This window comes from Sus scrofa, chromosome 16 (genome assembly GCF_054392235.1).
Source record: "Sus scrofa isolate SSC_HxYL_T2T_F1_AM1 chromosome 16, Sscrofa_HxYL_maternal_Yorkshire_Landrace_v2.0, whole genome shotgun sequence".
Classification (NCBI taxonomy): domain Eukaryota; kingdom Metazoa; phylum Chordata; class Mammalia; order Artiodactyla; family Suidae; genus Sus; species Sus scrofa.
In genome coordinates this window covers 38,641,524-39,687,954 of record NC_139398.1, presented here as the reverse complement: position 1 = coordinate 39,687,954, position 1,046,431 = coordinate 38,641,524, and the positions used below count along the sequence as shown (strand labels likewise).

General features: G+C 39.0%; 10 protein-coding genes, 3 long non-coding RNA genes and 2 pseudogenes across 47 annotated transcripts; 4 read left to right on the top strand and 11 right to left on the bottom strand.

Moving 5' to 3' along the window:
* Window positions 1-4,364: 4,364 nt before the first annotated feature.
* On the bottom strand, window positions 4,365-4,907 carry LOC110257337 (annexin-2 receptor-like). Its single transcript, XM_021077101.2, has one exon. The coding sequence runs from the start codon at window positions 4,905-4,907 to the stop codon at window positions 4,365-4,367; it is 543 nt and encodes a 180-aa protein (XP_020932760.1).
* Window positions 4,908-16,909: 12,002 nt separating this feature from the next.
* LOC146395525 (annexin-2 receptor-like) lies at window positions 16,910-17,452 on the bottom strand. Its single transcript, XM_085002007.1, has one exon. The coding sequence runs from the start codon at window positions 17,450-17,452 to the stop codon at window positions 16,910-16,912; it is 543 nt and encodes a 180-aa protein (XP_084858133.1).
* An 11,994-nt stretch (window positions 17,453-29,446) lies between these two features.
* LOC102162127 (annexin-2 receptor) lies at window positions 29,447-29,989 on the bottom strand. The gene has a single exon (XM_005657618.2). The coding sequence runs from the start codon at window positions 29,987-29,989 to the stop codon at window positions 29,447-29,449; it is 543 nt and encodes a 180-aa protein (XP_005657675.2).
* A 12,014-nt stretch (window positions 29,990-42,003) lies between these two features.
* LOC110257336 (annexin-2 receptor-like) lies at window positions 42,004-42,546 on the bottom strand. The gene has a single exon (XM_021077100.2). The coding sequence runs from the start codon at window positions 42,544-42,546 to the stop codon at window positions 42,004-42,006; it is 543 nt and encodes a 180-aa protein (XP_020932759.1).
* A 4,053-nt stretch (window positions 42,547-46,599) lies between these two features.
* On the bottom strand, window positions 46,600-59,625 carry LOC146395524 (uncharacterized). The gene is made up of 4 exons (XM_085002217.1): window positions 58,994-59,625; window positions 53,622-53,808; window positions 51,814-51,910; window positions 46,600-49,249 (listed from the first exon to the last, which is right to left on the bottom strand). The coding sequence occupies exon 4, from the start codon at window positions 48,337-48,339 to the stop codon at window positions 47,779-47,781; it is 561 nt and encodes a 186-aa protein (XP_084858343.1). The 5' UTR covers window positions 48,340-49,249; window positions 51,814-51,910; window positions 53,622-53,808; window positions 58,994-59,625; the 3' UTR covers window positions 46,600-47,778.
* Window positions 59,626-61,297: 1,672 nt separating this feature from the next.
* LOC110257241 (uncharacterized) lies at window positions 61,298-189,325 on the top strand (annotated as a pseudogene). Of its 2 annotated transcripts, XR_014831229.1 has the most exons (9): window positions 86,180-86,460; window positions 135,310-135,444; window positions 141,291-141,381; window positions 177,841-177,957; window positions 179,207-179,376; window positions 182,287-182,502; window positions 183,256-183,468; window positions 184,791-184,908; window positions 187,829-189,325. The product of XR_014831229.1 is annotated as an uncharacterized LOC110257241, transcript variant X1 (transcript). The 2 variants fall into 2 exon arrangements; XR_002339601.2 differs by lacking the exons at window positions 86,180-86,460; window positions 135,310-135,444; window positions 141,291-141,381; ... (4 more) ...; window positions 184,791-184,908; window positions 187,829-189,325 and adding exons at window positions 61,298-61,578; window positions 61,972-62,401.
* Window positions 100,227-100,324, bottom strand: LOC146395523 (U6 spliceosomal RNA; annotated as a pseudogene).
* LOC102159225 (uncharacterized) lies at window positions 110,482-116,799 on the bottom strand. Of its 2 annotated transcripts, none has more exons than XR_014831268.1 (3): window positions 116,696-116,799; window positions 111,646-111,858; window positions 110,482-111,383 (listed from the first exon to the last, which is right to left on the bottom strand). It is a non-coding gene; the product is annotated as an uncharacterized LOC102159225 (long non-coding RNA). The 2 variants fall into 2 exon arrangements; XR_014831267.1 differs by having other exon boundaries at window positions 111,717-111,858; window positions 116,696-116,792.
* Window positions 179,329-189,325, top strand: SELENOP (selenoprotein P). Its single transcript, NM_001134823.1, is given in 5 exon segments — window positions 179,329-179,376; window positions 182,287-182,502; window positions 183,256-183,468; window positions 184,791-184,908; window positions 187,829-189,325. Coding segments are annotated over 4 exon segments (1,173 nt in total). The 5' UTR covers window positions 179,329-179,376; window positions 182,287-182,299; the 3' UTR covers window positions 188,468-189,325.
* A 112-nt stretch (window positions 189,326-189,437) lies between these two features.
* On the bottom strand, window positions 189,438-256,297 carry CCDC152 (coiled-coil domain containing 152). 2 transcript variants are annotated; one of them, XM_021076773.2, is made up of 9 exons: window positions 256,153-256,270; window positions 252,499-252,587; window positions 249,797-249,902; window positions 240,474-240,542; window positions 215,753-215,817; window positions 212,308-212,410; window positions 194,811-194,938; window positions 190,168-190,251; window positions 189,438-189,587 (listed from the first exon to the last, which is right to left on the bottom strand). In XM_021076773.2, the coding sequence occupies exons 1-9, from the start codon at window positions 256,184-256,186 to the stop codon at window positions 189,438-189,440; spliced, it is 828 nt and encodes a 275-aa protein (XP_020932432.2). In that variant the 5' UTR covers window positions 256,187-256,270. The 2 variants fall into 2 exon arrangements, with proteins under 2 accessions (XP_020932432.2, XP_084858340.1); XM_085002214.1 differs by lacking the exons at window positions 189,438-189,587; window positions 190,168-190,251 and having other exon boundaries at window positions 193,317-194,938; window positions 256,238-256,297.
* Window positions 256,298-304,726: 48,429 nt separating this feature from the next.
* Window positions 304,727-600,760, bottom strand: GHR (growth hormone receptor). 16 transcript variants are annotated; one of them, XM_021076568.2, is made up of 12 exons: window positions 599,406-599,633; window positions 555,642-555,708; window positions 467,668-467,748; window positions 454,332-454,397; window positions 391,002-391,067; window positions 346,010-346,139; window positions 336,795-336,967; window positions 334,401-334,579; window positions 327,965-328,130; window positions 325,720-325,810; window positions 307,952-308,021; window positions 304,727-307,654 (listed from the first exon to the last, which is right to left on the bottom strand). In XM_021076568.2, exons 3-12 carry the CDS (start codon window positions 467,735-467,737, stop codon window positions 306,683-306,685), a joined length of 1,983 nt encoding a protein of 660 aa, XP_020932227.1. In that variant the 5' UTR covers window positions 467,738-467,748; window positions 555,642-555,708; window positions 599,406-599,633; the 3' UTR covers window positions 304,727-306,682.
* LOC146395522 (uncharacterized) lies at window positions 401,302-404,079 on the top strand. Its single transcript, XR_014831278.1, has 2 exons — window positions 401,302-403,351; window positions 403,932-404,079. It is a non-coding gene; the product is annotated as an uncharacterized LOC146395522 (long non-coding RNA).
* On the top strand, window positions 451,375-456,827 carry LOC146395521 (uncharacterized). The gene is made up of 2 exons (XR_014831273.1): window positions 451,375-454,979; window positions 455,195-456,827. It is a non-coding gene; the product is annotated as an uncharacterized LOC146395521 (long non-coding RNA).
* A 2,121-nt stretch (window positions 600,761-602,881) lies between the features above and the next one.
* On the bottom strand, window positions 602,882-1,019,799 carry FBXO4 (F-box protein 4). 15 transcript variants are annotated; one of them, XR_014831233.1, is made up of 17 exons: window positions 1,019,585-1,019,799; window positions 1,017,517-1,017,752; window positions 1,016,811-1,017,015; window positions 1,015,179-1,015,399; window positions 1,011,301-1,011,376; window positions 1,011,019-1,011,194; window positions 1,006,752-1,006,927; window positions 1,006,175-1,006,365; window positions 977,701-977,831; window positions 675,299-675,399; window positions 663,414-663,570; window positions 643,975-644,137; window positions 642,736-642,865; window positions 623,048-623,122; window positions 613,001-613,168; window positions 605,041-605,152; window positions 603,595-603,755 (listed from the first exon to the last, which is right to left on the bottom strand). XR_014831233.1 is itself a non-coding variant. In XM_085002200.1 (8 exons), the coding sequence occupies exons 3-8, from the start codon at window positions 1,016,864-1,016,866 to the stop codon at window positions 1,006,276-1,006,278; spliced, it is 795 nt and encodes a 264-aa protein (XP_084858326.1). In that variant the 5' UTR covers window positions 1,016,867-1,017,015; window positions 1,017,517-1,017,752; window positions 1,019,585-1,019,799; the 3' UTR covers window positions 1,003,491-1,006,275. The 15 variants fall into 15 exon arrangements, 4 of the variants coding, with proteins under 4 accessions (XP_084858326.1, XP_084858329.1, XP_003133964.1 ...); XR_014831230.1 differs by lacking the exons at window positions 613,001-613,168; window positions 623,048-623,122; window positions 1,016,811-1,017,015 and adding an exon at window positions 766,659-766,726 and having other exon boundaries at window positions 602,882-605,152; XR_014831234.1 differs by lacking the exons at window positions 603,595-603,755; window positions 613,001-613,168; window positions 623,048-623,122 and having other exon boundaries at window positions 605,046-605,152.
* Window positions 1,019,800-1,023,555: 3,756 nt separating this feature from the next.
* On the bottom strand, window positions 1,023,556-1,045,579 carry RIMOC1 (RAB7A interacting MON1-CCZ1 complex subunit 1). 2 transcript variants are annotated; one of them, XM_003133915.5, is made up of 6 exons: window positions 1,045,453-1,045,579; window positions 1,041,129-1,041,235; window positions 1,038,377-1,038,520; window positions 1,036,593-1,036,724; window positions 1,035,583-1,035,697; window positions 1,023,556-1,029,159 (listed from the first exon to the last, which is right to left on the bottom strand). In XM_003133915.5, exons 1-6 carry the CDS (start codon window positions 1,045,550-1,045,552, stop codon window positions 1,028,876-1,028,878), a joined length of 882 nt encoding a protein of 293 aa, XP_003133963.1. In that variant the 5' UTR covers window positions 1,045,553-1,045,579; the 3' UTR covers window positions 1,023,556-1,028,875. The 2 variants fall into 2 exon arrangements, 1 of the variants encoding a protein (XP_003133963.1); XR_014831241.1 differs by having other exon boundaries at window positions 1,028,569-1,031,769; window positions 1,035,228-1,035,697.
* Window positions 1,045,580-1,046,431: the final 852 nt, after the last annotated feature.

Genomic DNA, 1,046,431 nt, shown 5'->3' with positions numbered 1-1,046,431 from the left:
AGTCATGGTTTTCTCTGGATAGATGCCCAGGAGTGGGATTGCTGGATCAAATGGTAGTTCTATTTTGAGTTTTCTGAGGAATCTCCATACTGTTTTCCACAGTGGTTGTACCAATTTACACTCCCACCAACAGTGTAATAGGATTCCTTTTTCTCCACATCCTCTCTAGCACTTATTGTAGACTTTGATGATGGCCATTCTGGGTGGTGTAAGATGGTACCTCATAGTGGTTTTGATTTGCATTTCTCTAATAAAGAGTGATGTTGAACATCTTTTCATGCGTTTTTTTTTTTTTTGTTTTTTTTTTTTTGTTTTTTTTTTTGCCATCCGTATGTCTTCTTTGGAGAATTGTCTGTTTAGATCTTCTGCCCACTTTTTGATGGGGTTGCTTGTTTTATTTGGTATTGAGTGGTAGGAGGTGTTTAGAACTACAGGTACTGGGGCTCTGTCAAGATAAACTATTTGGAAAGTTACTTTTTAATGAAAAGTATCCTAAGTGCCTGACATTTTTAGCTGTCTGTATGTCCATTGATTCTCAGGGGCCCTTCTAGTTGGAAAGTACTGTCAGATTTTACCCAGCTGATCAGAATGAAAAGTTGGCCATCTTAGTATGAAATCACACTGCTGGTCAGTGACAGAAGTCAGACCTAAACTCTTGTTTTCTATTTGTCAATCTCTAACTTAAAATAGTTTCAGGCTTTCAGCCGACATGTAGTAGAGGAGGGGTCAAGGTCTAGAGATCTAGATGCAGGCTATTTGGGTACATGTTCTATATATCATTTCCATATGACTTGCTTAGTTACCTAACATCCCTGTCCTCATATTTTTACCTGGATGATAGCTAACATTTAACATTTTACAAGGTAACTCTTATGATTAAATTAGAAAGCAAAGACTAAGTATTTAGATATTCCCAGGCAGAAAATAAGTTGTTCAGAAGTTCCTGCTGTGGCACACACCAGGATGGGCACCCTCTTAGAAGTGCTAAGATGCAGGGGTTTGCTTATTTGTTTGTTTTGTCTTTTTGTGTTTTTAGGGCTGAACCTGCAGCATATGGAGGTTCCCAGGGTAGGGGTCTAATTGGAGCTGTAGCTACTGGCCTATGCCAGAGCCACAGCAACACCAGATCTGAGCCGTGTGGCTGACCTACAGCAATGATGTGTCCTTAACCCACTGAGCAAGGGCAGGGATCGAACCCGCAACCTCATGGTTCCTAGTCAGATTCATTTCTGCTGTGCTATGATGGGAATTCCATGGGATGCAGGTTTAATTCCTAGCTCAGTGCAGTGTGTAAAGAATCCTTTGATGAAGACGTGATGAAGTAGAGTAGCTTGCAACTGTGGTAGGCTTGTATTTAATCCCTGCCCCCCGCCCCGGCCCCGCACATACACGCTGGGTAATGGGGTGGCCAAAGAAAAAAGAAAGAAAGAAAGAAAGAAAGAAAGGAAGAAAGAAGAGAAGTTATACAATTATTATTATTTTCATTGTCATTCTTAGTGATATGATTGTGAATATAACTTAATATCAGTGAATAACAAATGCAACATGTTGTCCTTTTCTTTGTTTAATCTCAGTAGGTTGGTTTTTCCTTCTTGTGGCAGATCAGTAGTGAAATTGCATCCCCTTACATCCTCCCTCAGATGTATCAGACACTCTTCGCCAAACATGTCAGTGCATGCAAGCCTACATTTCCTTGATCATCATTTATCTTCAACATAACAAAGTCAGTTTAATTCAAAGAGTAAAGCATATTTTGCCAACCTGCCATGAGCACAGTGCTGTGATAGGTGCTGCAGATAGAGATGTAGAACTGGCTCCTGCTTTGGCAGAGCTCCATTTTAAGAGGAGAGCAAAGTCACAGTCAAGAGACCATGAACTCAGATAAATCATGTTCCCTATGGTAGTTGATATGATGCCAGGAGAGAAAACTAATGTTTGAGATGACTCCCACCAAAGCCAGTCTTTTTGTATAAACTGAGGAAAAATGACAATAGTAGGATAAAAATAAGTAAAACAGGAACAGAGGAAAGGAAGACAATCAAAATGAAAAAAGGAGACTTAAGGAAATGAAGAGGATGGAAGTATAGACAACACAAGAGGCAGAGGGTTGGAAGCTCTGGTCTAGGCAGCCAATAGTGGTAAGATCAAGGGGTTCATTGAAACAACAAGGAATCTTTACAGTTGACCTGGGGGGTATGTAATAGAGATATTCAGGACTCAAAGCTCTGCTGGGTTGGGTCTAAGGGAGGGAAAACAATGCTGTTCCCTTCAAAGACTCAGCAAGGCACTATTAGGCTGTGGTGGAGTAAAACCTTGCCAAAAAGTTGTTTGAACACCAGCGACAGCTGGTATCCCCCTGAGAGGTTAGGGGCAACTAGTATGTGTTATACACAGAGCAGAAAGAAGCCACTAGAGTGAGAACCAGCAATGTGGTCAGACTGCAGATGATCCATATCAGTCACCAACAAAGCAGGGATCACCTGATTTCAGACAAAGTCTACCCATTATTACATGTTGTCAGGATGTCTCAACATCTCTTTTAATATGTATGAGTTCCCCAACTCTTTTATTTTTCCCTTTTGTTTTTTATGGAAAAGTGTTTGTCAAATACAACAACCTATAAAATTTAAAAGTTACATTCATAAATAACCTTTTCTGAGGATCCAGAATGGGAAAGTTCCACTGACTTTGTAAGCCAACATGGAACAAACTCATCCTTCAATATTGGGCTGTGAAACAGAAGGATATTACCAGGTAGCTAATTTCTCAAGACAGGAATGAGGTGATTTCAGGAAGGGAAGGTTGAAAAAATTTTTCACAGATTTAACACATGATCACGGAAATTGATGTGAAGTAATTTAGATGAATTTTAGAATGAAATGAATCCATTTCTTTTTCCATCTATACCAAAAATAAGCTTTAGTCTATTGTTAGGGGAAAAGGTAGCATGACAGAATATAGATCTGTGAGAAGAGGTCACAGGACCTGCGTAGGCAGGGCTTGGCTTCCTCTCATGAGAGGATCAGGGACAGTCAGTGTGGGGCAGATATTTTCAGGGGTCCTCACTATATGGTTAAAAAACTGGGTTCCTTTTCCTAGAGGTTGGGACATCAGTTTTGGAGTGAGGAGGCTTTGCCTACTGATTGCCTATTTATTGATAATCTTTTTGCTTTTGAGAAAAAGGAAGCAAAATGCAGGCTCCCAAGGGGAAAACCACAGTGGTTTCAGCCCTGGTAACACAAGTAGGTGACAGCAGTGGGCTCACCTCTGTTTAGGGAGGGGTATGGTCTGGAGAGTCTTAGAAACCTGGTTGGCACTGTTTAATGCACAGGGTCAGTAAATATTCTGATTCAGCTTTGAATCGTTATTGTGCCCTGTAAGTAGACTAATTCTAAAGAGGGTCATTTTCTATAGCGAATCGTAGTGTATCCTCAGCAATGTTAACATTAAAAAAAAAACACCCTCAAAATTTAGTTTAATTTTCTCCCTATTAATGTATTATTTTTAGAATTTGAGAACTAATTTCTAGAATTACAAAAATTCTAATTTCCCTAATTAGGATTATATTTTCTAATTCAAGAAGCTGGATTTCCTTCAGTTACATCAAGCCTTCTATAAAAATGGATACAGCTGTTTAACCAGATGTAATGATACTTTTTGGGATTAAAGAATGGGCAGTAGAGGGGATGCATCCTGAAAGATAGTAACCTTTTTTTGATACCAGTTCACAGACAGCAATGTGCCATTAGGGTGACCATGTCCTGGCATCCAGGGGGAGGCCAGCAGTGAAGTTTTCTTATAAAGGACCTGGGATATTGAAATGGACCATAGTGAGCACTGTGATATGACGGCTGTTGTGGACAATCCAGGAACTCAAAATCCCTTTACACATAGACTTGAGACAAGTAAAAAGAATTTGGGAGGGAAATTGGGGTAAATGTTATCATCAACTCTTGAGTCTCAGTTGCAGAATCTCAAGATAGGGACTTACTGGCTCAGACAGGGAAACAGACCAAGACTGAGACCAACAGCCAATATCTAGTTAGCACAAAGGTTAAGCATTAACTTGGGTATTCCTACAGACCAATGGGGAAATGGGGAGTGGATGTTAAAATGGAAGAGGGGTTCAAGCAGATATACCCTAAATTATTTTTTCAATCTTCAACTGAAAAGCACATTTGTTTTTAGACAGGGAAAAGAGAGAGTTGTTGGGATTTTGTACCATTTATTAGGAGAGGGGCAGAAAAATCCACAAAGGTCTAATGAAGACGAACTGTTACATGCTTGGGAAACCGGAGAGGTGTCTTTGTAATAACATCAGTCCTAGGAGATCTTCCGATGAAGGGATGAAGGGTCTCCAGGACCTAAAGGCAGTGGGCGAGGCAGCCCAGGGGGTTTGCCAGCCACTTCAGGGAGATCCGCCGCCACCAGCGTTGCGACGTCGGGTGGTGCCTTCCCAGGCCAAGAGGAGGGCGATGCTCCTCTGGTCGGGTCCCCGCGGTCAGAGGTCTCGGCTTCCAGCTGCTGGGCCCTGGGCGCCAGAAGACTCGCCCAGGGAAGCGCTGGGGGCGGGCGGCGGCCGCTTCTCCCCGGGGCGCCTGTGGCTGGCGGCGGGTCCCGGGCGTCGTGGGCGTGTGCGGGGCCAGCGGCTCGGCGCTCGGCCGGCAGGCGCTCTGAGCTCGGGGTCCGTGCTTCGGGCAGAATGGGCGCAGCAGCCCGCAGGGGGTCGAGAGGAGTTCCCGACTGACGTCCTGGTCGTCCCAGGAGAGCTGGCCCAGACTAGGATACAGAGGGAGCCGCCAGCCTCCGGGGTCCCCGGAGCTCAAGATTTGCAGCGCCTCTGGTTCCTGGGAGTCCTCGGCGGAATCCCAGGGCTCGCGCACGCAGCGGGGAACCGTCTGCTCCATGGCTTTGCGCAGAGAGAGGAGGAAATGTTTAAGGGGTCCTTACCTGGCGAATTTATACTTTGCCTGGCCCTTGGGGATCCAATCAGAGGGTGTGAGGGTGGGCGGTGCCATTTTCTCAGGTTGCAAATAGCTTTAGGAAGCGGGGACGTGAGGAGGTTCTGGGCAAATCCAATCTTCTTGGGTGGAGTTGGCTGAAGGTGAATCAGTTTTGCCGCCTTGATAGGGTTAATTGTTGTTGTTGTTGTTTGCCTGTTTGATTGATTTTTTAGGAGTTGATGAATTTTATTCCGTTTATAGGTGTACAGCAGTCTTGCGTGTTTGTTTGTTTTAAAGAAGGATAGGTACAGAGGCTCCGACAAGACAAGCTATTTGGAAGGTTACCCTTTTGTGAAAAGTTTCCTAAGTGCCTGACACTTTCTGTGTGTGTGTTTGTTTTTGCGTTGTCTTTTTAGGGCCGCACCCGCGGCGTATGGAGGTTCCCAGGCTAGGGGTCGAATCGGAGCTGTAGCCGCTGGCCCACATCACAGCCACAGCAACACCGGATCCGAGCTGCCTCAGACCTACTGCACCACAGTTCATGGCAACGCTGGATCCTTAACCCACGGAGGGAGGACAGGGATTGAACCTGCATCCTCATGGATACCAGTTGGATTCGTTTCTACTGCACCACAACGGGAACTCCCAAGCACATTTCTCTTCACGTTTCACTTTATTTTATTTATGTATTTATGTATTTATTTATGTATTTATTTATTTTTGTCTTTTTAGGCCCGCACCCGTTGCACATGGAGCTTCCCAGGCTAGGGGTCAAATCAGAACTGTAGCCTCCGGCCTATGCCACAGACACAGCAACACCAGATCAGAGCCACATCTGTGACATACAGCACAGCTCACAGCAATGCTGGATCTTGACTCTGAGTGAAGCCATTAAGTGAACCAGCTTCCTCCTGGATGCTTGTCAGATTCATATCCACTGAGCCACACATTTCTATTTAAACTGCCATTTCTGGCTTGTAGAAGTGGAATTCTGGGTCAAGAGAATTCACACTGAAACATTTCATGCATAGGGCCATATTATTGCCTTTCCAAAGATCCTTTCGAATTCATTCCCAAGCTGTGCTGGGGAGTTGCTACTCTAGCAACATGAAAACAAATGAAGAGTTTAATACAGGTCACCAAGTTAGTCAAAGTTCTATCTCCTTGTTCCCCTTTGATTGCTTTGATGTTATGGAGCCCTGACCTGGGCCCCAGCTCCCCTTTCAGCCACAGAAGCCCACCTCCACACACCCACCCCCCCCCCAAATACCGCTTGTAACCCTGACTCCACCCACCCAAATCAATTGCACAGGCAGAGAATAAGGAAACTGGTTTTAATCACATTGGAATTGACAGAGAAGCATGACAGTTCTGAATCCAGCTGCAAGAAAGTTCCTTAAGAGAGTATGGATTCCTGAAGAGAGATTTGCTCCTTGGAAAACCTGTCAGGAATCCAGGAGAGGAAGGACCTATGAGGCGTGTTCTGCACCCCAGAGACCTGGAGGCTCTTCCCCCAGCAAGGGAGCAAGGCGGGCCTAGGGGAGCAGTCCAGCCAGGCAAACGAGGGTCACCGCTGAGTTGACTTAGGCTCCAGCCCAGGACGTGGGTCGAAGGCGAAGTGTGGGCCGGGTGGCAGGCTGTGGTCCTTGCCTTGCCAAGTTCCCCTGGGTTTTCTGCAGCTTGGTTGGGGTGTGGGGTGGCTGTCGGCCTGGCTTCCTGGAGGCGATCTGGCTGCGTGTCTAATCTGCCTGGGCTGCTGCTGGCATCTCCTGGCTGTTCAGGCCCAGCAGTGCCTTGAGGTCTGTGGCTTCGGCCTCTTCTTGAGGGGACTGCTGCTCCATCCCGGATTAGGAGTAGCCGCTGGCTCTCGGACGCGTGGGTCTCGGCAGCGTTTTGGGCAGACCTCCACTGGAGGATGGTCCGTGTGTCTGGCGCAAGCGTGTTGCAGCCTCCCACAGGCACAGTAGAGCGGGTCCTCGCAGAACTGGGGGCGCTGGCAGGAGGGGCGGCTCAGCGCAGGGAAGTTATCCAGAGCCCAGGCCCAGGCCTGTTCTCGGTTCAGGCCCGGGGGCATGTGGGGCTCTGGATGTGCCCATCTCCAGGGAGGCTCTTCCAGGGTGGGTGCGTGGCCTTCCATGGCTTCAGCCTCCTCACCAGGCAGAGACCAGGAGCCTTTCTAAGCCAAGAGGTGAAAGATTCAGCCTGGTTCTGAGAGCGCCTTTTATACTGTCTGTCTGCTGTGGGGGTGGGAGAGCTGCTTGTGCTGGTAGGTGGGGACAGAGTCTCATTTGCCTTGCAAATTGCCTCGGAGGCTCATGGGATTGAGGAGAAAACTACCTCTTTCTGGGAGGAGCTCTGGACATTGGGACTGGTTTTGGTGATTGGGTTAAAGGAGGGGGATGGGAGGAGAGGAAGGTCCCTGGGGAGAGAAGCCCAGCCCTGGTCCATCATTTCTATTCATTCTCTCTTTATATTTTTAAAAAAGTCCTCTACTCACTTGGCTAGCCTGACAAATGACACTCCACTCTCTTATAATTTAGCACACCAGTGAATCACCTGGTTTTAGAGCTGAGACTCCCCAGTGATTCATCCTTGCCAGAGCACAAAGCTACTTTGGGCAGGAGCTGGATTGTGGTTCCAGGTCTTCATGCCAGCACATAGGGAAGGGAACAAGTAAAGGAGTGATTGGGTGGGAGTTCGGGAAAGGAGAGTCCCATGCCTACTCAGAGTTCTACACTCTAGTGTAGAAAAAAAAATATGTCTATTTGATGATCTGAATCAAAGAGAAACTTCATGTATAAGGTGCTTTTCTTAGGTAATGGGCAAATGCCTTGAGTTAATGCCACATTTTCAATGGTTTTCCTCCTTTGTTTTTCTTGCTTGCTTGCTTGCTTGCTTGCTTGCTTGCTTGCTTTCTTTCTTGCTTTCTTTTTTGTTATTTGCAGAACTCATATCCTTTTTAATGTAATTACCTGCATTATATTCTTAGTGGCTCCCCTTTCTGTGCTCCCTCTAATTCTATTTCAATTATTCCCATTAGAAACTATTTTATTTTTTATGTGTGTTTTGTATCAGCCAGATTTGTAATATTTTTCTTTGTGCATGTATCTTCAGTTGCTGTAATGTTATCAGGTTATATATCTCTAATTTAGCTCATTCTTAATTCATTTGTATGTTTCTAAGATTGTCAGCAGTACATTCCATCTGTTGCTTCTAATGTTGGTCTGTTAACCTCTGGTGAGCCCCTGACACATTGCACCTGCCTGCTGTCCCACCGCAGACACTCACATCGCCAGTTACCCACCTTCACCACATAATAGAACCCTTGAGAGAGAATTTCTCTAGGATACATACCCATAAGCCGAAGTATGTCATTTAAAGAATGCATACACATAAATTTATTGCGAATTTCCTTATTATTCTTCAGGATGCAGGTGGCATTTACCTTCCAGCAATAATGCATGAGAATAACTGGATGCACACATAGCAACAAACACTTGGAATGACCTCAGTATTCTCACATTTCCCAGGGGGTCTTGCAAGTCTGAAAAGAGCAGCCTTGGTATTTGTACCAAATTTAATGTCTCTTGGTCTCTGACAGTATCTCTTTTGAGAACTGCTTTGTGGCTATCTGGTTCTAGAGTCCTTCCTGAAATTCAGGCAAAATCTGTCTTCATTATCCCCTCAAGTTCCAAGTTATCTTTTGTCTCCTAATCGATCATTTTATGCTTATACTATTTGAGTTATTCCATTATCTATTCCTTCAAATCGTAAAAAGAAATACAGGAAAAACTGTAATTAACTGAATCACTTTGCCGTATAGCAGAAAGTAACATAACATTGTAAATCAACTGTACTTCAATAAAATACATTTTAAAAAAATGGGGCCATCACATTCAACATTATAATTACTTACTGTAGTCTCTTCTTGTCGTTTTTGGCCACCCCAATGGCATCACAAGTTCCTGGGCCAGGGATGTAACTTACACCGCATCAGTGACCCGAGCTGCTACAGTGTCAGTGCCAAGTCCTTAACCCTGTGAGCCGCCAGAGAACTCCTACAATCCTTTTAATAGTCTTAGAAAAATTAATCTAAATGTCCTTAATAATCTATGTAAATATTAAAATTTTTCCTTTGGTGTGGTCTTCAGGATACTTTGAGAAGGTTTGTTTTGTACTGATCATGATTTTAGGTGAGACCATAAGATTAAAAGATGAAAAAAATCTCTCTCAATCTTTCCTCTTGAAATTTTACATCTTTCTTTTATGTCATTCCATCACAATTTAAATAAACCATTTTAATAAAGGAATTTGAACGTCTTTGGTATGTGTTTTTAACCCAGGGATCCTGGGAGGGAGCAAGGAGCTACTCTGTTTCCTGCTAGGCCCTGAAGTAGCTCAGGGATTGGGGTACCTGGAGTTTGGTGTGATGAGGGGCTGAGTCCAGTGGTGGAGTGAATGTGGAGGATGGAAAGGACCTTGAAATTAAAGACCAAGGGGCAGTTTCGTAGCTAGAACAAGAGGGAAAATTAACTGAGAGAAAGATTTCCTGCTTAATCTGATTCCTTCCTTACCCTACTCATACCCCAAGATTTGCCCAGATTTAAAGGCTGACTTTGCTTGGGACCTCGCAATAGAGCTCCTTTGCCATTGGCCTTCTGGAAACACCTCACCCTGCACACTGCCCACCAGAGGGAGGGAAGGTTTTTCTCTAAGTCCATGCTAGTCTGACCTAAGGGTCACTAAGGAGGAAAAGATTTTCCTGCTCATTCTCCAGCCCAATTATTGGAAACAACTCATCAAACAGCAGGGCACATGCAGTAGTGTTCACAGAGGAAATGAAGATGTCACGTAGGCTATCAAATGTCCTGGAGTGTCACTTTCAAGAGGAGGTTTTAAGCACAATGACTGAGTCTGGCACTCCCTGTCTGGCTCTTTTCTCCTTCTTGCTTGGCCAAAGAAGGAAACTTTGTGGCCATTTGCCCCCTGCAGAGGCCCAGTTGGCAAGGAACACAGAGTAGCTCCTAGGCTACCTCAGTAAGGAACTTAAACTTCATCGGAAACAAGTAAAATTTACTTATACAGTTTTGTTGAAAGCAAAATACCATTCATACTGCTTAAATTTCTTTTTTTAAAAAAAGTTTATTAAATGAGGTTGTTGCTCCTAAAAACTAAAAAATGCAGAAATGAAAACAAGGGCCTGTTTCTTTCATTTTTCTTTACAAATTCATTAGACATTGTGGGAGTTCCTGTCGTGGTACAGTGGTTAACAAATCCAACTAGGAACCGTGAGGTTTCGGGTTCGATCCCTGGTTGCTCAGTGATTAAGGACCCGGCGTTGCCGTGAGCTGTGGTGTAGGTCACAGACGCGGCTTGGATCCCGCGTTGCTGTGGCTGTGGCTGAGGCCGGCAGCTACAGCTCCGATTCCACCCCTAGCCTGGGAACCTCCATATGCCGTGGGAGTGGCCCTAGGAAAGGCAAAAAGACAAAAAGACAAAAAGACAAAAAAAAAAAAAAATTCATGCATATGGCCATATTGCCTTTCCAAAGATCCCTTCGAATTCATTCCCAAGCTGTGCTGGGGAGTTACTACTTTAGCAACATGAAAACAAATGAAGAGTTTAATACAGGTCACTAAGCTAGTCAAAGTTCTATCTCCTTGTTCCCCTTTGATTGCTTTGATGTTATGGAGCCCTGACCTGGGCCCCAGCTCCCCTTTCAGCCACAGAAGCCCACCTAGACCTCCCCCACCAATACTGCTTTGAATCCTGACTCCACCCACCCAAATCAATTGCACAGGCTGAGAATAAGGAAACTGGCTTTAATCACATTGGAATCAACAGAGAAGCAAGACGATTCTGAGTACACCTATTCAGTAAAGGATACTTGCTGGGATTTGGTTAGAGCCTGAGGGAGCTAGAACATCTGAGCCTGAGAAATACTGAACTTCTGGGTGAGTTGGGGGAGGGTGAGGAGAATGCCGCGGAGGTGGTGGCAGAGGTGGTGGCAGAGTCGCGTGCAGATGCCAAGAGGGCCCCTCAGATGGACTTGGGGCCAAAAGGGGCCCTGTGACCCCCCCCCCCAGTGGGGTTTATGGCTGTGCTGGGTCCCAGGCAGCCACCTGATCTGCAGTATTCGGCTTCCCTGGGGCTGAAGTTGGAGTAGACAGGAACCTACAGGTCAATTCCCAGGCAGACCAGTCTGGGGAAAGTCCAAACACTCATGGCACAGAGAAAGCTTCTCAGTCTGTACATTTCCTACCCCCAACCACCACCAAACACACACACACACACACACACACACACACACACACACACACACACACACACACAGAGTTGTCCCATCTTAGAGGACGGGAAGCATTCCCCTGGGCCTCTGCTCAGTCCCTGCAGAGCCCTGGGTCCAGACCCAGTCTCTCCACAGTACAAGGAGGGCAGCGACCAGGCTCCCTCCTCTTGCTTGCCAACAGGCAAACTTGCAGCAAGACAGGTGACTGTCCAAACTGTCACTCTCCTGCGTGGCGAAACAGGCGTCTGGGTGAGGAGAGAGAGGAGCATAAAGCAGTCCTCTGGTCCAGGACCTCTAGGGCCTCAGAAACAAGGTGCTGCAGGGAACCGTCAGTGCACGTTGCACGTTGCTTCAGAAAGCCAGGTCTGGGGAGAAGAAACACCTGCATATGCCCTTCTTGAATGACATCCAGTAAACCCAAGTGGAGTGTGGTCTTGGCCAGGTCTGATTGTTTGGGTTGTTGCTAGCATTAGACGGTTCCAGCAAGTTTAGTTGCATTTTAATGACGTCTGCCCTTTCTCTGTTCAGCCTGTGGCTGGAGCGTATGTTCTGTGGCTTCACTCCTTCTCCACTCCACAGACTTACTAAGCACCAAAATTATGCTCAAGCACCAATATGTGTACATGGCCCTGGATCAACCAGCAGACATGGGTTCTGCCATAAAGTGCCTGACACTTTCGTGGGTGGAACAGACAATGAACACGTCAACTAATAAGTTTTATAAGGCTGTTTTTATTATCAGTACTCTCGAGAGAGGTTATAATTTTGGTGGTGGTGGTGGTGGCGGTGGTGGGCACATTCGAGAATACAGAAGTTTCCACACCAGGGATGGAATCCCATCTCAGCTGCGACTTACACCACAGCTGTGGCAACGCCAGATACTTCACCCGCTGTGCCACAGTGGGAACTCCAAAAATGATGCTATGTTAACTCCAAAGGAGGTAACTGGGACAGCGCCCCTCCTGTACTGAAGAGTCAAAATTCAATTGCCAGAGCTATGGGGCTGTCCTTTCAACTGAGAGCTGAATCGTGTGGTGGGAAATCATAACACTTTAGAGGAGGAGTCATCAGCAAGAGAGAACATCCAATTTAAGAGCTCATCCTAGAACAAGGTGAACGCAGTCATGGACAGAGAAGGCAAATGGCTGGCTTTCTGTGGCCCAAGTATCTGGACCACAGCAATCTCCGAGTCCTGTGTTCAAGAGCACCTGCCGGCGTCAGACTACCCTTGACAGATAATTTGGATGAAAGACTGAAGTTTTGAGTTAGTTCTGATGGAATGGTTTGATTCCAGACTCTAGGATTGCTCAAATACAGGATACTGACCTAACAAATGGTGAGCTTGACCAAATCCGTAGCCAAGGGAGCCACAGGAGATACCCACGTGATTAATTTGAAAGTGTGTTCACATTTCTTCCTCACTCTGTCAGCCTCTATGACCCCACACATCTGTGGAGTTATTTAGTTTTTAGGTTATGACACTATCTTTTTTCTCCCAAAACAGAGTGTAAGAGAAAAATACTATAAGTGATCTTTCCAGCTTTTCCAAGACACTAGAGACCCATGGAATTTTGATTTCAACACAACTGTAATTTGGAGATCCTCTCCAAATTTAAAATGAATGTAAAAGAGCTGTAAACAGAAGATCCTCTAAAACATCATCTCCCATCTTAGTGGCTTCTGTCTACGGAAGTTGAGAGGAACAGATGCCACAATTTTCACAGTTTGGAGGGCCAGGCGTGTCATTTGGGGCGCTGATCAGTAGGTCTTTGCCTGGAGCATGGGGCTCCCCACTGGGACCCATCTCTCCTCTGTACACTATAGCCAGGCGGGCACCTTCTTCTCTTTACAAGGCAGATGTCCACTTTGTTCACACCTGCGCAGACCTATCTCTGCTCCTTGGCACAGCAGTGCTGCAGCCAGCTCTTGGGGCCACCACTGAAGTGCGCCCCCCACATCACTTGCCAGCGAGCTGTTCCTGCTCACAGGATCCATCATCTACAGACTTAGAGCCCACTTACAGAGGGGCTTGACATTTCTGGTCTCCAGAGCGTGCCCATTGTGGTTTCTAAATAAGGGTCTACATTTCCTAAGGTAAATGTATTTCCCTCTTGGTTCTGCGGATGAAAAGTCATGTCATACTCAAGCTAGGGAGAAAAAGGAGATTGTTTTCGTTGAGTCCAACTGAGGATTATAACCCAGGAGACAGGCAGACTCTCAGAAGCTCTGAGGACGGTTCCACCTGTCAGGAGCTAGCGATGTAGTCTTACACATTTTGGGGACAAAGAATCATGCATCATATTGACAAGTTCACCTTACACATAAAGTTCATCAGAGGTGTTTTGGTTGGGCTGTGCATGTTCAGAGCGAGCCTTTAGGTCAGGGTGACACCCCCCCTCCCGTAGGGGATGAGAAAGAACTACTAACCTTAAAAAGGACAATGCTAGTGTCAGAAGAAAGGGATCATCTTCCTTAAAGGCTGATTGCCTCCTCCTGCCTTGAGGAGGTCTCCTTAATGTATCGTGCAGAGGCACATGGCCCCTCGGGAAAGGCCCATGACCGGTGGGGACACGTTATGTCTGTTTTGTTTCTGACTTATTCTGATGGCCCTGCCATGGGGAAACGTATGACTTATGCATCATCCTCCCACCCCCTTTGATCATACGTTTCCCTTGATAGGAAGCATTAGGTGATCCAACATGTGGCCTCTCTAGGCCGCAGTGGTTGGTTCCCTGCCCAAGATCATGATGTCCCTTGATGCTAGGTCTTAACAAGCCAGTAAATATTTCCCTTCTGAGAGTTATGCTAGTAGAATGCTTGGCAAGGATGAGAGTCAATTCGAGGATGTCTAATAGGACTTTTGCCAGTTTTAGCCTGTATGTGCACATTGTGCACGTCCATTGCCTTACGTGCAACTATAGCTATGGTCACTTTTCAAGTCGCTGAAACATGATTATTTAAATTGGAGTTTTGAATATACAGGATGAGAAAGGCACAGGGGATTATTACACTCTAAGTGATAGAAAACACAATCAATATGGCCAACAGCTATACCAAAGTTACAAGAAGAGATTAAACCAGGAATCCTTGAGCTGAACTTTCGACCTCAGATTTCATTTAGCTTAGGGAGGTGATCCTTCAACATAGACATCTGACTTTTCATGTGAGTCATTAGATGAGCCATAGTAGAGGGCTCATCTGATGTGAAAATGCAACACGTGGTTTGATTTATAGCGTAAGATCCCCCTGGCAAAGCAGTTTCAAAGGTAAGGGTCGTTGGATTGTTGTACATTGTCTCCCCCACCATAGAACTTGAGAATTGAGGAAACTAATCAAATATAGAAAACAAGCGTAGAAGTATCTGTTGATGGGAAAGATTTTTATAGAGTATTCATTTGACCAATCGCCTTGCCTTGAACGATCATTGTCCTTGTGCCTCTGGCAGTAGACTTAAAGCAAGCATCGCTGCATGCCACGAGTCATTTGATTGCCAGGAAAAGGAGAGTAATACGTGCGACGAAAATAATAACCGTCTAAAAAGCGGAGTGGGAGGAGTTGCCGCGTCCTGAGGGGAGCCAGCGGAACAGGTCGTTTAGAGGATCAGGCTTTCTTTACATCTTGTAACCATATTGCCTTTTGAAAATTATTTTCTGGGTGTAGCTCACCTTCTCCAAGGTGCTGACGCAAGTGCAACAAATGGTGTGAGCAATAGCACAAACACCTCCTTGGTGTGGCCAGTAGAGAATCCAAGGTGATTGCACTCTCCAGTGCTACCTGAGCTAAGGAATTTAGAGATGTCTGTCATGCTGCAATGTGTTTTGCAGTTTCTTCGGCCATTTGCCCGAGGTTGGCTGACAGATGTCCGAGTGTATCCCTGTTTATGTATACTCCTGCACCAGGAGCCGAGATCCCCAAAGATTTTGCCATCAGGTGTCTCGGTATCCTGCTGGATTGGACCTCTTTACTCTGTGATGGGGAGAGGAAGAAGGCCCGCTTGTCTCTTAGTAAATGGACAGTGGGGCCACATACCATCCCAACAAGCATAAAACTGCCAGGCATTAAGACATGTGCATGCCCACCTTTGGGAAGGTGAGTCCCTTCCAATTCCCCACATGAAGACCAAACCTAGGGAGCGTAAGGGATTCCTCCCAGAGGATCTCATTGCTCTCATTGATAGCTTCATCAGTTGGGAGTTTTGCTGGCACAGTATTAAACTATAGGTCACCTCTTTTACAGGCTTTCCAAAAGCCATCTGTATGATGTCTGATGTGGCGGAGTTGCTGGCACACATGACTTGCATCTTTCCCTTATTTGTTAATCCAGTAGGGGACACAACGAGGGGGTCCTAGGGTAAGGACCCAGGATAGGGTCCGCATGTCTGGTGTCTAAGGACCCAGGACCGTGTTAGACCAGAGATGGACCTAGTAATACATTGGAGAACTTGAACCTGAAATGGTGGGCCAGAAGGAGGTCCCTGTAACTAAGTGGGAACCTTAGGGATATCGGAAAAGTCAGTGATGGGAAGTACCAGGGGTCTAAATCAGCTTGGTGTTGACCTGGAACTTTGGTGATACACTCAACAATCAGTTAAACTGCCCCTGGTAGTAATTCTTTCTGATAACTTCCCTCAGGCGTTTCTTTCCATCTTGACCACTGGGCCAAAAGCATAGCTAGAAAGGAAGCAATGACTTTCACCTTTGATAGACAGACACCTGGTACATTAACAGAGTTTGAGCTAGTACCATGCATCTTACAGGCCAGGTCCAGACTCTTGGGCTAGCTGTCTACCACTGCTCTCTTGTCTTCTTCTCAACCTCTGGTGCCTGTGTTAGTCAGTTGAAGCCAGGTGTCAGAAACTAGACTTGTGGTCCTTTTGAGAGAGGAGGCCTTTTTTGAGCTGAGAAATGTGACCCCAAGAGCTTACTGCTTGTTGGTAATACCTGATTTGATCTCTTCCAACGTGGCTGTGAAGAATGCTTTATTTGGTGTCTTTTCCAGTGGACAAAACCTCAGGTTGTAACCCATGGTTCCGAAGGTCTTCCTCTGGGAGGAATCAGTTTTCTTTAAGTGCTTGGATGGGTCCCTGACAATAATGTAAACTACTTATTGCCTTTGAGAATCCCTGCTTCATACACAGCTTCGGCTACATGCATGGGCTGCCCAGGCATTATTTCAAAAGGGAGTTATTGATGTTTATCAAAAGTGATACCCCTCCTAAGGTTGAGGAGTACCAAGAGAAGAGCTTTTGGCCCCCGCAGAGGGACCGGAAGGGGAAAGGGCCAGTGCCAGGGAGCGGGAGCTTTTCTCCAGGGAAGTGGAATTCCCAGGGCTGCTTTTTGCTGAATTTCCAGCACCCAGCACATGTGACCCAGGTTGACCCTGGCTTTGCCAGATCCCTGGCCACCCCGCTGTGCCCAGGAGATCAAGGCACTGAGGGTCCCAACTGGCACTGGCCATCTGATCCCTGTCCCCAGATCCCTCCCTCAAATCCAAAGCAGGAACACAGGGAAAGAGAGAGTTGTTGGGATTTCGTGTCATTTATTAGGTGAGGGACAGAAACATCCACAAAGGTCTAATGAAGACGAACTGTTACATGCTTGGGAAACCGGAGAGGTGTCTTTGTAATAACATCAGTCCTAGGAGATCTTCCGATGAAGGGATGAAGGGTCTCCAGGACCTAAAGGCAGTGGGCGAGGCAGCCCAGGGGGTTTGCCAGCCACTTCAGGGAGATCCGCCGCCACCAGCGTTGCGACGTCGGGTGGTGCCTTCCCAGGCCAAGAGGAGGGCGATGCTCCTCTGGTCGGGTCCCCGCGGTCAGAGGTCTCGGCTTCCAGCTGCTGGGCCCTGGGCGCCAGAAGACTCGCCCAGGGAAGCGCTGGGGGCGGGCGGCGGCCGCTTCTCCCCGGGGCGCCTGTGGCTGGCGGCGGGTCCCGGGCGTCGTGGGCGTGTGCGGGGCCAGCGGCTCGGCGCTCGGCCGGCAGGCGCTCTGAGCTCGGGGTCCGTGCTTCGGGCAGAATGGGCGCAGCAGCCCGCAGGGGGTCGAGAGGAGTTCCCGACTGACGTCCTGGTCGTCCCAGGAGAGCTGGCCCAGACTAGGATACAGAGGGAGCCGCCAGCCTCCGGGGTCCCCGGAGCTCAAGATTTGCAGCGCCTCTGGTTCCTGGGAGTCCTCGGCGGAATCCCAGGGCTCGCGCACGCAGCGGGGAACCGTCTGCTCCATGGCTTTGCGCAGAGAGAGGAGGAAATGTTTAAGGGGTCCTTACCTGGCGAATTTATACTTTGCCTGGCCCTTGGGGATCCAATCAGAGGGTGTGAGGGTGGGCGGTGCCATTTTCTCAGGTTGCAAATAGCTTTAGGAAGCGGGGACGTGAGGAGGTTCTGGGCAAATCCAATCTTCTTGGGTGGAGTTGGCTGAAGGTGAATCAGTTTTGCCGCCTTGATAGGGTTAATTGTTGTTGTTGTTGTTTGCCTGTTTGATTGATTTTTTAGGAGTTGATGAATTTTATTCCGTTTATAGGTGTACAGCAATCTTGCGTGTTTGTTTTAAAGAACGATAGGTACAGAGGCTCTGACAAGACAAGCTATTTGGAAAGTTACCCTTTTGTGAAAAGTTTCCTAAGTGCCTGGCACTTTGTGTGGGTGTGTTTGTTTTTGCGTTGTCTTTTTAGGGCCGCACCCGCGGCGTATGGAGGTTCCCAGGCTAGGGGTCGAATCGGAGCTGTAGCCGCTGGCCCACATCACAGCCACAGCAACACCGGATCCGAGCTGCCTCAGACCTACTGCACCACAGTTCATGGCAACGCTGGATCCTTAACCCACGGAGGGAGGACAGGGATTGAACCTGCATCCTCATGGATACCAGTTGGATTCGTTTCTACTGCACCACAACGGGAACTCCCAAGCACATTTCTCTTCACGTTTCACTTTATTTTATTTATGTATTTATGTATTTATTTATGTATTTATTTATTTTTGTCTTTTTAGGCCCGCACCCGTTGCACATGGAGCTTCCCAGGCTAGGGGTCAAATCAGAACTGTAGCCTCCGGCCTATGCCACAGACACAGCAACACCAGATCAGAGCCACATCTGTGACATACAGCACAGCTCACAGCAATGCTGGATCTTGACTCTGAGTGAAGCCATTAAGTGAACCAGCTTCCTCCTGGATGCTTGTCAGATTCATATCCACTGAGCCACACATTTCTATTTAAACTGCCATTTCTGGCTTGTAGAAGTGGAATTCTGGGTCAAGAGAATTCACACTGAAACATTTCATGCATAGGGCCATATTATTGCCTTTCCAAAGATCCTTTCGAATTCATTCCCAAGCTGTGCTGGGGAGTTACTACTCTAGCAACATGAAAACAAATGAAGAGTTTAATACAGGTCACCAAGTTAGTCAAAGTTCTATCTCCTTGTTCCCCTTTGATTGCTTTGATGTTATGGAGCCCTGACCTGGGCCCCAGCTCCCCTTTCAGCCACAGAAGCCCACCTCCACACCCCCCCCCCCAAATACCGCTTTTAACCCTGACTCCACCCACCCAAATCAATTGCACAGGCAGAGAATAAGGAAACTGGTTTTAATCACATTGGAATTGACAGAGAAGCATGACAGTTCTGAATCCAGCTGCAAGAAAGTTCCTTAAGAGAGTATGGATTCCTGAAGAGAGATTTGCTCCTTGGAAAACCTGTCAGGAATCCAGGAGAGGAAGGACCTATGAGGCGTGTTCTGCACCCCAGAGACCTGGAGGCTCTTCCCCCAGCAAGGGAGCAAGGCGGGCCTAGGGGAGCAGTCCAGCCAGGCAAACGAGGGTCACCGCTGAGTTGACTTAGGCTCCAGCCCAGGACGTGGGTCGAAGGCGAAGTGTGGGCCGGGTGGCAGGCTGTGGTCCTTGCCTTGCCAAGTTCCCCTGGGTTTTCTGCAGCTTGGTTGGGGTGTGGGGTGGCTGTCGGCCTGGCTTCCTGGAGGCGATCTGGCTGCGTGTCTAATCTGCCTGGGCTGCTGCTGGCATCTCCTGGCTGTTCAGGCCCAGCAGTGCCTTGAGGTCTGTGGCTTCGGCCTCTTCTTGAGGGGACTGCTGCTCCATCCCGGATTAGGAGTAGCCGCTGGCTCTCGGACGCGTGGGTCTCGGCAGCGTTTTGGGCAGACCTCCACTGGAGGATGGTCCGTGTGTCTGGCGCAAGCGTGTTGCAGCCTCCCACAGGCACAGTAGAGCGGGTCCTCGCAGAACTGGGGGCGCTGGCAGGAGGGGCGGCTCAGCGCAGGGAAGTTATCCAGAGCCCAGGCCCAGGCCTGTTCTCGGTTCAGGCCCGGGGGCATGTGGGGCTCTGGATGTGCCCATCTCCAGGGAGGCTCTTCCAGGGTGGGTGCGTGGCCTTCCATGGCTTCAGCCTCCTCACCAGGCAGAGACCAGGAGCCTTTCTAAGCCAAGAGGTGAAAGATTCAGCCTGGTTCTGAGAGCGCCTTTTATACTGTCTGTCTGCTGTGGGGGTGGGAGAGCTGCTTGTGCTGGTAGGTGGGGACAGAGTCTCATTTGCCTTGCAAATTGCCTCGGAGGCTCATGGGATTGAGGAGAAAACTACCTCTTTCTGGGAGGAGCTCTGGACATTGGGACTGGTTTTGGTGATTGGGTTAAAGGAGGGGGATGGGAGGAGAGGAAGGTCCCTGGGGAGAGAAGCCCAGCCCTGGTCCATCATTTCTATTCATTCTCTCTTTATATTTTTAAAAAAGTCCTCTACTCACTTGGCTAGCCTGACAAATGACACTCCACTCTCTTATAATTTAGCACACCAGTGAATCACCTGGTTTTAGAGCTGAGACTCCCCAGTGATTCATCCTTGCCAGAGCACAAAGCTACTTTGGGCAGGAGCTGGATTGTGGTTCCAGGTCTTCATGCCAGCACATAGGGAAGGGAACAAGTAAAGGAGTGATTGGGTGGGAGTTCGGGAAAGGAGAGTCCCATGCCTACTCAGAGTTCTACACTCTAGTGTAGAAAAAAAAATATGTCTATTTGATGATCTGAATCAAAGAGAAACTTCATGTATAAGGTGCTTTTCTTAGGTAATGGGCAAATGCCTTGAGTTAATGCCACATTTTCAATGGTTTTCCCACTTTGTTTTTCTTGCTTGCTTGCTTGCTTGCTTGCTTGCTTGCTTTCTTTCTTTCTTTCTTTTTTGTTATTTGCAGAACTCATATCCTTTTTAATGTAATTACCTGCATTATATTCTTAGTGGCTCCCCTTTCTGTGCTCCCTCTAATTCTATTTCAATTATTCCCATTAGAAACTATTTTATTTTTTATGTGTGTTTTGTATCAGCCAGATTTGTAATATTTTTCTTTGTGCATGTATCTTCAGTTGCTGTAATGTTATCAGGTTATATATCTCTAATTTAGCTCATTCTTAATTCATTTGTATGTTTCTAAGATTGTCAGCAGTACATTCCATCTGTTGCTTCTAATGTTGGCCTATTAACCTCTGGTGAGCCCCTGACACATTGTACCTGCCTGCTGTCCCACCGCAGACACTCACATCGCCAGTTACCCACCTTCACCACATAATAGAACCCTTGAGAGAGAATTTCTCTAGGATACATACCCATAAGCCGAAGTATGTCATTTAAAGAATGCATACACATAAATTTATTGCGAATTTCCTTATTATTCTTCAGGATGCAGGTGGCATTTACCTTCCAGCAATAATGCATGAGAATAACTGGATGCACACATAGCAACAAACACTTGGAATGACCTCAGTATTCTCACATTTCCCAGGGGGTCTTGCAAGTCTGAAAAGAGCAGCCTTGGTATTTGTACCAAATTTAATGTCTCTTGGTCTCTGACAGTATCTCTTTTGAGAACTGCTTTGTGGCTATCTGGTTCTAGAGTCCTTCCTGAAATTCAGGCAAAATCTGTCTTCATTATCCCCTCAAGTTCCAAGTTATCTTTTATCTCCTAATCGATCATTTTATGCTTATACTATTTGAGTTATTCCATTATCTATTCCTTCAAATCGTAAAAAGAAATACAGGAAAAACTATAATTAACTGAATCACTTTGCTGTATGGCAGAAAGTAACATAACATTGTAAATCAACTGTACTTCAATAAAATACATTTTAAAAAAATGGGGCCATCACATTCAACATTATAGTTACTTACTGTAGTCTCTTCTTTTCGTTTTTGGCCACCCCAATGGCATCACAAGTTCCTGGGCCAGGGATGTAACTTACACCGCTTCAGTGACCCGAGCTGCTACAGTGTCAGTGCCAAGTCCTTAACCCTGTGAGCCGCCAGAGAACTCCTACAATCCTTTTAATAGTCTTAGAAAAATTAATCTAAATTCCCTTAATAATCTATGTAAATATTAAAATTTTTCCTTTGGTGTGGTCTTCAGGATACTTTGAGAAGGTTTGTTTTGTACTGATCATGATTTTAGGTGAGACCATAAGATTAAAAGATGAAAAAAATCTCTCTCAATCTTTCCTCTTGAAATTTTACATCTTTCTTTTATGTCATTCCATCACAGTTTAAATAAACCATTTTAATAAAGGAATTTGAACGTCTTTGGTATGTGTTTTTAACCCAGGGATCCTGGGAGGGAGCAAGGAGCCACTCTGTTTCCTGCTAGGCCCTGAAGTAGCTCAGGGATTGGGGTACCTGGAGTTTGGTGTGATGAGGGGCTGAGTCCAGTGGTGGAGTGAATGTGGAGGATGGAAAGGACCTTGAAATTAAAGACCAAGGGGCAGTTTCGTAGCTAGAACAAGAGGGAAAATTAACTGAGAGAAAGATTTCCTGCTTAATCTGATTCCTTCCTTACCCTACTCATACCCCAAGATTTGCCCAGATTTAAAGGCTGACTTTGCTTGGGACCTCGCAATAGAGCTCCTTTGCCATTGGCCTTCTGGAAACACCTCACCCTGCACACTGCCCACCAGAGGGAGGGAAGGTTTTTCTCTAAGTCCATGCTAGTCTGACCTAAGGGTCACTAAGGAGGAAAAGATTTTCCTGCTCATTCTCCAGCCCAATTATTGGAAACAACTCATCAAACAGCAGGGCACATGCAGTAGTGTTCACAGAGGAAATGAAGATGTCACGTAGGCTATCAAATGTCCTGGAGTGTCACTTTCAAGAGGAGGTTTTAAGCACAATGACTGAGTCTGGCACTCCCTGTCTGGCTCTTTTCTCCTTCTTGCTTGGCCAAAGAAGGAAACTTTGTGGCCATTTGCCCCCTGCAGAGGCCCAGTTGGCAAGGAACACAGAGTAGCTCCTAGGCTACCTCAGTAAGGAACTTAAACTTCATCGGAAACAAGTAAAATTTACTTATACAGTTTTGTTGAAAGCAAAATACCATTCATACTGCTTAAATTTCTTTTTTTAAAAAAAGTTTATTAAATGAGGTTGTTGCTCCTAAAAACTAAAAAATGCAGAAATGAAAACAAGGGCCTGTTTCTTTCATTTTTCTTTACAAATTCATTAGACATTGTGGGAGTTCCTGTCGTGGTACAGTGGTTAACAAATCCAACTAGGAACCGTGAGGTTTCGGGTTCGATCCCTGGTTGCTCAGTGATTAAGGACCCGGCGTTGCCGTGAGCTGTGGTGTAGGTCACAGACGCGGCTTGGATCCCGCGTTGCTGTGGCTGTGGCTGAGGCCGGCAGCTACAGCTCCGATTCCACCCCTAGCCTGGGAACCTCCATATGCCATGGGAGTGGCCCTAGGAAAGGCAAAAAGACAAAAAGACAAAAAGACAAAAAAAAAAAAAAATTCATGCATATGGCCATATTGCCTTTCCAAAGATCCCTTCGAATTCATTCCCAAGCTGTGCTGGGGAGTTACTACTTTAGCAACATGAAAACAAATGAAGAGTTTAATACAGGTCACTAAGCTAGTCAAAGTTCTATCTCCTTGTTCCCCTTTGATTGCTTTGATGTTATGGAGCCCTGACCTGGGCCCCAGCTCCCCTTTCAGCCACAGAAGCCCACCTAGACCTCCCCCACCAATACTGCTTTGAATCCTGACTCCACCCACCCAAATCAATTGCACAGGCTGAGAATAAGGAAACTGGCTTTAATCACATTGGAATCAACAGAGAAGCAAGACGATTCTGAGTACACCTATTCAGTAAAGGATACTTGCTGGGATTTGGTTAGAGCCTGAGGGAGCTAGAACATCTGAGCCTGAGAAATACTGAACTTCTGGGTGAGTTGGGGGAGGGTGAGGAGAATGCCGCGGAGGCGGTGGCAGAGGTGGTGACAGAGTCGCGTGCAGATGCCAAGAGGGCCCCTCAGATGGACTTGGGGCCAAAAGGGGCCCTGTGACACCCCCCCCCCAGTGGGGTTTATGGCTGTGCTGGGTCCCAGGCAGCCACCTGATCTGCAGTATTCGGCTTCCCTGGGGCTGAAGTTGGAGTAGACAGGAACCTACAGGTCAATTCCCAGGCAGACCAGTCTGGGGAAAGTCCAAACACTCATGGCACAGAGAAAGCCTCTCAGTCTGTACATTTCCTACCCCCAACCACCACCAACCACACACACACACACACACACACACACACACACACACAGAGTTGTCCCATCTTAGAGGACGGGAAGCATTCCCCTGGGCCTCTGCTCAGTCCCTGCAGAGCCCTGGGTCCAGACCCAGTCTCTCCACAGTACAAGGAGGGCAGCGACCAGGCTCCCTCCTCTTGCTTGCCAACAGGCAAACTTGCAGCAAGACAGGTGACTGTCCAAACTGTCACTCTCCTGCGTGGCGAAACAGGCGTCTGGGTGAGGAGAGAGAGGAGCATAAAGCAGTCCTCTGGTCCAGGACCTCTAGGGCCTCAGAAACAAGGTGCTGCAGGGAACCGTCAGTGCACGTTGCACGTTGCTTCAGAAAGCCAGGTCTGGGGAGAAGAAACACCTGCATATGCCCTTCTTGAATGACATCCAGTAAACCCAAGTGGAGTGTGGTCTTGGCCAGGTCTGATTGTTTGGGTTGTTGCTAGCATTAGACGGTTCCAGCAAGTTTAGTTGCATTTTAATGACGTCTGCCCTTTCTCTGTTCAGCCTGTGGCTGGAGCCTATGTTCTGTGGCTTCATTCCTTCTCCACTCCACAGACTTACTAAGCACCAAAATTATGCTCAAGCACCAATATGTGTACATGGCCCTGGATCAACCAGCAGACATGGGTTCTGCCATAAAGTGCCTGACACTTTCGTGGGTGGAACAGACAATAAACACGTCAACTAATAAGTTTCATAAGGCTGTTTTTATTATCAGTACTCTCGAGAGAGGTTATAATTTTGGTGGTGGTGGTGGTGGCGGTGGCATGGGGTGGTGGGCACATTCGAGAATACAGAAGTTTCCACACCAGGGGTGGAATCCCATCTCAGCTGCGACTTACACCACAGCTGTGGCAATGCCAGATACTTCACCCGCTGTGCCACAGTGGGAACTCCAAAAATGATGCTATGTTAACTCCAAAGGAGGTAACTGGGACAGCGCCCCTCCTGTACTGAAGAGTCAAAATTCAATTGCCAGAGCTATGGGGCTGTCCTTTCAACTGAGAGCTGAATCGTGTGGTGGGAAATCATAACACTTTAGAGGAGGAGTCATCAGCAAGAGAGAACATCCAATTTAAGAGCTCATCCTAGAACAAGGTGAACGCAGTCATGGACAGAGAAGGCAAATGGCTGGCTTTCTGTGGCCCAAGTATCTGGACCACAGCAATCTCCGAGTCCTGTGTTCAAGAGCACCTGCCGGCGTCAGACTACCCTTGACAGATAATTTGGATGAAAGACTGAAGTTTTGAGTTAGTTCTGATGGAATGGTTTGATTCCAGACTCTAGGATTGCTCAAATACAGGATACTGACCTAACAAATGGTGAGCTTGACCAAATCCGTAGCCAAGGGAGCCACAGGAGATACCCAAGTGATTAATTTGAAAGTGTGTTCACATTTCTTCCTCACTCTGTCAGCCTCTATGACCCCACACATCTGTGGAGTTATTTAGTTTTTAGGTTATGACACTATTTTTTTCCTCCCGTGGTAGATCCAAAATAGAGTGTAAGAGAAAAATACTACAAGTGATCTTTCCAGCTTTTCCAAGACACTAGAGACCCATGGAATTTTGATTTCAACACAACTGTAATTTGGAGATCCTCTCCAAATTTAAAATGAATGTAAAAGAGCTGTAAACAGAAGATCCTCTAAAACATCATCTCCCATCTTAGTGGCTTCTGTCTACGGAAGTTGAGAGGAACAGATGCCACAATTTTCACAGTTTGGAGGGCCAGGCGTGTCATTTGGGGCGCTGATCAGTAGGTCTTTGCCTGGAGCATGGGGCTCCCCACTGGGACCCATCTCTCCTCTGTACACTATAGCCAGGCGGGCACCTTCTTCTCTTTACAAGGCAGATGTCCACTTTGTTCACACCTGCGCAGACCTATCTCTGCTCCTTGGCACAGCAGTGCTGCAGCCAGCTCTTGGGGCCACCACTGAAGTGCGCCCCCCACATCACTTGCCAGCGAGCTGTTCCTGCTCACAGGATCCATCATCTACAGACTTAGAGCCCACTTACAGAGGGGCTTGACATTTCTGGTCTCCAGAGCGTGCCCATTGTGGTTTCTAAATAAGGGTCTACATTTCCTAAGGTAAATGTATTTCCCTCTTGGTTCTGCGGATGAAAAGTCATGTCATACTCAAGCTAGGGAGAAAAAGGAGATTGTTTTCGTTGAGTCCAACTGAGGATTATAACCCAGGAGACAGGCAGACTCTCAGAAGCTCTGAGGACGGTTCCACCTGTCAGGAGCTAGCGATGTAGTCTTACACATTTTGGGGACAAAGAATCATGCATCATATTGACAAGTTCACCTTACACATAAAGTTCATCAGAGGTGTTTTGGTTGGGCTGTGCATGTTCAGAGCGAGCCTTTAGGTCAGGGTGACACCCCCCCTCCCGTAGGGGATGAGAAAGAACTACTGACCTTAAAAAGGACAATGCTAGTGTCAGAAGAAAGGGACCATCTTCCTTAAAGGCTGATTGCCTCCTCCTGCCTTGAGGAGGTCTCCTTAATGTATCGTGCAGAGGCACATGGCCCCTCGGGAAAGGCCCATGACCGGTGGGGACACGTTATGTCTGTTTTGTTTCTGACTTATTCTGATGGCCCTGCCATGGGGAAACGTATGACTTATGCATCATCCCCCCACCCCCTTTGATCATACGTTTCCCTTGATAGGAAGCATTAGGTGATCCAACATGTGGCCTCTCTAGGCCGCAGTGGTTGGTTCCCTGCCCAAGATCATGATGTCCCTTGATGCTAGGTCTTAACAAGCCAGTAAATATTTCCCTTCTGAGAGTTATGCTAGTAGAATGCTTGGCAAGGATGAGAGTCAATTCGAGGATGTCTAATAGGACTTTTGCCAGTTTTAGCCTGTATGTGCACATTGTGCACGTCCATTGCCTTACGTGCAACTATAGCTATGGTCACTTTTCAAGTCGCTGAAACATGATTATTTAAATTGGAGTTTTGAATATACAGGATGAGAAAGGCACAGGGGATTATTACACTCTAAGTGATAGAAAACACAATCAATATGGCCAACAGCTATACCAAAGTTACAAGAAGAGATTAAACCAGGAATCCTTGAGCTGAACTTTCGACCTCAGATTTCATTTAGCTTAGGGAGGAGATCCTTCAACATAGACATCTGACTTTTCATGTGAGTCGTTAGGTGAGCCATAGTAGAGGGCTCATCTGATGTGAAAATGCAACACGTGGTTTGATTTATAGCGTAAGATCCCCCTGGCAAAGCAGTTTCAAAGGTAAGGGTCGTTGGATTGTTGTACATTGTCTCCCCCACCATAGAACTTGAGAATTGAGGAAACTAATCAAATATAGAAAACAAGCGTAGAAGTATCTGTTGATGGGAAAGATTTTTATAGAGTATTCATTTGACCAATCGCCTTGCCTTGAACGATCATTGTCCTTGTGCCTCTGGCAGTAGACTTAAAGCAAGCATCGCTGCATGCCACGAGTCATTTGATCGCCAGGAAAAGGAGAGTAATACGTGCGACGAAAATAATAACCGTCTAAAAAGCGGAGTGGGAGGAGTTGCCGCGTCCTGAGGGGAGCCAGCGGAACAGGTCGTTTAGAGGATCAGGCTTTCTTTACATCTTGTAACCATATTGCCTTTTGAAAATTATTTTCTGGGTGTAGCTCACCTTCTCCAAGGTGCTGACGCAAGTGCAACAAATGGTGTGAGCAATAGCACAAACACCTCCTTGGTGTGGCCAGTAGAGAATCCAAGGTGATTGCACTCTCCAGTGCTACCTGAGCTAAGGAATTTAGAGATGTCTGTCATGCTGCAATGTGTTTTGCAGTTTCTTCGGCCATTTGCCCGAGGTTGGCTGACAGATGTCCGAGTGTATCCCTGTTTATGTATACTCCTGCACCAGGAGCCGAGATCCCCAAAGATTTTGCCATCAGGTGTCTCGGTATCCTGCTGGATTGGACCTCTTTACTCTGTGATGGGGAGAGGAAGAAGGCCCGCTTGTCTCTTAGTAAATGGACAGTGGGGCCACATACCATCCCAACAAGCATAAAACTGCCAGGCATTAAGACATGTGCATGCCCACCTTTGGGAAGGTGAGTCCCTTCCAATTCCCCACATGAAGACCAAACCTAGGGAGCGTAAGGGATTCCTCCCAGAGGATCTCATTGCTCTCATTGATAGCTTCATCAGTTGGGAGTTTTGCTGGCACAGTATTAAACTATAGGTCACCTCTTTTACAGGCTTTCCAAAAGCCATCTGTATGATGTCTGATGTGGCGGAGTTGCTGGCACACATGACTTGCATCTTTCCCTTATTTGTTAACCAGTAGGGGACACAACGAGGGGGTCCTAGGGTAAGGACCCAGGATAGGGTCCGCATGTCTGGTGTCTAAGGACCCAGGACCGTGTTAGACCAGAGATGGACCTAGTAATACATTGGAGAACTTGAACCTGAAATGGTGGGCCAGAAGGAGGTCCCTGTAACTAAGTGGGAACCTTAGGGATATCGGAAAAGTCAGTGATGGGAAGTACCAGGGGTCTAAATCAGCTTGGTGTTGACCTGGAACTTTGGTGATACACTCAACAATCAGTTAAACTGCCCCTGGTAGTAATTCTTTCTGATAACTTCCCTCAGGCGTTTCTTTCCATCTTGACCACTGGGCCAAAAGCATAGCTAGAAAGGAAGCAATGACTTTCACCTTTGATAGACAGACACCTGGTACATTAACAGAGTTTGAGCTAGTACCATGCATCTTACAGGCCAGGTCCAGACTCTTGGGCTAGCTGTCTACCACTGCTCTCTTGTCTTCTTCTCAACCTCTGGTGCCTGTGTTAGTCAGTTGAAGCCAGGTGTCCGAAACTAGACTTGTGGTCCTTTTGAGAGAGGAGGCCTTTTTTGAGCTGAGAAATGTGACCCCAAGAGCTTACTGCTTGTTGGTAATACCTGATTTGATCTCTTCCAACGTGGCTGTGAAGAATGCTTTATTTGGTGTCTTTTCCAGTGGACAAAACCTCAGGTTGTAACCCATGGTTCCGAAGGTCTTCCTCTGGGAGGAATCAGTTTTCTTTAAGTGCTTGGATGGGTCCCTGACAATAATGTAAACTACTTATTGCCTTTGAGAATCCCTGCTTCATACACAGCTTCGGCTACATGCATGGGCTGCCCAGGCATTATTTCAAAAGGGAGTTATTGATGTTTATCAAAAGTGATACCCCTCCTAAGGTTGAGGAGTACCAAGAGAAGAGCTTTTGGCCCCCGCAGAGGGACCGGAAGGGGAAAGGGCCAGTGCCAGGGAGCGGGAGCTTTTCTCCAGGGAAGTGGAATTCCCAGGGCTGCTTTTTGCTGAATTTCCAGCACCCAGCACATGTGACCCAGGTTGACCCTGGCTTTGCCAGATCCCTGGCCACCCCGCTGTGCCCAGGAGATCAAGGCACTGAGGGTCCCAACTGGCACTGGCCATCTGATCCCTGTCCCCAGATCCCTCCCTCAAATCCAAAGCAGGAACACAGGGAAAGAGAGAGTTGTTGGGATTTCGTGTCATTTATTAGGTGAGGGACAGAAACATCCACAAAGGTCTAATGAAGACGAACTGTTACATGCTTGGGAAACCGGAGAGGTGTCTTTGTAATAACATCAGTCCTAGGAGATCTTCCGATGAAGGGATGAAGGGTCTCCAGGACCTAAAGGCAGTGGGCGAGGCAGCCCAGGGGGTTTGCCAGCCACTTCAGGGAGATCCGCCGCCACCAGCGTTGCGACGTCGGGTGGTGCCTTCCCAGGCCAAGAGGAGGGCGATGCTCCTCTGGTCGGGTCCCCGCGGTCAGAGGTCTCGGCTTCCAGCTGCTGGGCCCTGGGCGCCAGAAGACTCGCCCAGGGAAGCGCTGGGGGCGGGCGGCGGCCGCTTCTCCCCGGGGCGCCTGTGGCTGGCGGCGGGTCCCGGGCGTCGTGGGCGTGTGCGGGGCCAGCGGCTCGGCGCTCGGCCGGCAGGCGCTCTGAGCTCGGGGTCCGTGCTTCGGGCAGAATGGGCGCAGCAGCCCGCAGGGGGTCGAGAGGAGTTCCCGACTGACGTCCTGGTCGTCCCAGGAGAGCTGGCCCAGACTAGGATACAGAGGGAGCCGCCAGCCTCCGGGGTCCCCGGAGCTCAAGATTTGCAGCGCCTCTGGTTCCTGGGAGTCCTCGGCGGAATCCCAGGGCTCGCGCACGCAGCGGGGAACCGTCTGCTCCATGGCTTTGCGCAGAGAGAGGAGGAAATGTTTAAGGGGTCCTTACCTGGCGAATTTATACTTTGCCTGGCCCTTGGGGATCCAATCAGAGGGTGTGAGGGTGGGCGGTGCCATTTTCTCAGGTTGCAAATAGCTTTAGGAAGCGGGGACGTGAGGAGGTTCTGGGCAAATCCAATCTTCTTGGGTGGAGTTGGCTGAAGGTGAATCAGTTTTGCCGCCTTGATAGGGTTAATTGTTGTTGTTGTTGTTTGCCTGTTTGATTGATTTTTTAGGAGTTGATGAATTTTATTCCGTTTATAGGTGTACAGCAATCTTGCGTGTTTGTTTTAAAGAACGATAGGTACAGAGGCTCTGACAAGACAAGCTATTTGGAAAGTTACCCTTTTGTGAAAAGTTTCCTAAGTGCCTGGCACTTTGTGTGGGTGTGTTTGTTTTTGCGTTGTCTTTTTAGGGCCGCACCCGCGGCGTATGGAGGTTCCCAGGCTAGGGGTCGAATCGGAGCTGTAGCCGCTGGCCCACATCACAGCCACAGCAACACCGGATCCGAGCTGCCTCAGACCTACTGCACCACAGTTCATGGCAACGCTGGATCCTTAACCCACGGAGGGAGGACAGGGATTGAACCTGCATCCTCATGGATACCAGTTGGATTCGTTTCTACTGCACCACAACGGGAACTCCCAAGCACATTTCTCTTCACTTTTCACTTTATTTTATTTATGTATTTATGTATTTATTTATGTATTTATTTATTTTTGTCTTTTTAGGCCCGCACCCGTTGCACATGGAGCTTCCCAGGCTAGGGGTCAAATCAGAACTGTAGCCTCCGGCCTATGCCACAGACACAGCAACACCAGATCAGAGCCACATCTGTGACATACAGCACAGCTCACAGCAATGCTGGATCTTGACTCTGAGTGAAGCCATTAAGTGAACCAGCTTCCTCCTGGATGCTTGTCAGATTCATATCCACTGAGCCACACATTTCTATTTAAACTGCCATTTCTGGCTTGTAGAAGTGGAATTCTGGGTCAAGAGAATTCACACTGAAACATTTCATGCATAGGGCCATATTATTGCCTTTCCAAAGATCCTTTCGAATTCATTCCCAAGCTGTGCTGGGGAGTTACTACTCTAGCAACATGAAAACAAATGAAGAGTTTAATACAGGTCACCAAGTTAGTCAAAGTTCTATCTCCTTGTTCCCCTTTGATTGCTTTGATGTTATGGAGCCCTGACCTGGGCCCCAGCTCCCCTTTCAGCCACAGAAGCCCACCTCCACACCCCCCCCCCCAAATACCGCTTTTAACCCTGACTCCACCCACCCAAATCAATTGCACAGGCAGAGAATAAGGAAACTGGTTTTAATCACATTGGAATTGACAGAGAAGCATGACAGTTCTGAATCCAGCTGCAAGAAAGTTCCTTAAGAGAGTATGGATTCCTGAAGAGAGATTTGCTCCTTGGAAAACCTGTCAGGAATCCAGGAGAGGAAGGACCTATGAGGCGTGTTCTGCACCCCAGAGACCTGGAGGCTCTTCCCCCAGCAAGGGAGCAAGGCGGGCCTAGGGGAGCAGTCCAGCCAGGCAAACGAGGGTCACCGCTGAGTTGACTTAGGCTCCAGCCCAGGACGTGGGTCGAAGGCGAAGTGTGGGCCGGGTGGCAGGCTGTGGTCCTTGCCTTGCCAAGTTCCCCTGGGTTTTCTGCAGCTTGGTTGGGGTGTGGGGTGGCTGTCGGCCTGGCTTCCTGGAGGCGATCTGGCTGCGTGTCTAATCTGCCTGGGCTGCTGCTGGCATCTCCTGGCTGTTCAGGCCCAGCAGTGCCTTGAGGTCTGTGGCTTCGGCCTCTTCTTGAGGGGACTGCTGCTCCATCCCGGATTAGGAGTAGCCGCTGGCTCTCGGACGCGTGGGTCTCGGCAGCGTTTTGGGCAGACCTCCACTGGAGGATGGTCCGTGTGTCTGGCGCAAGCGTGTTGCAGCCTCCCACAGGCACAGTAGAGCGGGTCCTCGCAGAACTGGGGGCGCTGGCAGGAGGGGCGGCTCAGCGCAGGGAAGTTATCCAGAGCCCAGGCCCAGGCCTGTTCTCGGTTCAGGCCCGGGGGCATGTGGGGCTCTGGATGTGCCCATCTCCAGGGAGGCTCTTCCAGGGTGGGTGCGTGGCCTTCCATGGCTTCAGCCTCCTCACCAGGCAGAGACCAGGAGCCTTTCTAAGCCAAGAGGTGAAAGATTCAGCCTGGTTCTGAGAGCGCCTTTTATACTGTCTGTCTGCTGTGGGGGTGGGAGAGCTGCTTGTGCTGGTAGGTGGGGACAGAGTCTCATTTGCCTTGCAAATTGCCTCGGAGGCTCATGGGATTGAGGAGAAAACTACCTCTTTCTGGGAGGAGCTCTGGACATTGGGACTGGTTTTGGTGATTGGGTTAAAGGAGGGGGATGGGAGGAGAGGAAGGTCCCTGGGGAGAGAAGCCCAGCCCTGGTCCATCATTTCTATTCATTCTCTCTTTATATTTTTAAAAAAGTCCTCTACTCACTTGGCTAGCCTGACAAATGACACTCCACTCTCTTATAATTTAGCACACCAGTGAATCACCTGGTTTTAGAGCTGAGACTCCCCAGTGATTCATCCTTGCCAGAGCACAAAGCTACTTTGGGCAGGAGCTGGATTGTGGTTCCAGGTCTTCATGCCAGCACATAGGGAAGGGAACAAGTAAAGGAGTGATTGGGTGGGAGTTCGGGAAAGGAGAGTCCCATGCCTACTCAGAGTTCTACACTCTAGTGTAGAAAAAAAAATATGTCTATTTGATGATCTGAATCAAAGAGAAACTTCATGTATAAGGTGCTTTTCTTAGGTAATGGGCAAATGCCTTGAGTTAATGCCACATTTTCAATGGTTTTCCTCCTTTGTTTTTCTTGCTTGCTTGCTTGCTTGCTTGCTTGCTTGCTTGCTTTCTTTCTTGCTTTCTTTTTTGTTATTTGCAGAACTCATATCCTTTTTAATGTAATTACCTGCATTATATTCTTAGTGGCTCCCCTTTCTGTGCTCCCTCTAATTCTATTTCAATTATTCCCATTAGAAACTATTTTATTTTTTATGTGTGTTTTGTATCAGCCAGATTTGTAATATTTTTCTTTGTGCATGTATCTTCAGTTGCTGTAATGTTATCAGGTTATATATCTCTAATTTAGCTCATTCTTAATTCATTTGTATGTTTCTAAGATTGTCAGCAGTACATTCCATCTGTTGCTTCTAATGTTGGCCTATTAACCTCTGGTGAGCCCCTGACACATTGCACCTGCCTGCTGTCCCACCACAGACACTCACATCGCCAGTTACCCACCTTCACCACATAATAGAACCCTTGAGAGAGAATTTCTCTAGGATACATACCCATAAGCCGAAGTATGTCATTTAAAGAATGCATACACATAAATTTATTGCGAATTTCCTTATTATTCTTCAGGATGCAGGTGGCATTTACCTTCCAGCAATAATGCATGAGAATAACTGGATGCACACATAGCAACAAACACTTGGAATGACCTCAGTATTCTCACATTTCCCAGGGGGTCTTGCAAGTCTGAAAAGAGCAGCCTTGGTATTTGTACCAAATTTAATGTCTCTTGGTCTCTGACAGTATCTCTTTTGAGAACTGCTTTGTGGCTATCTGGTTCTAGAGTCCTTCCTGAAATTCAGGCAAAATCTGTCTTCATTATCCCCTCAAGTTCCAAGTTATCTTTTATCTCCTAATCGATCATTTTATGCTTATACTATTTGAGTTATTCCATTATCTATTCCTTCAAATCGTAAAAAGAAATACAGGAAAAACTATAATTAACTGAATCACTTTGCTGTATGGCAGAAAGTAACATAACATTGTAAATCAACTGTACTTCAATAAAATACATTTTAAAAAAATGGGGCCATCACATTCAACATTATAGTTACTTACTGTAGTCTCTTCTTTTCGTTTTTGGCCACCCCAATGGCATCACAAGTTCCTGGGCCAGGGATGTAACTTACACCGCTTCAGTGACCCGAGCTGCTACAGTGTCAGTGCCAAGTCCTTAACCCTGTGAGCCGCCAGAGAACTCCTACAATCCTTTTAATAGTCTTAGAAAAATTAATCTAAATTCCCTTAATAATCTATGTAAATATTAAAATTTTTCCTTTGGTGTGGTCTTCAGGATACTTTGAGAAGGTTTGTTTTGTACTGATCATGATTTTAGGTGAGACCATAAGATTAAAAGATGAAAAAAATCTCTCTCAATCTTTCCTCTTGAAATTTTACATCTTTCTTTTATGTCATTCCATCACAGTTTAAATAAACCATTTTAATAAAGGAATTTGAACGTCTTTGGTATGTGTTTTTAACCCAGGGATCCTGGGAGGGAGCAAGGAGCCACTCTGTTTCCTGCTAGGCCCTGAAGTAGCTCAGGGATTGGGGTACCTGGAGTTTGGTGTGATGAGGGGCTGAGTCCAGTGGTGGAGTGAATGTGGAGGATGGAAAGGACCTTGAAATTAAAGACCAAGGGGCAGTTTCGTAGCTAGAACAAGAGGGAAAATTAACTGAGAGAAAGATTTCCTGCTTAATCTGATTCCTTCCTTACCCTACTCATACCCCAAGATTTGCCCAGATTTAAAGGCTGACTTTGCTTGGGACCTCGCAATAGAGCTCCTTTGCCATTGGCCTTCTGGAAACACCTCACCCTGCACACTGCCCACCAGAGGGAGGGAAGGTTTTTCTCTAAGTCCATGCTAGTCTGACCTAAGGGTCACTAAGGAGGAAAAGATTTTCCTGCTCATTCTCCAGCCCAATTATTGGAAACAACTCATCAAACAGCAGGGCACATGCAGTAGTGTTCACAGAGGAAATGAAGATGTCACGTAGGCTATCAAATGTCCTGGAGTGTCACTTTCAAGAGGAGGTTTTAAGCACAATGACTGAGTCTGGCACTCCCTGTCTGGCTCTTTTCTCCTTCTTGCTTGGCCAAAGAAGGAAACTTTGTGGCCATTTGCCCCCTGCAGAGGCCCAGTTGGCAAGGAACACAGAGTAGCTCCTAGGCTACCTCAGTAAGGAACTTAAACTTCATCGGAAACAAGTAAAATTTACTTATACAGTTTTGTTGAAAGCAAAATACCATTCATACTGCTTAAATTTCTTTTTTTAAAAAAAGTTTATTAAATGAGGTTGTTGCTCCTAAAAACTAAAAAATGCAGAAATGAAAACAAGGGCCTGTTTCTTTCATTTTTCTTTACAAATTCATTGGACATTGTGGGAGTTCCTGTCGTGGTACAGTGGTTAACAAATCCAACTAGGAACCGTGAGGTTTCGGGTTCGATCCCTGGTTGCTCAGTGATTAAGGACCCGGCGTTGCCGTGAGCTGTGGTGTAGGTCACAGACGCGGCTTGGATCCCGCGTTGCTGTGGCTGTGGCTGAGGCCGGCAGCTACAGCTCCGATTCCACCCCTAGCCTGGGAACCTCCATATGCCATGGGAGTGGCCCTAGGAAAGGCAAAAAGACAAAAAGACAAAAAGACAAAAAAAAAAAAAAATTCATGCATATGGCCATATTGCCTTTCCAAAGATCCCTTCGAATTCATTCCCAAGCTGTGCTGGGGAGTTACTACTTTAGCAACATGAAAACAAATGAAGAGTTTAATACAGGTCACTAAGCTAGTCAAAGTTCTATCTCCTTGTTCCCCTTTGATTGCTTTGATGTTATGGAGCCCTGACCTGGGCCCCAGCTCCCCTTTCAGCCACAGAAGCCCACCTAGACCTCCCCCACCAATACTGCTTTGAATCCTGACTCCACCCACCCAAATCAATTGCACAGGCTGAGAATAAGGAAACTGGCTTTAATCACATTGGAATCAACAGAGAAGCAAGACGATTCTGAGTACACCTATTCAGTAAAGGATACTTGCTGGGATTTGGTTAGAGCCTGAGGGAGCTAGAACATCTGAGCCTGAGAAATACTGAACTTCTGGGTGAGTTGGGGGAGGGTGAGGAGAATGCCGCGGAGGCGGTGGCAGAGGTGGTGACAGAGTCGCGTGCAGATGCCAAGAGGGCCCCTCAGACGGACTTGGGGCCAAAAGGGGCCCTGTGACCCCCCCCCCCCAGTGGGGTTTATGGCTGTGCTGGGTCCCAGGCAGCCACCTGATCTGCAGTATTCGGCTTCCCTGGGGCTGAAGTTGGAGTAGACAGGAACCTACAGGTCAATTCCCAGGCAGACCAGTCTGGGGAAAGTCCAAACACTCATGGCACAGAGAAAGCCTCTCAGTCTGTACATTTCCTACCCCCAACCACCACCAACCACACACACACACACACACACACACACACACACACACACACACACACACACAGAGTTGTCCCATCTTAGAGGACGGGAAGCATTCCCCTGGGCCTCTGCTCAGTCCCTGCAGAGCCCTGGGTCCAGACCCAGTCTCTCCACAGTACAAGGAGGGCAGCGACCAGGCTCCCTCCTCTTGCTTGCCAACAGGCAAACTTGCAGCAAGACAGGTGACTGTCCAAACTGTCACTCTCCTGCGTGGCGAAACAGGCGTCTGGGTGAGGAGAGAGAGGAGCATAAAGCAGTCCTCTGGTCCAGGACCTCTAGGGCCTCAGAAACAAGGTGCTGCAGGGAACCGTCAGTGCACGTTGCACGTTGCTTCAGAAAGCCAGGTCTGGGGAGAAGAAACACCTGCATATGCCCTTCTTGAATGACATCCAGTAAACCCAAGTGGAGTGTGGTCTTGGCCAGGTCTGATTGTTTGGGTTGTTGCTAGCATTAGACGGTTCCAGCAAGTTTAGTTGCATTTTAATGACGTCTGCCCTTTCTCTGTTCAGCCTGTGGCTGGAGCCTATGTTCTGTGGCTTCATTCCTTCTCCACTCCACAGACTTACTAAGCACCAAAATTATGCTCAAGCACCAATATGTGTACATGGCCCTGGATCAACCAGCAGACATGGGTTCTGCCATAAAGTGCCTGACACTTTCGTGGGTGGAACAGACAATAAACACGTCAACTAATAAGTTTCATAAGGCTGTTTTTATTATCAGTACTCTCGAGAGAGGTTATAATTTTGGTGGTGGTGGTGGTGGCGGTGGCATGGGGTGGTGGGCACATTCGAGAATACAGAAGTTTCCACACCAGGGGTGGAATCCCATCTCAGCTGCGACTTACACCACAGCTGTGGCAATGCCAGATACTTCACCCGCTGTGCCACAGTGGGAACTCCAAAAATGATGCTATGTTAACTCCAAAGGAGGTAACTGGGACAGCGCCCCTCCTGTACTGAAGAGTCAAAATTCAATTGCCAGAGCTATGGGGCTGTCCTTTCAACTGAGAGCTGAATCGTGTGGTGGGAAATCATAACACTTTAGAGGAGGAGTCATCAGCAAGAGAGAACATCCAATTTAAGAGCTCATCCTAGAACAAGGTGAACGCAGTCATGGACAGAGAAGGCAAATGGCTGGCTTTCTGTGGCCCAAGTATCTGGACCACAGCAATCTCCGAGTCCTGTGTTCAAGAGCACCTGCCGGCGTCAGACTACCCTTGACAGATAATTTGGATGAAAGACTGAAGTTTTGAGTTAGTTCTGATGGAATGGTTTGATTCCAGACTCTAGGATTGCTCAAATACAGGATACTGACCTAACAAATGGTGAGCTTGACCAAATCCGTAGCCAAGGGAGCCACAGGAGATACCCAAGTGATTAATTTGAAAGTGTGTTCACATTTCTTCCTCACTCTGTCAGCCTCTATGACCCCACACATCTGTGGAGTTATTTAGTTTTTAGGTTATGACACTATTTTTTTCCTCCCGTGGTAGATCCAAAATAGAGTGTAAGAGAAAAATACTACAAGTGATCTTTCCAGCTTTTCCAAGACACTAGAGACCCATGGAATTTTGATTTCAACACAACTGTAATTTGGAGATCCTCTCCAAATTTAAAATGAATGTAAAAGAGCTGTAAACAGAAGATCCTCTAAAACATCATCTCCCATCTTAGTGGCTTCTGTCTACGGAAGTTGAGAGGAACAGATGCCACAATTTTCACAGTTTGGAGGGCCAGGCGTGTCATTTGGGGCGCTGATCAGTAGGTCTTTGCCTGGAGCATGGGGCTCCCCACTGGGACCCATCTCTCCTCTGTACACTATAGCCAGGCGGGCACCTTCTTCTCTTTACAAGGCAGATGTCCACTTTGTTCACACCTGCGCAGACCTATCTCTGCTCCTTGGCACAGCAGTGCTGCAGCCAGCTCTTGGGGGCCACCACTGAAGTGCGCCCCCCACATCACTTGCCAGCGAGCTGTTCCTGCTCACAGGATCCATCATCTACAGACTTAGAGCCCACTTACAGAGGGGCTTGACATTTCTGGTCTCCAGAGCGTGCCCATTGTGGTTTCTAAATAAGGGTCTACATTTCCTAAGGTAAATGTATTTCCCTCTTGGTTCTGCGGATGAAAAGTCATGTCATACTCAAGCTAGGGAGAAAAAGGAGATTGTTTTCGTTGAGTCCAACTGAGGATTATAACCCAGGAGACAGGCAGACTCTCAGAAGCTCTGAGGACGGTTCCACCTGTCAGGAGCTAGCGATGTAGTCTTACACATTTTGGGGACAAAGAATCATGCATCATATTGACAAGTTCACCTTACACATAAAGTTCATCAGAGGTGTTTTGGTTGGGCTGTGCATGTTCAGAGCGAGCCTTTAGGTCAGGGTGACACCCCCCCTCCCGTAGGGGATGAGAAAGAACTACTAACCTTAAAAAGGACAATGCTAGTGTCAGAAGAAAGGGATCATCTTCCTTAAAGGCTGATTGCCTCCTCCTGCCTTGAGGAGGTCTCCTTAATGTATCGTGCAGAGGCACATGGCCCCTCGGGAAAGGCCCATGACCGGTGGGGACACGTTATGTCTGTTTTGTTTCTGACTTATTCTGATGGCCCTGCCATGGGGAAACGTATGACTTATGCATCATCCTCCCACCCCCTTTGATCATACGTTTCCCTTGATAGGAAGCATTAGGTGATCCAACATGTGGCCTCTCTAGGCCGCAGTGGTTGGTTCCCTGCCCAAGATCATGATGTCCCTTGATGCTAGGTCTTAACAAGCCAGTAAATATTTCCCTTCTGAGAGTTATGCTAGTAGAATGCTTGGCAAGGATGAGAGTCAATTCGAGGATGTCTAATAGGACTTTTGCCAGTTTTAGCCTGTATGTGCACATTGTGCACGTCCATTGCCTTACGTGCAACTATAGCTATGGTCACTTTTCAAGTCGCTGAAACATGATTATTTAAATTGGAGTTTTGAATATACAGGATGAGAAAGGCACAGGGGATTATTACACTCTAAGTGATAGAAAACACAATCAATATGGCCAACAGCTATACCAAAGTTACAAGAAGAGATTAAACCAGGAATCCTTGAGCTGAACTTTCGACCTCAGATTTCATTTAGCTTAGGGAGGTGATCCTTCAACATAGACATCTGACTTTTCATGTGAGTCATTAGATGAGCCATAGTAGAGGGCTCATCTGATGTGAAAATGCAACACGTGGTTTGATTTATAGCGTAAGATCCCCCTGGCAAAGCAGTTTCAAAGGTAAGGGTCGTTGGATTGTTGTACATTGTCTCCCCCACCATAGAACTTGAGAATTGAGGAAACTAATCAAATATAGAAAACAAGCGTAGAAGTATCTGTTGATGGGAAAGATTTTTATAGAGTATTCATTTGACCAATCGCCTTGCCTTGAACGATCATTGTCCTTGTGCCTCTGGCAGTAGACTTAAAGCAAGCATCGCTGCATGCCACGAGTCATTTGATCGCCAGGAAAAGGAGAGTAATACGTGCGACGAAAATAATAACCGTCTAAAAAGCGGAGTGGGAGGAGTTGCCGCGTCCTGAGGGGAGCCAGCGGAACAGGTCGTTTAGAGGATCAGGCTTTCTTTACATCTTGTAACCATATTGCCTTTTGAAAATTATTTTCTGGGTGTAGCTCACCTTCTCCAAGGTGCTGACGCAAGTGCAACAAATGGTGTGAGCAATAGCACAAACACCTCCTTGGTGTGGCCAGTAGAGAATCCAAGGTGATTGCACTCTCCAGTGCTACCTGAGCTAAGGAATTTAGAGATGTCTGTCATGCTGCAATGTGTTTTGCAGTTTCTTCGGCCATTTGCCCGAGGTTGGCTGACAGATGTCCGAGTGTATCCCTGTTTATGTATACTCCTGCACCAGGAGCCGAGATCCCCAAAGATTTTGCCATCAGGTGTCTCGGTATCCTGCTGGATTGGACCTCTTTACTCTGTGATGGGGAGAGGAAGAAGGCCCGCTTGTCTCTTAGTAAATGGACAGTGGGGCTACATACCATCCCAACAAGCATAAAACTGCCAGGCATTAAGACATGTGCATGCCCACCTTTGGGAAGGTGAGTCCCTTCCAATTCCCCACATGAAGACCAAACCTAGGGAGCGTAAGGGATTCCTCCCAGAGGATCTCATTGCTCTCATTGATAGCTTCATCAGTTGGGAGTTTTGCTGGCACAGTATTAAACTATAGGTCACCTCTTTTACAGGCTTTCCAAAAGCCATCTGTATGATGTCTGATGTGGCGGAGTTGCTGGCACACATGACTTGCATCTTTCCCTTATTTGTTAATCCAGTAGGGGACACAACGAGGGGGTCCTAGGGTAAGGACCCAGGATAGGGTCCGCATGTCTGGTGTCTAAGGACCCAGGACCGTGTTAGACCAGAGATGGACCTAGTAATACATTGGAGAACTTGAACCTGAAATGGTGGGCCAGAAGGAGGTCCCTGTAACTAAGTGGGAACCTTAGGGATATCGGAAAAGTCAGTGATGGGAAGTACCAGGGGTCTAAATCAGCTTGGTGTTGACCTGGAACTTTGGTGATACACTCAACAATCAGTTAAACTGCCCCTGGTAGTAATTCTTTCTGATAACTTCCCTCAGGCGTTTCTTTCCATCTTGACCACTGGGCCAAAAGCATAGCTAGAAAGGAAGCAATGACTTTCACCTTTGATAGACAGACACCTGGTACATTAACAGAGTTTGAGCTAGTACCATGCATCTTACAGGCCAGGTCCAGACTCTTGGGCTAGCTGTCTACCACTGCTCTCTTGTCTTCTTCTCAACCTCTGGTGCCTGTGTTAGTCAGTTGAAGCCAGGTGTCCGAAACTAGACTTGTGGTCCTTTTGAGAGAGGAGGCCTTTTTTGAGCTGAGAAATGTGACCCCAAGAGCTTACTGCTTGTTGGTAATACCTGATTTGATCTCTTCCAACGTGGCTGTGAAGAATGCTTTATTTGGTGTCTTTTCCAGTGGACAAAACCTCAGGTTGTAACCCATGGTTCCGAAGGTCTTCCTCTGGGAGGAATCAGTTTTCTTTAAGTGCTTGGATGGGTCCCTGACAATAATGTAAACTACTTATTGCCTTTGAGAATCCCTGCTTCATACACAGCTTCGGCTACATGCATGGGCTGCCCAGGCATTATTTCAAAAGGGAGTTATTGATGTTTATCAAAAGTGATACCCCTCCTAAGGTTGAGGAGTACCAAGAGAAGAGCTTTTGGCCCCCGCAGAGGGACCGGAAGGGGAAAGGGCCAGTGCCAGGGAGCGGGAGCTTTTCTCCAGGGAAGTGGAATTCCCAGGGCTGCTTTTTGCTGAATTTCCAGCACCCAGCACATGTGACCCAGGTTGACCCTGGCTTTGCCAGATCCCTGGCCACCCCGCTGTGCCCAGGAGATCAAGGCACTGAGGGTCCCAACTGGCACTGGCCATCTGATCCCTGTCCCCAGATCCCTCCCTCAAATCCAAAGCAGGAACACAGGGAAAGAGAGAGTTGTTGGGATTTCGTGTCATTTATTAGGTGAGGGACAGAAACATCCACAAAGGTCTAATGAAGACGAACTGTTACATGCTTGGGAAACCGGAGAGGTGTCTTTGTAATAACATCAGTCCTAGGAGATCTTCCGATGAAGGGATGAAGGGTCTCCAGGACCTAAAGGCAGTGGGCGAGGCAGCCCAGGGGGTTTGCCAGCCACTTCAGGGAGATCCGCCGCCACCAGCGTTGCGACGTCGGGTGGTGCCTTCCCAGGCCAAGAGGAGGGCGATGCTCCTCTGGTCGGGTCCCCGCGGTCAGAGGTCTCGGCTTCCAGCTGCTGGGCCCTGGGCGCCAGAAGACTCGCCCAGGGAAGCGCTGGGGGCGGGCGGCGGCCGCTTCTCCCCGGGGCGCCTGTGGCTGGCGGCGGGTCCCGGGCGTCGTGGGCGTGTGCGGGGCCAGCGGCTCGGCGCTCGGCCGGCAGGCGCTCTGAGCTCGGGGTCCGTGCTTCGGGCAGAATGGGCGCAGCAGCCCGCAGGGGGTCGAGAGGAGTTCCCGACTGACGTCCTGGTCGTCCCAGGAGAGCTGGCCCAGACTAGGATACAGAGGGAGCCGCCAGCCTCCGGGGTCCCCGGAGCTCAAGATTTGCAGCGCCTCTGGTTCCTGGGAGTCCTCGGCGGAATCCCAGGGCTCGCGCACGCAGCGGGGAACCGTCTGCTCCATGGCTTTGCGCAGAGAGAGGAGGAAATGTTTAAGGGGTCCTTACCTGGCGAATTTATACTTTGCCTGGCCCTTGGGGATCCAATCAGAGGGTGTGAGGGTGGGCGGTGCCATTTTCTCAGGTTGCAAATAGCTTTAGGAAGCGGGGACGTGAGGAGGTTCTGGGCAAATCCAATCTTCTTGGGTGGAGTTGGCTGAAGGTGAATCAGTTTTGCCGCCTTGATAGGGTTAATTGTTGTTGTTGTTGTTTGCCTGTTTGATTGATTTTTTAGGAGTTGATGAATTTTATTCCGTTTATAGGTGTTTGTTTTAGAACTATATATATATATATCGTGCGGGTTTGTTTGTTTTAGAACGATAGGTACAGAGGCTCTGACAAGACAAGCTATTTGGAAGGTTACCCTTTTGTGAAAAGTTTCCTAAGTGCTTGACACTTTCTGTGTGTGTGTTTGTTTTTGTGTTGTCTTTTTAGGGCCGCACCCGCGGCGTATGGAGGTTCCCAGGCTAGGGGTCGAATCGGAGCTGTAGCCGCTGGCCCACATCACAGCCACAGCAACACCGGATCCGAGCTGCCTCAGACCTACTGCACCACAGTTCATGGCAACGCTGGATCCTTAACCCACGGAGGGAGGACAGGGATTGAACCTGCATCCTCATGGATACCAGTTGGATTCGTTTCTACTGCACCACAACGGGAACTCCCAAGCACATTTCTCTTCACTTTTCACTTTATTTTATTTATGTATTTATGTATTTATTTATGTATTTATTTATTTTTGTCTTTTTAGGCCCGCACCCGTTGCACATGGAGCTTCCCAGGCTAGGGGTCAAATCAGAACTGTAGCCTCCGGCCTATGCCACAGACACAGCAACACCAGATCAGAGCCACATCTGTGACATACAGCACAGCTCACAGCAATGCTGGATCTTGACTCTGAGTGAAGCCATTAAGTGAACCAGCTTCCTCCTGGATGCTTGTCAGATTCATATCCACTGAGCCACACATTTCTATTTAAACTGCCATTTCTGGCTTGTAGAAGTGGAATTCTGGGTCAAGAGAATTCACACTGAAACATTTCATGCATAGGGCCATATTATTGCCTTTCCAAAGATCCTTTCGAATTCATTCCCAAGCTGTGCTGGGGAGTTACTACTCTAGCAACATGAAAACAAATGAAGAGTTTAATACAGGTCACCAAGTTAGTCAAAGTTCTATCTCCTTGTTCCCCTTTGATTGCTTTGATGTTATGGAGCCCTGACCTGGGCCCCAGCTCCCCTTTCAGCCACAGAAGCCCACCTCCACACCCCCCCCCCCAAATACCGCTTTTAACCCTGACTCCACCCACCCAAATCAATTGCACAGGCAGAGAATAAGGAAACTGGTTTTAATCACATTGGAATTGACAGAGAAGCATGACAGTTCTGAATCCAGCTGCAAGAAAGTTCCTTAAGAGAGTATGGATTCCTGAAGAGAGATTTGCTCCTTGGAAAACCTGTCAGGAATCCAGGAGAGGAAGGACCTATGAGGCGTGTTCTGCACCCCAGAGACCTGGAGGCTCTTCCCCCAGCAAGGGAGCAAGGCGGGCCTAGGGGAGCAGTCCAGCCAGGCAAACGAGGGTCACCGCTGAGTTGACTTAGGCTCCAGCCCAGGACGTGGGTCGAAGGCGAAGTGTGGGCCGGGTGGCAGGCTGTGGTCCTTGCCTTGCCAAGTTCCCCTGGGTTTTCTGCAGCTTGGTTGGGGTGTGGGGTGGCTGTCGGCCTGGCTTCCTGGAGGCGATCTGGCTGCGTGTCTAATCTGCCTGGGCTGCTGCTGGCATCTCCTGGCTGTTCAGGCCCAGCAGTGCCTTGAGGTCTGTGGCTTCGGCCTCTTCTTGAGGGGACTGCTGCTCCATCCCGGATTAGGGGTAGCCACTGGCTCTCTGACGCGTGGGTCTCGGCAGCGTTTTGGGCAGACCTCCACTGGAGGATGGTCCGTGTGTCTGGCGCAAGCGTGTTGCAGCCTCCCACAGGCACAGTAGAGCGGGTCCTCGCAGAACTGGGGGCGCTGGCAGGAGGGGCGGCTCAGCGCAGGGAAGTTATCCAGAGCCCAGGCCCAGGCCTGTTCTCGGTTCAGGCCCGGGGGCATGTGGGGCTCTGGATGTGCCCATCTCCAGGGAGGCTCTTCCAGGGTGGGTGCGTGGCCTTCCATGGCTTCAGCCTCCTCACCAGGCAGAGACCAGGAGCCTTTCTAAGCCAAGAGGTGAAAGATTCAGCCTGGTTCTGAGAGCGCCTTTTATACTGTCTGTCTGCTGTGGGGGTGGGAGAGCTGCTTGTGCTGGTAGGTGGGGACAGAGTCTCATTTGCCTTGCAAATTGCCTCGGAGGCTCATGGGATTGAGGAGAAAACTACCTCTTTCTGGGAGGAGCTCTGGACATTGGGACTGGTTTTGGTGATTGAGTTAAAGGAGGGGGATGGGAGGAGAGGAAGGTCCCTGGGGAGGGAAGCCCTGTGCTAGTCTGTCATTTCCATTGGCTGGGGCGCCGAGAGGTGGGGGAAGAAGGCTTCTACTCACCAGGAAAGGCTGACAATTTACACTCCATAAGTCGAATAATTTAGCAGAACAGAGAAGACTGATTGGTTTTAGAGCTGAGACTCCCCAGTGATTCATCCTTGCCAGAATACGAAGCTACCCTGGGCAGGAACTGGATTGAAATTCCAGGTCTTCATGCCAGCACATCAGGAAGGGAAACAAATAAAAGAGTGAATAGGTAGGGGTGGGGGAAAGGAGAGTCCCATGCCTACTTAGAATTGTAATATTTCTATTTTTTTCTACACTAGATGAACTGAATCAGAGAGAAACTTCACATATCCTATGCTTTTCCTACCTAATGGGCAAATGCATTGAGAGTGCCATATTTTCATTGGTTTTTTCCTTTTTTCTTTCTTTTTTTTTTGTTATTTGCAGAACTCATATCCTTTTCAATGTATTTACCTGCATTCTATTATTGGAATAGAATAATTCTTCTATTGCAATTCTTCCCATTAGAAACTATTTTATTTTTCATGTGTGTTTTACATCAGCCAGATTTGTAATATTCTTCTGTGTCCATATTTCTTCAATTGCTGTAATGTTCTCAGGTTATATATCTAATTTAGCTTATTTTTAATTCATTTGTATGTTTCTAAGATTGTCAACAGTACATTTCATCTGTTGCTTCCAATGTTGGCATATTAACCTCTGGTGAGCCCCTGACACATTGCACCTGCCTACTATCCCACAGCAGACTCTCACATCGCCAGTTATCCACCTTCACCACATACAATACAACCCAGATTTAAAGGCTGACTTTGCTTGAGACCTCGCAATAGAGCTCCTTTGCCATTGGCCTTCTGGAAACACCTCACCCTGCACACTGCCCACCAGAGGGAGGGAAGGTTTTTCTCTAAGTCTATGCTAGTCTGACCTAAGGGTCACTAAGGAGGAAAAGATTTTCCTGCTCATTCTCCAGCCCAATTATTGGAAACAACTCATCAAACAGCAGGGCACATGCAGTAGTGTTCACAGAGGAAATGAAGATGTCACGTAGGCTATCAAATGTCCTGGAGTGTCACTTTCAAGAGAAGGGTTTTTTTTTTGTCTTTTTGCCTTTTCTAGGGCCGCTCCCACGGCATGTGGAGGTTCCCAGGCTAGGGGTCTAATGCGAGCTGTAGCCACCTGCTTAAGCCAGAGCCACAGCAATGTGGGATCCGAGCCATGTCTGAGACCTACACAACAGCTCATGGCAATGCTGGATCCTTAACCCACTGAGCAAGGCCAGGGATCGAACCCTCAACCTCATGGTTCCTAGCTGGATTCATTAACCACTGTGCCACGATGGGAACTCCTCAAGAGGAGGTTTTAAGCACAATGACTGAGTCTTTCTGGCACTCTCTCTCTGGCTCTTTTCTCCTTGCTTTGCCAAAGAAGGAAACTTTGTAGCTACTTGCCCCCTAGAGGCCCACTTGGCAAGGAACACAGGGTTAGCTCCCAGGCTCTGTCAGTAAGGAACTTAAACTTCATCTGAAACATGTAAAATGTACTTACACGATTTTATTGAAAGCAAAATACCATTCATACTGCCTAAATTAAAAAAAAAGTTTATTAAATGAGGTTCATGTTCCTAAAAATTAAAAAATGCAGAAATGAAAACAAGGGCCTGTTTCTTTCATTTTTCTTTACAAATTCAAAAGATACTGTGCATTGATTTCACCAATGATCTTCACATTGCAGGGTAATACACAGTTCCTAAACTGCAAATGGGACTGTATTCAGTACATTGATACAGTAAAATAAAGACATAATTAAATTTATAACGCACATATTCTTAAAAAACAAAACTACAAATGACACACAGCACACACACACCAAGGACAAGTCCTCCACTCTCCCCTAAATATCCCCCAGTTCAGCATGCTTAAAACCAAAACTAAGAACTGGGAATAGTGTAGCGATAGAAAATTTGAAATAAAGAATTTAAAATTCCAACAGGAATGTATCCAGTGGCTAAATGACATTAAGACATTTCATTCTGTGGAATGAAAAAAGCTAGCTACATAAGGGTATGTATGTTATTATTCCATTTCTGTGTCACATATTTTCATATAACTGGAAATTTGACAGGTTCACAGTAGCTTCTCAGAAACACTGGGAGTCAAAATGTACTGGGATTCATCTAGTTTGGGGAATTCTAAAGTGCTTTCCCTTGGAGCTCCCATGCGGCACAAGGGAAATGAATCCGACTAGGAACCATGAGGTTCCGGGTTTGATCCCTGGCCTCGCATGCACAGTGGGTTGAGGAGCCGCCATTACCGTGACTGTGCTGTAGTTTGCAGATGTGGCTCAGATCTGGAGTGGCTGTGGTGTAGACCAGAAGTTGTTGCTCTGATTGGACCCCTAGCCTGGGAACCTCCATATGCTAGAGGTGCGGCCCTAAAAAAGGCAAAAAAAAAAAAAAAATGTGCTTTCCATTACTGAGCCTGATACAGTGATTACCAGCTTGCAAGCCCCTGTCCTCAAGAGAGAGCTCGCTTTCACCCCCAGGAAGGGGTGAATACCCTGGTTCAAATCCCTTTCCAGTGGGAAGTCTGGCACCTTGGAAAAGACACTCAGCAGATGACAACTAGCACAACTCTCACACCCACTCTGTCATGCTCCCTCTGGGATCAGAGGGCTCTCAGTCAATCCACTCAGGGCAGGGTGGCTGGATTCCTGGGCCACTAGTTCAAGGTCATTATCCTTTTGGCTACCACTCCAGCCATCTCGCAGCAGGTCAGCTTGCCTGGTCGCTGGCAGGCATTGGCAAAGGAGTTACAGAGAATCCGAAGGGAAGGGAATCTTGCTGGGATCTGGTTAGAGCCTGAGGGAGCCAGAACAGCTGGGCCTGAGGAATCCGGAACTTCTGGGTGAGTTCGGGGAGGGTGAGGAGAACGCGGTGGAGGCTGCGGCAGAGCTGCGTGCAGATGCCAAGAGGGCCCCTCAGGTGGACTCGGGGCCAAAAAGGGCCAGAGCCCCAGAGCAGCGGCGCTTGCCCGGAGAGTGGCGTCCTCTGGGCTGCGGGCGGCCTGTCTGCTGTTCTTGGCGGCCCACTCGGAGTCTGGGAGTCGGAGGAGAGGCCGCGCTTGAACCCAAGCCCCACCCCCGTGTGCGCCGGAGACCAAAGCGTCCCTCCTGCGCCCAGCAAAGCCCAGAGACTGGGGGTCCCGCCGCCCGTACGCCTCGTCTTCCAACCCACGCCTCACGGAAGGAATGACGGACTGCGACATCTCGTTTCTCGTCATCTTTATCGAGTAGGCAAAGGAAAATTATCTGAGGACTCCGAAGACAAAGGATTTCAGTCGTGGTAAAGCAAACACAGAGCTGTTGCTGCGTTTCTCCGCGGAGCTGAGGGGCTCAGAGCAGATCTCTGGGCTCCTGGCAGCCCCGGGTCTTTTGGGCCACTGCGCTGCCACCTGCTGTGGGAGGAGCGGTGTCCGTAGGGGTGGTGGCAGGAGCCAGACGACCCTCTGAGGGGTTCCCGCGGTCAGCGTTCTGGGCCGCACTTGGTTCCAGAAGTGGTGCCACCCGCTCAGGGAGGCTTGGGTGAGAAGGTGGCGGCTGGCTCTGCCGGGGGCGCCTCTGCGTCCGGGTGGGTCTCAGGGGTCAGGTCTGGGGCAGGTGGTTCTGCGTCCCACAGCGAGGTGCTTAGTCCTCTAGCAAAGAGTTCATTTCACCAAGAGTTCAGCGCAGGAGCCCGCAGGGCCTGGAAGGCATTTCCCAGTTGAAGTCTGGGCAACACCGGAAGAGCTCGCAAGGGCCGGGCAGAAAGGGAGCTACCTGGGCGCAGAGCCCGCGGAGCTCAGGGCTGGCGGTTTCTGGGAACCCCTGCGCCTCGCCTGCGGGATCCTACGCCCCAAGCTCACAGCCAAGCAAGGGCTGCGCCATCGCATCGGTTTGACTCCAGGAGATACAGGGTCTCTTGGATACGGAAGACCCCAGTCCGCAGATTTTTAATGCTTTTCTGGTTTCTCGGCTGTCTTATTAGGAGGAAGTTGGGTGGTGATATTATTTCTACTAGATTATTGCATCAGAAGATCTGATAATATTAACACAAATCCAATCACGGTTGAAATAGTTTAAACTCTTCATGATAGATTGTATTAAGGATGGAAATGAAAAGTTCTAGCACACCTGTGGGGGGAAAAAAAAAGACTGTGGGGACAACTCGGTTGTAGAAATCCTCTTATCATACTGCTAATGTTGGAACAGAGCATAAATATCCAAGCAGAGGCATGCTTGCAGGGAGAGGGAGGGATATGGCGGAAGAGAGAGAAGAATGCCAAAGGCGATTTTTTTTAATTGAAGTATAGTTGTTTTACAGTAGTGTGTTAATTTCAGGTGTACAGCAAATTGATTCATACATATATATATCTCAAATTCTTTTTAGATCTTTATATGTTTTCAGATTTCTTTTTTCTTTTTTTCCCTTTATAAGGGAATGCTTGCAGCCCTGAGTTCAGCAGACTCTGCCTTTGTACCCTACCCTGTGTGAGCTTCTTGCCTGTGACATTTTTCTGAACATTGTCTTAATTCCTTTGAATTGAGCTATTTACCAGGAGAATACAACACTAGGAAAGTGAAAGTTCAAGTTAAGAATTGAGTCACCACCCTTGCCCCTCCTTCACACTGAAAATCCACTTTTGAACCCCAAATCAAAGTGCAGGTTATATCAGAGCTGAGATGGAAACCTGGGTCTCCATGGAGGATTGTTTGGAGAGGAGATTCAGACCAAGGTAATTGACCAATTCTCCAGTCTTGACATGGGCTCTCAACTTCCCATTTTAGTCCTTTATTTTTTTTTTTCTTTTTCTTTTTCTTCCATATGCTACAGCTGCCAGCCTACACCACAGCTTGCAGAAACACCAGACCCTTAACCCATTTGCAGTAGCATGGATGGACCTAGAGAATATCATACTATGTGAAGTAAGTCAGATGGAGAAAGATGACTATCATATGATATCACTTATATGTGGAATCTAAAAAAAAAAAGATACAAATTAGTTTAAAAAATAGAAACAAACTCACAGAAAACCCCTCCCAAATTATGGTTACCAAAGGGAAAAGGGGAACAGATAAATTAGGAGTACGGAATTAACAGATATGCACTACCATATATAAAACATATAAACAACAAGGGCCTACTGTACAGCACAGGGAACCATATTCAAAATCTTGTAATAACCTATAATTGGAAAGAATCTGAAAAATATAACTGAATCACTGTGCTGTACACCTGAAACTAACACAATATTTTAGGTCAACTATACGTCAATTGAAAACAGTAGTCTGGATTCCAATTCCTGTTTCATACTTTGCTAAATATATGTAATTATCATTTAACCTTCCTAAGCTGCAGTTTTTAAAAAAATCTGAAGGGATTAAATACCACTAATTTCAAAAAAATAGCTTTAATGATTAATAAAATTGTATAGGTAAGATGACAACTTCTGACAGTATAATTAATAGTCTTTGTAAAGGTATTATTACTGTTACGTGATCAATACTGTATGATAAAAGGATAATCCCAATGAAGAATAAATGAAAACATGGCTTTAAAAAATATCCCTACTATAAGTAGATTTCCATATTCTTCTATGGATCCACAGTAAAATTGCAATGTGTATAGCCATCCTCCGCTCATGCTCATCTTCTGTGACCAAAATGTACTCTCCAGTGTTATTAACTTTGCATAATCATTAATTTAACAAGCCTTTAGAGCCTGCCTTTTGACAGGTGTTATGAAAAGAGCTACACATACAAAGACAACCCATTTCTCCTCTCCTGCAGGAAGCAGGTGCAGAATTCTGCAGCCCTAGGGCTCCTAGTGAAAGGGGTTTTCCCACTTGGAGAACCTCTCAGAGCAGGCAGGAAGGTGGGCGGAGTCGTGAGCCTGGGAAACAGTGATCCCAGGGTGTCTGTGTGTGTGTGTGTGGGGGGGCATGTCTTTTCTGTACCTTTCATTTTCTGCACATTTAAAAAGCTTTATGAATTATATCATCCACATTTGGTCAGTAATTATATAACAAGTGTTCTTATTGGGGTGCCCGTTGTGGCTCAGTAGTGACAAACCCAACTAGTATCCATGAGGACTTGGGTTCGATCCCTGGCCTAGCTCAGCAGATTAAGGATCTGGCATTGCCAAGAGCTGTGATGTAGATCGAAGATGTGTTTGGGACCCTGCGTTGCTATGCTGTGGCATAAGCTGGCAGCTGTAGCTCCTATTTGACCACTAGCCTGGGAACTCCATATGCGGCCCTAAAAAAAAAAAAAAAAAAAGAAAAAAAAGAAAGAAAGAAAAGAAAAAGATTCCTTCTTACTGATTTTATACACCGCGTGGGAAAGTTTTTTTTTTTCCAATGATATTTTACTCCACACCCCCAAAGTAAATCATTTCACTGATTTTTTTTTTTTGATTGAGATGTTAAGCAGGAGAGCAAGAAACTCAGTTAAATGGGGGAAATGCAACTCCTTAACACTCACCTTTTGCCTTCCATGTTCTGCTCTGACATGCACTTGAAAGTATTAACTTGCATTTCAAATCTGTTTGTTTAAAATAAGGCTAGTGACACAATTGCACAGCATTTTTAGGTGATGATAAAAAACAAAAGACATTTGGAATTCCCTTCGTGGCACAGCGGAAACGAATCTGACTAGGATCCATGAGGACTCAGGTTTGATCTTTGGCCTTGCTCAGTGGGTTAAAGATCCAGCCTTACCACGAGCTGTGGTGTATGTCACAGAGGCTTGGATCCCTCGTTGCTGTGGCTGTGCTGTAGGCCAGCAGCTGCAGCTCCGTATGCCTCAGGTGTGGCCCTAAGAAAAAGACAAAAAACAAAAACAAAAACAAAACCAAAAACCAAAAACAAAAACAAAAGACATTCACATCAAAAATTAGCAAGCAGGAGTTCGCAGTGGTTAATGAATCCGACTAGGAACCATGAGGTTGTGGGTTTGATCTCTGGCCTTGCTCAGTGAGTTAAGGATCTGCGTTGCTGTGAGCTGTGGTGTAGGTTACAGACGTGGCTTGGATCCCACGTTGCTGTGGCTCTGGTGTAGGCCAGTGGCTACAGCTCCAATTAGGCCCCTAGGCTGGGAACCTCCATATGTAGTGGAAGTGGCCCTAGAAAAGACAAAAAAAAAAAAAAAAAAAAAAAGAGCAAGCAGCTAGCAACCATTAAAGGAAAAAATCTTAAACCCAGCAGAAGAATGGGGAACTTAAAGAGGGAAGATCTTAACTGTTTTCAACACACACACAACTATGTGAGATGATGGCTGTGTTCACTTGATTATGTATACATAACACAGTATATTAAATCATTATGTTGTACATCTCAGAAATAAATTAAAAAAGAAGAATGGAAGCATAGGAAGAAGTGTGAACCAGAGAGACAATCTTCCTCCACATGAAAAAGTTTCCTTCCTGTTCTATCTCCTTCTATCACCCAATCACTTCTGACAACACAAACACAGTGCACACACAGCCGTGTCGGAATAACAATTCCAACACCAATAATATGACAACCCAGATCCTTGTAATTTGGGGCAATTTTTAAAAATCTAGGTCTATCCCACTAGAGAGTAATTGTAAAATTACTGCCTCTTAAAGTCACTTGAAGTAGTTCCTCTTTGTGTGGTTATGATACCAACTTGTCATACATTTAGGATCTTTTTTGTTCATTTTGCTTTCAATTTTAAGAATTGTTTTACATCATTATAAAACAACTTTTAAAGTATTAAAAATTTCCCAAACCAAATCTACAGTCAGAGATGTTTCGCTTTTATCCAAGTGTCCTCCATATATATATAGAGAGAGCAAGCCTTGGTTCTCTCCTTTCCCCATCTTTAGGATTTCATCTCTCACTACTCCGTCCCCACCCCGTGGCTGCACCTGCTACACTTTATGGTTTAGGGAAGTTCCTGGACCAGGGATTGAACCCCAGCCAAACTGCAGCTGTCACCTATGCGCAGCTATGGCGACACTGGATCCTTTTAACCCACTGTACCCAGCAGGGGATGGAACCCTTGCCTCCACCTCTGCAGCGACCCAAGCCGCTGCAGTGGGATTCTTAACCCACTGTGCAAAAGCGGAAACTCCTCACTATACCTTCGTATTGGTAAAGGATATGGTTTGTGATGGAAACTGAGATGTTCTGCTCCACTGCTCCACCTGTATTATTGATTTAGAATGAGAAAACTAGAAGGAAAAAGTAAAGGGATGGGGGAACATGCGAAAAGGGATTCTCTCTCAAGAGTGGAGCAACTTAATTTGGATTCATACTTGTCAGCATCAGATAAATGGACTCTCTTCTGGTTTCCTACCAACAGATGTGAAAAGATAGAGACTCTCTTGATCTTGTTTACGGTTATCTTGAGGTTTGTGAAAAGATGTTTTAGAAAATAGAGAAAAATATTTAAAACATGGATAGGGCAGGAGGTAGTGACAATTCATAAAATCCATTTATTATTAATCACTAGAGATCATGAAACAAAACGGAGTTACCGTTGTGGCACAGCAGAAACTAACCCGGCTAGGAACCATGAGGTTGCGGTTCCATCCCTGGCCTCATTCAGTGGGTTAAGGATCTGGTGGTGTGCTGTAGGTTGCAGATGTGGCTTGGATCTGACGTTGCTATGACTCTGACGGAGGCCGGCGGGCTATAGCTCAGATTAGACCCCTAGCCTGGGAACCTCCATATGCCACAGCTGAGGCTCTAAAAAGAAAAAGAAAAAAAAAAAAAGTCTTCAGGGAGTTCCTGTTGTGGCTCAGAGGGCTAAGAACCCCACTAGTTTCAATGAAGATGCGGGTTTGACCCCTGGCCTTGCTCAGTGTGTTAAGGATCTGGCGTTGAGGCAAACTGCAGCATATATCATGGATGTGGCTTGGCCAGGGAGTAGGCAGACAGCTGCAGCTCCTATTCCACCCTAGCCTGGCAACTTCCAAATGCTGCAGGTGAGCTCCTAAAAAGACCAAAAAACAAACAAACCAGTTTTCACTGGCTAAAATGAAACTCTATTCTCCAGAATCCTTAAAACCTCACAGTCATTCAGAAATTTGAAACTGCAGTCTGACTGCTGTCTCTGGACCACAGTGTGGAAGATGCTTCTGACTGATTTAAAGCAGAAAGAGTACAGAGCTTTGTTTATAATATTATCCTCCTCCCCATGCCCAACTGCCACACTCAAAACACATCCATTCATACAACCCCAGGCGAAGACCTTTCCTTCTCTCCTTTGCACAAGCAAGTCCTGAGCAGCTGCAACAGCCAACAAGAGGGCCTGATTGGTAATGGAAAACAGAAAAGCCTCCTCCCCGCCCCCCCGTTTCTCTCCCAGTGGGGTCAGATGTAAGCTCTGATTTGCAGTCTACCTTGCCTCTCAAAATTCAGTCAGCAGGACAGCGGGCATCACCTGGGAGCTCTTAGAAACTCAGAATCCCAGGCTCTACCCCAGACTGACTGAATCTGAATCTCCTTTTAAAGTTACCATCAGGAGTTCCCGAGGTGGCTCAGCAGAAATGAACCTGACTAATATCCAAGAGGATGCAGGTTCCATCCCTGGCTTCGCTCAGTTCGTTAAGGATCTAGTGTTGCCGTGAGCTGTGGTGTAGGTCGAAGACTCCTCTTGGATCCTGAGATGCTGTGGCTGTGGGATTCCACCCCTAGCCTGGGAATCTCCATGTGCCTCAGGTGTGGCCCTAAAAAGACAAATAATAATAATAATAATAATAATAAAATAAAGTCCCTGGCAGGTGGTTTGTGTTTACTTTAGGGCCAAAAAGCACTAAGTGGATTGTGTTCTGCGAAGTTTGGGAACCATCTCCCTGTAAGAGGCGGGGTGTGGGAGGAAACACAGCCCAGAACCTCTGTTTCTGGGAGCGGTTGTGCTACTTCCTGCTGAGCATTGGCCAGCAGAACTGCTCTCAGATTCTGAGCCAATTGAAAACCAGAGCCACCTCCTTGGAGAAGCAGACATACCAGGCAACTGTGCGTGAAGTACCACAGTATCTCTCTCCTCTTCCCCTCACTCTAAAGGTGAAGACAGTTATCTTTTTTTTAATTAATTATTTTTTTAAATTTTGTTTTTTGTCTTTTTCTAGGGCCGCACCTGTAGCATATGGAGGTTCCCAGGCGAGGGGTCTAATTGGAGCTGTAGCCACCAGCCTACGCCAGAGCCACAGCAACACGGAATCTGAGCCATGTCTGCAACCTACACCCCAGCTCACGGCAATGCCTGATCCTTAACCCACTGAGCAAGGCCAGGGATGGAACCTGAAACCTCACGGTTTCTAGTCGGATTCATTAACCACTGAGCCACGATGGGAACTCCCAGTTATCTTTTTGTTACTGGAAATTACTGCGGGACTTCAAGTCTATGATATTTTACATATAACTGAAATCTTTTGATTCTTGTTGGACAGATTAACTTAGAGGCTGGATCCAGGGGTAGATGGCAAGATCCTTATGAGTGGATTAAAAAAGTTAGCATGAGTGAATACTGAATATTTGTAATTTTTTTTCCATGCTGTCAGTATGCTGAAGTTTCCCAGGCCAGGGATTGAGCCCTCTCCACAGCAATGACAACATATCCTTAACTCACTTCACCTCCAGAAAACTCCCATAGAATGTTTTATAATATCTGTTGAGTTTTGTCTTTCATACTTTCTTTTTTTGTCTTTCATACTTTTTATACATGGAGTTACACTGGTCAATTTGTCCCTAAGATACACCCAATTTGGTCTTAATTATCTATTTATCTATCTACCTATCTATCATCTACCTACCCATCATTTCATATATATAGGGTTTCAATTTCCTAATATTTCACTTAGAATACTTGCATATTTGCATTACTGTTCATAAATGAGATTAGCCAGTGGTTTTTCTTTTTGAAAAATCGCTTTTAGGTTTCGTGTCAGAGTAATTTTAGTCTCAGAAATGAGTTGGGAAATGTTCCCTTTCTCCATCCTTTTTAAATTTGTGCTAGTGCAGAGTTTTTTCTTCTGTTGAAGACAATCAATCCTGGTAAACAACAAGGCTTTGCTGGATCCCAGCCCCCAGATCTTGCCAGGGTAAAGTGGATTCATTCTGAAACATGAATGCAACATGGCTAATTCTGGAATGTTAAGAAGCATCAAGAATTATGGTCTTATAATACCGTTCCTGGCTTCAAAAGAAGTATTGCACAGTGAATTCAGTTCTTTTCAGTGAACTCAAGTTTTCTGTTTTTGTTTTTTATTCTACCAACAAGAATGAGTCATAATATAACTACATTGATATTAGAAAACCCTCACTGATATTAAAAACCCTCGTTTATCAAAACTCTGAAAGTGTTGTATCTGGAAATTGTATGCCATTCAATATTTACCATTTTCTTGTATGCCATTCAATATTTACCATTTTCTGTACACTGTTTTATCATAATAATCATATTAATCAACTTATCATAATAATAATACTACTAAAAGGTAATGATTTTTAAAACCATGCGCTACAAACCTCTCCTCAACCCTCAACTTTATCCTAGGTGCCAAATATTTTCAGGTGCTATATATGCCATGACAAAAACATGAAGAAGTACTTTTTGAAATTATAGCAGCACTTGGGTACAAACTACATGTTATTTTCCAAAATGGTTCATATAATTATAACTTATCTGACAGGAAACAACAGATGTTTGATATTTTAAAAGGCTCACTCATTGTGGTTTTTATTGCGAGCCACCACTGGACCTGGTGCTGCGATCCTTTAACACACTGCACCAGGCCTGGGGTCAAACCCACACCTCTGCATCAAATATCGTCTAGGATGGTCCAGTTCCCCACCATTCTGCCCTTTGTTGATTTTTTGACATCCTAAGAGGCCTGGAACATTTTACCTTCTGAGCCCAGACACACTGCTTCCTTAGGCTTCTTTGGGCAGCCCTGGAGACTGAAGCTATGGCTCAGGCGTGTTTTTCCTGTAGAAAGCAGGGTTGGAATTCTGCAGTGGAGAGGCATCATTAGCCTTACTCCAGGAAACTTTTGGGCCATTGGGCACTGCCTTACTACCTCAAGCTGGATGACCACCCCCTCCCCCTTCAGCCACAGGCCTCAATTCTCCTTGGACTAGGATCGAACCCACACCTCTGCAGCAACTTGAGCCACTGCAGTCCCATTCTTAACCCACTGTGCCATGGCAGGAACTCCATTTGTCTGCTGTTTCTATGGGCAGTCGTGGCTGGCATTGGTCTTGGTTGACATTGACATTGATTTAAAACGCCAGAATTGATGGAATTAAGGGGGAAATTGGGCCATTCCATCATCAGATCCTTCTTACCAGCTGCAAGTCCTGGAGTTGCTTTCACAGGGAAAACCAAAAGTAGAACATTCAAAATCAAGATGTGGCTTACACTCTCCAAGGTTTGTTTCCATTACACCTTTATATCGCTGACGAACATGCATTTAAAACTACTCCTCTTTTACTTATTCTTTCCCTCCTTTTCCTCCTCTCCCTAGATCAGTTTGCCTAATGAAAGACAAATCATTAAATAAAGAGTCTTCTAAATAGGTTGCTGGAAGCCACTTTACCAAATTTACTCACTGCTTGAATCTTTTAGTTCACTGAGCAGTTTTAATGAACTATGATTGCATTTTAAGGAACGTGGAATTTGTGTCTGTCTCAACTGTTTTTCTGCTGCTGCCAATCCATGTGAAATAAAAAAAAAAAATCCTAGAAAAAGATAAAAGGTCAAAGCTGACCCTTATGTAGTGTTAAGTGCTAATGGCACAAAATACAGAGAGTGAGCTTGATTTTGTAAACATATATGTATTACATGCATTTCCACAAATATGTCTGTATGTGAGATAAAGGTATGAAAATGTCAACTAAGAGTGATGTAAGTACTGGTTGCAATTGCAGGTGATTGACTTTTATTCTTGAGTCTGTTTTCCTTTTTCATGTTTTTCGCAATGGATGCATATTGTCTCTGTACTACTAAAAAGGGTTACCACAGGGACTGGTACGCCTTAAATATAACTTCTGGAACTGGACCTGGACATGCCAACGCTGCCTCTCACCAGCTGCAGGACTTTGAGTAAATGAAATTGAACTACCCTCTTCCCAGCAGGTGTTCTCGCTTGATACACGCGGGTAATAAATTTCTTACTGGTTAGGATTAAATGGCACCATATGTAGGGTCTCAGGCACACTCAGTAGGGATTCCTTGATTAGGGAACCGAGCTCTGAGCTCAACCCTTGATCCAAGGCAGTGTTTGAGATCTCAGTGCCTCAGGGGCTCTCCCTGCTCTAACCCACGACCCTGACCTAAAATCCCGCCGGGGAGGGAGCCGCTGCCTCCTCTTGCCTTCGCACCTCGGTGGCTGGGGTGTCTCGTTCCCCCCGGCGGCCTCTTGAGGATGAGGTGCAGTCTCTTCCCAGGCTCCACGAGTTTTCGGTGAGTACAGTGAGGAGGCCGGGATGGGCAGCGGGTAAGTAGGAACGGGGTGGCGCCCCACACCCTCCCCTGCTTGTTTGGGGTGCGGCGAGGGGAGGTGCGCCTGTGCAGGGGTTCGCTGGGCTGCGGTTGTGGGTTCCCGGTGGGCGGCCGGAAACTGAGACAGGAAGCCTTGGGGTGGGGTGGGTGTGTGTGTCTGTGTCTGTCTGGTGGGGGGGCTTGGCAGGCGACGCCAAGCTCTCAAGGGCTGGGACAGGTCCTTCGTTCGCGGAGGGCACTAGTCAAGAGTACTGGAACGCGGAGGTGGCCGAGCCACACTCAGGACCGTGGGCGCCCCGGCCGCGGGGCCGCCTTGGCCCGCGCCCCCCCAGCCCCCGCGTGCTTAGCGCCGCAGCGCAGCGCCTTCGGCTGGTTTCTCCCGCCCCTGGATGGTCCCTGTTCCCTCGGCTTCTGTCTACCACCCACCTGGATGCCTGCAGCCGCTGGCCTCTCTCCCCCCGGGTGCTCAAAACCAGCAGCGCCCCGGAGAGGAGAAAGAGGGTCCCCCGTCCTTTGGGGCCGCGCGGGACCCGGGTGCGGGGGATAGGCCCCCCACCATCCATTTCCCAAAAGTCGCCGCAGATGTGCGGCCACCGGGAGTCACGTAGTGTGCGGCGAGCGTCGGAGCTCGGAGAGGCCTGGGCGGGGGTGACCGGGCGAAGCCAGAGTGCAGAGGCTTCTCACGAAAGGGGAAGCTCCTTGCGGGGGTGCAGCTTTCGGCCGAAATTTAGCTCCGCAGGAGCTTGGGATGTTTGCTGTTCTCCCCTCGCCTTTAGTTTCATTTATTCTCTTCCAAAGAGCATGTTCCTTCCCCGGATGTTGGGTGTTTTCCATCCTCCCTCAAAAAGGATACGCCGGGAAAGGAACATGCAGATCGTTGAACATTCTTTGGTTGGAGTCTGAGGAAGGCTCATCTTGACGCTAAGGAGACTCGCGTTTTCGGGGAGTGTAAAATTTGCAAAATCAGGATGTTTCCCCGCCCCATCTCTCTTGAAGACAACTCTCTCACTCCCCGACCCCCGATACCAGCTGTCTGCTGCGCCAAAGCTTGAGGAGCCCAGGCCTGGAGTCTTTGGCGGTTAAGAGTACGTAGAGAGATTTCACAAGATTCAGCTGTGATGGTGGTGCTTGGGGGCGAGAGAGAAAGGACTAGAAGTCCTGAGGCGGAAGGGAGTGGCTTTCGATTGAAACAAAGCTCGAGATGACCCCAGAGGGGAAGCCTCTGTGGCACCACCCCTTCTCTTTTCTGTCCCATTCCAGCTTCTAGTCCTCCCTGGTGCTTGTAGTTAACAGTACTGTTTTAGACTTAAACATTTTGCTAAGTGAGATCGTGAAGTGTACTCGCCACATGCAAGCAACAACAACAAGGGGGTGTGCGTGTGAAAGAAAACTTTTGGAGGTGATGTGTTTTTGTGGCATAGCTTGTGGTTTTGCCAGTGTATGCTGATCTCCAAACTGATGAAGTTGCTTATGGTAAATATTTATGACTTGTTTGTGTGTCCGTCATACCTCAATAAAATGGTTTTAAAAAAAAAAAGCTACCTTTGGAGTTCGTGCTGTGTTGCAGTGGGTTAAGATTGGCATTGCAGTGGCTTGAGTTGCTGGGGAAGCATGGATTTGATCCCATGTGGGCACAGTGGGGTAAAGGATCTGAGGGTGCCCCAGCTGTGGCTGAGATTCAGTCTCTGGCCTGGGAACTTCCATATGCAGTGGATGCAGCCATTAAAAAAAAGTTACATCCAGTTTTCTAAAAACTTTCTGTATCAATAGTTTACAGTGTAAATCATAGTTACAGAAATGAAACTTGAGACCATATTACTATTTCATTTAGAAACTTTATTAAAAGGACTGATTTTTCTCAGACAAGTTATATCCAATGCCTTTTTTTTTTTAATTGAAGTCTGGTTGATTTCCAATGTTGTGTTTCTGGTATGCAGCAAGTAATTTATTTATAAAAACAGACACATAAGTACACATACGTATACATCCCACCATCCTTTTTCATATTCTTCTCCAATATGTTTTTTCTTTTTTAAACTGGGATATTGAATGTAATTCCCTGAGCTAAACAGTAGGATCTTATTATCTGTTTTATGCAACTTTGTTGTTTATCTATTTTACATGTAGTCCTCTGTATCTGCTAATCCCAAACTCCTAATGCGTCCCTTCTCCACCCCCTTTCTCCTCTGGTAACCATAAATTTTCTAGGTTTGTGAGTCTGTTTCTGTTTTGCAAATAAGGTCATTTGTGTCATTAATTTAGTTTCCACATGGCCGAGTAGTATTCCATAGGTATGCACTATGTCCTGTGTGCATTCATCTGTCAGTGGCCATTTACTTTATTTCCAGGTCTTGGTTATTGCAGATGGTGCTGCTATGAACACTGGGGTGCATTATCTTTTCGAATCGGAGTTTTCTTCAGATATGCGCCCAGGTGTGGGGTTGCTGCATCAAATGGTGACTCCACTTTTAGTTTTTCAAGGGACATCCATACCGTTGTTCTCCTTAGTGGTTGTACTAGTTTACATTTCCATCAGAAGTTCCATCCAATCTTAATGGGACTATTAGGCATTAAATATAAGTTTTGAAATTAGACCTGCAAATTCCAACACTGCCTCGCACTAGCTGTAGGACTTCTGAGTAAATCGAATTGAACGACCCTCTCCCCCAGCAGGTGTTATCACTTGATACACGCGGGTAATAAATATCTTGGCAATGAGGGTTAAAAGGCACCACGTGTGGGGTCTCAGGCACACTCAGTAGTGATTCCTTCATTAGGGAAGGAGCTATGAGCCCAACCCTTGATCCAGGGCAGTGTTGAGATCTCAGTGCCTCCCGCGGCCCTCCCTGCACTGGAGGTGGGTGAGGGTGTTGGTTCCAGACCAAAGATCCCGCCGGGGAGGGAGCCGCTGCCTCCTCTTGCCTTCGCACCTCGGTGGCTGGGGTGACTCGTTCTCCCCGCGGCCTCTTGAGGATGAGGTGCAGTCTCTTCCCAGGCTCCACGAGTTTTCGGTGAGTACAGTGAGGAGGCCGGGATGGGCAGCGGGTAAGTAGGAACGGGGTGGCGCCCCACACCCTCCCCTGCTTGTTTGGGGTGCGGCGAGGGGAAGGCGCGCCGGTGCCGCGGCTTTGAGGGTCCTTGGTTCGCGGAGGGCTCTAGTCGAAAGCAGCTGGAAAGGGGAGGCAGCCGAGCCACGCTCAGGGCGGTGGGCGCCCTGGTCGCGGGGCCGCCTTGGCAGGCGCCACCCCAGCCCCGGTGCGCACCAGCGCCCCAGCGCGGCCCCTTCGGCTGGTTCCTCCGGCTGGTTCCTCCAGCTCATCCAGCCCCTCGGTCACCCCTGTTCCCTCGTCTTTTGTCTACCACACCCACCCGGATGCCTGCAGCCGCTGACCTTTCTCCTCCAGGGGCTCAAAGAAACACCAGCAGCGTCCCGGGAGGAGAAAGAGGGTCCCCCGTCCTTTGGGGCCGCGCGGGACCCGGCTGCGGGGGCTGGACCCCCCGCTACCCATTTCCGAAAAGTCGCCGCAGATTTTCGGCCACCAGAAGCCGCCTAGTGCAAGGCAAGCGTCGGAGTTTGGAGAGGCCTGGGCAGGTGTGACCGGGTGGTGCAGAGGCTTCTCAAGAAAGGGGCAGCTTTTTTTGCGGGGGGTGTGTGTGTGGGGGAAGCTTTCGTCCGAAATTTAGCTCCGCTGGGGCTTGGGATATTTGCTTTTCCTCCCCAACGTCTGCTTTATTCTCTTCCAAAGAGCATGTTCTGTTGCCGGATTCTGGGCATTTTCCGACCTCCTCAAAAAGGATATGCCGGGAAAGGAACATGCAGATAGTTTAACATTCTTTGGTTGGAGTCTGAGGAAGTGTCACCTTGACGCTAAGGAGACTTGGCGCTTTCAGGGAGTGTAAAACTTGCAAAATTAAGATCCCCCCCTCCGTCTTTCCTAAAGACAACTTTCTCTTCCCCTGCCCCAGCTTTCTTCAGCATAAAGCCTTGATGAGCCCTAGGCTGGAATCACTGGAAGTTAAGGAGTCTCGGGGGGGGGGGGGGGGGGGGGATTTGAAAAGTTGCAGCTGTAATGGAGGTGCTGGGCAGTGGCGGGGGGGGGGGGGGGGAGAGAAAGAACTAGAAAGTCCTGGAAGTGGGGCGGGAGTGGCTTTAGATTGAAGCAAAGGTCAGGATGACCCCAGGGGAGAAGCCTTTGTCGTGTTTTCCCCCCCCCACTTCCTTTCTCTCCCATTCCTGCTTCCAGTCCTCACTCAGGCTTGTAGTTAACAGTAGTATTTTTAGATTTAAAATTTTGCCAAGTGAAAATTTTCCTTAAGTGTACGTGTTACATGCAAAAAAAAATACATAAATTACGTATATATATATATATGAGGGGGTGAGAGGAAACTTGAGGAGGTGATGTATTTGTTTGCATAGCTTGTGGTTTTGCCACTGTATGCTTCTCTCCAACCTGATGAAGTTGCTTATATTGAATATTTATGGCTTGTTTGTGTGTCAGTCATACCTCAATAAAATGGTTTTTAAAAAAGTTGCATTTGGATTTCTTGTTGTGTTGGCAATGGTTTAAGAATCTGACTGTGGTGGCTTAAAGTGAGTTAAAAGATCTGAAGGTGCCCCAGGCTGAGGTTCAATCCCTGGCCTGGGAAATTCCATAAGCAGTGGGTGTGGCCATTGAAATAAAAGTTACATTCACTGGTCTAAAAGTTTTCCATGTCAGTGGTTTACAATGTAAACTATGGAAATGAAATTTCGGACACCATAGTAACATTTCATTTAGAAACTTTCTTAAAAGGACTGATTTCTTCAGTACAAGTTATATCCAATAGTTTTTTTTTTAATTTTTATTTTTTAAATTTATTTGATTTACAGTGTTGTGTTAGTTTCTGGTATACAGCAAGTAATTTAGTTTTACATACATATACATATGTATGTCCTTTTTCATATTCTTCCCCATTATGGTTTATTACAGGATATTGAATATAATTCCCTGAGCTAAACAGTAGGACCTCGTTGTTTATCTATTTTTTGTATTTGCTAATCCCAAACGCCTAATATGTCCCTTCTCCACCCCTTTCTCCTCTGGTAACCATAAATTTTCTATGTTTGTGAGTCTGTTTCTGTTTTGCAAATAAGTTCATTTGTGTCATAATTTAGTTTCCACATGGCTGAGTAGTATTCCATATGTATGTACTATGTCCTGTGTGCATTCATCTGTCAGTGGCCATTTACTTTATTTCCAGGTCTTGGTTAATTGTAGATGGTGCTGCTATGAACATCGGGGTGCATAATCTTTTTGAAGTAGAGTTTTCTTCAGCTATGTGCTCAGGTGTGGGTTGCTGCATCAAGTGGTGACTCTACTTTGAGTTTAAGGAACATCCATACCATTCTTCTTAGTGGTTGTATTAGTTTACATTATCACCAACAGGAGTCACATCCAGTCTTAAAGTGAAGATCTGGAATTGTATAGCCAGACGGCATCTTTGGGAGGAGGGAAGGAGAGAGTTGTCTCCATAGTACTAGTGTAGCAGCCTTGTCTGTATTAACGTGTCTGAGCTGTGATAACCCTGTGTGGTAGGCAGACTCGTGACCTCCAAAGATGCGCATGGGGGAAGAAAAGAGTTCTATCATGGCGCAGCAGAAACATATCTAACTAGTATCCATGAGTATGCAGGTTTGATCCCTGGCCTCGCTCAGTGGGTTAAGGAGCAAGCATTCCTGTGAGCTGTGGTGGAGATTGCAGACAGCGGCTTGGGTCTGGCATTGCCATGGCTGTGGTATAGGCAGACGGCTACAACTTGGATTAGACCAGTAGCCTGGGAACATCCATATGCTGGGGGTGTGGCCCTAAAAAGCAAAAACAAACAAAAACCAACTCAAAGATGTGCATGTCCTAATCCCCAGAGTCTGTGAATATGTCACGTTGCATGGCAAAAAGGGACTTTGTAGATTCAATTAATCATCTTGAGGAAAAGACCAGCCTGGACAATTTGATAGGCCAAATGTAATCCTTATAAGAGAGTCCTTATGAGAAAAAGTCCAGAGGATCAGAGCTTTGAAGATGCTTGTGGTTGGCCTTGACGACAGAGGAAGTGGTCATGAGCTAAGCTATGTAGGTGACCTCTAGAAACTGGAATGAAGAAACAGGTTCTCACCTAGAACCTCTAGGAGGAACACAGCCCTGTTGACATTTTGACTTAAGACTTCTAGAACTGCAATAGGAAACTAATCGACCCTTATCTGTCCTTGGCATCCTATTCTCTCATAATTGTGTATCAGTCATGCCCTTGGCTGTTTCTAGAGCTGTCAATGTCGATGCTTCCACACTCTTCCCTTTCAAACCTCCTACCCTCTGGCCATTTCCTCCTACTTTTCTAGCTCATTTTCTCAAGTACCTGAACTCCTACGGTTTTGACCCACAGGGGTCTTTAAGTCCTTATTCTTACACATTTTTCTGCCTCCACCCCACGTATCCTCTTTACCCAACTTAAATTCCATGTTTAATTATTATATCCATACTCTCACATAAACCCTCAACATCCTTGCCTCTCTACTATCTTCTTGTACTTGGTGGAAAACACAACACTGTCTAAATCACGCCTGCACCTGCCCACCAAAAATGCCTGAAGGAAAGCACACCACCATTTTCACTAACTTTAAATTCATGATTACCAACTTCAAGTTCTTAGCTTACTTGGCCTCTTTGTAGCATTTGACCCAGTGGGTTACTTTTTCTCCTTGATGTATTTTCACTTGGCTGAAAATTTGTATATCAGCTTTCTCTGACCTTTCTGATGGTTTTTCAATGCAATCTCCTCTGCTGATTCCTCTCTACCTACTTAGCAAACATCAAATATGTGGAAATTCATAATGATGTTTCAAAAGAACTGCTCAAAATTGGAAGTTTTAAAATATACCAAATAATTATTAAAAACTGGTAAACATTTATCCTGATACTTCTTCTCAAGCCAAATTTCAAGGTAAACAGTTGATAAGGCTGTTCCTTTTATAAGTCCAACTAGTAAAGGCGGGATGTTAAAATTACAACATTACCAGAGTATCTACTGTGGTCCAGCAGCTTAAGGATGAGATGTTGCCATAGTTGTGGTGTAGGTCACAACTACGGCTCAGACTCAGTCCTTGGTCTAGGAACTTCCACATGCTGTGGGTGTGGCCAAAAAAATTACAATGTTTTGTAATTTTTAATAATCTACACAGTATCGATCAATGGCTTCTAAAAACTATTAGGTGAAAGTCTGGAGAATTTTGTAATAAATGGATTCGCCTGAACCTATTAACCAATTTAAACTTTACCCAAAGGGACAACCAATCAAATGTGCTTTTTTGTTGTTGTTTTGTACAGAATTATATTAAGTTTTTTTTAATTATAGTTGATTTATAATGTTGGGTAAATTTCTGCTGTACAGCAAAGTGACCCAGTTATACATATACATTCTTTTTTGTCTTTTTGCCTTTTCTAGTGCAGCTCCCGTGGCATGTGGAGGTTCCCAGGCTAGGGGTCTAATCAGAGCTGTAACCACCAGCCTACAGCAGAGCCACAGCAATGCCAGATCCAAGCCTCGTTCTGCAACCTATACCACAGCTCATGGCAACGCCGGATCCTTAACCCACTGAGCAAGGCCAGGGATGAAACCCGAAATCTCATGGTTCCTAGTCGGATTTGTTAACCAGTGAACCACAATGGGAACTCCCATAAATTCTTTTTCTCACATGATCTTCCATCTTGTTTCATCACAAGGGATTGGATATAGTTCCCTGTGCTATAGGGCAGGACCTCATTGCTTATCCACTCCTAATGCAATAGTTAGTATCTACTAACCCCAGACTCCCAGTCCTTCCCACTGCATCCATCTCACCCTCAGCATCCACAAGTCTGTTCTCCATGTCCATGAGTTTGTTTCTTTTCTGCAGGTAAATTCATTGGTGCTATGTATTAAATTCCAGATATAGTGACATATGGTATTTGTCTTTCTCTTTCTGACTTCACTTAGTATGAGAATCTCTAGTTGTATCCACATTGCTTCAAATGGCATTATTTTGTTCTTTTTTAAAGCCTGAGTAGTATTCCATTTTGTGTATGTACCACATCTTCTTAATCCATTCATCTGATGGATATTAAGGTGGTTTTCATGTCTTGGCTATTGTGAATAGTGCTACAATGAACACAGAGGTGCATGAATCTTTTTGAATGAAAGTTTTGTCAGGATATATGCCCATGATGGGATTTCTGGATCATATGGTAGTTCTATATATACTTTTATGAGCTACCTCCATACTGTTTTCCTTAGTGGTTATACCAATTTCATTCCTAATGATAGTGTAGGAGTGCTCCCTTTTCTCCACACCCTCTTTGGCATTGGTTATTTATAGACTTGTTAATGATAACCATTCTGACTGGTGTGAGGTGGTACCTCATAGTAGTTCTGATTTACATTTCTCTAGTAATTAGTGAGGTTGAGCATTCTTTCATGTGCCTGTTGGCTATCTGTATATCTTCTTTGGAGAAATGTCTATTCGGGTCTTTTGCCCATTTTTCAGTTGGGTGGTTTGTTTTATTTGCTGCTGAGTTGTAAGAATTGTTTGTACATTTTGGAGATTAAGCCCTTGTCAGTTGCATCATTTGCAACTATTTTCTGCTAGCCTGTAGGTTGTCTTTTGGTTTTTTTATGGTTTCATTTGCTCTGCAAAAGCTGGTAAGTTTGATTAGGGCCTATTGGTTTATTTTTGTTTTTATTCCTATTGCCTTGGGAGACTGACCTAAGAGAACATTTGTGCAAATGATGTCAGAGAAGTGTTTTGCCTATGTTCTCTTCTAGGAGTTCTATGGTGTCTTGTCTTATGTTTAAGTTTTTTTTTTTTTTTTTGTCTTTTTGCCATTTCTTGGGCTGCTCCCGCGGCATATGGAGGTTCTCAGGCTTAGGGGTCGAATCGGAGCTGTAGCCACCAGCCTATGCCAGAGCCACAGCCACACAGTATCCGAGCCGCGTCTGCGACCTACACCACAGCTCACGGCAATGCCGGATCGTTAACCCACTGAGCAAGGGCAGGGATCGAACCCACAACCTCATGGTTCCTAGTTGGATTCGTTAACCACTGCGCCGCGACGGGAACTCCTGTTTAAGTTTTTAAGCCATTTTGAGTTTATTTTTGTGCATGGTGTTGAGGGTGTGTTTTAGTTTCATTGATTCACATGCAAATGTGCAGTTTTCCCAGCTCTACTTGCTGAAGATACTGTCTTTTTCCCATTTTATAGTCTTACCTCCTTTGTCGTTGAAGATTTATTGACCATAGGTGTCTGTATTTGTTTCTGGGTTCTCTATATTCTGTTCCATTGGCCTATACATCTGTTTTTGTACCAGTACTTCACCGTTTTGATTACTGTAGCTTTGTAATACTGCGGAAGTCTGGGAGATTTACGCCTCCTGCTCCTCCCTGCTTTAGGCTTGCTTTGGCAATTCTGGGTCTCTTATGATAGGACACTGTTTTTTAAATCATAATAATCATATAAATCAACTTATCATAATAATACTAAAAGGTAATGATTTTTAAAACCAGGCCCTACAAACCTCTCCTCAGCCCTCTTCTCTTTATCCTAGGTGCCAAATATTTTGATTTGCTATATGTGCCATGACATGAAAATGTTAAGAAAACGTTAAGAAATGCTTTTTAAAATTATAGCAGCACTTTGTTACAAACTATATTTGTTATATATTTTCTTTCCAAGACTATTCACATAATTATAACAGGAAACAGATGTTTGATATTTTAAAAGCCTCATCCATTGTGGTTTTTATGAAAATATTGAATTTCTGAAGGGATGAAAGCATGCTTGTTGATAACAGCACTATTAACAAGGTAATAAACTATAAAGTCACTTTAGACTGTAGAAGCATTTTAAAAATACTGAAGTTAGTGATTTTTAAGTGGCTTTCACCTCCTGAAGTCCCAGGAGGTAACAGTTAATACTCCTCTCTCCTGCCACACCTCTTGTGGCTTCCTGTACTGAGAAATCCAGCCCTGCTAGAGTCATTGAAACAATCAAAACAAATTCGAAGCATGTCTCCATGAACTCAAAATCAGAAGGTGCATGAGAATTCTACTTGGGCCATAGTTTCATCAGAACATTTTTTTTTCTTCCCTTTTTCTCATCCTTCCTTGGTTTCATATTTTCCCCTCCACTGCACCTTCTACCCACCCTTTGCTGTTTGACTCCTTTTCTCAGTATGATTCTTTTTTTTTCTCTTAACAATCAAAACATAGTCAACAGCACAAGCAAACTTTGATAGGCTGTATTTCAAAGGGAAATTCCCACCACAACACAGAGAATATTTCCTCACAGCTGAGAGTAGCAAGCATGGGGTTAGGGGGTGCACCAGAAATGGGATCAGTCAGCTCTGAGTGAGCCTTACCACCACCAAGGATAAGGGTCTTGAGGTCTTGGCTTCCTCTCCTTTAGGGCTGTAAATGGAAGAGCCCCAGACCAGCACAGTTAATCTGGTGAGTTGGGAAGAAACATGGGCCGAGTCATGGGGCAGTGATGAAGTGGCACAACTGTCCCTTTTGGAGACTGGTTTCCTGCAGACCTTAAACTCTGGAGAAACATCTTAAATAATTTCTTCTAAAAAGCCTTTCTTGGAGGGAGTGGGATAGACTAGGAGTTTGGGGTAATAGATGTGATAAACTATTGCATTTGGAGTGGATAAGCAATGAGATCCTGCTGTATAGCACAGAGAACTGTATCTAGTCACTTGTGATGGGACACGGTGGCAGACAGTGTGACAAAAAGTATATGTATGATTGGGTCACTTTGCTGTACAGTAGAAAGTGACAGAACACTGTAAATCCACTATAATGGAAAAAAAATCTTAAAAAGCCTTTCTTGGGAGTTCCCTTGTGGTGCAGCATTTTAGAGATCTGGTATTTCGGGATTACCACAAATCTTCCATGTTAATTACATAATATCTGCTAAGTGCAATAAATGAAGTATGTCTGTACCCCCCCCCAAAAAAAATTAAAAATAAGGATCAGGTGCCACTCTAGTCAATGCTGTAGCATGGGTTTGATCGTGGTGGCCTGGGAACTTCTGCATGCTGTAGGCTCAGCCAAAAAGGAAAAACGCCTTTCTTTCCTAGCAGCTACTTTTTATAGTGAGTTAGCCCAGCCTTGCATTTTCTTTCTTTTTTTAAATTTTATAATTTTTGTTTTTTCCATTATAGCTGGTTTACAGTATCCTGTCAATTTTCTACTGTACAGCAAGGTGTCACACATATATTACGCATGTATTTACATATTCTTTTTTCCTCACATTCACACATATATTTACATGTTCTTTTTTCTCACATTATCATGCTCCATCTTAAGTGACTAGATATAGTTGCCAGTGCTATCCAGCAGGATCTCATTGCTTATCCATTCCAAAGGCAATCGTTTGCATCTATTAACCCCAAATTCCCAATATATTCCACTCCCTCCCCTCCCCCTTGGCAAACACAAGACTGTTCTCCATGTCCTTGATTTTCTTTTCTGTGGGAAGCTTGATTTGTGCCATAAATTAGGTTCCAGATATATGTGATATCATATGGTATTTGTCTTTCTCTTTCTGATTGACTGCACTCAGTATGAGAGTCTCTAGTTCATCCATGTTGCTGCAAATGGCATTATTTTGTTCTTTTTTAGGGCTGAGCAGTATTCCATTATATATACATATATATATATATATATATACAGATACACACATGCATATATACATATATATATACACACACATACATATATACACATACATACACACACACACACATATATATATACATCACATCTTCTTAATCTAGTCATCTGTCAATGGACATTGAGGTTGTTTCAATGACTTGAATCAACCTATTGTGAATAGTGCTGCAATGAACATGCGGGTGTGTGTGTCCTTTTCAAGGAAAGTTTTGTCTGGATATATGCCCAAGTGTGGGATTGCTGGGTCACATGGTAGTTCTATGTATAGTTTTCTAAGGTACCTCTATACTGTTTTCCATAGTGGTTGTACCAAGTCACATTCCTACCAACAGTGCAGGAGGGTTCCCTTTTCTCCACACCTTCTCCAGCACTTGTTATTTGTGGGCTTATTAATGATGGCCATTCTGACTGGTGTGAGGTGGTACCTCATGGTAGTTTTGATTTGCATTTCTCTAATAATCAGGGATGTTGAGCATTTTTTCATGTGCTTGTTGGCCATCTGTGTGTCTTCTTTGAAGAAATGTCTATTCGGGTCTTTTGCCCATTTTTCAATTGGGTTTTTGGCTTTTTTGCTGTTGAGTTGTATAAATTGTTCGTATATTTTAGAGATTAAGCCCTTGTCAGTTACATTGTTTGAAACTATTTTCTCCCATTCCTTTTTTAATTTTTTTAATATAGTTTCCTTTGCTGTGCAAAAGCTTGTCAGTTTGATTAGGTCCCATTTGTTTATTTTTGTTTTTATTTCTTTTGCTTTGGGAGATTGACCTGAGAAAACATTTGTAAGGTTGATATCAGAATGTTTTGCCAGTGTTCTCTTCTAGGTGTTTGATGGTGTATTTATTATCTTACATTTAAGTCTCTAAGCCATTTTGGCTTTATTTTTGTGTATGGTGTGAGGGTGTGTTCCAGTTTCATTGTTTTACATGCAGCTGTCCAGGTTTCCCAACAATACTTGCTGAAAAGACTGTCTTTTCCCCATTTTATATTTTTGCCTCCTTTATCAAATATTAATTGACCATAGCTGTCTGGGTTTATTTCTGGGTTCTCTATTCTGTTCCATTGGTCTGTCTGTTTTGGTACCAGTACCACATTTTCTTGATGACTGTGGCTTTGCAATATTGCCTGAAGTCTGGGAGGGTTATGCCTCCTGCTTGGTTTTTGCTCCTCAGGATTGCTTTGGCAATTCTGGGTTTTCTGTGGTGCCATATAAATTTTTGGATTGTTTGTTCCAGTTGTGTGAAAAATGTCATGGGTAATTTGATAGGGATTGCATTGAATCTGTAGATTGCTTTGGGTAGTATGGCTATTTTTGCAATATTTTTCCCACCTAGGAGCATGGGAATATCTTTCCATTTTTTTTGAATCCTTTAATTTCCTTGATTAATGTTTTCCCGTTCTTAGCATATAAGTCTTTCACCTCCTTGGTCAGGTTTATTCCCAAGTATTTGATTTTTTGGGGGGTGCAGTTTTAAAAGGTACTGTATTTTCATGTTCCTTTTCTAATATTTCATTGTTAGTGTACAGAAACACGACTGTTTCTGAATGTTAATCTTAAATATCCTGCTACCTTGCTGAATTTGTTGATCAGTTTGAGTAGTTTTTGGGTTGAGTCCTTAGGGTTTTCTATATAATATCATGTCATCTGCATGCAGTGACAGTTTTACCTCTTCTCTTCCAATTTGAATACCTTTTATTTCTCTTGTTCGTCTGATTGCTGTGGCTAGGATTTCCACAGCCTTTCGTTTTCTAACTCCCAGTCCTCCATGCCAGTCAGTTTCTTCCCTCCAATCTCCACACTGTTTTCCATCCTGGCTAGAAGCTGCATCATCCAAGAAAGATAGGATTGGAGGTCTCCAGTGTGTAGGAAAGATAGAGAATGGAGAGGACAGGTTAGAAGGTCTTTTGGAAAATTACCAAAATTTGTTTTATCCTTGTGAAAGAAATTTATTCTCTGCTAACAGTTAACCTGTAATACTTCTATAGCTTGTTTAGTGAATTTTAGCATTGAGGGGATAAAATATGTTTCCGTGTTTTTTTTTTGTTTGTTTGTTTTTTGTTTTTTGTCTTTTTAGGGCTGTGCCTGCAGCATATCGAGGTTCCCAGGCTAGTGGTAGAACTGGAACTACAGCTTCTGGTCTATGGCACAGCAACACCAGATCTGAGCCGAGCTGTGTTTGTGAACTACACCACAGCTCATGGCAACGCTGGATCCTTAACCCACTGAGTGAGGCCAGGGATTGAACCCACATCCTCATGGTTCCTAGCTGGATTCATTTCTGCTGCGCCATGACGGGAACTCCTATTTCTGTGTATTTTTCACTCAAGCACAAACACGTAAATTCTAAGTATACACACACACACACACACACACACACACACACGCGCGCCATGTTTTGTATTGGATAACTTCTGCTACAAGTCAGAAACTAGTGTTCAGCATCATCCATCTACTATTTGCTTTCTGATCAGTTGAGGGTCTGAGGTTAGAAATTCTGTTCTCTTGTCACAAACCTTTATATCCATTCACACACACACTTAATACATCATATATATACATATATATGCATATATGTAGGCACTGTGTTCTATTGCAGGAAACAATGGAATAACACAGAAATGGTTTTGCCCTTAGGTAGGTTACTCTCTTGTCAGCCACCACTCCTTGTAATTCATCTGGAATTACTGCAAAGGGACCAGGATGGCTTCTCAGTGTTGTCTTTTGGTAGCTCCATTGGGAGCGGAAGATGATGTTCCATAGATCCATAGTATATACTACACTACTTGGCTCCTCATTTATTATCTCACTCTTGGAGTACCAAATCAAATCCTGGAAGGAACTTGTGAGTTAGGTGAGGGACTGGAATAAGTTGGGTTTCTTAGGACTAGGGCTTGAGTGACTGAGAACTTCCCTGTGACAGCTGATTATCCTCCATCAAGGAGCAGGTGGGATAGTGGGCTGAGACGCAAGAGCAAGTTTGGAGCTGGGGTCCACACACTGGGCACCCATCCCTGGTCATCATGATAGGTAGTGGTGATGGTGGGGAGGGGGCTTAATTAAAACCATTGAGATTGGGTGGGCCTGGGGTGGAGGAAGGAATAAGGCACTGGTACTGTCTTGGCTCCCAGCCTGTCTCCAACCTTGATGGCTTGAGAACAGAGGGGGAGAGGCTAACAGAGGGGAGATGGAGGGGCTTCTAGGAGACCAGCATGGATAGCCATGGTAATGAAAGAGAAGGTTGGTGAGCATTTATACTGGAAGTAATGAGACTCAGGAATCACTCTCTTTCCTTAGAGTGATGTTTCTCAGCCCTGGCTGAGGCTAGAATCATCTGGGGGGCTTTAAAAAACACTGATGCCTAGGCACCATGCTCCAAGATTCAGTCATTCTTAGTGTGAAGCCTGAGCACTGGTGCTGTGCTGAAAACTCCACAAGTGGTTTTAATATGCAGCCAAATTTGAGGACAAACAGGCTTACCATTGCCTGGAGCTCATTAGAAATGCAGGCTCTTTAGTCTCAGACCTACTGGGTTACAGCCAGCATTTTAACAAGATCCCTAAGTGATTGGTGTGCCCTCCAGGTTTGAAAATCACTGCTCCATAGGAAAATGGTCTTCAGGCAAATGGAAACTAGCTAGACTGGGGGCTAGGCATGCTCTCCCTTCCAGGCCTAGCCTCTCTTCCCTTTTTCATAAATGATTTCTTTCAGCCCCTTCCTTCATCTTCTCCCGCTCTTCATGTTCCTCTACGATTTTCCTTAAACCATTTGATAGAGAGGCCATCTGGCTCTGCTTATAGCCATCCCTTTCTGATTCTCTGGCTTCCTCCTGGCCTTGAATTCAGATGAGCGATATTTTAGCATTGGGATCACTCAGTCCTTTGATACCCACCCCTACACAGGGCCGAGGATCTCTATGGATTTTGTGGTTAAGACTGTATTTTCTTTTCTGCCTGCCTGCCTTTCTGCCTTTGTCTTCTTTTTTTTGTCTTTCTAGGGCCCCATCCACTGCATATGGAAGTTTCCAGGCTACTACAACAGCCACAGCAACACCAGATCTGATCCACATCTGTGACCTACACCACAGCTCATGGCAAAGCCGAATCCTTAACCCACTTAGCTGGGCCAGGGATGGAACCTGAGTACTCATGGCTACAAGTCATTACTGCTGAGCCAGGAAGGGAACTCCCAAGGCTACATTTTCTTGTACATTGTCTCCATGATTTCCTCCCACCGGCAAAACTGTTGCATTACAAATCTGTCATCCTCAGCCTCAATGCAGCTGTATGAATAGCCTGTTGTTCTCATTTCCTTCAGCATCCACCATCTGCTGCTATTGCCTAAGCTTCTTGTTTACCCCCAATTCTCTCTGCATATATTTATTTAATCCTGGATTCAATACAGGTTTACACATTGCATTTGATTGTTTCAAATATTTTGAATGACTGCATAAAATAATATAGATTATAAAATTAATCATGTCCCTTAATGCTGGACTTAGTTTTTTAGCCACAGCAGACTTTGAGAAATGTTTGCTTAAGGATCTTTACACATTTCAAATTGTTTATTACAATTTAAATGATTGAAATGACTGGGTGTGAACATTTTTTAGAGCTCTTTATATTTCCAAATTGTTCTCCAGAAACGTGCTATTAGCTTAAAACCTCACAAACCGTGATATTGCTTATCTCACCTCAGGTTTGGGCAACACTGTAGAATAATACGGTGTTTACAATTTTTTCCTAATATAAATTGGCAACAAATGGTTTCTCTGATTTCTTACATTCTAAAGATACTTGTATATTTGTTTCCTTTTTCTTTTTATTGAAGTACAGCTGATGTACAATACTCTGTTGGCTTCAGGTGTCCTACACAGTGATTTTTACATTTGCATATAGTATGAAACGGTCACCACAATAAGTCTAGTAATCCATCTGTCCCCATACAAAGTTATTATAATATTATTTACCATATTCCTTATGCTTATATTAGGCACCCATGGTTTATTAAGTTTATAAGTGGAGGTTCATACTTCTTAATCCCCTTCACCTATTTGACTCCCCTCACCTCCCGTCTGGCAAACACCTGTTAGTTCTCTGTATCTATGGGTCTGAGTCTGTTTTTGTTTTTCTGTCTTTTTTATTTTTTTTATTTTTGGGCCATACCAGTGGCATATGGGCATATGGACGTTCCCAGACTAGGAGTCTAATTGGAGCTGTAGCCACTGGCCTATGCCACAGACACAGCAAGGCCAGATCCAAGCCACATCAAACCTCATGGTTCCTAGTTGGATTCCTTTCTGTTGTGCCATGATGGGAACTCCTGTGTGTGTGTGTGTGTATACAGATTTTTTTTTTATTCCACATGTAAGTGAGATCCTGCAGTATTTGTCATTCTCCGACTTATTTTACTTGGTATAACACCCTCTGGATCCATCTGTGTTGATGAAAACGGCAAGATTTCATGTTTTAAATCACTAAGTAATATTCCAGGCATATACACACCACATCTTCTTTATCTGTTCATCTTTTGATGGTCACTTAGGCTGCTTCAGTATCTTGGCTATCGTAAATAATATTGCAGTGAACACTGTTGTGCTTCTATCTTCCGTTTTCTTCAGATAAACACCGGAAGTGAAGTGACTGGATCATATGGTAACATTTTTAATTTTGGAGGAACCTCCATACTGTTCTCCATAGTGGTTGCACTAATTTATAATCCCATAAACAGTACATAGGTGTCAGGTGGTATCTCATTGTGGTTTTGATTTGCATTTTCCTGATGATCAGTGATGTTGAACATTTTTTCACATGTCTGTTGGCCATCTATATATCTTTGGAGAAACGTCTATTCAGATTCTTTGCCTTTTTTTTTTTTTTTTTTTTTTTTTGTCTTTTTAGGGCCAAACCCACAGCATATGGAGGTTCCCAGGCTAGGAGCTGTAGCCACCAGCCTACACCACAACCACAGAAATGCCAGATCCGAGCCTCGTCTGCAACCTACACCACAGCTCATGGCAACGCCAGATCCTTAACTCACCGAGTGAGGCCAGGGATCGAACCCACAACCTCATGGCTCCTAGTCGGGTTCATTTCCACTGGACCACAAGGGGAATTCCCATCTTTTGCCCATTTGTAAATCAGGTTTTTTTTGTTGTTGTTGTTGGTTTGTTTGTTTGTTTTTTAATGTTGAGTGGTACGAGTTCTTTGTATATTTTGGATATTAACCCTTTATCAGAGATATTGTTTGCAGTTATCTTTTCCCATTCATAGGCAGCCTTTTCATTTTGTTACAGCTTGCAAAAGCTTTTTGGTTTGATGTAGCTCCGTTGTTTTAATTGTGCTCTTACTTCCCTTGCCTGAGGAGACCGATCCAAAACCACATTGCTAAGACTGATGTCAAAGAGTGTATTGCTAATAGGCTAGAAGGAGGATTCCAAATGCTGCTTGCCAGCGCTGGTGTTATCACCATAGAATGAGCTCCCCCCAAATGGTCAGGTCACCACCAGCATCTCCACCCTCAAGGGGAGTCCCAGTTGCCTCCTGCCTCTCTGGGAGGCTCTTTAAGAGCAGCAAGTGGGTCTGACCCACACACCTACTGCCTCTGCTCTGGGCCTTGGAGCATGTGAGATTTTTGTGTGTGCCCTTTAAGAGTGGACTGTGTTTCTTTAATCCTCCAGCTCCTGAAAATACCTCCACACCCCCACCCCCATTTTCAAAGCCAGACCTTCTGGAGGGTTCTTAGTGCAGCATTCCTGAGCTGGGGAGACTGATGTGGGGCTCGGACCCCTTGCTCCTTGGATGATTGATTATCCTCCCATTTGTGGGTTGCTGACCCAGGGGTGTGGGTTGCTGTTTCTATACCTTGACTCTGCCCTTCCTACTCATCTCATTGTGGTTCCTTCCTTATGTCTTGAGTTGTGGAAGGTTTTCTCAATTATTCTTCAGGCTGTTCTCCTAGATAGCTGCTCTGTAAGTAGTTACAGTTTTGGTGTGTCCGTGGGAGGTGGTGTGTTCCGGGTCTTCCTATACCACTGTCTTGCCCCCCCTCCCAATTGCCAAAGTTTCTAATCGCTGTCATTTTGTGGGGTCTAAACTGCCTTCTTGGATTCCCTCTGTTTTCTAAATTCTTAGGTTAAAAATATCTTTTATACTCATAAAATATGAGCCACTATCGAAGATGTCATGAGCATTAAGCATGGTCTTTTTGGGCTTAAAGTCAACCCTATGGGGTCCTTGTCTGGCTCTCCAACTAGACTGAGAGAGTAAGGAGAATGGGAACCAGACCTCATTCATTTTCTGAGTGCCCAGCACAAAGCAGACTCTTGCGTCTGTTAATTGAATTTTTAGGTTTAATGGACAGAGTTAGTGGACAGAGTTAGTCCATTAAACATAGGAAAAAGGTGTGATCAATCTATATGCAAGATGGAGGAAAACTATATTTGTGTCCATCAATGTTTCTGAAAGCAGAGAATTAGAAATTAACTGTGAGTATTAGAATTATAATTTCACCAGGTATTTGATTTAAAAAGTCAAAATAATCCTTTTACAGCAAGAAGACACAAAAACTCTTGAACAGCCACTCTTTTTCTTTTTGGCACTTGTTCTTCCTTGCTGGTAAGTTTCTACCTTAAAAAATAACAATAGACAATTATTGAGTACTTTTTTTGTTGTAGGCATTTTGGAAAGCACTTTACCTGTTAACTCTGAGGCAGGTTCAGATGGTCTCCAACTTACAGTGGTCTGACACAATTTTTTGACTTTTTGATGGTGCAAAAGTGATAAACATTCTTTAGAGACCACATTCTGAATTTTGAATTTTGATCTCTTCCTGGGCTAGTGATATGCCATACGATACTCTTTTTATGTTGGGAGTGGCAGCTGCAGCTCCAAGTCATGAGATCACGGGAGAAAACAGATAGACTTACAAGCATCCTGTACCCATACAACCATTCTTTTTTTCAATTTTAGTATGAGTTGTTCATCACTTTATTCTTTTAGTTATTAGAAAACATATTCTAGATATACTAGATTGTTGTTAGATGATTTGAAAATGTGTTATCCCATCCTTTGGGCTTTGTTTTCATTTTTTTTTCCTTTTTACAGTCAAACTTTTGGCACATGGAAGTTCCCAGGGCTAGGTGTCAAATCAGAGCTACACTTGTGGTCTGCACCACAGCTATAGCAACACAGTATCCGAGCTACAGCTGTGACCTGCTGTGGCAACATGGATCCTTAACCCATTGAGCAAGGCCAGAATTAAAACCACATCCTCACGGAACCTGCTGAGCCACAATGGAAACTCAACACTTTCTTATAGAATAAATATTTGTGCTAGATGATTTGTGTCAGATGATTTTGCTCAACTGTAGGTCCATGTAAGTGTTCTGAGCACAGTAAGGTAGGCTAGGCTATGATGTTTGGTAGGTGAAATCTATTCGATGCATTTTTGACTTACAATATTTTCAATTTACAGTGGATTTATCAGGGTGTAACACCATCATAAGTCAAGGGAGATCTGTGCTCTTACTTGCCCTCACGTTCCAGGTGAAAAAAACAAGGTTTTAGAGATGATATTGACCCAAAGTTAGTAAATGTTGGGACCCATATTTGCACAGAGAGTTTGAATCCCAGAGCTCAGGATCTTGTACTTTTGCTCACTTGCACTTAAGAAAAAAACAAAACAAAAACTCCCTTTTATTGGGATGTTCAAAAATAGAAAATGAAAATAAGTAGATGTAAGTCGATCTCAGAGAGAGGGCTTAGTTCTCCTGCCTCGCATCTTTCCCACATTAGAGTCAATTCAACTTTGAAAAACATCATCTAGGATGGTCCAGTTCCCCACCATTCTGCCCTTTGTTGATTTTTTGACATCCTAAGAGGCTGGAACAGTTGACCCTATCTCTTAGCCCAGGTACACTGCTTCTTTAGGTCTCACTGGAGACCGAAGCTATGGCTCAGCTGTGTTTTTCCTGTAGAAAGCGGGGTTGAAATTCTGCAGTGGAGAGGCATCATTAGCCTTACTCCAGGAAACTTTTGGGCCATTGGGCACTGCCTTACTACCTCAAGCTGGTTGACCACCCCCCCCCCCTTCAGCCACAGGCCTCAATTCTCCTTGGACTAGGATCGAACCCACACCTCTGCAGCAACTTGAGCCACTGCAGTCCCATTCTTAACCCACTGTGCCATGGCAGGAACTCCATTTGTCTGCTGTTTCTATGGGCAGTCGTGGCTGGCATTGGTCTTGGTTGACATTGACATTGATTTAAAACGCCAGAATTGATGGAATTAAGGGGGAAATTGGGCCATTCCATCATCAGATCCTTCTTACCAGCTGCAAGTCCTGGAGTTGCTTTCACAGGGAAAACCAAAAGTAGAACATTCAAAATCAAGATGTGGCTTACACTCTCCAAGGTTTGTTTCCATTACACCTTTATATCGCTGACGAACATGCATTTAAAACTACTCCTCTTTTACTTATTCTTTCCCTCCTTTTCCTCCTCTCCCTAGATCAGTTTGCCTAATGAAAGACAAATCATTAAATAAAGAGTCTTCTAAATAGGTTGCTGGAAGCCACTTTACCAAATTTACTCACTGCTTGAATCTTTTAGTTCACTGAGCAGTTTTAATGAACTATGATTGCATTTTAAGGAACGTGGAATTTGTGTCTGTCTCAACCGTTTTTCTGCTGCTGCCAATCCATGTGAAATAAAAAAATCCTAGAAAAAGATAAAAGGTCAAAGCTGACCCTTATGTAGTGTTAAGTGCTAATGGCACAAAATACAGAGAGTGAGCTTGATTTTGTAAACATATGTATTACATGCATTTCCACAAATATGCCTGTATGTGAGATAAAGATAGGAAAATGTCAACTAAGAGTGATGTAAGTACTGGTTGCAATTGCAGGTGATTGACTTTTATTCTTGAGTCTGTTTTCCTTTTTCATGTTTTTCGCAATGGATGCATATTGTCTCTGTACTACTAAAAAGGGTTACCACAGGGACTGGTACGCCTTAAATATAACTTCTGGAACTGGACCTGGACATGCCAACGCTGCCTCTCACCAGCTGCAGGACTTTGAGTAAATGAAATTGAACTACCCTCTTCCCAGCAGGTGTTCTCACTTGATACACGCGGGTAATAAATTTCTTACTGGTTAGGATTAAATGGCACCATATGTAGGGTCTCAGGCACACTCAGTAGGGGTTCCTTGATTAGGGAACCGAGCTCTGAGCTCAACCCTTGATCCAAGGCAGTGTTTGAGATCTCAGTGCCTCAGGGGCTCTCCCTGCTCTAACCCACGACCCTGACCTACAATCCCGCCGGGGAGGGAGCCGCTGCCTCCTCTTGCCTTCGCACCTCGGTGGCTGGGGTGACTCGTTCTCCCCGGTGGCCTCTTGAGGATGAGGTGCAGTCTCTTCCCAGGCTCCACGAGTTTTCGGTGAGTACAGTGAGGAGGCCGGGATGGGCAGCGGGTAAGTAGGAACGGGGTGGCGCCTCACACCCTCCCCTGCTTGTTTGGGGTGCGGCGAGGGGAGGTGCGCCTGTGCAGGGGTTCGCTGGGCTGCGGTTGTGGGTTCCCGGTGGGCGGCCGGAAACTGAGACAGGAAGCCTTGGGGTGGGGTGGGTGTGTGTGTCTGTGTCTGTCTGGTGGGGGGGCTTGGCAGGCGACGCCAAGCTCTCAAGGGCTGGGACAGGTCCTTCGTTCGCGGAGGGCACTAGTCAAGAGTACTGGAACGCGGAGGTGGCCGAGCCACACTCAGGACCGTGGGCGCCCCGGCCGCGGGGCCGCCTTGGCCCGCGCCCCCCCAGCCCCCGCGTGCTTAGCGCCGCAGCGCAGCGCCTTCGGCTGGTTTCTCCCGCCCCTGATGGTCCCTGTTCCCTCGGCTTCTGTCTACCACCCACCTGGATGCCTGCAGCCGCTGGCCTCTCTCCCCCCGGGTGCTCAAAACCAGCAGCGCCCCGGAGAGGAGAAAGAGGGTCCCCCGTCCTTTGGGGCCGCGCGGGACCCGGGTGCGGGGGATAGGCCCCCCACCATCCGTTTCCCAAAAGTCGCCGCAGATGTGCGGCCACCGGGAGTCACGTAGTGTGCGGCGAGCGTCGGAGCTCGGAGAGGCCTGGGCGGGGGTGACCGGGCGAAGCCAGAGTGCAGAGGCTTCTCACGAAAGGGGAAGCTCCTTGCGGGGGTGCAGCTTTCGGCCGAAATTTAGCTCCGCAGGAGCTTGGGATGTTTGCTGTTCTCCCCTCGCCTTTAGTTTCATTTATTCTCTTCCAAAGAGCATGTTCCTTCCCCGGATGTTGGGTGTTTTCCATCCTCCCTCAAAAAGGATACGCCGGGAAAGGAACATGCAGATCGTTGAACATTCTTTGGTTGGAGTCTGAGGAAGGCTCATCTTGACGCTAAGGAGACTCGCGTTTTCGGGGAGTGTAAAATTTGCAAAATCAGGATGTTTCCCCGCCCCATCTCTCTTGAAGACAACTCTCTCACTCCCCGACCCCCGATACCAGCTGTCTGCTGCGCCAAAGCTTGAGGAGCCCAGGCCTGAAGTCTTTGGCGGTTAAGAGTAAGTAGAGAGATTTCACAAGATTCAGCTGTAATGGTGGTGCTTGGGGGCGAGAGAGAAAGGACTAGAAGTCCTGAGGCGGAAGGGAGTGGCTTTCGATTGAAACAAAGCTCGAGTAGACCCCAGAGGGGAAGCCTCTGTGGCACCACCCCCTCTTTTCTGTCCCATTCCAGCTTCTAGTCCTCCCTGGTGCTTGTAGTTAACAGTACTGTTTTAGACTTAAACATTTTGCTAAGTGAGATCGTGAAGTGTACTCGCCACATGCAAGCAACAACAACAAGGCGGTGTGCGTGTGAAAGAAAACTTTTGGAGGTGATGTGTTTTTGTGGCATAGCTTGTGGTTTTGCCAGTGTATGCTGATCTCCAAACTGATGAAGTTGCTTATGGTAAATATTTATGACTTGTTTGTGTGTCCGTCATACCTCAATAAAATGGTTTAAAAAAAAAAAGCTACCTTTTGGAGTTCGTGCTGTGTTGCAGTGGGTTAAGATTGGCATTGCAGTGGCTTGAGTTGCTGGGGAAGCATGGATTTGATCCCATGTGGGCACAGTGGGGTAAAGGATCTGAGGGAGCCCCAGCTGTGGCTGAGATTCAGTCTCTGGCCTGGGAACTTCCATATGCAGTGGATGCGGCCATTAAAAAAAAGTTACATTCAGTGGTCTAAAAACTTTCTGTATCAATAGTTTACAGTGTAAATCATAGTTACAGAAATGAAACTTGAGACCATATTACTATTTCATTTAGAAACTTTATTAAAACGACTGATTTTTCTCAGACAAGTTATATCCAATGCCTTTTTTTTTTTTTAAATTGAAGTCTGGTTGATTTCCAATGTTGTGTTTCTGGTATACAGCAAGTAATTTATTTATAAAAACAGACACATAAGTACACATACGTATACATCCCACCAACCTTTTTCATATTCTTCTCCAATATGTTTTTTCTTTTTTAAACTGGGATATTGAATGTAATTCCCTGAGCTAAACAGTAGGATCTTATTATCTGTTTTATGCAACTTTGTTGTTTATCTATTTTACATGTAGTCCTCTGTATCTGCTAATCCCAAACTCCTAATGCGTCCCTTCTCCACCCCCTTTCTCCTCTGGTAACCATAAATTTTCTAGGTTTGTGAGTCTGTTTCTGTTTTGCAAATAAGGTCATTTGTGTCATTAATTTAGTTTCCACATGGCCGAGTAGTATTCCATAGGTATGCACTATGTCCTGTGTGCATTCATCTGTCAGTGGCCATTTACTTTATTTCCAGGTCTTGGTTATTGCAGATGGTGCTGCTATGAACACTGGGGTGCATTATCTTTTCGAATCGGAGTTTTCTTCAGATATGCGCCCAGGTGTGGGGTTGCTGCATCAAATGGTGACTCCACTTTTAGTTTTTCAAGGGACATCCATACCGTTGTTCTCCTTAGTGGTTGTACTAGTTTACATTTCCATCAGAAGTTCCATCCAATCTTAATGGGACTATTAGGCATTAAATATAAGTTTTGAAATTAGACCTGCAAATTCCAACACTGCCTCGCACTAGCTGTAGGACTTCTGAGTAAATCGAATTGAACGACCCTCTCCCCCAGCAGGTGTTATCACTTGATACACGCGGGTAATAAATATCTTGGCAATGAGGGTTAAAAGGCACCACGTGTGGGGTCTCAGGCACACTCAGTAGTGATTCCTTCATTAGGGAAGGAGCTATGAGCCCAACCCTTGATCCAGGGCAGTGTTGAGATCTCAGTGCCTCCCGCGGCCCTCCCTGCACTGGAGGTGGGTGAGGGTGTTGGTTCCAGACCAAAGATCCCGCCGGGGAGGGAGCCGCTGCCTCCTCTTGCCTTCGCACCTCGGTGGCTGGGGTGACTCGTTCTCCCCGCGGCCTCTTGAGGATGAGGTGCAGTCTCTTCCCAGGCTCCACGAGTTTTCGGTGAGTACAGTGAGGAGGCCGGGATGGGCAGCGGGTAAGTAGGAACGGGGTGGCGCCCCACACCCTCCCCTGCTTGTTTGGGGTGCGGCGAGGGGAAGGCGCGCCGGTGCCGCGGCTTTGAGGGTCCTTGGTTCGCGGAGGGCTCTAGTCGAAAGCAGCTGGAAAGGGGAGGCAGCCGAGCCACGCTCAGGGCGGTGGGCGCCCTGGTCGCGGGGCCGCCTTGGCAGGCGCCACCCCAGCCCCGGTGCGCACCAGCGCCCCAGCGCGGCCCCTTCGGCTGGTTCCTCCGGCTGGTTCCTCCAGCTCATCCAGCCCCTCGGTCACCCCTGTTCCCTCGTCTTTTGTCTACCACACCCACCCGGATGCCTGCAGCCGCTGACCTTTCTCCTCCAGGGGCTCAAAGAAACACCAGCAGCGTCCCGGGAGGAGAAAGAGGGTCCCCCGTCCTTTGGGGCCGCGCGGGACCCGGCTGCGGGGGCTGGACCCCCCGCTACCCATTTCCGAAAAGTCGCCGCAGATTTTCGGCCACCAGAAGCCGCCTAGTGCAAGGCAAGCGTCGGAGTTTGGAGAGGCCTGGGCAGGTGTGACCGGGTGGTGCAGAGGCTTCTCAAGAAAGGGGCAGCTTTTTTTGCGGGGGGTGTGTGTGTGGGGGAAGCTTTCGTCCGAAATTTAGCTCCGCTGGGGCTTGGGATATTTGCTTTTCCTCCCCAACGTCTGCTTTATTCTCTTCCAAAGAGCATGTTCTGTTGCCGGATTCTGGGCATTTTCCGACCTCCTCAAAAAGGATATGCCGGGAAAGGAACATGCAGATAGTTTAACATTCTTTGGTTGGAGTCTGAGGAAGTGTCACCTTGACGCTAAGGAGACTTGGCGCTTTCAGGGAGTGTAAAACTTGCAAAATTAAGATCCCCCCCTCCGTCTTTCCTAAAGACAACTTTCTCTTCCCCTGCCCCAGCTTTCTTCAGCATAAAGCCTTGATGAGCCCTAGGCTGGAATCACTGGAAGTTAAGGAGTCTGGGGGGGGGGGGGATTTGAAAAGTTGCAGCTGTAATGGAGGTGCTGGGCGGGGGGGGGGGAGGGGGGGGGGAGAAAGAACTAGAAAGTCCTGGAAGTGGGGCGGGAGTGGCTTTAGATGGAAGCAAAGGTCAGGATGACCCCAGGGGAGAAGCCTTTGTCGTGTCCCCCCCCCCCCACTTCCTTTCTCTCCCATTCCTGCTTCCAGTCCTCACTCAGGCTTGTAGTTAACAGTAGTATTTTTAGATTTAAAATTTTGCCAAGTGAAAAATTTCCTTAAGTGTACGTGTTACATGCAAAAAAAAATACATAAATTACGTATATATATATATATGAGGGGGTGAGAGGAAACTTGAGGAGGTGATGTATTTGTTTGCATAGCTTGTGGTTTTGCCACTGTATGCTTCTCTCCAACCTGATGAAGTTGCTTATATTGAATATTTATGGCTTGTTTGTGTGTCAGTCATACCTCAATAAAATGGTTTTTAAAAAAGCTGCATTTGGATTTCTTGTTGTGTTGGCAATGGTTTAAGAATCTGACTGTGGTGGCTTAAAGTGAGTTAAAAGATCTGAAGGTGCCCCAGGCTGAGGTTCAATCCCTGGCCTGGGAAATTCCATAAGCAGTGGGTGTGGCCATTGAAATAAAAGTTACATTCACTGGTCTAAAAGTTTTCCATGTCAGTGGTTTACAATGTAAATTATGGAAATGAAATTTCGGACACCATAGTAACATTTCATTTAGAAACTTTCTTAAAAGGACTGATTTCTTCAGTACAAGTTATATCCAATAGTTTTTTTTTAATTTTTATTTTTTGAATTGTTGATTTACAGTGTTGTGTTAGTTTCTGGTATACAGCAGTTTCTGTTTTGCAAGTAAGTTCATTTGTGTCATTAATTTAGTTTCCACATGGCCGAGTAGTATTCCATAGGTATGCACTATGTCCTGTGTGCATTCATCTGTCAGTGGCCGTTTACTTTATTTCCAGGTCTTGGTTATTGCAGATGGTGCTGCTATGAACACTGGGGTGCATTATCTTTTCGAATCGGAGTTTTCTTCAGATATGTGCTCAGGTGTGGGTTGCTGCATCAAATGGTGACTCCACTTTTAGTTTTTCAAGGGACATCCATACCGTTGTTCTCCTTAGTGGTTGTACTAGTTTACATTTCCATCAGAAGTTCCATCCAATCTTAATGGGACTATTAGGCATTAAATATAAGTTTTGAAATTAGACCTGCAAATTCCAACACTGCCTCGCACTAGCTGTAGGACTTCTGAGTAAATCGAATTGAACGACCCTCTCCCCCAGCAGGTGTTATCACTTGATACACGCGGGTAATAAATATCTTGGCAATGAGGGTTAAAAGGCACCACGTGTGGGGTCTCAGGCACACTCAGTAGTGATTCCTTCATTAGGGAAGGAGCTATGAGCCCAACCCTTGATCCAGGGCAGTGTTGAGATCTCAGTGCCTCCCGCGGCCCTCCCTGCACTGGAGGTGGGTGAGGGTGTTGGTTCCAGACCAAAGATCCCGCCGGGGAGGGAGCCGCTGCCTCCTCTTGCCTTCGCACCTCGGTGGCTGGGGTGACTCGTTCTCCCCGCGGCCTCTTGAGGATGAGGTGCAGTCTCTTCCCAGGCTCCACGAGTTTTCGGTGAGTACAGTGAGGAGGCCGGGATGGGCAGCGGGTAAGTAGGAACGGGGTGGCGCCCCACACCCTCCCCTGCTTGTTTGGGGTGCGGCGAGGGGAAGGCGCGCTGGTGTGGCGGCTCGCAGGAGTGGGGCTGTGCGCTCTTGGTGGGTGGCCGGAAAGTGGGACTGGAAGACTTGGGGTGGTGTGGGGCGGGGGGGAGGTGACGCCAGGCTCTCTGGGGCTGGGAAAGGTCCTTCGCTCTCGGACGGCACTAGTCAGGAGCACCTGGAACAGGAAGGTGGCCGAGTCACGTTCAGGACGGTGGGCGCTCCGGCCGCGGGGCCGCCTTGGCCTGTGCCTCCCCAACCCCTGCGTGCTTAGCGCCCCAGCGCCTCGCCTTTGGCTGGTTTCTCTAGTTCCTCCAGCCCCTTGATCACCCCTGCTTCCTCTGCTTCCGTTTACCACCCACCCGGATGCCTGCAGCTGCCGGCCTCTCTCCCCCAGGGGCTCAAAGCAGCGCCAGCAGCGCTCCGGGAGGAGAGAGAGGGTCCCCGGCCCTTTGGGGCCGCGCGGGGGATTGTCTCCCCGCTATCCATTTCCCAAAAGTCGCCGCAGATTTGCGGCCACCAGGAGCCACCTAGTGCACGGAGAGTGTCAGTTCGGAGAGGTCTGGCCGGGGGTGACCGGGCGAAGCCAGAGTGCAGAGGCTTCTGAAGAAACGGGAAGCTCTTTGCGGGGGTGCAGCTTTCGGCCGAAATTTATCTCCGCGGGCGGCTTGGGATATTTGCCTTCCCTCCCCACCGTCTGCTTTATTCTCTTCCAAAGAGCATGTTCCTTCCCCAGATGTTGGGTGTTTTCCATCCTCCCTCAAAAAGGATACGCCGGGAAAGGAACATGCAGATTGTTGAACACTCTTTGGTTGGAGCCTGAGGAAGGCTCATCTTGACGCTGAAGAGCCTAGAGCTTTCAGGGAGTGTAAAATTTGCAAAATTAAGATCCCGCGGCAAGTCTTTTTGAAAGACAACTCTCCCATCCCCCGATCCCCATCCCCAGCTGCATAAAACCTTGATGAGCCCTGGGCTGTGAGTCTTTGGAGGTTAAGGAGTCTGTAGGAGGATTTGAAAAGTTGCAGCTGTAGACCAGAGGGGGAGAGAGAAAGAACTAGGAAGTCCTGGAAGGGGAAAGGAGTGGCTTTAGATGGAAGCAAAGCTCAGAATGACCCCAGAGGAGGTCCTTGTGGCCCCCCCGCCTCCTTCCTTTTTCTCCCGTTCCTGCTTTCAGTCCTCCCTCGTGCTTGTAGTTGACAGTACTGTTTTACAGTTTTGCTAATTGAGATCTTTAAGTGTACTCGTCACACGCAAAAAATTGGGGGAGTGTGTGTGAGAGGGAACTTTTGGAGGTGATGTATTTGTGGCATAGCTTGTGGTTTTGCCAGTGTATGCTTATGTCCAAACTGATGAAGTTGCTTACAGTAAATATGTATGGCTTTTTGTTTGCCTGTCATACCTCAGTGAAATGGTTTTTAAAAAGTTACATTTGGAGTTCCTGCTGTGTTACAGTGGGTTAAGATTGGCACTGCATTGGCTTGAGTTGCTGGGGAAGCATGGATTTGATTCCATGTGGGCACAGTGGGTTAAAGGATCTGAGGGTGCTCTAGCTGTGGCTGAGATTTCAGTCCCTGGCCTGGGAACTTCCATATGGAGTTTGTGCAGCCATTGAAATAAAAGTTACATTCAGTGGTCTAAAAATTTTCCATGTCAATAGTTTACAATGTAAGTTATATTTACAAATATGAACTTTCAGAGACCATATTAATATTTCATTTAGAAACTTTATTAAAAGGACTGATTTTTCTCAGACAAGCTATATCCAGTGGGTTTTTTTTTTTTTTAAATTGAAGTCTAGTTGATTTATAATGTTGTGTTTGTGTGTGTGTTTCTGGTATACAGCAAGTAATTTAATGTGTGTATCTTCTTTTTCATGTTTTTCTCCTTTATGGCTTATTACAGGGTACTGAATATAGTTTCCTGTGCTAAACAGTAGGACCTTGTTATCTAGATTACATATAGTACTTTGTATCTGCTAATCCCAAACTCCTAATATATTCCTTTTCCACACCCTTTCTCCTCTAGTAACCATAAAATTTCTGTGTATGAGAGTCTGTTTCTATTTTGTAAATAAGTTCGTTTGTGTCATAATTTAGTTTCCACATGGCTGAGTGGTATTCCATATGTTTGTACCACGTCCTCTTTGTGCATTCATCTGTCAGTGGCCATTTACTCTATTTCCACATCTTGTTTATTGTAGATAATGCTGCCATGAACATTGGGGTGCATTATCTTTTCGAATTGGTGTTTTCTTCAGATATGTGCCCAGATATGGGGTTGCTATATCAAATGGAGACTCTACTTTTAGTTTTTTAAGGAGCGTTTGTACTATTCTCCAAGTGGTTGTATTAGTTTACATTTCCACCAACAGATGTTCCATCCAATCTTTTTTTTAAACTTTAAGAATGATTTTTATTTTTTTCCATTTTAGCTGGTTTACAGTGTTTTGTCAATTTTCTACTATACTGCAAAGTGACCCAGTCACACATACATATATACATTCTTTTTCTCACATTATCCTCCATCAGGCTCCATCATAAGTGACTAGATATAGTTCCCAGTGCTATATAGCAGGATCTCATTGCTCATCCATTCCAAAGGCAATCATTTGCATCTATTAACCCCAGACTCCCAGTCCACCCTCTCCCCCTTTGCAACCATAGTCTGTTTGCCATGTCCATGCGTTTGTTTCTTTTCTGAAGGTAGGTTCATTGGTGCCATATATTAGGTTCCATATGTAAGTGATATCATATGGTATTTATCTTTCTCTTTCTGACTTAGTATGAGAATCTCTAGTTCCATCCATTGTTGCTGCAAATGGCAGTATTTTGTTCTTTTTTATGACTGAGTAGTATTCCATTGTGTACATGTACAACATCTTCTTAATCCATTCATCTGATGGATATTAAGGTGGTTTTCATGTCTTGGCTATTGTGAATAGTGCTACAATGAACACAGAGGTGCGTGAATCTTTTTGAATGAAATTTTGGTAGAGATATATGCCCAGGAGTGGGATTGCTGGATTGTATGGTAGTTCTATATTTAGTTTTCTGAGCTATCTCCATACTGTTTTCCTTAGTGGTTGTACCAATTTATATTCCCACCAACAATGGGAGGAGGGCTCCCTTTTCTCCACACCCTCTCCAATATTTGTTATTTGTAGACTTATTTATTTTTTGGGGCGGGGGGGGGCACACTCATGGCATATGGAAGTTCCCAGGCCAGGGATCCAATTGGAGCCACAGCTGCCAAATTACGCCACAGCTATGTGGGACCCTAGCCATGTTTGCAACCTATGCCACAGCTCATGGCAATGCCAGATCCCCAGCCCACTGAGCAAGGCCAGGGATTGAACCTGCATCTCGTGGATACTAGTGAGATTTGTTTCTGCTGTGCTATAATGGGAACTCCTGTTGTTTGTGGACTTACTAATCATAACCATTTTGACCACTGTGAGGTGATACTCATTGTAGTTTTGATTGGCGTTTCTCTAATAATGATGTTGAACATTTTTTCATGTTCCTGTTGGCCATCCCTATGCTTTCTTTGCGGAAATGTTTATTCAGTTCTTCTGCCCATTTTTCAATTGGGTTGTTCGTTTTCTTGCTGTTGAGTTGTATGAGTTATTTGTATATTTTGGAGATTAAGCCCTTGTCAGTTGCATCATTTGCAACTATTTGCTCCCATTCCATAGGTTGTCTTTTTTTTTTTTTTTTATAGTTTCCTTTGCTGTGCAAAAGTTTGTAAGTTTGATTAGGTCCCATTGGTTTATTTTCTTGTTTTTATTCCTATTGCCTTGGGAGACTGACCTAAGAGAACATTTGTGTGACTGATGTCAGAGAAATGTTTTGCTGTATACTCTTCTAGGAATTTTTTGGTGTCTTGTCTCATGTTTAAGTCTTTAAGCCATTTTGAGTTTATTTTTGTGCAAGGTGTTGAGGGTGTGTTTTAGTTTCATTGATTCACATGCAGCTGTCCAGTTTTGCTAGCACCACTCGCCTAAGAGACTTTTTCCTGTTTTACATTCTTGCCTCCTTTGTTGCAGATCTATTGACCATAGATGTCTGGATTTGTTTCTGGGTTCTCTATTCTGTTCCATTGGCCTGTCTATTTTTATACACACCCTCTTGATTACTGAAGCTTTGTAACATTGTCTGAAGTTTGGAAGTTATGCCTCCTGCTTCCCATCCTTCCCCCCACCCCATGCCCCAAGATTACTTTGCCAATTGTGGGTCTTTTATGATTCTATATAAATTTTGGGATTGTTTGTTGTAGTTCTTTGAAAAATACTATGGGTAGTTTGATAGGGATTGCATTAAATCTGTAGATTGCTTTCTGTAGTATGGCAATTTTAACTTTATTAATTCTTCCACTCCCGGATCATGGAATATCTTTCCATTTCTTTGAATCCTCTTTCATTTCCTTGATTAATGTTTTATAATTTTCAGTATATGTCTTTCACCTCTTTGGTCAGGTTTATTCCTAGGTATTTAATTCTTTTGAGTGATTTTAAAAGGTATTGCATTTTTATATTCCTTTTCAAATATTTCTTAGTATACAAAAAGGCAACTGATTTCTGAATGTTAATCTTGTATACTGCTACTTTGCTGAATTTGTTGATCAGTTCAGATAGTTTTTGTATCATGTCATCTGCATATAGTGACATTATTATCTCTTCTCTTCCAACTTGGATATATTTTATTTCTTTTGTTTGTCTAATTGGTGTGTCTAGGACTTCCAATACTATGTTGTTGAGTGAAAGTGGTGAGAGTGGGCATCATTGTCTTGTTCCAGATTTTAATGAGAAGGCTTTCAGCTTTTCTCTATTGAATATTATAATGGTTGTGTGTTGTAAGTGGCTTTTATTAGGTTAAGACATGAGTTGGGTAAGAGCTTTTTTTTTTTCTCCTACCATGAATGGATGTTGGATTTTGTCAAATGCTTTTCTGCATCTATTGAGATGATCATGTGGTTTTTCACTTTTGTTAATGTGTATGATGATTGATTTGCATGTGTTGAACCATCCTTGTGAACTTGGGATGAATCCCACTTAGTCGTGGTATATGATCTTTTTTATGGGTTGTTGGATTCAGTTGGCTAAAATTTTGTTGAGAATTTTTGTGTCTATATTCATCATGGATATTGGCATATATATATATATGTAGTATCTTGGGTTTTGGTATTAGGGTGATGGTGGCTTCACAGAATGTCTTTGGGTGTGTTCCCTCCTCTTCAACCTTTTGGAAGAGTTTAAGAAGGATGGGTATAAGTTCTTTGTATGTTTGGTAGAATTCGCTTGTGAAGCCATCTAGTCCTGTACTTTTGTAGGGAGTGTTTTTTTTTATTTTATTTTTTTATTACATATTCAATTTCTTTTCTAGTGATTGGTCTGTTTAGTTGATCTATTTCTTCTCGATTGAGTTTTGGTGGGCTGTATGTCTCTAGAAAGTTATCCATTTCTTCTGGGTTGTCAAATTTGTTGGCATATAATTGTTCATAGTATTTTCTTACAGTTTTTTGTATTTGTGCATTATGGTTTTTTTTTTTTTTTTTGTATTTCTGCAGTATCTTCTGAGATTTCTCCTTTTTTGTTTTTACTTTGAGTTCTTTCTCACTTCTTCTTGGAGAGTCTGGCCAGAGGTTTGTTTATTTTGTATACCCTTTCAAAGAACCAGCTCTGGTTTATTGATTTTTTTTTTCTTCTATTTTTTAAATCTCTATTTTATTGCTTTCCTCTGTGATCTTTATGATTTCCTTCCTTCTTCTGACTTTAGGTTTTGTTCTTTTTTGTCTAAATCTTTTAGGTGGTAAGTAGGCATCCCATAGTTTTTTTTTTTGTCATTTTAGGGCCACACGCATGGCATGTGGAGGTTCCCAGGTTAGGGGTTGAGTTGGAGCTGTAGCTGCCAGTCTACGCCACAGCCACAGCAATATCGGATCCAAGCTGCCTCTGTGAGCTATATCATAGCTCACGGCAACGCTGGATCCTTAACCCACTGAGTGCAAGGCCAGGGATTGAACCTGAAACCTCATGGTTCCTAGTCAGATTAATTTCCACTGCACCATGATGGGAACTCTGACATCCCGTAGATTTTGAATGGTTGTGTGTTCATTATCATTTGTCTAGAGGTATTTAATTTCCCTTTTGATTTCCTCGTTGACCCATTGTTTTTTTTTTCAAGTAGCACGTTGTTTAGTCTCCATGTAGTCAGTTTTTTTTTGGTTTTTTCCCATTTCTTTTCCTGCGGTTCATCTCTCACTTCATGCCATTGTGGTCAGAGAAGATACTTGAAATAATTTTTCCATTCTAAAATTGATTAAGGTTAGTTTTATGCCCCAGTAGTGGCCAATCCTTGGGCATGTTCCATGTGCACTTGAATATATATTCTGATTTTTTTTTTGGATGTAATGTCCTGAAAATATCAATTAAATCTAACTTTTCTATTGTCATTTAGGATCACTGTTGCCTTATTGATCTTTCTGTCTAGAGGATTTGTCCATTGATATGAGTGGGGCATTATGTCTCCTACTTTTATTATATTCCCATCAATTTCTCCTTTTATGTCTGTTAGCATTTGTCGTATATATCTGGGGACATATATATTAACAATCATAAATGCTCTTCTTGAATTGATCCTTTTATCATTAGTGTCCTTCTTTGTCTTTCTTTATAGCCTTTGTTTTAAAATCTATTTTTTCTGCTATGAGTATTGTAACTCCCACTTCCCTGTCTTTTCCATTTGCATGAAATCTTTTTCTATTCCTTCATTTTCAATCTATGTGTGTCCTTTGTCCTAAGGTGAGTCTCTCATAGGCAGCATATTGTAGGGTCTTGTTTTTTTAAATCCAGTCTACCACTCTGTCTTTTTGATTGGAATGTTCAGTCCATTGAACATTTAAGATAATTATTGAAAAATATATATTTATTGCCATTTTAACCCTTGTTTTTCCAGTTGATTCTGTTTTTCCTTTGTTACTTTCCTTTTTTGGTTGGATGATTTATTTTATGCTTGTGTCCTCTTTTTAATTTTTGTGAATGTATTGTTTGGTTTTGATTTGTGGTTGCCCTGTTTTTCAAGTATGTTAACCCTTTCCTATATCTGCTTGCTTTAGCCTGATAATCATATAGGCACGAACATATATTAAAAAAACAAGAGTCTAGATTTTCTAACTTTCCTTCTTCACATTTTATGATTTTTGAGGTCCTTTTTTTACATATTCATGTTTATTATTTTTCTGTTCCTCATGTTTATCAGCACTTTTATGATAGGTACTCCCCACCCCTGATCTATATACTGGCTTATTTAAGTGATTACTTTCCAATTGCGATTTCTTCCATCCTTCTTCTTTCCTATTTGGAGAAGACTGTTCAGTTTTTGTTTGAGTATGGGTTTGGTATTGCTGTACTCTTTCAGTTTTTGAGAAAATCTTTATTTCCCCTTCTATTTTAAATGATATTCTTGCTGGGTAGAGTATTCTAGGCTGCAATTTTTTCCCTTTTAGAACTTTGCATCTAGTTTGCCACTCTCTTCTGGCCTGTAGTGTTTCTGTAGAGAGATCAGCTGATAGCCTTATGGGGGTTCCCTTCTAATTCTTCATTTTTCTTCTTTCTGCCTTTAGAATCCTCTCTTTAACTTTTGCCATTTTTATTGTAATACGTCTTGGTGTGGGTCTGTTTCAGGCCTTCTGTACTTCCTGTATCTTGACAGCTGTTTCATTTAGATTTGGAATGTTTTCAGTCATAATTTCCAAATATATTTTTAACTCCCTTTTTATTCTTCAGGAATCTATATTATGTATAGGTTGGCCTGCATTATATTATCCCATAGATCTCATTGCTTTCATGTTTTTTTCATTTAGTTTTCTTTCTGCTGTCCTGATGGGATGATTTCCATTATTCTCTCTTCCAAATCACTGCTTTGTTCCTCTGCATTATTCATTCTGTTCTTCAGTGCCTCTAACCCAGCTTGTGTCTTTGCAAATAAATTTTCCAATTTTTCTTGGCTCCTCCTTATATTTTCTAGTTCCTTTCTAAAATAATCTGCATTGCTGTTCATATCCACTCTTCATTCCTTTATATCTGCTCTCAATCCATTCAGAATTTTCACTGTCTCTTTTTTGAACTCATTGTCTGTTAGACTGCAGAGGTCTTGTTTCATTGTTTGCTTCTTCGGGTGAATTCTCTGTCCTTTCAGTTGGGATTGTTTTTGAGCTTCTTCATTTTGCTTATATTGTTCTTATTCTTTGGAGCCTGAGTCTCAGTGCCCAGCCCCCTTCTGAGTGTCTCAGGCTGTGGATTCCCGGGAGGTGGTACTGATGATGTGTGCAGTGCTCTCTCTCTCTCTGCTTTGCCCTCAGTCCAGATGCTGGGCTTTTCTCTGAAGCTTGAGGTCCCTCTGTCTTGGCTGATGCCCCTCAGGTGATTTCACAGGGTGTGGATTCCTTTCCTCTTTCTCAGCTCCCTCTCAGGAGTGCCGGTCCTGTAGTGATGGCTTTGTTTCCCCTCTTTTTTTTTTTTTTTTTTCCTTTTTGTTCTATGCAGTTATGCGGAGGGTTTCTTGCCATTTTTAGAGGTTTAAGGTTTTCTTCCAGCATTCAATGGATCTTCTGTGTGAATTGTCCTACATGTAGATCAGTTTTTTTTTTTTTTTTTTTTGATCGTGGGAGAAAGTGAGCACCACATCTTACTCCTATGCCATCTGGATCCCACCCCTCCAAATGTATCTCTCACAGTGATACCCTTGGTGTGTGCAGCACCATCTCTAAGGTATTCTTGCTGAAAAACTCAGACCTGATTGAGAACAGCTTCAGATCTAACTACAAATTTAGAAAATGGCACCTTTGGAATGTAATTGGTCAAATTGAGAATGTAGGATATTTCACAGGAAGTTTATGGAATTTATTCTGTGAATGGCAAGGTAGAAGTGAAAAAAGATTTTACCGATTTAAAGAGAGGGAGACAAAGAGACACACTGTCCTAACCTGACTCTAAAAGGAAGAGGCTGAAGCAAGAATTAAGATGCCAACAGGAGTTTCCATTGTTGCTCAGTGGGTTAAGGACCAGACATAGTGTCTGTGAGGAAGTGAGTTTGATCTCTGGCCTTGCTCAATGGGTTAAAGATCAAGTGTTGCCACAGCTGAGGCATAGGTCGCAGATGCAGCTCGCATCTGGCATTGCTGTGGTTGTGGTGTAGGCCGGCAGCTGCTGCTCCGATTCAACCCCTAGCCTGGGAGCTTCCATATGTTGCAGGGGTGGCATTTAAAAAAAAAAAAAAGTTAAGACATTTCATTTTGGTCGTGCATGCTCCGGTGATTATGGTGGAAGGAAGAAAGAGAGGAAAGGGAAGACAGCAGCGTGATGGGATATTATGCTATCTCTGCCTTCACCACCAGCAGGGAGGACACACAGCTGAAGACCCAGCAGGGTGGGAGATTTCACATGGACTTCTCCAGCTGGACTGAGGAGAAACCACACCCTGGATGTCTGCTGAAGGAAGAATGAAAAGGTAGTTTATTTCCCTGGTTCCCTGTGATGTCCCCATTTTTCATGAGTCAAATTCTCCCTTTTGGGGAGCTTTCTTTCGATTTGGGTTGATCGGAGTCCAGGCTTTTTAGGATGCTAAATTCCATACTTGGTGGGCTGGTGTTTCACCCAGGACTGAAAGTGGCATTCTCTCCCAACAAGGAGAAATGAGGGTACTCGAGGGCATCTAAGATGATGCATAATTTTATATTTTCAAACTCATTTACTGGTTTTGCCTCTCAGATCTACTCAAACCTTCCCAGTGTATTCAGCTCCCAACCACAATGTTTCTTTCTTGGGAACAAAGTGGTCCTCAATATTTGCCTGTCAGAAGTAGTTCAGGTCTAACTAGCCCCAGATTCTTCAAGGCAGCTCATCATGATTTCCAAGTAGAAGAAAGCAAGAGTTAAATCAAGTAACATTCCCCAGCTCTGGCTGCTTTCAAGGCAGTCAAACAGTTCCTTGATGCTGCCACCAGGTGGAGCCATTGAACCAAGTCGGATTCCTCATGCCCTGAGTAGGGATGGTGGATACATAGTGTAAGTTACAACTGCCATAAGAAAACTTTGAACAGTGTTTCCAAATAAAAGGTATACTAATTAACAAAGTGTTCTTAAGAAAGTACCTACTTAGAAAATCTTTAGATTTTTGTGTTGGGGTGATTTGGAAACAAAATATATTTTATTGAGAACAAATTATTTCTTTTCATATCATTTCAACAACACTTCTTAAAAGATTATGTGCCCTTCCCTGTGCTGGACTCTGAAGCTACAAGGACAAGTAAGATGCAAAGGCAGTCATAAGCCAGTAGAGAAGAAAACACACACAAATATAAATATTTTGTCTTTTTAGGGCCTCACCCGCAGCACATGGAGGTTCCCATGCTATGGGTTGAATTGGAGCTATAGCTACTGCCACTTAATTGACAAGACTAGTGCTGTCTAATGGAACTTTCTGAGATGGTGAAGATATTCTGCATCTGCACCATGTGAGACTGTGGCCACTAGCCATATGTGGCCAGTGAGTGCTTGAAATGTGGGTAGTGTGATAGAGGAACTAGATTTTAAATTCTGTTTAGGTCAGATTTAAATAGTTGCGTGTGGCTAGTGGCTACTATACTGGGCAGCCAGATCTGGTTAGGAGCTATTACCTTGTGGAAGAGAGAGATTATGTTAGAAAAATCAGCAGAGACTTTCGTGCCTCTGTGTGTGGGGGGGACCAGGGTACCGAGGAATGGTAACTGGAAGAAAGGTACAGGCTAGATAGCACATAGGAGGGTGAGGTCCCTGGCAGGGAGGGGGCTGTGGTGTTTGGTGGCAGGGGAGTGGGGGCTGTCACTGTGATTGGAGGTGAGACTTCTGACCCAGCATCTGGAGCCTTGTTGGTGCCTAATTATGTCCAGTCCCCATTCAAGTTTGCTCACACTTTGCCTGTGCAGAGATACTGTGATGACAGGTCTGTCTCTTGTGAGCCCACTGACAGCCAGCTTGTCCCCCTTGACTGTCCAGCTGCAGAGCCATTGTTCTGTGCCCTCATATTTTGCTTAGCAACAATCTGACCCACCCCCATGTGGACAATATAATAAACAACATATGACATGGATGACAAAAGCCAACCTTACTACTTAAAATATGAGTGCAAATTTAAACATTTAAATTAAAACTTAAAAACATTAGACTTGGAGTTCCCATCATGGCACAGCAGAAATGAATCCAACTAGGAGCCACGAGGTTGCGGGTTCGATCCCCAGACTCCCTCAGTGGGTTAAGGATCTGGCATTGCCCTGAGCTGTGTTGTAGGTCACAGACATGGCTCGGATATCGGATGTGGTGTAGGCTGGCACCTGTAGCTCCGATTAGACCCTTAACTTGGGAACCTCCATATGCCGTGGGTGCTGCTCTGAAATGACGACAGACCAAAAAAGAAAAACCTCAAAAAACATTAGACTTGAGTTTTTTTTAATTTATTACCCTTAGGACAATCCCTTGTGTTAAGTGGGCTTTGGTTTCCCCCTCTGTGATCTGTTTCTAGTTTCCCTGGGTAGATTTCTTTGCTTTATAAAATTCTAAAATGAACACAAGTTGAAACATACCAGGTCCCCTTTCCTGCAGGCCCTTTGCTACGGAGCTGGTCGGGTGACTAATGCTTCTGCTTCCTGTTATTGTCTGAAAAGGGTATGTGAAATCTTGGCTTTTAGCCATTATTCAGAGACCGGTTAAGTGCACACGTCCCTGGAAATCCCCAAGTGAAACTGCAGTGAAGGGACTTAATATGTTACAAGTGGAAGAGGTGGTCAGTTCCTGAGAGGGAGACTTGTGGCCTGGGAATTCATTTCTCCCAGGAAGCTACCTTCCAATTGCCCACCTTCACCTGAGGACAGTCCTCCAGTCAGTCACGTGCCCTCTGTACATTCACTCATGTCGCAAACACTGATCGAGCACCTACTTGGTGCTGGGTGTGTAGGATTTCACAGTTTAATATTTCTCTGCCCTCATGGAGCTTGTATGCCAGCAGGGGAGAAAGAACAATAAGTAAATACATCTGTAATATGTCAGGAAAAGGAAGAAGGAGTTTAAAACATGTAAATGTGATGGACGGCAAGGAGACCTCAGAAATGGGTGGTGATTTAAGAGAGGAGTCAGGAAGGAATTCTCTTGTGCTACAGTAGGTTGAGGATCTGGAATTGTCACTGTAGCGGCTCGGGTTGCTGCTGTGGTGTGGATTTGATCCTGGCCCAGGAACTTCTACCTCTGCAGGTGCTGTCAAAAAGAGTCAGGAAACGTCTCTCTGGGAAGGTGAGGTTTGAGCAGACTGGAATGATGGGAGAGTATGAAACCTGTGAGTGTCTGGGGAGAAGGATGTTCCATACAGAATGACCAACCAACACAAGAGTGAGCTTGGCCCATTCTAGGAAAATCACGCAGGACAATTGGACCAAACTGAAGAGAATGAGGCAGGGAGTGAAAGGAGATGCAACTGGAGAAGTGGGTACGAGCTGGACGTCTTAGACCTTACGGGAGCTGGTAAGGAGTTCGGGTTTTTTTCCAAGTCTTATGAGAGGCTATTGAAGCAGGGATGAGACAGATCTGATTTATGCTTTAGGAGGAGCATTCTGGTTGCTATCTGGAAACCCTGATCACTGAGGAGTGAAGAAGGAATTGAGGAGTCCAAGTGCAAGACTGTTGCAGGGATGTAGGTGAGTAGTGGTGGTTGCTTTGGTCTAGGTGGTAGCAGTGGAAATGGTGAAAGGTAGTCGGTTTGAAATAAATTTGGAATCCAGTTGGGTGAATTGGATATGGGATGTAAAGAGAAGAGTAAAAGTCTTCTATGTTTTATTTTTATTGTTTTATTTTTTAGCCACCCCGTGGCATATGGAGTTCCTGGCCAGGGATCAGATCTGAGTCACCTTTGCAACCTACACCATGTCTGCGGCAATGCTGTATCCTTAACCCACAGTGCTGGGCCAGGGATCAAACCTGTGTCCCAGCGCTGCAGAGACACTGCCAATCCCATTGCACCACAGTGGGAACTCCAGAAAAAGTGTCCTGTGTTTTGAGTCTGATAAACCAGGTGAATATTTACAAGAACGAGGAAGGCTGGAGGGAGGGCTGACGAGGGTGAGGGGTTCACCAAGCATAGATGGCTAGAGATGATGGGAATTGAGGGGACAGGTCAGGGATCAAGATGTGGAGTTGAGATTCTTAAGTGTCTAGATGTATTTAAAGCCTGGATTTGAGTAAGATCATCCTTAGGGAGAAAAGTAGATACATGAGAGAGTTGAAGACTGAGCCCTGAGATGTTGGGAGGAGGAGGAAGGGTCATCCATAGAGATGGGGAAGAGACTTGCAGTGATCTCTGGAGAGTTTTCAAGGAAGGGGGTTGATTGCTTCAGTAATACTTCAGTGATGATGGAGACCACTGGTGTCTGGACAAAATCAAGTTCAGGGGCATAGTAGGGGTGAGCACTTGATCGGTGTGAATTGAAACCACAATGAGAAGTAAGGAAATGAAGATATAAGTATAAATAATTCTTTTTTTCCGGAAGATTTCATGTTTTTTTTCTTTCTAAATTTAAAGTGTAGGTGATCTATAATGTGCCAATTTCTGCTGTACAGCAAAGTGAACCAGTCATACATGTATGTACTTTCCTTTTCTTAAAAAATATGGAATACTTCACAAATGTTATCCCCATGCTGGGGCCATGCTAATCTCTGTATCGTTCTAATTTAAGTCTGTGTGCTGCCCATGGGAGCGTCTAGACAGTTCTATTTAGAAGTTTTACTATAGGGGAGTTCCCGTCATGGCTCAGTGGTTAACAAATCTGACTAGGAACCATGAGGTTGTGGGTTTGATCCCTGGCCGCACCCAGTGGGTTAAGGATCTGGCGCTGCCATGAGCTGTGGTGTAGGTCACAGATTGTGGCTCTGATCTGGTGTTGCTGTGGCTCTGGCATAGGCTGGTGGCTACAGCTCCAATTAGACCCCTAGCCTAGGAACCTCCATATGCTGCGGGTACAGCTGTAGAAAAGACAGAGACAAAAAAGAAAAAAAAAAAAGTTTTGCTATAAAGGGGAGCTGAGAAATGAAGCAGCACTTGGAGGGGGGATGAAGGGCCTAAGGTGGCATCTTAGCTTGCTTGTAATTAGATTGCAGCATGCTTCTGAGTTTTCAGCATGGTTTTCAGAGTTTTTTTTTTTCCCCCTTTGGCTACACCCATGATACCCTGGGGCCAGAGATCTAACCTTGTATCACTGCAATCACAGTGCTGGATCTTTAACTTGCTAGGCCATGAGGGAACTCCATCAGTGTTCAGTTTTAAGGGCACATATAAGAAGGCTTGGAGGACAGAGCTTGATCCCTGCAGGGGCACTCCAGGAGGCGTGTCTGAGGCCTTAGCTTGGGGAGAAGCAGTGGGACCCACTGGCTGGGGCTGCACAAACAGTACTGCTGGGCATGCTAGGCTGACCTTCAGATTTGCGTTTCTGTCCTGAAATTTCACTGTGACCTTCTCATTGGGTGGCCCCCCAATTCAGCCTTCAGTAGCTTCTCATGTGTTATTCCCCCTGGTTATTGGTGAAACTGACTCTGAGCAGCTGATGTGTGGTTTTGAGGTCTATGGACTTTTACGGGCAGTGGGGCTGTGTTCTGGGTGAGAGTGTGAGGGCAAAGGGCATATCCACGTGCTTCTCAAGATGGGGATAATGAGGGAGAACCTACTGGGGCTATTCTCTTTACCTTCTCTGGCCTGTTTGTGAAGGAAGAAGAATCTCCAGCACACCCTCTGTCTCCCCATCGCATAAGAGAATTAACCTGGACAGATCTCAGCTGAGGTGATGAGCCATAACAATCCCACTGGAGACTGTGATTAAGGCATACAGGTGAGCAGAAAATTTCCCAGCTATGTTTTAGTGGAAATCGTATTAAACTAAGACCTTGGTGTGATTTTGCTTTTTAGGGCTGCACCCGCAGCATGTGGAGGTTCCTAGGCTAGGGATTGAATCAGAGCTTTAGCTGCTTGTCTACATCACAGCCACAGCAATGCCAGATTCAAGCCGTGTCTGCAACCTATACCATAGCTCATGGCAACATCAGATCCTTAACCCACCGAGCGAAGCCAGGGACCAAACATGTGTCCTTTGGATACTTACTAGTCAGGTTCATATCTGCTGTGCCACAACAGGAACTCTCCTTAGTGTGATCTTGATGAAGTGTGTTAGCATCTCTAGGCCTAAGTGTCTTCACCTCTCAAATGAAATTTGGGGGAGGATAGGACAGTCTAGAGTCTTGTCTTGCTCATCAGGCTGTAGCTGTCATGTGCATGTTTTGGACTTGTAGTGTGAGTAGAGTTGTGGTTCTCAACCTTGGCTGTATGTTAGAATCATCCAGGGAGACTCTTCCCGAGGCCAGGATATAGGCACCACAGCCATGGTCATAAAGCCTTCTGGGCCATTCCAGTGTGAAGCAGCTTTTAGAGCAGGGCCATTGCACCTGTGCTTTCTGTAGCACCAACACCGGCATCACCTGGTGGCTGATAAGACACACGGAGCCACTGCATTAGAATTTGCATGCAGTGCTTTAGAGCTTTGCTGACATCTAGTGGTGACAGCCTGTATTAAGACTTTCCTGGAGTCTGGCACAACATTGTAAATCAACTATACCTTAATAGTAGTGAAACAACTCATTCCAGGGAATTTTTTTAAAAAAAATTTATTTAAAAAATTTTAAGTGAATTTTATTTTTTATTTTTTTATTTTCTATTAGAATCTGATTTACAGTGTGTTAGTGCCAGGTTTACAGCAAAGTGATTCAGTTACACATTTCTATTCTTTTTCAGATTCTTTGCCTATATGGGTTATTACAGAATATTGAGTAGAATTCCCTGTGCTATATAGTAGTCCTTGTTGATGATGCATTTTATAAATAGTAGTGTGTATCTGTTAACCCCAAATTGAAATGCCAGATGTCACTGTAGTAAGTCCAGTTTGTGAAGGCCCAGATTTATGAACCCTGAGTATGAACGATACTCAAGGGAATGATCATGTGTTTCTCAAAAGTAAATGGTGAATACAAGAAACATGCTGATCTTAATGCCCTTTGCCAGAAAAGAATGAAAATTGCTGGTGAAAACATCTGATTTCTGTAAATATATTCTTAAGACTTAGCTTTCTGCATGCAAATTTTCTTTCCAGTTTAATTTCTGGTATTGAATAATACTAGAATTAAAAATAACTCGTGTTCTTGGGAGTTCCCTGTTGACCTAGAGGTTAATGGTCTGGCATTGTCACTGCTGTGGTTCAATCCCTGCCCAGGAACTTCTGCATGCTGTGGGTGTGGCAAAAACAAAATCAGGTGTTCTCAATAGGGGAGTGGTGAAATAAACTATTAATAATTCACTTAATGGATTTTTCAAGCAGATACGATGAGATTTTGGAAATACAAAAGACTCTTGTCAATGCGCAGTTGGGAAAAAAAAAAAAGGCAAGGTATATACCTGTGTACTCAGTCTGATGACAAATATACAACAAACCAAAAACCTAAAAGCAAGCTCAAAACCATGCAAGGAGAAAAGATTGAAAAGACATGCATCTGAATGTTAATAATAGTTATCCATGCATAGTAGACACTTATCTATTATTTTCAGAAAGTTTGTGAAATATGTTCTTTATAATTTAATCAATTTCCTTGAACAATCCAGAATTTGTACCTTTATTACTATTATTTTTTTGGCCTTGACCTAGTCATGTGGAATTCCTGGGCCAGGGATCAAACCTGTACCACAGCAGTGACAATGTCAGATCCTTAACTGCTAGGCCACCAGGGAACTCCCTCTTCCTTAAAAAAAGACTCCTGCCCTCTGGTCTTCATGAATTGTATGCAACTGAAACATTTTAAACTCCTGCCCTCATCTCAAATTTCACAGAAATCTGATAGAAGGAAACACAGTCTCATAACATAATGGCCTCATGATAACATCTATAGCTTGTTTATGTGGTTCTGTGAGATTCATGCTGTTATTTCAGTTCTCTTCACATCAAATTCTGCCCTAGCAGTTCATAGCAATGGGTATTTTGTGTTATGTGATTCTTTCTGAGGCAGACTCAGTAACTACTGCTCATGTGAGCAGGGTAATTGTTGTTGAGGAAATATAATTAAAAACGGAATTTCTCCCAAGCTAGGAAACTTCTCCACGAAGAGAGAGTAGAAAGAAAACAGCTTTATTATTGAATAAGCATTAAACCAAAATTCAATAAGCATCACAGGCAGTCCACTAAGGGAATGGAAAGCCAGAGGGAAATCTTACCCTTTTATGGAGTCAAGCCGACCCCACTGTTGGATGCATTTTCTCTAGATAAACATCAACTAGTCCTCAGGTTAGAGGACCATTGGCCCCACACAGTTCATCCTAGATTCCTCTGGTCACTGGGGTGACCCTCTGGGTTAGCTGATTGGCTTTATCCAAGGGAAACAGACTTCTTTCTGACACTAGGTTTTAAGCAGGGTATCCACTCAAGTTGGGCTCTGATCCTCCCAGAGAGACTGGTTCCTTGTCTTCCCTCATGTTTGCATTTCCAAGAGATGACTCCCAGGTCCTTGAGAAAGACATTCCTGGGTCCGAAAAAAACGACAGGAGGCTTATTGAGCTTTTAAAAAAGATTCGCACACCTTTCAAAGAGACAGAGAAAGAACTCACAATGACAGCTTTTCTAAAGTTAATGCTCGAAGATAAAGGGAAGGGGGAGGATAGCTCTTCCCTTGTTTTCAACTGGTAGAGTTTAGCCTCTTATTTTTTAGTTAACTTACATTTGTCCTTACATTGCCCACAGCTTTAACAGGCCTTTGTAAGAACCATGTGTTGAAGGCTCTTTCTGTTTGTTGTGCAGCCCCCCTTCACCTGACATCCCCCCACAAATGGGTTAATCACTGGAAGCCCTTCCGGTACCTGACTGTGGTTTCCCAGCCCATTGGCTTTCATTGAGTTTGGTGGGTTTTACTTGCAAAGGTGAGCAGGGCAGGGAAAAGTGAGCGGTAGATGGGTTTCATTTCTGAAACTAGGGGTAATGCCTCTCTGCTCAGCCTCCCCCAGCTCTCTGACTAACATCAGAACCCAGAGATGTTAGAACACCACAGTTAGTCACAAAAATCTTCCTTCCATGGAAGCCCAGTCACCATGTAGGTAATAGTAATAGTCTCCATTTGTGTCACACTTTACAGGTGAGGAAGCAGACTCATGTCTGTAATTATTCTAAAGCTCATAATAATCCTACAGTGTATGCATCATAATCCCCATTTTCTATAAAATCTGTAGCATCTATTTATACTTCAGTTATTATCTTTCAGAATTTATTTTCCATATATACCTTTAAGCTTTACATTCAAGTTAAAATATTAAAAGAATATTTTAGAAATATGGTCGAATGCATGAATCTGCTTAATGTGAATAGAACCACGAAGTAGCTTCCTCTGGTTTGCAAATATAAAATACATATGCATAAAATCAGAGATTATCATTGGGTATATGTGATATAAAAATAGACTGTGTTAAAGAGCCTTTAATGTTTACCAGTCAATGTTACAGCCGAAGGAGGTTATTAAAAACTTAAACACCAAAATGAGAGGGAAATTCAGTTCTAAGATGTGATACTCTCATCAGGCCATATTACACTTAAATGCTTCCTATTTAGAGTGTTAGAATTATTCCCAAAGCAGTTTATGGTGTTACTTTTTTCTTTCTAAAACGAAGTCAATAGGATTTTATTTGATTTTATTCAGAGTGATTTAACTGAATGTGATACCAAGTTAAGAGTTATTAAAATCTTGGACTTCCTGTCATGGCTCAGTGGAAACGAATCTGACTAGCATCCATGAGGATGCAAGTTGGATCCCTGGCCTTGCTCAGTGGGTTAAGGATCTGGAGTTGGCTGTGAGCTGTGGTGTAGGTCTCAGAGGTGGCTCGGATCCTGCTTTGCTGTGGTTGTGGCGTAGGCTGGCAGCTATAGCTCCAATTTGACCCCTAGCCTGGGATCCTCCAAATGCTGTAGGTGTGGCCCTAAAAAGAAAAAAAAAAAAAAAAAAACCCAAAAAACAACAACGAGAAAACGGGGAGGCGGGGGGAGCTGTTAAAATCTGGACATGCTATAGAAGTAGGGAACAGTGGGTAGACTTTTAAAGACAGTGGGGTCTTAAAAAAAAAAAAAAAAAAAAAAGGAGTTCCCGTCGTGGCGCAGTGGTTAAGGAATCCAACTAGGAACCATGAGGTTGCAGATACGGTCCCTGCCCTTGCTCAGTGGGTTAACGATCCGGCGTTGCCATGAGCTGTGGTGTAGGTCGCAGATGCGGTTCGGATCTCGCGTTGCTGTGGCTCTGGCATAGGCCAGTGGCTACAGCTCCGATTCGACCCCTAGCCTGGGAACCTCCATATGCCGCAGGAGCGGCCCTAGAAATGGCAAAAAGACAAAAAAAAAAAAAAACAAAAAAAAAACAATGGGGTCTTTAAAAACCCATTTAGGAATGTAATCCCCAGACCCTCCTGCCTCAGGGCTAGAGTTATTCCCTTTGTTTAGACGATACAGTGACCATAACAGATGAATCCCCAAGAAAATTTTTATTATTTTCTAGGAGTTTTGTAATTTTATGTAAATTGAGTATACTTTAAAAAATTTAAAATGTTCTGTCAGTTTCTGTTGCACAGCCAAGTGACCAGCTATACATTCATACATTCTTTTTCTCACATTATCCTCCATCATGTTCTATCACAGGTGATCGGATGTAGTTCCCTGTGCTATACTGCAGGATCTCATTGCTTATCCATTCCAGATGCAATAGTTTCTAGCCCCAAACTCATTTATTAAAAAATGGTATCGAGGTATGTCATGTAAAAATCGAAACATACTTAATGTGTATACCTTGATGGGTTTGGGGATTAGTGTGTGTCTGTGACACCATCACCATCAAGTCCATAAACATATGTATCACTTGCCAAAGTTTGCTATTGCCCTCTTTATTATTATTACCATTATTATTTTGGGGGGTAAGAGTAATTTAATGGTGGTTCCCATTGTGGCTCAGCAGTAATGAACCCGACTAGTATCCATGAGGATGAGGGTTTGCTCCCTGGGTTAAGGAGCCAGTATTGCTGGAGATGTGGGTGTAGGCCGAGTTGCTGTGGGTGTGGTGTAGGCCAGCAGCTGTAGCTCTGATTTGACCCCTAACCTGGGAACTTGCATATGCCCCAGGTGTGGCCATAAAACAAACAACAAAAGAATAAATTAATGATTTACCTTCTTAGCGAATGATAAGCACACAATAAAGTGTTGTTTGTTATATACAGTATGCTGTGTAGTAGGTCTCCAGAACTTAGTATCTTGCATAACTGGAACTTTGTACCCTGTGGCCATCACCTACTCATTTTCCCTTCCCCCACCCCCAGCAACTGCCATTCTACTATTGGCTTCTATAAATTTGACTATTTTTGGTTTCACAAGTAAGTGAGATCATAGAGTTTGTCTTCCCGTGTCTGGCTTATTTCACTTAACATAATGTCTGCCACATTGTCACAGATGGTAGGATTTCCTAAATTTTTTAGGGCTAAATAATGTCCTATGTATGTATATACCTCATTTTCTTTATCCATCTGTTGATGGACATTTAGGTTATTTCCATATCTTGGTTATTATGATAATGCTGTGGTGAATATGGAGTGTAGCTTCAAGACTCTAATCTGAATTTCTTTACATAAATACCCAGAAGTGGGATTGCTGGATCATAATTCTATTTTTAATATTTTGAGGAACTTCCATACTGTTTTCCATTATATCTGCTTTGGGAGAAAATGTCCTTTACATGTCATTGTTAGGGCCATTTGGTCTGTGATGTTGTTCAAGTCCACTGTATCCTTATTTACATATTTTGCTTTTTAGGGCCACACCCTTGGCGTAGGAGGGTCCCAGGCTAGGGTCGAATTGAAGCTGTAGCCGCCCGCCTATGCCATAGCCACAGCAATGCCAGATCTGAGCCTCATCTGCAACCTACACCACAGCTCATGGCAACGCCAGATCCTTAACCCACTGAGTGAAGCCAGGGATCAAACCTGCATCCTCATGAATGCTGATCGGATGCCGAGCCATGAAGGGAACTCCCACTGTGTCCTTATTGATTCTTCCTGAGAAGAGGGTGCCAAAGTGAGTGTGCCCATTGGCTGTACACTTCCTTTCTTCCTATGTCCCCATTTGAGAGCAGGTAGCTGGAGTTTACCTACTGGAAGTTTTTTTCCCTAAAGAAATTGAACATGCAAGGAAAACTGGGGGCTCCTAGGTTGTGTGCCTATGCTTTTCAGTTATGTTTTTTATCTTCTAAAATAAAGCTTGTTGGGAGTTCTCTGGTAGCTCAGTGGATTAAAGATTTGGTGGTGTTGCTGCTATGGTGTGGGTTTGAGCCTTGGCCTGAAAAGTTCTGCATGCCAGCGGTCGTGGCCAAAAAAAGGAAATAGCTTGAATATATTATTTAAAGATGAAGGTATTCAGTGACTATATTGTATAAAGATGAAGGTATTCAATAATCTAAAAAGCATTATATAACTCAAAAATCTATAGAGTGGTAAGAGGTAGATGTAGGAGAGCTAAAATCTCCGTAGTGTAGAACAGCCGACAATGATGTTTAGAGTTTATAATTCACCAAAAGGTCAATAGTACAAGCCTGTTATCTAGATTTATAGGTAACCAAGAGAAGGACTAATAGCTGACTTAAAAATGGTTGTATCTGGGAAGCAAGACCCAAGTTTGAAGGGAAGGGGTGAAATCTATGTATATCTTGAACTTGGATTAAGAAATAAAATTGGGCTGGTATGTTATTTCATAGAGTTATGTTCCACAGGGGAGAGTTAACTGCCTCAGGGACCACAATGAAAGTCCAGTTGTGCCAGCAAAGAGGTTACTCAAAGCAGCAGGGAATCCAGAACATCTGGTAATACCAGGGGTCTCTGGCAGGTAGGTCAAGGTGATGCCAAGTAGGAGGTCGCTGGCATCAGTGGAGTCTGGCAGGTTACCAGGGCAAGGAGTTAGGTGTCATAAATCAGCCGTTAGCTCCGGAACTTGGTATATGAAGAGTCCTAGGTATTGGGCTAGAGCTGTTGACATCCCTTTGCCTGTGGTAAGTCCTAGAGCGAGGGCAGGCTGAGCCTAGGCAATGCACAGGACAGAGGCAAGCTGCAGGTGCTAGTTCTAACCTGGGCCTGACCTTGGAACCTGAAATTCCTTGAGGGAATCTGCTCATTTGGATTGGTGGAGGTAATACAGCCTTAAATGTCACCTCTTGATCCAGGGGAGGCTGACTGCAAGATTTCCATTCCTTTGTCACTGTTGGATCCTAAAAGGAGACACATGTACCTCCAGAGGGGCTATGGGGACTGTTTGGCAGCTGCATCACTTAACTCAATTAAAAACATATAGGTGGTTTTCTATATAACCCTTATATTACTATGGCCACAGGACTTAATGGGTTTCACACCTGATGGAGCCTTGTCTCAATTGAGGAACCTCTGTGCTGCTCTCAATGGAAGATGAAGTCATCAGAGGGCTCATGATTGCTGCGGAGAAGCCCCCTAGCTCTGGTTATGTCCTCAGTGCTCCACATCTCTGGCCTGAGGAATCAGTAGTGCTAGTTCCCTGGCCACATGAGCCCCAGCTGCCACACTACACCCCCTCCCCCTCAATAGCTCCACTGACAAGGTCCAGCCATTTCCCTGATCCCAATCCTTCAGTTCCTGATGCTGAATGGCCACCTGTGGTACAAGTCCCTATCCGTGCATGCATGCTTGCCGCCAAAACATCAGGAATTTCAGGGTTCCCAGGCCATGACACAGTGGCTGAGCATCATTTTGGTCTGGCAGCCGGTCCTGCTCAGACATTGTGCCCTCTTCCTGTAACCAGCTTCAGTCAAAGCCCCTACTTACCACTAAGCTGGCCTCTTGCCCAGTCCCCTTTGCTCAAATAACTGCATTTGTGATTTGTCCAGGACTCTGCTTGTTCTCAAACCTGAGCACCACCTTTATAGTTGCTGGCTTGCTCTTGAACCCTCATCCGAGTCGTGCCCCTTTACTTGATTCTGGAGAACTTTGATAAGGCTCCATGCAGATCCTTTGCAGGAGGCCTGTTCCTAACCCTCTTCTCCTTGTAGAGCCTTTGGGGCACAGCCAGATCTCAGGCTTGTGTCCCTGGTGTCTTGGTGCTTCTGGACATTATGCCCCTGGACTGGATGTGTACCCCCAACCTCTGGGCCCTTAGCACCTGCCTTACCCTGAAAGCTCACTTCATCCTCCAGGAATCTACTTCTCCTGCTGCTGCTTTGGATCTTTCCATTCCCTTGGCCTTATGCCTACCCCTTCTCAATGCAAAAAGTGACTGAGGCATTCCCGTTGTGGCTCAGTGGGGTTAGGAACCCAACTAGTATCCATAAGGATGAAGGTTTGATCCCTGGCCTTGCTCAATAGGTTAAGGATCCAGCATTGCCATGAGCTGTGGGGTAGGTCACAGATGTGGCTTGAATCCCATGTGGCTATGGCTGCAGTGTAGGCTGGCAGCTGCAGCTCTGATTTGACTCTAGCCTGGGAATCTCCTTATACAGCAGGTGTGGCCCTAAAAAAGTGCAAACAAAACAAAACAACCCCCCTTCCCCAAAAAACCCACAAAACACTGAACAGAGCAATGGGGAGAGAGGTGCTGCACTAAAGGTTAATAGTCTATTTCAGGGAGAAATGTAACCCTGAAGCCCTAGTTGAAACTTGGATAATGTTTTACTTTAGAATCAATATGAGCACTGATGTTCCAAACTAGCTTCCAAGTTCTTAAAAGTACAGCTGTTGGTAAATGTACTCATTACCCAAATAATACTTGTTTATTATAAAGTTATAAAATACGCATAGAGGAAAAGAAATGTTTATTTATAGTCTACTCCTGTGGGCTCAGTGGTTTCCAGTGCTGTTTGCTGATCATTATTATATGGAGAGCTTGTTTCTGGCCTATAATCCAGCACTACTGAGTCAAAGTTTTCAAGTGGGAGGGCTGAGCATCTGTATTTAAAAAAATTCTGATGCAGCAGGTTCACTAATTTGAAACCATACATCCATATAGAATCACTGTTAACATTTGGGAAATTCTACTACTTTCTCTGTTTGCAAGTATTTTTAATTTTATAAAAATTTGGGATAATATTGTGTATTACAACAAAACTCAATTGCTTTAAGCAAAATGTTTATGGCTCATAAGTGAAAACTCTAAGGTTGGTTCTGACTTGTAGAACTACTCATCCAGGCCTTCTGATACCTTCACCATCTTTAACTTTTTTGGTAATTAAGGCCCTTTCATCCTTAACTACTCTAGGAAGAAAAGATTCAGGAATTGTTCTCATTAGCCGCTCTTTCATGATGTGCCAAAGGAATGAAGAAGTTAGATTTGATCTGATTCTCTTTGGCCCGTGTGGGTTGGAGTCAGTGCCACTTGAAACATGTGGAGTTATTTTTCCATGAGAAAGGGAAATTCTATTAGTGGAAGAAAGAGAGATGGACATGTGCTAATCAGTCAAAAAGAAGATTTATGAGAGTTCCCATCGTGGCTCAGCAGAAACGAATCTGACTAGTATCCATGAGGATGCAGGTTCTATCCCTGCCTTGCTCAGTGGGTTAAGGATTTGGTGGTGCCGTGAGCTGTGGTGTAGGTTGCAGACGCAGCTTGGATCTGGTGTGGCTGTGGTTGTGGCGTAGGCCAGCGGCTACAGCTCTGATTCCACTCTTGGGCTGGGAGCCTTTGTGTCGTGGGCACAGCCCTAAAAAGACAAGAAAAAGCATTTATGCAACACACACTCCACAGATCTGCTTCCTGCTGTTTCCACCTAATAGTGTACACACATCACTTTATCATTGACTGTTCTTTGGAAATCTGATATTTTATTTCCATTTAATATTCTACTTTATATCAACACTGTTATTAACTCCCTGTTTTAGTATAAATTATACCACAATTTAGCAGCTTAAAACAACAAATTTATTGTCCCACACAGTTTCCGAATGTCAGGAAACTTAAAGTGCCTTAGCTGGGTAGCTCGGGCCCAGGATCTGTCATGATGTAGGGGTCAAGCTGTCAGCTGGAGCTGCCATACTTGAAGACTTGACTGTGGCTGGGGGATCCTCTTCCAGGCTCATTCACAAGGCTATTGGCTGGAGGCTGCAGTGTCTCACCATATGGGCCTCTCCACAAGGCCATTGCACCCCCTGGCTTCCTACAGAGTGAGTGAGCCGTGACTGGGAGAGAGAGAGAGAGGAGTGGGGAGAGAAAAAGAGAAGAAAAGTACAATTTTATAATAGCCTAATTTTGGAACTGAAACATCACTTGCACTTTATTCCAGAGGCTAGAGACCTGCCTGGGGCAGTATGGGAGGAGATTAGACAAAGGTGTGGATACCAAGAGGCAGCGATCATTAGGGGCTAGCTTGCATGCTCTCTGTCACAGATGCCCTTCCTTTACTGTCAGATAATCAAGTCGGTTCCAATTAGTCACAAGTTTAAATAATATAATGAACATATAGGATAGTAAGCATTATATTTATTTACTTTTTGGGGCCACACCTGCAGCATATGAAAGTTCACAGGCCAGGGGTGGATTTGGAACAGCAGCTGCTGGCCTACACCACAGCAACACAGGGTTCAAGGCACATCTGCAACCTATGCTGCAGCTTGTGGCAATGCCAGATCCTTAACCCAATGAGTGAGGCCAGGGATTGATCCAACATCCTCAGGGGAACTATGTTGTGTCCTTAACCTGCTGAGCCACAACAGGAACTCTGCATTACAGTTAAAAGTGGGGGAAAAAATTAAAGTGTATTTGATTTATAGTGTTGTACCATTTTCTGCTGTACAGCAAAATGACCCAATCATACATATATTTACATTCTTATATCATTCCACCATCATGTTTTATCCCAAGAGATTAGACACAGTTTCCTGGGCTGTACAGTAGGACTTCATTGTTCATCTATTCTAAATGTAATAGTTTGCATCTACTAACCCCAAACTCCTACTCTATCCCATTTGCTCCCCCCTCCCTCTTGGCAACCACAGTCTGTTTTCCATGTCCATGAGTCTGTTTCTGTTCTGTAGATGGGTTCATTTTGCTATATGCTAGATTCCACATATAAGTGATATCATATGGTATTTGTCTTTCAGACTTACTTAACATGAGAATATCTAGTTGCATCCATGTTGCTGCAAATGGTATTGTTTTGTTCTTTTTAATGGCCAAGTGGTATTCTATTGTATATACATACCACATCTTTTTTTTTTTTTTTTTTTTTTTCTGTCTTTTTGCCTTTTCTAGGGCTGCTCCCTCGGCATATGGAGGCTCCCAGGCTAGGGGTCTAATCGGAGCTGTTGCTACAGGCCTACGCCAGAGCCACAGCAATGTAGGATCCAAGCCACATCTGCGACCTACACCACAGCTCAGGGCAACGCTGGATCCTTAACCCACTGAGCAAGGTGAAGAATTGAACCTGCAACCTCATGGTTCCTAGTTGGATTTGTTAATCACTGAGCTACAACGGGAAGTCCTATACCACATCTTCTTAATCCATTCATCTGTCAATGGACAGTTAGGTTGTTTCCATGTCTTGGCTATTGTGAATAGAGCTAGAATGAACATAGGGGTGCATGTATCTTTTTGAGTGAAGGTATTGTCTGGATATATGCCCAGGAGATTGCTGGATTATATGGTAGTTCCATATTTTTTTTTTTTTTTGAGAAATCTCCATATTGTTTTCCATAGTAGTTGTATCAGTTTACATTCCTACCAATAGTGCAGGAGGGTTCCCTTTTTTCTACACCCTCTCCAGCATTTGTTTTTTGTAGACTTGTTAATAGTGGCCATTCTGACTCATGTAAGGTAGCACCTCACTGTAGATTTGATTTGTATTTCTCTAATAATTAATGATGTTGAGCATTATTTCATGTGCCTGCTGGCCATCCATATGTCTTTTTGGAGGAATATCTATTTAGGTCTTCTGTCCCCCCCTTTTTTGAATGGGTTTGTTTTTTAAGTTGTATGAGTTGTTTGTATATTTTGGAGATTAAGCCCTTGTCGGTTGCATCATTCGCAACTATTTTCTCCCATTCTGTGGGTTGTCTTTTTTTTTTTTTTTTTTTTTTTTCCCTATGGTTCCCTTTGCTGTGCAAAAGCTTGATAAGGTCCCACTGGTTTATTTTTGTTTTTATTTCTATTGTTTTGGGAAACTGACCTAAGAAAACTCCTTTGATTTAACACAAACATAATCATATCCTGGTCAAAAGAGGAGATTCCCTATTGTTCCAAGGAGAACTTGGTGAATCTGTTGAGCTTACATAATGCGAAGGTGTATGAAAGGTTCACTCTCTGGCAGTGCCTCTGGGGCCACCATCGTGTCCTCTCAGCCCACCTCTGGTTTGAGCTGCGGCTGTGACGGGCAGGTCTTATTGACTTTTGTTCTTGCTTTGTCCTTTTCCACGTTCTGCTTTGGCTTTTCTGCAAGTGCAGCTGAGAGGTGTTAAGAGTTAAAGCCCATGGGGCAGCGCTTGGGAGAAGGCATCAGAGAATTCATTCCACCTTCCATCCTTCAGGTGAAGCTTTATGGGAAAATTTTGCACACTCAGAAGCCCCAGCTGAGCTGGGCCTCCATTGCCTATGGCAGGGAACTTGGTAATGTTCCCGGATGTGACCTCTCCCTTCTTCCCTGCTTCACTCTCTGAGATCACACGCTCCTGCTTTCTGGTATAACCTCAGATAAGCTCCTTGCACCAAGTGCTTAACTCAAGGTCTAGGTTTCAAGAGAATACTAAATCAAATTAGCAGGCTTTTATAACTACATAGCAATCATCGCATTGAATTAACTGAAGTCCCAGAGAAGACCAGGGGTTCTTTGCTATTCTATGAAATATGTGGGACATTGTATCCATTCTGTGTCTTACGCTTTTGGATTAACAACCATCATTTCCTTATTTCCTTTACTAATAAACACAGTACAACAAGCGGCATAATAGGTGCCAGTAGAAAAACACTGCTTCCCAGAGAGGAGTTTTTCTAAGTTACATGATGGATCTAAGTGACTATTTCTTTTTCTTGGGTGAAAAACCCTTGATATTTTGAAACATATAACTTATAACAAATCTAAATTGTCCTGGGCAAATAGAAAGCATCTGTTCTATCAATGCCCTTCATCATCTTTGTACATATTTTTACAAATTATGGTGATACTTTATGTCATAGAAATTTATATGAAAAACTTCTGAGTATATCAACATGTTATCACTGTTTAAAATCACTATGCTTATCTCTAAACTCAAATTGTACACCTTAACTATACACAGATTTTATATGCAGAAAAATTAAACTACTATAAAATGGAGGAGGATGTCTATTTACTCATATAGAGACAGGATAGTTTCAAATTTAGATTTTATCCTCATTAAAATTCTCAACATTCGAAAAGAATGCATAGCCAGCCTCCTAGAACAGCTGTTGATTAAAACATTTGTGTCAGAAATAAACTGAAAATACAATTCCCAAGGGACTTGGTAGAACTATAATTATAAATTTAACATGACTCAATGTGTATTAAAAGGTTAAAGTGAAATGCATATGCAAATGATAATTTTTAATTTTTATTTTTTGCTCTTTAGGGCTGCACCCGTGGCGTATGGAGGTTCCAAGGCTAGGGGTTGAATCAGAGCTATAGCTGCTGGCCTACACCACAGCCACAGCAATGCCAGATCAGAACTGTGTCTGCGGCCCATGCCATGGTTCATGGCAATGTCAGATCCTAAACCCACTGAATGGGGCCAGGTATCGAACCTGAGTCCTCACGGATACTGGTAGAGTTCGTTATCACTGAACCACAATAGGAACTCCCTGGAAATGCTAATTTTTAAACACCGAATATTTTGGTGAAGGGAGAAATACTTCCATCATGTAAGGAACCACTGTTACATTTGGATTTTTAAAATATTGGATTATCTGTTGAGTCATAAACAACCCGTGTTCCTAAAATGAATTGACAATTTTAGCTAAAAGCAAAAAATCCTTCAGAGTCTGTGTTTGTAGCGTTAGAGTAGGCAAATGAAGATGCAGGGTTTTTTTTGAAATACACTCAAAGAATCTTCCCAGACTTATTATTACTTTCAAAGACCTTGAGTATTTGAAGATCCCAGATTGAGAGTCACTGGTTTAGATCCCATTTCTATTTCTTAGGCGTCTCTCTGGGTCATTTGGTGCCAGTCAAGCCTGGGATCCTGGTAATTCAAAGTGATCACCAGCTATCTGATAACCTAGATCATAAAGCCTCAGGGAGAGGGCCCTGACCCTTGGGAGATGACTTCACAGACAAGTCCACGCCCAAGGTACAAGGGAGGTAACTTTTTCCCTGGATTCTACAAAGGACGTGTTTGATTAGCTTTTTTAGACTGAAGTTTCCCTTTGTGGAGTCAGAGCTGGCCCGTTTGCTGCTCTGCATGTGCTGGGGCCTGATCGTAAGCTGGCTTTATCTTAAGCTTTACTTCAAGCTTGAGACAGAAACTAAATTTTCGTCTTTCTGGTTTCCACTCTGCCTTCCCTTAGTCCTGCCCCCAACTTGCCCTCTTCCCACCCCCACCTCCAGCCCCAGCCCTGCACACACACATGCTGGTCTCTCTCCGGTGGAGGGACGTGAGACATCAGGAGAGCCCAGTATACGGTCCTTGGATTCTCTTTCTTTCTCCACACGCACACAGGTGCGCACACACTCACGCACTCTTTGTACTGAGGAACAGGAAGTGTTCTGAGGACGCTGTTCACCAAGCACAAAGTCGACAAAGTGCTTTTCATTTTTGAAATTGAATGGTTCCGGATGTGGGGTATACCTCGAGAAGAACTAAATACCAGATCATGTTTGATCTCTTTCTGATCTTTTCTTTCCCATTGAAAGGGCTTAAGTGTTGAATTCACAGTTTTTAGAATGAAAATTATCTTTCTCTAGATAAAACACTTGGATTTTTAAGTTGTTAGGTTTGGTCCTTAAAATTTGCATTTAAATTTTAAAATTTAAAACTCACATTCCCCTCACCCCCATTCCAATCCTACCCTTAAAAAACATTCTTCCATTCCAAGGACAGCTCTGCTGCACTGTCTGTCTCTTCTGCTGTGTTTCCCACTGACCCTGAGTTCTCTGTGTTGTAAGGTCAAATGCTTGAGAAAGAATTTGATAAAAGAGCCAAGAGGAGGATTTCCCGTTGTGGCTCAGTGGTTAATGACTCTGACCAGGAACCATGAGGTTGGGGGTTCGATCCCTGGCCTCACTCAGTGGGTTAAGGATCTGGCATTGCCAGGAGCTGTGGTGTAGGTCGCAGACGTGGCTCAGATCCCGTGTTGCTGTGGCTCTGGCGTTGGCCGGCAGCTACACTCCGATTCGACCCCTAGCCTGGGTACCTCCATATGCTGTGGGTGCGGCCCTAGGGGGAAAAAAAAAAAAAGCCAACAGGAACTTAAAGGTTTTGAGCTCCATTTTCCTCACCTTTGACCCAGCTCCCCAGAGGATCTGGAGTCCAGCAGGGCTCAGGTAGACCCACCAAAGATGTGAAGCTCACTGGCCTTGCTTTCTCCTCCTCAGAAGAGTCATCTTTTTTCCAGGCTCCTGGACTCCCCAGCAATCTGAAGTTCAGTGACTGACCACAGCTTAATTCATGACAATAGTAAGCAGCACTGATCATCTCTGGTGTTGGGGCCATGCACTAGCTATATTACATCTTGTCTCATTTAATCCTCAAGGTATCCTATGCAGATTATGATGTGAATTTATGGGTGATGATGAGGCTGAGGTTTTGTGAAGTCCAGGGGCTTATCTCCAATCGTTCAGCTCTTAGAGCCTGAATTTGATTCCAGACTTTGAAGCGTGTGCCCTTCAGGATACTGTGAGAAGGATCACATTTCTCAGGGGTTGCAGGGCAAGTATCCCCATGCAGCCCAATGGGGTAGACTAAGATACTGCTGTGCCATACCTTAGGTGTGTGACTGGGAAAGTGTCCTAATCTTTAGGACACCAGCATTATTCTCTACAAGGTGAGGGGTTCAGTTACATCTCAGCGCCTGCTGTGCCAGGTGCTGTTGTCTTCTGATTCTAGACAGAGGGAGGAAGGAGGCGTTGCCTCAGCAAGCTTCTGGGCTAGGCAAAAATTAAGTAGGGAGGGGGAAGGCCAAGCAGGTTTTCCTGCATTCTTGCAGCCTGGACCCTGATGAACTGCACACATAGATGAATGATGTGTCCCCAAGGCAGTTTAGGGACAGGTCTGGCCACAGCTCCGGGGATCATTGTCCTGTTGGCTCCAGTTGGTGAGTGAGAGCAGCTCTCCTTTCCTATGTGGGAGGCCCTGATCTGAGCTCACAGGGCCCTTCCTCCCCATGTCCTCCTCTTCCCCTCGAGTGCACCTGCTCCTGACCTGAGGTCCCCACAGGACTCTCTACCCCTCACGTGGGAGTCACCAGTGCCAGGGAGTCGGTGGGGAAGGAAAGTATTGGGTTCTGGATGCCACCCAAACAGATTCTCCTCCTTGCTACTGGGAGCCAAACCCTTCTGCTACCCAGAGCCTCATGTTCCTGGGCAAACAAGGTCCTCTTTCCTGCTCTTTGTGCACCCCTGGCCTTGTCACCTGAGCTTCATCCAGGGCAGTGAACGGTGCTTACCTAAGCGTTCTGCACCCAGTTATACAATTCCCCCAGGAAAATTCTTTCCTGAAGCCTGGGTCCAATGAAGTCTGCTCTCTGAACACACAAACAACAATAAATAAAAAGCTGTCATCGAACCAGCTTCATTTGCCTGACATGCAGCAAGCCACACTCTGAGATGCTGAGGTTTGCAGCAGAGAAAGTTTATTCACGAGGCAGCCAAGTGAGAAAATGGGAAAACAAATCTCAAATCTGCCTCCCTGAAGACGAGGAGCTCAGGATATTTATGGGATAAAGCTGAGGTCTGAGGAGCTTGAGGGAAGGTGATTGAAAATAAAATGTGAGGTAATCCTTGTGCAAGCAAACGACAGGCTATTCCAGGAGCTGCATGTTCAGAATCTGGGGGTGTTAGCACCTTCTGAGGGTGAGTTTTTGGCCCTCTGATGTCAAAAGGGCATGGAATGAACACGAATGTTCTGTTGCAGGGTTGATGGTCTGGTCTTAACCAATCCTAACAGGCTCTATCTGCCACTGGACGCAGCTGACTCCCAGTTCCGGAAAAACGGCTTGGGCAAACAAACATCTTATGCTTTAGGCTACATGACATTTGGAGGACATGCAAGTGCTTTTTGTGTGTGTGTATGTGTGTGTCTTTTTAGGGCCACACTGGCAGCATACGGAGGTTCCCAGGCTAGGGGCTGAGTTGGAGCTGTAACCGCTGGTCTACACCACAGCTACAGCAATGCTAGATCTGAGGTGTGTCTGCAACTTACACCACAGCTTGTGGCAGTGCTGGATCCTTAATCCACTGAGTGAGGCCAGAGATTGAACCTGCGTCCTCATGGATGCTAGTCAGATTCGTTTCTGTTGAGCCACGATGGGAACTCCTCTAAGTCCCCGGCATTTTAGTAGCAGCCTTAGGTAGGTTATCTAATTTGATTTACTCCTTACCACCCTGTGAGTCAGCTAACATTACCCTTTTAGCTTATAATTATTGCTCAGCGTTTAAGTTGCCCAGTTACCCAGCTAGTAAAAGGCAGAGTATTTAAACCAGTTTTCCTGACTGAAAGGAAAAACATTGCCTTCCCAAGGGTATTTATCATGACCTTGCTCTCTTAGCTCAAAATTCAAACACACATTCTGATCAGATAGAGTGTACAACGGGGCTCTCTACGAGAGTGTTGGAGGTCAGATTGTCTCAAATGAACTGAGAGCCATGTTCATACCCATATTTCACAATGATCTCCTGTCCCGCCTCCCACACGTCCCAGTTTGGTGGGTGGGTATCCACTAGCCATTAGGAAGGAGGTGACATGATGAAACAAGTCACCCAAAACAGGCTGTGTCGTGTTGTGCTTTCCTCTGGGGGGTGAATAGAGGGCCTCACATTGTGGAGCACCTAGAGAATTTTCCTGTCACTATTTTTAGGAGGAATGTTAGCATATGTGATTGTTATTTTGACAAGCACTCTTTCTTTTCCTTTTTTCTTTTTTTTTTTTTTTTTTTTTTTTTTTAGGGCTGTACTCGTGGCATAAGGAGGTTTCAAGGTTAAGGGATCGAACTGGAGTTGTAGCTGCCAGCCTACACCACAGCAACTTGGGATCCGAGCCATATCTGTGACCTACACCACAGCTCATGGCAATGCCGGATCCCCGACCCACTGAGCTCAAGGCCAGGGATTGAACCCACAACCTCATGGATACTAGCTGGATTATTTCCTCTGTGCCACAATGGGAACTCCTCTTTTTTCTTATTGAGAAGGTACCAAAGGCCCAGTTTTGCAGCAGACTCAAAGCCTAACTTTGTCAGCAGCATTGTGTGACTGCCTGTTAACTGCTTTTCTCCTCTTTAATAATAGACTTTGTTTTTAAATTTTCATTTTATAATGGTTTTTATTTTTTCCATTATAGCTGGTTTACAGTGTTCTGTCAATTTTCTACTATATAACGAGGTGACCCAGTTACACTTACATGTATACATTCTTTAATAATAGACTTTTTTTATTACTCAAATGAATTTATCACATCTGTAGTTGTATAATGATTATAAAAATCCAATTCCACAGGATTTCCATCCCACAGCCCAAGCACATCTCCCCACCCCCCAAACTCTCCTCCAGAGACCATAAGTTTTTCAATGTATGTGAGTCAGCATCTGTTCTGCAAAGAAGTTCAGTCTGTCCTTTTTTCAGATTCCACACATCAGTGAAAGCATTTGATGTTGGTGTCTCATTGTATGGCTGACTTCACTTAGCATGATAGTTTCTAGGTCCATCCATGTTGCTAAAAATGCTGGTATTTCATTCTTTTTAATGGCTGAGTAATATTCCATTGTGTATATGTACCACATCTTCTGGATCCACTCCTCTGTCGATGGACATTTAGGTTGTTTCCATGTCTTGGCTATTGTAAATAGTGCTGCAGTGAACATTGGAGTACATGTATGTTTTTGAGTCATGGTTTTCTCTGGATAGATGCCCAGGAATGGGATTGCTGGATCAAATGGTAGTTCTATGTTTAGTCTTCTGAGGAATCTCCATACTGTTTTTCACAGTGATTGCACCAATTTACACTCCCACCAACAGTGTACTAGGGTTCCTTTTTCTCCACACCCTCTCCAGCACTTATTGTTTGTAGACTTTTTGATGATGGCCATTCTGGCTGGTGTAAGGTGGTACCTCATTGCGGTTTTGATTTGCATTTCTCTAATAATGAGTGATGTTGAACATCTTTTCATGTGTTTCTCGGCCATCTGTATGTCTTCTTTGGGGAAGAAAGCTGCAGAAGTTGTTTATGAATTTTGGAGATTAATCCCTTGTCAGTCGATTCACTTGCAAAGATTTTCTCCCATTCTATGGGTTGTCTTTTCGTTTTGTTTAAGGTTTCCTTTGCTGTGAAGAAACATTTAAGTTTGATTAGGTCCCATTTGTTTGTTTTTGTTGTCAATACTCTTAAGAGGTGGATCTAAGAAGATGTTGCTGTCGTTTATGTCAGAGAGTGGCCTATGTTTTCCTCTAAGAGTTTTATAGTGTCTGGTCTTATATTTAGCTCTTTAATCCATTGGGAGTTTATTTTTGTGTATGGTGTTAGGGAGTGTTCTAATTTCATTCTTTTCCACGTGGCTGTCTAGTTTTCCCAGCACTGCTTATTGAACAAGCTGTCTTTTCTCCATTGTATATTCTTGCCTCCTTTGTCATAGATGAGTTGGCTGTAGGTGTGTGGGTTGAATTCTGGGCTTTTTATCCTGTTCCACTGATCTATATTTCTGTCTTTGTGCCAGTGCCATATGGTTTTGATGATTGTTGCTTTGTAGTATAGCCTGAAATTTGGGAGCCTGATGCCTCCAGCTCCATTTTTCTTGTTCAGGATGTCTTTGGCTATTCTGGGTCTTTTGTGCTTTAAAACAAACTTTAAAATATTTTGTTCGAGTTGTGTGAAAAATGGCCTTGGTAATTTGATAGGGATTGCGTTGAATCTGTGTATTGCCTTAGGTAGTATAGTTATTTTGATAATATTGGCTCTTCCAATCCACGAGCATGGTATATCTTTCCATCTATTTGTGTCATCTTTGATTTCTTTCATCAGTGTCTTCTAGTTTTCAGAGTACAGGTCTTTTGTCTCTCTTTTTTTTTTTTTTTTTTTTTTTTTTTTTTTTTTTTTTTTTTTTTTTTTGTCTTTTGTTGTTGTTGCTGCTGTTGTTGCTATTTCTTGGGCCGCTCCCACGGCATATGGAGGTTCCCAGGCTAGGGGTCTAATCAGAGCTGTAGCCACCGGCCACAGCCACAGCAACGCGGGATCCGAGCCGCGTCTGCGACCTACACCACAGCTCACGGCAACGCCGGATCGTTAACCCACTGAGCAAGGGCAGGGACCGAACCCGCAACCTCATGGTTCCTAGTCGGATTCGTTAACCACTGCGCCACGATGGGAACTCCAGGTCTTTTGTCTCTTTAGGTAGGTTTCCTCCTAGGTATTTTATTCTTTTGGATGTGATGGTAAACAGGATTGCTTCCCTAATTTCTCTTTCTCATCTTTCATTATTAGTATATAGAAATGCCATTGATTTCTGTGCATTAATTTTGTATCTGGCGACTTTGCCAAATTCATGGATGAGCCGTAACGGTTTTCTGGTAGAGTCTTTAGGATTCTCTAGGTATAGTATCATGTCATCTGCAAATAGGGATAGTTTTAATTATTCCTTTCCAGTTTGGATTCCTTTTATTTCTTTTTCTTCTCTGATTGCTGTGGCTAGGACTTCCAAAACTATGTTGAATAGTAGTGGCGAGAGTGGACATCCTTGTCTTGTTCCTGATCTCAGTGGGAATTCTTTCAGCTTTTCACCATTGAGAATGATGTTTGCTGTGGGTTTATCATATGTGGCCTTTATTATGTTGAGTTAGGTTCCCGTTATGCCCACTTTCTGAAGGGTTTTTTTTTTTAATCAGAAGTGGGTGTTGGATTTTGTCAAAGGCTTTTTCCACGTCTATTGAGAGGATCATATGGTTTGTATTCTTCAGTTTGTTAATGTGGTGTACTGCACTGTTGGATTTTTGGATATTGAAGAACCCTTGCATCCCTGGGATAAATCCCACTTGATCATGATGTACAATCCTTTTAAGGTATTGTTGGATGTGGTTTGCTAGTATTTTGTTAAGGATTTTTGTATCTATATTCATCAGGGAAATTGGCCTTTTCTTTTTTTGTGATATCTTTGTCTGGTTTTGGTATCAGGGTGATGGTGGCCTCATAGAATGAGTTTGAGAGTGTCCCTTCCTCTGCAATTTTTTGAAATAGTTTCATAAGGAGAGGTGTTAGCTCTTCTCTAAATGTTTGATAGAATTTGCCTGTGAAGCCATCTGGTCCTGGACTTTTGTTTGTTGGAAGTTTTTTAATCACAGTTTCAATTTCAGTTCTTGTGATTGGTCCATTCATTTCTGTTTCATCTTGGTTTGGTCTTGGAAGATTGTACCTTTCTAAGAATTTGTCCATTTCTTCTAGGTTTTCCATTTTATTGGCGTAGAGTTGCATGTAGTAGTCTCTTATGATCCTTTGTATTTCTGTGATGTCTGTTGTTAGTTCTCCTTTTTCATTTCTAATTTTATTGATTTGAGTCCTCTTTTTCTTGATAAATCTGGCTAAGGCTTTATCAATTTTGTTGATCTTTTCAATGAACCAGCTTTTCATTTCATTGATCTTTTCTATGGTTTTCTTTGTTTCTATTTCATTGATTTCTGCTCTGATATTTATGATTTCTTTCCTTCTAACTTTCAGTCTTGTCTGTTCTCTCTCGAGCTGCTTTAGATGTAAAGTTAGCTTGTTTATTTGAGCTTTTTCTTGTTTCCTGAGGTGGGCTTGTATTGCTATAAACTTCCCTCTTAGAAGTTTGGGGAAGCTTTTGGGGAGTTCCCGTCGTGGCATAGTGGTTAACGAATCCGACTAGGAACCATGAGGTTGCGGGTTCGATCCCTGCCCTTGCTCAGCGGGTTAAGGATCTGGCGTTGCTGTGAGCTGTGGTATAGGTCGGATCCCGTGTTGCTGTGGCTCTGGCATAGGCTGGCAACTACAGCTCAGATTCGACCCCTAGCCTGGGAACCTTCATATGCTGCAGAAGGCAGCCCAAGAAATGACAAAAAGACAACAACAACAAAAAAGAATGGCTTTTAATGCATCCCATAGGTTTTGGAGTGTCATATCTTTGTTGTCATTTGCTTCTAGGTATTTTTTAATTTCCTCTTTGATTTCTTCAGTGATCCATTGTTTGGTAGCATGTTGTTTAGTCCCCACGTGTTTGTGTTTTTTGCAGTTTTTTTCTTGTTGATTTCCAGTCATACAGTGTTATGGTCAGAAAAGATGCTTGATATGATTTCAATTTCTTAAAGTTACCGAGGTTGGACTTGTAGCCCAGGATGTGATCAGTCTTAAAGAATGTTCCATGTGCACTTGAGAAGAATGTGTATTCTGTTGCTTTTGGATGGAATGTCCTATAAATATCTATTAAGTCCATCTGGTTTAATGCATCATTCAGGGCCTATGTTTCCTTATTGATTTTCTGTCTGGTTGATCTGTCCATTGCTGTCAGTGGGGTGTTAAATTCCCCCACTATTATTGTGTTATTGTCAATTTGTCCTTTTCAGGTTGTTAGCAGTTGCCTCATATATTGTGGTGAACCTATGTTGGGTGTGTAGATATTTAAAATTGTTATATCATCTTCTTGGATTAATTCTTTGATCATTATGTAATGTCCTTCTTTGTCCCTTAAAATATTCTTCATTTTAAAGTCTATTTTGTCTGATATGAGTATTGCTACTCCAGCTTTCTTTTGATCCCCATTTGCATGAAATATGTCCTTCCACCCTCTCACTTTCAACTTGTATGTGTCCCTGGAAATGAAGTGGATCTCTTGAAGGCAGTATATATATATATACATGGGTCTTGTTTTTGTATCCATTCAGCCAGTCTATTTCTTTTGGTTGGGTCATTTATTCCATTAACATTTAAGGTAATTATTGATATGTATGTTCTTATTGCCATTTTATTAATTGTTTTGGGTTTGTTTTTGTTGCTGTTTTCTTCTTCTTTTGTTCTCTCCTCTTCTGGTTTGATGACTGTCTTTAGTGTTGTATTTGAGTTGATTTTTCTTTGTTTGTGTATCAATTGTAGCTTTTTGGTTTGCAGTTATTCTGAAGTTTTGATATAAGAGTCTATATATACGAGATTGTTTTAAGTTGTTGGTCTCTTAATTGCAAGTTCATCTCCTGCATTGGTACCCACCTCTTCTCATGATTTCTGATTTTGGTGGCATAACTGTGCGTGGATGATTTCATATCTTTACTGTATATATACCTTTACTGGTGAGCCTTGTCATTTGTGGTGTTTTTGTTTCCTGTTGCTGTCTTTTCTGCCTAGAGAAGTTCCTTTAGTATTTGTTGTAGGGCTCGTTTAGTGTTGCTGAATTCTCTCAGCTTTTGCTTATGTGTGAAGGGTTTGCTTTCTCCTTCAAATCTGAATGAGAGCCTTGCTGGGTAAAGTGATCTTGGTTGGAGGTTTTTTCCTTTCATCACATTAAGTAGATCATGCCACTCCCTTCTGGCCTGCAGAGTTTCTGCTGAAAAATCTGCTGATAACCTTATCAGGGTTCCCTTGTATGTTATTTGTTTCTTTTCCTTAGCTGCTTTCAATATTTTCTCTTTGTTTCTAATTTTGGTCAGTTTGATCAATATGTGTCTCAGTGTATTCCTCCTTGGGTTTATTTCATATGGTACTTGTTGTGCTTCCTGGATTTGAGTGAGTGGTTCCTTTCCCATGTCAGGGACATTTTTGGCTATTATTTCTTGGAATATTTTTTCTGTCCCCTTCTCTCTCTCTTCTCCTTCTGGCACCCCTATAATATGGATGTTGGTGCGTTTAACATTGTCCCAGAGTTCTCTGAGACTCTCTTCATTTGTTTTCAATCTTTTTTCTCTTTTCTGTTCCACACCCATAATTTCCACTAATCTGTCCTCCACCTAACCTATTAATTCTTCTGCCTCCTGTATTCTGCTGTTGGCTGCTTCTAGTGAATTTTTAATTTCAGTTATTGTATTTTGCATCTCTTCTAGCTTAAGTTTGATATCTTGTATCTCTTTGGTCATTGATTCCTGTAAGTTATCCATCTTTGCCTCCAGTTTATTTCCAGTGTCTTGCATCATCTTCAGCATCAATAGTCTAAAGTCTTTTTCCTGGAGGCAGAGACTCTCCTTATCACTTAGGTGATTTTCTGGGGTTTTTCCTTTCTCCCTCATCTGAGTTATAGTTCTCTGTCTTTTCATTTTTATAGGTTTTTGGTGTGGTGACCTTTTTACAGATAATATTTGTGGCCTCTCTTCTGGGTCTGCTTCCCTTGTGGCTCAAGTCAGTATGGGGGGGGGGGGGGGCTTACTGTAGGCTTCCTGATGGGAGGGGCTGATACCTGCCCACTGGTGAGTAGAGCTGATTCTAATCCCTCTGGTGGGTGGGGCTTAGTCTCTGGAAGGGATTAGAGGCAGCTGTGTGCATGAGGGGTCTTTAGGCAGCCTGTTTACTGAGGGGTGGGGCTGTGATCCCACCTGAATTGTTGTTTGCCCTGGGGCTTCTCAACCTGACTGATGGGTGGGGCCAGATTTTCCCAAAATGGCCACCTCCAGAGAAAGGCAAGCTGCTGAATATTCCCTAGAGCTTTGCTATCAATGTCCTTCCCTCACAACAAGCCATGTTCACCCCTGTTTTCCCAGGAAGTCCTCCAAGAACTGCAGTCAGGTTTGACTCAGATTCCTATGGAGACTTTGCTTTGCCCTGGGACCCAGTGCACGTGAAAGTCTGTGTGCGCCTTTTAAGAATGGGGTCTCTGTTTCCCCCAGTCCAATGGAGCTCCTGCACACAAGCCCCCCTGGCCTTAAATGCCAGATGCTCTGGGGGCTCTTCCTCCCAGTGCCAGATCCCCACATGTGAGAGTTTGATAACGGGCTCAGAACTCTCACTCCTGTAGGTGAGTCTCTGTGAACCAGTTAGTCTCCAGTCTGTGGGGCTTCCCACCTGGGAGGTATGGGTTTGTTTATATTGTGAAATCACCCCTCCAACCTCTTGATGTAGTCTCCTCTTTTTCTTCGGGAGTAGGGTATCTTTTTTAAGGTTTCTGGTCCATTTTGGTGAAGTTTGCTCAGCCTTTAGTTGTGAATTTTGTTGTTCTTAGGAGAGAAGTTGAGCTCCAGTCCTATTCTACCGTCTTACAAATGGGTCCTAATAATAGACTTTGTAAAGGAAGGTGATTAACCCCAAAAGAACCTCTGATGGGGAGTTCCATCATGGCACAGCAGAAATGAATCTGACTAGGAACCATGAGGTTGCAGGTTCAATCCCTGGCCCCACTCAGTGGGTTAAGGATCTGGTTTTGCAGTGAGCTGTGGTGTAGGTTCCAGACGTGGCTCAGATCTGGTGTTGCTGTGGCTCTGGTGTAGGCCGGAGGGTCCAGCTCCAATTAGACCCCTAGCCTGGGAACCCCCATATGCCACAGGTATGGCCCTAAAAAGAGACAGAAAAAAAAAAAGAACCTCTGATGGGTGGGGTTTCTTGTTCCTCTGAAATCACGCACCAGGTGGGCACCCATCTCCTCTAGGAGTGAGTAAGGTTAATCCTGGGCTTAAGGAGAGTCGGTGGTGAGCACCCCAGGTAGGGAGGACCTGACAAACTCAGGGATGCTGGGACCTTTCTACCCCAACTCAGGTATCTTCAGGATTATACCTGAGGCAGGAGGCCCAGGCCCCAGGGAGACTTAAAGAAATAGCTAGATGGTCTGCTCAAGAGTGCCTTCTGTTCTCTTATTGCCACAGACTGAGATCTGTGACCATCCACTTTCTGTTTTCAATTCTGATCCCTGGGCTCTTCCTCCTCTTCCTCTGTGCCCTGAGAGGGGAGGAAACACAGAAAGAGGAAGAGTGATGCCGTGAAGGACACGCAGAAGCTCTGCACAGTCCAGGGGCTAAGGGGATTGGCTCAGTGCTTCTCACTGGGGTAGGGCGTAGACATTCTGAGGGTAGATTCTTTTTTTTTTATTTTTTTTATTTTATTTTCCCACTGTACAGCAAGGGGGTCAGGTTATCCTTACATGTATACATTACAATTACAGTTTTTCCCCCACCATTTCTTCTGTTGCAACATGAGTATCTAGACAAAGTTCTCAATGCTATTCAGCGGGATCTCCTTGTATATCTATTCTAGGTTGTGTCTGATAAGCCCAAGCTCCCGATCCCTCCCACTCCCTCCCCCTCCCATCAGGCAACCACAAGTCTCTTCTCCAAGTCCATGATTTTCTCTTCTGAGGAGATGTTCATTTGTGCTGGATATTAGATTCCAGTTATAAGTGATATCATATGGTATTTGTCTTTGTCTTTCTGGCTCATTTCACTCAGTATGAGATTCTCTAGTTCCATCCATGTTGCTGCAAATGGCATGATGTCATCCTTTTTTATGGCTGAGTAGTATTCCATTGTGTATATATACCACCTCTTCCGAATCCAATCATCTGTTGATGGACATTTGGATTGTTTCCATGTCCTGGCTATTGTGAATAGTGCTGCAATGAACATGCGGGTGCATGTGTCTCTTTTAAGTAGAGCTTTGTCCGGATAGATGCCCAAGAGTGGGATTGCGGGGTCATATGGAAGTTCTATGTATAGATTTCTAAGGTATCTCCAAACTGTTCTCCATAGTGGCTGTACCAGTTTACATTCCCACCAGCAGTGCAGGAGGGTTCCCTTTTCTCCACAGCCCCTCCAGCACTTGTTATTTGTGGATTTAATAATGAGGGCCATTCTGACTGGTGTGAGGTGGTATCTCATGGTAGTTTTGATTTGCATTTCTCTTATAATCAGCGATGTTGAGCATTTTTTCATGTGTTTGTTGGCCATCTGTATATCTTCTTTGGAGAAATGTCTATTCAGGTCTTTTGCCCATTTTTCCATTGATTGATTGGTTTTTTTGCTGTTGAGTTGTATAAGTTGCTTATATATTCTAGAGATTAAGCCCTTGTCCATTGCATCATTTGAAACTATTTTCTCCCATTCTGTAAGCTGTCTTTTTGTTTTCTTTTGGGTTTCCTTTGCTGTGCAAAAGCTTTTCAGTTTGATGAGGTCCCATGGGTTTATTTTTGCTCTAATTTCTATTGCTTTGGGAGACTGACCTGAGAAAATATTCATGATGTTGATGTCAGAGAGTGTTTTGCCTATGTTTTCTTCTAGGAGTTTGATGGTGTCCTGTCGTATATTGAAGTCTTTCAGCCATTTGGAGTTTATTTTTGTGCATGGTGTGAGGGTGTGTTCTAGTTTCATTGCTTTGCATGCAGCTGTGCAGGTTTCCCAGCAATGCTTGCTGAATAGACTTTCCTTTTCCCATTTTATGTTCTTGCCTCCCTTGTCAAAGATTAATTGACCATAGGTGTCAGGGTTTATTTCCGGGTTCTCTATTCTGTTCCATTGGTCTGTCTGTCTGTTTTGATACCAGTACCACACTGTTTTGATGACTGTGGCTTTGTAGTATTTCTTGAAGTCTGGGAGAGTTATGCCTCCTGCTTGGTTTTTGTTTCTCAGGATTGCTTTGGCGATTCTGGGTCTTTTGTTGTTCCATATAAATGTTTGGATTGTTTGTTCTAGTTCTGTGAAAAATGTCCTGGGTAATTTGATAGGGATTGCATTGAATCTGTAGATTGCTTTGGGTAGGATAGCCATTTTCACAATATTGATTTTTCCAATCCAGGAACATGGAATATCTTTCCATTTCTTTACATCTTCTTTGATTTTGTTGATTAAAGTTTTATAGTTCTCGGCATATAGGTCCTTTACCTCTTTGGTCAGGTGTATTCCGAGGTATTTGATTTTGTGTGGTACAATTTTAAAAGGTATCGTATTTTTGTATTCCTTTTCTAATGTTTCATTGCTGGTATACAGAAATGCAACTGACTTCTGAATGTTAGTCTTATATCCTGCCACTTTGCTGAATTTATTAATCAGTTCAAGGAGTTTTGGGGTTGAGTCCTTAGGGTTTTCTAGGTATAGAATCATGTCATCTGCATACAGTGACAGTTTGATCTCTTCTCTTCCTATATGGATGCCTTTTATTTCCTTTGTTTGTCTAATTGCTGTGGCTAGGACTTCCAAAACGATGTTGAAGAGCAGTGGTGAGAGTGGGCATCCCTGTCTTGTTCCAGATTTGAGTGAGAAGGCTTTCAATTTTTCCCCATTGAGGATTATATTTGCTGTGGGTTTATCATAAATGGCTTTGATTATATTCAGGAATGTTCTGAGGGTAGATTCTGGACCTTAAATATCTGGGAATCTGAGGGCAGAAGAAAGGGTATGGGAGAAAAGAGGAAATCCATCAGACCAACAGAATCTGGTAAAAGAGATCACAACACTGCAATTAGGGGACCAGTGTCCCAGATCTGATGAAGAGGGTGACACCTATCCTGGGACACTGATCCGTGAGGGCCGCTCAAGTCAAATGTAAGACTTTTTATTTTAATTTTATTTCAAGTTATACACTTCATATTTACTAATCTTCCAGAGCATGAAATGATCAAATTTTCTAAGTCATGTTGGCTGTTTGTCTCTGGGACCTTTTAACACGGGTGAGAGAAAGGGTATTGACATATTACAGCCCCCATGCACAGGTGTATTTACTCTTTAAAAAATTTTTTTATTGGAGTTCCCATCATGGCTCAGTGGTTAACGAATCTGACTAGGAACCATGAGGTTGTGGGTTCAATCCCTGGCCTCGATCAGTGGGTTAAGGATCCAGTGTTGCCATGAGCTGTGGTGTAGGTTGCAGACATGGCTCGGATCCCGCGTTGCTGTGGCATAGGCTGGCAGCTACAGCTCCGATTAGACCTCTAGCCTGCAGAAGCGGCCCTAGAAAAGGCAGAGAGACAAAAATAAAATAATTTTTTTAATTGAAGCATAGTTGATTTATAATGTGTTAACTTCTGCTATACAGCAGAGTGATTCAGTTATACATGTACACATATCCATTCCCATATAGATATCAGATCTATATTGAATATTAGATATTGGATATCAGATTCCCGTTGACCATCCATTCTATATACATTAGTGTGCCCATGCTAATCCCCAACCTCTAATCCATGCCTCTTCCCTCATATCCCCTTTAGTAACCGTAAGTTTGTTTTCAAAGTCTGTGAATCTGTTTGTTTTGTAAATAAGTTCCTTTGTATCATTTTTAAAGATTCTATATATGAGTAATATATGATACTTTCTCTGTCTGCCTTACTTCATTTAGTATGATAATCTCTAGGTCCAGCCATATGGTGAAAAATAACATTATTTCATTCTTTTTTATGGCTGAGTAATATTCCATTGTGTATATGTACCACGTCTTCTTTATCCATTCCTCTGTTATTGGACACTTAGGTTACTTCCATGTCTTGCTATTGTAAGTAGTGGTCTATAAACATTGCAGTGCATATATCTTTTCAAATTAGGGTTTTCTCTGGATAATATACCAGGAGTGGGATTGTTGGATCATATGATAGCTCTATTTTGAGTTTTGTTTGTTTTTTAGGGCCACACCCACGGCATATGGAGGCTCCCAGGCCAGGTGTCTAATTGGAGCTGTAGCCGCAGGCCTACACCACAGCTATAGCAACTCCAGATCTGAGCCACGTCCATGACCTACTCTGTGGCTCATGGAAATGCCAGATCCTTAACCCACTGAGTAAGGCCGGGGATCAAACCCACAACCTCATGGTTCCTAGTCGGATTCGTTTCTGCTGTGCCACCACAGGAACTCCTATTTTGAGCTTTTTTTAAAGGGAACATCATACTGTTTTCCATAGTGGCTGTTGAAACTTACTACCACCAACAGTACAGGAGGGTTTCCTTTTCTCCATACTCTCTCTAGCATTTATTGTTTGCAGACATTTTAATGTTGGCCATTCTGACTGGTGTGAGGTGAGATACTTCATTGTAGATTTGATTTGCATTTTCTCTAATAATTAATGATGTTGAACATCTTTTCATGTGATTTTTGGCATCTTTGTGTCTTCTTTATAGAAGTGTCTTCTAGGCTCTTCTGCCTATTTTTTGATTGGGTTTGGTTTTTTTTGATACTGCAGTTCATAAGTTATCTGTGTATTTTGGAGATTAATGCCTTGTTGGATAGTTGGTCTGCAAAGATTTTCTCCCATTCTGTGGGTTGTCTCTTTTTTTTATGCTTTAATTTACTATGCAAAAGCTTTTAAGTTTAATTAGGTCCCATTTATTTATTTTTGTTTTTATTTTTATTACTCTAGGAGGTTGATCCAAAAAGATACTGTGATTTATGTCAAAAAGTCTTCTGCCTCTTTTTTTCTAAGAGATTTTAGTATCCAGCCTTACAGTTAGGTCTTTAATCCATTTAGAGTTTAATTTTGTGTATGGTGTTAGAAAGTGTTCTAAATTCATTCTTTTACCTGTAGCTGTCCAGTTTTCCTGGAACCACCTATTGAAGAAATTTTTTTCCCATTGTTGCCATTCTTACTTTCTTTGTCAAAGATTAATTGACCATAAGTATGGGGTTTATTGCTGGGCATTCTGTCCTGTTCCATTGATCTATATTTCTGCTCTTGTGCTCCTGTATCATACTGGGTTTTGTTTTGTTTTGTCTTTTTAGGGGCCTCACCTGTGGCCTCACCTGTGGAAGTTCCCAGGCTAAGGGTCGAATCAAAGCTGTAGCTGCTGGCCTACACCAGCCACGGCAACCTGAGATTTGAGCCATGTCTACTCCTACACCACAACTCATGGCAATGCCAGATCCTTAACCCACTGAGTGAGCAGGAATTGAACCTGCATCCTCATGGTTACTAGTTGGGTTTGTTAGTGTTGAGCCACGATGGGAACTCCAGTATCATACTGTTTTGATAACTGTAGCTTTGTAGTATAGTCTGAAGTCAGGGAGCCTGATTCCTCCAGTTCTGTTTCTCTCTCTCAAGATTGCTTTGGCTATTTGGAGTCTTTTGTATTTCCATACAAATTTAAAAATTTTTGTTACAGTTCTGTAAAAGAAATGCCATTGGTGATTTGATAGGGATGGCATTGAATCTGTAGATTGCCTTAGGTAGTATAGCCATTTTGATGATATTGATTCTTCTAATCTAAGGACATATATCTTTCCATTTGTGTCATCTTCTATTTCTTCATCAACATCTTATAGTTTTCACAGTACAGGTCTTTTGCCTCCCTATGTAGGTTTATTCCTAGGTATTTTATTCTTTTTGTGCAACAGTAAATGGTATTGTCTCTTTAATTTCTTTATCTGATCATTCATTGTTGGTATAGGAATGTAAGAGATTTCTGTGTATTAATTTCGTATCCTGAAACTTTACCAAATTCATTGATGAGCTCTAGTAGTTTTCTGGTAACAACTTTAGGATTTTCTGTGTATAGTATCATGTCATCTGCAAACAATGATTATTTTACTTTTTCCAATTTGGGTTTCTTTTTCTTCTCTGATTGCTCTAGCTAGGAATTCCAAAACTATGTTGATCAGCAGTGGTGAGAGTGGACATCCTTGTTTTGTTCCTGATCTTATCAGAAATGCTGTCAGCTTTTCACTATTGAGAATGATGTTAGCTGTGGGTTTGTCATATATGGCCTTTGTTATATTGAGGTGGACTCTCTATGCCTACTTTCTGAGGGTTTTTGTCATAAATGGATGTTGAATTTTGTCAAAAGCTTTTTCTACATCTATTGAGATGATCATATGGTTTTTATTCTTTGGTTTGTTAATGTGGTGTATCACACTGATTGATTTGCACATATTGAAGAATCCTTGCATCCCTGTGATAAATCCCACTTGATCATGGTATATGATACTTTTAATGTATTATTGAATTTGATTTGTTAATATTTTGTTGAGGATTTTTATGTCTGTTCATCAGTGATATTGGGCTATAATTTTCTTTCGTGGTGGTCTCTTTGGTTTTGGTGTCAGGATGATGGTGGTCTCATAGAATGAGTTCAGGAGTGTTCCTGCCTCTGAAATTTTTTGGGAATAGTTTCAGAAGAATAGGTATTAACTCTTCTCTAAATATTTGACAGAATTTGCCTATGAAGCCATTTGGTCCTGAACTTTTGTTTTTTGGAAATTTTAAAATCACAGTTTCAATTTCAGTACTTGTGATTCTTCTATTCATATTTTCTTTTTTTTTTTTTTGTCTTTTTTGTCTTTTTGCCATTTTCTTGGGCTGCTCCTATGGCATATGGAGGGTCCCAGGCTAGGGGTCGAATCAGGGCTGTAGCCACCAGCCTACGCCACAGCAACATGGGATCCGAGCCGCCTCTGCGACCTACACCACAGCTCATGGCAACGCCGGATCCTTAACCCACTGAGCAAGGCCAGGGATCGAACCTGCAACCTCATGATTCCTAGTCGGATTTGTTAACCACTGAGCCACGACGGGAACTCCTGTTCATATTTTCTATTTCTTCCTGGTTTAGTCTTAGAAGCTTGCTCCTTTCTAAGAATTTGTCCATTTCTTTTAGGTTGTCCATTTTATTGGCACATAGTTGCTTGTAGTAGTCTCTTATGATCCTTTGTATTTCTGTGGTGTCAGTTGTGACTTCTTTTTCATTTCTATTGATTTGAACCCTCTCCCTTTTTTTCTTGATGAGTCTGGCTAAAGGTTTATCAATTTTTGTTTATCTTTTAAAAGAACAAGCTTTTATTTTTATTAATTATTGAATTTTATCTTTGTGTTACTCAATGCATTTTATTACATTTATAGTTGTACAATGATCATCACAACCAAATTTTATAGCATTTCCATCCCAAACCCTCAATGCATCCTCCCACCCCCCCAAATTATCTTGTTTGGAAATCATAAATTTTTCAAAGTCTGTGAGTCAGTATCTGTTCTGCAAAGAAGTTACATTGTGTCCTTTTTTAAGGTTCCACATGTAAGTGATAGCTTTTGATATTGGTGTCAGTGGTGTCTCATTGTCTGACTGACTTCACTTAGCATGATAATAAAAACAAAAATAAATGGGACTTAAATAAATTTAAAAGTTTCTGCACAGCAAAGGAAACCCCAAACAAAACAAAAAGACAACCCATAGAATGGGAAAAATATTTGCAAATGAAGTGACTAGCAAGGGATTAATCTCCAAAATTTATAAACACCTCTTGTAGCTCAGTACCAAAAAAACAAACAACCCCATCAAAAAATGGGCAGAAGATCCAAACAGACAGTTCTCCAAAGAAAATATACAGATGGCAAAAAAAAAAAAACCATGAAAAGATGTTTAACATCACTAATTATTAGAGAAATTCAAATCAAAATCACTGAGTTACCACCTACACCACCCAGAATGGCCATCATCAAAAAGTCTACAAACAATAAGTGCTGGAGAGGGTGTGGAGAAAAGGGAACCTTATTACACTGTTGGTGGGAATGTAAATTGGTGCAACCACTGTGGAAAACAGTATGGAGATTGCTCAGAAAACTAACAATAGAATTATTATTTGATCTTGCAGTCCCACTCCTTGGCATCTATCCAGAGAAAACCATGACTCGCAAAGATACATGTACTTCTATGTTCATTGCAGCACTGTGTGCAAGACATGGAAACAACCCAAATGTCCATCGACAGAAGAGTGGATCCAGAAGAGGTGGTATATATACACAATGGAATATTACTCACCCATTAAAAGGAACTAAATAATGGCATTTGCAGCAACATGGAAGAATCAGCTTTTAGTTTCATTCATCTTCTATATTGTTTCTATTTCATTTATTTCTGCTCTGACCTTGATGATTTCTTTCTTTCTGCTAGCTTTGGATTTTGTTTTTCTTTGCCTAGTTGCTTTTGGTGTAAGGTTAAGTTGTTTATTTGAGGTTTTTTTTGTTTGCTAAGGTGAGACTGTATTTTTATAAACTTCCCTCTTAGAACTGCTTTTGCTGTGTCCCATAGATTTTGGATTGTCCTGTCTTCATTGTCATTTGCCTATAGGTATTTTTTGATTTCCTCTTTGATTTCTTCAGTGATCCATTGGTTGTTTAGTAGCATATTGTTTAGCCTCCTTGTGTTTGTGCTTTTTTCTTTTTTCTCTTTTTGTCTTTTTAAGTCCTACCCATGGTACATGGAAGATCCCAGGCTAGGGGTCGAATCGGAGCTGCAGCTGCCAGCCTATGCCACAGCCATGGCAATGCTAGATCTGAACCATGTGTCTGACTTACACTACAGCTCGCAGCAATGCTGGATCCTTTAGCCAAATGATTGAGGTCGGGGATCAAACCCTCATCCTCATGGATACTAGTCTGATTCTTAACCTGCTGAGCCATAATGGGAACTCCATATAGTTTTTTTCCTTGTAATTTCTAGTGTTATAGTGTTGTCATCAGAAAAGATGATTGATATGATTTCAATTTTATTACAGGCATATGTACTCTTTTTTGGGGTGGGGTGGGGGGCTGAACCCATGGCATATGGAGGTTCCCAGGCTAGGGGTTGAATCATAGCTGTAGCTGTTGGTCTACACCACAGCACCACCAGATCCAAGCCTCATCTGTGATCTATACCACAGCTCATGGCACCACCAGATCCTTAACCCACTGAGAGAGGCCAGGGATCGAACCTGTGTCCTCATGGATACTAGTCAGATTTGTTTCCTCTGAGCCATGATGGGAACTCCCAGGCATATTTACTTTTAATAAACTACTGGGATCAAACTCATTGGGGGTATAGATGACCTGCATCTGGTCAAGTCTCTGAAGTTGAGTTTGTTCCTATGAAAGTATAGGAGAAAATACCTGCCACATCTTTCTTTTAAGGCTGTTGTAAGGATTAAATGGGTTAATAGATTTTCATGCATGTTTTTTTTTCAACAAATATTTATCAGAGACTGACTCTGTGTCTCCCCTACTCCAAATTTTGGGGATTATCAGTGAACAAGATAAAGGCTTTGATGTCAAACCACTTAACGTTCCTTAATGCATCTGTGGCTTTGTGTTTTTTTTAAACTAAAAATTAGGTAACCCTGTTTGTCCAGTTATAACTTACTGGGAAATCCAGTATGTAAAATAAAAAGTAAATAAGAGCAAGGACTAAAGCTCTGACTGCTTCTTTTAGTCCCAGTTTCCCAGTGAACTTTGGGAGCACTGTTTGAGAAGTACTTCTAGAGATTTCTTTACATGCATAAGAGATACAGACTGAGAACTAGGTGTGCTTCCCAACTTTGCAGATACTATGTGGGTGGGTTCACCCAGAACCCTGATACTGGCTGAGACTAGCAGCAGAGGGAGCCTTTACCCTAGACCTGAAGGAGAAAGGGAGGGAATAATCATGGGTGAGAGGGAGTGAGAACCACAGCCAGGGGAGAGGCCACCTGCTGGCCCTGGCGGTTTCAGTAGAGGGATGTAGCCTCTGCCAAATGGAAGCCTGATCAAAGGGGCTCTAATCTCTGCCCCTCACCCAGTCTCCTGCCAGTGAGCTCCACTGGTAGAATCCAGCCAGAAGTTGGAGGCAAGAAACCCTTCCCGATGCAGCACAGAGCAGGGTGGACAAGGGTGGAGCGAGGATCTGTGGGGCGCATGGAGAACACCCATGACAGTGCCCTGTGGTGTGCCAGGCACTGAGCAAGGGGCTCAGCTACAAAGCAGGCAAGACATAGACCTGTTCTAGAAGAACATGTTAGTAACTCTAGGAGAGAGTGATAGACTAGCGCTGGCTTAGAGTTATAGTCTAGATAGTGGTGGTCTTATGAGGAAGACCAAATGACAGCCCCCAAACTGTCTAGAAGTTAGAATACTCACACATAATGGGGCTTCTATGCCACAGTAGCATCTGAACCCAAACTTTATATTAATATGCAATACCTTTCTTGTCTCTTTTTCTGACAGGATCCAGTTAGGGAAATGCAGACCCTGATCCTTATATATTCAGCACCCTGGTCTCCTTGTCAGTATAACCTGTTGTACTAATAACATTAAAAGGTGTCCTCGAGGAGATCCCACTGTGGCACAACACATTAAGGACCTGGTGTTGTCTCTGTGGCAGCGCAGGTTTGCTCCCTGGCTAGACACAGTGGGTTAAGGATCTGGTGTTGCCGTAGCTGTGGCTTGGGAACTTCCATATGCCGTGGGTATGGACAAAAAAAAGGGGTCCTCAGTACTGTAGTAAGGAGGTACATACCCTCCTGCACCCACCACCCACGTGCCACTCTAGCTCACAATGTTGCATCATCTCAGAGGAAGTAAAATAACTGCAACTGTGCAAAACATGATAAACCATGAAACAAGATAGTATATGACATCCGCTACTGAAATGGTGAAATCTAAGCTGCAGCTCTGTGGGTTTGGTGTGTGTGTGTGTGATTTTGAATACTGAAAATGAAGATAAATTGTGTGGTTGTATAGATTCATTCCTGCATTACATGATTCAGGATGTCTCCATCAGGATGGGGCTAAATGTGGAAGCGAGTGTGGCAGGGCTCCTGTCCCCCAAGCGTTGGTGGTCCCTGTTCCTGCAGTGACCAGCAGAAGGCAGGTCCCTGGAAACTCAGGGGTTGGCTGATTGCCTGCCTCCCCCATAGGGGTTCTGGCCCAGCAAGAGTGGGAAAGAGGTTTCATCCTAAACATTGTAGCTCAGGCTCAAATTTAAACTCCACTGAGATTGTTGGGAAAAATTGAAATTCTCAAATAGTATAAAAAGAATAGTTTTTGGTCAGAAAAGATGTGTTGATTAAAAAAAAAAAAATGCCAGCAAATGTGGACAAACATCTGAAAAAGCCTGAGATTCTTTAATTCTTCCTTGATTTTTCTCAGATTTGAAACTAAATTATTTCTTTGTGATAGAAACATGGTTAACTGGGGTTCCCTGGTGGTGCAGTAGGTAAGGATCTGGCATTGTCACTGCTGTGACCTGGGTTGGATCCTTGGCCTAGCAACTTCTGCGTGCAAAAAAAAAAAAAAAGAAAATCAGTTAATCGCCTTTCTTTTTTTTTTTTTTTTTTTTTTGTTGTTGTTGTTGCTATTTCTTGGGCCGCTCCCGCGGCATATGGAGGTTCCCAGGCTAGGGGTTGAATCGGAGCTGTAGCCACCGGCCTACGCCAGAGCCACAGCAATGCGGGATCCGAGCCGCGTCTGCAACCTACACCACAGCTCACGGCAACGCCGGATCGTTAACCCACTGAGCAAGGGCAGGGACCGAACCTGCAACCTCATGGTTCCTAGTCGGATTCGTTAACCACTGCGCCACGACGGGAACTCCTAATCGCCTTTCTTAATATCAGTTCTTCAAGGAAAAGGGTAAGAGGGAGCCAGTGCTTACTTGGCAACATTCCTCCCCTACTTGAGCCCCTAGGAAGATGGAGGTTTTAATGAACTTTCTTGGCTTCCTTTGCAAAGCAAAACTTGAGATGGCAGTTTCAAGTTCCACTTCTGAACAGCAAGTAAGGCGAAAAGATCAGAAAATTCTGTTTGGAACACAGGCTCTTCTAGCCTTTGTTTTCAGAAGCTGCTTCATTTCCTTTCACCTGACTGTGCTTTTTAAAGGTGCACAATAGAAAAGTGGTCCCTTTGGAAGGGAGGGAAAAGGAGCCCCAGGGGTTGACAAACAACACACATTTTGTTCAGCAGACAAGCCACATAGCCAGGGACCAGAAAGGTGACAGCGCGGGTTCGAGGGCTCTGCTGGGCTTCCATCCAGGCCGCTTTGTGTGGGGAGAGCTGTAGCTCCTCCTTGTCACCAGGGACGTGACAGGAACCAGATGCTCTGTTCCTGAGGAAGTAGTTCATGGACTCATCAGTAGTTTGTCTTCAGCTTCCTTAGCAAGTAATCAGAGTGGACATGCCGATAGTGTCAGGCTTGCTGATTGTCTTTGTGTCTGTGTACATGGTACATGTGTTTTAAAAACTGGAGGTTTAAAGGGCTGGTTTTATCAATGGAAAAACTGGTTGGAATAATGCTTTTTGGGTTAAACGCAAAAACACAGCTTCCTTTTCTTTTCTCCTTTGAACTAAGTTAACCAATTTAGTTACTGAGAGTTGAAGAATGAGCTAGAGAAACTACAGCTGAGCCTGAGAGAGGCAGGAAGGCAGGCGCCTCCTGGCTCTGTGCAGTGCAGGTGGGGGAGGGGGAAAAGAGGGCCGGCTGAAGACAGAAGCAGGTCCCTTGTGTCTTCCTGCCCCCAGTTTTTTTCCCACAGTAGTCCCACCGTGAGCACAGAGGAAGGAGCATCTTCCTCTTCCTGTTCCTCACCACACATACCGTTGCACAATACTGAGCCTGGATGCCACTCCACCAACCACTTGTGTGTACCTTGGGCAAGTTACTTAACTTTCTGGTCCCTCACCTGGAAAAAGGAAGTTATACTAGTCTTTAGGCATTCTGAAGCTTCCTCGAGATAATCCGTTGAAAACTCTTTGAGCTGTGCTGAAAACAGTAGGTTCTGTTTTCAGCAAATGCTGATAAAAACCCAGGCTCCTCCTGCTGCTCACTCCTTTTGATTCCCTGAGGCCCTGTGATCGCTGATTTGGGGATGAGGGAGGTCCTGGGAACAAGAAGCTGACTGGGAAGTGGAGAAGGAGAATTTGTCAACAGAACCCTCTTCTTTCTGGAAAGTCCTGAAGCTGGTGAGGTGGACGATAACAGCGTATTGGGAGACCATGCAGTATATGGGAGAACCTAGTATAAGGGACCCTTGCTTCAGTGTGTGCAGTTGCTTCTGCAGCAGAGGTGGTACTTAGACCCAAGATCTTCGATGGGTAAGACAGAAGTTATCTCCATGCAGAGAGAAGCACATCTAATGAATAGCAGTAGAAAGTGAGGGAATACCTATAGAAAGTTAGGGTTGGCACCCCAGTCTGTGATTTGCGAGAACTCATTTTGGTTTGACCTGAGGCTGTGGAAATAACTTCCCCCAGTAAAACTGGGGACCAGAGCAGAATGAAACAGGGAAGAGTAGCAGGGCTTTGCAGGGAGGGTTTTGCGATGGAAAGGGTTAAGGCCAGAGTTCAGGCAGAGAAATCATTGCTATCATTTTCACCATCAACAGCAAATATTTGCTGAGTCTCTAGACAATCTTTATCTCATAAGCAACACACCTGTGGACTTTGAAACCAGACTGTTTACGTGGAACAGCCCTGTTTAGTGTTTACTATAATTTTTCAGAACATGGTGAAAGCTGTCATATTCTAAATGACTGACTTGAGGGGATATGCGTGATGAGTCTGCACTGATGAGAAATGCATGGGAGAAAAGGGGTAAAGGTTACAACGTTAGGGTCTTGGCTCCCCCTCCCCAACAGGAAATTCTCCTTTAGCCCCTGTGGCAAAGATAGTGCAATGCATTCACCAAGCTGTGTACATTCAATTCCTGAGCACATAAGAAAATCACATTTTCCAGTGTGCTTGCATCTAGGTAGGACCATGAGGCTAAGTTATGGCAGATCGAGTATTACTAGCAGTGATACAGCCACTCACATTTTCTAGATCTATTCTCCTTTTTCCTTTCCAGGAGGCAGAGCCACAGATGGAAGGAGTCTGGATCCCTGAGTCAATGCTTAGAAGAAGTCCACCTGGGAGAGCTGCCCAGTCAACATCAGGATGTGAGTGGACTTGAAATAAAATAGCTGTGACTTGAGCCACTGAAATTTTAAAGTTGTTCATTGTAGAAGCTAGCATTAATGAACCTGGATGGTATAGCTTCAGACAGCAAAAATGACCCATGTTGAGATCCTATTATTAGAGTAACTGTGGTATTTCAGAGCCATGATATTTCTTTTGCCTTATGATTTTGGGAGGTTCCTGCTGAAGTGTGAATATAAAGTTATATTACGAGATTGAAATTCATGGTATTTGCTGCAGTTGGAGACACATGGAAATGTCTGGATCCATTTATTCACTTATTCAGGATTGAACACATGCCTACTGTGTGCTAGGCAATGGCTAGATGCTAGAGGTACTGATAGTTTTTCTGATCAGTAGTTTGTGAAGGGCTTGCTTATAGAGATGAAGATGTTTTAGATTTAAGTGAGAAACACCTACTTTCTGAGGGGTCTCCCTCCCTAGTTGTTGTTCCTCAGTCACACCCAGGAAGAGCAAGGGAAGAATTCCAAACCATGACCATCTGGACTCATCTTTTGTTGTTGCTGTTTTTTTTTTTTTTTTTTTTAGAAGTTGGGTTATTTTTAATTTCTGAACAGTCTTTGCAGGACATAGATTCATAAGAAAGGTATATGTACATACTTTCATGATTATAATGGCAAACTGGCAGTCCTGGACATTTGAGACAGTTGGGAGCCACTGCCTTGATATATGGGAAGGTGCCAGCAGTTTTAGCCATCATTGCCTTTGCACTATTTGTGAAAATGTCAACCCAGTGGACTTGCCCTTTGTGGCACAAGTGGAGACAACTCCCTGGCTAAGAGGCCATGGACTGTGTGTGGGGAGAAAAGGAAATCCCTGTGCACCAATCAGGTGGGTAGGAGAGACTCTCGGCTCATGTATGTTAAGAAAGGCAAGCTAGGGGCCAGGAGGACATATAGGGAGCTTGGGATTCCTTGGAATTGGAATCTATCAGATGGTGTCAATGTCTAATAATGATCATTGGTTTAAAACAAACAAATAAAAGCAGTGTGGATTTTTTTCCCCCCACCTATTGATACATGTCCTTTGGAATTCTTTCAGCTGATGGAGATTCTGAATAGTGGGGTGAGGGGCCGAAGAGAATTTTAAGTATCATGTGAACAAATTCCATGTTTATGGAAAGAGAGAGAAAATCACCTGGTATAGATATCGGTTTTACTTTTATGTATGAAGGGCTCTTTAAGAGGAGGAGAAGTGGCCTCCTCGTAATTATCAAGGATGAGACCAGAATGAGCTGATATCCTGGGAAAGGGGACAGAACCTTTTGTATTTGATGACAAGAGCCCTTTGCTTGGTATGCAGAATTCTGGAGATGGGGAGACCAGTTGCATAAATGGATCAGGGCTCCCTATGAGAAAGAATAGGGCAAACCTGAGATCTGCTCCCTGGAATGTAGATTTGAGAAACTATTAGGCTGAACGGGGGAGTCTGTTGACAGGAAAGGACAGCGTGGACCCTAAAGCAGACCTTACCAGGAGGACAGGGGCTTCAAGACTCAATGTAGGGGTCTAAGGATTTCAGGTCAAGGTGGGTTTCAGGGCAGAATGAGTTGAAGGCAGGAACCCCTCCAAGTTGACACTTTCCCCTTGACTAATCAATCAAAGGTTGATTTCAAACCTTTGCAGAAAAGATGGCTGGACAGCAGAGGATGGACTTGTGCCTGTGAAATGGAGGCTTTGAAAGCTTGGAATGTAACCTGGAGCAGAAATGCACGGTCGTGAAATGGAGCAGGACCATGAGTGGTAGTGGCGCTCTGGTGACCATGTCTGCTTTTCTCCTTCTTTCACCATTTGATTAGTGGAAGCTCCTCTTGTCTTTGGACAGTAAGGGGTGTGTATTGTGAAACTGAGAGTGGGGCAGTGTGGTGGGGGCGAAGCGGTGCGTGAGAGGACGTTCTGGACTTGAAGGGTGTACGGAACTTGGAACAATTAAGTTTTAAAAAAAGTTGTCACTGTATTTTCACTCAAAATAGTTTGCAAGAGGTCGAATAGACCAAACTGGCCTTCACTATATCTAAATGAAGAATGAGAGGGGAATCTAGCCCCTAAATAGATATATTAAAGGAGTATAGGATTTGTAGCTGGGATGAAATGGAAAATTTCATGGGCACAGAATTTTGGGCTGTGTTTTGAGCTTGGTCTGGCCTGAACATGTGACCAAGATGAATAATACATTAGCAGAACAATGAGGTCTATTCACATATAGTTCCAAGCTAGTTTTGAGTTCTGCTGAAACAGAAGTCAACTGTCATCAGTGTAGAACCGACTTAAAGGAGGACAACAATTCATTTAAAACAGGTTCTTCAAAACTGGTTAATATACAGACCTCTTTTAAGGGAAAATATTTTACAGATTTCCACCAGTGACTTAAATTATTTTTATTATAGTATGGTCTTTCCCTCTTTCTTTTCTTCTCTTTTTTTGTGCTTGGGGCTCATTGAGATCCCTAAATCTTATTTCTTTTTTTTTTTTTTTAATCAAATTTGGAAAAATTTCAACCATTGTCTTTTAAATATTTTTTTTCTGTTTCCAAATATATAATAATATATATAATTAGGTTGCTTGAAGTTCCACAGCTCACCGATACTCTGTTTATTTTTTTCAATTGTCCCTCTTTCTCAGGGATTAGCGTCCTGCATAACCTACTGTCCAATGTCTGGAAATCATTGCTTTTAATTTTTATTTAATTTTATTTTTTTATTACTCAATAAATTTATTACATTTATAGTTGTATGATGATCATCACAATCCAGTTTTATGGCATTTCCATCCCATACCCCCAGCGGATCCCCCTAACCCCCAGCCTCTCTCCTTTGGAAACCCTAAGTTTTTCAAAGTCTGTGAGTTAGTATCTGTTCTGCAAAGAAGTTCATTGTGTCCCTTTTTCAGATTGCACATGTAAGTGTTAGCATTTGATGTTGGTGTCTCATTGTCTAACTGACTTAACATGATAATTTCTAGGTCCATCCATGTTGCTAAAAATGCCGTTGTTTTATTCCTTTTAATGGCTGAGTAATATTCCATTGTATATATGTACCACATCTTCTTCATCCACTCCTCTGTCAATGGACATTTAGGTTATTTCCATCTCTTGGCTATTGCAAATAGTGCTGCAAAATCATTGCTTTTTAGTAATTTCTAGCAGGAGGGTCGTGGTCCTGGCTAATCCGTCATGGCTGGAAGGTGAACCATCAGGAATAACTTTCAAACCTCTCTCAGAAGCGTAAGGAAATATGTTTCTCCCAGAAACCTTCAGGAAATATCTCCTTACATTTCATTCATCATTAATGGTCATGTGTTCAGCATGAAGCCATAACTTTTGCAAGAAGATCGGATTGCAGTTTTTAAGATGGGCTTGAACCACATGCCCCACTGCTAGAACCAGTGGTGTAGCTAACTTCTCTCTACATCAGAGTTTCTCACCCTGAGATCATGGCATTTTGCATCTGATAATTCTTTGATGTGAGAGGCTGTCCTGTGTATTGTAAGATGTTTAACAGCATCCCTGGCCTTTACTCACAAGTTGGCAGAAGCACCTCTATCCCCATTGAGAAAACTGAAAATATCTTCAGATGTCCCAAGAGTGGGGGTTAGAACTCCTGCTCTAACTATAGAGACTCCACAAGGAGACATGAATCCAAATGAAGTGTGGAGTAATTACCAAGAGAAGGCGGGGCAACAGCAGAGTCCATCATATAATTTATAAAAGACAAGCATCCTATAGCATATGAGCATCATTAATTTTTTTCTTTTTAAATGATTTTTATTTTTTCCACTATAACTGATTTACAGTGTTCGTCAATTTTTTACTTTATAGCAAGGTGACCCAGTCACACATACATATATACATTCTTAAAAATTTTTAATGCAATTTTAAAGGTTATCGTCTGTTTAGTTATTATGAAGTATCAGCTGTGTTTCTCATGTTGTACAGTACATCCTTGTAGCTTACCTTACACCCAGTAGTTTGTACCTCCCACTCTTCAAGTCTATGTTGCCCTTCTCCCTCCCTACTGGTAACCACTAGTTTGTTCCCTATATTTGTGAGTCTGACAAGCATCATATTTTATAACATAATAGATTTACCAGTTATTTGGATATGTATTGGGGTAATGTGTAATCCTTAGGCAGTAATAATAAGCAAGTTGCAGAGAAGTCAAATTAGGTGGAGGTACAAAGGCACACACACAAAGGCACAAAGTATAAAACCCTATAGTACATAGTATGCATGTACTATTATTTGTACACCATTAGATCAAATCTGTACATTGTTTTTTTCTTACAAGATTAAGTTCACTACTGTCTAATACCAGCAACTGGTCTCAGTTGGCTTCCTGCTTGGTTTAGGTAGATGGTAGTTAACAGAGCACCTGTTAAGTTTAGGCGGGTTGAAAGGCCATTTTGAGGAACTGCATTATTTTTAGTGTCACATTGTGCTTAAATGGCATTGGGGTTCTTCTAGGTACAAATACAAATATGTGGCAGGGACTGTGAGAAGATGCAGTGTGGAAGGGAGGCTCTGCCCACCTTCCTTCTCTCAGATGTTAGACTCACTGTGGATGAGTAAAGGCTAAGGTGCTGGTCATCTTCTAAAGTATGATTGCTGAGGCTTTTAAGCTTCAGTGGAGATAGCATTAGGATCTACCTATTCTTTTCCTTTAAGCTTTTGTCTTTTTAATAAAATTATGATTTGCAGAGCACTTATTTTAGAAAAATCACTCTTTTAAATTTTTTATTTATATTGAGATATAGTTGAAATGATATTGTCATTTTTTTCATCTTTTAAAGTTTTATTGGAGTATAGTTGATTTAAAAAATTGCGATAAATTTCTCTTGTGCAATAAAGTGATTCATTTACACATGTACACATGCCCATTCTCTTTCAGATTCTTTTCCCACATAGATTATCACAGAATATTGGGTAGAGTTCTCTGTGCTATACTCTATAAACCACAGTGTACATATGCTAATCCCAAACCCCTAGTCCATCCCTTTCTACCCCCCACCTGTCCCCTTTGATAACCATAAGTTTTTTCAAAGTCTATGAGTCTGTTTCTGTTCTGCAAATAATTTCATTTGTATCCTTTAAGATTCTACATATAAGTGACATCATGTAATAATTTGCTTTACTTCACTTACTATGATAATCTCTAGGTCCATCTATGTTGCTGCAAATGGCATTATTTCATTCTTTTTTAATGGCCAAATAATATTCCATTGTATATGTGTACTATATCCTCTTTATCCATTCTTCTGTTGATGGACATTTAGGTTGCTTCCATGTCTTGGCGGTTGTAAATAGTGCCACAGTGAAACTTGGGGTGCATGTATCTTTTCAAATTATGGTTTTCTTCAGATTTATACCCAGGAGTGGGATTGCTGGATCACATAGTAGTTCTATTTTTAGTTTTTTGAGGAATCTCCAAACTGTTTTCCATAGTGGCTGTACCAATTTATATTCCCACAAACCGTGTAAGAGGGTTCCTTTTTCTCCACACCCTCTCTGGTATTTATTGTTTGTAGACTTCAATGATGGCCATTCTGACTGGTGTAAGGTGGCATAAGGTATACAAATGTTGATTTGGTACGTTTATGTATTAGTCTTGTAATGTTTATGATTACCACGACAGTGTTAGCTAGCACCTCCATCATCACATAATTTCTTTTTTTTTTTGGTGGGAACAACTAAAATCTAGTCTCACAGCAGCTTTGAAGTTTATAGTACGTTTTGTTGTCTACAGTTGATGTACTCTGCATGACATCTTCAGGACTCATTTAACTGCCAGTTGCGAGTTTGTGCCCTTAAACAACATCACCCCAATTCTTCCACCCCTAGCCCGTGGTAATCACCATACTGCTCTGTTTTTATGAGTTTGGCTCTTTTAGATTCTACATTAAAGTGATATCATACATTATTTGCCTTTTTCGGTCTGAAGTATCTCAGTACAGCTGGCCCTCTGTTCCTGCGGGTTCTGCATGCATGAATACAACTAGCCATGGATCAAAATATTTGAAAAAAATGTCCAGACAATTCCAAAAAGCAAAACTTAAATTTGCTGTGCATCAACAATCGTTTACATTGTATCTTAACTATTTACATAGCATTTACATTGTATGATATATTGTTAAGTAATCTAGAGATAAAGTGTTTTAAAGGATGTGCATAGGTTATGTGCAAACACTACACCATTTTATATGAGGGACTTTAAGCATCCCTGGATTTTGGTATCGAAGGGAGGGTGTACTAGAGCCAATACCTCGAGGTCAATGATAGACAACTGTATAATGCCCTCAAGGTTCACTCACGTTGTTGAAAATGACAGGATTTCCTTTCTTGTGATTAAATTATATTCTATTTAATATATACGTATATAAAACATCTTTATCCATTCATCTGTAGACAGACACTTAGGCTGTTTCCATATCTTGACTGTTGTGAATAATGCTGCAGTGAATATGGGAGTGCAGATCTCTTTAAGATCTTGTACAAAAAGTACTTTTCAAATCATTACCTTGTTTAATGTGAATCAGTTATTGTTGATACCGTTTCCCCTTCAGACTGTAGAAACTGTTTCAAAGGCTTTTTAAAGTGTCTTAAAGACTAATTTGGTCACATAGGAGGTAAATGGAAGAGCTCTAATCTGATAGCAGATCTGAGCTTTCTCATTCCAAGTTCCATTTTTTTTCTTTAATCTGCTTCTTTCAGATCATAGCCCAAGAAACATTCTCTCTAAATTAAAGAATGGGGAAATTTGCTCTTTGCTAATAGTACCTTGAATTTCTAGATGCTCCAGTGCAAATGTCAGGCCGAGCACTTTGGTGCTGCCAAATAGTCATTACCTTTGACAAGTATATGCAAGCAAGCAGTTAGTACATGACTAGCTCTGTGCTACTGCTCACACAGTCCACCTGCTCCCCAGCTCTCCCTGGCCACCAAAGCCCTGCCTTAGAGAAGCATAGTCTCTTCATCACAGACCCTGGAAGAGTTTTATGTGTGGGAAAAAGCTTTGCTACTTCTAGGGTGCTTATGGGACCAGCAGTATGGGTACCACCTGGAAGTTTGTTAGAAATGCAGAATTTCAGGCCCCATCCCAACTCTCTTAAACACAGTCTGTATTTTAAAGGGGTTAATAGATGCAGACTATTGCCTTTGGAATGGGTTAGCAGTGAGATCCTGCTGTGTAGCCCTGGGAACTATGTCTGGTCACTTATGATGGAGCATGATAATGTGAGAAAAAAGAATGTATACATGTATGTGTAACTGGGTCACCATGCTATACAGTGGAAAATTGACAGAACACTGTAAACCAGCTAAAATGGAAAAAAATCATTATATATATAAATATACAAAAAATATATAAATATATATATATATATATATATATATATAAAATAAGATCCCTGTGTGATTCATGTGCACATTGAAGTTTGAGAATGCTGCATTTAGATCTAGGTGTCCTTTGTGACTTTGAAAAGTCTTCTCCAGGGTTAGTGGGTCTTCAACCTAATAGTTAATGACCTTGGCTTTTTTTTTTTTCCCCCATGCTGTAGGGTTTATATTTAACTTTTTCTGTCTTAGATCTGTACTTTCTTTTTTTCTTTTTTTTCTTTTTTTTTTTTTTTTTGTCTTTTTGCCATTTCTTGGGGCGGCATGTGGAGGTTCCCAGGCTAAGGGTCAAATTGGAGCTGTAGTTACCGGCCTACGCCAGAGCCACAGCAATACCGGATCCTTAACCCACTGAGTGAGGCCAGGGATCAAACCTGCAACCTCATGGTTCCTAGTCAGATTCGTTAACCACTAAGCCATGATGGGAACTCCCTTTTTTTCTTTTTCTTTTAAAATTATTATTGTTATTTTTGCTTTTTAGGGCCAAACCTTTGGCATATGTAGGTTCCCAGGCTAGGGACTGAATCGGAGCTGCAGCTGCCAGCCTACGCTACAGCCGCCAGCCTACGCTACAGCCATGGATCCGAGCCGTGTCTGCAACCTACACCACAGCTCATAGCAATGCCGGATCCTAACCCACTGAGCAAGGCCAGGGATTGAACTCGCACCCTCATGGATACTAGTCAGGTTCACTACCGCTGAGCCACGACAGGAACTGCCTCTTCTCCTTCCTCTTTTTTTAAAAAAAATATTAGCGTGTAGTTGATGATGTGGGCAGTTCTGATTCTGTTACCAAACCAAACTTGAGTCTGCTTGCCTGCGCACAGTAAAGCCAATCTACCAACACCAAATTGTGCTGAAGGAAAGTGGAGCGTTTTTTGCAGGGCACCAAGCAAGGAATCCAGGACAACTAGTGCTTAAAAGGCCCAAACTCCCCAGAGGCTTTCAGCAAAAAATTTTTAAAGATAGGGTGAAGAGGGCAGGGGTTGTCAGGTGTGTGTGGTCAGCTTGTGGACATTCTTCTGATTAGTTGGTGGGGAGGTAGTTGGGGTCAGCATCATCAACCTCCTGGTTCCAAACTGGTTTGGGTTTTACATGCTTGTGGGCAGCGTATAGTTAATTTCTTCCACCTGGTAGGGGTTTCAGTATCTGCAAAACAGCTCAAAGGACATGACTCAGAATATTTATAGCCCTTGAGGAACTACAGGTCCCTGACTTTGTTTTATGGCTAAACTATTTTGTTTTATTTGACTGCTTTTCTTTTTGCATTTTCTCATTTCTCTGAGTTTATTCTTTGCTTAAAGTTCTTCTAGAGATAAAAGGCAGTCAGAGAACATGGGTGGGGAGTTTATTCTGGGAGGGCCCCATAGGTTCCTGCTCAGTTCCAGTTCCAATGAGGTGTGTCTAACCATGTTGCAATGTTTCGGCTGCTGTTAAGGTTATGCTGCCTGCCTCAAACTCTTCATAACTTGAAGTCACGCAGGTGTATTTATCTCTGAAGATCCCAGGAGCCTGGTTGCATTAGACAGGCACAGGCTAGACACAAATATCCCAGGGCTGTGGCCTCGAATGCCAGAGGCATTGCACTCATGCTTTTCCACTGGAGTTAAATAAGGTGGCTATAAATTATGATGTCTTCATGATACTTTCAGGATCTTCACAGATAATATATTTCCTTCTGTAATAGCTTAGGAATGTAGGCATTATCTTATAGAATGATGATAGTGATGGGTAGAAAATTTGATTTTCAGCTTTATCATTTATTGTAAAACCTTGGGCAAGAAAACTGATTTCTCTGTCCCTCATGTTTTTTTTTTTTTTTTACAAATTGAAGAGATTAGCTTGCCATTAAAGTACTCTCATAGCCCATCAAAGCAAACAAATAAATACACCTGTAGTCAGAGGTGGTGATGGTCTTTTTGCAGCAGCTAAAGAGCTTGACTGTGATCATGCAGACCATAGTTTGTGTCCATTTATCAAAACTGCTCAATTAGACCGTGAAAATGATGAACACCGAAGAACAGAGACTTGGCAAAGATTTTGAAAGATTAAGATTACTCTCCCAGAAGAATCTAAGTGATAAGCACAAGCAGACCATGGAGGTCACTGTGACCTCCTGAGACAGCCTGTGACTGGAACTATGAGCCTGATTCATGTGCTCAAAGTTCAAATGCCTTATAGGGACACTTTTCTTATAGAAACAGAAAGGAACATATCAACATTTGCTTCTGCAGGAGGCAGGGCCCTACCTAGACAAAGCTGAGCTTTGCTAGTTCAGCTTCTTTATTTAGTGAAGATTCAGTGGTTGTGGCATAAGTGATCAAGCAAACTCTGTCAGTCAAAAGCACCAGAAGCTTATTTTTTTAAAAAATTTTTTTGGTAAAATGTTTAAAAAATATAGAAAATAATAGACATATGTTAACAAAATATTAACATTTTGTCATATTTCTTTTTTTTTTTTTTGGTCTTTTTTTGGGGCACACCTGAAGCATACGGAGGTTCCTAAGTTGAATAGGCGTTGCAGCAGCTGCTGGCCTATGTCACAGCCACACCAGATCTGAGCTGCATCTGTGACCTACACCACATCCCACCACAATGCCAGATCTTAACCCACTGAGCAGGCCCAGGGATTGAACCCTGCATCCTTATGGATACTAGTCGGGTTTGTTATCTCTGAGCCACGACAGGAACTGCCATATTTCCTTTAGATCCTTCCTTTTCTCTATAGAAATTAATGGCACCTACAGTAAGTCACACCCATTCCTATGTTTACTCTAAAAGCATGGTTTTGAAGTTCTCTCCTTTTGAAATTGGAGATTGTGATTTTATTTCTATAATGGTTACTTTTACATTAAAAAAAAAACATACTTGGAGTTCCCTTGTGGTGCAGCAAGTTAAGGATCAGAGATTCTCACTGCAGTGGCTCCAGTTGCTGCTATAACTCAGATTCAGTCCCTGACCAGGGAACTTTTTCATGCTGCAGGTGCGGCCAAAAAAATACATACTTTAAAGAAAGTGAAAAGTTAACGTTTACTCTTATTTCTGAACAAAACAGTGACTTGAGAATTCTTTAAATTACCTTCCCCATCTTGTTTTTTTTTTAGTATTTTAGTTTTACCTCATTTAAATTCCTCTCTTCAGTAGTCATTATTGTTATTTCAAATAGTGAATGAGTTTTTACCAAGTCCTTTGATCCATCCTGGGCTTTGCACTCCACTCATTCCTTTTCAGTTAACTTTCCTTTTTCTTTTTTTTTTTTTTGTTGTTGTTGCTATTTCTTGGGCCGCTCCCGAGGCATATGGAGGTTCCCAGGCTAGGGGTCGAATCGGAGCTGCAGCCCCCGGCCTACGCCAGAGCCACAGCAACTCGGGATCCGAGCCGCGTCTGCAACCTACACCACAGCTCACGGCAATGCCGGATCGTTAACCCACTGAGCAAGGGCAGGGACCGAACCCGCAACCTCATGGTTCCTAGTCGGATTCGTTAACCACTGTGCCACGACAGGAACTCCTCCTTTTTCTAAAGTACATTCTTTAGTAGCTCTTTCAGAGACTATTTGGAAACACATACATTCCAACTTTGTTTTAGCTTTCCTCTTGAATGATAATTTAGCTGATATTTTTCTTCAGCACTTTATATTTTGTGGCCTTTGTTTTTTTCCTTTTGAAAGGTCTGCGGTAATCACTACTTTGTAGGTAATCTCTGTTCTTGCTCTGAGTACTAAAATTCTTATTATCAATAGGGCTCTGTAGTTGTACTCTGATGAATCTCCGTGTGGATTAAATTTTACTTATTTAGCTTAGTATTCATTGTGATTCTTCAGTCTGAACATTTAAGTCTTTCACTGATTCTGGAAAAATTCTCTTTGATGATTGCCTCTCCCTCAGTGACTCTTTTCCTTCCTTTGTTACTTCTGGACCTTGTCTGAACTCCTTTTTTACCTCAATAGTTAATTTTGTATACTTCCTGGAGAATAGGGATTCTATCCAGCACAGTCACTCTCAGAAATTCCTACCCCAAACCTACAAATATGTTAATATATGCACCTCTTCTCATTTCTTTACCTCAGTTTAACACAGGTATCAAGACCCAGGTTTGGGTGTGAAGGTCAAGTTCATGTTTGTGTTCCATTCTCGCTAGACGTTATTTAACAATTTAAAACCTCGGTTTTAGACTTGAACAGAAGTGCTCGAGGGACATAGAAAGCGTATCTACTTAAGGTGGTTGTGATGATAAAATAAGAACCCGCTTAATACTTAGACTGATGCCTGGCATGGTAAGCATTTAACAAAATGGAGTAATTAAAATAAATTATCATATCAGCTGCTCAAGGCAAATTCCTACACTGTTGTCTGTCTACTCTGCAATTTGCAATATCTTCTTTCTCTAGTATTTTCAATTTCCTCACCTTTACTAGATCCTACCTCACTGATTATAAAAATCTTTAGGTTTCTTCCAAAATAACAAGTTCGGTCTCCATCCCGAGATCTCTCTCCAGCTATCACCTTTTTATTTTACTTCCTTTCTCAGAGCTCCTGCTACATTCTAAAAATTATTGTTCCCTGATCACTTTTCAACCAAATTTTTATCTTCTTTCACAAGCTTGGCTGTGGGTTGTAAAATTCTATATTTAAAAAAAACTTACTTTTGCGTGTAGTTAGCTAGTTCAATTATTATGATGGTGATAATAACTGGTTTGAGCCCTTGCTTTTTGCTAGGTATCAGGCTAAGTGCTTTATTAACATTTAATCCTCTTAATGACACTGTACGGGAGGAACAATTTTGATTCCTGTTTATAGATGTTGAACTTGAGGTTTAGAGAAACCGAACAACTCACCGGGGTCATATTGCTAGTCAGTGGAGAAGCTGGGACTTGAAGCCAAGATTCTTTGAAACCAGCTAGTTGGAATCACTAGATTAAGCCAACTGTGATGACTGCTATCCTCTTAGGATTACAGTTATATCATCCAATAACAGTCCTTAGTGCTTAAGCCCAGCAGGTTTTCTGATATTTGTAGTCTAGACTGTCCTGCAATTATCTAGGCTGCAATGCTCTAAGTCCCTTAAGGGCTAGGTCTCTAGTTTGTTTACTATTTTTAATCTGCAGTACCTGGCAGAAAGACTGGAATATAGTAGGCATTTGACTTTATCTTGAATGAAAGAAGGAAGTTTTTATTTTTCACCATTTCTGCTCATTATGCCCTCCTTCAACCATTCCATTCATTTGAACATTTGATCCAATGACTCTTAATTGAGCAAAGAGGTGACAGAGCCCCTCTGAGGCCTGAATCACTTGGGAGAACCTTTCAAACCTGTATAGTCCTCCATTTGCCTGTCTATGGAGCCCATTCCCTAGGTGTACTGACTGAGTCACTGAGGGGAGAATGTTACCACCCTCCTGTGCAGAAGGGCAAAAAAGTCTACAAGACCTGAAAATCAGGTATTGTTTATTTTATTTTATTTTCAAAATTTTACTGGAGTGTACCGACTTGCACTACTGTATTAGTTTCAGGTGTACAGCAAAATGAATCAGTTGTACATATACATATATCCATTCTTTTTTTCTATATAGGTTATTACAGACTATTGAGTAGATTTCCCTATGCTATACAGTAGGTCCTTTTTAGTTATCTATTTTGTATGTAACAGTATATATACGTTAATCCAATCCTTCTAATTTATCCCTCTCACCCCTGGTATTATTTCTTTAATAAAGTTAAATGTTCCGTGGACATGAATTTTGTTTCAAACAGATCCTAAGAACTCAGCAGGAATTCTTTCTTCATCTTGGAGATGTTAGACTCATAGAAAGGAAGAACTAGAAAGGGCCTAATATTGTCCATTTTTCATATTTCGGTGATGAGGAGACTAACCTTGAGAAGATAAGCAATGCATCCATGGCTGGATCCTTTGCAATGGCCAGCAAAGTGTTAGGCACATCCAAACGGGCTCAATAAATACTCATTATATGGATGAAAAAATTAGAACAAAGGGTGGGGAAAAATGTAATTGTAATATATACATGTAAGGATAACTTGATCCCCTTGCTGTACAGTGGGAAAATAAAAAAAAGTGCAAAAAAAAAAAGGAAATAAAAATCAAGTTGACATCAAAGCTGGTCTGCCTTTCTGCTATGCTTCAGTGGCAAAAATGTTCTACCTATGTTCCATCATAAATGCCCAGTCAGAAAAGTATTAATTGGACCTGTCTGTTGTTCTCCTTCATCCTTGAGTTCTTGGGGGTATTATAAGATACACTCTTGGAGTTCCCGTCGTGGTTCAGTGGAAACAATCCTCATAGGAACCATGAGGTTGCGGGTTCTATCCCTGGTCTCACTCAGTGGGTTAAAGATCGGTGTTGCTGTGAGCTGTGGTGTAGGTCGCAGACGCAGCTCAGATCTGGTGTTTCTGTGGCTGTGGTGCAGCTCAGCAGCAACAGCTCTGAATTTGAGCCCTAGCCTGGGAATCTCCATATGTTGTAGGTGTGGCCCTATAAAGACCAAAAAAAAAAAAAAAAAAAAAAAAAGATACACTCTATGACCTAGTATGTATTATTTTTAATATTTTTCTTTACATTTTAAATATATTTTTACCTTCTGTCTTCTGCACATCAAATGCTCCGAGACCACCTTAGTTTGTATGCTTTGCCTCTCTCCACCACATCCAACCCTGGGACAGCGTTGGGATTCTAATAATGGTCAACCAAGTTCTTCTTTTGATTACTGATAGATTAACTAATGCCTAACTTCTGAATAAAGCTGTGATGCAGGTAACGTTTACCTTTTTTGAATTGAATATAGTTTTAAAAGTAAATGAATGAAGGTTGAATTCTCTTTTAAGTGTAACTATAGCAAAAACCACATTGTGCTGACTTGTTCTTAGAAACTCAAAAGTACATATTTTGAGTGTTAGCTTCCTGTTATTTGTGAGCATGTGATCCTAGTTTGCAAAGATTAGCACATTTGAGAACAATATGTTATTTACTTATTGCACAATCACAAATCCACAGCCTTGTGAATGTTAATATTTTCTGGGAATGATAACAGACTTTGGAAAGATAAAAGCTGCAAAAATAGAAGTTATCCAAGGTTTTGGAGCCTGAATTCTATTGCATGGGAAAAGAGCAAGATCAAGAGCCCAGAGTGGCAATAAATTAGCCAGGGAGTCAGGAGATGAGAGTTCTAGTTCTGCTCTGGTTCAAGCCAGCTGTGAGACCTTGGATAAACCTATAAATCTTGCTGGGCCTATAGATTCTCATTTTTAAAACCAGAGGATTGAATTTCATGTGACTGGCTGTTCTCAGATTCTCCTATTTATTTGAATCAACAACCACTGTGATAAGAAAAATATGGAATGGCGATAGAGTTAGCTCTGGAAAGATGGGTTGTAGAATGCAGAGGAATAACTAGTGATCATTTGATAGAGGAGGGACTTAATCCTTCAACCTAAACCCTTAAATTTTGCAGCATCTGAACCGAATATTTATGTGACTATTGCGCCGTTTAAAAAGGTTTTGACGTCCATAGGTATGTCCAGCTAAACAGAAAATGAGTGAGACCAAGGTGTAACGGGGTGAGTTTCATAGAGCTGAGAACTCGTCCACAATTCTCAATTGGTTTTGTATTTTGACTTAAACTTTGCAATAATTTCTGCAGAGGTATTACCAGTTCAGCCCAAAGTCCACTTGATGTGGACTAAGAATGTGGCAAAGAATAACTGTGGCTTTGTAAAGCTGAGTCTGGGTGATTAACTTACATGCCTTTTTTCCTTTTTTTGAGGTGGTTGTTGCTCTTTCTCCGCATGCCTCTGAGGTGGTCTTTGGTCAGTATTGAGCAATGAGTAGGCTTGTTAGCTGTTTTGATTAAAAGATATTAAGACTTACTCTGGCTGAGTGAGTGAGGTTTACAGTGAGGGTAGACCACCTAAAGGGAAGATAAACTTATAAAATGGCTCTAAGGGACACAGAATTCATGGAAAGCACAGGGATGGCTGGGGGTGATGGGTTCCAGGGAAAGAGGAGCAACAGGATTTGGGGGGCAGAAGAACCCACAGAGATCTAATAGCCGAGTTACCTTGCTGACTCCTTAGCCTTGGAGTTTGTTCTCTTCATGGGAGCATCATCAGCTTGTGACTCAGTCATGTTCTTATCTGTGTTTCTCTTGATGTGTGGTTGCTTCTCCTTTTAGAACCACTATCTGAGGCTGTTCTTATCTCCCCAAGTCAAATTCCTGAGACAGAACTTACCCATCTAACCACTAGTCATTATCTCTCTTTTGCACCGTGTGCAGAAAAGAGTTAACCCTAGTGGGCCCAAGACTGTACTCTTCAGAAGGGCCTGCTTGCAGGATTGGTCCTTGGCTGGTGTCTGGGTGTTTATATGGCTCTCAAAACTGATAAGCGTGGTTCTCTGTGCCCAGCCTGTGCAAACAAGGGTATTTATGCTGAACACCTTGTGGGAGCATGGAATTTTGGTGCATGCTAGGCAGAGAGTTCAGATGTGACCAACCCCCTAATAAAAATGTTGAATACTGTGTCTCTACTGGGCTTTCCTGGACAGAAACATTGCACATGTCACTGCATTTTTCATGGCTGGAAAAAAAGAGTATGTTCAAGTGTACCCCTTCATAAAAAGAGAGCACAGGAAGCCTGTGCATGGATTTCTCTAGATTCTGCCTGTCTTTTTCCCTTAGGATCTGCCTGTGTGTCCTTACTTGAGCATTGTCATCACTGTAATGAATCTTAGCCAGGAGTCCAACTACATGTTGAGTCCCGTGAATCCCTGGAGAACGTCTCTGAACATGAGAATTATCTCGAGAATCCTAACACAGGCCACCTCAAAGGACCCAGGCCAACAGAGGTGTTGGCTGGCCGTGGGCCAAGAGTTCAATCCTGGTGCATTAATTGCCTATGGAGGAGGGAGGGTAGAGTTGTGTTTGGCTTCTCCAGCTTATGAAATGGTCTGAGGCAGTGATTCTCCACCCATGCTGCAAAACAGAATCTTCAGTGATGACGTTAAAAATTAGACCCCATCCGAGATTAATTGGAGCCTTGAATTAGACTCTGGGGGGGGGATGGAGCCTGGAGAGGAACATGTTTTAAAAGCTCTCCAGTGATTTTAATATGCAGCCAGAGTTGGGTCCGATGGTCTGAAACAATTTCCCTCCGCAGGCTTTAAGTGGCAGTTTTCTTTTGGAATGTGACTGTGGGCTTAGGAGGCACTGTTATTCATGTGGCCAGTAAGGCACATTTGTCAAATGAAAGAATGGAGAGCCCTTGCCTTCAGGCATGCTGTGAAAAAAAAGGGGAGGATGATGGGGTTGCCTAGTTGTAAGCAAGACTCTGGGAATTGTGTCCTTTCCGGGTTTCTCCCAAGGCCATCTTCAGAGCATAAAGTTTATGTTGTGGACCTTCTGTGCTTTCAAACTCTGGTAGAAAAACAAGCTGGAAAAAAGGCATTAAAAATATATATATCCAGCTGCAGCAATATTTTGCTGTTGACACACATTCCTGAACATGTTCCACAGAATCTCTCTCTTAGGAGATAGTCACATCTGTTTCTCAGGGTGACTCAAAGATCCATGTTAAATTGCTCCTCCCAATTAGAGAGATTATCATTTTGTCTTCGGAAAAACTGGTTGGCAGGAAAGCCCCAAGGGGCTGGCAGGTGGAATCATGAGGATCCTTCCATTTCAGTGTGGGCGGGTGGTGGGGCAACAGCAGCTTACCTTTGAGTATGGCGGGGTGGGTCCCTCTGCCAGTCTCCCTGTTACTGGCTTCCTCGCAGCCTCCAGCGCCAAAGCCCTTTCTTAGCTGCTGCACAAACAAACTCCAGCTCCCTGGAGCAGCCTTCACTTCATAGATCTGCCTTCATGTAGTGTCCTGCTCACAGTGGACGCCTGGCAAATACTTGTTGAGTTGACTTGATGTGAAAAAGGAACTCCTGGAGGAAAGAACTGCTGCTGAGAGGTGGGAGCTCACTGCCTCCCCTGCCTGTGTTTTCTACTGAGCCCGAGGCTGCTCCCTAAAGCACCCCTAGGATAAAAGCAGTTGTTTTCTCTCTGGGAGCCGCTTGAGCCTGCACTTCCACAGGAGATATACTGATGCTGGGTTAGGATGTAGTCTTTTCCTTGTGCTAGCTGTAGGGTATTTGTTAAGAGACTGTAAGTACTTAAGGCAATGCGCCCCCCCCACCCCTTCCCTTGGCCTTTGTACAGTTGGAGATAAATAGGATTCACTTCAGCCTCCAGCCTCCCCTTTGGAATTAACTGATGTCTTTCTTGGCCACACATGCTGTGTATTCTCTCAAGCTGTTCCCGTCCCCCTGTCAAAACCTGCTTTAGGAAAGGGCTTGAAACTCATTCATCTGAGAACTTTGGGTCTAAATACCATCATGAGTGTTTGCATTTTAAGAAACCTCAATGAACAAAGCTTCAGGTGAAGGAGGTCACTTTTGGGGGGCGGGTAGTGGTGGTACAGGGGCAGAGAGGGGGTGACCTCCTAGTACTTTTGGCACCCCTGCAGAGGTCTCCTCCTACAGCCTGTCGGCTTCCTGCAGCCTGGGGTGGCCTGGCTCTGGCTCAGTGTGGGCCTGGGGCATCCTGACCCTTGGAACCTCTCCTGAGAGAGAGCATCAGAGGAGCTAAACCTCCAAGCTGCCACCACCACTTTGTGGTCTCCAAAGCATTTCATTTCATGATTTGGTTCTGTTTCCCTTTCCGCAGCTTAACCAAGGCATCTGGCAGTTGCAGTGCAGAGTCAGCAGAAACAGTTCAGTTTTCTCTTTGCTGTCTGGCAACATCTCAAATTTGAATGAGTTCTCAATCCCCAACTGTGCTTTTGGAAGTCTTCCCAAGCACAAGAAGTCTGCTAAAAGACCAGCAGTCTTAAAACAGCATGAAATTCTACCCCAGGAGGCCTGAAGAAAGACTACTCAAGTGAAAACACCAGGAAAATAATATTCTTATGTGTGGGGTACTTAAATACCCAGAAACAGTACTTCATAGATAGCTCGTGATGAAACCATACCAAACGTGAAAAACAACAACAAAAACAGACTGCAAAAACAGCATGTGCAGAATGATCCATTTCGGTAGGATACAGGCTATGTAAAAATACACAGATCATTTATTGTTTGCTTACTATGTGCCAGGCATTTTGTTAAGTGCTTATATGTTGTATTACATGCAGCTGACAAAAACCCAGGAAGGCAGTTCTTATTACACCATGTTATAGATGAGAAAATGGAAGCTCATGAAGGTTACAGCTTGCCCAAACTTAACCAAAGTCACATTAATAATAAGTAGAAAAGGGATATGCCCCATTAGAGCATTTTAAACCACTCCTATATATATATATATATATCTGCAAGGATAAATCACTGGTGATAAATCATAATATTGGTTGATAAAAGTGATTTTTATTTTCATTTTGCTTATGTGTATTTTCCAATTTGTCTTCAAAGAACATCTTTTCTTAATAGAAAGTTATTTTGTTTAATGGCTGCACCCACGGCATATGGAAATTCTCCCAGCCAGGGATTGAATCCAAGCCACAGCTGCAACCTATGTGACAGCTGTGGCAATGCCATTTCCTTCAACCCACTGTGCCACAGTGGGAAAGCCTCATTTTACTTTAATTACCCCTTTGTTGGCCCTGTCTCCAAACATAGTCACATTCTGTTGTCCTGGAGGTTAGGACTTCAGTATATGAATCTTGGAGATACACAATTCAGCCTGTAACAACTTCCATCATGGAAATGTCAAACCTAAATAATTTAAATTTCTCAAGTTAACGCCAGTGATGAAAATGATGTTAGCAGAAGTTTGAAGAGTATCCTGTGTCTTCCCCTCCAATATTTCATTTGTGAAATAAAGAATATTTTTAGAGTAAACCTTATAACACTTTCCCAAAGACTCCAAAAAAGAGCCAAAGAGAGGTCTAATGCTGGTAATACAGACATGCAATTGTCGTATACTAGGAATTCAAAATCCTGTGATGAGCATCAGAAAGCCGTGTTTCTTAGTGGCCCGTATTTGTGACTCAAAAATTTCTTCCACATTTCATGAGCTATAGGCATCATTTTAGCTAAGTTTCTAGAGTCCAGCTGATGAGCCCTAAATTCTCAGGATGCTGTATCTGAAAATCCTTTTGTTCATTTTGTCCTCCCCTCACTGTTTTCAGTGATGAATGGTTTGCTCAAGCTCAGGAACAATGGAGCAGTAGAACAATGACCTCAGGGATGGTACAATAAACTGAAGGGAAGAAATTTCACTCCCCGCCCCCGTCTTTGACAAGATCAACCAATTGTGTACACAGTATTAAGACCAGGCAGAGGATAGCCTCTTTCTCCAGAGTCCCCGATGCTGGTGGTGACTGGTCAGAAAGGAAACCCTGAATGAGCCTTGTTCTTTCTCCCCTGTGGCTTTTCCTCATGCATTTTCCCCTAACTTGTCACCTCTCAGAGGTCTCAACCTGCTTCCCACCTGTCACCATCCACTTCACCCCTGGTTTGTCCTACCCTCCTCTCTGCCTGCCAGTGGAATACTGTCTGCCCGTAGAAGTTTAACCAAGAGTCTGTCTAGCTCACCTCCTCTGGACTGCCTTCAATATTGCTGCCTAGCCTGGGTGTTTGTAGACTTGTCTAGAATGTAGCTCCTTGAAGACAGGAAACTCTTCTTGTCCCTAATATGATTTGATTTTATTTTTTTAGAGGAAAATTACTTATTTTTGCTTTTTAGGGCCACACCCGTGGCATATGGAAGTTCCCAGGCTAGGGGTCTAATTGGAGCTGCAGCTGCTGACCTACGCCAGATCCAAGCTGCATCTGTAACCCACACCCCAGCTCACTGCAACACCGGATCCTTAACCCACTGAGCAAGGCCAGGGATCAAACCCGCAACCTCATGATTCCTAGTCGGATTTGTTTCCGCTGCACCACAACAGGAACTCCCCTCCCTGATATGATTTTATCTTAGTGATGCTCAAAAACTAGGTGCTAAGTAAATGAGTCTCAGATAAAGGGGCCCTTGCTTATGGTGTAATTTCTGTATTAATTTTTATTGTTGCATGATAAATGATACTGAAACTTAAGTCATGTAACAAACTTTTTTTTTGTTTTTTGTTTTTTAGGGCTGTATCCATGGCATATGGAAGTCAAATTGGGTCAAATTGGAGCCGTAGCCACCAGCCTATGCCATAGCCATAGCAACACCAGATCTGAGCGCACATTCTGCAGCTTGTGGCAACACCGGTATCTTAACCCACTGAGAAAGGCCAGGGACTGAACTCGCATCCTTGTGGATATTAATTGGGCTCTTAACCTACTGAGCCGCAACAGGAACTCCAACAAGTCGTTTTTTTTTTTTTTTTTTTTGCCTTTTCTCCTGTGGCATATGGAGGTTCCCAGGCTAGGGGTCTAATCGGAGCTGTAGCCTCTGGCCTGCACCACAGCCACAGCAACGTGGGATCCAAGCTGAGTCTGTGACCTACACTACAGCTCACGGCAATGCCAGATCCTTAACCTACTGAGCAAGGCCAGGGATCAAACCGGCAACCTCATGGTTCCTAGTCGGATTCATTAACCACTGAGCCACGATGGAACTCCCAACAAGCCTTTTTAATTTCACAGTTTCTGGAGTCATGAATCTGGAAACAGCTTATGTAGTAACTACTTCTACCTCAAGGTCTCTCCCAAGGTTGCAGTCAAAGTGGCAGCTGGGGCTGTAGCCTCATCTGAAGGCTCAGCTTGGGGAGGATCTAGTTCCAAGCCGGCTTATGCAGTTGTTGACAGGATTCATTTCTTTGCTGGCTGTTGCACTGAGGGTCTCTCTCTTGGTTCCTTTCCATGGGGCTTCTCCATGGGAAAGCTCACAGCATACACCTGGCTTCCCTCAGAGCCAGGGAGCGAGTGAGAGAGGGAAGAAAGATGGAAACCAAAGTCTTTGTAACCTAGTATTTGAAGTGACATCCCATCACTTTTGCTGTATTTTATCCCTTAGAAGTAATCCCTATGTCCTGTGATTCCACAAGGTCATGAGAAGCAGGAGGAAGGGATCTTTGGGGCCTGCTTAGCAGCTGCCTACCCTAGTTCCACTCTCAATGGGCATGTATTTATGCTTCACTTGGTACTTTTCCCTTCAGGAAGTAAGTTTTATCCCCATGGAACAGGCTTCTGGGAGGCCAACTCTGGGCTGGGTTTATAAACCCAAAAGCTGAATGAATAACTGTTGCTTTCATTTAAGAAGGTATCAGAAGGATTCAGATGTTCCTTCCTGCTCTGATTTCATTTTCATTGCATTGATTGGGCTTTATTTTGAGTGATTGTCCTGGATCTTTAGCTTTCTTTACTTTGTAGGCCAAGCTATAATTCTGGGTTTCTTATTGATCTGTTACCCTCATAGGATTCCTCCTACTATGTCACTATGAAGGCCGTTACGATTTCATATTGGTCAAACCCTTTCAGTCAATCCAGAAACCAAAAGGAGCAAACTTTGATTTTGTAGAACGCCATTGCATGATCTTGATTTATGTCGAGAGGATTTTTAGTGTTGGAGTAAGTAATACTTATGCTTCACATATCAAATTCTAACCACCAGTCATTGATTCAAAACTGAACAGGATATGCCATATTGAATAGTAGTATATATTTTTTTAATGTTATGGTTGCATGCATGACATATGGAAGTTCCCAGGCCAGGGACTGAATCTGAGTCACAGCTGTGACCTATGCTATAGCTGTGCAATGCCAGATCCTTTAACCCGCTGTGCTGGGCCAGGGGTCAAACCTGCATCTCCGCAGCAACCAAGCTGGTGCAGTTGGATTCTTAACCCACTGCACCACAGTGGGAATCCCATAAACATGTAGTAGTCTATTAATGGAGACAGTTAGCACCTCTTACAAAAGGATCAGAAGTACTAGAACTGTATGTTGAAGACCTGGCTATTGAACTTGCTGTGTAATGTTGGGAGAATCACTGAAACTTCTGCCCTGGAGTTCCTCCAGCTATAAAGTGAGGCTAATAATAGTGACCTCAGAGTATTTTTTTTAAAGATCAACAAAAATAATTTATATCCACCAACAGATTAAAAAACTGTTCTGTTATCATAATTGGATAATCAATTTTTAAAAATGACAATCATGTTGGCTTTTTTGACACATGAAAATAAAGGCACTAAATTAATGTTAAGTTTTTTAGAAAGTGAATCAAAATATGGAGAATCCCACGATAGTAGTGGTTAAGAACAAAGTTTATAGGAGTTCCTGTCGTGGCTCAGTGGTTAACGAACCCGACTAGTATCTATGAGGAAGTGAGTCTGATCCTTGGCCTTTCTCAGTGGGTTGAGGATCCGGCATTGCTATGATTTGTGTAGGTCACAGACACAGCTCAGATCTGGCATGGCTCTACAGCTCTGATTCGACCCCTAGCCTGGGAACCTCCATATGCTCTGGGTGGGGCCCTAAAAAGACAAAAGACGGGAAGAAGGAAAAAAAAGAGGAAGAGTTTATAGTGCACAACTGTCAAATTTGAGTCAACTTACTAGCTATATAACTTTGGGCAAATTCCTCAACCCCTCTACACTTCAATTTTTCTCACCTGTGAAATGGCTTTCTTATACGGTCAATAGAGATTAAATAAGTCAGTAGATATTAAAGTGCTTAAAACGGTAACTGGTATGTAATAAGTCCCAATAAAAGTTAGTTTTCTTTTTCTTTTTTTTTTTTTTTCATCTTTTTAGGGGGGCACATGGAGGTTCCCAGGCTAGGGGTCCAATCGGAGCTGTTGCTGTCGGCCTGTGCCAGAGCCACAGCAATGCCAGGTCTGAGCCGTGTCTGCGACCTACGCCACAGCTCATGGCAATGCCAGATCCCCAACCCACTGAGTGAGGCCAGGGATTGAACCCGCAACCTCATGGTTCCTAGTCAGATTTGTTTCTGCTGCGCCATGATGAAACTCCACAAGCTAGTTTTCTTATGTGCATATGCATTACAACAATATGTAAGTGGAAGCCTTTAAGCAAACAATAGGAGTTCATTTGGAGGGGTATAGTTCAGCTATATGTCATTCATTCTTTTTAATTTTCTGTTGTTAATAGGTAACATGTATCAAACACTTATGCACAGGTGAGATTTTATAAAATTTTTGTAATTCTCATGTCAATCTTAAGTAGCTACTATTCCTATTTTTAGGATGTAGTAATGGAGACAAAGAGGTTAGGTCATTTTGCCAATGGCAGTGTAGAAGTATGGAACTCAAACATGGATTTGGACTGAAACTATGTGCTTTTAATAGATTTGCTATTTTACCCTGTATAATGATGCACTTTAGTAATAGTAATTAACAGGTATCTATTGAGTGTTTGCTATGAGCCGGCCACTTTCCTAGATACTGAGGCTGCAGAAGTAAATAAGCCAGCCATGATCCCTGGTTTTAGCTGGGGAGACAGATAGTAAACATGTACCTAAATCAATACCCAAAAAATCCAGAAAAATACTAATATAGTATGAGCTGTGCCATGGATTAAATAAGATGAGGGGACAGCGTAATTTGGACAATGATTTTAGAAGCAAGTAAAGGAAAGCCTCTCTGAGGAGGTGACAAGTGAGTCCATGTCAGAATCATAGTAATGTAGAGGTTAAGGGCAGGGACTGTGGAGTCCCCTCACCCACTTACTAGCTCTGTGACCTTGGGCACATTCTTGGTGTAAAAACACACAGCGTAGTAAGATTTACCACTTTAACCATTTTTTTTTTTTTTGTCTTTTTAGGGCCACACCCATGGCATGTGGAGCTTCCCAGGCTAGACCCACACCACAGCTCGAGGCAACGCTGGATCCTTAACCCACTGAGTGAGGCCAGGGATCGAACCCACGTCCTCATGGATGCTAGTCATGGATACTCAGGGTTCATTAACCCCTGAGCCACGACAGGAACTCCCCACTCTAACCATTTTAAATGTACAGTTCAGTAATGTTAAGTATATTCACATTGTTGTGACCCACAATGCATATTTTCAGGACTTTGCAGGATGGGAAGCCTGACCTGATTGCTCAGACCAAGATTATGGCCCCCAGTCCTGGGGACTCAGATTTCAGAGCTCATGAGACATTTGTCCTGGTGGCTCCCTAGTGAAATCAAAGATGCTGGACATACCACTGCAGTCCCCAGCATCTAGCAGAGTGTGGCTGCTTAGTTGATGCTCAGTTATTTATAAACAAATAAGCGAATGAAGGCCTATAGCCGATTTTGTTAAGCAACTTTTAGCATCTTATGCTGACCCAGCTCTTGTGGTATCAGTATTGGACTAAATGATATTTTGTGTGTAGGTACCAAATGGCTAATGTGTACCCTCCAAGGGCTCAGGGATGCCAGAGAAATTGGTTGTAAGGCTGTTTGCTGGAGCTTTCTTCAGGGAAAAAAAAAAAAAAATTGTTTTCCTTCCCTATAGGCCTCTAGTGACTAGGCGTAAATTTCTTCTCAGACTTGCCAGAAAACCTCACCCTTTGGACTAAGATCAAGAAAAGAAAACTCTAGGCTTTTCTCAGAGTAAATGCAAATAAGATTTTGATTCAAGGCTTCAGCTCCAAGGAATGCTGTATTTACTTTCATCAAAATACTTGATTACCAGCGCACGGGCCTGAGGGGCTGTGTCTGGGCTCTGCCTCTGGAAATGCAGGAAGATGGGAGCCAGTTGAGAACTTGCCAGAAAGCCAGTTGTGTATCTGTTTTCCCTCAGGCTGTCACGCCAACTCACAAAATCCTTACTTTAAACATCTTTCTCCAACAAAAACACAGAATCTCCCTAAGACTCTTGATTCCTCCTTATATCACTCTATTTTTCAGTGTCCCTAAATTTCTTACTTTAGGAAGAAAAATCTCCCTTTTCTCAAGACAAAAAAAACCCCCAAACCATACATAGCATGTAATTATGGTCTCCAAGATGGCAAGGAATGAGTTTTAAGTCTTCCTCAAAAGTTAGAAGGGTAGATATGAGTCCGACAACAACCTTAGAACAACTCTTTCAACTGAGTTTGGCTCTTCTTCAACCTCAGACCTTCCTGGCCAAGTGTGTGAACAGCCCTTCCAGGCTCCTTGTTGAGCCTTTGGGCCTCTGTGAGAAGGGGGCCGATGGCTGAAAAGGCAGAGACTGGTCTTTGAAGCAGCTCTCCTGGACCATTTAGGCTGCACGCTGCCCCTCTTGCTGTCTTCCCATCACCGAGCACTAAAGTGATCTTTCAAAATCCAAATCCGATCCTGTTCCACACAAACTCCCACAGGTTTCATGGCCTGGCCCCTGTGCATGTCTCCTGTTTGTCACTTACCCTCTGCTGCAGCTACACAGGCGCAGTTCCTTTTCTTGGTCACGTCCCCTCCCGTTGCAGGTCTCTGCAAGGACCGTCTGTCTTCCTCCAGCTCCCTCTGCTGAACTTCAGCATCTCATTCCTTCATTGGGATTGCAGCTCAGTTCTACCACCTTAGGGAAGCCTGCGCCACCAGCCCTGTGAACCGGCCACTTTCCCTGTTTTCTACTCTCTGCTGCTTCCCTCTTGACATTTGTTCTACCGTCAGACTGTGAGCTCCATGAGGGTAGGAATGAGCTTTCTTTTTGTCTTTTATGCTTCAACTATTTGTGGAATTAAGAAAAAACACATTCTGAGGACAGTGACCAAGATACTACAAACACAGGTTTTCCCTTCTTGGAACTCCCTGGGGTTTATGACAATCTTAAAAAAAAAAAAAAAAAAAAAAAAACCACATCTGGATAACAAGGGGAAACAAATCTTATTTAGGAAGCAGATTTCACACAGCCAGCAAGTGGCAGGAAACCGAGTATCTGATTATTTCTCTGCCTCGTTACTAGCCAGTTTCAGAGCAACTTAGCTTCATGAACCTAGGAGATACTGAGAAACTTTTGTGTGCCAGATGTTGTGATGGTGGCTGCAGAGGATAAAAGCTGAGGAAGACCCACCCTGGGCCTTTAGCTGTTCATAATCTGGAAGGGCGAGGACAAATGAGTAGGAGAGAATGTGACTAACACCATGAGGGGAAGGTGTCAAAATGGTGCTGCAAGTTCCCGTTGTGGCGCAGTGGTTAACAAATCTGACTAGGAACAATGAGGTTGTGGGTTCGATCCTTGGCCTCGCTCAGTGGGTTAAGGATCCGGCGTTGCCTTGAGCTGTGGTGTAGGTCGCAGACATGGCTTGGATCCCACATTGCTGTGTCTCTGGTGTAGGCCGGTGGCTACCGCTCCAATTGGAGCCCTAGCCTGGGAACCTCCATATGCCCCAGGAGCGGCCCTAGAAAAGGCAAAAAGACCAAAAAAAAAAAAAAAAAAAAAGGTGCTGTAGAGAATCCAAGCAGGGAAGGATTTCCTGGGCCACCAATTCCTATATCAGTCCCAGGATGGAGGGGCCAGAAACTGGAGACTTCTGGGGCTGTGCAGAGGCAAGATGTGACGAGGTCATGGTGGATAGTGCATTTTCTCTTCCCGCCTTAGGTCTATTTGTAGTCCAAATACTGAAGTGAGGGTTGCTTCTTAAAACATTGTCTCATTGGGAGTTCCCGTTGTGGCACAGTGGTTAACGAATCTGACTAGGAACCATGAGGTTTCGGGTTCGATCCCTGGCCTCGCTCAGTGGGTTAACGATCTGGTGTTGCCGAGAGCTGTGGTGTAGGTCGCAGATGTGGCTAGGATCTGGCATTGCTGTAGCCGTGGTGTAGGCTGGCAGCTACAGCTCTGATTGGACCCCTAGCCTGGGAACCTCCATATGCCATGGGAGTGGCCCTAGCAAAGGCAAAAAACCCCCCAAAAACAAAAAAACATTGTCTCATTGATTAAGTAAAAAGGTTGCAGTTTATAGATGATGCTGCTATTAAAATCTATGTTGGTTAATAATCTTGCAAAACTTGTCATTGATAGAGTATCAGTTCTACGGTATCCAAAAGCTAAAAAAAATATTTATGGATAATTTCACATAAAAAACGCTCAGCTGTTTAATTCGTCTAGAGAATTCTTTCGTTTTAAAGAATCTGGCCACAAAGTATAGCAGGAAATGTGAGAAAAAAAACCACCTTTCAAATGCTTTAGCAGTTGTGAAATTCTTGAACAAACAATGGTTTATTTTTTGAGTAGCACCTGTAGACATAGGACTGGGCTAAGCATTGTGGGGAGACCTGGAGGCATTGTTACCCCCTGAAACTTATCAATCTGCATGTTTAGGAACTACAAATTTAATAACAGTAGTGCAAAAATTACATAGCAGTAGAAGAGACCTCAGGCTTCACGTATGTGCCCAATGGTATAAAACATTAGTTTTCAGGGCACCTTGAGAGTTTACAGCGGGCTGGTGGGCTTCGGAAACATTGGGACTTAAGTTGGGCTTTGAAATGACAACAGCTAACGCTTTGCCAGCACTTACCACATCAGGCATCATAAGAGGTGCTTGTATGTATGATAGCAACAAAGCTGTTAGGTAACAGAAAACTGGCTGTAGTGGCATTATCAAGTGGAGGCTTATTTTTCCTCACATATAAGAAGTCCAGGAGTAGGGAATTCCTGTTGTGGCTCAGCGGTTAAGGAGCCCAACTAGTGTCCACGAGGATGCGGGTTTGATGCCTGGCCTCGCTCAGTGGGGTAAGGATCTGGCATTGCTGTGAGCTGAGGTGTAGGTCAAAGACACGGCTGGGATCCTGTGTGGCTGTGGTGTAGGCTGGCAGCTGTAGCTCTGATTTGACCCCTAGCTTGAGAACCTCCATATGCTGCAAGAGCGGCCCTTAAAAGCGAAAAAAAAAAAAAAAAAAAGAACAGGAGTAGGCAGGCTGGGCTGAAACGGGTGCTTGAGAAATCGTCCTGGTTCCAGGTCCTTGTAACTTCTGCCCCACCAAGCTCTGGGGTTGGTTATCCCCAGGGTTCAGCAGGGCTGATCCACTCCAGGCTCTGTACTGGAGCCCTGCAGAAAGATACGGGAAACAACCAGTGCTAAGAAATGAAAGAAAAAAATCTCCCTAGGGTTGGTCCCCACCTGACTTCAGACTTTCCCTTCATCGCGCTGGTTAGAAACATGCCATAGAGACACCCCAGGGGCAGAATCAGCTGAGCAATGGATGCTCTTTTGGTTTTTATTTGTTAATCTGAGCACAGAGCAGCCTGTGCACTTCTGAGCTGTGTCCTGAAGGAGGAGGAGGGACCTGGGTGTCGGATCAGCAGCCCGTGGTGCCTCCACAGCTGGTGCTGCCGTTATTCTCATTTTATAAAGGAGAAAACCTCGGTATTGAGCGTGAGGTCACACTTGTCCAAGGCCACGTAGTTAATAAGTAGAAAAACTGGACCCAAACACAGGCAATCTGATTCCAGAGGCTGAATTTTTAACCCTGTACTAGGATTTGAACTGAGAGGGGAGGGAAAGGGACTCTGGGGCGGGGGGATGGTGTTGACAGAGTGTGGAGAGCCATGTGCAGCTGAGGCCGCATGGCTGGGCAGGGGAGCCACACCCAGGAGTCATGGCCAGCAAGGTGGGAGGGGTGGTTTGACTTCAGCTCATCTGCCTCCTTCGGCCTTCAGGGTCACGGGCCTTGTCAGTCCTGAGATTGAAATAATGATGATATACTTAGGCAAGTGTTGGTAACAAATGAAAACCTTGTCCAGAAGGCAAAATCCAGGTCAGCGAATAAGACCAGGGTCCGAACAGTGAGAGAACGCCAGATGTGAGCAGTGCCAGAACCCACAGTCTGTGCAAACCCAAAGTTGAAGCTGGGACACCCTGAGAAGGCACAGCTAAGGTTCGGTCCAGGAACATTCTGAAGGTTCAGATGTCTCCAGTGGTCTTAAAGGAGCTGGAGGCTGAGGTCTGCATCTGCTGGTTTGGGGTCAGAGAGTTGAACTGGAATCTTGGCATATTGCATCATACCAAAGGCTTGATTGATTTTATAGCAATACCTGTCCATTCCTGCACCTTTGCAACATTGTTGGCACATTACTCAGCACTAGCTTTCAGCCTCTATAGTTAAACACTTCATGTTCAAGAGGATGTGATGACCTTAGACTGTCAGAGGACCAAAGCCCCAGAGAGGAGAATGTTTTCTATTTGAACTTGAGTTTCTTCTTTTTTGTTTAGAGCCACAGGTGTGGCATATGGAGGTTCCCAGGCTAGGGATCAAATTGGAACTGCAGCTGCCAGCCTACACCACAGCCACAGCACCACCAGATCTGAGCCCCATCTTCGACGTACACCACAGCCTATGGTAATGCATGATCCTTAACCTACAGAGCGAGGCCAGGGATTGAACCTGTGTCCTCATGGGTACTAGTCGGGTTTGTTTTCGCTGAGCCACAATGGGAGCTCCCACGACGTTCAAATATTAGCTTCACCTGTGTTAGCTTCCGGGATAATTGGAGTGGGAACACAAAGACAAAGGTGAAGTTCAGAGGAGGGTGCTATGTAAAACGGTAACCTCATCAGCTTTAGGTTATGTGCTTTTCTGTGCAGATCCTGAGTGCAGGGCTTGCACCGGGAGACTTTAGGTTTGTGTATGGAAACTTTACTTTCATTGTGGGGGACTCCCTGCGAGAACGTGTCACTTTGCGGAGGGGTGAGCTTTTCAGACTCGAAGTGTTTAAGAAGAGGCTAGAGGACTCTTGAGAAGTTTTAGAATTGTTCTGTGTATGGAGTGTGAGCCTGGAGTTTGAGGATTTCAAATCTACACTTTCATAACCATATAGCGTGCTCATCCGAAATCAATCTGAGTTTTAGGCTCCAAGTAGTAATCTGAGAGCATTCCTGTCCTGAGTCATGTGGCAACCAAACAGCAGGAGGGCTTTACAGAGCCTTCTTCCTTCTAGTCCAAGATTCTTTCTCTAATCGAAAAACCTAGCAGTTAAGGTTTTGTGGAAAATGGTTATTCTCCAGCAACCAAGAGAATGGAATTCAACTTTAGATGCTCTGCATTTATTTAAATGTACCAAGTCTCAGCATGTGTGTGTCTAGCCTTAAAAAAAAAAAATATATATATATATATATACACACATATGTACATCCACACACATTTGTGAAGAACAGTAAATTCATGTTTATTGTAGCAGCTAAGCTCTTGAACACTGGGACTTCTGAGTTCTGAATCCCAGCTCCCCTGCTTTGTAGATCTGAATCTGGGGCAAGCTACTTCACATCCATTTTGCCTCACTTTTCTCATTTCTAAAGCTAGGGTACTAGGCTGTTGGGAGGAGTAAATGAGTTATGACCTAGAAAAGACTTAGGCACATAATAAATGATAGCCATCATTATTGTAGACTTTTTTTAGAAAAAAAGCACATAAGCACAAGAAGAACTGAGACTCACACTGAAGGAGAACTGCTGTTTTTCAGAGTCTGTGTTCCCAGTCTTTCATGTGCTTGTCTTCTGTGTTTTCCCTCTCTGGTTCCAGTGTTTAGGGTTCTGCTGCATGTGGGTCTTCCGCTCTTTGTGCTTCTTATAAAGAGCAGACTAGATGCTTTAATGGTTAGATAACCCTGCACAAATCTATATTCAGGGTTAAGCTATGCACTGGAGGATGAAAACTTGCTTTAATAGTTATTATGGAGTCCTTTTTCAAAAAGAACAAATGTTTCACCATTTTTCTTTTTTCTTTTTTTTAGGGCCACCCCCACGGCATATGGAGGTTACCAGGCTAGCGGTCAAATCAGAGCTGCAGCTGCTGGCCTACACCATAGCCACAGCAACACCAGATCTTTAACCCACTGATCAGGGCCAGGGATCGAACCTGCATCCTTATGGATACTAGTAGGGTTCATTACTGCTGAGCCGCAACGGGAACTCTATCTTTTTTCTATTAATCCTCAAATCGAGAAAACTGTATGTCCTATTCTTGGCTGCTTTGTTTGAGATTTGTATATTTGAGTTGCATAAACACAGAAGACCCTAGAACTGAAACAGATGCCTTATTTATACAACTTGTATTTCATTTCAAAAGGGAAGATGAGTATTTCACCAGCTCTAATTGTGAATTACCGATGAATTGCCAGTAGTGTTTCAGGTAGCTGACCTGTCCATTTTTCCACCTTGGCCTCCTCACCTTCCTCTACCAGGTAGAGGAGTCAGGTGGGCCTCTGCTCACTTGTTTGTCACTGAGGGAGGTGATCTCTCCTTTTCCTGATGGTTTGTGATATTAGGCTCCTGGGGTAAAGAATGAGTAAAGATATTGCCCTACAAATGAGAAAGCTGGAATAGAGGGTGATAAAGTCCCAGTTTCCAGGGAGAACTAGGAGTGGTGTGTCTCGTTTACTTTCTGTCCTCCAGAAGGAATGTCCTCTACCCAGTTTCTTCACTTTGTCCCATGGTGATTCCCATAGGTTCAGGGACCACCTGTCTCATTGGTAATAAATGTCATCCCATGCATGATAAGTAATGTGTGATGAGGACAATACAACTTATATTCTCCACAGTTCAAAGCCCCAAGTTTCATCATCTGACCCCCTTCTCCTCTCCAGGTCTCATTTCCTCAGGCTCCTGACTTTGCTGCAGTGCTGGCTATCTGGGAATGGCCTCTTCTCACTCAGATAACCACTTGTGTTATCCCAGGGCTTACTGGAGATAAGGGAGAGTTTCTTGTGAGGACTTATGGCACAGAGGAAGTTATCGTTGTGCCCCTCAAGCTAAACCATATGGATGATTGTTTACCTGCCTACAAAAGCAGCTGCTTCTACAAGCACCTGCTTTACAAAATTTTTTTTTGGAGTTTCTACTGTGGTGCAGTGGGTTAATTTGAATGCAGAAGCTCAGGTTGCTGTGGAGGTTCAGGTTCGATCCCCAGCCTGGTGAGCAGTGGGTTAAAGGATCGATGTTGCCTTGGCTGCAGCATAGGTTGCAGCTGCAGCTTGGATTCAGTCCCTGGCCCAGGAACTAACATATACCAAGGATGTGGCCACTAAAAAAAATTCTTTTTAGAATGACATGACTGCTTGTACCATCACAAGAGACTTAATAATGGGGCAATAAAAGAGAATTTAGAGTTAAATATGAGTTCTGGCTTTAATAATTAATCGCTAGGATGGCCCCATGCTACCAGCATTACATTGAGATGAAGTTGTAGCAAAACCTAGTCTGAGAATCGCCAAAAAGAAATTGGGGTGTCATGCTTCTAGCTGGTGTTTTAAGCATGTAAGAAAAGTAAAATTGCTTCTACACTTAGCCTTATATATTGGTCATGAACCAGAACCTGGAACTTATGTAAGTTGATACATAAAATAGCAAAGAAAAACATACAGAGAAAGCCTACTTTCCTTAATATACAAATAATATTTGTAATAAATTTAAAAAGATTAATGGTAAAATAGCCCAATGATGTGAACTGGCATTTCACAGAAAGCAGAGTACAAATGGTCAATGCTATGGGCTGATTGTGTTCTCCCAAACTTGGAAGTTGAAGTCCTAAGCCTAATTCCTCAGAACGTGACTGTATTTGGAGATGGGGTCTTGAAAGATGAGGTCTTCAAGGGTCTTGAAGGTCATTTTAAGGTAAAATGATGTGATATGGGTGATTCTAATGCACTATGGTGCCCTCATAAGAGGAGATTAGGACACAGTCACACACACAGGGAGACCATATAAAGACACAGGGAGGAAATGATCATTTACAAGCCAAGGAGAGAGGCTTCACATGGAACAAACCCTACTGACACCTTGATCTTGGACTTCTAGCCTCCAGAACTGGGAGGAAATAAATTGCTGTGGTTTAAGCTGCCCAATGTGTGGTACTTTGTGACAGCAGCCCTAGTGAACTAACACAATCATTAAGCTTACAAATAATGAGATAAACTCAATTTAAGCATTAATTTGATGGTGGAAAAAAGAACTGCCTTGTACTTTTAGGTGGGAGTATACTTTTAGTATACTAGAAGGGCAATTTGGTAATAACATTTAGAATTTGAAACATGCATTCCCTTTAACCAACAATTTTATTTCAAGCAGAAATTATATGTCAGAAATATAGTTTAAGACCATATTTCCTTTTTAGAAAAAGTTCCATTATTTTTAATGAGCATTATACAAAGCTACCTGGCCTGAAATTTTTACACTTTGTTGCTCTTTCAGAAAACTCATAATATTTAAGATTCTATCAGAAAACTTAAGATTTGAGAAATCATCAGTACAAGTCCTGGAAGACTTTTTGGTAATATATAAAGTGCAAATTAAAACCACCAGAAAATTAATGTAGGTTGTCTTGAAATATCTATTTAGGAGTTTCTGTTGTGGCCCAGTGGATTAAGAACCTGACTAGTATCCATGAAGATGTGGGTTTGATCCCTGGCCTTGCTCAGTGGGTTGAGGATTTGGCGTTGCCGCAGCTTCGGCGGTCATAGATGTGGCTTGAATCTGGTGTGGCTGTGGCTGTGGTGTAGGCTGGCAGCTGCAGCTCTGATTTGACCCCTAGCCTGGGAACCTCCATATGCTGTAGGTATGGCCGTAAAAAAATTAAAAAGAAAAAAAGAAATGTCCATTTAAGTGAGATGGGGAAGAGTGATTCTGGAGAAAATGTTTCAACTATATAATCCAGCCCCTTTGCAAACTGGAAAGTATGATCGACCCACAACACAAAGCTCTCTTAAGTTTTAAGGAAAATGGGCATGAAAGGTTTTTAGCAGTGAGTCTAAGGCGTTATTAGTTTTGAGAAGGAATTCATCAGACAGACCTATGTTTTCCTTGTCTAGGGTATGTGAGGAAACGAATACTTGAGCTTCATTGGAAATAAGAATTACTCTTGCGCTTCTTTGGCATAAAAATTACTTTGGGCTTTTATTTCAGAGAAACTGCAGACTCAGGAGAAGCTCTGAAAACTGAGTAGAATTCACCCTTTCGTAAAGGACACTTACATTTATAAGGGAAATCTCCACCTATAAGGGTACCTCCCTTTTTGTAACAAGAAGAGAGGGTGACCCAACCTTTAGAAACTTATCAATGGAGAAGGCTAGGACCTAAATTTGCATAACAACCTAACTCTTTTTTGCTGTGTTTTCCTCAGTAGCCTCCCATAACTGGCTCCCACGCCTCCCCGCACCTTCTTTTGCCATGTGGTATTTAAGGAGGTGGCTTGGGCCATTTCTGGGGGGTGATTCTTGTGTTACGGGGGATGGGGGGTGTGGTTTCCAGCCAAGAACGTAGAAGGGAGAGGGAAAATTGTTTTGCCTCCCCCACAAAAATTTCAACTGAGTAAATTTTACAGATGTTATTGGCTTTATTCAATGACTTATTGCACATCATTCTAATCTAGAGATAGAAAGGAACTCCAAGGAGCTGTACAAGATGAAAGAGTTTTATAAGCAGAAGGGAGCAAGAATGAGGAAGTTATGTAGGAAACAAAAAAAGTGGATTGGTTTTGGAGGCTATTTGATGCCCTCATGCTGCTTGCATGTTGATGCCAAGGCCATGTCCTATGAGGCACTGCAGGCACCGGCTCTGGTTTAGACCAGGCTTTTTTTCTTTTTCAAATTAATAACATCCTCTTTCAAACAAAAATTCTTCTGATGTCTGTTATTCTCTGAATGTGCTCAGTCCCTCATGAAATTTGGCACTTTGTAGAGTTTCCCCCTTAATTGCATTTATGTTTGATATGTCGAACAGTTTTCAGATCCGTGAACTTGTGAGCTTGAAGAAGAGCTCCCTTCAAAGCATATTTCACTTTCACGAATCTCAAAGGATTGCATTAGCCCTTATCTAATCCAAGCTGCTGATCTATGCCTTCCTCTAGCCATTGTTCTTATTTTGCTCGTTTGCTTTGAAAACTTCTTGCTTTTTCCTGGACACCCTCTGCATACTCAGTGGCTTAACTTTCATATAGATGCTCAAGCAATATTATATTGGATGCAATGCATAAGATGAGATCTTGGGCACCTTCTTGTACATGAGAGGGGAAGCAAGAATATTTAGGTCACCAAGCACCATTTCCCCAATATTGGAAGAGTCTTCATTTCCCTTTGCATGTAAAACAGCACCTAACGATCAAGCTAAGGGCGTTATTTATTTATTTATTTTTTTGTCTTTTTGCCATTTCTTGGGCCGCTCCAGAGGCATGTGGAGGTTCCCAGGCTAGGGGTCGAATTGGAGCTGTAGCTGTTGGCCAGAGCCACAGCAATGCAGGATCTGAGCTGTGTCTGCAACCTACACCACAGCTCACGGCAACACCAGATCTTCAACCCACTGAGTGAGGCCAGGGATCGAACTCGCAACTTCATGGTTCCTAGTCGGATTCGTTAACCACTGAGCCACGATGGGAACTCCATAAGGGGGTTAATATTTTATATAGGTCCTCCATATAGTAATAACATGCACTTTTTAATAATTCATGATATTGCTGTTTTATAATTGTGAATATTTTGATGCCATATACTAGCCGCTCTAGCTAATAAACTGGTCTGTAAAATCACAATTCACAGCCCTTCTCTCTCTTGTCATGGACCCACAGATTCTTGGGGCCCTATTCTCCATGGAAATCACCCATGACCCATAAGAAGTTGAAAATTTTTTATTAAAAACATGGATTAAATATATGTTTAAACATAATGGAGAAAAAATGATGATGTGTGGAAGAAGGAGACGATACGAAAAAAAATGTAGGTGCTTGACTCCAGGGTTGGAAGTTGTGAGAGATGAGATCATTAGGATAAAGTTCAACGTGCTAGGATACAGTCAGTAATCTTAATGTTCATTGTATGGTGGTGCCTGGAACAACCTCTCAGATTTTAATCATCCCTAAAAATGGAAGCCAGAGAACGTTCTAGATAGTGCTGTGGTCAGATTTGCTGAGTGCTTTGGAGGTAGAGCGTAAAACCTAAGATAAAGTGCTATGTTGTGCCTAGAATAAGAACCTAATTCATGTTTAGTTTCGTTTGATTTAATGTAATTTGTTTTAGCACCCAGTGAAGGTTTGTTTGAAAATTCTGCTTTCTTAAGAATGCTGACTGGATCTGGACTGCCCCACACAAAAGAGGCTATTAGGAATGGATTCCTTTTAAACCTCACAAGCTCCCCATCTTCTCCTTTTGTCAGCTTAGGGTTTTAGAGGCACAGGGACCTGGACACACACAATCCTGGGCACTTCGTCTTGGAGCTAGCTACACACTTGGAGGGAATTCTTTGACACAGGAGGCAGCGGCTAAGCCTCAGGTAAAGGAAGGAGCTGATGGCCCAATACTTGATTTTCTGTTACAGATGGACCCAATGTGACTGTATAAATTTGTCAGGAAAATGAACCATAGGATCATCTGCTTTATACAATTCCCACCCCCCCACAAGATTCTTTTAAAAAGCAAGCTATGTATAGGTGTATTTTTTTTTCCTGGGGAAAAACTAAACATTTCACTGGATTCTCAAAGGGATCTGGGACCTCAAAAGGTTAAGATCAACTGCTTAGTGTGAGGAAATAGAATTTGGCTTTCAAATGCCAGGCTTCTACTTCGACAGTATGTTTCTTTATAGCATAGATAACCATCTGAGCCTCTTTGTACTTCCTGCATCTTGTACAATAGAACCCAGCTTGCAGCAATCAATAGGAGTTTGTTTGCACAAAAATGCATCCATAGTGAAAGCAAGGCTTACTTGAAAACCATCACCATCCAGGGCTGATATCATTTGACATTGCTCCTGCCCTTACGCATCACAGAGGGGGTATGTGTGTGCTCATTTGTAGCCATTGGTGGAAAGACTTTATCCACTTCTGAAAGAGAAGGAATTTTCAATTTTAGTTTTACATTTTGGAATTTCTATACCCGTTTCCTGTCTAGCCACTATCACAGCTAACTTGTATTTGTGTGGTATTTAAATTTGTAAAGTGTTTTTTTTTTTTTTTTTAATACTTAAAAAATTTCTGTCAGATCCATAAATCTTCCAGGGAGCAGGACTTCTGTGATGAGAAGAATGAGGCCTGGTTTCCCTCCCTATTTCCTTATTCATTTCCTCAAATGAAAAAGAAAGGAGCAGAGATACTGTGAGATTCCACAGAGATTCAGGTTTTAAACACTGCAAAATAATCCTAGCAGATCTGTACCAATAGGAGACAGGAAAGATTTGAAAGAGCAGATGACTTTTCTGACAAAGCTCACAGTTTGGGTTAGGCTAGCACCTGGCCACTACAAACAGAAGAAAAAAATTTTTTTTTCTTTTTTTAAAGCGGCAGCTTAACTTGCTGGCTCAGCAAATGTTTTTCCCTATTATAGTTTGGAAAAGAGCATGACTTGGAGGCCTTCTTTACCCTTAGCCCTTCCTCCCGCCCCAGACTGTACCATTAAATCCTAGACACTGGGGTGACTGAAAAGGATAGGGAATAAAATTGTAATTGCCAAAAAACTTTCTCCCCATTTTATGCCTGGCAGTGCTTACTACTTTTTTAAAAAGTTGATTATAAGAATCATTTCAGGGGTTTGCTCTGCTTGCAAGGTCACCGCCTGAGCGGGCACTGAACTTTGGATTATGACTGAAGAGTGAGGTAAACAACAGGACTATAAATATCCAAGTTTCTGGCTGTGGCTTTGTGGAGCTGCCGAGCTGAGCAAAGAGAAAGGAAGCAAGCTAGTCGGAAGGGGTCGTGTAAGTAGGAACTTTGTGTTTTTCATGATTGATTCCTTGAGAGTTTGGTAAATAACTTGATTTTTGAGTCTGATAAAATGTTTCTGTCCTTAGAATAGATTTAAAAAAAAAAAAGATAGGTAAAGAAAATAAAAGTAATACTGAAGAAAGAACAAAAGAGTCTAAACTCCGGCAGTGGGCACATTGACAATTCTTGCTAATTTTTGCCCTGCCTTCTGCACAGCTAAGGATGAAGATGGGGGCAATGGAGGCTGGAGAAATCGAACACTTTTACTTTGCAAAAAGTTGTGCTGTCTTACGGGCAATATTGTATGTTCACGCTTACGTATCTCCCACGAAAGGCAGAGTGAGAGCTTTAAGGGGAAAAATAGCCCATGGGTTTGAAGAGCAAGGACTGAAATATGGCCATTCCACAGTGCTGTAGAAACGTCCAGGGTATTGTGAGCAGTTTCGCATTAAAGAACAGCAGCAAAAGGGGAGGGCAGGTTTGGTTCACTGTGTGGAAATGATCACCCTGGAAAGAGTTAAACCTGTGTCAGAATCAGGTGGTCTGTGATTAAATGTGAGGTGGTTTTCAGGTGAGTGAGGTGGGACCCTCAGATGGGAGTCTGAAATTCAGGGGAAGAGGGTGGAAAAAGATTGTGCATACTTTGCCTTCTGATGGGGTATTTTAAACAAATGTAAGTCTGTATGTGGCCAACAAATCTAGGTTTTGTGATTGAAAGTGGTGAGATTAATGAAATTCACAACTACATTTTAATTGTTATTGCACTGCCTTCCAGGAAATCTAATTTTCTTATTTATTGTCACTATTTTATACAGCTGCCTGACAGCTGTAATCAATCAGAAGTTTATTATGTAAAAAATGAGCTCATGAAAACAAAGCCGAACAGCCTATTGATTCAGTGACAGGAAAATCTGAATATAATCCACTATCCTCTGCCAATGGCTTTAGTTATTTTTCATTAAAAAACAAAATGAGAAATACGTGATAGAACCTTTTCATTTATATTCACTATTCAGCCATTCGGAATGGTATACTGTATGGCAAAGTGACGGTGCCAAGTGTATTCCAGAAAGCAGAGACAATCTAGCCATTCTAGTAAGAAACAAAACATCTTGAATAATTTTGACATTCTCTTTGTCATCTTAGGGCAAAAATCCTGGCTCCTAGAGCTATTAAAAGTTGACCTGTCTAAAAACCATAGCTAAGAGGTCTTGTTTTGGAATTAGCAGAACCGGTTTGAATCCAGTTTCTCCTGTGATTCAGTACTTGTGCGGACTTGGGCAAGATGCCTAAGCTCTCTCTCTTAGCTGTAATTTTCTCAATTGCAAAGGGGATAATTGTCACATAGATGCAAAGACTGACTGACATGATATTAAAAAGTGCTTAGTGCCATCAGCATGTCGTTCTATAAATGCTTAACAAATGGTAGCTTATAATAAGGATAATTATGTCCTCAGTATAAGAACTATGCTAAAGAAATTGCCTAGAGTTAGTCCAAACATGGCCTGTCCTTTTTTAAATACTAGAATTTTAAAGATATTAGAAGAGTTTGGATGGCCTTAATAAATCATTTAATTTATCCTCTCTTAAATTCCCCCCTCCCTCTTTATTTCTCTCCCTCTGGTTATGCTTTTATCAAGATACTCTATATAGCTAGGGGTTTTGTGGTGTCAAATAATGTGAAATGTAATCAGGTTTTAAAAAGTTTAACTATATCTACTAGTGCATTAGAGCCCAAATCAATCTGATTTTAGCCTTTCTATTTCCTCTTAATTCTGGGCTCAGTCTAAGTAACTTATTAACTGCCTATCCTCCCTCCACTGTTCTGTACCCTCCCCGCAAAAAAACCACTTCTACTTTTTTTAAATATCCCAGATCTGTGCCTGAAGATGTGCCAACTTCTCAGATCTGGAATTTTGTTCTTATCTCTCCACACAGACTGTCATATCAAAATGAGCCTGATTAACTGATTAACTTGGTAGATCTCAAATAAAAATTAAATGTTTGCATAAAATGTGGGGATTTTTCTTTTTCTGCTCGTCTCTGCTGAAAGTATTCTTCTTTTCCCTACCGCCTGTCTATGGTTCCCTTGCTTTATTTGTACCTTTCTGCAGAGAGTGCTGGCCCTTATTTTGGGAATATTTCTCATCAGGTAGTTAACTTTAAGAGGGGTCATCTTTTTACCCAAGAAAATGCTATCTAGTCTCAGGAACTTCCTGAAAGTAGTGGTAGCCAGTAAGTAGGCAGTGTAGATTTCAGTGAGTCTTAAATGGTACAGGGGCCCGTGACTTGTAATACTTCTTTCTGGTCAGTCATTTTTCCATTGGTCCATCTTTGTCTTGGATGTGATAGCAACATTTTGACAGGCATGACTTCTGAATCTCTTCATGTTAGCAGGCTGCCCTTACTCTACCTCCTTTCTTCCTGGGTTTCCGTGCTGACTTTTCATTTCTGTACACAATCTCCTATTTACCCTTTCCTTTCTTAGATTAGAAGAACAGAAAGAAGAGAATAGAAAGACGCAGTTAGAACTTGGTGTGTTTCAAATAAAAAATGTTTGCAGAATGCTTGGTTGTAGAGGCTACATTCTCAAAATTTTCCTAAACATGTATCTTCTCTTAGAGACATCCTTGGCTGCCTGTTCAGGCAGACCTCTGAAACATGCCTGCTAAAGTATCTTGCTAGGCCAGATAGTTAAGAGGTGTTCTGACAGCTTTCTTGCCTCTGGCTGACCTTTTCCCCTTTACAGGGAGATTTGATGCTAAGAGGCCCAACATAATGAACCCAACAACATAGAGATAGAAACCACTGGCTAGCTATTTGTAGAAAGTAGAATTATAGAAGTTTCTAGTTTTGACTGTGATGTCATCCATGAAAATACAGAAGGGTTTTCTCTTTTCCAGGACGACCCCAGCAATGTGGAGAGGCCTGGGGCTGGCCCTGGCTCTCTGTCTCCTCTCTTGGGGAGGAACAGAGAGCCAGGGGAAAAGCTCCTTCTGTGAGCAACCTCCAGGCTGGAGCATAAAGGACCAAGACCCCATGCTGAACTCCTATGGTTCAGTGACTGTGGTTGCTCTTCTTCAGGCCAGCTGATACCTGTGTATTCTGCAGGCATCCAGGTAAGGCAGTTTTCTTGTGGCCTAGGATTTCTTAAAGGGATAGTTATTAAACATATGCATACATAAAATAAAATAAAAGTGAAAAAAGATATTTATTAAGTCACTTTTTAAAGAAAACTATATATGTTTCCATGAAACATTAGAAGAAAGAAGATTAGAAGGATGTTTACAGTGGTTTTCTTGGGGCTATGGAAATTTCTTCTCCTTTTTGTGGTACCTGTATTTTATAATACCCTACTAAATATATATTATTTGTGTAATGAAACAATTCTAAAATGTACTCTTGCAAATGGACTCATTATTCAATAGGAAGCAGAGAGACATGAGCTTTGCCAGAGTAGATTGGATGCTAGATTTGACACCAAAAGACTTGAATCATTTAACAAATTTATAAATAAATATTTGTTAGGTTATTTGCCAAATATTTATTGGGTACAATTCTCTGTAATTGTGAGCTGGATTAAAAATATATATACTTCATAGGATTAATTTGAGGACTAAATGAGATAATGTCTGTGCAAGCACTTGGCATATGGTTTTAACTGGGTCTAAGTGCTCAAAAAAATAATTAGAAAACCAGTGGTCTTTAAAAACAGTTATTTAGTCTTTTAAAACAATATAAAGAAGAGGTATGACTAGGTAAAAAAGTAACAAAAGCATTTCATGTTAAAAAAAATACAGAGTTAGGAGAAAGGGAGAAATCACTAAGAAAATGAGATTATTCCTTTTTTGTATTTTTTCCAAATATTTTAGATTGGAAGACCTGCGAGTAAAACTGGAGAAAGAAGGATATTCTAACATCTCCTACATTGTTGTTAATCATCAAGGAATTGCTTCTCAATTAAAATATGTGTATCTTAAAAGTAAGGTTTCAGAGCATATTCCTGTTTATCAACAAGAAGAAAACCAAACAGATGTCTGGACTCTCTTAAATGGAAATAAAGATGACTTCCTCATATATGACAGGTGTGTACATACATGCATGCACACCTCCAGATTAAAGGACGCCTGCTTCGTATTTAATAACAAGTGATTTAAATAAAACATCTGCTTTTGTTTTATTACCAAATACTCAGTTTCAAAGTGAGCCCATTAAAATGTTAGGTTTTAAGATTTTTGAAATGACTTCTTTCATACAAAAGAATTCACCATTCCGGTAGGGAAATAAAGAAAATTGACTATATCTTTTTTCCCCTGAAAATTAGTATTCTGATTAAACTAAAAAAGAAGGATCAATTTTATATCACATACAATTATAACAAAAATTTTGCAGATGAATACTTTGCTGACTACTTGTTTATCTTATCTAATTACTAAATTTTAAGGTTATACCTGCATTTTTGAACTATAAAGAAAGTTAATCATTTAGGTATAATCTGCATGAATCTGCTTTTGAATCTGTGAATCAATTTGATTTTGCTGTGATTTGATTTTGAATCACTTTGCCGTGACTGAATTTGAATCAAGTACAATAAAACATTTATATTTTGAAGGAACATCAGTGCATACATTATTTGATATCACCAACATTTTTGGTTGATGCTAACTTTTTGTTTTGGCTCTGCCTAGGCCTAAGCCCTACTTAGCCTTACTCTAAATATTTTTAATATGAAACACCATTCTTATCGGGCTGCAAACTTTTAATTTATTCTGTTGCAAAGTATAACCCTTTGATATTCATATAAAATTGTATATACAAGATAAACTGTGGGCAAGAAGGACATTTCAGCTCCACTATATCTGAAAATGCCAAGTGTTATGATTTTGTTTCTTTCGTTGTAAAAATTTTTGTTGCATCAGATTTTTTTTTTTTTAATCAGTGGGCTACTGGCCAAGACTTGATTGAGGATCTTTTTATTATGCTATGATTTCTTATTGTGTGAAATTTGTGCTGCCCTAACAGTTATGAAAGGAGCATGTGATTTGTGGAGCCCAATTTATGATAAGTCAGTGGTTTGAGCGTTGATAGAATTTATAAGTCAAAATTGTATTTGACCAAGTCATAATAATTATACTACACAGTTTTTACATTCTTTATTGTGACATATCTATTTCACATTTCAAAAATGCTTGTGTTAAGACTCACAATAGTTTTGTCAGGACCTGACCAGGTATATAGTGCCAGGAAACTTAAGACCCCATTCAAGGAAATTTACTGAAGGTATGAAAGGGTCTTAGTTATTATAAGCCTGTTAAACCTATAATCCCTGTCTCAGATAGTATATAAGTAGAATTATGATAGAACCAAATGTTGTCATGACATTGTATTATTATTATTATTATTTTAGATGCGGCCTCCTTGTATATCATCTTGGTTTGCCTTATTCCTTCTTAACTTTCCCATATGTAGAAGAAGCCATTAAGACTGTTTACTGTGAAAATAAATGTGGAAACTGCTCTCTCAAGGTATTTTTCTTAATTATTTTGGCTGGGAGTAAAGAGGAAATCTTTTAAGAGCTATCTAAGTTAGTGCTTCATGACTAGTTAGCTAACCAGTGTTTCTCTTGGTGTACTAAAAGCTACCCAAGATAAGAGTAGTTTTGTTATTGTTATTCGTAATTACTGATAACAGTAATTTTTATAACAACACATACTTCCTGTTATGTAACATGTACTTTAAAACATCTTTTCAAGATCCATATTGTTGCATTTATCTAGAATGAGTTTAGAAAACAAAAATCAATGTAGATTACATATCTCAGTTACCACCAAATGATGTTGCATGAGTGTGAGGACTTAAAGAATTCAGCTGATGTAGGAGTTCCCATCATGGCTCAGTGGTTAAAGAACCTGACTAGTATCCATGAGGAGGCAGGTGCGATCCCTGGCCTTGCTCAGTGGGTTAAGGATCCAGCATTGCTGTGAGCTGTGGTGTAGGTTGAAGACACAGCTCGGATCCCATGTTGCTGTGGCTGTGGTATGGGCAGGCAGCTGTAGCTCTGATTAGACCCCCTAGCCTGGGAACCTCCATATGCTGTGGGTGGGGCCCTAAAAAGACAAAGACAAAAAAAAAAGGAATTCAGCCAATGTAAACTACATTATTGTAACATTCTGAATGTGTTCAAACAAGAGCATGGCGACAGCAAAGTTTATCCATGGCATTATCTGAAATGGAATCTACTACTTAATTTACCAAGAGTGTAAACTATGAGCTTTTCTGTGAAGCCCTTACACAATGCAGTTGGAATTGCTGCCTTAATTTCACATGAAATAACTTTTTTACTCATTAATTTTTGTCATTTCTTTCCTACTAACCATAAGAATATTTATTTATTATGAAAAACTATATTACATATTGTTTATAGAAAAGATACTTAAGGAATTGATCTTAGCTTACATTAAGTAGATTTGTTTCTTCCTCATATTGAGAAGGAAAATAATTCCAAACAATGTTTCCTTGATAGAACAAGTTGGCAAAATATGAACTCAGGTTTAAAAATAATTTTAAAGTTTGTTTGTGAGCTGTACTTCCTTTAGATTTTTCCCAGCTCTAAGAAAAGCCATTCAGTTTTTAATGAATCACTTAATTAAGAAGCTCAATGGGTTAGTTACTCTAATTATGTCATTTTTCACATTTTAATTTCATAATAATCCTACGAGGGTTATTTTACTGCTTTCACAGGTGAGGAGATGGAGGTAATGGAGATAAAGGACTAATTCAATAGTTAATTATGAGCTAGATAATTCAATATCAGGCTCATACGATGTGCTTAATGAATGTTAACTATATTGATTCCTCATATTTTGGAAGTCTTTCAGTATTCTGCATTTTTTCAAATGCTTAATAGTTGTAAATATACCTAGTTATATTGAAACAGGCAGAAACAATGCTATAAACAGTATTAATAGTAAGATGCATGCCAACCTTAAATATACTAAAATGTGAAAAAAATACATTGTAGAATCAGTGAAATATAGTAATTGGGTTTTTGGAACTAATCAGAATACTACTATAGTTATTTATCTTTGTTTAATCTATGAACATTTAGAAGATTACATAGTATAAACACATAGCAAATTTTTTATTTTTAATTAAACACTATTAGGTTCTCAAAGGTAATTTAGAAACAACCAAATACCAAACCATGTCACTTAGTGAGTCTTTGGTCAAGTTGATTTTGTAACTTTATTTCGTTGGAAGTTTAATATTGCATTGCCCTATCTATGAGCTTTGAGTCTATGACCTGTAGGCACAGAAAACAGTAAAGATTTTCAGCAAATCAAAGAACTAGATTTATGCATCATGGAATATTAAGCTCAAGCAAAAATGGGCAGTAACTTGCTGCTTTCAGCTAACAGCATTATAGTAGAAACACATTACTAAAGCTTTGGTGAAGTTCAAAAAATTTCCTAGCAAAGCTGAGGTAAAGGAATTCTCCTTGCAGCTCAACTGTAATCATCCTGACTAGTATCCATGAGGACACGGGTTTGATCCCTGGCCCCACTCAGTGGGTTAAGGATCCAGTCTTGCCGTAAGCTGTGGTGTACGTCGCAGACATGACTCAGATCTTGTGTGGCTGTGGCTGTGGCACACGCTGGCAGCTGTAGCTCTGATTCAACCCCTAACCTGGGAACTTCCATATACCACTGATGTGGCCCTAAAAAGAAAAAGAAAAAAGGCCGAGATATAAAAAAACTATTGATTTTGAACAATTTGTTGGCAGTTTTTAATTATCAGGGAGGAATTTGTTTGTTTCAGAATGGAATATTAGATTAGATGCATTAGTGACATAGGTGTGAAAGGTTCCAGCAGGTAAACTGATTTTAGGATTTGATAGTTGTTTGACTTTATTGTAATCAGTTTAAGTTATTTTAACCTGTTTATTTAGTTTTGTTTCTGCAGACATAAATACAGTGGTTGGCTTTTCTTTTAAGCCTTATGTATCTCTCAAATTCTTCCTCCGAATTCTTAAAAATTTGGGAAATGATCTTGATAAAAAAAGGAAAATTTGAATTCTGCTGCTTATTTAACTAGTATAGAAGCTTAGGTGAACTGTTAAAATTGTAATTGTATGACATCCTTTTTTATCTATTTTCAAAACACTAATATTGACTCATTTGTCAGATGCTTGAGGAGTCTGGTTAAATGCAAATTTTGCACATGAAGCACTATATAATTAGATATGGATGGGGGCCAAATTTTAATAAAATATCTATGTGTTGAGATTGACATCTAATTTTTTTTTTCATTAATATGATGCTAGGAAAAACAAAGCCAGTTAAATCCCAAGTAACTAGTTTGAATTTCATGTTAATTCTACAAATCTTTTTTATGCAGTCTTGATAAATCTGTTGATTTGTTAAGTGGTTTTTAAATTTATTCCAGACCCTGAAAGATGAAGACTTTTGTAAAAACGTATATTTGGCTACTGAGGAAAAAACAACTGAGGCTCCACAGCCTCATCACCATCATGATCACCATCGCCATCACCATCACCATCACCATCACGGGCATCAGCATCTTGGGAACGGTCATCTTTCAGAGCATCCGAAACCAGAAGCGCCAGACGCTCCTGAGCAGCCCCCTCCTTCAGGTCTTCATCACCATCATGGGCACAAGGGTCACCAAAGACAGGGTCACTCTGAGAACTGAGATATGCCAGCAGGAAGTGAAAGTTTACAACTTTCTCTTCCACAGAAAAAGCTCTGACGAAGGGGATGCATAAGTCAGTTACTCTGCAAATTTCCCAAAAATTCAGAGTCAGCTCTGAGAAGTTGATGCTGACACTGTCGACATCTGATATTTGAAAAAACAGAGTCTGCAGTCACCTGACAGTGTGGAGAAAACCTCCCTTCTTTATGTAGCTGACAGGGCCTTCTGGCAGAGGAGAACGTCATTGAATCTTGACAGTGACGTTTGCCTCCAGCTGCCTGACAGGCAAGTCAGCAGCTCAACCCCGCAGAAGCTAGCACCAAATGAAGTTGAAAAAATAAGGCAGGAAGGTGAAAATGACCTTCAAATTAAATATTTTAAATTGGATATACTCCCCAAGTCAGTCTAGACCATTATATTTCCAGCATTTTTATAAGCCACCTAATTAATAGTGATCCAAAATTACTATTGGAATTGGAATTGGATTTGTGCAAACATGGAGAAATCTACTATATTGGCTTCCACATTTTAAAATTTAAGTCAAAGAAATTTTGACCCAAACCATATTTTTATTACAGGGCAACCGAAAGGTGACTGCAGCATTTGGTTAATGTGTTTTTCTTTTTCTTTCTCCAGCATTCTACTTGCATTAATGAGAACAGAAACGTAAACTATGACCTAGGGGTTTCTGTTGGATAGTTGGCAATTTAGAATGGAGGAAGAACAACAAAGACATGTTTTCCATTTTTTTTCTTTACTTATTTCTCAAAACAATATTACCTTTGTCTTCTTAATCTTATGTTTTTAACAGATCAAACCTTTAAAGAAAAGTGAATTCTATCTTTTCAGATCCAGAAATACTTACACATGAATATTTTGCTATGATTATATTTTAAATATCCATTTATACTTTTTTATATCTAAGACTCATACCTTGATTTTTACTATCACATCAGAATGAAGCCTTATATCTTGTTTTCTTTATCTAGTATTGTATCATACTCTTTAAAATTTGAGATTGCCAGTTGTGGAAGATAGGAAGAGATAAAAGAATGTTGTTTATCTCTTGATGGCTTAGAAAGTATTTCCATAGTCAATGATGGTTCATTAGGTAAACTAAGTCCTATAAACCTGAACTCTTTCATGGTTAATACTATTAAGCAAGAATGCAGTACACAATTGGCAAAAGTATGGCTATGTTTAAACTCAATAAAACAGTTTAAAGTTGTCTTTTTGTTGTCATTGTTGTTATTACTTAGGTAGTATGTTATTTGTCAACAGAAATGAATTTTCAACTGCTTTTAAAGAAATTAAATAGCAACTAATAAATTTACTTCTATATTCAAAACCGTCTACGCTTAAAGTGAGAATCTTTGCCAATGAGTTTAAGTTGAGAATCTTTGCTGACAGAGAGGCGTTGCTCTAAGTCATGAATGGTATTACGAAGAATTGCAATCTCCTTGTTTTTTTCTTCTTGAAGATGTTGAAGCTTCTAAATGGAGCAGAAAAATTTTGTTATTGAAATTCAGAAATAATAAGATTAAGAAAATGAAACAACAAAACAACAGCAAAAGCTTACTTCTGGTTTAAGGAGAAGTAGGTATTAAAAAAGATACCATATTTTGAAAGATCTATACTCTTATTTTTGTGGGATTTAATGGGGATAAAATAAGGGTATGAAAACATGCATTAACATAGTTTTAGTTTGTTCCTTTCTCCCTACATAGCTTGAAATTAAAAACCATAAATAAGGAAGAGTTGAACAAGAAGAAATCTGCTGAGTGCTTAAATAACTCCAAAATAGTAAGTCAGCTGTAGTTCAAATATGAAATTCTTTAGATAGTCCAAAGAGTTAGAGGACTTCTCTAATGTTTTAATTTACTACTAAGATTTCTAGTTTAAATTATAAGTGACTTTTAAAGATTATTACAAATGTAACATCTTTCTGATTGTGTGATATATTTTAAGGAAAACTTAAGTATATTGTTAGTAAATACTAGATAACTTTTGTGGAAGCAGACTAAAATAATTTATTTTTTAAAGCAACAGCCATGGAAGAAAAACTCACATACCCTTCTGTAGATACTGTGTGGCAGAACAGTAGAATCTGGATATGGTTTTGCTTTAGTTTGAACTCTTGCTAGCTTGGCATCAAACTGAACCAAATTTAAAAAGAAAGTTATTGAGAACATTCTATTTAAAGAATTAGAAACAACTGTTTCTGTAAATACAAATATCTATTATATCCATGGACATGTAATCTGTAATTCTATTCACTGTATGATAGAAGATAGAAAAGTCTCTAAGAAAGAACAAAGAATATTCAAACAGTACTCAAACAAGATTAAACCTGGCTGTATTTTTAAAGTACTTGGTGGGAGCAGTTTCTCTTGTGCACATTGGGTTAAGGATCTAGCATTGTCATTGCAGTGGTTTGGGTGACTGTTGTGGCATGGGTTCAATCCCTGGCCTGGGAACTTCCATATGCTATGGGTGTGGCAAAAAAACCAAAAAAAAAAAAAAAAAACCAAAAAAACAAACCAAAACAACAACAAAAAAACTCCAACAACAACCTGGTAAGCTTTTTAAAAGAACCAAAAATGTAGACACTACCTTAGAGATAATGGGGTGGGGTCAGCATTATCTTTTTCTGAAGACATCAGCTAATTCTATAATGCAGGGTTAAGAACCTAGTTAACTTAAAGATAGGTAAAAATATTTTCATGTTACAATGAATATACTAAAGAAAATGTGCAGTCAACAGTCATGGGAGAAAAACATATATACCCTTTTGTAGAAACTTTGAGGCTAAATAGTAAAACTTGGATATGATTTTATTGATCTAGTTTGAACTCTTTAAAGTTTATTTTGTCTAATATGAGTATTGCTACTCCAATTTTCTTTTGATTTCCATTTGCCTGGAAAACCCTTTTCCATCCTCTCTCAGTCTGTATGTGTTCCTAGAATTGAAGTAAGTCTCTTGTAAACAGCATGTAGATACATCTTGTTTTTGTATCCTTTCAGCTAGTCTATGTTTTTTAGTTGTGGCATTTAATCCATTTACATTTAAGGTAATTATCAATATATATGTACTTATTGCCTTTATATTGTTTCAGATTTATTTTTATTAGTCTTTTTTTCCCCCTTCCTCTTTTGCATTCTTCTCTTGTGGTTTGATGATATCTTCAGTGTTATCTTTGGATTGCTTTTTTTGTGTGTGTGTGTGTACCATAGATTTTTGGTTTGCAGTTACAAAAACCATGAGGTTTTGACATAGCTGCCAAGACACACACACACACACAATTGTTTTAAGTTGCTAGTCTATTAATTTCAAATGCCTTTCCAATATCTTGGCAATCATACTCTCCTCTTCTCATTGCCTGTTTTGATATCACATTTGTGTGTGAATGATTCTACTTTTAGTATATGTTTGCCCTTACTGTGAGTCTTCTCATTTGTAATTTTCTTATTTCTAGTTGTGGCCTTTTATTTTCCACCTAGAGAAGTTCCTTTAGCATTTTTTGTAAAGCTGGTTTGGTGGTACTGAATTCTCTTAGCTTTTCCTTGTCTGTAAAGCTTTTGATTTCTCTGTCAAATCTGAACAAGAGCCTTGCTGGGTAGAGTATGTTTGGTTGTATGCTTTTCCCTTTCATCATTTAAAATATATCGTGCCACTACCTTCTGGCCTGCAGAGTTTCAGCTGAGAAATCAGCTGGTAAACTTAATGGGGATTCCTTTGTATGTTGTTTGTTGCTTTTTCCTAGTTGCTTTTAATATTTTTTCTTTGTCTTTAATTTTTGTCAGTTTGATTAATATGTGTCTTGGTGTGTTTCTTCTTGGGTTTATCCTATATCCCTGTACTTGAGTGAGTATTTCCTTTCTCTCACCCCTCAACACCCTTCAATAGTTTTCAGCTATTACCTCTTCAAGTATTTTTCTCTGATCCTTTCTCTCTCTCTTCTCCTTCTGGGACCTCTATACTGTGAATGTTGGTGTATTTAATATTGTCCCAGATTTCTCTTAGACTTTCCTCATTTCTTTTCATTCTTTTTTCTTTATTCTGTTCTGCATCAGTGATTTCCACCAGTCTGTCTTTCATCTCACTTATTCATTCTTCTGCCTCATATATTCCACCACTGATTCCTTCTAGCATATTTTTCATTTCAGCTATTGTGTTATTTATCTCTGTGTGTCCTTTAAATCTTCTATTTCTTTGTTAAATATTTCTTGCGATTTCTCAACCTTTGCCTCCTTTTTTCCCTTGAGATCTTGGATCATCCTTGCTATCATTACTCTGAAGTTTTTATTATATATGTTGCTTTTCTCCACTTAATTGTTCTTCTGGAGTTTTGTCTTGTTCCTTCATCTGGAGTGTGCTTCACTACCATTTCATTTGTCTAGGTTTTTGTGTTTGTGGTCTCTCTGTAGGCTGCAGGGTTATAGCTCCTCTTGTTTCTGGTGACTGCCCCCTAGTGGGTGAAATTGATCCCTAGATCAACTGTGCTGGCTTCCTGATGGGAGGAACTGATGCCTGCTCACAGGGGGATGGCTTTGGGTTTTATCACTTTGGTGGGCAGGGCCATGTTGAGGGGTGAGGTTAGAAGTGGCTGTGTGCCTAGAAAGACTTTAGGCAGCATGTCTGTTGATGGGTGGGTCTGTGTTCTTACCCTGTTGGTTGCTTGGCCTGAGGCTTCTTGGAACTCATGCCTGCAGGCTGTTGGGTGAGGCCAGATTTTTCCAAAATGGCAGCCTCCAGAGGAGCTCACACTTATGAATATCCTCTGGGACCTCTGCCTCCAGTGTGTTGCCCCCACAGTGAGCCACAGCACCCTTCCTCCCCAGGAGACCCTCCAAGACCCTCAGTAGGTCTGGTCCAGACTCTTACTGAGTGCCTTCTTTGCCCTGGGACCCCAGGCATGTGAAACCTCGTGTATGCCCTCTAAAGAATGGAGTCCTTTTTCTTCCCAAGTCCTGTGGAACTCCTTTGCTCAAGCCCCACTGGCCTTCAAAACAAATGCTCTGGAGGCTCCTTTTTTCCCAATGCTAGACCCCCAGGCTGGGGAACATGACATGGAGTTCAAAGCTCTCACTCCTGTGGAAGAGCCCCTGTGGTATAATTATTTTCTGTGTTTGGGTTACCCACCTGGTGGGCATGGGATTAGCTTATATCATGAAAACAATTCTCCTGACTATTGTGGCTTCTTTGTCTTTGGGTATAGGGTTTTTTTTTTTTTGTTTGTTTGTTTGTTTGTTTGTTTGTTTTTTGTAGTTTTGAGTCTATTTTGTCAATGGTTATTCAGCAATTAGTTGTGATTTTGGTGTTTTTATGAAGAGAGGTGAACTCGAGTCCTACTCCATCATCTTATCTCTAATCCTAGTTTGAACTCTTGCTGGTTTGACATTAAACTGAATCAGATTTAAAACATTCTCATGGGCCATTCTTATAGGTCCTGTATTTTGTAAGTCTTCCATTATGGTTTTTTCCTTCAGGTTGAATTTGCTGTAGCTTCACTGTGAACTAAGAATTAACTCTGTGAGATTGTGTTCTGGTTTGGGGAGAGAAATGGATAGTTACAATGAAGACAAATAGCAAAGAGTTCTGTATATCAGTCAAACAACAAAACTGGGCTAAACTTTTGCTGGGTAGAATGGCAAACAAAATGCACATTCCCAGTCAATCAATTAGAATTTGATAGTTGATCTTGCAATATTGTCTATTGTATCTTAACTGGCCATCTAGCCCTCTCTGTGATTGGTGGGTACGCTTGACCAGAAGGCAAGTAGCCCCATCAAAGAAGCCCCTAACGTCAACACCAGTCCCCTTTTGTTCAATGATTATACAGCCTTCAACATTGTACCTTACCAAGCACCTCAGTATACCAAACTTTGAAGAACATAACAAGTAAGTTATCTTAAATAAGTAGGTAAATTTTGTTTAAAAGTACAAATTCGGTTATTCATTCAAAAGCATTCAGTGGGTAACCTCTGTATTTCAAGAATTAGATAAAGTCAGGCTGAAGGGACAATGATGGAAAGGGAAATTGGAAGGATCTAAACAAAACTTTAAAGGGTAGGTATGTTGTCAAAATATCAATGTCTTTGAGAGTCTGACATCTGATTAAACAACTGCCTGAAAAGGATTTTGACCCAAGAACTGGAACCTCAGCCTTTGAGATACCCTATTTAAAGTCCTTTTAAAAAAATCTGGTTTTCTGCCTCTATCACATACATACATGTATCTATATTTATTTTACACATTTATTAGGAAAAAATTTATCTCTTTTTAAATAAAAAAAATTTCCACTTGGTTCACCAGGGTTCCATAATTTCTGCTGAAGAGAGAATAATGTTAAGGATTAAAAACACTCTCCCCACTGCTGGCATGGTAATCCTAAAAAGGCTGCATAGACTCAGCTGTAAAATGCAGGTTATCCCTGAGTTACCTATCGCCATTGTCAGAGAAAACAATACTCTCTCTGGAAGCCAGGACATTTTGCATGATTAAAGAGTCCCACCTTGAGGCCAAGTGCTGAAAGGCAGTGTAGCTAATAGTTGTATAGGGTTTCAGCAGTGCGTGTGATGAAAAATGAGCATGTGTGAAGCCCTCTCACAGGGTTGTTTCTAAACCTGAAATTTATTTCACTCCGATGACAACCAAAGTACCGCCTAGACAAAGGGATGCAGCTTTGAATTTAGCAGAGCCTTAAGCACTTACCTCTAGCTGTAGTTTGACTATTTCATTTTGTTTTTCCTTTTCTTGAGTTCTTAACTTTGCATTTAACTCTGAAATTTCCATCTCCTTTTTCTCTATCAGTTCTTTATTCTTTTCTTCATTTAATTCAACTGAATAAAAACAAACTCATCTTAGTTTAAAAATATTATAAGGTTATTCTTTTTTAGTATTTTAAACTACAAGAAAGTAAATTTTTATTAATAAAAACATACTTTAGAAACTGTTTACATGCTGGGTAGCTTTTACATTATTTTTGACAAGCCCCTGAAGAATTCCTGAAATACAAAGGTTGCCCATCGAATGCTTCTGAATGAATAGCCCAATTTGTACTTTTAAACATCTAGAGAATAGTATTCTGTAAATGCCTAAGAATAAATAGGAGATTTAATGGTTAAAGAGGGACACAAAGCTTGGTCCTAGGTATAGATGGCCTCACATTACTAGATGATTCTAGAGCTACATCTAGTGCCTACTGTACTCCATTCCATATGATTGGGCCTCTCTCATATTCACACCACATTGCTATGCTTTACTACATTTCCTCTTCTCACAACTTCCCCATTCCTGTTAATGATACTATGTTATCCAGGATGAGAGCCTTAAGGAATTCTTTGATTTTAGAGATAAAAGAGTCAAATGACTCATAATCTCCACAAAAAGGGGACCTCCATCATAACCAATCCACTACTAAATTAATTTCAGGCTTCATTTTTCCTCAGTTGGACTCTGAGTCTAGTCTATCTCCAGTCTCTACCCCCTACACACTGTTGCCAGGTTAGTCTTCCTAAAGCATACATCTTTAAGTAGAGCTGTAACTTTCTCAAAAACCTTCAATTACTTCCCATTGCCTTAGCCTGGTAATTCAAGAGGTCAAAGAATCCATCCCTAACCATGGTTTTTGGCTTCCTTCTTGCCAAACCTTTCTCTATAGTACAAAAAAGAGTTAGGAAATGAACTGTTGTTCCTTAGCATGTTTCATGTATTCTTCTCTGTATGTCTTGGCTTTTATTTTCTTTTTGTCTAGAGGCTCTTTTTCCTATCTTTACCAATCAGTCTGACTCCTATTCAGGATTTAGTATCAGGGTTAGTATTAAGGTTCCATCTTAGCCTGGGACGAAACAAAGTCTAGAAGAATATATTTAGCTATCCAAAGTCTTAGTGGAATTAACTTCCATCTGGTCTCAGCCTGTAGTGATTATATGCCTAGAGGCAGCACTGCTGAAGATATTAATGCATAGGAGTTGTGATTACAAGAACTAAAGCACTAAAATTGACCTATCTTTAGACACTGTATTAGAGGATAAGTATGTGATTTTCTTTACCATAATTCTCCTGAAAGATTTTATCAAGATTATGTTGGCCTTATGAAATGAACTAGAAAATGTTTCTTTTTTGTGTTAATTCTCTGAAAGAGTTTATGTAAGAATAGCATTATTTTTTTCTGAAATCTTTGGTAGAATTTCACCAGGAAAGCATCTGAGTGAGCCTGGAATTCTCTCTGTGGGAAAAATGTTTATTACAGACTTTATTTCTTTAAATGTCCTAGAACAGTTGGAAGATTTTCTATCTCTTCTTGTGTTTGTGTATTCTTTTTTCCCTCAAGGACATCTAATTCATCAAAAATTTCATATTTGTTGGCATAAAGATGTTCACTTATACAGTTATTATGAAGTTCATTCTCTTTTTAAAATTTGAATGATTTTCCTCATTTCTTATAGTGGTTATTTGTACTTTCTTCATTTTTCTTGATCAGTCTTGATGGAATAGCCGATTTTACCTTTTCAAAAGTTTTGAACCTGGATCTATTTATTATGTATGTGTTTGTAATTTCATTAATATCTGACTTCCTTCTAATTTCTCTGAGCTTAGTTTGATTCCCGCCTCCCTTTTTTTTCCCTCCAGTTCTATTGAGATATAATTGACATAACAGCACTATACAAGTTTAAGGTATATAGCATAATAATTTGACTTATGAACATCCTGAAATGATTACTAGAGTAAATTTAGTGAACATTTGTCATCTCATATAGATGAAACATTAGAAAATAATTTTTTTCAGCTGGCACCATCTTGAGCTCAGCCTGTGCCTCTCTGATGCCTTAATAAATCTCTCTTGCTTGACCAAAAAATGATAATAATTTTTTTCCCTGTGAAGAGAACTCACAGGATTTATTCTTGACAACCTTCATATATAATGTACAACAATGTTAATTATTGATCATGTTGTGCATTACATCCCTGCCTGATACTTACAGCTGGAAGTTTGTACCTTTTGACTCTAACTTCTTGATATATTTAAATAATTTATTTTTAACATTTCCTAATATTTGTATGTACAGCTATAAATTTACCCGTAAATACAGCCTTATCTCTGTGTCATGGGTTTTAATATGCAATTTTTTTTGTGTGTAATTAAGTTCAAAATAACTTTCTTTGGGATTTCTACTTTGATCAACAGATTTTTCAGAAAATAATACCCCCAGAGTTCTCTTGTGATACAGCAGGTTAAGGACCCAGCATTTTCACTGTAGAGGCCTGGCTTGATTCCTGCCAGGAACTTTCACACACCATGGACACAGCCAAAAAAAGAGAAGAATTTCCAAAAACATGGGCATTTTATAATTATCTGCATTTTATTAAGTTTATCTCAATAAACTTGATCTTTGCACTGTGGTCAAAGAACCTACTATGTATGATTTCAGACCTTTTAAATACATTGATATTTGCTTTTTTTTGGTTTAAGATATGGTCAGTTTTCTTAAAGGATTCATGCCTCCTTGAAAATAATAAGCATTCTGCATTCATTTTTTGGGCATGGTGGTTTACATATAACAATTAGTACCAGTTTGTTAATTTTGCTATATAAAATTATGTTATTACTGATTTTGTGTTTGTGTATACTTTTTCTTCCACTATAAGGTGTATGTTAAACTTTCTCACTATGATTGTAGATTTGTCTATTTCTCCTGCTAGTTTTGCCAAATTTTTTTTTTGTCTTTTTTCCATTTCTAGGGCTGCTCCCTTGGCACATGGAGGTTCCCAGGCTAGGGGTCCAGTCGGAGCTGCAGCTACCAGCCTACACCAGAGCCACAGCAACGCAGGATCCGAGCTGCATTTGCAACCTACACCATAGGTCACGGCAACGCCGGATCCTTAACCCACCGAGCAAGGCCAGGGATTGAACCCTCAACCTCATGGTTCCTGGTTGGATTTGTTAACCACTGAGCCACGACGGGAACTCCAAGTTTTGCCGATTTATGATGCATATATTTAAAGCCCTGATACTTGGTACATATAAATTTAGTCTTGTTATATCTACATGGTGGGTTGAACATTCTATTAGTATTGAAATATCCGTCTTTATCTTTAGCATTGATTCTTACATTGAGGTATACTTTGTTCAACACTAGTGTATTTATTGCCAACCCTATGTTGGTTACCATTTGCATGATATATCCTTTTCCAACTTTTACTTAATTTTCTTTATATTTTAGGCATTTTTTGAAAATAGCATACGATTTTAAATTTTATCCATTATGACAATCTTTGTTAATTTGGACAGCCAAGTTACATATAATGCATTTATTAATATATTTGGGTTTAAATCTATCAGCTTATTATTTGCCTTTTTTCCCATTCTGTTCCTTCTCTCTTTTCTTGCCTTTGGACCACAAGACTTTTTTTTTTTTAGTCCAGAATATTTATTTATTTATTTAAAATTACTCAATGAATTTTATTACATTTATAGTTGTACAATGATCATCACAACCCAATTTTATAGCATTTCCATCCCAAACCCCCAGCACATCCCCCCACCCCCCAACCTGTCTCATCTGGAAGCCATAGGTTTTTCAAAGTCTGTGAGTCAGTAGCTGTTCTGTAAAGAAGTTCATTGTGTCCTTTTATTAGATTCCACGTGTAAGTGATACTATACGATGTTGGTGTCTCACTGTCCTCCTGACTTCACTTAGCATGATAATTTCTAGGTCCATCCATGTTGATGCAAATGCAATTATTTCTTTCCTTTTAATGGCTGAGTAATACTCCATTGTGTATAGGTACCACATCTTCTTGATCCACTCCTCTGTCGATGAACGTTTAGGTTGTTTCCATGTCTTGGCTATTGCAAATAGTGCTGCAATGAATATCAGAGTACATGTATGTTTTTGAGTCATGGTTTTCTCTGGATAGATGCCCAGGAGTGGGACTGCAAGATCAAATGGTAGTTCTATTTTTAGCTTTCTGAGGAATCTCCATATTGTTTTCCACAGTGGTGCACCAATTTACAATCCCACCAACAGTGTAATAGGGTTCCCTTTTCTCCACACCCTCTCTAGCATTTATTGTTTTTAGACTTTTTGATGATGGCCATTCTGGTTGGTGTAAGGTGGTACCTCATAGTGGTTTTGATTTGTATTTCTCTAATAATTGGTGATGTTGAACATCTTTTCAGGTTTTTTTTTTTTTTTTTTTTTTTTTTTGCCATCTGTATGTATTCTTTGGAGAACTGAGTGTTTAGATTTTCTGCCCATTTTTTATTTTTTTATTTTTTATTTTTATTAATTAATTTATTTATTTTCCCACTGTACAGCAAGGGGATCAAGTTATCCTTACATGTATACATTACAATTACATTTTTTTCCCCACCCTTTCTTCTGTTGCAACATGAGTATCTAGACAAAGTCCTCAATGCTACTCGGCAGGATCTCCTTGTAAATCTATTCTAAGTTGTGTCTGATAAGCCCAAGCTCCCGATCCCTCCCACTCCCTCCCCCTCCCATCAGGCAGCCGCAAGTCTTTTCTCCAAGTCCATGATTTTCTTTTCTGAGGAGATGTTCATTTGTGCTGGATATTAGATTCCAGTTATAAGTGATATCATATGGTATTTGTCTTTGTCTTTCTGGCTCATTTCACTCAGGATGAGATTCTCTAGTTCCATCCATGTTGCTGCAAATGGCATTATGTCATCCTTTTTTATGGCTGAGTAGTATTCCATTGTGTATATATACCACCTCTTCCGAATCCAATCATCTGTTGATGGACATTTGGGTTGTTTCCATGTCCTGGCTATTGTGAATAGTGCTGCAATGAACATGCGGGTGCATGTGTCTCTTTTAAGTAGAGCTTTGTCCGGATAGATGCCCAAGAGTGGGATTGCGGGGTCATATGGAAGTTCTATGTATAGATTTCTAAGGTATTTCCAAACTGTTCTCCATAGTGGCTGTACCAGTTTACATTCCCACCAGCAGTGCAGGAGGGTTCCCTTTTCTCCACAACCCCTCCAGCACTTGTTATTTGTAGACTTATTAATGATGGCCATTCTGACTGGTGTGAGGTGATATCTCATGGTAGTTTTGATTTGCATTTCTCTTATAATCAGTGATGTTGAGCATTTTTTCATGTGCTTGTTAGCCACCTATATATCTTCTTTGGAGAAATGTCTATTCAGGTCTTTTGCCCATTTTTCCATTGCTTGATTGGCTTTTTTGCTGTTGAATTGTATAAGTTGCTTCTATATTCTAGAGATTAAGCCCTTGTCAGTTGCATCATTTGAAACTATTTTCTCCCATTCTGAAAGTTGTCTTTTTGTTTTCTTTTTGGTTTCCTTTGCTGTGCAAAAGCTTTTCAGTTTGATGAGGTCCCATGGGTTTATTTTTGCTCTAATTTCTATTGCTTTGGGAGACTGACCTGAGAAAATATTCATGATGTTGATATCCGAGAGTGTTTTGCCTATGTTTTCTTCTAGGAGTTTGATGGTGTCCTGTCGTATATTTAAGTCTTTCAGCCATTTGGAGTTTATTTTTGTGCATGGTGTGAGGGTGTGTTCTAGTTTCATTGCTTTGCATGCAGCTGTCCAGGTTTCCCAGCAATGCTTGCTGAATAGACTTTCCTTTTCCCATTTTATGTTCTTGCCTCCCTTGTCAAAGATTAATTGACCATAGGTGTCAGGGTTTATTTCCGGGTTCTCTATTCTGTTCCATTGGTCTGTCTGTCTGTTTTGATACCAGTACCACACTGTTTTGATGACTGTGGCTTTGTAGTATTTCTTGAAGTCTGGGAGAGTTATACCTCCTGCTTGGTTTTTGTTTCTCAGGATTGCTTTGGCGATTCTGGGTCTTTTGTGGTTCCATATAAATGTTTGGATTGTTTGTTCTAGTTCTGTGAAAAATGTCCTGGGTAATTTGATAGGGATTGCATTGAATCTGTAGATTGCTTTGGGTAATATGGCCATTTTCACAATATTGATTTTTCCAATCCAGGAACATGGGATATCTTTCCATTTCTTTACATCTTCTTTGATTTCTTTGATTAAGGTTTTATAGTTCTCGGCATATAGGTCCTTTACCTCCTTGGTCAGGTGTATTCTGAGGTATTTGATTTTGTGTGGTACAATTTTAAAAGGTATCGTATTTCTGTATTCCTTTTCTAATGTTTCATTGCTGGTATACAGAAATGCAACTGACTTCTGAATGTTAATCTTATATCCTGCCACTTTGCTGAATTTATTAATCAGTTCAAGTAATTTTGGGGTTGAGTCCTTAGGGTTTTCTATGTATAGTATCATGTCATCTGCATACAGTGACAGTTTGATCTCTTCTCTTCCTATATGGATGCCTTTTATTTCTTTTGTTTGTCTAATTGCTGTGGCTAGGACTTCCAAAACTATGTTGAAGAGCAGTGGTGAGAGTGGGCATCCCTGTCTTGTTCCAGATTTGAGTGAGAAGGCTTTCAGTTTTTCCCCATTGAGGATTATATTTGCTGTGGGTTTATCATAAATGGCTTTGATTATATTCAGGAATGTTCCCTCTATACCCACTTTGGCGAGGGTCTTGATCATGAATGGATGTTGGACTTTGTCAAATGCTTTTTCTGCGTCTATTGAGATGATCATATGATTTTTGAGTTTTCTTTTCTTTTCTTTTGTTAATGTGGTGTATGATGTTGATTGATTTGCGTATGTTGAACCATCCTTGTGAACCTGGGATGAACCCAACCTGGTCATGGTGTATAATTTTTTTGATATGTTGTTGGATTCAGTTGGCTAAGATTTTGTTGAGAATTTTTGCATCTATATTCATCAATGATATTGGGTGATAGTTTTCTTTTTAGGTGGTATCTCTGTCTGGTTTTGGAATGAGGGTGATGGTGGCCTCATAGAATGTCTTTGGGAGTATTCCTTCTTCTTCAACCTTTTAAAGAGTTTAAGGAGGATGGGCACCAATTCCTCTTTATATGTTTGATAGAATTCGCCTGTGAAGCCATCTGGTCCTGGACTTTTATTTGTAGGGAGTGATTTTATGACCTCTTCAATTTCATTTCTAGTGATTGGTCTGTTCAGTTGGTCTGTTTCTTCTTGATTCAGTTTTGGCAGGCTGTAAGATTCTAGAAAATTGTCCATTTCTTCCAGATTGTCAAACTTGTTGCCATATAGTTGTTCATAGTATTCTCTTATGGTTTTTTGTATTTCTGTTGTATCTGTTGTGATTTCTCCTTTTTCACTTATAATTTTGGTTATTTGGGTTCTTTCTCTCCTCTTTTTAGTGAGTCTGTCCAGGGGTTTGTCAGTTTTTTTTACCTTTTCAAAGAACCAGCTCTTGGTTTTATTAATTTTCTCTATTGTTTTTTGAATCTCTATTTTATTGATTTCTTCTTTGATCTTTATAATTTCCTTCCTTCTGCTGACTTTGGGTCTTTTTTGTTCTTCTTTTTCTAATTTGTTTAGGTGGAGGGTAAGTTGTCAATTTGGGATCTTTCTTCTTTTTTGAGAAAGGCCTGTATTGCTATAAATTTCCCTCTGAGCACTGTTTTCGCAGCATCCCATAGATTTTGAGAGGTTGTGTCTTCATTATCATTTGTTTCAAGGTAGTTTTTAATTTCCTCATTGACCCATTGGTTTTTTAGTAGCATGTTGTTTAGTCTCCATGTAGTAGGTTTTTTCTCTTTCCTTTTCCCATGCTTGGTTTCTAATTTCATGGCATTATGGTCAGAGAAGATACTTGAGATAATCTCTATGCTCCTAAATTTATTGAGATTAGCTTTGTGTCCCAATATGTGGTCGACTCTCGAGAATGTTCCATGAGCACTTGAGAAGAATGTGTATTCTGATTTTTTTGGATGTAGTATCCTGAAGATATCAATTAAGTCTAATTTTTCTATTGTTTCTTTTAGGATCTCTGATGCTTTATTGGTTTTCTGTCTAGAGGATCTGTCCATTAATGTGAGGGGGGTATTAAAGTCTCCTACTATGATTGTATTCTCATCAATATCTCCCTTTATGTCTGTTAATATTTGTTGTATGTATCTGGGTGCTCCTATATTTGGGGCGTATATGTTGACAATAGTAACATCCTCTCCTTGGATGGATCCCTTAATCATTAAGTAGTGTCCTTCTTTGTCTTTCTTTATGTCTTTTGTTTTAAAGTCTATTTTGTCTGATATGAGTGTTGCAACTCCCGCTTTTCTGTCATGTCTATTGGTGTGAAATATCTTTCCCCACCCTTTCACTTTCAATCTATATGAATCCTTTGTCCTAAGGTGAGTTTCTTGTAGGCAGCATATTGAAGGTTTTTGCCTTTTTATCCACCCAGCCACTCTGTGTCTTTTGATTGGAGCATTCAGTCCATTGACATTTAAGGTGATAATTGATAGATGATTATTTATTGCCATTTTGAACCTCGTGTTCCAGTTGATTCTATGGTTCTCCATTCTTCCTTTCTTTTTTTTTGGTTGGATGGTCTCCTGTTATTATCTGCTTGAGTGTTTTTTTTTTTTTTTCATTTTTTGCGAATGCAATATTTGGTTTTGGCTTGTGGTTGCCCTGTTTTTTAAGTATGCTAACCCCTTCCTATAATTGTGTTTTTTAGCCTGATGGTCCTGTAGGTTCAAATGCTTCATTACTATATTAAAATTAAGAAGAGAAACATACAAACAAACAAACAAAAAGGGTCTATTTATTTCCTAACATCCCTTGCCCACATTTTATGATTTTGGTGACTCTTTTTTTTTCCTTTTTAGTTTTATTTTGTTTGAAGCATGTTCATGATTAAATCTGTATGCTGGCTTATTTGAGTGACTGCTCTCTGATTGCGGTTTCCTCAGTCCTAGTTCTTCCTCTTTTTTTTTTTTTCTTTTTTCTTCCCTTTCCTTCCTTTCTTTTTGGTTTAGAGAAGCCCTTTCAGTATTTCTTTTAGCCTGGGTTTTGTGTTGCTGTATTCTTTTAGTTTTTGTTTGTTGGAAAAAAATTTTATTTCTCCTTCTATTTTAAGTGATATTCTTGCTGGATAGAGTATTCTAGGTTGCATATTTTTTCCTTTTAGCACTTTAAATATCTCTTGCCATTCCCTCCTGGCCTGTAGTGTTTCTGTAGAGAAATCAGCTGATAACCTTATGGGGGTTCCCTTGTAGGTAACATTGTGCTTTTCTCTTGCTGCCTTTAGGATCCTCTCTTTATCACTAACTTTTGCCATTTTTATTATAATGTGTCTTGGTGTGCATCTATTTGGGTTCAATTTATTTGGGGCCCTCTGTGCTTCCTGTACCTTGAACCCAATATCCTTTAGATTTGGGAAGTTTCCAGTGATACTTTCTTCAAATATATTTTCCATTCCCTTATCTTTTTCTACTCCTTCTGGAATTCCTATTATGCGTAGATTGGCCCGCTTTATATTATCCCATAGGTCTCTTATATTGCTTTCCTGTTTTTTGATTTGGTTTTCTGTCTGCTGACCCGATTGGGTGATTTCCATTATTCTATCTTCCATATCACTGATTCGTTCTTCTGCATTATTCATTCTGGTTTTTACTGCCCTTAGTTCAGTTTGTATCTCTGCAAATGAATGTTCTAGTTTTTCTTGGCTCCTCCTTATATTTTCTAGTTCCTTTCTGAGGGTATCTGCATTACTGTTCATATCTTCTCTTAATTCCTTCAGTATTTTCACTATTTCTCTTTTGAACTCCAGGTCTGTCAGACTGCAGAGATCTGTTTCATTGTTGACTGTTTTGGGTGAGTTCTCCTGTTGGTTTGACTGGGGGTGGTTTCTCAGCTTCTTCATCTTGCTTGTTGTTTTCTTTTTCCTGAGGGAGTTGTACTCTGTGACCGGGCAGTGTTTGCCTTGTCACTGCCGTGGAATGTTTCCTGAGGGCTGGCGTTGTTGGTCAGTCTTTTTTGAGGCAGTATGGCTTTTCTGGAGTGTTGATGGGGCTAATAGGGTCTCTTTGAAACAAAGGAGGACTTCCTGAGGGCAGACAGGACTGGGAGGTCCACACCACGATGGTAGCAGATTTCACTCAGTCAGGCAGAGCTTGCTCTGGTGTTTTTAGGCTGTGGGGTTCTAACAGTGGGTTGGCGGTGTTGGGAAGCTGTTCCTCAGGAGTGCAGCACCCCCTGAGGGCTGGAGCAGCTATCTGGGCTGCTGCAAAGCCAGGAGGCTCCTCCCCAGGGCAGCCTGACTCAGAAAGACCGCCCGAGAATTAGGCAGATCTTTTCACTGCCCGGCCAGGCTTGTTGTAGCTTTTCTGGGCTGCAGGGGGTCCTGCCTGGAGCTGGCAGTCCTATGCAGCTGATCCGTGAGAGCTTGGCACCCCCTGGGGGCTTTGGAAGCTAGCTGGGCCACTGCCAACCCAAAAGGCTCCTCCCGGGGCAGCCCAACTCAGAAAGACTGTCCGAGAATTAGGCAGATCTTTTCAAGGCCTGGCTAGGCATGATCTAGCTTTTCTGGGCTGCAGGCCTTTTCTAGGGGGCTGGTGCTGTTTGGTGCTGCTCTGTGGGGGTGTAGCCCCTCCAAAGGGCAAGCAGGCCTGTGAAGGGACAGCCCCTGTGGTGGTAGACTTCAGGCAATTGTTGAGGCCAACCCTCCCAGATGGCAGGCAGCCCCAGGTCCGGCGAGTGCGTAGGGGGTAGCGGGGGTGGGGGGAGGGGATGCACTGAGAAGCACAGCTTTCTGCTAGCTAGCGGGCCGGTAAGCTTGCTGTAGCATGGGAAATATTCTATGGGGACCCACCCCTTCTTCCCTCCCCTCCCCAGCACTGGCGCAGACCAGGCTCTTCTCCCAGGTTCCCTCTGTTGTGGCTTTCCACTCCCTCACCTCTAGAGTATTGTTCCCTTCCTCTGCGACAGCTTTGCTTTCTAGTCTCCCAGGCAGTCTCTGCCCCGTCAAACTTGACAGACCGGTTTCTAGACCTCCCAATCAGTCTCCGCTCCACCCCGCCCCCCAGCCCTTTCCTGGGGACTAACCTCCGGAGCCGAGGTCTCAGTGCCCAGCCCCCACCCAGGCGTCCCCCAGCCCTTTACCAGGGACTAATCTCTGGAGCCGAGGTCTTGGTGCCCAGCCCCCACCCAGGCGTCTCAATTTTTGGTGACTGTGCCCATAGTTTAGACGGTCCGTTCAGTTCTCGATTTGCTTTTCAAACTCCAACTTACTGCTACACTCTTCTCTGCATCTGGAGATTCCTTTGGTTCGTTTGATCTTTCCCCCGAGTAGGTGACTTTCCAGGGTGCAGGATCCCTTTCTCCTCCGCAGTTCCCTTTCGGGAGCTCCTGTCCTGCTGGGATTCACCTTCTCTCGCTCTCCTCTTTTCTCTTGTTTTACCTAGTAATGTCACAAACTTCTTGCCATTATTGGAGTTTAGGTTCTTCTGCCAGCGATTGGTTGCTGTTCTGTGCGAGTCATTCATCCTGTAGATGAGTTTTTTTTTGTTGTGTTTGTGGCAGAGGGCGAGCGTGTCCACCTTCTCTTCCGCCATCTTGTCTCCTCTCCTGCCCATTTTTTGATGGGGTATGTTTTTTTGGTATTGAGCTGCAAGAGGTGTTTATAAATTTTGGAGATTAATCCCTTGTTAGTCACTTCATTTGTAAATATTTTCTCCCATTCTGTGGGTTGTCTTTTTGTTTTGTTTAGGGTTTCCTTTGCTGTGCAGAAACTTTTGTTTAATTAGATCCCATTTGTTTATTTTTGTTTTTATTGTCATTACTCTAGGGGTGGATCTGAGAAGATGTTGCTGTCATTTATGTGAGAGAGTGGCCTATGTTTTCCTCTAAGAGGTTTATAGTATCTGGTCTTATATTTAGGACTTTAATCCATTTCGAGTTTATTTTTGTGTATGGTGTTACACATGACTGTTTTTATTCTCTTTTTTCCCTCTCCTATTACATTGATAGTCATTAGCTTGATAAATATTCCTTTATTTTCCTTCTTCATCTTTTTTTTTTGGCTGTGCTTGTGACATGTGGAAGTTCCTGGGCCAGGGATTGAACCCATACCACAGCAGCAGCCCAAGCCACTGCAGTGACAATACTGGGACCTTAACCCTCTGTGCCACAAGAGAACTCCACTCTTTTATTCTTCTTTAGTGATTATCCTAGTGATTAAACATGGATACTTGACTTGTAACCATGACTTGTATACCTGACTTGTTAGAATGTGGTAAAACTAGTACATTTACCACTCTAAAGATATAATAATCTTACAACATCTTAACTCCCTGTTTTCTTCCTTTCTTTGTGGCTTTGTATTATGTCAACTTAATTACATTAGAACTATGATTCTTAGAATTTCTTTCTCTATGTTCTAGGTTAGAGTTAGCCACAAGAGAAATCTGCATAATATTTGAGAAGTGGGGGTAAAGTAGCAGCCTATTTGTTCTGAGGTCAATGTGGGATGGTAGGCAATTTTGCTCCTCACACATGATGGCCTTCTGGCTGACCAAACCAGTAGCTGTTATTTTCCAAATATCCTTGTAGAGCATGAGTTAATGTTACAGTTCATGTAGTTGTCATTGAACAACTTATTGATATAGAGAAGCATCTTGTTTCACAGCTTCTTCTTTTCTCACCAGATTCCTCCTTTAGCTTTTATAAATACTAGATGTTCTTGTAGGCCTATGAAAAAGGGCTGGATATTTTCTTCTGACCTATCTTCCAGATTACTAATTTTGTCTTTAATTATATCTAATTGGTTATTAAACCAATACACTACCTTTTTTGTTTTCTTTTTAGGGCTGCACCTGTGGCATACAGAAGTTCCCAGGCTAGGACTTGAATTGGAGCTGCAGCTGCCAGCCTACCCCACAGCCACAGCAACAACAATGCAGGATCCCAGCTGCATCTGTGAACTTTGCTGCAGCTTGCAGCAACACTGGATCCTTAAACCACTGAGCAAGGCCAGGGATTGAACCTGCTTCCTCACAGACACTACCAACTGAACCACAGTGGGAATTCTTTACAGTTTTCAGTAATTGTGTCTTTAGCCTTCACATTTTCATATGTTTATTATGCTTTTCATTTTTCATCAGAAATCCCCATAGAGTCCTATAACTCATTGATTATATTAATTATAGTAATTATAAATCCCATGTTTGATAATACCATTACGTGGATCACAATTAGGTCTATATTTATTTAAAAGTTTTTACAGTTGACCTTGTTTAGATTGTTTTATTTCTTTCTTCTTTTTAGTGCTATACCAATGGCATATGGAAGTTCCCAGGCTAGGGGTTGAATTGGAGCTGCAGCTTCTGGTCTACACCACAGCCACAGCAGCATGGGATCTGAGCTGCATCTGTGACCTCTGCCACAGTTTGTGGCAATACTGGATCCTTAACCCACTGAGTGAGGCCAGGGATCAAACCTGCATCCTCATAGACACTATGCTGGGTTATAAACCCGCTGAGCCACAATGGACTCTTAGGTTGTTTTACTTATTTATTTTTTTAATTTTTTTTTAATTTTTTGTCTTTTTGCCTTTTCTAGGGCTGCTCCTGTGGCATACGGAGGTTCCCAGGCGAGGTGTCCAGTCGGAGCTGTAGTTGCCGGCCTACACCACAGCCATAGCAACGTGGGATCTGGGCCACATCTGCGACCCACACCACAGCTCACGGCAATGCCAGATCCTTCACCCACTGAGTGAGGCCAGGGATCAAACCCGCAACCTCATGGTTCCTAGTCGGAGTTGTTAACCCCAGAGCCATGACGGGAACTCCGGTTGTTTTATTTTTAAAGTCATGTTTACTCAGGTGAATATGACCTTATGGGATTAAAATTCCATTTGATGAGTTTTGAGAAACATATGCAATCACCTAACCATAACCACAAGCAAGAAATGGAATTTTTTCATCATCTTAAAAAGAGCACTTGGGCCCTTTTGCAGTAATTGCCCTTTTGGAGCAATTATTTATTTAATTTTTAAACTCTAATTTTCCTTTTTCTTGAATGCCATATGATCAGAATCAAACAGTATGTGGCCTTTTGGATCTGGTTTCTTTTATATAGTATAATGCTTTTGAAATAATCACATTGTTTGTGTGTCAGTTTGTTTCTATTGCTGACTGATTTACTACTCTTATGGACGTATCATAATTTGTTTATTCATTCACCAGTTAATGGATTTGCTTGATTCCAGATTGGGGTCATTATGAATAAAGCTGCAAAAAACATACATGTGCAGTGAGAAATAAAGTATTGTCTACCATATCAGTAAACAAAGGATGTAATAGTCATCAGTGCAGCCACCTCTGAGCTGGTGAGCCCTGAGGAAACTCAGGATGTGAAAACACAGGATACTGGCCCCAGATAGCTGAGGTGCATATCAAATGGATGATTTCAGTCAGCCCAGACCCTTGCATCTTCCCATACATAGAAAACCACTAAATTCCTTAACCTGAGATTTAAAGAATAGGTGTGAGAGCCAGAGGGGCTTTTTGGTAGTTTTCAAATAGTCTCTTACCAGAGCAATAGAAAATCTAATCATTGAACATCGGGAAACGCTTAGCCGAGAAGAAGGTCTGCTATGCTAAATCAGGGCCTTGGCTGGGAACACCTAATATCCTGAAAAATAGGGCAGGAACATCCGAATAAATGCCTGTGAGGATGCCAGCTTTGACCACTCCCCTAAATTCTCAGAATTTTCAGGGGTGAACTACTTTGTCCTAGTAAGAGTAGCCCTTACCCTGTGGTGAAAGATGCTGTAGAGGGTCCTCACATAATCTGTCCCACCTCCTCTTTTGGCTGCTAGGTCAATGATTAAGGTTAAAGCCCAGCATAACTTGCGTGGGGAATCCTGGGGCTGGTAAGTGGGGAAAGTGATTATACACAGGCAGATGGTAGAGAAGGCATGAGGAGGCTCTTGAAAGTTGCAAAGCTTGAGTGGATATTTTATGTGAGGCAAGAAAACTCACCAAAAGATTATGTTCCTTAGGAGGGCCCAGAAAACACACTATTAACCAAGGCCACCACCAAGATGTTCAAATCTGCAAACCAGGGCTGCCAGAAGTGGTGGTTATCCAGCTGGGCTCATTACTATCTATGGGGTTGGTGTCCCCTCCCCCACTACAAAAGAAGCCAGATGATGGTGCTTAACTGTCAAAAGCCAGGAGGCCACAATTATCATAATGACCAGGAAGGTTATTATGAGCAGCCAAAGGGAGCAGCCAAAGGGAGCTTAATTTTCAAGAGTTGTATGGTTAGGTAATAGATAAGCAGCCGATGCTGTTTAACAACTAATACAAAAAAAAAAATTAAGAATGTTATAATAGGCTGAGTGTACATGCCCCAATTAAAGAAATTATTCTTTGCTTGGTTCCTAAGCCAGAAACCTAGTTTAAACCTAGTTTTTGGTCTAGAACCTGATGGTTGGAAATACACAGGTCCCAAGGAGAAAGAACACTTCAGCGGTCCCTCTTCTATGGAAGAAACGTCACAGGAACCATGGAGAACCTGCTACCTGAGTCATATGGAAAAGTAGGTATGTGTAGGATAAGGGATGGATTGTTGTGGCCATGAAAATGCATCTTTCAGACCTCCAACTGCAGGGAACTAATTGACTTAATGTCTTCAGGACCATGTTTATGCCAAGTCATGATTCCCAGGAGCTGCTCCCAGATAATGACTGAAATTGTCAGGGATACTAAGGCAGGGTTGTTTCTGAGAGTTGCAGAAGCCAGTTGATGGGCAACTTTGGCTCAACTTTGCTCAAAATTTCTTATCAATGTGTTACAGTCTAAGACTTCTTCCCAACACACCTTCCTTTCTTCTTCACAGAGATTAGACCTGTGCCACAGATCAATAGCTCACTCTGTCTCCCCAGTTCTCCTCCTACCTACCCTCACAAATGTTTTCCTTAACAAACCTCTTGAATATCTGATTATGTCTAGGCATTTCTTTCTCAGAGGACCCCCCCGCCGCAAATTCCAAAACTCTTTTCTATAGTGGCTGTATAATTATACAGTCCCACTGGTAATGTATGAGAGTTTGAGTTATCCCACATCCTCATCAACACTTGGTATTGATAATTTTAAAAGATTTTAGCAGTTCTAAAAGGTGCAAAGTGGTATCTCATTGTGGCTTTAATTTGCATTTCCCTACTAACCAATTTATGTTGAACATGTTTTCATGTACTTATTTTTCACCTGTATATCTTTTGAGGGGTGTTCAAATATTTTGCCCATTTCCTCAATGGGTTATTTGACTTATTATTGAGCTATAAGAGTTCTTTATAGATTTTGGACAGAAGTCCTTTAGGAGCTATTATTTACATAGTATTATGAATTACCTCCCAGCCTGTGACCTATCTTTTTATTTTCTTTACACTGAAAATGAAGAACAGAAGTTAATAACTTTGATAAAGTTCAATTGAAAAATTTTCCTTTATTGTTTGTTCTTTTTGCTTTTCCCTAAGAAATTGTGGCTAGCTTAAGGTCACAAGGATTATCTTCTACGCTTTCTTCTAGCTGTTTTATAGATGTAGGTTTACATCTAGACCTAGCATCCACTTCAAGTAATTTTTGCATCTAGACTCATTAAGAAAGTTTTTAATGCCTTTAGGAAACAAAGGCATTAAACTGTCAACATAAGTTTATGAGACCTACTTTATTTAAGGAAGACAATTTCATTTGTGAAATTATATTCAATATGCTGAGTATAAAAATATGAAAGTTATTAACTATATATTTTATATTAATTTTATAAGAATATTAACTATTTTATATTAAATAATGTTAAGTGCAAACTCCATGAATCCAATTTATAAATGTAATTTATATCACTAAATGTATAGAAAGGTACGAAACCTAAATTGAGGTAATGTTTATTCAAGAACACTTGCAGGAGTTCCCGTCGTGGCGCAGTGGTTAACGAATCCGACTAGGAACCATGAGGTTGCGGGTTCGGTCCCTGCCCTTGCTCAGTGGGTTAATGATCCGGCGTTGCCGTGAGCTGTGGTGTAGGTTGCAGACGCGGCTCGGATCCCGCGTTGCTGTGGCTCTGGTGTAGGCCGGTGGCTACAGCTCCGATTCGACCCTAGCCTGGGAACCTCCATATACCGCGGGAGCGGCCCAAGAAATAGCAACAACAACAACAACAACAACAAAAAGACAAAAAAAAAAAAAAAAAAAAGAACACTTGCAATTACTGAAAAAAGTTTAGATATGCATGTAAATTATTTTGTAATATCTTAGAGTTCGGTAAATTAAAAATAAAAAAACTTACCTTTTTTCTGCATATCCTGATAAAGTTTTGTTATTTCTATCTTATGTCCCTCTTCTTTGATTTTCATTTCATTCATAAGTTTGGCAATATTATTCTTATATTCCTAAATATTAAAATATATATTAATTCTTAAATATGTGTACACAACTTTTGACTAATTAGACAGATGAAATCCTCAAACTGTATATTAATTATTTTTTTTTTTTTTTTGCTTTTTAGGGCTGCACCTGAGGCATATGGAAGTTCCTAAGCTAGGAGTTGAATCAGAGCTGCAGGCCTATACCACAGCCACAGCAACGTGGGATCTGAGCCACGTTTGCGACCTACACCACAGTTCATGGCAACGCCAGATCCTTAACCCACTGAGTGAGGCCAGGGATCGAACCCACATCCTCATGGATCCTAGTCAGGTTTGTTAACTGCTGAGCCATGAAGGGTACTCCCTATATTAATTTTTGACATGTAATCATATCTAGAAGGGAAAGATATTGTTTATGGTTTGATCAGCTTTGAGAAAGACCAATTTCTGGTCCAAGTAGACAGTGAACATGTAGATTCAATGATTCAAATTTTTTTATCTTTGCCTCCTGAATACTCATCACCATATCATAGATGCCTAAAAGATTTTGTTTAATCGTATGAATAAATGCCACAACAGCATTAAAATATGTCACCCCCCTCAAAAAAAAAGAGCCAAAGCTATACTTTAGAGCCAACTCTAGGCACTGTTTGAGAGCCAGTGAACTTACCCTAATTTAGGATGAATCCTTTTGAAAGTGGGCTGAATTTCTGTTATTGAAAATTATGTAAACATCCCTAATTCCCAGAAAGAGGTTAAGCATTACCTATGGTAAGGGTTAGCTTTATGAGGAGGCTAAAGAAGGATGGATTTGGAATTTAAGAAGCACTGAATAGCCTTCTGAGATTAATTTCTTAGGTTGTTGAATCATAGAAGTGATTTATTATGCTAATATGGAGAGAAGCATTGAGAGAGGTATTGAAAGAGAAATCCCCCAAAGATAAAATTTACAGTTTTTCCAGAGGTATGTTTCTATGCAGAGAAACCACTCACAGGCCTAAGATGTAGGAAGGAGAAAAGGAAAACAGGAAGAATAAACATGAAGTAGGATAGTAAGAAAGAGACAGTGATGAAGGCAAGAGGCCCAGAAAATCTTTTAAACACCGTAAAAGCAGGGACTTTGTTTTTACTTCTAATTCCTAGTATATATATCTCTTGATATATATATATATATATATATATATATATATATATATATAGTCAGTTAATGAGCGTATCAATAAGAATTACTTAAGTCAGAGGTTCTTCCTAGACCCAGTGAATAAGTTGTTGAGGGTCCATTAACTTCCTGAAATTGTATGTGAAATTACACACACACACACGTGAGTATGCACTTCTTTGAGCATTTTTCTCAGAGAGGGTTCACAGCTTTTAATAGATAGTCAGTATATTCAAGTATTGAGGAGGTTAAAAAAGTCAAGGTCTACTGGCTTAAGCACCTATAATTTAAAATAAAGGTACATTCCTCCAGATGATCATAAATTCAAGGGGTCAGGATTTCTACTTCTGCTACTTATTCTGCCAGACAACTTACAGGAATGGCTGAACTTATCCAACCATTGCCTTTGATTAAAGTTGAGCAGGTGACTAAAGGTGTGACTCTCATAAATTTCTATTTTTCCTATGCATGTATCTAGCTTTCTAGATGGGCAACTACAGAGTGGCTTTCATAAATTACTCCTGACTTAAATGGATTCACTGAGAAGTTGTTGCACTGGGAAACCACAAGAGACAAATATACATATCATTTTGCATTGACTTTGCCACCTGAAATGTTTCCATGAATTTGGTAAGATCCAGGATTATCACTCCAGCGTTGAGGCATGAAGCCTAAAGGTATAGGCTGGGAAGGCTGTATGTATATCACTAGGTTCTTCTCCCCCCAGTTTAGCCTGTTCCAGCCCCAAGGAGTCCAATCCTTTCTTCTTTCTAAGGGTACAAAGTCCCACAAGTTATTTTTAGTTGCTTTCTTTTCAGTTGCCTTCTGGGACCTTTAAATTCCAAGGGACAGCCTCTGGTTATATTTTTGTTTTTATAAAACTTAGGAATTCTTTGTATAAAAGTTACAAAACTTCTCTCAGTCCCATAAATAGGGCCTTTAAGTAACTCTTAAGTGAATTTCTCAGGAATGGTTCTCCATATGTTTTGGATGTGCCTGGAGATTTTGTACTAGAGAATTTTCATTGGATTGATGAAATTTTTAGTTTGCTTTCTACAGCAGTTAATTAAAAACATCAGAATCTCGGATTTTGGTGTTTTCTCTTTAATTTCCATCTCTTTGAAAGTTGGTATGCTATTCTAGTCAAAGCAGTATTCTACAGCTTGGCATTTTAGAAGAGAAAGGAGGCAACAATTTCCCCCTTTCTCTCTGTTCCAGGTACACCCTGACTTCACCATCTATTGTTGAGCTTTAGAGGCAAGATACAAAAAGGATGGGAAAATAAAGGAAACAGATAAAGAAAGGAAAAAATAAGGGATGAGACATAAGTCAGAGATATTTAAATTATCTCAAATTTGGTGATGAGAAGCTAAATTTTATGAAAGCACAATCAGGTGCCATTCATAACTCCTAAGTATTACCCAGAAGCCTGTGGTAGGGTTACAGAATTAGCTTGTGTTTCTTTAGGGGCTCCTCAAGAATCAGATTGAATTTAGAGATGATCCTTTAAGTTGAAGTTCTAAGCTGGATATAGATCCAAGTTGAGTTTTAGAAATCTTAGGTCTGCCTGAGTTTGACCTATTGACTCTTGGGAAATGAGAAAAAACTAGCATAATAAGCTTCCCAAAGAGCAGAGTGGTGGGAACTTACATTTGTGGAACATGTTTTATGTTCTAGGCACTGTATTTTATGGTCTATAATTGCCATCACTACGCTGTTCTTATAGGAGAAAAGAAAAAGTAACAGAGTATGTTGGCTCTTGGGAAAAAAATTATTTGGTGATCCACATAAAATGCTCTCTTCATTTGGATGGTGCAGTAAAATTGCTGTAGATTACTCAAATCATAAAGATTGAAGACATTTACTTTATCATAAAAAATTTTTAAAGTGCTAATTAATATAGTATACTCTAGAGTAAAAACTCTATTAACATGATTAAAAACATATGGCAAAGTAGTTGCATCTCTTTTTGTTAGAAAAAGTAATACACATGATATGTTATTGCTTTATAGTCTGTGAAAAGCCCAGGGTCCTCAAAAGTTGTATTTTTTAAACAAATTCTATTTACTAATAATTATGGCATCCTCTGTATATATTTACCTTAAAAATTTTGGCTGTCTTTATTAATGAAAAAGCTATCTTTTTCTAATTTGAGGAGAAAAATTCTCCACAGGGATTTGATTGAATATAAAGACACATAAACTCACCTGTTCATGAGATTTTAACTTTTCTTTCATAAGATCAGAATTTCTTTTTAGTTGTTCATTCTCACCTGTGTAAAAATCATCAAAGAGCATCCTAATATATAGCACTTTTCAATTAACTGGAAATATGTTTAACATAAAAAGTTTTCATTCATATATGTGCTCAACACATGAATATGGTATCTGCTTACACATCAGGCTCTGTGCATGACATTGGAAATGTTGAAATAAAAAAATAATGGCTCTTCAAAAAATTTAGATCCTAGTGGCAGGAAAGACGTGTTTAGTTATGATATGCTATGATCATTGTTCTGTAATAGAAGTGTGACTGAAAGTGGTGGGGAGCTTGGAAGGAAAAACTTAGATCAGCTTAAAGTCAGGAAAGGGTTTATAGAAGAGGATCCACTTGAGTTGAGACTTACATGATAAGTTAGAGAGGTGCATACAGATACTGAAAACAGCACACAAGACTTTACACTTGAATGAATGTAGCATATTTAGAAAAATTAAAATTCAAGTACAGTATTGTTGGAGTGTATATTGTGAAGAGAATGTATTAAAGGAGCTGCGGATATATCCTGATGGAGATAGACATATTCTATATGAATTATTTTGAATTTTATTTTATAAGTTATAAAGTCACCAAAGATTTTGAACAGTGAGGTGAAATTATTAGTTACTTGTTGCAAAGATTATCCTACAATGTAGAGGATGAATGGGAGGGTTTTGCTCCTAGAGCAATGGATGTAAGTAATGATAGATCAACTAGTAGAGGACTAGGTTAGGCCAGGGCAGTAGAAGACAAAAGGAAAATAAAGCTAACTCTTTAGATGATAGAATTGCCATGAGACTTAGTGATTGGCTGGATAATAGAAGCAGAAGAGAGAGAAGAAACTTTGCCTTCTAGGTTTCTCATCTCCATAGTTGAAAGATGTTCATCAGTTTGGGGAAAAGTAAAAGGGTAGGGATGAAGTGGTGAATATAGATCTTTATCATGCTAAATTTGAAACATTTGAGATATCCAGGAGAATATTTCTTACAGGTTGAGGAACATTCAGAAGTGGCCAAAAGAAGTCTGTCCTATAAAGGAGACTAAGAAGTATGAAGAGATGCAGGAAAGGATGTTACTATGAAAAGAGGTTAAGAGGGTTATAATCGATGGCAATAAATGCAATAAAAAGATCAACTGAAAGAACTTTGAATCTGAGAACCCTGGGAGATGCCCACTTATCATAAGTTGAGGTCTAGGTGAGGGTGAGGAAATGGAGATACTGATTGCAGATCTTCCTTGAGATTTGATTGTAAAAGGAAAGAGTGAAGGTAAGTGAAAGGAATAAACCCAAAGTTAAGGAAACTTTGTCTTCTTGTTTGTTTAAAAGATGGAAGACATCTGAACTGTTTAAATGCTGAGAGGAATGGCCAATATAAAGAGAAATGAAAGAAAAGGGGCAAGGTGAAGATAGAACATCCCAGAATAGAGAGGTGAAGAGAGATGAGAGATAAACCTAAGTGGAGAAATTAACTTTGGATAGGAAGAATGATTTTCTTTTTTCTAAGCTAAGGAGGAAGGAAGTAAGGATATATCTGGTTATGAATACTCTGGAGGAGGTGCAGTGGGGAGAAGGGGTGGTAGATGACAAGAAATGAGGTAGTTTATGTCTGACAGCTTTCATCTTTTCCCCTGTGAAATAGAAAGTAAAGTAGGCTGAAAGATAAATATTTAAAATTAGGGGCTTAAAGAGTGAAAATTTGAAAAGCCGGGATAAAGTAAGTATATTGGTGAAACTGGGAGTTGTAAATTAATGAGTATCCAATATGTGATTTTTCACCAATAGCCTTTATTAGCTGTAGTTTTGTAAATAAAATAAGTGTGTGGTTGGGTTGATCTATATTTGAGGATTAGTATGCTTTCTATTGCAGAATGGGTGAGGGAAACAAAACTACTGTCAAAAGAGAACATAAGTGATACCCTAAGCTGGATATCTAACCTAAAAAGAAAGGGAGATTTTATTTTTCAGCAACATTATTGAGTTGTATTTATATAATGCCTTTTCATGTAAAACTTAAATAATGAAAAAATTAAATATGGTTTTGCATAGTTAATTTGTCCTACTGTTTCATACCTATCATAATTTTTGTTTTAAAATTTTTATTATAGTTTATTTACAATATTCCTTCAAATTCTGCTAATACAGTGAAGTGACCAAGCCATATATATACACACACATGTTTTTATTTTTTCTTCTTTTTGGTCTTTTTAGGGCCACACCCATGGCATATGGAGATTCCCAAACTAGGAGTCAAATCGGAGCCATAGCCGCTGGCCTATACCACAGTCACAGCAATACCAGATCCGAGCCACATCTGTAACCCAGACCACGGATCATGGCAATGGCAGATCCTTTACCTACTGAGCGGAGCCAGGGATTGACCCTGCATCCTCATGGATACTAGTCAGATTCATTTCTGCTGGGCCATGATGGGAACTCCCATTCTTTTTTTTTTTTTTTCATACTATCTTCCATCATGTCCTAACCCAAGAGACTATACACAGTTCCCTGTGCTGTACAAGTATGACGCCATTAACCATCTGTTTTGAATGTAATAGTTTGCATCTACCACCCCCAAACTCCTGGTCCATCCCTTTCTCTCCCTACTCCCCACAGCAAACAGAAGTCTGCTCTCCAAGTCCATGATCTGTGTCTGTTTTGTAGATACAGAACCACTTGTACTGTATTTTATCACATATCACCATATAAGTGACATCATATGATATATGTCTTTTTCTGACTTACTTCACTTAGTATGAGAATCTCTAGTTCCATCCATGTTGCTGCAAATGGCATTATTTTGTCCTTTTTATGGCTGTGTAGTATTCCATCACATATGTATATACATACCATATTTTCTTAATCTTTTCATCTGTTGATGGACATTTGGGTTGTTTCCATGTCTTGGCTATTGTGATAGTGCTGCTATGAAAATAGGGATGCATCTATCTTTTTTTTTTTTTTTTTTTTTCTATTTCTTTGGGCTGCTCCCGCGGTATATGGAGGTTCCCAGGCTAGGGGTCTAATCGGAGCTGTAGCCACTGGCCTACGCCAGAGCCACAGCAACACAGGATCCGAGCCGCGTCTGCAACCTACACCACAGCTCACGGCAACGCCGGATCGTTAACCCACTGAGCAAGGGCAGGGATCGAACCCGCAACCTCAAGGTTCCTAGTCGGATTCGTTAACCACTGCGCCATGACGGGAACTCCTCATCTATCTTTTTGAGTGAAAATTTTGTTTAGATACATGCCCAGGAGTAGGATTGCTGGATCATATATTAGTTCTATATTTAGTTTTCTGAGGTACCTCCATACTGTTGTCCACAGTGGTGGTACCAATTTACATTCCCACCAACAGTGAAGGTGGGTTTCTTTTCTCCACATCCTCTCCAGCATTTGTTATTTGTTAACTTGTTAATGATGGCCATTCTGACTGGTGTGAGGTGGTACCTCATTGCAGTTTTGATTTGTATTTCTCTAATAATTAGTGATGTTGAGCATTTTTCATGTGTGTGCTGGCCATCTGTATGTCTTTGGAGAAATGTCTATTTAGGTCTTCTGTCCATTTTTTGATTGGGTCGTTTTTTTTGCTGTTGAGTTGTATGACTTGTTTGTGTATTTTGGAGATTAAGACCTTGTCTTTTGCATCATTTGCAAAGATTACCTCTCACTCTGTGGGTTGTCTTTTCATTTTTTAATGGTTTCCATTAAAAGGATGTGCAAAAGCTGGTAAGTTTGATTAGGTCCCATTGGTTTGTTTATTTTTGTCTTTATCATCATTATTCTAGGAAGTGGACCAGATAAGATGTTGCTGAGATTTATGTCAAATAGCATTCTGCCTATGTTTTCCTCTAGGAGTTTTATAATATCTGGCCTTATATTTATGTCATCCATTGTAAGTTTATTTTTGTGTATAGTGTTAGAAAATGTTCTAATTTCATTCTTTTACATGTAGCTGTCCAGTTTTCCCAGAACCACCTATTGAAGAGACTGTCTTTCCTCCACTGTATGTTCTTGCCTCCTTTGTCATAGATTAATTGACCATAGGTGCTTGGGTTTATTTCTTGTCTTTCTATCCTGTTCCATTGATCTATATTTCTGTTTTTGTGCCAGGACCACACTATTTTGATGACTGTGGCTTAGAGTATTGTCTGAAGTCAGGGAGCCTGATTATTCTAGTTCTGTTTTTTGTTTTCAAAATTGCTTTGGCTCTTTAGAGTCTTTTGTGTTTCCACACAAATTTTAAAATATTTTTTCTAGTTCTATGAAGAATATCATTGATAATATGATAGGGATTGCAGTGAATCTGTAGATTGCCTTGGATAGTATAGTCATTTTGACAATATAGATTCTTCCAATCCAAGAGCATAATATATCTTTCCATCTGTTTGTGTCATCTTTGATTTCTTTCTTCAGCATGTTATATTTTTCAGAGTACAGGTCTTTTGTTTCTTTAGGTAGGTTTATTCCTAGGTGTTTTATTCTTTTTGATGCGATGGTAAATGGGATGATCTCCTGAATTTATCTTTCTGATCTTTCATTGTTAGTATACAGAAATTCAGTTGATTTCTGTGTATTAATTTTGTATCCTGCAACTTTACCAAATTCATTGATGAATTCTAATAGTTTTCTTGTGGTGTCTTTAGGATTTTCTATGTATAGTATTATGTTGTCTGTAAACAGTGATAGTTTTACTTGTTCTTTTCCAATTTGCATTCCTTTTATTTCTTTTTCTTTGATTGTCATGGCTAATACTTCCAAAACTATGTTAAGTAACAGTGGTGAAAGTAGACATCCTTGTCTTGATCCTGATCTAATCAGAAATGCTTTCAGTTTTTCACCATTGAGAATGATGTTAGCTGTGGGTTTGTCATATAGAGCTTTTGTTATGTTGAGGTAGGTTCCCTCTCTGCCCACTTTCTGGAAAGTTTTTAATCAGAAATGGGTGTTGAATTTTGTCAAAAGCTTTTTCTGCATCTATTCAGATGAGTGTATGGTTTTTATTTTTCAGTTTGTTGATGTAGTGTATTACACTGATTGATTTTCACATATTGAAGAATGCTTGCATCCCTGGGATTAATCCCACTTGATTATGGTGTATGAGCTTTTAAATATACATTTGGATGAAGTTTGCTATTATTTCATTGAGGATTTTTGCATCTATGTTCATTAGTGATATTGGCCTGTAGTTTTCTTTTTCTATGGTATCTTTGTCTGGTTTCAGTATCAGGGCAATGGTGACTTCATAGAATGTTCTTGGGAGTGTTCCTTCCTCTGCAATTTTTTGGAAGAGTTTCAGAAGCATAGATGTGAACTCTTCTTTGAATGTTTGATAGAATTCACCTGTGAAGACATCAGGTCCTGGAATTTTGGTTTTTGGAAGTTTTAAAATTATATTTTTAATTTCAGTGCTTGTGATTGGTATATTCATATTTTCTATATTTCCTGGTTCAGTCTTGGTAGGTTGAACCTTTGTAAGAATCTGTCAGTTTCTTCTAGGTTATCTATTTTATTGGCATACAGTTGCTCATGGTAGTCTCTTCTGGTCCTTTGTATTTGTGTTGTCAGTTGTAACTTCTACTTTTTCCTTTCTAATTTTATTGATTTGAACCATCTCCTGTTTATTTTTTCTTTTTTTTCCCCTTTAGCCACAGGCTTTAATGTTTGAATATCTGCAGCTATTATCCTACTTAAAAATATTAATTTTTTACAAAGCCCTATATATTATACAGTTCAATCCCTTCACTGTCCATGTTATCCCACATTTTCATGAAGAGGTATTTCCCCAAATCACAATCTGCCTGATTGTGTGTAAAGGATTGTTTTAGAGGCTCCCCTCCCCGCCCCAACACTCCCATTTTGTGGTATGAAGTCTAGCTATGACTCCACTTTGATTTTGAGGATTGCTATGTCCTCAGTGTGAGAATTTAATGTTAACTAAAAAATAAGTGATCCCTGCAGACTTCCTCACTTCATGCCACTGAGGGTGTTTTATACAGTCTGAATCCACACATGGGCCAGAGGGGTTGCCCTTTGAGAGGAGAACTTCTCAGTCTTTACATTGAAGTACTTCTCCAAGATGAATTATTTCTAAGTATGTTTTAATGTTCCTCAGCATTCTTTGGTATTTGTGAGAAGTCATCTTCTTTCCTGTTTCAGTGTTTCCCCTTTCACTGAGTTCCTTGTGCATGTCTAGCCTGGTGCTGGGCTGAATAATTGTTAACAGTGACTACAGTCCTGGTGCTTCTCCACAGGGAGTTGGCTCCCATTTAACAATCGTTATCAGTGAGGAACAAGGGGTTATCCTCTGCCCAAGTTGTCTAGGTCTTTCGAGTTGAGAACTGTTGCTAAAAACATGCATATTAGATTTACAGAGTGAGTCTGCCGTGTTCCCTGGGGTCAGGTCAGGCCATGACTGAAGGCTTTGCTACAGGGACAACACACACGATCTCCTTCCTTGTATTAAAGCCTGTTGGGACTGAGGAGAATGATGCCTGAAGCAGCTTTCATTTTGATTACAGAGGATGCTGCCATAATAGGTGTGTACTGTGATGTGTTTAAATACTAAAGCTATGACTGATGTTTCCTCCACTCCCCTGACATTTGTGCCATATCACCCCAGGTCAGACTGTCTCCTGAGGGCCCCCTGATCTTCTCTTCCATGCTGTGTTCCCTCATGTTGTCTGAGGGAAGAGCTGTGACTGAAGTGTTTCCCACAGAGCTGATACTCATAGGGCTGCTCTCCAGTGTGGGTTCTGTCATGTCGTCTCAGATGAGCAAACTGACTGAAGGCCCTCCCACACGGCTGGCATTCATAGGGTTTCTCTCCTGTGTCTCTCCCATTTTTTCTGATGCGCCTGGCTAAAGGTTTATCAATTTTGTTAATCTTTTCAAAGAACCACCTTTTAGTGTCATTAATCTTTATTGTTTACTTTGTCTCTATGTCAGTAATTTCTGCTCTAATCTTTTGATTTCTTTCCTTTTACTAATTTTGGGCTTTGTTCTTCCTTCTCTAGATTTTTTAGGTGGAAGGTTAGGTGTTTTTTTTACTTGAGTTTTTTCTTCTTTCCTGAGATAAGATTGTATTGCTATCAACTTCCCTCTTGGAACTACTTTTGCTGTGTCCCATAGGTTTCGGATCATTGTATCCTCACTGTCATTTTTCTCTAAGTATCTTTTGATTTCCTCTTTGATTTCTTCAATCTCTGGGTTGTTTAGTAGCATATTGTTTAGTTTCCAGGAGTTAGTGTTTTTTTGCTGTTTTTTTCTTACAGTTGATTTTTAGTCTTCTCGTATTGTGTTCAGAGAAAATGAAATAATTTCGAATTTTTAAAATTTACCAAGGCTTTATCTGTGGGCCCAAGATGTGATCTATCCTGGAGACTGTTCCATGTGCACTTGAGAAGAATGTATATTCTTCTGCTTTGGTTCTGTAAGTATCAGTTATGTCTATCTGGTGTAGTGTCATTTAAAGCCTGTGTTTCCTTGTTGATTTTCTGTCTGGATGATCTGTCCATTGCTGTATGTGGGGTGTTAAAGTCCCCCACTCTTATTGTGTTGCTGTCAATTTCTCCTTTTGTGACTGTTATCAGTTGCCTTCATGTTATGGTGCTCCTATGTTGGGTGCATATATATTTACAATTGTTATATCTTCTTCCTTGGACTGATCCTTCAATCATTATGTAACATCCTTCGTCTTGTGATTTTTATTTTAAAATATATTTTGTCTGATGTGAGTATTGCTACTCCTGCTGTTTTATGATTTCCTTTTGCATGTAATACTTTCTTCCATTCCCCTCACTTTAAGTCTGTATGTGTCCTTAGATCTGAAGTGGGTCTCTTGTAAACAACATATATATAGGTCTTATTTTTGTATCCATTCAGCCAGTCTGTTTCTTTTAGTTGGAGCATTTAATCCATTTACATTCAATGTAATTATGGATAAGTATGTTCTTATTGCCATTTTCTTAATTTTTTTTGACTGTTGTTTTGGTTCTTTTTCTTTCCTTCCTTTTTTTGCCCTCTCTTGTGATTTGCTGACCATATTTATTGTCATGCTTGGACTGCTTTTTCTTTTTTATGTAAGTGTCCATTACAGTTTTTTGATTTGTGGTACATATATATATCTTTCTAGGGCTGCACCCGCAGCATATGGAGATTCCCAAGCTAGGGGTCCAATTGGAGCTGTAGCCACCCACCTACACCACAGCCATAGCAACACAGGATCTGAGCCACATCTGTGACCTACACCACAGCTCACAGCTATGCCATATCCTTAATAGTGAGGCCAGGGATCAAACACACATCCTCATGGATGCTAGTCAGGTTCGTTAACTGCTGAGCCACGATGGGAACTCCCCCATTATATTTTGATATAACTATCTCTATGTATGCAGAATTGTTTCTGGTTGCTGTTCTCTTAATTTCAGACACAATTTTAATGTTCTGCATTTGTTTTTTTTTTTTTTTTTTTGTCTTTTGTCTTTTGTCTTTTTGTTGTTGTTGTTGCTGTCTCTTGGGCCGCTTCCGCGGCATATGGAGGTTCCCAGGCTAGGGGTTGAATCGGAGCTGTAGCCACCGGCCTACGCCAGAGCCACAGCAACGCGGGATCCGAGCCGCGTCTGCAACCTACACCACAGCTCACGGCAACGCCGGATCGTTAACCCACTGAGCAAGGGCAGGGACCGAACCCGCAACCTCATGGTTCCTAGTCGGATTCGTTAACCACTGCGCCACGACGGGAACTCCAGTGTTCTGCATTTGTAATCTCCTCATGTTTGCTTGTTTTGATGTCATATTTATCCATGGGTGATTTCTACTTTTATATTATCTTTGTCTTTACCACTGAGCTTTCTCATTTGGAATACTCTTATTTCTAATGGCAGCTTTTCCTTTTCTGCTTAGAGAAGTTCCTTTAGTAGTTGCTCTAGAGCTGGTTTGGAGGTATTGAATTCTCTCAACTTTTACTTGTCTGAAAAGCTTTTGATTTCTCCATCAAATCTGAGTAAGAGGTTTGCTGATTAGAGTATTCTTGGTTCTAGGTTTCTCTTCTTCATCACCTCAAATATATCTTGCCATTCCCTTCAGGTCTGTAGAGTTTCTGCTGAAAAATCAGCTGTTATCCTTAAGGGGGTTCCCCTGTATGTTATTTGTTGCTTTTCCCTTGTGGATTTTTTTGTTTGTCTTTTCAGGGCTGTACCCATGGCATATGGAAGTTCCCAGGCTAGGGGTCGAATTGGAGCTGTAGCTGCTGGCCCATGCCACAGCCGTATGATATTCCCTCTCCTGAAGATGGATAGCTCCAGGGAGGTGGCAGTGTTCCACAGTTCAAAGGGCTGCTTTTGTAGCATGCAGGGGCAGCAGTGGCTCCTGTGACCCCCAACTGCTGCCAGGTAGCTTTCAGGACTATTTTGTGTAGCTGGCAATGTCATCAGCTGCTCCCACTGTCCCTCCCTTTGTCAGGGTGGCTCTTGGGGTTGCTCTCTGTAGCTGTAGGAGCAGGTGCTATTCTGTAGCCACTCCCCTTGTTTGGCCACTCTATGTATCACTGTCTGTCCCAGAGATGTGACTGCTCCCTAACTATTGCTAAAAGGCTCTTTTCTGTAGCTGCAGGACATGCACTTCTGGTGGAGCCTCCCCCTGCTTGTCTGTGGCAGGAGTGCTATCTGTAGCTGCTGAGGATAGGAATGTGGAAAAATGGGCCTCTCACAGCTCCTTTGGTATAGAAGCAGCACCACTGGCACAGACCCCTGTAGGGCCCGTGGCAGGAGCCATGGAGCTTGTGGTTTTCTCTGGCTGGGCAGTTTGTGACTCCCACAGGGAACATGCTTTGTTGGTGATTCTTTTAGCATAGAAGGAGTGCCACTGGCATGGACCCCTGCAGATCCACTGGCAGGAGCCGTGGAGTTTGTGTTATTCCCTAGGTGGTTACTCTGCCCTCTCCAAGTTCTCTGTAGCCTAAGGGTGGGGCTGCTCCCCAGCTGTTGCTAGGCAGCTGCTGCTGCCAGGTAGCTCCTAGAGCTGAAGCAGACAGTATCCTGCAACCTTAGAGCATGCACAGGGAACAAGGTGATGTATCCTGCCCCTTCCCCCCAGCACTCTCAAACAATGGTGGTTAGCCTCAAAGCCCAACTGGGTTGCCTCAACTTATGGCCTCAGGTACGGTCACCTAATAATCTAATCATTCCGTCTGTTTTTGCTCGGCCAACCCGTTTTTTCCCCACATGACTAGCCCTAGCTCTCTCTTTGAGTTTGATCTCTAAGGCCAGAATTTAAGTTCCTGACCCCTGCTGGCACCAGAATATGGTTTTTGGTTGCCATAGCACTGACTGTGGAGGATTGTTTCCTTTTTAACTGCTTCACCCTGGTCACTGTGTACTCCTCCAGTATTCTTAAGCTCCTCCTCTGTCCCAGCTGATTTCCTCACTAGTAGGGGGACTTCCCAGTGTGCAGGAGCTTTTCCTCTTTCCAGCTCCCTCCTAGGGATGGAGTGGGACTCATCTCTCTTCTTTTCTCTTCTTTCCTTTATCCTATCTGGTTTCCTGAAGTTTTTCTTGCTCAATCATAATCCCAAGGTCTTTTGTCAGTGTTTAGCAAATTTTCTGTGGGAATAGTTCCACATGTAGATGCAATCTCAATGTATTTGTGGGAGTAGGTGAGCCTCATGTCATACTATTATGCCATCTTCCTTCTCATTTGTCTTTTCTTTTTTTTTTTTTTAAATGGGTTCCTTTGCTGTCCAAAAGCCTGTAAGTTTAATTAGGTCCCATTTGTTTATTTTTGTTTTTATTTCTAATTGCCTTGGGAGACTGACCTAAGGAAACATTTGCATTGTTGATGTCAGAGAATGTTTTGCCTATATTCTCTTCTAGGAGTTTTATGGTGTCTTAAGTTTAATCTTTAAGCCACTTTGAGTTTATTTTTGTGTATGGTGTGAGAGTGTGTTCTAGTTTCATTGCATGACTTTCTGAAGAGACTATCTTTTTCGCATTTTATATTCTTGTGTCCTTTGTCAAAGATTAGTTGAACTGCTTTTGCAGCATCCCATAGATTTTAAATGGTTATGTTTTCATTATCACTTGTCTCAAGGTATTTTTTAATTTTCTTTTTGATTTCCTTGTTGACCCACTAGTTTTTTAGTAGCATGTTGTTTAGTCTCCATGTATTCATTATCTTCTCATTTTATTTACAGTGGTTGCTTGCTAGTTTTATGCCATTGTGGTCAGAGAAGATGTTTGGAATAATTTCTATACTCTTAAATTAAAAAAAAAATCTTTTTAGGGCCACACCCACAACATATTGAAGTTCCAAGGCTACACGTCGAATCAGAACTGTAGCTGCTGGCCTACACCACAGCCACAGCAGTGCAGGATCTGAGCCGCATCTGCGACCCACACCATAGCTTATGGCAATACCAGATTCTTAACCCACTAAGCGAGGCCAGGGATTGAACCTGCATCCTCCTGGATGCTTGTCTGATTCATTTCTGCTGAGTTACTATGGGAACACCTCTTAGATTTTTTTTCATCTTTTTTAGGGCTGCACCCACAGAATATGGACATTCCCAGGCTAGGGGTCGAATTGGAGCTAAAGGTGCTAGTGTACACCACAGCCACAATAATGCCAGATCTGAGCTGCATCAGTGAACTACTCAAGACAATGCTGGATCCTTAACCCACTGAGCAAGGCCAGGGATAGAACCTGCATCCTCATGGATACTAGTTGGGTTTGCTACTGCTGAGCCATGATGGGAACTCTTTAATTTGTTGAAATTAGTTTTGTGCCTCAGTATGTGGTCAGTCCTAGAGAATGTTCCATGTGCACTTGAAAAGAATGTATATTCTGTTTTTTTTTTTCCGATGTATTGTCCTGAAAATATCAATTGAGTCTAACTGTTCTACTGTATCATTTAGGATCTTTATCGCCTTACTGATTTTATGTCTGAAAGATCTGTCCATTGATGCAGGTGGGTTGTTAAAGTCTCCTACTATTATTGTATTCCCATTGAATTTCTTCTTTTATGTCTGTTAGTATATGTTGTATCTACTTGGGTGCTCCTATATTAGGGGCACAGATGTTGATGAGCATAAAATCCTTTTCTTAAATTGGTCCTTTTATCATTAAATAGTATCCTTCTTTGTCTTTCTTTATGGTCTTTGTTTGAAAGTCTATTTTGTCTAATATGAGTATTGCAACTCCTGCTTTCCTGTCTTTTCCATTTGCTGGAAATATCTTTTTCCATCCCATAACTTTAAATTTATATGTGTATTTTGCCCTAAGGTGAATCTCTTGTAGGCAGTATATTGTAGGGTCTTTTTTTTTTTTTTTAAATCCAGTCTGCCACTCTATGTCTTTTGATTTGAGCATTCAGTCCATTGACATTTAGGGTAATTATTTAAATAAATGTATTTATTGCCATTTTAAAGCTTGCTTTCCAGTTGATTCTATGTCTCTCCTTTGTTCCTTTCTTTTTCTCTTTTGGTTGGATAATTTTATTTTATGCTTACATCCTCTGCTTTTTTTTTGTGACTGTATTGTTTGCTTTTGATTTGTGGTTGTCCTGTTTTTCAAGTATGTTAGCCCATTCCTATATCTACTTGATTTAGACTGATAGTCATATAGGCTCAAATACATTATAAAAACAAGAGTCTAGATTTTCTTACTCTCCTTCCCACATTTTATGATTTTGATGTCCCTGTTTTATGTCTTCATGTTTATCCTTTTGTTGTTCCTTGTGTTTATCATTGCTTTCACAAATAGTTTTTTTTTCTTCCTTTTTTGATCTGTATACTGGATTACTTAAGTGATTACTTTCCAATTGTGATTTCCTCCATCCTGTATCTTCTTACTTCTTTCCTATTTAGAGGAGCCCTTTCAATATTTTAGAATGGGTTTAGTATTGCTGTATTCTTTTAATTTTTGTTTGTCTGAGAAATTCTTTATTTCTCCTATTTTCAATGATAACCTTGCAAAGTAGAGTATTGTAACTTGCAAAATTTTCCCATTTAGAACTTTGAATATATCTTGCCAATCTCTTCTCTCTTTGAATATATCTTGTAGAGAAATCAGCTGATACCTTTACAGGGGTTCCCTTATAATTAACTGTTGTTTTTCTCTTGCTGCCTTAGAATCCTTTCTTTAATTTTGCCATTTTGTATGTCTGTTTGGGTTCAACTTGTTTGGGGTCCTTTGTTCTTTCTGTATCTGGATATCTGTTTCCTTCTTTAGATTTTGAAAGTTTTCAGCCATAATTTCTTAAAGTACGTTTTCAATCCCCTTTTCTTTTTCTTCTCCTTCTGGAATCCCTATTATGCATAGATTGGCACTTTATATTATCCCACAGATCTCTTATATTGCTTTCATTTTTTAAAATTTGGTTTTCTGTCTGCTGTTCTGATTGGGTGATTCTATCTTCCAAGTCACTTATTCATTCCTCTGCATTATTCATTCTGCTGTTCAATGTCTTTAACTCAGCTTTCATCTCTGCAAATGAATTTTCTAATTTATCTTGGCTCATCCTTATAGTTTCTAGGTCCTTTGTAAAGTAATTTGCATTACTTTTTTTTTGGTCTTTTTTAGGGCCACACCCATGGCATATGGAAGTTCCCAGGCTAGGGGTTGAATTGCAGCTGCAGTTGCTGGCCTAAACCATGGTCACACCAAAGCCAGATCCAAGCCACATCTGTGACTTACACCATAGCTCATGGCAATGCCAGATCCTTAACCAATTGAGCAAGGTCAGGGATTGAACCTGCGTCCTCATGGATACTAGTCAGATTAGTTTCTGTTGAGCCACAATGGGAACTCCCTGCATTACCACTGATATCCATTCTTAGAATATCCATTCTTAATCCTTTAATATTCCCATTATCTCCTTTTTGAACTCAATATCTGCTACACTGCATAGGTCTGTATCATTGTTTGCTCCTTCAGGAGAATTCTCCCAGTCTTTTTTTTTCTTCTTCTTTTTACAGCCACACCTGCATCATGACCCTACCTGGGCTAGGGGTCAAACGAACTGCAGCTGCAGGCCTAAGCCAAAGCCATGGCAATACCAGATACCAGCCACACTTGCAAACCACACTGCAGCTTGTGGCAACACTGAATCCTTAACCCACTGAGCAAGCCCAGGGATCCTCACAGACACTATGTTGGGTTCTTAACCTATCGAGCCACAACAGAAACTTCAGAATTCTCCTGTTCTTTTAATTGGCAATAGTTCCTGTGCATCTTCATTTTGCTTGTATTTTTCTTACTCTGAGTTGAGTTTAGGGAAAACAATTATCTACTGTAGTCTTAGAGAGATATTTATATGCAGGAGCATCTCTGGGTAGCTTGTGGGGGCTTACTATTTGTGTATGTGCATGCATGCTGCTTTTGATTTGGATTCTTGTTGTCTCCTCAATGTGTATGGGCCATTAAACTCTTCATAGGGGGTGTGCAGGTACATGGCCTGTGTGTGCTTCCAAGAAGGTGGGGGCAATGGGCTGCACCTGCAGGCAGCACCTGGTTGCTGAGCCCTTGGCAGTGGTAGGGACCCAAGGAGATGTGGGGATGTAAGGCCCTCAGCAGTGGAAGTCACCCTCATGGAGGTGGGGGAAGTGCCCAGAGCCCTTGGCAGCAACAATGGTTGGGTGTGTGTTCCCAGCAAGTTTAGGGCAGTGGGTGGTACTCGGCTGCAATACCTTCCTCAGCAGCACCACCTGAGATGACTGGACTGCAGGTGGTGTCTATTTATAGAACCCTCAGTAGTGGTGAGCTGCACCCACTTCTGGAGTCCAAGATGGCTATGGTGGTTTGCACCTGCCCCTGTAGTCTGCACAAGAGGTGCTCTGCTGCCTGAGAGCTCACAGATACACAGAGAAAGAAGTTGCTATGGTGGTTTGCACCTGCCCCTGTAGTCTGCACAAGAGGTGCTCTGCTGCCTGAGAGCTCACAGATACACAGAGAAAGAAGTTGCTATGGTGATCCCACCCCCATACCCTCTTGTACTCCCCAACAATGGTGCCTGGCTTCTCTGGAGGGCCTAGGCCTCCTCCTGCACTCCTGTGGCTGTGTTGCACCTCTCCATAGCCCCCTCAGGGAGGATTTCTTGGCCTTTTTGGAAGTCTGAGGTCTGCCGGCATTCAGTAGATGTTCCCTGTGAATTGTTCTACATACAGATTTTTTTTGATGTGTTTGTGGGAGAAGATGAGTGCCACATCCTAATCCTCTGCCATCTTGATCCCACCCTGTTTGTAGACTTTCTGATATTGGCCATTATGACTACTATGATGTGATATCTCACTGAGGTTTTGATATGCATTTCTTTGATACTTAGCAATGTTGAAAATCTTTTCATGTGCCTGTTGGCCATCTGTATGTATTCTTTGGAGAAATGTCTATTTAGGTCTTCTGCCCATTTTTTGATTAGATTGTTTGGTTTTTTGATATTGAGCTGTTTGTATATTTTGGAAATTAATCCCTTGTTGGTCACATCATTTGCAAATATTTTCTCCCATTCTGTAGGTTGTCTTTTCATTTTGTTTATGGTTTCCTTTGCTGTGCAAAAGCTTTTAATTAGGTTCCATTGTTTATTTTTGGTTTTGTTTCCATTACTCTGGGAGATGGATCCAAAAAGATATTCCCGCAATTTATGTCAAAGACTGTCCTTCCTATGTTTTCCTCTAGGAGGTTTATTTAGGCCATTAATCCATTTTGAGTTTATTTTTGTATATGGTGTTAGAGAATGTTATAATTTCTTTCTTTTATGTACTTGTCCAGTTTTCTCAGAACTGCTTATTGAAGTGATTGTCTTTTCTCCATTGTGGTTTTTTTTTTTGTCTTCTTTGGTATACATAATTGACTATAAGTACATGGGTTTATTTCTAGGCTTTCTATCCTATTCCGTTAATCTATGTGTCTGTTTTTGTGCCAGCACCATACTGTTTTGATTACTGTAGCTGTACAGTATAGTCTGAAGTCAGAGAATGTGACTCCTGTTATATTCTTCTTTCTTAGTATTGTTTTGGTTATTCAGAATCTTTTGTGTCTCTGCACAAATTAAAACTTCTTTTTTCGCCCCAGTTCTGTGAAAAATGCCCTGGCAATTTGATAGGAATTTCATTCAATCTGTTGAGTGCCTGGGGTAGTATGGTCATTTTAACAATATTGATCCTTACAAACCAAAGTATGGTATATCTTTCCATCTGTTTATGTCATCTTCAATTTCTTTCACCAGCATTTTATAGTTTTTAGAGTATAGATCTTTAGCCTCCTTAGGTAGGTTTATTCCTAGGTATTTTATATCTTTTTGATGCAATGGTAAATGGGGTTATTAATTTATTTATTTATTTATCTTTTTTCTTTTCTTTTTTCCCCCAACTCTTTCTTAAAAACTTTTAACTTATTGTTCTGTGCATCCACTCTCCTCCCAGGTTCTTTGATCATCTTCATGATCATTAAACTCTTTCTTAGGTGGATTGCCCATCTCCACTTCACTTAGTTTTTCTGAGGTTTTATCTTGTTCCTTTTTATAAAACATATTCCTTGGCTGTTTCATTTTGTCTAAATTTCTATTTGTATTTTTATGTTTATGGTAGGTTAGTTTTATTTCTCAACTTTGGGGAAATGGCCTTCTGTAGAGATATCCTATATAATTCCCTCTCATCACTCAAGTTATATGTTCTAGGGCTTCACCCTCAGGCTATATGGGTCTTTCTGTTGTGGTGGGCTAACCTTGTGGGCAAACTGGTCAGCCCCTAGTCTGACTGATTGCCAGGCCCTGCCTTGTACAGATGCTGCTGGCTGGTGTTTATTGGGGCCTGGTTACAAGGTGGATGGTTGCAGAATCTTAGGGGGCCCCCACGACTAGTACTGGCTCACTGATTGGCAGAGTCTGTGTCCCAAAGACACTGGGGCTGTTATCTAACCCCATGGCAGGTGAAGCCAGATCATAGGGTTAGTGTTGCTCTACTGAAAGGCAGAGATGATTCCTGGAGTCTGGCTGCAGGGCCCAGGAATACCACAGCTCATCGTAGATCATTGGGGTGGTGGAGGTGGTTGTATGTTGGTTCCTGACACAGGTCTGGGGTGTCCCAAAGGTTGCACAGTCCTGCTGGTTGGCCAGGCCAGACCCAGATGGTCCCAGGGTAGGATCTGGCCTATGCTGTTGGATTGGAGGTTTTGGTTTCTGTGTCTTCCTTCTGTTGGATGAGGCTGGTCTAGAGGCTTGGTCTGGCCTTCTGATGGGAGAGCCTGGTATCTGTTCACTGGTAAAGGGGGCTAGATTTTGGTCCCCTGGTGGGCTGGGCCATGTTTAGGGGCATGGCAGCTGTGGGCTCTTTAGTTTTTATGCAGCTTTTCTGCTGATGGGTGGGGCTGTGTCCATACCCCATTAGTTTTTTGGCCTGCAGCATCACAGCACTATTGTCTGCAGGCTGTTAGGTGGGGCCGCATTTTGGAGCTAATGAGCCAATGTGTCAGCTGCCAACGCTGGTCCCGAATATACCTTCTGCCAGTGTCTATGTCCCCAGGGTAAGCCACAGCCAGCCCCCTGCCATTCCAGGAGACTCTTCAAGACCAGCAGGTAGGTCTGGCCCTGGCTCTGATCAAATTAATACTTTTTCCCCAGGTCCTACTGCATGTGGGATTTTGTGTGCACCCTTTAAGAGTAAAGTCTCTATTTTCCCCAGTCCTACGAGGGTCCTGTAAAAGCCAAATGCTCTGGGGGCACATGCTCACTGGCCTTAAAAGCCAAATGCTCTGGGGGCACATCTTCCTATTGCTGGACCCTTGGGCTGGGGAGTTTGACATGGGGCTCAGAACTCTTGCTCCTATGGGAGAACCTCTGCAGTATAATTATTCTCCAGTTTGTACGTGGCCCACATGGGGGTTTGGGATTTGATTATATTGCAAGTCCACTTGTCTTTCTGGGGCTCCTTCTTTACGTCCCTAGCTGTCAAAGATATTTTCTGGTAGTTTTAAGTCTTTTTTTTTTGTGTGTGTGTGTTTTTGTCTTTTTGGGGCTGCACCCACAGCATATGGAAGTTCCCAGGCTAGGGGTCTAATTGGAGCTGTAGATGCCGGCCTATGCCAGAGCCACAGCAAAGGGGATCCGAGCCATGTCTGCAACCTACACCACAGCTCACAGCAACACCAGATCTTTAACCCACTGAGCAAGCCCAGGGATTGAACCCACAACCCCATGGTTCCTAGTCGGATTCATTAACCACTGTGCCACGACATGAACTCCTGTTAGTTTTAAGTCTTTTAATCAATAGTTCTGCAAATAGTTGTGATTTTCATGTGCTCATGAGAGGAGGTGACCTCAGGGTCTTTTTATTCCACCATCTTGGCTGCTTTCCTTTTAGCTTCCTTTTAATTCTCCTTTAGGAAATCTCTTTGGAAGGTAGCAATTTGTAAATAAGAGATTCTGAAGTATATATCCATAGCAAGTTATCTACCCATACGGAAGATGCTTATATAAATATAGGATTCTTCCAATGATATACCATAAGCTAAGTCCAATTTTTGTCAGGAAATATTTTTACAATTATGTTGAAAGAAGTATTTCTACCTTTTTTAAAGTACTTTTCATCCAAGCAATACTTTTTTCTTAAGAAATAGCTGATCAGGGATTAGCCTACTTTCTCGGATAATTCTCTTAAAGTACAGCACTGAACTATGTGCTATTGTCTGTTTTTCAATGACCACTTTTGACTAAATCATTTCAGTACAATTTTGTACAGTAAAATTACATCGTGCATAACAATGCCTTCCTTAAACCTACCTTGTTAGAGTATAATGACCTAAATAAATTCAAGTCATTCAGATTCAGTTCAAACAAGAAAAAAGCAATACTGAGTTGTAAGAAATTATCTAACAACAATTGGCAAAAATAAGTTTAAATTCTACTGAGTTTGGAGGTGTTCCGTATTTGCGGCTGATTTTAAGTGCCTCTCTATTTTCTCTTTTTATCACCCATGTGTTTACATTCCTGAAATTCACTTGATCTGGGACTAGTTATATGGTGATAATTCTCCTCTAATGCGGAAAAAGCTCTGAGTCTTATTTTCTTTGCCCTAGTTGTAGTAACCACTGGTCATAAATTAGAAGGCATAATGTCATTATTTTTCATATAACAAATTACTGAGGTTCTCCTAAACTAGCATATGGAGTAATATACAGTAATATAATACAAGAAGTATTCCTATCATTTGATATATTGTGATGAGTCATACTCTATTTCTATGTTTATATCTTGAACTCCAAAAATATTGCTTCAAAGATGGAATGAATTCATTCTTTGAGGTATAAAGTCAAAATATGGGGAGTAGAGGACAGGGTAATCAAGCAACAAGAAAAAAAAATACTATAAAGGGCTGCCAACACTCTTGCATTACTGGCATTATGGATCCTTGCCTCTCTCCACTCTGATAGAATATCAGATGCAATTCATTAAATATTGTTTCATGACCCTCTTCTCAGTGTCAGGTGAGCAGTAATAAAAGCAAGAGCTTCTTTGGTTCTTGACAATGAGAACATCTCAGAAAATATATTTAACTTGATCATCCAATCACTCATAAGAAAAAGAGAATCAAGTTTTCCCTTGAATTTCCCTATGAAATTCTAGTGTTATTGCCATAAACATTTTAACACCTTGGTAAAAGGGACCAACCACTCTCTCATATGTAACTGGTAAGATGTTAGGAGAGAACAGACTGGCCAACATAAATAACAAAATCTAAATAGTAGTGACAAAGAGTAGAAGTGTTCTAAACTAAGAGTCTCCAAACTTTTATATTTATGTGCCCTCTTAATAAAACTAATAAGCATGTATACCCAACTGTCTATTTATAAAATATATATATCTGTGTATATGTATACTACTTTCTAATTATATACAATTCTTAAAAGAGATAAAAGTAGAAGTTAAAAAGGTAAAGAAGGAAATGTTAATTTATTCTGATATTTTTGAAGTATTAATTAAAAACTAAAATTATTGAATTATTATTGTTAATTTTAATGACACAATGGAACTGAAAAATATATCAATAGTTTTGATAATGTTGATTAATACTTTGATTATAGAAACTTGAAGGCTGTTTTTTTTTAATTTTTATTTTGTTTTTCAGAGCTGCACCTATAGCATATGGAAGTTCTCTGGCTTGGGGTGGAATCAGAGCTACAGCTGCCAGCCTATGCCATAGCCACAGCAATGCAGAATCTGAGCCGCATCTACATTCTACACCACAACTCATGGATCCTTAACTCGTTGAGTGAAGCCAGGGATTGAACCTGCATCTTCATGGATACTAGTCGGGCTTGTTACCATTGAGCCACAGTGGGAACTTCTGAAGGCTGGTTTTAATATTCAGATTATTTTGATACTTGGTTTCAATGGAACAAATGTATCACTGCCTGCACTTATCAAATCACTGGACAGTCATCCCTGTGTATCCGTGGGAGATTGGTTCTAGGACCCCCATGAGTAGCAAAATTCATGGATGCTCAAGTCCTTTATATAAAATGGTATGGTATTTTCATACAAAATACATATATTTTCTGTATATTTTTTCTCTCTAGATTACATATAATACAACAGAAATGTTATTAAATTACAATATAACTTCTAAGTAAATAGTTACTAGCCCTTGACAAATTCAAAAAAAATTTTAATAACACATTACATCACATTTTTGTAATTTTCTGATTTTTTTTCAAGTAGTTTTGATCCAGGTTGGTTGAAACTATGGACGTAGGACCTGCAGATATGGAGGACCCACTGTATTCATTTTTCTTCTTTTTTCTTTCTTTTTTTTTTATTTTTATTTTTTGCTTTTTTTGGGCCCCACCTGCGGCATGTGGAAGTTCCCAGGCTAGGGGTTGAATCAGAGCTGCAATTGGCCTATGCCACAGCCACAGCGATGCTAGATCTGAGCTGAATCTGTGAGCTACACCACAGCTCACGGCAATGCCAGATATTTTAACCCACTGAGGGAGGCCAGGATCAAACCTGCATCCTTATAAATGCTAGTCGGATTCCTCACTGCTGAGCCATAAGGGGGACTCCCTATATCCATTTTTTAGTTCCAAACACCAATTGGGCAAAAGTGACTGTTTTTGAAATTGTGTCAAAATCCATCTTTTCTGATGTTAATTGTTATTATAAGCCTCTCAAAAAGTTTTTAAAAACTAACATTTAACGGAAGTGTTCAAAATCCCTGGGAATCATTGATTATTGTTTAAAGAGTTTTTATTGAACTTAGCATTTCTATGCCCAGTTTCACATGCAGGTGAAAAGCTGACATATATTCAGCTCCCAAATCACTTAATTATGGAACCATTTCTAAATATTCATTTGAAAATATCTTACTATAGATTAATTTTCTCCCAAAGGCAGTTACTTGGCCACCATTGGCTGACATTTCATCAGGTATGATAGATTTTCCTTATTTTTAACTTTTGACTGTGTCTGATGAACTTGCACATGGTAGAAGCGACTGCTCTGCTACTTTATTGTTGACTTATGCTTGCATTATTAGTATTATTAGTCAAATATGTTTTATTTCTTCAAGCTACTGTCCTATTTGAGAGGATTAATATGATTATAGGTAGCAATATATAAACCTTCTTAACCAGATAAATATAAACTGTACTACATGTCAACACTGAGACTACAGAAAAAAAAAAATGCAGCTGTTTAGTTTCAGAACTCCCACCTGCCCTGGGAGAAGAAGAATCTTGTGAATCATAAATGATGCATAACTGACACACAGAATGAGTAAGGAATGACATTCCATTATTAAATTTTCATCAAATTACTTGCCTTGATTTTTAGATAAAAATAAATGTAAATGGGAATTCTGCTATTTTCTTTCTGCATCTCAATGGATCATCTTTTACACAGCCCATAAGCCGCTACTGAAAAGACTGATGAATAAGAGTAAGGGAGGTATCATTTCTCTCACAGTGGTTGAAGAAACTCTTAAGCTTAGAGAGTGAATGATTCACTAGCTCAATAAAGCTGTCTAGAAACCATGCCCTTTTAGTCTTTTCTTCTGCTATCCTCAAGCTGTCATAATTTTCAGGCTGAAAGCAAAGAGTCTGCCACAATTTCAGGCATTATATGCAGACTTATCAATAATCAGAAGAACACAGTTTTTTGGAAGAGAGGAAAATTATTCCAGAAGCCTTGGAGCTGGGGTGTAATTAGCTTTCCCTGAGGGATATGGTTGCATGGATGAAGAATGAATGTCAGGAAAAAAAAAATCAGGTTTCTATTAAGAAGAGGAAATACTTTCTGGGGAGGCAGACAGTTGTAATCACTCTGTAGCCTAGATAAGCAAATTAACCATGCAATCTTGACAAACAAATGGATGAAAGGTGAAAAATAGGTGGTTCACATCTATCACTTTGACCAAACCAGGGCCTGTAGAAGCATTGGAAAAATGAAATCAATGAATCATTGCATCCTCCTGAGAGGCACCATAGGATATCCATTTTTAGGAAAAGGTTATTTAAAAAGCTGTACTGCCATATCTACGAAAAGATGGTACTTTTGACTGTTGGTCAATATTTGATATCCTCTTACACGGAAATAATGTTTCATACATTCACTATTGAATTACAATTGACTTTCTGGGGCTTCAAGTACTTAGCTTTAATTTCTGATAGATGTTTTATTTGAACAAAGTCCTGGAAAGAGTTAAATTAAATACCATTTGAATCCTGTAACGGGTTGTGAACATACACATTAAAAAAAATGCAGCTAGGTGTTGTATTCAGTCAGAGAAGGGAAAAGTTCTGAGCTATCAGCACTGAGATAGAAAAATGAAAGCCCCAACCAGATGTGGGAAAAAATGAGCAGAATGCTAGAACTAAGTAAAAGGAAAATCTATGGAACATATGGCAATCAGACGTCGGTAGGAACTGGCCAAAGAAAAGACTTTGGAGGTGGTATGGTTCCTATCTATTACCTTTCTAGGTATCCTGAACAGCTTTTAGTGGTGTATTACCAAGGATTGCAGTATGGCTATTAGTGAGAACAATGTAGAGAATGAGATGAGATGAATTCATCTTTCATTTTAAAACTTTGTATCTTTTATATCATTTCAACTTGGCAATAATCTAAATATACTATTTTGAAGGAAAAAAAATGAATCCTTTATGTACTGCAAATACTGTCTGACAATGTAAGTTTGGAGTCTCCTAGTACAGTTTCTTCTATATTTGTGTCCTCAACACTTGAGGATTTTTTTTTTTTTTTAAGTTATGGCTGTACCTGCAGCATATGGCAGTTTCTGGGTCAGGGACTGAATCTGAAAACAGCTGGCAAAGTCAGATCTTTTAACCCACTGTGTCAGGCAGGGATCAAACTGCCTCAGCAGTGACCTGAGCTTCTGGAATTGGATTCTTAACCCGCTGTGCCACAGTGGGAACGCCAAAGTATTTTTTTGGCCACTCCTGTGGCATGTGGAAGTTGCTGAGTCAGGGACTGAACCTGTGCCATAACTGTAATCATAGCCATAGCAGTGACAATGATGGGTCCTTAAACTCCTGAACCACAGGGGAACTGCTGAGAAAATATTTTAAGGTAAAGCAATGGGGAAAAAGTAAGAACTAATAGTAATTCTTTGAAAAAGATAAATCTCAAGACATTATAAAGACAATAAGGAATAACATGTCAAATCAAATAAACAGCATATAAGATCACTACTATATCTCACCTACATGTGTAAAGTAGTTTCTTTTTGATAAAAAGCAGAGGACTAAGATGAAAAATTCTTATTTGATGTGAATTTGATGTTAGAAGAGAACTCGAAGGCAATTTGGTCTAAATTCCAGTATAGCAGAGGAAAATCCCACAGATATTGCACTGCAGCTAAACCAGAACAGGACAAAAAAAAAACTTGGTTGCTTTGTTAGTTTTGTCAATGGTAGGTCTACTGGGTTAGCATAACTAGCAAAAATAAGGTAAGCTGAATGTGTTGGTTTCATTTACACAAACAGGGCCTTAGTTTATGACAAAAATTAAATAGTAAACTATCACTGAAGTTTGAATAGAATACTTATCATATAATTACTAGAAATACCTATCCTTCAAAATTGAACACAGGGTTATTAAAGACCAAGAATACAACTGAGAATAAATATACTTTTAAACTTTCTAAAGAGAGAATTATTAAAACCAATTACAAAACCCTGATGTACCTGTCACAATGATTTGTTCTGTTCACCATGGCATTTCTTATTTCATAATAATTTAGAAAGGTATTATTAAGTGGTAAGGAGCCCACCCTTAACTGGTGAATTTAACAAGACTGGATTAAAGGAGATTTACTGTCAGTGATGTAAAAACTCTTTTTTTTTTGGTCTTTTTGCCATTTCTAGGGCCACTTCTGGGGCATATAGAGGTTCCCAGGCTAGAGGTTGAATCGGAGCTGTAGCCACTGGCCTACACCTCAGCCACAGCAACATGGGATCTGAGCCATGTCTGCGAGCTACACCACAGCTCACGGCAATGCCGGATCTTTAACCCACTGAGCAAGGCCAGGGATCGAACCCTCCACCTCGCGGTTCCTAGTCAGATTCACTAACCACTGAGCCACGATGGGAACTCCTAAAAACTCTATTCTTAAAGGTGCTCAAATATATGATTTTTTTTTTAGATTTTATTTTTTTCCAGCTTACCTTTCAAATTATGATGATATTCAACAGTCTGTTGCAGCCCTTTTATCATATCATGAAGAGTAGCACATTCTAAAACATAAAAGATAAATTTATTTTAATATTATTTGCTTTCACTTCGGGATTAGTCTCTCAAAATTGAAATAGTTAACATAAAATAATATTTAATTTTAAATTATGAGACAAAGCAACCAGGTATCTCAAAATAAATGATATAATAAATACTTTAAAACCACTCTTTAAACACTCTTAAAGTCAAATGCATTCCAGGATTTAGTAATGAATTTTCTGAGGCACAATAAATCCAGGGTGGTAAGGATTCCCCTCATGTGCCTTAGCAACATCTACACTAGAAGTAAGACCTATTTGGACATGTTTGGAGAACTATGAAGCATGTGTCCAAGTGAATTTTCCATAAAAGAACATCCCAAGGAAAGTGAGTCAAGGTACATTAAGTTCTCTTCAAAGACAGCCAGACTTGGTGAGAAATGTAATTTGGGAGAACATAATGCTTTTCTTCCTCACTGTCCTCCAACCTGTCCTCTTGTCCAAGTCTTAGGTCAAGGGAGTAGCAGTAAAAGAAGTCAAATCTCACTGTGTTGAATTACAAGCATCAGCGACTTTGGTGCCAGTGACTTCTTGTATAACGGGAGATGGAGCCTTCTTTGCAAGCATTAGTGTCCTGACATGTGCATATTAATGTTTGATATACCCTTGGTTATCACCAGCAATTGCTAAACATTTGATGGGTAGCAAGAGTACTGGAAACATCTATAACTTTGAGCAGTCCCCTTGGCTGTAAGCTCCAGGATAGCAGGGGCTATTTTCTGTTTTGTATGCCTTTTCTTCCTAGGATTTAGAACAATTGTGGTCCTAATAGCATTCCATAAATATTTGTTGAGTGGTTGACTGATGACTGGCAATATCATAGGAAGAAAAGAATAAATGGACAAACTGGGGTGTGAAAATAACATATTTTTATTCTAAGTGCTTTGCAAATATTAAATCATTTAACCATCTTAACCCTATGACATTGGTCCTAGTATGTGCCTCATTCTACATATGAGGAAATCAATATACAAATGTAAAGTAAACTATCCAAATGCACACTTATGAGTTGTAAGTGGTAGGAGTACAATATGAACCTTAGGAGTTCCCATTGTGACTCAGCGGTTAACGAATCCGACTAGGAACCATGAGGTTGTGGGTTCGATCCCTGCCCTTGCTCAGTGGGTTAAGGATCCGGCATTGCCGTGAGCTGTGGTGTAGGTCACAGATATGGCTCAGATCCTTCATTGCTGTGCCTCTGGTGTAGCATGGCGTCTACAGCTCCAATTGGACCCCTAGCCTGGGACCCTCCATATGCGTGGGAGCGGCCCTAGAAAAGACAAAAAGACAAAAAAAAAAAAAAAAAAAAAAAAAAAAAAAAGAACCTCAGCACTAAGGTCTATGAGTTTAACTACTTTGCTGCCACCAAGACCAGCACAGGAGCATTTCTTCAGAGTAATTTGAGTAGATGGAGGCCCTGGAAAGAGGGCAAGAACAGAGTCAGAGAAAGACTCTGATAGTTACTGCTATCACATCTTATAAGAAATAAAAGTCATGCTAGTTTAAGTTTACAATTAGAACAGCTAAATATATAAGGATGAAAACTTCATGAAAGAGTAACTTAATGTTTTAAAAAAGAAAGATTAAACAATTTCACTTTTATGTGCTTGGCTTAATAGCTAATAAACATTGAAACTTATTCTCTTTCAGTTTTAGAGGCCCATGGCTGATATTCAGCTATTATGCATTAGTGAGAAATACTGACTAGTTTCCATTCTAGTTGGGCATCTATTTTGGTGGTTAAATACTGCATTTGTATCTAAAAATAAAAAGTTATCTAGGTACAATAATGTACTATTATTGAATGTTTACATTGCCAGGCATTACACTAAGTATGTTATAAATGTTACTCCCATTAAGAATTCCTGTTGTGGCTCAGCAGGTTAAGGACATGACATTGCTGCTGTGAGGATGCGGGTTTGATCCTCAGTGGGTTGAGGATCTGGCGTTGCCCCAAGCTGTGGCGTAGGTGGCAGATGCGGCTTGGATCCCGTGTTGCTGTGGCTGTGGTGTAGGCCTCAGCTGCCACTCTGATTTGACCTTTGGCCTGGACACTTCCTCGGGAACTTCCATATGCCACAAGTGTGGCCATAACAAGAAAAAAAAATACCTCAATTAGTATTCAAACTAATACTGAGAAGTTGGTATCATTATCCTGATTTTCAAAGGGAGGAAGTCACTCTAGAGGTCTGGTTACTTGATCAGATTCCACACTATATGGAAGGTCTAGGTTTGAATATAGGTTTTCTGCATTTCAAGTCCTGTGCTCTCAATTCAATACTTTCTCAGGAATTGCAGTATATGTTGAAGAACTATGAAATTTGGAATCAGAGGAATTGGATTAGAGTTTTCTCTTCTTTACTTGGTAGCTATGACACGCTGGGTAAGCTACTATTCTCATGTATCAGATTGTTCTGACAACCAAAAAAAATACTTTTAAAATTTACTCACAAATATTTAGCATTGTTATTGTTACTATTTCTGTCCTCTGTGTTCCATAAAAATTTGTATACATCGCTTTTCTCCATTGTTTATAATACATTTTAGTTATTTATGATTTCTCCCACTAGATAGTGAACACCTTCAGGTAAAGACATATTTATTTTGATATTCCCTACATCTAACATGGTGACTATGTCATAAGTGTTCAACAGTATTTTAACATATTGACTGAATGAAAGAGCCAGTACTGCGAGGGGTGACTACAAAGCTTCGCCTTTCAGTTAGAGGTCCTGAACTCAGTCTCCATGTATTTTTTTCAATTGCACTAATAGAAATGAAAGTAGTTTTCAGAAGTTAAAAAGCTTTATGCAAGTTTAAGATTCTACTCCTCCACACTTCCCCTCAACCTTCCCTGCCACCAACTCAAAGTTCCTACTATCCTCCTTTTTTTTTTCTTTTTTCTTCCCTTTTGCTGTTTCCTAGGAATAGAATGATGGTTAAATGACAACTTGACATTGCCTACTTTATGTATGTCACTGTATTAGCTGCTACAATTAAAAGTGGAGACATAGACACTGCTATCACTTGTCTTTGTCCCTTTGAAAGTGTGAATCCAGCATTCATGAAATATGGTACCTCGGTAATCAGCGAATTGAAAACAGAGCCCTGAAAATGAAAGTATACTGAATGTTTCAAAAATGTGTATTTTCAAATTTAGAACACAAGGTGGCTCTCTCAACACATTTTTTTTTTTTTTTTTTTTTTAAACAAAGCAAAGTGTTCAAAATAAGGAATTCTCCATCTGGTAGAATACCATTCACTATTTTAGAGTAATAGCTTTTAAATCTCTTTGCAAGTCTTTACCTACATTATCATTTCTGTTGGACTTCACAATGCAATTTGAAGAAAACTATCCTATTCAACTTTAAAAACTAGAGCTCAAAATATTAAGCTACTGCTTACATGATATAATTTAGTAAGTATTTTGAGGTCAAACTTAGGCTCTACTATTAGCTATCAATGTGTGCGTTAACATTTATTTCATAAAGCAGTTGGGAATACTAAATACAATTATGTATTAAAAGCATTTTTTATAGTACCTGATCCTCAGTATCAATATTATCTTGAACTGGCCAAGAAATTCTTTATCTGGTATGAAGCGAAAGAAATAAAACATCAAGATCCCATTCTTTATTGTTGAACAAGTCCAATCATACATGTAGTTCATTCTTCCTCTTGAAGTGAATTAGTACACACTTTGTTTTCTAAGTCATCATTCTCACTTGTTCTTTCACTTCTGCTGTATATTATTCAGCAAAAAGGCCATCCAATAGATTCAGAAAACATAACTGGATTTTTAAAAGTATTTGATTATGTTTTTCAAATAATGCATACACATGAAACACAAGTTTAGTGAAAAGTGAATATCTTACTGATCTCTGCTCCAAAACTAACCAGTTTCCCTCCCCCTCCAAGAAAGCACTGTTACCAGGATGCTATTTATCTTTCGATATAGAGGACAGGGTGTTTGTGTGTGTTTAAAGATATAAATATATATATATATTTTTTTATTAAACTTTTTTTATTACTTAAATGAATTTATCACATCTGTAGTTGTATAATGATCCTAACAATCTGATTTCACAGGATTTCCATCCCACAGCCCAAGCACAACCCCCCAACCCCCAAACTGTCTCCTTAGAGACCATAAGTTTTTCAATGTATGTGAGTCAGCATCTGTTCTGCAAAGAAGTTCAGTCTGTCCTTTTTTTCAGATTCCACACATCAGTGAAAGCATTTGATGTTGGTGTCTCATTGTATGGCTGACTTCACTTAGCATGATAGTTTCTAGGTCCATCCATGTTGCTAAAAATGCTGGTATTTCGTTCTTTTTAATGGCTGAGTAATATTCCATTGTGCATATGTACCACCTCTTCTGGATCCACTCCTCTGTTGATGGACATTTAGGTTGTTTCCATGTCTTGGCTATTGTAAATAGTGCTGCAATGAACATTGGAGTACATGTATGTTTTTGAGTCATGGTTTTCTCTGGGTAGATGCCCAGGAGTGGGCTTACTGGATCAAATGGTAGTTCTATGTTTAGTCTTCTGAGGAATCTCCATACTGCTTTCCACAGTGGTTGCACCACTTTACAATCCCACCAACAGTGTACTAGGGTTCCTTTTTCTCCACACCCTCTCCAGCACTTATTGTTTGTAGACTTTTTGATGATGGTCATTCTGGCTGGTGTAAGGTGGTACCTCCTAGTGGTTTTGATTTGCATTTCTCTAATAATGAGTGATGTTGAACATCTTTTCATGTGTTTCTCGGCCATCTGTATGTCTTCTTTGGAGAACTGTCTGTTTAGATCTTCTGCCCATTTTTTGATAGGCTTGTTTGTTTTTTTGGTATGGAGCTGCAGAAGTTGTTTATAAATTTTGGAGATTAGTCTCTTGTCTGTTGCTTCACTTGCAAAGATTTTCTCCCATTCTACGGGTTGTCTTTTCGTTTTGTTTAAGGTTTCCTTTGCTGTGCAGAAACTTTTAAGTTTGATTAGGTCCCATTTGTTTATTTTTGTTTTTGTTGTCAATACTCTAAGAGGTGGATCTGAGAAGATATTGCTGTGGTTTATGTCAGAGAGTGTTTGGCTTATGTTTTCCTCTAAGAGTTTTATAGTGTCTGGTCTTATATTTAGGTCTTTAATCCACTGGGAGTTTATTTTTGTGTATGGTGTTAGGGAGTGTTCTAATTTCATTCTTTTCCATGTGGCTGTCCAGTTTTCCCAGCACCACTTATTCAACAAGCTGTCTTTTCTCCATTGTATATTCTTGCCTCCTTTGTCACAGATGAGTTGGCTGTAGGTGTGCGGGTTGAATTCTGGGCTTTTTATCCTGTTCCACTGATCTATATTTCTGTCTTTGTGCCAGTACCATATGGTTTTGATGATTGTTGCTTTGTAGTATAGTCTGAAATTTGGGAGCCTGATGCCTCCAGCTCCATTTTTCTTGTTCAGGATGTCTTTGGCTATTCTGGGTCTTTTGTGCTTTAAAACAAACTTCAAAATATTTTGTTTGAGTTCTGTGAAAAATGTCCTTGGTAATTTGATAGGGATTGCACTGAATCTGTAGATTGCCTTGGGTAGTATAGTCATTTTGATAATATTAACTCTTCCAATCCATGAGCATAGTATATCTTTCCATCTATTTGTGTCATCTTTGATTTCTTTCATCAGTGTCTTCTAGTTTTCAGAGTACAGGTCTTTTGTCTCTTTAGGTAGGTTTACTCCTAGGTATTTTACTCTTTTGGATGTGATGGTAAACAGGATTGCTTCCCTAATTTCTCTCTCTGCTCTTTCATTATTAGTGTATAGAAATGCCATCAATTTCTGTGTTTTGATTTTGTATCCTGCAACTTTGCGAAATTCGTGCATGAACTCTTTCTGGTAGAGTCTTTAGGATTCTCTAGGTATAGTATCATGTCATCTGCAAATAGGGATAGTTTTAATTATTCCTTTCCAATTTGGATTCCTTTTATTTCTTTTACTTCTCTGATTGCTGTGGCTAGGACTTCCAAAACTATGTTGAAGAGTAGTGGCGAGAGTGGACATCTTTGTCTTGTTCCTGATCTCAGTGGGAATTCTTTCAGCTTTTCATCATTGAGAATGATGTTCGCTGTGGGTTTGTTGTATATGGCCTTTATCATGTAAGATATATTTTTATAAAAATGATAACTCTTGTATACTTTGTTGTTTTCATTTACTATATGTTGGAGGTTATTTTACATCATACAAAGCTACTTCATTCTTTTGATCAGTTATATATATTTAATTAAATAAATATACCATAATTTATTTAACTAGCTATCCACTGATAGATGCCATACTTGCAAAGGCTTTCTCTGTTCTTAAAAATATAAAAACAAAAAAATCATATGTTCTGTTCTACTTTTTTTGGTGGCTTCACTTTTTGACCTTTAATTGACTTTATTTTTTAGAACAATTTTAGATGTACAGGAAAATTGGGAAGATATTAAATATCCTATACCCAAATATCCTATACCCAGTTTCCCCTATTATTACTATATTAGTATGATATGCATGTTACAATTAAGGAACCAATGTTGATATATCATTATTAACTAAAATCTATACTTTATCCTGATTTTCTTAATTTTTACCTAATGTCCCCTTTTAAAAATTTTTTCTTTTATTAAAGTATAGTTGATTTACAATGTTGTGCCCATTTTTGCTGTATAGCAAAGTGACCCAGTCATACATATACAGTCATATATATACACATTCTCTTTCTTATATTATCTCCTATCATGGTCTATCCCAAGTCACTGGATATAGTTCCCTGTGCTATACAGCAGGTAATGTCCTTTTTCTGTTCTACAGTTCCATTCACAATACCGTATTATATTTAGTTTAGTCTTTTTGGGTCCTCTTGGCTGTGACAGTTTCCTCAGAATTATCTTGTTTTGATGATCTTAACAGTTTTGCAGAGTCCTGGCCAGGTATTTTGTAGCATGTCCCTCTATATGAATTTGTCTGATGCCTGTTTCATGATTAGATGAGGTTATGGGGAGGAAGATCATAGAGGTAAAGTGCCATTTTCATCATATCATATCCAGGGTACATACTATTAACATGACATCAAGTTGACCTTGATTGCTTGCCTTAGGTTGTGTGTGTCAGATCACCACCCCCTCTTCCATTCTGTATGTTTCGCTACAGGGAAGAAAGTCACTATACAGGGCCCACAACTGATGAGTGTGGTGTTATGATATACTTCCTTGAGGCCAAATCATTTATACAAGTTATTTGGAATTCTGCAGAGATTTATCTCTTCACCCACCCCCACTTATTTATTTAATTGTTTATTTTTATCAGTACAGTATGTACTCATGGATATTTATTTGTACTTTGGGGTTTTTTAAAAATGATTTTTTTTCCATTATAGTTGGTTTACAGTGTTCTGTCAATTTCTACTGTACAGCAAAGTGATACTGTCATTCTTTTACACACATTCTTTTTCTCACATTATCCTCCATCATGTTCCATCCTAAGTGACTAGATATAGTTCCTTGTGCTATACAGCAGGATCTCACTGTTTATCCACTTCAAATGCAATAGTTTGCATCTATTAACCCCAGACTCCCAGTCCCTCCCACTCCCTCCCTTCCCCCTTGGCAACCACATGTCTGTTCTCCAAGTCCATGAGTTTCTTTTCTGTGGAGAGTGTTATAAATGAATACTACTTTATATATTTTGTTGCTCAAATTGTTCCAGCTTTGGCCACTGAGAACTCTTTCACTCAGGTCCTGTATCCCTTTGACGTATCCCTATCATTGAGGAATTTTTTTTCTTTTTGAGCACTTCTAAGTTTTTCCATTATTACAAGATGATTCAGGCTCATCTCATAAATATCTTGTCCAAGTCTTAAAATCAGCCATTTCCTCAAGGAGCTCTGGTTCCTTTTATTATAAAATGGTATTAGAAGCCAGATCTCAATGCTAGGTACACTTGTTACTACTGGGGTATTGTTGATTTTATGCCCTCTCAGTTGGCACAGCAAGGAACTATATGCGTATATATATGGCTTCTTCTTCTTCTTTTTTCTTTTTCTGATGCCCAGCACTTCATTAGTAAGGAGCCTGGATCTGGGAAAGGGGAGGCTGGGATGACCAAGACTAACATCCATATAAGGAGGTTTTCAGGCAGTTACTCCATGTAACTGGATGTAACTAAATCCAGTTTAGAAGAAATACCCTCATGGATGAAACCCTTTGGGAGGGCAGTACTGTGAGTGACAAGCAACAGGGGTAGGAAGGGAGCCCTAGGCATAGCTGGGCCCTTGAGACAGCAGGGCTTCCATGTTGGGCAGAGGCACACTTTTGATGAACTTCCCCAAGTTCCAGGCAACACTAATATAGCTCAGTGGAGACCAGGTGATGAACTTGGAATGGGTGGAACATGGTGGCGTTGCAGTGGACTAGGGCAAGGCCTTCCACAGGAAGGCACAGAGCAGGTGCCTCTCTGTGCCATTCACCACACGCTTCTGGAAAAGCGAGACCATCCCTGACTGACTTCAGGGAATTCAGGCTCTCTTTGTTCTTGGCATTATCCTGATGCCCAGCACTGATTGCATGGGAAGTCCAACACTACCTGGCCCGGGTGAAGGTGCCACTGCAGCTTATTTACCTCAGTGTAGTCTCAGACTTCTGTGCTGCACAGCAATGCCACTTTCTCAATGTGTGGCACCTTGCCAGGCTGGATGCCCAGCCTTCTAGGCTCCCTGAGGGCCAAGGGGCACCCAGAGAAGGTATAGAGTGAGGAGCCCCAAGGGTGGATGGTGGCTGCTGGGAGCTGAGCAGAGCACAGGGTATGGGTGTCTGAGAAGTGAGGGGAGCTTCAGACTAGGATAACATTTTTAACACTAAAATTTTTGACCCATCTGAAATTTCTTCTGGCATAATCATGAGGCAGGAATTCAACTGTGCTTTTTCTGTGTGTTTGAAGGTCTGGACAGAGCCTCAGATTTGCCATTTCTCAGCTGAATGGCCTCAGATTATCTTCTTTTGTTGATGATTTTTCATTATTGAAGTGGAATAATTATACCAGTCCTATCTGTCTTTCAGGGCTATATTAACGATAAAATGAAATGGTAGTCTAGAAAGTTCCATATGAATTTAAAACATTTTACAAATGTAAAATCACTTTGTAGCAAAAAGCACACCCATTAGAATTATTGTTTCTACAGGCATCAAAGACTAACCTTCTTTAATTGAGACCTCCTTTGTTTGCATTACTTTTAGCAAACAGTTAGCTTTTTCCAACTGCATATCCAGTATGTTGTTCTTTCCACTGATTTCTATCATTTTCTATAGAAGAAACAGAATAAATATCATGACCAAATCATTGCTGTTATTTTGATTTATTTTTTACCTATGGATATGAAGACTAATAAAAATACAAACTTTTTAATATCTGAAAGTCTAATAATTAAGTCTGGCACACACACACGTATGTGTGTGTGTATATATATATATATATATACATATATATATATATATATATTTTTTTTTTTTTTTTTTGTCATTTGTCTTTTTAGGGCCACACCCATGGCATACAGAGGTTCCCAGGCCAGGGGCTGAATTGAAGCTGTAGCTGCCGGCCTACACCACAGCCACAGCAATGTAGGATCCGAGCCACGTCTGTGACTTACACCACAGCTCACAGCTCACAACTCACGGTAACATGCTGGATCCTTAACCCACTGAACGGGGCCAGGGATTGAACCTGTGTCCTCATGGATACTAGTTGGGTTTGTTAACAACTGAGCCATGACGGGAACTCCAAATCTGGAATATATTTTTAAATAATCCAGCTTCCTAATTAATTTTTAATTTAAGGAGTAACATGGTAAAAAGTTAAAACAAATTAACAGCTTTGAAAAATTATGAAAAGTAAAAGTATGACCTAAGATGAATCCCCTTCTTCTAACTGTTCAACCTTTAGTCCTATGGTTAACAATCACTTATATATGTTTCCAAAATGTTTTATGACCATACAACTATAGGAAAGGGTCATATTATACTCTGTCCTGCACCTTGGATGTTTCACTTAGTATTATTTTCTTGGAAATAATGTCACATAAGCATATAAAGGTCTACCTCATTCTTTTTAACAGTTGCTTATGCATAGAATTTCCATCATGAATATAATCTATTTAAATATTTCTCTACTGAGGAAAATTTGTTCTGTTCTCACTTTTTTGCTATTACAGGTAATGAATAAGTATTTTTTAAAATTTATTTTATTTATTTATTTTTTGTCTTTTTGCCATTTCTTGGGCCGCTCCCACGGCATATGGAGGTTCCCAGGCTGGGGGTCGAATCAGAGCTGTAGCTGCCAGCCTATGCCAGAGCCACAGCAACGCGGGATCCGAGCTGCGTCTGCAACCTACACCACAGCTCACAGCAATGCCAGATTGTTAACCCACTGTGCAAGGGCAGGGATTGAACCCGCAACCTCATGGTTCCTAGTTGGATTCGTTAACCACTGCACCACAACGGGAACTCCTGAATAAGTATTTTTGAACATATATCTTTGGTATCTTTGTGAATAGTGTAATAACTGCCACGTACCCTTCAAACACCTTCAAAAATCATCAGTTCATGACCTGGCTTATATCACCTATACCTTTACCCATTCTCTATTATCACTCCTGAATTTATCTGAAAGCAACTCCTTGACATTATATTATTTCATCAATAACATTACCATTTTTATGCATCTCTAAGAGATGACAAAAAATACAATTTACCATTATCACATCAAAAATGAACAATATTTCTTATTTAAAGTGTATAAATGGAGTTCCCACTGTGGTTCATCAGTAACGAAACCAACTAGTATCCATGAGGATGTGGGTTTGACTCGGCCTTGCTCAGTGAGTTAAGGATCCAACACTGCTGTGAGCTGTGGTGTAGGTTGCAGATGAGGCTCAGAGCTGTCATTGCTGTGGCTGTGGTGTAGGCTGGCAGTTGCAGCTCCAATTCAACCCCTAGCTTGGGAACTTCCATATGTCACACATGTGGCCCTAAAAAGCCAAAAAAAAAAAAAAAAAAAAAAAAAAGAAAGAAAAAGAAAAAAAAAGAATATGAGAGACATTTCCAAATTAATTTCCAAGTACTTTGTACCAATTCCTCTCCCACCAAAGTGCTTCTTATTTCCTTTTTTCTTATTTTGGTAAGAATCACTTGGTTAAGAAAACACAAGTCCATTGTTAAAAAAAAAGTTCATGTTATTTCAAAATACTTATCATCAAGAAAATTCTTTTATTATGGCAACCCTAGGTTGCACAGAGGAAAAGAAGGAATAGAGAAGAATGATAAGGAGAGAAAACAAAGGTATTATTACTCCCACTGCTACTCATTTCAAAAATTTACTTCCCAAATATTTAATTTATCCATCTACATTTCTCAACAGCTATTCCTATTCCTCTCCCAGGTAGAGGAGGGGATTAAGAAAACCTAATATATATTTGTGGGCATGGTCTACTATGTAATTTGTCCAGAATTGCAGCGGGGGGGGGGGGTGCCTTCAAATGGGTTGCTTTTAGGCAAAAGAGAAGAAAAAGGGAAGAGATAGAACAGGAAAGCCTAAAAAAAATTTAGAGTATTTGTCCATAAAAATTGAGTTTATGGACATCCTGGGTATATGTATTTTCCTTTTAACTTTAGTAAAATATCAATTATCTGTTCTTTTGCCCCCAAAACATTTTAATATATTATTGTAAGTGAACCAAAACCACATATATTTAAATACAGATTTTAAAAATGAGAGAGAAGGGGCTTAGCAAAATACACTTCCATTATTTTTACCTCACTCATTTTTTGTACATTCTTTTTGTTCCCTTTGGCAAAAGCTTTTCATTTTCCCTATATTCCACAATTTTTTGATATCTTTACATACTTTTTCTATCTGTGAGAAGTCATTTATAAGTTTGTCAAGATTCACACTGCCAATCTTTTTCATACATCCTTCGCTGCTTTGATTCATATCTAAACCAGAGAAAAGTAGATAGTGTTAAAACAAACAAACAAATAAAATCTAAAGCACTATAATAGTGGTGATAGCTTCAATACTACAAGTTTCTGTATTCCACTTATGGAGCACCCACTGGAGCTCCATTGCACTCAGAGAATTTATGTTATACCCTCATTGTTAGCAACAGTTGAATGAATTAAGTCTTCTCCACTCCTTTACACTCTCACTCCAGCCAAGTTTTCTCTAAACACATCTAAAATTAGTGCAATGATATATGCATATGTAGAAATTATTCCTATTACACAAAAAACTAATTATGCCACTGTTCAATACTCATCTCTTTGCTATCAGGATGGCTGCACTTAAAATCTGATGCATTACTAAATCTGGTGCATGACTTTTTTTTTTTTTTTTTTTTTTGTCTTTTGTCTTTTTGTCTTTTGTTGTTGTTGTTGTTGTTGCTATTTCTTGGGCTGCTCCCGCGGCATATGGAGGTTCCCAGGCTAGGGGTTGAATCGGAGCTGTAGCCACCGGCCTACGCCAGAGGCACAGCAACACAGGATCCGAGCTGCGTCTGCAACCTACACCACAGCTCACGGCAACGCCGGATCGTTAACCCACTGAGCAAGGGCAGGGACCAAACCCGCAACCTCATGGTTCCTAGTCGGATTCGTTAACCACTGCGCCACGACGGGAACTCCTGGTGCATGACTTTTAAATATAGGTATTCTCAATATAAGATGTTTAAAATATTGAACTATCATGCTACAATATATATATATATATATTTTGTTGTATTTCCTGGAAGTCTGCTTGTTGCTAGGAATTGAACTGTCTCCTCCAAAATACTTATGTTGAAGCTCTAAACCCCAGTGTGACTGTATTTGGAGATAGAGTCTTTACAAGATAATTAAGGCTGAATGAAGTTCTAGGGATAGGACCTTATAAGAAGAGGGAAGGAGAGGCTGATCTTGCTCTCTCTCCACATGCCCAAACTGAGGATAGGCCTTGAGAGCAGACAGTGAGAAGGAAACTCAAGGAGAGAGACCTCACTAGATATTAATACTGCTGGTGTCTTAATATTGGGCTTCCCAGATTCCAGAACTGTGAGAAAATAAATATCTACTGTGTCAGCCACCTAGTTTGTAGTATTTTGTTATAGCAGCCCGAGTAGACAAATACAACTATTTTTCACATTTAGGGTTAGGGTAATCTGTCTGGTAAATAAAGGACATATGGAAAGTAATATGCTCAAAACAATCACTAAGTATTTCTATTTTCTTATTTTGTGTAAAAATACCTTTGGGTATAGCCAACTCACTATAAAAGTGAAGAATAAGAGTTTCAATTTTAGTTCTATGGAAACAATCATAAGAAATTCTACAGAATTCCAGAGATAAACTCATCTAGTTAAGATGAAGAAATGGACCTCTTCAAAATGTAAATGCGAGAATTTACATTTGAGGATGGGAGATTGTCTAGAAGAGTCAGGATTAACATAGTCTAAAAGCATGAGACACTTGCCTTTAGTCTTTTCTCTAGCAAAGAGGAAGAAGAAAATACAAATTGGAAATTTAGGCATTCTAGATTGAGGAAAGAGCATGTGCCAATGCCTGGTGTATGAAAGTGGCAGTGACAAGTAATACAAAGTGAAAGTAACATTCCTAAAGTAATTACTCAAAATGATTTTTGGGACATAATGTTTAAAATGAGATACACCAAAATATAGACATTGCTTAACATTTTGTTACTTCATAAAGAAATTCTATTTGCTTCCTTTTTAAATATTATATTGTGTTAACAACTATTAGTGGTTTTAATTTTGAGAGAATTTTAGCTATGTACTTTCAGTTTATTGAATTATTATCCTTTCTATCACATATACTAGTAAAACTTAAATAGTTAAAACTTGATCCTTAAGACAGGAGATTAATTGTAATAACATTCCATGATAAATACAGTAAAATTCCTTTTGAGGTGAAATTTAGAAATCATCACTCTACGCTTATTATTGTTATTGTTTAATACAATATGTTATTGTTAATATAATTTTATTTTTAATATAATATTGTTTAATATGCTTATTATTTTATTTAATAGATCTACAGGATAATCTGAAGTAGTTAAAGCAAAATCCATCTTCCTAACTTTTTTCTTTCCTAATATTTTATTTATTTATAAATAATATATTTAATATTTTATTTATTTATTTTTTGGCCTTGCCCGTGGCATGTGGAAGTTCCCAGGTTAGGGATCTAACCCGAGCCACAGCAGTGACATGATCTGCTGCAGTGACAACACCAGATCTTTCATCTGCTGCACCACAAAAGAACTCCCTAACATTTAAAAAATTTATCTATCTATCTATCTATCTATCTATCTATCTATCCTTTTAGAGCTGCACCCGTGGCATATGGAAGTTCCCAGGCAAGGGGTCTAAGTGGAGCTGTAGCCACAGGCCTATGCTCCAGCCATAGCAATGTCAGATCCCAGCCACATTTGTGACCTACACCACTGCTCAGGGCAACTCCAGATCCTTATCCACTGAGTGAGGCTAGGGATGGAACCTGCATGGATACTAGTCAGGTTCTTTTCCGTTGAGCCAGGAGGGGAACTCTCTCCCTAACATTTTAAATAAAAAAGGTTTTGCTAGGGTCTATTTCAGAACCTGGCTCCTAAACTAAATTCATTTTAATTCTAGCCTGATTTTATCTCATCTACTTCCCCCTAATGAGACCCTGAGTTGTTTTTCCTTATAAAGCCTTCACTAATATTCCATTGGTTATTATTGCATGCTATCCATTTTGTCACACTGGCCAAACCATGGGATTGTTCTTAGTTGCCTTCATTGCCCTTGTCTCTCCCCCATGAGAGACGAGGTCAAGATCTTTTTGATTGGAATAGTCAGTCTTCTTGCCGATAAGGTGGGCTTTCTTAGGGATTTCTGTCTTTTGTCTTTTTTTTTAGGGCCGCACCCGCTGCATGTGAAGGTTCCCGGGGGGTGGAATAGGCGCTATAGCTGACAGCCCATGCCACAGTAAGGTGAGATCCGAGCCATCTGAGACCTACACCACAGCTCCCCGCAAAGCCAGATCCCTAACCCATTGATCCAAGGCCAGGGATCAAACCCGAGTCCTCATGGATACTAGTTCAGTTAGTTAACCACTGAGCCACATTGGGAACTCCTCTTAGGGATTTCTTGGGTGGGTTTTCTTAGCTGATTCGGTGCTTGTCAAATTCTTGGTGAGAAGCAGGTACTGACTTGTGACCTTCATGGCCCCCAATTCAACCATTCTCATAGTAGGTGGCAGCCCTACCCTCTCTTGTGACCTCCTCCTGAGTCAGAGCCCTGGAGTCAGGCCCGCCCTTGTTAGAAGCCCGCTCTCTTTTGGAGCCCGAGGACAGGCTGGGTTACTTCTCCATTTCCCTTCCCTGCTGCCTGCAAGAATTCACCCTCAGTCCTGAGGCCTGGGGCTCCAGTTCCCTCCACCCATAACCCAGTGTCTAACTAAGAGCCCAACTCCGTGGCAGAACGAGATGCTCAGGGAGAAGCGGCTGCGTCAAAATCCTGTTACGAACCAGGAAATTGTGAGGAGGTGTGAGGTAAGAACATCCACGGAAAAGGTGGGAATTTCGAACCTGCTGACCAAAGGTTTGGAGCTACCTGCTGTCTCTAACGTTTCCCCACGTCTCCTCCGCACTTCCTCTTGGTGCTGGTCCTCCCCTGACTGCTGTCCCCTCCCTGGGAAGCCGTTCCCCCAACAATGGGCCCGCCCAACTCCTGGTCCCGCCTGTGCCTTGCCTTAGGGCGCCTCCTCTAGCTTTACCTCCGTGGGCTTCTTAGGCAATGTTATGTAGTTTCTTAGGTATTTTTGTGTACTTTCTTAGGTAATTTCGTGTAGTTTCTAGAATATGGTTTACCACTTAGCGACTGTCAGATTAGTAATTATTTCTCGAGCAAAGAATAAATCACATTGGGTTAAGTTTTGATGAATGAATCAGCACTCTTGAGTAAGTAATAATCCATATTTTTTCTAGTAACATAAATTAAGCTTATATAGTACCAGTCACTGTGCTAGGTGATAGAGATAAAAGCATGGATGAATGTATTCTCTCAGTCCTGAGTCAGTTGATGGATATGTCTCCCTTCTACAGAGTTCTGTCTTGATATCTTAGTGGTTAAGGGCAAAGATTAGTGATGGGTTTTGATGATCCATAACAACAGGATGATTGTAGGCAAGTTTTTAATTATACCTGTCTTAAAATAGACATTAATAAAAATGCCTACCTCATGGGGTTTTTGCAATGTTTAAATGAAATGATGCCTTTTAAAAGTGCCTATTGCACTTCCTGGCATAAGGTAAGTGTTAAAATATTATTATAATTTAAAAATTTTGTTCAATAACCATTTGAATGTGTATCCACTGCCAACCTTGCCCTATCTACTTTTTTGTTGTGGGGAGATTGGAGATTTATTTTTATTTGATTTTTCTATGAAACCCCAAATTTGGCAAGCAGAAAAACATGAACCATAATAGGATAATTCATAGTTTATTTGAAAGGTATTATAGCAGGGTGGTAAGAGAACTAGATCAAAGTGGGAAATGTCAGGAAGAGTCCTCTTTTTTGCTGCTTGGAAATGGTGGATTTCCCGAGATTTTTTTTTTTTTTTGAAATAAGATAAATGAGCTAAATAACAGAGGTAAAATTTTAAGATTTTAAACTAGTCTTATGATAAAACTTTGCTCATCAAAATGCTTTGGAAATGTCATTTTCTCATGTTCTTTACCTCATTAATTTCACAAAATTCACACACATGCATCCACACACAATTTAAAGATCTTTCAAAAGATGAAACTTGAAACTTCTGGCTACTCAAGGAGGCTTTCTTTGACATTACTAACAACAAAGGGATATTGAAATAGCCCTTTGAATTGCTGGTTCTATCCAATTAGCATGTATATTAAATGTTCTATGTCACTTACAGCTACTGAAATGAGCCCATTTTAAGACCTACCTAAAATATTACCTTCTCTATGGGGCATTTACTGATCATATAAATCAGCAATGACTTCCTTTTCCTTGCCCTTGCTTCTGTTACACTTTGGACAATGTTGGCCTTCTTGTGGTATTTGTTAGGGTTATTTGAATTATTTTATCTCTCCTGCTGTATTGTCTGCTCCTTGGGGGAAAAAATTCCTATATATATATATATATACATACACACACACGTATATATATACATATATATTCAGTATTTTTATATAATTTTCTATTTTATGTAAATGTATATTATATATACCTTTCTCCATAGTGCCAGCATAATCGGAATAGAAATGGACCAATATACCAGAAATAAATCACGAAAATTTGGCTTGATTTTTTTTTTTTTTGTCTTTTTGCCTTTTCTGGGGCCGCTTCCCGTGGCATATGGAGGTTCCCAGGCTAGGGGTCCAATTGGAGCTGTAGCCACCAGCCTATGCCAGAGCCACAGCAATGTGGGGTCTGAGCCGTGTCTGCGACCCACACCACAGCTCACCGCAATGCCGGATCCTTAACCCACTGGGCAAGGCCAGGTATCGAACCCGCAACTTCATGGTTCCTAGTCGGATTCGTTAACTACTGCACCATGACGGGAACTCCTGGGTTGATTTTTCTAGTTTGAAATGAGCCACAAGCTACTATTCCAATTTATAGATGTTAGCATTTTCTGGAAAGAATCCTAGGAAGTTCAAAATATGTCTGTCAATGAGAAATTATATGAGCTTCCTATGATTTCATCTTTAAAAAGGGAATGCCTTTCACAGTTGTAGTCACTGTTTTATTCATCAAATACCATCTTATTGAGAAACAGAAACAGAAAGGACTCGAATATTTGCTCAGAAACTGACTGGATTACTGTAAGAGAGAAACAACAGACCATATTATGTCATACTAACAAGAGGAATATAAAGAAAGTAATGTTAAGACTCCATTAGAAGTTACCTTGATTTGGAAAATCAATGCACATGCACTCAGACAATTGAAAAAAAATCAGAAACTACTGATTTATATATGTAAGGGTCTTAAGATGAATGACACATTAATGTTTTTATAGGTTACAAGTAACTTCATTTATTAATTCATTCTAAAATATTTAAGTACTTGCAAGGTACCAGCTGGTACTGAGGTTCCAGGTGCTAAGGAGAGCAAAATAATTAAGACTATTTTCTTCTGCTTTGGGGCTTTTAGTCTCACAGATTGCCTTTTTAAGACCGTTAGCACTTACCCATTTATTTGTTCAAGAAATATGTGTTGCGCACCAACCATGTTTGGGGATCCGTGAAAGCACTAGGATTAAACAAAAGAGTCATAAATCCTGACCACAGAGGACATACAGTTTAGACAGGGAAATAGATAATAAACGATAAATAAAAAGTATAATAAGTGCAAAGAAAGAAACACAAATCATGATCTTGATTTAAAAAGTGAACAGGGAGTTCCCGTCGTGGCGCAGTGGTTAACGAATCCGACTAGGAACCATGAGGTTGCGGGTTCGGTCCCTGCCCTTGCTCAGTGGGTTAACGATCCGGCGTTGCCGTGAGCTGTGGTGTAGATTGCGGCTCGGATCCTGCGTTGCTGTGGCTCTGGCGTAGGCCGGTGGCTACAGCTCCGATTCAACCCCTAGCCTGGGAACCTCCATATGCCGCAGGAGCGGCCCAAGAAATAGCAACAACAACAACAACAACAAAAAAGACAAAAGACAAAAAAAAAAAAAAACAAAAAAAAGTGAACAGGAGTTGCTTAGATACACTGGTCAGGGACTGTCTCAGAGCAAATGAGATGAGAGAGAGACCTGAATGGTACATCAAATTGTTAGCTGTGAGCAACAATAAATGCTAGGGTTGCCTTTTTTAAAAAACCTCCTGCTTGCTTTTTTGGCACACGTCTCAGCTGATCTTATCTCTGTGTTTATCTGATTCCCATATTTCAATATCCGCTACTGAACTGAACGATATTGTTTTGGCCTCGACTGCAACTTTAGGTCCCAGTTCTGTGGCTCCTTTGTTCTGAGCATTACTTGCAGTAATTGGATAAGAGGCACTCTGTGCACCAGGTCTGTGACCCTATGGAACTATGTTGGTTACACCCACCCCTTCACATCCATGTAGAGAGAGGAATTTGGACATGATCCCAGGATAAAGCCTAAACCATGGAATACTTGGACTACTTTTCTTGAAACAATCATCCTTACATATTTAAATAGTCTATCTCTCAATAGGCTTCTGTTAAAAGTAGGATCACATTAATAACTGGACAGAATTTTTATTTTTGGTTGAGGACAGAAAGTATAAGTATTCTATTTCATGTATTGAGAAGGAATCAATGTACTTTAGATGGTGAGTATATGGTAAAGGTGACGTATTTTTGTGAAAATTAAAAATCTAACCAACTCTTAGTGGTGCAGCATTCCATAGTTACTTGGAGGTAGCTATGGGGTACTATCAGAAGAAGCCAGATAGATTTTTTTCTCAAAATACAGTTTTAAGTCTGTACAAGCACATAAAAAATTATCCATGAACAGCCTTGAAATCGTAATATAATACGAGTTTAATGATTTGGGTCCAAAAATTCCTTTTCTCCTAGAGAAATCAACTTTTTCATAACTTACCTTCTTAGTGAGAATGTGGTTGTGGGGAGAGGGAGTAAATAGACTTTTAGGCATGCCTCGCTTCAAATCCCAGCTCTGCTGCTATGAGCTGGGTGATTCTAGGCAAGTCAGTTTATCTTTTTGCCTCTTGGTTTCATCACTTTCAAATGGGAACAAACTTCTGAAGATTGTGGTAGAGGTAAAATGAGATATTATATCTTATCGGGGCTGGCTCAGATTAGGCCAGAAATGAGTGTTCGTTGAATGAATGAATGAAACAATGAACAATGTTCATTCCAGTATCAGAAAGCTATTTTGGTATAATAAATTACTCTAAAATTCAGTGGTTGAAATGACCATTTATTTAGCTGATGTTATTTCAGGTCAGAAATTTATTTATTTATTTATTTATTTATTTATGCTTTTTAGGGCCACCCCTTTGCCATATGGAGGTTCTCAGGCTAGGTTTCGAATAGGAGCTACAGATGCTGGCCTACGCCACAGCCACACCAATACCAGATCTGATCCATGTCTGCAATCTATACCACAGCTCCGGGCAATGCTGGATCCCCAACCCACTGAGCGAGGTCAGAAATTGAACCTGCATCCTCATGAATACTAGTTGGATTCATTTCCACTGTGCCACAACAGGAACTGCAAGGTCAGAAATTTAGGCTGGATTCAGTAAATAATTTTTCTAGTCTTGTCTGGGTTCTCTTATGTACCTGTGGTCAGCTGTGGATCAAGTAAGTGGCATAAGTGGCTTTGCTGGTCTTGGTTGGTCTCTTATGTCTTGGGATCCTGGGTTGGGATGACTTATCATTCTGCCACTTGGTCAGTTATTCTCAAGCAGACTCAGCCAGGCTTGTTCTCAGTGAATGCCAGGGTTTCAAGAGAGAAAGCAGAGGCATGCAGGGCACTCTAGAGGGCTAGGCTCAACACTAGCCCTAGCCACTACCACACCATTTTGTTGTCCAAAGTGCATTACAAGGCCACCTAGACACAAGTGGTGAATGAACAGATTCCACCTTTTGATGGCAGAAGTTGCAAACTCATGTTGCAAACAGGGAGAATACAAGGAAGGTAATAATTGCAGCCATTTTTCAAAAAATAAAATTACCAATAACTATCTTTAGATAATTAGGCCAGCCTGCTAATTGAAATGAAATAGTTGCAGAATGCATACCTAAGTAAAGGGGACAAATGGCCTACTGTATATAATGATTAAATGTAAACCTGATAAAACTTGGGGGACATCTGATTTTTGTGGTAAAAAATTGAAATTTGGTTGTTAGCTCTAATAGTGGTTAGATTGCAGGATGAAATACCTTTGGAGACAACTCCTACTTTTAATCATCCATATCCAGGGGTGTATGTATCCTCCTAGGCAGTTGTAATTAATCAAGCAATATTAAAAAGAAATGGAGAAAATGAAGAGGCAGGCAATTCTTAAAACTGAGCTAATTTGGACAGCCTCTACCTTCTGCTTCCCACCAAGAGCGTCATTAGCAGCCTTGCCATTAGGATCTCTAGAATGTATTTGTGAGTAAAAAACAACAAACAAGCAAAAAACTAGCAAGTTGAAGCTAGATGTGTAAATCGGCTATATAGGGCATAACGGGGTAGCTGTAGACCTTGGAGATACTACATTCTTCTTGAACAGAAGCTTAAGTCAGGGAAAAAAAAAATCAAGATTTTACTCTATGAGTCTAGACCCTAAGTAGAAGTATTCTTTTCTTCACCATGTTATTTATCATGGTTCAGTAAATTCTGCTCAGATAATTGCCTTCTCCCAGGTATACCCACATTCTTTTTTTTGAAATATATTTTTTATTGAAGTATAGTTGATATACAATGTTGTGCCAGTTTATGCTGTACAGAAAAGAGACGCCAGTCATACATATGTAGACATTCTCCTTCTTATATTATCTTCTATCTTGATTTATTCCAAGAGACTGGATACAGTTCCCTGTGCTACATAGTATCACCTCAATGCTTATCCATTCTAAATGTGATAGTTTGCCTCTACCAACCCCATACTCCCTGTTCATCCCACTCCCTCCTCTATCCCCCTCGGTAACCACAAGTTTGTTCTCTATGTCTGTGAGTCTGTTTCTGTTTTTCATATAGGTTCATTTGTGCCATACTTTAGATTCCACATATAAGTGATACCATATGGTATTTGTCTTTCTCTTTATTACTTCACTTAGTATGAGAATCTCTGGTTGCATCCATGTTGCTGCGAATGGCCTAATGTTCCATTATATATGTGTACCACATCATCCTAATTTATTCATCAGTTTATAGACATTTAGGTTTTTTTCCATGTCTTGGCTATTGTGCATAGTGCTGCTACGAACATATGGGTGCATGTATTCCCACATTCTTTTCAACAACCCCTTTCTATTCTGCTCACTTTGTGCTCAGTAATCTTAAGGATCTCTCTCTCTCTTTCTGTCTTAGGTTTGTTTGTATGTTACCAATATGAATTAGTCTTGGATCATAAATGCAGTGTGACCCACGTAAAAGAAAATATAAAATCAGGAACCAATACCACCTTCTTTGAAGCCCTTGGAAATTTCTGCGAGTCCTCTTCATTCTTGTCACACAAGCCATCTTCTGCCTCCTCATCCTCTACTAGTTAAATGTTCTTTTCAAACATGAAACTTTTAAACTTTTAAAGTTGTTTCTTAAATGGTGTACAGAATCTACAATTTCATCATGAGTATACAGCATTTAAGTTACACTCAGGTTTAAGTAGATTTCTATGGGTGTGCTTAATCATAGAAACTGAGTGTTTCTACTGAAAGATGCATTCAGAATACTGAACAATTGAACTAAAAATGAAATTCTGGAACATTAATTTTACATATTATATAAAATAAGTAAATTGGGTTAATTTTTTAAAGAGGAAACTTTCATATTGAGTGCATAAAATTTAGGCACATTCAAACAAAATAGAATATCCTAAACAAAATAATAAAATTTTTTAAAAATTGCAAAATAAAAAGCAGGTGGTTGCCGAATGTCAACCTCTCTAAATTAATTAATCTATAAATTTAGAGCTAAAACAATAAAAATAAGTTTAGCTCCAGTTTTGTGGTTGTTGTGTGTGTTGCTTTTAAAACCGATGAAACTTAATGAGGTAAATTGAATCACTTTTACACATTATTATTATTTATCTTTTTAGGGCCACACCCATGGCATATGGAAGTTCCCAGGCTAGGGGGTTGAATCAGAGCTGCAACCGCTGGCCTATGACACAAACACAGCAACTTGGGATCCAAGCCTCATCTGGGGCCTACACCACGGCTCACAGCCATGCCAGATCGCTTAACCCACTGAGTGAGGCCAGGGATCAAACCTGTGTCCTCATGAATACCAGTCGGGTTTGTTACTGCTGCACCACAATAGGAACTCCACATTCCATGTCCTTGATCAGTCCAGGCAGTATTTGCAATTTCAGCTGAAGCTTTTGAATCTCATTTTTAAGCAGAGAAAGTGAAAAGCCACTTCTTAGCTTAAAGGCCACTTCTTAGCATGGACTTCCTTCATGCACTGAACATTCCAGCCTGGCCTTCCATACTCAGTCACTCTCTCAACCTAACTCCTTCTCTTTTGGGATCATCTTTTAGGCATTCTCAATCCCCACCCCAAACAAGTATTAAGTTAATAAACAAGGAGGCCTTTAGATTGGTGTGGCTGTGATATTGTGGTGACCTATGTAATCAAACCAAAATTTAAGCTGTAAATGCATGAGGTTACAAAAGCAAAATGCTAAGGACAACCAAACAGAGATGGCTGACCTGGCTTTAAGCTATAGCCAATCAAATAATTTATTTTCTTTGCTTCCACACTTTCTATTCCTCCTGATTCATTTCAGTGAAGTACTGCTAATCACTCTGGTTTGGTGTTACTAGATTGGAGTCTATTTTTGCTCAAATAGACCCTTTAAAATTTTAAGATGCCTCAGTTTACCTTTAACACAAGTTATCAAAACATTTCTTCCAACCATATATGACTGACTAGAGGGGGGTTATGGGTAGTTTTCTTCATTTTGTTATATTTCCTGATAGATCGGCACTCAGACTGCCCCAGGTGGTACCCCTTCACCTGGCTATGCAGTGGTCCAGGCAGGCCCTGTGCTACCTTTGGTGATGCTCCTTGGAGATTTCACTCCCTTCACCCCTTCTCTGTCCCCTTTCTTCTTCCTCTTTTTTCTCTCTCTCTCTCTTTTTTTTTTTTTCATGGCTGCACGAGCTTCAGCTGTAGCCTGTGCCACAGCCCTGACAACACCAGATCCAAGCTGCATCTGCAACTTACGGCATCTCCAGATCCTTAACCCACTGAGTGAGGCCAGGGATTGAACCACACATCCTCACAGAGACAATATCAGGTTCTTAATCCACTGAGCCACAATGGGAACACCCCCCCCCTTTTACTTAATGTTACTCTCCCTGATCCACTTTTCTGTTCTTACATTTTATTTTTCACTATTCTCTCTTAGTGATCTCTGGATCTTCCACCAGAAGGCCTCATGGCACTCACCCTGGAGAAGGGACTTGGTTCTCATCCTCCTGGGGTTTTAGGGTACTTTTCACTCTGACTCTCATGACCAGGTTAAGAGAGAGGCTTTTGGCTCAGTGGGGATTGAGAAAAATGTAATATCTATTCATATCTATTATTATAAACCCAAATATAAATTTCACATTGTGGCTTAAATTAATCTATCTTGCCTCTGAATTCTATCTGAAGACTGGGAATTGAGGTTTAGCCACTTTTCTGTAGCGTGACTGAGAATGACTCAGATGAATCTGTTTGTGGTTTTCCCTGGAAAAATAGACTATGCTATCTCCTCTGAGATTGTGCTAAATCTTCACAAATGAAGATCCTTTAATGAGAGCTTATTCTGCTCCATGAGAGATATCTTCAGGACATAGATTCTTTCTCAGACTTGGCCTGGAGACCTGGAGCCTGTGTTCTACCAGAGTCAGTCAAGGTTTTTCCCTTTCTCCATCTCACCCAGTAGCTTTTCCCACCCAGCCGCCCAACTGTTCTCTTATCACAAGAAAGTTACAATATTTATTTATCTTCTATTTATTGTCTATTTTATATTTATCATCTATTTTTCCATAGTTAGAAGGAATAATCAGAAATCTCAGGACTTTTCTGACTCAATAGTGATGCTTGCAGAAGGGTGGGTAGAAGAGATTTCATGAACCCTCTTCTATTTCTTTTCTCAGCTGTCACCTTTTAAATTTGTGACATAAGGTCATGGTGTTTCTCTTTTTTGGTTCTTGTTGAACTTTTGGACTGCTTTCATCTATTTTTCATTCACCTTGCTAGCTTATTGCATAGTGAGATTCTGTGATCTCTTTATTATCTTCCATCTTTACCAGGAAGCATCAACAAAATGTGATTGTAAAGCAATTGTGCATAGATTTTGAAAAGATTTAAGGAGATAGAGTATTTTAATATCATGATAACTCCTACAAAAAATTTATCCATTGGCTTCTTAAGACATTGCATGATTCTGAATTTGCTTTTTATCAGCGTCTCCTCAGCTACATGGTATGAATTAAGAACACTTTGAGTCTGCCACATCTTAATTGACTTTGCTGCAGGAAGGTGATCTCTAGTTCCATTTAAGCTGATATTATAATCCTTACAGAGTTTATTATATTTGGCGATTAGAAATTTTTTTTTTTTTGTCTTTTTACAGCTGCTCCCTCAGCATATGGAAATTTCCAGGCTAGGGGTCTAATTAGAGCTGCAGCTTCCATCCTGCACCACAGCCACAGCAACATGTGATCCGAGACGTACCTGCAACCTACACCACAGTTCACGGCAATGCCAGATTCTTTAACCCACTGAGCAAGGCCAAGGATCCAACCCGTGTCTTCATGGATAATAGTCGGGCTCTGAGTCACAAGGGGAAATCCTATTTGGGGATTTTAAAGAGAGCTTCTAGGTCAAACAGAAAGAAGTGACAGCCTGTCCCTTGATCCCTTTATAGGCTGCTCTGGAGCCCACTGTGTGATTTCAACTTGCAGCCATGTGCTGCATTATTTCTTTGCCAAAATATGTTGAACTCTCTCAAAGCCTTGTCTGGGGACAAATCAGACAACAATGGGAAACAAAATACCATTGAAAACCAAAAAGACTCATTTCCAGCTTTGGAAACCAGAACTACTACAGAAATCTAAGTTACTGTAGCCTCACAAACTCAGCTGAAGCATTAAGCACCTCTAAGCTGCTGGGATGAAGGCACTAACCTCTCCAGCTGAATCTTCAGGCCCAAACACTAAAACCAGCTCCCAACAGTGAAGCTTATTCCTTCATCCCTGTTGGGAAATAATGGAAAATAATATCCCTCCATGTGAAAATAACCACATAGGAAACAGAAGGAGATAAATCCTATCTAGATCCTTTTGCTCACTGAAGGAATCACAGAAAATCAGCTGCCCGGTATTAGCAAGTAGTAAAATAAAACGAACACTGGCAAAATAGCTATATGGTCAGGCCACTCAAGATGGCTGTTCTCTTGTTTTCTCTACATCCTGCTTCATTCACATGACTGTCCAGTCTTCTTGTTAATTTTTTTTTTTTTTTTTTTTTGCTTTTTCTGTACCTTTGGCATATGGAGTTTCCCAGGCTAGGCACTGAATTGGAGCCACAGCTGCTGGCCTACACCACATCCATAGCAACATGGGATCTTAGCCACATCTGCGACCTACACCACAGCTCCCGTCAACACTGGGCCTTAACCCACTGAGCGAGGCCAGGGATCAAACCTGCATCCTCTTGAATACTAGTCGAGTTTGTTACTGCAGAGCCACAATAGGAACTCCCAGTCTTCTCAATTATAGGGCTTAATTAGTAACTGCCCATGTGCTTGCCCCCTGCCCCAGCCACTGGTTTCCCAGGTAACTGATGAACCAACCAATCATCTATATCCCCTATAAATGGCAGCCTCCATCTTCCCCAGTAGTGAAGGTTGCTGCTCTCTCTTGTCCACCTACCCACCCGCCTGCTCTGTCTGCCCTCAATAAGGGTGTTGCTCTAGGACATTCTCTTTAGACTGGTAAGCTTCCCTATTCAATAATGGGATGTTTCTGTTGCTGTTTCCAGACTCTTTCTTTCAGGTCTGCAGGGTGCAGCCCAACAATTGATGAGACACCCAGGAGGCCAAAGAAACTCCTTTGAGCACCAAGGTTTTAGGTAATAAGAGAGGGGAAAGGAATCCTGGTGTGGCTGTCCACTAGTATGTGGGGCCCTGCGGTGGGGCCCTTGAGGAAGGAATAGGTGCTCACAAGAAGTCCAGATGGTCATGGCCCATCTGAACTGGGATCCCAAGGTGTGGGACACTATGGAGAGCACTGATAAAGAAGACTGGGGTGAGGTCACAGAGGTCCCTGCCCCATAGGACATAGATGAAGAGCAGCTCCCATCCCCAGAATGGAGGCAGTTGACTATTATGCAAGATATCTTTCTCTTTCATTATAATGATGATGCCCCATGAAGTTCAGAGTCTCATTCCAGTAGCAACCCTGAGCTTGTAGCTCATTCTAATTGCACCTGGATTATCTATGAAATACTTAGGTGTTATCTGGTTGGATAAGGCAAACATACCTCAACTCGCCACCCCTAAACAAGTAGACACAGGCTTTAGAGATAATAACTTGGGGATAGTATTGTGAATTGGACGTGGCCAGTTACCCAGAAAGGTTTGGTTGGGGCCTATGGCAATGGCAAAATACGAGTATCCTTGGGCTTCTTTTGGTTCCAGCTATGGAAGGGGACAGAGCAACAAAACAGTGTGATGGAGCAACAGGTTTATGTGGTCTATAATGCATTACAACAGGTGAAAGACATTAGAAGGCCTACTTGAGTCATTGAGCAACACAAAAAGCCAACTATCTGGGGTCTAGAACAGCTATGTGCAACATACGGGACCCCCATGACCACTGACAGTGACCAAGGAACCAGCTTTGCTGGCCATGAAATTTGACACACACTGACATTTCCATCTGCCTTACAACCCCACTTCTGCTAGCAGGATGAATGGACTACTTAATCAGCATTTGAGATGGGAAACCTGCTATCTCAATGCATAGACCAGGAGGCTGACTCAAACCCTACAAACAGTAACTGAACCTCCTAGGAGCAATCATCACAGTGCCTATGCCGTGTTAACCCAATCAACACTATCTGAGTTTAACTGTTGACCACTGAAGGACCCATTGCCAACCATGGATCCTGACAATAAATCACTTTCGCCCTTGCCACAGGATCTGCACCAAGGGGAACATATTATAAGATAGCCCTGGGACTGATGTGTAAGTCCCTGGTGGCTTGGGTTTGCTCTCCCGTGAGGAATAGGATTCAAAAGGAACTCACAGATTTCACCTGGCCTCTACCCAGCCACACCTAAAACTACTAAAGTGATCTGGGCCCCCTATTGGAGAAAGGCACCTTTATATTAACACTATGGTTCACCATGCTGCCTCTCCAGTATTAGGCACGGGCTGTGGACACTGAGGGTAGACAGGAGGTATGGCACTGCAGGCCAGGACGAAAACTATAGGCAGGGTAGTAATATTGCAGAATGCTATTACTGCTTCTAATTTGCTTAATGGTTATGATCTCACGAGTATTATACTTATTAAACATCTCACATTTCAGCTCTAGTCTAAGCGGAGGGAATCTTTTCCAGGACTGGGCAACAATGGGGGTCTCGTTGTGAAATGAGTCTGATAGCTGGGTGGGGCAGGGAGATGCTGTGGGAAATGGACCCGGCTAATGTGACTATGCGGGGAAGACTGAATTCGTTTACCTGCTTTATGTCCTTGCATGCCAAAGCCTGGCTTCAAAATTTGCCCACCTAGGTACTTTTTTTTTTTCTCCTAGGTATCTTACTCTGGATACTCCTTAGTATACTAGGTGTCTTACTCTGAATACTCCTTAACTGTTTTGTTTTTTTTTTAATTTTTAAATTTTTTTTTTTTTTTTGTCTTTTTGCTATTTCTTGGGCCACTCCCGCGGCATATGGAGGTTCCCAGGCTAGGGGTCGAATTGGAGCTGTAGCCACCAGCCTATGCCAGAGCCACAGCAACACGGGATCCGAGCCGTGTCTGCAACCTACTCCACAGCTCACGGCAACGCCTGATCGTTAACCCACTGAGCAAGGCCAGGGACCGAACCCTCAACCTCATGGTTCCTAGTCGGATTCGTTAACCACTGCGCCATGACGGGAACTACACCTAACTGTTGTTTGTATTTCATTTATGGCATATGGTTGCAGTCCACCTCTGCCTACCTGACCCCAGGGATATCGTGGAAGAGGAGTGGATGGGTCAAGATTCTAGGCATTGTGCAGGTGTGTTGGGGTGGAGTGTATGGTCAGGCCATTCGAGATGGGTGTTCTCTAGCCCTCTGAATATCCTCTACTTGACCAGGCCCTGCTTAACTCACACAACTATCCAATTCTCTTAATTTTAGGGCCTAATCAGTAACTGCTTATGTACTAGCCTCCTGCCCCAGCAGCTGGTTTCCATGGTAACTGATAAGCCTATCTGAAGTCAATTCCCCCTATATCACTAGCCTCCTTCTTCCCTGAGTAGGGAAAGTTGCTGTTGTGTTTTGCCTGCCATATAGAGTGGGGTATTGTTCCAAGACCTCCTGCTTCAGATTGGTAAGATTCCCTGTCCAATAAACAATTGATATCTCTGTTTCCAGGATTTCTTTGGTCTTGAGGCTGGGTGACTACAAGGCTTGTAGGCCTGCAGGATGAAGCCCAGTAATACCTTATAACTAATCTTAGGAAGAGATGGATGGAAAGATCTTATGGCTGGACTTGGACTGTAGAAAGAAGTTGAAGAGACTCCAACATGTCTTTCCTTAGGGGAGGTTCGATATGGTTGGAAGTGCCAAGTTCTCTGACTAGAACTGGTTACATAAATTTTGGGAGCTTCTGTACAGAAACAAAGAATTTCAAGACAGAACAGAGCATTAAACAAAAGATGGGCCCTTCTGTATGTGGAGCCCTCTGTTAGCACACAGGTCATACACACACACATGAAAGTGGCCTGCCTTCCACTCCTGCTTTCCTGCTCCACTGCTTTTTACATTATTCTAGCTCCCCTGTTTGTCTTGGAAGTTTAGGGTCTGTAGTTATTTGCTGGGAGTACTTGAGATGCAGAGGTGGAGGGAGGTGCAGCACCCCCTGGTGACTTCCCCAGAGCATTGCACAACCTCTTGGGAGGAATGCTGGCATTGCTGTTTCCCTCTTGAGCTTAGTTGCTAAGTCCCACAGACATGGAGCAGTGTAAAATACTGTCAGTGACCTATTCAAAAGAATACAGTCGAACTTAGTTATTTTAAAAACTTCTTTGTTAGGGTCAGGGGAGGAGGCTTGGCTCTGCTGATGAGATTTGATGGAGTCGTGGAGAGTCAGGACACAGGGCAGGGTTAAGGCCATTAAGTCAATTCCTTAAAAATAAAATCCACATGAGTCATCAAAAGCTTCCAGCCAAAACTGAAGCTCAGTTTCAATTAAGGGTTGGTCCTAGATTGAGAGATGAATTAGAAGTGCCTGACGTGATACTCTGCAACAGGCTAGAGCCATGGGACAAGTTTTGATGAGCCTTGACTATCAGGCTAACAAGGAGGATAAACTTTTGGTAGCAGTTGAATGGTATCCGCATGTCTTGACCAAAGGATTGGCTTGATTACATCTCTGTTTTAGAGAATTCAAGTGATGTCAGAACTTATGGAAGAGGAAGTTGGGAAATCAGACAAAACCCTTAGGAAATAAAGGATATGTGGAAGTTGAATTTAATTTCATTTTTTATTGAAGTATAGTTGGCTTACAATATTAGTTTCAGGTGTACAATATTCCATTGTGTATATATGCCATATCTTTATCCATTTTTCTGTTGATGGACACTTAGGCTGTTTTCATGTGTTGGCTATTGTAAATAATGCTATAAACATTGAGATGCACATATCTTTTTGTATTAGTATTTTCATTTTCTTCAGATATATACCCAGAGATGAAATTGCTGGATCAGATGGTAGTGCTACTTGTAGTTTTCTGAGGAACCTCCATATTTTCCATAATGGCTGCACCAGTTTACATTCCCACCAGCAGTGTACTTGGGTTATGTTTTGTGGAGGTTGAATTTTGGTGATGGGATGGGTATTTGGAAGTCAGAGTGGAAATTTGGGACTTAGATATTTGTGACTTAGATCATCACAAATGCTGATTTAATCTTGTGATCTAGGGAGTACCAGAGGTAGGTGAAATCAGCTACTAAAATACCTGTTGGGTGTGGGTTCAGGGGGTTTACTCCATTCTACATAGTGAAAAACAAAGATATCTTTTTGACTTTCGCCATTTTCAGCCATATCTTTAGAGCTAGTCCATGAAAAATTTTGAAATTATTGAGCAAAATTCAACATCGTCAAAACGCCTTTTAAATAAGGCCAAAATAACTAGAACATAGCTGAGACAGTTGTCTACCAGAGTCCTGATCGAAGTTGTGATAATGAAAGGCATTATGCTATGTATAATACTATGCGGAGAACTCTATCATAATTGCTGTTTTCCACAATTTTGGGTAAAAGAAGCTTTGAATTCTGTAATCACACATCCTTTGTTGTGGCAATGAGATTTTCATTACAGAGCATTCTAATAGCTTTGGAGTCTCAAGTTGAGAATACAAAGCGATGTAATAGTATTTTTTCAAGTTTGAGCTGGGAGGCAACTTACCAGGATTTGAGACCTCAAGAAACATAAAAAATCTTTAATGATAGTGGAGATTTTTCTTCTTCCTCTGCATCTTCTAGAGGGAGCTGCCTGAGCCTGTAACTCTGAACCCACACACTGATAAACCCAACTTCTCAGGTGTAATTTTTAAATTCTTAGAATTTTTTAAAAGTTTAAAAGTTTCAAAACTGGAAGAGAGCTTTTGCCTAACTTGGCCTGAAAATTCAATCCTGTGTCTTATAGCCTCTTTTTCAAATGTTTGTGGTTATAGAAAGTATGGACTTTAGTTTGTGGTGAGTCTCTAAGAAATGAGTTTTATTTGTGCATTTTCAAATAAATGTGTAAAGATGTTTTGGGGTTGTCACAGTGATTGGAGACTTTATTAGAATTAGTATCTGGAAACTAAAGGTATATCCTATAATGAAGGGGACAGACTTATACCTGAAATCCTGGATAATTATTGGATTCTTTGCTCTTAAAAATCTCACCAGGAGTTCCCGTTGTGGCTCAGTGGAAACAAATCTGACTAGGAACCATGAGGTTGTGGGTTTAATCCCTGGCCTTGCTCAGTGGGTTAAGGATTCGGTGTTGCCGTGAACCGTGGTGTAGGTCGAAGACACAGTTTGAATCTGGCATTGCTGTGGCTGTGATGTAGGCCAGCAGCTGTAGCTCTGATTCAACCCCTAGCCTGGGAACCTCCATATGCTGCAGGTGTGGCCCTAAAAAAAAAAAAAAAAAAAAAGAGAGAGAGAGAGAGAGAAAAATTACCAGAATATGTGTGGCTGTATTGTACATATTTAACCTTATTTTTATTGTTTACCTGGCATACACATGCTATCTCAATATTAAGGGTTTCTTTAGATCTCTCTACTCTAGTCTCTGGATGTTCCATTTGCTCTTTCTGCAAAACAAACTAATCCCAAACTTAGCGATGCTCATAACAATTGTTTTAGGAATGCTCACATAATTGGTAGATTGGAAATTTGGACAGGGCTTGACAGTTTTGCTCCTCATGTCTTCAAATGAATGCATTCCATGGTACCCAACTGGTGGATGGCCTGGTGTGTGGGGCACAAGATAATGTTCCTGCTATTGTTTCTTGGCAGGGGTAGCTGGAAAGCTGGGCTCAGCTGTGTCTATTGTGCCTACACGTGGTGTTCTCAGTGTCATCAGAGTTCTTGTTTAGTGGCTGGCTTTTTTGAAAAGGTGTCTTCCAGGAGAGCTAGGAGGAAAGTGTATCATTCTTTGAGACTTGGTTTTCAAAAAAACGATTATAGTGTCACTTGTAGCACATACTATTGGTTGAAGCAATCACAAACCCACCAGATTCAAAGGATGGAAATATAGATTTATATTTCTTAAAGGGATAAGTGTCCAAAAGTTGGTCACCATTTTTATAAACTACAACTTCATTTAATATTATTGAGTGCCCAATATGTGCTAAACACTCTGCTGGGCTTAGGGATGTGGACATAGGAAATAAAATATATCCCCTCATATTAGGTGGGAGAAAGATGTGAAGACGGAAGAACATAATAACTACATAATAAAAAGTGATAAGTGCTCTGGAGGGCTGACCTGGTCTGGGGGTCAAGGGAAGAACTGCCTATAAAAGATGTTACAGCTAAGACCTGAAGGATGAGCAGAATGTAACCATGCTGGGGAGGGAAGGAGCAGACACTGAGGCTGAAAGAAGATGGTAGGAGAAGGTTCTGATGGGAAGGTACAAGGTGCTCAAAGAACAGAACAAAAGCTATATGGCTGGATGTTGAGAGTAATGTAGAAACGGCCCATGTTTTGTATTCTTTTTCAAGGATTTTGTAAGTTATCACAAGAGAGACGACAAATGTTTTTATTGGGTAAGTTAAGACCTGATTTAAAGTTTTTATTGTGACTTTTTTTGTCTGCTTCGAGCCCCAAATGAAGGGAGGTGGCTTAGTCATAATGGTTTATAGCACAGCATTGGTGATGCATGCTAATTTTTTATCTTTTTTATGTTTCTCCCTTTCATTTTCCTGCTTCTACTTCCCTTCTTCAATCAAAGGCTACTACTACTCTGAAGTAATTAATATAAATCCTTGGCCAAGTATGGATCATTCAAAGTTATGTTAGTTTATATATAAGGTGTGACATATTTAATTAGAGCAAGATCTAGCACATAACACTGTTTCTTTTTTCTACTCCCCATTCAACATTTTTATCTCCAAGATCTATACTCGAGGTTGTGGTGAAAAGCATAACTGCTCAAAACTAGAATTTTTCCTTTTAAACCCTGCCTCTGCTACTTTTTATCCATGTGATCTTGAGCAAATTATTTCACCTCTCCATACTTCGGTTTCTACACTTAGGAATACACAATGGAGGAACATTGGGTTGAATAAGGGTGGAGCAGGTAAACAAAGGGGCTGGCAAACAGTGACCAGCCCATATTAGCTGGTATTATCATCATTACCTAGCAGCTCATTACATGTTTGCTGTCATCTATTTCATTGGTTCTGACCCCTGAAGAGAAGAGGACTGTCATATGCATTTGCCACATTTGTTTAGGTAGATAGCCCCTGGATGATGGACAACACAGACTCCAATTCTCTGTTACACCACTGTTTCTCCTATAAAGCTATTCAAGAATTTCTCTGAACACACAAACAGGTAATAATGGACAGTAACAGCGTGTGTGCCTACCCAGTTCCACTAACTATTGCTAAATTACTCTCCAGAACATCTGTACTAGCTTATACTCTCCCCTAATCGAGGCAGGGGTGTGAAAGCCTGGACATCTTGGGATACTTCAGGACAGTTTTGAACATCCCAGGCCCATAACTCTGGAGCATCAGACAAGGCTTTCTTGGCCTGCGTTGAATCTTGGCCTCTTGTTCTGCCCTCGCCTCCTTCCTCCTCCCTGCCGCAGATGTTGGCATTCCTTCATAAAGACTCTACAAGCTAAACTCTGCTTCCTGGAGAACCCAACCTGAGACACTATGCTATTTCGCAAATTAATTTTAAAGCACAGATAATTTTAGTTATTTTAATCATGTTAAATTACTTGACTAATCATGTTAAATGACTCAAATGCGCAATCTCAGATACAACCTGCCAATGAGAAGAACACCTGATTTTGTCACACTACTTGAAATCATTGTCTTTAGGAAAATACATTCTATTCTTTTGGTTCTGCTTCCTCTATTTTTGAAAAGCTGGTTTCTTCTCTGCAGCTCTATTAAAGGAAGTAAAACATTGAAGGGTAGCAGAATATGCCATCCCAGATCATGCTTTTTTGGCATAAGGGTTGTTTTGAGCTGGTTATTTTCAGGTGCTGGAGAAGCTCTGAAACCAGAAGAAGTTGCCCTTTTTGGTAAGGGTAGTTTAAGGGGGCCTATACTACCAAGAGTGATATTACCAGAGATAATCTCACCTGAGATGCTTACCTACAAGGCAGGGTACTTCTTATTTAGCAGTCACTTCATTTCCTCTTTTTTACCTTCGCACAAATTGCAAATTGGCTCCCCCACCCCATCCGCCCCCACTGTGGCTTTGACACTCAGACCTCTGTCACTTAAATTAGGTCAAGATGCTATATAGTCCTCAGTTGTCTGGTTGCCTTTTGAATCTCACATCTCTGGAGTGCTCCTTGTATGTAAGTACATAATTAAGATAGTTTTTTTTTTTCCCTGTTGATATGTTATGCCAATTTAATTCTTAAGCCAGCTGTAAAACCTTGAAGGGTAGAATGAAAAAGTGTTCCTTCCCTATATTTTAACAGGTTAAAAATGGATTATCTGACTCTAGCAAATGTACCATTTTTATCAAAACTGGTACTTGTTTGTAAAGAGTCATCTACAGGTCAATGAGCTGTATTTTTTCTGATACCGATGTAACAGGAAATGCAAATTTTCCTTTACTTACTGTGGGGTTATATCCCAGTAAATCCATGTAAATTGAGAATATCCTAGGTTGAAAATGCACTTAACACACCTACTAAACATTTAACTTAGCCTAGTCTTCCTTAAATGTGCTGCCACCTAAAAATTGTTGCTCACCATCTGGTTCTACAAGAAAGAAGTCACTAGCCACTGTAGCTACTGACCTTTAACCCTGAAAGAGGTTGAGGGCAGAGATCAGGAATGAGGTACTTCTTGGAAAAACTGGAAGAACAGTACTACAGATAGTTAGGTGTTTTCAGGAGAAAATTTTATGAGCCCAATTTCTTGCATGTTATATCTAGAAAAGCACTAAAATCATTAATGGAGACATCTCCCCATGACTAGCAGCAATCTTCTGCCCAAATATGTGCTTGATTGCACATAATCCCCTTTCACTAAAATCATATATATACTGACCCCTCCCCCCTCTTTGGAGCAGTTCCTCAGAGTTCTCTTGGAGGCCACCTCATGGGCTATCATCCTCATTTTATCCTAAATGAACATAATTCACAGCTCTCATTGAGCTCCCCTGACCCTGGTCAATAGTTTAGGTGACCAACAAAAGGGATCCAGAAGAGAAGACTTTTCTCTTTTGCCTTAACTCTACAAAGAACCAGAGCTTACTACCAGCAAAGGCCTCTTGTGCCCTTCTGCCTCCTTGGAGAGTCTAGACAGATTTGGTTGAGTCTCTTCTGGGTCTTGGATCTCCCATATTGGTTGATGATCCTGAGTTTTATTTGGTGGTATATAATAGGCACCTGGTCCCTCAGTTGACCAGTTGACCAGATACTGGAAGGGGGTATTCAGTCCGTTGAAAGACACTGGAGAAAGTGCCCACCTGCTTGAAAGACACTGAGCTGTCTGAGCTGAGTGTTTGGGTAGGAAGCTGATCTGATGCCTTTACTCAGTTTGGCTGCCTTACTGAATTTGTTGGGATAAAAATGAAGATATTACATGAGAGTTTTGCTATGAAGAAGAGAGACAAGATTCCTCTCAGTTATGGCTTTCTAGGCATCTGAGAAATTTACAGGAGCAGTGGAGGAAGAGTCCTCATACTGTGCAGTGGTCTCATAGGGAAACCCACTCATTAATTAAAAGATTTCCTTATCCAGGAATCATGTATAAGAATTTGCCGTTCAATGATTCGAATACCCATGGTGTCCTTAGACTGAAGGGAGAAACCGAGACATGTAAGAGGGTTACAATGACCACAGGGTGACGTCTTGAGGACTTCAGTCACAAGCAGCACACTGGCCCACCACGCAATGTTATTAATAAATTTTATCCCTGACAAATTGAACTTTAAAATGGAAAATGGAGGGTAGTTCCCTTCATGGTGCAGTGGAAAATAATCTGACTAGTATCCATGAGGATGTGGGTTCGATCCCTTGCCTCACTCAGTGGGTCAGGGATTCCTCATTGCTGTGAGCTGTGGTGTAGGTCACAGACATGGCTTGGATCCATTGTTGCTGTGGCTGTGGCATAGGCTGGCAGCTGTGGCTCCAATTCGACCCCAGGCCTGGAAATCTCCATATGCCATGTGTACGGCCCTAAAAAGCAAAAAATAAAATAAGGAAAAAAGAACCTATTAAATAGAGAAATGAGGGATATCAGAAAGCCACCCTCTGACTAACAGCCCAGCCAGGTTTATATACAAACAGAATTTATGCTTGCAAGCACTTAATTAGGAACTAAAGGAAAATCTTGCCCCCCCCAATTTGGCCCTTCATTGCATACACAATTGTTAGAGAAAGCTGACTGGATAAAATGTCTCTTAAGAAATTCTAACCCTGAGGGAACAAGTTCTTCCAGGAGAACTTTTCTCTCCTAGTGCCCTGATGTAAATGTTCTACCAGGGTTCTTAAGAACACTTATCTAGACTATCTGTAATTCCTGATACGGGGGTAGGGGTGTGTGTGGGGGGAAGAGGCCTTTTAAAAGTTAACTTATTCCAATTGTTATTTATTAACTAGTGAGTGTTACATTGTAATGCCTGATTCATGACTAAGTTTTAAAATAATTGAGACCTCTGGTTGTGTCTGTCTATATGTCTATGTATGTATTATAAATATGTATTTACCTTTGGATAGTGTTATCAAAATTAACTTGTAAATGACCTCAATTTAATTGGCTTAAAGGAAATTCAGCACTTACATGAATGCTCAGAAATATAGAAGGAACCTGGCTGGAATGAATTTCAGGTTCACATGAACTGGGAAATACTCAGGGTGAATACCTGGTATTGTCAACTTAATTAATACAGATATGTCTTTAGAAACAACCTTAAGTATAATACTCTTATTGCATTTATTGTAGATGTCAAATAAGATCTTGCTATATCTGTTGCAAATCTGTCAGCCAGAAAAAATAGGTATATTTTTATTATAAGAAATTAAATATAAGTGAGATAACTTTTGGATAAATTCCTTAGGAATGCTTATGTTTTGGGAATATCTACTTAATCTCTTCAGATATTTGGTAACTTGAAATTCTAGAGTTGGACTAAATTAAATTATGGAAGAGTATTGAATAGTCAGGTCATTCCCAAATGAAATAAGAAATCAGAACACTAATTACTAAACAACTGGTTTCTGTTTACAGAGAAACTAAAGATATTTAAGACTATTAATGAATATGTATGGTGTCTCACTGAGATTTTCTATGTGAAAGCATTTGTTTTTAGAATTTATTATTGGTATTTTATGTAAAAGTTCATGTTTGCTTGCTTCTTGGTTTTCACTAGAAATTAAGTTTTTAAAGAGTCAAGGATTCTAATTTAAGTATGTAATTAAAGATACTAGAAATCATAAGCAAAATATTTCAGTATACAGTAGCAAAGTAGGATGTATGTTTTCAGTAAAAGAAGGTATGAGGAATGGAATTGCATATGGTTAAGGGAGAAGAAGGTAATTTTCTCCTTGAGTTGGTTGTTTCTGGATAGGGGAAAAAAGGACAAAGTAATATGAACACAGTTATGGAAGTTTCATGGATAAAGGGACTCAGAAGAATTTTGTGCATGGTCAGGATTGGCTAAGTTTAGAATAAATTAAATAAATGAATTAAAAGTAGGCTGATGTAAGACTAGAGTTGAGTTCTTTCTGTTAAGAAAACAGTTTTTAGACCACTGAGCTGCTTTTGATAACGTTTTAAGTTTATCTACCTTTTAAATTTCTTTACCTTTTAAGAGATCTGTTCTGTAATTGCTTTTGAAATTTTTGTCACTTTAATAAGTATTGTCTCACAGTAACCTCTGATCCTATTTGACCAAGTCTTAAAATATTTCTGATATTTTTTGACAAATTTCACAAATCAAATTTCAACGGAGTTACTTTTACCTCTAGCTAACTTTGGGATGCTTCCAAGGGTCCCTGAAACATCCCAAAGAGAGATACTGAAGTAGTTTCATTTGATATGTTAAATCACATGGGAAGCATTATCAAATGTGTAAAAAATCTCCTTAGGTTATATTGCATGGTTTAATGTTCTTAACATAGATATTCTGGAAATTATGGAAATTACATGGAATCTTGTATGTCCTGGTAAAATGTTAGTCATAATTCTAGTCGTTATCTTAAAATATTGTATGTCACAACAGTAACCAAGTTTCTTTGTCAATTGCATTGTAATTAGGTCTTTAACTATGCTTTCTTAAGTCTAGTCATTCTTGGACAGTTATTGTTTTATTCTGATGCCCTTGCAAAAATGTTTCTTCTTCAAGAAGATTGATAGCAAGAACTTTTTGACAAGTACAGGTTTCTGATAACTTTCAGGTCACACTGATGAACTGGGTAAGAAAGTAATTTCCATTCTAATGGAAAACCTGATGGCTTCACAAAACTCAACAAAAAGGATTAGTTACATGGGATTGAGTGAACTGGTGAATGTGGTTATAATTTTTATGATTTCTGTCTTAAATATTATTAGCTCTTAATCTGTATTTTCCAGATAAAAGAAACCTTTTCCCTGAGTTCTCATTGTGGCTCAGCAGGTTAAGGACACAACATCGTCTCTGTGAAGATGTGGGTTTGATCCCTGGCCTCACTCAGTGGGTTAAGGATCTGGCATTGCTGTGAGCTGTGGCGTAGTTGGCAGATTTGGCTCGGATCCCATGTTGCTGTGGCTGTGGCGTACACCAGCACCTACAGCTCTGATTTGACCCCCAGCCAGGAACTTCAATAAGCCATAGGTGTGGCCATAAAAAGAAAAGAAAAAAACTTTTTTATAATATAAAAACTCAAGCCAATTATGATTGACATCAGTTTGGTAAATTATACCTAAACACAATTGAAATACTTATCATTTCTCTCTACCTGATTCCTCCACTGATTGGAAACTCTTTGGTTCTCAGAAGCTTTGTCAGGTCAATTAGGAAGGCCACCTCCTAATAGGTGCAGGAATCTCAAGGTACTTTGGGGAATCTTGAAAAGGGATGAATTCACCTAAATCTATGGATATCTCAGGCAAAATCTGTGACAAGCCTTTGGTGTGGCTTTCCTGGTCTCGAGAGTCCTTTTAAAAATTTAATCTCAGACTCCTTATAAAAAAATTCCAGCAAAGCCAATTTTATTTATTTTTTTATGGTCACACCTATGGCATATGGAAGTTCCCATACAGGGTCCAATTGGCACTTCCCCTGAGGCCTACTCTATACCCACAGCAACAACAGATCTGAGCCACATCTGTGACTTACTGAGCAAGGCCAGGATCAAACCTATATCTCCACAGGGACAACATCGGTTCCTTAACCTGCTGAGCCACAATGGGACCTTCTGGCAAAGCCAATTTTAAAAGATCCTATATAATTAATCATACTCACATAAACCATCAGGCCAAGATTATTGAAACCAGACTTATTTTACAAACAAACTAGTCTTAATTTGGCTATATGTGGTATAAATGAGGGTAATTTTAGAAAGAAAAAGATTGTTTCAGTGGATATTAAATTCTAGTTTTGTTAATTGAGGTATGTATTTGCTTAAGATTGACTTCTCAGCTCCTTACTATGATAACATTATAAAGTTTAGTTGAATTATTATTAAAAGGACACTGTAAGTTTATTTCTGAAGTTTATTTCAGTAATATATCTTTGGATGACATCAGATGCCCCTACGACCTGCAACCAGGAGATTACATATATTGGAAAAGATATCATGGAAAGAACTATCTCCAGTCTAAATGGAAGGACTATTACTAGGTAATTTTATTTAGCTCATGCACAGTGAAACTGAAGGGAATTGACTCTTGGGTTCATATTTTCATTTAGAAAGGGCCCTTGCTGGAGTTCCCGTTGTGGCGCAGTGGTTAACACATCCGACTAGGAACCATGAGGTTGCGGGTTCGGTCCCCGCCCTTGCTCAGTGGGTTAATGATCCGGCGTTGCCGTGAGCTGTGGTGTAGGTCGCAGACGTGGCTCGGATCCCACGTTGCTGTGGCTCTGGGGTAGGCCGGTGGCTACAGCTCCGATTCGACCTCTAGCCTGGGAACCTGCATATGCCGCGGGAGCGGCCCAAGAAATAGCAAAAAGACAAAAAAAAGAAAAAGAAAAAGAAAGGGCCCTTGCACTGGACTGGACTACTGCTAATCTCAAAAAGTCACCTTAAAGCAATGCTCCAATGGAGCAGAAACTATCAGACCAGGATGAAAAGATTGCATCTGAAGTAGAGAGCTGACCCAAGATACTGAACCGGGCCTGTATACGACTTACTTTGATAAATGTTCACATCTTTGCTTATGAAGCAAATGTATTTTTTTTGGGGGGGGGCACAATCTTATGTAGAGTTTAAAGTTAATCCAACTGTCATGTTTATGGTCAACTACCTATATCCAGTGCTTCTCGGTTACCTAGGTGGATTTCTTCATGCCAAGTTTCTAATTGTATAGCCCTTAGGAAGTTAGAAGAAAAAAGTTACAGTTCTGTTTGTGCTACGTTAATGTTACTACATGGGACCCCCTCACTTTAGCCAATCATTCTTATTCTGACCATCACCAAAAATATAAATTTACTCTTAAAGTTATTCAAATTCAATCAGAGCAACAAATGAAATTTTGGCCAATGAATATAACCTCGGTTGTGGGATAGCTTTACATGACAAATACCAGGTTATTTAAATTTAAGTCTCCCCTCATATGTTGGGAACAATTAAGCCATACTAGGGATAAGCAGCCTAATAACACTAGGAGATTGTTTTGGGTGCCTTATGAACAATGCTGTGTCTCATTTCCCTTAAAGATAAGAACTGACACAGACCAAGACAGATGACCTGAGGATATACTGGGCCACACCTAATGGAAGTTCTTGGCTTAAATTCTTACTTATGACCTTCACTAATATTTCTAGCTATATTACTTATATTCTGCATGTTTTACAAGATTATTGTTTCTTGCATTAACAAATATGTGAGCCCAATTTCTTGCATCTTTTATCTAGAAAAACACTAAAATCGTTAATGGAGACATCTCATGACTAGCAAGTACTTTCTTGCAAAATGTGTAGACCGTGTGTGCCTTCCATCACTAAAATTACATACATACTGACCTCTCACCCCTACCTCTTCCAAGCAGTTCCTCAGAGCTCTCTGAGAGGCTCTCTTCTGGGCTATTGTCCTCATTTTGCTCCAAATAAAACTCAACTCACAATATTTATGTAATGAATTTTTTTCAATCAACCATGCTCAGAATACTTATATTAGCTTACAGCTGGGCAAAATTATCTAACACAGAGCCTATTTTATGATATGCTGAGTGTGTCCTGTAATGTATTGCATACTGTATTGAAAGTGAAAAGCAAACTGGTTGTATGAATCTTGGCTGTTTGTCCTTGTGACTGCATGGCTGACCAGGAGCTGTGGCTCACTGGCACTCCCAGCATCATGAGAGGGTATTGCAGCCACATATCACTAACCAGAGGGGAAAAAAAAAATCAAAATTTGAAAAATAGTTTTTATTGAATGCGTATCATGTTTGTACCATCATAAAATTGAAAAATCTTATATTGACCCATCCCAAGTTGGGGACCATCTGTAGTCCATGATTTTAGATTCAGCAGGAATATTGGTCAGGATAGTGACATAAAGATGACTTCATAAGTTCCTGTCATGGCTCAGCATAAACGAATCTGACTAATATCCATGAGGACTCAGGTTCAGTCCCTGGCCTCGATCAGTGGGTTAAGGACCTGGCATTGCTGTGAGCTATGGTGTAGGTCGAAGATGCTGCTCAGACCTGGTGTTGCTGGTGGCTATGGTGTAGGCCAGTAGCTACAACTCCAATTTGACTCCTAGCCTGGGAACCTCCATGTGCCTCAGGTGCTGCCCTGAAAAGACACATACACAAAAAGATGACTTAAGTTGTCTTTCAATTGAGCCCTTCTGAGAACCACCCAGAAATACGTTGTTGGGATATGTAAGGTCACACATGTAACACCAATTGTTAACTTCTGAGGTTGCTCTGGGGTTTTAAAAGGGGGGGGGGCATTTTTAAAAAATTTAAGAGGCAGATTTAAAAAATTTAAGAGTTATCTGAGCAAAAATCAATTTAAACTGGGCAGCTCTGAATGGTCAGGAGTGCTCCATCAATAAGAGCTGGGAAAAGACTTTTACAGAGAAAAGACAGAAGCAAAGCAAGGAAATTGATTGACTAAATCTTAAAGCCTCATTGGCTGTTTATGATTGGTTGTCCTTCGGTTACTCTTTTGTAACCTTGAAGCATTGACAGGCTTAGATCTTGGTCTGCTTCCATAGACTGCCACAGCATTAGAACCACTTCATTTAATGGCATCCTTGTTTAAGTTAACCATGTAATAGGACTGGTCTTTTGCCAGCATTTTAAGAAGCATGAGGCTTGGTCAATAATTATACTTCAAGACCTTTAGATGTGTTAGAAATAAGACACAGACCTAAAATAGAGTCACTTATGCTAACCCTCATATTATAAACCGAGACTTACAGTTTTGGCTCTTTCAGAAATGGAATCTTAAACCAATCAGGAATTGCCTGATCACTAGTTAGATGATCTGCCTGATAAGACTCCTGTTATTCCCTAAAGGAAAGGAAACTTTTAATAACCAGCCCTTTCTTATGTCTAGTATTACTTCTTTATTCCTGCTGCCTTGTACCTTTTTGCTTTGTACAGCTCCTCAGCACTCCATCTGTCTGCTTGTATTGGATGCTGCCTGATTCATGAAACATTGAATAAAGCCAAGGAGATTCTTAAAATTACTCAGTATTTTTGTTTTAAATAGAGGTAAACATTGCATGAGGCAACCTTTGTGGAAATTTCAGTCTGAGTCCATTTTGCTACCGGAAATGTTCCTTTAACTGTGTTTATCCTCCCCAGTGCTCTGTCCACTATTACTATAAAATATAACTGGTTCAAAAACTGAGAACAGGAGTTCCTGCTATGGCAAAATTGGATCAGTGGTATCTCTGGAGCACTGGGACACAGGTTCAATCCCCTTCCCAGCAGAGTGACTTAAGGATCCAGCATTGCTCTACCTGTGGCATAGGTCTCAATTGCAGTTTGGATCTGATCTCTGGCCTGGGAACTCTACATGCTGCAGGTTGGCCAAAAAAAGAAAAAAAAAAAAGAGAATATAGACCACAGAGGTGGGAGCCACTGATTGTGCCTGTGGATGCTGGGGAAGATTTTACAATGGAAGTAGTTCTTATAGGTTTAGAGCCTGTTGTTAGTAAGTTTCTCATGCTCAATAATTAATACGGTCAGAAGGTGATTCTGGCTTGCCTTCTTTGCAGGGAGTTCTTCCTGACTCCTCTCCCCCTTGGGAATCAGAAATTTTTTTTTTTTTGATATTTTTAGGGCCGCACCCATGGCATATGAAAGTTCTCAGGGGTTGAACTGGAGCTGAAGCTACCAGCCTACACCACAGCCACAGCAACGTGGGATCTGAGTGGAGACTTCGACCTGCACCACAGCTCATGGATCCTTAACCCACTGGGCGAGGCCAAGGATCGAACCCACATCCTCATAGATAGTAGTTACCACTGAGCTACACTGGGAACTCAAAGAATCAGAAATTTTTAAACAGGCCAGCACCCTCTGGAGATAATCTAGTGTGAGAACTCTGCCTGATAGGGATGATCTGCATGGATTGCAACTACCCAACCTGCTCAGAGCTTCTCTCTTAGGCTGTGCCAGGAAGTGAAAGGGGGAATATGGATGATGAGAGCCAGAGTTCCAGGAATAGGGTAGGATTAGAGGGAAGGGATCACTACATGAATGCCTCCATGGACCAATGTGAGTTAATAAAAGAAGTTATTGGGTCATTTTGGAGCCTGACTTAGTAGCCAGGAAAGTGACTTGTTTTGCTTCCTTTCCTTTTAATGCATATATTAAGACTACACAGTGTAGTTGTCTTAAAATGGCCAAAAATTCACTGGAGCTCCTGCTTTACAAAAGTAAATCTGTTTTTTTCATTCCTTTCATTTAGGTTGGTTTTCTTACACTGCAAAAGAAGGGATGCGAGATTTTCCAGTCCTCAGGAGATTTTGCACCTTTCACACATCTTTTGTTGCTTCTCCCAATGTGAACAAGGCTCAGCTACCCTGCTACAGAAATCATGTGGAAGCGATTGAGGCTCTCCAGCCAACAGCCCACCCTTTGCACAACAGGTAAGTGTGTCCATCTAGACGTTCAGCTCCAGCCAAGCCATCAACTGACAGTTGATGTGTGAATGACCCTTTCTGAGACAGGCAGAAAAACTGCCCTGCTAGACCCAGCTCCAAGTCCCAAACTACCGACTTAAGAACTAATAAATGATTACTGTTTTAAGCGATTTAAGTTTTGAGAGGAGTATTTTATTTTTAAAAATTTAAAACAAAATTAAAATTGTTTTACTTTAAACTTTTTATTTTTTTATTTTTTTGTCTTTTTTTTAGGGCCACAACCATGGCATGTGGAGGTTCCCAGGATAGGGGTCGAATTGGAGCTGTAGCTGCTGGCCTATACCACAGCCACATCACAATGGGATCCGAGCCGAGTCTGTGACCTACACCACAGCTCATGGCAACACCGGATCCTTAAGCCACTGAGCAAGGCCAGGGATCGAACTTGCATCTTCATGGATGCTAGTCAGATTCGCTTCTGCTGAGCCATGATGGGAACTCCTATTTTTAAATTAAATTTTTAATTTTATTTTTATTTTTTGCATTTTAGGGCTGTACCTGTGGCATATGGAGGTTCCTAGGCTAGGGGTTGAATTGGAGCTACAGCTGCTGGGATCTGAGCTGCATCTGTGACCTATACCACAGTTCATGGCAATGCCAGATCCCTGATCCACTGAGCAAGACCAGGGACTGAACCCACATCCTCGTGGATACTAGTCAGATGTTTCCGTTGCACCACAGTGGGAACTCCTGGAGGAGTATTTTATGCAGCAAAGCCTCAATATGTTGCTATTATTTGAAACATGAAAGAGAATAAAATATTTGCCGTAGAAAAAAGATTGACCTTTTTTCAATTGTAATTTTCCAGAAATGATCCTCTTTCAAATTAGATAAAAGGTAGCTTTCCTAATTTGATATAAACAGGGGGACAATTCAGGAGAGTGGAGCACTGGGATAACCAGAGCCTGAACCAAGGTAGTGGAAGTGAGGATGGCTAAGAAGAGATTAGGTTAATGGGTATTTCAGACTTCTAAGTCTGATTCCTAAGCAGGGCTATTAAAGACACTTGCACTTTACAAATATTTCCTCTGTTATGAGTAGTTAAAGATTTGTGTGCCATTGATTGTCCTGAGCAATCCCAATAATTGAAGCTGCTGAAAAAATCCTAAATTCTGCAATAACTTGTTTTTTACCCTTCGAAGATAAAAAGGTATTGATCATAAGAGTCAAGACAATAATTCAAATAAGTTTGTGCATATAAAACTTCAAAGAAAATTAAAAAATAATGAGAACAAGAAAATATGAAAATACTGATTGAGAAAGAAACCATAGACTAGAACTCAAGTTCATTTCCCTGAATTTTGCCTTTCAGAGAAAGTTACATGGTAGGAATAAATTTCGATAGAAAATTTTAAATGTTACATATTTTGTGATCCTAAAAATAAGCTTTGATTATAGACAATGCAAGAGATTATAAAAAAGTAAAAATAAGAAAATTTGAACACATGTATTTCTTCTTGCCAGAGATAACCATTAATATTTTGATGTATATACCATAAATCTTCTATATCACACATATACATACAAAGTACATGTGCACATATATGTATTTTACCAAACTTAGATCATAGTGATTACATTACTTTATATGTTTCCTTCTCCCCTTATTATGAGCATTTTCTATCCCTTAAGAATATGAATTTTAATAGTTGCATGGTATTCTATTTTATGGGTATATCAAGACATATCTAATGCTGGATAATTATGTTCTTATTTTTCAAAATACCTGTGATAGAACTTTAGGCGTATAATTAGGCATATAATTTTTGACTAGTCCTTCCTATAATTAAATTCCTAGATATGTAATTACTAGGTATAGTTTATGAATGTTGTCAAGGCTCAAGATACATATTGTCAAGTATTCTTTTAAAAAGTGGCACCAATTTTCCACTTGCACCATTAGTCCCTAGGTATTGTCATGTATGACAATTTATAAGACTTCCAGGATACATATGAGAAGTAGACCTCTTATATCTAGGTATACAGAACCAGCCCCGTTTAAGTTGAAATCCAGAATAATGACCTTGATGCCTCATGGGATTCCAGAGGAGTGGACTAAGATATTTAGCCGTGACCAACAGAAGGTGTAAACAGGCATTCCATTCCTTGAGCATTCTAGTTAATCAGGGGTTTCCCTTCTGTCATGTCTTTTATAGTAAAACTGAAATCATATATAAACTGGTATTCCAGTAACTATAAGAATTTTCAGTCACTCTGAATATAGACAGAAAAGACAAGTGAAACAAAATATCTGATGCTGAAGAAGAAATTTATAGCAGCAAACAATCAGGAAGAGCCAGAGCTATCTTTCTTGAAAAATCACATCCCATACATTCTGAACAGTTATTTCCTGGCAGAAGGAATTCTAGTGGTTGGGCTCTGTCTCTCAAGTCTAAATTTTCTTCATGAAGTCCAAGGCTGCTGCAGAATCAATAGGAGGCAAAAGAAAAAAAAAAAGGAATAAATGTCAAAGAGGAAAGAAAAGTGGATGAATACCTAGATGATAGTGGCTTCAGGGATATAGTGGAGAAAAGATGTAGCAATAAAAATGGTGCAGCAATGGTGGTAGTAAGCAGCCGATGGAGAGAAGGAGGAGAGAGAACACTGATTAGGGTTGCTTTTTATGGAGAAATTGAAAAGTGGTGGGAATTTGGGTTAAAAAGGCCCTGGACACAATTTTGGATAGAATAAAGGATAGGAATTATTATTATAATTTTGAAGTAAAAATCATATTTTTAGGACCTTCAATTCTTGTCACACGTTTATTTCTATCTTTTTTCAAAACATTACTGATATTTCCATTACTAGGGGACACATGTCTGACAGGATTCCTTGAAATAATTTTTAAATTTTTTTTAACATTGAGATATCATTGCCATATAAAAATTGTATATATTTAAGATATACACCCTGATGTCTTAATATATATGCATTATGAAATGATCACCACAATCATGCTATTATTGACAAAAAATGTTGCCAGCCATTTCAGTAAGAAAGAACAGGATATGCCATCCCTGTAAACAAATGTCACCTGCAGTCAGCCACTGAAGCTGCCTCTGACAGTGCACCTTGAGAGGAATTCAGGATGGAGAAAAATAGGATACTGGCCCTAGGTAGTTAAGATGCATATCTAAGGAATGATTTCAATGAGCCCAGATTCTTGCATCTTCCCAAACATAGAAAAGGTACTGAAATCCTTGAATTGAAATGTCTGCTTTTTGTGATTAGCAATAATTTGATATTGAACTATTTATTTTTCCCACCAAGAAAAACTCCTATGTATCCTGGCTCCTTTCTTACCTTTTTGGAACAATTCCTTAGAGTTATCCAAGAGCCTGTCTCCTGGACTATAGTTCTCGGTAAGGCCCCAGAATAGAACAAAATGCCCAGCTTTTAGGTTGTGTGTTTTTCTTTAGTGGATATATACCATATATATTACTCCTACATAGTTACCATTCTGTGTTGGGGTTGGGAAAGGGATTTAATTCGCAATGAATTACAAGTACACAGTATGGTATTAATTATTATCACTTTGCTGTATATCATATATCCAGAAATTATTCATCTTGTATGACTGGAACTTAGTATCCTTTGACCAATATCGCCTTACTTCTTCCCCTGCAGTCCCTGGAAAACCACCACTGGACTCTGCTTCTGTGAGTCTGACTACTTTAGATTTTACATATAAGTGAGACCATGCCTTATTTCTTTTTCTGTGTATTTCTTCTTTTCCTTAGTGTAATGTCTTCCATCTCCATCCATGTTGGCAGGGTTTCTCTTTTTTATGGCTTAGTAATATTCTAGTGTGTGTGTGGGGTGTGTATTTATATCCTCTATCTACCTCATAGTTTCTGTTTATTTAATTGTAGTTGACTTTCACCATTATGTTTCAGGTTATGATAAAGTGATTCAGTTTATATTTCAGATTATTTTCCATAATAGGTTATTATGTGATGTTGAATATAATTTCCTGTGCTATACTTTAAATACTTGTTGTTTATTTATTCTGTGTATGTATAATAAGAGTTTTAATCCAAAACTCTTATTATGTCCCTCCTCTATGCTTAGTAACCATAAATTTGTTTTTTATGTTTCTGTGAGTCTGTTTTGAATATAAATATGTTTTTGTTTTTTTGATTCCACATAGAAATGATATCATATGATATTTGTTTTTCTCTGTCTGACTTCACTAAGTATAATATTCTTTAGGTCCATCCATGTTATTGCATATGGCAATATTTCATTCTCTTTGATGGCTGAGTAGTGTGTGCATGTGTGTGTGTGTGTGTGGGTGTGGGGGTGTGTGTATGTGTGACATCTTAAGGCAATTGTCTATTAAGGTAATTGTTAATTGTCTTGGGTTGTTTCCATGTCTTGGCTGCTGTAACTAGTTCTGCTATGAACATTGGAGTGTGTGTATTTTTTCTAATAGAGTTTTCATTTTTTCTGGGTGTATACCCAATAGTGGGATAGCTGGATCATACGCTAGTTCTGTTTCTAATTTCTAAAGGAGCCTGCATATTGTTTTCCACAGTTGTTGCACTAATTTACATTCCCACCAGAAGTGTATGAGGGTTTCTGTTTCCACACACCCTCTCTAGCATTTATATTTATGGACTATTTGACAATAGCTATTCTGATTGGTAGGAGGTGCTAACTCATTGTGGTTTTGACTTACATTTCTCTAATAATTAGTGATGTTGAGCATCTTTTCATGTGCTTGTAGGCCATCTGTATGTCTCACTTTGAAAATTTCTATTTAGGTCTTTTGCCCATTTTTTAAAACTGGGTTCTTTCTTTGATGTTGAGTTGTATGAGCTGTTTAGAGAATTAATAAAATAACACAGGTCATACCATTAACACGTATTTCCTGCCAAACAGTAGGTTGTCTATTCATTTTGTTATTGGTTTCTTTACTGTGCAAAAGATTTTAAGTTTAATTAGGTAACAGTTTATTTTTGCTTTTATTTCCTTTGTGTTAGGAGACAAATACAAAAAAAAAAATTTCTATGATTTATGTCAGAATGTTCTGCTTATGTTTTAAGAGGAGTTTTATGGTTTCTATCTTAACATTTAGGTCTTTAATACATTTTGACTTTATTTTTATAGACAGTTTTAAGAATATTCTAATTTCATTCTTTTGCATGCAGCTGGTCAGTTTTCCAAGCATCATTTGTTGAAGAGACTATCTTTTCTCCATTGTATAGTCTTGCTTTCTTTGTTGTAGATTGACCATAAGTGTGTGGTTTTATTTTGGGGGTTTATGTTTTGTTTCATTGATATATGTCTGCTTTTGTGCTAGTATCATACTGTTTTGATTACTATTGCTTTCTAGTATAATCTGATGTCAGAGAGTATGACTCCTCCAGCTTTGTTCTTTTTTCTCAAGATTGTTTTGCCTATTGAGTGTCTTTTTTGTTGCCATGCAAATTTAATTTTTTTTTGCTCTAGTTACCTGAAAAATTCCATTGGTATTTTTAAAGGGATTGCATTAAATCCATAAATTACCTTAGGTAATATGGTCATTATTACATTTTAACTCTACTAATTATTCCAATCCATGATTATATCTACCTGTCATCTTCAATTTATTTCATAAGAATATTCTTTACAGTTTTTCGAATACAGGTCTTTCATTTCCTTAGGTAGTTTTATTCCTAGGTACTTTATTATTTTTAATGCAATAGTAAATGGGAAGGTTTCTCTTAATTTCTCTTTCTGATACTTCATTGTTAGTTTATAAAAATGCAACAGATTTTTATACATCAGTTTTGTATCCTGTAACATTACTGAATCCATTGAGCTCTAGTAGTTTTCTGGCTATCTTTAGGATTTTCTCTATATACTAAATTTTCTCTATATCCTATGCATTATGCCATATGCAAACAGTGACAATTTTACCTCTTCCTTTCTAATTTGAATTCCCTTTTTTTCCTGTCTGATTAGTGTGGCTAGTACTCCCAATACCATGTTGAATAAAAGTGGCAAGAATAGGCATCCTTGTCGTGTTCCTGATCTCAGTGGAAATTCTTTCAGCTTTTCACCATTGAATATGATGTTAGTTGTGGGTTTGCCATATATGGCCTTTATTATGTTGAGGTAGATTCCCCCTATGCCCAATTTTTGGAGATTTTTTATCATACAGGAATGTTGAATTTTTTAAAAAGCTTTTTCTGCATCTATTGAGATGATCATACAGTTTTTATTCTTCCATTTGTTAATGTGGTACATCACATTGATTTTCAAGTATTGAAAAGCCTTTGCATCTCTGGGATAAATCCCATTTGATCATGGGATGTAATCCTTTTTTTTTTTTTTGCCTTTTTGTCTTTTGTTGTTGTTGCTATTTCTTGGGCCGCTCCCGAGGCATATGGAGGTTCCCAGGCTGGGGGTTGAATCGGACCTGTAGCCACCGGCCTACGCCAGAGCCACAGCAACGCAGGATCCGAGCCGCGCCTGCAACCTACACCACAGCTCACGGCAACACCGGATCGTTAACCCACTGAGCAAGGGCAGGGACCGAACCCGCAACCTCATGGTTCCTAGTCAGATTCGTTAACCACTGCGCCACGACGGGAACTCCGGGATGTAATCCTTTTAATGTATTGTTGGATTCAGTTTGCTAGTATTTTGCTGAGGATTTTTGCATCTGTGTTCATTAGTAATATTGGACTGTAATTTTTGTGTGTGACATTTTTGTATGGTTATGGTATCAGGGTTATACTGGTTTTATAGAATGATTTCAGAAGTATTCCTTTCTTTGAATTTTTTTGGAATAGTTTCAGTATGATGGAGTAGTTTCTAAACTTTTGGAATTCACCTCTGAAGCCATCTGGTCCTGAACTTTTGTTTGCTGGGAATTTTTATTTTTATTTAAAAAAATTTTATTTTTTGTCTTCTTAGAGCTATACCTGTGGCATATGGAAGATTCCAGGCTAGGGGTTGAATGAGAGCTCTACCTGCTAGCCTATGCCACAGCAACAGCAACGTAGGATCCAACCTGTGTCTGTGACTTACACTACAGCTCATGACAATGCCAGATCCTTAACCTGCTGAGTGAAGCCAAGGATCAAACCCATAACCTCATGGATTCTAGTTGGGTTCATTACCACTGAGTCACAACTGGAACTCCCAGGGAATTTTTAAAGTACTGATTTCATTTCATTACTGATAATTGGTCTGTTCACATTTTCTATTTCTTCCTGGTTCAGTCTTGGAAGATTGAACCTTTCTTAGAATTTTCCAGTTCTTCTACATTATCCATTTTATTGGCATATAGTTATCCACAGTACTCTCTTATGATCCTTTATATTTCTGTGGTATTGTTTGTAACTTCTTTTTCCACTTCTGATTTTATTCATTGAGCCCTCTCTTATTTTCCATTGAATAATCTAGCAAAAAGTTTTATCAATTTATCTTTTCAGAGAACCAGCTTTTAGTTTCATTGATCTGCCCTATTGTTTTCTTCATCTCTTTCATTTATTTCTGCTCTGATCTATAGGATTTCTTTTCTTCTACTAACTTTGAGTTTTGTTTGTTCTTCTTTCTCTAGTTGCTTTAGGTGTAAGCTTTGGTTGTTTGTTTAAGGTTTTTCTTGTTTCCTGAGGGTAGATTGTATTACTACTAACTTCCTTCTTTGCACTGCTTTTGCTGTGTCCTATAGGATTTGGATCATCATATTTTCATTTTCTTTTGTCTCTAGGTATTTTTTAATTTCTTCAGTGATTTATTACTTGTTTAGTACCATATTGTTAAGCCTTCATGTGTTTGTGGGCTTTCTGCAGTTTTTTTCCTTGTAGTTTATTTCTAGTCTCATTGTATTGTGTTGTGAAAAGATTCTTGATATGATTTCAATTTTCTTAAATTTATTGAGATTTGTTTTGTAACCTAGCATGTGGTATATATTGAATATTCCATGTGCACTTGAAAAAAATGTGTATTCTGATGCTATGGATCAAATTCTCTGTATATATCAATTTAGACCATTTGACCTAATATATCATTTAAGGTCAATGTTTCCTTATTTATTTGCTATGTGGATGATTTGTCTGTTGAAGTAAGTGAGTTGTTACAGTCCCTTGCTGCTGTTGGTTGTGTCACTCTTTTTATGCCAATTTCTCCTTTTTTGGTTGTTAGCATTTGTTTTATATATTGAGGTGCTCCTATGTTGGGTGCATATAAATTTACAATTGTTGTATATTTTTCTTGGATTGATCCCTTGATCGTTATATGTTTTCATTTCTCTCTTGTAAGAGTCTTCAAAGTTAATTTTGTGTGATATAAGTATTAATACCCCAACTTTTAGAAAATTTCCATTTTCATGAAATATCTTTTCCCATATTTTCACTTTCAATATGTGTATGTCTTTAGATCTCAAGTGAATCTCTTATAGGTAGCAGATATATATATATATATATATATATATATATATACATGCATATATACATACATACATGTCTTTAAAAAAAATCCATTCAGGGAGTTCCCTTCATGGCTCAGTGGTTAACAAATCTCACTAGGAACCATGAGGTTGCAGGTTTGATCCATGGATTAAAGATCCAGTGTTGCTGTGAGCTGTGGTGTAGGTCATAAATGTGGTTTGGATCTGGTGTTGCTGTGGCTCTGGTATAGGCCGGCGGCTGCAGCTCTAGCATGGGAACCTCCATATGTTGTGGGTGTGGCCCTGGAAAAGACAAAACAAAACAAAAAATCCATTCAGCCACTCTTTGTCTTTTGATTGAAGCATTTAGTCCATTTATATTTAATTATTGATATGTATGTTCTTACTGCCATTTTGTTAATTGTTTGGGGTTTTTTTTTATAGGACTCTTTCCCTCTTTTGTTCTCTATCATTAGTTAGGATTTCTTTTTATTTTTGTGTCTATGTATCACAGATTTTTGGTTTTGTTTACCATAAAGTTTTTGTAAAGCAATCTCTCTCTATGATTGCTTTAAGTTGCTGTTCTTTTAATTTCAAATGCATTTTAAAAACCCTGTATTTGTATTCTCCCCCTTTAAATTAGTATATTTAATATCATATTTTACATCTAATTGTTTTGTGTATACCTTAGTTGCTTATTGTGGCTATAGATGGTTTTACAAATTTTTTCTTTTACCCTTTCTACTAGTTTTGTACATGATGATTTCCTACCTTTTACTGTATGTTTGCATTTACCAGTGAGCTTTTTATTTCATAGTTTTTAGTTAGGTAGTTCTATTTTTCTTCTAGAGAAGTTCCTTTAACATTTGTTGTAAAGCTGGTATGGTGGTGTTGAACTCTTCAACTTTTTCTTGTCTATAAAGTTTTTGATCTCTTTATCAAATCTGAATGAAAGCCTTTTTGGGTAGAATATTCTTAACTGTAGGTTTTTCTCTTTCATCACTTTAAATATATCATGCCAATTCCTTCTGTCCTGCAGTTTCTGCTGAAAAATCAGCTGCTAGCCTCGTGGGAGTTTCCTTGTATGTTATTTGTTGCTTTTACCTTGATGCTGCCAATAGTTTCTTTTTAATCTTGTCATTTTAATTGCAATATGTCTTGGTGTATTTCTCTCTGGGTTAATCCTACACGGGACTCTCTGCACTTCCTAGCTTTGGAGAACTATTTCCTCTCCCACCTTAGGGATATTTTCAGCTATTGTATATTCAAATATGTTCTCAGGGCTTTTCTCTCTATCTTTTCCTTTTGTGACCCCTATAATGTAAATATTAGTGTGCTGATGCTGTCCCCAGATGTCTCTTAAACTGTCCTTATTCTTTTTTTTTGCTTTTTAGGTCTATACCTACAGCATATGGAAGTTCCCAGGCTAGGGGTCGAATCAGAGCTACAGCTGCCAGCCTACACCACAGCCACAGCAATGTGGGATCCGAGCCACGTCTGTGATGTACACCATAGGTCACAGCAATGCCAGATACCTGATTCACTGAGCAAAGCCAGGCATTGAACCAGCATCCTCATGGATACTAGTCAGATTAGTTTCTGCTGTGCCACAACAGGAACTCCACTTTTATTCTTTTTTCTGTTCAGCCTCAGTGATTTCCTCTATTGTCCTCTAGCTTGATGATCTATTCCTCTATCATTTAGTCTACTAATCATTACTTCTAGTATATTTTTATTTAAATTGTTGTGTTCTTTATATCTGATTTTTCTTTGTATTTTCTCTTTGTTAAAAACTTTCTAACTTCTTGCTCTGTGCATCCATTCTTCTCCTGAGTTATTTGATCATCCTTATGATCACTATCCTGAATGCCTTTTTGGGTAGGCTGCCTATCTCCACTTTATTTAGTTCTGTGGTTTTTATACTGTTTCTTTGTCTGGAACATGTTCCTCTGCTGCCTCATTTTGCATAAGTTGCTGTTTTTATGTATATGGTAAGTTATTTACCTTTCCTAAACTTGAAGAAGTTGTCTTTTGTAGGAGACATCCTATATGTCCCAGAAGTGTACTACCCTCTCATCACTGAAGCTATATATGCCCTAGGGGGATCCTCCTTTGTGGGCTGCATGGGTCTCTCTATTGTGGTAGTTTGATTGCCATCTGGTCAGCATATGGTAGGTTTGGTTGTCATCTTGTGGGCTTATGGTAGGTTTGGTGGGTTTATAGTAGGTTTGGTTGCCATCTGGTCAGCATATCTTTCCATTTCTTTGAATTTTCAAATTTCTTTTTTTTTTTTTTGCTATTTCTTGGGCTGCTCCCACGGCGTATGGAGATTCCCAGGCCAGGGGTCTAATCGGAGCTGTAGCCACTGGCCTACACCAGAGCCACAGCAACGCGGGATCCGAGCCACGTCTGCAATCCACACCACAGCTCTCGGCAACACCGGATCGTTAACCCACTGAGCAAGGGCAGGGACCGAACCCGCAACCTCATGGTTCCTAGTCGGATTCGTTAACCACTGTGCCACGATGGGAACTCCTCAAATTTATTTATCAATGTTTTATAGTTTTCATTATGTAGGTTTTTCACCTCTCTGGTTAAGTTTATTCCTAGGTATTTTTTGATGAGACTTTAAATGGGATTTTTAAACTTATATTTCCTTATTAGTGTAAGGAAATGCAACAGATTTCTGTATGTTAATGTTGTATCATGATGTCTTGCTGAACTAACTTATTCTAATAATTTTTGGTATAGAGACTTTAGGGTTCTCTATACAGCATATAAAGTTATCTGCAAATAGTGACAGTTTAACCACTTCCCTTCCAATTCATATACATTTTACTTCTTGTCTGATTGCCATGGCTAGGACTTTCAATAATAATGTTGAATAAAAGTGGTGAGTGTGGCTATTCTTGTTTTGTTCTTGAATTTAGCAGAAAGGTTTCCAGCTTTTCATCAATTACTATGTTGTGTGTTTGTTGTAGATGGCTCATATTGTGTCGAGATACATTCCCTCTATATCCACTTTGGTGAGAGTCTATCATGAATGAATTTTAAATTTTATAAAATGCTTTTTCTGCATCTATTGAGATGATCATGTAATTTTTTTGTTAATATTTGTATTACATTGATTAATTTGAATATATTGAACCATCTTTGTAACTCTGGAATGAATCCAACTGATTATGGTGTATAATTCTTTTTGTGCATTGTTGGATTTGGTTTGATAATATTTTGTTGAGGATTTGCCTCTAAATTCATCATAGGTACTGGCTTGTAATTTTCTTTTTTTTGGTAGTATATTTGTCTTATTTTGGTATCAGAGTAATGGTGGTTTCATAGAATGAATTTGGGAGTGTTCGCTCCTCTTCAGTCTTTTAGAAGAGTTTGATAATGATGGGTATACATTTTTTATATGTTAGGTAGAATTCTCTAGTGAAGCTGTCCAGTCCTGGACTTTTGTTTGGAGGGAGTTTTTGTTTTTTGTTTTTTGTTTTTAAATTACATATTCTATTTCACTTCTGGTAATTAGTATGTTCAAATTATCTGTTTCTTCTTTATTTTAGTTTTCTTTTTTGACCACATCCATGTCATGTGAACGTTTCTGGGCTAGGGATCAAATCTGTGTCACAGTTGCCACAGTTGTGGAAATGCTAGAACCTTAATCAGTTGCACTACACAGGAATCTCTTCTTGACTGTTCTGACGAGCTTTATATTTCTAGAAACTTGTCCATTTCTTCCAGGTTGTCCAATTTGTTGGCATATAAATGTTCACAGTATTCTCTTAAGATTTTTAAAAGTATTTGTGGTATCAGTTATTTCTCCTCTTTTATTTCTTATTTGTGTCCTCTCTTTTTTCTTCTTGGTGAATCTAGCTAGAGGTTTGCTGATATTTTTTCTTAAAAACGAAACAAAACAAAACACCCAACAACTCTTTTATTGATGTTTTCTATGGTATTTTAACCTTTTTTTTAGTCTTTTTTTTTTTTTTAGGGTTGCACCTCAGGCATATGGAGGTTCCCAAGTTAGGAGTCAAATGGGAACTGTAGCTGGATGGCCTATGCCACAGCTACAGCAATGTGGGATCTGAGCTGTGTCTGCAACCTACTCCACAGCTCATGGCAATTCCAGATCCTTAACCCACTGAGCAAAGCCAGGGATTGAACATGTGTCCCCATGGATGGTAGTCAGACTTGTTTTCACTGAGCCATGATGGGAACTCCTATGGTATTTTAATCTTAATTTTATTTATTTACTTTCTGATCATTATTTCCTTTCTTCTACTGTCTTTGGGTTTTGGCTGCTCTTTTTCAGATTATTTTAGGTGTCGGTGAGGTTGATCGAGATTTTTCTTTTTTTGGGGGGATGGCCTGTGTTACTATGAACTCATCCTCTACAATTGCTTTTGCTGTATCCCCTATATTTTGTAGGCTGTGTTTTCATTTTCGTTTGTATTGATATTTTCTTATTTCTCCTTTGGTTTCTTCATTGATCCATTGTTTTATTTTATTTTATTTATTTATTTTTTTAGTAGTGTGTTGTTTAGTCTCCATATGTTTGTCCTTTGCCTATTTTTTCTTTCTGTGATTTATTTCCAGTTTCATATTGTTGTCAGAAAAGATGCTTGAAATAATTTCCATCTTAAATTTGTTGAGGCTTGTTTTGTGATATGATATGTGATATATTCTAGAGAATGTTCCATACTTGATAAGAATGTATATTCTGTTCTTTTGGGATGTAGTGTCCTGTAGATATTGAGTCCAACCTGGCCTCTTGGGTCCTTTAGGACCTCTCTTGCCTTATTGGTATTCTTTCTGGATGATCTGTCCACTGATATCAGTGAGGTGTTACAGTCTCCTACTATTATCATAGTATCATTCATTTCTCCCTTTATGTCTCTTAGTATTTGTTTTATATATTTAGGTGCTCCTATATTGGGTGCATATGTACTAGTGAGTATAATATCTTCTTGTATTGATCCCTTTATCATTATATAATCCCCTTTTCTCTCTTATGGACTTTGTTTAAAGTCTTTTTTTGTGATGTAAATATTGCCACCCTCACTCCCTTGTTTCCATTTGCACAAAATATCTTTTTCCAACCACTCACTTTGTCTATGTATCTTTTGCCCTGAAGTGAGTCTCTTGTAGGCAGTATATTGTATGTTCTTTTAAAAATAAAATCTGACACTCTATGTCCTTTCGTCAGAGCATTTTCTCCATTGACATTGAAAGTAATTATTGATAGGTATGTAATTATTGCCATTTTTTACCTCGTGTTCCAGTTGTTTTTGTAGTTCTTTGTTCATTTCTTTTTGTTTTTCCTTTTGTGGTTTGATTTTCTTTTTGTAGTATGCTTGAGTTCCTTTCTTTTTGGCTTTTGTGAATTTATTGTAAGTTTTTGATTTGTAGCTACCATAGAGTTAAAAAATGTTGAGTTATAACTATACCTACTTGCTTTAAATTTGTAGGTGCACAAGTTCAAACACATTCTAAAAGATCTACATTGGGGAGTTCCCGTCGTGGCACAGTGGTTAATGAATCTGACTAGGAACCATGAGGTTGCGGGTTCGGTCCCTGCCCTTGCTCAGTGGGTTAAGCACCCGGCATTGCCATATGCTGTGGCATAGGTCGCAGACGTGGCTTGAATCCCGAGTTGCTCTGACTCTGGCTCTGGCATAGGCCAGGGCTACAGCTCCGATTAGACCCCTAGCCTGGGAACCTCCATATGCTGTGGGAGCGGCCCTAGTAAAGGCAAAAAGAAATATAAACAAATAAAAAAAATAAAATAAAAGATCTACATTGTATCTCTCCTCTCCCACATTTTCTGATTTTGTTGTCCTAGTTAACATCTTCATGCTTATCCTTTTAATGTCAATTGTAGTCATCACTCATAAAATGTTTTTGTTTTTTAAATCTATAAACTGGCTTAAGTGATATTCAATCCTTTTTTATGTTTTCCTTTTCTACTGTGATTTTCCCTTTCTTATAGATTCTTGCTGCCTTCTTATTTAGAGAAGACCCTTTAATATTTCTTTTAGGGCAAGTTTATTATTGCCAAATTCTTTTGGCTTTTGCTTGTCTGGGAAATTCTTATCTCTTCTTCTAGTCTAAATTTTAATCTTGCTGGGTAGAGTATACTAGGTTGTAGATTTTCTCCTTTCAGGACTTTGAATATATCATGACCCTCCCTTCTGGCCTGCACAGTTTCTGCACAGAAGTCAGTTGATAGTCTTATGTGGGTTCCCTTGTAACTGACTCTTTTATTTCTCTTTCTTCCTTTAGGATCCTCTTTATCTTACAGTTTGCCATTTTAATTGTATGTGTTGGTGTGGGTCTGAAGTCCTCCTGTTTGGGGCCCTCTGTTCTTCCTGTACCTCACTGTTTCCTTCTTTAGGTTTGGAAAGTTTTCAGGTATAATTTTTTTTCAAATATACATTCAATCCCCTTCTCTCTTGCTTCTCCTTTGAGACTTAGAGTTTGGCACATTTTATATCATCTCATAGATCTTATATGTTGCTTTCATTTTTTAAAAATTGGCTTTCTTTCTGCTGTCCTGAATGAGTTTTTCCCTTCCAAAGCACTTATTATTTTTTCTTCCAAATCACTTATTTTTCCTTCTGTGTCATTTAGTCTGCTATTCACTGCTTCTAGATTGGTATTTATCTTGGTAATTGAATTGTTTATTTTTGATTGGTTCACCTTTATAATTTATGGTTTCTTGTCTCAGTGATCTGCATTTCTATTGTTAATCTTCCTTAATTCTTTTAGCATTTATATTACCTCCTTTTTCAACTCAGAGTCTAGTGGACTAGTGAAGTCTATTTCATTTTTTCAGAGGATTTTTCCACTTTAAATTTGGAGTCGTTCCTTCACCTTTTCATTTTAGTTTCTCTGACTGTACAAATTTAGTGGAAGCAGTTATCTACTATAGTCTTATAGAGTTTTTATGTGATAGCATCCCCATATAGATTGTGTTCATTGTTTTTGGTGTGAAGGCTGGGATTTATCAGAGCTGAAGCTGCAGCTGCTGGCCTATACCAGCAGTGTGGGATCTGAGCCACATCTGTGGGATCTGAGCCACATCTGTGACCTGTGCCACAGCTTGCAGCAATGCTGGATCCTTAACTCACTGAGGGAGGCCAGGGATCAAACCCTCAGCCTCCTGAATACTATGTTGGGTTCTTAACCTGCTGTGCCACAATGTGAACTCCTGCAGCCATTTTAATCATGCAGTTGCTGTGCCTTTGACTGTTTAGTTACATTGATAAGTTTTATAGACTCAAATATGCTTCACTCAGATTCACATTCACCTGACTTTATTATAAATTTATTTTTGTGCCAGCCTTGCTAGTTACTCTTAGAGCAGCTTTTTCCAAGAGTTAATAGATATAATGGTGGAGTAGCCATTATTATATTTGCCATTGTTAAATAAATTGGAAAATGATGTGTTAAATTTAACAGATTTCTTTAATGGTAGGTAGAAGCTTTAAAATGTTAGTTTGTACTCTGGCTTTCCCAGAGGCAAGTGCAGTATGGAGCATTTTTACAAACTTACTTCACTGCAGAATTACTCAAGAAAATTTCAGAGAACAGTTAGGCCTGAAAGTACACGTTGGTAAACACATGCTTGGCAGGTTGTTAGGTGAGCTAAAAACTAGAGTGTGGTAAAAACTATTAAAAGTGGTTCAGAGGAAGGAATGATCACTCAAGGCTGGAGGGAATCAGGTGGTTTTCTCTAGCTATATACTCAGGAGTTGGATTGCTGATTCATATGGTAGACCTATATTTAGCTTTTTAAGGAATATCCATACTGATGTGTCATAGTGGTTGCATCAATTTACTTTCCTACCGACGGTGTGTAAGGGCTCCCTTTTTTCCACACTCTCTCCAGCATTTATTGTTTTTAGACATGTTTTTGTCTTTTTAGGGCCATACCCATGGCATATGGAAGTTCCAGGCTAGGGGTCAAATCAGAGCTACAGCTGCTGGCCTTCACCACAGCCATAGCAATGTGGGATTCTTTCTTTTTTTTTTTTTTTTTTTTTTTTGTCTTTTTGCTATTTCTTGGGCCACTCCCGCAGCATATGGAGGTTCCCAGGCTAGGGGTCGAATCGGAGCTATAGCCTCCAGCCTATGCCGGAGCCACAGCAACGTGGGATCCAAGCCGAGTCTGCAACCTACATCACAGCTCACGGCAACGCCTGATCGTTAACCCACTGAGCAAGGGCGGGGACCGAACCCGCAACCTCATGGTTCCTAGTCGGATTTGTTAACCACTGTGCCACGATGGGAACTCCAACAATGTGGGATTCTTAACCCACTTACTGAGGCCAGGGATTGAACCCTCATCCTCATGGATCCTAGTTGCATTCATTAACCACTGAACCACAAAGGGAACTCCTGTTTTTAGATTTTTTGATGATGGCCGTTCTGATACCTCATTGTAGTTTTGACTTGTATTTCTCTAATAGTGATGCTGAGTATCTTTTCATGTGTTTTTTGGCCATCTATATGTCTTTGGAGAAATGTCTACTTAGATCTTGCCCATTTTTTTGATTGGGTTGTTTTTTGATTTTAACCTGCATGAGATGTTTGTGTACTTTAGAGATTAATCATCCCTTGTCAGTTGCTTCATTTGCAAAGATTTTTCTCCCATTCTGTGTGTTGTCTTTCACTTAATGGTTTCCTTTGCTATGCAAAGGCTTTTGCGTTTAATTAGGTAACATTTATTTATTTTTGTCATTATTCTACGAGGTAGATCAAATAAGATATTCCTGCAATTTGTCAGTGTCCTGCCTGTGTTTTCCTCTAGGAGTTGAGTATCTGGCCTTATGTTTAGGTCTTTAATCCATTTTTAGCTAATTTTTGTGTATGGTGTTAGAGAATATTGTAATTTCATTCTTTTACATGTAGCTGTCCGGTTTTCCCAGTACCACTTATTGAAGAGAGAGTCTTTCTTCCGCTGTATATTCTTGCCTCCTTTGTCATAAATTGATTATAGGTGCTTGAGTTTATTTTTGGACTTTCTATCCTGACATTTTTCTTTTTGCTTTTCTGGCCACCCCATAGCATGTGGAGCTCCTCGGCCAGGGGTCAGATCTGAGCCACAGTTGTGACTTAAGCCACACGTGTGGTAATGCCCGATCCTTTAACCCACCGTACAGGGTCAGGGATCAAACCTGTGTCCTGGTGCTGCAGAGATGTTACTGATCCCATTGTGCCACATTGGGAACTCCCTGACATAATAGTCTTTGATTTCCAAGGGAACAGATCTTAACCAAAGCTCAAATTCTTATTCAAAAGCTGTGTCTTTTATGTATAGCCCTTAAATATTATGCTAGCAAGGAAATTAGGCAAATGATGAATTATCTTGGATTTCAAATAGAATTTGGATTCAATTAATTTCATTTTTCCCATTTCTTACCCTAAACAGGGAACAAGCAAGGACATTTAGTATTTTGTTGTAAAACTATGGAAACATGAAAATAACCCCTGACTAGATTTCAGTGTTGGTATGTTTTGATAGAACCATTAAGAATTTTAAGCACAGGAACACATGTTAGCCAACTCCAACATGGCATTAATTTTCTGAAATAGGATAGTTCTCTTTCAATCTTTGGAAGAGACCTTCTGCTCCCTTCACTCCTGATCCCTGAAGCATCCCATATGAACAATAAACTGTCTTCTCATAAGGCTGAGTCCCGTGTTGCAGATGTTAAAAAATATCTGGTGCTTAAAATGGTGACCTTTTATTTTGTAAATGTTAAGGCAGTATCTTAGGGACAAAAGAGGCATGATTTCCCAAACTTTATTTCCAAGTAAGGAGTCGGAAACTCTGAGGCTTCACCTATGGCACTTCAAGTAATGTCTGCTCAAAGAGCAGAAGGCAGCAGGTGGGAAATTTTTTTTACCTGCATTGGCTGAAGCAATAAATGGTCACTGGGTTTCTCAATGCTATAGCAGACACCCACTTCTTAGGACCCAGTGGCTGCACAAGAGCCTGCCATGGACTAATTCCCCCCAACTGGAGCCTCCTGTGGAAGAATCTCTGCTTCACAGCTTTAATGCTCTCAGGCTCCTACACAACATACCTAACCTGCCTCCTTCCTAGCCCTATTTTTCTCTTTTTATGGTCGCATCTGTGGTATATGGACGTTCCCAGCTTAGGGGTCAAATTGGAGCTGCAGTTGCTGCCCTACATCGCAGCAAAATTGGATCTGAGCTGCATCTGTGACCTTATGCTGCAGCTTGCGGCAACACCAGATCATTATCCCACTGAGCAAGGCCAGGGATCAAACCTGCATCCTCTCGGACATTATGTCAGCTTCTTAACCCACCGAGCCACAATAGGAACTCCCCAGCCCTGACTTATTGGCTTCCTATGATGACAAGGAACTAGTCTGACAAACTGACTTGTTCTAATGTGTGAATGGTAGAGGGAGAGCTGATTGCCCCTCCTTCTAGGCAACATGCTCTCCCCACACACACACACACACCATGCAAGGTGTGATGCATCCAAAATAACAGCTCTAAGAGTCCAGACAAGCCAGCAGGATATTTTTGAAACGGGATCCTTTTTTCCTCAAAAAGAGGTAAGGAGCTGCCTCCCCTGCCTCTATGTTATAGCACAGAGCAAAAATCTCCACACCCATTGCCACTGTGTTTAAACCAACTGTGCTAAACTCCTGTTTCAAGGAGAACTCAGTATGTGATCTGGCTTTGGAATGCTTTTCCTGTGGGTGTTTGACAACAGAAGCACACCATCACGCATCCAAGAAAATAAATTTATTAAACTTTGAAGGAAAAAAATCCACAGACATAAAGAAAGTTAAATATAAACTGCAGGACACAACTAGTCATACTAGTGAATAATGGCTTGTGTGGCCAGCAAAGTACCAAAATGACATTCGGAGACTGATTGAGGTATTTAGCTATTTTTGGCTATAGAAATGTTGTCAGCCTATTGTGAAATAGTAAGAGAGTTTTCCCAAACACACAGTTTTAAGTTGAATTAGGTTCTACACTGATGAAATTGTCTATGAAACTAAATTATGTAGCTCTTAAGAGAAAACCATAGCAGCAAGGTAGCAGAAAATCTACTAAACATCTATTACAAAGTAACATGTTGAACTTTAAACACCCAATTCTAGCTTTTCACCATCCTTCCTGCAAGAAAGACAGAATTTAAAATTACCAGCCATGAAGCTTATTTCCTAAAATGGTCTGAGCTAAATGGCAAATACTATTTAAGTTAAAGTTAACTTTAAAGTTTCTTTAACCTTTAAAAAAATAAAGTGAGGAGCATTCTTCAGTGACAATGAGTCATCTCCTTTTGACAGACCTTTTGGGGAGCAATCCAAGGCTCCTAGAAATGTTTAGGTTATTAAGGGATTGGGTAAAAATTTATAAATTACTTGGGCCCTTCTTTTTCTTTCAAATACCTGCTTTGAGGCCAGTCCACTCAGAGGGGAAATAAATAATGAGACCTCTTTCACTACTTTAAATAAATCCCATAAAACGGTAAGTAAGTTTCTAGTATGGGTTTAAGTAAACTTTTGAGTTACCTATGGGGATTTTGCTTCTTCTGTTTCTCGTTCCCATTAATAATGAGTATGTGTCTGGCTACAGGCTTTGAAACAAAAACCTTTTTTCTCAAAACGTTTCATCCCATGATCTGGTTAACTTCATTTCAACCTGCTTCAACTTACAAAATGCTTCTTATACCTATTCCTTTCTTAGGTAAATATGAAATAAGAGACACTGCGGCCGAGGTTCTAAGGCTTGTGATATGTGTGCACTAAGAAACTTACTCCCTGTCCACCAGCAGTGATTAAGCACCCTGGTCAATATGAACCAGCTATGAGTTCTACTTAGTATGTAGCGATCTGACACAAAACAAAGTTGGTTAAGAAAAGGTTTTTTTTTTTTTTTTTTTTTTTTGAGAGTTGGGGTCATGGTAAGTTGACCTGTGCAAATATTTGTTTAAAAATTCAGATGAGTACATTCCAATACTGTAGGTAACTACAATCATTTTAGAATCATTTAAAGAGTTTTAGGAGGTATAAAAAGGGCCTTGTAAAAAACTAACTTGTTTTTCTTCAGGTGCATTGACCAAAGCATTAAACCAGCTTTAGATGGCAGTTCTACATTCTTTAGATGAGCCCGCATTAACTACAGGACACAGTGTGTAGTGTAATAGAAAATAGCCATGCCTAAAGTGTAAGTTATTAAAAATATCTTTATCCATTTTATGTCAAAATAAATGTTTTACATATCCAAACTATTTTCTTACCTATGATTTTAGTTCCCAATTATTAAAAAAATTAGCCTGTGCTATGATGTGCATTCAATCTTCCTGAACTGCAAAAGCCACCTGATTTTTTGCTTTTTCAAAAAGCATGATTTACTATACATTAAAAACATAGCCATTCAATGCTTAGTAGCACAAAATTAACACCCACAATAACAAGACATTCACTGCCACTACACGGTCTTTGAGACAATTCTTAAAAATATTTACAATTCACAATAGGAATATCTATCTGATTAAGGATTCTTCTTTTTTTAATACCGTATTTTAACATTTCAGAAAAAGGCATTTATCCCTTACCCTGAACCCCCACCCCCACCCCCGCAAAAGGTTTAAACATTGTTTTGGTTTAAGCATTCAGGCCCCAGCCAACCCTTTGCCATTAAACAGGTAGCTCATGGAAAATTGAAGAAAAGCTACGGCATGATTTTGTTCAGTTGGTCTGTGCTCACATAGCCACACGATGAGAGAAACTCTTTGTCAGGCAAGGGCAGGGCTGTGGCATTGAGTACGAGGCCCTGTGGAGACTGTACTATATGAATGGAGGTATAGTCTGGGACAGGCATCTCAGAACTTGGAGCACATTCTGCTGTCCCAGACCTGCCAGCAGTAGTGGTAAGGCTTTCTGTGGTGATGTAAATGTCTTCCTGGTTAAAGCTTGGCGCTACACGTGATTCAACCTCGACGTGGGGGGCCATAGCGATGCACTTTTTGGCATCTGCCTCGCAGAAGTAGGCGTTGTCCATGATGAAGTTTGCTGGGCAGGGTGAGACCACTTCTAGGTGCATGTCACACTGGGAGATCCCTGCCTTATTCTTTTGGCCCGGGGAAAGGACCACACTCCCTGCTGGTGTAATGTCGCTTACCTGGGCATAAAAGTCGATGTTTGCCAGTGAACTTGGGTTGCTGAGCTGTGTATGGGCAGTTTGATGAGTTGAGTCAGTTCCACTGATAATAAGTGGTCTTGGTTTGTTTTCCTCTGCTAGGATAACACTGGGCTGCTGGGTAGCAGGGGCAGCATCATTAGAAGGTGAGTTATTTTGATTCTTCTGGTCAAGGCACAAGAGATCTGCTTCCCCTTTTAACCTTTGTGGCTGAGCTACCTCTGAGGTACCATCACACACGTCATTGGCATTGAAATCTGTCTCCAGGATGTCAGGTTCGTAACAGCTGGTACGTCCGGAGTCGTCATCCTTTGCCCCAAGGATAGTAAGTGATTTTTCATGGTCATTATTTAGAAGTCTGTCTGTGTCTGAGCCTTCAGTCTTTTCATCAGGGTCATCAATATCGAGCTCAATAAATTCAACCCAAGAGTCATCACTGTAGAATTCGTGTTTATAGTTGTCATGAATGGCTAAGATTGTGTTCACCTCTTCTAATTTTCCTTCCTAGGAAACAGAAAATGAAGATATATGAAAAGAACCTCACAACAATTAAGTGATTTAACAAGTAACATTCAGAGACTAATCAGTAATAAAACCATATAACAAATACATTAATGAAGAACTTTTAACTATGTAAGACATTTTCATAATGTTGAGATGTAATATTAAAATTTCCTTTCTCCAGAAGGAAGACAAAAAAATAAAACATTATACATGTAGCTTGCAAAAGCTCTCAACAGAAGACATTGTTCTTCAGGTAGCACTGAATTAGTGTTACATATAACTTAATTTATTAATTACCTTGAGGAGATCTGGATCAATTCCCTTGATCTTTGGAACTGGAACTGGGGGTAGAATCAGCATCTTAATCCTTGAAAAGGAAATTTTGTTTTGACATAAATTATACATCCTCTTATGTCAAAAGACAGAAATAGAACATTAACAGTACTATTAATCCAAATATTCTGGTACTTTATATAAGTGTAATATGAAAAAGAGAAGAATAGCATTAAGTAATAAATGACAGGGCAAAATATAGAAGGAAAAAAAGAACAAAAATAAAGTCCTTATCTGAAGTCAGTTTAAGTAAAATGTGGTTTTCCTATAACAGTTTTTCATTAATGTCTTTTATTGACAGCTAGTCTTAGTATTGGGAGTGAGGAATTTAATTCCGTGGCAGTTTTAAGGGAATTTTAATATACATCTCACCTATAATTTATGGAAGAAGGGAAGGCAAACAAGCCAATTCATGTAGAGCCACCATTATCTGCACCTTCAAAAAAGAATGAGCTGGGAAAATACATACCACACAGCTCACATGAATTATAAAATTATCTAGGACAGTCTCATTAACCAGGGTGTCACTGCACGGTTCATTTTAGTTGGGACAGACTTAATTTGAACTATCTCTGCTCGGTATGAATTTATATATATAATTCTATGTATGATGCACTTACATTTTCTGTTCCAAATACATAAATTACTTTTTGACTATCATTCGTTTCAATGTCTAAGCTGCCTGTATTGTGCCTAATTATATCCTTAGCACTTAGAATAATTTCTGGCACAGAGAAGGTGCTCAATAAAAATTTCTTGAATTTAAGTAAATCATTTATCTATTTAATAGTGTAACTAGAGTTTATGTTTTAAAATCAACATTATGGCTCTGGAATAAAGCTCAGAGTTTCTCATTCCAACCTGGTTTTTGAGTATCAGCTGATAATCTACTTGGAGTAAATGAGCAGTTTGTTCTATTCAATAGGGAACCCATTCTCTGAACATTTTCATTACCTTTCTACCTAACCCAAGGAATAAGCCACATTCCATTTTATAAGTTGAGTTTTTTTTGAGGGTGCTCCTTTTATTTTTATAATGTTTTGAATTTAATTTTTATATTGGCATATAGTTGATGTACAATGATGTTAGTTTCAGGGGTATACGGCAAAGTGATTCAGTTGTACATATATACATATACCCATTCTTATTCAGATTCTTTTCCCATATAGGTTATTACAGAACATTGAGTAGCGTTCTCTGTGCTATACAGTAGGCCCTTGTTGGTTACCTATTTTTTTATATAGTAGTGTGCATATGTCAATCCTAAACTCTCAATTTATCCTTCCCCCTACCTTTCCCCTTTGGTAGGCATTAATTTGTTTTCCAAGGCTGTGAGTCTGTTCCGTTTTGTAAATAACTTCCTTTGTATCATTTTTTTTAAGATTCCACATACATGTGACATCATATATTTGTCTTTTTTTGTCTGACTTACTTGACTTAGTGTGATAATCTCTAGGTTGATCCCTGTTGCTGCAAATGGCATTATTTTGTTCTTTTTTATGGCTGAGTAATATTTCTTGTGTATATTACCACATTTTCTTTATCCATTCATTGGTCAATGAGCATTTAGGTTGCCTCCATGTCTTGGCTATTGTAAATAGTGCTGCAATGAACATAGGGATGCACGTGTTTTTTCAAATTATAGTTTTGTCTGGGTATATGACCAGGAGTGTGACTGCTGGATCATATGGTAGTTCTATTTTTAGTTTAAGGAAACTCCATGCTATTCTCCATAATGGTTTTACCAATTTACATGCCTACTAACAGTGTAGAAATGTTCCCTTTTCCCCACATCATCTCCAGCATTTATTGTTTACAGACCTTTTTTTTTTTTTCTTTTTAGGGCTGCACCTGCAGCATATGGAAGTTCCCAGACTAGGGGCTGAATTGGAGCTACAGCTGGAGCCTATACCACAGCCACAGCAATGCTAGATCTGAGCCACATCTGCAACCTATGCTGCAGCTTGCAGCAACACCAGATCTTTAACCTATTGAGTGAGGCCAGGGATAGGACCTGCATCCTCATGGATACTCATCAGGTTATTCACCTGCTGAGCCACAATGGGAACTCCTATTTGTAGGCTTTTTGATGATGGACATTCAGACTGGTGTGAGGTGATACCTCACAGTCGTTTTGATTTGCATTTCTCTAATAATTAGTGATGTTGAGCACCTTTTCATGTGCTTTTTGGCCATCTGTAGGTCTTCTTTGAAAAAATGTCTATTAGGATCTGCCTAGTTTTTGATTGGGTTGTCTTTTTGATATGAACTTCAAAAGCTGTTTTGTATTTTGAAGCTTTATCCCTTGTCAGTTGCTTCATTTGCAAATATTTTCTCCCATTCTGTGGATTGTTTTTTTTTTAATGGTCTTCTTTACTGGACAAAGGTTTTAAGTTTAATTAGTTCCCATTTATTTTTGTTTTTATTTTCATTACTCTAGGAGGTGGATCCAAAAAGGTATTGCTACAATTTATGGGAAAGAATGTTCTCTCTTCATTTTTCTCTTAAGAGTTTTATAGTATCTTATTTTACATTTAGTTCTTTTTAACATTTTGTTTATTTTTGTATATGGTGTTAGAGAATGTTCATTCTTTTATATGTAGCTGTCCAGTTTTCTTAATACCATTTACTGAAGAGGCTGTCTTTTCTCCATTGTATGTTCTTGTCTACTTTGTCATAGATTCATTAACCATAGCTACATGAATTTATTTTTGGGTTTTTTTATCCTGTTCCACTGATCAGTATTTCTGTTTCTGTTTTGATGATTGTAGCTTTGTAGTAGAGTCTGAATTCTGGGAGCCTAATTCCAACTCTGTGTTTTTCTTTTTCAGGATTGCTTTGCATATTTGGGATCTTTTTCATTTTCATACTAATTAAAATTTTTTTTCTAGTTCTATAAAAATGCCATTGGTAATTTGATAGGGATTGTGTTGAATCTGCAGATTGCCTTGTGTATTATAGTCATTTTGACAACATTGGTTCTTCCAATCTATGAACATGGAATAGCCTTCCATCTGTTTGTGCTACTATTTCTTTAAACAGCATCTTATAGTTTTCAAAGTACAAGTCTTTTGCTTCCTTAGGTAGGTTTATTCCTAGGTATTTTACTGTTTTTGATGTAATGGTGAACAGGATTGTTTAATGTCTCTCTCTGATCTTTTGTTGTTATGTATAGGAATGCAAGAGATTTCTGTATATCAATTTTGTATCCTGCAACTTTACCACATTTATTGATAAGCTTCAATAGTTTTCTGGTAATATCTTTATGATCTTCTATGTATAGTACCATGTCATCTGCAAAGAGCAATAGTTCCAACTTGAATTCCTTTTTTATTTCTCTGACTTTCAAAACTGTTTTGAATAAAAGCGATGAGTGAACATCCTTGTCATGTTCCTAATCTTAGTGGAAATTCTTTCAGTTTTTCACCGTTGAGAATGATATTAGCTGTGGGTTTGTCATATGGCCTTTGTTATGTTGAGGTAGGTTCCCTCCATGATCACTTTCTGGGGCATATTTATCATAAATGGGTGGTGAATTTTTTCAAAAGCTTTTTCTGCATCTACTGAGATGATCATGTGGTTTGTATTCAATTTGTTAATGTGGTGTATCACACTGATTGATTTGCAGATATTGAAATATCCCTCCATTCCTGGGATAAATCTCCCTTTTATCTTAGTGTATGATCCTTTTAATATATTGTTGGATTTGGTTTGATATTATTTTGTTGAGGATTTTTGTGAATATGTTCATCAGTGATAATTAGCCTTAATTGTCTTTATTTCATAGTATCTTTGTCTGGTTTTGGTTTCAAGGTAATGGTGGCTTCATAGAATGAGTTTAGAGTTTCCTTCTGCGATTTTTTGGAATAGTTTCAGAAGAACAGGTATTAACTCTTTTCTAAATGCTTGGCAGAATTCACCTGTAAATCCATCTGCTCCTACGCTTTTGTTGGAAGTTGAATCACAGTTTCAATTTCAGTACTTGTTATTGTTCTTTTCCTTTTTCCTATTTCTTCCTGGTTTAGTCTTGCAAGGGTTGTACCTTTCTAAGACTGTGTTTATTTCTACTAGGTTATCCATTTTATTGGCAAATAGTTGCAAGTAGTAGTCTCTTCTGCTCCTCTGTATTCTATGGTTTCAGTTATGACCACTTTTTAATTTCTGATTTTATTTATTTGAACCCTCTCCCTTTTTTTCTTGATGAGTCTGTCTAAAGGTTTATCAATTTTGTTTATTTTTTCAAAGAACCAGCTTTTAGTTTAATTCATCTTTTCACTGTTTTCTTGGTCTCTAGTTCATTTATTTCTGCTCTGATCATTATGACTTTTCCTTCTTCTAACTTTGGGTTTTGTTTATACTTTTTCCTCTAGTTGCTTTAGGTATAAGGTTAGGTTATCTGAGATTTTTATTATTTCCTAGGTAAGATTGAGTAACTATAAACTTTCCTCTTATAACTGCTTTTGCTATGTCCTATAGGTTTTGGATAATGTTTTCATTGTCATTTGTCTCTAGTTTTTTTTTTTTTAATGAGATTTTTATTTTTTCTATTATAGTTGATTGACAATGTCATGTCAATTTCTGCTGTACAGCAAAGTGACCCAGTCATATATATATGAATGAATATTATATATATTATCATATATATAATATTCTTTTTCTCAGATTACCCTCCAACATGTTCCATCAGAAGTGACTAGATGTAATTCCCTGTGCTATACAGCAGGAGCTCATTGCTTATCCACTCCAAATGCAATACTTTGCATCTACTAACCCCCAGACTCCCGGTCCATCCCACTCCCTTCCCCTTGAAAACCACAAGTTTGTTCTCTAAGTCCACGAGTTTGTTACTTTTCTATAGATAGGTTCATTTGTACCATTTATTAGACTGCAGATATAAATGACAAATGGTATTTGTCTTTCTCTTTCTGACTTACTTCACTTAGTAGGAGAGTCTAGTTCCATCCATGTTGCTGCAAATGGGATTATTTTATTCTTTTTTTAGGGCTGAGTAGTATTTCAATACGTATATATACCATATTATCTTAATCCATTCATCTGTTGATGGACATTTAAGTTGGTTCCATGTCTTGGCTGTTGTGAACAGTTATGGAATGAACATACGGGTGCATGTATCTTTTTGAATGAAAGATTTGTCTGGGTATATGCCCAGGAGTGGGATTGCTGGGTCATATGGTAATTCTATATTTAGTTTCCTGAGGTACCCTCATACTGTTTTCCATAGTGATTGTACCAATTTATACTGTAACCAACATTGGAGGAGGGTACCTTTTTTTCCACACCCTCTCCAGCATTTGTTATTTGTTGACTTGTTAATGATGGCCATTCTGACAGGTGTGAGGTGGTACCTCATTGTAGTTTTTATTTGCATTTCTCTAATAATTAGTGATGTTGAGTATTTTTTCATGTGCTTGTTGGCCATCCATGTGTTTTCTTTGGAGAAATGTCTATTCAGGTTTTCTGCCCATTATTCAATTGGGTTGTTGTGTGTGTACTTTTTTTTTTTCTGTTGAGTTGTATAAGTTTGTGTATTTTAGAGATTAGGCCCTTATCAGTTGCATCATTTGAAATTATATTCTCCCATTCCATAGGTTGTCTTTTTTTTTATGACTTCCTTTGCTATGGAAAAGCTTGTAAGCTTGATTAGGTCCCATTGGTTTTTGTTTTTATTTCTGCTGCCTTGGGAGACTGACCTAAGAAAACATTTGTAAGGTTGATGTCAGAGAATGTTTTGCCTATGTTCTCTTCTAGCAGTTTTGTGGTGTCTTGTCTTATGTTTAAGTCTTTAAGCTATTTTGAGTTTATTTTTGTGTATGGTATGAGGGAGTGTTTTAGTTTCCTTGATTTAGAGCTGGATGCAGCTGTCCAGTTTTCCCAGCACCATTTGCTGAAAATACTGTCTTTTTCCCATTTTATATTCTTGCCTCCTTTGTTGAAGATTAATTGACCATAGTTGTCTGGTTTATTTCTGAGTTCTTCTATTCTGTTCCATTGGTCTGTATGTCTGTTTTGGTACCAGTACCACACTGTCTTGATTACTATAGCTTTGTAATATTGTTTGAAGTCTGGAAGAGTTATGGCTCTTTCTTGTGTTTTGTTCCTCAGGATTGCTTTGACAATTCTGGGTCTTTTATGGTTCCATATAAATTTTTGGATTGTTCTAGCTCTGTGAAAAATGTCACAGGTAGTTTGATAGGGATTGCATTGAATCTGTAGATTGCTTTGGGTAGTATGGCCATTTTAACAATATTAATTCTCAGCATATAAGTCTTTCACCTCCTTGGTCAGGTTTATTTCTAGGCATTTAATTCTTTGGGGGTTCAATTTTAAAAGGTATTGTGGAGTTCCCGTCATGGCGCAGTGGTTAACGAATCCTACTAGGAACCATGAGGTTGCGGGTTCGGTCCCTGCCCCTTGCTCAGTGGGTTAACGATCTGGCGTTGCTGTGAGCTGTGGTGTAGGTTGCAGACACGGCTCGGATCCCGCGTTGATGTGGCTCTGGCGTAGGCTGGTGGCTACAGCTCCGATTCAACCCCTAGCCTGGGAACCTCCATATGTCGCGGGAGTGGCCCAAGAAATAGCAACAACAACAACAACAACAAAAAGACAAAAAAAAAAAGGTATTGTATTTTATATTCCTTTTCTAATAATTCATTGTTAGGCAATAGAATTGCAACAGATTTCTGAAGGTTAATCTTGTGTTCTGCTACTTTCCTAAATTCATTGAACAGTTTGTTTTTGTGTGGTTTTCTATATATAGTATCATGTCATCTGCATAAAATGACAATTTTGCCTCTTCTCTTTCAATTTTGATACTTTTATTTTTTTGTTTATCGGATTGCTGTGGCTAGGACTTCCAATACCATGTTGAATAAAAGTGGTATGAGTGGGCATCCTTGTCCTATTCCAGAGTTTAGTGGGAAGGCTTTCAGCTTTTCTCCATTGAGTATTAAATTGGCTATGGGTTTGTCATAAATGGCTTTGATTAGGTTAAGGTATGTTCCTCTATACCCACTTTGGTAAGAGTTTTTATCATGAATGGTTATTGGTCTTGGTCAAATGCTTTTCCTGCATCTATTGAGAGATCATGTGGCTTTTGACTTTTCTTAATGTGGTATATGACATTGATTTGCATATGTTGAACCATCCTTGTGAACTTGGGGTGAATCCCACTTGGTTGTGGTGTATGATCTTTTGTATATGTTGTTGGATTCGGTTTGATAAAATTTTGTTGAGAATTTTTGTATCTATAATCATCAAAAATAATGGCCTATAATTTTCTTTTATGGTAGTAGTATCTTTGTTTTTTGGTATTAGGGTGATGGTGGCTTCATAGAATGTCTTTGGGAGTGTTCCTTCTTCTTCTACCTTTTGGAAAAGTTTAAGGATGGGTATAAATTCTGCTTTGTAAGTTTGGTAGAATTTGCCTGTGAAGCCATCTGGTCCTGGACTTTTTTTTTTTTTTTTTTTTTTTTTTGTAGGGAGTATTTTTATTACATATTCAATTTCATTTCTAGTGATTGGTCTGTTCAGCTGCTCTATTTCTTCTTGACTCAGTTTTGGAAGGCTGTAAGTCTCTAGAAAGTTGTCTCTTTCTTCTAGGTTGTCAAATTTGTTGGCATATAATTGTTCATAGTATTCTCTCTCTTTTTTTTTGTATTCTGCAGTATCCCTTTGAGATTTCTTTTTCATTTATTTTTTTATTAATGATTTTTATTTTTTCCATTATAGCTGGTTAACAACAGTGTTCTGTCAATTTCTACTGTATAGCAAAGTGACCCAGTCACAGATACATTTTTTTTCTCACATCACGTTCCATTATAAGTGACTAGATATTTATCATTCACTGTGCTATACAGCAGGATCTCATGGCTTAGCTATTCCAAATGCAATAGTTTGCATCTATTAACCACAGACTCCTAGTCCATCCCACTCCCTCCCCCTTCCCCTTGGCAACCACAAGTCTGTTCTCCCAGTTCATGAGTTTCTTTTCTGTGGAAAGGTTCATTTGTACTGTATATTAGATTCCAGATATAAGTGATATCATATGGCATTTGTCGTCCTCTTTCCTGACTTACTTCACTTGGTATGAGAGTCTGTAGTTCCATCTATGTTGCTGCAAATGGCATTATTTAGTTCTTTTTATGGCCAAGTAGTATTCCATCGTGCATATATACCACATTTTCTTAATCCATTCACCTGTTGATGGACATTTAGGTTGTTTCCATGTCTTGGCTATTGTGAATAGTGCTGCAGTGAACATATGGGTGCATGTTTTTTTTTTTTTTTCAAGGAAAGTTCTGTATGGATATATGCCCAAGAGTGGGATTGATGGATCATATGGCAGGTCTATATTTAATTTTATAATGTAGTTCCCTAGTGTTTTCCATAGTGGTATTCTGATTTTTTTGGATATAATTTCCTGCAAATGTCAATTAAGTCTATCTTTTCTATTGTGTCATTTAGGATCTCTTGTTGCCTTATTGATTTTCTGTCTAGAGGGTCTGTCCAATAATGTGAGTGGAGTATTAAAGTCTGCTACTATTATTGTATTCATATCAGTTTCTCCTTTTATGTGTTAGTATTTGTTGTATGTATTTGGGTGCTCCTATATTAGGGGCATTTATATTGATGATTGTAATATCCTCTTCTTGAATCAATCCTTTTATCATTAGTGTCCTTTGTCTTTCTTTATGGCCTTTCTTTTAAATTCTATTTTCTCAATATGAATATTGCAACTCCTGATTTTCTGTCTTTCCCATTCACATAAAATATTTTTTTCTATCCCTTTTTTAAATTTATATGTATCCTTTGCCCTAATGTGAGTCTCTTGTGGACTGCATATTGTAGGATCTTACTTTTTTATCCAATCTACCACTCTGTGTCTTTTGATTGGAGTATTCAGTCGACATTTAAGGTAATTATTGATAAATATGTACTTATTGCCATTTAAACCTTGTTTTCTAGTTGATTTTATGTTTCTCCCTTGTTCCTTTCATTATTTTGGTTTGATGATTTCCTTTTATCTTATGCTTGTGTCCTCTTTTTAGTTTTTGTGGATAGTGTTCGGTTTTGAATTGTGATTGCCCTATTTTTCAAGTATGTTAACCTGTTCTTATATCTGGTTGCTTCAGCCTGATAGTCATATAGGTTGAAACACATCTTAAAAAAAAAAAAGTCTAGATTTTCTTAATTTCCTTACCTACATTTTGATTTTGAAGTCCTTTTGCTGTTCTTGTGTTGATTGTTGCTTTTACAACAGGTTTTTTTTTTTTCCCTTTTAGATCTGTATCTTAGCTTATTTAAGTGATTGCTTTCCAATTGTGATTTCCTCTATCCTATTTCTTTGTACTTTTTTATTTAGAGGAGCCCTTTAACATTTCTTTTATAAGGGGTTTAGTACTGCTGTATGTACTCTTTCAGTTTTTGTTTGTTGGAGAAAACCTTTATTTCTCCTTCTACTTTAAATTATATTCTTGCTGGGTAGAGTATTCTAGGCTGTAAATTTTTCCGTTTTAGAACTTTGCATATATCTTTCCACTCTCTTCTGACCTGTAGTGCTTCTGTAGAGAAATTAGCTGATAGCCCCATGGGGATAATTAACACTTTGTGTTTCTCCTACAGACCTTAGAATCCTCTCTTTAACTTTGGCCATTTTTATTATAATATGTCTGGGTGTAGGCCTGTTTGGGGCCCTCTGTGCTTCCTGTATCTTGATATCTGTTTCCTTTAGATTTGGGAAGTTTTCGGCCATAGTATCTTCAAATATTTTCAATTCCCGTTTTCTTTTTCTCCTCCTCCTGGAATCCCTATTATGTGTAGATGGGCCCACTTTATATTATCCCATAGATGTCTTAAATTGCTATCACATTTTTTCATTTGGTTTTCTGTCTGCTGTCCTGATTGGGTGATTTCCATTATTCCTTCTTCCAAGTCACTAACTCATGTGTCTCTGTAAATGAATTTTTAAATTTTTCTTGGCTCTTCTTTTTATCTTCTAGTTCTTTTCTAAAGTAATCTAGATTACTCTTCATACCTGCTCTTAATTCCTTCATATTCACTCTTAATTCCTTCATATTCACTCTTAATTCTGTATTTTCACTATCTCGTTTTTGAACTCAGTGTGTTAGAATGCAGAAGTCTATTTCACTATTTCATTATTTGCTGCTTCAGATGAATTCTCCTGTTCTTTTAACTGGGAATTGTTCCTGAGCTTTTTCATTTTGCTTATATTTTTCTTATTCTATGAATTTAGGGAAAACAACTACTGTATTCTCAGATGGCTATTTATATGCTTGAGTGCCCCTGGGTATTTTGTGAAAGCTTAACTTTTTATTTCTAGGATGCTGTGTATGCTTCCAGGGAGATGGAGGGAATGGGCAGGGCTAGTAGCTAGTGCCTGGTTGCTGGGCTCTTGGGAGGTGGCAGGAGGCTGCTCCTAGTTGAAGGGCCCTGGGAAGTGACAGTGATCAGGCATGTGTAGGTGGTGCCCAGAGTGTTTTGCAGTGGCAGCAGCAGGTGAGTGTGTTCCCAGGGGAGTGAGAAGAACAACAGTTGGTGTTGGGTTGCAACAGTTGGTGTTGGGTCTTTGCTGACCTCTGAGGTGCCTTGGGCCACAGGTGGTGCCTGTTCACAGACCCCTAGTGGTGGTGGGCCTTGCCCACCTTTGGTGTCTGAGATGACTGCTATGGTTTGTTCCCACCTCCTGTAGATCACACAAGAGGTGCTACATTGCACTTAGCCCCCTGCCTCCCTTAGCCCATGCAAGAGTACCTGGCCACCCATAGCCCACAGAGGTGGTGACTTGCCACCTGTAGCCTGTGCCAGAGGTGCTCTGCTGAGAATCTGCACATGTGCAGGGAAAGATACTCTTATGGCAGTCTGCCCCTCCTCTTCTCTCCTCCCCAACAAGGGTGCCTTGCTTCTCCTACAGGCCCAGACCTCCTCCCATGTTCCTCAGCAGTGGCACTTGGCTCCCCACTCCATGGCGTACCACTCCCTAGCCCCTCAGGCAGTCTCCACACAGTCCTAGTCCTATCTCTGGAACTGACCTCTGGAACCTGAGTCTCAGCTCCCAGCCCCCACCTAAGCATCTCAAGCTGTATGTCTGGGGGTGGTGGTACAGATGATCTGAACCACGGCTCTCACTCTCCTTTGCCTTCCTCAGTCCAGCTGCTGAGCTTTTTTTCCCAACTTTGAGGTCCTCTATTGTGGCTGATCTGTTGCTTAGGTGGCTTTCCAGGGTATGGGTTCCTTTGCTCTTTAACAGCTCCCCCTCAGAAGTGCTAGTCCCATCCTGCTTCCTTTTTTTTTTTTTTTTTTTCTCTTTTTCCCTTTTGTTCTACCCAGTTATGTGGAGGATTTTTTGCCCTTTTTGGAGGTTTAAGGTCTTCTGCCAGTGTTCAGTAAATGTTCTGTGTGAATTGTCATACATGTAGATTTTTTTTTTTTTGATGGGTTTGTGGGAGTAGGCAAATGCCACTTCTTACTCCTCTGCTATCTTAATCCTTCTCACTAGGTGTTTTTTAAAATTTTCTTCTTTGATTTCCTCAGTGATACATTGGTTATTTAGTAACATATTGTTTAGCCTCCAGGTTTTGTGTGTGTTTGTGTGTGTGTGTTTTAACAGTTTTTCTTTCTCATAGTTGGTTTCTAATCTCATAGTGTTGTGGTCAGAAATATGCTTGATATGCTTTCAGTTTTCTTAAATTTACTTGCTTTGTGGCCCAGCATGTGATCTATCCTGGAGAATGTTCCATGTGCCCTTGAGAAGAACATGTATTCTGCTGCTTTCAGATGGAATGTTCTATAAATATGAATTAAGGCCACCTGGTCTAAAATGCCCTTTAAGGACTGTGTTTCCTTATTCATTTTCTGTTTGGATGCTCTCTCCAATGATGTAAATGAGGTATTAAAGTCCCCCCTATTATTGTGTTACTGTCAGTTTATCCTTTTATGGCTGTTAGCATTGGTCCTATATATTGAGGTGCTCTTCTGTAGGGTGTGTATATATTTACAATCGTTATATCTTTTTCATGGCTTGATCCTTTAAACATTATGTAGTGTTCTTCTTTGTCTCTTGTAACAGTCTTTACTTTTAATTCTATTTTGTCTGATAGGAGTATTGCTACTCCTGCTTTCATCTGATTTCCATTTGCATGGAATAACTTCTTCCATCCCCTCACTTTCTGTCTGGATGTGTACCTAGGTCTGATGTGGGTCTTACAGACAGCATATATACAGGTCTTATTTTTGTATCCATTCAGCCATTCTGTGTCTTTTATCATTTAGTCCATTTACATTTAAGGTAATTTATTAATATGTACATGTTTATTGCCAATTTGTTAAATGTTTTGGATTTATTTTTGTAGGTTTTTTTTCTGCCCTTCTTCTTTTGTTCTCTTTGGTAATTTAATGACTCCCTTTAGTGTTATATTTGGATTGCTTTTTCTTTTTCGTGTATTGTATATTTGTTTTTTGTTTTTTCTTTTTTTTTTGTCTTTTTAGGGATGCACGCATGGCATATGGAGGTTCCCAGGCTAGGGGTCCAATTGGACCTGCAGCTGCCGGCCTAGCCACAGCAACACAGGATCCAAGCCATGTCTGCGACATATCCCACAGCTCATGGCAATGCCAGATCCTTAACCCACTGAGTGAGGCCAGGGATCAAACCTGCAACCTCATGTTTCCTAGTCTGATTCATTTCCGCTGTGCCACAAACTCCTATTCATCACTTTAAATGTATTGTGCCACTCCCTTCTGGCCTACACACTTTCTGCTGAGAAATCAGTTGATAACTTTATGGAGATTTCTTTGTATACTATTTGTTGTTTTTTCCTTGTTCCTTTCAATATTTTCTCTTCGTCTTTAATTTTTGGCATTTTGATTATTGTCTCTTGGCATATTCCTCCTTGGGTTTATCCTGTATAGGACTCTCTGTGCTTCCTGGACTTGAGTGTTTTCTTTTCCATGTTATGGAAGTTTTTGGCTATTATCTCTTCATATGTTTTCTCAGCCCCTTTCTCTATTCTACTTTTTGGACCCCTATAATGCAAATGTTAGTATATTTAATGTCCCCAGGGTCTCTTAGGTTGTCTTCATTTCATTCTTCTTTCTTTATTCTGTTTCACATCAAAGATTATTCATTCTTCTGCCTAATGTATTCTGCTAGCGATCCCTATTTAGTGTATTTTTCATTTCAGTAATTGTATTGTTCATCTCTGTTCTTAAATCTTCTAGCTCCTTGTTAAACATTTCTTGTATCTTCTCGGCCTGTGCCTCCATTCTTTTTGTGAGATCTTAGATTATCTTTACTACTGTTACTCTGAATTCTTTTCCAGGTAGGTTACCTATCTCCATTTCACTTAGTTCTTCTGGGGCTTTATTTTGTTCCTTTTGCTAAATATATTTCTCAGCTGTTTCATTTTGTCTAAAGTTCTTTCTCCAGGTCTCCATTCCACAACTTATAGGACTATAGTTCCTCTCAACTCTGGTGTCTGTCCCCTGGTGGGTAAGGTTGCTCCAGGGGCTTGCACAGGCTTCCTGGTGAGATGGGCTGGTGTCTGATGACTGGTGGAGGTAGCTGAGTCTTGTCCCTCTATTGGGCAGAGTTGTGTTAAGGGGAATGTTTAGAGGCATCTCTGGGCTCAGAATGACTTTAGGTAGCTTGACTAATGATGGGTGGGGCTGTGTTCCTACCCTGTTGGTTGTTTGTTCTCAGGTGTCCCAGCACTGGATCCTGAGGCTATTGGTTAGGCCAGGTCTTGGTGCCAAAGTGGTGACCTCCAGGAGAGCACATGCCAAAGAACATTCCCTGGGGCCTCCATCCCTAGTGTCCTTGCCCCTGCTTCCCAAGGAGACCCTCCAGGGCCTGCAGGTAGGTCTGTCCCAGGCTCCTATGGAGTCACTACATTGCCCTGGGTCCCAGTGCACAAGAAACTCTATTTGTCCCTCCAAGAGTAGCATCTTTTCTGTTTCCCACTGTGCTGTGGAGCTCCTTCACTTTAGCCGCAGTGGCCTTCAATGTCAGATGCTTTGGAGGCTCCTCCCTCAATGCCAGACCCCTACCTGGGGACCCTGATGGGGGCTCAGAACTCTCACTCCTGTGAGAGAAACTTTTGTGACATAATTATTTTCCAGTTTGTGGGTTGTCCACCCAGCAGGTATGGGATTTGATTATTTCACAGAGGCACCCCTTCTACCATCTTGTTGTGACTTCTTTGTCTTTGGATGTAGAATATCTGTTTTTGCAAAGTTCTAGTCTTTTTTGTTGATGACTGTTTAAAAGTTATTTGAGTTTGGTGGTGTTCTGAGAGGAGGTGAGCTCAAGTTCTTCTACTCGGTCATTTTATCTCCTTTCCTCTCCTGGGATGTTCAGAATAGATGTCATTCTACAGTTGTCTTTTTATCAGGACAGTTTCATAGTGAGTAGTTGTATGCTGTAGATAAGTGTTTACCTGTCACTGCAATAACACCTGTGAGTTGTGTTTGAGTAGACTTCATTAGGTTTACTCAGTGCAACAAGTGTTAAATTTTTACTGATGAATAGAGGTTATAGAAAAATATAAATCATTAAAAACTGGTGCCATTTATGAATGCCTCTGATAAACCAGACACTGTGAAATGTATTTTGCACTAAATTATGGGTCAGCATGTCACAGTCTATGGGCCAAATCTGGTCTGTCCCTGTTTTTGCAAATGAAGTTTTGCTGGAACATGGTCATGTTCATTTTATGTATTATCTATGTAAAATAGTTTCATATTATTTATGGCTGCTTTCATGCTACAGTGGTAGAGCTGAGTAGTTGTGACAGAGATTTCATAGCCCAGAAAGCCTAAAAATTTACTGCTTAGTCATTTTAAAAACAACTTTGTCAACCCCTACACTAAACATTGCATTTAATCCTTAAAACCACTAGAGAGGTAGAAGATATTATCCGGGGGAAGATTTAGAGATTTAAGGAATGTGTTCAAATCATGCAGTAGTCCTCAGCACAGCCGGTGCTCAAATGCCAAGCAGCCGACTCCAAAACTCAGACCCTTTGCCTCCTATCATGCTAATGGGTTAACTTGGTTCTGCATCTCTAAATGAACAGTTCACATGTGAAAAAACATACAAAAATGAAACATAACTCTAATTACAGTTTCCCCAGTGTCTAACGCTTGTGTGCCTCTCCTTTGTGAATAGGATGATGCATTTAAGCACATGGTGGTAGTTAGCTTTCTAGGAGCTGTGCTTGACTTTATGCTGGGGTGACAGAACCTGCAGCCTATAGGTCCCAAGCCAGTCATGCAGCTGAATATAGCAGGCCTGGTACAAAGTCATAGGGTGGGCTGGAACGAGTGACAGAGAATGTATGCTCTTCACAAATGAGACCACTTGTCCTCTGCCTCAAGCACATGTTGTGAAGCAGGAATATCAACCTAGTTTCACTAGAGCACTCATTTTTTAAAAGACAATCTGGAAATCTGGAATCTGTGTGAAGATTCCCTATTTTATAAACACTTTGTAGTAAAATTTTTACTCCAGAATCAAAATAACATAAAACAACAAAACATAGATCTACAGGCTGAATTCAGTTTTCAGGTTGCCTGTTTTATGCTGATTCAGTTATTTTTTCCTGATGAGTCATAGCTTGAAGGCTGGCGTTGTTTATATGGCAGGAGTAACATATGGAATGAAACTATGTTTCTGGTTTTTCTGTCATTTTATTGAAGTCCAAATTACACTATACCTTTTGCTAGAGGTGACTCAATTATCTTGATTAAGAAAGGGAGCAGTGGCCTGGTTTATGAACTAACAAAACTTCAAGCAAAGATATGAAGCACTTAAAGTACTTTATACAGTCATAGACTTCTGGGGTAAACTGATATAGCACCTTATCTTTGAGTATCATTTTAAGTGTTAAAACTACATGTTCTTTCCACACTTGTTGACAGCTATTTTCTACAATTTCATACTTTCATTAGAACACGGAAATTCAGAACAATAAAGGTTTTTATGGGCATATGAAAAAGAAAGATTAAGTCTTTTCACAAAAAATTAATTTATAACAGGAAATTTGTCAGTACAAATAGATATCCAAAATTTTTTATAATTTGGTGATTTTTGACCAAGCATCATAGTTAAGGACTTCAATATTATTCATAGAAAATATTCCTTTAGACAAAGGTTAATACATTTTCTTTGAAATCCTATTTGTTCGGAGGATTACTGATATCAAATGTAATTAAGCAAAATAAAAAGTTGGCCTCTGTGATGACTTGAAATTGACAAGTAGTGTTAAGAGTAAATTACTTTATGTACATAGTGGAGTTATCTACTGCAGTTATACATAAATTAGCTCATCAGCTAACCATACAGATCAGTGATTTAAAATTAACAGAATAATTTCGCTCCTTTGTTAGAAGTCTCAAAAATATAAATTACTCAAAATCCTAAACAATTACTTATTAATTTTCTCCCCAAATTGAAAACTTGTGTCCTGCTTTATAATAGTTATGTTTCTAAGATAGTAATATTGCTAGAAAGTTAAACAGAAAATGAAATTCTCCAGAGTGAATTTTGTTTTTCCCTGAGTTTACATTACAAAATTGGAGATGAAACAACTAAAAATAATCCTTTCTGCATTTACTTGGAGACTTTTAGCATGCTTGGTATTCTGGAACTTTAGCATTCTGAGAATTCTTCTCTCTAGTGAAATTCTATTTTGATGTTTACAAATGCTATACAGCTTCAAAATACAAATTTAAAAGCTTTTAAGATATAGTCACATAGGCCCTATTTTGATTTGTTTATGCTTCCTGGCTTTAGCTGGAGAGCTGTCTTTAGTTATAGAAAGGGTGACCAACTAAAATCAGGAAAGTCCCAGAAAACTCAGAGTGTTAGTGTTAGCCACTCTAATTCTAGGAGAAGGAGCATGATCATCCCAGATTGTCCCATGGGACTTCTTGAAATATAAGAAAACAGCCCAGTGGTACCAGCAGTTTCTCCTGTTTTGTATTAAAGGTTCCTGTAGTCTTTACTGAGTTTCTTTCAAGAAGAAAAATAGAATAATTTGCTCTTACAGCTTAAGGGAAGTTTAAAGGTCCTATAATCCAATACCCTCATGTTACCCATGAAAACACAGAGGCCTGGAGAGATTAAGGGATTTAAATGAGATCAAATAGCCATGACAGAACAGTAACTGGAACCTGCCTTTTGACTGCATGAGAATGAAGAATGAAATCTCTTCAAACTTAGAATTTTCTCTGTGTTTTCAAAAGCAGGTAAAATACCAAATCATAAATATCCAGGCAAGTTAAATAAAATCCCAATTACTTAAAATTGCCATCCTATGAAGTCTGAAAAGATTTTACTAGATTGAATTATCTAGGTAGATTTAATTTACCAAATCTGCCAAAGCTTCAGTGCTATCTTATCATCCTGGAATGAATGGGCCAATCTGTTCAGAACTTGGATGAGGTGCCTGCCACAAGATGTATAGTCACTAGCCTCAGCCTTAGTGTCCTATACAACTTTCTAGATAAGAATGAGACCTGTGATGTCTCTATGATGACTGCAACAAAGTGGCAGATATATAATTGGAGATGATGTTTCACTAGGTTAATGAAAAATTTACTTATGATTCACAAAAAAATATAAAATAAATGGAAATATCTATGTTTGCTAAACAACTGGCAAAAAACATCAAAGTAGACTATATCGCACCTACCTTTGCTGTTTAGAAAATATGAGTAAAAATAATATCACCGTTAGCCCAAATATTCCAAAGATGATAATTAAGAACCATGGAAACCGGAAATCTGAAATATACAAGAACAGTATCTCACTCACAGAACTATGAATAGTTGAAGTTTAAATTTTACCTAAAAATATTTCCTAATTTATATCCACTTAGTAAAGTCAATGATTTCACTTGATAACCACTGAAATAGAATGCAGTGACTTAGGAGTATTTTCTGGTCTAAGAACACATCTATTTACTTTTTAAAATTCTTTCATGTACAAAAAATAAAAATAGCACACAGTTTAAGCACAATCTATATTGTAAAAAACTATTTTAAACATCTTATGTATTCAAGGTGTGTCATTAAAGTCATCAACTCTAGGAAAAAGTCATGCTTGTTAATATACTTCTTTACCTAAATAATGTCCATTTGGTTTTTTTTTTTTTTCCCCCAAAGATGTGATAATTTTTGCCCTCCAGACTAAGGATCCATCAAAAAGATAGGGGCAGAGTTGTAATTCTGAATCATTACTGAAACTTTTTAGACATGCAGGGCATATTTTTTACAACTTAAAAAAATATGCTTTTACAGAAGAAGATCAGTACCAGGACTCTCATCTTCAGATTTTAGTATAATTTGTAGCAAATCTGTGGGAATCTGTTTGTAAAACTTCTGTTTCATTTCTTAAGAACAAGTGCCACAGTGGCAAAAGTTGACTGCTTTTAAGGTTGAATTTATTTAATGTTTTTTTTTTTTTTAATAAAAGTAGGCTTTTATGCTGTTTCTTTTATTTATATTTTTATTTAGTTAAAATCTCCTAGGGAGATCATATACATATTATAAATAATTAGTTGGGGAGAGAATGCCATTTTGTATGTTGTGGTATGTTGTGGTATCTAATTTTATATCAATGATATATTCAGGAACATAACATAAAGCAAGAGTTTAATCTTTTATTTTTAACACAAAAGGAAAATCTAGTTTAAAAAGTCTGTTAAGTATATTAAATACCATCACAGTAAGGGCATATGGCAAAGGTACTTTTAAACCAGAATTTCATTATGTCAAATATTGTTTAAAATAAGCCTACTGAATAGAGCTTAGAAAAAATGGTGCTATAGACATTTTGTGTTATACAGTGTCATGGACTCTACCTGTTCTATCCATGCAGAAACTTAGTTTCTCTGTAGCTTATGACTGTTTCATTAATGAAACTCTGCCCCCTCATGTGTCCCTGTAAACCTTGTTTTTATCCCCCCTTTCTTTTTAAGGCTGCACCTGTGGCATATGGAAGTTCCCAGGCTAGCAGTCAAATTGGAGTTGCAGCTACCAGCCTACATCACAGCCACAGCAATGTGGGATCTGAGCTGCATTCTCGACCTATGCCACTGGCAATGCCAGATCCTTAACCCACTGAGAGAGACCAGGGATCGAACCCGCAACCTCATGGTTCCTAGTTGGATTCATTAACCACTGAGCCATGATGGGAACTCCCAAACTTTCTGTTTTTAATGGAGATGAGTTATAGTCAATTTACATTTGGGAGTGACAATACTTTATACACTTAACTATTCATTGTTAAGCAGTCTTCTTTATTTCTGTATCCAAAAATTTGAATTTTTATTCTGAATTCATATGTCTCATTTTTTTAAGCTTTAATTATATTTATATTTCTCTGATGTTGGTGCTTCAAACATTCCATGTCACTCTGGAGGCTAACTTACACACTACATGTTACGCCACATCTAAACATTCTAAAACCAATAAGCACCTGCCATGGTTTACCTATGCTGACCCAATATTTAGGCTTTCTCTTAGATGCCACACAAACAGCCGTCCATCCAGATATAGAATTTCTTCACTATGTATTTGAAAAACAGTTTTTGATTATAAATGCAAAAAAGCCTCATATAAAATATTAGAAATACAGAAACATATAAAGAATCATCTGAGATTCTGTTATCAGAAGATACCCCCCCATTAATATCTTAGTGTATCTTTCCTTCTTTAACTTGCACATACTCATGACTTTTCCTGAATCAAATAATTCAAAAATGAAATCTTCCTCTTGCATAATGGATAATGCTGGTTACAGATGGTCTCTCATCCGGACAACTGATGGTAACGTTATCTTGATCTGGACAACACCCCAACAGTATAGGGAATGTATCCCTGTATATTGACAAAACCCACATTGGCTGCCATCTTAATCTCTTAGGTTTACTTTACCTTCTTCACATGCAAATGGGCTCATCTGAGGAAGTGTTACATACAGCACTTCACTGAACTCTCCATATTTTTCAGAGTTTCGTTGTCTGGATCTCACACGCACTTCATACTCTTTATCCAGTCTCAAGGAGTACACCGGAACTGATGTTGACAATACAGGGTCCATCTTTCAACACAAAATATAAAACTTACTGGTTAGAGAGTCAACAACTCAATGCAGTAAGCTCTGTGAGGTGCTTCTGCATTTGTATTCAAAGTGAATTTTTGTAAAGGAAGCAAGAATTTAAAATGAACTGGTGGAGTTTGCTATTTCAAGAAAGGTCAAGGCAAATAACTTTGTAAAGGACCATTTTGTTAAATGGATAGTAGTCCTTAAACTTATGTTGTAAAACCAAAGGTACGATAGATTTGTTTAAAGAACTACAGCTAAATCTTTGTATTAGGCTGTCAGATATTCTACAAAGATCAAAGCATAATAGAATTATTAATAGAGAGTGGCAGAATTATATGTTGCCTGCCTTTGGGGATATTACATTTTTAAGACATCAAAACAGAAAAAACAAATGAACATACTTACTGTACCTATATCTGTTCTTTGGAAATTCTGGGTAGTCATATGAATACAGAATTGGAAAGTGTGATAGAAAAAAAATCAAAGTTTTTAAATTAAACTTTCAAACAATTCTCTTCGTTTGTTTCAGAAGGCTTAAAGTTACCCCAATATAGTATGCTACTGAGTCTGTGAAGAAGAGTCCCTGAAGGCCTTTGGTAATGAATGTCAGGGTCCCACGATCGTGAAGGCCAGGATATTCCTTTACCTTCCCAGGGAAAGGAGGGGGAGGCATATTAGACTTTTAACACATGTTGCTACCAGAGAGGTAGAGCCAGCTGATGATGGTGTTTTCCATTAAGTCAAATATTCATTAACAGGTTTTCAGCATGTGCTTTTCTTATGATTTGGGTAGAACTTCTTGTTCCCGTTTATAGAAAACTAGGAACATGCTCTTTTTCAACAGCATGGGTTTTTCACATAAATAAGATTCTCATAATTTGTTTTATTAAGTCAGAAACTGGGCCTTCACCTTCTAAAACAAATTTTCCTTTCACCTCAGTTTTGCTACTCATAAAGTACCTCTTTTTTTCCCCAAATGTACACAGGATGGTTAGTTGCAGCTTTTACAGAAGCTTATTAATATATGGAATATTTGTATACCTAAAATGCTTCTGAATATCAAACATTGTTTTTCTTAAAATATTTTTAAAAGCCTATGTTTCCATTCTTGATGCCCTAATTTCTCTGTGACTCTCACCCACCATTATTTCTTTACAGATTTCACTAGCAGCAAAATCAAAAAGGGGCCCTCAGTGATGTGACCTATGGGCCAATCTCTATCTTCCTTCAACCCTCCACACCAGCCACATCAAAGTCAAATGTGCTCACATGCCTAATACCCACCCTGACCCTTGTCACCTGGCCTACAAGGGAACACCTATTCTTGGCTAATTCTCAATGCAAGCATTGCCGATATCCTAAGTAGTATTTTCTGGCAATTTCCCCTGCTCCATCCTGCCAGGTAATGTTACTTCAGATTTCTATATTGTACTGCAAATTCCCTGGGTGCAAACAATGCCTTCATTTTATTTGTCTTTCCAAAAGCCTAGCAAAGTATCGGGGTACAGTGGGTGGTCAAGAGATGGCCCATATATTGTAGACAATATACTACTCATTAAGTCTCTAAAGAAACATAGATTCTTGGAGTTCCTGTTGTGGCTCAGCGGGTTAAGGACCTGACCAGTATCCATGAGGATGTGGGTTTGATTCCCTAGCCTCGCTCAGTGAGTTAAGGATTCGGCATTGCCATGAGCTGCAGTGTAAGTTACAGACATGGCTCAGATCTGGTGTTGTGGCTGTGGTGTAGGCTGGCAGCTGCAGCTCTGATTCGACCCTTAGCCTGGGCACTTTCATATGCCACAGGTGCAACCCTAAAAAGAAAAAAAAAAACTTTAACAGGTAAATACTTATAAACAACTACATAGTCATTAGAATTACTTTTGTATTCAAAATGTGTTTAATAAATAAAAAACAGAGATAGTAATACCAAATTCAGTACTGTGAAATGGTAACATGAAGTCCTGATACAAGAAACAATTATTATTAGCCTTCTCCTCCTTGCCTTAACAAACCTCTCTTCTTGTTATGCTTAGTTCTCTTGTTTCATAACCATCTACATTCTAGGTTCTTCATGAGAGTCAAATTCTTATAGATGGAACCTTGATGCTCTAACAACTCTGAGACCCTTGCAAATGACCAAACCTATGAAATAATAACTTTGCTCATAAAAAGTAAGTAAAGTAAAAGTTAACTGACCCCTCTGGATTATCTAATGAGATTTAGCCATGGTGCAAGGGAAAGTGCAACAAAGCCATATTGGGATGTAGCCCCAAACGGTCAACCAAGTCCTATGTACCTGGCTCAGGGTGAGGGTTTTCCTTGGAGCTACACTCGGCTGGGACATAATGATATGCTATGGAATTTCAGTGCTGAAGCTATCATCAGTCAATTTGAGGGTTAATGTTCTGATTTATATCTTTGCTTTATCTAGGTTGTTGAACTTTTTTGTCTTAGGATCCCTCTACACTCTTAAAAATGATGGAGAATCCTAAAGATTTTAGTTTTACTTGAGTTTCTTGTATGGTCAGTGGGTGGTCATACAAGAAACAAACTGAGAATTTAAAGAATACTAATTTTGAAATTAAAGTAATAATAAATTGATGTTATGTTAATGTATTTTTATAAAAATTATGGTACTTTCCAAAATAATAAAATAATAGTGAGAAAAGTGACAGTGTTTCACATTTTTGCAAATCTCTGTAATATCTGGCTTAATAGAAGATGGCTATAGTTTTTAAAATCTTACTGAGGTACATTTGCTTTACAATGTGTTAATTTCTGCTGTACAGCAAAGTGACTCAGTTATACATATATATGATTCTTGTTCATATTCTTTTCCTTTATGATTTATCACAGGATGTTGAATGTGTTTTTCTGTGCTATACAGTAGGACCTTGTTGTTTATCCTATATATAATAGTTTGCTTGTGCTAATCTCAAACTTTTAATCCTTCCCTCCCCAACCCTTCCTGGCAAATACAAGTCTGTTTTCTGTATCTGTGAGTCTGTTTTTGTTTCATAGATATGTTGATTTGTATCATATTTTAGATTCCACATAATAAGCAATATCACATAGTATTTGTTTTTCTCTTACTTCACATAGTATGATAATCCCTAGGTCCATCCATGTTGCTGCAAATGGCATTATTTCATTCTTTTTTAGAGCTGAGTAATACTCCGTTGTATATATACTCTTTATCCGTTCACCTGTTGTTTTCATGCCTTGGCTATTGTAAATAGTGCTATCAATATAGTGCATGTATCTTTTAAAATTAGTTTTGTCTGGGTATATGACCAGGAGTTGGAGTGCCAGATCATCTGGCAACTCTATTTTTAGTTTTTTGAGGAAACTTCATACTGTTTTCCATAGCTGTTGTACCGATTTACATTTCCACCAACAGTGTAAGAGGGTTGCCTCTTCTCCACACCCTCTATAGCACTTATTATTTGCAGACTTTTTAGTGATGGCCATTCTGATGGGGGTGAGGTGGTACCTCAAAGTAGTTTTGATTTGCTTTTCTCTAATAATTAGTGATGTTAAACATCTTTTCAGGTTCTTATTAGCCATATGTATATCTTCTTCGGCAGAGTATCTATTTAGGTCTTCTGCCCATTTTTCAACTGGGTTGGCCTTTTTTGTTATTGAATTGTATGAGCTGTTTTTATATTTTGGAAATTAGCTCTTGTCAGTAACATCATTTGCAAATATTTTTCTCCCAGTCTATAAGTTGTCTTTTAATTTTGTTTATGGTTTCCAAGATGGCTGTATTTTTACATTTGTTTCTGAATTAAATATGTTAGGATGTGTTGTTTTGATTGAAGTGCATGCATAAAACTTGGTCTCAAAATGTACAGTGAGGAAAAGGAAGAGATATTTTAATAGCCTTGTATATATTCTTCTTTAACACTTAAGACAAAACTCAACAAGTGGTATTTCTTACAGATTAGTTGCAGTGTGGAATCTGAAACCGTATCAATGAATCTTTCACACTTAGTTATATCACAATCCACCATCCCCTGGATCATTTCCCCATGCATGGTTCTGGTCACACCATGTATTAGTCATTTGGAAAACATCATTCAGTGAGATATGCATATTTTCTAAACGTTCACATACTTCATTATTCAACATTAAAAAAAAATCACTTGTGCTAATATCACCATTGACCTCATCAGGAAAGTCTTCAAAGATTGGGAAAGCTATTAAGCTCACAGCTGCAGATGGCAAGTTTTCCAAAATTTGAATTTAACCTTGAAAGCTTAAATTTTTCCCCTGGCAACAAATTCTGTCAATTGTTTTTCTTGTGGTGATAAGTTCACTTCATTCTTTTTCAAGAGATGTTTGCCAACTCAAATATGAATAATCATCTATCAGTTTATCAGTTATTCTTTTTTTTTTGTCTTTCTGCCATTTCTTGGGCCGCTCCTGCAGCATATGGAGATTCCCAGGCTAGGGGTCGAATCGGAGTTGTAGCCGCCAGCCTACACCAGAGCCACAGCTACGCGGGATCCGAGCTGTGTCTGCAACCTACACCACAGCTCACGGCAATGCCGGATCGTTAACCCACTGAGCAAGGGCAGGGATCGAACCCGCAACCTCATGGTTCCTAATCAGATTCATTAACCACTGCGCCATGACGGGAACTCCTATCAGTTGTTCTTTCAAAGTAAAAATGATGTTCATGCAAAAAGGAACTACATCAGCTGGCAACCCAGGCATTTAAGTGCTTTTTCTCAAGACAACCATCTGTACTTCAGCTGCAGCAGAAGTGCTTTATGTGCACTTCTCTTGTGCCACAGCGAATATTAAAAAGCTACATATTCAGAAGCCATGATTTAATAAACTTAATAATGTGTGTAGCTTTATCAAGGACATTCTTCTGTGAAACTGCCTCCCCACTCACCTCCCCCCACACCTCCAATCCCCACTTCTTTCCTGTGAGTACACAGTGGTGAGGATTACAGTGGTCCTCAAGGTAGCTCGGAGTTATCATCTTGATTTGTGCTAAGGCAGCAGTGGTTTTTCCACCATTGCTTTTGTACCATCTGTGCAAATCTCAACACAGTGATAGAAGGAAAGGACATGCTAGCATTATTATGAAAACGGCTTGACCTTGTGGACTCCTTGAAAGGGTCTAGGGGACTCTCAGGGGTCCAAAGTTTATACTTTGGGACAGTTGCCCATGGGTGCCTACCATGGTGCCTTGTGCTTAGTAGTTATTTCAATACCTGGTTGCTGAATGAATGGTTGGTTGACTGAAGCTTGAATTTAGAAAGGCTTGTCTGACTCAGCAGCCAGCCCAGCTTTTTCGCACCAGGTTACGGAACAGATACCTAAATTAAAATGGTTCCGAAAACAGAACCTCAAAGCCCAATAGTTAACTGTTCAAAGCTGCTCTAAACTTAACTTTCCTCTAATGACAAAACTGGAATCTTCTTTAGTTCATTGAATGGACAGGGCCTGCTGTCTCAAAATTCTGGGACTGAGGCTGTGCCAGGCTGCTGGGCACGACCTGGTGACTGGCCAGAAACCACTTGGCTTGGCCAGGCCTGTGGCTGTGGTTAGACTGATTTAGAATTAGTTACATTGGAGAGCAGCGTGATAATCCTGTTTTTCTTCTTGTTGTGTGCCATGTGGAATTTATCTAAGTGCCCAGTTCCCATACACTTGGCAAGGAAGTAAGGAGTTCAGAGGTCAACCAGTGCCATCCTACTTGCCTACATAAAAACTTCTTAGCTTGATTCTCCCCTGGACGGATGTAACAAAGCATCCTCCTGAAATCTTGAGTGGGTAAATTTTCTCCCTGTTTCCCTCCTGGAGTCACTCAAGAACTTATTGTAATGGGGAGGTTCTGGTGAAGAGTAGCAACTAAAATCAGGGGAGAAGCTTTAATCATAGCTCACTGTTGACCTAGATTGTAAGCTTTCCCATGTTTAACCACATCCTCAAAGACAGCTCAGTGGCTAGAGTATATGTTGTTCTAAAGTTAAACTGGATGCCAGGGATGACTGGGGAAACGGTTTTCCTTTCCTTCCATAGGTTTCCATATAGGCTCCATGAAAGCATCTGCTGTCTTACAGAATGCCAAGATGATATTTTACTGATTACATCCATTTTTTTTCTCAAATAAGAAATTGTAGAGCATATAGCAGGGATATGTGGTATTAAGTGAAGAGAAAATCTAATTATAAATGAGTGGAGGTTGTTGAAATAAAAAGAAGAAAAGTCAAAGGTTTGTGAGTGTGAGATATAGTGATATCTTACCATTTTCCACTGGGTCTCATTTACTTCTTTGTATTGCAGTTCATACTCCAGGACTATCCATCCCTTCTGAACATCTGCATTGGGAGGTGGTTCCCATCTCACTTGGATATCTGCATGAATCCCTGTTAAACTGATATTCAGTAGAGTCCAGTTGAGGCCAATGGGTGGATCCGGTTGCACTGTGGATTTCAACAGAGAATCAGCACATAGACACCGCTTGGTATTAATGGAATTTCTTCTGAAGAGACTGAGTTACTTTTACATTGTTATTATTCAAACTCTTAATTCTTCCACTATTCCATTATACTTTCATTTTATGGGAGAGTGTCATTATTTAATTTAAGGATGCTCTGTTTTTAACTTAAGAAAGCCCCAATAGAAAAATTCTTTTTTGAGTTTAAAATCTGACCTACAACAGGATGTTGGCAACAGAATTCATTTAAACTCCTAACTGAAGGAAGAGAGAGTCAGAAAGGGACCTAACCATGTGGCTATTCTGGAACCAGGGGCAGAGAAATCTTTTCCTCCAAGCTGTATGTGACGTGGGGCAAGGTCTTTTTCATTTTCTTTCGCATTTCATATATTTTCCAGTTCTGTGCTGCTGCTAGCACAGTCCTTCCAAACATTCTAAAAGCTCCTAGCTTGTCTTCCTAGCCACGTGTGATCATTTCTTCAGATATAAAAGGAAGGCATTGCATTGCTCTCTCTGTCCCTTACTTAACTGCATGCTATTGACCACTATGGAGTGGATGCTACTTTTTAAAAAAATAAAGTCCAAATTTGACTAATCACAACCACATTTTGGAAATTAAATTGGAGGGATTTGCAAAATTAGCTCAGCTACATCTGCATATAATGACAGTTACACCTCATCTTTCTGGATTTGTTGGGGGTTTGATGAATTCCGAAAAGCCAAAGCTTAGCCCTTCATGTGATGGAAGTATAAAAATGTTTTTAACGGAAACATTTCTCAAACTTATTACTCATGTGGCATCTTAAAAATTGCCCTGTCTACTTTAAATAGAGCCTTTCTGAGAAGGCTCAGTACTATGAGGGTAATAATAACCTCGCCCTTTAATAATAATCAATGCATCGTTCCAGGTGCCTTAATTGACACGTTAAGACGTGAGAAACACCGAGATGTTTAAAGAGCATCTGAAACCAAATGCATTAAAAAACAAGCCTTTAGCCTTTGCCTGGAAGGTGCTCCTCTTTTATCCCCTCTGGCTCCGTTAATGGCAACTCCCCTCGTCCAGGTCCCAGGATAAAAACTGTGAAGCCTTTCTTGACTTGTCTTTTTCTTTTCTTTTTTTACTGCCCCACATTCTGTCAGCTGTATTTTTAAGATATTCCCAGGATCTGACCACTTCTCATCACCTGCCCTGCTCTAACCTGGTCCTAGCGACTTTTTTCTTTCTTTCTTTTTTTCCTCATTAGCCTCCTAACTCATCTCTTCCTGTTGTCCTCACCCCCCTTCAGGCTATTCTCAGTACAATTCTCTATTCCGTCATCCAAACACTGAAGTCAGGCCATGCACTCATCATTTAAAGCCCTCCAAAGGCTTCCTACCTACTCCAGATGAAAGCCAAGTCACACAAAGGCTGAAAGGGTGTTGACTCTGATCTCTGGGATCTGGTCTATGACCACGCTCTTCCCTGCTCTCTGTGAGTCCCTCCACCACCCCCATGCTGATCTCTGAGTGGGCAAAGGCAGGCTCCTGGAGCTTTACCAATGTTAGCTACTCACAGTCCTTCTTTGATTCTATTTAGTTGTTTACACTATTATAAACATGCATATTCCAGTTTGTTTGATTTCCTGTGTCCACATGATGGGCAAGGGGGTAATGCACTTGGACGTTTTCCTTGGTCCACTGAGCTGATTATCTCCGATGTTTGTTTTGAGATCTTATAAACATCTTTAAACTGCTTATGGCTATTTTGTCAATGTAAAATTCCAGACTTATTACATGTTGGGGTAAATTTATTCTAGCAATGGTGGAGATTAAAGGCCACTATATTTCAGTAGATGTGAATATAATAATCATACCAAATAATTAGGAAGTAAGGACTCTTAAGAGAACATTGGGTTTGTCCCTTGTAGCAGCACACAAGAAGACAAGTCAACTTTAGAGACTTTCTCAAGCAAAAGACTCCATGAGGCTCCTCTTTTCTTTATAACATTTACTGCCAGATTGTTTTATGTTAGAGCCAACATAAGATCCCCCTGCCTTGTCCCTCTTGTTCACCAGCAGGTCTCATGTGCTATAAAGTAGCCCTCCACCCCCCTATGGAGCACAAAGATGCAGTCCCCTATTCGCATGCACTTGGACTTGGCAGCCTTTCCCACTTATTTAATCTAAAGCCATGTCAAATAAAACACAAACCTGTGATTTACCTATTTCCTCAACGGAGAAACACTTTTGATCCACAGTCCCACCATTGCTAGTCAGCTTGATACAGTAGGGTATCCAAATGGAGGTATAAGATGAATTAAAGTAACAGCTGTTTTCTCCAGCAGAGACATAATCAGGGCACTCTTTCCATTCTTGAGTCCACTCTTGAGTGCTCCTGAAATGGGGGGTAAAAAAGGATGAACTGTTCCCCAGATCATGCCATAGCTTAAGTCAAAGCAAGGTGCTTGACAGTCAGATTTGATAAACTGGGACACAGATATTTTACGAGCAAGTATTTTAGTGGCACCATTTCTAAGAAGTATCACCTCTGTGCACTGATGATCAGTGTCTGAAGACTGATAGGAGGCCATCTGGTACTTCTGCCTATAGTAAAAGCATCCTTTCCTTGACTGTGGATAATGGGCCAACTCCCAAATTAAGTGATTTATTGGTAGGTACTTTTATCATTCTACAGATGAGGGTTCTCAGGCTTACAGAGGTTTTAAAATATTCCTTTATTAGGAGTTCCTGTCACGGCTCAGTGGTTAAAGAACCCGACTAGTATCCATGAGGACACAGGTTCGATACTTGGCCTTGCTCAGTGGGTTGAGGATATGGTGTTGCTGTGAGCTGTGGTGTAGGTTGCAGACGAGGCTCAGATCCTGAGTTGCTATGGCATAGGCCAGTGGCTACAGTTCCATTCGACCCCTAGCCTGGGAACCTCCAGGTGCCACAGGTACAGTCCTGAAAACACACACACACAAAGTTCCTTTATTAAAACACTGCAGAGTTAACTTCCAAACTAGAGAGACTCCCAGAGAACAGTCGAGTCTTTAAACCTGGGTATTTCCCCAACTCGTGATGGAAAAAAGGGAAGAGGCACACTGATGGTGTTCTCTAGGCTCAGTGACACCGAGATTTGGGTGGCTGTGAGGTGGAAAACGGTCTACCACCCTACTCTGAACCACTGCATCTTGCGTCCATCTCTGCAAAGCTGTCCTATGCTTTCAAGGGTTTTCCTGATGCTTTGAATTCCTTCCCATACACCTGACTTTTTCCTGAATTGCCTAAGAGCCATGGGAGCATTTCAAACATGCTGGACATCAAGGTAATCTTTACGAAATATGGGAATAGTAGCCTTTTCCCCTCTACTCATAAAAGAGACAAAAAGCTTGAACCCAGAAATTAAATTTTTTTTTCCAAACTGAGAAAGCATTTTTCTTCTCCATTTTGTAAATAGGAATGGATATTTAATTAAATTTAAACAAAGGAAAACAAAAATGAGCTGAATTGAATCACTGTGTTTGCCTATCAGTTCTTTTTGTTTGTTTGTTTTTTCATTTTGGCTTCTCTACAGAAAGCAAGTTCATCTTTTCCTATATCTTGAATCAGATAAGAACAAACAAAACAGTCCTGGAGGATAGATGGACACGTGGAGAACACTGGGGAAATCAGAAATGCTGCCATCTCCATATTTAAACTCCATCAGAGTTATTCACCTCCATCCCACTCTACAGAAAGCATCATTTATCCAGACAGCTTAAAACAAGGATGTGTGTCCAATGGAAAAAAGGTGTCAGAAAGTTCACTGTGGGAGGATGTCACAGTTTTGCGAAAAGGACAGTCTCTGATCAGCTGCCCTGGGGACCTCAACACAAATGCAGAACAATCTAAAGATCACTGTGACTCAAGTCCACTCCAGCAGGAGCTGAGCAACTCTGTGAGAGAATGTGACACAGCTCTCTTCCAATTTCCCTTTTGCCTGCCTGACTGAATGCGTTCAGCAAGCCACCTTTGGGTGCCTCCTGTGCAGCATTAAGCATTGCATCTAAGTACTAACACTGAGTGATACAATGATCAAAAAGATTTGATCCCGGAGTTCCCGTCGTGGCGCAGTGGTTAACGAATCCGACTAGGAACCTTGAGGTTGCGGGTTCGGTCCCTGCCCTTGCTCAGTGGGTTAACGATCCGGCGTTGCCGTGAGCTGTGGTGTAGGTTGCAGATGCGGCTCGGATCCTGTGTTGCTGTGGCTCTGGCGTAGGCTGGTGGCTACAGCTCCGATTAGACCCTTAGCCCGGGAACCTCCATATGCCGCAGGAGCGGCCCAAAAAATAGCAACAACAACAACAATAAAAAAGACAAAAGACAAAAAAAAAAAAAAAAAAAAAGATTTGATCCCTACCTTCAGGCTAGAAGAAGACTCAGGCATTACCATCTCAGTACTTCCTTTTTTTTTTGGTCTCCTTTATTCAGTACATTGATATTTCATAAGCATTGATCATATATAAGACACTGTGCCGGATGTTACGGGGCTTCATGTGTGTCTAAGGAATTCCTCCTGTCTCAAGAGAATGACTGAAAAGCTGTACTGCAAAGCACTGTGGCTAAGTGTTCACACACGGTACTCATTGGGCTTCCTTGGGGTTAGAAGAGGGAATGATTGTGCCATTCACGGGAGGCTTCGAGGTGGAGGTGGTGTTTTCAGCAATCTTGAAGGTGGGTAAAAGTTTAATAGATGGCAATAAGGAAAGAAAAGGAGGGAAAAGAAGGCCATGGCATAATTGGGAAAAACTTTCTTAGGTGGGGTACCTAGGTGGGGTATAATTATTTACTTACTATTCACTAGGCTGTCAGCTGAGAAGGGAGTTTATAAGTCAAATAGACATAAAGCCTGGTGATCTATGGCTGAAGGACAAGGGGGTGGGAATGACCCTGTCTAGGCTGAGGCGCCCAGGGTTGGTGGGCCTGTGGATATGTGTGAGCATCGCTCTAGGGGGTGGCTGCTGGAAGCAGTGGATGACGAGGACCCTGCAGGCTGTAGGAAGGCAGGGACTGAAAGGGAGGGATAAGGATCTGGGAGAAGACACATGTTTCCTTCTTTACAGCTGTTTCCCAAGCTGGTCTTTTTGGCACTAGGAAGAAACTTATGTAATATCAGGGGGTCTTTAAGACAGCTGCTCATCAGCTGTTGGAAAGAACTTGGGATTAACGTGGACAGCGAACTGTTGCTTAATTTCTGGTTGAGATTCTTGTTTTTTTTTAGGGCCACAGGTGGGGCATATGGAAGTTCCCAGGCTAGGGGTCTAATTGGAGCTACAGCTGCTGGCCTGCACCACAGCCATAGCAATGGAGGATCTGAGCCACGTCCGCGACCTACACCACATGCGAGATCCTTAACTCGCTGAGTGGGGCCAGGGATCAAACCTGCATCCTTATGGATACTAGTCTGGTTTGTTTCTACTGAGCCACAATGAGAACTGCCCTGTTGAGATTCTTTTTTTTTTTTTTTTTTCCCCCACTGTACAGCAAGGGGATCAAGTTATCCTTACATGTATACCTTACAATTACATTTTTTTTCCTCACCCTTTGTTCTGTTGCAACATGAGTATCTAGACAAAGTCCTCAATGCTACTCGGCAGGATCTGCTTGTAAATCTAAGTTGTGTCTGATAAGCCCAAGCTCCCGATCCCTCCCCACTCCCTCCCCCTCCCATCAGGCAGCCACAAGTCTTTTCTCCAAGTCCATGATTTTCTTTTCTGAGGAGATGTTCATTTGTGCTGGATATTAGATTCCAGTTATAAGTGATATCATATGGTATTTGTCTTTGTCTTTCTGGCTCATTTCACTCAGTATGAGATTCTCTAGTTCCATCCATGTTGCTACAAATGGCATTATGTCATTCTTTTTTATGGCTGAGTAGTATTCCATTGTGTATATATACCACATCTTCCGAATCCAATCCTCTGTTGATGGACATTTGGGTTGTTTCCATGTCCTGGCTATTGTGAATAGTGCTGCAATGAACATGCGGGTGCATGTGTCTCTTTTAAGTAGAGTTTTGTCCGGATAGATGCCCAAGAGTGGGTAGGTCTCCCAAAGCAATAGAAATTAGAGCAAAAATAAACCCATGGGACCTCATCAAACTGAAAATCTTTTGCACAGCAAAGGAAACCAAAAAGAAAACAAAAAGACAACTTTCAGAATGGGAGAAAAAAGTTTCAAATGATGTAACCGACAAGGGCTTAATCTCTAGAATATATAAACAACTTACACAACCCAACAGCAAAAAAGCCAATCAATCAATGGAAAAATGGGCAAAAGACCTGAATAGACATTTCTCCAAAGAAGATATACAGATGGCCAACAAGCACATGAAAAAATGCTCAACATCATTGATTATAAGAGAAATGCAAATCAAAACTACCATGAGATACCACCTCACACCAGTCAGAATGGCGATCATTAATAAATCCACAAATAACAAGTGCTGGAGGGGCTGTGGAGAAAAGGGAACCCTCCTGCACTGCTGGTGGGAATGTCAACTGGTACAGCCACTATGGAGAACAGTTTGGAGATACCTTAGAAATCTATACATAGAACTTCCATATGACCCCGCAATCCCTGTTGAGATTCTTAAAAGTCATACACCTTCGGGTGACAGAGGGATTTGATGGGAAGATTAAGTAGATAGAGGGTAGAAGAAAGAATAAATTATATGTATTGTGTGTGTGTGGATGTGTGTGTTCAGAATTAAGAAAAAAAAGATGAAAAAATATGCATAGGTGGGTCATTGAACTATAGTACGGTTTATTTTATCTTGACTTTCAAACTAAAGAATATATTAAAGAGAATGGTCTAACAAGACTGCCAAAGGAATGAGGCTTTCATATAATAGTAGAGGACATATCAAATGTATTTAGCATAATTGACAGTATTAAAGTTAGTATTAAAACGTTCTAAAGATGTAGGCCAGTGCTTAGCAGGTCTGGATTTGTAGTAGGGAGGTTGGCCCTGGGTTAACCCACTTTGGCTTGTTGGTACCCTGTTCACCATGGGGACTGTATGAAAAACACTTTAGATTAACCCCATTAGCTCCACGCAACAAAGGACTTAAAGCACTTATCTTAAGCCTGATGAATCAGGAAGAGCTAGTTCAAAACACAACTCCCAACCCCCTTCCTCATTAACAAAAGTTGAATTTTAAATACATATTTAACACAATTTTTTCTTTTTCTTTTCCTTCCTTCCTCCCTCCCTTGCTTCTGTCCATCCGTCTGTCTTTTTAGGGCTGCACCCGCAGCATATGGAAGTTCCCAGGCTAGGGGTTGAATCAGAGCTTCAGCTGCCTGTCTACACCATAGCCACAGGAACACCAGATCCAAGCTACATCCCATGCTGCAGCTTGTGGCAATGCCAGATCCTTAACCCACTGAGTGAGGCCATGGATTGAACCTGCATCCTCATTGATACTAGTCAGGTTCTTAACCTGCTGAGCCACGACAGGAACTCCCACTTAACACATTTTTAAAGTATTAAATTTAGACAAAAACCAAATCGGTTCACAAGACAGATGTTCTGTTGCCTGCCTTCCCTGGGTTGAATTTCTCTACCAACAACCAAAGCTAGTGTGTGGAAGCTACTCTCTCCTTTTACTCCCACACATAAACTGCTTTAGGTTTGCTCCCAGCCTGGCTTGTGAAATAGGGTGAGAGCTACATAGAAAGAGCCTATCAACAAAAATCAGAGTAAAGGGCAGAAGAAATGCTTTCCACCTAAAGGAAACCAATTGGAGGAAAAATCAGAAAAATAAAACACCATTTATGTTCTATGGGCAACTGTTTTCATTCTGTTATAGATCATGTATTTCAGGCTTAAAATGTAACGTTTTCCTTAGAAAAAAGAAAACAGTGACAATGCTCTTTTTCCTTTCTAATTTCCCCCACAACCTTGCAGGGAAAATAAGCCTTCTTTTCCAAAACCAGGATAATTTGTTGAGGGGGTTAGCATGGCGGGTGGGGGTGGGGGTGGAAGCCTCAAGACCCAGTTCTTCCCATGCCCACTTCTTTGAAAAGAGGCATCTGCAGGCAAGAGGCTGAGAGCAGAGCATCCTGACAGGCTCTCAGAGCCTCTTTTTCGCCGGGCCTGTGATTTGAATTCCTGCTGAGTCCCCTCCCAGCTCAGAGGCTGAATCTGGCACGGTGTCCATCACAGGGTGGCAGAGGCTGTTCTGAATTGGCAGTTCTTCTGCTGGCTCACCTGGCTGGGAGCAGAGCCAGCCAAGCATGCAGCTGCCTCTGGGCCTGTCCTGCTGACAGCTTGATGCGTTTAGTTTGTGCTTTAGCTACTGAGTCCGGGCCTGTAGCACGTTGGCCCATTCTTGCTCCTCCCTGCCTCCACTGCTCTGGTCCTGGATGACATCATATCACAGCCTGATTTGTGTGTCAGGGATGGGGAGCCATGATTCTATAGTTCCAGGAGTTGCCTGGGAAGTGAATTCTAAGGAACAATGACAAGAGTCAGAAAGTGCATATGTGTTTTCTCTTTATGTAAGCAGGTACAGCAAAGTCCAATACGTTTGTGCTTTAATTGGTGCAGTCCTGATACTGTACGTTCCTGATACTCTTAACCTCAATTTTACCCTTCTGGATGAGCTGGTCTGGGTTTTTATGTTGTTTTGGCTAAGATATTCAAAATAGTTGAATGCTTATAGAGAAAACACAAAACACAGGTTTTGCCAGTTTGGTTGGCCTTTACTCTGAGGCTGTACTAAGGGGGTTTGAGGATGTGGGGATTTCTTCCCCTGGGATCCCAAACTCGACTAGGGCGAAAATTCACAACATCCTTCTGAATACACTCCAGACTTCCTCCACTTGGTCATAAGTTCAGTGGCATCTCTCCCGGCACAGAGCTGGATTTGGACTAAGATACTGAAAAGCTGGGGCTCTGCAAAGTTGGCCCGGAGGCGGGGAGTTCCCACTGTAGCACAACAGGTTAGGAATCAACATAGTGTCTATGAGGCTGTGGTTTGGATTCCTGGGCTTGCTCAGTGGGATAAGGACCCGCTGTTGCTGCAAGCTGTGGCATAGGTCACAGATGCTGCTTAGCTCTGGTGTTGCCGTGGCTGTGGTGTAGGTCTCAGTTGCAGCTCTGATTCAACCCCTAGCCTAAGAACTTCCATGTGCCACAGATACGCTGCTGAAAAACAAAGACGGCCCTTACCAAAGAGGTAAGGGACAAATACGTATCTATGAAGGTTGCATATTTTGAATTTATCTTTTTGCTCAGGTTCAAATTTGATGAATATTAGAGTGGTGAAAATCAATGTCATAAAGTTAGCCCAACTCTGGTACTTCTCTATTCTACCTATACAAACAACTTCTTTTGTTTTGATTGATTGGCTTTCTACGTTGCTAAAGCAAAAGTATGAAAATTGAACCTACTAAATCTCTCTTCAGTTAACAATCAATTTGATATTCTGAAGTGTTAACATTTTAGTTTCCTGTCCAAACATACTCACACAAATCTGCTTTGTCTCCTGGCCCCTACGTCTCTGCAGTAGCAGCCTTACCCGGGGTGGGGGGGAAAGCACTTGGTGCCCAACCATCTCATCTTTGTGTGCCCTTTGAGTTACATCCAAGAGACCACTTGCACCCCGGAAAGGTGAGTAAAGTTAGTCCTGGCTGCTGACTCAAAGTATATTTGCAAATTAGGCACCCAGCTCTGCTTTAAAAAAAAAAAAAAAAGGCCTTACAGCATACCAATAATCATAAGCAGTAAAGAATCAAAAATTGCTTTTGTAGCCCAGGAATTGGAATTCTATATTACTATTATTATTTTAAATTATTACCACACTACCAATAACCAGGAGAGCAGCTACCATTTATTAAGTACTTACTATGCACCAAGCACCGTGATAAGTTTCTTTTCATGCATTAGTTAATAAAATCCTCACAAGAAGCCAAGTAGCAAAGTCTGTTATCTCCATGTTGCAAATGAGGTGGCTGAATTGTGGGCAGACTGACTAATCTGCCTGGCATTACTCTGAGCGAGGGACTGACCAGGCTGAAATGCAGGATGGATGGCCCTGAGCTCATGGCCTTAACTGCCTGCTGCCTCTTGCTTTCCCTTCCCTGCTCCTCAGGATGGCAGGCAGTGCCATCCTTGGACTGGTGACCAACACCTGCCTAGGGTAAGGGGTCTCCACTAATCATGTATCTTGGCTTAGGCCTTCTCTGGGGTTTGGGTGGAAAAGAGGAGATGATAGAGTTTTTGAGCCTAAAATTTTAAAAAGCAAAAAATGTATGACATAAGAGTAAACAGATGGAAACCATGGCAGGTGACGGGAAAGAAAGAAACACATTAGTTGGTGATTGTGTTGAGAGAGCTTTGTTTCACTCTTCCACTGTTATTTTATAGGACAACCAGTAAAAATGGAATAGAGAAGTATCCTAGTTCCTTATTGAATGTAACTAACAGGAACCCCGTCTATTTTCTACATAGGAACCAAACAGTCTTTTAAAACAAACATCTTTTCAAAAAATCCTTATGGCTTCCCACCACAGAGAAAGACGAGCCTGCAAGATCTGGCTGCTAGCCTTCTGACTTCTTACCCTATCACTCTCCCTGTCTCCCACCCATGCTGATCTCCTGCGTTCCTCAAACTCGCCCCATTGGCCTCAGGGCCTTTGCACTTGAGATTTCCTCTGTCTGAACACTCTTGTCCCCAGATATTCACATGGCCTCTCTCACCTCATTTATGTCTTTGCTGTAATCCACCATGGGGAGGCCTCCTCTGACCTCCTCATTTAAGATCTCACCTGAGCTCCTGATATACACTCATGCACACTCACTTTCATGGGTTCACTCTCCCATATACTCATGCACTTTTACACACACACACACACACTCATTCACAACCACACATTCCCCCACAAAGCTACTCATGCACATTCACCTACTTTCCCACATTCATGCATATTCACACTTGCACCCACACTTTTATACACTCACGCACATTCATGCAGTCACAAATGTGTTCACTTATGCTCACATGCTCACCCTCAGATACTTTCATGCACACACATATATTCACACAGTGCTAATATTCCTTATCCTCTTTGGCTTTACTTTTCTTAATAACCCATATTACCAGCTGACATTTAATTAAAAATTTTTTTTATTATCTGTCTTCCCTCACTGGGAACAAATCTCCAGGAGACCAGAGACCTTATCTTTTTGTAATCATTGCTGTATCTCCAGTGCCCAAAATAGTGTGCAACAGACAATAAGGGCTTCATTAATATTTTTTTGAATAAATGAATGAATACATTTAGATCATCAAAATAAATCATTTCCGTTCCTACTATTGCATATGACTCAGTACATTTTAATCAGAAAATTCATGGAGAGAAAAGTCAGAAAGGCATGAAGGCTGTACCTTCTAATATAGAACAGCTGTATGGATCCAGGGCTCTGTAAACCGTGACGGACCCCATCTGTCCAGTGGCATGAAAAAGTCTCTAGTTCAGGTGAACGGCACTTGGTGAATTTAGGCTTTCCAGAAGAATCTGCCGAATAAAAAGAAAAGGCAAGGCATGAGATCAGGAGGGTGATGGATGGTCCTAATGAAACACATATTTACAGTGGTGAAGAACAACCACTTCTAGAAATGTTTTCCTGGGTCACAGCTTCAGAGCGGTTCTTGTCAATCATTCCTCTGTCGGCCCTTAATTCCAGGGACAAACCATTGTGTCTTTATTCCCAACATTATTTCTTAGGGCCTATTTAAGAAACCAGTACTAGAGATGAGGATTTGGGTACAGGCAGTTTATTTGGAGGGTGAGCGGGATGGATAGCGAGAACAGCTAAAAATGTGTGTACTATTCAGCTGGTCCCCATGGTGGCTGACTGGGGCCCAGCCCCACAGAGGCCCCTCTGAGAAGCGGCGAAGAGTGCCTTCCTGGGCTCCTTGACAAGGGCCAGAGAGCAGGGCGTTAATCCACCAATTCCCATCTCTCAGTGGCTGAGGGCTGCCCCGGAGGGTGTTAATGCCCATGACCTTCTAGGCTGCACCTGCGCACGGGCTGAAGGTCCTCGTCTGACTTCAGAGAAACTTAGGTAGCATCTGAAGTGTGCCCAGCCATGTGCGTGGTGGCAGTTGCCTCAGCACAGATGGCTGCCCTGGCATCAGGTTGGCCACAGGGATGTGGCCTGGGGACCACAGCATCCCCCACAGGGCCTTTTCCGTTTTTATAGGTTTTTGATAAAAAGTCACTAATGTTGGCATTCCTTTAAAAGATTCAGCCAGTAGTCTCATTAAATAGAGAAATTAAGCAAATTATGTTTATCTCTGTGTCAGTTCTAATTTGAGAAGTGGAGGGAGACTCCTAGGTTGTTAGCCCAAACTCCCCTGCATCTATGAAATCTGCAGCTATGCATGTGCAGCTGACAGGTCTGACACAAAACCCATGTTTTTATACCAACTGTCCTTGTTCTTCTGCCTTCTGTGGCCATGTTGGAGATGGTGGTCAGCGTTTACGAACCCCTCGCAGAGCACAGAAGCAGAGGAGCCTGCGGGATCCACTGCAAATGGAAAAGCTGTGTGTTTTGTGAGGCAAGCACCTCCTACACATAGCATTCCTGGAAAACTTCCTTCTTCTATCAACTTAAGTACTGAACATGTTACTTTTAGATCCTTCCAGAAAATCAGTGCTAAATAAACCATATTTAAACCACAACTAACATGTTTTAGTGCCTGTAGGGCTGAGGAGAGTACTGCCCATTCTGACTCTTATTCTGCATAGAATATAAGAAGAGGAAAGATGCTGGATTTCAAACTGAGAGATTTGTGAGCTAGTCTTGGCTCTGATACTATTTAGTCTTGAACTTCCTAAGCCTTTTGGACCTCAGTTTCCTTAATAGAGAGGCTGGAATAGATGAGATCCAAGGGACTTTACAACTTCACTTTTACAATTAAGTGACCCATACAATCATTAATAACAATGTACAGGATCAAAATTAATTTTGGCATTTGAGCCAAACCCACCAGAGAATACCAAATGCAAACACCATCCAGATTCCTATATTCCCTGTGCAATAAACCTGCCACATAATGGCAAGAATCATAAACCCAGCCGGAAAACTTGAAACACGAAGGGGAAAAACTTAAAAAAAAAGAATTTAAAACATGTTTTTACTTGCTTTAACTTAGTATTCTGTTTCCTTTTAACTCCAGATGTATAGAAAGCTCCACAATAATGTCCATTCTAAGTAAGAAACAGGAAATTCATGGTTGCGGTGCTAACGTGTGAGGTACGTGCTCTGAGATAGGCACAGTGCAGCAAAACTACTTTTGTGTCTTTTTTTGTATCTTCCATTGCCTACTTTCCTTTCTTTCTCATTCCTTGCACCCTCTTTCTCCCCTTCCTTCTTTCTTTTCTGGCTGGGTATCTACTGTTAGGTGCTATAGCAGACAGCCTCTCAGATGGCCTCCAGGATCCCTGTCTCCTGTTACCACAACCTGAACTCTTTTCCTCCACTTGAGTTAACTTGCCTCAAACCTATGGAATCTGACAGCACTGAAGGGGTGTCACATCTGTGATTAGGTTACAAAAGATTGTGGCTTCCATCTTGCTAGCTGACTTCGTCTCTGGCTGGTTTTGCTGAGGCAAAGCTGCCATGCTAGTGAGAACCACATGGCAAAGCATTGAGGGTGGCTTCTGGCTCCCACCCAGCAAGAAGGTGAGGCCCTCAGTCTAATACCCCTCCAGGAACTGAATCCTGGGAATCAACCGCATTAGGTGAGCACAGAAGCTGATCCTTCCCCAGTTCGTACTTTGGATGAGACCATGGCCCTGGTTGGCACTTTTTTCTTTTTTCTCTTTCTTTTTAAGGCTGCACCCATGACATATGGAAGTTCCCAGGCTATGGGTCGAATTGGAGCTACAGCCACAGCAATTAGGGATTCGAGCCATGTCTGTGACCTACACCACAGCTCATGGCGACACTGGATCCCTGACCCACTGAGTGAGGCCAAGGATCGAACGCACATCCTTCATGGATACCAGTCAGATCTGTTCCCACTGTGCCACAATGGGAATTCCCCTGGCTGGTACTTTGACTGCAGTCTTGTGAGAGAATCTGAAGCAGAGGACCCAGCTGATGGATTAATTTGGAGGAAGGATAGGGATAGGGAATAATATTAACCATAGTAAATATCTGAATGCTGTTGATGTAGGATAAATAAATCCAATACATGAGAACTTCAAAGCCATGTTTAAGATGGACATAAACCACTTTTCTTTCACAATAAAAACATATCACAGTGAGTGTGGGAAGGTGGGTAACTTCTCTTTTGGAGGCCAGAACTGTAGTATAGCTGGCTGCTTCTCTCTCAGGCACCTCTTGCTTCAGTTATTACCATTGTGGCTGAAGACACCCAACATTCCTAAAGTCCAGCTCCTTAGAGTCATGCTGAGGTTTTCCAAGTCAGAGAGGTACTGGCCCTAACCTTAAAATGAGCACCCTTCGATTACATCTGAAAATCTCAGTAGAAACTTGTTTTGTGTTTCCCTATGAAGACAACAAATGGTTGCTGTACACTTGGAGGTCCCCTCTGATAAGCCACACACAGAGAGTCATTTCTAAACTAGCAAACGCTTCTTACTCTCTTGTGATTTTTTTTTTTAGCCTAAACCTAAGACAGAGACTTGACTCAGTCTGTCAGGGGTGCAGCCTGGGTGTTGCTTGCGACATGTAGGCCAGGTTGAGAGCCACTGCTGGAGAGAAATAAAGTTATGTGTAGGCACTGAAAAGTTGGCTTTCCAGTTATTAAGTTTTCTGACTGGTTCTAGCAGAGCTACAGATGAAGAGATGAAGACGGACACTTGGTGTAAATGCTGGTTAGCCAAGTTCTGGAGGATGTGGGAAGGATATGAATATTGATTATGACCTCAAAAGAGTACAATAATGGTTCATGGTGAATGCGTGGAGAACTAAGAGATATTCTAAATATATGTGTAAAAGGATTTATCTAAAGGCTAAAACCTGCCTAATTTTCTGATGGACCATAAGCAGGTGATGGGAATTAAGAATAAGCTGAACTGGTATTGCTGCTGAAATTATGACTGAGAAAGCTTGAAGAGAACTTTTTACTAAATTCAGGTTTTTAAAAGTCGGTGGAATGATGTTGCATTCAAACCTACGATGATGGAGAGACAGAGTCAGAGGGGCTGGGAGGCCCTGCTGGTCGCAGCTCAACACCTTTGACAGTGAACCATGGCTGATTTTCCCGTCGGATTGGCTGGGGCTCCTTCCCTGCCAGGTGGCTCTGTCCTTGGAGGAAGCCGGTCTTCCCCGGCAGTACACAAGGGAGGACGGCAGGCAGCTGTTACATATTGAAACAGGCATCTGCCTTCTTACACTCTGTTCTCTTAGCAGATGTGTTTTCTGTCCTCTACTCCTGACAGAGCAAGAACAAAAACCAAATGAAATCACGTATAAGTTCCCAAGGTGGGCTGGGGGGTTGGTGGTAGAAGAGGAGCAGTTGAAGTGGGAGGGGAAGGTTGGAAGGAAGGGAATCTTTGAAGGGAAAGGAAAACCTTCTGGCTCTTGGCCCTCTTCTCTTCAGTGTACAGTCTCCACTGCACCCTGTCCTGTGGCCCATACCCTGTCAACAGTTCTGGACACTTATTATCACCCCTGGACAGAGGCTGGGGCCTTAACATCTTGAGAAGAGACAACCGTGCCCTCTGAACACAACCGGTTGAGAATTTCCTTTTGAGTTGGGCAGTGTAGACAAATCATAAAGAAAGGAGTTCCTATTGTGGCTCAGTGGGTCAAGAACCCGACTAGTACCCATGAGGATACAAGTTTGATCCCTGGCCTTGCTCAGTGGGTTAAGGATCTGGCATTGCCACCAAGCTGTGGTGTAGGCTGCAGACATGGCTTGGAGCTGGCATTGCTGTGGCTGTGGTGTAGGCTGGCAGGTGCAGCTCCGATTCAACCCCTAGTCTGGGAACTTCCATATACTGCAGGTGTGGCCTTAAAAAGAAAGAAAGAAAAAAAAAAAAAAAAAAGAAAGGAGACCAAAGAAAACAAAACAATAGTCCTTCATGTGGTTAATAATTAAAACTCACAAAGACCCATACTAAAGAAAAGAATTTTAGAGAATAGATAAATGAACTTCATAAATAACTGGAATAGGCAAGGTGGTTGAACTGTATTTCTAAAACATTACCTTTTATTTTTTGTAAAGGAAATTCAGCCTAAATATTTGCTGGGGCTTCCTGGAGACCAGGTTCTGGACTGAGGGGTGCCGATATTTGCACAGTGCTTGTAAACACTTAGGTTGAGGGGAAAGAACCCCTGGCCCAGAGTACGGGAGTCCTCCCTTTTGAAGCCCTACTTTGAGGTCATGCAATCTTCTATAGAGTACACTTGTGATTTCCAAAACACTTCTATTTGAAGAGCTTCAGGAATTCAGTGATTCTCCCACTTTAGAGCCTCTTACACCCTCTTTCACTAAAGGTCTTGTCCTTGATGGATGCTGGCTTGTCAAATATGGTAGAAGAAATCCATAAACTTCCTGGTTGATCACTATTTCAAGCTACTGTCAAAAGGAACTAACTGCCTTATAATGTAGTGTCAAAGAGCACATGTTTAAAAGACTTGATAGGTTTTTTTTTTTTTTTTTTTTTTTAACCTATGGAACTGCAATGTAGTATGAAACTGCAGCTACTCAGCCATTCATATAGGCTATTGGCAAAAAGAGCTTTCAATTAATGTTGGAAATTGGCAAATAATTCAATAAAGTATTTTGTATTGGACAATACTGAATGTAAGGAATTCACCTTCACACTCGATTTCCTTTATGATTCTCTGTGGAGTTGAGAAAGGCACAGCTGTAAAATCTTCTGCTTAGGCGCTTCTTGGCTTAGAGTTGAGAACAAGAGTTCACAAGATCTCTGCTGAAATGTTCATTTCTCTCTCTTTTATTATTTTAAATTAAACTCTAGTATGCTTTGAAAAATGGATTCTTGGTGCATTTAAAATAAGGTTAACGTTGAATAAAATAAAGGCTTAGTGAATATGTTCAGTTACTTTAAGATGGATATCAAATCAAGTGAACTTTGCAAGGTCTTGAAAAAGAATTTGCACCACATGTGGTCTGGCAAGGAATTTAAATTGATGCAGCTGCCTCTATGGATAGTTCATGTGTGTGTGTGTGTTGGGGTCGGGGAGCGGGGGGCAATGTCAGGAAACAGAGCTGTGCATGCTGTACCGCTGGCATGTAAACATGTATCTTTTCGGCAAAACTTGTTTCATCATTTAGTTTTCATTGAACATTTTCATTATAAAATATACTTACTTCCCTTCTTAAATAGTTGCAGTTGAACCTAATACCAACTTTGAACATTCCAGGGCATTAATCCATCATCTTTCTCCTCTTTACCCTCTTTTCCATAGCATTTATCTGGTGCATGGCTTACTAAGTGCTTTTGTATTACTTAATTATCTTGGACAGAGTGATTATATACTTCTCTACTTGACCTAAGATTTTCTCTTTTCTCCCATCAGTTTTCTTAAAACTATGATGAATAATAACAGGGCTTCTTTGGTGGAAAGGTAGGGGCTTTTTGCTGGTATTGTTTTCTCTGACTAGAGAGAGGGATATACAAAGACAGCTCCAGCAACACCAAGTTCCACCAGGGTAGCCTGTAGGAAGATGGAAATAGGAACATCACCTCAAAGACACATACTTACTGCCTTGCAGAATAATTGACTTAGGACACAGAATTGCCATAGTTTTATTATTATTATTATTATTATTGTCTTTTTAGGGTGGCACCTGTGGCATATGGAAGTTCCCAGGCTAGGGGTCAAATCGAAGCTGCAGTTGCTGGCCTACGTTACAGCAACTCCAGATCCGAGCTGCATCTGCAAACTACAGCACAGCTCACGGGAACACCGGATCCTTGACCCACCAAGTGAGGCCAGGGATCAAACCTACATCCTCATGGATAACAGTCAGGTTCGTTGCCACTGAGCCATGACAGGAACTCCCATCATTATTATTATTTTTTAAGTCTTTTTTTTTTTAAATTACTCAAATGCATTTATCACATCTGTAGTTATATAATGATCATAACAATCCAATTTCATAGGATTTCCATCCCATAACCCAACATTATTTTTAAAATGTGTATTCTGTATAGCATGGTTTTGAGATTTCAAAGAAACAATTAGCACTAAGTTCAGTAAAATTTATTTTCAGTTTGGTTAAGGTACGGGACATCCTAGATAGCATAGTCAAAAAATTAAAAAATAAAGCAAGAGCTTGTAGAATAATTGGAACCTTCAGTACAAATATAAACTGGTACAACCACTGTAGAAAAACAGTTTAGCAGTTCCTCAGAAGTTAAACACAGAGTTACCACATGACCCAGTAATTCCACTCCTAGGTAGGTACCCAAGAGAATTGAAAACATGTTCACATAAAAGCTTGCACAAGTATGTTCATAGCTGCATTATTCATACTAATAAGAGTAGAAACAACCCGAGTGTTCATCAACTGATGAGAGGATAATAAACAAAATGTGGTATAATCATGTAAGAGAAGATGCTTAGGCCATTAAAGGAAATAAAATACCGGGATGTGCTACAACACAGGTGAACCTTGAAAAGCGTTTGCTAAGTGAAAAAAGCCAGACACAAAAGGCCACATATTATTCCATTTAAATAAAATGTCCAGAATAGGCAAATCCTTAAAGACAGAAAGTAGATATGCAGTTGCCAGGGAATGAGGGGGAAGGGAAATGGGAGGCACTAGTAATAAGCACAGGTTTTATACTGAAGTGATGGAAATGTTCTTGAATTAGACAGTGGTGAGAGTTGTACAACACTGGGAATACAATTACTTTAAAATGGTTAAAATGGCAAATTTTACATCGCGTGAATTTTATCTCAGTAAGAACATCTATCTAAAAAATATAAAGCAGGAAATTATACTTAACACTAAAATTTACTACATATACTTTAGTTTTTATTTCTTATCACCAATTGGACATTTTTCTTTCAATTTAAAAATCTCCATCAGAGTTCCCGCCGTGGCGCAGGGGAAACAAGTCTGACTAGGAACCATGAGGTTGTGGGTTTGATCCCTGGCCTCGCTTAGTAGGTTAAGGATTTGGTGCTGCCGTGAGCTGTGGTGTAGGTCACAGACACGGCTTGGATCTGGCATTGCTGTGGCGTAGGCCGGAAGCAACAGCTCCAACTGGACCCCTAGCCTGGGAACCTCCATATGCTGCGGGTGTGGCCCTAAAAAGACAAAAAGAAAAAAAAAAAAAAACTCCACAAAAAACTCCTATCATTAATTTAGGCATGCCACTGTCACAGAAACAGGGATTGTAACTCACTGCACAAAAGACACCAATGGATCCCTCAGTCATATGAAAATGTCCTAAGTGAAACTTAGCTGAAGCACGTGTGAATGAGGTTCTTTTTTGTTTTGTTTTGTTTTACATTTTTAAAAATTAAAGTATAGTTGGATTTCCATCATGGTTCAGCGGTTAACGAACCTGACTAGCATCCATGAGGATGCGGGTTCTATCCCTGGACTCGCTCAGTGGATTAAGGATCCAGCATTGCTGTGAGCTGTGGTGTAGGTTGCAGATGTGGCTCAGATCCTGCATTGCTGTGGCTGTAGCCTAGGCTAGCAGCTGCAGCTCTGATTCGACCTTTAGCCTGGAAACTTCCATATGTCAAAGGTGTGGCCCTAAAAAGACCAAAAAAAAAAATTATAGTTGATTTACAATGTTGTATCAGTTTCAGCTGTACAGACAGCAAAGTGGTCCTGTCATATATATCTTTATCTATCTACCTACCTACCTATCTCCACATTATTTTTTTTGTTATCTTCCATCATGATCTATCCCAAGAGACTGTATATATTTCCTTGTGCTATACAGTAGGACCTTACTGTTTATCTATTCTAAATCTAATAGTTTGCATCTACTAATCCTAAACTCCCAGTCCATCCCACTCCATCTCCCCTCCCCCTTGGCAACCTCGAGTCTGTCCTCTATGTCTGTGAGTCTATCTCTGTTTTGTAGATAGGTTCTCATCCAAATTCCTGAAAACTGGTAGCTGGCAGAGGAGCTAGTGTCAGAATTAACATAGTGTATGCTGGAATCTCCTGGGGAATTAGAAAAACCTCTGAGCCTGAGTTCTATCCTATGAGATTCTATTTTAATTGGTAATTTTTGGAATCATCAATTTAGTTACCTAAATGCTAGATTTTTAAAAGCTTCCTAGTGATTTTAAAGGACAGCAGCATTCAAAAACTGGATATATTTCTATCATCCTTTCCCTTCTGAGCCCCGAAGGCATCCTGCTTGTCCCCACTACTGCAGCCTCTAGTCTGGTTCTCACATGCAAGTTCTCTGCCAGAAATGGGAGGAAAAAGTACATGTGGGAATATTCTAATCCAAGCCTAAAGTATAGCAATGTTGTGCCAAAGTCAAGTCTCTGTCACTGAAAAATATGAACCTCCTGAAGTCTCAGGGGAGCCTTCTATCGCCAGAAGAAACAAACTGATGAATGAGACTTTGTTTTCCCTGTCTTGTAATTTTGTCGAGGCCTTTTTATTCTCACCGATGATGATACAGTCTTCTGTGTAATTTCATTTCCAAGGTTTTGAGGGTTCAAATGCAATGAAACAGGGTCTTTTGTAATGAGCACACCAAAGCTTTTTAGCTTTAGGATTTACAGCCACATTCGACATTCATTCATTCACTTTTTCATTTGCGAAACAATCAGTGGACACCTGTTTGTGTGCCAGGCTTCAGCTTAACATCATCACTTGCTGAAAGAGTATATGCAGTCCAAGGATCATGGCACACCGGACAGATAGTTTACACAAAGAAGCTGGGCCCACTCCTTGAGAGAGAATCAGCTTGGGCCTTCTTTCGTAATAAATTTTGCTCTGTATACAAGTTCTTGCTTGGTACAATGACACCACATGTTTGGGTTCTTAAGCCTACATTCAGATTTTTAAAATGTTTCACATATGTATTTCTATTTCTATAAAAGAATGACCAATACGACAGATGCAAAGATAAATATGGTATACACAGCCATAGCTTCCAAAATGCAGGAAGACAGAACATTTTTTCCTATAAATATACATACTTCTCAGGAAAGTAGCTTGCCATTTTTGCGTGTGTGTGTGTGTGCGTATGTAATTTTTAAAGGTATTTATTGCTGCAGTAAGGCAGCTATGTCAAACTTCATTCTTCTAAACCAAGGGTTCTCAGCCAGGGATGAGTTTCCTTCCCAGCAGACATTTGCTGAAGACATTTGCGATTGTCATAACTGGGGAGGGGTGACACTGGAAATTAGCAGGTAGAGGCCAGAGATGCTATGAAACAGACTACAATGCATAGTCCCCACAGCAAAGAATTCTCTGCTCTAAAATGTCAATAATGCCTTTTTCCCAACAAAAACTAAAGCCATTACATTATAAAAATAGGTCTCCAAAATTTGAATGTCTCCAGAATGAAAATACCCTAAAAATCAAAATCCTCAATCTCCTCTACCCCCTTGCCTATATGAACTTTTTTTCTGCTCAATGAATAAATTTTCACTTTTAAGTCCTTTGGATTTTTAAGAGACTTTACAAGACCCTCTGTGTTTCAGTTCATCAAGAAGCATTTATGTAGCACCTATTATGGGCAAGGCACTCTTTTGGATGTTGTGGGAATTATAAAAATAATGACACATGGCTTCTACCTTTGAAGAGCTGTAAGTAGTACAGGAAATAATACATGGGCATGTGAGGAGTAGCCAACAATAAAAGGGAGTTAAAAATAAAGATTATAGCTGCTTTAGGGAAATCAAAGGAAGTTGTGATTACTAAGCTCTGAGGGTGGAGAGAGAGGAAGGCTTCAAAGAGGAGTAGGAGAGAGCGATTAACTTAGCTCGATTTGCTGAGATAGAAAAACTCTGATGGTGATCACCAACCAAATGCCACTAGGGACACATCTGTACACAAAGTTAGGTTTATTTACCCTCACAACTGCTGAATCAGCAGCTGCATGCTAACAAGTTCCCAGGTTATCCTCTGCATATTAAATATTGATTGAGAGGCACTGACTTCAGGAAAGCACCTGACTGCCAGCTAAGGGCTCTTTCAAAGTGGACCAGTTGTTCTCAACTAACTTCACATCAGAATCACCTGGGTATCTTTAACAAAATACCTGGAGATCTAATTTAATAGATTGGGCAATGCCTGTACAATGTTATATGTTGATTATATTTAAAAAAATTTACACTACTCTCAATGTATAGAGTGGGGGGAAAAAAAGGTGATGCCTGGGTATTGGTGCTTTTTAAAATGCCCCAGGAGCTGAGTGCAACTAGGTTTGAAAACCACTGAATTAGAACAAAGAGCTTCTATGTTGGATTAGCACAGTGAATTCCCTAAGTAAACATATTGAAAGGCCCCTCAAATGCCTTTGAAAAACAAATCAAATAAAGACTAGTAAGGCAAACAGCATGCATTAAATTTTCAGTGGGGGGTGGGGGGTGGGGGGAACTGGATTAACCTGCATATAAGGATGTTGAGTGTGTCTGTGTTGGCTCTCAGGGGTGGCAGTGTGGTGGACAGCAAAAGCCCCTCTTGTGGGTGATCTGGGGTTTCCCAAGAAGGTCCAGACTTAAATTCCACTGTGTGGAGCAGAAACATATGCTCACAGCTGTGTTTTGGGGGTTCTAAAGTTGCACTTTCAAGCATATACGGTGTTGAGAGTGCAGCTGCCTTCACTGTGGGAGTCATGGAAGTTAGTGTTATTTCTGTGCCATAGATCCTGGGAGCAGAGCCAGCTCCAGGCTCCAGGATGGCTCTGTGTCAGTGCACACAGTGGAACAGCCACGGCTGCCTCTGTGGGAAACTACAACTTCTCCACAGAATACAACATACCAAGCCCTGGCATTGCTCCTGCAGCAAATTTCCTAAGCCCTCATAGTTCTTCATTTATTCACTCTGGGGCTCTTTGTTTTAGAGATCTGTTTTTTTAGAGAGATGCTTTTCAAATTTTAATATGTATAGGTGTTACCTGGGAATCTTGTTAGAATGCAGATTCACTAGGTAGGGCCTGAGATTTTGCACTTTATTTTTTCTTTTTATGGCATATGGAATTTCCTGGGCTAGGGGTCAAATTGGAATTGTAGCTGAGGCCTACACCAAAGCCAGGGCAACACCAGATCCAAGCTGGATCTGTGACCTACACTGCAGCTTGCAGCAATGTTGGATCCTTAACTCACTGAGCGAGGCCAGGGATTGAACCTGCATCCTCACAGAAACAACATTGGGTCCTTAGTCTGCTGAGCCACAAAGGGAACTCCATTTTGCATTTTGACAAGTTCCTAGATGCTGTTGATGCTGCTCCTGGTGACCACATTCTGAGGGGCAAGGATTTAGCTCTGTGTCGTCCAAGATGGCAGTGCTAGTAGCATCAGGTGGCCATTGAGCTTAACATACAGTAATGTGACCAAGAAACTGAATTTTTAATTTTATTCAATTTTAATTAAATTTAAATGTAAAAGAGCCGTGCAAAATATTTTTCCTTAACTCTAACTTTGTTTCAGTAGGACTGAATTTCATTTCCCTGAAAATTCAGCATCCCAAGATTTGCTGTAAATGTAAAATATACTCTGGATTTTGAAGATTATGAAAAAATACTGTAAATTATCTCAATAATGTTTTTATTAGATTACATGCTGAAAGAATATTTTGACTATATTGGGCTAAAATAAGATATTGTCAAGATTAATTTTACCTGTTATTTTTTTCATGTGGCTACTAAAAAATTTAAAATTGCATACATAGTTTGTAATCTCATTACATTTCTACTTGACAGTACTGGTTTAGATGGTAGAACTGATTTCAAAGGAAAAACATTTAATGAAAAGAATTCAGAAAATATATCAGGCTTAATCATGAAGGACCTAAAAAAAGTTGCTAAATTGGCAAATTGTATAAATCAAGGTATAGAGCTAACCCCTATTTCAAGGAATCCATTCTCTCTGGCCCATTCTCTTGAGAAAGCTCAGGGTTTTCATCTAGTTCATGGACACTCAAGGGCAGCTCAGCAGGAGACCCAACCTATCCTTCCTGGGCAGAGCCTCTAATCTGAACAGGGGCAGTATGGAATAGTAGAAAGAGCACAGGCTTAAAGGCCAGGTGGCTTTAGGTTTGAATCTCAGATGTGCAACTTGCTAGAAATATTGTATGTTTCTAAGCCCCAGCCTTCCCACATGTGAGATGAAAGCAAAAGACCTATACAGTTGCTCCATACTGCCCCTACCCACTAAAGATCTAGGACTAAAAACAGGGATGGGTGTGTTTTAGAGGAAATAAAGTAGGAGAGAAAGGTTTAGATTAGGGGCTCTGCTCCCTCATATGCTGCACTGCCTCTTTCAGTTTTATCTGGGGTTTTCTGTTTATGGTAAGGTTGTTTTTTTTGGCATTAGGCTCAGAGATTTATCAGCTTCTATGAACTGTTAGATAGCCTGTAGAGACTAGAGCTTAGAGATTAACGGTCCTACACTTGGTTTGAGAAGGTCTTGTACATCACCTTTTACCCTCATTTGTATAAAGCAAATAGGAAAAACATCCTCATAATCAGAACCATATGTATCCCTCAACAGCAGTGACAGATCCCCTCATGGGCAAGAGAAACTAACAATAGTCCCTGCCTCTGTGACGTTTTCACTCTAGTTGGGGAAATAAGATTTCACACATATTAAATGATCAGAAAATAAAACACTTTAGGATGTACTGGAATAGAAAAACATTTTGGGATATACTAGAGTAGCTCTATTGAACTGTGTAGAGAAAGGGAGGAAGACCAGCATGAGTTAAAATCGACCTAGGATCCTTCATAGAAAAGTTCTGATCTGAAAAGGAGAGAGAAAAAGTGGGGATTCAGTTTAGGAAGTTGATCACTTATAACAAGAATTATATTTAAAAATTGCCATTGTGAGTTAAGAGAGGCCTGGTTAGGTGCCTGTTGGTGAATATATGCTTATCCAATGGTGGACAACATTCTCTTGGGCAACTCTCAAGAATACAGGGCATAGAGTCATGGTCCATGTTTGTCTCTTTCTCTCTTCTGAGTCAGGATCCACTCACTTCTAACCATAAGCCAAAAGACAGATAAATGTATTGAAGAGTTAGAGAAGCAACATTTGTTTCAGACATAAAAGAGGATTCTGGAAATTCCACGTAGAAAAGAGTTTATATGCAGTTACAAGTTAGAGCTGGAAGAGACCTTGACAATCAGCTGGGCCCACCATTTCATTTTGTAGATGGAGGAGATGATGTCATTAAAAAAAAGAGAGAAATGAATTGGCCAAGGTCACAAATCTGGTAAGAAGCCAGGCCATGTGCCTCCATGAAGTAAAAATCATGGTCACTAATGACCTCTTAATGATGATTATAATGAATTTTACTTCACATCTACCAACCTCTAAGGTCCTACCAAATTTCAAAGTGTCACATTTATAGAGTGAATTAAGCTTGATGTGACAATACTGAGACCATGTCCAGGATCCCAGTGATAAGAAAAAACAGGTCACTTGATGAGGCATTTTGAAATGTAAGAAACCAAAATGAAGATTTTAAGTACTAACATTCAACCATGTAATGAGTTCAGAATTCCATGCACAACCAACTAATTTTATTACACTAGATGGCAGCAAATAGGTATATAGGTGTACAATCAGCTACCTAGGAAATTGAAAACAAAATGAAAGTACAGACAGATTGGGTCTAAATTTGCCTGAATAAAGTGAAAGTTTGCACAAGCATTAAACTCTTACATGCTCTCCAACGTTCTTGAAGTTGTGGTTTTTGTATGTTTTTTGTTTTTTAAACCGAGCTTCCTTCTTACACATAGTAGGGTGCTAAAATTGTGGTGAATCACTGCCATGTTGAACCATATACTCATTGACTCTTGGCAGGTAGGGTAATATTTTATATATTTCCAGAATTTTTTTTTATGGCTATCAGAAGAAAGGGGATGTGCATTTGTGAAAAGATAGGTCTGGGAAGAGATGCTGTAGGATATGTCAGGATGCCCCAGACAGAAATGACTATTTGACTATTGTCAAGAGCAGGCTGTGAATACTAGCAGCAGAGGTATTTGAAATTAAGAAGAATCAGAGGCTACATAATCACCAATAGGACCAAAAGGTTATCAGAGGTTACTGTCTTCAAAATGGACCATGCAAGATGATCCACTGGGAATGAAAACATGCTAAAGTTTTCTTAATATGTGCTATTTACCTAACATAGAAATTAAGGTTTACTAATACTGAATATGGAGAGTCACATGGAGCCTTCATTCAGCCTCTGTCAGAGTCATATGTCACATATGGAATGGGAGGAATTCTTTAGGAAGGGTGGGCAGGCACAGTTTGCCAGGTTGGTTAGTAGTACCTTTTCTCTCAACATAGTAGAGCGCTATTTTTTTTTTTAAACAGGTTCTACATGGCTGATTTAATGGACAAATAGATTAAACTGATTTAGCTAATCATGATGCAACAAACAAATGACTTGAAAATATTCATGTAAAGAAATCTCTTATTAGGAGTTCCCATTGTGGGCACAGTGGAAATGAACACGACTGGTAACCATGAGGTTGTGGTTTTGATCTCTGGCTTTGCTCAGTGAGTTAAGGATCTGGCATTGCTGTGAGCTGTGGTGTAGGTCATAGATGCAGCTCCGATCCTGCATTGCTGTGGTTGTGGTGTAGGCCCGCAGATGCAGCTCTGATTCGATCCCTGGCATGGGAACTTCCATATGCCGTGGGTGCAGCCCTAAGAAGCAAAAAAACAAAAGCAAACAAACAAAAAGAAAAGAAAAGAAATTATTAAAAGTAATTTGAATAATGCCAGTCAATAATCAGGAAATGGCTGAGCTGATGCTTTTCTAAACCATAGAAGAGCTCTGATCAAATCTGAAAGGAACAAAGTCACAGGATACAAAATTAATATACAGAAATCAACTGCATTTCTATATACTAACAATGAAAGATCAGAAAGAGAAATTAGGGAAGCAATCCCGTTTACCATTGCATCCAAAAGAGTAAAATACCTAGGAGTAAATCTACCTAAAGAGACAAAAGACCTGTACTCTAAAAACTATAAGCCACTGATGAAAGAAATCAATGATGACACAAATAGATGGAAAGATATACCATGCTCTTGGGTTGGAAGAGTTAATATTATCAAAATGACTATACTACCCAAGGCAATCTACAGATTCAATGCAATCCCTACCAAAGTACCACAGACATGTTTCACAGAACTCAAACAAATATTTTAAAGTTTTTTTGGAAGCACAAAAGACCCAGAATAGCCAAAGATAGCCTGAAAAAGAAAAATGGAGCTGGAGGCATCAGGCTCCCGGACTTCAGACTATACTACAAAGCAACAATCATCAAAACTGATGGGACTGGCACAAAGACAGAAATATAGACCAGTGGAAAAGGACAGTAAGCCCAGAATTAACCCATGCACCTATAGCCAACTAATCTATTACAAAGGAGGCAAGAATATACAATGGAGAAAAGACAGCCCTTTCAATAAGTGGTGCCGGGGAAACTGGACAGCCACATGTACAAGAATGAAATTAAAATACTCCCTAACACCATACACAAAAATAAACTCAAAATGGATAAAAGACCTAGATATAAGACCATATACTATAAAACTCTTAGAAGAAAACATAGGCCAAACACTCTCTGACATAAATGACAGCAACATCTCAGATCTACCTCTTAGAGTAATAACAGTAAAAACAAAAATAAACAAATGGGATCTAATTAAACTTAAAAGTTTCTGCACAGCAAAGGAAACTCTAAACAACACAAAAAGACAACCCACAGAATGGGAGAAAATCTTTGCAAGTGAAACGACTGCCAAGGGATTAATCTCCAAAATTTATAAACACCTTCTGCAGCTCCATACCAAAAAAACAAACAACCCCATCAAAAAATGGGCAGAAGATCTAAACAGACAATTCTCCAAAGAAGATATACAGATGTCCAAAAATACATGAAAAGATGTTCAACATCACTCATTATTAGAGAAATGCAAATCAAAACCACAATGAGGTACCACCTTACACCAGCCAGAATGGCCATCATCGAAAAGTCTACAAACAATAAATGCTGGAGAAGGGGTGGAGAAAAAGGAATCCAGTTACACTGTTGGTGGGAGTGTAAATTGGTGTAACCACTGTGGAAAACAGTATGGAGATGCCTCAGGAAACTAAAAATAGAACTACCATTTGATCCAGCAATCCCATTCCTGGGCATCTATCCAGAGAAAACCATGACTAGCAAAGACATATGTACTCCAGTGTTCATTGCAGCACTATTTACAATAGCCAAGACATGGAAACAACCTAAATGTCCATCGACAGAGGAGTGGATCCAGAAGAGGTGGTACATATACACAATGGAATATTACTCAGCCATTAAAAGGAATGAAATATCAGCATTTTTAGCAACATGGATGGACTTAGAAATTATCATGCTAGTGAAGTCTGTCATACAATGAGACACCAACATCCAATGCTTTCACTGACATGTGGAATCTGAAAAAAGGACAGATGGAACTTCTTTGCAGAACAGATGCAGACTCACAGACATTGAAAAACTTATGGTCTCCAAGGAGACAGTTTGGGGGGTGGGGGATGCACTGTGGTTGTGGGATGGAAATACTATAAAATTGGATTGTGATGATCATTGTACAACTATAAATGTAATAAATTCATTGAGTAATAAAAAAGAAATCTAATAGGAAGCTGATTTCTAAATTGGGAAATCCTAAAAACTATTTGAAATATAGATCGATACCTACTACAACTTATTCTTTATTTCTTAAACATCTTGGTATGTATTTTGCCCTTTTCAGACATGAGGCTGAGATTGTAATTAAATTCCAATATTGAAATAAATGTAGCATAGATCCAACCTTCAACCTGTACTTTGCAAACTGTTAAATGAGGATTTCCTCCTCCAAGAGAAGGAAACTTCTTCAAACACATTGCAGGAAGTATTTTGTTCTATTGAACACTGAAACATTTTATAATATTGCTTGGTTCAACTTAAGACTTTTTATTTATGTTTTTATGTATGTTTTAGAACACAATATATTAGAACATTGGAGTTCCCGTTGTGGCTCAGTGGTTAATGAACCCAACTAGCATCCATAAGAACATGGGTTTGATCCCTGGCCTCGCTCAATAGGTTAAGGATCCGGTGTTGCTGTGAGCTGTGGTGTAGGTCACAGACGTGGCTCAGATCCTGCGTTGCTGTGGCTCTGGTGTAGGCTGGCGGCTATAACTCCGATTTGACCCCTAGCCTGGGAACCTCTATATGCCGTGGGTGTGGCCCTAGAAAGACTATATATATATATATATAGTCTTTTATATATATATATAGTCATATATATATATATGAACATTGTACACACATAATTGTCAAATAGTAAACATGTATTTTGTGAGCATGTGTTACAACATTATTTTACTAACGGGATATAGAATCAGGGACCCTATAACTGAGCATAATGCCTTTATAGATGAATGACTAAAATGAGGCCACAGGTGTAGGGACTGCCAAGGTCATTATACAACATTGGCTTTTAAACCCTTGATATTCAAATTCTATACATTTCTTTCTATTCTGCTTTCATCCCTTCCTCAGGTATAACTTATCAGGGACACATTTAGTCCACAGGTCCAGGGAAGACAGTTGGGTTTTTGATCCTCTTACAACTCTCCGAGTGCCTTCATCCTTCAAGGATTCTCTGCTGGAAGCACAAACAAAGGTATGGGGAATATTGAAGAGAAGGCACCTGCGCAGGTGCAACTATATGCAAAGGAATGACACAGATATTAAAGCAGAAAGACACAACAGGGTAAGCTAAGTGCTATTCCTATAATTAATCTTGTGAAATGAACACTCATAAACAAGAGGATTACTACCAGTATATTCATTATTTTGAACTGCACAGGAGAATGAAGAATGGCTTAAAAATGAAAGGTTGATGAGAAAAGGTTATAGAGAAAACAGTCTGGCATTCTGGGGCAGGCACAAGGGAGCTTCCCTCCCAGATGAGGCACTTTCGTGGCCCCAGTGGTTTTCTCCTTTAGGCTCCCTTTTCTTGGTAGAGCTGCAGTCAATGGTCTGAATGTAGCCCTGAGGGAGGTATGTCCTCCCCAACTGGGCAGCCTTGGGAACATCCAGGATTCAGAGTACACCCCAGACTGACTGAATCAAATTCTCTGAGAGGAGCTTAGGAATCACTATTTTTGATTCCCTAGTTGACCTGTGTACTTTTGGGTCTCAACTCTCAGGCAGAATGTGTTGTCTAGTAACCACAAAGGGAGAAAAGCTCAGAGGTTTCCCCACTCGTTGAGGTCATTGGGGGCTCCCTTTTCAAAGACAGTATTATATTCATGTTAAGAACATTGCAAGATGTAAGACAACTCCTGGCTCATAAAGAGAATGAAACACTAGGATGGATACATTTAAGGAGAGGTTGTAAATATTCACCTTGAAAAGGGCAGCCTCTTGGGTCTCTAGAGATGTGCCTTTGCTTACATGGGGGGCAGGGAACTGGGACAGATTCAGTTAACACTTACTGTATTCAATTTTTGTTCTAGAAACACATACATTCAATGCTCAAGGCAACCAAAGGAGGCAGTCAGTATTATCCCCACTTCATAGATGGGAAAATAAGGCTTTGAGAGGTTAAACATATTATCTAAGTTCATTCTGCTAATAAGACGCAGAGGTGGGATTTGCACCAGATCTCTGAACTTCATAACCAGTGTGCTTTCCACTTTCTTTGTACCACTACCATTCTGATTCTAATATTCAAGTTACCATTGGTAAACAGATGGGAGAAAAAGTAAAAGCACAGAGGTGGCATGAAAAAAGGGAAAGGCTAGTGTATCTGCAAAAAGGAAATGTGCAGACATTCCCTCTGACTGTGTAAAAGAACTATAGTAACCTTTGAAGCAAAGGGGAGTAAAGGAATATTTCTAAACTCATGACTTAGCACCCCTGGAGTTGTAGGTCAACAAACAGGAAATATTCACTTGGTTTTGAATGAGAACATAGAGTTCCTGTCTTGAGAGAAATTTATAGGATCATCAACAGTGACAAGTGGTTGGGTCAGCTGTTGAGTTTCACATCTTCCATGGACAGAGCAGGCTTCATATGCCCCTTGAGTAATGGTTCAGCACTGATTCAAGAAGCCATAGCGCTCACTTAGGAGTCACAGTTGCTGTTTCCTATATCAACTATGATTTCTTGGGTGGTCTCCCACCATACTGCAATCATTAATGTAATTTATTTATGGCCTCAGACAGATCTGAGCACAGAGCAGCATGGCTGTTATCATCTGAGCCAATACAGCTGCATTACATTTGTCACCATTCCCATGATGTAACTTCACAAGCTTAACATTAATTTTCCCATCTTTCCTCTGTTTTACTGTTACCTCTATTTCACACGGGTATTTTCTGATCAATGCATAGAGATTAACTGAACAAACTTGGGCTTTACAACAAGACAAGGGTAGTATAAGGAGCTGAGGCTTTGGGGCCAGCATTCCCTGAGTCTGAATCCTTGTTTATTTGACTTTGGAAAATACTATCTTCCTGCAGTCTGACTTTCCTCAAATTCAGTGAAATGGGAATGCAAGGGTTCTCTTACAGAATTTCTGTGAGAGACACTCTAAAAAATGCCTGCTTAATAAATGTGAATCATCTTTCACCCAGACAATTTGGCTACTGTAATTCACACACCAATGGTAATTTGAATGTACGATAACACGAGCTTTGAATATATTTATTATGATAACAAGAGCTAACACTCAATCTTAGCTGTCAGGCCCTGTTCTCAGAGCTTTGGGTGTATTATCTCATTCAGTCCTTCTAAAAAGTATTACGAGATGGAGACTGATAGTACCCCAGGGTAAGGATGGGAAGACTCCTGGCCCATACATGGGAAGCATCATGCCTAGGAAGTGTTGTTTCAAAGTCCTTGCTCAATCTCTTTCTATCTCTGCCTCCCATTATTCCAGAAGAAGGGTTCTACAGCAAGATGTCCAGAGGCAGCACAGCCTGACTCAAGGCTGCCTGAGTCAGGAAGCCTGGTTTGAGTCACAGCTCTGTACCTCTTAGCTGTGTATGCTTTGAGCAAGTCCCTTGTTCTCCCTGAACCACAGTCTCATCTGTTAAATAAGGATAATAGTGACACTGTTATGAGAATTACTAATGATTTAAAATGTGCAAAATGTTTAGATTAGCCCACGGTAAACATGATGTAAATACGATTATGTTAGTAAAAGTATTTCCAGGTGGTAAATCTAATGATGAACATCTTCCGTACAGGAACTGAAATCTATTTTTTTTCCTCGGTCTTTTCAATGATTACAAACTCACCGTACAATTCTGCATCAAACGATAACTGTACTAGTGTTTTATGAACTGAAATAATACCTCATACAGATGTAATAAATTGAGTAATAAAAAAAAGGTAGAAAAAAATAAAATAATACCTCAATTTCTTCTTAATGCAATAACCCTTTTTCACGTCTTTGTGATGTGAACAGTAGTAAAACTCATTTTGGTCAATGAAATCATAGGGTAAGAAAAAGAGAAGAAATAAAAAAACATGGTCTTTAGAAGTAGGCACTCATTAGATGAGAGACCCCAGCTGACGCCCTTGCCATACCCAGGCAGACATAATTTTGAAAGTTCATGCTGTAGCAGTGTCATCACTTTTAAAGACCTACTTTTAAAGACAATATTTTATTTTTCAAGGTAAAAAAACTCAGCTTCAGGATTTGAAGTTTGAAAATTCAGGATTCCGGAGTTTCCGTTATGGTGCAGCTGAAATGAATCCAATTAGTAACCATGAGGTTGCAAGTTCGATCTCTGGCCTTGCTCAGTGGGTTAAGGATCCAGTGTTGCCATAAACTGTGGTGTTGGGTCGCAGACATGGCTTGGATCCCATGTTGCTGCGGCTGTGGCGTAGGCTGGCGGCTACAGCTCTGATTAGACCCATAGCCTGAGAACCTCCATATGCCAAGGGTGCAGCCCTTAAAAAAAGACAAAAAAAAAAAATATTCAGAATTCTTTATAGCTGTCGCAACTACCTGGCTATAAAATCTAGCACTTTCATTTCATCTGTTTGGCATAATGAGTGGGATGTGCGTAACATTTTGCTTAATTCTTAAGGCAGGAAGTTTATCAAGTTCCAATTCTAAACTCTGGCAAACAACTCTTTGTTTATGAGTTGTAATTTGAAAGCTGTGTATCAGCACATGGTAAACATGATGTAAATACTCTTACATATTTCTAGGTGGTAAATTTAAAAGTAGCACTTACACACTTCCCTTTCTAAATGATCCTAAACAAAAACAAACACAACTGAATGATATCCCCAAATAGTTTACCGTCTGGGTCATTTAGAGAATTTAAAACAGTGCCTTTATCTTTTGTAATTTTTTTTTAAAATCAGGAGTTTAATTTTAAGGGTAAGATGAATATACTATCAGGTTGAAAAACACTTTAAAAATACTTGTACTGGGACATAATGCTTAAGTTGAGCATATAGCAGAAGTCCCACCAAATGAAGTCAGGTAATACAACTTTCCCTTTCAATACAGAAGTACCATCTCTGGATCGATAACATCAGTCCAGAAAAAGGTTTTGAGGAAACACATTTGCTGGACAGATGAGAGAGGGAGAATAAGTGAAAAGAGAGGAGCAGAGAGAAGAGACAGAGAACAGTTCAGTGTGTCACTCTAAGACGTATGTCTCTCCCATTTTTCATAGCGCCAGGACACACTACAGAAGCCCATCTCTTGGCCCATGTGTGTCTACTAATGTGGGGCCCCTGGCCTGCTCTTCTCAGATCCCTATTGATAAAAGGCTACCACACACCAAGTTTTCTGTTTCATTCTCAACACTGCACAGGGTATCCACTCAAAATCTGGTTCAGGAGTTCCCATTGTGGCTCAGTGGTTAACGAATCTGACTAGGAACCATGAGATTGCAGGTTTGATCCGTGGCTTGACTCAGTGGGTTAAGGATCTGGTGTTGCTGTGAGCTGTGGTGTAAGTCACAGCCGCAGCTCCGATCCCACGTTTCTGTGGCTCTGGTGTAGGCTGGTGGCTACAGCTCTGATTAGACCCCTGGCCTGGGAATCTCCATATGCCGTGGGTGTGGCCCTAGGAAGGACAAAAGACACACACACACAAAAATACCCCCCAAAAAACAAAAACTAAAACCTGGTTCAGCTTTGAGAATCTGGAGGTTTGCTAACCTCTTTGGGATTTGCAAGATGCTAGAAGGCAATGATGGAGATTAGAGATGTGGCTGGGTCGAGTCTGAAGGTAATTTGCGACCAAACCATCATAAAATAGAGAATATGCCTCTCCAATGTGAACCACGCTGTAGAGGAACACATGAGCGGTGTGGTTTCTTTAGGGTTTAATCATAGGAAGCCCAAGCCTTGGCAACAGCCATGCAAGTCTCCCAGAATCACTCCAGACATCCTTACTATCCACTCAGGATCCTTTTATTAGGATGAAGAAATTAGGAGAACTCGATGTCTTGCTCTCTTTCCCCTATTCAACAAGACCACTTTCTTCCCACTGAGTCCCTATGAAGCAGGCTAGACGATAAGTCCACCTTTCTAAAGAAGACCTATAACCATTTAAAATCACCTTGAAGTTGATAGCTGCAAGCTGACAGTGGCTGCCTGTACTCATGAATTTACAATACTTGGAAAAGTGCTCAGGATAAAGGCTATGTTACCCACTTACTTGGGGTATCTGGGTGAGAGTCCCAAAAAGACAGCTATAATTACAGCAGTAATATACTTCATAAAGAAAAACTTCCATATGCTATATATTATTACATTTACTAACCTCACTTATTAGCACCTGGTGTGACTACAAAGTAATAAAATGCTGGCACTCATGTAGTTAAATGACATTATTTTTTTTGAGGCTATATTTATTTTTATTCAATCTTTTTTTGTAATGTTTTTATTTTTTCTATTATAGTTGATTTACAATGTTCTGTGAATTTCTGCTGTATAGCAAAGTGACGCGGTCACATATTTTACATGTACACACACACACACAATTCTTTTTCTAACTTTATCTTCAAAGTAATAAAATGAATCATTTTAATTATCATGCTGGCACTCATATAGTTAAATGATATTATCTTTAAAAGTGAGTATCTTGGGAAGTTTTGAATAAATCCCAATGAGGTTGTTACTGCTCAAAGCATTTTTAAAACTCTTCCTGGGGAATTATCTTTAGAGTTAAATGAATTCATGAGTCACATAAGAAAATCAGTCCTATTGCTTTTTAGTCCTAACCAATCTAATTTAGTAATACAGTGAAAGTTTTTGGAGCAAATAATTTCATTATCTGGAACTGGCTGGTACTGGCATTTTCCTGTCCTTGCTTGCAATTTCCCCAGGCAACTGCAGATAACTGGGGTAGTGAATATAATGGAAGCATTTAAGTGTCACTGTTGCTCTCTGTAATATTATCCCCAGTGAATTTATGTGGCATCTTATATGACTTTGAATAACATCACAGTATAAGGAAAATGGGGACAAAGAACTCTCAAATAAATTGTAAGCCTTCAAGTTCAAGAGCCACATCTTCTTTCTTCATAACCCTGGGACCCCTAACTCATCCACTCCCTGGGTCATTTAAGATGATTTTATGCTTAAAATAGGTGCTCAGTAAATACTCCCAATTTACTAGGTTGAAGGCTGAAACCTACCCTAATTTTTTTTCTTCCAACTGAAACCTACATTTCTTAAAGAAAAGAACTCTGGTTTCTCCCCTGGATGGCTGGCTCACCACCAAAGTAAACAGGATTTTCAGAACATTCTGTTTTCTCAAGCTGTCACATTGCTTTATAACAGTCAAACCAAATCCTTGTATTGAACTACTTTATTTTCAAAATCTCTGCAGAAATCACCCCACTCCATGTCCAGGATCATGCTTTTCAGATTTAATTATTTTCACCAGTTCTGATAAATCATTTCATCTCCTGGCTGATCTTTTTGTACATGAGGCGGCTGCTTTTCCAGAGTGGGAAATAAGGCCCAGGGAGTAGACCATAATTTTCCAGATGTCTGTTTTCAAAAGCCCTTCAAAGAGAACCAGCCTTTTTGGCTTTGTCTCCTCTTTAATGGGGTTTTATGGCTTCCATTACTTTGCAAACATCAAGTGCCCTATATCTTTTTGCTTTGATAATTTCCTTTTTCTGAATATTTATCTTCAGGTTATCTTTCTCAGAATCATTAAAGCATTTTGTTCGTTTTTAATTAATTCTGGTTACCATTTTACAAATACTCCTTATTTCATTGATAAAATTCCAGACTAATGCCCCTTTAAAAAAATATTCTGAAGGATATCAGATCTCAGGTTTGGTATATTTATATACTTTTCCCTTGTGTTAATGAAATGTTAACAACTTCCTATACCACATATTTTCAGAGCTAAATAGAAAAAGGAAGGAAACTAACATGTTCACTGGAACTTTTTATGCATGCTTATAAGGCAGGTAGCATTTATCCTCATTTACAGGTCAGCAGCTTATTAAGGTTCAGAGGTTAAGCAATTTGTCCAAAATCCCACAGCTAGGAAGCAGCAGTGTCAGAATTCCAGCCACAGTTGCCTGATTGCCTGATTCAGAGTCTGAGAGCTGGGGTCAGGTTACTCCGAGGGCTACTGCTTTCAGTTTCATTTTTCAAGTACTCCTCTCATTTGAAGGAAAATTGAGGAAAGGCAGTTGCCCTTTTTGAAACTCTCAGGCAGAAAAGATTATCACCACTGATTGCAAGGACAAGAAGTATTGGTGAAGTTTAAGCGACAGGCTCTTAAGGGGTTAAGGTATTCTGGGTTATCCTAAATTTGTTGATGATGCTACACAAAACAAGCAAAGTCTGAAACAATCCAATCTGCAGACAGTTGCTCTAACAAGCTGCCAGTCTGGTACAGGAAATATTTCTATTCACTTCTATTACTATTTTTATTTCTCTTCAATAATAGTAATAGCAATAATAATAATTTTAAAAGTCATACTAAGGAAGTAGGGTATGACAAAGCTAAGCTTAATCTCAGTTTTCTGACGTCTATTAACAAAGGAGAGTGAAAAGTCGCTGTTTTGAACCTTGGGGTCAAGAGAGGATTAAGGCTCTAGGAAGAGCCAGGAAGAGAGATGAATTCAGGAAGACAAATGATTTCCCCTCTCCTCCTCCAAAACACATACACACACGTCCACAGCTCCTTGCACTGCTGGCCATGTCCTCCTCCGGCTGAGAAAACAACCTGGGAACCGCGTTCCATGACACAGAAATCTGTCTCCCTGTTCACTGCTTGCAGCAGCCCATGCTTTCCTCTCCTTTGAGGGCCCCTTAGGGTTTAGAGTCTTAGAACACTTGCAAGCCATGTGCGTATCTTGGTCACACCTGATCCCTGTAAAGGTGAGAGTCTAAACACAAATATTCCCATTTTTGAAAATAAAGGGAACAGGTTCACTCAAGAGGTCTGTGACTTTTATGTGGTGGAATAGCTACTCTCAGCTAGGTTTTCTGACTCTGCTCTTTATACTTGTTTATATTCCATGTTGCTGGAAATCTCTGGTCTTTAAAACATTTTCAAAATTTAAAAAAATTGAGATAAACTTTACATACAATGAAAACAAAGATATAAATTTTACACTTCATGACTTGACCAACGCCCTGCGTTGGTGGTCATCAACACTCCAGTTAGGATATAGAACTTTAATTTATGGTAGCATAAAGTCTAAGACCATTAGATGGGTCTATTAAAGGGAAAGAAAGCCATTTTCAGGGAACTAAGACTTCTCTTTAAACATTTTAAAGCTGAAACTTTAAACGCCATATTTAGGGAAATGAGACTTCAGGTAGTTGATATGCCTAATGTAAGGTCTTTTCACCAGGAGGAAAGAGGGAAAAAGCAAGTCAGAGTGCTGATTTTTTTCTAACCCAGCTTCCTGGATTGTATCCCTGTTCCTTCAAGTTGGTGAACTTTTTTGCTCTGCACTATACTTTCATGTAAGACTCCTAGGAACACAGGAAAATTAGATTTTCCCTTCATTGTTACTTTGATATTATTGCACTATTAATATCATACTCCAAAGCTCTCAGTTGCAGTTGGCTAATTAGTCTCATTCATATTGAAAAAGGACTATAATCCCATCTTAAACTTTGCACACTGCAGCTCGGTGTTTTTTACTCAAGACGGTTCTCAACCATAATGTTATAATTATATCATTTTCTCAGCAGCAACACCCATATACTATAATTACAGTCAAAGCTAAGGCTATGTTTATAATGTACAAAAGAGGATGAAATTGTTTCATTTTAAGTGATTCATTTACCTCCTCTGTTGGTAACAGAAATGCATGGTAATGGAAGAGTCATGGTTTAATATGCTTCTCTGAACAGCAATTTCAGATACCAAGAAGCCAAAAAAGAAAATAAAGCCCCCAAACTCCAATATGAGAAAATATGGGAGACATGATTCCCAGTCTGGTAACCACAATGACTCCTCATTTGAAAATCCAGGATGGCCAAAGGAATGGAGCTTAGCATGTTGGCAGCCACTATGGGGTCTCGGGGTGCCATCACTTGATCTGCCTGTAGGACATCCCCACGCACCTCAAGTCAGTTTGCAGGACTGACATCGTGGCCCTGAGCCTATAGGATGATGACTCATCTAAGCACAGGGAACTTCTGTCCTGCAGGACCATCCCTCCCTTTAAGACATATTACATTCATATCTACTATACACTAGTTCTAGGTGGCAAGTACGTAGCAAGGAACAAAGCAGAAATCTCTGTTCTCTTGGAACTCAACTCTAATGTATTTCAGATCTGTCTTTTGCCTATTTGTGGGTGAATAAAAATAAAGCTTTTACTTTTTTTTTTCCATTGAACTATAGTTGATTTATAATATTGTGTTAGTTTCAAGTGTATAGCACAGTGATTCAATTATACATAAGTATATATATATGATTCATTGTACACATATATGTATATACATATATATGTATAACTGAATATGTATATTTATATGTGTATATATATTCTTTTTAAAATTATTTTCCATTATAGACTATTACAAGATATTAAATATAGTTCCCTGCACTTTACAGTATATCTTTGTTGTGTATCTCTTTTATATACAGTGGTGTGTATCTGTTAATCCCATACTCCTAATTTATTCCTCCACCCCCTCCCATTTCCCCTTTGGTAATTATAAGTTTGTTTTCTATGTCTGTGAGTCTGTTTCTGTTTTATAAATAAGTTCATTTGTATTATTTTTTAGATTCCATATGTAAGTGATATCATGTAATATGTCTTTCTCTGACTTATTTCACTTAATATGATAATCTCTAACATTGTTGCAAATGGCATTATTTCATTCTTTTTTTTTATATACAGCTGAGTAATATTCCAGTGTGTATATCACATCTTCTTTATCCATTCATCTGCTGATGGACATTTAGGTTGCTTCCATGTCTTGGCTATTGTGAATAGTGCTGCTATGAACATTGATTGGGGTGCACATATCAGAAAGCTTTTACTTTTACTATGGGGGATGTAGACTCATCATGTTAGCTTTCATGCCATAGTTTACCCTGTACATTATAGACTGAACGTTGCCACTTTCTTGACATATGGGCATGGACCCGGTCTGGCAAAGAGAGGAATGAGGAGTGAATGGATAGCCTGGGGTTGGATGTGCTGGGTTCGTTTGTAATCAGCTATGAGACAGCACCCGCCAGCTCTTGGACATTGACGGGGTAGAGACAGACACTTAATTTCCAGTACATGTCTCACTGGCTTCCCTAAAGCCTCTGGTTTAAAGTGTTTCATAAAACCTTGACATTTTTTGACTTTTCGCATCCCATGGAACCTTAGGTACAGGAGGAGTAGAAGAAGATAACACTGTGGGAAACCGTAAAGGATGGTTTGGTGTAAGACAGGTCAAGGTACACGTCTTACTGTTTTATTTTAAGAATTTCTTCTTGGGTGTATGAGATATCCTTTTCTTTTTTAGAGCAAGCCAAATTATGCACCAATTTGATAGCTTTGGGGCCAAGCAGCAGACACCTATGGTTCTGAGACATCTTAGAGGTGAGCCGAAGGCTCTCAGAAATCAGTAGGCAACACTAAGGGAACTGAATGGGCTTTGAGATGCAATTCCATTAATTCTGGTTATCATTTAGATTTCCTCTTATTTATGTGAGCTTGAGAGACTATGTTACCTGGAGTGTTCCCAGCCTCAAAGCCCTTGACCAAAGACAGCAGGACAAGAGTGTGGAGAGCAGGCCGAGTGGTGTGGACAAGGGAAAGGTGGCCATATTTCAAATATTTCCTGTAAGTTTGTGAATGAAAAACCTTCAAGTTGAACATTAAAAAACAAAGAGCTGGAAAGCAGGCATAAGAAAAAAAATTTGTATTTAGAAAATTGCAAATAAGTGGTTCCCTCTTCTGTCCTCTCTTTGCTACTTGGGATTTAATCAAAATCCTACTGATTATCTTTCTTTTTTTTGTCTTAGGAGTGGTAAGAGGCTAATCCAGGGGTGCAGAATGTAAACATTCCATGGCCACATCATCTTGGAATCTTTACAGGGACACAGCCGTGCTTGCTATAATATGACTTCAGTTCTAGGAAACTGCTTGTACAAACTTTAGACATAGCAGAGCTATGCACAAGCAAACATCATCACGGGAGATAACAGCAGCAATGAAATCTTCAGCTCAAGTTGAGCTCAAATATCACCTAGAGCCATAGCCTTAAATTCTGAACAAGTCTTTCCTTGCCACTTGAAAACAGGCTATCACCTTTCATCACAGACCTTTCAGGACCACACATTTCAACACAACTCCATTCAGTGTCTAGTTAGCTAGAACTCAACATTTTCTAGATTCCCCACAGCAATTTTCTAAACTAATGTGTTCACATAAAGGCCTTTCCACTTTTCAGAGAGAGAATTCTGGTCACTAGTAAAGCTAACTCATAGTTTCCACTGGAGATATGAACTGTCTCTTTACTTGAGGGGTGGGGATTGAGGTCATCTATTCATGAGGGATCACTATTTTTATTGTCAAATTTGCAAATATACGCAAAAATAGAGAGCACAGTTTAATGAACCACTATACATTCTTCACTCAGCTTCAACAATTATCAGCATTTGACCTATCCTGTTTTGTGTACTTTCTTTACCTATTCTTTTTTTTTTTTTTTTAAAAAAAAAAAAACTGCTTTCACCTATAACTATCTATATATGTATATTTAAAAGCTAAGACTCTCGCTTAAAAAAAATACTGACATCACACCTAATAAATTAATGACAATCCCTCAATATCATCTAATAGGCAGTCTGTGCTCAAACTTCAAAAAATACCTCAAAAAATGTCTTTTGGCTATTTGAATCAGGGTGCAAATGAGGCACACACAATGTCTCTTAAGTCGGTCCAAATCCATGACACTTCCTTTTTATTACATAAATTTTTTGGTTGAAGCTAATTTCCTTTAGCTTATTGCATTCTTCAAGGGTCCTTTAAAATATCTATTTTCTATAAACTGGCAGTAAGTCCAGAGGCTTAATTTGATCCAGTTCATCTCTCATGGAAATAATCCATCATGTATAGTTGTGAACACCTGTATCAGGGATATACAATATCATATGCTGATGAGACTGATTTGGGTTCAAAGTGTTGTCAGCCTGATTCATCTAGAGTAGTGCATTTCCAAATATTTTTATCATCCACTGATGACCTCGCCTAAATCATTATGTCATTAGGGCTTCTAAACTGGTGATTTCTCTAATCCTGTCATTTCAGCTATATTTACTAGCTAAGTATGTTTATATAAAAAACAATGACAACCAAAACCAAACAATTTCCCTTCACTCTGACATAAAATTCATGCAAAAATTCAAGGTAATTGCTTAATTATTTCCCTGATGTATCAATTTTTACAATAATAAGTAGATGTCCTAGGTGACCATTTTTTTTTTAAGTATCATTATGACCTTTACTGATGATTCATGTTTTGATGCCATTTTTAAGGGACCAGAATTATAGGAATAGAAATGATGAAGTCATTTCATCCTTTTTAGCTGTCCTGTTCTTTTCAGAAAAAAAGACACTATGTAACCTTGGCTACCTTTCTCAGCTACCCCCTCCAGTCCCCTATTCCCCACTGTATTACTTTACTATTTTGCCAGGCTCCCTCTATAAAAATGGCTGAGGGCAAGACTAGAGACTAGATGATGTCTCAAAATCCATGCACACATGCAAATCCTCTAGGGAAACCCCTGTGAATATTTAACGAAGGATTTGCACATACCCAGGGAAGGGTCAGTACAGACATCCACAATCTAAATATTTGAATGCTGTGGGAAACTCATATGCTGAGCCATGTCATGCCTACACACTGAGCACAGCTGCAGAAGTGCCACAATCACCAGGAACCTGTGCTCCTTTGAACACTAGTGGCTACTGGGGTAGCTGTATGTACTCCCTTGAAAAGAAGTCCCCCGGTCAACTATTTTTAGGAAGTGCTGTGGTTCTTTTATTTCTCTTGGATACTCACAATGCACCCAAACAGTTTAGAGACTTTGAGTGGTTCTGTACTAAAAAGAATTCTGTTTAACTTTGCATGTTCCAGCATTTCCCAAGCATTGGAGATGTGGTAGGCTAAAAAGTTAAGGTCAGAGTTCTTTGCAGGGGTGTGTGAAGAATCTTTGTGGTGGCAGTTTAAAATATATGTATATATATATATATATATTTGTGTAGTGCATTAAAATGTACTCAAGATATGCTCAAGTCCTAACCTCTGGTACCTCTGAATGTGATCTTAGTTGGAATAAAGGTCTTTGCAGATGTAATTAAGGTAAGGATCTCAGGATGAGATTTATCCTGGATTAGAGCTCTAAATTCAATAATGGGTGTCTTCAGAAGAGAAAGAAAGGAAGCACAGATGCAGAGACACAGGGAGAAGGTCAGGTGAAGATAGAGATAGGAATTGAAGTGTTACATCTATAAATCAAGTAACTCCAAGGACTGCTAGCAGTTTCCAGAAGCTAACAGAGAGGCTTATTCTCTCTCAGAGCATCCATCTGGATTTTGGACTTCTGGCCTCCATGACTCTGAGAGATTAAACTTCTGTTGTTTTAAGCCACCAGTTTTATGGCACTTTGTTACAAGGCAGTAGTCCTAGGAGATAAAAACAATACACCTGAATCAATGGATATTGACTCAGTAGGTCTGAGGTGGATGTCTGGCATTTCTATTTATTGCAAATGGTCATAGATGATTCCAATGGGCATACCCACCAGGAGCCACCACTTCAGGATCTTGGGGATTACAGGGTTGGTCATCTGCTTACCAACTTACATCCTACTAGGATTTTAGGCTCTTGCTGTGGATTTGAATGGATCAGTGAAGCAGCCTTCCCTTTATTTCCAAGTCTCCGATTTTCAGAGGAAGTAGACTCAAAGGAAATATTTTTAGGTCATCCCTTTAGAAGCACACAGGAAATAGTTTTTATAGATGGTGATGATGGTCAAGGCTGTGCGAGTAGAAGGAGGTGATTATAAGTTCAAAGGGAAGAGCAGAAATCAGCTTTTGTCAAATTGATCATTTAGATCTCATGTGAAGGGAGTTCTCATTTTGCAGCCTGAACAAGGCTGAGCTCCCTTTCTTTTGGTTACATGAGAAATCTTGGTTTCCTACAAGTTCTAATTCTTCTAAATTCATTTCTGATCCTTCTGGATGCAGTTTTCTTCTTTTCATCAGCTGCCTGAGAAGGTTGCTTCTTTTATCCCCAGCTTCTATCCATCTGAAAGTATCTTTTTCTCCCCATCTATTCTCCTTTTAGCTGCCTAGCTTCCCTGGATGTACTTCTTCCCACTTTGGTTTCTCCAAAGGGCGTTGGGGGCGGGGGGGAGGGGAGGGAGGGGGGCGTCTCTCTAGTCCTGTCAGTGGCTAGTGACTAATAAGTAAGGCACATTTTAAAAAAAAATACCTCCACAGGGAGAGGTTTGCAAGGCAGGAAAGAGCTGGTGTACACTACTCTGGTTTGACAACTTTTTCCACATTGAGGCTGACTAGACCCTGGGACCTATTTCCTCATGGTTTAACCAAGATTATCCAGTCAAAAACTAAATTTGGGGGAAGATAACAAAGAAAAACTTCACATTTTTTGCCCCAGCTGGTTCTTTGCCCAGGGAAGGCAGAAGGTTTAGAGTGGAATGTAGTGGAAGATAGAAGGTAGGTGGTGAGGGCAGGATGAGATAGCGGAGGAAACATTCCTTCTTAAAAACCATAGGCTCCTGAGCCAGCTCTCAAGTCAGCCCCAGTTCACCTGCATCATGGGTCAAACAGGCTGTCAGAGCCTAGCCTGGCTACTTAACCCCTGGTTAATATATTTTTTTGCTGCTGTTTTTCTTTTTTTTAAATTTTTTATTTATGTATAACTGAATCACTTTGTTGTACAGCAGCAATGATCACAACCCTGTTGTGATCATTTTTTTTTTTTTATTTTCCAACTGTACAGCAAGGGGATCAAGTTATCCTTACATGTATACATTACAATTACATTTTTTTTCCCCACCCTTTGTTCTGTTGCAACATGAGTATCTAAGACAAAGTTCTCAATGCTATTCAGCAGGACTTTTCAAATTAATTTGGAAAGCTTCTTTCCGGCCAAACTTCTGAAGCAGAAATAAATTTTAAGTTAGGAACTCCCAGGGACTTCTAAATATATACATATGAAAGAACCCCTGCAAGACAGTACTTAATTATTGCCTAAGGACTCAACCCAGGCAGTAAATGTTCTAAAAGCTCAGAGGAAGGAGCTTGGGACTGAGTTTAGTAGGAGCTGGGGTAAAGTTGCCCTTTGGAGAAGTAGAAAAAGTTTGAGTGGTATACCTTTTAGCTGTCTGTACAGCCTCTATAGCCAAGGACAGTCTGTTTCAGGAGAAAGAGGAAGGAAAGGGAACAACATCCTACTAGGTGCCAAGTACTGTGATAAACATTTGATCTAATCCTGCCTAAGGGCAGCCTTGAGGCAAGTCAGTGAAGCAGTGATGTCGGCCTCCAGCTGCTCTTCCCCTTCTGCCCAACACCTGCTCCTTGTGATGGCTGTCTATCTTGCCTGGTGCTCATTTCTCATCCTCTGGCTATCAGGAGTCTGGTAAGCCTCTTGGTCCCTTCCTTTCTTTTCTTTTCTTTTCTTTTTTTTAAATAAATTTTATTGGAGTATAGTTGACTTAGAAAGTTCTGTTAGTTTCAGGTGTATAGCAAAGTAAATCAGTCATACATATATCCATTCCTTTTCAGATGCTTTTTCTATATAGGTTATAGTAGATTACCCTGTGCTATGTAGTAGGTCCTTGTTACCCATTTATTTTATATATAGTAGTGTGTATATATCAATCCCAACCCAGCCAAAGCAATCTTGAGAAAGAAAAATGGAGCTGGAGGAATCAGGCTCCTGGCTTCAGACTTTACTACAAAGCCACGGTCATCAGAACAGTATGGCACTGGCACAAAAACCAGAAATCTAGATCAGTGGAACAGCAGAGAAAGGCCTGAAGTACACCCATAATTGATCTACGACAGAGGAGGCAAGAATATACAATGGAGAAGAGACAGCCTCTTCAATAAATGGTGCTGGGAAAACTGCACAGCTACAAGTAAAAGAATGAAATTAGAACACCCGCCCTTTCAATAAGTGCTTCCTGCATTCTGGGTGCTAAAGGGCCAGCCTGACCTATAGTCAGCCTCAAAGTGCTTACAGCCTGACATGAAAGCAGAGCTTCACAAGTGAGGGTCTTTTGGGAGGTAAAATTAAGTTTTGCTCTTTTTTTTTTTGTTGCAATAAGTTGCTATGAAGAGACATCTTTAAATTTTTTAAATCCAGTTTTCTCAAACTGGACTGTACAGGCATTCTCTGGAGTTGGTGAGAATTTTATTTCCTTAAAAATATACTCTTTGAATGTGAGATACATTCTATTAGACCCAGCATCCATCCTATCTCCCAGAAAGCATAGATAAACAAGAGCTAAGTTCTGGTGAGTGGAGTGAGGAGGTAAGTATGATGCTTCCAGCCACCCAGGCTACTCCTGGTTTTTCAGTAGGAGTAATAGCAGCAGCAACAGTAGCAATGGTAGTGAAAATAATAAAACAAGAACACTTATTCCTTTCTTCGTGCCAGGAGTTTTCCTATGTACCTATCTGCTTCTCGCAATGACCCTTCAAAACAGATGTTAGTATGTCCATCGAAAGGTAGATAAATTGGCACTCATGGCATATCTGCAGTATGCCAGGTGCCTATACACATGACAACTCAGGGTCTGCAGCTCCCCAAGCTCCACAGTCTTCATCACACAGCCTGGGACACCAACTGAAACCAGTAACAGAGTTTGCCACAATAACTACTGGTTGATAAGAACAAACACCTCCAAGATTTTTGTAGGACCCTCCTGTCTCCTTTTCCCCATGAGAAAGAACAGTGGCAGAAGAGGAAATGTATCTGCTTCTCTAAGATTTGGGAAATAATTATGTTTCTCATCAGTGTTGGTCTTAGTGCTGAGGGGGAAGATGCCAAACTTAAAGACCATGAAGTCTAAACTAATGCCTCTCCCTCCACTGCTCTTTTGCATTTGCTCTCAAGTCATTCCTGGAACTCATTATTGCTATTCCTTTAACTGATGGTAACTTCCCTTCTTACATAAGGCCTCGTTCATGTTGTGAGGAAGGGAGCAAAGTGTATAAAGACAAAGGAAGACCAAGTCCTTGTCCCCTAAGGATTTACACCAAAGGGAAGCTACCACGTGTATACAAGGCATTTGAGTTCAATGTAGAAGATGCACAACTTCAAAGGCTTTTGGAATTCAGAAAAAGAAGAACTTCAGTCACAGTAAGCATGCTCTCCAGGTGTTTCTCCATTTTTTCTAGGGATGGTTTGACAGGAGATTTTCGGTGACAGGTACATTGAGCCGTAGATGCTCACAACACTAAGCACAGATGGGCTCTCCTGCAAATATTTGCTGTCCCATGAATTAAAATTTGGAGTTTAGAAATTCTACCTATTAAGGAATGTTATGCAAGAAAAAAGAAGAGCTGAAGGCTGCTCTTTTATAACACATGAAAAATAAATGATAATCTGTAGCAGTAAAGACATGAAGGTTACTTGATAACATGTTGAGGACACACAAAGGCCATTCATCTGAACAGTAACATCTACTGTGATGCTGTGAGGTTTCTGGTTTACAAGTCTTTCACTGCACACAAATTCTTAACAGGAGAGTTCCCTGTCTTTACTCTTCAGCATGAATTCACTGGCAGTGGTTAGTTTATGGAAGATCTACAAAAGCACAAAGCCAAATTTGCCCTCATACTGGAGTCCTGTGTTACACTGACTATAACTCGTCAAAAGAAAAATATTATGTGATAATGATGATATGTCATATGGTTCAGTTGCAAATTATTGCCCATTCTACCACCAAGCATTTACAGATGTTTAGTTTCTATCTGATGAAATACCAATAATAATAATAGTAATAATAATGGTGATGATAAAGGTACCTGTTCACATTGATTAGCTGATACTGTTAATCTTACTTTACAATAGAGTGTATTCAGAAGAGTTAACTGCAAAGGAAATTCACAAAGTGAATCCTGAATTCTCATTTATGTTACCAAATTGAAGATAATTCTCTATAGGAGACCAAAAAACAGCCAATACAAACATGAGGACTAGTTCCATAAAATACCTTATTATAGAAATACTCTTTTTGTTCCCCATTTATAACAGGGGTTGGCATACTTTTCTTCAAGGGCCAGAGAGTAAATATTTTAGACTGGCATACCTACAGTCTATGTTTCAGCTACCCAACTCTGCCATTGAATTCCCAGAGCAGCCCTAGACAATCTGAAACAAATAGGACTGGTTGTACTGCAATAAAACTTTTCTTACAAAACAAGTATGAAGACCAGAGTCTGACAACCCCTGGTTTAAAGAATTATTGATATTAAAAAAAAAAGAGGCAGTGTAGTGTGTCTCATTATGTTGTGAATTACATGCAAATCAATTTCCTATAAATTATATATTTTAAACATCCTTTAAAAATTGTATAATCTCCTTTCTAAGTGACGAGTTATTCAGTCATTATTATTAGTCATCTCGAGTTATTTTTTGGTTTAAATATACCAAAATATTATCCCATATTGCACATATTTGCCACAAGGCACGCTATTAATTGGACTACTCTACTCATTGGCACCTGTATTTGAATTCCATTAACTCTTTCTAAATGTGATGGGTAGCCTTTTTTCTCAGTGCATATATTAATCTGTATGAAAATCAGGGCACACCTATATGACAAATTCAAGTCTTTTTCTCAGTGCACAAGTGCACATCATCTGAGTAACTGTTGATGACAAGTAGGAGCTGGTGTGGAGGAAGGCTCTTCTCTCTCTCCCTAGAGAGGCTTCTGTGTGCAGAAGCCAGAGCTCTCTTGAAAGCAGTGGTTACAGAGTTGGTTCTGAAGCTGTAGAACTCAGCAAACCAGCAAGGCTGCAGGCTGGAAGAACTCAAAGGTCACAATCGACTTTGGGATGCTGTTACTTTCTAAGGTCACTAAAAAGAGGTCACCACCCACGGGGGTCACCCAGGGTGAAAGAATGTTTGTCTTGGATTTCACCCCCTGAAAAATGTGTTATGCTTTGGAAGGGAAACCATACTAGGAACTGGTATATAGAGAACACACACTAGAATTTTTTAGGGAGATGCTTAATCATCCTTTTCAGACTTAAACAAATGTTACTCCTAAGATCAAAGCTTTCCAAGGCTTATGCCCACCCATTTCTAACTCTCTTCTTACAGTTTGGGTTCTAGAAGAAATAGATGACTTTGATCTATATTTACAATGAGAAAGGACCTACAGGTGCTTGAGGAGGCTGACCTTGAGCTGTGGGCTCCACCTCCACCAGAGCTTCATTAATGCTGGTTTAATAAGCATATGACAGAGAACTGAGTGGTAAATATTACTTACCACTGATTAGGGCTCTGAAAAGTGCTGGGACTTGAGGAGGATAAAAAAAGTTAAGACCTAATATTTATCTTACAAAAAATCTTTTACTCCCAACAATTACATGTGAAAGCAGGCAGTATATAATAAAGCACTCACACTGAAGAACTAAGAGCAGGCATTATCTGGGTTCTTCAGGCTGGAAAAAAAGTTATTATCAAGTCCCTATTTTGAGATAACTGAACACTGTTACTTGAGTTATCAGCAATATTCATTATCTACACTTTATTTTGCTCATCTAGGGGCAGATTCAAAGCATGGCACTGACGGTAACTTCTTCACTCTTTTTTTCTGTCTGAAAAAGAGACTTAGGAAAGCGGTTTTGTCTGTACCTCTGTTTCTTCTTGTATAAAATGCAAAACTCTACTGGTCTTACTCCTACTTCAGAGAAGCAAGGAAAGGGGATAAACAGTATTTGCAGGATGCTTGGTGTCATCTGGAGATTAGTGCTATGTGTGAGTCAGAAGGGATAGCACTGGTTTGGGTGCATGAGAGAGCCAACACAAATACTGTTTCCTTAAAAGGGATCATAATAATCTGTGCTTACTTACTGGATCATTTATTGAGTTGTTTACAAACAGCAGACTGTCAAGAAGTCAATGTCAGCTTGGACGTCAGAACCCAAAGCTGCTCTCTAATGCATGCCCAAAGCTCAAGTTCTTTGTGACAAATAGAGACTGCACATTTTAAAATACCCTCCCTGTTTGGACACGCTTCCCTTATGTTGTGTTTCTTTTAATTGTATTGTCAGCTTATGCTTATTGTAGTTGTACTATCAGCTAATAAGCCCTGAAGTCTGAAAATACCTGATGAAAAAGGACAATTAAAGCTGAAAGGGTCATTTGGCTCTTATGGGGGCAATGATGGATCAGAGGTAGGAATGGGGCTACTATTCCCTTGGCTGAAGTGCCCACAGGATATCACAGTGGTGACATAGAAATGACCTGTGACATACCCCAAGACTAGACCATGTGGAAGGCATTTGGGAAAGACTGTAAATATTTACAGTCATGAACAAAAGAAATGCCTCCTCTTGCATATTTCTCTCTCTCTCCTTTCCCAAGTGACTGCCAAAGGGTGTAAAGGTACTCTGTGGTGGCCAAAGAATTATTAGGATCCCAGGGAAAAACCTGGCTCCTGTTTTTTGGATTTCTTTCGTGTGTGTGCAAAATCCATTGGCGATTTGTTAAACTTGGCCTTTGCCAGGCTCTTACCAGGTACTGTAAAATAGAGGGATGGAAAAGATACAGCCCTTATCCTTAGGGATGGTGTAGCCCATTAGAGGGACTAGAGAGCACATAAAAGTCACCATTAGGTTCAAACAAATGACATAATGATATAAGGTCCAAAACAGAGTGGAGGACGGGAAATTGTAATTCTTCTTGGAGTATAAGTAAGAGCCATGAGAGAATACAATAAATACCACAAGACTGGATACTAGTCTACCTCTTTAAATATATCAACACTTGTAATTCTCACCATAACTTTATGAGGTAAGCACTATTAGCATTGTTCTTTCGGAGATAGAAGAAAACAGAATGAAGGTAGAGAGAGGTCATGAAACTTAGGTAGGATCATGTAGGAAGTTAGTCGTACAACTGGGACTTAAACCAAAGCTGTCTTGCTCCAGAGGCTGAATTTCAAGTACTGTGCTGTCTAGTCTCTCTCCTGGAGAGGAAGGAAGAAAGGAAGGGCTACAGAGATTCCAAGAAGGAAGTGTGCATTCTCTTTGGGAAACTGGAGAAAGTTTAGTGGATAAAGTTCATACTTGAAATATGTCTAAAAGACAAAATCCATGAAGGACTGCTCCCAGCTAGGAGGTGGTAAGAGGGAATTTAGGGTCCAGGCGTCATTATGAATGGCTATAATGAAGCACGGCACAGTGAATGCATGGGACATAAACATGGGTGTACACAGTACACAAGGGAGATGGGGCCAGAAAGGCATATAAGATCCAGGTTGCGGGCTTTCTTACATGTCAGAGGGATGAGGTATTCATAATTTAGAAAACAGCAGGGAGCTACTGAAGAAGATGGGGCAGAAGAGTCACTGGATCAAAGGTAGGCAAGAGGAATGAATGTGGAAGCAGAGAAGGATGGCTGGGAATAGGGAAAAACAGGAGATGGGGAATAAGAGGAGGCTAGGTGTTGAGAATGTAAAGGACCTCAACATACAAGATGACAGGCATTATACTCAATTTTCTCTCTTATAAGTGTTTTGAGTGGGAAGTAATTCAGCACTGTAAAGGCGGTTGTTAGTAAACTTGTAAAAACTTAAGCAAGTCATTTGCTATGCCCATCTAATAGGATAATCTTTGGGGATTCTTTCAAAACTGCATTCCGACCTCTGTCATGGATGTTTATGTTCAGAATGCCTGTTTTCATAAAGTTTTGGACTAATTTATGCTCCAAGTGCCAGTCAATGAAACATCAATATTTTTCTTCAGTTGGATACGTGTTCTATTTTGAGGTGGAAATGCCATTGATAACACAATGTTCACTTTCAGAGCAACAGGATAAATTCAGTGAAAAGGAATGGCTTTTAAAAATGACAGGAAACATCCCCCTCAGAAAGATGTGTGATCAATGCATACTTTCTCTCCCTGTGTTCAATAAGTCTTAAGTACTTGGCCCATGCGATCGTCAAATCCTCTGCCAAAAACCAACTACGAGAGAGGAATAAAATTATTGGAAAAACACAAAACACATGGAACCACCGCCGCCTAACTCAGGAGCCTGCCTTCTTCAGGAGCACTAAAAATGTTTTGTTTTTTTCCTAGACGATACTAACCATCCTTATCACTTTCCCCCACAACAAAGAGCAGCTTTCTTTGGGGTAAGTTTGTGCCATTACTTCTTTGAAGTGTACAAAGATGTCTGTCTCTTTCAATGGCAAACTCCCTCAATATCCTCCAAACCCTGAATGTGTGACTATTTACGCCTTTGCATAGGTGAGGTATGCAGCTACCTGTGTATGGGCTGGAAAGTCCTCATGAGACTTTTAAGAACAGTTCTTTGTTTCCAGAAAATATTTCTTAAGTGTGTACTCCATGGAAGGTTTGTGGGTATGTGCCCATTTACCACACAAATACCCCTTCACATGGGTTAGGCCCCATCTCCATGCAGAAAGCAAAGCCCTGAGGGCTTAGAAGATGGAACTGATACTTTCTGGTGAGCAAGAGAGGGAGAGACAAGAGCAATGGGTGGTTCTCTGGGTGGGGAATTGCATGGGTTAATCTCAGCTGGTCTGCTTTGACTACCTGCTTTTTTCCTTGCTGAGCAATGCTACGGATGGATTGTGTTGACTGAAGATAAATGATGTCCTGTAGTCATGGGTCCCTGAGTTGCTTTAGGGCAGGACATGTCAGCTTGTCCATGCTGCTCAACAATATGCTTGGATATTGCATATTGTTACCCAAAAGCAGTGGAACTGGGACCCAACGGTTGAAGCTAGCCACAAAGCTACAGTGTGCCCACATGACCAGCTCACTATAGGAAGCGCCATCAGGAGCAGACTTTGGGCTTCCTGGTACCGACGTGCTTGGCAGGCACATGGGTAAGGGTTCCAAGACTTGGAGACAGAGGGCATCCAGTGCGACTGAGCAGTGAGAGGGCAAAGAGGCCTACTCTTGGGCTTTCCAGTCCCTGGTCAGTGCCCTCCCCTTGTCTACTGTTGCTGTACTGTGTCCTTGGTCTATAAGGAAGCTGTTCTCTGACTATAAACCATCTGAGTCCTTTTAGTAGCTTAACACTTAAGGTGATTAGAGATCTGATCCTCCATGAACACCCCTAGCAAGCCAAGAGGCTCCACAATAACAAGGGGTGCTGGTGAGAACTGCCAAGTGTGCAGAGGGTGGGTGGCCATGGAGCTAGTAAGAACACCTCCACTTAATTAATTTCTTTGCAATATCATTTATTACTAACCATGTTTGAGGTACCACTTGAGGGACTGTGAACTATACAACTCTGAACAAGACACAGCTGTTCATGGAGTTCCCATCGTGGCGCAGTGGTTAATGAATCTGACTAGGAACCATGAGGTTGCCAGTTCGATCCCTGCCTTGCTCAGTGGGTTAACGATCTGGCATTGCCATGAGCTGTGGTGTAGGTTGCAGATGCGGTTCGGATCCCGCGTTGCTATGGCTCTGGTGTAGGCCAGTGGCTACAGCTCCAATTTGACCCCTAGCCTGGGAACCTCCATATGCCGTGGGAGCAGCCCAAAGAAATAGCAAAAAGACAAAAAAAAAAAAAGACACAGCTGTTCATGATCCAGATGGAGTGATAAGAGAAATATGCAAATAACCACACTCCAAAGCAGCATTTAACATATTCCTCCAGAGTGGTATGAAATAGAGTGACCTCTCTCAAAGACAAGCCCGGAGGAGGGAGAGACTGCTTCAGGTCAAGGGTCAAAGTGTTTTGGCTGAACCTTAAAGTATGGGCAGGATTTATATTTCCAGAATGCAGGGTGAGGCGGAAGGAGGATCGTTCTGGAAGATGGGATGGCCTGAGCAAAGTCCCAGGGGAGGGAAAGCACAGTGTTCCTGGGGTGCAGTGAGTAGTGCATGCTGGGGTCAGTGGCAGCTTACTTGAAAGCAGAATTTCAAAGTGTCTTGGGGTAGGTTTGCAGTTTAAAATTTAGGCAGTGGGGAGGGTACCAAAGATAGTTAAGGTTATTTAGAGCAGAAGGATATGTTGGATTATGAGTATCCTTACTGGCAGAGGAAGATGGGTACAAGGAAGGAGAGATAGAGTAGGGGGTGGGAGGAGAGAGAAGGAAAATAGCCACTAAGCAGTTACGGTAATAGCCCAAGTGTGAGGTCAAAGTGGCCTGCAGAAGGGTGGTGGCCTAAAGGCCATATGCGTTTGGACAATTCTAGGATTTGCTCTGAGAGGGTTTATATCTGCTGAGTGAAGACTCTGGACTGTACTGGCTGGGATAATCCAAACATAACCAAGAGCTACCTGCTTTACAACCCCTCACATTAATTAGGGAGCAGAGGACCATGTCAAATGCTTCTAAAACAGGAGGGATATAAAGAGTTTGTGGTCTGGCACAACTGAAAGGTTGATGATGTTTGTTAAAAGCAGCACCAGCTCTCCCTTTGAGTCACCTCCAAGAAAAATGATGTTTATATAACATATTAGAACGGTACCCTGCCATTTAGACATAGAACCCCAATTATGGTTTCATGATGCCAGAATGACCCATGAAGCAGCAATGGCTTAAACACAATCAGGTACACTGTCTTTCCTTCCTTTACTGTGTAATGAAGACTCAAGCATATCTTCAATTAAGGAAAAAATAATCTTTCCCTAGCATTTAATTAAAGGTAACTACTATGTGATCAGATTTTTTTTTTATGTCCCATGAGGGATTTGGAAGAAGCATAAAATGTGGGCTTTACCTTAGTTATTTGCTACATAATTAATTAATTCGTGCAGCCCACACAACTCATTGAGTCTTGCGCATATACTAACACACACCAAAATGGCATGAGGTAAATGCTATCATGAACCAATGGACAAATCCCATAGAAGCACAGAGGCAGAACAGGTCTTTGGGTCTAGAAGATTTGGAGAAACTTCCACGGAGACCTGATGTTAAGAGTTCAGTCTTAGAGATGAAGAGAAGATTGTCACAGGACAAGAGGAGGAGTATGCAAAGACATTTTAAGGAGAAGTGGCAGCTTACTTGAAAGCAGAATTTCAAAGAAGGAGATATGGTTGAAGGGATAAATTTAATTGTCTCTTACTGTGATCACTGGGTAAATAAATACAGGACCTGGGAGTGGGGGAAAGGCAGATTCCCAAACTCAATAAATTGTTGGCCCACAATAATTTATCTTTTTTTCTTTGCATTAGTTTGACCTTAACCTCTAAGGATAAGCATATTAGAGAAATAAAAAAGCAGCCATTTTCCCAAAGAGGTAATACAGATGGCCAACAGGCACATAAAAAGATACTCAACACCGCTAATCATCAGGGAAATGCAAATCAAAACCACAATGAGCTACCATCATGTGTCAGATAGTTATCCTCAAAAAGACCACAAACAAATGTTGGTGAGGTTACTGAGAAAGGGGAACTCTTGTACACTGTTGGTGGGAATATAAATTGGTGCAGCCACTATGAAAAACAGTATGAAGGTTTCCCAAAAACCTAAAAATAGAACTACCATGTGACTGGAAAATTCCATCCCTGTGTATATATCTGAAAAAACAAAGACACTAATTTGAAAAGATACATGCACCCCAATGTTCATAGCAGCACTATTTACAATTGCCAAGGTATGGAAGCAAGCAACCTAAGTGTCCATCAATAGACAAATGGATAAAGAAGATGTGGTATATATATATAAAAGAATACTACTCAGCCATAAAAAAGAATGAAATTGGGCCTTTTGCATCAAAATGGATGGACTTGGAGGGCATAATGCTAAGTGAAATAAGACAGAGAAAGAAAAATACTTCATGATATCACTTATATGTGAAATCTGAAAAATACAACAAAGCAATGAATAAAACAAAAAAGCAGTAGGCTCACAGGTAAAGAGAACAAACTAGCGGTTACCAGTGGGAAATGGGAGGGGTAGGAGCAATACGTGGGAAGGGAAAAAAAAGGGTTATTATGGGATTATTTGAAATCATGTGTGTGAAACTTTCATAAATTGTAAGGCACTACAGAATTTAAAGATGTTCAATTTTTTGGTTTTTTTTTTTTTGTCTTTTTGGGGCTGCACCCATGGAGATTCCCAGGCTAGGGGTCTTATCAGAGCTACAGCTGCTGGCCTACGCCACAGCCACAGCCAAGCCAGATCCGAGCCGCATCTGCGACCTACACCATAGCTCATGACAACGCTGGATCCTTAACCCACTGAGCAAGGGCAGGGATCCAACCTGCAACCTCATGGTTCCTAGTTGGATTCGTTTCCGCTGCGCCACGATGGGATCTCTTAGACAGTCAATTTTTAAAAAAGCAGCAGCGCTGCAGAGAAATTGAAAAAGAAATTCTGAAAAAAAATACTTGTTTGCTTGCTGTGCAATTTCAGTCATTCATTCATCCAGTTTCCAAAGCCCAAATAAAATAGTAAAAGGATAGTAGCTTGAATTACAGTAAAACTTGGACAATATCACTGATGGCCAAAAAAAGGACTGAAATTCTTACTTGTCTCTAGGCCTGGATGAACTCTCTGCAGACTCTGAGATGCTCTGACAAGGACAGCTGGTGTGGCTGGAACAGAGGAAAAAAATTAATCATCCCTGTAAGAAATGGTTTGATGTGACCTTGTTACAATCTCATTTGCAAATGGCAAAATGTGGCCCAACCTCACAACGATCCTCTCCTTTTCCTTTCTTTCTTTTTCAAACTAAAATGGTACCATCCTCTGAAAAGAACTAAATACTAGAGCAAATGGAAACCTTCTGGTCTTGGTTGCCTCTAGTCTCATGCCTGGACACAGCCCAGAAACATGAAAAAATGTCTTTCTACATAATTTGAGTACCAACTTAAGTCTTGCTTGTGCAAACAAGGAAGAACATAAATTCTTTTTAAAAACAGCATTCAAAACCGTTCTGTCAAAAACATTTATTCTTAGCAACACAAATGTGAGCAATCCTGGGAGAAGGGAAGGAATGAGGGGAAGTGAAAAGTTGGACAGGAGGGAAACAGAACTTTCAGACACGAGATGGGCGATGAGTCATCTGTTATAGAAGTAGTTCTAATTTTATTGATAACAGTATTAGGTTGCATTAAAAACAGGAAAAATGAAAAATGATCAACATAGTTATCATTGAACTGTTGATCTGGGTTGCATGGCAATACCTCAGCTACAAAAGTATTGCACCTGTTACCTGGGCTTGATGGAGAACGGGGGGTTCTCCAGGATTCTCCGCAATATACCACCCTATCTCATCATGTTATTAGAGAGGCAGTTTGGTCCAGGCCCACAATACAGAACATTACCTCAAGGAAGTGAATTTGCTCGTGCTTTTGTCTTCAATAGAAATCCCCAGTAACAGCGCTAAGAAACATTTCTTTGACATGAAAAAAGGAAGAGGAAGAAAATGTAGTGGGTGTTGAGCTGACCCCCTCCCATCTCCTGCCTTTCAGAGTGGGTGAATTCTGTCCATCCATCCTGATCCACTATTCAAGGTACGTTTTCACCAACTCCTCCACCTGGCTGGCCAGTAGGAAGCAGATGTTGGGTGTGGAGTTTAGAACATAGAACCTGACGGAGGAGGTTAGGATCCTCCCATTTAGTGAGGCAGAATTCTCATCCTTGAGAGTTGTTTTCAGTCTAGACACATCAGTCAGAGTATTTTTCCAAGTGAAATTAGGTTGTGAGGGCTCTGGTGAATTCAGATTTTAAATTCTGTATGCCTACTAGCTCTGAAAGGGTTTTTTTTTTTTGTCCATTCTCTAAATTTTAATATTAACTTCATCTGTAGAAGCTCATTTACTCCCAAATGTGATAAAGAATTATGACAGAAAGCAGACGGAATTCATGTTTTCCTAGAGAAGATAATGTACTACACGTTTATTTTAATGTGATCAAAAAGGAAAACTGCATTTTATGAAAATTCCCTTGTCTTCTCATTGCCTTGGTATCCTAAGTGTTTATTTTTACCAATGTCTAGAAGCCAACCCCTTCCCCTAATTCCTTGCTACAAAATCAGAGGACATTTTGTTTCATTACCCTTTGCTCTAAATTGGGCACTATAACATTATTTTTGGTCAAGGTTTGACAAATTTCTATAACTTTCAACTACGAATGACTTGTTTCATTGACAACTATATACTCCTTGATAAAGTTTTTATTTTTTCTTTTTATTGCCATATCTTTGGCATATGGAAGTTCCCAGGCTAGGGTTCCAACTGGAGCTGCAGCTGCCAGCCTACACCACAGCCACGCCAGATCCAAGCTGCATTTGTGACCCACGCCACAGCTTGCAGCAACACCGGATCCTTAGCCCACTAGGTGAGGCCACAGATAGAACCCACATCCTCACAGCTGAGCCACAATGGGAACTCCTCCTTGAGAAAGTTTTGACAGCTCAAGAAAAAAGAGGAATGGCACACAATCACATGGGTTATTTTCGTCAGAATTATCCAGCGAGTTTGTCTCACTTTTCAGTTTGAAGCTGAGAAAACAGATCCCAGTTTCCAGGCTCAGATCAGCAGGAAAGTTAACGAATTTCTCCAGAGCAATGACTGATATGGAATGTGGGGGCCAGTTGTGAGGCCCCCAGGGAGCCCACAGAGCCAAACCCCAAGGCTTGGAAATACTTTGGGAGCCCTGGCCACCCTTGACTCTTCTAAACCAGGATTCTGCTTTCCTTGCAGACAGACATCTGGTGCTTTCCTCTTTACAGTGTATTTGGTAACATTTTCATGAAGTAAAAATCCTTGCTCAGCTAACACCCTCTATAATGTGTGATGAATCAAGACAAAAAAGGAAAAAATGGGACCCTTGGGGAAGAACCGCAGATTTAAGCCAGTGCCAAGAGGGGGCTGGTTACAAAAGTCAAGCACAATGAATAAAACTGGGCCATCTTAGCAAACAGAGGTGTCACCTTCAGCTGTCAATTTTAGTGTCTAAGCCGTTCTGTCTATAAGTGCCAAGGAATGGAGGAAAACAAAGGAAGGGTGACAATAAGCAGAGAGCCACAGCTCAGGTATATCATGAAAAGGCTTTTAAATGTGGTGTTATAAAATGAATTAGCTCCATCCCCAGCCTCAGTGAGCCCACAGTTTCTAGGCAGCGATCTAGAAAAGAAGGAGTGTTGGTACTGGAGGAGCAATACAGTGGCCTTTCACAAATCTGGAGAAGCTTCCTAGGGAGTGTTGGATGGGTGCTGAATTGGGGTGAACAAGCAATGAAATGGAAAGGAACAGGCAAGTGGAGCCAAGGCAGCGCTGCACAAAGGCAGGGGTAGGACACAGCCTGGGCAGGTCGGGACCCCTGATGGGTTGGGAGTGGGTGGCACACAGCTGAGCTGAGATGTGCTGAGTCGGGGAGATGTCAGGGGCATATTGGGGATGCTCTTTCCAAAGAACGTAACCTTGAGTTTGCAAACATTGGAGAACTACTGCTTTGCAGAGCTTTCAGCTGGAGCTGAAACATGCAATCTAACCTTTCCTACTTATGTCCCACCTTGTACTCAACTTCTCAACTATGGCCCATAACACACCTTAGTTTCTCTGTATGTAAAATGGGGACAGTTGCAGTATCTGTACATGTGAGTTTTAAGTCAGTTACTACATGCAATATATTAAATATGCAATATGGTAAGTGCTTAATAAATGTTAGTCTTATTGTTATTATTACTGTCACTGATATTACTTATTGCTATCACTACACTGAAAGTGAGGGCTTGTCTTTTCCCATGGAGAATTTGACAATGTTCTTATGCTAGACTTTGTGAACTTAGGGCTTTGTACACGTGAAGACATGATGCTGCCCTAAGCGCAGCAAGAACCCCTCTATTTAGGTCCTCCTGCGCTGGCTGGATGCAGGCTGTGGGACTCCAGAAAGTGACATCGGGAGCACAGGGGTTGCCACTCTATCTGGGACTAAATGCAGTCAATTTCAGTTCTTGTAAGTTGATGAGTTCCCTACCGTATTAGTAAGAAAACTAGTGTGAGAGAATCAAAATTCTGGTGAATATTATGGTTTACCGGTTGTGCAGCAATGGCATTTAGAACCAGCCACGAATAGACCAGTGCATACCCAGATACTGCATATGGCAACTATTTTACCCAATGACAGGAGATAACATAAAGGGCCTCTCATGGCATTTGCCATAAAATAAGCATTGGTTAATGTAAGCTAATTTGTTATCACGATTAGCTTTTGGTTACCATAATGATAATGATGATGTTGCAACTGCCTTGAAATATTTCAAGACTTCCTCTGGTTGTGGTAATCATTTATCAGTCTATACATATATCAAATCATCATGCTGTACACCTAAAGTTTGCACAATATTTTATGTTGATTTTATCTCAATAAAGCTGGAAAAAAAAAAAAGACTTCCACTGAGAGGTTTTACTTTCTTCCTTGGGCAGATTAGTTGCCTTACAACCAACAGCCTTAGAAACCATTCCTACACCCTTTGCTGTAACTGCTTATTTTCCTGTGCCCTGTGACACATGGCAAGTCTTTGAGATGGGTATTGCTTGCAACCTGTTAGGAGCATAGGGAATGGCACCTGGGAGAAAAACAAAGTTTGCTGGAAAAAAAAAAATGAGGTAGATGAATTACAAATGCTTTAAAAGCTTTGGCTTTTGGGCTAAAAGGGAACCAAAAAAAAAGTTTATTCTCAGCAACTTGTGTCTGTCCTTGTAAATTTCAAGTTTGCTTGACTACTTTTCCTGACTTTTTGAAGTCTATTTATTCTCGAGCATATTCCAGATATTTTCCCCGCTTGGATTTCAACCTCTAAAGCTCTTCCCAAACTCACCTTTGCCTTTCTGTCCTTTTCTCTCTATCAAATGATGATCACCATCACCAAAGAGTATTCAGTTTAAAATCCTTATCTCCTCCACATACGGGGCCTCTTTGCAATAAGGCTCAAGTTCAAGCTCACTGTCACATCAATGCCATGCCCTGGAGCATCTTGCTGCCTCTCTAGGGGTTGGCTGATGGCAAAGTCAAAAAAAAAAAAAAAAATGTGTGTGAGCTGTTTATCGGTCACATTTACTGTGTCCTTAAAAAGCACCAGGCACCACACTTCAGGACATTTTATGAATTTTGCCATTTTACCCTCACAACAACCCTCTGAAGTGATATTATTAGTTACACTGTATGGATGAGGGATCTGAGGCTCAGCGAAGTTAAGTAACTTGTCTAAGGCCACCCAGCAATTACATGACAGAAGTCAAATTTGAACTGGAGCCAGGTTCTAACCTGATCCCACTCTGTTATTCAAACCTGTCTGACCAGCCTTCATTCATTTATCAAAGTATATAGTTGATTTAACTGTGTCATTTGTTAAACACACAGCTTCCAAGGTCCGGTCCTAGATCTAAAAGATATGAGTCTCTAAAGCTGTAATCAATCTATATGTTGGCAAAGTTCTGAGAATCTGTATGTTTACCCTGCACGTCCCATCCCCCAGCCCTGAGAGTTCTTATGACATGAACATTTGGGAAACTCTTCACTGGCCACTACTTTCTTGCTCTGGTCAGTGACTGTGTCCTTTGTGGGGTGTCCCATCTAGGGCTCCCCCACTAAGTGCCCACAGCCAGTGTTCATGGTGAGGCACTTGTTGGAGCACAGGCTGATCTATCTGAATGCTGTAACTATTCTAGAAAGTTGTATTGATGGTCAGGTTGCTGAAGCTTTTGGGCAGAAACATCCTTCAAGGGTGCCTTCATGAGGAAACAGGCAAGACTTGTGACACCCTGGCAGCCAGGCTTCTTCCTTTTGCTCTGTCATCGAGTAACATTTATGCAGCAGCTCTCAGAACTGCAGTTGTCACCTTGGTCACGGCTACTCCTTGGCACAACAAGTCCTGGGCCTGAGTGCAGTGACAGGTCTAAGTTGGAATTTCGTTTCTTTTGCAGCTCCCTGGCTTAACCGAATTCCCACCCACAATTTCTCCTGAATTGAAGCATATCATCTCATACACATGATAACTCTTTGCAGCTCGAAAGAATCCTGTGTAATCTGAATAGGAAATCTTTGAACCTTTCAGAGTCTCACCTCCCCCGATTTCTGTGAGGGAATGCGTTTCTTCTATACTTGAACAGTACATCATGAAGCACATTACATAAGATAATTTAAACAAAAAAGGAACTGTGAAATGAGGCTGGTGGTTTCAAACACCTCTTAAGGCTAAAAACAAAACAAGGTACGGCAATTTTGGAGGAGAAACTGGTGTCATGAAAAGAAACACATGCTGAAATAAACCTGCAGCAGTCACAGTTTGCTGTAAGTGCATTTAGAGAGTAGCCAGGCCGGAGGTAGGGAGAATCTGTGTGCAGTGAGAGACCATGAAGACTTTGTTTTCCCACAGGCCTATGCCCTGCCCCCGCCCGCGTAGTGGGACAAATGTGGAAGTTTCCTAACAACTTGATGCTTCACATATTCCTTTCCTGTCTGGCAATGCTCTCCTTGGTGAGTTAAAAAAAAAAAAAAAAAAAGAAAGAAAAAAGAAAGAAAGAAAAAGAAAACAATTATCCTGACACAAACTTATGCAGAGACCCAGGACATCTGCTTGCAATTAAAGACAGAAAGTAGGGCCTGATTTTCAAATGCAGCTCTTTGGGTGAGAGTCCAGTTAGGGGAGCGGCAACTTGAGAACACATCGGTGGTGATTTTTTTTTTCTTAAGTGTATGAAAAAGAGCAATTAATATGAATACTGGGTCTCAGCTGGCTTGCCTCTTCCTTCCGCAAAGTTTCCCGGCTGTTCCTCTGGCTTTCCCTCCCAACTGCTGCAAAAACCATGAAATACCCTGCCTGGCTCTCCACCCCCACCCCCCTCACCAAAGCTGCTTCTCATTATGGAGAAGAGCGATGGTGTCGGCAGCAAGCAACAGGCTGTGAGCCAGTCCCCTGTGCCATGTGATATTGGGGTCCTGCCGAGAGAGACAAACAGAACCCAGGTTGCACTGGGCCCGCATTGCTTCTAGGTGGGCCAGCCAGGACTGCAAGACTGGGCAGAAGGGCAGACAGAGTATTAACAGGTTAGACTAAAGTGTAGGGAGAAGGGCAGAAGTGTCTCCTTCCTTATAATGTTGTCTTTGATGGTTTTAATACCTGTGAATTCACTCAGTAAAGCCATAGACAGATTTAATAAAGGCCAGAGCTCAGATGGTGACTCATAGACGAAGTGCTGGAGTTGGCCACCTCTTCCCAACTCTGTGCTCAGTGACATCATGTCATTAACTTGAAATCAGCCCTGGTGGGAACACTTACACCATAAAAACTGATGAACCCTCCAAATCAAGGCTCTCTGCCATCTGAGTCTGTGGAAATTCCATTCACCTTTCAAGATCAGTGTGTCTTCTCCTCCATGGAGCATCTTTTATTTTCTCTCAGATGGAATCCATCTCTCTGTCCTTTATGCTCTCACACAATACCTGGACCATGGCACCTGCCAGATATCTTAGTTACCTGACTTAGTTATCTGACCAGTGAATGATAAACTCCTGGACGTCTGAGGGCAAGGACCATGTTTCCTCCTTTGGAGCCACCATAGCATTAGCACAGTTCCTTAAATACTGTGGAATAGATTTTCCTCAGATGCATATTGAGCAGTGAGTGCCCATCTTACTCGGAAGTTTTTCAAGCACAGTTGTGAAGTACCATGACATTACTTTTATTTTGAATTTAGCAGACATTTTGTGGTCTCCCTAGAGTTTCTACTGGCACAAAAGAAGATTCTACAGCACCTCATTTGATCTGATGACAAGTGTTCTCCTAGGATGAATGCTCAAACTTGAGGTAAAGTCAGTATATTTCAACTCATTTTCAAGGTACTGAACCAACTGATTGTGTTCAGTGAGGGGAAGAAGGAATGAAAAATAGGATCTTTTTAACTTCCTCACCTGACTTCCTGTCACTTGGATCAATGCATTTGCCTGGTTTTGGCTACAGGAGCCAGCCAGTCTTTTGATACCGAAGTGTATAGTACTTGCCTGTTTACTAGGCTGAGGCTGGTAGTAGTGACTTTTAAGTCCTGAGAATTGGTTGTTTTAGCCAGTTCATGGATCTCCTTGCTGAGACCAGGCAGCCTTTCAGGAGCACAGCATGTTTAAGGTGTCCTAAGCAAGCATATACTTTACCAGAGGTTTTAAAATGTGTGTTCCCTTCTCTGAGCAGAGTCACTGTCTATAAACAGATTTGTCAGAGCTCCTGCCACTCTGCTTTTCGTTCCCAAGCTCCACTTGTCAATTTCCATGTAACATCTTGAACAAAATCCTATTCCCTTGGGAAGTAGGTATCTGAGAGCTAGAGAGAGTGGTTGAGAGTCAGAATTGTGGTGCTTAAGTGCTTACGATGTGCTAGGCGCTATTTTAGACACTGGGGCACCCAGTGGTGAGGAGCGCAGATGGAGGTATATCCTTCTGGGTATAGAGTCTGGTGTGTGTGGAGGCGGATGGTAAAACAGATGAGCCAACAAGATGATGCCAGGTAGCAGAGCGGGGTCCCAAGATCTGGAGAGAAGGCCTGTTAGAAACCTGAAAGCAGCATGAAAGAATATAGGCCCTAAGAAGGGACTGGGGAAGAGAATGGAGGTCAGTATAGGAGGAGTGAAGGGAAAGAAGAGGAACAGAGGAAAGAGGGGAGAGAAGAAGGAATTAAGGCCACAGAGGTACCAGGGGCTAGATCTTACACTGTCTTGCAGGCCAGTGTTAAGGATGTGTGGCTGGCTCACCATGTCAGGTTCCATGACACGGAATCCAGTGAATTGGAACTACTCTTGGGGTAACACCCCTACAATTATGCTGTGTCCTTGTCCACTTGAATCTACTGTAATAGGTGGGATAAAATGTGAGGTATCAGCCTCGGATCCTCAGGCTCTTTGGTGTGTGGCTTTAATTCACTAATTACCTTTATCCCACTGTACCTGGTCCAGAAATAGACATAAGGCAGAATGCCATTTGTTTGCTCAAGACATATTTATTGAGCACCTGTTATGCTAGGCATTGGGATATGGTGGTGACCAGACCACCACAGGGCCCAAGGTTCATTTCTCTTTGTTCCCCTAAAAGGATCCTTACCCCAGATCAAAGCATCTATTTTCCATCTGTCTCATTTCTGATTCTAGGTCTTTGCTCACCTCTATCCTTCTCCTTGTTCTCCCCAGGAGGCAGAGAAGATCAGAGGTAATTCCTATGTACAGAGTGGGGATAATTCAGAAAATGAAACGCTGTGTATAAAGTGCTTAACGAAATGTCTGACACACAGCATTTATGATCACAATTGCCTCTTAGTTAGTGGCATTTATTATATACACCACTCATCTGATATTTATGTCCTATGCTGATTCTTGTACTATTCAGAATATTGAGTTTATATACCTGTCCCTTCAATTAGATTACAAGTCCCTTGAAAACAGGAACCACATTTTGTCCGTCCCAACCCTGCACACATTAGGGCCTCCATTAATATTGTACTAATACGATGGCTACATGGCTTTTATTCTAGCAACCTCTCCTTTTGACTAATAACTATGAAATCATAGGTTTATTAACTAAGAGTCTTAGTGGAAGGCCATGTATGCTTTATTGATATATTTGTCACAATTTCATATAGTAAAAGGAAACAGAAACCTTTGATACTTCTCTCAGATACTTGACTTGACATTTTTAGATTCATTTTCTGAAGGCCAGTTTGGGAAAGAAATTGTTGCAATTCTGTAGCTAACATGTGACCTGTTCCAACAGAAGCTCTACCAAAAAGTGAATGGAGGGAATAAGGTGACAATCCACCACAGACATGTGCCTTGGCGACAAGGTGCTCGATGCCTATTTTTCTGAACTTTGTCCTTTCTGTTATGCCTTCTGTAAGTTTTTAGCTCCAGTGAGAAGGAGCCCTTATGGGTGCTGAACCTTAACTCTGAATCTAACTTTAGAGTTTCCAAAATGGACAATTAAAATTAGAGTCAAAATGGTCAATCACATAACATCAATTTAAGTGGAAAACTGTACCAGGTGTGAAAAAAAATTTTTATGACATTTTTCTGGAAGGAAAATGTTTCAATTGAAAAGGAGCTATATTTCTTTGTAGTTCTGGGGCAGGCCAAGTCTTAGGATCTAAAAAAAATCTAAGCTTTGTTTCCTTGCTTGAATTATGTTTAATGTGATGACGATATGACATTAAGGAAAAAAAAGTCAAAAGCCTTATTGATGACCCATATGTGGCCACTGCTCTGGCCACAGATGCCTTGCACAGGGTGCCTTTGTGTCAGCCTGAAGGGGCACCCTGCCCATAGGCTTTCTGGCGGGACGGGGACACTGTATGGCTTTAAGTGTTTCCCGATCGAATGTGGGAAAAGCAGCAGCTAGCCAAGTTCTGAACAGAGTTTGTATTGTGCAGAGGCCAGAAGGTGAGGGGGGAGGAAGAGGGACCTGACTCCCACACAGGTTCTGTCCTGCTCCACTTTCTTGGAGATGTAAGTTAGGAAGGCTGAGAAAGACATTTGGGTGGATGGGACAAAGGGAGATCTGGGACTTTGTTACATAGCTCAAATTTAGGAAATCTGCAGCAAATGCAAATATGTGTATTTATATTTATAATATATAATTATATATGTATAATATAAAATATACTTATGTATAATATATATATGCAATTCATATTATTTTATATTTAATTCATATTTAATGAACTTCCTCACAGCAGCTAGTGTAACTGAAGAGCACCCAAAATACCATGAATGAACATTTAGAGCCTGAGTCTTGTCTACTGTTAGTCCTGTGCAGCAAATTGGAAAATCTGAACAGCGTAGGTTTTTTTTTTGTTTTTTTTTTTTTTTTTTTTTTTTTACAATTGGAATCCTTTACTTAGTTGACAATATTCTCCAGAAATTAAGGTAAAAACATTTTCAGACAGTCTAAAGCTGAGAGGGCTAATCTTGAGCATAGTTTCTTTTCAATGGAAGGAGCATATAGGAAAAAGGGATCTAGAGAAGCCAGAAGTGGTTGGGTTACCAATGAAAACTTACAAGACATTTCTCTTACTAAGGAATAACAGAAAAAAAAATTAAAACACTTTATCTGGAAAGTGCCCTCATTTTTGAGTCCTTAGGAGTTGGGCTCCCAAGAATCTTCCTTCCTGTTCCCCGGTCCTTTAAGCCCTGCCTGAATGACTGAGTCCACTTCCCCATTTCTTCTCCTTTGAATCCTCTTTAGCTGTGCTTCTGACCCTTCCCCTCCACTAAACCTGCTCTCTTGGGAAATTCAGGGTCTCTTCTCCTTCCTTCTATTACTTAACTTTTCAGAGGCATCTGGCCCAGGAGACCATTGCCAAATTTTCCTGGTTTCCCTTTTACCTCACTGGCTGTGCTTTCACGCTCTCCTTTGTTGGCTTCTCTTCCTCTACTTTATCCCTAAATATTGTAGTTTCACAGATTCTTCACTTCCTTGTCCTTCTCCCCCCTGGAGGGGAAGCACATCAAGTCTCATGGATTGAAACATTGCTATAGGCTGATGGTTCCAAATTTCCATCTTTAGCCTGAACCTCTTCACTGAACTCCGGACTCTACTCAGCCTGCTTGGCATCTTCACTAGGTATCCAGTAGGTATGCCAATCCTAACACAGAACTCTCAAGTAATCTCTGAGAAACCTGTTCCTTCTCACCTCTTCACTATCTCTACAAATGATTTCACCACCCACGCTGGTACTTAATCCAAAAATCTTCATTTCATTCCTATGTTCTTATTTAACCGACCAACAAATTATGTCAGTTCCATTTCAATTCACTTCTCTCCTTCTCCTTTACTAGCCCAAGCTCCCAGAACCTCTTGCCTAGATTATCAAATGGCTTCCTATTGGTCTCCTCACTTCCACTTTTGCTCCCCTCAATTAACTACTGAAACGTTAAACAGTGACCTTTAAAAGCATATATCAGATCCTGATACTTAACTAAAATTCTCCATGGCTTCCCATGTAATCAGCCTAAAGTCCAAACTCTTCATAATGGTCTCCAAGATCCCTTGTGTAATAAACACGGCTGGTTGCCTACCCAGACTGCCTTCCTCCCTCCTCCTCCTCCTCCACAGAATCTTGACTTTGTTCAAGTAGCCACTCCTCCCCAAGCAGCTCATGTGCCTCAAGGGAAGCTGACCCAAACTCAGCTCCATGAGTAGTATAAATGGATGGAGGATAATTCTCATCTTTTTCTGAAGTTCAAGAAAGAGGATGTGGCCCAAAGGAAATCTTACTGGGGGGATTCTAGGAAATTTGAGGGAAAAAAAGGTTACAGAATGCTGCAGTCCCCTTGCTTTACCTATTTCACCCCAAGTCTGAAGATGCAGCTGATACAACTAAGAGGGCAAAGACATCTTTTGGAAAATGAATTTGGAGCCACTGGATTCAGCCAATCCAAAGCCTGCTCCAACTCTTTTTCTAATTACATGAATGACTTTTCTTTCTTTTTTCTTTTTCAACTGCACATGTGGCACATGGAAGTTCCTGGGCCAGGGATTGAATCTGATATGCAGTGGCAACCTATACCACAGCTGTGGCAACAACAGATCCTTAAGCCACTGTGTTGGACCAGGGGTCAATCCTGCACCTTCGCAGAGGTAACTTGAATCCTTAACCCACTGTACCACAGTGGGAACTCCTAAATTTCTTTCCTTTTTTTTTTTTTCTTTTTACTTTTTAGGGTCACACCTGTGGCATATGAAGTTCCCAGGCTAGGGACAGAATGGGAGCTACACCTGCAGGCCTACACCACAGCCACAGTAATGTTAGATCCAAGCTACATCTGTGACCTACACTGCAGCTCAAGGCAATGCTGGATCCTTAATCCAATGAGCGAGGCCAGGGATTGAACCCGTGTCCTCATGGATACTGGTTGGGTTTGTTACTGCTGAGCCACAACAGGAACTCCATGAATTACTTTTCTTATTACTTAAGTCAGTTTGAATTCTGCTTCCTGACTCTTGCTCCGGATCCTGACAAGTATATTCCAAGGCTGGCCCCTGTTTCCCTTTCTTACTTCTTGTGCCAGGGTCTTTTTATCATTATGCCCAAGCCTTGAAACTTGCCCATCTTATTCACTCTCTACTCTTGCTATTCCTAGTATGTTTGTGTGATTGGCTTAGGCCTCAGCTCAAATGACAACTTCCCAGGGACGGCTTCTCTGACCAGATAATCTAGAGGACGCATTCCCAAGTCACTTGTACGACATCACTGTGTTTTATCTTCTTCATAGTCCTTATTTATATTTGTGTTGAGTTTTTATTCATTTATTTGTATTTTTGTCTGTTTTCCTATCTTCTCTCTACTAGAATTATATTAAGGCCTGAAAAAAAAAGTAAGGATCGGAGTACCTGTCGTGGCTCAGTTGTTAACAAACCCGACTAGCATCCATGAGGACACAGGTTCAATTCCTGGCCTCGATCAATGGGTTAAGGATTTGGTGTTGCCGTGAGCTGTGATGTAGGTTGCAGATGTGGCTCAGATCTGTTGCTGTGGCTAGACTGGTGGCTACATCTCCAATTCGACTCCTAGCCTGGGAACCTCCATATGCTGCTGGTGCAGCCCTAAAAGACAAAAAGACAGAAAAAAAACAAAACCAAGGATCTATTTTCCTAGCCCAAAGTAGTCTTTCTATAAATACTTGATGAATGGATAAACACATGAGTGAAGGCCTTGGCCCAATAATAATGGGCATTCTATTTACTTTTTGTTTGTTATCTTAATTGCAAGAGATTTAAAAGCTGTAGGCTATGTGTTCTAAAGATGTACTTGTAAATATTTTCCTGGAAGTCTTATGACAATTCCTTGTAATTAGCAACAAATAAGTGGTTGACAATATGCTTAGCTGGGCATAAAGGCTGTTAAAGCTAGGAGAATCTTTGAATACAAATAGTTGGTAATCTAAAGATTGGCTAATATCTTTCCCCCTGTACCCAGCAATGGCACCATCATTGTTTCCTTGGACCTGGACTTAAACTTTTGGATTTATCTATGATTCCTTCTTTTTCTACTAGTTGTTAGGACATTCACTTAGCTATTTCTATTGTGTGTTTCTTAGGCATTTCCCTTTCTTTCTCACTTCTGCTTCCCTAATGTGGCCTCATCATTCCTCACCCACACCTTATTCCAAAGCTTTCTGTTATCTCCGCCCTGAGCAGGGATTCCAGTCTATTCTTCATACTCCTGTTGGATCCATCTTCCCAAAATACCATTTTGATTCTGCCACACCCCTGCTGATGGACTGAAATGGAACCTCTCACTTGCTGGATTAAATCCATATTCTTCAGCCCAACATTCAACGTGTCTCCTCAGAAGGCACTGCTTTGTTCCTCCGACTTCTTTCCCACAACTTGTTAATGAAAACACACACTTCAGACAAGACAGCATCCTTACAATTGTCAGCCTATGTCCTCTTTGCAATCTCCTTAACCTTTTTCTTTTTATCCTCTTCTGCTGAAAGTTTCCATCCTTCCCTCCCTAAACAACATCTCCAGCTCCCCAGAGAAGACCCCTCCTCCTCACAACTGTCCTGGATAATTGGCTCCATTCTGACAATTTTTGACATTTCACCTCCACCCTTGAACCAGGCCCTGAAGTTCTCCATCAGTGATTTTTCTTGAAAGACTGCTGAGGAGGACGTGGAATGCAAACTATCTGTATATGGTTGCTATCATTAGGAGGATCGCTCCAAACAGGAAAAACGTGACCCAAGTGTATGTGATAAATGGGTAGCAAAACAGCCTTAGAGGACAAAGAGGCTCCAAAAATGTTCTTCAAGTCACACTGGAATGTGAACTATTTGTAACACTTATTCCCGATAATTAGAATCTACCCAAAGCTTCTAGGAAATAATTTACATTGTTCTCCCTCCTTGGACACTTTCCTACAGTAGACCGGCACAAATTAGTACATTTTAGACATATTAGAATTGATAGTCACAATTTTCTTTGAATAAACCTATTAAGTATACGTTCATTTTTTCAAATTTTTACTTCTAGAGTGTAGTGTTGGCAGGTAACTTTCTCTTTTTCTTAACTACAATATCTGTTTATTACTCATAACTGGCAGCATGTATCAAGGTAATGGATGAATGTCCATATTGTGTGAAAATGTCTTCCTAAGACCATTCCTTGAAAATGAAAAATACTGAGATGGCAAACTGATTATGAAATATAATCTCAGTCAATACATTTATAGGAAGCATCGCCTAAATGCCCAGCCCTTTGCTTGGTTCTGTGGACTAAGGAAAAGTAGTTGAAAAGTAGGGTCTGGGCTTAAAAGTTTTAGTCTGGTCTGGGAGCAAAACCAGCAGACAAGATATAACCAGAGGCTCCTATGGGCTAACATGTCTAGGACTTGCTGATGCACAAGGAGCTGGGGAAGTGGGAGTGTAATGCAATCGGGAGCAGCATGAAAATTTTTATGGCATCGATAGGACTGGTATCGATTTTGAAGCCTTGTAGAATGGAGGATGCAGACAGATGAGCAGGTGAGGGAAGTAAGGTCCCCCAGGGCAATGATTAAAGGGCAAAACTGGCTTCTAGGAACATTGTAGATGGCAGACACAGCCATGATGGGGGGTGTATCTGGGAAGAGATGGAGGATAATCTGGACTTTAGTGTGGAGCCAGATGGCCTTAAAACACAGACTTGAAGCATTTGGCAATGGGAGCCACTAAGATTCTTGAGCTGGAGTGTGGTCGGACAAAAGGGCTGTTTTAGGAAGCTGGGCTCTTCAGCTGCGTGCCTGAGGGACTGGGGAATCCATGGAGCTCTTGCAATGGCCCAGGCATGACCTTGGAGAGGACTGAGATCATATTCATTATTCTCTATTGTTCTTACTTGTTCAGAAGACCTTGACAAAATAAGGCTTTCTCCACATGGCTTGCTTTCTATGTCAAAGTTTCCTTTTCCACATCTCCTGCCAAGTCTTCTAAGGACCGGCCCCCTTGTTTCTCTCCTTCACTGTATGGTGACCTCGTCTTTGGGACCACCCTCATCCTCATGACCATTAAGTGCTAAAACACAGGAATGATCATAAACGTGTTTCAGCTGAAACTTTAAACCCAGAAGGGTCCCAAAATTAACACAAGTGTTTTGGGAAATTTAACTTGTTGAGAAATAAAAACATGGTAATAAATTTCTTTTAAATCCTCTCCTCCTTGTGAAGTGGGCTGTGTCAAATCCCCCTTTTCTCCTGAGGTGGGGCTTCTTTAGTGCCATGGGGGTGGGGGGAAGGTTCTAGATGATTTCAGGCACTTTTCCTTAATAGAAAAATCTCATTCTGATATTAAAGACTCAGTATGCTCATTTTCTTTTTTTCTTTTTTTTTTAATAGGGCTGCACCCATGGCATATGGATGTTTCCAGGCTAGGGGTTGAATCATAGCTGTAGCTGCCAGCTCAGTCTGCTCATTTTCAAGTAAGGCTGCTACTTGGCAGCATCTTCTTTGCAGAAAGCATGGATCAAAAAGCCTCTGGCAAAAATTTAAAAAATAAACCCCAAAGTATTTGATTTAAATGGCAATGTTTCAGAGGCTATCTGTATAGATACCTGAAAATTTATGAAGCACTTATGGCAGCAGAATAAATGTTTAATGTATTCATTAAATCAACAAATAACTGATAACTCACTACTCTATGGATGGCATGATTCAAAGCTTTTAGGATGCAACACTGAGATACATCCCTGCCTTCATGAAGGTTCTAGTCGATGGCTATCCAATTTCAATAGCATAAGTCTGGCCAAAAATGCCAAGTATCTGTCTTATGGCCTTTTTTTTTTTTTTTTTTTTTTTTTTTTTTTTTGCTTTTTAGGGCTGCACATGCAGCATATGGAAGTTCCCGGACTACGGCTCAAATCAGAGCCGCAGGTGCAAATCTACACCTCAGCCACAAAGGGAACTCCCCTTATGACCTTTAAAAAGTAACCCAATTTAATAAGCAGAGAAGTTAGATTATGATATGAGAAAACCAGGAAATGAATTTGGAAGATAATCAAAATCTTAGGCAGTTAAATCTCCTTTAACTACAGAACTCAGTTTTCAACCAACAAAGCCATAGCTGGATGTAAAAAAGTTTCTGGGGAATATGCAATGTATTATTTCTGCCTCCTCTACTCATTTCTTAGTTAACAGCTCCATGTTGGTGTATGTGTGCAAAAATATACTTATTTTGTCTTTAGCATATTTTGCCATGGAATTTAAAAAACTTCAAGGGCATATTCTCATAAACTGCCTAGGCATATATTTCATGTGAAGCAGGTGTAAATTTTTTGCAAAGTCATCAAGGTACAAAGAGTGCTACATTATTGTACTTCTCTAAAGTTGATTTGAGTTTGACTCTGGGCCCCTTCAGTCCTTACCAAGTTAGTGGGATGTTCAATTTCAACTATTTCTATAGGAAATAGCTTTACTTCCTACTCCTGGGTGAAGGGAAGTTCTCTGGGTCTTATGCAGAGATTTAAAAACAAAACAAAAAACAAATAAACAAAAAATCATTGTCTTTCTCTTTCTTCTCTTCAGGTCCTACCTTCCCTTAATTCCTTTTTCTTTTTCTTTTTTTTTCTTTTTAGGGCTGCACATGCAGTATATGGAGGTTCCCAGGCTAGGGGTCGAATCAGAGCTATAGCCACTGGCCTATGCCACAGCAATACCAGATCCGAGCCTCGTCTGTGACCCACACCACAGCTCATGGCAACGCTGGATACTTAACCCACTGAGCAAGGCCAGGGATCGAACCCAAAACCTCATGGTTCGTAGTTGGATTCGTTTCCGCTGTGCCACAACAGGAATTCCTTCCTTAATTCCTAATGTGCTAACCTCGCTCTCCAATTTTTGTAAGCAAACCTAGGAAGAGAAGTTGTGTTTTAGACCCTCAAAATCTCCTGGTGCCAAGAGAAAAAGTTTTGGCTTCCTTTGGAATGGGAGCTGGAAGAAAACATAGATAATACATCAATAATGCTCCTGCCACATTTTGAAATATTAAGTGGCTAGTGTTCACTTTCCATTCTTACTAAGTGACACAGAAGTGTTGAAAGGCAGCATTTTTAGTCGTTAATTCCTTGGAATTGTAACACAAAATTGTAATTTGTGCTCCTTGTAAGGAAAAAAATTCTTGGGAGTTCCCATTGTGGTGCAGTGGAAACAAATACCACTAGTGTCCACAAAGATGCGGGTTCAATCCCTGGTCTCACTCAGTGGGTCAGGGATCTGGTATTGCTGTGAGCTGTGGTGTAGGTCACAGATGCAGCTTGGATCCTGAGTTGCTGTGGTTGTAGTGTAGGCTGATAGCTGTGGCTCCAATTATATCCCTAGCCTGGGAAATTCCATATGCCACAGGTTCGGTCTTTAAAAATAAATAATAAATAAATAAAATTTCTCTGTCTTGTAGAACTTGCTATTCAAAGCAGTGTGTAGTCTGTAGGCCAGCAGCACTGGTGCCACCTGGGGGCTTGTTAGAAATGCATATCCTCAAGCCCTACCACAGACCTTCAGAATAAGAATCTGCATTTTAACACCTCCCCAAGTGGTTTATATGCACCTTAAAGTTTGAGACACTTCTCTTAGTGACTTCTCTTCCCTTTTTTTCTTTCCTGTTTCCTGCAAGGCATAATCCTTGCATGTCTTATAGACCTTGAAAAATAAACCCTTCCGAACGAGTAATGAAAATTAAGCTTTTAGAAATCAAAGATGGAGTTCCCGTCGTGGCGCAGTGGTTAACGAATCTGACTAGGAACCATGAGGTTGCGTATTCGGTCCCTGCACTTGCTCAGTGGGTTAACGATCCGGCGTTGCCGTGAGCTGTGGTGTAGGTTGCAGATGCGGCTCGGATCCCGCGTTGCTGTGGCTCTGGCGTAGGCTGGAGACTACAGCTCCGATTGGACCCCTAGCCTGGGAACCTCCATATGCCGCGGGAGCGGCCCAATAAATAGCAAAAAGACAAAAAAAAAAAAAAAAAAAAAAAAAAAAAGAAATCAAAGATGACACAAACAGATGGAAAGATATACCATGCTCTTGGATTGGAAGGATCAATACTGCCAAAATGACTAAACTACTCAAGGCAATCCTCAGATTCACTGCAATCCCTATCAAGTTACCAATGACATTTTTCACAAAATGGGCACAAAATATTTAAAAACTTGTATGGAAACACAAAAGACCTCAAATATCCAAAGCAATATTGAAAAAGAAAAAAGCAACTGGAGGAATTAGGCTCCCAGACCTCAGTTTATACTATAAAGCTATAGACATTGAAACAGTATGGTATTGGAGTTCCTGTTGCAGCTCAGTGATAACAAACTCAACTAGTATCTATGAAGACGTGGGTTTGATCCCTGGCCTCACTCAGTGGATTAAGGATTTGGCATAGCTGTGAGTTGTGGTGTAGGTCAGAGACCAGGCTCAGATTCTGCATTGCTGTGGCTGTGTCTTAGGCAGGCAGCTGTAACTCCAATTTGACCCCTAGCCTGGGAACTTCCATATCCCCTAAAAAAAAAAAAGGTATGGTACAGAAATAGAAATATAGATCAGTGGAACAGGATTGAAAACCCAGAAACAAACCCAAACACCTATGGTCAACTAATCTATGACAAAGGAGACAAGAACATACAGTGGAGGAAAGACAGTCTCTTCAGTACATGGTACTGGGAAAACTGGACAGCTACATGTAAAATAATGAAATTAGAACACTTTCTAACATCATACACAAAAATAAACTGAAAATCAATTAAAGACCTAAATATAAGGTGAGATACTATAAAACCCCTGGAGGAAAACATCAGAACACACTTTGACATAAATTGCAGCAATATCTTATTTGATCCACCTTCTAGAATAACGACAATAAAAACCAAAAAATAAACCAATGGGACCTAATTAAACTTAAAAACTTTTGCACAGCAAAGGAAACCATAAAAAACCTGAAAAGACGAACCACAGAATGGGAGAAAATGTTTGCAAATGAAACAACCAGCAAGGGATTAACCTCTAAAATATACAAACAGCTCATGAAGATACATATATATATATATATATTTGTGTGTGTGTGCATAATATGTATTATATGTGTGTGTATATATATATATATATATATATATACACAAAAAAACTCCATCAAAAATGGGAAAAAAATCTAAATAGACATTAATCCAAGGAAGACAGACAGATGGTCAAAAAACACATGAAAAGATGATCAACATTGCTATTTATTAAATTCAAGTCAAAACTACAACAAGGCATCACCTCACACCAGTCAGGATGGCCATGATCAAAATGTCTACAAACAATAAATGCTGGAGTGGGTGTGGAGAAAAGGGAACCCTCCTACATTGTTGGTGAGGATGTTAATTGGTGCAACCACTATGGAGGAACAATATGGAGGTTCCTTAAAAAAACAAACATAGAACTACCATATGATCCAGCAATCCTACTCCTGGGCATCTATCTGGATAAAACCATAATTCAAAAAGATACCTGCACCCCAATGTTCACTGAAGCACTATCTGCAACAGCCAAGACATGGAAGCAACCTAAATGTCCATCAATAGACAAATGAATAAAAAAGATGTAGGTATATATACATACATACACACACACACACACACATATATATACATACACGCACATATATGCATACATAATGGAATATTTTTCAGCCATAAAAAGAATGAAATACTGCTATTTGCAGCAACATGGATGGACCTAGAGAATATCATACTGAGTGAAGTCAGTCAGATGGAGAAAGACATTAGATTTATATGTGGAATCTAATAAAAATGATACAAAAGAACTTACTTATAAAGCTGAACTTATTTATAAGGCTCACAGACTTTAAAACCAAACTTATGGTTATAGTAGGTGAGGGAGGAGGGAAGAATTAGGGGGTGGGAATAATATATACACACTACTGTATAAAATAGATGATTAACAAGAAGCTTCTGTGTAGCACAGGGAAATGAACTCAATAGTCTGTAATAATCTATATGGGAAAAAAGAATGGATATATTTATATGTATGGATGATTCACTTTGCTGTAGCATGAAACTAATATAACACTGTCCTCAACTATATTCTGACAAAATTAATTAAAAAAATAAAGTCTACAAGAGTAGAGCCATTAAAAAAAAGAAAATTAAGCTTTTAGTGAGGACTTCTGTTTGTTCTGCAACACTTGGACAAAAACTGTGTCACAACATCTAAGATTAAATATCCAATAGACTTCCAGTGAGAGGATTGTTCACATTTTTCTTCTGGAGGGAACAAGGGAGAGTTGCACTCTGGTTCCATGTTTACGCAGCTAATTTTATTAAATTGTGTGTGGAGGGACTTCTGAGCTGGGATCATGAAACTGTTATTTGAGAAATGAAAGCCCAGCATTTGGTCCAGGTCCCAAACCCAGCTTACTGACTGCTTACCACAGACAGCAAGAAAAAATGTCTTTGAGCCAGGGTACAAGCAGTTTTCAACAGTCATTAGACTTGTGAAAATTCTATCTGTCCTATAAAATTTGCATTTGGCTCAAGCATTTACACTTTGCAATGTCAGTTTATTTTCCAAGCAAATATTCCCCTCTCCTACTGTCTCTAAAAAGCCAAGGATCAGGAATATCTACTTGTTACAAATACCCAATCCTTTGCCAATCATCACCCATAGCGCAGATTAGAGAAGAGAAACAGACTAGGTTAACTGAAATAAATAAATAAATAAAAATCATTTCCACATTTTATGGCATTTAGTATGTCATCCACTCATTCATTCATTTCCACTTTTGTCCACTTTCAAGTAGCTGTTTTAAGGCAATTTTTTTTTGTCTTTAAGATAATGTCAAAATCAAATACCTGAAATAATTTACAAGTGATAAATCTTCTGTTTTTGAAATGATATTCTCCAAATTACAGAGCTTTCCCTAGTAGTACCTGGTATAGAGTGCTACCAAGAAATACTTGGTTTGCTCTTTTCTTAAAGACATTTATCAAAGTGGCTCTTATGTATCCAATTACCTGTCAAACATAGATTAAGCAACATAAGAGGCAAGGGTTGTGAGAAGTAAAAAAAACTGTGAGATAAATCCCCATGCTCAAATAGTTGGAGGGACCAGACAGGAACACATCCACAGTGGATCAGCAGCAAAGATGAGTCAGTATTAGCAAAACATTACCAAAGGGTCTTCCCCAAACACCACGTGGTAGGTGAGTAACTAGGCAGTGATGTGGTTGAGATCCCTGAAAACTGGAACAAACTGGGAAGCCTACATGGATAAATTAGGACTTGCAATGGACCCTGGAAGAAGGCTAGGTAGAAGTTAGAGGAAGAAAAATGCCAAGAGGCACAGTCATAGAGAATATTGCATACTTATTTTGACTTTGAAACAGCTCTCTCTGAAATAACTACGAAAGAAAATAATTTATCCCTTGAAAGAACAACTTGGAAATGAACCTCTATTTGGGGAGTAAATGAGACTTAATTTGCAGGAAGTCTAGCCTGTACTCGCCAATCTTGGAGCGTACAGGAGACTTAAGGGGCTTCACTGCACACTGGATTGGCTGAGAATTTCAGACAACAACGTTTGTGAGGCTCTGGACCCTCGAGTTAGCTGGAAATCTCTCTCCTGTTCTCTCTTGGCAAGAAAGTACAGTTCTAATTTAATTCAAGAAGGATACACAGCTTCCTAAATCTTCATTCCATCAAATGTCTTGAGCTTGAAATTAGTTTCAGCAGTCAAAAGTTTTATAATATTAAAAATCTAAAATAATAAAAATAATACTATATCTACTAAATTAACATCAGGAAAATATCTGAGCAATAATTCTACAACATCAGAGATTCTGTGGACCAGAAACCAGAACCCAGTCATCAGCAAATATAACCCTCAGTGCGATCTTTTCATTGTTCCCACTGTTACTCCTCATCAATTAATACTGCCCAATGGAAACCACCATCTGACACTGCATGATTAAGTCAAAGTCATTAAAATTCTTGCTCTCTGTCCAAAGAATGGTTTTTTTTTAATTTTTAAAAATTAAAATGCCAAAAAAGTCTTATCTTTATCCGTGAGGCTGTGTCTTGTAAAGGAATCAAAAACAGTTGTGAAGAGTTTCTAATAATCATCCTCCACGTGCGGCAAATCGCCTATCATTGTGAAAGTTATTAATGTTCTGACAAAATTCAATGTCTTTCCTAGCAAGCTTACTGCCAGAACATTTCTGAGAAATATTATGCCTGTGACTTTAGGTCACATCAATGACATAGCTCATCTTCCCAGAGGATCAAGTGGAATGCCTATTTTTTTTTTTTTTTGAGTTTTTGAAAATCATAACACTATGGAAAGCAATAAGGATGTTTTGCTCCAAAACTAATTTTGTAGTGAGACTTAGAGGCTTTCATTCACTGTTGAGGCAGAAGTGAATGCAGATGTGTGTATGCATTTTAGACTTTTTTTAAAATTAAATGCCTAACACAGAAGATTTTCAATCAGCCTACCCTAAAGGAAGTAGATAAGCTGTTGCTCTGGCATCTTGGACATAGCCATAAGTTTTAGACTACTACCACTATGTTTAAATCTTAGTAAAGAAGAAGTTCCCATCGTGGCTTAGAGGGTTAAGAACCTGAAACTGTGTCCATGAGGATTTGAGTTTGATCCCTGGCCTCACTCAGTGGGTTAAGGACCTGGCATTGCCACAAGCTGCAGCAGAGCTTGCAGATGTGGCTCAGATCCAGTGTTGCTGCGGGTGTGGTATAGGGTGGGAGCAGCAACTCCGATTTGACTCCTAGCCTGGGAACCTCCATATGCTGCAGGTGTGGCTATAAAAAGAAAAAAAAAAGAAAAAGAAAAAAAAAAAAAAGACACATTCGTTTTTTCCCAAGCTTGTTGCCTCCTTTACTATTCTTATTTCTACTTTACCTTGAGGGTCCTTTGTTCTTCAACCTTCATTCAGGATAATTTTTCCTGACAGTTAAGTACAACATTTCCTTCTCTAACAAAACAACAAAATAATAAAAATAAATGTCTCTGCTGCATTTCCACACGTCACCTCCTTGGATGAGAACTCTGACATTTTAGAAATGTTTAATACACAATAGGCAGAAACGGGACATTCTGTGGCTTCACTCTGCACAGTGCCACAGGCACGCAGATATTTAATATGGAACCATGATACCAACTGACATTTAAGAACCCCTTTCCATGGGTCAAGCACCATGTAAAGCATTTTACAAAAATGATCTCTTTCGGTTTATGAGACAATCCCATGAAGCTGTGATGCAAATGCTCTTATTGCCATCGTTTTAAAGATGTGACTAGGGGGGCACAGAGAGGGTAATTCACCCCAAGTCACAAGGTAGTAAGTAATGGAACTAAGCCGGTCAGGCTGTAGAGCCTACAGGCTTGTGCCCTGCAGTCTAGTTGGTATTTCTTTGAGTGCTTTATCTCATTTAACCATTTGGTTCAATACATATATATATATATGTATTGAACCAAATGGTTAAATGAGATTTTTTTCATAGTTCTGAAAGCTATAACCTTAACCTCGGCAATATGAATAGCACGTGTGTGTGTATCCGCGTAAGATCAAGGTTGAGAAGATGGGAGAGAGGGATGTAGTAGGGACATGGACTTCAGAGTGGTAGTGGCAACAAGTATCTCTTCCCCACAAATGAAGAAAGCGGTATATTGGGTAGAATTTCTAGTATTTACTACAGAATGGATATTTGGAAATATAGGGTCAAAATTTTTAAATATTTAAAAAATCTAGTAGATATTAAAATGCATTCAGTGTTTAGAGACTGAAAAAAAATTTTGATATTGATTCATTCCAGTCCCAAATTATGTCCTAAATCCTTACTTCTGGGAACTATTTAGGTGATAAAAACTAGTACAGAAGTGGAGTGAGTAACATTCATCTTCTTTTAAAATAAAGTATATGGCCTCTCTAGTTTTGGGTTAAGGCTGGCACACATATTTTCAGGTTTCCTACCAAAAGCAACTTTTTGAGAGAGTAAAATTAGATGTAATGACACCAAATTTAGGGTAAGGAATATTTATTTCCATACTGGAGTTTCAAGGCACTACAGTGTGAAAACTGAAGTTCTTGCCTTAATGAAACTCTGCCTATAGCTGGAGTTTCTTGGAGGAATATCACATCATTAAAATATTCCTCATACAGGAGAGAGGTCCATATGAAAATGTTTCTCCAAATAAAATTTGAAAGGAATATCTGAGATGGTAGCCTATCAAAAATATATCATGTTCCTCCTCTTTGTTTATATCTTTTGTTTCTGAAAAGAGAAAAAGATAGAAAAAAATTATAACAACTGTAAAAATCTGTTTACATTGCTATGAACTGACCTGTAAGTCAAAGGCTACTCACTTGTAAGGTGATTCTGTGTCTGAACACACATGGTAGTTTGATATGTTCAAACAACCTGTTAAATTCTAGCAGCCAATCAATGGTAACTACCTCCCGAAGAGCTGTTTCAAAATAGTAACGGACTTACTATTCAGCCAGGTTTTCTTCCCAAAACTTGTTGTGTACAATAATGGGTTTTCAAATAAATGATTAACTTACAAACTCCCATCCAGAAAGAATCTACAGTGCATTCTCTCAATAGAAATGGTCTCATCTGCTGCAGATTTGCTTCTGGTTGTAGTTCAGAACTATCTGGCTATGGGAATGGCCTTTTTCAACTACTGGATGAAGTCTCGTGTCCTTTTATAATTCAGAGAAATGTCGGGAAGAGGAAACCTGCAGGGGGCGCAGTATTCATTCATTCATTCATTCGACAGTTGTTTGTTGGTTACAATCAGAGAGTTGTCCTTAATATCACACAGAAATCCTAACAGTTATCAACACTTCAAAAAGCTTATAGTCTGATAAGAAAGATGAGACAAATACAAAAATACAGTATAACCAATAACATTATATACACACACATATATGTATATATAATGTATGCAAGATGTACCTAACGAAGGGCTAAGATGGTTGAAGAATATGGTGAAGACCTCATGAGGACCAGAGCAATATCTTGAAGAGGATGGAAGAGACTTCAGGTGACCACAGAGACCAAGCTCTTTATGTAACTCCATCTCCATCACCGTTATCATCACTCAGATTTTAGCTTAAATGCCATCTCTTCCCTGATCACTCTATTTAAAATAGAACCCTCTTCTAAATCTCTGCCAGAGCACCCTGCTCTTTTACTTCTGACCCTCTTACATGATTTGTAAGCAGGTATTTTTCTACTGACCTGATTATCATCTGTTGCTCCTCCATGAGACTCAAAGTTCTGAGAGGGCATAAACCACATTTGTTTTGTTCCTTAACATACATCCAGTTCCAAACATAGGGCTCAGCCTACAGGAGGGGCCTAGTAAATATACACTATGAACAAATTCTAGTAGAAAAAACAGTCTGAGAGATAACAGTGGATAAACAAGAATCATTTAAGAAACAGTAAATATTTCAAGAGTTGAAATACAAAGTAAAGTGAAATAAATGGTAATTAAAGTTGGAAGACAAGTCGGAAATAGATTGTGAAAGACTGAAGGCCAAGCAAAGGAAACCTGGACTTATGTCATTTAGATACAATGGCTATATTTTTCCAGCCATAAATTTAGATACATTATATACTCATGGGCCAGTGGGACTATATGAAAAAGGACTGTTCCAGAAAACCTGAGGTAGAAGATCACATATGTACAGACAAGGAAAACACGATGAAAATTCTTTGAGAGGAAAAAAATGAGATGATTATTGAATATGGATATTAAAAATGAATCTAATAGTTAGTGAAGGACCTTCATCAATGTATTTCTTCATCTGAAAGATTTTTGCCTGCACAACCCATTGGTCCTGAAAAGTTTCGATGGCTGCAGTGGCCATGAAAATGCATCTCTTGGATCTCCTACTGCAGAAAATGTAACTGGCCTATGCCCTCAACTGCTGTGCTCTGAACCCATCCAGCAGGTGACTCAGCATGACAAGGACACAATGGTAGGCCCATTCCTGGGAGACAGGGGATTCCTCAGCCAGGTGCTTTGGTTTGAAGACTCCCCACTGGCTTTGCCAAAAACATCTAGGACTAGGCTCTTCTAAGACCTTCCCTCCCTCTTTCCTTTTGTCCTTCCTTCTCTCCCTCCTTCCCTTTTTTCATTCCTTCCTTGTCTTTTTCCTTCACAGGGGTCAGAACTGCATGGTAGTCAGACAGTTCTCCCTGTCTCCTCTAGCTCTCTCCCCCTTTTTCCTCACAGGCATTTCTTCTAACACATCTCTTGCACATCTAATCTCTCAGTATATCTCTTGTAGTTCTGCATCTCAGAAAACTCAGGCTAACAGAGCAGCCAAGTCTCACATTTCCAAAATCACAATAGCTTGAGAAAAAAATAAATGATCTCAGCTAGTCAGTCACTAGCAGGCTGCAGAAGAAACCCCAAAACATTGTATCATGAGCTTATGAGCCACTTAGCTTTGTTTCTTCTCCTAAGAGTGAAGTGTGTGCTCTGGGTAAAGAGGCTGGCAAGCTTTGAAATGAAAAGAGAGTCTCAAGGACCAGAAGGGTTCAGGCCCAGGTTAGCCTCATTGCCAATAGGGTGCTTGCCAAAGAGGACCCAGAAGCTGGAAGAACATGGCTAGTCTTGGCATCTAGGACTTTCTAACTTTTCAATTTCCCTTTGAACATGCTATCCTCACACTCTCTATATTGTTGTGATTTATGTTTGGTCTTCCTTTAAAAGTTTCCTTTCCCTCCTGTGACACATGAGTTAAAAAAGAGTAACTCTTGTTACACACTTATAATATTCCACTTCCTGCCATTCAAGGGCCTTCCTGAGAGCCCTGGCTGTCAAGAGCTTTTCATGCCTCCTGATTTACTATTTAAAGTCCTATTTTCATTTTGTGACAGTCACTGAGGCCACTTCATCTTCTAAGGTTTTTCTTAGTCACTGGCCCATTATTTTCCTTTCTTGAGCACTGTACCAAATGACACAGAAAAGAGATGTTAAGATTGATTTTGAATTACAGAAAAGGATATTGAGATTTCAAGTGATATCTGAAAAGCATTAATCTTGGGAAAGAAAAAGATGACTGTGCTCACAATAGAGCAGAAATGAATCTGGCCAATTTTGTGTCCTTCTAACCTACGAATTTATTTCCTTCTTTGAACCTGTGATCTAGAATCCATCTATGTTGTGCCTATGAACTCAATTAGGATACTTTATTTTTTACCTTAGGTTCCTTTTTTTTTTTTTGGTCTTTTTTTTAGGGCCACACCCACAGCATATGGAAGTTCCAGGCTAGGGGTTGAACTGGAGCTACAACTGCTGGCTTACATCACAGCCACAGCAACTTGGGATCTGAGCCGTGTCTGTGACCTACACTGCAACTCACAGCAACGCTGGACCCTTAACCCACTGAGCAATGCCAGGGATCGAACCTACTTCCTCATGGATACTAGTTGGATTTGTTACCACTGTGCCACAATGGGAACTGCTATCTTAGGTTCTTTTAAGAAGTCCCTATGGGCAGAAATCAATGGTTGGCTACCAAACAGCCAGGAACCAAATTACCCCAACCCACAGGATTAGACTGGGATTAGTCTACACCCATTCACCTCTGCCAGATGTTCATCCTTATGACATTCTTTGCAACCAGATGGCAGGTGAAAGAGTTCTGGCTAGAGAGACTTAAGTGGGAATTGGCTGAAGACTTCTGGAAAACCGTTAGATATCTTACAAAATGGAGAGGTGCAAGCGAAGAGCTTGCCAACACCACTCCCTCTTCTATTTTCATGCCTTGAATATGTATGTTATGTCTGGAGTTTTAGCTGTTATCTGGCCATTAAGCAGTGACAATCATGAAGTAAAAAAGCCATCACAGTAGAGGTGGAGCAGAAACTCAAGAAAAGCCTGAATCTTGATGACATCCTTAAGGTGCCTAACAAAACCCAAGACTACTTACATCTAGATTTATTTTTTGGTAAGCTGTAAATGTCCCTATGGCTCGAACCACAGTTAATGGGATATTCTGTTATTTGCACCAAAAATAATTGAAAGCTCCCTTCTCTGCTTCTCTCTGTTTCTGGAAGGGACTGTGTTCCATCATGACAGCTCTGATCACCTGCCTTTCCCACTACTCCAAACTCTCCTGCTCTGGGATCCAGAATGTTGTTTTCTCCCTGTGCCCTTTCAGACATGGGGCAGTAAAAGTTCTCAGCTATTGCTAGCTCTAGGTCCTTCACTAGCCTTGGTTTCTTTAACTCTTCATACACTTTTGTAAAGACACACATGATTGCACTCTAATTAAACTCTGTATATGCCTCTCCTTCCTCCCTGGATCCAGACTGTTAAAATGGATTTCTGTACAAAGTTTTATTTTTTAATTCCACAATACCGATTGAGAGTTTTCAAAAATAAGCAACTTAAAAGCTGACAGAAAACATGGGGCAGGATGGGGGATAGGTTCTAGGCATGCAGGTTTTAATGGAAACAAATCAACCAATCACTTTCTATGTTAAGTAGAAGTGAATATAGAATTTGAGTTTTAGCAACAGGCATAAGAAAAAAAATGCAGAATATTTAATACCATGCCCTGTTTCATCATAATCTTATGTTCTTATCTCTGAAACCTTTTTTTTTTTTTTTTTGCTTTAACTTGACTCAAAAAAAATGAGGACTGAATGTTTTATACTTGCAGTACCATAGTCCAACCAGGGCTTTCAATCTTTGACAACAATTCACAAATATAATTTACATTTGACCTGTATGTAGTCTCTGCATGTTCCTAAAGAATACCTACCATTACTATGAATAATATAATATTCCATACTAAAGAGTGCAATGTATATATTACTCTTCTGTTCTATGCTTTTTCATTAAAAAGTATTAGTTGAGTCTTAATAAATAAATTTCACGGGAATCTGATGGCTACTTATAGCATAAAAATTTGTATGGAAACACATAAGACCCCCTAAATAGCCGAAACAATCTTGGGGAAGAATAACAGAGCTGGAGAAATCATGCTCCCTGACTTCAGACTATACTACAAAGCTAAGTAATCAAAATAATATGGTACTGGCACAAAAACAGACACAAAAATCAATGGAACAGGATAGAGTGCCCAGAAGTAAACCTGTACATTTATGGTCAGTTAATCTACAACAAAGGGGGCAAGAATATACAATGGAGAAGACAGTCTCTTCAATAAGTGGTGTTGGGAAAACTGGACAGATACATGTAAAAGAATTTTAGAACATTCTCTAATACCTTACATAAAAATAAACTCAAAATAGATTAAAGATCTAAAAGTAAGACCAGATACTATAAAATTCTTAGAGAAAAACATAGGTAGGTAGAACACTCTTTGACATAAACAGCAGCAAAATTTTTTGGATCCATCTCCTAAGAAAACAAAGCAAAAACAAACAAATGGGACATAATTAAACTTAAGAGCTCTTGCACAGCAAAGAAAAGCATTGATAAAATGCAAATCCATGCCTATTAAATGGGAGAAATTATTTGCTAATGATATAACTGATACAGGATTAATAGCCAACACATATAAACAGTTCAAACAACTCTACATCAGCAACATGGATGGAACTAGAGACTCTCATACTGAGTGAAATAAGTCAGAAAGAGAAAGACAAATACCATATATCACTTATATCTGGAATCTAATATATGGCATAAATGAACCTTTCCACAGAAAAGAAAATCATGGACTTGGAGAATAGACTTGTGGTTGCCAAGGGGGAGGGGGAGGGAATGGGATGGATTGGGAGCTTGGGGTTAACAGACGCCGACTACTGCTTTTGGAATGGATTAGCAATGACATCCTGCTGTGTAGCACTGAGAACTATGTCTGGTCACTTGATGATGAGAGAAAAAAGAGCATGATGATGATAGAAAAAAGAATGTATACATATTATGTGTAACTGGGTCACCATGCTGTACAGTAGAAAAAAAAATCCTGTTGGGGAAATAACAATAAAAAAAATTTAAAAAATCAAGCAACCCGGTTAAGAAATGCAGAATGAAAGCATAAACAGATGAATGGATAAAGAAGATGTGGCAATGTATACAATGGAATATTACTCATCCATAAAAGAGAATGCAATTTTGCCATTTGCAGCAATAATGGATGGACTTGGAAATCATTATGCTAAGTGAAATAAGTCAGATGGAGAAAGACCAATACTGTATGCCACTTATATGTGAAATCTTAAAAATACTTAAAAAAAACAAGTGAATATGACAAAAATATAGAGAACAAAGTAGTGGTTACCAGTGGGGTGGAAGGGACAATATAGGAGTGGGAGAGAATGGGAGGTATAAACTCTTAGGTAGAAGATGGGCTGAAGGATGTATTGTAAACATGGGGAATACAAGCAATATTTTGTAACAGCTATAAAAGGAGTGTAACCTTTAAAAACTGTATAAAATAAAATAAAAATATTCATCTTTAAAAAAAGATATTGCTGAATACACATCTTTTTAATGAAAAGAATCTAAATCCATGGCATCAAAGTGTGGTCTAGTGGAGAGGGTAACAAAATATAGTAACATTTGTATTGTTTAATAGTTTTAAAGGATTTTCACATTTATTCATATAATTTAATAGCCACAATAACCCAGTAATATAAGTAAAGCTCTATTTTCATTCCTAAATGAGAATACCAGGCTCACAAGATTAAACAATTTGTTCAATGTTCACACTGACAGAAAACACAAGAGATTTTCATCTGCTGCTGCAGAACTCCTAATTCTGACTATTCTAGGTTAGCAGCAGGTAATCAGAATTAGCCCAACCTGTAACTGAGAAGTCAATAACCTCAGTTGTAAAACAGTAAAAATATCTGCCTCTTTCACTTTGCCAGGAAATCTTTAAAAGTAGGTTGAGGTGTTGGATGTTTCCAACACTTGAAATTTTTAGGAGAAAGTTAGTAGTAAGTTCTTATCAACATCAAACATCTGCTACTTTCACCTCTGTACACGTGCTGGGCCTCTAATATTGTTATTGTACCGGCCTGAGCCTCGTCCATTTGCTTCTCCAAATCCTACCCCCTTCTTTAATATTCAAAATAAGTTATTTCTCTCCCATGCAGTCTTCCTGACCAACTCTTATCTACTCTGTCCCCTATAGTTTTCTGAATTCTGCCATCACTAATATACTACAATAGCATTTAGCACCTGATTATGATGCCTTATTATTTTGCTTTTATATGTGCCAATCTTTTCTTCTTGATTAGACTGCATGTTCTCTCAGAGAAAGGATTTTCATGCCTCTATCTTTCCCAGCCCTTAGAATAATGTGCAACACCTACTTGGTGTGTTTAAGAAAATGGTTAACTGTTAAGAAATGTCAGACTTATTTTCATATTCTGCTTGTTTTTTTTCCCCCTCTTTCTTTTTGTGGTTTTTGAAATTTAAGGCAGGAGACAGAACATTTTTGAGCTATAAATCCTATTAAAAACAAACTTTAACACATACTAAGTTTTCATTAAATGTTTATGAGAGGAATAAAAAGCTGAATGAAAGATAGGATAAGAACCAGCACAACTAAATACTAATAGGTCCTTTACCATTTGACATCTAAGGGGCAATTATATTATGTATTATCCATACAAATTATAATAAATGAGATTAGATTTTAGCCATTAACAACATTAATCCTGTCAGAGATGAGAGAAGAGAGGAGAGACACTTTGGTGAGATTTTGGAAAATAACAAACCTATGATGTGTTTGGGATTCTAATTTCTTCTTTGGGACAAATGCTTCAGAGCCACTCAGAAAAATAGATTACCCAACATCCCTTTTGCACCTATGTGAGAGTTTTTTTCAAATGCCTGGATCAACAACCCCCATGAATAGATTAAAATGAAATACGTAAAAGTAAAAAAGTTGCACCAGCAACTATACAAACCACAGTTGATGACATCTGATTATTCACTGTGTAGTAAATGCAGTAGAGTTAGAGTTTCAGCGGAGAGAAAAGGAAAGACATCAAAAGAAGGAAGATTCTGGTCCTTCTCCAAGAGCATTCTTTTTTGGGGTTACATACGACATCATAAGAGTTGATTCAGATTTCCCAACACAGACGGGTAATACCTTGATGATCTAATACTATGTGAAGATGAGAAAATTTCTGTAGTGACTAAAAGCTAAGTTAGTAAATGGGGTAGAGAGTACTATGGCATTACATTGCTCTTTTTAGGCCAGAACTTGGATTCTGAATTGGTCCAAAGAACTTAGGCCCAGCCTTGGGTAACATGTAGGACAGAGTCCCCACCCAGTGCCTAGAGGCAGAGGCGATATTCATTTGTGGTCACTGGTCCAGCTGCTGGTCATGGGTACCACTGTAATGCGCTGTCCAGAACCCTGCAATGAAAGACTTCTTGTTCCAAATGCTGGAAGTAGCTTTGGCCAACAGCCTTTGGTTCTCAGCCCTTTCCAGGGGTTGCCTCAGTGGCAGAGGGTGGCCTCTGTCAAGGACAAGACACTTCTCACATTCAGTGAGTGATGCATGTTGGGGTAGAATGGCCTGGCCACCTTGGCCCCATGGGAAACAACTATGAAGGCTCTCCAGGTACTGAGCTCCCCATGAGGTCAGCCAAGGCTGTCCTGAGGCCCATTCTGCACCTCAGCTTTCTGTTCTGCCCACTCTTGTTTCCTTTCCCTTCCGCTGGTATTAGCTGATTAAGGGATGCTCTTAAAAAACATTTGGTACTTCCACGCTAGTTGGTAAAAAGCTACCAATCCAAGCTCCATAGGGCTCCAATTGTCTCCCCAGCTCCTTCCCTGGGACTTTGTAGACCATTTTATGATCCAGTAACTAAGGGGGGTAATGTCCAGGCTAACACAGTCCTATTCTAGGAGTCTATCCTGGTGCTCAGACCTGGTTCCTATCTGACTGCCTGTAAGATAGCAAATCTGAATCAACTCTTACGATGTCGTATGTAACCTCAATCAATCTTTTGATTATGACATTGGCCAATTGATGCTAAAAGGGTAGCAGACATATTTGAAGCAGCCTAAAGAGGGCAGGGAAGGTGGACAGGAAAGAACGTTTACCCCAGCTGAAAGGGGCAGAGGCTACTTCATTCTAGACAACTGTCTTAACAGTGCAGGCCCAGGCTTGTCCAACTAGTCAAAAAAAGAGTAGAAATAAGAATTTCTTTTGTTAAATCCTCCAAATTTTACATGATACCAATCAATCTGACTTTATAAAAACGCTGTCTGGGTGACACAAAACATGCCCATGAGCTCAGTTTGTGTGCCACATCACCCTAGGAGGCCAACTCCAATAGAATGCTTGGTAGCTGGCTGGATTTTCTAATCTCTGTCTGATCTGACATCTGTGGGAATGCGGAACCACTTTAATTTATGCCCCAAGTCAGAAGACTGGGCTAGGGTCAAGGAGTTTAACCTAAAACCCATCACAGATACAGGTGCTGCTTCCAATGAGGTATGTGACACTGACCCAGTCTGCACTAATGCTATTGATCTCTTACAGAATAGCTTTAGCCACTGCTCCTGGCAGTGGTCACACAGAAAGTTCAATAACTCAACTTCATTTTTTTCAAACTGAAAAATTGAATAACCCAAAGGTCTGAAATTGTGCCAGATAATTTGATTTTAAATGAAGAGCTCTCGAGATGCTCGTGCCTGCACATACTTTTCGTATTTTACATATCTGCACATGCCATTGACATATCTATTTTCTTACGTTTTAAGATGTTCTTGAGCAATTTGTCCTTTAAAAGAAAAAGAAAACAATGTTTTTTTTTTTTTTTGCCACACCCACAGCATGAAGAAGTTCCTAGGCCAGGGACTGAATCCACGGAACAGCAGTAGCCCAAGCCACTGCTGTAACATGCTGGATCCTTAATTTGCTGTGCCACAGGAGAACAAGAAGGCACCTGGACAATATGGCAACATTCTATGTACCTTCATATTTCTACTTTTATCTGCCTTGCTTTCTCTGCCAAGAATACCCACTCTGTTATCTTTCCCCTCCCACTTCAGTGAGCAGTCTTCTCTAGTCATCATTAAAATCCCATTCAAGGAGTTCCTGTCGTGGCGCAGTGGTTAACGAATCCAACTAGGAACCATGAGGTTGCGGGTTCGATCCCTGGCCTTGCTCAGTGGGTGAAGGATCCGGCATTGCCGTGAGCTGTGGTGTAGGTTGCAGACACAGCTTGGATCCCGCATTGCTGTGGCCCTGGCGTAGGCTGGTGGCTACAGCTCTGATTAGACCCCTAGCCTGGGGACCTCCATATGTGTGGGAAGTGGCCCTAGAAAAGGCAAAAAGACAAAAATAAAAACAAAAAATAAAGATCCCATTCAAGTCTTCCTTTCTTCACTTTGCTTTGATACATTTCAGAGCTATAATTATTTCTCCTTCATTTCTGCATACTAACTTACACTTAAACCCCTCAAAAAAAAAAAAGTTACCCAGGTTGTCTTGAATTTCTTGGTGGAGTCCTTAGTGAATATGTCGCAGGGTTTCCCACTAGTACTGGACCTGAAATGGCAATCATTCCAGTATCTCCTAATGTCATCACTCTGCTCTCAGAGCCTCTGAGCCTGCTGGAAAACTTATGCAATTGCACCATCTATTCCTCTGAATGAAACTTACTGTCAACTATGGATCCAGGACCTGAAGCTAAGGAAGCCATTCAGAAAAACTTAGAATGACAGTGTCCCTGGCCATTGGAAGAGACTTGAGGGCAGTATCGAAGGACCTAGTTACTAGTCTTTACTAGACCTTGCACTGGAACCATGGATGCCACTGTTGGCACCTTTCCTGGCAGGACAGAGTACTTCTTCCATGTTGTTCTTACCTAGTGCTAGCTGCTGGAGTCAGCTCTTACCAGTTTAGGGGAGTGAGCTGGTTGTCACATTCTCAGAAGTTTTGAGAGTTGGTTATTTAATGCGTCACTTTAAAAATTAAATTATATCACCTTAAAATTAAGTAAGACAAATGTAATAAAGAATTAAACCCATCACTTCATAATTACTTTACAACATTTAATTATCTATGACCTTGAGGTTATTGATGTCTGTTGTATCTGTCTGCTGGGAATACTATATAATGATGGACTGCTGTGCCTCTCTTCCCAATGCTATTTTCAGTCACCTTGGTAGTTTGAAATTGACCATGGTGGGAGTCTTTATACCATGGAAATCAGCAAATACTACAAATCACTGCTGCCCCTCTCTCTTCTCACCATCAAGAGCAGTTGTTCAAAATTTACTAGCATTCCACTGCAAATAGTCCTTGCCAATCCACCTTGATTAAACTCAACCAAGAGCCTGGAGTGGTCACCTTTTCCTAAGCATCCTCCATCGTGACATTGCTGACCAGCCCCACAGTCTTACAGGTAGAATTGGATCAGGTTACTAGAAGGGTGGAGTATAATGCTTAAGGGCTACCCTTTTCATTAGGCTGGTGAGCTGAGAGTTAAGGACTCATCTGCTCGAGCCTGGGCTCCCTACCAGCTGGCTTCCCAGAAAAGGAGTTTGGCTTCCTGCACAATTCTGTGCAGGAGTTCTTACCTGATGCATAAGGCAATCAATTCTCCTCAGCCTGAAGGCTTGGAGCTCAGACACTTGATCATGCCAGGAGAGAGGCTGGTGCTCCCAGCAACCACAAACACTTAAGCAGGCAGAATTAGGCTGGAGCCAAAGTTCTGACATATATTTCTATGGTACCCTGGCTCTTGATCACACGGGGGTCGTCGGGGGGAGCCAATGCGTCACTCATAGAGTAACTTAAAAATTCTACAGTCTAAGGGCCCTGCAAGAACATTTATGTGCTGCCCTGGAATGGGAAAAGGCAAAGCAGCAATTGCACATCTGCTTTTGTGGCTGTCTCAATGGATTTCCCCTTCGCTTCAGACTTTGCATGGAGAATTCTACTTTCCCTGTTTATAAGACCCCTTTATATTTCATTTTATCTATTTATTTACCTGTTTCTTTTCATTTTTCTCAGAGGTGGGGACCCATTTCATTCGCCTAAGAACATTTATGAGGTACCTACAATATGTGACATACGGTGGTAGGTTCTGTACACAGTGATAAATAAAACAGATCTGGTGAAGCATCAGTACGTGGTGAGTTAATGTTAACTCCGCCAGGCTACAGAAACTGGCCGCAGGGCACTGACTGTCCTTTGTACTCTGACCTTCCATACTTGTGTTTAGAGAGCCCTTTCTACTTCTATATCTACACCATCAGAACTTTCTCCTAATTTGCCTCTCGGCCTTTAATTCCCTACCTTATTTATTTTAGAAACTGAAGTGAGAATCTTTACCTAACAGGAAACTGTTACTAGGCTTTTCCACAGCTCCTATGTCAGCTGCCTCTTCAATCAAATGAAAACATAATAAGGCAACAGGCTCTGACACCGCAAGCAGACAGATCTCCTTACTGCCCTCAGGCTATCACTCACTCACTCCACAGCTGCATCTTTGTTACATCCAATCTCCCACATAAAACACCCCGCCTCTCCAGCAACCCACTTCCTTTTCCTCCTAAGCTCCACTTAAGATCCATTTCATTAATGAAACCTTATACAGCTAACCCTCTTTGGTCTGCACTACTCCAGGTACTCCAACAATCCCTCCAAACTGGACCTCATAGCTTTCTTATTCATTTATTCATTCATTCCCCTTGGTGATTAAACAAATATACCTTAAAACATATTAAGGAATATACACAATGAAACAAATTAAGAAAAATAAATCAGAACAAAGGAAGAATAAGATCCAAAGAATAAGATAATTTCAGGGAAAATTTCATATAGTAATAATGCCATAGGCTGCTGAATAATAAATAAAATAAGCTGGATTTTCAGCTCTTGTCTTCCTGGTGGCCGAAATAGACCAGAAAGCACAGTTGTGAGATTTGCGGTGGTTATATGATAAAAATACACCAGATTCTGAGGAGAAGCAGAGTTTTTACTACAGCATTCGGCACTCCTCCAACGGAGCATTATAAAAGGGAACAGTGTTTTACATTATTGCTAAGATTATTGTAAATCATTTCATAAGGCTACTTCTTATAAAATGAAAATCAACTGAAGCAATTCTCCAGCACAGCTAGTAAGATAAGAGGGTAGGCAATATCAAGTGGCTTAATGAATGTATCTTAGATACTACACAATCTATATTTTTAGAATTATTATAGAAGCTTTGTTAAATCAGAATTTAACATCATTTGGATTTCTGGTTCTGGCTCAGTGGTAATGATTCTGATTAGTACCCACCAGGATGTAGTTTCAATCCCCTGGCCTCACTCAGTGGGTTGAGGATTCAGCGTTGCCATGAGGTGTGGTGTAGTGTATGTTGCAGATGTGGTTCAGATCCTGCATTGCTATGGCTGTGGTGTAGGGCAGCACCTGCAGCTCTGATTTAAACCAAACTCCAGGAACTTTCATGTGCCATGGGTGTGGCCCTAACAAGAAAAATTTAGCATCATTTATTAGCACTTATTTCAGACCTTCAATTGTGAGTTTCTAGGGAATGTGCCATGAAAATGTTCTATGCTGGTGGGTCCACAAAGTCCAAAATATCATTATTATACTACTAAATTATTGTTTCTCATGAATGTTACTGTGGAGTCTTCCAGAGGCTACATGACATGTGATGATGTCACTGCTCTAATGGCCATGACATCATTTAAATATTTCTCAGTTTTCTTTTCTTTTCTTTTTTTTTTAGGCCTGCAACTGCTGCATATGAAAATTTCCCAGCTAGACGTCAAATTGGAGCTATAGGTGCCAGCCTACACTACAGCCACAGTGACACAGGATCTGAGCCGCATCTGTGACCTACACCACAGCTTGGGGCAATGCTAAAACCTTAACCCACTGAGCGAGGCCAGGGATTGAACCTGTGTCCTCACAGATACTAGTCAGGTACGTTACTACTGAGCCACAATGGGAACTCCCTCAGTTTTAATTTCTTACACAGTGAATATGAAAGAAACCAAAGCTCTTTTCAGGAAAGGGACCAGGACAGTGGAGTAGAAGAACCCTAAGCTCACCTCCTCTCAAAAGCACACCAAAATCACAATAATCTGCCAACTAACCATTGCTGAAAAAGACTGGAACCTACCAGAAAAGATCCTCCATGGCTAGAGACACAAAGAAGGAACCACAGTGAGATAAATAGAAGTGGTGGACTAATGATATAATCAAATTCCATAACCCCCAGGTGGACCACCCACAAGTTGGAGAATAATTATATTTCAGAGGTTCTCCCACAGGAGTAGTTCTGAGCTCCATGTTGGAGCCCCCAGCCTGGAGGTCTGGCACCAGGAAGAGGAACATGCAGAGCATATGGCTTTGAAGGCCAGTGGGCTTGACTTCAGGAGCTCTAAAGGATTGGGGGGAAAAAAAACTTCACTCTTAATGGGTGCACACCAAGTCTCATGTGCACTGAGACCAACAACAAAAACAGTAATTTGATAGTTTGGGCCAGACCTATCTGCTGGTCTTGGACAGGAGGGGCAGCTGTGGCTCACCCTGGGAACAGAGACACTGGTGGTGCATATATCAGCCTCCTGGAAGCTGACATTTGGCATCAAAACCTGGCCCCACCCAACAGCTCATAGGCTCCAGTGCTAGGACACCTCAGGCCAAACAACAACTGGGTGGAGAGACAGCCCCACTCATTAGCAGACGGGATGCCAAAAGTTGTCCTGAGCTCACACCTGCCTCTCAACACACCCGTAGACACAGTACTGCCCACCAGAGGACCAAGACCTAGCTATGACCACTGTGGGGCAAGCATCAGCCCCTCCTGCAAGGACGCCTTCCCTAGACTACCCTTACTCACCAGGGAACAGACACCAGAAGCAAGAAAACTGTAGTCCTATAGCCTGCATATCCAAGCACAAATACAGGCCAGACACTACATTAGGGCCAGCTGGCCCTTGGGTGGCAAGAGGGTAGTTACTGCTGGGATACACAGGATGTCTCCTACAGAGGGCTGCTTCTCCAAGACTGAGAAACATAACAAACCTACCACATACATAAAAATACAAATAGCAATTTAGAGAAAATGAGGCAACAAAGGAATACGTCTCAGAAGAAGCTATGATAAAACCCCAGAACAACTAAGTGAAGTAGAGATGGGTAATCTACCTGAGAAAGAGTTCAGAGTTGATTAGTTGTAAATATGATCAAAGAACATAGGAAAATGAATGCACAGCACTAGAAATTAAAGGTTTTTAACAATGAATTAGAAAACACAGATAAAGCAAACAGAATATAAGAATACAATAACTGAAATGAAAAATACAACAAAAGGAATCAATAGTAGACTAAATGACACATAAGAGTAAACCAGTGAGTTGGAAGACAGAGCAATGAAAATCACTACCACTGAATAGAAAAAAGAATGAAAAGAAAAGAGAATAGCCTAAGAGACAACATCAAGCACACTAACATTTGCATTACATGGATCCCAGAAGGAGCAGAGAGAAAGGGCCTGAGAAAATATTTGAAGAGATAATAGCCCCAAACTTCCCTAACATGGGAAAAGATAGTTACCTAAGTCCAGGAAGTGCAGAGAGTCCCATAAAGGACTAACCCATGCAGGAAGATACCAAGACACATTGTTATCAAAATGACAAGACTCAAATATAAAGAGAATATTAAAAACAACAAGAGAAAAACAACAAATAAGATACAAGTGATTTCCCATAAAGCTATTAGCTGATTTTTCAGCAGAAACTCTGCAGGCTAGACGTGAGAAGCATGAAACACTTAAAATGATCAAAGAGAAAAACCTATAGCCAAAAATAATCTAATTGGAAAGCTATCATTCAGATTTTGTGGAGAAATCAAAACCTTTACAGACAAGCAAACACAAAAAGAATTCAGCACCACCAATCTAGCTTTACAAGAAATGCTAAAGAAACTATTCTAGGAGAAAGAGAAAAGGCCACAAATAGAAATAAGGAAATTACAAAATGGAAGAGTTCACTGGTAAAGGCCAATAAACAACAAAGGTAGGAAATCACCCAAGCACAAAGCTAGTATGGAGGTGAAAAGACAAAAGTAGTAAAATTATTTGTATCCCCAATAAGCAGTTAAGGGATATCCAAAACAATTAGATGCACAATATAAAATCAAAAACAGTAATCATGAGGTGAGGAGAGTACAAAAGCAGAGTATATAAAATGTGTTTGACATTAACAGATGGGCAACTTAAGTATGTATAGAGACTCCTATTAAAAAAAAACTCATAGTAACTACAAAACAAAAAATATATAATAGAAACACACACAAAAAGAAAAATCCAAATACTAAAGGGAGTCACCAAATCAAAAGAGAAGAGAATAAAAGAAGAAAGGGAAAAGACCTACTAAACAAATCCAAAGCAATAAACAAAATGACAATAGGAACATACATAGTGATAATTACCTTAAATGTAAATGGACTAAATGCTCCAAACAAAAGACACAGACTGGCAGAAAGGATATGTGAACTTAAGTTTGGCACTTGCCATCAACCTCTACATGGATTAAAATATGAGCCACTACAGCTGCTTACCCACAGCATTCCCTGAGCAGATTTTAGGATGGAGACCAGGAGTTAGGCACTCTGTGCTCTGGGAAAAACTGGAAGATCAGGTCTTCATAAAGTTAGATATTTTTAGGAGAAGATTTTATGAGCCTACTTCTTGCATCTCCTCATATCTATAAATACACTAAAATTCTTCATGGTGATGTCTGCTCCTTGTGACTAGCAGTCATCCTCACAAGACCAACAGCAAACTTTGTAAGATGTGTGCATGTCTGCATGCACCACCTTCTTCACATAAATCTTGGTATTTCCCCTTTCCTCTTTGGGGCTGTATTTCAGAGCTGTTTGAAGTACTACCTCCCTGGCTGCAGTTAAGTTGACCAAAAAAACGATGTCACAGTCATCTGTAAGTGCAGCCACTCCCAATGGTGAGCCCATGAGTCCTGAGGGAACTCAGGAAGGAAATAAAGAATAGTGGCCCCATAGCTGAAGTACATATCAAAGGAGGGATTCCACTAAGCCCAGATCTTTGCATCTTCACACAGAAATGTGCTGAATTCCTTAACTTTAGCTATCTGGTCTTCAGTAATCTTTCGTCCCTGCTACCTGCTGATATATCCTAGCTCCTCCCCTCGCCTCCTCAGAGTGGTTTCTCAGGGCTACCTGAGATGCTGTCTCCCAGGCTTAAGTTCTAATTTTTCCCAAATAAAATGTAAACTCCCAAGTTTTAGGTTGTGCAATTTTTTTAAGTCAACAGGTAAAAAACAAGACCCATATGTTTTCTGCCTACAAGAGATTCACTTCCAATCTAGAGACCCATACAGACTGTAAGTGAGATGATGGGAAAAGGTATTCCACGCAAAGGGAAATCAAAAGAAAGCTGAAGTTCCAATACTTATATCACACAAGATATACTTTAAAACAAAGACTGTTATAAGAGACAAAGAAGGGCACTACATAACGATCCAAAGATGAATCCAAGAGGATATAACCATTATAAATATATATACACCCAACATAGGAGGACATCAACAGGTAAGGCAAATGCTAACAACCATAAAAGGAGAAATCAACAGTAATGCAATAATAGGGGGGACTTTAACACTCCCACTTACATCAATGGAGAGATCATCCAAGCAGAAAAACAATAAGGAAACACAGGCCTTAAAGGACATATTAGGCCAGATGGCCTTAATTGATATTTATAAAACATTACATCTGAAAGCAGAATATACATTCTTCTCAAATGCACATGGAATATTCTCCATGACAGATCATATGCTGGACCACAAAGCAAGCCTCAGTAAATTTAAGAAAACTGAAATCATATCAAGCATCTTTTCCAATCACAATGCTATGAGACTAGAAATTGACTACAATAAAAAGCTGCGAAAATCACAAACACATGGACTCTAAGCAATATGCTACTATAAAAGTAATAGATCGCTGAAGAAATAAAAAATGAAATAGGAGTTCCCGTCGTGGTGCAGTGGTTAACGAATCCGACTAGGAACCATGAGGTTGCGGGTTCGATTCCTGCCCTTGCTCAGTGGGTTAACGATCCGGCGTTGCCGTGAGCTGTGGTGTAGGTTGCAGACGCGGCTCGGATCCAGCGTTGCTGTGGCTCTGGCGTAGGCCGGTGGCTACAGCTCTGATTGGATCCCTAGCCTGGGAACCTCCATATGCCGCGGGAGCGGCCCAAAAAATAGCAACAATAACAACAACAACAACAACAACAACAAAAAGACAAAAAGACAAAAAATGAAATAAAAAATTATGTAGAGATGAATGAAAATTAAAACACAACAATCCAAAACCTATGGGATGGGAGTTCCTGTCATGGCACAGTGGAAATGAATTCAACTAGGGACCATGAGGTTTTGGGTTCAAGCCCTGGCCTTGCTTAGTGGGTTAAGGATCCAGCATTGCTGTGAGCTGCAGTGTAGGTTGCAGACACGGCTTGGATCTAGTGTTGCTGTGGCCGTGGTCTGGGCTGGCAGCTGCAGCTCCAATTCGACCCCAAGCCTGGGAACCTCAATATGCCATGAGTGCAGCCCTAAAAAGCAACAAACAAACAAAAAACAATAAAACAAAACCTATGGGATGGAGCAAAAGTAATTTTAAGAGGGGAAGTTTATAGCCATAGAAGATCACTTCAGGAAACCAGGAAAGTCTCAAATGAAAAATGAACTTTACACCTAAAGGAACTAGAGAAAGAAGAATGAACAAAACCTAAAGTTAGTAGAAGAAATCATAAAGGTCAGAGCAGAAATAAATGAAATAGAGACTAAAAAAAAAATTAGAAAAGATCTTTGAAACTAAAAGGTAGTTCTTTTAAAAGATAGACAAAATTGACAAATCTTTAGCCAGACTCATCAAGAAAAAAAAAAGACGGCCCAAATCAATAAAATCAAAAATGAAAAGAAAGTTACAACCAACACCACAGAGATACAAAGAATTGTAAGAGACTACTATGAGCAACTATATGCCAATAAAGTGGATAACCCAGAAGAAATGGACTAATTCTTAAAAAGGTTAAATCTCCTAAGACTGACCCAGGGAGAAATAGAAAATTTGAATAAACTAATTATTAGTACTGAAATTGAATCAGTAATTAAAAACTCCCAAGTAAAAGCCCAGGACCAGATGGCTTCAGAGGTAAATTCTACCAAACATTTAGAGAAGAGTTAACATCTGTCCTTCTGAAACTATTCTAAAAAATTGTAAAAGAACACTTCTTAACTTATTCTATGAGCAACCATCACTCTGAGACAAAAACCAGACAAGATATTGAACAAAAAATAAAATCACAGGTTAATACCACTAATGAACATAGCTGCAAAAAATCTTCAACAAAATACCAGCAAACCAAATCTAACAATATATTAATAGAATCATACATCTTGATCAAGTAGGATTGATTCTAGGGATACCAAGATTTTTCAATATCTGCAAATCAATCAGTTTGATATACCAAATGAAAAAATTGATTAACATATGATAATCTCAATAGAAGCAGAAAAAAAGTTTGATAAAATTCAATATCCCTTTATGAGTAAAAACTCCAGGAAGCAGGCACAGAGGGAACATAACTCAACATAATGAAAGCTACATATGACAAACCTACAGCTAGAATTATACTTGATAAAAAGCTGGAATTATTTTCGCTAAGATCGGGAACAAGAAAAGGATGCCCATTTTCTTCACTTTTATTCAATACAGTTTTGGAATTCCTAGCCACAGCAATAAAAGAAGAAAAAACAAAAAGAATCCAAATTGGAAAAGAAGTAAAACTGTCACTGCTTACAGATGACATGACACTATACATAGAAAATCCTAAAGATGCTACCATAAAACTATTAGAGCTCATCAATGAATTCAAAAAAGTTGCAAGATACATAATTAACATATAGAAATCTTTTGCATTTGTGTACACTAACAATGAAATATCAGAGAGAGAAATTAAGTAAATAATCCAATTTACCATATCATTAAAAGAATAAAATACCTGGGAATAAACTTACCCATGGAGGCAAAAGACTGCTACTCTGAAAACTATAAGATGCTGGTGAAATAAACTGAAGATTACATGCAAATGAAAAGGTAGCCCATGCTCTTAGATTGGAAGAATGAGTAATTGCTAATGATGACCATACTATACTAGGCAATCTAAAGATTCAATGTAATCCCTATCAAATCACCAATGGCATTTTTTATAGAACTAGAACAAAGATTTTTAAATTTGTATGGAAACACAGAATGCCATGAAGAGTCAAAACAATCTTGAGAATGAAGAAACAGAGCTGGAAGAATCAGATCCCTGACTTCAGACTACATTACAAAGCTATAGCTGTCAAGCAGTATGGTACTGGCACAAAAACAGACACATAAATCTGTTAGAAAGCCCAGAAATAAAGCCATGCACTTATGGTCAATTAATCTATGATAAAAGAGGCAAGAACACACAATGGAGAAAAGACAGTCTCTTCAATAAGTGGTGCTAGAAAAACTGGACAGCTACATGTAAAATAATGAACTTAGAACATTCCCTAACACCCTATGTAAAAATAAACTCAAAATATATTAGAGACCTAAGTGTAAGATCAGATACTATAAAATTCCTAGAGGAAAACACGGAGCACTCTTTGACATCAATTACAGCAATTATCTTTATAGATCCATCTCCCCTAGAGTAATTGAAATAAAAGCAAAATTTTAAAAACAGGACGTAATTAAACTTAATATCTTTCACATAGCAAAAGAAACCATAAACAAAACAAAAAAGACACTCTACAGAATAGGGGAAATTTTTTTTTTTGTCTTTTGCCTTTTTACAGCCACACCCACAGCATATGGAGGTTCCCAGGCTATGGGTCTAATTGGAGTTGTAGCCACCGGCCTACACCAGAGCCACAACAATGCAGGATCCAAGCCGCATCTGCGACCTACACCATACTCATGGTAATGCCAGATCCTTAACTCACTGAGCAAGGCCAGGGATTGAACCTGCAACCTCATGGTTCCTAGTCGGATTTGTTTCTGCTGCGCCATGGCGGGAACTCCGAAGATATTTTCAGTTGATGCAATTGACAAGGGATTAATATCCAAAATATACAAACAGCTCATACAGACTAATGTTAAATAAAACAAACAACCCAATAAAACATGGGCAGAAGACCTAAATAAATATTATTCCAAAGACATACAGATGGCCCACAGCACATGAAAAGATGCTCAATGTCATTAATTACTAAAGAAATTCAAATCAAAACTACAATGAGAAGGAGTTCCTGCCATGGCTCAGTGGTTAAGGAACCTGTTTAGTAACCACGAGGTGGCAGGTTCTATCCCTGGCCTTGCTCAGTGGGTTAAGGATCTGGCGTTGTCATGAGCTGTGGTGTAGGTTGTAGATGTGGCTTTGATCTGGTGTTGCTGTGGCGGGGAGGCCAGCAGCTGAAGATCTGATTCGACCCCTAGCCTTGGAAACTCCATATGCCACAGGTGCAGCCCTTAAAAAAAAAAAAATTGCAATGAGAAATACCTCACATGGATCCGAATGGCCATCATCAAAAACCCTACAAGTAAGAGAGGGTGTGGAGAAACAGGAACCCTCCTATACACTCTTGGTGGTAATGTAAATTCATGCAGCCATTCTGGAGAACAGTGTGGATGTTCCTTAAAAACCTAAAAATAGAGTTACTATATGGTCCTGCAATCATATTCCTGGGCATATATCCAGAGATAACTCTAATTTGAAAAGATACAGGCACCCCAATGTTCATAGCAGCACTATTCACAATAGCCAAGACATGGACATGCCATCAACAGATGAATGTTAATGAAAGAAACTGTAGTACATATACACACACAGGATTATTATTCAGCCCTAAAAAAAGATAAAATAATGCCATTTGCAGCAACATGGATGGACCTAGAAATTGTCATATTAAGTGAACTCAGAGAAAGACAAATATCGTATGATATCACTTACATGTTGAATCTAAAAAATGGTACAAAGGAACTTATTGACAAAACAGACTCCCAGACATAGAAAACAATTTATGGTTACCAAAGGGTGAAGTGGGGGGAGAGGGATAAATTAGGATTTGGGGATTAAAATGTATACACTATGATATATCAAATAAGTGAACAACAGGATTTGCTCTATAGCACAGGGAACTATACTCAATATATTTTAACAACCTATAATGGAAAAGAATCTGAAAATAATATAGGTGGATAGATAGCTGAATCACTTTGCTGTATACATGAAACTAACACAACATTGAAAGTAGCTATAATAAAAAATTAAAAAAAAAACACACCCAAACTCCCAACAGCTCTTTGGTGAACAATAATTTGGAAGAATATATACCAGGGCCAAGAGACACAAAACTCAGGGAACTGCTATTTTATCACGTAGGTTACCAAGTATTAACAGAAAAGTGTTTAAAAAAGTTACAGCGCCTATACTCTAGGACCTATTGTTACTAAAGTGAATATTCTCAAGAGTCCACAGCTAGCATTGCTACCTCGGTAGCTTGGGGGAAAAACATCAGCTTTATTTAAATATAGTCCTGATCATGACACTATTCTAATAATATATGCAATGTTAGTCTTTACATTTTAAGGAAGATGAACGGAACACATGTGAGAGAAGAGCTACCAAAAGTGACAAGGTTTAGGGTTATTTAATCCAGAACAGTGATTCCCAAACTAAGGAATGAGAGAAAGCATGGGATATGGAGTTATCTGGATCTATGAAGCCATGTCACCTCCAAGGACTGCCTTACTTCAATAATAAACAGTTCAACAAGGAGATATGAAGGCTACAGAAATTGACATTAGATGGGGATCACATTTGAAAAGTCTAGGAATTTCTGATCTTGAAGAAAAGAAAGCTAAAGGGATAGAACATAAATATGAGACATGCAATATATTCATGGCAAAATGCTGACAAAAAGTTGAAAAAATCCTGGCAATAACAACATGTTTACCACTCATGAAGAGCCATTTAGGTTATTTACATAGGAAAATTCTCCAGTGCAATGGTTTCCAAATAGAACATCTAATTTGGGGACTTTGAGGTATTTCTTCCAACGTTCTAAGGATAAATCAGATGTAATCGGTGGGGGCTGGTAGGAGGGAAGCTGGCCCAGATAAACGACCCCTGAGTCTAAGCTTCTCTTTATTGTTTGGGGCACTTCGCATCCTTGAACTTCAAAACTGCTTCAGAAACCAGTCTCTGAATTCCCAATGAGGAAAATCTGTCACTATTTCAGAGCCTCAATAATGGTTATCGGCCTACTCAATTCAAAATAGGAAGCGGAGTTTGGATGGAGAATCTGAAATCACTTTCTATTTCCAGCAAAGGGAATTCCCCCACAAGTGGAAAATGTATGTGATCTCTCTCAGGGCCTCACTTTAAATTCCAGGCCCAGGCATGACATTCCAGCACACGGCCTTCAGAAATTCCCTTGGCAGGGCCCATGCCTTTCATGGCCCTTAAAGTACAGGTGAGCCGCCTTATGAGGCAGCTCTACCAAGGTAGGGTCCAGGATCCAATTAGGGGAAAAAGACTGAAGTAACAGCCTCAATTATCTTCTGCTACCCAGTGCTCAGAGCTTTATACATAAATCTACACACACACACACACACACACACACACTCACCAAATCAGTTGAATATGTTTGTTTATGCAAAAATCATTATTTGACATCACTATTGATACATAAGAACTTCTAAGAGACAGCTTCCCTTGGCTTAACCCCACATCCTAAGGAAAATATAGAAAGCGAAAGGCAAAATAAAACAAACAAAAAAAAAACTCCACCCAAAACGGTATCAACGTGATTAAATGAGTATTTACTAAACATCTACTTTACCCAAAGTGCATTGCTAGATGCCATGAAGACTGCTGAGATATGGTATCTGAGACTAGACTTTTGCATCTGAGGAAATAACATGGAAGCACACAGCTGAAAAATTAAGTCCAATATTGATTTCTAGAAATGTCTTTATATTATCTACTGTTTTGTAACAATAAGTAATGTTTGCATAATGAATTAGCATTTTCATGACTAATGTCCCCATCATTCATTCATTGCTTCTAAACCACAAATTTACAATAGAACTTTAAAGGTAAAGGCCAGATTCTCCACTTGGAAACTTTCACTTTGGCTTTCATGGAGAATCTTCGAAATATTTCCTTCCAGTTGTTGGCTTCTAGAGGGCAACTACGGCCCTTTTCTAAGTAACCAGACTAAGCAATCTCTCTTCACTGATTCATCCACTCGACTTTACTTCATATTCTTCAGTTAACAGAAGCCTTCTAAAGTAGTACAACTCCACATCTAAGAAAGTCAAGGAATATCTTCAGTTCAATTAGAAACTTGGCTTAACAACCTGAAATAAACTAGCAGCCCATGAAATACTTTTTAATTTTCACTGATTTCAATGAATTTTGTCAAGGGAGTAAAGACAAATGTTTTCAAAGACATGATAACTGAACTCTACACCTTTAAAAAGAAAATATGGGGAGCTGGATTATGAGTTCACTCTCTGAGCATGACCTGAGGGAGCATGACCTTGGGTCACCAAAATGTCCACATCAGCTGATGCAGGAGAACAGCAACTGTACCATTAGAGATTTATTCATCTGGATGAATCATGGCCCCCTCTTAAGATGCACGTTCCCCTAGGGAGTTGTCACATTCAGAATACTCAGCTGGTAAAACACCTTGGCATAAATTATTTTATCTGATTTTCCACGGGCCATCAGTTTGGGGCACATGAAGTTCATGTCTTGGCTACTGTAAATAGTGCTGCTATGAACACTGGGGTGCCTGTATCTTTTCAAATTAGAGTTACCCTTTTTTTTTTTTTTTTTTGCTTTTTAGGGCCACACTCAAGGCATATGGAGGTTTCCAGGCTAGGGGTCCAATTGGAGCTACAGTTGCCGGCCTACACCACAGCTCAGGGCAACGCTGGATCCTTAACCCATGGAGCAAGGCCAGGGATTGAACCTGTAACCTCATGGTTCCCAGTCAGATTCGTTTCCAATGAGCCACGACAGACTTCCTCAAATTAGAGTTATCAAATCAACAGATGGGGCACATGCAAATAAGTTTTGAGGTAGAAGAGAAAAAGGCCAAAGTCTGGCATTCTTTTGGGAAGGCAGGGCTGTTAGGGATGGCAGAGGGACACCCAGATGGCGGGGACAGTGGGAGGGCACTAAGTCAGGTGGGCATGGGCTGTGTAAGATATGAGAGAGGGAGTCTCAAAGAATGATGGGGGATTCAGATGCAGAAAACAACCTGACCAACTGAGCAGTTCTCCCTAGATGCACTAAATCTGAGATTTAGTGCAATAGTCTTGACATGATTTCCTTAGCCCTAAAGGAGATGGAGGACACTGGGGGATAGCAGGAAATACCAGTTCTCAAGCCCCAATAGCCCCTTCGGCTGCAGCTCTAAGAACATCTACCTTGTGATCAAAGTGGAACAATTCAAAAGCCAAAGATTCTAGCCACTGGTTCTAAAGGAGAAAAAACAGTCTAGGAAATGATAGAACACAGTCCATGAGAGCCATCTACCTCCAATGGGGTCAAAAGTTCACTTCCTGACTGGAGTTGCTGTCACTCCTTTGACCAAACGCAGAAGGTCTGCCCCATTTCTGGGCATCCTAAGTGCTGTCAACAGCCTGAACAGCTCCCGCAGACACCCTCTGACAATGTTACAGCTGCTTCCTTGCCTGCCAAAACTGCTTCAACTTGTAGGGCTCCCTGCATGCTTTTAAATTGGGACTGGAAGCTACAGCAAACATAGATGATTCAGCTCAAGTGTTTTTCATTTTGATTGCAGAACTGTACATTTGCCTAATGTGGAATGCCTCCACACAGAGTTCCCTTTTACAGACTGTAAGGTGGGTGGCCAACAGGGAGTTCTTTTCTGTGCAGATTTTACTGTGCTGAACTGAAAAACCATTTGCTAGGCTTACGCAGGGAAATCAACCATAGTCCCTGCAACACACACACTGCTGTATAAAGAAATCCAATTGGGAAAGGCAAGTAGTCACTTCATTCCCCAAACTTCCCAAAAACAGTCTCACCAGCTCTTGGCGTACATACTGGGTTTTTGATCCTGCAAACTCTTCAGCATTTCAATGCATGTGCTCACAGATAGGAGTAACACTGCTTCTTAATAGCAAAATGATCTATTTCTAATGTGGGTTTAGAGTCCCCTTTCCCCACAGCAGGGTTTAAGTAGAAAAAAACCTCAGGACAACTGGTTCTAACAGAAAACTTGCTGTCATTCTGTAGCTAGTTTGAAATCTGAATACGTGGCAAAGCCTGACGCTCTGTGGTTGCTTTCAGGGGGACAGTGCTCTGGAGTACTGAATCTGTGTTTCCATTTCCTTGATCACATCTCTTGATCACATGCTGCCAATGTAGCAGTCCTCCCCACACTAAAAATCAACATGCAAAGGAAGGAAGAAAACAAAAAAGCACCGTGTTTGGTAGCAGAGGAGAAAAAACACTCATCTGAAAAAATTTGCTCACAGAAATACTTCTCCATCCTTTCTGATATTAATCTTAAGCCTATTTTAATGGGTGCAGATAGACTCTTCTGGAATCTTTTTATGATTTTTGAAGCATTATGTGTTAGAGTAGTAGTTGTCTACAGCTTATTACTTTGACTAAGTGCTTGGTTATGTGTTCAGAACAGAGAAGTATAGACTGATTGGCCAGCTGCAATTGAGGGCAGTGAACAACCATTGCTCATTTAATCTCACCTTCTCATGTGTCTCCCTCATCATTTTCAGGGAAATCAGGATGATGCCAGGCATGCAGCATGCTCTCAATTAATACTGATGAAAGAATGAATGAAATAACCATTGCCCTTCCCTATCCCAACTTCCCAGTGACATCCCACTGACCCACAGGGGCCCAGAGCCATTCATGTGTTTTCACCCCCAGCTGGCCCTCTATGGCTCTGAATTTCTCGCCAGCACCCCTCTTCCACCTGAACTTAATAGTCTTGAGTTTCACTGCATCTTACCAAGAACTGGTACAAAATCTGATAATTTGCTACATTTAGATTGTAATTTTGAGACTTGTTGCTTATTCCAAAAATAATAACTAAAAAGGAATCCTCACCATGTTAAATTACACCTCACGCATGGGTAGCCTATCAATCATCTCACATGTAGCACAGACGACCTTTATTTATTTATTTATTTATTTATTTTGTCTTTTTGCTTTTTAGGGCCACACCTGTGGCATATGGAGGTTCCCAGGCTAGGGGCCTAATCGGAGATACAGCTGCCAGCCTACGCCACAGCCACACCAGATCCGAGCCGCCTCTGAGACCTACACCACAGCTCATGGCAATGCTGGATCCTTAACACACTGAGCGTGGCCAGGGATCGAACTCACAACCTCATGGTTCCTAGTCAGATTCATTTCCACTGCACCACAATGGGAACTCCCACAGATGACCTTTAAATATTCAAGGTGCACTGAAAGACAGAGGCCAAGTTAATAATAAGAAAATAAACAACTGTGATAGAGGGAGACTCCAGACTATTTTTTTAAAAAGCCTATGCAATAGTCTATAGTTCAGAACCTTTACACTTAAAAGGTAAAGCTCTAAATTGAGATACATTGCATCTCTTCTCACAAAACTCTAAAATACTATGAAAACAACCTGAACAGATGATTCAACTCAGGGAACAAAGGGAATGCAAAAGGAAACTCCTACAGAATTTTCTTCTTTTCAAAGGTAATAACATGAAGACTGGACAGTATAGAGTAAATGTAGTTAATAAACCTGAAGTCTAAAGCCAATGGAACAATAAACATAATCCTAAAGCTAATGATGTGTTTAAAATGTCCAAGATCAGATGCGTTTTTATTCCAGATCCTAAAAACATAAATTTACCAATAAACTATTGGTTATTTCTGAAGATTTTTCAAAGGGCAGAAATAGAAGATGTCCCAGTGTTTGAACGAAAGGGTAGATTCTTGCATCTGTGCCTTTAACTTCAATCCCCAACCACATCCTAGAACAAATTGTTAGTTTCTGAGCATCTAGAAAGGAAATCATGGGTCATTTGGAACCAGCGTGGATTCACCAAGAACAAATCACTATGGGAAATGTACTTCATTTCCTTTCATGAAAGGATTTTCTGTTATTTAGAAGAGTGCTGTTCATCAAACGTTTCTCAAGTTCAATGAGGGAAAGGACATAGGCTCTTATTATATGTTATGAGGAGAATCTATTAGTGTGGCCTGGACAATTATAAAGTGAGTTCATTGATGGTTAAACAAGTGATCCAAGAAGTGAACTACAGAATCCTGAGGAGCATGACCTTCATGGGCTGGTTGCAAGGTTTTAAATTTGCTTTTGTTATAAGGACTTTGGTAGAAGACCCCAAAAGGGGAACATGTATATGAATTTGTAAAGTCCATGGATGAAAGAAAACTGGTAATTCTGTTATGGAGGTAAAAAGAAGACCAGGGTTTCCAATTTAACAGATCTCATTAGATTCAACTAATGGCCTATGAAGTAAAATTCTCCAAAATTAATTTGGACCAAATGTTAAGTCCTGAGTTTCAATCTGAAATTCTCCTGCAAACGTAGACGCCACTCCTTATCACCCTGTGTCACTGCCTGACCTCCAGCTGACAAAAAGCCTGTGCCCTCATGGAAGCTTCCCTGATTCCCTGAAAAAGCTGCATCAGTAGGATCCAACTCAGGGCATCACTTTGATTTTGAAAATGAGATTCAAAGCAGACAGCAAATTATGACAATTTTAAACAACACACACTTGAACACTGAAAATCTCAGTCTCTCTGTCTGACTCAGTCCTCTCTGGCAAAGACAGATATCCAGACAAAGTTCATTATTCATGACTCAGAAGATTGGCCCTGAGCCAATGGGTTATACTTCTAGGAGATTATAATTCAAGGGAAGGGGTAGACTCATAACCACAAGATATGGTGAAGGTGGAGGTAGGGTAGAGTGGGAAGAAGAGGTGATGCTGGACTAGGAACAGCCCCGGGGAAGGCACATGGCCCCATCTGTCTAAGTGTCTCAACTTGTTTTTTTTTTAGGGCTGCACCCACAGCACATGGAAGTTCCAGGCTAGGGGTCAAATTGGAGCTGTAGACTCTGTCCAACACCACAGCCTCAGCAATGCCAGATTCAAGCTGTGTCTGCAAACTACACCACAGCTCATGGCGATGCTGGATCCCTGACCCACTGAGTGAGCCCAGGGATCGAACCCGCATCCTCATGGATACTAGTCGGATTCATTTCCATTGTGCCACAATGGGAACTCTCGAAGTGTTTCATCTTGTTCTTTAGTTAGCTGGGGTCTTCCTGTGCCAGGGAAAGCATTTGTGAGAAGAATGAAAGAGTCTCTGTTTCCTAAAAACAAACAAACAAAAAAACCCAACCAAACAAAAAAAGCCTCAAAGCAACAACAAAAGATATCCCCCAAAGTTCACATTCCCAAACTAAAAGAGAAGGGAGTAAAACCTTTGCCACTAAACAGGAAGACCAGGCAGTTGTGTTTGTACAAGGCTCCCAGGGAGGCGGGGTCAAGCCTAGTGCTAAGATCACAGCTTCCAGCCTCTGCGTGGCTTTCCCTGACCCTCCCGTCTTGGGAGTTCTGGGCCAGCATTCTGATCCCTCTGCCTTCAACAAGGGAAAAACAAAACAAACCGAAACACAGAAAGAGGGAAAGAAAAGACGTGTCTGGGTGTCTGATCTCCTTTTCCCCTCCCTTCTCTGTCTTTAGTCCATCCATCCTGTGACAGATGGTGCTACGTTTGGAGGAGGACACCACTTTAATAAGAGCCCTAGATATTCCAGATTCTTCAGCATTCAAACCTTAGATCATCCTCAGAAAAACACAATGCCTTCATGGAGTTTGTTTCCTGCTTTTGTTTTGTTTTCATTCATTTGTTTTGAAATCACACTCAATGTCTTTCGATGTACTCCACATAAAAGCAAGCCTTTAAAATGCTTACTGCCAAATGCATAAAACATCTTGATAAACAAAAAGAAGCCCATGTGGAGTTGATTTTATCTGGGGAGCACATTTGATTTTAGTATGTTATCACTTTGGAAATGATGCCCCTCAAGTCTCAGACCACAACTCTGTATCTTGACCTCTTCCTTCTCCCCTTTCCATGTTATTTATAAACCATTTCTCCAACAAACTTATCCATGATACCCAATGCCACGTGTTTGGGCTTTTTTTAGTCATATATTTTGCACCTTCATTCAGCTTTGGCTGGAATCCCAGCCCCCTGGCTCAGATGTACTTCAAGCCTGGCAAGAAGGGCCCTTTGAGGTCAGTGGGGCCTTGGTGAGGATCAGGAATTCTGGAAAGACACACAGGCACTGGAGGCCTGAGGAATAACTCTGCTCTTTGGTTTTGATTTCCATTATGCTTTCTTGAGTATCACCCATACAAAATACAGCAACTAAAACCAAGACAAGTGGGCTCTGCGGAGAAAACTTCTCTCCTAAAAGCATAATGCCGTGCCCTCCATGCTCATCCTTTAGATCTAACTGTCCTGTCTTATCATCAAGCCAATCAAAAGGTTAAACCCATTTAAGAAATGAGCTTTCCATTGTCATAAAATGACTATATGATGCAGTCACTTTAGCTGAAAGGTACACCTGGTTTGTGCCCTCCAAAGCATGTATTTATTCTACACATTTTTGCTGGAAATTCTTAAGCTAGAAGAGAAACAGGAGACAGGATGGATTCACAAGTAAGCAAAATAGGGAATTCCCCTTGTGCAGCAGAAACAAATACAGACAGTAACCATGAGGATGCAGGTTCGATCACCGGCCTTGCTCAGTGGGTTAAAGATCTGGCGTTGCCATGAGCTGTGGTGTAGGTCGTAGATGTGGCTTGGATCCTGCGTTGCTGTGGCTGTGGTGCAGGCCGGCAACTACAGCTCAGATTCGACCCCTAGCTTGGGAACCTCCATATGCTGTGGGTGTGGCCCTGAAAAGCACACAAACAAACAAGTGAGCAAAGTGGTTCAGAGAGGGCAGAGGAAGAGGAAGGGAAGAGAACGTGGTCAATATTCCGCCAAACCACACGACTTCTGGGTTCTCTTTCTTTAGTTTCAGAACAGCTTATACCTACTGAGCATTTATGGGCCATGTAGGTTTTAAGTTCTTTGCATGTATTAACTTATTTAATCCTCACACGAACCCTGCATGCCAGGCACTATTACTTTCCTCTCTTGTACAAGGAAACCGAGGCACAGAAAGGTGAAGTAACTTCCCTGAGGTCACACAACTTCTAAGTGGTGTAGAGAGGATTCCCATCCAGTCTGTTCTCGGGAGAGCTCTCTGCTCAGTGGGCTCCGGGTTTCCAGCCCCTGTAACACAATGGCTAGACAGACGGCATTCACTCCCTCCCTTTCAGCCTTACAATACCCTCCCCCTACCACCCCAGCTTCTAGTTTGTTACAGGGATTACATATATTACTAAATAAATGTTTTATTATTTAGTATTTATTCAACAAAATTTTTTTGGAATTCTGGAACTCGGGAAGGGTCAAAATTTGGAGGATAAGTTTTCTTAAATTTTGATTTTAAATAAGCTAGCCGTGAGAACAGTAACAAGCTAAAGAAGAGTGTAGCAAAAGGGGCCAGGAGGATGTGTGACTTTCCTTCTCACACCCTGCAAGCTCATCAGTGCTCAGCTAAGGAAGGAAGCACAGAAAGCTGCCTGGAACATTCCAGGGGTGGGGTTCAGACAGCAACACAAGGCCTGCAGTTCAGCCTCCAGCTGTCTAGCCAGATGTACCCTCCAGCAGAAAACCTGAACTCACAACAAAACTACATTTAATGACAAATAAGATGTCATTACAGGGATATATTTGCTTGATAAAAGGCTTAGTCTAGGATCCCTTTAACTATGCCAGTTTAGTGTTTATAGGCTAGATGTGAATTAGAAAAACTGGAGCTCGAAAAAATCCTCTAGTTGAGTACCTGTCAGAAAGGAAGGCAAGGCATCATTCATGCAAGCTGGTGGAAAGACAGATCCAACTGATGACTAATTTTAATTAACACAATTTCCTTTTAACTATTCAGGGGCTTCAACCAGGGGCACAGATGAAGGTACAGCTCACAGAAGACCTTCCTCATGGAAGACCATGAGGAATCCTCAGATGAACCCACTCAATTAATTATATGTGATACAACCCTAGTTTTATGAGGCTCATTGAATTTTATTTACCTGACCAAGGGAAGAAAGATTTAAAATGACAGGAAGGTAGGAAACCAGAATCGAGATCCTAAAAATTGTTCTTTCTATACCTCACTGTTCACACACAGAGTAAAGGGTGGGTCTATGACTCAAAGCAAATTCCCTAATGTACACAGAGCTGTATTTTCTAACATTACAGGGAAAAGGGCAGTTCAGGCCTGTGTATGTGTACACATTCCAATTAAGTTAAATAGGTTGTATGAAGTATTCCAGTAATAATGATATACAACGGTAAGAAAACTCAAGTGAAATCTTCTATTGTTTATGTTGCCTAAGAAAAAAATTAATAAAAAGATCACTAACCAAGACACTAACAATCAAGCATAAAAGAAGAGTGAAAAACTGCTACCACCACAAAAAGGGTACATTCATTCAGGTGGTATAGCAGTCATGCAGGATCCTGTGGGAGATGGATGGAGATGGACAGACGGACGAACGGGGACACACACACACAGTTTACATAGGGCTTGGCCTCTAAGTTTTACTCTGCTGGTTAATACCAGTAACTAGTGTCCCCAAAGCTTGCAGGGGTGTATGGTATTTACGCTGTGATACCCAGTCTCATATTTCCAACGGTTTTGTGGCTTTTGCTGTCCTCACCTCCTACCCAAACTCACCCACCTGCCAAGGTCCTTTGCTAAACAATTCTGAGTACAAGAGTATTAAAATGAGGAGCTGTGGATGGTGCAGAGATATACTGATTATTAAACAGTCATTAAAGGAAATGTTGAATGATGTTACTACGTCTATAGTACCATAAAACTGAACACTATTTACTATGGAAGTTTTTATTTACGCCTTACTAAGGAGTGAATACACCATCGCTGGGAGGCAGCATAGCATGTTAGAGGAACACATGGGGGCTTCTCCATCAGCCAGACCTGAGTTCTAGTTCTAGCTCTGCCCCTTGTTGGGTGACATACCACAATCTTCTCAAATTCTCTTAACCTCAATGCCTCCTGTGCAAAAGAGGACCACCACAGGCACCTCACAGGGTCTTGGAAGGATGCAAGGTGAGCATACGTGTTTAAGTGTCCTTTATAATTTACACTGTTAGTGCTGTGTTCACATCTGTCCCTTTAATCTGGTGATTGGAAATTTCTAAAATGTATTAATTTTATAAATACACTTTCATTGTTGGCAACATTTTAAAAATCCAAAGGTTAGCAGAGGTAGGGAGGAACCATTATCTTTGACAAGAGGTAGAATTTGGGCAAATGACAGAAGAAAGGGGGGACAAGGAAGCAAAACTATCCTAAGGATAATCTTCTCCAGGTTGATTTCTAAAACCTGGAGAAAAGACCCATAGATAGATGCCGGGGTCTTTATAAAGCTCTGCTCTAAGCGTAAGCTGTGTGTAAACTGTCTCAGCTTGAGGCTATCTAATGATTCCTCCCATAGTTGTGGTCGTTGCTGTCTCCATGGGACTCACCAGCTCAGACTGGCCAACCGCTGGTGGCTCCCATTTCAACATCTTGCTGCTTGTCAGCACCTCCACTAGAGGGCAGCAGGGGGAAGGGAGAGGAAGTCCAAAGGGATCAACGTCAATGCTTGGCAGTAGCAGCTGTCAAGGTGGGGTGCCAAGAAATGGGGGTGCAAGGGGGCAAGTCAACTGAGTGGAAAAGATGAGAGCCTGAGTGATTAGTGGTTTTCCATTTCTAAGTGACGCCAGGGATGGAAGGAGAAAGAGCTCAGCACTGTAGGAAGCTGGAACGAGGTTTTCCAAACCAGCTAATCTTCAGATTCATGTTTGGAATTTTCCTACAACACATATACACAGACATATAACATGCAAACAGACCAACTCCAAGGCACTGCTCTAGGGCTTCTGCATCAGAATCTCAAGGTATGGAGCTTATGAACCTGTATTTTCAAAAAATTCCCAGCTTATTCTGAGTAAGAGCCAAGGTTGGTCTCAAAAGCATGTCTGAGGTCCCTTCCAACTCTCTGAAGATTAATTTCGCTAATAGAAAATATGCCTAAAGCAACCTTCAGAATAAGGTTGTGAATAAGGAATAAGGTAAACTCATCTATCTCTCCAGTAACTTGTCTTCAGAGACAGAAGGGGCAGAAGAAAAATGAAAAATGCCAGAGGGTGGATTACAGGTTACATGTTTTGAGTGCTATTACAGACACAATCTTCCCTAACCTTTTAATCCTCACAGCAAATCTGTATGTAGGGAGATTCTGAAACCCCACAGACAGTTACAGAAACCAAGTTCCAGCAAGGCTGCCTTACAGTGGTGGGTCTAGGAGCTGTGATTGCTGATTTTAGCTTATTCCAGTCCATGGCTACATCATACAGTGCCTTTTCAATTCTGTTCTTAATCTAGCAGTATAAACAATCTTTTCATCAAATGATTTCGTGTAGGGAGTTCCTGTGATGGCTCAGTGGAAATGAACCCAACTAGTATCATGAGGATGCAGGTTTGATCCCTAGCCCTGCTTGGTGGGTTAAGGATCCAGCATTGCCATGAGTTGTGGTGTAGGTTACAGATGTGGCTTGGATCTGGTGTTGCTATGGCTGTGGTGTAGGTTAGCAGCTGTAGCTGCAGTTAGATCCCTATCTGGGAACTTCCATATGCTGTGGGTGCAGCTCTAAAGAGACAAAAAATAAACAAAAAAACCCAAATGATTTAGTGGAACTTTGAGGACGATGGCTCAGTCCAAAGTCTATGCAGAACAGGAAGGAGAAAGGTATAAGAGAAGGCCATGACGGCAAGGCTATGGACCCATCTCTAGCCATCTTCTGGTGCTCTAGGAAGCGGGAGGAGATGATCTGTGGTAGTTTGAGTGAGAAAAATGAATAAAGGTGCAAAAATCAAGAGTCATGATTCTATGGCTGGCTAAGGACAGAATGCTTTCATATAACGGGCTTGTCTCAACCTCATTCATACATCTCAAAATCTCCATTCTGCTGTGACCACTCTATCCTGAGGATGCCCTTCAACATGCATCTTATAATATTTAATATTTTGCAATGTTTCAAAACAGATTTTTAAATAGATACTACCAAACAGGTTGCCTACAGCCAAAGGCTAACCTGTGGAGGAATGCACGCCAGAGCAGGAGTCTGCATCTTGGCCCTGCTCCTGCCAGTAACTGCTGGAACCTTGGGTAAGAAAGACCTTTCACCTCTCTGAGCCTGGGCTTCCTCATCAATAAACAGAGAGAGTGCATGTTGCAGCTTCCAGACAGACCATGAGGACATATTTAGTGTCAAATTATTTTGAGTTGGTTCCTAACATTTAAAACACAGGAGATTCACATAAAAATAGTTCAAGATCAACTTTTGGGTACACTCCAATGAGGAACAGATGGAGTGGTTTTCCATAGTCCTTTCCACCTTCTAACATAGTCGATAATTATTTTTATAGCCTATCATCTGCCTCACCTACTCACACACCCTCTTCAACACACTCACTCTCACTCTAATTCCTGCTAAGGAGACTTCCAAGGCAGCAGGATATTTTTTTAATCTTATTCACTGAAGTGTTCCAAGCACCTAGAATAGTGCCTGGAGCATAAGGAGGTATTCAAAAGCATTTTTGTTTGTTTTCTTTACACCACTTTTTATTTTTTTAATTTTTAAAAGACTTTTTAAATTGAAGTATAATTTATAATAAAAAATATTTGTTCAATCAATTCTTGGTCACTTTATGTATAGTTTTTTTTTTTTCCCCAAGTGAGAGGGAAGCTAAAGGCAACCAGTACAACCCAGGGATAAGATATGAATATACCCAATAGATTCTTGATTTAAAAATCATCATACAGACTTGGTTTTCATAATAAGCTGTCAAATAAGGGCTATCAATCCATGTTCACACTATACATGGTATGTGTGTTTCTCCTAAAGATAATCAGATTGAGATTAAACAAATAATGTTGGGGTAGTTTTCATAAGGATTCTGAATGTACCACAAGATCCACCTGTCAGCTGTTTGTTTCACATGCAATGCTTAAAAATACAGCCCACCATGGTTTATCCTAAAGGCAAGTGACAGACATTTCAGCATGTGGAATGTTCTGTATTGATATAAACTTAAATGTGGATATTGATTTCTCTGGTGGTAAAAGACAGCTCTTAAGACTGAGGAAATGTAATCTCCCACCAATTATATTAAATTCAACAGCTGGCTTTGCAGTTATCACATCCACCACGCTTCTTTTGATAAATGCTCATGGATATCTCCCAGATTGCCCCACCAGGCTTTAATTCTCAAAGCTGTTGAGGGACAAGTGACAGAAAGCATTTGTTGGAAGCACTCAAATGTGACTATGCATTCATGCGGATCTGTTAACTGATGTTTAAATTGTGGCATTCCTCATAAATAAGCATGAGTGACATGCTTTAAGGGTGATCTTCCAAAACAAATGTGACCACAAACTATCAGTGCAACTGATGCTAAAGCTAGCAACTCTTGCTCTGGTCAACCTATGAACAACTCTGCAACATGGAATAAGTAAAATCTCAGCGGAGGTTTAAAGGCAATGCTGCAATATAAATGTGGCTCCATTGGGCACCCCAGCTTTTATATGGTATTTCATTGTTGATGAATGTAGAGAACTCTGGAGTAAAGTCTGAATAAAGTTTGGAAATTCTGGTACTTTCGAAATGGTCAACCCAATCTCCTTGGTACTTCCAGGTACTAACTCAGGCAGAATTATTTCTATCTAAATAAAAATGTCAGGGAGTTTCCGTCGTGGCTCATTGGTTAATGAATCTGACAAAAAACCATGAGGTTGCGGGATCCCTGGCCTCAATCAGTGGGTTAAGGATCCAGAGTTGCCGTGAGCTGTGATGTAGGTCGCAAAAATGCAGCTCAGATCTGGCGTTTCTGTGGCTCTGGCATAGGCTGGCGGCTATAGCTCCCGATTAGACCCCTAGCCCAGGAGCCGCCATATGCTGCGGGGGTGCAGCCCTAGAAAAGATAAAAAGACCAAAATATAAATAAATAAAAACAAATCTGTCATATTTAGAGCTTAAAACAGGTATTCATGATTCTAAGAATGGTTCTTTTTGAATCAACAGATCTCTAATTGATCAGGGTCCATTTGATGGATATGGACTGAGCTTCCTGTATTATTCTCTAGTATCTTATTTGTGGCTCCACTTAAGGAAATCTAGATTGGAGTGTTTTTCTATTTTTCTGTTTGATGGTTTGCTGTCATTGGAGCAGGCATGAAAAAAGACAGGAGAAAATAGCAGGTGTCCAAGACAAATTCAATTCTTAAGTTGCTCATTTAAATTTCATACTCCTTTAAGTGCAGCCCTAAAAAATGATAATACCTTAATCAGTGCTAAATACTGTCAGCATGCAACTGAAATACTCCCAGCAAAACTTTATGGATATATGTCATTGTTTGAAGTATAATTAACATTACAATGTACACTGCATGGAGAATTCATAGCCAAAGGGGAGTTGTTACTACAGAACTTCAGCCATGTAGTCCAATGGGTTTTCTGTGATTTGGATCAAAGGCGGCCCCTCCTTCCTTGAAGCTCAATATTATGTGCATGTTACACACACATTCATTATGGGATTTCTTACATACTTGCTCTTTTTAAGTTGTTTCCTTGGCAAATCTTTCAGCCTCTCAAGATTTATTTATGTAAAGGTCTCTAGCACCTAGCTCAAACAATTCTTGGATGAATGAATGAACAAAGTAACCAGTGAGAAGATAAGGGCTGCATTGTAACTACATAGGTGAATAAATATATATGTATGTATGTATACATATGTGTGTGTGTGTGTTTACTTTTAAAAGTATATAAACATGTGTTATCTAATTTGACCCCTGCAATAATCCTGGGCATTGTCAGTTCAACATGCAGTCTCCAGATCTAGGGCAGCAGTTCTCAACTGAGGCCACTGACCCCAGGGAATACTTAGCAATGTCTGGAGAAGTTCTAGTTCTTACAACCGAGGGTGGAGGGTGACACATAGTAGACAGAGGTCATGGATGCTGCTAACCATGTTACACTGCACAGGACATCTTCCACACAAAAACCATCTGGCCTGAAAAGGCAATAGTGCCAAGGCTGAGAAACCCTCCTATAAGCCCTTGACCACTGAAAGCTATTTTAACACTATGTTCTGTGAACTCCTGTCCAACATGTTTTTCTGGGTATACATCCTATAAGAAATTACTCAGTGTATCCTATTAAACTACTTTTTGCATTCAATCATCTTCCTAAAACAACATACAAACTAATCAAAAAGAATGGGAATAGTAAGCTCATGGTTTGATTCCCAATTGCTGACCCAGGTTGAAAGTTTGGTTTGCCACTGAGTTCTTTTAGAGAAGGCACTTGGGTGTAGCTTGGAAGGACCCGGTACTTTCAGGCATAATCCTCGGCCTGAGCTCTCTTAGAATAGTTACAAGTTCACCTGTGTCTTATGATTAAAGCTCCTAGGAGGACAGCTAAAGAGGGCTGGATGGGATTTGAGTATCAGCATTTGAAGAGAAAAACCCAGTGTGGAAATACTAGCAATTTTACCTTTTGCCTTTGAGAAAATCATCCATGACTCGGCGGTTGGGAAGCAGCAAGCAGGCACTGATGGTGCTGCAATGATATGGAGAACCAGAAAGTGGGAGCTAGAAGTCCCTTTTGTTTGCCACAACTAAATATCTTTGTATAATTTACAAATATGACTCCTTGACTTCATAGGTGTAGTGATGCAGCACACTTGGATGTTTTATAACTCAATTTTCCAGCAGTATTGTGCACGCTCTAGTGAATATCAATCCCAACAACACAGACATGTAGAGAACACAGAAAACAAAGCATCATAGGGATCATCTTATCCATTGACTTTTCTGCCTTTAAAAATTTTCCTGAATTATTTACCCACACAAAATCACACCTTGAAGCTTACTGTGTAAAACCGAAGTTATAGGAAGCTATGTTTGGACAAGAGTGGGGCACCAGAGTGCCTTGGCAGGCCAGCTCTGATCTCCCAGATCTGTATTAGTCTTGTCTGACCCAGCAACTCATTCTCCTTTGGGATAATTGCAGTTGGCATAGCGTACTTTCTTGAACAGCAACTTAATTGTCCTTGTTCTTCCTCTCTTGAGGAAAAGGTAAACAAAGAGATTAGCCTTTACTACACACCTAACCTACCAGTAACTATGCCAGGTACTTAAGGTGCCAGCTCAGTTAACTTTCATGGATGGCTTTCTGAGCAAGATATTATTACCTCTATTTCAAGATGAGAAATGGACACTGTGTTGAGAAATTAATAAGCTCAGTCACAGAGTTGAAACTGATAGAGCTGAAACTCACACATGCATGTTTGGTTCCCAAAGCCTACATTTTTGGTATATTATTTCTCCACGCTTTCCAAACAGAACTGATTAAAGCCTTTGTTAACATGATGCATTTTGAAAACAAATACCCTGCCATCACCCCCTCATCACCCTCATCCTAGACATCTCCAGTTCCTTTTGTGTGATTTCAAGATGACTCATCGTTAAGGCTCTGTTGTTCTGGTTTATCAATATCCTTCTTCAACCTTGATGCCTAGAACTCACTAGATTATTCTAGGTATGTTGTGGCCAGTTTAGAGTCCAGAGGACTGGCGATTTGCTTGTCCTAGACCTTCTGTTTCTGTTAAGGCAGCCTGAGCTAGTTTACTTTGACAGCTATACCCTAACAGGTTAAATTATATACTTGCAAGGAGTTAAATAACTTGGTCTTTTACAGAGAACTTTCTGTGAAGCAGGAAGGTCACTTCATTTATTTTATAAAACTTAAACATAGGACTTTACATTTATCCCTCTCAAATTTTATCTTGCAGTTTTTGGCCTATTACTGATGGCCATCAAGATATCCTGAATTTTGTGTCTGTCATTCAGCACATTAGCTCTCCTTGTTTTTGCATCATCTGTAGATTTGGTGAGTCTGTCTTCCTTGTATTCACTCTCGTCACTGAGTGAAGCACAGGAGAAGGTCCAACTATCACAAAGGCCTGTAGATAGGGCTTGGCATGAGGGAATCCTTGCTGTGTACCCCATCTGTATCTAAGAAATAACACACAAAAAACTTTGGAGTGGAGGGGGACAGTTTTTTTTTTTTCTCTCTGGAAGTTTTATTAATACATGAGCAACTGAGCTGATAGAAATTAACAGCTTGTCCCCATAACCACAAAGCTGACTACTGATGGAATTGGCTTCAGAGCCCAGAGTTGGTGACTGGTTAATGTTTTTTCCCCATCATGCCATTAAGTGGGACCATTAATGGCAAGAAAGACATCTAAATTTTGTTTTTAAATAATTTCTTGATAGTTTTCTTCTCTGACGGTATGCCCCTTTACTCTTTAAGAGAAAGCCCAAAAGAATTTCCAGTGAATGGACTTTGGTTCTCATAAGCTTGGTTTCATTCCCACTGATTTGTATGGACAAATCTCAGAAAAATGCTATAGGAAACAATGTTATACTCAACACAGGTTCCATATACAAAACAGGGAATGTCAATCCAGTGAAGACGGGAAAAACTTTGGGTAAGGAGGTACAGATTTAGAAACAGTACATGGGGTAACAAAAGTACATGGGGTAACAGTGAGTGTGTGTGGTAAAATTCTCTCAGCATGTTGGAGAAGGGGGATAGTATTCTTTTACTTTGACAGCTTCTGCAGTCATGGAGAAACCAGCAGAGATCAGAAGAGGAAACCCAGATTTGATTTCATAAAACAGTCTTTGAACCTTCCTCTCTTCCTGGTGAGGAGAGCCTTGCAAATAACAGACTGCACAGTACCAGAGGCTACTTATTGTTTGGTGGCCCAGGAGGTAACTTTCAAGGATTTTTTTTTTTTTTAAAGAGAAGAAGCGGCACCTCTTCCCACGAATTTTGGCTACTGATTTAGCCTCAGAAAGAGATGCCCAAATATTTGCTTTGAGGAAATTGCCCATACCTCATCATAAGTTTATGTTTATATTTAATACTTACATCTGAAATAATGAGGTTCAATACTGAGAGTCAAAGTACTACTTTAAACAATCTGAATCTGGAGGATTTATACGGAGTTCATGGAACCACTGCCTATCTCATGGACATAATATGATTCTTGACCTAGGCGGAGCAAGTCAAACAAACGCAACTCCCAGCAATCAGCTGAAATTCCCACAGAGGTGAGTACCATAGCTTGTTCACCACTGTGGGAATCCCAGGACTTTGGCCTTCACTAGTTATGTGAACTAGTTATGTAACTATTACCGGTGTCCTCACCTAAATCAGGGTAATAACAGGACTTTCCTCTTACCACTGCTGTGGGGATTAACTAAGGTTACAGGTATAAAGTACTTAAAACCAGACCCACAAAAATGCTATTATTGCTACGAACTGGTTTTAATTCTCTCTTCCCACATGCCCAGTCCACTTGGTGATGAGCCTGGGAAACTGCCTCAGTCCTTTGGCACTATGTCAGCCACACGGCAAATACTCAGAGAACTGACTTGACTCAAACATGGTAATTCCCAGCATCACACTCAACTCACTACAGACCTGTCTACTATACTGATTAGATTTAATTTTATTAAAAGTATAAGAACTAGAGCATTCAGGTTTTATCAAACTTATCTTCTGAACATACATTGCTAAAACTATAAATATAAAAGTATCCCGTTTTATAGAACTTTACAATATCATGTCTTAGTTCTATTCTTGAAAGCATCTTAAACATTAGAATCCCTTTCTAGACAGTTTTTTGGGGTTATTAAAATTAGCTTCCAAAACTTGCTTGTGCAACCAAACTGCTCCTTTCAGGTATGTATTGTTATAAATCGGATTCTACATGTCTGCTTAGTTTGTGGGTTTATTTGGGCCTCAAGGTTTAGAGTCACTCAAGCCAATGAGTAACCAGTTGTTGAATACTTATGTGCTTTTCCTAGGGCACCTCAGCACATGGTTTACCTTCATTACCTCCTTGATGGCTTTAAACAAGTTATTTCCCTCCCATTTAACAGATGAGAAAATGGAGGCTCAAAGAGTGTAAGAAACCACCAAAGTCTTTGGAGCACATGCCATCAGTACTTTGCTGATATAGAACCCGGAACCATTTTTGTGCATACAGACTCCCAGTGTGCTTTCATGCACAACACCCAGAACCTGTTTCCTCTTTGTTGTTGTCTGCAGGAGCCATCTCTCTTTTCTATTTTTTTTTTTTGCCTTTATTTTTTAAAAAATTTAAAAAGATTTTTATTTTTTATTGCTTTTGCTTTTTTAGGGCTGCACCTGTGGCATGTGGAGGTTCCCAGATTAGGGGTCTAATTGGAGCTACAGCTGCTGACCTACGCCACAGCCACGCCAGATCCAAGCCACATCTGCAACCTACACCACTGCTCTCAGCAACGCGGGATCCTTAACCCACTGAGCGAGGCCAGAGATCAAACCTGCAACCTCCTGGTTCCTAGTCAGATTTACTTCCACTGCTCCATGATGGGACTCCCTGCAGGAGCCATCTTAATCTGCACTTAGAGAGCTTACAGTGTGTCTAGGAATTTATGACCTCCAGGGGTCAGTCCTTAACCATCAACTAAAGGCTGTTCTGGACAACCCAGAACACTGCTTCCAGGGGGGACTAAGCCAGATACCATTGCCACCATCTCTCCCCCACCATGGGCTAGCATTTGATACTGCACTTTTTTTTTTACCCTCCGCCCCCCCCCCCAGACTTTTCCCTGTCTCATTTCTCTACTCTCTGTCAGTTACTTCCTGGAACATTTTTCTAATCATTCACTTTTTTTTTTTTCCTCCCTGTCTTCTCAGGGCTGCACCTGTGGCATATGGAGGTTCCCAGGCTAGGGGTCTAATCAGAGCTGTAGCCGCCAACCTATGCCAGAGGCACAGCAATGTGGGATCCGAGCTGCATCTGCGACTTACACCACAGCTCACGTAAACGCCGGATCCTTAACCCACTGAGCGAGGCCGGGGATCCAACCCTCAACCCTCATGGTTCTTAGTCCTTTCCACTGTGCCACGATGGGAACTCCTAATCATTCACTTTCATTTGAACCCTTGTCTCAGCATCTGCCTTTTGGGGGAACGCAACCTAAAAACAAAAACATCACACAACTCTTGAATGATAGAGCTAAGATTCAAGCCCTTTTTTTTTCTTTTTTTTTTGTCATTTCTTGGGCCGCTCCCGTGGCATATGGAGGTTCCCAGGCTAGGGGTCTAATCAGAGCTGCAGCCACCGGCCCACGCCAGAGTCACAGCAGTGCAGGATCCGAGCCACATCTGCAACCTACACCACAGCTCACAGCAACGCCGGATCGTCAACCCACTGAGCAAGGGCAGGGATCGAACCCGCAACTTCATGGTTCCTAGTCGGATTCGTTAACCACTGTGCCACGACGGGAACTCCTCAAGCCCATTTCTGACAAAGTTCAACATCAGTGCTCTAAGATCCTTAATCTAGACTGCTCTTCCTGACCGTGGCAGACAAGGCGGAAGCAACAATCAAGCTGGGACTGGTGCAGAGACTTCCTTATTGGTCCTACTCCCTAAACATCTCTGTATGTTTTGTGAGTACCAGCCAAGGTCACTTGACCAGTCTTTTTCCCCCCACCTTAGGAATTCCTCCAAGGGTCCCCCTTACCCTCTGATAGTCTAAGTTTTGGCTGATCACTGCTGCCCCAAGAAGTGACAGCCAAGGGCCGGATCAGAGCACCAGAGTGACACTGAGTATAACCAAATCAAATGTAGATCAAATTGGGCTCCTATCAACTAACTGCAGAAATCAATCAGCAGTCTACATGGTAGGGTATGTACTGAAGCCAACCCTGGGCTTGGTGATGACCACAGTCTGAGCTCACTTCAGCCTGCGGTTTCAGTCTTTTCCTTTTACCTGCTGCTTTAAGGTATCAGTTGACCCACCCGACATCAAAGGCTTCTGACTTTGGGTTTATAGCAACCCACTCTCAACCAACGTGTTGAAGAAATCATGGCCCCCATCCCTCCATCTGGTAGTCAGGGAGTGGTTTCATTTTAGACACACCACAGGTTAATAACAGTGCTTCGTAAGTTTTTGTCTTGAATATTCTCCTATTGTTTTCCTTAATAAGTCACAAGTACAGGTTCTTAGTACCCATCCATAGAAATAAGACAAGACAGGTCATACTGTGCAGAAGCGACACTTGCACCTTTCCCACCCATCATGGCTATATAACCAAGACTGTGACATGCATTTATGCCCAGGGTATGCACAGAAGTTAACCCCGCTCTTTCTATTCCTCAATAAGAGCTTTCCAGGAAGTTGGGCTTAGCGATAGCTGTGAAGGGAAAGAGAGCTAGTCAACCGTGCTTATGAAGTTCAGAGCAAACATCCAGAGACTATGGTGCTGGCACAGCTCACAAAGGAAGTCAGGCATAGTCATGAACCAGTGTGTAAATGCAGCCAGGGCTGTCTGAGCACGGCGCCTGGGTCCTTCACTGAATTCTCTGCCTCACAAGCCAGTCTGTCCCAACTGGGCACTTGACACAGGGCAGAGCTCTTCGACTGGTTCCGCCCATTTCCTGACCACCTGGCCCTCTTCACAACACATACTTTCAAAGAGCTCTTATTAGGAGTTCCCATCATGGCTCAGTGGTAATGAACCCGACTAGTATCCTTGAGGACGCAGATTCAATCCCTGGCCTCGCTCAGTGGGTTAAGGATCCAACGTTGCCGTGAGCTGTGGTGTAGGTCACAGACGCAGCTTAGATCTGGCATTGCTGTGGCTGTAGTGTAGGCCAGCATCTGCAGCTTCTATTCCTCCCCTAGCCTGGGAGCTTCCCAGGTGCAGCCCTAAAAAGCAAAACAGAGCTCTTATTAAGAAAAGCATGGTTTGCCAAAGGGGAAACTGTCTGTGGAAGGGTAATTTGGGAGGATGGGATTAACACATATACACATTCACTTCGCTACAAACCTGAAGCTAATACAACATTGTAAATCAACTATGCCTCAATAAAATTAAACGAAAAAAGGAAAAGCATGGTTGCTTCTTGTTTCAATCAAGGAAGCAGAAGGACCAATGGTCAGGTGGTGAAGGGATGGGTCCTCAAGGTCGGGCAGTCACAAAAATGGTCCTTTCCTAAAAAATGAGCTCTGGTTTCTGGGGAAGCCAAGGCTCCCCAATGCAGAGCATGGTAAAACATCACCAATTCAGTCTCCACTAATGTGAGTCTGTTAATACTTACACATAGCACATGGCTGTCCACAAGTCAAATGTTCTGAATATGATTATTTCTCCTTCCACAAATTTGCAAGATTTCACTAAAGACTGGATTAGATAAATTCCAGTTTTGTTTTTTTTTTAATATTCGATGATCCAGAAATTAAGGATTTTATCAATGTAACTGATCTATTTTGCGGAGTTTCATACTTCACGACAGGCTTTCATAGGAAAATTGGAAAAATATGATACTTAAGGGATGAGGTTGAGAAAATGGATCCAGCTCTCCATATAATCCCTAATCAGGGTCTTTCGTAATCTCAAGTTCAATGTCCAAAGGAGCAGAGACAACTTGGATTTTCAATCTGCAGGCCTTATTATACTTCTCTGTCAATATTTGAGGAGATTTGATCAGGGAGGTGGGGCACAGATAAAGGTGGTGTCAGGGGTGGGTGCTGGGGGACCGGTGTATTCAGTGCAGGATGTTGGCCAGCGGCTGGTGCATGGGGTACAGAGTCCAGTCACCTTGAGTAGGGTTGGCAAGACTAAGCAAGGGCAGCAAGCTCCCAGGCCATTGATGTGTTGGGCAAAGTTCTGGCCCTGGTGGCATGTGAATGAAGTATTCTACAGGAAAGTGAGACGGTTCCATGCATAGGCAGAGCCCACAAACCAGGGCTTGGGGTAGGACACAGGGATGCCTGCAGCTTCTTGGACAATAGCTTCTACAGTTACAGATCTATTCTCAGACCCTTCTTACTAGAAGGAGGTTCAAATCCAGCCCTTGTCCAGGTCAGGACAGAACACAACTGAGCATTAGTGACAACTGTGGAGTACAAGTTGGGAGGTCCCAGGTCAGGATTTAGACGCCGATTTCCTTAAATAAATGAAGATCTACTTTGAGTCTGAATGCTAGAGGATGAGGATACAGAGGGATGAACAAAACGCCCTTCATGAATTTTAAAGTCTAGTGAGTTTTCAGTCCATTAGGATGCAGTGGTCACTTACCAATCATTTGGAAACACACTGTATCTATCTCAAGCTCAACCCAGACTTTGCCACACAACTTAAAATACAGAGGTCATGACAACTTCATTTAGAAGAGACACACACAACAAAGGTTACCTCCCAACCCCCTGACCATCCTCCCACTGGCCACCATTCTGCCCATCCCTGGGTCCTGTCTCTTGCTGAGAGATTCCAAAACAACATCCTGGAACATTCCCTCCATGGTTGGGACATGCTTCTCCATGTTATAAAACCTGCAACCTGGCTGTGGAGATGTGACATGGATCTGGAGTTAGTTCCGGTTAAGGCTTAAGTCTGGTAAGTCGTTATACAAATGGAAACAGAGATTCCTGATAGCTGTCTCTGATGAAATATTGTGGGTTAATTTTGAACAAATTTGGGAAATCTAGGCCAGAGAAAACTCGGATTTGCAGCGGAGGCTGAAGAAGTGCTCCAGGCTCCTGGGCCTCTCTGACTACGCAGTGCGGGCCAGACCGGGCACCATGGAATCCTCTCTGTACGATCAGTTGCATCAGATTTCAAAAGTGTGTTGATGTCACACGTCATCGCTGCCTTGAAGCTGTAACTACAGATGAGGAGGAAGCTTTTCTCTTGGTTTGAGGAATGACACTGTTGACAGCATATGAGTGTGGCTGGAAGAGCCTGTTGCTTGTGAAAAGATGAGGGTGGTCCTTGAGCTGTGGCTGCTGGCAACTCTGCCTGATGACAAGTTAGACATGCATCACCATGGATAAGCAGGCAGTTACAGAGAGCAGGGGCTAGGCCCTCAAGAAGTTTCTGCAGATGGCTCTGAGAGGCCTAGAATTCTTTATCATACCATGTTTAAGGTTAGGGTCTTAAACTAAACCAGCTCTGGGAAAGGAACCCATTGACTTAAAATCAGGGTGAGGAGAAAAGCCCACCCACAGATTCTTCCTGAGAAGGCCTTCCTAGGGGAGAGGTGTTGGGTGATTCAGGCTCCTGGGCCCATACTTGTGGAGGAGGATCTCAGGCAGAAACTGGCTGGGCTGGTCCAAGCTGGCACTGACTTGTGCACAGTTGAGCCTGGGTTAGCCTCTGCTAGAGGCAGAACATCATGGGTGTCGGTGAACAGGAGCTGGTGGCTAGCACCACACATCCAACACATGACATCAATCCTGCTCCTGTCTCCCCCATAACAGGAGCCCTAGTTTAGGCTAGGGAACCAACGTGGTGTGGAGACACTTTGCATACCAGGACTGGCCCTTCTGTGTGATGACCGACACCTCCGGCAGAAGACTGGAAGTCTAGTCCATCATTGGCATGTGTGAACTGAACATTCAAGGCTCAGACTATCTTTGGGTGGTCCCAGTCCTTTTAATCCTAATTAGCAGAGGCTCAAACCCAATCACCCTCACTGGCAGCTGCTTCATAGGGGTGAGTCATCCATGTAAACCTCACCGACTTCCCAAGATTCTGCTCAGTGCACAGCTTTGCTGCTCTCACCTCATCCTGCGTATATTTTATTGCATTTCATGAGATAAGTACATACTTCAGTGATGATCAAATATCTGGGGGTATGTCAAGGTCTTAGGATCGAGTCATGAATGTGCAAAGGGAGAGCTCAGGCCTTTGTCCCCTCTGTAGACCCTCAGGGCACTGCCGACCCTGAGCCGTGAAGGCAGGAGGGGTTCTGGGCAACAGTATGAAAGAAAGGTTGCTTACTCTGCTGTCATCAGTCTCAGGATTTCCCTCCATACAACTGTTCCATGCAAATACCACTTTACTGCTAATACAAGGAATTCTTTGTGTGTATTCCTGATCTCTTAACTCATGATAAATTCCTTGAGGGAAGAATCACTGTTCCTCACAGCCCTAACTTCAATCTTGAAAAATGGAAAGCTCTAAGGAAATATTTTGAACACTGAATTTGTTGAATTAACTTTTTCATTCCATCTTGATTTATTCTTTTTCAGAGCACCCTGGCCATCTGTTTTCTTCACACAATCTAGACTTGAAAGCTAAACTGTCTCTCATTAAATTCTAGAAGTTCTTCGTATCCCAGCTGAACTTCTTCAGGTCAGCGGCTTGCCTGCTCCCACCTCAGGTTGCTGAGGTCAACAAAGGATTCTCGGTTGTGAACCAACAGAAACAGGAGAGACACGACCTAACATATAACAGGTGTTCCTTCTAAGAATATTTATATCCAGTAAGTCCTTGTGCACATTTTTTATTAAAATCATCATCACAGAAGCAGCAGTTTTGATGCAACCAGTTGACACGTCAATCCTGTGAGGCCCTCTGAAAATGAGGCACTGTTGGTCATTCCTGATTTTAGAATAAGAAATTTTCCCTGAGAATCTCCCTACACTGTCGGTGAGAAGGTAAATTGGTGCAGCCACTATGGAAAATAGAACGGCGATTCCTCAAAAAACTTAAAATACAGTCACAATATGATCCAGCAATTCTACTAATGAGTGTGTCTGGAAAAAATAAAAATACCAATTTGGAAAGACACATTCACCTCAATGTTCACAGCAGCACTATTTACAACAGCCAAGACAAGGAAGCAACCTAAGTGTCCATCAAAAGATAAATGGAAAAAAAAGATGCAGTGTATATGTGTGTGTGTGTGTATATGTGCATATGTGTGTATATGTATGTATATATACACATATAAAATAGTACACTACTCACTTATAAAAATAATGAAATTATGCCATTTGCAACAATGTGGGTGGGCTTGGAGGCTATTATGCTTAGTGAAAAAAATCAGAGAAAGATAAATACTGTATATCATCACTTATATGTAGAATGACTGGCCAACAGAGAACTCTACCCAATATCCCATGATAATCTATATGGGGAAAGAATCTGAAAAAGAATGGATGTGTGTATTATGTATAACTGAATCACTTTACTGTACACCAGAAATTATCACAACATTGTAAATCGACTATACCTCAATAAAACTTAAAAAACAGAAAAACACATCAATGTATACAGCAAAACAGAAACAGACTCATAGAGTAAACAAACTAGTGGTTACCAATGGGGAAAGGAAAGCGGGGAGGGGCAAGATAGGAGTATAGGACTAAAAGGTACAAAGCACCGTTTATAAAATAGATACGCAACAAGGATATATTGTACAGCACAGGGAATTATAGCTATTAATTCATAATAACTTTTAATGGAATAAAACCTATAAAAATGCTGAGTCCCTATGCTGCACACCTGAAACTAATACCGTAAATCGACTGCACTTTAATTAAAAAAATTAAATAGCCTGCGGTACCTCCAGGAAAATAAAAGAAATTCTCCCTGAGAGGATGTAACCTGCCTGAGAAGCAGATGTAAAGACTAACATTAAGAATGAAAAGCAGAGCATCTATTACAATGCTTTAGCTAATACAATGCTGGCACTGTTTGAGGTTTAGTTCTCACTAGATTTCCAATAGGGCAATTAGACTCAATAAAGAACAATCCTCTCAGGGCCAGCATTTTTTAATTGCTCATCTGCCCAAGCAAGAAAAACCCTGCTCAAAGCCACAACCTTCCTGCAGCATGCAGACCTGTCATCTCTTACCAGCTCCTGGGCTGCTTTTCTTGGTGAAATGTCCCAGATCCCCTCCTCACAGGGCCACCTCCTGCCACTGACCAAACCAAACTCAAATGAATGGCTGGTGAAACTACAGTAGCACCTTTTTTTGTTTTTTTCTTTCAAGTCCTTATCTATATTTTCAGTCTGCCTTATACAATGGGAGAGAAAATAAAGTGATTTGGCTAAAATCCAGACCTGGCAGAAAAAGAAACACGTGGCCCATGAATGTCAACCTGAGGTTCAATCCATGTCGTGTCAGATCACTTTGGCTGAACTCATCTGATAAATAGCCAGAACTGGCACACACACACAGACACACACACACACATGTTCAAACATGCTCCTTTGCACCTTCTTATATAAACATCATACCCCAAACCTTAACAATTCCAAGGCCATTTTAAGGGAAGAATTTTGAAGTGACCACATATTCCAAAGGAATTTCAGTTAGCCCACTAAGAAATAAAAAAATAAGAGAAAATTCTTTTTCCTCTGCTAAATTACTTAGTACGTGCAAGTACTGTTAGACTACGTGATTTGTATTTACTATAAACCATTGCATTTTCTTATGCTCTGCTCCCCCCAAAACAAAGCAGACCAAAAACTTTCCAAAAGCAAAATAAATGCAAACATAAGGCCAGCTAATGGTGTTGTTTCCTCTACAAAGTTAAAGGTTTACTGAAATGTCAAAGCAGTGGAAACAGATGCTCTCTGCAGGCTCTCTAGGTTGAAAATGTAATTTGAGCTTTAGTCTTTTAGCCACGGATATATTTTTAATTTTCCTTAAATTTTTCCCTTACCATACTTTGCATTTCACAAGTTTTTAAAATTCCTCAAGCCTTGCCCAGTGGAGTGAAAGTCACCTTAATGAAGAAAGTAGAGATTAAACCACCATGACTTTGGAACAGCAGAGGATCTCAGCTGTAATTCTTTGGCTCAGAACCAGGGTCTAAAACCAGCCATGGGAAAAGCTGCTGACACAGAGCCTGCAATTCCCTCCATGTTTGACTTGCATAATGTTGACATTATAACACCAGAGATACCCAAAAATATTTCAAACAATTATGACTTCTTTTCTATAAATATTTTTAAATTGTCTTAAGAGATAAAATAACATATTTTACCCTTGTTTTCTTAGTTATTCTGGTCACCCTCAGCAGCTCACTACTATGGATTTATTTTTGGCTTGAAGGTCAGGGAGGACATTTTAAGGCACTATTTCGGCTGTTAAACTGTGTTTTCCAGCACAAGTTGCCCAGTGAGTAGGGGAGTTGGCTACTATTAAAGTGACAATTGACTGTGGAGTCAGAATCGGAGAAATAGATGATTTCTTTGTTGAAGCTCAGGCAAGAAAAAACAAAAAGACTCCAAGCACTCAAGATGATATTTTAAAAAGTTTCCCACCCCTTTATGAGCACAATTTTCTTTCTGGACAGAAAAAATCCTTTTCACTCCCTTCATTACTCTCTTGTTCCAGTTATAACTGTTATGAGACTTACGTTTGATACAGTGACTTTTTTTGATTGGAAGAGGACATAAAAAAAGAAGGAGAATTATAGAGATGGACAAGGAAGTGCTTGACTTCTGAGGGTATTATTCAACTATTTCAGGAGTTTCTTCCTTCAAACTTGGCCAAATAGTAAGCACCCAGAGAGTGAGAGGTGAAATTTACAACTTTCACTCTCAGAGACCTATCCCGAGAGTGGCCTTAATTCTGAGCTCTGGAAACAGGCTATGATAGCCTCAGTCACAGATGAGCTGAGTAGGTTAATAACCCTTCAGTGCAATTTCAATCTCTCTCCCAGAGCCTGAGGACCAAGAGACCTGGCTTGCCTTGCATAGAAATGCCCTCTGCGTGATTTGCAGCATTTATTTTTGATGGGGAAACATCAGATGCCAAAGCTGACTACTGTTTTCCTCCTACAACACTCCCGGAAACATCCTCCTGGTTTATGATTTTAAAAGCTACAACAGGTTTTCTGTTTGTTGCCACTTAAAACTTATACCTTTTACTGACCTCATCCAAAGAACTTAGATTTAACAAAGTTCAGTGTGGTTTCAAAAACACTGAAGGTGGGAATGGAAAAGCAGAACTCACCTTCACTCCCAGAAAAAGCATCACTTGAGCCTGCCACTGCCAAGGTCAACAGAAGCTGCCAGAGATCCATACCTGTAGGACCTGCAATCATACAAAAGGAAAAAGATGAATCTAAGCAATTAAAAGCAGACTACTTTCACTAAGAATTGTTTAAAGACACACTAAGTTATGAATGAGCTGACATGCACATCATCTGCAGAAGGAATCCGTAAGTCTTTCACAGTCCAGAGTCTCATGTGGTCATACTTTTCAAGAGAGCAAACAGCAGGTTGTAATAAATGCTACTTCCGGTGGGTGCTTGTCTCAGGAAATAACATGGACACTAAAGATTTTCACATCCTGGCCGACAGACATAGAACCACCTCACAACAAGTGACACCTCCCCCAGCCCCACCCCAAGCACACACACAGCTTCCGTAACCAGGCCGTGCCAGTGTGGTTCTCTTTAATTTGATCTGAAATTTGTCAGCCATATCACCAAGCAAGGGGCCTTGAGCTGGACAGGCCATAAAGGGGAAAACAAGACAACCAACTTCTGAAATAGTAAAATTGCTCCAGTGTGTTACCTAGTGAACAAAAGAGCTCAATTAACACTCAAAACATCGTGTTGGAGTTCCCGTCGTTGCGCAGTGGTTGGCGAATCCGACTAGGAACCATGAGGTTGCGGGTTCGGTCCCTGCCCTTGCTCAGTGGGTTGGGGATCCGGCGTTGCCGTGAGCTGTGGTGTAGGTTGCAGACGCGGCTCAGATCCTGAGTTGCTGTGGCTCTGGCGTAGGCTGGTGGCTACAGCTCCGATTAGACCCCTAGCCTGGGAACCTCCATATGCCGCGGGAGCGGCCCAAGAAAAGACAAAAAGACAAAAAGACAAAAAAAAAAAAAAGAAAAACATCGTGCTAATAAGCCATCTAAGGAGGTTTAAATAGAAGGCAGCTGAAAGGAAGTGAGAAACAAAAAAAACCAAAGCAGTGGCGCTTCCTAGGTGGCCTCCCCTAGGACACCCGGTTCCTTGTGGATTTTAATTTCTGGAGGAATGAGGTCTCTGAAAGGCCCAGGAGAGTGAATACCTCAGACTCTAAGGAGAGTCAGTGTGCGGCCCTGCTGGCCATTTGGAGTCCCAAGTGTGGCCACGCCTTTGCAGCCTTCAATTTGATGAATGGGAGAGCAGAACAACATGCCTCAGCCAGTACACACCTTTACCTAGAGGAAATAAGCTTCTTTGGAATAAATAAACCAGGTGTCCACCTCCTGGATCTCTAAAAAGACAAGTTTGGGCTGGTTTAAGATGAACTCAGCAGACTGCTCTTTGGAGACATGTTGCTGCATTGGCAACTAATGCCTACCACCTTAAGGTATGGCTGCAGAATTTCCAGATTATGGTATTTATAAGTTACTTGGGAGGATCTAACCATCATATCTGGAGCTCCATCAGTGCCTCTATTGCCTTATTTTTATCACTGTACGTTCTTGGTAATAATGAAATAGCCCTTCTGCCACCCCTAATCAAACTAAAATGATGAACATAAATGCTTGTTTTCATGGGTAATGGAATGGTATGGTCCCTAGCAATGGCTGCGTCGTTCTGAATAGATATGCATCGTCTGATGCTCTGTACTTTCATTTCTAGGCAGTGGATGACCCACCATTTTTCTTCCTGTTCTATATAATTTTATGATCTTAAAAAATTCTAAGAAAACCCATCTCTATGCAAACTGACTCTCTCTCTGTGTGTGAATGTCCATGTATAGGCCCACGTGCTTAAGAGGCCCCTCATCCACGGTCCCAGGGAGTCAGTCATAGGATTGAGTGTGACAGTGGAGATGAACACGCTTTGCCAATTCCGAGAGTTCACACAAATGTGAATTGCAGGTATAACACCCACGTTTGAACATCCTAACCTGGATGGCTCTGGGCTAATGGCCTTGCATCATCCTCATCTACTTTCACTGCATCTTTCCCAAGGTCCTGTACTCCTAGGTGAACAGGCCTTGTAATCATTGTTTGAAGTCTCTGGCATAAATACACCAGAAGACTAACAACAAATACATTCTAGGTTGAAAATACTCTCCTGTTGGTATCTGGATATTTCCTTTAAAATTTCATTTTAAGAGTTTTTTGGGTTTTTTTGATTGTTTGTTTTAAGAAGGAAAGCATTGAGGAATTAGACTCTGTATATAGAGCTAGTTTTACTACTGTCTGCCAAGTATGGTGTGTCAGGTAAAGAAGCCGCCTCTGGCACATGCTTTCGTGGTAGCGGGTGGTAATGGTGAATCCATTCCCAGGCATCATCGTATGCTTCCCCCCTGAGTAAAGATATGGACAAGTCTGCATTTCTTAGAAGGATGCTTTCTCCGATTTGGACTTCACCTTTTCAGACCTCTCAAAGGGACTTGGCAGATGTCAGAAAGAAGCGAATTTTGCTTCAGATGAATCATAGGTGACCCTCTCCCATCACCCACACTCCTGAAAGCTATTGCCTACCCATGAACTTGGCTTCTCCCAAACAAGGAATTATCACAACAATTCCTTTATGAGCCAAACCTATCTCCCCAGAACATGTTTTCTCCACAAAACAAACACATCAGAATCCCCAAAGCAAAATTAACCAGAAATCAGGTTGCACACTCCTCAGCAGAGGAAGTATTTAAAACAGCCATTCTCCCATTCAGAAAGGTTCACTGCCCATGAGAACAGGGAATAGGGACCCAACTTTAAGGCTCTAAGTAGAGGCAGGAGCAGAGAAGAGGGTAAGGTAAGGAGGCTGGGTTTAGGACCAGTTAATTGCTTCATTAGAGACTAACTCTCCTCGTCCACTGTGGTTGGCTCAGTGGGGATGAGCAGCCCCCTTGGCATTCTCCCCTCATGGGACCCCCCTAGTGAACTCTCTGGCACAATCACATGAACAGAATGTTCGTTGGCTTGGGCTGATCTGACTGTAAGCTTCCTCCTTCAGCTAGATGAGGGGATCCTACTTTATTAGGTTCTAGAGGAGAGGTGTCTCTGGAAGAGGACAGAGTGCCAACACACAAAGTTTGACACTTGACTATCAATGATGTGACAGATGTGAGCAGAAAATCCCTTTATTTCCTTTATTTCTAGTCGGTAAGACTAGAATAATCTAAGGAAAGGCAGGCATTGTTCAGCAGAGTCTGTTAAATTTTACCTTAGCCCATTAGGTTTTTAAAGTTTGAAATCTTTTCCTAGGGAAAATCCCTCTCTAAATGTCTCATGATATTTAGGTGTTCTTTGGTTAGAGCCATATGGCAAGATTTTTACTGGGGTGGGGCAAGGAGGAACATCTATTCCTACAAAATGGAACTTGCAACATTTCCTAGCTCAATGCCTAAGGCATTCTGTCTACTCCCCCTTCCTCAAGTGAGAGCCAGTAGAAAAGCCCTGTGATCCAGCTGGCATGAGTTTCAATTCTGCAGGCTGCCCAGCAGAGGAGGCCTCCAAATTACAGTTGGGCCAATGATATACTTTTGTTCCTTGGCTATAAAACAGTCCATAAACACATGAGAAGAGTTAGAGATTAAACATAATATTTTTCCCTGCATATGATAACCAACTGTAGGCAAAGAAAGCAATGGATTCCATTCTCTTTAATTTAAAAATATTTGTTGAACTATTGGTGCCTGCTAGCATTGTACAAGGTGCAACAGAGAATACGAATGCAATCAAAATCGTTGAGAGAGAAGTCACGACTGGATTTTAGAGATCTTTACATAGAAATGATGAGTATCAGATACATTTAATGTGAAGACAAAGCTCTTTCCTGCAGAATCCCACATCATCTTCATTAAAAGTAACATTAGAAAGTCTATAAAGCCATATGGGAAAAAACATGCTCATAGCTGGTTAGCAATTTGTCAGAGACAAAACGAACTACTAGCCAAAACCACCTATACCCTCTTATTTGTATCAAGAATTTAAAAGGAAAGTGGTAAAAAGCATCTTAGTAATATGTTAGCATTTTAACAAATGAGAAGACTAAAATAATAGATTTAGGAGCTTGTCGTCCTGCTAAGGCAAAATTAGGAAGAATACCAAAATGGTAGCTGGATTAATCAGAAATAATAAATTTGTCCAAATTTTTGTTTTACTGCTCTAGCTACTCTGATATTGAAAAAGAGCTGATTAAAAAAATTCCAACTGAAGCAGAATTGTTTATATTGCAAAACCAAGACTCCAGGTAGATAACCTAAAAAAAAATGTGTACTTTCTGATGCTAGGGTTGATTACTACCGAAATATTGCAAAACTGAATCTCACTGATTTCCTGGTGAAGCATTTCCAAGAACTCAGCACTGAAAAAGGAAGAGGCTCATCCAAAACGGAATCTGAAATCATCCATTCTAATTAGCTCCAGGCATTTATTTGAACAGTTTGCATCTGGAGTTCATGTTATTATCTACTTTTATGGTGGTGGTCATTTGGAAATTGGTCAGACCCAAAATGCCTTAGGTTAATTTATTTCCTTCCCATCAGCAAGGGAGAAAAAATTCACAGACATTATTGATATAATTACTCTCGTGAGATTTCTCTTCTCACAGGGATCCAGTGGGGAAACAAAGGATGGGGAAGTACTTTAAATGTGTAATGTATGAGGGGGGAAAAAGTCTTTGAGAGTAGTATATATAAGAGGTCTCCCTTTTTATAAAACAGATGGAATGTATATCATACGTTCCTGTGCTGACCAATTTAATTACGACCAGTCACTCATGACTACTGAGCACTGGAAATGTGGCTAATGCAAATGAGGAAATAAATAAGCTAATTTTTATTGAAATATTTCAATTAAATATTTAAGTACATTCAGAACAGTTTGGCTATCTAATCTACTTTCTCAGCTGTCTATTTTATGAACTCTAAATACAGATCAAGTAAAGTTAGCATCTAAATTGAGATGTGCTCTACAAGTGAAATATACATGGATTTTGAAGACTTGGTACAAAAAAAAGGATGCAAAATATTTCAATAATATTTGACTATGTTAAAACTGTTATTCAGATATGCAGTTTTTTAATTTTAATTTTTTAAAATTTTGTAAATTAAAATTCAACTAAAAAAATTTTTGGAGTGCCCATTGTGTTGCAGCAGAAACGAATCTGACTAGGAACTATGAGGTTGCGGGTTTGATCCCTGGCCTCGCTCAGTGGGTTAAGGATCCAGTGTTGCTGTGAGCCATAGTGTAGGTCGCAGATGTGGCTCATACCTGGCATTGCTGTGGCTCTGGCACAGGCCAGCAGCAACAGCTCTGATTAGATCCCTAGGCCTGGGAACCTCCATTTGCGGTGAGTACGGCCCTAAAAGGACAGAAGATAAAATTTTAAACTTAAAAAAAATATATCCTGTTTCTTTTTAATGCTTTATAAATGTGACTAGTAGAGAATTTTAAATTATATATGTAGCTTGCATTATATTTTATATTTCTATTGACAACATTAATATATACACTTGATGGCTTGTATGTTTATACTTGCATTCAGAAACAAACTGCTACAGGAGCGTATCTGTTTTCATAACAAAAACAATACACAAAATAAAACTATATTTATAGCGCCATATAAAATCATATGCATATGTTGTCAGAGGTCCTCCCAAATACAGAATGATGGGGACAAAAAATTCACTGCAGACTTAGTGAATATGTTTATATTTTATAGAAGGCCTATTTAAGGGTACCCAGTATGCCTTTACTTACCTTTAAAAATGTGACAATTCACATTGTATCTGTCTTTGAGTTGTAGTCAGTGGAGTAATGACAATGAAAAACTGTTCCTACTTTATCAGTAAATAGAGGATGTTAAAGCAATCAAGACACTACAGCCTATGGGGTTGAGGGGAGACACTACAACCACCCAGGACAGTGAGCCCTGGGGGAACTCAGGATGGAGACAAACAGGCTGACTGCTGCCAAGCCCTCAGCTATTGCAGCCACCCCCTCACAATGCCCCTGGAGGAGACTCAGGATGAGAAAGTGCTGGATGCTGGCCCCAGATACCCGAGGTGCATATCAAAGGAATGATTTCAGTGAGGCCAGACCCCTGCACCTTCCCAAACATAGAAAAGTGCTAAATTCCTTAACTTGAGATGTCTGGCTTTTCTTTCCTAGTAATCTTTTGATATTCTGACTTCTTGTTCTTTGCTGAAAACCTTCTGTATATCTTGGCTCCCCCCTTCTTCGGAACAGTCCCTTTTGGCTATCTGAGAGGCTGCCTCCCAGGCTTAAGTCCTCAGTTTTGTCCACCAAATAAAACCTAACTCTCAACATTTAGATTGTTCATTTTTTTTTCAGTTTATAATACTAATATTAAGCAACTGGAATCATAATTTATAAAAGGAATACTCATTTTAAAAGAGCCATGGTTTGTAGCATTTGCCAACCTCTGTGGGATAAATGTCTCCACCAAGGCTGACTTTAAGCCACTGAGTCACTTAACATGGATTCAAGGAGTCATTGAAGTCATTGAAGTCACTGAACAGGGATTCACAAGCTGGGATGAGCTGGACCCAGGGCATCACCAGCTGGGGAAGTAAATGATGTGATCTAGGCCACAGGTGAGGTAACAGGTACAAAGACTAAGCAACATGCTGACACTGACACGAGAGGTAAGAGACAGCACTACTTGAGTGAACCCTGGACACCTGAGTCCATTTGATGCCATCAATTCCACCGTCAGATGGTCACATTTACTTAATCATCATTCACAAACACTTTTCCAGGTGTAGAAAAACTACCATCAACTCTACCACAGATGCTATCCTCTCTCTCCACTTATAGAGAGGGTGAGCTTAGGGGTTCAGGACACAAGTTCTGGAATTGGGTACAAATCCTGGCTTTATCAAACCTCCGTTTATGCACCTCCCATAGAGAGATAATAATATCAATTACTCTTTTATAAGAAAATCAGGAGGCAATTGAGATGTTTATTGAATATCCTTGGCATGCCCTTGGCTGTTTATTAGACTTTCTGATACTAGTGATGGATGAATAGGTTGTGCTTTAGGTTTCCATGGGATTGGGAATGGAGCCCTCATTGTATATGCCATGAAATGGGTCTAGGGAGTCAGTAAAGCCATCAGCAACATGCGAGACTCCCTTCCCTCAAGCGCTTACTTCACTTGAGTCTGGGGGAGGGAAAGTGTGTGCCCCTCCCAGGATAAGGCAGGAATGCTGCTCACTTCTGCTTAGGGGTACAGGTGAATTGCACACCTTCTACAAGGAGGTCCAACTGTTTGGGAAATAATCTAGAGGATGATTTCCCCTGCACGCCCCCAGCCACCCCCATCACTAAGAAAATTCTGTGCTGTTGTTATTGGGTCCAGATCATTTGTTTTATGAGGCATGGATTTCTATAGCTGAAAATAGGGTAGGTGAATTCCAACAAGAAGAGATTCGGTTTGAAGCCAGGACTCTTGCTATGAGAACACAGTACAGGCACCTGGGTTCGAAGAGCCTGGGTCTCCACCTCTTCCTTTCCAGAGGGGTGAAAGAATCAGGGGCATTTCAAAACCAAATGCTTAGTGCCTCTCCCAGCCTGGTATGCCTGGGGATTTGGTTGGGAGTGGACCTTTTCTGTGCATGGGGCATTCTGTTCGAATCCAGTGGGACCTAGTGGCACTCTGAAAACCTCACAACAGCTAGACCTGAGAATGGCCATCCAATTCCCCCAGCCTGGTGCAACCACTGATTCATGATGCAGGTGTAACTCTCACATGGAAGAGAAACTCAACTGCATAGGTGGGTGCTTATTTGAAAAATATGCTCCTTTTAGTATTTTATACCACTCTACTTACCAAGTCATTTTTTCCCCCAAAATTTGAAAAAGCAAACCTCTTACTTGTTTCTGCTTTCTCTCTCTCTCTCCATGAGTGGCTCTTCAAGATCTAATATTTATTACTACGATAATGCAGAACATGGAGAATGTACTTTAACTAAAGTTGAAGATGCTGGAGTTTCTTTCAAAACTCTCAGAAGGAAATAAAGGCTTTGTTTTACCTAATTTAATAGGAAATAGATAAGCTGTTGAAGATTTCATAGAATGAAGTCTTCAAATAACAAAAACATTCAGTATCTTGATGAGATTATAATCTGACAGTGATTAGTATAATAACTCATAGCACTAAAGGAGTCACTGACACCCAGATAACATATTGACAGAGAATTGGAAGAAATTCTTTTTTTTTTTTTTAAATCAAGTCCAAAATGGTGAAGCTGTTCTTTTAGGGTAAACAAGTTGGGAAACCAAGAGTGAGGCAATGTGATCTCCTGGGAAAAGAATTGCTAGAGAAAGCGTCAGCAATCCTGTGCCCTGGATGCAGCCCAGCATCTCGCCTGATGTGGCGACTTGAGCTGTCATTTAGTCCCCTCACCTGCACGCCATATGACACTTGTGTGATGAGCCAAACCCCATGCTGTGCGACACAATGAAGAGGGCTTCCTCCACCCTGGCGCTGGCGGGCCTCTTTTTCCTTCCCCTCTTTTAGTTGTGAGCCTGCTGGGGGCAGTCGCTCTATGTCGCTAATTCTTTTATCCCCAGCAACTAGCCCTGGGCCCGGCACAGTAGATACCCCTCCAAAATCTTCCCAATGAATAAGTGTGCCGAGTACTCTATTATTTAATTCATTCCTTGCAAGAGAGCCTCATTTTAAAATTGAGAAAATGAAAGTTTAGAGGAGCTTCAAGAAGTTAAGGGAATCCCACAAGCTCAGACAGAATACTTCTGGGTAGGGACTGGAGCTCTTTCCAAGGCTTGCCTTTGCCTGGCCATGCTTCTTTGAAAGTGCTAAACCAGGCTGGCTAAACACCTGAGTAGGGTTTCCAGTGAGGCAGGCCAAGCTGCAGAGAGCAAGCAAAAGAGAGGAAAATCTGGATTTGAACTATGGACAGGGGCAGACACCACCTTATTTCTAGCACTTAGGGACTGTCAAGGATGGTGATAAATCATAAATGCTGACACAGTAGTTTCTTTAGGAGCAGAATTGCTCAAGGGACATTCATTTCTGAGTCTCAGAGCCTCCAAGAGCACATTACTTAAGAGCCACAAAGTGTGCCCTTTCCATGACATGGGGGCCTCTCCTCACCTCCTTTGAGCCTATATTATAAATAGAAAGAAGTCTATTTGGCCAGACTGACTGGCTGCCAGAGAGATGGCAAACACCGGGCAGATCAATGTCACGTCTCATCGCCAGGAAGTTTACAATACACCACTTCACTCTTCAAGATCACAGGAGGTGTAATAGCTTGGAGTGGACTTCTCATTGTGAATAGCTTTAATAGAAAATGCTCTCCAGAAGGGCATGGTGTCACTGAAATATAATGCCAGCCACAAATGCCAGTTGTGTGGGTAATTTCAAAGTTCTTAGTAACCGCATCAAGAGTAAGAAATAGATAAACTTGAATAACGCAGCCTATTGAATCCAATATATCCAAAATATTATCACTTCATCATGTAGTAAATATGAAAAGTATTGAGATATTTTATACACTTTGTTTCATACTGAGTCGTTGGTGTGTATTTCCCACTCACAACACATGGCAACTGGCAGCAGCCCCATTTAAAGCACTCAGTAGCCATGGACAGCTGGCAGCTACCACACTAGATAGTGCAGCTCTGGAACACAGCAATTGTGGAGGTCCATGGGCCTGCTCCTGGCTGGTGCAGAATGTTCCTGTGTTTATCATCACTCACGAGCAGACCAAACCGCTGAGACCTTTAAACTGTTATTTTGCAAGGTCTAATAGCTTCTTGAAGTCCTCGAAAGAGTTTTGCTAGTGAAGCGAGAAGCAGGGTGCGCCAGACCTCGACACTCAGTTTGCATATAATGACTGAGCACTGAACCCTACAAATAATTAAACTATCAACCTTTGGTTAAAATTCTAGGACTAGTGCTGTCACTAGGTAGGGAATTTTAAGTGACTCTTTTCTCAGCTTCAGCTTTATTTCCAAAATAGTATATTGGGAGCAGATCAACAGTTCTCAGCCTTGGCTGCAAATTAGAACCACCTGGAACTTACAAACAAATGCCCTGGCTTTACAGATAAACTGAGAATCACTGACCAAATGTGCTATGATTTTTAAGTTTGTGAAAACAGTGCTCATCTGCCCCAAGCAGCCTCCCTCAGCTGGGTGAGGGGAAGAGAAAAAAAAAAATTCTCTAAACTAATAAACTAATAAATGTATTTTTTTACAACAGAGAGCCTTCTATGCCAAGGGGTTAAAATGCTGAAATATGAAAGTATGATTAGAAAATACTATCTTATGAAATGGAAAATAAAAAGAATACTGTAAATAGATGAAACAAGTCATCCACAGAAACTATCACTCTAATAATGACAAAATATTATTCCTAAGTGTTGCTGATGAGTTTGGATAGGCAGAGTGCTAAGTAGATCTCCCAAGATTTTCATCTCTGGTTACTGCTCTGGTGGGACTTGGCAGATGTAATTAAGGTGACTAATCAACTGATTTTATAGTAGGGAGATTATTCTGGATTGCCTGGGTGATGAAACGTAACCACATTAGTCTGTAAAAGTAGGAAAGGAAGTTAGTGAGCTGTGGAGGAAGACAAAATCAGATTAGAAACTTGAGAGGGCCTTGCCCTGCTGTTGCTGGAGGGGCCACATGGGAAGCATGAGATGCAATGCAGGCAGCCTCAAGGAACAAAAAAATGGGCTCTTAGCAGACAATCAGAAAGGAAATGGGGATGACACTCCCACAACAGCAAGGAAACTGAACTGGGTCAACAATCTGAATGAGCTTGGAAGCAAATTCATCCTTAGGACCTCCCGAAGGTAATGCAGCCCTAAGGACAGCTTGATTTCAGGCTTGTGAACTCTGCCCAGAGTATAGTTGCACCAGGCTGCGTCCAGACTTCTCACTTACAGAACTGTTCTATAAATACCTAATAAATGGGTATTTTTCTGGGCAACTAAATTTATGGTAATTTGTTATAGAAGCAACAGAAAACCAATACAGTTTCTAAAAGTCTGTTCTAGAGCCTGAGGTTGACTTTCTAAACATCAATCAGGAAGGCAACTATCCAGCCACTACTGAAACCTAGTCATACAGAGAGGGGATTTTTAGGAGAACATAGACATGTGGAGGCTAAAGGGACGTTTGGGATAATCAAATCAATTAGTGATTGATGAGGAAAGCTGAACAAATTTAGTAAATAATGCATGGCCTTGTCTTGTCTGACTCTTTGGGACCAACAAGAAGGTCCCGATACAGAGACAGGTATAATCATCATCCAGAGCCTTCTAATGGTCTCCCTTGAGGCCACTCAGTTCCTCCATTCCAACCCTACAACTGCCAAATGACCTTCTGATTCTCATCTCGTTTTCTGAGTTCTCTTTCTGGAAAATACAATAACCAGCTGAAATGAAATCGCTTCACAGCTGAAATGGAAAATAAACACACATATTGGCATTCTGGTATATTGGTCTACCTTGCAAGGTTGGCTAGAATACATTGAGCGCCTGAAGTCTAATCACCTCGGGGTCAATGGATGCAATTTATTGTTTTTTTTGAACACACAAATCTGGACCCGAGTTGATCCCAGGGAAAGTGAGAAAGCCTGAGAGATTCTGTCTAAATCAGTTTGCTGGCCTTGCTTCTCATCTTAACCTCAGGTCAGACAGGAAATGAAAAAAAAAGGCAATATGTCAATAGGAAGGTAAATCAAAATCAAGGTCACAATCTGTGAAAGACTAGGGCTGGGAGAAGATAAAGACAAGGAGCGTATTATTTATGGAAGAATAGGTGGCGTGCAGATGAGGGGGAAGGACAGGCTATCTTTGTAACATGTCCTTGTAAAATCTAATATCTTGGCTCAGGAGAGCTTGTTTTCAGTTCTTCCGAATTTAATGTTCATTCCTAAGAGCCTTATGTTTACCACTCTATGGGACTGACCCAACATAACTCAGTAAACTGTAATTCAATGACCTGGCCATGCCTCTCCTAAATCAGTTGGCTGGTGGATGAGGGTTGGAACAAGGAGGCTGAGCCAAACTCTGAATCTCTGTTGATTCAAGGAGACTGTCCACCCATCAAGAAATTAAAGGAAAAAAGCACTACAATGCTTTTCATTGCAATCTGAGCAGTATCAGTTATTCACATCTTATAGAGCAGTAATAAAACAGACATCTTGCCCATCAAACTGAAAAGTGATTCGAATGAATTTTCACCTTCAACCACTTGTAATCATGTTACCAATTAAAACTTTACTTCCAAATGGGGAAGAAAAGCTACAGGGAATCCCTAGGGTGGCAGTTTACATACAGCATCATGTAAATGCTATAGAACCAGAGGGCAGGTGCCTCAGACACAGGGAAATATTCACCTGGACACCCATAAACATCTGAAATAACTCCCATCCAAACAGAATGAACTCTGCATCTCCTACTTGCCCCTGTCTCCATCTAATGAACAACAGCTGCATCTCATATGCATTTTCTAACTGCTTAATGAGATTATGGCTCCCCAGTCACCTTACCTAGGTACCTTGGTTACACCATCCCTTCTTACCTGTAACTCCTCACTATAAGGGGGTGATTCTACCTCAGAATTCTCTCTGGAATGTATCTCCTCCTCTGGAATTGTAGTGCTTTTTTCCTAATGCTCGCCACACTGCCACCTCTCTAGACTTAAGAGAGCCTCCTTCACAGTCTCCCTTCTTTTACCTTCAAGGTTGCTGCCAGACAAATCCCCAAATATATCTACTTCCAAAATCAAGTTCAAATATCACTACTCCATGAAGCCCTCTGCACTCCCCTGAGACTTAAACCTGTTCATTCCTCTGGGCTTCCACACTGTGTTTAACCTCTGCTAAATAAATACCCTTTCTTCTTCCCAATATGGAAGTCACAAGATCACAAACCCCTGTTGTGGAATAAATGAGTTCTCAGTGCCTGTGTTGCTGCAGGTTTCCTCAGGGCAAAACATAGACACCCTGTGCCCCCATGTATATATCACTCTGTGCCCACTGCCACCAAAATGCCTTGCAGGATTTTTTTTTTTTTTTTTTTTTTTTACTTTTTGCTGTTTCTAGGGCTGCTCCCGTGGCATATGGAGGCTCCCAGGCTAGAGGTCTAATCAGAGCTGTAGCTGCCAGCCTACGCCACAGCCATAGCAATGCAGGATCTGAGCCGCATCTGCGACCTACAGCACAGCTCACGGCAAGGGCAGATCCTTAACCCACTGAGCGAGGGCAGGGATCGAACCCAAAACCTCATGGTTCCTAGTCGGATTCGTTAACCACTGCACCACGATGGGAACTCCGCCTTGCAGGACTTGATGACTGAAGAGATATGTATATTCTGTATGTGTGTGCTTGGGGGGGGCATGTTGGTGGGGATAGGCCAGAGGCATTAGAAATTCTTCCTTATCCCTAAGAATATCTACATCATCATTCAGCTTTAGGAGAAGTTAGTGTGGGTGAAAGAGAGCAGAGGGTGATTTGGAGCTAAGAGGATGCACCTAGGGTTGAACTCTGAGCAGCCAGAATATACCATGAGGGTGCTGGAAAGAGTTGAGAGGTGCAAGAGAATTTTACAAAGCAAAGATGGTCATAGTTACTCAAAATTCTGCCCAAGATCCACCTGAATGGCCACTTATGCCAAGTATGTATGCACTGCTTCTTTGGAAAGTGGCAGAACTCTGCTTCCCATAGGTCAACCTTCCCCATCATCCCTTCAGAATCCCCACCGAATCGCCTCTGTACTTTTGCAGAGGGACAAGCAAAGAAAGAGAAAAAGAAGGTGTGTGCAGGTGGCTTTCTGCTTCCCCTTTACCATCAGTGCAAGACGGAACATGAGTCACAATTTTTTTCCTTTGAAAATTATTTCCCATGTTCACTAGATTATATTCTTTAAACTACAAGGTAGTTGAAACACATGGCTTTACTGGTTTTCCTATTAATCAGAATGTCTGGAAGCCTGAGGTTAGGGTTGATGGGGATAGGGGGACCACCAGGGAGGCAGAATCACAACTGGAGAGGCTGAGAGCTGGATGGGATGGACCCTAAGGACCATGCTACTGTAAAGGTCTCATTTTACAGGTGAGGTAAACACAACCCACAGGGATAAAGTGGGTAAGACACCCCCGCTGTTGCAGCTGAGCTGGGAGCAGCACCCAGGTCTCCTGTCCCCAGTCCCATGGGCTTTTTTGTTCTCCACTTTGTCTTCAATCCATTGCTCTATTTTCAAGGAGCACTTCAAAGAGCAAAAAGCCAACTTACCCTCAGGCTCACAGGTGCTGTCACACGTAAATCACTGATCATTAGGTTTTGGTATAAACAAATCATAATAGGTGGGGATGTAAGGTGACCCTCCACCCCTGCCCAGGGGCAGGCACTCACCCACCTTCCATGGGGGGACGAGGCTCCCCTTGCCACCTTCTCTGAAGTAGGACAAGAGCCCTGGAGTAGAACCCAGAAGAGGAATTTACTCACAACCAGCCCTCAGGTCTCAACCATGCTGAACCTAAATTTCTGAGAATAATCCTAGTTAGAGTCTTGGAAAAATCTACTCTCCACACTGATACCACAGCAACGAACTTAAAACTGCAGATCGCAGCGCGTTTCAAACTCTAGTACAAACCCAAACCCTCTGCAAGGTCTACCCAGTCCCGTGTGATCTGATCTGACTGCCTCCTACTTTCCATGCCCACCTGCCACCATTTCCTAAACCGCCTCCCTCTCCTCTGTCCATGGAGGAAGCTCCTCAGAAGGTTCTAGGCTTTTCACACCTTCATCCCCCACCCCCATCTTCTTCCCACTTCATCCATCCCTGCTCCTCACTTCTCAAACCTCAGTTCAAGGTCACTTCAACTTATCTGCATTTCTAGCAACAACCCCACTCCCTACCAGGTGAAGGCAGGTGCCCCCCTCCCCTCTGCTTCCACACTAGCCTTGCCAAACCTCTACCACAGCACTGTGAGAGGCTCACCACTGCCTTCTCTCTCCTACGAGGGGCATCTTTGTACCCCCACTACCTTGCAGTGGCCAGTACACTCGCTTAAAATGAACTGTTGCAGAAATGAACAGAGACCCTTTGACTTTAAAATAGATGTTTTGAGGGGTGGGAACATGCCCTTCTTCTGTTGAAAGTTCACCTGAATGCTTTTTTTTTTTTTTTTTTTTTTTTTTTTTTGGCCACACAAGCAGCAGCTTGATGTGGAATCTCAGTTCCCAGACCAGGGACTGAAGCTGGGCCGCGGTGGTGAAAGCACTGAGTCCTAACCTCTAGACCACCAGTGAACTATTTTAATTTTTTTTTTCAGTGAGAAAAGTAGACAATATATGATTTTATTAATAAATAGTGCAAAAGCATCAGTGATAGCTGTTTGAAAATTCAATTCTTTTAAGAGAACATTCAGGTCTTGGCTTACAAGTTGTGCATATTGGCCTCTATAGCACTGCAAGTAAACACATGAAAATTTTCCCGTTTCCATGTACAGGTATTCGGCTATAACACCGTTTACAAATTATCATGGATGAACTCTCTCTTTAAAAAGCAATCAGAAGAAAAAAGAAGTAGAATAAGCGGCATTTCCCATCACATCAGGCAGGATGGCATTGCTTTAAAGCGGGCATGCAGTAAGGAACCCCAACATCAGAGTAAACCAGCAAAGAGGTATAGTTATAAGTACAGAGAGAAAAAGTCTTATCTTCCTTTTCTTCAAAGTGCTGACCATCCCTAAGACTTGAGAAAACCTAGAAGAAAATGCAAAACAAACACAAAACTGTGGTGTCACCTCTTCTTTACAACCCTCTTCTAAAATATACACTGACGAAATGTAAAACACGGACCAGAATTAAAACCTTGAAATGTCTCCTAGGTGCAAATTATTAGCTCTGTCCACTTTCTCAAAATGTACCAGCTTCTTAAATGTTCAGAAACCAAGCCCTTCATACAGAGAACAAACTTTAGAGACCTATGTTACATCTTAAGGATCATCAGACAGGGAGGAGGACAGTCTTGAGATTTTACCTAATGGGACTATTTTATAAGCTGCAAGACAAGAGACAAAAGTTTTGCTTAGAGTAGGAAGGAGAGCAGAAGAGTAGGGCAAGGTGGGAGCAAGGAGAAATGAAGCAGGAAGTGGGAAGGAGGAGGGGGGAGGAGAAGGAAAGCAACTGGCTAAGCCAAGCAGGAGATTTACATATAAAAACTGCAAAAGTAAGTTTAAAAAAAGAAAGAAAAAGACCTGACCCTCAAAGCCTTTTAATCAAAGTTAACAAGAAGGGAAATACTAACCAAAAGTCCGGCAGATATTCTAGATAGAGGCTGGATTTTTGTATGGTTTCCTCCAGGCTTAATGGCAAGAACTTTTAAATTTCCTTTTGCATTCAGTCAAGTATGCAAGCAGACTACATAACACTAACCTGGTTAAAATCTGGCCGAGAGGGTGGGGTTGAAGGAGGACTATACTAGATGAAGTTTCTTAGTTACGGCTTGGCATGTCTTAATCTCTAGCTTTTTAGTCTTGCTGCTTTCATATATAAGCCTTTGCAAAATCCTCCCCAAATCAATTATATTTTCTCCCTCTTCCTTCCTCCTTCTCTCCCTCCCTCCCAACCACCCCCCCCCCCCCCCAACCAGCCCCGCCAACTCCCTGGTACCAGAAAAGCAGATTAAAACACACAGCCCATTGCCTCACATAACAAACCCCTTGACCTTCGCCCAGTGCTTCTTTGGGCTCTGCCAACTGAAGTGAGGGCCAGGCCTGGGCTGGAGTCTCATGAAACCCATCACAACGGAGCCAGCCAGGCCAGCTGAGAAGGCCAAGCATTAGAACTTGATAAAGGCTAATACCTGGATGGGTTGAAGGGAGTGATAGGCTTATCTGAATCTAATCCCACCACTAAGGAGTCCAAGAAGGAAAGCTCCAAGAGGGCAAAGGCGTTCATCCATTGAGTTTACTGATAATCTCGCTGAAGTATCTATCTCAAGTGCCCAGCATAGGGCAGTGAATAATTCTTAAATGAAGGATAAAGTGATGGAAGTTTAAAATATTAGTGCCCACTGGAAGTCCTAACATACTTAACTTTAAGTGTTTAATCATAGTATCAGTGACACAAAGTAGATGACTAAACAGTCACTAATATTGCCTACATATTAACTCTAGGATACTTTGGTTGACTGGGCAGGAGGACGCAACACTTAGATAAGGTGGTTTTCATTCCTTTTTAATTACCTTGTAGTACAGAAAAATCGGTCTAAGAAAAAATGCCCCAAATCAAACAAAAAGTTCAAAACACTAACCATTTAGTAAGTTGCATACACAAATAACACAAGCAACAAAAACGTAGCTTTCTAGCTCTGGAGCTTCACCAAATTTCTTGTAGCAATCCTGATGATGCCCATCACTGATTGTGAGCTGAGCCGCTGTACACGCAAGGCTATGTGACCAAGAGTCCTGTCCATGCTCTCAGCACAAGAAGATGGCTCATGACAGATGACCACAGCCAGAATTAGCCAGGCCTTTTTACTGGTTAAAAGAGTCCCTCTGCCTTTCCTATGTTGGTGCTCAATAAATCATACTGTGACATGTAATACACACAAGGCCCTTCAATATCAGGAATCCTCATTCGAATAGATGAGTTAATGATGATTAGACTTGAGACTCTGACTGTGAGTTGGTAGTTAATTTATTTGCAAATAATACTTTGGATGTGTAGAAACAGGCTCTCGGTCAGATGTTTCCAAAGCATATTTCTAACTCGGAGGTCCATAAATGCCTCATCCCCAACCCTTGTCTTCCTCCAGTGTCTGTAACACAAGCCAGAAATTGAGAGCTACGTTTTCTGCCTCCATTTCATCTGTAGGCCTTACCTTTCCAGTATCTTGAATTCATTCCATTCCTTTCACCCTCTCTATAGCTACTGGCAAGTCCTAGCCATTATCTCTCACTTAGACTCTAGGAACGGCTTCTTGACACATACTCACATGCTCTACAATCCATTTTCACACAAAAATTTTGTTTTGAAACAATTATGATTGTGGCATCTCTGTGGATAAAACATTCAAGAGACTTTCCTTGTTCTAAATATTTCAACCCATAATGACACCTCACTAATAGCTAGTTGTCTCCCAATATCCACTCTCCTCACATTCAATTAGTAATGGAATCCAGTGGGAGATGACATTTCATAGCCAACTGGAAACCACCTATGATCACAAGACTCAACTCTGGCTATAGGATGTGAGCAAATGTGGCACCAGCATCTTTCAGGAAAATGCTCATCCCTCTACTTACCCTTCTCTACATCTGCTGGTTTGGATGTTGATGGGCTGGATCATCAAACACATGGCTGAGGGCTACGGTAAATCTGTGGAACATTTCTGGAATTCCCTGTGAAGTTGGATCCCAAATAAAGGGGGTTTAAACACTGGTAAAAGATGAACTAGTGGTGGTGTTTTGATCAACTGGCCCAGATCTTTCCAGCTTATTCTTTAAAGAAAAAGGTTGTTTTTCATCTAATTTTTTCAGGCTGAACTGAAAGTTGGAAAAAGTAATCACATGAGACATGGAAATTCATAAGGTGAAATTTATCCTGAATACCTATAAAGAAAGAAAATTTACCTGAACACATGACATTCTGATAAGGATTTTTTTTTTTTTTTGTCCTTTTTTTTGCTATTTCTTGGGCCGCTCCTGCGGCATATGGAGGTTCCCACGCTAGGGGTCTAATTGGAGCTGTAGCCGCTGGCCTACGCCAGAGCCACAGCAACACAGGATCCGAGCCACATCTGCAGCCTACACCACAGCTCACGGCAACGCCGGATCCTTAACCCACTGAGCAAGGGCAGGGACTGAATCCGCAACCTCATGGTTCCTAGTCAGATTTGTTAACCACTGCGCCACGACGGGAACTCCCAGGATTTTTTAAATAAGACTTATGAGATAATCACATTTTTTTTTTCCTAAGAGATTTAGAAATCCTAGTGAGCTAGAACCAACATTATTTAGAATTTTGGAATTTGTGAATGGTTTTATTTGGGGGAAATTATTAGGGCCCACAAAAATGAATATCCTCAGCAGACAGAAATATCATTTTGGTCTATTAAGAAAATAGGTGAAACTCTGCCCAGCCCTGTCCCAGACCAAGTTTTCAAACCTCAAGTTATCAGGAGATTTATCAAATAAATAAAAACGGGTAATAAATAATGGTTATACAGAGAGAGTAGGGAAAAGTAGGACCCTAGGAAAGGGACCTTTCCAAGTTTTTGTACCCAGTCTCCTCAAACCAAATTGTATATTGAGCAATGTATTCTGAAATGGTGTTAGCAGAACATGAGGCTTTCTGCATCAAGCAGGATTTTATTCACAGATACTTCACATCTATAAATTTATACCCCAAAGATGAACTAAATCAAAAGCAGAAATACATGATGCTGGTTCGTGAAATGATCATTTTCCTCGGAGCCAATTTTGATGTCCTTTTCTGATTGTAAATGTATAATACTTGCTTTTGTAGAAATTTTCTAAATATTAATATAATGTGAAACAAATTCTGGATTCCTTTTTATCACTCTCCATCTAATAAAGTTTCTAAAGAAAGCCCCATACCAAAAAACAAAAAACAAAATCCAAACTATTTTTCCTTTTACTTTTTCTATTTAACATTAGCATCTCAAGCACCTGCCAGTTAGATTGCCACTTTTTCTAGGAAATGCAGCTTTCAGCAATTTTTTGTTGATTTAAATGAAATCAACCTGGCTCAGCTAATATTAACCGATTAGATTTAGAATGAAGTCCCAAGACCAATGGCAGGCAGATGAGAAATGCTTGAAATTAAATGTTGGGTGACCTAAGCAGATTCTATCAGCTTGAAGAAATTACAAATAAGAGGAGAAGGGGACTTGAGGACATCATGAAGAACCCATGAAGGGTCCAGAATGTATTGAGAAAGAGGTACACAAAGATGGCTGGGTACAGCAACAGAGATCTCATATCATTACAGTAAATCTCCACTATATGAAGTTACATGGAAACAGCCTCTCCCTTGCTGGTTCATAAAGTATAATCCCTACCAACCTAAAACCAAAATTAAAAAAAATGTACATAAAATTTAATGGCTGCATTCATTCATATTCCATATTTAGGTGCCACTGCTTTTCTCATTGAGTCATAACCTCTAATTAGGCTGTGGGATGGGATCAGTGTGGTAGGTCAAATCTAGCTTTGTCATTTTGTTTAAATGAATGGAATGGTGCTGTGGACCAAGTGTTTGGGTCCCCTCCACCCCATCATCTAAATCCATATGTTGAAATCTAACCCCAGTATGATGGTATATAGAGGTAGGGTCTTGAGGTGACCAGATCATGTGGGTAGAGCTCTAATAAAAGTGGTTCCAGAAAGCACTCCCCACCTTTCTGCCATGTGAGGAGACAGCAAAAAGACAGCTGTCTAAGAACCAGGAAGTGGGCTCTGACCACAGCCTTGATCTTGGACTTCCCAACCTCCAGAACTATGAGAAATAAGCACTGTTTATAAGCCTCCCAGTTTATGATATTTCTGTTGTAGCAGACTAAATAGACTAAGACAAATGGAATGGAATGAGAGGTTTCTTCACATGAAATTTTAATGCATGTGTATGACTATGGGCTCACTATGAGGACCCTATTATTTTTGTCTACAGAACTCATAAAGTTTGTGGACCATTGATATAGATGGCTACTAGTTTTTAATTATCATAAATAACGATAAAATAGACATCTCTTGGTGGGGAGGGAATTTGACCTGTATTTCCACTTATTATCTAATGGTTGATTTTTCAGACACAATGCTGCTGCATGAAAGGGGTAAAACATTTATAATATTTTTGACAGGTATCACTCAAACTGTCCTAATTTAGACTTGGAACAGACCAGCAGAAAAATTCATCAGTTCATCAGTATGACTTCAGCAAAAATTTTCTTTTCCTCTAATCATTGCTAATATGATGGGTAAATGATCTTCCATTGCTTTGATTTATATTTACTTGAAAATGAGTGAGGTTAATTCTTTGAAATATTTAATGTGAATTATCTACATATGTCCTCCCCTTTTTGTTGGGTTCCTTTCTTTGTTGGAGCTCCTAACTTTTTTATTTATGTTTTTCCACACATTATTTTTAAAGGAAAACTTCCCAGTTATTACCTAGGGATTAAAGTATATGAGAGGAGAAAACAGGGGAAAGCATTTTAGGGGAGAAAATAGGGGAAATCTTGATTTTACTTGATTTTACTGCCTTTAGGCTTTTAATCCTTTACTTGATTTTGAACCAGCTGCCTGACACAGTATACTAGCCTTAAAAATAACTTTAAAAAAAGTGCCAGAAGTGCAGCCAATATGACACTGCAAGTTTGCACTTTGTACTTCCTCTTCTGTGCCAAATACTTCAATGGTAGGTTTATTATTTTTTAAATTAAGACAGTAGTACTGGAAAATGTGAAAGAGCAATTTTACAAGCTATAGAGGGCAGATTAAACACCCCACATACATATGATGCGAGTTCCAGAAAGAAAGAATTTAATTCAACTGCAAAAAATATGTTTTGGAAAAGGTCATTATTGAAAATTTTACAAAATTAAAGAATAAAATGAGTTTTCAAATTAAAAGAAAAAGTAATCATTGAGTAGTATAAACAAAAAGTAAATCTACTCCAGGGCATTGGGATAAAGAAGAAATCTTAAAAGGTACTTTAAATATGAGGCAGATTACCTAGTAATAAGCTCAAATTGTCAAGTGGAAGATTTTCTCTCAGCAACAATGGATGCCAGGACACAAATAAAAACCTTTAAAACCTTAGAGAAATAAATCTATTCAGGATTTGATACCCAGCTAAACTCTCCATAAGTCTTTGGAGTGCACAGAGAAGGGGGCAGGAAGCATATGAAAACTGAGAGTTTACTTGCCTAAAGATCTACTTGAAATAATTACTAAAGGAGCTCTTTTGCAAGAAGACAAAAATCACCCTAAGTAAAGGCTGAAATTTTTGTCTCTCAAAAAAAAAAAAAAAAAAAAAAAAAAAAGATTAAAAGATTCTCTCCAATTACGCCAGATTATTATCCTATAGTTACTGACTCATTCCTCTGCTTCCTTTTAAAGTAAAATTTTTGAAGGAACTGAATTACATTTTTATTTCCATTTCATCTTTGTCTAATTTCTTAAATCCATCTAAATCAGGCATTAACACCCATCACTCCAATGAAATAGCTTTTGTCCTCACTCTAATGACTTTCATATTGCTAAATCTAGCAGCTACTTTTCTTTTAAGGCCACATGTGTGGCACACGGAAGTTCCCAGGCTAGAGATTGAATCAGAGCTGCAGCTGCTGGCCTATACCACAGCTACAGCAATGCCAGATACTTAAGCTACTGAGAGAGGCCAGGGATTGAACCCACATCCCTAGTCACATTCGTTACCACTGAGCCACAATGGGAAGTCCTAGTAGCTACTTCTTAATCATTTCATTTGACCTCTTATATGACACAGTGGCTTACTTTTTGAAACCCTATCTTAATTTGATTCTTGGAACATTCATTGATTCTCTCACCCTAGTGGATACTTCATCTTGGTCTATTTTGCTGTGTCCTCTTCATTTTCTCAGCCATGTAACAAAAGAATAACCCTAGGATTTCTTCTTTCCTCTTTTCCATATCTACAGCTTACTCCTAAGGTAACCTTGTTCAGTATTGTGACATTAATATCATCTATGTATATTCTCCAAATATATAACTTCAAATCAAGTCTCTTGAGATACAGGCTCATACATCCAGTTGATTAATAATTCCATTGAGTGGTAGGAATCTCAAACTTTAACTCTATAACTACACTTCTGATTTTACCCTACTAACCTGCTTGTTCTACAGTTTGGTCATTTCAGTCAATATCACCATCTTTCCAAATTCTCAGGCCTTTCATTTATTCATTCATTCATACCCCTGACTATACCATCAACAATTCTTTCAGACATAGCTTCAAATTATATACAGAATGTGATCACTTCATACCATTCCTATATTTATCTCCCTCATCCAAGCCACCAAAATTTCTCATCTGAATTGTTATGATTTCTTAATTGGTCTTGAATCTTATCTTCAAATATATAAGCCACCTACCAAGATATTGATCTCATTAAAACGAGATGTCAAGTCTTTGTTCAAAATCCTCTGAATGGTAGCCCATCTCACTCAGTAAATGTCACAGTGCTTAACAGTAGTCTCAAAGTCTTGCTTGACTTCCCTCAACCGTTACCCCTACTCTCACCCATTATCTCTGCCATCACTGACAACCACATATTTTTTGCTCATTCTGCTCAATAACATTGGACTCTTCTCTGTTTCTTGAAGTTCCCATGCAGCATATGCAGTTTTCTCTGCATAGGATAACTTTTCTCTCAGACTTACTTCAAGTATCCATTCAAATATCACTTTATGAGCTCTTTCCTGATAACCTAGATTAATAATAATCCACATAGTCTTATTTTTCTCTACAGCATTTATCTTTTTTTTTTTTTTTATGGCTGGTCCTGTGGCACATGGAAGTTCTGGGGCTAGGGGTTGAATTGGAGCTGCAGCTGCTATCCTATGCCACAGCCTCAGAAACACTGGATCCAAGCTGTATCTGTGACCTATGCTGCTGCTTACAGTAACGCCAGATCTTTAACCCACTGAGTGAGGCCAGGGATTGAACCCACACCATCATAGATGCCACGTCAAATTTTCAACCTGTGGAGCCATAACAGGAACTCCCACAGCACTTATCTTCACTTAATACATTATATATTTAGTAGCTTTTTTCTCTCTCCTCTTGCCAGAATATCAAGTATGAGTTCAGAGACTTTGTCTATTCTGTTCACTGCTATATTTCCAAGTACCTATAACTCTGGCAAGTCAATAGACGACATGAAGTAAAGATTTATTAGATGAATAAATAAATGGTGAGGGAGACGGGATTAAGATGGCAGAATAGAAGGTCTGAAGCTCAACTTCTCTCCTAAAAACAACAAAATTCACAATTAAAGACTGAGCATTCTTCACCCAAATGGACCAGAAACCTTAAAAAAGATATCCTACTCCAGAAGTAAAATAGGAGGACACATCAAGAGGTAGGAGGGGGGATTTCACAATATAAACAACTGCATACCTCCTGATTTGGAAGCTCCACAGACTGGAAGCTAACTGGCTCAAAGAGACTCATCTACAGGAGTGAGAGTTCTGAGCCCCACATCAAACTCTCAGGTGTGGGGATCTGGCACTGGGAGAAAGAGCCCCTGGAGCATCTGGCATTGAAGGCCAGTGGGGCTTGTTTGCAGAAACTCCACAGGACTGGGGGAAAAGGAAACCCCATTCTTAAAAGGCACACATGGACTTTCATGGGCACTGGGTCCCAGGGCAGAGTGAGGTCTCCATAGGATTCTGGGTCAAACCTGACTGCAGTTCTTGGAGGACCCCCTGGGAAAACAGGGGTGAATGTGGCTTGTTGTGAGGGAAGGACATTGAAAGCAAAGCTCTCAGGAATATTCAGCAGCATGCCTTTCTCTGGAGGTGGCCATTTTGGGAAAATCTGGCCCCACCCATCAGCGCTGAGAAGCCCCAGGGCAAACAACAATCCAGGTGGGATCACAGCCCCATTCCTCAGTAAACAGGCTACCTAAAGACCCCTCAGGCACACAGCTGCCTCTAATCCCATCCAGAGACTAAGCCCCACCCACAAGAGGGATTAGAGTCAGCTCCACCTACCAGTGGGCAGGCATTAGCCCCTCCCATCAGGAACCCTACAGCAAGCCCCCATACCGACTTCAGCCACAGGGGGGCAGACACCAGAAGTAAGAGAGGCTACAACTCTATTATCTGTAAGAAGGTCACCACACCAAAAACCTATAAAAATGAAAAGACAGAGAACTATAACTCAGATGAGGGGGAAAGGAAAAACCCCAGAAAAACAGCTAAGCCATGAGGAGAGTCTCAGCCTCCAGCAAAAATACTTCAGACTGTTGATGCTGAAGATGATGCAAGGAATTGGAAATAAACTGGAGGCAAAGATGGATAACTTACAGGAAACACTGACCAAAGAGATACAAGATATAAAACTTAAACAAGAAGAGATGCAAAATACAATAACTGAAATAAAAAATTCACTAGAAGCAGCTAATAGGAGAGTACAGGAGGCAGAAGAACAAATAAGCAAGGTGGAGGACAGATTAGTGGAAATTTACAGATGTGGAACAGAAAAGAGAAAAAAGATTGAAAACAAAGAGAGTCTCAGAGAACTCTGGGACAAAGTTAAATGCACCAACATCCATATTACAGGGGTGCCAGAAGGAGAAGAGAGAGAGAAAGGGACAGAAAAAATACTCCAAGAGATAATAGCCGAAAACTTCCTTAACATGGGGAAGGAATCACTCACTCAAATCCAGGAAGCACAACGAGTACCATATAAAATAAACCCAAGGAGGAACACCCTGAGACACATATTGATCCAACTGACCAAAATTAAAGACAAAGAGAAAATCTTGAAAGCAGCTAGGGAAAAGAAACATGTAACATACACGGGAACCCCAATAAGGTTATTGGCAGATTTTTCAGCAGAAACTCTGCATACCAGAAGGGAGTGGTGGCATGATATACTTAACATGATGAAAGGAAAAAACCTCCAAGCAAGATTACTTTACCCAGCAAGACTCTCATTCAGATTTGAAGGAGAAATAAAAACCTTCACAGATAAGCAAAAGCTGAGAGAATTCAGCAACACTAAACCAGCCTTACAACAAATACTAAAGGAACTTCTATAGGCAGAAAAGAACAAGAGAAGAAAGAAAAAAGAGCAACAACAAAAAAAATCCAAAGCAATTAATAAAATGGCAATAAGAACATACATATCAATAATCACCTTAAATGTTAATGGACTACATGCTCTAACCAAAAGACATAGACTGGCTGAATGGATACAAAAACAAGATCCATATATATGCTGTCTTCAAGAGACCCACTTCACTCCTAGGGACACATACTAATTGAAAGTGAGAGGATGGAAGAAAATATTTCATGCAAACGGGGATCAAAAGAAAGCTGGAGTAGCAATACTCCTATCAGACAAAATAGACTTTAAAATGAAGAATATTTTAAGGGAAAAGGAAGGACATTACATAATGATCAAAGGATCAATCCAAAAAGATGATATAACAATTTTAAATATCTACACACCCAACATAGGTTCACCACAATATATGAGGCAACTGCTAATAACTTTAAAAGGACAAATCAACAATAACACAATAATAGTGGGAGACTTTAACACCCCACTTACAGCAATGGACAGATCAACCAGACAGAAAATCAGTAAGGAAACACAGGCCCTGAATGATGCATTAAACCAGATGGACTTAATAGATATTTATAGGACATTCCATCCAAAAGCCACAGAATATGCATTCTTCTCAAGTGCACATGGAACATTCTCTAAGATTGATCACATCCGGGGCTACAAGTCCAACCTCGGTAACTTTAAGAAAGTTGAAATTATATCAAGCATCTTTTCTAACCACCACACTATACGACTAGAAATCAACAACAAGAAAAAAACTGCAAAAAACACAAACACGTGGAGACTAAACAACATGCTGCTAAACAACCAATGGATCACTGAAGAAATCAAAGAGGAAATTAAAAAATACCTAGAAGCAAATGACAACAAAGATACAACACTCCAAAACCTATGGGATGCAGCAAAAGCCATTCTAAGAGGAAGGTTTATAGCAAGACAAGCCCACCTCAGGAAACAAGACAAAGCTCAAATAAACAAGCTAACTTTACATCTAAAGCAGCTCAAGAGAGAAGAACAGACAAGACCTAAAGTTAGTAGAAGGAAAGAAACCATAAAGATCAGAGCAGAAATCAATGAAATAGAAACAAAGAAAACCACACAAAACATCAATGAAACGAAAAACTGGTTCTTTGAAAAGATCAACAAAATTGATAAATCCCTAGCCAGACTTATCAAGCAAAAAAGAGAAAGGACTCAAATCAATAAAATTAAATGAAAAAGGAGAAGTAACAACAGACATCACAGAAATACAAAGGATCATAAGAGACTACTATATGCAACTATATGCCAATAAAATGGAAAACCTAGAAGAAATGGACAAATTCTTAGAAAAGTACAATCTTCCAAGACTAAACCAAGATGAAATAGAAAAGATGAATGGACCAATCACAAGAACTGAATTTGAAACTGTGATTAAAAAACTTCCAACAAAAGTCCAGAACCAGATGGCTTCACAGGCGAATTCTATCATTTAGAGAAGAGCTAATACCTTACCTTTCCTTCTGAAACTATTTCAATAAATGGTGAGGGAAAAAGATAAAACATGATGGCTAATTCAGTTAAATATTGCTTGTAAAAACAATATTAATCACATTTCCTGCGTATCAAAAAAGATGAAGGAGTTCCCGTCGTGGCAGTGGTTAACGAATCCGACTAGGAACCATGAGGTTGCGGGTTCGGTCCCTGCCCTTGCTCAGTGGGTTAACGATCCGGCGTTTCAGTGAGCTGTGGTGTGGGCTGCAGATGCGGCTCGGATCCTGCATTGCTGTGGCTCTGGTGTACGCCAGAGGCTACAGCTCTGATTTGACCTTTAGCCTGGGAATCTCCATATGCTGCAGAAGCGGCCCTAGAAATGGCAAAAAGACCAAAAAAATAAAAAAAGATGAAAATAAATTTTAGATAAAAATATACTATATAGTTGACATTACCTCAAAGGACACTAAAATATGCCATATTTTCTGCTTTGTTAGGAAAAGGATATACAGTGCTGTGTGAAATCAGAACATTCATTGTGCTTGTTATGGGAGTGGACAGCCTGACTGAGAGGTCCATGAACACATGGGCTTTTGGCGAGCAGTGACAATGTGGTTGTTGCAGATTCCTCTGCCTTAAGAATCAGCAGGGGAGTTCCCATTGTGTCTCAGTGGTAACAAATCTGACTAGTATCCATGAGGATGTGGCTTTAATCCCTGGCCTCCTTGCTCAGTGAGTTAAGGATCTGGCATTGCACTGAGCTAGGTGTACGTCGCAGATGGAGCTGGGATCTGGTGTGGCTGTGGTGTAGGCTGCCAGCTGCAGCTCTGATTTGACTCCTAGCCCAGAAATTTCCATATGCCGCAAATGTGGCCCTAAAAAGCAAAAAAAGAAAGAAAAGGGAATCAGCATGGTGGTGCTGGGAACCCACACCAGGAGGACTGAGGGGTCACAGCCCATTGGAAAGCCTAGAAAGGGAGAAAGCTGAGCCTGATCACAGCTCTTAGAAAAGTTAAAGGCCTTGCAGAGATTAGAAAGAGGAAAAGGAGACATTTTTGGCTTGTGTTCTGTGGAGGTTTTCATTCTCAATAGAAAATGGAGAATCCTTTTTCCTAGGTAATGACTGACTGTGAAATAAAATGAAAGGAAAGCCTTTGCATTTTCAGCTTTTCAAAGAAACATTTCTGAAAGATAATTATTTAAATCAATACCTATAGAAAGCAAGTCTACCAAAATATGTTCTAAGACATTCCTTAAAAAAACACCCCCAAACCCAAAAATAATACAGTAATCTACCCCATTCAAGTAAGATTTGGATCATAAATGTAAAGAAATTCATTATCAGAAAGATCAATATAATCTTGATAATTTTAAGAGACGATCAGTAGTGATTCAAATGAAGGCCACTGTTTATAGTTTACACTTATTTCTGATAAATTCTCTTAATAAACTAGAAATAGAGAAGTTTTCTTAATCAGAAAAAAATGTCACCCCAAAACCGATACCCACCTCATACTTCAAGTGAATCTTTGGACGTATTCTCACTATTGTGCAGTGCAACATAAAAATGCTTATTTTAAACTTATAGTATTTACATGGCATGTTATTATTTAAGGATAGATAAGTTGAGATCAACGGGAAAAAAAAAAGAGCCTAGAAAAGCCCAAAGCATATATGGGATCTTATTATACAACAGAGAAGACAATACAAACAATGGGGATAGAATGGGGCTTTTCAGTAAATGGTTTTGGGACTAGTTTCTCATAGTGGAGAAAAAAAAGATTCATGCTTTACGCCATAATTGTTCATTAACCCCATATAAATTAAAAGTCTATGTATTTAAAACAAAACGTTCAGAGGTAAATTTACACATTTTAGAGTATAGAAGAAGTTAATATAAACTATAACCATGGAGGAAAAATGATTTAAGACACAAAAGCAGAATAATAAAAGAAATTTAACTATATCAAAAATCTTAAAGTTATCTATGTTAAAAGATATCACAAAAATTACAATGCAATCAAGAGATAAAATTTTCCACATGTGTAAGGACTAGTTACATATATACAAATATATTTTAAAATGTAAACACATATTAAGATGCATATACAGAAGAATCATATACATACATGTGTTTCTATAAATCAATAAGGAGAACAGACAAGTAAAGAATGGACAAAGAGTAGAAATAGATATTTTAGAGAGGAAAAAATACAAATGGATTTGTAAAAAATGATTTTCAATTTTATAAATAATGATTCATGAAAACTGAAACAATGAGATAGTGATTCTTGTCCATCAACTTGCAAATGATTAAATCTGATAATAATCAAGTGCTGGCAGGGACCTGGGGAAGAGTTCTCATATACTGCTGATATGAGTATAAACTGGTTGTGCAATTTAAGGAGCAATTTGGCAATGTCTCAGACACAAAAATGCACATATCTTATGACATGGCAAGTCCACTGATATATACTCCAGAAAACTATCATATGTGTCCAAGGGGAAATGTAGAAGGATATTTTAGTATCTCTTATTTCAGTAAAACAACTGAATCCATTCAAATTCCAATCAGTGTGGAAATGGATAAATTGGGATATTTTCATAAGATGGAGTAATAGAGAGCAATTAAAAATGAACTAGGGTAACATAACAATGAAAACAAGTATTTGGTAGTAAAAGTAGCAATTGCCAGAACACTACATTCTACACTTAAAGTAAAACGTATCTACATTAAAACTAAGCAAATTATGTTTCATGTATGTAATAAGCATATTTCATGTATGTAGCAAAATTTAAAAGCATTAAAAAAGGATGGTGAAAAAAAACCCAGGGAGTTCCCATTGTGGCACAGCAGAAACAAATCCAACTAGGAACCATGAGGTTGCCTCGCTCAGTGGGTTAAGGATCCGGCATTGCTGTAAGCTGTAGTGTAGGTCGCAGACATAGTTCAGGTCTGGCATTGTTGTGGTTGCGGCATAGGCAGGTGGCTACAGCTCCGATTGAACCCCTAGCCTGGGAACTGCCACATGCCGCAGGTGTGGCCCTAAAAAGACAAGACAACAACAACAACAACAACAAAAAGGACTGTGTAAATGCCAGTATATGATATTTTTATCCTCTGGAATGGCAGAAAGCAGAGTGAGACTGGAGAAGGTAAAATTAGGGACTTCACATTTACCTGCACAGTTTGTTTCTTTACAAACAATAGCCATGAAGCATATGTGTGAAAAATGTTTATGTTTGATATATTCATCTAGGTGGCAGGTACATGGGCATTTACTATTGCATCCTTAAAACATTAAAAAAAAATACAAAATAAAGTAATCCTCAACAAAATACTAGCAAATCAACTCCAACAATGATTTAAAAGGATTATACACCATGATCAAGTGGGATACAAGGATTTTTCAATATCCCCAATCAATGTGATATACCACATTAACAAATTAAAGAATAAAAACCATATGATCATCTCAAGAGATGCAGAAAAAGTTTTTGGTAAAGTTCAACATCCATTTAAGACAAAAAAATTTCCAGAAAGGTGGCATAGAGAGAACCTACCTCAACATCATAAAGGTGACATATGACAAACCCACAGCTAACACCATATTCAACAGTGAAAAGCTGAAAACAATTTCTGTAAGATCAGGAACCAGACAAAGATGCCCACTCTCACTGCTTTTATTCAGCATAGTTTTGGCAGTCCTAGGCACAGCAATCTTAGAAGAAGAAAAAAATAAAAGGAAATCAAATTGGAAAAGAAGTAAAACTGTCAATTTGCAGATGACATGACACTATACATAGAAAATCCTAAAGATGCTATCAGAAAACTACTAGAGCTCATCAATAAATTTGGTAAAGTTGCTGCATACAAGATTAATACACAGAAATCTTCTGCATTTCTTTACACTACAAATGAAAGTTCAGAAAGAGAACTTAAGGAAATAATCTCATTTATTATTGCACCAAAAAAAAAAAACAAAAAAAAACCACCTGGGAATAAACCTACCTAAGGAGGCAAAATAGCTGTACTCTGAAAACTCTAAGATTCTGATGAAAGAAATTGAAGATGATACAGATGTAAAGATGTACCATATTCTTGGATTGGAAGAATCAATATTATTCAAATGACCATACTACCCATGGCAATCTTCCGATTCGAATCAATCTCTATCCAATTACCAATGGCAGTTTGAGAACTAGAACAAAAAATGTTTAAATCTGTATGAAAACACAAAAGACACTGAATAGCCAAAACAACCTTAAGAAAGAAGAATGGAGCTAAAGGAATCAGGTTCCCTGACTTCAGACTATACTACAAAACTACAGTCATCAAAACGGTATGGTACTGGCACCCAAAAAATGAACACATAAATCAATGGAACAGGATAGAAAGCCCCAAAATAAACCCATGCACTTATGGTTAATTAATCTATGACAAAGGAAACAATAATATACAATGGAGAAAAGACAGTCTCTTCAATAAATGGTGCTGGGAAAACTGGACAGCTACATGAACATTCTCTAACACTACATACAAAAATAAACTCAAAATTGGTTAGCAACCTAAAATTAAGCTTGGATACTATAAAATTTGTAGAGGAAAACACCAAAAGAACACTTTTTGACATAAATCTCAATATTTTTTTGGATCATCTCCTAGAGTAATGGAAATAAAAACAAATACAAACAAATGGGACCTAATTAAACTTAAAAGCTTTTGCATAGCAAAAGAAACCACAAACAAAATAAAAAGACACCCCATGAAATAAAAGAAAACATTTGCCAACAATGCAACAAGGGATTAATTTCCAAAATATAGTAAGCAGATTATACAGAAACTCAAAATAACTCAAAATGCAAAAAACCCAAATATCGATTATAATAAAAAGAAAGAGAATGAATCTATTAGGAATTTTGACTATTAATTTAAGGAGCCAGAGAAAGAGGCCCTGATTTTGGTCACTACCAGGTATCCCTATGAAAAGTAAATAGTATTAACATGTGAAAGAACTAATATGCAAGGTTATTCACTGTAAATTGTTTGTTATCACAAAATATTGGGGAAAAACCTAAATATTCATTAACAGGGGAGTGATTTTTTTTAAACCATGGTACATGAAACACAAAAGTATGCAACTTTATACAATATTATATACTAACACTCTAATGTACCATATACTAATACAGAAGCTATGTTGTTATGTATAACAGAAGGTATATTTCTAAGGGAAAAAGACAAGGCACAGAACAATTGTATTATACTCTATCTTTTGTGTTAAAAAAAAAGAGTAAAATTAAAATAAGTGTTTAAAGAAAAAAAAACAAACTCAATCAATAAATGGGCAGAAGACCTAAAGAGACATTTCGCTGAAGAAGACAGGCAGATGGCCAAAAGGCACATACAAAGATGCTCAAGATCACTAAGTATTAGAGAAATGCAAATCAAAAGTACAATGAGTTACCACTTGACATGTGTCAGAATGGCCATCATTAGAAGCCTACAAATAATAAATGCTAGAGGGGGTGTGGAGAAAAAGGAACACCTCTACACTGTTGGTGGGAATGTAAACTGGTGCTGCCACTAGGGTGAATAGTATGGAAGTTCCTTAAAAAACTAAAATTAGAGTTGAAATATGATCCAGCAATCCCACTCCTGGGCATATATCTGTACAAAACCATAATTCCAAAAGATACATGCATCCCAATGTTCACTGCAGCACTTTTACAATAGCCAAGACATGGAAGCAACCTAAATGTCCATTGACAGATGGATAGATAAAAAGATGATATGTTCCATATACCTAATAGAATATCACTCAGCCATAAAAAAGAACACAATAATGCCATTTGCAGCAACATGTGGATCTAGAGATTTTTATATGAAATCACATAAAGACAAATATCATAATAAATCATGTGGAATCTAAAAAAAAGATACAAATCAACTTATTTACAAAACAGAAACACAAGCAAAAAAAAAGTAAGAGCCCCCCAAATCTATATCCCTTCCATGAGTCAACAATGACAAGCCTGTAAGTGTTACACAGATAAATGCTAAAGAGAGGTTCTGATGACTTCCCACATATAGGGCATCTACCTCTGTGACAACATTTAGAGGGGAGGGCTGGAATGGTTACTCAGCTGAGTTCCAGTTACTGAATCCGTGACAGTCACCCCCACATCCACCCCCATCCCAAGGGCTTAACAGTTGACCCTTAGCCGACTTGTATGAGGAGAAAGGGGAGCTTTCTCAATCCCAGTTTTTAGGCTCAGAAACATTTTCTTCACAGATTCCAGAGAAAAGCCACAGAGCGGATCTTCCAAGAAGAACAGCAAATCACATGTGATGCTGCCCAGGCCAGGTCCTGTCACAAGGCTTCCCAGAAGTCTGGTGCCAGTAGAGGCTGGTTAAAGTGAGAAAAGCTGTATTTCTCACTAGTCTTCAAGAAGTACACTGATTTGAGTCTTCAGTACTCCAGTGAAAAACTCTGATTTATAACTATCAGTAAATGGTTTTCAATCTCTCTCCCTGGAAATCACACATACACTGCAAGACAGATCTCGGTAAACTGGACCAGGGAGTCTTGTTTAGTTACCTTCAGTTGCTATGAATGGGCTGGTTCATTTTACTCAAGTGGACCATTGGGAAACCTGCTAGCAAATACCAATTAAGACAAGAACCAAAATATTTCACATATTACTAAGTGATTCAGTTGGTTGAGAAACATCAAATAACAGCATGGTAACCATTCAAGGACAGCACAGGTAGATGCCCTGTACAGAACACAGTGATTCAGGGTGAACCTCATACATCTGCGGTCATCTCAGTTCTTAAGTGCAGATGCACTGGAATACCACACTCACTGCCTCAAATGACTGCAGAGAATATAGGCAATAATTAGTTTTTTTAATTATAGTTGATTTACAATGTTCTGTCAATTTCTGCTATACAGCAATGTAACTCTGTTATATATAATTCTTTTTCTTACATTATCCTCTACAATATTCCATCCAAAATGATTATTTTTTTTATTTTACTTTTAAGAAATAATTATTCCAAATAGGCTTATATGTATATTTTAATGTATGTAGAAATGTTTCCTTTATATATTTAACATGCATGTCATATAGCTTTCATAAGCATTTTCCAAAAGATTTGGTCCAAGCAATTTCAACTGCAGCTCTAGAAATATTTAGCTGTTCTTATTGAAAGAGGCAAAAAAACAGAATAGGTAACTTGATTTGTGACAACAACCTATCTCTGAATATGATACTGCTTGTGCAAAACTGGCACGTCTTGCATGTTAAAACATATGGTGCTAGTAGTCATTTCCAAAGCTCCAGCTGAGGTGCATCCATATCTAGAAAATTTAAAAGTCCTATGACTTTACTTCCAATTACTGTTTTTCCCTTGAAAAGGTAAAGGCATTTTGTTCTTTGAGTTCTAATGCGGTTTCCACTTTAAGGCAAAAAGGCAGAGTAGGCAGCAGATCAGATAAGAACATGCTAGTGGCCACTGAGTTATATCCATGGCACATCGTGCTCTTTTAACTGGCAACATGAATGATTTTGTAAGACAGCCTGGACTTCTTCTTTCATGAGCATAATTTCAGAGCAAAGGGCTCCCATTCGTTCCTAAATGTTTGACTAAGTCTTCCTCATAAGGCTCTGAATTTATTAGCTATTTCCAAAACTGAAAAGCTACATGACAATTTTTCTTCTGCCACTGGAATTTTAATTTGTGTCATAGATTGTAGCCAGTGTTCAAAAGAGAAAAAGGTCACATGCTCTCTCTTTTGTGCTAATTATGCATTTAACTTGTTTCAGGTGAGAAGATGGGGCCAGCATAATAAAGTCAGGAAAGATGGATTGCAGATTCCCCTCATTTGTTCATTTTTCTTTGGGTCCTGAGAATGGATTCTATCTAATTTTTATTTTCATAATGGGGTATTTAAAAATCATAGATCCAAAAAAGTCACAGATCTTCTATCTTCTGGCTGGAAGGGATGAGAAGAACAAATACACTTTATTAGCCCACGTCAGGCAACTAGGAGATTGCTGTTGTAGATCTGAAACCTTCTGAAACATCAACCAACCGGAAACTAAGTGACCCAACCAAGGGTTAAACTGGGTCCCATGAGAGCAAGTCACATGCTCCAGGCATGCATGGTGGGAACATCCACTTTGCTGTCAAACTCAAAACTGGCCAGAGAGATTCGCCTTCTAGGTTCAGACATCTGTGTGGTTGTAGAACAGCAAGAAACGGGCCAAAGATTTTACTGCTAGTTGAGGCACACACAGTACTGCCATCTTTTTTAAAATTTTATTTTTAGTAGCATATAGTTGATTTACATGTTGTGTTAATTTCTGCTGTACAGCATAGTGACCCAGTCATACATATATACAGTCTTTTTCTCATATCCTCAACTATACATTAAAGAGATAGCCAGGACTTCAACAAGGAAGACTTGTCCTGATGTATATATATGAATATATGTCTCGCAGTATTTACCTGCTGACTGATCTGTGATGTCATTAGATATTGCTCCTAATTTCACCTTTAGACCACACAGACTAAACCCCATTACAATGAAGCTCTACTAAGGGTTCTGTTGTGCTCATAACCAAGAGTGGATCTGTCTCTCTGCTCATTTTAGGGACTATTATCACACATCCATCATGCGCTTTGCTGCCAGGAATCAAAAGTCCATCTCCAAACACAACATTTTTTTTGGCAGTACACACAGCATCCAGAAGTTCCTGGACCAGGGATTGAACCCATGCCAGAGCAGTGACAATGCTGAATCCTTCACCACTAGGCCACCAGGGAACTCCAGTATTTTCTTGTCTATTCTTTTTTTTTTTTTTTTTTTTTTGCTTTTTTATGAGCCACACATACAGCATATGGAAGTTCCCAGGCTAGGGGTCAAATGTGAGCTGCAGCTACCAGGCTATACCACAGCCACAACTCAGAATCCGAGCCGTGTCTGCAACCTACACCTACAATCATGGCAACACCAGATTCCCTACCCTCTGAGTGAGGCCAGGGACCGAACCCGCATTCTCACTGATACTAGTCGGGTTCGTTTCCACTGCACCACCATGGGAACTTCCTTGTTTCCTATTCTTAATTGGCTTCACATTGCTTGGGCCCCGAATCCTTAGCTGGACTATCAAGGTTTCATCCAAACTGGTCCTGGTCTATCTATCTAGTTACACTGTACACTCAACTTCAACTTGTTAGGTATCTATGCCCTAATTTTTAATCAATACCTTCTACAGTACCAGCTATTTTCCCTACTCTCTGGAGTTCAGTTCTTTTTGTCTTGTAATAAGACCTATCAAGCTTTCCTGTCTCTTCCTTCAGAAGGTTTTCCTCTGTCACTGAATCAGGTGGGATGTTTCTGGGCTCTGATGCACCACTGTGCTTTGTCACTCTCTTGCTCAATTTCTCACAGCCTGACAGTGAGCTGTAAGCTACCTTCTCTTTACCAGACTATAAATCCCCTTAGGACAGTAGGGGCTAATCTTTTTTGGTGCTAAACTGATACGGTATCATATTGGAAAGGGTGCTGGATAAATGCGATCATCTGCTTTACAAAACCAAATAAACTTTAAAATCATCCAGAGCTTTTGAGCTCTTCCTTCTCATTCCCTGGTGCTCAAAGGGAAAGAGATCTAAGGTTTCAGAAGCAAGACCTCCCCTGTGCCTCCTCTATTATCTGAATAATGCCTGGAAAATTATAGGCCCTAATAAAATGCTATTTTTCTCTTCCACTAAATGAGTCTTGGCTGAACAGAAGCATAGCCAGCCACCTCACCACAAGGTGCGTGATCTTTGGGTTTTGATCCTCTTTCTTATAATGGGGGAAATAACCTTAAGGGTAAGCAAAGTCCAACCAGCAACCACAGTGGCAACCCACTGTGACAGCAGAGAATAGTGATAATTAGACACCAAACTCTTTTTCAGGATGAGCTGGGAGCTGTCGGGAATGGTGGCAACTTTGACCTGTCATTTCAAGATCAGAGAAGAAGAACGTTTTTATGTTTAGCTCATAAAATGTTGAGCGCCATCGTGAATAGTGGTGCCAGAGTGGGAAAAAAAGTGGTAAGATGATGGGAAGACCAATTTCTTAAACCAAATTATCTGTATCTACATTGTCACTCTTTTTATGATTTTCGTTTTTTTCATTATAGCTGGTTTACACTGTCAATTTTCTACTGTACAGCAAGGTGACCCAGTCACACATACATGTATACATTCTTTTTTCTCACATTATCATGCTCCATTATAAGTGACCAGACATAGTTCCCAGTGTACATTGTCACTTTTTAAGCTTCAAATAGAAAATGTCTTTGGTCAAGATATTTCAACAGATTGCTGAAACAGAAAATATCTGTGCCATTTCTTTTGGTAAGCACTAACATGTATAAATTTCTTACATAATGGTGAGAAAAAATTATTTTTTTGATATATGAATTTTTTTTTCCTTGTGTTGACAGAAATTTGGCAGTCAATGTGCACCACCCTTTACACACAAAGTGGCTCAATCAACCACTGGCCTTTCTCTTACAAATCTGGTAATCTGGTCCCCTTAATGGCATAAGGATAGAGATGTTTTCCTATGTGCAACACAAAACTATGGAACAATGGAGTGTTTATTTTGGCCCACTGACTTTGTACAAAGGTCCTATCTATGCTTCCCCTTCAAGAAATCCTGCTTATAAATTCGTAACACCCAAAAAGCCAAGCTGAGGAAAAAAACATGACTTCAGTCTTTTGAGTTAAAATGTTTCATATGGAAAATGCAATTCAATCTTCCAAAATGATTTTTAAGTAACTGAGAGAACCCATGCATATGTCAAAACCTGTTTGCCCCCAACTACTTCCCAAAATTGTCTGTTTGTTTTCATTTTTGATTGTTAAAAACTAGAGAAATGCATTTTATGTAACCAGAACTCTCAACACAAGTGACATCTTCTCTTTTCAAAAGTCATTTTTTCTCATCCTTTAAGTTTTCCCAACAAAACAAAAATTTTTAAACAAACTCAGTCTAAGTATTATGAAAAATATGTGCCCAAAGTGTCTTCAGTGATCCCATTTTTAACTCGACAGCTCTTTGGCAGACAAAAATCACTAGCAAGAGATACTAAAGCTTTAAGATGTATTAGAAAGGTTTCAGAGAAGATCGAGAGCATAAATAGCTTTACAAACCTGAAAAAACATTCTAAATTATACCTGGAAGGCAGTGGATCAGATTTTTTTAGAAGATGTAGAGTAAGAAATATGGAATAAACCCTGAAGGTACTGGTCTCAGAGCTAATAAACCCTGAAGGTACTGGTCTCAGAGCTTGCAGCTATACATATAGACCAAAGGGAGCCTGTACTGGCAATACCATCCTTTAATCTGAAAAGCATCGATAGATACATTCCTGGTGTCCCTTGCTGAGCAAGTAGAGAGGGATTTGGGTTGGCTCTGAGGGAAAGGCACCTGAAGACCAGCTGATATTCTTGTAAGAGGTTTTCCCCAGGCAGAGTCTAATAGGACTCTTGACCCTTTCCCTCAGCCTCTGAACATTCATGCATTCAATCAGACATTCAGTAAGAATGTTTGAGCACCTATCAAATGCCACATACCCTCTGGGACACGTTGCAAAGGATCACAAGGTATCTTGTGGCACAGTGATCTTTCTCATGCTTTTAGCTCCCATCTGACTCTATTACACTCCACCTTTAGTAATAGTTATTTCAGGATTTGTATTCTTGCCACTGTTAGCCTACAAATGACTTCCTGGTGGAGACCTGTCTTACCAGTTGTTCTCTTTTCAGTACCTAATACAGTGCCTGGCATATAACAGATGCTCAGTAAATGATAAATTCCTTGGGGTTGGCTTTGGCTTTATTAGTTTATTAATTATTCCAATTATAGGTATAGTAATGGTGCCCAAATAATACAATTGTTTTGCTTTGTGGATAAGGAAGAAATTCTTAAGGACTTCTGTGCTATCTACTAAAGGACAGATTCCCAGCAATGCTTGGCATAAAGTAGACAATGATGCTTGTTGAATGCATGCATGTATGCCTGGACAAATCTCTGAAAAAATTCTAACAACAGTTGTACCCAGAGTCACTGAACTCATTCAGCAAAGGGTTTCTACCCCATGTTCAGCACTAAACTAAATGCCACAGAGACGGTGAGTAAGACAGATGTTGACTCTGCCATAAGTGGGACTATGGGTCTATCAGGGAAGCACAAGTGATGTCATTGCACACGTATGTGGTTAGTACCACGAGGAAATGCATCATCTAGTTTGATGATCAGAGAAGGCTTCTTTGAAAGTCACCTGAAAAACACGGTCAACTTTATTCAAAACGCATACAAGGGGATCAGTACCGGTACATAAAGCTTAGGAACCATGCAGATATGGACCAAGTGGTCAAGACAGAGGACAGCCAATTGTAGCTGCAGTTGTGTCTTGGTAACTTAACTGAGGATGGGTTATGAGGGAATGTGGAGACTTCTTCTTTGGCCATCTTTAAAACAGCATTAGAGCTTTGTGTGTGTGTCCCGATTGTATGCGGTCTTGTTTAAAGACAAAGGATACACTCAGCAACCTAAAATTGTCATCAGCAGGCATTCTTTACAGTCCCATGATTCTTTCACTAAAGACTTTAAAGGTAGCAGCTCTGCTATTTTTCTGACATATACCAGGCAAAACTGAAATTTACTTTATGAGCTGAAAAAACAATGCATTGCCTTTATTCTCCCATCACTCAGGAAAAACAGCTAAGTGAAATTTTGGTCAAACTTTCCAAAAAGCTTTGGGCTAAGGACAAGCATGGAAAAAGCCAAGCCCAAAGGAGAAATTTCCAGAATTTTAGAAGCAAGTGAAAACAGGGGGTTATAACAGTTCAATACTTGCTGCCAGGAACAAAGTATATACGATATTATTTATTGCTGAAAGCCTTTCAGAGAGGCAGCATCTGGTTTCAGTGAGGTCTTGCTTTCATCCCATCTAGCAGCTGGACCGAACACTACAGCACAGGAGATCAACCAATTTGCCAAGGTGACACAGCGAGTTAGGGATGCTCTCCAGATTAGACCACAAGAGCCTCTGGCTCCTCGAATGCCAAGAATAAGTCACATGACCAACAGAGAGTTTAGCACTTTTTATGACTCCAAGTGAATTCTTCAGTTTTAATTTTCTATTTGTGTTTATATTTTCAGAGTCCCAAGGAATCATTCTTTCTCACTTTTCTCCAGTGGGGAGATCAGATATCATCTTGGTTCCCTGTGAATGCCAAGAATCCCTGCCTGCCTCAACTAGGCTGAGCGTGTTAATGGCAACAAGAGTGGGAAACTATTGGGCAGAGTTCTGTTCATATTGGGACGAGGAAGATGGCGATGCAAAGCCTTGCCGCCTCTGAGAAGCTGGCCACTCTGCTTTGGTCATTCCAAACGTGCCTGAGGCAGGGGAAACGCTGATGAGGATGAGCTTACTCTGCCAGGACAAAGTGTCATGGACTTTTATTGCTCTTTGAGCCTTTTCTTCACCAGTGTTATTTCTCATAGAGCCCTGGCTGCAGCAAACACACCCCTTCACTCCTTTTGCGTATGTCTTCCATACCGATGGGGCAAAGGAGACTCTGTTTCCTAAGCACATGTTTTCCCTGATATTTGAGTGGCAAAGGGAACAAACAACACCACCCACACCCACAAAATGTGTTTAGTGAGAAATTTTAGCATTCACAGGATAGCCAAATTATCCACCAGTCACTCTCTCACCCTCTGTATATGTGTGTGTAAACGCATGGCAGTGCTGTGATAATGCTATTAACAAAAATAATCATCAATATATTAATATAATAATGCTATTAATACTATTTATTATTAGTATAATGACATCCAGAAACCAATTTTAGGGAAAGAAAGGGAAGGGCGAGGACCACATAAGCCAATATGAGAAGACCAGAAAACAGAGTACGGAGCCAGTTAGTGGTGTGAATAGGCTTAGCATAGTCTAAAGTGGTCAAAAGAATATTAGGAAGGGAGTGAGACCTCCTTTGGTCCCTAGCCTCAGCAATGGCAAGATGGCACAGCATCAAGAGAAATTATGCAAGCGTTTGGAGTATGCGGTCACGCCCAGAAGACATGCCATTTTAATAATACAAAACATATGTCCACTCAGAATGGCAGTGACCTAACTTCACTGTAAGTTGGAATGAACAATGCCTCTAAGAAACATATGACAATCTCAATACAATAGGATTTGGGAAATGAACTTAAAACCTGCCGCAGATGTCAAATGCAATAGAAATGCATAACATTTCACTTTGTTTCCTTTACATCACAATTTTTTTCCTTTTAATTGGAACAGACAAAATAAGCACTGACCTAAAGAAGTGATGACATATTCCCTTTGGACTTACTATTATTCCAAGGGAAAGTCATGCTAATTTAGATACTGTACTCATTCATTCAGCTTTTTTTTTCTGTTTCATTCAACTTTTACTGAGTGCCTACTATGAGCTGGGTACTGACATAGGCCCAAAGATGTAGTCATAAACCACACAGACACATCCCTGTCCCTCTGGAGATTTTTTTCTAATTAGAGTATATTTGATTTACAGTGTTGTGTCAAATTCTGCTGTACAGCATAGGGACCCAGTCATACACACACACACACAATACACATTCTTTTTCTCATACATTCTTCCATTTACCTTCTATCCAAAGAGATTGGACATAACTCCCTGTGCTGCCCGTAAGATCCCCTGGAGATTGTAATTCAGTAGTCTGATCTTATTTCAAAGTTCAGTTATTGTTTTAATAAAAGCTCAGTTCAGGTTTTTAAAAGGAAATCTCCATCTGAGGAAAACTCTGAAGTCATCACTGTCTTTCCAAAACTTATTTTCTCAACCTCCCAATTAGTCCTTCTATATTAAACTCCCCATTATTGGTGTCTTAGAGGAGAGAGCTAGGACATGACAAAGGGATGGGCTTTTTTTTTTTTTTTTTTTTTTTTTGCTTTGAGAAGATACATTTTTAAACAATAAACCTCTAATGAGTTGACCAGCAGGTTGTGTTGCTACATGCCAAACCAAGCCCTGGAACAAAAGCCAGGACAGACCAACTGAAGGAGATGCCTCCAAATATTAAACTTAATCCTATCTCTGCCAAAATAAACTAAACTGACATTTTAGCAAGCACCAGTAAATAATTACATATTCTGGAAAACAAGTGTAAACAATCAGGTTTCAAAATTTGCCCCAACCACCTGTCCATAAAATCCTTTGTGCCAGTTAAGGATCAATCTGACCACAGGGGACATCACGCCAGCAGCCAGGGCATAAGGTCTACACCTCTGCTTCAGGATAAACTCTAATTTTTTGCTGATGAGATCAAAGTTTTTCAAAGTCACATGAGCATGCCAATATATCTATTCTTGTGAAAAACTAAAATAATAGCCATTTTATATTTGAAATTCTTTCACTTTTTCTCTCTCTTCCACCCCTGTCTTGTCTCTTTTCCTGTCACCATTTCTCTCCTACTTTCCCTACAGGGCAAGATGCTATTCTAAGCTCTTTACACGTATTATTTCAAAACTACGAAGAAACTCTGTAATCATCATATGCTGTGGGAGAGGACCATGAAGCCCAAGGTCACACAGCTGGGAAGCAGCTAGACCAGGATCCTAGTTAGACCATCTGAGCCCTCACCACTGTGCCATATTGCCTCTTACGTGATTTTTGGCTTAAGTGTTTATGAGAAAGACGAACTGCTTTTAGGCTTTAAGTAGCAGAGAGGCAGTGATCCAGAAGAAATTAATCTCTGCTAGGCTTGAGAAAAAAATCTAACAAACTCTCACTTTGAAGGTGATAATGAAGGTGGTAATTAGTGGGGCAGTTTATTAAGGTTGTAGGTCTTGACAGAGCCAACTTCAGGCCTTTTGTGTCTCCCGTGCGGGGAACACACTAAGAAACAAATACCAATTAGAGATTATAATGACTCAAAAAGTCAAAACGTAAAGAACAAAAATCTGCTCTATAATGTCCCAGTTATTCTCTACATTCACGCCAAGAATAACCCTCCCCCACAAAAAAGCCTCTGTTTCTATGAACATTTACCATCATTATTCACATCGTGGGTCAGAAAGAGCTTTCGATGGGCATAGTTCTATTTAAACTTAACAACGTGATGGAGAGAAAGCTAAATGCTAGTTCCTACAAGATCAACATACCTAATGAACTGATTTCTAGGCTGTGAAACTGAAGGAATGGAAGGGTTGCCATTGCCTGCTTCACCAAAGCTTCTCAACTCAACTCTGTTCATACTGGTTGTGATGGCTGGACCACCCACTAGATTTTCTCCAGCTAAATAAACATCTGCAGTTGAGAGAAGCACAGACTTCTTGGCTTACTGTTTTTATATCCACCCAGTGTTAATTCAAGACTATGTTCCAGCAGGTCATGGACTAAGTCCAACAGGAGGAAACTGGGATCTTAATTAAGTCTTCCTGCCAAATGAGTGAAATTAAGTTAGTCCTCAACCTGTGTCTACCATCACTCTTCTTTCCTCTGAACAACTCCCTGGTAAATAGAAGCCAACACGATAGATACAGAGCATAACCTTGATCCCACAAAGAAAAATGCAGCAGCTTATGGAGTGGGTTCCACTAGTAAAATAACAGTATTATTAACAGGAAGAGAGTATACTGGAATACAAAGAAGGAAAAACATGATAACAGTTGTAAACAGTAGCTGTCTGCCATGAAAGAGACACTAGCCTAGGCCAAAATAAACTGCAAGGAAAAGAAAACTTTTTACCAGTAAGGCAAAACTGCTTTCTGGATTTGTAATCACTTTCCTTCAGAGTCATTCTTTGGTTTTCTGGAAGAGATCAGGTTCAAAGTCTCTAAAGAACTCTAATGAGATCCAGGGGGAAAGCAGCAGCGAATGTGTATTTAGCAAACATATTAAGTGTCTACTAACATGTAAGATATTGCATTTTGGATAAACCTGCATCCTGCTTTGTGACTTTGTGGCAGAAGCACTCTTTGCAATTTCAGCTGTGCTCCTGTTAAAAGGTTACTGCCCTCTCCTGGCCACCTTTTTGAGACTGTTGGCTTTAAGATTTAGCTGGGCCATCACCTGCCCACATGGTTCTTCCTCCTCTCAGATGTCACAAGCTCCCAGTGAAATAGTGTGTCTTAAAGGCTCAATTTTCTTCCAGACCTTGGAAACCTTACAAAGCTCTTTTATCAAATGGAACATGGACCATACTACTCAGGGGGCTCTTCACTGACCCTCCCACAATCTTTTCCTTCTGCCCCTCCCTCTCATTCTGTCATGACCACAGATTTTTGCCAGTGTCCCCATCATGGCAGAGTTCCAGGAGCAGGCCTGGGTGTTACCTCATTAGATATCCAGTCTCAGCACTGCCCCAGCCCTATTATTTAGGCTGTGCCCTGATCTTGAACATCTATTTCTCAAACCCAGAACCTGGTTCTGCGGCTTCTTCACTTATGTTGGTCTCCGTATTCCTATATCCCTGAATCATTTCTTTCTTCTCTCATCTAGAACCATTTATGTCCATGATCATGGATAGCTGGGAGTTGATATAAACCCAGATAAAACTTGTTTTTTGGAGGATTATAAATTCCAACAGGAGGAAAGAGAGGCCTGGTTATCGAAAAGTAAGGTTAGAGATCTCTACAGGAAATACAGCACAAATTTATCTTCCAAAGGTGGAATCTCTGGGTTGGCCTATCCAAAGAGGTGACATTGCTCTGGGAGATCTGCAGAACAAATCTTATCTAGAGACTTGCACCCAGAAGCCACTTGTAAGCAGCCAAATTTCTGCCTGCAGAAACCAGAACATAGGTGTAAGGTGCATCCACTGACTTGAGCACATCTTTTATTATAATTAGTCATTTGTCTTCAAGACCAGTTCTGGCTCAAGAACTTGGCCGATTTTGACTAGGAAAAATAACAATCTGAGCAAAGTAAATTTTATTTCTATATTCCTGTAAGTAAAAATAATTTTTTCTAGGACTTACAGGATAGTCAAGAATTTTTATCTTGGCCTCATTAATGTTTGCCAGCAACTCACACCTAATTACCAGAAAAATTAAAGAGGGGAAAGGAGGAATATAACATATATACACTAAAGTCACAGATAATCTCCAGATCTCTTTAATCAAGTTTCATCCTCATCCTGCTAAGCCTTTTATCAGAGCTGCTAAGAAAGAACCAATGTGATGTATTCAAGCTTCATCTCATCCATTTCCTTTCCCTGGCCTCTTGTTGGGCTGCTAATAAGCTGTGAAGTGACCAAAGATAGCTGGCCTCCTCATGGGAGGGAGAGGACCAGAGGTTGGGTAATTCACGAAGTCATCTGGACACCACACAGGAAGCCTGATGCTTCTCATCTCAGGCCTGGGAAAGAGGATTTAAGAGGCTGAGTAGGACATTTTCCTCCAAATAATGCCCCTATATATTTGAAATCTCACCAAGAGGTATGATTCTTTGGAGGTTTAAGCAACAGGTCTCTAGCAATAATCAGATTATGGAAATTTGGCCACATTAATCTATGGAGATGCGGAATGGAACTTGTCCATGATGCCCAACCCATCCACGGCAGAGGTGAGACTCAGCTTACAACAGGCAATTATTCTCATCATAAATCTCACAAAAGGATCTAATCCAAATTTATTTCCTTGGTCACTAAAAAAATTTTTTTTCTCTTAGAGCCATGAGTTCAGGACACCAAACTAAGAAACACTGGGTGCTCAAAAATGTTGGAGTCGGGGGTGTGACACCACTGCAAGTTAAGAGGTAGATCAGAGCCGGCAGAAGGAACCAAGACAGGACCAAGAAAGAGAACATGTTGAAGCTTTTAATTCAAGTTAAAAAATGTTATTGAGTATCTACTTGTGCCATTACTTCATTCATAATCTATAAAACTAGTTTTCAAGGGGCACCCTGCTAGTCAAGTATAAGGGCCCTAAAGCATTGAATACCTAGTTAAGTTCTGCTATAGAAAAATGCGGAATATTGATAGATCATTCATTCATACACACATGCACATGTGTATACAAATACACGTGCAAATATATATACATTAATATATAAAAAAATGTGTGTGTGTATTTATTCATGAAACAAACAGGTCTTTCTATTACACACTGGACACTCATCTAAGTACTTGGGACAGGGGCCTGCTCTCCAGCCACATAAGCTTAAAGCTGACAGTGTCCAGAAGACAAAGACTGGCTGCAAAAAGTGAGGAGTAGGAAAATTAGTCTAATCATATCACCTAAAACTTTGATAGCTCCCTGGTGGGGTCAACTTCAAAACTTTATGGCACATAGACCTCTCTCTCTCTCCTCAGCCTACCCTACACTCCCCCCACTCTCATGCCTCAGGATTCACCATGTTACTTCCTGAACACTCCATTTCTATGCCTTTTAGCATGTCCATTCTTATATCCACCCCTCTCACACACACACAATCTGCCTTGGAAATGTCCGTACCCATCACCGCCACCCACACTGCAACAGACCTTGACTGCTGCCACCACCAACTGCTCTTATCATCACCCTTGTTAAGCCCTGCCCAGCACCAAGAAGGCTCAGTCATCTCCCCACCCCTCTGTAACATCTGCACAAACCTATGGCATGGCCATCTCTGTGGAGTAGTAGAATGGCCCATTATTTTTTAACCATACACTGAGACTGGTGGTGGGTATAGAGGTAATGTATTCAAATTCCCATCAAAAATAATTTTACAGAAACCTGCTAGCAACTAGAGCATAGGCTAATATCCTAAAAGCTATGAACATAATTTTTTTTGGCTTCCCCATGGCGTGTGGAAGTTCCTGGGCCAGAGATCGAATTCCAGCCATAGCAGGGACCCAAGCTGCCAGTGACAAGGCCAGATCCTTAACCCACTGCACCACAAGGGAACTCCTATGAACTTAATTTTTAGTTATCATCACAAGAGTTTGTATTCGGTGAAAAGGGACAAGGAGTGCTTATGTCCGTAGAGGGGTACAAAGAGATATATACAACCCGAGCCGCGAAATTTTCCCAGCATACCCATTATAATAAATTACTGAAGTAGCAAAGCTTTAAATGTTAGAACCTCCGCAGGGAGAGTGTAGTACAGAAGAAACAGCATGCAAGTCTGACATGACAAAGAAGGTATGAATGAAACAGGTTTGATAAAAGCCATTCTCCCTGTGACAAACACACAAACATATAAACAACAACATACAGTTCAACACTAAAAACCAATCAAAAAATGGGCAGAAGATCTAATTAGACATTACTCCAAAGAAGACAGACAGATGTCCATAAGATACATACAATGCTCAACATCATTAATTATTAGAGAAATCCAAATCAAAACTATAATGAGGTACCTACCACCTCACACCAGTCAGAATGGCCATCAACAAAAATCTACAATAACAAATGCTGGAGAGGGTATGGAGAAAATCAGAACCTTCCTACACAGTAGGTAGGAACGTAAATTGGTACAGCCATCAGAGAGAACAGCATGGAGGCTCCTTGAAAAACTAGAAATAGAACTACCATATGATCCAGCAATCCCATTCCTGGGCACATATCAGGAGAAAATCATAATTTGAAAAGAAACATGCACACAAGTGTTCACTGCAGCACTATTTACAATAGCCAAGACATGGAAGCAACCTAAATGTCCATCAACAGATGAATGGATAAAAAAGATGTGGTACATGGAGTTCCCGTTGTGGCGCAGTGGTTAATGAATCCGACTAAGAACCACGAGGTTGCGGGTTTGATCCCTGGCCTCGCTCAGCAGGTTAAGGATCCGGCGTTGCCGTGAGCTGTGGTGTAGGTTGCAGACGCGGCTCAGATCCCACATTGCTGTGGCTCTGGCGTAGGCCGGCGGCTACAGCTCCAATTCAACTCCTAGCCTGGGAGCCTCCATATGCTGCGGGAGCGGCCCAAGAAATGGCAAAAAAAAAAAAAAAAAAAAAAGGACAAAAAAAATGTGGTACATATATATAACAGAATATTACTCAATCACTAAAAAAGAATGAGAATGAACTAATGCCATTTGCAGCAACATGGTTCACTAAGTGAAGTAAGCCAGACAAGGACAAATATATGATATCACTAGAATATAAAAAAATATGTATGTTTATCTGCGTGTGTATATATATGTGTGTGTTGTATGTATATATGTACAGTCCCACAGACAAAACCAACTTAAGTTACCAAAGGGCAAGGGGGTTGGGGGAAAGGAGGGTGGGATTAACATATACACACAACTGTATATAAAATAAGATAACCGACAAGGACCTACTATATAACACAGACAACTATACTCAATATTTTATATTAGCCTATAAAGTAAAAGATTCTGAAAAAGAATATATATATATATATATATATATACACGAATTGCTGTGTTGAATGCCTAAATGTAATATGATAGTGTAAATCTATACTTCAATAAAAACAAACAAGAAGCCCACATAAACAATACCAGAAAAGAAATAAAGGCAGATGGACTATTCTCTAATTAAGAAGAAAATTTAGATCAATTCTCAAAGAGTTTTAGTTTCATTTATTCAGTCAACAAACCTTTTTGAAATGCCATGTACATGCTGAGCCATGTTCCAGGCATTGGAGATAGAGCAAAGAAAAACAAAGGCAGCAAATAAAATACACTCCCCCACCAAGTCCTTGCCTTCACAGAGCTTATGTACTCATGGATGTGGGTCAGGCAATAAGTGAGTCATATATACCAGATGATAAGCACTATGAAGAAAAATAAACAATGACATGCAGGAGAGAACATCAGGGTTGGGGGGTGGTGAGGGTGCTATACTTTTAAATGGGCTGTCAGGGAAGCTGCCACCGTGAAGGAAACATTAAAGACTGGAAAGAGATGAAGAAATCCAGGAGGATTTTGGAGGAAGGGCACATGAGACTGGGAGAAGAGCAAGTGGAAAAGCCTCCAGGTAGGTGCTTCCCTGCCACGTCTGAGGAAGAGCCAAGATGACAGACAGAAAGGGAGAGCAGGCTGTTCTGTTACAACATGTGTTCCTATAACAGCAATTAACTCATAGGCTACTGGCAAATAGCAGGATAAATGTTGGTATAACATAGAAATAGGATTTTTTATTTCTTTTTTTTCTTAGGCAAAAGGAGCCAGAAGAGCAGGGGTAGAATTCTAATCTTGGCAGGGAAAGAGGAAGGCCTCAGTTTGGCTTCAGCACAGGCTGGAGTGATTTCAGGTCCATTTAAGAGGATGAGCACCTGCACCAGGCTCTGACCCCCCCCCCCAAAACTGTCCCCCTCCCACTTGCCCAGCTCCCCTGACCCAGAACTATCCCTTATGGCTCTGGTTAGCATGGTTTTCAAGTTGTGTGAAATAGGAAAGATCTGCTCTAATCCTACTTTTCCCAAAAGCCCTGTTTTTTTTTTTTTTAAGAGTACATTTTACAGAACACAAAGTTTTATAGGACACACACAGACGGTTACAGCAGAAACATCTGCCCAAGGGAAGTCAAGGATTATAGAGAACCAGATCACGGATAGCCTCAGAAGCCATTATGAAACGGGGAGGCACTGGAGGGCAAGAGATGATCTGATGTGCTGCAAATAAACTGGTGGGGGGGATGGGGAGAGAGAAGATGAACAAGCGGGAGGCAGACAGACCAGTGAGGGGCCTTTGCATCAATCAGGTGAGAGAGGATGGTGGCTTGGACCAGGAAGGGAGCAGTGACGGTGGCGTGAGATAGTTAGGATTTGCTGATGATTTGGCTTTGGGCAAGAAAGACAGGAGCAAAGAAGACTGCAGTATTTTTCAGCCTAAGCAGCTGAAGGATGAGGTGTCACCACCTGAGGTGGTAATGATGGGAGGATGATCCAATTAAAGGTGTTCCATTCAGTTCTGGTAAGGAACTATAAAGTTCTGAGTGCCTGTAAAGCACTCAAGTGGAGCCTTCACTTAGGCAGTTGTATAGACAGGTCCATAGCATAGGAGAGATTAGTTTGGAAATTTTCAGCATACAGATATTATTTAAAACCACAAGAGTAAATATATTCAAATTTTCATCAAATATTGATTTTTCCAGTGGCTCACTGGGCAGCCAGAGCACAGGCCAAGGTCGACAAAGCCTATGGACTTTTTAATTTTCAGCATAAGAGCTTGGGTTCCTGGAGTGGAGATGAGGAGAGCTTATGGTGGAAAAGTTTGCAAAGGGCTGAAGCCTGGTTCTGGGTCATTCTAACAGCAAGAAGTTGGGCTGACAAGCAAAAACAGCAACGAGCTTTTTACAAGGAAAACCTCTAAGGTATGTGGAAAACTGGAGAAGTGTAGAGAACTGGACATCATGTAAGGAAGGGTAGCTGATCAAACAGGCCAAAGAAGAGGAAGACTGACATGCACTACTGAATTCAGCAACCAGGAGAGGCTGAGCAGTTGTCCCAGTGGCCAGTTTCTAGCCATTGTCTGACCATAATCAATGGGGCAGGGACAGCTCTGCCAGGGAACTTTGTTGAAAAGGATAGAAAAATGGGGAGGGGGTGACTAAAGAAAGACACAGGATCAATGATATGTTTTATAACACTGGGACATTATGGCAGGTTTTTATGGTGTTTGAATGATCCAATGGAGAGAAAAAAATCAATACAAGAGAAAAGAGGGAGAATTGCTGAGAAAAGGTCCCTTAGAAGGCAAGAGAAAAAGCAGGTGTCATGTGAAGAGGCTCTTCTTTGAAGCTCTTTGGTAACAGGAGGAAGGCATAGCCTAGGGCACCAATTCTGGGAGGTGAGAAGATGTGGTGGGAGCTTGTGGATTCCCTTCTGATGGCCTCTGGGGTTTGTCTGCAGTATAGTAGGAAGAAAGGTTATCAGGTTATCAGAGCAGAGATAGGATATGGGAAGTGTTTGGGGTTTGAGGAGAGAGTATGAAAGTCATTGTCTACAAGAGGAGGAGAGTGAATGGACCAGGAAAACAGAGGTATTCCTAGGGAAAGAAAGGGTTCAAGTAAGGTAACATGCAACCAGTCCTCAGTGTGTGTTTTCTCCAGCCGCATTTGGCTCTCGAGGCCAGGCATGGTTTTGGAGAGCTGGATTTTTTCTGGGCTGGGATTTTGCCAGGCAAAAGTATGATGAAGCTGAAGCACAAGATTAGAATAAACTACTATGGTCAGAATCTCTGTATCTCCCACTCCCCACAACAAATTCACATGCTAAAATCTTTGTCTTTTGTCTTTCTGAGGGCCACACCCATGGCATATGGAGGTTCCCAGGCTAGGGGTCTAAATCAGAGCTACTGCTGCTGGCCTATACCACAGCAATGCAGGATCCAAGCCGTGTCTGCAACCTACACCACAGCTCGAGGCAATGCCGGATCCTTAACACACTGAGTGAGGCCAGGGATGGAACCCCCAACCTCATGGTTCCTAGTCTGATTTGTTTCTGCTGCGCCATGATGGGAACTGCCCACATGCTGAAGTCTTAATGCCCAGAGGTGATGGTATTAGTAGCAGGGCTCTGGGGAGGTGATGAGGTCAGGAGGGTGAAGCCCTCATGAATGAGATTAGGGCTCTTATAAAGGACACCGGCAGAGCTCCCTAGCCCCTTCCACCCTGAGAGGATACAAGACGTCTGTGACCGGGAAGAGCGCCCTCTCCCCACCATGCTGACACCCTGGTCTCAGACTTGCAGCCTGAGAACTGTGAGCAGTACATTTCTGTTGTTTGTAAGCCACTTGGTCTGTGGCATTTTGTTATAGTGACCCAGAAAGCACAAAGGTGTGAGCCGTGGAAGAAGGCCTGGGATGCGGATGTTTATTTCTTGACAGCTGCTAGTGGAACGTGGACCAAGGCAGGCTTTAAGCTATTGTCATATAGCAGATGACAATCCATAGATATACATTTCACAGAGTGGTATCTTTTTGCCCCTCTCCCCCCCCCTTTGTCTTTTTAGGGCCGTGCCCACAGCATGTGGAGATTTCTAGACTAGGGGTTGAATTGGAGCTGTAGCTGTCAGCCTAAGCCACAGCCACCGCCACCCCAGATCTGAGCCCACATCTGTGACCTACACCACAGCTCACAGCAACGCTGATCCTTGGCCCACTGAGTGGAGGGGGAGTGGCGGGCCTGGGGGGCGGGGTACGAACCTGCATCCTCATGGATACTAGTTGGGTTTACCACCTCTGAGCTATGATGGGAACTCTCTTTTGCCCCTTCTTGCTAAAACAGTTTTCCCTTTCAAGCTGGTGAAGCAGTAACTCTAAACACAAACTTCTGGTTGGGATATATATATAAGATGGGTAATGTCACTGTTTATACTGAGAATAATCATCTCTAGGGGTTCATTCTTTATAATAAATAGCCCACCAACGCTGCCCTCCACACTGAGAGCTCTGGAAGCTGGTGGGGGCTGGCGAGAGTGTGCGACAGCGTACTGCCAAATAGCTATGAAATCATTTGCAGGTCATTTTCCTGCACATGGCTTCCCCAGGTTTCCTTACACTATTATTCTCTCCTTAGTTATACTTCTTGAAGAAATTCTTAATAGTTTTCCTATTTTTCTCTCTTTGTACCTTCCTCCATCAGAGAGCTGCAGGACCAGCTCTCTCGGCCCTACAATTGCACCTAGACCATGTAGAGTGACGAGACTAGCACAAGCTGATGTGACCAGCAATTCTGGCTGCTGCCGCGGGATTGCAAGTATATTTGAAAGAGTTTCAGAGAGTGGATGCTAACCCAAGATCAAAAGAGGTCAGGGCCCCGAATTCCTTGAATAAGCTTTTCTTTTTTGGCAGCTGTGGGCTCTGCAACAGCATTTCCCATCTGGGCTGGTTATTGTCTGCTCGGCCCTCTTCCCCTAGAAGATCCATCCTAGGCTTTTCTCTCTTCCGACACCTCAGGAGGCTTCTCTGCTGTGGGCTGAATCCCCAAGCTCCTCCTGGCTGACTGCATTTGAACAATAGAGATGAGAAGATTGAAAGAGAGGTCTGGGTAACCGCCCCCGCCCCCCCAACGCTGGTGCTCTTGTTCCTACAGGACCCTAGCTTCTGTCACATGGTCCCTGCTCTCCCTGAATGACATTAACATGCCTTCCACCCACAGCTGCTCTAGGTCTCAGCTGAGAACAGCCTCCCTTGTGGCTTGAGTTGGAATACCTCAACACTCTTTGTCGGGGACTTGAACCCCACCCATACTTCTTGCATCTCCCCTTCATTAAAGGCTCTTGAACCTTCTGAGTTAGATTCTGTCTCTTGCTAGGACCCTGACTGCCACATACACCACTTCAAATTCCACAGTGTGTCATTTTACAACTACACTTTGGTGCTGAAGCTGCTAGAGCAGAGGAAGGAAATGCAAATCCCAAACATATAATCTACTCATTCATTCAGTCCAGGTAAATATGCTAATGACACCTATGTCTTATTAAAAGTAGACACAACTCTACTGTAAGAACTTCAGAATGACTTAACAGGGAAGCAGGTCTGCAAATTCCTTTTTTCAATAAAAGTTTCACTTCTCAAATCTTACTTATAAAGGTCAGTGGTCACTTTTGTTGGAGTCTTTTTCTGTTAACAGTGACTCTGAAACTGCAATCATTTTGATGATAGAGTTGATGTGATATTACAGTTAATAAGTCTAATAAGATTGTTTAGGGGAGTTCCTGTGATGGTTCAGCTGTAATGAACCCAACTAGTATCCATGAGGACGCAGGTTCAATCCCCAGCCTCATTCAGTGGGTTAAGGATCCTGCATTGCTGTGGCTATGGTGTAGGCCGGCTGCTACAGCTCCAATTTGACCTCTAGCCTGGGAACTTGCAATATGCCATGGGTGTAGCCCCAAAAAGACCAAAAAAGAAAATATTGTTGAGAGGTTCCCTTGGCCTAATAAAAAGCCCTAAGATTCTGTTTCAGAGAAAGAAACATTCAGGAAATAAGAATTTTAATACACTTAAAAAAAAAAGTTTAACTGTAACAACTAGCCTGTTTAATAGCTAATTTGTGCTAAATGTCAATAGATTAGTAATACAATCCTATATTTACTGAAGATTAGCAGTTTGGCTATAAAGGCTGAGGTCAAAGAATACTGCTGTTAATTTTCAATGAATTTGCTTAATAATCAACTGCTAATGACTGTATCCCCATTTCCTTATAAGGACCCACGATCCTGAAAGTCTAGGGAAAAACCTGCTGGTATCACCCAGGTGAACTCAGGTCAGGGTGAGATTTCTAAAAAAGATCTATGAGTCCAATAGGTTCTTATCTAAAGGAAAGTAACTTTGCAGACTGACCAATGTCACCAGTTGATGTCAACACTGAACGGACGTCAACATTATATTGCACAAGATACATGGTCTATAAAGTCTGGCTGGAAGGACTAAAAATATAATCCTGTTAAGAACTAAGGCAATCTACAACTCAATCCAGGATGGATCAAACATTTTGCTATGGAAAATGAGGGGGAAAAGGAGCCTAAGTTGGCAACTTTTTTAACCTTTTGCTCTGAAGTAGTATGGTAGAGTAAGCAACAACAGACAAAGCTTAATCAAATTCTAGCTTTGTCTTTATTGCTTTCGTGAATCTTGGACATGTAAATTAACTTCTCTAAGCCTCACTTTTATCATCCAAAGTATAGGAAAAAATATTCACTGCCCTTGCTTCAAAAACATGTTCAGTTATAAGATGCCCCATCTCACTTAGAAATGGCTTTGGGGAAAGAAGAAAAATATTACCATATTAAATATACGTATCAATTACATGGTGCATCCTGACCTCTGAAATATTAAACTGCATAAAATATAACTTAAAATATAGGAAATAAGGCAAAGTGATCCATCTCATTGAGTGTGACAAACAAAAAATATGAAGAGCCCATCATAGCTTCTGCTCCGGAGCAAGTCCCTAGTCAGTATGGGTGTTTTATTGTTAACACTAGGGCAAGCATTAAGAAGGAGAGACATCCATTGAAGCTTTTGCTCAATATATTCCAGTTCCAAGTATCATGGAATTTTGGAGGTAAATATATTGTAGAGAGACTATTCCCTTAACTTTGGAGAAATAGATGGGGTGAAAAAGTTAACTGACTTACTAAAGCCCTCTAAATAAACCAAAAAAATCCAAGCTAGAACTCAGACTAATTATCTGTCCAGTTAATAATAAAAATATAGTAAGGGCTTACTATGTGCGAGGCACTAATCGCTTTACTGAGGCATTGTAGCAATCCCGTGTGACAGTGTAATAGGTACTACAGTCCCATTTTACAAAAGAGGAAACTGAGGCTCCCATAGGCTAAGAGAATCTCACAAAGGCACATTCTTGGTCAGAGTCAGAGCTCTGAGTCAAACCCAGGGCTACCTGATTCCAAAGTCTGGATTCTTCTCATTAGCTTATGCCTCCTATTTGGCTTTTCACTTGCTCCTTCTTGGATTGTTTTACTGTTGGAAGTCTTACCTTGTTAGCAAAACCACTAATTCCATGAGAGCAAGGACAATGCTACCTATTTCTTTCGACTATGCATGGCACAGGACTGGGCTCTGGGTAGACACTCAAAAGATGTTTGCTAAGTGTGTGACAGCACTTTAAAAAAAAAAATTACGACTTGTGAAAGCAAAAAAACCGTAAACACTGAAGTACTTGAAACAAGTGAACTGTGGACAAAATTGCTCAAGTAATGATTTGTACCTGGATGGCATCCCTCTTCAGAAAGTGCTTCCTTTTTTTTAATCACTCTTGATTCATCAGTCCAAGAACTGGGCTTGAATAGAAATTCTCCTCAGCGCTAAAAAGTAGAATTCCAGCATCTTCCCCTGATGGTTCTATGTCAGTTCTCCTTTAACAGTCAACAACTCCCAACACACATGCCCAACAACCTTCAAGGCAGGGCAAGCTGAGAGGCATGGTGGTGAAATCTGACTGTCCTTGAGAACAGGGAAACAACTTCCAAATGGTACATGTGACCCTGTTTAATGTGAACATTCAAATACCTGGAGAAATTCTTGGCTGAAAGGGGCAGGGCTAACTAATGCCTCTTTTCATGTTTAAAGAGAAAGGAGGCCCTCTTGAGATAACAGAATAGAAGGTGAGAATTTCCAAAAGACTCTTGGGAAGGTACTGTGATCAAAGTCCTCCTTATCCTTGACCTGGCCTGGAGGAGACCTCATGCTCTTTAGAAGAACATGTTGCTCGTACTGAAGAAAGGGTAGAAGGCTCACTGGAGGGATGTGAAGGCAATGTGAAGCCAGGTAACATGAGATCTTTACCTAGATTCAACTCTTCTACATTTCCTCCTTGAAACTGTCCCCTCCCCCACTTCTTCCCTCCTGCATGGTAAGGGAAGCCCACTTCCCATTAAAAATAGGGCACGAAATCAAGGGAATTGAACCAGGGCCCATAGTTAGCCACAATCTGGTTGTATTACTTCTCAGCCCAGGTTAATATCATCATCCAGCCTGGGCCATGTATCCGAACTATTGCTTTCTGAGTAAGTCTAAGCTTTGCTCCACAAGACAATCCCCAAACTTATGATGACTTGGCTGAAACGAAAGACCATGATGTTTACTAGAGCTATGGGTCTCATTTAAAAACCATGTAAGAGATGTACAAACACATCATCTACTATTATGGGTTTTTTTCCCCCAATCAGTCTGTATATACATCAGTGCATATATTTAATGTAGCCCTAATGCTTTTCCAAAGCTCCCCCTTTTCTTTCATCCCACCTCCATTCATTTTAAGCACTGACAAACCTGCTGCTCTGAGTCTTAATACATTTCCTGCTGAACATTTATAACAGTTTCTGATATCCTTCCCCAGGTAGCCATAAGGCTCTGATTTATTTCCTTCAGTCCACTGAGCAAACATCCCCTTATTAGACAGGCATTCCTTGACTATTCCATCTTAAACACTAACCCCCATGGCCCCATCCCACTCTACCAATCCCCTTATCTAGACTCAGCTCTGCATTTGTTTTTCCCTTTGCCACTCACTTCTACATGACACATATGATGGTTGATTGTCTCCTTTCACTAAGGGTAAGAAAGTACTTTGTTTTGTTCTCTGTTGAATCTCTACTACCTATAGAAGTAACTCACTGTTAGTAACAGGTTCTCCATAAATATTTGTTAAATGATTGACAGTCTTCATATCATTGCCAAGAGGTGACAGCGTATTCTACCATGTTTTAGGGGAAAATACCATCTCTCTTTCAACTACTTCTCTCCTTAAAATCTAGGGTGGATTGCATCTCTACGTTCTAAACAAGTTTTTTTTTTTTTTTTCTTTTTTTTCTTCTCTTTTTTTTTTTGTCTTTTCTTGAGCCACCCCCGAGGCACATGGAGGTTCCCAGGCTAGGGGTCGAATTGGAGCTATAGCCGCCGGCCTATGCCACAGCCACTTGGGATCTGAGCCGTGTCTGCCACCTACACTACAGCTCATGGCAACGGCAGATCCTTAACCCACTGAGTGAGGCCAGGAATCAAACCTGCAACCTCACGGTTCCCAGTCGGATTTGTTAACCATTGCGCCACAACAGGAACTCCAAGTTTGTTTTTTCTTTTAAGTGAATAATGTGCTTACTTTACTAGCACATTCCTTATTTTGACACTGTACCCATATGAATGAGATCATCCTTTACGTCCAAAACAAGGTCAAAGGCATTTCCTGAAGTCTTTTGATAACCTTTATACCCACGGCACAGTAGTCAGCTTTACTCTCATTGCCTGGACACAGGGAGATATTTGGAACATGGCATGAGAAATATTAGATCCATACCTGATCCAGAGAGTTCTGTTTCGGAGACCTTAGTAATCCCAAACTCCAGCCAGGCAGAGCCTGAGGCACCACACCAGGCAGCAAGGGTACACCTTGTAATCAAAACTTGCACATACCAGAACATGCTGTACCTTTCTTTTGGGAATGTTCTCATCTTCCAGTTGAACACAGCCTGAATCTAATCATTTTCCTGCCTGACTCTTTCTTCCTAAGATCAGGAGCTGATCACATATGGGAAACATGAACACTGGACATTTTTTTTTTTTGAAACACTGAGTTTAAAATATACAATTAGCTGTTTCCTCTAATCAGTAAAAGAAATTTGGATACAGGGCTGGGTATCCTGTACTAACGGGATGAGTTCCTTTATATCACCTTATTTTACGATTATAATCTGGGTGAAAATAACGCTGCATGGAGGCAGGAAAAGAGACAGAATATTTGGTCTGACAAATTTTATAATCATGTTATAAAAAGAAATGAAAGTTACTGGATCCCGAAGCAAAAGGTTACATTGATGATATCCCTGATTTTTTGAGCCCTCAGTTTGAAAAACACTTTACATTTTGTTCTGGTTTCTCTCAGTTGTTCACAACATCTTGAAAGGTGCCATGAGAATATAATTTTGACATGTTACTCAGTAATAATTTTGTGCCTATATTGCTGAAAATTTCAAGCTAGCGTCTGAATCACTGAGGTTTATAGCAAATTTTGCTGCGTACTCTATTCCCTGGACCTCAGGGTCTTGTCCTCTAACACATGAGAAGCACGCTGAAGATCTTGGAGATCCTTGTTTTACAAATCTCTTGCTACCCACCCATTTTTATTTGTAAGTGCTAATGGACAAGTCACACTCCTCTTTGGAAGAAGTCTGGACAAATACCTTAAGGGTGATCCGGATGATGACAAACCCTTCTAGACTGGTTAGAGTTTGACAGTGTTTAACATGACCCATGGAAAAGCTACTGTGAGGCTGAGCAAAACTGCCCACCCTGCCAAACTCTGTGGCTGCAGGATCCTTCTCGAAGACTTCTGTCAGCATAGCTTATCCATGAGCTTATTTGGAAAATTATCTTTAGGCTTTTTTTTTTTTTTTTTTTGCCACTTAAAACACACACACACTCTTGTATTTACAAATTATGACCACTATTCTCAGTCTAGAGCAGTGGTTCTCAACCAAGATTTTTCTCCCTTAGGTGGCATTTGGAAAGGTTGGTGACATTTGTGTTGTCTCAAGTTGGGGAATGTGTGTTGTCAGCATCTACAGGATAGAGACCAGGGATGCTGCCAAACATCCTAGTGTGGAACAAAGCAGCCTCCACAAGAAGGAAACCCCTGACCTAGAATGACGACCGTGCCAAGATCGAGATCCCCAAGGCAGGAGGGACAAGCTTTAGATTGATGGTAGCCCAACCAAGCTAGGCAAGTAAAACTTGAATTCCTAGGGCAATCCTTGTTTTTGCAAGTCTCCCCAACATTCTTCATACTCATTCAGGACTTAAATGAGTATTTAGGGGAAGCTCAGGTATTAATGGAGTGAAAGAAAAATTAAGGTAGATGTAGGTTTCACTAACTTGTTTCTTGGATGCCCTTTTCTGAGAATGTTTTTAAGTATGTTGATAGGTTGCCACTTATATTTAACTCTTTATATGAGGACTGGACCTACTAGAGCAATACTGCTGGGTTTGGTCTCATTTCAAACCAAATCCTTGAAGCCAACTGCAGATTCATTAGGGTCAGTGCTGACTTAACCCCCTCCCCCCAGTACAGTTTCAGTGATGAGTCAGTATCTGATGTAGAGCTTGATGTATGTTGGCGGCAAACAACGAGGACAGTTTTTACACAATGGAGTCTTGGCTCTGCGGCCTACCTCGTAGAGAATGCACCAGTTTAGGAGATGAATGCAGTAACCGAGCATTTCCCACTTCAAATCTCAACATCTTCAAACTCTTTTCAGTATCAATTATTCCAAAATGATCCCAAATACTTTTTCCTTTTGCAACAGATAACACTGCAGTTAATTTAATCTCTTTATGCTTTTAAGATATCATTATGGATGGCAGTTGTTAACCCGTGTAGCCACTTGATGCAATGAGACAGAAACAGTGGTTGAAGCAAAGTATTTACTTTACCAAGGTTCTTGTGGCTTCAGTAGGTAAGTAAGTGAAGCTTGTGATTTTTGAGCTCCCTGCCTTCACAAAGTCACCAGACACAGAGCATAAGTAGAAAGAAATCATGAAGGGCTGACATGCACGCTCACCCATTTCAGAGGCTGTGAACTTGCCAACACAACTTGACCTGCAGAGATAAGCCAATAAGTGGCTTATTTTTACATGATTTTTTGATATGAACATTTATCAAGTGCTGACTATCAGCCACACCCTGAGTGGCTAAATACTTTTCATGCATTATTTAATTCCACCTTCTTAACAGCCTTGTGAGAGAAGTATTTATCCCCATTCTACAGACATAGGAGGCTGAGGCAGAGAAATACTGAATCATTTCTCTGTATGACAGAACCCAGATTTGAAGCCAGACAGTCTGCCCCCAGAGCTTTGTTTCAACCACAACCCTAGAGGCTGCAAAATGATTAGCCTGTGGGCTAGGCATGGCCCACAGAAATGTTTTGCTTGGCTCACATAACATATATAACTTTGGGGTCACTGTCTAAAGTTGGGCAGCTTGTGCCTGGCACAAGGGCTCAGCCACGGGGCCAGTGAAATCCAGCCCCCACTTGACTTGCACAGTCATGGGCGCTGGCAGGAAGGAAAGGGTGCCATTTCCTAATCTGGACAAAAAGGAGCCAGATGACAGCCCAGATGCCACTAGCTCAACACTAACAAAGCATTCCTCACATGAAATTCCAAATCTATGGCTTCTCCTAGAAGGGAAGGGGGAAAAAAAGGATGAAAGCGGGAGGGAGGGAGAAAAAAAGGAACAAGGTAGGAGGAGAGGGACACAGGAAGGGAGTTAGAAGTAGTATTTCCTCCGTGGGACACATGCTTGCCTGTGAGCAACTGACTCCCTTCAGACATTCATGTTACCTGCCAAGATGCCATAGCCTTTCCATGTTTGTGACCTCTGTATTATGTTACACTCCTGGCATTTTGTTTCAGAAGCCCCTCTTGAAAAAGGGTCCGCTCACAGCTCTTCAGCTAAGTTTTAACCCTCTTTGCTGAGTGACAAAAGCAAGTCCAGCTCCTCAGCTGAAGGACTCCCTCAGGTGACCAAGTAGGGTGGATTCTGTTTTCCTTTGTAGGCTGAAATTCTTGTTTTTTTAGGACACACTGTTCTCTTGAGGCTCTACGCCTGGCAGCCAAAAAAAAAAAAAAAAACCTCAAAAACCACCTTCCAACTTTATGTGTAGGTAGCCAGGGTGGGGCAAGGACTCAGGCATCTGACAGCCAGTTCCTTATCAAGGCGAAAACCGCCACATTGAGTGTTTGCATTTTGGGGGGCATTGCTAATTCTTCTACTTACACCTCAGCAGGCCTCACCCAGGCCTGGAGCTTGGGGACAATCAAAAAAGAGCCACAAGAATGGTGACTGGAAGATAAAAGTTACTGCTGACTAAACAGCAGTCACCTGGCGGGTGTCAGACACTTCACTCCCCACCTAGCATTTCAGTCTGTGCCACATCAGTTTCTGCCGAGCTGATGGGATGCAGGGCTTCTGAATAGCCCCCGCATGCCCTTACCAAAGGCCTGCTGGATGGTCCACTGAGACACCTGGCATCAATAAGCAGCCATGAGACCTGGTGTCACCACCCCTCCCCACGTTTGTCTGAGGATGACCAGCAGTCATCATTCCTTATTGGCATGTGCCTTGTTTTACCATGGATGCCTGAAAGAAATCATTATATCCCTTGGCTCTCTCTCATACCAGGAGACTGGGGAGGAGAGTAACCTTTATTCTATCAAATTCACTTGAAACAAGGGAGATCAAGACTGTAAGAGTTTAGGCCAGAGATTTTCAACCTTTCCGTGCATCAGAATGACCTCTTTAAAAATAAACTGTCAACTGCCTATTGAATAACCATTCCCCCCCACTTCTGTACCTAGAGTTCACTTTTTTTTGGGGGGGGTGTCAAAGTACCCTGCTTAAAATAAACCAAAAAAAAAACAACCCATTTTCCAGGTTCCTTTGAAGAAAGGGATGGCCCTATGATGCTGACCTATGGGATATAAGTTGTAGTCACCAAGTAGAACATCTAGGAAGATAACCTTGGCTGGATCGTCCATTTACCTTTTGTCCTGTACCCTTCACCTTCTTGTTGCCTGGATCTCCAGCAGCCAGGTTGTGAGCACAAGGAAGAGGACTACGCAGTAAGGATTATGGATTGGAAAACTAAAAGAAGCTCAGACACTTGCTAATAGAGACAATAATGCTTACAGCATGGGATGTTTGCAGTTTACTTAATTTCTCTGAGTCTGTTTCCTGAAAGTTTATATTACTTCCCTGCAGTGTCTTTATGGGGACTTAAATGAGATAACATATATGAAATTGCCTCATAGTGACCAATACAAATTGGTTAATCCAGTCAAAAAATAAATCACTCCTTTCTCCCTTTTAGTAAGATCTCCAGATTCAAGGAGAAATTAAGCCGGACCTACTTGCTACTAGCTAACCTTTCAAAGTAGACCTCTGTCTAAACTGTCCTTTGACTCAGTGTCAGTTGGCACAGGTACTACTAAATAAACAAGACCATAGGCCAATGAAAGAGATTCTCCTCAAGGTGAGCAGCAGGAACCCAAGGTAAGCAGCAGACAGGGCCTGGCCAGCCTGAAGCAGAAGGCAGCAGTGGCCTTCCTCAGCAGGGAACCCAAGAATATCTGAGATACAGCATCCATCGGAGAGTATCCTAATCCCATTTATAGCCCAAGATATTTGCCCCCAGAAATCATGGTAAAATAGAAAAGCAAAGAGGGAGAGCTGTCCATCGTACAACTGTAGGGCCCAGAAGCCTTGACACCAGGAGGAAGCCTGCCATTCCTCCCCCATCTACAAGCACACATGTTATTTTGATACCCATGTGCATGCAAATCACAGGTAACCTTTCCAGTGTTTCCCACTTAAAAAAAATTATAGAGTTTCCAAATTTCTCTATTTTAGCTGGCAGTTCTTTGGTCCCACATGAACCTGATAATTTCCTTCTCTTTAAAGCAGACATCAGCAAACTTTCTGGGAAGGGCCAGAGAGTAAATGTTTTTGGTTTTGTGGTCCACAGGGTCTCCGTTGCAACTACTCAACTCTGCTGCTGTAGTGAAACAGCAACCACTGATGACACGTAAAGGAATGAGCATGGGTCTGTTCCAATTAAATCACGTTCACAAAAATGGTTGGCGTGTAGTTTGGCAGTCCATGCTTGGAAGGACACTGGAACCATGCAAATCCAAACAGGAAATGTTCGATGACAGGTAAGACTCTCTAATAATCATTGTCATGAAACAAGCCAGAGAGCTTGAGGTTAAACTGACAGAAAAGGGAATGATCTGGGAGAGGCAGGCACTCCCACGACATGAGAAACAGTGCCCATCTTGCACAGCCGAAGATGTGAATGTTCCAAGATGAATGCAAACTGGGATAAGAAAAGGCAGAGAATGCAATCTGACTGCATAAAAAGGTTCAGATAAATAAGTTCAAGAGAATAAAATACTCAGGCCTACAGCCTGGGGGTTCCACATGAAGGTCAGGTAACCCTTAGGAATAGATGGGGAACACCAGTATGAACTTCTGCCATTGACTCTTAAAGCACAGAAGCAGGATGAGAGGCAGACAGGAGGTTAAGGGCTGTGGCAGCAGCAGAACACATGCAGATGCCCTGCAACACCTAGGCCCCTCACTCCTGATCAACACCACTCTGCATGGGTGTCACTGCTTTGCTTTCTTCTTCACTTGCACGCCAAGTGTGCATGATCAAAATCACCTGCATGGGATCAAAGATGGAGAGAGATGAGGAAGACAGAGAATGCAACGGAGGGAGAAAAAGTAGTCACAAGAGGATCATCAGCAGATTGGTCTTTTGGCTGTTCTTCTCCTCCACAAATGTGCCTTTGTTTCACTCTTCTCCTTGCTCTGAACTCCCTTCTAACTTCATAAATAACAGCTAACATCTATGAAGTGTTCACATGACAGCAATGGCAATGCTCTAAACATATTATACACACAGATCTCAAGCTTCTTGATCCTCACAACCCAGTGAGGTAGGTCCTGTTACTGTTCTCACTGAACAGATGAGACACAGAGAGGTCAAGGAATTTTCCCAGGGTTCCACAGCTAAGAAGTGACAGAATGCAGACAGTCTGGCTCCAGTGTCTATGCTTTTGGCTGTCACATCCTCCTCCGTTCACAATCTTCCTCCTCCACATCCAAAAAGCCAGCACCTCCTGCAACAACTTCACTCTACCCTCCAGGGCACATCAGTATGTATTTTTTCCATTTTATTGAGAAAATAATTTAATACAACTTTCAGATGCAATTACCAATTCATAGAAAATAAAGGTGACAGAGATACATGTCAGAGGACACCCTGGGCAAGTAATCGGCAAAATCTGGACTGTAGTGAACATTCTAGGATGAACATCTTTAGTTTCTTCAATAAATTGCAGAGAGACAGATTTTGAACCTAGAGATTAAAGGGCTCTTAAGGGATTTAGAACTTATAACCAGTTACAGTATGTAGCAATTACTTGGAGCCTGATTCAAACTACGAGAAACAAATTATGACATGCATGAGACAATTCTAATTTGAACACTAGATGAATAGTCAGTGATTTAAAAATTGTTAATTTAAATATAATAATGGCATATGAATATACCTTAAGGCTATCTGTTAAATAAATTGAGGTAACAGATATGTTAATTAACTAGCAAGTTACACATGTCAGATCATAATGTAACACTTTAAATCTTAACAATGTTACTAATTATACCTCAGTAAATCTGGGGGGAAAAAAGGAAGAAAAGCTTATCTCAGAGATGTATATTGAAATACTAATAAATGAAATGAAGTCTAGCTTTCCTTCCAAATAATATGAAGGCGGGAAACTGGGTGGGCAGAGATGAAAAAACATTGGTCATGAATTGCTAACTACTGAAATTGGGTAAAAACTATTTGAGGGTTCACTCTACAATCCTGCCTACTTTTATAAATGTTAAAAATTTTATGTAACAACAGCTTTGAGAACAACATATTGGGGCTTAAAAATACAACAAGAGACAAGGAGGAAGTCACGAATTCATTATTTCTCCTGTATGGACAGACATAGTTTCTTCCTCCTTCAGCAGATATTTTAAAGCTTAAGGGAAGAGTTTAGAGGAAATGCAAATAGGTTAGTCAACTGTTTGTGTTCCTTAAAGATAAGCCTCAGAGATGCTGGGATAGCCTGTGACTTAGTTTCTTCATGAATGAATTTCTTGGATGGCACAAATGTACTCTCAGCAATGAGCCATAACCCTCCGTAACCCTCTCCAATGCTTCACACCATGATGCTGGCAACTTCAAGGTAGAAAGCATGAGGAGGAAGAAAATCATACCCAGAGGTCCCAAGATCGGAGGAGGGGAAGGAAATACTCAATGGAGGGGAATATGGAACATCTACAACCGATAGAGTGAAAGGCCTTAGAGTGTCATATTCAAATGACTGTCCCTAGACACCCAGATTTCAATCCCAGGCCCACAACCAACCCGAGGGTCACTTAACCACTATGGACCTCAACTATCTTAGCTATAAATTGGGGGATTTGGATTGAAATCCTTAAGAAAATAATCTGAGAGATAAAACTAAAGATTAATGCTTTTTGTCTAGACCCCAACAGATTAGCCAGTTCCAGTTTAGTGAATGCTGCTTTGAAAGGTTTTCACTGAGCCCCAGAGCCCTGGGTTTTAGGCAAGACTGAGAAACAAGGTGAAATGAGTGACATTGGGAAGAGACTATACTGAATAAAGTGAAATGTGATAATACATCTTACACTGGGATCAATGATTCAACTAAGGGGGTTAATTATGGATGAAAGTGACAGAGGAGAATAAATGAGTTTTCTGCTGGGACACTGCTAACTCTGGGTAATTCAATCACGCACAGGTGCCAGTTGTCTAAAGTCACACTGGCCTCCAACCACTGTAATCAGTATTCCGTTGGACAAAGCACACCTGACACAAACTCACAGGCCAAATATTGCCTCAACTTCCAGAAACTAGGGTCCTACAGTGAAATGCATGGATTTCCACTTGGTGTCCGAAGATCAGGCACGGCTCCGGATCCTCGTCACTATACAGATGTAGCCAACATATCTGCCTTAAACTTTCTGTGTGTCATTAGCTCTGCATCAAAAATCTTAAGGAACAAAACTGGCCCAGTTTGTTAAATTGACCTTCAAAGAGAAAACAGCAACGTTCACTGGAAAAGAAGAAGTGGCCCAGTATACTGGATAAGTTGACAAGAGTCTGACCTTAAATTGCAGAAATTGTTCCCTAATCACCAAGAGCTAATTCCCTCCACTCAGAATGCCTAATTATGTTTGAGCTTATGCTCCCCCTTCTGACTGTGTTGCCTCAACTGGTCTTGACGAGAGAAGGTGAGTCACGGGAGCAGGCTGGCAACCTCTCAGCCTGTAACAACTCTCTACCCAGGGCTAAATCATAGCTGGCCAGATACAAGCAGCTTTTCATTCCTTTTTTCTTTTTTCAAACTTTTAAAAAAGGGAGGTACTCAACAAAGGATTAGTCCTACTTGACATAATTCATAGAATTGCTGGTGACTTAGAGCTGCTGTCAAGAGAAGATCTGCACACGCAGTGAAGGGGAACACAAATAGGATTGACTTGATCTTCAGGGATGCTTCTAGCCCCCAAACTAATGTGTAGCAAAAGATGAAATACTCAACACCATCTCCTGTATAAAGAAGACATATGGAGCTAATACCTCTGAGATTCCCAAGCTTCCAATAGGGCACTACAAGCCAAGGCTTTCATGCTTTCTCTACTCCAAGTGTTTCTTCTTGAAATTTGAAGATATGTACAAAAGCTTCAGTTACCTATGTGAACGACTCTCTACTCCAACCCAAGCAAACTTCCTCCCCATGCCTGGGTTGGGCTAATTTTTTTTTTTGCTTTTTAGGGCTACACCCTCGGCATATGGATAGTCCCAAGCCAGGGGTTGAATCAGAGCTGCAGCTGCCGGCCTACACCACAGCCACATAGGATCTGAGCCAGGTTTGCCACCTATCCACAACTCCCAGCAATGCCGGATGCTTAACCCACTGAGCAAGGCCAGGGATTGAACTCTCATCCCCATAGATACTGGTCTGTTTCATTACTGCTGAGCCACAACAGGAACTCCCAGGTTGGGCTAATTTTGTAAACAGTGTTTCTTTTTTTTTTTTTTTTCCTGATCTCAATAATAATAGAGCCTTCCAGAGGAAAAACAAGCAATCGTGACTAGGGGGTTGTGTTTAATGCAGGATGAGTACCCTAAGGAAAATATGTTAATAAGTAGGGCAAAAGATATTAATAACCCACTAGGCTGGCAAGCAGCAGGTGAGATGATTGTAATCTTGGGTGGGAAAATTAACTAATAAATAATTCATCAATCTCTCAGAGGGTAGGGAAGACAATTTATATTTATTCCTCAGCCACGCCATGTTACTCTCTAAGGAGTCTGTTGCTTTATTCTTTTCCTGAATGTACATCTCTTGTGACATGCAAGGTACATGGAACATTCTATAAGTACTTATTAGATAGAGTGACCTGAATGTGGCATGGGGCACACTTTCCTTCTAGCTATTATTTTCCCTTTTTTTTTCTTTCTTGTCTGTAAAAGCAATAAGTACCCTCAAGCAATAGTTGTACCTTGTAAAAGTAATTTATCCCCCTCAAAAAAAAAAAAAAAAAAAGAGGAAGGGGAATAAGAAGCCATGTCTCTATTGTTTCACAAGTATGGAACTTTTAGTGTAGATGATAACATATTGCCTCAGTGAGGTGGCAGATACTCAGAAACACTAAGATATGGGAGCTTTCATCACTCGCCTAAGAGGGGTACTAAATTGGAAACTGAATTTCAACCACTTCCATATTTGGCTTCGATTGCCAAGTAATGCTCCAGAGAGAACACATTTTTATAGTGTCATTTACTCATCTATAAAGGACAATAATCACAAAGAAATATCCAACATTTTAAGAGGATTTTCTATTATATATATACTTTTTACTAAAATTAGCTGATTTACAGTGTTGTGTCAGTTTCCGATGTACAGCAAAGTGATTCAGTTATACATATAAATACATTCCTCAGATTCTTTTCCATTATAGGTTATTATAAGATATTGAATACGGTTTCCCGTGCTATACAGTAAATCCTTGATTATATATAGTAGTGTATATCTGTTTATCCCAAACTCCTTAATTTATCCCTTAAATTCTGGGTGAGAAGGTCATCCACCTGAGGACCAGCTTGCTCTATATGGCTGTGTTTAAGGCAGTAGGCTTTCTCACTCATCCCCCCGTTCATGCTAAGCCGTGCTTGAAGGCACACAGAGATGTATGTGACCTCCTAAAGCAAGTCTCCAGAAGCCTGAGTACTGAGTGAAGGCTTTCGGATTCTAGGGTTAGTTACATGGATGGTTTGTCTCTTGGACATTTTCAATTTCATGTATATCCAGCCATGCCTGATGGTACCAGAGGAATTTTTTTTTTTTTTGTCTTTTTAGGGCCGCACCTGTGACATATGGAGGTTCCCAGGCTAGGGGTCGAATAGGAGCTGTAACTGCTGGCCTACACCATAGCCACAGCAAGGCCAGATCTGAGCCATGTTTGTGACCTACACCACAGCTCACAGCAATGCTGGATCCTTAATCCACTGAGCAAGGCCAGGGATCAAACCTGTGTCCTCATGGATGCTAATCAGATTCGTTCCCACTGAGCCATGACGGGAACTCCCCTGGAGGAGCTTTGGACAGAAGGAGGTTCCCCCCACCCCCAATAAGTCTTGAATAATGAAAGTCGATACGTAGATACTAAAAGTTTGACTAGGGCTCCATTAGTTCTTAAGCTGCATTACCAGAACCCAGCAAGATGGATGATGGGGAGGCTAGGCCTATTATAGCTAAAAAACCATGATGGTACAGATGGACAACAGGTACATGAAAAGATGTTCAACATCAGTAATTATTAGATAAATGCAAATTGAAACTATAATGAGGTATCACCTCACACATGCTATCATCAAAAACTCTATAAATAAATGCTAGAGAGGGTGTGGAGAAAAGGTAACACTTCCACACTGTTGGTGGGAATGTCAATTGGTGCAGCCGCTAGGGAGAACAGTATGGATATTTAAGCTAAAAATAGACCTATCATATGATCCAGCAATCCCACTCATGGACATATACCCAGAAAAGATGAAAATTCTAATTTGAAAAGATACATGTACTGCAATGTTCATAGAAGAACTATTTATAATAGCTGAGACATGGAAGGAACCAAACTAAGTGTCCATCAACAGATGAATGGATAAATATGTGGTATATACTCTCTCTCTCACACACACACACACACACACAGGAATATTACTCAGCCATAAAACGGGAGATATTGCCATTTGCAACAATATGAATGGATTTAGAGATTAACATGCTAAATGAAGTCAGAGAAATACGAACATGATATCACTTATATGTGGAATCTAAAAAACAATAGAGAGAGTTCTTATCGTGGGTCAGTGGTTAACAAACCTTATTGTTATCCATGAGGACATGGGCTCTATTCCTGGCTTTGATCAGTGAGTTAAGGATCCATCATTGCCATGAGCTGTGGTGTAGTTCAAAGACGTAGCTCAGCTCTGTGTTGCTGTAGCTGTGGCAAAGGCTTGCACCTACAGCTCTTATTCGACCCCTAGCCTGGGAACCTCCATATGCTGTGAGTGCAGCCCTAAAAAGATAAATAAATAAATAAAATAATACAGATGAATCTGTATACAAAGAAGAAATAGACTCAAGCATAGAAAACAAATTTATGTTTACATAAAAGAAAAGAGGGAGGGAGGGATAAATGAGGAGCATGGGATTACCAGATATACTATTATATGAAATAGATAGCAAGGATTTACTATTCAGCATAGAGAACTATATTCGATATCTTGCAATAACCTGTAATGGGAAAAATCTGAAATATGTATATACAAATCTATAAATATAAATATATAAGTAAAACTGAAAAAAATCATGATGGGAGGATTTGCAGCATGATCGTGACATAGGTAAGATAAGGAAAATTTACCCATCCTGCTTGTATTTTACTGATGTTATCATAGTCTCTTGGTAAATGAAAGTTGGAAGAAATAGTTCAAGCCTGATAACATGTATAAAATGTGTACAAAACTGGTAATTGGGCCTATGTACCCCAAAGCAATGTTTTTAGAAATATTTTTTTTGCTTTAAATTTATATCCATTAATATACCCTGAAAGGTCACTTTCTTTTCTGCTTTCACTGTTCATGGATCTCATTAACAAGAAACAGATAATACATGACTCTTAACTATGTGTTAGATTCTGCTAAGAAAATCATGTATTATTGGATACCGCAATTCTCTTAGAAAGTCATATACATATGACTGAAACTATGTAGCATATCTATCCATGTAACTACAAAAAAAAAAAAGATTTTTAGCCATATAACCCTCTATAGAAACAGATTTCCATTTTTTTCCTAAATGAGAGCATGAAAATGTTTAAATATTAAGGCAGTCATTAAAAAAATTACTAGATAACCAAACTTTTAAAAATCTACTTTTCCTGATAATAGCATATATCAAATTCCTTCTCTGTTTTATAGAAAATCTGGCTTTATTCTAAGCAATGTCTTTCATTTAACACAGTAAGTCTTCTATCCCCCCACCTCCACTGACACACTTGGCAGTGAAACTTGTCTTCTGCCTCCAAAAATCACTGAAACTAGCAAACACCCCAATCACACATGGTGGATGGAGGGTGGGTGACAACTCTTTAAAAAAATCATTTCACAGATTCAATGCAGTCCCTACCAAATTACCCATGACATTTTTCACAGAACTAGAACAAACAATCCAAAAATTTATATAGAACCACAAAAGACCCAGAATTGCCAAAGCAATCCTGAGAAACAAAAACCAAGCAGGAGGCATAACCCTCCCAGACTTCAGGTAATATTGCAAAGCCACAGTAATCAAGACAGTGTGGTACTGGTACCAAAACAAACATACAGACCAATGGAACAGAATAGAGAACCCAGAAATAAATCCAGACATCTAGAGTCAATTAATCTTTGACAAAGGAGGCAAGAACATAAAATGGGGAAAAGACAGTCTTTTCAGCAGGTATTTCTGGGAAACCTGGACAGCTGCATGCAAAGCAATGAAACTACAACACAGCCTCACACCATGTACGAAAATAAACTCAAAATGGCTGAAAGACGTAAACAGAAGACAAGACACCAAACTCCTGGAAGAGAATAAAGGCAAAGCACTCTCTGACATCAACATCATGAATATTTTCTCAGGTCAGTCTCCCAAAGCAATAGAAATTAGAGCAAAAATAAACCCATGGGACCTAATCAAACTGACAAGCTTTTGCACAGCAAAGGAAACCAAAAAGAAAACAGAAAGACAACTTACAGAATGAGAAAAAATAGTTTCAAATGATGCAACTGACAAGGGCTTAATCTCTAAAATATACAAGCAACTTGCAACTCAACAGCAAAAAAGCCAACAACGCAATGGAAAAATGGGCAAAAGACATGAGTAGACATTTCTCCAAAGAAGATATACAGATGGCCAACAAGCACATGAAAAAATGCTCAAAATCCCTGATTACTGCAGAAATGCAAATCAAAACTACCACGAGATACCACCTCATACCAGTCAGAATGGCCATCATTAATAAGTCCACAAATAACAAATGCTGGAGGGGGTGTGGAGAAAAGGGAACCCTCCTGCACTTTTGGTGGGAATGTCAGTTGGTACAACCACTATGGAAAACAGTATGGAGGTACCTTAGAAAACCATACATAGAACTACCATATGACCCAGTAACTCCACTCTTGGGCATATATCCGGACAAAACTTCCCTTGACAAAGACACATGCACCTGCATGTTCACTGCAGCTCTATTCACAATAGCCAAGATATGGAAACAACCTAAATATCCATTGCCAGATGATTGGATTAAGATGTGGTATATATACACAACAAAATACTACTCAGCCATAAAAAAGAACAAAATAATGCCATTTGCAGCAACATGAATGGAACCAGAGACTCTCATACTGAGTGAAGTAAGCCAGAAAGACAAATAGCATATAATATCACTTATATCTAAGATTTCAGATATGGCACAAATGAACCTTTCCACAGAAAGGAAAATCATGGACTTGGAGAACAGATTTTCAGAAATCATATGGCACAAATGAACATTTCCACAGAAAGGAAAATCATGGACTTGGAGAACAGACTTGTGGTTGCCAAGAGGGGGAGGGAGCAGGATAGATTGGGAACTTGGGGTTGATAGATGCAGACTATTGCCTTTGGAAGGGATGAGCAAGGAGATCTTGCTGTATAGTACTGGGGACTACATCTAGTCACTTATGATGGAGCATGATAATGCGAGAAGAATCTATACATGTATGTGTAACTGGGTCATCACACTGTACAGTAGAAAATTGACACAACACTGTAAACCAGCTATAATGAAAAAAATTAAAAAACATTACATGTAAAAAAAAGAAAACATCATTTCCCTTTTATCCCATTATTAAGTATGCCAAATAATGGCGTTTTTACACAATAACTAGATTTTCCTGGCAGCATGGACTCTGATTTCCCATTTTACTGCGTTATTGTATTTGTGGTGATATAAGCTATTTCTAACATTCTTTGATGTCTCCTCCCTCTAAATACTTGTGTAGGCTTCTCTGTGTTTTAAGTCAATTTTTGCCCACTGTTTGCCAAATCCCCGTTTAACTCTCAAGATCTTTATCCAGGCAATAGAACTATGGGTTCTCTTATCTTGAATTTGAATGCACATAAAATATGTCTTTTCATATTGCCCTAGTACCTTAAAGCTGGAACACCAAAATGTGCTCCCTAATACTTAACCACTCCAAATATATTCCTCCAAAGGTACTTTTCTACAATTAGCAACAAAAAGAACATCTAGATAATAGTTAACATTTGCAAATATTGGTTCATATTTTACCATTAATAATGTTTAAAATCACTTTGTTCTATATATAAACATAACCTTACATCCAGAGAACCACAGCCCCATCCACTGTCCCTTCCTTGGGCTCAACCTCAATTACTTCTGCCTGTAGCACAAAAACCCCATGAGCATCTCCCGGAACATGCACGCCTGGTCTTGGGAAGGACCAACAACAGAAAGACACGCCAGCCAGTTTATAGCTACACACATTGGATACCTTGCTCCAAGAGTCAATGTAACTCCTATATGACTTAAACCTGAATCATAAGCAGTCCTTTCCCCATACTACCTCCCAACACCGCCCACCTTTTTTTAGGGCCATACCTGTGGCATATGGAAATTCCCTGGCTAGGGTCGAATCAGAGCTGCAGCTGCCCACCTACACAACAACATGGGATCTGAGCCACATCTGTGACCTATACCACAGCTCACAGCAATGCCGGATCCTGAACCCACTGAGTGAGGCTAGGGATCAAACCCGTGTCCTCATTATTCATTACCACTGAGCCACAACAGGAACTTCTGCCTTTACTTTTTTATTTCATTTTCCAGTACGCTAACCCTCTATTCTCCAGGATTAGCCACCTTTTCCTCCTCCCCAGGCCTCCCCACTATCCACTTTAGTGATTTGCTGGGCTTATATACTCAATCAGCTTTTTGCCCAAACATTACAGAACAACCCTTGAGTAGTTTCAAGAGCAAGGCTATAGGCTCCATAGTGGCTATACAACTGCAGGCATAAAAATGATCCCTTCTTAGAGGTAAAGGACTTACATGCCAAGAACTATACAACTTAAATCAAAGAAATTAAAGAAGATGTAGAAGTTCCCGTCGTGGCACAGTGGTTAATGAATCCGACTAGGAACCATGAGGTTGCGGGTTCGGTCACTGCCCTTGCTCAGTGGGTTAATGATCTGGTGTTGCCGTGAGCTGTGGTGTAGGTTCCACACGCGGCTCGGATCCCGTGTTGCTGTGGCTCTGGCATAGGCCGGTGGCTACAGCTCCAATTGGACCCCTAGCCTGGGAACCTCCATATGCCGCGGGAGCGGCCCAAGAAATAGCAAAAAGGCAATAAATAAATAAATAAATAAATAAATAAATAAATAAATAAGATGTAAAGAAATGGAAAGATATTCCATGTTCCTGGATTGGAAAAATCAATATTGTAAAAATGGCCATACTACCCAAAGCAATCTACAGATTCAATGCAATCCCTATCAAATTACCCATGACATTTTTCACAGAACTAGAACAAACAATCCAAACATTTATATGGAACCACAAAAGACCCAGAATCGCCAAAGCAATCCTGAGAAACAAAAACCAAGCAGGGGACACTACTTTCCCAGACTTCAGGCAATATTACAAAGCCACAGTCATCAAAACAGTGTGGTACTGGTATCAAAACAGACAGACAGACCAATGGAACAGAATAGAGAACCCAGAAATAAACCCTGACGCCTACAGTCAATTAATCTTTGACAAGGGAGGCAAGAACATAAAATGGGAAAAAGAAAGTCTATTCAGCAAGCATTGCTGGGAAACCTGCACAGCTACATGCAAAGCAATGAAATTAGAACACACCCTCACACCATGCACAAAAATAAACTCAAAATGGCTGAAAGACTTATATATGCGACAGGACACCATCAAACGCCTAGAAGAGAACAAAGGCAAAACACTCTCTGACATCAACATCATGAATATTTTCTCAGGTCAGTCTCCCAAAGCAATAGAGATTAGAGCAAAAATAAACCCATGGGACCTAATCAAACTGACAAGCTTTTGCACAGCAAAGGAAACCAAAAAGAAAACAGAAAGACAACTTACAGAATGGGAAAAAATAGTTTCAAACGATGCAATGGACAAGGGCTTAATCTCTAGAATATAGAAGCAACTTATACAACTCAACAGCAAAAAAGCCAACAACACAATGGAAAAATGGGCAAAAGACCTGAATACACTGTTCTCCAAGGAAGATATACAGATGGCCAGCAAACACATGAAAAAATGCTCAACATCGCTGATTATAACACAAATGCAAATCAAAACTACCACGAGATACCACCTCACACCAGTCAGAATGGCCATCATTAATAAGTCCACAAATAACAAGTGCTGGAGGGGCTGTGGAGAAAAGGGAACCCTCCTGCACTGCTGGTGGGAATGTAAACTGGTACAGCCACTATGGAGAACAATTTGGAGATACCTTAGACATCTATACATAGAACTTCCATATGACCCCACAATCCCACTCTTGGGCATCTATCCGGACAAAACTCTACTTAAAAGAGACACAATGCACCCACATGTTCATTGCAGCACTATTCACAATAGCCAGGACATGGAAACAACCCAAATGTCCATCAACAGATGACTGGATTCAGAAGATGTGGTATATACACACAATGGAATACTACTCAGCCATAAAAAACAACAAAATGCCATTTGCAGCAGCATGGATGGAACTAGAGAATCTCATACTGAGTGAAATGAGCCAGAAAGACAAAGACAAATACCATATGATATCACTTATAACTGGAATCTAATATCCAGCACAAATGAACATCTCCACAGAAAAGAAAATCATGGACTTGGAGAATAGACTTGTGGCTACCTGATGGGAGGGGGAGGGAGTGGGAGGGATCAGGAGCTTGGGGTTATCAGATACAACTTAGAATAGATTTACAAGGAGATCCTGCTGAGTAGCATTGAGAACTATGTCTAGACACTCATGTTGCAACAGAACAAAGGGTGGGGGAAAAAAATGTAATTGTAATGTATACATGTAAGAATAACTTGATCCCCATGCTGTACAGTGAGGAAAAAAATAAAATAAAAAAAAATGATCCCTTCTTACAGATTTGCCTTCTTAAAGTCTCATATGAAAACAGAGTGCAAGGAAAAGCTGGGGTTGCCTGAATATGATGTAGGAAAGTGGGGAGGTAGGGGAGAAAAGGGGCCTTGGGATTTTTTTTTTTTCCCCCTCTGGCTAGTAGTCACTTGTCCACGAAGGCCTAGTCTGCTTGCTCTTCAAGGTCTTAAGCGTTAACTTCCTAATCCTTTGCCTCATAAATGCCACATGGCATTCCTGTCTTTATGCCTTAATGTGACCCACACCTGCTGGAAGGTGTGTCCTCTCCCTCCACCCGGTTAGCAAAGGCCCACCCACATGTCCTGCCTTAGCTTGACCCCTTACCCCCGCGGAGGGTGGACCTCCTTCATCCATGCCTCCTGTCTCTGGGAGGACCTGGGGAAACATGATTCTCATTTAGCATATATTCTGCCTCATTGAATATATACAAAAAGGTGTATCTGTACTGGAAAAACAGCTACCAGGTAGTGATCTAAAGACTGTAAATATTTCTAATTTTCAAAAAGAACTCTATAACATGGTATTAAGACCATATTGTGTGTGTGTATATGTGTGTGTCTTTTGAGGGCTGCACCTGCAGCATATGGAGGTTCCCAGGCTAGAGGTCAAATTGGAGCTGCAGATGGTGGCCTATACCACAACCAGAGCAACGTGGGATCTGATCCGTGTCTGTCACCTACACCACAGCTCACAGCAACACCGGATGCTTAACCCACTGAGCAAGGACAAATATTGAACCTGTGTCCTCCTGGATGCTAGTTAGATCGGTTTTCCGCTGAGCCATGACAGGAACTCCTAGGACCCAAGCTTTATAGAAACAGAAATGGCCTCAGGAAATTGCAATGATGTGCCTGAGGCCATACTTCAAAATAAGTAGGATTTGAATCCAGACCCACCTGCCTATGAAACCCAAGCAAATGTGTTTCCTCAAGCAAATTACTACTATTTCTGTAGTGAAAGTAAGTGCTTTAAAACCAGGTCTCTATCTCCTCCCTCTGAGTGTCCTGGACTATGAGTACTTAATGGCCTTAATAGAAAGGTTGCATTCAAATGAGATGGCACATCCTGAGTATACCACTGTAGAGAAAGAGGGCCAAGAGGCAGAGGAAAGCAAGTTTGGGATTAACATTTCTGCACATAATCCACAAAGTGAATGCTCCACAGGCATGATAATCCAGTATTGGCTGGCTATCCAATTCCACAGAGTTCTCCTGCCGAATTTCACGATGTCAGAGCATAAGCACCAGTGTTTGTTTCCATAGCTGTTTCTGCTCATCCAATGAGCTTGCTGGGCCTGGAATTAATCCTTCATGGATGTTAGAAATATTATGACAACAGCTGGTACTGTCATTTGCAGAGTCCAAAATCGAACTTCCATTTCTTTCCCCCAAGCAAGAATTATGTGTTTCTTTTCAAATGCTGGACTTACTTCAAAATTAAAGCTTCCTCTGCAATAGTTAATTTTTTTCTGATTAAAACACATATAAAAGTGGCTCCCTAACATTAAACTCAGGCTGTGATATTTTCATGTGTTTTTAATTTTTTATTTTTGGCCATGCCTGCAGCACATGGAAGTTCCAGGGCCAGGGATTGAACCTACGCTACAGCAGCAACTCATGCTGCTGCAATGACATGCCAGATCCTTAACCCACTACACCACAAGGAAGCTCCAATATCTTCATGTTTTATCGTCTAGAGTCCATGTTTTATAGTTTAGGAAACATGTTTATAATGGTGATTTCTGAATCTGTTCAATTATAAGATGTAATATAATGGATACTACCAATTACTTTTGGTGAGGAATGGAGGGTACTCTATTTTTTAAAGAGAAAGACTATGTACATTTACTTTTTTTTTTTTTTTAAAGAAACATCTGTCATGGTCATGGCATGCCATAACCAGGCAAGATATTGGAGGCCAAGTTAAAGCTGAGACACTGCTTGCTAGGGGCAGTTACGGTATGGAGTATGGCTCTCCTGACCACTTCTTGCTGATCTTTCCTTTTGCATTCACAGCCCTGGCATATGCCACTTTCCCATGCCCAACCTAGGCCATCCCAGCTGTCACAGTGCAAATACAATCAGGTGGTTTCATGGCAGAACATAGCTGTACCAACATAGTTCAGATTTCTAGGCCAGGTGTATAATCATCATGTGTGCAATTTCTGTGAGATGAGTGAGCTCCTCCTATGCATTGGTACACAGTATTCACAGCATAACTCATATGGTGATTTCATTATGGAAAGTGGGTTCTTAAGGTAGCACAAAACCTAATTCTTCTGGAAGAAATAAAGTAGATGCTACAAGGGATGATGTGAGCCATTCCAGTGTTTCAATGAGTAAATGCTGGATCTCTGAGCACCTCAGTAATCAAAACTTATCCATATCATTCCACAAGCTAAGACGTTTAAGCCACATTTCCTCTTCCAAGTTCTACTGGTCAGCTGCAGGTACTTGCCAATTCTTAAACTTTTACATGTGGGACTCTCTCTTACCAAAATGTTCCTGCTGTATTTTTCTTTAGAATCTACATTAATTGTTCTTTTTTTTTTCCTCGCTAAAGAGAAGACAAAAACCAAAAGGGTATTTATAAACAAGGTTTAGAGTTCAAAGCTAAAGAGAAGGGCAGTTTGTTCAGTTGGGTGCATCCAACACTGCTCTCAAATGTTTATTTTATGCCTCTGTCCTATTTTAGAAGTCTTACTTTTATGAAGATGAATGGCCATTAACTTCTGAAATTGGAGAGAAGAGCAAAATGCTTAAGCTCAGATATCCAAATGAAACTCCAATGATAATTTATATCAGTGCATGATGATTTCCAAAGCAGCTTTCTACACAATAGAAGTAAGCCTATCCATGCCTCTGTATTATCTTTTGTTGTTACACTGCCAAAAATATGCCACTCAGTAAAATAGCAATCTATGCATAAAATATGTGTGTCTGTGTATGTGCAGTGCTCTAATATTTAGCTACTTAGAAATTATGGAGATCAAAGAAAAGGGAACCCTCCTACACTGCTGGTGGGAATATAAATTAGTACAACCACTATGGAAAACAGTAAGGAGGTATCTCAGAAAACTAAATATAGAACTTCCATATGATTCAGCAATCCCACTCCTGGGCATATATCTGGACAAAAATTTTACTGAAAAAGATACATGCACCCCAGCATTCACAGCAGCACTATTCACAATAGCCAAGACATATAAACAACTTAAATGTCCAAGGACAGATGAACAGATTAAGAAAATGTGGTACATACACACAATGGACTACTACTCAGCCATAAAAACAATACAATAATTTCATTTGCAGCAACATGGTTGGAACTAGAGACTCATATTAAGTGAAGTCAGAAAGAAAAACAAATACCATATGATTATCACTTTTATCTAGAATCTAATATACAGCACAAATGAACCTATCTACAGCAAAAAAAAAAAACAAAACAAACAAACAAAAAAAACCCTCATGGACATGGAGAATAGACTTGTGGTTGCCGAAGGGAAGGGAGTTTGGGGTTAGCAGATGAAAATTATTGCATTTGGAGTGGATAAGCAATGAGATCCTGCTGTCTAGCACAGGTAATTATGTCTAGTCACTTGTGATGCAACATGATGGAGGATAATGTGGAAAAAAGAACATACATATGTACAACTAGGTCACTTTGCTGTACAGCAGAAATTAACAGAACATTGTAAATTAACAATAAAAAGTGAAAAAAAGATACTTGATCAACAACAAAAAGAAATTATGGAGATCAAGGTGTTTTAGTCACTCATTTAAATTTATAATAGAAAAGGTAAAGAGGTTTTCTTTACTTCAATCCTATAGTCTACTTCTGTTTTCACCTGGCTAATTATCTTATGTGGTTGGAATTAGACATTGTCAAGAAACGTAGAGGGTTCATTATCAGGCTTGAAGTTGTTTCTGTTGTTGTTTGTTTTAAAGATAGTTGAGGTTTAAAAAAAATGGAAAGAAGGCTGGGTTCATAAACTGGGAGTGTGCTGGGATGGGACTAAAGAATAACAAGTTTGAGAAAGTAAGGGGATAGCAGGCAAGACTGAGCAGACATCAATATCTTCAAAATCAATCAGTGTGATACACCACATTAACAAACTGAATAAAAACCATATGATCCTCTCAATAGACGTGGAAAAAGCCTTTGACAAAATCCAACACCCATTTCTGATAAAAAGCCTTCAGAAAGTGGGCATAACGGGAACCTACCTCAACATGATAAAGGCCATATATGTCAAACCCACAGCTAACATCATTCTGAATGGTGAGAAGCTGAAAGAATTCCCACTGAGATCAGGAACAAGACAAGGATGTCCGCTCTTGCCACTACTTTTCAACATAGTTTTGGAAGTCCTAGCCACAGCAATCAGAGAAGTGAAAGAGATAAAAGGAATCCAAACTGGAAAGAAGTAAAACTATCCCTATTTGCAGATGACATGATACTATACTTAGAGAATCCTAAAGATGCTACCAAAAAACTGTTAGAACTCATCCATGAATTTGACAAAGCCACAGGATATAAAATACACAGAAATTGATGGCATCTCTACATACTAACAATGAAAGATCAGAAAGAGAAATTAGGGAAGCAATCCCGTTTACCATCACATCCAAAAGAATAAAATACCTAGGTGTAAACCTACCTAAAGAGATAAGAGACCTGTACTAGGAAAACTAGAAGACACTGATGAAAGAAATCAAAGATTACACAAACAGATGGAAAGACATACCATGCTCTTGGATTAGAAGAGTTAATATTATCAAAATGACTATATTACCCAAGGCAATCTACAGATTCAATGCAATCCTTATCAAATTACCAAGGCCATTTTTCACAGAACTCGAATATTTTAAAGTTTGTCCAGAAGCGTAAAAGACCCAGAATAGCCAAAGGCATCCTGAAAAAGATAAATGGAGCTGGAGGCATCAGGCTCCCTGACTTCAGACTATACTACAAAGCTACAGTCATTAAAACCATATGGTACTGGCACAAAGACAGAAATATAGATCAGTGGAAAAGGATAGAAAGCCCAGAATTCAACCCACACACCTACAGCCAATTCATCTATGACAAAGGAGGCAAGAATATACAATGGAGAAAAGACAGCCTGTTCAATAAGTGGTGCTGGGAAAACTGGAGAGCCACAGGTAAAAGAATGAAATTAGAACACTCTCTAACACCACACACAAAAATAAATTCAAAATGGATTAAAGAACTAGATATAAGACCAGATACTATAAAACTCTTAGAGGAAAACTTAGGCCAAACACTCTCTGACATAAACAACAGCAACATCTTCTCAGATCCACCTCTTGAGTAATGACAATAAAAACAAAAATAAACACATGGGATTTAATTAAACTTCAAAGTTTCTGCACAGCAAAGGAAACCCTAAACAAAGCGAAAAGACAACCTCAGAATAGGAGAAAACCTTTGCAAATGAATCAACTGACCAGGGATTAATCTCAAAGATTTATAAATGCCTCCTACAGCTCCATACCAAAAAAACAAACAACCCCATCAAAAAATGGGCAGAAGATCTAAACAGACAATTCTCCAAATAAGACATGTGGATGGAAAAAAAACACATTAAAAGATGTTCAACATCACTCATTATTAGAGAAATACAAATCAAAACCACTATGAGGTACCATCTTATACCAGCCAGAATGGCCATCATCAAAAAGTCTACAAACAATAAGTGCTGGAGAGGGTGTGGAGAAAAAGGAACCCTATTACATCGTTAGTGGGAATATAAGTTGGTGCAACCACTGTGGAAAATAGTATGGAGATTCCTCAGAAAACTAAAAATACAACTACCATTTGATCCAGCAATTCCACTCCTGGGCATCTATCCAGAGAAAACCATGACTCGAAAAGAAAATATGTACTCCAATGTTCATTGCAGCACTATTTGCAAGAGCAAAGACATGGAAACAACCTAAATGTCCATTGACAGAGGAGTGGATCAAGAAGATGTGGTACATATACACAATGGAATATGACTCAGCCATTAAAAGGAATGGCATTAAAATACCAGCATTTTTAGCAATATGATGGACTTAGAAATTATCATGCTAAGTGAAGTCAGTCAGACAGTGAGACCGACATCAAATGCTTTCACTGACATGTGGAATCTGAAAAAAGGACACAATGAACTTCTTTGCAGAACAGATACTGACTCACAGACTTTGAAAAACTTATTGTCCCCAAAGGAGACAGTTTGGGGGGTGGGGGGATGCACTGAGTGTTTGGGAGGTACATGCTATAAAATTTGGTTGTGATGATTGTTATATACCTATAAATGTAATAAAATTCATTAAGTATTAAAAAACACCAAATTTGATTTGGGGCACTTAACACTTATATTCCAGAAATAAAGTTTTGGGCAAACCAAAAAAAAAAAAAAAAAAGCAGACAAAATGTGAATAAGGTGTCACATCATAGTTATCAAATAGGAATACATAGTAATTGTGTGCATAGTAGTAAAAGGGTAGGTTTTAGGATAGCTGAGATTTGGTCCCAGGAACATGCAAAGCCATTAACTAGTAACTCTGAACAAGTTACTTCTTTCCTAGACCTCTGTTTTCACCTCTAGGGAATACAAATATCTTTTATAGATTATATATGGATTAAATGAAGAAATACATAAATTTAGCATGGTGTTGTGATTTCACTATTACTTTGAGTTTAGTACTTCAGAGTTCATAGTAGGCTTAGAGAATATTTTATAAGAGGAAACCAAATAAGAGTAGGCTAAGCTTGAAGAAAAGACAGGAGCCAGAGCACAGGCACATCAAGCAGACCAGTGAGTAGACTGGGTGTGCACACTGCAATGGGCAGGAAGAGGCAGGAATAAAGCCCATTAAGAGTTTTCAAATACATGTATACAGAAAACTATAAGCCACTGATGAAAGAAATTGAAGACACAAAGATATTTCACGCCGAAGAATATTATCAACTTGTCCATAATACCCCAATCTAGAGATGCAATACAATCCTTCTAAAAATTCCATAGCATTTTTCACCAAAATAGAATGGATGATCCTAATACTTATATGGAACCATAAAACACCCTTAATAGCAAGAGCAATCTTGAGGAGGATTAACAAAGCTGGAGGCACCACACTGATTTCAAACAGTATCACAAAACTATAATAATCAAAAGGGTATGGTATTGGCATAAAAATAGAAACAAAGATCCATGAAACAGAAAAGAAAGCCCCAAAACAAACCCAGATTTATATGGTTAATTAGTTTACAACAAAGGGGTCAAGAATATACAATCTTCATTAATTGGTGCTGGGAAAACTGGACAGCTACCTGCAAAAGAATGAGACTGTACCACTATCTTAAACCATACACAAAAATTAACTCAGAAAGGATTAACTTTGAGTATAAGATCTGAAACCATAAAACTGCAAGAAAACAGATGTTAAGCTCCTTGATACCAGTCTTCAATTTTACACCAAAAGCAAAGGAAATAAAAACAGATGAGTAGGACCATATTACACTGAGCAGCTTCTGTACACAAATGAAACCATCAAAATGAAAACACAATTTACCAAATGGGAGAAAATATTTACAAACCATATCTGATAAGGGGTTAACATCCAAAATATATAAAGAACTCATACAACTCAATAGCAAAAAAGAAAAAAAAAATCTGCATGGCAGAGGATCTCACGAGACATACTTCCCAATAAGACACACAGGTACATGAAAATGTACTCAATATCACTAATAAGGAAAATACAAAGCAAAACCACAATGAGATCACCTCATACCTGTTAGAATGGCTATTATCAAAAATAAAATAACAAGTGTTGGCAAAGATGTGAAGAAAAGGAACTCTCATGCCAGTTGGTGGGAATGTAAATTAGTGCAGTTACTATGGGAAACAGTATGGAGGTTCCTCAAAAAATTAAAAACAGAACTACTATGTGACCCAGCAATTCCACTTCTGGGTATTTACATCTGAAGAAAATGAAAATACTAACTCATAGAGATACATGCTTCTCCATGTTCACTCCAGCATTGTTTACAACAGCCCAGATATGAAGGCATGGTAAGCATCAATCAATAGTTGAATGGATAGATGTGTTATACATACATGCAAATACTATTCAGCCATAAAAAATGAAATCTTGCAATTTGCAACAAAGATGGACCTTGAGAGCATTATACTAAGTGAAATAAAGTTAAGAGAAAGATAAAAACCATATGATCTCATCTATATGTGGAATCTAAATAAAACAAAAAACAGCAAAAACAACCCCTGAGCTGTGAGCCACATGGGAAGTCAAGAGGGGGATCCCCACTCTCACCACTGCTCTTCAATACAGTTTTGGAAGTCCTAGCCACAGCAATTAGACAAACAAAAGAAATAAAAAGCATCCATATAGGAAGAGAAGAGATAAAACTGTCACTGTATGCAGATGACATGATACCATACATAGAAAACCCTAAGGACTCAACCCCAAAACTACTTGAACTGATTAATAAATTCAGCAAAGTAGCAGGATATAAGATTAACATTCAGAAGTCAGTTGCATTTCTGTATACCAACAATGAAATATTAGAAAAGGAATACAAAAATACAATACCTTTTAAAATTGCACCTCACAAAATCAAATACCTCGGAATACACGTGACCAAAGAGGTAAAGGACGTATATGCCGATAACTACAAAACTTTAATCAATGAAATCAAAGAAAAGGTAAGGAAATGGAAAGATATTTCATGTTCCTGGATTGGAAAAATCAATATTGTAAAAATGGCCATACTACCCAAAGCAATCTACAGATTCAATGCAATCCCTATCAAATTACCCATGACATTTTTCACAGAACTAGAACAAACAATCCAAACATTTATATGGAACCACAAAAGACCCAGAATCGCCAAAGCAATCCTGAGAAACAAAAACCAAGCAGGGGACACTACTTTCCCAGACTTCAGGCAATATTACAAAGCCACAGTCATCAAAACAGTGTGGTACTGGTATCAAAACAGACAGACAGACCAATGGAACAGAATAGAGAACCCAGAAATAAACCCTGACGCCTACAGTCAATTAATCTTTGACAAGGGAGGCAAGAACATAAAATGGGAAAAAGAAAGTCTATTCAGCAAGCATTGCTGGGAAACCTGCACAGCTACATGCAAAGCAATGAAATTAGAACACACCCTCACACCACGCACAAAAATAAACTCAAAATGGCTGAAAGACTTATATATGCGACAGGACACCATCAAACGCCTAGAAGAGAACAAAGGCAAAACACTCTCTGACATCAACATCATGAATATTTTCTCAGGTCGGTCTCCCAAAGCAATAGAGATTAGAGCAAAAATAAACCCATGGGACCTAATCAAACTGACAAGCTTTTGCACAGCAAAGGAAACCAAAAAGAAAACAGAAAGACAACTTACAGAATGGGAAAAAAATAGTTTCAAACGATGCAATGGACAAGGGCTTAATCTCTAGAATATAGAAGCAACTTATACAACTCAACAGCAAAAAAGCCAACAACACAATGGAAAAATGGGCAAAAGACCTGAATACACTGTTCTCCAAGGAAGATATACAGATGGCCAGCAAACACATGAAAAAATGCTCAACATCGCTGATTATAACACAAATGCAAATCAAAACTACCACGAGATACCACCTCACACCAGTCAGAATGGCCATCATTAATAAGTCCACAAATAACAAGTGCTGGAGGGGCTGTGGAGAAAAGGGAACCCTCCTGCACTGCTGGTGGGAATGTAAACTGGTACAGCCACTATGGAGAACAATTTGGAGATACCTTAGACATCTATACATAGAACTTCCATATGACCCTGCAATCCCACTCTTGGGCATCTATCCGGACAAAACTCTACTTAAAAGAGACACATGCACCTGCATGTTCATTGCAGCACTATTCACAATAGCCAGGACATGGAAACAACCCAAATGTCCATCAACAGATGACTGGATTCAGAAGATGTGGTATATACACACAATGGAATACTACTCAGCCATAAAAAACAACAAAATGCCATTTGCAGCAGCATGGATGGAACTAGAGAATCTCATCCTGAGTGAAATGAGCCAGAAAGACAAAGACAAATACCATATGATATCACTTATAACTGGAATCTAATATCCAGCACAAATGAACATCTCCACAGAAAAGAAAATCATGGACTTGGAGAATAGACTTGTGGCTACCTGATGGGAGGGGGAGGGAGTGGGAGGGATCAGGAGCTTGGGGTTATCAGATACAACTTAGAATAGATTTACAAGGAGATCCTGCTGAGTAGCATTGAGAACTATGTCTAGACATTCATGTTGCAACAGAACAAAGGGTGGGGGAAAAAAATGTAATTGTAATGTATACATGTAAGAATAACTTGATCCCCTTGCTGTACAGTGGGAAAATAAATAAATAAAGTCTCAAGGATTAAAAAAAAAAAAAAAACCCTGAGCTAATGGATACAGAGACTATTAGTAGTTGTAAGAGGCCAGAGGTTGGTAGGGGGCGGGGTGGGGCATACAAAATGGTAAAGCAGGCTAAAAAGCACACACTTCTAGGCAAGTCATGGGGATACAAGATGCAGTATAGTGAATATAGTTAATACTGTATTGTATATTTGAGTTATTAAGAGAGTAGATCTTAAATTTTCACAAGAAAATGTTTTACATAAGGTGATGGATGTTAACTAGAGTTATTGTGGTGGTTATTTCACAACATATACAAACTTAAAAACTGAAACTAATGTTATTTCGGTTATATTTAATTTAAAAAACTACATCAAAAGAGATTCAGAATCTGTTCTCAATTTCTACAGTGGACAAGGTGAGCAGAAAGTTTTAGGTTAAACGTTGACAAGAAAGTTTCATGATATGCAGATGTTCAGAACCATTGACAAATATCATCAATATAAGCTTAATTTGCAGGGGTTTTAAGTTCTACAGGCAATAATCTTTATTACTGTTTTAAATGCAGCTTAATGTACAGAATAAGTAACTCAGAGTCTTCCTATACAAGAGGACAAATGACATTTGCCTTTTAGTTGACATGTACTTTTTTTTCTGTCTTTTTAGGGCTGCACCCATGGCATATGAAAGCTCCCAGGCTAGGGGTTGAATGAATTGGAGCTGTATCTGCTGGCCTATGCCACACTCACAGCAACGCCAGATGCAAGCCACATCTGCAACCTACACCACAGCTCGCAGCAATGCTGCATCCTTAACCCACTGAGCAGGGCCAGGGATTGAATCCTTGCCCTCATGGATACTAATCAGGTTTGTTACTGCTGAGCCACAGTGGGAACTCCAGTTGACATGTGAGCATCATGGAAGAGTAAGGAACAAACTGGCCCACTGTTTCAAGAAACCACATCTGGGAATCTGGCATTAGGGTAGGTCAGCTGCGTTGACTGGTAGCAATTTTGTCATCTGGTTGGTAATGGTCTTATTGGTGCTGTATTTCATGATATCTATTATTTTAATCCTAGTGATGAGCATAGTATAGGTAGGCATATTCTTTATTTAGAAAATTTGGATACTGAGGCACAAGTAAGTTAAACTAGATGTCCAAAATAACCAATAGAGATTTTTGCAACCTAAAATCTGTTCGCCAAGGCTTAAGTAAAAAAATAACTATCGATTGCCAATGAGCTAGACATAGAACATGGTTTCTATATATTAAACCAATACACTAAAAAACAATCATGATAATATTTTACCTGATAAAACTGCTCCACTAAGAAGAGAACCTTCTCACAGTTCTTAGAATCCAGAACCACGTTGGCCCTTTAGAGAACAAAAGGAAGAGTTCCACCACTGAATTTTGGGCTACTGAGATTTACCATGAAAAATGATAGTCTAAATGCATGAAATTTTCTCAAGAAAACTGATGTCACAATAGTACTAGCATATTAAAAGGAGAAAAAAATAGATCCTGAATTATTAAACCATCTAAGGGTATCATTAAGCAGAAGACTGCTTTCTGCAAATTTGTGGAATATGCTTTGGAACACATCTTTTGGATTTAAAGAGTAAACTACTAAATAATGAAAGCCAAGTATTTTTGTAAGCCATGCAGAGAAAGGAGACAAGGGAAAATCTGAACAATCTCACACCATTAAACATTTTTAAAGAGAATCCTTTAAATTGAAATCAATGAGACATTTGAAGGATAAAATTGGAGGTTTACATACATTCATGATTACCATTCATTCAGCTGTCACTGATTAGATTCAATTATTAAGGATTCAAAAGAATCATTAAAAATATGGTCTATCAAGGAATATACAACTTAGATAGGAGACAATGTTTCACTATGTTTCTGCCAGATAATTTATTATAATGTAGAGTTACATATGAATAAAGTTGCATGTGTTAGAGAAATATAACCAATTTTCAGAAAATAAAGTTTCTGTATATTTTACATGCCTTATTCATGTTTTATCCAATTCCTCCCTATTCCAAAGAACACCAAGACTGAATTAGGAAATAAGAGTTAATATTAAGGACACAGGTAGAAATGAGTCACACAAGTATGATTAGACATATTTATTATTCATAATCATGATTAATGAAGTGATAAATGAAAAGTGTAAGTGATGATCAGAAAGACAAAGCATCCTTATGTAGCAAAAGTTCTTAAATAAGGAGAACAATTAGAAGGCAAAGTGGCTCAATGTGCAATTTTCAAAGTAAACTATTCCTCTTATTTCCAACCTCTAACTGCTTGGACAGAGGCAGGAATGCCATGCCTGGCATACCAATACTGCAATGCTTCAGAGGGAAGCAAATTCAGGTTGCTGGGCCAAGTGTGCTGTTCGAATACCTAGAGGAACCATTCTTTATTAGGAATATAAAGGGATTCAGGTTTACTCTCTTTTGTGATGTGTCATTAGTCTCGTCCATCCATCTCCATTAAAAAAAAAATTAAACTTGGCTTGATTCTTCTGTCTGCAAGCCAAATTATAGTTCCCAGACAACTGAAAGTCATGTACTCTCATAGAAGCAATCATTTGTTTACAATCATTAGACATAGCTATGTACAGCTGACCCTTGAGCAAGACGGGGGTTAGGGCACCAACTGCACATGGTTGAAAACTAAAGTGTAATTTACAGTTTGCTCTCTATATCCACATTTTCTCTATATCCATGGATTCAACCAACCACAAATCCTGCAGTGCTGCAATATCTACTATTGCAAAAAATCTGAGTATAAGTAGACCTATGCAGCTCAAGCCCATTTTGTACAAGGGTCAAGTATATCTTAAATAGTACATCTGCAAGTGGAAATGTAAGCATTTTTTTAAATTTATTTTTTTACCCACTTTTTTTTTCCCCACTGTACAACATGTGGACCCAGTTACACACACATGTATACATAATTTTTTCTCCCACTGTCGTGCTGCGTTATAAGTATCTAGACATAGTTCTCAGTGCTACACAGCAGGATCTCATTGTTAATCCATTCCAAGACCAATAGTTTGCATCTGTTAACCTCAAGCTCCCAATTCCTCCCACTCCCTCCCTCCAGGCAACCACAAGTCTATTTTCCAAGTCCATGATTTTCTTTTCTGTGGAAAGGTTCATTTGTGCTGTATATTAGATTCCAGATATAAGTGATATCATATGGTATTTGTCTTTCTCTTTCTGACTTATTTCACTTAATATGAGAGTCTCTAGTTCCATCCATGTTGCTGCAAATGGCATTATGTCATTCTTTTTTTATGGCTGAGTAGTATTCCATTGATACCACATCTTTCTGAGTCATCTGTTAATGGACATTTGGGTTGTTTCCATGTCTTGGCTATTGCAAATAGAGCTGCAATGAACATGCAGGTGAATGTGTCTTTATTAAGGAAAGTTTTGTCCGGATATATGCCCAAGAGTGGAATTGCTGGGTCATATGGTAGTTCTATGTATAGATTTCTAAGGTACCTCCATACTGTCCTCCATAGTGGCTGTACCAGCTTACAGGAAATGTAAGCAGTTTTGTTAGTAAAGTAGCAGAGGAATAAAGGCAATAGAGTAGTTGAAGTAAAAGATGCACAAAGATAGATGGGTTCAATGCTGGAGCAAGATCCTGAAACAGACAAAAGGAGATGGAATCAAAACTGGTGGTGAAAAGGTTCAGCTTGAGAAAAGGGCTAACGCTTCTGAGTCATAATTCAGAAAGAAGAGGAAAGATAAAGATCCAGAGAGCTTTTATATTGGAGAAGATACCCTCTCGCGTAAGATGGCCTAAATCAGGGCTCTCAAAATGTGGTCCTTGGGAGTTCCCATCGTAGCGCAGTGGTTAACGAATCTGACTAGGAACCAGGAGGTTGCGGGTTTGAATCTTGGCCTTGCTTAGTGGGTTAAGGATCCGGCATTGCCGTGAGCTGTAGGTCGCAGGTGCGGCTCTGATCCCCCGTTGCTGTGGTGGCTCTGGCGTAGGCCGGTGGCTACAGCTCCGATTGCACCCCTAGCCTGGGAACCTCCATATGCCAGAGGAGCGGCCCTAGAAAAGGCAAAAAGACAAAAAAAAAAAAAAAAAAAAAATGAGGTCCTTGGACCAGCTGCACTGGCATCACCCGAGGGCTTGTTAGACAAGTAAATTCAGGAGCCCCACCCTGGCTGACTGAATCCAAATTGTGGGGGACAAGGCACAAGAGGCTATGTTATAGCAAGCCTGCCAGGTGATTTTTACACATATTCAAGTTTAAGAACCACTAACCTAAATCGTCTCAGTGAGAGACGTAAAACGTATCATCTGCTGAGACCAAGAGGGCAGGGCCAGGACTCGAGGGCTGAAGGTTTAGCACAGATGAAGGGAGGAATTAGTGAAAGGCTAGCAGAGTTGCACCAGGCCCATGTGAAGCTAGCTAGCATACCTTTCTGAATTAAAACTCTTCTGTAAGCTGGCTCCTGAGTGCAACTTCCTTGCATGGTAATAATGAGCCTATGTAAAATTGTATTCTGATTTTCATATGACCAACCATGACCCTGGAAAGATAGCTTTATTGTAATAAAGGCATTGTTTATATAGCCTTATTGTAATAAAGGGATTGTTTATATATTTTACATATGTGTATATGATACATATATATATGCATGCTTGTGTCGAATGACTCCAATTAAGTGCAAGAGAAAAGGTTTATCTGCATTAGAATATGGGAGAAAATACATTGGAACAAAAACAGACTCGATGAAGCCCCTAACTTTGTGTGGCCTTGGGCAAGTTGTTAAACACTTTCAAAGCTCATTTTCTTTTCTGCGAAGTTGGATCTAGCATTCATTTATTCAAACAACAAGGGGGGAGATAAGTACACAGCACAAAGCATATTACGGTGAAGGCTTGGATGGGGTACTGCTAAAACACAGATGCTTAGAGAAAAATGAGGAATTAGCGCCTAATTCTACAAAGGAAAACAAGGAAGGTTTCCTGTTGAAAAGGACAGTTGAGCTATACCAGAGAGAATATTCAACAGATGGAGACCACAAAGGTAGAGAGAAAGTACAGGGAAAACCTGGGAATGGAAAGAGCCATCAGGATTTGTAGCCACTGGACTGGTGAGAGACGGACAGTCTTTTTCAAGCTCTAAGATTGTCATTTTTAAACAGTTTTCAGCAGCCTGAAAGTAATGGGCAAATTTGATGGTGTAATTTAATCAACCAACCTAGAACTTGGACAACTTTTCATTTTTCAACGGTTAATATTGAACTTTAGGTAAAAGCTGATCTCAGAATTCTTGCTGGATGGCTTTAAAGTACAAGAACCAGGGTGTCAACTGTTCAAGGAGGGTCCAACCCTTCTACTTTCCATGCTCCTGCCATGAGATGATAGGCATTTCTGGGGCTACCTAGCACAAGGGCTACATTCCTCTTTGAAAAATACTGCTGCCTAGAAACCAGAATTAAAATCAATTCCATCATAGGAAAGGAAGAATACCCTACAGTGAACTTTCAATTGATCCTGTATAAGCGAGCCAACCTTTTATTCTCATAGTAAAATTCATACATTGAATCTCTCTCTGGCAAAGAGCCCCTGTGAAGCACCCTTTTCCTGTTTGGGTCAGGCCTCAGAGGACCTGAGTGATCAGAAAGCAGCTGTCCTCTTGAACTTAAGAGCAGTTCTGAGCTCTCCTCAGGGCAGCATGGTTACACTTAAGACAGAAGAGCAGCAGGCTCTGTATTTTCAGAAGAGAATGCCAAGAAAGCATCTTGTTCATTTTGATCACCTTTCACAATTCCGGGATTAAGCAACAGGCTGATCAATCACAATATTAAACCTCCCTCTTTTGGAAAGTGTTTCTTCTTTTTTTTAAATGGCCACACCACAGCATATGGAAGTTTCACAGCTAGGGACTGAATCTGAGCCACAGCTGTGACCTATCTAACAACGCTGGATCCTTTAACCCACTGCTCTGGGCTAGGGATTGAGCGCATGCCTCCACAGCAACCCGAGCTACTGCAGTCGTATTCTTAACCCACTGCACCACAGTGGAACTTCAGAGAGTGTTTCAGATCACTTTTTACAACTTCTGAAAACCATCCAAGCTATGAAATAAAAGGGCATCCTCACAGCAGACATTTGTGGTCCTACTTAAGGTAAAATAGCAATCATTTTTAGTTAATGAATTGTATGCCATGTACATGAGTCTTGAAAGTTTAGTCCAAAGAACAGCATTTCACTGAGTTCTAAGATCACATGGATTGAGTCACATGTCTGTCTATAAAGATGCCTTTTCTGGGCTTTTTGAGGATATCCACAGCATGCAAACTCCAAAGGGCCACAATCTCCCCAGAGCAAAGCATTCAGGACCTGCATTTACCACCATTATCAGTCCACATGCTGCCAGCAAGTATTAAGCACCTACTTCGTGCTGAGCACAGAGACAGCCTTTGCTGGTTCCAAACACGGGATAAAAATCTGAGTCAAATCCTACCCCTGGAATATAGCCCAGGATTACAATATAGCCAACAATTACGACTGTTGGTTTTTAATCCTTTCTGTGACAGAATGGCAGTGTTTGAGTTTTCAGAGTTCAAATCTGGGAGAGTCGATCCAACAGCTACTCAACCTGTCTTTATGATAACGATGATGTTCTGGACTCTGGCGAAGACTTCCCTTTGTAAGTTTTCCTCGGTTCCCACCACACCCCTTCGCCTCATGAAGTAGGCATCACTTAAATTTGGGTCCCTTCCCTAACTTGTTAACTAGACGTCTTTTGGGAAACAGTTAATATCATGAATGATTATCCCTTTCCTCAATAATCTTCATCACCATGAAGTATTTATTTTGAATGTTATGAAGAACCTTTTTACATGTCCAAATAAAATATATCTTTTAAGATCTCATAGAGTCATAAACTCACAACCAGGGCTGAAAGGAACCATGATTCACCAAGTTCAGGCTCCTTGGACAGATTTCTCATTTGCAAACTGTACTTCGACGATTAAGAAGAGAGTAAGTGTGAATGCCAAGAAGAACTACAAGTGCATGTGAGGAGAGATGGACAGAAGGCAGGAAAGAGACCACCACTTCACAGGATGCCAACAGCCGCCTATTAGAGACAGTATGTAAATTGCCTCTGATTTCTGTTGGCTGGATTTCTCGCTCAGAAGGGAGCTTTAGGAAAAGGTTTCATAATTATGCAAAGTAGCAGGGGCAAAAGGATACAGTTAAGCCATTTCTCTCAGCAGTTTCTCACCATTATCTTCACACTTAGCTCATTGTCGATTTGCATTATTTTTAAGAATTTATGATTTTTAATATTTAATCAGATGTAGTTCTAACCAGTGTATGAAATTATACCATGCCAAGGATATTACTATTCAAAACAGACCTTAAAGATGAGGGGAAAAAAAGATCTGTGTTGGGAACTATACCCAATCTCTTGGGATAGACCATGATAGAAAATAATATAAGGAAAATATATATATATATATATATATATATATATATACATGCACACAAACATGTATGTGACCGGATTATTTTGCTGTACAGCAGAAACTGGTACAACACTGAAAAACTATTTTTTAAAAATAATATATACACGCAAAAAAAAACAAAAACAAAAACAAAAACAAAGAAGAGTCCTGTGTTCCCACTGTCAGAGATCGGTAGAAACACAGAAACTAATTTACTTCCACTCACATCTGCACACTGATATCTCACTCTGACCTTCTGCCTGACTCTGCTACAGTGGCAATTTCTGACTGTTACCCATTGCATTCCTAACCCCCAGGAAGATTCACCTTTGTAATGCCTTAAACTCACACAACTCAGAAAATCCTTTTTAAGAAAAATGTACCTGGTTACATATACAAAATTCCCACAATAATTTCGATGCCACCCACCTGAAGGCAAGCATAACGAAGAGAAAGCTGAATTGGAAAAAGGTAGCGATCTTAAATTATGTATGGTTAAAATACATTATGTTTTGCAGTTTTTACCAAAAAAACCCTGACCATGACAGCACACTGCTAGGACCAATCTCAGGTCTCTGGAGGGAATCTGTACAAGTGAGGCGGCCTGAGCCTCCACTTCTATAGATACACACTACACCTGCCTCTGCTCTTACCTAACCTCCCCTGTCACCATTACAGCCTAACCGAGGGGGAAATTCCAGCCCAAGAATAAGCCTAATTTCCTTTACTGGTTCCCCTTACCCCAGAAAATAACTGAAATTCTCAAAAGGGACATAATTCAAAATCAAAGGTAAAAAAATACTGTAGAAAATTAAAATACTGTTTCTAAAAATACAGGATTTCAGCCCTCAAAAATATTCCTCATACCTCCTTGATCATCTTGTCTAAGCATCTTTTCACAGAGTGCATATTACCAGAATGTTCCTCTTCATACAATGTTATCTTTAGTGATCAAAATTCACTTCACTCTTCAAAAAAAAAAAAAAAAAAAGGAACTTAAGTTCAAAAAGGATCTTTATTGTAGTTCTTGGCTCAGGTCAGAAAAATAATGCTTTGTTCTGAAATAACTTGCTAAAGACCTCTGCCTGCTCTCCGGGCTCTGCGATCCTCTCAAAGGTGTCTTATAAAGGTCCAGTCCTGACTCCGTTCCAGCAAGTGGCTGGCTCCCCTGACAGCAGCTGGAGCACATTGCCGTCCTGAACAAGGCACCTCCACAGTCCGAGAGGGCCTCCCAGAAGCAAGGGGGTAGGCAGATGTTTCAACAGACTATTTCCATTAACCAATTCTCCTCAGCTGTGCCTAAGAACGCGGCCCCATCTTCAGAATACACATTCACAGTTCACCTATTCTGGTTATGACCTACCATGAATCCAGTACAGACCCAGGAAGCTAATTCTTTCCAGCCACAGAGAAATCTTATCTTTGAGCCACTGACACCTCTCCCTCTTTGAGAGAGAGCACTTTCATTCTTAGCCTCACTGCTTATATGACAAAAATCATGCTGATAGTCACAGCTGTTCACTCAGTCTTTAGTCATACACGGACTTTTAACATTATTCAGAGTAAGTGGTATTAAGGGCAGCAGCGGAGGTGACATCAAAGTCCTGAAGTCACAGGGTAACAGATACTTGTAAGGAACCTCTGAGGTGATCTGGCTGAACCTTCCATCCAGCAGCAGGACCCCAGTCCCCAGGGCTCAGAAGCTTGTTCGTCCGGCTGTGACTGAGGAGATCCACTCACACAGAGATCCCCTCCCACATGGCAGGCCACCCCCTTGGGGATTGGTATGTTCAGAAACTCTTCCTTATAGCTGCCCACTTCTGGGCTGTAGTCTCTCATCTACTACTCCTACCCTGGAAGCAGCCAAAAGCAACCCTTTTCTTACTCTATCAATGATGGTCCTTTTAACTCTTATGAACAAAATACCAAGTTCCACTTAGGCATCTATTTCTCCTTCCACTGTATAAACCATTTGGCATGCGTTCTTTGCCCTTTCACTATTCTGGCACCCACTTCTAAATGTCTTCTAACTTGTTAATATCCTCCTTAAAGCATTTCACCTACACCTGAAACTACTAGCCTAGATGTGGTCTGACTAGAAATATCTGGTACAAAAATGTGTATTTTTGTGCAAAAGTGTTTAAACAATCCAAAACCGAGCTGATTTTGTGTGTGTGGGTGGGGGGGCAAACTCTTGGTTCAAATTAAGCTTATGATCAATTACATTTAAAACAAGAACATTCTCCATACTAGACTCTTAAGAGGAGAATATTGTGTTTTCAGAAGTAATTAAAGCATCTCACACAGATCATCTTCCAGGATATGTTTAAAGGATGGAAATCTCATCATAATCTTTCCAGTGACCTACAGTTTATCAGCCTAAGGTCAGAAAATTCATCTTCAAATTAAGCTACATGGTACCACACTATATGTAGAAGTTGTCCTATAATTCAAGGCTAGAGAGTCCTCAGCGGAATGGTCACCAACCCTAAAAAAAGACATCTTGCCTAACCCAGGTTAAGTAAATGTTCTATAAATTTCGTTTATTTATCATTATACCCACAACATTAACACAGTGCCAAGGTCCACAGTAAGCATTTAACAGTTACTTATTGACTAAACCACTAGATAAATGAATGATCAGTTTCCATGTTCTTTACCTCCCTTAGTAATTTTGATTGGTTTTCATTAGCATATTTCATTCCGCACATCACTCTTTAGAGCTACAGTTCTCCACTAGAACACTGGGCAGTGATGATATTCTTGTCTCCACCACTGACTGATTCTGTTACTTTAGAAATATGTGCAAGCCTCTCAAGACCCTTGTTTCCCATCTGAACAACAACCCCAACACTTCATGTATTTAAACCAAGACATGTAATACATATAATGGACTAGGCACAGTTCTAAACACTTTACAAATATTAATTCATTTAATCATCAGGAAAACCAGACTGAGGGACAGAAAGGTTAACTAGTATAGTCAGGAACTATACAGCTACCAAGTGGTGAAGCTGGGCTTTGAACCTGGGCAGTCTGGCTTTTGGATGTGTGCACCTAACTGCTTGCCACACTCTGTACATGCTCTGATGGCACACTTTTGGGTAGGAAGGAAGATGACTGATCACACTCCTTACATTATAAGTGAATCTCCTAGGATATCCCAAACTGCTCAATTTTCCATTAGTTCTTCAGACAGTAGCTTCTCCTTTCAATTGTATTTTTAAAGCTACTAACCAATTGGGGGGGGGGGGAATCACTAAGATGTAGCTCCTTGAACAGAGTAGAGGCACATGCCTTGAAGTCATTTGGATTCTGTCCAGTTGCAACTGTTGGAAGCATTTAGCCAAATGCTAAGGACCATGAGAGCCATTTGACCTATTGCCAGGACAACAGCAAATCAAAAAAGTGCTACAGCAGGCACCAGGAATCCAAGGGAAAAGGAAAAACGCATTTCCTAGGAAAAACATCAAGAGGCAGACTATTCCAGAGCTCAGCACTGGCACAGTTGAAGGTAGGAACAGAAAGGCCCTCAAATATTTGCAGGCAGCTTACAATAGTATGAAACGCAACTCCCACCTTCACAAGTAAGAAATCTCAGGACTCACTACCTTGTTTCAGGCTTCTACCCACACACATTCCCAATCAGCGAGTCTGTGGGAATTCATAGAAAGTCTCGGTGAACTTATCCTACTGGGTTCAGTGCAATGCATTTTTGAAAAATTTAAAGCCAGCCCACCAAAATTATAAACAAACGTCTTCCTTAAGAATGTGGGAGTGGGAGTTCCTGTCGTGGCTCAGTGGTTAATGAATCCGACTAGGAACCATGAGGTTTTGGGTTCAATCCCTGGCCTTGCTCAGTGGGTTAAGGATCCCACGTTGCTGGGAGCTGTGGTGTAAGTTGCAGACATCACTCAGATCTGGCATTGCTGTGGCTCTGGTGTAGGCTGGCAGCTACAGCTCTGATTAGACCCTTAGCCTGGGGATATCCATATGCCGCGGGGAGTGGCCCTAGAAAAGGCAAAAGACAAAAAAGAATGTGGGAGTGACAGGGAAAGAAGGAATGCAAGTTGGAAGGCAAATTGGTCACAGAAGCAGCTCTACTGACTAGTGTTTTTTACTCCAAATTTAGATTCAAACTCAATTCAGTGGTCCTACAGCTGAATAAGAAATACATGAGCACTGCATGGAGCCAGAGCCCTAAGGGGGTGTTTCTATTTCACAATGAACTTCAGAGAGGTCTAGGACTAGGGTCTGTGGCAAGCTAGTCTCTAAGTTGAGAGTTTCTCTCTAGAAAGTGTAGGTCTGAAAGTTTATGTTGGTTAGCCCTCATCATCAGGAAGGCACTCACTGGTGGGCCTCTAAATAACCAAAAGTCACATTTCATTTGAATGATGCAACAATGGAATATAAATAGAACATTTGCATTCAATTAACGTTATAAGTGGAATGATATACCAGATCTGGAGTAAATTTATTGGGTATACAAATATAAATTTGTATTCTCATTTTGCTAATTGAACTATTCTTCTGATATATTAGATGAAAAAAGTGGTTAATAATTGCAAGACGTGGTTTTAAGCAAATAAGCAATATGCATGAATACATGTTTTATGCATGCGCACGCACACACACACTACACACACTATATTAACACACACTCTTCTTCACCCAATTTAGGAGGTGAGATTATTAGGTTGTTGAGACAGGTTAACTCTAGACATGCTTTTCCGAAAGGCAACATGAATGTTTGCCCCATTGAGTAAGTATCTGAGAACTTTCCAGAATGAGACTTTTACACTGTAGAGAGAAAAAAAGAATCAGTAAACAGAAGATGAAGCAATAGCCCAGGTAAAGTCCAAACATGAACTCCAATGAAGCTTACGTTCTGGTACCAATAGCTCCATTTCCCAGTATGCAAGTAGCACATCACAGGAAGTGAATCTAGGGAGGTCCTGAGTCTCTAGGTCCGAAAAGGTTCCTCTCCTCTCAGCGCTGCCCTGGGTCTTTGAGTCTCGCTGCTTCTATTATCAGGGGAATTGGAGTTCTAGAAGATGTCAAATATCAGCCGGAGGGGAAGTTTCTTTAAGGTCTCATGGAGGCTCTAAGACAAGGTGCTTGGACGTGTATGAGGTAAGGGTAGGCCTCTTCCTGCCAGCGTGAGCCTGTTTTTTCTCTCTGGCATCTCCTTCAGTATAGGGTGAAACAGATCAAGGGTTGGTCTAACAAAGAATATACTACACATGACCAGATCTAAGCCTCAATTTCCTTATCTGTAAAGTGGGGATTTATACCATCTCTCCCAAAAAGTTTGTTGTGAAAATCCCGAAAATTCACCTGCTATAGACTGAAAATATTTGTGTTCTCCCCAAATTCATATCCTGAAACTTAATGCCCAATATGATGGTATTGGGGGTGAGGGCTTTGGGAGGTGACTAGGTCAGGGGCCTGGAACCCCCCAGAGACAGGATCAGTGCCCTCATGAAAGAGACCCCTGAGAGCTCCAGCCTACCTTCTGCTACCCAAGGACAAAGAGAAAAGATGGCTGCCTATGAAACAGGAGGAGAACCTGGGAGTGCCTTGACCTTAGACTTCCCAGCCCACAGAACTGTGAGAAGTTTCTGCTGCCTGTAAGCCACTGAATCTGTGGTTCTGTTGCAGCAGCCCAAATGGACCACGACAACACCCGCCTACTACATATCCTCTTCATCAACTGTTCATAGACCACACAAATAGGGAATAATTTTCTTTTTCCACTTCCCATCAGGTTATCATAATTTCCCTGGACCCCCATTTCCCAATGAAAAGTGGGAGAATTCATTTTGTTAGAAGAAAACCAACCATATTTGTCTTGTCTCAAACTTACAAACCATCTCTTGCCCAGAATAAGAGGAGCTTCTTTCTAGAGCAAAGTTATTCAGGAAAATAACTTTCATTTGTCAGAAAGTCAGAATTAAGTATGATTTCATTTCACAGACTTTAAAAATTTCACATTGAAATTTACCTTACCTGGCATTCATAGACATATTTGGAAAAAAAAATCTGTTCTTAAAATCATTATATTCAGTATAAGAAAAGCACACTGTCCAAAGTTACTGCTCTGGTTTTTCTAACCAGACAGCTGCCTCTGGGCCCAGCTGTTCTGCTCTTAATTCAGGTGCTCATTATTAACCAACATATTCCACGCCTTTCACCATGTCTAATTCAGGCTCTGTCACATAGTACCTACAGTCCCAGAGCTATTTTTACAGAATTCCCTATTTTCAAGAAGGCCACAGTGTCGCTTAATTGGAACAGACTACAATTATTCCTGAAAAGAGAATCTTTCCCCTCTTCATTCCACCCCCCCCCCCCCACCAATAAAGACATCACAGTGTACCTTTTCAAGCAGTACTCACTTAGGTCAGTATGACCTAGGTACTTCTAATCTGCAAAGAAAAATCAGATTCTTTTATTTGTAATGAAGAAGATAGAAGCCATTCATGGTAGTCATTAGCAAGTGCATTGTGTGTGTGTGTGTGTGTGTGTGTGTGCGCGCGCACGCGCGCAGACGCTCATAACCGGAGAATATCAGCTCTGCCAAGAACTCTATGAATGACCTAGTTCAACCCTCTTTAGTCCCCATCATACACCTGATAACAATGAGGGGACATGGCGAGACGTCCTTGGTCTGCTCTTCCTTCAGTCCACCAGTGCACAACTGCAGAATGTGGTCATGACACACTTACTTCTGCTTCACATGTGCTTTCCCCCCTTTCTCTTGACAAGTCTACATTTTAAAGGCTGCATTCCTACCTGCAACATGTGCCACCTTCCAGAGACCTCATTCACATGAGGCAGCTGCGGTTCTCACACAGGTGTCGGATGGCAGCCGCCCCACCCCCGCCCCCAACTTCCTAATAAAAATAAACTTAATATCTCAATGCTGCAGATGAAGCAAAAGGGTAGTTTCCACTGGAACAAGGAGAGAAAACCAATTTGAGTCAGAATGTGAGCTCCACTCATCATTATATCCTTGACACCTAGAGCAGTGCTAGCACATCCTTAATGCTCCATAAACACTCTGATGCAGAGGGCTGAGGAACTCCCAGGACCAGTCACCAGCAGGGAGAATAAAGGCAAACTGTACCAGAAGTCAGACAACCTGGAATCTAGTCCTAGCTTTGACTAAATTATGTGACTGTGATCAAATTTTTGCTTGGTTAAAAAAAAAAAAAGTCAATGGGGTAAGCACTAAATTATTTTTAAAGTATTCTTTAAAAGAATTCTATCATAAATATGATGATAAATATGATAAAATATATAAATTACAGCAATAGATTAAAAGATGTCTGAAGAGGTTTGTGGTCCAGCCACCCACCTCTTCCCTTTATTTTGTATTTCCAGAAAGCTGACTATCCCATTTAGAAAACTTTCAGGAAAATATTTTAAACTAAGATTATAGTTAAAGGAAAAAAAAAAAAAACAACTCAGATTTAACCTAAAATCTATTTCTATGTTTATACTGCTGGCTGTTAAATCAATTCTGGATTTAAATATCCAATTACGGAATTCCACAATCCTCATAATCTTGGAATGTAATTTTATTTTCAATGCAAGTATTAAAAGATATGACCAATATGGTATAAAAAACATTTTCCCTGAAGTCATATCACTGCTAAGTCATTAAGCTTGTCTACTGTGCTTCTCTCTAAATATACATTTATAGCAAGACTGGATTAGTTTTCTACCAAGAAATACATGTTTATTAAATTATATATCATTCACCAGGACTTACTTATCTTAGCATTTTTAATGGAAAAATAGATGAAGCATTATTACATAAATGCTTACAGAGAGGAGAGTAATTATAAATTAAAGGTTAAATAAATATTAAAATATTTCAAGAATTTATAGTATCAGTCTTAAAATCATGAATCACCCCTTTTATGATTTCATCTTTATTTATCAGTGTAATACTGAAACTAAGTTATCATGAGTTATTTTCTTGCAATCTCTTTGCTTTTCAAAAGGTAAGTTAAAGAATATGTTTAGCACATTCTGGTTTTCCACTTCAAAAATGTGTTTCAGTGCATAGTTATACTTCTCCAATATAAACCTATATACAATAGGAAATGTTGACATTTCAACCTTCTGTCATTTCTGGATTTGAGGGCCTCTTAAACACACACATTTTGTCAAATATCTAAAACAAAGTACTCAGTCTCATAACCACAATAAGCCAGAGTGAAAAGAAGAAAACTTCCATCCACAATAGGAATTCGCTATAACCTTAAAAAAGCAAATAATTTGGGAAATCTCATTATTTGAAAATAGGTCTACCATGGGTAAATATAATTTACATATTATGACAAAGTAGCTTAAATACATATCTGAATTAAGAAAATTATTTAAAATCTAAAGTCTTCTCCCTTACATCTTTTTTGGGATGCAAAAGTTAAAAAACAAAAACAAAACAACCCAAACAAGTATTAAGTTTAGCTTCATTTTAGTAAGAAGCAACTTCATAATTCCGATGGTCATGCTGAAAAAACTTATCTGACTCACAGAGGGTCCGAGTTGAGAAACCCTGAAATCATGGTAATAACAAACAGCTATGACCTGTAACAGACGGACAAGAGAAAACCAACAATTCAAATAAGTCCAGTTCAAAGTAACTCCCAGTTACTTTGTTCAAGTCAGTGCATTTGGGCTAGAAGTATGAACATTAGATTGGATGCTCATTTAAGAGCCTACTTCCAAAATGTGACCCTGAACAGCTTCGAAAGAATTTGCTTCTTATGAGGTGGCTCCTGATTCCCAGGGCCCATGCCTCTGACAGGAAGAGGAAGCCTGCATCCCAGAGGGATTACTTCCATAAATTCCTAGGTGTCTGCTCGAAGGTGGTCTGTCAGAGGTAAGGTCTTAAAAAAAAAGCTAACAGGTATTCCCTGTGCTTTCTGATTCTTCAAGTGGTTCCTACCAGCCTCTCCTGCTAGCACATCACTTCCCCAAGATTAGATTTTGCACCTCACCCTCCTTGGATGAGATTTGCATGTATTTCTTTTCCTTTCTTCATGTTCCTCCCATTAATACTAGAGAGTTCCAGTGACAACACCAGCACTGAGCCAGGTGCTGAAGGCAGAGCTGGAACCTAACACACACAGCCCCACCCTCGTGGTGCTGACAGACTACTGGGAGGACAATGTAAATCAAATAACCATTGAGACAAACATATAGTCAGTCGAGGATGGGGAGGGAAGGCCTCCCTGAGGAAAGGGCAACTACATGGACAGTTGCTACAGAAGAGGGGGGCACAGCGCCTAAGGATCTCAAAGAAGATAGGTGTGGCCAAAAAGTAGGGCTATATTATGAAGCTGGAGAGGTAAACGGGTGCCAGATCATGAGGCTTTTTGAGGAAAGCGATAAAGATTTATTATAAGAACACTGGGAAACAACTAAAGAATTTTATGCAGATAATGAACTAATGAGGTCTAAATTTAGACGAGAGGTCACTCTGGCCAAATGTGGTGAACAGAGTGAGGGAGAGGGCAAAATTCACCCAGCTTGCCTGCCCGCCAAGCAAAGCTTACAACTCACAACAAAGCCTTTCTGTGAGTTGAAGTAATATGCTTATATGGCTAATAAATGGTAGGGCCAGGATCCAAAATTTTAATAACTTACTTATCTACTTACATGGTAACCTGCCTACCTGGTAGAATTTTAGTCTGCTTGGGCTGCCACGCAAAATACCACAGACTAGGTGGCTTAAGCAACAGAAAGTTATTTCTCGCAGTTCTGGAGGCTGGAAGTCCAAGACCAAGGTGCCAACCAACTCTGCTCCTGGTGAGAATGCTGTCTGACAGATGGCCACGTTCTCACTGTGTCCTCTGGTGCTGGAGGGACAGCTTCTCTGTCTCTTCCTCTTCTTATAAGGTTATTAGCCCTGTTGGCTTAGGGCCCTACCCTTATGACCTCATTTGACCTTTATCACCTCCACACAAGCCCTATCTCCAAACATAGTCACACTGGGGATTAGGGCTTGAACATGGGAATTTGGGGCAGGGAGGGATACCGAGTCAGTATATAACATGTGGCTAAAAAAACAGTAAGAGCAGGATTTGAATCGAGGCTCAAATGCCAAGTCTGGTCCACCTGTCAAGCTGTCCCTCTCAAAAGAGAGAAGAGGTTATAGTTTGAACTCCAAAAGAGCTAGGGCACCATTAGTGTGTTAACAGAATGGGGTTGACTCATCAAGTCTCTCACCCAGCGAGCAAATACATGGAAGTAGCCCATCCATCTCACGGTACTAGTGCCATACTCATTAGTCTTTCAACGTCCTCTTTACCTTGCTTACAGGCTCTTAATATATGAAATTGATAGAATTCCCCTGTCCATATTTCACACCAGGGAGAAAAAGAGTAAAAAACTTTGAAACATACCATAACAATCACTGGCATTTAGCCTTTGAAACTGAAGTACTAAGAAGATATTATTTTGGATGTAGTCAAAAGACTAATGTGATAGAAAATAGGTACGTGGTGGTGTGATTTATATAGCTTCTAGTTTGGTCTTTTTTTTTTTTTTTCCTTCAAGTTAGACATTACTGAAGAGGTTGGAAGTAAAAATCCTCCCCTTTAAGCAGAAAGAATTTTTGTTGAATTTTTTTCTGTATATGCATCCCCGCCACAGGGCATATCAATGTGCTGGGCCATAAGGGGCATTCAGTAATTAGTAATTACATACAGCATTAATTAAAGTAAGTGCTGTGTGTATCACCACATACTCATATTTATATATGCACATACGCATACACATACATATGTACACACACTCTCACAGGGTCTGAGACCTAAGAGTATGGACCCATTTTCAGTTTATTACTTTTAAAGGTTACTACTTTTGCCATAAAATAAGGTAATTAGTTATGACAAGCACACAACCACACATAAAACCATGAAAGGCTCAACTTATAATTTAAATTACTTAGCAGACAAGCAACACTGTGCCCATATTTCCTTCCTGCTCCCAATAAATCTTTTCCTGACCAGTTAGCATGAGCTATAAGGGTAGACTCATGTCATGTGTCAACTTATTGCAGAGGTTAAGCACATACAAGCAACCTCTCAGCACTGAAGGACAGACATGGCTTCAACAAGAGAAATGTATCCATTGCATTGCCCATTCACACTGAAGACAGCTTGGCAGCAGTTGCCACGAAGACAGCATGAAAGGGGACTTTGTGGAAAACCAGTAGGAAAATGAAATCAAATTTCAGTGATAAATTCTCATTGTCTGATCAATCTAAAACCTCTAATGGGACTAAATCTCTCAAATGGAAAAATCTCCATGGACCCCTGTTTTTAAGCAAAAGAATGTTCACTGTATACCCTGCATCATAGCGAATACGTCATACTTAAGATACACATGGGCATTTTCTAGGGATGATGAAATACATTTCAGTCATTATCACACCTGTTCCTGGAAATATTCCTGTGGACTGAGGTCAGGTATATATTAAAATCTCCATTTTCCCATCAAGGAAACTGGGGCAGAGGGGCTCATGGTCATAAGGCTAATAAATAATTTGCTTGGGTGACCACTGAAATTTCTTTCTTTTTTTTTTTTTATAGTGAGAAAACAGACAGTCAGCTAAGATGGAAATTCATCATTGGTAGACAATAACAAATTCACTGAAGTAACTAGAGGAATTAGGAAAAATTATATTTAATATAAAACAGTGCACCTTGTCTTTGTCAAAACCAATACACATTGGAATCTACCAAAAACTTCTAAAGGAGGTCTGGCTATATAAGATCTCACTTAACCTAGCTTTCACATATGGGAAATCAAATAACTGCTTTGCACCTCATTGCTTGTCATCTATAAAACAGGAATAATAACATCTAGTTCACAGGAGAGTTGTGAGGTGAGGAATAAGCTGGATAATTATGAAAAGTACCCAGAACACTTCTGGCATAAAAAGTGCTCATTAAAGGCTATTTTTTATTATTGTCACCACATAGAACATATGCCATGGTGTTAATAGGATATTTTTTTTTATTATTTTTTTTGCCTTTTTCCAGGGCCGCACCCACAGCATCTGGAGGTTCTCAGGCTAGGGGTCTAATTGGAGCTGTAGCCGCCGGCCTACACCAGAGCCACAGCAACGCGGGATCCAAGCCACATCTGTGACCTACACCACAGCTCACGGCAAACACCAGATCCTTAACTCTCTGAGCAAGGCCAGGGATGGAACCTGCAACCTCATGGTTCCTAGTCAGATTCATTAACCACTGAGCCATGACAGGAACTCCAAATAGTGTAAATTTTTTATTGAATAAATTTAACATGTAACATTATAGAAGTTTAAGATATATAGGTATTACTTTGATGCATTTATATATTATGATTGCTAATATTTATCACATTACAGTTATAGTACAATATAATTATCTATATTCACTGTAATGTGTATTAGATCTGTGTGGCTCATTCTCTTTACAGGTTTGTACCCTTAAAGTTCATTACTCTTAGTAAAAAAGAAAAAAGTTAAATAGAACAAGGCACAAAGGCTGATTCATTTTGGGCAAGAGGTCCTACACAAATCAAGTACATATTTTTAACATGTAAAAAGTAAAATCCTATTAATTCAAATACACTCACTTAAATCTCATGCTTAGGCAGCTCTCAAACCACACAAATCAGCCCTTCCAGCCAGGTGTTCACTCTTAGGCAGACACAGCAAGAAGCCACAAGGAAGCTGAAGGAGAGCAAGACCCTTGAGAGGCTTCCGCAGCAAAAGGCTCACAGGAAGGATGGAGAAAAACCTCTGATAATTGCCTCTCTGCTCCCTGGGGAGGGCCAGTCACATCCGACCTAATGACCCAGCTCCCAAACAGGAAAGAATGAAAAAGAGCAGGGGGAAAAGCTTCATTTAAAATCCCTGGAAGATGAATTAATCCCCCTTCTTCCCGTTACTCCTGGCCCCCCAAGTGTCCTCTACAGGGCAGTGCAAGGGAGAGCTTCTGTTAACTGGACCCTAGGATTTTTCCATCTTCAAAGATTAAGTTCCCTTTGACTTAACAGCCAGCTTATAGATAAAGGTGCCATTTATTTGCCATCATTTTTCTGGCTTTGGAAACAAGCAATTCAAATAATTTGAGACCTTAGAGACCATCTGGTTCTATTTCACAAATGAAAATGCCTTCAGGGGCCAGAAAATTAACACAAATAAATGAGTGGGCCAGTAGAAACTGGGGTTTACTTTGAATTTTTACCACTCAGAATTATAGGCTCAATTGTTGCCCATTCTTTCAGTTTTTCTAAGAGAAATTAGGAAATGTTAAGAAATGTTGACGACTAATTTAAAAGATAATTTTTCCACACCCATGTACATAGAAAATTCACCCAGAGATTTCCAGTTGGGACCTCCAACCTAATCTGGTGAGTTTCAGCCCTGGCTTTAGAAACACAGTATCACCTGGGAGCTTTAAAAATATACAGGCCTGCCTCTTCCTCCAATAGCAATTCTGATTCCACTGGGCAAGGGTAAGCTTTACAGGTGATTCTAACAGGCAGCCAAAGTTGAAAAACACCAATCTGGTCTAACCTATTAATTCTACAGATGAGGAAATAGGGGCCCAAAGATTAAAGCAACCTGCAGCTCCAGAAGAGAAAGAACACAGGTTCTTATCCAACATGTTCTTAGCAAACCTCTAATATAAGTACTACTTTTTTTTTTTTTTTTTGCCAATGAACTGGAGTTTGGGCTCCAACATATATCATCTGTAAAGTGTTTCACATGCTTCCCTGGCAGAAGTGTTAGTTTTTTATGCTAGTCCTTTTTTTTTTTTCCCCTCCTAAAAGTCTGGTGACTATCATGCAATGTTTACGCTGAACTATAAACTCCATGAAGGCAAAGGATTGGCCCGTCCCTCCTTCACCAGTGAGGTCAGAGCCTCAATAAACACTTGCTCAACAAATTTTCAAAATTCCATTCCTACATAAATTGGGAATAAAGCTTGAAATACATCAATTTTCTATAGAGAACTGTCAGTAACTAGAAACATGTCATGAAACAAATGATGAGGTCTCAGTTATCTAAAGGGAAGACAGTAACTGAAGAAATAAGCTGTTTACAAGATCCCCTCTCATTAGGTTTAAAGCTTCCTTTCCCTGCAACAGCACAAAAAGGAACAGGCCACTCTATTTATGTCACTTTCATCACCACCACTAACTCAGTGTATTTATTTTCCTGGGAGCTGAACTCTTGCCAATACCAATAGCCATAGCTTAAATATCCTGTCTGGTTTCCTGACTGCCTGTGACAGAACGGCTGTGATCACTGGTCTGTTTGCAACTCTAGTCCTCTTCACACACTACCGGGGATGACTAGCCTCAAGACATGAACTATAGAGTTTTGTTATATTTACATCTCAAAAGATTTGGGGATGAATGCCAGGCTTCCTTTCATTCTATGAAGATGCTGGCAAAATCCTACTCATTGTGCAAGAGTAAGACAAGTTATTGCTCATTTTGTTGATTATTAAAAAACTACACCTCCACCCTACCTGTCAATGCAATCCAACCATTTCTCTTCTTCGTAGTGAGCCAAGTTTGTCTTGTCCCGATGCAAAGCAAACCAAACACTGAGACACTGAGATCTGCTGCAAAGGGTTGACGAGCAAAGCAGCCAAGCGAGGAGATGGGAGAACAAACCTCAAATCTGACCCCCAGCAGGCAAGGCGCTTGGGTATTTATGGGATACGGATAAAGACGCCAGCGTGAGGCGTGAGGAACGTGGGGAAAAGTGATGGGAAAAAGGTGCGGGAATCACCCTTCTGGATGGGTGTAAATAAGCTACAGGCCTCTGCCCCTTCTGCGGGTGGAGTTTGGGGCCCTCCAATGGCAAAAGGTCATCGAGCGGACACTCGCACATGCCCAGTGGGAGGGTCGGTTTTCCCATCCAGTCTTAACCAGCTCAGCTCAAACTAGACCCAGCTGACTCCCGGCTCTTGGAAATTAACTCTGGCAAACATCTTAATGCTGAGGCTAAGTGCTGCTTGGAGAATACGCAAGTTTTAAAACAACCCTGATTAGTGAAGGCAGGAGGAATGGATCTGAAAGATTACTCATGGGTTTATTTCTAAAATTACAAATCTGATCTTGTCACTTACCTACATAAGAAACTCTGGTGCACTACCACTGGGCCTCCCAAAAGTCGAAGATCCCTGACGCAGTGTATGAATCCGACTGCCTTTTCCAGCCTCCTTCCCCTTCCCCTCCTCTCAAATATCCTCAGGGCTGGTCAGCTTAGACCACTTACCATTTCCCTAACACACCATATTTTTTTTAATAGTTCCACGAGTATGAACTGTCCCTTTAAGATGCCCCCTTTCCTTTTTCTCTACCCAGTGGGCTTTTTAAGAATCAGCTCAAAAGGCTTATCTTCTGAGAAGCCTTCTGGGACTTTCCAGGATAGTGAGTCTCAGCTGTCTCCATCTCTCCCACTGGGTGAGTGGTGAATGCAATTAAATACCTCTTGGCAGTGTGCTCTCATAGCCCCTATCTGCTCTTCATCCCATCCCTGGGGCCTGGCTCATGCAGGTGCTCAGTATGGAACACAGATTTGCAGAGTTCAACTAACTTCTGCTGCCCCACCTGTGTGTGAAGCTGACAAAGGTGGGTGTGGTGTCCTGGGCAGTTCTGCCTCCTGTGGCCACTATGGCTTCCATCCAAGGTGAGCTTGTTGGTATTTGTGGCTGTTTTGCTTATCAGTGCTCTGGCTTCAATTGCTCTGTTATGAGTCTCTCTTGTAAATGAAAAATACTGGAAAATCTCACTTACAAAAGTGAAAAAGGTGAACTCACAGAAACCAAGAATGTGGCTAACAAGGGTTGGGAGTTGGGTGAAATGGGGATATATTTATCAAAGGGTATAAACTTTCTCTTATTAAGATGAATAAGTCCTAGAGACCTATGTACAGCATGGTGACTATGGTTAACCGTATTCTACTGCTAAGAACAGATCTTAAATGTTCTCACCACACATAAAGAAAAGGAACTCTGTGAGGAGATGGACCTGTTAACTAACATTTGTATGGTAATCATTTTGCAATGTGTATATATGTATCAGATCATCGCAATGTATACCTTAGACTTACACAATGTTATTTGTCAATTATATCTCAATAAGGACCTTAAAATACATGAAAACAAACTAACAAAAATGTGCTCCCTTATCTAAAGCACACTGAGCTTAACCTGTAGGCTTAATTCAATACTTATTCAACATAATGTGTGACATAAAAGTCAATGTTGATTGAACTGATATCATAGGTAATCAAATCAGATATCATAGGTAATCTCTCTTGAAATTTACCTGATTCTCTTTTGCTGTGATTTAAGTCAGGAGAAATTAAGAATATCTTCAGAAAACTCACCACCAGATTTTAGAGGAAACAGAAATTCACAGTCATGTCAAGTTTATAAATGAATTTTAAAAACCACTAGGATTACTAGACCACCAGGTTTTTTTCACCAGCAGCATAACACACACTGTTGGTTCAGTACAGAAAGCTGGCTATGGGTGCTCTCAGGACAGAGAATTTTTTATTGACGTCAGCACCAATACTTTAAAGCTTGATGGTGGCATAAATCCATCAATGATTCTGACTCATGACTGATTCATTTTTCTAGTTGCTTGACTTTAAAAGATGCCATAGTGCCCTCAGAAAGTGCATCAACAATAATGGTACCTTTTGAAACTTGTGTCATCATTTCTTCTTTGGTCTGAATGCATCCAAAAAACTTTATCAAATTCATAATGAATCCATCAATTACTAATTACTTAATGCCAACTATGGCACAGCACATTGCTAGGTACTGTAAAGGATATGCATGTACAAAAAAAATTCAGGAAGAATTCTTTCCTTGACGAAACTGATAAATCAGAATGAGGTTTCACCTTAGGTCCCTTATTTTGATTTTTCTTGAGTACTTACAGAGCAGAGTGTTCACTGTCTGCAAGGCACTGCAGTGGGGCTGCTGGGGATGCTACAGACTTTGGTCCTGAATGCAGACCTGTTGCAATAAGACAATGCCCAGGAGAAGCTCAAGTGACACAAAGTGTGACAGTCTGAGTATACCTGTCAATGGAGTGCTAGGGGAAGGGAGACAGGAGCTTGTGGCTGGACAGGCAACAGATGCAGAGGAAAGATCAGAACAGACACTGCAGAATTGGACATTGTGGCATCTGAGTTCAGCCTCAAAGGATGCAGAAAGAAAAGAGGAAGGTCACTGGGGAGAGAACATGACCAAGAGTTGTTATGCAGAAACAAGTGAGATTATTTTGAGGGCAAAGGAGTAGTTCAGCTTGAAACTTGGCAGAAAACACAGATGGAGAAGGAGGTGGGGGTAATATCCCAGGGCTACGAATAATAGAGGCTAAGGAATTTGAAAATCAACCCTTAAGCTAATAAAATGATTTTGGAAAAAGTGAGAGGTCAGAAGGACAATTATTTAAGATGATTTGGCATTGGTGAGATGGAGCTAAAGGAGGACAAATAAGAGCTTCTATGGCTGATGCTTCTGCCCCAACGCAGGTGTATGAGCTGAACGCAACAGTGAATCTTCTGATTCATGTTTAGAGCTTCTGTCAAATAGAAATCTATTAGCTGCTTGTGGAATTTGCCTCACAAAGCTTTGGCTTCAAACATATTCTTACAAAGTCTCTCTTGTCACTGGCACTGAGTAGTCTGTGTGCTTTCTATGTGCCTAGAACTATTCTAAGCGTTGTAAGACCAAAGTGCCAAAAAACATATACAGAAAAAAATGCTCACCATTTCTAGCAAAGACCAAACCAAACTTGTAGTATAATGTGTATATTTTACACAGCACCTGATATTTACAAAGCACTGGACAAGTGACTGGTTCAATTTTTTTTGAGTATTTTCAATATTGTTGAATCCAAAAAAGCACTATAACCTCCCTTGGCATTGGGTTAATTTCATGTCCACTTGATTGGGCCACAATGCCCAGATAATGTGGTTAAGCATTATTCTGAGGGTGTTTTTGAATAAGATTGACACTTAAATCAGTAGACTTTAAGCAGACTGCCTTCCAGAATGGGGGAGGGACCTACCCAACCAGGTGATGGCCTGAATGAAACAAAAGACTGAGCTTCCAGAGTAAGAGGGAATTCTGCAAACAGACAACCTTTAAGTTTGAAGTGCAATGTCAGCTCTGTTCTGGGGCTTCAGCTTGCCCTACACAGTTTGGACTCAGTAGTTTCCATAATTGTGTGAGTTAATTCCTTAACATATATCTCTTTCTCTGTATTTGCACATCCTATTGGTTCTGTTCCTCTGGAGAACCCTGATCAATACACTGATAAAACATGCCAGAGTTTTCACAACCTGCTTCATGTCTGCCTGAATCTTCTTATGATCATCTTCTCTAAAAATGCCCTTGACATGAAATTTATGGGATAACAGATAAGGGCTATGGGCTGGGGGTAGGAGTATCTAGTTAGATTTGCTAGGTTTTCTTTAGCAACAATTATGCCTGTGAGACCTGTGCATTTCATAAGCACTCCACTTAGCCAGAAGTTAACTGTACGGTGAGAGCCTTCTATTTAACAGGTAGAGCAGAAGTGAGTTGTCTGAACTGAAAAAAAAAATATGTCAGTGATCATCCTCGTTATTGAATTCCAGGTAAAACATTAATGTACCTTCATATGCGATTTCACTGAATAAAATTTCAATATCACTCCAAAATGAGTGGCCCACGATAGTCACCAAGTCTAAGGATATAGCCATCCAGGCCCATTATAGGAATCCAAGCCCACACTCAGACCTCCGTAGCTAGACTAACACCATCGCATGCCAAGTGAGCCAAAGTGCTGGCCCTCCAAAGACACTGAGGTGAACAGTTACCATGTTTCTACTTCCTGTTTTCATCAGTCCAATCCCAAAGCATCTGATACTTTGTCTTGAATTATACTGTATTCCCTATAATAATCTTTCCTTCTTTGCAATGAACATCTAATATCAAAGAGAATGAGCAAGAGGGCAAGGCCAAGACTTCAACTTGTGAAGAAGGAAAGGTATGGTTTCAGAGTTTTTAATTTTTTTTTTTTCTTTCTACAGCTGCACTTGTGACATATGGAAGTTCCTGGGCTAGGGGTCAAATTGGAGCTGCAGCTGCTGGCCTACACCACAGCTACAACACCAGACCTGAGGTGCATTGGTGACCTCGCTGCAGCTTGTGGCAATACCAGATCCTTAACCCACTGAGCAAGGCAAGGGATCAAACCCGAATCCTCATGGACACTATGTCGGGTTCTTAACCTGCTGAATTACAATGGGCACTCCTGTTTTGTTTTATATTAAAGGCACAATTTTTTGACTGCTTTCTCTAATTATGTCTTCATCTTGATTTCACACCGCTGGTGTCTTTCATCATCATGAATTTAATAATAATCACTGCAACATATTCCTGTTTTTTTCCCCCACTACATAGTTATATTCCTTTTTTAAAAAAAACACTGGAATCACCAGTGAGCCTTAAATCATCTATGGGCCCCACACTTTGAGATTCAAGTCATTTTTCCAGGGTACAGCATCCTGTTCTGACCCCTGACTTCTATTCTTCCATCACATTTAATCAGCCACTCTGACTACACTCTTCACACAGATCTCCACTCTCTCCCTCTCTTAACTTTTTTTTTTTTTTTTCTTAACCAGCTTATATTCCTGGTTTATCATTTCAATGGCTCCCTTGCTGTTGCTGTCTTTTTGTTATTTCTCTCTGACAAAATCATAGGCCTAGATGACCCCACTTTCTCTGTGCTCAGTAAAGAGCTGAACACCTCCAGAAAGGACCAAATACTTTATAATCCTTTTAACAGTGGATCACATGAATTTGTGATCATCAACCTCAACTGGGCCCTCCAGTAATGACTAGCAATCCTATGGAGTCTTATAATTTACTCCCTTTCACATTCACACCTCTTCTGTCCTCCTAAAAAATCTGAAATGACCTCCTTTCTTTGCCAGGACGCCATCCCTTTCTCCCTCCCATTTGGCTATTTTCCAAAGCAGATGAAAACCATGAAATAGAAACTTTGTTAACTTGAGGCTACCGCACCTTGGCATCTGTAGGCATTCCTTCTTCTTTCTTCCTAGCACTGAAGGGCAGGAACTCCCCTCCTCTCCAGTTCCTCCAGCTCTTCTCTGAACACAACCACTTCTACCTTCTTGGGAATCCTACACAATTAATCACCCATCCTCTCTCTAGCTTCAAGCTATCCCCTTATTCTCCCCATTGCTCTTTCCTTAAACGAGTTCAGGTTTCCCCTCTTTAGAAACCTCTCCCTTAATTCTATTTTCTCTTATAGGTAAAATTCTAGCCTTCTGTTTCCCTTGACTGTCTCCCTTTCTTCACTTCTCAGCCACTCCTCATGATACTTCATTCTGGCCTCTGCCTCCATCACTACACCAACTTGGCTCTCTTTCAAGCCCTTCAAGAAATCCATACTAACCCAAAGGACATTTACAGGACCTTTTATACTTTACCCCTCATGGGCATCTTAAGTGATTCTCTTTCCCTGATCTCTGAGATGATACCCTTGCATCTTCCCTGTCACATTTTCCACTCCTTTGTCAACTTCTGCTCCACTGAGGTTTCAAATGCTGGAATTCCTCATAGCTCAGACCTATGCTTTCTTCTCTCTCTCACTCCATCTTCACTCTGTAATCTCAGAGGGATAACTTTGTGCCTTCAGCCCTGTAACACTGACTTCCAAATTTATGTCTCCAGATACTTCCAATCCAGGACCAAAATGGCACTGAGTTTCCTTATGGATGTCTTAAAAAGGCCTCCAATTGAAAATATCCCCAAACTAAACGACCTCCTCCTAACCTCTAACTGGTCTCCCTCCAGCGTTCCCCATTCACCTGAAGAAGCCAAAGCCCTGGAGGTTTTCCATGGTGCTCCTCCTCCAGCCATAGCCAAGGCAGCACGAAGTCTAGTCTACTTTTCCTTCATAAGTAAGTGGTAAATCTATTAACCATAAATATTGAGAACTCTCTCCACTCCCCTCCACCTTTACCACCACTACTCTGGTCCACGCTACCAACATTTCTGGCCCCCACAGCCTGATACACCATCTCCCCAAACACCTCTTTTCACTCCCTCTCCACCCATTCTTCATCACAGAGCCATGCGACCTCCTTAAAATGCAAACCTGATTATGTCACCCCCTTTGCTTCCAAACCTTTAATGATTTTCTATTGTTCTTTCTATTAATAAAGCCTACACTGAGCTTGCAAGACCATGTCAGATACAGCCCCTGCTTACTTCTCTGGCCTCTTCATAGGCCATGCTCCTCACTCTGAGCTCTGGCTACACTGATTATTTTCAAGTCTGAACAGTACTGGATACCTTCCTGGCTCCTGTTACCTCTGCCTAGATTGCTCTTTCTTCCTGTCACTTCTACTCCTTTAACTTTCAAACGTCTTCTTTGGAAAGATTTCCCTAACCACCAAGCCCCAGCATGGGTCAGATTCCCTTATACATTTATTCTGTGGTACTTCAAACTGTTTTTAATTTTACTTGGTTGATGCCCTTCTCCACTCTAGTCCATGAACTCCTATGAGACAGAGGCTATTTCTGAGTTGCTTATCATAGCTTTCCAGCACCTAGCCCCCTGCTCTGCTGGGCAAAGCACAGACTGAATTAATGAGTGACTCTGTGAGTGAGTGAATGAATAATTATGGTAATGGTGGATCTTTATACTCAGGCTATCAATATTCATCTTTATCCTCCCTTGCAACACAAACCCATGAATCAAGGTCAAGCATATATTACCAAGTCCAGGTCAATATAAAAAGTGTATTTTTACAATTTTTCAGGGTGCAAACTGCATGGAGGAAAAAACTTTGAAAGGGAAGAACCAGCAGGGTCTGACCTGTGTTCTCTAGCTTAGAGAAGGAAAACCAGCATCTCTACCTTATATTCACTCTGAATATGAAAAAAGAACTAACCATGTCCACTTCATGAATGAGTTCCTTAATTTACTTAAATCATTTTATAAATATATGATTTAAAAGGCAAATCATTTGAGATCTTCTGTAAGAACTTAAAAAGCTCCAAGTTCAATATCTATACATGTACTAAACCTCCCAGCTCTCAGAGTGCATCTCTAAATAAGTACTGTATCCCAAAGCCTTATACAAATTCTTGGGCTTAAGCTCAAAAGATAGTAATCAAAGTCCAAGTAATTTATTAAACTGCAAGTGGCCATAAAGCAGAGTTAATGCAAATTGTCAGGCAGAGCAAACCAAGACATGGCTTGACCTGTGAGCTTTTAGGACCCCCTTTGAAAAGCTGAATGAAATCACCAGGGAAGAGGTTAAAATTCAACTTTGTTTTATATTCCTCTTTAAATAATGTAAAGTGCAAGCATGCTTCTGACAACTTAAGATTATGAGTGATAACTTACTAAACAAAATATTTCCTGAGTTTTCCCACGAGGATTTTTTTAAAAGTTCAAAATGCTATCTTTAACAATGTGGTTATTATTAATATCTTTCCTTTTTAAATCATTTAAATCATGGATTTTTAAAGCAGTTGTCCTGTAAATTACAAAATCCCAAATCCCAGGAAAGTCATTACAACTATTACATGACCTGGGCATTAGAATTTTACTCAAGGAGTTCCCATTGTGGCGCAATGGAACACATACATTTTACTAACATTTGGCAGCATTTTTTTTTTCCTGGAAAATTTCTCCTAGCTGTATCAATATTTCAAAATTTAAGGTTGAATGAAATTAAGACAATTTTTTTTAAATGAGCAAGGCAGTGTTTGGCTGTCTCAGTTATCTATTACCGCATAACCAGTTAACTCAAAAATTAGCAGTTTAAAACAATGAACATACATTATCTTATAGTCTGGGGGCAGGGACTCAGAAGAGGCTTAGCTGGGTGATTCTGGCTCAGGGTCTGCATGAGGTTGTAGTCAAGTTGTTAGCGGGGATGGGACTGCAGTCATTCTGAGGGTGGACTGGCACTAAAGGCTATGGTGGTTGTCAAGAGACTTCAGTTTCACACTGGCTACTGGATTAGAGGGCCTGAGTTCTTCAGTCCACACTGGCCATGGGACTTCCTCACTTTTTTCCCACACAGGCCTCTCCACAGGGCAGCTCAAAACACAGCTGTTGGTTTCCCCTAGAGTGAATGATCCAAAAGACAGCAACCATAACAGAAGCCACAGTGCCTTTGAATGTTGTGGTCTCCAAAGTTGCACATCTTCACTTCCACTTTATTCTGTTCATTAGAAATGAGTCACTAAGTCCATCCCAGACTCAAGGGGAGGGAAACCTGGACTCCACTTCTTGATGGGAAGAGTAGCAAAGAATGTGTGGATATATTTTTATTTGGATATATTCTTAAAACCACCACATAGGCAGTGGCTACAAGCATGTGAGTTAGCCATATTTGGAACTAGGAAGATCTGTGTTTGAATCTTGACCTTGCTACGTACCAGCTGTGGCTCCTTGCATAAATCATTAACTTCCCTATGCCATAGTTTCACCAAATGTAGAATCAGGTGGCTCATAGGCATTTTGTATGGGGTTAAATGGATTAAATAACAGAACATTAAAAAGGCCTTGAAATAGCCCCTGGTCATAGTAAGCAGTTTCTTAATATTGCTCATACAACAGTAATTGTGAGGAGAACGTCTGAGTGCCTACCAGGTAGCGAATCCCCAGTCCTTTGCCCTGTAGGAGCTTACAAGCTTGCCCCTATGAAAGGAAATCTGAATTTAGAGAAAAGCTGATGTGACACAGAAAAGCTAATTTTTCCTCTAGAAATCTGAGGGCTTCCTAAAGAGAAGAAGGTCAGAAAAGCAGTCTATAGAAATAAATAAAACATTCTTGTTTTTGCGTGCCAATTTTAAGAAGAGAGGCTGTTCCTTCAACTAAAAATTTCTCAGGGGTGCTGTGTCTGATGAAGGCACAGCACTTTGCAGGGTAGAAGCATGCAGTGTAGCCAGCTTGGCCCTCTCCTCCAGAGACCCCAGGGCCCTGAGGGGGCTTGCTGGAGCTCAGTTTGCAGATCTCTCCGAACAATTGTGCTCTAGCACCAAAAAAGGTCAAAGGTCAGATGTTCCTTTGACTAATCAAAGGTCAAGTTTTAAAACCATGCAACCTAATGTAGCCATTTACATAAAGAAAACAGTTTCATATGTATGCTTGGAAAGGTAATGCTTTTTCTCCCTTAAAAATGTGCAATGCTTTAAACGTTAGAATCTGGAAGGATTACCTCTTAGTCAATCCCTGCTTATTCCTTCTAAGAAAAAAAAAGCTCATTTTTACATGATTGTCCCTTTATGTCTTCATAGAAGTTAGATCTCATTCTGAGCCAATAATTTGTGTTTTACATGGATTGTGTTATTAGATACTAACTCTAAGCTTCCAACAACTTGTAATCAAAGCAAAAATAAACAAAAAACCTCAAAGCCTATTCTTTTCTGAATTTAGAATTAGAGGTTAGAGAAATTTCAGCACTGGTTAGCCTAGATATCCATGTAGTTTATCTTCCCAGAGTCAAATCTTGAACAATTTATAAGAATTTCTTCTTCTGAATTTCATGCCCTGAGTTTCAAGGCAACCAACAGTAATTTTCAGTTGAGCCACTGCAAGTATTGAGATCAAAGATTTCACTGAATATTTCATTTCCCTCATGTTAATGTATTTTTAAAAAGACAGTAACTATGGAAAGACTGAGAAATGGAGGTTAACTATCCAAACTCAAACACATAAAATAATGAAATATTTGAATTATTACACAACATCAATGCTTGCTCTTTAGAACTGCATGCTTCCAAGCCTATATTACTAGCCCTGGATCAAATCTTTAGTACTAGAGTATGGAGTGACTTTCTGATGCATTTTATGGTCAATGTATGTGGATATCAAGATAACAGGTTTTACAAATAAAAGGTAGGCTCTGAAAATAATCCACAGATCCAAGGCTGATGATTAAACCAGCCTACGAAGACGAAAAGCATGCCTGCTTCACAACACAGATTTGTCAAAGATGGCATGCCAAAAGGCACCAAAGGAAAGAGTTGGGCTAATGGAGAGGTGTGGGAGGAAGGTGTTTAATATTTAAAGTGGAGGCTCTGAAGCCAGAAAACATGTGTCTTGATTTTAGTTGTGTCATGTACCACCTGTAAATTCTTGGGCAAGTAACTTCTCCAAATTTTGTTCCCTCATGCATCTCAGGTGCTTAAGGCCATGTGATTCACAGTTAGAAGGATTAAATGTGACATGTCCAGACAAAGCTAAGCACACTGAAAGGACTGGGTTGTGTCTGATTTAGGGGGTCCTGCTTCATATTTGATGTTCAAGACACATGTTCAAAGTTAAATTTCTTCCAAGGTGTCACACTGGTATGAGTACTTCTTTGCTAACTGATGGAGGCTCAGCTATACATATATACGCCTATTGAATAAAATTGTGTTCTTATTGTTGTTTTGATATATTTGTTTTAAGACCATACCCTGTGTCCAATCTGTTACGGGACATGAATATCATTGTATTTTCACTCACAGAGCTTACTAGTTCATTATAAAGATTAGTTGGTTGAACATATAAGAGGACCCAAATAAAAGAGTGTATGCAGAGTATTTATGTTTTAAATAAATCCAAGGTGATATTCTGGACTGAATTCTGGAATAGGAAAAGGACATTAGTGGAAACACCAAGAAAATCTGAATAAACTCTGGAGGTTTAGTTAATAGCGTTAAACTAATTGGGTTTTTTTTTTTTTTTTTTTTTTTTTTTTTTTAGTTTTGACGAATATACCATGATTGTGGATGTTAATATTGGGGGAAACTGGACAAGGGCTATACAGGAACTCTACAGGGCTTTACAGTCTTTGCAACTTTTCTGTAAACCTGAAATTAATACCAAATAAAATATTTATTTAAAAAATCATATTGTTATCCCATGCAAGTCACCTGTCCCTTCCCCAGCCAAACTCCCTCACCCCTACTACCACACAGGGCCCCATTTCTAACCACCAGCACCTGTATTTCTTTGCCTAGAGGTTTTCTTCTGCATCTGGAGACCACTTTGCCCCCCAACCCTATTGTGTTAGTGACCAGGAATAATGACAGATGGAAGTTGGTGGGTAAATATTCAAATTCTTTCAACCATGGGTGAGAGGTCTCTGAGACGTGTGTTTTGCCCAAGGTCCCAAAATCTCTCGGGAAGATAATCAACTCCAGCTGACAATGGTGGTAACTTTCTTGGCAATGCACCCTTTACTGGCTCCTTTCCTTCCCTTTATCACTTTCCCACATAAGATTTTACCTGAATCCTTATGTTATGGCCTCCTTCTGGGAGAAATACAAATTCTTAACTATATTTGCTGATCAGATGAAGTGGCTACTGAATATATCAGTTTCAGGCCATTTTTGGAGAGGTGTCCTGGGTTATCTTTGATTCCCCAGAATGAGCTCCTTGATCCATAGCATGAGGAAATCTCACATAATTGTAAATACACTAGGAATTGGCACATGAAAGTCATGTGTTTTTGGGTGTGTAGAATGAAAATAAAATTTTTGGAAGAATGCCAATATAACTTCTATTAATACTTAATACTAAGATGTATTTATTCAATCAAAACTTACTAAGGATTTTCTATGGGATATAACGTGACCAAGACAGAAAAGGTCTGTCCTGTTAGGGAGTTTACATCTTTGTTGGTGGTGATGGACAAAAAAAATAGAAAAACAAATTAATAAACAAGATAATATTAGATAGTGATAAGTGCTGTGAAGAAAATAAAGCAGGGTTATATGACAGCATGACCTAGCTGGGGGTCAGAAGATTCCTTTGGAGAAAGTGACATTTGAGCTGGACCCTGAATGACAAAAGGGAACCGGTCCTACATGGATGTATATGTGTGTGTATGTGTCTGTGTGTGTATATGAACACACACATACACACACACACGCCTCCTTCATATCACAAAGTCAAGTCTAAAGAGTATAATGTCCTTTCATAAAGTATTATCTCTCTATTCTCCATAAAATACAGGTCATATTGCTATTCAGAAAATAGGAGGATTACTTGTTAAACACATATATTAAAAAGACAAGATGTCTGAGATTGCTTTAAAATACTCAGGGAGAGGCAGGGCGGAAAGATGAAATAAGGATAGCAAAATATTGGAGTTCCTGCTGTGGTGCAGTGGTTAAGAATCTGACTGCAGTGGCTCTGGTCTTTGAGGAGTCTCGGATTGATTCCCTGCCCACTGCAGTGGGTCAAAAGATCTGGCATTGCCGAAGCCGCTGTGTAAGTCTCAGCTGTGGCTAGGATTCAGTCCCTGGCCCAGGAACTTCCATGCATGTCAGGGGTGGCCACCAAAGAAAAAAAATAGCAAAATATTGATGACTCTGAAAACTGAGTAATGGGTACCTGGGGTTCAAAATGCTATTCTCTTTACTTTTTACATGCTTAAAATTTCCCATAATTAAGTTTTTTTGAATAAGTATATATCTAGGAAAGACAGAAAATTCCCGAAGTTACAAGAATCCTGTGTCACCAAATATTCGTTATGAATTAGGAGGTCAAGAAGGAACAATGGCCAATGGAAGCATGAAGGTATAAGGAAAAACTCTGGACTGTGAAATGAGCAAGGAGATTACTGAATATCTTCTCAATGGAATGTTGTGCCTCCAGGAATTAACTGATCCCATAGAGGTCTGGGCCTTTGTCTTTGACGATGCTATTTTACTGTTACAAGGCATCAGAAGTTGTAAAAATGAGCTGTAGAATTGATTTTTGTCCATATGAATGCAAATCAGTTGTATCCAGTGGAATGTAACTGATTACTGCTCTACAGATGGATCAGAGTTTGCAGATTCATTTCAACGTTCTGCTACTGTATATACACTCATACTTCTTTTTAAAAATAGCTATAACATCTCTTCAAGTTCCTTCATTAATTAATATCTGTATTATTTTACGTCTGTTCGTTTTCTATCTGTAGAAGACTCATGATTTTGCCTTTAAGAGAATTAACTTGTAACAAACAGAAGCAACTTTAAAGCATTTCAATAATGGGCAAATGTGCCCTTGGGGGTCAGAGTCTGCAAATGTTTTCAAAGTCAAGGCCTGAAACACTCTTTGGCTTTTGTGTGCACCCTTCTGGGTTCTCCTGCATTACGATGTATCCTCATAAGCTATTTTTTACCCAGAAAGGCCTTTTACCATAATCCCCACCACCCCAACTGGCCAACTTTCAACTGTCCCTTAACTCAGAAGAAGTATCACTTTGCCTATGAAGGGTCTCTCATCATCGACAGAGAGAAATCTCTCTGACAAACATATACATCCAGGAATGGCTTTTATTACTGATCTGGGAGTTCCCATTGTGGCTCAGTGGTTAATGAATCCGACTAGGAACCATGAGGTTGCAGGTTTGATCTCTGGCCTTGCTCAGTGGGTTAAGGGTCCGGCGTTGCCGTGAGCTGTGGTGTAGGTTGCAGACATGGCTCGGATCCTGAGTTGCTGTGGCTGTGGCGTAAGCCGGCAGCTACAGCTCCAATTAGACCCCTAGCCTGGGAACCTCCATATGCTGCCGGAGCAGACCTAGAAAAGGCAAAAAAAAAAAAAAAAAGAAAGAAAAGTGAAATTTCATAAGCCACCAGTAAACATCTGGTAGACTTTTCATTTCTGTGGTGTGGTAACAGTCTGGGCACATTAACAGAGAAGTCACAAGAAACTAAGCTCTGGCCAGCAGTCCTCTTCCAAAGGAGGGAAATTTCAATATTTCAAACAAAAGAGATACTTCAAGGACTCATTCAAGCCCTAACTTTGGTGGATCAGAGAAAGGAGGAGGGGGCAAAAAGCAGCAATTAGCTTCAAGTGATCTTTCATGAGTGAAGGTTTTAAGTCTCTTCTCTTAGAACAGTCTCTTCTCTTGGGCCAGCCGTTGTTTAAATAAATTGAAACTACAACAGCTTTTCGAAGTAAGAATCACCATCCCCATTTTTCAGATAAAGTTCAGAGTGTTTAATTAACTTGCTGAGAGTCATAAAGGTAGTAAAGGGCTGAGCTGGATTCAAGTGCCTCCAACAAGCCAGATTTGTGTGATTCCAAAGCCTCCTCCAGGCCCTTCCAGAATGCCAACCTACCGTTAGGCTTCTGCAGTGGTTGCCACCTCAGAGGGCATCTGCCAACCCTCACTCACGGGCAAATCTCTGTGTCCCCAGAGAAAAAAAACCACTGTTCAAGTGTCACTTGTCTCAATTCATAACCCCCAACTCAGGTAGTTAACATGGCTGATTGTCACCCGCACATGGGAATGACAAAGCTCAACAGCACGCTATTCCATGGTGAAAATCAATGTTTATGAGTGGGACTGTGGTGTAGCAGAAGGAGCCCTTGAAAAGAGCCTAGAACAACTGGGTTATAAATCTGTCATGGCCGCATTGGAGTTTAATCCTAGGGAAGTCTTGTCACTCTCATTTCCTCACCTCTAAATAAAGTAAGGATGTTGCACTCAGCTTTCAACAGGGGTCTACTGGCATTCTTCCTGGGCAGGGCTGCCCCTGGCATGAAAGAGACTTAGCATCCCTGACTCTGGGCACTAAAAGCTTCTAACTCTTTGTAGTCAACCCTATTTCCAAATGCCACTAGGCCCTGCTTAGCGGAATAGCAGAGAATCACTGGTGGATAATCTCAAATTTTATGAGGCCCTATGGCTCTATCGGGCCAAGACTGTCAGCATAAGCAGGTGGCAAGGAATTGGGGATGAAGGAGGAAATCCCAGGCCAACTCTACCATTGTAGGGTCCATTTCAGATCCATTCTTGAGAGGAAGCCATGCTATTGCTATCTTTAATAGGTCTCTTGGGGTACTGTTAAAGAAGTTTTAAAATAGAATTTATACAACGTTCATACAAAAGAAGTTTGCAGAGACACTTGCAACAGTGGCCATCCCCAGCAAAGACCTGTATGCAGCATCTGTAATAAGCCAAGAGAAGGGCTTCCAGTGGAAAACAAATCCACAGCCTAGCACACCCTGCCCATTCCCTGTTACAAGTAACCCAGAGAGCCCCAGATATACCTCCTGGTGCTCAGTCCCTGAACTCCTCACATAAAACACCAAACTATCAAAAAAATTTACCAGATTTTATGTCCTGGCTCTGGAGTCACTTTGCTCATAAGTTCTCTCCTCAAACACTTTAGCCCAAATGATCTCCCTTCTCTCTAAATAAATGTAGCATTTACATTCTGTAATTTTTCATTAAATTGTATGATTGTCAGCTATTCCATAGTCACATCGTGTCCATCATTAGTGTTGCCTTCCTAGCTTGAATGCTAGGTCCCCAAATCAAGGGGCATGTCTTATACTACTTTTATATTCCCCAATGTCCTGCAGTAATGACTCAATAAATATGTGTTCTTCAATGGAATACTACTCAGCCATAAAAAAGAATGACATAATGCCATTTGCAGCAACATGGATGGAACTAGAGAATCTCATACTGAGTGAAATGAGTCAGAAAGACAAAGACAAATACCATATGATATCACTTATAACTGGAATCTAATATCCAGCACAAATGAACATCTCCACAGAAAAGAAAATCATGGACTTGGAAAACAGACGTGTGGCTGCCCAATGGGAGAGGGAGGAGTGGGAGGGATCAGGAGCTTGGGGTTATCAGATACAACTTAGAATAGATTTACAAGGAGATCCTGGTGAGTAGCATTGAGAACTATGTCTAGATACTCATATTGCAACAGAACAAAGGATGGGGAAAAAAAATGTATACATGTAAGGATAACTTGATCCCCTTGCTGTACAGTGGGAAAAAAACAAGTAAAAAAAAGACAAAAAAAAAAGAAAAAGAAAAAAAGAAAAAAGAAAAAATAAATATGTGTTCTGTCTTTGATTTTTTAAAAAAGTGATCCCCAAAATACCACTAGCTTGGCCAAACTTGCATCCTGTAAGCTAATAAAATGTCTTATTTATCCAGCATCTTTTCCTAAGTAGTTTTCAAAGTACTTTTCAGATGACATAATTAACTCTCACATGCCTTATATGTACTGAAAGATTAAATAAAAACACTCAAGTGTACAGGACAAAGGTAAAGAGAATTATAATCTTATGCTCTGTGATGACAATATACTAAGAGCTGGCAAACTGGATGTGTCTCCCCAGTCCTACCAAGCCCCACGAAAAAAATTCAAAACCTGTCTCCATGACTTCAAAACATGTCTTGTTTCAAATGTTAGAAATTTCTGGAAGTTTCCAGGGTCATGAACAAGATCCACTTGGGAAAGCCGGACGTCAAGTGTGGGTACCATCCTTAATCTAAGGAGAATGATATCAAATTTGCATTATGAGCTTAGATCCTAGTTATCACCCAATCCTTCCACATCCCTTTGCCCCCAATTCTCCACATACATCTTGTCAACACTTCCATTTCTCTATTTTACTACATATTAAGGTCATTAACAAAATATTTACTGAATGTCCATTCTATGACAAGCAAAGTATTGTTTTGCCAATGTCTCTAAGGGAACTAAGATTCTACATTGATTTTCATATGAAAGAAATCCTTCCTCTTCATCTCGCTGCTCTTACATTCATCTTTCTGACTTGCTAGTATAAAAATCATGTCTTTTCTTTATTATCATCATCTCGCCCAGGGATTCTGGCATCTTCTACCTCTGTGGGAAGAAGCCATGGAGAGATTCTGTCTTCAGGAAGCTTTCCATAACTTCTCATTCACAGATACTTTTCCAGGTGTTTCTTCACTTCCCTTTGCCACACTGAGGCTTGGGGGATAACAATAATGGAGCTTGAATGATAGGGTGAAGGAGGATCAGATGCCATCCTCCTGAGCAGGGACAAAGGCTGATTTCCCGGCCAATAGCAATCAGAATGGGAAGTGTGACTGAGGATTCTCATCAGGCATCATCGAATTTGAGATGAGCTATTTATTGCAACATGGTAGCACCTTCTATTTCAATGAGCACAGGGAGAGAACCATGTAAGACTGTTTTGTACTGGTCACACTCCACTGTTTTGGATGTGGCCACTCAAAGAAAAAAAAAAGATGGATGAAATGCTTTTTAACATATTTTTAAGCAAGAAAAAATGATTTTCCTTTGCACCAATGGATTTATCATATTCTAATATACTACATGATGGAGGATAATTATACATATATGTGTGTGTGTGCATATATATATATATATATATATATGAATGACTGGGTCACTTTGCTGTACAGCAGAAACTGACAGAACATTGTAAATCAACTATAACAGAAAAAGTAAAAATATTAAAAAATATTCTAATATAATAAAGGAACAGAGAGGGGTGCCTTATTGAAGGTTTTGAATAATATACTACTTTAAATGTTTCATTTTATAAAGAACTGAGGATACAATCAAGGAGTCACCACAGCAAATGTCTAGTATAGCAGCCTGTCCACCACTTGTAAACACATAAAAGCACCTGTTCAGTTTGCAAGACCTTCTGGTTATAATGCTGACTGAGGGCTTTGTCAAGGTGCTCTCCCCCACCTGTGCCAGGTCTCCACGAAGCGAGCTTTTTTCCGAGGATACACTTTTCCACTTAGAAGCCCAGCCAGCTGGAGATAGACTTGTTTATGTTGAAACAAATTTACAATCTAAGAAGTACAACTCATTTTGGATTATAATGATATTCTTCTAAAGAAAACTGAAATCTAGTCAATAGCAAAAGAAGCAAGCTCTAATCAGGGCAGTAAACACATCTGGAAGTTTTAAGGCCTCTGTAGGAGAAATAATCTACTGATTTTGGAACGGAGTATTTGAAGGTAAATTGAAATGCTAATTAAAAACACACAGCCCAACAATTTCTGACAAAATCACTACCTTCCCATGAATCACTAGTAGGTGAAATTGGTACCTGACCTAAGGCTTCATTAGCCTATATTAAAAGGTAGTGAGAAATATCCAACAAAGAAGCTGAGACTAAACAATGACCCTCTCTGTCTTCCTTCTTTTAAGAGTCTGGTACTCATCATGGAATTTTCTTTAGCTCAAAGCAAATACAACAAAAGAAAACTACTTCAGAAAGTCTTCCTGTGTCGGACCATTAGAATGGGAGCTGGAAGCACAGCCGTAAGTATATTTTTTAATCTATTTTATTTAATTGATTTTTAAAAAATTAATGGTAAGGGAACAGAATCAGCAAACATTATTTCTTGATGCTTACATTCAATATTGCTGCATATTGTTGGATAAGTGATATAAATTATAGCTTGATTGTCCAAAGCTGTCCACATTCATTCAACTAACACTCTTTCCACAACTGCTATGTTTACTGCATTCAACTAGGTTTATGTAAAACTGAATAAAAATTATTTTTTGTTTTTGAGAAACCCACTGCCCAGCAAGGAAGACAGATATGTAAAAAGTAGACCATGAAACTGAAAATGAATGAAATAGGTTTTCCCAGAGACGTTTGAGCAAAGCCCCAAAGGAGCTGAGAGAAGAGAGAAATTGGGTAATTTAATGGATTCAAACATAGCCCTGAAAAGAATCCTAAGAAGTCATCTTGTTTACTCCTCTTTTTTTGTTGTTGTTTTTTGTTACTAATGTGTAAGAAACATGAAGCCCAAGAAAGTTATATAGTTTTCGAAAATTACAGAGCTTAGAGGAGACCCAGGTTTCTCGACACCTAGTTTACTATTACTTCATATTATGCCATCCCAACTTGAGGGGTTCTTATATCACACTACAACTTTGGTTTAGCAATTACATGTCCGAAGACTTATCAGTGGGTCTGCTGTAATTCTGGGCAGGGGAGGGTGGATAGGCGATAGCGAGCAGTGAAACAGATTTTTGAACTTTAAAAAAGGCACCTTATCACTGCTTATTTTCTCCCTCTATATGAGAACAGAATAAAGCACAGGAGCTAATGTGATATGGATGGAGACCTTAATGCAAAGGTGATGAGAGAGGACCCTTCTATACACACACACACACACACACACACACACACACAAGGTAAAAGCAGGGACTATTTCATTTAAGAGCACAAGAGTCTCACTGGCCCCTCGTGCACACAGTGGGGCCTTCTGATGGGCCCCGGATGGCAGACTGTATCACAGGTTGGTTTTCTCTCTTTGCCCAAAAAAGAAACAGTCATTTCTTTCACACCCAGACTTGCTGAAGTAAACAACACTGCCATCATCATCAACCATAAACATTTCCTGCAGGAAGACAGAAGATTCTCAGCTGTAGAGGATTCTCAGCTGATGGCAGGGAAACTCATAATTTTAGTCAGGAAGCCTCAGACTGATACAAGAAGCGAACTCAATCATAACAGGTAGGTGTCAAATGCAAAGTACAGGCCGGACATGCTACAGCCCCTGGGGCAGCAGGCACTGGAATTTTCATAGAGGAGAAAAGTGAGTCTCAGAGGAGGAGTTAATTTCCATGCTGGTGGTAAAGCTCAGACTCAAACCAGCTCCGGGATGGGTCCCAAAGCGGTTGCTTTTGAACCATACCTTCTCCCCTGTTTTGCTTCCTTCCTCCAAGGAGGCAAGGGCTTGGTAAAGGAAGAGCTTGAGGGAACTCCCTTAGTGCTAATGGTGAGATACACCTGCTCTAGGCTTCCCTGCAGCATCAGCAAGCTGTCACCTCCAGAGGGAGATGAGTTGTTGAGTCAGTTCACATCCTGTATGTACATCTTAAATCCCAGTTGCCCGAGGAAGCATTTCTGTCTGGTATACTTTCACCTCATTTAGGGCCAGATGGCATACTCTCTAGGGCTTGGACAGAGCAAGCCTTCAATAAATGCTGACTGCCGAGCACTGACTCATGCTCAGGGAAGCAGACACAATGAGGTCTGTGAAAAGAGTACCTTGCAACTTAAGTCTCCACCTGTCTGTAGTATGCGGCTTCAATTAGAACATTCCACATCTGCTACTTTGGGGGTTAGTATCCCTTGATAGTAAGAAATTAGGTAGCTACCTTCACTGCACATAGAAGTCTATTTACCTGCACAGTGTTACACTTTCCATCAATTGATAGGAAGTTTAGGATGAAAAAATGTTTTGAAACTATTATCACAATGTTTTGACTGTTAGTCATCTAAAAAGAAGGAGTTTTTTGACAGATTCAAAACTAGTGAACAGTGTAGTGAGATGGCTAAAATAGAGCATGAATATTAAGCTGACTTAATAGGTGCAGAAAGTCCAGAACTAAGGATTTCATATCTGTGTTTTTTTCAAAGGCATACATTAGGAGGGATGGTGGGAATCAGGAACATTTTCATACAGGTCAGGACAAATAAGGGTGGAACTCCACAGTGGGTGAGGAACAGGTCCAAGAAGAGACCAAAAAAAAAAAAAAAAAAGAATTCAGGAAGGAGTAAAAGGTTTGTTTTCTAATATTTTTAATATAGCACTTAAAGGGAAGAGGGATTAGTTTCCTAATGTGTGAGTGACTTCAGCAACTTAAGATGGAAATCTTGCTTCCTCATTGGCCAGTCCATTCCAGGAGAGATTCATTTTTAGAAAGTTCTGCCTTATACTGAATCAATATTTTCTTCTACCCAGTAGCCCAATGGGTAGTTTACCCAAATAGCAGACATCTGACGCCAGTCTTACCAAACTTCAATTCTCATCAATTTAAGATTCAGAAAATGATTAGGTGACTTGAATGTTCATCTGATTTAAATCCTTACCATGGGGATGATAGGGTTTTCTTTTTTAAGAAGAAAAAAGTTATGGTTTGTGTGAACACACCAAGAAGTAGAAAATTATTTTCACTACTGACATACTTTTAAAAAAACGTGTTCTCTGAAAGCAAACTAAGTCTTCATAACTGTGCGATGTACCGGTAGAATGACCAGAGAAGCTTAAGGTGAGCAGGTTTAAAAAATATAACCCATGCCTTTCTTTCTAAGCTGAACAATTTGTTGTGCCACATTCTCACTGTATCACTCATTTATCTTTACATTAACAGTCCTTACCAGCAGATAGCCAAAAAGGCTCGCCAAGTTGGACCAACTTCAAGATTTGTTTCCATGCTGGGATGCTTCATGCACTTGGCAGAAGTAGGCTTCAACTGGGGCTCATTTATTACGTTATGCTATAAACATTATGTCTTGAGCTAACTAGATACTCAAAATGACAATCCCATAGGTTACTAAGCTCTGTAAATATCTGTTAACACAGGCACCAGAGATGGCACAGAGAAGGCACAAAGTAACCATTTTTAAGAGGTTTATGATGTGGAATCTGTTGTTTAAAAATTAATAATCAAAAACACAGCCCCAAACTATGCCTAGAACAAATATTTGCAAGGCAAAGTTATGCTCAGTTTGAAAAAAAAATGCTCTCGTGTTGTCACTTTGTCAATACATTTATAGACTTTCATTTCACATCTCTGCCCATTAAGTGCTGGCTCGCCATGCAATTCAGGAGACCAAAATGATAATTTCCCTGTGATATTTTACTCCAAAAGAAAGGCTGAATGTTGACTCACCAACTTTCCTTAGACTCATATGAAGCAAAAAGTTTACAAGGGTGGAAGAAGATGAGAGATGGGACATACTTAAGCTACAGATGATGTTTTCCAATTGTCTCGGGGCTTAAAACACATCCTTCCAGCTCCATCTAAAATCCATCGGAAGGGGAATCACAAATGACCCAGGACCCCTTGAAATCGAATCTGGGAGCACTGAGCTTTGCTTTTCTTGAAAGGACACAGACTCCTCAATCACAGAAAAGTGGAACCAACAACCCTGCCTACTAAATCGTTTTATTTTCTTTCTATCCAGCATCTTAATTTCCGGAAATGTTTCAATACTAGTTACCTCCAAGGTCTGTACCTTGGCACCCCAGAGAAAAGGACTTCCGGGGTGACCCAAGAAGAAACTAGCCTAGAACAGCAGTTGCTCAGTGAACGGGGCGGCCTCAACATCTCTGAGGAAAGGTGAATGCCTCCCCAGGCACACACACCAGGGTGTCCAAAGCTAAACACTCCAGAGACTGGACAGCAGCACCTGGCAATCTCAGACCCACGGATCCAACTTGCCTCTGAGGTTCTGTACCCACATCTACATCTCCTAGCAACCCCTTCCTCCTAAACAGCTCTCTGGAGAGCTCCAGAGACCTCCACCTCCAGACCTCAGCCCTTCTAAGGTGGGTTTTTTCAAGTCTATGGTACTTAAATCCTACGTAGAAACTCCTATGACTTTCCAACCCTCTGGCCTCCCATTACCTTTCCCTGTCCCTTCCAAGGTCTCCTGGCAGCACAAACAGGCGGGCGGCACCTCTCTGGCCTCTTCCCCACCCACCCTACTGGCTCAAGCTCCGACACGCCTCCCTAGGCGCACACACGCTCGCGCACACACACAGAGTGCACGTACACCCATTCAGCACATATATTCCCCGCACCAGGCCACCAACTCCCGCAGCCCGGCCCCAGCAGGCGTCCCCCACCCCTGGTTATGTATAAAGCGCTCACCCCAAAATAGACTTCCCCACGCACCTGAAAGTGGGTGACCCTGCCTGGAACCTTCTGTGCGCCGCACAGTCTTCTCCCTAAGCCAGCCGCTACCTCACTCACTCGCGGCTCTCACGCCTTGGGCAGCTCTCTGTCAAAAACTTTGTGCCTGGTTGATTTCATAACCACGAGTGTGTCCAAGCCTGGGGGAGCTCGGTTCGCCACGATCTCCACCCACCCCAGCTCTTGGGGATTGGTAGCCGTGACTCTACTGATCCCAGCTCCGCGGGCGCCAATGCGGCCCGCACAAACGCGCAAAGGGCGGTGCGCTTTGGGGAGGAGCGCGCGGTGTAGACGCGCACAGCCTCACAACCTCCCCACTCCTCTGGCCGCGCAGCCAGGGACCTCTCCCCGCTCAGCAGTTCCTGCCCCAGGCAGGCTTATGATGTCAAAGAGAAACATTCGCAAAACTTCCAAGATTTTAGCAAAATTGGTTTAAGAGGAAGCCCCTCCGGGCACCACAAACACAGGTGGGAGCAGGCGCCAGCGTGGGATGGTTCGCCTGTCGACCCCAATCTCTGACCCCCCCCAACAATACACACACGCGCGCGCGCACGCACACGCACACACACACACACACACACAAAGTCCAGAGCGTGGATCGGGTTACAGCTACCCACCAGCTGAAAACAACTTCTTGGCGAGGAGGAGGGGAACACTGCCAACCCTCAAGTCACCAGGAAAAATATTATCTGTGTAAATGCATACGACTGATCCCCACTTTCATAAACAACTGGCGTCCCAGGCTCCACTCCCAGGCCCCCCTGGCACAACAGGGGGAAAATAACAGCCCGATCCCGGAGCCCCGTTCCAGTACCTCTGAACCGAGCCTCCGGAGAGAGAGCGCGGGTTCGCGTCCGCGCTGGGGCCGAGGGCACGGGGCCCTCCGGCCTGCGTGGCCCCAGCCCGGGGTCCCCGCCGCCGCCTCGGCTCAGCAGCAGTCGTCGCCGCCGCCGCTGCAGCAGCCGCCGCCGCCGCCGCCGCCGCTCCCTAGACCGCCTCCTCTTCCCATGGCTGCGCCCAGCTTGGCAGCTCGCGGGCTGTCAGGCTTGGGGAGGGGGAGGGGGCGGGGTGAAACGGGAAGGGAAGACGGGAGGGGAGGGGTGGGAAACGGCAGCAGCCGATCACCAGGGGTCACGCCGGGCCTGGCCCGCCGCCTCCGGGACCCGGGCTGCGGCAGCAAGGGGAAGCGGGAGTTCGGGGAGGCCGGTTCGAGACCCGCTGCAGAGGCGCCGAGCGCCGTCCGGGCCGAGCATTCCGCGGAGCTGGGATGAAGCGTTCCCCGGCGAGGAGTTGGACTTGGTGCGTGTCACTCTCAGCTGGGTTGCGCGGCTCCACCTAGAGGAAAATATTGGTACTTGCAGGACACTTCCTTCCTCCCCGCCCACCCCCGCTCCCCAAAAGAAGGCAGGACTTAACAGAGCATAAGTGTCTTTACCAAATTCAAAGGAATGCTTACAGAAAAGTTAGTTATCTGCTGGAATTGGGGGGGGGGGGAACTAGGGGCGGGGAACGGAAAGCGTAATTAACAAGCCAAACATTGCCTCTTTCCACCTGCAACCAACTTCCAAACTCCTGTTCCCTGGATCCTGAAAGGATAGTTAAAAGTCAGAAGGACTTTATTGTAGAGACTCTATAGAAAACAGAGGCAGAGAGATGAAGTAACTGAACAAGGACACAAGGCATGTTAGAAGAGCGTTCTGTCCAGAAACCAGAGCACAGGGAGGCAGGGCGTCCAGACAGACACAGGACTCAGCCTGAGGACTATCCTTGTGTGTGACCTAGGGAACATGTTTTTAACTTCCCTGTGCTGGACGTCTGTTGGATACCGACCTACCCACCTCATTTACTGCAGGGAAAATAAAAAGGAGAGGAGAAGCTGTCAAAGTGCTTTCAGAAAGTCAGTACTGCTGTGCATAAACCTGTCATTTTGTTAAAGCATCACACTCCCAGTCACCTCATGCTTTTCTAAGCAGAAAATTCAGAAACTCAGTACCAGGTTGTCTGAGATCTGATGGAGCAGCTCATCTTGCTATTTTTTTCCCTGTTTACTTTATCACTGAAGGCCAGTTGTAATGTCATTTATTTAACAGCTTTGGCTGATTAAATGACATTTTTTTTACAGGGTTCCCAGATGCAAAGCCAAATTTACACTCAGAGGGAAATGTTTAAGCAACACCTTAAAGAAACCAAGCTTCTTGGCACTTGAATAAAAAAAAAATTCCCCAGGGCAGGGAAAATAGGACAAGCAGGCCAAGACTTGGGAAGGAACATAAGTCGAAAGACTTTAGGGTAGCAGATGTCACATAAGTTACCTCAATTTCTAAAGGAATCAAAGAAATGGAAATTTCAGAGTTCCCATCATGGCTCAGCGGTTAACAAACCTGACTAGCATCCACGAGGATACAGGTTCTATCCTTGGCCTTGCTCAGTGGGTTAAGGCTCTGGTGTTGCCACGAGCTGTGGTGTAAGTTGAAGATATGGCTCGGATCCTGTGTTGCTGTGGCTCTGGTGTAGGCTGGTGGCTACAGCTCCTATTTGACTCCTTGCCTGGGAACCTCCATATGCGGTGGGTGCGGCCCTAAAGAGACAAAAAGACAAGAAAAAAAAAAGAAAAGAAATTTCTCTTCCTTAGAGCCCTTTCCAATGCTCACCTTTGACGACCCAGCTGTTCAAGGCAGAGATACTCAGAATGAAAGGAGGGGGAAAGATTCTAGAAGGGGTGTCAACCAGCCTGGGGCAGGTTGGTGTTGATCTTGAACTGGTCCTGCTCTATAGGACCTGAGGATAATGAGCCTTCCTTTCCCTAAGAACCATCCCTACTCCCTTGATTTCTGGGGTTCCCTACTTTGCTAGAGCAGTAGGGTGCTTACTGGTGCCTGGAGTTTGTAAAGGGGGAGTTGCCTTTACAGAGATTAGGCAGGCAGAACACCTGCTGGGGGCGGGGGGTGGGGGGTCAGTCCCACCAGTCTGACTGAAAGGGCAGTCCTGGCAGGAATGGAGACCAGGAAGTCCTTGAATGCTGACTCCACGCCTTCTGAGATGACTTTCCAGGTTGCCTCTTCAGACTCTGGCAACTCGAATTCTCATACTTCCCGCCCACACCCCCAAGTCCAGAGAATCTTGATCTAGTCTAACAGATGCCAGATGGGCACACAAAATGTTCTATTTTTTATGCCCTGAGCTGATTTCAGCACCATGCTTCACAGAGAAAGATTACCTTCTTTTTCCCTCTGTATTCAGCTGTAGCCTTCATTCTAGGAGAAAGGAAAGTTGATTGCTCTGTCTTTGTTAGAAAGGTCATCATGCATAGAAAACAGAGGTTACTACAAAATATTATGCAACCAGACATAAAACTGCAACTTCCATGAAAGGCAGTCCTTTTTAAGCCTCATAAATAAAGGTCCTATGCTCTCATAGATGATCATGTCTAGGTCTAGATTAATATTTGCCTCTTTATATTTTTCTGGATTATGAGGGAAAATTTTTTAGGTACTGAATTAGCTAATTTGCTACAAGATAAGGCATGCCAGAGCATATTTATCTTATGAAACGTGAAACTTTACTTACACATGCCTTTCCCTCTGCCTGGAATATCCTACTTTGACCATGTAGGGAATTCTCCTTAACTTTCAAGTTCTAGTTCAGTTGTTTCATGCCTGGCAGTTTTCAAAGGTGGAATGAATTAATTAGCTATCCCTGCATCTGCGGCCTCATGGGTCTTCATAAAAGTAATACTTCCTTTTATTAAATATTTCAGTTTTTATTAATATGTCTACTTTCTCCATTAATTATGACACCTCTGAGGGAAGCCCTATCTATTCTTAATATTTGTACCTACAGTGTCCAGGTAGGTGCCCAACAAATGGTAGGATGCCCAACAAATATTTAACCAAATTAAATGAAAATTTAGAACTTCCAAATTTGTATTTCAAACCCAGATCTTTATTCGGAGCTCCAGACTGCCACCCTCCACGTTTTCTCATATTTCACTTTCAGAACTGGGTCACTTCTTGACCCCCTCCATGATTAGTACCTGGTCCGAACTACCATGCTTTTCACCTGGACCACTGCTATCGTCTCCCACCTACAGGTCCTGTTTTCCTGTGGAATCTAAACTAATGCAATATTTATTGGTAAGAGTAGTAAGATTCTAAACATAAAGCACACTTACTTTGAAAACAAACACTGAATTCCTATCCACCGGTTTCTTTCATGCAACAAATAACGGAGAAACTGCACCATGACAGATGTGTTCTAGGAACATTAGCTGCATCAGGGAACGGAAATTATATGACATGTTCACAGAGACCTTGCTCTCGTGGGGCTTGCATTCTAGTTGGGAGAGACAATGTGCAATCAACATAATAAATAGGTAAATCACTGAAGCGCTGCTCAGAGGAAACTCTAGTAGGATATGGGGTTCAGGAATGCCAGATAACAGGTGTAAGAATGCTGGGAATTCCTCTCTTGCCCAGCATATTGTGGAGTTGAGCATGTGATGACTGTGAACACCCTGGAAAAGCACCCTTGATTTTCTCCACCCTTGTCTTCAGCCCCACCCCAACCCCCAACTGCCTTGGTTGAGAGGATGGCAGGAGAATGATGAAGGGAAGAAAACAAACTGATGAGTGTATTTACTGTCTCTTTCTTCTACTGAAATGGAACAGTGGAAAATTATTTTGTGATCTGGAAATTCTTAGCCAATACTTATAAGGATGTCCCAGAATCAGAATTAAAGCTTAAATTTACTGTTTATGAATTTCAAAAATTAGGTATTTTGATTCAGAGCTCTTTAAAAGGAATATGATGGCCTTGTCTTTCTCTTGTGGATTCCAAGCCACCCCTCCAAAAAGCTCAGGGCCTGGGCGATGGTACCTATGTGTGGAACAGCAGGTGAAAAGGAACAAAACAAGGTAGGTCTCAACAGGGGTGCATGAATAAATGTTCCCCTTTGAATGCTTTAAATGTAAAGTTTTTAAAAACTGAAAAAACATTTTGAGATTTTCTTTATCCTCCCACCAAATGCAAAGCTTGTTTTTAAAAAGCATCTGATAGACAGTCCTCGAGGATCTGTCTGGATAATTATATTGATGAGTAACCCATTAGCTCCCTCACTGGGAAGCGTGTCCCATTTTGTGACTGCACCATTTGTAAAAAGTACTTCAGCCAGAATCTGCTATTCTATTATTTATACCAGGTTCTAGCTCTAGAGCACATAGGGAAAAATAAGACATTTAAGTTTGTAACTTTCATGAGACACACTTTCCATGTGTCTCCCTGTATGTTGCCTTTCCTCCAGACCAAATTCATGTAGGGTCTTTACATTATTTCTCATATAATAAGGTTCCAGACCCTACCCCATCCTGGGCCTCCACCTTAGTGTATGCTCCAGTTCATTAAAATCCTTCATAAACTGCTGTTTCCAGTATCAAATTCAATCCCAGTATGGTCACTACAAGATAGATGAGGACCATGAGCCTCCAGCTAGGTGCTCTGGAGTAATGGAAATGGCAGAAAATTTGGAGTCTGGTAGATGTGGTAGGACTGCCCCAACTCCAATCTATCTTCTGTCCATCACTCAGCCTACACTCCAAGGATGTGAATTTAGCAAACTTACCATCTTCAGGGCATTTCCTTCCATCCTCTCCTGTCATATTCAATACTTTCCTACTTTTTGTCTTCATATATTACTTGATTCTTTCCTTCTATCCACTTTATTTTTTAAAAAGCTGTAAATATAAAAACAAAACAAACAAAAAAGGATGTGAACAAGAAAGGAATCTGAGCAGGTGTGAAAAAGTTTCTTGTAGCAACTTTATAGAAATTAGGCGCAGAGAATATTTCCAATTATTAAATAAACTATCAGTCTAGTTTGCTAAACAGACTTCTCTGAGGGCACCATGAAAACCCCAGAGCAAGGACAGTAAACCCTTTACACATGAATGGAACAGAACTGTCTACCACCCAGTGTCCTCTCAATGAAGCCAGGAAAGGTCAGGGGAGGGGAAAAACTGCAGGAGAATTCCTGGCTGGAAAAAAACGCTGAGGCAGGGCAAGGACTATTGAGGAGAGAGAGGGCTTGCAGGGTAACAGCACTTTCCTCAAGGTCACTGGCCCTCTGCAGCACTTGTTGAACCGGGTGAAGGTTGAGACATATTAACCAGAGGAACTCATGATCTCTTTCATGCAAGAATTTGAGAGCTAAGTCAAATAAGTCTCAACTGTTGTAGACAATAAATCAAAATGTGTGTTCAAATTAAAATTGCTTCATAAAATTTGTTTCTCATATGTTTTCCTAACACTATACAGTATTCTAAGCACATTCACATCTATTATCACAGCTTTTCTTCACAGCAGTCCTGTGAAGAAGGTGTGATTATCCTTCTTCTTTATTAGTGAGGAAGCTGGTAAGAGAAGCAAAGCCATCAGACCAAATCATGCAATTAGGTAGATATGGGCGCTGGATGGGAACCCAGAGCATTTCTGTGTCCAGTCTTAGAACTCCTCCACAGCCTCTCCAGTTATCCACTCCAACCATCTTGTCCATCTTGGGTTTTTAAACCAGCAGACCACAAAAGTCTGTCTGAGGCAAAGAGTTTAAATTTTTCCATTATAAATACATATGTGTGTGTGTATATATATATATTTTATTTTAAAAATAATTTGGAAAAATTGCATTAATTAATTAACTGTGATTTCCTCTAGGGAGTGAAAAATGTTGACAGTGGGGGTGGGGGGAGTAGGGAGAATGAAAGTACAAGGACTTTTATACTTTTACACTCTAGTTTTTTTTTCCAAGTTAAGGTACAGTTGATTTACGATGTCGTATGTTTTACGTGTGTAACATAGTGACTCACAATGTTTAAAGATTATGCTCCACTTATAATTATGATAAAATTGTTTTCTTTTCAATCAGGGAACATAGAACCTGAATCTACATAACAAAAACAACATCTATATCATAGGTTGAGTATTCACATGGTACTAAAATTCTGTGCTTTATTAGATGCTTGAATGGCAAGCTCCTCTAGTAGTTTAAATGTCTAATTCACTTTAAAATAATTTGTCACAAGCAACATTCAAAAAGCAAATCCATTGTGTAACGTGAGATGGGTACCACTTCTCATCAATGTATCATATAATTTATACATATTAATAAGCAGTTTCTACTCTCTATATATGTTTATGTATTTTATTGTTTGCCATATTTGTTTATCCACCTATCTAATGTTCTCCTAGCCCCCTTTTTCTAAAAGCGGATTCGAGGTGTTTTCTGGAGAAATATGTAGGCCATAAATATAAGTAAATAACAAATGAGAAAATGGAAATGGAAGAAAAATAGGGTATACAACTAAGACAACAGGCAGTGATAGTTCTTGAAATGCATATCAAAATATCCTGTTCATTTGCTAGAAGTGGGCCATAATTTTGGCTCTGAGCCTCTTTATGACTGCAACAAATAAAATCCTTTATAAAGTATAGACTGCCCATAGAGTGTAAGCCAAACATTGTTCAGAAGTACATCTTCTTCTGAATCCAATACATGAAAGAAATTGTTTCTGGACATCATCATACAGGCTCTCAACATGCTGGACTGGATGATGTATTAGTGATGTTGTACAAGATGACACAGAGGGCCCTCTTTCCTCCAAGAATTTGTGTGAAGATGACAAAATGGGAAAATGCTGCTGGAAATTAGGGCAAACTCACATTCATCTTTAGCTCTTTTTTAACTCAAAGCCACTGTAATATTAAATTGTAAGATTATAAAATATTTACTTCACAGGGACCACAGAAAGTTTTGGCTCAAAGTTATTTTAATTTCGTAATATCTTAGATTTGAGTATGCTGGTATTTAAAAATTTAATTGTATTCATAGTTCATGAAAATCTTGGAACTGCACATTCCAGGATTTGGGCAAATTCCATCCAGATAAACAAACAAACAAAAAAACAAACAAGATATCTGAGATTTAGTTACATTTCCTAGCTTTCCTGGGATTACTTAAAGTAAAAAAATCGACCTAACTACTGGCTTCTCTATAGGTTTATTAGGTTTACTATAAGTATATCGACTATTTCACATATGTTTATAACTCACAAAAGAGTTAATAAACAATTTTAGCCACGTTTGCATGCCTTTGTGCATGATGGGTGTTGATTCAAAAATGAAAATTATCAAAACACAACTTAGAGACTATTTTTTTTTCCCTTTAGAACACTCTCTGGAAATAAGTTTGCAGAAATAAACAGCATTAGTAACTGTCAATTACTGAAAGCATACATGATAGGATTGGTAGCATCAGCAGCCCAATTTTTGTGGCAGGAGTCAAGGTCATCCCTGATAAAATTCCCCATACCTCCTCATGCTGCTCTACCCCAGATTTATCTTTCTGAGCATGAAATTCCAATTTCAAAATCCCTTCTTTTGGTCAAGACTTGGTTTGTAGAATGGTCTTGTCAAAATTCAAATATCATTTAAGATGAGCAACAAATTAATTTATTAGAAACCATTTACACATTTTTAAAATTAAAGTGTAGTTGATTTACAATGTTGTGCCAATTTCTGCCATACAGCAAAGTGACTCAGTCATATATATAAATACTTTTTTATATTCTTTTCCATCATGGTCTCTCCCAGGAGACTGGCTATACATCCCTGTGCTATACAGTAGAACTTTGTTTATTCTTTCTAAATGTAACTGTTTGCATCTACTAACTTCAAACCACACAGTCACAGAGATGAATTAAGTGGTTATACATTTTAAAAACAAGGTAACTCTTTAATTTATGGTTTTCCCCAAGAATTCCATGTTTTGTAGGAAACTGTATGCCAAGTATAAGTTCATTTATTTTCCCATTTTATTAATCTGCCTATAAAAATACCAAAATTGAGCTGCAGATTACCATGAGATAATACTGGGGTTAACATAGTTTCACTCACTGGGCCAGAATTTGGTGTTTCATATTTCCTATCTGGATTTATTATGGATAATATTTATTTTACATTAGGAGAAACTGATTTTAGTTAGATATATCATTATGTATGTTAATATACATTCTAGAATTTTACTTTTAAAACATATTTCCATGGTAAAAAATATGAACACAAAAGTATATAGAATGAAAATTTATTTGCAACAGATAGGACAGAAGAAAAATGTAATTAACCTATAAAGAGGTCTTCAAAACTCATGTATAAAAAATAGACAAATTTTTCAATGGAAAAATAAAAATATTAAAGATACTCAAGAAGAGAGAATTCATAGAAAAAAATAACTATATGAAAAAATTCTCAAATTTATTCACTGATAAATGTAAAACAAAACAATAAACTTTTAAAAATCTATCATTTTGGAAAAGATAAAACATATCCATTGTATGTATTATTAGGATGTGGGGACAAAAAATTCTTATTCAATGTAAATAGGTAAAATCTACTTTCAGGAACATTTGGCAGGTTGATAAAATTTTAAATTCATGTATCCTTTTACCCAGAAATTCCACTTTAAGAGATATATACTTAAAAATGCACAAATTTTTGCTAAATTATATGAATGGAGGCAATTTAAAAATGATTCTAGGAGTTCCCGTCGTGGCACAGTGGTTAACGAATCCGACTAGGAACCATGAGGTTGCAGTTCGATCCCTGGCCTTGCTCAGTGGGTTAAGGATCCGGTGTTGCCGTGAGCTGTGGTGTAGGTTGCAGACGCGGCTTGGATCCTGTGTTGCTGTGGCTCTGGTGTAGGCTGGTGGCTACAGCTCCGATTCAACCCCTAGCCTGGAAAACTCCATATGCCATGGGAGGGGCCCAAGAAATGACAAAAAAGACAAAAAAAAATAATAATAATAACAATAAAATAAAAAATAAATAAATAAAAATAATTCTATATTTATCTTTTGACTTTTTAAAATGGTATATTGTTTCTATGAAAAGACACAATTTTTACATGGTCATAATGTCCATTTGCTATTCACAGGCGATTTAATACCTTACATAGTTAACTCTGCCTTGAGATAAAGTCAAGTACCACTGCTTTTCATCTGAGGAAGCCAAACCAAGGAGCATTCATTCACCTACTCAGAATGAGAGCAGAGATTTGATCTCAATTCTAAATGACTTCAAAGCCTATGATATTTTCACCTCATCAAACTTAATCTTGAAACGTTGAAAAGATTGAAATCTTTTTTTTTTGTCTTTTGTCTTTTTAGGGCTGTACCCGCAGCATATGGAGTTTCCCAGTCTAGGGGTCTAATTGGAACTGTAGCCGCCAGCCTACGCCAGAGCCACAGCAAGCGACTGCAGATCCGATTGGAGTCTGTGACCTACACCACAGCTCAGGGCAATGACAGATCCTTAACCCACTGAGTAGGGCCAGGAATCAAACCTGCGACCTCATGGTTACTAGTCAGGTTCATTAACCACTGAGCCACAATGGGAACTCCATGAAAAGACTGAAATCTTGAAAATAGCTTGGGGATCACAGCCACTGTTTTGATTCTTATCACTTTGGGGATCACCAGATGGGAGAAAGGATTCTTAACTGGTGATGCATTGCTCTCCTTAATGCAGTCACTTATTCCACCTCTTAGTTTTTGGTATCTAAAATATTCATTCATCTAGGTCAATCTTAGAATGTTGGAATAAATAAAATCACATTACCACTTTTGCAAATTTATTTCTAAGGGTAATACTGTTTTCAGTGATTTCCAAATGGGAAGCTAACACAGCAAAAAGATCTAGGATGGCAAGGGCATGAGGAAAGGGATGCTCCCATATAATGATGCTAATGAATGGTTAGTAACATTTTCAAAGGCAATTTGCTGACATATATATTGAAATTTAAATTCTGACACTGTGAACAAACTATGATGGAAAAATTAGAAATCACTTAAAAAAGAGAAAAAATAAACAAAACAAAATAAATTCTGCATACCCTTTGAACCACCAAGTCTACTTCTGGGATTATCCTACAGTAACACTTACCGAAGTACAAAGACATATAGACAACAATATGTATTCATATTTAATGACAATAGAGAAAATTTGATGACAAAATATTTGCTCTTTAATATGAATCAATTAAGTCAAAAGTTTATATGATGGAGTACTATGCAAATATACTAAGAATGAGGTAGATCAGCCTTCACTAATATAGGCTGCTGTTAGTGATAAATAAAAACAGTTGCAGAAAACTTAAGTAGGAACAAACTTTTGTAAAAATGTAGAACAAAAGACCTGGGTTACCCCTAGGGAGGGGAAATGGGGAAGGGCAAGTGAGGAAAGGTGAATATTCATAAAAGGTTTGTGTACTGCCTGATATTTTTTTCAATGGGTATTCAAAACTTTCACAAATTGTCTTTATATATGTTGTTTTTTAAGATTTTTTTTCAGTGGGTAAAGAAAACTATAATTTTTTTTAAAAGCAATGATTTAATGATTTTTATAAAGATGAAAGTATTACATCTGCTTTGGTTTAAGAAACAGGTAGTGTAGCCAAGTGCTGGGATAAACCTTTGAAGCTAACTAAGGCTGAAAACCATCTTCCATTAACAACACAAAGCAATAGATTCGAGAGTTTTACTTTCAATGAGAATTGTTTACATTAAAACTTGGCATCATTATTAACCAAACTTTCTTGAGCTTTTCTTAAAAAATGAGTCACAGAAAATGATGGTCGTGTTAAAAATTCCCATAAGGCCTCCCTCAGCTTCATACAGACCTGACTTATTTGTATACTTGGAAGAAAGGAAGAGTTCAAAGTGGAGCACCCACTAGAGATCAATTTCTTCCATTTCTTCTGAGTGCTGGCACCTCATCTCTATGCTCAGCCGATTATCATCTCAGCGTAAGTCAGGGAGGAGACCTGCATTCTTGCTTGTGGAGTTGTCAGAATTCTTGGCACATTCTAGGTTAAGGTTGGACTATGCTATCATGGCAAAGAGTTTAGCTCAAGAGGTAATCTGTACTTTGCTAATTTATCTCAGCACAGGATTTACTAATGAAAACCTCTGTAATTCTTGCTCCTTAGTAAATTTCAAAGAAGACATGATAGCTTTTCTACTTGAATGCTCTGCATATAAAATGCTTTGTGATCCTAAAATTTCTACTCAAACAAAAGGTTTTAGTTAGAAGCTAGAGATGATTCTTTTAAAAATAGAAACCCTGTTACATATGCCAGATAAGGGGCTGGTCTGGTCAGGCCTGGGATGGCTTTGCTGTAGTTTAGATTTAGAAGTTATGAAATTTGTGGAAACACCTCTAGGTTGTTGCAATGAAAGGTTTGGCAGTGCTGTGCAGAAGCCAAGCGTAACAGAATTTAGTTTGTTTCCTCTCAGACTCAGACCCCACAGTGACTTTTTCTCCCAAAGCCAGGGAGATAAAACCCATCTCACTACCTTGTCACCCTATCTTCCCTGTGTAGAAGAGAGGCAGTTCAGAAAACAGCAGAACTGTGAAGGCTCTTATACGTGAGGTATCATTCCCACATAACAATGATTGTCAAAGAAGGGAGAATACTCTTTGTTTTGTGAAATAAGGAAGAGTCATTAAGCTATTGAAAGTGCACAGAGTCAGAATTCATGAAAGAACTTTGTGCAGTTGAGGGTATTAATTTTGTAGTATTATTGGTACTGTCATGTATTATTTGATGGAAAAGCCACTACAACCTAGAATTGCATGAAACTCAGATAAAAGAAACCTGAGCCATTAAGCAACTAAGAAGGGAACCTGAACCTACCACAGAAGCAATTGTTTAAGGCGTGAGAGGCCAAAGGTTTTACCAATGCCTTTGCACAGAAACTGGAAGTTAGTGGAAGTTAATATCCAAGCCCAGATCTTAGCTATATTTCATTGTATATAATGCCATATATAGTAAAATGCTTGTAATTCTTATTTCAGTCATGCTTAACTAATCCTCTTGTGTCTTTAAGGAACCCAGTTGGAGAACCCTCATGGATATTATTTTAGGAAGGCATCTATGGCAGTCATGGAAATGCTCAGATCTCCCTTCCAGAGAACTTGTGCAAGTACTGGTGTTGGTAGACAGCCTCCAATGGCCCAAACTTTGGATCCATCATAATGTTGGTGCCAAGGCCCCACTTTTTTTCAGGCCGCTCCCAGCCAGTGACTGGCTGCTAGAGCTGGGCCATTTCTGCCCAATATCAGACCGTTCTAAAGGGCAGTCTGTGCTCTGGGGCTCCCCGTCACCCTGACTGATGCATTGTCAGAGCTGCATTTTAGTCTGAGGATCTTCCTTCATTACCATCCTCCCTTCCTCATCTCTTGACACTGTTGCTAGACCTGCATTGCAGTGTAATGCTCTTCTTGCCTACTCTGCTTTCTCTCCCCTACATCTTTCACCAGTAAATCCTTCAGTTATCTAATTCCATCTGGCTTCCACTTCTCAGAAAACGTGAGGCCACACAGCATTTGACTTAAGTGGACCCCAACTTGCAAAAGAGAAAAAAGTTCTTTTAACTTTTAAGTACATTTCTGAAGAACTTCTAACCTCTGCTTAAAAGCCTGCTCCAAAAAGAGTCATTGCAGTCTGAATGCATTTTAGATTATTTACTTACAAGAAGACCTTGAGCAAGGGGTTCCTTATCTGAACAGTGGAATGATTGCTGTTTAGAATGCTATGAGAGGATCTTCAGGGACTTGAAGCTCTCTCCGACTCAAGCATGATTTGCCTCTCAGCCAAAAAGAGTTCTTTCAGTGCCAGCTGGCATCTCACTGGCTCTACTCTGCAAAAGTAATGTTTGATGTTCAGGTTCAGAGTTCTTACATGCAGATCAAACCACTAGCTCTGTCAAATTCTAAAGAATAAGAATATGATATAGGTTTTTTCCTTAACGTTTGTGTCTGGTTAAAATAATGTATTCAGTGTCAAAATCTGATTTTAATATGATCAGATTCAAATTCAATTAATGAAAGAGGATAAATCAAGAGGATCAGTTTACTTAAAAATTTCTGTCACATATGTATGTGTCTATAATGCATGAGATCATCCTATTTCTTACTTACACTGACCTCCTTCATAATGGCTGGGTTTTACACAGGCACTTTGGCTGTAGAAGTGCCCTGGGTTCAATATAATACCCCATGCAAATCATGATATTCATGAATAAAATTTAAAGAGCCTGAAGAATTTTTTGATAAAATGCCACTCTAATTTAATTTTTAAGCCATTTAGAGCTGATTATTTTCACTATGTATAACCATACCATCAGGAATTTGAGCATAGTGGATTTATATATTTCCTGTGTTATTTTATTATTTTAATGTGTAAAGACCTGTTAAATTTGATTATCTTACATAATTCACATTGCAAACCTATGTGTAATTTATTATCTCTAATGTAAACTACAGAGACTGAGTTTTAGAAAGGATGTGTAACTTGCTCAAGGTTACATAGCTAGCTATCAGTTTAGCAGGAATTTTAATATGGGCTGCTTGGCCCCAAGTCTATACTTTTACATACACATGGTACATCCTTCCTAAATACCCTACACAATAAGAAATGGGGCCATGCTACACATTAGTATAGCACTGGGCAAGATTCTTATCTTCTCCAGGAGAACTTGCAAAACAAGCAGGGAAGATTGGCCTTGAGCCCTAGACCCTCTGTGGGGTTCCTTCCTGTTCTAACATTCCTTTACTCCATAGCTAATCTGGATAAGCTCCTACCAAAACGTAGACTGAAAAAGATTATATGCATTGTAGGGTGCAAGCCTCTGCACATGCTAACTGGGTGTGCCAAGTCTTCTGAAATGTCCTCAAGTGTCTATTCCTCCCTCTACCTTAAAATAGAGCATATACAGCAAGAAAAGAAGAAGTTGTTTATAGCTTTGATGAATGGGTGTCCTGTGCTCCAGTTAAGGAGTATATCTAAGTTTAAACCTGTGAATAAATCTCAAAACCAAGACATCATAATTTAAAAAGAATGAATAGCTGCAAACTATATCTAAAAATGCAATTGAATTTACCCAAAGGTTTAAAAAAGTCTTAGAGTCTACAAACTTTAAATTAGTATTCCTTATTATAAATGCTAGTTTTAGCATAGAATTTGGATGATAGGTCTCTGATTTTCCTACATGCACTCATCCTAAAGTTTCAAGTCTGATAATGCTATCAATTTATAATAATAATATCTGAAATAAAAGCATTTTGATCTAGAAATGGTCACTTCAGAAGTATTCAAGGGGTCGCATTGTGGCTTAGCGGGTTAAGAACCTGACATAGTGCTCGCGAGGTTGTGAATTCCAATCCTGGCCTCACTTGATGGGTTAAAGATTTAGCATTGCAACAAGCTACAGTGTAGGTCACAGATGTGGCTTGGATCCAGTGTTGCTGTGGCTATGGCATAGGCCCTGGCTACAGCTCCGATTCAACCCCTAGCCTGGGAAGTTCCATATGCTGCAGGGTGGCCGTGAAAGAAAGGAAGGAAGGAAGGAAAGGAGGAAGGAGAGTATTTAAAAATCAGTGAATGATCCAAACAGAAAGCCTCCTATGATATAAATTGTTTGTCCTCTTTGAAGGACTGGCATCTCAAATTTATCCTGCATTTGACAAATATAGTCAATTTTGTGATTCCATTAGCAAATTGATGACATGTGAGCAGAACATTCATGTATAGGCCAGGTGGCACTAAGACACAACCATGCAATTTCCTCCTCAGAGGTCTCTTCAGTTTTACTCATTTAGTCCTAGAGTTGTATAGCACAGGAAGACTTGTATGGATTTCTGGCATTTTGGACTGGAATAGAATGTTGTTGAATAACCTGCTCATCTCCTACTTGTTATTATCAGACAAACAATAGGAGACTGTAAAGGGAAGTCAATATTTAACTAGTCAAAACACTAAGAGTCCCCAAAAATACTGATCCCAGGAGTTTGCTTATAAAATTATCCCTCTCATGTCTTCTCTCCCTGTCTGTTATTCCTATCTTATCATCTACTTCAAGTTCAAGCCAAAGCTTTTGCCCAATGGACTTGCCATTGCATGTTTGTTATTTCTTTGAAGATCAAATCCAACATCTTATTGAAAACATACTGAATGATCAAAATGAAATAATTCTGTAACTGTCAGCCTTTCTTTCCACAGCAGAAACTGGAAGAGAAGTGCTTTCATGTTCTTCAGGAACAGGGAAAAATTGCTCCTTCTTTTTCATGGATGCACTAAGCCAGACCTGAAAATATCATTTCCTTTTCTTTTCCCCATGAGGGTAAATATCCCAGATTTTAACTTGGCAAATGTGCCTGTGAAACAAAACTGAGCAATCTCAGTTTATGTGACTGGCCTCTTTTTGATACACTATCACCAAAATGAAGCAGAGAAACCTAGATTTTTTTTCCTGGTTGAAATTAACAAAAGGAAACAGAAGAAACAAGCTTAGGAGAAATTTCTCTGCTATCTTGACAGAAACACACACATCTACCTCAGCCCTGGAGGTGCCACACAACTGATATGGCTCTTGTTAAAACAGTAACTAATAGCAAAATGGCAAGCAAGCAAGCCTCTAAAAGGAAATTGACTTAACACTTCTCAAACCCAAAGTGAAGTGTTGTAATGAGAAGGAAGCACAGAGAACAGGTTGTAACTCAAGATCTTGATCTTGTCATAGAAGAAAACTGTAAGGATTCAGGTTTTGTGAGCAATGAGTTCAGGCATGCCCATATTTTTCTGGGTGAATAATGCTTAAGTTTTGTAGTTTAATTTTCTGACTAATGCCACTATTCTGACCATCTGAGCCCATTCAGAAAGACTTACAATTATGTACAAGGATATATAATTTCCGGTGAGTATTTCATATTTCTCATCTCCCCTCAAATGTCCCTCCTCACTGATAGTGGTGACCTTGAAAACTGACCTAAGAAAATTGAAGTAATCAGAGGACACTTTCCACAGACCCACCTTCCACCACCACCACCCCTACACCCACCCACTTTCTAGCATCTGTCTATGTATACCTGTCATGATGGATCAATTTTCCCACTCCTATTAAGCCAGATTCCCTTCTTGTGCAAAAGATCCTATGTCATCTCACTCAGGACATTGCTGTCTCCTTTCTTTCCTACTACTAATTTTTGATTTCTCCTGAATCATACTCATAAATCATACTCATAAATGTCATATTACAAAGACATATATTAAGAAGAGAAACTGTTCTTGATTCCAATTCCCCTCCCGGCTATTGTCCACCTTTTTCTCTGCCTTTGATAGCAAAACTCTTTGAGAGTTAAAAGTGAAATATATTCACTATTTCTAGTCCCTTTCTCCAACTGCTCTTAATTTAATCCCACTCAGACATTTCCTCCACCGCTCTATTAATACTGGCCCTGTCTAGGTTATCAGTGAACTCGCCATGGCTAAAATCCAAGGGTCAATTCTTAGTCTTCTTACTTGAACTATCAGCAGCATTTGAAGTAAAAAATCCCTCTCAGCTCCTTGATATTGTCTCCTCATTAGGCAAGGGCAGATGTCTAGGTAGTTCTGGAAGCTTATTTCTTCTTCTCTTTGGTAGCTTAGTGAGGCTGAATCAACTGAATAGAAGAACTGGTGGATATTAGAGGCTAAGCTTCAGAGTGGACTTTCTAAGAGAGTCAATTTCTAGAGAAGGAAGTTTTCACTATGACATAGCTATCTAGACATTCTTGCCTATTCCTATATACAGATCATTATAGGGGTGGCGCCCTTCCTCTGGAGTCCTATCTGTGAAGATGAGAGCTGAGGGTATTATGTGAGCTCCGCTGTTTCTTGCTTTGTGAGATTTTGCCCAATAAAACCTATTCTGTATGTAATATGATGCTCAGAGTAGTGTGTGCATGAGATGCCTTTGTTATCAACTGGTTTCCAGAGCTCTTCACTCAAATGTTCTTTCTCTCACCATCGTGGCCATACCCTCAATGATTTCATCCAGTCTCATGACTTTGATTTCTAAGCCAGACCTCTGTATTACAATAAGAGGGCAAAGGGAAGAACACTAGGGTGCTGGTAATGTTTTAAACCTAGATATGGGTGATGGTTTAAATGGGCATGTAAGATGTCGTTGAATTGTACACTATTATTTGATATATTTCTATATGTATGTTATCCTTCGGTAAAAACTTATCCAGAAAAGTCATGCGGGAGGTTGGGGCTTATCTTCAAGTTGGAAATAGTAACATTTCACTTCATAGGAAAGCTGTAACATGTGTGTAAATACCTGTCAGTTTGTAAGGCAGTGAATAAATTTTATTTTACTCTTTCATATATTCTTCCTTTAACATACTAATATTTACTCCTCCTCTAAGCAAAGTTTTTCATGTATTTAAAGAACTGGTGGGTCTGATAGATGCTAATTTTATCACAGGCTAAAACATTGACTAACAATGAAAATGTTAGGAAAGGATGGTGGGTATCTTGAGGTCAAAGGAACATTGATTCTAGGAAGGAGATTTTCAACATATAGGTCATAAAGTATGAATCTGATTAAAAGAAAGGTTTTGTGTGTGTGTGTGTGTGTGTGTGTGTGTGTGTGTATGAGTACACACATACAGTATATCCTTATATTTTTGCACATTCTCCAGAAATATAATCAAGAAACTAATTGTCTCTGTGAACAAAAGGTCACAGGTTAAGAATAGGAAGGAATAAAACATAAGGGATAGGCTTCCCTGACACCATGTCCTTGGTGTCTTATCAGTGGACTTCATTCACACTGATCTCCTTCTGTAATCTTTATTCTCACTCCTTTCCTAATCATTCTCCTCCACAACCCTATCTCCTCATGTTCCATTCTTGTTCATTGTTGACTTTCATGAACGCCCTCCTTAGTATTAATAGTTAATTAGGAGGAGCATGAAACATGAACTAGTAACACTGGCCATCTACTAGGATTGTAAAGAGGTGGATCTATATGGCATGAGGGACTCTGACATAGCAGGTATAACATTCCCATTATTCTTGCCTCTTCTTCTTGATATATTTTCCATGTTTTAAGGCATTATTTTTTACTCAGTGGTGCATGTCCCATTAATAGTTGAACCATCAGTTTAAGAGGGCTATTATCAGATTAAACATAAGACACCAAATATAATAACATTTATTTGTAATAGAATCAAGCTGGAAACAACTCAAATCCATACCAGTATGTTAGTGAATAACAAATTATGGTATATCCATGAAGTGAAATATTACACAACAATGAAAAGAATAACTATTGACACATACAACAATGTAGATAAATGTCAGAATAATTACATAATTAGTGAAAGAAGCCAGGCCAAGGATACCATAAAACTCTTAGAGGAAAATATAGGCAGAACACACTTTGACATAAATTAGAGCAATATTTTTTGGATCCACCTTTGAGAACAATGAAAATAAAAATAAACAAATGGGACTTAAAATCTTCGGCATAGCAAAGGAAACCATTAACAAAACCAAAAAGACAATCCACAGAATGGGAGGAACTCTTTGCAAATGAAAAGACTAATAAGGAATTAATCTCCAAAATATAAAAAATCTCATATAGCTTTATATCAAAAAAGGAACCCAATCAAAAATGGTCAAAAAATCTAAATAGACATTTCTCCAAAGAAGACAGATGGCAAAAAACACATGAAAATGTGTTCAACATCACTAATTATTAGAGAAATGCAAGTAAAAACTACAGTGGGTTATCACCTCATCCCAGTCAGAATAGCAATCATTAAAAAGTCTACAAACAATAAATGCTGGAGAGGGTGTGGAGGAAAAAGAAACCCTCGTACATTGTTGGTGGGCATGTAAATTGGTGCAGCCACTAGGGAGAACTGTATGGAGTTTCCTTAAAAAAAACTAAAAATAGAGTTACCATTTGATCCAGCAATCCCACTCCTGGGCATCTATCCAGAGAAAAATATAATCTGAAAAGATACATGTAGCCTAATATTCATTGCAGCACCATTTGCAATAGCCAAGACATGGAAGCAACCTAAATGTCTTCAAGAGAGGATTGGGTAGAGAAGATGTTGAGCATATATACAATGGGATATTACTTGGGCATTAAAAAGAATGAAATGATACCATTTCCAGCAACATGGATGGTCCTAGGGATTATCACAGTAAGTGAGGTAAGTCAGACAGAGAAAGACAAATATCATATGAGATCACTAATATGTGGAATCTAATAAAAAATGATACAAAAGAACTTATTCACAAAACAGAAACAGACCCAAAGATTTCAAAACCAAACTTATGGCCGCCAAAGGGAAAGAGATAAATTGGGAGGTTGGGATTGGCATACATACTACTATGTATAAAACTGATAAGTAACAAGCACCTACTGTATATCACAGGGAAATATACTCAATACTCTGTGATAGGGTATATGGGGAAAGAATCTAGAATGAATATATAACTCATTTGCTTTGCTGTATACCTGAAACTAACACAACATTGTAAGTCAATGATACTCCAATGAAATAAAAAAAAAAAGCCAGGCCCCAAAGTACATACTTTATGATTCCATGTTTCTAAGAATCTAGAAAATGGAAACTAATCTACAGTGACAGAAAGCATATCAGTGATTTCTGTGGCTGGGGGAAGGGACACAGGTGAGAGAAAGGGATAACAAAAGGACATGAGAAAACTTTTGATAGTATTAGATATTATCATTATCTTGATTGCTTTGATGGCTCCAAGAGTGTATACACATTTCAAAACATTAAATTGTATATTAAATATGTGTAGCTTATTATTTATCAATTATACCTTAACAAAGCTATTGAAGAAATTAAAAAGTGTATCATATAGTAAGTTTAAACTTTGTTTCATGAAAATTTTGTTTCAGTATGTGTGTGTGTGTGCATGTAGCACTTTTATCTTCATGTCAATTCTCTCTTCTTAAAAAATTATTTTCTAGGAGTTCCCGTCCTGGCACAGCGGAAACAAATCCAACTAGGAATCATGAGGTTGTGGGTTTGATCCCTGGCCTCGCTCAGTGGGTTAAGGATCCAGCAGCATTGCGGTGAGTGTGGTGTAGGTCGAAGACACGGCTTGGATCCTGCCTTGCTGTGGCTGTGGTATAGTCCGGCAGCTGTAACTCCAATTAGACCCCTAGCCTGGAAACCTCCATATGCCGCAGGTGCAGCCCTAAAAAGACAAAGAAGAAAAAAAAAAGACAAAAAAGAAAATAAGATAAAATGTTAAAAAAACCCTATTTTCTAATTAGTTAATTTCTGTCCTTAGGCATGTTTTTGCACTCCCCTTCTGTTTCTCCTTCTCCTCCTAGATTCTAGAATTAAATATATAATTCATTTATTTTTGTTCTCTTGCTTCTAAGAATAAAATAATTTAAGGATATAAATATATTGGGAGCTTCTCATATATTATTTTAATGTAGTGTTTTCAATGTCATTATCTTGTTTTGGAGGTTTTTTTAATTTTTTTGATCCAAACACAGATTAATCAAGAAAATTTATAAAACTATCTTTTCTTTAAGCTTAATTTCTAATTTTATTGCATTGTGCTCAGAGATTGTGCCCTGATCAGTATCTTCTAATTAGGAAGAAATAGTCTGGGACAGAATATATTAAAGTTGTTAGGAACATAGCTCTGAAATCGCACACGCTAGAGTTAGAATTCTGTTTTTCCACTGCAGTTGTGATTTGGGGAGCACAAATTCGATAAGTTCTTTAAGTTTCAGTTCCTGCATCTTTAAGTATGTTTAATAACAGCAGAGTGGTTCAGCAAAAGTGTGATGGGCCCATTAATACGTTTAATAATGTCTATCTTCTCATTGTATTGCTGTGAGGATTAAACGAACTGATACATGCAAAAAAGTCCTTGGCATGGTGGCTGGTCTGAAATGGAACTAAACGTATATTAACTAGCTAGTATTAATATTGTAAATTCTTTTTTGACTAGGAAATAATGTTTAGCATGTATTCTCAAAATATAGCATTTAATCTAAACTGTAGAACATCATTAGTAATTATATTATTTAAATGAACTATGTCATCTTTTTTTTTTTCTATTTCAGAGTGATCTGATAGTCTCCCATTAAAATAGTATTTAGTCAAGGACTGTTTATTGAAATCACTTTTTTGTGCATTTCAGTGACCTGTTATTTGTTCTGCAAAATTTCACAATTATAAAATATCTTCTTTGGGATTGTACCTTGAATCAGTATAAAGTGTTGACCTTTTTCCACTTAATCCAGTTCTTTTAGGCTTGAATTCTATGATATTCAGTCACTGTTTTTTGTTTATTTGTTTACACTTATCTAAAAATATCTTTTGCATTTAAATCTTTATGTCACACTTTTAAGACCATCTTTTCAAAGACCATACAGATGGAATCTGACAAACCTATTAGTTTTAGTTTTATAATAGAGTGTCAACCCAGTTTTGTTTAGGATTACATATGTCATTCCATGTTAATACTTCACAGAGGTTATTTTTCACTTTGGTATTTTTTATATATTTTTATTCAGTTGATTTCTAAGGTATGCTATTTGGAATTATTTTTATTTAAAAATTAGATCCATTTTTCTGTGATTATGAATAACAAGAATGCAATGGTTTCCATCAACATACCTGTAAAATAATTTTGCTCTTTCTTACTCTCTCAATTTCACAGTTTTATTGGTATCATCTATTATTCAAAGTGGGAATCAACTTGATAAGATTTTATGTTTTATAAGTTTCTTTTTTTCTTTTTTAATTTATAATGATTTTTATTTTTTTCTGCTATAGCTGATTTACAGTGTTCTGTCAATTTTCTACTGTACAGCAAGGTGACCCAGTCACACATACATGTATACATTATTTTTTCTCACATTATCATGCTCCATCATAAGTGACTAGATTTTTTATGCCCACACCTGAGACATACGGAGGTTCCTGAGCTAGGGGTCCAATTGGAGATGCAGCTCCTGGCCTACACTACAGCCACAGCAACACTGGATCTGAGCAGCATCTGTGACCTACACCACAGTTGTAGCAATGCCAGATCCTCAACCCACTGAGCGAGGCCAGAGGTTGAACCTGCATCCTCATGGATGCCATGTCGGATTCTTAACCTGCTGAGCCACAACAGGAACTCCTGCAACTTTATTTTTGATATTTGCATGTATTTTTAAACATTTAAAAATAAGATTGATATTTTAAAGTCTCTGGTTTGTGAGTTTTATTGCTTATCTGTAGTTCATTTATTTCCCTCATTCTTGAGTTATTTAGTTTCATCATTTGGATAGCTCTAGCAAATCTTTACTTAAGTAATGTTTGAAGAGATGGTATCCAGATAGCATACTTTCAGAGCCCTTTGATGAGTGTTTTGATCAGTAGACTCAAATCGTTCTTCAATTCAGGAAATAATTTATTTTCCTATTGTTTCTTTGACCACAGACTTTGCACAGTGTGCTCTATACTTTTCTTTTTGAATCCCATGAAACTCACTTTGTTCTGTTTTCAGTAGGTAGTCTCCATTTGTCCCTTGACCCTTTTCTGTCTGCTATGTATCTCAGAAAGCCAACCTCTATGGGCTGTATTATCCAGTTTCCCTTGCTCCTGGTCCTGGTTGTCAAAAGGAACCAGTAAAAGACCAAAAGGAATGAAGAGTGAGGGTGGAGTATTCAATCACTCTGCTCCCTTCCTACCTGGCCTCAGCTGGGATAAAGACTTCATTCTTCTACCAAATGTCACCACTCCTGTTGGTGGCACTTCTCCCATGGCTAATGAAAGAGAAAGATAATTTAATATAAAAATGTGTAAATTAATTATAATTTGGAATATTTTCTATGAGTCAATAAGTGAAGTATCGTGGTACAGAATGCCCTCAGGAGGCTGCTTAAAGAGTCTGCACAGACTTCCCTCTGAAAATAACACTTAAGCTAAAAGATGAGCTGGACCAGTCCTGTGAGGAACTGAAAAGACAGAGAAGGAACTGTAAAGCAAATGCTTTGGGTATTGTGGAAATGAATTTTAAAAAGTCCAGTATGACTGGAGCATAGTGAGGAAGGACAGTCAAGGTGTGAGATGAAGATGAAAAAGACAAGAAATTAAAGTGTGATGGAAAGCTATTTGAAAGCTTGTTAGCAGGGAAAAATGCATGCTTTTAAAGGACTGTTTTGAAGGCTGTAGGGAGTATGAATTGTTGTAGAAAGGCAAAAGTGAAAATGCACAATCCAGGTAGTTGGCTGTTTTAGGAGGCCATGTGAGAATTCAAACAACTGACAATATATTACAAACACTCAGAGTGCCTTTTGTTCCAGTACCTCTTTCTTGGAAATTTTTGTTTGCTCACCGTCAGTGCCAGGTTTGGTTCTACTTTAAAGTAGAGCATTTGGGCCCTTTTAGTTCATGTGCTGTTTGGTTCATATACTTTCAAAAACACTGTCAACAACTGAACAGTCTGTTACTTTCTTTTCTCCTTTGCCCTGGCCACCTCCACTGTCCTAAGCAGCACTGACTTAACTTACTTTCCATTCATATTCCAGTTTTAAAATATGCAATGATTTCAACTCTACTTACTGTTAACTCTGATGGTCTTTCATAATGTTGCACTTTCTTTTTTTTTTAATTTAAGTAGAGTTGACTTACAATGTTGTGCCAGTTTCTGCTGTACAGCAAAGTGCCTCAGTTACATATGCACATACATTCCCTTTCTTTTCTTCCATCATGGTATATCCCAAAAGGCTAGATATAGTTCCCTTGCTGTACAGCAGGACGTCATTGCTTATCCATTCTAAATGTAAATGTATCTACTGACCCCAAGCTCCCAGTCCATCCCACTCCTTCCTCTCTTCCACCTTGGCAACCACAAGTCTGTTGTCTATGTCAGTGAGTCTGTTCCTGTCTTGCAGTTAGGTTCATCTGTGACAGGTGGCACCTTCTAATCAAGGTTATTCTTTATCACCACATGGTGGTAGACCATAAAGAAAGCAGATGATGAGTCTGCAAAGTCCTTGGAGAGCAAGGTCTCTTACATTTTTTTCATACTTTTCAAAGTGTAGGGCTAAGCCCAGAGCTGGTCATGGGCCTGGTGCCAGATCAGTGAGTGAGTAGACATCTCAGAGTTATGCTTACAAGGTCTCTATGCAGCAAATTGGAACAGCGATTTTTTTTCTCTTTTTAGGGCCTCACCCAAGGCATATGGAAGTTCCCAGGCTAGGAGTTTAATTGGAGCTATAACTGCCCACCTATGACACAGCCACAGCAATGCTGGATCCTAGCCACATCTGCAACCTACACCACAGCTCATAGAAATGCTGGATCCTTAACTCACTGAGTAAGGCCAAGGATCGAACCTGAGTCCTCACCGTTACTAGTTGGGTTCGTTATTGCTGAGACACAACGGGAACTCCAGTGATTCTTATCTAATGGCAGACTTGATGTTCAATAGCTTCTAATTCATTCAAACCTACTCCAGGTTTAATGAGAGAACAAAGCCTCCTTCCTCTTCTGCTACACTCCAAGACAAGGCATGATTCCTTGGTTTGCTTGGCTCATGGTGAGCCTATTGCCTTCTCTAAGAGGATTTGTTCTTCATTTCATTCAGGCAGGGTCCCAATTCTAGAAAACTTGGCCATAATCCTCAAATGCTTTGCACATGTTTCCCCATAAGGACTGGGAGAGACTTAAATTTAGGGATAGCCACACCTATCCTAGAGTATAAAGGGGAGAGTATGATTATTAAAATTCATCATGCTCCTAGCTTACATATTATGATAATCAGTTTTGGTTCATGTATCCAATACCTAAATGAAGCAAATATGGGCCGGAAAAAAAATGTAAGCTGCATAAAAACTAGACAGTAGTTCTTAGAACACTGTCTTCTATTCTCTCTTGGTTTGACCTGAGAAGGAATTAATATTAAAGGAAAGACCTAAGCAGAGGTTATCTGCTATAGGAGGACAGTTATGATCTCCTGGGCTTTGTCTGTGTGTAGGTGCCTGAGTCAGTTTTAGCAGAGATAGGGCAGTTGTTTAGGGAAATGCCTTAATGGTCAAAAGAGTTGAAATGACTGAATGTCCATAGTACAGTGCTGGCATTTTGATGTTCTATCATCAAGCTGAATAAAATTTTAAAAAAATTAACCAATGAAACACAAGCATGACCTAATAATAAAGTTTGTGGAGTTGTTAGTCCTAAGTGTTTAGATGGAAACTACAGGATACCTAAGAAAAACTCTGCCCTTGTGAGTCTTATTCCCTAGACGGTGAGAACTGTGATTTGCTTCTACCCAACATAATACAGCAGTTAAATCACAAAATGAAAATAAAGACATGGAAGGAAAGAGGCTGGCTGAAGTAACTTTGGGAAATAGTATTTGGATGGAGCACCATAAGTCTAAAGATAAAAGAACTGTATACAAACACTTACTATAATTGGAAATTTTATTTCTCCCAAGGAATTCTGAAACTAGCTTTTTTTTAATACTATAGTTGATAACTCAGTATATATGTGATAGGTAATAAGAGCCGGGTTTCTCAATTTCAGAGAAAGAAGTTATAAATTAGGAGAGGAGGAAAGTAGAATAAATCCTATAGAGATATATTGGTATCAGAGGCATCAAAATGGACTCATATTGTTTTTAAATATGTATACAGGCAAATAAGCAAATGAATAAATGAATTACTATATTAGCTTTATCCATTGAGATTGGCTAGAATAGCCATATCCCAGTAACAATGAACACCTCTATCACCAAGAGCTTGTTTTCTAAATACTATTCTCCAGTAAAAGGAACCAGAGCTCCTTGGAAAACTGGTTTACACCAGGACTGAGTCAGGGAAGATACAAAATTAGCCTGAGCATCTTGCGGTGTCTGAAATTAAAGAAGTGCACACACGCAAAAGAATTGAGGTATATCAAAAGGGCACATTTTTAGAATTCTAAAAAATACCCCCAAAGGCCAAATTTAGAACAGCTTGAATAACAAAATGTGACTGTATGGATTCTAATCAAAGACTAAAATAAATATCCATTATTTCCTACTAATATAAATAAATAAATAATCTAGAAGTAACAATTCTTCCTTCCTGAAGAAATCCAATTAATACATGTAAAAAAATAACAAATCATCATTATAATATCATAGTAAGAATTGCTGTAGGTCAGGAGTTCTTTCTGCAGTTCTGCAGTAATGAACCCAACTAGTATCCATGAGGACGCGGGTTCAATCCCTGGCCCCACTCAGTGGGTTAAGGATTCAGCATTTCCATGAGCTGTGGTGTGGGTCACAGATGCAGCTTGGATCCCATGTTGTTCTAGCTGTGGAGTGGGCTGGCAGCTACAGCTGAGATTTGATCCCTAGCCTGGAAACTTCCCTATGCTGCAAATGCAGCCCTAAAAAGCCAAAAAAAAAAAGAAAAAGAAAAAAAAAAAAAAAGAATTGCTGTAGGTGGAATCCATTATGGTTGCTTAAATCTATTGGCTAAAATTTAATCAAAAAAAGATTTCTGCAGGATCTTAAAACATCTCTTTCAAAATATTTAATAATTAACAGAGGAAAATGACTATTTTGTGACTTTCCATCTTAGCCAAGTGATCAATGTTAACATCCCGAGTATTAATTACTATACCATGATCACTGATATGACACCCTGAGAAGGGCCTTTCCCAATAATACATAGGTGACCAGGAGACATTACATCTAAATCAGGGGTGGGCAAAACTTTAAAAAAAACAAAGATACAGATTAAATATTTTAGGCTTTATAGGCCATATAGTCTTTGCTACATCTATTCATCCCTACCATAAAAGTAGACAGAGACAATACAGAAAAAATGATCATGATCATATTCCAATAAAAACTTTATTAACAAAACTAGAAAGTGGGGCCAGAGTTTTGCTGACCTCTGATGCAAGTGTAATGTAGGATCCTGGTATAGACAAAGGAGAGTTACTGGGGAAAAAAAAAACTGTTAAAAATCTGAATTAGTTCTGTTTATTACTTAATCATACCAAGATTAATTCCTTAGTTTTCATACATATTCTATGGTTATGTAAAATACAAACATTAGAGAAAGCTGGGAGAATGGTACATAGAAATTCTGCACAGTCTTGCAATACTTCTGTAAGTCTAAAATTATTTTTTTAAAAACTCCAAAAAAATCTATTAGGCAAATACATATATACATACATATTTAGATGCATGTATACATAATTAGAACTGAAAGTGTCTGAGAAAGAGAAGGCATGGTTAGTTGCTGCAGGAAGAGTCAGTACAAACAGTCAGAATTATATTTGCAGGCCTGATGAGGTTTGAAAACTACTACAAATTGAACTCATTTTTTCCTTCAAGTCTCTAAAATTTTTCCTCTAAGCACTTTTTTTTCTTTCTGATAACAGACATGTTGGGAGCCATTTAGGAGCTTTTTAAGATAACTTACATCAGAATTGTTCATTTGTAGAGAAAACTCTAACAACTTTTAAAGAACTACTAAAAGGTGAATTTATGAGGTGGTCAAAGCAGAGTTTCTTCTAATTATCCTTGATTCATCCTTCAATTGATTCAGGTTAAACTGCCAATTTATTTAAAGAGTCTGAGGTATTTTACATATTCACATATTTCATTTTACATTTCCCTTAAATCCACTTAAAAATGCTTAATTATTTCCCAAGAAATATAGAAATATGTGGCAGGAATGAAGGTAGGGATTGTGGCATTTGGATTTAGGCTGGAATTAAAATATTACTTCTTCCCTTGGTGGGAATCATATATACATTTCTGCCTAAATTTTTTTTTTGTATTGTTAAGCCATACTTGTAGGATCTTAGAAAATCATGTAGCCTTGAAAGTATCTGAATTCATCAGCCATCAGACAATCCACAAACCTTTATTAAAGTAACCACTATGGGATAACTCTCAGTTCGAATCTCGACCAACTTAAATGCTGTTGGTGCCAACTCTAAAATCTATCACAAATATAACCATTTTCTCCATCTCCTAAGTCCCAAACTACCACAAAGCACCGTTATTCCTCTCAGGCTCTTGCATCATCTCTTAGCTGGTCTCCTGTATCCACTCTCTGGTTTGCTCTTTACATAACAGGCAGAAATAGAATTCAGATCACACCAATTTTCTGATTAATATCCTCCTATATTTCCCCAAGGCATTACAAATAAATCCTTTTCAGGGACTACACAGTCCTATACAATCTCCCCCTGCTTAATTTTCCATTCTAATCTTCTTGCTCCCTTTATACGGACCGTTACCCCTGCATATATTTTTTTGTGTGTGTGGCTTACTTGTTCTTATTTCGATCTCAACTCAGATAAACAGCCTTCCTTAATTTCGTGTGTCAAGTTGACCCAATTAATCTCTATCTTACTGCTTTCTTCTCTTCATAGTACTTGCTGCTCTCTGCAATTAGCCTATTTATTTTCCTCCATAGGGCTGTTTTCTTGATAGTCCCTGGAGGGCAGGGACTGTATCTATCTGCCCATCACTGTACTTTCATGGCCCAAAATGTGTCTGGCATGAGTATGTGGTCAATGAATGTTCCTTGATAAAAATAAGTGAACATGTGAATGAATCACTGCAAAACACTATACCAAGCAACCCAAGTATTTAAGATTGACTTCTGCCCTCAAGGAATTTATAGTCTAGTAATTTGCGTGACATGCTATGTGAGATCTTAAAAGAAAAGTGTAATACAGGGTTGGAATGGTTGATAGGAAGAACTAATAAATATTGACCAAGGAAATCAAAGTGGTATTATTCAAATTTTGCCTTTAAGGGTTGGTAAACTTTTAAAAATGAAAACACTTGTGGCTGCATAGGGGTGCCTAGACTGTCCTTTTCATTTATCCCTCCAGGCCAAGGGTGTAGGAAGAGTAAAGCCCATTAATGAATGTAGCAGTAGACAGCAGACAGTGGGAAAATGGGAGTCAGTGATACAGGGTTTGCAAGGTGGGTTGAGAAGCCTTCGCATTGTAAGTGGCAAAATTTTTGAGAGAAAAGAGGGGAAGTGACGCAAATGAAGATAGAATAAATAACTACACCTATGAAATAGCTAAACATAAAGTTGCTACCAGAGAGAGAAAGAGAAATGGAGACAGAAAGAGAAAAAGTGACAAAGGGATGGGCCAGAGTGATGGGAAGAGACCATGTGACAGAAATTCCTATTATTTATCAGTTCAAGCCGATTTTAAAAGTAACAAACAAACACAAACATTATCTGGTAGGATTTTAACCAGAAGTATTACAGAAACAGAGGGAAAAGAGGTCCAAGAATGAAGAGTTGGCCAACAGGGTCAAAAAACAAGTATAGCCAACTGGGAATTGGATTTGGCAATCAGGAGGTTGCTGCTGACCTTCTGGGAACAATTCTAGAGAAGTGCTGGAGGCAGGAGGCAAAGTGCAGTGGGATAAAGTGATTGGCAGGGGGTCAAATGGAAGGAAGGCAGACTTCAGCTCTGTTTTTCAAGTTTTGTGGTGAATGGAGTTATAACAATCTGTACTTTATTACTGTTTTGTTTTTGGGGTTTGGGGTTTTTTTTGGTGGGAGGACATGTAGCCATTGTAAATCATCTTATGGAGGGAGCACTGATGGGGCTGCCTGGAGCACTGATGGGGCTGCCTGCATCACTGAGTGAGTCCTAGTCATAGAAATCACTTTTGATGTATAAATGTGCTCAGTGCTGGCAGGACGCTCTCCTTTTGAAGTGAAGGCAGTAAATGCACAAATCAATCTACCCTGTTAAATGTATTAAAATGAATTAAATTTGGCTCATAAGCATATGTTCTGTGAAAATCATCTGTTTCTATACTCTTTGGTTTTGTTATTTTAGCTTTTTTCCCTTTTAGTTTTCTTTTAAAAACTTTCACTTTAATTAGATTGAATTAGAAGAAAATAATTTTTTTGACACTTTAGCCAAATTAGATTAGTATATAATTGGGTAACTGGAGACTGTGTGTGTGTGTGTGTGTGTGTGTGTGTGTGTGTGTGTTGGGTGACAGTATGAGTTAAAAATCACTTAAGGCAGATGGGTGAATAGAGATTGGGGAAGAGGTAGGAGCAAACAAAGATGCTGGTTCTTTACTTACTACTTGCAGACTTGTCCCCATTGTTTTAGAACATAGATCAGTTGACTATTAAACTTTTGGGGAGCTCAAAACCTTACATACTTTAGATTTGTTTCAATGTCTGGCTTATCACTATGAGTATAATTATCTCAAGGGCTACATGTGGCCCTTCTGTTCTATTCACCTTCACAGTGTCTAGCATGAGATCCTGTACTTTGTGTTCTCCTATGCTGATGGCCATGACCAAGATTTACAACAGCTCTAAAATTCCTACTGTATTTTGGTACATTCAGATGTGGCCTGAGGCATGTTTTAAGACAAGAAAGGCTCAATCAAGCATGACACTAATTCTGCATCTAATATGAATCCTCTTAAATTAATAGCCAGGATCTGGAAGTTGTTTCTCCCTCCCAAGACCCAAGGCAATGGCTAATTATTTCAGTGTGAAGGCTGTTAATGGAGCTGGAAAAAGAAAGCCACTGAAAACTGATTTCTAGGAAACTAAAGTAACTGAAGAAAATGTCATTCAATTAGTTAAGGAAAATATATCTGGCATCTAGAAGTTACTATGTCCTGTTAGGTGTTTTCCATGAAAAGTTAAATCAGAAATCAGTCCCTGTTATCAATGATCTCCACCCTAATGATCTATGAGAGACGGTGGCCATGAGACACAAAAACCTTATCTCTAAGAGATGTAAGTAGGAATCATGACTTAAAAGAACATATACATTAAACAATAGGCAGATCCATAGGAAGATAGTCGTGCATGACCTCTACAAACCACATAGAAGGTGTTGACTGTTATTTGAACATTATTGTAAGAGTCAACAGAAGAGCAAGAAAGACTTGGATTTGGTAGGGGTCTTCTACCAGTAGCTTTGGCCACCAAAGCCCTGAACATGATTCTTCTGTTGCAGGGATCATTGTACAAGAGGAAAAGATAAGGTGGTATTCTAAGATTTGAATAGTTCCCAGAATGGAAGCAGAAGAATTTATGAAAGCCATATCTTGAGAGTGTAGTGATGAAAGCAACAGAGGAATTGTGAAGTCTCCTAGTAGAAAGGGTATTAGGATCTGCCTGGTATTTCTATTTCCTTCACTCCTTTTTTTGTGACAAATAGATGTTGTCTATCACCTCACCTGTGGACTCAGGATCAGCCAGCTTATTTGACTTCTTATTTGACTGTTTTCATTGCATCAATGGCAGATGCCTTTGACTGATTCAACTGAAGATACTTTCTGGATTGTTAACACTTAACTGTGCCTGAGCTCTAGTAACTAAACTATTTTTTTCCCCCTGCCTGAAGTGGGTTTTGCAAGACTTTGCCTGGGTGACAATATTTTGTTACTGACCACAGTCTACCAGATTGAATAACCAAGATAAAATAGCAAATGGGAAAGAGCAGCTAGCCTTGGGCCAAAAGCTGGTAGTTTTTGGTTGGAAAACCTGATTATGTCATCCCTTCAAATAAGCTAGTTGTAAGGATATATTTAACTTAATGCTATGTAGCTATACCACGTTTAACTATGTGGTATTCTTTCTAGTATCCAGGGAGAGATACCACTCTCTGAATTTAGACCAAACTTTGGAATACAGGTTTACATACCTTTCATCAGCTGGAGTATGTATGTGTGTGCATGCATGTAATTTTTATTTTTTCAACACCCATGTTGCTAGCCTTTACTCTTTAATCAAAACAGCCAGATAGGCTATCTCAAGCACATATGTATATTCTATGGAACCTCAACTTTTACTTTGCTACTTATAAGTCACTTACTCTATTTCAAATTTAGACTTTCATCTAGCAACAGGATATCAAGCATTGTCATCCATTTCTGCCTACCAGTCAACTTGTTTGATTTCCATAAAACAACCATCTTTGTATTAGAAGGGTACTTGTTTATATATCCATTTGAGTGCTTTATTAAATTTTCTGCACTGTTTAAAATAAATAAATGGAAGCTATAAGAAATTATTATGCTAATATTAACACAAAGACAGAATATGAAGTAGATCTCAAAGGAGATGTCCTTTTTGTATGATTTGGAGGCATATTTGAAATAAGCTTGTTTATTACATGTTTAATTCAATGGAAAAAAATTATTATCTATAAAATAGTAGTAAGATATTGTTGAATATTACATATCCAAAGGTGAAGTGTTACAATAGATGAACTGGAGAGAGCCTAAAAAGCTATAATTAAGATTTCATATCAAGAAAACATTCTGTTGATCCTCTAGAGGACTTCACAGGCTTATACATCATTCAATAGAGATACATATTTCTTCAATCTCTTAATCAAGAGAATTATAAGCCCAGACTTAGCTTTTCTTTAGTCAATTATTACCAAAAATAATTTATATAGAGTAAAATTGAAAACAGGAAATCAATAGAAATTAATCAATAAAACTAAAAGCTGATTCTTTGAAAAATATAAATAAAATTGATAAGCTTCTAGTCAGGCTAAGAAAAAAGAGAGAGGATAGTAGTTGCTAGTATCAGAAGTGAAAGAGATTACTACAGATCCCTTGGACATTAAAAGGACAGTAAAATAATACTATGAACAACTCTATGCCCACAAATTTGATAACAGAGATGAAATGATCCAACTCCTTAAAAAATACAATTTGCCAAAACTCACATAAGAAGAAAGAGGCAAACTAAATAGGCCTATATCCATTAAAGAAATTGAGAAATAACCATCCACAATAGAAAATATCAGGCCCACCTGGTTTGACTGGTATATGATACCAAATATTTAAGAAAGAAATTATATTAACTCTCTACAATATCCTTCAGAATACAGAAGTAGAGGAAGTACTTCTGAACTCATTCAATAGTCCAGCATTACCCTAATACCATAATAAGACAAAGACATACAAGAAAACTATATCCAATATCTCTTATAAATAGATGCAAAAATCTTCAGCAAAATATTAGTTAATCAAATCCAATAATGCATAAAAAGAATTTACGCATTACACAAGTAGCATTTATCCAAGATATGCAAGGTTGATTCAACATTTGAAAACCAATTAATGTAATCCATCATATAAATTAGCTAAAGAAAAAAGACCATGTAATCACATCAATAGATGCAGGAAAATCATTGGATAAATCCAATACTCATTTATGATAAAAAATTTCAAATAATTAGGACTAGAGAGGACCTTTCTCAACTTAATTAAGAACATCTACAAACAAACTACAGGTAAAATCACATTTAATTGTGAAAAACTCAAAGCCTTCCCACTAAGATCAGGTATAAATCAAGGATGTCATTTCTCACCACTTCTTTTCAACATTGTACTCAGAGTTCTAGCTAATGAAATAAGACAGGAAAGGTAAATATAATTATACGGATTGGGAAGGAAAAAAAAACTATCACTCTTCACAGATGGCATTCATCTATGAAGATAATCTGAGAGAACTGACAAAAAACTCCTGGGACTAATAAGCAATGATAATAAGTTTGCAGGATACAAGATTAATATATAAAAATTCATTACTTTCTTAAATACCGGCAAAGAAAAACTGGAATTTGAATTAAAAATACATTTGCATTAGAACACAAAGTAAAAAATTTAGATATAAATCTAGCAAAATATGTATAAGATATATGAAAAATATACAAAATACTAATGAATGAAATTAAAGAAATAAATAAATGGAGATATATTCTATGCTTATGGATAGGAAAATTCAATATAGTCAAGCTGTCAGTTCTTCCCAGCTCAATCTATAGATTCAGTGCAACACTAACCAAAATCCCAATTATTTCATGGAATCAAAAAACTCATGAAGTTTATATGGAGAGGCAAAACACTCAGAATAACCAACACAATATTGAGGGAGAAGAACAAAGTTGGAAGATTGTGACCAGCCCAGCCTTGAGACTTACAATAAAGCTGTAGTAATCAAGACAGTACGGTATTGGTGAAAGAAAGGAATAGAACAGAGGACTCAGAAATAGAGTCACATAAATATAGTCAAGTGCTATTTGACAGAAAAGCAAAAGAAACATAAAAGAAGCAAAGATAATCTTTTCAATGAATAGTGCTGGAACAACTGGATATCATGTGTGATAAAGTGAATCTAGACACAGACCTTAAGATCTTCACAAAAATTAACTCAAAATGGATCATAGACATAAATATAAAAGAAAAAACTATAAAACTCCTAGAAGATAACAAAGGAGAAAACCTAGATGACTTTGGGTATGGTGATGACTTTTTAAATAAAACACCAAGGGCTTGATTCATGAAAGAAATAGTTGGTAAGCTAGACTTCATTAAAATTATAAACTTCTCTGTGAGAGGCAATGTCAAGAGAATGAGAAGACAAGCCACAGACTGGAAGAAAATATTTGCAAAAGAAACATCTGATAATGGGCTGTTATCCAAAGTATACACCCATCCAAAAAAAAAAAAAAACCCAAAACCTCTTAAAACTTTATAATAAGGAGTTCCTTCAGTGGCACAGTGGGTTAATAATCTGGCATTGTCTCTGTGGTGGCACCAGTTCAATCCCTGGCCCAGTGCAGTGGGTTAAGGATCTGGCATTGCTGCAGCGGTGGCATAGGTTGTAGCTGTGGCTCGGATTTAAAGCTTGGCCTGGGAACTTTCATGTGCCAGGGATGTGGCTGAAAAAGAAAAAAAAAAGTGACAATAAGAAAACAAAAAACTCAAATAAAAAATGGGGAGTTCCCGGTGTGGCGCAGTGGTTAATGAATCTGACTAGGAACCATGAGGTTGCGGGTTCGGTCCCTGCCCTTGCTCAGTGGATTAACGATCAGGTGTTGCCTTGAGCTGCGTGTGGTGTAGGTTGCAGACGCGGCTCGGATCCCGCATTGCTGTGGATCTGGCATAGGCCGGTGGCTACAGCTCTGATTAGACCCCTAGCCTGGGAACCTCCATATGCCGCGGGAGTGGCCCAAGAAATAGCAAAAAGAAAAACAAACAAACAAACAAAGCAAAACAAAAAAAAAACAAATAAAAAATGGGCCATTTTTCAGCAACATGGGAGGAACTAGAGACTCATAACTTAGTGAAGTACTTTAGAAAGAGAAAGACAAATACCATATGATATCAATTATATCTGGAATCTACTATATTGCACAAATGAACCTTCCACAGAAAAGATAATCATGGACTTGCAGAATAGACTTGTGATTGCCAAGGGGGAGGGGGAGGAAGTGGGGTGGTTGGGGAGCTTGGGGTTAATAGATGCAAACTATTACTTTTGGAATGGATTAACAATGAGATCCTGCTGTGTAGCACTGGGAACTATATCTAGTCACTTATGATGGAGCATGAAAATGTGAGAAAAAAGAATGTATAAATGTATGTGTAACTGGGTCACCATGCTGTACAGCAGGAAAAAAATTGTATTGGGGAAATAACAATAAAAAAATAAATTAAAAAATGGGCCAAAGACCTTAACAGATACCTCACCAAGAAGATATACAGATGTCAAGTAAGCATATGAAAAGATGCTGCACATACATATCAAGGAAATGCAAATTAAAGCAACGAAATACTACTACACATCTATTAGAACACCAAAAATTCACAACACAGATAAGGTCCAATGCTGGAAAGGATGTGGAACAATAAGAACTTGCATTCATTGCTGGTGGGAATGCAAACTGGTAAAAGCCACTTTGGGAGACAGTTTGGTGGTTTCTTACAAAACTGAACAATTCTTACCATATTGTCTACCAATTGTTCTTCTTGGTATTTACCCAAAGGAGTTGAAAATTTATATCTACACAGTACTCTGCACATAGATGTTTATAGTAGTTCTATTCATAATTGCCAAAACTTGGAAGCAAATAAGATATCCTTCAGCAGGTAAATGAATAAATAAACTGTGGTACATCCAAATGGTGGGATATTATTTAGCTCTGAAATTAAATGAGCTATTAAACCCTAAAAGACATGGAAGAATCTTATATATGCATTATTAAGTAAAAGAAGCCAATAAGAAAAGCCTACATACTTTATGATTCCAACTATATAACATCCTAGAAAAGGCAAAACTATGGAGACAACAAAAAGATCAGTGGTTATCAGGGTTTGGAAGAGAGGAGGGATGAACAGGCAGAGCATGGAGGGGTTTTAGGGCAGTGAAAATACTCTGTTAAGTACTATAATGATAGATACATGTCATTATAAATTTGTCCAAATCTATAGAATATACAACACCAAGAGAGTACCCTAAGGTGTACTATGGACTCTGGGTAACTATGATGTGTAGGTGTAGGTTCATCAGTTATAACAAGTGTACCACTCTGGTGAAGGATGTTGCTAATGGGGTGGCTGTGCAGGAGTAGGGGAAAGGGTATATGGGAAATCTCTGTACCTTCTTCTCAATTTTTCATGAACTTAAAACAGTTCTAAAATAATAAAATCTAGGGAGCTCCCAATGTGGTGCAGTGGAAATGAATTTGACGATATCCATGAGGATGTAGTTCAATCTGTGGCCTTGCTCAGTGGGTCGGGGATCTGGTGTTGCCATGAGTTGTGGTGTAGGTCACAGACATGGCCCAGATCCCGCGTTGCTGTGGCTGTGGTGTAGGCTGGCAGCTATAGCTCCAATTCAACCTCTAGCCTGGGAACTTCCATATGCCATGGGTGCAGCCCTAGAAAGCAAATTTTAAAAATTAATTAATTAAATTAATAAAGTCTTTAAAAATCAAGTCTATTAAAAATAATTTATAAAACATTACTGAAATTATCATCTTACTCTCCTCTCCATCTTTTGCAAATTACCATCAGGGAGGGGCTCCATATTTCTTCATTAAATTTTTTTTTCTTTTTATTAAATATGACTTTAGCTAAACTAAGAAAACTATAATTCGAGGTAAGAAATACATTTATAAAATTAATTTTCATTGTATATTATTGTTTAATATTTTTGGATATTCTTTTCAATATGGATAACATTCAATTATTTATGCACGAAAGAATTTTAGAACTATTTTTTGTGCTCTGAGAATAGACCTCTCCAACCCTTTATAGATATCCTACTTCTTTTTTTTTTTTGAAGTTCGTTTTATTTTTATTTTATTTAAAAAGTTTTTTTTTGCTATTTCCCCAATCCATTTTTTTCTACTGTACAGCATGGTGACCCAGTTACACATGCATGTATACATTCTTTTTTCTCACATTTTCATGTTCCATCATAAGTGACTAGATATAGTTCCCAGTGCTACACAGCAGGATCTCATTGTTAATCCATTCCAAAGGCAATAGTCTGCATCTATTAACCCCAAGCTCCTAATCCATCCCACTCCCTCCCCTTCCACCTTGGCAACCAAGGTCTATTTTCCAAGTCCATGATTATCTTTTCTGTGGAAGGTTCATTTGTGCCATATATTAGATTCCAGATAAAAGTGATTAGATATCCTACTTCTAGGTGCACTCTCAGGGAAGGTGTATGTATAAAAGCAGCAAATTGCATCTAAAGGAAATATTTATCTCATACCCTCTCAAAGCTTACATACTTTATACTCTGAAATTTCCATTCTTAGAGTCACACTTTTGGGTTAAGGCTGTTATTACAATATGGGCAACAGAAATGAAGACTTTTATGTTTCAAAATCAAAATTAAAATTAACTCTTTTGATGGACATTTTTCTAGAGTGTGTTGTTCATGTTCTATTTTTAGAAGATATGGAACATAGTATATCCTTATATATAGTATACTATATTTCCCATCGTGGCCTAGCGGAAATGAATCCAACTAGGAACCATGAGGTTGTGGATGATCCCTGGCCTCTCTCAGTGGGTTAAGGACACAGCGTTGCCATGAACTGTGGTGTAGGTGGAAGACACGGCTCAGATCTGGTGTTGCTGTGGCTCTGGTGTGGGCTGGCAGCAACAGCTCCCATTAGACCCCCAGCCTGGGAACCTCCATATGCCGTGGGTGTGGCCCTAAAAAGACAAAATACAAAACAAAACAAAAAAACCATAATATAAAGTGTTATTAGTTACATATATGATTCTACTTGTATGATGTACTTAGGATAGTCAAATTCACATAGAAAGAAAGTAGAATAGTGGTTGCCAGTGACTGGGGAGAGGGGGGTGGGGAGTTAGTATTTAGTGGGTACAGAATTTCAGTTTCATAAGGTGAAAATATTTCTGAAGATGGATGGAGGTGGTGGTTATTTAACAATGTTAATATAGTTAATGGCACTGAACTGTACACTAATGACTAATATAGTAAATTTTACGTTATGCATGTGTATTTGACCATAATTAAAAATAAAGACAAAACAGCTTTTAAAAACTCCCACATATTTCCAACTGTACATCTCTCCCACTGACACTGTGGAGGGGCTGCTGAACCACTGCATCCATTCTTGAGAAACCTTTCCTAAATTACTTCTCTTAAAGCCTTCCCTGGGGAACCCAGCCCATTACTGTCTATAGCAATAATCAGCACTTTATTATATTTTATTCCTAGATTCAAATTATTAGTATCAAATAATCTGCTACATTATTACATGTATTTTGGTTCATAAAATGACTCCGTGTTCAGAGACAGGCCTTAACCTCCTTGGGCTTTTGTCTGTCTCACAGCACCTTGCTTAGTACTAGGTCTATGGTTTATATTTTATAAACATTTGTCTATAACTTGGCTCTTGGAGGTGTTACCATAGAGCAACATACAACTACTGAACTCATAATTACACTGAATATGAATTTGCTGCCTCCTGTACTTTGCCCTAGCCTCGCTCTGCATTTTCTACCTTGCTACAGTGCTGTGAGTTGCTGTCCTCCTACAGGCTACAAAAATACCATTGTCCTGTGGATTTTAAGTCTTGCTGCCTAGTTATTACTGAAAATTGCAAGAGACCTCTTTAAGCTTGAGCACCCTTCATCTGTGAAACACACAGGCCTGCTTTTAAAGCTTCCTGAAGGAAGCCTCCCTTCAGTCATCACAATCACTAATAATGTCAAACTTTCCCCACCTGCTCACATTAGCCTTTTCACTTATTATTCTTTGGAACCATTTCAAACTTACTGTCTAGTAATAACGCACCATCACTTAACTCTGTACATGATGGTTTTCTTCCTTCCTCCACATTCAACTCTCCCCACCCCTGAACACTCAATTCTCCTACTCCATCCAACCCTTAAACTAGCCATTACTGCAAAAGAGTCATAAGGTTTTCAAGCATTTCTCTGCCCCCAACAATTCATTTCCAGAGTCATAATGCATTTAATCTTTCTAAATTTCTCTGAACTTTTTAAGCTTTCATGAAGGAACACAATGCTCCGTTAAGTAGTAGAGCACAAGAAAACCCTTTGCAGTTTGTGATAGGGAAATGGAACCCTGAAAAATCTATTTGAGGCATAATCATCTGATAATTGTTCAAACCCCAGGTGGAGCAAATCTGGAACAGATTTATCACTGCTCCAAAGTATGCCTTTGATTTTGATGAGAGTTTCTGTACAAGAAAAAGTTATTTTGTGCTGATATTACTTCTTATATTTTTGTTCAGTTTTAACTATGCAAGAGTAATGATCTTTCCCTCCAACTTCTGCCTTTCACAAAGAACTGCTATTTAGAGATCATGAGCCCTACAAGTATTAATGATCATCCTAGTTGATTTATTTAGGAGAGCTTTCTGTGGTCTCCATGACTTTAGCCCACACTGTAAATGAATTATAGAGGTTCTGTTTTCAACATGAGCCTGTGTTAAGTTGAACATTTGTTGAATTCGATATCTGCCTACCCAGTCATGTGGTTCTCTTTGAAGTACTTACATTAATAGGATAGGATCCTTAGGGGAGTCTTTATGTAAGTAGAAGATAACTAATATTTTGCACTTAGCATTTTTTTCCTGTTGATTTTGGAGTAGAGCTGAGGAGAAATATAATGTTCCCTTCAGCTACAGGAAAGAGGTGAGCCTGGAGAGGTAGAGGACTTCCACTGTCTATTCCTCACTGTACATTGGTTTCCAAGGCAACATTCTGGGTAACAGAACATCAGCTTCGAACACAAATGCTGGTAATGTATTTCTCAAGGCAAAATAATAAGCAAGGTCCAAATCCGTTTTCTAGAGTATTTGGAAATATTTTGATGTTCCCTGAGGTTATGGAATTCCATGCTCCATTAGGAAAAGGTGGCTACAAGTGTGATGGGGAGAGAGGAAGATGTTCTTGGCACATTTTTGTGTGTTTTCTAATGTGGTTCGTTTGTGTGGTCTGAACAAGTAAATGGCAAGGAGGGTGCAGAAAACCCCATGTCTCCTGGTCTTCTAAAAAGTTGACCTATGTGCCATGGAATAAACAAAGATGGAAAACTCTTTAAAGGAAGACAAAATGTTGTCTTAATGCTTTTGTTGATAAATTTGTTCTTAATTGTTCACTTTGACTTGTTCAACAAAAATGGCAAATGCCTTTATAAATCTAAACCTGCCATGGATTAAGGTGACAAAGAATCCTGTTCACTCCTAGAGTTGGCAGTTCCTTTTCTTCTAACATCGTTATTTAAAATTAGGGATTAATAGTCCTCTTCTTCCATGTGTCTGATGCCCTAAAAAGTCGGCCAACACCACATGAAATAAACCTATGTCTGCTTCATGTGCATCATAAGCTAACCCTTAGAGTTTCTGAATCTCATAGGAGAATTACAACATAGCTTTAAAATGTGTGAGCTGTGAATTTATCTGTGGATTACCAAACTATAAACCATTTTATGACAGTTATACAAATCCAATGTGGACAGAGACTGCAAACATATGTTTATGTCCTCCCTCTTTCTGACAATTAGATTCAAAGTGACTCTTGCAAAGACAGAATGACCTCCTCCAGGCCCCCAGATAAGAAAGTGGTGATTTTCTTGAGAGAGGAAGAGAGCCTTGAAATCCCTGTGGAAATCCTTGGCAAAGGGAGATGGGTGTGTGTGGCTAGAAGTCAGGCCAGCTTTAGTCACAACTGGTCTATCTATATGTTGTCTATACATTAGGCTCATGTATAAGCTTTTACTCGAATCTAGAGTCTAGGGGCAACAAGCTTAAAAAATTACTTTTTATCATATTAATGTTGGCAAAATTAGTTTTTGGTGCCTTGTCTCATAGCCACCTTCTTTCTACATCCTTATCTTCCTGATCTTTATTCCAAGGAATTGATCAGTTAATAAAGGCTCTATGGCCTCCTTGTAGAAAGTTTAACTTGTAGTAGGAATAGAGGATGACACCATCAATGGCTCAGAACTTTTTGCAAGTCCCTTCTCACTACACCATAATCTTTTTCTCTACCATTCTCACTTTGATTTCTACTTCAGTTATCCAAATCTTCTGCTTTCATATAAAATTCTTCCTCCCTTTCCGTCTCTCCTCCTCCTCCATTCCTATCTCAAGAAGAACCACAGAAGATGGTGAGGCAGCAAGCAGGAGTCAGAGATGGGGAAAAGTGCTTGACTATGGCAAAGCAACAGCTATTCTTTCCCTGTTTTCTGTGTCCCAATTTATCTAATTTTCCTGGATCTTTGTTCCTTCTATTAAATATATGCACAAAATTCTTAAGAGCAAAGCAAAGAGCAGCTTTAGCTGCAGACAACCTGTGACACTGGCAAAGGTGACTTTTAAAGCTCTTCATGTTTCTCCTGCCCCCGCCTCACTTCCTTATGACACTTGTCCCCTGCCTCGGGTGTGCCCACTTCATGGCTGTACACTGTTGAGCAAAAGAGAATTCTCAGTGGATATGGAACAAGGGTTGACAAGCATTTCCCAAAGGGCCAAAGAGTTAATATTGTAAGCTTTACAGTCCAAATGTGGTTTCTATTGCAATGACTCAACTCTATAGTTGTTACATAAAAGCAACCAAAAGTCTTACATAAAAGAATGAACATGGCTGTATTCCAATAAAACTGTATTCATACACACTTAAATCTGAATTTCAAATAAGTTTCATGTATCACAAAATATTTTTCTTCTTTTGGTTTTCTGCAACCATTTAAAAGTATAAAAATTTCTTAAGTGGTAGGCTGAATAACAGCAAAAAAAAAAAAAAAAACCACACAAGACCATGAGCCAGATATGGCTCAAGGGCTGTATTTTACAGACCCCCTAATATAAAAGATAAAAGAGGATAGGAATTTTATGAGAGAGGCATGAAGTTTAATCTATTTCTATTTTTGGCATGAGTCATACACACAGGCAAGGTCCTTTCAATATATGTCTCAAGGCTCCCTTAAGGCATTCAATTATCAAGATAGAGCACATTTCATCTTGAAATAACTGAAAATTACAAAGGAAATAAGATTTTTAGAGAGCATTAGGATCTATATGTCACCTTTTAAATTCTCATGGTCACCAGTGGTGTCCTCCTGAGGTATGATTTCTATCTGCAATTACCCCCATCTGTAAGGATCCTGGAGAGAACACTGCTACAGAAATGATGTCACTCTCCTCATGCATGACACCTTAAGGAGAGAAAGCAGCAGGATTAGGAGAAGAAATCATGTAAAAGGAAGAAAATATTTCCCACTTACCAAAATTTCCTGTAGCCAGAACCAATAACAACATTGACCCAATTCTAAAATGGGGATGGAAAGTTCAAAATTCAGCTCCAGTAGCCTCTGGTGTACAATACTTGCCTTCCCACTCTCCCTTCAGTAAAAACTATCTTCCAAGGAAAATAAAATTTCCAGGGCTTGATCTTTGCATCACTCACCAGCAATGCTCTGCTTTTCACCTGCACTCGCCTTTGATTATTTTGAAAATACAAAGAGCCTTGATAAAAGGCTCAAAGAAGAACTTGGTTTCCGGTGAGCTTTTCACCAACTTTGTTACTGTCAGAGATGGAGTATACTACCATCTATATCCAAGCAACAAACGATTGCATCATTTTAACAGCAGAAAATTGAGTAGGAAAATTGAATTTTGAAGCTGAAGGACAAAGTACAGAATCAAAGGCCCTTGCTTGTAAATGAGTTCTGTTCAATCTTGCTTTTTCATATAACTTCTTTTTGTTGTTGTCAGACCATTTTCCCAACCAGATATTCATACTAAGAAGTTCTGCTTGAAGGCCATTTGATAACTAGAGAAAAAAAATCCAACTTAATAAGTGGTGGGTTTTCACAGAAATTAAAAGTACTATTTATTGTGATGACTTATAAAAACCCTGTGGCAAGGAGACTGTATATTAGAAAAAACAGTTCCCAACTTATAAGTAGATTGTAAGCCCAAAGTTTGTTTGTAAGACAGTTTTTTATAACTTGGAAGACATTTGGCCTGTAGGAACAGCGTTGTAGGTGGTGATTGAACACCAGCATTTAGTTGTTATGGCTTGTGTAATCCAGTCATACTTTTGAAATAACACCATTTCAGCTTCTTAGACTGAATATGCCAGGACTGCAACAATGAATATGTCAAGCCAGGGAATGAATACAATGAATATTCCTGGCATGTTAATTTTGTCATAAAAATTAAGGAAGTATAATTTCTGAATTAGAAATAAATATGCATAATTTTGAGTAAAACATAAAATCCCTGAAAGCTTTAAAGAGTAAACATGAGACTTCAAAACTACCTGGTACTTGGAGTTTGAAACTTTGGTCTAAGTCCCCAGACTTCCTTGATGTCTGAGCTCTCCAAAGGGCAAACTGGAGATGTATGAGAGGCAAAGCAGTTCAGCATGACAACTCCATGTTTATCTACAGAATGGCAGCTTCTTGAATAGACTCCATTGGCACCTATCAGGCAAAGACAATTAATGACACTGAGCTTTATCTTAAGTTTGAATTACCATCTTGCTGGGTGGAAAGAATGAAAGCACCCAAAAGTATTTGGAGACTGAAGGAGACCAAGAAGACATGACAACTACATGCAAGGTGGACCCTAGATTGGATCCTTAATAGAATAACTGGTAAAATTCTAGCAGGCACTGTAGATTGCTTATATAGTTATAACAATGGTGGGATGGGGAAGAAGAGTGAGGAGTCAGAAGCTCATGATAAAAATTAACCTATTAACAATTAGTACTCATAGCAATCTCAGTCTCTCCTCAAACACCTATTTATCAACTAAGATAAGGGGAGCTCCTGATCTTGTTTCCCCATATGCCATCCCTGGAGACAAGCCTAGGGAACAAGACTGAAAGCAATTGAGATTAGTATAAAAGGGCTTCCTTTGGACAGTTCATGTATTAAACTAGACAGTCCTTAGAGGCAAAACAAATTGTCTCCCAGACTCCACCATGACTGTGAGGGTTCAGGGTGGGACAGAGCTTTGTTGTGAGACTGCTTCATGAAATTTTCAAGTTAGAGGTATCATTCCAAGGCAGTTGACCTCAAAGTCCTGTCCCTACCTGCAAGGTACTGGTGGGGCCAAGAGCATTTCCTGCTCATGGCTGTCCGTGCAAGGTTTAATATCATTTTTGGTCAGTATACAATTTTCCAAGTAAAAAAATCCACACAGCCATGAATGGAAAGGAACATTATATTAGTGTGACAGATATGCTGTTAGTATAATTAAGCTATGGTATCTCTTTCTGCTTTAGCAGTGGATGGGAAAACAAAGCAGTCATGTAAAATGGAAAGGCAGATGAGGGAGATGCCATTTAAAGAGAAAAGGGGCAGAAAGGGAGGCACTACAGCAGCAGATACAAACTTAGATGATGGCAGTCTTGCTGCTGTTCTACAGACGGAAAAATCAAATGTTGGATATTGACGCCATTGGAACCTCCTAAACTAAATACACACATACGTGCACTCACATGTGCCTGTTTTATGAGTTTTTTTTTTTTTTAAATTTGTGCTTGCTTTTCTTTAACTTCAGAGGTTAGAGTCTAGGGAGTGTATTAAGGGCAGAATGGAGGGAAGAGTTAAGGGATGCTCAGGGTAAGGGTAAGAGACCAGAAAGAGAAGACTGCATGTGGCATAGAAGCCTTCCTCGAGTTCACAGTTATGACTGCGAATGCTCCTTATGTCTCCAACTATACGAAAACAAACAAAAACTACTTCCAAGGGTGCTTTAAACCATGTACATAGCATAAAAGAAACTTTCCCCAACATTTACTATGCTTTTGCTTGTTCTGAGGGCTACATAGTATTTAGTGAGACTTAGAGATCTCCAAGAAAATGCCTTGCTCTGCAGGGCAAAGCAGAGGAAATGTCCCAAAAGGCTGGGTCCAGCCATCTAAAAGGTGAGAAGTTTATAAATGGATTCACCCAAGCCAGGATATACTTATGTACTGGTAGAAGGGTTCCCCCCTCCTTAATGTTTAACTTTAGGAACAAGTTTAGATTTAAAGAAAAGTTGCAAAAATAGTATTTCCCATGTATACATCATTGAGTTTTCCCAATGTTAACATCTTATATAACTGTGATAACAATTGTCAAAACCAGAAAATTAGTACTGGGACAATATAAAGCTAATCTACAGACCTCAGTCAGATTTCCCAATGATGTCCTTTTCCTATTTCAGGATCCAATCCAGAGTTTCATATTGCATTAAGCTATCATGTTCCCTTGGTCTCCTCTAATCTGTGGCAGCTTCTCAGTCTTTCCTCATCTTTCATGACCTTGACAATTTTGAGAAATGTTGATCAGTATTTTGAAGACTGTCCCTCTTTGAAGTTATATATATGTATATTTAACATTTTAATAAGTTTGTTGTTTGGGCCAGGTTTTCTATCCATCCTTTGACAAGACTTTATTAACCAAAGATCAAAATGATTGCTGCCTAAATCATAGCCACTGTGATGAAATAGACAATCATTTTTTTAAGGAAATGTGAAAATCTTTAAGTTGCCAAAATGTAGATTTAAAAAAAATTCCTCATTAATATTTAACCCTAATGACATATCAGAAGTTATCATTACGCATACATTGCTTTGGGCTATATTGCCATGAAGTAAATTTATTTTAGTATTTAACCTGAAGCTGGTAATTCATTTTTAAGGATCTACCAAAGTTACATATTTTGAATAAGAATACCATAGAAATGATGCTGTTCCCTTCTAGCAACATCATGTTGAGAGTTTATGGTGTTGCTATAGTTTACTGTTGATGATGGTGGTTAACCAGAATCCTGCCATGGTTCCCCACTGTAAAGTTACTATTTCTCTCTTTGTAATTAATTAATATATTGCAGTGAGATACTTTGAGACTCTTCAAATATTCTATTATTCATTATATGTTGCTCAATAATTTTAACATACATCAATGGTTTTCTCTGCAAAAAAAAATATTACTACGTTAATCACTAAAAGGTGATTTTCTATTTCTTTGATTCCTTCTATATTGGTTCATTGGGCTTCTACTGCAAGGAGGAACTCCCCTCTACCACATTTGTTTATGTATTTGATCATTTATTTATATCAGTATGGATTAATGAATTTTTTTATCAATAGGTTATAATCCAATACTATATTTACTGGAAGAGATTTTTTGTTTTTATTTTGTTTTTTAACCTTGTGCATTCTGAGTTTCTAAAAGGTGAAAATTATATAAGGGAAAAAAATCCCCTCACCTGACTGTAGACATCAAATTTCAGTGCTAGACCTGACCTGAATAAATCTTTCAGAAACATTAAAGAGAGATTGGAAGGCATAGGACAATGTTTGTTGCATTGTGGCAATACATAATTCCAGACAATCTTGTCTCAAGCAAGCAATTTAAAGATACCCTCAGTGACTAGAAATAAGATTTTAAACCAGGAAAAAGAGAATACATTTAATTAGGAAGATGAATAAGAAGATAAGCTCCATATTGGAATCATTAGAATTTGGCTTTGAATGCTAAGAATTTGTCTACATTTTAAATATGCAACTTCCTTGCTACTGAATCCTTCTCCTTGTTATTTCCTACTTAATAGAGAAAAGGGAAAGAAATGAAATTCACAAGTATTCTGTGTAGTAGAGGGACTTCTCTTATGTACTATTTCAGAACCACTTTTCCAAGAAAAGCCAAAAACAAAGTTATAAAATGTCCTAAACATAATCTGTTCCCCTGGGTGAGTTGTTCTTTAAATCTGGAAACCACGCCCAACCCCTTCCCTGAATTTCCACAACTCATTCATTCTTTTCTTAAGACCATTACCACATTCAGTCCTAATCATTCCTACTCAAAAACAAGCTGCTTTATTTGATGATATTAATGAATTATTCTTACCTTGTTTAGACTTGCTAATGGTATTGTGGATTTATTTTCTGAGTCCCCCTTTTTTGGGAGATATATACTAAAATATTTATGGATTTCATAATATGTCTCATTTATTTCAAAATCATCCAGGATGAGGTTGGGGACATATTGGGTAGAAAGTGGAGGAAAATATTCTCATGAGCTTGAATCAAATAGAACTTCTTTATCCATTGATCTATCAATGGAAACTTAAGTTGTTTCCATATTTGGCTACTTTAAATAATATTTAAATAGATCAGACATTTTAAATGATTATTTATAGGTAAGGTCTTACTAATACCATCTTATTGTTTTCTGGATGTTTTGTAGTTCCTTCGTTCCTCTTTTGCTAGCTTTCTTTGTGATTTGATGATTTTCTGTAGTAGCATGATTTGATTATTTTCTCAATATATTTTGTGTATCTATGCAGGCTTTTCCCCTTGGGATTACAATGAGGTTCACATAAAGCATTTTATAATTACAAGTTTATTTTAAGCTGATAATGACTTAAATTGCATATAAAAATTTTACCCTTTTACATCTCTCTCCACATATTGTTTTTGACGTCTCAACCTATACTTTTTATTTTGTATATTCAATTACAAATTATTGTATCTATAGTTATTTTTAATACTTTTTCTTTTAACCTTTACACCAGAGTTAAAACTGATTTATACTACCCTTACAGTATTAGAGTATTCTCAATTTGGCTTTCTTTACACTTATCTTTACCAGTGAATTTTGTACTTTCATACGTTCTCATGGTACTAGTCTTTCCTTTCAGTTTAAAGAACTTGCTTTAGCATTATTTGCAAGGCAGGTCTAGTGTTAACAAACTCCCTCAGCTTTTATTCATCAGGAAAAATCTTCAGGAGATCTTTGTCAGGTAAAGTTTACTTGGTTGGCAGTTTCTTCTCTTTCTTTCCTCCCTTCTTTCCTCCCTTCTTTCCTCCCTTCTTTCCTCCCTCCCTCCCTCCTTTCCTCCCTCCCTCCCTCCCTCTCCCTCTCTCTCTTTCTCTCTTTCTCTCTTTCTCTCTTTCTCTCTTTCTCTCTTTCTTTCTTTCTTTCTTTCGTCCTTTTTTTTAGGGCCGCACCCACGGCATAAACCCTAAAGGGGTTCTCTTCTATGTGATAGTTTCTTTTCTCTTGCTGCTTTCAAATTTTTCTCACTTTGTCTTTAATTTTTGACAGTTTAATAATAAAGTGTCTCTGTGTAAACCTCTTTAGGTTGAACGTTTAGGAATGTTTGAGTGTCATGTATCTGCATGTCCAAATCTCTTTCCTGATTTGGGAAGTTCTCAGCCATTATTTCTTTAAATAACCTTTCTATTCCCCTTTTCCTTCAAAGAGCCCCATAATTCATACATTTGGTCTCTTAATGGTATCTTATAAATCTCACAGTTTTTTTCATTCCTTTTGATTCTTTCTTTCTCTTTCTTTCTTTCTTTCTTCCTTCTTTTCTTTTCTTTTCTTTCTTTCCTTCTTTCTTTCTTTCTTTCTTTCTTTCTTTCTTTCTTTCTTTCTTTCTTTCTTTCTTTCTTCCTTCCTTCCTTCCTTCCTTCCTTCCTTCCTTCCTTCCTTCATCCTTCTTTCCTTCTCTGAATGGATTATTTCAAATGACTTGTCTTTAAGTCCACAGATTCTTCCTTCTGCTTGATCAAGTCTGGTGTTGACACTCTCAGTTGCCTATATAATTTCATCCTTTGCATTCTTCAGGTCCAGCATTTCTGTTTGGTTCTTCCTTCCTTCCTTCCTTCCTTCCTTCCTTTCTTTCTTTCTTTCTTTCTTTCTTCCTTTCTTTCTTTCTTTTTTTCTTTCTTTCTTTCTCTCTTTCTTACAATTTCTATCTTTTTGTTGAAATTCTCATTTTATTTATTACTGTTTCCTTGATTTCATTGAATTGTATTTCCTTATAGCTGATTGAGCTTCCTTAAAACAACTGTTTTGAATTATTTGTCAAAAAATTTACAAATCTCCGTTTCTTTGTAGATGGTGACTAGAAAATTATTGTATTCCTTTCATGGTACCAAGTTTCCCTGATTTTTTTTTTATGTTCCTTGAAGTCTCATATTGCTGTCTGCCCTTGAAGAAAGAATTGCCTCCTCCAGTCTTTACTGACAGGCTTCACGAGAGAGATGTGTTCACAAGTCAGTCCAACTAGGGATTCTGAAGCTTTCTCAGAACTTTTCTGTGGATGGGACACAACCACTCCACACCTCATGCTCTGTCTTGGGTTATTCAAAAATCTGTATGCCTTCTCTTGATCCTATAAAGCCAGATTGAATGATGAGAGCCTCTTTTTTTTTTTTTAAATTTTCCCTAGAGAAGTGCCCTGAAGTGCTCAAATGTGTGTGCTTTCTCCCAGTCCTGCAGAAATGGGTTGGCTTTCAGTGTGTGCTTTCAAGTCATCTGCAAAGGCTCATACTCACAGTGATATGCATATGCAAGGATCTGGCCATAGGAGTGGGGGTAAGGTATGTGGAACACTGGGTCTGCCTATGGGCGAGCAGGTAAGGAATCCCAAGTGGTTTATGGATGGGCTTCCTGATGGAGTCTGTAATGTGGTTAGTAGAATCTGTGGCCCTTTAATGAGTTTCAAGTCCTGGTTACTGGGCTCCTAACCTCCCCAACCCCTCAGTCTTGCAAATCACCTTAGTTTTCTGGGTTGGGTGATAAAGAAGGGAGCATTTGGGGTAGTGTTTCACAGGGCTGGGGAAGCAAGACACTCATTCACTATGCTCTCCCTTTCCCTGTCGGAGAATTTGGCACTGGGCTATGCTGCCTTGGAAGAGAGGAGTAACATGGATAAAATGAAATAGTTCTTCTTACCCTTCACAGTGTATCTGTTCTTGGATTTTTCACTCCGATAGTGCTAGAATTTTTCTGTTGGACATTCAGTCTCCCACAAAAGTACACTGATTTGTGGGTGGTTGTCAAAGTTGATATTCTATTGGGAATGATGATGGAAAACTATTCAATGATCTCCCTTCTGAATTTATTAATTGGAATTTTGTCGTAAAGAAGAGCTATTTCTTGTTCCTTATTTATTTATGTATTAAAGAAGTGAGAAGGGTAAGAATTGATGCCTTTTATTTTAAACTTACATTTTAAAAATTAACATTTTTGCAAAACACAATACAGATAAATGTATAAAACTATATGAACTATCTTACAAATGTTTCTGAAAGGAACACACAATTCTAGAAATAGAACATTAATGGCTTTCAATAAACTTTTATTGCATCCTTTCCTAGTGACAATCTGCTCCCCTTTAAAAATAATTGCTGCCATCACTTTTATAGTAAACATTTCTCTTCTATTTTTTTATGTATTCCTAAACATTAGATTTCACTTTTGCCAGTTTCTGTATTTTATATAAATAGAATTATGGTACATGCATTTTTATGACTTGCCTTTTCTCCAACATATTTTGAGATGTCCATATTTCTGTGGATCTCCATAGCTCATTTATTTTCAGTGCTGTAGTATTACATTGTATGAATATAGCTTCTTTCTCTTGATGGTATACAATTGTTTTAGGTTTTTATATCATGCAAAAAAGTTATTATGAACATTTTATATATAATTTTTTTGTCTTTTAGGGGATTTATTTATAATTCTTTATATCTTCTTTATACATCAGTAGTTCTTTGTTGGTTATATTGTTGCAAACATCTTCCTTCCCCACTTTATGAGTTATCTTTTCATTCTTTTTATATTATTTGATGAATGTGTCTTAATTTTAATGTAGTCCAATTTATCATGTTTTCCTTTATAGTTTGTGCTTTGTATCTTGCTTATGAAATCTGTCTATACCACAAGGTCATATAGATATTCTCTTATATTCTTCTCTAAAACTTTATTATTTTAGCTTATACATTTAGACTTTTGATCCATTAGTGATTGATTTTGTGTTTGGGGTGAAGTAAAGATTGAATTAAAAAATTTTTATTGGAGTTCCCATTGTGGTGCAGCAGAAATGAACCTTACTAGTATCCACGAGGATGTGGGTTCAATCCCTGGCCTTGTTCTGTGGGTCAAGGATCCGGCATTGCCATGAGCTTTGGTGTAGGTAACAGATGTGGCTCAGATCTGGTGTTACTATGGCTGTGGCTCCAATTCAGTTCCTAGCCTGGGAACTTCCATATGCCACAGGTGTGGCCCTAAAAAGTAAAATTAATTAATTAATTAAAAAAATAAAAAATATCTATGGATAGTTAATTGTCCTGAAAACCTCTTACTTGAAAGTATATTTTTCTTTAAAAAGAATAGAGGTTTCCAGGATTTTGGAGTAGGAGACAGGGAAGGATGAATAGGCAGAACACAGGGGGGGTTTTAGGGCAGTGAAACTATCCTATGTGATGTATAAATGATGGACACATATTATACATTTGTCAAAACCTATATGGCGTGCAGCACAAAAAGTGAACCCTCATGTAATTTTGTTAAAGATAATATAAACATTGGTACATCAGTTTCAACAAATGTTACAATTTCAAGATGTAAAAAATAGGGGAAACCAGGGGGTAGAGTGAAGGTTATTTTAGAATTTTGTTTTGTACACTCTGCCCAATTTTCTATAAAACCAAAACTGCTACAAAAAGGTCTATTAATTTTTTTAAATTATTTTTCTCAGTGATATGAATTGTTGTACCTATTACAAATTACATATACATGGTACTGTTTCCAGGTATCTATTCTGTTTCATTAATTTTTCAATTTATATCTTATCAATAAACATTGTCTTGATTATCAGAGCTTTGTAATGAATCTTCCTGTAAAATTCTCCCACTTCTGTATTTATATTGAAGAGTATTTTGGTTAGTTTTGGTTTTTGCATTTTAATAAATTTTTTGGAAACAAGTTATGAAATCACATACATACATACATGCATATACATACAAGTAGTTAGTACTTGAATTGAGATTGCATTAAATTTATAAATTAATCTGGGAAGAATTTATAATTTTGCAATACTGAGTCTTCCTTTCTAGAAACAAGGTATATTTTTCCATTTAATTCTTTTTTAATATTTTTCAACAAGGTTTTATAATTTCCCCTGTAGAAATCTCTTGCATGTCTTTTGTTAGATTTATTCTAAGTACGTATTTGTTGATATGGTTACAAATGGTATCTTTTTAAATATTTCACCTTCTGATTCTTATGTCTGAATATATGATTTATTTCATATATTGACTGTAAATTCTGAGACTTTGCTCAGCCCTATTTGCTTTTTAGGGCCATACCTGCCGCATATGAAAGTTCCCAGAATAAGGGTTGAATCAGAAATGCAGCTGCTGGCCTACACCACAGCTATAGCAATGCAGGATCTGAGCCACGTCTGCCACCTACACCACAGCTCATGGCATGCCAGACCCTTAACCTTCTGAGTGAGGCCAGGGATCAGACCCTCGTCTTCATGGATACTGGTCAGCTTCGTAACCTGCTGAGCCACAACAGGAACTCCCAGCCCTATTATTAACATTAGTAGTTTACGTGATAATTCTTTGCATTTTTATTCACATCATTGCATCCTTTGTGAATAGTGATAGTTTTGTTTCTTCCTTTCCAACCTGTGTAACTTTTATTACACTTTTTTATTACTTGCCTTTAGTTCTCACTTGACCTTCCAGGTCAATGTCAGATAGAAGTGATGATGTCATGTATTCTTTTCTCATTCCTAATCCCAAAGAGAAATACTCAAAACTTTTACCCTTGCATATAATATTTATTGTAGGATTTTTTCAGATACCATCTATTATATTAGGCAATTTCCTTTTTATTTCTAATTTACTAAGGGTTCTTTTTTTTCACTTTGCTGAATTTTATCAAATTATTTTATTGCATTTCTACCCTTAACTGGAGGAGAGTCTGAAAACTATAGTCATTATGCAGTATAGCCATTTGCCTAACTAAAAATTGGGAATATAATACTACAGAGGAAAGAGAGCCTGAGTTGAAGGGCTACCAACAATCCCTGTGTCAAGCTGTAATATGTGGGATCCCTTGACTATTGAGATATTTAGGGTTTTCTTTTGTTTGTTTGTTTTAACTGGTAGCCCTTGGATAGCACTTGGTATAAGGCTACCATATTTTTCCAAGTTTGGGGGGAGCATACTTCCTGCATATTGTATGTCCCAAATCCTAAGGACAAAGCTTCCTGAAGCTTTATCCTGGGATCCAGAGCTCTATATCAGAGAAGGGACTGGTCAGAGCTGCAGAATCCCTGTAATCCTGGGGAGTTGGTGTCTTGAGCACAACAGGCAGCTATTCCACCATTGACACTCCCCTTCCTCTCCCATGATTTTCATTTGCTTAGTCTTCTGTTGTATTTTAAACTAAATTTTAATTTCATTTCTGGAGCTTATTTTCATAGTTTTTGAGTTACTCAGAGAAAAGACATCATCTCAATGTATGACTAATGGACTGAATTTTAATAAAGATGGTTACAGTTTAAATTTTAATAAAAATTACTTCCGTGACTTTCTTAAAAGCTAAGTGCTCATCCTCATTTGGTTCCTTCCCCTTAAAGTTAGTGAAATAAAATCACTTTGTTTTGAAAAGAATATTGAACTTGGTATCAGGTAATGGTGCAGCCCATGGCAAGGACAAAGAAAACTTCTCTGGCCTCAAAGGGCTGAGGTTCCTTACAGTGGGCTCTTTATCACAGATCTCAGGTCAACTGTGTTTACTTGGACTAACCAGGTATACCAGAGGCATAATAATCTGTATTTATATGGAAAGACATTGAAACAGAATATCTTAACTATTTCATGGACTTTAAAAAGCGTATGAATGCATCCAAAGTTCCAGAGCCAAAGCAACTTGAAACGTTTCCTATTTTTCCAACTTTATTAAAATATAATTGACATGTAACATTGTATAAGGGTGTACAATGTAATGATGTACAATGTGACGATTTCATATATATATATATATATAGCAAACCATCTGTCTGATAAGGTGTAATAACCAAAATATATAAGAGCTCACACAATTCAATTTAAAAAAAATCAAACAATCCAATTAAAAACATGGGCAGAGGACTTGAATAGACAGTGTTCTAAAGAAGAAAGATATATAGACAGACAACACACATATGAACAAATTCTCAACTTCTTCTAATAGCCAGGAAAATGCATATCAAAACCACAGTAAAAAAAAAAAAAGAAAACACAATGCAATATAACCTCATACCTGTTAGAACGGCAATTAGCAAAAAAATAAATAGGGACTTCCCGTCATGGCACAGTGGAAACAAATCTGACTAGGAACCATGAGGTTGTGGGTTTGATCCCTGGCCTCGCTCAGTGGGTTAAGGATCCGGTGTTGCCGTGAGCTGGTCACAGACGCGGCTCAGATCTGGCATTGCTGTGGTTCTGGTGTAGGCCGGCAGCGACAGCTCTGATTAGATCCCTGGCTTGGGAACCTCCATATGCTGTGGGTGCAGCCCTAAAAAGGACAAAAAACTAAATAAATAAATAAGTAAATAAATAAATAAATAGTAAGTATTGACAAGGATATGGAGAAAAGAGAATCTTTGTGCATTGTTGGTAGAATGCATATTGGTGCAGCTACTATGGAAAGCAGTTTGAAAGTTCTCCAAAAAATTAAAAAGAGAACTACCATATCATCCAGCAATTCCATTTCTGAGTATTATTTATTGGAAAAAAATAAAATCACAATCTGAAACAGATACCCACCCCATGTTCACTGCAGCATTATTCAAAGAAATTTTCAATGGGAACTTATTCTCTATTCTACTTACAGTAAAAATTTTAATGATTTTTAAAAGGGAAAGAAACATATTTTGTGTATTTATGAATCCAAGAGAGCCTGATAGTTTACCTTCAAAACCATTGCTTCCCTAGCCAAATTATCCTCTTCCTTCATGTCTGCATGTACATTTTTCTGTAGCTGTTTGTGAACTTACTGGCAGATAGATTCATGTGTCTTTTTCCCTCAATGATTTTATCTTTATGAGAACTATCAAGCAGGTACTACACCAGTGTGCTGGTTGTCTGTTCATTTCTGAGGACAAGAACAGAAATATTAATCATTATTCTCCTTGACTTGGGGATTTCACAGACAGAAGCACCTCCTTTTTTTTAGATATATGTACTTTTCTGGGTATATTCAGAGAGCTAGGTCTGGGGGAAACCCCTTTTAAAATAGAGATAGATAATGTAAGGTGAGGGTTTTGATATTTATGTGACAAAGAGATACAGTCATATTCATGTAGTTGGTCAACAGGTTGGTACACGAAAATATGTGCACACACCAGAGAAGGAGAAATTCTTTAGAGCAGGAAGCTTAGCTATGGAGACTTTGTCTCCCTGTGCATTATTAGCCAGCAATCTCTGGATATGGATGCAGACAGGAGTAGGGGATGGTTAGCATAAACCATACTGACTTCAAAAGTTCCTCAGAATTCAAATAACTTGTTTAACATTCCTCTATTCATTTTTTTTATCTTTCATATTCTTCTTTTTCCCCCTAAAAGTACAATTAAACATATGTTCTCATTTTATGGTTAAGTGAAATTTTACAGTATCTAATTTTTAGCACTTAGACTCTTCGATTAAAATAAAAAGCAAAGAAATGATAAATAAAACAAACGATCCAATCAATTTCTTTTCGGAACTATTATCCAATTTCAAGTCCTTTGGGTTTAAAATTTCTTCAGTACTTTGGTCTGAATTAAAAATTAGCGATGTAGGGTGTTTCAACAGCTCAGCAAATATCTGATTTGAATTTTATCTTTAACTTATTAAAACCATTTGAAAACCCAGAAAAAAAAGAATTAATGATCTAATTATAGAATTTTGCACTCATTCATTCTTTCAGCCATGAATACGGATGGTCTTCCATGTGCCTGGCATGGTATAGACTTTGCACATACCATGGTCAGAAAAATAAGTACATCAGAGGAAAAACACGGTGCTTGCCCTAACTGAGTTTACAGAAATTTAACCATAAACATTAGTTATTTGTGCTTTTGAGATTATTTGCAAAAATAAGAGTTGAATTTGCTACATTTATAGAGGAGGTCATTATATTTGAAATATATGTTTTGTAGCCTTGATAAAGATGAATTTTACACTAGAGTATTATAAGATGAAAGCAGGTAAGCAGGTAGTTACATGATGAAATTATTATTCCTTTGAGGAAAGGAGAATGAAGCTCAGGGCCTTTTCCTTGAGGTCTGGCCAAACTCCAGGTGGATGTGATATTTAGGGGAAAGCATTATTCTTTGGAGTATTTCCTCAAATAATAAAGATGTCAAGAAAACAATGGGACAAAAGGAAAGAAGAAATAGAAATAAAGAGGAAAATATACAAAGAATAAAAGAACAGAGGAAAGAAAGGAAAGAACCAGGTAGAAAGGTAAGAGGGGAGAAGAAAGAGAAGGACAGGGAAGGGGAGAAGAGAACAGGAAGAGGATGGAGAGAAGGGAAGGAGTTTGGAAGAAAAGAGGACTCAGAAATGACACTGGTATCTTGAGACACAAGGAAGGAAAACAGATACAAAAAGAGATTTTTTTCCCTTAAAAAAAGAAGTAAGCCATGTAGCCATCCTCTCCTCCTTTTCCCCTCTACCTTGCACCACACTCCAGCCCCACTTCTGTTTGAGGCATTTTCCAGGAAAGCTTAGGTCCCCTTGGGCCACTTGCCTGTTTTTTTTTTTCTTTTTTTCTCCAAAGCATCTTTCTGGAAGCTTTTACCCTCCTCCTTAATGAACTGTAGAAATTCTGGCTTAGTAAGTCTTTGGGGAGAAATTATTTCTGACCTAATTCTGAAATAGATCTAATTAGTTAAAATAAAAGCAGCCTTTTAAAAACATGGCTTTATTAAAATCATCTGCTTATTTATTTAAATAGCTTTTCACTGAACCTCTTCCATAAGGGAAGATGCAACAACAACAAAAATCACAGAGAAGGAATGAACACATTTTAATGAATATCTTCTATTTTGGTAATTAGAATTTATGGAGTCACAACATTTAAGAACTGAATGCAATTTTCAAGATATTTTTATCCACAAACCCTGTCTATATATTTTGTTTCTAAATAATTTTTTATGAGAAGCCTATTTGGGAAGAAGAAAATGCTGTCATACAAACGTAAACATTAACCTCTGTGACTGTACTCAGTGGGGATCCCTGCCTAGGTTTGGGTGTGTTGCATAGTGTCAGGCATATTACTCAAACTCTAAGGCTCAATGTCTTTCATATGTAAACAGGAAGAAAGCATTTACCTTTCATCATTATCAGGATTACAGAAGATATATATGAAGGCATATGGAATGCAAAAAAAAAATGCCATCTTCTATAAGCTCTTTGGGTGCTTTCTTTCCTTGACCTTCGAATTCTCACTTTTCTGTTTCTGTTGTAGTTGCTGTGACCTAGCCATTATATCAGCAAGTGTGTTAGGTGCCTACAGAATGAGTTCACAATGATTGAGAGACTATTCTAATGGCAAATTGCACAAACCTTAATGCTGGGACTTCTTGATGTCTATTTATGTAGCTCAAAAATTCCTTTCCCTTTTCCCTGGTACTCAGCTGAATATATCTTCAGTAATCCACTGAGAGGTTTTCAGGTTCAAGTGCAAATAGTTATGTTTTGGCTTAGAAATTTTGACATCACCCACATTGGGAAATCACTTGTTTTTCAGTCTGAGTAAAATGGTATTGCAGAAAGATCATGTAGCTCTTAAGAATAAGTTAATTTTTATCATCAAAAGTTTAAGACCATCTTATGTCTTCCAAGAGGATACTGCCTCAAAATGTGGATTATTGTAGGGACACAGGTGACTTTTAATTTTGGTTCCATCCACTTCTAATCTATTGATTTCAAGCAATGTTGGTATATGTAGACAGATATTCTATACTCCAAACAGTATGTATGTGAATATTTTTTTATTTAGAGTTCCTTTTTCATTTCCTAGCAGAGAATGTAGTGCAGGATACCAAATACACATATAAAACATGCTTCCTTCATTCTTACTGGGGCTCCACAAAGCCTCAACATCTTTTGAGACTCATATCCTTCCAGAATTAATAATGTGATTCATCTCCCTGGCCTGCTCTTCAAAACATGACTCATTCATTAATTCACGACATTTCCTATTCCTCACTCACATCAAAATTCATTTGTTCTATATACATTTAATATATTCATATAGTCTTAGAAATGGAAGGACACAGCTATTCACCAAAATTAGGAGTTCCTGTTGTGATAGCAGTTCTCATATAGGTTTTTTTGGTTTCAGCATCCCCTTCATACTCTTAAACATTATTGAGAACTCCAAGGAGCTTTGGTTTAAGTGGGTTATAGTTACCAAGATATAACATATTAGACATTTAAGTCTAGACCTATTAAATGCTAAGGTAAATAACATTTTTATGAGAAATAACTGTACTTTCCAGAAATTTGTAAGAGGAGTGGCACTGTTTTGCATATAGATTCTTATAGCTGACTTTGTGTTTAATCTGCAGTATTATGTCATTCAAATATCCCATGGAAAACCCCCTGTACACTCATGCAAGAATGAGAGTGAAAAAGCCAAATATCTTGGCATTTGCACTAGTTTTCTATTACTGCTGTCACAAGCTACTGCCAAATGTGTGGCTTAGAACCATACAAATTTACTATCTTATAGTTTTGGGGTTAAGAAATCCAAAATGGATCTGAGTTAAAATCAAGGTGTTGGTAGTATTTTGCTCCTTCTGAAGGTTCTTTGGGGGAAGAATCTGTTGTTTTTTGTTTTCTTTTTCTTTTTTTGTATTTTCCAACTTTGAAAGTCCACCAACATCCTTGTCTGTGGCTCCTTCTTCCATCTTCAAGGTCAGCAACACTGGGCTCTGTCCTTCTCACACCACTATTTCTCTGGGCCCCTCTTCAGATCCCCTCTTCCACTCTTATGGACTCTTATTATTACATTGGACCTACCCAGATAGTCCAGCATAGTATCTTTATTTTAAGGTCTGCTGATTAACAACTTTAATTCATGACAGTCTTAATTTCCTTTGCCATTAATGTAACATATTCAGGTTCCTGAAATTAGAACATTAGCATCATTGGGATAGCATGATTCTGCCTGTCATAGTACCATTGTTAAATTCATTTTGACCTCATGGATACCCTGAAAGTGTCTCAGGGAACTTCATGGGTCCCATGATATCCCTCATAGGTAGCATTAGGTACAAGATACTTCACAAAGCAGCCTTTTTAAACAAGTAGATAAAATTTAAAACTTTAAAAAAAATTGGTCTTCTGTAACTCCCTCCCAGTAATGCTCTTCTATCCCCTAGAGCTACAAAGAGTTCAATATACTCCTTATACAATATTTAATAATATTTCAAATATTTATAGAGTGTTATTGTGCCCCCACATGATTTTTCTCTTCATCTTAAACATGGACAAAAACTTAATCCAAAAACTTAAGATGACATCAACAACGATAATATTTTCCAAACTCTACCTACATCTTTAGGCCCAGCCTAGTGTCAAATTTTCCACAACTGCCTTGAATAAATTATTTTTTGCATCCTCTGATCTTCCACTGCTCATTACTGGAAAAGTCATTTATATTCAGGGATACTCAATGTGATGGTAAGATTGTAGATTTCTTGAAGGCAGGGTCTTACACTCATTTCTTCTCATATTAGACACAGTTTACTATTTATTGGAGAAGGAACTAATTAAATGATTTTGAATGAAAGGCTAAAGTAATTGGAGTAATAATTCTGAGGGAAATAAAGAAAGCAGGAGGCATAACTCTTCCAGACTTCAGACAATATTACAAAGTGACAGTAATCAAAACAGTGTGGTACTGGTACAAAAACTGATAGAGAAATGGAACAGAATAGAGAACCCAGAAATAAACCCAGACACCTATGGTCAATTAATCTTTGACAAAGGAGGCAAGAATATAAAATGGGAAAAAGACAGTCTCTTCAACAAATGGTGCTGGGAAAACTGGACAGCTGAATGTAAATCAATGGAACTAGAACACACCCTTACACCATGCACAAAAATAAACTCAAAATGGCTTAAACACTTACACATAAAACATGACACCATAAAACTCTTAGGAGAGAACATAAGTAAAACATTTCTCTGACATAAACCATACAAATGTTTTCTTAGGTCAGTTTCCCAAGGCAATAGAAATAAAAATAAACAAACAAACAAATAAACAAACCAAATGGGAACTAATCAAAAAAGCTTTTGCACAGCAACGGAAATCATTAAAAACAAACAAACAAAATGAAAAGACAACCTAAGGAATTGGAGAAAATAGCTGCAAATGATGCAACCAACAAGGGCTTAATGTCCAAAATATACAAACAACCCATACAATTCAATAACGAAAAACCCCAAACAACCCAATTAAAAATGGGTAGAAGACTTAAATAAACATTTCTCCAAAGAAGACATACAGGTGGCAAAAACACATGAAAAGATGTTCAATATCACTAATTATTAGAGTAGTGCAAGTCAAAGCTGCAATGCAGTACCACATCACACTTGTCAGAGTGGCCATCATTAATAGGTCTACAAATAACAAATGCTAGAGAGGATGTGGAGCAAAGGGAATCCTCCTATGCTGTTGGTAGGAATGTAAATTGGTACAACCACTGGAAAACCGTATAGAGTTTCCTCACAAAACAAATATAGAGTTGCCATATGATCCAGCAATCACACTCCTGGGCATATATCTGGACAAAACTATAACTCAAAATGACACATGCACTGTATGTTCACAGCAGCACTATTCACAATAGCCAAGACATGGAAGAAACCTAAATGTCCATTGACAGATGAATGGATTAAGAAGATGTGGTACATATGGAACACTACTCAGCCATAAAAAAAGAATGAAATGATGCTATTTGAGCAACACGGATGTAACTAGAGATTATCATAAGTGAAGTAATTTAGAAAGAGAAGGACAGATACCATATGCTATCACTTATAGATGGCACAAATGAAACTATCTACAAAACACACAGACTCGCAGACATGGAGAATAGACTTGAGGTTGCCAAGGTGGAGGGGAAAAGGAGTGGGATAGGCTGGGAGTTTGTGTTAGTAGATGCAAAGTATTACATTTAGAATGGATAAGCAATGAGGTCCAGCTATATAGCACAGGGAATTATATCCAATCTCCTGGGATAGACCATAATGGAAAATAATACTAAAAAATAATATATCAATATGTATGACCAAGTCACTTTGCAGTACAGCAAAAATTGGGACAACATTGTAAATCAATTATACTTTGTTAAAAAAAATTAAAAGAGAATTGGAACAGGGGTCCCAGCTGGAGCCATGTTTATCCATGGTCCCAGGAAGCCACGGCATGGCTGAGGGTTCCATGCTGGAGGCCTGAGAATAGAGGTTCCTGCCTGTAGGGCATCCAATCCAAGGGAAATGAGCACCAGAGTGCACTGATGTGAGAAGTATACTACCACAGGTTTTGAGGGAGGAATAACTGAGCATAACACAGTATCTGCCACTGAAGCTGTCTCGAGTACTTAGGAGAAAGGACTCAGAATGAAAATGGAAAGCACTGTTTCCTGAAAATCTCTACGAGAGTAGGTAACATAGTGCACCCTCATTCCAAGGCCCATGTTCTAGGGAGTATCACATGATGGCACAATGCACAGCTTCTCTTAAGGCACAGACTTTTTATCATCACAGCAGGACGCACTCAAGACTTCTGCTCAGATGGAGCCAAGCTCTCTGGGCAATGGCAGCTTTAGCAGAGACAAATTGTTAAAACTCTTTCCTTCCATCAACACCCCCCTGTTTCCCTCACCACTCAGCCCTCTACTCTCTACTTTTAAAAGTTCAGCTTCTTTAGATGCCACGCAAGAGTGAGATCATGCAGAATTTATCCTTGTGTTTCTGGTTTATTTCATTTAGTCTAATGCTCTCAAAGTCCATCTCTGCTATTGCAAATGACAGGATTGCCTTCTTTTTAAAAGCCAAATATTTTTCAAATATATTCATATATATTCGATATCATTCATTTATATCACATTTTCTTTACCCCTTCATCTATTGACAGACACTTAGGTTGTTTCCATATCTTGGCTATTGTGGAAAATGCTGCAATGAACATGGGAGTGCAGATATCTTTGTGAGGTATTGATTTTATTTCCTTTGGAATTTCAGATATAAACAGATGAATAATTTCTAGAGATCTAATGTATAGCAGTATGGCTATAGTTCAATACTGTATCATCTACTTGAAATTTGCAAAGAGTAGATCTGAATCGTTCTCAAAAAAAAAAAAAACAGTAACTATATGAGTTGATGGATGTGTTAACCAGCTTGATCGTGGTAAAAAAATCACATTGTATACATTCATATATAAAAATTTCACATTGTACACCTTAAATATGTACGAGTTTTATCAATTATACAGCAATAAAGCTGAGGAAAAAAACTTGCTTCAAGAATCAACACAAGGAGTTCCCGTCGTGGCACAGTGGTTAACGAATCCGACTAGGAACCATGAGGTTGCGGGTTCGGTCCCTGCCCTTGCTCAGTGGGTTAACGATCCGGCGTTGCCGTGAGCTGTGGTGTAGGTTGCAGACGCGGCTGGATCCCGTGTTGCTGTGGCTCTGGCATAGGCCGGTGGCTACAGCTTCGATTCAACCCCTAGCCTGGGAAACTCCATATGCCGCGGGAGCGGCCCAAGAAATGGCAACAACAATAACAACAAAAAAGACAAAAGACAAAAAGACCAAAAAAAAAAAAGAATCAACACAAATATTAATTTTTATAATATGAATGAGAGGAGAGGCAAAATAGAGCAGCAGTAGTTTCCTTACCTCCTGAGCGAAAGTTTTTCCTTCTCTTCTGAACTCAGACAAGGAGGCAGGTGCTGAGGTGATCATTCACTGTTGCCAGAGGTAAAAAGCCACAAAGCACCTTGGTGGAGACAGGAGGGTAGGGCCATCCTGTGATAGTTCAGGAGCTGGTGCTTATCTTGAAAGATACAATATAAACAGAAGGAATTGGGCTGTGAGGAGGCATGGAACCCCAGAATTGTGGATAGTGTAGAGCCAGGAGAAAAGCTCTACTTGGACTCCTGTCGCTACCCTCATAATGGTATGGCCCACATTTCATGAGATACAGCTGGCCATCCTGGCCTGACTTGTTTCATGAGCTTCAGCTGACTATCCTGGCCTGACTTCTCACAGTTTTGCTTCCCAGAGGAAGAACCTTGGTCTCTCCATCTCCCACTCATTTCTAATGTTATAGAAGTTCCTGAAATGTTGGAATCATTCCAGTGATGAAATCCAGCACTTTGCCATAGGGTTAATACTTAGCTTCTTCTGCAAACACTTGGGGCAGCTCTTATTAGAATCTTTTTTCCCCTTGAAATCAGATCTGCTTATTATTAACAACTTACAGGCAATTCAGATATATTAGCTTCAAACTAATGAGAAACATACATATTGTGATAAAGCAAATAAATATTGTAATTCATTCCTTGTTTGTTCATTAAAGAAATCAGATAAACATGCTGATTTTAGTATTCTGATGGTGTAAGTATATACGTGGCACCAATTATCATAATGACCTCGAAATTAAGTAATCATGTTCTCATCCAACAATTGTATAACACTCATTCTGGTCCGGGGTTAGAGATATCAGTAAAAACACAAATGTTGCTCTGTAGCAGAGGAGAACACTGGTTTTATTTCCTTTCCACATCTGGACATCTGTATCTGCACTCTATCCTAAATTACTGGGTTCTCTACCACTTACTGAATGCCTCCCATGGCAAGTACTAAGGCGTCCCCTGTCACACTGGCCTTTGCTGTGGCATAGCTCCTCTTCCAGTTTGAACAAATGGGTGATGTGCTCTGCTATCAGCTGAGATATGGTGAGTCCTACCCAGTTTTAAGACACCAGGACTGAAATGCCTCTGCTGCTGGCATTGGTGACTAATATCCATGGTCTCTGCTGTTGTTGTCTTGGGTCACAATGTCATTTAGTGTCACACTGATACCAGAATCCTGTGGGTTCTCTCACTCATCCAGCCAGCTTTTTGTTTCCTCTACCTTACTACACGAAGTCAATCTGCCAAGATCTTTCTCTTACTGGTATTTGATCACCCATTTGCTCTATTAGACTTGAATTTTGACTCCCAGGCTTGTATTCTCTCAGAGAGAAGTGTGGATGAAGAATGTTGCCTGCCACATCAGTAAACAATGGATGTTTCAGCCATCAAGACATTAGACACTACAGTTGCCTCTCAACTGAATACCCTGAGGGAATTCAGGATAGAAAAAAACAGGATGCTGACCCTAGATAGTTAAAATGCACATGAAAGGAATGATTTCAATGAGCCCAGCCTCTTGCATCTTCCTATACATGGAAAAGTACTAAATTCATTAACTTGAGATGTCTTCTTTTTCTTTTATTAATAGTAAAATGACTACCTGGTTTTTGTTGCAAAAACTCCTGTGTATCCTGGCTTCTTCCTTTTTACCTATTTGGAACAGTCTCTCAGAGTAATCTGAGAGGCTGTCTTCCGGGCTTAAGTCCTCAGTTTGTATGTCAAATGAAATATAATTCTCAACTCTTATGTTACGCATTTTTTTTTCAATCGACAGAAGCAAGGCACAAGACTATATGCTGTAAGATTTGCCCTAATCCAATGTGCGTTTTTGCAGTGTTCATGAAAATGTGCCTCTCAGATAACTGACTTTGGAGAGTATAACTGACCCACAACTCTACCTGCAGTGCTCAGAAGTGCATCATGTTGTTGTGAATGAGGCCATGTTTCCCAGGGACTGCCCCAGTCAATGAGGAGTATGGCCGGGATATTAAGGTCAGAAAACTACCTGGGAGGCAACAGGGTTCATCTGATGAGTGACTTCGGCTCAAGGACTCCCTGTAGGCTTTTCCTTCTAAGAATTCTACTGCAGTCCTTATCCTCCCTCAAATGCTCTGTTCCCTCCTTTCTTCACAGACTCAGACCTTCATCACAGTCTGACATCTCTCCTGGTTTCCTCCCCACTTTCTCTCCAGTGTTTCACCCAATAAATCTCTTTCATGTCTAATTCCATCTTGGCATCTGTTTCTTCAACAGTGGACTATAACAATTTAGAGAAACTAAAAATTTTATCCTCCTACCTCATTTCTTGGGGGGTTTTATGATCTACTACCTCTAGAATCTAAATCCATATCTCTTCCAATTCCCCTCTTCCTACTTTCCAGTTGACTTTTTCTTTTGGATAGGAGAAGGGCTAACCCTATAATTTTGTAAACACTTCAATTTTATTTTTGAAGCTTTAAAATCTAGCTTTTAGCTTTCTCCTTGCTTAGAGAAGTTTTTAGAATTTAAGAAAACAAAATCTCTAACCAAACATATCAAATAGACAAAACAAATAAACCAAATAAATCTCTAACCAAACAAATCAAACAAAAATCTCTTTTCTTCCCCACAAAATTTGGCTCTTACTTTTGCTTCCAAAAGTCCATGTGCTCAACAAAAGTCCATTCAGAAATTCAACCTGTCCCTTGGTTTTAAGAAGTATTCACTTTTCTTTGTAACAGTACAATGAAGAACACTATCATTGATAACTTAGTGGTAGGAAAAGTTTAAAAGCATTGTGGGAAAAGAACATAGAGTAAAAGGAATAGAAAATAGCATATAATTTAGAATAAAAATCACTAAAGTATTATTTAATATAATTTACCATCCAAAGATTTTTTTTTCTCATCTAGGCTCCTTTTTCTCTCATAATTTAGGACCCATGGGGAGGGACTGAGAGTTCTGTGCTAAAAATAGTTTAGTTATAGGAAAATATTACACCTATTTTTGCCCAGTCCATATCTATTTCTTTTGGGGCATCAGCCTAGAATTTCAAAAATTCCTGTGGACCATGAACCCTTACAAACCTACATGAGAATTGGAGCAAGTCAGTTTGAGGTCAGAATTTTGACCCTAGTAAAGGTGCAGAGAGGATTCAGATTTTGACTTTATAAGAGTAGACTTAATAATATTTAGCTTTAAAGTATACATTAAATGGTTTAAATTCCCAAGAAATAATCAACAGAAGTGAGAGGTCAGTGACATGAAAAATTAAGGCTTCTACCTCAGACTGTGAATTTTGAAAAGATTCAAAGCCTTGCTTAAAGAGGAGAGACTGATTCCAATGATATTAGCTCAAAATGTAAGAGAGAAGGATCTTGTGAGGGGAACAGTCCCATGACGACAATTAATAATTTAAAGTTGCAATATGCCCTTCTTTCCAGTTTTTCTTTTGGTATAAAAATAGAACTTTCGCAGAAGTTTTATCGTAAAGAGAACTCTGACTTCCATTAGCTTCTGCTGAGCTGCCCATTCTCTTTGGAGACCAGAGGATGGAGCCCAGGTCTTGCTTGGGTCAGGCAAGGCTGGGCTGGTGCCTACTCTCCTCATAGGTCAAGGCCAAGATCCAAGAAGTGACCTGTTCATTTCCTTTTATGGAAGTCCCACAGAATAGCAGAGTCACACTCATACATAGGGAGGCTCCCAGTGCTCCTGAGGCCACACCAAGGGATGAGGGGGTGGTGGGAAGCACTGAGGAAGGAGCACTGAGGCCAATGGTTGGTTCAGGGAAGTGAATATTTCATCCAGTATCCAGACCCTGATACAAGTGCTCAGTGATCTTGGCATAATATTCTAAAGAAACAGATTCTAGAAAGAGTCATAAACTCACCTGCTTAGAAGGGAAAAATTTAGAAGAGAATAAACATTTTTTTTGGTCATAGCTAACGGAAAAAATAGAAGAAAAAATTTTAGAGTAAATTTTGTTAGTAAGCTACATATTTCTTCACTCTCTTTTTACATTGTTGCCACCATTTAATGGTAGTGAATGTTTTCTATAGCCAAGACCATCAGGACAGTAATGACACAGAATAAAAATAAGATAAAATAAAACATGATAGAAATCTCTGGATATGTTTGAATCTCTGAAAGCCAACGGGTCTTGTGTCCAATTTTATATCTGAAGTTGTAGGTGATAATACTATAGAGTTAAGTATGTTTCTTGCCTAGCCCCTTTTAAAAAATGAAACTCAAAAAGAATAACAGATAACATCTTTAGATAATGCCATTGAGTAGCATAATTCTCATGGTGGGAGTGGCCTGTTCATCATGAGATTGTGACATGTTTAGAGCATCTCTGGTCTTTACCCAATAGGTACCTCCCCCAAGATGTGACAGTCAAAAATATCTCTAGAATTGTAAAATGTTACCTGAGGGGCAAAATCACCCCTGGATAAGAGCTACTGCTCTTATAGTAAATTAGAGCTGGTAAATTAGAGTTACATTATTCCCTTCCTTGCTATAGGAACCAGGATATCACAAGACAGGAAGGATATTGAGAATGGAGAAACGGCACTGAAGGGAATGATGGGGCCCAAACATCAAACTTCCTTTGCCATTGTTTTTTTCTGGGTTAGGTCTTTGTTCAGTCTTTAGATTTTTATCAGGATTTTTAAAAACAAAACGCCAAATCTAGATAGTGAAGTCACCTCTCTAGGAGCTTATCCAACTATATGGGAAGGAGAATTATTGCAAATAACAGGAAATAAAAAAGAAAACATGTGGGTCTAATGGCCTGAGGTTGGTCAGGTTGCAGCAAGCAAGCTAGTTTCATTTAATGGCTCATTAGTGGGTTGCTGAAAAACAGTGTAATAGTCCTAAAACAAAATCAGCAGCTAGAGCAGCAAGCAGCTCAAGCCCCGGGCATACATAAAAGTGTCTCAGGCAGAAAATCATAAGTTAAAATTCATTTGGCAAAATATTAGCTAATGCATTTGAAAAAAAAAAAAAACATAGCACAGATATTCTGATGGGAAAATACACCTGGTGAGTAATATTTCCAAAAAAGCCCATGAAGGTGTACACAGAATCAATTCTGTGATCTGATACCCAAATAAGGAAGACCAAATAATTTTTAATTGTGAGAGGCCTGGAAAAATCTTTAGCTTCATATGCTCTGACTCTGAGACTCTTGGTGGTAAATTTATCCAGGTGAGGTCACACCGGGAATTTTTTATTTACTTTGGCTTATTCCAGGTCTGAATAAACATGAATTATTTGGCAAGCATTCAAGAGAATATTGGTTAACTGCGGGCAAAACATATTTAAATGAGAAGGAATGGAGGAATCTACTAGACAGTGAGCTGAAGTTTGATGGTCTTTCTGCTGGGCAAGTCTGCTTGACTTGTTTAATATTTAAAGATAGGCTGGCATGCTTTAGTATTAGAATATCTCTGATGAGAACACTGAGAAGGTGATCCAAAGAATTGTTAAGTAAGTCAAAGATCACCCCAGAATGTGGCTGATAGAAGGTTCTTTCATTCTGGTTTCCCCTCACAGGTTAGGGTTAGGGTTAGCATACCCTAACCCTAACCCTAACCCTAAGCTTGAAGCTCAGGAAATATTGATGTTCTACCACCTTAGTATTCTTCTGCATTCAGAGATGGTCATTATATTGTGATTATAAAATGAAGCACAAGTCTATACTGTCATGTGAAGATGAAAATATGAGTTCTCTTAATCCTATGAGTCAAAGGAGTTTATCCATATGATTTTTCACCAGGCCTACTGCCTCATTCCTGTATCTATAAAGAGCTTCCAGACTCCAACCTTTAAACATCCAGCTTCTGAGGGAACAGACATTTCCATGTAAGGGTTATGTGATTTAAACAATAGATCTACTATTTTTATTAGTGATAGAATTTCCTTATATCCGAAATGGTTAATGGGATTGAGAGTTGCTAGCATTTGGTGGTTTTGTTGCACTATTTTTCACCTTTAACATACATGAAAAGAGATGGAAGATACAATATCAATGGCTGGTGATGTGATTTTTGAATTCTGTATCAATATTTTAACCCATCAGCTAAATCTGCAATCATCTCTTCCCCAGTAAGATTAAAACTGAAGTAGGTAGTACAGTGTGATGGATGTAGTATAGTTTAATAGAGATAAAATGTAGAATTATTTTTTATTAGGGGCACTTAGGATGATTTCCTTTTCCATCTGAATGCCTGTTTAAATTGTCTTTTATACTAAAATTATCTTATTAATCAATAGTCATCTTAGCATTTTCAATCCAACAAACATACTCCTTAACTCTTTAATTCAGTGCCACATCTCAAGTTGTGCTTCTGAATCTGCAGCTACTGAAAACTATGATATGTATAATAAAACTGCAGCAATTTGAAAAGAAAAATATCTTTCCAAGTTTTTCCGAGAAAAAGCAGTACAATTTCATAACTGCAAGAGGCCTTAGAAGTATTTAATCCAACATCTTCATTTTACATAGAAGACATAAGACTTAAAGGAATAGAAAAATGTGTCTAACCCACAACCAGCTGGCCTTAAAACCTGTTTCTTTATTCTCAGTGCAGAGCTGGTCTCCCTGTGCTGTGGTTCTGGCATATGGAAGACTGCTCTCATCACATATCCCTGCCAGGTGTGCTCAGAGCTAAGGAAGGAACTTCTGCAGAGGCAGAACAGCTTAGTGGGTATGAGTTTGAGTACTAGACTGAGAAGACTCTGGCTTGCAAATCTGGCTCTATTAGCTGTTATTTTAGGCAAGTGACTTAACTTCTTTGACCTCAGTTTCTTCATCTATAAAACAGAGTCTATAATCTCACTAAATCTATAGGTCATTATAAAGGTCAAACGAGGCCCTGACACATATTATGAACCCAACATGTTTCAGAATAAGTATTTCAACTCTGGTTTTGATACCATGAGTGGAGTTCAGTAATTTTAACATCGAGAGCCTTATCTCTTGATCTTTAGACCACAGAATTCAGTAAGCAGAGGGTAAGAAACATCCAAATCAATTCTGACTAACAGACTCATCTTAATGTCTTGATTTGCCAAACACAGCTAGGATACATAAATTGGAACTCTTGAGTCTTTCCCAAATATTCAGATATTTTTACCACAACGATTCCAGGCAAAAGAGCAATTATCTAAACTTGTAATATCTCCAGGGACAGAGATTTGAGAGTCCTCTAGTGAGTGCAATGCCCATTTTTTTCTCAGTTTACCTCCCTAAGAAAAAGAAAGAAGAGAAGAAAGTCAAAGTTGAACTTACTAGATGCTTTAGAAATATATAAAAATATCTTCAGTGTGTGATTTGGATTCCCCCATATTTGAGTATGAGTAGTTTACTTAGGAAGTGGTCTTGGAGGGTGTAAGTAGGGGAGCAGAAAACAAGACAGGGAAGTGAAGGAGGTGCATTATCAAACAGGTTATTGCTGTGAGCAGTTGGGGTTCAATCTCTCTGAGAAATTAGATGTAAAACACACCAAGGTTTATCATACCTGAAATGTGAAGAGGCTAGGATATTTATCTTCAGCTTCAGCCATCCATGACTGAAAGCTGTTCCTGGGCGATTTAATTCCCTTGACACTTCCACCCTGTGACGTACATGGGCTGAAAGGAAGCCTGTGGCAGGATATTGCAGTAGAATGCTGTAGCATAAACTTGATCAGTAACTATGAACAGAATGTGGGTGATGTTCAATGTAGTATATCTTATGATAAAAACAATAACCACTGGGAAGCATCTGGTCCTAGAATGTGATTTATGAAATAAATAATACGATACATAATCTGACATATTTATCTAATGAAATATCTTTGAAGAAGTAATAATAGACCATGTTTCATCCTTCTTAGAAAAAGAAGGGGAAGGTGGGCAACAGGTGTCCTTTTGCACCTAAGGATGCATACATCTAAGCTCACATCCTTATGATCCCACCTTCATTCATCATTTCACTAATACTTTTTTGGAAATATGGCTTATTAGAAATATTCTAAAACAATAACAGGCTGTTATCTCTGTGATGCCTGTTTTCCATTCAGCACACAGTAACAAGATGTTTATCAAGTTGATGGAAATATCAACAGCTGAAGACTTGGCTCTCTATTAAGAATTCTATTCTGAAAATTTCAGGAGAGGACTTATTATAAGTGGACAGAAGGATAATATGGGATAATACTAAAATAATAACAATATAAAGAAAGTTAGCATGAATCTAACTCAAAGTTCAGAATAAGTTCAAGTGTTGCTTTGGCATATGCTTTCACTTGGGACCAGAGTGAAGGATGGGAAATCTCAAAGTTACCCAACATGATTTCTTATTGTACTTGGAAAGATGTCTAGAGCTTTTTCTTTTCTTTTTCCATTTATGAAATAAGCCCAATTGCTTGTGTTCTGGGATGCATTCACACAATGAGAATTAAAGCACCATCTTGGGTTTTCATTCTTTTCTACCCAGGCTCACTAATCTGCCAATTAGGAAAAGATGCTGATAATATATTGAATTTACTTGCATGTCATGGCTTGCTGTAACAGCAATGCAATATTATCTTTCCCCTTTCAGCCAAAGTTTTTTTTTGTCTTTTTGCCATTTCTTGGGCCGCTCCTGCGGCCTATGGAGGTTCCCAGGCTAGGGGTCTAATCGGAACTGTAGCTGCCAGCCTACCAGAGCCACAGCAACGCAGGATCCGAGCCGCATCTGCAACCGACACCACAGCTCACGGCAACGCCAGATCGTTAGCCCACTGAGCAAGGGCAGGGACCGAACCCGCAACCTCACGGTTCCTAGTCAGATTCGTTAACCACTGCGCCATGACGGGGACTCCTCAGCCAAAGTTTTAAACAAACAAACCCTGTTAACAATGTCTTATTAATAACTTTTGATGAAGCAGAATATCAAAAACCTACTCTGCGGAGACATTAGAACAGCAGCTAAATGATTGTTGCAAGATCCAAAGCTGCAGAAGTAAATTAATTTATATTTTGGTATGCCCTGTGATAAGGTAAAAAATAGTAAACCCAAACCTTTTAAAAGTATGTCTATGCAGGCAAAATATTTGAATATTTGCTTCCATTGTGTATTAAAGCAGAAAATTAGGCATAAAGTTGCGTTTGGTCAACATTATACTTTGGTTGATTGCTTACAGATCAACCACCAGAAAAGCAGAATAAGGACACTGGATTTTGGGGGGTCACTTTTAACGACTGCAATTTGATCAATACATTGTTAGTGGACTGGCATTAAATATTTGACTAATGACTAAACAATCAACAAGGAAATGATTAAAACTTTTAATTTTTAAAAATGGAAGCATTATAAAGCAGATTGGCAAATTATGCCCCATAGACCAAATCCAACCCACCATTGTTTTTACAAGTAAAGTTTTATTGGAACACTAGTCATGCTCTTATAATACTGTTTAGGGCTGTTTTTGCATTGCTGTGGCAGAGTTGAGCAGTTGTGACAGTGAGCAATGGCCCCCAAAGCCTAAAATACACATTATTTGATCTGCTGCAGAAAAAATTTACTGACCTCTGCTACAGAGATGAGACTTAACTCTATTTGTACAAAAGATGCTTGATAGAATGCTACCTAAAGAGACCAATGATGTGGGTTTCATTGCCATGTACACATGTTAATATCACCTTTTCATGCTGACTCTGATCTGCCCTCTAACAAATAAATGCAATTAGTCATAAGAGAGATTATGTATCAAAAATTGGAGTGTAAATTATTAGAATTGGGAGCAGGCCATAGAGATCATATGTTTGATGTTCTAATTTTTTTATAGGTGAGGGAAATGAGATCCAGAGAGGTCAGGAGGTTTGCCCAAGGCTATTCAGCTCATGGCAGAGGAAGGACACAGTTTCTCCTAGAACAAACAGACAAATAGCAAAAGCCCTTCTGACAAAGGCAGTCCCTTCTGGTGTACATCAGGGAATATTAACTTTGTTTTGTCAAGAACAGTCCTATGTTGGGTACACTTTTACTCTAACACACTGGTTCTCAAACTCCAGGGTGTGTCAGAATTATCTAGAGAGCTTTTTAGTATGAAGATTTATGGGCTTAACCCCTCCTTTCCCTTAGTTACTGATGCAGTGGGTCTAGGGTGGGTCTCAGGTATTAGCATTTCTAAAATTTTTTTCAAGTGATGCTGATGCTGCTGGTCTAGAGGCCACTTTTGAGATACACTGCTGGAATACACTGAGACTGATTAATTTCCGTTCTCTCAAATATAGGTATTTTGCCCTAAAACTGAAACAACCGTTCACCTGCTTGTGGTTTAGTATCAAATAGTAACCAACAAAGAACTACCACTAATCTCCTTACATTTAATTGGTATAGACACTATTGCACTATACCAATTAAAGCAAAAAGAAAAAGAACAAGTGAGACTAACCAGTCTTAGTTATCAAGCTATTTAGGAGGGAGTAGGGACAGATATAAAAGACAGATGCAAGTTGAAAGTTTTCATTCTGTGGGCGTGTAGCAATTGACAGTAGAATGTAGGAGTGTTTGTGAGATTAGGAGAGAAGAGAAGAGAGACATTATAAGGTACTGAGATGTCAAAATGTTCCCAGCATTTTTAAGAGCATGATTCATTAAGTAGTGAATCAAACAATTTACGTTGTGAGAGATCATCTAATACTATTTTCTTCCCCACCTATAAATTTAAGAAATATGTGTGTGGATTTATATAAGTATTTATTCCATAAAACTTTAATATTAAAACTGCTCAATTGCCCTCATGTTCACAAATTCACAAAATCCCTTTATGGTCAAAGATATACTTGACAACAGAAAAATAAGAAACAAATTACATTAGACTCCTAATATATAACAAAACACTAGTAAAACAAAAATGTTAAGTCCCCTTGATTCTTGGTGAATATGCCAGTCATTAATGGAAATAAATAAGGAATGGGAGTTTATTTTTCTTGGATACTTTGTAATTTAAGTTGTTTTGATTTTTTTTCTTGAGGGAAAAAAAGTGGGGGAGAAATTTAATCTCAAAAGATTAAATTTGAGCTGGGCCGATGTAAACAAATATAATTTATACCCTACCCTCTCAACAATTATCAGTAAACATGATTAAGTGGCTTCTTGATTAAAAAAAAAAAACTCTAAAAATTCAGAACTGGGAAAATTTAAACTGATGTTTCTGACTTTCTTCCAACTTCTCCTGTGTCTGCTGAAACACTTGACTTTTCCTCTGCATCTGTGTCCATGGATTTGTGGGTTGCTGGCACCGTGGTCTCCCTGGCTATTATTGCTCCTGAGTTTATGAGGCCCAAGCTGGGCATGTCTGAAACTGAGCTCTCCCTGCCCTTCCCATCTCTTGCCCTGCTTGCTCCCTCTCTGTGCTTCCTTCCTCTGTCAAAGTTATCACCTCTCCAGGCACACAAGCCCTAAACCTCAAAAAGAACCCTGTTAACTCCTTCCCTCTCAAATTGAGCCTGTTCCCATGCTTCTCGATTTTTTTCATAATGTCTTTCATAGCTGTCCCCTTGTCTGTCTCCTTCTCTCCCTCTTTTCCACTCCCATCTGCCCACTCTACACCCCACTCAGGGCATAGTGGTTAAGGCACTTCAACTTCAGTGCCTGCACCCATGTCCTTTAGCTGGGTGACTTTGGATGTGGAAGTGCCTGAGCCTCAGTGTCAACATTTTATTTTTAAAGTGGGCATATTAATATTTGCCAATAGGGTTGTTCTGAGGATAAAATGAGATACTCATAATGAATAGCATAGTGTCTGGCATACTGTAAGTGCCCCCCAAAAGAGAAACTATAAACGTTATCATTCAAGAGGAAAACTTACATTCAAGAGGCAATTTTCTTTTGACCCTTACATACATACTCACTTTCATATATAACCTTGTATTCCAAATTTTATTTCATTTTCTCATGTAAAATATTTATTGCCTTTCATGAAGGATCATCTTCCACCCTGGAGGAAAGGATGCTATAGAGAGAGAAAAGCAAGAATTATTTCCTTTAGCACTCATTGTGTAGGGATAGAGGTGAAAATGTTTTCCTTTGTGCAAATGTCAGAAAATCAGAGAAGGCTCTCCCTACTTTCCCCCAGCAGTATTCATAGACTATGTTAAAATTTTTAGAGGGCTTCCATATTTGCTATTTCTTTTGAAACCCACTATTATGGATCAAATTGTGTCACCTCCAAATTTACATTGAAGTCCTAAATCCCAGTACCTCAGAATGTGATCTTATTTGGAAATAGAGTTATTATAGATATAATTAGTTATGACAAGGTTACACTGGAGTAACCCCTAATCAATATGTCTGGTGTCATTCTGAGAAGTGGAAATTCTCCCTGTGATGCACAGACAGGGAGAACATCATGTGAACATGAAAGCAGAAATTAGGATGGTGCAGCAGACGTTAAGGAGCTATCCAGTTATCCAGAAGTTAAGAAGTTAAGGAGCTATCCAGTTATCCAGAAGTTAAGAGCTATCCAGCAAATGACCAGATGCCAGGAGAGAGGCATAGGATATATTCTCTATATTCTCTTTTGTACCTTCAGAGGAAGCATAGCCCTGTTGACACCATGATACCAAACTTCTAGCCTGCAGAATTATGAGATGATAAATTCCTATTGTTTAAGCCTCTCAAGTTTGTGGTCATTTGTTATGGAAGCTAGCAAACTAATATACTTACAAAGATGCTATGAGATAGAGAAGGTGGTGACTATGCTCAGACTTGGGTCTGGAGTTACTTTCAACAGCTGCTGAGGGCTGTGGTAACTGGAGAGGGGCCAGGCAAGCTAAGAGTTGCTGCCAGGTAGAAGGCAGGGGACCCAGGCAAGGTCCTCATGTGGCACTCTGGCTTGCCTCCTTGCTCTCACCCAGCGAGGAAAGGAACAGGAAGTTAGATTAGAATACGAGGCCTGAGTTAGCCTCTGGAAGCCCTAAAGTTGCAGATAGCCATTTTCCCATTGCTGAAGATCCATTTTCCTAAAAGAGAATGGAGTCCTCCAGGACCATTAAAGTGCAGAGAACTTTATGCTCCCAGCCCAGCCAGCCTGGAATGGTTTTTAGTTTGCAGAATTTTCCATCTAACACATTTTCCCAGTGCGTTGAATTCTTATAACTGACACTGTCCCTGCTCTATCTAATCTCACAACCAGAACAAATGATAATTACACTTTTAAAGGCAAGAGGGGTAAGCTAACTCACAATCCCATGCCAATGAGTACAGAACATGTGCCAGGGCCATTTATTTTCTCTGAGTTTTCCCCTTTAATTGTGAATTTACAGCTATTTAATGGGTAATTGAGTTGGCTGGAAGTCTGATATCAAGATTAAGTGGGATTTTATTTTAATCACAAAATAAATCCCTTCTAAATTTACCATCTGAAAACCATCCAGATATACTCCTTGAGAGCTAATTTTGGCATCTTCATGGTGATGAGAATGGCAGTTCAGGAAACAGATCATCTCCTAGGTAACATGGAGCATGCTAGGGGATTCTGTCTCAATGCCCTTTGTCAGACTGAGCTACACTCACCTGGAAGGGAGCACCTATCAACATGTCTGCTATGAATAGTACAGAATTTGTTTCCTGTGGGTTTTTTTGCCTTCTGTGTTTGGATTTTGAAAACTTTTGTAATAAAAAAAGGTGCTATCATCCCCACCTTTGTAATGTTTACTCAGGTCTAGACAAATATGAGTGCAATCTAACACCCATTGAATTGAAGTCCAATTGGCCTCTCTGTAATAAGCTTGCCAGATAAAAATACCACATACCTAGTTAAGTTTAAATTTCAGTTAAACAATGAATAATTTTTTACTATAACTGTCTCCCAAATACTGCATTGGAAATACTTACAGTAAAAAAAAAAATTATTTATTTGAAACTCAAATTCAACTGGATGTCCTGCATTTTTACTTACTGGATGTCCTGTTTGCTTAATCTGCCAACCCTTCCCTGTCAGAGATGATGGTTTTCTTTTCTTTTCTTTTCTTTTTTTTTTTTGGTCTCTTTTTGTCTTTTCTAGGTTGACCCACGGCATATGGAGGCTAGGGGTCTAATTGGAGCTGTAACCACTGGCCTACACCACAGCCAGAGCAATGCAGGATCCAAGCCACATCTGTGACCAACACCACAGCTCATGGAAATGCCAGATCCTTAACCCGCTGAGCGAGGCTGGGGATGGAACCCTAAACCTCATGGTTCCTAGTCAGATTTGTTAACCACTGAGCCACGATGGGAACACCAGATGACAGTTTTCTAAACCTGTTTTTCTATTCTTTTAATCAAGTAAGATGTTACTTGGTTCTTTTTCTTTTCCTTAGCAAAGAAGTACTTTGCCCTAGAACAGTTTTATTTTTTTAAATATTCTCCTTGATCACTCGATTAGATCATGTGGATACTAGTTAAAATGTCAGTTTGTGATGTAAGCCATGTTTAATGATCAGATTCTCAAGCTCCTTAGGAGAGTCTTATACACTGCAAATATGAGAAGAAATGATCCCTAGGATGTGATCTCAGTTAAAGCCTGGTGCAGGTATCCTTTCTCACTGCAGAATGTACCACTCTGAGAACAACTCCTGCACCCTGGGAAGTTCCTCACACCAGTGAAGAGATCAGCTGAAATAGTGGAGGATATCTGGAGTACTGTAGGAGAACTCAGCAGTCAGCATAAAGCAATTGAAACAGAAATGGTCCTCAAAAAATGGCAGTCTCACCGCCCTGCGCTTCTCAACCATAGGCTGATGTGATCAGGGCCCAGGAACAGAAACTCTGGCTTCAGAGATCAGACTCAGAGAGAGAGCTGGGGCTGGCTATGTGGGGAAAAAACTAGGACTGGTAGCACAGAGAGCCTGAAGGAACTAGAATATGGAGTGACCACATTTGAGGCTGTAAGCTGAGGAAGCCCGGCTTCAAGGCTAGACATCATTGTTAGGGGGTGCTGGAGGGAAGGGGCTGGATTCACTACTAAAGTATTACCCCTGCCATTGCTCTCAGGTTGCAAGACACAAACTGTCCCAGCTACAGGATCTACCCCCTAGCAGTAGCTGCTTAGCAAGAGTTAGGGAGCAGCCCACTGCCCTTAAGGCTACAGAGAAAGCATAGCAAGTAGAGGGAACTCTTGGAGCAGGTGGAGGGACCTCAGGAAAAGCACAGGCCCTGCAACCCCAGCCAGCGGCCAGTGGGGGGAACACTGAAGCGATTACTTTGACAGCGCAAATGACACTAGGAATCAGAAGGGGCCTCCTAAGTGGGCCAAAAGCCACTATTTGTCTAGGAGGCAAAGGTGAATTTGGAAACATTGCGGACTATGCAGGTGTTTGCTTGGGGCCTCCTGGGTGGGCAGAGAGCTTTGATTTGCCTAGGGTATGGAGAAAGTTATTTCAGAAAGATCGCAAAGGATCCTGAGAAGTAGCATAAGTTCTGTGATCCCAATCAACAATCAAGTAGGGGACCAGGGAAGCAGCGTACACTGCACAGCTAGCCAAAGGAGTTGGGAGGGTCTCGCTGGAGAATATTTTACTTTGCAGAGACTACAGGGAGAACTTGTAGGGGGAGGGACAACAAGAATGGTGCAGGGCCTACAGCAATAGAGAGAGTCTTTTAGCAACAGATAAGGAGCAGCCCCATGGGGCTACAGAGAATGCTCCATAGACTGGCCAAACAAAGGTAGTGATTACAGGAAGGCAGTTGCCCTTGAAGCTACTGAGAGCTTCCCTGACAAAGGGAGGAACTACAGGAGCAGCTGCTGACATTGCCAGCTACAGGAAATCATCCTGAGAGCTACCTAGAAGCAAGAGGGGTCACAGGAAGCAGTGCTGCCCCCTACAACAAAAGCAATCCCATGAATCGTGAACCAACCCATGGACCCCATTCCTAGCAGCCGCCTGGCTCCAGAGGAGGTAGCATAATACCACAGCTCCCATCACAAGCTCTGGGTATACATGAGCTGCTTCCACCCCTGAGAACTAAAAACTAGGCACCAGTTGCTGCATCTGCATACCTGCCATCAAGGGGACAATAAACACAGAAGGTTAGACATTGTGAGATGACAAAGAAATAGCTATCAGACAAAGGAACAAGACAAAAATCATACAAAAACAACTAAATGAAGAGGAGGTAGGTAATCTACCTGAAAAAGAATACAGAATGAAGATGGTAAAAACAACCCAAGATCTTGAGGAAAAAAATGGAGGTGCAGACAGATGAGTTACAATAAATATTTAACAAAGAGTTAGAAGAGCTGAAGAACAAGCAAACCAAGATGAATAGAATAATATCTGAAATGAAAAATACATTAGAAGGAATCAAGAGCAGCATAATGGAGGCAGAAGAAGGAATAAGTGATGTGAAAGACAGAGTAGTGGAAATCACTGCCACAGAAAAAAAATAAAGAAAAAAGAATGAGAAGAACTGAGGAGAGCCTAAGATATCTCTGGGACAATGTCAAATGTACCAATATTTATATCATAGGGGTCCCAGAAAGAGAAGAGAGAGGGAAAGGGCCAGAGAAGATATTCAAAGAGATCATAGCCAAAAAATTCCCTAATATGGGAAATGAAACACTTGAGGAAGCACAGAGAATTCCACACAGGATAAACCCAAGGAGAAACACAGCAAGGCACATACTAATCAAACTGACAAAAATTAAATAAAAAGAAAAAAATACTGAAAGCTACAAGGGAGAAGCAACAAATAATACACAAGGAAACCCCCATAAGGATAACAGCGATCTTTTAGCAGAAACTCTGCAAGCTAGAAGGGAGTGGCAGGATATATTTAAGGTGATGAAAGAGAGGAATCTAGAACCATGAATACTATATCCAGAAAGGCTCTTAATTAAGCTTGATGGAGAGATCAAGAGTTTTTCAGACAAGCAAAAGCTAAGAGAATTCAGCACCTCCAAACCAGATATACAGCAACTACTAAAGGAACTTCTGGGCAGAAATGACCAAGCCACAATTAAAAACAAGAAAATTTCAAAATGATAAAACTCACTGGTAAAGACAAAGATAAAATAAAGGTAGAAAACCACCCATTGACAAGTAAGATATGAAAAATAGCAAACATGAGAAGACAAATGCAGAAGATTGAAAATAAGAAAACCTCAATCGAAGTAATTCTTTACACATATAATTGGTTATATACAAATCTCATGGGAACCACAAACCAAAGAACCATAATGGACCAAAACAATTAACAAACTGGCAATAAACACATATTTATACATAATTACACTGAAAGTAAATGGATTAACTGCTCCAACCAAAAGACACAGACTGGTTGGATGGATAGGAAAATAGTACCCATATATATGATGTTTACAAGAAACTGACTTCAGAGCTAAAGACACATACAGACTGAAAGTGAGGGGATGGAAGAAACTACATGAAAATGGAAATTGAAGAAAAGTGGGAGTAGCAATACTCATATCAGACAAAGCAGACTTTAAATAAAGTAACAAGAGACACATGTAAAACTACTCACACAGAACATCAACTGAATGCTGGCAGAAGAACTTAAACCTCCAAAAAGGGCAAGAAACTCTTGACATAACTGGGTAGAACAAAAGAAAAAGAGAGAGAAAAGGAATCAGGACGGGACTAGCATTCCCGACAGGGAGCCGTGAAGGAGAAAAGGAACCCACCTCCTGGGAAGCCACCTAACTGCTTAGAGATCAGCTGAGTCAGCGGGACCTCAGTCTCCAAGAAAAGTGCTGCAGCTGGACTGAGAATAGCAAAGCAGAGTGAGAGCTGTGGGACCTCAAAGCTGCTGAGAAAAATGCAGCAGCTGGACTGAGAACAGCAAAGCAGAGTGAGAGCTGCACAGACCACCTGAACCAACAGCCCAGACACTACGGCCTGAGATGCTCGGGTGGGGGCTGGGTGCTGAGACTCAGGCTCTGGAGGTCAGTCCCAGGGAGAGAACTGGGGATGGAATGAGGAGCCAAGGAGCAGTGTGCCATGGGCTAAGGAAGGGAACACCATGGCAGAAGGAACCTGGGAGAAGGTCTGGACCCGAAAGAGAGGCAAGGTATTATTGTTGGGGAGGGGAGAGGAGGAGGGGCGGGCTGCCATAGGAAACTCCCTGTGCTGGAGCACTTATGCCCACTGGTTTAGAAGGCAGGGCGCCTCTGCAGAGGCTACGGGGGCGAGAAGCCTCTTGCTCATTTAGGGGAGATTAGGTGCTTCTCATGCAGGCTACCAGTGGCCAGGCACCTATTGTGTGGGCTGAGGGCATAAGGGGGCTAAGTGCAATGTGGTGCCTCTTGCACGATCTATAGGTGGCAGGGACAGACTGTGGCAGTCATCTCAGAGGCCAGAGGGAGGCATAGATAGCCACCACTGGGGCACTGTGAGTGGGCTCTACCAGTGACCCCAGTCACCTCAGGGGTTGGCAAAAAAGAAAAAAAAAAGAGGGCATTGCAACCAAGCACCATATGCTGTTGCTCTCACTCCCCTGGGAACACACCCACCCTGCAGCTGCCACTGCCAAATGCTCTGGGTGATGCCCAGACACTTGGTCACTCTCCCTTCCCAAGACCCTACAACTAGGAGCAACCGGTGAAGCACCTCCTGTGTGGGCTAAGTGGGACAGGGTGCTTCTTGCGTGGTCCGCAGGCAGCAGGGGCAAACCACCACAGTTATCCTTGATTCCAGAGGTGGGCATGGCCCCCTGCTGTTGGAGATATCTCAACAAAAATCACTTGAAGCCCCATTCACCTAAAGGGCACCACAGAGGAGGGCATTGTGACCAACCACCTGTTGGTGCTCTCGCACCCCCAGCAACACACCCACCCTGCTGTTGCCACTGTCAAACATTCTGGGCAGTACCCACACACCTGATCTCTGTCACTTCCCAGGATCCTGCAACTAGGAACACCCTTTACAATACCTCAGATGTAGGCTAAGTGAGACAGGTTGCTTCATACATGGTCTACAGGTGGCAAGGCCAAACCACAGTAGCTAGCACTGATTCTAGAGATGGTCATGGCCTGCTCCCAATAGGGGTCCCTGAACAGGCACCACCTGCAGTTCCAATCACCTCAGAGGAGGGCATTGCAATCAAACACAAGCTGTTGTTGCTTTCACTCCCCTGGGAACTCACGCACCATGCTGTTGCTACTGCCAAATTCTCTGGTCACACTAAAGATCTGCCTAAAGCTTATTACCACTTCCCAGGGCCCTGCAACTAGGAGTAGCCTGTGCCACCTTCCTGCAGGTCCTTGCTGCTATTGAGAGCCCAATGATCAGGCACTGACTACTTGCCCTACCCATTGCCTCCTTCTCCCTGAAAACACACCGAGCATCCTGGGAACAACAGCCTGCTCACACCGAAGAAAGAGACCACGAATGTTCAAACTCTAACACCAAAAAGAAATAGTAACTCCCCCAAAAAACAAATGGGTATTCTTGCATAGAAGTAGCCTTACAAGACTACAGTTTGGCTTCCCTGAACTCACAGAAAAAGAAAAACACAAGCAAGGTGAAGAAGCACAGAAACCATTCCCAGTTAAATGAACAGGAGAATTTGCCTAAAGCAATAAACAATGAAAGAGACCTATGCAGTCTGATAGACATTGAATTCAAAAGGAAGGGATTGAAAATAATGAAGGAATTAAGAGAGGATATTAATGGTAATACAGATTCCTTTAGAAAGGAACTAGAAAATATAAGGAGGAGCCAAGAAAAACTAGAAAATTCATTTGCAGAGATACAGACTGAGCTTAAGGCAATAAAGAGCAGAATGAATAATGCAGAGGAAAGAATTACTGACATGCAAGATAAAATAATGGAAATCACCCAATCAGGACAGCAGACAGAAAACCAAATTAAAAAACTTGAAAGCAATATAAGAGACCTATGGGATAATATAAAGCAGGCCAATCTATGCATAATAGGAATTCCAGAAGGGAAAGAAAAAGAAAAGGGGATTGAAAATATATTTGAAGAAATTATGGATGAAAACTTTTGAAATCTAAAGCATACTGATATCAAGATACAGGAAGCACAGAGGGCCCCAAACAAGCTGAACCCAAACAGGCCCACACCAAGACATATTATAATAAAAATGGCAAAAGTTAAAGAGAGGATCCTAAAGGCAGCAAGAGAAAAGCAAAGCATTAATTATAAGAGAACCCTCATAAGGCTATCAGCTGATTTCTCTACAGAAACACTACAGGTCAGAAGGTAATGGCAAGATATATTTAAAGTGCTGAAAGGAAAAAAAAATTGCAACTTATAATACTCTATCCACCAAGAATATCATTTAAATTAGAAGGGGAAATAAAGAATTTCTCCAACAAACAAAAGCTAAAGGAGTACAGCAATACAAAGCCCATTATAAAAGAAATACTGAAAGGGCTTCTCTAAATTAAAAAAAGAGAGACAGGAGTTCCCATCGTGGCGCAGTGGTTAACGAATCTGACTAAGAACCATGAGGTTGCAGGTTCGATCCCTGCCTTTGCTCAGTGGGTTAACGATCCGGCATTACCGTGAGCTGTGGTGTAGGTCGCAGACGCGGCTTGGATCCTGCGTTGCTGTGGCTCTGGTGTAGGCTGGCAGCTACAGCTCTGATTCGACCCCTAGCCTGGGAACCTCCATATGCCGCAGGAGCGGCCCAAGAAATGGCAAAAAGACAAAAAAATAAAATAAAATAAAAAAAAGAGAGACAAAAAAAAAAAGAGAGAAAAAGAAGAATTAGGATGGAGGAAACCACAATTGGAAAGGAATCACTTAAATAAGCCAGCATACAGATCTAAACATGGAGATGTTAAAAAAAAAAAAAAAGACATCAAAATCATACAATGTGGGGAAGGAAAGTAAGAAAATATAAACTCTTTTTTTATTTTAATGATGTGTCTGAGCCTATATGACTATCAGGCAAAAACAAGCAGATATAGGAAGGGTTGGAGTTCCCATCATGGCTCAGTGGTTAATGAATCTGACTAGGAACCATGAGATTTCAGGTTCGACCCCTGGCCTTGCTCAGTGGGTTAAGGATCCAGCATTGCTGTGAGCTGTGGTGTAGGTCACAGACGCAGCTCGGATCCCACATTGCTGTGGCTCTGGCATAGGCTGGCAGCTACAGCTCCAATTAGACCCCTAGTCTGGGAACCTCCATATGGCACAGAAGCGGCCCTAGAAAAGGCAAAAAGACAAAAAAAAAAAAAAAAAAAAAAAAAAAAAAGGAAGGGCTTAACATGCTTTAAAAACAAGGTAACCATAAATCAAAACCAAACATTACATTCACAAAAACTGAAAAGAAAAATACTCAAGCATAAAATAAATGGAAACCATACAACCCCCCCCCCAAAAAAAGAAGAAAAGAGAAACATAGAATCAACTGGAAAACAAGGTTTAAAATGGGAATAAATACATATCTATCAATAATCACCTTAAATGTCGATGGACTAAATGCTGCAATTCCTGGACAAGACAGGAAAGCAGGAGTTGCAATACTCATATCAGACAAAATAGACTTTAAAACTAAGGCCATTAAGAAAAACAAAGAAGGACACTATTTAATGGTTAAAGGATCCATTCAAGAAGAGGATATTACAATCGTCAATAAATAAGCCCCAAATATAGGAGCACCCAGATACCTACAATAAATACTAACAGACATAAAAGGAGAAATTGATGGGAATACAATCATAGTGGGAGACTTTAACACCCCACTCATATCAATGGACAGATTCTCTCTCTCTCTCTCTCTCTCTCTCTCTCTCTTTTGTTTTTTTCTGTACCAATGGACAGATTCTCTAGACAGAAAATCAGTAAGGCAACAGAGCTGATAAGGAAACAATAGAAAATTTAGACTTAATTGACATTTTCAGGACATTACATCCAAAAAAAATCAGAATATACATTCTTAAGTGCACATGGAACATTCTCAAGAATTGACCACATACTGGGGCACAAAGCTAACCTCAACAAATTTAAGAATATAGAAATTATTTCAAGTATCTTCTCTGACCACAAGGGCATGAAACTAGAAATCAACCACAGGAAAAGAAATGAGAAAAAACCTATTTACAAGGAGACTAAACAACATGCTACTAAAAAACCAATGGGTCAATGAGGAAATCAAGAAAGAATTAAAAAAATACCTCGAGACAAATGATAATGAAGACACATCCACTCAAAATCTATGGGATGCTGCAAAAGCAGTGCTCAGAGGGAAATTCATAGCAATACAGGCCTTCCTTGAAAAAGGAGAAAAATCTCAAATTGATAACTTAACCCACCACCTAAATGATATAGAAAAAGAACAAGGAAAAACTAAAGTCAGCAGGAGGAAGGAAATCATAAAGATCAAGGAGGAAATTAATAAAATAGAGATTCAAAAAACAATTGAGGAAAACAATAAAACCAAGAGCTGGTTCTTTGAAAAGGTAAACAAAATTGACAAGCCTCTGGCTAGACTCACCAAGAAGAGGAGAGAAAAACCCCAAATAAACAAAATCAGAAATGAAAAAGAAGTCACAACTGATACTGCAGAAATACAAAAAAACCATGAGAGAATACTATGAAAAATTGTATGCCAACAAATTTGACAACCTAGATGAAATGGACAACTTTCTAGAGACTTGCAGCCTGCCAAAACTTAATCAAGAAGAAATAGATCAGCTGAACAGACCAATCACTAGAAATGAAATTGAATGTCATAAAAACACTCCCTACAAATAAAAGTCCAGGACCAGATGGCTTCACAGGCAAATTCTACCAAATATACAAATAGGAATTTATACCCATCCTCCTTAAGCTTTTTCAAAAGGTCAAAGAAGAAGGAACACTCCCAAAGACATTCTATGATGCCACCATCACCCTAATTCCAAAACCAGACAAAGATACCACCAAAAAAGAAAACTATACACCAATACCTTTGATGAATATAGACACAAAAATACTCAACAAAATTTTAGCCAACCAAATCCAACAACATATCAAAAAGATCATACACCACGACCAGGTGGGATTCATCACAGGTGCACCAGGATGGTTCAACATATGCAAACCAATCAACGTTAAATACCACATTAACAAAAGAAAAGTTAAAAGCCACATGATCATCTCAATAGATGCAAAGAAAGCATTTAACAAAGTCCAGCATCCATTCATAATAAAAATTCTTACCAAAGTGGGTATAGAGGGAACATACCTTAACAGTACCAAAGCCATTTATGACAAACCCACAGCAAATATAATACTCAGTGGAGAAAAGCTGAAAACCTTCCACTAAAATCTGGAACAAGATGAGGATATCCACTCTCACCACTGTTATTCAACATAGTACTGGAAGTTCTAGCCACAGCAATCAGACAAACAAAAGAAATAAAAGGCATCCAAATAGGAAGAGAAGAGGTAAAACTATCACTGCATGCAGATGACATGATACTATATATAGAAAACCCTAAGGACTCAACCGAAAAACTACTTGAATTGATCAACAAAGTCAGCAAAGTAGCAGGATATAAGATTAATGTTCAGAAATCAGTCACATTTCTGTACATTAAAAATGAAATGTTATAAAAGGAATACAAAAATACAATACCTTTTAAAATTGCACCCCCAAAAAATCAAATACCTGGAAATACACCTGACCAAGGAGGTAAAGGACTTATATGCTGAGAACTATAAAACATTACAAGTAAATTAAAAAGGATTCAAAGTAATGGAAATATATTCCATGTTCCTGGGTTGGAAAAATTAGTATTGTAAATATGGCCATACTACCCAAAGCAATCTCCAGATTCAATGCTATCCCTATCAAATTACCCATGACATTTTTCACAGAACTAGAACAAACAATCCAAAAATTTATATGGAACCACAAAAGAACCAGAATTGCCAAAGCAATTCTGAGAAACAAAAACCAAGCAGGAGGCATAATTCTCCCAGACTTCAGGCAATATTACAAAGCCATAGTCATCAAGTCATTGTGCTACTGGTACCAAAACAGACATATAGGCCAATGGAACAGAAGAGAGAACCCAGAAATAAACCCAGACACCTCGGGTCAATTAATCTTTGGCAAAGGAGGCAAGAACATAAAATGGGAAAAGGCAGTCTTTTCAGCAAGTATTGCTGGGAAGCCTGGACAGCTGCATGCAAATCAATGAAACTGGAACACACCCTCACACCATGCACAGTAATAAATTCAAAATGGTTTAAAGACTGAATTGTAAGAGAAGACACCATCAAACTCCTGGAAGAGAACATAGGCAAAACATTCTCTCTCTGACATCAGCCTTACAAAAGTTTTCTCAGGTCAGTCTCTCAAAGCAACAGAAATGAGAGCAAAAATAAACCCATGGGACCTAATCAAACTGACAAGCTTTCACACAGCAAAGGAAACCAAAAAGAAAACAAAAAGACAACTTACAGAATGGGAGAAAATAGTTTCAAATGATGCAACTGACAGGGGCTTAATCTCTAGAATATGCAAGCAACTTATACAACTCAACAGCAAAAAAGGCAACAACCCAACTGAAAAATGGGCAAAAGACCTGAATAGACATTTCTCCAAGGAAGATATATAGATGGCCAACAATCACACGAAAAAATGCTCAACATCATTGATTATTTTCAGAAATTCAAATCAAAACTACCACAAGACACCACCTCACACCAGTCAGAATGGCCATCATTAAAAAGTCCACAAATAACAAATGATGGAGGGGGTGTGGAGAAAAGGGAACCCTCCTGCACTGTTGGTGGGAATGTTAAGCTGGTACAACCAATATGGAGAACAGTGTGGAGATACCTTAGAAATCTATACATAGAACTGCCATATGACCCAGCAATCCCAAGCTTGGGCATATATCCAGACAAATCTTTTCTTGAAAAAGACATGCACCTGCATGTTCATTGCAGCACTATTCACAATAGCCAAGACATGGAAACAACCCAAATGTCCATCAACAGATGACTGGATTAGGAAGATGTAGTATATACACACAATGGAATACTACTCAGCCATAAAAAAGAATGAAATAATGCCATTTGCAGCAACATGGATGGAACTAGTGACTCTCATCCTGAGTGAAGTAAGTCAGAAAGAGAAGACAAATACCATATGATACCACTTATATCTGGAATCTAATATATGACCCAAATGAACCTTTCCACAGAAAAGAAAATCATGGACTTGGAGAATAGACTTGTGGTTGCCAAGCGGGGGGAGGGAGTGGGGTGGTTGGGGAGCTTGGGGTTAACAGATACAAACTATTGCCTTTAGAATGGATAAGCAATGAGATCCTGCTGTGTAGCACTTGGAACTATGTCTAGTCACTTATGATGAAGTATGGTAATGTGTGAAAATAGAATGTGTACATGTATGTGTAATTGGGTCACCATGCTGTACGGTAGAAAAAAAATTGTATTGGGGATTTTAACTATTAAAAAATAATAATAAACTATTAAAAAATAACAATAAAAATGGATTAAAGATGTAAATACAAGGCTGCATACTATTAAACTCCTAGAGGATATCATGGGAAGAATGGTCATTGACCTAAATCACAGCAACACCTCATTTGATCTACCTCATAGAATAATGACAATAAAAACAAAAATAAAATCCCAGGATCTAATTAAACTCAAACTTTTGCACAGCAATGGACACCTTAAAAAAAAAAAAAAAAGAAAAGACATCACACGGAATGGGAGTAAAATCTTTGCAAGTGATGCAATACACAAAGGCCTAATCTCCAGAATACATAAACAACTCATACAAATCAACAACAAAAAAAACAACCCAATTGAAAAATGGGCAGAAGACCTAAGTAGACATTTCTCTAAGGAATACATATAGATGGCCAACAGGAATATGAAAAAAAATGCTTAACATCACAATTATTAGAGAAATATAAATAAAAACTACAATGAGTTTCCACCTCACACCAGTCATAATGGCTATCATTAACAAGTCAACAAATAACAAATGCTGGAGAGGGTTTGGAGAAAAATTCCTTTAGTGGGAATGTAAATTAGTAGACCACTGTGGAAAACAGTATTGAAGGTACCTCAGAAAACTAAATATAAAACTACCATAGGGGAGTTCTCACTGTGGCTCCAGTGGTAATGAACCCAACTAGTATCCATGAGGATGCAGGTTCAATCCCTGGCCTCACTCAGTGGGTTAAGGATTCAGTATGAGCTGTGGTGTAGGCTGCAGATGTGGCTCAGATCCTTCATTGCTGTGGCTATGGCTTAGGCAAGCAGCTACAGCTCAATTCGACACTTAGCCTGGGAACTTCCATATGTCAAGGGGGTGGCCCTAAAAAGACAAAAAAAAAAGAAAAAGAAAATCACTACCATATGATCCATCAATCCCATTCCTGGGCATATATCTAGACAAAACATTCATTCAGAAAGATAAATGCACCCCTATGTTCATTGAAGCACTATTCACAATAGCCAAGGCATGGAAACAACCTAAATGTCCATTGACAAATGAATGGATTAAGAAGTTGTGGTATTATACAATGGAATACTACTCAGCCATAAAAAGAACAAAATAATGTCATTTGTGGCAACATGGATGGAACTAGAGATTCTCATACTAAATTAGATAAGTCAGAAAGAGGAGACAAGTACCGTATGATATCACTTATATGTGGAATTTAAATATGGCACAGATAATCCTATCCTATCTATAAAACAGAAAAATATTACATGCATGGAGAGAAGACTTGTGGTCACCAGGGGCAAAGGGGGAGGGAGAGGGATGAACATTGCATGGGCAATGGGCTCCTACTGTATAGCACAGGGAACTGTGTGTGACTGAGTCACTTTGCTATACAACAGAAAGTGAAGAAACATTGTAAATCAACTACTTTAATAATAAAATTTTTTAATAAAAATTTAAAAAATAATCTGCCCACACACTTGTTGTTGTGCTCATCTCCAGGCCCAGGCCTAAGTACAAACTGTCATTTACAGTAGTTTTATATTTATCCAGGTCTTCAAAATATATCATGGGTTCAAACACTCCTTGGAATAATAAGGAATCAAAAAGCTTTGCTACAGTTCAATAAAATTTTATCACATTGAGTGATATATGATGTGGTTTTAAATATCACTCTAGATAGTAATTTATTTATTCATTTATTCTAGCTTTTTGGGGCTGCACCTGCGGTATATGGAGGTTCCCAGGCTAGGGGCTGAATCAGAGCTACAGCTGCCAGCCTACACCACAGCTCATGGCAACGCTGGGTCCTTAACCCACTGAGTGAGGCCAGGGATCAAACCTGCAACCTCATGGTTACTAGTCAGATTTGTTTCTGCTGCGCCTCTCTGGGAACTCCTAGATAGTAATTCATTTCCTTGTGCAAGATATTGAACTCTCTCAACTTACTTTCTCATCTAGAAATGATAATAGTAATAATACTTCAGGGTTTGAGGGGAATTAACCTAAATGATACATGTAAAGAAATTAGCATTGTTGCTTGGCATTTATACATAGCAAAGTGCTCAATAAATATTAGTTGCTATATTATTATTACAAGCATCATTTCACTTATAAAAATCATAAAACTTCCAAAAGACATGTAATCAAAGAAGCCTTTTCCAAAGAGGTTCTTTCCTAATTTTGAGTCCTGAAGACACCATTTTAAAACTAAACTGCAATGCTATAGATGTGATGAAAAGATGTAGTCTAAATCTTTCCTTCTTTTCCCCTACCATCTACTGCTGGGAATTTTGACTCTTTACTACAAGTATTTTATGATGGCTCCACTGTTTTTTTCCATGTTACCCAAGAAATGCAACCAGTAAGAACTTTAAGAAAAACAAAAACAAACAAGAAAACCCCCCTTATATTCACACCAGTGTGCTGAAGATCAGTGAATAAGACAGAGAATAGCAAGATTTGAGACTGACTAAAGAGTAGGAAATTGGTTTGAAATACATTTCAATTAACTAATTTTATTCTGAGTGTGATGGGGAACCACTGGAGAGGTGTAAGTAAAGTAGATATGTGAGCAGATTTGAATTTTGAAAAGATCATCCTGGCTCCCCTAATTCCCTCAGGCAATAATTTTTCCTTCTTCTACTGTATCTTTATTATTTACGCTTCTTTGTTTTGTTTTCCATATACATCTTCCTTGATTAAATGTAAACTTAATGAAGATAGGAAATTACCTTATTTATCTTTGCAAATAATAATTATTTGCAAATAATACCCCATATAGCTAGTCAACAGTTTTTTTTTTATTTTTTTTTATTTTCCCACTGTACAGCAAGGGGGTCAGGTTATCCTTACATGTATACATTACAATTACAGTTTTTCCCCCACCCTTTCTTCTGTTGCAACATGAGTATCTAGACAAAGTTCTCAATGCTATTCAGCAGGATCTCCTTGTAAATCTATTCTAAGTTGTGTCTGTAGTTTTTAAATGTATGACTGGATGGATAGATAGATGAAATGACAGGGAAAATGTGCATTGGATTCAATAAGCGCAAGTAAATATTGATGCTATAATGAATTAGTGCACAGATAGGACCAAAGAAAGCAACACAGCAAATCTTCAAAATAGGATAAGTGATAGAAACCCAGTCATTGACCCTTCTCCAAGGATGGCAGCTTTTACTCTCTATGTGGCTCACTCTGCACTGCGTTAGACCAGAGCAGTTTTACTGCAGGGTATTTTGATCACTCTAAAGTAAAAGGATTTATTATCTCAGTACCGGTTTTGTTTGGGGACCATCACAAACAAATGACACAAATTTGTGAGGGTGATAGTTCTTGGATGCATGTCATATGAAAAGGAGATTCTTTTATCTGTATAGGATGCACATGCTATGCTGGGCCTAGGCTAGTGTACTTACTGCTTTTCTGCATTTAGTTCAGAATCTTGGGAGCAAGATGTAAGAATAACAACACCTTGAATTTTCATATCACCACAACTTTTAAATGTCCCAAAATATTCCATAGATGTTCAGATTTATGGAGAATGTGTAGCACTGAGCAGTTAAGGGCTAGAGGTGTCCTGATTCTAAGCTAAATTTTTATTAATCAGAACAAGAATGCAGAGGATGTTTATACATGTAAAACTTTGGACCAAGTTATATATGTAAAACTTGTACATGTAAAAACTTATACATGTAAATTTGGACCAAGGTATACATGTAAAACTTGTACATGTAAAAACTTATACATGTACAACTTGTACATGTAAAAGCTTATGCACGTAAAACTTTGGGCAAAGAAATTTATCACTCAAAGTTCCAGTGGGATATGGAAGATGTCAAGCCCACAGGACTGCTGAGAAAGAAATGGAGGGCAGAGATTGGATGAGAATTTCCAGTAGGCTGTTCATACATTAGTAAGGTTGACTGCCTGGGGTTGAACTTCTGAAAGACTACAGAGCAGAAAGGATTTAGCCAAGAAAACGAAGGAAAGGATCAGTGAGAACTCCTTGGATTGGTAAGAAGCTAAAAGGGGCCTGAGGGCAGAAAAAAATATGTATTGAAAGGGATGTTTATGGAATGCTTTCTCCATGGTGTTTAACATAAAACTACTTCTTCAAATATTTTCCAAAATCTTCAGTAAAATATACATTGCTTAATATTGCCTTTGAAGGGAGTCACTTCTTAGGAATGAATGTGAGGAAGTGCTGAATCCAGCTTCAATGGTAGGTGTGGGCAAGAACAAATGCTTTCCTGAAGCAAGAATCTATGGTTACACAACTATAAAATCAAATGCCAAATTTTGCCTGATCTGGGAAAATTCCTGCCACAACTTTCAGAACCAATAACAAAAAGATGAATTTTTTTATTCTCTATAAAGTTTTTATCTAAAATATATGACACATGGCATTTAAACTGGTGGTAAATTCTTAGTTTGTACTTTCTTAAGATAGTTTTTTATTGAGAAATTATTCATAGGCCACTGTTCATTAAACAAGGTTGGACAGTATCCATATAATCTTGGTCTTGCTGTCTTGCAAATTGTTTCTGGAGATATGATTAGACTCCAAAACCCATTTATTTGAGTTGCAACCTTTGGCCAGCTGACTGCCTTTTCCTGTCTCATCCTTTTACAACCAGGCCCATTGCTGCTTTCTCAGGTTTTCCTAAAGGATTGTATGCTCTGGGGAATAAGAGAAAAATAAAAGGAAGAGAAAAGGAAAGCAGAAAATCTGTTATGTATGAGTTCCCATGACAAGGTGGGGATTGGAGGGCTTTAGTTTATCTCAACCCCACAAACACTTCTGGTATCCATCATTTACCCTTCCCTGATGAGTTTGATTTTTCCTGTTTATTTTTTAATAAATTTTAAATTGACATATAATACTTACTGAACTACACATACTATAAGTCTAAAGTTTCCATACATTTTCACAACACTCATATATTCACCACTAAGATCATAAAATAGAACACTAGCAGAACCCCAGAAGTCCCCTTCATGCCTTCTCCTAGTAATTACAAATTTCCTTCCTTGACAAGAGTTAACCTTACTTCCAATTTCATAGGTTAGTTTTTCTTTCTTAATGCTTGATATATAGTTGGAATCTTAGTAGTCTGCTCAGGCTGCCATAACACAGTATCACGGATGGGGTGGCTTAAATAGTAGAAATCTATTTACTCACAGTTCTGTGGCTGAAAGTCCAAGATTAAGGTGCCAACAGGGTTGGTTTCTGGTGAGAACACTTCCTGACTTGTATATGGCCACCTTCTTACTGTGTCCCCACATCTTTCCTCTGTGCACACACACTCCTGGTGTCTTTTCCTCCTTTTATAAACACACCAATCTTATTAGATTAGGGCCCCACCTTTATGACCTCATTTGATTTTAATTATCTCCTTACTGGCCCTATCTGCAAATATAGTCATATTTGGAGTTAGGGCCTCAACATTTGAATATATGAAAGTGTATGGGCATACATTAGTCCATAATATACAGTATATACAATTCTATGTCTAAATTTCTTCTCAACATTGTACCTGAGAGAGTCATCCATTTTGATTTTGTGCAGCTTTCACTCATTTGCTTTCAATGTTATAGTATTCCTTTGTATGGGTAAAATATATTAGCCATTCTATTGTTGATGATCCTTTTAGGTGATTCCAGTTTGGGGTTATTAAACACGAAAATACTATGAACATTTTTCTGCATATCCTTAGTAAATGTATGCACACACTTCTATTTGGTATTTCTTCCAGTAGTGGAGTAGTTGGGTCATAGCATATGTATGTTCAGTTTTAGCAGAAATTGCCAGAGAGTTTTCTAAAATATTTGAAATAGTTTACACTCCCATCAACAACATGAGAATTCTAGTTACTCCATATCCTCACGAACATAGTCATTGTTGGCCTTTTACCTCTTAGCCATTTTTCTGAATGTTTAGTGGTATTATACTGTAGTTTCAATTTATACTGATGGCTAATGATTTTGAGTACCTTTTCCTATTTACTGACTTTTTAATATACTATTTTGTGAAGTGCTTAATCAATATTTTTCCTATTTTCTTGTGCATTAAGTATTTCTTCTATAGATTCATTAGGGTTCTTGATACATATGTATGCTTTATTTTTCTCCAGTTCTGTAGTTTCAAAGAACAATTTCTAGATTCTCTAGTCATCATTGACATAGAAATATTTTACTCACATATACAGGTGAGAGATGTCATTAGACTGTTGATAACAAAGGCAAAAAAAAAAATAGACTTACAAGAAGAAATAAAAGGAGGGAGTTCTCACTGTGGCACCACGGGATCAGTGGCATTTGGGGAGCCCTGGAACACAGTTTGGGTCCCTGGACTGGTAGAGATCTGGTGTTGCTGCAGCTGTGGATTAGGTTGAGACTATGACTGGGATCTGATCCCTTGCCCAGGAATTTCCACACATTGTGGGGCAGCCAAAAATGGAAAAAAAAATAGAGAGAGAGAAGAAGAAATCTGTGGACAGTGTGAGTCGTATGGGTAACAGTAAGTTTTGTTCTACACTGGTTTGGGGTAGGAGTCAACCGATTTTGACAGGTGGGTTCTCTAGCAGTAAACACTGAGATGGAACTTAGGCCACAAATGTCTGTGAAGGGAAGGGGAATAAAACAGGATCAGGGGAGTTCCTGTCGTGGCTCAGTGGTTAATGAACCCGACTAGTATCCATGAGGATCTGGGTTCAATCCCTGGCCTCGCTGAGTGGGTTAAGGATCTGGTGTTGCCCTGAGCTGTGGTGTAGGTTGCAGACATGGCTCAGATCCCACATTGCTGGCGCTACATCTCTGATTTGTCCCCTGGCCTGGGAGCCTCCATATGCTGTGGGAGTGGCACTAAAAGACAAAAACAAACAAACAAACAAACAAAAAAAACAGGATTAGAGTGAGAGAGAAGTCTTAACTCAGGAAAAATTGAGTCATTGCTAACCTCACAGGCAACAGTAAATTTTGCCTTTATGTACTTTGGGGTAAACTAATAAACTTAAAACTAGGAGAATAGTTAGTCTAGGCACTTTGCCCTTGAATAGGCCGGGTATATAAAAAAAATTATTAGGTTTTAATTCTATAAAAACTTGTAAGAGTTTAGCTGTCCTGTGGCATATCTGGCAGTCCCATCTTAGACCAAGTCTGTAGATTCCCCTACCAAAGTTCTTTGGTGGCTTGTACTTCCCCTCCCTTTCTAGTGTATTTAGGTTTGTACTTAATTTTAATTCTTTAAAGCTTCTAAGATTATAGAAAAATGTCTTCATGACCATAAAATAGCAGACTTTTCTTAAAAAAATATGAAAAATAATATTAAAAACAATTCATAAATTAGACTGCATTGAAAACAAGAAATCTACTAAGACAAATTATACAAGTTAAAAGAAAACGAGAGAAAATATTTTCACATGCATTGTATCAAATAAGGTTAACTTTTTCTTGGTGTTTGAATATCCAATTGTCCCAATGACATTTCTTTGTTTTTAGTCATTTTGCTATGATGTTCCTAGGTGGATTTTATTTATATTTTTCTTACTTACTGGTTGCAGTATTTCTCAAATCTGTGGCTTGATATCTTTCACTAATTTTAGAAAATTCTTGATCATTATCTCTTTTGGTCCTGCTTTCACCAATTCTCTCCCTTTTCTTTTAATGGAAATCCATTTAGATATGTTAGATCTTCTCACTGTTGCCTATATGTCTCTTAAATGATTTTCTCTATTTTCATCATTTTTATCTAGGTACTTTAGTCTGGATATTCTCTTCCCAGTTTGAAAACAGTTAGAAAATGCTCTCCCAACTTTGCCTGATATTCTGACAATAAAAAAATAATTTATTGAGTTTTTTTTAATATTTTTCAGTTCTAATATTTCAATTTCAATCTTTTATTCCTCTGATAGATTCTAGTTCTCTGATGAAATTATACATCTATAGTAGTTTTTCCATTATTTGTTTTCTTCTCTTGGTTTTAGATTATTTATGTCTTGTATACTTTGTAATTGAAAGAATGTTTAATATTATGTATGAAAAGCTAATAGTTAATTAGAGATTTTAGATAACATTACCCTTCACCAAAGAGGATTTACTTTTGCTTCTTAAAGAAAGTTAAATTAGGGCAGGTTACTTCATCTGTGTTCAAACTGAGCTAATAAAACTGGGTTTTAGCCTTCTTGAAGACTGGTCAATTTCCTTTACTATTTAGGTAACAACTGAAAAACCGAAATATTTACCAGGGCTGCTTCTCTTTGGCAGACCTTGATTTTTTTTCTTTTTTCTTTCTTTTTTTTTTAATCCTTTGACACTGCCCCAAACTCTTAGTCAGGTTCTTAGTTCTAATTATCAATGTCAAATACATGTCAAAGCTAAAAAAAAAAAAAACCTTATAGCAATGATTTGGGAGAATCTCACAGAACACACAAAGTAACTTTGTCCATGGGAATGGAAAAGATGCTGATGTCCCATGAAAAGAAAAGCAGAACTAGATGTTGCACTCACTTCTCTGAACCTCTTTCTGAAATCATGACCTTTCAAGTCCTTGGTGCTTTGATGTCCCTTTAATGTCTTCCAACAACTTTTTAAAAAATATTTTTGAGATTTCTAGTTGTTCTCATTGGGATATAAAATGAGATGGTCTACTGATAGTCAAAATTGAAAAGTGTTTTCCTGTCCTTCAGTACTCTTCAGCTCTGCATAAGTCATTCCTCTCCCACCCTCCTGCCCTCTTTCCTTCTCTCCTTCCTTGCCTTCCAGTTATCTCTTTTACCCTAGCTGCAGGAGATACATACCTAGTTCTAATATATCACTTTTGATTTCTACTTTGCACCACAATATTTAGGAATCTGCACTTATATATTTCATTTTAGGTTTCACAGACTCCCAAGACTTTCCCCTGCCTGGGCCTAGAAAAAGTATTCCTACAATCACTTTTTGAAGGTGAAGGCATTTAACAGTGCCTCATGGCTAATATATTAATATATTTAAAAAATTAGTGAAGGTAACTAATCCTTGCCAGGTACTAATAAATACTTATTTCAAAGTGTTGTTTTTATGGTCTACTAAGATTATTTAGTGACTTTTAATTCTTATTCCTAAGCTCTATTATGAATTCAAATATATTTCTCCAATGGTTTTGTAAAGAATCAATGGAGAATTATGAGAGATGGAGATACCTGAAAGACAATCAGTTTTTTTTCTTATTTCAGAGCTGGGGTGGGGGAACCTTATTATGAGAAAACAGTAAATGATGTCCCTGCTATGAGTGGACCTTTTTTCCTGCCATTTATGATCAATGATAAATCCCTTCCTACTGAAGAAGGTGGGTATCTGAGGCCACACTGGAGTATGATTAAGTGATGAACAGATTAGGGACAAGATCATTGTGATAACTGGTAATAAAAACAGATCAAACTTCATTAACCATAAAAGAGAACTTACTGCAGGAGCATCTCATGGAACACACAAGGTAATGGATCCATGGAGATGGGAAAGATGCATCCACTGCTAGATTTGTCACCTGAAGCAGAGAGCAGTAGAGAAATACTGTGGTTTTTCTCTTTCCTACAGCCCCCTGATTTCCTGCCACAGCCTCTGATTGGCCGAACTTAATTGTAAAGGAAGAGAACATTGGAAATAAAGAATGTAACAGCCCCTGTGGGAGTAAAGAGTGAGTATGGAGTGGAATTGAGGACAAGATGCAAATGACATATGTTTCTATCAAAAGATAAATTATGAATTTATTTTAGGAAGAATGTATGGTAACGGTGACAGAATTTCTAAGGAAAAATTTAAAGGTCACAGTGATTTTAAAGACAGTGAGACTCCTATATGAAAATAGATACACCAGGAGTAGATTCCTAAACTACCAGCAAAGATCATTTTTTTGTGCTTTGCTTATTTCACTTTGCATATATTGTGTTTTTTATAATTGAAGGTTTATGGCAACCCTACATCAAGCAAGTCTATTGTTTTTCCAATAGCATTTACTTACTTGGTGTCTCTGTGTCACCTTTTGGTAATTCTTACAATATTTCAAAATTTTCTATTATTATTGTGTTTTTATAGTGATCTGTGATCAAGGATCTTTGATGTTACCAGTGTAGTTGTTTTTGGGTGCCATGAACCTCACTCATATAAGACAGAACATTTGCTCGATTAATGTTGTATGTTCTAACTGCTCTAACTACTGGCTATTCCCAATATCTCTCCCTTTCCTTGGCCTTCCCTATTCCCTGATACACAACAATGCTGAAATTTATACAATTAATAACCCTACAATGACCTCTAAGTGTTCATGTGAAAGAAGAATTGCCTATCTCTCATTTTAAGTCAAAAACTAGAAATGATTAAGTTTAGCCAAGTTATGAATGAAAAGATAACTTCTTGAAGAAAATTAAAAGTATGACTTTAGTAAACACAGTGATCTTAAAAAAGCAAACATATTTATTGCTTATATGGAAAAATTATTAGTGGTCTGGTGAGAAAATCAAAGCAGCCATAATATCCCTCAAGCCAAAGCTGAATCCTAAGCAAGTTCCTAACTGTCCTCAATTCTGTGAAGGCTGAGAGAGATGAGGAAGCTGCAAAAGAAAAATCTGAATTTAGCAGAGGTTGGTTCATTAGGTTTAAGGAAAGAAAACATCTAAAACATAAAACGTACAGGCTGAAGCAGCAACTGGTGATGTAGAATCTGCAACAAGTTATCCAGAAGATCCAGATAAGATAATGAATGAAGATAGCTGCACTAAACAATGGATAGTCAATGTAGATGAAACAATACTGAAATAATGTAGATGAATATTGGAAAAGATCATCCAGGATTTTCATAGCTAGAGAGAAAAAGTCAATGCTTGCCTTCAAAGCTTCCAAATATGAGATTAGAAGCCTTCTTGTTAGGGGCTAATACAGCTAGTGACTTTAAGTTGAAGCCAATGTTCAATTAACATTCCAAAAATCTTAGGGCTCTTATGAATTATGCTATCCCTGCCTTGTGCTCTATAAATGCAACAACAAAGCCTGGTGATAGCACATCTGTGTACAACATGGCTTACTGAATATTTTAAGCCTACAGTTGAGATTTACTGCTCAGAAAAAGAAGATTCTTTTAAAATATTACTTCTTGACAATACACCTGGTCATCCAAGAGCTCTGATGGAACTATACAATGAGATTAATGCTATTTTCATGTCTGCTAATACAATATCCATTCTACAGCTCATAGATCAAGGAGTAATTTTGACTTTTAATATTTATTATTTAAGAAATACATTTCATAAGGCTACAGCTGCCATAGACAGTAATTCTTCTGATGGATCTGGGCAAAGTAAATTAAAATCCTCTGGAAAGGATTCACCATTCTAGATGCCATTTAAGAACATTTGCGATTCATGGGTGAAGGTCAAGATATCAACATTAACAGAAGTTTGGAAGAAGTTGATTCCAATCCTCATGGATAACTTAGAGGATTCAAAGTTCAACAGAGGCAGACTTCAATAGAGGAAGTAACAGATGATTGAAATAGAAAAAGAACTAGAATTAGAAATGGAGCCTGAAGATGTGAGTGAATTACTACAATCTCATGATAAAATTTTAAGAGATGAGAAGTTGCTTCTTATGGATAAGCAAAGAAAGTGGTTTCTTAAGGTGGAAACTACTCCTGGTGAAGATGCCACAAAGATTGTTAAAACAACTGCAGCATATAGAAGTTCCTGGGCCAGGAAATGAACCTGCACCATGGCAGTTACCCAGGCTGCTGCAGTGACAACAATGGATCCTTAACCTGCTGCACAAAAGGGAACTCCTAATTTAAAATTTAAAAAAAATTCAATTAACTTAAATATAAATAACCACATGAGGCTGGTGGCTACCTGAATTAATTTTGTATTGTGCCCATAACAAATTACTTACTACAAACTTAGTCATCTAAAACAACATAAATCTTACAGTTGCAGAAGTCAGACCTTAAAATAGACCATATGGAGCTAAAATCAAGGTGTTAGCACAGGTGCATTTCTTCTAGAGACTTTAGGGAAAAATCCACTCCTTTCCTTTCCCAGCTTCTGGAGGGTGCCCACATTCCTTGGCTCATAGCCACAGCACTACATCCTGTGCTTCCATTTTCACATTTCCTTCTCTGGTTTCTTCTGAACTCTCCTGCCTTCTAAGGACCTTCATGATTACAGTGGGCTCATCTGGACAGTCCAGGATAATCTCCCCATCTCAAGGTCTTTAATCATATATGCAAAGTTCCCTTTTGACATCTAAGGTAATTTAGTCACACACGTTCTTGGAATTAAGACTTAGGACATCTTTTGGGGGAGGGGGCTGAAACATTATTCTGTCTTCCATACCACTGTATTGAGTAGTATGGCTCTACAGACAAGTCTGGACAGGTAGGAAAAAATTTGGAAGAATTGAAGGCATAAAGAGATATGTCAAAGATTTCTAATTACAAAGATAGAAATTAAGCTGTGAAAACTGTCAAATGGTTGTTAGAGCCCTTAGGAATCCTAATGGAGGAGAAAGGGGTATTTGATTTGAGAAACAAGCATACAGATGAATTAGTTTACCTAAATAAACTCTATTATAATAATAATTAGAAACAAGGACCAATATAATATTTGTTTAATATCAACTTATCTGAAAGTTCTATAAGGTAGGTTTTCTATTACTTAACCAAAAATTTCTATATTTGATGATACCCAACTCAGTCAACTGTGCTAGTCTGATTAAGCTGAGATGGATTATATGTTAGCAGAAATTTGGGTGACTATAAAGAAATGGGTTGGATTTTTACAAAGATTATACTTAAGCTTCCAAAGTCCTGAACTTTTCAAAATCGGGGCTTATTCCAATGTTTGTTTCTGTCCTTCTTCTTTAGACTTGCCTTTCAAGTAGGCTTGAGAGAAATAACATAATTGTCATTATTTCATTCTGAAGTGTAATTTGTAACTAAATTAGTATCATACTTGGCTTATAATAATTTTAGTTGTTTTCTAAAAACAAGTTTATCCTCAAAGAATCAATATTCCCCAGCACTAAGGATAGTCTTATAAAAAGATGACACACCTTTAAATAATTCCAAATAAAAGTTTCACAATCATTTCAATCTACAACATAATTTACTAAGTCACTCCTAAATATTTTTAATATCCTTTGTTAAAGTGAAACAAAATAGATACCAGGCTTGAAGATGTCTCCAGCAAACAAAACCAGTTAAGCCGCATAAGCAAAACTTAGTCTAGTTTATTTCATGAATGTAAACAAAATTTAGATTATTGCCTGTTTTACAAATGCCTCTCATAATCATAAATTAAGCTTTAATCATCTTTATAAAATGGTGTAAGATAATCAATTTTAACCAATCTCCTGCTGTTTGTAAACCCCCAGTTTAGTAACCAATCATTGTAAAGGTTAAACAACTTCCTCATTTTCACTTTATAAGCCATCCTGAAATAGTATGCCTCTGAGCTTCATACTAGTTTTGGGTTTGAAGTACCCCTGTTTGCTTGTTTCTCACTCAATAAAATATGCTTATCAAGTAAAGCTCTCTGAATTTCTTTTGATATCTCATATCAAAAAAAAAAAAACACACAAATATTCCAAGAAGACTTTTTAGAGAGGAACAAGACGAGTTGAGCCATAATTTTTATGTTACAAATAATCAGTGCCAGTTTGATCAGATCTTACATCCACTTCAATGAAATAATTTAATTTTATGAACATGTACTGAATACTCTTTACATGATGATATAAAAATGCACACAATACAGTTTTCTTTCAGTCCAGTAGAGACATAAATAAGTAAACAAGTAAAAACCTATAGGATGTTAGGTGTTTCCTCAAGTTATAAATCTCTACCAAGTACCATAGAAATGTTAGTTTTCTTTCCTTTAGCATTTTATAATTTGCAGAAACCTGTGCTCACAAGGTGCAATCATGGTATAAATGAGGAAGCTACCATCCAGAAAAAGGAGAGGCCTGCTGATGGTCACATGGGCGGTAAATGAAGGAAGAAATTATTACCTACTAATAGTTTATTACATCTACTTATAAGAAATCTTGGGCTCCTGTTTTTCATACTGCCACTCAGAGTTAGAAAGGGATAAATGAAAGAGGGTAGGATGCATTATTGTGGGAGTCTGCAGGAAAGAGGGAAGACTTGTTTGGGAGAAACCAAACATTTTCACCTAGAATGGTGAGTAGGAGCTAGGACTGACCATGGTAGAAATAATAACTTATACAAAGGTTCTAGAATGGGCTTCTCCATCTCCAAGCTCATTATCCCTTTATGCCTACATATTGCTTATTTCCCACACACTATATTCTCACCATACCAAACTACTTGCTATTTCCCAAACATAGTTTGCTTTTTCATACCTTCTTAAAAGTCATGTGGTATCTTCACCTATACATCTTAAGCCACCTTCCCCCAGTCCTTTGTTTTTCTGAAAAGTGCCTATTAATCTTTCATCAGATGAATCATTTCTTTTTTTCTGTAAAGCTTCCCCTGACCAACACCCACGCACCCTCCACCTCCTCCCTTCCCCCTAGATAAACAACAGATGGAGGGGCTCTTTATAGTTTCTCATATCACCAAGGATAGAGAGGGAAGCCTCTGCAAAGGCAGTTCTGTAAAAGAGCATGTTAAGGGCCTAGAGAGGGCTGAGACAGGTTAGGCTCTGAGAGCAGAGAGAGGAGTGAGAGACATCTGTGCAGTAACATGCAAAGAACAGGCAGTAGGTGATGTGAGAGGAGGGGGAGGAAAGTCTTACATGACTCTGATTTTAATCCTGGCTGACTTAGAGTAGACGTGAGCAGACTTGTGTTGTAAACGTTCAGATGATGATGATGAAGATGATGACAGGGCTTTGTGGGGCCATAAGGTCTCTGTCACAACTATTCAACTCTGCCACTGCGGTACAAAAGCCATTATAGACAATATATGGATTAATTCATTTGGTTCTGTTGCAATAAACTTTATTTACAGGAACAGGCTGAATTTGGTTTGTGGGCTGCACTTTGCAAATCGGACTGAGGGGATGGTGATTCCTTTTTCAGAAATAGAGGATCCAGGAGCCGAGGCTTATTTGCAAATGAGGGAAAGATGGCAGAGGTGGGGCTTAATTGAATTTGCATGTGTTGAATCTGCAATGTTGGCATGGATTCCATGTGAAAGTGTCCAGCAGGCAGTTTGGAATATACCCTTAAAAAAATCAGGAGGGAAATACAGATTTGGGAGTTATCATCACAGGGCTGACATAGTTTTACTTTAAATTTTTAATTTCTTCTATAGGAGTTTAACCTATATAGAACATTTAAAAGATGTGAATTTCTACTAGTTACAGTTTCCAGAATTCAAAGGCACAGCTAATTTCAATGTGTAGGTCATTTAATAGAGGCTTACAATTTGAAACTAGCAAATAAGGAATCAGGGGCCCCCTAAATGTCACTGACTAGTCAGTGACCTAAAGTAAGTGACCCTAAAATACTGTCTCCTGTGGCAGCTTGAAAATACACCAGATAAAAATCAACTTTTCTCTTTTTCCTGTGTCCTCTCTCCTCCTTAGCAGTAAATTGAGCTGGAATCATGAGACCTATATGAGATTTCTCATCCTTGCTTATGAACCTCTTTCTGTTCATCTGGTTCATTCCATATTTTTAATGTTTCAGATACTGATTTTCGTCTTCATTAGTGGAACCTTATTTTCAGCCCTCCTCAGTTTTCGCTTGAATTGTTTCAATAATCCTTTTCTTCTAATAATTGACCTTACCCTATACTACCAATAATACAATTTTTTTCGGGGGGTGCACCTGCAGAATATGGAAGTTCCTGGGCTTGGGGTCGAATGGGAGCTACAGCTGCTGGCCTTCGCCACAGCCGAAGCAACATGGGATCTAAGCCTGTCTGTGACCTACACCACAGCTCATGGCAACAGTGGATCCTTAACCTACTGAGTGAGGCCAGGAATCACACCCATGTCCTCATGGATGCTAGTTGGGTTCACAATCCACTGATGCACAAGGGGAACTCTGCAATAATATAATATTATATACTATTAATCTCTATACTAACCCTTACTATTGTGCATTCTTATACTATGTTTACCTTTGATTTCAGAGATGCAGTTGAAATTTGTTCCCCTTCCCTGAAAGGTTCTACTGGTCCAAAGGATCTGGTTCCAAGGAGGGGGGGCTTTCATGAGGGAACACAACTAGGTGCCTCCTGGTCACTTTTGCTTCCTTAGGCAAGGAAAAGATACCATACTAGCAGGGGTAGTTGACCCTACTGATCAGGAGACAGACCATAGGGCTACTGCTACATAACATGGGCAGGAAAGAATATAAAAAATATGTATTTGGTTCCCAGATGACTCGCCAGGGTATTTCTTGCTCCTCTCCTAATTTTGATAGTAAATAGACAAGCACAGAAGCTAGGTTATCTATTGTCCCATAATGACAGTAAATAGCCAAGTTCAGAAGCCATATTTTAAGAAAGTCGTGGGGCTCTAAAACTCAGAGCTAAGAGTTAGAGTCACTGTATCACATAAGCCCCTTAGACCAGTAGACATACTAACTGAGGGTGAGAGTAATCTAGAATTGCTTGTTGAATAAGGAAATGATAACTGTTAACTGCAGCCCTGAGACTACCTGTAATCATGGAGGCTTAGTTCACTCTGTTAACTCTCCTTATGTAAGTCTTCCCTGGAAAATAGATCATCCAGATTCCTGGAGGAATTATTCTCAGATGGGAGGAAGCAAGCATATCTGAGCAATGCTGGGGTGGAGTCTTAGTGGATTCTGAGGTGCACAGACCACATCTGTTTCTAGGACCAAGGCACCCACACACTCACCTGTTGGGAATACGATGCTCCAAGCTGAGGCCCACCTCAGGGTAGAAAGTCCTGGCCCTCTTGCTAAAATTTGGGACATATCTTGAGAACTAAACCAACCCCAGGACTCCCTGAGGTAGTGGCTGAGGCCTCTCTTGCAGATGCATCACAGTTCAACTTCTCCCCATGCCCAATCCTGCCTCACTCACTCCTTTACAGGTTTTATTCCTGAGGACACTCCACGATAAGCCACCAGCTTGCAAATCTCCATCCCATTATCTGTTTCCCTGGGATCTCAACCTATGACATCCATTATTACAACACTTTCCATATTGATATCTTTGGAGTTACCATTTCAGATCTTAAAATCAAGTGAGCACAATTTTTATTAATGAAAATTGTGGTCCTGATTCTTTTGACATTCAGAACATATAATGCTTATTATCTATTGTGGCCTCTCCATCACAGTGCTGGCTTGTTCAGCCACTGACTCATGGCCTCTCCTCAGGCACATCATTTAAGATCCTTGGTCTCATTTTAAATCAGCCAGGAAATTGTGCCCAAACTCCAGACTGGAGACCTTTGAAAATCATGTTAAAACCTTATTAATTAAATTTCTGTTACTTTGGTTGTATTTCATGCTCTATTTTAAGCTGTCACTTTTTAATCTCCCTGGTTTTCATTGTTTATTCAAAGATGAATGATGCACTATAACCTTGATTATATCAACTGAACCAAATAGGTGAAATGAAAGCCATGTAATATGGAAAAGGCTGACAACCAAATAAAATTTTCCAGATTACAAAACAAGTGAAATAAAGAAGTCCCAAGTTTTGCCTCATGGTCATTTTACTGCAATAGTCAGTGATGAAGATAAATGTGATCTGAAATTGTATCTGTATGACATATTCTATCAACATATCCTAATATGGAGAAAGCATGCTTATAAGGTAAATATGACCCTATGCTTTTGGATGGGTGACACGGCAGTAGAACTCCCCCAATACTGGCTATAAAATAGCTTAAAAACTCACTCAAGTCTCTAGCACCTACATGTAAAGTTTAAGGAGATTGACTTGTGTTATGTGCTCCTGGGCTATTAATTTTACATCATATCTAAGCCTTAAAAGTTTCTGTATTTCTTTAGCAAGATTTTTGTTTAGAATTAAACATCTGGAATTTTGGAACTGTCTTACATTATACTTGACTTTCTGGTTTGTCTTGCCTTAATTTTGAGTGTCCTCTTTAACCTATTATTAAATACAGAAAGTCAAAGTGAATGGATATTGCTAGTTACCCGGGACCTGGTTAAATGAGATATTGTGGAATATATTGTTGGAATAGGTACCAAAAATGTAAAATTTGCAAATTTTTGTGTAGAATTCTTAGATGAAGGGTATGGGGATAGAGGAATGAGATTTGGAGAACATGGAGCATATGGAAATAAGAGGAAGAAACTGATAATGCTCAGAGAACAGTAAGCCCCTGATACCACCTTATAATTTAAGATTCAAATGAAATTTACTCAATCACATGTACATTAAGAAACTCAACTTTCCTCCTATTCTCTCCAGGGATTCCTTAAAAGAGAGGAGGGTTAGGTTTCCAGAGTCTCTTACTCCTGAGATCCTGCTTCTGCTAAATCAATTTAATTTGAAGATTAAGTCCTCAAATACTGTCCCTTTTCCACGCCGTGGCCCACTCCGTGGGGACATACACAAATGGTTACAGATTTTAATGAAGATTTGGGATATGGGAGGGGTTGAGCTTCTCACAGACACAGAGTTTGATATTAATGTGTTCTCATTCTTAAATGTCCGGCCATTTTAACAGGGCAAATTTCTCACTAAATAGCATTTCTCCTTGAGTTCTAGCCACCTCCCATGTTACTCTGTTCCCGCCCTCCAACATCCATCCTCATCCCCTCGCCCTTCCTATCTCACTACTTATCTCAATCACTGTATTCCATCTCCTTCCAGACCATGAGCACATTTCTATGGCCTCACATTAGTTTCATAAATAAAAACAGCTCTCTCCAGGATAGGAACTCTGGTGAAAACAGAAAAAAAGACTATAAAACACTTACTACCCTAAATTAAAATGGTATGGTACACATAGTTCTTTGGTTTCCTACACTTCTTCAAATATCTCTTCATTCTTTCCTTATCCTTCACCTTTCTATAACATTTATCTTAATCATGGAAGAAAAAATTGTTGTAACCAAGAAAAACTTTTTATAAAAAATTTTCTTCTCACATTGTAGCTTAACAAAATCAGGTTTTTCAAACTACACAGGTAAGTGTTATATAATAACAAATAACTTGTTAACAGTCAATTAGTAAGAGTTTTCAGAGTTAAAGACTGGTTTCTTTTATTTTTCCACTCATTTTATTTATTTCATACATAAATAACTCATGGTATTGAGTTATGATTGACATATGAAAAACCGTACATGTTTAAGGTCTACAATGTGATGAGTTTAGAGATAAGTGCACACCCTTGAAGCTGTCACCACATCTATGCCATTAACATATCCATCACCTCCAAAAGTTTCTTCCTGAATTCCTTTATTTATTACTTTTTTGTGTGGGACAAGATCACATCCTCTTAGCAAAATTTTAAGACTATAACACAGAACTGTAACTATAACACAGAACTGTAACTTAGCAAAATTTTAAGACTATAACACAGGCACTATGATGTATAGCAGATCTGAAGGATTTACTCAATTTTTATAACTGAAACTTAGGACCCTTTGCTGGTACTTCCCCATGTACCCCAATACCCAGCCAGTGACAACCACCAGTCTACTTTCTGCTACTATCAGTTTGACTATTTTATTTTTTCAAAATTATTTTATTATTCTTATTTATTTATTTATTTCTCCTTTTTTTTTTAGGGCCACACCTGCAGCATATGAAGATTCCCAGGCTAGGGGTCAGTTAGGAACTGCAGTCACTGGCCTACGCCACAGCCACAGCAACGTGGGATTTGCACATCTGTGGCCTACACCACAGCTCACAGGAATGCTGAATCCTTAACCCACTGAGTGAGGCCAGGGATTGAAACTGTGTGTTCATGGATACCTCAGTTTGACTATTTTAGATTTCTCACATAAGTGGTATTGTGTAGTATTTGTCCTTCTATGTCTGGCCTATTTCACTTAGCATGATATTCTCCGGGTTCATCCATGTTGTCACAAACAGTAAGAGACCCTTCTTTGTTGAGAGATTTTTATCTGAATGAATATTGAATTTTCTCAAGTGCTTTTTCTTCATCTATGAAAATTATCACTTAATTTTTATTCTTGATTTGCCTGTGTTGAATCTTGCTTCCCAGGGATAAATCTCACTTGGTCCTTTTAATGTGCTGTTGAATTCAATTTGCTAGTACTTCGGTGAGGATTTTTACATCTATGTTCATCAGGATATTGGCCTGTAGTTTTCTTTTCCTATAGTATCTTTGTTAGGCTTTGGTATTGGGTGATGCTGGCCTGATAAAATGAGTTTGGAAGTGTATCCTCTTTTATTGTTTGAAGGAGTTTTAAAATGATTGGTACTAATTCTTTTTTAAATGTTTAGTATAATTCCCCTGTGAAGCCCTCCAGTCCTGAGCTTTTCTTTGTTGGGAGGTTTTTGGTTACTGATTCAATTTCCTTATTTGTTATTGATTCAAGCTTTCTTTTTATTGTATACATTCATTTGTTTTAATTTTTATGTTCTACACATAAGTGATAACACGCCATTGTTGTCTTTCTCTGTCTGACTTCTTTCACTATGAATAATACTCTCTAGATCTATCCACACTGTTGCCAATGGCAGAATTTTATTCTTTTTATGACTGAGTAATATTTCATTGTATATACGTATTACATCTTCATTATCCATCCATCTATTGATGGACACTGAATTGCTTCCATATCTTGGCTATTGTAAACAGTGCTGCTATAAACATTGGGACACCTTTCAAATTAGTGGGTTTTTTTCTTTGGATATATGTTCAGGAGTAGAATTGCTGGATTATATTATAGTTCTATATTTAGTTTATTGATGAACCACCATACTGTTTTCTGTAGTGGCTGAACCAATTTGCATTCCTGCCAAAGGTGTACTAGGGTTCTTTTTTCTCCACATCCTTACCCACATTTGTTATTTGTAGACTATTTTTCTTTTTCTTTTTAAGTTTTTATTAAAGTATAGCTGATTTCCTGTGTTGTGTCAGTTTCTTCTGTACAGCAGAGTGACCCAGTCATGCCTTTATATTCATTCTTTTTCTCATACTGTCTTCCATCATGTTCTATCCTAAGAGATTGGATATGGTTCCCTGTGCCATAGAGTAGGATCTCATTGCTTATCCATTCTAAATGTAATAGCAGATTTTTTTTTTTGATGGTAGCCATTTTAACAGTGTAAGGTGATATCTCATTGTGATGATTTTAATTCATATTTCTCTGATCATTACTGATGTTGAGCAACTTTTCATGTGCCTGTTGGCCATCCATATATCTTCTATGGAAAAATGGCTATTCAGGTCTTCTGCCCCCCCCTCCCCTTTTTTGTCTTTTTGCCTTTTCTGGGGCCACTCCTGCAGCATATGGAGGTTCCCAGGCTAGGGGTCTAATTGCAGCTATAGTTGCCAGCTTACGCCAGAGCCACAGCACTGCAGGATCCGAGCCATGTCTGCAACCTACACCATAGCTCACGGCAATGCCGGATCCTTAACCCACTGAGCAAGGTCAGGGATCAAACCTGCAACCTCATGGTTCCTAGTCGGATTCATTAACCAGTGAGGCATGACAGGAACTCCCTCTGCCCATTTTTAAATTGGGTTGTCTTTTTGATATTGAGTTGGATGAGCTGTTTATATGTTTTGAATATTAATCCCTTATTGATCATATCATTTGCATTTAATTAGGTCTCATTTGTTTATTTTTACTTTTGTTTCTTTTGCCTTGGGAGAAAGATCTAAAAAAAAAAATGCTATGATTTACAACAAAATGTGTTCTACCTATATTCTCTTCTAGGAGTTTTATGGTTTCCAGTTTTACAACTAGGTCTTTAATCCAATTTGAGTTTATTTTGTATATGTTGTGAGAAAGTGTTCTAACTTCATTCTTTTACCTGCAGCTGTCCAGTTTTCCCATCATCGTTTATTGAGGAGACTGTCTTTTCTCCATTGTATATTCTTTCCTCCTTTGTCCATTCAGTCTTTCTATCTCTTTTTCAGTCTATCTAGGTAGGTGTAAGCTTCCAGGAATTCATCCATTTCTTCTAATTTGCTTGTGTATCATTTTTAAAAACAGTCCCTATGATTTTTTAATTTCTGTGGCATCAGGTACAATGTCTTCCCTTTCATTTCTGATTTTCTTTATTGGGGTCTTCCTTTTTTAATCTTGAACAGTATATCTGAGTTTGTTTTTACTTATCTTAAAAAAAAACTTTCATTGATTTTTTCTATTATTTTTTGTTCTCCATTTCATTTATTGATGCTCTAATCTTTATTACTTCCTTCCTTCTACTAATTTTGGACAGGTTTTGGAGCTTTTTGGAAGGGAGGAACACACAAAAATTTTATTTGAGGGTTATTTATACAGTGGGAAATTAGTGGCATATGAATTATATGTTCATTGAAGGTGAGACCCTTTTTAAGTTATGAAAACTTGACAAGCAATCTGCACTGTTGGTTCCCTAAAATAGTATTTAAAAGAAAAATTAGTGATATTTGACCAAGTATAGTCTTCTCTGAGGAAGTACTCCACTCCCACTCCTGCCCAGTGATATTTTCTGGCTCTGTTGGTGTTTGGGCAGAAGAAGAGGGATCCACAATGACATAATAAATTAACACACTTTAAAGAGACTCTTGTGAAATGCTAAAGTATCCTTCCAAACAAGACAGGGTTAGTTAGACATTTTTCATGTCAATAAGAGCACTTAAATGGAAACTTTTCTGAGAATCCAGATGGATACTTCATGAATTATACCTCATGAAAAAAGAAATCTTAATTCAGTTCTAATGATTATCACATGGCCAAGAGATGCATTTTAAATTTGAGAACAATGTGTAAAATACTGTAATGCCCATGGTTGAGTGATGATCAGTGATTAGAAGGGAAAGGCAGAAACACATAAGTCTCTCATGAGGAACTTTTCATGAGCAGATTCCCCATCTTCTGCCAGATATTGTGACCACTATGTCTAGAAAGGGGCAAACCACATGCAATAAGCACAGCAGATGGATTTTATGCAAATGGTCCACACTCTGAATTACAACTCTACCTGGTGAAAGTGGCACAGAGAGTATCTCTTTTGCTTTTTCATTCAATTTTTTGGGTCAATTAGCATGGTTTCATCCTCTTCTTCAGAACTATTGAGTCAGAACATTCATGGATGTGACCTCAAAAAAGATCATTTTAAATGCTTCCCAGAGGGGAAGTATAACAGTTAAAATAATCCATTGGTTTCCTACCGGATTTGGAATCCAGTTCTCCAGAGCAGTGCTTCTCAAAGTTGGTTCAAGAATCGTTTGTATCAGTACCATCTGATAGCTAGACAAAATGTAGATTTCTTGGCTCCTTCTCAGGCTTATTATACTCAAAATCTCTTGGATGAAGCCTTAAAAATTTTTTTTTTAGTTAGGTCTATCTTTGATGTTTGAGAATATACTGGAAAACTAAGTTTGTTCCTGGTAAAACAACAGATCAAAGCTGAAGTAAGCCGGCTGTCCTAGCATGTATGCCAAAGATTCAGATCAGGCAGATCATGAAGACCAGCAGATGCCAGGTTCATATTAGATGTGTATAATAGAGACAGGTTTCCTCCACAGTCTTTAAGGCAAGAGTAAAGGCCAAATGATAAGAATTGGCATTCATTCCTAAGAGGACACAAGCATTTCTCTGGGAAGTTCTGAGGGCTGTGATCTGAACAGAAGGATGGATTCAGAGGTTAGTCATAGGATAATGAGATGAAGTTTTTGAGATCTTCCTTGGCATTGTCTTAATTGGAGCTCTTTGGTGTGAAAAGCAGAGGGAACCATTCAGGCTAGTTTGAACAAAGAGAAGGTTACTGTAAGGATGCTTATAGAATGAAAAGTGGATGAAATCTACAAAAATTCAAGGCCTCTGTATTAGATATGGATGGTATTAATGGATTAAATGAGTATCCAAATGACTGCAAACAGAAACTTATAGACTGGTGCTTTGCCATTAACAACACTCAGCTGCCCTCCATCTATCTGCATTAATCTACCTTTTCTGCTCAAAACGAGTATTTCTTTCTTTGATTTCCACTCAGTTTTTCAAACTTGGAATCTAAACTGACTAAGCCAATTGTTAGTGTTTGTTTCTCCAAGTTGGTAATCCTGTGGATCAATTTATCACCACTGGTTTCATCGGTTTGTTGACAAAGGGTAGAGGCGTAGAGTAGGGGGCCCAGCCACATGACTCAAAGTGGTTTCCTGAGAAGCAAAGGGTACTAGGAGAAACATATTTCTTTAAACCACAGAGAATGAACAATAGACAGGCAGAATAAACATTCTGGGGCCTCTTTTTAATTGATTCACTTCCATACATACTCATTTTCACCTGGGGATATGATAACTTTGCTTGACCTCTCACATTGGGGCACATGAGAGAAACAGAGAAAGTAACCTGGCTATGAATTCAGAGAAAAAGCTGGAATCCCCTGATATCTGGACAGGATACTTTTGTGACTTCGACTCAGGAAGACAGAGCCCATTGTTTTGGCCTATATGTCAACAAACTTGTATATCTCAGGATTAGGTCTGCACAATTTGATAGGTTTACGCTATTTTTTGTTTGTTTGTTTGTTGGGATTTTTTTGTGCCTTGCTTACAGCATGTGGAAATTCCTGCGCCTGGGATCAAATCCATGCCACAGCAGTGACCTGGGCCACTGCAGTGACAATGCCAGATCCTAACCCAAGGGAACACCTTCTTATCTTTTATTTAATTATTCTGTGAAATTCAGGTGTATGTATGATTTCAGACTATGCTTTAGTTCCCTTCTGCCAATTGCAACACTCTGATGGCTTTGGGATCTCAAATCTTGCTAATATTAAAATGATTTTTTTGTGGATATGTTTCAATAGATGTACATAATTTTCTCTTCGTAGCTTTTGTAGCTGGTTGGAAAAAATCTATATGATGTGAGAAATTCCCATGTCTCAATATGACATGCTTACTTCTGCTCACATTCTATAGTGAATCTTTTTGAGACACAAAAAAGGCCAGCTTTATTTAGGCTTGTGAAAATGTGAAGATATGTAGACATTGGTCTTCTCTTTTTATGACAAGTAACTTTCCACTTCTATCATGATAAATTTTAATACAGAATTTTCTGTATTCCTTTGAAAAAAATCAGTGACTGGCTTTCTGAGGTCATATTAGAAGATTTATAATTATTAAATTATCTCAAATATGTTCAATAATTAAGAAAGGCAAAATGTGCCTGAAAGGGTAAAGGTGAAACATCTTAGAAGTAAAAATATTTCATTGTGTGTCCAGGGACCAGACTGAGTGCCAACTGTGGCATTAATGCTGTCCTCTTGGACATAGTCACCTAAAACTCCTGAAAAACTGAGTTGAATTGGTCCTGTAAACTACATAATATTAGAAGTTATTATATGAATAAATATGTATATGTATGTGTTATAAATAGTATCTGTGTATATATGTGGGTGTGGGGTGTATGTGTGTATATGTGTGTGTGTGTGTATATATATATATAGTTTGTTATGTGTATAATTGCCATCAGAAAATTCAAATTTCATATATGACTTCATTGTAAGCTCAGGCTCTTTCTTTGGAAGACCCAGAACTGTGTACTGAGGACTTTGAGTCTCAGGCAATAGTCAATGTCCATTAATTCATCCATCCATCTGTCTACCTATTCAGTGTCCTCCAAATTTTAAGGTCCTAGATAGTGACATGGTGAAGTTTATATCTAAGTGGAGAAGAAATAAGAAATTATTCAAATTCTGTTTTTTGTGATTTTTCCCCTTTATTTTAAGTCCTAGTTTTCATTATATAGATGGGATGTTAGGTAATGAATCTCTTAGAGGAAGTAGCATGTACCCCTTAGCTATGACGTACTCAGTATTTGAAAGCATATGCATGAATGTACTTCAGAGGTCAAAATTCTAGAAGCTTTTCTATGATTCATGCCCTTTGAAAAGATCCTGTCCAAGGTTTATTATGAAAGATAAAATTGGAACTTGAAGAATGGAATATTTCTTCTTCTTTCCTTCAAACTTCACTAGGTTTGAGGAGTAAAGGACAATGGCGAGAGGAAAAAGAGAAGGAGGAATTGAGAAAAATATCCTGGAAAGCTATATTATATGCATGATGAAAAGAGGAAAAAGAGGTAAAGACTCCAGATGGTGCATCAGAGTAGCATCACCACTAGCTCTCTCAAGACTTCCACACCATCACTTCAAATCTCTTTAAATAAAAATGAAAATGCTGTACTGATGACAATGATGAAGACTAATCCAGTTTAAATATCAATTTTGCAAAGAAATTTTAGGATTAAAAACAATTCTATTTAATTCTTCATTCCCATGGCTATTAAAACTTTTCCTAGATTTAAATTATAGCACAGGAGAGAGCAATATTTACAGCTGACTTCATTGTAGGAACACATGCAACATCAACGAATACTGGGACTTGAGAGGCAAGCTGGCATAAGGGAACTGGAAAGAAATGTGAAACAGGCTACTTGTGGTTGTCTTTGCAAATGCATTTAGGTTTTAGGTTGTTTTTATTGCAGCTAGCATCCAGTTACAGTGATGTGACCGTGAGCAGCTTAAGGGCTGAAGATTGCCATTTGATTTTATTACTATTTCCTATATGTTATAAAATGGATGAGTTTAATGCCCAGACCTTTCAGTATGTGATTTCTTTTGGAGGCATGATAGTCTCAGATCCTTTCATAAATGCCATCTTGTCATCCTCATTCAGGCATTCAGTGGATGTGTATAAAATTACAAGAGATGGAGTTAAATGAAATACACATTGGATTTTAAAATCTGCACCTAATTACCCATGAATATCTCCCCCAGGGTCTCTTTTTAGTAGCGTAAGAAATATCTTTTTTAGGCTTATGTATAATAGTAGCAGCCATTATAGTCCATTATAGAGTAAAATTAGCACTTGGGTAAAATTTGGTCATTTTATAGAATATTAAGGTGACTGTGATGTTTCTGGTTTCCAAAGAAGATTCTGAAAAGTCATCCAGGCTGTTGATACCATGGACATAAAATCTAGCTAGACTTACTACTACTATAAATACAACAAACTGAAATCATTTCAAGAGGTATAAAAAAAGAAAATACAAAAAGAGGGAGTTTCTGTTGTGGCTCAGTGGTTAAGGACCAGACTAGTATCCATGAGGATGTAGGTTCAATCCCTGGCCTCGCTCAGTGGGTTAAGGGTCTGGTGTTGCTGCAAGGTCTGGTGTAGGTCGCAGATGCAGCTCAGATCCCCCGTTGCTCTGGCTGCGGTATAGGCCAGTAGCTGCAGCTCTGAGTAGCCCCCTAGCCTGGGAACTTCCATATGTTGTGGATGAGACCCCCCCCCAAAAAAAAGAAGAAAAAGTCATTTCCAAATTTAAAGGTAAGAAAATTTGACAATTACTATAAAAAGAAAATTAAGAATACAAATGAGAGTTTAATTTTGATCATAACATGAAGAAGGTAGCTCCTGAGAAAACATGGCTTAAATTCCCCTCTTTAATTGCTCAACAAATAGAAAATACTACATTTGTGAGCAGTTAGGAAATAACAGCAATTAAAAATTAACCCTAGCATTTAAATAAGACCTGATCAAATCCTACTACAGGAAATCCAGGACATGCCTTTTGAAATCCTTCTTTTCAAAGGTTAATTACAATGGAGGGTTGGATTCTTAGTGTTACTTTGCAGAAACAGTTCAAATAAAGATAAGAATTTGTGCCTTTTCCCAAGTTAACCCTGACCTTTCTAAATTAAATACATAGTAATAGGAATAGCTCTTTCTATCCCAGAACATATTGAACCTGGAGTCAAATCCTGGTTTATATCTAACACTCTATAGAGTAATTCCAAAGCTTTTGCCATGTCTTTGATGGAGGCAAAAATAAGAATTAATTTTTAGACAATAATTTGCCAAAAAGTTTCAAGGACCTTGAAACCCCTCAGAACCTAGGTGAAAAATTCCCTAAATAGATCCTTGTTCCACCTTTAAAATGTCTGGATGCCCAGTTAGGCATATTAGCTGTTGCATTTGACTCAGCAGTAGTGGTTCCTAAAAATGGAATTGCAAAGAATTATGTCTCATAAATCTGATATACTGTTGAAGTCTATCCAGTTTGTTGTGCTCAAAAGGATAACAAACTATTACAATGTTAATTTGCTGTAACTTTTTTGTAATTTGAGGAGTAATTTGGTTTGCTTTAAATCCAGTATCCCAGCAAACCCTAAATGACAAAATGTTACAGAGGACACAAAACAAATCTGACATGTTTGGAGCATGATAATAAATGAAAGATACCTTCTGGCTACCCAGTGAGTGTATCTGTAAAAACTATATCATATGACCCTTTGAGGTCACTGAGCCCAGTTCATGACCAAATCTGGGGATCCTCTCCACAGCAATCCTTGACCTACTTTTCCAAAGCATCTGCTTAGATCCCTCAGTAAAGGGGGGTTTATTTGTACCTCAAATGACTTATTGTACTTTTGCAGGGCAGAGAATATTAATATTAAAAAATAAATTAATAAATATTAATAAGGTAAATTTTATTTGCTCATCTGTGTTGAGCTGAAATCCTCCTGCTAATTGCTATCCTATATTCTTTACAAGAAAATAAATGGCATTTAATTTTCAAAAATGCAGGCAATATTCTTTTGGGCTTGCTCCTTCTTAGATTTCTTGTAGACTTTATTTTGCATATAATGCCTGTGAAATTAAAGAATTCATTAAAATCAATGCCAGATATTGATAGAAAGAGCAGTATGGCAATGCATCTAAAAGCTAGAGGAAGAGAAATTTTGGCAATATGCCCGATACTTAGAAGCAGAGCCTCTTGGGCAAGCCAACTCGAATTTGAATCCTAGCTCAACTCCTAACTAACTGTGATGTTATAACCTCTTTGTGCTTCAGTAAAATGGAGTTATTACTATCACTTCATAGTGTTGGGAGGATCAAAAGAACTATATCTAAAATGTTTAGAACAATACCTTTCTTGTAAAAATAATACTTTGTCTCTGGGTGAAGAAAAATAGAACAATAAAAATAGAAGAGTACATTTCCTGGCACAAACGGAAATATGAGTAAGAGTGGAATACCTACTTTTTAGGGTTGAGGTGTAGTCCTCTATCATGTACCTATTTGAATTAATATTGAATTAAGTTTCTCTCAAATTTAAGATCTCAATTTAAGTATAACAAACAAGGCAAATTCATCAAAGATGAGTTTTTATAACACTTGCCATATAATGCTTTAAAATATGGCAACGATGGCATCCTCTATAGCTATAGCTCTATCCCATGCTTTAGGATCTCTTGGACTTTGTGATATTCCAGATATTGAAAAAGTCCCTGATGATGGGAAAGAATGGCTTGTAGAGCCAATGAAGAAGGACAAAGCATGCATGTAAGGAAGCTCATGGTGTCATCATGTGGAAATGGTAAACGGCCAGATCTGTTTGCACCAGCAGGCCTGGCAGCTATGAAATTAAATGTTCTGAAAGAAACAAAGCTTCACTTATTTAAGCATATTCTATAATTCATCAACTTTGTCACTGAATTTGTTTTTTTTCCTTCCCAGAACACAAAAATAGCAATAATATTATTAATAAAAGGTATTCCAAACTGTCCTTTTTTTTTCCATGCAGCTTTGGCACAATTTGTGGACATCCTCTTTCAACAACTTGTCTAAAGCTCTCAACATTTTCAACTAATTTAATACTCCCACACGGAGCCCTTGTAGTGTCATCAGGCTGATTTCTTTTCCTTGCAGCTGCATTTCCACATAATCCCAACCATTCACTAAATTCTACTGGTGGCTTCTGATCTCTCAGATTTGGAAATAGACCTCCCATGAGATAATGAAAGCTCCCATGGCTGGCTGCAAGTTTCTCTTTTAACAGTGGATTCTTAAGATTCTAAAATAATCTTCATCATTTGGCATAGTAGACAGTCTACAGCAGCTATTTGATTTTCTAATCAGCAGACCTGGTTGTTTCAGTGCAAGAGGAGCTGTGGTCTGAGGTTGAGTGTGAAGTTTATTTTCCATTTGCTACTGAGAGATGAGTGAGTACCTGAATGAGAATGAAAAGTTAAGCCCTGCGGCTTTTCTATTGAATTGCCAGTCAGTAACCTTTTCTAGCAAAAGGTATTATAAATTAGGAATGTGCTTTTTAATTTTCTATGGTTTATTTTCTTCTCTCATGCCTGTCAAAAGAGAACTTTGGAACTTATAAATTGTGTGGATATCTTTAGATGAGATAAAATGATCCAGATTAAACCCTCTTCTTAGAAACCAGACAGAAGGAAGGCAATCTGCAGCAAGCCAACCTCAGTTTCTAGACAAAATGAAGTTCATCTGAAGCCTTATTTCAAATAGCTGCAATTAACAGTATAAGACATGCCTGTGGTACCCAAAATTATGTCTCTTTAGAATCATTGCTGCAATTTGTATTCACCAAAGGAAACTCAAGGACACTCTATGGGGTCCTGTTTTTAAGCATGCCAAGATTAATAATGCCAAGATTAAAAGTCATGAAAAAGTAACATTGGATGTTGAAAAGCCGCAAGCAACCCAAGATCCCTGGTCTGAGAGAGTTGATGGCCTAGTAAGTCTATTTAACAACCCAGTTTTATGTTTTGTTTTGTCTTCAAAGTTAGCATAATATGAGGAGAATAATCTTTCTCCAACTAATACTCAGTAATTTTATTGATTCTTATTATTTCCTCTTTTGTCACATGCTCATCCTTTTGTCTTTATACTGCAGGTCTGTCTCTTGGTTCAAGTGAAGATTATGAAATAACAGAATTTCCCCTGTGAAAATCCCCCAAACAAATCTGATAACATACTTAAAAGAAAAATGAGTCATATTGTGAAAATTGGTTGGTGATAACTGGGAAAATAATTCATTTAGAGAAATAATTCTGTGATGGCTGGTTGGTCAGTTGCTAGCCCAATCCACAAAAGCCCACTTTTTATATTTCCAAACTACTTTAGTAACTCATTTGATGTGCAACTAGTTCTTGAGTATTTGTGGTGGGCCAGACACTGTGCTGAGTACTGAGGACACTAAAATGAGTAAAAAAACTGCAACTGTCCTTGAAGATTTTAGTTTACTAGGGAGACAGTAAAGTCCCAGACAATTGGGGAATAGTAAGATTAACTGTATTTCAGAGGCAGATTCAAATTCTGAATCTTGTCCTCTTACCTTCATGACATAGTGAATCAAAATGAGTCTTCATTTCCTGACCCAAGCTCATTGCTTTTTAGAGAAAATGGAAAACAAACTTGTGAGACTGTTAACCTCTGTTCATAACCCTTGAGGATCATGAAGACCAGGAATATTATTCAAAGACTCAATATAGGGAAATAGCTTCAGGTTATCCAAAAGACTAAGATGCCATTTCTATAAAATATTAACTAGTAAGCTGATATCAACCTCATGTCAGCCTTAAGAAAGATGATTGAGGAAATAATTGGTGAACACCTAGTAGTGAAAGTAGAGATTACTAAGAATTCATGAAAAAGTGATGGAATCCTATTTTGATAAGATAATTGGATTAACAGCTCAGAGGAAAGGAGTTGATGGAAATATAGGAAATTGATGGAATGATGCCTGACAAATCTGCCATTGTAACATTGTATATAAACAAGAGATTTAAAGTATAATTCATCCAATTGAATCAATTTTTTTAAACAATGTCTCTAAGCTTATAAAAGGGCTCTGTCTTAGCCAATGTTTTTCATGACTTGGAGAAAACATAAAAGGTAAGCTCATTCAGTTTGAGGATGAAGAAAACCAAATCTGAAGAGATAGAGTATATTGAATGACAGACTCAGGAGCTCCAAAGATTTTTCACAGGCTATCAGGAAACAGACCAATCAATACTATTAGAAAGAAGATGACAGATATGGATAACAGATTAAAATTATCTAATATAAAGATAATGTTATCCTCAATGTAGAAGCTGCAATAAATATAAAAAGAAATACATGTCAAGTACTAAATTGTATAACTCAATTCTTGAAATAAGAAGCTAAACTTTTTTTCATATTATGTGCCAGGAAAAACTGAAGCAGAAACTTGGACACTAAAACACATTCTAATTACTGAATGTCGAGGTTAATTTCAAGAGGAAGTTAGATATCAAAAATAATCTATTTATTGAATTTCATAAGAAGTAAGCCATCTTCAAGTGGGAGAATCAGATTGGCTCAGTTTTATCTCTAGAGCTGCTCAGTTCTCAAAGACAAAGGCTACTTGTCCCCAAATCCGAGAAAAAATAGTGACTCAAGAATCTTAATTCTAGCCAAGTTTTGAAAAAGAATAAAGGCAGAGAACCTTCATTCTCAGACATGAATGATGTCAAGAAAATTAAATCTGTGAGTTCTTTTTGAAAATAAAGATTAACCAACCAAAGAATAATTAAAAATAAAGAACCCTATTTGGGAATGTATGAGAAAAGATTGAGTGTGAGCACTGAATTCATTTAGAAATAAAACCTATGAATAACACATTGGTGGTTGAAAAATAGAATATAAATGTTATAAACTCTTTAGACTTAAGAAAATAAGTTATAAAAATTTGGAATTAGAGAAAAATACATAATTGTAAATTGAAAGATATATAATCTATTTTTATTTTTTAAATGTTTTATTTTTATTTTTGTTAGTTTTTATTTTTAATTAATGGCCTTTTTAAAAAAGTAGTTTTAAGTTGTTTCCATGTCTTGGCTATTGTGAATAGTGCTGCAGTGAACATAGGCTATATGTGTGCATGTACATTTTTGAATTATATTTTTGTCCAGACATATGCCCAGGAGTGGAACTGTTGGATCATCTAGTAGTTCTATATTTAGTTTTCTGAGGAACCTTGATACTGTTTTTCTGTAGTGGTTGTACCAATTTACATTCCTACCAGCAGTGAAGGAGGGTTTCCTTTTCTCCATACCCTCTCCACCATTTTTTATTTGTTGACTTGTTAATGACAGCCATTCTGACCAGTGTGAGGTGGTACCTCATTGTATTTTTTATTCGCATTTCTATAATAATTAGTGATGTTGAGCATTTTTCATGTGCCTATTGGATATCCTTATGTCTTCTTTGGAGAAATGTCTTTTTAGGTCTTCTGCCCATTTTTTGATTGGCTTGGTTTTTTTGTTGTTGAGTGGTATAAATTGTTTGTATATTTTGGAGATTAAGCCCTTGTCAGTTGCTTTGTTTGCAAAGATTTTCTAAATGTCCATCAACAGATGGATTAAGATGTAGTACATATATACAATGGAATACTACCCAGTCATAAAAAAATTACAAAATAATGAAACTTGAAGAAACATGGGTGCAATTAGAGATTCTCATACTAAGTGAAATAAGTTGGAAAGAGAAAGACAAATACCATATATCACTTATATGTGAAATCTAAAACATGGCATAAATGAACATATCTACAAAACAGAAACATATTCACAGACAAAGAGAACAGACTTGTGGTTATCAAGGGGGAGAGGGCAGGGAAAGGGATGGATAGGAAATTTGAGATTGAGAGATGTGAACTATTACATTTAGAATGGATAAACAATGAGGTCCTACTGTACAGCACAGGAAACTGTATCCAATCTCTTAGGATATAATATAATGGAAGATAGTATGAGAAAAAGAATGCATATATATGTATAACTGTGTCACTATGCTGTACAGCAGAAATTGGCAACACTGTAAATAAGCTATAATTAAAAAAAATAGTTTTAGGTTTACAGAAAAACTGAGATGAAAATAGTGTTCTCATGTACTCCTTCCCCTAAACACAGTTTCCCCTATTTTTAACAACTTGTATTAGTTAAAAATGACACCATATCCATAAGTGTCAACTGATGAGCCAGTATTGATATATTATCATTAACTAAAATCCATAATTTATATTCAGGTTCCCTCATGATGTACATTCTACTGATTTTGAAAAATGTATGACGACATGTATCCACCATTACAGAATCATACAGAATAGTTTCTTTGCCCTTAAAATGCCCTGTGCTCCCTCCATTCTTCTCTTCCACCCTCCCTCCTCTCATCCTCTTGGCAAACACTGATCTTTTACTGTTCCATAGTTTTGCCTTTTCACATAATATTTTAAAGCAGCCATTTATTTTCTTCATTAAAATACTGTCTAAAATTGAAACATGTAGTAAAAAGTTCATATGGTCTCCATCCCTAAAAGTTTTAATTTTCTTTTCTTAAATTCAGAAAAAAAAGTTTTGTATAAAGAAAAACTTATTTGAAATTTACAATTAACTTCAGTTTTAATTCTTTTTCCTTTTAAATTTCAAAAATGTTTATTTTGTTAATTTTAAAATAGTATGTATGATTATCTTTCTATTAATTTTTTCTGAATGTATCTAACTATCCACTTATATCATGGCATATATACAGAGATATATTTTGAATCATGTTTGATAAATACAGTAAAGTTATTCTGAGGTAAAATTTTGGGTAACTTAAGTACCCAAAGAATACCTTTATGATATTGTTTTTTAGGTGACTTATAGATGTTTTTCTTCATATATATATATATATATATATATACCTCATGTACAGCCATCTTTTTATAAAAAATTATTATTTTTAAGAGGAAAATAAAATTTATTAAAATCAATGTGATGTAAGTTTTCATTTGGATCAAAAAAAGGCCATTCATAACTACAAGGCTGAGAAACTTAAAAATAACTTTCATTATAGATAAAAGTGAGCTTAATGAGGGTATTTCAGAAGTTTAATAAAATAATAGACCATATTAACAATGTCAAAATAAGGAAGTACCTATGCGTTCTAAAGACCACATCTGGAATTCTGAGTTCAGTATTGGATACAAATTAAAATGTTTTCAGAGAAAGATTTAACAAGTTGTTAATAACAGGTAGAAAATATGGAAAGAAATAATTTGATTTGGTGATACAAAATCTTCCTGGAAGTATGTCTAGGTGTAAGTTAGTCCACCTTTTGGCAGGGATGTTGTGGTAAAAATTCAAACCTTAGGCAGGTTATAAGAAAGAAAGATCTATAAGTTTGTAAAATGTTATCAGGAGTTCCCGTTGCGGCTCAGTGGCTAACGAATCCAACTAGGAACCATGAGGTTGTGGGTTCGATCCCTGGCCTCGCTCAATGGGCTGAGGATCTGGTGTTGCCATGAGCTGCGGTGTAGGTTGCAGATGCAGCTCAGATCTGGTGTTGCTGTGGCTCTGCCATAGGCCGGCAGCTGTAGCTCCAATTAGACCCCTAGCCTGGGAACTTCCATATGCTGTGGGTGCAGCCCTAGAAAAGAAAATTAATTAATTAATTAATTAATTAATTAATAATAATAATAATAAAATGTTATCAGTTTTAAAACTCAAGTCTGTAAACAACCAGAGATGATGAGTGCAGCTTTTCCACAATCAGATAAATCCATCAAAAGCCATATTGATGCTACACCGGGAATCATTGCCAAGTATAAACCACCAATCATTGCGAAGCATTTCAATAAGCAGTTGCTACTTCATCACTCCAAATGTTTGGGAAAAATTTTTTGGCTATGCCCATAGCATGTAGAAGTTCCTGGACCAGGGATTACCTGCACCATAGCAGCAACTCTAGCTGCTACAGTGACAACAGCCAGATCATTAACCTGTTGTGCCACAAGGAAACTCCAGGAAGATTTTATTTTTTCTCAAGAGTAAGTGGTAGAAGAATGAGGAAAGACCATGTGCTAAGTAAGATGTTTATTTTTTGAAGAATGAGATTCTATGATTGATGCAAAAACAACATTGTTTACATCCTCACATTTCTTCTTAGAGTCTCAAAGTTCAACTGGGGAAAACTTTACAATTTGTGTGCACTTAATATAAGGAAATATATGATTAAAAGACAATGTTTGTGCAACTAACATGGAAATATCAGCTTCTATATTGCTATCTTCTACACCCCATACCTCTTTCTTTCTAGATTGTGAAGATTTATAGCCCAACGGGGACTTTTTTTTTCTTTTTTTAAGAATTTTTATTTTTTCTATTATAGCTGGTTTACAGTTTTCTGTCTATTTTCTACTGTACAGCAAAGTGACTCAGTCACACATACATATATACATTCTTTTTCTCACATTATCCTCCATCACGCTCCATCACAAGTGACTAGATATAGTTCCCAGTGCTATACAGCAGGATCTCATTGCTTCAAAGGGATCTTTTCAATCATAATACAACCACTACATTGAAGCAATAAGGAAACTGAGTTTCAGAAAGGTTAAGCAACTTGTTTAAAGTCACATAATTAGTTCTTAAAGTTGATGATGCTAAACCTCAGTACTCTTGCCTCCCAGGCCTGAATTCTTTACCTTACTGAAATCTTTATCAAGTTCTGAAATATCTATGCCCTCACTTTCTCTCTTCATACTGGCTTCCTGTTATAGTGCAAAACTTTGGGTAAAAACCTTTTTTAGTACATACCGGTTGCAGATATTTTGGATAAGCTACAATTTTTGGCATTCTCCTGTTTTTGTGTCTATGTACTAGAGTGCTGTGCCTGTCTGGTGTCTTTACTTGAATTTTGAGTTTGCAAAAACCGTTTGTCTTTCATCTTCCTGTGTTCAAGGAAACATATTCTTTAAAGAACTTCCTGGAGGAGAGCGCTGTTTGTTTTTTGAGAATATTGAGTAGAAGAGAGGAGTCCTTCAGAGGTCAAGCTTCTGGTTTACAAACAATAAGATCCATTCTGTCTGATTTAAGCAGGTTTAAGAAGTAAGAAGTTTATTGAAGAACATTAATTAGCTCATATAATATCCAGGAAGACTAGAGAATTAGGCTTGTATACTACACAGCTAGGAACAATGAAGCCAGAACAATGACTGCTAGACAAGAAACCTCCTGGTAAAAATCATGCTGCCACTGCACACAACTTAAACTCTCCATCTGCCACACCTCTACTGTTTAGGCAACAGTGATCCCATCTCTTTATGACCACTAGAACCACTTTCTCTGCAGTAAAAGTGCTCCCCTCAGGAGCTTCCAAAGCAGTTAACTCTCATTTACAAAAGGTATACACAACAACTTCAGGACATCTGCACTGAGCATGACTCTTCAAAGCACAAAATAATGGTGCCTAAGAGACTGGTTCTGGGCTATGAAAGCTCATCACGAGTTTCTCTTGATATATTGGATACCCTTCTCTGAGGTATGGATCGAGTATCCATTCTCAGTCCCATCACATTCACAAAGCATGCCCTTTAAGGTGCAATGGAAGGGCCTTTGTCTAGATGGGTTTCTGTTTTATTAATAAAAAACATTCACTAGCAGTGGTGTTGCATATGCCTAAGAATTCAATGAAGTTTTTCTAATGGCATTGTTTAGTTAAATAGGGACTTTTGTAAATTCTTTAGTGGGGGGGGGAGGTTTAACCTCACAACATTTTCTGAATTAAAGTAATAAGCATATTTCATAATGTCACTATTGTTTTCCCAACTTTGATGCATTTATATGAAGTTCCTATCATTCATGGTTAGAGGAGGATTGAAAAGATAATAGAAAAAAAAAGAAGCTTTTCTGAAGTCAAGGGAGATTTTCTGGTCACAAAGTTATCTTCCGAGGGAAAGCCAGGTGATCCACCAGAGATGATAACATAATCATAATATTACACATTTGGTGAGACTTGGAAATAATACAAAGGAATATGCTTATCCTGGGTTGGATTTCATGCCAACACCACAAAGATGACACGTCTTTTATTTAAAAAGATTCTCAGCAAAGAATTATGTATATCTTAATCCATTCCAGATGGTAACAGGGCTTATTTACTAGACTGAGAAGCTGAAGAGATTTTAAATATGTTTGTTCAAAAAAAAAGGAAGAAAATGAAAAAGACAAGAAAATATGTGTGTAGAGTAAAAACCTGGGGCTGGATTCATAGAGACTTTCTGTTGTGAACTAAGTATACACTTAAAAAAACCTGTCAACCACCTAATCATATACCTGTTGTCTCCATTCAATTACTTTTTGACTAATTGACTTAAAAATTTGACCCAAATTCTAAAAGAATGTTTTGATTTGTAGTAATAAACTCAGTAGAAGATTACTTGTTTTTTTCTTAACTTGGCTGTTTCTTGAGCTTCTGGGATACAGGAAGAAGCTGAACTTTTTAAAAAAGACATCATTACTATTCTTTTCACTAATTCAATTTATTAGAACTCATTCCATCAAACTGAGAATATGGCTGTCTCATTATCAATGGTATTGTGTTAGAACACAGGATAAAACTTCTGACATATAATTGGAATCCAATATGCTCTACAAAGAGTATATACTGGAGAGAAGGTAAATGCAAGGATATAGACAAGCAGGTAAAACCTAATTCATCTCAAGTTCTGCCGAGTACATTTTTTGATAGAAGAAAGAAAAGAGTGGCAACAGTTGGTGAGGTAAATCCACTTCTAACTAAAGAATGTATTTACCTCTACACACAAGGTTTGACACCAATTCATTACAAAAATATGCCATTTCATAGCCCACAGGATTGCAAATTAAAATACATTACTATAGATCCAGAAAGATACATGAAAGTAAATTTGTACAGATATTGAACATGGGAGTTATTAAACAATGTGTTTCTAGGAGTTCCTGCCATTACAGTGGGTTAAGAATCCAATTGCAGTGGCTTGGGTCACTGTGGAGGTGAAGGTTTGATCCTGCCCTGGTGGAGTGGGTTAGAGGATCCAGTGTTGCCACAAATGTGGGATATGTTGTGGCTGTGGCTCAGATTCAGTCTCTGCCCTGGGAACTTCCATATACCATGGGTGTAGCCATAAAATTAAAAAATAAAATAAAACAGTGTGTTTCTACTATGTGAAGTCATTAATGGGAGTCTGGAGATGTATGGCCAAATGTTGGTTTGAATAGTAATAGAAACCTTATGGAAAACGAAGTTTTCTCCCTTCCTGTTATTTGTGAGAGGGTTTGAATTTTAAAGAGAAACTTGAATGAACATATAAGAGTACAAAAATATTCTAAGTCTAGCAGAGAAACAGAGTTGGCTCAGAAACACCTACAGCATAAAATGGGTGTATTAGTCAGCTTTGTTGCAGTAATAAACAAACTTAGCAACTCACAAACATTTATTTCTTGCTTTTTATTACATATGGGCTATAGGCAGGCTTGGCTGGGCTTAGCTTCATGAATTTTCTCATCTAGGAACCCAGGTTAACAGAGTATCTACCATTTAGGACATATTAGTCTCGTGGGCAAAGAAGTAGGAGAAGGTGAATAGAAACATATGATGCCTCTAAAGCCTCTGTTCAGAACTCACACACTAATATTTCAACCTACTTTCTATTGGTCAAAGCAAGTCACATGGCCAAGCCCAAATTCAATGGGTAAGGATTCATATTCTACCCACTGGAAGGCACAGAAAAAGTGTGGATAAGTAAATTTATCACAGGGAGGGAGATAATAGTTGAGAACAATAATCTAATCTATCACAATATATCAAGAATTTTTTCAACAGTTGATGAGACAGGAGGGGGCAGTTGCTAAGGTTGTTTATTACTGCAGCAAAGCTGACTAATACACCCATTTTATGCTGTAGGTGTTTCTGAGCCAACTCTGTTTCTCTGCTAGACTTAGAATATTTCTGTACTCTTATATGTTCATTTGTTTCTCTTTAAAATTCAAACCCTCTCACAAATAACAGTAATAATGTACTCTTATATGTTATCCAGGTCTTTTAAAAATCTGGAATTATAGAAGGACTTTGTCTTAATTTGGAAAACAACATCAAGGAGGGTCAGTCAGATATAATCATAGTTGGAAGTAGGTGATTTTTCTTGGATACCTCAGGTCTCATCTTTCTGCATTCTTTCCTTGTCTCATCTTAAAACTTCCAGACCGTTTATGAGCTCCCAACTTACAGCATCAAATCTTACTTAGGACAAGGACCTATCAAAGTGGGGCGTTCACAATGGTCTTCAAACTTATCATTTTGATGTTCTCTCCAAATGACAGTATATATACAGTTACATTGATGATAGTAAACATTTGATATAATTTTAACCATATCATGAGCAACTTTTTTTTTCAATTTTTAATGTATTAGGAGCCTCTAAAACAAAAGGACCAGTCTCAACTTCTGAAAATCTCAGCTTAGGAATATATTTGATAAGGTACATCTAGTAGAACAGTATTTTCTTCAGTGAAATTTTACAGGGATGCCCAATGGATAGAAGTTATATGTTTGTTTGGAGATACCTTAGAAATCTATACATAGAACTTCCATATGACCCCGCAATCCCACTCTTGGGCATCTATCTGGACAAAACTCTACTTAAAAGAGACACATGCACCCGCATGTTCATTGCAGCACTATTCACAATAGCCAGGACATGGAAACAATCCAAATGTCCATCGACAGATGATTGGATTCGGAAGAGGTGGTATATATACACAATGGAATACTACTCAGCCATAAAAAAGGATGACATAATGCCATTTGCAGCAACATGGATGGAACTAGAGAATCTCATCCTGAGTGAAATGAGCCAGAAAGACAAAGACAAATACCATATGATATCACTTATAACTGGAATCTAATATCCAGCACAAACGAACATCTCCTCAGAAAAGAAAATCATGGACTTGGAGAAGAGACTTGTGGCTACCTGATGGGAGGGGGAGGGAGTGGGAGGGATCGGGAGCTTGGGCTTATCAGACACAACTTAGAATAGATTTACAAGGAGATCCTGCTGAGTAGCATTGAGAACTTTGTCTAGATACTCATGTTGCAACAGAAGAAAGGGTGGGGGAAAAATGTAATTGTAATGTATACATGTAAGGATAACCTGACCCCCTTGCTGTACAGTAGGAAAATAAAAAAAAAGGAAGTTAAATGTTTTCTGATTTAGGCAGTTCAAAGAAAGTCCAGCAACATTTGTGGAGCCCAGAGTAAGCACAGGGATTCAGAGAAGGCTTCCTGGAGGAGGACATTGGTGTTGAATTTTGACGGAGTCTGCAAAATGAGGAAGGGGAAGATCATTCCAGTAAAGAACAAAAAGCAAGTAAGAAGGAATGGCATGAAGGACACAGCATTGTCAGCATATGCCTGGAATTGCAAATGGTCTCATGTGGTTGGATAAGAGTTAGTAGTGAGGCTAAAAGGCAAATGGATACTGGACCAGTGCATTACGTGGTTTCTAATAACTCCAAACAATAGAGTTTACTTGCAAATATTTTTTCTGTTTAGCTTTTATTTGATGATGTTGGGGAAAAGGAATCACTGAATAATCAAAAAAAAAAAAAAAGATGACAAACCCTATCTTTTAAGTTTAAAATAAGCCACTGGTTTTGGTGTAAACCAGAAATATTCTCATGCATATGTACAGACAGAACATTCCTGTTCCTTATCTATATGAAAACATTTTTCTGGGGGGAGAGAAGAGGAGAGAGACCAAGTACGTAGAAGAAACTTTCAAACTCCAAGAAGATACCAGGAATCTCCAAACTCAGGGAATTAAGTGGATGTAAAACAGAACTGAGAGACCACCCTTACTATTCAGGGGTGCAGTGAACCTTGAATCTTTTGTTTCCATCTAGTGATATCTGCAACTGTATCCCATCCCCCACTGATTGTACAATGGGAGTAAGGTCTTCTTGTCCCCTAAGGCTATGCTTGGCTTTTCAAATACCTCATACTTTGAAGACAACTCCACTTTTAGGAGCTTGGGATATTCTAAATTCCTAGGACTCAGTACCTAGAGAGGTGGGAGTGGTATGGAAAGGACAGTGTTTCCAACAGCCAAAGTGGGACCAAATTTGTGGTAGTGTAGCAGAGAAGAAAAAACCTGACTCCACACTGGGTCTATTTTTTTAGTTCTAACCCTTGTGCTCTGTTGCCTGTGCTTAATCATGCTGGCTCAGCACCTCTGTAAAAGAATGTTGCCTATAGCCTGAAATATAAATAATACCCCATTCTTAGGGCTCTGACCTTTAAAGGTATCACAATTTTCCATTCATATAGAAATAAAAAGTTGCAGAAAAGAAAATAAAAGTTGTCTTGCTGGAGGTTTATAGAGTGGATATCTGCAAGAATAAGGATTCCTGTACTAAGAAGTTTGCCAATAACCAGTCTCATCCTTTCCCCTTTCAGTATAAAAGAAGCTTGAATTCTAACTTAGGTAAGATGGTTCATTGGGACACTAGTTCACCACCTTATCAGTCTACTGGCTTTCTGACTAAAGTCACTATTCATTGCCCTAACACCTTGTCTCTTTTTTGTTGGCCTGTCCTGCAGTGAGTAGTACAAACTTGGTCTCAGTAGCAGCAGAAAATTAGATACAGATAGTTTGTGAGAGGTTGTGGTAATCTAACAAGACTAATATGTTTATTTTACAGAGTGAAATATCCAAAGGAATATGGGTCTATATAACTATTAGGAGGAACAAACATAGCATAAAATCATTACTGAAACTAACAAGATTCTAAAAATCCTCTAATAACTGTAAAAATCTGCATTGCAAAGTCCCTTTTATTTGCTAAAAACATTGAAAAAGAACAACAAAAATCTTTAGATGCCAACATAAATGTATTTTTAAAAAGAATTATTAAGGTTAATTTTATTTTTACTATTATGTAGTATAAATGGCATTCAATGAGATTCCAAATTCTGAATTATGATGTTTTAACCTGTGTTCACTGCACTGACATTGGCCTTTTGGATCAGTTTTTTTTTTTTTTTTTCCTTCCTGATTATCAGAGTACTGAAGATACCTTAAGAGAAAGGAATCCCAATTTTAAGTAAAAAATAGTAAAAAAAGCAGGATAAAATCAAATGTCATCCTACCACCACAAAGAAACTAGTTTTCACATTGTTAACCTCAGAGCTCTATTCCTTCCAAACTTTTTACCATGTAATATTTTTTTCATATAGTTTGCATTACCCTGTTGATAAAATTTTTATTTTATTCTTTCACTCAATGTTATACCAAAACATTTGTACATATTCTGGAAACCAAGAAAGAGTTCATTTTTTAAATTTGTTCTACTGATGGTTTTGATCATATACTTGTCTCCACATATCCCCAGGCAGACAGCAGGAACAGGGTGGAGCTACTGGGAATGGGACTAGCCCCTGGGGATGTAACAGTACTGGGAAGAGGGATTATATGGAAGTATGTCCTAGTTAAACGAAAGCCTCTGTAGTGCGAAGTAGGCTTTTAAGAACTCTGCCTTTTAAGAACGAATAGAGCTGATTCATTTTTATCTAGTCAGGGCCTAATCTCGAGGAAGAATTAAATTGATCATAAATACAAAATTCTCTGTGTATGTTACAGAGTCCAAACTCATACTGTACCAAGAAGTTTGCAACAGGACAATGACTCAAAAGATGAGTTGTTGGGACAAGGAATAGCAACTTTATTTGGAAAGCCAGTAGACTGAGAAGGTGGTGGACTAGAGTCCCAAAGAACCATCCTGCTTGGGTTTGGGTGCTAGCTTCTTTTATACAACAAAGAGGAGGGAGGTGAAGAAGTAAAGTAAAAAGGGGACAGGTTGTTGCAAATATTTTCTGGTTCCCCATCATCCAGAGGGGATGTGTTACCTTCTTCTTTCCTGCAGCCATTCACAGGAAACCATTATGTATACTTTAAGCTATAGTATCATCCACATCACTTTAGTGATTAACTTCAAGCAAAAGCAAGAGAATACAAAGAACAAAGTAAGAAACAGATCCAATACAGAGTCAGATTTGTTCTTCCCAATTACATGTATAAAGAAAACTACCTACTTATAGCAGTGCTTTCCTAGATGTCAAAGCCAATGTGTTTCAAACAGCTTGTTCTAACCAGTGAAGCTACTACAGCAGACTAGATTCTCAGTGGAACAAACAGAACGCTCTTTCCTGACAAGTAGAAAATGGGACTTATTTTAACCAATTACGGAGGTAGGGATTCATTTCAGTCTATTCAGAGTACTAGTTTCAATTAATTAGCATAAATACCATGAACACCCACCTATATTCCAACACACAAAGTACACTGACATTTTGCTTTTAGAGTACTACTGAGTGAATTTCTTTATAGCGTGTGTTCCTTGGCAAATAATACATTCAGAAATAGTTTTTATTTTTGAGTTTTATTTTGTTTGCTCTGCTGTTACTGTTGTTATTGTCATTCTTCTTAAAAATTCTTACTTATTTTTTAAATTTAGGTATAATTAACTTAAAACATTATATTAATTTCAGGTGTATAACATAGTAACTCAATATTCTTATACATTACAAAACAATAATCACAAAAATCTAGCTACTGTCACCATACAAAGTTATTACAATACTATTGACTATATTCCTCATGCTGTCTATTATGTCTCTATTACTTATTTATTTTATAACTGTAAGTTTGTACATTTTAAGCTCCATCACCTATTTCACTCATATGCCCATCCCCCTCCTCTATGGTTTGTCCTCTGTAACTAGAAGTCTGTTTCTGTTTTGTTGTTTGTTCATTTATTTTGCCTTTTAGATTCTACTGTGAGATCATATGGCATTCATTTTTTTCTGTCTGACTTACTTCACTAAGAAAATTACCCTCTAGTACATCTGTGTTATCACAAGTGGCAAGATTTATACACACACACACATATTACTTTGTTCATTCATCTATTGAACACTTAGGTTGCTTTCATATCTTAGTTATTGTAAATAAAGTGTTGCAATGAACATAGGGGTGCAAATATAATTTCAAATTAGTGTTTTTGTTTCCTTCAGAAAAAAACATCCAGGACTGGGATTGCTGGATCAATGGTAGTTATATTTTTAGTTTTTTGAGGAACCTCCATAACTGTTTTCCATGATGGCTGCATCATTTGTATTCTTGTACCAACAATTCCACGAGTTGAGTGAAGTTGCATAATGCACATAATAGTAATTTTTCCTAATTGCTTTTTGGGATTTTAAATTCATTAGATGGGTTTCAAAATGTCTTTTTTTTTTTTAAGTGAAATGAGAGCCCTTCTCACTTGCCCATATCAAGAAGGACAGAAATGCTGAAAAATTTGTCAGGTTTTTGTCTGTGATGCTTGGAAAATTGTTCTGATAGGGCATAGCTGAAGGAAATATAAGAAGGGAGTAAGAACAAATGCAAATCAAAGCCTTTAAATAGACATCCAGCTCATTCAGTCATTACATTAAGCATCTCTGGATATGATGAAGTATTTCATCTCTAAGTTCCCATGTATTTCCCAGCAATGCATTATAGACCAGTAATGCTTCAAACTTCTGCCTCCCAAGATTCATACAGGATTTATTGTCCACGTACAGATTAAATCATATTAACATCAAGGCATTAAAAACTCAAAATTGGAATAGACCTTGGCCAAATCAAGAAGTATGCAAAAGTTGCCTTTATTTCTCCTTTGCCACAGACACCTGTAGGATGCCCTCCCCTGGGCATCACAGTTGATACTATTTCCAACAGGCAACTTCTCAAGCTCCAAACTCTTCTTACTCCTTCTTATCAGAATTCAGCTACAGGTTTACCATTCCCTTGGACTTAACTCATTTTTATTTTCTAAAATGATGGCTAATTTCTTGGTACAGTGATCAAACATTCAAGTCGAAGTAGGAAAAACAAAGGATAAACTCTTATTAGTGACCCTTTGAACAGGAGTTTTCTAGTGTTATGGTCCTCAGAAAAAATGGATGTTTGAAAGGACAGTTCCACACACAGCAGTGTGCTGTTGGCTAGGAGTTTAGGATGCAATTCTTTTTTTTTTTTTTTGTCTTTTGTCTTGTTGTTGTTGTTGCTATTTCTTGGGCCGCTCCCACGGCATATGGAGGTTCCCAGGCTAGGGGTTGAATCGCAGCTGTAGCCACCGGCCTACGCCAGAGCCACAGCAACGCGGGATCCGAGCCGCATCTGCAACCTACACCACAGCTCACGGCAACGCCGGATCGTTAACCCACTGAGCAAGGGCAGGGACCGAACCCGCAACCTCATGGTTCCTAGTCGGATTCATTAACCACTGCGCCATGACGGGAACTCCTAGGATGCAATTCTCATGACAGCTCATTCTTGGAACTCCTAACCTAGCCACCAGATGAATGTTTACACCAATTGTGTAAAGCTCTTTCTTAAGGCATAATTAGAATATGCATGCTTGTGAAATACTCTGTCAGTCTGGCTCCTAATATTGTTTTTGAATTACTTTGTAGAGTTGTAACATATATCTTTTATTCAATGGCTGCATGTTATTTTAATTTTTTAAATTATCATCAATCTCATCATCATCCTAGCAAAAATAACTACTACTTCTACTTCCACAGTCATGACCACTATGTTCATGTTTTGAGTCTTTAGTATGAGTCACATGTTTGGGGAAACTTCCCTCCTGTTTCCATAAGGGGAGGGAACCTTAGTGAAAGAATACTTCAGTCCTCTTCAATGGGAGAAATATATATCTATCTGATGTTGGGATGGAAAAATTCTGACATCTTTTGGCTGATGTTTCTTCATTAGGTGGAATGAAGGTGTCAAACCCCTAAATATGTGTCCTTGCTTTCTCTCTTTCCACTTACAAAGTTCTAAGGACATTAAAGCTGCCCATGAAGACTCCATCTCCCAAAGAGATTATAAAATGCCACTGTGGTTTAAGCATGGTTATCAGATTTATCAGTCATTGAGTCCCTATTTTCATATGTTTCCAATGTCAATTGGTTCAAAACTGTGAGGAACAACAGTAAAATTACCTTTCAAAGGCTGAAACCCCTAACACCAGGCTCTATGTTCAGGGTTTCACATGTGTTATCTCATTTAATTGTTACAGCAACCTTGAGAGGTAGATATGATTACTCTCATTTTACAAATAATGATGAGAATTTCCGTGGCATGTATAGCTGGTAATTAGGAGAGAAAGAGTTCTGGGCCAAGCATATCATTTAGCTTCCTGGTCTTTATGCTTTTATCATCCAAATATCCATCCTTAAACATTACTTAGAGTCTTGTATCACTGGATTTCGAACTTTAGATACATGGAGTCATGCTTTATGTTTTCTATTATGTTTGGTTTCTTTCTCTCCTGTTATTTGTAAGATTTTCTTCATGTTGTTCCATATAACTGTAGTTCATTTATTTATATACTGAATAAAATTCAATTACCAGTAGAAAATTGACAGAACACTGTAAACCAACTACAATGGGAAAAAAATAAAAAACATTAAAAAATTCAATTATCCAAATTTGGTTATTTATTTTACTTCCAATAGACATTAGAATTGTTTTTAGTTATTTACTGTCATGAATAATATTACTATGAAAATTCTTGCACACGTCCCTGGGTACACAAATGCATTTCTTTTTGTTGAATCTTGCTTCACAACTTAACTAACACTTGATACTCAGTCTTCTAATTTTAGCCATTCTGATGAGTAATCGTCTATTCTTGTGGTTTTATTTTGAATTTCCTTGATATCCAATGAGGATAAGTACCTTTTTAAATGTGATGTTCTTGGTTGTTTTCTTTTCCTAATTTATGAAGTATCTCAAGTTCCCTCGCCATTTTTTTTTCCTGCTGGATTTTACTGGGTATCTGTCTTCTTACTGATTTGTAGGAATACAGTCTGTGATGCAAGACCTCTGTCAAGTATGTATGTTGCATATCTCCTCTGCCACTGTCTGATCTACCATTTCTCTCTCTTTTGATTAAAGGAAATTTTAAAATTTAATATAATAAAATATATTAGTCTTTTGTTAGTATTTCTTGTGTCCTTTTAAATAAAATCTTCTCCTATCTAATATAATGAAACTATTCCCCTTTATTAACTTCTAAAATTTTTATTTTGCAGCTTTTCATATTCATGCCACACTTGGAATTGGTTTTTGTAATGGTATGAGGCAGGGACTGATTTATTTGATTCATCTTCTTTCATCCATATGGAAATTGTTCCAATACAATCTATAGAAAATATCATGTTTTTATGGGAGTTCCCATTGTGGCCCAGCAGAAATGAATCTGACTAGTAACCATGAGGATGCAGGTTTGATCCCTGGCCTCACTCGGTGGGTTAAGAATCTGGCATTGCTGTGAGCTGTGGTGTAAATCGCAGACATGGCTCGGATCCTGTATGTTGTGGCTGTGGCGTCGGCCAGCAGCTGCAGATCAGATTTGATCCCTAGCCTGGGAACTTCCATATGCCACAGGTCTTCCCTAATAAGCAAAGAAAAAAAATCATGTTTTACTCTTTGCTCTGTAGAGTCTCCATTGTCATAAATCAAGTGTTTATATGTGTGTGGGTCTTCTTGGGGTGGGAGTGTCTTCTATTCTCCTCCATTGGCTGATTTGTCTAATCTAGTGCTACTTCCACAGTTTTAATTTCTGTAATTAAATAACTGGTATTTATAGCTAATAAGGTAAGTCTTCATTGTTTTCTATTTTTCCTCTTTGATATCATCTGAACTATTCTTGACCCTTTCCACATAAATTTAATAACCATTTGTTCATTTCCACAAAAATAGATGCTGGAATTTTAATTGGGGTTACACTGAATCTACAGTTTAATCTGGAAGCAATTCACATTTCTGTAATACTTAGTTTTTAAATTCAAGGATGTAATATATCTATTTATTTATTTAGTGGTCTCTATTTACTTATTTTGGTTTCTGAGTAGAGATTTTATTCATCTTTAGTTAGATTAATGCCTAGACATTTAAAATTATTTTTCTATTTTGACATTGGCAACTCTTAAAATTTCTCTATTTCCTGCTGGTATGTGGAAATGCCATTGATTTTTCTTTTATATCAGTTTTGGATTAGCAATTTTGATAAATGGCTTTATTAATTATAATAGTTATATATAATCTCTCTTGGATATTAAATGATGATAGCATTTGTTAAATACGATGTTTTATTATTTCATTTTCTATCCTTGAAACTTTTATTTCTTTCTCTGCCTTACTGACCTGGGTAAGAACTCTAGAATAATGTTGAACTGAAAATGATGATAGCAGGTTCCTTATCTTGAAGGGAATGTGTACACAATGTTTCAGAATTAAGCATGATACATACTGCAAATTTTTATCACCATCAATTAGAATTCTCTTTCTAAATCTTTTAACTTGTCTCAATTTTGTTAGCTATTTGTTGCTTTTAGAAGTATATACATTATATATTTCATTTAGATTTTTAGATGTCTTTATATCTAAAGGCTGGTTGGTATTATTTGATTCACCATTGCTGGAAGCAAAGTATTTGAAACCCTGTATATTTTTATGGGTTGTTTAAAATATTTTCAAGATTAAACCATTTTCATAATTGACTATAAGCTATTTTCATTTTACATGCTCTAGCTTTAGAACCTGATCACAACATGACTGTATTATAGCTTGTCATTAACATCTTTTCAGAACATAAAAAAGAGAAAATTTATGAATTCCCTTTGAGGATGGTAAAATCCAACCCCACAGCTCTACAAGATTAGGAGAAAGAAAAGAAGAAAATAGACTCAGGTCACTTAAGAATAGGGAGTTGAAGTTCTTTAAAAATGTGGCACCAAATATGTCATTAAATTGAAAGTACAATATACTATGGCCACGTTGGATTTATTCCAGAAATGTAAATATAAATCAGTGTTGAGATATTTATTGATAAAATTCGCTGCATTAAGGTAAAGAGTGAAACATTTCATCAGCTTTATAAATTGTACAAAGACCTCATAAAATGAATTAATTTTTATTAAAAGAAAAGAATAAACTAGTAAAAGAGGAACTTCTTTAATTTGATAATGTGTCTCTTTATCAATACATAAATTAGACTTAATATGGAAACACTAGGGCATGCCCATTATCATCAGAAACAAGGCAGTAATGACACCTACCATCATCATAGTATTGAACATTTTTCTGGACGTTCTCCTCCAGAGATTACTAAACTATGGCTTGTGGGCCATATCTGATCCCCTTCCTGTTTTGTAAATAAAGCTTAATTTGAACACATCCATGCTTGCCCATTAATGTATTATTTATAGCTTACTTCGGCCCTACAAAGGTGAAGTGGAATAGTTGAGACAGAAGCAAGATGGCGCACAAAGCCTAAATATTCACTCTTTGGCCCTTTATAGGAAAAGGTTGTTGACCTCTATTCTAATCTATACAATATGATTTTTCTTTTAATGAGACAATATATTAAAATTAATAAGAAAAAATGTAATTGTATTGTTTACCCAGAAAGTCCAATTAAATCAGTGAAAAAAGGACTAGAACTCATAAAGTTCAATAAAATGCAACATTTTACAAATACAAAGAAAAACACTTTCCTATAGCTAATTACTTGCTAACTAGAAAATATTATGAAAATGTTACCATTCTCAAGAGTAATAAAAGTTTTAGTATCACTAGCAATAATCTTGAATCTGTGAAGATTAAGTAAAGTTACTATAATTTATACATTTGTATTCTCATGTTTGTACATGAGGTTCTTCCTATTCAGGAAAGTAACTCTACTTGTACTAGTCTTATTTTGTTTTTTTCATGACAGCACAGACTCTAGATAGTATCTAGATGGGAGTGTGTGGGGGCTCTTCTAAGTTTGGTATCAGCGTCTGCAATGTGGGGAGAAAAAGATCTATCCTACTCACCTCATACAATTGTTGATGGACTAAAATCAAATATTAAATGAATTAAAATTAAAAATACTAAGTTAAAAAGTGATATTATTAGCATTTCTCTTTGTCTCTGTGTAAAGAGGAATGAGAGCGATGACATACACCTGTAGTGAGTAACATGAAAGGAAATTAAGGACACAACATTTTAAAGTAAGATGATGGGTTAAGCTATCCAAATTCATGCCATGTTTACTGTAGACTTTGGAAATTAGATAATTCTACCTGATGTGCACTTAAGTCATACTATCATATGATACGTGGGATTTACTGGGAAATAATATTTTTTGGCCACGCTCATGGCATGTGGAAGTTCCTCAGCCAAGGACTGAACCCAAGCCACAGTAGTGACAATACCAGTTCCTTAGCTGCTTGCCCACCAGGGAACTCCTGGAAATCACATTTAAGATCCAGAAATGGATGTGATAAATAGCACGTAATATTTTGTGATGTGATAAAAGCAAGTAGAGACACTTAAAGTAGGCAGTAGAAAGTACTAAATGAAAGTAATAAGCCGAAGTGATAAGAACAGAAAGCCCTAATGAAAGTGATTACTCTTTTGTACTAAAAGCTGCAGTAGAAATATAGACCTGGGTGTTAAGCACAAAAGCTGGATGCTGTACCTCAGACAGCTGGTTCTGGGACAGAGCACCAGTGATTATTTGCAGTACAATAATCTTTTTGTGACACAGAGTGAGCGAGTGAGACTGCTCCTTTCCTCTTTCCATGCTGCTTGCTATTCATATAATCCTAAATTGAGTAGGATTATTTTAATCTTCAAGATTGTCCTTGATGTTTCCTTTAATGTCATTTCATCTGAATAAATATATGGTTATGAAGGTATACTCCTTGGGGTAATGTGTGTGTGTGTGTGTGTGTGTGTGTATGCACAAGCGTGGATGTATGTTTCTAAATTGCAAGACTGATATGTAAAACGAAGGAAAGAGACAAGGTAAGGGCCTGTGCTCAGGGTTATCTCCCTAGGAGATATCCTGATGGTAGAAGAACAAAGAGTTCATATGGGGTCAAGTTTATTTCTGGCTGATGCCACAACCATGACTTTGCCAAAAATCTCCATGACAACTATGAGCAGAGGTAGAAAATTGTGTATTTTATTATGAATATTGTGGTCTTTAGAGATAAATAGTGTTGGAGAGAGAGGATGATCTTCAGTTTACCTGGGGAAATTTTAAATAATACATATCCCTAGATCCAAATGGCTGAGGATAGAGTGGGGACCAGAAATTCATACTTTGAAATGTGCCACTTTTGAGCACCCCAGTTTGACAGCTCTGGAAATAATAGGGAAAGGACCCTTGTTGTCATCCTATTTAGGAGTTCTTAAATTGTTAAAGTCCTGTGAGTCTCAGTTTGTTCATCTGAAGATTAAATCAGAGGATCTTTAACACTCCATCCAGATCTTTGCCTCTGTGGAGTTTTAGAAATTCAATCACATAGAAGATTTGCTATTAAGTTCAGATGGAACCTTTTAAAAGAGATTTTCACTCAGTTTACCAAAGTACTATCTCATGCAGAATGTCTTGAAGAAAGAGTCGATCTAACACATGTTAGTTAAAACTTGACTGGATTCATTCATTCAACATTCAGGAATTCACTGAGAGGACTTTTCATGTCAAGCACTGTCACATGCATTGGGGATAGAGTGGAGAACACCACACACACAATCTCCGTCCTTGTAGTACTTACTTCCAGAAGGGCTAAGGCGAATAGTACACTAACAGTAAAATAATAAATAAATAAATAAAATAATGGTTACATATTAGGATAAGTGCCATGAGGAACACAAACAAGATGAGATGACAGAAAGTAATTTGGTGTGGATGGAATCAGGTATCCACTTTGCATAGGATATTCATGGAGGCCTTTCCTGTACTAGCACCTGAAGGAGCTGAGGAAGCTGGTCATCCAAAGGGGATTGAGAAGAGTTTTCCAGTCAGAGAAACAGTGAGTTACAGAGACCCTGAGGGGTAAAAAACTTGGAATGTACAAGGATCAAACGGAAGAGAATGGTGACTTGGATAGGGCCAATGGCAGTGGAGATCCAGAGAAATGGCCAGATTTGAGAGCTGTTTTAGACAAAAAGAATAGATGTTCCTTAAAGGAATATAATACTCACATTCTTGGGGTGACAGAGTAATCCAGAAACATCTGAGCACTGAGCCATTCTGTGATATATACTCATTGTGTGACCTTAGCCAAATTATGTACCCCCTTTTTGCCTCATTTTCTTCATCTATAAAATGGGGATAATAATACCTATGGGTTGTTATAAGGATTAAAATTAGAACATAGGTATCAATATTTTGTACAGTGTTTGGAATATGTTACATTCATGATAAATGTTAAGTATTATAATTATTATTAATAATTTTTATCATATGGTTTTATAGAAGAGATGAGCCTATAAGTATCCTAAATAAAATAAGCCCTCCCATTCTATGTCTTTAGGTTTACTCTTCACTGGAAAAAGACTCCTAAGTCAATATAGGTAATTTATTTTAAAACTACTTTGTTATAGACAATATGATATTATACGGGGGACTGTTAAAGTTTAATATCTATCAGTGTGTGATCAAGAATACACTGTTTAGAGGAAGTCAGATATTAAGTACCAGAAGTCATGCTGGTTATCAATATGTTGGTCAATAACCAATGCTTATATGTTTAACATACTGACTATAAAAACAATGGATTTTATTGCTTGCTAATGTCTTGCTAAATAACATAATGGATGTCATATGTAGCTCTCCTTGGTGAAATGAGAGGTGTTCTCAATCTTGTATTATCTGGACAGAAAAATTCACCAAGATCTGTATCCTGTACCCTTTAGGAACATCACCCATGGCTTGATCCCTGATAGATCCTATATCCAACTGTTGGAATGGGGATCTAGGAATATGTATTATTTAAAATCTCCCCAGGTAAACTGAAGATCATCCTCTCTCTCCAAATTTATTTATCTCTAAAGACCACACTATTCATAATAAAATACACAATTTTCTACCTCTGCTCACAGTTGTCATGGAGATTTTTGGCGATGTCATGGTTGTGACAAAGTATCTTTGCCTCATGTCCACTAGAGGGCACAGACTCTGAAATCTGCCTCAACTGATACCAAGTATACTTAAACAACTTAAAAAACACAGAAATGGAACTTAATCAAGCTTACAGAATAGATTTATTTACTGTTAGTACTTGACTTCTCAAGGAATATTTGTCTAATAAGTATTATAGATGTGGGAAACTTTGACATTGGCTTTCCTTATAAACCAGGTAGCAAGACTGTGGGCGAATAACCCCTTCCACCTCAAATTTTATTGGTGGATACTTTTCCTATCAAGAAGAATATAAGAAAACTGAATTGGGGAGTTCCCAATGTGGCTCAGCTGGTTAAGAACCCAACATAGTATCTGTGAGGATGCATGCTTGATCCCTGGCCTCACTCGGTGGATTAAAGATCTAGCATTGCTGCAAGCTGCAGCTGTGGCTTCAAATATTGCTGTGGCTGTGGTGTCAACCTCAGCTGCAGCCTGGATTCAACCCCTAGCCTGGGAACTTCCATATGCTACAAGTGCGGTCCTAAAAAGAAAAATAAATGAAAGAAAACTGAATTGCTTGGGAAAGCTTTAACAACTCCATGATTTCAGAGAATCAGTTTCCCTGTGCCCAATGGAGAGCTTTGCTTCCCAATAACAGCTTCTTTGGTATAGAAACTGCGAACTGCTACTTTAGTTTCCCTAAGATCTGTGGATGAGGAGTGGCCATGAGAAAGCAGATGCTCTGTTAACAAATTGAACTTGTCACCAGTGATGGCTATGGCATCCCTGCTGCTACTGCCATAAAGAAAGCCCTTGTCCAACCCAAACTGCTGAAATGACCTTTTCTTCTTTTCTGTTACTATCCAGAAGGAATTATAAGCTGAGGTTACACTGAGGGTCAATCTCTTGCCTCTCGCTACCCCCTCCCAATTCCACCATCTCACACAAGAGAAATATTTGGACCTAGAGCCTTATACTTTCAAGTCTGGTCCCACTCAGGGGATCCCAATTGTAACCCTTCTTTTCTTTTTTTCCTAGTCCTTTACATAGCAATGCCAGTGGTACAGATCTTCATTTAGCCCACTGGAAAATGCAATTCAGATTATTTTCCTTAGGCAGATGGATGAGATTTATATTCAGTACCTCTAGCTTGTTCAAGTCTAGTGTTTAAGTAAGGATGACATTTGAGATTTCTGAGAAGTTTTTTTTTCAAAACATACATACCTAAAGCCCACCTTCAGAAAATCAGATTCATGTCCTTGGGGGGCCCAACCATGTAAAATTGGAAAAACTCCAAGCTCTCTCTATATATAACCACATTTCAGGGTTACCACTTAAGACTCTAAAAAAATTGGCTGGGACCCGGGTGCACTAAATGAGTAACTAGGCCTGCCTTGATACATGTTTTGACATTTCATTTCCTAAAACTGTGAAAGCATACTCTTTGTTGTTCCCAGCTATTTCTCTTGCATTCTTGGCAGTCATATTCAAATGGTCATTAAGGACTGGGATTGCCCCTTCTCTCTTTATAGGTAGCCAGACATAAACCAATTAGGACACTTTTAATCACATTTTTCTAGGTCTCGGATTATACTAACAATTTGGAAAATTGGGTTGGAGCACTAAATCTTCTGGTTCCACAAGCCTAGGCTCCATATCTGAGCTGAATACAGGAAGTTCCCCACCTCATACCAGGGCTTAGGGTGCACACAGTTAAGAGGCAGTGTCACCCAATCTGATGGGAACAAAATGGAATGAGGGAGAATCAAGCAGGACAAGAATTACAATTGCTGAGAAGCTCATATAGGAGAAAGGAAGGAAAGGGAGGGAGTGTTTGTGAGAACTTTCTAGCCATCCTTGGCACATTTTACGACACATTGGCAAACCCCAGGAAATCTCTGAGCTGGGGATCAGGTGTTCACTGTGGTTTGTGTAAGGGCCTGTGGTGTGGGCTTGCTGCATTAAAAATCTAGAGACATCAGAAGGATGAATAGAAAGAGAATTGGTCTGGCTGGGGATATGCAGTGGATTCTTCTGGTACATTGATATTAATAAAACAAGGCTACAACAATTCTTGCCCTTCTTAGAAACAATTCCCCTGTGACTGGGTGTTCCAGAATATATGGGAAATTTGATCAAATGAAACTCTTATTATTGAAATACCAAGTATTATTGTTTCCATTTTTGAAACGTCATATTTTTGCTATCGGATATGAAATGAACTAAGCTTTGTGGTTATTTACCCTGTTACCACTTAAATGATTCACTTACAGTGCAGAACAGAAGTGATTCTGTAGACAAAAGATTTGATTTTTGTCCATGTTTGTTTGCAGTTGACAAATATTAAGCATTCATGGTGTGTCCGCTCCATTCTCTTTTAGGGTAGGTAGGAAAGATTTGATCTGTGTTTTCTTGTCAGTCAAGAGATTCTAAACTTGCTTCAAAATAAGGGAAACTTTAAAATTATGCCACAGTTTTATCTCCCAAGAGTACTCCTTAATGATTTGATCCAAATTCCTTGCATCATAGCAAGATCTCAAAATTGCAAAATATGATTTTTTTTCAAGAGAACACTGGAAACAAATTGTAAACACTTGAAAAAGCTGTAGCTAAATTCGCAACTCAAAAGCAACTTCTGTTTTGTTTTTCATAATCATATCATACTCATAGGAGTGGGCAAACTGTGTCACCTTGGCCACCTTCCTTCTTTTTGTACATCGTTAATTCATTTCCACCTTAATTTATCATTCATTCAACAAGTATTTATTGTACATTTGTACTGTGCTCTGACCTGGAGATAAAAGGGTGAACACACATGGTCAGCATTCTAATTTCTTGGAAATCTAAGCCTAGTGAAAGACAGGCATTAATGAAAATATTATATATAATTATAAAACTGTATAAAACTGTAAATGTTAAGTGTTATAAAGGAGAATGATAAGCCTGTCATGAGGGAGTATAATATATCCTAGTTAGATGAATCAGTGAAGACTTCCCTAAGGATAGGAAGTGGGCTGAGATCTGCATAATAGGTAGGATTTATCCAGGTAAAGATGTGCAGCAAAAGGAACAGCATGAGCAAAGGCTGTGTAGCCAAGAAACCATCTGACTTCAAGGACCTGAAGGAACACAGGAGTAGCTGGAGTGAAAGAGCAAAAGGAAGGGGAACTGGATAAGGCTGAGCAGGTAGGACAAGGCAAGGTGAGGAGGTCTCCCCCTCATACACACCCTCTCTCCTTCTCTGATGTTCCTCTTACCCAGTTCTCTCAGCTGCAGGACTTCATTCCCAGAACACCTCCAATATTTTCCCTACATCCATTATTTTCACCTAGATTCTCTCCCCAAATTCCATTTTTCCATGAATCTTTCTGTGACTCCTCAAACAGAATTTATCTTACACTTTCTGTTTCCATGAATTTTGCATTTTTAAAAAATTATCATATTTCAGGATATCCTCATACTGTTTTTTACATATATATCTTTCCAGATTTTATGACCTAAATGACTGGAATCATATCTTGTCATTTCCTATGGGGTCTAGCATACAATCTTGTGTCAAATAAATTCATACCCAAATGTGTTAACATCAGGCTTCTGTAGAAAACAAAGTCCATGATTTTCTTTTCTGTGGAAAGGTTCATTTCCATAGGAAAAAAAATCATGGACTTGGAGAATAGACTTGTGGTTGCCAAGGGGGAGGGGGAGGAGTGGGATGGATGGGGAGCTTGCGGTTAATAGATGCAGACTATTGCCTTTGGAATGGATTAGCAATGAGATCCTGCTGTGTAGCACTGGGAACTATATCTAGTCACTTATGATGGAGCATGAAAATGTGAGAAAAAAGAATGTATACATGTATGTGTAACTGGGTCACCATGCTGTACAGTAGAAAAAAAAAATAATGTATTGGGGAAATAAAATTAAAAAAAAAAGAAAACAAAACAAAAAAGACAAAAATGATACTTTTTTTTCTTCTTAGGATTTTTTTGCTTTAAAAAAAAAGAAGGCCACAGAGAACGGCAAAAGGTATTAGGAAGCATTGTAGACAGAATCCAAAAGCCGCCTAATATTTGTAAAGATTATCCGTTTTAAAGAAGAAATATGCCACATGAAGTCCAGGTAAGAAACTCTTGCTATTTTGGGGACATATTATTATATTATTTTGGAAAACTCCAAATAGTGTGACTAAAGATTTCAATTTTTATTTAAAAAATGGTAACTTTTTAAAAAAAGGTATTTATCTTGTATTTATTTATTTAGTTAGTTGCTCCCTTAGCATGCAGAAGTTCCCAGGGCAGGGAATGAACCTGAGCCACAGCCAGTGACAATGCCCATTCTTAACCACTAGGCCACCAGGGAACTCCTCAAAAATGACATCTTTTAGTTAAATCAATTTTTCTATAAAAATTAATGCTGTTTATAAAGCATTTTGAAAATTAAAAAAATGTGAGATAGAATCATACTTGAGAGAGTTTGTTTCATCCTGAAGTCTTGGGCTTCATTCATGTGCATGTAAAGTTCTCTGATTTTAATTTTTCTCCACTATTTCTGCTATTTCTGGGAACTTTATGGAAGCTTTAGACTCTGCAATATGTCGTCTTAACTGAAAAGGTTTGGCACAATGCCACAGCCATTAACTTTTATACATGTACTTTCTGCAGTCATTTCTAATGCACATGTTTATGCCTCATGCATTACTGACTTCTCTTAGAAAATATTATTTCTAAATTTATGCCTTAGGCTGAACACAGAGTGTTTGTCAGCTTTAACCCTGATGAAGTGGATTTAGGTATTGAGGTGAAATGGTAAGTGAATGAGAGAAATTAATTTGGACATTAGAGATAAATGTTGACAACAGGTATTGTAACGATCTGTGGCAGTGGGGAATCACTCTTTTCAGTGATTATGACAGTAAAGAAAGGCCCAGCAGCATCATTGTTAAGTGAGGAGGACCATAGATAAGCTGGGAGAACACAGAATGAGGCTCCCTCTCCCTGCTTGAAGTTGATTCAACAAAAAGAGAAACTGCAAAGTTTGAGGAGTTTTTAATGGCTTTTATGGAAAACTGGGATTTTAAACTTTTAGACAGAGGCAGGGTAGCATAAACTGAAGTGAAAGTGAGAGAGATAACACAAATTATGGAAGAGTCATGCCTAGTACCCACTGACAGGTTTTTAACCTGGGATCCACAGATCATGTCAAGGAGTCTAAGTGCAAATTTTGCATCTCTGTGTATTTTCAGAGATTCACTAAAGTTAGGGAGCTCTGTGTATGGTATAATTTTCTATACATTTACTTAAATATATATTATTTACTTTTTAATACTTTAGTTTAAACTGTATGAAATGGATAACAAAAATGTGGTACATATGTACAATGGAATGTTAGCCACAAAAAAGAACAAAATAATGCCATTTGTAGCATCATGAATGGACCTAGAGATTATCATACTAAGTGAAGTAAGTCAGACAAATATCATATGATATCACTTGTATGTGAAATCTAATAAAAATGATACAAAAGAACTTATTTACAAAACAGAAACAAATTCATAGATTTCAAAATCAAACTTATGATCCCCAAAGGGGAAACCGTGGGGGGGTATAAATTAAGAGGATGGGATGAACACATACACACTACTACACATAAAATAGAAAAGTAGCACGGACCTACTGTATAGCACAAGAAAATATACTTAACATTCTGTAATAAACCATATGAGAAAAAATGATGGATATATGTATATATGACTGGTTCATTTTGCTGTATACCTGAAACTAATACAACATTGTAAATTAACTATACTCCAATGAAACTTTCTAAAAAATAAATAAATAAACTGTGTGATGACTGGGTCACTTTCTCGTACAACAGAAATTGAAGAAACATTGTAAATAAACTATATTTAATAAAAAATGTGTGATACAGTTGTACCTTTTACCTAGTTTTAATTGATATTCTGGTGTAGCAGTTTACCGAGTATTGTCCCATAATCATTTGGGTTCTCCAGCCAAAAACCCATTTGGATCAAACCTATTTTCATGACAATACTGAAATATTTACCTTTTTAAACCATGTTTACACCTGTACTGATAGTGCAAAAACAGTGGTCAGTAAAACTGCTTGCACCTCAGCATTTATCAAGGCAGAAGCACCTAAAGTAATAATTACATTCTTCATTGCCATGCAGTCACAAGGAAAAAAAAAGTTTCACTTAAGAAGGTTTTTGATGAAGTAGTAAAAAACAAAACAAAATTAATTAAATCTTAGCTGATAAGCACACAATTTTTTAATAATCTATGTGAAAAAAAAAAAGGGCGGTACACATAATGCACTTCTACTACATACCAGAATTGATGACTATTCAAAGAAATATAGTTTTTTAAATCTTGAGATAAACAAGCCAATTTTTCACGTAATGTTTTTAGTTGAAAAACAGACTAAAACCAGTTATGGTAATTTAGATTATTACTTCACAGATAACAACTGACAATATTTATCACCAGTGATAAAATTCAAGGTTATAAGAGAAAATTAGAATTTTGGAAAATATGTATCTGCCACTATCAGCACAACAGCTTCCCGATATTTAAAGAATTTTTTATGAGATCAGGACTGATATTTATGAATGCAATAATTTGTTGTATTATATAAAATGTGTCAACATTTGGAAGATCTTCATAACACAGTGAATATTTTCCAAATGCTTGATATGATAGATTATACATGGATAAAAGACATTGTCAAACTCTGAGGTAGACTGGTGGATTTTAATGGAACATAGCAGGAAAAATCTATCAAGTTTTATCATATTATCATAGTGGAATATCATAATTATCTGAAATGGTAATTATAAATTATGGCCTTTTTCTAACTATAAATCTCTATTAGGTCAAGTTTCCTTCCAATATTTCAAACAAAAAAAAAGTTATGTTGCAACAAATTTAATGCAAAAGCAGATATTTGAATCCACTTATCTTCTGTTAAGATAGATATTAACAAAACTTACAAAAATATAAAATAATAACACTTCTCACTAATTTATTTTTTGTACTGTAAAATAATTATTTTTCATAAAATATGTATGTTAACACATATTGGGTTTAATATTGCTATTTTTAAATGAAATATAATTTAAAATTTTTTTCAATTTAAATTTCTAAAATGGCAAATATTAATAGATATAATATATGAAAATGAGAGTACTTCAAAGGTTCTGGAGCCAGTAAACGCTATCATGTATATAACTGTTTGAAACACTTACTTTTACTAAAATTGAATCATAATGTCCACATTTTTCTGTACTTGGCTTTGTCACTTGATAAATTAGAGATCTTTCTACATCAGCATACATAGATTTACCTCATTCTTTGAAATAGCTACTTGACATTACATTCAAAAAGAGTATTGGAGTTTATTTTATCAGTCCCCAACTGATGGACCTTTAGTTTATTTTACAGTATTTTTCTTTAAAAACATTGCTGCAGTGAACATCATTGTACTTGATGTACTTCTGCACTAATTTCTGTCAATTACCTCCAGCCAAAGACCACCAGGAACACATACATAGGTCAGAAAACTGGGTTTATGACTCACGGCAGTGAGAGAGAAAGCACACCATGGCTGACTTTGGAAAAGGCCCAAGGAAGAGGAAATAGCTCTTGACTGGGCACTATCAAAAATGGGGAATAATTCTGTGGCCGGGAACTTCAACAAATTTTATCTACAGAAAGTGCCTACTAGAGAGAGGTTAAAGCTGTAGTTGAGAAAATTAGCAGTGGTCATATATATTAGCTGGGAGAGGGGAATTTTGATATTTTGGGGGTTGCACAGTGATAGTTTGGCCTACACTTACACAAAATTATAAAGTTCCTTTATTTTGCTTCATTTTATCAAGGTCTCAGAATGCCTTTGTCTGAGTTTTGTATTTTGTGAGAATGTGTATGTCCCACAAGAGAACATGCTCTAGCTGTAAGCCCTAGGCCAGCTATGTGTCAGCTAGGATGTCAGGAGCTGCTTTTCTCTCACACACATTTAGAAGTACATTGTCAGTACTGTAAATGCTAGATCAAAAGGAATGCCAAAGCAGCTGGAGAAAACTCTAGAAGTATAAACGTGATCAGGTTACCCTCTGCTTAAAACCTTTCACTAACTGTATTATTTTGCTAGGGTTCCCATAACAAAATATCACAGACTAGGTGCCTTAAAAAATATAAATTTATTTTCTCACAGTTCTAGAAACTAGAAGTCCAAGATCAAGGTATCAGTAGGTTTGATCTCTTCTGAGGTCTCTTTCCTTGACTTGCAGATGGCCATCTTCTTGCTGTACCCTAACATGGTCATCCGTCTATCTGCACACGTGTCTGGGGTGCGCATGTGTATATGTGTACAAATTTCCTCTTTTGATAAGAATATCAGTCATATTGGATTAGGGTCTAACTTAAAGACTTCATTTTAACTTAATTACCTCCTTAAAGACTTTATCTTGAATTATGACTACATCCCGAGATATTGGGCGTTAGGGCTTCAAAATGTGAATTTCGGGAGTTCCCGCCATGGCGCAGTGGTTAACGAATCCGACTAGGAACCATGAGGTTGCGGGTTCGGTCCCTGCCCTTGCTCAGTGGGTTAACGATCCGGCATTGCCGTGAGCTGTGGTGTAGGTTGCAGACGCGGCTCGGATCCCGCGTTGTTGTGGCTTTGGCATAGGCCAGCGGCTACAGCTCCGATTAGACCCCTAGCTTGAGAACCTCCATATGCCGCAGGAGCGGCCCTAGAAATGGCAAAAAGACAAAAAAAAAAAAAATGAATTTCGGAGGTATACAATTCAGCTCATAACACTATTCTCTGGATCCCCAAAATTCAAGTCTTCACATCAAACTATATTCACCCAATTTCTACAACCTATTCCAGCATCACATCTAAGAGTTCATCTAAATATCATCCAGATCAATGCTGGTGAGACTTGAGATACAATTCATTCTGAAGCAAACTTCCTCACTAACAGTGAACCTGCTTCCAAAATACAATGGTGGGACAAGCACAGGATATGCATTCCACTCCAAGAGGGGGAAATCAGACAGAAAGATCTTCTAGGTCCAAAGCAAGTCTGAAATCTAACAGGACAAATTCCACTCAATTTTAATGCTTGAGCATAATCTGCTTTGGCTTGATACTCTGTCTTTTGGGCCTACTTGGGGGTGGTGGGCCTGCCTTCTGGGCCCATAATGGTGGTGGCACTGTCATCTTCTCAGTCCTATGCAGTAGCCCCACCCCCGTGGCCCTGAGCAATAGTTCTTCCCTACGGAACCAAGAAGACAGCTCATTTCCCTTGACATATATTGCTGAGTGGTAGCAGTGGCAGCCTGGCAACTCTGAGCCGAACTTCAGGGTTATCGTTCCTTTTCTTGAATACTAAAGCATGCGTGAGGCTGAATAACTCTATTGGCCTGCCCCGTAGAATCTCAGAAGTCTGACAGACTTTTCTTCATTTTGTCCTGTTACCCCTTCAGTCCAAGTTGGTAGCACTTCTGCTGAGATGGTTGATTGGTTGGTTTCACAGATCACATCCATAATCTCTTTAGAGCAAATATTCGTCCACCCATACTATTGATTTTCCCTCTAGTACACACTTTGTCAATTTTTGCAATAGTAAACACAGAATTTTCTAAACCTTCAAGGTATGGTTCTGTTTTTTATAACAATTCCCTTTTAGTTTACCTCTTTCCTCTCACATTTTACTATAAGCAGCAAGGAAAAGCCAGGCAGTGTCTTCAACACTTTGCTTAAAAGTCTCAACTGGAGCTCCTGTCAGCAGAAACAAATCTGACTAGGAACCATGAGGTTGCAGGTTCGATCCCTGGCCTCACTCAGTGGGTTAAGGATCCAGTGTTTCTGTGAGCAGTGGTGTAGGTCACAGACGTGGCTTGGATCTGGTGTTGCTGTGGCTCTGGCGTAGGCAGGCGGCTACAGCTCCGATTTGACCCCTAGCCTGGAAACCTCCATATGCTGCGAGTGCGGCCTTAAAAAAAGACCAAAAAAAAAAGTCTTCTCAACTAAATATCCAATCTAATCATTTATAAGTTCTACCTTGAACAAAACACTGGAATACAAAGCAGCCAAGTACTTTGCCACTCTATAACAAGGATCCTCTTTCCTCCAGTTTCACTAACATGTTCCTCATTTCCATCAGAGACTTTGCCAGAAGAGCTCATCATTCATATTTCTACCAACAGCCTTTAAATGGCATATATTCTAATATGCACCCCAAATTTTCCAGTCTCTACCTATTACCCATCTCTAAAGCCATTTCCACATTTTAGGCATTTGTTACAGCAGCAACCCCACTTCCTTCCTGATACCAGATACCAAAATCTGTATTACTCAGGGTTCTCCAGAGAAACAAAATTAACAGGATTTTATATATATATATATATATATATATATATATATATATATATGTATGTATATATACACACACACATATATATTTCTACTCTCATTTAGATCTATTTCTATATTTCTGAATTCTGTTCTATTAATCCATTTGATCTCCAGTTTCAAAATGTTTTAATTTTTCTAAATTCGTCAAAGATTTTAAAATATGGTGGGATTAGGGAATTAGATAAACTCCATCCTAAATTTGTTACTGTCCCCTATAAAATTTTTTCATATCACTTTTTCAGATATTTAACATTCTAGATAATTTCCAATTTTTAAAGTTTCCCTGGATTCTCCCATCATAAAAATTCTTAATAGTGTATTAATTGGATTAATATTTAATACAAAATCAAACCTATTAAGAATTTATATCATAAATATTGTGTCTTAAATGTTCCCATTATGGTCTTGGTGGATTAGCTTATAAAAGACTAACCCTGCTGGAGAGAACAACTAGAAAAACTTGGTTTAAAAATTTTTTTTAATGTTTGAAGACATTAGAGGAGTACTGCTATCAAGACTTAAGATATGATACAGATACTGACAAGATATGATACAGAAGGTAAGCAAAAAGAGGTTAACCAAAGCATTTGACCCCTCTTTTCTCCTAATTCTAGGAGGCTGAAAGTCCAAGTAGAGTCTTTGGCTGTCTTAGAGTTTTAGTGACACAATTTTAGTGTTCAAGGTTTGTCAAGATAGGAAGGCCTTGGCAAATTCCACTGTATTTCATTCGAGACCCCAGAAGTCTAGATCCTAAGAATAGGAGAACCAGAAATAGATCAGCCCTCAAAAAAAAAAAAAAAAAAAAAAAAACTGCAAGAGAGCCTTGAAGCACCATAGTCCCTGGTTGGATTATAACTTGCCCTAGATAAACTGCACCCCACCCCCTGCCCCAAAACGAAAGTAAATTCTCCCTGGAAAAAGAATGTTGGACTTGCAAATAATTTTTTACAAGCAAGTTCCTGCATTCAATCTAAATCATCTTTGTTCAATAATTTGACTATGATGTGACTAAAGTGTGATTTTCTTTTTATTTTTAGTGTTTTTTGAATTTCTGATTTGATGTCTTTCATCATTTAGGCATACCAGAAGGTAAGACCAAATGACTGAAAACTAGGAAAAAGATCTATAGGAGATTTGGATAGTGAAGTTGTTTCATAGGGACATTAATGATAATTAATACATTCAAGAAAATACAGGAGAAGATGAGTAATTTTGGCCAAGAGGCAGAATCTATTTTTAAATTGTTCATGCAAACATTGAAAAGTAAAGATACAATAAATGAAATTAAGAACTCAATAGATGGATACAAGGACACAGCCAAATAAAAGGTTAGAGAACTGGAAAAAAGGTTAAACCAGAAACTAATGAAAATGATTATCTACGTGGAGTGTGTGGGGATGAGATAGAAGAATAAAAAAGTGAAGTTAATGTCTACAAGTATTCCTTTTTATATGGTTTGGTATTTTGAATTATATTACTCTTTAACATATTTGAAAAAGTTAAAATCAAATATAAGGGGGAAATAAAATTTAAAAATTAATATAATCATGTATGAAATATATAACTATGAGAAATAAAAAGAATTTATACCAAAACCACAGATTTGATTAAGAATTCACAATAGAATAGATTTTATATTTGAATAAAGGGGTTTATTTAAAAAGCACAAAAGAAGACAGGGTATATTATATTATCCATTCTCTTAGGTCACGCTCCTTATTAGCAGAGTATGAGATAAGAATCTGTGTGTAAATGAGTTATTGAGAGGATTCTCTCAGGAAAATCCTAAATGGGAATGTGGGAAGCAGGATAGTGAAAAACAGCAAATTAGCAAAAAGGTGACTTCAGATAAATCCCATGTAGCGATCTGGAAGATAATTGTACTACAGAGTTTGTTCTGGCTGGATACAAAGAGGCTGGGATTTTATACCCCTTCATCTGTCAGTCACTGGATATACGCCATTCCAACAAGGGGCATGTGACTCTCAAGTAACCTAGGAATGATGGTTTAGTTGTCCATAAGCAGCCCTCCAGAAAAGATTGCTAGCATCAGCACCTACAACAGCTACAAGTGGGGATCATCAAAGCAGTGAAAAAGATTTCTGATATCTGAGCTTAGCTACAACAGCCTCTGTAATAACTGTATATAAGTTCCATGGGTTAAATTCCTCCTAGGATTTCATTCTAGGGAAACCATAGCAATTATTTATCATGGCTTAAATAATTATAATTATTACTATAGGCTATAATAATGATGATTATAATGATGATGTAGTAGAGCATACTATGTGGCATTCATCTCTCCTAAGGATTTGCCTGTATTAACTCATCTTTATAACAATTCTATGATGGAGATAATGTTATTACAGTTATTTTTACAGATGAAGAAACTGAGACACAGAGAAGGTAGGGTTATACAGTTAATGGCAGGCTGAGATTTGAACCCACTCAGTAAATCTGTAGTTTCTTACCTAGTCAAAAAAGAAAAATACAGATTATTTTTAAGCTGTGTTATGCTACAACCTTGTTGACAACTGACTGCACTGAGAATTAAAACTGGACTCACAGGCAACTCTCTAGACCAGAACTGAGGAAGGCCAGTAAGCTATCAGAGGCATTAGATGATAAATCTATCAGTGATGGTCTATTCTGAATAATGCCAATCAATCAAATCACAATGTTTGAATATGACAAAAGGGACAGAGTTAGAAGTCAGAGTCTCAGACAGAAGCCAGTAAGCAGAGGTCATCAAAGGATAGAAACAGGAGAACAGTGGAAGTGGAAAGAGAAAGGAAGTAATGAGAGGGTGAATCATGCACATATATGACTGTGCATAGTGCATAGGGCAGGAACTCTGAATGAAGAGTCTGACAAGGGAACTGAATCACTAGCCTGGGGCTGTCTTCAGTTGTTATTAGGACTCTTGTGTTACTGTGCCACACAAATCACATTTTAGCTCTTGCAGTATATTTTAAGTACAATAAATGGTAAAGATTTATTATTTATTAATATGTTATTCTTTTTTACCAAGTGAGCTGAAATCCCACTTGGTGACCTGGGGATGCCTCATTTTGGGAAAAAGGCCATAATATCCATCAAACTTCCTTTTATGACTTGAATGTTAAATGGCGTAAAGCTAAACTTAGTTTCAAGAGTGGGAAAAATTTTATTCCTAGATTCTGATAAAATATTTTATCTGTATAAGGATTGCACAAGGCACTTCATCATTCAATCTTTAATTGTTCTGCTTTAATACAGATTTGATATTTTAAGCTTCCTCTTTGAAAGCAGGCACAGTATAAATTTCAAATAGCAATGTGGGAAAGATGGAAATAATATTTCCTATCATGTCATGGTGTAGGAATATATGACAAAGTAGGTCAACAGACAAAATAAAACATTATTTAGTAACAGCATGTGACAAAATACATCAGATTGATTTATACATTTATAATAACATACAGCCCATTAAAAAGAGGCCAAAAGTGGCCAAGAATGCCAAGGAAATCATTTCTTTACACAGCAAAAGCAAAATGCCTGATGTTGGGAAATAGGAAGGTGGAAGTTCATGCTGGTTATGACTATTCCTATTTATGTAACTTTTTGTGAAATAAGGTATTATAAATAGTGAACAAAAGGCAAAACTAACGTGTGAGAGTAAATGAAAAATTACTGAATAAATACATTAAATAGTACTTAACTAAATGTTATGACTGTAAGTGATTTTAAGGAAAGAAATTTACAGGCAGTTCTGTAAAACACTCAGCATAGTGCCTGGCCCAAAGTAAAAGTGCTCTGTGCACGTACAATTAGTAGTATTACTGAAATCATGAGTGGCCCATCCGTTGTAAGATGGAACGCAGAATCACTACTAAGTAATTGAAAACTTCCTTTAATTTCAGCCTAGTTTTTTTTTCTATTATGAACTTTTAAAAAATATTTCTTGTACAATACTTTAATAAAAAGGAAGGAAAGAAAACATAATTAAATAACTGGGTAAACTTTAGTTATATTTTAGGAAATTGAGGTTTTAAAATTTCTTCTTTCCTTTAAGAACTTAGGGCAAAACACTTCCATATATAATCCCCATCTATCTGCACAACAGTTCTCTGTAATAAAGGGCAGGAACTGTTCCCAGGGCATAGAAGGAAAAACATTCAAAGGTTAAGTGACTTGCTTGCTTGATAGGAACAGAATTAGAACCTTTGTCGCTTAGCAATTGAATCTCCTGCCATGTGGCTTAAGACCATTTGGCTACCAAAAAAATATTAATTACTAATCACTAAGACATTCATGAACACTGTTCACCCCATGGGTTGATTTAAGTCCTTTAGATGTGGTGGAGAAGCATTTCTCACCTTTTTCTCCTAATGTCTAAAAGCCCTAATTAGCTAAGATGGGCTGTTAACAGTTTTAAACTTTAAATTTTCACATGTGATAGTCTTTGAAAGTATCATTTAACTCTTAAACATAAATAAAACTAAAATAAATAGATACGGTTTTGCAAAGAAAATTAGAAAAACATAACATCCTTCAGTCAGCCAGCTCTCCTAGAGTATACCATTCACAAAGGAACACAAAGCTGGCTTCTAGGGGTAGTCATGGAAGTGATGAGAAAGACTGGATTTAGGATACACTTTGAAAATAAAGCTGGCTGGTTTTGCTGATAAATTACTTATGTGGGAGACAAAGAGGCTAAATCACAATTTTGGGGTCTGAACAGTGGGGTGAATGTAGAATCATTTCCTGAGATGAAAATAGGAAGAACAGGCTTGTGGGAATGAAATACAGAGGATTTGATTTTGAAAACTCAAGTCTAAAATGCCTAATATTCATCCAGGTGGAGATAACATATGACATATAACCAGCTATGTATCTCAGACTAAGATGAAAGTGATCAGAGCCAGAAATAGAAATGTGGGATGATAGGAAACTAAATGTGATCCACTGGATATAAGTTCAAAGTGAGAAGATTGCTGAGGACTAAGAACTGAAAGCACTAAGTCAATAGGATCCCAGTGGGGTGGAGAGGGAGGTGCAGGCAGAGAGGTAGGAATACATTGTAGTGTCCCAGAAGCCAAGGGAAGAAAGCATTTCAAGACATGTTCCCAAAACGATGATCAAATATATCAACTTCTGCTAAGAATTCAAATGAGATGATTGAGACTAGACCATTGGAATTTGAAACATAATGTTGATTAATGTCCTTAAGAAAAGAGATTCTATTGGAAATAAAGATCTAGTTGAAATGAGTTGAGAAGAGCTGTGAAGTGAGAAACTAAAGAAAGAGGATAAACAACTTCTAGCATCTCTGTCAAACAGTGAAGTAGAGAAATAAAAAAGTAGCTAGAAGGGCATATGAGGTCAAGCTTTTTGGTTTTATTTGTTGTTTAGATTGACTTGGTTTGTTTGCTTTGTTAAATGCTGTTGAGAATAGTATGATGAAAAAAATATTTGATGGTAAAGCACAAGAGGAAATAACTCCAGGAGCAAAGTCCTTGAATACAAGAATGGCATCAAGTATACAAATGATATATTAGCCATAGTTGGAATCATGGATAAAACATCCATGGTAATAGGAGAGAAGTAAAGAGCACCAGCATAGATGCAAATAACTTTGTAAATTTTGGTGGTGAAAAGGTGAGGAAAGCCTATTCCTCAAATCTCTATTTATTAGTGAATTGAGAAGAAAAGGCGTCAGTGATTTGACAGAAAGGGAAGCTGAAGATTGGAGAAGAGAAGGTATGAAAAGTGGTCTTAGAGAGAGGGAGAATGAACTGACTGGGGAAAACTGTCGTGTTGCCATGTAATATTTGGGAACTATAGCATGGTTCTGGGTTTTCTTCCAGCCGTCTCCAACTGTTCAGTCAGAGGTAGAGACTGCAGACAGGGGTATTTAATCAAGATCAAACTGGAGTTTGACTGGAGTTTTCCAGTGAGTACGATGACAGGAGAGAAAAGTAGCATAATTAGTATATAAAGAGAATAGTTCGAGTAATGACCATGGGACCCAAACTGGATAAGGAAAGAATTAAGCAGATTAATGGAAAAAGCAATAGTAAATACATTAGGAATATCAACTGGTTAAAGAATAAAAACTCTATATTCCTTATCCTCCCTATCCAATGTTACTGTTTTCAAAACAAAAGGTTTCTTACGAACGTTAACTATCATATAATATAGTATAATAGTCTGCATTAAAATGAAACTATTTTGGTGGCAATTCAAAGTTATACAGCTTTTAAACAAATATCTACAAGCTTTAATTCATCTATTCCAAAATTTAAATTAGAGGAGAGACAGAAAAGAAACACATGGACTTGGAGAAGAGACTTGTGGCTGCCAAGGGGGAGGGAGGAGTGGGATGGACTGGGAATCTGGGGTTAATAGATGCACACTATTGCCTTAGGAATGGATAAGCAATGAGATCCTGTTGTATAGAACTGGGAATTATATCTAGTCACTTGTGATGGAGTATGATGGAGGGTAATGTGAGAAAAAGAGTGTGTGTGTGTGTGCACACGCACATGTATGCATGACTGGGTCACTTTGCCATACAGTAGAAAATTGACAGAACACTGTAAACCAGCTATAATGGAAAAATAAAAATCATTAATAAAAAAATAAATCAGAGGAGAGTCCGGTAAAAATTAGCATTGCCTGTTGTACTTGCTTAGTACATAAATCTTTTTCAACTCATCCCTCCCAAACTATATCCCGATGACCCTCCAAGCATTTTGAGTTCTTATTTCTATAATGTTTCTCATTTCTATAATGTTTCTCTTATTTAGTATTCTATTTGATATTCACCTCCCTCATAAAGATTCAATCTCCACCTAAAGACTCTCCAGCCTACATTGTTCTGTAAGGTTAACCTTTGTGCTCCCTTACTTATACTCTATTTGCCACCTAACTCTGTCTCAGAAAGAGCTAACACAGCTTTATTTTATGTCCCAAGTCAGACTGTTCACATCTCTGCAATACTTTTTAGTTGTGGAATTTCCTGTGCTTTTACATTGTTTTACGTCTTCTACTTTCCTTCCTATTTCTATTCCATACCCCATCCTGTGTATGCCGAAACCTGCCCCTGGGATATTCAGAAGTTTTATTGTGCATTTAGTCAGCTGTGAGGGAAAGACCTTGAGAATCCTGGTCACCAGGGGACCACAACTGGCTGGCAAGTTCTTTGGTAGTCTTGGTTTGGAAACACTTCACGGGCTGTTTCCCATGAGCTGAGTAGAAATTACCCTTTTGAAAACCTTCCTACTAGTCAGCTGCTTGTTGTCTGGACTCTGTGCAAACTGGAGCTTGGTCCTTCAGAGGAAGGAAACTTGGGAGACATTTGTGAAAGAAGAGAATGGTTGTGATTTTGTGAATTCAGATCCCAAGACCAACTAACTTCCTTTTCTTTCAAACATTTGGGATGAATAAAAAGAAAAATAATGTTAGTGATTTAGCTAACTTTATTTGTCATCTTCCCCCCCCCCAAAAAAAACACATTTTTTAAAGGAAGAAAAAAGCCTTTGTTTATTTATGCTACAGGGGCTTGACAGCATAGTTGGAACAGCTTGTGACCAAGCTAAATCCTACAGAAGATTTGGCCAGAGAGAGAGAAGAAAATATGTAACCAGATACTGATATTTTGTAAGGCACACTCGTACTGGTTATTAGATCTATAGAATAAAGCACTTGGTCAAATGTCAGGCTATAAACTCTTCTTAATTAGAGAACACATACTCTAAAGGCCTAAGAAAGTATCAGGAAACCACTGATTGTTCAGGCTCTGCCAAGAAACATTTCTTTGTACCTCTGCTTCATAGTAAGATAAAAATGATGGCCTAAGGAAAACAGAATGCCAAGACATTGGTGGGTGACCTCTTGTGTAGAGGATATGCTTCAGGGAGGCTGCAAACTGGTCCCTATGAAGTATGTCACTTCTTCCTCCCCTCATGCAGACAGCGGGAGCCCAGCCAAGGTGGACCCCTCCTTGTTTCAGGGCAGACAGAGGTCAATATGACTCAGGATAGAAAGTTGCCAAAGGGAAAGTGAAAACAGACCCAACCAAAAGAATTGAAAGAACTGAAGGAAATCACAGGGCTCATGAGTTTGACAGAGTGACCCACAGAATGTATAAAGTTCACTTTTGCATTCATAGTTTAGATGCAATTTGGAGCAGTGTCAGTCCAGGGAAAATGGCATGACATGCAGCTCCAATCATCTGCCTTCCACAAAAATAAAATGTTCTGCAAACTCTGCATTTTCTTCCCTATTATATTTAGTGTCTCTAAGAAGGAATGTCAATGAGCATATTGTTAGGGAATGTTGTTGGTAGAAAACAATCAGAAATTTGCAGCAAGTGTTCATTTATTTTTCTGATTGTTGCTTTTAAAGGCACTACTATAAACTAAGCTCAACAAAACTTTTTTTTTTTTTTTTTTTTTGTCTTTTTAGGGTTGTACCCAAGACATACAGAAGTTCCCAGGCTAGGGGTCTAATTGGAGCTACAGCCGCTGTCCTGCACCATAGCCACAGCCACGCCAGATCCAAGCCACGTCTGCAAACTACACCACAGATCATGACAACTTCGGAACCTTAACCCACTGAGTGAGGCCAGGGATGGAACGTGCATCCTCATGGATACGAGTTGCATTTTTTACTGCTGATCCTCAATGGGAACTCTTGAACAAAATTTATAGTGTCTAGAGAACACAGTAAAGATGGGTTATGCATACAACTCAACCAAGAAAGCCCAAAAATCAATTGATCAAATATAAGCGGTTCTACTATTAAAGATATGTACATATGTGTATGTGTGTGTGTATGTACACATATTCCTTATGCCAGAATTATTTTTGGCTCTTTTAGTTATTTTGCATTTTTATATAAATTTTAGAGTCTGTCCCAATGGAACAGAATAGAGAATCCGGAAATTAACCCTGACACCTATGGTCAATTAATCTTTGACAAGGGAGGCAAGAACATAAAATGGGAAAAAGAAAGTCTATTCAGCAAGCATTGCTGGGAAACCTGCACAGCTGCATGCAAAGCAATGAAACTAGAACACACCCTCACACCATGCACAAAAATAAACTCCAAATGGCTGAAAGACTTAAATATACGACAGGACACCATCAAACTCCTAGAAGAAAACATAGGCAAAACACTCTCGGACATCAACATCATGAATATTTTCTCAGGTCAGTCTCCCAAAGCAATAGAAATTAGAGCAAAAATAAACCCATGGGACCTCATCAAACTGAAAAGCTTTTGCACAGCAAAGGAAACCCAAAAGAAAACAAAAAGACAACTTACAGAATGGGAGAAAATAGTTTCAAATGATGCAACTGACAAGGGCTTAATCTCTAGAATATATAAGCAACTTATACAACTCAACAGCAAAAAAACCAATCAATCAATGGAAAAATGGGCAAAAGACCTGAATAGACATTTCTCCAAAGAAGATATACAGATGGCCAACAAACACATGAAAAAATGCTCCACATCGCTGATTATAAGAGAAATGCAAATCAAAACTACCATGAGATACCACCTCACACCAGTCAGAATGGCCATCATTAATAAATCCACAAATAACAAGTGCTGGAGGGGCTGTGGAGAAAAGGGAACCCTCCTGCACTGTTGGTGGGAATGTAAACTGGTACAGCCACTATGGAGAACAGTTTGGAGATACCTTAGAAATCTATACATAGACCTTCCATATGACCCTGCAATCCCACTCCTGGGCATCTATCCGGACAAAGCTCTACTTAAAAGAGACACATGCACCCGCATGTTCATTGCAGCACTATTCACAATAGCCAGGACATGGAAACAATCCAAATGTCCATCGACAGAGGATTGGATTCGGAAGATGTGGTATATATACACGATGGAATACTACTCAGCCATAAAAAAGGATGACATCATGCCATTTGCAGCAACATGGATGGAACTAGAGAATCTCATACTGAGTGAAATGAGCCAGAAAGACAAAGACAAATACCATATGATATCACTTATAACTGGAATCTAATATCCAGCACAAATGAACATCTCCTCAGAAAAGAAAATCATGGACTTGGAGAAGAGACTTGTGGTTGCCTGATGGGAGGGGGAGGGAGTGGGAGGGATCGGGAGCTTGGGCTTATCAGTCACAACCTAGAATAGATTTACAAGGAGATCCCGCTGAATAGCTTTGAGAACTATGTCTAGATACTCATGTTGCAACAGAAGAAATGGTGGGGGAAAAACTGTAATTGTAATGTATACATGTAAGGATAACCTGACCCCCTTGCTGTACAGTGGGAAAATAAAAAAATAAAATTTAAAAAAAAATAAAATAAAATAAATAAATTTTAGAGTCTGTCAATTTTTACCAAAAAAAAGGCTTCTGGAATTTTGATTAGTATAGCATTGAAACTGTAGACTAATTTGCAAATAAATTCCAGTTTAACAATATGGGGTCATCTGATGCAAGAACATCGTATATCTCTACATTTATATCTAATTTCTCTCAGCAATGTTTCATAACTTTCAGTACACAGAACTTGCACATTAACATTTTTTTCTTTAAGTGTGTCAGTTTTTTGATGCTACTGTGGGAGGTATTGCTTTTGATTTTTGTTTTCAAAGTGTTTAGTGGTAGTTGTTTTCGTATATCAGTCTTACAGCCTACAATCTTTCTAAATCCACTCATAAATTATGGAGCTTTAGCTTTTTCCATATATGATCATATTATCAAAAAACAAAGATAGTTTTACTTCTTTTGTCCCAAATCATAGATCTTTATTATTATTATTATTATCATCATGATCATCATCTTATTACAATGGCTATTTTTAGTACAGTGTTGAATAGATGTAGTAAACATGAATATATTTGCCTTGTTTCTGAGTCAAAGGGATGAGGGATGTTCATTCTGTCTTTCATTAATTAGTACAACATTAGCTGTGTAATTTTTCTGTAGACATATTTTATCATGTTGAAAAAATTACTTCTATTTCTACTTAATCATAAATGGGTATTGAATTGTATTGAATGGTTTTTCTACATTTGTTTAGATTACCATATTTTTATCCTTTATCTTGATAAAATAGTTAATTGATTAATTACCAAATGTTAAATCAAATTTCAATTCCTGGACTAACCCCATTTGTCGATGCTGTCATATCCTTTATGCCTGCCTTAAACTTGACAAATATTTTAAGGATTTTTACATTGATATTTACATTTTTACACTGATATTCTTCAGAGATATTGGTTCATAGTTTTATTTTCTTACAATGTCCTTTTGTTGTTGTTTTTGCTTTTAAAGTGGTCCTAGTCTCATTAAATGAATTAGGAAGTTTCCCAGTTTCCAAAAGTGTTTCCGTATAATTTGTTTTATTTTGTCTTTAAATGTCTAGCAGAATTACTGATAAAGTTAACTATGGCATAGGGTTTTCATTGTTCAAGTATTTTAGGTTACAAATTCAATTTTTTTAAACAAGTAGACTTACTCAGATTATCTATTTCTTTGGTATGTTTTGGCAATTTGTCTTTTGTAAGGAATTTATCCATTTCATCTATATTTAATTTATTTGCATGTAATTGTTACATTCCTTTATTATCCTCTTAATGACTATAAATCTCTTTTATTTGTAAAATTCATATTTTATGTCTTTTTCCTCTTGATCAAAATTTCTAGATCTCATCAATTTCTTTAAGCTTTTCAACGAAAAAATTTTTGGTTACAATGATATTCCTCTTTTATTTGTATATTTGCTATCTCATTAATTTCTACTATTAGCTTTATCACTTTTTTCTTCTCTAGGGTTTCTTTTCTTTTTCTAGTTTTTTAAGGTAGAAGTTTAGATTATTATTTTTACCTTTCTTTTTAATATAAATATTTAACTTTCCTCTAAACACTTAGCTTTATATATTTTGATGTTTTTACTAGTATTCATGTATTTTGATGTTTTTACTAGCATTCAGTTCAAAGCATTTTGTAATTTCTTCTTTATGAATGTGTTGTATAACATAAATACTCAGATATTTTTAAAGATTTTTTAGTTATTAATATTTAATTTAGGTCATAAGATTAAAATAAAAATACTAATTATACTAATTATAAATTACTACAATTTTAGTCCTTTTGTGTTTCAAAAGGCTCAAGCCTTTTTATGATTCGGCATATATCTGGGTAAAATTTCCATATGCGCCTGAAAAGAATATGCAACACCCTTTGTTGTGTTCCTTTTTCTAGATATGTTAATTGGGTCAAGTTAACTGAGAGTATTGCTCAGGTCATCCATTTCCAGTCATGATAAATTAATTAGTGCCAGACTTGACCTATTATTAATACCAATAAATGGGACAACATATATTTTTTAAAGTTTTTAGATTTTGGTCAAAAGGTAGCACTGGGTCCAAGCTCTGAAAGAAGGGAATCGAATGAAGAATATCTTTTACTTTAGTTTTTGCCTGGTGGGACTTTCTGAATTACAGCTCAGAGAGGGGAACCTGAAGCAGAGTTACTCTTATTGAGTTAAAGAGATAAAGTTTAGAGTTTAGAGAGCCTGAGGCACCTAGAATTGGTGTCAAAGCAAATGAGAGAAGAGAATTACACAAAAAAAGAACTCTAGAAATCTTCATAGGATTTCTCTTTAATCTGATGAATATCAGGGTATGCATATAAGGGTGCAACTGCATACAACAAGGCAAAGAACTACCAGGGATCTATACACTGAACAATTTCCAGAATTTATACCTGGTTGGAAGACATTTGACTTCTGAATAGGTAGAGTGGGAAGGCCTTACTGAACACCTGTGACACTCAGTAGTGACCACAGTAAACACATAGTAAACCTTAGTAGTAGGACTAAATTACACCTAACTTTAAAAAGCTTAAGACTAGCTTTAAAAGATAAAATTGCTTAACAATTAATTTCAACGTATGCCTTGAAAACCTTAATACTCTTTAAATGAGGATAATAAAAATCCAATTCCTCCACAATATAGCACATATAGCACAATATAGTACTCCATCCAATATAAAATTATTAGACATGAAAAGAAGTAGAGAAGTATGATCCACAAGAAGGAGAGGAGTTCCCATCATGGTTCAGTGGTTAATGCATCCGACTAGGAACCATGAGGTTGCAGGTTTGATCCCTGGCCTTGCCCAGTGGGTTAAGGATCCAGCATTGACATAAGCTGTGGTGTAGGTTGCAGACATGGCTTGGATCTGGCGTTACTGTGGCTCTGGCGTAGGCTGGCGGCTACAGTTCTGATTCGACCTCTAGCCTGGGAACCTTCATGGGTGTGGCCCTGGAAAAAGACAAAAAGAAAAAAAAAAAAGGAGAAAAATCATATAATAGAAAAAAGCCTAGAGATGACTGAGATAATGTCATTGCCAGGCAAGGACTTTAAAACATTGATTAGAAATATGCTCAAAGATTTAAGAAAAACATGAATATATATAAAAGGGAAATGTAAAAAATAAACCAAATGAAACCAAAATTATTTTTTAATTATTGTAAAAATTATACATGAAATAGAAGATTAAATGGAAGTATTTAATAATAGCTTATAACTCATTGAAGAAAATACCAATAAACTTGAAGACATAGCAGTAAAACCTCTCCAAACTGAAGCAGAGGCCCTAAAAAGCAAAAAAAAAAAAAAAAAAAAAAAAAAAAGAATAAACAATTTTAAAACAAAGAAAAAAAGAGATAGTAAATATCAGGAGAAAAATTGAGTAATCATAAATAAGACAATAGAAAAGACAATGGAACATTATTATTTAGGTGTGTTTCAAATCAAATAGAAAAATAAGGGAGTTCCCATGTGGTGCAGCAGGTTAAGGATCCAGCGTTGTCACTGCAATGGGTCTGGTTATTGCTATGGTTAGTGTTTGATTGTTTGATACCTTGGCCCCAGAACTTCTGCATGCTGCAGGCATGACCAAAAAAAAAAAAAAAAAAAAAAAAAAAAGAAAGAAAGAAAAAAGAAAAGAAAAGAAAAATAGGAATTATAGGAAAGACTACCAGCTTTCTTATAATGACTGTTAATTTTGAATAGTTTCCATGGAGTTGTGGGGGCATAAACATTTATCAATTCCCCCCTCACTGCATTCAATGAGCTCCTCCACATAACCCCTCTACTTCTGCCAATGGTAACAACCTCATCATGGTTCACAAAGATTTATATTTTGGGTTATTTTTTATGTTTGGGCTCTTTTTTCTTGCACATTTAATCAAATATTTTTTGTGGTTTTTTTTTTGTTTGTTTGTTTTTTTGCTGTTTCTTGGGCCACTCCGGCAGCATATGGAGGTTCCCAGGCTAGGGGTCAAATCGGAGCTGTAGCCTCCAGCCTATGCCAGAGCCACAGCAACGTGGGATCCGAGCCGCGTCTGCAACCTACACCACAGCTCATGGCAACGCCGGATCGTTAACCCACTGAGCAAGGGCAGGGACCGAACCCACAACCTCATGGTTCCTAGTCAGATTCGTTAACCACTGCGCCAAGACGGGAACTCCTTAATCAAATTTTTATCTTTTCCATCGTGATAATTCCTATACCTGTTCCTTACATTTAATTCCTATAGCTATCATTGAAGCCAAGGCCCTCCTCATGATTTTTCCAAGTCTTTGTGCCTTCAAATGGCCTCTTATCTTCTAGTTTCTCCAAAGTGTTTTGCCCACAACCGTCTTATATTTTTTAAATAATGCCATATATAAAGATGTAGAATATAAAAATTAAGAAAGTGGAGTTTCCATTGTGGCTCTGTGCTAATGAGTCCAACTGGTATTCATGATGTGAGTTTGGTTTTCCCCAATTTAAATTTATTTTACCACTCATGTCTCAGTATAGGCCCTAAAGTATTTTTGTTTACTTTTTCAAAATTTGTACCTCAAAAAAATGTTCAAAAAGATATGTGCAGAAAACATCCCTAAACCAGGAAAGGAAATAGTCACTCAAGTTCAGGAAGTACAGTGTCCCACACAGGATTAACATACAGAAGAATACACCATGATACATGATAGTCAAAGTGACAAAAATTAAAGATAAAGAGAGAGGAGTTCCTGCAGTGGCTCAGTGGAAGTGAATCTGACTAGCATCCATGAGGATGCAAGTTTGATCCCTTGCCTCACTCAGTGGGTTAAAGGATCTGGCGTTGCCATGAGCTGTGGTGTAGGTCACAGATGTGGCTCAGATCTGGCATTGCTGTGGCTGTGGTGTAGGCTGGCAGCTACAGCTCTGATTCAACCCCTAGCCTGGGAACCTCCATATGCTGTGGGTACAGCCCTAAAAAGACCAAAAAAAAAGATAAAGAGAGAATATTGAAAACAACAAGACAAATCAATGAATAACATACAGAGGAATTCCCATAAAGTTATCAACTGATTTTTCAGCAGAAATTCTGCAGACTAGAAGGGAGTGTGATAATATACTTAGAGTGATGAAAGAGAAAAACCTACAACCAAGAATACTCTTCCCAGCAAGGCTCTCATTTGGATTTGATGGAGAAATCAAGTGCTTTATAGACAAACAAAAGCTAAAAGAATTCAGCACCACAAAACCAGCTTTATAACAAATGCTTAGGGAACTTCTCTAGGTGGAAAAGAAAAGGCCATAACTAGAACAAAGAAAATTACAAAATGGAGAGGCTTGCTGGTAAAGACATACAATAAAGGTAGGAAATCATGCATACACAAAGCTAGTAGAGGTTAAAAACAAAGGTAGGAAAATCATTTGTATCCATGATAAGCAGTTAAGGGGTACATAAAACAATTGTATGTAAAATATAAAACCAAAACCAGTAATCATGAGGGGAGGAGAGTACAAATGCAGGGTGTCTAAAATGCATTTGAATTTAAGAAAATTAAAATCTTATCAAGCATCTTTTCCAACCATAACACCATGAGATTAGAAATCAACTACAAGGAAAAAACTGAAACACACACACACAGAGGCTAAACAATATGTTATTAAATAATCAATGGATCAATGAAAAAATCAAAGAGGAAATCCGATAATACCTAGAGACAAATGACAATGAACCCAGGACAATCCAAAATCTATGGGACACAGCAAAAGCAGTTGTAAGAAGGAAGTTTATAGTGATAAAAGCTTACCTCAGGAAACACTTTCTGAAACTGCTCCAAAAAATTGTACAGAAAGGAACACTTCCAAATACACTCTATGAGGCCACCATTACCCTGACACCAAAACCAAAAAAAAAGATACCACAAAAAAGGAAAACTATAGACCAATATCACTGAAGAACAGAGGTGCAAAAATCCTTAACAAAATATAGCAAACTGAATCCAAAAATTCATTAAAATGATCATACACCATGATTGTGTGGGATTTATCCCAGGGATTTTTCAATATCCTCAAATCAATCAATGTTATATACCATATTAATAAATTGAAGAATAAAAACCATGTGATTATCTCAATTGATGCAGAAAGAGCTTTTGACAAAATTCAGTATCTATTTATGATAAAAAAAAATTCAGAAAATGAGCATAGACTGAACATACCTCAATGTAATAAAGGCCATACATGATAAACCCACAGCTAATGTTATACTCAATGGTGAAAAGCTGAAAACATTTCCTGTAAGATCAGGAACAAAACAAAGATGCCCACTCTTGCTGCTCTTATTCAATATAGTTTTGGAAGTCCTAGCCACAGCAATCAGAGGAAAGAAAGAAATGAAAGAATCTAAATTGGAAAAAAAGAAGTAAAACTGTCACCATTTGCAGAAGATACAAAGCTGTACATAGAAAATTCTAAAGATACTACCAGAACACCAGAGGTCATAAATGAATTTAGTAAAATTGCAGGATACAAAATTAATATACATAAATTTATTGCATTTCCACACACCACCAACAAAATATCAGGAAGAAAAGTTTTTTTAAAATCTCATTTACCGTCACATCAAAAAGAATAAAATACCTAAGAATAAACCTACATAAGGAGGCAAAAGATCTGTACTCCAAAAACTGTGAGACACTGATGAAAGAAATTGAAAACACAGATGGACATATAGCATATTCTTGGATTGGAAGAATTAGCATTCTCAAAATGGCTATACCACCCAAGGCAGACTGTAACAGCAACATTATTGCTGGGGATTTTAACCATCAGATGTTAGGAAAACAAAAATTAACTGATTATTGTTTTTTGTGCCCTCATATATCACTAAACAACTAATATCACTCCCTTTTTTTGTTTTCCATTATGTATCTTTCAAAAATGTTGTATTTTGATGTTATCCAATTAACTATCACACAATGACATGCCACAATACTCATTATAAATATCAATAAAATTAAATTTGCACACACCACGTTTTTAAATGATAAATGTTGAAAGTTGTAGATCAAGCCAACAAATTGCTAAATGAAATGTAATTGTTCTATCTTCCTTTTTACTTTCGTGACTAAGGAAGGAAGGTTAGGTTCGAATTCCTGATATTTTGAATCCTTGGTGTTCAGTGCCTGGCTCAAAAGCATGGGAAGAGGTTACAGCTGTATTTCTGTCTCTTAACTACTGTTCTTCCCCCATTGTCTTACCATCACATGTGCTGTGAGAGGCTTCACACACAAGTGAAGCTGCATATCCAAGCTCTATGCACACCCAGCAAACAGCCAACTCCTGGCCATTCTTTTGATTGAAGCAGGTACACATCAAGGATATAGCCTACCCTTGGGAGACTTGATGTGTACACAGGCCTTTAGGGGTCTTTTGACTCAGGACAGAGAATTCCAGGCCCCCAGGCACTCAGTGAATAGTGGTCTAGATTAATGGAGACACAGATATGTGTATTCCCTTGCATGTGTGCAGACCCTTAGCCCATGGAGAGGTCACTAGCTGGAAGAAAACTAGCACAGTCTCCTAAAATTCAAGGTTGGCGTTCCCATTGTGGCTCAGTAGAAATGAATCTGACTAGTATCCATGAGGTTTTGGGTTGACCCCTGGTCCTGCTGAATGGGTTAAGGATCTGGCGTTGCCATGAGCCATGGTGTAGGTCACAGAGGAGGCTCTAATCTGGCATTGCTGTGGCTGTTGGCATAGGCTGGCAGCTGCAGCTCTGATGCAAACCCCAGCCTGGGAACTTACAAATGCCACAGGCGTGACCCTTGAAATAAAAATAAATAAATAAATAAATAAATAAATAAATAATTTTTTAAATGTTTAAAAATAAAATAAAATTCAAGGTCCAGGGTCTATGGGCAATATCGTCTTCAAACACTGGCTGCCTCTTACACTGCCAAAACTGTGCTCTTCAGGATTATAATTTTTAAGAATTGGTTAATCTCTTCATCAGTGCATCTAATTAAAGGTAGATTTGTAAATTATTTCTCCTAGAAATAAACTTAAGTTTAAAGAAGCAGCAAAGGAATAAAAGAAGAGAATAAAAATCAAAGGGACATTTAGACAGAGTGATGAAAATATTTAAATATTCACTGATTGATAATTTCTCTGAGTTTATAGTTTAATTAACTAATTCACAAGCTCTTAAGATTATCCTTGTCAATACCAAAATTTTGCCAAATTTTTTCTTTAGCTCCTCTCCTCTTTTCAAGCTTCATATGGGACCAAATTCCTATTTTCATTTATGTGTATATGTATCTTTAAATGTTTAAATAATTTCTCCAAATTAAAGCTGTTTCTACTACCATTGAAAATACTAAAATTTAATAATTATATTCTGTTTAGTTTTATTACCTACTTCATTTATAAATAACATCAGTACTTATGAGGAGAGAGCTCAATTGATCTGTGCTAACAAAATTTAGTTGTCATACACACACATAAACACACATGCACCCATAGTTAAAACCAATAATTATTTGAAGGAAATAATTTTCTCTTCTTTAGTTAAATAGGACTGTGTTATTCACACAGAGAGACTGCTTTTCATTTCTAAACTAGAGTGACAATTTTGGCCTAGTCATACATTAAGTAGTCACATCAGAATAGATTTTATACCTAATATTAAAAAGTTCTGTTCTCTTCTCAAAGAGCTAATGTTCTAAAAGTTAATGGAGGGATAAAATACATAAACAAACATGGACAGGCATGGATTCAAACACAGTATAAACTATCCTTATTATATTTTCCTTTTCTGTTCTCTTCCTAATTGTGTACAAATAAATTTTGGGCATATAAAATCATGTCATTGTTTAAATTGGCAGTTTGAGTAACTGGCTCATCCCAGCTCCACCTCTTTCAGGCCTAGTGACAGACGGTCCCATCTTGGGTGGCCTTCCCATAAGGAAAGTGTCTTAAACAGGAGGCCAGAACCTGTCCTCTGATCTACAGGACAGGAACTTTCCAGGGGCAGCTTTATGATAAATACATTTCTGACAGCTGCTATATTAGTTAATTTAGCCTGACACGAAGTAAGTAGAGTCCAATGGATTTTAGGCTTCATAGGAAAAAAAAAAATGTGTCCAATTCTTCATAAATTATGGTTATTTAATTCTTGCTAGCAGTCTTTTAAGAGTTATGGTTGGAATATTGATGAATTTTGCAAAGAACACTGAAATGTGGTAGCGAAATAATGGGAAGAAAATTATCCAAGGTAGAATAATTTAGCATGTAGCCCTCACTGTTTCCCCCCTATGCACAAGGAAGGGATTGTCTTCTAATGCCTTGTGAGGAGTTCTGGTATGAGGGGGGGAAATGCTAAGATGTAATGCCCCTCCCAGGCATAAATTGATCATGCAATTATTTACATTGATCTCCTCAAATATAACATGCCTACAAATAGTGAGAACACTGTTCTCCACGCTCGTGCCTCCTTAAATTAGTCTAAATTAAATTCTAACATGACTAAATAAAGGCTGTGGTGTATTTTCCAGCTTAAGCTTTTAATAAAACCTTGATATATTTTTATTGACAGAACTTTAGAGGGAAATATTTTTATTGACAGAACTTTAGAGGGAACACAAGCCTTGTGCCAGAGGGCCTGAATGTGGGATTCCAAAAGGAGGAGAATGACCAAAAGAAAAGTTAGAGTTTGAAGGAGTGCATGACCTAGAATGGAGAATATGATTTCTATCTTCTGGATAACCAAACAGGTAATGACATCTGCGAGGGCTTACAAGCAGAAACTGAAAAACATCCCCATTAAAAGCTTTGTGACCTTGGTCCACAAGTAGCATTGCTTTGGTGTCCAGGAAAAATGTGTAGCACAAACTGAGAGGAGGGTGCTCCACACTGCAGAACAGCACACTGTCTGGTTCTGGTGATGTGAGTCTCCAGAATAGATAGCACCACTCTGACACTTCTAAGCAGCAATGGCCATGGAAACTATTACGGAGAATGAGGAAAAGAGAATAAATTTTTGCCAAATGGTCATGTGCTCTCCACGTTATCTGGTTTCATTGCAATTAAGTGAGACTACATAACCACTTCTGATCAATACTCTGTAAGTAGAAGTGGCCTGTTTACTTTTGAGCCAAAGCATTCAAGAGCCAATGCAGGATCTTCCAGTATTTCTTTCCTTGTGATAATGACCCTTCATTCCACTTGTTGAGTTGGAAACATGATAAGATGGTAGAACCTCTGTTAAATTGGATTTCTAAGTCACAACTTAGAGGGGAGCTTCCAAAGAGGACTGTCATATCCTCAGTGAATTTGGCATAATTTTTGAATAAGAATGAATTTTATGTGCAAAATCATTGAAATCTCAGGGTTGGTTTGGGACTGTAGCATAACTTCCCCTACCCTGACTAAAATAAGAAGACTATAATAGAAAGGAAGAAGAGGTTACCTGCCACATGGTAGGCAATGAAACGTGTCTATTAGACATTTTAAAGATACTTAGAATACATGTTAGAGACTTTATAAATATATAAATAACAGGTAGGTTAAGATTCAGCAAAATAAAGGTTATTACTGTTTATATAATCCTTCCTCTTAAACCTTATTACATTATATACTAGAATTGATAAAGACCTCAGAAAAGGCTTTTCCAATTCTCTTATTTTATATGTATGTCCCTTAAAGCCTAAAGTTACAGTGTTGCTAGCTTAAGACCTCTTAGAAAATTAATGACAGGGAGAAAGTGAGATGAATGGTAGCCTGAGGGTCTATTAGGTGCTAGGTAGGCATAGCGAGGCCCTTCACAGATCCCCTCATTTCCCTACTCTCTCAGGTTGTTAGTGTTTCCATTTTAATGCTCTTTAGTATTTCACTTTATTTGAATAATTGTGCTTATATTTCATTGCAATTATGTGTGAATTCCACAGCACAGTGAAATCCTTGATGATAGAGAGCACAGCTTATCTTTGTTTTTGTTTTTTTAATTTATTTTTATTGTTATTTCCCCAACACACTTTTTTTCCCACTGTACAGCATGGGGACCCAGTTACACATACATTTATACAGAATTTTTTCTCCCATTGTCATGCTGCGTTGTAAGTATCTGGACATATTGCATAAATGAAAATCTAGGTAGTGTCAACACTGAGGAAAGCTTTGCGTAGAAAGTGCTTTGGATATATGGAATAAATACATTAAAATTATGTTAAAAATCCACTGAGAATTTTGGATATTAGAGCAAAGAATATCTTCTCAAACTCTGATAAAAGTGTATCTCATTCCAATCAGCCTCTGAGGCCAAAATTTCCAAAATTACTGTATCCTTTGGTTTCGGTATTGAAGGTATTTATCAAAATAGAAATGTGATCTGGGGAAAATGGCATTACATATAATTATTTATCCATTAGCACCTTGGTGCAAATTATCTAGCCATATAGTCTTAGAAGACTTCAGGTTCCTTATTGAATGGAATTTAGAATATTAATTTTTAACAAGTGGGCATAGGAGTATAAACCCACCTGCATAAGTAAAATATCAAAGTAGGGAAACTGTGCCATCATTTAATGGCTTTATTAAAATCATAAAGACACGAGAAAAGGTGAAAATTTTGCCATTGTTTTGTCAAAGTTACAAATTAGGGCCTATATATAAGCATCTTGTAGGTAGTTTCTTAGCTGCCTTTCTTTATTTGCACTTTCTAATACTTACCTTTACACTTTAAAGAGAAAGGAGGGATGAAAAGAGAGATCAAATTATAAAGTTCTTTTCCACATTATGTAATATGAGATTAGTGATGTTAAATATATCTTTACTACAGTATGTTTTGTCAGTCAATACTGAAAATCTTGATAAGATACATTTGCTTTGGAACTAGTGCCTTTGGAATGAATAAGCAATGAGATCCTGCTGTACAGCACTGGGAACTATATCTAGTCACTTATGATGGAACATGATAATGTGAGAAAAAAGAATGTTCATGTGGAGGTGTGATTGGGTCACCTTGCTGTTTAGTAGAAAATTGGCAGAACGCTGGAAACCAACTATAATGGAAAAAAATAAAAATCATTAAGAAAAATTTGCTTTGAGTTATCCCTACCTCGTCAAATAGAACTTACATTCTCAAATCGTCCAAATGAAATCATCATTGAAATTGGGAAAATACAGACTTCAAAGTTAGTGTCTGTCCCCTATAAGGACAGAGTCTAATAAACATAGCTGTGTTAACACTGATTATTGGGTTCTTTCTTATTGTTTAATTTACTCAGGTACCAAGTTAATTTGGTGTACTTTTAGGTGAGGCAGCGCAATGTTCCCAGCAAAATAAACATTATCTTGTAGGAGTAGCCATTAGCAACATATACCATGCAGACTAAATCAAAAGTCTTAATGGAAGATGATTTCCTACACTTACATCACCTTTGTGAATAGTAGTAGCTTCCTTGCCTTTAAAAAAAACTTTCATAACCTACATATGCATCCCTAAACAATACAATTTAATTTTTCCTGGTTTTAACATTTCTGAAAAAAAAAATCAAATACCTGGGAATTCACCTGATCAAGGAGGTGAAAGACTTATATGATGAGAACTATAAAACATTAATCAAGGAAATTAAAGATACGAAGAAATGGAAAGATATCCCATGCTCCTGCATTGGAAAAATTAATACTGTAAATATGGCCATACTACCCAAAGCGATCTATAGATTCAGTGCAATCCCTATCAAATTACCAATGACATTTTTCACAGAACTAGAACAAACAATCCAAAAATTTATATGAAACCACAAAAGACCCAGAATTGCAAAAGCAATCCTAAGGAACAAAAACCAAGCGGGAGGCATAATTCTCCCAGACTTCAGGCAATGTTACAGAGCCACAGTCATCAAGACAGTGTGATACCGGTACCAAAAACAGACAGACAGACCAATGGAACAGAATGGAAAACCCAGAAATAAACCCAGACACCTATGATCAATTAATCTGACAAAGGAGCCAAGAATATAAAATGGGAAGAAGACTGTCTTTTCAGCAAATGATGCTGGGAAAACTGGACAGCTGCATGCAAATCAATGAAACTAGAACACTCCCTCACACCATTCATGAAAATAAACTCAAAATGGCTTAAAGACTTAAATATAAGACAAGACACCATCAAACTCCTGGAAGAGAACATAGGCAAAACATTCTCTGATATCAACCTTACAAATGTTTTCTCAGGTCAGTCTCCCAAAGCAACAGAAATAAAAGCAAAAATAAACCAATGGGACCTAATCAAACTGACAAGCTTTTGCACAGCAAAGGAAACCATAAAAAAAAAAAAAAAAGACAACTTACAGAGTGGGAGAAAATAGTGTCAAATGATGAAACAGACAAGGGCTTAATCTCTAAAATATACAAACAACTTACACAACCCAACAGCAAAAAAGCCAACAACCCAATTGAGAAATGGGCAAAAGAGCAACATGGATGGAACTAGAAACTCTCATACTGAGTGAAGTAAGTCAGAAAGAGAAAGAAATATACCATATGATATCACTTATACCTGGAATCTAATATATGGCACAAATGAACCTTTCCACAAAAAAGAAAATCATGGACTTGGAGAACAGACTTGTGGTTGCCAAGGGGGAGGGAGTGGGATGGATTGGGAGCTTGGGGTTGATAGATGCAGACTATTGCCTTCGGAATGGATTAGCAATGGGATCCTGCTGTGTAGCACTGGGAACTATGTCTAGTCACTTATGATGGAGCATGAAAATGTGAGAAAAAAGAATGTATACATTTAAGTGTAACTGGGTCACCATGCTGTACAGTAGGAAAAAAAATGTATGGGGGAAATTTTTAAAAAGACTGAAAATAAAATAAAATAAAATAAAAACAAAGAGAAATGGGCAAAAGACCTGAATAGACATTTCTCCAAAGAAGATATACGGTTGGGAAATAAGCTCATGAAAAAATGCTAAATATCACTGGTTATTAGACAAATGCAAACCAAAACTACTATGAGGTAGCACCTCACCCTATTCAGAATGGCCATCATTAACAAGTCCACAAATAACAAATGCTGGAAGGTGTGTGGAGAAAAGGGAACCCTCCTGCACTCTTCGTGGGAATGTGAACTGGTACAACCACTACGGAAAACAGTATGGAGATACCTTAGAAAACTATATATAGAACTACCATACGACACAACAATCCCACTCTTGGGCATATATCCATGCAAAGCTTTCCTTGAAAAAGACACATGCACCCTCATGTTCATTGCAGCACTATGCGCAATAGCCAAGCCATGGAAACAACCTAAATGTCCATTGACATATCATTGGATTAAGAAGATGTAGTATATATACACAATGGAAGACTACTCAGCCATAAAAAAGAACAAAATAATGCCATCTGCAGCAACATGGATGGAACTAGAAACTCTCACAGTAAGTGAAGTAAGTCAGAAAGACAAAGACAGATACCACATGATTTCACTTATATCTGGAATCTAATATATGGCACAAATGAACCTTTCCACAGAAAAGAAAATCATGGACATGCAGAACAGGCTTGTGGTTGCCAAGAGGGAGAGTGAAGGACTAGGAATTTGGGGTTAATGGATGCAAACTGTTGCCTTTGGAATGGATAAGCAATGGGATCCTGCTGTGTGGCACTGGGAACTACATCTAGTCACTTATGATGGAGCATGATAATGTGAGAAAAATGAATGTATACATGTATGTGTGACTAGGTCACCTTGCTGTGCAGTGGAAAATTGACAGTACATTGTAAATCAGCTATAATAGAAAAAATAAAAATCATGATAAAAAAATAAAACTACTGAACCAGGAAAAAAAATTAAATTTCTGCAAAAGAACAAAGCTGTAAGTATTCTGTGTGTGTCTTGTTTTTTGTTTATTTGTTTTTCGGGGTTTTTTTTTTTTTGTCTTTTTAGGGCCACATCCATGGAATATGGAGGTTCCCAAGCTAGAGGTCAAATCAGAGCCATAAGCGCTGGCCTATACCGCAGCCACAGCAATGCAGTATCTGAGCCACATCTGAGGCCAACGCCCCAGCTCAGGCAACACAGGGTCCTTAAACCACTGAGCAAAGCCAGAGATAAAACCAGCATGCATACTAGTCAGATTTGCTTCCACTGAGCCACAATGGCAAGTCCCTGTCTTATTCTTTTATTGAGAGATTCATCCATGTTGTTGTGTGTAGCTACATTTAGCATCCTTTGGAATGAATATCTCACAGTTTTATTCATCCCACTGATGGTGCACATCGATTTCTAGTTTGTTTAATGTATTATGAATATTAGGCAAAGTGTGGCAAGAATTTAAATATATAAAAACTAAAACAGAGCAATTTTGGAACAATGTTTTCCTGATAGACTCATTCCTGAATCTTGATTGAGAATATTTCCAAATCATCATGAAGGGAAGGAATAAAGCAATTTTAAATTTTGGATGGATCCTAGGAAGCATGAAGTCAAACCCCTTACTTAACAGAAAAGAAAACAGAGATCCAGAGAAGATTTGACTTGGTCATTATAATTACAGGCAAAGTCAAGGATGAAAGCCATCTCTCCAACTTCGGCAATATAGAATTCTCCTAAATTTTCATGCTGCCAAATCTCTTCTCTAGCCATCCAGTAAGTACCCTGTAGGTGGTAAATTGGTAAAGACCATCAGAAACTTCCTGATACTCTACCCAAATGATCAGTCCATAGTTAAAAGTGGATAAAAAACACTGGTGCTATATTTTGAAAAAAAAATTTTTTTAATGTTTTGAGTATCTATTTAAAATACAAAAGATGTGGCATTAAAAATACTTAAGGAAATTCTTTTGGGATTTTAGCTGTGGAAGATTTATAAAAATTACAGGATGGTGCTATTTTGCTTTTAAAAGATTTTTTTCTAATTTGTTTTTCATTATATCTTTCCAAGTCACTTGCTATTTAAGAAACAAAACAAATAAAACCAAAATGGTTTGCTCAATGTCATCTAAAAAGTTGGCTATAAATTAGGAACCAAAACCAAGTTTTGCTTTGTTTCAAATAATGAGAATTCAGATGAAGAAAAACCATTCCAGGAGAAACATTGTGGGTGGCATACTGGAAAAGAGTATCTGCAAAGTTCTATGCAATTAAAAAAACAAACAAACAAACAAAAAAACTTCCTTCCTGATTTTTTGAAATTTCAATATTTTTAGAAAGAGAAATTTTAAATGCTCTGCCACTTACACTAAAAAAAAGTACACTTCTTATGTAAATGTTGTGGCTTGGGATAAATAAGATATGCATCAGATTATTTCTGTACTTTCTGCACTAGATCATATAATTGACACTCAGTGCTGACCATGAGGTTCATCTAATCCTTTTTAGTATGACATAGACAGAAAGATGATGTGTATGAAGGTTAGCAGCTAAAGGAAGAAGTATAGAGTGAAACAAACATATGCAGAAATCTATAGATGCCAGTGGGCAAGTTGCTGACAAAAGCCATTGACAATATAAGGAGCTTGGCTGGTGGATGTTTTTCCTCAAAAATGTTTTCACTGTGTGACTCCAGGCAGTACTGACATTTTTTTTATTCTACCGTATGTGTGTTTTTTAAAATTTGGTTTTGATTTGGCTTACTTTTAAATAAAATTTCACATCCTTTTAAATCTTGCCTTGAAGTTAGACTTTCAAAATAAAAATACCCTCCTCTGTTTTATTTTCTAAAACATCCTGAAATAAATGAAAGAATAGCAGCTTTATCTTTCTTGAAACTTGCCTTATTGACTTGATATGCAAATTTCTTAATTGTTTATAGTTAATTTCTGTATCATCACCAAAATACATGGCTAGAGTCTACTGGACACTCATTTATTTATATAAATAACTCATTTATGTTATATGATTTGACCTCTTTCATTAAAATGGCTACTTTAGCAATAATTTGGAAATTATCTAGATGGTTGAGATAAGCATAATGCTTTCAGTTGTCCTTGAAATAGTTGCACCACTGAAATACTAGCCCTTTTTAACAAATAGAGGAAATATCTCACCAATGAACTTGAACTCACCAACACGTTAATGACTCTCTATTATACCACAGTTAGCTGAACTTGACTCATGGAGATACAAAGAACAGAAAGAAATAAAAATGTAATTTGTACTCCTGTAACCTATCATAGTTTAAAGGAATATATTATTTGTGAATATGAAAAAAGAAACATAAAACATAATGCATGTTTTTTTATATTCTTCAAATGAATATCTAGTGCTGAAATCCTTAAAAAAAGTTTTTTATAATATTGCTATACTCATAAAACAAAGCTTGTACTAGAACACCAAAGAGAAAAACTGTTGCAAAAAACATGGCGTTGAATTCTGCTGTCACTTAAGGTATTTTCCACAGAGACTAAATGATAAATGTAAAAATGTATGGAAACAATCAAGTAAACTGTAAATGTATTATATTGTTACAAAGGAAATAAAATAGTATGTGAATTCTGCTCAGTGGGGAACCCAAATCAGAGTTTTCAGTGTAGAATGGCCCATAGCTGCCTTAATGCTCTGTTATCTGAAAAACAAAACCAACCAAACATTGCAGAATTCAGTAGTAAAAAAAAGACCTGAATAGACCCATTTTTATTGGAAAGAGTATTTCCTAGTGTAAAGGAATTTCATTATATGCCTATTCTTTGAGTCAGCACTGTTGTATAAAATTGTTTGATAGCTTGGGGGGTGTTCATGGAAATTAAAGAGGAAAACTTTTATATTGCTATGACTAGATGAAGAAATAAAATAGTGGTTTAAGTTTCAGCTTTGAAGATCACATTTTTCATGGAGATATGTATTTTATCTACTCTGCCTCAAAAAAAATATGACGAGTAAAATGTAAACTGTTCATCTATTCAAAATGTTAACGACTTTTAGATACATTAATAGCTACAAGAAGAGCTGAAAATAAAACACCTAAGAACGTCTATGAGCAATTTTTGACACTCTGAAAAGTTGAAGATGGATTTTAATCCCGAATTTTAACTTCCTCCCTGCAGAACAATCAGGAATTCATAGCTCTGAGTCTAACCAACCTAAAATGGGAGGGCCAATGATCCATTCCTCAGGTTTGCTGTTAAAAGAATTAGTTCTCTTACATAGCTCCACCTGGATTCTGACTCCTTCAAAAACAAACCCAGTCTTTATGGTTCTCCTTCCTACATGCCCCATTTTGAAGAGCTTTGGAGTTCAAAGGTACATTGTAGCATTGTCTCCTGGTTACAGAGACCCAACATACTCTAAACCCTTTTAACTGATTAACTACTGACTTCCTATCTGCGTCTTCAGAGCAATACAGAGTTGCCACCTACATGAGTAATATGGATAAATTTACAAAATGAAAGTATTATTTAATTAAAATTTGCTAAGAAAGAAGAACTTAAATTCTCCCCCTCTCTCTCTCACTCACACTCACACATGCACATACACAAGAAAAGAGAAAGAAAAATATGTGAGGTGATGGATGTATGTTAATTAACTAGATTGTGGGAATCCTTTCATACAATATATACAAATATCAAATCAACACAATGCACATTCTAAATGCCTTACAACTTTATATGTCAACTATACTTCAATAAAGCTGAAAAATCAATCAGTTGACCAAATGGCTTTGATGAAACATCTCTTAAGGGGACTTTTCAAGACCCTGTGGAACTCCTTGGAGGTCAATTTGCAGACCACTTTTATAAATGGATAGAAGGAAAAGGTCTTTTTAAATTTGTAAGTAGTCCCTGACTTACAAATTTAACATGTGTTGACCTGAAAAAAAAGTGTGAAAAATAAATGACTATATTATTTATTTTAAAAAATGGAAATGAGTACAAAAGAAATTATAAAAAGAAAAAGTTAATGTATAGCAGACCTTTATTCTTTTTTTTTCTTTTAAATCTTTCTCCTCTCCCTATTTCCTCCCTCTGTAGAGTATTCCTCTAATAAGAGCCGCCTTTCCCTTCCCCCTCTCCATGTTCACTGGATATTTTTTGTGTTTCGGCAGCCCAGGCATTGACCTTCGTCTGGTGTATGGAGTCTTCCACTTTGCACCATGGTGAAAGGCACAGATGACCTCTACTCTAAAAGCCAAACAGGTCAGGGGCTTGCTTCCCAAATTTCCTGGAGCTGGAGTCCAGTCCTGCCAGCAACCAGATATGATTCTCCAACTCATAATAAGATGTAGGATGCTCATGACCCAGAGAAGCGGGTGTAATGGAAAAAGCTAATATTAGGTACAAGAGCAATTCAGAAATGTCCTGTTTACTCAAGACCACTATTTCCTTCCTCATCACTTCAACAACTAATTCCTTCCTGGTGGTAAAAGAGACTCTCTGGTGATTTCCCCAGATATTAGGTCATGAGACTGTCAGCGGTGTAGTGAGTATTTACTATGCTGTGCTGAATGAAGCATCTAGTATATATTTGGGGGTTCAAGTTCTTGATTGCTAAAATAATTTACCTGCTGTGCATATGAGGCAAATTACAGCATCATATGTAAAGTGAGGGAAATAATATTATAGCTATTTTGCAGAATTAAAAGAAATAATACATGTAGAATGCTTTGTGTAGTGCCTGGCATAGAGTCTGTCAGTTCTAAAAGGTAACTATTCTTATGTTATTACAATTTCCACTACTTATACTGTAACTATTTCCATTACTATTATATCTTGCCTTTAGCAGCTTGTGGATTGTCAGCTCTCACATTCAGCCCTCATATCAATTAGGCAGCAGCTAATCAACTCTAACAACAAAGTCACCCTAGTTGGCCTTTTTTTTTGTCTCTGAAAATGTTTTTCTGTTATGTTTTCTTCTTCCCATAGGGAGGTCTATGTAACTGTACATATCTTTTTATAGAACATAAATAAATATGTGATGATAAATTAGTGGTATCTTTATTCTCTTTGTTCTAATTTTTGGATGTTCCATTTGTTGTGTTTTTGTTTGCAAGAATGATATTTACTTTCATAAACATAAAAAGTAATAAAGCAACTTTGAGTTATAGCTTCTTGACATATAATTCTACTTCATCTTCATTTCTAACTGATCTGGCTTTTCTGTATAGAGTTCAACTTCCTTTGTTATATTCCCATTTTTATTATATCCAAGTAATTCTACATAATATATAGTAATATATAGTGATAGTTAAGAAATACTACTTACTACTCTGTTACAATTCATATTCCCAATGATTATATTTACTTCTCCTATCCTACAGTATAAGATGTATATTTCTGTAGGATCCATGGCTTCCAAATATGTTAATACTTTAAAGTATTTCTTTTCATACCACATCCCATACCCTGTGCTTCCTTTCCATTTTTAAGAAGATGTTGGTTATAAGAAGTGAGTCTCAACTTATAGTAGTACTTGTCAAACCTGATCACATCTCCATGTTGTTGCCTGATTGAGAAGTTATCACATAAAGCTAATGCTTTCTCAAGATCATCCAAGAAAATGACACACTATTCTATAGGAATTAATTTTTATGTGTGTATAAAGAATATTTTCTGAGGTAAGTACAAAGGGAATAATTAAATATTCTTAAAGTTAACATTTATAAAGCAAAATTAATGCTGTACTAGAGTTTCCTAAGCTCTAATTGAGTATTCAATTATAGAGACAGCTCTCATGCAAAGCTTAGCAATGAAGGCAAGCTTACTTAGCTGGGCATCATCATTACTGAATTTTGAGTTGGTCATGATTGCTAGCTGTTGTTCTTGCCAGCTAATTATAAGACAAGTATCAAGCTCTTTCATTCCATTTTCTGGTATATTTAGGGAAAAATGTGGATTTGTTTCATAGCTACCCTGAGTCACTTAGGCTATCATATATTTCTCCCCTTGGTCCCAGGACTCCATGGGCTGCCCCTCCTTTTGTTCATAGTCCTGAACTGAAACTCTTGGACTAAAGTCTCCCATTCACAAAGAGATGAGTTCTCATGCCATTCCTTGTGGTGAAATAAATACAGGATGGTGTATACTTCCCACAATTGGGACAGAAGTCTATATGGTATATCAACCTTTATTGAAAGATTTCAGGTCAACAGAAGAAACTACAAAGGGATTCAGGTGATTTAAGACTGTATACCAAATAGGGCTCTATCTATAATCCAAGAAAAACCACTTGAGTATTAAATCATTTACAGGAAGTTCCCTTGTGGTTATATCTTGATTCTTGGTTACTCCTCCTTCCTCTTTAAAAATCCATCCTTCAAACTTCCCCCCAAAACATCTCCACCTCTCTTGGTGGCAACTCAATTTTCTATTTACATAGGTTGGTATGAGTCTGGAAACTATTCACCCCTTAATCTCAGGAAATCTGTGCATCCCATAATCCAGTAGTAGTATATATTCCAAATTCTGAGTTATTCAGCTTAAAGCAATACCAGCAAGATTGAAGAGTTGAGGGATGAGAATAGGATATGGCATTCCAAAATCTAAAAATTACGTCTCTACATTATTTCTGATAATTCAAATGGATCAAAAACACACAATCTCAAACACCTCCCTAGAATAAACATTAATTCATTGAAAGACTATAATGTAAATCTACTTGCCTGCTAAGTAGAGAAATATTTTACTAATTACAATAAAATAGGTACAGTTGTCATTGGACTTAATGACACAGTGTACAGGGATAAGAGTTTTCCTTTGTTTATCCTCTGTTTTCAGGTTGTGATGAGCCGTTCACTATATAAAAACAGACAATTCCAGTGATTTCTAACTTTAATGATGGTAGTCCAGGCTGAAAGTTGCTTTCTATAAACACTTGTGATACTCTGCAGGAGGATTTTCTTTTTGTCCTGACTGACAAAGATTTGGTGAATAAATACCTCAGAATAGATGGATTATACTGAGGTGTGTTCTTTACTGTCTTGCAGAATTCCTTAATGGCTTAAGTTCTGGTGACCTCAGAGGTCACTGGCCTAGTAATCTACCTTTTGTTAATTACTATTCCTACCAGCTTATGTCCTCAGTCCCCTAATGATGGTTACTGGGATTCCCCAGCCAAATGGTTTACTTACACTTGAATCCTTGTCCTAGGATTAGCTTCTGTGGATTTCAAGTTAAGAGAGTAGTTATCCCACTCTTTTCAGACAGAGCAGAATTTTTCAAATTCAATTCATTTTATTTTTTGAACCAAGCCAGATTCTTGCACAGGTTGAATTCCAATGGTTTCTGAACAGAATAAAACACCAATGTGATGACCCACTATTCTTCTTAGTGAGAGGATGGAATTATTGTTTGTGCAGTTAAGAAAAGATTAATCTTCTAGCAATTAAATCTTAAAATAAAAATTTACTGTTAGTTTCATGGTTGTCCATTTTAGTTATTGTGGATTGTCTCAATAATCTCAGACTGTGGGGGAACAAAATTAGCCACAATATTTTAGTCAATATTTTTTCTAATAAGTAGACTTTGTCACATACATACCATCATTCAAATATAAATCAACTACACTCCTTTCACTAAAAAAGACATAAGTCATAATTTTCATAAATTCTAATAGACTTTATCCTCTGGCTGGTCAACTATTCTTTACAAATGCTCCCACATCTTGCGAGCAGTATAGCGTACTGAGGCACAACTTTGGAACTAAGGTGGATGGCATTTATATCATGGATTCTCTGCATTCTTATTTACTCCATATGGCTTGTTTAAACTATGTGCCTTAGGCTGCTCATGTGTCCAAACATCCCTCTTCTTACAAGGGCACCAATCATTTTGGATTTAGAGGCCCACTCTAATCCAGGTATGACTTCATTTTACCTTAGATACATCTACAAAGATTCTATTTCCAAATAAGGTCACATTTCATAGGTTTTGGGTGGACATGAATTTTGTGGATATACTAACCTAGGAGAGCAACTGCATTTGTTAAATGGGCATAAAAGTCTATCAACTTGATAACTGCTCTTAACAACTCTTTCTTAGCCTAAGAGAATATTTTCCTTTACTTCTGGATGGAGGCTCTGTTGAGGGTGGAAGAAGACTAAACTTAAAAAAGTCAAATGTTATTAGAGATTGAGTGTCTGTCTATCTATCTACTAAAGTCTATCAATCTATCTATCAAGCAAGTCTTGTCTAGTCATAGTATAGGCTCACTGATTTTGTACCTGACATTTGAGGGAAAATGACCTTCTTGGCACCCATATTGTAAAGTAATCAATTCCCACTGCCTCTTTTCTGTTGTGTTCAATATTGTGCCATGCACTCTTCCATCTGAAGCCTGTTTTTTTTCCTCCTTTTTATTTATAGCCTTTGGGGAAAAAATCTCTTTAAAAAAATAAAATTAAAGGAAGGTCCTGTTGTGGCTCAATGGTAACAAGACCATATAGTATCCATGAGGATTTAGGTTCAATCCCTGGCCTCACCCAGTGGGTTAAGGATCTGGCATTGCCATGAGTGGTGCTGTAGTTCAGAGACACAGCTCAGATCCTGCGTTGCTGTGGCTGTGGTGCAGGCTGGCAGCTGTAGTTCCAATGTGACCCCTAGCCAGGGAACTTATATATGCCTCAGATGCAGCCCTAAAAAGCAAACAAAACAACAAAAAAACCCTTAAAATTAAAAACCTATTAAGCAAAATATGCATATTAAAATTATTAATTTTGTTATATAAAGTATATGCTTCTTCAGAGTATACTACATTTAAGAGATATTTTAAGCATGCAAATGGAATTTAATTTTATCTTTGGATTAGATACAAGGGTACAGTAGAAGCAGCACCGATATGGAAGATAGGTTGGTAATATTACATTTCTATCTCTACAACAAACTTATTCATTATCCTCATTCAGCACAAAACTTGTTTAATGTATATGCTTTATTTGTATCTTTTGATTCTATTACTCAGTACCTGAGAGGTAGCTAAAATTTATAATTTAATGTCTAATTAGTCATCTGTCATAAACTATTCAAAAAGACTAGATATATGAAACAGAGATTTATCCTAATGTTTGAATAAGAGAGCTTTTAGCTTAATCAAATTTAATTAATAAAAATGCCACCTGAAAGTTTGATTTTAAGGAAATCAAATACAACAAAAAAATAGAATACAACACAGTCCAAATGTGGGTCAAGTAATAGCTTCTTCCAGTTTAACCATCTCTTTATCCTCCTTTAATCTTTTGGAGCTAACTGGCTATTTTAGTGCCTTATGGTTAGCATTATGAACTTATTACTGTTCTATAAAAATATTGATAACAAACACTATATATAGTACTTAATGATCAAATATTTTTGTATACTTAATCCTTTTAATCTTTCAATGACTCTAGCAATTTAGGTACAATAATTATCTCCATTTTAGAGATGAGAAAACTGAAGCACAAAGGTGTTATGACTTGCCTGAAATCACACGCTGGCAAGTGGTAACATCAGGATTTGAACTCAGGTAGGCTCGTTCCAGGAATCATGCTCCCACCCCCATATCATATTACCATTTTAAGGGGGACAGGTATAGAGATAGATGAGGGTGTGTCTCTGCATATTTGAAATCATACTCTACAGAACACAAACTGTGTGCTTGATCTATCCTTGAAGACTAGTTGACAGCCTCTATCATATTGCCAAAGACAGTGTGGAAAAAGATAGAAATTGTCTAGGAAGTGTTAATATAACATAGCTGCAATTCATATTTTATTCACTTAGTCAACTAGCCTTTATGATACTTCATAAAGTAGCTATGGGTATCTAGATTCTATGTAATCTCTAGGTTCCATGTACATGCTAGAGATATGGTGATAAGTGAAACACAGCCCCTGCTTATGGTAGAGGGACATAGGCATGTAAATAGCTATAGCACATACCATCTGTTAGAGCTCTACAGCAGAGGCACCATTAGAGGAAAACATCTTGCCACAGTGACTGAACTGGTCACTATATGTTAGTGCAGTTCCTAGAATTCATTGTAGGAATTATAGACATTCATTGAATGTCAACTCATTCAGTTAAATACTTGTTTTAGGAGTTCCCATCATGGCTCAGCAGTTAATGAACCCGACTAGGATCCATGAGGATGCGGGTTCAATCCCTGGCCTCGCTCAGTGGGTTAGGGATCTGGCATTGGCATGAGCTGTGGTGTAGGTCACAGACATGGCTCAGATCTGGAATGGCTGTGGCTGTGGCATGGGCCAGTAGCTATAGCTCCGATTCAGCCCCTAGTCTGGGAACTTCCATATATTTAAGGTGTGGCCCTAAAAGCAAAAATACTAAATAAATAAATAAATAAATACTTGTTTTAAAAGGCCTGCCATTCTACCAAGGATCTGCTGAGAGTACAGGGCATGACTCTCAATCTGAGAAGTGCTTATACTCATAGACTTCACCTCAGTGGATCCAAACTGCAAGGTTTGTGCATGCCCTTAACTGCCAGGCTGTACTGCCTGTGGTTCATTCAAAAGGCACTACAACTTGCATATACAGAGTGGAACCCTCACAGTGCAGTATGAAGACCGGTGGCACCACACCTCCATATTATAAACAGCAATGCTTTCCATATCCAATAGCTATTCTCCCTTCCTTGTGACATTTAAACTTTTGAACAGTGTTTAGTGCTATAGATGAGCATGCTTATAGTAATTCCATCAGTCTAACAAATATCTTGTCTTAAAAAAAGGGCAAGACCTCAGTATGGGATATGTCTGTGCCTTTTAGCCTGCCAAGAAGCCAGTCACCTTCAGTGACTTTATTGTTAGCTATATTTCATTAGAAGATCATCAGTGTCAACTCATAAAAGTAAGCATGAAAGGGGAGACATAAATGACAGAGTTGGTGGGTATTTACTTAGAAGGAGAACAGCAGCATTGTCTGAAGAATTTGCAGTCCATTAGTGAAATCATAACTTTTAAGCTTATCATCTAAGGTTTGTTCTGTTTCCTGAGAAATGCAAATTTAATAAGGTACAACTTATAGATTATCAAGTTTTCAGTAAAGGTATAATATTATAATTTGAAGTAAAACAATATTTATGTAGAGATTATAAGGACATTAATTGAGAGAAAACGATTATTAAAAGTATCAGGATGATAAGATACCTCTGTGAGGTATGTGGAGATTCTGTACTTGAATATTCATCCATTCACACATTCATTGAGTCAGTCATTATCTCAAAGCATTGCGTATTATACATTCCATTAATGCAGTAGAAATACAAAATAGCAAGTAATATTGAGAATTTTTAAGTTTTATATGGTTTGTGGGTTTTAAATAAACTTTCAGATATTCCTTTCATTAAAGTTAAAAGGAATTGATAGGCTGCATTGAAAGTCAGTTACCATGATTAAAACTAGTATGCAAATTTGAACCAATTAATTAACTCCTCTAAGCCTCATTTTCCTCATCTGTAAAGTGAAATGATGGACTAGAAAACTTCTAAAGTCTTTTCAGCTCTAAAATCCTATGAACCAACTGGGTCACCATGCTGTACAGTAGAAAATTGACAGAAAACTGGAAACCAGCTATAATGAAAAAAATTAAAATCATGATATAAAAAAATCCTATGAACCTTGCATTTATTTTCTTAAAGATAAAATTAGTCATTTGAGAATTAATCTCAGGAAGCCAAGTAGAAATTTTATAGGCAATAGATATGAATAGGTGTATGCCTTGAAAGATAAATGAACTATGGATATATTGAGAGGAAAGGAAGGTGGAGATTTAAGGCTGGAGAAAGAACATAGGCTAGGGGATGATGCCTCTAGATTGGAGACTGACAGATTGTAGACAATGAGGTCATTAGAGAGTTGAGAGCAAGTGATTAATAGTGGCACAATTTCTTTGGGTTTCTTGCAAAGAAATAATGACTACTGAGGAGCTGATCAATTTGAAGTGTTTGGAGAGCTATTTGGTAACCTTTTATATTTTTGAATACTAGAGCTATTACAAAGAGAAAAAGAAAGAAGGAATGAGAATAATACTCAGATAGACGAAGTAGCCCTTCTATATATCTACCTTCACAGCTTATTCCCATATGTAATCATGTGTGGAAGCCAGTAACACTATGGTTAGAAATACATAATTTCATGGTTAGATACCTGAATTATAGCTCCAACACTCCAATGAATATCTGTAAACTGTATCTAAATTCTCTTCTATAGAGTGAAGATAATAATAGTACATCTCTTTTAGGATAGGCATGAGGTTTTAATAAAATAACACTTGTATATAGCCAGTACTTGGCATGTGCCCAATCAGTAAATGCTATCAATTACAATAATAATAATAGCTGTTATTATTATTACTATTAATATTACCACTGCTTGAATAAATGTCAAACAAATGTGACAACCATAAGGGTATGCAAAAGCTAGACATGGGCAAGAGGATGGTTAGAATTGAACAAGTTTTCCTTAAATTGAATAGTTAGAGTGCAGAAAGTTTTCCCTGAAATGAGTGGCAGACATTTCTCTGAAATTGTGAGTGATAAATTTGGATTTAGATGGATGATCTTAGAGATAGGAACAATCGAAGCTCAAGGGTTGTATTGGTCAACACATCACTTGAAATCAATTATCTCTCTAATTCCTGTTGTACATCCAAGATTTGAACCACCCACCTTTTGATATATTGAGAAATGCTATTGAAATTGGAAGAAAGTTATGTTAAAGTCAAGAATATTGTGAAATTTGCTTTTTTGGGATTGGATTTTTAAAAACATTAGTTATAAGGGCCTTTCAAGTTCCAGTGGGCTATGGTCCTGAACTAAATCATTGTTGTTATCTTTCAAAACTAAAATTGACTTGAAGAATTCACTCATGTAATATTGGAACAAGGTCTTAACACAGCTACTTAATTTAAATATGGATGTCAAAAAAACAAAACAAGACCATGTGACCCTATGAAAAACTAGTACAGAAAAACAACCAAACACCCCAAAAAAGGAGAAAGAAGAAGAAACAAAGAATGAAAAAGACAGAAAGAAAATCTATTCTGTAAAAACAAAGGGAAACAAAGTAAAACAAAGCAAAGTTAAATTAATCCTCAAAGAAAAATGTACCCTGGTCTTTTTTCCAGGGTATGGAAGACCTGAAATAAGACATAAATTTAATAAAGTAGATATCAAAAATGAGATGACAGAACAAAAGAATAAGATTTTTTTAAAAAAGGAAACTGAAGAGCCAAGGAAATAAATTAAGAACAAAGGATATGCCACTTCAGGACTAAAAATAATAACAATCAGCCAGTAAAGAACAAAAAAATTTAAAACCAAATTATTGATATTGAGAGAAAACCTAAGAGGATCATAGTAAATGGAGAATTAAAAAAACCAACAGCTAAAGCACTTAGCAGAGAGTGAGGATAGACAAACAGATAAACAATAGAATAATTGCTGATGATGATATAAGAAACTCAAGGATTGGAGTTCCCGTCGTGGCGCAGTGGTTAACGAATCCAACTAGGAACCATGAGGTTGCGGGTTCGGTCCCTGCCCTTGCTCAGTGGGTTAACGATCCGGCGTTGCCGTGAGCTGGGGTGTAGGTTGCAGACGCGGCTCGGATCCCGCGTTGCTGTGGCTCAGGTGTAGGCCGGAGGCTACAGCTCCGATGAAACCCCTAGCCTGGGAACCTCCATATGCCACAGGAGTGGCCCAAGAAATGGCAAAAAGACAAAAACAAAACAAAACAAAACAAAAAAAAAGAAACTCAAGGATAAAAATTTTTAAAGGTATAATGAGGACATTTTACAAAATGAAGGTAAAACAAAATCCTTTGTAAACCCAAAGGGCACAGTGTGATTCAAAATGATTAACACTAAGACATATCCTTGTCACTTAACAAAATGTTGAAAAAAATCTTTAGCTATCTAGGCAGAAAAAGTCAGTCATCTATAAATGGGAAAATGGTTTCATTTTTCTTTCCCAGCAACTGTAAATACCAAAGAAAATGGAATAATATCTCTAAAATTCTGAGGGAAAGGATTTTTTTTTGTATAGGTACACAGCTGTGCATATATAAAGAAGCAGATAGGCATTACAAATACAAGTAATTCTGAGAGTATAGTAGCCATGAACGGTTCATAAAATCTGCTCGATGAACTCTGCCAACCAATGTCTCCCACAGGTAGAGTTATAAAAAGAAAAAGAAAAAACTACTAGGGAACACAAAATCCAGTGAAATATAGGACCTATCTAAAAAGTGGTAGGGGGAAGTTCACAGATAATAAATTCTATAAACCCAGATAATATAAAAATATCATAATAAATACACATTAGAATGTTTAAGTTTCTTCTTTCTTACTGTGAATCAAAATATAGTGTCTAAAGTTGATAAATCAAGAAATTGAAGTATATACATTTACAAATTATCACCATGATGAATCCAGTTGTCTGTCATCACACAAAGATATTACATAATTATCGACTTTCTTCCCCACATTATACATTTTATACCTGTAACTCATTTATTTTGTAAATAAAGAGGAACAGAAAGATTGTACCTCTTAATATCCTTCATCAATTTCCTCCTCCCACCCCTCTCCCCTCTGGCAACTACTTGATCATTGTTTGTATCTATGACTGATTCTGTTTAGATACGTTTTTTCATTTATTTTGTTTTTTAGATTCCAAAAATGAGTGAAACCATGCAGTATTTGTCCTTCTCTGACTGACTTATTTCACTTAGCACAATACCCTCTAGATCTGTTTATGTTGCAGCGAATAGAAAGATTTCATTCTTTTTTTATCTGAGTAATAGTCCATTGAATATGCAAATACCACATCTTATTTATCCACCTATTGATGGGCACTTTGGCTTTTTCCATATCTTGGCTCTCATAAATAACACATCAGTGAATATGGGGTGCATATATATTTTCAAATTAGTGTTTTCATTTTCTTTTTGTAAATACCTAGAGGTAGAATTGCTGGATCATATTATGGTAGTTTTATTTTTAATTTTTTTTAGGACCTTCCATTCTGTTTTCTACAGCAACTGCCCCAATTTACATTCCTAGCAACAATGCATGAGGATCTCCTTTGCTCCACATCCTTGCCAACACTTCCTATTTGTTGTCTTTTTGATAATAGCCACTCTGATAGATGTGAGGTGATACTCATTGTTGTTTTGATTTGCATTTTCCCCAATGATTAGTGATGGTGAACATCTTTTCATGTGCCTGTGGTCCATATATATATCTTCTTTGGCAAAACATCTAGTCAGTTCCTCTGCCCATTTGTAAATTGGGTTTCCTGTTTTATTGAGGTTGAGTGATGTGAATAAATAAATATCCTTATTTATTTGGAATATTAACCCCTTGTCAGATATATCCTTTACAAATAATTTCTACCATTCAGTAGGTAGCTTTTTCATTTTCTACACTGTGCAAAAGCTTTTTAGTTTATGTAGTTCCACTTGTTTAGTTTTGCTTTTGTTTCCCTTGCCTGAGGAGACATATCCATAAAAATATTACGAAGACATGTCAAAGTGCATACTGAAAATTCTTCTAGAATTTTTAATGTTTTAGGTTTTAAATTTAAGTTTTTAATCCATTGAGTTGAGTATCAGGAACTAACATAGTGTTGTATGATAATTATACTTCAAAAACAAACAAACTCATAGAAAAATAGATAAAATTTATGGCTAACAGAGCCACAGAAGTGGGCCTTTGTGGAGAAAAGATTGGATGAAGGTGGTCAAAAGGTATAAACATCCAGTTATAAGCTAAATAATTACTAGGGATGTAATGTACAACATGGTAAAGATATTGACACTGCTATATTTTATATATGAAGTTTGTTAAAAGAGTAAATCCTAAGAGTTCTCATCAAGGAAAAAAACATGTTTCTATTTCTTTAATGTTGTATCTATATGACATAATAGGTATTCACTAAACCCATTATTGTAATCATTTTATCATGTATATAAGTCAAATCATTATGTTTTTTACCTTGAACTTATATGTGCTGTATGTCAATTATATCTCAATAAAAGTAAAAGAAGAAAAAGAAATAGTTTTGCCTTTTCCAAAATGTCATGGATGAGAACACACAGTATGTGGCATCTTTCACTTAGTAATAAGCTTTTAAGGATATTTCATGTCTTTTCATGGCTTGATAGCTCATTTCTTTTTAGCACTGAACAATATTCTATTGCCTAGATATTTACACAGTTTACTTATCTATTTACCTGTTGAAGAATATCTTGCTGCTTTGGGGTTTTGACAATTATGAATAAAGATGCTATACCCTTGTACAGGTTTTTATGTGGACATAATTTTTTATGGTAATCAACTCTACTTCAATCAATTTTTTTATATAGGTTAATGTTTAAAATAAACATATTGGAGTACTCTATTAGCTCAGCCAGTCAAGGCATGTGGACATAATTTTTAAACTCATTTGGGTAAATACCTGGTAGAAAAATTTCTGGGTCATGAGCTAAGAGTATGTTTAGTTTTGCAAGAAACTTTCAAACTCTCTTCCAAAGGCCAATACCATTTTGCCTTTCCACCAAAAACAAACGCAAGATCCTATAGCTTACCTCCTTGCCAGCATTTGGTATTGTCAGCATTTTGGATTTTAGTCATTCTAATAGGTTTGTAGTGGTATCCTGTTGTTGTTTTAATTTATATTTCCCTATTAACATACAATATTGAACATATTTTCATATGTCTATCTGTCATCTGTAAATCTTCTTTGATGAAGAATCTGCTCATATCTTTTGCCTATTTTGTAATTGGGTTGTTTGTAATTGGGTTGTTTCTTTTGGTTTGCATTTGTGTCCAGGAGAATTTATTACTTTCCACATTGACCTCATTTTGTTGCTTTCAAAGTTGCCTCTTCTCTCTTTTAATTGTCATCAAAAATATTTAGAATAATCTCTTCAATAGGTTTGTCCTTTAGGAAAACAACTGCCAGGAAACAATTTATTATTTATTGAAAAAAAGGAATAGATTTTTCATTTTATAACTTCCTCTAGTAATTGAATTTTTCCCATATGCACATAATTACTTTTATTTTTTAAATAAATAGATAGGTTAAGGAACAAAACTGCCATAATGACAAGAGGAGATGCATTCAGTATAAGAAATCAGTGTCAGAAAAATCTCACTTTTCTTTAATGTGATTTCTCATTTACTGCTCACTTTGGCTGTCAGCTATTGTCAAAATGAGAACATCCCAAAAGAGGAAGTAAAAAATTTAAAAAGCTCATTAGTAAGGGGAAATGATCATTAAAAAATACAAGGGAAGAAGATTTATGTAAAACGCAATGAGCCGCCTACTCAGCTTCTCACCTGAACCCTTAAATGTCTGAGCTGATGTCTAACACCTGGCCATTTGGAAGTTTTTCATGCCCCACTAAGGCTGAAAAAACATGGGAAAAGATATCAAAGAAGAGGATGTTTTATTAGTTTCTGATTTTAGTTCTAAAAAATTACTGGCTAAGAGAACAATAAAATAGTCTCATTCATACTGAAATAAAAACCTGAACACACTGCAAAATATAATTAAAGAGAAATTTTTATCCAACTGTGAGCCCTCATAGGTGTCCCTGAGTACAAGACTGTCTCGTTGTTTCTTGAGCCAAGACTTAGTGTAGAAATGAAATTGTTTCTCCACTTGGGATGTGCATTAGCAGCTGCTGAGACTGAGTTAGGGTACATACATTCCTGACTAACTGCTTTGGCCCTTCCAGAATGATAAGCCAAAGAATAGGCAGATGACACAGTTCCAAATCACTGCTGAGAAAAATGACAAATTTTTCTCTCCCTGCCCCTCTAGCTCTAATTTTAAGAAACAAACATGCAAACCAAAACAATCACAGCAAATCTCCAGTCCTCACCGTGACCTATGTATCTTTGTCAACAATTTTATTTTGGAAGAAAAACATATGTAAGCTTAGAACTCCACCATTTGTGGGGAGGGGAGGTAACGGAAACACCAGTTTCTTGGAAAGTTCTTTCCAAACATCTTCTTGATAGTGAGTCCAAATAAAATGCATGTTGTTTGATTTTTAGGCAGAAAATCCCTATCAAAATACTGAATGTGATGGTAGAATTGTGACTCCTCCATTTTTAATTAATCAAATGACTATAAATAACATCCTAGGCTAGCTATGCCATCCACAGCCTAACTATTTCCCACTTTAGGGAGAATGTGTCAATGATAGATTAGTTTCAGATATAGCTTGGTTATTGACCTCATCTCCTTAAGCTTCAACTTAGACTTTTTCTGAAAATATCACTCTGTCCTGGGTTTCTTGGCTCTGAAGCTCAAATCCAGATGGATTTTGGTTCTACTTTCTTAAAGCAATTCCCAAAGTTCACGGAAGGATTTCACAGAGAGCCTTTAAGTCAGAGTTCTGCTTTAAAGGAAGCAAAGTGAAATCTTATTCAATGGAATTTAAGAAATAGTTTTTATGTAAGGAAAAAATGCTTCAAAAAACCTGCGATGTCCCTTGGCATATTATCTTACATACTAGAGAGCAAATCTATAGCCACTTCTGTTTCTAAGTAATGTGACCTGAGATCTGCTCACTTTTCTATTTTTTTCTCATTGACATTAACCATCATTGCAGTGAGGCCAGAGATTGAACCTGCATTCTCATGGATACTAGTCATATTTGTTTCTGCTGAGCCATGACGGGAACTCCCGATTGAATTGTGTGTGTGTGTGTGTGTGTGTGTGTGTGTCTTTTTGCCATTTCCAGGGCCGCTCCCTGAGCATATGGAGGTTCCCAGGCTAGGGGTCTAATCGGAGCTGTAGCCGCCTGCCTACACCTGAGCCACAGCAATGCCAGATCCGAGCCACGTCTGCTCGGATCCATCAAGGCTGTCCTCCATCAAAGCTGCCCCACTCAGTGTAAGGTAGGATTCTTCAAGAAAAGCCAAATTAGAACAGGCCATTAGAGGCTTAAAAATGTTTGGGTCCATGGCACAAAAGTGCCACTTCCATTGATTTTTCCTCAACAAGTTTTTTTTTTTTTATGATTTTCATTTTGTCCATCACAGCTGGTTTACAGTGTTCTGTCAATTTTCTACTCTACAGCAAGTTGACCCAGTCACTCATGCATATATGTGTTATTTTTCTCACATTATCATGCTCCATCATAAGTAACTAGATATAGTTTCCAGTGCTATAAAGCAGGATCTCATTGCTTATTCTTTCCAAAGGCAATAGTTTGCATCTATTAACCCCAAATTCCCAGTCCATCCCACTCCCTCCCCCTTGGCAACCATAAGTCTATTCTCCATGTCCATGATTTTCTTTTCTGTGGAAAGCTTCATTTGTGCTATATATTAGATTCCAGATATAAGTGCTATCATATGGTATTTGTCTTTCTCTTTCTGGCTTACTTCATTTGGTATGAGAGTCTCTAGTTCCATTCATGTTGTTGTGAATGGCATTATTTTGTTTTTTAATGGCTTAGTAGTATTCCATTATCAGATTGTTTTATTTGGAGAAAAAAAGAAATTTAAAAAACTGACATATACAATAAATTTAATCTTAGCGCTATTCATAGTGATGAAAACTGAAAATGAACTTAAGATCTAAGAATTAGGGAAAAGTTAAGGAAAATACCCACATGAAAATTTTGTAACCATTAAAATGTTGATTTATCAAACATTTGAATTATTGTGTGACAATAATCACTTAATGGTTAATTATTAGAACTATGTTAAAATACATATGCATGAAAAAACTCTAAAAATAAACATGCCAAACTGCTATCAGTGATTGAACTGGGGCAATTGATAATTTCAGCCTGACTTTTTCTATTTCTATTATATTTTTCAAGTGATCTCTCATGGAATTGTATTATTTTATAATTAAAAAACATCTTTTTAAAAGCTGAAACAAACAAATACTACATTTTAGTCATAAACCTCATATGTTATGAAGGCCTGTTTCTCTTGAAATGATTGCTAGTTCACGTGTTGCTACAGGACTCAGAAGAAAAGCAGGAAACCAGAACCTCTGGAACTCTTGGGGGAAAAAATGGAATTGGCAAAGATAAATGGCTCTCTTCCTCCCTGGGAAACTAGATGACAACCAGAAACCAAGAAATAATTTATAGCTACAGGGAATAGACACAGGAGTTAACATAAAAAAGCAATCCTGAAAAATGAGGTTGTCCTTCCAAAACAGTAACATTACTCAATATTTGGAGGGTATTTCCCATTTGATGAAGAACTTCATAGACACAATCTCATACAATTCTTTCAACCACTCTGTTAGAGAAGTATAATTACTTTTATTTTACATGTGTTGAAGCTGAAGCTAGAGATAATTTTTCAAAAGTCACAAAGCTTTTAAAATAAAACTTGGGTTTTCAACTCAGATTTCCTGATTCTCAACTCAAGCTCCTTCTGTTCCCACACTGTTGCAGAATGGATTACATGTTGTGCAAGACACTGCCCATATGCAAGGCACACCGCTGGAATAACAAGGGAAACAAATATATCAGAATCATGGTTTCTGTTTCCATGAGCTGATGACCTAATAGAAGAAACAGGACACAGAAAAATTGTCTAAGAGCACAGGTTATATTTAAATGCCAAGTCAGCAGTGTAGACAGAAAATGCCAATAAAAGGTGAAAAGAAGAAATATTAGCTATAAGCAAAAGTGACTGTGAAATGATCTGGTTACAAAGGAAGGATCTGGGGAAGGGAGGATGGTGGCCTGGATGCAGTGAGAAGAGGAGGAGAATGAATCAAGGAACAGCAGTGACACCAAACCAACTTCAATTCTCTTATGCAATCTGCATAGATAGTCACTCATCCTATTTCTAGTAAAAGCTATCCAGTCTATAAATAAGCAGTTATCTCATTTTAAATAGGTTTTTTAAGGGACTTTTTGGTGGTTTATCATAATGAAATACAGTTATTGTGCACCTTCTCCTTAATTATCTGAGACATTGAATTTTTCTGTTGATTAATTTATCCAACTAGTCACATCTCCTATGGGCCAACAATGACCCAAATGTCAACACTGGTATAGCACTAAGTAAGTAAAGTGCAACAAGACACTGTTCACTGCCTAATTGTGCCTACTTCCCAGAGTGAGAGTTACACTTAAAATGCTAACAATTATTTGCATAATGATAGAGACAGAAACTTGGCAATTTATGAGGTAAAGGAAAAACACTTACCCAAGCATGGATGGAGATGCAGCATTATTCAAGAATGAATTGAAATTATCTGACAAAGAAGGGAGAAAGGGTAATTTGAGGCAGAGGAGGCCACATAGCCAAAGTCAAGGAAGCAAGGAAAAGCTGGTGCACCAGGAATTGCTAGCACATTGATGCTTTCAGAGATCACAGTGAAAGGTAAAGCGGAGATGAGGTTAGGAATATAGGATATAATAGGTTATAGTGGGTCTTACAAGACATTTTGACAATGAGATGCACCAGAGAGTTCAAAGGAAGGTATGAGTAATAGAGTGTAATTAGTAACATCATTATTGTACTATACTGTACATTGCTAAGAACACCCAAAACATTTTGTCACATTTTATTAAAAATACATTTTCATTTAAAAAATAATATAATAGGAAATCATATAAAGTTTCTGTAATTTCCTTTGTCAGTCTCAACTTTTACCTCATTGATAAAAATTTTAAAAGAATTTGATTAAATATCTTTAATATGACATATAACATGTTTACCTTCCACCAAGATTTGAGTTTGGTTTATTTATGACATAGGAGGACTATAACACAGCAAGGGTTGTAAAGGCCTATGAGATATAGTTCAACAGCTTATCTAGAAAATGAAGGATGAATATATCCCCTTTAGGGTACAATTTAAAGAGGGACAAAATGTTTTTAAACTTCTTGAAACAATCCTTTATCTTTAAAGAAAAAAATCTAACAACAGAAAAACACAAAAAGAAATCTTTGCATTTTTTGTTGTTTCATTGTAAGCTTTCAAAAAATTTTGTTTAAAAAATCAGGAACTATATTTTCCTAAAAAGTATCATTGATGCAGTTTCCTGGCCTCAGGAATAGGAATTATGAATTGAATGCTATTCCTGCAGCTGATTTTCCTCTTGGTGTTATAAGAAGAAGCAGCCTTTAAATGACTCAGCTTCTGGTAGAATCAGGTTCTGCCTACTGTATCACACAGAAAAATCTACTTTAATAGTTTGTAATAACCTATATGGGGAAAAAATAATGAACATATTTATATGTATGACTCATTCACCCTGCAGTACACCTGAAGCTAATACAACATTAAAAATCAACTATACTTCAATAAAAGTAAATTAAAAAAAAAAAGAATTGAGTTCTGAAACTGTCCTGGTTTCTCGAGGATAAAAATGGAGAGATTTCCACAGTTCTTAAATGACACCTACCTTAGAGGTATGAGAGCCTTGCAGTCAAAGAATTTAGAATTTGGGAACATGATCAAGATCATGAAGGAGTAAGACGTTGTGCTCACTTTCTCCCAAAACCACACCAAAAAAACACATCTACATGTTAAACAGTTAACACAGAATATCTACTGAACATTGGCAGAAGAACTTAAAATTCCAAAAAGGGCAGGAAACCCCCAACATAACTAGGTAGAACAAGAAAGACAGATGGAGAGAGAGAGAAGGAATCAGGACATGACTAGCATTCATGAGTGGGAACTGTGAAAGAGAAAAGGAACCCAAACCCTGGGAAGACACCTAACCATTGGGGAGATTAGCCAAAGAAGAGGGACCTCAAAGTCACTGATAAAAGTGCAGCAGCTGGACTGAGGTGGGCAAAGCAGTGCACGAGGTGCACAGATCATCTGCACCACCGAGCCTGAAATGCTCAGGTGGGGGCTGGGCCCTGAGACTCAGGCTCCAGAGGTCAGTTATGGGGAGAAGACTAGGAATGGCTGTGTGAAGACAGCATGAGGGAATAGAGAGGAGTGTGCCATAGGCTGGGGAGTGGAATGCCACAGCCAAGGGAACCTGGGAGGAGGTCTGAGCCCACAGAAGAAACAAGGCACCATTGTTGGGGACTGCAAAAGTAGGAGGTGTGGACCATCATAGGAATCTCCTTGTGCTCATGTGGGCTCTCAGAGGGTGGGGCACCACTGGTGCAGGATAGGGGTGGAGAGAGGCCACTTGCTTGGATTATAAGAGACCAGGCACTTCTCATGCAGGCTACAGGTGGCCGGGTACCGCTTGTGTGGGGTAAGGGCAGTTGCAGAGGGGCTTGGGGCTAAACATGACACAGTGCCTCTTGTATGATCCATAGACATTAGGGACAAACCACAGAAAACATCTCAGAAACCAGAGGGAGGCATGGCCTGCCACCACCAGGGGTCTGTGAACAGCAGCCCCAGTCAACTCAGAGATCAGCAAAAGAGAGACTGCAACTGAGCACCAGCTGTTGTTGTTCTCACTCCCCTGGGAACACAACAACCCTGCTGCTGCCACTGTCAAATGCTCCAGGAAGCACCCACACACTTGATCATTGTCATTCCCAAGACCCTAGAATTTGAAGCAGCCTGTGCAGCACCTCCTGTGTGGGCTAAGCAGGATAGAGTGCTTCTTGTTCGGTCTATAGATGGTGGGGGGAAATCACCACAGTTATCTCTAACTCCAGAGGTGGATATGACCTGCCACCACTAGGGGTCCATGAACAGGCACCACTTTCAGCCCCAATCACCTCAGAGGGCACCACAGAGGAGGACATTGTCACTTAACACAAACTGTTGTTGCTCTCACTCCCCTGGGAACTCACCCCCTGACAATGCCAAAGGCTCTGGGAACTTCCTAAATGTGCATAAGGCTCATTACCACTTCCCAGGACCCTGCAATGAGGAGTAGCCTGTGACATCTTCCTGAAGGTCCTTGCTACTGTCAAGAGCCTAGCAACCAGGCACTGACTACTAGCCCCACCCTTTGCCTCCTTCTCCCTGGAAAAACACTCAGCACCCTGGGGATAACAGCCTGCTCACACCAAAGAAAGAGACAGCAAATATCCAAACTCCAACACCAAAAATAAATAGTAACCCCCCACAAAACACAAACGGGTGCTCTTACATAGAAGTAACCCTCCAAGACTACAGTTTGGTTTCCCTAAACTCACAGAAAAAGAAAAACATAAGCAAGATGAAAAATCTCAGGAACCATTCCCAGTTAAAAGAACAGGAGAATTCACCTGAAGCAGCAAACAATGAAACAGACCCTGCAGTATGACAGACACTGAGTTCAAAAGGAAGGAATCAAGGCTGAATATCAAGGAATTAAGAGCATATATGGACAATAATGCAGATTACTTTAGAATAGAACTAGAAAATATAAGGAGAAATGGGGAAAAGTTAGAAAGTGCATTCGCAGAGGCACAAACTGAGCTAAAGTCACTAAAGAGAAGAATGAATAATGCAGAGGAACAAATTAGTGACCTGGAAGATAGAATAATGGAAATCACCCAATCAGGATAGCAGACAGAAAACCAAATAGAATAATGGAAATCACCCAATCAGGATAGCAGACAGAAAACCAAATGAAAAAAAAACACGTGAAAGCAATATATGAGATCTATTGGATAATATAAAGCAGGCCAATCTATGCATAATATGAACTCCAGAAGGAGAAGAAAAAAAAAAGGGGGAATTGAGGATATATTTGAAGAAATTATCTCTAAAAATTTTCCAAATCTAATGGAAACATATATCAAGATACAGGAAGCACAGAGGGCCCCAAACAAGTTGAACCCAAACAGGCCCACACCAAGACATATAATTAATATGGCAAAAGTTAAAGATAAAAATAGGATTCTAAAGGCAGTAAGAGAAACACAAAGTGTTAATTATAAGGGAACCCCCATAAGGCTGATTTCTCTACAGAAACATTATAGGCCAGAAGAGAGTGGCAAAATCTATTCAAAGTTCTGAAAGGAAAAAAATCTGCAGCCTAGAATACTCTAGGCTGTGATGATAAACACAAGGAACAGTAGAGGACAAACATGAAGTTTAGAAAAGGACTTCAAAATGATAGAATGTGGGGAAGGAAAGTAACAAAATAGTTTTTTTTTTTTTTTACTAATGTGTTTGAGTCTATATGACTATCATGCTAAAAGCAAGCAGATATAGGAAGGGGTAACATACTTAAAAAAGAGGGAAACCACAAATCAAAACCAAATATTACATTCGTAAAAACTAAAAAGAAATGTACACAAACATAAAATGGAAATCCAACCAAAAAAAGAAAGGAACCAAGGAAAAACAATCAACTGGAAAACAAGGGTTCAAATGGCAATAAAACATATTTATCAATAATTGACATAAATGTCAATGCACTGAATGTGCCAATCAAAAGACTCAAAGTACCATAGTTGCCAAGGGGGAGGGAGAGGGATGGATTGGGAACTTGGGGTAAATAGATGCAGACTATTGTCTTTGGAATGGATAAGCAATGAGATCCTGCTACACAGGGAACTATACCAAGTCACTTATGATGGAGCATGATAATGTTAGAAAAAAGAATCTATACATGTATGTGTAACTGGGTCACCATGCTGTACAGTAGAAAATTAACAGAACACTGTAAACCAGCTATAATTAAAAAAATAAGAATCTTTATATTAAAAAAAGACACAGGGTGGTAGATTGGGGAAAAAATCAAATGCCTTCAATATGCTGTCTATAAGAGACTCACTTTAGGGCAGAGGACACATATAGATTGAAAGCGAGGGGATGTGAAAAGATATTGCATGAGAATAGACAAGACAGGAAAGCAGGAATCACAATATCCATATCAGACAAAATAGACTTTACAATTAAGGCCATAAAGAAAGAAAAAGAAGGACACTATTTAATGATAAAATTATCCTTTCAGGAGGAGGACATTACAATCATGAATATATGCCCCTAATATAGGAGCACCCAGATACATACAAAAAATACTAACAGACATAAAAGGAGAAATTGATGGGAATACAATAATAGTGGGAGACTTTAACACCCTACTCACATCGATGAACAGATCCTCTAGACAGAAAATCAGTAAGGCAACAGAAATCCTAAATGACTCAGTAGAAAAGTTAGACTTAATTGACATTTTCAGGACATTACATCCAAAATATCAGAATACACATTCTTCTCAAGTGCACGTGGAACATTCTCAGGGATTGACCACATACTGGGGCACAAAACTAACCTCAACAAATTTAAGAGTGGAGAAATTATTTCAAGTATTTTCAATGACCACAATGGCATGAAACCAGAAATCAGCCACAAGAAAAGAAATGAGAAAAAACTGACTCCATGGAGGCTAAACAACTTGCTACTAAAAAAACTAATGGGTCAAAGAGAAAATCAAAAGCGAAATTAAAAAGTACCTCAAGACAAATGATAATGAAGATACAACCATTCAAAATCTATAGGATACCACAAAAGCAGTGTGTTTAGAGGGAAATTCATAGTGATAGAGGCCTTCCTCAAAAAAGAAGAAAAATCTCAAATCGACAATTTAAACCAACACCTAAATGAATTAGAAAAAGAAGAACAAAAAAAAACCTAAAGTCAGCAGAAGGAAGGAAATCATAAAGATCAAACAGGAAATCAATAAAATAGAGATTCAAAAAAAAAAAAACAATAGAAAAAAAATCAATAAAACCAACAGCTGGTTCTTTGAAAAGGTAAACAAAATTGATAAACCTCTGGCCAGACTCACTAAGAAGAAGAGAGAAAGAACCCAAATAAACAAAATAAGAAATGAAAAGGGAGAAATCTCAATGGATATTGCAGAAATAACAACAAAAAGAGAATAATATTAACAATTATATAATAACAAATTTGACAACCTAGAATAAATGGACAACTTTCTAGAGACTTACAGCCTGGCAAAAATGAATCAATAAGAAATAGATAAACTGAACAGACTGATCACTAGAAATTAAATTGAATATGTAATAAAAACACTCCCTAGAAACGAAAGTCCAGGACCATATGGCTTCACAGGTGAATTCTACACCCAAACTTACAAATAAGAACTTATACCCATCCTCCTTAAACTTTTTCAAAAGTTTGAAGACGAAGGAACACTCCAAAAGATATTCTATGATGCCACCATCACCCTAATTCCAAAACCAGACAAAGATACTACCAAAAAAAAAATTATAGGCTGATATTTTGATGAATATAGATACAAAATTCTCAACAAAAATTTAGCCAACCTAAACCAACAGCATATAAAATAGATCATACAACATGACTAGGTAGGATTCATCCCAGGTTCCCAAGTTCAACATATGCAAATCAATCAACATTATACACCACATTAACAAAAGAAAAGTCAAAAACCACATGATCATCTCTATAGATGCAGAAAAAGCATCTGACAAAGTCCAACATCCATTCATGGTAAAAAATCTTACCAAAGTGGGTATAGAGGGAACATATCTTAACATAATAAAAGTCATTCATGACAAACCCACACCATATATAATACTCAATGGAGAGAAGCTGAAAGACTTTCCACTAAAATCTGGAACAAGACAAGGATGTCCACTCTCACCACTGTTATTCAACATAATATCAGAAATCCTAGCCACAGCAATCAGACAAAGAAAAGAAATAAACATATCCAAATTGCAAGAGAAGAGGTAAAATTGTCAGTGTATGCCAATGACATGATTATACATAGAAAACCCTAAGGCATCCACAACAAAACCTCCTCAAACTGATCAATGAATTCAGCAAAGTAGCAGGATTACAAGATTAACATTCAGAAATCAGTTGCATTTCTGTATACTAACAATGAAATATTAAGAAAGGAATACAAAAATACAATACCCTTTAAAATTGCACCCCCCAAAAATTAAATACCTGGGAATAAACCTGACCAAGCAGGTAAAAGACTTATATGGTGAGAACTATAAAACATTAAGCAAGGAAATTAAAGAGGATTCAAAGAAATAGAAAGATAGTCCATGCTCCAGAGTTTGAAAAACTAATCATGTTAAAATGGCCATACTACCCAAAGCGATCTACAGATTAAATGCAATCCCTATCAAATTACCCATGACATTTTTCACAGAACTAAAACAAACAATCCAAAAATTTATATGAAACAACAAAAGACCCAGAATTGCTAAAGCAATCCTGAGGAACAAAAACTAAGCAGGAACCAAAACTCTCCCAGACTTCCGATGATATTACAAAGCTACAGTAATCAAGACAGTGTGGTTCTGGTACCAAAACAGACATACAGGAGGAAAAGGTTTTGGAGAGCTTCCAGGTGGGTGAAGCAGAACGCCTCCACATGCCACTGTGCTGGGTTCCAAACTCCAAAAGGACAGAAGTTCCTTTGTTCAGGACCTCACCTTGTATATCTTTTCTTCTGGCTGTTGGTTCAAATCCTCTTAATATCATCAATAATAAAACAGGCATCTGGTGCCTGCCAATAATAGTGAATATAGTGGATGGTGCATGGATATGAAAAGTATAAGGAGGAGATGGGATTAAGATGGTGGAATAGAAGACTGGAGCTAAACTTCTATCCTAAAAACAACAAAATTTACAACCAAATACTGAGCCATCTTCAACCAAATGGACCAGAAACCTTAAAAAAAGATATCCTACTCCAGAAGACAAAGAGGAGGCCACATCAAGAGGTAGGAGGGGTGATTATGCAATATAAACAACCCCATACCTCCCAGGTGGAAAGCCCCACAGATTGGAAACTAACTGGTTCACAGAGACTCACCTACAGGAGTGAGAGTTCTGAGCCACACATCAAACTCCCATGTGTGGGGATCTGGCACTGGGAGAAAGAGCCCCAGAGCATCTGGCATTGAAGGCCAGTGGGGCTTGTGCGCAGGAGCTCCATGGGACTGGGGGAAACAGAGACCCCTTTCTTAAAAGGTGCACAGAGACTTTCACGTGCACTGGGTTCCAGGGCAAAGCAAAGTCTCCATAGGAATCTGGGTCAAACCTAACTGCAATTCTTGGAGGACCTCCTGGGAAAACAGGGTGAATGTGGCTTGTTGTGGGGTAAGGACATTGTAAGTAAAGCTCTTGGGAATATTCAGCAGCTTGCCTTTCTCTGGAGGTGGTCATTTTGGGAAGATCCGGCCCCAGCATCAGCACTGAGAAGCCCCAGGCCAAACAACAATCTAGATGGGATCACAGCCCCACCCATCAGCAAACAGGCTGCCTAAAGACCCCTCATGCACACAGCTGACTCTAATCCCATCCAGAGACAAAGCCCCACCCACAAGAGGGATTAGAATTGGCTCCACCTATCAGTGGGCAGGCTTCAGTCCCTCCCATCAGGAAACCTACAGCAATCTCCCATAACAACTACAGCCACAAGGGGGTCAGACACCAGAAGTAAGAGAGGCTACAACTCTATTATCTGTAAAAAGGTCACCATACCAAAAACCTATAAAAATGAAAAGACAGAGAACTATAACTCAGATGAGGGAGAAAGGAAAAAAAACCCTTAAAAACAGTTAAGTGATCAGGAGATTCTCAGCCTCCAGGAAAAAGACTTCAGACTGTCCATGCTGAAGATAATGCAAGACATTGGAAATAAACTGGAGGGAAAGATGGATAATTTACAGGAAACACTGACCAAAGAGATACGAGATATAAAACTTAAACAAGAAGAGATGCAAAATACAATAACCGAAATTAAAAAAAAAAATCATTAGAAGCCGCTAACAGCAGAATACAGGAGGCAGAAGAACGAATAAGTGAGGTGGAGGACAGATTAGTGGAAATTACGGATGCAGAACAGAAAAGAGAAAAAAGATTGAAAACAAATGGGGAGTCTCAGAGAACTCTGGGACAATGTTAAACACACCAACATCCATATTATAGGGGTGCCAGAAGGAGAAGAGAGAGAGAAGGAGACAGAAAAAAATATTCCAAAAGATAGTAGCCAAAAACATCCCTAATATGGGAAAGGAACCATCACTCAAATCCAGGAAGCACAAACAGTACCATATAAAATAAACCCAAGGAGGAATACACCAAGACACATGTTAATCAAACTGACCAAAATTAAACACAAAGAAAATCTTGAAAGCAGCTAGGGAAAAGAAACAAATAACTTACAAGGGAACACCAATAAGGCTATCGGCAGATTTTTCAGCAGAAACTCTGCAGGCCAGAAGGGAGTGGCATGATATGTTTAACATGATGAAAGGAAAAAACCTCCAACCAAGATTACTTTACCCAGCAAGGCTCTCATTCAGATTTGAAGGAGAAATCAAAACCTTCACAGATATGCAAAAGCTAAGAGAACTCAGCAACACTAAACCAGCCTTACAACAAATACTAAAGGAACTTCTCTAGGCAGAAAAGAAAAGACAGCAACAGGAAACAAAAATACCACAAATGACAAGGCTCACCAGCAAAGGTATATATACAGTAAAGATACGAAATCATCCATGCACAATTATGCCGCAACATGAATTCACAACATGAATTCATTTTAAAAGTATATTTCCTAGCTTTATCCATTAGAGTAACCTAGAAAAAATCACACCCTACTAAAAAGAAGTACTCAAACACTAATGGGTCTATATCAAAAGGACAGAGGAACATACACTAAGAGGCTGCTCTTGACCAAATATGATATAGTTGGAGCATTGAAAAGTAAAAAGATAGTGGTAGATTATAATACATTAAGTTGAAAATAAGTCCATTTTGACAGTCAAAAGAAGCAGGAATAGGAGGGAGGGTTAGTTCTTCTTTTGAGAAAAATTAGTTAACACATAGAGTAGCCATTTTGCCATTTCCATTATAATAACATACAAAATATAAACTCAGAATAGCTTAAAGACTTAAATATAAGACATGATACCATAAAAACTCCTAGAAGAGAACATAGATAAAACATTCTCTGACATAAATTTTACCAATGTTTTCTTAGGTCAGTCTCAGTCTCCTAAGACAATACAAATAAAAGCAAATATAAACAAATGGGATCTAATCAAACTTATAAGCTTTTGCACAGCAAAGTAAACCATAAACAAAATGAAAAAACAAAATGAAAAGACAACATACAGACTAGGAGAAAATATTTGCAAATGATGTGACAAACAAGAGCTTAATTTCCAAAATATACAAACAGCTCATACAACTCAACAAAAAACAACCAACCCAATAAAAAAATAAGCTGAAGACCTAAATAAATATTTCTCAAAGATGTACCGATGGCCAATAGGCACACAAAAAGATGCTCAATATGACTAATTATTAGAGAAATGCAGATCAAGGCTACAATGAGATATCACTTCACACCAGTCAGAATGGCTGTCATTAAAAAGTCTACAAATGACAAATGCTGGAGAGGGTGTGAAGAAAAGGGAATCCTCCTACAATATTAGGAATGTAAATTCAGCCATTACAGAGAACAGTAGGGAGGTTCCTCAAAAAACTAAAAATAGAGATGCCATATGATCCAGAATCCCACTCCTAGGCATATATCCAGAGAAAAATCATAATTCAAAAATCATGATTCAAACCCCAATGTTCATTGCAGCACTGTTTACAATAGCCAAGATAGGGAAGCAACCTAAATGTCCATTGACAGATGAACAGATAAAGAATACATGGTACATAAACTCAGCCATAAAAAGAATGAAATAATACCATTTGCAGCAACATGGATGGACCTAGAGATTATTATGTTAAGCAAACTAAGTCAGAAAAAGACAAATACCATATGATATCACTTATATTAGAATATAAAATATGACACAAATGAACATTTATATGAAACAGAAACAAACTCAGAGACATAGAACACCGATTTGTGGTTAAGAGGGAGGGAGGGATGGTTTGGGAATTTGGGATTAGCAGATGCAAACCATATTATACATAAAATGGATAAATGATAAGGTCCTACTGTATGGCACAGGGAGATATAGTCAATATTCTGTAGTAAACTATAATGGGAAAGAATATGAAAAAGTATCTATCATCTATCTATCCACACAAACATATAATTGAATCACTTTGCTGTACATCAGAAATTAAAAACATTGTAAAATCAACCACACTTCAATAAATTTATAAGTAAAAAAAACCCTCTTAGAGGGTGTCTTCTAACTTCATTGATTTGCATGCAGCTGTCCAACTTTGCCAACACCACTTGCTGAAGAGACTATCTATTCCTCATTGTATATTCTTGCCTCCTTTTTGAATATTAATTAACTGTAGGTGTGTGGGTTTATTTCTGTGCTCTCTATTCTGTTCCATTGATCCATATGTCTGTTTTTGTGCCAATACCATGCTGTTTTCATTACCATAGCTTTGTAGTATTGTAGGGAGTCTGGGAGGGTCATGCTTCTTGCTTTGTTCCTTTCCTGAGGGTAGCTTTGGCAATTCTGGGTCTTTTATGGTTCCATATATAAACAATGTATATTTGAATGTTCATTGTACTATTCTTCAAACATTTTTGAATTTTGAACACTTTCCAAATTAAGAGTTGGTGAAAAGCTAAACAAGTACTTGCTTTGAAACTGTAACCTTACTGTATGACTGAATTGCTATTACCTATGAAGTAATATATTGCAATGAAATTAAAAATTGGTGATTTATATAATTTTAACTTTGTCTTATGAAGTGTGAGACATGTACAGCATCCTCTCTGACTTATTGACTCACTGTCCTAAGAATCAACCATTCTACATTCAGTTTGGGCTATGTATGGCATTTCTATGGTGATGCAGACTTGTCTTGGTAGAATATGTGAACATTTTTATCATCAGCAGAAAGGAGGTAAAGTCTAGCAATGTCTTCTGTTCTAGTGCTGATTTGGGTTTCTCTTCAAAAAAATCAAAAAGAGTATCCTTTTTTTACTGTGGAAGATAGTAGGGAGAACAGATGGAATAATAAGCTTCCTGTGGCTGCCCTGGGGGGAGAGGGAAGGAGTGGGAGGGAGTAGGATGGATTGGGAGCTTGGGTTCATGAATGCAAACTATTGCTCTTTGAATGGATTTACAATGAGATCCTGCTGTGCAGCATTAAGAACTATGTCTAGATACTTATATCGCAACAACAATGGGAGGAAAAAGTATGTATACATGTATGTGTAACACAGTCCCCATGCTGTACAGCGGGGGAAAAAAAAAAGTAAAAAAATTAAAAAAAAAAAAAAGCTTCCTGTCACCCGGAGAATTCCAAAGCCAAATGCCTTAGGGTGTTGAGAAGTCTCTGAAGCACTTTAAGAAACAGCCCTAATACTTTTAGGGCATCATTAATGTACTAAGGAAAGATAATCCTGCCCATGATTCTCCAGGACTGTTTTCAAATATTGTTAAATTGTAAACTATACTGTTTCCAAGTGCTTTAAGAGGCTATTAAATGTTGCCCTTTTATTTTAAATAGACTAAGCCAGAATATAGTTTTACATATTATGTTGAGGAGGGGTTGAACGGTTCCTGTTAATGGCAAATATCTCTAAATGCCGAGACTAAGATTAGTGTTGTGAGACAAAAGGGCCTGGAACTGATGCCAGGAAGGCAGAGAAAATCTCCTCCTTATTGGCAGTGCCTACTCTCTTTTTCTTGAAGACCCTTCACCAGGTTCTCTCTCTGTAGAGTCGTCATTATCCAAAAATTAATTCTTAAAAAGACCATTTAAATGGAATTGACTTTCAAAAGGGAATCAAAATTATTTAATTGTTTTTTAAAAGGCTTTATAGAATTTTATCTTGAAATACAACACTACAAATTATGAACATAAGTTTAACAAAACAATAAGAAATTATTGATTTGGAAGCTTTTTGCTAAAATTAGCACAATAAAATACCATTTCACTGTATGTTTGATTTCTTAGATACAACACTCAAAAGATAATCCAGAAAAAAGTTCATAAATTGTACCTCACTGAAATTAAAAACTTTTGTTCTTTAAAACTATTAAAAGGAGTTCCCGTCGTGGTGCAGTGGTTAACGAATCCGACTAGGAACCATGAGGTTGCGGGTTCGGTCCCTGCCCTTGCTCAGTGGGTTAACGATCTGGCGTTGCCGTGAGCTGTGGTGTAGGTTGCAGATGCGGCTCAGATCCCGCGTTGCTGTGGCTCTGGCGTAGGCTAGTGGCTACAGCTCCAATTCCACCCCTAGCCTGGGAACCTCCATATGCCGTGGGAGCGCCCCAAGAAATAGCAAAAAGACAAAAATAAAATAAAAAAAATAAAACTATTAAAAATGAAAATGTATCAACTGGGAGGAAATATTTGCAAAACATATAATTGGTGAAGGACTTGTGTCAGGATAAAGAACTCATTAATAAGAAAACAACTCAATTTTTTAAATGGGCAATATAGCACATGCTGATTATCAAATATTTTGAAATCTCAGACACATAAAATGGAAAGTAGAATTTACCCATAATCCTAGAGATAATTACTATTAAATAACATTTTAAATGTCATCCTTCCTTATTTTTATGAGTAAATATAGTATTTATATTCCATGTTCAGATTATTATACAACTTGTTTTTTTCACCCTACTGTATATAACACTGAGCATATTTCTATATCCTTTGATATTTGAAGGCATGGTTTTCAATAGTTATAATGAAAAGGTGATAAATTATTTCTGCAATTTTATATAGTTGGATGTGTATATGATGTTCAATTTTATAATATTATAAAACACGCTATTGTGATAAACATTGCTGCACGTCTTTAACCATATCTGTTTATTTCTCTGAGAATGACTTTACAGATGACATTAAATTCTATCAAAAATTATGTACATTTTAATAAATTCTGTCTTTACATATGGGAAAGCCATCTCTTAACTCACTAAATTTATATTTCTAAGCAGAAACCTAACAAATGGAGTTGTTGGTACAGATTTCTGAGGATGAAGTTATCAGAGTGAAGACAATTCCCCTAGTCAAGGGACAAGGTAGGATATGCATTTGAATTGACAGCTTTACTGATATTTATATGCTATGTTTATGGAAAGTGTTCTGGAAAAACAAGAAGAAAGTTCATGTTCAAATTCTCATGTCTATCATGGACACAAAGGGAAGCATCTGATCATTTCCATCTCCACTCTCTTAGCACATCTCAGAACATATACACTTTATTGGGTTTTTTTCTTCTCAGAAAATGAGAGGCCAAAATTGAGTTCAAGTTTTCCAATGCCAAGTTGAGAGTGCTACCCTTCTCACATATGGTTTCCATTGGAAGCTCATGTTATTCAAGTTTTCAAAACTCCCAAATGTCTTTTTCATTCTTTGAAACACCATGGCCTACCACAGTGAAGTCTCATTAAGTGTTTAATAAAATATGTGTTAGATGTTTTCTAATCGAGAATGTTCTGTTCTTTGCACCTCAAGAAATCACTTAGGAGACAAACAGAACATATAATAATTAAATTTGACTGAATCTAATTGATTTGCATGTTAATGAAACAGTGCCTCCAATATGTTGTTTCACTCAGACTTTGATGACACTTAAGCAGGTGCCTTGCTTCACCAACCTGCCACCCCACTTCTCCCGACCATCAGATTCCACACTATTCCTGTGCTGTCAACACTGTTGTCTGAAAACCTTTTAATCAGCTATGGGTGAAGTTGGATAGAAGCTCTCAGCTCTTCCAGCTGTATCACCTCCCATGTTAGTTGCCAAGGGAACCATCTCACTGAGTCAACAATAAAAAATACTCATCAAATTTGGTTGTTGTTTTTTTTCTTTTGCCTTGATAAGAGCCACTTAAATGCCCTCCTGCATCAGAGGAAAAAAATGCCTATTTTTTTTTCTCCTATTATGATCTGATTCCTTCTCATACAATCTGAAAGCAATCTTTATTTACAGTGAGGGATGAAAGAGGAAAGTTTGACAAGCCACAGTTGCGAAAGTTAGCTGAGGTCAATGTTGTAGAAATATCATGCATTTATTCTTTGAAAGGAAAAATTAAAATTCAATATTTAGATACTTTGATATAATTTTTGGCTATATGTCCTGTTTGGTCAGAGTGGGGTGGATGGGTTTCTATTTTATTCTGACTACTGTTTTGATATATCAGGAAGGCAAATGATGAGCCTGCCCACTAGGGCAGGACTTTTGTTTTCTTCTAGAATATTTTTATTCACTGGCACAGAGAATAAAATGTATTTTTGTTCACCAGTGGCTGCTGTCAACCTACAGAAGATCTTCTGCATTGTTTCAACATATCCAGCCAAGTTACTCTCTGGAAGCATGTAGAAACTGGTGAGGAAGCATCACTATAGCTTGTCTACTCAACACATCCTTATCTTTTTTGAGTTGTAAGCAGTACAGCTCCCTGAACACAAGGACAAGGAAATCCTCTTGAAGAAAAAAAAATAGGCCCTAAACACCCTTGTAAGAGTCTGGTGTGAGAGAAAAATCTTTTTGCCTACCAAAGCCCCCATCCTCAATATTTTATACAGAAAATATGAAGTTAAACTGGGCACTGTGTGCAATTTTCATTGGCTAAAATGACTGCAATAGGATAGCCAAGTTGAACAGATGGGCAGATAGAGAGGAGGGTCTTGGAAAAGCCAGCCCCAGGCTTTTTACCTAGGTTTCTCTCTGGTTGAGGAAATGGGTCTGATTGCTTTTTCTATATATTCATACTAGTTGAGCCACCGCTTTCTGAGTCACTGCCCAGTTTCTCATTGTGACTATTTATCAAATTGTGATAATTTATTACCTGCATCATTATCACCTGAGGCTTGTAAAATAACTGGTGTGCTTCAGCTGGGACTCAGACCTGCTGAATCAGTCTCTAAGGGTAGAGCAATAACTAGCAATTACCCCCAAGTGATCCCTATCTATAGAACTCTTAAGGACTGATGCAGGAGTGTCTGTGGTAGGAGCAAAAAGATTGCTTTAAAGAAGGAGGCACAGGCAATCTACTCAGAACACAAGCTCTAAATCTAGATGAGCTTTGGGGGAGGGCAATCTATGAAAAACTTATAATTGTTGAAAATTTTTGTGTTCAAGTGTTCTATATGCATGTTTCTGGTTAGCTTTAGATCTTTAATCAGATCCTAGAGGGAGTCCATGACTCCCTAAAAAATATCAAAAACCACCTATTCATGGAATATTTGATTTGATGTCAGGAATTTTGGCAGGTATCCCCAAAACAAAATGTCTTGAATAACCTCCTCATCCACTCTCACTCCTTCTCTTTCCTCCCCTGTAACACCTCTTCCCAACTTGGACATTGAGATGTTGAACATAGACACTCGTCAAAATCTCAATTACTAAAACTACAAATATAAACACAAACAGTGTTTGTACACAAACAAAATGATACAGTGAGTATGTGGATAGCTTTCCTTTTGGTACTAAATGATTGCCCTGAACCAGAAAACAAAAGGTTAATTTTGTCCACTGCCCACATTGCAAAAACAGAATCAGTGTTGATGCAGTCACTCCACTTCTCCAAAAACCAAAGTGGTTTCTGAGAAATCTCTCACCACTTTGAAGAGTGAATGATTAGAACACTCATGATTAGAGAAATCAGATTAATTGGCCCAGAGTGTGATGTGAGAGTGTGTTCTTTAATGAAGATGGCTGTGCAAAGTGGACGCACACAGCGCTCATCCAGAATGGTGCAGAAGACTAGGACTATGTTCCTTAAAATGTGCTGAGAAAACTGCATGACCAGTTATATAGGGAAGCCTGTTAAACACGCCAATTCCCTGTACCCATCTAGACCTTAAGAATCAGAATCACCAGTGATGGGGCCAGAGAATCAGCAGTTAGAACAATTATTGAGGAGACGGATAGCTGTGAAACACCCTAAAGTTTGAGTTCTCCAGGTAACATTTCTCCTGAGTCATCGTTATGTACAGGTTATAGAACAGAGAAGGCAGTGCTATTGAGCCTGGAACCTAAAGCACATTGATAAATAGCAATTATAGACCCAGTCTCTACCCACAGGGTATTATAATTCTGTCCAGATGTTTATTTCAGAGGCTGAGAATTGGAAAATAATTGCATAATCATAAAAGCTCTGTCCTGGACACAATTAGGAAACATACCACACCACTGCATCTAGTAGAAATCTTAAAACTTCATCATTCCACATTTGAAACATCCCAATGAATATCTTCTCCTTTCAATCAAAATGACTCAACCTAAGTATGAAAGGATAAATTTCAAAATTATACAGCAATTCACATTCCACCTCTAAAGCCCTCTGACTGATAAAGGATGTTCAGAATTGAGCCTGTCCATCTCCTGGTCTAGGCAGCCTTAGGGAGGGTGGGAACTTCACATATTGTGGCTTACTGCTCTCAAAAGGGTGTGTCCATGGGACCACAGAATCCATTCCCAATTTGGTCTGTCTTGAGAGAAACAAAACATTTGTTTTTTCATCCTTTTCAATTTGTCTCTGAAATTGTCACTGCCTAGAGTTTAGACTCAGTTATTTCTCAGATGGTCATTGTTTTCACCAAAGTATTTCTAAGGAAGCTGGGAATAGGTCTGTAGCCATAAATAAAATAATTCATTTGTCATCAGATAATTAGTAAGAATGTTTGCTATGTCTTCTTTTCTATTTTTCTTCCCACCCAAAGTCTATATAAATAAGAGACCTACCTGCTGAAAATAAAGTTTTTTTTTTTTGTGTGTGTGTGTGTATTGTTTTGTTTTGTTTTGTTTTTAGGGCTGTACTCTCAGCATATGGAAGTTCCCAGGATAGGGGTCAAATCAGAGCTGCAGCTGCTGGCCTATACCAAAACCACAGCAATGTGGGATCTGAGTCACATCTATGACCTACACCACAGCTCACAGCAATGCCAAATCCTTAACCCACTGAGTGAGACCAGGGATTGAACCTGCGTCCCCATGGATGATACTAGTCAGGTTCATCACCACTGAGCCACAATGGGAACTCCATAAAGTTGTTTTTTCACATTTCCTTCATTTTTAAAAATAAAAATGGAGTGCAAAAGTGCTAAAGCAAGATAGTAAATTCACCAGGAGGTATAAGCAGATCAGTAGACAGAAGCTGATGTCAAAAAGGTATGTTCTACCCCAGGCTTCTACCACAAACTTCTGCAGAAAAAAATTTCAAAGTAGGGTTTGGCAAGTGATCTTTTTACTAGCCACCCCAATCAAGATAATAAGCTCGTTTACATTGCTCCCATGAAGTTCTGAGGTATTAGAATATAATGTGAATAGTCAAGGTAGCAGAGCATAATTCATCTCTACTGCTGTCAGAAACTCCTGATTTGTTATTTGTTGCGGTAACAGAATAGTGCTTCTCCAACCCCCAAAAGATGGCCACATCCTAATCCACAGAACCTGTGACCATATTACTTTACATGGCAGGGACATTAAGGCTGCAGAAGGAAATTGGTTGCTATTAGCTGACAGTAAGAAAAGCAGAGTAGCCTAGATTACTCAGGTAGGCCCAATGTAATCAAAAGATGTCTTGAAAGTGGAAGAGGGAGGCAGAGAGTGAGTGTCAGAAGAACTTCAATGTGAGGGTTTTACTTGTCATCACTGGCTTTGAAGATGGAAAGGGGGTATCAGCCAAGCAATGTGGAGGCCTTTGGAAGATAGAAAAAGCAAGGAAATTTCTTCCCCAGAGCTTTCAAAATGTAACACAGCCCAAAAAACCAACACCTTGATTTTAGCCTGTGAGACCCATGTCAGAGTTCTGACCTATAGCACTGTAAGAAAAGAAATTTAGGGAATTCCCATCATGGTTCAGTGGTCACTGACTAGCATCCATAAGGATGCAGGTTCAAACCCTGGCCTTAGTCAGTAGGTTAAGGATCCGGCATTGCCCCGAGCTGCAGTGTAGGTTGCAGACATGGCTTGGATCCCGAGTTGCTGTAGCTGTGGTGTAGGCCAGTAGCTATAGCTCCGATTAGACCCCTAGCCTGGGAACTTCCATATGCCACAGGCACAGCCCTGAAAATCCAAAAAAAAAGAAAAAAGAAGAAATTTATGTTGTGGTAAGCTACTAAATTTGTGGTAATATGTATGTTATAGCAGCAGCTGGAAACAAATATATTCTTCTAAATATTTATCTCTTTTACTTTTTACCTTTCAGAATAAAGTAAATTTTATTATTTAAAAAAATTATCCTAGATTTTCCTCCAATAGAGGGGAAATTCCAGGCTGTTTCCTGTTTTTCTTCCATTATCCCTAACATCTGGGCAGTACTTGACCTATTCCAGTTATAGAAAACTATAATGATGATGATGATATAATTACTGAGAAGGGCTTCAGTTCCTGGGTGAGATGGCAGTGTTCAAGTCTAGCCTTGTGATTCTAGGATCTCTAGATATCTTAGAGGAAAGAAGGGCATGAGATGAAAAAGATGCTCAGAAGAAAGTTCATCTTCCTGCCTCTCCTATGAAGAGAACCTGTTTTGATTGTGTTCACAGCATAGAAAATTACTTAGAAATATTTGAATTTTGATGATGTGTAGGTCTTCTCAGTATAATTTAAAGGATGAAATAGTATAGATTTAACTTCTTATTCCATTGCTTATTTCTTTTTTAATTTTTTTAATTAAAGTATAGTTGATTTACAATGCTATGCCAATTTCTGGTGTACATCAAAGTGATCCATATATATATATAATCTATCATAAGTGACTGGATATAGTTCCTTGTGATATACAGCAGGATATATATATATATATATATACACACACACACACATAGAGATATATAAAATCTTTTATCATAAGTGATTGGATATAGTTCCCTGTGCTATACAGCAGAACCTCATTGCTTATCCATTCCAAATGTAATAGTTGGCGAGACAAGGCAAGATGGCGGAAGAGTAGGGGGACGCACTCATCCTCTCCCACAAACACAGCAAAAAAACACATCTACCCATAAAACGACTTTCACAGAACAACTGAATGCTAGCAGAACTTAAACCTCCAAAAATGGCAGGAATCTCTTGACATAACTGGGTAAAACAAGTGAAAAGAGGAGAGAGAGAAAAGGGGAATCAGGACCAGACTGACACTCCCAAGAGGGAGCTGTGAAGGAGAAAGGGAACACACACCCTGGAAAGTCACCTAACTGACGGAAAGATCAACCTAGTCGGAGGGATCTCCAGACTCTGAGAAAAGTGCAGCAGCAAGGGTGAGATCTAAAAAGCAGAGTGAGAGCCACACAGATCATCTGAACCACTGGCACAGAGACCAAAAACTGAGAGGCTCAGGTGGGGGCTGGGCACGGAGACTTAGGCCCTGGGAGCAGCTGTGGTTGGTGCTGTGGAGACAGCCTGAGGGATTAGGAAGCTGTACCTCTCGGGTGGAGGGAGCAATACATTAAGGGCTGGGGAGTGGAAAGCCACAACAGAGGGAACCCAGGTGAAGCAGGAGAAACAAGTCACCATTGTTGGGGAGGGGAGAGGAGGAGCAGCGGGCTGCCATAGAATACTCCTTGCACCAAGGAGTATTGTGGGCGCTTGCCCGCCAGCTAGCAGAGAGTAGAGCTTCCCAGTGCATCTCCCCTCCCCCATCCCATGCACACCTGGCCAGAAGCCACCTGCCATCCTGGTGGACTGGCCTCAACACTCTAGGGAAGCCACCCACCACTGAGGCTTTCCCTGGCCAGTCTGCCTGCACACAGGAAGTGTCCCACTCCTGCAGAGCAAGCTGCCCAGTACTGCTCGCCCTTGGGAAGAGCTCTGCAGCCCAGGAGCACCAGGATAAGCCTTGCCCAGCCACGGGAAGTGCGCCTACACTGCAGTGCACACCTGCCAGTCCCACCTGCCCTTGGGAAGTGCTCCTTTGCCTCAGAGTAAACTGGTTAGCCCTGCCGGACCTCGGGAAGCGATGCACTCCCATGGAGCAAGCTTCCTGGCACCATCAGCCCTCAGGAAGAGCTCTTAAGCCCAGGAGTGCCAGGGCAAGCCCTGCCCGGCCCCGGGAATTGAGCTTCCACTGCAGTGCACACCTGCCAGTCCCACCCACCCTCAGGAAGCGCTCCTTTGCTTCAGAGAGAGCTGGCTAGGCCCACCTGCCCTTGGGAAGTGCTGCACCTCTGCCAAGAAAGCCTCCCCATCCATCTGCCCTCAGGAAGAGCTCCGGGGCCCGGGAGCACCAGGGCAAGCCCTGCCTGGCCACGGGGAATGCATCTCCACCATGAAAAAGAAAAACACAAGCAGGATGAAGAAGCTCAGAAACCATCCCCAGTTAAAGCAACAGAAGAACTCACCTAAAACAGTCAACAATGAAACAGACCTCTGCAGTCTGACAGACACTGAGTTCAAAAGGGAGATAATGAAAATACAGAAGGAATTAAGAGAAGATATGAACAGTAACACAGAATCCCTCAGAAAGGAACTAGAAAATATAAGGAGGAGCCAAGAAAAACTAGAAAATTCATTTTCAGAGAGCTAAAGGCAGTAAAAACCAGAATGAATAATGAAGAGGAACAAATTAGTGACATGGAAGATAGAATAATGGAAATCACACAATCGGGACAGCAGACAGAAAACCAAATTAAAAAACATGAAAGCAATATAAGAGACCTATGGGATAATATAGTGTGCCAGTCTATGCATAATAGGAATTCCAGAAAAAGAAGAAAAAGAAAAGGGGATTGAAAATATATTTGAAGAAATTATAGCTGGAAACTTTCCAAATCTAAAGGATACTGAATTCAAGATACAGGAAGCACAGAGGGCCCCAAACAAGTTGAACCCAAATAGACCCACACCAAGACATATTAAAATAAAAATGGCAAAAGTTAATGATAAAGAGAGGATCCTAAAGGCAGCAAGAGAAAAGCAAAGTGTCACTTATAAGGGAACCCCCATAAGGCTATCAGCTGATTTCTCTACAGAAACTCTGCAGGCCAGAAGGGAATGGCAAGAGATATTTAAAGGACTGAAAGGAAAAAATATGCAAAATAGAACACTCTATCCAGCAAGAATATCATTTAAAATAGAAGGGGAAATAAAAAATTTCTCCAACAAAAATAAAGTTGAAACAATACAGCAATATAAAGCCCATTCTAAAATAAATACTGGAAGGGCTTCTCTAATTAAAAAAAAAGAGGAAGAACTAGGATGGAGGAAATCACAATCAGAGAGCAATCACTTAAATAAGCCAGCATACAGATCTAATCATGAAAATGTTTAAAATAAAATAAAATTTTTAAAAAGACATCAAAATCATAAAATGTGGACAAGAGAAGTAAGGAAATGAATAGATTCTTCTTTTTTAAAAATTTTATTATGGTAATGAAGTGTTTGAACCTATAGGATTATCAGGCTAAAACACACAATAATAGTAAGGGGTTAACATACTTAAAAAACAGGGCAACCACAAATCAAAACCAAACATTACTTTCACAAAAACTAAAAAGAAAAGTACTCAAGCAGAAAATAATTGGAGACCATCCAACTAAAAAAAGAAAGGAAGAATGGAGAATCATAGAATCAACTGGAAAACGAGGTATAAAATGGCAATAAATAAACATCTGTTGATTATCACCTTAAATATCAATGGACTGAATGCTCCAATCAAAAGACAGAGAGTGGCTGATTGGATAAAAAAGCAAAAACCTTCAATCTGCAGACTACAAGAAACTCACCTTAGGACAAAGGACACATATAAATTGAAAGTGAGGGGGCGGGAAAAGGCATTTCATGCCAAAGGAAAAGACAGGAGAACAGGAATTGCAATACTTATATCAGATAAAATAGACTTTAAAACTAAGGCCATAAAGAAAGACAAAGAAGGACACTATTTAATGGTTAAAGGATCCATTCAAGAAGAGGATATACCCCAAATATAGAAGCACCTAGATACATACAACAAATATTAACAGACATAAAAGGAGAAACTGATGGGAATACAATCATAATAGGAGACATAAACACCCCACTCACATCAATGGACAGATCCTCTAGACAGAAAACCAATAAAGCAAGAGAGATCCTAAAGGAAACAATACAAAATTTAGACTTAATTGACATTTTCAGGACATTACATCCAAAAAAATCAGAATATACATTCTTCTCAAGTGCACATGGAACATTCTCAAGAATTGACCACATATTGGGACACAAAGCTAACCTCAACAATTTTAAGAATATAGAAATTATTTCAAGTATCTTCTCTGACCACAAGGGCATGAAACTAGAAATCAACCACAGGAAAAGAAATGAGAAGAAAACCTATTTACATGGAGACTAAACAACATGCTACTAAAAAACCAATGGGTCAATGAGGAAATCAAAAGGAAAATTTAAAAATACCTCAAGACAAATGATAATGAAGGCACAATCTCTCAAAATTTATGGGATGCCACAAAAGCAGTGCTCAGAGGGAAATTCATAGCAATAAAGTCTTTCCTCAAAAAAGAAGAAAAATCTCAAATTGACAACTTAACCCACCACCTAAATGAATCAGAAAAAGAAGAACCAAAAAAAACCTAAAGTCAGCAGAAGGAAGGAAATCATAAAGATCAAACAGGAAAACAATAAAATGGAGACTCAAAAAACAATAGAAAAAAATCAATAAAACAAAGAGCTGGCTCTTTGAAAAGGTAAACAAAATTGACAAACCTCTGGCCAGACTCACTAAGAAGAGGTGAGAAAGAACCCAAATAAACAAAATAAGAAATGAAAACGGAGAAATCACAACAGATACTGCAGAAATACAAAAAAACTATGTGAGAATACTATGAACAATTGTATACTAACAAATTTGACAACCTAGAAGAAACTGACAACTTTCTATAGGCTTACAGCCTACCAAAACTGAATCAAGAAGAAATAGATCAACTGAACAGACTGATCACTAGAAGTGAAATTGAATACATCATAAAAACACTCCCTACAAATAAAAGTCCAGGACCAGATGGCTTCACAAGTGAATTCTACCAAACATAAAAACAGGAACTTATACCCATCCTCCTTAAACTTTTTCAAAAGGTTGAAGAAGAAGGAATATTCCCAAAGACATTCCATGACGCCACCATCACCCTAATTGGAAAACCAGACAAAGATACCTCGAAAAAAGAAAACTATGGGCCGGAGTTCCCGTCGTGGCGCAGTGGTTAACGAATCCGACTAGGAACCATGAGGTTGAGGGTTCGGTCCCTGCCCTTGCTCAGTGGGTTAACGATCCGGCATTGCCGTGAGCTGTGGTGTAGGCTGCAGACGCGGCTCGGATCCCGCGTTGCTGTGGCTCTGGCGTAGGCCGGTGGCTACAGCTCCGATTCAACCCCTAGCCTGGGAACCTCCATATGCCGCGGGAGCGGCCCAAGAAATAGCAACAACAACAACAAAAGACAAAAGATAAAAAAAAAAAAAAGAAAACTATGGGCCAAAATCTTTGATGAATATAGATGTAAAAATTCTCAACAAAATTTTAGCCTACTGGGTCCAACAACATACCAAAAAGATCATACACCAAGACCAAGCAGTATTCATCCCAGGTTCACAAAGATGGTTCAACATATGCAAATCAATCAATGTCTTTCACCACATTAACAAAAGAAAAGTCAGAAACCACATGATCATCTCAGTAGATACAGAAAAAGCATTTAACAAAGTCCACATCCATTCATGAAAAATATTCTTACCAAAGTGGGTATAGAGGAAACATACTGTAACATAATAAAAGCCATTTACAACAAACCCACAGCCAATATAATAGTCTGTGGAGCAAAGCTTAAATTCTTCCCACAAAAATGTGGAACAAGTCAAGGATGCCCACTATCATAACTTTTATTCAACGTAGTATTGGAATGTCTAGCTATAGTAATCAGACAAACAAAAGAAAGAAAATGTATCCAAATTGGATGATAAGAGGTAAAACTCTCACTGTATGAAGATGATATGATACTATACATCGAAAACCCTAAGGACCCAACCCAAAAACTCCTCAAACTGAGCAACAAATTCAGCAAAGTAGCAGGATATAAGATTAACATTCAGAAATCAGTCACATTTCTGTGCACTAAAAATGAAATATTAGAAAAGGAATACAAAAATACAATACCCCTTAAAATTGCACCACAAAAAATCAAATACCTAGGAATACACCTGACCAAGGAGGTAAAAGACTTATATGCTGAGAACTGTAAAACATTAATCAAGGAAATTAAAAAGGATTCAAAGTAATGGAAAGATATTCCATGTTCCTGGGTTGGAAAAATTAGTATTGTAAATATGGCCATACTACCCAAAGCAATCTACAGATTCAGTGCAATCCCTATCAAATTACCCATGACATTTTTTACAGAATTAGAACAAACAATCCAAAAATTTATATGGAACCACAAAAGACCCAGAATTGCAAAAGCAATCCTAAGAAACAAAAACCAAGCAGGAGGCATAACTCTCCCAGACTTCAGGCAATGTTACAGAGCCACAGTCATAAAGACAGTGTGATACCAGTACCAAAAACAGACAGACAGACCAATGGAACAGAATGGAAAACCCAGAAATAAACCCAGACACCTATGGTCAATTAATCTTTGACAAAGGAGGCAAGAACATAAAATGGGGAAAAGGCAGTCTTTTCAGCAAGTATTGCTGGGAAGCCTGGACACCTGCATGCAAATCAATGAAACTTGAACACTCCCTCACACCATGGATGAAAATAAACTCAAAATGGCTTAAAGACTTAAATGTAAGACAAGACACCATCAAACTCCTGGATGAGAACATAGGCAAAACATCCTCTGACATTAACCTTATGAATATTTTCTCAGGTCAGTCTCCCAAAGCAACAGAAATTAGAGCAAAAATAAACCAATGGGACCTACTCAAACTGACAAGCTTTCGCACAGCAAAGGAAACCAAAAAGAAAACAAAAAGACAACTTACAGAATGGGAGAAAGTCATTTCAAACCATGCAACTGACAGGGGCTTAATCTCTAGAATATGCAAGCAACTTACTCAACTCAACAGCAAAAACTGTAACAACCCAATAGAAAAATGGGCAAAATACCTGAATAGACATTTCTCCAAAGAAGATATATGGATGGGCAATAAGCACGTAAAAAATGCTCAACATCCCTGATTATTAGACAAATGCAATTCAAAACTACCATGAGATACCACCTCGCACCAGTCAGAATGGCCATCCTTAATAAATCCACATATAGCAAGTGCTGGAGCGGTTGTAGAGAAAAGGGAACCCTCCAGCACTGTTGGTGGGAATGTAAGCTGGTAAAACCACTATGGAGAACAGTATGGAGATACCTTAGAAATCTATACATAGAACTACCATATGATCCAGCAACCCCACTCTTGGGCATATATCCAGACAAAAGTTTCCTTGAAAAAGATACATGCATGCACATATTCATTGCAGCTCTATTCACAATAGCCAAGACATGGAAACAATCCAAATGTCCATTGACAGATGTGATATATGTACACAATGGAATACTACTCAGCCATAAAATAAAACAAAATAATGCCATTTGCAGCAACATGGATAGAACTAGAGACTCTCATCTCTGAGTGAAGTACATCAGAAAGAGAAAGAGAAATACCATATGATTTCACTTACATCTTGTATCTAATACACAGCATAAATGAACCTTTCCACAGAAAAGAAAATCATGGACTTGGAGAATAGACTTGTGGTTGCAAAGGGGGAAGCGGGGGTGAGGTGGTTGGGGAGCTTGGGGTTAATAGATACAAACAATTGCCTTTGGAATGGATTAGCGATGAGATCCTACTGTGTAGCACTGGGAAATATGTCTAGTCACTTATGATGGAGCATGATAATGTGCGAAAATTGAATGTGTACATGTATGTGTAAATGAGTAAGCATGCTGCACGGCAGAAAAAAATTGTATTGGGGAAATAACTATTACAAAATAATAATAAACATAAATAAGTAAAAAGAAATATAATAATATTTGGACACTTTAAACACCCCACTCACATCAATGAACAGATCCTCTAGACAGAAAATCAGTAAGGCAACAGAGATTCTAAATGGCACAATGGAAAAGTTTAGACTTAATTGACATTTTCAGGACATTGCATCCAGAAATATCAGAATATACATTCTTTTCAAGTGCACATGGAACATTCTCAAGGTCAATCACATACTAGGGCACAAAGCTAACCTCAACAAATTTAAGAGTATAGAAATTATTTCAAGTATTTTCTCTGACCACAATGGCATGAAACTAGAAATCAACCACAGGAAAAGAAATGAGAAAAAAAGTAACTACATGGAAACTGAACAATATGCCACTAAAAAACCAATAGATCAATGATGAAATCTAGAAGGAAATTAAAAAATACCCTAAGACAAATGATAATGAATACACATCCATTCAAAATCTACGTGATGCAGCAAAAGCAGTACTTTGAGGGAAATTCATAGTGATACATGCCTTCCTCAAAAAAAGAAGAAAAATCACAAATTGACAACTTAAACCACCACCTAAATGAATTTCAAAAAGAAGAACAAATAAAACCTTAAGTCAGCAGAAGGAAGGAAATCATGAAGATCAGAGAGGAAATCAATAAAATAGAGATTCAAAAAAAAAACAATAGAAAAAAATCAATAAAACCAAGAGCTGCTTCTTTGACAAGGTAAACATAATTGACAAGCCTCTGGCCATACCCACCAAGAAAAGGAGAGGAAAAAACCCAAATAAACAAAATGAGAAATGAAAGGGAGAAATCAAAACAGATACTGCAGAAATACAAAAACCATAAGAGAATACTATGAACAATTGTATGCCAACAAATTTGACAACCTAGAAGAAACGGACAACTTTGTAGAGAAATACAGCCCACCAAAACTGAGTCAAGATGAAATAGATAGACTGAACAGATCAATCACTAGAAATGAAATTGAGTATGTCATAAAAACACTCCCTAGGAATAAAAGTCCAGGACCAGATGTCTTCACAGGCAAATTCTACCAAACATACAAAGAGGAACTTATATGCATCCTCAAACTTTTTCAAAAGGCTGAAGAAGAAGGAATACTCCCAAAGGCCTTTTATGGTGCCACCATCACCGAAGTATCAAAACCAGAAAAAGATACTACCATAGGCCAATATTTTTGATGAATATAAATGCAAAAATTCTCAACAAAATTATAGCCACCTGAATCCAACAACATATGAAAAAGATCATAAACCATGAACAAGTGGGATTCATCCAAGGTTGGGATGAATAGTTCAACATATGCAAATTAATCAACATCATACACCACATTAACAAAAGAAAAGTCAAAGACCACATCATCATCTTAATAGATGCAGAAAAAGCATTTGACAAAGTCCAACATCCATTCACGGTAAAAAATCTTACCAAAGTGGGTATAGAGGGAACATATCTTAACATAATAAAAGCCATTTATGACAAACCCACAGCAAATATAATATTCAATGGAGAAAAGCTGAAAGCCTTCCTGCTAAAATCTGGAATAAGACAGGATGCCCACTCTTATAACTTTTATTCAACATAGTATTGGAAATCCTAGCCATAGCAATCAGACCAACAAAAGAAAGAAATGTATCCAAATTGGAAGAAGTAAAATTGTCACTGTATGTGGATAACATGATACTATATATAAAAAACCCTAAGGACTCAACCCAAAAACTACTTGAACTGATCAACAAATTCAGAAGAGTAGCAGGATTACAAGATTAACATTCAGAAATTTGTTGCATTTCTGTATACTAACAATGAAATATCAGAAAAGGAATACAAAAATCCAATACCTTTCAAAATTGCACCCCACCTGTACTCTTAAAACTATAAGACGCTGATGAAAGAAATCAAAGATGACACAAATAAATGGAAGGATTTACCATGCTCCTGGATTGGAAAAGTTAATATCAAAATGACTGTACTACCCAAGGCAATCTACAGATTCAATGCAATCCCTATCAAATCACCAAGGACATGTTTCACAGAACTCAAACAAAATATTTTAAAGTTTGTTTGGAAGCACAAAAGACCCAGAATAGCCAAAGACATCCTGAACAAGAAAAATGGAGCTGAAGGAATCAGACTCCTGGACTTCAGACTATACTACAAAGCATCATTCATCAAAACCGTATGGTACTAGCACAAAGACAGACAAATAGATCAGTGGAACAGGATAGAAAGCCCAGAATTAAACCCACGCACCTACAGCCAACGAATCTATGACAAAGGAGGCAAGACTATACAATGGAGGAAAGACAGCTTGTTCAATAAGTGGTGCTGGGAAAACTGGAGAGCCACATGGAAAAGATGGAAATTAGAACACTCCCTCCTAATGCCATACTCAAAAATAAACTCCAAATGGATTAAAGACCTAGATATAAGACCAGACACTATCAAACTCCTAGAGGAAAACTTAGGCCAAACACTCTCTGACATAAACAACAGCAACATCTTCTCAGATCCACCTCTTAGAGCAATGACAGTAAAAACAAAAATAAACAAATGGGACTTAATTAAACTTAAAAGGTTCTCACAGCAAAGCAAACCCTAAACAAAATGAAAAGACAACCCACAGAATGGGAGAAAATCTTTGCAAATGAATCAACTGACAAGGGATTAATCTCCAAAATCTATAAAAAGCTTCTGCAGCTCCATACCAAAAAAACAAATGACCCCATCCAAATTGGGCAGAAGATCTAAACAGACAATTCTCCAAAGAAGACAAACGGATGGCCAAAAAACACACGAAAAGGGAGTTTCCATCATGGCGCAGTGGGTAATGAATCTGACTAGGAACCATGAGGTTGTGGGTTCAATCCCTGGCCTTGCTCAGTGGGTTAAGGATCCAGCATTGCCATGAGCTGTGGTGTAGGTTACAGACATGGCTCAGATCCCGCGTTGCAGTGGCTCTGGTGTAGGCCAGTGGCTATGGCTCCGATTAGACCCCTAGCCTGGGAATCTCCATATGCCGCACAAGAGGCCCTGGAAAAGGCAAAAAACAAAACAAAACAAACAAACAAAAAAACACAAAAAGGTGTTCAACATCACTCATTATTAGAGAAATGCAAATCACTCATTATTAGAGAAATGCAAATCACTATGAGGTACCACCTTACACCAGCCAGAATGGCCATCATCAAAATTCTACAAACAATAAGTGCTGGAGAGGAGGTGGAGCAAAAGGAATCCTATTACACTGTTGGTGGGAGTATAAATTGGTGCAACCACTGTGGAAAACAGTATGGAGATTCCTCGGAAAACTAAACATAGAACTACCATTTGATCCAGCAATCTCACTCCTGGGCATCTATCCAGAGAAAACCATGACTCAAAAAGACACATGTACTTTGATGTTCATTGCAGCAGTCTTTTCAATAGCCAAAACATGGAAACAACCTAAATGTCCATCGACAGAGGAGTGGCTAAAAAAGAGGTGGTACATATACCCAATGGAATATTACTCAGCCTTTAAAAGAAATGAAATACTTACATTTTTAGCGATGTTAATGAACCTAGAAATTATCATGCTAAATGAAGAGAGCCATACAAAGAGACGCCAACATCTAATGCTTTCACTGACATGTGGAATTTAAAAAAAGGACAGACTGAACTCTTTGCAGAACAGATACTGACTCACAGACTTTGAAAAACTTATAGTCTCCAAAGGAGACAGATTGGGGGATGGGGGGATGTGCTGGGGTTGTGGGATGGAAATCCTATAAAATTGGAATGTGATGATCATTGTACAACTATAAATGTAATAAATTCATTGAGTAATGAAAAATAAAATAAAATTACACCCCAAAAAATACCTGGGAATAAACCTGACCACACAGGTAAAAGACATATATGCTGACAACTATAAAACATTAATCAAGGAAAGTAAAGAGGATTCCAAGAACTGGAAAGATATTCCATGCTCCTGGGTTTGAAAAATTAATCACATTAAATTGGCCATACCATCCAAAGCAATCTACAGATTAAATGCAATCCTTGTCAAATTACCCATGAATTTTTTCACAGAACTAGAACAAACAATCCAAAAATTTATATGGAACCACAGAAAAACCAGAATCACCAAAGCAATCCTGAGAAACAAAAAACAAGCAGGAGCCATAACTCTCCCAGACTTCAGTCAATATTACAAAGCCACAGTCATCAAGACAGTGTATTTTATTTGTACTGGCACCAAAACAGACATACAGACCAATGTAACAAAATAGAAAACCCAATAATAAATCCAGACTCCTATAGTTAATCTTTGACAAAGGAGGAAAGAACATAAAATGGGAAAAAGACAGTCTTTGCAGCAATCATTGCTGGGAAAACTGGACAGCCACATGTAAATCAATGAAACTAGAACACACCCTGACACCATGCACAAAAATAAACTCCAAATGGCTTAAAGACTTAAATGTAAGAAAAGACACCATCAAACTCCTGGAAGAGAACATAGGCAAAACATTCTCTGACATCAGTCATACAAAGGTTTTCTCAGGTCAGTCTCCCAAGGCAATAGAAAGAAAAGCAAAAATAAACCAAAGGGACCTAATCAAACTGACAAGCTTTCGCACAGCAAAGGAAACCACAAACAAACAAACAAACAAACAAAAAGACAACTTACAGAATGGGAGAAAATAGTTTCAAATGATGCAACTGACAGGGGCTTAATCTCTAGAATATACAAGCAAAGGCAAAAAAGCCAACAACCCAATGGAAAAATGCGCAAAAGACCTGAATAGACATTTCTCCAAAGAAGATATACAGATGGCCAACAAGCACATGAAAAAATGCTCAACATCACTGATTATTAGACAAATGCAATTCAAAACTACCAGGAGGTACCACTTCACCCTATTCAGAATGGCCATCATTAACAAGTCCACAAATAACAAATGCTGGAGGCAGTGAGGAGAAAAGGGAACCCTCCAGCAGTGTTTGTGAGAATGTAAATTGGTACAACCACTATGGAAAACAGTATGGAGGTACCTTAGAAAACTATACATAGAACTACCATATGACCTAGCAATCCCACTCTTGGGGATATACCCGGACAAAACTTTCCTTGAAAAAGACACATGCACCTGTGTATTCATTGCAGCACTATTCACAATAGCCAAGACATGGAAACAACCCAAATGTCCATCGATAGATGAATGGATTAAGAAGATGTGGTATATATACAGATTGGAATACTACTTGGCCCTAAAAAATAACAAAATAATGCCATTTGCAGCAACATGGATGGAACTAGAGACCCTCATATTAAGTGAAGTAAGCCAGAAAGAGAAAGATAAATACCATATGATATCACTTATATCTGGAATCTAATATATGGCACAAATAAAACCTTTCCACAGAAAAGAAAATCATGGACATGGAGAACAGACTTGTGGTTGCCAAGGAAGAGGGGGAGGGAGTGGGATGTACTGGGAATTTGGGGTTAGTAGATGAAAACAATTACATTTGGAATGGATAAGCAATGAGATCCTGCTGTATAGCACTGGAAACTATATCTAGTCACTTATGATGGAGCATGATAATGTGAGAAAAAGGAATGTATATGTGTATGTGTGACTGGGTCAACTTGCTGTACAGTAGAAAATTGACAGAACACTGTAAACCAGTTATAATGGAAAAAAATGAAAATCATTACATTAAAAAAAAGAAAGAAAATAAGTGCTCACAGAGAACATCCGCCATGGAAGAGGAAATAAACAACAAAGCTAACAGGGTGTCTTGACCAGTAGATCTGCTGTTGGCCAAATCAATGCTCATGCAATGAGCTCTATAAACTCCATAAATGAGAAGCAATGGAAACAGAGATGAAGGCTACATCATGGCCCGAACAGTATGACTTCCCCCTCATAAAGGATCATCAGCTCCAACCACTACTGAAACAATATGCCAGCAATGAGTAATTCTGATAATATAGCATCATCCTTCAGAGAGACTAATCAGTTATTTGGTGGCAGGTTGACTATATAGTACCTATTCCATATTACAAGGAGTAATATTTTATCCAGACTCTCAATCAGTTCTTAGTACCTGCCCACACTTTCTAGCTAGCACCACTCCAAGGACTCAGAGGGTCTGATCTAAGACTGCAAATCCCACATAACATTGCTTGGGACCAAGAAACAAATTTTATGGTATGGTGGAATGTAGTCATGGAATCTATTTATTGATCTCATCATATGCTGGATTATCCAGAAGCTACTGACTTGATAGAGTGGTAGAAAGTCCTCTTCAGGGCACAACCGAAGCTCTAGTTTGAGGAAGACACCTTGCAAAGATAAATAGGTCTTCTTCAGCATGTAGCATATACCCTAAACTAATGGACATTAGTAGTGTTGTGTCCCCAGTAAGTAGAATGCAAGGCCTGAGAAGAAAGAGGTAGAAGGAGTGGGGTCATTCTTCATCACTCCCAGTCACCCTTGGGGAATTTGTTTCCTTATTTCTTAAGTTTTAGGCTCTATGAGTCCTGGTTCTTAGAGGATAGATGCTTTCACCAGGAGACACAAGGAGAGTCCCCATAAGATTAAAGCTAGACTAAATCCTGGTCACTTTGGGCCCCTCAAGACAGTAGACCATCAGAAAAAGAGCAATTACCATACTGGAAGTTATTGACCCTATTAATTATGAGGAAATAAAGTGTTGCTACCTAGCAGGTTTGGGTTGTCTTTTCATATTTCCATGACCAATCTTACTATAATGAGCAAGTCTAATAGTGAAGGGCTCATGAGAGACTGGTAACTAGAATCTCACATGCTACAAGCCATGCCAACTACTCCAGCAGAGGTGCTACCCAAAACAAATGAAGTCTAAAATAGATGGTAGAGAAGGCAGATAATGAGTATCTTGGGACCAATTGCACCAGCAGGAGCTGTAGTTTGTCTAAATAATCTTCTTCTTTTAAGTGTTCCCAGAAAATTCAGAACCCTGGAAAAGCTGTGCCTGGACGGAGTTAGCTTAATTTGAGAGACAAATGGGTCAGAGTATCAAAAAGCAGTTACTATAGCGGACCTCATCTTTGCTCTGCCTAGATCTACCTTACTAGGTTGGAACAACCACCCCTTAGCAATTTATCCTTAGCAGCTGTGAGCAGCTCACAACTATTTCCCTTCTCCTAATGGAATCCACTGTAATAATTCTAGAGGTAGCAACCTATGCTTACACAACAAACTGTACTGAATTGAAATTCATGCTCCACAGCTTCTAGTGAAACCAAACTGGTTTCAGCTGGTCTCCAGCTGAGACCACATCCTTACTTAGGTCCTCGCCTTAGCTACACTTCTCTCATTCCTCCTCTCCTGAAATCACTCCCTCAATAAATCATTGCACAAGACTCCCAGTCCATGGCTCAACTTTTAAGAAATCACAAGGCAGAGAATGAATGGATAATTTGGCTCTGTCAGCCACAGATTCCTTTAAAACAAAAACATTTCTTCCAGACTCTTGTTGACCAAAATCACTTTTATTTTACTATTAGTTAAATATGTCTAAATGTAAAGATACTTGCAGATCCATTATTTGATTGGATCTAATAAAACTATAAAAGAAAGAAACTTGCCAATTAAAAAAAACAAAGCAAAAATCAAATTTAAATTTATAATATTAATGCAATGTGACATATCCATATTTTTCTAAAGCTAAATAGCTGATGTTGGATTTAAAAACACAAATATGTAGTCCCATACTTTGTTCTATATTTAGTCCATTCCTGTATTTTAAATTTAACAATACAAAATCAGAGCAGGCTGTTGTTGTCATTGTTTAAGTATGTTCTGCAAAATGTTATTAATAACTTCCAGACTTTTACACTAGGTCAGAACAATCAGTTCTCATTCTTTTTTTTTTTTTTTTTTTGCTATTTTCTTTTTTTTTTACTTCCCTAATACATTAATTTTTTCTACTGCACAGCACGTTGACCCAGTTACACATACATGTATACATTCTATTTTCTGACATTATCATGCTCAATAATAAGTGATTAGACATAGTTCCCAGTGCCACACAGCAGGATCTCATTGCTAATCCATTCCAAAGCCAATAGTCTGCATCTATTAACCTCAAGCTCCCAACTCATCCCATTCCCTCTCTCTTCCCCTCCCCCTTGGCAACCACATGTCTATTCTGCAAGTCCATGATTGTCTTTTTTTGTGAAAAGGTTCATTTGTGCCATATATTAGATTCCAGATATGAGTGATATCATATAGTATTTGTCTTTCTCTTTCTGACTTACTTCACTCAGTATGAGAGTCTCTAGTTCCATCCATGTTGCTGCAAATGGCATTATTTTGTTCTTTTTTAGGGCTGGGTAGTATTCCATTGTGTACATACCACATTGTCCTAACCCAATCATCTGTCAGTGGACATTTAGGTTGTTTCCATGTCTTGGCTATTGTGAATAGTGCTGCAATGAACATGCGAGTGCATGAGATACCACCTCACACCAGTCAGAATGGCCATCAATAATAAGTCCACAAATAATAAATGCTGGAGGGAGTGTGGAGAAAAGGGAACCCTCCTGCACTGTTGGTGGGAATGTAAGCTGGTACAACCCCTATGGACAACAGTATGGAGGTACCTTAGAAAACTATACATAGAACTAGCACATGACCCAGCAATCCCACCATTGGGTGTATATATAGACAAAATTTTCCATTATTATTCTTAATTAAAACAGCTAGCAAATAATCCTCTAGTAACAATGGTAAGAAGTTCTCACTTGATAGCTTTTTAAAGCTTTATCCCTCACTAGGAATTGTTCAGAGTAAAAGAGTGCTGGGTTTATTGAGTTTGGTTCATCTGTTCTGCGTACCTCATGAAGATTCAATGCTCATACTACTTTTATCAATTTAATTGGCTATGACACATTCATTCATGAGCTACACCATGATATCATTGGAGATTTCTTTGGTGGGAGGACTATTGGAAACATAAAGGCAAATACAATCACTGAAATTAAGAAACTATATAGGAGGCCCATACACAATCCCAAGTATGCTTATGTCACATTATAAAATATCATCAAAATTTTTAAAAAGCTTAAAATCTCTCTTAGAGAATTCATATACCCCATACACTACCCCCTTGGTTTGTATACTTTATTTTGGGAAGCCTTGCACTAAAAGAATTATGAAATCTTCTCTACTCTAAAATTTCATGAATTTTACCAATCTCAAAAATTGCCATAAATGGTGGCAGTTCATCTCAAAAAAAAAAATGCCTTAGCCAATAGAATATGCTTCCTTTGCATTCCCATTACAACACACTGACTTGGCTTCAACAGTGAGACAAAACAATTACTGGTTTTCTCTTGTAGTAGTGCCTGGGCTTTAGATTTATTCTCAATTGAATATTAAGGTTTTCTTTTCCTTTCCAAGCAGTAAATGTTTATGGATAAAACTGAATATTGGTTTAAAATGGTAAAACAACATTTCTTTGTTTTAAGAAAAAAATGCATGCTTTGAGCTAATTAAACCTCAGTGGTACTAATTCATATCAATTAGGAAGAAAAAATAAATAAAAATTTCTTCATCTCAAGTGGCTCTGTGAATGAATGACCTAAATAAAATTAAATTGGTTGTTCTAACTCAACATGTAAAGAATGAATGTTAATCAAATGCCTTTTAAAAAAACAATTAACTAACTCAACCAGTAAAAGAGCTGCCACTAACAGGCAATTTCTATGATCTCTGCGTTAATTGCCTACTCTTATACATGAAGGTGAATTCAGATAAATAACAAAGCTGTATAAATAAATTATTTTGGTGTTTTTTATCTTCTGATGGTACACTTGCACATAGCCGTGAGCCACTTATGCCTATAAAAGGCTTACTTCATTAAATGATTTCTGCCTTAAATTTCTGTGTTTCATGCATTGGCTGTATATAACCTTTCTTTTTGATCTCAGGGACAGAACATTGATTTTAAAATAAAACTTTTTAGAAGTATTATTAAAAGTTTATGACATTTTGATACTACATTAGGTATTTAGAGTCAAATTTCTTCTGAGAGTTAAAAATAGCATTACAAGAAGTGATTTAAAGAAAAATAGAAGATTGGTCACAAATATAAAGGTGCTACACTTTAGACCTAACTAAATAAGATTATTGTGATGTGACCCAAGAGACCTCTATATAATTATCTCATTTGTCCTGTACCTTGGTGGAATAAGAAGTTCTGAATTCGAGAATTTCCTAACAAAGAGAAACTCCACTTTTCTGTTGTGGTTAAAAAACAGAGAAGATTTGAGAGATCCTGATGTGGCATAGTGGGTTAAGGATCCAGTTTTGGCCACAGCTGTGACATAGGTTGCAGCTGTGGCTTGGATTCATTCCCTGGCCAAGGAACTTCCATATGCCACAGGTGTAACCAAAAAAATAAAAATAAAAGATCAGATTTGTGGTCCTGCAGACCTAGGTTCACATCCTATCTTTCCTACCTTGTGCTAATTGTATAATTTTTGTCACTATGATCTGATCTACAAACCAAGATAAAATACTGAGCTTCCTGAGGATGACAAAGTGTGTAACAAACTTGGAATTGCTGCTTGGCACATGAAGAGTCAAAAGTTTATAAGCACTCTGCTGCTCAATATTTCACTTCCTCATTTCGCTTTTAAATTTATTGCTTTCCTCAAAACTCTTTTTATGTACTCCCTATACCCTGCGCCCATTCTTGCTCTGACCCTTCCCTGGAATTGCTTTCAAACATTGTACTAAATACAATTCATACTTTTTGAGCCCTTCCTTACTTGACTTTGCAGCATTGATGCCTGTGACAATTTCCAAGAAAATTCTTTCCTGGTTTCTGCCACACAATGATCTCCTGAGTTTCTTCTAACTCTTTTGGTTTCTCTACATCCCTCTCTGCTCATCAGTTATCTATAGTGTTTTCCCAACACCAACAACCAATTCTCGACACTGACTGGAGAAGGTCAGTGTCCAACCATCAACTCAATGCTGACACTAACTACCTGGAGGTAGTATCAGACTCTCCAGGTTTAAGAGCTCAATCCAACAAGACTGTCCCACTTCAGACACCAATTGTTAGTACCTGGGATACCCATACTTCTGAGGTTTTTATTCCCCTTGGAATAAGAGGTAAGCAGAAATTAATTTAGAAGTAAGAGATCTAAAGTTTAAAAAGTGTATAAAAAATAATATACTCCTCTGAGGAGATACCTATAGCAGAAAAAAGAAGTGACACTAAAGGCCCATAGAAACAGCTATAGGCCAGGAGATTTTTTGACATGAGTATGTAAAAGGAGGACTGGAGCTTATCTATTTAAAATCAAGTTTAGAAAAGAATTTATATTTCCAGTGCTAAGAACAGTGAGGAAAGATAAAAAAAATATACCTTTTTTAAATTATTTAAATATTTCTCTATATGATACATCCACTTTAAATGTATTACTTAATAAGTATATATGATTAGCTCATTAAAAATATTAAAAATATCTTGGAGTACCTACTATAGGGAAAAATTATGAAACAGACCAAATGATTACTGGCTTTCCTGTCTAGTACGTACTCCAGTGTTATCTCAGCCTATTGCTTTCTTTGAACTATTTTACAACTAAATTTTTGAAAATTGACAGTAATGTAGATGATTATTGTTCAGAGAAATGAAGTTGTGTCTGGTGGAATGCAATCAATTATTTCCCTGTGGATACTGACTAGTGTCCTAAGTTTTGCATCTACTTATAAATTCCTTTCAAGTCTTGATGCCTATACATTTGTCTGCTCTTCAAATTCTCCTTTGAACCAGACATATCATCTATTGGTTCCCTCATTACTTAAAAATAAAAGTCATCCTTTATCACTACCATGTGTCAGAGAGTATTTTAAGTTTGTGGATAAAGCCATAAAGAAGATAAGACTTCCTTCCCTCATGGAGATTATACTTTTATCACATTTGTTGTTTTAATAAAGACTTCTATGATTTTGAAAAATCTGAGCCAAAAAAAGTCTCTCTCTAATTAGGTGGTTTGATTTATGTCAGCCTGTCATGTGACTAGACACTTAGTAAGTAAATGTCAGCTTACCTTCCGCTCATTTATGAGACTGACATGCTACCTACTGTGCTAATGAGTCACCTACCTTCCAGCTCATTTAACAATTAAAGCTTATGTATCTTTCAAAATTAAGCAAAAAAAAATTAATTCCCAGATACTTCTCAGAAAGTATAACTTTCATTTTGTTATGGGCAATATAGTCTCAAAAAATTGGTTTTAATAAATAATATTCATGGAAGATTTGCTGAGTTGAGCTCATTTATATTTCTAGGTACCTTAAATTTGGAGCCAAGATTGAATTAAGCCAAGCTATAGAGAATTATGCAGATGTCATATGTTCCCCTCACTCATGAAACTGCTTTACTGAATTATAGTTTGGTTTTAGGCCTTTGCCTACATTAGAATATATTTTTTTTATTCAGTGGAAAGATTTGAAGACATTTGTTTATAATGCCACAGTTCTACTAATGAAGAAATCCACGGAGTTGGTCAGTTTTGAAAAACCTATTCTTCTCCTGAAGCACTGTTTTAATTTTTGTTTGGAGGCATGCAAAAGTTTTACTAACTTTGTTTTCCTCTGTGCACTAATTACTAGGAAGCTTGAAACAATATTTCTGGTTTACATAGAGAAATGCACAAAGCATGTTATCACAATATTATATGATAGTCTTATTAATTATTCTCTTATTCCTAGTCCCTTTGATTTCTTCATATACTTATTAAGATGTATTGAGTAAACTATCATTTAAAGAATATCTACAGCTCCCTTTTTTGGAACCATATGCCATGTATATTATCACTGCTAACATTTATTGAGACTACTATATGCTAGAAAATATGCTAAGCACTTTATAAATATCTCATTTAATTCTCACTACAGTCTTTAAAGTATTATATTTATTCCTACGTAGATAAATAAATTGAGACCCAGAGATTGAGCAAGGTCACACAACTGGTTAGGTCCAACAACTAGTAAACAGCTGAGCTGGGATTTAAATTGGTTCTACCTGACTCAGAAGCTGTGTTCATAACCACTTCATTAGGCTGCTTTATATGTTTTCCTATTTGTGTGTGTGTGTGTGTGTGTGTGTGTGTGTGTTTGTGTGTGTGTGCAAACCAAAAAAAAAACTAATTTTCTACTTAACCCAAACCAGTATGAAAACAAGCTGTTCAGCTAATGGTTCCTTAATCCAAGAACTATTGTTGAAATTATACCAACTTGCTTTAGTCACAGGAAAGTTTCACTATGTAAGTAAACAAAATAACATGAAAAATATCTAGGAGAATATCAGGCATTAATAGGCTCTATAACTAAATAGAAAAATTTACACACAATATGTAAACATATAAAGGCAGCCTGATGAAGTGGCTATGAACACAGCTTCTGATAGGTAGAACCAATTTAAATCCCAGCTCAGCTGTTTACTAGTTGTTGGACTATTAAATAGAAAGATTCATCTTAGGAGGGTTAGTAGACAGTGTTTTCAAAAATCAATCCTAGAGTTCCTGTTGTGGCTCAACAGAAATGAATCTGACTAGCATCCATGAGGATGTAGGTTCGATCCCTGGCCTTGCTCAGAGGGTTAAGGATCCGGTGTTTTGTGAGCTGTGGTATAGGTTACAGACGTGGCTCAGATCTGGCATTGCTGTGGCTGTGGCGTAGGCCAGTGGCTACAGCTCTGATTTGACCCCTAGCCTGGGAACTTCCATATGTCACAGGTACAGCCCTAAAAGATAAATAGATAAATAAAAATTTTAAAAAATAAGTCCTCATTTGGAATCCAAGGCTCCCTTCCCATGGGCAAATATTAATTAAACTACCCTCCTCTGGTCTCTAGTGCCAATGACCTCAGTCCTTACCAACTCTAAGGCAAGTCATTTAACTTTTCAGCTTAGGAATCCATACATAAAATGAGGAGAATATAAGTACTATACTGGGCTTTCATGAGTATCAAACAGAGCAATTGTGTGAAAGTTTTATAAACAATAAAGTTTTATCATCATTATTCATTATGATTATTTATATTAATTTTATTGGAGTACAGTTGACTGTATTATTTTGCTTTGTGTAGAAATTATGTTATCCTTAATAAGAAATAGCTTTAAGTATACACAGTAAGTATATAGAGAATTTCTTGATTGGAGATCTTTATGCCATTTCCTCCAGTGATTGTGGAAATATAATGAGTGTCACTCTCCAAGATCATTTTAAGTGTCCATTCCAAAGGCAGGAGTTACATGATTTTCTCAGTGCATGGAACTTAGAACTTGGTGATCTGGATATGTTCCCCATCTTCTAACTCACTCTCCTAATCTACTTTCTAAGAGATCAAACTTGCAGTTCAACAGAACCCTGCTTTCCATGTATCTATGTGGCAAAATATCATTTATCATTAATGAATAAGGACATTTTGATGATTGCCATAATGAATGAGATATTTACCTTATGAAATAAAAGTATAGTTCTAGTAACTAACACTGATTTATTTTCAGTTATATCAGGTATGTTCATCATGCTTTATATTATTTTTTATGTACCTGATGGCCTCAGAATATCAAGATTTTTTGAGACCTTTAGCAAGTTGCTTCACTGTAAATTGTGTGTCCTTATTTATAAAATCAACAAGTTGATTTAACAGATCCTAAAATTTCCTTTTAGCCTTGACTTCTACTACCCTATGTCCTTAATTGGAACTATGTGTTAGTTTTAAAAATATATATATATATGGTTTCTACTCTTTTCTAATATACCAGAGTACTGTTTCATCTTTGCACCAGGCTCCATTAAGGGAAATTCTGTTATATAATGAAAGATGCTGTCTTCTAATACAACCTAACACAAAGCCAGAAAAAAGAAAAAAAGAAGGCCTGCTCTGCCATTTGTATTATATTTAGACAAAATTCAAGTTTCAAGTTCCTGAGAACCCTAGATATAACAGTGGACCATATCATTTGTTTTCGGTATTTTGTTCTTTTTGATGGCTGAGTAATATTCCATTATGTATATGTACCACCTCTTTTTTAGCCACTCCTCTGTTGATGGACATTTAGGTTGTTTCCATGTCTTGGCTATTGAAAAGACTGCTGCAATGAACATTGGAGTACATGTGTCTTTGCGAGTTGTGGTTTTCTCTGGATAGATGCCCAGGAGTGGGATTGCTGGATCAAATGGTAGTTCTATGTTTAGTTTTCTGAGGAATCTCCATACTGTTTTCCACAGTGGTTGCACCAATTTACAATCCCACCAACAGTGTACTAGGGTTCCTTTTTCTCTACACCCTCCCTCTCCAGCACTTATTGTTTGTAGAATTTTGATGATGGCCATTCTGGCTGGTGTAAGGTGGTACCTCATAGTGGTTTTGATTTGCATTTCTGTAATAATGAGTGATGTTGAACATCTTTTCATGTGTTTCTTGGCCATCCATTTGTCTTCTTTGGAGAATTGTCTGTTAAGATCTTCTGCCCAATTTTATTTTATTTTATTTTATTAATTATTTCCCCATTACAATTTTTTTTCTAATGTACAGCATGGTTACCCAGTTACACATACATGTACACATTCGATTTTCTCACATTATCATGCTGCATCATAAGTGGCTAGACATAGTTCCCAGTGCTACACAGCAGGATCTCATTGCTTATCCATTCCAAAGGCAATCATTTTCATCTAATAACCCCAAATTCCCAGTACATCCCACTCCCTCCCCCTCCTCCTTGGCAACCACAAGTCTGTTCTCCATGTCAATGATTTTCTTTTCTATGAAAAGGTTCATTTGTGCCATATATTATATTCCAGATATGTGATATCACATGGTATCTGTCTTTTTCTGACTTACTTCACTCAGGATGAGAGTCTCTAGTTCCACCCATGTTGCTGCAAATGGCATTATTTTGTTCTTTTTTATGGCTGAGTAGTATTCCATTGTGTATATATACCACATCTTCCTAATCCAATCATCTGTCAGTGGACATTTGGGTTGTTTCCATGTCTTGGCTATTGTGAATAGTGCTGCAATGAATATGCGGGTGCATGTGTCTATTTTAAGAAAAGTTTTGTCTGGATATATGCCCAAGAGTGGGATTGCTAGGTCATATGGTAGTTCTATGTATAGTTTTCTAAGGTACCTCCATACTGTTTTCCATAGTGGTTGTACCAACTGACAGTCCCACCAACGGTGAAGGAGGGTTCCCTTTTCTCCACAACCCCCTCTAGCATTTATTATTTGTGGACTTATTATTGATGGCCATTCTGACTGGCATGAGGTGGTATCTCGTGGTAGTTTTGATTTGCACTTCTCTAATAATCAGGGATGTTGAGTATTTTTTCATGTGCTTGTTGCCCATCCATATATCTTCCTTGGAGAAATGTCTATTCAGGTCTTTTGCCATTTTTCACTTGGGTTGTTGGCTTTTTTGCTGGTGAGTTGTAAAAGTTGCTTATATATTCCAGAGATTAAGCCCTTTTCAGTTGCATCATTTGAAACTATTTTCTCTCATTCTGTAAGTTGTCTTTTGATCCTCTTCCCATTTTTTGATGGGGTTGTTTGTTTTTTTGGTATTGAGCTATAGGAGGTGTTTATAAATTTTGAAGATTAAGCCCTTGTCAGTCAATTCATTTGCAAAGATTTTTCTCCCATTCTGTGGTTTGTCTTTTCGTTTTGTTTAAGGTTTGCTTTGCTGTGCAGAAACTTTTGTTTAATTAAGTCCCATTTGTTTATTTTTGTTTTTACTGTCATTACTCTAAGAGGTGGATCTGAGAAGATGTTGCTGTCATTTATGTAAGAGAGTTTTTGGCCTATGTTTTCCTCTAAGAGATACGAAATTAATACACAGAAATCAACTGCATTTCTATACACTAACAATGAAAGATCAGAAAGAGAAATTGTGGAAGCAATCCCATTTACCATCACATCCAAAAGAATAAAATACCTAGGAGTAAACCTACCTAAAGAGATGAAAGACCTATACTCAGAATAACTCTAAGACACTGATGAAAGAAATCAAAGATGACACAAATAAATGGAAAGACTTACCATGCTCCTGGATTGGAAGAGTCAATATTATCAAAATGACTATACTACCCAAGGCAATCTACAGATTCAATGCAATCCCTATCAAATCACCAAGGGCATGTTTCACAGAACTCAAACAAAATATTTTAAAGTTTGTTTGGAAGCACAAAAGACCCAGAATAGCCAAAGACATCCTGAACAAGAAAAATGGAGCTGGAGGAATCAGACTCCTGGACTTCAGACTATACTACAAAGAAACATTCATCAAAACCGTATGGTACTGGCACAAAGACAGACAAATAGATCAGTGGAACAGGATAGAAAGCCCAGAATTAAACCCACGCACCTACAGCCAACGAATCTATGACAAAGGAGGCAAGAATATACAATGGAGGAAAGACAGCTTGTTCAATAAGTGGTGCTGGGAAAACTGGAGAGCCACATGGAAAAGATAGAAATTAGAACACTTCCTAACACCATACACAAAAATAAATTCCAAATGGATTAAAGACCTAGATATAAGACATTTGGGGCTTTTAAAAAGCAAGAGTAAAAATTGAAACTTATTATCGGTACATACTTAACAAAGTTCCTTGTAATTTGAATGTATATTTTGGACTTTTCCTTTAATGGTTCCAAATATTCCATTTGCTTTGGCACTGTCTGAGATTCGAGCAGTATAAACTGTCAATGATTTGCCAGGATGCCTATCCTATGGCTCCTGCCTTGTGTGACCATTTGCCACCTTACCCTTTGACAATCCTAGAACAAAATCTCTTTCTGGGCTATCTCTTAACCATCCATACACCCTGTCCTAGGACCCATAGGAATCCCATCTTGATAGGCCAGACAAGCTCTAATAACTTGCCTAGCTAAAAAATTTTAAAAATCATTCAAGTAAGCGATATCAAATGAAATGCCAATTTTATTGTTTTTTAATATCCAGCTTTCACAAAATTATAATCAGTGTCATATATAAAGAGGAAGTTTTTGACTTTGTAAAGTGATACAAAAGTTTCTATGCGAGAAAATATAGATGAGAAGAAACAAAATAAAACATTTTTAAAACTAAGCAGTAATGGCATTCCTGCTGTGGCACAATGGGATCGGTGGTGTCTTGGGAGAGCTGGAACATAGGTTTGGTCCCTGGCCTGGTACAGTGGATTAAGGATCTGGCATTGCTGCAGCTGCTGCTTCAGTCACAACTGCAGCTCAGATCTGATCCCTGGCCTGGGAGCTCCAAATGCCATGGGGCAGCCAGAAATGCAAAAATAAATAAATAAATAAAAGAAGAAGTAATAGGCTATATATAGATACATAGAGAAAGATTTATTTTGAGGAATTGGCTAACACAATTATGAAGGATAAGGAGTCCCACCATTTGCTCTCTTCAAGCTGGAGGCCTAGGAAAGCTGGTGATGCAGTTCCACTCTAAACCTGAACAACTGAGAACCAGGGGGCCAAAGGTATAAATCCTAGTCCAAGTACAAAGACCCACGAACTGGGAGAGCCAATGTACAGGATGGGAGAGGATGAATGTCCCACCTCAAGCAGATGGTAAATTTGTCCTTCCTCCACATTTTTGTTCTAGTCAGTCTCTCAGTGGATTGGATGATGCCCTTCTGTATTGATGAAGATGATCTTCTTTACTCAATCTATCAATTCAAATGCCAGTCTCTTCTGGAAACCCACTTACAGACACACCCAGAAATAAAATTTTACTGGCTATCTGGATATCTCTTAGCCCAGTCAAGTTGACATAAAATTAACAATCATGCCTATAAAACAATCGATTTGATTCTTTGAAACTCTATTTCTTCCCCAAGCTAGACCTCTATTCTTCCCCTTCTTAATAAATGCCACCACAATTCACAGTGCCTAAAGCTAGAAACTTGAGAATTATCCTTAACTCCTTTGTTTCTTTTTTTTTTTTTAACTCCTATATCCAATTCTAGAACAAGTCCTCTTGGGTCTGTCTCCAAAATATACCTCTATCTCACTGTCATAGTCTGAACTATAGCACTGGCATTGACTACTGCAAGCCCCCACCCCACCCCACGGCTGATTTCACTGCATCTACTCCTCTTGTCCTCCAATCTCTTCTCCATGTCTAGAAATTTTATTACAATACAGATCAGATTCCCAACTTAAAACTCTTCAATAGTGTCTTATTTCAAGTTAATAAAGTCCAGTCTTCACTATGCCTTACATGTAGAAGAGCTATTAAAATATTACTGAAATGAGTTGGTAAAATTTATCCCATTTGTTTCATTTCCATTTATTACATTTCTCACAGAGTTCATAATCTTAATTAGGGACACAAGCACAAAGAGAAAACCATATGTCTCTTCTTGCTAGGGAAGGTCCATCTCTGTTGAGTAGTTTTCTACAAGCGACATTCTACCATGCAGTGCAAACCGTGTCAATCAACCCCGAGAATGAAAGGATATCTGAAGCCACTTCTTTCATCCTTCCCAAATTTCACAAACTATAACTTCATCAATTTTTATAAAATACAGGATATTTTTATTGAAAGAAGCAAAAACTCTCAAAATACCTTTATTGAAAACATATTAGGAAAACTTAACAGAACATACATGTAAGAAGTAACTCCACATCCAGTGGGAAAGGAAAAGTCAACTGGTATTTCTCTTTACTTCTCTGAGTCTCTTTTCATGTAGCACCCCACTGGTGCTTCTCTCTGCACCTTTGCTCAATTTGCATATTGACTTCCTCTGCAAGACTTCCAATTTCTGATATACTATAATTTTGCCTCTTATTGGTATTTCTTTTGCTTGGTACTAATTCCACATGGTTTTAAGGTTGACTCCTTCATGCTGATTGATATATTTGTGCTTCATGCTTCATGCTGATTGACATATTTTCTATATCATATTTATTCCTATTGTATTAACAAAGCCATTCCTAACATTTTAGCCATAATCATAACTCTTACGTTAATCTAATGTTGGTCAAATAGTTAATGATCTGTCTTATTTGAGACATAAAGCCCTTTGATAAACAACCATCTATTTGGTTGGGTATTCTTTCATTAAACAAGTATTTAATGAATAAAAAAATGCATTAGGCACTTTCATAAATCCTAAAGATACTAGCATGAATCAGTCAAAGTCCTAGAACTTTGAGGATTCTGAGTAGAATAAAGTGACCAAAAAAAGGCTATGTTAATAAATAAACTAATTAATATTTTTGTTAAATTTTATTTTTGTTTTTATACTTAAATTGAATAAATAATAATCACATCAATATATAAGTAATTTAATTTCAACAAGTGATAGGAAATGAAGTGTGTGGGATGAAGGAGGTTGGCTACTTTCGTGAGGGTGATTTAGGAAGGCCTTGCCATTTTGATCTATGACTTCAATAATGAGAGAGAATTACACAAATAACTGGGGGTGGGAGAAGAAAAAATGAATCAGATTTTCTGAAAAAACACTCCCAAAACAAAACACACCTAGAAGTGCGGGATAAAATATCAGCAAATGTTTTAATTGAATAACCGGGTTTCAAGAATGCAAAGGAACCCCTCAGATGCTGAAAACAAGAGGGATACATAATAGCTGAATTTATCCCTTGAGGATATTATCTGATAAAAGAACCCTGGGTTTTGCTGGTTCCATGGCATCTGGGAAAAAAATCCATATAAGTTGAATAGTTGGAAATGAGTCCCAAATATAGATCTGGAAATATCGAAAGACCATACCACAATGAAAGGTTAAAAAAAAAAAATTCCTGCTTGAAGAAAATGAAAAGATAGCTTGTCTTTTTTTGGTAATTATCTAGATAGAGGGAAATATTTGTGGTCATATATAAAAAACTGCTCCCAACAATGAAGGAATAAACTATTGTTCTAGTGCACTCATGAGACATTCATGAATATTGACTACACAGTTAGAAATATCACAAACTGTTGAAAGCCAACGATTAAGGTGAAAAATATTTTTAAAAGCCGGAGGGGAAAATAAAAGATCCATTATATAAAGAGACACCATTATAAGAATACATGTGTACTTTCATCATGAACAATGAAGGCCAGAAAATAAGAAAACGATGTCTTTAATGTGCTGAGGGCAATATTAGGATTCTCTCTCTATTGAAGCTTTCATTCAAAAATAAAGGTGAAATAAAGATATTCTGAAATAAACAAAAGCTGAGAGAATTTGTTGCCAGCAGAAATGCACTACAAAAAATGCTAAACCTCTGTTTTCTTCTCAGCAACATGTTCTATTCCCTTCCCCTGCTTCCCTACCCGGAAGATGAGACTTTGAGAATGATTTGTTTCCTCAACTACTTTTCACCTCCTACTCTCACCAACACTCACACTAAACCACAGGATATGCTATCATTTTGGCATGTTGTAGCCCAGTTAGTCATAATACAATGTTGCTTCTACTCCAAGAATACTCATTTAGCATTTATGTTGCAAATTCAGTCACTCCAACACTGCCTTTTTAAGGTTAGCTTAGACATATGCATTGCTCTCCATTAGAGATCACTGCTGTGCTTAATTTGTTGTCCAGTCAGAGACCTGTCGTAATTATTTTCTTTATCTGGAAAAGCAAAGTGGTAATATTCCCCCTGATTCTAACAGGGGTCTGGAATTTCAGGTGAAATTTCAGGATTGCTCATTCTCATCACTGTTGTATATAGATGTTATTATTTCACTAGATTTACTAGATTTTGTTTACTAGATTTCAGCTGTTTTGACTTCTCACTTTTATAACTTTTATGAATAAAAGCTTGTGAAATTTACCAGGGATTAAGAAAGATCTATCAATCTATAAAATAAAGTTTACATTTCAAAGAAATTTTTTCTATTATTTGGAATTTCAGATATTCACAATAAATTCAAACATTTCCAAAGAGTGTGTTATACTTTAAATATTCCTCCATTCATTTTATGTAAAACACTGCCTAGACTCAGTGGAGAGGATAACAAATATAAAAATTCAAAAGAGACTAGGCTTTATTACCGACTGATTTCATAAATAGCACATCAAATGAAATTTCCCTAGCACAAACATGTTACAAAATGTTATAAAGCTACTTGATGAGTCTAAAATTAATCATTTGACCCCCATAGCAATGGTAATAAGGAATAATGCACATGCTAAATTCTATGCAAAAGCTTTTAAGAATCAGAAGAAAAAACTCTGCCTGAAGAGTTCTCGTTGCGGCTCAGCAGGTTAAGAACCCAACAGTGTCCATGAGGGCATGGGTTCATCCCTGGCCTTGGTCAGTGGGTTAAGGACCCGGTGTTGCTGGAAGCTGCAGCATAGATTGCAGATGCAGTTTGGACCCAGCATTGCTGCGACTGGTGTAGGCCAGCAGCTGCAGGTCTGATATGACTCCTGGCCCTGGAACTTCCATATGATGTAGGAGCAGCCTTAAAAAGAAAAAAAGAAAAACACTGCTTGAATTATAAGTGAGTTTTAAAAGGAATATAAATGATAGAGACAACAAAGACCAGTATAATTAAGATGGAAAAAAACAATTAACATGATAATATTCCACAGAAAGAGTGTTTATGTATAATTAATTAGATATATGCTTTATCAGAAATTGACATCATTAAGAACCACACGACCTAAATGAGAGAAATTCATTAGACTCTATGGTTTCATTTCTCAGGTATTCCCTGCCTTCCACCTCCATCTCCAGGCCCTACATTTGAAAAGTTCTTAGCACTTATTCTGTCAAAGATTCCCCCAAGTGCTGCCAAGGACAGAGGAGAGAATTTTTCTACCAATCATTAGCAGAACCTAATAGTAAACAAAAGCTACTTTGATTTCCCCAAGCAATTCATTTCTGAGATAGTCACCCTTTCCTACAGGTACCTAGGCTTCTTATGCTCTCTTGTTCAAAGGAAAGAACTATCTGCTCCCAGGAAATAATATTATATCATGGATTTACAGTCAACTCTGATTTTTAGGTTAAGGACTTTTCAGATATCAGCAAGTAAAAGAGAAGGCATATATTTTAAATATTCAGAAAAAAATTATCTGCATAACATACAGAAATAACACAACAGTAGCCACTTCTTATTTTATGGAACTATGCTCTGTTCCCCTGCATAAAAGATGGATAAGCTCACTATTGGATAGAAATTCTGCATTTATTCATTTACTTCTTAATTTTTTTGAATAATTAGTATGTGACAGGTTCTGCACTAAGCACTTAGGCTAGAACTGAACTGATATTCCCACCATACATAATCCATCCTTGGAGTAGACACATTTCATTTATATGGATATTTTTGCCCTGCCTCATCTCTAAAGGAACTAAAAGCTCTTAGAATGGATATAAGCCTTAGGAGTGCCAAAAAAAGATCAGATACAGCAGACAAAACCCCAGGGAGAGGGCTGTTGGGTTACTGGGGCATGAGATGCAGTGGTGTGGGGATGGCAGCAAGAACCCTCAGGTGGTCCAGGAGAGAAGGCAGTCTCCACATTACAGTTGAAGTTAAAGGCTAATCAAGTGGTGTAAGAGTCTAGGGGAGTAGTTCTGGGTCTGAAACTGTGGTTGGCAATGGGGCATCATATAGACAGAGCCTAAGGTATAGAGCCAGTATTGTAAAATTGCACAGATTCAAATGGACATGGACTTGCCTGATGCAGAGAAACAGAATTGACATTGAGCCTGTCTAGAGTAATTTTCTCATATGCTGATTCTGGAGGAAATGGCCAACATTTTTTAATAGATGGAATTTATTAGCTCTGTAGTGGTTTATGGGAAACTCATGCCCTTGTATTTAATTCCAGGTAACAAGTCCATTGCAGCAAATTCAACTGTAGGTATATTAAGTCATAGTACTTACAATCTAAGGACTAGAACATATTCTAAGGTAATAATTAGACTGAGAGACTGTAGTTTCAATAATTATTGTAAGGGTGAGTGACCCAGAGCAATTAACAAGCCTTATATTCCAGCCCAACTGTACTGCAATTAATTCTTAGTCATTTTCTGGCTTGAACCAGGCATAATGCTAGATCCTGACTGGGACTCAGGGTGAACAAGATGAAATTATCATCCTTTTTATCGTCTTTTGAAGCAGTATGGCATTAAGAACATGGACTTGAGATGAGCCAGATTCCAAATTTGAGTTTTAAATCCCTTCTGGGCAAGTTACTTAATTAATTCTTGGTTTCCTCATATGTCAAGTGAAGATAACAATATTGAGATCACATGGCTGTTAACAAAGGCCAAACACAGGAAAGGATGTAATGCCCTAATACTTAGCAAGTGGTCAATAATCATTAGCTGCTATCATTAAACTTTAATATTTTGTGGGAAGGAACATAATTATTGAGAACCCTATTGCATGAGATATTTGTTTCACATTGATTTATACCTGATGACAATCTAGATTTCCTCTTATTTTTCTAAGAAATACTACCACTAGAGCATTTGTGAGCTATGCTTATATTCAGGAACCTGTCAGAACATACATAATTGGTAAAGTTAACATCTTAGTTGGAGATGATAAATATAAATATCAATGAAACACAAACATTAGAAGGGTAGGATATTACCATGCCAGATGTCTTCCCAAAATTCAGGAGTAAGGCAAAAAACTCAGAATTGTGAAGCTTCAGGGTATAAAGATACTGAAGGGAGTGAGGAAAGAAAGAAAGAAGTCCAGGTAGAAGATATATCAAGTGAGCTTCTCTGCCACTTGACCAGAGTTCAGACATGAGAAACAAGTCTGCCAGTGAGGTATACCACTAGATTCAAATTGGATTGAAACATTAATGGCAGGGTGATGATGAATCTGGGCTAGAAATATAAAGTCTGGTATCAACCATGATTAGAAAAATTGGTGCTTTTCATGCAATATCAGAGTGTCTCATCAGCCAGGTCCGACAATTCCAATGGGAGGAAAAAGATATGAATAAAGTCTAAATTAGAACAAAGTCGGATGTGGCCATAGTTCTGGTCAGACCGAGGTAAATTTCTGTGGTTGGCGAAGGTGCAGGCTCTTTGTAAATGTCTGAGTCTTTAAGGAGGATCTCCCCAAAAAGGAGAATATCAAGTCCAAAACAGCACTATTTAAGAACTTTCTTGAGAACAATCTAGAAGACACCAGTACTTAGAAAAATAAATAAACAAATGAATTCAGACAGTTTAGCCTCAGCTAAAAACAGTGAGGACCTAAGGTGATAACCAGTTCTAGATTTAGGTAAATGAGAAAAAAAATCAAATGTCTCTTCCTTTTACATTGCTACTCACCCAAAAGATTGGTCCAAAAAAAGTTACCCTTTGATGTCTGAACTTAATCTGTGTAGCAAAGAGAATGAACAGAATTTAGTAATGAAAATCTAAAACAAATGCATAGCATTTCATGGAAATGAAAGATTCAAACAGGAGTTCCCATCTTGGCTTAGAGGAAACAAATCTGACTAGTATCCATGAGGACACAGCTTCAATCCCTGGCCTCAGTCAGTGGGTTAAGGATCCGACAGTGGCTGTTGTATACATTGCAGACACCGCTCAGATCCATCATTGCTGTGGCTGTGGCGTAGGTCAGCAGCTACAGCTCCTATTTGACCCCTAGCCTGAGAACCTCCATATGCCCTAAAAAGGGCAGCCCTAAAAAGACAAAAGAAAGAAAGAAAGAAAGAAAGAGAGAGAGGGAGGGAGGGAGGGAGAGAGAGAGAGAGAGAGAGAGAGAGAGAGAGAGAGAGAGAGAGAGAGAGAGAGAGAGAGAAAGAAAGAAAGAAAGAAAGAAAGAAAGAAAGAAAGAAAGAAAGAAAGAAAGAAAGAAAGAAAGGAAGACAAAAAAGAAAGACAGACAAAAAAGAAAGACGGACAAAAAAGATTCAAACAATATGTGCACAGAACAAATAAGCAAAAGCTTATGTATATAGCTGATCACTACTCAAAGTAGAAATATATTTATACATGTCCATATCATTCCAATAATGTAGAAAAGCAGTTTGAATGAGAAATGATCCCAGGAGTTCCCGTCGTGGCGCAGTGGTTAACGAATCCGACTAGGAACCATGAGGTTGCGGGTTCGATCCCTGCCCTTGCTCAGTGGGTTAACGATCCGGCGTTGCCGTGAGCTGTGGTGTAGGTTGCAGACGCGGCTCGGATCCTGCGTTGCTGTGGCTCTGGCGTAGGCCGGTGGCTACAGCTCCGATTCAACCCCTAGCCTGGGAACCTCCATATGCCCCGGGAGCGGCCCAAGAAATAGCAACAATAACAACAACAACAACAACAAAAAGACAAAAGACAAAAAAAAAAAAAAGAAATGATCCCAGTGAATATGATCCTAACATATCAGGAGAAATCATTCTCAAGTAAATCACTCAAGAAATGCAATTTGGAGTTTTTAGGGGTAATGGAAAGAGGAAAAACAGAATTAACAACTTACATGGGAAGACATGGACCACATGGATCATGCAGATATTTCTAAATCTTACTTTCTTAAGAACTTTGTAAAATTCCACTAGTCAACCAAAAGAAATAAAGGGATTAGCATGGCTTTATAACCCTGCCTATAGATCAAGGCCTGCCCATCAAAACAAGAAATGCTTTAAAACTAAAGCTCAGATACAGTAAAAGCAAATTTTTAACTGAAATTTCTACCATATTCCTATCAATTTGCTTTGAATTACAGAAAATAATCTTTAATTGCCAAGTAGAACTGTTTTACACTGTTAGCTCCGTTCACTTAAACATTGAAGTCTAATCCATTATAATTTATCAGTAGTGTGTGGATCCAGAAAAAGGGGAAGGACCTGAATGCTTTTTATGCTGTTGTTGCTGGTAGGGGTCACAAAGGTTTGCTTTCCATCCTTTCTTCCATCTGACAACAAGCAGAACTGATGTGCAAATAGCTAGAGAGCCAGTAAATGGAGATCTTCAAAAAAAAAAAAGAGAGAGAGAGAGAGACCCAGGGAAAGGTAAAATGCATGAAATAATTAAAGAAATGAATTTATTTAGGCTACTGCAATAGGGAGAATGCTATAATCAATGAGTAATATTTTAAAAAGCAAAGTGGAGAAGGGTATGCATTTTTATAGAGGCAGGTAAACAAGAGAGTCATCAGCAAGTGCTAAGATTCATCAAGGGTAGGGCTGGGTCCTGAGTCACTGAGGAAGGTAGGAGGTGAGTCTTATCTAGCATGTGAGCAAAGTGGTTCCTTGAAGCTAGCCATTTCTCAGAATACAAAAGGGTGGAAAGCACAGGGGTCAGATAAAGTTCAACATTGTGACATCTTTCTATTATTTTTTTAAATTCCACGGTTAGTTGGTTTAAATAGAAGAGCTATTTTACTTTCCATACTGCTAAGTAATCCTTATTTACAAATTGAAGTAAATTGAATTAGTAACAAATAGTAAATCTAGATACACTGTAATGGAAATGCCTTTAAACTTATGGTTAAAGACAACTCAACAAGAAAGAGAAGAAAAATATTTCAAAATATATATTTGAATTCCGCAATATTTGTTTTTTGAAGAGGTCTAAAACAAAAGTACTGGAATAACAAAACTAGCATATTCATTTTTGTGAGCTAAGACTTCATAATCCTTTGGAATTTTCAATTTCAAATATACACAAAACCAACATAATAGAATAATGGACACTCGTGTACCAACACAACTTTAGCGACTGTCACTATTCTAACATTCCTATTTCATCTATTCCCCTGGAGTTTTGGGGGGTTTACTTTCATTATTACTGAAGTATTTTAAAGCAAAACCCAAACATAATATTATTTAACCAAAAACGCTTTGATGTAGATATTTAAATGATTCTTTTTTAACAAAGCCACAATATCATTATCAAAACCTTTAAAAATCAACAATGATGCCTTAATGTTCACGGTGTTCAGCCTATAAATTCTTCCTCTATTGTCTCAAATAGAGATTTGTTGGTTTATTCAAATAAGAATGCACACAAGTTACATACATTATATTTGGTTGCAACTGTCTCTTTAAGCAGCAGGATCAAGATGGCAGAGAAGTAAGGTGTGGCACTTGCTTTCTCCCACAAACATATCAAAAAAAATCAACATATACAATGATTTGCAGAATATCTACTGAATTCTGGCAGAAGATCTTAAACCTCCAAAAAGGGCAATAAATGCTCCACATAACTGGGTAGAAAAATAAGGAAAAAAGAGAGAGAGAGAAAGGAATCAGGATGATGAGACTAGCACTCCTAAGAGGGAGCTGTGAAAGAGGAAAGGAACCCACACCCTGGGAAGCCTTCTAATGGGGAGAGTGAAGACAGAGGAACCTCAAAGCCTCATACAAAAGTGTAGCAGCTACTGAGGAGGACAAAGAAGAGAGAGAGCTGCATAGACCTTCAGTACCACTTCCCAGGACACTACAGCCTGAGATGCTCAGGTGAGGGCTAGGCACTGAGACTAAGGCTCCAGAGAAAAAGAAAAAATATAAGCAAAATGAAGAAGCTCAGGAACCATTCCCAGTTAAAAGAACAGGAGAATTCACCCAAAGAAGCAAACAATGAAACAGACTTCTGCAGTCTAACAGACATTAAGTTCAAAAAGGAGATAGTGAAAATACTGAAGGAATTAAGAGTGAACATGAGGAAATAAGAGTGGATATGAATGGTAATTCAGATTACATTAGAAAAGAACTAGAAAATATATGGAGGAGCCCAGAAAAATTAGAATATTCATTTGTAGAGACACAAACTGAGTTAAAGGCACCAAAAAGCAGAATGAATAATGCAGAGGAATAAATTCGTGACTTGGAAGATAGAATAATGGAAATCACCCAATTAGGACAGCAGACAGAAAGCCAAATGAAAAAAACATAAATGCAATATAAGATATCTATGGGATAACATAAAACAGGCCAATCTATGAATAATACAGATTCCAGAAGAAGAAGAAAAAGAAAAGAGGATCAAAATATATTTGAAGAAATTATGGCTGAAAATCTTCAAAATCTAAAGGAAACAGATATCAAAATATAGAAAGCAAAGAGTTTGAACTCAAACAGGCCCACACCAAGACACATTATGGCAAAAATTAAAGAAAAAATTCTAAAGGCAGTAAGAGAAAAACAGAGTTAATTATAAGGGAACCCCAATAAGGCTATCAGCTGATTTTTCTGTAGAAACACTGTAGGCCAGAAGAGAGTGGCAAGATATATTTAAAGCTCTAAAAGGGAAAATTTTGCAGCCTAGAATATTCTATCCAGCAATATCATTTAAAATAGAAGGAGAAATAAAGTATTTCTCTAACAAATAACAGCTAAAAGAGTACAGCAATACTAAACCCATTCTAAAAGAAATATTGACAGGTCTCCTCTAAATAAAAAAAGTAAGAAGAAATACGATGGAGGAAATCACAATTGGAAAGAAATCACTTAAATAAGACAGTAGACAGATCTAAAAGGAAAAAAATTGTAAAAGTAACAATAAACACAAGAAACAGCAAAAGGATAAATATGAAATTAAAAAAGGAAATCAAAATCATAAAATGTGGGGAAGGAAAGTAAAAAAAAAATCTATATTCCTTTTGTTAGAATGTGTCTGAGGCTAAAGCAAGCAGATATAGGAAGGGGTTAACATACTTAAAAAACAGGGCAACCACAAATCAAAACTAAATAATATATTCACAATAACTGAAAAAAAAAAGGACACAAACAGAAAATAAAAGGAAATCATCCAATTTAAAATAAAAAGAAAGGAACAAGGAGGAAACATAGAATCAATGGGAAAACAAGGTTTAAAATGGCAACAAATACATATTTATCAATAATTACCTTAAATGTCGATGGACTGAATGCTCCAATGATAGAGTGGCATACCGGATAAAAAAACAAGATTGTAAAATATGCCACCTACAGGAGACTCTCCCTAAGTCGAAAGACACATATAAATTGAAAGTGAGGGGAGGGAAAAAGATATTTCATGCAAATGGACAAGGCAGGAAAGCAAGAGTTGCACTACTCATATCAGACAAAACAGACTTTAAAATGAAGGCAATAAAGACAAAGAAGGATGCTATTTAATGATAAAAGGATCTATTCAAGAAGAGGATATTACAATCATCAATATATATGTCCTAATATAGGACCCGAATATGTACCCAGATACGTACAACAAATACTAAAAGACATAAAATTAGAAATTTGTCAGAATCCAATAATTGGAGATTTTAACAGTCCACACATATCAATGAAGAGATCCTCTAGACAGAAAATCATTAAGGCAAGAGAGATCTTAAATAACAAATAGAAAAGTTAGACTTCATTGATATTTTCAATACATCACATCCAAATAACTCAGAATATACATTCTTTTCAAGTGCACAGGAAACATTCTCAAGGACTGACCACCTACTGGGGCACAAAGCTAACCTTGACAAATTTAAGAGCAGATTATTTCAAGTATTTTCTCTGAACACAATGGCATGAAACTAGAAATCAACTACAGGAAAAGAAACAAGAAAACTTACTACATGGAGACTAAACCACATGCTACTAAAAAACCAATGGCTCAATGAGGAAATCGAAAGGGAAATTTAAAAATACCTCAAGACAAATGATAATGAAAATACAACCATTCAAAATTTCCCTCTAAGCAGCAAAATCAGCAAAATTCACAGAAATACAAGCCATCCTCAAAAAAGAAGAAAAATCTTGAATTAACAACTTAATCTACCACCTAAAAGAATTGGAAAAATAAGAATGAAGAAAACCAAAAGTCAGCAGAAGGAAGGAAATCATAAAGATTAGAGAGGAAATCAATAAAATAGAGATTCAAAAAACAATAGAAAAAAATCAATAAAACCAAGAACTGGTTCATTGACAAGGTAAACAAAATTGACAAACCTCTGGCCAGACTCACCAAGAGGAGACAAGAAAGAACCCAAATAAAAAAAATAAGAAATGAAAAAGGAGGAATCTCATTGGATATTGCAGAAATTAAAAAGAAAAAAAAAACGTAAGAGAACACTATGAACAATTATACAACAACAAATTTGACAACCTAGAAAAAATGGATAATTTTCTGGACACATATAGCCTGGCAAAACTGAATCAAGAAAAAAAAATCAAATAAACAGCCTGATCACTAGAAATGAAATTGAATAAGTAATTTTTAAAAAACCACTCCCTAGAAACAAAAGTCCAGGACCAGATGGCTTCACAGGTTAATTCTACCAAATGTGCAAAGAAGAACTTATACCCATATTACTTAAACTCTTCCAAAAGTGTGAATAAGAAGGAACAGGAGTTCCCATTGTGTCTCAGTGGTTAACGAATCTGAGTAGGAACCATGAGGTTTCAGGTTTGATTCCTGGCCTCACTCAGTGGGTTAAGGATCAGGCGTTGCCATGAGCTGTGGTGTAGGTCACAGATGAGGCTCGGATCCAGTGTTGCTATGGTTGTGGTGTAGGCCAGTGGCTACAGCTCTAATTAGATCCCTAGCCTTGGAACCTCCATATGATGAGGATGCCATCCTGGAAAAAGACCAGGAAAAAAAAAAAGGAAAACACTCCCAAAGACATTCTATGAAGTCAGCATCACCCTAATACTAAAATCAGACAAAGATACTACCAAAAAAGAAAATTATAGGCCGATATCTTTGATAAAATAGATGCAAAAATTCTCAACAAAATTGTAGCCAACCAAATCCAACAACATATAAAAAAGATCATACATCATGACCAAGTGGGATTCATCCCAAGTTCACAAGGATGGTTCAACATAAGCAAATCAATCAACATCATACACCACATTAACTAAAGTCGAAAACCACATAATTATCTCAACAGAAGCAGAAAAAGCATTTGACAAAGTCATTCATGATAAAAACTCTTACCAAAGTGGATATAGAGGGAACATAACATAATAAAATACATTCATGACAAATCCACAGCCAATATAATACTCAATGGAGAAAACCTTAAAGCCTTCCCGCTAAAATCTGGAACAAGACAAGGATGCCCACTCTCACCACTGTTATTCAACATAGTATTGGAAGTAAGTCCTAGCCACAGGAACTATCCAAATTGGAAGAGAAGAGGTAAAATAGTCACTCTATACAGATGACATGATACTATATATAGAAAAGCCTAAGGAGTTCCCATTATGATGCAGCAGAAACGAATCCAACTAAGAACCATGAGGTTGCAGGTTCAACCCCTGGCCCCACTTAGAGGGTTAAGGACCCAGTGTTGCCATGAGCATAGTGTAGTTCACAGACGCAGCTTGGATCTGGCTTGGCTGTGGCTGTGGCATAGGCCAGCAGCTGTAGCTCCAGTTCAACCCCCTAGCCTGGGAACCTCCATATGCTGTGGGTGTAGCCCTAAAAAGACAAAAAAAAAAAAAAAGTCTAAGGACTCCACACAAAAACTACTCGAACTGACCAATGAATTCAGCAAAGTAGCATGATGCAAGATTAACATTCAGAAGTTGGTTGCACTTCTATATACTAACAATGAAATATTAGAAAAGGAATATAAAAATACAGTACCTTTTAAAGTCTCTCCACCAAAAATTAAATACCTAGGAATAAAACTGACCAAGGAGATGAAAGACTTATTGCCAACAACTATAAAACTTTAATCAAGTAAATTAAAGAGGATTCAAAGAAATGGAAAGATATTCCATGCTCCTGGCTTGGAAGAATTAATCTTATTAAAATGGCCATACTACCCAAAGCAATCTACAGATTTGATGCAATCTCTATCAAATTACTCATGACATTTTTCATAGAACTAAAACAAACAATCCAAAAATTTATATGGAACCATAAAAGATCCAGAATTGACAAAGCAATCTTGAGGAAAAAAAGCAAAGCAGGAAGCATCACTCTCCCAGACTTCAAACAATATTACAAAGATACGGTAATCAAGACAGTGTGGTACTGGTACAAAAACAGACATAAAGACCAATGGAACAGAACAGAGAACCCAGAAATAAAGCCAGATATCTATGGTCAATTAATCTTCAACAAAGCAGGCAAGAATACAAAATGGGAAAAAGACAGTATCTTCAACAAGTGGTGCTGCTAAAACTGGACAGCTGCATATAAAACAATAAAACTAGAACACAGCCTCACATCATGTATGAAAATAAATTCAAAATGGCTTAAAGACTTAAACATAAGACAAGACACCATAAAACTCCTAGAAGAGAACATAAGCAAAACATTCTCTGACATCAACCTTACAAATGTTTTCTTAGGTCAGTCTCCCAAAGCAAAAGAAATAAAAGCAAAAATAAACAAACTAATCAAACTTATAAGCTTTTACACAGCAAAGGAAACCATTAAAAAAAGACAACCTGTGGAATAGTAGAGAATAGTTTCAAATGATTCAACTGACAAGGGCTTAATCCCCAAAATATACAAACAACTCATACAATACAACAGCAAGAAAACAAACAACCCAGTTGAAAAATGGGCAGAAGACCTAAATAAACATTTCTCCAAAGAAGACATACAAATGGCCAACAGGCACATTAAAAAGTGCTCAGCATCACTAAGTATCAGAGAAATTCAAATTAAAACTTCAATGAGGTACCATCTCACATGTTTGGAATGGCCATCATTACAAATAACAAGTGCTGGAGAGGCTGTGGAGAAAAGTGGTGGGAATGTAAATTGTTACAACCACTATGGAAAACAGTATGGAGGTACCTCAGAAAACTAAATATAGAATTATAATATGACCCAGCAAACCCACTCCTGGGCATATATCCAGACAAAACTTTCATTGAAAAAAGATAATGCACCCCTATGTTCACTGCAGCACTATTCAGAATAGCCAAGACATGGAAATAATCTATATATCCATCAACAGATGAATGGATTAAGATGTAGTACAAACACACAATGGAATACTACTCAGTCATTTAAAAAAAAAACAAAATAATGCCATTAGCAGCAACATGGATGGAACTAGAGATTCTCATACTAAGTGAAGTCAGAAAGAAAAAGACAAATAACATATGATATCATTTATATTTGGAATCTAATATATGACACAAATGACCCTATCTACAGAAAAGAAACAAACTCATGGACCTGGAGAATAGACTTGTGGTTGCCAATGGGGAGGGGGAGAGAGTGGGATGCACTGGGAGTTTGAAATTAGTAGATGCAAGCTGTTGTATTTGGAGTGGATAAGCAATGAGATTCTGCTATATAGCACCATATCTAATATGTACCATATCTAATCACTTGTGATGCAACATGATGGAGGATAATGTGAAAAAAAGAATGTATATATACGTATAATTGGGTCACTTTGCTGTACAGCAGAAATTGACAGAACATTGTAAATCAACTATAACAAAGAATGTTTTTAAAGAAAGAGAATTCTCTCTTTAAGCCTTTTATCTCTAACATCTAACCTTCCCTTTTTTATGCTATATTATTTGCTAATAATCTGAATCTTCTTTTGTCACATAATTTCCACATTCTAAATTTGATTAATAGTATCCTTAGGGTTTCTTTTATGATTTAGAAGTTTAATTAATCTCAGATTCAAGCTTTTTGGCAGGGATACTTATCAACTTTTTTGTTCACACTAAATCCTATTAGTGTTGTCAGTGTTTTAAATATATATTTTTTAAATGGAGCAAAGTTTCTGAAGCTCAGGTGGACCTCTTGAACTCCACCCATTGGTCTCTCAATTTCTCAGCACCCAAAATTATCCCTAAGGAACAATCTAGAAATTCTAGGTCTCTGTCCATAAAGAAAAGTATGAAAACCCATAGGACTGGATTATCTCTAAGTACCTTCTTTAATTTGACATAAAAAGGACTAAACTGAGAGAGATGCTCAAAGCCCAACTTCACAAAAATGGTGTCCACACTCCCTCCTGGAGAGCTACCTTGGAGTAAAAGCAGATCTTCTTTCTCCAAGATAGACTTCAACTCTCATCCCTACTTCAATTATTGATGTGTAAATTATTAAATATTCACTATTTCCCATGGACAAATTTACTTTTTTCAAATGTAGTCTTTAACTTTGGATCCAAAAACACTTACTACTTCCAGACATTATTAAGCTCTGAAGGAATAAATCTACATCTTGATGAAGGTAAAGCAAAACTCTGGTAGCAGTGAGAGCAAGTCAGAGAGTCTTCAGGCTGGGCCTTCTCCCTGAGGCAAGGAGGAACTCGCAACATAAGGCAAGAATGAGAAGGAGGAAGGAAGGCAAAGACAAATTATATAAGTCCTTCATAGTTTACCCGAGGATTAGTCATGCTTAAGTATTGACTTATTTTGTCCAGACCCTCACAGAAGATACTTTACGATCCATGAGGCAAGAACATCAAACAAGCACACCATCCTTTTTTTGGGATTCACAAATTATATCTGAGAAAAAATGGGAACATATATCCCATTTTAATTTAATATCTATTCATATTTCTTCCCCCAGCATCAGCACTTTATTTTCTGAATAAATGCTATTCATTTTCTGTGTTTATATGTCAATTTATATGATACTGGCATGGCTTTATATACTAGCAGGGTCATTACTAGTTCCTGGTCATTTTTGTTTGTATTTTGTATTTTGTCCATTTCCCGCAGGAAGACTATAACATCTAAATCATTCATTAGCTTTGATATTAAACTAAATCATTGCTTTTTATGTAATTTTTCTGATATTGTTTAGGTTCTGACTGACTTTATTTTTTAAGATGAATAGAGTATGGTAGCTTCTTGCTAATAGCTAATAAAGCTAAATTTTATATGTGAAAAATGATTTCAGGGCCAGGGAAGATCTAACAGTTAAAATCATTATTATTTGTCCTGAGTTTTAAATAGGGAACATTTCTGGTTTACTTACTAGGAAACAAAACAAATAGCTGGTCAACATCACCCTGATTTTGGACATTTAATGATCTGTACATTTTGTTTATTGAAGTGAACTGGTTCACTTAACTCTAATAGCTGCTGTCAAGGTTAAATTCATTTTTAAGCCTTTCACAGAATGGTGGGCTTCTAATATGAACATGGTGAAAAATGAGGTGCCCATTTGACTGAGTACACAAGTGAGTCATAATGTTGAACCCAGTGTGAAGACTAACTGATTGGACAAGTATAGAGAGCCTTTGAACTATTTAATACAAACTACATAAGCAATAGACTGCAATATGGATAGGCTCCAATAATCTTATGCTACTGGACTTCTTTAACAATCAGTTCAATAATAATCAGCATTCTGACTATAATGCTAAAATACCCAACTCTTTCACAATTATCTCTACCCATTGGGAGAGTGGAAATGGCATCATTCAAACATAAAAAAAACAAGTTTACTTGTGTTGAAGAGGACGTTTCAGTATAATATCTGAAATAAAACTAAGGAAATCTCATCTTTAAAATGAAGGCCAGAAGATGGGATGAAGATGGTGGAATAGAAGGACTGGAGCTCAACTTCTCTCCTAAAAACAACAAAATTCACAACTAAAGACTGAGCACACTTCACCAAAATGGACCAGAAACCTTAAAAAAGGTACCCTACTCCAGAAGAAAAAGAGGAGGCCTCATCATTAAAGGCCAGTGGGGCTTGTGTGCAGGAGCTCCACAGGACTAGGGGAAACAGAGACCCCATTCTTAAAAGGCCCACACAGACTTTCACGGTCACTGAGTCCCAGGGCAAAGCAAAGTCTCCAAGGAAATCTGGGTCAAACCTGACAGCAGTTCTTGGAGGACATCCTGGGAAAACAGGGGTGAATGTGACTTGTTGTGAGGGAAGGACATTGAAAGCAAAGCTCTCGGGTATATTCAGCAGCAGTGCCTTTCTCTGGAGGTGGCCATTTTGGGAAAATCTGGCCCCACCCATCAGCCAGCCGCTGAGAAGCCCCAAGGCAAACAACAAGGCAGGTGGGATCACAGCCCCACCCCTCAGTAAGCAGGCTACAAAAGACCCCTCAGTCACACATCTGCCTCTAATCCCATCCAGAGACTAAGCCCCACCCACCAGAGGGATTAGAATCGGCTCCTCCTATCAGGGGAGAGGCATCAGCCCCTCCCATCAGGAAGCCTACACCAAGCCCCCATACTGACTTCAGCTACAGGGGGGCAAACACCAGAAGTAAGAGAGGCTACAACTCTATTACCTGTAAGAAGGTCACCACACCAAAAACCTATAAAAATGAAAAGACAGAGAACTATAACTCAGATGAGGGAGAAAGGAAAAACCCCAGAAAAACAGCTAAGCCATGAGGAGATACTCAGCCTCTAGGAAAAAGACTTTAGACTGTTGATGCTGAAGATGATGCAAGACATTGGAAATAAACTGGAGGCAAAGATGGATAACTTACAGGAAACACTGACCAAAGAGATACAAGATATAAAACTTAAACAAGAAGAGATGCAAAATACAATAACTGAAATAAAAAATTCACTAGAAGCAGCTAACAGCAGAATACAGGAGGCAGAAGAATGAATAAGTGAGGTGGAGGACAGATTAGTGGAAATTACGAATGAGTAACAGAAAAGAGAAAAAAGATTGAAAACAAATGAAGAGAGTCTCAGAGAACTCTGGGACAACGTGAAACGCACTAACATCCATATTATAGGGGTGCCAGAAGGAGAAGAGAGAGAGAAGGAGACAGAAAAAAATATTCCAAGAGATAATAGCCAAAAACTTCCCTAACATGGGGAAGGGACCACTCACTCAAATCCAGGAAGCACAACGAGTACCATACAAAATAAACCCAAGGAGGAACACCCCGAGACACATACTAATCAAACTGACCAAAATTAAAGACAAAGAGAAAATCTTGAAAGCAGCTAGGGAAAAGAAACAAATAACATACAAGGGAACCCCAATAAGGCTATTGGCAGATTTTTCAACAGAAACTCTGTAGGCCAGAAGGGAGTGGCATGATATACTCAACGTGATGAAAGGAAAAAAACCTCCAACCAAGATTACTCTACCCAGCAAGGCTCTCCTTCAGATTTGAAGGAGAAATCAAAACCTTCTCAGATAAGCAAAATCTGAGAGCATTCAGCAACACTAAACCAGCCTTACAACAAACACTAAAGGAACTTCTATAGGCAGAAAAGAACAAGAGAAGAAGGAAAGGAAAAAGAGCAGCAAAAACAAATTCAAAGTAATTAATAAAATGGCAATAAGAACATACATATCAATAATTACCTTAAATGTGAATGGACTACATGCTCTAACCAAAAGACATAGACTGGCTGAATGGATACAAAAACAAGACCCATAAATATGCTGTCTTCAAGAGACCCACTTCACTCCTAGGGACACATACAAATTGAAAGAGAGAGGATGGAAGAAAATATTTCATGCAAACGGGGATCAAAAGAAAGCTGGAGTAGCAATACTCATATCAGACAAAATAGACTTTAAAATGAAGAATATTTTAAGGGAGAAGGAAGGACATTACATAATGATCAAAGGATCAATCCAAGAAGATGTTATAACAATTTTAAATATCTACACACCCAACACAGGTTCACCACAATATATAAGGCAACTGCTAACAACCTGAAAAGGAGAAATCAACAATAACACAATCATAGTGGGGGACATTAACACCCCACTTACAGCAATGGACAGATCAACCAGACAGAAAATCAATAAGGAAACACAGGCCCTGAATAAAGCATTAGACCAGATGGACTTAATAGGTATTTATAGGACATTCCATCCAAAAGCAACAGAATACACATTCTTCTCAAGTGCACAAGGAACATTCTCTAAGATGGATCACATCCTGGGCTACAAATCAAACCTCAGTAACTTTAAGAAAATTGAAATCATATCAAGCATCTTCTCCAAACACAATGCTATATGACTGGAAATCAACAACAAGAAAAAAACTGCAAAAAACACAAACACATGGAGACTAAACAACATGCTAATAAACAACCAATGGATCACTGAAGAAATCAAAGAGGAAATTTAAAAATACCTAGCAGCAAATGACAACAAAGATACGACACTCCAAAACCTATGGGATTCAGCAGAGCCATTCTAAGAGGAAAGTTTATAGCAATACAAGCCCACCTCAGGAAACAAGAAAAAGCCCAATAAACAAGCTAACTTTACATCTAAAACAGCTTGAGAGAGAAGAACAGACAAGACCTGAAGTTAGTAGAAGGAAAGAAATCATAAAGATCAGAGCAGAAATCAATGAAATAGAAACAAAGAAAACCATAGAAAATATCAATGAAGCGAAAATCTGGTTCTTTGAAAAGATCAATGAAATTGATAAACCCCTAGCCAGATTAATCAAGCAAAAAAGAGAGAGGACTCTAATCAATAAAATTAGAAATGACAAAGGAGAAGTAACAACAGAAACCACAGAAATACAAAGGATCATAAGAGACTACTATATGCAACTATATGCCAATAAAATGGAAAACCTAGAAGAAATGGACAAATTCTTAGAAAAGTACAATCTTCCAAGACTAAACCAAGATGAAATAGAAAAGAGGAATGGACCCATCACAAGAACTGAAATTGAAACTGTGATTAAAAAACTTCCAACAAACAAAAGTCCAGGACCAGATGGCTTCACAGGAAAATTCTATCAAACATTTAGAGAAGAGCTAACACCTCTCCTTCTGAAACTATTTCAAAAAATTGCAGAAGAAGGGATATTCCCAAACTCATTCTATGAGGCCACCATCACCCTGGTACCAAAACCAGACAGACTCCACAAAAAAAGAAAACTGCAGGCCAATTTCACTGATGAACATCGATGCAAAAATCCTCGACAAAATATTAGCAAACCGCATCCAACAATACATTAAAAGGATTGTACATCATGATCAAGTGGGATTTATCCCAGGGATGCAAGGGTTCTTCAATATCCACAAATCCATCAGTGTGATACACCACATAAACAAACTGAAGAATAAAAACCATATGATCCTCTCAATAGACGCGGAAAAAGCCTTTGGCAAAATCCAACACCCATGTCTGACAAAAAGCCTTCAGAAAGTGGGCATAACGGGAACCTACCTCAACATGATAAAGGCCATATATGACAAACCCACAGCTAACATCATTCTCAATGGTGATAAGCTGAAAGAATTCCCACTGAGATCAGGAACAAGACAAGGATGTCCACTCTCGCCACTACTCTTCAACATAATTCTGGAAGTCCTAGCCACAGCAATCAGAGAAGTAAAAGAAATAAAAGGAGTCCAAATTGGAAAGAAAGAAGTAAAACTATTGCTATTTGCAGATGACCTGATACTATACATAGAGAATCCTAAAGACTCTACCAGAAACTGTTAGAGCTTTTCCACGAATTTGGCAACGTTGCAGGATACAAAACCAATACACAGAAATCGATAGCATTTCTATATACTAACAATGAAAGATCAGAAAAGGAAATTAGGGAAGCAATCCCATTTACCATCACATCCAAAAGAATAAAATACCTAGGAGTAAACCTATCTAAAGAGATGAAAGACCTGTACTCTGAAAACTACAAGCCACTGATGAAAGAAATCAAAGATGACACAAATAAATGGAAAGATATACCATGCTCATGGATTGGAAGAGTCAATATTATCAAAATGACTATACTACCCAAGGCAATCTACAGATTCAATGCAATCCCTATCAAATCACCAAGGACATGTTTCACAGAACTCAAACAAAATATTTTAAAGTTTGTTTGGAAGCACAAAAGACCCAGAATAGCCAAAGACATCCTGAACAAGAAAAATGGAGCTGGAGGCATCAGGCTCCCAGACTTCAGACTATACTACAAAGCAACAGTCGTCAAAACTGCATGGTACTGGCACAAAGACAGACATATAGATCAGTGGAACAGGATAGAAAGCCCAGAATTAAAACCACACACCTACAGCCAACTCATCTATGACAAAGGAGGCAAGAATATACAATGGAGAAAGGACAGCTTGTTCAATAAGCAGTGCTGGGAAAACTGGACAGCTACATGGAAAAGAAGGAAATTAAAACACTCCCTAACACCATACACAAAAATAAACTCCAAATGGATTAAAGACCTAGATATAAGACCAGACACTATAAAAATCCTAGAGGAAAACATAGGCCAAACACTCTCTGACATAAACAACAGCAACATCTTCTCAGATCCACCTATCAGAGTATTGACAATAAAAACAAAAATAAACAAATGGGACCTAATCAAACTTAAAAGTTTCTGCACAGAAAAGGAAACCCTAAACAACACAAAAAGACAACCCACAGAATGGGAGAAAATCTTTGCAAGTGAAACGACTGACAAGGGATTAATCTCCAAAATTTATAAACACCTTCTGCAGCTCCATACCAAAAAATCAAACAACCCCATCAAAAAATGGGCAGAAGATCTAAACAGACAATTCTCCAAAGAAGATGTACAGATGGCCAAGAAACACATGAAAAGATGTTCAACATCACTCATTATTACAGAAATGCAAATCAAAACCACTATGAGGTACCACCTTACACCAGCCAGAATGGCCATCATCAAAAAGGCTACAAACAAGAAGTGCTGGAGAGGGTGTGGAGAAAAAGGAACCCTAGTACACTGTTGGTGGGATTGTAAATTGGTGCAACCAGTGTGGAAAGCAGTATGGAGATTCCTCAGAAAACTAAACATAGAACTACCATTTGACCCAGCAGTCCCACTCCTGGGCATCTATCCAGAGAAAACCATGACTCGCAAAGACACATGTATTCCAATGTTCATTGCAGCAGTCTTTTCAATAGCCAAGACATGGAAATAACCTAAATGTCCATCGACAGAGGAGTGGCTAAAAAAGAGGTGGTACCTATACATAATGGAATATTACTCAGCCATCAAAAAGAACAAAATACCAGCATTTTTTGCAACATGGATGGACCTAGAAACTATCATGCTAAGTGAAGTCAGCATTTTTTGCAACATGGATGGACCTAGAAACTATCATGCTAAGTGAAGTCAGCGGTACAAAGAGACACCAACATCCAATGCTTTCACTGACATGTGGAATCTGAAAAAAGGACAGACTGAACTTCTTTGCAGAACAGATGCTGACTCACATACATTGAAATACTTATGGTCTCCAGAGCAGATGGTTTGGGGGGTGGGGGATGTGCCTGGGCTGTGGGATGGAAATCCTGTGAAATCAGATTGTTATGATCATTATACAACTACAGATGTGATAAATTCATTTGAGTAACAAAAAAAAGGAAAAAAAATAAAATAAAGTGAAAGCCAAAAAAAAAAAAAAATCAATAAATAGAGTAAAGCAAAGCCCAAATGCATAAGGACATTGTAAAGGGAGTTGAAGTTTTGAGATATACTCTAATATTGAAATAAATTTCATGTGCTATTTTGGAATTGACATTTTTAATAATACTGTTATTAAGATATAATTCACACATAATAAAATAGATCGATTTAAAGTATATAATTCAAAATATTTTAGTGTATACACAGGCCTGTACAAATATCATCATAGTATAAATTTAGCACATTTCGCCTCTCTCAAAAGAAACTCCACACCCACTAGCAGAAATTCCCCAATTCCTCTACCCCTCAGCCTATAGCAACCACTAATCTCATTACTATCTCTACAGATTACTATTCCGGATAAATTATATAAATTAGATGACATAATGAGCAATCTTTGTGACTGGCGTCTTTCATTTAGCATGATGTTTTCAAGGTCCATTCATGTTGTAGCATATATGAAGACTCTGTTGATTTTTATTGCCAAATAATATTCCATTGTAAAGATCTAATGCATTCTGTTTAACCATTCATCAGTTGATGAGGCTTTGAATTATACCACTTTTTGGACAGTAAGAATAAAAATGCTATGAATAGCTATGAAAAAAATATGTCCATGATTTTGTTTTGTTTTGTTTTCCAGGTTTATTGAGGTTTTATTTACAATAAAAATTGTATTATTAAGATGTACGATTTGGAGTTCCTGTCATGGTTCAGCAGAAATGAATCTGACTGGTAATCATGAGCATGCAGGTTTGATCCGGGGCCTCACTCAGTGGGTTAAGGATCTCACATTGCCATGAGCTGTGGTGTAGGTCACAGATGTGACTCGGATCTGATGTTGCTGTGGCTGTGGCGTAGGCAGGCAGCTACAGCTCTGATTTGACCCCTAGCCTGGGAACCTTCATATGCCACAGATGAGGCCCTAAAAAGACCAAAAAAAAAAAGATGTATAATTTGCTGTACAAGTATGTTGTAAAATAATATCACAATTACGCTAATTAACACCATCATCACCTCAGAGAATTATCATTTTATGTGCATAGTGAGAACACAAGATCTACTCTTAGCAAATTCAAATGTACAAGATAGTATTAACTATAGACAGTAGGCTATATATTAAATCCCCAGACTTATTCATCTTATAACTGATAGTTTGTTACTAACTTGACTGCACTTTTTCTAAGTCTTTTTCTCCACTGTATGCAGCCTCTGTTGTCCCTATTCAGATGTTTTCTGTTTATCTTTTATCTTGGGTCCTCAGGAGTCATCCCTAGGTCAGAGGTTATGTTCAAGCTCCCTTAGCCAGTTAGATTTTTTTTCACTTTTATCTTTGAGCAAGTTACCACTTAGAAGCTGTTGTTAACAGCTCAGAGAGTTTACCGTCTGCCAGTGTTTTCAGGGACCAGAAGTTGAGGTGCTCCCCCTCTGCTTGTTCTTGCAAAAGAGCTATACACAGTTTTTCAAACTGCCAGGAGAATGTAATTTTAATTTTGAGTCTGGCTTCTTAGGAACTGTTGCTGCATATGAGTAGCTTGTTGCTCAGTTAGGGTTTGGTCAGAGGTTGTATTAAAGCACCTTCTGCCAGAGAAATTTCCCCTTTTGTCAATAAACAGATCTGTGTTGCTCTGGGAATGCTAGCTTGTCTACCCCACACCATGCTTGTCTTCTACTGAGTGAGTAAACCCTAGGCCATGCACACAGCCTTGCAAACCCCAATCGTCATGGGGTTGTCATGGGCTGAGCATCTGGAGAACTATGTCACCCCAAATTCATATATGGAGACTTTCCCCAGTACTTTGGACTGTGACTGTGTTTGGATATAGGGCCTTTAAAAAGATAATTGAGATTAAATGAGATTGCACTGGGAGATGGGATTAAGATGGTAAAGTAGAAGGACTGGAGCTCGCCTTCTCTCATAAAACAACAAAATTACAACCAAATGCTGGACAACCTTCAACTTAATAGACTGAAAACTGTTTTCAAAAAAGATATGCTACTCCAGAAGACAAAGAGAGGGGTGCATCAAGATGGTAGGAGGGGAAATTATGTGATATAAGCAACCCCATAACCAGCAGGTGGTAAGCTCACAGACTGGAAAGTAACTATATCACAAAGACTCACCTATGGGAGTGAGAGTTCTGAGCCTCATGTAAGGTTCCCATGCCTGGAGATCTGGCATTGGGAGAAAGAGCTCCCAGAGCATTTGGTATTGAGGGACAGCAGGGCTTATGCACAGGTGCTGCATGGGTCTGGAAGAAATGGAGACCCCATTCCTGAAAGGTGAACACAAGTTTTCATGTGCACTGGGTCCCAGGGAAAAGCAGAGACTCAGCCCCACCCATCAGAGCTGAGAAGCCCCAGGCCAAACAATAATCCAGGTGTGTTGCAAGACATGTTTTTATAATATTTTCTTAGCCTCTTTGCTGAAAACTCCATCTTGTCCTTCCTTACTTTGTCCCGTTTTCCTGCTTGAGAAACAGTCATGGTGATGGTAAATGACTTAAGCTTAAGAACAAAGACCTAAGGGCATGGGTTATTCTCGGGGTCAGCTGAATGAGGACATAATACAATGGTCTAGGCACACCAGACCTGTGCAGATTGGCACGCCATTTGCACAAGTATGATATGTCCTCTAAAGAGTAAGAGAAAGAGGAACCTCATGACCAAGTGGTTTATGAGTGGTCTTAACAGAATATGCATTAGAAAAGAGAACCAAGGTGCAAACCTAGGCACACAGAGTCTCCACAAATAGGCATGCAGAAGCACAGTGAGAATTCTCTGAAATGCTATGCATAGATAGCTAACTCAAAAGCTAATGATTCTTAAATGCCTAAAGTTTAGAGTAAAAAGTTTAACCATTTACCAGCTAAGTGACTTTTAAAATAATAAAAAAAACCTATATCCTGCACCTACAACCCCCTTTTCTCTTGACATAATCCTCAAGAGCACAATAAAAGTAGTGTGGTTTCTTGAGGCAGGGCTCTTGGTCCCTGAGACCTTGAGTTCCCAGGTTCCCACCTTTACTTAAGATAAATGTTTCTGTGTCTTGTTTTATGTTAACTTTTTTTCCTTAAGTTCCATAGCACCCATTCTTCAGCCCCACCCTGCTGAGCTGATCTCGGCACAGGTGGGAACACAGCCCTACCCATCAGTAAACAGGCTGCCTAATGACCCCCAGGCACACAGCCTCTAATCTCACTCTGAGAAAAAGTCCCACCCACCAGAGAAATAAGAATCAGCTCCACCTACCAGTGGGCAGGCACCAGTCCTTTCTATCAACAGAGTTTACAGCAAGCCTCCGTACCAACTTCAGCCACAAGGGGGGCAGACATCAGAAGCAAAGGAGGTTATGACTCTACTGTTTGCAAAAAGGAGAACACAACAAAAATCTATACAAAATGAAAGGCAGAGAATTATGACTCAGATAAGGGAGCAAGAAAATAAAAACAGGAAAACAGCTAAGTGATCTGGAGATTACCAACCTCCATGAAAAAGACTTTAGACTGATGATAGTAAAGATAATTCAAGATCTTGGAAATAAACTGGAGGCAAAGATTGATAAATTATAAGAAACACTGAGCAAAGAAATAGAAGATTCAAGGATTAAGTAATCAGAGATGCAAAATACAATAACTGAAATAAAGAATTCATTAGAAGCAACCAATAGCAGAATACAGAAGGCAGAAGAATGAATAAGCAAGGTGGAGGATAGACTAGTGGAAATCACTGATGTGTAACAGAAAAGAGAAAAAAAGATTGAAAATAAATGAAGACAGTCCCAGAGAACTCTGGGACAATGTTAAATGCACTAACATCTGTATTATGGGGGTGTCAGAAGTAGGAGAGAGAGAGAGAAGGGGACAGAAAAAATATTCCAAGAGATAATAACCGAAAACTTCCCTAACAAGGGGAAGGAATCACTCACTCAAATCCAGGAAGCGCAATGAGTACCATACAAAACAAACCCAAGGAGGAACACCCTGGGACACATTTTAATCAAACTGACCAAAACTAGAGACAAAGAGAAAATATTGAAAGCAGCTAGGGAAAAGAAACATATAACATACAAGGGAAGACCAATAAGGTTATCAGCAGATTTTTCAGCAGAAACTGTGCAGGCCAGAGGGAGTGGCACGATATACTTAAAGTGATGAAAGGAAAAAACCTCCAACCAAGATTATCTATCCAGCAAGACTGGTTGGAAGCAATTCAGATTGGAAGGAGAAATCAGAAGTTTACAGACAAAGAGTTCCCATTGTGGCACAGCAGAAACAAATCTGACTAGGAACCATGAGGTTGCAGCTTTGATCCGCGGCCTTGCTCAGTGGGTTAAGGATCCAGCATTGCTGTGAGCTGTGGTATAGGTCGCAGACGTGACTCAGATCTGGCATTGATGTGGCTGTGGTGTAGGATGGTAGCTGTAGCTCTGATTGGACCCCTAGCTTGGAAAACATATGTCATGGATGCAGCCATAAAAGGACAAAAGTAAAAAAAAAAAAAAAGTTTACAGACAAGAAAAAGCTAAGAGAATTCAGCACCACTAAACCAGCTTTACAACAAACACTGTAGGAACTTATTTAGGTGGAAAAGAAAAGGCCACAACTAGAAACAAATGACAAGGCTCACCACTAAGAGCATACATATAGTAAAGGTAGGAAATCATCCACACACAAATATGCTACCTAAATAAGAAGTCATGAGAAGAGGAGGGTACAAACGCAGGACACTGGAGGTACACTTGCAATCAAGAGACCAACAACTTAAAACAATCTTGTATATATATATATATATATATACACACTCCTATAAGATTAAAGGGTGTTGATAGGGTGGGCCTAATCTAATAGGACTGGTGTGCTTATAGGAAAAAGAAATTTATACATACAGAGGAAAAATCCTGTGAGGGCACAGCAAGAAAGGCCCTCTGCAAGCCACCAAGAGAGATCTTAGAAGCACTCAAACCTACCAACATCTTAATATAGGACTTCTAGTCTCCAGAACTGTGAGAAAAAAAAATTCTGTTGTTTAAGCCCCCCCAGTCTATGGTATTTCGTTATGGCAGCTCTAGCAACACAGACCTAACATAGTGATCCCAGGAAGCTGTCTTTTCTCTGGTTTTGTTCAGCTCCTGCTCTTGCTGTGCTGCTTGCTGTATCATAGAGATATAACCTTCCTCTTAATTGTTCTTCACAAAAGTATCTCAATTGTTTTTGACAACACTCAGACATGGAATTTTCCAAGCTTTGTTCCAAATAAAGTCATTCCTTTCAGACAGTTTGGAGCTCTTTATCCATCCTACCCTCCAGGCAGAACTCCAGTGCCACTGCACCAGAGCTGAATGAGGAGACTTGCTTTTCCCAGAGGGAGATCCTTGCTCTACAAGAAAGTATAAGGGGCCTGGTCTTCTTGGCTTGCTCTCTTAGAACTTAGCCTCTACTTATGAGTGAACTGGGGTAACTGAGGTTCCAGTCTTCTCACCCTGCCATGCTTGGAGTAGAGCTTTCACAGTAAAATCAGGAGCTGGGTTGGAAGAAGAACAGATCCTCCGAATCATGCCTGCTTGAAATAGAGCTTCTGTGACACAGGGCTGAGGAGACTATAACACCAGTAGCCTCTCCTCCCCAGGTGAAAACCAGACCCCCATCTGGGAGCTCGAAACAGAGAACCCCTGTCTAGCCAGCTACACTTGGAGTAGTGCCCAGGGTAAGGCTAATATAACATGGAGCTGGGAGAAGAGGTGGAATAAAGGAGTCACAGCTTAAATTTGATAGAGCCTTATTATCCTTATCAAGAATTAGTACATTTCCTGGAGTTCCCATCACGGCTCAGAGGAAACGAATATGACTAGCATCTATGAGGATGCAAGGTCAATCCCTGGCCTTTCTTAGTGTGTTAAGGATCTGGCATTGCAGTGAGCTGTGGTATAGGTTGCAGACACAGCTTGAATTTGGTGTGGCTGTGGTATAGGCCAGCAGCTACAGCTCTGATTTTACCCCTAGCCTGGGAACCTCCATGTGCTGTGGCTATGGCCATAAAAAAAAAAAATTAGTACATCCTCTTTAATGAACATTTCTCCATTTGCTGTATGTCTTTAAGGACAATTTTCAGAGACTTTAAATGATTTTATTTCATAATTTTTACCAGTTAAATTGTTTTGCTGATTAGACTTTCTGCCAGGCTCCTTATTCCACCATTCTAGAAGCTCCGACCCCTAGAAATTCACTTGAGCCTTAATTCCAAGGGTAGGCATTTTGATGGCAATGCTCCCTAAAATGCTGAAGCCCAATTTAAATATCTTCATGAAATGTAAACATGACTGATTTGAGATATATCATGACTGTATAGCCACATGGAAGCTATTTGCCACAGTGTGGCAAAAAAATAATGGCTAACGTTTATATGGTCTTTAATATGTGTCAGGTATCCTAAGTGCTTTGAGTGGATTCATTGTATTTAATTATCTCAACAACCCAGGAGGTAGTCATTATTTTTACATAATTTTCTCATTTTTATATATGGGAAAACTGAGTTATAGAGAATTTACCCCATGTTACATAACTAGTAATGGACACAGCTGGGATTTTAAACCCTACTGCTTCAAGTTTGGCTTTCCTAAACTGCCTCTATCTTTTAAGATCGCAAGTTGTAATAACTCCAACGTAAATATAATTTATTTTTCTTCATGAAGGAATCACCTGTGGAAAATTCAGGAATTCTAAGTTGGATAGATTTTACTATACTTCATACATTTTCTAGAAAAACTGATATCAAATTAGTTCAGATAAAAATAATAGTGTAATGCAAAAGAGGTTGCTTTTTATAAGAGTATCTAAGGAAGTTATAAGCAATTATCAATTCTAATGAAGTTCAAAGAAAACTGGCTGTGCTTGTTAGTTCAGAAAGTTGGTTTAGAAAGGTCCTAATTATTTGGGTCAATGCTTTGTGGTCTCTGGCTTCTTTCACAGCCATTGTCCTGGAGTTTGATTACAGTGGAGGTAGCATGAACTCAAAGCAAACAGAAGTTGCCACTTCCCACTCTTAAATTAACTTATCTTTTTTTTTTTTTCTTTGAAGGATTCTTTCCAAAACCCTTACCCGTAACTTACCCTTATACTTCATAGAGAACACAGCATATATTAGAAAGGAACTCAATCAAACTTTCGACCCCAGACCTTCCAGGTCACCAGGAACAGTCATCCACTCTTTCTGCCTTTTATCTTTCCTTGCCTTCCCTCTTCCTGTTGTACACCCTCTCTCCACTTGATTGTATGTTTCAGTTCAATCCCAGAGATAGCCCTCAATTAATTACCCTTTCAGTTACCTGCAAACTCTCCCTCTATTCTAGCTCTTTCTCATCAGTATTTTTGCAAGCTCAGATCAGTGATTCTTAACTTTGGTGTGCACCAAAATCACCAAAATATTCAGGTCATACCCAGGAACAGTTTTATGTCAACTTCCAGGATTTAAAAAAAAACTCCCTACATAATTTTAATGTTCTTTTTAAGTTGAGAACAACTGAACAAGAATCACCATCTTGGAAATGCTATAAAATTTGGTTGTGATGATTGTTGTACAACTATAAATGTAATAAAATTCATTGAGTAATTAAAAAAAAGAATCACCATCTTAACACACACACAATCCCTAGTATCAACAAAAATGACAATAACAAACAAAAATGATAAAACAAAAATCTTTTTTAGCCAAAAGTCCCTTAAGCTACTGACCCATTCTCTTTCCCTTTACAACTGAGGTGGCTGCTATTAGATCCCTTTTTACTGGACCAGCACACTCCTCTCATAGATTTTGTGAGTTTTGTCCTATACTAGTTCACAACTGCCCCCTTCAGAGAAGAATTTCCCTTAGACAAACAGGAGCCAAATCATTTTCTTACTTCTTGAGTATTTATCACTCCACTGGAATCTTGATTTACCCACTGACACCCCCTCAACCATTTCTCTAAAACTACTGTTTCCAAATTTACCAATCCTTTCCTTGTTTAATTTCCCTTATTTATCTCTTCTTACTCAGGTGAATCATTTGACTCTGTTAGCCTCTCCTCTCCTCTTTCCTTGTATTTCCTGAAATTACACACTTCTAATTTTCCTTCTCCTTGAAGCTATCTTCAATATTGTTTGAAAAATTGTTTCTTTTTTTTTTTTTTTTTTTTTTTTTTTTTTTTTTGTCTTTTAAGGGCCACACCAGCAGTATATGGAGGTTCCCAGGGCAGGGGTCCAATTGGAGCCATAGCCACTGGCCTACACCACAGCCAGAACAATGTCAGATCTGAGCTGTGTCTATGACCTACGCCACAGCTCATGACAATCCTGGATCTTTAACCTACTGGGCGAGGCCAGGGATCGAACCCAGGTCTTCATGGATTCTAGACAGATTTGTTTCCACTGAGCCACGATGGTAACTCCAAAATTTATGTTTCTTGACCAGGATTAATTCTTGGTATTCCTCAGAGTTTTGTGCTGGGGCTCTTCTCTCAGTCCACACATTCTCCCTGGGCAAGGTCTTACATATCCAGGCTTCAGTTACCAACTAAATGCTAATGACTCCCAACTTTATACCTCCAATGCAGATTCCTTTCCTAAATTCCAGACATATATACGTAATTTTATCCTCATCGTCACTATATAGACATCCCAGAGTTAAGCTCAAAGTGTTAACAAGTGGTCTAAGCCTACTCCTATTTTGCATTGCTTCTAACCCTTCTTATACCGCATCCAAATCAATAATTGTTGTTGATCCAATCTTTTCAATGACTCTCTATCTCATCCACTTCTCTCTTTACTTCTACTACCTTAGTTCAGGCCACTAACATCTCTAGTGGGAATGAGTGCTATAATTTTCAACAGGTTTATATTTGGTCTCTTGTTTTGAAGCCTTCTATTTTCTACTATCAATTTATTTTCTCCACTGTAGCCAGAGGAGTCTTTCTAAAGTGCAAACCTGTATATTATGCTCCTTTAAAAAATCCCCATGGCTCTCCAGTGCCCTCACAATAAAATCCATTAAAAACATTTAAGACCCTTTATGATATTGCCTCACATGACTTATACAAAAATCAGTGTTTATTATACAATTTCTGATATTCATCTCTCCTCTCTTATCATGTTGCATTCATACTAAATTTATTATAATTCCCTAAACATGAAATATTCATTTTCACTCTATAACCTTGATTTGCCAAAATCATATGGCTTGTTGACTCATCAAACTTTCATCAATGACCTAATTCCTAATCATATTTTAGTTAACAACTTTGCTGTCTTTTTTTTAGGATGCTTACCCTGACATGTTCCTCAACACAATCCCTACCTACAACTAGTTTAGAGATTCTCATTGCCCTGGATCTTCTCTATCAAAGCCCTTGTTATGCTCTTTTGTAATTTCCAGTTTACTTATCTGCCTTCCCCATTAATCCATACACTCTTTAGAGAATGTGACTTCCTCACATATTGTATTGCCTTGTAGAACAATGATTTATACAAAGTTTTTGCTTAATTCATAGTTGAGGATGAATAATGATTCTACATCCTAGCACAGAGTATATGCTCAGTAAATAGTTACTGCACTTCATATAAAATATAACCTGTGTGCACATTTCTGGATGTATTGCTTAGACCATGGGTGAATAGGTAAGATTTGAAATTGAGAATTTAATAAACCCCAGCAGTTTATATCCTCTACCTTCTTCCCACTGTCAATATGAGGGAACTAAAATTTATAATGGAAACCTCAATGATGTTATCCTCCCCCTAATCCAGGATATTAACATGGTAACCTCTGTTGTGATCCCATGGCACCAGTGAATATTTTTAGCAATACAAAATAAAATAAAGACAGTAGATTCCTAGCCTCAATCTGCCCTAAAATTAATTTTTTTAATCTGAATTAAGTTACAAACCCCAGTTAGTTATATCTTTAAGATGTTAAATGATTTATTTAGTTTCCTTCCACTGCTTAAATGACTATTCAAACACTACAATATCATAGTCTTTCACGAACTATCTCCTGGCAATTTTTACCATTTATTAGAGGTATATTCCACTTTAAGCCAAACCAAAATTTACACAAACTCAGAACAACTAGAGATTATCTATTTGCTTTAGAAAAAACTGATCAGCATTTGTATTTGAAAATTACTCTTCTTTCTGACTATTGTTTGATTAATATTAAGTTTGATTTACATGCAAATTTTCAGGTACATATCTATTACATAAAACAAGATAAAACTATTAAGAGGCTTTCAGAATTTTTCTTGGATACCATCAAACAGGCTGTACATTTTCAAATTTATGTGGACACTGACCTCTAAGTTATACCAATAAAGCTGGTAATGCAACTTCTCTTAAATTTTATCTACTTTGTAAATAACATCTGATTCTGACTAGTTAGAATTCTATCAACATCTGAAACAAGGGAAATTTTATAACTAATTTGAGATGAAATTATTTATTGTGGCTAGGAATCCTGATTTCATGATCTAATATTGCCAAGAAAATCAATGAATAAAGTGTTAAAATTAAAATGAGGGAAAAGTTTGAAGGAGGAGAGTTTGTTTAAAAGTCTCTCTCAAAAAAAGTGTCTTTAAAAGTGCCCAGCTTGAAAAATAGCTTCTTTATGAAGCTCTGAGCTTTTCAGCTCTACTTACAGATTGATTTATATCCTCTAATTCACTGCCAAGGTCTGGTATACACTGTGGTACTGTGTATTTTGCAGTGTGAAAATGTACACTAAATCAAAGAAGAGCAATGTAATCCTAAAGAAATTGTGGTTTATTTAAAGTTATGAAATATAGGAAGACTAGTCCTACCATTTTCAGAATTCTTTAGATTCAGGAGTTCACACTCCATCTTTTAATTAGAAAATAATTAGTTAGTCTTCCGTAAACAAAGTTCCTTTCTATATTTCACTTTAAAAAAGTTTAATCAGAAGAAATTGAGTCAATAACTAAGACTTAGTTAAAATGCTGTTTTTGTCTTTGTCCTGAAACAATGCTGTTTATCCCTGTATCATTTATCTCTGCCCCACATAATTATCCAATGAGAATAATCCTGAAGCCCTGTAAAACAATCAGATCAGCAAAGGAAAACACTTTTTTTCTGAGACTGTAAAGTGAAACGATATATTTTAGAAGAGTTTATAACAAATGTTATAGACTTTTACTAAGACAGTAAAATGAAGCCAAATATTTTAGAATTTATAACAAATGTTAGGCAATAATTCTTATCACATTTACCTTTATAAGGCATAGATCCTACTTACAACATTCTTCAGCAAGCCTATTTACAGTTTCTATCTTCAAAATAAATCATGAGTATGACTATTCCTCTTCATCTCCATAACCTTCACACAAGACCAGGGCTGAGATAGCCAAGAGGCACATGTACAACTGTACTGGTAATTAAAATACTGAACCTCTTCTGATCAGCTAGTATATTAGCCATTACACTGAGCCTGCCAGCCACTCTGAACAATGCTCTTAGACCTCCTATGACTGCCCTTGATACAGAAACTAAAGAGTTAACATCTGGCACCACAGAAATCCTACCAGATCTTGACATTAACATTGGTGAGCGCATGTAACTTACGGAACCTAGATCTGCCCTAGAACAATGCAGCACTATCTCTTGCAGCAGGCTCCCTGCCACCATTCTTACCCCCTGCTGTCTGTTATACAGGAAGACAAGGTGATTTTTTTATTATTATTACTAATATAAATCAGATCATATTGTTTTTCTCTTAAAATTCTTTACCAGTTTCCCATTACCATTAGAATAAAGTCCAAACTCTGACCTAGACTCACTTGGCCCAGGGTAATCTAGATCCTGCCTCCCTCTCTAAATTCATCTTCTATCATGCTTCACTGTGTTCCAGCACACAGGTATTCCTGCTTTTCTCATGCAAAAGTTTTACACTTGCCTTTCCACTTAACTGAGAAGAGAAGACCAGATCTTTAGTTTTCAAATCTTTCAGATTTTTTCTCATATGTCACCTTCTCAGAAAGGCCAATGTGATGGCAACCCTATATAAAACAGCAACTTCCACCTGTGTACCAGCATGGACCCATTCCCAGCCACCATCTTTTCCATCACTCCATTTTATCTGCTTCACAACCCTCATTCTGTTTTTGTATTTAGTTGTCCTCTTACTTATTTTCTATCTTTCCTATTGAAAGGTAAGCTCACTAAGAGAAGGACTGTTCGTGGTCTTCTCATATTCCCAATGTTTTGTGCAACATCTATCCTATATGTTCCCAATGTTTTGTGCAATATCTATCCTACAATTTCCTTCCCCTATGTCTGACCCATCTTTCCCTCTGACATAAATACCCTTCCTCCCAATGCTATCTATCCAAACCCAGCTTATCCATTAAGGACAAGTTCAAATGACATCTCCTTAGGATCTTCTTTGATCATCCCATAGCATATAGCTCTCTTTCTCAAAACATGGCTACCAATATCCTGTTATTTTCTCTTCAGACTTCAACTGCTGTATTTTTGTTATTTGTGAATTACCTTCTCTTCTCAGTGAACTATAGGCACTTTGAAAGATAAGTTTTTAACCTAGATATGAGCTTTCATTTCTGTCATCAGTAAGTTCTCAGCCACAATGAACTTGCCTTTATTAGCTGACTTCTTTCTTTAGGATAAACCTTTGTTTTAAGTAATGGGACAGAGAGTTTTCATAAATTTGCAGTTCATGGTGAGTTAACTCTGACTAGTGGAGAAGGAAGCTGTGACAATTCCCCTCAGGACACATTGCTGCTTACTTAGGAAAACTTAAATATAGTTTACAAACTTGAAGGAAAATGTCGAACAACTCCCTTAAGAGATTTTTTCCAGATGTTTTTTAAAGTTAAGGCCTTATAATCATTCAATGTTCACTGGTCTCCTTGCTGAAGAGTTCATCCAACTACACAAGTCATATTTCTTTTCTAACAAAAACACTTTTAAGCCAATGAAAGTATTTACTGGCATTGGATCACCTCCATGAGAAGTGAGCATTTTAATACTTTTTAAGCAGATGATCTAACTGCAAGGGTAAATCATTTGTAATTCTTATAAATCCTATCTTTTATCATCAAACAATCATTTATGGAATTGTAATATTTTAGTGCCAAAAAGTTCCTCAGAGTGTAGATAACAATAACTAACACCTACCAATATATGCCAGTACTGTTTTAAGTGCTGTCTATGGAACAATTCATTTAATCTTTACAACCACCCTCTGAAGCACATTTGTTAATATCATCATCCTTATTTTAAAGATAGAGAAAGTGAGACACAGAGAGGTTAAGTAACTTGTCCGCAGTTAGTAAACGGCAGAGCTGGAACTTGAATCCAGCCATGTCTTGTTTCGATCTGTGCAGCAGATGTATACCTGTTCTAACTCGCTTCTCCCTTGCCTTCCATTAGAATGGGGGTTGAAGTACAATATTTAACTACTCAGCTTCCCTTTCATGTAGAGGTAGACATGTGACACTTCTCTGGCTGATAAGAGTAGACATGAGTTCTTGGGAAAGGTTTCCCTTCCCCTAGAAAGGGGAAAAACTTTACAAAGAAAAACATTTGGCTCTTTGCCCTATTTACAATGTTGCTTTCATATCCTAGGTAATTTCTGATAATTACTTATTTTTTAATGGGATCCATTCTTCCTTAGTCAATGCCTGAAAAACAGTGTTAGGAAGAAAAGTTAAAGTGAGACAGGACTGAAAGTTGTATTGCCTCAGAGCAGTCTCCTCAACTCTGCTGTATACTCTGCCCTGGGGCATCTCACCATTGTGTCTGCACAAATGAAGACATTGTCCTCAGCAATAAATGTGGCATAAACATATACACACTTTCTACCTCAAGGTGAAAATGAAGTTTTCTTGGCTTACTGTGGAGAATTACATGATATAGAATTTTGTTTTTATTTCTTTGGAAGAAGGGGGTAGTTGTAGTGATTTAGCTTATTTATTTCTTTTCAACCAACTGTTGTCTGGTTGATTGCTACCGCTATCTTTCCTCTTTGTTAACCCATTGGCATCCTGCTTCTTCTAAAGTCAAGTTGCATAGTTTCTCTGTCCTATCATTTGTGCTACTCTGCAGTAGGGAAATTGGCCCAAGGCCTCTCATATAGCCCATGCACAGCCTCAGACTTTGCCATTCCAAGCAGGGGATTTGCAGTTAGGCTCTTCAGACCCAAATAACAACCTGTTTTCTCTGTGTATATGCTCAGGGATCTGAAAAAACACATAATCTGCAATCTGTGTCCTCCTTCCTTTGGTTCTGGCACATATCCTTTAGCCATTTGGACTAAAGAGTTATTTTTTTGCTGGTTTCATTAACAACAAAGAGTCTTTTCTTCCACTTGTCCTTCTTTATGTTATTTTGCTATATTTAAGAGAGAAGAAGTATTTAAAACTCTTTCTTCACCGCTAATCTTTAGCAGAATTTGTTCCCTTAAGGTTTCAAAGTCATACAAGTAATATACTCAAGGCCCTGTTGTGTATCATTATTTTTGACTGATTATTTTTCTGGTTTAATTTGATTAGCATCTAGGAAGTACCAGTATGGACTGCAATAGTAATCCTCTTCCTTACCAGCCAGATATGCTTAGAACACAGGATATCAGCGGTAGCATAAACACAAATACTACCTAGGGCACCTGAATTGCTTCACAGTTTCCACTATAAGTTGGCTTACAAATTGAAGATTCTAAGATTCTGAAACCCTGAGAATTGAGTGCAAGAGGTTTATCAAAAAAGGTTAGTAGGAATAAGATCTGTGGATTTCAGCCAGGATTTCTTAGCTGCGGCACTATTGATATTTGGACAAAATAATCCTTTATGTGGAGGAATGTCTTGTGCATTGTAAAAAGTTTAGCCATATGCCTGGCCTTTACCCACTAGATGTGAATAGCAAACCTCTCCCTAATCTATAACAGACTTCAGATATACTCACTGGTCAAGGGGTGGGGCATAATCACCCTCAGTTAAGAAGCACTGGTTTAAGAAAGAAGTGGAACTCTATTGCAGTTAAAATAAAGGTCCCATTGGATACATTGGGGAGCTCTGGAGGTAGGATGGCTCTTAAGAACTGCCCAAATGTGCTTCAGTGAATATTGGAGAAGTGCCTTAGTCCTGAAAGGGAACATAATTGGCACAGTCTAGCATCCTCCATATTCTAAGCCTTGTTAAATACTTTGAACATAAAATACCTAGTAAGATGTTGATCTGGGATTTGATCATCATAAGTAAAATAAGGGTTAAATAAAACAATGTATGTAAATTTTCTGGCACAAGATGGGCTACTCAAGCCATAATCATAATTATTTTGTTCACACATGCAATTCCTAACATATTAAAATAAAGTCAAGCAGGTTTATACCATATTCTTAAGATTACCTGATCCCTTTCTTTGGTTGCTTAGCAATGAAGGACAAAGGGACAAAGCTATCAATGTGACCAAATACAAATTTACATGATTGGAATGTGAGCCCCAAAAAGTCTTTCAATAGTAAGACTTTGCTGCAATGTGAAAATGACAATAAACACTCTACTTCTGACCTTGCATGCCTGTAAAAATATATTCCCATATATAAAAGCAACACTTCTCTTTTGTAGTGATAATATATAACTGGAAGACGTTTTCACTGAGAAGGAATTCTGCTTCTAATTTAATAATTTTAGACTTTTATTTGCCATTATGAATCAACAAATGCAACAGAATAACATGTTATCTTAATTACCTCAGGTTAGTGGGTAAAAAGCAGAGGTGACCTTGATGTGTTAAGGGGTATTTTACAAATGAGATGACAAATGTGAAAATGATGTTTCCAGAGTATTTCAAACAGAGATGAGTAGAATTCAGCAAAGGAGAATTGAGTGATGAGAGGACACAGGAGCATAAACAAGCTCTACTCAAAAGGACTGAACTTACGGCAATCAATCCATACACATACTGAGGTTGTAACACTAACTCTATCTGGATAGATACCAAATTGTAAAGCATTCATTAGCATTTGTGTAGTAGTAAGAATATAAAGGATATTTTTTTAATATATTGTTAAACCTTTTTTACTACAATAATTTTGAAAATAGCAATTAGAATGATTGGGTGAATAAAAATAATGCAAAAGTAACTTAAAAAACAGTTTACCATTTAAAAGAAAATAACAATGTTAAATGGTTCATTATAAACAAAATTTAAGGAATCAAGTTAACCACAAGTAAAATAGAAAATATCCAAGCACATTTTTGTATCATTAAACTCAACTTTAGCAATTTTTAATAGTTTTTGTCATATCAAAGTAACTTGAATTTTTTTTTTTGTCTTTTTGTCTTTTTGTCTTTTGTTGTTGTTGTTGTTGCCATTTCTTGGGCCGCTCCCACGGCATATGGAGGTTCCCAGGCTAGGGGTTGAATCGGAGCTGTAGCCACCGGCCTACGCCAGAGCCACAGCAACGCGGGATCCAAGCCGCGTCTGCAACCTACACCACAGCTCACAGCAACGCCGGATCGTTAACCCACTGAGCAAGGGCAGGGACCGAACCCGCAACCTCATGGTTCCTAGTCGGATTCGTTAACCACTGCACCACGACGGGAACTCCAGTAACTTGAATTTTATTAGTTTGGGAGTTTCCTTGGATAAATTTGGGTATTTTGGTAAACAATTTTTGTTTGCTTTCTTTTGTTTTGTTTTTTAGGGCCGCACCCATGGCATATGGAAGTTCTCTGGCTAGGGGTCAAATCAGAGCTGTAGCTGCCAACCTGCACCACAGCCACAGCAACACCAGATCTGGCCTCGTCTGTGACCTACACCACAGCTCACAGCAATGCTGGATCCCTGACCCACTGAACGAGGCCAGGGATAGAACCCACATCTTCATGGATACTAGTCTGATTTATTTCTGCTGTGCCACAATGGGAACTCTGGTAAAAACTTTTAGTGAAAACAATTAACCTAACCAGATTCTGAAATATGATTATTTATTACATCTTAACGAATTCACATAGAATCCTTAAGTTTGTCTAGAATTTTTTAAAACTTTGTATTAAAATATGACATACTATAAATTTGCTTTGAATTTTTTTTTTTTTTTTGGCTTTTTAGTGCTGCACCCATGGCATATGGAAGTTCCCAGGCTAGGAGTCGAATCAGCAGTGTCTGCGACCTACACCACAGTTCATGGCAATGCTGGATCCCTGACCCACTGAGCAAGGCCAGGGATTGAACACGCATCCTCATGGATACTAGTCCAATTCATTTCCACTGCACCACAGCGGGAACTCCTGCTTTGATTTTAAAGCAGTAAAAGTACTATAACCATTGTAGCTTATTCTAAATTTTTAATGTATATCAGCATTATTACAATAAATATAATTTAAGACACCTAGAAGTTCTCAAGAATATCTTCATTGAGAAATATTTAGTCTGTATATATATTACTCAATTTTGATAATTTGAAAATTTTGAGAATTTGAGTTGTGTACTACCAATATTGAAGCTTGTATCAAACTTAGTGCTTGTTTATGCTTGTTTTCCTAAGAAAACTGTTCATAACTTCAAGACAGTTTAAAAAATCTGATATTTTTCCTTACCTTCACATCATCACAGTTAACAATAATAATCACTTTTGCATACAGCCTCTATAGCCCTTATTACATTCCACTGTCCTTTTATCACCTTCTGATCTTCCATCCTAGAAATTAAGGTTCTTTAGGACATAGACTGTAACTTATTTGTCAGTGAAACCACAGTTCCTGGCTCAGTCCCTGGCACATGGCATTCAATAAATGTCAAGTGAACACATTATTTTGTTAATTCATGGAAAGGCAGGTGCAACTATCCTCATTACTAATAAGACTTAAGAATCTATAATATGCAATCACTTGAAAAACATCAATGAAGAGTTCCCATTGTGGCTCAGTGGAAACGAATCCAACTAGTATCCATGAAGACTCAGGTTCGATCCCTGGCCTGGCTCAGTGGGTTAAGGATCCGGCGTTGCTGTGAGCTGCGGTGTAGGTTGCAGACACGGCTCAGATCTGGTGTTGCTGTGGCTGTAGCTCCAATTTGACCCCTAAGCTGGGAATCTCCATATGCCATGGGTGCAGCCCTAAAAAAGCAAAAAAAAAAAGATCAATGCTCCACAGCTAGAGAGTAATGTGTAGAGATCAGCTGGCTATGGCATCCTGGAGAAAAGTGAAGACAGCTCATAGAAGGAACTTAGGGAATATGAATCTGTCCACTAGCAAATACTCCCCAAACTGCCACCTCAATCTCTCCTTTCAGGGTATGATTTTTTAGGGCAAGTCAGAGGAGAGTATTAGAGAATTGTGCTACAGGAAAAACTTATGATTTCCAAAGGAGACAGTTCAGGGGGTGGAGGGATGTGCTGGGGTTGTGGGATGGAAATCCTATAAAATTAGATTGTGATGGTCATTGTACAGCTATAAATGTAATAAAATCACTGAATTAAAAAAAGAGAGAGAGAGAGAACTGTGCTAAAGAAAGAACCAGCCAAAGAAAATGCCTGAACTTTGAATAAAATGGCTGCTGATGAGTCGTATGTTAAGGAACGACTGCACAAAATGTATGGAAAAGACATGGATCCCTTCAGGGGTTTTTTGTAAGTCCTAACACCATGTCTGAAAATTTATCTGCCAGGAATACAAACTGAGTTCTTACCCAATTTCTCCTTCTCACCTTTGGAATCTATCAGCATAGAATGTTATGTTTTGTTAACAAAACACCAAACCCCAGTGGCCTAAAATAACAAAGGTTACTTTCTTTCTCTCCAGAATGTCCAACAGCTGGTAGTTTTGCTCTGCACCATCTTCATTCAAGACCCAGGCTAATAAAGCATCACCTATCTGGAACATGTTGATAACCCTGACCAACAGAGTGAGAAAGTTCTGGAGGGTCAAACAGCAGCTACAAAATGCTTCACCTCAAAAATGCTCCAGCTCAAAAATGATATGTGCATTTCTGTACAAGACACATTCTCTGAAACTAGTCAGTGGCCCCACCAAACCATAAGGTAGCAGGTAGCGCCATCCGACCCTGTACCCAGGGGAGCCAGCACAACTACCACATCCTAAAAATAACTCCTCCAGAATCACCAGAATCTTGTCAAGGATATTATCTTCTTTTCAATTAGGAAAAATAAAAATAAAAACAAAAAGCATCTTTTTCATGTTAATTTATTAGCCTCATATTTGCCTTTAAAGAGATGAACTATACTTTGTGTATAGACATTATGTGGGGGTAAAGGAAAACAGACACAAAGATGACATATGGCATGAAAACATTTACAAAGTTCAGGAACAAGTAAACCTAATCGACAGTGACAGAATGCAGAGGAGTGGTTATCTCGGATTGAAATACTGACTGGGAAGAACACCTCCAAGGGGCTACAAATGTTCTGTCTCTGCATATACATGCATACACAGAAGTCAATCCAGCTGTACTATTAAGATTGGAACATCAAATATGTGCCTAAAAATTTTTCTCATATGTACAACTTGGGCATTAATGAAATCTGAGAAGAAATGAAAGATTCATTGCAATCCATTTCTGATCTAACACATTATTTAAAAAAAGAAAAGAACTGTAACTCAAACAAGAAATTCACTCAGAATTCATGAGAAAGTGAAAACTGGAACACTAGGGATGTTACCACAAATCCCATAAGCAAGCTTTTTCTTAAGTGATTCAAATCATCCTCATCTTCAATATAAAGCTATACACAGTTGATACATTGAGTTAATTCTAAGATATGCTGATGTAGTAGAAAAGATGATGCTTCCTGGAACAAGCTAATGCAAAAAGCTAGCTTGTCAGGAACCCCTATCAATAGAGATGAAGTTTTAAACAAAACTATTGATCTATAGGAAGGACTAAAAAGCACATGCTGGGCATACATAAAGTAATATGGTTCTGGTTTTTTTTTTTTTACTAATGAGTGGAAATTATGTTTAATAATTCCTCATTATTATAGCAAACTTTATTCTATACAATACTATTTAATGAGGCCCTTGAAAATCCAGAATTTCTTTTTTTTTTTTTTTTGGTCTTTTTTTTTTTTTTTTTTTGGTCTTTTCTAGAGCTGAACCCATGGCATATGGAGGTTCCCAGGGTAGGGGTCGAATCAGAGCCAGCCTATGCCAGAGCCACAGCAACACGGGATCCAAGCCACATCTGCAACCTATACCACAGTTCATGGCAACGCCGGATCCTTAAACCACTGAGTGAGGCCAGGGATCGAACCCTCAACCTCATGGTTCCTAGTTGATTCATTAACTACTGAGCCATGACGGGAACTCTGAAAATCCAGAATTTCATCTTTAGCTGTTTTTGTAATTATTTAAGAAAATAAGAATCTTATTTGTAGAGTAAGTTTTCCTGGAGAGATTCCATTTACTATAAAATAACTTTATAAAGAAATGTGTATTCTTCTAAATTAAGCATATTGTGCATATGGACAAAGGATTAGTCATTTTGATACTCTGACTAAAACTAGCTAGTTACTTCAGATTGTTTAATAATTTACAAACAACGATCCATCTTAATGGTTCTTAAATTTGTTCAGGTGGTAGAAACTTCATGGAGAGCTTTTCAGAATACTATGATCTTTGTACCACACTTTGAAGTATTGACATTTAATTCCCTTATACAAATTAAAAAACTCTGTCTTAGCCCCCCCCAAATTACACACACACAGCATGCACGCACGCAATGTAAGGTAACAGTCATCAGTATACAAACTTTGAAAGAAAAATAAATTATTGAAATAAAATATAGTAAACCATTTTCAAGTTTTGCTATAAATATTCATTTTCTACTTTTAACTCAGTAATAACAAAATATAAATAAATTATATATTTATATGATATTGTACGACATAATGATATATTTATACATTATTATATAGTATAACAAATAACACTAAGACAATTCAATAGCTGTAAAGGGCACTAATAGACAAAAATCAGCTGTCACCAAAGCTTACAATAAAATTTTAAGATCAAAATAAAAAAGGAAAGGTCTATTGGTTATGATTTTTTTTCTAAAAAGTGAGCAATTTGATATTATTCAGCTTTAGCCTCAGAGAATATCTGTGTTTCAAGAGCACATGCTTTATGGAGTTCCCTTGTGGCCTAGAATTTAAGGACTTAGCAGTTGTCACTGCTGTGGTACAGGTTCGATCCCTGGTCCAGGAACTTCTGCATGTCACAAACATGGCCAAAAAAAAAAAGAAAAGAAAGCACATGACTTCCATTGTCAGTGATAAGAAGTGGAAATCCTTTTTAGTTTTATTGTAACTGCTGGAACCACCTTAGGATTTTATTTTGTTTCAGTTCCTTTAGTACAAGTGAGGCAGGGGAGAATTGGAAAGTGTTTACATATGAGCTAAATCAAGAAATATCATAGGACAATTACCTCCATTTTTTTTTAATTGAAGTAAAGTTGATTTATAATGTTGGGCCAATTTCTGCTATAGAGCAAAGTAAGTCATATGCATATATACATTCTTTTTTAATATTATTTCCATCATGGTCTATCCCAGGAGAGAAGATGTAGTTCCTTCACATCTTATTTTGGCTTCCACAGTTGAGATATCATATGGTTTTGTCTTTCTCTGACTTACTTCACTTAGTAAGATAATCTCTAGGTCCATCCATATTGCTGCAATGGCATTATTTCATTCTTTTTATGGCCAGGTAGTATTCCTCTTGCTTAATCCATTCATCTATGGATGGGCATTTAGGTTGTTTCCATATTTTGGGTATTGTAAAAATATTGCTATGAACATAAGGGTGCACGTTATCTTTTAAAATTATAGTTTTGTTCAGATATATGCCCAAGAGTGGGATTGCTGAATCACAGCATACCTCTATATTTTGTTTTTTGAGGAACCTCCATAATGTTTTCCATAATGGTTGTACCAATTTACATTCCAACCAACAGTATAGAAAGGGTTCTTTCTCCACACCTTCACCAGGATTTGTTACTTATAGACTTTTTTTCCCAAATATTATGTGAATTTTATGTAATTTTATGTTGCCTTTCTCCCCCCAGTTCTTTTTACAAAACTCTCTTTTACCACATTAAACTTTAGCAGTATAAATTACGCCACTGGTATGGAAAGGCAGCCAAGAATTATCCTGGAAATGCAGCTGATGTGTTTCAAGAAGGCACTGTTCAAACTTGTAGACTTTTTAATGATGATCATTCTGGTGTGAGGTGGTACATCATTATAGTTTTGATTTGTATTTCTCTAATAATAAGTAATGTTGATCATTTTTTCATGTGTATGTTTTCTTTGAAGAAATGTCTATTTACGTCTTCTGCCATATGTATGTTTTCTTTGAAGAAATGTCTATTTAGATCTTCTGCTTGTTTTTCAATTGGTTTTCTTGTTGTTGATTATGAACTCTTTATTTTGGAGATTACACCCTTGTCGCTTGCATCATTTGTAAATATTTTCTCCCATTCCATGGGTTGTCTTTTTGTTTTTGTTTTTATGGTTTTCTTCACTGTGCAAAGCTTGTAAGTTTGATTAGGTCCCATTTGGTTTTTTTGTTTGTTTTTATTTCTATTGCTTCAAGAGATTGACCTAAGAAAACATTGGTATGATTTATGTCTGAGAATGTTTTGCCTATGTTCTCCTCTAGAAGTTTTATTGTATCATGTTTTATGTTTAAGTCTTAAAGCCATTTTGAATTTATTTCTTGCATGGTGTGAATGTGTGTTCTAATTTTACTGATTTACATGCAGCTGTCCAGTTTTCCCAGCACTACTTGTGAAGAAACTTTCTCCTATTGTATTCTTGCCTCCTTTGTTGAAGACTAATTGGCTGTAGGTGTAAGCTTACTTCTGGGCTCTCTGTTCTGTTCCATTTATCCATATGTCTGCTTTTGTACCAATACCACACTGTTTTGATTACTATGGCTTTATAGTATCATCTGATGTCTGGGAGAGTTATGCCTCCTGCCTTGTTTTTCTTCCTCAGGATTACTTTGGCAGTTCTGGGTCTTTTATGGGTCCATATAAATTTTTGGATTGTTTGTTCTAATTCTGTGAAAAATGTCATGGCTAATTTGGTAGGGACTGAATTAAATCTATAGATTGCTTCAGGTAATATTGCCATTTTAACAATATTAATTCTTCAAACCAAAGAGAATGGGATATCTTTTCATTTCTTTGCATCCTCTTTAATTGTTTTATAGTTTTCTGCATATAAGACTTTAACCTCCTTGGTCAGGTTTATTCATAGGTATATTTTTGGTGTGATTAAAAAAAAATTTTTTTACATTCCCTTTCTGATATTTCATTGTTGGTATAAAGAAATGTGACCAATTTCTGAATATTAATCTTGTGTTTCAGCAAATTCTACTTTACTGAATTGTTGATCAGTTTGAGTAGTTTTTGTTGGAGTCCTTAGGGTTTTCTATATATAGTATCATGTCATCTGCATATAATGACAATTTTTACCTCTTCTTTTCCAGTTTGGATATTTTTATTTCTTTTTCTTGTCTGACTGCTGTGGCTAGGACTTCCAATACTATGTTGAATAGAAGTGGTAAAAGTGAGCATCCTTGTTTGTGACCTCTAACTTTTTCTTAACCCTTGTACTACTAGGAAGAATTTTGGCAAACTGTGTGGTTCATTGCACATTTTTAAATTCAAAACTATAATTTTTACCATAAGTTTAAATAACTGCAAAAAACATAATTTCTAGTATTTTAAATATTGATATGTAAATAAAAGTTATAATTTTTCTTCTAAATATATCCAAGAGGAATATTAATTATCCATTGTCCATTTTAATAAAATATTTGTTAGCTCTTCTTTAAAAGCCAGAAAGTTTACATTGCTTCCCTTTCTGCTTGAAATTTGTGTTTCTACTCCACTTTCCCCATAGAATTTTACCCTAACCCAATCTGTTTTTATAAGATTCTTTTATTAAATTCTTTTGTTAACCCATTTTGCTTTTGGGGCACAAAAATCTGTATATAAATTAAAATACTGTTTTTAAATTTATTAAGACAATAAATCTGTGTTAAAATATTTACTACTAATTAAATTATTATTTTAATTACCAGTAATATGACATAAATATTGATAATTAATAATTAAATATAGAAAGTAAAACTTTATTGGAAATATAAGTTAGTGGGTATGGTTAGATTTTGCAGTTGGATCACTATGGATAAATATTACTTATTTCTAGGATGAGACAGATTTTAGCAGATACCCCATGCCTATTGCTCATTTTTGATAGACAAAATTGCTGAAAAAAATGGGAAAAGTTTTGTGTACCAATGTTGCTCAATTTTTTTAACTATTTCCAAGTTATATGATAAAAATCACATACTAACTGTATTAGTAAACCATCACATTCACCTATCATCAAAAGTTATTTTCAATAATCTATGGTCTGATACTCAATATGTGTTTCTCAGTATTATTGAAAGAGAAGAACTGGCCTGAATGACAAAGGAATTTGTTACATAGTCAAGAAAACAATGTAATTTTTCAACTTATGGATTTATCAAGACTATAAAATGACTATTAATTGTATCTTTTACTCTTTTACCTAGAAGCGACTTCTTCAAAGTGATAACACTCAAAATGAATTGGAAAAAATTAAAAATATTGCTAACTTCAATACATCTTAGCCAACATAATTTTTAGTCATTTATTTTTATTTCATGAGTTTTACATATATTTTTGTCAAAATTTTGGCACTATAGGTATAACTCTGTCAAGTTGTGGAAAATATCTGTCATATAACCTAATTGGCACGGTCATTCTACTGCATCTTTTCTTGACTGTTTAAAGTTATTATAATTTGGAGAGTTCCTGATGTGGCACAGTGGATTAAAAATCCAACTGCAATGGCTCTGGTCACTGCAGAGGCATGGATTTAATCCCTGGTTAAAGGATTCAGGCCTGGGAAATTCCATGTGCTGCAGGTGCAGCAATAAAAAAAAAAGAAAGAGAAAAAGTTAGTGAGTTCTCATTGTGGCTCAGCAGGTTAACGACCTGACATAGTCTGCATGAGGATTTGGGTTCAATCCCTGGTCTCACTCAATGGGTTAAGGATCCAACATTGCCATCAACTGCAGCATAGGCCACAGATGCAGCTTATATCAGGAGTTGCAGTGGCTGTGACATAGGCCAGCAGCTGCAGCTCCAGTTTGAGCCCTAGCCTTGGAACTCCCATATGCCATAGATGTGGCTGTATGAAGAGTTGTTATCACTTAATTTCTAATGCTGAAGAGAGACAAAAAAAGAAATAAAGTTCTTGTAATGTGGGTTTCCTGTCAATATGTGAAAACAGGTATACAGTATAGAAGGAATACAAAAATTTATTGAATTATATTATATGCAAGCTATTGCATTAAGAGATATGAGCTATTTCTGGAGTTCCCGTCATAGCTTAGTGGTTAATAAATCCAACTAGGAACCATGAGGTTTGGGGTTCGATCTCTGGCCTTGCTCAGTGGGTTAAGGATTCTGCGTTGCTGTGAGCTGTGGTGTAGGTTGCAGACGCAGCTCAGATCCCATGTTGCTGTGGCTCTGATGTAGGCTGGCGGCTACAGCTCCGATTTGACCCCTAGCTTGGGAACCTCCATATGCCATGGGAGCGGCCCAAGAAATGGCAAAAAGACAAAAAAAAAAAAAAAAAAGAGAGAGAGAAAGATGAGCGTTTTCTTAAATCTCATCTCTTTTCTCTCCTCCTAGTTCACTGTTTTCATTGTGCTCACTGTGTTCCAGCCTGCATGACTACTTCACTGTTGCCTGAATATGTCAAATAGACAACCTCCCTAACCTGGAATATTCCCTCACCATTAAATTACTTGCTCAAATATGCTTTATCTAACATGGTACCTCACTGCTCACTGTCTCTTTACTCTGCTTTACTTTTTTCATTGAACTTACAATCACTTGATATATTTATTTGCTTATAGCTTGACCCCACTCTCACCAGCATAAGAGTAAACACTTTTGTTATTCCTTGATGTGTTCCTAACACCTAGACACGGTGCTTGACACATAGTAGGATCTCAACAGCTATTCACGGTTAAGTAAAGAATGAGTGGGAGTCTCTCTGACCTCCATTAACAGTAAAATATTAAAAGGAAAAAAGTAAACTAGCCTAGAGTTACCGATATAGAAAGTCTATTTTTCCAAGTATGTAAACTATAAAATTGCTACTCAATAATGACTCATTTCCTAAAACAAATGAATCTTTAACACCCAAACCATTAAGAATTCATTATATCAGAAACAAATGAGTGCATTTAACTGTTCCAGAAATTCACCAAGTTTTTCTTTTTTCTTATTTCATACTAATGGAAACTTTAGCAAGGAAATCATTACTCCAAACATACTGGCTGTCAACATTAATCTGGTCCATGGCAGAATGCTATCTTAATTCTTACTTAATCTTAAAAAACAGTACGATAAACTACCTCAGCTAAGGCATTGGTAGCTGCTAACTGGATAAAAATACTAAAATATGTTTGAAAGTAAAAAAAAAATAAGATGACTTATTTATGATGAATCAGGAAAATGTCTAATGGCTTTCTAGAAAGAATTTCTAACCTAAAGGAAAGAGGAAGTATATTCTGTTGGTGGACTTTTGGATTTCAGAAACTGAAACATGAGAAGGAAATTATGTTTCAAAGCATTGCTCAAATTGCCTTCATAAAAGAATTTCCACAGATCAGCCTAACGGAAATTATGACACTTCACCTTACATGGTATCTGAGATTTGGGGCAAGTCCGATGCAGAACTTGCTAAGTATTGCCTTGTCCCAATTCAATCTCATTGCATATTTCAATTCACATGTAATATCCTAAGAGATGTCATGTTATACTTTGCCTCCTTGCCTTTTTCGTTTTTTTTCAGTCCTGTGACACATGATCCATATATTCTTTGAATTTTTTAAATGCAAGTAACTTGGAAGGTAAACATACTATTTTGCTTGTAAATAAAGTATGCTTGTAAATAAAAATATGCTATCTTACTTGTAAGTCTTATAATCAAACCACTAGGCTCTAATTATCAATGTCAAGAATGTAACAGCCATTATTTGCTCTTTCAGTGACAGACAAAATAATTAGCATATCTGTACTTTCTTTAACATCCATATCCTCTGGAGTTGTTTTGTTTTTTGTTTATAATCTGGAATGTTTTTATTATAATCTGGGGTTATTTTAAAGTATATCATCAATGTCAAAAAGTATACTGGTTTCATTTGTAAATACACAACAGTTATTTATACTGTGCTTATTTAAATGTTTCAGTGTTCAACATTAGTCCTTTCCTATCATGATATAGATGATGAGTTTTTATTTTGATGTATATCTTGTTTGACTGAGTTTGTCTTCTGGTGATGCTTGTGGTTAAGGCTCCTAGGGGAATGTTCTCTGTCTTGTCTCTGCTAATAATTGCCGCTAATTAATTCTAACCCCTCCAAATTAGGAGGTCTTAAAGGCATAGGCCATCATTTCTTCATTTCCTGCAAAGGTTATAACACCTCACTACCTTCTTAGGAAGTTCAGGGGTCTTTAACAGCTTCTTTAATCTGGTCTCATCTGTGCTCTATCCACTAGAAATCCACTGACATTACATTCATAGCATATCATTGTGCCTGCTCCCTACTCTTGTTATTCATTTATTATATCAATAAATTTGGGGGAAATGTAGATTTGATCACATCACTACTTTGTTTTAGATATCCTAGCTAACTCCTCACCTAGAAAGTAACATTCAAATACTGTAGGAGAAAGATCTTTCATTCCTTGGCCCAGCCCACCTGATCTTGTACCTGAGCAAGTGCCTCATTCACCTCACCCTAATCCTGACCCTGCTCCTATGTATAGATAAAAACAGAGCAAGGGAGTTCACAGTGTGGTGCAGCAGAAATAAATCTGACTAGGAACCATGAGGTTGTGGGTTTGACCCCTGGCCTTGCTCAGTGGGTGTAGATTGCAGACGCAGCTTGGATCTGGCATTGCTGTGGCTCTGGCACAGGCCAGCAGCAACAGCTCCAATTAGACCCCTAGCCTAGGAACCTCCATATGCCGTGGGTGCAGCTCTAAAAAGACAAAAGATCAAAAAAAAAAAAAACAGAGCAAGACTTTTTGACTTTTTGTTCTTATACTGGTTTAGTCAGAGTCCAACATTAAAACCACCCCCTATTTTACTTGTTTTGTTTTGATTTTGGTTTTTTATGTAGTACTAAAAGTCTGAATGAAAAATCAACTCAGAGCAAATAAACACAAATAGCAAATAGCAACCAAACATGGAAGCACATACTATAAATAAATATAGGACAATCATCTGTGAAATAGCTGTCTTTGTATTTTGACAAATATCAAGGGAACAAGCATCCTAAGCAAAGCTATCTATAGAGCGAGCCAACAAACACCTTGGAAAAAATTTACCAGTGCTTTTGGCTGTATTACTCCTCAAATGTTAATCCAAGTCGACCAAAAATATCATTCACTAGCAGTCATCAGCGATCTCTCAGCAACTCCTCAGTCACTCACAACTGTTTGACTATGTTGACTGCCAGGTCAAATATTTTCCTAGCTCCAAAATCCAATGAAGAACATCTTTTTATAGTTTTTTATTAATTCTCCTCTGGATATTGCTTATTATATTCAGTCCTATGTGTTCCTATGACATTTATACATAGAATAAGTGTTAAGCCTAAATTAAATTTCTCAAAACATATTACTGTATCTAATGAAGTCAGCCTCTCTGATCCTTATTAGGCTTTCTTCCAAACTAACTTCAAATTACACTTGACCTACTGGGCACACTAGATCATGATTTGCTTCACATCAAACAGTAGATATATTTATTTGGTCTAAGTAATTAGGATAAAAAGATCAGCCTGCGGTACCTTGGGATATTTGCTATAGATTTCTAAAAATATGTATAGAAGTTGCCCTATACCAAAAAAGTTATTTAATTGAAGCATTCCATGAGCTTTTTAAAATTTGGGCAAATAAATCGAGAAAAATTAAGATAATATTTTCTCTTTTGGACAATGGAAAATCAAGATAATTTCCATTATCTAGTTTATGCTAATTGTTTGAAATACCTCTTATTAGCAGTGAGCTGAATGTTTCTATCTGCAATTAAATTAAGCTTTCAATACTCAGTGCAATAAAATGATTGGATTTGCATTCATACACACCTTAGCCTTTTCTATTTAAAAGGCATCAAATACAAATTATTAGTCACTTTACCAATAGATGAAATTCAGTTATTAGTAATTCTATAAGCACGTTTCTATCAAGCATAAAAAAGGGGTTAGCCTTCTAGCTAATTTAACACAATCATTGGGTGACAAATGACTTTTTTCTTTTTTTAAATTTTTTAATTACAATCTGAGAATTCAAAAAAATATATTAGCTGCCAGAGCCACGCTATTACTAAAAGTTTAGAAACTGGGGCAAAAGACCTGAATAGACATTTCTCCAAAGAAGATATACAGATGGCCAACAAGCACATGAAAAAATGCTCAACATCACTGATTATAAGAGAAATGCAAATCAAAACTACCATGAGATACCACCTCACACCAGTCAGAATGGCCATCATTAATAAGTCCACAAATAACAAGTGCTGGAGGGGCTGTGGAGAAAAGGGAACCCTCCTGCACTGCTGGTGGGAATGTCAACTGGTACAGCCACTATGGAGAACAGTTTGGAGATACCTTAGGAATCTATATATAGAACTTCCATATGACCTCGCAATCCCACTCTTGGGCATATACCTGGACAAAACTCTACTTAAAAGAGACACATGCACCTGCATGTTCATTGCAGCCCTATTCACAATAACCAGGACATGGAAACAACCCAAATGTCCATCAACAGATGATTGGATTAGGAAGATGTGGTTTATATACACAATGGAATACTACTCAGCCATAAAAAAAGAATGGCATAATGTCATTTGCAGCAACATGGATGGAACAAGAGAATCTCATACTGAGTGAAATGAGTCAGAAAGACAAAGACAAATACCATATGATATCACTTGTAACTGGAATCTAATATCCAGCACAAATGAACCTTTCCACAGAAAAGAAAATCATGGACTTGGAGAAAAGACTTGTGGCTGCCCAATGGGAGAGGGAGGGAGTGGGAGGCATCAGGAGCTTGGGATTATCAGATACAACTTAGAATAGATTTACAAGGAGATCCTGCTGAGTAGCATTGAGAACTATGTCTAGATATTCATATTGCAACAGAACAAAGGGTGGGGGGGAAAACGTATACATGTAAGAGTAACTTGATCCCCATGCTGTACAGCGGGAAAACATAAAATAAAATTAAATTAAATTTAAAAAATAAAGTACAAATTTTTAAAAAAGTGGGTTTTTCAGATACTCTGATGGTAGTATCCCTAGCATAATAATTTTAAAATGTTTCTAAATTTTTAGCTGTGTTTAAAACATGTGTTTTGTTTAGTACATTTTTTTTATGGCTGCACTCAGAGCACACGGAAGTTCCCAGGCTGGTGAATGAATCCAAGCTGCAGTGCCAACCTATGCCACTGCTGCAGCATCCCTTAACCCACTGCAATGGGCTAGGGATCAAATCTGCACCTCCACAGTGACCCAAACTACTGAAGTTGAATTCCTAATCAACTTCTTTTGGCACATTTTTTGATAACAAGATTTTTTATTTTTGGCCAGAGTCCTATAACTTCTATTTCCCCCTGTAGGGAGGAGATGACTTTTATTAGATAGAGTAAGTACTGTCTGAGACTCATCAACATTAGCCAACTTTGACAATAGGAGAAGAGGAAAGTAACTGTGCTCCTCCTCCTTCCCTCAGTCACCCTCCACTCCATCTCCTTGGCTTGTTTTCCAGGGTCTCCCCAACCTCTGAACTTTAAAGCATTTCAGGACAGCCTCAGTCTTTTTTAGCTACTGTCACTATTTTGGCAATTTCATTTAGGCTTGAAATTTGATCCACCTTCTCTGTGTTAGTGCTTCCAAATTTTTATCTCAAACACCGGACTCGTATATAACTGCTACCTTGACATCTCTACTTGGATATCCAATAGCATGCCAAACACAGCATATCCAAAACTGAAATCCTCCTCTTCCTCCATGTATGCCTTTGCTCTAGCTGGTCCCTTTGCTGCAACACCCCTCCCTCCTCCAGAGAGCTTCTTGGCGAACTTCCTTACCTCCTATAGTCTTTGCTTAAATACTGACATCTTAGTGTACCCTGCCCTGCCCTGACTGCCTTATTTAATATTGCAAGCTAATCCTTTCTCTGATTATAGACACCCTGATATTCCTAACCCTGCTCTACCTTTTTCGCCCACTTTAACCTACTATTTGATTTCCTTATTTATTTTACATCCTCCCATTGAGATATAAGACCCATGAGGGCACCATATTTTCGACTTTGGTTCATGGTGAAAACACACACATAACAGTGTCTGGCACATAGTACTTGCTCAGTAATTATTTATCAAATGAATGAATGTCAATAAATAAACACATCCCTGAATCCCCAGTGCATACAGTCAGTCATGTACAGATTTATAACATACTTTAAAATCTGTCTCATTGCCACTCCACACTGCACCATCTTTTCCTGTCTGCATATCTTGTTCTTTCATTTAGCAACTTCTCCTCCCTTCTCCTATCCTCCCTTCCCTTTTCTCCCTCTTTTGCTGCCCCTTGGCTTCTAATCATGAATTCTATGGTGAGGAGAAAAATAACAGAGGTGAAGAGCAATGTTTGAATCTCTGTTTCTCTAGTTACTCTTTCTGTTCCTTTCTTCTCATTGCTATTTTGCAGAAAACTCAGAAAACATTATCTGGATGTTAACTGAGATCAGCAAAAGTGTATCCCAAACTTGTCCAGACTTAATGGTACTGTTGGTGAACAAAGAAGCTTGAAAATAAGGGTCACTGTGTGTGTGTGTATACATGCACGTGCATTATAACATATAGAATTATTCAGAAATAACAGATTATTCACTGTTGTATCCAAATGAGTTCTTACAGTTACAGAAAATTCAGTCATTTGGATCTTATGATATAGGATCCTATGATTTTACAATGTTGGATAAGAACATAATCACATAGCATGGATCCAAGGCACCTCTTAAAATAAACTAAATCTCAGCTTGAGTCCCATTTATTGCTGCTAGCATGTGAATGAAAGGTTCCAAATTGCTGTCTCATCCCATTCCTCAGCCAAGACTAGGAAGATCACAAGTTCAAATGCCATTCTAGATTCAAGATGAATTCAGGTGTTTATTGGCTGAAATTATTTGAGCGGTCAAAGCTTTCCCTTTATTTCATAAAATATAAAGGAGAACTGACTACTCCAGTACTAAGGAGCACCTTACCAGACAACATTATACTTCTTTTGTTTGTTTTCCCTTGCATATCAGTTTTTGAAGGTGTGATAATGATGAGGTGGCAGTAGAACAGAGGTTTGTAAAGGTCCCAGTTAGGCATGTCCTCTTGGCCTCATGGAATCCTTAATTGTATCAAGGAATCCAGACATAAGAGGGCCAAAGTGGGTCTTCACAAGTATGAAGCCCCAGGTTGCCCTAGGCTGAAGATAATACTGTCTGTATGACCCTGTGTGATATAAAATTAGTACAACTCTGATTATTTTTTCACCTGAACAAGTTCAACCATCAAGCCATGAAACTGAACAGTAGATCCAAACACATTCACTCACTAGTTGTTTACTACATTTTCCACCTGCTGCTAATATGCATTCAGCTAACAGTCAGACCCATTATTGACTAGAAAAACCTTAAATCAGAGCAAGAGTTCATTCAGCAGAGATCATAACTGTATCTAACATTGTACCTGTTTCTACTCTTTCCTCATCTCCCTTCACTTCTCACCATCTTAGATTCACACATCACAAATCTTAGGTAAACACATCTGATTAGTTACTGCTATCCTCACACACCAATTCTAATGATGTTTTCCACATTTGCCTCTTGGAATATCTAAAGGAAAACCAGCCCTTAACATTATGCAATAAACTGGCTAAAAACATAAGCAATTAATTTCATATTTGTGAGTGAGATTATTCAACTGTTCATTCTGAGAAAATATAAAAAATTGAAACTGCAGAGTTTATTCTCTCTGATTCCTTTTTAATAATCAATTATTCTGTGCCATAGTTAATAATTAACCTGACAATCTCATTCTTTTGTCCTATCGTTTAGGAAGTGAGATTGTGAGTCTCCATTTTTGAGAAACTGACTTCCATATTTTTCTACTTTGGTAGGGGTAAGTTCCTCTTAACATATAAATTAAAAAGTTTTGCTCTGGCTATGTTCTCTTCCAGTAGTTTGATGGTGTCTTACTTATATTTAGGTCTTTAAGCCATTTTGAGTTTATTTTCATGCATGGTGTAAGGTGTGTTCTAGTTTCATTGATTTACATGCAGCTGTTCAGGTTTCCCAGCAATACTTGCTGAAAATATTTTTTTCCCATTTATGTTCTTGTTTCCTTTGTCAAAGATTAATTAACCATAGGTGTCTGGGTTTATTTCTGGATTATTGGAATGGATTAGCAATGAGATCCTGCAGTGTAGCACTGGGAACTGTCCAGTCACTTATGATGGAGCATGATAATGTGAGAAAATAGAATGTATACGTGTATGTGTAACTGGGTCGCCATGCTGTACCATAGCAAAAAAAATGTATTGGGGAAATAACAACTAAAAAGAAAGTTTTCTTTGGGAAACTTGGAAATATGAAAGCCAGTTGAATGACAGAAAGAAAAAAGAAATCAGAAGAACACTCATTGAACAAATACATACTTTTGTTATGTTACAGATTCCCTTTTAAATATTGGAAACAAAGCAGTAAACAAACAAGAACAAAATACCTGCACTTACAGTACTGTACAGGAGTACTGTGTAGGAGAAAGTGATTATGAAAACATACATAGGGCAAGTTATTTAGAATACAAAACACGTATGAGTAATGGAGGCAAACAAAGCAGGAAAAGAGTGTGTAGCTGGAGTACATTTTACCTAAGGGAGATGTATTAATTTTCTATTGCTGCAGGACAAATTATCACAAATTTAGGAGCTTGAAACAATGTCCACTGTCCAGACACAGCTTAAGCAAGTCCTCTGTTCTGGATCTCAAAAATCAAGGAATTGGGAGTTCCCGTCGTGGCGCAGTGGTTAACGAATCCGACTAGGAACCATGAGGTTGCGGGTTCGGTCCCTGCCCTTGCTCAGTGGGTTAACGATCCGGCGTTGCCGTGAGCTGTGGTGTAGGCTGCAGACGCGGCTCGGATCCCGCGTTGCTGTGGCTCTGGCGTAGGCCGGTGGCTACAGCTCCGATTCAACCCCTAGCCTGGGAACCTCCATATGCCGCGGGAGAAATAGCAACAACAACAACAAAAAGACAAAAGACAAAAAAAAAAAAAAAAAAAAAAAGAAATCAAGGAATTGGCCAAGGATGAGATCTCATCTGAGATTTGGGATCCTCTTCAATTTCAGAATTCTTCTGAGCTGGCAGAATTTAGTTCCTTTCAGCTGGAGAACTCGGGGTAGGTTGCTTCTTCACAGTCAATAGAAGCAAATGATGACTGGGAACTGATATTAGCTTTTCTTTAGATTAGCTCTTCCTCCCAAATAATCCCTAGACTAAAGACATATCATACCATATCACACCCTGGAAAGGTGAAATTCTTTTCAGTTATCTCTCAAAAAATTACATACAATATGGAAAGAAGAAAATTGCTTGTAACTTTCTCTCTCTGTAATAGAAATAGCTGTATTTTAGTTGTCTTTCTTATAGCTAGCCTCCTATTTATCCCTTCCAACCTTTTTTTCCTGTTTTCCAGTTTACTATCTCATGTCTATCCTATGGAAATTCCAACTTTCCCCAGCAAAGAAGGTGGTTTTGACCCCTCCCTGAGCTATTTTATATATTATAACTTGAGCTCTTTATGTCAAGTGAGATGCAAATGGAGGCTACTCAAAGGTTGTTGATGAATGCATAGATTTCAATTCATTTTTCCACAATTAGTTGTCATGGCTAATTTTCTCACTTCTATGGTTAAGAAGTAAACACACTTATCTAATCTAGGAGTAAGCAAACCATTGTTCTTTAAAGGGCTACGGAGTTCCCTTCATGGCGCAGTGGTTAACAAATCCGACTAGGAATCATGAGGTTGTGGGTTTAATCCCTGGCCTCACTCAGTGGGTTGACGATCTGGCATTGCCCTGTGGTGTAGGTTGCAGACGCAGCTCAGATCTGGCATTGCTATGGCTATGGTGTGGGCCAGCAGCTACAGTTCTGATTGTACCCCTAGCCTGGGAACCTCCATAGGTCACAGGAGTGGCCCTAGAAAAGGTAAATAAATGAATAAATAAATAGGGCTAAACAGTAAACATTTCTGTATATGCAGGCCATATGGTCTCTGTGCTGTGTTCCAATAAATTTTATTTATTAAAACAGGTGACAAGACATATAAAACATTAATAAAGGAGAAGTTCTCCTTGTGGATCAATGGGTTAAGAACTCAGCTAGTGTCCATGAGGATGTGGGTTTGATCCCTGGCATCTCTCAGTGGGTTAAGGATCCAGCATTGCTGCAAGCTGCAGCATAGGTCATAGATGGGGCTTGGATCCAGTACTGCTCTGCCTGTGGCATAAGCTGGCATAAACTGACTAGCTCAGAACTTCCATATGCCACAGGTGCAGCACTAAAAAGAAAAAAATTAATAAAAGAAATTAAAGAGGATTCAAAGAAATGAAAAGATAGTCCATGCTTCTGGATTAGAAGACTTAATCTCATTAAAATGGCTGTACTACCCAAAGATTTACCCATGTGATTCCTATCAAATTACACATGACATTTTTCACAGAACTAGAACAAACAATCCAAAAATTTATATAGAACCACGAAAGACCCAGAACTGCCAAAGCAGTTCTGAAGAACAAATAGCAAGCAGGAGGCATAACTCTCCCAGACTTCAGGCAATATTACAAAGCCACAGTCATCCAGACAGTGTGGTACTGGTACCAAAACAGATATACAGACCAATGGAACAGAGTAGAGAACCCAGAAATAAACCCAGACACCTATGGTCAATTAATCTTTGACAAAGGAGGCAAGAATATAAAAGGGGAAAAAGACAATCTCTTTAGCAAGTGGTGCTGGGAAAACATGACAGCTGCATGTAAATAAATAAAACTAAAACACACCCTCACGTCACGCACAAAAATAAATTCAAAATGGCTTAAATAGTTAAACATAAGACAGCACAACATAAAACTCCTAGAAGAGAACATAGGCAAAATATTTTCTGAAATAAACCATACAAGTGTTTTCTTAAGGTAGTCTCCCAAGGTAACAGAAATAACAGCAAATATAAACAAATGGGACCTAATCAAATTTATAGGCTTTTGTGCAACAAAATAAACTATAAAAAAACCCAAAGAGACAACTTACAGAGTGGGAGAAAATAGTTGCAAATAATTTAACCAATGAGAGCTTAATCTCTAAAATATACAAACAACTCATTCAATTAAACAACAACAACAACAACAACAACAACACCCAATTGAAAAATGGGCAGAAGGCCTAAACAGACATTTCTCCTAAGAAGACGTATAAATGGCCAACAGTCACATGAAAAAATGCTCAACATCGCTAATTATCAGAGAAATGAAATCAAAACCATAATGATGTGCCACCTTACAGGGGTCAGAATGGTCATCATTAATAAGTCCACAAATAATAAATGCTGGAGAGGGTATGGAGAAAAGGAAATCTTCCTACACTGTTGGTGAGAATGTAAATTGATAAAACGAATATCGAAAACAGTATGGAGATTCTTAAGAAAACTAAATATAAGGCTACTATATAGAAACCTATAGGCCAATATCTTTGATGAATATAGATGCAAAAATTCTCAACAAAATTTTAGCCAACTGAGTCCAACAACATATAAAAAAGATCTACACCATGACCAGGTGGGATTCATCCCAGGTGCACAAGGACGGTTCAACATACACAAATCAACCAACATCATACACCACATCAACAAAAGAAAAGTCAAAAAAACCACATGATCACCTCAATAGATGCAGGAAAACCATTTGACAAAGTCCAACATCTATTCATGATCAAAACTCTTACCAAAGTGGGTATAGAGGGAACATATTGTAACATAATAAAAGCCATTTACAACAAACCCACAGCAAATATAATACTCAATGAAGAAAAGCTGAAAGCCTTCCCACTAAAATCTAACAAGACAAGGATGTCCACTCTCACCACTGTTATTCAACATAGTACTGGAAGTCCTAGCCACAGGAATCAGACAAACAAAAGAAATTAAAGGCATCCAAATAGGAAGAGAGAGGTAAAACCGTCACTGTATGCAGATGACATGATACTATATATAGAAAACCCTAAGGACTCAACCCAAAAACTACTTGAACTGATCAACAAATTCAGCAAAGTAGCAGGGTATAAGATTAACATTCAGAAATCAGTCACATTTCTGTATACTAAAAATGAAATATTATAAAAGGAATACAAAAATACAACACCTTTTAAAATTGCACCCGAAAAAAACCAATACCTGGGAATACACCTGACCAAGGGAGTAAAAGACTTATATGCCAAGAACTACAAAACATTAACCAAGGATAGCAGAGAAGATGTAAAGAAATGGAAAGATATTCCAAGCTCCTGGGTTGCAAAAATTAATATTGTAAATATGGCCATATTACCCAAAGCAATCTACAGATTCAATGCAATCCCTATCAAATTACACATGACATTTTTCACAGAACTAGAACAAACAATACAAAAATTTATATGGAACCACAAAAATTTATATGGAACAAAAATCAAGCTGGAGGCATAATTCTCCCAGACTTCAGGCAATATTATAAAGCCACAGTCATCAAGACAGTGTGATACTGGTACCAAAACAGACAGACAGACCAATTGAACAGAATAGAGAACCCAGAAATAAACCCAGACACCTAGGGTCAATTGATATTTGACAAAGGAGGCAAGAACATAAAATGGGGAAAAGACAGTCTTTTCAGCAGGTATTGCTGGACAGCTGCATGCAAATCAATGAAACTAAAACACACCCTCACACCATGCACGAAAACAAACTCAAAATGGCTGAAAAACTTAAACAGAAGACAAGACACCATCAAACTCCTGGAAGAGAATAAAGGCAAAACATTCTCTAACATCAACCTTACAAATGTTTTCTCAGGACAGTCTCCCAAAGCAACAGAAATAAAAGCAAAAATAAACCAATGGGACCTAATCAAACTGACAAGCTTTCGCACAGTGAAAGAAACCAAAAAGAAAACAAAAAGACAACTTACAGAATGGGAGAAAATAGTTTCAAATGATGCAACTGACAAAGGCTTAATCTCTAAAATATACAAGCAACTTATACAACTCAACAGCAAAAAAACCAACAACCCAATGGAAAAATGGGCAAAAGACCTGAATAAACATTTCTCCAAGGAAGATATACAGATGGCCAACATGCACATGAAAAAAATGCTCAACATTCCTAATCATTAGAGAAATGCAAATCAAAACTACCATGAGTCAGAATGGCCATCATTAACAAGTCCACAAATAAGTGCTGTAGGGGGTGTGGGAAAAGGGAACCCTCCAGCACTGTTGATGGGAATGTAAGCTGGTACAACTACTATGGAAAACAGTATGGAGGTACCTTAGAAAACTATACATAGAACTACCACATGACCCAGTAATCCCACTCTTGGGCATATACCCAGACAAAACTTTCTTTGAAAAAGACACATGAACTGTGTGTTCATTGCAGCACTATTCCCAAGAGCCAGGACATGAAAACAGCCTAAATGTCCATCAATAGATGAATAGATTAAGAAGATGTGGTATATATACAGATTGGAATACTACTTGGCCCTAAAAAAGAACAAAATATTGCCATTTGCAGCAACATGGATGGAACTAGAGACTTTCCTATTAAGTGAAGTAAGCCAGAAAGAGAAAGACAAATACCATATGATATCACTTATATCTGGAATACAGCAAAAATGAAACTTTCCACAGAAAAAATCATGGACTTGGAGAATAGACTTGTGGTTGCCAAGGGGGAAGGGGAGGGAGTAGGATGGATTGGGATCTTGGGTTTAATAAATGCAAACTATTGCCTTTGGAATGGATTAGCAATGAGATCCTGCCATGTAGCACTGAGAACTATATCTAGTCACCTATGATGGAGCATCATAATGGGAGAAAAAAGAATGTATATGAGTATGTAGAAAAAAAATTGCATTGGGGAAATAACAATAAAAATTTTTTTAAAAAAAGACTACTATATGATTCTACAATTCCACTCCTAGGCATATATCCAGACAAAACTACAATTCAAAAAAATACATGCAACTGTATGTTCACAGAAGCATTATTCACAATAGCCGAGATGCAGAAGCAACCTAAATGTTTATCTACAGATGAACGGATTAAAAAATATCATACATATATACAATGGAATCCTATCCAGCCATAAGAAAAATCAAAATAATACCATTTACAGCAACATGGATGCAACTAAAGATTCTCATACTTCTCATACTAAGTGAAGTAAATCAGAAAGAGAAGGACAAATATACAATATCACTTATATGTAGAATCTAAAATATGACCCAAATGAACCAATCTACAAAACAGAAACAGACTCACAGACATAGAAAACAGACTTTTGGTTGCCAAAGGGAAGGGGGGAGACAGTGAGATGGATGGGAGGTTTGAAGTTGGTAGATGCAAACTATTACATGCAGAATGGCTAAGCAATGAGGTCCTACTGCACAGGACAGGGAACTAAATTAATCTCTTGGGATAGAACATGATTGAAGATGTATGAGAAAAAGAATGGGGATATATATGTATGACTGGGTGACCCATCCATCTCACTGTCTGTACAGCAGAAATTGGCAGAACACTGTGAATAAACTACACTTTAAAAAAAGATGGTATGTATAGATAATGAAGTACTACTCATCCATAAAAAAGAATGAAATAATGCTATTTGTAGCAACATGGATGCAACTAGAGATTCTCATATTAAGTGAAGTAAGTCAGAAAGAGAAAGACAAATACCATATGATATCATTTATATGTGGAACCTAAAATATGACATAAATGAACATATCTAACAAACAGAAACAGACTCAACAGACATAGAGAACAGAGATGTGGTTGCCAAGGGGGAAGAGGAGGAAGTGGGATAGACTGGGAGTTTGCTGTTAGTAGATGCAAACTATTACACTTAGAATGGATGAACAATGAAGTCCTACTGTATAGTACAGTGAACTATATCCAGTCTCTTGGGACAGACCATGATAGAATATAGCAGAAGGGAATGTATATACAAATGTATGTATATATGACTGGGTCACTTTGCTAAAATTCTCACAACACTGTAAATCAACTATACTTCAATTAAAAGAAAACAGGTGACAGACAAGCATAATTTACTGATCCCTTCATCGAAGCATTATTTTTTCTCAGTAACATAGATTAATCTCATGTTCTAATATGCTCTTTAATCTCATATTCTTATGTACTCTTTCTCCTGTAGATATAACTTCACTCTTATCCTTTGCCCCTACATACCCACCAAAAGACAAGCAAAGAAAACATGAGTAGTATTATACCAAAAACGCCTTGATTATTTCATAGATCTAGCTCTTATCCCAAAGTTTCCATTTAGATTTGTCACGTGGTACTATTTCAGTATATTCAGCCACATAGAAAACAAATACTTGCCAAGATCTTATAATGTGCCTATCATTTTGGGAAACTTTGAGAAAGCAACATGTAATATATGTCCTCTCTCCTCAATGAATTTATATATTAATTGGTAAAGCACACACAAATAACAATACAAACTGTTATTCAAGAAGTATGATAAGGCTCATTTAGTGGCACAAAAAATAAGCACAGAGTTCAGAGAAAGGCTGTGTGGGCTATCAGTGAAGACTGAGGGAGAAAGGGCTTTACCTTGAATAGATTGTAGGGTTTTCCAATACACTTGAGGAATGAGTAAATGCCACAACATTAGCCAAAGAATGCATATAAGGAACATGCAGTCAACAGTAAGCAAACCCAGTTGATGAAATGGATTCATGTGTAAGACAGCAGCATTTGTCAAAATTATTTTGATTGCAAGAGACACATATCCAACGCAAACGCAAGGACTGATGAATTCTTTTAACTATAAAGTCAGTGGTAGAATTTGCTTCTTCAGACATGATTAGAGCTATAGGATGCTATTATTATCTCGGGGCTCTATAAGTCTCCATCTCCCTTTGCTCCTTTCTGTGGTCTGACTTCAATCTGCAAATTGGCTGTCTGTGCCCGATGACAAAAATGGCCACTGACATTACCATGTTCATATACACTTAGTTTAGAAAGTCCATGGGAAAAAAAGTACTTCTTTCTCACAGCACCTAAAAGTCAACTCAGGGAAGAAGAATGAATGGCTTAATACAGATCATGTACCCAAAATGAACTAACTACTGTAGTGCTCAGAGGAATGAGGCTATTATAATTTTCTCAGCCCTCAGCATGTGTCCACATCCTGTAATGGTTATGGGGGAAAAGTGCACAGGAATTGGAGGAGGATATTCCTCAAAGTAACAGAAATGCCATATAGGCAAAAACAGCAGATTCCTTCATAATAATAGATCTCAACCTTTTCCATGGGTTTACTAGAACAAAATATTTGAAGGGTATACTATACCTATATACTATACATACCATCCATGAACTATGAAACTCAATTGTAAGCTGGCAATTTCTAGGATGATGTCTGAAGTCAGCAAAATTCTTTAAGATATCTAGTTATGTGGTCCTAGAAGGTGAGTGCACTCTCCTCCTCTTACCACTGCCCCAAATCACTATTATAGGAGAATAAAGCTGGGAAGACATTCAAATTCAGACAATGGATCTGAAAATGTAGATAAGAAGATTGGAGTTGTCATATTTGTACTTGATATTGGAAGTTACTTGTAGATCACTGTAGAAATTGACATTTATATTTCATTTTTTAATCCTATATTTGTTTTTAACTACCTGCTTACAAAATAATCTGACTCTTGCACGTTTGTTTATGTTCTTCTCATGGAGAAACTAGAATCCCAAATAACCTGAATTGCTCTCTCCTCCCTCATCCATACACTCCCACACCTTTCATATTTTATCTATCCTCTATCTACCATCCAAAATATTCTAGAGGGATCAGAAGACTGTGTGGTTTTATACCTCAACTTCTCCCTGCCTATGCTCTTCTGTATGGGTAAACAGAAAAATCTAACCTTGCTGAGGAATATTGAAGAGTATGACTAATCATATGTATAAGATTTACTTTCTGGGACAACCATAGGAGATACTGATAAAGAATTATGAAAAACAGGATGCCAGAATAAATCTGATAAAGAATTGAGAATAAACAATGTCAAACTAAACATTATGAATAATTATGATTTTAAAAGAATTATGAGCTACAAAACATCAGCATAAACTCACTGTAACTGCTGATGCAAATTACTAAAAGTAGGATGATGTATAACACCTGTAGTTTTAATTCCTCATAAATAGAGCTGAAAATCCACTACAGTTTTGTAACTGCTTGCTGGATACCTGCAGGAATTTGGGGTATTAGCTTTACTCAAGAATAAGATCGGCTAATTCCATATTTAAATGAGATGTTCTTTCAGATCTCAATTTTCTTTTTTCCCCAAAGACTGCAACTATTTACTTAGAAGTTCTAGTGGGTTTGGGGAGTCACTCTAAAGGAGTAAAGGAAGGGCATATTGAGATAGACTGATGCACACAGTGGTCCCAGGGCCCCACAGAATTAATTTAAGCCCTTTGTTTCACTGAGATCATCTAAACCAAAATTTCTTGTTCAGAAAATGTAGCCAAAGTGTTTCTAAAATTAACCTCAACCATGAAAGAAACCAAATTGCTAATTGTAGGGTACTGAATTCTAAAATATCTACAAGTTTTCTTTAGCTTTTTTAAAAACCAAATTTTCTAGTTTGTCTTTGTGAAATAACTGGCTCCCACCACCATCATGAATAACTAGATCAATATAGGGAAAGTGTGAAATGTATATATAAAAGCATACATTTTTATCTGGTTTTTGTGTTGAAATTTATTCTTTCTCAATTGCTATTCTTCCACATTCTGTTTCTTTTAAAAATATATGTATGGGAGTTCCCGTTATGGCTCAGTGGTTAACGAATCCCACTAGGAACCATGAGGTTTTCAGTTCAATCCCTGGCCTTGCTCAGTGGGTTAAGGGTCTGGCGTTGCCATGAGATGTGGTGTAGGTCACAGAGGCAGCTCGGATCTGGCATGGCTGTGGCTCTGGCGTAAGCCAGCAGCCACAGATCTGATTAGACCTCTAGCCTGGGAATCTCCATATGCCACAGGAGTGGCACTACAAAAGGCAAAAAGACAAAAAAAATTAAAAAATAAAAATATATGTATGAAATTTAAATACACACTTAAAAAGTACACAGCACCAAATAAAAAGTTAAAGTCTTCCACCCATTCCCATAAACCCCAATCTCATTCCTGGAGAAAAATAATTTTTTACTAATTGTGCTTTTAATTTTCTGGTAGTTATCACCATAATTCTAAATGATATGCTTAATCTGTGGCTTGGAAAACTCTTTATGTTGCTAACCCCCAATTTTTTAAACTTTAATCATGTCTTCCTGACTGAGTTCTGGCCTCATAAAGCCAGCTTCCAGCTTGCATGGGTAATGAGTCTACAAACTTAACATGTCTAAAATAGAATTCTTGGTTCCATTCAATTTCCTACCGTAAACTAAGCTATACAACTTAGTCTTTCCAATGTCTATAAATGTCACCATGATATACTTGGATGCTCATATTAAAAATCACCCCTGACTTCTTCTTTTCTTCCTCTTTATATTCAATCATTTAGCAAATTGAAAGAATGCTCTCTGGCCAAAATATCTTGAATTTTTCCTTTTCCATACATCTCTGTTCCTCTTACTCCAAGCCATCGTTATTTCTTTTTTAAATTTTTTATTATAGTTGATTTGCAATGTTCTGTCATTTTCTGCTGTACAGCAAAGTGACCCAGTCATATATATATATATATGTATATATATTCTTTTTCTCATAATATCCTCCATCATGTTCCATCACAAGTGATTGGATGTAGTTTCCTATGCTACACAGCAGGATTTCATTGCCTATCTACACCATTATTTTGTTCTTTTTTATAGCTGAGTAGTATTCCATTGTGCATATTAATAATCTTCTTAATCCATTCATCTGCTGATAGACATTTAGGTGATTTCCATATCTTGACTATTGTGAATTGTGCTGCAATGAACATACGGATGCATGTTATCTTTTTGAATGAAATTTTTGTCCAGATAGATGTCCATGAGTGGGACTGCTGGATTACATGGTATTTCTATATTTAGTTTTCTGAGATACCTCCATATTGTTTTCCACTGTGGTTTACCAATTTTCATTCCCACCAACAGTGTAGCAGGGTTCCCTTTTATCCACACTCTCTCCAGCATTTATTATTTGTAGCCATTCTGACTGGTATGAGGTGGTACCTCATTGTAGTTTTCATTTGCATTTCTCTAATAATTAGTGATTTTGAGCATTTTTTCATGTGCCTGTTGGCCATTTGTATGTATTCTTTGGAGAAATGTCTCTTTAAGTCTTCTGCATGTTTTTCTTCCTTTTCTTTTTCTTTTTTTTTTTTTGTTTGTTTGTTTGTTTGTTTTTTGTTTTTGCTGTTGAGTTGTATGGGTTGTTTTTGTGTATTTTGTTTATTTTTCTTCTTTTTTGTATTTTCTTTCTTAACTGAATCACTAGAACAGGTATTTATTGATATCCTTGCTTCAACCTGTGCCCCATTTCAATCTAATTTCTGGAGAGCAGCCAGATAAGTCTTTAAAATATTAAGTCAGATCCCATTACTCTTCTGTTTAAAACCCTTCCACGACATTTAAGAAAAAATCAAAATGCCTAATTGTGACCTAGAAGCCCCATTGTGATCTGATTCTTGTCTGCCCTTCTAACCTCACCTCTTACCACACTCCTTTTTGCATCCCATATTTCAGTTGCCCTGGCCTCTGTTCTTGTCCTTGAGCATACCAAAAGAGATATACCTGTCTTCCTTCTTCTCATCCTTGAGGTCCTAGTTTAAATGTCACTTCCAAAACAATCCTGAGCTGACCCTTTCAAACTTCCTTTCCCATGCTTTCTCATGTAAGTGTTGAAAAGACAAAGACTTCATTTCTTGCCTCCTTGCAGCTAGGAGAGGCCATGCTACTCAGTCATGCCAATGAGACCTAACTTAAACCAGTTCATCTATTTCATTCTTCCTTTCTGGAAGGCAGACAGAAAGCTAGTTGTGCAGCAATCCCTAAGTATGGCAGAAAAGAGAGAAAGGAGTGGCCTTGTTCCTTGATAGTATTGTTAATATACCATATCAGGTGTGAGCTGAAAACCCAGACTTCCAGTTTCATGAAAAAAATAACTTGTTAAAGCCAATATTTATGAAGTTTTCTGGTAATCACAAACATAATTTCAAATTATTCAACATCCATACTGGTTTCTTTCTATCATGTCACCCTCTTAAAATAACTTTATAACATTTGTCTGGATCAGAATTTTTGTTTGCTTATTTTACTAGCTTATTTTATGTTTATTTCAGTTACCAAATAACTTCAGAATAAATGTTAAATAAAAGAATCTCAATTGTTACTTGATTAATATAATTTCCTTTTACTCCCTGCTAAAAAGGATGAAAATGTGGCTTAATAACCCCCCAAATAATCTTGTTGTTATATTACATTCAGTTCCTTGTGGCAAACTTTTTAACTTAAATAATATTTAAATGGTAATTTTTTAGACACTATCTGTTGACTCTCCATTATCTCAGATTAGGAAATCAACAATTCTACATTCTCCCACTTATCTCCAAATTCCATTACTTTTACATTGGCAGGATTTATAATATCTATAATCTTTTCTATACCTAAAATTAAGTTTTTCATATTTTCCTAGAGGTTGATTCTAAAACTTGGCAATCATTTTAAAAATTATGATTTTATAGCTATTGCTAGAGCAGAACTGCATAAATCAACACGTAGTAAAAAAATTTTGTCTTGCATCACTATTGATAGCACTTGATTTCTTTTTAATTATGCATATTTATTTATTTTCAATTTTATTGAAGTATAGCTGATTTATGTTATTTTCATTTCTGATATACACAAAAGTGACCCGGTTATACATATACACATATCCATTCCCATATATGTTATCACAGAATATTGATTAGAGTTCCCTGTGCTATACAGCAGGTACTTGTTGACCATCCATTCCATATACCATAGTATGCATAAGATGTCCCAAGCTTTCAGTCTTTCCCTCTACCCCACACTTCCACTTTGGTAAGCATAGGTTTGTTTTTTAAATCTGTGTGTCTGTTTCTGTTTTGTAAATAAGTTCCTTTGCATCACTTTTTTAGATTCCACATATAAGTGACATTTGTCTTTCTCTGTCTGATTTATTTCACTTAGTATGAGAATCTCTGGTTGCATCCATGTTGCTGCAAATGGCATTATTTTGTTCTTTTTTATGGCTAATATTTCATTGCATATATGTGTCACATCTTCTTTACCCATTCCTCTATCAGTGGACATTTAGGTTGCTTCCATGTCCTGGCTGTCATAAATAGTGCTTCAGTGAACACTGCGGTGCATGTATATTTTTGAATTATGGTTTTTAACAGATATCTTTCCAGGAGTAGGATGGCTGAATCATATGGTAATTCTATATTTGTTTGTGGTTTTTTTTGAGGAATCTCCATAATTTTCTCCAGGATGGTTGGACAAGTTTACATTCCCACTAATAGTATAGGAGGGTTTCCTTTTCTCTGCACCTTCTCCATCATTTATTGTTTGTTGGTGTTTTGATGATGGGCATTCTGACTGGTGTGTGAGGTGATACCTCATCATAGTTTTGACTTACATTTCCCTAATACTTAGTGATGTTGAGTGTCTTTTCATGTGCTTTTTGGCAATCTCTAGATCTTCTTTGGAGAAGACTATTTAGATCTTATGCCCATTTTTTAAGTTGAGTTGTTTGGATTTTTTTGATATTGAGCTTCATGAGTTGTCTGTGTATTTTGGAGCTTAATCCCTTGGTTGCTTTGTTTGCAAAGCTTTTCTCCCATTCCGTGGTTTGTTGTTTTTTTCATTTTTTAATGGTTTCCTTTATTGTTCAAAAGGTTTTAAGTTTAATTGAGTCCCATTTGTTTATTTTCATTTTTATTTCCATTAATCTGAGGTGGACCTAAAAAGATATTGCTGCAATTTATGTTGGAGTGTTCTGCCTATATTTCCTCTAAGAGATTTCCTCTTACATTTAAGTCTTTAATCCATTTGGAGTTTATTTTTGTGTATGGCATTAGAGAATTTTCTAATTTCATTCTTTTACATATAGCTGCCCAGTTTTCCCAGCACCACTTAATGAAGAGACTATCTTTTCTCTGTTTGTATATTCTTATCTCCTTTGTCATATATTAATTGACCACAGGTGCATGAATTTATTTCTGGGCTTTCCATCCTGTTCCATTGATCAATATTTCTTTTTGTGCCAGTACCGTACTGTTTTGATGATTGTAGCTTTACAGTATAGTCTGAAGTCAGGGAGAATGAGTCCTCCAGCTCCATTTTTCTTTCTCAGGTTTGCTTTGGCTATTCAGGATTTTTTGCATTTCCATAAAAATGTTAGAATTATTTTTTCTAGTTCTGTGAAAAATACCATTACCATTTGATAAGGATTCCACTGAATCTGTTGATTGCTTTGAGTAGTATAGCCATTTTGAGAATATTGGTTTTTTCCAATACAAGAACATGGTGTATCTTTCCATTTGTTCCTGCCATCTTCAATTTCTTTTTTTTTCCCATTGTATAGACAATGTTTAGTGCCTATAAAAGTCAGTCTCTAATTTTTTTAAATATTTAAAATATTTTAATAGTTTTTTAAAGTTTTATTAAACTACAACGTTGTGATAATTTCTTCTGTATAACAAAGTGGTTCAGTTATACATACACACAGAACCACTCTTTTTCAGATTCTTTTCCCATATAGATTATCACAGAATATTGGGTAGAATTCCCTGTGCTATACAGCAAGCTGATCCCCCCTTGTTGGTCAACATCTTATAGTTTTCAAAGTATAGGCCTTTTGTGTCCCTGTGTAGATTTATTCCTAGGTATTTTACTTTTTTTGATATGATGGTAAATGGGACTGTTTCCTTGACTTCTCTTTCTGACCTTTCATTGTTAGTGTATAGGAAAGTGAGAAATTTCTGAATATGAATTTTGTATCCTGCAACTTTATTGAATTCATTGATGAGCTCTAGTAGTTTTCTGGTAGCATCTTTAGGATTTTCTCTGTTATAGTATCATATCATTTGCAGTAATCATGACAATTATTTTTTATAATACATGATTTTTGAAAAATGGAATGAATATAAAAGTCTATAGAAAATAGTGAAAATGTGCATACTCTTTTTATAGAGATTTAATTATTTACTAGAAATGGGATTTCATTATATGTTTTGTTCTATGACTTTTTTCTTAAGGCTTTATGGCCATCTTTCCATCTCTCTGTGTATAGATGTATTTTATTTTATTTAATTGATGATTAGCATTCCATATGTGTTTGAAACATTTCTTAACCCTACTGAAAGACCACTGGGATTATTTTCTATCATCTTCTATAACCAGTAAAATGAACACCCAGTATGTTATATTTGTAAAAGTACATAAGTTTTCTATGGGATAAAATTATCTAGTCAAAACACAAGTACACTACATATCTTAAAAGATATACTATAAAATTTCCCAGATAAATTTCTGGGTCATTCCTGTCCAACAAAACATAACACAATCCAAATATATAATTTAAAACTTTCTAGTAGCCACATCAAAAAAAAAATAAAGGAAGGAGGTTAATTAATTTTTAGCATATTTTTTATTTAACTCAATATGCCCCAAATATTACCATTTCAGCATGTAACAAATATATAAATTATTGGACTTCCCATGTGGCTCACAACAAATATAAAAATTATTAATATTTTACATTCTTTTTATCATACTATCTTCAAGTTTTAGTACGTATTTTATACTCACATTGTATCTTGTTCAGATGATAAATTTTTATACAATTTTAAAGTTGTATAAAATTTTATAGTTTTATTTAGTTATTATAATATTGGCTGCATTCTTCATGTTGTACAGTACATTCTTGTAGCCTATCTTACACCCAATAGTTTGTACCTTCCACTCCCTTACCCCTGGATTGTCCCTCCCTCCCCTTTCCTCACTGGTAGCACTAATTTATTCTCTATTTGTGAGCTGCTTCTTTTTTGTTACAGTCACCAGTTTGTTGTACTTTTTATTTATTTATTTATTTTTGTCTTTTTGCCATTTCTTGGGCCGCTCCCATGGCATATGGAGATTCCCAGGCTAGGGGTCCAATTGGAGCTGTAGCTGCCGGCCTTCACCAGAGCCACAGCAACGTGGGATCCGAGCCACGTTTGTGACCTACACCACAGCTCACGGCAACACCAGATCGTTAACCCAATGAGCAAGGGCAGGGACCGAACCCGCAATCTCATGGTTCCTAATCGGATTCGTTAACCACTGTGCCACGACGGGAACTCCTGTTGTACTTTTTAGATTCAACATATAAGTGATATCATATAGTATGTTCTTCCCTGTCTGACTTATTTCACTTAGCATAGTGCTCTCCATGTTGCTGAAAATGGCAAAAAAAAAGTCATTTTTTATGGCTGAGTAGTATTCCATTATTTATATATCATATTTATCCATTAGTCTATTTATGGACATTTAAGTTGCTTCCATATCTTGTCAGTTGTAAATAATGTTGCTATGAACATTGTGGTGAATTATCTTTGAATTAGTGCTTGGGGGGGTTTGGGGGTTATATACCTGGTAGTGGAATTCCTGGGTCATATGGTAGTTCTATTTTTAGTTTTCTGAGAAATCCCCATACAATGGTTGTGCAAATTTACATTCCTATTATGATGTATGTCTCCTTTTTCATCATATCCTCAACAACATTTGTCATTGTGTTATTTTTGATGATAGCCATTCTGACATAAATGAGGTGATATCTCTTTGTGGTTTCAGTTTGCATTTCCCTGATGACTAGTGATGTTGAGCATTTTTCATGTACCTGTCGGTCATCTGTATTTTTGCTTTGGAAAAAATGTATATTCAGTTCTTCTGCCTATTTTTTAATTAGGTGGGTTTTTTTGATATTGAGTTGTATGGGCTGTTGATATATGCTGGATATTAATCCCTTATCAGTCATGTTATTTCAAAATAATGATCCAAAACATATGGGATGCAGCAAAAGTAGTTCTAAGATGGACGTTTATAGCAATACAAGTTTACCTCAGGAAATAAAAATCTCAAACAACCTAACCTTACATCTAAAGTAACTAGAGAAAGAAGAAAAACAAAACCCAATGTTTGTAGAAAGAAAGAAATTATGAAGAGCAGAGCAGAAATAAAATAGGCTAAAAAAGTAACAGAAGGAGTACCCGCTTTGGCGCAGTGGTTAACGAATCTGACTAGGAACTATGAGGTTGCGGGTTCAATCCCTGGCCTTGCTCAGTGGGTTAAGGATCCAGCGTTGCCCATGAGCTGTAGTGTAGGTTGCAGATGCGGCTCGGATCTGGAGTTGCTGTGGCTGTGGCATAGGCCGGTGGCTACAGCTCCGATTCGACCCCTAGCCTGGGAATCTCCATATGCCGTGGGAGCGGCCCAAGAAATGGCAAAAGGACCAAAAAAAAAAAAAAAAAAAAAAAAAAAAAAAAAAAAAAAAAGTAACAGAAAATATCAATGAAACTAAAAAATGATTCTTTGAGAAGATAAACAAAATTGATAAACCTTTAGGCAGACTCATTGAGAAAAAAAGGTAAGGCCCAAATTAATAAAATTAGATATGAAAAAGAAGTTACAAGTGACACCACAGAAATATAAAAATCATAAGAGACTACTACAAACAACCATATACCAATAAAATGGACAACCTAGAAGAAATGGGAAAATTCACAGAATGGTACAATCTCCCAAGATTGAACCAGGAAGAAACAGAAAGTATGAACAGAGAGATTTTTACCAGCACTGAAATTGAATGAGTAATTTAAAAACTCCCAAAAAAGGAGTTCCCGTCGTGGCGCAGTGGTTAACGAATCCGACTAGGAACCATGAGGTTTCAGGTTCGATCCCTGCCCTTGCTCAGTGGGTTAACGATCCGGCGTTGTTGTGAGCTGTGGTGTAGGTCGCAGACGCGGCTCGGATCCTGCGTTGCTGTGGCTCTGGCGTAGGCCGGTGGCTGCAGCTCCGATTCGACCCCTAGCCTGGGAACCTCCATATGCCGCGGGAGCGGCCCAAGAAATAGCAACAACAACAACAACAACAAAAGACAAAAAAAAAAAAAAAACTCCCAAAAAAAGAAATTCCAGGACCAGATGGCTTCACAGGCAAATTCTACCAAAAAATTTAGACAAGAATTAACACTTATCCTTCTGAAATTATTCCAAAAAATTGCAGAGAAACTCTTCTGAACTCATTCTATGAGGCCAGCATCACCCTGATACCAAAACTAGACAAAGATATAAAGAAAAAGAAAATTACAGGCCAGTATCACTGGTGAACATAGATGTAAAAATCTTCAACAAAACATCAGCAAACCAAACCCAGAAATACATTAAAAAGATCATACACTATGATCAAGTGGGATTTATCCCAGGGATTTTTTTTCAATATCTGCAAATCAATCAGTGTGATACACCACATTAACAAATAGAAGAATAAAAACCAAATTATCATCTCAATAGATGTAGAAAAAGCTTTTGACAAAATTCAACATTCATATATGATTAAAACTCTCCAGAGAGTGCGTATAGAGGGAACATACCTCAAAATAATAAAGGCCGTATATGACAAACCCACAGCTAACATCATAATGATGAAAAAATGAAAGAATTTCCTCTAAGAACAGGAACAAGATTAGCTACAGCAATCAGAGGGGAAAAAGAATTAAGAGGAATCCAAATTGTAAAGGAAAAAGTAAAATTGTCAGTGTTTGCAGCTGACATGTTATTATACATAGAAAATACTAAAGACGATACCAGAAAACTGCTAGAGCTCATCAATGAATTCAGTGAAGTTACAGGATAAAAAATTAACATACAAAATCTGTTGCATTTCTAATACCAACAACAAAAGATCAGAAAGAGAAATTAAGGGATCAATGCCACTTACCGCTACATGAAAGAGAATAAAGTACCTAGAAAAATATATCCAAGGAGGCAAAAGACCTGTTCTCCAAAAACTATGAGACAAAGATGAAAGAAATTGAAAATGACATAAACAAATGAAAAGATATACTATGTTCTTGGATTGGAAGAATCAATATCATTAAAATGACTATACTACCCAAGGCAATGTATAGTTTCAATGCAATCCATATCAAAACACCAATGGCATTTTTCACAGAACTAGAACAAATAATTTTAAGATTTGTATTGAAACAAAAAAGACCCTGAACAGATGTTAAACTTTTGTTGAAAATACTTGATTTGTATTTAAAGTTCATATATTTATAGTTGAAAATGTAGATTCAAATATTCAAGTGCTCCAAATATACTTTAAAGCTTTTCAGTGATTGAAGTGGGTATTACTTTTTTTTTTCTTATGGCTGCATCTGTGGCATATGGAAGTTCTTGGGCTGGGGTCAAATCTGAGCTGCAGCTGAAGCACATGTCACAGCCATGACAACACTGGATCCAAACCACATCTGTGACCCATGCCACAGTCTGTGGCAATGCCAGAGGTCATCCTCACAGACATTATGTCAGGTTCTTAACTTGCTGAGCCACAATGGGAACCCCTGAAATGGGTATCACTTTTTGAATTTAACTTTCATTTATATTAAATTACGTAAGAAATTCACTTCCTTTATTATACAAACCTCATATCAAATGCTCAATAGCCACATGTGGTTAAGGACTGCAATTTTGGACAGCACAAATATAAATTAATGAGATTTACCTAAGCTTTATATTTTCTCTGTTCAACATTCTGACTGACAATAAGTTTAATATTTGCAGCTAAAAAGCCACTCTTTGGTAGCAATAGCAGCATATTCCCTACCAGTCGAATCTTATATTTACAAAGATGGAGTTGCATTGTTTAAAGAAATCTGTTTGGGAGTTCCCGTCATGGTGCAGTGGTTAACGAATCCGACTAGGAACCATGAGGTTGAGGGTTTGGTCCCTGCCCTTGCTCAGTGGGTTAACTATCCGGCGTTGCCCTGAGCTGTGGCGTAGGTCACAGACGCGGCTCGGATCCCACGTTGCTGTGGCTCTGGCATAGGCCGGTGGCTACAGCTCTGATTAGACCCCTAGCCTGGGAACCTCCATATGCCATGGGAGTGGCCCAAGAAATAGCAAAAAAAAAAAAAAAAAAAAAGATAAAAAAATCTGTTTGATCTTTTTGTTTTTAATTACTATAATTGAGCAATTGAAACATTATAAAATATTGATGAAAAATAAATATGAAAATGTTTGTTGTTTTAAAAAAAACAAAGGAAAATCACTTTATTTTTTATTTTTGTGAATTGTTTTTTTAATTTAATTTTATTGGAGTATAGTTGGTTCACAATGTTGTATTAATTTCAGGTGTACAGCAAAGTGAATCAGTCATACATATAAATATATTCTCTCTTCTTTTGGTTTTTTTTTTGCTTTTTAGGGCTGCACGCGTGGCATATGGAGGTTCCCAGGCTTCTGGTCGAACTGGAGTTGTAGCTGCCCGTCTACCGCCACAGCCACAGCAACTGGGGATCTGAGCCTCATCTGTGACCTACACCACAGCTCATAGCAATACCCAATCCTTAACCCACTGAGCAAGTCCAAGAACCCTCTTCCTCATGGATATTAGTTGGGTTGGTTAACTACTGAGCCATGACGGGAACTGCTATATTCCTTATTTTTAAGGAAAATCACTTTTTTAAAAAGCTGTTGATTTAGAGGTTGGCAAGGTGACTGTAAATGTTTAGGAAAACACTGTAAAAATACAGAAAAAAATCTGTATTCCTTTTGTTCAGTAAATTTCTTTAAATTTTTGCTACACTTTAAAAGAACAGAAACTGGAAATAATAGACAATAGATTTACGGCATCTATTGAGACAATCATATAATTCCCCCCATTTAACTGTTCACCTAGTTAATTGCATGCAGAGTTTTACTAATATTTTACTTTTATTCCTTTATGTTATTCTCTTAATGGACTGCTGAGTTTAATTTGCTAATGTTTTATCAGTATTTTTTATTTGTATTTTTATTTTTCTGTGCCATCCATGCCTAGTTTTTAGCATTTGATGCCTGCCCTGATATCATTTGCAGACTTTTAAGAACTGCATGCCTGAGACCCCATGCAAGATGGAAGTGTAATGACAAACTATGTTTTTCTTGGGTGATTGCTTTCACTTCTCGCAGGCATATATAGCACAGCTATTTTCAGTCTCTAGTGGACATAAATAAATTACAAAAACATGGTTCATTTTGGTGAATGGGAAGATCCTAAATCACTTTCTTCATGTATCCTAGGATGAACAAAAGATAAAAGACACATTTCATTCTGGTCTTTCTTTTACTTGGAGTATAGAGGGAAAGAATAGTATCACTGTAAACACTGTCTAAATATTGCTGCTTAATAAATTTTCTTCTTTGATTTCTTATCACTCTTGTTGGCAGAATGCTTTTTGGCTATGAGTAGCAGATTACCTAGCACTCCTGAAATATGAAGATCTTTATTTCATCAATGAAGTTTGGATAAAAAAGAAAAAAAAATGTGCAATGCTAGAAAATAGAATTTAAAAATAAATTTTCTATCTATAGAAAAGAAACAAACTCTTGGATGTGGAGAATGGACTTGTGGTTGTCAAAAGGGAGGCGGAGGGATTGGGAGTATGGGGTTAGAAGATGCAAACTATTGCATCTGGAGTGGATAAGCAATAAGATTCTGCTGTATAGCCCAGCAAACTATATCTGATCACTTGTGATGGAACATGATGGAGGATAATGTGAAAAAAGAAAAAATATATATATACATACATATATATATATTTATGAGACTGGATAACTTTGCTGTACAGCAGAAATTGAAAGAACATTGTAAATCAAATATAACAAAAAATTTTATAATAAAATAAAAAATAAAAATGAATGTTAGTACAATTAGTAACCAGAGCTAACCATACAATTCTTCCATTGTTATCCTTTTCAAATATAAGTCATTACAAAAAAAATTAAAATAATTTGACTTTACAACCATACCATTAAACTTCTATATCACAAAGTATTTTAAAAAGAATTTCAAAAAGTTACATGTTCAATTTTTATTTCTTAAAAGACTTTGTATTGATAACATTTTAACATATTAGTGAAAATGATGTTTTTGTATCACTAATAAAGAAAAAATAAAAATACTGTTCATCTAAAATTATTTTTACTTTATTTTTCTTTTTTGGCCTCCCTGCAGCATTTGGAGTTCCCAGGCCAGGGATCAGATCCAAGCTGCAGTTGCAACCTAAGCCACAGCTGTGGCAATGCCAGATCCTTAATCCCACTGTGTCAGGGAATCAAACCTGTGTCCCAGCACTCCCAAGACACTGCCCATCTCATTGTGCCACAGCGGGAACTCCTAAAATTACTTTTTAAAAGTCCTTATATAGGTAATTGCAAGGTTGGTTTGTAGTTTGATTATTCCATGCAGGATCCAGGCCTTTTAACTTTTCTTCTCTGCTACTTTTGGTGCTTCAAGTATGTCTCTTCTCATGGATGTAGGATGGCTGTTGATGTTCTAAGCATCAGGCAAAACTATAGGATAACAGCATCATAGAGAGAAAAGATAAAGATGGGAGGAAATGGAGCTTTCCTCCTAGATATCCCTTCTTTCAGCAGAGGGGATTACCTTTTGCAGTACATCCAACAGTTTTCTATTTGTATCTCATTATGTGGGTTATATGCCAGAACTGGGTTATATGCCACTTCTTGCTGCAAGAGAGATTAAGAAAGTCTCTATTTTTCAGCCTCTATAGCTGGAAGTGGGCAATGGAAAGGGGGATTGGGAATAGCTAATATTGGAAAATAACACTTCCCTGGCTCACTGTTCTATTTTTATTTTAACTAATTAATGTATCTGCTTTTTCCCATCTTTCCTTTGTGCGCCCCAAGATTATATCAGTTCTTTATTACTAGGATTTAATATTTCTATCCAAATACATTTTTAATGTTTTTCCTGACTCACTGAGTACATCCTAGCCATTTGCTTTTAACTTGCTTGGCTGTGTTTTGTGCATCAATTTGAGGGCAAGTCTCAATCTCTGTTTGTAATATAAATACTAGGTGGTCACCACATTCCAAATGGTTTATCACACTTGAGATTTTTTCAGTCATTTGCTTCAAAAAAAATTTAATGAGATCAGACTCTCCATTCTCCTATTATTTCCAAAAATACACTTCAGTCCTTATGTTTCCATGGCATACTCCCCACCACCACGTGGCAATATCAGTTTAATCATATTCCTTCTGACTACTAGCCTGCTAGAGTAGAGTGCTTCAAGGACTGAATTTTCTTTCCAGCCTCTGACTGCAGTAGAATTGATCTTTGGAAAGTGTCATATTAGCATATTTAAGCTTAGATAAGAGATTCAGATAAATATGGGTGTAGCTAATAAATTGGGAGCATCAACAGCCTGAAGGTATGGGTTGATTTGAGTATAGAGAAGGCAAAGGTTACTTCTTTACAAAATCACTCTCAAAATAAACAATTGTAACATTGTCTGTATGCCTCAAAGTCCAACACTTCTCTGAATTAGCTTCAATGTAGAGTGTAATTTTTTATGGAAAAGTAATAAAATATGCCAGTTTGAAGACTATACACACAAAATTAATCTCAAAAGTATTCTCAACTGTTATTTAGAACTCAGGCCAAAAAAAGACTTTTCGGAAAAGAATATTTATTGCTGACTGTGTGATATTGTTTAGTGTGGCTATATAAATGATGACCAAAAAAAAGACCAATTTTAGTTGGTTTTATTCCCATTTCTAAATTCACTACAAATAATGCTCCCTCACCCCTTATTGTCTATACCTAGAGCAGATCATAGCTACTGTACCATCCTTGGTAGGGCACTGGGGAAAATTAATACTCTTTGTATTTCACACTGTGCCGAGAATTATCTGAATGTTTTGTATATAACATAACAGCGGAAATAGTTAATCCTTGGTTTATTGATGAAAAAAATAAGGCTGAGAAAAGTTAGAGTTGATCAGAAAAATCCAGAATTAAATTCAGATCCATCAGGTTCCAAAAACCCATGCTTTCTGATAAATACCAACTAGAGTGTAGGGAGTAATGAGACTTGGATCTAGTCCCAAACCTCATGCTCCTCCTCTGAAAATAGGCAAACTTGGGTGAAATAATCACTAAGATCCATTTGAGCTTTAAAAAATCTGAACTTTCTTTTTTAGGGTTCTTTTTTTGTGCCAGGGATTGAGCCAAAGCATTTTACATATATTGTTTAAAAACAAAACAGAAAACAACTAGTGAAGTAGGGAAGAAAACAGATGCAGAGAGGTTAAATAACATGCTGACAGAACTCCTAGAGTTGGCAAATGGTGGAGCTAAGATTTTAATTCAGACCTATTTGAACTAAATGCCTACATGCTTTAAAGGAATTGTTCTAAGTTAGAGATACACATCAGAATATGCAGAATGAAAGGATGGAACTTATAAAAACATATTCAACAATATAAAATTATTTTATATCCACATTTCACAAAAATACTTGTTTTTATAGGACAAATTACTGAAAATTATTCCCAAATATTATATGCAAGCTAAGGGGAATGTCAATATATGTAGGGTCAGAAGCTGAAGGGATTAATAAGTTTAATTCTCTCTGGAACATTAAGTGACAATTAACATTAACAAATTAAAAGTTCTCCAAGAATGGAGAAGTGAGGGTGCAAAAGCAGGGTGAAGGTAACGTGGGAAAGTGTCCTCATTAAGTCCATCCTTAACAAAGACATCACACTTGCTTCAGCCAAGTAAGTCAAATTTGTCTTTCTAAAGAAATTGGCAGTCTTGATATTTGTCTTTCCTGTAATTCCATCTAGTTATCCTATTATATGGTTAGGATACAGTGTTAAAAAGATAGCTATATATTCTATCTTTGTGGAGCACGTAGTCTTTGAGGGAAGCTTATAAACAACCCTCAGATTCTTGCCTTCTTTCTGCAGCTGAATGGAAAGTCATTAGCTAGCATTCAATTCATGGAGAATTTCCTCGCTGAGGTCCAGTACTGCCAGAAGACACGTCAGCTTTCTTACCTCTGGGTAAAGGCTGGAGAAGAGTGAGGTGCCAAAGCCAAACTTTACCTACTTCAAGTTTTGCCAGGGTACAGCCCTGTTTGCTCCCAACTCAACACAAGCTCATAAAACCTATTTTTGTCCTGTGGCACTTGAGCACATGCAGCTTATTGGGAATTCGTCTGGACTAGTTGCACAAATAGAGGTGGGAATGGAGAGGAAAGGAAAGATTCAAAGATCATTGTGAAGGAAAAACTGAGAGTGTTTGGGGACTGACTGAGTGGATACAAGGAAGAAAAAAGATTTAAAGTAAGATCAAGATTTTTTAGCCTGAATGGTTTAGAAATGGTTATTGCTTAAAATAAATATCAGAAAAGAAGATAATTTGAGGATAAACTTAGAAAAACCGATAAGGCCACCTATGTGGCAATATCAAAAGATATGTTCAGGAGTTCCCGTCGTGGCGCAGTGGTTAAGGAATCGGACTAGGAACCATGAGGTTGAGGGTTCGGTCCCTGCCCTTGCTCAGTGGGTTAACGATCCGGCATTGCCATGAGCTGTGGTGTAGGTTGCAGACGAGGCTCGGATCCCGTGTTGCTGTGGCTCTGGCGTAGGCCAGGGGCTACAGCTCCGATTCGACCCCTAGCCTGGGAACCTCCATATGCCGCGGGAGCAGCCCAAAGAAATAGCAAAAAGACAAAAAAAAAAAAAAAAAGATATGTTCAACTTCACCAAATTAGGGTAAAAAGTGGAATTCACCCTCCTTTTAATATTTTAATCAAATAACTTCAGAGTCCTCTCTCCCCCCTCACAATCTTGAATCCATAATAAACCATTCAGTCTCAGGTGTGACTCTAGATACTTATTGAGAAAAAATGGAAAATTTAGTCAGTTCCCTGTAGGGTTTCTGTTCTTTGCTTCCCCTACCTAACATTTCTGAGTATTGCTTTCTCACAGACACCACTGTGAGTCTTTCATGTGTATTAGTGTACTTAATCTTCACAACAAACCTATGAGAGAGAGAGAGTTATCATTATACCCAAAGTCCAGAATCAGAATAACACACAACTGACCTAGATTTAGAGACCTTATCCTTCTTTGTCTCTTGCACCCTGCTGCCTCTGTCCTTTGGACAGGTCTGGCACCTGGTAATGCTACTGGAAACAAGCAGTGAAACAACTCACTGTAATCCTTGTTTCCTACTACAAGTCCAGTGGTGACATAAGGCATGCCTGACTCCCAACACAACAATGTAGAAACCCAACACAGTTCAAACTTACAATGACTGGAACATTCATTGCCACCAAAATCTAGGGGCCTGGAGCTTAGGTGAGTCCCAACTCACTGAACACAATGCCTAATAAATGATTCCCCTTTCTACTCTCACTGGAAAAACACAAATTTCCTCAGAGTATGTCTCTGCATCAAGTCTGGGCATCCAAAGTTATAGCTCTTTAGTAACATAGATCTTTCAGACACATGCATGCACACGCACACTCTCAGGCATTTTACTCAAGATGCATCTATTGAGCCATGGTTTCCAGCCTTCTCCTAGGACAAAATAGTCCCTGGAGTTGTGCCAAGACCACCTGTTAAAGACACAGCTATGAATTCTCTTTGGGGGTCCTGATGTCTAATTTTTGATGGTTGCTCTTGGTTAGAGTTCCTGAACCTATCAGAGGTTCTAATTATGTTGAACTTCAAGGAAAAAAGTAATCCAATGTCTCTACACTTTTACTCCTGAGGCCTTTTTAATGCCTATGTAAATATACTCACATTTCTGAATTTCTCCCCAACTTATTTTGAGCTTGGCATATTAAGTCATTTGAGAAAATATGATAATCATAATCATTGTTTTCTGAACAAAAAGTGCCTAATTGTTTTACATCCACATATGTAAAAGAAAGTATTTAAATGATTCTTCCCAAAGTAAAGAATGTCCACCCAAAGGTGGGGAAAAAAACACAATTGGCAAATTTGACATGGTCATATCTTTAATTAAAAAATTTTTAATTTTTCCCTTACTGTACGTACCCTACTTAGGAATGGAACTTAAGTAAGTAGCAAGAACACACCATCAAGTTTATCAGAATGTCCTTCCTTAGAGTTAACCAAGAACATTATTCCTTAGAGTTAACCCAGGACATCCTTCCTTAGAGTTAACCAAAACCCATGAATAATACTGTTTCTTTTTATAAGGAATATCAGTTATAATAATCTAATTATAATTTGATAAATAATTATATAATACCTACATAAGTCAGGCACATGTGCCAAATGATGGAAATACAAAGATAAAGACATCATCATAGCCATCAAGAATCATTTTGTTGGAGTTCCCTTCATGGCACAGCGGAAACAAATCTGACTAGCATCCATGAGGATGGCCTCGATCAGTAGGTTAAGGATCCAGCGTTGCCGTGAGCTGTGGTGTAGGTCACAGATGTGGTTCGGATCTGAAGTGGCTGTGGCTGTGGCTGGTGGCTACAGCTCTGATTCAATTCCTAGCCTGAGAACCTCCATATGCCATGCATGCAGCCCTAAAAAGCAAAAAAAAAAAAAAAAAAAAGAAGAAGAAGAAGGAAAGAAAAAATATAACAATACTAATGTTCAATAATAAAAATCCATGCTTGGAACTAGATATTCTCATATTAAGTGAAGTAAGCCAGAAAGAGAAAGACAAATACCATATGATATCAATTGTATGTGGAATCCAAAGTATGGCACAGAACAGAAAAAGACTCATAGACATAGAGAACAGACTTGTGGTTGCCAAGGAGGAGGAGGAGGGAGTGGGATGGACTGGGAGTTTGGTGATAGTAGATGCAAACTATTACATTTAGAAGGGATAAGCAATGAGGTCCTGCTGTATAGCACAGGGAACTACATGCAATCACTTATGATAGAACATGATAGAAGGTAATATGAGAAAAAGAAAAATATGTGTGTGTGTGTGTGTGTGTGTGTGTGTATATATATATGTAACTGTGTCATTTTGCTATACAGCATAAATTGACAGAACACTGCCAATCAACTATAATAAAAAATTTTTTAAATCCATGCTAAGGCTCTTTTGGACAGTAGGACAAAAAGAGACCCCCCAAACAAAGCAATATCACTAGGACCATGCTCACGGTTCCTATGAGACTCTTAGTTAGATATGTCTTTAGACACAAAGCACAAAGTCCTAGGACAAGAGGGATGGGGTCACCATTAGGACAATGAAAGGGATGAAAGAATTAGGACAGATTAATGGGGCCCAGAAGTCTGGAAAGGGATCCAGTCCTGACCGCACTGCATTATCAAAACAAATCCCCTGAACATTTTCAATCAGTCTGCCCAAATTTACTCATAGTGGCTCTAGGTACAGACTTGCCTCTTCTGGGATGATAAGGGAAAATGGAAAGAAATCAAGCTGGTATGTCTAGTTCCTAAAAACTCTGCAAAAGGGACAGTCATGCATCCTTGATTAGGCCTATGTCAATACTTGGCTCTTCATAGAAGAGGTCAGCTAAATGTAAAATAATGGAACTTCCATGACATATTGACTTTGTTGCATCATTAACTGAAATCATCTCTGAGCCAATATGTGACCAACTTTTCTCTTATTATTCATGCATTACCCAGTAGACTCTAGTTTCTTGGAATTCTAAAACTCTTAGCAATAATTTAACAGTTACACCACAAGATTTCATTGTTCTCTATTGAGCGTCATCTCCACATGATTCTTCCTAAGTCCATTATTCATTATTTTCCTCTCCTCTGGTTGTTCTTCCCCTTCTCCTGACTAGAAACAGGAAATTGTCTTAACTTGATCTTGTTTCATGTGTGAATACTATCCAGAGAGCTGCTCCTATTATCGCCCAATTCTAGAAATACTTGACATTAGTCTACTATGTATAGATTCCACTCAACCAAAAGAATGGATTTGTCATTTAAGTATGAAAAGATACAACAGTATATAATTTTGCAATAATGTTTAAATACTATAAGTAAAACTATTAATGCCTAGTGAGTTAGACTACTAAGAATCATGTTCATTAGCTTTAGGTGAAAATGAATGTTGTAGTAAAACTATTTGTATTTCTCAGGTATGAAAGTTAAGTAGAAAAGGAAAATGACTGTGGACTCAATCTAGCAGTATTTGCAATACAAATTTTTCTCTCAGATATAAAACTTATCCATGGATATATTCAATTATTAATCAGTTATTGAATGTTACATTTGAAGAATAGAAAAAATAATACAGATTTCCATCCCTGAGGAGTTTGCAAATAGATAATCTTGGGGAGTGGATAATACTTTTAAAATAATTTTAATATAAGTCAGTTGCAGCTTTTTACAGATCACATGATGTTTAGAATCTAAAGTCAATTCCTTATAGGCTGAGAACTATAAAACATTAATCAAGGAAATTAAAGAGGATTCAAAGAAATGAAAAGATATTCCACACTCCTGGACTGGAAGAATTAATCTCATTAAAATGGCCATACTACCCAAAGCAATCTACAGATTCAATGCAATCCCTATCAAATTACCCAAGACTTCTTTCAGGAAACTAGAACAAATAATCCAAAAATTTATATGGAACCATAAAAGACCCAGAATTGCCAACGCAATCCTGAGGGGGTAAAAAACAAACAAACAAACAAGCAGAAGGCATAACTATCCCAGAATTCAGACAATATTACAAAGGTACAGTAATCAAGACAGTGTGGTACTGGTACAAAAGCAGACAGACAAATAAATCCAGATACCTATGGTAAATTAATCTTTGGTAAAGAAGGTAAGAATATAAAATGGGAAAAAGACAGTCTTTTCAGAAGTGGTGCTAGCAAAACTGAACAGCAGCAGTAAAATCAATGAAACTAGAACACACCCTCATGGCATGCCTAAAAATAAACTCAAAATGGCTTAAAGATTTAAACATAATACAGGACACCATAAAACTCCTAGAAGAGAACACTGGCAAAACATTGTCTGACATCAACCATACAAATGTTCTCTGAGGTCAGTCTCCTAAAGCAACAGAAATAAAAACAAAAATAAACCAATGGGACCTAATCAAACTTACAAGCTACTTACAAGCCTTTGTACAGCAAAGAAAACCACACACAAAAAAGACAACCTACAGAATGAAAGAAAATAGTTTCAAGCAATGCAACCAACAAGGACTTAATCTCCAAAATATAAAAACAACTCATACAACACAATAGCAAGAAAACAAACAACCCAATTTAAAAATGAGCAAAAGACCTGAATAGATATTTCTCCAGAGAAGACATAAAAATGGCCAACAGGCACGTGAAAAAATGCTCAACATCACTAAGTATCAGAGAAATGCAGATCAAAACTACAATGAGGTACCACCTCACACTGGTCAGAATGGCCATCATCACAAATAACAAACGCTGGAGAGAGTGTAGAGAAAAGGGAACCCTCCTTCACTGTTAGTAGAAATGTAAATTGGTACAACCACTATGGAAAACAGTATAGAGGTACCTCAGAAAACTAAATATTGAACTACCATGTTCCTGGGCATCTATCTGGACAAAACTTTCCTTGAAAAAGACACATGCACCTGGACATTCATTGCAGTGCTATTTACAATAGCCAAGACATGGAAACAACCTAAATATCCATCAACAGATGAATGGATTAAGAATATGTGGTGTATATACACAATGGAATACTACTCAGCCATAAAAAAGAACAAAATAATGCCATTTGCAGCAATATGGATGGAACTAGAGACTCTCATACTGACTGAAGTAAGTCAGAAAGACAAATACCATATGATATAACTTATATTTGGAATCTAATACGTGGCACAAATGAACCTATCTACTTGTGGTTGCCAAGGGGGAGGAGGAGGGATTGGGATGAACTGGGAGTTTGGGGTTAGTAGATGCAAGCTATTACATTTGGAGTGGAAAAACAATGAGATCCTAGTGTATAGCACAGGGAACTATATTTAGTCAATTGTGATGGAACATGATGGAGGATAATGTGAGAAAAAGAATATATATATATATATATGTATATATTTGGGTCAATTTGCAGTACAGCAGAAATTAACAGAACATTGTTAATCAACTGTAATAAAAAGTTTTTAAAAATTTATAAAGTCAATTCCTAAGTAGTAGGAAAATAGTCAAAATATATCTTGGAAATCGATGGTAATACAATAATAGTGGGGGACTTTAACTTACAGCAATGGACAGATCACCCAGACATAAAATCAGCAAGGAAACACAGGCCTTGAATGATACACTAGACCAAATAGATTTAACTGATATCTACAGAACATTTCAGCCCAAAGCTGTAGAATATACTTTCTTCTCAAATGCGCATGGAACATTCTCCAGGATAGATCACATCTTGGTAAATTTTTTAAAAATTGAAATTATTTCAAGCATTTTCTCTAATCAGAATGCTATGAGACTAGAAATCAACTACAAGGAAAAAAATAGCAAAAAGCACAAATTTTTGGAAGCTAAACAATATGCTACTAAACAACCAATGTATCATTAAAGAAATCAAAGAGGAAATTAGAAGATACATAGAGACAAATGACAATGAAGATACAATAATCCAAAATCTATGGGACACAGAAAAAGCAGTAATGAGAGGGAAGTTTATAGCAATACAATCTTATCTCAGGAAAGAAGAAAAAACTGAAATAAACAACCTAACTTTAAACCTTAAACATACAGAAAAGTAAGCCTAAAATATTATTATCTGACCCTTTATGGAAAAAGTTTACCAATCTCTATTCTAGAAAATATTTGCATTTTTTATTCATTCATACTTATACCCTCAAAACTCCAAATAACATTTTTAAGAAAAGGATGTACAGAAAAAAACTCAAGTTACATTCAAATACAATAATTAGGACATTAGAATCACATTCGCATATGGTGCCTGAGAGACACCACAGTGTCCTATTTGATATGACAAGATGATAAGATTTTTGTTTTAAACTGGACTTAAATCTCTTAGAGCACTGTATTGGTTTGCTGGGACTTCTGTAATAATATAACACAAAATGAGAGACTTAAGCAACAGAAACTTATTGTCCTACAGTTATGGAGGCTAAAAGTCCAAAATCAAGATTATTGGCAGGGCTTTTTCATTCTAAGGACTGTGAATGAAGTGCCTCTCTTCTTGTCTTTTAGATGTCCATCTTCCCCCCATGTCTCTTCATATCATCTTGCCTTTATGCATATTCCTTATGCATGTTCAAATTCCTCCTGCTTATAAGGACACAGGTCTTCCTGGATTAGGACCTACCCTAATGATTTCACTTTAACTTGATTACCTTTATAAAGACCCTATCTCAAAATAAGGTCATATTCTGAGGTACTGAGAATTTAAATTTCAACATATGAATTAGAATAGAAGCAATTCAACCCATAACAAGCAACATACAAAAAAATTATCAACATGGGCTTTAGGAGTATAAGCAGAGTTCCATTTTGCAAATGTCTAACCTTAAAACATTGACCAAACTCTTATGAAGATTTACCAAAGCATTTTTTTATGTTTCTTCAGCAAAGCCAATGTAAAGGGGATTAAATCATCTGACATTGCAGGTTTGTTTGAAATTTCTCCGTTGCTACTCAATTTGTCAGCACTATCACTTTCTACAACCAGTGCTGAACAGTAGTTTTTATAATCCTTCTTTTCTTCCTTCTCAACTTTCTTCAAATGTTATATTTACGTATCACTTGGTAAATATCAACTCACACAGGAAGTTGACTGGTGTTCTGTATAATTTTTGTCTGTGCTTTTACAAGAAATGTATTTATTGCTGTATGTTATTTGCTTCTCCATATTGTAAAGATGTTTGGATCATAGTATGTTTCACATGTTATGTCATATAAAGTAACTACTATTGGTTTAAGTGTTTTAAACCCTAATATAGTTTCTTGCTTATGCATTTATATTATAGCAATATTTTAGAAAATTGGTTGAGGGACTTCGACATGATATAAAACACATTACAATTTTTCTCCTTTAACTTAGTAGGAATGAACTCTTGGTTGGCATTTTCACACAGAGCTTCTGACAAATTTTTTTACTGACCTTATGTATAAATGCAAGTATTTCTCAGTGGTGAGACGATAGCAATTGAACTGTGATTTTATGAACTCAATTTCATGAAAACTCAGGGCAGTGCTTCAGGCCAAGATAAAAGACATTGAAGTACAGAAATACAAAATATATCAAACATTTGGAGCACTAGTTACATGACAACACTTAATATGCACGGAAGAGTCCGGAAGCAGGGTTTCACCAGGAAATGTTAGATCACAGAGGGTCCTGAGTTCCAAGCTAAGGTTGAAAATTTCTTGATAGGCAACAGAAGGTCATATTTGTATATATTTTTATATTTTTTAAATGACTCCAAAAGCTTCCCTGAGTGGGCAAAGAGGGGGGTTAAAACTGCGTAAAATTTGGCATATGTAATTCTTTGGAACAGAAATGGTATTTAAAGGTTTGGTTGAAATTTGGTTCAAATCCTCAAGTGCCCCCTACTGGTGAGGAAGAGATGACAGCACAGAAGGGACTATTTGCTCAACTTCCCTGCAGCTGGAATAACCCTGGAGGAAATACTCTTCCTTAAGATGAAATAATAAAAATATCATAAACCAAAGTTCTCCAACAGTTGAGAGAACTATTCTCTGAAAAGTATGTAATACTCAATAAAATATCAGATGGAGGGGCTGAGAACAAGAGGAAAAATTTCTTCTCCCGTGGTTAGAGAACATTAGCTCAGTGATTCAGTAACTTGTGGAGAAAGGAAAAGTATAAATCTTCATTTCAAACAGCTTCAAAAATATGAAAATGGTTTGGAAACATATGTATAGCCTTTCATCCCAAGAGGCTTCCAAGATAAGACCAGTTGGAGGCATTATATGAGAATGCAGCTCAAAATATCTGCTGAGGGCTGTTTATCCAGAACCACAAGAAGGCATACTTATGCGGTAAATAAACCTGGTAGTTTGAAACTTGAACAAGGAGGCACAAGGTAAAACAAGGGAGCACATGGTGCTAATAATCCCTGGGAAAGATCTTCATTGTCCTATCACATCAGAGGATGAGCCCTCTCCAGCATAACCTCATGTTCTGCTGTGTCATTTCTCCTTATGTTTTCCTCCTCTTTTTTTACCCTTTCTCTACAAGTGATGAAATATAAATTGTTGAACGTTTCAGGCAGACGAGGTAAAAGAAAAGCACTTTATTCTTCACCTTTGTATCAAGTTTCATCGATTGTTTTTGGCAATTTGTTAACCAGTTTTGAAAATAACCAGCCATATATGCCCTTGGATAATCAATTAATACGCCTATGCCTCATTTTCCACATCTATAAAGTGAAGAGGATGTCTTTAACATCCTTTTGAACTGTAAATTCAAAAGTACAACTTATTCTGTAAGTTGACTTTTTGTCTTCTTTTTGGTTTCCTTTGCTGTGCAAAAGCTTGTCAGTTTGATTAGGTCCCATTGGTTTATTTTTGCTCTTATTTCTGTTGCTTTGGGAGACTGACCTGAGAAAACATTTTTTTTGTTTGTTTGTTTCGTTTTTGGTTTTTTGCTATTTCTTTGGGCCGCTCCTGCGGCATATGGAGGTTCCCAGGATAGGGGTCGAATTGGAGCTGTAGCCACCGACCTACGCCAGAGCCACAGCAACACAGGATCCGAGCCGCGTCTGCAACCTACACCACAGCTCACGGCAACGCCGGATCGTTAACCCACTGAGCAAGGGCAGGGACCGAACCCGCAACCTCATGGTTCTTAGTCGGATTCATTAACCACTGCGCCATGACGGGAACTCCCTGAGAAAACATTTGTAAGGTTGATGTCAGAGAATGTTTTGCCTATATTCTCTTCCAGGAGTTTGAAGGTGTCTTATCTTATATTTAAGTCTTACAGCCATTCTGAGTTTATTTTTGTGCATGGTGTAAGGGTGTGTTCTAGTTTCATCGATTTGCATGTAGCTGTCCAGGTTTCCCAGCAATGCTTGCTGAAAAGACTTTCTTTTTCCCATTTTATGTTCTTGCCTCCTTTGTCAAAGATTAATTGACCATAGGTGTCTGGGTTTATTCCTGGGTTCTCTAGTCTGTTCCATTGGTCTGTATGTTTGTTTTGGTACCAGTACCACACGGTCTGGATGACTGTGGCTTTGTAATATTGCCTGAAGTCTGGGAGAGTTATGCCTCCTGCTTGATTTTTGTTCCTCAGAATTGCTTTGGCAGTTCTGGGTCTTTCGTGGTTCTATATAAATTTTTGGATTGTTTGTTCTAGTTCTGTGAAAAATGTCATGGGTAATTTGATAGGGATTGCATTGAATCTATAGATAGCTTTGGGTAGCATGGCCATTTTTACAATATTAATTTTTCCAACTCAGGAGCATGGAATATCTTTCCATTACTTTGAATCCTTTTTAATTTCCCTGATTAATGTTTTATAGTTCTTGGCATATAAGTCTTTTATTCCCTTGGTCAGGTGTATTCCCAGGTATTTGATTTTTTGGGGGTGCACTTTTAAAGGATATTGTATTTCAAATGATGCAACTGACAAGGGCTTAGTCTCTAAGATATAGAAACAACTTATATAACTCAATGGCAAAAAAGCCAACAACCCAATGGAAAAATGGGCAAAAGACCTGAATAAACATTTCTCCAAGGAAGATATACAGATGACCAACAAGCACATGAAAAAATGCTCAACATCCCTGATTATTAGAGAAATGGAAATCAAAACTACCAAGAGATACCACCTCACACCAGTCAGAATGGCCATCATTAATAAGTCCACAAATAACAAATGCTGGAGGGGGTGAGGAGAAAAGGGAACCCTTCTCCACTGTTGGTGGGAATGTAAGCTGGTACAACTACTATGGAAAACAGTATGGCGGTACCTTAGAAAAACATACATGTTTTGACTCAGCAATCCCACTCTTGGGCATATATCCAGACAAAACTTTCCTTGAAAAAGACACATGCGTGCACATGTTCGTTGCAGCTCTATTCACAATAGCCAAGACATGGAAACAACCCAAATGTCCATCAACAGATGATTGGATTAGGAAGATGTGGTATATGTACACAATGGAATACTACTCAGCCATAAAAAGAACAAAATATTGCCATTTGCAGCAACATGAATGGAACTAGAGACTCTCATCCTGAGTGAAGTAAGTCAAGAAGAGAAAGACAAATGCTGTATGATTTCACTTATATCTTGTATCTAATATACAGCTTAAATGAACCTTTCCACAGAAAAGAAAATCATGAACTTGGAGAACAGACTTGTGGCTGCCTAGGGGGAGGAGGAGGAAGTAGGATGGATTGGGAGCTTGGAGTAAACAGATGCAAACTATTGCTTTTGGAATTAATTAACAATGAGATCCTGCTGTGTAGCAGTGAGAACTATGTCTAGTTACTTACGACAGAGCATGATAATGGGAGAAAAAAAGTACATATACATGTATGTGTAACTGGGTCCCCATGCTGTACAGTGGAAAAAAAATTATGTCGGGGAAATAACAATAAAAAAAAAATCAGGTTCCAAAAGGACAGCAATATCACACTTAAAATATGCATTTCATATAGCACTGGGAACTATATCTAGTCACTTATAGTGGAGAATGATGGAGGATAATGTCAGAAAAATAGTGTATATATGTATGTGTGACTGGGTCACTTTGCTATACAGTAGAAAATTGACAGAATAGTGTAAAACAGCTATAATGGAAAAAATGAAAATCATGTAATAAAATAAAATAAAATATGCATTTCACATGTATGAGTTCATTAGGTACTCCTGATGCAATCCTGTGCTATAATTAGGAGAATATTGTCCATATTGTATAAATAAGAAAACTAAAACTCAGAAATATTAAATGATGGCATTAGTTCATTGCAGAGAAGAACATATGATTCAGGTCTCTTGATTCTAAATTCTATAAATCCTGTGCCATTTTTTTATCGCACAATATTTTATTGTTTGTAGATAAGCCCAATATACCTGAAATCCAGTGACTTTAGAAACTCTCCCATGGCTCAAAAAATAATCAAAATTACATATTTTTATCTACATATCTACATTATTTCCTTTCAATTACTGATATACAAATAAAAAAAACTTTTTCAGAATTTTTACCAGCTATTAAGTGTCATTTAAAAAGACTGGTGGTAAGCCACATGGTACTGGCACAAAGACAGACAAATAGATCAGTGGAACAGGATAGAAAGCCCAGAATTAAACCCACGCACCTACAGCCAACTAATCTATGACAAAGGAGGCAAGACTATACAATGGAGAAAGGACAGCTTGTTCAATAAGCAGTGCTCGGAAAACTGGACAGCCACATGGAAAAGAAGGAAATTAAAACACTCCCTAACATCATACACAAAAATAAACTCCCAATGGGTTACAGACCTAAATATAAGACCAGACACTATAAAAATCCTAGAGGAAAACATAGGCCAAACACTCTCTGACATAAACAATAGCAACATCTTCTCAGATCCACCTATCAGAGTATTGACAATAAAAACAAAAATAAACAAATGGAACCTAATCAAACTTAAAAGTTTCTGCACAGAAAAGGAAACCCTAAACAACACAAAAAGACAACCCACAGAATGGGAGAAAATCTTTGCAAATGAATTGACTGACAAGGGATTAATCTCCAAAATTTATAAACACCTTCTGCAGCTCCATACCAAAAAAACAAACAACCCCATCAAAAAATGGGCAGAAGATCTAAACAGACAGTTTTCCAAAGAAGACATACAGATGGCCAAGAAACACATGAAAAGATGTTCAACATCACTCATTATTAGAGAGATGCAAATCAAAACCACAATGAGGTACCACCTTACACCAGCCAGAACGGCTATCATCCAAAAGTCTACAAACACTAAGTGCTGGAGAGGGAGGGTGTGGAGAAAAAGGAACCCTAGTACACTGTTGGTGGGATTGTAAATTGGTGCAACCACTGTGGAAAGCAGTATGGAGATTCCTCAGAAAACTAAACATAGAACTACCATTTGACCCAGCAGTCCCACTCCTGGGCATCTATCCAGAGAAAACCACAACTCGCAAAGACACATGTACTCCAATGTTCATTGCAGCACTATTTACAATAGCCAAGACATGGAGACAACCTAAATGTCCATCGACAGAGGAATGGATCCAGAAGATGTGGTACATATACATAATGGAATATTACTCAGCCATTAAAAAGAACAAAATACCAGCATTTTTTGCAACATGGATGGACCTAGAAACTATCATTCTAAGTGAAGTCAGCGGTACAAAGAGACACCAACATCCAATGCTTTCACTGACATGTGGAATCTGAAAAAAGGACAGACTGAACTTCTTTGCAGAACAGATGCTGACTCACATACATTGAAAAACTTATGGTCTCCAGAGCAGACGGTTTGGGGGGTGGGGGATGTGCCTGGGCTGTGGGATGGAAATCCTGTGAAATCAGATTGTTATGATCATTATACAACTACAGATGTGATAAATTCATTTGAGTAATAAAAAATTTAAAAAAATAAATAAATAAAAAGACTGGTTGTTGTGAGATTATGATTGTTTCCATGGTAATGAACTGCAATATCAAATTCTATTCATAAATCATTCTTAAGTAAAGAAACAAAAGAATGAGGCTAAACACTGTGTTCATTTAAAGCAGAACCCATGTTGAATAACTATAAAAATGTATGAGAAAGTTAAATTCAACATTTACTGCATACATACCATATACCAAGCCTTATGCCAGTTGCTAGTGATACAGAAACAAATACTATTGTCTAAAGCCATTGACACTAATTACTTTTTAGCAGTTTGCTCCTTCAACTAATGTTATGGTTGTGTTTGCTACTATCTTGTGACATGTAATTAAAAATACATGATATATATGGGATATGTAGGTATAAACAGTCCTTCATCTGATAGGGAACCAAGAAAGAAGGAGCGCTTGTTTTAATTAACGAAGAAATGAAAAAATAACTTTAAAGGATAGCAATGAGCAGTAAGAGTTCAGGAAGGCCTAATTCTTCTAGAGAGAAATTGGCAATAGGTATAAAATACCTTAAATATATCAACTAATAATGTCATTTCTAATTATTTACCTTCATAAAAAATTCATGACAAGCATAAATCTAAAATAAAAGATGCTCAATTAAACATTTTTTAAAATTTATAATAAAAAATAATCTAATAGACAAAAAATAGATAATTGGTTAAGACAGTTATAAAACAACTGTATAAAGAAATATCACATTTTACGAAGATGAGAAGTTTCATCTATTTTGTTCACTATCTTATCTTCATCACCTGACACACAGTAGATGTTCAATACATGTTTTTGGATAAAATGATGAAGACGGGAAGGTATTAGTGTGGCAAATAAAATAATATAATTAAATAATACTTAAATCTATTAAAAAGTTTTCACAATATGTTTTTACACTTAAAAAAGCAGGTTAGGAGTTCCCGTCGTGGCGCAGTGGTTAACGAATCCGACTAGGAACCATGAGGTTGTGGATTCGGTCCCTGCCCTTGCTCAGTGGGTTAACGATCCGGCGTTGCCGTGAGCTGTGGTGTAGGTTGCAGACGCGGCTCGGATCCTGTGTTGCTGTGGCTCTGGTGTAGGCCGGTGGCTACAGCTCCGATTCGACCCCTAGCCTGGGAACCTCCATATGCCATGGGAGCGGCCCAAGAAATAGCAACAACAACAACAACAACAACAAAAAAGACAAAAGACAAAAAAAAAAAAAAAGCAGGTTACAAAGCATTTATACTGTGACACAATTTTCTTAATTTTATTGTTCTTCACTTAAAAGGACATGATTCACAGTTGAAGAATGCATTTGCTTGTTTAAAATCAACATAGCAGCTGGTAGTATTGTACAACTGGAAGTCTTCAAAATTGGCAATATAAGAGTGGGGCACCCTAGTTGTTGAAAAGACTTTACTTTGAGCAGTTTTCTATTATAGAAACCACATATTTTATGAAGGCTCCTCAAAAATCCCAGTCAAATAAAAAGGAATAAAAAAGAAAGAGGAAACAACTCCCAAACACCTTCAGTTTGAATATGAAAACATTCCCCCAATAGATCAATCTGCCAGTGTAATGAATTTCATCATGTAAACATTTAAGTGGCTCTCCTACCAAGAGTTTTTCCAAAGACCCAGGCTGTCTCCAAACACCTCCACCAGTGCTTCCCTTTTGTATTAAGAGAACTGAGAGATGTTTGCTTCAGGATCACAGTATTGAGTGGGAGACCCCACTTTGCCTCTTCTACTCTCCTCAAGTTTCCTTTACAAGGATAGGCAATAAGGGTAAAAGATAGTATGGGTTCATCAAGAGTCCAAAGGAACTACAGTAGGACCTTGACTCCTAAGTTCCCAGACCTACTAAAAGTTTGTTAGTGTCATTACTCATGTGCCCAAAATAAACAAAGACTAATTTCATTTCATAGGTAGGAACTGAATTGTCTGCTATATCCAATATGGGGGTTATTTTATATGATTTTTTGGCAACTTAATTAGCCTACTTATCTGTGGAGACTGAGACTATAATTTGTTTCCCTTTATTCATTTTTTTTCAATTAATGTTTATTTTATATTGGAGTATAGTTAATTTACAATGTTGTGTTAGTTTTAGGTGTACAGTGAATTGATTCAGTTATACATATACATATATTCACTCTTCTTTCAGATTATTTTCCTGTATAGGTTATTACAAAATATTGAGTAGATTTCCCTGTGTTACATAGTTAAGTTCCTTATTGATTACCTATTTTGTAATTAGTAGTGTGGATATGTTAATCTGAAACGCCTAATTCATCCCTCTCCTCCCCTCCTTTCCCCTTTGGTAACCATAAATTGGTTTCAAAGTCTAGAGTCTGTTTCTGTTTTATAAATAAGTTCCTTTGTATCATTTTCTTTTAGATTCCACATTCAAGTGATATCATATATTTGTCTTTCAAATATCATATATTTGACTTGGTTCATTTAGTACGAGAATTTCTAGTTGCATCCATGTTGCTCCAAATGGCATTATTTTGTTCTTGTCTCATGGCTGAGTAATATTTCATTGTGTGTGTGTGTATGCACATGTGTGTGTGCATGTGTGTATAACATCTTTTTCTTTATCCATTCCTCTGTTGATAGACATTTAGTTTGCTCCAATGTCTTGACTATTGTAAATACTGCTACCATGAATATTGATGTGCATGTATATTATTGAATTATGGTTTTCTTCAGATATATGCCCAGGAGTAGCCTGCTGGATTATATGGTAGCTATGTTTTTAGTTTTATAAGGAGCCTCCATACTGTCCTCATAGCAGCTGTACCAATTTACATTGCCACAAACAGTGTAGGAGGGTTCGCTTTTCTCTGCATCCCCTCCAGCATTTATTGTTTGTATATTTTTGATGATGGTCATTCTGACTGGTGTGAGGTGATACCTCATTGTAGTTTTGATTTGCATTTCTCTAATATTTAGCAACATTGAGCATCTTTTCATGTGCTTTTTAGCAATCTGTATGTCTTCTTTGGAGAAATGTCTATTTAGGTCTTATAGATGTTTTTTAATTGAGTTGTTTTTTTGATATTGAACATCATGCGTTGTTTGTTTTGGTTTGGTTTGGTTTTATTTTGTCTTTTTGTCTTTTTTTAGAGCCGCACCCCATGGCATATGGAGGTTCCCTGACTAGGGGTCTAATTGGAGCTACAGCTGCCAGCTTTCGCCACAGACACAGCAATACCAGGTCTGAGCTCTATCTGCAACCTACACCACTGCTCACAGCAATGCTGTATCCTAACCCACTGAGGGGGCCAGGGATCAAAACTGCAAACCCATGGATACTAGTCAGGTTCCTTTCCACTGAGCCACAACGGGGACTCCTGTTTGTGTATTTTGGAGCTTAATCCCCTTAATACACTTTTTTGCAACATTTTCTCCCATTATGTATATTGTCTTTTAATTTTTTTAATGTTTGCCTTTGCTGTGCAAAAGGTTCTAAGTTTAATTACGTCCAATTTGTTTTTATTTTCATTATCTGGGAGGTGCATCCAAAAAGATATGTGATTTATGTCAGAAAGTATTCTGCCTATGCTTTACTTCAAGAGTTTTATAATATGGTCTTTTTTAAGTATCAATGAATTATTGTTAATTTACAAGGCTGTGATCATTTCTGCTATACAACAAAATGAACATTTAGGTTGCTTCCATGTCTTGGCTATTATAAACAGTGCTGCAATGAATATTGGGGTACATGTATTTTCAAATTATGGTTTTCTCTGGATAGATGCCCAGCAGTGGGATTGCTGGATCATATGGTAGTTCTATTTTTAGTTTTTTGAGGCACCTCCATAATGTTTGTCATAGTGGTTGCACCAATATACATTCCCACCAGCAGTGTAAGAAAGTTCCCTTTTCTCCACATCCTCTCCAGCATTTACTATTTGCAAACTTTTTGATGATGGCCATTCTGGCTGGTGTAAGGTGGTACCTCATGGTAGTTTTGATTTGCATTTCACTAATAATTAGTGATGTTGAGCATCTCTTCATGAGTTTTTTGGCCATCCATGTGTCTGCTTTGGAAAAAATGCCTATTTAGATATGCCCATTTTTTAATTGAGTTGTTTATTTTCTTGATATTGAGCTGCAGGAGATATTTGTATATTTTGGAGATTAATCCCTTGTCAGTTGCTTCATTTTCAAATATTGAAAATATTTTCCCCCATTCTGTAGGTTGTCTTTTTGTTTTGTTTACGGTTTCCATTGCTATGCAAAAACTTTTAAGTTTAATTAGGTCCCATCAGTTTATTTTTGTTTTTATTGTCATTACTCCAGGAGGTGGATCTGAGAAGATATTGCTGTGTTTTTTGTCAGTGTTCAGCCTATGTTTTCCTCTAAGAGTTTTATAGTATCCGGTCTTACATTTAAGTCTTTAATCCATTTGGAGTTTATTTTTGTGTATGGTTAGAGAATGTTCTAATTACATTCTTTTGCATGTAGCTGTCAGTTTTTCCATCATCATTTACTGAAGAGATCATCTTTTCTACATTGTATATTCTTGCCTCCTTTGTCATAGGTTAATTGACCATAGATGTGTGGGCTTATTACTGGGCTTTCTATCCTGTTCCATTGATCAATATTTCTCTTTTTTTGTGTGTGTGTGCCAGTACCATACTGTTTTGATGATTGTAGCTTTATAGTATAGCCTGAAGTCAGGGAGCATGATTCTTCCAGCTTCATTTTACTTTTTCAAGATTGTTTTCGCTAGTCAGGGTTTTTTATATTTCCATACAAATTAAAAATTATTTTTCCTAGTTTTGTGAAAAATGTCACTAGTAATTTGATAGGGATTTTACTGAATATGTACACTACCTCAGGTAGTATGGTCATTTTGAAAATACTGATTCTTCCAATCCAAGAAGCTGGTATATCTTTCCATCTACTTATATCATCTTCAGTTTCTTTCATTGGCATCTTAGTTTTCAGAGTACTGGTCTTTTGCCTCCTTAGGTAGGTTTATTCCTAGGTATTTTATTCTTTTTGATATGATTGTAGACAGGATTGTTTCCTTAATACCCTTTTTGATCTTTTGCTGTTACTATATAGAAAAATAAGATTTTCAATATAAATTAAATTAAAAATATGTTCATTTGACCCTGCAAATTTACTGAACTCATATATTAGCTCTAGTAATTTTCTGACAGCATCTTTAGGATTTTCTATGTATGGTATCATGGCATCTGCAAACAGTGACAGTTTTACTTATTTCCAATGTGGATTCCTATTAGTTTTTTCTTCTCCAATTGCTACAGCTAGGACTTCCAAAACAATGTAGAATAAAAGTGGTGAGAGTGGGCATCCTTGCCTTGCTCCTGATCTCAGAGGAAATTCTTTCATTTTTTCACCATTGAGAATGATATTAGCTATGTGTTTGTCATATATGGCCTTTTTTATGTTGAGGTAAGTTCCCTCTATGCCCACTTTCTGGAGGGTTTTTATCATAAATGGGTATTAAATTTTGTCAAAAGATTTTTCTGCATCTATTGAGATTATTTCTTGGTTTTATTCTTCAATTTGTTAATGTGGTGTATCACACTGATTGATTAATGGATACTGAAGAACCCTTGCATCCCTGGGATAAATCCCAGTTGAGGGCTTATGATCCTTTTAATATATTGCTGGATTTGGTTTGCTAATGTTTTGTTGAGGATTTTTCCATCTATATTCATAAATGATATTGGCCTGTAAATTTTTTTATGTGTGGTATCTTAGCATGGTTTTAGTATCAGGGTTATGAGAGCCTCATAGAATGAGTTTGGGAGTGTTCCTTCCTCTGCAATATTTTTGAAGAGTGTGTTAACTCTTCTATAAAGGCTTGGTAGAATCTTCCCATGAAGCCATCTGGTCCTGGACTTTTTTTTTTTTTTTTGAAGTTTTTCAATCACAGTTTCAGTTTCAGTATTTGTAACTGGTCTGTTCTTATTTTCTGCGTCTTCCCAGTTAGGCCTTGGAAGACCATTCCTTCCTAAGAATTTGTCTAGTTCTTCTAGGTTGCCCTTTATATTAGTATATAGTTTCATATAGTAGTTTCTTATGATCAATTGTATTTTGGTGGTGTCAGTGGCAACTTCTCCTTTTTCATTTTTAGTTTTATTGATGTGAGCCCTCTCTTTTTCTTGATGAGTCTGGCTAAAGGTTTATCAATTTTGTTTACCTTTTCAAAGAACAAACTTTTAATTTTATTGATTTTCTTTTGCGGGGGGGCACACCTGGGGCATATGGAAGTTCCCCAGTCAGGGATCAAACCCACATTATAGCAGTGACCTCAGCCACTGCAGTGACAATGTCAGATCCTTAAACCACCATGCCACAGATAAGTCACTTATTGATCTTCTATTGTTTTCATCATCTCTTATTTTATTTATTTCTGTTCTGATCTTTACATTTCTTTCCCTCTACAAATTTTGGGTTTTGTTTGTTCTTTGTCTAGTTCCTTTAGGTATAAAGTTAGGTTGTATAATTGAGATTTTTTCCTGTTTCCTGAGGTGAGACTGTGTTACTATAAACTTCCCTCTTAGAACTGCTTTTGCTGCATCTGATAGATTTTTGGATCATCATGTTTTCATTGCCATATTTCTTGATGTATTTTTTGATTTCCTCTTTGATTCTCTAGTGATCCATTGATTATTTAGTAACATATTGTTTGACCCCACATGTTTGCGTTTTCTACAATTTTTTTTTCTTGTAGCTGATTTCTAATCTCATAGAGTTGTGATCAGAAAAGATGCTTCATATGATTTCAGTCTTATTAAATTTACCCAGGCTTGATTTATGGCCCAGGATGTGATCTACCTTGCATTATGTTTCATGTGCACTTGAGAAGAAGATCTACTCTGTTCACAGAAGGAATTCTATATAAATATCAGTGAAGTCCATCTGGTCTAATGTATCATTTAAGGTCTGTGTCTCTTTACTGATTTTCTGTGTGGATGATCTCTCCGTTGATGTGAGTAGAGTGTCAAAATCCCTCACAATTATTGTGTTATTATTCATTTGTCCTTTTATGGCTGTTAACATTTGCTTTATATATTGAGATGCTCCTATGATGGATGCATTTATTTATTTAGGCTTTTTAGGGCCAGACCTGCAGCATATGGAGGTTCCCAGGCTAGGGGTCAAATCAGAGCTACAGCTGCCAGCCTATACCACAGGACAGCAACACAGGATCCAAGCCATGTCTGCAACCTACACCGCAGCTCACGGCCACACCAGATCCTTAACCCTCACTGAATGAGGCCAGAGATTGAACCCACAACCTCATGATTCCTAGTCAGATTCATTTCCACTGTGCCATGACAGGAACTCCAGATGCATATATAATTGTTTTATCTTATTCTTGGATTGACCCCTTGATCATTATGTAGTGTCTTTCATTGTCTCTTGTAACAGTCTTTAAGTTCTATTTTGTCATTATGGGTATTGCTACTCTAGCTTTCTTTTGATTTCCATTTTCATGGAATACCTTTTTCTATCCCCTCACTTTCATTCTGTACATGTCCCTTGATCTGAAGTGAAGCTCTTGTAGATAGCATATATACAGGTCTTGTTCTTATATCCATTCAGCCAGTCTGTGTCTTTTGGTTGGAGATTATCAATATGTATGTTCTCATTGCAAGTTTTTTGTTTTTGTTTTTAGGGCCGCATCTGCAGCATATGGAAGTTCCCAGGGGTCAAATCAGAGCTGCAGCTGCTGGCTTACACCACAGCCACAGTAATGCAACATCCAAGCCACATCTGCAACCTACATTGCAGCTTATAGCAATGTCATTATCTGTAATCCATTGAGTAAGGCTAGGGATTGAACCCATATCCTCATGGATGCTAGTTGGGTTCTTAACCTGCTGAGCCACAGTGGCAACTCCTCATTTCCAATTTGTTAATTATTTTGGATTTGTTTTTGCAGGTCTTTTTTCTTCTCTTCCTCTTTTTTTCTCTTGTGTGGTGATTTAATGACTATCTTTTTTTTTTGCAAATTTACATTTTTTTAAATTTACCCAATACATTATTTTTTTCTACTATAATGACAATCTTTACTGTTGTGTTTAGATTACTTTTCTTTTGAAGGTGCGTATCTATTATAAAATTTTTGTTTGCAGTTACCATGAGGTTTTTTATATAGCAATCCATATATATACACATAAGATAAATATTTTAAGTTGTTGGTCTCTTAATTTCAAGTTATCTTTCCAGTATCCTGCATTTGTACTCTCCTTTTCTCATGATTGCTCATTAGATTTCGTATTTGTGTGTGAATGATTTCCTACCTGTACTGTATGTTTGCCTCTTCCAGTGAACTTTACTATTTGTAATCTTCTTGTTTCTGGTTATGGCCTTTTCTTCTTGGAGAAGTTCCTTTAGCATCTGTTGTAAAGCTGGTTTGAGGTGCTGAATTCTCTTAGCTTTTGCCTATCTGTAAGGCTTTTTATTTGTCCTTCACATCTGAAAGAAAGACTTGCTGAGTAGAGTATTCTTGGTTGTGGGTTTTTTCCCTTTCATAACTTTAAATATGTCATGCACCCCCTTTTGGTCTGCAGAGTTTCTGGTGAAAAATCAGTGGATAACTTCATGAACATTCCCTTGTATATTATTTGTTGTTTTTGATATTTTCTTTGTCTTTAATTTTGATCATTTTGATTAACATATGCTTCAGTGTCTTCCTCCTCAGATTTATCCTGTATGGGACTCTGCACCTTCTGAACTTGAATGTTTCCTTTGCCATGTTAGGGAATTTTTTGGCTATTACCTTTTCAAATATTTTCTAGGGCCTTTTCCTTCTCTCTTCTACTTCTGGGGCCCCTATAATACAAATGTTGGTGCAATGAATGTTATCCCAGAGGTCTCCGAGACTATCCTCAGTTCTTTTCATTCTTTTTTCTTTATTCTGTTCCTTAGCAGTGATTTCCACCAATCTGTCTTCCAGCTCATTTATTTGTTGTCCTGCCTCCTGTATTCTGCTATTGATTCCCTCTAGCGTATTTTTCATTTCAGTGATTGTATTATTCAACTATTTCTTTGTTTTTTAAGCCTTCTAGTTCTTTGTTAAATATTTCTTGTATCTTCTTGGTCTGCGCTTCCATTCTTTTTCCAAAATCTTGGATAATCTTTGCTGTCATTAGTCTGAATTCTTTTTCAAATAGATGACTACACTTCACTTAGTTGTTCTTCTGGGGTTTTAGCTTTTTACCATCATCTAGAACATATCTCTCTTCTGTTTTATTTGTCTTATTTTCTGTGTTTGTGGTCTCTGTTCTGCAGCTGCAGGATTGTAGTTCCTCCTGCTTCTGCTGTCTGCCCTCTGATGGATGAGGCTGGTCCAGGGGCTTGTGAAGCTTACTAGTGAGAGGTATTGGTGTCTTCCCACTGGTGGGGGGAGCTAGGTCGTGTCACTCTTATGGGAAGGGCTGGATCAAGGTGTGTGTTTAGAGGCGGCTGTGGTCTTAGGATGACTTTAGGCAACCCGTCTGCTTATGGGTGGGACTTTGTTCCCACCCTGTTTGTTGTTTGGCCTGAGGTGTCCCAGCACTGAAACCTGCAAGCTTTTGGGTGGGACAGGTTTTGGTGGCAAAATGGTGACCTCCAGGAGAGCTCACACCAATGAACATTCCCTGGGGCCCCTACTACCTGTGTTCTCGTCCCCATAGTGAACCACAGCTAACACCCACCTCCCCAGGATACACTCCAAGTTCCTCAGGTAGGTCTGGCTCAGGCCCCTATGGAATCACTGCTTTGCCTTAGGGACAATGCATGTGAAACTTTGTGTGAACCCTCTGAGAATGGAGTCTGTTTCCCCCAGTCCTGTGGAGCTCCTGCACTCAGGTTCCACTGACCTTCAAACCCAAATGCTCTAGGGGCTCTTTCTCCCAATGCCAGACCCCCAGGTCAGGAAGCCTAAGGTAGGGCTCGGAACTCTAACTCCTGTAGAATATCTGCAATATAATTTTTTTTCCAATTTGTGGTCACCCACCCAGCAGGTATGAGATTTGATTATATCATGAATGCCCACCTCCTACCATCTCATTGTGGTTTCTCCTTTGTCTTTGAATATAGAATATCTTTTTTTGTAGGTTCCAGTCCTTTTGTTAATTGATTTTGAGCAGTTAGTGGTGTTTTTGTGTGAGGAGGTGAGCTCAAGTCCTTATACTCCATCATTTTGTCCCAAATCTTCCTCCTAATATTTGTTCAAATAAAACAACTGTGTACTAAGTTTCAACAACACTTAAAAAGCTACAGAAAAATCTAAACAGAACAGTATGTGTATTTCTAAAAAAAGAAATGGAAAATGAGAGTACATAGAATATTTTTTAATTACAAAAGACAAAACAGGGTATGTTTTTAAATATTCTATGAATTAGAAGATAGTTACTTGCTAAGCATGAGAAAACGGGGATGAAACTGAGGTTAAGAATTTCAGGAGAGAGCAAAAAGGTTTAGAATAACTAGAAATATGCCAGAGTCCAAAGGGAGTGAACACAGGAATTATGAAGTGGCAGTGGAGATGTGCTTGAGTTTAAATAACAGAAATCTGAAGAGACAAATCTTTCTTAACCAGTGTTCATGAGCTCAGAAGAGCAAACAAAGACTGAATTTTGGGTAAGTTAATCAGGTCTAAGTTTTTGCAAGGAACTGTCAGAAGATTGTCAAAGAAGATTGTCAAAGATTGTCAAAGTCTAGGAAATTCTAAGGAGAATAGAAGAAACCTAACTAGGCTAGGAGTAGACTAAAGTATTAACATAAGACAGGTAATTAGGAGGACATAAAGGGATAGTAACTAAACTGCCACTTCTCTAGGAGTTAAGGGAGTCAGTAGACAGTAAGTTACAAAGTCTATAGTTTAAGACACTGGAGGAGAGATTCAGTGATGCTAAGCTCCAGGGCAGCATATTGGGAGGTTTACATAGAACCAAAGGTCAATGGTGAGTACGGGCTGAGGAACTCTAAGGATCAGAGGTCAAAAGGGACTTTAACTTGAGTGTTGACTCACCCTGGATGGTTATGAGGCAGAGAGCTACTCTCTAAGAAACCTATTTAATTCATCTAAAATTTGAGATTTTGTGCTGGAAATGTGGTGGGATAGAAATCACGATGATGGAAATGAGAAAAGGCAATACAATGTAGACTTCAAAAAGCAAGGAGGAGTTTCCATCATGGCTCAGTGTTTAATGAATCCAACTAGTATCCCTAGCCTTGCTCCATGGGTTAAAGGATCTGGCATTGCCATGAGCTGTGGTGTAGGTTGCAGACATGGCTCAGATCCTGGTTGCTGTGGCTGTGGCATAGCTCGGCAGCTACAGCTCCAGTTTGATCCCTAGCCTGGGAACATCAATATGCCATGGGTACAGCCTCAAAAAGACCAAAAAAAAAAAAAAAAAAAAAAAAAAAAAAGGAAGGCTATTCAGTAGAGTCAGAAAATATGTGTTTCTAGGTAGTTGATCCCTACTCCTTCCATAAAAAGGTTAAAGAAATTTGCCTGGCCTAGTAGTAAAACTAATGGGTCCAAAAGCCAAGAAAATAAATAGCAGCCATTCACACATTTTCTTTACTTTCCCCCATGCTTCTCCTTTCATGGTCCAATAAACATACTATTAAAATGATGTTATTTCTCAACTACAAATAATCATAGAAAAGAGAAAGCATTCTAAAATGCATGTTCAAAATAATGATAACTAAAATTGCAGTCATCAGTTTTAAGGAATTGATACTATTCCTAGAGAAATAGTCATATATTCAGAGGGTACCCTGATTAGCACCTATTTTCCAGATATTAGCTCAAATATCATTTTCTCAGAGAAGCCTTTTCTGAACTTCCCATCACCAAGATTTCTTCATAGTAATCTTTTTTTTCTCATAGTAATCTTCATATTGTTCTTTAACATTTGTTTGAACTTTGATGAATGTCACCACCTTAGCACTGAAAGTTCTACAAAGCAGTGAAATTAAAATCTTTATTCTATATATTCTCAATATCTGTCAGATTGCCTACCACACCGAAATATTTTTGAGTGAATTAATGAATGGTATGTGTCTAAATTCCATTAGGACAACAGTATTCCATGTTTTAACATTCCAAACCAGGCTTTAACATTCTAAACCAGACAGCATTCTAAAATTTTAACATTCAGATTTGGTATCTGGGACATACAGAATCTGAAAAATGCAATCACAGAAGGAATGGGAAGGTCAAGGCAGGATCAATGAAATTAGCCATTTAAATATACAATATTTTAAACAATTTAGTAATATCTTGAGATTACAAATGCACTTTTATGATAATGGCACTACTGCATCAAGTAAAGGAAGGAATCAAGATGCTAACCCAGATCTAAATCCCACTTTAGACAAAACTACTGTAACATACTAGGTCCCTCTGGAGGCATTGTGCAACTTTCAGGCAGATAAATTCCTCTCTCCTGATCTTGAAGAAATTGATGCTAAAGCCTAGACTGCCAAGACTGAGGAGTCATGTAGCTAATAGATAAGCTTCCTGGGTATGTACATTTTTATAGTAGTGTGTAGTGTGAATCAACGGAGGAACGTTTAAGCTAGGATGAATGAAGTGCTGGTGATGACAAAGGAGGCAATGGGAGATATTTCGGAGAGGTGATTCTCAGATTACTAAATCATCACTGAGTAGGTATCTCTGACTTAAGCAATTCAGCAAGTATAATAAAGAAATAACACAGTGCACACAAAGCACATGACTCCTGCTGCTATTTTAATTGGTCATGCACACTGATCTTCAAATTGTTCAATTGGGTTAGGTTGCAATTAGACCCCAAGGTAAATATATCTTTATGTTGCAAAAGGAGCTTTAAAGAAAACTCTAAATTACAGTAATCACTTAGCAACCTAATGTCTTTCCACTTGTCTCTACAGAAACTTGCTAAGTAAGCTCTTAAGGGAATTTAGAATGCTGAGTTCTGAGCCAAATTCTGAATCAATAGTTATTTTGGCTTTAAAATACCACTCCAAATTTAATTGTATTAATCATATTTAATATATTTATTTACATAGAAATCAGTCAGCCTCTTAAGCTATTTCTTGACTGCTGACATTCGATTCTACTTTTTCATAAGCACCTCTTATTAAGGATAGCCAATGATAATATCTAGTTAAGTTATAAGGAGCCCTGATAATAAAACTGAAAATTTTTTAGTGTGAATGAAATTCTTCAGGTTTATTGATACTGGGCTCAATGTTGGCATCATAGTGACTTCATTGTTCTCTTTTTTAAATAATTTAACTTAATTCCACTGTGGCCAGGGAATACAATGAAAGATTTCAATCCTTTGAAATTTGTTCAACTTTATCAAGCATTGTATGGTTCATTTTTGCTAAACATTCGTGTGCATTATATGGAAGATAAATTATGTCATTCGTGGTTCAGTGTTCCCCTTGTTAAGTCAAGTTGTTGATTTTGTTGTTCAGTTCTCTTATATCTTCTTGTCTATTGGATAAATATGTTTGAAAACCAGAACCAACTGATTTCTAGAAATCAGTAGGGAAGGTGGGATAGAGTATTCAAGGTTGTTTCCAAGATTTTTGGCCTGAGCAATAAAGATAAGCGGTAATTAAATGAGGAGGAAAAAGCAAGCAGAAAGAGTTAAATCACATGACTTATATCTTCCTGCACATCTATTGTTACTGTCTCTTCCTCAGTCCCCACTCCTCCCTTCCAAACCCTGAAGGACTTGAGGCCAAATGAACATGCAGAGACAGTATTTAGCTGTGTTATATGATAAGCTAACACACAAGAAGTCTAAATATTTCCGTTATGCCTTTCTCACAATGTTTTCCCATAATGTGGTCTATCAAAGAAGCTAGTCTTTTATCAGACTCAGGAGAAATAAGAGGGAGTTGCATGATGACTCATGAAAACCCTCCAACAGAAATAGGATTTATTTTTTTATAAATAAAAGAGATAGTAAAATTGCATATAAGCAAATACTTAATTAGTCCATTTGAACACTGCATATCCTTAGCATATACAATGCCTTTCAATCTACAGATGCTGCAAAAGACATTATAATGAAATATCACTTGGGCTTGTATAAATGTCAAAAAGGTTCATGGTCATTTCTCTAAAATAGCCTTCACGAGGAGCTTATTCACACTCATGTACAGTTTTTCATTTCTATAGTATTTCAGTGCTTAATCTGGACTAGAAAAATATGAGGACTCTCCAACAACAACAACAAAATACATAGACAGATAGTTGACAAAATACATTGAAAAAGTTATTCAACTCCCCAGGTCAGGAGAGGCTAGAGTACAATTGGTAGTTCAAGGAATTTGTAATATGCAACAAACGAAGTGAGGTTTTGAGAAATGGTTGCTTTGAGATGGAGCTGATATTTATGATTTCCATTTTATTTTTTAAAAAAGCTTTCTAAATTAACATGATGTACTAATCTCTAATAAAAACCAACCTAATTGCTTTCTTTTTAGATTGCAATCATAAAGGTCTGGTTTTTCTATAAAAACACCGCTCATTCTTAGATTATAATATATTCATAAACAAACTCCTGTGTGTTATTTGTTTCATTTATCTTTAGTTAGAGAGAATATAACATTTACTTGCATGAAACTGAACTCAGGCATTAAGCTAAATGGATTTAAACTAGGAGACTTTTTGTTCTCTATAAACAGCAGGAAGATTGTAGCCTCTCCTTATTAAGGCAGAGAGGAATGAAAATAAGAAGTAAATCACAAAAATTTACATAAATATTAGAACTTTATTATTTTGTCCACCCAAAAGCTATATTATTTTCTTGCTTGAGAAAATCAATAACAGAAGTAATTAAGAACTCAAAAACCTCTACCTCGTATTTAGAATGTTTGTATTTTTGTGGTATTATGCCTGCTGAGAGCTAATAATAGCATCATAATTTGGGGTCTCTGGGCTCTCTTGCCTAGGATTAACACTTGAGTAAAAAGAGTAAAGTTCAAACAGTTCATACAAACATCCCAAACAAAGAGTTCTGGGAAAAGGATCATTCCATTGTAGCACACTATGAATTTAATACATGAATACAAGTGGTAGCTTCACATTTTGTTCCCTGGACCTAAGCTCATCGAAGTTCAATTTTGTTACATAATAAAAGAAAATGAATAGTAGGCTACATTTATCCTTAATATAACTCAAGTGAACTCCCTGAAAATGACTCAGTCCTTCCTTATTTTTATATGTTTCTTTATCTCTTCCCCACTCCACATACATGACCCCTCAGTTGAAAGCAATCTTACAGTCAATAGCTTTTTTATGCTCTTAGTCAAAAACAGTAAACCTTGCTTTGGGTGGTTATGCCAAACAATGGAGCCAAGAGGTAAAAGAAATTGACACTAGGACATGAAAATCACTTCAAGTTAAATGAGGAGTCTTTTAATCACAACTTAACCTGAACATGCTCTAAAATTTTCTCTAAATTATCTCAAGGATTAGGGGCTGCTCTCATCCAATCTTACACAATGCTTTCTAAATTTATCCCCCAAAAGTTATAATTTCCTGGATTATTAATACCAAAAATCAAATGCTGGGTTTGAAATATATGTTATGAATCAAACGGATAGACTTTTACTCGTAAAGATAAAAGAGAAAAGTTAAAGATTTTAAATAAAATGTTTGAAATAATTGAGTATGGGATGGAGGAAACAGAAATAATTCCATCTTTTAAACTAGCACTCAGGTGGCAACATTTTTTTTCTTTTTTGTATTTTAATAGTTGGAGTTTTCCTATAAACTAGGGAGCAGCTAGCTGATGGTTTATGTCATCTAAATCACCTATACCAAGTTAGCAAAAGGCTCTATTCTCTATTTTTAGACAAATGCAGTTGATAACAATAACAACAACAATAGCTAAGTTTTACTGAAAGCTTATTTTGGCAAGCTCTGTACTTGAATCAATTAAGTTCCCTCAATGAGTTTATAAGGAATACACTATTGAGATAATCATGTGGTTTTTTACTTTTCTTTTGTTAATGTGCTGTATGACATTGATTGATCTGTGTATGTTGAACCATCCTTGTGCACCTGGGATGAATTCCACCTGGTCGTGGTGTATGATCTTTTTGATATGTTGTTCGACCCAGTAGGCTAAAATTTCGTTGAGAATTTTTGAGTCTGTATTCATCAAAGATACTGGTTTTCTTTTTTGGTAGAATCTTTGTCTGGTTTTGGAATTAGGGTGATGGCGGCATCATAGAATGTCTTTGGGAGTGTTCCTTCTTCTACAACCTTTTGAAAAAGTTTAAGGACGATGGGTCTAAGTTCCTCTTTTTATGTTTGGCAGAATTCACCTGTGATGCCATCTGGTCCTGGACTCTTATTTGTAGGGAGTGTTTTTATGACATATTCAATTTCCTTTCTAGTGATCAGTCTGTTCAGTTGATCTATTTCTTCTTGATTCAGTTTTGGTAGGCTGTAAGCCTATAGAAAACTGTCCATTTCTTCTAGATTGTCAAATTTGTTAGCATACAATTGTTCATAGTATTCTCTCATGTTTTTTGTATTTCCATAGTATCCGTTGTGATTTCGCCTTTTTCATTTATTATTTTATTTGGGTTTTTTCTCCCCTTTTCTTGGTGAGTCTAGCCAGGGGTTTGTCAATTTTGCTTACCTTTTCAAAAAACAAGCTCTTGGTTTTATTGATTTTTTTCTATTGTTTTTTTATCTCTATTTTATTGATTTCCTATCAGAGTTTTATGATTTCCTTCCTTCTGCTGAATTTAGGTTTTGTTTGTTCTTCTTTTTCTAATTCATATAGGTGATGGGTTAGGTTGTTGATTTGAGATTTATCTTCTTTTTTGAGGAAGGCCTGTATTGCTATGAATTTCCCCCTGAGCACTGCTTTAGAGGCATCCCATAGATTTTGAGTGGTTGTGCCTTCATTATCATTTGTCTCGAGGTATTTTTTTAATTTCCTTCTTGATTTCCTCATTAACCCATGTGTTTTTTAGTAGCATGTTGTTTAGTCTCCATGCAGTTAGTTTTTTCTCATTTCTTTTCCTGTAAGCTGATACAACCACTATGGAGAACAGTATGGAGATACCTTAGAAAACTATACATAGAACTACCATATGACCCAGCAACCCCACTCTTGGGCATATATCCAGACAAAACTTTCCTTGAAAAAGACACATACGTGCACATGTTCGTTGCAGCTCTATTCACAATAGCCAAGACATGGAAACAACCCAAATGTCCATCAACAGATGATTGGATTAGAAAGATGTGGTATATGTACACAATGGAATACTACTCAGCCATAAAAAAAGAACAAAATAATGCCATTTGCAGCAACATGGATGGAACCAGAGACTCTCATACTGAGGGAAGTAAGTCGAGAAGAGAAAGACAAATACCATACAATATCACTTATATCCAGAATCTAATACATGGCACAAATGAAACTTTCCACAGAAAAGAAACCCATGGACATGGAAAATAGATTTGTAGTTGCCAAGGGGGAGGGGGAGGGAGTGGGATGGATTGGGAGCTTGTGGTTAATAGATGCAGACTATTGCCTTTGGTATGGATTAGCAATGGGATCCTGCTGTGTAGCACTGGGAACTATATCTAGTCACTTATTTTTTTTTTATATCTAGTCACTTATGGTAGAGCATGATAATGGGAGAAAAAAAGAATGCATACATGTATGTGTAACTGGGTCACCATGCTGTACAGTAGGAAAAAAAATAATGTATTTGGGAAATAAAATTTTAAAAATCTTAAAAAAAAAAAAAAGAAAGAAAGAAAAACAAGGAATACACTAATATTACCCATTTGTCCAAAGAAATCAAATCTCAGAGAAGTCAGGTAACTCTCCCAAGTTGGTAAGTAGAAAAAACAGCATTATATTCCAGGCTGATTTCTCAAAAGCATGCTTAACCTTTCTACTACATAGTTCATAATATTAAGTCCATTTCCTTCCTTTGCAATACAAAACAAGCCTAGAATTTTTCTCATCATTCTTTAAACGTTATTTCAAATATGTATCATCCTTTAGTAATTGCAGAAATTCTAGTTAAAAAAAAAACACATGGTAGTTTTTGACACTGCTGCTTTTCTGTTACTAGCTTTGCTAGTCTTTGCTTCCCAGGACTGTTTCTTTCAATGCTGCACCAATCGTCATCATTGGAAATAACCACAAAGATTTATTCCTACTATCTGAAAACTTCCATACACTAAATATAATATTGTAAGCTCTGTTGAATAAATTATAAAATAAATAAAGAGATAGGCTAGTACCAGATTGTGCAGGGAATTATGTCTTCCTGAACTACCTTTTTAAAGGCAATGGGAAGCATTTGAAATATTAATAGGGTAATGACCTACACTTATTTGATGATTAAAAAAATCAGAAAGGTGGAAATTTGGGAAAGATTTTGGAAAATAATGAGAGTGGATACAGGTAAATCAGTTAAGAGAATTTTGCTGTTCTATCTAGGCAGGAAATTATGATGATTGGATCTATATCATGATAAGAGGAACTGAGAAAAAGGGCAGGTGGAGATTCTACTGAAGATATTATAATTTGGAGAAAATTAGACTGAAGTCACATATTCATAGTGAAGAGGAAAGACGCAAAATACATCTTCAGAAAATTAGACTGCCCATACATCTTAGGAATATATAACCACTTGGGCTTTTCATGCCAGAAAGAAAGTTGGACAAGAAAAATGAAGTGAGTGTAATCACCCAGAGCTAGTATTTGCTACATGAACAAAGATTTGGAAGATTAGAAGACAAAAGTGAAAATAAGAGCCATTTGTCATTCTCCTACCTGCACTTCAACCTAGCCACATGGGCTTCATTTATCTTTACACTCCTCTGGCCAAAAGAGGAACTGGAAACTCTGCTCTATAGTGGCTAATTTTGTCTGCCCTAAAGGAAGTTTCCATCTCAGAAAAAAAAAAAATGATCCAAAGACTAAGAGTAAGTTAGCCTTAGGATAATGAACCCTAATGTCCTTGTAATACAAGATCAGACACCTGTCAAACTACCACAAATAACCACAAACCTAGCTGAGCTACAACACAAACTCTTGCCATGTTTAAAATTTTCTGAGCTCTAGCAAGTTAATTTGAAGTAGTTGAGGGAAAGGATCAAAATAGTGGAGGAGTAAGACATGCTGAGCACCTTCTTCCATAAACACATAAAAAAAAAATCTACATGTAGGAAGATTCACACAGAACATCTACTGAATGCTGGCAGAAGACCTCAAACCTCCAAAAAGGCAATAAACCCTCCACATAACTGGGTAGAACAAAAGGAAAAAGAGACAGAGGGAGATGAGGAGGAAAAAAAAAAAAGGAATCAAGACTGGACCAGAACTCCTGAGAGCAAGCTATGAAAAAGGAAAGAATCTGTACACTAATTAATAGAGAAATGCAAATTAAAACTACTATGCAGTACCACCTTACACCAGCCAGAATGGCCATCATCAAAAAGTCTACAAACAATAAATGCTGGAGAGGGTGTGGAGAAAGGGGAAGCCTATTACACTGTTGGTGGGAATGTAAATTGGTTCACCCACCGTGGAGATGGCCAAACTATCTCCAACATAAACCACAGCAACATCGGCTCAGATCCACCTCCTAGAGAATGACAATAAGCACAAAAATAAACAAATGGAATTTAATCAAACTTAAAAGTTTGGAGTTCCCGTCGTGGCGCAGTGGTTAACGAATCCGACTAGGAACCATGAGGTTTCGGATTCGATCCCTGGCCTTGCTCAGTGAGTTGAGGATCCAGCGTTGCCATGAGCTGTGGTGTAGGTTGCAGACGCGGCTCGGATCCCATGTTGCTGTGGCTCTGGCGTAGGCCAGCAGCTATGGCTCCGATTCAACCCCTAGCCTGGGAACCTCCATATGCCGGGGGAGCAGCCCAAGAAATGGCAAAAAGAAAAAAAAAAAAAAACTTGAGTTTCTGCACAGCAAAGTTAACACTAAACAAAACGAAAAGACAACCTACAGAATGGGAGAAAATATTTGCAAATGAATCGACTGACAAGGGATTAATCTCCAAAATTTATAAACACCTCCTGTAGCTCAATACCAAAAAAATAAACAACCCCATCAAAAAATGGGCAGAAGATCTAAACAGACAATTCTCCAAAGAAGACGTACAGATGGCCAAGAAACACATGAAAAGATGTTCAACGTCACTAATTATTAGAGAAATGCAAATCAGAACCACTATGAGGTACCTACCACATTATGCCAGCCAGAATGGACATCATCAGAAAGTCTACAAACAATAAATGCTGGAGAAGGTGTGGAGAAAAGGGAACCAACTGTATTGCACTGTGGGTGGGAATGTAAATTGGTTCAACCACTATGGAAAATGGTATGGATATTCCTGAGAAAAGTAAAAATAGAATTACCATTTGATCCAGCAATCCCACTCCTGAGCATCTATCCAGAGAAAACCATGACTCTAAAAGGTACATGTATTCCAATGTTCATTGCAACACTATATACAATAGCAGAGACATGGAAACATGAATATCATTTAAAATAGAAGGAGAAATAAAGAATTTCTCCAACAAACAAAAACAAACTGAGTTTCCATTGTGGCTCAGCAGTAACAAACCTAACTAGTATCCAGGAGGACGAGGGTGGGTTAATAAGGATCTTATGTTGCTGTGGCTGTGGTGTAGGTTAGCTGCTGTGGCTCCAATTCGACCCCTAGCCTGGGAACTTCCACATGCCACAGGTGCAGCCCTTAAAAAAAAAAAAAACTTAAAAGAATACATAATACCAAACCCATTCTAAAAGAAATCCTGAAAGATATCCTCTAAATAAAAAGAATTAAGAAGAAATAGGATGGAAGAAATCACAATTGGAAAGTAATCACTTAAATAAGCCAGTAGACAGATATAAAAGGAAAAAAAGACATTGTAAAAGCAATGATAAACACAAGGAACAGCAAAAGGACAAACATGAGGATGTTAAAAAAAGGATATCAAAATCATAAAATGTGGGAAAGGAAAGTAAGAAAATCTAGACCCTCCTTTTTTTTAAATAATGTGTTTGAGCCTATATGACTATTAGGCTAAAGCAAGCAGATATAGGAAGGGGTTAACATACTTGAAAAACAGGGAAACTACAAATCAAAACCAAACAATACATTCACAACAACTAAAAAGAAGAGGATACAGCATAAAATAAAAGGAAATTATCCTGCCAAAAAAAAAAAAAAAAGAAAGGAACAAAGGAGAAGCATAGAATCAACTGGAAAATTAGGTTTAAAATGGCAATAAATACATATTTAACAATAATTAGCTTAAATGTCAATGGACTGAATGCTCCAATCAAAAGACATAGAACGGTGGACTGGACTAAAAAATAAGAGCCTACAATATGCTGCCTACAAGAGACTCACTGTAAGGCAAAGGACACATATAAATTGAAAGGGGATTGAAAAAGATATTTCATGCCAATGGAAAAGATAGGAAAGCAAGAGTTGCAATTCTCCTATCATACAATATAGACTTTAAACAAAGGCAATAAAGACAAAGAATGACACTATTTAATGATAAAAGTATCAATTTAAGAAGAGGATATTATACTCATCAATATATATGCCCCTAATATAGGAGCACCCAAATATATACAGCAAATACTAAGAGACATAAAAGGAGAAATTGAGGGGAATAAAATAATAGAAGATTTTAACACCCCACTCACATCAATGAAGAGATCCACTACACAGAAACTCAGTAAGGCAACAGAGATCCTAAAAAACACAATAGAACAGTTAGACATAATTGACATTTTTAGGACATTACATCCAAAATACTAGAATATACATTATTTTCAAATGCATATGGAACATTCTCAAGGATTGACCACATATTCTGGCATAAAACTAACCTCAAGAAATTTAAGAATATAGAAATTATTTCAAGTATCTTCTCTGACCACAATGGCATGAAACAAAAAAATCAACCACAGGGGATTTTCCATCATGGTGCAGCAGAACCGAACCCGACTAGGAACCATGAGGTTGTGGGTTCAATTCCTGGCACTGCTCAGTGGGTCAAGGATCTGGCATTGCCGTGAGCTGTGGTGTAGGCCAGCGGCTATAGCTCCAATTAGACTCCTAGACTTGGAACCTCCATATGCTGTGGGATGTGGCCCTAAAAATACCAAAGGAAAAAAAAATTTTAAAAAAAAACAAAAAATCTGGAGTTCCCATCATGATGCAGCAGAAATAAATCTGTCTAGGAACCATGAGGTTGCAGGTTCAATCTCTGGCCTCACTCAGCAGGTCAATGAACCAGCGTTGCCATGAGCTGTGGTGTAGGTTGCAGATGTGGCTTGGATCTGGCATTTTTGTGGCTGTGGTGTAGGCCAGTGGCTACAGCTCCAATTAAACCCCTAACCTGGGAAACTCCATATGCCTCAGGTGTGGCCTTAAAAAGACAAAAAAAAAAAAAAAAAAAAAAATCAACCACAGGAAAAGAAAGGAGAAAAACCTGACTACATGGAGACTAAACAATATGCTACTAAAAAAACCCATGGGTCAATGAGGAAATCAAAAGGGAAATTAAAAAATACCTCAAGACAAATGATAATGAAAACACAACCATTCAAAATCTATGGGATACACAAAAGCAGTTCTTAGAAGGAAGTTCATAGCAATACAGGCCTTCCTCAAATAAGAAGATAAATCTCAAATTGGCAACTTAACCTACCACCTAAAAGAATTAGAAAAAGAAGAACAAAAACCTAAAGTCAGCAGAAGAAAGGAAATCATAAAACTCTGATAGGAAATCAAAAAAACAGAGATTTAAAAAACAATAGGAAAAATCAATAAAACTAAGAGCTCGTTCTTTGAAAGGATAAACAAAATTGACAAACCTCTGGCCAGGCTCACCAAGAAGAGGAGAGAAGGAACACAAACAAAATAAGAAAATGAAAAAGAAAATTCAACAGATATTGCAGAAATACAAAAAAAAAAACCAAAAACGGAATACTATGAATAATTAATTATGTGCCAAGAAATTTGACAACCTAGATGAATTGTACAATTCTTGGACATAGAGAACAGACTTGTGGTTGCTAAGGAGAGAGGGAGATGAGTGGGATGGACTGGGATTTAGGGGATAGTAAATGCAAACTACTACATTTAGAACAGATAAGCAATGAGGTCCTGCTGTATAGCACAGGGAACTATATCCAGTTACTTGTGATGGAACGTGATAGAAGATAATATGAGGAAAAGAATATATATATTTCTGTACAGCACACATTGACAGAACAGGAGATCCCATCATGGCTCAGCAGAAATGAATTTGTCAGGTTTGATTCCTGGCCTTGCTTAGTGGTTTAAAAATACAGCACTGCCGTGAGCTGTGGTGTAGGTTGCAGACATGGCTCAGATCTGGTGTTGCTGTTACTGTGGTGTAGGCCAGTGTCTGTAACTCCGATTTGACCCCTAGCCTCGGAACCTCCATATGCAGGTGCAACCCTAAAAAAGACAAAAAAAAAAAAAAAAAAAAAAAAACTATGAAAATAACAAGGATTGGTGAGCGTATGGAGTAACTAAAATACTTGTGCCCTGCAGGTGGGGATATAATATCATGTAGCTGCTATGGAAAGGAGTATGGTGGCTCCTCAAAAAAAATAAAGAAAGAAAGAAAAAAGAAATTGACAGAATATAGTAAATCAACTATAATAAAAATTTTTAATTAAAAAAGGTAGTAGAGATGATTTATTTAGTCTGCATAAAAGTTCATTTAAAAGGTTCTACTTTGTGTCTGGATAACATTATCAGGATGACTAAGTTTTAATTTTAAATTGTTTCTTATAATTTCTAAAATAAATATTTATATAAACACAAAAATATTGTCATAACCACATTGAAAACCAATATCAATGGGCAACTTATTGTTAGAATCTTTTACACATCCCATGAATAAGATTTGAAAATTACAATGAGTGGCAATTCTATAACATCTGTTTTTGTGGTTGTTGCTTACTCTCTCTCTCCTGGTAGGCTATATTAGCAAAATAATATATTAAATTATATTAACAATGATAGAAGCATGATAGAAGGAAAAGAAAGTAAGATAAGTTATGGGATTTAAATCACAGGGACTCAAGTGACAATATTTAATTATTATCTAACAGGTACAGACTAAATTTTTTAAAATTTAAATATAATACTAATTAAATTTCAAAATAGGGCATTTACCATTGCAAATACTGTAGAAATATGTGTATGTTAAAAGACATAAAAAAGAAAAATTATCAAAGAATAACAAAAGAATCAAAGAAACACAACAGATTACAGCAGTAACTCTAAATGGCTTAAATTCTGCACCATAAAATCATTTTAGCTAAAGAAAGTAAACAAAATGGTACAAACAAATTAAAAAGAAAAATGAGGGCCAAGATATATATAAAAAGGCAAATAAAAAGAAAGATGGCAATAATAAAATTGGTCAAAGGTAAAATCAAGGCAAATAAATTATATAAAGAAGATTATTTTATACTGATAAACATTTCAACTCATAATATAATGACTTTTGGCACTGGATAATATTCTCATAATATTAAATATGAAAAGTAGAATACACTAAGAAAATTGACAGAAATAGTAGAAGTCTATAACACTCCTTCCTTTGGACTTTGGCAAATTAGGAGGCAAAAATCAAGTTATAAAATACATTAATTATGTATTCATTTAAGTTAATTCATATTACATAGACAATACACAGAATGTTGCATATTGCAAGAATAACTATTTAAAAATAAAATACATAACTACAAAGTCAATAAATTTGACTATATGACATAAAAAGCAAAATTAATAGAAACATTAGACTAATACTTGTCATGAATAATATAGAAAGGGATTAATTTCATGAAAAAATGTATTTTTGAGAAAAACTTTAGCAATCCAAAAGAAAAATGTACAAAGGGTTGATCATTCATAGAAGTAATACAGTTTACCTTAATAAAGAAAATTTAAGCTTCATATTCATCAAAGAGGCATAAATCATTAATGCAATTGGAAGATGCCTACTGAATAAATATAATTTTTAATTACTAAGCCAAGATAGGATGTCATAGACATATGAGCAGCCTGAGGTATTGCTGGTGGTAAAGTTTTCTGGGAAATAATTGAAAAACTTGAGACTTAATAATCCCCACTCATTTCTTTTGCATTCAGTAAAGGATACCCCCATGGAAAGGGTACAAAGAACACCAAAGATGTAATACATAAATGCTCTTTGCAGTATTATTTGTTATTTCGGTATTATTATTTAAATAATATTTATATAACAAATCTATAATTTCTTATCTATAACCCTTAGAGAGGAATTTTTCTCAGTTCAGCATTTTGCAGGACTTTAGAATGTACACTAAACCCCTGAGGGCTTGGGGCAACACACCATAATCCATTAGTATTTCTACTGTAAAATATATCACTTTATTTTTTAATTTTTTTATTTTTAATTTTTGCTTTTTAGAGACAGACCCACAGCATATGAGAGACCTACAGCATATGAGAGTTTCGAGGCTAGGGGGTCTAATCAGAGCTACAGCTCCTGGCCTATGTCAAAGCCACAGTAATGCCAGAATAGAGCCACATCTGCAACCTACACCACACACAGCTCACAGCAATGCAGGATCCTTAACCCACTGAGTAAGTCCAGGAGTCAAACCCACATCCTCATGGATCCTAGTTGGGTTTGCTACCACTAAGCCATGAAGGGAACTGCTAAAATATCTCACCTTAACTGGGATAAACATAGCTAATAAATAGTCTCACATCAGTTTAGATGAGTCTGACCACCAAATTAGATCAGGTCAGCTCAGGTGTACACAAATGAGGAACTACTTTTCTTTTCACAGCTGTATGGATTTTGAAGCTATAAAAAAGGGAACTGTATTAATGGACTATTTTAAGCATCATTGCACTATGAAGCATTACATTATGAAGCATACAACACAATTCAGCAAATAAAAATTATAGTTAAAATATTTTATAAGAAAGGAAAAGTTCCTTTCAAATGTTCCTGGTAGAAATGTTAGTATGTGAAACCACATATACAGTATAATTCCAATTGAAAATACTTATGTGCATAAAAATATGTAGATTAAATTGTATGAATGTTAACAGGTTCTCTGAATATTGGAATTATGGTTGATTTTTCTGTTGTGTTTATAAGTATTTTCCAATTTTAAAAACAATGAGTATGGAGCTCCTGTTGTGGCTCAGCAGGTTACTAACCTGACTAGTATCCATGAGGATACAGGTTCGATCCCTGGCCTGGCTTGATAAATTGGGGACCCAGCGTTGTTGTGAGCTGTGGTGTAGGTCGTAGATGTGGCTCAGATCCCATTTGCTGTGTCTGTGGTGTAGGCTGGCAAATTCAGCTCCAATTTGACCCCTAGCCTGGGAACTTCCATATGCCACAAGTGTGGCCCTACCTAAAAAACCAAAAAAGAAAAAAAAAAGAGTATGTATTCTTTTTATCTCTAAAAAAATACATGACTTAAAAGAAACAAACAAAAAAACCCATGGGAGTAGTTATAGTGTAACAAAGTGGTCCTCATGTACTTAAAGTGTTATTACTAGGATAACTCTAAGTAAATATACTTTAGCTCAGAAAAAGAAAACATTTAGGGGAAAAAAATCTGAATTTCTCAGCTATAAAGGTGATTAATAGCAATAGTAGTTCACCAAGTAATGTTTTGGAATCACTATACCTAAGGAAATTTAAATGATTTACAACTCCTGCCTATATGTTTTTCTTTATCATAAAGATGTATTTTATATTCCAATTTTCTCATTGAGAAGAATGTTGATATATTGGTGATGGTGTACTATGTGGAGATTAAATAAAAAGGAGTAAGAAATGAGAAATTACCTTCAAGATTCTTTCAACCCTTTTTTACTATTGCCATCCTGGAATGTGGAGAAATGATAGCACAAGAAAGTATTAACCTATGTGTTTTTGCAGTACAATTCACAATTATTTAAAATGTTTCCCTGAATATACACTGTAGTTTATTTTTTATTACTCAGTGAATTTATTACATTTATAGCTGTACAATGATCATCACAATCCAATTTTATAGGATTTCCATTCCACAACACCAGTGCATCCCCCAAGCCCCCAAACTGTCTCCTTTGGAAACCATAAGTTTTTTGTTTTTTTGGGTTTTTTTTTCCCACTGTACAGCAAGGGGATCAAGTTATCCTTACATGTATACATTACATTTTTTTCCCCACCCTTTGTTCTGTTGCAACATGAGTATCTAGACAAAGTTCTCAATGCTATTCAGCAGGATCTCCTTGTAAATCTATTCTAAGTTGTGTCTGATAAGCCCAAGCTCCCGATCCCTCCCACTCCCTCCCTCTCCCATTAGGAAGCCACAAGTCTATTTTCCAAGTCCATGATTTTCTTTTCTGTGGAGATGTTCACTTGTGCTGGGTATTAGATTCCAGTTATAAGTGATATCATATGGTATTTGTCTTTGTCTTTCTGGCTCATTTCACTCAGTATGAGATTCTCTAGTTCCATCCATGTTGCTGCAAATGGCATTATGTCGTTCTTTTTTATGGTTGAGCATTGTGTATATATACCACATCTTCTGAATCCAATCATCTGTTGATGCACATTTGGGTTGTGGAAACCGTAAGTTTTTTAAAGTCTGTGAGTCAGTATCTGTTCTGCAAAGAAGTTCAGTCTGTCCTTTTTTCAGATTCCACATGTCAGTGAAAGCATTTGATGTTGGTGTCTCTTTGTACGGCTGACTTCACTTAGCATGATAATTTCTAGGTCCATCCATGTTGCTAAAAATGCTGGTATTTTGTTCATTTTAATGGCTGAATAATATTCCATTGTGTACATGTACCACATCTTGATCCACTCCTCTGTCGATGGACATTTAGCTTGTTTCCATGTCTTGGCTATTGAAAAGAGTGCGGCAATGAACATTGGAGTACATGTGTCTTTTCGAGTCATGGTTTTCTCAGGATAGATGCCCAGGAATGTAGTTTCTTTATAACCCTTCCCAGTCTTCTTAGCATTTGAGTTCTCATCAAAGAGTTGAGCAACGACTTCTCTATTTTTCTAATCAACACATATCCACTCTCTCTCCCAAATCTTTAACATTACCTTGAGTAGCTCAGACTCTCCCTTCTATAAAGACATTGGAATTGAAATACTCTTAAGTCTGTCTCCCAGTAGACTCCTAGGAGGTTCCAAATCTTCAACATGTGTTCCATTTTCCCAATTCTCTTGTAAATAACAACTTATGATCTCATCTTGTTAGGCTATAATCAGCACTTGTGTCACACTGGGAGAGTTAGTAACTGGTTATGAATGAGCACCAAAGCAGTTATTTTTAGGTCTTAAAAACACAGAACTGGCTAACCTATATCAATTCAAGGATTCACATTTTCTTGGTAAGAAGACATGCAAACCTGCACTCAAACCCTCATAGATTCTTTCCCTATACTAAGTCTACTGTAAGCCCCAACCCGAGAGCAGCCAACTCCTGGGTAGTTGTCACAAACAAATTTTAATTACAAAATGGCTTGATGCATCTCCTTGTTTTGGTGTCTTTAGATTGATTTCAGTACAACTAATACAAATTGATATATATGGGAGCCACTAGTGGGGATTTTCAAAGGTACAAAGTAATTCTACACAGAAAACATAATTACTATTTTGTATAATGATTGTTATTTTTTCCATTACACCTGGTTTACAGCGTTGTGTCAATTTTCTACTGTACAGCAAAGTGACCCAGTTATACATACATGTATACAGTTTTTTTTCTCACATTTTGATACTCAATCATAAGTGACAAGATATAGTTTCCAGTGCTATACAGAAGGATGTCATTGCTTATCCATTCCAAAGGCAATAGGTTGCATCCGTTTACTCCAAGCTTCCAATCCATCCCCCTTCTTCCCCCTCCCCCTTGGCAACCACAAGTCTGTTCTCCAAGTTCATGATTTTCTTTTCTGTGGAAAGGTTCATTTAAGCTGTATATTAGATACAAGATATAAGTGAAATCATACAGCATTTGTCTTTCTCTTCTTGACTTACTTCACTCAGGATGAGAGTCTCTAGTTCCATTCATGTTGCTGCAAATGGCAATATTTTGTTCTTTTTATGGCTGAGTAGTATTCCATTGTGTACATATACCACATCTTCCTAATCCAATCATCTGTTGATGGACATTTGGGTTGTTTCCATGTCTTGGCTATTGTGAATAGAGCTGCAACGAACATGTGCACGTATGTGTCTTTTTCAAGGAAAGTTTTGTCTGGATATATGCCCAAGAGTGGGATTGCTGAGTCAAAACATGTATGTTTTTCTAAGGTACCGCCATACTGTTTTCCATAGTAGTTGTACCAGCTTACATTCCCACCAACAGTGGAGAAGGGTTCCCTTTTCTCCACACCCCCTCCAGCATTTGTTATTTGTGGACTTATTAATGATGGCCATTCTGACTGGTGTGAGGTGGTATCTCCTGGTAGTTTTGATTTCCATTTCTCTAATAATCAGGGATGTTGAGCATTTTTTCATGTGCTTGTTGGTCATCTGTATATCTTCCTTGGAGAAATGTTTATTCAGGTCTTTTGCCCATTTTTCCATTGGGTTGTTGGCTTTTTTGCCATTGAGTTATATAAGTTGTTTCTATATCTTAGAGACTAAGCCCTTGTCAGCTACATTGTTTGAAACTATTTTTTCCCATTCTGTAAGTTGTCTTTTTGTTTTCTTTTTGGCTTCCTTTGCTGTGCAAAAGCTTGTCAGTTTGATTAGGTCCCATTGGTTTATTTTTGCTCTTATTTCTGTTGATTCGGGAGACTGAACTGAGAAAGTATTCATGAGGTTGATGTCAGAGAATGTTTTGCCTATATTCTCTGCCAAGAGTTTGAAGGTGTCTTGTCTTATATTTAAGTCTTTCAGCCATTCTGAGTTTATTTTTGTGCATGGTGTAAGGGTGTGTTCTAGTTTCACTGATTTGCATGCAGCTGTCCAGGTTTCCCAGCAATGCTTGCTGAAAAGACTCTCTTTTTCCCATGTTATGTTCTTGCCTCCTTTGTCAAAGGTTAATTGACCATAGGTGTCTGGGTTTATTTCTGGGTTCTCTACTCTGTTCCATTGGTCTGTCTGTTTTGATACCAGTACCACACTGTCTGGATGACTGTGGCTTTGTAATATTGCCTGAAGTCTGGGACAGTTATGCCTCCTGCTTGGTTTTTGTCCCTCAGAATTGCTTTGGCAATTCTAGGTCCTTTGTGGTTCCATATAAATTTTTGGATTGTTTGTTCTAGTTCTGTGAAAAATGTCATGGGTAATTTGATAGGGATTGCATTGAATCTATAGATCGCTTTGGGTAGTATGGCCATTTTTACAATATTAATTTTTCCAGCCCAGGAGCATGGAAAATCTTTCCATTACTTTGAATCCTTTTTAATTTCCCTGATTAATGTTTTATAGTTCTCAGCATACAAGTCTTTTACCTCCTTGGTCAGGCTTATTCCCAGGTAAGGTATTTTAAAAGGTATTGTATTTTTGTATTCCTTTTCTAATATTTCATTGTTAGTATATAGAAATGTGATGATTTTTTTTGTATGTCTTTTTGTCATTTCTTGGGCGGCTCCCGCAGCACATGCAGTGTCCCAGGCTATGGGTCTAATCGGAGCTGTAGCCATCTGCCTACACCAGAGCCACAGCAACATGGGATCTGAGCCACATCTGCAATGTACACCACAGCTCGTGGCAATGCCAGATCCTTAACCCACTGAGCAAGGCCAGGGATCGAACCCGCAACCTCATGGTTCCTAGTCGGATTCCTTCACCACTGAGCCACGACGGGAACTCCAAAATGTGACTAATTTCTAAATGTTAATCTTATATTCTGCTACTTTGCTGAATTTGTTGATCTGAAGGTATTTTTTAATTTCCTATTTGATTTCCTCATTGATCCATTGCTTTTTTAGTAGCATGTTGTTAGTCTCCATGTAGTTAGTTTTTTCTCATTTCTTTTCCTGTGGTTGACTTCTAGTTTCATGCCATTGTGGTTAGAGAAGATACCTGAAATAATATGTATACTCTTAAATTTGTTGAGGTTAGCTTCATGCCTCAGTATGTAATCAATCCTTGAGACTGTTCCATGTGCATTTGAGAAGAATGTATATTCTGATTTTTTTGGATGTTATGTCCTGAAAATGTCGATTAAGTCTAACTTCTCTATTGTGTCATTTAGGATCTCTGTTGCCTTATTGATTTTCTGTCATAATCACTTTTAATGAGCCTGAAGTTTTAAGCAATACAAGAAGATAAACTTGCAAAAGTATTAAACTTTTGCTATAGTTGCAGACTCCTTGGATATTGGAATTGAAATTTGTAGGTCTGGGAATTTAAAGTTTTTGATCCTAGAAATATAAATAGCAATCGAGAATCAAGGACATGTCTTAGAAATACCAAGGGACCTTATGGGCTCAGAAGCATGTGCTGGAGCCAGTCTGCACTGGCTCAAGCCAATGATTGTGCCCATTTCTTCCTATTTCCACATTCATCAATGTCACTGTAGTCACTAGAAATTGACCACGGTTGGAGTGGTTAAACCATAGAAATTACTGAACCCTACCAAGTAGGGCTTTTTTTTCCTGAGAGGCAGTTGCTGATCATTTACTAAACATGGACTAAGTTGTATAGCTTTCAGAATTTTTAATAATATAATTAGTGGTAGGCATAATTATATAACCCTTCAAAGTCAGTGCTGTATAGTGGAAAAAAAATAAACTCTACACGTGAAGCAGAATATTATTTGAAGACAGCTCTGATTAAAGTTGTGTATCACAAACTCTAGGACAACTATTAAAAATTTTTAAGGAGTTCTTGTCATGGCACAGCGGAAACGAATCTGACTAGGAACCATGAGTTTGCAGGTTCGATCCCTGGCCTTGCTCAGTGGGTTAAAAATCCAGCGCTGCCATGAGCTATGGTACAGGTCACAGACGCAGCTCAGATCTGGCATTGCTGTTTCTCTGGTGTAGGCCGGCAGCTACAGCTCCGATTAGACCCCTAGCCTGGGAACCTCCATATGCCATGGGTGCGGCCTAAAAGGACAAAAGACAAAAAAAAAAAAAAATTGTAAGAGGTATAAATAATAATAGTGAAGATAAAATGGAATTGTAAGAAAATGTTCAATTAATCAAAAAGAGGGCAGAAAAAGAGGATAAAATATGAATAATGGATGGAACAAATAGAAAACAAAATTGTAGAATTTAATCCAATCACATCAAGTGACAAAATGTGAATGATCTAAACACGTCAATTAAAAACAAAGATTGTCAGACTGGCGTTTTTAAAAGTATATATTATTTATAAGAAACCTTCTTAGTATAAAAGCATAGATAGGTTAAAAGTAAGGTAATATGTCAAGACAGACGTTGCAAACACCAACAAAAGAAAGCTGGAGTGCTATAATAATATCACACAAAATTACTTCAGAATAAGGAATATTATTAATGTTTAAGAGGAAAATTAGATAATAATAAATGAGTCGATTCTCAAAAAAGACCTAGGAATTCTAAATATATATATCCCAAATAACAAAACCTCAAAATGCACAATTCGAAACCTGATAGTGCTGAAAAGAGAAATAGATAAATCCCAATATCAGTTTGACACTTCAACATTCCTCTCTCTGTCATTACTAGAACAAAGACAGGAAATCAGTGAAGATAATAAGAGACATAAGAAACACTGTCATCCAATCTGTCAATATAATATCATATTATTTATGTTTATGGAATACCCCATTGAACATCTGAATAAGCATTTCTTTCAAGAGCATGTGGAACATTCAACAAGATAGACAATATTCTCAGCCATAAAACAAACTTTGCCAAATTTAAAGGAATAGAAATCATACAAAGTATGTCTTTAGACCATAAGAGAATTAAATAGAAGTCAGTAAAAGAAATATATCTGGAAAATTCCCAAATATTTGGAAATTAAAGCTCAATGAATATCCTCATATATTCATCATTGCAATTGAATTCCAGTCTTTTCTTAAATATGTAATTTTTAAAAATATGATGACCCCTTTGGTGCAAATTAATTACTATTGGCATATTCAGACTTTTTTGTTGTTATTTTATAGGACTATATATACAACTTCTCAAAATGACTCTTGGCAGAGTTATAAACTTCAATTTGAACTGAAACTTGAAAACTTTTCCAACACTATCCCCCATGTACCTTTGTCCACATTACAAGCTCCAGTCATCCTTTCATACACAGCTGACACATCCCTGAGAAGGCTTCTTTGACAGATGTCTATGCAAGCCCACTCCTCATCCTCCCCCCAAATTAGACTCACCTTCTTCCATGTACCCACATACCCCTCACATACTCCTGGTGACACATCTGGTGACCTCTGCCTGGTTAACTCCACTTGTCCTTCAAACTTCGGCTCTAGGTTCCATGAAGGCATTCCATGTCCCTCTTCCCTACTTACCTTAGACACTCCTCTTAAATAAACCAAAAACCCTCAATGATTTCTCAAAAGCAGCACTATTGACATTTTTGACTTAATAACTTTTTGCTATGTAGGGCTGTCCTGTGCATCGTAGTATGTTTAGTAGTATCCTGGGCCTCTACCCACCAGATGCCAGTAGCATATACACCCCAGGCATGACAATCAAAGATGTCTACAGACATTGCCAAAATGTCCTCTGAGGTCAAAATACTCCCCATCTAAGATCCACTGATTTAGTGCTACAAATCATACTGAGAAACTATTTATTTCCTTCCTGAAACCCAGTTTCTGGCACAGAACCTGGAGCCTAAGCACCTACTTTAAAATATTTGCTGAAGAAAATAAATAAAATTCTATTGCTTTGGAAATTATTTTGTTTATAGATCTATACAGCATCTTCTTCCTCTCTCTTTTGGATTGGGATCTCCTCAAGGACAAAGAATCTTATACTCTTTGACTCATGCACTAAAATGGTCAGATCCTTGTTTTATGATTATATCAACCAATAAAATAATTCCTCAGTGATAAAAATGTACTAAAATTGACGAATAATAAACCAGTCTTTCAAGGGTGAGTGGGAGAAAGAAGAGGTACATTTTTTTCTTTTCTTTTTATAGCTGCACCTATGGCACAAAGAAATTCACAGGCTAGAGGTTGAATCAAAGCTGTAGCTGAGGTCTATGCCACAGCCACAGCAACACCAGATCCAAGCCACATCTGCAGCCTACATCACAGCTTGTGGCAACACCAGATCCTTAGTCCACTGAATGAGCCATGGATCGAAACTGCATCCTCATAGGAACATCAGGTCATTAACCCGCTGAACCACAAGAGGAACTCTGACGGGCATTTAAAAATATATATACACACATATATATATATATATATATGTGTATATATATATGTAAAATCAAGTAAATGGGAGCATAAAACCTATTCATAATGATAGCTATCTGTATACAAACTCTTCATAATTTTTTTTTTTTTTGGTATTTTCTAGAGCCGCACCCATGGCATATGGAGGTTCCCAGGCTAGGGGTCAGAGCTGTAGCTACTGGCCGACACCACAGCCACAGCAACATGGGATCTGAGCCGCATCTGCAACCAACACCACAGCTCATGGCAACGCAGGATCCTTAACCCACTGAGCGAGGCTAGGGATAGAACCCGCAACCTCATGGTTACTAGTCGGATTCATTAACCACTGAGCCACATCGGGAACTCCTTCATAATTTATTTTAATATATTTCTGCTTTAATGTACTAAAGAATAATATAACAGGGATAAAAATGATGAAACCAAAATTATAAAAAGCTAGAAGAACAGAGAAAGACACAATCTATTTTAAGATCCACACTAAAATGCACATAATCAAGAATGAAGACACTAGATGACTTCTGAGCCTATGGAGTGGTCTTTTGTATAATAATCAAGGCAATCATTACTTCCAGGAAGACTATCTAGCATATAAGATTCTAGTCATGCAGAGAATTATTAATAGGCAGAAAATGCTTATCTTTCATATCTTAATTTTTATCAGAAAATACACTCCATTACAGATTAATCAGTTTAAAAAACAACTAATCAGGGAGTTCCCGTTGTGGCTCAGTGGTTAATGAATCTGACTAGGAACCATGAGATTGCAGGTTTGATCTGTGGCCTTGCTCAGTGGGCCAAGGACCTGGCGTTGCCGTGAGCTGTGGTGTAGGCCACAGATATGGCTGGGATCCCGCACTGCAGTGGCTGTGGCTGTGGCGTAGGCCGGCGGCTACAGTTACGATTCGACCCCTAGCCTGGAAACTTTCATATGCCACAGGTGTGGCCCTAGAAAAGATAAAAAAAGAAGAAAAAAAACCTAATCCATTACATTGAGTAACTTTTTATCATCTAGTTTGTGTTTTTCAAAAATTATTATTACATGTGTGGTAATGGATGGTAACTGGAGTTATTGTGGTGATTATTTCAAAATGTATAATAATATTGAATCAGTATGTTGAGTCACCTGAAACTAATGTAATACTATATGCTAAGTATAACTTAATTAAAAATTATTATTACAAAAACCACACGTGCATTGTAGAAAATTAGAAAAGCATAATTAAATCAATCCTTCACCATCAGAGACCATTACTAATTATCTTAAAATCTATATTTCCAGATATTTACACATATACACATGGGCCTTTGTAGTTTATATCAATATAAAATCATATTGTAAATACTCTTCCTCAACCTACTTTCTTCAGTAAATAATCTCTACTTTCTCTTATAGTTCATTTTATCTCTTCTAAGACTATATTCAAAATTCCCCATTTGATCCAAAACTAATCATATACAGCTGTTTGTCCATTCAAATATCAAATGTAGGGTCAAACTTACATCCGGTTTTTATGTCCCTTAAGTTTCTTGTAATAGCTCATAATCTCTTTTTCATGATCATGACTTTTTAAAGAACTCAGGAAAATTATCTACTGCAGACTATCCACAGATTTTTTCAGGTTTCTTTGCTATGCTAACATTTAACATCAATCTATATCCTGTATTTCTAATAAATTGGGCATGATATTAGAGGCTTAATAAATCAAATTTAAATATTTTTCCTAGAGTAACTTATAGGCGATGATGTGCATTTCTTATGGCTTTATATCAAAAGGCACATAATATCTGATTAACAACCCTTGATGACACCATGATTAACCCATATCATATGTCATTTTGTTTTCTCCTCCACTGTACAGGTAACATTTCTCCCTTGTGATTAAAAAATAATATGTAAGTTTTTCTCTTAGCAATTAACCAACAGGTAGTCTCCTATAAACCATTTACTTAATGATCTTGACACCAATTAGTAATCCTTTCCTTAATATATTAATGTAATTTCAGGCTATGAAATTATTCTTTTTCTAATTCTACAGTCCCTTCTTTGTTTTATAACTGGTATTTTCTGTAAAACAGCAATATCCCTCAAAAATTGGAATATTTGGTTTCCCTCTTGGTGAGGATGTAAGCAAATGAATTACCACAGACACATGAAGGGAATATTCACACCTCACTTTTGGAAGACAGTTTGGCATTATCTAGCCAAGGTGAAGATACACACAATCTATGACCAAGCATTCCCACTTTAGGCATAGCATTTTCCCACTGTTGGTATTCTCCACTTAAAAACAGAAACTTATTTTTGTAAATTAGACATTTTTTTAAAATGCTTCTTAATATTTTAAATGAGGAAAATTATAATGTTTTTATGTCAACTCAAAACCTCAACAAATTTCCTAAAACATAACTAATTCACAGTAAAATGCTAAGATATAAAATGACTCAAGTTTTCATCAAATGATTAATACGGTTACTTCAAACAGTTTCTTTGCATGCAGCAACATGATATATTAGTCTGGATTCGCCAGAGAAGCAGAATTAATTACAGATACGTAAAAAATATCTAATTGATGTAATATATCATATATGACTTATTATAAGGAATTGGCTCACGTGATCATGGAGACTGAGAAGTTTCAAGATCAGCAGATGAGAGCCAGAAATCTGGTGAAGACCCAGGAAAACCAATGGTGCAGTTCCTGTCCAAGTCCAAGTCTGAAGGCATGAGAAAACCAATGTTCCAGCTAGAAGATACGCAAAGAGAGCAAACTCTCCTTTATTCAGTCTTTTGTTCTACTCAGGCCTTCAACAAAATGAGGGAGGCTCACCCACACTGGAGAGGGCAATCTGTTAAATTTAGCCTATCCACTCGAATGTTCATCTCATCCAGAAACTCCTTCACAGATACATCCAGAATAATATTTAAACCAACTATCTGAGCAATCCCTCCAGTCAGATTGACACATGAAATTAACCATCACATATGTCCTTTGTTGATTCTGGCTACAATTTTCAAAACATTAACACTTAACAATTCTACCTGGAATATAATCCAGACTTTCCCTCTTTAACACACATTGTTTTTCTTTAAAATGTAGTAGTGAATTTGGGAAACATAAACAGAAAAATTTTATGTAAATCAGCTGACAAGTGTATTGGAAAGACACCTATATTCTAAAGTTTGGATATCAAAATCCAAGAGGTATTTCAGCATGGAAATGTTAAAGTATGAGGGTGCTACCGTAAAAACATGTAAACATATGCACCAGCATACCTGTGGCATTGCTATTTATGGTAACTAAAACATGTAAACACCTGAATGTCCACTTACAGTAATATGAATGAGCTGTGAAATATTCATACAATAGACTAGTATATCAGTAAGAAAATGATAAAGCCAATTGCTGTAGTATGGATGACCTTGCAAACACAATAATGAACAAAAGAAAGATAAAATTCCAACAGTATGAGTTCACTAATATTAAATTCAAAGCAGGCAAAACCAGACCACTGTTTAGAGATGTATATATAGGTTATAAAAGCATAAAAGAAAAGAAAGGTATGATTATGACAAAGCCACAATAGTGGATACTTCCAGAGAGGAGGGATGAATTATAATTAGGGAAGAAGCCACAAACAAGGTGGGTATTCTTAGATACTGCCAAAATTCTATTTTTTGACTTGGATTATACCAGTGTTTGTTTTTGTAAGTATTCATTAGACAGTACAGACATATTTTATGAACTCCTCTGTAAGTATATATATTTCATAATAAGAAAAGAAAAAGACATAAACAGGGAAAGATAGATTAGCCATTATATAGGAGATATAATTGCAGTATGTTGCTGAAGGGCACTAACCTCTGCTTGCTGTATCTGACCATGTGTCAACACATGTATCATTGAACTATGGAAGACAAAAATAAGGACAACTAAAATAAGCCAGGAACAGAAGCACTTGGAAAGTAGCTTGCACTTAGAAAATGCTCAAAAACAACACATTTGGTGGATTGGAAATTGAAGAATGAAGAAAAAAACTACCATATAAATAAAAAGCTTAAAAAATGGTCTAGAAGCTAAAAACTGAACTTCATGTGGACATAATAGGTATTCATAAAATCAAAATGTAAAAATACTGTGAACATGGCATTGTGCAATAATCCTGAAATTTTCAAGACATGAGGATGCCAATGAAATCAAAAGAAGTCATTTTCAATAATTAAAAGAAACTGTATCTTACACAGAAAGCAGTAAATATGCAGAAAGTTATAATTATTATATTGCTTAAATTTTGGTATTGACAGAAAAAAAAAAGCAAATAATTAAGCACATAGCCAGACTATTCAGCCTCAAAATAAAATGTTCCATCATTTTATAACTATTTAAATTCTGTTAAAATAAAGGTTCTCAATATTTTGACCAGGCTCTGGCACATGAGGACATGTTCAGAAACATTCCCCTATGACTTCTGATTTCCCAAAGAGTGATGCCCTCCGCTGGGAGAGCTGTGTCACATCTGATCTCACTCTTCCAGGGCACTCAACTTTTGCAAAAATTTCCACTTTTGTTTTCATGAATGAAATGTACCTATTTTCCTCCTAAAACACTTCATTTGAAATTTTATAGTTAGTTGTAAACAAGGGAAAGACAGCTATAACATGATTTCAAGTAAACTAAGAGAAAAATCTATTTTTGCATTTACAAAGAAAATCATAAAATGGAGAAAATATATACCAGCAATTGTACTGCTTTATTCAGTATAAAGGAAAATAAAATCTAAAAAAAATTTTTTTGTCTCTTTGTCTTTATAGGGCCACACCTGTGGCATATGGAGGCTCCCAGGCTAGGGGTCTAACCTGAGCTGTTGCTGCTGGCCTACACCAGAGCCACAGGAATTGCCAGATCCCAGCCATGTCTGCGACCTACACAGCTCACAGCAACACTAGATCCTTAACCCACTGAGCAAGGCCAGGATCGAACCCACAACTTCATGGTTTCTAATTGGATTTGTTTTCACTGCGCCACGATGGGAACTCCTGAAATATTCTAAAGTAATTTTAAAAACAGGTATTCCAAGCTAGATATATGAACAGTGAAAATGGATTTTTAAATTACATGTTCCTAAATATTTGATTTAAATTACAATTCTATAATTCAGCAGCCATCATAAGCGAAAGTTTTCTCGTTTTAATAATGCTGTCATCACTCAAAACCTGTTTTGAACAGTTTGTATAAAATTGCCTTCAAAAATATTTAAAAGAAACAAAAGAAAAACAGTCTAATTATTTTATAATTAATTTTTACTGATAATATTACCAATTTTCATCATTAGCGTTACTTAGAAACTTAGTTTTGGATGTCATTCTTATTTTAGAGCAGATATAATTTTTGGAACTAAAGAGTTTTCACCACTGAGAGTATTTGAAAGAATATTATGAATGATTCTAATAAATTTTGAAAAAGGAATCTCAAAGCATATGTATGTTGGAAGAGGAAACAATTATTTATATGTGAACTATCAGGTGTCAGCTTCTGTCTAGAATGTACAAAGTTACAAGGGAATATCAGTCCTAATCTAACAATAATAACAAACCAGATAACCTATAAAATCATAGTTTATTAAAAATTCATCATAGAGCTAAGGATGGAGGGAAAATAATGAATTAAAACCCATTATGTTACAAACCTCTCTCAGGAGTGACACAACCCAAGAGTTTATTTCATCCTTGTTGAAGCAGTGGAAAAAGAGAAAGCTATCCGAGCAAGAAGAAAGATAAAAACAAAATTAGGGTAACCTAAGAATACTGTGGAACTCTGAAGAAATTTCTATTGACTAAGTGTGGGGCTGGCATGATGGTTTAGAATCCCTAGAACACAGAGCATGCCTACCTACCAACACTTCCTAGGCCTTCACGGAATAGTCACGAGAAATATTAGATCTAGAGTAGGAAAGCTGAAAGAAAGTTTCAAGCACTCAAGCTTTATTTACACCAGTGCAAGGCAGCAGACACCTAACTTAGGTGAAGAGGAGCAGAATACTAAGAGAGACTTGCTCCACCAAGAAACAGAGTGTAGGACCTCATGAACTCTGAGGGCAGGAAAGGAGGACTGAGATAAGCTCTATAGGTCCTCCAGGCTGTACAGTGAGTAAGAACAGCGATAATCCATGACTGCAAGAGGGGCAGGGAAGGTGAAAGAGATTATCCTGAGGTGTAAGGGTGTGGTGGGGGGAGGGGGAAGAGTGGTGTTTAAAGTCTGAAGGCAGCATAGGGAAACTGAACTGAACTCTTTAGCAAGATGAGGTCTTCAGTGGGTACAAAGCAATGATTGATTTTGGCCAAGGTAGAAGCAAAAGAACTGAGAGAGATCCCTCTGAGATGTAGACTAACAGGGCCTGAGTAAGACTGTGAGCAAAGCAGGAAATAAATCTTCGAGGTACTCAGGTCCCACATCTGGCTAAAAAGAAAATTCTGATCCCTTGCACTTTTGAAGACTGTGGTGAAATAAATGAAACTAAAGAAACAACTAAGCCCAGATCCAACTTACTCATGGACTAGATTAACTCATCTCCTCACATTACTGGCCTGACAGAAGAGATGTGCCCTTTTCTGGGCATAAATATTATTTGTTTCAGCTTCTATTGTTCAATAGCCAATCATCAATCAAAAGTATGAGTCATGAAAAAAGGAAGAAAAATAACTTATTCTCAAGAGAGGAAACAGTCAATTAACATCTGATCCAAGATCATCAAAGAGAAACTTTAAAATAACAATGATAAATATATTAAGGAATCTCATGGAAACGATGTATGACATGTATGAATATATGGGGAATTTGTTTTATATGTGAAAACTATAAAAAGGAGCCAGATGGTAATACTAAAAATGAAAAATAAAAGACAAAGAATACTTTCATGGGTTCATTAGCATTCTGAACACATCATATGAAAGAATCAGTGAATTTGAAGAAAATATAAATTATCCAAATTAATACACAAAGAGAAAAAAATTTAAAGAGGAAGGGGGTCAAAACATCCAGTAATTGTGAAACAAAATCAATTCATCTGTCATTTGTATAGTTGGAATTCCAGAACAAGAAAACAGAACAGAGCAGAAGAAATATTGAAAGAGATAATGACTGATAATTTTCTGAAACTGAAGAAAGACATCAACCCATAGACCTAAGAAGTTCTGTGAAACCCAGTAAGAGTAGATACAAATAAAATTATATTTAGGCATATCATGGTTGTATTGCTGAAAATAAAAGCATAAAGATAAAATCTTGGAGTTCCTGCAGAGGCTCAGTACAAACGAACCTGACTCATATCCATGAGGATGCAGGTTTGATCCCTGGCCTCGTTCAGTGGGTTAAGGATCTGGTGTTGCCACAAGTTGACGTGTAGGTCACAGACATGGCTCAGATCTGGGATTGCTGCAGCTGTGGCATAGGCCAATGGTTATAGCACTGACTCAACCCCTAGCCTGGGAACCTCCATATCCCATGGGTGTGACCCTAAAAAAATATATAAATAAAATCTTGAAATCAAAAGAAAGAAAGACATATTACATAAAATGAACAATGATGAGAGGATAGTTGACTCTTATCAGAAAAAAAAATGAAGACAATAAACAATGAAATGACATTTTTACTTAAAAGAAAAACTGTTAATCCAGAACATTTTTGTTTTTATTTTTATTTTTTTGCTTTACAGGGCCACACCCATGGCATATGGAAGGTCCCAGGCTAGAAGCCAAATTGCAGCTATTGCCACCAGCCTATGCTACAACCATAGTAACACAGGATCCGAGCCAAGTCTGTGACGTACACCACAGCTCACAGCAATGCCAGATACTTAACCCACTAAGCGAGGCCAAGGATCGAACCCACGTCTTCATGGATCCTAGCCAGGTTCATTACTGCTGAACCATGATGGGAACGCCCAATCTAGAATTTTATACCCAGTAAAAATATCCATTAAAAATGAAGTCAAGGAGTTCCCATGTGGGGCAGTGGTTAACGAATCCAACTAGGAACCATGAGGTTGCGGGTTCAATCCCTGGCTTTGCTCAGTGGGTTAAGGATCCAGCATTGCCATGAGCTGTGGTGTAGGTAGCAGGCACAGCTCGGATCCTGCTTTGCTGTGGCTCTGGTGGTGTAGGCCAGTGGCTACAGGTCCAATTCCACTCCTAGCCTGGGAACCTCCATATGCCACAGGAGCAGGTCAAAAAAAGGCAAAAAAAAAAAAAAAAAAGAAGTCAAAATAAAGGCATTTGGAAGCAGACAAAGACTGAAAGAAATCATTTCAATCTTAGTAGACCTGCACTATAAAATAATATTAAAGACTCAATAATGCCGTGATTTTTTTTCAGTCCTATTTCTGTGTTTTATTTGTATCATTGCAATTACTATGTCTTCAAGTTCAATAATCGTTTCTTCTCTAATGTCTAATCCATCATTAATCCTACTCAGTACGTTTTTCATTTCACACATTGCAGTTTTCATCCCTGGAAGTCCAATGTGAGTCTTTTTAACATTTACTGTTTTTATATAATATGTGCAATATTTACTCCAGCTTCCTAAGCCAAGGGAATATAGTTACAGTAATTGTTTGCTGTACTGATTTACTAATTATATCTTCTGTGTCCCATCTGGATTAGTTTTAGTTAATTAATGATTTTTCTCTTATGGATTGTATTATCTTGCTTCCTTGCATGCTGATGATTTTTAATTGGACATGATTAACTTTATCTTGATGAATGCCATATATTTTTTAATTCCTAAACATATTTTTTTTTTTTGTCTTTTTGCTATTTCTTTGGGCCGCTCCCACGGCATATGGATGCTCCCAGGCTAGGGGTCGAATCGGAGCTGTAGCCACCGGCCTATGCCAGAGCCACAGCAACGCAGGATCCGAGCCGCGTCTGCAACCTACACCACAGCTCACGGCAACGCCAGATCGTTAACCCACTGAGCAAGGGCAGGGACCGAACCCGCAACCTCATGGTTCCTAGTCGGATTCGTTAACCACTGCACCACGACGGGAACTCCCTAAACATATTCTTGAGCTTTATTCTGTGATGATGTTGAATTAGAAACAATTTGATGAATTCAGGTCTTTCTTACAAGAATTTTTAGAAGGAACCAGAGTAGCATTTAGCTTAGGGATGATTTTGCTACTGCTGAGGCAAAACACTTCTGAGTACTCTTCACAACATTCCATAAACTTTGGCTGGTGCCCTCTGTAAACCCTGAGTATTATTCCCTCTAATCCTCTTTCTTCATCAAGCAGTTTCCCCACCCTCATGCACTGATCAGTACTTGGCTGAAGACTCAGAGGACTCTGCAGATCTCCAGAGAGCTCTTTCCCTCTGTCTGAACAGCTCTTTCCTCAGTGATATTCTTCCCTATGAATTCTGGCTCCCCAAACTCCCAACTTCAGCTTTCAGTGTAGGGAGACCACCACACTTTTGCCTGGGCTCTCTCTCCCTTGTGGCCTAGAAAATCTGCAGGTGATAAACTACGTTAATTACAGGTCTCATCTCCTCTGTTCATATACTAAAGGGAATCACTACCCTTTAATGTCTAATATTTAATGTCTTTGAAAACTGTTGTTTCATGTATTGTATTCAGTTTTTTACTGTTTAGGCAGGAAAATTAAGTATGTTCCTCTGAATTTGCCCTCCATCTTTGTTAGAAACAAATCTTTATATCATGCTTTTTACAAATACTTTAGGCGTCCCCATTGTGGCTCAGCAGGTTTAGAACTCGATATAGAGTCTGTGAGGATGCATTTTGATCCCTGACATTGCTCAGTGGGTTAAGGATCCAACATTGCCTCAAGCTGCAGCATAGATCAAAGATGTGGCTCAGATCCAGCATTGCTGTGGCTGTGGTGCAGGAGAGCAGCTCCAATTCGACCCCTAGCCCAGGAACTTCTGTATGCCACAGGAACGGCCATAAAAAGGAAAAAAACCTATAAATAAATAAATATAAAAAATACTTTATATGTATGTTGTCTTCACATTATGACTGAAATGCTGATTTCTCTTTCAGACTCATTCAAGTAGGAATCCTTTAGGTCTTGAATGGTATTAAATTTAGAATATAATATAAATATAGGTGTGAGCTTTGAAGTGAACAAAGCTGTCCATAATCAGGGACATACACACACAAAAATGAAAAGACATATGAAGGGACATTGACCCATGAAATTTACCCTTATTTACCTACTTCCTCCTCCTTTTAAAATTCTTCTCTCACACTACTTACATTTAGGACCAGATGTCCCTGTAGTCCCTGTGACTACTTTCTGCTCTGAAGAGGAAGTAACATAAGAGGTCTAAAAGCCCTTTTAGATGCCAAAAAATTTGCAAATTTTGCAAGCTATTTTGTCTAGGTAATATGGCCTTGCCCATTTTCTCTAGAATTTCTCTGGAAGTGAAGAAACAAACCCATGCAACACTACACACACACACACACACACACACACACACACACACACACCACATTTATCAATGTTACACTAAATTAGTGTCTGTGTTTTAGATTTCAGCTGCAAATGTAATTTAAGTACATAATTAACAGATTAATCTCTGCTGTCTCTCTTTTGGATTTCCCTTGGATTTCACACAAACATATTTGTCACGATCAGTGATTATGAAGTGATTAAAATAAAAAGTAACATCCTGTCTTCCTAAGTACACAGAAAAAAGGCAACATGAGTAGTTTATAAATGCTTCCATTATTTTCAGTAGTGAGAATGGACAAACAGCTGGTGTTCAAATAACTAATCCTTTTACTGAAAATTCAGAATACAGAGATTGGCTAAATATGGATGATGCATCATGATTATAGGATTCAGTGATTTACACAGGGGTGCTGCTTTAAGGAAAGTAATTATACACCTCAAATGACTAAGCACCTTAATTTGACAAAGAGATCCCAGGTGAAGTTGGAGGGGGAAGGAAAAAGAGATGGGGAGGAAGAGAGAGAAGGAAAAGGATAATGAGGAAAGGAATAAAAAAGAAATAACATACAAACATGTGTAACATAGGATTCAGGTAGCTTGAACATGAATTTATCCTGCTTGAACCCTATCCTAGGTATATTAATTCACCTCATTTCTTTCCCCTTTCTCCTTGCTGTATGATTTCAATTGATGCAACTAACTATGTGATTCAATTATCTCAACTTGATTTGTGAGTCCTTCTACAACCTCTGGGAGAAACTGCCTAGTATAGTATGTGACGACTACCATTACATGAAGTTATTTCTTACCCCAAGGAAGATTTAGTTAAAATAAATTTAGTAAGATTTGAGTTTAATCCCATAATAAAGTCACTTTATTTCACTTGCCTCCCAATATTTCCAGAAAGAGAAATAGAATTACAGATGGCAAATTCAAATAATAAAAATGCACTGCGTTATACATGAAAACATCATCCTTCGTGTGCCAAATCTAAACAAAAGGTGAAAATCTCTCAACTATGGAGTTCCTATCACGGCTCAGTGGTAACGAACCCGACTAGTATCCATTGGGATGTGGGTTCAATCCCTGGCCTTGTTCAGTGGGTCAAGGGTCTGGTGTTGCCACAAGCTATGGTGTAAGTCGCAGGAACAGTTCAGATCTGGTGTTGTTATGGCTGTGGTGTAGGCCAGCGGCTGTAGCTCTGATTCAGCCCCTAGCCTGGGAACTTCCATATGCTGCAAAAATGGGGCCCTAAAAATGAATGAAAGAAAGAGAGAAAGAGTGAAAGAAGAAAGAGAAAAATTAAGAAGGAAGGAAGGAAAGAGAAAGTAAAAGAAAAAAGAAAACCTCTGAACTAGAAACCTAGCACTCCACAAGCAAGGCTCCTATATTCTCTAGACATTTCTTTCTGTACCCAAATCTTCAGATTTATTTCTTTGTTCTTTAATAAATACATGAGAGGGAGTCCCCACTCAGTGCAGCAGAAACTAACCTAACATCCATGAGGATGTGGGTTCCAACACTGGCCTTGCTCAGTGTTTGGGGATCTGGTGTTGCCATGAGCTATGGTGTAGGATGCAGGCATGGCTCAGATCTGGTGTTGTTGTGACTGTTGCAGTTGAGAGGTTTTAAACTTTTATTTAGCTTTGACACATGAAGGATGATGTTCCCATAGGCTGGCAGCTGTAGCTCCAATTCGACCCCTAGCCTGGGAATTTCCATATGCCTCAAGGTGAGTCTTGGAAAGCAAAATAAATAAATAAATAAATAAATAAAATCGCATTGGAAGTGGAGGTGGGGAAGTCACATAAGGAAAATGCACCGTTTAGCTTTATTCAATCCCAATTTCAGTTTTCAACAATAGCCACTCCAAAAGTTGGTAAGAAAATCCTAGGCTCACTCTTAGCGTCTCAGTTCTCACTGCACCATCCAATTTCCCCATATTCTACTATCATCTTTCTATTTGAAACCTCTGAGTATATTGTGCTCTGTGTTGAAATTTTCTAGCAACACTAGTATCTCTTTGCATAATTACATAAAAAGCATAATCCTTGATTTCCCTAGTGGCTCACTGGGTTAAGGAACCGCCATTGTCACTGTTGTGGCTCTGCTTACTGCTGTGGTGTGGGTTCAGTCCCTGGGCAGGGAACTTCTGCATGCCACGGGTGTGGCCAAAAACCGAGAGGAGCACAACCCTATGATGCCACGTAAATTAAGAACAAGCAAAGCACTACTCTTACTTCGTTAGCGTTCACTTTGCAGCAATAGATTCCTAATTAAGAGATTCTTAAGTATTCACATTCATTCAGGCTATTCCACTTTTTCTTTGCTACATTTAGTTAGAAACATTTAGACACATTAACTATTCTTCCAGTCAAAACAAATAGTTTCCCATTTTCAATTTTCCTTATTTTTAATATAAATCATTTCATTTGGATATAAAAGAAAGTAACTGTTCTGAGTGAAATTTTGAATTGCTACTGTTAGCCTCTTCCCATAGTAATAATGTCCTCAAATTAAGCTTGTAAATATAGTATAGGAAACTATGAACCTGAGAAGTTAGTATCTTTGATAATGAGAGTGATCAGATAGAGGGAGGGGTGATTTGAAGTTTTACTACCTGAGTAGTAGTTGAAGGGTCAATAGATGACTATTCCAAAGGAAAGAAGATTTTTAAGGGTTCTGAAACAGTTTTTGCTAGAACATAAGAGGAAAATTTGATTTATTCATGTCACCTAAATTAGATTCTCCATGTATATTCTGAATATCATACATATCAGAGAAAATAAATAAAACCACCAATAACCCATGTTTACAGCATAACTAAAACAGAATAATGCTTCAATTTACATGTAACTATGGAAATAAATATTCAGAAACCAGTAGAGACACCTCTGGAGTCCACTTTAGAGCAGCAAGTGGGCACTTGAGGAATGAAATACAGATATAATTACTTTCCAAAAGAGAGAGTCCCATCCTTAGGGCATAAATGCTGAGAATGAATCTGATACCAGGATGTTCAGAGTTCTGGCTTTGAGGAATTGAGAGGCAGAGCTTTGAAACTGCTGGCAATCAAGAGGTAAGAGTTATGGCCCTGCTCCAAAACAGTGGGAAAGACTTGGAAAGGGAATAACTTTGAAGAGAAAGAACCCATGTCAATTTGGGGGAAGAGGAAAGGAAATAAGCAGTAAAAATTAAACTTTCTACACAAAATTTAAGAAAATCAAAACATCAGAAGACTTCATTATCCTCTTTCCTCTGCCACTCAAGAATGTACATTAACTAAAGCACCTATACTTCACATGCCAAGAGAAGCCAGGACCCTTGAGCTAAGAAATCTAATGTCACAAAATTCATCCTTTTCTACATACAACTGTTATTGCTAGCCTAGAAAAATAAAAGATATTGCCAAAATTAACAGAAAATAGAAGACAGCGCTCATACTAGAAGTATTGTAATAAAAAACAAAAAGTGAAAAGAAAAACACTTCAGATGATCAAAGTTATCCCCCCCAAAAAAAACCACAAAGCAGAGAAAAACTGTAACAAAATATGCTAATTAAAATTAAATATCCTTGGGGTTCCTATCATGGCGCAGCAGAAACAAATCCAACTAGTATCCATGAGGATGCGTGTTCAAACCCTGGCCTTGCTCAGTGGGTTAAGGATCCGGCGTTGCCATGAGATGCGGTCATGGCTGTGGCTATGGTATAGGCCGGCACCTGTAGTTCCAATTCGACCCCTAGCCTGGAAACTTCCATATGCTGCAGGTGTGGCCCTAAAAAAAAAAAAAAAAAGGCAAAAAAACAAAAACACTAATTCAAAAAGATACACATGCACCCAATGTTCACAACAGCATTATTTACAATTGCCAAGATATGGAAGCAACAAAATATTGTACACATTTACAACTGAATACTACTCAGTCATAAAAAGCAACGTGTATGGACATGGAGGGTATTATGCTAAGTGAAATACAAATACTGTGCTAAGTGCTAAGTACTATGAAATACAAATACTATGTACAAATACAAATACTAGTGCTAAGTACTATGAAATACAAATACTATGAAATACAAATACTAAGTGCTAAGTGGTAAGTACTATGCAAAGTGAAATAAGTCTAAGTGAAATACAAATACTGTATGATATCACTTATATGTGGAACCTAAAAAATATAACAAACACAAAACAAATACAAAAAAGAAGCAGACTCACAGATATAGAGAACAAACTACTGGTTACCAGCAGGGAGAGAGAAGCGGCGGAGAGACAAAATAGAGATGGGAATTAAGAGGTACAAACTATTATGTATCAAATAGGCTACAAAGACATATTGAATAACATGAGCAAATACAGCCAATATTTTATAGTAACTACAAATGGAGTATAACCTTTAAAAACTGTGAAGCACTATACCTACAGCTGTAACATAATATTGTATACCAACTATATTTCAACAAATAGTTTCAAAGAAACATATTAGTATATAATACACAGTAAATATTATTTTGAAATATGTAATAATCATATCAGTCAATAAAAATTAACTTAACTGACCTATTAAATAAAAAACATTTTCAGATTGGTTCATATAGCAAAACTCAACTGTTAAACAAACCCACCTGTCAAGTAAACAGACCCACTTAGAACAAACTGACTCAGAAAAGCTGGATCAGGTAAACACACATAAATAAAAAAAATCCTGATATTCCATAAGGAAGACTTTAGGCTAAAAAAAAAATTAAGACAAAAATTTACTAGATAATGTTAAAAGATCCAATTCACAATAACAAAACAATGGCTATGAATACTCACCAAATAATTCAGTAACTTCATTAATAAAGCATAAATTACAAAAAATGCAAGTAGAAATAATCAAATACAATAATAACAGCTAACTTAAGACTTCACTCTTACTCAAAAACAGATTAAAAGAACAAAAAATATATATACAACCTAAACAATGTAATCAATAAAGTAGCTTTTACGGACATATCAAAAAGAACATACAGGAGTTCCCGTCGTGGCGCAGTGGTTAACGAATCCGACTAGGAACCATGAGGTTGCGGGTTCGGTCCCTGCCCTTGCTCAGTGGGTTAACGATCCGGCGTTGCCGTGAGCTGTGGTGTAGGTTGCAGACGCGGCTCGGATCCCGCGTTGCTGTGGCTCTGGCGTAGGCCGGTGGCTACAGCTCCGATTCGACCCCTAGCCTGGGAACCTCCATATGCCGCGGGAGCGGCCCAATAAATAGCAACAACAACAACAATAATGCTGCGGGAGCGGCCCAAGAAATAGCAACAACAACAAAAGACCAAAAAAAAAAAAAAAAAAAAAAAAAAAAAAGAACATATATTCTCCTCAAATGTACATGAAACACACAGTAAATCTGACCATCTATGAGGTCATCAAAAATCTCTGTAAGTTTCATAAAGTACAATTAACATTATACTCCCTGATTACAAAACAATAATTAGAAATTAATTAAAACATAAAACAAAAAGACTCTTCAATGAAAAATTTACAACTTTCTATCAAACAATTCTTTGGAAAAGAGGAAATAAAAATAAAAATTTCAAGAGCTCCTGTCATGGCTCAGCAGTTAGTGAACCTGACTAGCATCCATAGGATGCACATTCAATCTCTGGCCTCGGTCAAGTGGGCTAAGGATCCAGCGTTGCCATGAGCTGTGGTATAGGTCGCAGACACAGCTCAGATCTGGCATTGCTATGGCTCTTGTGTAGGCTGGCGGCTACAACTCCAGATTGACCCCTAGCCTGGGAACTTCCCTGTGCCACGGGTGTGACCCTCAAAAGACAAAAGACAAAAAAAAAAAAAAAAAAAATCATAAGGGGTTTATAAATATCTATTCAAATAAACTAGAAAACCTAGATGCAATAAATAATTTCTTAGGAAAAACTGGTTCCTATAGAAATAGATTAAATAGAGCAATTTCCATAGAATAGAGTTATGAAATAACTATGCTGTAATAAAGAAATCAGAACCAGATGTTTCCATAGAATAAATTCTACCAAAATTTCAAAAACCACATGATCCTAATATTATCTTAACTGATTTAGTGGATGGAAAAAAGAAGAAAAACTTTATAAGTATTTTTATGAAGTAAAACACTGATATATTAATCTGATAAACACATCATACTTTTTAAAATTCTTACGAATTCATTTATATTCTTATTAAAAATTTTTAAACAAATATTAGCAAAAGTTTTTTTTGTTTGTTTGTTTGTTTGTTTTTTTTTTTTGTCTTTTTGCCATTTTCTTGGGCCGCTCTCGCGGCATATGGAGGTTCCCAGGCTAGGGGTCGAATCGGAGCTGTAGCCACCAGCCTACGCCAGAGCCACAGCAACGCGGGATCGGAGCCGCGTCTGCAACCTACACCACAGCTCACGGCAACGCCGGATCGTTAACCCACTGAGCAAGGGCAGGGACCGAACCCGCAACCTCATGGTTCCTAGTCGGGTTCGTTAACCACTGCGCCACGACGGGAACTCCAGCAAAAGATTTTAACACTACATGAAAATAATACAATATGAGGCAAGAGAGATTTATCCCAGAAGTGTAAGGATGGTTCAGTATTAACCCAGAATATTTCATCCTATTAATAACTTAAGGAGAAATAGCATGATTATCACCATAGATGCTAAAAAGATCTTTGACAAAATTTGATACCCATCCATCATTTTTAAAAAGCACTTAATAGGAGTTCCCACTGTGGAGCAACAGAATTGACAGCATCGTGGGAGCACGGGGACACAGGTTGAATACCCAGCCCTTCACAGTGGGTTAAGGATCCGGTGTTGCTGCAGCTGCAGCTTAGGTCACAATTGTGGCTTGGATCTGATCCCTGGCCCAGGGACTCCATATGGTGTAAGGTGGCCAAAAAAAATTAAAAAGCACTTAATAAAACAGTATCTAATGCATATTTCCTTAACATGATTATTGAACATCACTCCTAAAACCGATGTGTTACATAGTCGGAAATCTCTGAATAAAGGTCTTTCCACCAGGATAAGGAAGAAGGAAAAGAAGGAGGTTCACTGTCTTGCAACTATTTAACATACTGGAGGTATTAGGAAAGCAAAATCACATAGAAAATTAAGCACTGTAAAATAAAAAGTAAAACTCCCTACTTGCAGATTATGACTTTATATCAGAAAAATTAAAAGAATCATTAACTACATCAAACAATAAAGTGGAAGGATATAAATTTAATACACAAAAATCAATTAACTTTCATGTATACACACAATAACTAGAATATATAAGGGAAGACTCCAATTAATAAAAAAACCAAGATAGAATTCTTAAAAATAAATAAGAAATGTGCAAAAAATATATATATAAGGAAAACCTGAAATACTTCTGTTTTGAATAAATGGAAGCATATCCATTGTCTTGGATAGAACAACTCAACATCCTAACTACAGAGTTTCTGTCCAAGTTACTAGATATATGTGTAGTATCTTCATGTGTGTGTATATATAACATTTCCAAGAAAAATACAAGCTTTTAAATAAATTTATATTATAGGTCATATTGAAATATAAATATTTAAGAATATATTGGAAAAGCTTTAAAAGAGGAATGATGGAAAACAAACTATCAGATATTCATACACGTTAATACACATGTAACACACATGTAACAGTGTGGCATTAGAGTATGAATTGAGAAATAAACCAAAGAAACAAAATAGAAAAACAAGGCTAGACTCGATTATATAAATAAATTTAGTGTCTAATAAGATGGTATACTTCAAAATACTGGGGGAATTATAGACATTTTAATAAATTACAGTTGACCCTTGAACAACACAGATTTGAACTGTACAGATCCACTTATATGCAGATTTTCTTTCAATAGTATATATGACAGTACTACATGGAAGTAGAATCACGTATACCAGAGGAATAGTATATTCAGAGCGCCAACTATAAGTAATACATGGAATTTAGACTCTACAGATGGTCAGCCCCTTATCCCTCATGTTGTTCAAGGGTCAACTATATGATGAAACAATCAGATATCCATTTGGAGAAAGACAAAGCTGGACTCACACTTTACAATATATGTGAATAAACTCCAGATGAATTCAAGATTTATGTGTAAATATGAGACAGTGCAAGTACATACAAGCATAAACACAAGTAAATTCCTTTATAACGTGGTGTTAATAAGGAATTTCTACCTCTGACTCAAAATATAGATACAACAAAAGAAAATGTTAATAAATTGGCTAGGCTATATATAATATAGCTTTGCACATCCAATAATATAGCTTTGCACATCCAAAATATAACACATAAAGTCATAAGACAAATAATAAACTGGGAAAAAATATTTCCGAGATACATTATAAAGACTACACATAACCTTTAAATTTTGAAGGGGAAAAAAAATTATATGGAAATTTGGGCTAAAGGCATGAATAGAAAGCTCAAAAAAAATGCAAATGGTTCTTGAATATGATAATGTTTATAATAATAACCTCAAAAAAAAATCAAGCCCAAGTAATACTGATCTATAAATTACAATGTATCAAACAATGTATTATCAGTTACTACTTTATATTTCATTTAGTAAATTACTAGTCTAGATTTCTGACTTAGTACTATATTATTTTTTTAAAAAAAGCAAACTCATGGATTTAGAGAACTAGTGGTTACCAAAGTCAAGAGGGAAGAAGGAAAGGTCATCATAGGGGATTAAAAGGTACATACTATTAGGAGTAAAATAAACTACAAGGATATATTATATGACACAGGGGATACATTGTACAAAATATAGCCAATATTTTACAATAACTATAAATGGAGTATAAATTTAAAAAATTGTTGAATCACTGTATTGTATACCTGTAACATACAATATTGTACAGAAACTATACTTGAAAAATAAAAAAAAAAATTTCAAGTAAACTTAAAGAAATTTTAAAGAACTAAAAAAGAGAAAAAAAGATTCCTTATAATTGGATCACCAAAGTGGAACTATATTTATTTTTGTGTATTGTTTTCCAGGCTTTTAATATGGACCTAAACATGTAGAAAACATATAAAATTGCAAAACTATATAAAAATATTAATACAGAATTATTTGATTTAAATTTTACATTTTTAGTATAAACAACATAACCATAGCACATGAACTGCCATTTTATTGCAAATACCTATCATCTTATATTGTGGTATTGGTGCATACATTCAATCATTATACCAGAATGTAATTACACATATTGATTTCTTTGGACTTTAAAGAGTTCTCATAAATAATGCAGAAAGAAGTAAGTTTATAAAATGTTATCTCTTTGAATTGTATCTTTGAGGAAAATTCTAAGTAGCAAAATTTTCAAATCAAACAAGAATTTAAACATTTTATGGCTTATAAAATTAGTTGCCAGGAGTTCCCGTCATAGAGTAGCAGAAACAAATCGACTAGGAACAATGAGGTTGCAGATTCTATCACTGGCCTTGCCCAGTAGGTTAAGGATCTGGCGTTGCTGTGAGCTGTGATCTAAGTCACAGACACAGCTCAGATCTGGCGGAACTGGCAGTTGCTGTGGCTGTGGCATAGGCCGGCAGCTGTAGCTCTGATTAGACCCCTAGCCTGGGAACCTCCATATGCTGCAGATGCAGCCCTAAAAAAAAAAAATTAGTTGCCAATTTTCTTTTCCAAAGAATAATTCTGGTATTATTATTGTCACTAAAAAAATTTTTGGACTTACTCCACCCTCATTATCATTGGGTATTAATTTTTAAAACTATTTTGGTAAAAGTAGAATGACATATTTCTGGAATAAATTAAATCTGAACATTAAAAAATAATATATTGTTTTCACATGAAAGAAAAAAGCAAACTTGCTACAGGACTGGCTACTGAAACTCAGCAATACATAGTAAAATCCTTCAAGAAGAGATGTAAATGTCTAGAAAGAGGTTTGAAATAAATCTTATTGCCATCTACTCCTATGTTCCCTTCCCCCTCTCCCTGAACTTTGGCAACCAATAATCTACTTTCTATAAACTTGCCTATTCTGAATATTTCATACATATGGGATCATATAACATGTGGTCCTTTGTGAGTGGCTTCTTTCACTTAAGGTGTTTTCAAAGTTCATGTTGTAACATGTCAATATTTCTTTTTTTCGCTGAGTAGTATTCCAGTATATGAGTACACAGCATTTTATATATCCATTCATTCACTTTTTGGTTATTATGAATAATGTTGCTATGAACATTTATATACAAGTTTCAGTATGCACATATGCTTTTATTTTTCCTAGATATGTAAAGACTGGAATTGCTGGGTCATATAACACTATGTTTAACATTTCAAAGAACTGCCAAACCTGAGTTCCCATTGTGGTGCAGCAGAAACAAACCTGGCTGGTATCCATGACGTTGCGAGTTCAATCCCTGGCCTTACTCAGTGGGTGGGTGATCCGGCTTTGCTGTGAGCTGCGGTGCAGATCACAGATATGGCTTGTATCCCGCATTCCAATAGCTGTGGCATAGGCTGGCAGTGTAGCTCCTATTCGACCCCTAGCCTAGGATATTCCATATGCCACAGGTATGGCCCTAAAAAGCAAAAAACAAAAACAAAAAAACTGCCAAACTATTTTCTAAAGCAATTGCAACATTTTACATTCAGACCAGCAATATACGCAGTTTTTTATTACTCCACATTCTCAATAACACTTGCTATTATCTGGTTTTTTGATTGTAGCCATCTGAGTAGGTGTGAAATAGTATTTCATTACGATTTTGATTTGCATTCCTTTGATGGCTAATTATGTTGAGTATCTCTTCATGTGCTTATTGGTCATTTGCATATCTTCTTTGGAGATGCTTTTTTTTTAGATCCTTTGTTCATTTTTCTTATTTGTCTTTTCACTAGTAATTTGTAATTTTTCTTTTTTTCTGTGGTTTTTTTTTTTTTTTTGGTCTTTTTAGGGCAGCACCTGTGGCATATGGGGGTTCTCAGGCTAGGGATCAAATGGGAGCTGTAGCCACCAGCCTATGCTACAGCCACAGCAACGCAGGATCTGAACAGCATCTGCAGTCTATACCACAGCTCATGGCAATGCCAGACCCCTAACCCACTGAGAGAGGCCAGGGATCAAACCTGTGCCCTCATGGATTCCAGTTGAGTTCATTAACCACTGAGCCACAACTGGAACTCCTCTTTATACATTTTTCAAGTATAACTCCCTTATCATACATACCATTTATAAAAATTTTCTCCCAAACTTTGGATTGTCTTTGACAATATTTTAAAATCATAACTTATTTGGTTTGAATTCCTCTAAAATTATTCCAAGTTTTTTCAAATATATAGATATACATGCATATCCTTAAATATATTCTGTGAAAGGGGGATTAAATAATAAGTAAAATAAGTATGAGAAATGCCCAACAGTAAATGATCTTCTTTAAGTGACACTTTATATCAGCATATTAGAGGTTCTAAAAAGTCCTGTGTAAACCTCTTAATTTTATTTAATCCACTAGGAACTAGTGTTAGGTTGAATCAATTATCAAGGAAACTACTCTACTTTAGGATACACTTGAGAAAATACTACTGAAAATCCAATCTGATCAAACTGTAAAAGCTGAAAGAGCTATTTTTGGGGTCACAAATCCTATCTTTATTTATGTAGCAATAGTACCACCTTCTGGAAATTTATGGATAGCACTGTTATATTTTTCAGAATTTAAAAATAGTCTTCTGTTACTCTGAAAACAAACGTAGTTACCAAAGGGGACAGGCTGAGGGGAGGAATGGATTGGGAGTTTGGGATTGGCATATGTACACTGTGGTACAGGAAATGATTGGCCAAAAGGGACCTGCTTATAGCACAGGGTACTCTACCCAATATTCTATAATGATACTCTATAATGGAGAAGAATCTGAAAAAGAATGGATTGTGTACATGCATAACTGAACACTTTGTTGTACAACAGAAATTATCACAGTATTGTAAATTAGCTATACTTTAATAAAACTTTTAAAAAGTTCTGCCATCAGTAAATGCAAAAAAAAAAAAGAGAATCTGTTAGAGCATCATTTGACAAATAAGCTAAGACTTTGAACCTTTACCATTCTCTTATATCAAAATTAGACAAAATAAATAAAAAATCTTGTCCTTATGCCACAATTGATATATAGTTCCTAGAACAAATACAAACTAAATAACCATAACAAATGTATTGATATGTAATTTCTTCTATTAAAAAGCTCAGAAAAATATGCTATATAGCACAAAGAACTCTACCCAATATTTTGTGATAATCTACATGGGAAAAGAATCTGAAAGAGAATGGATGTGTATACAGGTATAACTGAATCACTTTGTTGTACAGCAGAAATTATCATAACAGTATAAATCAACTCTAGTTCAATAAAACATTAAAAATGAAAAAGAAGTCAGACAATAAAATAATGGGACTGATCTTGGTAAGTCTACTCAATGAGAGACAAATTGTTTTTAACTGTCACTTGCATTTTCCTTAAATAAGGTACATAAAAGCAAAAATAAGAAGAAAATAGAAGATGACCTTCAGTGTACTCTGGTGTGCAATTATTAGTGCTATTCATGGCAAAGAGAAAAATTAAATATTCCTTTACCAAATTTCTATTTTAATTAAAATTTTTATATGTCTGTAAAAAATCAAGAACCTTATAGTCCCCCTGAATTAATCTTACAAGATCTACCTACTAATTGGTTTTTATCTGTCTTCTTAAGCAAATGAGGCTTTTTATGTAAGGCTTATCTTAGGAGACTAAAAATAAAAACTTATTTTGATATATATCAATACATTATTTATTGAACAAACCATTTTGGAACACTTTTTTTTACCAGTCACTGTCCAGTATTTTAAAATGTTAATTTAAGCACTTTAAAAACCCTATGAGGCAAGTATTATTATTTTAATACCTACATTATAAATGAGGGAAACTCAGGCACATAAAAGATAAGAATCTTTGTTTTTGTAATTTTATTCAAGTATAATTGATTTCCAATGTCGTGTTAAAGAAGAATCTTGCCCAAGATCACAAAGTAATAAAGTTAAGACTTGAATCAAGACCATGCTTTTAGGTCTTGGTTATACTCCCTTTAACAACTTCTCATACAGATGATAAGCAGCTGAGAATTTTTAAATATAGGAAATTTAATTTGATGAGATTGGTAACAAGAGTCAGACCTCATATATTATGCAAATTTGCTGAGGACTTATTCCAAAGATCATATATGAAAGTAAACACAACTCGATTCAAAAACAAAAAGCAAACCAAAAAACCCAGTAAAAAAGTCATCATACTATAGAGTAAAAATGAAATAATGATGAAAATCATGAGGAAAATGAGATTACCTGAGAACTTTTCACAATATATAATAATAATTAAATAAGTAAAGTTCAGATGGGTGTATACATAATGCTAGAAATGTTTTAATAAATGAACATTGTAATCTAGGAGATCATAGTTCAGAAGGTGTTCAAAAGATAGTATAAAAACCATTAAGAGGAGTTCCAGTTGTGACTCAGTGGAAACGAACTTGACTAGTATCCATGAGGATGAGGGTTCAATCCCTGGACCTGCTTAGTGGGTTAAGTATCTGGCATTGCCATGAGCTGTGGTGTAGGTCGAGCTGTGGTGTAGGCTGCAGATGCGGCTTGGATCCCACATTGCTGTGGCTGCGGTATAGGCCAGCTGCTATAGCTCCAATTGGACCCATAGCCTGGGAACTTCCATGTGCTGCAGGAGCGGCCCTAAACAGCGAAAAACAAACAAAAAAACACTAAGAATTTTATTTTCAAATATAATGTAGAAGGTCAAAAAGATCATTATTGAAACAAGAAAACACAGGATAAAATGAAAATATTTTACTTTAAGCCATTAAAGACTAGTAGATACAAAGTATTCTAAATAAACTAAATTCCAAAGAGAAACAGACTCTTTTAGTGATAAAAGCTACATTGCTTTTATGGGACCAACTATATATCCTGGGTATCTATGGATGGAATAACAGCCCTATCATAGGAAGAGAGATTTTCTTGAGATAAGAAAAACACCACTAAAGCTTTTAATGACAAAAAGGACTGGCACAACATACTGCAAAAGAGAGAACTCCAAATGTGAAAACAAGTTGTTGAACCCACCAATTCTCCCACACAGGCAGGAATTTTGGTAAGAGACAAAAAGGGCAGAAAAATGTCTCACAGTTTTGTTTCATGCTTAGGTTTCAGAGTCCTATTGGAATTACATCCAGCAATAAATGGAAACTGACTATACAGGCAACCCAACTCCCTTTCATATAATAATATCAATAATATTAGTTGGTGGAGCATAACATATTGGGATTGGTATAAAAGAAAATGAGAAATATGATGTGATTTGTAAAAGACATAGGTTAAATAAAGATATGGCCCAGCTCCAAGTCAACCTAGCTGACTGATGAAAAAAGGAAGGATGGATGAACTTACCTAAAAAAAAACAGAAAAAATAAAAAGTATTATCTATTTCACAATCTACCATTCTCTTAAGGAAAAATTCCCTGCAAAATTTTTTTTTTTAAATAGAAGACATAAAAAGAAAGAGATAAGAAAAACATGGCCATAAACAAGAAAAAATATAGGTAACAGAGGTATGATCAAAGATGACCTAGATGTTGAAATTAGTTAAAAATAATTTTTAAAGTAAATATTTAGGAGTCCCTATTGTGACTCAGAAGGTTAAAAACCAGACTAGTATTCATGAGGATGTGGGTTTGATCCCTGGCCTTGCTCAGCGTGTTGAGGATCTGGCGTGGCGGTAAGCTGTGGCATAGGTCACAGATGTGCCTCAGATCTAGTGTTGCTGTGGCTGTGGTGTAGGCTGGCAGCTGCAGCTGCAGCTCCAATTTGACCCCTAGCCTGGGAACTTTCACATGTTGCAGGTGTGGCCCTAAAAAGAAAAAAAAGAAAAAAGAAAAAAAAACATTTAAATATATTAAAGAATGTAGTGGAAAAGATAGAACGAATGAAGAGATAGAGAGTTTTAGTAGAAAAAACGGAAGCTCTAAAAGAGTGAAATTTTTAGAACTAAAAAATATGATCAACTTTTTTTAAATGAATGATATAAGAAACTAGACAGAATAGAAAGAACAGTAAACTCAAAGACAAGTCAATATAAAATATCTAAACTGAAACACGGAGAAAAAAAATGAATAAAAAAATATAACATCATTGGAGACTGGGGGGGAGGCAAAATATCAAATGATCTAATATATGTGTAATTGAGAGTCCCAGAAACCAGAAAGAACTGGACAGAAGAAATATTTAAATATATTGGCTAAAGATTTTCCAAAACTGATAATATATATTCAACCAGAGATCCAAGAGGTTCAGTTCTCTAGTTTAACTCAAGACTAAGAAATCACACCTAGACACAAAAAAACTGTTAATTAAAAACAAAGAAAAAAAATTAAAGCAGCCAGGGAAGTATGACTCATCCAATGGAAGAAAAAGGTAATGAATGGAATTATCTTTAAAGTCCTGAAAGAAAAAAGTCAACCCAACATTTTATTTGCAGTTTTCCATAATAATTTCTACAGCAACTACTAAAAAATAATATAACAAGATATAGCTAAAACATCAAAATGCTTTTTGGCTCAACAATTTCCTACTGGACTAACTCTTCTGCAGAGAACATAACACAAAAAGGCAGCTATCTGATACCAATGAATAGTGAAGAGAAGGCAAATTCTGATGGAGTATACATTCTGAAAATTTCTACAGAGTAATTTGCTACGTTTTTAAAAAAACTTCTGACTAGGGGTAGGTATTGGTATACACTGCAGCATGGAAAACTGGTAGAAAAGTCACAGCCTTTATAGCATGGGGAATGAGAGTACTGCCAAGGTGCAACTGCAGCCATTAGAAAGAAAAGGAGGAGTCTTAGAAAAATCTAGGAAGAGAATCCTTAAATTCTCTGTCTATATCTTTGGCTAAATCTTCTGTTCAAAACCAATTCAGGATGCTCACTTTAAAAAAATAAATAAATAAATAAAGGATATGCGCTGAGAGTGGAACTACTGCCCAAGGGACAGTTTGGAATTTATGCTTAACCATGTTAATTGTTTAAGTGAAAGAAATATCACCCATTAGGAAAAAAAACAGCAGAATCAAGAGTCTCCACAACTCAGCATTTATATTTTTCAAGATACAATACAAAATTCCACAACATAACAAAAATAAATAAATAAATAAGAATGACACTCATTCCCTTAATAAAAGAAAATCAACTGAAATTAACTCTTCCAGATTTTGGAATTAGCAGACAAGGATTTTAAAACAGTCATTACAGCCATTCTCTGTGAGATAAAAGAAATTATGCTCCCAATGAAACAAAGGAAATCTGAGAAGAAAAATAAAATTTGGGAAAAAAAGGATATTGTAGAACACAATATCTAAATTAAAAATTCAGGGGATTTATTTAACAAGAAAATAGAGATGAAAGAGGAAAGAGTTTGAGAACTTGAACATTAATCAACAAAATTACCCAAACTGAAGAACAGAGAAAAAGACTGAAAAAAAATGAGCAAAGCCTCAGGGACAGGTTAAAATAACAACACATTTAAAGGCATCACGCAATGGAAACCTAAGAGGGAAGAAGAAGAGAGGAGAGAATGGAGAAGAAAATATATTTGAAGAAGTAATGACCTCAAACTTCCCAAACATGGTAAATGACATGAATTTCTATATTCGATATGCTCATTAACTCTGAAGTTGGGAGTTCCTGTTATGGCTCAGCAGGTTAAGAACCCAATATAGTGTCCCTGAGGATGCTGGTTTGATCCCTTGACTCACTCAGGGGGTTAAGGATCCAGTGTTGCTGCAAGCTGTGGTGCAGGTCACAGATGCAGCTTGGAACTGGTATTGCTGTGGCTGTGGTGTAGGTATAGACCAGCAGTTGCAGCTCTGATACAACCCCTAGCCTGAGAACTTCCATATGCCACAGGTGCAGCCACAAAAAGAAAAAAAAAAAAAAAAAAAAAAAAAACCTCCCAAGTTGGATACATATAAAGAAGGTCATACCTAAGAACACTATAGTACAACTATTGAAAACCAAGATAAAAAGTAAACTTGAAAGCAGAAAAAAATTACAGTTCAAGGGAATAAAGATGCAATTAGTGAATGACTTCTTATCAGAAATTACAGAGGCTAGAAGAGAACAAAAGAATATCATGAAATTTCTGAAAGAATAAAATTGTCAACCCAGGATTTTATATATAGGCACACCTCAAAGATATTGCAAGTTTGGTTACAGACCACTACAATAAAGCAAATATCTCAATAAAAGCAAGTGACACATATTTTTTGGTTTCTACTCAGAAGTTATACACACAAAGTACTCACAAAAGTTATATTTATAGTATACTATCTAGTAAGTGTGTGACAGTATTATGTCTAAAAACACAATGTAAATATCTTAATTAACAAACAGTTAACTGGGAATTCCCTTGTGGCCTAATGGGATAAGGATCTGGTGTCACTGCTGTGGTAAGGGTTCGATCCCTGACCTAGGAACTTCTGCATGCTGCAGGCATGGACAGAAAAAAAACCCCACTATTAAAAAAATGCTAATTATCATCTGAGCCTTCAGCAAATCATAGTAGTAACATCAAAAATCACTTATCACCATAACAAGCATAATAATAATAAGAAAGCTTGAAATATTGTGATCATTATCAAAACGTGACACAGAGACATAAAGTGGGCAAATGCTGCTGAAAAACGGTGCTCATAGAAACACTCAGTGCAGAGTTGCCACAAAACTTCAATTTGTAAAACAAGCAGTATCTTTGAAGTACAATAAAGGGAAGTGCAAAAACAAAGTATGCCTATATATCAAAAAAATAAAAGATTACTTTTAATATTCTTAAAACTGTTTTCTTTTAATTTCTTTATAATACATACAATACATATGACTATGTCATCAAAAATACTATCTTCTGGGGCTTATATGTAAGGGTAATACATTCAACAGCTGTTAGCAAAAAAGAGTGGTGAGAAAAATAGGTCCAACACAGTTACATTTCTACATATTACACATATTGGTACAATATTAACTATAAGAAAACTGAAAAGTATATATGTTACAATTACTAAAGCAACCTCTAAAAACTGCAAAGAGATATGCTTAAAAGGTAATAGAAAAATTTTAATCAATTTCTAAAAGAAACTAAAATAATTCAAAATAGAACAGAAGGAACAGGGAAACAGTATTGGTGAAGAAGGGGTAAATAAAAAAGCAAATAATAAAATGGTAGATCTGACTCCAATCATATCAATAACCTTATTCAATGTAAATTATCTAAACATTCTAAATGAAATGTAGGAATTGCCAGAATGGAAATAGAAAAGGTAAGATTTACTATATTTTATCTATAGGAGATTCACTTTACATTTTAAGACAGATTTAGGTTGTATATAAATGGATGGAAAAGATATACCATGAGAACGATATTTTTTTTAAGTTAAAGTAGTTACATTAGAAAATGGATTTCAAAACAATGGGTATTAAGAGCAAAAAGGACATTTTATAATGATAAAAGGGTCAATTCATCAAGAAAATAAACATTCATATATGTGTGGGCAGCAAAAAACAGCATCAAAATACATGGAGCAAAAACTGATGGAATTAAAAGGAAAAGTAGGCAACCACAGTTGAAGATTTTAATGCCTATTAGTAACAGATAAAACAAGTATACAAAAATCAATATAGCCATATAGAATATCTGAACATTATCAACTACCTTGACCTAATAGATAGATACCAAATATTACACCAAAAAACTATAAAATATAGTTTGAACTCTTTTCAAGTGTATGTGGTACATTCACCAGAAGAGACCATAAGCTGGACCATAAAGCAAGTCTCAAAAATTTAAAAAGACTGAACTTTTACAGAGTTTGCTCTCTGATAAAATTAGAACTGAATTAGATATCAATAACAAAGTATCTAGGAAATAGAGATTAAATAACACTAAAACAATACCACTAAATAATCACTGTATTGAAAAAGTAATCACAAAGGATTAGAAAATAATTTAACTGAATGACAATAAATATACCATACAACAAAACATGTGAATGCAGCTAAAAAGGGCTTGGGGGGAAATCTATAGCTTTATATTTTTTTTTAATTTAAAAAGCAGAAAAATTGTGATTAGAGCATATGGCCATAAAATATAGAACAAGTCAATAAAACCAAAAGCTGATCCTTAAAGAATAACAATAAAATCAATAAAACTCTAGCTAGGCTGATCGTGAAGAAAAAAGACACAAATTACCAACATCAGGAATGAATGAGGCAATACAATTACAGTGATTTAATAAAAAAGAGGGGGATCTACTTTTGGCATAACAGTATAAAGAGTTCCATGTAATAGCTCCCTAGAGAAACTAGAGAAAATTAATTTTAAAGAATCCTTAATATCTCTGTAAATGCTCCTACGAGCATACAGCAAATGAAGAAATATTTATTCAAATATATATATGTGTGTGTGTGTATATGTATATGTGTGTATATATATATTTTTTTTTTTCAAATACTGAAATTCAGTAAAAACAACAAGAGTCTGTGGTATTTGAACCAAGACCCACTCCCTCCTTCCCTTCTCCAGCTCAGAAGAAAGCTCAGAAAGATATCTCCATTCTAGACTGGGGCAGCCAAGGAAACAGCACTCTCTCCAAACCAGAGGGCTGTCGTCTGAGGAGGAGCAGGAGGTCCACATTTCTCATTCTGCCCCCAACCACAAATTACTGAAACTAAGTGCAGGATAAGTGGACTCAAGAAGTGGGAGCTCTTGCTTTGGAACAGCACCCACTGGCAGGAGGGAGGCTATACCTTGGGTGCAACAGCACCACTAAGAAGACTACACCTTTTATTGTAATTTTAAAACTCCTCAATTTCAATGACATAGGAGGGCTATAACATTTCCTGTGCAAAGTGCAAGTAATCAGTGAGCAGGAGGTCATATGATTATATGAGTTTCTGGAATGTTTTCTCTATGAATAAGGAATAAAATTTGGCTTTAGTACTTCACAAGCTTTCAAAGTTATTTTAAAATAGCAAGATCTTTCATTTATTTTCACCAAATTAGTACTGAATATGATATATAAAGTTAATTCCTACTGTTTCAGAAAAGACACAGAAGTTGTATGGCCATAACAGTAAGCGAAATTCCAGTGAACATTCCAGCCTTTAAGCAGTATTTTTATTAAAAATAGATAAAAACTCATTTTCTGATAACCAGTTAAGGATCCTTGAAAAGAATCTATTGAAAACTTAGCAAATTTCTTATCCCTCACTAGGGCAAATCTTTAAACTGAAAAGCACAGAAGTCACAAAGAATGAAAGAGGCACAAACTTTTTTTTCAGAATTTAATACTTAAAATATAAAAGTTATCAAAAAATCTTAAAAGGTTCATCTTGGGGCTAAATACTAGCAATGAAACTTGTTTCTTGTAACTGATTTCAAGTAAAAAGTAAAAAATATATATTAAAAAAAAAAAAAAAAACACAGCAGTTACAGCTATCCAGTAGAAAGCCTACCTGCAAAAAGGCAGGGCAGAAAGCTGACTGAGCAAACATCCACATCATGACTTTAGTAGCCAGTTTCAAATGCTTTCAGTTCTCAAGGTCTAAAAGGAGGATCATCTTGCATGCTTAGATTCTACTTCTTCAAGAATCCATTGAATGCCATTCGAAAAACCAGTCAGAGTTTCAGCCTCTGTATCTTGAACCTATAAGCAGATAAGAGAGACCACGATCAATAAGAAACTGAGCCCAAAATCTTATAATTATGCATGACATTTTTCTAGACACTAAAAAAAGAACGGAACTAAAAAAAACCCCAATAAACTTTGGGTGAGTCACTCAAGTTTTGCCTTCTGGAGAGCTTAGATAAAAAATACCATCTTCTCTTCTGTCTTATAATTATCACCAATATGAAGCTTGGAGCTCAGCTTTGATACCAATTAAATATTTCCCACTGAATAAGCTACTAAAACTGGCTTTCAGAATGCTATTTTTATTAAAGTGAATGAGTAGGAAAGAATAAAAAAATAAAATCAATTAAAAAGTAGAGTGAAAAATAAGATTTTTCTTACCAGAGAAAAAAGGACCTTACCATCCATGGGTGGTTTAGATGATTCAGATGCAGCTCATGGGCCAAATAAAAACAGGGCATTCTTTTTACATTAGCTTGAGAAATACAAGATAAAACCAGCATTGGTCTTCCTGAAGATCCAAAAGCTGGATCTGTCATTGCCATAATGCGAGAAAATTCATCTTGCCATTCGTGTCCTAAGGAATGCAGTCAAAACCCTTAATTTGCGTTATTTGTAATGATTTAAAAATAATAAAATTAAATTAAAAACAAGGAGAGCAAAAAATTACCAGGATCCAAAGATAACAATCTGTCTCTACTGCTGTGTTCATTTACCGATCTTTCATAAAACTACATTAATCAGCCTTGCAAGGAGAGGAATTTAGGTGAAATTAGAACAAAATCAGTGCCATTCAGATATCTCTATGGTTTAAAAGCAAAAATACTTTAGTTCCCCTGTGGCTCAACGGGTTGAGAACCTGACCAGCATCCATGGGGATGTGGGTTCAATCCCCAGCTCAGATCTGGTGTTCTGTGGCTGTGGCAGCTACAGCTTTGCCTGCAGATCAAGCCCTGATTTGACCCCGGAGCCTGGGAACTTCCATATGCCACGGGTACAGCCCTAAAAAGACAAAAACATAAAAACAAAAGCAAAAATACGTTGATATATTTTCCTCTCACAAATTCTGTAGCTGTCACTAGCCTTTCTTTCAAAGACATTAGTTTTAAAAACTGAAACCTATAGTTGACATATATATACATATAGCCTTTTTATGTATACATATATGTAAACATAGAAACTTTTCATCCAAACTGACAACCCCTGCCTTTCACTGGAATATAAATCACTGACATTCTGTGGTAGGCAGAATTCTAAAATAACCCCAATGACTCATACCCTTGTATAATCCTTTCCCCTCTAAATGTGGGAGGAATCTGTAAATATGATGGGATATCACTGACATAATTAGGCTGCATTATAAAATAAAGCTGACTTCAAAAAAGGGAGAGTATCCTCTGTCACCCTAATCTAATCAGGGGAGCCCTTAAAAAAGATGAGATTCTTCCTATTGAGAGAGATTTTCCATTGCTAGATTTGAAGACAGAGGGAGTCACATGGCAAGAAATGAAGATGGCCTTTAGTAGAGCAGCCCCCAACTAACAGCCTCAGTCCTAGAACAGTAAGGAGCTGAATTCAGCCAATAACCTAAGTGAGCTAGAAAGCAGATTTTCCCCAGGGCCTCCAGAAAGGGATGCAACCCATCTGACACCATAATTTCAGCCTGTGAGACCCTAGGCTAAGAACCCACCCATGCTGTACGCAGGCTTCTGTCATAGAGAAATCTGAGCTAATACACAGATTTTGGTTTTTTTTAATGGCCACACCCAAAGCATATGGAGGTTCCCATGCCAGGAATTGAATCTGAGTCTGAATTACAGCTGAAGCAATGTCAGATCCTTTAACCCACTATGCCCTCAAGGAAATTAAACCCAAGCCTCCTTAGTGACCTGAGCTGCTGCAGTGGATTCTTAACCCACTGGGAAATCCTAAATAGATGTTATTTTTAAGCCATTAGTTTGGTAGTAACTTGTTATATATTAATAGAAAACAACTATTTAATGTAAGTATCAACACAATACATTTAAATCTATCATATACCTCTTGAATTTTGACTTGTCCCATCTATTCTTTGTTCCTTTTTCCCTCTTTTCCTGCCTTCTTTTGAATTGAGTTTTTTTAAATGATTCCATTCATCTTCACTACTGGCTTATTTAATTATACCTCTGTTATACTTTAGTTTCAGCTCAGGGCTTTACAGTGTATATCTGAAACTTATAATAAACAGTCTACCTTTAAAAAGTATTATACAATTTCACATGTAGAAACTTAAAACACTACATTTCCATTTCTGCCTTTCCATGCTGTATTCTATTGTTACCTTATATTGTATTTTAAAATATTATAAACCCATAATACACTGTTACTGTTTTTCCTTTACATAATGATAAAGAAATTAAAATTAGAAAAAAAATTATGTGTAGCTATATTGTTTCTATCCCACGGCTCTTTTTTTTTTTTTTTTTTTTTTTTTTGGTAGATGCAGTTTTCTACCTGGTATCATATTCTTCTGCCTGAAGGGTTTCCTTTAATATTTCTTATAATACAAATCTTCTGATAATGAATTTTCTCAGGTTTGTCTGAAAAGTCTTGATTTTACCTTCATTTCTAAAAGATATCTTTGCCAGATATTAGATTTCTCTCCACCCTTTGCAATACTATAAAGATTTCCCTTCACTGCCTTTAGGCTTGCAGCAAAATTCTCTCAGAAAGTCTCTGTCCTTGTCTTTGGCCTTCTATATGTATATTTTGCTTTGCTCTGGCTGCCTACAAGATAATTGTCTTTATCTTTAGTTTTCGTCAGTTTGGCTATGATGTATTTGTATTTTTTATTTATCAGGTTTGGAGTTATTTGAGAATCTTGGATCTGTGGTTGATTTTAACAATTCTGAAATTCAGAAATTTCCTTTTCCCTGTTCTTACTCCCTTCATGTTTCTGGACTCCAATTACATAGAGATCAGAGGTCAGCATAGTACACTCTGCAGACCTGTTTGTATAAATAATTTTTTTTTTTTTTTTGGAAAACAGCCACGCCCATTCATTTACAAATTGTTTATGACTACCTTTGCACTATAATAGCAAAGTAAATAACTGTGAAAGATTTTATGGCTCACATGCCTAAAATATTTACTACCTAGACCTTTAAGAAAATGCTAACCCCTGAATTAGACCACTTAATAGGTTCCCCCAGCTCTTGGATGCTCTGTCCTCCACTCCTAATCTTCTTTCTCTTTGTGTTTTAGTTTGAATAACTTCAATTTATCTATCTTCAGGTTCACAAAAGGTTTCGTTTGTTGACATGTCCACTGAAGGAACTATTTACCTATTAACATTTTTCATATTTAGCATTCCCATTTTACTTTTTCATAACTTCCTTCTCTCTGCTGAAAATGCCTATTTGTTTGCATATATTTTCCACCTTTTGCATTAGATTCTTTAACATATTAACCATAGTTCTTTTAATGTCTCTTTATAAGAATGCAACATCCAGGTTATCTCTGGGTATGGTCCCATTGACTGGTTTGACAATGAGTTATTTCATTTTGATTTTTTTGTATCTTAAAATTTTTAATTAAATGGTAGATGTTTTGTGTGGAAGAAGAGGAGAGACTGATATAAAGAGGATTTATTCTTAGAAGTGGGCATGCTTCTTCTTCTGTTAGGTCATTTATACAGTAGGATGAGTTTAACTAGTCAGTAGTTGAGCCGGATTTTGCTTTCGTTGGTACGGTTGATTTCAGTGCATCATAAATTTTAAATTATTTTGGCAATGGTGTGCTGCTACCCTGTTCTGAGTGAGAACAATATGTTGTATATGTATGTCCTACCTGGTTCACAAAGGATTTGGGAAAGAAACTACAATACTAATTTCATGTTATTTATATGGCAATTATTCAGAATATATGGAAAGTGTTCTTTTTCTTTTTTTTTTTTTTTTAGGGCCTCACCCACAGCATATGGAAGTTTCCAAGCTACGGGTCGAATTGGAGCTACAGCTGCCAGCCTACACCGCAGTCACATCAACGCCAGATCCAAGCTGAGTCTACAACCGACACCACAGCTCATGGCAATGCTGGATCCTTAACCCACTGAGTGAGGCCAAGGATCAAACCCACATCCTCATGGATACCAGGCGGGTTCATTACCACTGAGCCATGACAGGAACTTACTGGAGAGAGTTCTTAATTAATCTACTTAACTAAAGTAAATACTTCACCCCACACATCTCTCTACTATCTGGATAATTAAAATAAAGGTAAAATTTTTCAGTTATCTGTATAAATTATTTGAACAGCACCAAAAGCAAATAAATCATCAATAACAAAAAGTGCAAAAGCATATAAAAAATACTATGTAGTTATAGTATCAAACTTTTGCATTTATCAGAATTCTGTAGGCACTTGTCAAAAAAAACAGACGCCCATGACATAACCCAAATCGGTAAGTCATGATGCACCAGGGCAAATATCAGGCAGCTGTGTATTTAACAAGATCCCAGGTGATCCTAATGGCACATCAAAGTTTCAGAATCCAATATTAGCAGTAATAACAGAATCACATTGATAGTTAGCCATGATATTCTTAAGAAACCACAGTAAAGCCTAAAACCACATTTTATTTGCTTTGCAAAGAAAGTGCTTTTAAAAAGAAAATAAGATAATGCTTACTTTTATGAGCTTCAGCATTAGCAACATAGATGAACCCATCAACAACTTCACACACCTTCTGAATTTGTGGAATTACACTGTACCGGCTTCCTTGTTGATCATCCCCTTCATTCTGTAGACTGAACATCTTGTTAACCGCACTTGTATGCTCTTCTCTAGCTCTATCTCTTTCCTTTCTATAAAAAAAATGTAAATATATAACATAGACATTAAACAGGCTCCATCCCCTTAAAATAGTTCATTCCTGACATCTCAGGGAGGCTGCCAAGTAGATAACCTTACCTTGTAGTTGAATATAATATCAGGATGTTGAATTTATGCTGGTTGTGCAACTGAAAACTGACTCCTGATCCAATACCTAATGAAATAATTATAATTATCAAAACAAGTCATTAATAAAGACAAAGACACCAAAAGATCAGAATGAAAAAAATTACTTAATATAAGCAAAAAGAGCAAACAAAAAACTCTATGACAAGTCATATATAACTTTGGATAAAATAAAATGTTTGTGTTGAAGAAAAGATGCTCTATGCAATTTTCATTCACACAGTTTAAAACTACAGATAAAGAATAAAAACCTGCTAGGTTTTAACATTCCTTTTCATACCATCATCACTATTGTCATTAACTTCATCATCATCTTAGCAGCAGCAGCTGTACCCCAACAGTTACTACCATTCATTCTCAAGACTAAGACTTAAGTTTCCTTTTATGTTTCTCATCAGTCTTATACTCTGTGTATACATTCAACGAAATGGCCTTTTTTCCTCATTCTGAAAAGCTGTTTTTAATTTTATGGCACCTTACAAAATAACGGAAATGTGGCAGACAATTAAATTTAAAATAGACTTGGGCTAGAATACTGAATTTGCTACACATACCCATGTTTATGTGAGCCTCAGTTTTGACAACAGAGTATAGAAATAATACATGCTTTTAGGGGTTATTCTAAGCATTAAATGAGATAACATATGTAAAACTCCTAGTAGAGTGACGGCTAAGTAAGAAATGCTAAACACTATCTTCTTACTATGTTCTATCTAAATCATTGAGCATTGTTATTTGTCCTTCTTTTTTAACTCCTTTCCTCCTTTGGCTGTGTTAACACTCAGGGGCTGAGTCTCCTCTTATCTCCTGGAAAGATCTTTCACTTCTTCCTTGGCTTTACTTCTTTTTGCTATATAAATGTCCTCTTAGATCTGTCTACTTCTCTCCATCTTCACACCCCACCTTTTAGTCTAAATTATCATCATCTCTCACCTGCCCTTCTGCAGTCATTTCTAACTAGTCTCCTAAATCCACTTCTGCCCCATACTATCCATTCTTCTGACAACAGCTGGAGATTGCTTTAAAATGCCTTTAGTTGGAGTTCTCCAGTGGTACAGCAGCTTGGGTCACTGCTATGACACAGGTCTGATCCCTGGCCTGGGAACTTCCATATGCTGCAGGCGTAGAAAAAAATAAAAAATAAAGGCATGACTTTAACTATTCCTCTTCCCTTCAAAGCCACTGTTCTTTAGAGAAAAAAAAAAAAAAAAAACTTTAATATGGCCTCTACTTACCTCATTAGAACAACTCCACATTTCATATCCTTAATACCTGCATTATAACCAATCTAGATATTTAAGGAAGCCATGCCATGCCATCTCACGTTACCATTCCAGGCAATATATATATAGAGATCTTGGTGGCTGGAACTGCAAGCATCCCAGGCAAAGTGACCCTATCCTCTGGCGACCAGGGACCTCCAAAAAGAGATCATAGAAAAGAATTCTACTATATCTCTGATTGCTGTTTTCAACAGTTAACTTCCAGAAATTACCTTCTCAATACATCTAACCTCAGCCCAATATGATTTCCATGCTGTTCAGTACCACCTGACAATGGGCCATCACTCTGTTCTTCCCTGACCTTGCAGGGTCTTAAGGCACAATTAGATGGGCATTTTCAAACAATCACTCCAGCTGCTGTCTGGAGAATGAAACTGCCATTTCATAATCAGCAAACATCCCCATATTGTTCCTTCCACCCCATGGTCGGATCTGAAATTGGACTGCCCCTAGGTGCCATTTATCTTGCAGTGGACTCTCAAGTAAGGAAGTTGCTTATTCTCTCATATCTCAGGGTAAAGAAATGGAGCATGTGTTCTCTTTACTTTTTAATGTCATGACTTAACCATGATTCACCAACCCTCCTAAAAAAATTCCACCTCTTTGAGACACACAATTTTGCTGTAGTACCATTTCCCTCTCTTGATCTTGTCATTTACGAATCTCCTTTTGACAATCTTTTCCTCCAAACATTCACTGAAGATTTCAACATCTGGTTCACAATCCTCCCCTCTATCCTCAGAAACTTCCAAGTCCATGTGGACTCCATATGCTTCCCAAATTTTCATTTCCAGCCCAGATCTTTCTCTTGAGATATGCATGCATAAAACAATCCATAAAGTCATTCATCAAATGTGTATTGAGTACCTACTATGTGCCTGGCACCAGATACAGCTAAGAAGAATGCTGACAATATTTCTGTCCTAATGGACCTTCCATTCTAGTGGACTGCTTATAGTAGGCATCTCTACTTATATCAAAGTTTCTCTTCCTCCTCCTGTGTTTCCTTAACCTAGTGAAGGCACCATTATCTAATATGAAAATCACCAGAAACCAGGAGTTATCCTTATTCTAATACACATTCAGTCAAGTCTATATCCTTCACATTTTTATCACAATATCATAGTGGTTTCTTAACAGGTCTTCATGTCTTTATAGCCCCTTCTCATCAGTTCTTCCCTCAGGAGCCAGAGTAATCTATCTAAAATGCCATGTCGATCATCTTACTTCTCTGCTTAAAATCCTTCAACAGCTCTCAAATGTTTAAGCTTGGCATACAAGCACCTTCTCACGTGGCTCCACTCTAAATACACAGAGCTACTTCAAGTGTGTCATGCACACCCAGAACTTTCTGCTTTAAAAATGTAGTCCTCATTGCTTAGAAAATTTTACCTTGTCTTTTTTTTTTTTTTTTGATGGCCTACTCCTACTCAATGACTCATGTGAGTCATCATTAAATGCAGAGCCTTCTCTGACCCTTACTTTTCTACATAGGAGCTAATTAAACCATATTCTAATCGCCTCTATATTTGTCTTTGCCCAAACCTAGACAAAATACCTGTGGGACAGATAGGAGATTTTTAATGTTATTTGCATTAAGTCTCCACATCTTTATCATTTTTTTTAGAGCCACACCCCTGGCATATGGAGGTTCCCAGGCTAGGGGTCAAATCAGAGCTGCAACCACCAGCCTACACCACAACCATAGCAATGCTAGATCCAAGCCACATCTGCAAGCTACATCATAGCTCACAGCAACACCGGATCTTCAACCCACTGAGCAAGGCCAGGGATTGAACCTGCATCCTTATGGATACCAGTCAGATTCATTTCCACTGGGCCACAATGGGAATTCCAAATCTCTGCATCTTTAGGAGCTAATAGGTGCTTTCCACAAATTAGTAAAGCAGAAGCTAGATTACACTATGTTTCTTATATATCTTGCTTACCAAACTACACAGTTGTTGTTGCCTTTGTTTTTCATAGAAATAAAGGGAAGATGATAATTTAACTCTTTTTGTTTTGAAATCCCAGTATATGTCAGAGTACTATGCTCACAGTAGATACCGAATGGGTTTTACTGTTAAAATTCTTTTAAAATATGGTAGGGAGTTCTCCTGCGGAGCAATGCTTAAGAATCCAATGCTTGCTGTCACTGTAGAGGCTTGGGTTGCAGCTGTGGTGTGGGTTCAATCCCTGGCCTAGGAACTCCCATATGCCACAGGTGCGGCCAAAAATAAAAATAAAAAACAAAAAAAAATTAAAAATAAAATATGGTAAATAGTGTACCAATAAAACATTCTAACAACATGTTATTTGCTTTCACATAATCTTATATTCTGGATTAAGAATATAGGAAGTTTACCTCTTATCAAAAGTTAATTAATTCTTTCAGTCTATAGGGACTTATGGCCTCCCATGTACCAAATCAGTATATTTCATTACATCAAAGAGTTAATTAAAAAAACTAATTTATTTCTATTTAACATTAGTGTCAAGCTCAAAGTGCTTCAACTATTCTGTACTGTAGATTAACATGAAAATTACCATCAATCTGCCTCTGAGGCAAACCAGCTGTTGGGCAAAGTTCCTCGGATGACATCAAGCTCAACACCAAAGATGTATTTAGTTCTTCCAAACCTGGTCCAAACATAGCAAATCGTGGTTCATTCTGAATGATCAATGAATGCAAAAATGAGGTGACTGCTCCATACATAGGACGACTAGATTTTGAGGCTCTTCTTGTATATGGACAGCACATTTTATAGCTGTATGAAATTGTCACAATTAGAAAATTAACAGAAGCAAAAATTTACTTAGCTAGTTATTCATTCAATAATATACAATTTATTGAGAACCTGCTAGACACACAGGATACAAGGATTAAAGAGTCCCAGTCCTCATGGAGGGCAACAAAAGACAAACACCATTTTAATATGTATGCCAAGTGCCATGAAAGAAAAAATGCTATGGGAGTAGTAGTGGTCCAGAAGCTGAGGAAGCCTTCTCCAGGAAGTAGTTACTTTCTAACTTTTCATTTAGATTTTCTCATCAAACACTTGCTCTAGCACTTGTTTCAGTGGTTAAAATTCACTACAAGAGCTGTGATTCTCAACCTGGGGAGATTTAGCATCCCCAGGGAACATTTGGTAATGTCTGGATTATTCTTTGTCATCACAACTGCAGGGAGAGTGGGGCACTGCTACTGATATCTAGTGGATAGAGTTTAGGGATGCTGTTAAACATCCTACATGGCACAAGACAGTTCCCATAAGATCTGGTCCAAAACATAAATACTGGCAAGATTGAGAAACCCTGCGCTAAAGATAAAGTACACAGATAGTTAGCATAAATGTCCCTAAAAGTAAAAAAGAAAAAAAAATTACTAAAACTACCAATATAACCAAAAATTTTAGGGTATTTCTATTAACAGCAACAGTTCAATAAATGTTAATGTACAAGAAGGATCAAATGTTCCTTAAATATAACACAGCAAACTAAGAGACATGTGAAAGAAACAACTTCTTTCATTATCTATAAATTTCTGAACTAGCAATTCAACATGCTATCAAAAATTAAAACGAAGTTACTCAAATCAAAATAAAAGCTAAAGGCCTTTAAACCATACTGGCGAAGACAATTACTAATCTTGCAAAACAATCATCTTTACCTAGGAATCTTGTAATTCAAGAAGGAAAAAAAAAATCTACTTTGAAGCTAGGTAGATGTGGCCAAGCCTCACCACTTTAATTAGTCATATAAACCAATTATAGTCTGAACTTCAGTCTTTTCATCTACAATATTTGAGCAGTAACAATCAACCCACAGTCTTAAGGGTCAGAAATAATTTATATGATCAATATGGTAGTTACTACAACTATTAATTTCTCAGGGAGAACGTGGTTCCATAGCACCAATACTCTTGGTGTTATAGTTGGCTGTGGGACAACACAGAGGTAACACCTACAAAGTGAAAGCACAGCAGCTCTTATTTAAACTTATATATATCACATACAGCTTAATCAAGTAGTCTCACAAGACCTGATGCATGGCATATGTATTGGAAAAAGGAAAGATTTTAAATAAACAAAATAGGAAAAAAATCCTAATGTAGTTATTAAATCTAGCACAGCAAAAAATTCTTATCTAAAACACAAATATTCTTTAAATTTTACTTACAATGTATGAAATTTGGGTCTTTTAATAAAGCAGGTTATATCCAGAACCAACAACATTACATATTTTCAATGTAGCATGATAGGGTTCCAATGTGAACAATCCCTTATAAGTTATATGACCTTTGGTAAATCCATAACCACAATGAACCTCGATTCCACATCCAAAACTCATGGAAGAAACTTCTTATTGGCTGAGGACTGAATAGCTAAACATATGCAGAGAATCCATCACAGAATGCAATACACTATAGTTGGTCAATAACATTAATTCTCTCACCTACATGATATTCAAAAGGGTTAATGTGTTCAGGTGATAACAAAATCTTATTTCTCAGAACCTTAAGAATGGTTTTCTTGCCTGCAAAAGAACCGCTTTCTGAACTCTGGCCATCCTTTTTCTGGATATGGAAAAGTATTTACCATTAACAAAACGATAAGTGTTCTACTAAAGGTAGTAAAATTTTTAAGAAGTTTTACTTCTTGCCATATGAACTATCTATAATTATTCAAATACTCTAGTCAGGTACTAGAGGAAAAACAACAAAATGTGAAAGCTATGAAGGTTTCTATGAAGGAAGTTACTTAACCCCAATTTTTACAAAAGGACACTTAGACTCAAAATTCATGAAAGAAATTAACTTAGACTATTGACTTTAATATAGTCAAATTTAATATCTTCTTTTTAATTCATAAAATTAGATACTTACACTGCCATGTAGTCAAAAAATGAACCAGCAGTGACCTCAAATATAGGCTTTTTTAAGATTTCTAGATCTGGAAGAGACTTCCAGTCAACAGAAGACCAAGAAGGAAGATCCCTCAACAGAAAATATCTCCACAGAATTGGATCTCGTACAGTTTCATTCCAATAATGACTTGTACTTCCCAGCTGACATAAATCATGAGGTGAAAGAAATGACAAAATATATAGCTGTACATCAATCTGTAATAGAGGTAAGAACAAGTAGGTAAAAGGGATGAATAATTTATCTTAGCAAACAGCTTTTTGATAATAAATTACAAAATAACAAATAATTACATTATACTAGGAGACCAAAGGTGAACTGAACAGTGTTTCATTTTAATAATTAAATCCATCATAATAAGCTACAAAATTAACAAAGACTATTTTATACTAGATAACCAAAGATCGACTTAATAGTCCATGTTTTTAAAAGTTAAATCTGGGAGTTCCCGTCGTGGCGCAGTGGTTAACGAATCCGACTAGGAACCATGAGGTTGCGGGTTCGGTCCCTGCCCTTGCTCAGTGGGTTAACGATCTGGCGTTGCCGTGAGCTGTGGTGTAGGTTGCAGACGCGGCTCGGATCCCGCATTGCTGTGGCTGTGGCGTAGGCTGGTGGCTACAGCTCCGATTCGACCCCTAGCCTGGGAACCTCCATATGCCGCGGGAGCGGCCCAAGAAATAGCAACAACAACAGACAAAAAGACAAAAGACAAAAAAAAAAAAGTTAAATCTGGAGTTCCCATCGTGGCTCAGCGGAAATGAACCTATTATCCAGGAGGACCCAGGTTCCATCCCTGACCTCACTCAGTGGGTTAAGGATCACTTGTTGCTGTGAGCTGTAGTGTAGGTCGCAGACACGGCTCAGATCTGGCATTGCTGTGGTGTAGGCCAGCAGCTACTTAGACCCTTAGCCTGGGAATCTCCATATGCCAAGGGTGTGGCCTAAACCCTCCCCCCCAAAAAGGTTAAATCTATCATCCTTAAGTTAATTTCCTGCCACCCAGACAGAATCATAAATGAACACTTAATTTTTGAGACACTGAAACATTCCTAAAAAACATCTGATGTTCTGGTATTTTTCAAGGAAAATAACCAATTCATTTAATTTCTCCCCATGGATATTTTTTGCCACATCATTTACCTGAATAAATTAATGAAATAATTTATTCTTCAAAACAAAATCTTTATCAAGTGGATAAACTTCCCATTTTACCATTGATCAAAGAGTAAATATGTCAGCAGAGTTCTTCCATAAAATTCCCTTATTTCAAAGAACTTTGGCAAGGAAGAGAATCTGGAGGCAATTTAAGCCTGCAGTTTTCAATTCCTGATGCACATTAGACGGGGTGGTGTCAATAGCCTAGCTGAGATACAGAATTTTAATAATTTCTAAGAATTCCTCCTCTCAGTTTTCCCATCTACCTGAAAAGTTTGACAATAAACGATGCGTGTTATTCTTTTGGCCTGCTGTAACTTGAGGCGCTTGTAACTTATTAGTCATTTGTTTTCAGCTGACCGGCAGGTTTGTTACTTGAAATATACAGTAAGATAAAAGCTGCAAAACCCTCGGAGAGTGCTTTGCGGGACCCCCAGGTGTTTTGGTACAAGGAGCCTGGGAAGATGCTAAGAATACAGATGCTGGATGCTTTCCCATGCTAACCGGAACGTCTGGAACGGATTCCACATTTCCCTAACCTGATGAAGTTCGGGGTGTCCCTGTCCCTGGACCTGTGCCGGGGGTAGAAACCCTGAGGGTGACGTGGCTGGTTACCAGGGCGCCCTCTGAAGGTGAGTTTCGCGGCGACCTTAGGCCAGGTGCTTGGCACCAGCGGTCAACACCACGGCCTTTCTTGCTCATCTGCTGCTCCCTTGATGAGACTGCCCGGAATGGTTGTAGGGAGGTGGCGAGACACAGGCCAGGCCCACAGAGGAGACACAGACCAGGCCCACAGAGGACCCCCGAAGCCGCCCAAGCGAGCGCCCCTCCCGGCCCGGCCCTGGGTCCTCCGCGGCCGGCGACCGACGCTCACCGGCAGCCGCGACAACGGATTGCCCTCCTCGTCCGCCTCCTCCGGAGAGGCCCTTGGAGCCGCCCTCTCCTTCCCCACCGACTGCCAGAAGCTCCTCCAGCCGCTGAGGATGGCAGCCTCCAGGCGACCCCAGTCGCTGTGATGCGGCTGAGGAGAACTGCCTCGGCTGCCAGCCTCGCTTCCCGCCATTGCCGTCGGCGCGGTAAGCAACGCACGTCAGCCTTCCGGCTCCCTCGCCCCGCCCCCTTCTCCCCTCCACCTCCCCCGCCTTCCCCGCCTCCCTCCCTCTAGTCCCTCCCAAGCTCCGCCCCCCCGGCCGGTCCATCACCAATCCCACTCTGGTGGAGAAACCTCCACAGCATGGAAGGTAACGGAGAAATGGCCCAATTCGGGGTCTTTCCCGTCTGAGCCTGAGGCTCCCACCAACAGTCATTGCCCCCTTCGCTTTGGGTGCGCTGACCTCTCCCGTTGCTATAAAATCTCTCGCCCTCTGCCCCTTTATTTTACTTCGTTATTTTATCCCAGGTGTTCCCTCTGTTTGGGACCCATTTCCACTTTGCCTGAGGCCTGGATGACTCCTACTTACTCAGTAGATGGCCTTCTTCCACTGTTTGGTGCTTAGTAGCTGTACATAACCTGGTTTAAACTCACTGTCAACCAGCAATTGCTTACAATATCCAGGGCATGCAACCATTCATTCTCTTCGTGAAAATACTCAAATACGGAAATTTCTATATTTTGCAATCAACCTCTGCCCACCGTTGTCTTATTGTCTCAATTGTCAAAATATTCTGACATATAACCAAAAGTCATCCATTAAAATTTAATCCCATTTTTTTAAAGTCTTCAAAAGAGAAGATAGGATCAGTAACTTCATAAAACCATTGAAGCCTTTAAGGATAGTGATAGGCTACAGGAAACATAAGTTGTAAGTATACAAATATTTAAATACATATATTTAACATAATATAGTTCTCTTTGTGGCTTAGCGGTAACCACCCCAACTAGTATCCATGAGGATGTGAGTTCAATCCCTGGCCTCCCTCAGTGGGGTGGGGTAAAGATCCCATGTTGCTCTGAGGTGTAAGTGGAAGACATGGCTTTGATCTGACATTGCTGTGGCTGTGGTGTTGGCCAGCAGCTGCAGCTCTGATTTGACACCTAGCCTGGGAACTTCCATATGCTGTGGGTGTGGCCCTAATAATAATAATAGTAGTAATAATATGTATCAATCTCTCTCTGAATCTCTCTCTCCCTATCTATTGCTATATCCATATATGTATTCCACCTAGGGAGTGCTTAATGCTTAACAATGGACACAACGTTTATAAGCTTGTTATGAGCTTGTATTTACACTTCAAAAGTAAATAAATGGGGATGTAAATGTCAAATAACACCGCATTCCCTTTTTTGGCTCAGCAGTGACAAACCTGACCGGTAACCATGAGGACATGGATTCAATCCCTGGCCTTGCTAGAGCGGGTTAAGGATCTGTCTTGCCATGAGCTGTGGTGTAGGTTGCCGACATCACGCAGATCTGGCAGTTGCTATGGCTGTTACAGCTCCGATTCGACCCCTAGCCTGGGAACTTCCATTTGCCACAGGTGAAGCCTTAAAAAGACTAAATAAATAAATGTCAAATAACAGAAATCCAATAAAGCCTGATAACTGAGGTTGTGACATGTGAATTTTAAAGTTTCATTGCTTATTTACATGCCATTGCAAGGCGCCAACAACCAATCCAATTTCAGGTTTTCTTCAAGGCTGTACTGACAAGAAAAAGAACCATGAATTTATTGGCATTTCTCCTTTCTCTAGGACCAGGAAAGAACACAAGGCCAGGGATCAAACCCACATCCTCATGGATACTAGTTGGGTTCATTAACATTGAGCCACCACAGGAACTCCCAACGTAATCTATTTTTAAATAGGGTATGTGTAATATTTAGATGACTAATATTTGTTAAATGCATCTGACTTGTGAGTTGAGTGAGACCAGAAAGGCAAGAGACCAGAAGCCAAGTCAATCAAACTGATTGGTGAATGTAGAAGTTGGGTACACAGCAGGTATATATACATTTGGAGGAGGCTGGGCTGGGACTGAAAAATTTATGAAAACCAATGGTAGGTTTTCTTCTGAACATACTTATAACAAACACTTGCAATGCCTATCCAGCCAACGATTTCTTCTCTGAAAACTGCTTCCCATTAGAATGGCCAGGACCACTTGAACTTAGAAAAGGGCATTGAGTGCTTGCTCACTGGCCAGAACAAGTTTGTCAGTTATTCTGGTTGATGAGTATTTTATTTTTCAGCATGATGAGGCATGCCAATATACAGAACTGGCCATTAAGTAAAATAATAGTAGTAGCTAACTCTTTTGAACTCTTACCATGTGCTAGGCCCTGAAGAAAGCACTTTGAATATTAACTCTTCAATAACCTGTGAGGCAGGTACTATTATTATCCCTGTGGTAAACAATAGCAAAGCACAGATTGGTTAAATAGTTTATGTGAAGTCACAGTTAGAAATTGGGATTTTATCTCAGGCCTCTGGCTCCAGAACCCATATTCCTTACTGCTAAACAACCCTATTCGAAAGCTTGTGTCCATTCACCAATGTGCGATAAAGCCAATCTATTGACACCAGGTTGTGGTGAAGGAATGTGCAGTGTTTACTGCAGACGCCAAACAAGGAGCATGGGCAGCTAATTAATGCTCAAAAAGACCTGAATTCAGAGAAAGGTTTTTAAAGACAGAGTGAGGGAGAGGTATACATGATCAGTTTGCAGACATTCTTCTGATTGGTTGGTGGTGAGTTATATGGAGTCACCGTCAAACTTCTGGTTCCACATGGTCTGGGGTCTTCATACTTGTGGTCCACATACAGTTAACTTTTCCCACCTGGCGGGGGTTTCAGTATTTGAAAAACCAAAGGATTTGGCTCATAGGAGTTCCTATTTTGACTCTTGAGTAACAAACCCAACTAGTATCCTTGAGGGCACAGGTTCAGTCCCTGACCTTCCTCAGTGGGTTAATTATCCAGCAATGCTGTGAGCTATGGTGCAGGTCACAGATGCAGTGTGGCTCTAGCATTGCTGGGGCTGTGGCTTAGGACAGAAGCTGTAGCTCTTATTTGACCCCTAGCCAGGAGCTTCATATGCCATGGGTGCAGCCCTCAAAAGCAAAAAAAAAAAAATACAGCTCAGAATATTACCTATGGGAGTTCCCATTGTGGCTCAGCAGGTTAAGAACCCAAAATATTATCTTTGAGGATTTGGATTTGATCCCTGGCCTTGCTCAGTGGGTTAAGGATCTAGGGCATTGCTGCAAGTTGTAGTGTAGGTGACAGAATATTACCTATGGGAGTTCCCATTGTGACAGATGTGGCTCGGATCTGGTGTTGCTTGGCATAGGCCACAACTGCAGTTCAAATCAACCCCTAGCCCAGGAACTAAAAATATGCCACAGGTGAGGTGCTTAAAAAAAAAAATCCTTTGTTGTATTTTCTCACTTCTATGATTAAATTTATTTCTGGAACTTGGGGAAGGAAGGCTTAGGTGGCTAGTTTTTCTACAAACAAGAGCCAAGTGGAGGAGTGGGAGAGGTTCTATCCCAGGAAGGCCCAATAGGGTCCTGCTTGGTTACAAATAGTAAACTAAGATGATAAAAGTTTTTATTCTGGAGTTCCTGTTGTGGCTCAGTGGTTAAGGAATCCGACTAGGAACCATGAGGTTGTAGGTTCGATCCCTGGCCTTGCTCAGTGGGTTAAGGATCCGGCGTTGCCGAGAGCTTGGTATAGGTCGCAGACATAGCTCGGATCTGGCGTTGCTGTGGCACAGGCCAGCGGCTACAGCTCCAACTGGACACATAGCCTGGAAACCTCCATGTCTTGGGTGCGGCCCTAGAAATGACAAAAAAAAGTTTTCATTCTGACACAATACCTAGATATAAAAGAAAAAAAGACACAAATATAGGAATACGATTTTATTTTTTTTTAAAAGTTTATATGCTTCAAAACATTCTACTTGAAAATTTTCCTAGAAGTTGGAAAACACAAAACAGTAAGAACAGCAGCACAAATACATAATGCATACTTTAATTGTGGATACATAAATGTATGTTAATGTAATACTTCCATAACGTGATAGCTCATATTGTGTTAAAAAAAAAAAAAATACATGGAGGTGATACTAGAGAACTGTGGAATCCTGTATTCTGTGGCATATGGGGTATCCTTATGGGAGCGAGAAAAGGAGCCCTTGGAAGGTGGAGAGAGAAAAGCGACAAGCAATCTAAATCTAGCACATCAGCCAGCTGTGTGTTTTATTTTGTTTTGTTTTGTTTTTAATAACATTAAAACGAGCCTGAGAATGCCTTTAGAGGCAGTTCCCACTTTACTGAACAAGAGAGAATTCCCAGTGGGATTATAAAGGCAGGAATGTAAATTTTATTGTGGGAGTTGTAGCCATGACTCACACCTCACTCTACAACATGCAAAGAAATAAGGGAAAGCCTTCAGTCATGAATTGTATTTTAATCAGCATCATACAATTAACAGTAGCCAGAAACTCTTTAACCAAGTCTCAAAGCCTGGTTAACATGAGACAATTCATAATGGAAAACAATCATACAAATTTAAGGATTATGAAAAATCCTTTAACAGTTTAAGTTTTAGTAACCATCAAAGAGCTCAAAATGGAGAGAAACTCCAACTGTAATAAAGGCTACAAAACCTTTACGTTATCACTTACCTATTAATAAAGCCCGCACTGGAAAAAAAAAAAAAACCTTTAAATGTGATCTAATTAAGTTCTTAAGCAGTGATTCATTCAATTCAGCATCAGAACTTCCATAAGAGAAACTTTATGAATATACTGAATGTTCAATGGCACATTTCATGGTATTTAACCAAAGGGGTAGAACTTGAAGACACAAATGCTCAGGTAAATAGGTGCTTTAGAGGTACCTTCCCACCTCCCGTGAATAAAACAGCACTGCTCTCCAGAGTCACACTAGCCCCATACCTGCTTTATTCCTCACAGCACTCACCACAGACACGATACACATTCCTTAAAATGAATTAACTTCCTCCTCTAGAATACAAACTCTGGTGTTTTACAAAGGTATATCCTCAGTGCCTAAGATAAAACCTGGCATATAGTAGGCACATAATAAATAGTTGTTGATGAATGAATTATAGTACTTTCCTTATGTGAAGATTTGGTATGTTGAAGTTATTTAATCCATTCTAAATGAAACAGAATTTACTTAGCAGTCTTTAATGCACACAAAAATGTGTAGCTCATTGCTTTGTAATACATCACAGTAAAAGGCATTATTTAACTGTTACGGTCTGCAAATTATTTTCCAATTGTGTGGGGGATGAAAAAGTTGTATAAAAAGCACTCAATTGTACCCTCATTAGTGTACCAATTGGTCAGAGATCCAAATGGTTCACAAGGGTCATGAAGACAATACGGCGTTCCCAGCTTCTGAAGAGAAAGTTCTCTTATTTTCTCTGGTTCTAAATCTAAATAATACTTTACTCCTCTGAGTAATACCCTCTCAGCCTGGTCAACCATGGGTATAGAGGGTGTGGCAGTGTATAATCCAACAGCAGTAACCCTTTAGGGCAGAGTTTAGTATTTAAGAATCATGTCTCTTATAAACTCAAAAAACATCACTAAGGGCCTACCATTCATTAAGCATTATGTATAAAGATAAATGTTTAAAACATGGAGTTCACCAACTCATTAAAAAAAAGTGATTAGAAAGCAATGTGATCAGTGTGATAATTTGGGAGGGGAGAACTCAGGGAGCAGAAGAAAAGGACCATGTAACTCTGACTGAACAGGGCTGGAAAAAGCTTCATGAATACAGTAATACCGGAGCTGAGTCCTAAAGGAAAAATGAGTATTCACATGGACACAAAGAAGGGCAAAGCATTCCAGCCTAAGTAAGGAAGACATCGAGGGAAAAAACATATAGCACACTGCAGAAGGAACTAGTACACTGGTGATCGATCATGAAACTCTAAAAGGGGTGGGGAAGGGCAGTCTGTAATATGAATTTTTTTAAATTTTTTGGGCTGTGCTTGCAGCATATAAAAGTTCCCAAGCTAGGGACTGAACAACCCATACCACAGCAGTGATCAGAGCTGCTGTATCGACAGTGTTGGATCCATAACCTACTGCATCAGAGAACTCCCTAAATCTTTTTTTTTTTTTTTTTTTTTTTTTGCTTTTTAGAGCCGCAGGTGCGGCAAATGGAAGTTCCCAGGCTAGGAGTCCAATCGGAGCTATAGCTGCTGGCCTATGCCACAGCCACAGCAACAGCAACGAGGGATCTGAGCCTCATCTGCGACCTATACCTTAGCTCATGGCAACACCGGATCCCTGACCCACTGAGCGAGGCCAGGGATGCAACCCACTTCCTCATGGATATTAGTCGGGGTTCCTTACCACTAAGCCATGAAAGGAACACCCTCCCTTAAATCTTTATACTTAAACAGCACAAAGGTATTTTCATAGTAAAACTTGTTAAAAGCTAGGTTAAATGAAAATCTTAGCCATGTAGGGATAAACAAGAAGACAAAGGCAGAGATAGAGACTCTCCTTGTCCCAAGAAGCTCTATCAGAATGTTCACCAAAAAGGAGCCTGAAGAACCTTGGCCTAGAATATTGTTCACACAGAAAGAAATGCAGAGGGGAGGCAAGTAGGCAGAAAAAACTAGGTTATGACATTCTGTGTTGCCCTGCTTTGCAGAAGACTGAAAAAAGAGAAAACATAAACTGAAAAAGGTTTTAGATAAAAAGATGATGATTAGTTGTTTGAACCAATGTAAATTTACTGGATTTAAAATTACTATGGACTAAGTGAAGACACTGAAGGGGCAGTTAGAAAGGAGTAGAGAGCAAAAGCTGCGATTCAAGCTATAGGTTTGGGAGTCAGCCTAACATTGCCGGTAGCAGAAGCCATCTGTAACATCAAACAAGAATACAGCTGAGCCTTGAACAATGGGAGGGTTAGGGATGCAACTATCCCTAGCAGTCAAAAATCTGAGTATAACTTACAGTCGACCCTCCATATATGTGGTTACTCCGTATCTGCAGATGTAACCAATCACTAATTATATAGTACTGTAGTGTTTACTACTGAACAAACTCCACCTATAAGTGGACCCGTGTAGGTCAAACCTGTGTTGTATCAGAGTAAGTAAAAGAGAAAAAAAGAAGAAAGGAAGGAAAAAGGGGAGGAGAAGGAAGAAAAAAAAGATAGTTCTCTGGGAAAAAAACAATACCTACAAGGTATTGTCGGAAAGAAGAGAAGACTCAGGGGAAATGAGGGAGCTGGCAGAGAGGAAAGGTAGAGACTGATCTTCATCATGAAGCAGGCCACCTCTTTTCCTCTAAAAAAAGGGGAAAATGAACAGAGCAAGGCAAGTAAACAGACACTAACCTCCTCAGAGTCTCTATTTTCTATAAGATGGGACCAAGAGCCATGCACTAGGGGTGCGACAAAGGGCCAGAGAAAAGTGATGAGATGTGGATTAGCAACCGTGGGAAGGGATAGGGGCGACACTAGTAACAGATGAAAGGCTTAACTTGAGGGCTCTTCTAAAGTTGAAGGTGAGGGAGTTCCCTTGTGGCCTAGTGGTTAAGGATTTGGCATTGTCACCACTATGGCTCAGGTTAAATCCCTGGCTCAGGGATTTCTGCACGCTGCAGGCACAGCTCCCCAACCCCAGCCCTCCCCCAAAAAAGTTGAAGGTGAGATACTTAGAGTGATTCTACTTTGACAGGCGGCAGGAACCTCACAAAGAACTAAGCATCCCAGAAAAGAAGGTAGAATGGTAGGATTAATTAAGGGACTTTGGAGAGCACTTAATATGGTGCCCCCCAAGGCAGAAGGTAGATAAGGAAAGAAGAAAATCTGAAAGAAGCTAATGGTGAGGAGAAAAGAGTCAAGAGGAAGAGGCTATGAAGAAGCTAAAGAGATAGAAAAGAAATAAGAGAAAAATCAATAAAAATGAAGAATTTAAAAAAGCTAAAAAGATGAGAATATCATTAGTGACTGAAATTTAAAATTTCAGAAAGATAAATTCAGGATGGTGATATTCATGGTGTGGCCATGGGAGTTAAGTTCCTGGAATGTAATGAAGTCAATGGCCCAGAGGTCAAAGATACTTGCAAGGTGTCAGATCGATCCAAGACAGCAACAGGAATTGAGGTAGACAGAAAGACTGTAAGCAAGATACTAGGTTAGCCTATTGGCCTTTAACACTCACCCCTACTAATAAAGACAAAAAATATTAAAATTTCAAAACATGGAAAGATGTGCCCCAAAGACATATGAGCTAATGGCAGACTAAAATAACTTGGTTTTATCTTCAACACTCATTTAATACACTATACATATCCTTTTAAACAAAATAGGAAAATCATTTTAAAATTTTTATAAAATGCCTAACAGACTAAAACTTTTAAATGCCATTAGTAGTATGTGGTGCAATAATTAAAAATTCTCTTGTGGAATCTTTCATTATCTTATTCTGGAAATGGCACCTGGATATTAGTCACAATTTTTCATCTTGCTTTTTTTATATCCATAGCATATATCCAAAGCAAAGACATGACTTGATTTTAACCTATGACGTGAAACAAACCTCAAGACAGGGAAATTAAACAATAATCTATAGAGGAGTTCCCACTGCGGAGCAGTGGGTTAAGAATTGGACTGCAGCAGCTTGGATAGCTGCAGAGGCATGGGTTCAATCCCTGGCAGTGGGTTAAAGGATTTGGCATTGCCATCACCGTGGCACAGGTCAGCAAGCTGCAGCTCAGATTCAATCCCTGGCCCAGGAACCCCCACACACCAAGGGTATGACCATAAAATTGAAAAAAAAAAAAAAATTAACAATAATTAAAGATAGTTAAAATGGTCTATTTTAGGTATGCATATTGTACCACAATAAAAAAATAATCTAAAGCAATAAAAAAAATCTTTATAAAGATAAATTTGATTCCTCCTTAGTATTACTTACAGGATATTTGAGGTTCAGACTGAGTTAGAGTAATACAAATGCCACTTTAGAAATTAAAGAATCATTCCTTCATAGGTATTAGAATATACAGTGAAAGAAAGATGGTGACTGCATTTTTAAAAAGGGTAATAACCATACTGGTTTTCTTTATGTAGTGTAATTCAGTATCAAGGTGTCTTTTCTGGAACTTCCATTTCATGAGTCTTTTGGTTTGTTTTCTTGTTTGAAAAGGACTAGGTGAACTTACTAGTTAGTGTGATGTTGAAAGAAGTTTAAAATTTGTTTTGCATTTGTTGTATTCCATTCTTGTTCTTTCAGGGGTCCTTCGCACACAGATACATACTTTTTCAAAATTTTTTCTCCCACTTCTCGGAAATCCAAGGGTTCTTTGTATGCAGCGTAGCTTGCTCCAGAAACACCTGTATCCACTTCATGATTTTCTGGCTGTTGATCTGCACAATGCTTCAATCCCCAGTAACACATTTCTCCACTGTACATCATAGCCAGCAAATGAATATCACTAAATATTCCTAGGAAAGTCAATGGAGGGATAGGAATTAAACAATTTAAAAAGAAAACTTGATGATTAAGACTCTAATAAATTCCTTTTACATCACTAAGCATTTTCCCTTCTCATTTAACAGCTAGACTTAGAAAAGCCAAATATCCCTAATACAATCCTCATCCTCAATGGCACTTCAATCTCTATTTTTGTCTATAAAAGAGGCCCAAGCCCACTTTCACCAATAAAAAAAGACTTATTTTTAAAGAATTGTTTAGGGAAGTTCCCCAGTGGTTCAGCTGGTTAAGGACCTGGTATCGTCACTGCTGTGGGTCAAGTCACTGCTCTGGCGCAGGTTTGATCCCTGGCCAAGGGACTTTCACATGCCAAGGCTCAGCCAAAAAAAAAAAAAAAATCATTGAGGTTAGTGTGTTAGCTTTTCTGGAGTTGTCTTTAGGATCTCTTTGAGAATCCATCTAAAATGGCAAACCCTCTTCCAGAATGTACACCCCACACCCCAAATACAGTGTCAGAGTACTCAGACACTCCCTCAATCTCATCCATGAATACAACTTTTATTTGGAGTTATACTCTAGGATCAATATAGTTCCTGGAGTTCCCGTTGTGGTGCAGTGGAAACAAATCTGACTAGTAACCATGAGGTTGCAGGTTCAATCCCTGGCTTCCCTCAGTGGGTTAAGGGGGTTGCCATGAGCCTTGGTGTAGGTTGCAGACACGGCTCGGATTCTGTGTTGCTGTGGCTGTGGTGTAGGCCCGCAGCTATAGCTCTGATTCAACCCATAGCCTGGGAACCTCCATATGCCACGGGTGTGGCACTAAAAAGCAATAATAATAATAATAATATAGCTCCTATCTTTTTACAAGAGTGTACAGAGATGACCCTGCGTAATCATGTCCCTGAGAGGCTATATAATTATAAATTACCAAAGATGTTAAAATATATCCAAATGCTTTATGTTCCCAGGAAAAAGGAATATACTCCAGGATTTTCAATAACTGAAAACATTCTTGGAGTTTCCGTCATGGCTCAGTGGTTAACGAACCCGACTGGTATCCATGAGGATGCAAGTCTGATCCCTGGCCTTGCTCAGTGGGTTACAGATGTGGTGTTGCCATGAGCTATGGTGTAGGTTGCAGACATGGCTTGGATCCCGCTGTTGCTGTGGCTGTGACATAGGCCAGCAGCCATGTAAAGATCTGGGGATAAATTATTGACTTTGTATAACTCATCAAAGCTCTTTAAATCTCAATTTGCAAAAATCACGGTTCCACATGCCCTACTTATTTCATGTAATTTTCTTAAGGAACATGGAAAAATTAAAATGTATAAACCATAAAGTGCTATTAAATTATATGACTAACTTTTTAGAGTCATTAAAATACAAATAATGATCTATTCTATTACACAAGTACTGGTGTGATTAGAAAAGTTTACCTCAAGTAAGTGAGCATCATAATCTCAGTTGCTTACCTAATGTCTTATCAGAAATGACATGATAGTACTAGAGATCTAAAAATAGAAGAAAAATTCAACTTCCAGAACTGTTAGTTTTTGTCTTGAATATATTGCTAGATTTTTGCAGTCTCAGAGTTTGTTCCTACAGTTCACCCTTCACCACAAATTCAGCTAATAAATAGTAACAAGAGAATAAATAAGCTTAGCAGAAGAGTTGATTCATTACACTGTTATATCAACAAAAGAAATCATCATTTAGGAGCAGAATGTGAGGGTTGCATTCATGGAAATACGATAGGCTACACTCAATTATGCTTTTTATGTATAAATTCAGTAAGTACAATGCATATTACACATAATCTTTTTTTTCACTTTATTACTTCATAGGTAAAAGATCACAAACCTCAAGAAAAAGCTGGAACAGCATTAGATATTATTCAGAATATAAAGAGACTTAGAAGTGAAAAAACCTGAGTGTAAATTAATGACTTTGTGCAATTCACCAAAGCTCTTTAACAGCAAAAAAAAACAAATCAAGATTCCACATGAGCTCCTTATTTCATGGAGTTTTCTTAAGGAATAGTTTGTGTGGTTTTTTTTCCCCAAATTAACAATTTTCACTCCAGAATTATATTTTATATTAGATCAGTCATTTCATTGAATGCATATCCCTTTTCATTTTTGTGATCCTATATCCTAATTATTCCTAAAGAGACTGCTAGAGGGAGTAAAGAGATAGAAGCAAAAATGAAAGGAAGGTTGAACTTTTAAGCAGACTAGAGCCTGAGGAGGAGGCACTGAGCTAAGTTCCACATAGTGAAGCCACTTGTGAAGGGTAAGTGTTTGCTTAAAGGAGATCTGGGATCCAATTCATGCTCAACTCTAAGCTGGCCTCATTCTTTGTATTAACAAGGAGGGACTGCTAAGCAGGATACACAGATATCCTATGGGAATGTATTTCTAGGGAGAGAATGAACAGCTACATGCTAAAGAGTGGTTCTCAAAGTTTAGCCTGCATTAGATTAGAATTACCTGGAAGGCATGCTAATATGCTAATTACTGGGCCTCTACCAGTAATTTATGATTTATGAATCTGCATTTTTCTTTTTTTTTTTGTCTTTTCTAGGGCCACACCTGCAATGGCATATGGAGGTTCCCAGGCTAGGGGTCTAATCGGAGCTACAGCTGCCAGCCTACACCACAGCCACAGCAATGCAGGATCCGAGCCATGTCTGCGACCTACACCACAGCTCACGGCAATGCTGGATCCTTAACCCACTGAGCAAGGCCAGGGATCAAACCCGCAACCTCATGGTTCCTAGTTGGATTCGTTAACCACTGAGCCATGACGGAACTCCCTGAATCTGCGTTTTTAACAAAGTCCTAAGCCCTAGGGTTAGGCTGCCCGTCCATAGACTATACTAACCTACTGCATTAAAATATCAAAGGAAGAGATGAACAAAGTAAAAATTCACACTCTCCCTCTCTACTCCCTCAAGGAATCCACTACTCTGTAACTATCATCTTTTTGCTGCTATACATTTTCCTTGATACTTTTTCTAATGTTCAGCATGGTTTTCAATAAAATCCTCACTTTGTACTGTTCATATCCTCTGTGAACACAGATGTAACAGTAGGGGGTGCGGGGTGGGGGCGGGTATTGAATAACCCATGAAGTGAAGGCAGAAAGACGGTTTCACAGGGGGAAAAAAAAAATGGCCAGATATCATTCTCTAGAACTTGTGATGTCTAAATCTGACTGCAGTATGATTACAGGAGGCTATAAAAATAGATTCCTGGATGCCACAGGAAGGGCATGAGAACAGGCAGGTGGTACACAGAAATCTGTATTTTTAACAAGCTATCCAGGCAATTAGTGATGTCAATTCAGAACTGCTCCTTGAAGAGATCTGAAATCCACGTTCTAGGCTAAGCAATGAGCCAAAGGCTGCTGGGAAAGGAGGTTCCTCGGTGGCATAAGAAAGGTATAAACCAACAATGTGGACAGCTGAACAGTTTTTTAACTGATTTAACTCCACAGTTATTCTGACAAGGCTATTTTTATAAAGGCTCACAGGAGACTGAAACACAGTAAATGAGACAAAGGAGTTTACTAAATATATTACTTGGTAATTTTTAAAAGCTGAAAATTTAATGGCATACAGGTAATGTTCGAAGGAAAAATGATTACCTCACCTTGACAAAAAAATCAAACTAAGTATACATTTTTTTTTAGTTTTATCTAAAATCAGGTAAAGTATCATTAGGTTCAAAAATATTTTCATGATTCATATGGAATTTTTCTAATTAGTATTAAAAATTATTCAGAGTTGTGTTTTACATTGGCTAACAATTTTTTTTTTTAATTAGAACCACTCTGCTAGGGTCTTAGGAGTAATTAAGCCTATGAAAGTAGGTTTCCTGGCTTCTAATCTACATCTCAAGAACTGAAGAAGGAAGGAGAAAACTGCCTTGGATGAGAGCAAGAAGCCAAGCACAAATGAGGACTCACTCCTATGGCAAAACTGCTATGGAGTCAACTTTGTTTTCTTGTGTGAACTGGAGTTTGGCACTTGCCATCAGCCTCTATGTGGATTAAATCATGAGCCACTGTAGCTGCTGACCCACAACAGCCTGAGTGAAGCTCAGGGTGGAGCTCAGGAATACAGGCAGGCTGCGTTCTGGGAAAACTGGAAGAACAGGTCTTCAGATAGTTAGCTATTTTTAAGTGAAGATTCTATGAGCCCAATTCTTGCATCGTCTCATGTCTAGAAAAACACCAAAATCCTTCATGGTGATGTCTGCTCCTCGTGATTAATATTCACGAGACCAGCAGCAAACTTTTGTAAAATGTGTACGTGGCTGCATGCACCTCCACTTCACCTTCATCCAATACACCCTGACTCTGCCCTTGCCTCAGTGGAGCGGTTTTCTCCCGGCTGAGAGGCTGTCTCCCAGGCTCAAGTCCTAATTTTGTCCCAAATAAAACTTAACTCTCAACTTTAAGGTTGTTCATTTTTTTTAAGTCGATGTTTATTTCCTGAAGAAAAGAGACCCTATCTGTGCCTTTGATTCCCCAGTTGAAGAAGCAATGGAAACGAACCATGAATGCAATTAATTACAACCTAAGAGATGGCAGCAGTACCACATGATAAAAAAAAAATAGTAGGCCATAGGATTATATATTACTTTACAACTAGAATTGGGAGAATAAGGGAAATTAGTGACTTATGCCCTTTTCTTTGGTTCTAAATCAGCTTTAATGCCCAGCCCTGCTTTCTTCTTTTCCACCAATCCAGGTGGGTGGGTGGGTGAAGAAATTTTAGAAAGGACATTTTCAATGCAGCTATCAGTTCACTAGTTACCTGGAATAAATACTTCCCACAAATATATCGAAATATCCCCATGTTTGTTAACATCATGCCTACTGAAGGAGCACTTTATATTCACAAGTTTGATAAGCTATTTGCCTGAATAAACTGAAAATAACAACTTGTAGACACCAGTAGCCAGTCATATGTTAATGACATTTAAATCATGGGGCTTTTTTCTAGCAAGGTTTTCTAACAGAAAGGAAAAGGCTGCAGAAGCTAACAAAGAAAGAAGATTTAAAATACACTTATAAAATTTAGAATTTTCCCTAAGAAGTTTCCTTCTTCTTCCCTATATTTGAAATTTCAGATGAAATATAAAATAGAAAGTTTACATATGTAATCTAATATCACTTGCCAGCTATGTGACCTTATCAGGCTCACAGGACCTCAATTCTTTCATCTGTAAAAAGAGATGGATCGTCCTTCTTAAACCACAGTCTAAAACCCAAATGATTTTCTATATCTAGTTCCTGACATTTTTAAGTGCATAGATGTTTATGACAGAAACCATGCAATTTTCATTCTTCCCTCCTTTCTTAGTAAAAACTTTATTTGGGATGGCAATATATAATGTAAAGGGCTATACATCCCAGATCCCTTGTAGCTATGTATGAAGCCATGTGATTAAATTCTGGCCAGCGAAATGTAGGTAGAAATGTTCTAAGTATTGTAGTAAGTTTCTGAGGTTGAAAGAAAGACTTGGCTGAAAGACATATTCTTTTGCCATTCCTATAGACTAAAACATAAGTGAGATGGAAGGAGCTCCATTCTCAGACACTGAGATAGTGAGAATGGAAGCAATGTCCTCAACAAGGAGGCACCTTGCACAGCTCTTGCAAGTACTGTTTATATGTATTCTATATAAAGCGCCTCCCTCTGAAGCTATAAAGCTCCACTTCAAAAGACGATGGAGGAAAAAGATAGGAACCTGATGATGCCATGAAGCCACCAAACAAGTTCTGGACCTTTTTAAAGCGTAAAAGCAGTAAATATCTTCTTGTTTAAAAGCTACTTCCGGAGTTCCCGTCGTGGCGCAGTGGTTAATGAATCCGACTAGGAACCATGAGGTTGCGGGTTCGGTCCCTGCCCTTGTTCAGTGGGTTAACGATCCGGCGTTGCCGTGAGCTGTGGTGTAGGTTGCAGACGCGGCTCGGATCCTGCGTTGCTGTGGCTCTGGCGTAGGCTGGTGGCTACAGCTCCGATTCAACCCCTAGCCTGGGAACCTCCATATGCCGTGGGAGCGGCCCAAGAAATAGCAACAACAACAACAACAAAAAGACAAAAAAGACAAAAAAATAAATAAATAAATAAAAGCTACTTCCAATCTCTGTAACAAGTAGCAAAACCTAGAGCCTGATCAGGGCTTTGTGGGGATGAAAAGTAATTAAAGGCAACACGATTTATTATTCTCCTTACATTACTAAGTAGAGATCAGCAGTATTTTTCTACATTACATGAGATTTTTGAATTTTTTAAAAAGCCTTTTATTTTTGTCTAAAATGTAATAAACTTAATTTAAATCAAGTTAAATCTAATAAAGTTCTTAAAGTCTTAAAAAGCTCTAAAACACCTAGAAAACTGCAAAAAGAGATCACATTACCTTCACTCAGTAATTTAGCTGTGTCTAGGTCTTGGAAAGAAACGCCTTCATTTAACTGGATGGGACACCGAAAATTTAGCATCTGTATCAAGTAACTGATTCCATCAATAAGGTACTAAATGAAAGTCAAAGACAAAGAATCAAAGTATTATATGCAGAGCTGTAGAAACTTTAAATGTTAATTTTTTTACTCAAGAGGAAATTGGCTAATATACAGATATATCTTATGGCCATTACATTACAATGGTCTAAGGACCTACTACCCTAAAACTTTTATATGTATAATCCTCCAATTAATAAGAGTAAGGCAGTAGTTCCTGTTGTGGTGCAGTAGAAGGGAATCCGAATAGTTTCCATGAGGATGCAGGTTTGATCCCTGGCCTCACTCAGTGGGTTGGGGATCCAGTGTTGCTATGAGCTGAGGTGTAAGTCGCAAAATGGCTGGGATCTGGCGTTGCTATAGCTGTGGTTGTGGCTGTGGCCAGGAGCTGTAGCTCTGATTAGACCCCTAGCCTAGGAACCTCCATATGGAGCGGATTCAGCCCTAAAAAAAAAAAAACACCAAAAAACTAATATTAAGACAGGATCTTTGGATTTACTGATTTGACCAGAAGAGTCAGGGCAAATCGGAGAGCCACAATTTTCTAGGAGCAGGGTCATGAGTGATCTTTAGGAGTTACTGCTAATAGAAACTCACAACCAAGTTTTTTCCTCAGGCCAAAAAACATGCTTAGAAATTAATACAGATTGTCTACCTTGTATTTTGAAAAATGAAAATCCAGAACTTAAAAAAAAAAAAGTGTAAAACTTCCCAGTTTACAGAGGGCTTTCACATGTTATCTTATTTAATCTTTACAGTAATTCCAATTTAAGATTACACAGCTGGTAAGGAAAGGCCTAGGCCTTAAGCCCAGATCCTTTGATTCCTCTACTCTTAATCTTATACTAAAGATAGCTTTTAGAAACCTATAAATGTCAATAATCAGAAATGTATGAGGAATCCTTTTTACCTTTTTAAGCAAGCTAGATTTTCTTGTGAGCCATTCTCTCCTTTTGGTCAGAGAATGACAGTACATATAAAGTAGGGCTCCTCGTCTCCAAGAGAGACATTCCAGGAGTTCATCCCCAAGCAAATCGCAGTGCTGAAATACAACAAAGACATAGCTAGAAAAAGAAATTTCATGTCTATAAAAAAAAAAAAAAAATTAAATTTCAAAATATTGAGCAATTAAAAATACTTATTTCACAAAATTTGCTCTTCACTTAGCAACTTACACAGGAATGTCTTTAAATCATTTGGAAACAAATCTATTGCTACATGAAAGTTAAAAAATTTCCAAATTTTTCTAGAAAATGATGTTCAAGTATTTTGTAGCCAATTCTCTAGTATATGTGAAATATAACTTTTCCACAATCTGACTGAAAAAAATAGTTTTCAGATGTTACTTGAAACAAGATCATACCAATTTCTACTATTCCTAAAGTAAAATAATGAAAAGATATACACAAAAACAATTTTAATAAACCAAACTTTTACTATGTTGTATCATTTAAAACTTGAGATTATTTGTTTCCACAGTTAGCATTCCCTGGCAAAACACAAAGAGCAACAACGATATCTAGGTAAAGATAGCCAGCAGAGACTTAAAGATGAGAAATTACTGGCTTGGAAGAGTAGCCAGGGCTAGAGATAACAATTTTGGAATCATCTAAATAGAAATGGCAAGAAGAAGCATTTGAACAGGTTATCAAGCAAAGTCAACAGAGAGACTATCAGAGGATTAAGGAGATATTCTTGGGGAATGCCTGTGTTTCCAGAATGGGAGAGAAGGGAGATGCTTGGAAAAGAGCAAGAGCATGACTTCTCAGAGATGAAGAGGAGCATGCAGAGCCTCCAAGGGAAGGAGTGATCTGTGCTAAGAAAGACAGCACATGTCCAATAGGATGAGGAAGGTGAAAGGATAAGAGATGTGGTCATTAGATTACTAAGGATCTTCAAAAAAATATAGCACATGCAAAAGTAAAGGGAGCACGGAGTTCCCATCGTGGTGCAGTGGTTAATGAATCCAACTAGGAACCATGAGGTTGCAGGTTAGATCCCTGGCCTTGCTCAGTGGGTTAAGGATCCGGCGTTGCTGTGAGCTGTGGTGTAGGTTGCAGACGCAGCTCAGATCCCGCATTGCTGTGGCTCTGATGTAGGGCGGTGGCTACAGCTCCGATTAGACCCCTAGTCTGGCAACTTCCATATGCCACGGGAGCAGCCCTAGAAAAGGCAAAAAGACCAAAAAAAAAAAAAAAAAAAAGTAAAGGGACCAGAAATACCAAATGTGTGCATTTAGAAAGTGACTGGGCACTGTAATGACAATATAATACCACGATACAAACATTCTGAAACAAATTTATGAAAATACAACACTTCAGTTGTGACATCAGTCTGAAGTGTTCAACTTTCATATATCCCTTCTTCAATCAGAAACAAAGATACATTTGGAGTTCCCCTATGGCACACAGGATCGGCAGCCTCTTGGGAACACCTGGACAAAGGTTTGATCCCTGGCCAGACACAGTGGTTTAAGGATCCAGCACTGCCAAAGCTACAGCTTGGGTGGAGACTGAAGCTTGGATATGATCCCTGGGCCCAGGAACTCCATATGATGTGGGGCAGCCAAAAATGGAAAAAGAACAAAACAAAACAGAGATAAAGATACAGTCAAGAAAAAAATACAGATTCTAATGAGTAGTACAACAGGAATTAGCAACATTCCACCATAATTCACAGTTGTGCAAAACTTACTTTTGGATGCATATTGTTTTCTTTTACTAAAATTTCTGGTTCTGAAAGAAAACTTATCAACTCTTTTACTTTCTCTGAAGAATCCTCAGGAAAATCTTCATCTACTAGCTTGTTCTCCTCAAAATATGTCATGTCCAAAATAGCCTAAAGTAAATGAGAAAAAAGGTATCTATAAATGATTTAAATTTTAATGAATTACTCTTGACAGTTTTATCTTACAAATATAGATGCTTTATTAGACATTTACATCTTCTGACACAGTATTTAAATTTGAGAATATGTAGCTGTAAATATAATGAGATGAATTTCACATAAAAATTCTTAGGATTTTATTAAAATACTGATTATCTAGTTTCCCATAAGAAAATAAAATGGGATATTTATGTTTTAATTCAGACAAGCTAATCATATACAATATAATTTTTAAAAATTTGATTATATTCTTTGTTATTTGTATATATACACTTTTTTTGGGTTTTTTTTAGTGAATTTTTTTTTTATTACTCAAATGAATTTATCACATCTGTAGTTGTATAATGATCATAACAATCCAATTTCACAGGATTTCCATCCCATAATATATACACTTCTGGAACATTCTCTAAATGCCTGCCATATTAAGATAAGGACACTACTTCTAATTTTGCTTATTGAATCTTCAAAAGATGACCTATCTCCCCAAATGAAGAGCTAATATTTGGGGATTATGTATCCTGCCACCCAATAAAGGCAGCATACCACCAACAATATGTAATACCAACACTAAAATCCTAGCATGCCTAAATATAAGACTCTGTTCAAGCACTTTTTTTTTTTTTTTGGCCGCACCCAGCGCATACTGAAGTTCCCAGGCCAGGGATTGAACCCATGCCTCAGCAGTGACCCAAGCTACTACAGAGACTACATCAGATCCTTACCCTACTGCATCACAGCAGGAACTTCTGTTCAAGCACTTTAAAATGACCCAATCCTTTTTCTTTGTTTAATCTACTGGACTAAGACTAAGGAAACTGAATTCTAGTATCAATTCTACCTAACTAAACAATAAGTCATATTTTTTTTTTTTTTTTTTTTTTTTGTCTTTCTGCTATTTCTTGGGCCGCTCCCGCGGCATATGGAGGTTCCCAGGCTAGGGGTCAAATCGGAGCTGTAGCCACCAGCCTACGCCAGAGCCACAGCAACGCAGGATCCGAGCCGCGTCTGCAACCTACACCACAGCTCACGGCAACGCCGGATCGTTAACCCACTAAGCGAGGCCAGGGACCGAACCCGCAACCTCATGGTTCCTAGTCGGATTCGTTAACTACTGCGCCACGACGGGAACTCCAATAAGTCATATTTAATCTTTTTTTTTGGAGCCTTAGTTTCTTCACTGGCAAAATAAAGAAACTGAACTAAAAGCCTTTCAAAGTCCCTTGCTTTGAGGGTAAAATGAATTGACATATGTAAAGCACTCAAAACTGTACCTAGCACACAGAACTACTTAAGTGCTAAGGGTGGAAGGCCTAGCCAGCGAGAGAGAGATTGTATTCCTAAAAAAAATGAGCTGCTGATTCAGGTCCAAAGTGGTTTAGGGAATTTTAATCTGTATTTCTCTAGTTCTTTTGCCTTAAACTCAGAAATAAGTTAAAACGTTTAGAACTCTGCCATGCGAAAGAAATTAGACAAGCACAGAGCCTTCTGGCAGGAAAGCTAGGCAGAGTTCTCCCAAACTGCAACCATTCTCTGGGGTTTGTGAGTAGTAGTCATTCAACCACATTTGTAGACAGAAGCCATAAAGAAAGCAGAGTGTCAAGCACGAAAGTCCTACGAATGTGCATTCTGGAAGTTAACTAAGTTTACTCTACTTTCTTTAATCTTGTTTTTTTGTGGGGTTTTTTTTGTTTTGTTTTTTCTAGGGCTGCGTCTGCGGCGTATGGAGGTTCCCAGGCTAGGGGTCCAATCAGTTTACTCTATTTTCTATAACCACTTCATCTTTATTATCCCTTGGCAATCAAGTAAGGGCATATGAAACACTCTTATCAACTAGGAAGTGCTATACATATGTTAGTTACCATAATAAAATTATGTTTCTTAATGTCAATTTGCTTCAGCAATGTTTGGAGAAAACAAAGAAAACAGATCCTGTCCATATGGAGATCTGAATTTGAAAGGAAAGTAAAAGAAGAAGGGGGGAACAGAAAAATCTTATGGATCTGCATAACTAAAGCATAAGTAGTCAAGTCAAGAATACTAAGGAAAGGTGATTTTCATGGAAAAACAAATAATCAGCGCCCTTACAAAAACCTCCATTCCCTCTGACTAACCTTCAAGAGCTTGGAAACTGCACTTAAGAGTGTTCTGCTTAATCATCCATAAAGGGAAGCAATTCTGTTATCTGCAATATTTTTTCCTGATTTTTTTTTTTTTTTTTGGCTGCACCTTGGCATGTGGAAGTTCCTGGGTCAAGGATCAAACCTGTGCCACAGCAGCAACCCAAGCTGCTATAGTGACAGTGCTGGATCCCTAACCTGCTGCACCATAAGAGAACTCCTTTCTGATTATTTTTTTAAATCAACATAACCAGTAAACTTTACTTCTTGGCATACTGCCTCAAAGTTTTAAGCCTATATGCTTGATACATATAGTCTGCTGAGCAAAATTAAACATTTTAAATAGATAATAGATTGATTTCATTACACCTAAACTCTGGAGTCAGCCCTCTTAAATAAACTGGCCCCTCCAACATGTCAGAAATCACATGTTTCTGTACCTGTGTGTAAAGTTCTAGAAGATTTGATGGATTTGAACATTCTTTGTCTTCTCCACACAGAAGTTTCAATTTTTCTAGAGCTGCAGAGGCCCGAATTAAAAAGTGATCTGTAAGAGATAAAAACATGATACTTCATATAGTTTGAGTGTTATTTAAACGAAAATAAATTACGACTCTAAAATGAAGAAATGAGGAGTTCCAGCTGTGTCACAATGAGATCGGCAGCATCTCTGCAGCACCTGGACTTAAGTTTGATCCCCACCCAGGCACAATAGGGATCCAGGTTGTTGCAGCTATAGTGTAGGTCACAACTGCGGCTCAGATCTGACCCTTGGCTTGGGCACTCCATATGCTATGGGATGGCTGAAAAAGATAAAATACAATAAAATATAATTTAAAAAATGAATTTGTTATATCATGGAAATAATAATATCTTGTAAAACATGAAGTATATCATAATGCCTAACCCTACTTAAATTTATCATGGCAATTTATTCTAGAAAGCTGCTTTGAAAACTTTCTAGGTTCAGCTGCCATTTCTTAAGTGCAATCTGGATTTCCATAATGCTTCTTTTATGATGTTGGCATATTCAAAATGTTTAAACAATAAACTTAAAACTTTAAAAACTTATAATTTCATAAATGTACTCTCCAAAGTAACATGATTAAATCAAATACCTCAAAAAAAATGTAAGCACTCTGAGCAATTATGTGTATCATAATTGGGTTTGTGTGTTTATGTATGCAAATAGCTGTTACACTTAAAATTACACAATACACCTGAATATTTTATTCCTTTAAAAACCTAGAAATAGGAGTTCCTGTCGTGGCGCAGTGGTTAACGAATCCAACTAAGAACCATGAGGTTGCGGGTTCGGTCCCTGGCCTCGCTTAGTGGGTTAAGGATCCAGCGTTGCCGTGAGCTGTGGTGTAGGTTGCGGACTCGGCTCGGATCCCGCGTTGCTGTGGCTCCGGCGTAGGCCAGCGGCTACGGCTCTGATTGGACCCCTAGCCTGGGAACCTCCATATGCCTCGGGAGCGGCCCAAAGAAATAGCAAAAAGACAAAAAAAAAAAAAAAACCTAGAGATGAGACAAATTACCTAATTCCTTCAAAGCCTGGACAAAATTAAACTAAAAACTTCTGATATATCCTCTAAAAATAACTCCCCCTCATTGTCTAATTTATTCCTTTTCTTTCATGTCATATTCCCTTTGCTTCTGTTTTCACTTTTTCTTATAGATTTTTCCTCCCTAACCTACAAAGTGTTCATACCAAGGTGCCATTCACCTTTCTGCATCATCGCATGTAGTCAAATTTAAATATGCTTACTATCAAGATGCTTACATCCCTGTGTGTACCCTTATGTTGTTCCCTACTGAAATACATACTCTTTCCTCCTCACTGGCAAAGAAAAATGTAGCACTTTTTGCTAAAGGTCCATCTGATCCAGCCTCAGCACCTAGACAGACAGGTAAATTATTCAGTGTTGGAACAATAGCACCACCAGCTTAAGTTGCATCTGCTGACAATAATATGATGACCTTAAATTTTCCCTGGTAAGGCTCTCCTGTACCTAGACTAGATCACTATCCACCTAAAATGAAAATTACTTCTTTATCATTGCCATGCCATCTCCCCTCAGTCCAGAAGTATCATCTATAAGAGTTCCCGTCGAGGCTCTGTGGTTAACGAATCTGACTAGGAACCATGAGGTTGCAAGTTCGATCCCTGGCCTTGCTCAGTGGGTTAAGGATCTGGCGTTGCCGTGAGCTGTGGTGTAGGTTACAGACTTGGCTCAGATCCTGCGTTGTTGTGGCTCTGGCTATTCCGGTGGCTATAAGTCCGAATGGACCCCTAGCCTGGGAAGCTCCATATGCCACAGGAGTGGCCCAAGATATGGCAAAAAGAAAAAAAAAAAAGTATCATCTATCAGAAAGATTCTATCATGAACTGAAATTGCATGGAACATGGCACTCCTTATATGCTTCTTTAAACAATTTAGTTGATATTTTCTTAATTTGCAGGATTATTTTAAATATAAAGACTTGCACTGAATTCAATGAATATTTGCTGAAGTATCTCACATGAACTCATAATTACGGCGGTAGAGGGATAATGGCTCACATTTCAGAAAAATTTTGTAAAATGTAGTATTTTCCCTGGCCACTTAAAGTAGTGACTGGCAAGGTGAAGACAAATGATTCTCACATAATTCCAGGAGAAAGTCCCTCTCATGGTATATGTCCGTATAGTAAACATAATATGTTGTACAATGAAACTAAATGAACAAGAGTTGACCAGAAACAAAAAGAAGAGTATTCTCAGACGGAGTGTCTGGCTGTATCATATTTAATTTAAAGCCAACAGGAGGAGTTCCCGACGTGGCTCAGTGGTTAGTGAATCCAACTAGGAACGATGAGGTTGCAGGGCGAATCCAACTAGGAACCATGAGGTTGCAGGTTCGATCCCTGGCCTCACTCAGTGGGTTAAGGATCCAGTGTTGCCGTAAGCTGTGGTGTAGGTCGCAGATTTGGCCCAGATCTGGCGTGGCTGTGGCTGTGGCAGGCAGCTATAGCTCCAATTAGACCCCTAGCCTGGGAACCTCCATATGCCACAGGTGTGGCCCTAAAAAGACAAAAAAATAAATAAAAATAAGTAAAAATAAAAATATCAGGAGTTCCCGTCGTGGCGCAGTGGTTAACGAATCCGACTAGGAACCATGAGGTTGCGGGTTTGGTCCCTGCCCTTGCTCAGTGGGTTAACGATTCGGCTGTGAGCTGTGGTGTAGGTTGCAGATGTGGCTCGGATCACGCGTTGCTGTGGCTCTGGCGTGGGCCAGGGGCTACAGCTCCAATTCGACCCCTAGCCTGGGAACCTCCATATGCCGCGGGAGCGGCCCAAAGAAATAGCAAAAGGACAAAAAATAAATAAAATAAAATAAAATAAAATAAATAAAATAAAATAAAAAATAAAAATAAAAATATCATTCAAAGGTAAATTGTGAGTGTAAATTATTTTTGCTGTATGGGGAAAGAACACCAAATTCATTTCAAATACAATCAAGCACATTTTAATTAAGCTTCATAAAATCAGAAAATCTTGATGAATAGCTCATACACTATCAGTTTAATTCTACTACATTTCAGAGCTGTAAAACTAAACAAGAGTATATACCACTTTACGTTTATTTTCAACCTCTACTCTAGACTGGATTAAAGAACTCTTGTAAAATGAGAAAGGCTTTTGAGTGCAGTAGTTAAGTGAATAAGATATATTCTTTGATCTCTTTAGACTGGTTCAAATGAAGCTGGAGTGGGGTGGAGATCCTTGAACAGCTTATTTAGCAGTAACTTGGATATACTTTCAGGAGGTAGTTACTACTGTCCAAAAACTATTCATGATTCACTTAGCACAAACCAAAAAAAGCAAACAGCTTCAAGTTAGTCTGTGGGTTTTTAAGAAGAGGCCCCTAAGAAAAGCCAGCAAAATAATCGTCACTGGAACTAGAGCCATTTTATCCTGGACCCTATTTAATAAATTTACCAACTATTCAATCTCTTAGGAAAACATTTCACTACTATTTTCCCATGAGTTCGATGACAAGACGGTCTTCAAGAATTTTTAAATCTGTAGTAAAAGTACAAAACTCAAGATGAAATAATGTAGAACCTACAGGCAGCTGAGAGAACAAAAGTCGAAGTAAATCGCTACACCAATTTTTCCTAAGTAAACAGCTTGTACATTTCCAAAAATGTGTTCCAGTACAGACAGATCCTTGAGAGAATGGAGGTGATGAATGTATAAGAATCGTCTAAATTATAGAGATGTAAAGCTCTTCTGTATTGTTTACAGTTGAGTTTAGAATCTAAATTTCCAACACGGAAATTTAGAACACAGCAGTGAAAAAGTGGAACTGTTACACACGCCTAGCTATCTTTACTGCAGCAAAAACACCACTAGTTGTTTGCATACCATCACCCAACTTTAATCACTCATTTAAACTTTTGTGTGTACTTTCATACAGATCTTGCCTTTTTCCCAGTCGCTCCTGAGACAAGGACAAGCAGCCATTGAATTGACTGAAATATCAGCAGTTTTCCTGGGTTATGAAATATGGGGTCTCCAAGAAAACGCCTTAGCTTCAGGCGATGTGAGTTCTAGGAGGAAGACAACTACCGTGCAGCAGGAGCCAGAGACGCAAACAACACCTCTGGCCTGGGATCCATAAGACTTACAGGCCGCGGCCTCCGCTCTTATGCAGAGCGAGCGCCAACTCTGAACCACCATCCGCCCGCCCGCCTCCCTCTTCTCGGCTCCCTCACCATCTTCGCCGGCGGCTTCGCTAAGTTGTTGTATGTGGGCCTGCGCCAGGTCGCCGAGCTCCTCCACTCGCCTCACCACACTGGAGCCTGCGGCCGCCATGGCCACAATGGGCGGGCGCGCCCAGCCACGTGACCGCGCCGGCCCGAGGTCACCTGATCCCCTGCGCGGGCGGGGCGTGGGGGCGGAGCTCGCCTACTCGATGGGAGGGGACTCCAGCTCGCGCAGAGGAGCCGCTTGGGTCTGCAAAGGCTGTTCCAAGTTACTTTTCTCCTCTGGGTCTTCTACCACCAGAGCTGAGAAGCAGGGAGACTCTTGGGGCGGGCGTGACGTCATGGCACGCTTCCTGCCCGCAGCTTCTCTAAACCAATTGTAAATCCGCCCATGTTCCCAAGCTGATCCAGCGCCTAGCAGAGACTGGCTGGTCTCTTCTCTCTCTGGAGCTGCCCTTACGGGCAGTAGAGACGACTGGAAAGTCTAGAGGTTGGACTGTCTGGTTTGGGTTGCCTAAAATGTGGAAAGCCTTACTGGCTCTCTTGGAGCACATCCAAATCGCTAAGAGGTTATTGTGCGTCTAGGTGTCCAGACACTGGTGGGAGTTCCCAGTCTAAGCGGTTGGGTGTAGCTTTTCTAAATCTTAATTTTATTTTTTATTTATTTTTGTCTTTTTTTTTTTTCCTTTTCTAGGGCTGAAGCCATGGCATATGGAGGTTCTCAGGCTAGGGGTCTGATCCGAGCTGTAGACCATGTCCTATGCCATAGCCACAGCAACGCAGGATTCGAGCCACATCTGGGACCTACACCACAGTTCATGGCAATGCCGGATCCTTAACCCACGAGCAAGGCCAGGGATCCAAACAGCAACCTTCCTAGTCGGATACATTAACCGCTGAGCCATCATGGGAACTCCTAAATCTTAATTTTAATAGCTGAGTTTGTTTGACTTCTGATTGCCTTTGGCTAGCTCACATTTAACATATT

Excerpts from the sequence above, each read along its gene's own strand:
- LOC110257337 (XM_021077101.2), bottom strand. The coding sequence starts at position 4,907 with ATGGAGCAGACGGTTCCCCGCTGCGTGCGCGAGCCCTGGGATTCCGCC.
- LOC146395525 (XM_085002007.1), bottom strand. The coding sequence starts at position 17,452 with ATGGAGCAGACGGTTCCCCGCTGCGTGCGCGAGCCCTGGGATTCCGCC.
- LOC102162127 (XM_005657618.2), bottom strand. The coding sequence starts at position 29,989 with ATGGAGCAGACGGTTCCCCGCTGCGTGCGCGAGCCCTGGGATTCCGCC.
- LOC110257336 (XM_021077100.2), bottom strand. The coding sequence starts at position 42,546 with ATGGAGCAGACGGTTCCCCGCTGCGTGCGCGAGCCCTGGGATTCCGCC.
- LOC146395524 (XM_085002217.1), bottom strand. The coding sequence starts at position 48,339 with ATGACGAGAAACGAGATGTCGCAGTCCGTCATTCCTTCCGTGAGGCGT.
- CCDC152 (XM_021076773.2), bottom strand. The coding sequence starts at position 256,186 with ATGTTCTTACCTCACACCTCCTCACAATTTCCTG. Across the intron at positions 240,543-249,796 it reads GGAGGTCTCAATTAAAGAAG|AATGTGCTACTCTTCATGAT; the intron begins GTTAGTCTTTGA and ends TTTATGTTTTAG. Across the intron at positions 194,939-212,307 it reads TCAGGATATGCAGAAAAAAG|TTGAATTAAATGAAGAAAAG; the intron begins GTAAGTTTTTTT and ends GTTTTTATTCAG.
- GHR (XM_013990636.3), bottom strand. The coding sequence starts at position 467,737 with ATGGATCTCTGGCAGCTTCTGTTGACCTTGGCAGTGGCAGGCTCAAGT. Across the intron at positions 454,398-467,667 it reads TGCTTTTTCTGGGAGTGAAG|CACCATCAGTGCCTGCTTGC; the intron begins GTGAGTTCTGCT and ends ATATCATTGCAG. Across the intron at positions 307,655-307,951 it reads TTGATCCAGATCTCCTCAAG|GAAGGAAAATTAGAAGAGGT; the intron begins GTAATTAATAAA and ends TCTGTTTCCTAG.
- FBXO4 (XM_003133916.7), bottom strand. The coding sequence starts at position 1,019,773 with ATGGCGGGAAGCGAGGCTGGCAGCCGAGGCAGTTCTCCTCAGCCGCAT. Across the intron at positions 1,006,928-1,011,018 it reads TAATGCTGAAGCTCATAAAA|GACACGAATGGCAAGATGAA; the intron begins GTAAGCATTATC and ends TGCATTCCTTAG. Across the intron at positions 1,006,366-1,006,751 it reads ATCTAAACCACCCATGGATG|GTTCAAGATACAGAGGCTGA; the intron begins GTAAGGTCCTTT and ends ATCTGCTTATAG.
- RIMOC1 (XM_003133915.5), bottom strand. The coding sequence starts at position 1,045,552 with ATGGCGGCCGCAGGCTCCAGTGTGGTGAGGCGAGTGGAGGAGCTCGGC. Across the intron at positions 1,041,236-1,045,452 it reads CGAAGCCGCCGGCGAAGATG|ATCACTTTTTAATTCGGGCC; the intron begins GTGAGGGAGCCG and ends TATCTCTTACAG. Across the intron at positions 1,029,160-1,035,582 it reads AGCTAAATTACTGAGTGAAG|GAATATTTAGTGATATTCAT; the intron begins GTAATGTGATCT and ends TGACTTTCCTAG.